Below are 1,153,433 nucleotides of genomic sequence, written 5' to 3'. Positions count from 1 at the left end.
AGGATACAATGGGGGTACAGGCATTGGGCAAATACACCCATTCCAAATGGCAGAAATTGGCCGAAACAAAGAGGCTACAGGCCCCATGCAAGTCTAAAATCCAATGAGGAAGTAATTAAATCTTAGAGCTCCTAAATAATCTCCTTTGACTCCATGTCTCACATCCAGGTCAGACTGATGCAAGAGGTGGGCTTCCACAGTCTTGAGCAGCTCCAACCCTGTGGCTTTGCAGGGTACATCTTCCCTCCAGTTTGCTCTCGTTGGCTGGCATTGAGCGTCTGTAGCTTTCCAGGTGCATGGTGCAAGCTGTAGGTGGATCTATCATTCTGGGGTCTGGCGGATGGTGGCTCACTTCTCACAACTCTATTAGGCAGTGCCCCAGTGGAGACTCTGTGTGGGGCCTCCAACCTCACATTTCCCTTCCACACTGCCCTAGCAGAGGTTCTCCATGAGGACTCCATGCCTGCAGCAAACTTTTGCCTTGACATCCAGACATTTTCATACTTCCTCTGAAATCTATGTGGAGGGTCTCAAACCTCAATTCTTGACTTCTGAGCACCTTCAGGCTCAACACCACATGGAAGCTGCCAAGGCTTGGGGCTTGCACACTCTGAAGTAAAGGCCTGAGTTCTACATTTAGCATGCTGGGATACAGGGCACCAAGTCCCTAGGTTGCACACAGCATGGGGGTCCCGGGCCTGGCCCATGAAATAATTTTTCCCTTGTAGGCCTCTGGGTCTGTGATGGGATGGGGCTGCTATGAATGCCTCTGACATGTCCTGGAGACATTTTCCTCATTGTCTTGGTGACTAACATTTGGCTCCTTGTTACTAATATGAATTTCTGCAGCTGGCTTGATTTTTTCCCCAGAAAATTGTTTTTTTCCTTTCTGTCACATCATTAGGCTGAGAACTTTCCAAACGTTTATGCTCTTTTTCTTGAATGATTTGTTACTTATAATTTTTTTCTGCCAGATACCCTAAATCATCTCTCTCAAGTTCAAAGTTACACAGATCTCTAGGGCAGGACAAAATGCTGCCAGTCTCTTTGCTATAGCAAAGCAAGGATTACCTTTATTCCAGTTCCCAATAAGTTCCTCATCCTCATCTGAAACCAGCTCAGCCTGGACTTCATTGTTCATATCATTATCAGCATTTTGGTAAAAACCATTTGACAAGTCTCTAGGAAGTTCCAAACTTTTCCATATTTTCTCGTCTCCTCCTGAGTCCTCCAAACTCTCCCAACCTCTGCCTGTTATCCAGTTCCAAAGTCACTTCCACATTTTTGTGTATCTTTATAGCAGCACCCTCCACTCTCCAGTGTCAATTTACTGTATTAGGTTTGTTCTCATGTTGCTATAAAGAACTGCCCATGAATGGGTAATTTATAAAGGAAAGAGGTTTAATTAATTTACAGTTCTACAGGGCCTGGGAGACCTCAAGAAGTTTATAATCATGGTGGAAGGAAAAGCAAACATGTTCTTCTTTACATGGCAGCAGGAAGAAGAAGCGCAGAGCAAAGTGGGTAGGGGGGAATCCCCTTATAAAACCATCAGATCTCTTGAGACCTCACTCACTATCATGAGAACAGCATAGGGGAACTGCCCCATAATCTAATCACCTCCCACAAGATCCCTCCCCCAACATATGGGGATTATAATTCAAGATCAGATTTTGGGCTGAGACACAGACAAACCATATCAGCCTATGTATTAGTCCATTTTCACACTGTTGATAAAGACATAACCAAGACTGGGCAATTTACGAAAGAAAGTTTAGTCAACTTGGAGTTCCACATGGCTGGGCAGGCCTCACAATCAGGGCAGAACGTGAAAGGCACATCTCACATGATGTCAGAAAAGAGAAGAGAGCTGTGCAGAGAAACTCCCCTTTTTAAAACCATCAAAACTCATGAGACTTATTCACTATTACGAGAACAACATGAGAAAGACCTGCCCCTCTGCCTTCATGATTCAATTACTTCCCACTGGGTCCCTCTCACAACGCATGGGAATTCAAGATGAAATTTAAATGGTGACACAGCCAAACGATATCATTTCACCCCTGTCACCTCTCAAATCTCATGTCCTCACATTTCAAAACAAATAATGCCTTCCCAACAGCCCCCCAAAGCCTTAATTCATTTCAGCATTAACTCAAAAGTCCACAGCCCAAAGCCTCATCTGAAACAACACAAGTCCCTTCTGCCAATGAGACTGTAAAATCACAAGCAAGTTAGATACTTCCTAGATACAATGGGGTTACAGGCATTGGGTAAATACAGACATTACAAATGGAAAAAAATTGGCCAAAACAGAGGGGCTACGGGCCTTATGCAAGTCCAAAATCCAGCAGGGTAGTCAAATCTTAAAGCTCCAAAATGATCTCCTTTGACTTCATATCTCACATCCAGGTCATGCCGATGCAAAACATGGGCTCCCACAGCTTTGGGCATCTCCACCCCTGTGGCTTTGCAGGGTATAGCCCCCCTCCTGGTTGCCTTTCAGGCTGCCATTTAGTGTCTGTGGCTTTTCCATGTGCATGGTGCAAGCTGCTCCTTGATCTACCATTCCGGGGTACAGAGGATGGTGGCCCTCTTCTCACAGGCCTCAGTGGGGACTCTGTGTGAGGGCTCCAACCCCACATTTCCCTTCCATACTTCCCTAGCAGAGATTCTCTCTGAGGGCTCTGCCCCACAGCAAACTTCTGCCTGAACATTCAGGCATATCCATGCATCCTCTGAAATCTAGGCGGAGGTTCTCAAACACCAATTCTTGACTTCTGTGCACTCACAGGCTCAATATCACATAGAAGGTGCCAAGGCTTGGGGCTTACACCATCTGAAGCCATGGCCTGAGCTCTACACTGGCCCCTTTTAGCCACAGCTGGAGCAGCTGAGACACAGGGTACCAACTCTCTAGGCTACATACATCATGGGGACCCAAGGCCTGGCCCACAAAATCACATTTTCCTCCTAGTACTCCAGGCCAGTAATGGGAGAGGCTGCTGTGAAGACATGTGACATGCCCTGGAGAAATTTTTCTCATTGTCTTGGGGATTAACATTCGGCTCCTTGTTACTTATGCAAATTTCTGCAACTGGCTTGAATTTCTCCTCAGAAAATGGGATTTTCTTTTCTATTGCATTGTCAGGCTGCAAATTTTCCAAACTTTTATGCTCTGTTTCCCTTATAAACCTGAATGCCTTTAACAGCACCCAAGTCTGTTATAAAACTGAATGTCTTTAACAGCACCTCTTGAATGCTTTGCTGCTTAGAGATTTCTTCTGCCAGATAACCTAAATCATCTCTGTCATGTTCTAAGTTTCAGAAATCTCTAGGGCAGTTTCTTTGCTAAAACATAAGAGGTGTCACTTTTGCTCCAGTTCCCAACAAGTTCCTCTTCTCCATCTGAGACCACCTCAGCCTGGATTTCATTGTCCATATCATTATCAGCATTTTGGTGAAAGCCACTCAGCAAGTCTCTAGGGAGTTTCAAACTTTCCCACATTTTCCTATCTTCTTCTGAGCCCTCCAAATTGTTCCAACCTCTGTCATTTTCTCAGTTCCAAAGTCATTTTCACATTTTTGGGTATCTTTTCAGCAATGCCCCACTCTACTGGTACCAATTTACTGTATTAGTCTGTTTTTATGCTGCTGATAAAGACATACCCAAGACTGGGCAATTTACAAAAGAAAGAGGTTTAATCGACTTACAGTTCCAAGTGACTGAGGAGGCCTCACCATCATGACAAAAAGTGAAAGGCACATCTCACATGGCAGCAGATAAGAGAGCTTGTGCAGAGAAACTCCCTTTCTTTAGATCTCATGAGACTTATTCACTATCGTGAGAACAGTACTAGAAAGACCTGCCCCCATGATTCAGTTACTTCTCACTGGGTCCCTCCCACAACATGTGGGAATTCAATGTGAGATTTTGGTGGGGACACAGCCATACCATGTCAGCCTGTATGAAGCATTTTAAGCTATAAATATTTTTTCAAGCCCTAAATTGCATGTGACATATTAATTTATAGTGTTTCATTTCCATTCACTATTTATTCAAAATATTTCTCTTGTGATTTCTTTTTTTGACCAAGGGGTTATTTAGAAGTGTCATTTAATATTCAAATACTTGGGTATTATCCAAATATCTTACATTATTAATTTCCATTTTAATTTCACTACGGACAGAGATTATACTCTATGATTTTAAACCTTTTAAACTCAGTGAAATTTGGTTTATGTCATATCACAGGTTCTTTCCTGGTGACTGTACATTTTGCACTTAAAAAAGGTTTATTCAGCTGTTGTTTGGTTTTATGTTTTATAAATATCAACTAGGTCAATATGGTTGATAGTGGGGAAATCTATATCTTTAATGACACTCTATTTGTATTGTCAATTATTGATGTGGCAGTGTTGAAAACTCCAAGTATGATTGTGTATGTTTATCATTCAGTCCCTTTTGCTTAATTTATCTTGAAGCTCTTACGTGCATAGACATTTAAGATTTCATACCTAACTTATTAGACTTTCTATCATTATACAATATAGTTTTTATTCCTGATAATATGCCTTGTCCCAAATCTATACTTACTTTAATATTAAGTTTCAATTCCAGCTCTCTTATGATTAGTGTTTGAATGCCATATTTCTTCTATCATTTTAATTTGAAACTATTTATGTCTTCATATTTAGATATGTTTCTTATAGGCAGTAGGTTTAATCTTTCCTTCCTTTCTTTTCTTTTGCTTTTCTTTCTTTTTCTTTCTTTTCACTGTGAAAACACTGCCTTTTAATCACATTTAATATAATCATCAATATATCTATGTTTGTTACCATTCTTTTTGTTTTCTATTCTTATCTTTTATTCAGTTTTTCCACTTTTTTTTTTTTTTTGCTTTCTTTTAGATCAATTGAGGATTTTATTTTACAAATTCATTTGTCCTGGTAAGTGTTAACCCAGCAGGTCTGAATTGCTTAAATCCTGCACATTAGCAGATGGGCCTATTTGTATAATTAGTTATTGGTCAGCGCCTAGAAACTGAGGTCTTGGAATGTCCCCTATGCTACTAATTGATAAGGGCATTTGGTACTCTTAAAATTTTAAACCATGCTGTTCCAGTTTCTCTATAAAGTTTGTGCAAACAATGCGACTTTTGATGAACGTGTGCTTTGTTTCTGTGAGGTTTGGAATGACTGTAACTGAGGTCAGTCACAAAGATACTACTACTTGACCAACCCCCAGTAAAGACTCTGCACTTTTAGACTCAAAACAACTTTTCTGGAAGAAAACACTTCAAACATGTGATTGTGATGCCTTTCTGGGAGATTAAATATGTCCTTTATGACTTTGTTGACTTTTGGAAACTCATGCCTGGTATTCTCCAGACACTGCCTGGTGGTCTTATTTTCCTTTATTAGACTTTACTTTCCTTCACTAATAAGTCTTATCCATGAATTTAAAAACTTCTGAGTCCTGAGAGTACCTCTAGTGCATCCCAAACCTGAGAGTGCTCTTGAAAAAAACCTGATTCATCATTTTATCCACAATATTGACATACTAGCTGTGCCTATGTATTGTTGTTTTTAAAGATTGCTCTAGGACTTTACATATTTATCTTCAGCTTATTCCAATTTACTACCAAATAACATTATGCTACCTCATGTCTGTATAAAAATCTACAACATAATACTACTTTTTACCTCTCATTTTTTAAAAAACATGACAGACCTTTTTTCTCTCATAAAACATCAAAACTTGCTTATAATGAAGCTGAGTTTTCCCCCTTAAATGATAAACAGAACATGATACAGATAGTAGGCTGAGTATTGTTCTAATTTTTTATTACTTATATGATTATAATATGCAGTGATTCTTTTAAACATTGGCTTGATTATGCTGTCTATATTTAACCATGAATTACTGCTTAGTAATAGATACTGTTCATTTAATGTATTGTGCATCTACATATTAAATGCATTATTCATCAGATACAGAATTAATTTTTGACAATGCAGACCTGTTAAGAGAGAGATTAATATGTTTTACAGGAATATTTTTAAAAATTCAATTGCCTTATGAAGGTAAAGTGGAAAATAATGTGTATAAGATACATATATTCTGATGAAATAATGGGATTATAGTCATCCTAAAGTGAAATGTTAGTGCATTCTAGTTGGAATGCTTCTATAAAAAAAATTTAGAATCGTGTGTATGTTCTAAATATTTATTAAAAAATAATTTTCTGATAATTGCACAGTTTCTGGTTTGTCAGTTCAACTATCTACACAATGCAAACATAGGATATTTGCAATTAAATAAATAGCCAGAATGGTGAAAACGAGATTTCTACAATAGATACATTGGCATTTTCATTAGCCAATAAGTAACTCACTTGAATTACACAGGTATATTTTCTTAAAACAATTTGGAAGTAAGTCCATGGTCTTCTTTTTTAAATTAAATGGTAGGTAGTTGAATATTTAGGCATAATTTTTTTTTTTGTTTTTAAAAATAAACTTTGTTTTTGGAGTAATTTTAGGTCCGCAACACAACTGAGCAGAAAGTATAGCGAGTTCCCACATATCCCCTGCCCACCCGTTCTCCATCTCATCCTCCTCCACCATCAATATTCTGTACTGCAATGATACATTTGTCACAATTGTTGAACCTATGTTGACACATCATCACCCAAAGCTGTAATTTTCACCAGGGTTTATTCCTGGTACTCTACATTCTATGGATTTTGACTTGTACATTCTATGTACATTGACACAAATTCACCATTATAGTATCATGTAGAATAATTTCACTGTTCTAAAAATCCTCTGTGGATGAGTTATTCTTGCTTCACATCCTTGTCCGCATTTGGTGTTGTCAGTGTTCTGGAATTGGCCATTCTAATGGATGTGTTATGGTATCTTATTGTAAAAAAAAATAAAAATGAAAAATAAAAAACTTTTATATTAGGTTCGGGGGTACATGTGCAGGTTTGTTACATAGGTAAACTCGTGTCACAGGAGTTTGTTGTACAGATTATTTCATTACTCAAGTATTAAGCCCAGTACCCAATAGTTATTTTTTCTGCTTCTCTTCCTCCTCTCACCCTCTACCCTCAAGTACACCCCAGTATCTGTTGTTTCCTTCTTCGTGTTCATAAATTATAATTGAGCTCCCACTTATAAGTGAGAACATGCTGATTTTTGTTTTCTGTTCCTGCATTAGTGTGCTAAGCATAATGGCCTCCAGCTCCATCCATGTTCTTGCAAAGTACATGCTCTTATTCTTTGTTATGGCTGCATAGTATTCCATGGTGTGTAAATGCCATATTTCCTTTATCCAATTCTGTCACTGATACACATTTAGGTTGATACCATGTCTTTTCTATTGTGAATAGTGCTGCAATGAACATTTGCATGCATGTGTCTTTCTGGTAGAATGATTTATATTCCTCTGGGTATATACCCAGTAATGGAATTATATCAAATAGTAGATCTGCTTTTAGCTCTTTAAAGAATCACCATACAGGTTTTTACAATGGTTAAACTAATTTATGCTCCCACCAACAGTGTATTAGTGTCCCTTTCTCTGCAACCTCGCTAGCCTCTGTTATTTTTTTTTTACTTTTTAATAATAGCCATTTTGACTGGTGTGAGGTGGTATCTCATTATGGTTTTGATTTGCATTTCTCTAATTATGAGTAATCTGGAGATTTTTTTTCATATACTCATGGCCACATGTATATATTCTTTTGACAAGTTATCTGTTCATGTCATTTGCCTACTTTTTAATGGGGTGGTTTGTTCTTCTCTTGTAAATTTGTTTAAGTTCCTTATAGATGCTGGATATTAGACCTGTGTCAGATGCATATTTTCTCCCTTTCTGTAGGTTATCTGTTTACTCTCTTGATAGTTCCTTTTGCTGTGCAGAAACTCTTAAGTTTAATTAGATCCCACTTATGAAATTTTGCATTTGTTGTGATTGCTTTTGGTGTTTTTTGTCATGAAACCTTTGCCTCTTTCTGTGTCCAGGATGGTATAACCTAGGTTGTCTTCCAGGGTTTTTATAGTTTTGTGTTTTACATTCAAGTCTTTAATCCATCTTGAGCTAATTTTTGTATATGGTGTAAGGAAAGGGTCCAGCTTCAATCTTTTGCATATGGCTAGCCAATTCTCCCAGCACCATTTATTGAATAGGGAATCTTTTCTCCATTGCTTGTTTTTGTCAGCTTTGTCAAACATCAGATGGATATAGGTGTGTGGCCTTATTTCTGGGCTATCTATTCTGTTCCATTGGTCTATGTTTCTGTTTTTGTACCAGTACCATGCTGTTTTGGTTACTGTAGCCCTGTAGTGTAGTTTGAAGTTGGGTAATGTGATATCTCCAGCTTTGTTCTTTTTGCTTATTATTGCCTTTGCTATTCGGGATATTTTTGTTTCATATAAATTTTAAAATAGTTTTTTTCTAGTTCTGTAAAGAATGTTGTTGGTAGTTTGATATGAAAACCATTGAATCTGTAAATTGCTTTAGGCAGTATAGCTATTTTAATGATATTGATTCTTCCTATGCATGAGCATGTAATGCTTTTCCATTTGTTTGTGTCTTCTTTGATTTCTTGGTGCAGTGTTTTATAATTCTCTTTGTAGAGATCTTTCACCTCCCTAATTGGCTATATTTCCAGGTATTTTACACTTTTTTTGGCAATTGTGAATGTGATTGTCTTTCCAGTTTGGCTCCTGGCTTGGCTGTTGTTGAAGTATAGAAATGCTAGTGACTTTTATACATTGATATTGTATCCTGAAACATTGCTGAATTTGTTCAGCAGCTAAAGGAGCTTTTGGGCCTAGACTATGAGATTTTCTAGATATAGAATCATGTTGTCTGCAAACAGAGATAATTTGGCTTCCTCTTCCTAGTTAAATGCCCTTTATTTCTTTATCTTGCCTGATTGCTCTGGCTAGGACTTCCAGTAACATATTGAATAGGAGTCGTGCCTTGTCTTAAGGCATAAATATTTTTATGGGAACTGAATAGTTTCTTTTTTAAATTCTTATTAGCAATTCTTTTTGATGAGAAAGGCACTGAAAAGTATGAAACATGTCTTAGTGAAGATGAATTGGTCTTAAACTTTCAATTAAGACTGATATATCATTGCCTTGAGTCAGGGAGGGATAAGAAACACTTGAAGTTTCTGAAAATTCTACTAAATATAAGTCTGGCTGTGGTTTGGGGTCTCTAAGCCAATAGTCATTCAAGTCTAAGTTAAAGCTCAGCTGAATTAAAGATGAGCAACTTGAAATAAAACTGGCAGTTTATTTTTTCCAGCCAACTGCTATAATTGTCAATTATAGAAAAGGAATATCATGTGATTCAATTTCAAAAGCGCGTGTAATACATAGACTAAATAAAAAAGGAAGGGATGACGAATTTCTGAAATTCTGAATTTCAGGGAGTCTGGCCAGAGAGCAAATGGTTTAGAGATTTGGCAAGGAATTTCTAGACTGGATCCTAAATGGGAAACTATTTAAGAGAAGCAGATGCTTTATGATTCTCTTGGTGATATGTATTTTTTATTCTCCTTATTTAGAGTTTTAAAAGCAATGTGGATCCAGTAAAATTTAGATCAAGCCTAATAGAGATACATAAATATATTTTTGAAGAGCTAAGAGGTAGAAGAAGGTCCCACTTGAGGTGTTTTGTGGTGAATGAAAGAAATAGGCTGAGTTGAAATGCTAATATGACCTAATTCTAAGTAAATAGGTAGTACTCAAGTTGACACAGAGTTTCTGGTGGGACATTCTGAGATCATTTGAGTATTTTTAATCTTCTTTATGTCAGGGATTGGGCTATTCACCTCTTTGATATTTGTCCATAATTATGCAGTAGCATTAAGCACTACTGGCAGGCTGACTGTGGGAATACTTATCATTTTCTCATGTCTTTACTATAGTACTAAGCTATTTGGAATATGTTAAATACCTCTACCATGTAAATACTTGAAAGCAGACAGGAAAAATAAAGGGACTTACCACTTAAACAAATTTACCTAAAATATGTTAAAATACAAGTTGTTATTCAAAACATAACTCTTATTCTCATTTATTATTAAAATTAATTGAATATATCTTAACAGTGAGAAAAAATGCAATTCAATTCAACCCCATAGTTTAATTCCTTTATAGTAGCAAACTTCACCATACACATTTATGATGTCACAGACATATTTTAGTAAATATTTAGTACAGATGAATCAATCAACTAGATATATTGAACATAAACTCTATGGAAGTGATTAAAAGAACATCTTAGAGAACCCAAAATCTAGTTGGAATACAAAAACTAAATTATGTGACATGATTGAAGAATAAGGAATTAGTAAACTTTGTAATATTGACAATTATTAACTCTTTAAAAGCCAAGGACAATGACTATTGTTTTTCACTGTCTCTTTAGTAGTAGCACAATGCCTGGTAAATAGTAGTAACACAAGAAATATATTTAAAATACACAGACACATATGTAAATATGCATATTTACTTAGCACATCTCATGCAGAGTTTCTACTTCTTCACCATGTAAATGAGATGTCTGTGCTGTTTTTTTTTTTTTTTTTTCTTTTTTCTAATTGCATCCTATTTAACTCATTGTTGAGGAAAGGATTTCTGCCCTAGGATTATGGAGATAACCAACCGCAGGACATATGACACTGGACAGATGTGATTGAGAGCAGTTTATTTACCACATGTACTCAAGAAGATATCACACACCAGTCATGTCTACACAGGGACTGCATTCTGGAGCAGAATGAATGCTTTGTAGTATCAAGAAATTGAGGTGCCTCTTGGTTCTCACTGGCAGAAGAGATCAGTTTGTTTGAATAATTTCACTAGCTGGCAGGGGACTAAAACCTGCTACTTAGGGAAGTAAGAACTCCTCCTGATCCTTTTGCTAAGGAGTATTGTTGCGCTAGGTGACCGTATCTGTGGGAATAAAATATATAAATAGGATATCAAGATGTAATAAAATAATAAAAGATGGAGAGGGGAATTTGCAGTTAGGCTATTCACGACTTTCCAGTGCATGCTGGATGTTGTGGTAGCCCTTAATATTAAACCTTAATTTCAGGCCTGGTATAGATTCATTCTCTCAGGTCAAAGGAAAAGCTGCTATTGACTGTTGTTTTAGGTATCTCCAACCTAACATGGTGATATTTTTCTACTGAAGGTTGTTATTGGAATAGGTTTATGGCTGTTCGCTGAGGTGGGAGAACAACACTTGCGTAGTTTGACTTTCCATGTGTGTTTCTGTAATAAAGTCAAACCAGAGAAAAGATGATGTTTATCTCACTCTATTTAGTTTTTTAATTATCTTATGGCTATCACCAGAAGTAGTACATTACCTAGAAACTTGCAGAAGTCTTGTTTTCACACTGTTTATCTTGCTACTGAATCAGATTCCATCACAAAGATTAGTTGCCTCATTCACAAAAATGAGGCTAACTGGCAGTTAACAAAATTAATTTTGAATTCAGGCTTAATTTTTATCAAGCTTTGACCTGCTGGACAAGGATTTTAGTTTGTCTGAACCTCAGACAAAATTTGTGTAGCACCTCATAAGATTATTTTGAAAACTAAATAATTTAAAATAGTTAAAATTATTTAGCCAGTACCTATCAAGCTTGCTAAAAGTTAATTCTCTTCAATCACCCTGTTCTGACCCTATTTGGAAGATTCTTGCACGAAGTCAAACAACTTCTGTCTTTTAAAAATATCTAATCTGAAGCCAGGCACAGTGGCTCATGCCTGTAATCCCAGCACTTTGGGAGGCTGAGGCGGGCGGATCATGAGGTCTGCAGTTCGAGACCATCCTCGCCAACATGTTGAAATCCCCTCTCTACTAAAAAAAATTACAAAAAAAAATGAGCCAGCCATGGTGGCACGAGCCTGTTGTCCCAGCTACTCGGGAGGCTGAGGCAGAAGAATAGCTTGAACATGGGAGGTAGGGGTTGCAGTGAGCCAAGATCGTGCCACTGCATTCCAGCCTGACAACAGAGTGAGACTCCATCTCAAAAAAATAAAATAAAATAAAATAAAATAAAATAAAATAAAATAAAATAAATCTAATCTGCTTCCTCATTAGCAAAATATATATGGCTCTGCACCAGTATTTAGTATGATCAGTACAGGGTTGTTTTTCCTTTAACTTACCATTCCAGTACTGAAAACTTTCAAGCTACTGACACACAATATGTTCTCAAACCCTCTGTCATCATAGAAGGGAACAGACATGTGTTTCAAAGGCAATAGAAGTTGAAAACTTTTCTCCTGGTTTGTAATGGTGGAATTAGATGTTTTTGTGACCCATTAGGAAGTATATCTTTTTTTTTTTTTTATATGGTTTCTCACCTTGTCACCCAGGCTGGAATGCAATGGCATGATCTCAGCTCACTGCAACCTCCATCTCCCTGGTCCAAGTGATTCTCCTGCCTCAGCCTCCTGAGTAGCTGGGATTACAGGTGCCCACTACCACACCTGACTAATTTTCGTATTTTTAGTAAAGACAGGGTTTCACTGTGTTGGCCGTCTGGTCTCAAACTCCTGACCTCAGGTGATCTGCCCGCCTCACCCTCTCAAAGTGTTGGGATTACAGGTGTGAGCCACCATGCCTGGCCATGAAGTATACCAATTTTCTTACCTTGTTCCTAACCTACCATACTTTTCTTCTGTTCTGCTACTCCAGGTTTTACTTCAGACATTTAATGTGGCTGTGTTTATGTCTTTTCTTTGACTTTAGGAAATACCAAAAGTAAAACTCCAAGATTTTATTTAAGATGAAGTTGTTCTGATCCAAGTAGATTTTGATTATCCTATACTAAGGATATACTTGACAAAAGAAGGTAATCACCAATAATTATTACTTTAATGAGAAATAGGAATGAGACAATTCTACCAGGCTATACATTCATTTCCAATGTGTGTCCTTTTAGGAAAGTTGTAGCTATACAAGAATATAGTTGAGAAAGCAAATTTCAGAATTTTCACTTGAACAAAACTCACAATTCCAAAGTAATTAAATAAAAAATATTAATGAAATAATGTGTCATTTTAAAATGTAAGCATAAATATGTTCAGGAGATCTATCGTGCAACATGGTGACTATACTTAATAACAAAATATTGTAGTCTAGAAAAGTGCTAAGATAGGAAATTTTCAAGTGTTTCCACTATTAAAATATTGTAAGTATGTGAAGGAATTGATATTTTATTTAGCTCAATTTAGCTATTTCACAATGTATACATATTTCAAAAATGTTGTACATAATAAATTTATATAATTTTTATTTTTCAATTAAAAATAAATGTTAAAGTATAAGTGTTAAAGTCTTGAATGCTCTCAGTAGTTTATATATAATGAGAAAAATTAATCCTGACTGTTGCTGTCTCATCTTCACCACAGTGTTACTTACGAAAAACCATTATTGCATTCTGTAGTAATGGTCCACAGCAATATTGTGACTTGGTGATAGTATAGTGATCCTCACTTTCGCAGACCATTGCTGCATAATTGAGTCATTTGTATTACTAGCAAAGCGTGACTAACCTAAATGAGAGTTAAACATTCATGTCATGATTCTACCAAGTGCTCATGTTTGTCGATTCTGAGGCAGCACTTTCAAAGTATGTGAGGAAATACTACATAAATATTATCAATGAGTCATTTTAAAATAATACAATAATGTCAATTTTCATTACTGCAACAAAACTTGTGCATTATCAAGATGAGTGTAAGTGATTCATACTTGAATCACTGTTTTAAAAATTAATAAAAGTAAAATAGATCAATAAATAGAAAGATTATTATATAACAATGATAATGGTAGAACGTATCATTCTCAGATTGCAAAAGAGCCATTAAGCCTAAATTAGTTTCAAATTTGCTAAAGAATTTTCAAATCAATGACAATTTGAAATAAACCATATCAGAGTATTTTTGATATATTAATATCTGTGCATTCCATAGTTAGCACTTGATAATCTATATTTTCTCACAGCTTCTCTATAATTTGTCATCACTCAGCTTGTTGCAGCCGTCACATGCCCATATTCATGCACTTTACCTTGTCAAGATTTATAGAAACAATAAAGATAGTTGTTAAAATTCTTGGCAACTATACTTTAGAAATTGTCATTAAGTAGAAACCATTTTAATAGGATGCATTCATTTTAACTAAAATGAAATATAATTTCCCGTAAATGGATATTAATAATGTTCAGTTTCTTTATTGTCTCAGAATAAACTACTATACCAAAACTCACAGAACAAATAAAGTATTTCTTAGTTACAAAGTAGATACTGGAGGATGACTATTAATGCTTTATGATTATAGGCCTCACTGGATAATATTTGCCAATTTTTATCTTTTCTTCAGATTTTATTTCACTAAAAGGTTTCCCAGAAGGATCAGACTTAGACTCTTCATTTATTTTGGTTACTGTATTTAATTTTATCTTAACAGAAATATCTTTAGTTTATTTGTGAAAGTATGACATTTATATAAATTATTTTGCCTGGCACACAGTAGCTGCTTAAGGCGTTTGATAGTATCCATTAAACAATAAATTAAATAACAGATGCATATAAATATGAAAATATCACCTCAAAATTTAAATGACAGTAAATAATCCTCTAAATCTCAGAGAAAACCAATTAAATATATATATTCAGATTTTTTTACATATATGTGATTTATTTACAAGTAGATACACAAACTTATATTTACATAAATGAATTTACACTGCATGTACTCTTCTATAACTTTTGAGTTTTACTTTTTAAAAAATATTGATACTGATACAGTTATTTTTACCTCATTTTTTTCAGTGGTTGCATATTTTCATTAAATGGATGTATCATAAATTATTTAATCATTTTAACTTTATTGAATATAACCCCCTTCTAAAGGTGATGGCTGCTACTTAATTCCACAGATTAATCTCATGCAGACATTCTGGCTCATTATTAATGGATCTTCTGATGTTTTGAGAGAAATCAGAAATCATTTTCATAACAGCATATTTCATTTTCATGGGACAGATATTCTTTCATCCTCTTAAGTATATTATGAATCTTTTAATAAGTTCTCTTTCTTAGGTGTATATTTAATCTTGGTTTAAAAATGCTTATGTGAGAGCAAAACTTTAATATTTTTAAGTATTCTTTTATTTGGAGGTTTCTGCTGTAGCTGAACTTAATCCTAACTGATTGAGGTTAGGATTGCCAAATGGAAAATCTGAAAAGTTGTATCAATTTATATGCCCAGCAATGTTGTATGAGATATCTTAATTAACTCTGCACACCGCTAACTTTTTTACCTTTGCAAAAGTGATGTGTTTTATATTATACTTCCTCAGTAGGAAATACAAAATATAATTCAAGGATATCCTTTTTTTGCATTTTCTTTTTATGACCATTTACCATTTTTCTACTTTGACGTCTGCCTTTGTCTATGGATTTGTAAGGTGTATTTTTTTTATTAAGGCTATTAAATATTAACTATGAATATGCATTACAAATGTATTTTTCTAATTTACTATTTGTTAGTGAATTCAATTTATGATGTATTTTTTTATAAAGGAATTGTGAAGTTTTATATAGTCAAAAGAAATTATTCATTAGTCAATTAAGCCACTGCAACCTCTTTTTCTTCCAAGTAAGGAGTTGCAGAGATATCTAACCCCCTTACTGTACCAAGTGGAAGCAATAATTGAGGATATATAGCCCAATGAAAAGGGCAGTGCCCTGGGTAGCTGTTGACACTCAGAAAGAATGGCAAAAAGCCATACACTGAATGCTGGCCACTGGTACTTTCCTACCCAGATGGATTTCTCATTCTTTCAAATGCATGTTTAATTAAATGAATAGCTTGTACATATTAGCAAAGAAGGAATCTCAAAAATAAAAAATAAAAAATGAACACACTGTTGAGATTCTCCCAATATTTTAGAAAAGCCACCACCACGAAAGTGAAACCCCAAAGAGTAGCAGCATCTTGTGATAGTTAAGAACAAGGACTCTGGGAGCCAGAGCATGTGGGCTCAAATCTTGTCACTGCTGATTGCTGTGTGAACTTCGATAAGTTTCTCTATATCTCTGTGTCTCAGTTTCCCAATTTATAAAATGAGATTAACAGTAGTAATTACCTCTCGGGGTAGTATTGAGGAATATACATGCGCATATGCATACATATATAATACATATATATGTACAATTATAAATATTATTCAACATTTATAAAATATTTGGGAAGCACTTAATGTTGTAAACCAATAATTAAATTTTAAGCCCTCCACCAAATGAAATGGACACCACTTTGGTCAAGGGGATTCCAAAGAAAACCTGAAAAACTAGTTCAGACTATGATGGGAAGGGAGGTTGAAATGCCTCATTATACTCCCTCCCTTTGGAGTTTAGACACAAATGACTAGCATTAATATTAAAATATAGAACATAAGATTGACAAAACAGACTCTACATAGCAATAAGATATCAAATTCCAAACAGACTCTGGTATAGCGTTACATGACAGATAGCAAACCCTGAGGAAAATTAAAGTATTTTACCCTAAATAATATTTCTTTGACATATCATGGAATGACCCTTCAAAGCCACCTCTTGTGGGGGAAATTTGCAATCTGTAGATATTAACCTTCCTTTTCCAAGTGTTTTCTTGATCCAGGAGACATTTAAGAAAGAGTCTGACACTTCATTAAATGTCTCCTGGATCAAGGATTTAAAAGCCTGATAAGAGATAATTACCATCTATTGTTTCTGAACCCTGTTACCTGGAGGCTTTGCCTACATAATAAGAACTTTCCATTCCACAAGCCCCATCTTATCTTAACTGAAGCATTTTTTTTTATCTGCTGAATTTTAACTCTGAAGGCAGATCTTAAATTTTTCAACCAATTGCCAATCAGGAAATCTTTAAATCCATCTGTGAGCTCCCACTTTGAGATGGCCCACCTTTCTGGGCCAAACCAATGTATACTTCACATGTATTAATTGATATCTTTGCCTGTAACTTATGTCTCCCTAAAAGGCATAAAACCAAGATATAACCCAACCACCTTGGGTAAATGTTCCTGGGACATCTTGCAGTTGTGTCTTAGGCCATGGTCACTCATATTTGACTCAGAATAAACCTCTTCAAATATTTTAAATAGTTTTGCTTTTTTGTCAAAAACATGCAGTGATTTGTAAATAAAAATATGATAAATAAACTTCAGTACAAGGACCTACAACAGAAAAAACACAAACAGAGTAAAGAGATGTTATAAGAAGATGATAGAGGAGAAGAGTGCGAGTATATCTGTCACTATATGCAGGGACGAGCTGTTATGAAAAAATATTGACTAGAGATCTTGAAAATTAATTATCATGAATATTTGTAGTGTTTCCTTAATCAGCTCTAAAGTAATCTGTAACTCTGGAGAACACATTTGCAACCTCTTAGTTTAGAATAAATTCCAGAGACATTCTAATTTTATATCGGTAAAGATACATGTTTTTTTTTCCTTTTCTGAACAGTCACCTTTGCTACTATTGTGTGCCTCTATGAAGATAGTTACATGTAAATTTCCCCAATCTCTCTCCTAATCTTCTCTATCTCTAAATCTAATTTGGGTATATTGGTAAATTTCCCCACCAAATCATAGATACTCTTGCCACTTTTAAGGCCCTGGGCTAAAGAAAAGATAAAGAAATTAGCACATTTATATATGTGACCTTTTCATGTGTCTCAGACCCCAGCTATGCTTCTATATATGTTTCACCCAAATTAAAGTCTATTATTAGGCTAATAGGTCCTACCAGAATTTTTTCCACCAAAGAACATCAAAATATTTTACCCCAAAATACATTTCTTTGACATATTTTGAGATGGCTCTGGAAAGAAAGAGCAAACAGAACTAACCTTGCAAAAGTTCTTTTTGGGGGCAGATTTATAACTGTAGAGAATCTATATTGATGCAGCCAGGTTTTTTCTGAAGCCTTCTCTAGTCCAGATCTAGAAAAGAATTAGCTGAGAGCCTGAAACCTTTAAAGGTCTGAAAAAAAAAATGTATCATCTATTCACTTTGAGGGTTGCTACCTGTGAGGTTTAATCTACATAACAAAACCACCTTTACTAGCCAGGTCTCCTCTTCTCTCCCTCCCATAAACTGTCTTGTCACGCTAACCTGATTTACCACCTTAATACATTTTGGGCCATGCTCAGAATCCTCATTCTTTCTGTAAACCTCAAAATGGTGCAAAAGTTTCTGAATCTCATTAGGGCCTTGGGATAATTACTTTGGTTCTCCCTCATATGCACATTAATATAATTGTATGCTTTTTCTCCAATTAATCTGCCTTTTGTGAGTTGATTTTTCAGCAAAACTTTAGAGGGTAAAAGGGAAGTTTTTCCTTGGCTCCTACACTGCTTACTTCTGAAAACATTGTACTAGTCTATAGGGAAATTTGAGCTTTCATTCTCATTGTCTTTCATCATTTTTTTCCAAATTATACTGCATGTGATAAAAATTACTCAAAGCATACGTTCTGCTATTGTCAGTATTCCCTAGTTGTATTGTTAATGGAGATTATTTTCCTGATGTTTCCCTCTTTGGTTGTTTTTACCAGTCCTTAAGAGTTGTAAGCCAGCTTTTACAAAGCTGTCTTTTCAAAATAACTCACTTGATTTACACGATGAACTATTGTATTTTCTATTATTGGACCACTTTTGTATTCTTTCAATACATCCAATTATTCATTATAAATTATTTTTTGTTACAAGGCTTATTTTGATTTTCTGATAATCAGTTCAAATTTTATAAATACATTTGATAATATAAAATCCCAATATTCCCTACACCTCAGACTGAAACACCCTCCCCACATTACAATATAATGATTCAGTGTTATAGTGAGAGTTGTAACTGTCAGAAATCTAAAAACAATAGAATTTGATTATACACTATGTAAACCAAAGGTATCCGAGAAAGGTCTCAATCAATTTAGAAAATTTATTTTCCCAAGGTTAAGGACGCACCCATGATACAACCTCAGGAGGTTCTGATGACATGTGCCAAAGGTGGCCAGAGCACAACTTGGTTTTATATATTTTAGGGAGACATGAGATATCAATCAATATATTTAAGATGTACATTGGTTCAGTTTAGGAAAGGCAGGACAACTTGAAGTGAGGAGGGTGCTTCCAGGTCATAGGTAGATAACAGACAAACGGTTGCATTGCATTTTTTGAGTTTCTGATTAGCCTTTCACTGAATGCACAATTTATAGGAATAGTCACTTACCCCTTAGTCTAGCTTAGTGAAACAATAGGGCAAAGGAAGCAATCAGATATGCATTTGTCTTATGTGAGAAGAGGGATGACTTTGAGTTCTGCCTGTCTTTTGTCCACAAGGAATTTCCTTGTGGGCAAACTGTGAAAGAGGTATGTAGCTTTTTTTTTTTTTTTAACCCTTGTAGCTATTTTATTTAAAAGTAGAATGGGAGGCAGGCTTGCCCATGCATTTCCCAGCTTGCCTTTTCCCTTTAGCTTGGTGATTTTGAAGAGATTTATTTTTCTTTCACACATATAAACCAAAAATAAAATTCTAGGCCCCGCAACTATCTGAATGAACCCCCTCCACTCAGCCAAGGACATTCCAAAGTTTACCTGAAAAACTGGTCCAGACCATGATGGGAAGGGAGAGTCAGATATGCCTCATTGCCATTAACTTAACACAGACCTTAAGACCGACAGAACAGACTCTAAGATGGATAAGAAGCACAATCAATTCTCTCTGAAGCCTGCTACCAGGAAGCTTCATTTGCATGATAAATCCTTGGTCTCCACAATCCGTTATCTTAACCCAGATATTTTTTTCTGTTGATTCTGGGTCTTTAGATAGTGACTCAACCAACTGTCAATCAGAACATTTTTTAATCTGCCTATGACTTGGAAGCCTCTACTTCCACTTGTCCTGCCTTTCCAAACCAAACCAATGTATATCTTACATGTATTAATTGATGTCTTATGTTTCTCTAAAATGCATAAAACCAAGTTGCGGCCCATCCACCTTGGGCATATTTCATCAGGATTATCTTGAGGCTACATCACGGGCACGTCCTTAACCTTGGCAAAATGAACTCATCCATTGATTGAGACTTTTCCCAAACACTTTTTGGTTTACAACACTAAACAAAGTATGCCAATTGTAACATATAAATTGTACTTATATTTGCTCTGAGTCAATGTAACAATAATAGTAATACCAGCAATTCAACTAAGAATGTACAGGTGCCAGGTACTGTTCTAAGGAATTGATATATATTAATGCATTTAATCTTTATAGCAACTATATATGGAATTAGGCATAATTACATTTCCATTTTACAGATGGGAAATCTTGGGCAATGGAAGATTCAAATAACTTGCCCAAGGTCATTTAGCTAGTAAAGGATAAGCTAGAAATGATATCTTAAAGAAAGAAACAAGGAGTAAAGTTAAAATAAGTGGATCATCTCACAGAACTACCGGTACCATTTTAGGTTATATTATTTCAACTATAATGTATCTGTTCATGATTTGGGGTAGGAATTTGTATCAGTGATGAGGGGGTGGGTAAGGGGAATGTGATAAGCAACCAAGATGCTTCACTAGGACGGTTACTGTCATTTAGCAACAGCCTTAAGTTCTCAGTGTTCTACAATGAAAACAGTTATTTTCATACCCATGGGCTTGGCTAGGCCAGGCTGGACTCCAGGTTTATGATCAGATTCAGGATAACTCCACATCTTTAGCCTTAGGCCAAACCTGCAGAGGCAACAGCTACTAGAAACATGCTTTTCACTTGGCATATTTCAGAACCAAAAGAGCAGAGGAAAAGCAAGCAAGTCAAACAAGCAGATTAAAAGTCTCTTCTTGTTCATGTCTTTGGCCCAGCAACTCATAAGGCCAAGCCTATCATTAATGAGGTCAGAAAATATAATCCAAATACTTTAATGTAATGTACTGAAAGGTCATATGACAAGCGGCATGGATGTATAATTCTATAACAGAAAGGGAGAAAAAAATTGGAAATAATATTCCAAACATTCACACTACTATGTACATTCATTGGTGATTTTCAGTTTTGTTTTGTATTGTATTACTTTGTTTTATTATCTATGTTGAATTTCAGGCTAAGAAATCTATTACCTTCACAACAAAGAGGAATTATTGCTTTTTATGTACTCTGAAAATATTTAAATAATATAAGATTGATGTATGTCTTTAACATATGCAAAAACTTAGGTGTAAAACTGTCTTGGCCTAATGCTTTTATTCAAATAATTATTAGATAAAAATTTAAATTTGTTTCTTAAACAAGTTCATTGAGACTTTTAATTTTTTAAACCTTATTAACTTATAAATTTATATATTATTATATGCTTAACAAACATGTTCAAATTTTGTCATATAACTGAATGTCATTATATATATATAATGTGTGGTATATATATATATATATACCACACACAAACATACAGACACATGTATGTTTCTTAATAAGATTGATTATACTTAGGTTGTCTATTATTCATTTATTGAATTTATTTAACAAATATATTGCTAAGCTATGAATATATGTCCTTTAACTTTTAAATTATTCTGATTTTATTTTATAGTTTATCTCCAGTATAATTTTTATTTATTTTATTTGCTATTATTCAATTATTTTAAAAGTAAGGGTGTGCTTTGATACATATTTATATTGTTATATTTTGAAAAGCATATTTTCATTAATTGGCTTATTTTTCCCATTCTTCACTGCTGTATCAGGACTATAAATTTATAACCTTTGTCATTTGAATTATTGACCTTTCAACTTTTCTTGTTACAAAATAATATATCAAATAAACATTCTTAAGGATTATGTCATGCATGACTTTAATCCTTCCCTGTAAGGTAAGGATTAGATGGGACCCAAGAATCAGGTAAGAACTAGATACATGATTAAGTAGCGAATGGCTTCCTTGTTACTAATATTACCTAAAAACAATTAAATGAAATTTTATATTTTTTTTCTCAACTTGCTATTTAAGAGTCTCCTACATTGTTCTTCATTGTGGATTAAAACATTGCTCAATAAAAATAATTTTCTCATCCTGGTTTTAGTACTATTTTAGCCTTGAATTCTATGTGTCTGACAATGACATCCTGTTCTGTTTTATTTTGTGTTTATTTGGCATGTATTGCCAAGTTCTTACTTTTAAACCACATTTTGCTTATATGGTCTCTTATAAACAGTATGTGGTTGATTTGTTTCTCTTTAATCCTAGAATGAATTATTTCCTATTCACTGGATTTTTTTTTATCATTTATGTTTATTTTCATAATTGATGTGTTTGGTTTTATTTTTCTAATATGGATTATATTCTCTATATGTATATGTTTTACTGTTTCAGTAATTCGTATTATTGTCATTTTTAAAATTTTTAATGATTAGATGGAATATTAGTCAGGATGAGCTAGATACACTTAATACAACATATAACCACACAATTTTAGTGGCATTATGAACTAAGGTTTTCTGTTTGTTTGTTTGTTTGTTTGTTTGTTTGTTTGTTTTTACTCAATATATAGTCTTTTGCTCATGGACTGCATCACATTTGCAAGTCTTCCTCATTCCTGGGCCAAGGCTGATGAGGAAGCCTTTACCTAAATTACTGCCAGTCTAGAGACATTGCAGATTACGTACAAAGAGAACGATTCACTGACTCTTAAAATTTTTAAAATAATTTGACTTGCAATTAGAAAATTAAATATCCAAGCCTAATATCCAAGAAGTGTGAAAAAGTAATCCTTACCCAGAGAAGGGCATTTAATGTTTGTGATAAATAACAGTATCTGCCACAGAAGATATTTGTCTCTGTTTGTAAAGCAAAAATAAAATTCTAAGTCCTACAACTGACTGACTGAACCCCCCTCTTGGCCAAGCGGATCCCAAAGAATCCTGAAAAACTACTTTAGGCCATGATGGTAAGTAGGGGTTGGACATGCCTCATTATGCCTTCTTCCCTTTGGAGATTAGACACAATTGACCAGCACTAACATTAAAACAGAGGTATTAAGACTAACAAAACAGACTCTTTGTAGCAATAAGATACCAAATTTTAACCTGACGCTAGTATAGCATCACATGACTAATAGCAGGCCCTAAGGGAAGTCAAAGTGTTTTACCACGAAATACATTTCTTTGACATATTCGGAAATGGCCTTACAAAGCTGTCTCTTGTGGGGTAAATTTGCAGTTCACAGAGAATCCCTTTCCCTTACTAGGTCTTTTAGGGAGTGGCTGACAGCCTTTAAGGTCTAATAAGAGACAGTCACCATTTAGTTTCTCTGAAACCTGCTATGTGGAGGCTTCATCTACATGACAAGAACCTTGGTTTCCGCAACTCCCTTATCAAACTCATCATTTCCTTATGCTGAATTCACTTTTCAGCCAGGACTTCACTCTTTCAACCAATTGCCAATCAGGAAATTTTTGAATCTACCTATGATCTGAAAGCCACCAGTTTCAGGCCCTGGCTATTTCTTCCCTTTCTGATTTGTTTAATTAGTCTTGTGTTATAGAGCAAAATAAACATTTTACAGTCACTTTTCTGATTATCTTATTTCTGCATTGTGACTTTATTTATTAAAAAAATTCAGTCTTTGTAGCTACCTTTGTCATATCATCAGTATCATTATGTCATTTATTTGTGTTTTATTAAAATTAATTCCTTAACTAGAGAAAATTTTCTTTTGTTCTTGTTTTTGTTCAAGATTATCATTAGTTGATTGGTCTTTTTAAGTGATTTTGCATCATATAGATGGTCTATTGCCTTCACTAAAAAATGAGTATATGCCTAGTTATCATATTACATTATTACTTTGTAAACTTTTTTCCTTTAGAAAATTAGATATTTCATGCTATGATCTCTTGGATGGTAGTGTTCTGGAGAATAAAACTGAGGTAAATTAAATTTCATTCTTTTATATAGCTAAGTAGTACTCCATTTTCTATATGTACCACATTTTCTTTATTCATTCATTTACACTTAGGTTGCTTCCAAATCTTGGCCATTGTGAACAGTGCTGCAACATGGGAGTGCAGATATCTCTTTGGTATGCTATTTCTATTGGATATATACCTAGCAGTGGGATTGCACAACTATATAATAACCCTATTTTTAGTTATTTTCTTCTTATTTATTTATTCTATTTCCACAGGTTTTGGGGAACAGGTGGTATTTGGTTACATAAGTAAGTTCTTTAGTGCTGATTTGTGAGATTTTGGTGAACCCACCACCTGAGCAGTATATGTTGTACCCAATTTGAAGTCTTTTATCCCTCACCCCCCTCCCACACTTTCCCCAAGTCCCCAAAGTCCATGATATCATTCTAATGTCTTTGCATCTTCATCACTTAGGAAAACCACAGTTCTATGGGATAGAGGGAGGAGGAATGGGGTGTTTAATAGTAGTTACGGAGGTTCAGTTGTGAAAGATAAAAACGTTCTGGAGATGGATGGTGGGTACAGTTGTAAAAAAATGTGAATGTACTTAATGTCATAAAACTGTACACAGAAAAATGGTTATGATGGTATATTTTACAATATGTATATTTTACCACAATAAAAAATTAAATAGGTAAATCAAATGCATAGCACCTAGTGATAATTAAGAAGATGAAATGTATTAAAATATACAACCCAAGTAGGATTCAACCATGTATTTTTATTAGGCTAAAAGTCAACTAGTTTCCTATGTTTAGGGAATATATATAGGTCTATAACACCTTTTGTGAGAGAACAAGTACAAATAAGCGATGAAGGACAGTAATTATATGAAGATTTGTTTGACAACTAAATACATGATGCACAATGCTCTCAAAAAATTTCATTCAAATATACTGCTAAAATTGTTCCTGAAAAAGAAATTTTGATTTGTTCATTATTCTATTAATATTGAGGGAAAGTTACAGAGCCTCTGCTTTCATGCAACTAAATTTTCCAATCACCTCATAATATGCTTTACTAGTCAGGCTTCTCCAGAGAAACAGAACCAATTGGTTGTATATTTAGAGAGAAAAATATATTTATTATAAGAAATTGGCTTATTAAATAATGGAAGCAGGGAAGTTCCAAGATCAACAGTCAGAAAGCTGAAGATGAGGAGAGCCAATGATGTAGTTCCAGTCTGAGCACAAAGGCCTAAAAACAATGAGAGACAGTGGAATAACTTCCAATCTGAGTCCAAAATTCTGATAGCTAGGAGAGCCAGTGGTGCAAGTTCTGGTTCAAAATCTGGTAGGCTTGAAACCCAAGAGCTGATTTTCAATTCTAATCAGAAAGCAGGAGAAGACTAATTCCTAGCTCAAGCAGTCATAGGTGAAGAGTTTCTCTTGCTCAGTCTTTTTGTATTTAGGTCTTCAACTGACTGAATGAGGCCCCTCAATACTAGGGAAGGCATTCTGTTTTACTCAGGCTACCTATTCAAATGTCAGTCTCATCCAGAACACCCTGACAGCCACACTCAGAATAACGTTTGACCAAATATCTGGACACTCTGTGATCCAGTCAAGTTGACACCTCAAATCAGCCATCCCAAGTTGACCCCTTGTCAATTTGACACCTGTATATATCTCCTTAAACCATATGCAATTTCTAAATAAAGATAATAACAAGGTTATAATTCTGCCTAATATAATACAACTATACTGCATACAAGTGAAAATGCAACTAACCTCTTCCCCAGAAGAGGTAGTTTTTGAGTGATGTTTACTTTGAGTAATGTTTTCTCCTGTTCTTGATACCCCATAACTTAAACAATATAATTTAAAATTAACAATACTTAAATAATTTAAAGTCAATACATCTTATGTTACATGGTAAGGAAGTATAAGATAAGAATACAAAGATAGTTGCTTGATACATACATGCACAAACATATAACAAAATAAAGAGGAAATACGCTTGACAATTATGGTCCTCATTTCTATAGCTGGTCATGTGGTCATAGCTGGTATTTATAAAAACCCTCATCCACTACCCATTCTGCATTCCCTTTGCCTTCAGCATGCATCTCAGTAAGCAGTGATTTTTAACCAGTGGAGTGACCCAAACTTTCATTTCTGAAGGGTCTGAGCCATTAGTAGTCCTGCCTACATCAGGTTGCTCTAGCTTTCCATTGAGTTTAACTGCAGGGCATGATAATACTAAGAAATAACCTAAAGGAATTATTGCCTGTATTCTAGACATGTTTACTTCCATTGTGGAGTAATACTCCATTTCCCCTTGGTAGATGGCATTAGTTACCACAGTCAGTATAGCAATTTCCTCCTTTTCCTGTTGATTCAGAGGCACAAGGAGCTCAAGGTGACCTAGAAGCAGTCTTACTTTTCAATGAAATCATTGTTGTGTGAAAATATTCATCATTTTGGAACAAAGACATCTAGCCAACAGAGCATACCATTTCAGCTATATGAAGCAAAAAAAAAATAAAATAAAATAAAAAATAAATTGCCAGTAGATCACTAGGGAGAGTAGTGAGTGGTGACACTCTCATTCCCACCTTTTGATTTCCGGATCCATCAATCTTGGGTATGAGAGAAACAGAATATATTGGACTCTGATGTATAACACATACAGCCTTCGGGAGAATTTTTCTTATGCCTTGTAAAGTATTCACACTGAACTGGTTCTGTGAGTCTTCAAAAGACCAAGTTGTCAAACCAGCTCCTTTAGAATTGTAGGAAGTATGGTAAGATTGATAAATTCCATGATCATGGGCCCATTTCTGCATTTTATTTACTGTGAAGTGAGTTCCTTGATGAGAAATTCTACGTGAAATACTATCATAGTGGATAAGGCATTCTGTAAGTCTGTGGATGACAGTTTTGGCAGAAGTATTGTGTGAACAGAAGGCAAATCTGTATCCAGAGTGTCTATTACAATAAAAACAAAACATTATCATTTCCATGATAAGAGGAATGCAATATAATCAACCTGCCACCAGGTAGTTGGCTGATCACTTTGTGGAAGGGAGCTATATAGATTATTCAGTATTGTTCTCTGCTACTGGCAGATTGTGCATTCAGCACTGCCAGAAGCCATAACAGTGGTGGCTAGGGAAAGGGGTTAATATCCACAGAATGGATTGTCCTATGTACTTGATTATTAAAATTATTTTCTGCTGTGGTAGCTGTTCGGTTAGCATTTACATAGGACACAAATATTTTCACTTTTTTTTTTTTTTTTTGCCCATTCAGAGATGTCTATCCACATGTTTCTTTCCCAAATTTTCCTGTCACTAATTTTTCAATCACGTTTTTTTCAAAGGTTTTAAACACTTGACCATGGGCAACTTCTTCATATAACTTACTCTTGCCCTCAGAACCTACTTTAGTTTGATCACATACATACCACTTCCATTTGATGATTAAGTGGCATTGTGCATACCCAACTTTATGGCTTGGTGAGTCAGACAACACACAGTTTATGATGGACATCTCAGAACATGGTAACTTGGTGCTCGTTTCTACTAAGGCCCAATAGCAGGCCAAATGCTGTCTCTGAAAAGGAGAGTAGTTACCTATGGATTACGGCAGGGCCTTACTCTGAAATCTTAAAGGCCTCTGTTGTGATTCACTTATGGTGGCCTGCCCAAGGCTTCAAACAGCATCCCTATCTCCCACTGACACCTCAAGCACCATTGGATCTGCTGGGTCATATGGAAGTGGCAGAGCAGCTCGCACAGCAGCCTGAACCTGTTTCAGAGCCTTCTCCTATTCTGGGCCCCACACAATTAAGAATTCTTCGTGCCACTTGGCAGAAAGGCCAGATTAACACACCCAAATGAATAGTATGAGAGGCCCACTAGGCATTGCGCCCCTTTTATTGGTATAGTAGGAACTAGATGAAACAACTTTTTCCTTCACCTTTGAAGGGATATCTGAACATGCCCCACACCACTGGACCCCTAGAAACTTCATGGACATAGATGGACCCTAAATTTTAGTTGGATATATTTTTTTACCTTCTGTCATGCAAATGTCTCACCAATAAGTCTAAAGTAGTTACTGCTTCTTGCTTACCACGTCCAATCGGCATAATGTCATCAATGTAACAAGTGAGTTGATGTAATATCTTATGGAAGAGAAAGGTGAAAAATATCCCTGCAAGGTAATAATGGCAAAGGATGGAGAGTTGATATATTTTTGAAGTAGGACAGTGAAGATGTACTGCTGGCTGTGCCAGGTGAAAGCAAAACACTTTGGTGGTCTTTACTAACAGGTATCAAGAAGAAAGCATTTTTCAGATCAGTAGCTACATACCAAATATCAGAGGATGTGTTAATTTGCTCAAGCAACAAAACCACATGGGCACAACAACTACAATTGGACTTACCATCTCGTTAAACTTACTGTAATCCACTGTCCTTCTCCAAGATCCATCTGTGTTCTGCACAAGCCAAATAGAAGAGTTGAATAGGGATGTAATGGGAATCATGGCACCTGCATTATTCAAGTCCCCCATGGTGGCACCAATCTCACAATCTCTCCAGGAATGTGATATTCCATGGGGTTTAATGTTTTACTAGATAGAGCTAATAATATTGGCTTCCACTTGCCTTTACCGCCATAAGTGCCTTCACAAATCAGATTAAAGAAGAAATGTGGGAACTCTGCCACATGCTAAGCATGTGTATTCCAATTATGGATTTTGGAAATGAGTAATATTCACAGAATATGTTGGGTTATTAGAAGAGCTGATTTTTTAGTTTGAGTCCAAATGTGAGGAAATATCAATGTGCCATCTCAGGCAGTCAGGCAAGGGGAGTTTCCTTTTACTTGACCTTCTTGTTCTATTTAGGTCCTTGAGTGATTGGATGAGGATGAGACTTGCATCCATTAGAGAGGGCTATCTGCTTCACTCAGTCTACCAATTAAAATTTTAGTGACATCCAGAAACCTTTTCACAAGCACACTCAGAATAATGTTTGACAAACATCTGGGCATTCCATGGCCCAGTCAAGTTGATATATAAAATTAAGTATTTCAAATCTTGATCTTAGGAATCAATTACTCACAGTTGCTCTTTCCTGTTGCTGTGCATTTAGGCTCTTTACTTATTATAACCTTAACTTTCTTCAGAAAATGAACAAGAAGAAGGAATGAAGTTAAATTCAAGTCATTTACCTTACTAAGTTATTAATGTCAGAAAAAGGCAATTATAGGCTATCTCTTGTGCATCCTATTTGAAATATAGCATACTTACAGAAGTGAAAGTACCCTTTGAAATCATGTGGTCCAACCTCCCATCCAATGCAGGCCAAAGTAAAACAAATCACACCTCAAAATTTGTCACATCTTATTTTGTTTTTATCTTAGGCTGGTGATATTTTATGTAGTATTGTTCTTATACTGAATCACTTAAACCTTCACATTGGAGTTGGACTGCTAGCTCTGAAATTACTAGCTTAATATGTTCCAATCAGAAATGGGACATAGACATGTTGACACTTCTTTTTGGACATTTACTTCCTCCCATCTCTCTATCAAGATCTATTTGTGTACTACTCATTTTTACTTACCCCATATGTAAAAATGTACAATGCTTACAGACCTACATTTTCAAATATGTGATTTGACTAGCTATTCAAATTTTAACCAGTTGTGTTGGTATTTTTTAGACATCTCCAAAGTTAAATTAAAAAATAAAATAGAAGTCTGTGAAGGAAACTACATGCTTAACCGGAACTTTCTCATGTGAGCAGTCTTTTGTTGGCATTCCAATCACCTAAATTTGTTGTTTGCAGAACTAGAAAGTTTACTTTATCAGTCTACTAAAAGCTGTTTTTGTTTCAAGGATGATGAAAATGGAAATGATGATTGACATTAACTGAACTTATACAAATCAATGTATATAACAGAATGTTGATTTACTAATTTACATTTGTGAAAATTTTTTTCAGTAATCAGATTACCATATTAAGGACACAAAAATCTCAGAACCAGGGTTAAGCAGGCAACTGAGTTAGTAATCAAAAGACAAATTAATGATTATAAGATCAGAGCAAAGCGTATTACCCTTGGGAGGCAATTTATCCACATTTTGAATATTGTTATTACTAATCTGAGCCACAATAGAATGAGTCTCCCTAAACTTTAGAATTGTAGAGATAAAGGGTCATTTCATTTAAAAAGTTATGATTAAAATCTAATATATGTTTTTCAGTTTCCCTTGCCTAAACCTTAACACCCTTCTGTTATCAAACATCTTTAAGAGATGTGATGATATGATTAATTAGAGTATAGCATTCTTTATTTATATTCTAGTTTACTCTCAGTACTACTAATAATATTTCTTCATCTATTGGAGTAAAGTCCTTTCCATAGCTTCTTAAATCACATGTTTAAAATGATCTCAGTTATATTGGTAAGGCAGAAACTTAAAGGTCTTATTTTTCTTTCTAATCAGTACCAAGACCAGTGTGCAGTTCCCAGTAAGTACTCAACAAATTTTTTCAATAAATATTTTTGAATTATATTCTGAATACTGTTCTCAGAGGTAGACATTAGCTCTATTTCTATACACTGATATTAACATTTGACTGAATATATTATTGGAATATGCTTTGAAAGGATAAAACATATTTCAATTCATGTTTATGTGCTAATTTTGCAGTTCTCTATCATCAGCTGACTGTGTGATGTATTCCCCTCTGATTGATATTGTATTATACTGGGAAGATTATTTTTGAAATTCTACAATGTTTACATTTAAAATTTTACAAATATTTATAAATATCAAGAAGTGAAGTATTTCAGAGTCAAAGTAATTTATGAAATGAAAAAAATTAGTAAGTATTACAAAAAGCCCAAATTGTTCAGTGTAATATTTTTTTCTATTCCATCTGAGTTCACAGTGGAATGGGAAAAATAAGAAGTGACAATAAGAATTTGAGTCATTTTGTCAAATATATATTCATTTTAAATGTAGTACTCTGAAGTGTCAGCTAACTTTCTTTGTTTTTTAATATAGCATATAATTTCCCTAGTGTTTTGCAAAAACAAAAACAAAAAAAACCACCTTCCAGTAAACATAAAAATCTTGTATCTATTTTTAAATGTTTAACAGTTTACTGATACATAATTCACATATTATACAATATATTCATTTTTAAGTGTATAATCTGATGTTTTTTAGTATATTCACAGGGTTGTGCAAACATCAACACAATCTAACATTAAAACATTTCCATTATCCCATTAACACAGGAGTTATGAAGAAATTACTTAGGCAGATAGTGTGGGTACAAAAGTCCTCAGTAAGGTTTTCCTTTTAATGAAAAGCAGCTTCAAATTATTTTCCTTTCCAACAAAGAGCAGCCTGTAAAATCGAGATGCAGACATAGATGCTGGCAGTTGTGCCAATCATGTTCAAGACGGCAGCTTCATCTTCCATTCTCTTTGTCAGCCAGGTATACAGTAAGGAGCAGACAAGATGGCACCAGCCAAGAGGAAAGTTTATTTGCATAATAAGATTAGGGTGGGGCAGCCAGCCTTCCCAGCCCATCATGTAAATGTCATACCTGATCAAATCAATCTGTGAGCCCTGTGTAAATCAGACACTGCCTCCTCAAGCCTGCCTAGAAAATCTGGTACATCTGCTGCTGGCCAGTCTTTCCTCTCAAAAGTCTCCCCTCTATCACTAGAGAGAGAGCTCTTTTTGTTTCTCTTTCCTTCTCTTTATTTTGCCTATTAAACTTCCATTCCTAAACTCCTTGGGTCTGTTTGTGTCCTAAATTTTCCTGGTGTGAAACAACAAACCCTGAGTATTTACCCCAGACAATGTGGCTGTTTCATATTGGAGGCTCCTCCAGGATACCAAGGTACAACATTCACCAAAACGGTCAGTAGAGGAGCAGACTCCAACTCTGTCCTTTCGTTTCAAGGCTCTTGGCCTCCATTTTAGAACCAGATCAAATCAACAACAGGCATCTGTCAGCCAGTTGAAAACACAGTGAGCCTGGCTGCCATTTTTAAAGGCTCAGATGAGAGAATTACTGGGGAGAACATGGAGAATCCTTCAGTGCCCATGGGTTGGGTTGCTGGGCATGTTGGCCATGTTTGAACCAGCTTCCTTTCATGGAGGATGTAGCCATCATGTGGGGCTGGAAGAGGTTCTGAAGAAACTGAGGATTTCTGGCTGGGGCTATTCCCTGGTGTTATTCAAAGACTTGTAGACTAACCCCAGCGTCTGACCACCTGATGGGGTGTTGGCAACAGGATCTCCAACTGCTCTATTGTAATTTCCTCATTTCCTATTTATGATCCTTAATAATTGAGTGAGTTACACTCCTGTGAACAAAATTTGGAGCATGTTTGTTTCTGCCTGGTTTCTCTGAAATTTGGAAACTATCTGTGAGTATTCTCAACTTATGGCAATATTCTTGTTTGCATCAATGCAAAAAGAATCCATTTTTCTTTTGCAACAGGACACTATTAGCAAAAAACTGGTTATTTTACCAAGGTTTTGACTGGAAAGGTGTGTTTCCCTTTAAGGAATCAAATTTGATGTGCAGAGCCAATAAAAGCCCCTTGGAAATCACTGGCCTCAAACTTGTCTACACAGTCCCCATACAGGGTTGCTGACCTGTGGTCAGTAAATAAAGAATTTCACTTTCTAACAGGTCCAGGAGCTCCCAGTTTATCTTGGGACCTGAAGAAAAAAAGATCAATAAACTCACAGGTATTTCAGGATACAAACCCATGGCTGGGCTCGACTTTAAAAGGTCTTATCTAATACTGTTTTTGGAACAGAGTTCCATCAAAGCCAATCCAAAAGTTCTATGTAGAAATAATTAATCTTTCTGCACTTATGCAAATAATCAGGCCAAGTATAAGACTAAACTTTATTCTACCAGCAACACAATCCTATCATAATTTGTTTTTACCAAAAATGAGGACTGGAGAGAGAAATTTTGCTCCAAAGCTTATCATACATTTGTCATTAAATTCTAGTCTCATTGGTTGTTTTTTAAGCTTTTGCCTACATTTTAGACTAACCCTGCTTATTCTTGTGAATCAAGTGGTGATCTCTTGCACCTTGGAAAAAACAAAAAGGGATGGGTAATGTAAAAATCTGGATCAATATGTTAGTTCTGGGCAATTATCCTGCAAATTCTGCCAGGTAATGAAAGTGATTATGGTGCCCATAACCCAGAACTTTCTTTGTTTGGAAAAATAAAACCAAGAAATTTTATAGACCCTCAAAAGAAAAATTCTATATGTTGGCAAGTAAAATTTTAGATGGAAATAATCTACTACATTACCCTTGAAGGAACTGCTGTACTCACTCTACTATTTGTAGTAGAGCTATACATGGTAGCACCTTCTAACTGAAATATTGGACAGAGGTTCTATTGGTGTAGTATTTTGCTTAATTATTATCCTTATGGCAGGGATAATAGTTACCAGCAAAAGGAGTCATAAAAATTTTACTATCACTGAGTCTGCTAAAACTTCTTATGGGGTTTGGTAATATATCACACCCTGGCTATGCAAAGAAGGTTATAAAGGGAAGAGATTTTATATAAGAAGGGATCTTGTATGGTAAATACTTGTCTTAGAATAGTTGTTTGTTAAAAAGAGGGATGTTTAGGACAAGTTAGAAAGTTTAAGGATGTCATAGATGGATGATGAAAGACATGATAGGGTTATAAGAATGGAAAATACTTGTCCTAAAAAGAATAGTTGGTTGTTTAAAAAGAAGGATCTTTAGGACAAGTCAGAAAGTTTAAGCATGTCTTACATGAGCTGTAGAAGTCATAGAGGGATTAATAATTGCAGGAAAGATTTAGCCAAGGTTAACACTAAAGTTACTCTAACCACCCAAATCTAATGCCACTTATTTTAAAAGGAATCTTACTTTTATATTAACATTTCAGCAACATCTGGTGAAGGCAAACCAGTATTACAACGCATTGAAGTTGCTGACGGCAATCAAACTTCAAATGATGCTGCAGACAGAACCACGTATGGACACACCTTTCTTCCAAGGACCCCTAGATAGACCCCAGGAAGAACCCTAGCTGCTGTTCCCCACACAATGCCTTTTTTCAGCAAGAAGTAGCCAGAACGAGTCTTCATCCAACATTCCTTAACAGCAGTTAGGGTTACCACTCCAGAAGGGGGAAAGATATTGGAGTTAACAAGAAATTACCTAGGCAGATAGCGAGAATACAGAAGTCATCAGTAAGGTTTTTCTTTTAATGAAAAGCAGCCCCAAATTATTTTTCTTTCTAACAAACAGCAGCCTGTAACATTGAGCTGCAGACATACATGCCGTCAGTTGTGCTAATCATGTTCAAGATGGTGGCTCCATCTTCCCTTCTCTTTGTCAGCCACGTGTAGAGTAAGCAGCACACAAGATGGTGCCAGACAGGGGGAAAGTTTGTTTGCATAATAAGATTTGCCTTTTCCGTGCGCTATGTAAACGTCATACCTGATCGAATCATCCTATAAGCCCTATGTAAATGAGACACCACCTCTGCAAGCCTGACTATTAAATAATCTGGCGCATCCGCTACCAGCCAGTCTTTCCTCTCAGAAGTCCCCGCTCTCTCACTAGAGAGAGAGCTGTTTTCCTTTCTCTTTCTTTTGCCTATTAAACCTCCACTCCTAAACTCCTCCTGTGTGTTGGTGTTCTGAATTTTCCTGGCATGAGACTGACAAACCCTGGGTATTTACCCCAAAAAACGTATCTGCTTCACCATTAGCAGTTGCAATCCACTCAGTCCTCTTCCAGCCTGATGGAACATTACTCTACATCCTGTCTTGATAAATTTTTCCATTCTGGACTTTTCATATAAAAGTAACCATATAATATGCTATTTTTTGTGACCAGCTTCGTTCTCTTAGCATAATGCTTTCAAGGTTTATCCACATTGTTACTCGAATGACTATTTCTTGTTTTTTTGAGAGAGAAGTCTTGCTCTCTCCCCCAGGCTGGAGTGCAATGGCGTTATCTTGGCTCACTGCAAGCTCTGCCTCCCGGGTTCACGCCATTCTGCCTCAGCCTCCTGAGTAGCTGGGACTACAGGCGCCTGCCACCACGCCCAGCTAATTTTTTTTTTTGTATTTTTAGTAGAGATGGGGTTTCACCCTGTTAGCCTGGATGGTCTCCATCTCCTGACCTCATGATCCGCCCACCTCGGCCTCCCAAAGTGCTGGGATTACAGGCGTGAGCCACTGCGCCCGGCCTCGAATGACTATTTCATTGCTTCTAATGGTGGAATAATATTTCATTATATGAATATACTACAGCTTGTTTATTCATTTATCAGTTGATAGATATTTGAATTGTTCTGACTTCCTTGATATTATAATACTGCTATGAACATTTGTATAAAAGTTTTGGTGTAGATGCATGTTTTAATTTTTCTTGGGAATATACATTAACAAGTTCATTTTAATATTATTTAAATTGTTAAATGAAATATCAAATGAAATACTTATTTCTGAAATTACACTTGCTCCCATGAACATTCCAAGTATTCTTATGTGTCTTCTTGAATGATGGTATGTTCTTCCTGGTTTTAAAGTAACTCTTCTAGAATCTAAAGTCAATCACTACAATCACTACATTAAGCAAAAAGAAGTCAAGAAGTTAGTTAAGAACATGCTTTGTCTGATACATCTTTTATCTATTCATTTGCTTATACGTGTAACCATTCTTTCAACGTATAGTTATTGAGTGCCCAATCTGTGTCAGGCATGTGCCTGACACTTCTTCTGCATTCACAGGTACATAGTGATCTCAACCATTAATTATGGACATTAATGATAAAGAATGATATTTTCATCTCAATATATTAGGTTGATTCTATGATACAATTAAATTTAATGCAAGGGAAAGATAGCAATACTTTTCTATTAAAAATATAAAAGATTACACTTTTAGTAACTTTTAATCTACTATCATGATTCAGTATTCACTTATTCAAAATATGAAAAAGGAAGTACTTAAGACATTTAGCAAAATGAGAATAAAGAGGTGAGGCTTTCCATTTTAACCTACAGATTTGTATGATATAATGTGACATTTTTATTGGAGTAGGACATTTTAGGTACTTAAAAATGATAACATGCCATATTGAATCCAATGAGGCAGCAAATCTATTTGTATACAAAACATTTTGTATATAATGTTTTCTAGTGGCATGAAAGGTTTTATTCTAGTCAAATGAGCCCTCTCCTTTAGGAAAGGAGAGGGCGAGTGTAATGGTCCATACTGGCTCCTGTTTATTTGTTTGGTTCACTTTTCTTTCCAAGAATAATTTTGAAACGTTTGACTTTTTTGTTTTTGAGACAGTGTCCCACTCTGTTGTCCTGGCTAGAGTACAGTGGCATGATCATATTTCATTGCAGCCCTGACCTCCCACCTCAAGTGATCCTTCTGCTTCAATCTTTGTCATAGATGAGACCACAGGTATGCACCACCATGCCCGGCTATTTTTTTTACTTTTGTAGAGACATGGTCTCTCTATGTTGCCTAGCTGGTCTCAAACTCTAGGACTCAAATGATTCTCCCACTTCAGCCTCCCAAAGTACTGGGATTACAGGTGTGAGATATGGTACCAGCCACATTTGATTATTTATTTGCTCATTTAACTAGAATAAAACCTTTCATGCCAGTTCAAATTGAGTAGTGGTAAAAGGAATCAGAAAGAAGATTAACTTGAAAGAGTCTTTTTATAAATTACAAAAATATGAGTGCAGTACTCATATAATATATGGTCCCAAATGGACCTTAATTGCCAGTACTTTACTTTTTATTTTTGTATCTCAGGCCAAGCCAAGTTGAATGTATAGAAACATCTGCACAGAAAGAGAGACCCAAACAGAAACCAAAATTAAACTGTAACACTTTTGACCCTATTAATGGCATAAAGTAAGGAAATCTAGCTCCTCAAACCAATATACGGGGTCAGCAATCATTGTGCCACAAAGTTTAACAATACTTGTAGAGACTATGAAGCCATTTGTTTCATGTCCTCTACTGAAATTGAGATTTATTGACTTTTTTGTAGTGAGTAATGCAGAGCATTAAAAATGTTTTATTTTAGTTATTTTAAATATTAAGAAAAATTTTACCTCCAGATAGAAGTGAGAGCCAACAAAGCATGTACATTTTTCTTACACTTTTGACAACTAAAAAGTATAGGTTACTTTTATCTGTATGTATAATGCCATTTGTTTTAGCTTTATGTAACTTTAGGAGTAACCACAAAGAAGTTGAACATAAGAGAGGAGCCAAACCAACTTCCTACATACTCAGAAACAAATGTTTCAGAAAAAAAATTGGATAATCAGAATGACATAACAATTTTGGTATAAGCTTTTTGTAGTCATAGCATACATTCCATTAATTTATTTACTTAGGAAATATTGAACATCTCTATGCTGGGCAAGATGCTAGGGCCAGGGGATGGTAAAGCATGACAAACAAGCTCTGCTACTATGGAGTTTACAATCTAGAGGAAAAGAGAACGGCTATATGAAATTAAGGTGATTATTATGAAGGAGAAATGTAAGATGCATTGGGAATATACGATATTAGCTTTATCTGTGGAAATAACTTACATAGGCATGTGAAAAACAAGATACACTGGACAATTGATAGGATGCTTTCATTCAGTCTTGCAATGTGGAGAACAATAAGGAACATCTCAGAGAAAACAAAGGGAGGGGGCTTGAGGATTTTACAGGCAACTAAACTAAGGAGTTATCAAGGAGGGATAGAGATGGGTCTTTATCGGAATATGAGTGCAGAGTGATCCTTTCCACTAGTCTTTTTTTTTTTTTTTTGAGATGGAATCTCACTCTGTTGTGCAGGCTTGAGTGCAGTGGTTGGAGGAGCTCACTGCAACCTCTGCCTCCCAGGTTCAAGCCATTCTCCTGCCTCAGCCTCCCAAGTAGCTGGAATTACAGGTGCCCACCACTGCACCCAGCAAAATTTTGTATTTTTAGTAGTGATGGAGTTTCACCATGTTGGTCAGACTGGTCTTGAACTCCTGACCTTAGGCAATCCGTCTGCCGCAGCCTCCCAAAGTGTTGAGATTACAGGCGTGAGCCACCGCGTCCGGCCCCATTAGTCATTTTTCAAAACACAGAATGGTGGGAGAATTTCTCAAACATTGAAGGTTTACATGAACACAGAGCAAAGACAAAGGGTAACATTTTCAGTTTCTCCTCTTGTTCAAAACAAATGGATACCATTGCTAACTGAAACACTCAGAAATAAGCATAAACCTCTTCAGTGGGTGAAAGCAGGCTCTAGGAAATTTTCTCAAGGACTTTTTTGGCATTATTTCTGCAAGATTTGCTGAGCCATTTGTTGAAAAGTAGTGACAAACTTCAACTGTCTTTTTTTTTTTTTTTTAATATGGAATGCTTCACGAATTTGCATGTCATCCTTGCAGGGGCCATACTAATCATCTCTGTATTGTTACAATTTTAGTATACGTGCTGCCGAAGTGAGCACTCAATTGTCTTATGTTTCTAGAGATAAGGCATCTTAAAACAGGAATGCCTAAAACTTTTAAAAGAGACTATTAGTATAACAGTTTGTATTAAATGAAGCCAGGAATAAACTCTGAGGTTCCTAGTCCAGTGGATTCCAAGAGCTTGGTGGGAGAAAATATTTCAGTTATGCCTCATTGCTCATTGAGCTTATTGAAGCTCTCCAGTTAGGATATTGATATTCTTGATGATGTTGCTCATAGTCTTGGTTACCTGTACTATGAGGGCATTCATAACCTGAGCATTTCACCAATCTTCCACAGTGGAAGTGGTCCACATAACATCTTCTCCAGGGAGAATTCTGGCACATGCATATTCTTCTTGCGTGGTGATTTCTTAGAAGCGTACAACAAGTCTTGGACTTAAGCTTGAAGAGCTTCTTTAGATCCTGAAGTGGAGGTAGAGGATAAAGCCAGCAAGCCAGCAGCAAAGCAACCTAAATTTGGTTGGCATTTGAATGGTCATATTTTAGTTTTTGGTGACCCTGAGTAGGGCAGAAGAGAGAATTAAAAATATTTATATTAGGAGGATTGTAACCAGATATTGAAGAAATTGGAAAAATTGAAAATTTGGGAAGAATTGACAATTTGGGCAAGTTAACATCATCCTGTCCAATTTTCACAAGTAATATTAAGATTGGCTTATTCTCAGGTGGAGGTGTGGATAGGGAGGAGGAAATTTAAATCTCCACCACAAAAGGCAGATGTTGCATATTCATCAGTTACTCTTTATTTACAAAATGTTGCAAAATAGCTCAAAGACAATTAACAAGGCTATAATCTGAAATGATGAGTGTTTGCTATAGTTAATGCATAGTTGTTTATCAAAACAAAAAACTAGAGTAGTCCACCATTATCTAGGAGGGATAAATTCCAAGACCTTCAGTGGATGTCTGAAACTCCAGATAGTACAAAAGCCTGTAACATACTGCTTTTTCTTTTATATATATAAAATTTAATTTATAAATTAGCCACAGTAAGATATTAACAGAAATAATTAATAATAAAATGGAACAATTAAAACAATGTACTTTAATAAAAGTTATATTAATGTGGTCTCTCTCTCCCAAAATATCTAATCCTACTGCACTCATCCTTCTTCTTGTGATAATGTGAGATGATAAAATGCCTATGTGATGAGATAAAGTGAGGTTAATGATATGGGCATTGTGATGTCACATTAGGCCACTATGTATCATCAGAAGGGGGATCATCTGCTTCGGTTGATCCTGGATCACTGAGCCACTACAACGTTGTTGGTTGGATATCAGGAGGAGATAATTTTGATGGGAGTTCTTGATAGTAATAGTTATCTTGCCAAAATCTTTTGGAAGAACATTGTAATCATAAGTTGTCCTTTTTTTCTTAACTTATCATAATATTGTTACAGAGGTTGTAATCCTTTGGTGAAAATACAGATGACTTCAATGCTGCATTCCATCTGATGATTGCATTTCACAATTTTGTCTTTTAAGGTTTGTGCAATTTGAAACACTTTGGCAAAATTTGGTAATGCCTACACTGTGGGTTCTACTTCAGTTTCTTTTTCAGCTTCTTCTTTCTCTTTAGATGACTCAACAAGTTCTTTCAATTTTTCATTTAACACATTGTGATGGCCTTAAATATGTTCTTCCACTTCTTCATCAAGCGTGTCAGCAAATGCTGCTCCACCAACTTTCCTCGCTGTGTGAATGATTTTCCTGACTTCTCCATCGATCCTCATAAAACCTTTAAAATAGTATATGACTTAATCCCATAAGTTCTTCAGCAGGCATTTACAGTTTCTGGATATATTTATTTATTTTTATATTTTTAAAAATATGTATTTATTTCAATAATTTTTGGTGCACAAGTGGTTTTTGGTTACATGGATGAATTGTATAGTGCTGAAGTTTGAAATTTTAGTGCACTGGTCACCCAAGTAGTGTACATTGTACCCAATATGTAGTTTTTAATCCCTCATCTCCCTCCAAACCTCCCTTATAAGAGTCTTCGAAGTCCATTATACAGCTCTGTCTGCCTTTGCATATCCATAGCTTAACTCCCACTTATAAGTGAGAACATACAGTATTTGGTTTTCCATTCCTTGGTTACTTCACTTAGAATAATGGCCTCAAGCTTCATTCGAGTTCCTGAAAATGGCATTATTTCATTCTTTCTTTATGGCTGAGTAGTATTCCATGGTGTATATACACCACATTTTCTTTATCCACTCATTGGTTGATGGACACTTAGGTTGGTTCCATATCTTTGCAATTGTAAAATGTGCTGTGATAAACATACAAGTGCAGATATCTTTTTGATATAATAACTTATTTTCATTTGGGTAGATACCCAGTAATGGGATTGCTGGATAGAATAGTAGATCTACATTTAGTTCTTTAAGAAATATCCATACTGTTTTCTATAGAAGTTATACTAATTTACATTACCACCAGCAGTGTATGTGGTGTATTTTCACCAGCGTATGATGAAAAAGCATTGCCTTTTCAGCAAATTTATTGATTTTTAACGTTTTAATAATGGCCATTTTGCCTGGGGTAAGGTGGTATATCATTGTGCCTTTAATTTGGATTTTCTGACAATTAGTGATGTTGAGCATTTTTTCATATGTTTGCGGGCCATTTGTATATCTTCTTTTGAGAAATGCCTATTCATTTGACTACTTTTTGATGATATTGCTTTTTCTTGCTCATTTGTTTGAGTTCTTAGTAGATTCTGGATAGTAGTCCCTTGTAGTATGCATAGTTTGCAAATATTTTTTCACATTCTGTGGAAAGTCTGTTTACTCTAATAAATAAAAACGTATATATATATATGAAATATAAACATATCATGAATAGTGACAACACTAACAAATCTTTATGGGCTTCCCATACACAGTGAATTTTTTGGAATAGTTTTATTTATACTATTTTATCCATACCAAGTTAACTTAGAAAAGTCTAAGCATTTCTTCTATATGACAACCCTTCCCATGCAACTCATTAACAGTGACATAAAATACACCTAATTATTATTAGTTACTCTCTTTTTATAATATGAAAGAATAAACCCTTTGTGATTTTCCAGGGATCCTGGGGGAACTCTCAAAAGCACTTTAAGGTGCAAAAGATATTTAAGATTCAATCTCAAAAAGTAGAAATGTCAAAAGTTATCAGTATGTATGAACACTTTATTAAGATAAAATCATGGGTTACTGGGAAACAATACTTGGCTCCCTATTTAACCAAAGTGATAATAATCATTCTTTAAAGTAAACATAGTATATGATATCAATTTAAATAGTAGTTAGAAATTCCAATATTTCACCTCACCATAAGTGCAATTTTAAAAAGTAGCAAAATCTGTTAGAATAAAGAAATGTGGAACTCTGTAAATTAAGCAGAGGAATGCAGCAACTGGAAGACTTACTCAAGAAAAATGGCTGAGTCTGGGTACTAACTGAGCTTTGTGACATTTTAATGTACCCTAAGTCTATCCCCTGCTCCCTAGCTCAGTTATAGTCTTGCAAATAATAGCTAATGTAAACATTAACTGAGAAACCAGAAAGAACTTTAGTCACAAAGAATTGTGTTATTTGTTTTGACCTGTCTGGTCTCAGAAGAAGAGAAAAAAGAGAAAGTAGCACAAAGAATATTTGAAAAAAAATGATATAAAAAGCCCCAAAGTTGGGGAAACTATTAATCCACACATCCAAGAAACTCAATGAACTTCAAATAGAATAAAAGAAATCTTTGGGAGACACTCATATAACACTGTTGAAAGAAAAAGACAAAAAGATAATCTTGAAAATAACAAGAGAAAGGCAACCTATCACAGACAAGGAATCCTTAGATTATTTTTCATCAGAAACCATGGAGGCCAGAAGGCAAGAGGATACAATTTGCAAGGTGCTGAAAGACAAAAACTGCCAAACAAGAATTGTACATCAGCAAAATTTTCTTTCAAACATATAGGAGAAATGTAGATTATTTTCACTAATAGATTTGAAGTACAAGAAATGCTAATGCAAGTCTATCAGAATAAAATTAAAGGACAATAGAAAGTAGTTTAAACAAACATCAAAAAATAAAAAACACCCATAATAGTTACCACATCGCTAAATTTAAAAGGCAGTATTTTAAAAACAACACAATTATATGCTGACTGTAAGGGACTCACTTTAGAGTCAAAGAAATGAATGCATGAAAGAAAATGGATAGAAAAAGATATAGAGTAAAAATCATAATAAGGGAGCTAGAGAGGTTATATTAATGCGAGACAAAATAGACTTTAAGAGAAAAGTTTTCACCAGAGACAAAGGTGGGCATTATATGATGATAAAAGGGTCAATCCACTATCAGGAGATCAGCTGAGCTAGGAGACAAAGAGAGAGCAAAGTTGCCAGTTGTCAGCATAGTTAATTAAAACAACATAAAGACAAAATAAAAGTAATCATCTTAGTAGTTTCTAGGTCTTCAGAAACTTAATCATATTTTCTACCTTGTGCAATTTTTTGGCATATAATTTTTCATAGTAGTCTGGAATGATCCTTTGCATTTCTGTTGTATCAGTTGTATCATGTCCTCCCTGATTTATAATTTTATTTGAGTCTTCTTAGTTTAGCAAGATGTTTGTCAATTTTCTTTTTTTCTTAAAAAAACTGTTTAATTGATCTTTTCTATTTTTTAAGCCTATTTCACTTATTTCTGCTATGGTCCTTATTTTCTTTCTTCTGCTGAATTTGAGCTTACCTTGTGCTTCTTTTTCTTAGTTCCTTTACATGTAATGTTAAGCTGTTTATTTAAAATTTTATCTTCTTTCTTAAAGTAGTCATCTACCAATATAAACTTCCCTCTTAGAACTGCTCTTGCTGTATCCTATATGTTTCTATATGTTATATTTTCATTTTCATTTATCTCAAGACATTTTTATTTAACTCTTGATTTATTCATTGACCCATTGCTTTTTCAGATCTGTGCTGTTTAATTTTCACATATTTGTACATTTTACAATTTTTCTCCTGTTATTGATTTCTAGTTTCAAACCATTGTACTTACAGAAAAAACTTGATATAATTTCAAACTTTTTAAGGTTTTTAAAGATTCATTTTGTGGCCTAAAATGTGATCTATCCTGAAGAATATTCTATGTGTGCTTGAAGAAATGCATATTCTGCTGCTGTTAAATGGATTGTGTTATATATGTCTGTTAGGTCCATTTGGCCTATAGTGTTATACAAGCCTGCTGCTTCCTTAATAATTTTCTATCTGGATGATCTATTCATTGGAAAGAGGGATATTGGAGTCCCTACTATTATTAATTAGCTGTCTATTTATACATCCAGTTTTGTTAATATTTCCTTTATATATTTAGTTGCTATGATATTGGGTGCATATATATTTAATAACTGCTATATTCTGATTGTGAATTGACCCTTTTATGAATATTTAGTGACCTACTTTGTTTTTTGTAACTTTTTTTACTTAAAGTCTGACTTCTTCGATATAAATATAGCCACTCCTGATATCTTTTGATTACTATTTGCATGGAATACCCTTCATAAACAAATAGAAAATATGAACAGACCAATAATAAGTAAGATTGGGTCAGTAATTCAAAAAACTCAACATTAGAGGATGCAAAGTAACAGATAGCTAGATAAACAATGCTAGAGATCTAATGTACACCAAGAAAACATAGATAATAAATTGTACTGTATAGGGGATTAATGCTAAATGAGTAGATTTTAAATTTTCTTGCCACACACAAAAATATGGGTAATCATGTAAGATGGTGGATATGTGAATTTAATTAATGACAGTTACCTTTTTACTATCTATACATATCTTGTGACATCATGTTTTATGCCTTAAGCACATACAATTTATGTTTTCAAAGCTTTCAACAAAGAAAAGGTCAGCATTTGATGGCTTTACTGAATAATTTTACCAAAGCTTTTTAAAAAGAGTTAATGAAAATCTTTCTCACCTGCTTCAAAAAATTGAAGAGGAGAGAATACTGCCAAATTCATTTTACAAGGCTAGCATTACCCTGATTCCAAAGCCAAAAAGGACATTACAAGAAAAGAAAATTATAGGCCAATATGTCAATATCTCTGACGAACACAGAAGTAAAAATCTTTAAACAAAATACTAGCTAACATAATTCAACAGCAAATTAAAAAGATCATACACCACAGTCAAGTGAAATTTATTCCTTGGGTGCAAAGTTGGTCCAAATATGCAAGTCAGTTAATGTGATACACACAATAAAGGAAAGCAGGAGAAAAATTGTAAAATCATCTCTATAGATGCAGAAAAAGCATTTGACAAAATTCAATATCATAAAAACTTAATAAATTAGGTGTAAAAGAAGTGTGCCTCAACACAATAAAGTCATATGTGGCAAACCCACAGATAAGATCATAATCAATGGGGAAAAATTTAAAGCCTTTCCTCTAAAATCTGAAAGCAAATAAAGATGCTCACTCTCACCACTTTTATTCAACATAGTATTGGAATTCCTAGCCAGAACAATTAAGCAAGATAAATAAATAAAAGGTATCTAATTTGGAAAGGAGAAAATCAAATAGTCCTTGTTTAGAGATGATATGATTTTATCAAAAAACAAAAACAACAGCAAAAAACAAACCTCAAAGACTTCACTAAAAAAAAAAAAAACTGTTAAAACTTACAAATTCAGCAAAGTTGTAGAATACAAAATCAACACACAAAAATCAGTGGTATTTTTCTACATTAACAGTAAACTGAAAAGAAAGTCAAGAAAACAATTTCATTTACAATAACTACAAAAATAACAGAATACAAATAAACTAATGAGTTGGAAGATTTCTATAATGCAAACTACAAAACACTTACAATATTGAAGACACAAATAAATGGAAAACTATCTTATGTTCATGCATTGGAAGAATTAATATTGGTGAAATATCCATACTATACAAAGTATTCTACAGATTTAATGCAATACCTATCAAAATACCAGTGACATTTTTTACAGAAATAGAAAAGGCAACTCTAAAATTTGTATGGGATCAAAAAAGAATCTGAATATCCAAAGCAATCCTAAGCAAAGGAACAAAGCTACAGGCATCACGCCATCTACTATTACAAAGTTATAGTAGCCAAAATAGCATGGTACTGGCATAACAACAGACGCATAGACAAAAGGAACAAAATAAAAAGCCCAGAAATAAATTTACAGATTTACGGCCAGGTGATATTCACCAAAGGTGTGAAGAACACAAGAGGCAAAGTAATCTCTTCAATAAATGACACTGAGAGAATTGAATATCCACATGCAGAATAGTGAAAATAGAATCTTATCTGAAATCATACCCAAAAATCAACTCAAAATAAATTAAAAACTTAAACGTGAGACTCAAACTATGCAACTACCAGAAGAACACACAGTGGGAAATCTCCATCACATTAGTCTGAGCAATGATGTTTTGGATGTGACTTCAAAAGCACAGATAACAATAGGAAAAATAGACAAATAGGATTACATCAAACAAAAAAGCTCTACACAGAAAAGAAACAATCAACAGAGTAAAGAGACAATCTGTTGAATGGAAGAAAATATTTGCAAAGTATTCATCTGACATGAGACTAATACCCAAAATATACTAGGAAGTCAAAAACTCAGTAGCAAGAAAACAAATAACCCAATTTAAAAATAGGCAAAATATCTGAATAGGCATTTCTCAAGTGAAGGTACACAAATGACTGACAAGTATATAAAAAAATGTTCAACATCACTAATCATCAGTGAAATTCAAATTAAAACCACAATGAAATATCATCTTCAGAATGACTATCATCAAAAAGACATAAAATAACAAATGCTGGTGAGGATGTGGAGAAAGGGGAACACTTATACACTGTTGATGGGAATGTAAATTAATATAGCTATTACGAAAAACAGTATGAAACTGACTCAGGAAACTAAATATAGAATTACTATACATGCCAGCAATTCTACTACTGGGTATAAATGCAAAGGAAATGAAATCAGTATGTCAAAAAGATATCTGCACTCCATGTTTATTGCAGCACTATTCACAATAGTCAAAATATAGAATCAACTGAAGTGTCCATCAATAAATAAATGTATAAAGACAATGTGGTATACATACACAATGAAATATTATTCAGCTATAAAAAGGAAATCCTGTCATTTGCAACAACATGAATAAACATGGAAGACATGTTAAGCGAAATAAGCTAAGCACAGAAAGACAAATACTGCTTGATCTCACCATCTCGAATCTAAAAACGTGGATCATATAGAAGTAGAGAGTAAAATGGTGGTTACTAGAGTCTGGGGCAGTTGAGGGGGTGGGGTTGAGGAGTCGTTTTTCAAAGGATACAAAATTACAGTTAAATAGGAGAAAGAAGTTCAAGAGAACTATTGTACAGCATGGTGACTAGCTAATGATGACCCATTGTATTCCCGAAAAATGTTAAGAGAGGATATGAAAGGCTCCCACAACAAAAATGATAAGTATATGAGGTAATGTATATGTTAATTAGCTACATTTAACCATTCTACAATGTATGTATACTGAAAAGCTTCGTATTTTACATGATAAATACATACAATTTTCTGTCAAGTTAAAAATAAATACATTTTAAAAAACTGAGCAAATAACTTCAGTAGATATTTCTCTAAAAAAGATGTACAAATAGCCAATAATAGACACATGAAAAGAGGCCCACATCACTAATCATTGGGTAAATGCAATCTAAGCCACAGTGAGAAGCAAACCCTTAATGCAATCTAAGCCACAGTGAGAAACAAACCCTTACCCATTAGGATGGCTATTATCAAAACAAACAGAAAATAACAAGTTATTTATCAAGATGTAGACAAGATTGTAACTCTTGTGTATTGTTGGTATGAATGTAAAATGGTACAGCCATTTAGGAAAATAGTCGGTGTTCTCTCAGAAAAATTAAATATAAAATTAACATTATCTAGCCATTCCATATATTGGTATATACCCAAAACAGTTAAAAGAATGATCTCCAACAGATATTTGTACATTCATGTTCACAGGAGCATTAATCCATAATAGCCAAAACATGGAAACAACTCGTGTTCATAAATGGATAAACAGATTAAGAAAATATGGTATATACACACAATGGCATAATAATTTTAGCCTTACAAAAAGAGATTCTGACACATGCTACAATATAGATTAAGCTTGAAGGTATTACACTAGCTAAAATAATCAGATACGAAAATACAAACTTCATATGATTTCACTTATATACGGTACTTAACATATTTGAATCTATAGAGTCAGAAAGTAGAATGGTATTGGTCAGGTCCTGAGGGGAAGGAGTTAATGGGGAGTTATGTTTTAAAGGTTATGGTGTTTTAGCTTTGGAAGATATAAAGATTCTGGAGATGGCTGATGGTAATGATTGCACAATAGTATGAATGTTCTTAATGCCACTACAACTATATACTTCACGGTTGTTAAAATTATGTATGCTATGCATATATGCATTTTTTTACAATTTTTAAAACTATAATCAACAAAAATGTTACTCATAGGCTTAAACTTCACCCCATGTAACCCATAATGGCAATTATTTATCTCATTGCTTTGTTATTATTCTGTCCTTCTTACACGAGGCAGCTATTTCTAGTTATGTAAAAATTTTCCATTACTGAACCAAGTGGTATCCTGCTGTTCACAGTTTCCTTATTCTTTATTTGATTAATTTTATTTTCCCCAAAAAGAGTCAAAAAGTTTATCAAATACCAAGCAAAATATTTTTCAAAATTTGCAAACCTGCTTATTATAAGTTATTTTTTCTAACAAACTTTGTTCCAGGACCATCTACTCTATCTACAGTGATTGCTCTCAAATACTGGCAATTAGCTATTATACCTAGACTTCTCTTTGCAATTTTTCATATCATAGTCTGTTTCTTGGGTCTGAGTTTTCTTTCTGTTGGTTTATCACTTTTATTTATCAACCAGTCCTTAAGTAAAAAGGATTCATGGCAGATAATTTTTTTCAGTCCTTGGATGTCTGAAAATATATGTTTTTCCTATGGAAGTTTTTAGTTTCTTCACTTTAACCACAATGTTCTGAAATTTAACACAGAAGTTTCCTCGTGTGTGTCATTAATCATTTTTTAAAGCTGGGACACCAGCATATTGTTTAAATGATCAGATTAGTATCTTTCAATTATACAAATATTCTTGTATATTTTCAAAATTTTCTTCCTGTTGTATTCACTCTTCATGACATCTGTTGTTAGCATATAAGATTGCCTGAGATGATTCTCTATTTTTTAAAATTTTCTCATATTTTCTATTTCTTTGTTCTTTTGTTCTACTGTCTGAGAGCTGTTCTTAACCTTAATCTTAAAAAGTTAAGTCCTTTAATTTTTTTGTTCTAGTTGTGTGCATTATGTTTTGGTTTTATCGATTCAAATTATTATTTTTCTAAAGCCATTTATGATTATTATTTTAAGTTTTTCTTCTACTACTTGCAGTGTTTCTCCTCTCACAGTTCTCTTTTCCTTATTTATTTCTTATTCTGGCTTTCTTGCTCCCCCCTTTCCTCAAGTGCATAATTAATTTTAGCATTCATATTTAAGAGTAAGACATTCAAAGTTGTCTGTATGTGTGATGGTGTTAGGAGGGAGTAATGCCAACTGGTAGATTTCATTACACAGTCATTAGGTAGCAAACAGAAATTCTAATTAGGAAGTAGGATTCATTCTGCCTTTTTATAGACCTTTTCTCTTGGAACCTTCATTTGCTCTGGAAAAACAAAAACAAAAAAACAAAAAAAATAAACTTTTTTACTCACTCGTTTGGGGTGTTGAATACATTTGGCTTCTGGCAGTCAGAAACACAAACAGAAGTGAAAAGACATGGCTGTAAGTGCTTTATGAAGGCCTTCATTCTTCCTGTTTTCAGTCCTGCACTTAATTCCAAGATTTTGCTCACTTGATGCCCCCAAGTCTAGGACATTTAATTTCATTTTTAACAAAAAATAAACTATTTGCCTCCTTATTGGAAAGGAGAATGTAAAGAGGGAGTTATTTACTGTAATTATTGTTACAATTATTCAGAGATTCTCCAACAATCTTTCTATTTTATCTCCATCCCTCAATCCAATCTGCTGCCTGGTACCTTCAACACTGTGTCTTTGAAGGATTCTGTAAAGTGCAAGGACTCACTTCTCAATATTATACCTCTGTCTTCCTTTCTGCTTCTGAGTCAAGTACAAATTCTATACCATAATCCATTCTCGTCTCCTCTCCTATTCCCATTACAACTAGAGGTTTATATATTGGTTGATTGATCAATCAACAGAAACATAGTGTACACCAAAAATAAAATTCTAACCTTGCCCAACTGACTGAATGGATCCCTCCTCTCAGCCAAGAGAATTCCAAAGAAACCTGAAAAACTAGTTTGGGCCATGGTGGAAAGAGGGGGTCAGACATGCCTCATTATTCTATCCTCCCTTTGGAATTCAGGCACAGCTGACCATCATTAAAATTGAAGCAGATATCTTAAAATTGATGAAACAGGCTCTTTGTAGCAATAAAATACCAAATTCCATTTTGACTCTAGTATAGCATCATATGACAGAAAGCAGGCCCTGAAAGTATAAAAGTATTTTACCTCAAAATAGATTTCTTTGACATATTTTGAAATGGCCCTGCAAAGCTCTTTCTTGTGGGAGAAATTTACATTCTTTAGAGGATCCTCTTCCCTTTCCAGGTCTTTACCTAATCCTGAGAAGATTATCTGAGGGTCTAGCACCCTTTAAAGGTCTGAATAGAAAACATATGCCATCTACTCCTTCACAGGGTGGCTGCCTATGAGACTTCATCTATGTAATAAGAACCTCGGTCTCCACAACATTTATGTTAACTCAGACACTCCTTTTTATTGATTCCAAGTCTTTATAGAATAACTTAACTCTTTCAACCAATTGCCAATGAGAAAATTTTTGAATCTAATTATGACTCATAAGCCTCTGCTTTGAAGTTGTCTTGCCTTTCCAGAAAAAAAAAAGTATGCCCTATATGTATTGATTAATGTCTTATGTTTCCCTAAAACATGTAAAACCAAGCTGTAACCCATCTACCTTGGGCACATGATCTCAGAACTTCCTGAGGCTGTGTCATGGGTCATGGTCCTGACATTTTGCTCAAAATGAATCTCTTCAAATATTTTGCAGAGTTTGACTTTTTTTGGTCAATACTACATAGATGAAAGATAGATCTTATATTTTCATGTTAATGAAATATTTAGAAGAGGATAAAACATTTTTGTTCTAACTTTGATTCTAAATGAAAGTTTAAATGACAGTTTCAATAAAAGGCCTTTCTATGTGTGATGATTACTTAAAATAATAGTTGGTGCTGCTTTGCTGCATTATTTGTAAATAATGGCTCCAAATTTACATGTATTAAATACTATGACAGAGGAATTACTAAGAGAGTCCTTATATCCCTACACAAAAATTTGAATAGAGTACTATGCTCTATTTTAATTGCCAGGGAACTTGAATAGTAATATATTTACATACTTAAAACTCATACAAATGGCATTTGTCATTTTTAACTGAAGAAAAGTAGTTTAAATATCACTTGCAGGTATTATTACTTAATGGTATCTAAAATAATTTTATATAAAACAATATGTTAACCATATTTATCTGTGTGTTGAAAAATTTTACATAGTTTTAAATTTTTCTGTATTTTCCTTTTTTCTACAATGAATTTATATTATCATTGAAACAAGAATAAATATTATTCTAAAAATGTAATCTAATCACATGTGCTTTTATGAAGCCAGCATTGTGATGATATAAATTATCTCTTGCTACAATGGCCTGTAGGTGAGTCCTTGAGAGAGTACTTAGGCTGTGCTTAAGATGCCAGTTTTTACAGAAGATGAGATGAAATGTAGAATGCCAGGGTAGGCGGTCAAGTGGGAAAATTAATGGATAAATTAACTCCAATGTAATGGCCACTCAGTGCCTTCTTGGACAGAGTAGAGGGACGAAGCTGGACGTTAAAATGTTAAAGCAGATTAAAGAAGAGATGAGATAAAGTACAGACGTATTTCATTCAAAATTAAGCCTTACTGCTACATTCATTTTATATACTAGGCTGGAGATGGTCCTTTAAAGCATCAGGGCTTATAACATCAGGTCTACATAGAGCACTTGATGTCAAATAGTGCTGCTACTTCTTTAAGACAGTCATGCCAAAGTCACAAAATGAAGCTGACAGCAATTAAACTTAAGAGCCATGGTCAATACATTAGCCAATAAATTCAGTGTTGGGATTCTACTCTCATTCCTTGATATTCTTTAATTAGTTTTGATCTGACTAACAAACTTTAATCTAGTTGAATAGATAGCCTGTCATTAAGCACCTCTTTTCATATTATGATGAATTCAAAATTATCTTTCCAAGCTCAGTTATACTATAGGTTTCTGGTATTTGTTCATGCTTAATTCATTTGCACATCTCATCTGTCTCCCCAAAACTAGCTCTCATGACTCTGCTATCTTTCTGTTGATATTCATTAGCTTAAAAAACGGTCCTTGAGGCCGGGCACGGTAGCTCACCCCTGTAATCCCAGCATTTTGGGAGGCCAAGGCAAGCGGATCACGAGGTCAGGAGATCAAGACCATCCTGGCTAACATGGTGAAACCCCATCTCTACTAAAAATACAAAAAAAAAAAAAAAAATTAGCCGGGCGTGGTGGCAGGGGCCTGTAGTCCCAGCTACTCAGGAGGCTGAAGACAGAGAACGGCTTGAACTTGGGAGGCGGAGCTTGAAGTGAGCCGAGATCGCACCACTGCACTCCAGCCTGGGCAACAGAGTGAGACTCCATCTCAAGCAAACAAACAAAAAGTACTTGAAAAAGATCATAAGACCAAATTTTCATCATGGAAAATTTAAATGTCAGTATGAGTACCATTTCAGCAATTCCACTCTTTTCCACCATACCAACCAGACTCCACTTCTATATATACAACTTTAATCAGGTGATAATTGACTAATGCATACATATTATTTATACATGAGTAAGTATTCCCAATAAATTGATTTTATACTTTTTATTAATATGTTTAATATAATTAAATAATATGAGCATGCCTATTTAAGAGATTTCTTTATTCAATAAATTACACTCTTAAAGTAAGGTCACATTATCCATTTACAGTTTAGTCAAACATTGATTTTAGTTGGAAATTATTCTTAATTTTAATTTAAATAAAATGTGGCATATTTAAAGATTATCTTGCTTTACTATAGTCACCCTACTGTGAAATAAAACACCAGAACCTTTTCATAACTAAGTTTTTACCAATTGATTAACCTCTTCCCATTCTCCCATGCCCCACTCCCTGCCCCATCCTCTAGTAATCAATATTCTACTCTCTACTTTTACAAGTAGTTAATAATAATATATTGAACATCTCAAAACAGCTAGAAGAATGTATTTTGAATGTTCTCACCACAAAATGACAAGTGTTTGAAGTGCTAGATATGCTAATTACTCTGATTTGATTATTACACAATGTATACATGTATCAAGATATCACACCATACTCCATAAATACGTACAATTATGTCAATTAAAAACAAAACTTGAAAAAAAATTTTAGTTGTACTAAAACTGTTTTGAGAGCAAAGTCTGCACTCATATCATTTTACATGATTTTCTTGAACTGCTTTGAGAGCAGATATGTGTATTTTTAGTGGTAAAAAGAAATGATATGCTTTAATAGATAAGCCCATCCGAAGTACTCATTCTCAAAATAATAGGTCCTTCTAGCATTCCAGAAATGTTATCTCACAGAAACTGCTCCACGATTGAAGTTTGTCTTTTAATTTTGGAGCATCTTCATTTCATGGTCACTGACTCAAGAAAGATGGCAAGAAATTGAGCCCGATGTTAACATTGTGATAGTTATATTGCTAGAAGGAGCCATTCACCTTTTGTTCTGATATGTTCATCACAGAACACTCTACTTTTATGTGTTTCGCTTTTAAGACTACTTTCTCATGGAAACTAGTTTCTCAGGAATAAAAGGTCTGGAAAAACAGTCTAAGTTTTGCCTCCAGGCTGTTAGGGTGAAAAGCCATTCTAGCAAACACCTCCATTGCTTGTGAAACCAGTTTAAAAATGATGAAAAGAGCTTGATGTAGAAAAGAGGCAATCCAAGGCTGAGTACAGATCTAAAAGATGCACACAAGTGAATGAAGACAAAATAAATTGTTGGCACCATCACATCGTTGGGACTGGTATAATGAAACAGACCAGTAACTGTCAAGGGGAAAAATAAAATGTGATCATGGTTAGAAAATGCTGAGTTCCACAAATTTCTTCTTCTATATATGTAGGTATCTGTCTCTATTTGGGTTTTTAGGATTTTTTATATGATTATAAGGTCATATAAACATATAAAATGTTTAACCTATCCTCATTTCTTACTCACTCAGAAAAAGGGCACAACCAAAGGAATGATTTACCTGATTATTTAGTTTTAGGTAATGAACTGAGCTCAGTTATTTTCTCTCTTTCTTGGATGTGCTTGACTGCAGATAAGGTACAGTCTGGTGTGTTCTTTGTAGTGTGGTAAGTTTATTAGGATAGGTAGCCTTTTTCCTGCAATTCAGCACTTCCCATGCCTACCTAAATCAATATATTGGGTTGAGATATAGAGAGAAAAGTATTAGAAAATCCATTTGACAGAGAATCCAAAGCCACATTCTCATATGTGCTTAAAATATAGTTGATGTTTTAATCCCCATTTGTATGATTCTTATATCTTTCAAATGGTATTGGAATTTGGTGTGCAAGTGAGGAGGTATTTATTGAGCTCTCTATATTGCCTAGTGTTAATTGTGCAGCTACTATTTTTCATACATTGTTCTCAATGGCTTACAGACATTCTTTCATTTAAGCTTCAAAATAAATGTCTTAGGCAAGTACTATAATTTTTCTGCTTTTTAGCTCAGAAATTTGAAACTCAAAGAGGTTAAATAGTATACTCAAAGTTGCATGGCTAGGAAGCGATAGAGCCATACTACACTCCAAACCCCATACTATTAATTATAATAGTGTTGGTGTCAAGTGATGTGTAAAATTATTATTTTCTGGAGGGAGAGCTACAGGAAAAGTTTATTATTCTTGTCAATATTTTGTATACATACACTTTCTTTTCTCTTTCTCTTTGTGGGTCAAATTATACCAACTCTATGGTTTCCTAATATGAAGAGGAGAGTCTTTTCCTTCAATTCATTGTATCCTCTTTTTGGAGAACACCCCACCTAGTCTTTTGTCCTCTTATGTCTGACAGAAATATACTTAGAGTCACCTCTAGAGACTGTTTCAAAGAATGAAAGCAATGGTTAAAGATGGCAATAGTCGGCCAGGCACAGTGGCTCACACCTGTATTCCCAGCACTTTTGGAGGCCAAGACGGGTGACTTAAAAAATACAAAATTAGCCAGGCATCATGGCTGGTGCCTGTAATCCCAGCTGTTTGGGGGCTGAAGTAGGAGAATAGCTTGAACTCGGGAGGCGGAGGTTGCAGTGAGCTGAGATCACACCATTGCACTCCAGTCTGGGTTACAAGAGCAAAACTCCGTCTCAAAAAAAAAAAAAATAAATAAATAAAAGATGGCAATAGTCATTGCAGGTGCAATTGAGGTGATAGGCACTATTGAATTAACAGGTTACTTTCTTTTTTTGTATGCATGGAAGGCTATCAAGAATGTAACGGGTAGCCTGTCCTTGTATTACCAAGGCAGGAAAATAGATGGCATTACATGAAATCATTTATTATATTACAAATAAGGTCATTAGACAAAAAAAGTAGTTTTTTCATGAAATCCTTAAATTGATGTGCAATTCTACATAAAATATTCACATAGAATCAGTATCTGTGATCCTTACTGACAAATTAAATGAACTACAATATAGTCTTCATACCTTTACAAGAAGCAAGACTCAATCATTAGCTTGCTGCTATTGTACTTGCCAGAAAATTTATTGTCAAGTACTTATCAGTAGAAAAAAGATTACTTTTTCTAGACACTCCCAATGGCACTGACATTTACTCAGAGTAAATCTAACACAAATTGGCTCAGTACAGCTAAGCATGACAGACATGACATTTACTGCTGCCATATTTTAACCAATATTGTGATGATAAGGTCTTGGATGTCCCATGGAATTGGTGAAAGAAAATATAAACCTAACGGATAGTCTATTTACCTCTTTGCTAAGTCCTAAAAAGAAGTAAATTAAGGGCCTGTCTTTTGGTGTTCTGTGGGAGAGAAAATCAAGTAAATTAAAATATATTTTCTACCAATGTCCCCAGATATTTTTATTCATTGGTAGGTTTATATTTCATTTCATATCTGTGAATATTTAGCTCAAACAAGCTATTTCTCACTTCCATGGGTACTTCAAACATTCTGTATTGTTCTATAATTAGTAACAAAAGAAAAAATTTATATATGCCTGCATTAGAGCAAAGTTCTCTCTCTCACACTATTGCTTTTTCACCCCCCTTTCTCCTCTCACAAACATTTTTGTAATATGACACTCATTTCAAATAAATATGTTGATATACAATTAAATGTATGCTTTTTAGTGTTTCCTTTATAGAGATTACATATATATTTATATTTTATAGCACTTATTAAAAATTAAGCTCCTGTTTCTAAAACTTTTGTGTTCTTATCGTGTGATGTGCGAAATGGGAGATGTTGATCACAGGGCACAAAGTTTCAGTGAAACTCAAGGAATAAGTTTTAGTGGTCTATGCATCATTAACCAGAGTTAATAATGATGTGTATTTCAAAATTTTTTAAACGAATAGATTTTCAATGTTCTTGCCACAAAAATAAGTTGATGAGATGATGGATATGTTAATTGGCATCATTTAATCTTTCTAAAATTATACATAGATCAAAACATCGCATGTACCTTATAAATATACACAATTATTTGTCAATTAGAATAAATAATAAAAAGCATGATGTGGGTTATACATTAAATAGTATTTTTAACTATAATCCTATTCAATGAGCAAGAGAGAAAATAAAATTCCGATATCTACTTGCTACCTAAATATGATTAAAACTGATACATTGATAAAATTCTCCTATATATTTGAAAAACGGAAAAGTTTTCAAAAGTCTGTTCTCACTGATTGTGCCGGTGCATGGTTTCCAGCCCTCATAACTAATTTTAGTACTTCCTTCTCACATTGTCATGAGTGATATATATCTACAGCTAACTCTCATCTTTCATGCAAAATAAAACTAACACATGGGCCTTTTTTCCAAAGTGCTTTTAAGCCGTGATACTGTTTGCATGTGAATATCAGCAAATTGATCTATTATTCCAGTGATCTTGGCCATGTTAACTAAATAAGATTGATTCTCTTTCCAGATACTTTAACTGTAAAGCCAGTAGTTTTTAAAATTCTCTCTCAGAATATTTAAGGCCAATGACATACCTACACAAGGCAGGAAACAATGAATTCCTCCCTTGGGTAGAGAACTATAGTAGGTGCAGAGAGGAAGAAAAAGATTATTCCCTATTATTAAAGAAGATACTTTGGCCAAGAGAAATTTATTTTTTAGTTTTGAATGTTTATTTCCATTTCATGGTATAGTTGTAGCTTTAAAATACAGAAATTAGCTAAAATGTTCATCTAGGAAAATTTTTGGTACACCTTTATTAACATATTTATCTTGGAATAACAATTAAGGACTTTCCATATATCATCATGATTATTCTTTTGCCTTTTACCCTATACACAGGATTATTTAGCTTTAGCTTTTTTCTGCTATAACCCTAGAACGAGCACAGTAACCCTATAAAAACAAGTGGACTTAAATCAGATAAGTCAGTTGATTTAACCCTGTCATCTTCTCACAACACCCAGCTTTATCCTCCTCAAAAACCAGGAAACCAAATTTGTGACTCAGCTTTATCTCTAAGGTTGCATTATAAAGTAATACTTTTCCCTATCATTACCTCCCTTTTCTAAGTTTTAAAATGGCTTCATTTTCTAATAGAAGAATCAAATCATTCATACACATGATTTGCTAATAATAGGACAAAACACATGAACAACCACAGATTAGTATGCTATGGCATCTAAACAGATGGTTCCTAGAAAGCAAACACCTGCAAACCATCTGTACAACAGTGACTACTGTGGCTGAATTAGAAGCTAGCAATAATCGGAGCCAAAATATCTGAACACCAAACTGCCTGGCTGAAGCTGATAGACCAAAGAGAGTAAATATATTTTGCCACATATGCTAACTCTGATCATCTGATAATGGCTGCCTGGAGTGCTGTGCAGACAGCAAATGTGCAATTACAGCAACTCTCATTAGGAAAGAAAGCTGTGATTGAGTAGATAGGAGCTATGGCTATAGATGTGAAGTGTCAGGAAACATGCAAAATAATTTCCATTACTGACTTAAGCAGACCTTACAGCTAAATAAGTTACATTGTATAAGTGAAGTCAGAGTCATCACTTCTGATTGTAAGTGTGTACGTGTGTGTTCTAGCATTTTTGAAGTTTGGGGAAAAGTTTTATTTTTAATTGTTTGTTGGTTCTCCTTGATCATTGGAAATTATATTGCCTTTGAATCTTTATAAGTAATGCATCTGTGCAAGCACACATACATCTTTTAATGGCAATAGAAATGAACCACAAAAGGAACCATTTGTATGTCCTTATAACCTATGCACAAACAAGCCAACTTTTATGTAAGTGTGGTTACTAACTATAAACATTTTATGCTTTGACCAAATAGCTACATCTAGATTATGATCTCTCTGCTACCCCTCATCTCCATTTCATAGCTTTAAAAAAAACAATAAATTTGGAAGAGCTAGCAGAAAGAGAATATATGGAAGCATGCAATTTTCTAGGTAGAAACATACAGGTTACTATATATATATGATATGTATATATATCATATTATATAAATCATGTATATAATATATATCATATATATATCATGTATATATTATATATCATGTATATATAATATATACATGATATATACATACATATATAGCATATATGTATGTATATACCATATATATGTATGTGTGTGTATATATATATATAAGATTGGGGAAGGAAAAGTTGAAGATGATGGTGGAACAGTAATTTGGGCAAGGAGAAAAAAGTGCTCATCAGATGATGTTGACATGTCAAAAAAAAAAAAAACACTAAAACCAGCTTGCAAAGACTTCCACCAACCAAATCTTGGTCAATTTTAGCAACATAATAAAATAACTAATGGATCATAACTCCTCATATAAAACAGGAAACCACAAATTTATACTGATATAGAAAACTGCATTAATATGTTGCAAGACTGGTGCAGAATATTTACATATTCTGAGAATAGCTCTCCATAAAATATTTATTAATTACAGATGAATAAAGAATACCTCCACAGTGGAAAAGGCTAGTAAACAGACATCCTCTTAATCAAGTGATAACAGTTAACATTATTGGTCAGAGAACAAATTTAAATAATATGACACTTGATAGGATGCAATAAGAAAAGAAAATCACTTATGTAATGTTGCTGCCGAAGATGCATAACATAACTCTAACCATTACAAAATATCAGATCTAGCCACATTAAGAAACATTCTATTAAAAAAACTAGCCTGCAATTTCCAAAAGTATGAAAATCATTAAAATCACGGAAAGGCTCAGGAACTATTGGAGATTGATGGAAACTTAAAGAGATCTGACAACAAAATACAAAGTACCATTCTGAACTGGAAACTTGTATTTTAAAATATGTTTTGGGGGCAACTGGAAAATCTCTAATGGTATTGAAACATTAGGTAGCAGTAATTTATCTATATCAAATTTTTTGATGTTGAGTGTTGTGGTTACTAGAGAATGTCCTTTTCATAGAAAATACTAAAATATTCAGAATGGGAAGGCATCATGTCAGCAATGTACTCTCAAAGGTTCAGGAGGAAAATATTAGTTTACTGGCATATCAACTCTTTTGTTAGTCTGGGATGGCTTTGAATTTCTAAAAATGAGAGGTTTAAGGTAGACAGTTACTATGTGGACTTGATCTCAAATGATAGTTTTTTAGAATATAAAATGAAGCTATTTATTTTCAATTTGTGCCTTAACATAATGAGCTTTAAGAAATTCTATAAAATCAAAAATATTATGTTAATTTTAAATTACCAATCACCTACTTAATATACATTACATTTGAAAATCAAATTAGTTTTTCAATGATAAGTATAGATAATTTTGCTGTTTTTACTGTTGTTTTTGTTGGTTGTATTTTTCCCCTCTGGTTCTATAAAATATATTTTCAAATAAATAAGCAAAATTAAGTTCTAATGGTAGCTGAAGATGTGTGAAAATAATAATTTCCAAAAATTATTTAGGGAGTGACACCAGTAAAATGGCAGAGTAGATGATTCAGTCCCACATTATTCTTGGAAACACAAAAAATCAGTAGCAAGAACAACAACTAGAGACTGACTTCGATAACTGTAGTTACAAGGCATCCAAATTGGAAATGATGTAAATTGCCTTTGTGCACAGATAACATGATCTTATATGTGGAAAATTCTAAAAAGACTACTAAAAACTGTTACATTTAAACAAATTCAGCAAATTTGCAGGATGCAACGTCAATACAAAAAAAATAGAATTGTTTTCTACAATCAAATTGAGCAATTCAAAAAGGAAATTATGAAAAAATTCAATTTACAGACCATCAAAAATAATAAAATACTTATGAATAAATATAAACAACGAGGCAAAGGGCTTGTAAATGAAAAAGTACAAAACATTGCTCAAAAAAATTCAGTGAAAGTCCTACAGCAGTCAAGCAAACATCCAGTTAAGAAAAAGCCACGGCTGGGCCTGGTGGCTCATGCCTGTAATCCCAGCCCTTTGGGAGGCAGAGGCGGGCGGATCACCTGAGGTCGGGAGTTCAAGATCAGCCTGACCAACATGGAGAAACCACGTCTCTACTAAAAATACAAAATTAGTCCGCCGTGGTGGCGCATGCCTGTAGTCCCAGCTGCTCAGGAGGTTGAGGCAGGAGAATTGCTTGAACCCAGGAGGCGGGGGTTGCAGTGAGCTGAGGTCACGCCATTGTACTCCAGCCTGGGCAACAAGAGTGAAACTCCATCTTAAAAAAAAAAGAAGAAGAAAAGAAAGAAAAAAAAAAGAAAAGAAAAAGCCACATGCCACATTCAAACTGGTAGAAAATTTTGTGGTATTTTTGTTCAACTTTATTTCACCTCCTCCACAGAGCAATGTGATTTTTCTCTGGAAAAAAGAAGCAGCCTTGTTCAAAATCCCTCTCTCAAATCAGGGAGCAGAACAGATCTTATTTGCAACATTCCAACCTGTCTGGGGGCTGCTTACAGAACTGGTCTCTGTTTCACCTAACTTGAAGCTCAGGTTGGAAAAAACAGCATAACACAAGAGACCTGGGCCTTAAGGGAATATTTGTGGTAGTCTGAGTACTCCTCATGCTGGGGCTGGTGGTGGCTATGGGATGAGGCTCCTCTGCCTTTGGAAAGGAGAGGGAAGAGTGGGAAGGACTGCATCTTGTGGTTTGACAGTCAGCTCAGCAGTAGTACAATAGAACACCAGGTAAACTTAGAAGGTTTTTGACTCTAGTCCCTAACACCTAGACGGCACCTCTAGATTCACTTAAGACCTGGGAAACCTCACTGCCCCAAAGGGAAGGACACAGGCCTGGCTGGCTTTGCCACTGGCTGATTGTAGAGCCCCAGGGCTTAAAGCAAACATAGGGAGTAGCCAGGGAGTGGTTACAGCAGCAGGCCTCAGATGAGATCCAGTGTTGTGCTGGCTTCAGGTCTGACACATTGCAGTTACAGTGGTGGTGGTGTCCACAGGATTGCTTGTGTTGCTCCACCTCCAGCATTAGGTGGCTCAGAACAAGCAGAGAGACTCTGTTGGGAGAAAATAAGGGAAGAGAACAAGAATCTGTGCCTGGTAATAAAGAGAATTCCTCTGGATCTTGTCAAAGACCATAAATGTGGTACCTCTCTACAAGTTTGCAAGAAGCATAGCATTACTGGGCTTGGGGTGCCCACTAAAGCAGCTACAGCATAGATAGCAACACCCAAGTCATTACAAACATCTAGAAAGACCTCCCAAAAAGGAAGTTTACAAATAAGCCCAGATAATATAGACTACAATAAATACCTATCTCTTCAATGCTCAGACACCAAAGAACATCTGCTAGCACCAACACCATCTTGGAAAACATGACCTCAACAAATTAAATAAGGCACCAGAGACCAATCCTGGAGAAACAGAGATATGTGACCCTTCAGAGAAAGAATTCAAGATAGTTGTGTTGAAGAAACTCAAATAAATTTATGATATCACAGAGAAGAAGTCCAGAATTCTATCAGATAAATTGAGGAAGAATATTAAAATAATAAAAAGAATTAAGCAGAAATTCTAGAGCTGGAAAATGCAACTGGCATACTGAAGAATGTGTGATTCCTTTAAAAGCAGAATTTATCAAGCAGAAGAACTAGTGAGCTTGAAGACAGTCTATTTGAAAATACACAGTCAGAGGAGACAAAAGAAATAAAACAATAAAGCATGCCCACACAATCTAGAAAATATTTTCAAGAGTAAATCTAAGAGTTATTGGAATTTTAGAAGATGTAAAGAAAGCGCTATGGGTAGAATGTTTATTTAGAGGGATAATAATAGAGAACTTCCAAAACCTAGAGAAAGATGTCAATATCCAAGTACAAGAAGGTTATAGAACAACAAGAGATTTAACCCAGAAAAGACTACCTGAAGGCATTTAATAAGCAAACTCCCAAAAGTCAAGTATACAGAAAGGATTCTAAAAGCAGAAAGAAAAAAGAAACAAATAGTATACAAGGAAGCTCCAATATGTCTGGCCATAGACTTTTCAGTGGGGACCTTATAGGCCAGAAGGGATTGGCATGACATATTTAAAGTGCTGAAGGTAAAAATCTTTTACCCTAGAACAGTATATCTGGCAAAAATATCCTTCAACATCAGACCTGTCCTACAAGAAATGCTAAAGGGAGTACTTCAATCAGAAAGAAAAGGATGTTAGTGAGCAATAAGTAATCATCTGAAGATACAAACCTCACTGTAATAGTAAGTACACAGAAAAACACAAATTGTTATAACACTGCAACTGTGCTGTGTAAACTACTCTTAAATTAAAAACTTAGAAATAGAAACAACAAAAAGCTAAAAAGTGAAATAATTAAGATGTAGAGGTTTTATTAGTGTTACTTTTGTTTGTTTGTTTGTCTACTTATGCAAACAGTGTGAAATTGTTATCAGCTTAAAATAAGGGGTTATATTATTTGCAAGCCCCATGGTAACCTCAAACCAGAAAACATACAATGGAGACACAGAAAATTAAAAATCAAAAAACTAAATCATATCACCAGAGAAAATTACCTTCACTAGAGGAAGACAGGAAAGAAAGAAAAGGCAGAGTGGACAGCAAAATAGCCAGAAAATAAATAACAAAGTGGCAGGAGTAAGTCCTTACTTATTAATAATAACATTGAATGTAAATGGACTAAACTCTATAATAAACAGACATATTTTTTAAATGGATGAAAACAGAAGACCCATTGATCTGTTGCTCACAAGAAAAACACCTCACTTTTAAAGACACATATAGACTGAAAATGAAGGGATGGAAAAATATATTCCATACCAATGGGAAACCAAAAAGAGCAGGACTAGCAATACTTATTTCAGACAAAACAGATTTCAAGACAAAATCATTAAGAAGACAAGAAGGTCACTATATAATGATAAAGGGGTCAATTCTGCAAGAGGATATATCAATTTTAAATATATATGCACCCAACACTGGAGGACCCAGATATATAAAGCAAATATTATTAGAGATAGTGAGATAGGCTCCAATACAATAATTGCTGGAGATTTCCATGGCAGGTCTTACACAGACAGAAAATCAATAAAGAAACATTGGACTTAATCTGCACCGTAGACTAAATGTATCTAATAGATATTTATAGGACATTTCATCCAATGGCTGCAGAATACACATTGTTGTCCTCAGCACATGGATTATTCTTAAGGATATAACACGTTAGGTCACAAAACAGGTCTTAAAACATTCAAAACTTGAAATAATTTCAAGCCTTCACTCTGATCACAATATAATAAAACTAAAAATTAATAATAGGAGAAATTTTGGAAACTATACAAAAACATGGAAATTCAATAATATGTTCCTGAATGACCAGTGGGTAAAGAAATTAAGAAGAAAATTGAAAAAAAAATTATTGAAACCAATGATAATGGAAACACAACATACCAAAACCTATAGGATACAGCAAAAGCAGTAACAAGAAAGGTTATAATTATAAGTGCCTACATCAAAAAAGAGAAATAATTTCAAATAAACAATCTAAGGATGCATCTTAGAGAACTAGAAAAGCAAGAACAAACCAAACCCAAAATTACTAAAAGAAAGTTAATATTAAAGATCAGAGAAGAAATAAATGAAATTGAAATGAAAAAAGTACAAGAGTTTAATAAAATAAAAAGGTGATTTTTTGAAAAGTTAAAAAAAGACACACCTTTAGCCAGACTAAGAAAAAATGAGAGAAGATAAATAAAATCTTAATTGAAAAATGAGACATTACAACTGATACTGAAGAAATTCAAAAGATCATTAATGGCTACTATGAGCAACTATATGGCAATAATTTGAAAAATTTTGAAAAAATTGACAAATTCCCAGACACATGAAACCTACCAAGATTGAAACAGTAAAAAATTCCAAAACATGAACAGACCAATAGCAAGTAATGAGATGAAAGCCTTATTAAAAATCTCCCACTAAAGTAATGCCTGTGTTCCAATGGCTTCACTGCTGAATTCTTCCAAACATTTAAAGACTAACTAATATAAATCCTACTCAAATTATTCCAAAAAATAAAGGAGGAGAGAATAATTTCAAGCTCATTTCATAAAACCAGTATTACCCTGATACCAAAACCAAAGACACAGCAACAACGGAAAACTACAGTCCAATATCTCTGAAGAGTGTTGATGCAAAAATTCTCAACAAAATACTAGGAAATGGAATTCAACAATGTTCTAGAAAGATCATTCATAATGACCAAATGGCATTTATCATTGGGATGCAAAGATGGTTCAACATACACAAATCAATCGATGTGATACAGCATATGAACAGAATGAAGAACAAAAACATATGACCATTTCAATTAATGCTGGAAAAGCATTTTATAAAGTTCAATATCCTCTCATGATAAAAACTCTCCAAAAACTGCAGATAGAAGGAACATATCTCAACATAATAAAAGCCATGTAAGACAGACTCACAGTATTATTCTAAATGGGAAAAAACTGAAAGTTTTTCCTCTAAGATCTGGAAAATAACAAACATGCCCAATGTCACCACTATTATTCAACCTAGTACTAGAAGTTTTAGCTAGAGCAATCAGAAAAGAGAAGGATATAAGTGGAATCCAAATTGGAAAGAAAGAAGTCAAATTATCCTTGTCTGCAGATGTTAAGATCTTATATTTGGAAAAACCTAAAGACATTACAAAAAAACTTTTAGAACTGATAAACAAATTCAGCAGGCCAGGCCTGGTGGCTCACGCCTGTAACCCCAGCACTTTGGGAGGCCGAGGCGGGCGGATCACGAGGTCAGGAGATCGAGACCATCCTGGCTAACATGGTGAAATCCCGTCTCTACTAAAAATACAAAACAAAATTAGCCAGGCTTGGTGGCAGGTGCCTGTAGTCTCAGTTACTTGGGAGGCTGAAGCAGGAGAATGACGTGAACCAAGGAGGCGGAGCTTGCAGTGAGCCGAGATTGCGCCACTGCACTCCAGCCTGGGTGACAGAGTGAAACTCTGTCTCAACAACAACATCAAAAAACAAATTCAGTAAAGTTGTAGGATACAAAATCAACATACAAAAATTAGTAGTTTTTCAATATACCAATAGTGAACAATCTGAAAAAAATATAAAAAGTACTCCCATTTACAATAGCTACAAATAAAATTAAACACCTAGGAATTAACTAAAAAAGTGACTTGCTATCAATTAACTAACTTGCTATCAACTCAAAATAGATTGTTGTAACTTTGGATGTTATACATAACTCTCATGGTAACCTCGAGCAATATCTATAGAATATGCACAAAAGGAAATAAAAAAGAATTAAAAGTGTGCTGTTACGAAAAATCAACTGAATAACAAAGAAGGTAGTAATGGAGGAAATAAGGTGGAAAAAAAGATATGACATACAGAAAACAAATAAATAATAAAAAAGTAAAGTAAGTCTTTATTAGTAATTACTTTCATGATAAATGGGTTAAATTCCCCAATCAAAAGTCATACATTTGCAGAATGAATTAAAAACTGGATTAAATTATATGCAGTTTACTAGAGAATAATTTTGATCTAAAAGATGAGTAGGTTGAAAAAAATAATGATCTAACATGCAAATAGTAAACAAAAGAGAGCAGGGGTGGCTATACTTACTTTAGACAAAATAAACTCTAAATCAAAAACTGGTATAAGAGCCGAAGAAAAGTATTATACTTTGATAAAAGAGTCAAATCACCAAAAAGGTATAAAAATTTTAAACATGTATACACCAAAACTCAGAGCTTGAAAATACATGAAGGAAACATTGACATAATGAAACATAGAAATTCACAGCTCACAGTAAGTTAGAGACTTCATTACCTCATTTGCAATAGTGGATAAAACAACCAGACTAACATTAATAAGGTAATAGAGGACTACAGCAGAGATAAATAGAGTATATAAAAACAATAGATTAAATCAACAGAACCAAAAAGTTGATTCTCAAAGAGTTCTACAATATTGACAAGCTTTAGCTACACTAACAGTAAAAGAGGAATGATGCCAATTACTGAAATCATAAATGAAAATGGGATATTACTACCAATATCACAGAAATAAAAAGGATTATAAGAGAGTACTATGAACAACGGTATACCAACACATTGGATAAACTAGATGACATGTATAAATTCTTGGAAACACATAATATAACAAGACCAAATCAGGAATAAATAGAAAATCTGAATAGAATGATAAGTAGTAAGGAGAACAAATCAATAATCAAAATCTTCCCAGAAAAGTGATGATGTGAATCAGAAGGATTCACTGATCAATTCTACTAAACATTTAAATAATTAATAACAATTCTTCTCAGACTCTTCCAAAACCTTGAAAAAGATGGAACACTTCATCACCCATTCTTGGAACTAGCATTACCTTGGAATCAAAGTCAGACAAAGATATTACAAGAAAAGAAAACTACAGATCAAAATCCCTTAAAAATATTTATACAAAAATTCTTTAAAAATACTAGCAAACTTAATTTAACAGCCTATTAAAATATTATACAACATGACAATTTGGAACTCATTCACATTAGCAGAGTGAAAGGTATGCACCATGTGATCATTTTACTTGATGCAGAAAAAGCATATGACAAAATTCCACATCTTTTTCAGATAAAAGCATTCAACATACTAGGACTAGAAAAAATTAATTAAATATAATAAAAGCCATAGGTGAAAAAACCCAAAGTGCACATTATGCTCAGTAGTGAAAAGCTTAAAGCATTTTCTTTGAGATCAGAAACAAAGATTTTTGGTTTCACTACTTCTGTTCAACATAGTATTAGAAGTTTTAGCCAGAGAAATTGGGCAAAAATTAAAAAAAAAAAAAGATACAACACATCCAGATTGGAAAGAAAGAAGTAAATTACCTCTGTTCACAGATAACATGATCTTATATGTAGAAAATCCTAAAGAACCCACAAAAAACTGTTGCACTTAAACAAATTTTACATCTTGCAAATTTACAGGATTTAAAATCAACATGAACAATCAGTTATGTTTCTCTACACTAAAATTAAGCAATTGAAAATGGAAATTATGAATAAAAATAATTTGCAAGATCATCAAAAGGAATATAATACTTAGGAATAAACATGAACAATGAAGCAAAAGACATATAAATTAACAGCTACAAAACGTTGGTCAAATAAATCAACCACAAATAAATAGAAAGACATCCATGTTCATGTATTGAAAGAAAATATTGTTAAAATGTTAATATAATCAAAACAAGATCTACAACTTCAATGCAATACTTGTCAAAATCCCAACACTTTTGCAGAAATAGTACAACTCATTCTAAAATTTATTTGAAATTTCAAGGGACCTTGAATAGCCAAAAGAAGCTTGAAAAAGAATAACAATTTGAAAGGTTCACACTTCCTAATATGAAAATTAACCACAAAGCTGTAGTATTCAAAACAGTGTGGTATGGACATAAAGTCCAAAACATAGACAAGTATAATAAAATACTGATTTCAGAAATAAGCTCTTATGTATATGACCAAATGATTTTTGACAAAAAAAAGTCTCAAAAAATTAAGCATAGAATTAACATTTGATCCAATAATTTTACTTCTGGTTACATACCCAAAAGAATTAAAGCAGGGACTCACACAGATATTTGTCCACCAATGTTCATAGAAGCATTCTTTACAAAAGCCCAAAGGTAGAAACAATCCAAATGTCCATCACCGGATGAATGGATAAACCACATTTGTTATATACATACATACATATCCATTGGAAGGAAACTCTGATACATGTTACAAACATACAACATATATAGCACAATGTTGAAGACATTATGCTATATGAAATAAGCCAAACACTAAAGCACAAATATTGCATGAATCCACCTATTGGAGATACCTAGAGTGGTCAAATTTATTGAGGAAGAAAGTAGGATGGTGGTTTCCAGTGGCTGGAGAAAGGCAGAATTGAGAATTATTGTTTAATTGGTAAAGAGTTTCAGTTTTTGAAGATAAAAAAGTTCTAAAGATGAACAATGGTGATGATTGCATAATCATGTGAATGTACTCTGTGCCAAAAACTGTACAACTGAAAACGGTTAAAACTGTGAATTTTATGTTATGTGTATTTTACTATAATAAAAAATCCAAAAGATACCAGAATACTTTTATACCTATATATGTATATATGTATGTATGTATTTCAGAATATTTATTAGATTTTTATGTGTACATTTACCTAATTCTCTTCCTGGATTTCTACCATTTTCCTACAAGTAAAGTAGAACTCTAAGTTCAAACCATGCCAAAACTCAATAACTAAAGTTAAATTTTGACTATTTATTTCTACCACATATTAATGTTATTGCTGGACTTCCAATATTGAGACAAGTAATGAGAGAAAAAAGAAAAATCTTCCTGTGCTGATTAGACAAAGAACACATGCAGACTTGAGGGTGCCACAAGCTCTGAAGATACTTTCCTGTTGCTTATACATACATGGGATCTTAGATGATAAACTATATGGAGTAGAAAACCACATGCCATAGAAAGTGAATATTTTTCTTCTTTATGGAAAGAAAAATAACTGGCAGAATCAGAAGGGAACGCTCCAAATTGAGCTTGCTAGGTTATGACTTCTGACACATTTTATTTTTACTTCCACAATCCATTTTTGTTGTGTGAATTATAATTATCTTAAAATTTAGCAAAGATTATAATTAAAGGCTATCAATATACTAACTTCTTCATAGTTCTGAATTTCCAGAAGCATAGACCTGAGATTTTTTACCAAAAATTGTCTAGATCTAATGAAACTTTTTACGTAATTTGAGGACTCAATCTATTAAATAAAACTGAGATTAAAAATAATTATTAAATTTAAAAACCATGAATTAAAAAGGAATCTATTTGAAACTAGTTGCCCTAAATTGTATATTCTAAACATATGTGCAAATATTAATAATTAATTTTTATAAGTACTTTTTGAAAAGGTATTCAAATTTTGAAAATCAGAGTAGTGATTATCTTTGAAATGCATAATGTGTCTTCCACATTTCTACAGTGAGTATGTCTTACTTTGAGAATCTGCTTCACAAAAACAGAACCAAAACCAAACAAAATAACCACTACAATGGTTTGTTAAAAGATTCTAGGCCTAGAGTAGGAAATGATATGGTAGTATTTTCCCTTGTAATGTAATTTTGATATTGGCTTATTCTCTATGTTAATAGTCCCAGAACACCTTGAATGAACGGGTGGCTGAGTCCTTACTACATTGACAAAAATACATACTATTAATCTTTCTCTCAGCCTTCCCTAAAGGGATCTACAGTCTTTCACCAGTGTGAGTGTGCATTTGGGGAAAAGGAAATAATACTATCTTTCAGGGACACTGGCTCTGAGCTGGCACTAATTCCAGGAGACGCAAAACATTACTATAGGCCACCAGCCAAAGTGGAGGCTTATAATGGTCAGAAAATCAGTGGAGTTTTAGCTCAGGTTCATCTTACACTGAGCCCTGTGTGTTCCTGAAATCATCCAGTGGTTATTTCCCCAATTCCAGAACGCATATTTAGAGTAGACACACTCAGCATCCGGCAGAATCCACACATTGCTATCCTGAACTGTGGAGTGGGTAATATTATGGTGGGAAAGGGCAAGTGGAAACTAATAGAACAGATTCATCACAGGAAAATAGTACACTAAAAACAATACTGCATCTCTGGAGATATTTTGAAGGAAACATATCAATCATGTTGATATGTTTCTCTAGCTCATCTACCAAATGACACGAGAAGCTGCTAGTTTTGAGTAGGACGCAAGAAGTCACTGCAACAGGTCTGGGCTGCTGTGCAAGCTACTCTGCCACTTGAGTCATATGATCTAGCAGATCCAATAATCCTTGAAGTTTCGTTGGCAGATAGGGATGCCATTTGAAATCTTTGGCAGATACCTATAGTTGCCTCATAGTACATACCCTTAGGATTTTCAGCAAAGCCATGCCATCCTCTGTGGATATCTACTCCTCTTTTGAAAAAAACAGCTATTTTTGGCAGGGTGCAGTGGCACACACCTGTAATCCCAGTAGTTTGGGAGGCTGAGGTTGGCAGATCACTTGAGCCCAGGAGTTCAAAACCAGCCTGGGCAATATGGCAAAACCGCATCTCTACAACAAGTTCAGAAATTAGCAGGGCATGGTGGCATGTGCTTGTGGCCCCAGCTACTCAGGGATCTGAGGAAGGAGGATGGTTTGAGTCCGGGAGACTGCAGTGAGCCAGGATTGTGCCACTGCACTCCATCCTGGGTGACAGAGCGAGAGCTTAAAAAAAGAAAAAGAAAAAGAAAGAGAAAGAAAAAGGGAAAAGAAAGAAGAAAGGAAAGGAAAGGAAAGGGGAAAGGAGAAAAAGGAGAAAGGAGAGGAGAAAAAGAGCAATTTTTCAGATACTAGGCTTTAGTAGAGGCTGAAGGCTTATACCATGGGCCATCAGGTTACCATGGGACTTGAGCTTCCCACAATATAGAGGGCATTACTGGGCCAGACGCGGTGGCTCACGCCTGTAATCCCAGCACTTTGGGAGGCCTAGGTGGGCAGATCACCTGAGATCAGGAGTTTGAGACCAGCCTGGCCAACATATTGAAACCCCATCTCTACTAAAAATACAAAAAAGTTAGCTGGGCATGGTGGTGGGCGCCTGTAGTCCCGGCTACTCTGGAGGCTGAGGAGAATCACTTGAACTCAGGAGGGGGAGGTTGCAGTAAGCCAAGATCACGCCACTGCACTCCAGCCTGGGTGACAGAAATAGACTTGGTCTCAAAAAAAAAAAATAAAAGAAGACATTATCTTACCTACCAAGCTATGAAGTTGGGCATGCACTGTAGTATTCTAACATCAGATGGAAGTGGTGTTTATATGACCAAGCTGAAACAGGTCCTGAGGGCACAAGTAAGCTACATGAAGATTTGGACCAAATGCACATGTTCCCTATTCCTGCTACGTAGCCTTCTCTCTCCCAACCTGTATCTATGGCCTCTCAGGGAATTTCCTACAATCAGTTGACAGAAGAGAAGAATTAGCTCTGGTTTCAAATGGTTCTGCAAAATATTCAGACACTATCCAAAAGCAGACAGCTACAGCAGTAGAGCTTATTTCTGGGCCATCCCTAAAAGACAGTAGTAAAAGAAAGAACCTACCAGTTTGCAGAACATTGAGCCATAAAGTTGGTTGTTTACTTATTTTGAGAAGAGAAATGACTGGATGGTCAGGGACTTTGAAGGGACGTGATTAAATAATTGATGACAAGGAAATTTGGGGAGGATGTATGTGGACAGACCTCGCTCACCGGACAAAAAAAGTGAAAATATTTGTATCTCTTGTGAGTGTTCACTAAAGGATGGCCACAACAGAGGAGAATTTCAATAATACTGATTTGGCTAAATTGCTGATTTAGCATCAGTTTGGCAGAAAGAAACTGGTATAATTTTTAGAATGAATTTTTCGTTACATACAATTGATTCACTCGCTCTATATGTAGATATGACTAGAGAACCTATTGCCACTGTTAAAGGAAGAAGTTAATTATACATAAATTAGTGGCAACCGTATTTTACTTTATAATTAACATAATTCATTATTAAAAGGGCTCTAACGAATTACGCTAGTTTGTTTAAATTGAAGTAAATCATTGAAAGCTAAAAAACTTAATTTCGAGTCTTTCAAAAATAGTTCTTAGATGTCTAATAGGCAGACATACTATCTCCTTTGTCTGAATGCAGATTACTATACTTGCAATTAAGATATTGTATGTAAAGATTCTTTGATAACGTCATGAAACTTAGTTATTTCTGGGTTTATTTTCTATATTTTGCTTAAGAGTGTTGAATAAAAGTTTACTGCCTATTAAGATTTACATTAGACTTTTGGGGGCAATAAGCAATTATCAATCATGCAAATTCAATTAAAATCAGTTTTAAAGCTTGTGGAAAGCTTGAATATTGTTATCGCAAATATTTGGTTAAATATGTTTGCTTAAAACAAATACCAATGAAATAAGTATTGAACATTTGCAAATTTTCATATCCATTCAGATAGAAAAAATATTCATTCTCTAGAAAAAATGGTGTGACATATGTTTCAAAGGGCCTCAACATATGCCAGATAAATGGAAGAAGAAGTGAGGAACTTCACACAAGAGAACAAAAAGCAAATTTTCTCTGAATATTTCCTGATAAGGAATGTCAAGTTTTGACAGATGTGAATGTGTGCTGATCTGATACAGAAAACTTTTTAAAGAAGCTTCAGTTAGTTTGATCTGTGTAAAGGGAAAGACTTGCTTCTGTCTTAATAACCAATCTACCACTTTAATATTTTCAAATAATTGGTACTGATGAATGCTTCTAAAGAACCAAGGAGAATTTTTGCTTTTTTACTGGAAAATTGATACCAGTTTTTTAGAGTCATATTATGTGTGTAGTCTGAATGGTGTTAAAAATATCAAAATACAAACTGGAGAATTTTGCACAAAATAGGAAAATGTTGAATATATTTCATTCAGTCATGTATTAGATTCTAGATTTTTTTTGAAGAAGAAGATCTGGCTTCTCTTGTTTCAATTGTACTGATACCGGAAATAAAATAAAAGTAGATGCGTAACAATCATTTGGGAAGTGTTCAGTTTGAAGAACAGCTGCGAAAGAAATAGGGATAAGGCCAGAAAGAAGTGAGTTTAATGAATGAACACAATGTAAAGAATGCTATCTCAGAGCTGGGCGCGGTGGCTCATGCCTGTAATCCCAGCACTTTGGGAGGCCTAGAGGAGTGGATAATGAGGTCAGGAGATCGAGACCATCCTGGCTAACACGGTGAAACCCCATCTCTACTAAAAATACAAAAAATTAGGCCGGGCGCGGTGGCTCACGCTTGTAATCCCAGCACTTTGGGAGGCCGAGGCGGGCGGATCACTAGGTCAGGAGATCGAGACCACGGTGAAACCCCGTCTCTACTAAAAATACAAAAAATTAGCCGGGCGTGGTGGCGGGCGCCTGTAGTCCCAGCTACTCGGAGAGGCTGAGGCAGGAGAATGGCCTGAACCCGGGAGGCGGAGCTTGCAGTGAGCCGAGATTGCGCCACTGCACTCCAGCCTGGGCGACAGAGCGAGACTCCGTCTCAAAAAAAAAAAAAAAAAATTAGCTGGGCGTGGTGGCAGGCACCTGTAGTCCCAGCTACTGGGGAGGCTGAGGCAGGAGAATCACTTGAACCCAGGAGGCAGAGGTTGCAGTGAGCTGAGATCACACCACTGCACTCCAGCCTGGGCGACAGAGAGAGACTCCGTCTGAAAAAAAAAAAAAAAAAAGAATGTTATTTCGGATATATACATAAAGATAATGCAATGACCAATTGTATCTAATATTAACATACAAGGAATAATATTAGTCACTTTCTTTTCTAGCACTAAAGTGTAAAAAAAGCAATGTAGTTTTCATAGAAAATACATATAATTAATACTTCTATTAGAATGGCTCAAAAAATATATATACAGTAATGCACTGTATAACAACATTTTGGTCAACAATGGGCAGCATATACCATGGTGGCCCCTAAGTTTATAATTGAGCTGAAAAATTCCTATCACCTGGAGACATCGTAGCCATTATAATGTCATAGCATAACAAATTACTCATGTTTGTGGTAATGCTGTTGGTCTACCAGGTATATAAAAGTATAGCAAATACAATAACACATAGTATATAATACTTGATAATGATAATAAACAACTATATTGCTAGTTTATGTATTAACTATACTATACTTCTTATCATTATTTTGGAGTGTATTCCTTCTATTTATAACAAAATAGCTGTAAAACAGTCTCAAGCAGGTCCTTCAGAAAGAATTCCAGAAGGCATTGTTACCATAGGAGATGACAGCTCCATGTGTGTTGTTGGCCCTAAAAACTATCCAGTGGGACAAGATGTGGAGGTCGACAAAAAGAGTCAAACTTGGTAAAATATATTAAGAGATTTATTCTGAGCCAAATATGAGTGACCAAGGCCCATGACACAGCCCTCAGGAGGTCCTGAGAACATGTGCCCAAGATGGTCGGGGTACAGCTTGGTTTTATATAGTTTAGGAAGGCATGAGGCATCAAATACATTTAAGAAATACATTGGTTAACTTAGAAAGACAGGACAACTCAAAGCGGGGGGCTTCCAGGCTATAGGTACATTTAAACATTTTCTGGTTGACAATTGGTTGAGTTTATCTGAAGACCTGGGATTAATGGAAAAGAATGTTCAGGTTAAGATAAAGGATTGTGGAGACCAAGATTTATTGTGCAGAGGAATTTCTCAGATAGCAGACTTCAGAGAGACAGCAGGTTGTAAAATCTTTCTTATTAGACCTAAAAGAGTGCCTGGCTCTTAGTTGATTATCTTCTGGATATGGAAAGGAAGGACAAAGGGGAAAGGGGATTCTCTATAGACTGTGGATTTTTCCCACAAGAGACTTTGCAGGGCAATTTCAAGGTATGGCAAGAAAATATATTTTAGGGTTAAATATTTTTTCCTTGTCTCGTAATGTTATGCCAGAGTCAAACTGAAAAGTAACTCACTATATATAGGGTCAACTAAAAGCCATTTGCTGAGAATTTATATTTTGTAGGGCATGACTCCCTAGACCCCTTAGGTCGGAATTTGGGCAAGATAAAAAGTTCGAGCTTAGTCCTCAAATGTCTCATCTTCCATTAGAAGACTCCAATATAATATTAATCTAATACACTGTTGTTTTTGTGTCTTGAAAGACATGAATCTTTTCCATAACTTTCGGGGTTTTACTTAACATTTTGAAAATTTCAAATTCCAATATTGTAACTGCTTTAATGTCTTTGTGTGTCAAATCTAATATCTATTTCAAATCTGGATTTGTTTAAATTGATTCATTTTCTTCTTCATCTAGATTTTTTTTTAATTTTTTGCATACTTGATAAATTTTTATTGGGTGCCACACATTATAAATTTTACATTTTTGGATGCTAGGTAATTTTGTATTCTTTTAACTGTCTTGAGCTTTGTTCTGATTCATAGTTAAGTCACTAGGAGATAGTTTGGTCCTTTGGTTCTTGAATTTAACGTATGTTAGGCAAGTGCAGCCTTTAGTCTGGGGCAAATTATTTACCACTATGGAGGCAAGACCCCTCTTCTGGGTGCTCTAATGAATTCCTTGTGAAATATCAAGTCTTTAGTTTCACTGGTTGAAAGTTATTGTTCCTAGAGCTGCATAAGCTCCGAAACCTTTTCCTCTAATCTTTTCTATACTTCTTTCATCAGCCTCTTATAGTTTCATCACATGTACACAGTGATCAGAATGTCTGTGTCTCTGCAATTTGATTTCTGTGTATTTCTTTCCTGTCTGGTATCCTCTTTCTCAAACTGTAGCTGTCTTGGTTTTCTCAGACTCTCAGTTATGTCTGTTCAGTTCAGGAAGGCTGCTGTGCTCTGTCTCGATTCTGTGCCTGAAAAGTGTAGGCCTAAAAACTCCCTTAATACAGTAAGAAGGAGCAATAACAGGGCTCATCTTGTTTGCTTCCCTTTTCTCAGAGATCACAGTCCTTCATTATCTGAAGTTTCATGTCTTGAGACCTGTTGTTTCCTATATATTGCTCTGCATTTTAGTTGTTTCAGGTTAAATCTAACCCCTGTTATTTCATCTTGGCTCAAACTGGTAGTATCAAATTATTTTTTATAACCTTGGGTAAAGATGAAAATTATCTACCAAATTGCAACTGTACATGTATTTACAACATCAGTTTGAACAAAAAATAAAATGCTCAACATTGCATTTAATAGTCTTCTATAAGAAAAAGGAATCATTGAGAAAATGACACTATTAGTTGTTGCAGTTAACAAATGCTTCTAGGTGAGACTTTAAAGACCAAAAAAAAAAAAAAAAAAAAAAAATGAAAAAAGTTGTTGCTGCAAACGTCTTTTTAGAAAAGAATGTAAAACAAGACTCAATAACGATCACCAATCACCAATTCCATGGCCTTTTGGTGCTTAAGGGGTTGGTGAGTGTTTATAAATGTCTCATAATGCTTCTGGTCTGGAAATATATTAAACTTTTTCTGGTGAAATGAGAATTGCTTCTGTTGTTTCTATTGGTACTAGAACCCTATTTTGAGTTGCAAACTCTAGAATAGTGACATATTTAATAAGAAGAGAAGATGCTCCTCATATAGATGATATACAAGTGGTAGTATTGTTGTCTTATGAAGTAACAGAGGAAAGATTGATTGACAAAAGCTTCCTCATCAATATCTCTTTAAAGTACTGCATCACATAATTTTTTTGCATACAGTTATTACTAAAAATGGATCTTCTGAATGGTAATTTCTATATCATTGAAAGCGGCACAGCCACCACATAAGTGATGCTTCATTTCATTAATACATGTAAAATATGTAAGGCATGGTGACAATTTTTGTTTTTTGTTATCAGGATTCGTGACCTATACATGAGCTTCTGAATCTGTCATGATGCTCTAAAACTTTATATTTTATTTAAGTCTGTAAAGCCATCTTGACTTGTTTCCCTTTAGATTAAGATTGTTTGATGTTGTTTCATTTCCTTTTGGTATTTTTGTGGTTTTAAATAATTTTTCCAATTGCTTTTATTGTTATTGATTTGTGACCAAATTTCCCAGAGAGGAAAATCCCATCACCCCATTGCAACATGGCTTTCATAGACAATAGTCAACTTCCTGTGTGTTGGTGATTATGCTGAGCACCATGCAAGTGCAGATCTTATCTATTTTCCTTTAAATTTCAAATATTGAAATATTTCTTATTAAAATTTAGATTTTATCTCCTAAATATTTTTCTATTACTAAAGACATTTTCAAACTTCTTATGTCTTTAAATACGTTAAATATGTTTATTTTAAGTATTATATTTCATGATTCTTATATATGATGCCTTTAAGGATCTATATATACCTTATATTGTTTGGCTGCTTCTTACTTATTTTTAACTTTGAATTGTACATTTTTGGGGAAAATTGCTTGTGGAGAATCACTGAGGCCTGGGCTGAAGCTGTGTTCTCCCACAGAATATTTTCATTTGTTCCTGAAGACGCCAGAGATCTAGGGCTATTTTAAATTAATTGTATTTATTTAAATGTTTTGGAGCACCCAGGTGATCTGTTGCATGTGATTGACAAACTTTTATTGCATTTATGCAGTAGTTTTTTTCTGCCTTATTCTTCTGAAAAGCAATGGTACTTTTATGCTATTCTCTATGACTGAAGTCGTGGGCATTTGCTTTTAATTCTGATTTATATTTACATTCATGAGATAGTCCTTTTGAATCCTAGATTGATGGGGAAAGATCTGCTATTAAATTTCCAAACTTGGCTGGAACATAGTCTTTGCCTTTCATTCTCATTGACCCATAGGAACATACAGTTAAAAACTCCAAGTCTCTAGTTCAGCCAAAAGTCCTCAGGGTAAAAGCGGCTTTAGCGTTTTTCTTAGCACTTTGTTTCCAGCCTATTTTTAAATGTGACCTGATAAGTTTCTATCGTATTAACAGATATTTGATGTGTTTGAGAATATTGGTAAAACTTTATTGTTCTGACATTTTTAGTTATTTTTAGTGGCAGAATAAGTCCACTTGTTTGGTTAAACCCTAGTACTAGAAATAGAAATTTATGACATTAGCTTTCTAACGTTTATTGGTCATAGTTTTTTTCTTTCATTTTCTTTCTATAAATATAATCGCAGATAAATCTATTTGATTGCTGTAAGTTGAGTTTCAAAAAGACACACATATTAGAATTTATCCAGTCACCACTTTTGCTCTTTTTTAAGTCAGTAAAGTAAGCAACCTTAATAAAATACTTCATCACATCAGCAAATATTTAAGAAGCAGCTTGGGGAAGTAATTTCAACAAATACACCTGGTGATTTTATTTTTTAAACTGAAGAAAAATTATTCATATTGAGGCAGGCAAATTGGTGAGAAAATGGAACATAAGTACTTTCAGGTGGCTCAAAGCAACACGAACAGAGCCAAACAGTTTAGAACATAAACCCATCCCTTAGTAGAAGGGAACCGTTACAATAGGTCACAACAATGAAGACAGACTGCAAACATCCTGCTTTAGGCACAGATAAGAATGTAACAAAGCAGAAACTGGCCACAACTGGTTAAATCCAAGATGGCCAAAAACTTGAACAACTGTTGACCCTCAGCTGCATTATGTTTCTGTTAACATAAAAATTCCATGGGGAAGCCTCCCACTCCCATCCTGCACCTGACACCATGACAGTTCTGGATTAACCATATTTAGTCAAACAACAACAACAACAACAAAGAGTGGCATCCTGATTCCAGGAATTACCTGCTCATTTTCCAGAAAACACCTTCCCTTATTATATAATATTGCATGGCTGCATTATGCTTATCAATATGTCATATGAGTCCTGACCATGTTGCACATGGCTCATTCTTTTGAGCACCTCTGAACTCCTGAGTGTGTACTTGCTTTCACTCTGCAATAAATCTTTTACACCTTTACTTTATTCTCACCTTCAAATTCTTTAGGGTGGCAAAGACAAGAACCTGAGCTAGCCTACCAAAAGCAGTGGTACTTTCAAAATTTAGGCTTAAATTGTGAAAACTAACAAAATATTAGTAATGCAAACAGTTTTGTTAGTTAGCCTGGTTAACTAAAACTATAGATATATAAGTATTTTTTATCATTGAACAGAAGTTTTATCTTCTAACTATAATATTCTAATAGTCAAGCCTTAATTCATCCTCAGTGGTTGCTCTTCTGACAGAAAATAAAATACCTTAATCTAAGTCATCTCAAAAATGAGAATAATCTTTATCTAAATGAATAAATGTTGGTCACATTTCTATAAACACTAGTAAAATATATTATCCATTTTCAGAAAATACTTAATTTTCAGATAATTATGACGAGTATATACACTACTATATTAGTCTATTCTCACACTGCTAATAAAGACATAACTGAGACTTGGTAATTTATAAAGGAAAGGGAGTTTAATGGACTCATAGTTCCACATGGCTGAGGAGGCCTCACAATCATGGTAGAAGGTGAAGGAGGAAAAAAGTCATGTCTTACATGGTGGCAAGCAAGAGGGCATGTGCAGGGGACGTCCCCTTTATAAAACCATCAGATCTCTTTGAGGCTTACTCACCATCATGAGAATGGCATGGGAAAATCCCACCCCCATGATTCAATTACCACCCACTGGTCCCTCCCATGACATGTGGGGATTATTACAATTCAAGGTGACATTTGGGTGGGGACACAGAACCAAACCATATCAACTACTAAACATAGTAATTTCTCAATTTTTTTAGAGTTATGTCTAAATACAGTATTAGAAAATGTGGTAACTAAATCCTTTGGGTTATTTTTAATATTTTTTGATTCTACCAACTTTATCCATGAGACCACTAAGAATGTTTCAACAAATCCCCATATCTATCATTGATTGCAGCAACAGCTTCCAACTGGTTGTCTTGCCTGCAGTACTGCTGTGCTCTAGTTCATTCTCTGAAATGCAGAAAGTGTTCTTTTTAAACTTCAAATTAGACTGCACTATATTTTGGTATTGCTGTATGAATGAAAACAATAATACCACATTTTCTAAGTGGTGATAAATGTTTTTTTATCCTGTCCTTTTTCATTCTTTTCCTCTTATTTACATGCTTAATGAAAATAAATTTAATTCTTGAAGGTAATGAAAATATATGTGACTGAATATCTTGATAAATTAATCATTTTTCTGCTTAAAAAGGATAGGATCATTATCTTCTGAAAGACCCATAACATTGAATAATATCAAAGTTAAAGCAATGCCTTTAGAAAAAGTCATTACAGTTACTAAAGTTAATTTAAATTAAGTAAAGAGTTATTCTGAAATTACCAGTTACTGCACTACATTGTATATGGATGTTTTGGGAATAGTTGATTTAGTGACTCTACACTCTCCTTTCTTCTCTTCATCCTACAATGTCTTATTAACTCAATTAAGTTACTAAAACACTAGGGGTTCAATCTAGGTTATGCTGCTCATTGCACATAATGCCAATCACAGAGACAATGAGTATTGTCAGGGTAGGAGGCTTTAACCAGGTGCTGCAGCTGAGGAGAAAGGGACATAGTCTTAAATCCATCATCCAACTGGGTAAAATTGGGGGGTTTATAATAGTGAGGAAGGCAGGAAATTAGGAAAGGATAAGGAAGCAATAATTATGGATAAGAAGTCTGATGTCTCAGGGCCTGGATATGGTCATATGATGAGTTTCCATTCTATGCCTGAGGATTAGTTTTCTCAAGAAGGAACTCAAATGAGACAAATGCACCTTTCAAGTTTTAAGACCTTGGAGGGTCAATTTCTATGATTATTTTTAAAAATAGCTTGTAATCGCCGGGCGCGGTGGCTCACGCTTGTAATCCCAGCACTTTGGGAGGCCGAGGCGGGCGGATCACGAGGTCAGGAGATCGAGACCACGGTGAAACCCCATCTCTACTAAAAATACAAAAAATTAGCCGGGCGTGGTGGCGGGCGCCTGTAGTCCCAGCTACTCGGAGAGGCTGAGGCGGGAGAATGGCGTGAACCCGGCAGGCGGAGCTTGCAGTGAGCCAACATTGCGCCACTGCACTCCAGCCTGGGTGACAGAGCGAGACTCCGTCTCAAAAAAAAAAAAAAAAAAAATAGCTTGTAATCCTAGAGCTTTGGGAGGCTGAGGCAGCAGGATTGCGGGAGAAGTTTGAGACCAGCCTGGGCAACACAGCAAGACCCTATCTCTACAAAATTAAATAAAATAATAATTAGCTCAGCACTGTGGCAGGCCTGTAGTCCCAGTTACTCAGGAGGCTGAGCAAGAGGATCATGTAAGCACAGGAGTTCAAGGATTCAGTGAGCTATGATTGTGCTGCTGCACTCCAGCCTGCATGACAGAGTGAGACCTTGTTAAGAAGAAATAAAGATCAGTTTTATGGAAAAACTGGGCAGGCTCAGTTAGGTTCAAACCTTCAAAAAAGGTTCAACTCTTTTAATTTTAAATTTAAGCCAAATATCGCATTTTTTGTGCCTTGAACTTAGGATGTTTTCTATTTAGTCTTGAGTAGGTAATTACTTACCTCTCTGGATATATTTATTCCAAATTTTTAAAAATGAAATGGATGATCTAGATGAATGTTTTTCAAACTGTATTTTTTAGGCTTCTAAATTCCGCCAAATATAATGCAAAACACAAACTTGGAGATTAAAGATTCTTAGTGAACCATGAAACAGAACAAATGAAGCAACACATATGTAAGCATATCATAGTTAAACTGCTGAAAACTAGGGAAAGAAAATATTCAAAGAAGACAGGGAGGGGGAAAATTGTGCATAGGGAAACAAGGATAAAAATTCCACTGAATTACGTTAAGAATCTACATAGACTATAATTGTGTAAGGCCCTGCCTGCCTTTGAACTGTTATATGAGATATAAATTAACTCTAGCTTTAGTCATAGTACAGTACCTTAGCCTTTATCTTAATTAATACAGTGATGTACCTGCAAGCCAAATTAAGAAATAGAACATGGTCAATACCTTAAAAACTTCATACGTGTTCTCCAGTTGCATCCCCCTTGTCTCCAACTAAGAAACACAAACTGAAATTTGCTATTGATTGTAGGTTTACCTAGTTGCTTCATATCACAAAATAATATATTGTTTAATATTGCGTGTTTTTGAACAAAAACTGACTCTGTTTTGTGTTGATTAATATGGAAATCATTGAAAGAGAATAATTTCTTAATTTTTTAATGTTTTTTCCAAAGATTGTGAAACAGCCTGATTGAAAGGTATTATTGTGCTAAACATATTAAAAATAAAATGCATTTTCTGCTTTGACATTCTATCAGCTTATTTAAGTAAGAATTTACCATTCTGTTGTACTTCTCTTTAGGATTTATCCTTCATACTTCCTTTATAATAGATTACAGATCTGACCAAAAACTTAAGTATGAATTATAAGTATGTTCTTGTATGTTTTTAAATTAAATATAAAAGGAGGTGTACGCATATCCATGATGTATTGTGGTAAATTGTACATGTAAGTATGTGTATATAGAATATATGTTGAGTCAAATACAGACATGTATACAGTTCAACATTATACATAAATACCTAATATATCCCATGTTTCATATTCTATATCCTTGCTCTAGTTTATGAATGACAGTAAAATCCTGTTTATTTACCTAGACTTTATCATAATAAAAAAATGCTAAGGTGTATTTCAGTAGGATTGAAAATATAAACTCAAATATTTTCTCTTTTTAATGAAATGTATGTAGTCTTCTTTCTATTTACATTTCGTAAAATGTCAATGTGAACACATTTTTGCAAAGTACTTACATTTTATATTCTATTTGAAATAATTTTGTTTCCCTTCATTTATGTCATCCCTAGAAACAAATCTAATAGAGAAACTCAGCAGGAGACTGTTTAATGACAAGCTTCATAGAAACTAGAGTATTTGTAGGGACTTTGAATTTCATTGAGTATTTCAGCTCCATATAATTGAACTATTATGGGACTAAATAATTTATTTTAGATGAAATTATTAGGGAACCATCAAAAATCAACAAATATTGCTAAGACTAATTACAATTTCATGAAGGATAAATATTGATTTATATATTGCTTCAGAAAAGAAACTCTAAAAATTATATAGATCATTTTAATTCACTATTTCTTTTGCTATATAAACAAATCTTCCAAATAAAGCATTACTTTATTCCCAAGATAAAGAATAAAAATACAGAAAACTAAGATTGTCATGCAATTTTACAGCTATATATAATTCCAACACACCATCCTAGATGTTTCAATTTCCATATTATTATGTTGCATGTGATCGTATATGTTGAGTGTGAACTGTTAAATATTTGGAGGTAAAGTGAGGTAATAACATCTTGTTTGTAAGACTGTATTATTTTCCTATTAGTAGATGTGTTAACACTACAGATAAAATCATTTGATTGCCTTTTCCTAAAGGAAGGTTCTATTTCCTAATTTAGACATTTTTTTGTGCCTTCTGGTATAATTAATTGCATATATCCATGTTAAATAAAAAATATGTACACTGTAGCAACTATTCACTTAAAAATTATTCTGTCACATTTTCCCTTTCGGAATTTTTCTAAACATGATTCATTGATTTTCCCGAGTAAATGATCTACCTGACTTGAAAAGCTATGGAACACAGATATTTGTTGCTATGCAAACTTTATTATTTTTCTGCAATTCTAGCTTGCATAAGTAACTTTTTTTAAATTTTATAAACAAAGTTGAAAGTTAAATAATTTTTTATGATTCCTAAAAGTGTACCTGGATAACTATCATTCTCTGTGAAAAGGAAGTTTGATTCATACATATACCTCCAAAGTGGATAGTTCAGAGATACAAAATCAACCCATGGTTAATCTAAGCAATGTAATACTTTACATTCTTTTAAAATTGTGTAGTAATTGTATGTATATGTAATTTGTACCAGGTACTCATAAACAAGTATAATTTAAGTTAAGATTAAAAATGTAAGCCAAAGAGGGCAGAGTACGACTGCAGAATAGAAGCCTACACTGTTCATCCCCACCCCCCCACCACACTGGAACACCAAATTTTAACAACCGTCTGCACACAGAAAAGCACCATCACAACAATCAAAAATCAGGTGAGCAATCACACTTTCTAGTTTTAACTTCATATAGCTAAAGGAGGCATGGGGAAGGACAAGAGAGACAGTCTTGAATCACCAATGCCACCCATCCCTCATGTCTAGGCAACAGCTGAGTAGTAACGAGAGAGAATCTGTGCACTTTGGGGAGAGTGCAGTGACACTCTCTGTGGGACAATACATTGAACTCAGTGCTGCCCTGTCACAGCAGAGAATGAAGTCTTGCTGGGCTCAGCCAGTAGCTGTGCATGGAGGGAGCATTTGGGCTTGCCTTAGTCAAAGGGGATTCACCCATCCCAGTGATCAGAATTTGAGTTTCTCAACAAGCCTTTCCACTGTGGGTTAAAATGCTCTGGCATACTAGGTAAACTTGAAAGACAGTCTACAACACGAGGACTCCAATTCCTAGGCAACTCCTAGTGTTAGGTTTGGCTTAGAGCCAGCAGACTAGGGTGGCATGTGACCTATGGAAATACCAGTTGGTGCCGCTAAGAGAGTACTTGTTCCATTTCTCTCCGAAACCCAGGTAGTGCAGGTCACAGCAACAAAAGTGGCTCCTTTTTATCTGTGTAAGTAGAGGAACGCAAAGTAACAGGACTTTGCCTTGCATCTTGGATACCAGCTCAGCCACAATAGGACAGGGCACTGACCAGGATTGTGAGGTCCCCATTTTAGGCCCTAGCTCTGAGATGACATTTATAAACACACCATGGGCCAAAAAGGAAGGGAAGGATACAGTTTTTGCAGGGTTGATCACCTACTGACTAAAGAGTCCTTGGGCCCTAGGTTACCATCAGCAATACCCAGGTAGTATGCCATGGGCCTAGGGCACTAAGACATGCTGATTTCTGGTGTGACCTAGCACATTCCCAGCTGTGGTGACTGTGTTGAAAGTCTCCTGTTTGAAAACAGCAGGAGACTTTCTGACAAACCACAGAATAAGTGATTACAGAGTGTCTTAAGGGATGTTTCTGGGCATTCCTTTCCACATAGGTATTGTCCCTCCTCTCTGCTTATATTTAGCACGCATGTTTCAGGTGGTCTCTAGGGCAAGAGATTTTCCAGAGCTTGTATGTTCTTGGCACCTTTTGTTGAAAATTAGTTTACTATAGGTGTGTGAATTTGATTCTGGTTTCTCTGTTTTGTTCTATTGGTCAATGTGTTTGTTTTTATGCCAGTACCATGATGAATTGACCCCTTTATCATTATATAGTGACCTCCTTTGTCTATTTTTATAGTTTCTGTCTTGAAATCTATTTCGTCTAAGATAACTACTATTACTACCCTTTTTTTGTTGTTTTTGTTGAGATGGGGTCTCGTTCTGTTACCCAGGCAGGCATGCAGTGGCATGATCTTGGTTCACTGCAACCTTCACCTCCTTGGTTCAAACAATTCTTATGCCTCAGCCTCCCAAGTAGCTGTGACTACAAGTTTGTTCCACCATGCCTGGCTAATTTTTGTATTTTTAGTCAATGCTGGGTTTCACCATGTTGGCTAGGCTGGTCTCAAATTTCTGGCCTCAAGTGATCTGCCCGTCTTGGCCTCCCAAAGTGTACTTGGATTACAGGCATGAGCCAGCATCCCCAACAACTATAACTACTCTTGCTGTTTTTTGGTTTCCATTGGCATGGAATACCTTTTCCCGTTCCTTCATTTTCAGTCTAATTGTGTCTTTATAGGCGAAGTGTGTTTCTTAATAGGTGACAGATCAATGAATCTTCTATTTTCATTCATTCAGCCAGTCCATATCTTTTGACAGGAGAGTTTAGGTCATTTACATTCAATGTTATTATTGGTAAGTGAGGACTTACTCCTGCCATTTTGTTATTTGTTTTCTGGTTGCTTTGTTCTTTTTTCGTTTTTCTTTCTTTCCTTTCCGTCTTTAGTGAAGGTGATTTTCTCTTGTGATATGATTTATTTTTTTCTTTGTATTTTTTGTGTACCCATTATATGTTATTTGGTTTGAGTTACCATGCAGCTTGCCAATACTATCTAAATAAATCCAATATTTTAACCTGGTAACAACTTAACACTGTTTGCATAAACAAACAAACAAGAAAAAAAGCTAATAAAAACTCTATGCCTGAAATTCACTCCCTTGCTTTTTAACTTTTGTTGTTTCTATTTATATCTTATTGTACTGTCTATGTCTGGAAAAGTTGTTATAGTTATTATTTTTCATTGATTCATCGTTTAGGCTTTTTACTTAGGGTAAGAGTAGTTTACACACCACAGTTACTATGCTATAATATTCTGTGTTTCTCTGCTTACTTACTATTGCCAGTTAACTTTGTACCTTCAGGTAATTACTTATTGCTTATTAATAGCTTCTTCTTTCTGAATAAAGTACTCCTGTTAGCAGTTCTTGTAGGACAGGTTTTATATTATTGAAATCCCTCAGCTTTTGTTTTTCAAGAAAAAATTCTTTATTTTTTCTCCATGTTTGAAGGATATTTCAAACATAAAGATTTGCTAGATATACTACACTAGGATAAGATAATTTTTCTTCAGCACTTTAAATATGTCATGCCACACTCTCCTGGCCTGTAAAGTTTCCACTGAATACTCTACTGCCAAACATATTGGTGCTCCATTGTATGTTATTTATTTTCTCATGCTGCTTTTAGGATTCTGTCTTAATCCTTGATCTTTGGGAGTTTGACTATTAAATCCATTGAGGTAGTCTTCTTTGGGTTAAATCTGCTTGGTGTTCTATAACCTTCTTGTACTTGAATATTGCTATTTTCTAGGTTTCGAAAGTTCTCTGTTATTATCCCTTTGAATAAACTTTCTACCCCATATCTCTTTCTGTGCCTTCTCTTTAAGACCAATAACTTGGATGTGCCCTTTTGAGGGTGTTTCCTAAATCCTGTAGGCCTGCTTCATTGTTTTTATTCTTTTTCTTTCATCTCCTCTGTCTATTTTCAAATAGCCTATATTCAAGCACACTACTTCTTTCTTTTGCTTGAGCAATTCTGCCATTAAAAGGCTCTGACACATTCTTCAGTATGCCAGTTGCATTTTTCAGCTCTAAAACTTCTGCTTAATTTTTTAAAAAAATATTTCAATCTTCTTGTTCAATTTACCTAATAGAATTCTGAACTTCTTTTCTGTGATATCTTAAATTTCTTTGAGTTTCCTCAACACAGCTATTTTGAATTCTCTCTCTGAAAGGTCACATATCTCCGTTTCTCCAGATTTGGTCCCTAGTGCCTTATTTGGTTCATTTGGTGAGGTCATGTTTTCCTGGATGATGTTGCTGTTAGTCGATGGTCTTCAGTGCCTTTGCATTGAAGAGTTAGGTATTTATTGTAGTCTGAACTCATTTGTATCCATCTTTCTTGGGAAGGATTTCCATGTATATGAATGGACTTGGGTGTTGAGATATAATCTGTATCTGCTTCGGGGGATCCCCAAATTCAGTAACGTTGTGCTTTGTGTAGACTCATAAAGTTACCACCGTGATGATCTTCAACAAAATCTGGGAGCATTCTCTGGATTACCAGGCAGAGACACTTGTTGTCTTTCTTTATGTTCTCCCAAACAAATGGGGTTTCTGTCTCTGTTCTGAGCCACCTAAAACTGGAGGTGGAGTGACACTAGCACCCATGTGGCCACCACCACTATGACTGCTATGTCAGACCTGAAGCCAGCACAAAAGTAAGTCTCAACCAAGTCCTGCTGTAACCACTCCCTGGCTACTGCCTATGTTTTCTCAAGACCATGGGGCTCCTCAATCAGCAGGTGGCAAAGTCAGCCAGGTCTGTGACTTTCCCTTTGGGGCACTGAGTTTCCTCAGGCCCTGGGTATGTTCAGAGGTGCTATCTGCGAGTCAGGGACAAGAGTCAAAAACCTTAGGAGTCTACCTGGTGTTCTATTGTACTGTGGCTTAGCTGACACTCAAACCACAAAACACATTCCTTCCCATTCTTCTCTCCTTCTTCCAAAGTCAGAGGAGCGTCACCCCATAGCCATAGCCACTGCCACCACAGGCAACAGGAAGTACTACCAGACTACTGCTGATGTTCCCTTAAGGTTCAAGGGCTAAGTCACCTTGTTGTGAATGGTGCCTGGCCTGGGACTCACCTTTCAGGGAAGTGGTCTCCCTTCTGGCCCAGGGCAGGTCCAGAGATGCCATCTAAGAGTCAAGTCATGGAATTGGGGACCCCAAGACCCCTCTTTCTGTTCTACTTCTCTGTGGCCATGTTGGTACCTATGGTGCAAGACAAAATCCCCTTTACTTTTCTCTCAGCTTTTCTCAAGCAGAAGGAGTTTTGCCCCATAGCCACCACAAGTGGTAATGTGCTGAGTCTCACCTGAACCCAGCACGTCTCAGAGGCTCACTCAAGGCCCTCAACATAATACCTGTGTATCACTGCTGGTTACTCAGGGCTCAAGGGCTCTTCACTTAGCAGGTAATGAATGATGCCAGGACTGGGTTTTTCTTTACAAGGCAGCAGGTTTCCTTCTTGTCCAAGCTATGTCTAGAAATGTGCAGGAGGTAGGTCCTGGAAAAAGAGCCTCATGATTCTGGCTGGTGGCCTATTCTGCTATGGCTGAGCTGGTATCCAAGATGCAAGACAAAGTCCTTCTCACTCTTCCCCAGAAGAAAGGGGTCTCTCTTGGAGCCACCAGCTTTACAGCCTGGAGGAAGGGTGATGCCAACACTCCCTTGGTTACCCAAGCTGGTGTCTTAGTAGGTCACGTGCCTTCCCAGTCAACTGTCCCTGCGCCCAATCCAACACTAGGACTCGCCTATGAGTTGCAGCCCTTATGGCCTAGACTGCATTTCAAGTTTATTAAGAGCACAGAACTTTTTAGCCCATGGTGGTGAAGTTTGTGGAAACTCAAACTTCACCACCGTGGGCAAAAGGTTTGGGACTGCTGGGATTTGCTATGCGACTCTGCCTAGAGTTGTGTTGAATTCTCCCTTTGTGGTCTGGCATCAGCTGAGTTTCGTCCGGTTTTCCTTTCTGATCTAACAGGTCAGCAGAGAGATAAATGCCTCCTAATTGCTGTGTTCTCCCTCCCCCAGAGCCCAGAGATGCCCTCTCCACCACACGACCACACTGCTGGGCGTCAGGGGGTGGGGAGTGTTGGCGATTCAGGAATATTTTTTGTATCTCTTCAGTGCCTCTTTCAGCAATATGGAGTTAAAACTAGATACTTTGGGGGCTCACTGGATTTTTGGTTCTTAGGAAGGTGTTATTTTCTGTGTAGATAGTTAATTCAGTGTTACTGTGTGGAGGGGATGATTGGTGGAGCCTTGTGTTCTGCCATTCTGCTCCACCTTGTTTCATAACTTTTCAACCAACAATTTGTGCATCATTGAGTTAAATATGAAACCATGAAAGGTACTGCTTAGAAAAAAGCATTTTACCTAATAATTGTTTTTTATGATATCTGAATGCATAATTGGATTGGACACAGTAGCAACTTTTTATAAACCAAGAAGTATAATGCTACTTAAAATTAGTATTATTATTACTGCAAACAAGTTAATGCTTTTAGTCATATAATTTGTCTTTAGGAGACTTCAAATGGAAACTAAATGGCAATATAGAACAAAAAATGGCCTTAAAAGATGTCTCATAAGTTGAAAGGTATTTCTATTTTATTTTCATATTATAATTTGAAATAATTTAATGTTAATACTGAAAGTGAACTTCATATAACAATAAAACTGTGAGAGATCTATCAATACATATCAAGAGGCTGCATATTCTAAACTTGTACTTTTGGAATGACATGCCAGTCAATGAAAAATCACAGTTTATGGGGGTTTTCTTCATTCAAATTTCTATGGTAGGAGTGAATAAACATATTTATGAAGTCAGATTTTTATGGTTCAATTTAGAGTGAAAGTCAGAGTAGATAACACATGCAAGTATAGTAAAAATGCATATAAATGGATGCAGAGGAAATAATAATGATTTTATTATATTTTCAAGGAGAACTTAAGAATAAATCCATGTAGGTCAACACTTTAGGGAAAATTATACTCTAATTAAACCATTTAGTTACAGGAGTTTAGCCTTTTCTTCCACTTTTAAAAATGTACATAAAAGAGAGTGGTTGGTTGTAATTTTATATTATTAGCACCTAGAACTAACAAAGATGAATATCAGTTTTGTTTTCTAACTTCTTTCTTATTTGACCATGGATTTGCAAATGTGCCTCACTGACTTTCACAAGCAATCTTATCAATATTATAGCTGAGCTCGCCTTAGTCTTAGCAAATAGGATTTGATCACCAGAGAGGAGGCTTAGAGTCAGAGGCTTAAAAAACAAACAAAAAATAAAAATAAAAATCTCAACCAATCCACCAAAATTGAGTCAATACTCCTAACAACATATACATTGCAAGATATTGAGTTATCCTCATACAGCTATTTGATGTCAGCATTAAGTAGGGAGGCTGAAAACATGAAGGACAAAAGAAATGTTTAAAAGCATAGGGGAGTATATACTTTCTGTGGCCAATTAGGTTACACCAGCAGTCTATGGAAGAAACTCAGCACTCAGGACTCAAGGCAGTCATAGTGATATGTCTCCTATGACTGGAGGAACACCGGGGTCCTTTGTCTCCTGCCAATTAGATAGACGACACGGACACACGTGGAGTGGTTTTAAGGAGCAGAGAGTTTAATAGGCAAAAAGAAGGAAAAAGCTCCCCTGTACAGAGACAGAGGAAGGGGGCCACTGAGCAGAGAGAGCAAAACTCTGGATGCGGTTTTATATTAGGAGCCTGGAGGAGGAGGTGTCTGAGTTGCATAGGGCTCAGGGGATTGGTTTGACCAGGTGTGTCATCCACATAGCCCACAAAAAACTGGCCCCCAAGTCCTAGCCTTTGAATATGCAAATGCAAGTCACCATGATATCCTGCATACGTGCAGTTATCTGGAGGCAGCCATGATGCTTGGCACATGTACAAGAAGAGAGTGGAAATCGCCATGTTGGATGGACCCAGTTTCTAATGGCTTGCATTTGCATATCAAAGCTTGCCAGCCTTGCCCTTCAAGTTTCCTTTTTGTTAGAAATAAAACAAATGTTTCCTCAGCTTCTTTATTAAAAACAAACAAACAAAAAGCCTTACCGAGGACTCCTTACCCTCTCTGTCTGCCTAAAATAATTTCTTAATAAGTCCTATAATAATAGTCATCCTGAATAGTGATTTGGAAAAAATTTAAAATCGGAGAGATTGGCAAGTCTACCTACTGATGACCTTTTCTGATTTCAACTGCTAACCTCGCTGGATTTCTCAGCATGATCTGCTCCTAAATTTCTTGTCACTATGTTCTCCCCATCTGTCAAAATAACCTAGTGCCCACTTGCACTATTCTAATTAGTGGGTGTGGTAGCAAAAAATGGACCTCAACACAAAGCCTAATACCTATTTATAAAGCCTGATGCAATATATGAATATGCGTTGTGAACCCAGAATATCTGAGACAGGTCTCAACCAATTTAGAAAGTTTATTTTGCCAAATTTAAGTATTTACCCATGAAACAGCCTCAGGAAGCCCAAGGTGGTCGAGGCACAGGTTGGTTTTATACATTTTAGGGAGACATGAGACATCAGTCAATATCTGTAAGATATACATTGGTTCGGTTGGAAAGGTGGAATAACTCAATGTGGTGGAGGGGCTTTCAGGTCATAAGAAGGTAAGAGACAAATGGTTGCATTCTTTTGAGTCTGATTAGCCTTTCACTGAATACACAATTTGCATGTGAAAGGAGAATAGAGAAAATAGCCACTTATGCGCTAGTCTGGCTTAGTAAAACAAAAGGGCAAAGGAAGTAATCAGATATGCATTTGTCTCACGTGAACCTCAGAGGGATGACTTTGAATTGTCTGTCCTTTGTCCACAAGGAATTTCCTGGTGGGCAAATTGTAAGGAAGGTATGTATTTTTTTTTTTTTAATCTTTGTAGGTCTCTTATTTAAAAATAAAATGGCAGGCAGGTTAGTATGATATAGTTCCAAGCTTGACTTTTTCTTTGGCTTAGTGATTCTGGGGCCCAGAGATTAATTTTTCTTTCACAGTATTATGCATCCTACAATAACACAGCTATTTAAAACATTACTGCAATTGTAACTAAATAGCAGGTTAATGCCCACTGCATGTAGAGTCCAATTAACAAGAGTGATCTGATACAAAAAAGAAAAGTGAATTTATTCTATAGCTAGCTTAGGGGAAGAAGCAGAATGTGTCCTACCATTAAAATGTGCTGCTTCCCCTTTGGCACAGAAAGCAGACACTTTAATAAGGTAAGGGGAGAAAACGAGCAAGGGCAGAGTTTCCCCCTGCTACCAGGAAGTTATCTACTGGACAGTTGAGTTGGCAGCCTCCTGGGCAAAAGTAAGTTGTAAAAGTGGCCAGGTAGGCATGCTTTCAACATATCCTCCTAGTAGGTGTGAGTTCCCAGGTGGCTCCTGAAGAATGGAAGTTCTGGGCCAACTCCCTGTAGGTGAAAGTTCCTCATCAGGTATGCTTTGGTCTGCAAGTCAGCTGTCAACTCTGGAGGAGAGATCTGTCTTGGAGCACATAATTAGAAGAACTTAACCTGTAGGGAATGTCTGTGAGGGGATAGGTGAAAGGTTATATTTGCATTTCTGAAGGGCTGTCGACAAAGGGTCAAGCTCTGTAAAATATGTGAAGAGATTTATTCTGAGCCAAATATGAGTGACCGTGGCCCGTGACACAGCCCTCAAGAGGTCCTGAGCATATGCGCCCAAGGTGGTCGGGGTGCAGCTTGGTTTTATACATTTTAAGGAGGCATGAGACATCAATCAAATACATTTAAGAAATACATTGATTTGGTCCAGAAAGGCAGCACAACTCAAAACAGGGGCTTCCAGGCTATAGGTAAATTTAAACATTTTCTGGTGGCAATTGGATGAGTTTGTCAAAAGACCTGGGATCCATAGAAACGAAATGTTCAGGTTAAGATAAAAGACTGTGGCGATCAAGGTTCTTTTCAACTCGTGTAGTGACTGCCCATAGAGAGAATACATGATACATGTTTTCTGTTCAGACCTTTAAAAGGCACTAGGCTCTTAGTTAATCTCTTTAGGATTGGAGAGCACAGAAGAAAAAGACATAGCTATTTTGATGGAGATTCTTTACAGATGCAAATTCCCTCCCTCCACCCCCACCCCACCAAGGATAGCTTTGCAGGGCCATTTCAAAATACGGCCAAGAAACATGTATTGGGGTAAAATATTTTGACTTTCTTCTTTGTCATATAATGTTACGCCAGAGTCGGATTGGAAAGTAAGTCACAATATATAGGGTTAAATAAAACTAATCTGATGAGAATTTATGGTTTGTAGGGCATGAATCCCCAGACCACTTAGATAAGAATTTGGGCAAGATAAAAAAAAAAAAAAAAATCAGAGCTTAGCCCTCAGGGATAACTAGGAACAGGGAGCCAGGGAAGCGAGAAAAAATAGAGGAAAAAAAATAAGCAACCTCTAGAAAAATGGGGGTACTCTGTTACATAATGACTCATTGAGTAAGAGATGTGTAAGAACTGATACTTGGTCCAGCCTGGGCAATGTAGTGACATCTCATCTCTACATAAAAATAAAAATTAAAAAAATAGCTGAGAATGGTGGTGGAGGCTCACACTTGTAGTCCTAACTACTTAAAAGGTTGAGACATGAGGATTGCTTGGAGACCAGGAGTTCCAGACTACAGTGAACCATGATTGTCCCACTGCACTCCAGCATGAGTGACAGAGCAAGACCTTGTCTTAAAAAAAAAAAAAATTGATAAGTGATGCTTGGAAAATTAGAGTAAGCATAACTTGTACAAGGTAAAATTGACAAGTACAGTCATATCTCATACAGTTTATAATTTCTTGTGCATGTATATTGCTCCTTGAAATTAGATTTGACAGCAGTTTAGCCTATTTTGGATTACAAACAAAAGATTTAGTTTTTAGTTGTAACTTATAGAAAATTTTATTACTATGCGTGAGGAAGAAATAAATGAACAAAAGATTGTTTTATGAAATGGGAAATGGTGTATATTAAATCCCTCTTGCGGGAACTCATGTATAACATTAACATTATTAACACACATTGCATATTAACACAGTGCATATTAATTGCATTCCTGCAATTGGAATCCTGTTTAAACTGTTTCAAAGCTAAGTAGTCATATTTGTACTGATGAAGACTTCTTACATCTTTAGAGGTTTTCTTTAAAGCCAAGTTAGAAGGGCCGCTAATCAATCAACTATTTATTATTCTATCTAGTCTATGATTAGGATTGCCTGAAATAATAATAAATTATATATGACAAATTGTCCTCAGATTTTTAAGAAAACTCTGCCAGTTATCTTCATGAACAATTTTGTTTGCTATTAGCATAACATTGAATTTTAAATGCATTAGCCAGATACTGTTGAAAAGTTTCGGTTTCATGGGCCTTAATTTAGTGCCCAAAGGTTCTGACTTTCAACTATTGAGTTTTCTGAAGTAAGAAAAGAAAAATAGCTCAGAGCAGTTTGAGCTCCGTTCGCTTTGCAAAATTTATCAGGGCAAGAGAGACATGAATATGGGGGACTTCAGTCATGGCCACCCTCACCCACCCATGCTCTGGGGCAACTGTTAAAAGGCATTTTTTTTCTGACTTGCTGTCTCTTTATGTTCCTGGAATTTGTGATACAAAGAACAATGTATAGTCAACTGATAGATTATGTTAATTTAATGTAAATTGTTGGCAAAATTAGAAACTGCCTCTTATTTCTTTTCTTGATAAACCCACTTGTAACTTCTGTTAATCAAGTGTATAATCAGGATGTCCTGAATCCCAGATAGCTATGTTTAAGCTTTGAGCTGGAATAAACTCACTACTTAATTTTATTTTCTGATTCTCGTTATTTAAGGTTAGCAGAACCAAGTCTCACCAAAGACCTCAATATTTGCTTTTGTGCAGAACTATCATCTTTAATCACTTATCATTCCCCTAATACCTATGGCTGACTCTATTTTCCATGTGAGTACATTAACCTTATGCTTAGGACAATTTAAGGTCTTGATGTTTCCCATTCTACTCACTTTTTCTCTATTAAACCTGTAATGCCTAACTTTATACTGAGATATAACAATAGACAATACAGAAACCTGTGTATGAAATACTTATACCTCAACCTCTGGTTGCTCCGTGATTTTGTTTGTATAATGAAGTCACAACCCATCAGAGTAATAAGGGCCTTCCATAAAAATCTCCCTGGTTTTCAACAATGCCCTTAGACAGGGAGTTCCCTGAGCTCCAAAGAAGACTTGTCCCCTTAGGCAGAGCTTTAGATGTTTTTATCCTTATGGTACACAACCCCCCGGGGCAGAAATCTTGTCCCACTGCATAGGAACTGAGATTGGGATTCCACTGTTCCAGGAATGACCCCACCTCCACTTTACATGTAGGCATGGTAGGGGGTAAATGGCAGCCCCTCGTCTTCTTGGCTTGCCCCTTCTGGCATGAAACCTCCTTTCTAAAAGTAATGTGTGACAGAGGTTCACGGTGCTCTCAGCCTACCACACCTGAAGTAAATCTTTTGCCATATGAGTAGTGGTTGGGAGGGGAAGGAAAATATAGTTCCATTCCATACTTGGCTGAAATAGAGTTTTTGCAATATGGACCTGGGAGAGAAAAACTGAGAAATACTAACAGCTTGCCCCTCCTTTAACAGTACTGACTCCATGTTCAAGAAAAGCTTCCTTGCTTAAATATAATTATTAATTTGTTTAAATTTGTAGATTACTCACTAAAAGCAGCCTTAGGAAGACAGGACCTTCAAAAGAGATAAGAGAAAATATGCAGACCAACAACTCTGGGGATGGGCTGACTGGCCTGATAGAAATAGACTAATGTGCCTGCAGAAGGCCACAAAACATTGACCAAAAAGCAATGATTAACTGTCCACCTGAGACTGTCATGAGTAACTGCCCAATGAGTTTACCTTACCTGCTAGCTATACAGAGCTGATTTATCAAGACAGGGGAATTTCAGCAGAGAGTTATTCTTGCAGAGCTAGCTATGCAAGAGACAGGAGTTTTACTATTACTCAATTCAGTCTCCTCGAGCCTTTGGGGATCAGAGATTTTAAGGATAATTTGGTGTGTGGGTGGGGCAGAGTCTGCACTGCTAATTGGTTGGCTCAGAGACGAAATCATAGAAAGTCAAAGCCGTGCTCTTGGACTCAGTCAGTTTCTCGGTGGCGGCCACAAGACCAGATGAGCCAGTTTATCCATCTGGGTGGTTTCAGCTGATCCATCAAGTGCAAGGTCTGCACAATATCTCAAGCACTCATCTTAGCTTTTACCATAGTGATGTTATCCCTGGCGCAATTTGGGAGGTTTAGAATCTTGAAGCCTCTAGATGCATGACTCCGAAACCATAATTTCTAATCTTACAACTAATTTGTTAGTCCTACTGAAAGGAGTTGGCCAGCATGCTTTACACAGACAGTAAGGGAAGGGTCCTGGAGAATCTCCAGCCTTCCCCACAAGTGTTTACACTAGATGTTTTGTGCAGATAAGGGAATCTGCACAGGAGGCTTGCCCAAACATGCCCCCAGCAGACTAAGGGCCCCTTAGTCTGAGGATGGGGTGGAGCCTTTTACAAATAAGAAACGCAGCCTCATCAGCCTTAAAAAAAAAAAAAAAAAAAAGCACTGTATTAAACGGAGAACGGAGCAACAGGCAACCTGCTTTCAGGACCCCTCTTTTTGCTGAGAGCTTTCCTTTTTGCTTAATAAATTCTACTCCATGCACTCTTCAAGTGTCCATGTGCCCAATTTTTCCTAGTCATGAGACAAGAATCTGGGTCTAGCCGAGCTAAGGAGCAGAAAAATCCTGCATCACTACAAAGGCAGTCTAGTCCCCAGGCAAGAAGGGTTTGTTTGGGGAAAGGACTGTTATTTATCTTTGTTTTAAACTATAAATTATAAACTAAGTTCCTCCCAAAGTTAGTTTACCCTATGCCCAGGAATGAACAAGGGCAGCTTGGAGGTTAGAAGAAAGATGGAGTTGGTTAAATCAGATCTTTTTCATTGTCTCCATTATAATTTTGCAATGACAGCTTCACGTGTTTTATAAGAATGTTTTGATGATTATTTTTCCTAGTTTTCCATGAAAACCCCTGATCTAAGACACAACAGGGTGAGGTGTTCTTTGAATGCTATTTTACTGCCACCCCCAAGTTGCTGGCTTCTTGAATAAAGCTAACTTCTATTTTACTAAAGCTTGTCTTTTGAGTTTTTGGCTTTCAAGGGACAAGTGGCCCAGATCTGAGTTTGGTAATACTCCCAGCTTTAAAATGTGGCTCCAGACTGGAAGTCTGGGGGAGAAAGAGCACCATCTTTTTGGTTGCCCATGTCCAGGGTAGGGTCATAGCTCAAATGCATGGAGGGAGCTTGGGGCCACGAAGTCTAGCTGCATGCCAAAATCCTGTGTGTAGTTTTTCAGACCCAACCACAGGCAATTACAAAGGCTTTGCCTGAAAAGTCTCATGGGTAAAAGCCTCACTCCCCACACCAGACTTGGGGCATAGCCAGTGCATTAAATGTCTGGATTGAACTGCAGTCAAATCATCTGGTCCCCTCTGAGCCAGCAATGCTCATAAACATGTTTGTATTCCCAAATGAGGTGTCTCCATTAAGAGGCCACCTTTTCTGTGGGCCTCAGCTATGGCACTTTTCAGCCACCTCCACTAAGATCTCCTGACCCTCGGTTCTCAAGGTTCATAAAATAGGACTGCTTTCTTCGGGGCTCCTTGGCACTGAGACAATTCCCATGCCTGCATCACCTGTCATAACTGATGCTTACCTTTTGCCATTCCCTGGGAAAAAAGCTGAACATTAGGGGAGTTAGCACTACTTTTTTTTTTTTTTTCATCTCTTGCCTGAATTATCATGGTAAGTGAATAAAGGCTTTATTATTTCTATTACTTCGGCTTGTTGTCCTAATTGACTACCTAAACACCCGGCAGCTGGACATGGTGTGGTGGGTAATGGAGCAGGTCATGGCTCAAGTGTCACAGATTCATGTTGTTCTTACTGAGATTTAGTAGATTTTCTTGAATAAATGTTTCTGTATGCCCTTAGGGCAAGTTCTAGAGATTGTAAATGATTATTTTCTATTGCTTTCACCAGTTAAATTGTAAATTTGCTAGGAAGAGGATCCATCTAGGTCTTCACTCCACCGTTTCAGAAGCTCTATTTTTCCTGAGTTATATTCTTGTCAAAGTTGATAGTGGCTTTACCTTAGTACATCCAAATGTTTTCTTAAACCTCAGCTTGTGTAAATTATCAAACAGATAATGTAAAGAATAAAGTAAAAATTTAATCGTTTTGGCTATAAAGTGGTTGTGTGTTAGATACAATGAAGTAATAAATGGGCAAAAGGGAAATGGCGTAGCACGAAATCATTGCAACAAATTAGAATAACACAGGTTTCAAAAGTGTGGGCATCATTAACATATACGCTGTAATTTAAAATCAGTTTACTTTACATAGGCCCCAAATAGTTTCAATAGGCTGAAGAATTGTTTCCAGGAGGATAAGTTAGAAGTTATATGCCAATAAAATAAAGTATAGCAACATCCCGCTCTTCAAAACAAGAACACAAAAGAGCCTCTCCTAGAGCCACAGAGAATAAGCATTATTTTACAATTTCACTAAATTATGATATCTTTAATGACATACTGGGACTCTGTTTTATCCATTTTTTGTATTCCCCTCCAGATTTTGCATTATGCTATTTAGGAAACAGAATATTTGATAAGATTTAAGCTTACGTATAATTGCATTTACTCTTTCTTGTTAATAGTTTTGGTGATTGAATAAACATTTGATATAATGTTACGTATTTGGAGAAGTCCAGTAATACATATTAAGGTTGTTGCATTGCAGTATGAAGGCTACCTTATTTTCCTTGCAGTCTCTTGTTTGAAAATAACTAAAATGTCTTACAAAGACCATTTAGAACATTGTATACATTCCACTGAATGATATAATTTATTTTCAAATAAAAATATTGCATTTGTTCTAATTTTTTTTTTCTTTGGCGTTATCTCATGGTATGTTAAAGTTTTCTAAGGAAGTCATCAAACCACTGTTGAAATGCTTACATTCAGGGCACTAGTTTTATAGCCTCTACATCTTTTTTTTTGAGACGGATTCTCGCTCTGTCGTCCAGGCTGGAGTGCAGTGGCGCAATCTCTGCTCACTGCAAGCTCCGCCTCCCGGGTTCATGCCATTCTCCTGCCTCTGCCTCCCGAGTAGCTGGAACTACAGGCACTCACCACAACACCCGGCTAATATTTTTTTTCTTTTTTTTTTTTTGTATTTTTAGTAGAGACGGGGTTTCACCGTGTTAGCCAGGATGGTCTCGATCTCCTGACCTTGTGATCCGCCCTCCTCGGCCTCCCAAAGTGCTGGGATTACACGCATGAGACACCGTGCCCGGCCTATAGCCTCTACATCTTTACCTCGTCATTAAGGTGGGATACAGGTAGACAGCCTATCCCTCCATCAGTCTAGTAATCAACTGATTAATAGGATTCATCCACATTCAGGTATTGCTGATTTTTGCTAAGACTTGATTGTGTTATTTAGTTACCACAAAATATATAGGTACTTTTCTGGGTGTAACATGATCACAGTGTGGATCAATTTGAAAACAAAGCAAGCAGTTAAATTAAGCTAGGATAGTAAATTACAGAAGTGCGGTACAGGAGTAAATTTAGTTTTGATTGCTAGTTTAGTTTTTACTCCTCACTAAGCAGTTAGTACTTGTGATAGCTTTGTAGCCAGGGATATCAATGTCCTATTCTGATTTGTTCTGTATTTTAATCTTCCAGGATCTTAAGAATATCTCATGTAAATTCACAAGCTGCCTCTACAATTTACTCAATTTTTAGTTATTATTAATGCCCTTACTACAAATTATTAAAAATGCGCTTCCTTCAGTGCTCTTGAAAATTTTGTCAAGTCATTGCTGAACCCGTTATCTACTCCATTGAATCCTGTAGCCTGTATATCTTCTCGCAGACTGTAAAAAGTGTTTTGCATTGGTTTGTTTTACATATAATGCCTTTGTTAGACTCCTAAGTCTAATAAAGGTATCAGGAATATAGATATTATATATACAAATGATATATATATAAAATATATATTCGATGATATTCAATACATTCAAGGATATTATGTATGCAACATATGGTAATATCTCTGTTCCATTTTCCTTTTAAATAGACTTTATTTCTTTTACAGTAGTTTTAGTTTCATTGCAAACTTGAGCAGAAAGTATAGAGTTATTCTGTCTTCCTGATTACTCTCTCTCTCCTCCAATATCTCTCCTCCAGCATCCCATACCAGAGTAGTGTATCTGTTACAATTGATTAATCTACATTGACACGTAATTATCACCCAAAGTCCATAGTTTATACTAGGTTTCATCTTTGTGTCATACATTCTATGGGGTTGGACAAATGTATAATGACATGTATCAACCACTATAGTACCATACAGAATAGTTTCATGAGCCTAAAATTATTTGCGTTTCACCTATTCATTCCTCCCTCTCAACCAGCCCCTGGCAACCATTGATATTTTTACTGTCTCCATAGTTTTGCCTTTTGCAGACTGTTATATAGTTTGAATCCTACAGATTCATATCTTTTCCGATTGGCTTATTTCACTTAGTAATATACACCTAAGTTTCCTCCATGTGTTTTCTTAGCTTGATAGCTCATTTTCTTTTTTACACTAAATAATACTCCATTGTTTGGATATGCCACAATCTATCCACTCTGAAAGACATTTTGGTTGATTCCAGATTCTAGCAATTATCAATAAAGCTGCTGTAAACATCCTTGTACAGGTTTTAGTGCAGATATAAGTTTTTATACCATTTGGGTAAATACCAAGGAGCACACTGCTGGAATATATTATAAGAATATGTTTAGTTATGTGAGAAACTGCCTGTCTTCCAAAGTGGGCACCATTTTGTATTCCCCCTAGCAATGAATATGAGTTACTGTTGCTCCATATCCTTAATAGAATTTGGTGTTGTCAGTTTTCTGTATTTTGACCATTGTAATAGGTGTGTAGTGTAGCTCACGGTTGCTTTAATTTTCGTTTCCCTAATGGCATATGAAGTAGAGCATCTTATCTTGATTATTTGCCATCTGTATATCATCGTTTGTCTTGCTTTCATTTTATTTCCTCCAAAGTTGATCACTGAGTTAGTTCATCCCTTTTGCACTAAAAACATCTCCATTTTAACCCTTTTCCTGCTTGCCCCAAGAATACACACCAGTGACACTTGCGCCTGCAGTGTTTACTCCAAGATAACTTTGCCACAAAGTATCTCGCTTTTATTATTATTTTTGCACCACTCTAGTATATTGACGTTAGAAACAAAATGCATCATTCTCTTTATGGCATTCTGTTTTTAGTAGTGCTATTTCCATTTATAAAATGTAGTAATTCTCAATCACTGAAAATGTCAAATCTTAGAAGATGTAGGGTTCTTGTGTGTGATGTTAACGTTGTTCTCAAACAATTTTTGGTTGAAGATTCATTTGATTAAATCCAATTTTTCTGAAATAGACGATTCTGATGACTCAGACAGTTCTGATGTTAGCTCTGTTTAGAAATAGCTCCAAAAAACAGGTTTTTATATTTTATTTTCACATTGAAAATTAGTCAGATTTGCTTCAGCTTCGAAGAGCATGTTCATGTAAAATTTAATGAGCGCTGTCAGTGAGCTGCACTTTTTTTTCTAAATGGGAAGTCTACATACATACTCTACTCTTCTGTTGGCTGCTAACTTTTGCCTGTTAATAGTGAAATCAGGTCTTTACTTTTGCAGAACTCATTTAATTGAGAATAATTGGATTCTTGGAAGTACTGCTCTTATTCCTCTAAAAAATAGAAAAGCTCCCTATGGTGCTTTCTAGCTTCCTCACATTAAAGAATTTGAAATGTTGTCAGGGACCAACGTAAATGACTCACATTTTTAACTATTTAGTTCTGCGGAACATGATGTGTGAGATATATAGGAGCTCAATTCCATTTCTGAGTGTGATCATAATTCAAATACATGGCTCACAGGATTAATTGCAATTGATATTTAATGCCCCAGCATAGAGGCATTAAACAACATGCTCCTAGGCTTTTATCTGATTTAAATATTTTCATACATATATAATTACCTTCTATTTCTAAGCAGTCCCATTTATCTTGAGAAGAATAATGGAGATGCCTGAGATATGATACTAAGATCATTCTGCGTAATCATGAAGAGTGTTTTAGCAAATGTTTGTTGACAAAATTATTTTTATATATCTAGAAATAAAAGGGAAACTATGCAGTTATCAGCAAGTTTGTGTGATGAGTGGAAAATTACTACAGATGAGATTTTTGCATTCATTAGCAATTTTCTGGCAATGCCTTCAATGAACAGCACTAAAATAAGAATCCCTGATATCAACTGCTAACTTGACAGCTCTTTCGGAAGTTTTATATTATTTCAGAGACTGGTGTCTACTCAGCATTTGATCCTATATCTGTCCTATGATGAAAGATTGTCTTGGAGAAGTAAGTGACTTTCAAACTTAGTTGACCAAAATCTTTGGTGAGAACTGCATTTTATGTTTCAAACCACACACATACACACATACACACACACACACACACACACACACACACACACGAGAAACAAAAATTTTACCAGACAATACTGATGCTTACTATAAACAATGTACTCTGATGTTTTCTATTTTACTCAATTTCATTTTTGTAAAAAAATGTTTAGGATAAACTCAGTTGATTTTATTACCAATCAATGGGTTTGTTTTGTTTGTTTGTTTGTTTGTTTTTCGACAGAGTCTCGTTTTGTCACCCAGGCTGGAGGGCAGTGGCTCAATCTCTGCTCACTGCAACCTCCACTTTCCAGGTTCAAGTGATTCTCCTGCCTCAGCCTCCTGAGTAGCTGGGATTACAGGCACGTGCCACCACTCCTGGCTAATTTTTGTATTTTTTTTTTTTTTTTTTAGTAGAGACGAGGTTCCACCATGTTGGTCAGGCTGGTCTTGAACCCCTGACTTCGTGATCCGCCCGCCTCGGCCTCCCAAAGTTCTGGGATTACAGGCATGAGCCACCGCACCCAGCTTCAATGGGTTTTTAACTGCAATTTGGTAAGTACTTCTCTGTGGTTCCTTTGCAGTCATATGCGTAAAAATCACCTGTGGGACTTAGAAAAATGCATTTTCTTGAAACCCAACCTAGAAATTCTGATTTAGTGGTCTGAAGCAGAGTCAAGTTAGATCCCTTTTTATTTTTATTTATTTTGTGTGTGTGTGTGTTAATTAAGTAGACTTTTTTTTTTTTATACTTTAGGTTTTAGGGTACATGTGCACAATGTGCAGGTTTGTTACATATGTATCCATGTGCCATGTTGAAAATGGGAATGCTTGTTTTGGGTTTTGGTTTTGAATTTTTTGATGGTGGTGTTTACTCCTTGGAAAACTCAGTGTAGAGAATTTGTGTTTTTGATTGTCCTGGCACTACTCTTGGAGAACCTGTTATATTGAAAAATTCTCGTGAATATTGTCCTGTGTATTTTAATTAAACATTTTATTTTAAAGTAATTATAAATACACACGAAGGTGTGAAAAATAATACAAAAGTCTCGCATACCGTTTACCCAGTTTCTGCCAATGGTAACATTTCGAAAAACCATATTATAATGTCACAACCTGGAAATTGACATTGACACAGTCAAGATAAAGGATGATTCCAAAAAATCAAGGACTTTACTATCCTATGTAGCCACACCAACATTCCTCAACACTCCCTATCCCTAACCTCTGACAACAAATAGTCTGTTTGTGACTTCCATTTCTTAAATGCAATAATGTTATATAAATGGAATCATAAGCCATGTAAGCTTTGAGAGTTGTTTTCTTTTTCAAATTTTACTCAGCATAGTTCCCTGGAGATGCATCCAAAGTGCTATACATATCAATAGCTTGTCCCTTTCTATTGCTCAGTAGTATTCCACGATATGGCTGTACAATAGTTTCTTTATCTAGTCACGCATTTATGAACAACTGGATTGTTCCCAGTTTTTGACTAATGCAAATAAAGTTGCTAAAAATATTTTTGTACATATTTCTCTGTGAGCATGCTTTTATTTCTCTGAAATGAGTGTCCAGAAGTGCAATTACTAGGCCATATATGGGATTTGCACGTTTATAGTATTCCAGATTATGAAAAAAAACTCTTTTAGAGGTGTCTTAATCATTTTAAAATTTCACCAGAAATTTACAAGTGATCCAGTTTCTCTGCACCCTTAATAGCATTTAGTGTTGTTTTTATTGTTTTTCTGGCTTAATATACTTTGTTTCTAGAACAGTTTTAGATTTACAGAAAAATGCAGATGGTAGTACAGACTTACAATATACCACACTTCCAATTTCTCCTTTTATTAGCGTTTTTTTGTTAGTATAGTGCTTTTGTCACAATTAACAAACTAATACTGATATATTGTTTTTAACTAAAGTTAATTTTAACTTTATTCAAAATTTCTTATTTTTTACCTACATTTTTTTTCTTCCATAATCTCATCCAAGATACAAAAGTATCTTTAGTTCCTATTTCTCCCTAGGCCATTTTTGGGTGTGATCGTTTCTCATGTTTTCTTTATTTTTCATTTCCTTGAGAGATTTGAGGAGTGCTGGTCAGGTACTTTGCAGAAAGTTCCTCAATTAGGTTGCTGTAATGATTAGACTGGAGTTAGGGATTTCAGGAAGGAAGATCATAGAGATAAAGTGCCATTTTCATCACATTATATCACAGGTATACACTGTCAATGTGACTTATCACTGTTGATGTGACCTTGATCACCTGGCTCAATTAATGTTTGTCAGGTTTCTCTTTTCTGAAATTACTCTTTGTTCCCTCTCTAAATACAATACACTTTAGAAAAAAATCATTATGTACATTCCACATTGTAAAATGGGAAGGAATGGAGAGTTATGTTATACCTTCTTCAGGACAGACTATCAACATAAAATATTTGAAATTCTGCACAGATTTTTCTCTTCTCTTCCACTTATTAAAACCTTTCTAAAACTTTGGCCATTCTGATAGGTGTCATGTGATATTTCGTTGTGGATTTAATTTACATTTTCCTGATGTCTAATGATGTTTAATCACAGTTAATGTGCTCATTTGTCATAAGTATATCCTCTAAGGTGAAATGTCAGTTTTTAATTTTGGTGTTGTGCAGCTATTGTGATTTTGGTGTCAATTATTTAAAAAAAACAAAAACAAACAAACAAAAAACCTTTTTGCCTATACCTATATCCTGAAGAATTTATCACGTATATTTTTCTAAAAATTTTATGGTTTTGCATTTCTTAAGTTCATGATCCACTTTATTTTTTGATTTATAAGATGTGAGGTTAAATCACTGTTCAACTTTTTTTTTTCTTAGGAATGTCCAATTTCTTCCGTCTTTCTTTTTTTAAATCACAGTTTTCATTAAACTGCTCTTACACCATTTTGCTCTTACACTGTTTTGTCCCTTTGATATTTGAATATATACCTCTGCTATGCCATACTGCCATGATTATTGTAGCTATATCATAAACCCTAAAATTAAGCACAGTATTTCTGTACACTTTTTCCTTTTTGCCAGGATAGTTTTAGCAATTCTAGAACCTGTGCTCTTTCATACAAATGTTATAATAAGCTTGTCTACAACTCCAAAAAAAAAACCAAACCATTCTGGAGTTTCAATAGAAATTATATAAATGCCTAGGTTAATATGCAGTTAATTGATATGTTACAATGTTAAGTCTTCTAACATATGAACATGGTATGTCTCTCCATTTATTTAGGTCTTCTTTGATTTTCACCAGCATTATATAATTTTCAGCATATATGTCCTATATATATTGTAAAGTAAGTATGTCATTGTCTTCAGACTGATTATAAAGGTTATTCTATTATTAATCTTGAGATATCAGTCTATAGTTTTCTTTTTTGTACTGTCTTTGTCTGGTTTTGGTATCAGGGTAATATTAGCTTCATAAACTTCTAGCCTCATAAAAAATTCCTTCCTCTTTTATTTTCTGGAAGATAGCATATATAATTAATGAATGATAATTGTTTTGTAAATATTTGGTAGAATTCTCCAGTGAAGCCATCTGTACCTGATGATATCTTTTTGGGAAGATTATAAATTATAAATTTAATTTTATTAATGGTTATAGGACTATTTTCATCGTCTATTTGATCTTAGTGGAGATAGGTTAGTTTGTGAATTTCATGGAATTCAGTCATTGAATTTATAAAAGTAATGTTGTTTGTAGTATTTCTTTGTTATTCTCGTTATGGCTGCAAAATTTATAGTGATATCCTCTATTTCATTCCTGATATTAGTACCTTGGGTTTTCTTCTCTATCTTCGTTAGTTTTGCCTGTTTTTTAAATAACAAAGTTTCATTGCATTGATATTCTCTATTGTTTTCCTGTTTTCAGTTTCATTGATTTCTGCATTTGTCTTTATTGCTTCTTTCATTCCGGTTGTTTTGAGTTAATTTTGCTCTTTGTTTCTCTAGGTTCTTGAGGTAAGAATTTAGTCTATTTATTTGAGGCCTCTCCTCTTTTCTAATGCATTCAGTACTACAGCTTATACTCTCAGCACTGCTTTAGCTGCTTCCCATATACATTTCTATTTTCTATTTTTATTTTCATTCAGTTCAATATATATATTTTAAAAAATATTCTTGACCCTTATTCTTTCACCTATGTATTGTATAATACTTTGTTGTTTAGTTTATAAGTATTTGGAAAGTTTTCTTTTGTCTTTCTGTTAATGATTTCTAGTTTTATTCCATTATAGAAAAAGAATATACTCCACATGACTTCAATTATTTTATATCTTGAGGGATTATTTAGTGACCCTGGATATGATCTATTTAGTGAATGGCTGCTAGGAAAAAGTATGTGTATTATCTTGTTGTTGAGGGGGCTATTCTATAAAAATCAATTAGATTCCGTTGTTTAATGGTGTTTCCTAGTTGTTTTATATCTGTGCTGACTTTATGTCTAGTAAAGTCACTAGCTATAATTGTGAATGTGTCTATTCCTCCTTTTAGGCTTATCAGTTTTTGCTTTATCTATTTTGAGGCTACATTATTTGATACATACATATCCCAGATTGTTATGTCTTCCTGGTATACTGATTCTTTTCTCATAATGTAAGATTTCTCTTTGTCTGCAATAATTTTCTTTGCTCTGGAGTCCACTGTCCACTTTATCAGGTATTAACATAGCTATTCCTGCTTTATTTTAATAAATTCTTACATTGTATACCTTTTTTCACCATTTTTCTTTCAAACTACCCAGGTTGTTAAACTTTAAGTGAATTTCTTGTAAACAAGAAGAGTGGCCTAAAAAAAGCAGATCCCCAGAAAGGATTGAAAGTAGTATTCTTAAGAGTTTTTAAGATAAATCATCATTATGAGGGAGTGTAATTTGGAAAAAAAAAAAAGCTTATGCTAGGGCATGGATTTCCACTGCTGGGAACTGGGTCTCGGTTCCATTGGGGAACTTCCGATAGATGGTATGAAACATGCCTTCAGAATTGTCCCATGCCACACTCAATGATTATTGCATCAAGGATGTAAACTCTCTAACACTTTTGGCCTGCCCACTTTCAGAGCAAAGCATACTCCCCAAAGCCAGAGAATGTCCTCAGGTAGCGAAACAAAGGAAGAAATCTGTTGTCTTCAAGCAGTATAAAGAATAGTTTGAATGGGAGGAGCAGAGGAAGTATCTACTACAGTCCAACCCTTGCACCACTTATATCCACTTATGCCCCATCTAAAGCCAACCCTGTCCTGTCACTCACTAATTGGTTATGGTAGTGTCCAATTAGAATCCCTTGAAGAAAATAAAAGACAACACCTTGTTAATGGACACACTTTAGTACTCGATGTTGCAATTTTCCTGATATGCATCTTCTGTTTTACCATAAATTATATACTTCCCTAACCCTCAGCATGCTCTTCTACTGGTCTGAGTTGTTTGCTAAGTTAAGTGACACAGACCTTCATTTTAGAAAGTTGTAAGCTTCTGCTTAATTTGCCCTTGTCAGTCCATCATTGATACAATTTCCCTTTTAATACACAATACAGAAGCACAAAGAGAGATATGAATGAATGGCCCCATTATGGATTAGCAACCCTAGCTCTTTGTGAAATTAGTTTCAATTACCACAACAAGTATTGTAACATTTTATGTGCCTGCTTTTCTACTAATAGAAGGAACTCGAAGACACCCATTTCAGCCATAGATTTAGATTTCATTGGTCTTTTATTGTGTTTGCTAATGGAAATTTTCTCCTGTGAGAAGCAGGACCCATAGAATCTAAAGTTGCTGGAGAAGGAATCACAAATTCCTCAAGTGGGTCACTGGGAGTGACAGAGAATGTGCCATTTCTACTTTTACTACTTTGTTCCTGGACCCATGTGTTCTACCTTCTGAAGAATAGAACCATAAAATAAACATTGGCTTAAGGTATGTTCAAGATCCTGAAGAAGAGCATCCCAACTTCTGAGGTTGCCATTGATATAGTTTGGATATTTGTCCCCACTCAAATCTCATGTTGAAATGCAATCCCTAATGTTGGATTGAGGCTTTCCTGGTGAGATGTGTTTGGATCATGGTGGAAGATTCCTCATGAATGATTTGGGCCATCCCGTTGGTGATAAGTAAGCTCTCATTTGAGTTCCCATGAGCTATGGTTGTATGGAAGTGTGTGACACCTCCCCCAGTCCATGCTTTTGCTCTTGCTCTTGCTATGTGACATGCCTACTTCCCATTTACCTTTTACCAGCATTGTAAGGTTCCCAAGGACCTCACCAGAAGCCAAGGAGATATTGGTGCCATGCTTGTACAGCCTGCAGAAGTGTCAGTTAAACCTCTTCTTTTCATAAATTACCCAGTCTCAGATATTTCTTTATAGCCACACAAAAACAGCCTAATGCAGCCATTTTCAAACTAGTGCTTTAGCTACATCATTAGGAGACTGTTTCAATGTTCCATCAGACTGGCAGCTTCTGGGTAATATATGATAAAAGCAATGAATTCTTTGGTCATATTCTAAGCATGGCAACTTCTTCACCAAAAAGTGGCTCCCTTGCTCCAAGGTAATATGTGGAATCCAGTGTGGATAACTATGATACTCTATGAGTCTTTGAGCAGTTGTGTTATCAGAAACAGTGTGAATGGAGAAGGCACGCCCACACCAATAATTGATATAATTTTCAGTAAAGACTAACCAATGCTTCCTGCTATGTGGAAAGAGTTTGATGTAAGCAACTTGAAACCAAGTAGCTGGCTGGTCTCTTTGAACAGTGGTACTATATCAAGGGCTCAGTCTTGGTCATTGTTGTTTGTTTATTTAGCTGCAGCAGTATGTACACTAGCATTGTTGATAGGTGCTTATGCTATTGAGCCTACGCATAATTGCCAATTTTGCTACCATGTAAAGTGGTTTGCATATGTCTTCTAAATTATATGTCCATATCAAATTCCTGGAACCTGTGAATGTTATCTCATTTGGAAAAGGGACGTTTACAGATGTAATTAAGTAAAGAACTCAAGATGAGGATATCATGGTTTATGTGGATGGGCTCTAAGTCCAATAATAAATGTGCTTATAAGAGACAAAGAGGAGACGCAGACAGAAGAACAGGAGGCAGTGTGATATGGAGGCAGAAATTTGAGTGATACAGTTACAAATGAAAAAAAAAATGCCAAAGATTGCCAACATCCACCAGAAGCAAGGAGAGGGGCATGTAATGAATTCTTTCCAAGAGGTTTTGTAGGGAGTACAATGCTACTGGCCTCTAGAACTGCAAAAAAATAAAATTCTGTTCTTTCCAGCCACCAAGTTTGTGGAAATTTGTTCAAGCAGGGCAGAAAAACTTATTCAACATGATTAATATATTTATGTATGATTAACGTGTAAGCAATGGGATAGCAGAAAATGTAGCCTAGATGCAAACCACTAAAACAGTCATTCCTAGCCACCCAATTGTTCAGTGCCCTGTCTATAGTGAATGCTGTCAGGAGGGCTTGACCTGAGACAAATATTCACATATTTGTCTTAGCCACAATCATCTTTCTCAAACTTCATTGTCTTCAATGTTAAAATGTTGCCCTTTCAAGACTTCTGGTGATCTGCCAAACTATTACTTCTCACTTTGGTGAACAATTTCCTCTGTGGGCCTCAGGAGAATCACCGTCAGATGATGATTTTATGGTCCCCCTAGTTAATTCACTCTAGAATGCCCCATCTTTCTTAGCCTTCTAACCCTTTCTTCAGTGCCCTGTCTAAATAGTTCAGACATCTCCACCTCATTTACAGTGGATAATCTTTTATTTCTTCACATATATCCTAATCTAAATAATCTACCCATCTGTGTGCTACTCCCTGGCTTGCCCCCTTGGCCAGAAAATACCCTTTTATTAGTCAGGGTTCTCTAGAGGGACAGAACTAATAGGATATATGTACGTATAAAAGAGAGTTTATTAGGGAGCATTGGCTCACATGATCACAAGGTGAAGTCCCACGATAGGCTGTCTGCAAGGTAAGGAAGTAATGGCTCAGTCCAAGTCCAAAAGCCTCAAAAGCAGGGAAGTCCACAGTGCAGCTTTCATTTTGTGGCTGAATGCCTGGGAGTCCCAGGCAAACAACTGGTGTTAAGTCCAAGACTCCCAAGGCCAAAGAACCTAGAGTCTGATGTCCAAGGGTAGGAGGAACATAAGGCAGCATCCAGCATGGGAGAAAGACAAAAGCCAGAAGATTCAACAAGCCAGCTTTTCCCACCTGCTTTGTTCTAGCCATGCTGACAGCTGATTGGATGGTGCCCACCCACATTGAGTGTGAGTCTTTCTCTCCCTCCCAGTCTACTAACTCAAATGCCAATCGCTTCTGGCAACACCCTCACAGACACAACCAGAAACAATATTTTACCAGCTATCTAGGCATATTACCAGCTATCTAGACATATTTCAATCCAATTGATATGGTTTGGCTGTGTCCCTACTCAAATTTCATCTTGAATTTTGGTCCCCATAATTACCAAGTGTTGTGGGAGAGACCCAGTGGGAGATAATTGAATCATGGGGGCAGCTTCCCCCATACTGTTCCTGTAGTTGTGAATAAGTCTCACGAGATCCGATGGTTTAATAAGGGGTTTCCTCTTTTACTTAGCTCTCACTCTCTCTTACCTGCCACCCTGTAAGACATGTCTTTCGCCTTCCAACATGATTGTGAAACTTCCCCAGCCAAGTGGAACTGTGAGTCCATTAAACCTCTTTTTATTTATAAAAATAAATACCCAGTCTTGGGTATGTCTTTATCAGCAGTGTGAAAACAGACTAATACACAAATCAAGTTGACACCTAATATTAACTATCACAGCCCTTAAGCCTCAAGACACAGAAAGTCCTTAATGTGTCCAGAAATTGTTTTCAGGAGATTTGGATAGGGTGCTGACAGCATCTGCTACAAGTGTTAAAGATTATAGAGTGATTAATGGACTTAAACACATCTTAATTAGAATTCTGGCTTTACTCGTTAACATCTGTGTGATGTTGAGTCATCCTTCAATCTGTCCAAACCTCAATTTCTGCATTGAAAATAATGAAATTAATATAATTGATTTTATAATTTTAATAGGCGAATTAAAATAATACCTATCCACCTGATCAGCATAAGATAATGTGTGAATTGCTCAACACAGTGTTTGGCATATGGCTACTAAATATTGGAAGTGCGAATAAAACCCTAATTTGTTTGACTCCACAGCCTAAGCTCTTGACCATTATGCCATATTAATTGGAAAACAGAGGGCTGGCAGAAGTCATTCTACGTGGCACTATTTCTCCACACCCTTTGACTCCAAGATACAAGGTTTCGGGTTAATGTAAGTTTAAATATAACATTGGAAGTTTGTGATAATTTCTGATGGTGAAATACACAACTAGGATTCAAGTTCAGAAAACTATGTAACTTGTCAAGACTTTATCTATATTTAGAGATGGGATGAATTTAACTTTCTTCGTGGTTTACTAGAAGGGACTTTAAAGTCAATGTCATAGTAAACATTTAATTGATTATACTTAGAAATAATCTGATTAACATTATGTGTTTTGCACTTATAAATGCACACAAAAAATTACTATTTATAATTTTCTTAATTCAGAATTCTTAAATATCTTTATAATTGACATATTTCATGTTCTCCATAAGCTTAAATAGTCCAAAGGACTATTTATGCTGCAAGAGGTTCAGAAATTATCTACATTTTGCTTGTTTTTACTATCACTTTATGTTAGAAAGCAATTAACAAATGATCTCTATGATGTTGTTTCCTTTCTGTTCCAGGGAGTTCACATTAGAGTTCACTACTGGATTGCAGATGACTTTTGTCACCTTGGGAAACTATTAAACCAACCAGTTTCTTCCCCAAGGTTGGCATTAATACAGAAATTTTAATTGCACAGCAGTATTAAAGATCCTTGTAATTCTTAAAATTTTTATCTAAAGCTCTTCGTGGCCTGCTTTTGTGTGTTTAGTATAGGATTAGAAGAAGTTTGTTCATCAGTGTTTTAACCTCTTCCACATCTTGGTGATGCTAGGTGCAGCTTAATAAACTGTTTCTTCTCCCCAGGTACCTCTTAGGTCTAAAAAAAAGGTGGGGTGGGGGGGAACAAAGTAACCCTGGCACTCCTCTTTGTAGCACATTCTCCTTAGTGAGGATTTTTTCTTTCAACCAGAACTGAAAGGGACTAATGTTTTAGAATTAATTTGAGCTTTTTTTTGTTACTTTTAGTTCTTTTGGGCCAATAAAGTAATAGTTTTGAACTCTGTACGCCCATGGCACTTTTACAAATTTGCTACAGGCAGAAAAACAGCTTTCTGATAGAGCTAAGCAGCAGGTAAATTCAACTATGGAAAACACTGGGACAATTCTCATCATGTAATGCCATAGTCTAACAACTTTTGACCACTGTGAAAACTGGAAGTAGATTATGTTTTAAAAGTGCAATAAAATTGTTTTATTAGCAGGTTTTTCCAAAGTATTTATCTCCCCTCTTTTCTTCCCTCTTGGTGACAACTTTATGTCTGCCTCTACCTGCAACACCCAATTTCAGCCTTCTTCCTCTAACATCTTTTTTTCTATGTGTGTGTTTTGGAAGGACTATTAAAATATTACAAGGAACAAAAAAATTACCGTGAAAAAAATCTAGGTTCTCACACAATTTCACCACCTGAGGAAAATTAACCAAGCTCTCTGAGCTTTAGTTTCCTTTTTATATGTAATAAAGACAGTAATGACTGTCACAGAGAGCTTATGTGAGGACTGAATTAGATCACAACTGTGAAAAGAGTTAAGAAATTTCATATTTATAGTAATATTCCAAGAGAAACTTTGACTGCACTGTTGTGGGGGGTCCATCAATTAAGAATAGCATTATATTTGGTGCTGAAAGACACTGACTCTGACTCTGAAAGTAGCACATAAAGAAATGTAGTCAGCCGGGCGCAGTGGCTCACACCTGTAATCCCAGCACTTTGGGAGGCCGAGGCGGGCAGATCATGAGGTCAGGAGATAGGGACCATCCTGGCTAACACAGTGAAAACCCGTCTCTACTAAAAATACAAAAAATTAGCCAAGCTGTAGTCCCAGCTACTCGGGAGGCTGAAGCAGGAGAATGGCGTGAACCCAGGAGGTGGAGCTTGCAGTGAGCCTAGATCGTGGCACTGCACTCCAACCTGGGAGACAGAGCGAGACTACGTCTCAAAAAAAAAAAGAAACGTAGTCTGACTCTTTACTGACTCTTTAATTTCTTTTTTTAGGCAGACATTTCAGTGTTTATTATATCGCCTTCTATGGAGTAACAAGAAGACTTAAAAATATAAATAAAAGGTAAAAACTGTGGGGAGCCTCTATTTGCTTTTCTCCTCACTTCTCTGACCTTCTCCTACAGAAACGCAGGTAAGGTTCCTGACATAGCAAAAACATATAAATTATAGCATAGACAGGAAAAAATATTTTCCCTATTAAGGCCAAGGATTGATATCCTAATAAGACCTATCTATGAGGGTTCCATATAAATATAACTCAGAAAAATTCTAATAGTAGATACAAATTGCAAAGTATGAGTTATTTATGAAATTTTCTTGTCTTAGGGCATTATTAAGGAAGTAGAGAGTGTTTAATACAACAAAATTGTATTAAAATGTTTATATTCATAACCACCACGTATAGTAATCAGGTACTTATTGTGCACTCTCTATATATTCAACATTAGGAGAGAAGATTTGGGGTATAAAGAAGAAATATGACAAGATAATTATCAACCCTCAAATAACTTGTAATCTAGTTACAAAGATCACAATATCATACAAAAAAAAATCAACAGAGAGAAATAAGATTAGCTCATAATTATGTGCTAAATTATGCACAGAGCACATATAAATTTATGAAAAGGGGCATATAATTGAAGGCATGACTAGTTAGGAAACGTAACATGGAAAAGACGTGTCTTAAGGCCAAAACTGTGGAAAAAATTTACTATAGACCTTAATTGTATCTTCAGGAATATAGATGGGAACATGCTAGATACTCCGTTCAGTGACTGTTTAGTGTTAATGTTTGCACAGAGGAGGCCTTTATGGCCCAACAAATCTACAGAGATTTAAATGTGATGCAACAGTTTATTTTTGAAACCTTAGCAGGTATCATAATAATTTTATGTATAAAAATAGTTTTTAAGATGACTGATTTGTTTTAATCTGTTGTTGAAGACAGCATACTCTGCAATTTTCAGCATAAATGAATAATATCCATATACCTAAAATATTTTTTGTACCATATCAGAATAAATTTTGAATTCAGGCTCATAAAACTCTTACAAAATGGGGTATATTTTGAAGTGGATATTTCTTAAACTTAGAGTAAATCGTGTTCCTGAAAAAGGCACTGAAATAAAAGTTATGTGGATCTAGAAAGGATATGTCACCAGTAGACGGTTGTGACTGCAAGTTCTCCAGGTTCTTGGAGTTTTGAACAAAGAATTGGACAAAATGCCCAGCAAAGTGAAGAAAGAATGAAGCAACAAAAGAACGAAAGCAGGCATTTATTGAAAACAAAAGTACATTCCATAGTGTGGGAGCCTGCCGGATATAGAATATTCTTGGGTCCAAATATCCCCTAGAAGTTTCCCATTGGCCACTTCATGCTCACCTAATGTAAATGAAGTGGTAGCCCACAATCAGTCTGATTGGTTGCAGAGAACAGCCAACCACAGGCTGAAGTGAAATTACAAGGGTCACACTCCTGTGCAAACATCTGATTGTTGCAAAAAGCAACCAATCAGAGGCTAGGGTGAAGTTACAAAGTTATACTTCTATGAAAACCAAGACTCGGCCCCCAGTCAGTCTGATTTTTTGCAGACAGCCAATTTCCCATCTGCTTCATAGAAAAGGTCAAAGGGAGTAGCCTCTGGTCCTTTTGTTACTTAGGCGTGGAAAGTTAGGGATTTCCTTTCAATTTAGTTATAGGAAGTTGGCGTGAAACAGCTTTAAGTTCCCTGCCTCCAGACCCTATTCTCCTGCCTCAATTGTGCAATTTGGGGAAATGTCATAAAGAAGGGCGGCATCCCCTATTATGGACTTTCATTCACTCAACAATTCATCTATTTATGTATTAAATAATTTATTCTGTGCTAGTGCTGTGCTACGTACTAATTATAAAATGCTGAATAAAACAGACCTTGCTTTTACCCACATGAAGTTGAGTCTAGTTAGAAAGGAAGAAAATAAACAAGCAAACAAACAAATAAATGTAGAATTATGTAAGTTGCTATGTGCTATTTAAATAAAAGGAGTCAAGAGAGATAATAACAATGGAGGCCAGGGAATCTACTAACCTAGGCTGCCTCAACAAAGATTTCTTATAAAGAGGCGATGATTTTAAAAAGAAAATTTTGTGAAAACTCTGTGAAACAACATTCGAGTCAGAAGGGCCAACAGGTGCATATTCAAGGAATGGAAAAGCCACCCTGGCTGGGGTATAAGAATAAAATATGAGAGTGGCGTGAACTAAGATTGAAGAGGCAGCAGTGACTAAATGTCATGGGCTCCCATAAATCACTAGGACTTTACTGTAAGTGTATCAAATGACATTCTTGGGTTTGAAGAGGACAAGAGACACAACCTGATTTACATGCTATAAAGATTATTCTAGATTATTTCTAGAGAAACAATTAGAGGGAGATGAGAGAGAACAGGCATAAATCTAGTGCTTGTCTTCATATCAAATAAACTAAAAATTGTATGCCTTTATTTCACATGTCATGATTCTTTTGGAAATATGTTTAATGAATGGGGCAATAGAGTGACCCCTGGAATGTAAAGTCTATGAAAGCAGGGACTTTGTTTGTCTTACCATATATAAGAGGTACTTAGCTTAATACAGTACCTAGAAATTCATCAAAAATATTTGTTAAATCAATTAACTCATAAGTGAATAATATAATTTTGATTTAATGTTAGTTATATAAGTGATTTCTAAAAACAATGACTATCACTTGAAGAACAACTGTGGTGTCTCAATGCAGCAGAATTTTTAAAATATTCTATGCATGGGAGTAGGATCAAATAATATCAAAGAGAAGGATGAGATCAACTTTACTTTAAAAGGAAGAAAATAGTATGCAAAACATCAATGAATCATACAACTTGTGTACTGCCTATTATAAATACAAAAATTAGTAACATGAGTATAATAGACAAAGCGGTGTAACTGTGCATTATTCTGAAGTTAATTGCTCTGAAATAAGAAATGCTTGTATTAGACTGGTGCAAAAGAGATTGCGGTTTTTCCCATTAAAAGTAATGGCAATTACTTTTGTCCCAACCTATAACAAGGTCAGCAGAAGATTACAACAAAGGAAAAACTAGGAAGCAAAAATGGTTCCTTGGCAACATGTATAATAAACACAATTACTGTATATGCTGTACATTTAAAAAAAAAAAGAGGAAAGGAACCCAAACAAAACATTGTTCTTGACAAAAGTCAAACATTAATCAGCTGACTTGTCTATCCTAACATTATTATCTAGTTAGTATTTATCTAGAAAAAAGACAATAGTTTTCTACATAAACAGCTTTTCTTTAAAATATGTTTTTACTATTTTTCCACATATATAGTGATTTTGAAATCTATTAAATGCTATAACTGAGATTGCAACCTTTGCAATACGTATTTGAATTGCTAAAAAGGTACAAGAATCTAATGTGCATATCTGTACAAGATCCACTTTCCAACACAGTAATAATTAAGGAATTAATGGTAAATATCACAGTTGGCTCACATTTAGCACTAATCATTTGTTAATGCTCCCTAAATCTATGGGAATATATTTATAACAAATAGAAAGGTGCAGTTCAAAAACAGTTCCAGCATCTCCACAAACATCAGTAACTAACACAACACAAAGAGGAAACTGAATGTAATACTCATCAAAAAAATTTCCATTTTAAAAGTAAGGAATACAAACACTTCAAGACTATTATGGCTCATATGGTTGCTAATGCAACCAGTACTATGTTTTTTGGCAAATCATTTACCAATGTCATTTGTTGCCACTTCTCAAAAATAGGATTCCACAGTTTAATGGATCTATGCTTCAAGTGGAAATCTGTAATTTGAAAGCACAGCAAGTGCAGTCTTGTTCACAGCATCACAAATCTGTGGACCTGTAGTTTTGTCTATGACGCAACAATGTGTAATGCTGTAATCTATTAGCTCTGTCTTGCCTCTGTCCTTTCAAATGATTTTCAGCAGTGAAGACTTATAACGTCTGTATTATTTCTGTGTTTATAGTGAAACACATACTCATTTTAGACTAGCTCTTATTCTAAATATGACTCTACTCATAACAATGCTTTGGTTATGAATAATTTTTCTATATATTCCTGGAAGAGCAACATCTTCAGGCTTAGATCAGATTTGTTTTTCATGTTCTGGGGAGGTTTCTGGGACCATAATAGATATATAATGACTCAAGACTTATGTCTACTCATAGATTGTCTCTTGATTTCCTTTCAGTGAAGTCCTATTCCCATGTTCCTTTACCTTGAACAACATTTCATACAATGCACAGGTACAAAGGTATTTGAAAAAACTCTCCTCAGCACTACATGTGTGTATACCAAATTGACCATTTTTCAGTTTTTATATTCAAGGACCTTTTAGTATAACTTATTGCTTCAAATATGATTAGAATGCATTTTGGGGGATATGAATACGTAATTTAGAAGCAGTGTCACTTTGAATAATTTTTATCAAACCAATAATTTATTGCTTGTGTAGTAGTATAAGTGTAATTTGAATGCTGAAGGCATAATTGCATAAAAATTATGTGAGGGTGAAAGTTTACATTGTTGAAATATAATAATTAGAAAATTGTTTAAATAAAACTATGGGTGCTGTTTACATTCTAAAACTAACAAAAGGATTGCGGTTAGAGCCAGCAAACCTGCTTCCCAAATGTCAACTTTCAAGAAATGAGGTAAAATTCAATAAAAAGCAAGATTTCTGTTTTATAATTATTTACAGGGAACAATAAAGCAAAAATAAAGATGCAAATAAGCAGTTTATTTGATTTTCAAGCCGGCCAAAGATCCTAACTGTCTAGCATTGCTTTTTATCTTAAATTGAGAATAAAATAAGTATTAGTGAAAACTATAGATACAGATGGTACAGCAGTGGATCAAAAATCAAGGTGATTAGGTTAGTAAGTGACTAAATTACAAAGCAAGCATTGTGAATGAGACTTTGAAAATGCAGATCAGAGCTGGGCTCACGCCTGTAATCCCAGCACTTTGGGAGGGGGGCAGATCACCTGAGGTCAGGAGTTCGAGACCAGCCTGACCAACATGGAGAAACCCCATCTCTATTAAAAATACAAAATTAGCCACACATGGTGGCACATGCCTGTAATCCCAGCTACTCAGGAAGCTGAAGCAGGAGAATCCCTTGAACTCGGGAGGCAGAGTTTGCGTTGAGCCAAGATAACGCCATTGTACTCCAGCCTGGGCAAAAAGAGCAAAACTCTGTCGCAAAAAAAAAAAAAAAAAAAAAAAGAAAAGCAAAAAAGAAAAGAAAAGCAGAGGCCTTATGGCCTTATTTTGCAGATCAGTACATTACAGAAAGCCATGCAGAAGAAAAGCCAATCAGCATTGACTGAATTCAATCTTGAGCATATGAAGTTGTAATGGAGTTAAGTGAAAAAAATCAACTGGCATGTAGTTGGTTTAGACGATTCACTTAATAAGGATGAGTTAAAAGGATATGCAGCAGAGCTAAATGGAGAAAGACTGAAGGTTAGGATTAAAGAATAGTAGCATACATAGGATAACATATCAAGACTCAAATTTAAAAATGGGCTATATTCCTTTGCATTGGACCTTAAAGATTGAGCTATGAAGAATTATTAGAATTATTAGAAGGCAGGTTATTATTTCTAAAGCTTAGTAATTGCTTTAGTGAAGAACTACCACATTCTTGTTAGCAAAATAATTTTAAGCCTCTATATCCCTCACTTGACATTACTAAAATGGTAGAATATAGAAAAAAGGCTAAGTCTCTGGATTTGAAATTTCTTAGTGTGGGCCAGGAATCTGCATTTCAGCAAATCCCCTTGTGATTGTGATATGTCCCAAAGTTTAAAGAACTGCTGTGTGCCTCCTTAATGTAATGTATTCAATCTTCAACATAAATGACCATTCATCAAAGAGGCTTGAGCAAACGCATGACACAATCAAACCTATGGCATCCATGTTAAAAATAGTCTCTTGGAGCAAGGGTGAAAACAAAGAGACCAATTTGGAAGCTACTGCAATAATCAATGTGGGAAATGATGGTAGATTGGACAAAAAAAAAAAGGCAGCAGCAGTGATACTGTCATTCTCTGCTTAAAGTCAAACTGGTCAACTAATTCACTTTACCCACAGTAATGCACCCAAAGGTACTAGTCAATGATCTTTGGGTTACATGTTATAAATTAGTAAAAGTAACAACAAAAAGGTAACTCATTGTCTCATGCAACTGAAATGTCAAGAGTAAATTTTTTTTTCAGAAATAAAGCCATGCTGTAGTTTCTCAGTTTATCTCTTGCTTATTTCATATTGATTAATATTTATCTCACATCTACTTCTGTTTTTCTTGGCCCATCTCTTTCCTATTTAATAAAGGCTTTCTCAGTTTGGTAGTGGGGGTTGCGAGTTGCTATATCTGCAGATAGCATCAGTTTTATATTTTTCCAGCCTGCAACCCCAAAGTAAAAAGAAAATCTTCTTTCTCTGTGTTCATATATGAAATTTAAGAACAGGATTTTGGTTGTCTTTGACACCCTTCTTTAGGACAATCATTGAGGCCAAGGAGTTAGGGCATTAAAAATCGTCAGGCCTGGGTGGGTGTATTAGTTTGTTTTCACACTGCTGATAAAGACGTACCTGAGACTGGGAAGAAAAAGAGATTTAGTTGGACTTACACTGCCACATGGCTGGGGAGACCTCAGAATCATGGCGGGAAGTGAAAGGCACTTCTTAAATGGTGGTGGCAAGAGAAAATGAGGAAGATGCAAAAGCAGAAACCCCTGATAAAACCATTAGATCTCGTGAGACTTATTCACTACCACGAGAACAGTATGGGGGAAACTGCCCCCATGATTCAAATTATGTCTCACTGCGTCCCTCCCACAACATGTGGAAATTATGGGAGTAAAATTCAAGATGAGATTTGGGTGAGGAAACAGAGCCAAACCATATCATTCTGTCCCTGACCCCACCAAATCTTGTATCCTCACATTTCAAAACCAATCATGCCTTCCCTACATTCCCTCAAAGTATTAACTCATTTCAGCATTAACCCAAAAGTCCACAGTCCAAAGTCTTATCTGAAACAAGGCAAGTCTCTTCCACCTATGAGCCTGTAAAATCAAAAGCAAGCTAGTTACTTCCTAAATACAATGGGGGTACAGGTATTGGGCAAATACAGCCATTCCAAATGGGAGAAATTGTCCAAAACAAAAGGGTTGCAGGGCCCAAGCAAGTCTGAAATCCAGCGGGGATGTCAAATTTCAAAGCTCCGAAATGATCTCCTTTGACTCCAAGTCTCATATACACGCCACGCTGATGCAAAAAGTGGGTTCCCATGATCTTGGGCAGCTCCACCCCTGTGGCTTTGCAGGGGTGCTCCCGCCTGGCTGCTTTCATGGGCTGGTGTTGAGTGTCTGTGGCTTTTCCAGGGGCACGGTGAAGGCTGTTGGTGGATCTACCTTTCTGAGGTCTGGAGGACAGTGGCCTTCTTCTCGCAGCTCCACTAGGTGGTGCCCCAGTAGGGACTCTGTGCAGGGGCTCTGACCCCACATTTCCCTTCCACATTGCCCTGGCAGAGGTTCTCCATGAGGGCCCCATCCCTGAAACAAACTTTTCCCTGGTGTTTCCTGGCGTTTCCATACATCTTCTGAAATCTAGGCAGAGGTTCCCAAACCTCAATTCTTGACTTCTGTGCAGGCACAAGCTCAACACCACATGGCAGCTGCCAAGGCTTGGGGCTTTCACCCTCTGAAGCGACAGCCCGAGCCGTATGTTGGCCCCTTTAAGCCGTGGCTGGAGGGGCTGGGACACAGGGCATTAAGTCCCTAGGTTGCACACAGCACAGGAATCATGCACCCAACCCAGGAAACCACTTTTTCCTCCTGGGCCTCTGGGTCTGTAAAGGGAGTGGCTGCCACGAAGTTCTCTGACATGGACTGGAGACATTTTCCACATGGTCTTGGGGATTAACATTAGGCTTCTTGCTACTTATGCAAACTTCTGCAGCTGGCTTGAATTACTCCCCAAAAAATGTTTGTTTGTTTGTTTTCTATAGCATAGTCAAGCTGCAAATTTTCAAACTTTTATGCTTTGCTTCCCATATAAAACTTAATGCATTTAGCAACACCCAATCACCTCTTGAATGTTTTGCTCCCTAGAAATTTCTTCCAACAGATAGGCTAAATCATGTTTTTCAAGTTCAAAGTTTCACAAGCCTCTAGGGCAGGGGCTAAATGCTGCCAGTCTCTTTGCTTAAACATAACAAGAGTCTCCTTTGCTCCAGTTCCCAACAGGTTCCTCGTCTCCATCTGAGACCATGTCAACCTGAATTTTATTGTTCATATTGCTATCAGCATTTTGGGCAAAGCCCTTCATCAAGTTTCTAGGAAGTTCCAAACTTTTTCACATTTTGCTGTCTTCTTCTGAGCCCTTCAAACTGTTTCAATATCTGCCTGTTACCCAGTTCCAAAGTCACTTCTATATTTTCGGGTATCTTTTCAGCAACACCCCACTCTACTGGTATGAATTTACTGTATTAGTTTGTTTTCATGCTGCTGATAGAGACATACCTGAGATTGGGAAGAAAAAGTGGTTTAATTGGACTTACAGTTCCACATGGCTAGGGAGGCCTCAGAATCATGGTGGGAGGTGAAAGACACTTCCTACATGGCGGCAGCAAAAGAAAATGTGGAAGATACAAAGGCAGAAATCCCTGATAAAACCATCAGATCTTGTGAGACTTATTCCCTACCACGAGAACAGTATGGGGAAAATCACCCCCATGATTCAAATTATCTCCCAGCAAGTCCCTCCTGCAACACATGGGAATTACGGGAGTAAAACTCAAGATGAGATTTGAGTGGGGACACAGAGCCAAATCCTATCAGTGGTACAGGTAGTCATGCTTATGACCAGGAGATTGGGTTATATTTTGTAAACACCATTAGAACCACAGAGTGGATAAGAGGTAGCTCCTCAAAAGAATGAGTGAAAAAATCATTCAGAATAAAAAAAAAGTGAAAGCAATTCTAGACCAAAAAAAGATGAGATGTTCACTATACTTTGCTTTGAGACTGAGAATTATGTTTGTATATTAGTAAAATTATCCTTCAGCTTCCTTGGTAGAAAATGTTTTTCACTTTAGAAAATTGTCATACCTCTAATAAAGCTTTATTATTATTTTTAATCTAAGAAATAATTCACAATGACTGCAAGACTATATGCAAAAATAATACTGTTAAGAGATTTATAACAATGTGGTCTGCAAAATAATCACTGAACATCATCTGGGTGTTTAATTAACACTTATAGTGTGTTACTTTTTATTCCATGATAATTAATCCATTAGCAATTCTATTGGTTCAAATAAAGAAACTAATTACTTTAAATTTTCATGCCTACAAAGGAATAAAATGCATTGCTGTTATTATTGGATTTGTCTTTTGTTACAGTAATGCAAGTAATATGCCATCTAATTTTCTTTTAATTAAAAAAGAAAAATGAAATGTGATTATTGAAAATGACAAATGGATAATCTGTTTAGAATTATGCAATTATATGATAATTGTAATATATAATATAATATATAATTGTAATATATAATAATTGTAATATATGTAATACATAATACTTGATCATAATATAATTGTATTATCATATAATTGTAATATAATTGTATATGCTATCCTTTTATGTGACAGCACAGTGGATTTTTTTACACTAGCATCACCACAACCATGTGAGTAATGCATTGTGCTACAAAGTTACACCACCACCAAACAGAATACTAAACCCAGCTCTGCCACTAATCCACTGTGTGACTTTCACTAAGCCAATTGACCTCTTTAGATCACTAGGGAATAGGAATTTTTCAGCTCCATTATAATCTTACGGGGCTACCATCTTATGTGTGGTCTGTCATTGACTAAATCATCAATTAAAATGAGAAAGAAATACAGTCAGGTATGAAGCACATGACAGTATTTCTTTCTCATTTTAATTTATCTGAAGCACTTTCAAGATGATAGCGTTCCCAGCAAAATCACTTCTGTCTTTGCTGCTTTCTTCTGATCTTTGTAGATCTGCATTCTTCTTGTCATTCAGATCTCAATGGAAATACTACTTTTCTTAAAGAAACTTATTTCTGACCATCCCTCCAAAGCAAAATATCCACAATCTTTAGCAACATATTTTAATTCTTTGAGTAATTTATCACTATCTTATATATTTTTGCTTGTTTGCTTATTGCCTATTTCTCTTCATTATGATGTAAGTTTCGTGAGAGATTACCTCTTGTCTGCCTTGATAACTGCTTCTCAGTAATCTAGTCATAAGATCATCTTGTTTTGCAAATTTAACATTTAAACATATAATTTTCTTGTGCTTTACAAGGTGTTTGCCATTCTAATTCAGAAACTATAAATGTCTAAATATTTAAATAAATATATATTTTTTAATTGTAGGGTTAGATGAAGATAACAAAATTTAAAAATGTGGATTCCTTTACAGGTTTCTCAGAAACTCAAGTTCTGTAGATTTTCTTCAACTAAATTTATTCTGACAGTTTAATCAGGCACTTGCCAGTACATATTACAAAACTCTACAATGATTTTTCAAAAACACTTCCTAAAAAGTTGCCATGACAACCCCCAGATAATATTTTGACACTGTCTCAGAATTTTAGTTTTCAGCTCCATAAACTCTAACATATGGGTTAAATGTTGATAATTCACTTATATTAAATATTATGTCATTTTTTTCTTTAAAATTAATTGTGAAATCTATTAAATTATTACATTAACACACTTACCCTACTCTTCTGAAACAGCTTGGTGGGCAGCACTAAACTTAGAATACTAAACTCAGCTCTTCCACTAACCCACTGTTTGACTTTCACCAAACCAGTTCACCTCTCTGGGTCTCAGTTCCTCATTCATAGAATGAGGAGATTGACTACAGGACCTTTAAGTTTCCTTCTATGTCTAAATTTCTAGAAATACAAATTAAATGACAACATGCTTGAATTTCTATAATGAAGATATTTGTCTCTCTCATCTGGCATTCCACAACTGGGAACTAGTGCTTTTCTTTCATATTTTATTCTTTTTAAAAATATTATGGATATATAATAGTTTTACATATTTGTCAGATACATGTGATATTTTGATACAAGCAAACATTGTGTAATGATCAAATCAGGGTAATTGGGGTATTCATCACTTCAAGCATTTACCATTTATTTGTGTTAGAAACATTTCAATTCTACTCTTGTGGTTATTTTGAAATACAAAATAAATTTTTCTTTATTATAGTTGTCCTGTTTGTGCTACTGAACACTAGATCTTATTCCATCTGGCTTTATTCTATAATTTTTTTTACCTACTGGGATGTATAAAGATTGCAGTGTATCTTAGATAATGTTTTATGACACATGCACAATAACTATAAATGAGACAATACTTTAAAAGAATGTTGTGTTTCCAGTTTAAAATATTTGGCCTTGACTGCTTTTATACCACATAGAGATAAGGTTATATTAGTCACTGCTGATTTCAAGATCAAAACTGACAACTTCAATCAAAACTAATTTCTCCTTCTACTGTATTCCTATGGCATATTATTCCTCTATTTTTATGTTCATTAGATTTATGTGTATACATGTCTGACTCCTATACTAGTTTAGAACCCTTGGAGGATAAGAATTGCCTCTTGTTCATCTTTGGAGAACTCTTAACTTCTACAGTGGTCCACTAGACCTAGTAAAGTCTCAATCTCAATAAACGTATTGAAATAAATTGAATCAAACTGTATTGAGGCCATACATTTTTAAAAACAGGAGCTCTTTTTTTTTTTTTTTTACCTGCATTGAGATCCTTATTGATCAAACCATCATCAAAAACAGAATTGAGTAAAAATGCTCACCTTTCAAATCATGTTCAAATGCAATGAAATTCCCGTCATTTTTATTTTCTTTAACCTTATATCTTGAAGCTATGCTTACTTTTTAAAGATTTATAACATCCATTCGATGTGTTTAACTACCATGATGTAGTATAAATTTTATTACATAAGTTTGACAAATGTATTATAGATGAACAAATGAACTAACTGCCACTAAGGATGATAACAAAGACATTAAGGTAAAACTGTAAAATAAGTTTATCTCATTTTGTTTGTTCTTATATAGCAGAGAATTAAATGCTAGAGAACTGGAGCCGTAGATTTTACACCTGAGTGATTAAAGAAGCCACCAAAAAAAGAGGTATACAAACACACACGTGCACACACACACACACACAAACACACACAACCTTCGGACCTATTTTGTCCTGAAAATAAATAAACATACTGAATGAAATATGCTTTTTAAAAACATTATACATTCATCCATTAGCTGGTAGGAAAGTGAGAATATTAAAATTCTAAAACTTAATTAAAAGCAGAAAAATATTGGTCTGCTCTTAAGATACTTTCCATACCAGATAACCTTGTGCTTCAGTTTTCACCAACTCACAGCTGAAGTGGTACAGGAAAAAAGTCCCAAAGACCACCCACAATTCAGAGTCTAATAGAATAAGCCCTCCCTCACCAAATAAAGTTGGAACTCACAAGTGTTTTACCCTTAGTATTAAGTGTGAACAAGAAGTAAACATACACATTCAAGGAACTAGAAAGCAAACTTGCTGGTTTTGAACAATCATGCTAAGTAGAAGAAAAAAAACTACATTTCCCTTGATAATTTATAGCAATAACATTGCCCTCATATGGCTTTGCAGCCTACATTTTGTACTACCCAAGTGGTCCAAAGAACATCATGTTTAGAGTTTAATTAAAATTGTTCCTAATTGGAAATGCTCCAAGATGCCTGGAAGAATCAATCCCAAAACAGTTTTTGGAAGGATAAGAGGTTAAGAGAGATGGATATTAGTATACAAATATCAGAATTTTAGAAGGAGAGGAAAGGGAGAATGAAGCAAAGGCAATATGTAAAGAGACAATTACTGATCTTTTCCCCAAACTGATAAAAGACAATCTTCTACAGATTCAGATATTCTAATGAGTCCCAAGCATGGTAATTAAAGAAAATATACAATGCATCTGCAGAATTCAGTCTATAGAAAAAAAATGTAAATTGTATGAAAAAGCAAAGTATATAGATGAAGAGACTTAAAAATATATTAACCAATTATAATGAATGTTATTTGATGCTGATTCAAACAAATAGTTTAATATGGTTTGAATATTTGTCCCCTCCAAATCTTATGTTGAAATGTGACCTCTAGTATTGGAGGTGGGGCCTAGTGAGAGGTGTTGCATCATGGAGGCTGATCCCTTACGAATGGCTTAGCACTATCCCCTTGGTGATGAGTGAGTTCTTCCTCAGTGAATTCATATGAGAACTGGTTATTTAAAAAAATGTTTCACCTTCTCCCATCTCTCTCACTCCTGCTTTTGCCATGTGATACCACCTGCTCTTCCTTTGCCTTCCACCATGATTGTAAGCTTCCTGAGGCCCTCACCAGAAGCAGATGCTGGAGCCATGCTTGTACAGCCTATAGAACAGTGAGCCAATTAAAACTCTTTTCTTTATATATTATCCAGACTCAGATATTTCTTTATAGCAATGGAAGAATGGGCTAACACATAGTTTAAAAGAGAAAAATGCACATTTCAAAGACTATCTGAATAACTCTTACTATGATTGTATATATAATCATATTAAGAAGTTATTATTAAAATTTGGGGGTATGAAAATGATAACATGGTTAGGCTTTCATAAAAGAGTTTTTATCTCTTAGAGATACTTCTTAATTTTTTCTTGGAAAAGACAATACCTGGAATTTGCTTCAAAATAATCTGAGGATTCAGAAGTAGAGATGGCTATAATTATAGATAAAACAAGATTAACTGTGAGTAGATACATACTGTAATGGGATGAGGTGTATGTATGGGGATTAATTAAACTGTAATTTCTCCTTTATCAAAATATAAATAAAATTGTTAAAAGAAATATAAAACTAGACAGCAGAGTGAAACTGCAGAACACCCACCTTCCTCATAAAAAAATAGAGCACCTTAAAAGCAGTCAAAAAAAGACAGATCATTAAAAAAAAGACATAGCTAACTTATCAACAGCAAATATGAAAGCCAGAAGATTTTAGAATAATGTTTTCCATGTGCTGTGAGGAAATAACTAAGCTAAATTTGCATGTTCAATGAAACTCTCTCAAAAACAACGGGAAATAAAGACAGTTGTAGACACAAAATAGATAATTTGCAAACAAAAGATTCTATAGGAAATTTTAAGGAATGCAGTTTTAGACAAAAGAGAAATAATCCCAAGTAAATATTGTAAGTATGAGGGTAAATCTACATGAAATTGAAAATAAAACTGACTGAAATTAAAATAATGATATTTTTCAAGACTTTTCTAAGGGGATCAGCAAATGAGATGTAATTAAAATACATAAAATCAAAATATATATGTTAGGCATTATCATAACTAAGGAGTTTTTAGGACTTGTTACTGATCAGGAGGGTAAAGAAATACAATTTTTATATTAATAATTTAAATATACATTTAAAAAATTCTAGGGTAACCACTAAAGAATAGAAGAAGAAAATAGGATGTAAGCTAGTAAGAAAAAAATAATGAAAATTACTAAATCTAAAAAGAGAGAAAATGAAGAGTAAAAGGAAGACAAAATATAAAATTTTATGGTAGATATATACTCACATGTAAATAACGTGCAGTTATGTACCACATAACAACATTTTAGTCAATGAAGAATTACATATCCCAGAATGTTCCTATAAAGTAATACTGTATTTTTACTGTATTTTTATGTTTAGATATGTATAGAAGCACAAACACTTACCATTATGTGACAACTGCCTGCAGTATCCAGTTTAGTAACATGCTGTACAAGTTTGTAGCCTAGAAGCAGTAGGCTATGCCATATAGCCTATGTGTTTAGCAAGCTGTAACATCTAGGTTTGTGTAAGTACACTCTTTCATATTCATACAATAAAATTGCCTAAAGATGTATTTCTCAGAATGTATTCTTATTATTAAGTGACATGCTATAAATGTAAAAGGTATAACTACTCTACTTAAAAGAAAAAATATTCAGTTTATATGGGGCTCTTTTAGAGAACCGCATACAAGGGCTTCTATATAAGAACATAAAGATACAGAAAGTTTAAAAGTAAATGGATGAGAAAAGAGTTACACAAGGAAAATATTAATCTAAAAACATAAATGCAGCTATGTTAATATTAGCCAAACTACACGTTAATGAAAATATATTAGTGGAAATAAAAGAGCATCAAATTATTAAAATGTAAGATGTAATTTACAGAAAAAATTATGATAATTCTAAACTTACATGCCTTACTGCATAGCATAAAACAGGAAGTAAAAACAGACAAAATTTCAGGATAAATAAAAAAATCCACTATCATAATGGGAGGTGATAATAATGTTTCTTTAAGCAAAGTATCAGCGAACTATGCCACACAGGCCAAATTTTGTTTGTTGCCTCCTTTTGTAAATAAAGATTTATTGGCAATCAGGCATATCCATTTATTTAAGTATTATCTATGACTTCTTTCATGTTATGATGACATAGATAAGTAGTCATAAAAGAGACGATAAGTCTAAAATATTTATAATCTGATCCTGTGGAGAGAAAAAAAATGCCAACCCTGATTTAAACAGTTAGATGTTATCCAGTAGGATGAAAAAAAATCAGTAAGAATATGGCAAAAGATTTTAAAAACAATAACAAGACATTTAATAAATATATAGAGACGTTTCTACCGAATAGATGCAAGATACATATTATTTTCACAAAAGCTGATTCCAACATAAAGTATATATGGGGCCATAAAGTAAGTATCAAACAATGGGTACTCATGGATTTAAAGATGGCAATCATAAACACTGGACACTTCTGATGTAATCACCCAACAGATACTTCCTGCCATTTCCTCAAAAAAATATTCAGTGATACTATGGCATTGCAATAGAGAAAAAGTTAAATTGACATGAGGCTGACCCAAGCTGGAGAACTGGATTTATCACTCAAATAAATCTTCCTGAAGGTTTGGAGGTTAAAGTTTTATGGACAGTTTGGTGAACAAGGGCTAGCAAATGGATGATACTGATTGGTTGGGAATGAAATGCTACGGGTGTGAAAGATGGTTCTTGTGTGCTGAGTCTGCCTCTGGGTGGGACCACTGGATCAGTTGAGAAATGAGTCATGAGTCTGGGTGGAATCAGCCTGAAATATGTCTTCAAATAAGCAATCTTAGATTCTACAATAGTGATGTTATCTATAGGAACAATTGTGGAAGTCACAAATCTTGTGACCTCTGGCCACATGACTCCTAAAGAGTAAGGAATTATAAAAACTACACCTGTACCTTAACAGAGTTCAGGTTTCTCCCATAATCCTAGTGTTATAGCCTTTCATTAATCTTACAAAAATGGTGTTCAGTCCCAGGGCAAGAAGGGTGTTAGTTTTAGAGAAGGACTAATATCATCTTTCCTTTCATGTTAAACTATAAACTAACTTCTTTCCACAGTTAGGTTAGCCTATGCCCAGGAATGATCAAGGACAGTTGGGAGGTCAGAAGCAAGATGGAACCAACTATGTCAGATTTCCCTTACTGTTATAATTTTAAAAACACAGTCTCAGTAGAGCAGTAAGGGAGGGACACAAGGATTGAAAAACTAACTGTTGTGTACTATGCTCAGTATCTGGGTGATGGAATAAACTCCAAATTTCAGCATCACACAATATGCCTAAATAAGAAATCTGCAGAGGTATCCCCTAAATCTAAAATAAAATTTGAAATTATAAAAAGCAGAAATTTCAAAGAACTCAGTGACTAAAATGTTATTTTCTGACAATGACACAATTATTGAGAAATAAACCACAAAGAATAATTCAGAAAAAAATTGTTAACACTTTTATGTAACTCATGAGTTGAAGAAGTAATCTAAAATAATTTTAAATACAATAAAAATATCAACTGTCAAAACTAATTGGGTGAAATTAAAGCAGTATTTGGAATAAAATGTATAGATTTTATGTATAATCAAAAATAAGATATAATAGACTTATGCTAAGAATCCAATGAAAACCATTAAAGGCAAGCCAAAAAAAGAAATCTAAAGAAATAGAGGAAATAAAAAAAAATTGATAGCAGAAATTAATAAATTAGAAGATTAAAAAATGGAGTAGATAGGACCAAATAGTCACAAGTGTATTTAAAAAACAAACTAATAAAATTAACAAATCACTGATCAACAAGAAAGGACAGACAGCGAAAATAAACAATATTATGAAAGGAAAAGGCTACAAGTTTGCAGATACAGAGAAAATTAAAAATATTAGAGTAAATTACAAACAGTTTTAAGTTTTAAAGTATTATATATAATGCATCAATTTGTAGAAAATTATATCATACCAAAACAGACTCAAAAAGAAATAGTAAGGTAATGACAACAACAACAAAACAAATGGTGAAGTGGGAAGTTACACAAATTTTCTCCTCCATATAATTAATGAGAACACTAGCAAAAGTTGACAAAATTAACTTTTTTAAAACTCTGAAAATTATTCAATGACTTGCAGCAATCTGGGGAACATTTATTCCAGAAAAAAATGGCTAAATCTCAGTAAGAAAAGCAAGCCTTGTGGCATTTAACTTACATTATAACCATTATATTCCATCAGTTCTTCAAGGGCCTCGAAAATCAACAACCTGCCATTACGATAAAAAACAGTAGCCTGACAGCTAACAGGAGAGACAGAGAGGGAGTGAAGCACTTTCAAAAACACATTCCAAGAGATATATTATTATTTGATCCATCTGATAGTTTCCTGGAAGACTCTACTCAAAAAGGCTCCTATATTTTACATGATTCAGAGCTCACCCATTACAAGCAATTTTTCCTTGACATTTTTCTCAGGAACAATCTAAGGCAATTGTTAAACATCATGGCTGCCTAAGGCAGTAGGTAAGAGTTGGGGAAAACAATAATCTAATCAAAAAGCTTTAAAAAAGCAGATAACACATGAATGCTTATAGTGAGTTTTTGTTTTTGTTTTTTTGGGTTTTTTTTTGTTTTTTTTGAGACAGGGTTTCACTCTCATCACCCGGGCTAGAGTGTAATGGCATGATCTTGGCTCACTAAAACCTCTGGGCTCAAGCCCTCCTGGGCTCAAGCAATCCTCCTGCCTCAGCCTCCTGAGTAGCTGGGACTACAAGTGTGTGGCACCACGGCAGGCTAATTTTGGTATATTTAGTAGAGATAGTGTTTTATTATGTTGTCCAGGTTGGTTTCAAACTCCTGACCTCAAGTGATTCACCCACCTAGGCCTCCCAAAGTTCTGGGATTACAGGTATCAGCCACCATGCCTGGCTATAGTGAGGTATTAAAAATCTCATATATTCCAGGGTTCTGAAAGTCAATACCCATGTTTACAGCTGTGCACATTACCAGGACTGTGTACAGACTAAAGATAAATGTGGAAAGGTCCTAAGCTGTTACCTTTGGCTAACACTGAGACTCTGCACAAGCAAGGAGTGAAGGCTAAGTCAGACATGTAAACATCCTTGCTGAGAACACATAAACACAGCCACTTTACAAAGACTGGAAGACTAATTGATTCTGGGAATTTAATGTATCTCTGCCCATTCATTAAATGACTATTAAGTTAATCTTCAGTGACCACACATGACAAAGAATACAGGCATTATAAAATTAGTTTTAAAGAGTAACTAAATAAAAACTAATAACAAAAATGAACAAAAAAGTGTAAAAACCTGGGGAAAGTGGCAATCTGATTTCCATAATTGCCATATTTTTGTTTTACTATGAAAATGCTTTGATAGAAGTGATCATGTAGCAAGAAGAACAGCAAGTGCATGCACAGTAAGACATGGCTATCAGAATGCGTTGTGAGTGAATAAAGAATTCATACTGCTTTTGTCCTTCACCCAGCAACAGAAGGCTCTAGGCCACCTCCTCCTTATTTCACTTCTCAAATTCTCCCTCCTCAGCCATGGCATCTGGTACTATTGGTACTCAGACACCAGGTTGTTCATGTTGCTCTCAGCCTCAGTGAACTCTATTTCATCCATGCCCTCACTCACATATGGGTTCAGGAAGGCCTTGCACCTAAACATGGCTGTGAACTGCTCTGAAATGCACCTGAACAACTCCTGTATAGTAATGTTATTGCCAGTGAAGGTGGTGGGCATTTTTAGCCTTGGGGGTAAGATGTCACAGACGGCTATTTTCACACTGTGGGGGATCCAATCAGCAAAGTAGCTGCTGTACTTGTTTTGGACACTAAGCATTTGCTCATCTACTTCCTTCATGGCCATGCAGCCCCTGAAAATGGCAGCCACCACTAGGTAGCAGCCATGGTGAGGGTTGCAGGCAGCCATCGTGTTCTTGGTGTCAAACACCTGCTGGGTGAGCTCAGCCGTTGTCAAGCCTCAATACTGCTGGCTGCCCCAGCTGGTCAGTGAGGCAAAGCCAGGTAAGAAGAAGTGCAGGTGGGAAAATGGGGCTATGTTCATGGACAGTTTCTGCAGTCAGCATTTAGCTGGCCAGGGAAGTGCAGGCAGATGGTGACTCTAGTCATAGTGGCAGACACCAGGTGGTTTAGATCACTGTAGGGGGATGTGAGCAGCTTTGGGGTTTTGAAGCAGATGTTGTAGAGAGCTTCATTATAAAGGCATAATGTGTCATCTGTGCTTTCTATTAGCTGGTGGACTGAAAGGGTGGCATTATAGGGTTCTACAATCATGTCTAACACCTTGGACAAGAGCAGCACACTGAATGGGTTTATGATCCTATATGGGCACTTCTCCTGGATATTGTTGATAAGAAGGGTACTCATCTCAGATGTAGTTCCTCCACTTAGGGAGTAGGTCAGCTGAAAACCCTGCAGGCAGTCACACTCTCAGCCTTCTTTGTCACAACATCCATCATCAACTCCACTAGCTATTTAAAATGTCCAGTTTTCAAACAAAAATTATGAGACATGCACAGAAATAATGTGGCATGACACATACACAGAGAAATTTAAGGTCAATAGGCAAGCCCATAGGTCAGACTAACTAGAAAAGACTTAATTGAACTATTTTTAAAATATTCAAAAAGAAAAAAGAAAAGTTTAAAAGCTAAAGGAATGTTTGCGAACAATATCTTACCAAATAGAGAAAGTCAATAATGAGAAATTACATACAAAAATATATCCAAATAGAAATTCTGGAGCTTATACCTATAATAACTTAAAAATTACTAGAAAGACTAAGCAACATATTTAAGAAACTAGAAGAAATAATAATAAGTGAGTTTGATGATAGATCAATTCATATTATACACTCTGAGGAATAAAAAGAAAAAACAATGAAGAAAAATTAACACATCACAGACCTATGGTGCATATTCAAAATGCTAGAGAAAAAATACAGTCAATAAACAATTATATATCCAGAAAGCTATCTTTGAAAAAAAAAAAGAACTGATGACATTTTCCAAATAAACAAAAACTAAGAGAAGCCTTCACTAGAAAACCTACCCTCCAAAAAATACTAAAGGGATTTCCTTAGATTTAAATTAAAGAACACTAGGCAGTAGTTAAAACTCACATAAAGAAATAAAAGGTTCCAGTAAGAGCAACTCTGCAGATAAATATAAAAGGCAGTTTAAATGCATTTTTATTTGTAACATTTTTCTACTCCTAATTTAAAAGACAAGTACATAAGTTACTAATTATGAATTTGTTCTAAGATACAGACAATGTATAAGAAGATAATTTTTATGTTAATAGCAGTACAAAGGAGGGGAAAGAGAATGATATTTTCTATGATCTCAGTGTTTGTGTACCCTCAAATTCATATGTTAAAATTGTGATCCCCAAAGTGATGGTATTAGGATGGGTTAGAAGGAAAAGCCTTTAGAAGGTGATTAATAAATTTCTGTTGTTTATAAGCCATCCAGTTTATGGTATTATGTTATAGCAGCCTGAATGGACTAAACAGAAAATTGGTATTGAAAGTAGGGTGCTAGTATAACAAACACCTAAAAATGTGGAAATGGCTGTGAAACTGGATAAGGGGTAGAAGCTAGAAGAGGGTGTGGTACATGCTAAAAAAAATCCTACATTGCTGTGAATAGATCATTAAGGGATGTTCTATTAAGAGCCTAGAAAGAAACTAGAAGAGCTAGAGCAAAAATCTCAAACTTCTTAGAGAATATTTAAATAATCACAAACAGTGTTAACAGATATATGAACACTAAAGGCTATGCTGATGAGTTTTTAGACAGAAATGATTAACATATTGCTGACAATTGGAGAAAAGTATATCTTTATTGTAAAGAAGCAAAGAACACGACTGAATTGTGTTTCCGTCCAGGTGTTTTGTGGAAGGTAGAAACTTTTGAGCAATGAAATTAGATATTTAGCTGCTGAGGACAGTCCTAAGTAAAGTGTTGAGAGTGTGGCTTTACTTTTCTCAATTACTACTAGAAAATTTAAGAAGAGAAAAAAATTTAAAGATGAATTTGTTAATCAAAAGGGAAGCAGAATATATAGAATTGGAAAATTCTCAACCTGTTTATATTGTAAAAAACAAAAATCAGAAAGCATGTTAAGGAAAAAACACCAAAGGTGTGGTCAAATGATTATTTGATAAGGAAATTAGTCACCCATCTAGACAGAATCTAAGCCCTATTTTCAAAGACAAAGGAAGGACGACCCAAAAGACAATTTAGAAATTATCAGGGCTGCCACTCCCATCACAGACTCACAGTGCATAAGCCCTAAAAATTATGGGATCAATATAAAGAGTTTCCTTTAGGGCAATACCCAGAGGAGCTGTGGGAGTGGGAATGTTCTCATAGCCCCAGACTAATAAAGCCATTATCATGTGATCTCAGCCTCAGAGAATAGCAAGCATGTGAATCAGGCACAGACCTGCCATGAAGATGGGGGCCACTGCAAAGAACTGCTAAGAGAATAGGACCTAGACACAAAGTTGCCTTGGAGGCAAGGTTGTCCAAAGCAGTAGAGGCAAGGCCACTGTCCCAGTATGTCTGGAAGGCAGGACTCTCACATTAGTTGATTTGGAAGATGAAACCAGAGTCCCAGTAGTCCAGGAGGACATAACATCAAGTCAAAGAAATTTGTTCTCAAGACTTAAGATATAATGTTGTCTGACTTTGGGTTTCAGGCGTACTTGGGGCCTGTTACCTCTTTCTTCTTTCTCATTTCTCCCTTATGGAATGGGAATGTATATCCTATGCCTGTCTCACCATTATATTTTACAAGCACATAACTTTTCTTTCATTTCAAAAAAGTTAAAAAGTTCCACAGCTGGAGAAAAAATTGTTGCAGAATCAATTGTACCTTTAGTCTCACACATATTTGATTTAGATGATATTTAGATGAGACTGTGAAGTCTATACTTTTCAGTTAATGCCAGAACTAGTTAAAACTTTTGGGGCTCCTTTGATGGAGTAAATGTATTTTTTATGTAAGAAGAACATGTATTTTGTGAGAGGAAGTGGTGGCATACTATGTTCTGAATATTTTTGTTCTCCCAAAATTTATATGTTGAATTTCTAACCCCCTAGGATATACTATTAGAAGTTGGAGTTTGGGGAAGGTGACTAGGTCACAAGGGTGGAGCCCTCATGGATAGGAATAGGGCCCTAATAATAGAGGCCTAAGAGAGACTCCACTGTGTCTTCTAGTATGTGAGGGCATAGCAAGAAGGCACTCTCTGTAAGACAGAAAGCAGGACTTCACCAGACACTGAAATCCGCTGATGTCTATCAAGACTTCCCAGCCTCCAGAACTGTGACAGATAAATTTTGACTGTTTATAAGCTACTCAATGTATGATATTTTGTTATCAAAGCCAAAATGTACTAACACAGAGCTCTATAGAGGGAAAGTTTTTGTATATAATTGAAATTAAGTTGTCATTAATCTAGACCAGATTGTCACTAATTAAAATGCTAATTATAAGTGCAGAATATCCATATACTAAAACTCAAAAATATTAATTTTTCACAATATTAATCCCTTCCCAAAAGGGATCTACAGATTCAATTCAATGCCTATCAAAATATCAATGAGATTATTCTCAAAGATAGAAAAAACAATTCTAAAATAGACAGTGGAACCACAAAATACCCTAAATAAACAAAACAATCCTGAGCAAGAAAATAAAGTTGGAAGTATTACATTGCCTAACTTCAAAACATACTATTAAGATATCATAACCACAAGAGTATGACACTGGCATAAGAACAGATACAGAGGCCAATGGAACAGCATAGAGAACCCAGAAATAAATCCACATATTTATAGTCTACTGACTTTCAACAAAATTCTGACAAGAACTAAGGGATAATTTCAACATCACCCTCTGAAAATTCACTAAAAATCAACTGACTAAAGGCATATTAATAGAAGAAGAGGCATACAAATGTATTTATGTGCATGAAAATCATAAAAGATTAAATAAATGGGAGCTCATAGCAAAGATAAACTTATTATGTAGATCAAACCTCACAGTTAGCAATCCTAACAGAGAATAGATAGTACATGTTTGTTTCAGACTTTTAGTAGTATCAGAATCTCAGTAGATCTTTCCTAGATCTAGACAACACAGAGCGTCAGAGAAAGCTCGGCTATATCAATGCAGATTTTTTTCTACATATGTAAATTTCCTACACAGAAGACAGCTTTTCAGGGCTACTTCTGTTGACAGGTCCTCTGAACAAGCATCTCAAAATATTTTAAAAACTATTTTTGGGCCAGGTGCCGTGGCTCACACCTATAATCCTGGCACTTTGGGAGGCCGAGGCAGGTGGATCAAGAGGTCAAGAGATCAAGACCATCCTGGCCAACATGGTGAAACCCCATCTCTACTAAAAATACAAAAATTAGCTGGGCGTGGTGGCAGGTGCCTGTAGTCCCAGCTACTCGGGAGGCTGAGGCAGGAGAATCTCTTGAACCAGGGAGGTGGAGGATGCAGCGAGCAGAGATCATGCCACTGCACTCCAGCCTGGAGACAAAACAAGAAGCAGTCTCAAAAAAAAAAAAAAGTATTTTTGGGGGTAAAACATTTTGTTTTCCTGCAGGTACCAAGAACATTCCTTTGGGAAAGGGTGCCCTCTTCAATAAATTGTGCTGAGAAAACTAGATGTCCATATGCAGAAGAATAAAACTACACCCATATCTCTAACCATCTACAAAAAATCAACTAAAAATTGCTAAAAACTTAAACATAAATGCAAAACTATATTACTAATTGGTGAAAACATGAAAGAAATGCTTCACAACATTGGTCTTGGCAAAGATCTTTTAAATAAAATTTCATAAGTACAAGCAATAAAAGACAATACAGACACATGTAATAATATCAAACTAAAACACACTTATGCACAGCAAAGAATACAATCAACAGAGTGAAGAGAAAACCAACAGAATGGGAAAAATATTTGCAAACTTTTAATCTAAAATTAATATTTAGAATATTCAAGGACTCAAATAACAGCAAAACAACAAATAACCTAATTTAAAAATGGGCAAATGAGCTGAATAGACATTTCTCAAAAGATGACATACAAATAGCCAACAGGTATATGAAAACATTTCAATATCACTAATTCTCAGGAAAATGCAAATCAGAGCCACAGTGAAATATTATCCCACCTCAGTAAGAATGACTATCATCAAAAAGACAAAAAATAACAAATGCTGGTGAGGATGTGGAGAAAGGGGAACTCTTATATACTCTTGCTGGGAATATAAATTATGGAATACAATATGAAGCTTTCTCAGTAAACTAAAAATAGAACTACCATACAATCCAGAAATCCCCCTCCAAAGAGATATCTACACTCCCATGTTCATGATGGCACTATTCACAATAGCCAAAATATGGAATCAACCTAACTCACAATAAAAAGATGAATAAATCAAGAAAATGTCTTATGTATACACAATGGAATACTATTCAGCCACAAAAAGAATAAAATTCTGCCATTTGTGAAAACATGAACGAACCCGAAAAAAATTATGTTAAATGAGGTAAGCCAGGCACACAAAGACTAATACTGCATGATCTCACTCACATGTGGAATCTAAAAAGTATTGATATCAGAAGTAGAGAGTAGAATAATGGTTACTAGAGGCTGGGAAGTGTGTTGGAAGGAGGATAACCAGAGGTTGTTAAACAAAGGCAAAATTACAGTTAGTTAGAAGTAATAAGTTCTAGTGTTCTATAGAACTACAGGGTGACTGTAATTAACACTTTATTGCATATTTTCAAACATCTAGACAGCAAATTTTGAATGTTCCCAACACAAATAAAAGATACATATTTTAGATGAGAGATACGCTAATTGCCCTGATTTAATTATTACCTGTTTTATACACATATTTAAATATTACACTGTACCCCATAAATATCTAACATTATTATGGTAAATTAAAAATATTAATCAGAGCAAAAAAAAGCTGAAAAATTACAGTAACAATAAAAGCTCTCAGGAGCCTAGTCCTGAAACTAAAAATCTGTTAAAGGCAATTGGCTTCATTAAGTGCATGTGAAAGATACAAAGTGACTCAGGAAGTGTGGTTATCACAGTATAAGAGGATTTTTATTTTCTTCAAATAATATACATGGAAATAGATGTTTTTATACATGATCATATTTTAATGCTATTGTTATCTTTTTGTATATATGTAGAAATGCAGTGCCAACTCAAAAGTAGGCTTATAAAAGAGAAACGAGGGCCAGGTGCGGTGGCTCATGCCTCTAATCCTAGCACTTCGGGAGGTCGAGGCAGGCTGATCACGAGGTCAGGAAATCGAGACCATCCTGGCCAGCATGGTGAAACCTTGTCTCTATTAAAAATACAAAAATTAGCTGGGCGTGGTGGCGCGTGCCTGTAATCCCAGCTACTCGGGAGCCTGAGGCAGGAGAATCGCTTGGACCAGGGAGTCAGAGGCTACAGTGAGCCGAGATCGTGCCACTGCACTCCAGCCTGGCGACAGAGGGAGACTCTGTCTCAAAAAAAAAGAGGGAGAGAGAGAAATGATTATGTGAACATGGAAATCTATTTCCTTAAGTTTATGTGTGTGGATGTGTATGAATGTGAGTACCAACATGTGTGTAAGAGAGGAAATGAACATAAAATAACTTTTCTTGGAAAAATAATGCAAGTAAGAGCTGCTTAAGACTTCTGAGAATATGGGATATTTAGCTGAAATAAAGAGATCAAATACATGATCCCCAGATTTTGTACCCCCTCATTCACGTATTTGCTTTGGTATTAGCAAATTAGCGTCAACTGTTTCCCAAGAGATACTAGAAGTTTGGAAAGGGATCATAGCTTGTGTAATCTCTAATATAATACTTGAGATTTTTGTCATTGTTATTTGTTTGTTTTTGCAGTTTAACTTACTTTGTGTCAGGCACTGTTAATTGAGCTAAACAACCAAAGTTTCTGTCCTCATGCAGCTTAGATTCCAGGCCTGAAAGAATAAATACAATAACAACAAGCAAAACTAATGAGTAAATTCGATAGTATATTTTAAGATGATAAATGCTGAAAACAAAAAAGTAAGAAAAAGTAATGCAGAAGGGTAAGGGAAATACTAAGTGCTGGGGGTGGAAATGTGAGTCAGGTTACAATTTTTAAAAGATTGAGTATTCTTCATTGAGAAGGAAATCGTTCAGCAAAATTCCCAAGGGAAATGAGGGTGTTAGCCATTCAGAGATCTAGAGAAAGAGAGTCCTTGACAAAGTGAACAATGGGTGCAAAAGCCTTAAAGCCAGAAATTACCTGGCATGTCGAAGGACCAAGAAGAAGGGCAATGTGCCTGGATCAGATTTGTTGCTTTGCAGAAAAAATGTATCTTCTTCTCATTGGTATAAAATACAAAGACATGTCTCTTTGTGAGAATGCAAGACTGTAGAGAGCATCTATCATAAGATAAAAATAATCTTATCATAGTCTTAACCCTATCAGAGGTAAATAAGATGAAATTCATAGACAATTGGAAATAAAATCAGGTATTATATTCTTTCTTACATATTATAAATTTTAAAAATACAATCACCTTAATAGATGCACAAAATTGCATTTAACAATATTGAACATATCTTCATGGTAAATATATCTTAGTAAAATCCAATTACAAAAGATTTTCTTAGTCCCTTAATGGGTATCTACAAAGAACCTATAACATATATTAATACCACATCTAGTAATAAAATGATGAAACCTTTTTCTGTTTAGATGAGCCATAAGAATATATATTATTGTCATTTTAATTCAGCCTTGCTCTGGAGGCTTTGGCCAATGCCATATGAAAAGATGCTCACTACCAAATTCATGATCTGCCCACACCAAATATTTCCTTTTTCCTTTGTTCAGTCAATTATCTCAGTCAATTGAAGTAGCATCCTATTGCATAAGCTCAAATTTAGGTGTCATCCTTCACGTCTTCCTTTTACTCACTCCCATATTCAGTCCATCACAAAGTCAGATTATTTATACCTAAATGAACATGTCTCATATCTATCCACTTTTCTACAACCCCATGACCACGATATTTCTCTTAGATGTTATTTCTTACCTGGACTAGCACAATAACATCTTAAAACGTCCAACAGTTAGCTGCATTGATTCTTGACACTTTTGTCAATATGACTATTTAAAACACAAATCAAATTGTTAATGGATTTTCCTTGCACTTAGGGTGGAAAAAAAAAAAGTCCTGCATGGTCTAGACCTTAGATATTTCTCCAGTCTCACCCTTTCCCCACCTTTTACAGTTGCATCAATACTGACTTTCTTTCATGCCATCTTACTTACCTCTCTCCTTCTTGACTTTACCTATGCTATTCCACCTGCCTGGAAGACACTTCCTTCCCCTTTCATTAGTAAACTTCTACTCAACTTTCAAAAACTCACTTGCTGTCATAAATCTTCCCTGACCTTCTCTACTAGGTTGAGTACCTAAAAAAGGATCTCATAGCACCATGTACCTCCCCTGCATAGCACCTATCACATATGCAATTTTATATGTTTATATGAATCCTTGATTAATGTCCACATTTTTTGTAGAATGCATATTCCATAAAGGCAAAAGCTCTGTTTTACTTAACATTGTTTTTTTTGCAGCTAGCATTTCCCGACACATAATCAGTATTTGAAAATATTTGTTGAACATATAAATGAATGAAGACATAAGAAGTTTTACCTACTCAAGACCATGCAGACTATATGTTTCTTAAGAGCAGGAACGATGTACTTATCTGTATATTCATGGTGGCTTGGATTTTTTTTTGGGGGGAGGGCATTTATTACTGTTTATAATTGCTGCCTTTAGAAAAACAATCCCATGGCCCATCTAACAAGAATTGCAAATAATGCCTTTCTGTTACGTCTTCAAGTAGAAAATTTTAAAAAAGAATAAGGAAGAAAGAAGAGCAAATTAGCAACAAAGAAAGTACCAGATAATTCACAGACTACCATAGTAATGTGGAAGACAGAAATATTACTTACAGACACAGATTTCTATATATTTCAGTGAATAGAATGTGCTCAATAAACATGCCAATTCTATTATTTCAACAAAACCTATTAAGTATATCCTCATATGCATCACAGAGGTTTTCTTAACGGGTGATTATTTTTGGTTCAAAAGAAGCAGCCTTAAAAATTCCTGTGCTGTGAACATTGTCAATACCTCATTCTTAGCACTTACCATCTCTGTGCACACCAGCCAGACTTCCAGGAATTGTGACTGTTTGCTAAGAAGTTTTTTGGGTCTCTGGAGTTCACTTTGCCAATATGTAGGGCAAGACAGACGTTCTGGAGAGTTTACAGGCCCCAGGAGTAGCCCTTAACCAATTACTGGTGAGAATTGGTGAATAAAAACCCCACCTGACCAAGTTACTTGAGTGGAGAAACTGAAATTTTAAGCTGGCTCTCAGGGTTCCCCTGTGCTATTAAGCTTAAATTACCATCATTGTAACTTGCTTCAAGGTGCACGCTTCATTGAATTTTTCCAATGTCTATCTCATTTCTTCAGTTTCTTACTAGAGCTTCTGGATATCCTAACCAAAATAAATTACTTGTGTTTGCATCCTGGTCTCAGGATCTTTCTTTGGAAGAACCCAAAGTAAGATATTTTACCTGAAGTTATGTTAAAAAAAGCTTATAAATGACTAAGTTTTTTTCCATCTCACTCCACCTCCAGAACAACCTAAAAAAGTGGATTTGAAAGACTAAAGATGTCAGAGAGCTACCAAGTCAGGCAGAACCTGAATAGCTATTAATAGCTATTATTATTTTGGGGTATTACTTTGTAATTCATTTATTCCTTTATCAAAATTTCACTGACTATATACTACACAATAGGTACTTTGCCAATTACAGAGACAACAATATTGAATAAAAAGTGAATCTTTCTTTTAAGAAGCTTAGTGTCAGTTGAAAAGATAAATACATAAGCAAATAATGAAAATAAATTAAATACTATTGGGCAGAGTATCTCTGTGGGTACCCTGGCTCAAGTATTTCTAAGAAAGTGCTCAGAGAAGGTTTGATAGCACTTACGTTTGAATAGAGTTTTGTGAACTGAATGGAAATTTCCCAGGTGAAACAACTTAACCTATACTTTTAGTTGAAAGATATTTCTGTGTTTTATTATTGAAATACATAACACATTACTGAAATTCTACTAAATTCATGTCTGCAAAATAATATAGAGTATTTAGCCCAGTAACTGATGCAAACCACATGTAAGATTTATTAAAACAGAATTTATTATTTTTAAAATGACAGAAATGAGGTGTGAGTGCCAAACAAAGTAAGCCTATTTCACTGGGTGGAAAACATTAGGTAATCAATGTTAAAATAACTGATTAAATTAAACAATGAAACCTGCTACAACTGTCTAAGGATGATATTCAGAGCACTGGATGGATCAGACACCAAGGTTAACAATATTTTAGCAGGCTTTTTTCTTAGAGACACTGAAGGAGATTGACATCCCTAGCTCACAGTCACATAAAGGAGCTTATTTCAAGTCAATGTCCCCCAAATCTCTCTAGTTGGTGATATTTCTATCCACCTTGGGGGTATTAATTCAGTAAGAAGACTGTTATTATTACAGATTTTTAAATGTTTTTACCTTTTAATTTTTTGGGTATATAGTAGGTGTATGTATTTATGGGTACGTGAGATATTTTAATACAGGTATGCAATGTAAAATAAGTGCATTATGAAGAATGAAGCATCCATACCTTCAAGCACTTATCCTTTGAGTTATAAACAATCCAGTTAAACTCTTTAAGTTATTTTAAAATATATAATGAAGTTGTTATTGACTATAGTCACCCTGTTGTGCTACCAAAGAGTAGGTCTTATTCATTTTTTCTATTTTTTTGTACTCATTAACTATCCGCACCTCCCCAACCCACCCACCCACACACTACCCTTCCCAGCCTCTGGTAACCATCCTTCTACTCTCTATGTCCATGAGTTCAATTGTTTGATTTTTAGATCCCACAAAAAAAGTGAGGACATGTGATATCTGTCTTTCTGTGCCTGGTGTATTTTACTTAATGAACTTCAGTTCTATACATATTGTTGCAAATGATAAAATCTCATTCTTTGTATGGCTAAATAGTACTCCATTGTGTATATGTATCACCTCTTCTTTATCCATTATCTTTTGATGGACACTTGGGTTGCTTCCAAATCTTAGCTATTGTAAACAGTGCTGCAACAAACATAGGAGTGCAGATTTCTCTTAAATATACTGATGTTTTTTCTGTTGGGTATACACCCAGCAGTGGGATTACTGGATCATATGGCAGCTCAATTTTTACTTTTCTGAGGAACCTCCAAACTGTTCTGTTGTTATAAAGATACCTGAAAATATGGAAGCAACTTTGGAACTTGGTAACAGGCAAAGGTTGGAAGAATTTGGAGGGCTCAGAAGACAGGAACATGAGGGAAAGTTTGGAATTCTTTAGAGATTAGATAAATGATCGTGAACAAAATTCTGATAGTAATATGGATAGTGAAGTACAGGCAGATGAGGTCTCAGATGAAAATGAAAATATACTGGGAACTGAAGCAAAGGTCACCCTTGCTATGCCTTAGCAAAAAACTTGACTGTATTGTGTTTATACTCTAGCAATCTGTGGAAGTTTGAGCTTAAGAGTGATGACTTGGGGGTATCTGGCAGAAAAAAATATCTAAGTAGCAAAGCATTCAAGATGTGGCCTGTCTGCTTCTAACAACCTATGCTCAGATATTGGAGCAAAGAAATCACCTAAAGCTGGAAATTATATTTAAAACAAAAGCAGAGCATACATGTTTGGAAAATTTGTAGCCTAGCCATGTGTTAGAAAAGAAAAGCCCGTTTTCAGAGGAAGAACTCAAGCAGGCTGTGGAGCAACCACTGGCTAGAAAAATTAGCACAATGAGAGTCCTAGTGCTAATATCCAAGATAATGGGAAAAAAGGCCTAAAAGGCATTTCTGAGATTTTCAAGGCAGCCTCTCCCATCACAGGCCCAGAGGCTAAGAGGAAAGAATGGTTTCAAGGGCCAGGCCTGGGTTCCCACTGCTTTATGCAGCCTCAAGGCACTACTTCCCATATCCTGGTTGCTCTGGCTCTAGCCTCAGCTCAAAGTGCTCCAGATACAGCTCAGGCTGCCATCCCAGAGGTTACAAGCCATAAGCTTTGGTGGCTTCTATGTGGTGTTAAGCCTACATGGACACAGAATGCAAGACTAAGGAGGCTTGGAAACCTCCACCTAGATTTCAGAGGACGTATGGAAGTTTGGGTGCCCAGGCAGAAGCCGGCTGCAGGAGTAAAAACCCTACAGGGAGCCTGTCCTAGGGCAGTGGCAAAGAAAATATGGGGTTGAATTCCCCACACAGAGTCCACAGTGGGCACTGCTTAGTGGAGCTGTGGAAATGGGGCCACCAACTTCCAGTCCTGGGAATGGTAGGTTCACTGGCAGCTTGCATCTTGAGCCCAGAAAAGCCACAGGCACTGAACACCAACCTATTAGAGCAGTTACATGTGCTGCATCCTGCAAAACCACAGAGGCAGAACTTCCCATGGCCTTGGGAGCCCACCATTTGCACCAGTGTGCCTTGGATGCAGGACATGGAGTCAAAGGAGATTATTTTGGAGCTTTAAGATTTAATGCCTCCCCTGCTGGGTTTCAGACTTTTGCGAGGCCAATTTCTCCCTTTCAGAATAGGAATGCTTACCTAATACCTGTACCACCATTGTATCTTGTAAATAATTATTTTTGATCTTACATGGTAATAGGTAGAAGGAACTTGGATCTCAGATGAGAGTTTTGACTTTGGGAGTTTTGAGTTTGGGCTGAAACAAGTTAGGAATTTGGAGGACTATTGAGAAGAAATGATTGTATTTTGCAAAATGTGAAGAACATGAGATTTGGGGGACCAGGGTCAGCATGATATGCTTTGGATATTTGTGCCCTCCAAATTTCATGCTGAAATGTAATCCCCAGTGTTGGAAGTGGGGCCTGGTGAGAGGTGTTTGGCTCATGGGGGCGGATCACACATGAATAGTGAGGTGCTGCCCTCACATTAGTGAGTTCTCACTAGATCTGGTTATTCAGAAGTGTGTGGCACCACCCCCTTTCTCTCTTTTTCCCTCTCTCACATGTGAGATGCTTGCTTCCCCTTCACTTTCTGCCATAATTAGAAGCTTCTTGAGGTCTTCACCAGTAGCTGATGCCAGCACCATGCTTCTTGTACTGTCTGCAGAACTTTGAGTCAGTTAAACTTCTTTTTAAAAAATAAATTACCCAGCCCCAGGTATTGTTATAATGATTCAAAAATGGCCTAACACACTTAACACACTGCTATAATCACTTTGAACATGTTTTTCTCATTTCCTTCTTTTTTTCCTTTTATTTTTTTTTCAGATTCATGTGGTTGGAAATTTCTCTCTTCTTAAGAAATAAAACAAAATTCAGAAGTTTCTTTATGCATGTAAAATTAATTTCAAATTCCTAAGAAGGATATTCAAGCCCCACTGCATCTTTCCAACTCCCTTTTGAATCTTGTTCCCCAGTACACGTCTTCCCACTCATGACCTCTTTATTCCAATGCACTTATATATATTACACTTGAGCTCTCTTGACTTTTTTGTCTTTCTCCAATATTAAATTAACTTTCCTTTAATTTAATTATTATGTAATTCATTTAGAAAATATTTACAAAGTGATTGTTATGTGCTACGTACTTTACTAAAATACTGAGGATATAGTGAGGGAAAAAGATGACAATGTTTCTCCCTTCAAAAAGCCTATATTTTAGTGTAATATGCAGATAAACAAGCAATTATAGTACCATATAAAAAACTCTAACATGGAACAGTAAAGTACATTATTGGGGAAAATGGCAGATAGGAGGCAGGACTACATTGCAGCTCCCACTCAGATGGACAGAGCAGCTTGTGGAGACTCACATCATGAACTTTTTCTCCAATAAATACCACAGGAACATACCAGGAAAGCCGAGAGAATCCACAGATCCTTTGACGGAAGCAGATTGCTCCTGCAGGGCCTTGGAGACAGTCCAAAAACTGTGAGTGCCCAAAGTATAAAAGTGTGAAAGGAGTATCATGTGCCCATGAACACACACCCTCACTGGGGAGCCTGAAGGTCCAGATGACAGGAGAAAGATTTGACCTTACTTGGAGCTGAGACAATTTAGGAGAACTCAGTGAAATACAGGGTTGAAGAGACGTGTGAGCTCTCTCAGTCCCCAGGGATGCCATTTCTGACTTTCTCTGGCAGAAGTCTTATAGCAGGGCTGCCAGAGAAACTGGAAAAAGACCACAGGGAGAGAAAACTTCCAGTTGAACTTTGTAACAATTTTGACCAAACATAGTATCCTGGACAAAACTCAGTCTGGTACGCAGACATAGCACAAAAACCGAGCCCTGCTTGCGTTCACAGCTCAGAGGCTGGTAGACTGGAGCAAGTTCTCAGTTCTGCTCACCCACTTCCTGGAAACAAACTTAGAGCTGTTGGAGCAGGCAAAATAGGAGTGAGACCAGTCTTTTTGCCTGCGTGACAGCTGGGTGAGGGCTGTAACTGCTAGCTTTCCCCTATTTTCCTGGTGATCTGCATGACACAATGAGGCAGCTATAGTCCCCCTGGGAACATAAATCCATTGACCTGAGAACCACACCCTCATCCCCCAAAGCAGCTGCAGCAAGCACTGCCCAAGGAGAGTCTGGGCTTAAACATGCCTAACCCTGCCCCTACCTGATGGTCTTTCCTTACATACCCTGGTAGCCAAAGGCAAAGAACATATTCTCCTGGGAGCTCTAGGGCCTCACCCATAGCCTGATTATCCCTGTGTTACCACAGCTGATGCTCTCTTGAAAGCACAATATCCTGGAAGGATGCCAACCAGCACAAAACTAGTGCAATAAACAAAACTACAACTAAGGACCCTCAGAGAGTCAATTTCACTCCCTTACCACCTCCACCAGAACAGGTGCTGCTATTCATGGCTGAGAAACCTGAAGACAGTTCACATCACAGGATACTGTGTAGACACCCCCTAGTACAAGCCTGAAACTTGGTAGCTCCACTGGGTGGCTAGATCCAGAAAAGAAATAATAATCACTACAGTTAAGATCTCAGAAAATCACATCCCAAGGAAAAGAGTGAAATCACTACATCAAGGAAGCACCCCAGGGAAAAAAAATTCTGAACAGCAGCCCTTGAGTCCCAGATCTTCCCTGTGACGTAGTCTGTACCCAAATGAAAAATAATCAGAAAAAGAATTCTTGTAATATGACCCAAAAAAGTTTTTTTAACAGCCCCAAAAGATCACACTAGCTCTCCAGCAATGGAATGAAATCAAGAAGAAATCTCTGAATTGCCAGAAAAAGATTTCAGAAGGTCAATTATTAAGCTAATCAAGGAGGCATAAGAGAAGGGTGAAGCCCAACTTGATGAAATAAAAAATAAAAATGGTACAAGATACAAAGGGAAAAATCTTCCGTAAAATAGATAGCATAAATAAAAAAACAATCACAACTACTAGAAATAAAGAACACACTTAGAGAAATACAAAATGCACTAGAAAGTCACAGCAATAGAATTGAACAAGCAGAATAAGGAACTTCAGAGCTCAAAGACAAGGTTTCCAATATCACCCAATCCAACAAAGACAAAGAAAAAAAGAGTTTAAAAAATAAACAAAGCCTCCAAGAAATTTGGGATTATGTTAAACAATCAAACCTAAGAATAACCAGTGTTCTGAGGAAGAAAAGAAATCTAAAAGTTTGGAAAACATATTTGAGGGAATAATTGAGGAAAACTTCCCTGGCCTTGCTAGAGATCTAGACATCCAAATAGAAGAAACTCAAAGAACACCTGGAAAATTTATCTCAAATACATCATCACCTAGGGACAGAGTAATCAGGTTATATAAATTCAAGATGAAGAAAAGAATCTTAAGAGCTGTGAGGCAAATGCACCAGGTAACTTATAAAAGAAACCTATCAGATTAGCAGCAGATTTATCAGCAGAAGCCCTACAAGCTAGAAGAGATTGGGGTCCTATCGTCAGCCTCCCTAAACAAAACAATTATCAGCCAAGAATTTTTCATCCTTTGAAACTAAGCTTCATAAATGAACGCAAGACACAGTCTTTTTTAGACAAACAAATGCTGAGAGAATTCACCGCTATGAAACCAGCACTATGAGAACTGCTAAAAGGAGCTCTAAATCTTGAAACAAATTCTCAAAATACACAAAAATAGAATCTCTTTAAAACATAAATATCACAGGACCAATAAAACAGAAAGACAATAAGGAAATAAAAAAGCAGCAAGGTATTCAGGCAACAAATAGCATGACAAATAGAATGGTACTTCACATTTCAATATTAATGTTGAATTTAAATGGCCTAAATGCTCCACTTAAAAGATACACAATAACAGAATGGATAAGAATTCACCAACCAAGTATCTTCTGTCTTCAAGAGACTCACCTAATACATAACAACTCACATAAACTTAAAGTAAAGAGGTGGAAAATGAAATTCCATGCAAATGGACTCCAAAAGCAAGCAGAAGTAGCGATTATTATATCAGACAAAACAAACTTTAAAACAGGGAGCAAATGATAAAAGGACTAGTCCAACAAGAAAATATCACAATTCTAAATATGTATGCACCTAACACTGGAAGTCCAAAATTTATAAAACAATTACTATTAGACCTAAGAAATGAGATAGACAGATACACAGTAATAGTAGGAGACTTCAATACTTCACTGACGGCACTAGACAGGTCATCAAGACAGAAAGTCAACAAAGGAACAGTGAACTGAAATTATACCATAGAACAAATAGATTTAACAGATATGTTTGAAACATTCTACCCAAAACTGCAGAATATACACTTTATACATCAGCATATGATACATTCAATAGACCATATGATAGTCCACAAAGCAAGTTTCAGTAAATTAAAAATAAATAAATAAAAATTATATCAAGTATTCTCTCAGACCACAGTGCAATAAAATTGGAAATCAATTCCAAAAAGAATCATCAAAACCAAGCAAATACCTGGAAATTAAATAACCTACACCAGAATGGTCTTTGGGTCAACAATGAAATCAAGATGTACATTTAAAAATTGTTTTAACTGAATGATAGTGGTGACACAACCTATCAAAACCTCTGGAATGCAGCAAAAGCAATGCTAAGAGAAAAGTTTAGAGCATCAAATGCCTACATCAAAAAGTCTGCAAAATCACAAATAGATCTGAGGTCATACCTTGTGAAACTGAAGAGACAAGAACAAACCAAACCCAAACCAGCAGAAGAAAAGAAAAAACAAAGATCAGAATAGAAATAAATAAATTGAAACAAAGAAAATATAAAAGATAAAGGGAACAAAAAATTGGTTCTTTGAAAAGATAAATAAAATTGATAGACCATTAGCAAGATTAATCAAAGAAAGAGAGAAGATCCAAATAACTTCAGTTAGAAATGAAACAGGAGATATTATTACTAATACCACAGAAATACATAAGATTATTGAAGGTTACTATGAACACCTTCATGTACATAAACTAGAAAACCTAGAGGAGATGGATAAATTCCTGGAAACATACAACCCTCATAGATTAAACAAGGAAGATGTAGAATCTCTGAATAAACCAATAACAAGCAGCGAGATTGAAATGGTAACTTAAAAATTTCCAACAAAAAAGTCCAGGACCAGATGGATTAACAGCTAAATTCTATCAGACATACAAAGAAGAATTTGTACCAATCCTATTGACAATATTCCACAAGGTACAGAAAGAGGGAATCCTCCATAAATCATTCTATGAAGCCAGTATCACCTGGATACCAAAACCAGGAAAGTATATAACCAAAAAAAAAAAAAAAAAAAAAACAAAAAAAAAACCAGAAGAGAAAAGAAAACTACACTCCAATAATCCTGATGAATACAGATATAAAAATTCTTAACAAAATACTAGCTAACTGAATCCATCAGCATATCAAAAAGATAATCCACCATGATCAAGTGGGTTTCATAACAGGGACGGTTTAACATACGCAAGTCAATTGATGTGATACACCACATAAACAAAATTAAAAACAAAAATCACATGATCATCTCAATAGATGTAGAAAAAGCATTTGACAAAATCAAGCATTCCTTTAGGATTAAAACCCTCACCAAAGTCGACATAGATGGAACATACCTAAATGTAATAAAAGCCATCTATGACAAACCCACAGCCAACATAATACTAAACAGGAAAAAGTTAAAAGCATTCCCCCTGAGAACTCGAATAAGACAAGAAAGCCCATTCTCACCACTTCTATTCAATGTAGTACTGGAAGTTCTAGCCAAAGCAATTAGAGAAGAGGAAGAAATAAAGGACACCCAAATCGGTAAAGAAGAATTCAAATAGTCACCATTTGCTGATGATATTATTGTATACCTAGAAAACCCTAAAGACTCATTTAAAAAGCTCTGAGAACTGGTGAATGAATTCGGCAAATTTTCAGGATACAAAATTAATGTACACAAATCAGTAGCTCTGCTATACACCAACAACGACCAAGCTGAGAATCAAATCAAGAACTCAACCCCTTTCACAATAGCTGCAAAAAGTAAAAATAAGAAAATTCCTAGGAATATAACCAACCAAGGAGGTGAAAGACCTTTGTAAAGGAAACTACAAAATCCTGCTGGAAGAAATCATGAATGACACAAGGAAATGGAAACAACTACTGTGCTCATGGATAGGTAGAATCAATATTGTAAAAATGAACATACTGCCAAAAGCAATCTACAAATTCAATGCAATTTCCATCAAAATACTACCATCATTTTTCACACAACTAGAAAAAAAATCCTAAAATTCATGTGGAACCAAAAAAGAGGCTGCATAGCCAAAGCAGGACTAAGCAAAAAGCACAGATCTGGAGGCATGACATTACCCAACCTCAAACTATACTATAAGTATAGTTTATACTTTACTTATACTTAAAATTTATACTGTAAGTATAGCTCACCAAAACAGCATGGTACTGGTGTAAAAATAAGCACATAGATCAATAGAATATAATAGAGAACCTACAAATAAAACCAAATACTTACAGCCAACTGATCTTTGACAAAGCAAACAAAAACAGAGTGGAGAAAGGACACCTTATTCAACAAATTGTGCTGGGATAAATGGTAGGCCACATGTAGAAGAATGAAATTGGATCCTCATTATCACCTTATACAAAACTCAACTCAAGATGGATCAAGGACTTCAATCTAAGGCCTGAAACTATAAAAACTCTAGAAGATAACATCAGAAAAACCCTTCTAAACATTGGTTTAGGCAAAGACTTTATGACCAAGAACCCAAAATAAAATTCAACAAAAACAAACATAAATAGATGAGACTTAATTAAACTAAAAAAAAATCTGCACAGCAAAATAAACAATCAGCAGAGTACATAAGACAACCCACAGAGTGGGAGAAAATCTTCCCAGTCTATACATCCAATAAAGGACTAATGTCTAGAATCTACAAGGAGCTCAACCAAATTAGCAAGAAAAAAACAATCCCATCAAAAAGAGGGCTAAGGACATGAATAGGCAATTTTCAAAAGAAGTATACAAATGGCCAACAAACATGAAAAAATGCTTAATATCACTAATGATCAGGAAAATGCAAATCAAAACCAGAATACGATGCCACCTTACTCCTGCAAGAATGGCCATAACCAAAAATTTAAAAAAAAAAGATATTGGAAGGGATTTGGTGTAAAGGGAACACTTCTACACTGCTGGTGGGAATGTAAACTATTACAACCGCTACAGAAAACATTGTGGAGATTCCTTAAAGAACTAAAAGTAGAACTACCATTTGATCTAGCAACCCTACTACTTCGTATCTACCCAGAGGAAAAAAAGTCATTATTCGAAAAAAATATTTGCACACTCGTGTTTATAGCAGTACAATTCACAATCGCAAAAATGTGGAACCAGCCCAAATGCCCATCAATCAATGAGTAGATAAATAAAGAAAGAAAGAAACTGTGGTATGTATATACCATGGAATCCCACTCCATCATAAAAAGGACCAAAATAATGGCATTTGCAGTGACCTGGCTAGAATTGGAGGTCATTATTCTAACTGAAGTAACTCAAGAATGGAAAACCAAACATTGTTCTCAATCATAAGTGGGAGCTAAGCTATGAGGATACAACGGCATAAGAATGATACAGTGGACTTTGGGAACCCAATGGAAAGGGTGGGAGTGGGGTGAGAGATAAAAAACTGTAAATTGGGTACAGAGTATACTGCCCAGGTGATGGGTGCACTAAAATCTCACAAATCACCACTAAAGAACTTATTCATGTAACAAAACACCACTTGTTCCTCAAAAACCTATGGAAATAGAAAATTGAAAAAAAGTTTTAAGTGTATTATTGGAACACAGAGGTGGAGGTATAAAAGGTTTGATCCTACCATATTTCAATTTGATAGGTTTTTAGACCTTATTGTTTTAAAATATAAATATTTTTACTTCAAATTTATAAATTTATTTTTTTCAAAGCCATATTAACATAAATATTTTTATTTTTGATAAAGAGTCTCATTTTGTCACTCATGCTGGAGTGCAGTGTTGCACACACGACTCACTGCAGCTTTGACCTCCTGGGCTCAAGTGATCCTCCTGCCTCAACCTTCCATGTAGCTGGTACCATAAGTGTGGACCACCATGTCCCCCATGTTTGATTTTTTGTAGAGATGGGATCCCATTTTGTTGCACAGGCTGTTCTCCAACTCGTGGGCTCAAGCAATTCTCTTGCCTTGGTCTCAGAGTGCTTGGATTATAGGTGTGAGCCACTATATCTGGTCATGAATTTTTAATAGGAAATTAATTTCAAGAATAGCCATTTAGCCATGTTAAGAGCTTGATACATTGTTTATCTAGTCCAGTTAAACCATGTGAAGTATCAGCCTTCATTGGTGGTTTCCAGTCTTTATTTATGCCAAGTTTAATTTTTCATGAACAATATTTGAAGGTTTAACTTTAGTTCATATTCATAATAAATTTAGTATAATAATAAACTTAACATGCAAAAATAACAATTTTATCCATTACAAATTTTATTTAATATGGATTAATAGTACCAGTAATATTCATTATGAATATGTATAGATTATACTTCTTAGGGCAAAGAGCATTAGCATGATAATGTCTTCATGAACAGTGGGATCCAAACCTCCACAAGACCAATGATAGGAACAATACTTCCCAATGAGTGACCTCCAAATTAAGACCTAAGGATGAGTAAAACTTTTCCAGTTTAATAAAAACTAGGGTGGCGCAGATAGAAAAAGTGCCCTAATCAAAGGCTCAGAGATGAATGAGTGCATGTTATGTCATAATTTTCTGCTATTGTACTTTTGTTTATATTTTTTCTTCTACTTGTAATTTCTTTCCTCCTTCTCTCCATTTCTTGAGACCCTTGGCCTGTTATAAGGAAAACTCAAATCATTCCCAGTGGGATGCTTTTTATATTTGTAAGAAGACATGACTATTTTTTATTTGTTCAATGTAAGACTACAAGATGAAGTCGATATTAGAAATATGACAAAACAGATAAGATTATTAGGGGAACATGGGTGGTTCTGCTATTATTCTGGTAGAATTTTTGTTAAATAAACACAAACAGAATAAAGACGGATCATATGCAGTATTTAATTTGTGTCTCCTGCTCAAAATAGATATAAGTACATTTGTCTTTAATTTCGTGCAGAGGGTTTTCAGTTAAATGAGCTTCGTTGTACTGTTTCACCTTTTTGTTGAACTGGGAGTGAATAAATATGGTACTTGTATCTTCATTGTCAGTGGTTAACTTGGTGATCCCAATTTAATGTTTTCCTTAAACAGAACTATAAGGACTATATCAGTCCAATCTGAAGCGAATTTTATGTTTCACTGAATTTGGCCAGGCAAATAGAATTCTAGTGCAAAAGATACACATGTTCAAATTCATGATCTGAAACTTATACATATACTACTTATTAGAAAGACAACCAAATATGATATACCTGCAAGTTTTATAACACAAAGATTAGGTATTTTTCATAAAAGAATAGGTAATAGTCCTTTATTATTTTATTATGTACTTGGATAGAATAAAACATTCAACTACTCTGCAACATTGTTTTAAGCCAAATAAGGTTATTAGCGCAGCTACAAGAAGAATATATTTGGTTAATAAAAACATGGTCACTTACATGCAATGTCTTTTTTAACTTTGTTAATTCCTCAAAATAAATAAAGTTGAAATAAGTTATTTTGCTTTGATATCTTCTAAACTTGATCACCATATCTGAAGTCACTATGTAGACGAGTAGAAAATTCAATGATTTAAATAGTGTAAAATTCTTGAGTGCTCCTCTCTCATAAATTGTAGCAGCTTCGATAAATAAGTCTATAGCTGTTTTTCTACATTCCATATGACTTCTGTGCACATCCAGAGGATGCCGCTTACTATGCAACAAATTATATGAACATTATAAGATTCTGATGTACACCTGAGTCTTAAAATATTATTCTCTTCAGTTTATATCACAGGTCCCAGATGGCTTGACTTAATTTAATTTTACAGCTACCTTCTTGAGAGAGTATATTAAAGCCAAATAATCCTTCAATAGAATGAGAGAGCAATGAAGTTCACAAACAGAACTACACCACTTTAATTGTGAATTATATTTCCACATGAATGAATTTCTGAGTTGCAGTCAAATTTGAATTTAAAAACATTGTGGACAACAAGTCCTTTATGAGAAAAGAGATCCTCGTTTCATTAAGAAAAAGGTGCACAATGTTGGTTATATATATATGTACTAAATCATGTATCTAGTTAAGATCCCAACCTGAAACAGATTTTTAGTGAACTTTGTTGTCTTGTATTTTTTTTAAATGGTATAGTGCTTTTTCTCTTGAAAAAGCCTTTGATTTCTGTAGCTGAACATCTTCTATGTATGATTGTTGCAGTATAATCTTTGTATGGTTATTGATATTCCTGCTTCTGATTAAAATTTAGTGTTTGGTTTTTTCAGTTAACATAAAATATATGTTTTCAGGCCTCTTTGGCCTCAGTCAGGAATAACAACTGAAAAAGGTTCAGACAAGAGACCAGTAATTAGGCACAGCTTGTAAAGCCAATCAAGCTCAGTCTACTATTGCTCCTAGGGATAGGCTGATGATTGACATTGCAGTGAAGGAATCTCAGAAGTGGTTCTGCACATTATAATCAAACTGCAAAAACAATTAGTAGGTAAAGCTCATGGATTAAATTTAAAAAATCTGTTGAGCAGGAAACATTCTCAACTAAAAGCTGAAGAGGGTATCTTACTGATAAAAGTTAACAACCTATAATTTTTATGTGATCAATACTACATGTCAGTTAGATTTCTAGAGTTTTCCATAGTAGTAAATGGTGGCTTTTATTCCTTTTTTTGCTGTCATTCTCTTTACCTTTTTTCTTCCAAAGCAACCCATTATAAAGTGAAGTGTGTTGCATACATCATTTCAAATTTTGGTACAGATATGCATATATTTTTTCATTGGGGGAAATGCCATAATTAAGACTTTGAAAACAGATATATTAGAATTTTACTAAGTTCTAAATAAGATGGCATTGTTTGGTTTATCTAGATGTGTAATAAATTATCTACATACATCTGTATATATACTTACAGCATTATCAGAGATATAATCTACCATAATTATAGAATATAAACTTCAAAGATATATTAATTCTTTAAATGAATGTCAATGTTTGTATAACCACATTAAAAGTAAACATCCAAGTGCTGCTAAACCTTCCCTGCATAGCGTGTACAAATGGCTGCTTGTGAGAAGTTAGTGATCTTTGCCTAATGTTTGAGACTGAGTTAATTTAACAAATATTCCCTGAACAATTTGTAAAAAGGACATAAAGATAAAAATAGAAATGACTATGTCACTAAGTATAATGAGTGCAATAAACTATTTACATAATGTATGCTACTAAGATTCAGAAAATAGAGAAATGATATTAAGTTATGGGAATAGAAAAATTTCATGGCTGTTGAATTTCAAATGAATTTTGAAGGATGTATTGGCAATTGGCATGTAGAAATACAGAGGGACATTTCACATAGAGGAAAAAGCATGGTGAATGATCAGCAATATAATGTAATACAATTTGGTAGAAATCGATTATTAAAGGTACACCAAGACCACTTTTCTGTGAGATTTTGAATGCCAAAGTTAGAAGTATGTAATGATTGAGAAGAATATGAGAAGTCATGGAAAGTTTTGTTTTGTATATAATGGTGAAGAAATGTTTTAAAAGTGCATTTTGGGATCATTAATCTACAAGTAATGGGTAAAGTCGATTGACAGAGAAACCAAACAAAAGGGCCAGCATGCAAGCTAAATCAATAGTGCAGTTAGTCAGGAGATAAAGAACACATGAAATACAGTAGTTGTAATGGGACTGGAAAGAAGAGGGTACATTTAAAAAAATTTTTTTTTCAGTATAGACACAATTTTATTTAGAAAATCTTCTATTCATGGTTGATTGAATCCATGAATGCTGAACCCACAGATATGGGGGGGGGCAACTGTGTAGAACAGTGTATCTCATTTCCACATAAGCTTATGATTAGAAGCATATGTATTAGGATAGGAATTTAATCTGGAGGGAGGAATAATTTATCCTAGGTATTAGTGTAATAAAAACTCATATCTAATAGAGATTAAATACAGAACCTATTTCTAGGCATTTATGTAAATAAGAAATTTCCACCAAAATGGAATGTTCATGCCTCTTGTCTAGTTGACAATACCATGGCAATAAAACACATTTATTAAATGCCTGGTTACTTTCGAAGATTCCAGAGATGGGTCAACAAGCATGGTTATTGGCTTCTATGACCTTGTTCTTTCGAAGACAAGTTCCAATCTTATTTTTTTTGTAACCCTAGTTTTTTTTGCACAGAATCTAGAAGATAAACACCAAGTAAATTATACGGAATGCATAAAGGAATGATTGAAGATTAAGATTACCAAAGAAAAATTAAATGCCTTAACAAATAACGTGATTAAAGAATTGATACTTTGTTTTTCATGTAGAAAAAAGAGGACAATGTGAATAATGTAGCATGTTTCCTAAAGAAAATCAAGTTCAACCCCAACTACTTAAGCACCTCTAGAGAGCCTGATTGGTCTTGTCCTCACAGCACAGTTTGAAAACCACTAATCTAAACAATAATACACAGTGAGAGTGTAACTGGAGACAGAGAATGAAAGCTTCTCGTGATTTTGTAGTGTGTAAGTATAGTCTTACCCATAAGACTATAAGATGTCCATCACCATAGGATAACCAGCCATTTTCCTGATGGGTGGAATATATTCTGCCTAGAATCATGGGGAAACTGTGAAAAATAATTTTTGAGGCGCTCTCTCACCAGTTGATTCTCAGCACTCTTAGGAGAAGACAGGAATAACTACTCTCAGAAACATTTACATTCTAAATATCAGATATTATTGTTGTCTGATACTAATATTGGAAATATGTGGAAAAACAGCTCAAGATTTGGCAGGTGAGTTCTTTTGTTTTATATGGGACTCCAAAAACCTATGCCTTTTTATAAGGGATTGAATACAAGGATATGTAAAATACTCGAAGAAAACACCTTAAGTCTACATATCACCAAGTCTTTCTTCTAACTACACTTTGAATTTCACACCCTTGAATTCCAAATGTTTGCAAACATTTTCTGACCCAACTGAATTCCATTTCAATGTATCTGCTTGGCTCCAGCTTTTGTAAATATACAATGAAAAAATTTAAGGTAGTAGAAACTATAGTACATGACAAAAGCGATACAGGAGATGATAAAAAGAGAGAAGTAATGTGACCCCGAGGTTTCAGGTTAGGGTTACTAAAAAAATGGTGGAGCCGTGAATGACAACAAAAAGAGGGGAGTCTTTGGGGAGAGTATTAGAAGTAATTTCTCTTTTCAACAAGTATTACGCTTACATAAATTCTGTAGATACATTGGCAAAACTATTTCAGAGAACAATTAGACACCTCTAAGGACAAGACAGTTAAGGGTGGGAACAAAAAGTTAAATATTTTTGTGGTTTAATAATTTGTTGAAAATTCAGTAGTTTCTGTCACGCACGTCCGTGTGAAGAGACCACCAAACAGGCTTTGTGTGAGCAACAAGGCTGTTTATTTCACCTGGGTTCAGGCGGGCTGAGTCTGAAAAGAGAGTCAGCAAAGGGTGGTGGGATTATCATTAGTTCTTACAGGTTTTTGGATAGGCGGTGGGGTTAGCAGCAATGTTTTGTGGGCAGGGGGTGGATCTCACAAAGTACATTCTCAAAGGTGGGGAGAATTACAGAGAACCTTCTTAAGGGTAGGGGAGATTACAAATAAACTTCTTAAGGGTGGGGGAGATTACGAAGTACGTTGATCAGCAGAAACAAATCACAATAGTGGAATATCATCAGTTAAGGCTATGTTCACTTCTTTTGTGGATCTTCAGTTGCTTCAGGCCATCTGGATGTATACAGGCAGATCACAGGGGATATGATGGCTTAGCTTGGGCTCAGAGGACTGTCAGTCATGGCCAATGAAATAAATTGGATTAGAGTAAAAGTTCTCAACTAAAGCTCACTGCCAACTTCCAAGAAGTACACTTTATGCTTTGGCATCATCTATTTTAATAAAATGCCTAGATAGATATATATTTTAACAGTATGTAATGAAATTCCTTAAGCCTTCATTATCGGAATAGAACTGTCATTCATATTGTCAAGTCACTAAGAGAAGACTGAGGAATAGCAACCAAGACAATGGCTATTTAATGTTTCAGCTTATAGTATGAGGACACATTGATAATATTAATGACAGCTATTATTAAAACCAAGTGGTTAAGAGGGTGACCTCTGGAGTTGAACTTCTGGGTTTAAATTCTGGTACTACCTCTTATTATGTGTGACCTTGGGCAATTTTTAATTAATCTCTGTGAACCTCAGTTTATTTATCTGTACAATGAGAATAATAGTAGTAACTACCTCATATGTGATATTGTCACAATTAAATAGAATAATATATATAAAGCAAGCATCAGTAATGCTCCAGAAATGTTTGGCTTAGGGTGTGAATATAAGTTCTAGTGCTACACGTGTGCTATCCTGTACAGATTTATGTCCCGTGAATGGATAAATTGAATGAATCAATTTTTTTTAGTTACACAGTATACAGGAAAACCAAATTAACATGATCTTCTTGCTATAATACATGTGACACTGCATGCTCTGACACGGGATGAAGTCATTCTTTGTTCTACTACATAAATAGATAATACCCAGTAACATTGATTGATCATTTACTATATGCCAGGAACTGTTTTAAGAACTATGAATTAATTCAATGTCACAGCAATATTCTGAGTTAAAGTTCCTATATCAAGTGAATAAACAGAAACACAGAGAAGAAATATACCTAATACTAGTGAGAACAGGACCCAGAATTTGAACCCTGGAAGTCTGACTTCAGAGCCAATATTCTTAATTACAACATTAAATTGCATCTCATTCAGAAAGGTTTTCTCAAACCTACTTACACAATATGCAGTATTACAGTTCATGACCAACCAATTAAAAATAACAGTTTAAGGCATTCATTCTATTACCAAAAAAAAGCCCAAAAGATGCATTTTTTAAATCATGTATAAGTTCTATTAATTACAACAAAGGCTCTATTTGTAAGCAATAAAAAGAACTTACTTAAATTGTTATATGAACTTGAAAGTATAATGCAAATTCATGTATATGATGATTGCTTATCTGAAACTCTGGTTTAGTAAACTACTTTCTTTGTATGCCTGATAATTCAAACCCTCATTAACATCTCATTTAAATGTAAGATGTATTTACTTTGAGGAAGACCTAATGAGATCTTGTTAAATCCCCTTACACAAAAAGATGCTTTTTATATAAATTCAAAGGATGACACTCCCTCTAAGTGTTCTACATTTTCTTGCATGCAGCTTTTGTCAATCTCAAGCCATTCCAATTTCTGAGGATGCATTATAATAACCACATTCTTTTAAAAATCCAAGGTCTCCAAACCCAACAATTAGAATTTGAGAGGTTTTATTGTAATTCTAAATCTTTGAATCTACTCCTTCTCTACATCAACAATACTCAAAATTATAATGAACACAGTGAAGAAAGTGCTAACTCTGGGGTTTCAATTGCCAAAAAATATATTTTCCTTATTTTCTATTGTAAGTCTTGTAATATCTTGGTTGTGAGTTTATTTGAGACTTTGGAGGTGTTATTAAACTTAATGTTCTCAAATACATACAAGCAAAAAAATGTAAGTAAGTACATATATCTCTATTTGCATTGCCTTTTCCTTAGTCCTCGTTTCAGCCTGGCCTGGATTATTAAATAGCACTATCAGATATTAGGGACAATCTTTTAGTCTTTGGTATTTCTCATTGTTATTTATATGATATATTCCGTCTCTTAATAAGGCAGGCTGTTTAAATGTACTGTACTCTTTTTTTTTTTTTTTCTTTTTTTTTTTTTTTATTATACTTTAGGGTTTTAGGGTACATGTGCACAATGTGCAGGTTTGTTACATATGTATCCATGTGCCATGTTGATTTCCTGCACCCATTAACTCGTCATTTAGCATTAGGTGTATCTCCTAATGCTGTCCCTCCCCCCTCCCCCCACCCCACAACAGTCCCCGGAGCGTGATGTTCCCCTTCCTGTGTCCATGAGTTCTCCTTGTTCAATTCCCACCTATGAGTGAGAACATGCGGTGTTTGGTTTTTTGTCCTTGCAATAGTTTACTGAGAATGATGTTTTCCAGTTTCATCCATGTCCCTACAAAGGACACGAACTCATCATTTTTTATGGCTGCATAGTATTCCATGGTGTATATGTGCCACATTTTCTTAATCCAGTCTATCGTTGTTGGACATTTGGGTTGGTTCCAACTCTTTGCTATTGTGAATAGTGCCGCAATAAACATACGTGTGCATGTGTCTTTATAGCAGCATGATTTATAGTCCTTTGGGTATATACCCAGTAATGGGATGGCTGCGTCAAATGGTATTTCTAGTTCTAGATCCCTGAGGAATCGCCACACTGACTTCCACAATGGTTGAACTAGTTTACAGTCCCACCAACAGTGTAAAAGTGTTTCTATTTCTCCACATCCTCTCCAGCACCTGTTGTTTCCTGATTTTTTAATGATGGCCATTCTAACTGGTGTGAGATGGTATCTCACTGTGGTTTTGATTTGCATTTCTCTGATGGCCAGTGATGAGGAGCATTTCTTCATGTGTTTTTTGGCTGCATAAGTGGACCTAATAGACATCTACAGAACTCTCCACCCCAAATCAACAGAATATACATTTTTTTCAGCACCACACCACACCTATTCCAAAATTGACCACATAGTTGGAAGTAAAGCTCTTCTCAGCAAATGTAAAAGAACAGAGATTATAACAAACTGTCTCTCAGACCACAGTGCAATCAAACTAGAACTCAGGATTAAGAAACTCACTCAAAACCGCTCAACTACATGGAAACTGAACAACCTGCTCCTGAATGACTATTGGGTACATAATGAAATGAAGGCAGAAATAAAGATGTTCTTTGAAACCAACGAGAACAAAGACACAACATACCAGAATCTCTGGGACACGTTCAAAGCAGTGTGTAGAGGGAAATTTATAGCACTAAATGCCCACAAGAGAAAGCAGGAAAGATCCAAAATTGACACCCTAACATCACAATTAAAAGAACTAGAAAAGCAAGAGCAAACACATTCAAAAGCTAGCAGAAGGCTAGAAATAACTAAAATCAGAGCAGAACTGAAGGAAATAGAGACACAAAAAACCCTTCAAAAAATTAATGAATCCAGGAGCTGGTTTTTTCTAAATGTACTGTACTCTTAAACTACATTTTTAAAAAGTGCAGTATTTGGAAGTTGTTGTAGTTGTTATTAATCAAACTGAACACTGGATGGCAGTCCTAACTAATAGTAGAAACAAAAGCTATTGCTAAAATAGGAAGAACTGATTCAAAGTAATATTCTAGGCAGTTTAAGTTTCTTGCCAATTTTAACAGCTAAAAAGTCAGCAAAGAACTTTGAACAAAGATGGTGACAGGATCAGAGTGTTAAAAATAGCGCGCTTGCTTGGTATCATCATGAATATGTGAAACTTCCTTTTCAGTTCACTTGACAATGTTGTGCACAGGAATCAATTTCAGAAGTTTTACTCCAATTAGGATGCTCAGTCTTAGACCACAAATTAGATTCACCTACTTTATTATCATCTAAAACTCAGTTTGGGCTGGCAATATAGCTAGCATGATTATAGTCTGATGTGAATTTCCCTCAATAACTTTTAAATATGCTTGATTTCCAAAATGTAATCCTGGTGGTTTCTTTTCTGCTTTCCTATTCATCTTCCAACTTTATAACCAAGATCTCTCAAATGGAAAAGAATATATTCGGATATCTGATTTTTATGTCTGTGAGGCATGCCTTCTTTTGTAATTGAGGTAAAAGACATTGGGATGCTTCAGATATTTCTATGCATGTTCATAGTATAGTGCTGGTGCATGGATATTGGAGTAAAATTGACCTGACCTTGAATCCCCAGTTAGCCACTAACAAGCTAGGTAAATGGAGATGTTATTTAATCTCTCTGGTCCTCAGATTCCTCAACTATAAACAGATGAATCTATAAAATGCCTTCTCACAGATTTGGTGTATATTTTAAATAAAATTATGCATGCAAAGTATTTCAGATGATCTTGGACACATAGTATAGGCTCAAGGAGTGTTAGCTATTATTGTTATCATTATTGCCATGATCAGCTTCACTCATATCATATATTCATTTTTTATGAATATTTTGTTAAATGATTTCTTAGTTAACTAAAGGTATTTGTTACTCATTTAAATTCTTAATGAACTAAGATTGAATGGCAGTAAATATTAAATTGAGAGGCAATAACTAGGAAATCAAGGAATTGTTAATAAAGAATAAATTATATATTTTTATTTTTTCCTCCATGTATTGTTAAGTGAACACACTGACTCTGCCTCTAAATTACGGGAGGATGAACCATTGTTATAGTGCTGAAGAGCACGTTCTTCCCCTTTAAAGCAAGTCTGTTTCAGATACTTTTGTTAAAATTTTTGTTTTTAGGAGGAGCAGTGAGATTAAGTACATTTTGTGTTGCTTACCATTAAAGCCTTCTGGATTGCAAAAGAGAAGCATGGTAAATTCTCACTTATGAATTTACTTAATATCTAATTCAACATACACAGAAACATGAAGAAATATCTTAAGGCTTTCATGAGCCATGCAACACAATGTTATTAATATCTTCTAAAATACTATTTCTGCTTAGAGTTGATATTAAGTTTACCAGATTAATGCATCAAAAATACACCTTCCTTTCCGAGTCAACATTATCATCGTCTTCTTAATGAAGAAAATATTTTCTTCATGCTATGAAAACTTTTGTGGCAATAAGTAATTTTAGGTGATTGTTTTATAGTTCTGGAGTAAGAAACCAAGCATTTAGTGATGTTTCAAAAAATTCAATCTATGTTAAGTAAGGACTTTAGAAATCACGTGGACTTTTTTTGTTCTAACATTCAAAACAAGAAAATAATACCATTGCTTCCAGGCTCATTAGGAATTCATACATATACACACACATAATGAATGTATTTCCTTAGAGCAAACATGTTAGCTCAAGTGTATAGATGCATGAGATAATCATATGAATAAAACAGACAAAATTTTAAAAGTCTTGGCTTGAATTTTATTAAAAATCTGGAAAGATTATTATCCAGCTTACAGAAGTAGTGAGGGGTTAACCTAGATTCTAGTGCCACCAACATAAGGAAAAAAAAAAACCAGACATTTGAAATCTATAATTACAAAAAGCCAGTTTTCAATCCCTGCCTTGAATGAGTTTTGGCTAACTTAATACTTATCTAGGAGTAATTTATTTTTGAACAAGAGTAGCTCTAAAAAATTAGCAAATGTTAAATTGAAATATAACAAACACCATGAAAAATTTCATGTAAGACTTGGTAAGGAAATTATTACCAAATGTTTTTATTTCTTTAGTGGGCCTCACTCACAAATGCAAGAAAGCAAATAAGGAACTAAAATATTTGCCTCTGTGATATATGTTAAGTATACAAGTAGTTGTTCCCATGACAAATGCTTATTTTTTACAATCTTGTCAGAGTGGGCAAAGGACATGAGAAGACATTTCTCAAAAGAAGATATACAAATGGCCAACAAACATGAGAAAAAAATGCTCAACATCATGAATTATCAGAGAAATGCAAATTAAAACCACAGTGAAATACCAATTTAACCCAGCCAGAAGGGCCATTGTTAAAAAGTAAAAAATATATGTATATATTGGCATCGATATGCTGAAAAAAGAATGTTTATAACACTGTTAGTAGGAATGTAAATTAGTATAGCCTCCATGAAAAACAGTATAGAGATTTCTCAAAAAACTAAATTTAGATCTGCCATTCAATTCAGCAATCCTACTACTGAGTATCTACTCAATGGAAAAGAAGTCACTTTATCTAAAAGACATCTGCACACATATATTCATTGCAACACAAGTCACAATGGCAAAGATATGGATTCAACCTAAATGCCTATCAATTGATGAGCAGGAAAGAAAATGTGGGGATTGAGATGGCAGATAGGAGGCAGGACCAACTTGCAGCTCCTGCTCGGATGGACAAAGCAGCATGTGGAGACCCACATCATGAACCCACATCCAAGAACTACCATAGGAACATACCAGGAAAACTGAGAGAATCCACAGACCCTTTGAATGAACTGAGTCCCTTCTACAGGTTTCCTGAGATGTCAAAAAACTGAGTCTGCTTGCTTTCTTAGTTGGGAGACTTGTAGTTTTGGGCAAGTTCTCAGCCCTGGTCACTGGCTGCCTGGAAACAGACTTGGTGCTGTTGGTGGGGCATGATGGGAGTAAGGCTGACCTTTAGGACTGCAGGCTATATGGAAGCAGGATGAGGCCTGTAACTGCTGGCTTTCCCCAACTTCCCTGGTAGCCTGTATAACACAGAAGAGGCAGCCATAATCCCCCTGGGAATTTAACTCCATTGGACTAGGAACCACACTCCCATCCCCCACAACAGCCACAGCAAACTCTGCTCAAAGAGAGGCCGAGCTTAGACACACCTATCCCTGCACCCACCTGGTGATCTTTCTCTATTTACCCTGATAGCCAAAGAAAAAGGTCATAATCTTTTGGGAGCTCTATGGCCCTGCCCACCAACTGAGAAACCTGAATACTTAATCACATGTCCCTATGGCAAGTTTGCAACCTCCTTTTAGGACTGCAGCTCATTCCATCTTGAAAGCGCCACCTCCTGGCTGGAGGTCAACCAACACAAAACCAGCAAACTAAACAAAACCACAACCAAGGATCCTGAGAGATTCCACTTCACTCCCCTCCTACCTCCACCAGAGCAGGTGCTGCAAGACATGAGGATAAACCATATCACAGGACTCTATGCAGACACTCCTCAGTACCAGCCTGGAGCCCAGTAGCTGTGCTGGGAGGCTAGACCCAGAAGAGCAAAAATAATCACTACAATTGAGCTCTCAGGAAGCCCCATTCCTAGGGGAAAGGAGTGAAAACCACATCAGCAGCCCTTGAGCCCCAGAACTTCCCTCTGACATAGTCTACCAAAATGAGAGGAACAGAAAAAACAGTTCTGGTAATATGACAAAACAAGGTCCTTTAACACCCACAAAAGATCATACCAGCTCACCAGCAATGGATCCAAACCAAGATGAAATCTCTGAATTGCAAGAAAAAGAATTCAGAAGGTGGATTATTAAGCTAATCAAGGAGGCACCAGAGAAAGGTGACGTCCAACTTTAAAAAATCAAAAACATGATACAGGATATGAAAGAAAAATTATTTAATGAAACAGACAGCATAAATAAAAAACAATCTCAACTTCTGGAAATCAAGAACACACAGAGAATTGCAAAATGTACTGGAAAGTCTTAGCAATGGAATCAAACAAGCAGAAGAAAGAACTTTAGAGCTCAAAGACAAGAGTTTTGAGTTAACCCAATCTGTCAAAGACAAAGAAAAAATATTTTTTAAAAATGAACAAATCCTAGAAGAAGTTTGGGACAATGTTAAATATGTTAGCCTAAGAATAATTGGAGTTCCTGAGGAAGAAGAAGAATCTAAAAGCTTGGAAAATGTATTTGAGGGAATAATCAAGGAAAAGTTCCCTGGCCTTGCTGGGGATCTAAATATCCAAATATAAGAAGCTCAAAGAACACATGGAAAATTAATCATAAAAAGATCATCACTGAGGCACATACTAATCAGGTTATCTAAAGTCAAGACGAAGTAAAGAATATTAAGAGCTGTGAGGCAAAAGCATCAGGTAACCTATAAAGGAAAACCAATCAGATTAACATCAGATTTCTCAGCAGAAACCCTACAATCTAGAAGGGATTGGAGTCCTATTTTTAGCCTCCTTAAACGAAACAATTATCAGCCAAGAATTTCGTATCCAGCAAAATTAAGTTTCGTAAATGAAGAAAAGATACAGTGTTTTTCAGACACACATATGCTGAATTTGCCACTACCAAGCCAGCACTACAAGAATTGCTAAAAGGAGCTCTAAATCTTGAAACAAATCCTGAAAATACACCAAAATAGAACCTCCTTAAAGCATGCATCTCAAGGGACCTATATAACAATAACACAATGACAAAAATACAAGGTATTCAGGAAACCAATAGCACAATGAATAGAATAGTACCTCACATCTCAATACTAATATTGAATGTAAATGGTCTAAATGCTTCACTGGAAAGATAGACAATGGCAGAATGGATAAGAATTCACCAACCAAGTATCTTCTGTCTTCAAGAGACTCATGTAACACATAAGGACTGACATAAACTTAAGGTAGAGGGGTCCATGCAAATGGACACCAAAAGCAAGCAAGAGTAGCTACTCTTATATCAGATCAAACAAACTTTAAAGCAACAGCAGTTAAAAAAGACAAATAGGGACATTATAAAATGATAAAATGACTAGTCCAATAGGAAAATATCACCATTCTAAATATGTATGCACCTAACACTGGAGCTCCCAAATTTATAAAACAATTACTACTAGACCTAAGAAATGAGATAGACAGCGACACAATAAGAGTGATAAACTTCAATACTCCACTGACAGCACTAGATGGGTCATCAAGACAGAAAGTCAAAAAAGAAAAAATGGACTTAAACTATACCTTACAACAAATGGACTTAATGGATATATATGGAACATTCTACCCAACAAGTGCAAAACAGTCTATTCATCAGCACATAGAACATTCTCTAAGATAGACAATATGATAGGCCACAAAACAAATCTCAGTAAATTCAAGAAAATCAAAATTATATCAGGTACTCTCTGAGACCACAGTGGACTAAAATTGGAAATCAACTCTAAAAGAAACCCACAAAACCATACAAATGCATGAAAATTAAATAACCTGCTCCTGAATGATCATCTGAAAAGCACAAATAGACAATCTAAGATCAATCCTCATGGAACTGGAGAAGCAAGAACAAACTAAAGCCAAACCCAGTGGAAGAAAATAAATAACAAAGACAAGAGCAGAACTAAATAAAATAGAAACAACAACAACAAAAAAACACAAAAGATAAATAAAAGTTAGTTCCTTGAAAAGATAAATAAAATTGACAGATTAACCAAGAAAAGAAGAGAGAAGATCAAAATAAGCTTAAATAGAAATGAAATGAGAGATATTACAACTGACACCACAGAAACACAAAAGATTATCCAAGGCTTCTATGAACACCTTTATGCATATGAACTAGAAAACCTAGAGGAGATGTGTAAGTTCCTGGAAATATACAATCCTCCTAGATTAAACCAGGAAGATATAGAATCTCTGCACAGACCATAATAAATATTGAGATTGAAAGGGTAATAAAAATTCTCAACAAAATACTAGAGAAACAAGTCCAACAGCATATCAAAAAGATAATTCACCATAATCAAGTGTTTTTTTTTTTTTTTAACAGGGATGCAGGAATGGTTTAACATATGTAAGTCAATAAAGGTGATACACCACACAAACAGAATTAAAATAAAAAAATCACATGATCATCTCAATAGATACAGAAAAAGCATTTGAAAAAAATCAAGCATCACTTTAGGATTAAAAACCTCAGCAAAATTGGCATAGAAGGGACATAACTTAAGGTAATAAGAGCCATCTATAACACACCCACAGCCAACATTATACTGAATTTGGAAAAGTTGAAAGCATTTCCCCTGAGAACTGGAACAAGGCAAGATTGCCCACTCTCACCACTTCTATTCAATATAGTACTGGAAGTCCTAGCCAGAGCAATCAGACAAGAGAAAGAAATAAAAGGCAATCAAACTGGTATAGAGGAAGTCAAATTGTCACTGTTTGCTGAGGATATGATTGTATACCTAGAAAACCCAAAAAACTCATCCAAAAAGCTCCTAGAACTGGTAAATGAATTCAGCAAAGTTTCAGGATACAAAATTTATTTACATAAGTTAGTAGCTCTGCTATACACAACACTGACCAATCTGAGAATCAAATCAAGACCTAAACTCCTTTCACAATAGCTGCAAAAAAGAAAAATGAAATAAAATACTTAGGAATATGCCTATGCAAGGACAGGAAAGACGTCTACAAAGTAAACTACAAAACACTGCTGAAAGAAATCATAGATGACACAAACAAATAGAAACACATCCCATGCTCATGGATGGGTAGAAACAATATTGTGAAAATGACCACACTGCCAAAAGCAATCTACAAATTCAATGCAATTCCCATCAAAACACCACCATCATTTTTAAAAGAACTATTAAAAAAATCCTAAAATTCCTATGGAACCAAAAAAGTAGCCTGCATAGCCAAAGCAAGACTAAGCGGAAAAAAAAAAAAAAAGAGAGAGAAGAAAGAAAGAAAGAAAAAATCTGGAGGCATTATATTACCTGACTTCAGACTTTACTATAAGGCTATTGTCACCAAAACAGCATGGTACTGGTATAAAAACAGGCACATCAACCAGTGGAACAGAATAGAGATCCCTGAAATAAACCCAAATACTCACAGTTAACATATATTTGACAAAGCCAACAAAAACATAAAGTGGGAAAAGGACACCCTATTCAACAAATGGTGCAGGGATAATTGGCATGCTACATGTAGAAGAATAAAATTGAATCCTCATCTATCATCCTATACAAAATTCAACTCAAGATGGATAAAATACCTAAATCTAAGACCTGAAATCATCAATATTCTACAAGATAACTTTGCGAAAACCCTTCTCGACATTGGTTTAGGCAAAGACTTCATGACCAAGATCCCAAAAGCAAATGCAACAAAAACAAAGATAAATAGATAAAACTTCATTAAACTAAAAAGTTTCTGCACAGCAAAAGAAATAATCCACAGTGTAAACAGACAACTCACAGAGTGGAAGAAAACCTTCACAATCTGTACATCCTACAAAAAACTAACATCCAGAATCTACAAAAAACTCAAATGAATTAGCAAGACAGAAACAAAGAATCCCATCAAAATGTGGGCTACAGACATGAATAGACAATTCTCAAAAAAAGATAATGCAAATGGCCAACAAGTATACGGAAAAATGCTCAAGATCAGTAATGATCAGAAAAACGCAAATAAAAACCTCCATGTAATACCACCTAACTCCTGCAAGAATGGCCATAATCAAAAAGTAAAAATAATAGATGTTGGCAGGGATGTGGTGAAAAGGGAACACTTTTAGGCTGTAGGTGGGAATGTAAGCTAGTACAACCACAATAAAAAACAGTGTGGAGATTCCTTAAAGAACTAAAAGTAGAACTACCATTTTATCCAGCAATCCCACCACTAGGTATCTACCCAGAAGAAAAGAAGTCAGTATACGAAAAAGATACTTGCACATGTATGTTTATAGCAGTACAATTCACAATTGCAAAAATATGGAACCAACCCAAATGTCAATCAGTCAACGAGTGAATAAATAAAGAAAATGTGGTGTGTATATATATATATATATATACACACACATAAATACACATACACACACATATATATATATACACACATATATATATATACACACAATATGGTATATATATATATATATATATATACCACATTTTGTTAGTATTCATATACTGTGTGTATTCATACACACCATATGTACACAATGTGGACATTTTTGAGAGTGAATAGAAATTAATCATAGTGGTGGAATAACATGCAAAGGCGAGACTTCCCCCAAGCAAACTAGGAAATATCTTTACTATAACTAAAAGCTGGTGATAATTAAATTAATGACTAATTTACTAGTTCACTCGTTTTTCTCTCTCAGTAAGCCAATTTTAATCCAGGGATGTCTGTCTTTTTCAAGTCCATGACAAGCTAGAACACAAGCTCGTTTTGAGTGGGAGTCAGGTTTTAAACTTTCTTTGTCCTCATAGTCTCTAAGTGAGTACAGCAGGATAAGAACTGAATAATACCAATAATGACAAGTACTTGCTGTGGGTCAAGCACTGTTCTAAGAACTTTATAAGTACAAACAAATTTTAGACCCTCCATAGTCCTGTGAGGTACTAATGTTATCATCTCCACCTTAAAATAAATAAACTGAAAAAGAACTGTTAACTTGCCCAAGCTTACACAGCACTAGAATTCACACTCTCTCGTCTCCTCTCCTGCTTTTATTCTCCTCTGCTTATGTCCCTGTCTCCTTCTTCCTCTCTTTCTGCTTTCTTCTTCCCTTTTTTCTTCCTTTCTTGTATCTCTTCTGTCTCTTTTATTTATTCCTCCTTCTCTTCTCTAATCTCTTATGTTTGTGTTTTATGGTATAGCCCATTTTGTGAAAAGGTTCTACTACTCAAGAATAAAAAGGTATATAAACCACTGGATCTAATGTTCTCTGTATTTCTAGTCCTTAAATATTTCAACGAATATTATTTACTGACTATTATGTAGAAGAATCTATTCTAAAATGTAGCACAACATAAAAAATGAGAATGAGTAGGAGATTCCCTGAGTTAGAGGAATGTGCAGTGTAATATAAGAATCAAACGGGAGGCCGAGGCGGGCGGATCATGAGGTCAGGAGATCGAGACCACGGTGAAACCCTGTCTCTACTAAAAATACAAAAAATTAGCCGGGCGTGGTGGCGGGCGCCTGTAGTCCCAGCTACTCGGAGAGGCTGAGGCAGGAGAATGGCGTGAACCCGGGAGGCGGAGCTTGCAGTGAGCTGAGATTGCGCCACTGCACTCCAGCCTGGGTGACAGAGCGAGACTCCGTCTCAAAAAAAAAAAAGAAAAAAAAAAAAAAGAATCAAACAATATCTAAATAAGAAAATAAGATACATTATTATTCCACAGAAGAGAGTTCAGTCTTATAGAGATATTCCCTGCAGTTGAACTCTTGGTATATGCTCATTTAAAATTGTAGATGGGGTATATTTGGATTAGTTCCTATCGAAGCAAATTACTACCTAAGTAACTCTTATTTCCTTACAGTATAGAAGTTACAAGTACACCCTGTTCTCTCTACCGTTCTCATTCTTGGCCAATCTTCCAAGATTCACCCAGTAAATATTTAGTACCCTCTCTCTGTCAGGAATAATACTGGGATTCATCACATTTACCAAGCTTTTTGAAATTATGTGTTTACTCGTTTTTCTCTCCCAGTAAGCCAGTTTTAATCCAGGGATGTCTGGGTGGGTGGGTCTATGTGATGACACTTTGTGAGATTATATGCAACACTTTATGTCTTTGAACATATAATATGTTCATTTTCTGGGCAGAGATTCAATATACTTCACCAGAATTTCAAAAGGAGCCATGTGACATAAGAAGTACCTCCATCATAATTTGGATATTGAGCATCTCAGCGGTTAAGATCATAAACCCTAGATTTAGCCCAATCACCTATAAAATATGTAATACATGGTAAATGACACAATTCTTTAGCTTGAGTTTCCTCTCTGGTTTATTGTGAAGACTAAATGAAGTGATTTGTGTAAATCAGTTAGTATAGTGTCAGGCACTTAGTATATGCCTGATAAACATTAAGGAAAAATACAGTGTTTTTCATGTAGTGAGCATTCAAATAAATACGTAATGTGAGCAACTCCTTAAGGCAGAGTTCTTCAACCTTGGCACTACTGACACTTTGATCCAGATAATTATTTTCTATGATGGGCTGTATCATAGGATGTTTAGTAGTATCCTTGACCTACTAGATGCCAGTAGCACGCCTCTCTCAGTTATGGCAACCAAAATGTCTCCAGACATCATCAGGTATCCTCTGGGGGGCAATCACCTCCTCCCCTCTAAGAACACGTTAATAGAGTTGAGCAACAGGTTATAATACAATTATTTTTATCAGTTTAATATATCACAGTCAGAGATAACATATTGACCTAGTAGGTAGCAGATCACTTTTTGTGGAGGGGACTGATTTGATTTCCATTAATGGACATTCCCTAGAAAACTTCAACTATATCCTCCAGGAGACCAGAAGCCATGGTTAAACAGGTAAGTTGAAGCATTCACCAATGTGAAGACCCTTGACATATCTTCTATTATTAGAGCATGTCTAGGCACTTGCTAGGCAAATAAATATATGGCTCCCTCACCAGTACAGAAAACCAGAATAAGCTAACAGACGTGAAAAACAACAACAAAAACAACAACAAAACTACTTCAATCTTAGAAACAATGTTTCTAAGGCAAAATTAGAACTTTTATGTCAAAATCATTTATTTCAACAAAGGAGGTATGCTTAAAATTTACTAATATTTCATTCTATCAGAGAAATTACCAAAAGGCTGTTGTGGAACATAAAGATGGTATGGAAATATCTGAAATTTTGAAACATGAAACAGACTCTGGAATTCCTTGGTCCTAAAATTTTACCCAAAGTCTTCTACGTAAGGTAGTATACGAGTAGATTAATATTTAACCTTAGGTATTGAAATGCATTTTTATGATTTGGTCATGATGAAGTGAGAAAGTATGATATTTTATATTTTTGGTCTTTAGAAAACATGCAGGAAAAAGTAGCTTCTTTTTTCAAGCCAGTCAGTGCACAATGCTAACATGATACAAATTCTATTTTATCATAAGATCTTATAAATATAATGAAGCACTTCTGTTTAAGACGCTTGTCTCAAAAGCCAATGGGTCTATTTTTAATTCTTATAGGATTTAAACTGTTCCTTAATTTGTATAAGAAAATGTTTCACTAATGAGATAAAAATGTTAAACCAACAGTTAAGTTGTTTGCCTACAAAATTTAGTGTCTCTGTGTGTAAGAGCCCTTGATGACTAGGATTTCAAGGTCATATTGCAAAAGAGCAATTTGTGAGAGAAAATTATTCTGATCTTTTTCAAAGCTTCACTTACTCCCTACCATAAAATGCATTTTCATGGTTTACCATTAATCTTTATTGGTTGCAGAAAACTGATAGAAGGTTTGGTGTCACATGCTGTGCTCTGTACCTGGGGATTTAAAATATAGGAATCTTGCTTCGATTTATGTGGATGATTAGACTTTTATGTAATTATGAACATAATGTATTTTCTTTTTATATATTTTTATGAAAAATTATGCAAAATTAAAAATTATTTTAAGTAAATTTTAGAGTGTTTCTCCTTCACATGAGAAATATATATACACACACACACATATGTGCTTATGCATTATACTCATGCATCTTTCTTTGAGTAATACACGTTTATCATGAAGATGTGCAAGTGTGAGTAAAATGCCTTTCGGAAATAAATGTATTCTGAGTGTAAAAATTATTGTGACTAGGGAATGTGTAAAATCAGTCTATATATTAAGTTATACTCTCATGACCTCTAGCATATTAGAATCACAGTTGGCATTTCAGGTTATTTATGCTTAGAAAATGTCCTACTTAAAAACACCATGGTGGAAAATAGTTCATTTTTCTTCTATGAAATATGGCAACTGCTCATATTTAATAGTATAAAGATTTTTGAATTTGCTATCTCAGAGATGTGCAAACAATTTCAAATTGAAAAGTAGTATTCTATTTTTCAGTTCTTCCCTCCTCTTTGTGGTGTTTACATTCATTGTACAATCAGGCATTTATACCTTAATGAAATCCAGCTAAACCTAAACAAGGCTAATTATCTGGATGAAAGCCTGTCAAAGTGAATCCAGAATTCATTTTACACATTTTATATGCATATATATATATTATACATATTAAGGTTAAAATCATGGGAGGACAGACTATCAGACTTGAAAGTTTCCCTAGAGAACATTCAGGCAAACCCTCTCATTTTCCAGATAGAGAGACTGAGGCCTAGATGAAGGAAACAACTTTGCCAGTATAAAAAATAATGACATACCCTAATCTCCAACTTGATACTGCACATAAGTAAGCCCCAGAAACTGACCATAAGACAATAAAAGGAGAGAGTAATGACATAGCAATACTACTGAGATATTTAAACTGTGGACATTTTCAAGTGAAGACACAGGAAGCACTGGAGAGAAAGTGTTTATTTTCTGTGATATTTTTACTTTTCTTCTCTTGTGAAAGCCAGGCTGATACATTTACTGTTTTTTTTCTTTTTATTGGAGGTAGAGAGATAAGCATGAAATGAGAATAAGTTTAAGCTTTATGAGAAAAAGTGCAGCAAAAGGAGCAGTAGATCGTAAGACAGCACTTACTCTTAGTGCACAAATGTATAAAAAACGTTTAAGGGAGGCAGGTGATAAAAAGCATTAGAAAAGTAGAAAGCAAGAGAAACACACCATGATGTTGTAAGTATTAATAGCAAGTGGTACAAACATAAATAATAATAATACTAGCTATACTGTAACACACTTGAGGAGGCATTTTACAAAATTTTGGGCAGAAACACTTCTAAGGACAATAACTAGCAAGCTTAATAGATCCAGATAACTATAAGATTTTAAAATAGGATTGTCAAAACAAAGAGAACAGAAAAATAGACCTGACTTGGGTGAGCTCTCAGAGTCATCTGGTAACTATGCTAGTGCTCATACAGGAACTAACAATCCACATTTGCCTCATGTGTATGTTGGTCCACTTGATAAAGTGTAGATGGATAATCAGGGTTCTCCAGAAAAACAAAACCAACAGGATGTGTGTACACATGATTTTAGTTTGTATTCTGTTGCTTATAACAGAATACCTGTAACTGCAGTAATTTATTAAAAAAACAGGAATTTTTTTTTTATAGTTATGGAAGCTAAGAAGTCTAAAGTCAAGCAACCACATTTGGTGGAGGTCTTCTTTCTGGTTGGGACTCTGAAGTCTCAAGTTGGTTCAGAGCATCACATGATAGGAGGGGTGAGCATGCTAGTTCAGGTATCTTATCTTCTTATAAGGCCTCCAGTGCTACTCCTGTGATAACCCATTAATCCATTAACCCATCAATCCTTTAATTCATAAATGGATTAATACATTCATGAGGGCAGAATGCTTATGACTCAATCACCTTTGAAAGGCCTTAGCTCTCAATACTGCCACATTGGGGGTTAAATTTCAACATAAGTTTTGGAGGAGACAAACATTAAAACAATAGTATTCTTCCTCTGGCCCCCAGAAAATGACGACCTTCTCACATCCAAATATGTTTATTCTATTCCCATAGTTCCAATATTGTCATATATATCAGCACTAACTCAAAAGTCCAAAGGCCCATATGTAAAGTTAAAAGAAGTTATCTACTTCCAAGGTACAATGGTAGGACAGGTATAGGGTAGACATTCTCATTGTGAAAGGGAAAAATAAGCAAAAAGAACGGGGTAACAAGCCCCAAGAAAGTCTGAAACCAAAGAGGGCTGACATTTAATCTTAAGGATGGAGAATAATTTTTCTTAATTCCGTGCCCAGCATCCTGTGCACAGGATTCTCAGCCCACGCTTCAGCTACCTCAAATTGGCATTGCACACACTGGTAGCTGTATGGTTCTGGGGTCTTGGGCAGTCCAACTCCCACTTTACTAGGCATTGCCCTGTGGGGACTGTCAAAGGCAAATTCCACCCCACATTTCTACTCAGCATTGCCCTGGTGGGAGCTCTTTGTGATGACTCTGTCCTTGCAATAAGTCTCTGCTGGGCTCAAAAGCTGTTTGGTACATTTTTTGAAATCTGAGTGAAAGCTGCCATGCCTACATAGGCTTTTGCATTCTGTGGGCCCACATAATTACCACACGGATGCCTCAAAGGTTTACAGCTCCTATCATTCAGAGAAGCTGGTCAAGCTGCACCTAGGGCTACGTGAGCCATGGCTTGGGTGGCCAAGGAGTCTTGTGCTGGAATGCAGGGCAGAGACATCAAGGGGACCTGGGCAGCAAGCCCATGGAGGGAACCCTGGGTCTTTTCACAAAAACAATTATGCCCTCCTAGGTCTCTGAGCCTGTGATGGGAAGGGAATACTCAAAGATCTCTAAAGAGACTTCAGGGTCTTTTATCCGTTTTCTTGATAATCCCTTCTCTCTGAACTAATCTCCTTAGCAAATTCACTTGACTTTACCCTTTGTTTCCTCTCACAAACATGTTTTTTCACTCTCCATGACCAGGCTTAGAGTTTTCCAAATCTTTCCACTTTGCTTCCCTTTTGATTATAAATTCTTTCTTTAAATCAATTTTTCCTTCTCACAGCTTAATATAAGCTGTAAATTAGCTATGTAGCAGCCCAAACACTCTGTTCCTTAAAAATTTCTTATGTCCTATCCTAATTCTTTGTTTTTAAGTTCTGCATTCATAAAGCCCTACATCAGATATGATGCAGCCAAGTTATTTGTCAGTGTATTAGTCTGTTCTCACTCTGCTAATAAAGACATACCTGAGACTGGATAATTTACAAAGAAAATGAGGTTTAATGGACTCACAGTTCCACATGGCTGGGGAGGCCTGACAATCATGGTGGAAGGCGAAAGAGAAGCAAAGGCGTGTCTTACATGGTGGCAGGGAAGAGAGCATGTGTAGGGAAACTGCCCTTTATAAAACCACCAGATCTCATGAGATTTATTCACTATCACAAGAACAGCATGGGAAAAATCCACCTCCATATTTCAATTACCTCCCACCAGGTCCCTCTCATGACACATGGGGATTATGGGAGCTATAATTCAAGATAAGATTTGGATGGGGATACAGCCAAAGCATATTATCTAGTTATAAATAAAAAGAATGGCCTTTATTCTAGTTTCTGATACTTTGCTGCTCAGTTCTATCTAAAACCTCACTAGAATGATCTTTGCTGTCCAGATTCCTATCCGCATTTTTGTCATAAACACTTAACCAATCTCTAAGGATTTCCAAACTTTTCTTAGTCTTCTTGTTGTCTAAGCCCTTACAAGAATCTTGGCTTTTTCTAGCCTGCTTCTCCAAATTCTTTCAGCTTCTGCCTAATACCCAGTCCCAAAGCAGCTTTCACATTTTCAGGTATTCATTGTTATCATTGACTATTCAGTACCAATTTTCTGTCTTATTTCATTTACTGCTACTTTTAACAGAATACTTGGAACTGCATGATTTGTAAAGAAAAGAAATTTATCTTTTTATTTTTACACATAAAGAGGCTAATAAAAGTCTAAGGTCAAGTGGCCACATCTGGTGAGGGCCTTCTTACTGGTGAGGACTCTCTGCAGAGTACTGGAGCAGTGCAGGGTATCACATGGTAAGGGAGGTGAGTATGCTAGCTCAGGTATTTCTTCTTATAGAGCCAGCAGTTCCACTCACATGAGAACCTATTAATGCATTAAGGCATAAATATGTTAATCCATTTATGAAAGCAGAGCTCTCGTGACCCAATCGCTTCTTAAAGACCTCACCTTTCCATACTGCAACATTGGGAATTAAGTTTCAACATGAGTTTTTGAGCGGATAAACATTCAAACAATAGTCAATGTAGAAGGACCTTTATTATAAGGGATTAGCTTAAACAAGTATGGAAGTGGGCAAGTTCAAAATACACAGGGTGGGCTGACAGGCTGAAAACCTGGGAGAGCCAATATTTCATTCCAGTAAAAAGGTAATCTGTTGTAGATACAAGAAAGGCTGTTATTGCAAGTAAAGTCCAAAGAAAGTCGGCTAGAGACTTTTCTCTTGTTCTGGGAAGATCCGTCTTTATTTTTTTTTATTTACGACTTCAACTGATTGTATTAGGCCCATTCACGTTATGGAAAACAATCTGCTTTACTCAAAAGTTTGCCTATTTAAACGATAATCTCATCCTGAACACCCTGAAAAAATACCCAGAACAATGTAGAATCAAATATATGGGCAACCTGAGCCCAAGCCAGTTTGACCATTATTGTAGGGATATGTAAGGACATAACTTATCTGCATATATTTGTGACCTTGGATTGTGATTAAGCTCTGTTTACTCCACTCTAAATGAGTAACCATACTAGACTTTCTCTTGGTGCTCATATGAGTAATACCCATATTCCTTCAATAGTTAAAGAATAAAGCTAAAGGAAGGAAAATTGATTTTTTAAAACTTGAAATATAACAAGCTTATTTATGGAAATTGAGAGGTAGAATAAGTCTGATGAGACACAAAGACTTAATGTAATAAATACAGAGCTCTAAATTTTTATTCCTTTGCAGGTTTCCACTCTGAGCAGTAATTGCTAATCTGATTTTGCTAGTATCATTATGACTTGTTTGAGATGCTTAATATAGCTGTAAAGCATTTGTCTTGTACTCTGTTATACTTCACCTATGGTTGTCTGTGTGTTTTCCTCCTCTGCAAAAGTAAACCATTTGAGCTTGGCTTATGCAAAATGTCACTCATAAATAAACTCCTTTTATTGCTTTGTCCATTCTTTCCATGAAATTGAGGAAATTGTGTGCATTCTCATAGGCCTGTTAATTAATGATTGCATAGATATATGTAATTTCTGAGAATACATTTATAAATTATTTTGTTTAAAGAGGGAGGAACTGAAAATATTATAAACATATGCAATTTTGTTCTTAGAAATAGAATTTTAACCATATTTTGAAAAACAAATATTTTATGAGGGTAAGTTCTCCATTCTTTGTTTAAACTATAGCCCTTCAGTTTCTCTTGCTTAATAACAATTTTATACCCTCATATTTTTTGTGAGTGATGAAAAAAAACTTTTTCTTGCAAACTTCTGTTTAGTCATGAAATAAAATTGAATGCAGTGAAATTTAAAATACCATTTAAATACAGTGACACTGTAAGTGATTTTATGCTATATTTTGGTATTTCAATTATAAAACCAACTTGGATAGTATCTGAATAGATTCTAAATTACATAGGCCCCAGTCTATGACAAATTCTTGGTTAACAAAGTTTTGGCATAATTATAACTACTTTATTAATCAGCCTTCTGCTAATTATATGTAAAAATTTCCCAATCCTCAGCTTACCTGTATCTTTATTCTATTGGGAGGGGAGTGGAAAAGTAGGATTGGAGGCATCCTATAGACTGCTTTGAATCTTCTCGGAACTGGAAACATAGAGACCCACTGAAAAGAAAATCAATATTCACTTCTTTTACTGCAAGAGCTTGGGAGAAATGCTATTTTAAAAGTCTGACTTCTAGTCAAAGTGTTGTTTTGACCAAGATCTTTTGAGTTGATGGTTGAAAAGGAGACATACCAAAGCTTTTGTGTGTAATAACTGTCCTAGTCCATTTTCTGCTGCTACAACATAATAATACAGAGTGGATAATTTATAATAAGGGAAAATGTATTTGACCCATGATGCTGAAAGATATGAAGTCCAACATCAAGGGTCTTCATTGGGTGAGGGTGTTCTTGCTATATCATAACATGATGGAAGACATCAAATGGCAAAGAAGCATGCTCAAGAGTTAGAGAGAGAAAATTGGGCTTCAGTAGGTCCTTAAATAAAAAAACTGAGACCAGGTAATTTATTTTAAAAAAGAAGTTTAATTGATTTATGGCTCTGCAGGCTATACAGGAAGTATGGTGTCCGCATCTGCTCAGCTTCTGGGGAGACTGTCAGACGTTTTCAGTCACAGCAGAAGGCAAAGGGAGAGCTGGCACAAAGCAAGAACAGTAACAAGAGGTGAGGAGAAGGAGATGCCAGACTTGTTTTTTGTTTGTTTGTTTGTTTTGTTTTGTTTTGAGATGGAGTTTCCCTCTGTCGCGAGGCTTGAGTGCAGTGGTGTGATCTCGGCTCACTGCAACCTCCACCTCCTGGGTTCAAGCGATTCTCCTGCCTCTGCCTCCCAAGTAGCTGGGATTACAGGCACGCACCACCACGCCCAGCTAATTTTTGTATTTTTAGTAGAGACGATGTTTCACCATGTTGGCCAGGATTGTCTCCATCTCTTGACCTCGTGATCTGCCTGCCTTGACTTCCCAAAGTGTTGGGATTACAGGCATGAGCCACCGCACCGGGCTGAGGTGCCAGACTTTTAAACAACCAGATCTTATGAGAACTCACTTGCTATTGAGAAGACAGCACCAAGCTATGAGGGACCTGCCCACATGATCCAAACACCTCCCTTGAAGCCCCACTTCCAACACTGGGGATTATATTTCAACAGGTGATATCAGTGGGGACAAATATTCAAACTATTAGTGATACTGTGAATTTCTTTTTTTGTTGTTGTTTGTGTGTTTTGAGATGGAGTCTAGCTCTGTTGCCCAGGCTGGAGTGTAGTGGCGTGATCTCAGCTCATTACAACCTCTGTCTCCTGAGTTCAAGGGATTATCCTGCCTCAGCCTCCTGAGTAGCTGGGATTACAGTCACCTACCACCACACCCAGCTAATTTTTGCATTTTTAGTAGAGACAGGGTTTCACCATGTTGGCCAGGCTGGTCTCAAACTCCTGACCTCAGGCAATACACCCGCATCGGCCTCCCAAAGTGCTGGGAATACAAGCATTAGCCACCACACCAGGCTGTGAATTTCTTTATATGCTTTTTGGCCACATATATTTGTATTTTGAAAAGTGTCTGTTTATGTGTTTATGTCCTTTGCCCACTTTTTAATGGAGTTGTTTGTTTTTTTGCTTGTTAATTTGTTTCTTACAGATTCTGGATGTTAGACCTCTGTCAGATGCATAATTTGCCAATATATTCTCTTATTCTTTGGGTTGTCTATTTACTCTGTTAATAGTTTTTTTTTTTTTTTTTTGTTCCTGTGCAGAAGCTCTTTAGTTTAATTAGATGCCATTTGTCAGTTTTTGTTTTTGTTGCAATTAATTTTGGTTTCTTCATTATAAAAGTTTTGCCAGGGTCTATGTCTAGAATACTATTTTCCAGGATTTTTTCAAAGATTTTTATAGCTTTAGGTTTTACATTTAAGTCTTTAATCTATTTTGAGTTTAGTATATGGTATAAGGAAGGGGTTCAGTTTCAATCTTCTGCATGTAACTAACCAGTTATCCTAGAACCATTTATTATATAGTTTTTTCTCATTGCTTGTTTTTGTTGACTTTATCAAAGATAAAATGGCTATATGTGTGTGATGTTATTTCTTGGCTCTCTATTTTGTTCCATTGGTTTATGTTTCTGTTTTTGTACCAGTACCATGCCATTTTGGTTACTGTAGTTTTGTAGTACAGTTTGAATTCTGGTAATGTGTTGCCTCCAGCTTTGTTCTGTTGGCTAAGAATTAGTTTGGCTATTAGGGCTTCTCTTATTGTTGTTCCATGTCCATTTTAGAATTTTTAAAATTCTATAAAAAATGTTATTGGTAGTTTGATAGGAATAGAATTGAATCTGTAAATTGCCTTGTGTAGCATGGCCTTTTAACAATATTTATTCTTCCTATCCACCAGCACGTGGAATACTTTTTCATTTGTTTTTGTAATCTCTGATTTTTTTTCAATGTTTTGTAATTCTCATTTTAGAGATCTTTCACCTCACTGGTTAGCTGTACTCTTAAGCATTCTATTTTTTGGTGGCTGTTGTGAACTCAGCTTGGACATTGTTGGTGTATAGAAATACTACTGATTCTTTTACATTTATTTTTTTATCCAGAAACTTTGTTGAAGTTGTTTATGAGATCTAGAAGCCTTTGTGCCAAGACTATGCAGTTTTTTAGACATTAAATCATATAATTTGAAAACAGAGATAGTTTGACTTTCTCTTTTCCTATTTGGATGCATTTCATTTTTTTCTCTTGCCTGATTGCTCTGGCTAAGACTTCCAGTAATATGTTGAATAGGAGTGGTAAGAGTGGGCAACCTTGCCTTGTTGTGATTCTCAAGGAGAATACCTCCAGCTTTGGCCCATTTAGTATGCTGCTGGCTATGGGTTTGTCACAGAGGGCTCATTATTTTGAAGTATATTCCTTCAATGCCTAGTTTATTGAAAATTTTTAACATGAAAGGATGGTGAATTTTATCAAAAACCCTTTCTGGATCTATTGAGATGATTATATGTTTTTTGTTTTTAGTTCTGTTTATGTGATGAATCACATTTATTGATTTATGTACATGAAACCATTCATGCATCCCAGGGGATAAAACCTGCTTGATCATGGTGGTTTTAATTTTTGCTGTGCATTTGGTTTTCTACTATTTTGTTAAAGGTATTTTCATCTATGTTTACCAAGGATATTGGCTTGAAGCTTTTTTTTTTTTTTTTTTTTTTTTTTGTCTTTTCCAGGTTATGGTGTCAGAATGATGCTGGCCTCAGAGAATGAGTTAGGGAGGAGTGCCTACTTTTCAATTTTTTGGAATAATTTCAGTAGGAATGGTACCAGATCTTCTTTATATATCTGGTAGAATTAGGCTGTAAATCCATCAAGTCCTGGGCTTTTTCTGGATGGTAGGTATTTTTATTATTGATTCAATTTTGAAACTCATTATTGTTCTGCTCAGGGTTTGAATTTCTTCCTAGCTCAGTCTTGGGGGGTTGTATGTTTTCAGGAATTTATCAATTTTTTTGTAATTTTTCCAATGTGTGTGCATAGAGGTGTTCATAATAGTCTCTAACGGTTTTTCTTATATCTTTGGATTTGATGGTAATGTCCCCTTTGAGATTTCTGATTGTGTTTACTTCAATCTTCTCTTTTTCTTTATTAGTATAGCTAGTGGTTTATCTTACTCATTCTTTCAAAGAACCAAATTTTGGTTTTGTTGGTCTTTTGTATGGTTTTTCACATCTCAATTTTATTCAGTTCATTTCTGATTTTGGTTATTTCTTGTCTTCTGATCGCTTTGGATTTGGTTTGCTCTTGGTTTTCTAGTTCCTCAAGGTGTGATATTAGGCTGTTAATTTGAGATCTTACCAACGTTTTTATGTGGACATTTACAGCTATAAACTTTCCTCTTAATATTTCTTTAGCTGTGTCCCAGAGATTTTGGTATGTTTTAGTATTATTCTCATTAGTTTCAAATAATTTCTTGATTTCTGCCTTAATTTCATTTTCATTCAGGGATAGGTTGCTTCATTTGTATGTAGTTGTATGGTTTTGAGAGACGTTCTTGGTATTGATTTCTATTTTTTATTGCACTGTGGTCAGAGAGTGTGGTTAGTGTGATTTCATTTTTTTTTTCAAATTTGCTCAGTATGTTCTTATGGCTGATTGGTTGATTTTAGAGTATGTTGCAAGTACACATGAGACAAATGTATATTCTGTTTTTTTAGGAAGGAGAGTTCTGTAGATGCTTGTGACGTTTATTTGGTCAAGTGTCAAGTCTTGTCCTGAATATCTTTGTTTTATGCCTCGAAGATCTGTCTAATACTGCCAGTGGAGTGCTAAAGTCTCCCACTATTTTGCTATGGTGTTCTAGGTCACTTTGTATGCCACTTGGAACTTTGTGAATCTGGGTGCTCTTGTGTTGGGTGCACGTATATTTAGGATAGTTAAGTCTTTTTGAATTGAACCCTTTATTAATATATAATGTTCTTCTTTTTCTCTTTTGATGGTTGCTGGTTTAGAGTTTCTTTTGTCTGAAATTAGAATAGCAACCCCTCTTTTTTTGTTTGTTTGTTTTGTTGTTGTTGTTGTTTTGGTTTTCCATTTTTGCAGCAGATTTTTCTCTATTTCTTTACTTTGAGCCTATGGGTGTCATTGCATTTGAGATGAGTTTCTTGAAGACAACATACTGTTGGTTCTTCCTTCTTTATCCAACTTACCCCTCTGTACCTCTTAATTGGTGCAGTTAGCCCATTTAAATTCAAGGCTAATATTGATCCTGTCTTTGTGTTATAGGCTAGTTATTATGCAGACTAGATTCTGCATAATAATAGTTGCTTTATTATATCAATGGTCTATGTATTTAATTGTGTTTTTGTGGTAGCCAGTAACTGTTTTTCATTTTCATATTTAGGACTCTCTTAATGACCTCTTATAAGGTTGGCCTGGTGGTAACAGATTCCTTTAGCATTTGCTTGTCTGAAAAGGATCTTATTTCTTCTTCATTTAACAAGCTTAGTTTGGCTAGATATGAAATTCTTGGTTGAAGATTTTTTCTTTAACAATGCTGCATATAGGTCCCCAGTTCCTTCTGTCTTATATAGTGTCTGCTGAAAGTTATACTCTTAGCCTGATGGGGTTCCTCTTGTAGTTTGCTTGCCCCTTCTCTCTAGCTACCTTTTATATCTTTCCTTTCATTTTGACCTTGGAAAATCTGATTACTATGTGTCTTGGAGATGTTCATCTTGTATAATATCTCACAGAAGTTCTCTGCATTTCTTAAACTTGAATGTTGCCTCTCTAGTGAGGTTAATAAAATTTTCATGAACAATATTCACAAATATGTATTCAAAGTTGTTTATCTCCCTCTCATTCAGAGATGCCAAAGAGTCATAGTTTTGGTCTCTTTACATAATCCCATATTTCTAAGACATTTTGTTCACTTTTTTATCTTTTTTCTTTAATTTGTATGACTGTTTGTTCTGGAACCAGTCTTTGATCTCAGTGATTTTTCTTGAGCTTGTTCTATTCTGCTGTTAATACTTGTGATTGTATTATAAAATTATTCCAGTATGTTTTTCAGCTCTATAAGATCAGTTTGGTTCTTTCTTAAACGTATATATATTTTTTGTTTTTCAGCTCCTGTATTATTTTTCAATAGGTTTTTTGCAGAACAGGTGTTGTTTGTTACATATGTAAATTCTTTAGTGGTGATTTTTGAGATTTCAGTGCACCCATCACCCGAGCAGTGTACATGCACCCAGTGTGTAGTCTTTTGTCTCTCACTGCCTCCCCCTGAGTCCCCAAAGTCCATTGTATAATTTTTATTCCTTTGCATTATAAGCCAGCTTAGCTCCCAATTATAAGTGAGAACAGTGTTTGCTTTTCCATTCCCGAGTTACTTCACTTAGATTAATTGTCTTCAACTACATCCAGGTTGCTGCAAATGCCATTATTTTTTTCCTTTTTATGGCTGAGTAGTATTCCATGGTGTGTGTGTATACATGTATATAAATGTCACATTTCCTTTATCCACTCATTGATTGATGGGCAGTTGGGCTTGTTCCATATTTTTGCAATTGTGACTTATGCTGTTATAAGCCTGTATGTGCAAGTGTCTTTTAACTTCTTTTGTCTGGCTGGACATCTAGGAATGGAATTGCTGAATCAAATGGTAGGTCTACTTTTAGTTCTTTAGGGAATCTCCATACAGCTTTTTAATAGTGGTTGCACTAGCTTACATTCCCAACAGCAGTGTAAAAGTATTCTCATTTCACCACATCCATGCGAACATCTATGATTTTTATTTCTTTTGCTGTGCAGAATTTTTTTGGTTTAATTAATTTAAGTCTCATCTACTTTTGGCTATATCAATGTCTGGAAAAGTTTGTTATATTCTAGAATGTTTATTGTTTCAGGTCTTAGATTTAAGTCTTTGATACATCTTGAGTTGTATTTTGTATATAGTGAGAGATGAGGATCCAGTTTCATTCTTCTACATGTGGCCTGCCAATTATTCCAGCACCATTTGCTGAATAGGGTGTCCTTTCCCCACTTTATGTTTTTGTTTGCTTTGTGAAAAATCAGTTGGCTGTAAGAATCTGCCTTTATTCTTGGGTTATTTGTTCTGTTCCATTGGTCTATGTGCCTATTTTTATACCAATACCATGCTGTTTTGGTGACTATGGCCTTACAGTATAGTTTGAAGTTGAGTAATGTGATGCCTCCAAAATAGTTCTTTTTGCTTAGTCTTGCTTTGGCTATACAGGCTATTTTTTGGTTCCGTATGTATTTTAGAAGTGTTTTTCTGGTTGTGTAAAAAATGATTATCATATTTTGATGGTAATAGCATTAAATTTGTAGATTGTTTTTGGCAGTATGGTTATTTTCACAATATTGATTCTAGCCATCCATGAGCATGAGATGTGTTTCCATTTGTTTGTGTCATCTATGATTTCTTTCAGCAGTGTTTAGTAATTTTCCTTGTAGAGATCTGTCACATCCTTAGTTAGGTATATTTCTAAGTATTTTATTTATTTATTTGTTTGTTTGTTTATTTATTTATTTTGCAACTATTAGGGTTGAGAACTCAAAGAAACATAGTTTTTGATTTGATTATCAACTTGGTCACTGTTTATATATAACAGTGCTACTGATATGTGTACATTGATTTCATATTCTGAAACCTTACTGAATTCATTTATCACGTTACTGAATTCATTTATTAAATCTAGAAGCTTTTTGGACACATCATTAGGGTTTTGTAGGTATACAATTATATCATCAGGGAACAGTGACAGTTTGATTTTTTTTTTACTGATTTGGATGCCCTTTATTTTTTTCTGTTGTCTAATTGCTCTGGCTAAAACTTCCAGTACTATGTTGAATAGAAGTGGTGAGAGAGGGCATCCTTTAATTGTTTCAGTTCTCAGGGGTAATGCTTTTAACTTTTCCCCTTTGATATAATGCTTGCTGTTGGTTTGTCATAGATGGCTCTTATTACCTTAATGTATGTCCCTTCAGTGATGATTTTGCTGAGAGTTTTAATCATAAATGGGTGTTGGATTTTGTCAAATGCTTTTTCTGCATCTATTGAAATAATCATGTGATTTTTGTTTATAATTATGTTTATGTGGTGTATCACATTTATTGACTTATGTATGTTAAACAATCCCTGAATCTCTGTCTGATATTAAACTCACTGGAGCATGGTTAATTATCTTTTCAATATAGTGTTGGAATTGGTTAGTTAGTACTTTGTTGAGGATTTTTGCATTTATGTTCATCAGGAATATTGGTGTGTAGTTTTCTTTTTTTGTTATGTCCTTTCTTGGTATTGGTATTAGGGTGATGCTGGCTTCATAGAATGATAAAGGGATGATTCTCTCTTTATCTATCTTTTGGAATAATGCTAATAGGATTGGCACCAATTCTGCTTTGAAAGTCTGATAAAATTCAGCTGTGAATCCATCTGGTCCTGGACTTATTTTTGTTGGAATTTTTTTTATTACCATTTCAATTTCACTGCTTGTTATTGGTCTGTTAAGAGTTTCTATTTTTTTCTGGTTTAATCTAGGAGGGTTGTATATTTTTAGGAATTTATCCATCGCTTCTAGGTTTTCTAGTTTGTGTGCATAAAGGTGTTCATAGTAGCCTTGAATGGTCTTTTGTATTTCTGTTGTATTGGTTGTAATATCTCTCATTTCATTTCTAATTGAACTTATTTGGATCTGTTCTCTTCTTTTCTTGGCTAATCTCACTAATGGTTTTTCAAATTTGCTTATCTTTTTGAAAAAAACATTTCTTTGTTTTATTTACCTTTTGTATTTTGTTTGTTTGTTTCAATTTTATTTAGTTCTGCTCTGATCTCTGTTATTTTCTTTCCTCTTCTGGGTTTGTGTTTGGTTTGTTCTTGTTCTTTTACTTCCTTAAAGTGTGATCTTAGATTGTTTATTTGTGTTATTTTAGACTTTTTGATGTAGGTATTTGAGGCTATGAACTTTCCTCTTAGCATCACTTTAGTTGTATCCCAGAAGTTTTGATAGGTTGCATCATTGTAATCATTCAGTTAAAAGAATTTTTAAATTTCCATCTTGATTTCTTTGATTCCTAACAATCATTCAGGAACAAGTTATTTAATTGTTTTTTATTTGCATGATTTTGAGGGTTCCTTTTGGAGTTGATTTCCAATTTTATTCCACTGTGGTCTGAGAGAGTATTTGATATAATTTCAATTTTTGTAAATTTACTGAGACTTCTTTTGTGGCCTATTATATGGTCTTTCTTGGAGTATGTTCCATGTGCTGATGAATAGAATATGTATTTTGCAGTTGTTGGGTAGAATATTCTCTAAATACCTGTTAGTCATTTGTTGTAGGGTATAGTTTAAGCCCATTGCTTCTTTGTTGACTTTCTGTCTTGATGACATGTCTAGTGCTGCCAGTGGAGTATGGAAATTCCACACTATTATTGTGTTTTCATCTCTCTAATTTTTTAGGTCTAGCAGTAATTGTTTTATAAATTAGGGAACTCCAGTGTTTGGTACATATATATTTAGGATTGTGATATTTTCCTGTTGGACTAGTCCTTTTATCATTATATAATGCCCCTCTTTGTCTTTTTTAACTGTTGTTCCTTTAAAGTCTGTTTGGTCTGATATAAGAATAGCTATTCCTGTTCACTTTTGGTGTCCGTTTGCATGGTGTATCTTTCCACCCCTTTACCTTAAGCTATGTGAGTGCTTATGTGTTAGGTGCATCTCTTGAAGACAGAAGAAACCTGATGGCTGAATTCTCATCCATTCTTCCATTCTGTATTTTTTTAGTGGAGTGTTTAGGTCATTTACATTCAACATTAGTATTGAGATGTAAGGTACTATTATATTCATTGTGTTAGTTGTTGCCTGAGTGCCTTGGTTTTTTGTTGTTGTTGTTTTTGTTTTGTTATTTTTCATTCTGTTATTGTTTTATAGGCCTTGTGAGATATGTTTTAATGAGATTCTATTCTGGTGTATTTTGAGGTATTATTTTAAGATTTAGAGCTTCTTTTATCAGTTCTTTTAGTGCTGGCTTGGTAGTGGCAAATTCTCTCAGAATTTGTCTGAAAAGACTATCTTTTCTTCATTTATGAAGCTTAGTTTTGCTGCATACAAAATTCTTGGCTGAAAATTGTTTTGTTTAAGGAGGCTAGACATAGGACCTCAATTCCTTCTAGCTTGTAGGGTTTCTGCTGAGAAATCTGCATTAATCTGATAGGATTTCCTTTATAGGTTACCTGATGCTTTTGCCTCATATCTTTTAAGATTTTTGCCTTTGTCTTGACTTTAGATAACCTGCTGACTGTGTACCTAAAGGAAGATATTTTTGTGATGAATTTTCCAGGTGTTCTTTGACCTTCTTGTATTTGGTTGCCTAGATGTCTAACAAGGCCAGGGAAGTTTTCCTTGGTTATTTCCTCAAAAACGTTTTCCAAACTTTTATTTTATTTTATTTTTGAGACGGAGTCTCACTCTGTCGCCCAGGCTGGAGTGCAGTGGTGCAATCTCGGCTCACTGCAAGCTCCGCCTCCCGGGTTCACGCCATTCTCCTGCCTCAGCCTCTCCAAGTAGCTGCGACTACAGGCGCCCGCCACCACGCCTGGCTAATTTTTTTGTATTTTTAGTAGAGACGGGGTTTCACCGTGGTCTCGATCTCCTGACCTCGTGATCCACCTGCCTCGGCCTCCCAAAGTGCTGGGATTACAAGCGTGAGCCACCGCGCCCGGCTCAAACTTTTAGATTTCTCTTCTTCCTCAGGAGCACCAATTATTCTTAGTTTTGGTCATTTAACATAATCCCACAATTCTAGAGGCTTTGTTCATTATTTTTAAATTCTTTTTTCTTTTTTTTTTTTGTTGAATTGGGCTAATTCAAAAGCCTTCTCTTCAACTGCTGAAGTTCTTTCTTCTACTTGTTTATAACTTTCTTCTACTTGTTTGATTCTATTGTAACTTTCCAGTGTATTTTGCATTTCTCTAAGTGTGTCTTTTATTTCTAAAAGTTGTGATTGTATTTTATTTATGCTATCTATTTCTCTGGAGATTTTTCTGTTTATATCCTGTATTTTTTTTTAATTTTATAAAGTTGATTTTCACTTTTTTCTGGTGCCTCCTTGAGTAGCTTAATAATCAACCATCTGAATTCTTTTTCTGGCAATTCAGAGATTTCTTCTTGCTTGGATCCATTGCTGGTGAGCTTGTGTGGTCTTTTGCGGTTGTTAAAAAACTTTGCTTTGTCATATTACCAGAATTGTTTTTCTGGTTTCTTCTCATTTGCATAGACTATGTCAGAGAAAAGATCTGGAGCTCAACGGCTGCTGTCATATTTATTTGTCCCACAGGGTGATCCCTTGATGTGGTGCTCTTCCCCTTCCCCTAAGGATGGGGCTTCCTGAGAACTTGACTGCAATGATTGTTATTGCCCTTCTGGGTCCAGCCACCCAGTCGAGCTACCAGACCCTGGGCTGGTACTGGGGAGTGTCTGCAGAGTCCTGTAATGTGATCTGTTTCCAGGTCTCTCAGACATGGATACTAGCACCTGCTCCCATGGAGGTAGCAAGGGAGTGAAGTGGACTCTGTGACAGTCTTTGGTTGTAGTTTTGTTTAGTGTGCTTGTTTTCTCTAATGATGCTTGTGTTAGCAGTGAAGTTTTCACAAGGACAGACTCAGGACCTCTGGTTAGTCAGAATGTCACAGGTGATGGAATCAGCTGTTGTTTTCTCCTTTCTTAGAGTAGGCTTGTTCTTTTATGAGTTGCTGTAATGGCTTGAGTTGGTTGTTCTCCAGCCAAAAGATGGTGCTTTTAAGAGCCATCAGCTGCAGTAGTATAGGGGGGATACAAGCTTGCCCTAAGGTTGCCTGAATAAGTGTTTGTGTTTCTCAGGTGATGGGTGGGGACATAGAGCTATCAGGAGATTATGTTGGTTGTCTTAGGCTACCTGGGTGGGTAGAGAAAGGCCATCAGGTTGGGGGAGGTTGGGTGTGTCTGAGCTGACTCCTTGTGCAGGGCTTGCTTTGGTCACTGTGGGGCAAAGAGGTGTGGTTATCAGGCTAATGGAGTTATGTTCCCAGGGGAATTATGGCTGCCTCTGATACATCATACAGGTTTCCAGAAAAGTAGGGAAAAGCTGGCACAGACAGGCCTCACCCAGCTCCCACACAGCCAGTAAGGCCAGTCTCATTCTAACCATACCTGGCCAAGAGCACTGAGTTTATATCCAGGCAAGCTGGTGAGCAGGCCTGAGATCTTGCCCCAGGCTACAAGCCTCCCCATTAAGAAAGCAAGCAGGGATTTCAGGCACTGCAGCTTCCCACCTTCTGTGCTCATATCTGCACTTCCCATTCGTCCCTACCACAGATTTTGCACAGAAAAATTTACACTTGGTCAAAATTATTATAATGTTCAGCTGGAAGTTTCTTTCTCCCTGTGGTCCTTTCCCAATTCCACTGGCAGCCCTCCCCAAGAAACCCTGTGAGATAAAGTCAGAAATGGCTTCCCTGGGGACTGGAGTGCCTACAGAGCTCTTCCCACTGCTTCTTTTACTTTTATATTTTGCTTGGCTTTCTAAATTTGTTTAAGCTCTGGGTGAGGTTAAATCCTTCTCCTGTGATCTAGATTTTTAGGTTCCCCAGTGAGGATGTGTGTTTGGAGGCAGACCTTGCCCCTCTCACATTTTGGCCACTCACAGATTTTTGGCTGTCTCACGGAGTTTCCAGCAGCAAGACACTTCTTTCAAAGGGTCTGTGAATTCTTTTGGTTTTCCTGGTATGTTTCCGTGGTACTTCTTGCAGCAAAAGTTCATAATGTGAGTCTCCACATGCTATTCTGCTCATCTGAGTGGAAGCTACAAGTCAGTCCTGCCTGCTGTCCACTATTATTTTCCCTTCCCAGCTCCTATATTGTATTATTGTAATCATTAGATTTTTTTTGTCGGGTTTTGACTTTCCCCTGAATGTCAATGATTTTCTATCCATATTCTGAATTCTATGTCTCTCATTTCAGTGATTTCAGCTGGGTTAAGAACCATTGCTTAGGAACTAGTGTTGTCACTGGAGGAAAAAAGGCACTGTCTTTTTGAGTTGCCAGAGTTCTTGCACTGGTTCTTTCTCATCCATGTGGGATGATATTCTTTTAACTGAGGTATAATTTGAGTACAGTCAGTTGACTTCTTCAGAGGGCTGATGTTTTGTGCAGGGTCTTTAGCTGAATTCTGTAGTTGAATTCTTGTCCTTTGTTTCAAGGGGGTTGTAATAGCAAAGGATTTCTGGTGTTGAAGTTTGGGCTGTGATCCAGTAGATGGTGCTTAAGTGTAATAGCAAATAGGTAGGCTCTTCCTCAGCCATGTGGCTCATTTCATTCCATTTATTTCCTTGTATTTGCAGCTGTTCTCCCTGGCAATGCTCTGTGATTGTGGGCTCCTCTCCCACTTGTGTGCTTGCTGCAAATCTTGGCTTGGCACTCCCAGGCTGCACTCTGCAGCCTTGGAGCAATTTAAGCCTTTATGTTTTCTCCCCAGATTGAGGCCAGCAGGGGCAGGGACCCTGGTAGTGGCAATAGCAGAGTTCCTTTCACTTGTCTCTTGGGGCTCTACCCTATAGAAAGGCAAAGCTGTTACCAATCAAAGCAATCAGATAAGGGTGTTGTGGATGCAGCACTCAGCATCTTTGTCTCTTTCCCAGTCCAAGGGGAGCAAGGCTGTACCACTGCATTGGTAATGACAGAAAAGATTTCATTTGCCTTTGGGATCCCCACCCCAGAAAAACAAAGAGCTGCTGCCAATGGAAATGTTCAGCCAGTGGGGAGGGCAGCATTGCTGCAGGCCCTGCTTGGTGAGGAGCAAAGGGTTTGGAGCTTACAAGGAAGAGAGACTGGGTTCCCCTCCATATGGTGACTGTGGTGTGCTGGAGGTGTGAGTAATGAATGCCCTCAGGCTCTTTGTTCCTATCCTAGTCCAAAGGCATCAAGGGCAGAACCACTGCAGTGGGAGTAGCAGAGAAACTTTCATTTGCCTTTGAGAGCTCCACGCCAGTGGCCCTGTCTGGCAAGGTGCAGTGGAGGTGAAACCTGCAGTCTGTCCACTGCTCAGCCCCATAGATTTGGCCTCTATTTTGTGGGTGTGTGAGGGAGCCCATCCTTCCCCATTTCCTGAATTGCTGCAGCTGGCACCAGGGTGCCCAGGGGTTCAAGGCCCCAAGTCTCTGCATGTGTCTGAGATGTGGCTGACTCCATATATCTCTCTGTGTCAGTCTGGAGGCCCCAGTGAAGGATGGTCATGGAGAATATCCTGAACCCAGAGATGCAAAGGTCCATGGCAAAAAATGTGGTTCCCCAAGGATTCTCACTCATTCATCATTTCCCAGCAGTGGGAAGCCTCCCCTAACTGTGCACCAATCCTGGGTTGGCAGCTGTTCTGTCTTCCTCTTCTCTGTTATCCATGGGTTTCATTACTCCCTTGATAAATACCAATGTACGCACATGGACAATCCAGTTGAAGAGCTAGTGTTCATTTGCCACTCTTTCTTCTCTCTGTGAGAGCAGAAAGAGTAGCTGCTTCTAGTCAGTCATCTTTGCACTCTTCAGCTATTCTTTGTCTTAAAATATTTTGACATATGTTATGTAGAAGAGGCATTAGGCTTGTTCACCATGTCCCCAGTTAACCAAACTTAGATCAATAATGGATATTTCAGTCAGCAAAAGCAGGGTTTGCATTCCAATGCTGCTGCTTACTATAAGTGCAACATTGGGCTAGTAACTTAATTCTTCTGTCCTCAGTTTCCTCAGCTATAAAATAGGAAAATTCATAATATCCACTACATAGGTTTGTTTTGAAGATTAAAAGAGATTGTGTATATAATTCTATTTGCATAGAGTCTTGAAAACAGTAAACATTCAATAAATATTAGCTAATATAAGGAGGAGTAAAGGGCTATTTGAGAAGGTTATTCTGATAGTTATATTTATTTATTCAGTAAATAATCATTAGACATTATGTTAGACAGAATATTTCCCCTGCCCCAAATATGTCCATGACATTCACAGAATCTGTGAATATGTCACGTTAGATGGCAAAAGGGTCCTTGAAGATGTGATTAAGTTAATGATTTTGAGATGAGATTATCTTGAATTATATGGGTGGTCCCAATGCAACCACAGCATCTTTATAAGAAGGAAGCAGGATCAGGGTCCGGTAAGGAGATATGGTAATGGAAGCAGAGGTTGGAGTGATGTGCTTTGAAGAGTCCTTGAGCCAAGGAATGCAGGTGCTGTCTTGAAGAGCCTCCAGAAGAAACTCAGTCCTTCCAATGCCTTGATTTAAGCTCAGTGAGACTCATTTTAGACTCCTGATTTCTAGAACTGTGTCATTTTAAGTCACTGAGTTTGTGGTGGTCTGTTACAGCAGCAATAAGTGACTAACATAGACACACAGTAGATCTGTCAGGGTACTGACAGGAAGGAATGGCAGTCACGACTGGGTAACTTGAGAAGAGTTTAATAAAAAAAAAATTGTCTATGAACAGAGTGTAGGAAAACCACAAGAGAGTGAAATACACAGGGGCTAGTAGTATTCAAGAGTTTATTGAACTCTACCTTCCATCAGATGTGACAGCCATGGGAGGGAGTCTTTAAAGCAAGACAGGCAGACAGATAGAGAGAGAGATGTAAAAGGTCACTTGGTCAGTGGTTGAAGGAAGCAACCATTTTGCAGTGACCCTGAAGGGAGGAGCCCAGGAGAATAAATAACCTGACTCACTCATCTTCTTCCTTCTAATCTTCTGATGATAATCTAAATTTCCTGAATTTACCTAAAACATAAAAGGCAAAATTGCTCTGTGTTGTACTCTATACACATTAGGAGGGTGGAGAAGACTGAAGACAAAAAGATAGAACCCAGAACATCTGTCGTTAGCCAGAAACTGCTTGGTTCTGAGTAAACAAACCAGATACGACCTCTGCTTCAATAGAGCTAATAGTCTACTAGGGAAAGACAGAAAACAGACAAACAAATAGAAATATATTGCTATAAACTGAAGCGACATGAAATTAAATAATAGCTTGATATAAGAAAAAATAAAATAAATAAGAGACATTTAATCTAGTTTATGCAATCAAGTAAACCTCTTTGAAGAGGGCATTTATGAGAAGACCAGAAAGATGAGACAAAAGATATGTACAAAAAAGTTTTGAGAGAGAAGGAAGAATAACCTACAGCCAAAAAGAAAGGTATCTGCAAAGGCCGTAAGGTTCCAAAGCTTTACATGTTGCTGAAACTGAAAGAAGGCTTCTGTGGCTATAACTTGAAGAGCAAAGAAAAGAGTAGCAAGAGATGATATGGTAGAAGTAAACAAAGATAAGATCATATGGTGCCTTATGGGCCGTGATACAGAGTTTGGAATTTATTCTAGCTATAAGAGAAGTTTTTGGCAGAATTATCAGAATGACAAAAAAAAAAATGAATTGTAAAGGCTACATGTGAAACTGTCAAAGAAATCTAATCATAAAGGTTAGAGGGCCTGCAGTTAGAGAAGTGGTAAGGATTCCTCTACCATTCATGAACTGGAACTGTGTGCGTGTGTGTATGTGTATGTGTGTGTGTGTGTGTGTGTTTCTCTTCTCTTCTTACACTGTTAGGTAATATCATTAATCCCATTTTGCTAATGAGGAAACAGACTCATGTTTATAACTAGCCAAAGTTCACAAATGGTAAATGGCATATCTGGAATTCATATCCAGGTATATTTGGTTCTAAGGTCAACATACTTCCTGGTGTGCCACACTGTTTCTTCAAGAAAAAAAAGAGAAAAAATGAGAGGTTACAAGAGTGCAGCAGATATTCTGGAGGGAAATTATTGATATGATGACTGACTGGGGTAGGGAAGTTTTGAGGAGGTTACTGAGTCTCCAATAAGAAAAAGTTACTTTGCTAAGATTTGGCTTTAAATACTATTTTACTTAACCCTTACAACAACTGTTTGAGGTAGATATGATCACTATGGACTGGTAAAATAAAGCCTATTGGGCTTAAGTAAATTGCCATGTAACACAGCTTGTAAGTGGCAGAACTTAGAATTCCAATCAAGGAACATTTGAGTACAAATTTATCTTCTTTCCTTAAACACACTGCTACACATGTGCTTATAGAATAGTCCCTTCTCTCGTATCCTTACTCTGTCACAGATGAGAGTGAGAAAATACATGAATTGATTGAAGAACTCTTAGAAAACTTAGTAAGATAAATAGAATATATGATAATTACATATGTCAGTCTACTTTTTGGAATATTTGCAGTACAACACATAATTGGTCCCAAAATACTCTGTTTTATTGCACCCAAATAGGAATAAAGGTGTTTTCACAGATTAGCCTGGTGGTAAGGATAGGTGATGTAGACTTGCAGAGACCCAAGAACATTATTCTGTAGCCATTTCAGGAAAGTGGAGGGTTGGGGGAAGTATAGGCAAAGATATACTTGAAGACTCCCTCCATTAAACTTGTTCAACAATACTTCTGCTTCACATTCTACTAATTAGGGTCTCATTTGGGTTAAAAAGCTTTTTTAAATAAAATACAAATTTGCATTGTTCCTCATTCATGCCTTAATCAACTGTAATACCTCTCTGAGGGTTTTGTAGCTCTGATAAAAATGTGCTGTCTGGTTTGAGTGGAAAACACAGTGATAGCATTTATTTTTTAGGTGGTGGCAAGGGGTAGGGGTGGGAAGGGTGTGCAGGGAAGTCCTGAAAGACAGCTAGAAAGCAGCATATAGGCACTGAAGTTTCATACTGAGGGAACAGGAGAACCACACAGAAGGTAGGGTGATAATGACAAATTTTGTGTACTTTGTAGTGCAACAATCTGTATGCCATTGAAACTCTGCTATAGTTCAGAGAAGATCAAATTAGGATTTCTAAAGAAATATTTGAACTTTTTACATTTCAACTCTCTCCAGGCCAGGAAAAGTCACTTCATTTAGGCTTTCCAATTTGGTTTCTCCATTTTGTCTATTACTACTAGACTAAACTAACAGACAGGTGACAGTGTCACCTATCTATCTGTGCCGTAACCTACTTTGGGAGGAGAAGCAGACAAGAGAGAAAAAGCAAACACCTCTTTTTATCCCTCATTGCCTCCTTTTTTAGCTTAGTATGTCTCAATACACCACGACAGGAATTTTTCTCTTCCTGGGATTTGTAACATAATCCTCAAAAATATGGAGAATGTAGTTTATTAAACTGAATACTTAATTGCTGGAGAAACATGAAGGACAGGAATGTTTAGAGTGTGTCAAAGTTGATGAAAGTTTCACTGAAAAATGGCCTCGTATATTGCAGAAAATTCATGATAAACATGAACTGGTTTCATTGAGAGAACATAGATTAGCAGACAGGGTATCCTGATCCAGGAGAACCATAAGAGCAAGTGCTAACTGAAGTGTTTTCATAAACTACCTGTGCAAATGTCAAATAATTCACATATTTACTTTAAAGAATTTGTTTGATTACAAATAAATTTCAAAAATGATGGAGAGGCAAATGAGGCAGGACAGGAAGACCTTTGATGTCAGTCTGTGGAATTTCTATTTGATAATGTAGGCAAGAGGGAGTCAGTATAAGTTTTTAAATCAGGATGAGGGAGAGTGATGTGATATTATCTGAGGAAGACAGAAGCTTCAGATAATCCAGTCATGAAAGATAGTATTACCACAGTAAATACAGAAAAGTAAAGTATAAAATTAATTAAAGAGATATTGCAAAGAAAGAAAAATCCTTGTTGAATAAAAAAGTAGATTTGTTGTGATCCAAGAGAAAGAAAGAAAAGCTTATAAAAAAAATTCTCACAAACTGTGATGCTGAGAAAGATAAAAGAATGCAATGCCAGTAAATGGAATGAAGAAATTGAGTAAGGTTCTCTCCTGTTTAAGGTTCTCTGCCTTGTTCTGGCATCAAAGGACAACAAAAGTCATGAGATTACTTGAGCAATGGGACATAAAGGAACAGAAAGAGGATGATAAACCAGGACTAGAAATGGAGATTTCGGGGTCCTACGGGAAAGAGGGCCTTGAGAGGATAAACTCAGTAATTACTCTGCATTCCCTTAGTACTCAAATTAAGTTTGCAGTGGCTTCTTTGCTCCTGTGGATATATCGATTTATCTCATTTAATTTCATGTTTGTTTCCAAAATAGTCTGTAAACTTTTTAGAACAAGAAAATGTATTCTGCTTTAGATTTTGTTTAGGTGATGATGCAGATAATGTATATATAAACCAATTGGGATGGAGAGCTGCCCAGTCAGGTGCTAACTTAAGGTTTTTAATTAGAAATTTATTACTGGAGTCTGAAAGATTAGAATGACTTCAATGTACAAATTGATTTGTTTTTCACATTTATTCTTAAAATAATAAAAACTCTTGACTGTGCTTCTTTCTAAGAAAAATTGTACATGACTTCACTAATTCAATTGTGTAGAAAACGTCGAAATGTGAAGTTATTCACAATCACAAAATAAATTTGTCATTTGACCTGTAGAATTCACTCTTGTTGCTCAGCAGGGTATCCATATTGCTAACATATGGACCCTTTAATCAGTATCTCCACTGTGCTGGAATACAACTTGTGAAAAAGATGTTGATGTCCTAGGGTAATGAATGGTGAAGCAATCACAGTGGGCGTTTTGTTTTGCTTTGTGTTTTTGTTCACAGCACTGGTCTTATTCTCTTCATTAATTAGCAACATTTAAAATTCTACAAACATCTGTGGCAATGCTAGTCACTCTCCTTGAAATCATTAGATTTAGAATATACAAGAACATCTTAGAAGTGGAGCATACTAGGTCTTTAGATAATACATAGAAAAAAAGAAAAGGAATTATCTGTTTAAATAAGTACTAGTGAATATAACCTACTTTATAAAGGTTAGGAGTGTTTATGCAACATTACTAGCATTATTCAAGCAGGGATTTGGATGGCATCTTTAAGGTTGGCATTCGAAAATCTGAAAATTTAATAAAGATAGAGATTTTTTAGGAAATTTGTGATTGCTATAGCACCATTTTCAGAGCTAACTGAAGATCTTCTATTTTTTATAATTAATTTACATGGTCCTCATTTGAAATAAAAAATAGAATGATGTTATTGATTTATATTCTCCACATAATGATGTATTCTCCTTTCTCAAGCTGTGAATTCATCAGTTGAAATCATTAAATTTATTCAAGACTGGAGTTTTTAGCATAATTTTTTCTCAAAAGTCATTACTTGATTTTGTTTTTGTACAAAATGTACAAAACATAAGAAAATAAAATAATTACTAGAATGGAATGTAACACCCCTTTGTGATACGACTGGTTGGTTGGCTGATCTGGTTTTGGAAACTAATATCATATTCAGGAGAGAGAAGTGATTCTGTGGAATCTGAATTATTGTATATAAAATCATTTGATGCTAGTAAAATGTACAATAAGCAAATGTATTATTGAAGACTTTGCCATTTTCCTACCTATTAACAAATAGGGGATCTTTTATCATATTCCATATAACCACCACAGAACTGGCTATAACTAAAACATTTTTGATGTTCGACTTTTTGTTCAGCACTACAAAAGTAAATGTTTATAAGCCAGGGTTCGTGTTTATTTTATATTTCTATTTCAATTTTATATGTTTATTTTTATTCCTATAAATGAATGAGATTAAGTGGGAATACATCTTTTGATCACATAATTTAAAAAAAAAAAAAGTTTTCTATCAAAGGGGTATATGTGCATGACTATTACATGAGTATATTGTGTAATGATGAAGATTGGGCTTCCAGTGTTCTCATCACCTGAATAGTGAACACTGAACCAAACAGGTAATTTTTTAACCCTCAACCTCCTGTCACATTCTCTCTTTTTGGAATCCCCAGTGTCTGTTATTTCCATCTTTACATCATATTAATTTTGAGTGTGATCTTCTCTTAACATATAATTTTTGACTCACTGGGCCCCCTTAGAAGAAACAAATAGAACTCACCATAATCAGATTATTTTTTATTCAGTGGAAAATGTTGTATTTCCAGAGAACAAATATGTTTTGACTTTTCTTATTTTCTGAAGTTTATGACAAACATAGCAAATAGACCAGGAATTTAGTAGTTCACAATTATTGTTTTTTTCTATCACATGCATGTACATAAGATTGTGTACATCATTGTGACATTACAAATTAATTTTCACTGTACTAAATAATTAATTGCTCAATTCATTGCATAAATTAAGACTTGATATTCTATTTCATTCTATTTCTGTTCACATCTTGAACAAAAAAAATGTTGGAAAAAGAACATTCACGTGGAACCAAAGAATGAACAAGAGTGGAATTGAAAGAAATCTACTTTTTAAAAAGTAGTTTATATAAGTGATGTCATTTTTTTCATTTCATCAAAATGACAAATTACAACCATCATTTCTAAATTCAAATGGTAAAGAAGTATAATTTTAACCACAGTCATCAAAGGTTAAACCTTATTTTTAAGAGCAAATTGGATTATATCTTTTCAGGGTGCTACATGAGTTTTGCTACATAGTATAGCTACTTAGAAAATAAACATTTGTAGCCCAATAATTAAAGTATTAAGTTTGTCAATGGTCTTTCTGCATTTATACATTATGTATCATTTCTGAATAATACTTCATATTATGAGGAATGAACTCTCCTCATTTAAAGAAGAAATAATATTCTCCTCTGAGTGGCATAAAGATCATGACATTGGGCCAATAAAAAAGGAAATAGAATCCTATCACATTACTTACCTGTATTAGTCTGCTTTCATGCAGCTTATAAAGACATACCAGAGACTGGAAAATTTACAAAGGACAGAGGTTTAATTGGACTTACAGTTGCACACAGCTGGAGAAGCCTCACAATCATGGCAGAAGGCAAAGAGGAGCAAGTCACATCTTACATGTATGGCAGCAGGCAGAGAGAGAGAGCTTGTGTAGGAGAACTCCTCTTTTTAAAATGATCAGATCTCATGAAACTTATTCACTATCGGGAAAAGCACAGAAAAAACCTGCCCCCATGATTCAATTACCTCCTACTGGGTACCTCCCACAACACATGAGAATTCAAGATGAGATTGGAGGACACCACCAAACCATATAATTCCTCTCATGGCACTCCCCAAATCTCATGTCCTCACATTTCAAAACCAATCATGCCCTCCCAACTGTTCCCCATAGTCTCAACTCATTTCAGGATTAACTCAAAGTCCACAGTCCAAAGTCTCATCTGAGACAAGGCAAGTCCCTTTCATTTAGGAGCCTGTAAAATCAAAAGCATGTTAGTTACTTCCTAGATATAATGGTGGGTACAAGCATTGGGTAAATACAGCTATTCGAAGTGAGAGAAATAGGCCAGAGCAAGGGACTACAGTCCCTGTGCTAGTCCAAAACCCAACAGGGCAGTCAAATCTTAAAATTCCAAGATGATCTCCTTTGACTCCATGTCACATGCAGGTCACGCTGATGCAAGAGGCAGGTTCTCATAGTCTTCAGCAGCTCCACCCCTGTGGCTTTGCAGGGTACAGCCTCCATCCCAGCTGCCTTAATGGGCTGGCGTTAAGTGTCTGTGGCTTTTCCAGGCATGTGGTGCAAGCTGTCAGTGGATTTACCATTCTGGGGTCTGGAGGATGGTAGCCCTCTTCTCACAGCTTCACTAGGCAGTGTCCCAGTAGAGACTCTGTGTGGGGGCTCCAACCCCAAATTTCCCTTCTGCACTCCCCTAGCAGAGGCTCTAGAGCAAACTTCTACCTGGGCATCCAGGTGTTCCTTACATCTTCGGAAGTCTAAGCAGAGGTTCCCAAATCCCAATTCTTGACTTCTGTATATTGGCAGGCTCAAGACCATGTGGAAGCTGCCAAGGCTTGAGGTTTTTACCCTCTGAAGCAATGGTTCAAGCTCTATCTACATTGGCCCCCTTCAGCCACAGCTGGAGCAGCAGGAATGCAGGACAGCAAGTTCCTAGGCTGCATACAGCACAGGGACCCTGGACCTGGCCCATAAAATCACTTTTTCCTCTTAGGCCTCAGGGCCTGTGATGGGAAAGGCTGCTGTGAAGAACTCTGACATGCCCTGGAGATATTTTCTGCATTGCCTTGGGGATTAACATTGGGCTCCTTGTTAGTTATGAAAATTTTTGCAGCCCACTTGAATTTCTCCTCAGACAATGGGGTTTTCTTTTCTATCTCATTGTCAGGCTGCAAATTTTCCAAACTTTTATGCTCTCTTCCCTTATAAAACAAAATGCCTTTAACAGCACCCAAGTCATATCTTGAATGCTTTGCTGCCTAGAAATGTCTTCAACCAGATACCCTAAATCATCTCTCTCAAGTTCAATGTTTCACAAATCTCTAGGGCAGAGGCAAAATTCTGCCAGTCTCTTTGCTAAAACCTAGCAAGAATCACCTTTGCTCCAGTTCCCAACAAGTTCCTCATCTCCATCTGAGACCACCTTAGCCTGGATTTCATTGTGCATATCATTATCAGCATTTTGATTAAAGCCATTCGACAAGTCTCTAGAGAGTTCAAAACTTTCTCACTTTTTCCTGTCTTCTTACCAGCCCTCCAAACTGTTCCAACCTCTGCCTGTTACCCAGTTCCAAAGTTGCTTTCACATTTTCAGGTATCTTTTCAGCAGTGCCCCACTCCCAATACCAATTTAATGTATTAGTCGGTTTTCACACTGTTGATAAAGACATACCAGAGACTGGGCAATTTACAAAGGAAAGAAGTTTAATTGGACTTCCAGTTCCACGTGGCTGGGGAAGCCTCAAAATCATGGTGGAAGGCAAGGAGAAGCAAATCTTGTCTTACGTGGATGGCAGCAGGCAAAGAGAGAGATCTTGTGCAGGTGAAGTCCTCTTTTTAGAACTGTCAGATCTCGTGAGACTTATTCACTATCATGAGACCAGCACAGGAAAGACCTATCCCCATGATTCAATTACCTCCCACCAGGTCCCTCCAACAACATGTGGGAATTCAAGATGAGATTTGGGTGGGGACACAGCCAAACCATATCATTACCTCTCTAGTGAACAGTGATTATAAATCTGTGGTATCATAAAGGTTGTTATAAATATCTAACTAAGACTACAGTTCAAAATGAAAATGATGTCAATATGAACATCAATATTGACAATGCAAAGTAAGTTACAGCTGACAGAATATAAGAGAAGCAATGGAGAGAAGATTAGGGCTCTAATATCCTCTCTTATATTGTGGGGCATTAAGAGAATTATCTAAAATTTAAAGAACAAGAAACAAATATTTACTAAGAATTATATAAGTAACCAATAGAAGAAATACAAATAATAAAAAACTATCAAGAATTGGAAAGGGAAAGGAAAAGAGATGGGAATAGTTCTATTGATTCTATTGATCTAAGTCTATTTTTCATAGCATGGATTCAACAGACTGTGTCAAGAAATAATTATGAAAATGCATTTGGAGCACAGAGGTAATTCTCAAAAGAACTCTAACCAGAATTGATTAAAACAGTTTCCTTTGACAAGTGAGGATAGAAGTGTAAACTGATTTCCTTTTCAATCTGATCTTTAGTATATATAATTTGCAACCTGCAAGTATTACTTTGATGAAAATAAAAATAAAATATATAGAAAATACAAGTGATAATAATTAACATATATGAGAATAAACTATATGACAGATGGTTAAATATATTTATGATTTAGTCCTCTCAGTAATAAATGCTATGGATTAGTTACCATTATTATCCTTGTTTTTTATGTAAGGAAAATAAAGCCTAGAGAGAAGAACAGTTAAGAAATGGCATAGTCAGGACTTAAAACTCCAAGGAGCAGGACTGTTAAACATTACATTATACTGCCTCCCTTCCATTACTATCATAATGTATTTGCCAGCCCTCTGATTGATCCAGTGTGGTAGATAGAATTTTGAGCCACTTGACCATAGTCCCTTGTGTTACTCCCATGGATATGCTAAGAGTATGTGGCGCAAGGGACTTTGAAGGTGTAATTTAAATTACCTTTCAGTTGATCTTAAAACAGAGAGATTATTTTTTATTATCCAAGTGGGCCCAATTCAATCACATGAGCCATTAAAAGCAGAATATGAAGTCAAAAGAGATGCAACAGAAGGGAAAGTCAGATAGATTTGAGGCATAAGAAAGACTCAACATGTCATTACTGGCTTGCAGATGAAGAAGCTATGTGGAGAGCATGAAAAGGAAATACATTATGTCGACAACTACTAAGCTTAGAAGATTCTGAGCCCCATATGTGAACTGCAGCTCTGGCCTACACCATGATTTCAGCCTTGTGAGACTAAGTAGAGAATCTAGCCAGACAGGATCATACTCCTGACTTACAGTGCAACGAGCTAATAAATGAGTGATGTTTTAAACCACTAAATTACTAGGTAATTTGTTATGGCACTGATAGAATGTTAATATAGCTAGATATCTTTTATTATAATTTCAAATTACAAGAAATATGTAATTAGATATTATACATTTGTTTCAGCCTTTTCACTCCAGCTATTTACTTTTATGCTCACCATACTTTTAAGCAGCAGGCCAAACTGATAAGTTTATATCACTTCTTTTTTTTACTTTATATTGTTCTTAGATTCTTGTCCACTGAACCACATACAAATTCTCAATCCCTTTAAGGGTTCTATAAAACAAAATGTTCCCTAGTCTTTAGTATTTATTTCATGCTTAACATGTTAAAAACTGTTGGAGGAAGCAGCAGCCATCTGAGGACCTCCTGCCCTCTCTGTAATTGCTCAGTAAATGTCCTAGGCCTGGAATAGTCCCCCATGTGGAAGCCGAGTGCAGATTTATTAATTGGCCTCAGATTATTCTTCTTTATTAGGAGAAATCCTTCCCCTTTTCTGGGTATGTAGTGAGCTTCCTTGTACTGCTTAATCATGGGCTGGCCATATGGCTCCTGGCCAGCCCCACCAGAGTATCTGCCTCCTTGAGGGAAGGGAATGGGGCTTTTGCCTGCAGCACGAAGACAGGAGTAAAGGGGTGCATGAAGTTCACTGCTGGGGAGGAACCCACAGGCCACAAGAGACAAGTGCATACTACAGATGCTGACCCCACTGCATCTCCATTCCATGAGTAAAGCGTTATTCCAATCAGTGCCTTCAGTGCTGAGTCCTCCTTGGCAACTCTGAACCCATAGAAGATGCAGTGAGTTGAGGTCTGCAGTTGGTACCGTTATGATCGTTGAAGTCCTCCAAATGGCGGGAGTCTTCACTTGGGATTGGTAGCTGGATATTCCTGATTGACAGAAATTGCTTAAAATTTTTTTTTTCATTTGATGAAAGATTAATGATCCTACCTGAAAACCACTTTCCTTGGATAATAGTAATGCCATAAAAGAAAATTTACAAAAGAAATGGAAATGACTTGAACTGAGTTGGCAATACAGTAAATTAAGTGCCATTTAAGACAACTATGTATTTTCAAAATAAAAGTTTTTTTAAAAAATCGAAATATCAAACTATGAAAAGATGGATTTTGCACAGGATTATTTTCTTGTTTATTAAATTGACAAATAGAAACTTAATATACTTATGAGATATAGAATGATTTTTTAATATATTGTGGAATGGTTAAATCAAGCTATTTAATATATGCATTACCTCACATGCTTATAATGTTTGTGGTGACAACACTTAAATCTATTCTCAGCAATTTTTGACTATACAACATATTGTTATCAACTATGTTCACCACGATGTACAATAGAACCCTCGAATTTATTCCTCTTGTCTAACTGAAATTTTGTTTTTTCGACTAATAGCTTTAAAATCTCCTCACTCCCTGGCCTATGGTAACCACCATTTTACTTTCTGTTCCTATGAATTATTTTCTAATTTAAACTCTGTCTAAGTATGGTTCAGAATGGCACAGTTTCTCTCCACCAAACCTTGGACTGCCAACCTCGGACTGCCAACCTCATTCCAGTGGCCCCACCCAGAAGTGATTCAGCCCACAGGAGAACAGCTTTGACCCCCTATGATTTTATCTCCACCCCAACCAATCAGCAGCAAGCACCTGATACCTGGCCACCCCACCCCTTCCTCCAAACTATTTTTGAAAAACTTCTAATCTATGAGCTTTGGATGACATGATTTAAGTAAGAGCTCCATCCCCCACATGGCATGTCTGGCCTTGTGTATATTAAACTCTTTCTCCACTACAATGCCGTGGTAATTTGTGTGTGTGTGTGTGTGTGTGTGTGTGTGTGAGCTTCTTAGATTTGAAAGCAAAGGTTGTTGTTTTCACCACATTTAGAAGCATTTTTAGCAATTATATTTTCAAATACTTTTTCTCCTCAGTTTTCTTTTTTTTTTTTTTTTTTATCTCTGGGGCTTGAATTACATCTATCATAGACCACTTGGTATTATATCATATGCCATAATATTGTGTTTTATTTGTGTCTATACTATGGCCTTTAGATTTAATAATTTCTACAGATATGTCTATAAGTTCATTAAACCTTTCCTGTGTAGTCTCTAATCTGCTGTTAATTCTATACAGATTTTTTTAAATAGTGGCATTATTAAAACATATTTCACATGTCATACAATTCACCCATTTAAAGTGTACTATTTCATGTTTTTTAGAATATTCAGAGTTGTGCAAAAAATACCACACCAATTTTAGAACAGTTTCATTACCATAAGAAGAATACTAAAGAAAATATTCACAACAGACATATCAGAGACCTAAACTGGAGGAGTTGGGGCAAGATGGCTGAATCCCTCCAGTAATTATCCCCTTGCAGGAACACTAAATTGAACAATTTCACATATAAGAAAGAAATCACCTTCATAACAACCAAAAATCAGGGGAGTAATTACAGTACCTGTTTTTACCATTATATATCAAGGAAACACGCATTGCAAAGAGTAGGAAAGAAGTCTTGCATTGCCTATACTACCCATTCTTTATCCTCCAGCATTGTGGAGTGAGAATCTGTGTGCTTGGGGGAGAGAGAGCAAAGTAATTATGGGACTTTGCATTGGAACTCAGTGCTGTCCTGTCACAGTGGAACACAACAAAGGACATAATTATGTCATTGCCCATGGAGAGAACATTTAAACTAGTTCCAGTCAGAGAGGAATCCTCCACCCTAGTCGTTAAAACCTGAATTCTGGCTAGCTCTACCACTGGCTAACTAAAGTGCCCTGGGGTCTTGAATAAATTTGAAGGGCATTCAGGCCACAAGGACTGCAGTTCTTGGCCAGATCTGGGGCTGGGCTTAAAGCCAGAGGAATTGGAATGCATGCAACTCAGTGATACATCAGTTGTGGTGGCCAAGGGAGTATTTTGTCACCCATCCCACAACTCTAGGCAGTGCAGCACAGTGAGAGACCCCTATCTTTTGCGGAAAAAAAAGAGAGAAGAGTAAAAAAGACTTCATTTTGCAACTTGAATACCAGCTGGACCAAAGTAAAATAAAGCACAAAGTAGATTCAGATTACAGGCTCTTCCTTCTGGATGGCATTTCTAGACCCACCCTGGGCCAGGAGGGATGCCAGCACACTGAAAGAAAGTATCTAATTTTGGAAGGATTTACTACCTAGCTGAAGAACCCTTGGACCTTGAATAAATGTCAGTGATAGATAGACAGTAGTCACTACAGGCCTTGGGTGGGACCCAGTATTATGCTGGCTTCAAGCATGACCCAGCACAGTCCCAGCTATGCTGACTGTGAAAGTGTTTGCATCATCCATCTCCCAACTCTAGGCAACCCAGCATGGAGAGAGAAACTCCAGATTGGAAGAAAGCGAGGAAAAAGAATGAGACTCTGCCTGATAATTCAGGCAGCCCGCCAAGGTGGTACCTCTATGGGAATGCAAGAGTTGCAACATTACTGGGCTTGGGCTGCCCCATAGTGCAGATATAGCTGCATTGACCAAAGATTTAGGTAAAAACACCCAAGTCCCTTTGAATATCTAATAAGCCTTCCCGAAAAAGACAGGTACAAATGAGCCCAGATTGTGAAGACTACAATAAATATCTAACTGTTAAATGCCCAGACACCAATGAATATCCACAAGCATCCAGACAGTTTAGGAAAATATGAATTCACAAAACAAACTAAATAAGTCATCAGTGACCACTCCCAGAATGACAGAGATATGTAACCTTTCAGACAGAGAATTCAAAATAAATGTTTTGAGGAAGCTAGAAAAACTTCAACTTAGACAACGAAAAGAATCAAGATCTTATCAGAGAAGTTTAACAAAGAGGTGTAAATAAGTTTTAAAAATCAAGCAGTCTTTTGTATTTTTTTGTTTTAATTTCATTTAGTTCTGCTCTGATCTTGGTTATTTCCTTTCTTCTGCTGGGTTTGGGTTTGGTTTGTTCTTGTTTCTTTAGTTCCTTGAGGTGTGACCTTAAAATGTCAGTTTGTGCTCTTTTAGTCTTTTTGATGTAGGCATTTAGAACTATGAACTTTTCTCCTAGCACTGCCTTTGCTGTATCCCAGAGGTTTTGATAGGTTGTGTCACTATTGTCATTCAATTCAAATAATTTTTTAATTTTCATCTTGATTTTGTTTTTGACCAATAATTATTCAGGAGCAGGTTATTTAATGTCCATGTATTTACATGGTTTTGAAGGTTCCTTTTGGAGTTGGTTTCCAGTTTTATTCCACTGTGGTCTGAGAGACTGCTTGATACAATTTCAATTTTCTTAAATTTATGGAGGTTCATTTTGTGGCCTATCCTATGATCTCTCTTGGAGAGAGTTCTATTCACTGTTGAATAGAATGTGTATTCTGCAGTTGCTGGATGGAATGTTCTGTATATATCTGCTAAGTCCATTCGTTCCAAGGTATAGTTTAAATCCATTGTTTGTTGACTTTCTGTCTTGGTGACCTGTCTAGTGCTGTCAGTGAAGTATTAAAGTCCCCCACTATTATTGGGTTGCTGTCTATCTCATTCCTTAGGACTATTAGTAGTTGTTTTATAAATTTTGGATCTCCAACGTTAGGTGCATATATGTTTAGGATTGTGATATTTTCCTGTTGGACAAGACCTTTTACCATTATATAATGTCCCTCGTTGTCTTTTTTAACTGCTGTTTCTTTGAATTTTGTTTTGTCTGATATAAGAATAGCTACCCCTGCTCGCTTTTGGCATCCATTTGCATGAAATACCTTTTTCCATTCCTTTACTTTAAGTTTATGTGAGTACTTATGTGTTAGGCGAGTTTCTTGAAGGCATTTGATGGGTGGTGAATTCTTATCCATTCTGCGGTTCTGTATCTTCTAAGAGGAGCACTTAGGCCATTTACAGCTATGACTCAAACAGACAGCTCAGTGTGTGGAGGCTTGCATTAGGAATTTTAGTTCCAGAACAACTTCAGGAATAAATCAGGAATCCAGAGAGGACTCACAGACCCTCTGAAGGAAATGGACTGCTCGTACAGGACCCAGGAGCACCTCAAATACTGTGAGTGCCCAAACTGTGGAAGTGGGAAAGGAAGATCCTCCGCCCCCGACTACACACCCCCATGGGGGAAACTGAGTGTCTAGTTTGTGGAGAAGATTCTGACCTTAGCTGGAGCTGAATCAATTTAGGAAGCTGAGTGAAATACAGAGGTAGAAGAAGCAGTGGGAAAGGCCCTGGGAGCTCTCTGGATCCCCAAGCAGGCCATTCTTGCCTGGCATCACAGGGATCCTTCAGGAGGGTGGCCAGCAGTGCAGGGAAAATGCCACAGGGAGAAGGAAGTCACTATCTGAACTTTGTAACAGTTTGAATGGATGAGAAGCCCCCTGGCAAGAACTCGAGGGAGGGCGCAAGTCCAGTGTGCAGACTCCACAGACAGGAGAAGAACTAAAGCCCTTTTCTTTTGCAGCTAAGAGGTGGGTAACCTGGGGCAAATTCTCAGCTCTGCTTGCCTACTGTCTGGAAACAGACTTGGTGCTGTTCAGAGGGGGCACGGTGGAAGTGAGACCAGCCTTTTGGATTGCGTGGGAGCTGGGTGAGGACCCGTGCCTGCCGGATTTCCCTCACTTCCCTGACGACCTGCCTGACTCAGCAGACGCAACCATAATCCTCCTAGGCAACAACTCCATTTAACTGGGAACCTCAGCCCCATCCCTCACAGCAGCCACACCAAGGCCCACCCAAGGACAGTCTGAGCTCAGACACACCTAGCCCTGCCCTCACCTGATGATCTTTCCCTATCCACTATGGTAGCTGAAGACAAAGCACATATACTCTTGGGAGTTCTGGGGTCACGTGCACCATGGGTTCCTCTCCATACTACCACAGCTGATGCTCTCTGGAAAGCACCGCCTCCTGGCAGGAGACCCACCAGCACAAAAATAGAGCATTAAACCACCAAAACTAAGAACCCTCACAGAGTCCATTTCACCTCCCTGCAACCTCCACTGGATAGGTGCTGGTATCCACGGCTGAGAGACCCATAGATGGTTCACATCAAAGGACTCTGCAGACAACACCCAGTATCAGCTCAGAGCCTGGTAGACTTGCAGAGTGGCTAGACCCAGAAGAGAGATAACAATCTCTATAGCTCGGCTCTCAGGAAGCCACATCTACAGGAAAAAGGGAGAGTACTCCATCAAGGAAACACCCGTGGGACAAAAGAATCTGAACAACAGCCTTCAGCCCTAGACCTTCCTTCTGACAGAGCCTACACAAATGAGAAGGAACCAGAAAACCAATTCTGGTAATATGACAAAACAAGGCTCTTTAACACCCCCCAAAATCACACTAGCTCACCAGCAAGGGATCCAAACCAAGAAGAAATTCTTGATTTACCTGAAAAAGAATTCACAAGGTAAGTTATTAAGCTAATCAGGGAGGCACCAGAGAAAGGCGAAGCCCAATGCAAGAAAACTCAAAAAACAATATAAGAAGTAAAGACAGAAATATTCAAGGAAATAGATATCATAAAGAAAAAATAATATAAACTTCAGGAAACATTGGATACGCTTACAGAAATGCAAAACTCTCTGTAAAGTCTCAGCAATAGAATTGAACAAGTAGAAGAAAGAAATTCAGGAGGGGTGTGGTGGCTCACATCTGTAATCCCAGCACTTTGGGAGGCTGAGGCAGGCGGATAACTTGAGGTCAGTAGTTTGAGACCAGCCTGGCCAACATGGTGAAACCCTGTCTCTGTCTCTACTAAAAATACAAAAATTAGCCGGGCATGGTGGTGCATGCCTGTAATCCCAGCCACTCAGGAGGCTGAGGCAGGAGAATTGCTTGAACCCGGGAGGGGGAGGTTGCAGTGAGCAGAGATCACACCACTGCACTCCAGCATGGGTGAAAAAGCAAGACTCCATGTCAGAAAGAAGGAAGGAAGGAAAGAAGGAAGGAAGGAAGAAGGGAAGGGAAGGGAAGGGAAGGGAGGGGAAGGGAATGGAAGGGAAAGGAGAGAGAGGAAGGAAGGAAGGAAGGAAGGAAGGAAGGAAGGAAGGATGGAAGGAAGAAAGGAAGAAAGAAAGGAAGGAAGGAATTCACAGCTTGAAGACAAGGTCTTCAAATTTAACCAATCCAACAAAGACAAAGTAAAAAGAATAAGAAAATATGAACTAAGCCTTCCAGCAGTCTGGGATTATGTTAAACAACCAAACCTAAGAATAATCAGTGTTCCTGAGGAAGAAGAAATCTAAAAGTTAGGAAAACATATTTGGGGGAATAATGGAGGAAAACTTTTTTAGTCTTGCTACAGACCTAGACATCCAAATACAAGAAGCACAAAGAACACCTGGGAAATTCATCACAAAATATTATTGCCTAGGCACTTTGTAATCAGGTTATCTAAAGTTAAGACAAAGGAAAGAATCTTAAGAGCTGTGAGACAAAAGTGCCAGGTAACCTATAAAGGAAAAACTATCAGATTAACAGCAGATTTCTCAGCAGAAACCCCACAAGGTAAAAGGAACTGGGGTCCTATCTTCAGCTTCCTCAAACAAAACAATTATCAGTGAAGAATTTTGTATCCAGCAAAGCTAAGCATCATAGATGAAGAAAAGTTACAGTCTCTTTTAGACAAAGAAATGCTGACAGAATTCGTCACTATAAAGCCACCACTACAAGAAGTCCTAAAAGAGCTTTAAATCTTGCAATAAACCTTGGAAACACATCAAAACAGAACCACTTTAAGGCATAAATCTCAAAGGATCTTTAAACAAAAATACAATTTGAAAAGTAAAAACAAAAAACCATAAAACAAGCTATGCAGGCAACAAATAGCACAGTGAATGGAATGGTACCTCACATCTCAATACGAACACTGAATGTAAAGACCTAAATGGTCCACTTTTTTCACTTTTTTTTTTCTTTTTCAAATACTGTATTTTTCAGTACTAGAATTTCCATTGGGTTCTTTTTTTATAGTTTTTATTTTTATGCTGAGGTTCCCTTATTATGACCATATTTTCCAAAATGTCCTTGAAAATATTTTAAAGGCTGCTTTGACGTCCTTCGATGCTAATTCTAACATCTGGGTCATCTCGAAGTCTGTTTCTACTGAATTTGCTTAATTTTTCTTAATTTTGAGTTACATTTTTTGACTTCTTCATGTTTAGCAGTTTTTTATATTGAGTACTTTGTGAATACCATGTGTGCTAAGGCACAGTCCGACAGTACAGAAACTATGGTGCAGGCCCCCAGGTCAACTGAGATTGTCCTGCAAGCAGGCATGGTTAGGCTGGGGTCCCAGGAAAGGCCAGGAGACCAAGAGGTGCCCAGGTTGGGCTAGCTCCATCTGATGTGCAAGACCACCCTGCAGAGATCAGTTCTCACATTTTCTCTAGGGCTAAAATCTCTTATGGGAGTGAGTTCAGCCTGGGAGGATGACTGTTCCTGGCTGTGCTCTGTTACAGATGCTCTGGCACCAAATCCTCTGGGCACCACATCAGCTGGCTTGCTCCCCTATAACTTCTCTAAGCAGCTCTCCCAGCCAACTCCAGTGTCCATGGTGGTTGATGGGTTTCAGAGGTCTGTGGTGAGAGTGGGTTGTTGCTTGCCAGTTCAACTTACCTATTCCCCTGGAGCCACTGTGGGCCAGAAATGAGTCCTAGTGCATGGTAACCCTGTGCAGGGTTCCCAGCTTTCTCCCCTTTCAACCTAGTTTCTGTGTCTTTCCTCCATCCACTCTCAATGCCTTCCCTCTGAAGATAGGTTAGGAGCATGCCAGTTGTCTTGCTCCCTCAGTGGGAGCTGTTCCACCTGGCTGCACCTAGTCAGCCATCTTTCCCTCTGACAGTATGTTTTATTTGGATAGTCTATTGCCTGACAGATGGAGATTGCTAGAACATGTGAAGCAGCACCAGATAATTGTATAGGATAAAGTTTTTTCAACATATTCTCTAGATTCTAGAGCTATGTTGCTGAAAATAATGCTAAAAGAATTTCATAATGTAGTCACAAGCATTAATACCAGAATAGAACAAATGAAGGAAACAGTCTCAGAGCTTGAAGACTGACTTTTGGAAATAAGACACTCAGACAAGAATAGAGAATAAAGAATGAAAAGAAATTAACAAAACCTCCAAGAAATATGGAAATATGTAAAGAGATCAAATCTATGACACATTGGTGTCCCTGAAAGAGATGGGGAGAACGGAACCAACTTGGAAAACGTATTTCAGGATATCATCTATGAGAACTTTGCAAACCTAGCTATAGAGACCAACATTCAAATTCAGAAAATGCAGAGAACCCTAGTAAGAATTTACAAGAAGATCATCCCAAAGGCACATAATCATCAGATTCTCTGAGGTCTAAATGAAAGAAAAATGTTAAATGCAGCTAGAGAGAAAGGTCAGATCACCTCCAAAGGAATGACCATGAGACTAACAACAGACCTCTCAGCAGAAACTTTACAAGTCACAAGAGATTGGGGGCCAATATTTAACATTCTTAAATAAAAGAAATTCCAAACCAGAATTTCATATTTGGCCAAACTAAGCTTCATAAGTGAAAGAGAAATAACATCATTTTCAGACAAGCAAATGCTGAGAGAATTCACCAGTGCTGCTTTACAAGAGCCCCTGAAGAAGCACTAAATATGTAAAGGAAAGACCATTACCAGCCACTACAAGAACATACTGTAGTACACAGATCAATGACACTATAAAGCAACCACAAAAACAAGTCTGCAAAATAACATCAAATTCACACACATCAATAATAACCTAGAATGTAAATTGGATAAATGCCCCAATTAAAAGGCAGAGAATGGTAAGCTGAATAAAGAACAAAGACACATTGGCATGCTGTCTTTAAGAGACCCATCTTACATGCAGTGACACACATAGGCTCATAATAAAGGGATAAAGAAAAATTTACCAAGCAAATGGAAAACAGAAAAACCAGGGGTTGCAATTCTAGTTTCTTACAAAACCAACAAAGATCAAAAAAGACAAATAAGTGCATTACATAGTGGTAAAGGGTTCAATTCAACAAGAAGATCTAACTGTTCTAAATATATATGCACTCAACACAGGAGCACTCTGATTCATAAGGCAAGTTCTTAGAGACCTCCCAATAGACTTAGACTCCCACACACTAATAGTGGGAGGCTTTAACACCCCACTGACAATATTAATCAGATAATTGGAAGAAAAGTTAACAAAGATATTCAGGACCTGAACTCTGCACTGGATCATATAAAATTGACAGATATCTGTAGAACTGACCATCCAAAAACAGCAGAATATACATTCTTCTCATCACCATATGACACATACTCTAAGATTGATCACATATTCAGAAGTAGAGCACTTCTCAGCAAATTCAGAGGAATTGATATAATAACAAACAATCTTTCAGACCACAGTGAATCATATTTGAAATCAAGACTAAGAATTCACTCAAAACCATACAATTACATGGAAATTAAACAAACTGTTACTGAAAGACTTTTGGGTAAATAATGCAATTAAGGGAGAACTCAAGAAGTTGTTTGAAACTAATGAGAACAAAGAAACAACATACCAGAATATCTGGGACACACCTAAAGTAGTGTTAAGAGAGAAATTTATAGCACTAAATGTCCACATCAAAAAGTTAGAAAGATCTCAAATTAACAACCAAACATCAAAACTAAAAGAACTAGAGAATCAAGAGCAAACAAAGTCCAAAGGTAGCAGAAGACAACCAAAATCAGGGCTGAACTCAAGGAAATAAAGACACAAAAAAAATTCAAAAGATTCAGGAGTGAATTTTTTGAATAAATGAATAAAATATATAGACTGCTAACTAGATAAATTAAGAATAAAAGAGAGAGAATTCAAATAAAATCAGAAACGGCATGAAAGATTTTACCACTGGCCTCACAACAATACAAAGAACCATCAGAGAATATCATGAAAACCTCTATGCACATAAACTAGAAAATCTAGAAGAAATAGATAAGTTCTGGACACATACACCCTCCAAAAGCTAAAGCAGAACAAAATAGAATCTGTGAACAGACCAACAATCAGCTCTGAAATTGAGGCAGTAATAAGTAGCCTAAAACAAAGCCCAGGATCCGATGGATTCAAAGCTGAATTCTAACAGATGTACAAAGAAGAACTGGCACCGTTCCTACTGAAGCTATTCCAAAAAAATGGAAAAAGAAAGGACTCCTCCCTAACTCATTCTATGAGGCCGGCTTCATACTGATACCAAAAGCTCGCTGAGATACAACAACAGAAAAATAAAACTTCAGTGCAATATCCTTTATGAACATCGATGCAAAAATTGTCAACAAAATACTGGAAAAGCGAATCCAGAAGCACATCAGAAAGCTTATCAACCACAAACAAAAATGCATTATCCTTGGGATGCAAGGGTGGTTCACCATAGGTAAATCAATGAATATGAGTCATCATATAAACGGAACTAAAGACAAAAACCACAATATTATTACAATAGATGCAGAAAAGGCTTTAGATAAAATTCAACATCTTTTCATGTTAAAAACTCTCAATAAACTAGGTATGGAAGGAAAAGACCTAAAAATAATAAGAGCCATATATGACAAACCCACAACAAATACCATACAAAATGGGCAAAAGCTATAAGCATTCCACTTGAAAATCAGCACAAAACAAAGATACCCTTTGTCACCACTCCTTTTCAACATAGTATTGGAAGTCCTGGCCTGGGAAATCAGGGAAGAGAAAAAAAAATAAATGGCATCCAGATAGGAAGAGAGGAAGTCAAACTATCCCTGTTTGCTAATGACATAATCCTGTATCTAGAAAACCCCCTTGTCTCTGCCCAAAAGCTTCTTAAGCTGGTAAACAACTCAGCAAAGTCTCAGGATACAAAATCCATGTGCAAAAATTACTAACATTCCTATACACCAAAAAGTCTTGCCAAGTACCAAATCAGAAACACAATCCCATTTACAATTGCGACAAAAAGAATAAAGTACCTAGGAATACAGCTAACGAGAGAGGTGAAATTTCTCTACAAGAACTACAAAACACCAATCAAGAACATCAGAGATGATACAAACAAATGGAGAAATACTCCGTGCTCATGAATAGAAAGAATCAATATTGTTAAAATGGCCATACTGCCCCAATTTATAGATTTAATACTATTTGTATTAAACTACCACTGACATTCTTAAAATTTATACAGAGTCTAAAAAGAACCTGACTAGCCAAGACAATCCTAAACTATAAAACAAAGCTGTAGGCATCACACTACCTGACTTCAAAGTATACTACCCAGCTACAGTAACCAAAACAGCATGGTACTGGTACAAAAACAGAAACATAGACCAATGGAACAGAACAGAGAGCCCAGAAATAAGGCCACACACCTACGATGATCCGATCTCCAACAATACTGACAAAAAATAAGTACTGGGGAAGGGACTATCTATTCAATAAATGGTGATGAGATAACTGGCTAGGCATATGCAGAAGATTGAAACTGGACCCCTTTATTTCACCATATACAAAATTTAACTTAATATGTATTAAACACTTAAATGTAAAACCCTAAAATATGAAAACCCTGGAAGACAACCTAGGTTATGCTATTCTGGAAATAGTTATGGGCAAAGATTTCATGAGGAAGACACCAAAAACAATTGTAACAACAGCAGAAAATGACAATGGGATCTAATTAAACTAACCTTTTGCTGAGCTTCTGCACAGCAAAAGGAACTATCAACAGAATAGACAGGCAACCCACAGAATGGGAGAAAATATTTTCGAACTTAACATCTAACAAAGGTCTAATATCCAGAATCTATAAGGAAATTAAGCCAATTAACAAGCAAAAACACACTAATCATTAGAGAAATGCAAATAAAAACCACAATGAGATACCATCTCGCATCAGTCAGGATGGCTATTATTAAAAAGTCAAAAAATATCAGATGCTAGTGAGGTTGTAAAGAATGGGGAACATATATACACTGTTGGTGGGAGTGTAAACTAGTTCAACCATTGTGGAAAGCAGTGTGATGGTTCCTCAAAAAGCTAAAAGCAGAATTACCATTTGACCCAGAAATTCTATTACTGGGCATATGCCCAAAAGAATTAAATCATTCTGGCCTGGCACGGTGGCTCATGCCTATAATCCCAGCACTTTGGGAGGCCTAGGTGGGTGGATCCCATGAGGTTAGGGGTTCAAAACCAGCCTGGCCAACATGGTGAAACCCCGTCTCTACTAAAAATTCAAAATTAGCCAGGCGTGGTGGCACATGCCTGTAATCTCAGCTACTCGGGAGGCTGAGGCAGGAGAATCACTTGAACCTAAGAGGCAGAGATTGGAGTGAGCTGAGATCGTGCCATTGCACTCCAGCCTGGGCTACAGAGTGAGACCCAGTCTCAAAAAAAGAAAAAAAAAAGAATATAAATTATTCTACCATAAAGACACACGTGTATGAATGTTCATTGAAACACTATTCACAATAGCAAAGACAGGAAATCAACCTATATGCCCATCAATGAAAGACTGGATAAAGACATTGTGGTACATATACACCATGGAATACTATGCAGCCTTAAAAAATAATGGGTTAATTTTTTTTACAGGAACATGAATGGAGCTGGAGGCCATTATCCTTAGAAAACTAATGCAGGAACAGAAAACCAAATACTGCATGTTCTCACTTGTAAGTGAGAACTAAATGATGAGAACATATGGACACATAGAGGGGAATAACACACACTTGGGGCCCAGAAGAAGGTGTAGGGTGGGAGGAAGGAGAGGATCAGTAAAAATAACTAATGTGTACTAGACTTAATACCTGGGTCATGAAATAATCTGTACAGCAAAACCTCATGACACAAGTTTACCTATATAGCAAACCTGCATATTTATTCCTGAACTTAAAAGTTAAAAAAAAGAATAAAATATACTATATACTTTTCATCAGGAGTTTAAATATGTTTGTCTATTCCTATTTTATTAAGATTTATGTTAATTAAAGGAAAACATATAATGTCTTAGATATGTGATATTTGAGAAAATAATTTAAAATATTATTTCAATATTAGCAATATATATTCATTGTTCAAAAATTTCAAACAGCATAGAAAGTTATAAAAAAATTTTTTAAAAAGTCTCTTCTACATTCCCAATTTAACTCTATCACTCTTTAAAGTTAAGATTGTTGATAGATTGTTGATAGATTGCCTTTAGGGAAAAAAATGTAAATTAGTCAAATATTTTCATACAATATACGCTGTCCCACACCTTGCTTTGTTTTTTTACCTAAAGTATATTTTATAAATCTGTGATGTGACCTAGAATTTCATAAAATGAACCAGAAAGCTTTCTCTGGGTTAATAGCACAATAAAAAAGCTAGGATTGCCTGTGAAGTGGAGGACCTTCTCACAAACAGAGGAGCTAAACTCAATCCACATACCATGAAACCAGTGTTGTTGTTGTTGTTGTTGTTGTTTTCTGTTGGAGGTAAGGGCCGTTTTTGAAGCCAGTCTCCTACAGGCTCCCAAGGTGATTGGCAGATGACTCCTCAGATTATTCTAGTAAAAACTTAGCATATTGCCAAGCAGCCTATTTGTTCCCTCACTAACGGAGATTGCTTTCATGGTTATGTTATAAGGAGAAAACAACAGAGCGGCAGTATGCCTGTCCTAGAACACTGACTTAAACTATGTCCAGCAGCAGCACCTGGCCCTGGCATGCATCTCTGTGGGATATGGGAAGATTTGAGACCTATGCTTTCTCTTTCTGCGTCCTTGGTATGTAAGTTTCCCATAGCTACAGTTTGAATGTTTGTACCCACAAGCCTCATATTGAAATTTGATCCTCAATGTTGGAGGTGGGGACTAATGAGAGGTGCTTGGGTCGTGTGGGTGAATCCTTTATGAATGCCTCGGTGTCATCTTTGCAGTAATGAGCAAGTTCTCACTTTGTTAGTTCATGTGAAAGCTGGTTGTTTAAAAGAGAAAGGCACCTCCCTCCACTGTTCTCTTGCTTGCTTTCTTGCCATGTGATCTCTGTGCATACTGTCTCCCCTTCACCTTCTGCCATGAGTGGAAGCAGCCTGTGACACTCACTAGATGCATATGACCAATCTTGATCTTTTTTCAGACATTAGAATTGTAAGACAAATAAACCTTTTTATTGTTATAAATTACCCTCCCTTTGATACTCCTTTATAGTAACACAAACAGACCAAGACACATATTAAACCCTTTCCAGTGAGCAGTAACACATGATGATCTAGAATTCATCCCAAGCCTTTTACCTGACAGATAACTACCATCATTCATGATAGGATCTTTTAATATCAGCAAAAATATACATCCTTTATTGTATTTAACAAGTATGTAGTATTTTTCTCTGTCTTAATTTACTAACATTCATAAAAATATATTTTATAATGTTAAGGATAAGTTAGTACCCCATATTGTAAGGGAAAAAGTACCAAACTAAAGTCAGTGGCTGTATGTTTTAATACAAATTTTGCATAAACAAATAATTTTTTGGAAACATGGTTACCCTTATCCTTTTCTTGGAAATTAACAATGGAAATTAATATCTTATGGGCTTTGAAAATTCCTATGATTCATCAAAATATGATCAACTTTGTTTAACCTACATTTACCATTTTACCCTAGAATCTTTTATTCAAGAAAATATGTAAATATACCAAGTATTTCGGGCAAAATATAACAGATGATTTTAAAAGTTCTGTGTAGTTGTGACATTTTATTATTGTCTTATTTTTTCCCCGTTTAAAAGAAAAACATCTTTAAGATAGAGATTATCTGAGTTTCCAAAGGTATTCAGTGATGAGGATGTATTTAGACATTCTATACTAAATAAAGGCAATAGATTTTTTGATAGTGAGAAGAAGAATGTGTTCTGGAAACACTTTATATTTGTTTTCAGATCAAATATCAAATAAAGATTTGTCTAGGTCTTGTTTAGGGTAACGCATGTAGGCCATAATGGGCTTATCTTTTAATGAGATAACTGTTCACCTAATTCATCTAACACTAATCCTTTTTCTAGTAGTTAGTATAATTTCTGTTACAAATAACAGAAACTAATTTTAAAAAAGGAATATATCATTTTACATAACTGGGATATCCAGGAATAAAGCTAGAGCTCTAGATCTCAGTCTTTCTTGCGCTTTCTCCCTCTCTCTCCTTCTCTTTCTCTCCTTCCCCCTTCTCTTCTATTTCTTATCTCTTTTTTCTTTTTTCCTTTATCACTCTCTCCAGAACCCCCTCACATTACCTCCACATATTTCTCTCATTGTCTCTTATTGCTAAGTGTGTAGCAATCAGTATTAATTTCATCATCTCTTATTGCGCACAACTTTGAAGAATTGCTACAAGAGTCTTGATTCTCTTAATCAATTAGATAGCCCAATGATTAGCAAGCAAGAAGACTCTACCTCCAGTTCAATTTAAGAATTCCTGGGAAGAACTCTGTTTAACTTGATTCTGATCATATTCTTAAGTTTGGTGCCATCCATCCATCATTATAAAGTAATATGACATTCCTGGCATGATCCATGTGCTCATCACATCAGCAAGAGGAGCAGAATACTGTTTTGGCAGCCAAGTATGATTGAAGTAGAATTAGTTTCCCATATGAAGTGAAGATGAATATTTTCTATTTTCAATTAATATTTAAAATATATATATATATAAAGTTTAACATTGAAAAGATATATTTTTATCTTCCACTTAAGTCAAAGACCTAAACATAAACACGGATTAGAAAATTAGGTAATTTACTTTCTAATCTTTGATATGCTGGTATCACATTTGCTCTTAACTTACTCTCCACCTACCACAATATGGTTTCTGCCATTCTTGTAATTTCATGACTCCTCTCAATACTGTTGATAACTAAACTGATGATATGGACAATTTAGATCATAACACATTTACTAATCCCTTACTGAGTATATAACAAGACTTAATTTGGGATTCCTTTGGAACTCTGGCTCTCTTAGCCAACCATTTAGAAATTTTTAAGTCTTAATTCCTAATGAATCCTTGATTTTTGCTGAAAATATTCTACCAAGAAAATGAAAATAGTAATAAATTATGAATTTAAGTAGTAGATCCGATAGTATTATTATATTAATGTTTAATTTTTCCCACATGTGTTTTGTAATTATTTTGCCAGCAGAATTTTTTAAAAACTCTATTTAGTTAGATAAAAGATTAGCTCATCAAGTATTTACTGAATCTAAATCATTACTGTATTATGGAAAATGTAACAGAAATATGAAATAAGCCCTTTCAGGGAAAGTATTTCCTTTGACAATGAACTGAACAAAAGTTGTAATGTCAGAATAACTTTTTTGCAATGGATTTTATTTGTAGACTTAAATGTGTAAAACGAATTTTATCAGTATCTTCTTTGTTCATTTTTGGTTGTTATAACAGAGTACCACAAACTGGGTAGTTTACAAGGAACAGAAATTCATTTGGCTCATGGTTCTGGAGGTTGGGAAATTCAAGGGCATGGCACCAGCATCTGGTGAGGGCCTTGATGTTGAATCATCCCATGGCTAAAGGTGGAAGGGGAAGAGAGGGTGACAGCAAGAGTGCAAGAGGTGGTAGAATTTGCTTTTATAATAAACTCACTCACATGATAATGACATTAATCCATTCATGAAGGCAGAGCCTTCATGAACTAATAATCACATATTATTAGGCCCTACCACCCAACACTGTTCCACTGGGGATAAAGTGTTCAACACATAAACTTTGGGGGACACATTCAAACCACAGCAAATATTAACACACTGATGATAATTTTCCATTCAAAATACCTTACTAATTATTTTATTTTATTTTTATTTTTTTTATTTCAATAGTTTCGAGGGTACCAGTGGTTTCTGGTTACATGGATGAATTTTATAGTGGTGAAAGCTGAGATTTCAGTGCACTTGTCACCAGAGTAGCATACGTTGTTCCTAATATGTACTTTTTAATTCCACACTCCCTTCCATCCTCACTGTTTCTGAGTCTCCAAAGTCCATTTATCACTCTGGATGGTTTTGGATACCCATAGCTTAGCTCCCACTTATAAGTGAAAGCATGCATTATTTGTTTTTCAATTCCTGAGTTACTTCACTCAGAATAACGGCCGCCAGTTCTGTCCAAGTTGCGGCAAGAGACATTATTTCATTCTTTTTTACACTCTTGATAATTTTAACCCACATATTAAAAACATCACTAAGGTCACAATAAGTACCCACACATCACAGTTTAGTAAGTTATTAATAATGCAAAAACAGCTTTATAAATAAACATTGATTTCAAAAGGCACCTGTAAAACACATACATATGTCTCTAAAAAAGTTTAAAAAATCTGTGTTCAGGAAATCAGAGCTATGTAGGATTTTGCTGCAAGTTAGTATAGCTACTCAGGAATGGGGAACTGCCAACAACTCTGATTAAAATGTCAAGTGTTAAATGGGTGTAATCAATCTTGATTTTTTTTTTCTTCTGCTTGATTTGTGTTTGGCTGAGGGCAATCACTGTGTATATGTTTCTCTGTGTCTTTGTATGTGCACGTGTGTGTGTGTGTGTGTCTTGACTGCTCTTTATTTTATGCCAGAAAGGAATGAACATTTAATCCTCAAATTCTACACAAATCTCACAAATGTTCACAAAATGAACAAAGAAACTTACAAATAGGAAAGTTAAGCATTTTTTCCTGTTGCTTGTATTTTTTGAATAAATTTTCTAATCAGTAATGATTTACAGCTCTCCTGCAGAGTTACATAAAAACCACCTAGAAGACTTTTTTAAAATGCAAAGTCTTTGATAACACCTCTCCCCAATCCTGATTCAGTAGATAGGAACTAAGACCTAGAATAATGCATTTTTTAGAAGATATTTAGGTGATTCTAATGCAAGTTGCATTGGACTATACTTTAACATAGAGCATCCTAGAGTGATTAGGTAATTATGACATGGTAAGTGAAAATGGAAAAAACTGAAGTCAGCCATTTATTTCTTCATTCAACAGACATGGATAGCACTTTGTTGGTCATTAAGGACAAATAAAACAAGGCCCTCAAGGAGTCTACACGCTAATGAATGAACTGCCTGAAACTCTGTCAATTATTATGGCTTATTAGTTAATCTTTCTCAACATGATATTCAATAATAATGCCTATTTCACTCATTAAAAACTTGAAGGTTATGGAAGATGAATGTTTCCAGCACACTGAAGCAATGTGGCCCCCATATTAACTTTGTAAGATCCTTTCATATAAACCTTATTTATTCAATTATGACAAACTCAGTTATTCCTAAATAACTCTCTGTGTACAGACTGAAAAGCATATGGTTGCTTTAAGAAAGAAAGAGGTTGCATATTAAAATGATACTGAGATAAATACACATACACCAGTGCACATATATCTGAATACAGATGACTAGGCTTTTCTCTTTGATTTTGTTTATTTTTCATGTTTTAGGCCTCTGTTAGAGTATTCTTATCAAACTAAAGTTGATATGTGGAGCATCTATGAAAAATTTAAGTTTATTAAGCAGTTCAGCTATATATGTATGTATATATATATATTATATACATAAATATGTAATATATACATATGTATATGATATATAATTATGTTATATACAATACATTATATATACTATAATATGTAATATTAGTATATATTGTTATATATGTCCTATAATATATATCTGTACATATATAATATATACTATATATTTATGAATATAACACATTATATATTAAATTACATAACACAATATAGTAGATATAATATATATTCACATATAGATAATTAAAGTACTACAAAAAGAAACAATTAACATCCTATGCAACTGGGGTACCAACTATTGGAGTAAGCAAAATAAAAAATTTAGTCAATAATCACACAAAGATTTGGAAGAGCTTCACACTAAAAATATAGTTGTTGCTATGTATGACTCAAAACACTTTTATTTATACTACTATATTCCTATTCAGACTATGTCTTTTCAGCCAAGTGATATAAAATCAACTCAGCAAGTATTTAATGAGTCCCAATATTTACTGTACTGTGAAAGTCATAAAAGACATATAAAACAAGGCTTTTCTCTCAGGAAAATTATAATAATTCTTTATGACACAGTTAAAATGTATATGCAAAGAGTTGATAAATGAAACCATGAAACTAGATGAATCAACCAGGAAGAAAATGTGGATCCCATATTTTAGGAATAGGCAAAAGAAGATGAATTAACGACAAAAAGCAGTAAGTGCCCACTACGTAGCTCGGTTGTAGCATGTGTATTATACTAATTTCCTTTTGTCTGACTTCTCAGTTACGTTCTGAGCAACACTGGCAGGGCATTTTGTTATTAGTAACATCATTTATAGAGTGCTTTCCATATGCCAGGTTCTGTTCTAAATGCTTCACATGCACTAATTAATTCATTTGTTTTTCATTAAAAATACATGAGTTAGGCACTATTATTATTCTTATTTTATCTGTGGGAAAACTGGTTCAAAGAGATATTAAATAGTTTACCCCATGTCAAAGTTAGTGAATTCTAGAGTTGGCCTGTTGACCCAGGCAGTCTGACACAGGTGTCCATGCCCTGAACTACTTCACTGTACAGCCTCCCATCATATTTGCATTTGTATTCTCCAGTACCCAACATTATGCCTTACATATAGTAGTTATCCAATATATAGTTATTTAATGATAAAGAACAAATGAATAAATTGAGTTTTGGGAAATTAAGGAAAGACTGCTGTCATAGAAGCCAATGAAGGAAAAGCCACATATTATAAAAAGTAGAAACATTCACAAAATGCATATATATTGATGTTACATTGAACTATTGTAAATCTGAAATAAGAATGGCTATTGTGTATTTGGAAAATGATGCTTACCTTAATTAAAACAGATTAAAGAAAATGTAAAACAACAATATAATTGCCATTATCCAACCCTAGTAAATTTATATTTAAAACATTTTCTACTTCAATCATTTTAGGCAGCTTGGAGTGGTTTGGGGCAGTCATAGTCACTGGTATTAGCTGAGTGTACTCATGAAATTAGAATTTAAGCAAAAATGTCTTTAAGAAAAACTTTTTGGGACATTTGAAATACATATTATGATGCAGTGCACTGGTTACTTTTCAACTTCTATCTACTTCTTGCATATTGTTATTATGAGCATTTCCTATTAATACTAATAATGACATTTCTTCATAAATTTATTATAAAGACATTTATTTAGCATCTAACATTTATAAAGTATCACATGCATCCATGTGAAGAGACCACCAAACAGGCTTTGTGTGAGCAATAAATCTTTTTAATCATCTGGATGCAGGCGGGCTGAGTCCAAAAAGAGAGTCAGTGAAGGGAGATAAGGGTGGGGCCATTTTATAGGATTTGGGTAGGTAGTGGAAAATTACAGTCAAAGGGGGTTGTTCTCTGGCGGGCAGGGGTGGGGGTCACAAGGTGCTCAGTGGGGGAGCTTCTAAGCCAGGAGAAGGAATTTCATAAGGTAATGTCATCAGTTAAGGCAGGAACCGGCCATTTTCACTTCTTTTGTGATTCTTCACTTGCTTCAGGCCATCTAGATGTATATGTGCAGGTTACAGGGGATATGATGGCTTAGCTTGGGCTCAGAGGCCTGACATTCCTGTCTTCTTATATTAATAAGAAAAATAAAACAAAATAATATGAAGTGTTGGGGCAGCGAAAATTTTTGGGGGTGGTATGGAGAGATAATGGGCAATGTTTCTCAGGGCTGCTTCCAGCAGGATTAGGGGCAGTGTGGGAATCTACAGTGGGAGAGATTAAGCTGAAGGAAGATTTTGTGGTAAGGGGTGATATTGTGTGGTTGTTAGGAGAAATATTTGTAATTTAGAATGATTGGTGATGGCCTGGATGTGGTTTTGTGTGAATTGAAAAACTAAACAGAACACACAAGGTCCGAATAAGAGAAGGAGAAAAACAGGTATTTTTTTTTTTTTTTTTTTTTTTTTAGTTGGAACCAACCCAAATGTCCAACAACGATAGACTGGATTAAGAAAATGTGGCACATATACACCATGGAATACTATGCAGCCATAAAAAATGATGAGTTCGTGTCCTTTGTAGGGACATGGATGAAACTGGAATACATCATTCTCAGTAAACTATCGCAAGGACAAAAAACCAAACACTGCATGTTCTCACTCATAGGTGGGAATTGAACAATGAGAACTCATGGACACAGGAAGGGGAACATCACACTCCGGGGACTGTTGTGGGGTGGGGGGAGGGGGGAGGGACAGCATTAGGAGATACACCTAATGCTAAATGATGAGTTAATGGGTGCAGGAAATCAACATGGCACATGGATACATATGTAACAAACCTGCACATTGTGCACATGTACCCTAAAACCCTAAAGTATAATAAAAAAAAAAAAAAAAAAAGAAAAACAGGTATTAAAGGACTAAGAATTGGGAGGACCCAGGACATCCAATTAGAGAGTGCCCAAGCGAGTTCAGCATAATTACTTGCTGAGAGGTAGTGGAGGGGGGCAGAGCAGTAGCCTCAATGATAGATGTGGAAGATACTATAGCATAGCCTACCTTTGCTGGTGAGTGGCGATTAGGCCTGGTGGAACTGCCATCAATAAACCAAGTGTGATCAGGGTGAGGAACAGGAAAGAAGGAAATATGGGGAAATGGAGTGAATGTCAGGTGGATCAGAGAGATATAGTCATGGGGGTCAGATGTGGTATCAGGAACAATGTGGGAGCCAGCCTAAAACACTAAGGTCAAGTTGTTTGTGCAGAAAGGCTACAGGGCGTGGTCCTGGCTCTTGTGTAAGAATTTTGACTGCAAAGCCCTGCACTTCAGCTCTGTGTAATGCAAAAGGGTTGGGATGAGTTAGGGAGCACTAGTGTGGGAACAGCTTTTAGGGATGTTTTTAAGGAACAGAAAGAGGAGTGGCGAAAGGATTTAGGATCTATGGGGTCAGCTAGGTTTGCTTTTGTGAGTTTATATAATGGTTTAGTCAGGATGGTAAAACTAGGTATCCAAAGGCAGAAGTACCTAACCATGCCTAGGAAGGAAAGGAGTTGTTGTTTTGTAGAAGGGTTTGGGGTTTGGGAAATTAGCCAGACATGATGAGCAGGGAGAGCACATGTGTTTTCATGAAGAATTATGCCGAGATAGGTAACGAATGAGGAAGGAATTTGGGCTTGACTGAAGTAACGGGGGCTGTCCATGAAGCCTTGCAGCAGTACAGCCCAGGTAATCTGCTGAGCCTGATGGGCATCAGGGTCAGTCCAAGTGAAAGCGAAGAGAGGCTGGCATGAAGGGTGCAGAGGAATAGTAAAGAGAGCATGTTTGATATCTAGAACAGAATAATGGGTTGTGGAGGGGTTGTGGAGGGAGGTGTTGAGGATAGGAGAGTATACGGGTTTGGCACCACGGGGTGGATAGGCAGAACAATTTGGTTGATAAGGCGCAGATCCTGAACTAACCTGTAAGGCTTGTCTGGTTTTTGGACAGGTAAAATGGGGGAATTGTAAGGAGAGTTTATAGGCTTTAAAAGGCCATGCTGTAACAGGTGAGTGATAACAGGCTTTAATCCTTTGAAAGCCTGCTGTGGGATGGGATATTGGCATTGAGTGGGGTAAGGATAATTCAGTTTTAATGGGATAGTAATGGGCATGTAAGTGGTTGCCAAGGAGAGAGTAGAGGTGTCCCATACCTGTGGATTAAGGTGGGGAGATATAAGAGAAGGATGTGAAGAAGGCTTTGAACTGGGGAAAAGGGCAGCAATGAGGTGTGGCTGTAGCCCAGGAATAGTCAGGGAAGCAGATAATTTAGCTAAAAATGTTTTGGCCTAATAAGGGAACTGGGCAGGTAGGGATAACTGAAAAGCAGTGCATAAAAGAATATTGTCCAAGTTGGCACCAGAGTTGGGGAATTTTAAGAGGTTTAGAAGTCTGGCCATCAATACCCACAACAGTTATGGAGGCAAAGGAAACAGGCCTTGAAAAAAAGGCAATGTGGAGTGGGTAGCCTCCATATTGATTAAGAAGGGGATGGACTTACCCTCCACTGTAAGAGTTACATAAAGCATCTGTGATAATCCTGGAGGCTTCCTAGGCAATCAGGCAGTGTCAGTCTTCAGCTGCTAAGCCAAGAAGATCTGGGAAGGAGTCAGTTAGAGAGCCTTGGGCCAGAGCTTTAGGGGCTCTAGGAGTGGCTGCTGGGCAAGCTAGGCAGTCTGATTTCCAGTGGGGTACTGCACAGATGGGACATGGCTTAGGAGGAATCCTGGCCTGTGGGCATTCCTTGGCCTAGTGGCCAGATTTCCAGCACTTGAAACAAGATCCTGGGGGAGGAGGTCCTAAAGGAATGCCTGACTGCTGCAGCTTAGGCATTTTGAAGTTTTTGTGTGCTGGAGATGTGGCTGGGGTTTCTCTCACAGTGGAGGCAAGGAATTGCAACTCAGAAATATGTTGCTACTTGGCTGCCTCTACTCTATTATTGTACACCTTGAAGGTGAGGTTAATTAAGTCCTGTTGTGGGGTTTGAGGGCTGAAATTTAATTTTTGGAGCTTTATTTAATGTCAGGAGCAGATTGGGTAATAAAATGCATAATGAGAATAAGACAGCCTTTGACACTTCAGGGTCTAGGGCTGTAAAGTGTCTCAGGGTTGCTGCTAAACAAGCCATGAACTGGGCTGGGTTTTTATATTTGATTAAAAAGAGCCTAAATGCCAACTGATTTGGGGGAGGTCAGATAAAGAAAAAGGAGCATTAACCTTGACTATGCCTTTAGCTCCAGCCACCTCTTTAAGAGGATATTGCTGGGCAGATGGGGGAGGGCTAGTCACGGAATGAAACTGTAAACTGGACTGGGTGTGAGGAGGGGAGGGGACAGAAGGATTATAGAGTGGAGGAGCGGAGACTGAGGAAGAATTGGGACCTGGCTCAGCCTGACGAGGAGCAGCTTGGGGAGGAGGGGAGAAGTCAGATGGGTCTGTAGAAAAAGAAGATTGGAAAGACTCAGCAACACTTGGGGTTGGGACTGAGGGGACAGGCGAGAGTGAAAGAAGGAAGATTTGGAACGAGTTGTGCTGGGAACAGAGACTCAGGAGAGACCGATGTGTAAAAGAATGCCTGGATGTCAGGCACCTGAGACCATTTGCCCATTTTGCGACAAGAATTATCTAGATCTTATAGGATGAAGAAATCGAAAGTGCCATTTTCTGGCTGTTTGGAACCATTGTCGAGTTTGTATTGGGGTTAAGGGGCATTGCAGAAGAAAATAAAGGGTTTAGGTTTTCGGTCAGGTGTGAGTTGAAGAGGTTTTAAGTTCTTGAGAGCACAGGCTAAGGGAGAAGAAGGAGGAATGGAGGGTGGAAGGTTGCCTATAGTGAAGGAGGCAAGCCCAGAGAAAAGAGAGGGTAGAGACATGGAGAGAAAGGGTGGGGGATGCTTGCTCCCCAGGAAAGTGGTGCTTGCCACTAAAGGTGAAGGATCAACTATGTAAATCTGGCCCCTTCCTATCCCTCCATCCTGTTCTCTATGCTCTTTTGCTCACTATATTCCAGATATAGTCATCTTTTTTGTTATTTATCTACCCATTTAGTCATTTATTATAGACATTTACTATCTACCATTTGCCAAGTATTAGTAAAACAGTAGTGAATGAAGCTTGTAAAATTGTGCCCTCATGGAGCTAACACCTTATTATAGGAAGGCAGACAATAAACAAATATATAATATGTCAGATGGTGCTAAATGCTAAAAGGAAAGCAATGGTATTTTATATTAGGAAGGCCAGGAAATACATCTCCGAGCAGGTGAGAGGTGTGTAGAGACATGAATGCAGTTAGAAGGAAAGTCATCTGGTGGGAAATGGCAGTAAAATGTAAAAGCTCTAAGGTATCAACATGCTTGATGTATTTCAGGAATAGAAATGAGGTGAGAGAAGTAGTGAAGATGAGGGCCAGGTCACAAAGGGATTTGAAAAAGAGAGGAATTATGCACAGCTGCAATGTATTAGTCTGGGCAATGGTAGCGGAGAGTTGCCATTTACTGAGAAGAATAAGTAACCAAGAGTACAATTTTAGAGGGGAGAACTCAAGAGTTCATTTGGGCACATGTCAAGTTTGAGATGCCTACTAGACATGTTAGGTAGAAATATTAAATCAAGAGTTGAATAAAAGTCTAGATTTCAGGGGATAGATAGGTCTAAAGATAAAAATGTGTCCTAATGTCTTATTTTATTTCATCCAGTGTATGACTTTAAATACCACCTTTATCAATATATTTATTTAAATAAATAAATGTGTTTAAAGTCACATACTAGATGAAATAAGAAGTGAATGTGGACAGAAAAGGAAGAAGTTCCAATAGTTCAGGACTAAAGCACTCCAATATTTAGGAATCAGAAAAAGAAGAAAGAATGACCAGTCAGGAAGGTAGAAAGATAACTGAGAATGTTCATGAGGCCAAAGGAAACAAATATTTCTGGAAGAGAGGGATCAACCTGGTTAAATGTGGCTGAACGGTTAAATAAGATAAAGACCAAAAGGTGTCTCTTATATTAGGCAACATGGAAGTCCTTTATGACTGTGACAAGCAGTATTTTCAGAAAAATGGAGGGCACAAAAGCCTGATTGGAATGCAGTCAATGAGAATATTCAAGAAAAACAAAGACAGCATATATGGAAAATTATTTCTAGGTATTTTGCTGTAAGGAAAGCAGAGAAATGTTGTGGCAGCTAGCTAGAAAGTGATGTGAAGTCAAGGGAGTGTTTTTAATGATGACAGAAATTATAGATTGTTGGTATTCTGATGCAAATGATTCAGTAGAAAAGAAAAACAACCATGATGAAATCTGCAGAGAAAAGAGACAACTATAGGAGCCATGTTATATGTGCAAGGAAAGTGAGTTGCAATCTGGAGAATAAGAGTAGTTAGTCTACAGTAGAAGCATCAATGATTGATCCTTCCAACAGGAAGAAAGGCAGGGCATATAGGTAGAGATGTTAGAAGGTATAACTGATGGTGGAGGAATGTGGAATTCTATTATTTTCTAATTGCTTCTATTTTCTTAGAAAAATAGAAAGGAAGATGTATAGTAGATGCACCTGACAGCAATAACTTTAGCATACCCTCGCTGGCAGACACAGCTGACAGCAATAATTTAACATAAGAAATGAGGGTTGCCACATGGAAGTTGCTAGAGGGAGGGTGTTAAGTGAAAATGCTATATAAATGACATAATATCTGCAGGTGATGGTGGTTCTACTGTCCAGCCCACAGCCACTGGACCATCCCCGTATACAAGTTCCCAATAAACCCCATGTCTTGTTCACTGGCTCTGGGTCTCTGGCCTTTCAAACCTGGTACCATCCCTATTGAAGTTAATAGGGGTCTGGCACAACAGAAGGTCATCAGTGAAAAATGAGAAGGGCGAAAGAGATGTGAAATTGTCACCACGTAGGGGAGTGGAAGAATGGATTAACTAGAAAATGGAGTAGAATTGCTGGGCATCTTTAATTTCCTACTTTATCTGAATGGACATCAACATAAAAGCAAGTTCAGACAAAATGTTTGTGTGTGTGTGTGTGTGTGTGTGTGTGTGTGTGTTTCCCCATCACTTTCAGGTGCTCTCTTGCAGGTTGGCATAGAGTTGGTGAAGCTAAATATAGCAAGGATTAAAGTTTTACTAGGTGAACACAATGGAAGGTGAGGGGGATAGGTACTGAGGGTGTTTGCAAATTAGTGACTGTCCTGTGTGATACTAGCTGCTATAATAGATAATCACTGAAAAATCATTGGTTTAATACAATAGAAATTTCTTTCTCATTCATGTGAAGTCCACAACAGGTGTCCTTTATCAGTGGAAACCGTCCTTTGCTGGACTATAGATCTATGAGAGCAGAGACCTTTTTAGGTTTTAACAGTGTTCTAATCCCAAATCCTCTAAAAGCACCCTGAAAATGGAAGGTTCTCAATAAGCATGTGAAACTGTAACTACAGATAATTTTCAATTTAAGTAAACCACAAGAGGACAGTGTTGATTTATGAAAATAGTAAATGACAGCATCAACTTTTGCTTTACAACAGAATTTGCCCACATTATTTTTTATTCTAAACTTTTCACTGGGTACCTAAGCATTTAGATGTGAAGGTATATGTATATATTAAAACAATATATTGTACTAAGCAATATATATGAAAACATCTCAAAACCACAGTTCCTATAGCTGGATCGCAAGGCTAATTTTCTGAATATTGAGAGGAGTCAGAAGAGTCAGAAGGGGAAAATCAAAAATTTTGTATATTATCTGGCACATAATTGAACATGAGAAATTCATTGTAATTTTAAGTTTGCAAAAATAAAATTACAAATTAAAGAAAAACTTATTTGTAAACAAGAAGTTGTATTTGCTCTTGAAGCAATATCAATTACTAAATATAAAACCATTGTGAATATTAAAGCCTGCCACATATGAGACAGTAAGGGTTAAACATCCTTTTTCTAAAAATTCTTGGCATCAGAAGTGTTTCAGAGTTCAGATTTTTTGGGATTTTGGAATATTTTCATATACATCGTTAGATATCTTGGTGATGTGGCCCAAGTCTAAATATAAAATTTATTTGTATTTCTTTTTTTTTTTTTTTTTTGAGACAGAATTTCACTCTTGTTGCCCAGGCTGGAGTGCAATGGCGCGATCTCGGCTCCCCGCAACCTCTGCCTCCCGGGTTCAAGCAATTCTCCTGCATCAGCCTCCTGAGTAGCTGGGATTACAGGCACGCACCACCATGCCCGGCTAATTTTGTATTTTTAGTAGAGATGGGGTTTCTCCATGTTGAGGCTGGTCTCAAACTCCTGACCTCAGGTGATCCGCCTGCCTCGGCCTCCCAAAGTGCTGGGATTACAGGCGTAAGCCACTGTGCCTGGCCATTTATGTTTCATATATGCCTTACACACATAGCCTGAAGGTAATTTTATATAATATTGTAAATAATTTTGTGCATGAAATAAAGTTTTGCCTGCATTTTGACTGTGACCTGACATATGAGGTAAGGTGTGAAATTTTCCACTTGTGGCATCACATTGTCACTCAAAAAGTTTTGGATTTTTGAACATTTTGGATTTCGAATTTTTGGATTAGGAATGTTCAGCCTTTACTTAGGGGAGAGTGAATATAGGGTTATTGGAAACAAAACACATGCTCCTTGTGCCAGACCCTTTTATCAGGATTTTATCACTTTGCTTACAAGAAGGAACATGCCTAGAGCTATTTGGTAATCCAATTACTTACGTTTTACAACAGGATGGCAAAGCTTTTGATTATCTTTTGTCAGAAGAAGGGCAAAGATATTCAAAGAATCTGATTAATTGATCATTTCAGTTTTCCTGTTTAACGTCCAGGTGATCTCACACAGATTAATATGGTATTTATTTCATAGAGGTTTGAAAAATTATATATATCAGATAGGTTTATTTAAGTGCAAGTAACAGAAGCAGAAACACCAAAAGTATGAGGGAGATAAATAATTATTTTAAAGCATATGCAGATAGTTCAGACTTGAAGGAAAGCCAGGCCTTCTAAGAAACAAAAATCATAGTAGCTTTTAGGACCTAGGTAGCAGTAACGCAGTAACTCCTTTTTAATTTTTTTATTTCTCTTTTTCCAAAATTCTGAGTTTAAACTATTAGTGCACATGTTACTCTGCTTTAACAACTACCCTTAATTACTGAAATATTTGATTGCATTACTTTAACTTATTCTAAAAAGCTTACTGCTCATTTCATATGCCTCTAACTTATTCTGAAGAGTTTATTGCTCATTTCACATGCATCTTTATCACTAGATTGTTGTCATGTAAAAATATGGATATTTGATCAGCAGGATGCCTACCATGAATACTATGTAATGAGGCAGAGTGACAGCAGGTGAGCTACCAGTAAAAGACCTAAAGCAGAAAGTTATAGAACAATGCTAATTTAAGGCAGTGAAAAAGACAACGTTTGGAATGCCTTGCGGGGAATGTGTCAGGGGATTTGAGTAGTTCCTTATTTCTGTAACATCAGAGTCTATATTGGAAAAAAGCCTATCTGTCCAAAATATGCATAAGTAGTTGCTTTTCTTTGAGTATCATCTAATCACTCTAGCAATTTTGAAATGGTACAAAAATCATTGCCAGGAATACTTTTCTCCCATGCAGAAGAACAAGTAGCCACATTACACTGCATTCTGTTTTCATAATCAAGCAACACACTTTCCATGCTACCCAATGCAATCACAAAGCAGATTGGCTTATACTCTAATTATAGTTTTGCACACTTTCAGCACATATGCTAGGCCTTGGGCAAAATATTGCATGTGGTGTTACAGGGAAGGTTTATTGAACTGGATCATTAACTGTATTCTCAGTTACAGCATTATCAGCCTCAAGCTTCATCTCTTACATTGAAAGTGTTTATATTCATTTGTATGCTGTTTTATTTGCTTGATTGTTTTAAAATAAAAGATTGATGTGAACGACTAATTTAATATTTTCCTTAAGACATTCTGTTGATTTCCAGCTGAAGATTGAATTTGATAAATGTACATTAAGAATCTTGCTAAAGAATGGCAGCATTTTGGAAAATTTATCTGATAGAATCTGGACCCTAAGCAACAGATACAGAAGACAGTTAGTTACCTCCTATTCACTGTGCGTTCTTAGAGATTTCATCTGCATGATATTTACCAGGCTCACTGTGTAATAGAAACTTGTAGCAAACCAGTAAGTATTCAAAAGGATACATCATTGTAATACAATAAATGATTTTTGAGTAGGACAAGTTGAATAGCTGGAATCACATATTTGTTATTAATAAGTTATTTAGTTTCTCCAGAAGTTTCATTTTCAAAATTATAACCATAGAATATATTTCACTTATGTGTTAAATTACATTTGGATATTTAAAGAAGTACATTGATATTTGTTGAAAAATAGATACTACTTTGAAAACAGTGGTAGGCATAATACACACTGAAAAGTGTCTTGTCTTATTTTGTCTATGAATTTATCCTGCTGAGGAACTATTTTGAAGCAACTCCTAAAATTAAATTTAGATTTTGTGCTCACATCCTAGATCTAAACAGTTCAGTCCCTATCCCTAGAGAGGTTCAGAAATTATAGACTCTTTCCTATATATTGCCTCTCAGCCTGAATCCCATTATAAAAATATATTAATAAACAGGTACTAGAAATAGAAACTAAAGTAACAACACTTCTGTACTTTTCCTATAGTACTATTTAATAACTTCCCCTCTCCCATCATGTAAATGCCCTAGGGAAACTATGGCTATAAAGCACATAAAGAAATTGATCTATGTGAACCTGAAGGACACTGCCATCTTGCTTTCCTCACAGCTGGGCTATTAAAAGCATTGATAACAAAATATAGTTTTTTTGTATAAATTAAGGTGGTTCAAGAGTAGGTTTGTTATGTGTATATAGTGTGTAGGGTAAAGCCTGGGCTTTTAGTGTAATCCATTTGATGTGATTTTATGCAGTTTTTGAAAAACAGCACCAATGACATGCTCCATTATATGATTTGATGCTCCTATAATGTACTCATGCAATAAATACATTTCTAAGGTCACTACTAAGGGGAAATCATTCTTTATCTTGCTCAAGTGCTTCATTTAACTGACTAATGACAGGCATTTATCCTGATACATTTCCAATTTTTGAGTGAGCAGACAATCAATAATAGTAACAAAAACTATACACATTGAAGATACTAGACATCACATATTAAACATTTGTGTAAAAGTCAAATTTATATGTGGCACAATCGATTGATTTGAATTTGGATTTGAAGTAACAGAGAGTAACAACTGGGGTGAAAGTTGAAATAAAAAATTATCAAATAATTGAATCAATAATCAAAATAGACAAATAAAACTAATAATCAGATTATTTTAACCTTCTTAGTGAGATGTAAATATACCAGCTGATCATCTATTTAATTCTACAATAATTGACCTCTGTGGATACAGTACCCATTCTTTTTCCACAACTCTGTAATCTCCCCTTTATTCCCTAAAATAATGTTCCACAAAACAGATTGTCTGCATAGATTTTGTGATCATAGACTCCAGACACACTCAGAGAATCATGAAACAAGGAGAGAATTCCAAAATTTGTTCAACTCAAAGTAGTGGTGTGCTGGTAAATGTTTAACAAAATAGCTTTCCATAAATATAAAGACTTGACTTGTAGTGTTTTTTAATTTCTGTGATATCAATACTCCCTTCATTGTTGATTGCATGCTACCAATATCTCAGTGATCACTGGGCACAGAGTTGGGAGAGGTGGGTGCAGTTGGATCTCATGAGTCAGTCAGTGTCCTGACTCTAACACACCATTGGACCAAAGTGATCACCATTTAGTCTAGGTGGTACTTAAATGATGGCAGCAAACAGCGATGGCTTGGCAGCTTGTTAAACTGTTGAGTCATCTTTGGAATTGTGTTCTTTCTATGTAACTTAGCTCATTTCACAATCTAAAATAATTTCATTTTACGTTATTTGAAGATGAAATTTAACTGATATTTTTTTAGATTCAGATTTCCTGCCTTTGAAAGACATTAGGTGACTTTTTAGTATTCCTTTTCGATATTATCAACTGAACCTGCTTTTGTTTTTCTTTAAAGCCTGTATAGTACTTTCTATCTCACATGATAAATCATATTCAAACTTATAGTTTGATTTGATTTAGTAAGTTTGTTCAAGTTTGCTAGTTCTCACATCATTCACTAGCAGTTTTACCAACTGCTAGAGCAGAAAACAGTAATTTCAGTTTATTTCAATATTTTGGTTAATCATTGGCTACATAGTGATACATTGGTACAAATATATTGGCTATATATTGGTTTCTGTTCTTTGAACTCTAGCTTTTTTTCCCTTTCCTTTTCTTCTTTTAATTTTTCTTTACCTCCTTTTGCTTTATGTATCTGTCTCTATAACTCAGTGTCTCTCAAAAAATGTTGATAACAATTTTTCTGATAACAAATGATAATCTCAGCTTCATATACTAAGACAACACTACTGGCTGGGTGCAGTGGCTCACACCTGTAATCCCAGAACTTTGGGAGGCTGAGGCAGGCGGATCACCTGAGGTCAGGAGTTTGAGAACAGCCTGACCAACATGGAGAAACCACGTCTCTACTAAAAATACAAAATTAGCTGGGTGTGGTGGTGCCTGCCTGTAATCCCAGCTACTCGGGAGGCTGAGGCAGGAGAATCGCTTGAACCCAGGAGGCAGAGGTTGCGGTGAGCCGAGATCACGCCACTGCACTCCAGCCTGGGCAATAAGAGTGAAACTTTGTCTTAAAAAAAAAAAAAAGACACGACTGACCCATAACAGTATCAGTGGTGATGAACACAGAATTCAAAATCAGAGAGGCCAACATTCAAATATCCTGGTAACTGAGGATATTTGGGCAAATTTCTTCAACTCTAGTCTCTTATCTGTAAAATATAAAAAATGTGTACTTTTTGAGGTTGTTGTAGGAATGAAAGAGTGTATGTATTATTCCAGGTATATTGTAAGAATTGACAAAATTATAACTACTAGAAGTAGTGATGGTATTATTAGTAATGCTAACAATGTATTATATTTAAGTATTAGAAATAAATGTATGTTATTAGGTTGGTGCAAAAGTAATTGTGGTTTTTGCCACTTTAATGGCAAAAACCACAATTACTTTTACACCAACCCAAATACAGTAGCTTTGAAAATATATCACATTTTTCTTTCTCACTTATATGATCTATAGAAACCTGTTTGCTAGAATACTTGCAAGGGTTAAGGGTATACATTCTCTATGCAGCCTCATCAGCACAAATATTTTAAATTGAGGAATTATTAAGGATCTTGAGAATACTATGCAAGGCACTCCTCAATCCTTAAATGTAGTACGGATTTGGCTTCAGCAGTTAAAATTTTTCAATTCATTACATCATAATTATAGCTCAAATTACACCAAAACATTACATTACTGACTTTCACTGTGTGCTCCCTTAAAATGAGAAAATATCCTTCTACCAGTATGTGTTTAGTGTGATTTTCCAACATATATATTTTTAGTGTGTTCTTGGTATCCATATGTACTATTTTGCATGTGCCACTATGGTGCTATACTAAATTAAGCAGGTCATTTTTGATACCATTTTTGCCTTGCAAATTGTTTTGGGGGACTACCCAAATTAGGCTTGCTTGTGAACTTTTATTGTAATTCCAGAGAATTAACAACACATAAAATTTTAAAAATTTAATGTTTTACCTGATAAAATTGTATAAATTTAGAGTATGAAACATGATGCTTTGATACATGTATGTGTTGTAAAATGGCTAAATCAAGCTAATTATATACCCATTACCTCACATACTTACTTTTTTTGTGGTGAGAACATTTAAACTCTACTCTTCTTGCAAATCAAAACCAGAGTGAGATACCAACCAGTAAGAATGGCTGTTACTAAAAAGTCAAAAAATAAAATATGCTGCTGAGGTTGGGGAAAAAAGAGAACACTTATACACTGCTGGTGGAAATATACATTAGTTCAGTCACTGTGGAGAGCAGTTTGGAGATTTCTCAAACAATTTAAAACAGAACTACCATTTGATCCAGCAATCCCATTACTGAGTATGTATCCAAAGGAAAATAAATCATTCTACCAAAAAGACACTTGCACTTGTATGTTTATTGCAGCACTATTCTCAATAGCAAAGATATGGAATCAACCAGGGTGCATGTCAATGGTGGATTGGTAAAGAATACGTGATACACATATGCCATAAAATACTATGCAGCCATAAAACAAAATCATGTCTTTTGCTGCAACATGGACGCAGCTGGAGGCCATTATTTTAAGCAAATTAACATAGAAACAGAAAACCAAATGGTGCCTGTTCTCACTTATAAGTGGGAGCTGGAGCTAAATATTGGGTAAACACGGACACAAAGATGGTAACAATAAACACTGGGGATTCTAAAAGTGGGGACGGGGAGCAGGGCAAGGGTTAAAAAACTACCTATTGGGTAGTTCACTACTTGGGCAATAGGATCATTAGAAGCCTGAACCTCAGCATCACACAATACATCAATGTAACAAACTTACACCTGCACCCTCTAAATCTAAAATTTAAAAATAAAAAAAAAATTTTTGAAGTCTACTCCCTTAAAAATTTTCATGTATATAATATATAATAACATCTAAAACTATATCATTTGTATTTTTGTAAAATAATGTTTCAAAAATCCATGCCATTAATAAAATAAGAAAGCCACCTGAATGGCCTGATTTCCATTCTCACAACACCTTTTTTTTCTATCCCAAACACATCTTAATGCTCCATTTTTCTGCCCATAAATATATAGATTTGTACCAAGGTTCTATTTTGTACAAATGTTTACTACATAGTAACATTAAATTTTACCACTCAGATTTTGAACCTCCTCTTTGTTCTTGGTTGAATTTGCTAGTTAAATTGGAGCACTTGGTGACTGAAATTTTGGAATGTTCCCTAGATCAGCTCCAAGTACCCATAGAATTATGCTCTTGGCATTTGTTCTGATCATTAATATACACAAATTTGAAATAGACATACAGAATTTTCACAAAAAGGATGCAACCCCAAATATTTAACAATGAAAACATACCTTGCTAATTTTACAAGTAAAATTTATGAAGAATGAAACAAGCATAATTTTATTAAAATCTTTAAGGAATCTGTATTTTAGACATAATGGTGAATACTTCAGATCTAAATATTTACCATATTATTGAAATTACTTGATGGTTGAAAACTCTTTAGCTCTAATTATGAAGTTTTCAGGACTTACATTAGATTAAAATGCCAAGTTATTTGGAAGAACAAATGTTACATACATAACATATATTAAAATAAACGCTGATTAAGTACAAACTTAAAACATACTTTAGATTTAGAAATGCTTATCAGGAGTAATTTTATCACATTTGACACAACACTTGTTAAGGAATATTCAAATGCAAAGTTATTTGTAACAGAATGAACTCACAAAATAGAAATATTTATAACCAAAAATATTTAACCATTTCCATAGATTTGTGATTTTTTTAGTTTTTATACTGCCATTAATTTATAATTTTATTCCATTGTGATCAGAAAACATATTTGGTGTGATTTTACTAATTTTGTTAAGATTTATTTTATGACTCATCCTGTGATCTATCCTAAAGAAAGATTGCTGCATACTTGAGAAGAATTTTATTCTGCTGCAGTTGGATGAGATGTTTTAAATGTCTATTAGGTCCATGTGGTTTATTGTGTTGCTCAAGTTTTCAATTTTCTTACTGATCTTCAGTCTGGATATTCTGCCCACTATTGAAAGTGGGATATATTTACCAGCAGAGAAAAGTCTAGAAACAGATGCCTTCACTGGTGAATTTTACCAAACTTGTAATAAGAATTAATGACAATCCTTCTCAAATTCTTTCAAAACATCGAAGAGAAAGGAACACTTCCAAACTCATTTTATAAGACCAGCATTACCCTCATACTGAAGCCAAAGACAATGGAACTACAAGAAAAGAAAACCATACAAATATCCCTGACAAATATAGATGAAAAAATCCTGAACAATATACTAACAAGCCAATTCTAACAGCATGTTAAAATATTCTCCACCATGACCAAGTGGGATTTATCCCTGTAATGCAGGGAAGATTCGACATATTAAAACTAATTAACATTGGCTGGGCACGGTGGCTCACGCCTGTAATCCCAGCACTTTGGGAGGCCAAGGCAGGTGGATCACCTGAGATCAGGAGTTTGAGACTAGCCTGGCCAACATAGTGAAACTCCATCTCTACTAAAAATACAAAAATTAGCCGGGCATGGTGGTGGGCACCTGTAATCCCAGCTACATGGGAGGCTGAGGCAGGAGAATTGCTTTAACCTGGGAGGTGGAGGTTGCAGTGAGCCGAGATAGTGCCACTGTACTCCAGCCTGGGCAACAGCGAGACTCCATTTCAAAAAATAATAACATAATATATCATGTTAGCATAACAAATAATAAAAATAATATGTTGATCTTAATAGATGTAGCAAAAGTATTTGCAAAATTCAACATCCTCTCATGTTAAAAACTCTCAACAAACAGGAAATGAGAGAAAATTGCCTCAACAAAGTAAAGGTCATACATGAAAATTCCAGAGCTAACGTCATACTCACTTGTGAAATACTGAAAATTTTACCTTGATCCAGTCAAGGTTGCTACTTCTCCCCACTTCTATTCAACAGAGTACTGGAAGTCTGAGCCAGAGCCATTAGGCAAGGAAAAGAAAGAGAAGGTATCCATATAAGAAAGAAAGAAGTAAAATTGTGCCTTTTCGCAAATGATCAAATTTTATATATAGAAAACCCTAAAGACTTAGTTTAAAAAGAACCTTTAGAAGTAATAAGTAAATAGAAAAATCAGTTGTGTTTCTATAGAGCAACAATGAACTATTGTAAAAGCAGTTTAGAAAAGCAATCACATTTACAATAGCACCAAAAAGAATAAAATTCTTAGGAATAAACTTAACTAAGGAAGTGAAAGACAAAACTACAAGAAAAACATGGAACAAATTTTTAAAAGTCACAAACAAATGGAAAAACATCCTGTGCTAATGGATTGGAAAATGTAATACGGTTAAAATGTCTATACTTCCCAAAGTGGTCTAAACATTCAATGTAATCCTTATCAAAATTCTAATGCATTTTTACAGAAATAGAAAAAAACAGTTTTAAAATTAATATGGAATCACAAAAGGCCAGGAATAACCAAACCAATTTTGAGAAAGGAGAACAAAGCTAGAAGCCTCACGCACTTTCTGATTTCAAAATCTATTACAAAGCTACAGTAATAAAAAAAAAAAAGGATATAATACTGGCATAAAAACAGACATATAGACCAATGGAGCAGAATGGAGAGCCTAGAAAAAAATACCCACTTAAATGATCGGGTAATCTTTGACGAGGTTTCTAACACTACATGATGGGGGAAGAAAAGTCTCTTCAACAAATGATGTTGGGAAAACTAGATATCAGCATGCAATAGAATAAAATTGGTTCCTTGTCTTACACCATACAAAAATTAACTTCAAATAGATGAAAGAACTAAACATAAGCTCTGAAGAAAATAGAAGAGGAAAGGTTCATGACTTTGGTCTTGGCAGTGATTTCATGGATATGACACCTTAACACAGGCAACAAAGCCAAAAATATACAAGTGGGATTTCTTCAAACCAAAAAGTTCCCAGTGTGTGGCCTGCTGGTGTGTGGCCTGCTGGTGTGCCAGTGCCTTTGGTGCATTCCTCTTGACATCCAGCAGCCTGTGTCTTCTTCTGCTGATCTGCTCCTCTCAACGTACAGCCGCTGTGTGTCTGCCTGTTAGGGTCTTGGGGCTTTTTATAGGCACAGGATGGGGGTGTGGTGGGCTAGGATGGTCTTGGGAAATGCGACATTTGGGCGTGAAGTCAGGAGTGCCTGTCCTCGCCTAGGTCCGTGGGGGTGGAGCCCTCCTCTACCTAGCACTTCCCTTCCCCACTTCCATATCATTTAAAGAGACTAAGCTCTTGCCTTCCCAGCACTCCCATATTAATAGTATATAGTCAGACCATTGTAGTAATAAAAAACAAAACAAAACAAAACGAAACTCTATTCTGCCAATCCTTCTACCTGGATAACTCCCTTTAGTCTATCTTATAGGGCAAGTTTCTTAGCAATGAATTCTCTCAGTGTTTATTTATCTAGGAATATAACAGATCATACCATATGAAAGACTGAAACAGACTGGCTGTTCACATAGATTGAGTGCACAAGCTTTAAGATCTCATACATGAGCTTTAAGACATTATATTGTCTTGTCAATCAGGGGATGGGTTTTAGGTTAGGTTTTAAAATTGAGAAAGCATACTATGGCATTTTAAAAATTCTAGTTTGTTGAAAACATGATGTTAACTCAGACTTTGAAATAATTGCACTCAGAATTATTTATAAAAACATTGGTATTCAAAATAAAAGGGACATAAGAAAATATAACCTTTATGGTACGCAGTTTTATATACATGGCTTATACACATTAGTGATCACAGAAAAACTAAACATTAGAAATGATGTCCTGAAACAGAAGATTGGTTAAGTACATAATGGTGGATCCTTACTGTGAAGTGCTATGCACCCATTAAGAATGTTTGTAAATAGTTTGATGTAAGCAGGTGCTAATGGTATGATGTTAAAAGATATGAACAAAATACAAGTATATATACATACATATATATATTCTACACAGAAGCACATAGAAAAATAATGGGAAAAGAACACATATGTATTAATAATATTTCTCTGTGATGCAATTTACAAATTCATTGTCCATAGTTTCAAACTGGTCTGTAATGAATATATATAATCAGAAAAAAGGTAAATAAATAAGTTTCAAAACAAGTATAAAAATATATAGTTGAATATTTCATGATAGGCTTATCCTACTTTTCTAATACCTGTATAGATAGCAAAACTTGATATTCTCTCCCACTTTTGTTCTCTCTCTCTCTCTCTTTCTCTGTATTAGTCTGTTCTCACAGTGCTAATAAAGACATACTTGAGACTGGGTAATTTATAAAAGAAAGAGGTTTAATGGACTCACAGTTCCACATAGCTTGGGAGGCCTCAAAATTATGGTGGAAGGCAAAGGAGAAGCAAAGGCATGTCTAACATGGCAGAAGGCAAAAGGGCATGTGCAGGGGAACTCCCCTTTATAAAACCATCATATGTCATGAGATTTATTTACTATCACGAGAACAGCATGGAAAAAGTCCACCTCCATGATTCATTTACCTCCCACTGCATCCCTCCCACGACAGTGGGGATTATTACAATTCAAGTTGAGGTTTGGGTGGGTACACAGAGCCAAACCATATCTATCACTCTCTCTCCACCATTGTTTTGGTGAATTTAAAAGTGACTTATTGCTCTATAGGATGAAAGCAATTTTACGAAGTCATGGATTTCCAATTTGGTACCTGGCAGTTTTCAGAGATATCACTTTCAATTTTCAGTTAACTAAATATTGTTCTATTTGTAGAAGGAAATTATCATAGTCAAGGGTACCTTAGTATAAAATATAGAAACCTAGGTGTGGAAGCTTTTTTCAAGTATGTACAAAGAATTTATATTTTTCACGACATAGCATAATGCTAACTATAAATCTCTTTTTTAATGACCTGATCACTAGGCACAGATGAGGTCATCAATACACAGTGAAAGAGGCCTCATTTAAATATATCATAAGGGAGGGTACTAGAGGTAAAAGAAAGAGCGGAGACTTTGGAGTCAGGATGGCTAGGTATCAACAGTTAACCTTGCCTCTTTGTAACTACATAAACCCAGGTAAGTTACTTGGCTTTTATAATCTAAATATTGATCATGAAATAGATATTTTAACACCTAAGTAGAATATACAATGTTTAAAAATACATAGTTATTGGGTTCACATTGTGATAATTGGATGTATTAACTGAGATTATCCTTCTTAAACACTTAGCACAATGCCTGAGACACAAAATGTGTGTCCAATAAATGTTAGTTACCTGCCCCACAAACTAATTCAGCAAACACTTTATGAGATCCTGTTATATAATCAAATATAGTACCAGGCTTAAAAAAATGTAAACATGAGAAGACATAAATCATTACTAACTAGTATGGCAAAGAAAATGGAAACAAAAAATTAAAATACATTGTGAGAATGCACACTGGCTTTCTGTTTCTCAAAAACTGAAAGCTCCTCCAGCCCTCAACCTTTGTTTTCTCTGCCTGAAAGGCTCTTTTGCTTGATCTTCCAAGGGCTATCTCACTTGTTTCACACAGCACTCTATTCATATTTCACCTCCTTAGAGATTTCTCCTGATCACCCTATCTAAAATCATCCTCTATCTCCCTCTACTCTGTCACATCATCTAATTGTATTATCTTTACATAAATTATTACTCTGAAATTATCTTATCCATATGTTTATTGACTTATATGTTTATTTTACATCCTCCCAGCTAAAATGTAAGTTCTATAATACCATGGTCCTTGTTTGTCTTGTCCATTAGTTTACCCCCAGCTCCTACTTCAGGACCTGACATTTAGTAAGCATTCAAAAATTGTTTGCTAAATGAAGGAATGAATAAAATATTCAACTGCTAAGTGGGCAGGAGCAAGGGAAATCAGTGAAGCTTCCAAGAAGAGGTGATATTTGAGCTGGGTTTTGAAAAATGGGTAATTTACCAAGCAGAGAAAACTGAGTTTGGACAGAGAAATATAATTTCAGGTATGGAAAACAGTTCATTTAAAGGAATGGACATCTAAAACCTTAAAAAAGTTCTGTTAGGGAATACAAATAATCTTCAGATAGAATTTTTCCTCGTTTTATTTTCTATTTCCATATGCTAAAATAGAATTTTCTACTCTTTTCCTTAGTTACACATTTTATGCTACTCAGGGCAAATAGATGTAAAAATGACCACATCATCAATCACTTAATTGATCCAGCACTACTTTCTTTAGTTTTAACCTTAGAAAGAGTTTATCATTTTAGTTTATCTTAATTCTAATATTAATGCTTTAGCTATACAATCTACTATATTCCTTTGAAAACGACTTCATTTTTTAAAAGTTAGTCTGTATGCTGTTAAATTCCTTATTCTTATTTATTTTCTTCACGTTTTAGCAGTGACCAATCTGCTTTGATATGCATAATAAAAGATCCTTGTGAAGCTACTAAACAGATACATAAAATTAACAGGATGCATTCCTTAACACTGTACGTATTTGAATATTATTTTATAATCTCATTTATCATGCTGTTAGTGTGGCCAGATAGTTAGGCATGAGCAGGAAAGGGAAACTCTGGGAGAGAAAGCTCTGGAGAATCTCACTGCCCAGGGACCACCCCAAACAGGCATGCTAAACATGAGCAGAGAGGAGAGGAAATACCTAGGCAGAAAAGAAGACTCAGAAATGCCCCTTAAGACACCCAGTAATGGCTCATTCTGCGGTTAACCTGTCAGGATGTAGCTAGCCACATGCTGATAAGAAGCGGAAAAGGACAAAAAGGAAATTCCTAAGAGATATGGAGGCACAAAAAGTTGCAGATGTAATCGCTCTGCGACCTTCCTGGGGTGGTGGTAACGAGCAACTCTGCTGTTAGGTAGGATTCCTATTGGTCACTGGGCCCTGCTCATGTGCATCAACTGACAGTAAGAGAGAATCTCGTAAATATGGGCAGGAACTAGGCAGGGACAAGGCGTAGACTTAAGACAGAAGCTGGAAACTAGACAAAGACAGAGACTTAGGACAGAGGCTGGAACTTAAAGAAAATGTCCAACATAATAAAAAACTGCAATGCAGCATGCTAAGGGCTGCTTCCAGATGTATCAGAACACTCTTCTCTTGGAATGTTCTTTTATTTCCTTAATATAATTTTTGGTTACTGTACTAATTAGTCTCTCGTCCAAATTATTTCTTCCAAGAAAATAAAGCCCTGAGGACCCCCACACTTCCCAGTAACAACGTGACTGCTGTGAATTTCACAAAACTACAACAAAATATAAAACGTTTATAAAGCCTTGATTCCTACTTAGGTAAAACCCACACATGATGAATGAGACCCCATGCTTGGTGAAGTTACCAAACACAGAACCAAACATTCTCTAGACAGAAAGAAATAAAGAAATTTTAAATTGTATGCTATTTAATAAGAAAGACATCCTTTTCATATAGGTGTCCTATAGTTTAATCACCAACTATTTCTAAACATAAATTTAAGTGACAAAAGCAAACGAAGCTGATTTAAAACAACGGTGACAAAAGCAATCAGAAAAGTTACAGCCCAGTCATAACTCTAACCTCAGTAAAGAAGAATACAAACACTGATTGCTGTCAAATCTAAATGATAGCCTTTAGAGGTTTCCAATGAATTTCAAATAGAACTGTAACATAGTAACTAGAACGATTTGTTTTGTGACTTTTAAAAACAAATGATAATGCTATTAGTTGTTCTACAGAGACATAACTTATTCATCCTGACCTAAAATATATTTGTTGACCAAAATAAAGATTCCTTAGATAAAATAACGTTGATTGTATCCTAGGTTTGATTAAACATTTTTGTTTGGCCTATTTAAAATGGTTTTTTGAGAGCATTATGCCCCTGATCAAAATATGACAGATATGATGTGAAAAGAAAGGAGATACACATTTCATATTAGTTATGGTCTGATAAAACATTAACTATATTCTGCTTGGTTTCCACTACACTAATGATGAGTACGGGTCAGCTGTCACTAGCATTGACTAAATCACTGTGTAAATGTAACTGTTTTGTGCAGAATTTTATAAATATATAATACAGAATATAAGAATCATAGACTTCAATTTTTGAAACTCATCTATATATCTATAGTTTTGTAAACAAGATAAATATAATTTACTGATAGGCCTTTTAACTATAAATGAATTAGCTAATGTCAAATATAAGTAAGTGCCATATAGCTGGGAAAAATTAGTAAAATAAGTAAAATCTCTCATTTAAAAGTTTACTTTCTGCTATAGTTTGAACATCTGCCCCCTCCAAGCTTACGTTAAAATTTAATTGCCATTGAAACAGTTTTAAAAGGTGATTAGGCCATGAGGGCCCTGCTTTTATGTGTAAGATTAATGCTACCATAAAAAGGCAATTTGGCTTTTTGCTCTCTTTCTCAGCCCTTCTGCCTTACGCTGTGTAATGACACAGCAAGAAAGCTCTCTCCAGATTCTAGTACCTTGATATTGGACTTCCCAGTCTCCAGAACTGTTAGCCAATAAATTTCTGTTTGCCATAAAGTACCCAGTCTGTGATATTCTGTAATAGCAGCACAAATGGACTAAGACATCTGAGAGGCAGACCATCACTAATCTAGTAATGTGTTTATATATCTACATGTATTCTATGTTGTATTTTTATTAGATTGGTTATTCGATTAGCAAACTAGAGGATAAGTTGTCTGTAAGATTTTGGAACTTATTTATAAATCCCTTCAATGATTGATATAGCCATCAAAAATATGTTGCCTTTGGTGAATTTTAATCAGTTTATGATTTGTGATGAAATATAGATATATCCTATAGTGGCAGAAGAACAATTATTAGACTGAAAATTGGGCAACACTGTTAAATATGTTGTGTTTGCAGTGAATTTTTTCTGTTGTATATTAGTTTATCTTTGTTAATTACCAAAATCTTAATAATTTTTTTGATGTATTATAATGAAGATCTTAAGAAAAAAATCAAATGTTGCCAGTGTAAAGTGACTATCAAGCCTATCACTTGACCATCAACCGATCCAGTATGTTTAAAAGCAAAAGCCACTGAAGCCCTAGCTTTGAATATTTAGAAGTCCTTATAACAAAAATTGAAAGTCAGTAGTTTACTGATGGGTTAAATCCAATTTACAAATATTTATTATGCAACTGTTATGCATCAGGCATTTTTCTAGGTACTGGTTATACAATGGTGAAAAAAATGGTATATTTCCCTTAAGGAACTCACAGTCTGCTGTGTGAAAGAGAATCTTACATCTTGCACCATTAGCTCTAGCTGATGGTCACTTTGAGCTTGGAGATGGAAGACTGGTAGAGCGATTTATTATCAACTGCTCTGGTAGTGGGATATAAACAATGGCTAGCTACTTAGAAACTGTGGCAACAGGTAGAGAACATTCATGTCATTGAATTACTTATAAATAAAAATGTACTACAAATATATCCGGTATAAAATAAAACTATATTTATTTCTATTACTTTTTCTGGAAGTCTGTACTTAAATTATACAAACTACTTTGTAAAAAAGTATCCATAATTCATTTGAATCATGTTTCTCTTCTCTATTCCTTATTAAAAAAAAGGAAGCTGAGGGTAAGCAGCTGAGCTGTAAGAATTAAGGGAAATAAATTGAACTAAAACTTTGTTAATTTTGAATATGAGTAAGTATACTGATACAAATCAAGAATCAATGTTTGAAACAGAGACAGAAACTGTAAATTATAACTGCAACCACAAACTATTTTAAACATTCATAGCCACACTATAATTACAGGTAATGACTTCCTTATATCAACATAAAGGACATAAATTACCTCAGGTTTCTCCACTTAGGCACTATTGACAATTTGGGCCAGATAATTACGTTTCAGTGTCCCCAGCCCTGACTCACTTGATGCCAGTAGTTCTCCCTGAGTTTTACCAACCAGCGCTGTACCAGATATTGCCAAATATCCCCCGGGAGGGGGAAAGAAATCACCTGAGTTTGACAGCCAGTGATTTAGATATAACGCACATGTGTCAGAACATGACCTATATTTATTTGGGACTTAATGCTTTCCTCCTAAGGTCAGTAACCAGACAAGGATATTTGCTCTCAACAATTCTATTCAACATTGCACTGAAAGATATAGCCAAGTGCAATTGGGTAAGAAAAATAAATAAAAGGCATCCAGACTGAAGATGAGAAATTAAAAATTGTCTTCATTTGCAGATAACATTATCATCTATGTAGAAAATCTGACGATATCTACAAAAATGCAAGTAGGACATTTTATATAAAGTAGGCCCTCCATATACACAGGTTCAGCATCCTCAGATTCAGTCAACTGCAGATAGAAAATATTGGAAAAAATTAACAGTGAAACAATAAAATAATACAAATTTTAATATATAGCATAACAGCTATTTACATAGCATTTACATTGTATTAAGTTTTTTAAGTAATCTGGAGATTAATGCATACGAGAAAATGTGTGTAGGTTATATGCAAATACTATACAATTTTATATAAGGAACATGATCATCTACAGATTTTGGTGTTTATGGGCTGTCCCGGAATGAATTTCTCAAGGTATCTAAGGGACAACTGTATATTTTTGTTTTCTTTCCTCTCTTATCATGTGATGTAAAATGTACTGGTTTTTTTATAATAGTACTTAAGTATTATTAATTTTATATCTCAGTATTTAAGTTTTAAAAAGGGGTTAGTGCATTTTTGGTTGTATGCAAGATAATTGTATCACATTAGGGAAATTATGACCTTGTTATTATCTTTATTTGGAGATTAAATATGGCTTAAGGATGTATGTGGGTGCCAAGTGGACAAGGGGTGGATTTATGATAGTTAATTTTATGTCAACTTGACTGGGCCACAGTGCACTCAGATAAAACATTATTTCTATGCATGTCTGTGAAGGTATTTCTGGATGAGATGGCATTTGCATTGATGGACTCAGTATAGCAGATTGCCTTCCCCAATGTGAGTGAACATCATCCAGTCTATTGAGGTCTTGAATAGAACAAAAGTTAAAGGAAGGGGAAATTCACTCCTTTTTTCCCTGCCTCATTGCATGAGTTGAGATAGCTCAACTCGTCTTCTCTTGCCCTTGAACTGAAATTTACACAATTGGCTCCTCTTGTTTTCTCAGGTGCTTTGACTCAGATTGAATTGCAGCACTGACTTTCGTGATTCTCCAGTTTGTAGATAACTGATCATGGGACTTCTCAGCCTCCATAATCACATGAGCCAATTCTTCACAATAAGTCAAATATCTGGATTGATATTCTACTCTATCAATCTAAACGACTACCTTTATGTCATTATTATGCTATCTTGACTGTTGCAGTTTTTTAATAAGCTTTAAAATTGGCAAGTGCTAGCTCTTTGTGATCTTCCTTTTTGAGATTATTTAGGCTACTTTTGGACCTGTGCATTTTCATATAAATTTTAAAATCAACTTGTCAGTTTCTATAATTTTGATGATGATTACATTAAATCTGTAGACCAATTTGAGGAGAATTGCCATCTATACTAGTCAGAGTTTTCCAGAGAAACAGAACCAATAACACACACACACACATACACACACACACACACACAATAATAAATGCCTCATTTTAGCACTCAATTCTTATCATAAAGATTTGGTCTTGAGTCTCTGGAAGAAAATATTCACTTTTCCAGTTACTTAGAATAGTTCAAATCTGACATATTTTTATTGTATAGTTCATAGAGCACAGAACATATAAACCTGGCCAGACCAAGATGATACTATGACGTTGAGCTGAAGGAAAGTATAGTAAACACTAAATAAGAATTGTCTTCTAATTAGCTGGGCGTGGTGGTACATGCCTGTAATCCCAGCTACTCTGGAGGCTGAGGCAGGAGAATTGCTTGAACCTGGCAGGCGGAGGTTGCAGTGAGCTGAGATCACGAGATCACGCCATTGCACTCCAGCCTGGGCAACAAGAGTGAAACTCCGTCTCAAAAAAAAAAAAAAAAGAATTGTCTTCTATGTACATGTACAAGACATGACAGTTGACCCTATGGAGTATGTAATCCAAATGTCCACTTGTGGTCTTCTTTTGATATATAATTCCTTTGGTTATGATTATTATAATCATAAAATGTGTCCCTATTTCTTATACTGTTGATTGCTATTGATAGCACAATGGTAATTGATAAGAAATTATAAAGTCGATCTCAGGAAAGAGAATGCAGCAGGTAGGCTCTTTTGCTTCTTATCAAATTGCAAAAACTTTATGTTCTTACAATAGTTTTTTATTGGAGAACTGATTTAAAAGGTTTAGAATTAACATATTTATATATGTTAGTCTCTCTTTTGTTCTTTCTTCTGACTGCCTAGATGAAGACTGACAAAAGTATTTTGCATGACTATTTTAATGTGGGATTAAACTATTACAGAGAACACATATGAATGAAAAGTTTTGAATTATTGTCAGTGCATGGAATAGGCTATAATCACAGAGAACTAGTTTTACCATGTGTAATTGTAAGATTAAACCAACTACAAAGAATAAAGAAAAAAGTCATATTCTTTGGAACACAGTGCAAGAGAACTCTATAAGGTACATTTACCATTAACCAGAAATTAGAATGGTTCATTCCTATATTGATGATTTAACCACCTTTTGTTCCTGTTGGTTTTAAGGTTTAAAAACATTTTTCTAATGCTTCATGATGTAAACTTATAAGTTAATTTTATACATAGTAATGAAAGAAAAAAGATACAATTCAAAGGCAGAGAGAAGGGACTGAAATGAGAATTAATAATTACATAAAATAGAGTAGCCATTGCTATGTGTAAGGTAGAGTGCTAAGAGCTTTATGTGAATTATCTCATTTAATCCTAACAAAATCCCTGTGAGATAGTTGCTATTGCTAATCCCCTCTAAAAGAGAAAACTAGGGCTTAGAGAGGTTAAATATCTTACCAAAAGCCACCCAGCCACCAAACAGAATAACTCAAACCTTGTGATAACTTTTTGTCCTGTGTTGGTTGTGTATGTGTATGTGCACATGTATGTAAGTGTATGTGTGGAAGTATGTGTGTTCTTTATAATATTACATATAGCTGTCAACTGTCATTTGTGGCTGCCCAACATCTTCTGAATATCATCTTTACATATTGATAGTGTTACACATATTTGTTCCCACCTTGCCAGAGTCAAATCCCGAAAACTTATTTTGCTGCTCTCCCTTTTAGCTAGGCTGAAGATAAGTGATTTTGTAGATACACCAATCTGAGACTTCAGTTCAGAACTCAGTAGCATAAGGAATCAGGCTCTAAGTGGGTCATGCATTGTTCTGGCCTAAGTCATGACAGAGGCATCCAGGTTTGAAAATCAACTCTAACAGCTACAATAGATTTGAGTTCTTGGCAACTTGTATATGGGCTGAACAATGGCAGCCTTGGCAGCAGCTTCCTTATCAGTTCAATTCTATGGTGTGTGTCTCAGTATCGTTAGTGGAAGCTTATCTTCAAGTCTATTTATCTTGCACTTCTGCATAAGTCTGTTCTCACACTGCTAATAATGATATATCCGAGACTGGGTAATTTATAAAGGAAAGAGGTTTAATGGTCTCACAGTTTGACATGGCTGGGGAGTCTGCACAATCATGGCAGAGGTGAATGAGAAGCAAAGTGACGTCTTACATGGTGGCAAGCAAGAGAGTGTGTGCAGATGAAGTACCATTTATGAAAGCATCACATCTAGTGAGATTTATTCACTATCATGAGAACAGCATGGGAAAGACCTGCCCCCATGATTCAATTACCTTCCACCAGGTCCCTCCCCCAGCACATGGGAATTATGGAAGCTACAATTTAAGATGAGGTTTGGGTGAGGACACAGACAAACCTCATGATTCTGCCCCCGGCCCCTCCCAAATCTCATGTCCTCCAATTTCAAAACCAATCATGCTGTCCCAACAGTCCCCCAAAATCTTAACTCATTTCAGCATTAACTCAAAAGTCCACAGTCCAATGTCTCATGTGAGACAGGGCAAGTCCCTTCTGCATATGAGCTTGTAAAATCAAAAGCAAGTTAGTTACCTCCTAGATACATGTTGGTACAGGCATTGGGTAAATGCACCCATTCCAAATGGGAGAAATTGGCCAAATTAAAGGAGCTATAGGCTCCATGCAAGTCTGAAATCCAGCAGGGCAGTCAAATCTTAAAGCTCCAAAATGATCTCCTTTGACTCCATGCCTCTCATCCAGGTCACGCTGATGCAAGAGGTGATTTCCCATGGTATTGGGCAGCTCTGCCCCTGTGGTTTTGCAGGGTCCAGCCACCCCTACTAGCTGCTTTCATGGTCTGGCATTGAGTGTCTGTGGCTTTTCCAGGTACATGGTGCAAGCTGTTGGTGGATCTATCATCCTGGGGTCTGAAGGATGGTGACCCAATTCTCACAGCTCCACTAGGCACTGGCCCAGTGGGGACTCTGTGTGGGGGATCAAACCCCATATTTTCCATCTGCACTGCCCTAGCAGATGTTCTCCATGAGGGCCCCACACCTGCAGCAAAATTCTGCCTGGACAGCCAGGTGTTTCCATACATCCTCTGAAATCTAGGCAGAGTTCCCCAAACTTCAGTTATTCACTTCTGTGCACCCACAGGCTCAGCACCACATGGAAGCTGCCAATGCTTGGAGATTGCACCCTCTGAAGCCACAGCCTGAGCTGTACCTTAGCCCTTTTTAGCCACAGCTGGAATGTCTGGAATGCAGGGCACCAAGTCCCTAAGCTACACACAGCAGGAAGGCCCTGGGTCTGGCCCATGAAATCATTCTTTCCTCCTAAGCTTCTAGTCCTGTGATGAGAGGGGCTGCTGGGTAGGTCTCTGACATGCCCTGGAGACATTTCCCTTATTGTCTTGGCAATTAACATTTGGCTCCTTGTTACTTATGCAATTTCTGCAGCCAGCTTGAATTTCCTCTCAGAAAATGTGTTTTACTTTTCTATTGCATTGTCAGACTGCAAATTTTCTGAACTTTTATGCTCTGCTTCCCTTTTAAACATATATTCCAATTCCAAACCATATCTTTGTGAATACATAAAACTGAATGCTTTTAACAGCACTCAAGTAACCTCTTGAATGCTTTGCTGCTTAGAAATTTCTTCCACCAGATGCCTTAAATCATCTCTCTCAAGTTCAAAGTTTCACAAATCTCTAGGGCAAGGGCAAAATGCCACCAGTCTCTTTGCTAAAACATAGCAAGAGTCATCTTTATTCCAGTTTCCAACAAGTTTCTCATCTCCATCTGAGATGAGTAGCATTTGATCAAAGTCATTCAACAGGTCTCTTGGAAGTTCCAAACCTTCCCACCTCTTCCTGTCCTTTTCTGAGCCCTCCAAACTGTTCCAACCTCTGCCTGTTACCCAGTTCCAAAGTCGCTTCCACATTTTCCAGTATCTTTACTGCAGCACTCCACTTCTTGGTACCAACTTACTTTATTAGTGTGTTCTCACACTGCTAATAAAGGCATACCTGAGACTGGGTAATCTATAAAGGAAAGAGCTTTAATTGACTCACAGTTTCGCATGGCTAGAGAGGCCCCATAATCATGGTGGAAGGCAAATGAGAAGCAAAGTTATGTCTTACATGGTGGCAGGCAAGATAGTGTGTCCAGGGGAGCTCCTCTTTATGAAACTGCCAGATCTCATGAGACTTATTCACTATCATGAGAACAGCATGGGAAAGACCCATCCCCATGATTCAATTACCTCCCACTATATCCCTCCCATGACACATGGGAATTATGGGAGCTAACATTCAAGATGAGATTTGAGTGAGGACACAGCCAAAGCATATCAACTTTTAATAATTCTATGAACTACCTAATATTACTCAATAGATTTGTTTTCTGCTTCAACTTGTCATGGTATTGGTTGCTTGCAACTAAAAACTGACTGATATAACCATATTGTATGGCATGCACAGGTGTTTTTCAATAGCTGTTTAATCCAATCTTTTTGAAACATAGGGGTAAAATATTATGATAAAATATTACTCATTGGTAAGGGATGTCTCTTTTTATCTTCAATTAACTAAAGTTGGCACTGATTAGTCTTTTCTAAGGGTAAACATTGAAGATAAAGTCTAGATTAGAGAATCAAGACATTTCATTTAATTTAAGCTGTTGTTTATAAATGAAGTGCCATAGTCAGTTAATATTTGTTATTTATCATTGCCATTAGAAATTTCTGAAAAATGATAAAATGCAGTCCAATGTCACAGAAAGATTGTAGGGTTTAATAATCAGCATAACAAATAATTCTATGTGCATTTTATAACAGCAAACATTTAAAGGTCAGGATCTAAATACATACGAAATACTTCATTATATTCTTTAAGAATACAATTGCTGCTGGGTGCGGTGGCTCACACCTGTAATCACAGCACTTTGGGAGGCTGAGGCGGGTGGATCAGGAGGTCAGGAGATCGAGACCATCCTGGCTAACACAGTGAAACCCCGTCTCTATAAAAATACAAAAAAAAAAATAGCCGGGCTTGGTGGTGGGCACCTGTAGTCCCAGCTACTTGGGAGGTTGAGGCAGGAGAATGGAGTGAACCTGGGAGGCAGAGCTTGCAGTGAGCCAAGATCGCACCACTGCACTCCAGTCTGGGCGACAGAGAGAGACTCTGTCTCAAAAAAAAAAAAAAAGAATACAATTGCTGTAAAACAAGGAAGCAATAGCCTCTGCCATACCTTCCAAAAAGCTCCAAAATGAAACCATTTAATCTCCATTTAATTAGCACACTGCTGCAAAATTTGTTGATTTTAGATCATTTAGGGATTACCTCTAACAATGGTATTATTCTGAAGTTTAATAATGAGGACATGTGGTGAAATACAACTTTATTTCAAGGCACTCAAAGTACTTCACAGATACTGTACTATGATTGACAAAAGTAAGGCAATGATAGTGATGGTGACAATAATTTAATGGTAAAACATGATAGAAAAGACACACAGAATGGGTTGAAATTCCAAGTTTATAATTCTGATTAAAACATCAACATACTAGATAACCTTGACTTGGGGTATACTGATTATCCCTTTTTTTCATAAGTCAGTCAAAGTAATTGCTACATTGACTAACACATGGCTGTCCAGTTAGCATTTGACATTTTTAAACTAAAATATATAGGAAACAAAACAAAATAATTATAACTTGAATATTGCTTATATGCAACTGGTAATGTGTGAATGACAAAAGTGGGGCCCATTACAATTTTTTTCCAATTGTCAATGGCAATAAAGACCTGTTATATATAAAGCCAACAAAATGTCAACAAAGAAGTGGAAAAGGACTGATAGAGTTAGAATATTATTTTTACAACCATCATAGTAGTAACTTATTCAGGAAAACTCTATCAATGGATTTGAATTTTTTTATTGAGTGAGAGTGTGCTGACGAGAAGGATATACATTCAAAATATTTACCAATAGCTTACCAATTAATTAGAAAGAAGAAAAGTTTTCTCTATAGTGCAGAAATCTGGCACACAAACCATTCTGTCGAAAGAGTTCATTTAAAGAACACAAGAAGAACCTTTTGTCCTTTCTGGTAATAAATAAATGTCAATGTCTACTCAACTGAACCTGAAGACTCTCTTTATCAAATGGCTGAAGTGAAATTGACATGTATGGAAGAGTTAGCTACTCTGCTGTGACCCTTGTATTTTTCAAAATGCTACAGTTGTATTTTTTTTTTAGCTGATTTAATATATTTCATTAAGAACACCACACAAAGCCTCAGCTGACGTTCATCAGCTAAAGAGTATGTAGTGTCAAAAATATTTCAGTTATAACATGTCTAAAAGCCTTAATTCTCTTTTTATAGTTATGTTGACATTTGAGGAAAGCACCATAAAATAAACGGCCCTATTGAGATAAACACATGCTGTCTTCTGGAGTGTTAAACTGTTGGCATGAATAATTTAAACTAAGTAACCACAGCAGTTGGGTCTATCATCAAGCATATGTTCATGCCCCTCTACCATACTCTCCATTGAAGATTGTTGTTCAATTACTATACTAGTTTTTTTTTTCTTTCATAGTCAAACTTGGTGGCAAGTTTATGGAGTTGCTATGAATATTGATGCTAAAAAGTTTTTTGGGGAATTTTCCTTATTTGGCTCCATTATTATTCCTTAGCATGTTCCTCCTTAAAAAGTCATGTAAAACTTTCTGTAATCTTTTTGCTATATAAAAAGTCTTCATTATTTTTCAAAACTTGATTGTTCTACATTTGTATTTAGCAGGATATTTTATTAGACTGACAGTCTGAGAGTCTTTTGCCCACTATGTGAAAACTGGTCTCTCTAACATTCAAACTAATTCTATGGACTGAAAGTGAAGACACAAAAGAATGTAAAAGAGAGAAATTTTTTTTGCAAGGTGAACCAATGTCATTATTGGAGTTAGTCATATAGAAATTGGGTGACACCAAATTATTTACCCCTTATTTCATTAATAATACTCATTAATTTTTTAAAAAGTGTTCAGAATATATACTTCTAACAAGTCTTAATACTGAGCAATTACTGCTATGCATCAGACAGATTTTATATATATATCACAGGGGAAGAAAAATTAAGTTTTCCTCTACCCTTAGTTATTAGCTATGATGGATCCCTGTAATAAAAGACAGATTAACAATACAAAAACAAATAGAAATTTATTAACATGTATATTCCACATATCCTTGGGAGATGCCCATGGCATGAGTAACTCTTAAAGAGAGGGCCTGGAAGTATGACTTAAATAGCATTTCAACAAACAACAGTAAATTTTTAGAGAAGTGACAAGACAAAGGCTAAGAATTTTGAGTTTCTACAGGCCGAAAATTGCGAGAAGGCAAATAAATGATAGATAAAGGCTAGTTAATAAACCTTTGTTAATGAAGACTCTTCTGGTGGTATCTCCATGCTAATTTTTGAGCCTAAGAGTGCCTTTGGTGATCAACCTTTGTCATTCCTGGTAGAGAGGGGAGTAGTACACCTTTGTTTTGGTAAATGTATGTCCTGCTTTTAGGCAAATAGGAGGGCAGAGAGATTTTCTTCTATCTGCTTCTTCTCAATCGCCTTCAGCTCAATATAGTCCTTATGCCAAAGTAAGTTGCAGATTCTGGTCTCCTACAATATTTTTATTTATCCTAGACACAACCCTATGACATGTGGTCTTATTATTCCTATTTCACAGATGAGGGTAAGAGAGTTTTTATAATTATTTAATATTTGATGAAGCCACGCCTAAAATCTAGTAGTCTAAATTCAGACCCTGTGCTCTTCACCAGTATATACTTTAGATTTTGCCAAGAATATTCATAGTCTAGTAGTTTACTTTCTACTTAATGTATATTCAAGTTTAGAAAGCAGATATTCATGACAGGTCTATGAAAGCCTAATATAGACATAAACCTTAAACAGCAATAATATCAGTAATAATAGCTAACAAAAATATAAGTTAAAAAATGCAAACTGAAACAGTCAGCATTTTATCAACTAACTACAGCCAACTTCCTTAAGAAAAGATATAGTCTTAGAACGACCATAAACTAAGTTCGCCACCCAAGAATGTATTTTTTGTGTGAACACAAAGTGAAAAGCACACTAAAATTTAATATGAGAAGACTTTAGCATATTTCTTTTGATATTTGATGGATAAAGAATATAGATACCAAAGAAGATAACAGAGGCTCTGAATAATGAAATAAGGATGACCTAATACAACATTTCTCTGAATAGTGTGGGATGAGTAGCTGCTATGAAAAAAAATTTCATGGTCAAATACATTTGAGAAACATTTCAAAGGTAAATATATTTTAATTGCAGGTATTCACAGGCCTTTAATATGCTAATACACATTTAGCAGCACCCAGAAGTTGACTGTATAGGCAGTTTCCCACAAATATTAGGAAATCTTATTTTTTTATTTATTTATTTTTCCCCCAGCTTTACTGGGGTATAATTGACAAACAAAAATTGTATATAGGCCGGGTGCATTTGCTCACATCTGTAATCTCGGCACTTTAGGAGACCAAAGCGGGAGAATCACTTGAGTCCAGGAGTCAGACCGGCCTGGGCAACATGGTGAGAACCTGTCTCTACCAAAAATAAAAAAAATTAGCTGGGCATGGTGGCACAAGCTTGTAGTCTCAGCTACTTGGGAGGCTGAGGCGGGAGGATCACCTAAGTCCAGGAGGTCAAGACTGAGTGAGCTGAGATTATGCCACTGCACTCTAGCCTGGGAAACAGAGTGAGATCCTATCTCAAAAAAAAAAAAAAGGATGTATTTAAAATATACAACATGACATTTTTTTATGTAGTTGTATATTGTGAAATGATTACCACAATCAAGCTCATTAACATATCCCTCACCTTATATAATTACATTTTTTTGTAGTGAGAACACTTAAGATCTTCTATCTTAGGAAATTTCAAGTATACATTAATATTAATTACAGATATTAATATTAATATACATTAATACATTAATGTATATTAATACATTAATATTAATTACAGATATCGTCCTGTAAATTAAACTTCCATAACTTATTCATCTTATAACTGAATGTTTGTACCCTTTTTTTTGGTGAAACAACTTTAGTGCTACAGAATATATCTCGAGCACTATAAAACACTGAAAAAAAATATATATATATGACTCTACAACTCAGACCCTACAATTCAGAAAGAGAGGATACAGTTTCTTTTCAAGTTTTCACAAAACATTTATAGAAGTAATCATGTAAATACACAACAAAGGAAATCTCAATAACAAATGGAAAAAGGAAGACTCATATCCCTGACTTGCAGTAGGGATGTTGAACACATACATCTATTTTTACTCTCTCCCAGTCCCCACTCTTCTCCTCCCACACACAAACTATAAAGTATAATTCCTTTAAAGTGTAAAGGGAGACAACTAGAAAGAAGATGGATGAGTGATAAATGATTTAACTAACAGGAGAAAACTAAATCCGAACCTACAGGTGAAGAAAACCTAGAGCCAATCCAATTAGTAATGCTCTAAAAGACTCAGGAATTGGCAGCAGCAAATGCCTCTGGAAATGAAGAAAAGGATTTTAAAATAAGGAGAATAATTTGAAAAATTGATTAAGAAATAGAATCCCAAATGAAATCTTCCATCTCAGCAAAGGAAAAAATGTTTTATTTTTTGGAGCAGCTAAAACAGAGGTCCTATGGATTAGAGAGCACCAGGAACACCAGTATGGGATTAACATACTGAAAAGAAAGGGGACTGAATGTGCAATTACTGCCTGAGTTGTGAGTCATTCCCTCCCAGCCTCTTTCAGCTCTTTGGCTCCCAGAAGGCTGGCATCTATATTTACCGGCAGTCAGAAAATACAAAGTATCTTATCTATAGAAACAGACTGACCCAAGGACAAAGTCAAGATACAGGTGGAGTGTCCCTTAACCAAAATGCTTGTGAAGTGTTTCAGATTTCAGAGGTTTTTTGAACTTTGGAATATTTCCATATATATAATGAGAAATCTTGGGGATGGAATCCATGTTTAAACATGAAATTCATTGATATTTCATATATACCTTATACACTTAGCCAGAAGGTGATTTTATACAACATTTTAAATAATTTTGTGCATGAAACAAAGTTTGTGTACATGAACCATCAGTAAGCAAAGGGGTTCCTTTCTCAGCTACCCAGGTGGACAATCTTGCTGTTGGCATCACCATAATTACTTATTCTGAATTCGTAGGCTACTGATAAGCAATCATTTTCTTCCACGCATTCACACATCAATACTTAAAAGTAAAAAAAAAAAAATGACATATCACTAATACAGTGAAAAAAGAATGTGTCCATGGTAACTAAGCAGCACAATAACATCACGAGAATACCTGTATCTGCTATTAAACAACAGCAACAACAAATAGCAGGCTTTTGGTCTCCACTTACAATGCTGTTTTTTGATTAAAAGGTTACTGTACACTGCATTTTATTTTTTAAGTGAGAATCTGGGCATGTGTGGAAAAGATATATTACACCTGAAGAAGGTTTGGAGGGTCTTTTTTTTTTTTCTTGACGATGCTAAATAAACTATGTGTTGAGCAATTTTGTTTTGACCATTACCTGTTACATGAGTTCAATGTGGAATTTTCTTCTTGTGGTGTCACGTTAGCATTCAAAAAGTTTCCGATTTTGTTAGCATTTCTGATTTTGGATTTTCAGATTAGGGGTGCTCAACCTATAATGACATCGGTTAATTCACAGATAGTCAGCCAAACCAACTCGCAGTCATGCTTAGAACTTCAAATTAGTTTTTTTTATTCTCCACTCTCAATTATGAGCAAGCAATTGAGGATTATCAGATATTTCAGGGAAGCCTAAAAGAAGAAGACAAAACAGGGACAAAATGCATCTTGGAGGAAATAATGACTTTTTGAAATAAGAAATCTGAAATAAAACTATGAGAAACAAGTATTCTGATAATTTTAAAGTACTCTTAGAATTTTTTAAAATGTTAGCAGGAATTTAAAGGTATCAGAAGATAAAGTTTAAGAAATAACCCGGAAAAAGCAAAAAGATAATGAGATGGAAATTTGGTGAAAAAATATTAGAAAAGTAGAGGACAAGTCCAGGCGGTCCTACATCTAAAAGATAGAACTTTCAGAATGAGAGAAGAGAGAAAATAGAAGGTAAATAATCATCAATAAGATAATTCAAAAATATTTTTCAAAAATAAAGAATATGATCAAAAGGAGCTGCTGAGTACAGCACACAAAATTTAAAATACACAGACAGCAAGGCACATTAATATTAAATTACAAAACACTAAGTAAAAAGGAAAGATTTATCAAGTTTTTAGAAAAAAAGAAGAAAGTAACATACAGAATATAAAAAATCAGAATGGCTTTCAGTTTTTTAAAAAGTAACATCAGAAACTAAAGAAAACAGGCTAGGTGCAGTGGCTCGTACTTGCAACCTAAGCAGTCCAGCATTTTGGGAGGCTGAGGCTGGAGGATCACTTGAAGCCAGGTGTTCGAGACCAACTTTGTCAACACAGACAGACCCTGTCTTTACAAAAATAAAAAGTAAAAAGAAATTAGCCAGGCATGATAGTGTGCACCTGTAATCCAAGCTACTAGAGGGGCTGAGGTGGGAGGATCTTAACCCCAGGAATTCCAGCTTTCGGTGAGCTATAATTGCACCACTGCAGTTGAGCCTGGGTGAGGGAATGTGATCCTGTCTCAAGGAAAAAAAAAAAAAAAACTAGAAAACTAGTTATCTACCACCCAAACAAACCATCAGTCGAGATGAGGTTAAGTAAAAGTCATTTTCAGACGTTCATGTCACAGTTAGGTCCCATAAGCATTTTCCTAATAATCTACTAGAAATAAACTTCATCAAAAAGAAGGAGTTTTTTTTTTTTTTAAAGCGAAAGATGTGGAATACAAGATATAAGAGATCCAAAACAGAAGAAAGAGAGAGATGAACAAAACCCCAAGGAAGATGGTGAAGGAAGATCCCAGGAAGACATCTGGGCAAAAGTGGAGAGTCTAGATTGGGATCTATGAGAAAGCTCTAGGTGAGAATTCTCAGAGGAAATGAAAGAAATAGAACACTAGATAGATGTTTCAACAGCTTTAAAAGAGATTCTTTTAAAGTTGGCACAAAATTTGGATTTTGCAGAAAAGAAAAATTAACAACAGTTTTCTACATGGATGAGCTCTAGTGCTGCCACTATCTTGGGAAAGCAAGAACTGAATATTAATTGAACCAAAATTATGATATAATTATAATTAGAATGGTTGGTAAGGGTGCGTGTGGATGTTGAATGTGTGAGGAGGGAAGATAATTTTCATCTTCCATACTGAAAAGTCCACAGAAAATAATTAAAACTGAAAAATTAAGAAGCAAAAATGAAAGTGTGCTATTTAGAGATACAGAGGTAAATACCAAAATAATCAGCTGAAAAGTTAAAGGTTAAAAAAAAAGTTTAAAAAGTTAGAAGTAGTTGTATCTGTGTAAAGGTAATTGGGAGGAGGGGTAGAAAACTGTCATTAATATGCTTGTTTTAAACAATGCTTATACAGATTCTCCTCAACTCACAATAGGTTACATTCTGATAAACCTGTCATATGATTAAAAGATAGAAAGTCAAAAATATATTTAATATATTCAACCTACCAAATATTTTAGCTTAGCCTAGCCTGCTTTAAATATGCTCAGAACATTTACATTAGCCTACACTTGGCCAAAATAATCTAATAAAAAGCCTCTTTTATAGTAAGGTATAAAATATCTCATGTGATTTATTGAATACTGTATTGAATGTGAAAACCAGAATGATTTTATGGGTACACAAAGTATAGTTTTTACTGAATACATATTGCTTTTGCACCATTGTAAAGTAGAAAAATCGTAAGTCACACCATTGTAAGGACTGTCTGTACAACCATTGGACTCTTTATGTACATGAATAACTGTTTGAAGTAAACATTATTTTAAATATCACATTCCTCTTTTACTATACAGCTAGAAAGAATAATAGTAGAAATAAAAACAACAATAATCAAAAACTCTCTAATTTGGAAATTTAAATATATTCTCCCAAACAATTCAAGTGGATGAGGGAATCAATACCATTATTACAGATATCTAGAAAAGGATCTCTTCAAGGAGAACTACAAACCACTGCTCAAGGAAATCAGAGAGGACACAAACAAATGGAAAAACATGTCATGCTCATAGATACAAAGAATCAATATTGTGAAAATGGCCATATTGCCCAAAATAATTTATAGATTCAATGCTATTCCCATTAAACTACCATGATATTCTTCACAGAATTTAAAAAAAAAAAAACTTTTAAAATGCATATGGAACTGCAAAAAGAGCTCGTATAGCCAAGACAATCCTAAGCAAAAAGAATAAGGCTGGAGGCATCATGCTACCACACTTCAAACTATACTACAAGGCTACAATAACCAAAACACCATGGTACTGGTACAAAAACAGACACATAGACCAATGGAACAGAAAAGAGAACTCAAAAATAAGACCACACATCTAAGCCATCTGATCTTTGAGAAACCTGACAAAAACATGCAATGAGGAAAGGATTCCCTATTTAATAAATGGTGCTGGAAAAACTGGCTAGCCATATGCAGAAAATTGAAACTGGGCCCGTTTTTTACACCTTATACAAAAATTAACCCAAGATGGATTAAAGACTTAAATGTAAAACCCAAAACTTTAAAAACCCTAGAAGAAAATCTAGGCAATACCATTTAGGACATAGGCACGGGCAAAGAAATCACCAAAAGCAATTGCAACAAAAGCAAAAATTGACGAAAGGGATCTACCTAAACCAAAGAGCTTCTGCACGGCAAAAGAAACTAGCATCAGAGTGAACAGGCAACCTACAGAATGTGGGAAAATTTTTGCAATCTATCCTTCTGACAAAGGTCTAATATTTAGAGTCTACAAGGAACTTAAACAAATTTACAAGAAGAAAACAAACAACCCCATTAAAAAGTAGGCAGAAGACATGAACAGACATTTCTCAAAAGAAGACATTCACGTGGCCAACAAACATATGAAAAAAAGCTCAACATCACTGATCATTAGAGACATGCAAATGAAAACCACAATGAGATTCCATCTCATGCCAGTCAGATTGGTGGTTATTTAAAAGTGAAGAAATAACAGATGCAGGCAAGGTTGTAGAGAAATAGGAACACTTTTACACTGTTGGTGAGAATGTAAATTAGTTCAACCATTGTGCAAGACAGTGTGGTGATTCCTCAAAGATCTAGAACCAGAAATGCCATTTGACCCAGCAATCCCACTACTGGGTATATACCCAAAGAAATGTACATCATTTTATTACAAAGATACATGCCCATTGCAGCACTATTCACAATAGCAAAGACATGAAATCAACCCAAATGCCCATCAACGATAGACTGATAAAGAAAATGTGGTACATATACACCATGGAATACTATGTAGTCATAAAAAGGAATGAGAATATGTCCTTTGCGGGGACATGGATGGAGTTGGAAACCATTATCCTCAGCAAACTAAAGCAGGAACAGAAAACAAAACACCCTATGTTCTCACTTATAAGTGTGAGCTGAACAATGAGAACTCATGGACACAGGGAGTGGAACAACACACACTGGGGCCCGTTGGGGTGTGGGATGAGGGGAGGGAGAGCATTGGAAAAAATAGTTAATGTATGCTGGGCTTAATACCTAGGTGATGAGTTGATAGGTGCAGCAAACCACCATGGCACACATTTACCTATGTAACAAATCTGCAAATCCTGCACATGTACCCTGGAACTTAAAAATAAAAAAATAGAAAATAATGAGAAAATTTTAATTTAAAACTTATTTTATGAGCCAAAGCTATATTCACAGGAAACTATATAGTTGTAAGCACTTACAGTTTTAAACAAAATAAATTAAACATACGTTTCCAGAAGTTATAGTCAGAAAAATAAAATAAACCTAAGGTAAGTGAAAACAAGAATTCCATAGAGATAAAAATCAGAAAATAATACATCAGAAAACAAATATGGTAGAACTAAAATATATATAAAGTCTACATGCTTGGGAAAAACAAATCAGTAAATAATCAAATTAGGAAGATAATACAAATTTAGAATATTAGACATGAGAAAAAGGAAACAACCATAAATACAAAAGAAATAAATATATGAAATACATTATAAAACTCTATCTAATGCATTTAAAATTGTGGATGAAATGAAATTTTGTCTAGGTAAGTATGAATCACAAAAGTAACTCATAGTAATTCAAGTACATAGACTAGTAACAATAAAAATAATTAGAAACTTGGTCAAAGTTTTACCCTACAAAAACATGTAAAGACCAGATGGCTAACAAAGAATTGTTAAAAACTTCAGGAAAAAGTTACTTCTGATGATTAGAACCTGTTCCTTGCTATTAAAGAGAAGAAAATCTTCCTATTTTTAAAAATAAAGCCAGTACACTTATGCCAGAATCTAACAAGGATGATACACAAATATAATTTATAGACAATTTTATATATTAATAAACAATTCCTTTGACTTTACAGTTTATACCTGTTTATATAAATAAGAGCTACATAATATGTTAGAGTAAAGTAACAAAAGCATTTGAATTAAAGTAAAGAGACACGAAAAGCTCCTTGATACATTGCCTATTATTTAAATTTGTCCATGTCTACTGATTAGAACCCCTGGGACTAGAAGCAAGCATGTTAATTTTAATAAGTCTCGAAGTAACTCTGATGCACCTGAAGTTTGAAATCCATTACACTCAAGAGTGCTTTAAATTTACAATACATTGCAATGATAACGTATTTCACAGAATGATGAAAAATAGAATATATATAAACACTCTGTGAAAGAAGGTTCTTCATTAAGTAGATGGAAAGCTGCTCTTGACTTGTATTTAGAAAATCATTCTAGTTTTCAAAAGTAAAATATTCCTTTTAAAATTTAGTTCTACAAGCATTAGCCAAGTTAATCAGATAAAAAATAAAATATGATATGAAAATATTGGGAAAAAGGGAAAAGTCCAATTATCATTTTATTCAGATGCTATGATTGTATGGCGAAATCCAAAAACCAACTTCAAATACTATTAGAAACAATAGGAAGGTTCAGATAACAATCCATTTATATAATACAACTGTCAGTTAAATTTATAATGAAAGAAATCAAAATAAAAACAATAAAATATTAGGAAGACACTTAGCAGAAAATGTGCAGGACCAGTTCAAAGGAAATTTTAAAGCCGTTTATGGATATATATTAAAAAGAATTAAATAGGAAAATATGCATCCCTCCTTAGACAAAAAAGACACATTATTTTAAATATGTCACTTATTTTTAATTAATCAACAATCCAGTAAAACCCCCAATTGAATCCCAATGAAATGTTTGTAAATATACTGAGGAAATAAATCTAAAGTACAACTGAAAGGAAAAACGTGTGAACAGCAAGTCAAATTCTGAAAAAAAAAAAAAAAAAAAAAAAAGACTAATGGAGAAAGCTGATCTATTATATATGAAAGTATAACAAAACATTAAATAATTCAGTAAGGTATTGCCAAAGGAACAGACCAATAAATAAATGGAACAGGGTAGGAAGCACCCTTTCTAATCAGTGGGGAAAACATGGTATAATGGACAATTGCCTTTTTCCCCCTTTGAGTTTTCTAATAGGACCCAGATTTTTTGCAGTGGCATTCACTCCTTCTCCACATAACCAATGTGTTTTTAGAGTATCGGACCCCACTATCAACTCCAAATGTGGACACTGATTTACGTAAGTCCAAAAATTCACCCAGTTTGTTCCTGCCCCTGGTCACTCATTTTCCTGAAAGAGGAGAGCAGGTAATCGAGGGTAATCTTACAGGTGTGACTCTCAGAAGCATTCTCTCTGTCCTTCTTAATGTCCTTATTGATGATGTGGCATATGGATATGAAGCTTGGAACTGCTGCAGCTAATTTGCCTCAAAGACAGAGTCTGACATTAGGACAAAGCTAAAACTGTATGTGGCATAGCAAAGTTTCCCTTAATAGAAACTGGGTCTACTAGAAGAACCAATGCTGAATTCCACCTGAACCCTGGACTTCCAATTACATGGGTCAATAATCTCCTTCAATATTTGACCCATTTAATCAGAATCTCTGTTACTTGAAAATTAAATCATTCTGATTGATGGCACATTTATTATTCAGTAGGTTGTGTCAGGACAACTATTTCCTACCTTGTTCCTTATATGAAAATAAATTCCAGCAGAATCTAGATAAACATTTAAAAATCATAATTTACTATTAGAAAATATGGACATCAGATCCCTTTGCAAAGTTAGTGCAAGCAAATATAAGAAACTGTGTGACTCCAAAAGTAGACTTTCAGAATTAAGTAGGCTTTATATGACTAAAATTATTGATACTCTGTATTTCGAAGAGGCACAAAATGTAGGTTTCTGTTCTTGAATACACAGTTTCATCAGTTTGATTAGAAGTTTTATCACTGTCCAATTTTCATGAGATGATATGCTACAAATGATGTGTGATATCCATAGTTTCCCCATACTCTGCAAAGGGGCACTCTTGGGAGTTTTGAATTACGACAATAAACAATTAGAAATAATAGTTTAATCATGTCTTCTAAATACTCTTCCAATTAAGAATGAATATTCCTTACCACAGGTGCTATCATGATCCTAGTTCTTATATTTCTTATTAAAAATAAACTATAGGTGATAAATAGAGATGATTAATCAGAAATAGGAAAATTAACTAATGTTAATGTGTGCTTAATGACCTAGAATACAGTCATGTTGGCCATGTAATGATGTTTCAGTCGATGATGGACTGCATGTATAATACAATGGTGGTTCCATAAGATTATAATGGAGTTGGAAAATTTACATCATGTGGTGAAGTCATAACCGTCTTAATGTCATAGTGCAATACATTATTCAGGTGTTTGTGGTAATACTTATGTAAATAAAACTACTTTGATGCTACTTGTACAAAAGTATAGCACATACAATTATGTACTATACGCAATACTTGATAATGATAACAAATGACTTTGTTACTGGTTTATGTATTTACTATATTACACTTTTAATCATTATTTTAAAGTGTATTCCTTCTACTTATTTGTTTTAGGTTGACCATAAAACAGCCTCAGGCGGGTACTTCAGAAGGTATTCCAGAAGAAGGCATTGAGCTATCATAGGAAATGATAGCTTCGTGTGTCATTGCCCCTGAAGACCTTCCAGTGGACAAGATGTGGAGGAGGAAGATAGTGACATTAATGATTCTGACCTTGTGCGGGACTAGGCTAATGTGTTTGTGTCTTGGTTTTTAACAAAAAAAGTTCTAAAAATAAGTATACAAGATTAAAACATTTAAAAATAGAAAAAAAGCTTATAGAATAAGGATATAAAGGAAAATATTTTTGTATAGCTGTGTAATTGTTTGTTTTAAGCTGTGTTATTACAAAAGAATCAAAAAGTTTAAAAAATTAAAGTTTACCAAGTAAAAATGTCACAGTATGCTGTTTATTGTTAAAAAATTTTAAAAATGAATTTACTGTAGCCCAAGTGTACAATGTTTATAAAGTTTACTGTAATGTACAGTAATGCCCTAGGCCTTCACATTCATTCATCACTCGCTCACTGACTCACAAAGAGCAAGTTCCAGTCCTGCAAGCTCCATTCATGGGATGTTCCCTATATAGGTGAAACTTCTCTTTATCTTTTATACTACATTTTTACTGTACCCTTTCCATGTTTAAATATCTGTATATACACAAATACTGATCATTGTGTTGCAGTTGCCTATAGTATTCAGTACAGTAACATGCAGTAAAGGTTTGTAGCCTAGAAGCAATAATCTATACCATCTTTCCTCGGTGTGTAGTGGCTATGCCATCTATGTTTGTGTAAGTATACTCTATGATGTTCACACAATGAAGAAATCACCTAACAAACAATGAATTTCTCAGGATGCATCTCCATTGTTTGGAGATGCATGACTGTCCTTTGTTAATGATTTCGGCAACTAACAGTATTTGACTCTGCTGTCTTGTGAGCTTAGCTTTATGTTTTAATTTTACGGCATTTAACATGTATTTCCTTTTATTCAGAATATTATATTTCTTGGAATTGCCTACTCATAAAGCTATTGAAGCTTGCAAGTATCGGGACTCAACTTGCATTGTAAATGAATAAGAACTGAAATAAATCTTCATGTGAAATTAGGATAATATGGTACATTAAGTATCCAGGTGGAAAAGGCAACTGTCTTAATCCAGTATCTGGCAACACTGGAGAAAGAAAAATGAAGACATAGTCAAACGACGTGCATTAATCTGTTCAGGCTGCTATAACAAAATCCCTTAGACTAGGTAATTAATAAACAACGTAAATTTATTGCTCACAGCCTTGGAGACTGAGAAGTCCAAGATCAAGGAGCCAGTATATTTGGCATCTGGTTAGGGGCTGTTCCTCATAGATGGCACATTCTGTGGGTCCTCACATGGTGAAAGAGCAAAAGGAGTTCACTGGAGCTCCTTTATAAGGGCACTAATTTTATTCATGAAGGTAGTGCTGTCGGCTTAATCGCTTCCCCAAGGTCCCACCTCTTAATATTATCACATTTGGTATTAGGTTTCAATATATGCATTTTGGGGGGACATCAACATTCAGACCACAGCAAAAAGCATACCTTATTTTGCAAATACAACATTTGAATTCCATTAATTCATTTTAGTATATATAGTATGTATGTACTATGTGTTTAGTATTTAAATGTATATTTGCTATGTGTTTATTTCACTATGTTACCAGTATTTGATACCATACTCATAACATAGCATCAAATTATACTGGTTAGACAATACCAATGCCCTTATAAAGCTGAAAAGCTAACAGGAAAGCCAGATATTGACCAAGTAATTACAGTTCAATAAAAATGATTACAAGAAGTAATATCCTATTTACAAAAAAAAATGCCAGAAGTAAGTGTAAGATACATACAGATGTGTTCCTCCATGGATGACTAAAAAATAATTAGAGGACATGAGTCAGAAGGGAATTACTAAATCAAGTAATCTGAATGCCTTCTTTTACTAATATGAAAACTGGCATAGAATATTAAATAACTTGCTCTAAGGCTGCTTACCACTGGCAGAAGTAGGACTAGATGTAGGTTGCCTGAATGCTAGTTCAGTGTTCTTTCTATCACATTATGCTGTTATTCTATGATACTGAACATTTGGATGCATCTTGGTAATTCCCTTTTTCATATGCAGGAAATATGTCTTCTTGGGAAGATGAAGTCTAATATTTCATAAATGTTTCCATATTGCTTTATGTGGCTTATATAAAGGGGGAAGAGAGTACTTAGTAAAGCAAGGAACCGAAAATGTTTAGGTACTTTAACTTTAAGGGCCCTTTATAAGAATCAATATGCATTAATTTATATGGGAAGATTTCTCTGTCAGCTAATTAATTTCTGCAGTGGAATTGCTTTTCCATAACAGGTCCCCAATGAAGAAAATAAGTTTATTGAAAGGGTAATGTTTTTGCATGCATCAATTTAGGATTCAGATTGACAGGTTAAAAATCATTTCCTAAGCCACTTCAGGGTGATCAATCGCTTCAAAAACCTTTTAAATGTCTGTGCTGATGAAGAAGAGCTTAATATAAATAATGCCTAAATCACTTGTATTCAGCTGTGGAAAGTGTTATGAGGAATCAGAAATTCAGTTAGTTTGTTTTGCTAGTAAAGAAGCACAGCCGTCTTATAAATTGCTTAGATTAGACAGTAGATTTTATGTGTTCTCACCACAAAAATGGTCTATGAGGTAACACAGAAGTTAATTAGTTTGATTTAGTCATTCCGCAATGTATATATGTTTCAAAACAGCATGTTGTACACAATAAATATATGTGATTTTTATCCGTCAACTAAAAATAATGTGATTATCAAATACAAATAAATATTGAGGATAAAAAAGAAAAGCATAGGCTTAATGACATTACTAACATAAATTCTGATACAGATACATAGAAGAACCAGAATAACTCTAACAAAAATATTGCATTATAAAATGTTAGATTTGACACATTCGTTATTAGTAAACAACTGAAACACTCTGAAAAACTTTAAGGTTCTTGAAAATAATTTGCTTTCCTAAGTGATTTACATTTTCAACAGGTAGTTGTTGTTATGTTAAGGATAACTGCAAAGTTAAAAAAAAAATCTGCACATTGAACACTCTCAAATATAGGGGTTTTGCAAAACTTTTTTGAACGGAGAACTAAGGACAGGAAGTAGCTCAGGACCATTAAACTCTGTGGCTTTCATATCACACGAGACGCTCCCATGACTAATGTCTGGTGAGTCATTAGCATAGTAAATGGGGAAATATCCTAATCCTTTCAGACTCAGCCACGGCATCTGTCTGTGCTAAGGAGGCTTTGCTTTATTCCTTCCTCCTGTTAACTAACATGACATTATTCAATTTAAAATTGTCCTAACAGTCCAGCTTTGTGTCTTGTACACTGCTGCCAATATATACCTGACTGGGACTGTGAGTAATGTGTAGTGGGATGTGTCGTACCTTGCACTGAAGGAACATTCCCTGTCCAGGACCTGGCCTTGGTGCTGGTGTATGCCATTGGTGCTTACATAACAACTTTCAGTAATCAAAATTCCTCATACTTCTAAAAGGCATCTATTTCATCCTGCTGCCTTCAGTAGGACAATATCTGTACTAAACAAAATAGTATGAATTATTGTCTTTAACCATTTTTAGAAAGAAGAGAATCTCAAAAATTTTAAAAGTTTTATATATTTCTAAAATATTTGTTTATTTAATTTTTTTTGGCTAGTCAATTTAAGCAATGGGAGTAGTGAAGGAAAAGAAAAATCCATAACTGGTTGTGACCAATAAGTTTTAAACACTACTGCACTTGGACCAGCCTAAAATACATTATTTAATATATTTAGCAATAGCTAACATTCGTTAACTCTTACTCTGTGCCAAATACTATGCTAAATGTTTTATGTATGTGATCTCATGTCACTGGGCCTAGAGGTATGTTAGTTGTTCACTTCTAGATAATCTACCCTTCTTCCCTCCCTGTCTCAACCAACACTGAATCTCATATCTTCAGATTATACCACTCTTTACTGCTACTTCTTGAAGTATTCTAGACTTCGGGATAATTTCCCCTTTATTCCATGAAGATTTTAGCTCCTGACTCACTACAGTTGACTCTTTAACAATACAGGTTTGAACTGTATAGGTACATTTACATGTGGACTGCATATTCACATATGGTCAGATTGTAGTATTTGTGGGATAAGGGGGCCTGCCCTGGAACCAATCCCCACGTATACTGAGGGATGCCTGTATTATGCACTACAATATTACTCATGTCATAATTCCTAGTGATTTCTTTAAATGCTTGGATTCTAAGTTTCTAAACCTCTTCTCTTCTAATGACCTGTCCTCTAATGACCTCAGCCATTCTCTCCCATGGTTCATTCCCTAGATCCTTGCATAATGGTAGTTTCATGCGTCTCAAATGACCACTGTCATTATTTGCGATTCTTTCTCTGCAAGATGTATTTTATTTCCAAATATCATTCAACAACATTAGCATCAACCATTCACTGATTTCATCACCTTTTCATTGTCTGTCACCTATTTCATGTCCTTACATACTTTATTATCCAACTTAGATTTTATGGCCCACAATGATGGTCACTCTCTTGTATGCACACTTTCCCTTCATCTTATTTACCTGACAAAACTGTAACCAAGCACAAGTTTGGCTGCTTGCTGCTTGTAGCCAATAACAAGGATGAAGTACAGCCAAAGGAAAATAGTTTCATTTCTAAAGCTAGCAGTGGGGAAGCAGATGGTTTACAACTCCAGAAATGACTTCGAACTTTAGGCTTGGAGGAGGGGCTTTGAAAAGGGAAGATACAATGGGAGGCATGCAGGAGGAGTGCTGTGCACAAGGTCTGTGTGTCTTGTTCCAGTTGCTATCTTGAGCCATGGTCCATTTGGAGCATGGACTGGCATCCTCTCAACAATGGCTGAGTTGTTGACCAACTGCCTTGAGGTAATCTCTGGAATTTGGAAGCTCAGTCTCCATCCTTGGTTTGTCTCAAGATTAACCCCTGGAAATTCTAAGTAAGAACATGATTAGATACAAGCATCCAATTAGACAAATGTGCATAGAATAAAGAAGTACATGGTGGGTAATGGGAGGGAGTGGAGTTTCAAAGTTTGTTTCAAGCCTATATTTTAAGACTAAGAAAAAAAGGTTTTTATATGTTGTTTCAAGGTTATGTCTTGAGTCTTGGAAGAAAGGAGACAAGAAAAAAGTTTTAAAATGCATTTTGGGGTGAAACTACTCAGTTTCAAAACCTTAACCCTAATTAAATTCAACACTCTAAGGCCAGACACATTGCTGAACACAGTTAAGTAAAACACATCTATGCTGACTGGCCTCACTTTAAACTTATGACCACTAACCTCAAGCAGGACTTCAGTGTTGTCCTTTCATCTTTCTCTAGTCTCTTTCACTATTTCATTCACTATCTTTCTCTCCTGGAAGGCAATAGCACACAGTTTTCTTTTCACAGCTCCAAAATCTTCTTTATATTCCTCCCTTCCCCCTAGTGAACTTTCTTCCTTGATCACTGAGAAAATAGAAGCAATAAGAAAATAAATTTCTCATGCTCCTGTTACCACATCTCCCCACCTACCTGTGTGCATCTATCCCCATGTAGTCTACCTAGAAAGATTATTACTGTGGATGAACTAATCATAATCCTATGTACAAGGCCTCTATTTAGAACTATCCTCCCTTTTTATTCAATCAAGGGCATTGTTTCCTTTCTCTCTCATGTGCTTTTCCTTCTCAGTCTCCTTTGTTGTTTCCCCCTCATTTACCTCTGTGATCCAAGACTCAGACTTCAGACTTCATTTCCATCTACAGTTGCTTTCTACATGATCACCTCCAGTCCCACGGGTTTATTAAAGATAAACTTTAAAGTCATATCTATATAATTCTTTCCTGGTTCTTACATATGAATTTCCAATGTGCATATTCAAATTTTCTCCTGGCAACTCTTTTTAAATATCTATTGGGCATCTAAAACCTCACTTATCTAAAATCAAACTTCTGAATTCCACCACCAAATCTGTTCATCTTATCATTTACTCCATCTCAGTAAATAACTCCTTCCTTTTTCCTGAAACAAAAAATCTTATAGTCATCTTTCATATCTCTTTTTCTCTCTTATTTCACATTAAATCCATAAACAAGTTCTCTTGAATTTACCTTCAATATATATCCAGAATCTGACCACTTCTTACCACCTTCACTGCTACCACCCTTCCAAGCTGCAACATATAAGGTCACTGTAACCACCTGGATGATTGCAGTAGCCTTCTTATAGGTATGCCCTGAACACTTTGGCTATTCTCAAGATACTATCCTGGGTAATCCAGTTAAAATACAAGTCAAATCCTGTTACTGTATTGTTCATTGCACTACACGGCCTGGTTCCCTTATACCTTCCATAAACTTATCTCCATACTGGTCTCCTCACAGTTCATCAAAAATGTCAAGTGGACCTCAGGGACATTATATTTGCTATTCTCTCTGCCTGAAATGTTCCTTTCTAGATATGCACATAGTTTGCTATCTCATTTATCTATTCAAGTGTAACCACACTAGTTGATTTCTCTAATAACCTTACATAAAATAGCATCCTCATTCACTCCCAACTTACATACCTCTCATCCCATACTCAGCTTCACTTTTCTGTCTAGTACTTATTACTATCTAGCATATTTATATTTACTTGTGTATTTGTTCACTCTCCCCCATCATCACTAGAATGTAAATGTCATGCGAATACTGCTTTGGTTTTAACTGCTCTATTTTCATTGTCTAGAACAGTATATGTCTCTTCATAGGAGCACAATAAACATGGTTGAATAAAAGAATGTATCTGATTTGAAGTGGAGCAAGATGGCAAAATAGAAAGTCCCATCAATGGTTCCCTCATCAAGGATATCAATTCATGAACTATCTACACAGGAAAAATATTGGGGGATCCAGCCCCCAATATTTCAATGTAGGTTCTTTTCTATTTTCCCTAAGTGTCAGCTGGTCTGGGAAATAAAGAGAAAGAGTACATAAGAAATAAATTTTACAGCAGGGTGTCCAGGGGAGACATCACATGTCGGCAGGTTTCGTGATGCCCCCTGAGCCACAAAACCAGCAAGTTTTTATTATGGATTTCAAAAGGGGAGGGGTGTACGAATAGGGAGTGGATCACAGAGATCACATGCTTCAAAGGCAATAAAATATCACAAGGGCAGAGAGGCAGAGTGAGATCACAAGGCCAGGGCGAAACTAGAATTACTGATGAAGGTCCATGTCCTGCTGGACACACATTGTCATTGATAAACATCTTAACAGAACAGGGTTCGAGAGCAGACAACCGGTCTGACTAGAATTTCACCAGGCTGGAATTTCCCAATCCTAACAAGCCTGGGGGCGCTGCAGGAGACCAGGGCATATTTCATCCCTTATCTACAACTGCATAAGATAGACACACCCAGAACGGCCATTTTAGAGACCTACCCCCTAGGAATGCATTCGTTTTCCCAGGGTTATTCCTTGCTGAGAAAAGAATTTAACGATATTTCTCCTATTTGCTTTCTGAAAGAAGAGAAATATGACTCTGTTCTGCCCTGCCCCACAGGCAGTCAGACTTTATGGTTATCTCCCTTGTTCCCTGAAAATCACTGTTATCCTGTTTTTTTCAAGGTGCTCAGATTTCATATTGTTCAAACACACATGCTTTACAAACAATTTGTGCAGATAATGCAATCATCACAGGGTCCTGAGGCTATATACATCCTCAGCTTATGAAGATGACGGGATTAAGAGATTGAAGTAAAGACAGGCATAGGAAATTATGAGTATTTATTGGGGAAGTGATAAAGGTCCATGAAATCTTCACAATTTATGTTCAGAGATTGCAATAAAGACAGGCATAAGAAATTATAAAAGTATTAATTTGGGAAACTAATAAATGTCCATGAAATCTTCACAATTTATGTTCTTCTGCCGTGGCTTCGGCCAGCCCTTCCATTCGGGTTCCCTGACTTCCCGCAACAGAAAAATGCCTTCATAAGAACAAAAAATTAGGTGGACCTCATAGTACCTGATTTTAATTTCATATTGCTGAAAGAGGCACTGAAGAGATAAAAAAAAAAAAACAGTCCTGAATCATTAACACAGCCCCTCCCCAACCTCCTGGCAGTGATAGTGTGATGCAGAGTGTCTCTGGTGCTGGGGAGGAAGAACACAGCAATTACAAGGCATTGAACTCAATGCTTTCCTGTTAATGCACACACACACACACAAAAAATAAAAAATCACACCAAACTCAGCTGACACAAGCACACAGAGGGAGCATTTAAATCAGTCCTAGCCAGAGGAGAATTGACAATCCTAGTAGTCCCGAAATTGAGTTCCCACAAACCTTGCCACTGAGGGCCAAAGTGCTCTGGGTCTCTAAGTAATCTTGAAAGGCAGCCTAGGCCATATTAGGATTGCAACCCTTAGGTGACTCCTAGGGCTGAACTGGGCACAGAGAGAGTGGACTGGGGAGGCATGTGACATACTGAGACACCAGTTGGGATGGCTAAGAGAGTGGTGTTGTCACCCTTCCCCTAACCCCAGGCTGCACAGCTCATGGATCCAAAGGAGATCCCTTCCTTCCACTTGAGGAGACAAGAGGGAAGAGTGGGGATGACTTTGTCTTGCATCTTGGATATCAGCAACTGCAGGATAGGGCACTGGTCAGAGTCATGAACCTCCCTGTTTCAGGTCCTGGCACCCAGACAATAGACACAACCTAGGTCAGAAGGGAACCCACTGCTTTGAAGGAAACGACCCAGTCCTGCCAACATTCATCACCTGCTAATTAAAATGCCTTAGGGATCTGAAAAGCCAGCAATGATATCTACATGTTACATCAAGAGCCTTGGGTGAGCCTCTGAGACTTACTGGCTGAGATTCAATGCATTACCAGCTGTGGTGGCTATGGGGCAAAACTCTTTCTGCTTGAGAAAAGCAGAGGGAAAAGTAAAGGAGGCTGTCTTGCAGCTGAGGTACCAACTCGACCACAGGGAGGACAGAACACCAAGCAAGCTCTTGAGAGTTCTGATTTTAGAAGCTGACTCTTGCATCACACATCTGGATCTGGTAAATGCTATCAAACCACATTGCATGCTACAAAGAAATCTTTCATGAAAGGAAGAGACAATCGATGCAGAATACTTTATTGTTGTCTTATTTCAAAAAATTGCCACAGCTATCCCAACCTTCCACAAAGACAATCTTGATAAGTCAGCAGGCCATGAACATCAAGGAAAGGCCCTCCACCAGCAAAAAGAGTATGACTCGCTGAAGACTCAGATGATTATTAGCATTTTTTAACAATAAGGTGTTTTGTAATTAAGGTATGAACGTATTAAGAAAAATACAGCCAGGCACGGTGGCTCACGCCTGTAATCCCAGCACTTCGGGAGGTCAAGGCAGGCAGATCATGAGGTCAGCAGATCGAGACCATCCTGGCTAACACAGTGAAGCCTTGTCTCTACTAAAAATACAAAAAATTAGCTGGGCGTGGTGGTGGGCACCTGTAGTCCCAGCTACTTGGGAGGCTGAGGCAGGAGAATCACTTGAACCCAGGAGGCAGAGGTTGCAGTGAGCTAAGATCGCGCCACTGCACTCTAGCCTGGGCGACAAAGCAAGACTCCATCTCAAAAAAAAAAAAAAAAGAAAGAAATAATGCTATTTCACACTTTAATAGACTATAGTATAGTGTAAATATAACTTTGATATACACTGGGAAACTGAAAACTTCGTATGTCTCACTTTATTGCTATATTAACTTTATTGCAGTGATCTGGATCCAAGCCCATAATAACTCTGAGGTATGGCTGGTACCAGAAAAATGTGTATCCACTTTTCCCAAAATGAAATTACATAGAGTACAGAGCATCCTTTCAGATGTTCGTTTTTCTATGGCCAAAAAGTATGGGGGAATGCTGCCTTCTATATCTCTCTCTAAGAAAGGCACAATGTGTATTAGTATGTTGAAGTCTTTTAGAAGTCCTGCCTTAAGGAATCTTGTGTAAAGGTGCTTAGCCTAGTGCTTTCTAAATTTAGGGAAACATGAAACAACTTGTTTCTCACAGTAGAGTCCTTGACAGAACACCAGTTTGGGAAAATGTTGACAGCAGAGTCTCTTTTCTGTCCCACCTACCTAATACAGGCTAATTGTGCAATTCTCTCTCTCTCTTCCTGCTTCTCTCTCTCTTTCTGTGTGTGTGTGTGTGTGTGTGTGTGTGTGCATGTGTGTGTGTACCCTAAAACCAGTGAGGTATAGTACATTCAACATCAGGAACTGCTTGATAATCACTAAAATAGCTTGACCCAAATTTAAGACATCTTAGTCTTCTGCCATTCTGTTTTAGAAAACTCTGAATGTAATTAATTTGCTGTTTGAAAGATTGTGATTCTTCCACAGCAAAGAAATCCTCCACATTCTGGACAAATGTTTAAACCAATTACTTATTTTATTTACATTTTTTAAATTTTTATATATTTAGAGGGTACAAGTGCAGGTTTCTTACATGCATATATTGCATAGTGGTGAAGCCTAGGTTTTTAGTGTACCCATCACCCAAATAGTGAACATCATACCCAATACTTTTTTGAACCCTCAGCCCCCTCCTACCCTTCCACCTTTTGTAGTCTCCAATGCCTATTATTCCACTCTGCATGTCCATGTGCACCTTTTGTAAACTCATTATTTAAACAAATTATTCCTCTTTATTCTTACAACTAACTGTCCATATGGTCTAAAATGTGCCAGTCAGTCTGCACTGGGCTAATGCCAAGAAACAATAAATGTTGAATTACATAATGGATCCATTCAAGTCTTTGTTGGTTCAGTGTCCCAGGTGCGTTCTTTTAGAAAACTTATGACTATCATTTTTTCCTACACTATAAAGCATGTCCATTATTTTTTGAAGAATATGGTTGTTGGTGGGTTAAATTTTATGTCAATTTATTGACTTTTGTCTAAGCATAAATATAATTTAACTACTCATATGCCTTTTTTAAAGAAAAAGAAAATCTTGTCAGTTTTCACATATGTCATATCCCTATTTCCAGCTTTGCTTCTCTCCAATCTAGTCTCCATCCCTCAGCTTAAGGGAACTTTCTAAAATATTAGTCTTGCTATGTAATTCTTCTGCTTATAACATTTGAATGATACTCTTATAATCCACAGAATGAAGTCCCAACTCCTTAAGATGATCTATAAGATCCCACATGGCCTGGATCTGTCTACTTCTTTTGCTTCATCCTTTACCTCTCCTCACGTTTGCCTTGCTTTGGCCACACAAAGTGCATGCAGTCCCTCCTATGTTCTATAAGTTCTCACTTTTGCTTAAACTATTCCTTCTACGTTGTACACACTTATGCCTACATTCTCTTCATCTTATTAGTCCCATAAATATTCAATGTCCTCTGTTAAGATGTAATTTCTTCAGAGTAACTCTTCACAATTTCCAAGACTAGGATAAGTGCCCCTAAAAAGTACTCCTGTAGCATTCTTCAAGCACCACCTCCCCATTATTGTATCTAAAACACAGTCTGTTGAAATGATCTGTGCATTATAACATTTTCATAATTAGAGAGGGAAATAAGAACCATATGTATGTTCCAACTAAAGTAATGATAACAATGATAACACTCTATATTTCTTAAAATAAATCACCTCTTTTAAGTGTCTATTTACATTTCACTTTGTTACTTAACTGAACTTAGCTTTCTGATAATGTGTTCAAATACCATTAAGACAAAATGCTTATTTATATAAGACTCCTTCCAAGGGAAAAAAGTATGCTAATTATTTTGTTTCCTTTTGGTAAAGAGGCTGAGTCTCAAAGGAGGAAACAAAGAGCAGAATTTTGAAGATTTAGCTAACAACACATAAGTCTACTTAGAACTCTTAATCCAGTTGCTAAGGATTTCAGCAATATTTGAGGTTAGCAGAGAATGAACTAGGATCGGATTGTATACAATCCTAATGTTTCTCCAGAGAAAATTTCTACTTATGTAACTAGAAATGACACAATTAAGTAAAAGCTCAATATATGTGTTTTACGAGAGCAACTTTGGAGTAAATTCAATTGTCATAGATAAATTTATCATTTTCATCTCCCCCTGCCTCTCTTGCTTCCTCTCTTGCTAAGTGTTCTGTGAACATGCTGGCTCCCCTTCACTTCCACCATGAGTGGAAGTAGCCTAAGGCCCTCAACAGAAGCCATGTAGATGCCAGTGTCATGCTTCCTGTACAGCCTTTACAACTGTGAGTCAAATAAACTTCTTTCATTATAAATTACTCAGCTTCAGGTATTACTTTAAAGTAACTCAAGGGACTAAGACAGAACATTTGTATCAGGAGTGGGGTGTTCTATAAAAATATTTAACAATTGAAAGTGGCTTTGGAAGTCAGTAATGTGCAGAGATTGGAGGAGTTCAAAGGGCTCAGAAGAAGACAAAAGATGAGAGAAAGTATAAAATTTGAGTTAGACAGAATAAATTAAATATATCTATTGTACAACTTGGTAACTATAGTTAATAACAGTGTTTTATATACTTGAAAATCACTAAGGGTAAATTTTAAATGCTCTAACCACAAAAAAATAAGTATCTGGGGCAATGCATTTGTTAAATAGCTTCATTTAGCCATTCTACACTATTTACATATTTCTAAACATCATGTTGTGCATCATAAATATCTATTTATAGTTTTTATTTCTTCACTAAAATACATAAATAAATAAAAATATAATAGAGAAGGAGGAAGTATTTTTACTAATAAAACCAACCACTTTTCCAATTGCAAGTCAAACAAGAAAGAGCAAAAGCTCCTACCATAGGTGACTCTAGGCAGGGTTTAACTCTAGAGAGAGAAAATGAACTCCACAGGTACTATAGAGTGTATAACAGATTGCAAAATGGCTGCCCTAGTCAGAAGACTGAACTGGTCTAAAAAGCAATTTCTTCTATGTATTGCCCTGGTAGCATCAGAAAAACACATTAGCACAGACACCTTGAACTTCCAAGTTATTCAAAATAGAAAAAAGTGTTGGTTGGCAAAATGTTTAACAAAGAGTACAAATATATCAACTTAGTGTGTTCAGGGTTTTTGTTTTTTTGTTTTTTAACAGTATTTGTGTCAGAAGAATAAGTTTTTGTTTACCAGTTAGGGAGTCTTGGTTATTTCCAAACAGATTAATTTTCTTCTAAAATTTTAAATTGTCTCTTCTTGTCAAAAAAAGATCACGTCATTAACCTCAAAGAAATGCTAATAAACCAAAATAATTTAAAAGCTTTAGTAAGTTCATTTAATTGTTTGTTAACAGTCTAATTTTCTCATGCTTTTGTAATGAGTATATTGTAAGTAATTTTGATAATCTCCAGTTCAACAAACAAGTTTTGCATTGTAAAGCAAAAATTGTGTTGTGTTGATAATTACCAAAATCATTGGCCTGTTTGGTGTTTGTGATAAATTGGATAATTACCTTTTTAAATTGCATTCCAAGTTTCAGTGCTGTAAGAGAAAGGTAATTTATTTTTCCATATAACATACACACACACACACACACACACACATATATACACACATATATATATACCTAACTTTAAATGTTTACAGCAAATCCAAATAACCTTTACATATAACAAAATTGCTATAGTGCACTTCATAATAGCTTCAGATATCTGTCTTACATTTTGGATATTATTGAAATGGGCATAATAACAAGTTTATGTTAAATGAAAGATTATTATTCAAAAGATTTAGGCTTATAATATAAAATCTTATTTATTTCTTGCTCATTCTAGCATGATATTAAACTCTGTGGGTCAAAACCCACAACATAAAAGTCAGGAAATTGCTATTTATGCAACATGCATTTGTGACAATGACTACATTTACAAGAATGCTCATCAGTCTTATAATACTATTTGAAATTCATGCTTTTTATTTGTCTTGAAAGACAAATCCTCATTTCAGTGTAAAACGTACCACCACATATTGATATATAAACACTACTTTATAGAACATAAGCTGCACTTTTGAAATGTAGACATACACAAAACTTCATGAGTTTTATGGAATTCGAATAAGTATATTTCAATAAATTTAGGTATCTTCTACAGCTGAAGTGTTTAGCTTTGTCCTCCTCACACATGAATTACAAATACAACTTTGCAAAGGTTAGTTACCTTATTTTGGCCACTACATGGAGAAATCCAGTTAATTGCTGTATAAAATACGTGACTGGATGACAACGTATTCTAGTCACTGTTGACAATTTCACAAGAAAGACAAGATTCCTGCTATCTAGGATGTGATTACTACCTATTATTGAATATTTATGATGTGGGAGACACAGCACTAGGATTTTCCACATCTTGTCTCTAAAATTCTAAGAAAGGTCTTATGAAGTGAACATTATTATTCCTATTTAAAACTGCCAATCAATAGACAAAGGATATGAATCCATGTCTGGCAACAAAGCCTTTGTTTTTTTGCCACTATGCCATGCTATAGTATCCTTAAACATGATCTAAATCAAATAAATCTCCAAACAGTAATAGCATGTAGTGTTTAATTTGAAAAATATGTTCATTCACAAAGTAGTTGCAGTCTAATGTGGCCAGTGTTTTATTCATTTCACAGGTATTTGTGGCACTTCTTTAAAAGTATAAGTCCAGTGGAGCAAGGTTTTTGGATGGATCCAGAGAATTCTTATTCTTTTTATTTTTATATCGATTAGAAGACACCTACATACCGGAACTAAGCAAAAAGAAAGGTCTTGTTTCATACATGCATTAGAAAACCATTGGTATAAGGTGAACCTATGGGGTCCTATATTCAATCTGGAGCCTATGTTGATGGATAGGTGTTTCGTTAAGTGGGCATTGGTGTCCGTCCTTGGTTGCTTTGCAGATGATTTTGCTCTTATAAAGCAGTAGTTCCAAATCTTTCCTGTCTTATAGACTCTTCTGAGAAGCTGACACCTATCAATTCTTTCTCCAGGGAGGGTGATTCATATATATGAAATAAAACAGAGTTTTGCATAACTTTTCATTTCAGGTAGTTCATAATCCTTCCAAATTCCATTTATGCCCTGACTATATAAAAATTAAGAACCCTTACTACAAAGCCTCTTTTGTAGAAAGTATTATGTGTTCTTGGCAACAAGGAGGCTTGGGTCTGTTGGAAATAACAATATTTAACAATACACAAAGTCTTTCCCTGTCAATTTTATTAACATAAAATAACTTTATTTTCTGAGATATTTTTATTTCAAGTTCTTATTATCATTACTATTTCTAAAAAGAATAGTTAATACAACATGAAGTTAAAACGGTTGCATAGACCCAAGAAATCGTTGGTTCAGGGACAGCTCCCAAGTCCTGACACAGAATTCTCTCTCATTTTACCTGACACTACACTTACAGTGTCAGCTCGTAATCTCAGCTAATTTGCTATGCATAGAAGAGAACAAAATAGTCTTCTTTCATAAACATTTTGTAATCAACAACACATTATCTTTAATCAACAAAACCAGTTTTACTGTGTATTCATTTTGAATATAGATAAATTTGACTAAAAAGTTAGAAAGAAATACAAAATATTCAAAAACAAGGCCAATTAACTATAATATGAATATTATGTTCAACCAACTGCCTTCTTAATGAGTTCTGGATGTGAGTCCTATCTAAAATTAAATGTTTAAGGAATTCACAGGATAGAATGAAGAAGTGTGTAAGAGCTTGATCACTGTGTGTGAGACAAAGGATGCCCACAGCTGCTTTTCTTTTGTTCAAAAGCAGAAACATGCCAATGAAATATCACCACAGGGAGACTACAGGTAGCTGCAATCTATCTAGATGTTAAATGCCAAAAGCTAAGAAGAACAGTTTTCCTCTAGAGATGACATAGGTTGATTGAGAAGTTGAAACTTTGGTGTAATAATGGTACAAGCTCTTTTTTTTTTATTACCCCACTTGGATATATGGAGTCAGAAAGAGAGAATCAAGTTGAAGAATGTAGCTATTTGGCAAACTTCAGTCTTGAGATGCTCATATCAGCATTATGATTCAGACTATTTTTTAAAAGTTATGATTCCCTAATGAACTAGCCATAGAAATGTAAACTCACAACTTGCAGACATGTTTTGTTTAGAGTGTGCATATATATATATGAGTTGAATGCCCTTAAGTGGGCATGCACTCTCCATTTTCTCACAGGTCCAACCCCTTCTTACCACTTTACATTTTCTGCTTTACTCCTTTACCTTAATTGCCTGGGGCCTTGAAGATATTTCAGTCTGACATTCTGTGGCTAGAGAGGAATGATTATTATGAATACTTGCAGCATATAAGGACTCGTGCTTATTTTGTACCTAAAATAGTTCACCTAAATGTAAAATTATTAAAGGCATATATAAAAATCAATTTGCTTGTAAAGCTACTAAGCAATAATCTCTTTAACCATTCCAAAGCCAAAACAAAGTAGTGTAAGGCACACTGGTTTGAGAGTCAAATACAGTATATCTCTGTAGTGTGGGCAAAATAAAAATAAATAAATAAATAAATAAATAAATAAATGGAGTCAAATATGTTTATTAATTTAGCAAAGTTTTTTTCTAATGACAATATCCAAGCCTGGTAAGGATATAGTAAAAATAGATATACACCATTGCTAGGAATATAAACTGAAACAACCTTCCTGTAAAGCAATCTGTAAATATGAATTAAGGACAGAAAAAGGCTTATATGTTTGACATTTTAAATCCTATCAGAAACCTATATTAAGAAAACATATTAGGTCATTCTTACATTGCTATAAAGAAATACCTGAAACTGGGTAATTTATTAAAAAATTTCTTCCACCAGATACTGTAAATCATCACTCTCAAGTTCAAAGTTCCACAGATATCTAAGGCAGGGGCACAATGCAGCCAGGTTCTTTGCTAAGGCATAACAAAATTCGCCATTGCTTCAGTTCCCAATAAGTTTCTCATTTCCATCTAAGACCTCATCAGCCTGTACTTCACTGTCCACATCACTATCAGCATTTTGGTCACAACCACGTATCCAGTATCTAAGAAGTTCTAAATTTTACCTTATCTCTTTTCTTCTGAGCCCCCTAAGCTCTTCCAGCCTCTTCCTGTTACCTAGTTCCAAAGCTGATTCCACATTTTCAAGTACCTTCATAGCAATGCTCCATCCCTCAGCACCAATTTTCTGTATTAGGCTGTTCTTTCATTGCTATAAAGGAATACCTCAGACTGGATAATTTATGAGAAAAAACATTTAATTGGCTCATGGTTCTTCAGACTGTTCAGGAAGAACAGCTCTGGCATCTGCTCAGCTTCTGGGGAAGCCTCAGGAAACTTACAATCATTGTGAAAAGCAAAGGTGGAGCAAGCACATTACATGGCAAAAGCAGGAGCCATAGGACAAAGTGGCAGGTGCTACACACTTTTGAACAACGAGATCTCATGAGAACTAACTCACTATCGTGAGGACAGTACCAAGTGGGATGGTGCTAAATTTTTCAAGAGAAAGCTGCCCCCATGATCCAATCACCTCCCACCAGGCCCCAATTCTAACATTGGGGATTACAGTACAATCTGGGATTTGGGCAGGGACACATACCCAAACTACATGAGGAAGTATATACACTTGATTTTGGCCAACATAATTAACAAATCTAAGATAATAATCAGAGATACCAAGATTGCTTTGGCAATACCATTAGAACACACTGTAAACAGCAAGCATATCCAATAAAAAGGAAGTCTTAAGGTAAATTATGGAAGATTTCAAAACTATCAAAATATTTGCAAAGAATTCACAGTGATTTGGAAGAAGAACTAGAAAATACAGTAAGTATTGCATGATTACAGTAAACTAGTCATGTTACTATTTGCTTTAAATGCATTATTTTATTGGAGAATTTTACAATGGGGGATTTGGGGAAGAGCACTATATACAGTCAATATGGTATAATCTCAACAATATTAAACATTCATAGAAAAAAATTACGAAAAATAATATATGTGCAAATAAATGTCCAAATATGACAGGGTGATTTTTTTCTAGATTTCACTGCAGTTTGATATTTTTCTAAAAAATGTGTATATGAATTTTTCATCAAAAAATAATAAAAGAAAAAGTATAATCATAAAAATTTAGTGTCACACCAGAGAGAAGAAACCTGGTTGGCTCTATTTCTGACCCTCTCACACTTTTCTCCTTCATCCTTAATTCACGTCCAACTACATCTATGTAGCAGAACTGAAAAGGTCAACTGATCTATCTTCACACAAAGACAATAAAATGTTTCTTTTACATAAATGATTTTTAAAATGCAATATAGAATGAATTAATTAACAAGTTATACATACAGGTAACTATAAAATACAAGTAAGTGAATGAATTCCATTCTGAATGTTCATCCACAAATTAATATATATAAGCTAATATTATAAATATGTAATTCAGTTATATTCATATTAGTAATGAACATATATATCTATGTATATTTAATATTAGGTATATGTGATTCAGTTATATTCATGTGAAAACGAGTTCCCAAACTAACTTCTGCTTGTTCCAAATTTACATGAATAGCTCCTCAGATGCTCACTTAAATTTCAGTTAACCCAATTTATATTGTAATTTCTTTAGGGATAGTAAATTATATGTACATTTTGCTGTTTTTCTTGGGATCTAAGTTAAATATATATATATTTTACTGTATATCTGATTATTGAATCTACTTATACAAATCTGTCATTAGGATCTAACAAGATTAAAAGCTGTGTTTTCTACAGGTCCATCTAAAGTGCCTCTTCTAATGTTCTAAAAGAGCATTAGACACAAAACAGTCTTCTCCAAAATTGTTATATCTAAGATTATTCATGTATTTTATTATGTAATAGATGTAAAATGTATTCTATTTGTGTTCCCGTTGAATAGGTGGTGGTTGGTTACTTGCTACAAGTATATGTGAATTATTTCTATATCTACCAAGAAGGTATCTTAGAGAAATTGTGGGTATTAAGGAAATCAAAGCAGATCCCCTACCTTTACTTGACAAAAAGGAATGTCTAGTGACTAACATTAGAAAGATGATGGAATAGGAAGTTGTGGACACTCCTTACCCCATATACACATTAATTCAAGATAAATACAAGGATTTGTTTCTTTTGTAAGAAATTCAGAAACTTGTTGAGAAGTTCCTATACCATGGGTGAATGCAAAACCAGCTACGTTGCAACCTATAGAAAATTTAGAAACACCTTCTCACCACAATCCCCACCCCTGGCACAGTGCCACATGATCAGGAGGAAACACTCAGCTTCCAGTTTCTTCTTGAGTTGGGAAGGAGTTGGACAGCACATCAAACATCCCATCTATTCCAGGGGCTACCCAAGGGGCTATCATCCATCTCACTTGTCTTGGACTAGGCAGACCATAGATTCCTAAGGCTACAGAGAACAAAGGCAATGGTTTGAAATAGTGTGACAGTGGCTGGGCGCGGTGGCTCACTCCTGTAATCCCAGCACTTTGGGAGGCAGAGGCGGGCAGATGACCTGAGGTCAGGAGTTTGAGACCAGCCTGGCCAGCATGGTGAAACCCTGTCTGTACTAAAAATACAAAAATTAGCCAGGCGTGGTGGCAGGTGCCTGTAATCCCAGCTATTCAGGACGCTGAAGCAGGAGAATCGCTTGAACCCGGGAGGCAGAGGTTGCAGTGAGCCAAGATCATGCCATTGCACTCCAGCCTGGGCGATAAGAGTGAGACTTCGTCTCTAAATAAATAAATACATAGTGTGAGGGCAACCACCACAGCTCCTCTCCTCAGTTCAGCACAGACTAAGCTCCCAGGTTCTACCTGGGCAAGTAAAGAGTTAGACTACACATCCAATGTTCCAACTTCTTCAGGTGCTACCCAAGAGACTAGTTTGTGTTGCCTGTCTTGGAACACTGATGGGGCATGACATATTCTAAATACCTGGGGATCACCAAGAACAAAGAAGGTGGTTTAAAGGAGCATGCAAGCAGTTGCCACAACCCCTCCCCATTGCTGAGAAAAAAATCAAGCAGTAAAAAACTCCAGGTCCCAGTTTATCCCTGAGAAGGAAATGAGTAGTTCTGCACATCCAACATTCTAACTTCTCTGAATGTTACACAAGGGATTGGTTTCTGTTTCACTTGTCTTAAAATACCAACAGGGTATGACATGCTGTATACACTAGCAGGCCCTTAAGAAAAACATTGATGATTTGGACTAGTATAAGGTTTGACAAGCCCACAGAAGCATTGGTTGCATTCACTGGTGAAGGTTTCTTCTTGTACGAAGCCAATTGTCAGACTGGGATAGGTAGTGTTTTTTTCTAATGCTTAGACACAGACACAAAGAGTTAAGAAAACTGAAGAAAAGGAAAGCAAGATTCGAACAAAGGAACAAGATAAAACTCCAGAACCTGACCGAGAGGAAACAGAGATATATGAATTACCTGACATCTATATACTAACAACAAACTGAGAAATAAATTAAGAAAATGATCCCATTTACAATGGCATAAATATGATAAAATACTTAGGGATAAATTTGACTAAGAAGTAAGAGATTTGTACTCTGGAAACTATAAGACATTGATGAAAAAAAATGAAAGAAGCCACAAATAGGTGAAAAGATATCCCATGAACATGGATTGGAAGAATTACTATTATTAAAATGTTTGCACTACTCAAAGTGATCTACAGATTAAATACAGTCTCTATCAAAAGTTTAATGACATTTTTCACAGATATTAAAAAAAGCCCTACAAGTCATATGGCACCACAAAAGATGCCAGAAAGCCAAAGCAATATTAACAAGAAAAAACAAAGCTGCAGGCACCACACTCCTTGATTTCAAACTATATTACAAAGGTATAGTAATCAAAATACTATGACAGTGCATTAAAACAGACATATAAACCAGTGGAACAGAATAGGGAGCCCAGAAATAAACCCATACCTATGTCTTTGACTAATCTTTGCCAAGGGTACCATGAATACACAATGGTGAAAAGGTAGTCTCTTAAATGAATGGTGATGGGATAAATACATATCCACATTCAGAAGAACAGATTACAACATACAAAAACCAACTCAAAATGCATTAAAGACTTAAATGTAAGATATGAAACCACAAAAAAATCCTAAAAGAGAAAATAGAGAAAAAACTTCTTGATATTGGTCTTGACAATTATTTTTTGCATCTATCAGGATGGCTATTAAAAAAAGACAAGAGATAAATGTTGATGAGGGTGCAGAGAAAAGGGAACCCATGGACACTGTTGATGAGGACCCAAAATAGCACAGCAACTGTGAAAAACAAAGTGGACATTACATGAAATATTTAAAACATGATTATTATATGATTCATCAATCCCACTTCAGGGTATATATCCAGAAGAATTGAAATCAGGATCTAAACTCCCATGTTTATTGCAGCATTATTTACAATAGCCAAGATATGGATACAACCTCAGTGCCCGTTGACAGATGAATAGAAAAAGAAAATGTAGCTTATATATATAATGGAACATTATTATTATTCAGCTTAAAAAATAAGGAAATCGTGCAATATATGGCAACATAGATGAAACTCGAGAACATTTTGTTAAGTTAAATTCACTAGTCACAGAAGGACAAACACTGATTCCTCTTACATAAGGTTTCTAAAATGGTCAAACTCCTGGAAGCTGAAAGGAGAATGTTGGTTGCTAGGGGCTGGGAGAAGGGGACAACGGGAAGTTGCTTATCAATGGATATAAAATTTCAGTTATGAAAGATGACTAAGTTCTAGAGATCTGTACCTAACTATAGGTACAACATTGTACCTATAGTTAACAATACTGTATTGTACACTTGAAAGTCCACCAAAGGGTTACATCTCATGTTGTATTCTTACCACAGTAAAGTCAAAAATTTTAATAAAGTGAAGTCTATCATTTTCAAATATTTCCCCAATGTCCTTGAAACTCTGAATATCTCCTTGTTTTCAATTTGCACAACATACCTGTTTGCCTCTTGAAAATCATTGGATACCTGTAGGATTCTAGAGATTTAGCACTTTGGTACACATTACTATCATACTGAGTATTACTAATACACAGTTAATTGTATCTTCTTACTTAAGAGCACATTGCTCTCTCTGATATGTTCTTTAAAAAGAAGATACTATTAACTTTGTGTTTTTTACCAGGCTTAGTCCTATAATACTGGACAAATATTAAGCAATATATCTTCAAATCCATGAGTCTATGTTTTCTATATCCTCTCAATTCATATTTCCCCTGTCTTCGTTTGTTTTGAAGTAAAACAAAAACGTAAACAAGTACACGTCAGTGCAGTTTTCCCCACTGTCATATCCTCCTAGCAATGTTGTCTAGGGGAAAGCTGGCTAGAGTTTTGCAATATCTGACTTTGAAATACTGTATTCTAGAATCTGGAGATCCCTTTACAATTCAAACATACATTCTTGTCCAGATATAATCAGGATCTGAAAGTCCGACTAAAACTAGTCACAGACACCCGAGACCTGGGGAACAAGATTCTAGATCATTAACTTCCTATCACACAAAATAAAATATTTGTGTTGGTATTATCAATGCATTCTCTCCTTGTAATTAAGCCAAACACAAAACAAATCTAAATTTTAAAAATATTATATTAATTCAACTCCAAAAACATCTGGTATTAAGTGTAATTATTTTTGGCACATTATTTCCAGTAAGTAACCAAACACTGGAAATTAAATCATACTTAGGTTGTTTTCTGTGCTTTGAATCAAAACAATGTGAGCTAGATGAACAAAATACTAAGTGATATCAGTTTACAATAACCTGATATGTTCTTACAAATGGAACTAGAAATGTTGAAATTCTGATAGCTAAGATTTTTATATTTCTTAGCTATGAATAGACTTGGCCAGTGTTGATATCTGAGGCTCGCCATTTTATATACAGTAGTTCTAATTTGTATGTTTATTTGTATGCATGTGGTGAGATTAAAGTAGAAAATCAGTGCTTAAATGGGGGTAGGAGGCATTCACTGTAACTAACTGTATTAGTCTGTTATTGCACTGCTATACAAAAATACCTGAAACTGGTTAATTTACAGAGAAAAGAGGCTTAACTGGTTCACAGTTCTGCAGGCTGTATGGAAAGCATGGCCAGGTAGGCCTAGGGAAACTTAACAATCATAGCAGAAAGGTAAGGGGAAGCAGACACGACTTATGTGGAAGGAGCAGGAGGAAGAGTTAGAGAAGGGGGAGGTAGTACACACTTTTAAACAACCAGATCTCATGAGAACTCGCTTGCTATTACAAGAACAACAAGGGGAAAATCCATTCCCATGATTCAATCACCTCCCACCAGGCCCGTCTTCCAACACTGGGCATTATAATTCGAAGTAAGATTTGTGTGGGGACACAGACCCAAACCATATCACTAACATTTCCTTGCTGCTACACCTACTTACTGTTGTCATCTGAATTATCAGTCAGTACCTGATCAGGAAAATAGAAACTACCTTAGATATTTCAAGACATGGAAATTCAATTCAGAGACTTGGTAACAGGTGTTGGAAAAACAGAATCACAAAGGGTTCTGGGTAATATTTTTCCTTTTGTTTCTCTGGTATATACATATGATTGACTCCCCTAATTTAGGAACATTAGTGTGAGGTGGGAGAACATGTTTTTATAGTTGAAATGACTCTGCTGATTTTTAATTTTAATATGTAGGTATTAAATATGACAGCCACCTATTATTAAGGAATAAACTGTAACACTTTTCTAATTAAAATAAACTTGAACAGTATTATTGATTTCCCAAGGCACTGGTCATTGCCTAGCAGCAAAACTGACAGATAAAGATTGCTGGATATAATATTAGACACCACTTTTCAAATAAAAGAAAAGCTCACGTAACCTTTGGTCTCTCTGTTCTCACTCAGTGAGGGTCATTTATTGGAAAGTGGTCATTTTACAATAGATAGTAAGATGGGCAATAGGCCTGAACATTTTGATATGCTATTTCTGAGCTTTAATTTTGGTGAAGTGCTTTTCTGACTGACCCTATAAAAGTTATTTTAAATCTAGACATGAAGGTAGGTGAGGATGAAGAGATTATTTTTAATCAAAGTCTAAAGTTATTTATTGGTGTATGCATACCACATTTTCTTTATCTGTCCACCATTAATGGACACCTATGTTGATTCCATGTCTTTGCTATAGTGAAAAGTGCTGCAATGAACAAATGCATGCATGTATCTACTATGCAGCCATAAAAAGAAATAAAATCACGTATTTTGTAGCAACATGGATGCAGCTGGAGGCCATTATCCTAAGCCAATTAAAGCAGGAACAGGAATCCAAATACTGCATGTTCTCCTATATAAGTGGGAGTTAAATATTGAGTATACACGGACATAAAGAGGGGAACAATAGACACTAGCTATTACTTGAGGGTAGAGACTGTGAGAAGGGTGAGGATCAAAAAACTACCTATTGGGTACTATGCTCAGTACCTGGGTGATAAAATCATTTGTACAAGAAAACCGCATGACACACATGTAACAAACCTGCACATGTAGCACCTGAACCTAAAATTATAGTTCGGAGAAAAAAAATTAAATGACATTCGTAGCTAGCTTTAAGATTTTTCAACTTGCCCAAGTTTAAGCGGTAATAAAGCAGCAGAAAAAATGACTCAAAGTGGGCCTGACTGGTTCCAAAGCCCATCTCCTAAAGACTCTATCATTCTAACTTTGTAGGGGTCACCAAGACCATAGTACACAGAAACTTTACAGACCAGAATAAAGGAATTCTTAGTTGGTCATAAGAAAGAGGAATGGTGAGAAAATTATTGCAAGAATCATGGGAGAAAACTAAATAGAAGCATGATTACAACATCTATACTCTTGATCCTTCGTTCCTCGATCCTTCTCTCTCATTTATCAGAGACCCAGAGGTCTTATCAATTTTTACCCCATCCCTGTATTTTCAGCTTCTTCTTCTGTACTGCCCAATTGTCTACTCTTTCTTTTTAAATAATGGTAATTCCCTGGATTCAATGTCCTCTCCCAGCTAGTGCTCCATCTCCTGCCCTTCATAGCCAAACTTGTAGAAAGAGTTTCTGCACTCTTTGTTGCCATTTTTACCTCTTGAACAATATTTAACCAACTCATTTGACTTCTGTTTCCAATATTCTACTAAAACATGCTAATTTCACCAATAATATTCATATCATTATACTCAGTTCAGTTGGTCTGGTCTTGGCCTCTAAACATTTGACAGTATTTACAACATTGTTCTTAAAGCATTATTTGCTCTTGGATTCTAGTAAATCACACTCTCCTGAATTGCCTCTTATCTTTTTATCTGTTTCTTTTAATGTCCTTTGCCACTTCATCCTCTTCTATTAGACCTGACACATTATTGTTAAAATTACTCAAGACTCTATGTTAAGCCCTATTTTCTTCTCGTGCTCACAACTATTCCTTAGTTACCTTATGTACTTCTATAGCTTTATATACCATCTATTTGCTGATGTATCTCAATTTTACACCTTAGACTTAGAAATACCCTAATTAGTACATTACAACTGCATATCTTACATTCCTACTTGGAAAACTCATGTGAATCTCAGATAGGAATAATTAAAATTCAACTGTTCATCTCCATCTTATTTTCCCCAATAAACTTCCCCATCTATGGAAATGACACCATTATACAGCTAGATTCTTGAATCAGAAAGCTAAAAGTCATTTCTGATATCTTGATAAGACCTTCTATTCTCATACTCTTCACATCAAATTAATCAACTAGGTCTTGTTGATTTTATTTCCAAATTACTTCTTAACATTTTCTAATGATCTTATTCTACACTAACAGAAGTCTAGGCTAAGCTAATATCATTCCTCACATACTGTAACAGGCCTGAACTGGTATCCCTGTATCCATACTCGTTTTTGGCATATGCTACTGCCGACATGTTTTGAAGGTTGATACATTCAGCCTCATAAAGATCATAGATGCCTTCATGTCTCCTATCATTCACCAGTGAGATATCAAAATATGGTTGACAAAGGTCACATTAGAAAAGCCAATTGAAATTACGCTTCTTTGCTAACCTGTCACCTTATTAATAAGAAGGCACAGAGCACCAACTCACCAAGCAGGGAAGGCCAAGCAGTGTACATTTGCAGATCTCTGCATTGGGGTCAAGAACATCAAGTATCACTCTGCTGGGGCTCTATTTTCTTGATCTTGGAAACCTGAAGGGGCCCAGGGGAGACACAAGCAATAAAGTTAAGATGTTAGGATATTCAAACTTTAATTCCTAGGGATTTGGGAGACCGCATGTCAGCAGGTAACGGACTACATATCTGAGAGTGATAGTTCAGCATGACATAACCTGCAGCGATAGAAAAGACAATGATGGCAGTGGTGAAAGTGCATCACACAGCATAGAAGTCTTCTTGCAATTTCATTAGTATAACTTCCTAAGTTAAATAAATTTCTGGGTCAATGGTATGGGTATTTTTAAGGCTTCTGTTAGTATTCTTAAACTTTCATTCAAAACATTCATACTATTAGGCTGGGCACGGTGGCTCACCCCTGTAATCCCAGCACTTTGGGAGGCCGAGGCCGGCGGATCACCCGAGGTCGGGAGTTCAAGACCAGCCAACCAACATGGAGAAACCCTGTCTCTACTAAAAATGCAAAATTAGCTGGGGTGGTGGCGCATGCCTGTAATCCCAGCTACTCAGGAGGCTGAGGCAGGAAAATCACTTGTATGCAGGAGGCGGAGGTTGTGGTGAGCCAAGATCGTGCCATTGCACTCCAGCCTGGGCAACAAGAGTGAAACTCTGCCTAAAAAAAAAAAAAATTTCGTACTATTAATTTACACTCTCACCAGTAGCGTAAAAAAACGTTCACTTCACTAAGGATATCTTAAATTGAGCAATTGAATAAGAATAAATTCCTATCTTTCATTTATACCTATGGATGCATTGACTACGCCTTTTAATGTCCTGATGCTTTAAAGGATATTGTTCTTATTTTTTGTTTAGCTACATTCCTACAGCCATTTTCATATAAATAAAGTAATTGATAAATAAATGTTATTTTCTGAATGCTCACAATATGCCATGTACTGTTCTAGAGTCCTTTATTAACTTTTTTAATCCTCAAAAAGAGCCTGGGAAAACAGAAATTAAGCTATTTGCCCACAATGCCCTAGATAATAAGAGGGAAATCAAAGATATCAACCTGGACTCTAAATTCAATGTTATGAAGCTAAAACAGTGTACCTCTTTGAATTATAAAACATTTCATTGTTGTATCAATTGGGAACTGGATCAATATTCTAATATGTATTATTATACTAATTTAAAAATGTGAACTTTTTATACAAATTAAATCAGCTTAATATTAAATGCTCACATTGACTAATATAAATAAAATGCTGAACATTCACAATATTTCCCAATAAATAAATTAATCTGCAATTTTATCATATAAGTTCCACATTTTTTAAGACATTTTTTAAGACTCAACTTCTTTCCTGTGGCAGCTATGTATACCATTTATAAATTCTAAATTGTTTCTAGTATAATATTCATATAGACAACTATTTGGGTATAATTATAATGGAAAAAAGCAAACAATCTCATCAATATTACTACACACTGCAAAGATTTCTTTTTGACAATAATTTAAAATTATATCCAATTAATAGGATAAGGGTGCCCATTTTTACCACTTCTATTCAAAATACACTGGAAGTTCTAACCAGAGCCATTAGGCAAGAGAAAGAAATAAAAACATCTAAATTGGAAAGAAAAAAGTCAAATCATTCTTGTTTGCTGATGACATGATCTTATACTAAGAAAAAACTAACAACTCCACCAAAATACTCTTATAACTAATGAACAAATTCAGTAAAGCTTCAGGATACAAAATCAACATAGAAAAATTGGTAGCATTCATATATGCTAAAAGTGATCAATCTGAAACAAAAAATAAAAAGCAATCCCATTTAAAATAGCCTCAAGCAAAATTAAATGCTGGTAATAGACTTAACTGAATAAGTGAAAGGTCTCTATAACAAAAACTAAAAAAACCCTGATGAACAAAATTGAAGAGGAAACAAAAAATGGTAAGATATCCTATGCTTGTGTGTTAGAAGAGTTAATACTGTAAAATTGGCTATACTACCCAAAATAATCTACAGATTCAATGCAATCTCTTTCAAAATATCAATGACATTCTTCACAGAAATAGAAAATGCAATTGTAAAATTAATATGGAACCAAAGAAGACCCCAAATAGTCAAAGAAGTATTGAGTAAAGAAAACAAAGCTGAAGACATCACTCTACCTGATTTCCAATTATACAACAAACCTACAGTAACCAAAAGAGTTGGCATTATGTCTGGCAAAAAACAGACCTATAGAGCAACAGAACAGAATAAATAACCCAGAAATAAATCCACACACTTACACCCAACTCATTTTCAACAAAGGTGCTAAGAACATACATTGGGGAAAGACAGTCTCTTTAATAAATGGTGATGGGAAAACTGGATATCCACACATAGAAGAATGAAACTAGGTCCCCATCCTTTACCATAGACAAAGATCAACTCAAAATGGATTAAAGACTTAAATGTAAGACCTGAAACTATGAAAGTATTAAAAGAAAACATTGGGGAAATGAAACAGAACATTACTCTCGTCAAAGATTTGTTGGGTAATACCTCAAAGGCCCAGGCAATAGAAGCAAACATGAACACGAGACAGATTACATCAAGCTAAAAAGCTTTTGCACAGCAAGGGAGACATCAACAAAGTGAAGCCACAGACAACAACATGGGAGAAAGTATTTGAAAACTATCCATCTGAAAAGGGACAAAAATCAGAATATATAAGGAACTCAAACAACTCAATAACAAAAACATGATAATCTAATTTTATAATGCACAAATGAATACAATAGACACTTATCCAAAGACAGCATACAAATAAACAACAGTTCCATAAGTGGCTGCCTGAAGATTGCATAGATATAAATAATTTTAGAACTGAACAAGACCTTAGAGGTCATCTATTGCTTTATATTTGCGGCATCATTCCTCATATCTAATATTGTATTTGAAACTAGTATTTGATTTTGTCTTTTTTATTTTATCTAAACTGCTATTTGAGGAAAATTCTGGGAATGTTCTATTTTATCAAACATATGTGAACTATATGACAAACTTCAGGATGATGGTTATAGAGAAACACATTTCTGTAAATTGAATTTTAGCTATATTTTAAAAATATAAATTAAATTTTGTTAACTGACATAAAAATACATAAACCCTTTTATGAAATGCATTATGTTTTAGGATATATACACAAAATAGGACAGTACTTACAGGAGACCTAGAAATTATCTATTCCAAGAATTCTCAAGCATTCTTTTTGCTTTAATATACTTGAAGAGTATGACTGTCAAAATAGTAACTCTCAAAAACATTTCTTTATTTTGGTAGAAGGAACTCAGAATTCATGATTCTGAGAAGGGATGCTACTTGGGTATGCATTTTGAAAAATTCTCCAAGGTATTTTGTATATTTTCCTCTGAGATATTATGCCAGTTACCACATAATATCACTGATTTAGTCAAACTGTCATTTACTGAAGAGAAAATTGAGGAAAATACTTAACATCAAACAGCTATTTGTTGAAAAGCAGAGACTTGAGTCTTTTTTTCCAAAATACCATATTTAAACTCCCTATTGCTGATATTTTTATCTCACAATAGCCCTTTTCTATCCTACCCAACTCTGTACACTCCATAGTAACAGAGCCCTGATTTTGGTCAGGCTCTGGACAGCCAGGTGCTTTAATGTGGAGGCTGTGCCTTCTTCACATCCCAGGAGACGAATATTGATAAGTTTAAGTAAATCATGGTAATTTCATCTTCTTTTGATATTCACTGGCAAAGTCATGGCCAATGAGCCACAAAGAAAATCCCACCCGTAGCTTTTGAGAAAGCCATTCTCATTCTAAATAATGATAATACGGAAATGTGAGGACAATGTGATATTTGCAACTGCAGTAGCTATTCTGTAGTGCTAAAGAGACAAGCCTAAAGGCAAAAATCAGTATGCTAAATAATTGAAGATCATGGAAAGAAATAAGGAAAGGAGAGAGGGAGAGAGAGAGAGAGAGAGAGAGAGAGAGAGAGAGAGAGATTCTGCATTGTAACAGGGTGGAGGGAGAAAATATTCAGGGTTTAAAATTAATTAATAGGCCAGGCCCAGTGGCTCACGTCTGTAATCCCAGCACTTTGGGAGGCCGAGGTGGGCAGATCACGAGGTCAGGAGATCGAGACCATCCTGGCTAACACGGTGAAACCCCGTCTCTACTAAAAAATACAAACAACAAAAAATTAGCCAGGCGTTGTGGCGGGCGCCTATAGTCCCAGCTACTCGGCAGGCTGAGGCAGGAGAATAGCATGAACCCAGTAGGCGGAGCTTGCAGTGAGCCGAGATGGCGCTCAAAAAATAACAATAATAAAATAAAATTAATTAATAAAGATATTGTAACATATTATAACTTAACATGAATTTTTTTTCTGAGGGATTATTAGCACTCTAAGTAATAGCCCCATTAAAATGATTTCAATGGTAACACCAAAGAATAACATTTGCAAAGAGAACTGAAAGGTTATATTTTAGGTTTAGGAGTGCTGGTTAACATTACTAAATGAAGTGAAATAGATCTCTACTGAATTGATAATTTTATGTTTATTGGCATTTTAATACTCTTAAATTTATCTGAATTACCTTGTATTGCTATACATCCATACCATAATATCTGGCTGAAATAGCCTTTGAAATAGGCTGTATGATGCCTCTGTCTTTTGTCTTGTTAGTCCTATGTTTGTGCAGGTATGCATTTCTGTAATTTGAGATATGTGAAACCCTTTTGCCTTTTCTGTTCTTCTCAATTGTACTTGAATTTTCTGAGCCCACAGGGAAAACATCTGAAAAAAATTATAGAATATTTTTAAATCATGGAGTTTCAGGGAAACTCATGAATCACTCAGTCCAGCATATTTAGAGCTCCCAAATCTTCTTTTTAAAAAAATGTCTGTGACCTCTTCTAATTTATAAGGCATATTGTGCAGAAGTGGCTGCAAAAAATGAGCAGGGCTACATTTGGGTATAGGCTGAATATATATCTAAAAAGCGTGAAGTCTAAATAGTACCAGAAAGAGCCCCTAACACCCTAATATTTCTCTCATTGCCTATCATAAAATCTATAATTTCTCATTTATAAAATTATTCTTTTTGGATGTAAAGCCTTATTGTCCATAAAATTTATCTCTTTTTAAATTGAAAAGTAGACCGAAAGCAGTGGTTCATATCTATAATCCCAATGTTTTGGGAGGCTGAGGTAGGAGTATCAATTGATCTCAGAAGTGCAGGACTAGTAGGGCAAGATAGCAAGCCCCTCTCTCTACATAAAATGTATTAAATTATCCAGGGACCGTGGAACACTTTCGTAGCCCCAGCTACTCTGGAAGCTGAGATGGCAGAATACCTAGAGCCCAGAAGTTCAAGGCAGAAACAATCTATGATCATGCCACTGCTCTCTAGCCTGGGTGACAAAGGAGTATTCTGTCTCTAAAAATAAATAAATAAAATTGAAAAGTGTCAATTAACAACACAGATACTAGTTGATCACTAGATCAGTTTGAGAAAAAATTGGGTTCTGGAAGCAAGGGGATTTGGGCAGAAATGCCAGGGACATAATAAGACGGGAAAGAATAAGGTTTCAAGGCAAACTTCACCTACTCTTTGCTCCAAGCTAAAAAAAATGACCACTGGCCACAGAAACTAAAGAAGTCACTGCAAAAAGTATTATTTTTCTTGATCGGCAAGCATTTCCCAGGCAGTTTCCCCAGGTAAAGTCTTCTCAAACGTTAGTGTGCCTAAAAATTAACTGTACATCCTGTTATTAAAGCTAATTTTCTGTTCTGTTCTTGTCCCCACATAATCATGTGTCAAGGTTATGTTAGCATAAAAAATTCTAACTATACATGGGTGATCTGGGATAGGCCCAGGAATCTATTAATAAGGAGTTCCTCATTTGGTTGGGATGCAACTCAGCTCCAGCAACTTTCAGCCTAGAGTCAATCACCTGATTGGTCCTAAAATAGCTCACAATCTAGAATGGGGAGAGAAGATATATAGATAGATAGATAGATAGATAGATAGATAGATAGATAGATAGATAGATATAGAGATAGAGATATATAATTAAACATAAGGCAGAGTGTAACCAGGGTTATGGAGAAGAAGGGGGAAATACACAGTTTTGAAGATCAAGGAAAGCTAGGTAGAAAAGATAACTTTTGAGTAATGCATTACTTAAAAAATAGATAAGATATAAAAAATGCAGCCAATATCAGAAAAGTATAAAGTCAGCAACTGTTTTTCTTTTCTTTTTTTTTTTTTAATTATACTTCAAATTCTAAGGGAACATGTGCACAACATGCAGTTTTGTTACATAGGTATACATGTGCCATGATGGTTTGCTGCATCCATTAACTCGTCATTTACATCAGGTATTCCTCCTAATGCTATCCCTCCCCCTGCCCGCCACCCCATGACAGGTCCTGGTGTGTGATGTTCCCCACCCTATGTCCAAGTGTTCTCATCGTTCAATTCTCATCTATGAATAAGAACATGCAGTGTTTGGTTTTCTGTCCTTGTGATAGTTTGCTCAGAATGATGATTTCCAGCTTCATCCATGTCCCTGCAAAGGACATGAACTCATCCTTTTTTATGGCTGCATAGTATTCCATGGTGTATATGTACCACATTTTCTTAATCCAGTTGATCTTTGATGGACATTTGGGTTGGTTACAAGTGTTTGCTATTGTGAATAGTGCTGCAATAATAACACAAGTACATGTGTCATTATAGTTCTCATTCATAGGCGAGAATTGAACAATAAGAACACTTGGACATAGGGTGGGGAACATCACACACTGGGACCTGCCATGGGGTGGAGGGCAGGGGGAGGGATAGCATTAGGAGGAATACCTAATGTAAAATACCTAATGTATATGTGACTTATAATCCTTTGGGTATATACCCAGTAATGGGATCACTGGCTCAAATGGTATTTCTAGCTCTAGATCCTTGAGGAATCGCCATACTATCTTCCACGATGGTTGAACTAGTTTACTGTCCCACCAACAGTGTAAAAGTGTTCCTATTTCTCCACATCCTCTCCAGCATCTGTTATTTCCTGACTTTTTAATGATAGCCATTCTAACTGGTGTGAGATGGTGTCTCATTGTGGTTTTGATTTGCATTTCTCTGATGACCAGTGATGAGCATTTTTTCATGTGTTTGTTGGCTGCGTAAATGTCTTCTTTTGAGAAGTGTCTGTTCATCTCCTTTGCCCACTTTTTGATGGGGTTGTTTGTTTTTTTCTTGTAAATTTGCTTAAGTTCTTTGTAGATTCTGGATATTAGCCCTTTGTCAGATAGGTAGATTGTAAAAATTTTCTCTCATTCTGTAGGTTGCCTGTTCACTCTGATGGTAGTTTCTTTAGCTGTGCAGAAGCTCTTTAGTTTAATTAGATCCCATTTGTCTATTTTGGCTTTTGTTGCCATTACTTTTCGTGTTTTAGTCATGAAGTCCTTGCCCATGCCTATGTCCTGAATGGTATTGCCTAGGTTTTCTTCTAGGGGTTTTATGGTTTTAGGTCTAACATTTTAAGTCTTTAATCCATCTTGAATTAATTTTTGTATAAGGTGTAAGGAAGAGATCCAGTTTGAGTTTTCTACATATGAGTAGCCAGTTTTCCCAGCACCATTTATTAAATAGAGAATCCTTTCCTCATTTCTTGTTTTTGTCAGGTTTGTCAAAGATCAGATGGTTGTAGATGTGTGGTGTTATTTCTGAGGCCTCTGTTCTGTTCCATTGGTCTATATCTCTGTTTTGGTACCAGTACCATGCTGTTTTGGTTACTGTAGCCTTGTAATATAGTTTGAAGTCAGGTAGGGTGATGCCTCCAACTTTATTCTTTTTGCTTAGGATTGACTTGGCAATGCTGGCTCTTGTTTGGTTCCATATGAACTTTAAAGTAGATTTTCCAATTCTTTGAAGAAAGTCATTGGTAGCTTCATGGGGATGGCATTGAATCTGTAAATTTCCTTGGGCAGTATGGCCATTTTCACAATATTGATTCTTCCTATTCATGAGCATGGAATGTTCTTCCATTTGTTTGTGTCTTCTTTTATTTTGTTGAGCAGTGGTTTGTAGTTCTCCTTGAAGTGGTTTGTAGTTTTCCAATATTGATTCTTCCTATCCATGAGCATGGAATGTTCTTCCATTTGTTTGTGTCCTCTTTTATTTCGTTGAGCAGTGGTTTGTAGTTCTCCTTGATACCTTGAGGAGGTCCTTCACATCCCTTGTAAGTTGGATTTCTAGGTATATTTTATTCTCTTCGTAGCAATTGTGAATGGGAGTTCACTCATGATTTGGCTCTCTGTTTGTCTGTTATTGCTGTATAGGAATGCTTGTGATTTTTGCATATTGATTTTGTATCCTGAGACTTTGCTGAAGTTGCTTCTCAGCTTAAGGAGATTTTGGACTAAGACAATGCGGTTTTCTAGATATACAATCATGTCATCTGCAAACAAGGACAATTTGACTTCCTCTTTTCCTAATTGAATACCCTTTATTTCTTTCTCTTGCCTGACTGCCCTGCCCAGAACTTCCAACATTATGTTGAATAGGAGTGGTGAGAGAGGGCATCCCTGTCTTGTGCCAGTTTTCAAAGGCAATGCTTCCAATTTTTGCCCATTTAGTATGATATTGGCTGTGGGTTTGTCCTAAATAGCTCTTATTATTTTGAGATACGTCCCATCAATACCTAGTTTATTGAGAGTTTTTAGCGTGAAGGGCTGTTGAATTTTGTTGAAGGACTTTTCTGCATCTATTGAGACAATCATGTGGTTTTTGCTGATGGTTCTGTTTATCTGATGGATTACATTTACTAATTTGCGTGTGTTGAACCATCCATGCATCTCAGGGATGAAGCCCACTTGATCGTGGTGGATAAGCTTTTTGATGTGCTGCTGGATTCGGTTTGCCAGTATTTTATTGAGGATTTTTGCATCGATGTTCATCAGGGATATTGGTCTAAAATTCTCTTGTTTTGTTGTGTCTCTGCCAGGCTTTGGTATCAGGACGATGCTGGCCTCACAAAATGAGTTAGGGAGGATTCCCTCTTTTTATATTGATTGGAATAGTTTCAGAAGGAATGGTACCAGCTCCTCTTTGTATCTCTGGTAGAATTCGGCTGTGAATCCATCTGGTCCTGGACATTTTTGGTTGGTAAGCTGTTAATTATTGACTCAATTTCAGAGCCTGTTATTGGTCTATTCAGAGATTCAGTTTCTTCCTGGTTTAGTCTTGGGAGGGTGTATGTGTTGAGGAATTTATCCATTTCTTCTAGATTTTCTAGTTTATTTGCATAGAGGTGTTTATAGTATTCTCTGATGGTAGTTTGTATTTCTGTAGGATCAGTGGTGATATCCCCTTTATCATTTTTATTGCATCTATTTGGTTCTTCTCTCTTTTCTTCTTTATTAGTCTTGCCAGTGGTCTATCAATTTTGTTGATCTTTCCAAAAATCCAGCTCCTAGATTCATTGATTTTTTGAAGGAGTTTTTGTGTTTCTATCTCCTTCAATTCTGCTCTGGTAGTAGTTATTTCTTGCCTTCTGCCAGCTTTTGAATGTATTTGCTCTTGCTTCTCTAGTTCTTTTAATTGTGATATTAGGGTGTTGATTTTAGATCTTTCCTGCTTTCTCTTGTGGGCATTTAGTGCTATAAGTTTCCCTCTACACACTGCTTTAAATGTGTCTGGCAACTGTTTTTCTAAATTTTAATATGTACCCTCGTGTCTGGCTATCCAGGATCCTCATGCTCTCTCCTGATGACAGAACCAGATAAACCTGTCCTTACTTTGAATTTTTTCATTTTCTGTCATTTCTCTCACTCGTAAAAACTTGCCTCATCTCATCTCCCTTCAGGAATGGGTTGGTTGAATATCTAATTTGATAAAGTAACTGATGATAATAGAATGTTTCCTTTAAAAATATTTTCAGTGCCTTTGCTTATAGAAATGACTAACTTGGACATCCTAGCAAGCTGGAGATAGGACGGAAAATGCTTTTTTGTCAAAGGAATCATCAATGTCTCTTAATTCATATTGAAGCTAATGGTCTTACAAAAATATTCACTGTGAACTGATTGATATTGTTCAGCAAGAAACAAACAAATTTACAAGAAAAAACAAAAGACCCCATTAAAAAGTGGGCAAAGGACATGAACAGACACTTCTCAAAAGAAGACACTCATGAGGCCAACAAACATGAAAAATGCTCAACATCACTGATCATTAGAGAAATGCAAATCAAAACCACAATGAGATACCATCCACACCAGTCAGAATGGCAATTATTAAAAAGTCAAGAAACAACAGATGCTGGTGAAGCTGTGGAGAAATAGATATGCTTTTACACTGTTGGTGGGAATGTAAATTAGGTCAACCATTGTGGAAGATAGTGTGGCGATTCCTCAAAGACCTAGAACCAGAAATACCATTTGACCCAGCAATCCCACTACTGGGTATATCCCCAAAGGATTATAAATCATTCTATTATAAAGATACATGCATGCATATGTTCATTGCAGCACTATTCACACTAGCAAAGATGTGGAATCAACCCAAACACCCATCAATGATTGACTGGATAAAGAAAATATCCTACATATACACCATGGAATACTATGCATCCATGAAAAGGAATCATATCATGATGCATGATACTATGCATCATGTCCTTTGCAGGTCATGGATACAGCTGGAAGCCATTATCCCCAGCAAGCTAATGCAAGAATAGAAAACCAAACACCTCATGTTCTCACTTATAAGTGGGAGCTGAACAATGAAAACACATGAATACAGGGAGGGGAACAACACATACTGGGGCCTGTTAGGATTGGCAGTGGGAGGGAGAGCATCAGGATAAATAGCTAATGCATGCTGGCCTCAACAACATGAAGAAAAACGTTGAATAAGCCGAAAGTCAGTAGCTCTTCTTGGATGCATTAGAGAATTTAGGTCACCGGGCAAATCAGTGCTCCAAAATTGGAAATACAGATGAATACAGAGAATAACAGATTACTACAGCAGAAACTCAGAAGTAGAAGCCTACCACTGGAACCAGAGTATAAACACTTAAAATGTAATTGACAAATTGCTGGAGGCTCAGTCTTGACACATTTGAGGTTTAAAAATTGCAGTGAGTCCCAGTTTTAGTGGTAGCGCCTACACGTTCCTGAATGCTAATTCTAGGATCCCCACCAGGTCGTTGGGGAGAGTGTACAATGAAGAAAAGTTCCCTTCTGCCAATAGAGAGAAAGAAAAATTGCCATTTAAAAATATGTCTAGAGCATTCTGCTCTCCTTAACAAAAAAAAAAAAAAAAAAATTGCCCTCAAGGAAAACTATTTATCCAGAATCTGACCACATTGAGTTTATCCAGAGCATGACCAAACTGGAGGCAAAAATTACCCGACTCCAGTCATCTTTTAAGCTCAGTCAGAACATGGCAATCAGTACGATGTCTCTGTCCATCCATCAACAACTCCAGTCACTTCTAGCTTTCTTGTTTCACCTTGCGGGGAGGGCAGAAAGTAAGAAACAATTGATAAGCACTTATGGAACAATTGATAAGCACTGCCCAGGCACAAAGGCTAAATAAAAGGCTGAGACATTATCATAGGACTATAAAATGTTTCCCCTACCCCAACTTTACCACCACGTCAAATGGGTTCCTCTATTATAACTAAGAGGATTAAAACTGAAAGAACCGCATGGCTCAAATCTTATTTAAGAAGTCTCGGCCTGGCGGGGTGGCTCACACCTGTAACCTCAGCACTTTGGGAGGCTGAGGCGGGCAAATCACGAGGTCAGGGGTTCAAGACCAGCCTGATCAACATGGTGAAACCCCGTCTCTACTGAAAATACAAAAATTAGCTGGGCGTGATGGCGTGTGCCTGTAATCCCAGCTACTCAGGAGGCTGAGGCACGGGAATCGCTTGAACCTGGGAGGCAGAGGTTGCAGTGAGCAGAGATCGTGCCACTGTGCTCCAGCCTGGGCAACAGAGTGAGACTCTGTCTCAAAAAAAAAAAAAAAAAAGAAGTCTCTAGGAAAACCCAAAGACAAAGGGGGAGGCAGACAGTAGGATGGCAGAGGAAATGTTAGCCTCTGACGCAAAGAACAATAGCAAATAGTAAATACAGACGAACTATTGGCCTGCTAAGCAAAATCCTCACACTAACTGCTTATTTACCTAGGCTTTTTTTACCCAGTACATCATGTCTTACATTCAATAAAAAATTACAAAGCATACTAAAAGACAGAAATAATAGTTTGAAGAGAGAAAGCAAGTACAAGAATCAGACACAGTTACAGCAGAAAACTGTCGTCCAAAATTTTGAAACAAGTATGATTAATATATTAAGTAGTGTATTTTTAAAATGTGGAAAGCACTCAAGGACAGGTAATATACGCAGAGAGATGGGAACTTCAAGAAACAATTAAAAGGAAATACTAGTGATCGCAAAACACTGTAAAAACAATAAAGAATGCATTTGATGAGCTAATCAACAGAATGGACATAGCCAAAGAAAGAATCAGTAAGTATGACAGTCTGTCAATAGAAACTTCCAAAACTGAAATGGAAAGAGAAAAAAAGAATTTTAAAAATGGAAGATAATATCCAAGAATTGTGGGACCATTACAAAAGGTATAAAATACACATAATGGGAATACCAAAAGATTAAAAAATAAAAGAATATGGGAAATGTATAAAGTAATAATGATTGAGAATTTTTCAAAATTATTGAGAGACACAAAACCACAGATTCAGGAAGCTCAGAGAACACCTAGCATAATAAATACCAAAATCCTACATCTAGGCATACAATGTTCAAATAGCAGAAAACAAAGGTAAGGAGACAATCTTGAAAGAAGGCAGAAGGGGACAAAAAAGTACAGCAACAGAGGAACAAAAATAAGATTTAAATCAGACTTTCTCCTCAGAATCCATGCAAGTTAAAAAAAAGACAAAATAGTGGAGTGAAATGTTAAATGTGTTGAAAGAAAATAATCAACCAAACTAGAACTTCATTTCCTTTGAAAAGAAGTTTAAAAAGCCTTCAAAAGCAAAGGAGAAATAAAGACTTTCTAAGAAAACCAAAAATTGAGAGAATCTGTCACAAGCAAACCTGCCATAGAAGAAATTTTAGAAGAAATCCTTCAGAAAATTAAAAAAAGGAAAGTAAAAACTATTTTTGTCTAAACTTTGAATGCTTGCAGATCTTATGGTCAGAACATTTTCCTTACTGTAATTATATCCTTCCCTTGTGCAAAAGTCTTTCAAATAAAGTCTTTCCTTAAAAAAATAGAATTTTTTTGAGAATAAAAGAAGATGATGTAAGTCATAAATTCAGATATATATGAGGAAAGGAAGAGACTTAGAGAAGAAATAAATGAAGGTAAATTAACATATTTTACTTTTCTTATTCTTAATTGATCTAAAAGATAACAGTTTGTTCAAAATAATAACAATAATAATGTTTTATAGTGAATATGGTTTGTGATAAATTGAAATAAATGGCAATGGTATAAGAAACATCAGAAAATAATTGTGAATCTCTGTTAACTACTTGCATTATCTCTGAAGAGTATAGTATTATTTAAAAGTGGACTTGGATTAATTGTAAGTGTACATTGAAAACTCTAGAGTAACCACTGAATAATATTTTACAAAGTATAATTGACAAACTAAGAGAGGAGAAAAAATGGAATATATAATGTGCTCAATTAAAATCAGAAAAAGAGTCATGGACAAAAATATGAATCAAAAAGAATAGAAAACAGTAACAAATATGGTAGATAGTAATTCAACTATATCAATAATTATTTTAAACTTCAGTGTTCTAGATACAATACACCAATGAAAAAACAGACGGACAGATTGGATAAAATACCAAGACCCAACTCTATTATTGAGGGTTCTCCAGAGAAATAGAACCAATACGATAAATCTATAGCTATATGGATATAAATTTTTTTATGGGAATTAGCTTACATAATTATGGAGGTTGAGAGGTTTCACCATCTGCTGTCTACAAACCAGAGAACTAGGAAAACTAGTGGTGTATCTCAGTCTGAATCTGAAGGTCCAAGGATCAGGAGCTCTGATATCCAAGGAGAGAAGAAGATGGATGTCTTAGCTTAAGAAAAAAGAAAATTTACCCTTTTTCTACTTTTTATTCTATTCAGCCCCTCAAGGGCTTGAATGATACCTGCCCACACTGGTGAAACCGGACCTTCCTTACTCAGTCTACTGATTCCAAAACTAATCTCTTCTAGAAATACACTTACAGAAACACACGAATAGTTTTACCCACTATTTAGGCCTTCTTTTGCCCAGTGAAGTTGACACATAAAATTAACCTTCATGCCCAACTATATGCTATCTAGAAAAATATCCACTTTATATAGAAAGACATAGAGATATTAAAAGTTAATTCGCTTTATTTATTTTACATTGTACTTAAGATCATAACATCACAATATACCCCCATAAACATATGCTAATTTTTAAATGTACAATTTTTTAAAAGTAAATAGAAAAAGATTTAATGTGCTAACACTACTCAAAAGAAAGCATCAAAATACATGGGGCAAAAACTAACAGAATTGCAGGGAGAAATAAATAAACTCACTCTTACAGTTGGAGAATTTAAAACCTGCCTAACAGAAAATGACAGATCCATCAGAAAACCAATAAAGACATAGGAGAACTGAACAGCACCATCAATCAAATAGATCTAATTTACATTTGTAGAATACTTTATTCAACAGCAGAATACACATTCTTCTCAAGCTCACATGGAATATTCACCAAGATAAACCACATTCTGGACCATAAAACACATGTTAATAAATTTTAAAACACAGAAATCATACAAAGTATGCTCTTAGACAACAGTGGAATTAAACGAAATTAAACATCAACAACTGAAAGATAAGTGGAAAAATGAGTCAAAGAAAAAGTCACAAAGAAATTAAGAGCTATTTTGAACTAAATGAAAATACAACATAAAAATTCAAAATGCAGAAAAAGCAACATTAGAAAAAAATTTATATATATATATATGTCATATATATATGTAAGAAAATAAGAAAGTCCTAAAATTAATAACCTATGCTTACATCTTAGGAACCACATCTGTGGAACTTTGAACTTGAGAGTGATTATTTAGGATATCTGGTGGAAGAAATTTCTAAGCAGCAAAGTTTTCAAGATGTGGCCTGGTTTCTTCTAACAACCTAAACTCATATCCATGAGCAAATAAATGACCTGGAAGTGGAACTTATATTTAAAAGGGAAGCACAGCGAAAGTTTGGAAAATTTGCAGCGTGGCCATGTGGTAGAAAAGAAAAGCCCCTTTTTCTTTTTCAGGGAAGAAATTCAAGCAGTCTGCAGAAATTTGCAAGACTAAAAAGGAGCATAAGTATATAAGAGGAGCATCTCCAGTTTCACAGCTTAGTGAGCAGTAATGGGATACACTTTTCTCCTACACTCCAGGCCTGCCAGGGCATCCTCCCATGGCCCAACTTTGGCAGCAAATTAGGAAGAGTTAAATCACATGCAGTTTGCTTTAAGCCCATGAAACTGCTCCAGGCTGTAATACTCAACATTTTGGCTAAAACAATGCCTCTAAGAAATATCTCCTCTCAGTCCAGTCCTATGAAGAGGAGCTGCCCAATTCCAGCACCCTTGGCTGGAACCTATGCCACAGTCATCTCCAAGGTCTGTCTGTGAGGGCCCATCTCCAACTCAAGACTAGATAACCAATTCCTGGCCAAGACTCTCCAACCCATTGATTGCCCCACTTGCTAGCTGGCAGGTTTCCACACCACCCACTATGAGGTAGAACCAGGAATGGCTTCCTTCTCTTCGCACCGAAAAGTTCATGTAGAACACTTTCCAGTCCTTTCCTTGTTACAGACTTCCCATTGCTCCGCAAGTCAGATACAAGGCTTAGGAGTGACAAAGAGCTCCCTCATGGCCAGGATCTCCCACTTATCCAGTAGGAATGTGTATCACAAAGGCACTCACTCCCTATCTCATGTTTTGGAAATTCACTGACGGTTTTCCACAAGACTCTGCCACAAACGCTGCAGCTTGCCTTCTTTTTTCCAGTAACCAAAGTTTTACTTTGTTTTTATGTTGAATTCACGTTTTGTGTTGGATAAAAGTTCACAGTGTGAATCTGCACACACTATTTTGCTATTTCTAAGTTGGTGAGGTCCACTGCAAAGTTGTTGTTCCTCCATCTTGAAAAAAGTTCAGTTTTTGGTTTTTGATTTGTAAGAGTTCTTTATACATTCTTGAGACACTTAGATCTATGTTTGCAAATGATATCTATATCTCTTGATAATATCATTTGATGTACACAAATGTTTAATTTTGATAAAGTCAAAATTATTTATTTTTATTATCTTCTTTTGTTGCTCACGCTTTTGGTGTCATGTCTAAGAATCGATGGACGAATCCATGATAACAAATATTTACTTCTATGTTTTTTTCTAATAATTTAAAAGTTTTAGCTCTCATATTTAGGTTAGTGACTCATTTTGTTAATTTTTATATATAGTGTTAGGTAAGGGGTCCAACATTAATCTTTTGAATTAGGGATAACCAGTCGTCTCAAAGCCACTTGTTAAAAATAATGTAAATTCTTCTATGAATGGTCTGGACACCTTTGTTAAAAATCAATTGACCATAGATACACAGGTTTATTTCAGGACTCTCAATTCTATTCTACTCTCCTATATGTCTATTCTTATACCAGTGACACTCTGTTTTGATAACTGTACCTTTATACAGTAAATTTTACAGTAAATCAGGAAGTGTAAGTTCTCCAACTTAATTCTTCTTTTGCAAGATTATTTCGGCTATTTGCATACCCAAACAATACCCTATTTATTTGAGAATCAGTTATTCCATTTTTAAATTAAAAAAAATGAATTTTGGTAAGGATTGCATTGAATCTGTAGATTTATTTGAGTAGTATTTGCCTCTCACCAATATAAAGTCCATGAGCATGGGCTGTCTTTCATTTAACTACGTCCTCTTTCATTTCTTTCAGCAATGTTTTATTTTTTCTGTGAACAAGTGTTTCACCTTCTTGTTTAAAGTTATTAGTAGGTACTTTATTTGTTTGTTTACTATTGTAAATATAATTATTTTCTTAATTTGCTCTATGGGTGGCTTATTTCTGGTGTATAGAAATACATCTCGTTTTTGTGTGTTAATCTTTTACCCTACAAGTTTGCTGAATTTGTATTTTAGTAGTAATAGCTTTCTTGTGGATTCCTTGTAGTTTTCTACATATTAGATCATGTCATGTGCAGAAAGAGTTTTACTTCTTCCTCTTCAATTAGAATGGCTTTTATTATTTTTTTCTTTCCTAATTCTTGGGCTAGTACTTCCAATACAATGTTGAATAGCAGCGGTTAAATAGGCATCCTTGTCTTATTCCTAATGTTGAGAAAATATTTCAGCTTTTCTCTATTGATATGGTGTCAGCCATAGGTTTTCCTCAATCTTTCAGGTAGCTCCCAAACTGGTTAGATGGGAGCTACACAAACATGATAAGTTGTAGTTAAGTTATTTCCTACTTTATTTGTTGCCAGGGACCAGGGGTATTCATTGGGAATACGGGCTTCTGTGTCAAGACTACCTATGAGCTCTGGACAGAGTACGGTAAGGGAAAGCAAAATTGGCGTAAAGCTTTCCTACTATTCTAAGTTGCCTTTTTCTTGATTTACCATTCACTTTGTTGTGGTAAACCTTTGACTGTTTTCAAGAGTTCTGGTAAACTTGGTTTGGACAATTTCTGTTTGTTTTTTCTGTGGAGGGACAGTAGTTTAGAGCTGCCTACTCTGCTATTTAACTGATGTTACTTTCCACAAGAGGATTATTTTTAAATAGAAAAATTGTGACAATATATTAAGGCTGAAGAAAAGAGTCAGTGGAGAGGTAAAAGTTTTAGATAGATAGACAATCCATAGATCAGGTTCTTTTTTTTTTTTTTTTTTTTTGAGACAGAGTTTTTGCTCTTGTTGCCCAGGCTGGAGTGCAATGGTGCGATCTCGGCTCACTGCAACCTCCGCCTCCCGGGTTCAAGCAATTCTGCTGCCTCAGCCTCCCGAGTAGCTGGGATTATAGGCATGCACCTCCATGCCAGGATAATTTTGTATTTTTAGTAGAGATGAGCTTTCTCCATGTTGGTCAGGCTGGTCTCGAACTCCTGACCTCAAGTGATCCACCTGCCTCGGCCTCCCAAAGTGCTAGGATTACAGGCGTGAGCCACCACGCCTGGCCCATAGATCAAGTTCTTATGGAAGATGAGAGCTAAATGACAAATCTTTAGATTCATGTGTGATTTTGAATATTTTTTTAACTTAAAGGGATTAGACTACAGCAGGAAGAACTATGGAACGTTGCTAACCAGGTATTATTATTAGTTTTTAAGTATACTCAGGGGAAAAGTTAAAGATTCAAGGGAATTTAGAATTAAATAAATGAAGACTTTTTAAAGATAGGAGTTTAGACTTAAAATTAAAGCAGCAATATATTTTATATAAAATATTTGAAAGTTTATTGAAATATTATTTTATTCTGTAAGAATGAAGAAGAAAAACAAAACTGGTATATTCCTTTTTGGGGAGAGTGTAGAATAAAGAATATACTCAAACACTCTTAGTGGGATATACATATATGGAAGTAAATTGAAAAGTTTTAATCCTAACTTAAAATACATATTCCCTTTGACTCAGCAATTATCTTCTACGTCTCTCTATTCTTTCAAGAGTGCAAAAGGATGTATGTATAAGGATGTCCATTTCAGCCTTGTTTGTGAAGCAACAATGACAAGTCTACTTAAATGTCCAGTAATACGTTAACAAGTGAAAATATTACCCACAAATCAGATGTTAATTGCATCATACATACTGTAGTGCATTTGCTCTGTTTATGTATTTATATAAGCACAACAAGTCTGAAAGGATCTATCCCAAACTTTCAATTTTCATTCACCTTCAAGGATGAGCTGGGAGACTAGAACTTTCATTTTTTTTTTTTTTTTTTTTTTTTTTACTTCAGACGTATCTATATACCATTAAAAGAAAAACCTTAGACAAATTAAATTTAACAGAGTTTGAGCAAAGAATGAATTGCAAATCAGGAAACCCTCAAACCAGAATAGGATCAGAGCAACTCTGGCACTGCTGCATGATTAGAGAGGATTTATGGACAGAGAAAAAGAAAATAACATACAGAAAATAGAAGTGAGGTACAGAAACAGCTGGATTGGTTATAGCTTAGTGTTTGCCTCATTTGAATACCATTTAAATAATTGGCTCTGTGTGATTTGCCGAAACTTAGTGATTGCTACAAGAGTATCTTATAGTCTGTTTACACTTCCAGTTAGGTTACGGTTCACTGTGTACGGAGGAATCTTTAGGCTAAATTTAAAATATGTAAGGAAGAAGCTTTAAGCTAAACCTAACAGTAATTTTAACTTTTTTGCAAAGATTGTGACTTACTGGTTAATTTAAAAAAATAACAGTTCATGATTTTAAATATGACTATTACAATAAAGAACACAATATCATTGTTATCTATCGCCAACTCTAAAAAGATATATTAATTGTCAACCTTTCTGATAAGAAATATAATATGGCAAGGTGTCAAACTCAAGCTTATATTCAGCAACCACGGCTAAAAACTGGACTTTTTAAAAAAGCTATATAATTTCTATTTGTTGAAAAACATGCGTCTTTTCCATTTCTCTACTTTTTTTCTTTTTTCCCCTACCCACAACTAGACTAAAATAATAAAGCTCATTTGGTATATAAGTAAGCTCCTTTTCTAGGCACTTCAGTTTTTTTATGCCATTTAAAAAGCATTTTCTACTTTCTTAAATAAATATCCTGTAAGCCTGGCGTGCGATTTTTCTTCAGCTGTGTTAACACATGATCTCTGACAACTGATCATACAAACTACGCCATCTTCTAACTATTTTTGGTAGTTTTCCCCCCTGAACTGTAGAACTGTGTGTACTCATTAAGAAGTAAAACTTTTACTTCAGGAATCAATTATATCTGTATGGTTTTGCTCCCTACGTTCTGGTTCATAACCTACCACTAATGCATTGTTCTGTTAGTAGATGATGATTCCCTGAGCATTTTCTGGAAACATCTTACCGATGATGTTGAGAGGTGACAGCATGCTGGCAGTCCTCACAGCTCTCGGCGCCTCCTCTGCCTGGGCTCCCACTTTGGTGGCACTTGAGGAACCCTTCAGCCCACCGCTGCACTGTGGGAGCCCCTTTCTGGGCCGGCTAAGGCGGGAGCCGGCTCCCTCAGCTTGCGAGGGAGGTGTGGAGGGAGAGGCGCGAGCCGGAACTGAGGCTGCGCGCGCGGCGCTTGCGGGCCAGCTGGAGTTCCGGGTGGGCGTGGACTTGGCGGGCCCCTCACTCAGAGCAGCTGGCGGGCCCTGCCGGCCCCGGGCAATGAGGAGCTTAGCACCGAGGCCGGCGGCTGCGGAGGGTGTACTGGGTCCCCCAGCAGTGCCAGCCCACTGGCGCTGCACTTGATTTCTCACTGGGCCTTAGCTGCCTTCCCGCAGGGCAGAGCTCGGGACCTGCAGCCCACCATGCCTGAGCCTCCCACCCCCTCCATAGGCTCCTGTGCCGCCCGAGCCTCCCGGACGAGCGCCACCCCCTGCTCCACGGCGCTCAGTCCCATCAACCACCCAAGGGCTGAGGAGTGCGAGCGCACGGGGCGGGACTGGCGGGCAGCTCCACCTACAGCCCGGGTGCGGGATCCACTGGATGAAGCCAGCTGGGCTCCTGAGTCTGGTGGAGATGTGGAGAACCTTCATGTCTAGCTCAGGGATTGTAAACACACCAATCAGCACCCTGTGTCTAGCTCGAGGTTTGTGGATGCACCAATGGACACTCTGTGTCTGGCTGCTCTGGTGGAGCCTTGGAGAACCTTTGTGTCCATACTCTGTATCTAACTGATCTGATGGGGACGTGGAGGACTTTTATGTCTAGCACAGGGATGGTAAAGGCACCAATCACCGCCCTGTCAAAACAGACCACTCGGTTCTACCAAGCAGCAGGATGTGGGTGGGGCCAGATAAGAGAATAAAAGCAGGCTGCCCGAGCTGGCAGTGGCAACCCTCTCGGGTCCCCTTCCACACTGTGGATGCTTTGTTCTTTCGCTCTTTGCAATAAATCTTGCTACTGCTCACTCTTTGGGTCCACACTGCTTTTATGAGTTGTAACACTCACCGCGAAGGTCTGCAGCTTCACTCCTGAAGCCAGAGAAACCAAGAGCCCACCAGGAGGAACGAACAACTCCAGACGTGCTGCCTTAAGAGCTGTAACACTCACTGCGAAGGTCTGCAGCTTCGCTCCTGAGCCAGCGAGACCACGAACCCACCAGAAGGAATAAACTCCGAACACATCCGAACATCAGAACGAACAAACTCCAGACGCGCCACCTTAAGAGCTGTAACACTCACCGCGAGGGTCCGCGGCTTCATTCTTTAAGTCAGTGAGACCAAGAACCCACCAATTCCGGACACAATGTTATCCTACACCCAACTAATCTGTTTTTTGTTTTTTTGTTTTGTTTTTGTTTTTTTTTTGTAGAAGTTTTGTTGAATAGAAGCAGTTAAAGTGGCTTGCATCATTTTCTGCAGTAATAAGAGAGGACTTTTTTTTAACTTCTCTGACTTGCCTTAAGTATGATTTTCAGATCACGCTATGTCTCTTCCTCAGCTTCTTTGTTGCCATCTTCAGTCAGTATTCATTACACACGGTACGAATCATTAAGAGTTTCCATTTTGTTTGTGCAGTTTCTGGCAATCAAGGGCCAAACTGATTTCAGAGCTGTTGAGAGAAGCAGCTTTAGACATTAAAATTAGTTGAAGATTTAAGCGTACTTTGTTCCCAAGTGCTTAAATTACTGTCAGTTTTGATTAAAACTTCTAGTAATTACAATAAAAATAAAGCAATTTAACTTAAATTTGTACCAATTTACCTCCCTGTCCAAGAAAATGCTCCAAACCCAGAAATCTCTTTTATTTAAACATCTCATTTTAATGTGTTTGTACATATAAATCTTGTATTTACAGATAATTTCAGAAACACATGGTATGTATAGACAAATGAGTAATTATTCCAGGAAGTATGTACAATTTATGTGCAGAAAGGAAATTATTGTACAATACTTATTTCAGGAATCTGTACTTTGAAAATAGAGCTCTAACCTCAGGCAACATCATAGATGAATGTCCTGCAAATTATTCTATAGTAAGATTGGAAAATGTCAAAATAAGAATGTAACATTAGACGTTATAAAAATAACCACAAGATTCCTACAAATGCTACAACACCCCTATATTTCTTTGATGTAGGCATTCTTGACTTATCCTTTTATATATAAGCCTAGACTTATCCTCGTCAGAGCTCAAATATTATTAGATTGCTTCCATGTGGCTTTTGCCATGCACACTGTTAAAGCAATATCACAGCTAGAAATGCATAAAGCCACCAGAGTACAGGGTATTACTATTAGATAACTATAAAAGTGCACATATACCTAGCTCCGAAGCCAGGTATAACTATGCTGTCTCAGCTATTGATATGCCTTGGATACAAAAATGGCTACAAATTTTCTTGTTTTGACTAAGTTGATTGAATAGGTAGGCATGACAACCACACATTTTAAAAGAAGGAGACTTTTAGTATTTATAAATTAGATTTCTGTTTAAAGACTATTAGTGATAATCAGGTTATCAGCCTGAATTGTCATATCCCAAGTTTCATTAAAGTACTCAATAAAAGCACAAAAAAATACAAAAGAAAAGCAGTAAAAACCACGGATGTGAAACAATTTAGTCACTTGCCAGGATACGGGGGAGAACACTCACTAATACACTGGTGGAGCTAGACAGACAGATATAATGGTGGTCTAAAATTAGTCCACTTATAAAGGAAAAATCCCAGGCAGCCTGAGTGTAACCATGAAAAAGCATAGCCCCTTCTGTATTACCTGCTCATAGGTTTATGGCAGCCATTTGCTCTGACAGGTCCTGAAGCAACCAGTACTGCCTCACTCTCATAAGCCCAAAGATGACTGCCTCTCTCCATCCTGTAAGAACAATTCCCATCATACAACATGGAGATGAGGGTCATAAAAGCAGAGCACCCTGGAAATTACAGTTTTTCTATATACTGGAGATAGTTAAAGAACAATGACATAGTGCCTATGATAGAAATTGTTCTCATAAGAAAGAAAAGCAAACAAGCAAAAAAAAATCTGCACAGTGATGATAAAATAGTCCTTTCTTATGTTCAGTGAAGCCATGCTTCCTGATAGCCTTCTACTCTGTCACTTACTAGCTATGTGACCTTGAGCAACTTATTTTGGCTTCTGAGCCTCAGTTTCATTTTTAAAATACATATAAGAAGATCCATAGGCATATATATATATATATATATATATATATATTTTTTTTGAGACGGAGTCTCGCTCTGTCACCCAGGCTGGAGTGCAGTGGCGTAATCTCGGCTCACTGCAAGCTCTGCCTCCCGGGTTCACACCATTCTCCTGCCTCAGCCTCCAGAGTAGCTGGGACTACAGGTGCCCGCCACCACGCCTAGCTAAGTTTTTTTGTATTTTTAGTAGAGACGGGGTTTCACCGTGTTAGCCAGGATGGTCTCAATCTCCTGACCTCGTGATCTATCGCCCCTCCACAAACAATTAACAGAACTCTAGTTAAACAGTAGGTGCTGAGCACATGTTTGAATAAATGAATACATGCTTCACCCTGCCTGTCCATGTCCTCACAATTTTTTGATACTCTGAGCTTCCCTCTCCAGGTTGTCCTAGAGTCAATTCATACCAGCTTACAAGAGCTGATTTGTATACATTTCTTTTCAATTCTATGTTCAATACTATCTCACTGGTAGAATGAAATCAGCCGTGATAGACATATTTACACAATAGAAATCATCAAATGGTACAAATCAAGCCTTCCTTCCCCCTCTCCAAAATCAGTTTATCAGCACACCGTTATCCCACTCCTGACTTATATACAGAAATATAATAATGAATGAGGAAGAGAGCAGAGGTGATTATAACAGTTGTTCATATAATCTGTGGAAGACAGGCAGACTTTTGATGTCCTTTAAATCATAAGAGCCCCTGGTGTGAAAAATCTTTCTATTATTAGAATATGTTTTCAAGAAAAATATATTTTTAATAAAGAAGATAAATAGTGATTTGTGCTGGTCATATTAACTATATGGAGTCAGGAAAAAAGTAAAGTTTGTTAAAGATAAATCAACATGTTGTGGTGAGTATAACCTCTCTCTAGGAGGCTACCTGTGTGATCTAGAGCTGGAGGTAAAGAAGTAATATGTTATTTGGGTCTCGAGTACACCACCTATTAAATAGGAATAGACGGTATTCCAGACATGCTTCTTTTTAAAGCCTCTCTGGCAGCATAGTGTAATGAAAAGTACCTTGGACCTATAGGTAAGAAGACATCACTCCTTATTCTTACTTGCTAGTAAGGTGTTATATAACTTGCTAGTCAGGTGTTGAGACAGATCACAAATAAAATGGGATATTTATGTTTTGTGTTCTTGAGGAGACTGCTGTGAGCATCAAATGCAATGATATATTGGAATGTTTTCGGTAAACCTTAGCCTGCTGTTGAAGGTTTTAGCATGCTATTTAAATTATTAATATGATTATGATGTATTGACTGCTTGCACGATCTTTGATTGATTATACTACAAGATTGTCTGCCAAATGGATTTCCCACCTCACTAAGGATAAGGATGGTAAAAATTGGTATTGACTACTGAAGATTTTCAACAATTATTGACATCATAAAAATTAACTATACTCAATTCCTGCCAATTTGCTTTAGTAATCATAGTGACCAACTGAAATCTCAAGATCTCTCCTTTTTGCTGCTGGTTGACAGTAACCATTCTTCTATCATGATATCTCCAATACCCCCTCAAAATGGTAGTTCTGAAAAAAGAAGGTTAAAGGCATTACTTTCTGCAAGAAAGCCACAGTCCTCCCTCATATTGTAATTTTTCTTTTTCTTTTCTTTTTTCTTTTTTTTTTTTTTGAGACAGAGTCTCACTCTGTCCCCAGACTGGAGTGCAGTGGTGTGATCTCGACTCACTGCAACCTCCATCTCTCAAGTTCAAGCGATTCTCCTGCCTTAGCCTCCCAAGTAGCTGAGACTACAGATGCACACCACCACCGCTAAGTTTTGTATTTTTAGTAGAGACGTGGTTTTACAATGTTGGCCAGGATGGTCTCGATCTTTTGACCTGGTGATCCGCCCACCTCGGCCTCCCAAAGTGCTGGGATTGCAGGCATGAGCCACCGTGCCCAATCTCATATTGTAATTTTTCTAGCAGCACTTATTGCAAGTTTCTTCAGATTTTGAAAAATTCATTGACTTTTTGGAGAACTGATCTTCAATCCCATTTGTCTTTGTTATATAAACGTAGTCCCTTCCTTCTCAGTTTGTCAACATCTAAAACAAGCACCAGTGATTTAGTACAGCCATACAAACACTGAATCAGAGTTAAGGGAAGGAGTATAGTTGATGTGTTAGTCTAAAGAGAAAAAGGATGAGCAACAGACCCAGCAACAACAAAAGGACATTCTCATCTAGGTTTTATATTAGCTGGAAGCGGACTTCTGATTCAATTTCCAGTTCTGTTAGTGGCACAACACACTGCCTTGGGCAAATCACTTAACCTCCTTGTGTGCCTGACACTCTGTGAAGAGAATGAAGTACAGACATAGCTTAATGTTTATGCATCATTTAGGGCTCATGGAAGCATAATGTCATTGTGTATTGCTAGTAGATATAAAACGTATACTTTTAAAATTTTAGCTGCAATTGTATAGATTTGCATTGTTCATGAGAGCATCATACTTGAAGATTTATACGCAGTTACATGTCTTACCCTTCTAATGGCAAACAGTCAAATTGATATCATGCTGCCCAGGCTAAATAAGTTGCCTGCTTTGCTTCAAGGATACTGACATTTGCCTTCTGTCAGTATTTCTTTCAATAGCATGAAAGAGTCTCATCCAATTATGCACAGAAAAGGTCTAAAAGTCCTTCCAGGGTCCTGATACAGCATAAATAAGCTTACCCATCATCAGGCTGAACTAATTTGTCTGATGCTGGCCACTACAGAACACAATAAATATTAGGTATTTAGGAACATACATCAACAGTCAATAAAAATATCTGTCATTTATTGAATGACTACAGTATGCCAGCTCTTTATATAGTTTATTTTATAATCCTCACAACGACTCTGCAAAGTTAGTATTAGCTTCATTTACAGGTGAAATCCCTAAACCTCGGAGAGGTAAAGAAACCTGATGGAGGCCAAATTACTACTAAATAACAGACTGGAATCCATATTCAAATGCAACCCTATTATACTCCAAAACCCATGTTCCTAGCCAGTATACCATACTACTTCCTTTACTGAGTTCTTCCCAGTTGAGGATAGACTCCATCTCTTGATATCTCAAAGCACTCAAATTACGTATGCAAAGTGGATGTGGTACTTGGGATATCCTGTCTAACCTTTTAATAGGCATGTTTCTGATATTCTTCTAGTAGGAGTAACACCAGAATTTTGGTATAAACTACTTTGATATGTTAGGACATTATAGTAAGACCCATAGCTAAGTCTTGATAGAATAGTGAATTTGGAGATAATTCTTTCCTCTTTACTTTGAACAAGTTCTATTCCACTAAAATATTGTAATGATATACAGAAAAATATATTCCCCAGAACTCCCTTCATGAAAAGGGCTAGTGTTTGTTCAGAAAAAAATTCACTGACACATCTAGTTAGGGTATAAGTTTCTTGCGGTCCGGCCGCAGGGGTTATTCAGGGATGCACCGAGAAGTAGTGAGAAGAATGGTGAAAGAAAGACACAGAGAAGCGGGATTAGGAGGGACGGTTCCCTGATAGGGAAGCGCCAACAAGCTCTGGTTTATTCAGTGCTTTTATACATGCCAGGGGTTAACAGTCCAGACAATAACTATTTTTGTCTTCCTTTGATGTGGCCTCCGCAGTCTTCCCTGTGCTAACCATTAACTATGAGAAGCCATTCACAGCGCTTCACTGATCTGGTAAGAACAGGAAGCTACCCATAACAGGATCTTCAGTGGTGGTCTTTGCCATCCCACCTACTTCCCTGTCTGCAGGCTTTGCCAATGCATGGGAATGTGAATTTGGCTCTCCACATAAGTTTAGACAAAGTGTAAGTTATATAAGTTCTTTACTGTAAGGACACCAGGGAGATGGAGCAAATAAAGGCTGGAATCTAATTTACACTTGGCTTATCATACTGTGCATTCTGATGCAGGGCTACTGTAGCCTGCAGAAAGAAATGAATTTGGCTTTACGCAAAGAAACAATCCTGCACTTTCAAGGTTATATCCACCAAGAGAAGACATGCTTTTCTAATGTATGCAGGGATGCTCTATAGGTTAGAAAAATGATATCTCCTTCAATCTGGTTACGTTTTTGTTTATCATTCTTTGTATGCTTAAAAATTCTTGTAGCTATTGCAGGCATTTGGCTACATAACTTATAACATTGTCACATTTGTTTTTACAACAACTTATGATTGTCTCCATTTTACAGTAATATGCTCTAAGCAAAACAATTCTTAGTGGCAGAATCTGTATTTGAACACAACTTTGATTCCAAAGACAATGCTCTTAACTTTAAGGCTTTACTGCCACCCTAACATTATAACATTGTTTGTTGTCCATACAGTAAATATCTCTAAGTATTCATAAAATAAAAGATGAAAATATCCAACCATATCACCTGGTTATTTTGTAAACTTTGGGGTATATAGCTAATTTTCTGATTTGCTTATTTGCTAATTGTTACTGAACCAATCTTATTTTGACCCTATCATGAACCAAGTCACCAAATAAAATTTTCCTGTTCCTTGGTATAAGATCATTTCTGTTCAAATTTTCCTAAAAAACTTTAATATTAAACACACCAAAATTTATAGTTCAAAGTGCTTCTGGGAGAAGGAGTGGAGCAAGATGGCAGAATAGAAGACTGTGCTGATCATTCCCTCCACAAGGACACAAATTTAACATCTACACACACACACAAAAGCTTCATAAGGACCAAAAATCAGGATCGCACTCACAGTACCTGGTTTTAACTTCACTGAAAGAGGCACTGAAGAGGTAGCAAAAACAGTGTTGAATTGCTGATGTCACCCCTCCCACATCCACCGGCACTGGCCCCATAGTGCTGAAAACTTTTTTGTGCCCTAGGGAGAGGGTGAGCCAGCAATTGTGAGGTATTGAGCATAGGGCTGCCCTTTTATAGAAGAAACCGAAACCAGACTATACTCAGCTGGCACCCGAGCATGGGAGGAGTAATTAAACCAGTTCTAGGCAAAAGGGAATCACCAATCCCAGTGGCTGGAACATGAGTTCCTGCAAGTCTCGCCGCCACAGACTGAAGTGTCCTAGGACCCAAAATAAACTTGAAAGGCATTAAGGCCACAAGGACTGTAACACCCAGGCAAGTCCCAGGGCTGAATTCAGCCCAGAAACATTGGACTGAGGGGAAGTGCAATCTTAGACATCAACCGGGGTGGCTAAGGGAGTGCTGGCATCACCCCTCCCTTAACCCCAGGCTACACAGCTCATCTCTCCAAAGGAAGCCTCTTCCCTTCACTTGAGGGGAGGAAATGGAAGAGTGGAGAGGACTTTGTCTTCCATCTTGAGTACCAGCTCAGCCACAGCAGGATAGAGAACAAGTGAGAGTCATGTGGCCCCTTTTTCAGGCCCTGGCTCTCGGACATTTCTAGATATGCCAGGGCCAGAAGGGAATCCTCTGTCTTGAAGGGAAGGAACTAGTCCTGGCATGATTTATCACCTGCTGACTGAAGAGCCCCTGGGTCCTTATAAACCAGCCGTGAAACCAGGTGTTATGTTGAGGCCCAGGAGTGAGACACTGAGACTTACTGGCTTCAGTTGAGACACAGCACATTCCCAACTATGGGTTTTATGGAATGAGACTCCTTCTGCTTGAGAAAAGTGGAGGGAAAAGTAAAGGGGACTTTCTCTTGCACCTTAAGTATCAGCTTGGCCACAAGAGAATAGAGCTAAAAGCAGGCTCTTAGGGCCCCTAATTTTAAGATATGGCTCTTGGATGGCATTTCTGGACCTGCTGTAGGGCAGAGGGGAGCCCACTGCCCTGAAGGGTGAGTACCAGGCCAGCAGCATTCAACACAAGCTGACTGAAGAGCCCTTGGACCTTAAGGAAACATTGGTGGTAGTCTGGCAGTATTCCTTGTGAGCCTGAGGTAGCAGTGGCCATGAGGTGAGGCTCCTCTGCATTTGGAAAGGGGAGAGAAGAATGGAAAGATCTGCTTCTTGTGATTTGAGTGTCAGCTCAGCCACAGTATAATAGAACACCAGGTAGATTGTTAAGTTTTTTCACTCTAGCCCCTGGCACCAAGATGCCACCTCTGGATCCATCCAAGGCCTGGGGGAACTTGCCACCCTGAAGGAAAAGATACAGTCCTGGATGGCATTGCAACCTGCTGATTGTAGAGCCCCAGGGCTTTGAGCAAACATAGGCAATAGCCAGGAAGTGGTTACAGCAGGCTTTTGGTCAGACCCAGTGCTATTTTTGTTTCAGGTCTGACTCAGTGCAGTTCTAGCTGTGGTGGCCACAGTGGTTCTTTTGTCACTCTACGCACAGCTACAGGAGGCACAGAACAAACAGACTCAATTTTCTTGGGAGAAGGTAAGTGAAGAGAACACGAGTCTCTGCCTGGTAGTTCAGAGAATTCTTCTGAATCTTGGCCAAGACCATCAAGGTGGTACCTGTACGTGTCTGCAAGGATGACTGTTAATGGGCTTGGGGTCCCCTCAAACCACAAACAGCCTAAATTACAATAACCAAGTTGTTTAGAATACCTAGAAAGCCTTCCCAAGAAGGACAGGTGAAAACAAGCCCAAACTGTAAAAACTACAATACCTAACTCTTCAATGCCCAGACAAAAATGAACATCTAAATGTAACAAGATGAGTGCTGTGCATGGTGGTTCAGGTCTGTAATCCAAGCACTTTGGGAGGCCAAGGTGAGCTAATCACCTGAGGTCAGGGGTTCAAGGCCAGCCTGGGCAACATGGTGAAACCCTGTCTTTACTAAAAATACAAAAAGCAGCCAGGCATGGTGGTGCATACCTGTGATTCCAGCTACTCAGGAGGCTAAGGTACGGAGGTTGCTTAAGCCCAGGAGCCAGAGGTTGTAATGAGCTGAGGTCGCACCATTGCACTCCAACCTGGGCAACAGAGTGAGACTCTGTCTTAAAAAAAAAAATGTATCAAGATGATCCAAGGAAACATGATCTCACCACATGAACTAAATAAGGCACCTGAGACCAATCCTGGAGAAATACATCTATGTGAACTTTCAGACAGATAATTCAAAATAGCTATTTTGAGAAAACTTGAAGAAATTCAAAATAACACAGAGAACGAATACATAATTCTATCAGATAAATATGACAAAGAGATTAAAACATCAAAAAGAATCAAGCAGAAATTGTGAAGCTGAAAAATGTAACTGGCATAGTGATGAATGCATCAGTCTTTTGATAGCAGAATTGATCAAGCAGAAGAAAAAATTAGTGAGCTTGAAGACAGGCTATATGAAAACACATAGTCAGAGGAGACAAAAGGAAGAACAATAAATACAATGAAGGACACCTACCGAATCTAGAAAACAACCTCAAAAGGGAAAATCTAAGAGATACTGGCTTTAAATAGAAGGTAGAGAAAGAGGCAGTGGTAGAAAGTTTATTCAAAGCAAAGATAACAGAGAACTTCTCAAACCTAGAGAAAGATCAATATCCAAGTTCATAAGGTTATAGAACACCAAGCAGATTTAACCCAAAAAAGATTACCTCAAGACATTTACTAATCTAACCCCCAAAGGTCAAGTATAGAGAAAAGATCTTACGAACAACAAGAGAAAAGAAATGAACAACAAGAGAAAAGAAACAAACAACATACAAAGGAGCTCCAATACATCTGGCAGCAGACTTTTCAGTGGAAACTTTGAAGGCCAGGACATAGTGACATGACATATTTAATGTGCTGATACAAAACAATAACTTTTACCCTAGAATAGTATATCGAGTGAAATTACTCTTCAAATATGAAAGAAAAATACTTTTCCAGGTGCACAAAAGCTGAGGGATGACATCAACATCATACTTGTCCTACAAGAAATATTAAAGAGAGTACTTCCATCAGAAAAAAAAAGATGTCAGTGAGCAATGAGAAATCATCTGAAGGTACAAAACTCACTGATAATCGTAAGTACACAGAAAAAACACAGATTAAAAAAGAATACTATAACACTGTAACTGTGGTGTGAAAACTAATCTTAAGTAGAAAGACTACAAAACACTCAAAAATTATAACTATGATGATATTTCAAGACATAGACAGTATAATAAAACATTATTATTAAAAACAAACTTTAAAAAGTGGGGAGATGAAGTTAAAGCATAGTGCTTTTATTAGTTTTTTTCTTGTTTGTTTGTTTATGCAAATAGTGTTATCATCAGGTTAAAATAATGAGTTGTAAGATAGTATTTGCAAGCATCATGGTAACCTTAAACCAAAAAAACACAACAAATACATAAAAATTGAAAAGCAACAGGCCAGGCACGATGGCTCATGCCTGTAATCCCAGCACTCTGGGAGGCCGAGGCCGGCAGATCACCTGAGATCAGGAGTTTGAGACCACCCTAGCCAACATGGTAAAACCCTGTTTCTACTAAAAATACATAAATTAGCCGGACCTGGTGGCACGCACCTGTAGTCTAAGCTATTCAAGAGGTTGAGGCAGGAGAATCGCTTGAACCTGGGAGGCGGAGGTTGCAGTGTTCTGACATCATGCCACTGCACTGTAGCCTGAGTGAGAGAGTGAGACTCCATGTTAAAAAAAAAAAAAAAAAAAAAAAAAAATCGAAAAGCAACCAGGGGAAATCACCTTCACTGAAAGGAAGACAGGAAGGAAAGAAAGAAAACAAGACCACAAAACAAACAGAAAGCAAAATGACAGGAGTGAGTCCTTACTAATCAATAATAGTATTGAATGTAAATCGACTAAACTCTCCAATCAAAATACATAGAGTGGCTGAAAGGATAAAAATATAAGACATTGTGGTGATGTCTACAAAAGACACACTTAACCTATAAAGACACACATGACTGAAAATAAAGGGATGGTAAAAGGTATTTTGTGCCAGTGAAAACAAAGAAACAAACAAACAAAAAAACCAAAAAAGTGAGCAGGAGTAGCTATACTGATATCAAACAAAATAGATTTCAAGGTAAAAATGATACGAAGAGACAAAGAAGTTCAGTATGAAATGATAAATGGGTCAATTCGGCAAAAGGATATAACAATTTGAAATATATATATGCCCAATACTGGAGCACACAGATATATAAAGCAAATTTTACTAGAGCAAAAGAGAGAGATAGGCTCCAATACAATAATAACTGGAGATTTCAACACCTCACTCTTACCATTGGACAGATCTCCCAGGCAGAATATCAACAAGGAAATATCAGTCTGCCCTATAGGCCAAATGGATCTAATATATATTTAGGGAACATTTCATCCAATGGCTGAAGAAAACACATTCTATTCCTCAACCCATGGATGATTCTCAAGCATAGGTCATATGTTAGATAAAAAATCAAGTCTTAAAATATTCAAAAATATTGAAATAATATCAAGCATCTTTTCTGATGACAATGGAATAAAACTAGGAATCAATAAAAAGAGAAATTCTGGAACTATTCAAAAGTGGAAATTAAAGAATATGCTTCTGGATGACCAGTGAAGAAATTAAGAAGAAAATTGAAAAATTTCTTAAAACAAATGATAATGAAAACACAACATACCACAACCTGTGGGACACAGCAAAAGCAGTACTAAGCAGCAAATGTATAGCTATAAGTGCCTACATCAATAAAGAAGAAAAACATAACATAAACAACCTAACAATGCATGTTAAAGAGCTTTAAAAGCAAGAGCCAACCAAACCCAAAATCAGTAGTAGAAAATAAATAACAAAAATCAGAGCAGAAATAAATGAATGGAAAGGAATAAAACAATACAAAATGAAAAACTGTTTTTGGAAAAGTTAAACAAAAATCAACATTTAGCCAGACTAAGAAAAAATGAAGAAGACCCAAATAAATAAAATCAGGATGAAAAACATATATTACAACCGACACTGCAAAAATTCAAAGGATTGTTTGCGACTACCATGGGCAACTATATACTAATGAATTGAAAAATCTAGAAAAAACGACAAATTCCTAGACACATACAACCTACCAAAATAGAACCATGAATAAATCCAAAACCTTAACACACCAATAACAGTGAATGAGATGAAAGCTGTGATAAAAAAAAACTCCCAGTTAAAAAATAAATAAAAAATAAAGCTTGTGACCAGGTCATATTTTTTTTTTCCTGGTGGAGTGACCCAAAGCTTCATTTCTGAAGGGTCTGGGCCATTTATAGTCCTGCCTGGATTGGGCTGTCATAGTTTCCCATTGACCTTAATCACAGTGCATGGTAATAATAAGAGGCATCCTAATGGATCTCCTGTATTCCATGAATACTCTTCCTTAAATCTGTTGTAGAGTAGTAGACTGATTTCATCTTGACAGTCTCAGTCAATCACTCCAGCCAACACTGTAACTCCTTCTTAGCCTGTTGACTTAAAGGTAGCAGGAGCCCAATGTGTCCAGGTGACAATCTTAACTTCCAGTTTAATGGAATTGTTGTGTCTCCTGGTGGCAGCGTTCCTCTCTCTGAAACTAAGACCTCTAGGTCAACAGAACCTAATGTCGTGGGAACAGGAAGCAAAAATTTTGCTAGTGGATCACCAGGGGGGATGGTGAGTAGTGCCACTTCCACTTCCATCCCCTGATTCCTGGACCTGTGAATCCTGGCTATGGGAGAAAAAGTACCATATATTGGATGCTAATTCAGAGCATATACGGCCTTCTGGTGGACTTTGCCCCAGCCTGCCAAGTATTGTCACCTAGTTGGCATTGCAGTTTTAACTACACAAGGTCATTCCACCATTCTATCAATCCAGCTGCTTCAGGATGATGGGGAACATGATGGTAAGACGAGCAAATTCCATGAGCATGAGCCCACTGCCACAATTCTTTAGCCATAAAGTGAGTGCCTTGGTCAGAGGCAATACCATGACAGCAGATAAGGCATTTCATGAGTCCACGGATGGTAGTCTTGGCAGAAGCATTGCGTGCAGGATAGGCAAACCCATATCCGGAGTAAGTGCCTGTTCCAGTGAGGACAAACCTCTGCCCTTTCCATAATGGAAGAGGTCCAATATAGTCAGTCTGCCAACAGGTAGCTGGCTGATCACCCCAAGGAATGGTGCCATATCGAAGGCTCAATGTTGATTTACTATAGCTCTATGGTGTGATTTGAAGTCAGATAATATGATCTTCTAGTTTTGTTCCTTTTGCTTAATGTAGTATTGGCTATTCCAGGCATTTGCTGTTTTCATATAAATTTTAGGATTGTTTTTTCTATTTCTGTGAGGAATGTCATTGGTATTTTGAGAGGGATTGCATTAAATCTGTAGATTGCATTGGGTATTGTGTACATTTTAAAAATTGATTCTTCCAATTCGTAAATATGAAATATCTTCATTTTTGGTGTTCTCTTAAATTTCCTTCATCAGTGTTTTGTCGTTTTTATTATAGCAATTTTTCATGAGTAGGTTAAACGATTTCTAGGCATTTAATTTTACGTGTTGCTATTGTAAATAAAATTAATTTTCTCTTTTTCAGATTGTTCATTGTTTGCATATAGAAATGCTACAGATTTTTGTGTGCTAATTTTGTTTCCTGCAACTTCACTGAATTTATTAGTTCTATTAGTTTTTTTGGTAGAGTCTTTAGGTTTTTTGAGCTACAGGATAATATCGTCTGCAACAAGGATTGTTAGACTTTTATATTCCAATTTGGATTTCTTTTGTATTGTTCTGTCATCAAATTGCTCTTGCTAGACCTTCAAGTACTATGTTGAATACAAGTGGTGAAAGTGGGCATCCTTGTCATGTTCCAGATATTTGAAGAAAACCTTTCAGATTTTCCCCATTCAGTATAATATTAGCTGTGGGTCTGTTATATATGGCTTTATATATATATACACACACACACACATACACACATACATACATATATATGGCTTTATATATATTTATATATGTATATAGACATATGCATATATATGTATGTATATAGATAGATAAATATATCTTTTTCTTTTTCTCTCTCTTCTTTTCTTACTCCTCACTTATATCTTTGTCCAAGAAGAAAGAATTCTCTTATAGGTTGTGTTGGTAACAATTACTTTCAAGAGCTACTAATAAAAATCTTGATAGATAATATCTTAAATGTATAAAAATTTATGTCTTTACGTAAAGATAAATCCATAAGTTAGCAGTACAAGGCTGATAATGTGTCTCGATTATGCTAAATTCTTTCTTTTTTTTTTTTTTTTTAACTCTGTTAACTGTAGGCAGGAAGAAAAGGGAAGGGCAAAGGGAAAAATACACAATATAGCTGAGTCTTTTTCTTTTTATTGTAAAATCAATAGCTGATCTGAAACCCTCACAGAGTAAAATTCCACATACATCTCACTGGCTAGAACAAAGTGATATGCACAGTGGCAAGAGGATCTGGTAAATGTAGTTTCTGCTCCTCCAGGTATCTTGCCATTCCTCGTCCTACCCAAAATTAGGGCTCTGTTAGGTAAGGAGTACAAGGAGTACAAATACTGGTAGGTAATTAGCAGCATTGCCCAAAAAGGTCAGACTAGAAAGAAAAGAAAAAAAGACGGCCAAACACACAAGAGGTTCATTAAGAAAAGAATATCACTTTTACTGGAAAAAGAACACGTATTATCAGCAGATTGGACAGGTGAAGTTTTCTGCTTTTGATTCCCTCCTCTCTTTTTAGCCATTTTCTTCCTCTTCACTCTTCCCTATATGGCTCGTATAGTCATATACTGTATGGGAGATGAGATGGCCTTGCCCTGATTAAATGAGCAGGCCATAGTCAAATCCAGATGTAATCCAAAAATAAAATTCTAAGTCCCCCAGTTGACAGAATGGACCCCCTTTTTGCCAAGGGGACCCAAAGAAATACTGAAATACGAGTTCAGGTCATGATAGGAAAGGAGGGTCAGATATGCCTCATTATATTTTCCTCCCTTTGGCGTTCAGGCACAACTGACCAGCATTAACATTTAAACAGAGATCTTAAGACTCACAAAACAGACTCTTTGTACCAATAAAATACCAAAACTCCAAACTGACTGTAGTATAGCATCACATGACAAATAGCAGGCCCTGAAGAAAATCAGAGTATTTTATCCCAAAATGTATTTCATTGACATCTTTTAGACTGGTCCTGCATGGCTATCTCTTGTGCATTCTATAGAGACTCCCCTTCCCTTAGTAGCTCTGTTCCAGAGAGTCTGATACCTTTTCAGGGCCTGAATAGGAAACACTTGCCACCTATTGCCTCTAACGGTAGCTACCTATGACACTTCAACTATATAATAAAATCCTTGGTCTCCACAGAGCCTTATCTTAACCCAGACACTCCTTTCTCTTGATCCCAGGTCTTCAGATAATAAGTTAACTTTTTCAACCAATTGCCAATCAAAAAATCTTTGAGTTCTCCTATGGCTTTTAAGCTCCTACTTCAAGTTGTCGTGCCTTTCTGGACCTATCCAATGTGTACCTCACATGTATTGATTGATGTCTTATGTCTTCCTAAAACGTATAAAACCAACCTGTAACCTAGCCACCTTGGGCACATGTTCTCAGGACCTCCTGAGGCTGTGTCATGGGCCACGGTCCTCAAATATGCCTCAGAAAAAATCTCTTCAAATATTTTACAGAGTTTGGCTTTTTTGTTTTGTCAATACAGTGAAAGGAAGAATAAAATTAGCAGCTTATCCTAGATGTTAGGGAAGAAAGACATGGCTTATTTACCTTTAAAATCCTACCTCTGGAAAGTCAAGTGAGACTCAATGAGGAGCCATGAGAAAAGAAAAGCAGGCCTCAAACAAGATTGTGTGATAAATGGATAGAATAGAGAGGTTGTCAGGTTTATATATGCTCTAGCTCATGAATCCAGAGAAGACAAGACTGATATTTGGAGTTCTGCTGTTGGCCTATGTTACTCTAATGTATAACGCTCTGAAAAAACTTAGTGGATTAAATGGCAGCTATGCATGTATTCATCTAGAATTTGAGGATTTGGATCTCTCATCTAAGCTAATTTTCATATAACTAACAGTGGGAGCTAAAGAGGGGACAGATGACCCACTTCTCAATCTAACTGTCTGTCGTGTTGCTTATTTCAAGTTATAGCCAATTTGTAGATAATATGAATATGTTCCTTAGCTGTCTCTAGTTTGATTATGACTGACCATTAGTGACAGAGAATTTCACTTCAAAGATGAATAGGACCATGGTATAAAAATAAGGCAGCTGGGTGTGGTGGCTCATGCCTGTAATCGCAGCACTTTGGGAGGCCGAGGTGGGCAGATCACGAGGTCAGGAAATCGAGACCATCCTGGCTAACACGGTGAAACCCCGTCTCTACTAAATATACAAAAAAATTAGCCTGGCCAGGTGGCGGGTGCCTGTAGTCCCAGCTACTTCGGAGGCTGAGGCAGGAGAATGGCGTGCAGCTGGGAGGCGGAGTTTACAGTGAGCCGAGATCACGCCACTGCACTCCAGCCTGGGCGACAGAGCGAGACTCCGTCTCAAAACAAAGAATAAGACATTCAAAGTATAAGAAAAAGCTTTAGAAAGGGTCCACGCTTACAGAAGGCCTTGGATTTTCTGGTTTTATGTTTGTGTATCTTACGTCATCTTTGAAAATTTGGGAAATGTTATAATATTTAATTAGGCAGACACTCTTCAGTGTCTTAGGCACTGAAATTAGGCAGTTTCATTTCAGTAAGAATGCTCAGAGTTCAGTAACAATGCATGAATCAACATGCATTGTTACTGAACTCTAAGCATTCTTACTGAAATGATCTTTCATTTGGCTTTAATCAAAAGTGATGGGACAGAGAAGAAAACAGAAATGTCACACACCAATCCTGAGTCCAAGGCATCATTACTCATCTGCAGTAGAATAACATCTATAATAACTACAATGCTACCCCAGGCAGTCCACGGATCTGTAGGCACTACATGAATCAAAAGAGTTTACATCCCTGCCATTTTTTGTTCTCATTAAAGTGACTGAGAACGAATTCTTTTTGGATAACTAGTGTTCTCTGCTTATGATGATTTATGTCCTGGCATTAATTGACTGTTTTTATAGTTGACCTTCAAATATTTTGTATGTAGAATGACTGGCCATTTCACTTGCTCCCTATAGGTTACTCAGAGTAGGCACTCGGGAGAAACCAGAATAGATGTGATATATTAGAACACTGAAAAGGTCAATGTTTTAAGTGTTGATATTTTCTACGGGATATAATTCTCACGTATTTTAATGGATGATAGAACATTTATAGTGACTAATGCTAAATACCTAATAATACTGATTATAACCACTGTGCTAAAATACTCACCATTCATTCCTCTGACAACAAAGAGCTAAGAGAATACTAAGAGCACAGTGAAAAACAATAGCAGGGTGCTCTTAATGGTGACTTAATGACTTATAATGGCCTCCAGCATTTCATACCTGTATGAGAAAAGTAAGGTTATATGGCAGATTTCTAAAATACAAAGTTTTGAGGAAGCATGTTTTATTTGTATCAGTTCACTCCAGATTCTCCAAAGTGAAACGACAATGTGGCATATTTCAGGGTTTTGGCAAACTTCATTGTAGAATAATCTGTCAATAAGAGTGATAAAATCATTCACTTATTAAACAAACGTTTGAATGCCTATTATGTGTAGGACACTGTGCTTGCTAACATGGCTTAGTGAGTGTGAGATGATGTTGATAGACCTGGGTGGTGCAGATGGGGATAGGCATGAAGTGGCAGATGGCTGTATGCAGAAGGTTGTTAACGGTATTATAAAGAATGTACTGTGGCACAGTTCAGACCCCAATCAGTCTAAGTCCCTTTGCTTTCAACCCAAAAGTGTTTAAAATACTCTTCTCATCACGACAGTACTGAAATACTGATAAAATACAGATTTCACACACTATAAAGTGTTTAAATAGAGCCATGCTGGAACCGTCATTTCCAAGTGAATGAATAAAGTGAAAAGTTGTGTTGGGCATACTGTGTTGGGCATATCATGTTGGATAGACGCAGAGCCTCAGGTCAAAGTAATTTGATAAGGATTTTATTTAAAAAAATGTTCATGCAAACTCATAAGCAGAAATAGATTAAAGACCTCTATGCAAATACATAACAATCCAAATATGGCCAGAATGGCATGGAAGTCAGTAAAAATAAGCAGTTCTTGAAAAAGAACACAGAAACAACCAGGCTAAAAACTATTGCATTAATCACATGACATGGCTAATATATCTCAAAAACAGTGCAGAGAACTATATAATATGCATGGAGACAGCCAAACTGAAATAAACAATTATTTTGCACACACACACACACACACACACAGAGAGAATTGATATAGATAAAGGAGAATTATGTAGTATTCATTGAGACAGCCAAATTCAATTAAACAATTATTTTCTCTTCAAAAAAGTCATACATGCTTTTGTTGTGCCCAGTAATGAGCTGGGTTGACCTCCTGACTATTGCAAACAAGATTCTGATTCCCAAGATGGACAAACAAGGGTAAGAAGTGCACCTTATAGATTCTGTAATCACAAGGTTAGTATTTGTCTGGGTACACTAGATATTAGGTGAGGTTCTTTGAAAATAATTTATGCTTACCATTTGACCTCGCAGAGTACTTTTAGGAATCTGTTCTACAGAAAAGCTTGCAAACATTCACAATTATATATACATATGTAAATGAGTGTTTTTTCTAATATTGTTTGTAATAGTGATAGATTGGAAACAACCTGACTATACATCAATAAGAAATGATTAAAAGGAAATAAAATAAGAATGTCAAAGAGATATCTGCATTCCCATATTCGTAGCAGCATTATTCACAATAGCCGACACAGAGAATCAACCTAAGTGTTCATTAAAGGATGAATGGCTTAAAAATGTGGTCATACAGACACTGAAATACTATTCAATAATAAAAAGAAAGAAGAAAAAATAATGATAAAATAATAAAAAGAGGGAAATCCTGTCATTTGTCACAACACAAATGAACCTGAAGGATATTATTTTTAAGTAAAATAAACCAGACACAGAAAGACAAATGCCACATCTCACTTATATGTAGAATCTAAAATAGTCAAAGTCATAGAAATAGAGTAAAATGTTGATTACCAGGGTCTGGTGGAGGGGTAGAGAGGTTGAAGAGATGTTGATTAAAGGGTTCAAAGTGTCAGTTAGATAGAAGGAATATGCTCTGGAGATCTATTGTACAGAATGATGAATGTAGTAAATAATAATTATTATATACTTGAAAATTGCAGAGCAAGTAAATTTTAGATGTTCTCCTCACAATAAGTATGTGAGATGATAGACTTATGGATTAGCTTTATTATTCATTCCACAATATGAAAGAAGAAAAGCAAATATAATAATAATAAAATAATAAAAAAGAAGAAAATCCTATCATTTGTCACAACACGGATGGACCTGAAGGACATTGTATAATATGTGTGTGTGTGTGTATATACACACATACATTGTGTTGTACACCTTAAAGTTTCCTTTAAAACTTTTTTAAGGAAATTATCTATCAATATTTTTTGCTATTATGCACTTTAAAAAATAATTTTGTAGATCTATATGTATTAAAATAATCAGATGCCCAAGGTAAATTACTAAAGTATCAAGTAGCAGAATAGATGTCCTCTCTCCCTCTTTCTCTCTCTCTCTTTCACAAATACATACATGCAAACATGCCCCTAATATATGATATGAGAGAGAGAGCGAGAGCAAAAGAGAATTCTGGAAGGATACACATTGGATCACCAACAGAAATTTCTTATTAGGATGAGGAGAAGGTGACAAATGACTTTGCACATTTTTTACCTCACAAATATGGTGCTTGAATTATTTTAAAGAAATCATGCATTACTTTTTTTAATTAATTTTTTAACGAACAAAAGTTATTTATAAATATCCCTGTAAATGATTTCCTTTTCTGTGCTTGGTTTTGGGTCTCTAAGAAAGTGTATGTCTATATGGGCGTATGTGGACATATGTGTTTATATATGTGCTTTCATATATTTATGATTTACACACAGCATAAATTCAACAAACCTATGAAAGTATGGATATACACATGAAACTCAGGGATCAAGCCAAGAAAAAAATAGTGTTCAGAACTGTTGCTCTCATTTAATGAGTTAAAACAGAGGATCCATTCTTTTATCTTCTCAAACAGTATAATAACCTGCAATACATGAATACTCTATCTGACAATAAAAAACAAAAGAAAGCACTCTTTTTCTTTTTAGGACATGTATCCTTGAATTTTCAAAGGAGCTCTTCTAGTTATTGATGAAGATATGTTTATATACTTATTTTCCTTCTAACTCTTAGAGTGCTTATTTGCTCCTTTAAGCAAAACAGCACATGAAAACTTTTGTATACTGGATGTTCTACTCTCTTCAGGGGAAAAATCTTCTTACTATTCTGACTGTCTCACATAGTTATAAATCTTTTGAAGAAATTACTTCGGGGTTCTCAGTTCTTTTTTCCTAGGTTGCATATATAGCAAATGGTGTCATATTAAAGTTCCTAACCAAAATTAAGATGAATCATTTGCCCAGCACCTTTTATCATTAGGCCAGTAGGATTCTTCGCTATTGTCCACCCTCTGTAGTTATATCATAAGGCACTAATTAAAACAAAATGTCTAGTGGTAGGTGGGATTTCATTTTTCTCCTCTAATTTCTGCCTCAGTAATTTATCTAGACATATGCCAAAAATTCATGGTTTTAAACAGCATTATTTCAACCCACTCTTATACATAGAATTCTAATCACCTGTTCTGATATTTATGAGTTTCCTTCTTCTACTATAAAATTGCTGCCACTCTGGGCTCTCCCAGCTATTCAGCTTTTCTTCTTTTATGTATCTCACTTCTGCTTTTCTGTAGAAACCACTATGCATAAAAATGAAGGTGTATTTAAACCCAATAGGTGAACAATATAAATGAAGTAAATATTTCTTTGAGGAAATAAATTATTTAATATGTCTTACAGTATAAAAACAGTATTTGCCATTTAAGTATACAAAGCATAATTATTTTTTCTATTTCTTCAAGGTTAAAATAAGAGTAGGAATAAAATATAATCGTCTAATTCTGAGCAGAACTCTGGCCTTCCAATTGGTTTATCTGCATGTGAATATTTTATCACAACCTTTTCTTAGTACAATCATGGTGAAAATATCAGCGAAGTGTGCTGCTCTGAATTGCTACAATACATTGTATCTTATTATGTGAATGATCCATATAGCATGTACTGTAGGAGGAACAGTGGGTCTGGTCTGAAAGCCATTTTCTGCACACTTTCATTTTGTTCAGAGGCTCTAAAACAGGGATAATGATGTAGAAGATCATGAATTTTTCTCGTTACATTTTACATGTTTATTGGAGACAGTTCAGATTTTTCAGTTTGCATATGATTTATATAGTACGTTTATTTCTGACAGAGGTATTTATAGGAAAAACTTTCACTTGGTGAATTCACTTGTTGAAACAAGTCTTTCTGAAAAGGCAAATGACTAGAAAGCCAAAAGCATGGTTTCATTATAAATCACAACATTGAAAAGGGCTAAGCTGCGAAGAAAGAGTGGCAAAAGTGGGGAATGGGGAGTTTGTTCTTCAAATTCTAAATACAACCAAGGAACTATTGAGGCCATCAGAAATGTCCTTTGCTGCTGCCTCTCTGACCTGTCGTTTTCTTTGGAGCATGTTCACCATGCCTATAATGCACAGACAAATTTTCTTATTTTATTCACTGTAAAAATCGAAGGGAGCAAGGTATAGACAGAGAAGGAAATTAATCCAAAGACCAATTTATGAAGGGAGCAATCACGCCCTTTGATATGCTTTGACTGTGTCCCCACCCAAACCTCACCTTGAGTGTAATAATCCTCATGTGTCGAGGGTGGGGCCCGGTGGAGGTAATTGAATCATGGGGGCAGTTTCCCCCATACTGTTCTTATGGTAGTGAATAAGTCTCATGAGATCTGATGGTTTCATACATGGGAGTTCCCCTGAATAAGCTCTCTTGCCAGCTGCCATGTAAGATGTGACTTTCTCCTCATTTGCCTTCTGCCATGATTGTGAGGCCTCCCCAGCCATGTGGAACTGTGAGTCCCTTAAGTCTCTTTCCTTTATAAATTACCCAGTCTTGGGTATGTCTTTATTAGCAGTGTGAGAATAAATTAATACACCCTTATTTTATTTTATTTTATTTTATTTTATTTTTTGAGACAGAGTCTCGCTCTGTTGCCCAGGCTGGAGTGCAGTGGCATGATCTCCCAGGTTCAAGTGACTCTCCTGGCTCAGCCTCCATAGTAGCTGGGATTACAGGCACCTGCCACCACACCTGGCTAATTTTTTGTATTTTTAGTAGAGACAAGGGGTTTCACCATGTTGGCCAGGCTGGTCTTGAACTCCTGGCCTCAAGTGATCCACCCACCTCGGCCTCCCAAAGTGCTGGGGTTACAAGCATGGGCCCTGCACCTGGCCCATGCCCTTCATTTAATGTCTGCCAAGTGGAAAAGGACCGTTATCTCTTTTGTTTTGCCCACATGGTGGATTATGTTAAAAGTATGGGCTGTTAGTTTGTATATACTCAGGGATGATTTAAATGTATTTTAGAGTGTTTAAATTTGGGGGAAAAATACATTCTGACTTGGTCTGTCATTTATTTGCCTGAAGATTTTCTTGCTTTAAAATGGATGACAGTACCATAAATAAAATTTTGAAAATACATTTGGGAGCCTGAAGCAGGTGGATAACTTGACGTCAGGAGTTCGAGATCAGCCTGACCAACATGGTGAAAACCTGTCTGTACTAAAAATATATAAATTAGCTGGGGGTGGTGGCACACACCTGTAGTCCCAGCTACTCGGGGGGCTGAGGCATTAGAATCACTTGAACCCGGGAGGCAGAGGGTGCGGTGAGCCAAGATCATGCTCACTGCACTCCAGCCTTGTTGATAGAGCAAGAACTTGCCTTAAAAAAAAAAAAAAAAAGAAATTTTGAAAATGCCATTAACTACCTACACACATACATCTGTGCTTCTGGTAGTTCTTCTGGTAGTTTCTTGCTTTTTAAAAAGTAATTTAAATGTGTAAGTGATTGCATGTGGAGGTCAGATGTTGAACTGAATGATCCCTAAAAATCCATTCGGTTCTACTCAAGTTTCATTTTTCCTTTATCATTAGAAGGCAGTTTATAGATTTCTCAGCAAGCCAACAGAGGGCAGCAAAAATTTACAGACTGGCACAGAAATTTTATTTGCACAAATAATTATTCCCAAGCAGCAATTAAATGTCTAAAAACAGAGCTGTCATTTTTAAGCCTAGCAAACCTAGGAAATATTTAAACTATTTTTTCAGGCAAAAAATTATAATTAAAAAAAGTCTCTTGGCTCTTTAAGCATCAAGACTAGCTTTGGTCCTTATAGTTTATAATTTCCTTCTTCTGCATTTATGTAAGATTTACCAAAAATTATGATTATCTACATAGACTTTTTTTTTCTATTTGCCAATTGAAACAACAACCAAAAATACGCAAGATTTTTGTAATCCTCACATTTCCATGTAAATTAAAACTTCAAAGAGTGCAGTGGTAATGGAAATTAGTTTTCACTTAGTTTTCCTGAAGCTAAGTAGTACTACATTTGCCAGGAGGTTCAAATTAGACTGCAATGCCAGAATATCTGACTTTGGGCAAAAAATTATTATTGATATTTTAATATGCTCAAAGATGAACTCCATGAAATAAAAATTAGTAAAATGTTAATTTTCATTATATATTTTAAATTTTCATCTCAGTTTATTGTACTCAATGAAACTCAGCTGAAACCCATTTGCAAGGGGAATAAAAAAACCTCCCAAGGACTCTAATATAGTTCAAGTCAACTCTGAAAAGGGAGCTTCATCATTGGTCTAAAGAACTGCTTCACGTCAGAAAATATATTACAGGAGGCTCTCAGTTACTCAGAAATATGCCATCCAGCCCTTTTGTCTGGCTTTCTTTACCATCCTACTGCCTATCAAACGGATATTTTACTTTTCTTACATCTAAAATATCAGAAGATACTTGAGTTCCACCTCCTCACTTCCTGATAGGTATTCACTACTCTCTCTGATTTACCTCTGTACCTTGTATTATGTCCCTTAGCAAATTGATTGATTTTGTTTACGTATCTGTCCCCGATTCCCAAACTGTGAGTTCCACGAAGAACTGTCTTATTAATCTCTATATTGACAGTGCTATGCACATGTTTGAAACTCAGAAATGATGGAGTAAAACTCAGATTAAGCAATCTGCCTGCTTTTTTTTTTTTTTTTTTAAGTTCTGGGATACATGTGCAGAATGTGCAGGTTTGTTACATAGGTATACACGTGCCATGGTGGTTTGCTGCACCTATCAATACATCATCTAGGTTTTAAGCCCCACATATATTAGGTATTTGTCCTAATGCTCTCCCTCCACTTGCCCCAAACCCCCTGACAGGCTCCGGTGTGTGTTGTTCCCCTCCCTGTGTCCGTGTGTTCTCATTGTTCAACTCCCACTTATGAGTGAGAAGATGAGGTGTTTGGTTTTCTGTTCCTGTGTTAGCTTGCTGAGAATGACGGCTTGCAGCTTCATCCATGTCCCTGCAAAGGACATGAATTCATTCGTTTTTTATGGCTGCATAGTATTCCATGGTGTATATGTGCCACATTTTCTTTATCCAGTCTCTCATTGATGGGCATTTGGGTTGGTCCCAAGTCTTTGCTATTGTAAATAGTGCTGCAATAAACGTACGTGTGCATGTGTCTTTATAGTAGAATGATTTATATTCCTTTGGGCATATACCAAGTAATGGGATCACTGGGTCAAATGGTATTTCTAGCTCTAGATCCTTGAGGAATCACCAGTCTTCCACAATGGTTGAACTAATTTACACTCCCACCAACAGTGTAAAAGCATTCCTATTTCTCCACATCCTCGCCAGCATCTGTTGTTTGCTTTTCAACACCATTATTAGATGTACATAATATTAATAGCACATTACTAGGAGCTTTGGAAAAGTGCAAAAGAAATGGAAAACTGCCTCTTCCCTTGAGATGAGAATGCTCTTTAAAATGTAGGCTTACTCAAGGAAAAGTTCAAAAACTAATCAAGGTACAAATCAATAGAATACACATAAATATGCCATGCTGAAGAGCTGTAAAATATTGAGAGTAAGCCAGCTATTTAGGACAAGAGTCAATAATCAAAGCCAAAGTTTAAGTTTTTGCTGACAGGTGGTAGTTTAAACATTTTTGAGAGATGAAATAGCTGAATTGTTAAAATATCCAAGATTAAACCATGAAGGATGTCCAGAATTAAAGGACATAAGAAAGAAAAGAGGCTGGCAGACATCAAGAATGTACCAGACTGATAAATAGAAGAACAAGACAACACTATCCTCGTAGCAAATGATGGCAAGCATTTTTTAATATAATAAATGTATCACTTTTATTTATTGATATGCTTTTTTAGTACCTGTATTATTATCAAGAAAGCTTGAGGTGATCACTTCCACAATTAACGGGTGGACAGTGTGGCCTAAAGATAGAAATACTACTCGACCCAGCAATCCCATCACTGGGTATATACCCAAAAAAGCATAAATCATTCTATTATAAAGACACATGCACACATATGTTCAATGAAACGGTATTCGCAATAGCAAAGATGGAATCAACCTAAATGCCCATCAATGATAGACTGGATAAAGAAAATGTGATACATATACACCATGGAATACTATGCAGGCATAAAAAGGAATGAGATCATGTCTTTTGGAGGGACATGGATGGAGTTGGAAGCTATTATCCTCAGCCAACTCATGCAGGAACAGAAAACCAAACACTGCATGTTCCCACTTATAAGTGGGAGCTGAATGATGAGAACACATGGACTCAGAAAGAGAAACAACACACTGGGGCCTACCTGAAGGTGGAAAGTAGGAGGAAGGAGAGGTTTAGAGAAAATAACTGTTGGGTACTAGGCTTAATACCTGGGTGATGAAATAATCTGTACAACAAACCCTCATGACATGAGATTACCATGTAACAAAAACCACATATACCCCCAAACCTAAAGTAAAAGTTATTGCTTTTTTTAAAAAAGAGGAAATTGAATGTTGGCTTACATATTCATTCAAAAATACAGTAGGCCATTGTAATAAAAAAGCATAATTCCACTTAGATTCTTGGATACTATAAATTTTCATTTACAGTCTGAAGGTGTTCTAGTACACATATTTATGTGTGTTTATGTATATTATTTGTATGTTTGCTTTTGTAGAAATTTAAGTTTGTGGTAGAAATGAGTCTTGGTGTTTTCTATTAGCGTTGTTTTTCCATAATTGAAATTTAGTCTATGAAAAACTAATTTAAATAACTACATGATTTTTAACATACCTTTTGCAAAATATAGAAAAAAAACAATCAAAAATAATTCTTTTCAGCTTTTTGCAAGACCCAATAAGAGTAACAATATCTATTATGTCCTGATCGCCATCTTTTATGAAAGTTCTAGGTTTTTCAAGTTCCTCTCAGCTAAATATTGAAATTCTTTCATTTGGAACTGTTGTGTTTACCCAATTCCTGTACCCCCATTGTATCTAGGAAGTAACTAACTTGCTTTTGATTTTAAAGGCTCATAGATGGAACGGATTTGCCTTGTCTCAGATGAGACTTTAGACTTGAACTTTTGAGTTAATGCTGGAATGGGTTAAGACTTTGGGGGACCGTTGGGAAGGCATAATTGTGTTTTGAGATGTAAGGAGATGAGATTTGGTAGGGGCTAGGAGTGGAATAATATAGTGTGGCTGTGTCCTCACTACACAATTATTAGTTCTCATAATCCCCACATTTCGTGTGAGGGACCTGGTGGGAGGTAATTGAATCACGGCAGCAGTTACCTCCATGCTGTTCTCGTGATAGTTCTCATGAGACTTGATGGTTTTATAAGGGGTTTCCCTGCCTTCACTTGGCACTTCTCCTTGCTGCCACCATGTGAAGAAAGATGTGCTTGTTTCCCCTTCTGCTATGATTGTAAGTTTCCTGAGGCCTCCCCAGCCATACTGAATTGTGAGTCAATTAAACTTCTTTCCTTTATAAATTACTCAGTCTCAGGTATGTCTTTGTTAGCAGCATGAGAATGGGCTAATACACTAATCAATTTTTATTTATGCAATAAATATTGCAATTGAAAAGCGCAGGCTATAATAAGTTGCTACAAGTGAAACACTCACAGATGTCATTTGGAGAAAGAAATAGTTAAATCCATCTATGAAAAGACACCTGCTTTGAAATGCAATGGTGTTTACTCTGCAAATGCATAGTATTTCTATCCAACCCTTCCATTTATTTTTTTCTTGTTATAAGCAAGAGGTTTTACCTGAGATTTCAGTTATGTGAAAGAGCAGAAATTTTAGAAGTTATTTATTGGTTGGACTCATGTTGAGAACAAATATTATGAAGGAAAACATTTTGAAAGTTTTGTGAGTAGTTTAAGAAACATGATGGATAAACATGCAATGAGTGACAACAAAGTCATAAAACCAGCTTTTCAAATAGAAGAGTTTTAAGAAGAAAGCATTAGATACGTGAGAATGAAGAAGCAAAATTACTGAAATTTTATAACTAGGGTTCTGAGGGAGGCAAACTATCAAAAATAAATTGATTTAGCTGAAAAATTATCATTTTAAATACTATATTGACTTTCTTTTGTCATTAAAATCCTTCTTTGAAACACAGTGTCTATGCAAATTTTAAAACAGTCCATTTCCTGAAGAGCATAATATACACTCTCAACAGTATGCTTTTTTGCTATGGTACATTTTATGTAATAAGCATCATTTACTGAACTACATATAAAAATGTAAAATATGGTGAACTTCAAATCCAGTTCTATTTAATTAAAATGAAGGAGCATCCTGTGAAAATATTGGGAAAATTCGTGCTTTCTAAAATTTCTCAGAGAAAAAGGCAAATTAAAAGTTACCAAAATGCGAAAGAACCAGTCATATAAGAATCAATAGTTTCTATGATTTCTTAATAGTTTAGTTATAAATTATCACAATGAATTTTAGAAAACAATTTAAAAATTAAAACATATTTACTACTTGGCTCATACTTGTCCTCTACTACAAAAAGAAAAGAGAGATAATAGTAGATGTGTTTGTGCCATACCTGTACCTCGTACGATTTCTTTACTTTCCCATACCTCCTTCTATAATTTCTCAATTCACTTAAAACCTAATCTCCTTCTTGTCCCAGTGGACAATGTCCCTGTGCCTTACCACGACAAATTCCTCCACCTTATGCCTCATCTCATCCTTTCCCACACACTACAAATTTTATTTTCTTTTTCTCTTTTCTTTCTTCCCTCTCTATCCAAACATGCCGAAGTATTTGTTATGTTAAAACAAAACAAAACCATCGACAATAATGACCAAGCCTTTCTCCAGTTCCACTTCTCTGTCGTATTTCTCCTTACCATAACATTAAACTTTTTGAAAGACAAGCTTACTTTTCACTCACTCTTCAACCCACAGTCATCTGACTGCCACCTTCACAACTCTACTGAGATCTTTGCTTGGATGTACAAATTAAATGGTCTCTTTTTAGTTATCTCTCCACTTTATTTTCCCTTTCACTGGCATTTGATCCTGTTGACTTTGTTCTCCTAGAAAAACTTCTTTCCTTGGCTTTTATGATACCGCTTGACCTTGGCTTTCCTCATAGCTTTGTAATAGATGCATTGGTTTCTTTCATTTATTCTTTTTTCTCTTACTTCCCCTTAAGTGTTTCTCCAAGGTTCCATTTTCAGACCTCTTATCTCCTAACTCTGTACAAGCTCTCTGGACATTCTCATTTATGTCTGTAACTGGAACTATCATTTATTATATATACCAATGTTTTCTAAATCTCTAGCATGTATATTTCTCTGCTAAATCCAATGACATATAGCCACCAATAACAACTAGACAGGCAATTCTGCCTGTCTTTTAGGAAACTCAGAGTAAAAAATTTCAAAATCAAACTAAGTATTTCCACTAACAAACCTCCTCTTTACTCCGTATCGTAATATCATTTCTATCCACTTGGTAAGTCAATTTAGAAACCTCAAAATCAGCCTTGTTTTCTTTCTTTGCACATTCATTGTGGCATGGTATCTTCTTTTTTTTTCTTTCCTTCAGGTTAATTCACCAATTATAATAGGCACTTATTAAATGTTTGTTGAACTGAATTGTTGACATTTTAAATATCACACAAAAGACCTTGTTGAAAATAATGAGAACACATTCTCTAAGGATTGGGCAAGATTTGAAAATGCACCCACATCTTAATGATGTACAGTGTAGAACAAAGCAGATATTTTGCCTTAAAATTGTGGGTCAAATTAACCAATAAGAAAATTAAGATAATGCTCCAATCACAGAGCTAAAGCAAAACTCAGACTGACTCAAGGGAAATAAAGTAGCAGCCTTCAATGAGACTTGCCTTTTAGTTTGGTTTTTCTTGGCACCTGCAAAACTGGGTGGGCATGTGCACATGCTCATGTGTGTGTGTGTGTGCTCTAGAAGAAAGAAGACAGGAGTGTGGAAAAGAAGAGATAAAATAAAAGGTGAAATGTGTGGAGAATGATAATTTCCACAAGGAATATTAAATCACAACTCACTTTAGTCTATGTTTTAGCCTTGTTCCCCATAACCAATTCTGTTTACCAGTAACAAAACCAACTCTGAGTTGTACCTTCTCCTTTAACTTGGTCACTTTGAATATCCTTAACCATTCTATTTATTCCACCATTCTCAGATATACACATAGATATACACATTCAAGGTTTAATAAATTAATGTTGCTGTACATATTTTGTTCTCTGCTCGTACTAGTGTTTTTGTTTGTTTTAAACCAGATGCCTTACTCCACTTGTCTCAGTCTCCTGCTCTTCTTCCTTGGAATCACTTTCAAAAATAAACTGTCTGCACAAAATCCCATGGGTCAGACTTTTTTGGGGTAGAGAAGGCTAAGGAAGGTCTCAAGTCCTAGCAACAAATTTTTGAAAAGAGTGAAATGGTAAGCTGAAGCTAAACTATCAAGTTAGGCGGTCTTGCTTTCCTAATATCAAATTTGCAGACCTGAAGCTTCTAAAGAAAGGAAATTGAAATACCTAGATTTACATGTAAATGTCTCTACCTCCACTCTGCCACTTAATAAGAACTTAATTTCCTTTTTTTGTTTACTATATGCTTTAAATGTTATCAGTTCATAAAATCTGTCCAATATTCAAGAAATAGGTGCTATTACCAATCCCATAGTCCAATTTTGAATCTGATCCAGAAGTCCTGCAGGAAAGGCACAAGAGAGCCTGACCTTGACTCAGCCTGTCTCCAAAGTCTCAACTCACATGACCTATGTTCTCATGTTTTCCTTTACATGGTAAATATTTCTTAAAACTTTTAAGTTCAGAGGTACATGTGCAGGTTTGTTACATAGGTAAACGTATGTCATGGGGGTTTGTTGTACAGATTATTTCATCATCCAGCTATTAAGCATAGTACCCATTACTTATTTTTCCTGATCCTCCACCTCCTCCCACCATTCACCATCAGATAGGCTTCAGTGTCTGTTGTTCCCCACTGTGTCTATGTATTCTCATCATTTAGCCCTCACTTCTAAGTGAGAACATGCAGTATTTGGTTTTCTGTTCCTGTGATAGTTTGCTAAGGATAATTGCCTCTAGCTCCATTCATGTCCCTTCAAAGGACATGATCTCATTCTTTTTTATGGCTGCATAGCATTCCATGGCGTATATATCCCGCATTTTCTTTATCCAGTCTATCATTGATGGGCATTTGGGTTGATTCCATGTCTTTGCTATTGTGAATAGTGCTGCAATGAACATATGCATGGATGTGTCTTTATAATTGAACAATTTATATTCCTTTGGGTTTATACTCAATAATGGGATTGCTGGGTCTAATGGTATTTCTGTCTTCAGGTCTCTGAGGAATTGCCACACTGTCATCCACAATGGTTGAACTAATATGCACTCCCACCAATGGTGTATAAGCATTCCTGTTTCTCCACAACCTCACCAGCATCTGTTATTTTTTGACTTTTTAGTAATAGCCATTCTGACTGGCATGAGACGGTATCACATTATGGTTTTAATTTGCATTTCTCTAGTGATCAGTGTATTGAGTTTTTTCCTATGATTGCTGGCCACATGTATATCTTCGTTTGAGACTTTTTTTGAGGCATATTTTTACTTTTTGAGACATATTTTTTGGGCATTATTTTTGAGACATTCTTTTGTACACTTTTTAGTGGGGAAAAAGCCCTCTTTGTAGAAACTTTTTCCCCAAAAACACACAGCCTCCAGAGCCTCACTATAATCTTGGGGCTTGAGACACAATTTTCAGAAACACGAGGAATTCTTTCAACACATTTATTATGTGTCTGTCATATGTCAGATACTATGCTAATGCTGGCAAAGCAGAAATGATCAAGAAAAAAAGGGTGCCTATTCTCATGGAGCTTATAACAAGGAAGCCAGATTACTGAATCTAAATCCCAGTTTTCTTTGTCCTTACTCTTCGGCAAGCAGTGATGATAATCTCCAAAGCAAGTGAAAGTTGCTGTGGGTGGCAGTGTACTAGGAAGAAGCTGCTCACATGGCAGGCTCAATTCTATTTAGGAGTGAAAACACATTATCTCAGGGGAAATACAGAATAGGTATTAATGTGCACTATAATTTCTAAAAAGGCAAACAATCGAATAAAAAAACGGAAAGTAACACTAAGTAGTTGTTAATGCCAGGTTAAAATGGCAAGAGAGTAATGCCTGATATGCCCCTCTGATTTTCCCATTAAAATACTTATGTATTACAGGTGGCTCACACCTGTAATATCAGCACTTCAGGAGGCCAACGCGGATGGATCACGAGGTCAGGAGTTCAAGGCCAGCCTGGCCAATATAGTGAAACCCCGTCTCTACTAAAAATACAAAAAAAAAATAGCTGGGTGTGGTGGCGGGCGTCTGCAATCCCAGCTACTCTGAAGGCTGAGGCAGGAGAATCGCTTGAACCCAGGAGGCGGAGGTTGCAGTGAGCCGAGATCATGCCATTGCATTCCAGCCCAGTCAGCCCAGGCAACAGTGCGAGACTCCGTCTCAAAACAAAACAAAACAAAACGAACAAAAAAACAGAACAAAAAACTAATCAAAATTACAATAATTCTATCAGACTCATAGAGAGATTTCTATTTACCATAGTGCCAGTGAACCTGGATTAAGAAAACACATTGATGGCCTACACATGTCCTACCTTCTGTTGCAGAACAACATAGCTATTCTGGAAATGGCAAGGGGAAGTTTTAGCCTGGCCCCACAGGAAGCAAATCTAAAGAAGCAAACTCCAGGGAAGCCAACATTAGAAAGCCACACCAATAAAAAAAAATTGGCTGTCATTTCGTTACTAAAGAAGAATTACTGCTAAAGGGGCCAGGACCTTTCTCTCTTCTAGATTCCTAAAAATACCTCTCTCTTCAAGTCCTGTCAGGAATTCCATCACCTGTATTCCATCTATGACCCACAGATGGCATATTGTTATAAAAATGATATTCCAACAGGTCATTCTTTCCCTTCTCTTCCCTCAGAGAAAGAAGCCAATCAGAAATAACATAGTTTTCATAAAAAATGGCCATGAAAAGAAAACGAGAAGTTACTGGAGAAAAATACCAGAGGGAAAATGCCCAGAAGGAACAAGAAATACCTTTATACAGAAAGAGCAGAACGACACCTGTCAAAAAGACACCTGCCAATGCACATCAATGGCAGAATAGAGATAGGTTTCATTTGCTCTTGGTTTTGAAGTGCCAACCCTCAGCCAAAATGACAGGCAGAATCCAGGAAATTGACAGCAGGAATCAAATGTTACTTGTTTTAAGAAATACATGTTTCTGTATTTGTCTGGCTAAACAACTGATCCTCCTATGGAACACAATTTAATTTCACACAGATCCTGGTTTCTGGGGGGAAATATTATGATTTCTATACATTTGGGCTATAGTAATTGTGTCACTTGGGAAATCACGTTTATGGTCAAGAGAAAGAAAAAAAACAGACAATGTGTTGCATAAAGAAACTGCCTAGAGGCACTTTGGGTGTGCCACAAGCTCATGGTAGACTGGTTTAAACTCAAAGGTGTCAAGGCAATGGAGAATAAAACTCACTTGGTGTGTAGCCACCCTGAAAATAGGGCAAACACCCAAGTGGCACCTAATCTTGATTCTTCCCTCAACTGTTCAAATTTGCCTTTGGCACACATCAGATGCAGACAGTGCTTTTCACACATGGTAGTTCTACAGGAAAAGCTGCATGTGTGTTTTTTTCCTTTTACTTTGGTATTTAGATGTGAGTCAAAAATGAGAAAGGCCAGAACAGCCATTTCACCATTGTAGCAGCCTCTTCCTCAGGGGAATTTGGAAGCCAGAGATGAGTTTTTTATATAGTGGCTAACGAAATTCTCAAATTTCAGTACTTTAGTACCTGAAAGATTTGGATTCTAAATGTATTTATAGTTTACTGCATTGACATGTAAAATATAGTTTCTTGTTGACTGTTTTCCTCAAGCTTGTGCACATTATTCATAATAATTCAAGTACTATCTTACATTTTCAAGGTGTTTTCACAAATACTTCATTCAATCTTAGCCAGGGCAAGGATAACTGTTTTCTTTTATTGAAGTGAGGAAATAAGCTCAGAGATATTATGTGACTTGCAAAAGATTGCATGACTAATAAGTAATAGAGCTAGGGTCAGAACCCAAGGTTTTTCTGACTCGTAGTTCAATATTTTAAACAGCTAACGTATGTTTCTTGTTTAACAGTTGTAGTATCTACATAGATAGAGAATAGTGTGTCCTGTTAAAGTAATATCATCACTAAGATTATATGAAAGCTGATAGCTGCAAAATAGATTTAGGAATTTATTTCCTAAAGAAAAGTTTCTGAATGTACCTACCACTGAAATTAATTGTATTATACCCTTAGATTGCTGAACTTTACAAGTTTATTTTTGTTTGACCATTTTAGAGTTTACTGGATGCAAGAAGTAGCCTAAAATGACCTTATAATGATGTTACAGAAACCAATAATAGCTACTTTTTAAAGACATGAAATAACTATAAATGTGTATTAAGCATGTACTGTATGTCAGGCATTACACTAAAGGTTTTGATGCATTATTTCAGTCAATCAAAAACAAATACTAAATCTAGGTATTATTTATTTATCAATTTTAAAGATGAGGAAACTGAGGCTCAGAGGTTAGAAAACTTATCAGAGTCACACAGCTAAGTGGCAGACACAGGATTTGAACCCAGTCTTCAAACAGTCAAACACTAAAATACATGTCCTATGTGCCAGGTGTTTTATAAGCATTTATTATCTCCTCTAATCCTCATAGTAACTATGCAAGTTAGGTATTTATGTTCCAATCTCATAGTTGTGAAAACTAAGGCTCACGGAGATTCAAGAGTGTCATTTGCTTCAAGGCCATATAATCAGTAGAAACACAGGAAATTTACCTAACCATATGTCTCTTCCACTTTATCAAATTTGGACCCAATATACAGAGAGATTACCAGAAACAGTTTATCCTTTTCTACAAGGAAATATCTTATTGAAAAATTATCATTTACAGTTATTGGCCAAAAATAGAAATCCCAAAAGTGTGGTAAACCTATGGCCCAAATTGTAAAGTTTATTATCATATTTTTCCCCATCCCTTTCCAGTCACTTTCCCTTCCTGATGTCTTCACTTCCAAGTACCCATTTTGCTTATTTATTTGAATGTCCTGATTGTCCAGAGGCAAGCAAATTATCAGGCTTCTCTCCATAATAGGTGGCCCAGATTCCATTATTATATTTTTCTACACCGTTCTCCACCTCCATTCATCCCAACCTAACCATCAGAATTTTCTTTTCTCAGTACCCAGTTCTGAAGATGGTAGGAAGAGAAACTAATTCACAATAAGTTGTGTATGACTAGTAAATACTTCATGTTATTATTCCCCAGAAGGCTTACACTTTTAAAGAAGCACTTAGCATGTTTCAACATACATAGGACTAGGATTGGGACTTAATCTCCAGAAGCCACGAGGCCACAATTACTATAATAACTAGCAACATTATATAGGCAACCAAAGCGGATTTACTCACAGGAAGTCATGAATTTAGTTAATAGAGGCAGTTAAATGAACATATATGTGAGGACATGGAGTATGAAGATTTTTTTGAATCACTCATTAATGCTCGCCAGAAAGCAACCACCATAGAAAGAAACTGAATGATGAAATACTCAAAAGGACTTCAGTTGATGTCATCAGCCAGCCCAGAACTGGCACAATGAGCACATGAACGTGGAGGCCACAGTGGCAGGAATTGCATATGGACCCAACAACATAAACTCCCACTTACCAAAGCTAATCTAACTACTGATGCCTCCTCTAAATGTCCAAGTCAGCAAAAGGAACCAACACTGAGCTTCCCATATGGCATTATTCCTGAAGGAAACCAAGTTGAACACATCAGGCCCCTTGGAAGGACCAGCAGGTTGTCTTCAAAGGAATAGAAGTCATTCTGGGTATGGGCACTCCTTTCTAGCTCACAGAGCCTCAGCCTATCCATAGGCTTAGGCTCATATATCATTGCATCTAACCAGAGGACCTACTTCACAGTGAAAAAGGTAAAGTAGTATGATCAACATACCATAATTTCCAGAACTAGGTAACTTCATAAAATTATGGACTGGGTTTCTAAAGATGTAAATGAAGCATGAAATCAGAGGCAGAACTTTGAAAGGATGGATGCTATCCTTCAAGATGCAGTGTATTCATTAAATCAGACACCCCTCTATGATACTGTGTCCCCAACAGAAAAATACATGGGTTCTAGAACCAAAGGATAGAAGCTGGAGTGACCTAACTTACCATCGCTCCCAATAGCCCAATTGGAGACCGTTTGATTCTTGTCCCCATTGAGCAAACTCTAAATTCTGCACGGTTGGAGATCCTGGTCCCCTCTAAGGGGACATTCTCTCAATGTGTCTTTGAGATACAAACGACAGCTGCCACCACAGCACATTTACTGTTCCCAGGGACCAGCATGCAAAAAGACGAGTTACTATATTGGCAGATGTAATTGAACCTAAGCTGTAAGGCTTTTGTACAATGGGAACAAGGAGGGATATAACATGAGAAACTGGGGTGACTCACTCAGTACCTCCTTTCAAATCCTTGACCCATTTTAACAGAACAGGCAAGTGCAAACACTGCAGGTTAAGAAGAACATTGTTATCAAGGGTTCAAAATCCTTGAGATCAAAGGTTTGGATCCCACCACTAAGACCTTCCAAAGTGATAGCTGAGGGTGAGGGGCATTTAGGACAGCGGAGGAGGGAGGGGATGAGTTCCAATTGTGTCCCTAAGATCAACTGCAGAGTTGGGCACTATTGTTTGTCCCAATAACCTCCTTGTTCTAAGTTTCTCCTCAGAAAGTGAGGTTAACAAGAACCACAGAAAAGCTGCTTCTCAAAATTTTGTGAAGAAGTAAAGCTGTGTGGAGTAAAAGGTTGACCGTGCCGACCACAAGAATACATCTTGTAGACCTCTTATTATAGGCTGCATTGTTAATAGCTCCATCTACTGTGCTCTGAAATCCATCACGATGTTTATGGGAAAGACCCACTTCTCACAGGCTTCTCCCAGCCAATGACTGAGTTCAACTGAGACACTAAAGCGGGCCTGTTCCTGGGAGACCTGCCTTGTCAAACTTCCCTAAGAACGGCACTGCAATCTAAAACACTTCCACCTGATCTCCCCCTACCTTTCCCTCTTTCCTTCACTCAGAGTCAGACTAGCATAGTCTGTCAGTGCTCTCATGGACTGTCAGTTCTCCCAGCCTCTGCTAGTTCTCTCTGTTTCTCAGAGGACTTGCAGTAACACACTGCAGCCAATCGAGTATTGCAGAAATGACGGCATGTGACATCTGATACTAGGTCAAAAAAAGTAGAGTGTCTTTCTCCTTGATCTCTCTTGGATCACTCATTTTGTAAAAGCCTGTTGCCATACCATGAGAATATACTAGCAGTCCTAAAGAAGATCCACGTTAGGAGGAACTAAAGCCTATTGCCAACAGTTAGCATAAGTTTTCCAGACATGTGAGTAACCTTCTTGCAAGGTAATTCTACAGTCTAAGTCAAGCCTTCTGATGATTATGACCCAAGTTAATACCTTGACTGAGTGAGGCTTGATGAGAGATCCTCAGCCAGAATCACCCAACTAAACAACTCCCAAATTCCTGACCTGTGTAAATTATGTGTGACATTAAATATTTTCAATATATTATGCTCCCAAATTTCTGTAATCTGTTATTCAACAAATAGATAATTAATACAGAGTTTGAGGTGAGATGCTCTTTTTAAAAGTGGTATAAATCAATGGCCACATCACAAAACGAATGGCCACTAATGCATTTTTCTTTTACTTTTCTTTTTTTTTTTTGAGATGGAGTCTCGCTCTGTCACCAGGCTGGAGTGCAGTGGCACAATCTCGGCTCACTGCAGCCTCTGCCTCCCGGGTTCAAGCGATTCTCCTGCCTCAGCCTCCTGAATAGCTGGGACTACAGGTGCACACCGCCATGCCCAGCTAATTTTTTCATTTTTAGTAGAGGCAGGGTTTCACCTAGTTGGCCAGGATGGTCTTGATCTCCTGACTTCGTGATCTGCCTGCCTCAGCCTCCCAAAGTGCTGGGATTACAGGAGTGAGCTACCACGCCCAGCCTTATTTTTCCTGACTAAGGAAAAGAGAAGATCAGCTCAAGTTTCCTCTGTGATGTGAGTTAAAGTACATAGGCAAATTCCAAATTCACTATTCAATTACTGAGTGAATTCTATAAGTGCTATTAAAATAGTCTCAGGAGACCGTGTGCGGTGGCTCATGCCTGTAATCCCAGCACTTTGGGAGGCCAAGGGGGGGATCATGAGGTCAGGAGTTCAAGACCAACCTGGCCAAGATGAAACCCCGCCTCTACTAAAAATACAAAAATTAGCTGGGCGTGGTGGCCAGTGCCTGTAATCCCAGCTACTCGAGAGGCTGAGGGAGATAATTGCTTGAACCCGGGAGGCAGAGGTTGCAGTGAGCTGAGGTTGCACCACTGCACTCCAGCCTGGGTGACAGAGTGAGACTCCATCTTAAAATAAATAAATAAATAAATAAATAAAACTAGACAGACAGGTAAAAAATTAAATATTAGAATCACAGATTTTCTTAAAAATCTTAATGATGGATAATGTTATAAGCATTCTTATATGTATTTTCTGATCAAGCCTTAGTCCCTGATACCCCACAGTTATTCAAAGAGTGTACTCCAGATTTCCAGTAACGTTCGTGCATTATTGATTTCTTAGGAATCAATGCCCTATCGGTAAAACATGTCAGTAAAAAATAATAGCTTTAAGAATAAGGTATATTATATAATTCTAGGATGGGAAAAGTGGGAGAGAGTGAAATTAATGACTTCTTTGTATTCCTCTGATAACCAGAGGTAAGCTGGGAAACAGATTTCAGCAGTTTTCACCACGAATCTTTGATTAGAATGCGTTAGTGCCATTCCCATCTGACAATCACACAAAACCATTTAGACGTCCATGAGAAAAATAAATAAATAAAGTCACACTTCACACTCAGAATTGATTGCTGCTATCCGGAGAGTATAAAGTATAAGCAGTACTGCAAAACTTCTAAATTTAAAAATCACAATTTTAGTATAATTGGAATATAAATTACTGACATGTTAATGACTGTTTTAAAAGAGTTCTGAATGTTTAACAGCCATTACCAATTTATGAAAGCTCTGCTCATCTTGTTCTTATATTAGCTATTTCACCTTAAGCAGTGGTTCTCAGTGAGGAGGGGAGATTTTGCTCCCCAGAGATATTTGTCAATGTCTGGAGATAGTTTTTGGTTGTCATAGGTTAAGGGAGAAAGGAGGCATGAGGAGGGAGGATGCTACTGACATCTAGTGGGTAGAGGCCAGAGATACTAATAAATATCATACAATGTACAGGATAGTTTCCCACAACAACCCAAAAAGTCAGTAGTGCCCAGGTAGAGAAATCCTTATTTAAAGAGTCTAAGTATCTTATTTAAGTTGTTTTTGCAAGAAAAATACAAGTACAAAAGCAAAGTTTCTTTTCAATTTAGCTTTAGTAATTTAGCTAGCAAATATTCCATAGATTAAAAAGGTAAACAAAAGTCACCACACTAAAACAATGTGAAAAATATTCAACTCTATGGCAGTAGTTGAAAGGCATATTAAACTAATGAAGAACTAAAACGAAAAGGAATGTAAGTTGGTTTGGGTTGTTTTCACAACATGGCTGTGTTAGTTTACCACAAACTTAGTGCCTTAAATTATCACAAATTATTTTCTGTAGGTCAGAAGTTTGACACGAACTCACTAGGCCAAAATCATGGTGGTGGCAGGGCTATGTTTTTTTGTGAGCTCTGTAGGGGAAAATCCATTCTTGATTTTTCCAGCTCCTAGAGAGCATCCACACTGCTTGACTCATGGCTTCCTTCCTCCATCTTCAAAGCTATGGATGGGAGATCTAGTCCTTCTCACATAGCATCACTCTGACCACTTCCACTTGTGATTACAATGGGCCCACGGACTGACCAAAGATAATCTCCCTATTTTAAGGTCAGCGGAAAAGCAATCTGAATTCCATCTGCAACTTTAATTCCCCTTTGCCATGTAAGGTAAGATATTTATAGATTCAAGTGTTTAGAGCATGGATACCATTGAACGGAATATTATTTTGCCTACCACAATATCAATAGAAAAGTGAAGTATTCAAAGGTTTGACATTCATCAATAAGTACAAGGAGAAATACAGTCTGTGTTCCACAAGCTCAGGCTTAATTAGTTTTTTGATATATTATAATAATCAAACACCAATGTATCATCCTAGATCTGAATAACCCCTTTGTTATAAATCAAATCAACTATTTTTAAAGGAAAATACACACTGTAACACACTCACTAAGTCCCAGTGAATGAATAGGTAGTACAGACCCAGTCTCTATATCATGTTGTAATTAGAAATTAATCTCAACTTCTGAATTCAGTCTTCTATTTTGCTCTAAAATTTGCTACTGCTGTTACGATTTTTTTCTATATCTGTAATATCCACTTGTCTAAGATTGTCACATTAGGGAGGTTGACACCACTTAAGAATTCCTCTGGGCAACCTTATATTTCCAGAAATAATCCCTGTAATATCTCTTTCTGTTATAGTGGCCTCTGTGGACATGAAAATATTACAAAGGTGTTTTTCACTGGATGGAAAAAAGTCATCTGTCACTGACTGACTTCTGTAATCATGTTAGAAATATCAGAGAGGCAAAGAAATATCTATGGCATAAAATGGCTATAACTTCTGCCAGGTTCAAGTCTATATGCAATTCCATTCTTCTTACTCATCAGATAATCCAACACCAGATGCCTCAGGATGGTCATTATTGGTAAGTTATTGAGTGATCTCAGTACAAAAATGATCAGACCAAAAACAAATTGTCCAGGTCTAGGAGAGAGAAAAGTTCTTAGATGCTAATGGTCCTGTTAATGAGAGTCACCGCAAAATGGCAGATCTTACTATTTAAATATTTGTCTGTCTGAAAGAATAATTCAGACTTTTAAGGGTGACATTTTGATTTTAAATGCCACAAGAAAGAATGATTAAAAATAATTTTCATGTGTTCTTCTGTAAATTATTTTCAGTCTCCCTGAGTAAAAATTGTTTGTTAAAGAAACAGGCACTATCATAAACGCCACCCAAAACACAATTACCTTATCATCAACAAAAACATAAACAAAATAATAGCTATAGTATTAGTGCCATAAGTTTATCTGACATGCAGCATCACAAATCTATTAATTCACATAAGTTTATCTGACATGCAGCATCACAAATCTATTAATTCACTTCTATTAACAAGGAGACACACTGTTCACAGAGGCTTATGACATTGTTTACATTCCTATATAGAGTACTTGGTGGCTAGACTTTTTTAAATAACAAGGAGTAATTGACAGTGTAAATGCTACTACTGATAGATACTTTTATATCATGTTCTTCTGTACACATACACTGAATCCAATGATTAGGAACATGTTGGAAGAAAACATATGTATTTCCTTATCTAATATAGTGGGTATTAAGAATATGACCTAAAAGCTAGCTTTTATCATACTGTCAGAGCCAATTGATATCTAAGGCAGTTTCAAAATGAAATAAAAGTGCCCCAGCAATAACTGCTTCAGGAGACTGTGACTTTATGTAATTCGATATTTCTATAATGGAATAATTATGTTAACAGCAAGTTGTTCTTACCTTGGCTAGACACCATGGCACTGGTGTCATCCATTCTGTCAGAGCGACTTTCTGGAGACATTAGTAGGTTTCTCAAGGCTATTTGAGTGATCAACTTTTGACCTCTCTGGGAGAAGTCTTCAATGAAACAAATAATTTCTATAATCATCAGTGTTAACTCAGAGAAAGGTTTTAAAGGACAAAAATTTATGAAATAGTCTCCACTTTAGGAAATAAATCTGTAACTCCCAAATGGTACTGCCTGCCAAATTATTCCAATAGCAGTTGTCCAATTACCAGTTACCCTCTCGTTAGGACCTTTCAGAAAAAAAGAACAAATGACTGATACCATTGCCTGAATAGGTCTAATTTTGACATAGCTTTTTGTGATTTATTCATTAGAAAAATAGGTTGAATCTCATTATTTTAACCTTATTAGATACTTTTTGCTTGATTGCAAAGATAAATTGTACTGGGAAAAATATCTTGACTTTTAAATAAGGTAATGGTTTCCATTTAGTCATCTGTGACTTCTCCACTAGGTATTTGAGTTTAGTTACTTTTCCCCTTTTGTAACAGCAGATATGTGGTAAAATTATATTAGAAAATTGAATTAGTATTAAATATTCATGTATTCTTCAAAGGATACTTTGAAATATTTATATCTGAATGAATGATTTAAATTTTTGTTTTACTAACTGTACTATTTTTTCACATAGTTCAGTATCAACTTTTGCCTCATGTTGACATTACCCAATATTTATTTCAACTCCCCTTATTATGTAGCCCATTTTGCTTATTAAAAGTAAAACATATATAAAGTTCTCACTTTAGTGCCTGGCACACAGTAAGTGCTCAACAAATTTTACCTGTTTTTATTTTTATACATCTATATGTAGCTATAAGTTATCCTCATGTCTTACTAGATTATTCATATACAGAATAAATGTCTTGTAACATTACCATATACTTTACCCTGAAATCCTCCATCTGCATCATTTTCCTACATATACCTAGAAAAAATGTTTTGAATTGGAATAGAAAAAAATGCACTACCATTTATTTATTACTTACTAAGATAATCATTATGAGGTTGTAATATTGTTGTGGGATGAATGTTTGTGACCCCAAAAGTTCATATGTTGAAATCTTAATCCCTAATGTGATGGTATTTGGAGATAGGACCTTTGGGAGGTAATTAGGCCATGAGGGTGAGATTTTCATGAAGGCATTGGTGCCCTTTACAAAAAGAGATGAGAAAAAGCATGTTTCTTCTCTCTATTCTCCATCATATGAATGAGAAAATGACCATCTGTAAATGAGGAAAAGTGTCCTTACCAGATGCCGGATTTGCTGACACTATGATTTTGGACTTACCAGCCTCCAAAACTGTGAGAAATAAATGTTTATTTTTAAGCCATTCCACCTATATATTCTGTTAGAGCAGACCAAACTGACTAAGAAATATATCATTTACTATTTACAGCAAAACTCAATGAGTTTGGTCTTGTTATTAATGAAATTGTACAGATAAAGCGAAGTACAGAGAACTTTAATAGCATTCCCAGGATCATACAATTTGATCAGGCTGAATATGTAACATGAATATGTATGACCTCTGAATCAAGCCAACCCTAAAAGAAAGTCTAACATCCATAGTATATTTTTCAACTCATGTCATCTGGCAAGTTCTGTTACAGTTAAAGTGACAGCCACTCCCATACAACCCAAGACCTGATTATTCACTGACTTGTCTTGTTCTCTGTTTTATTTATATATGTCCTTTATCAGGTTGCCATGAAGCATCCTAATAAACAGGGATACTACATCCTTCCCATTCTTCACAGAACTTCAATCCCTACTGGGCACACAACAGAAGCAATCACAGCCAGTTGCTAGTTCACTATGATAAACTCTTGAATTCAACTGGAAAGAGCAAAACTTTTTAACTCAACCCTTAACCTCCTAAGTGCACTTCTCCACTTACGATCTTCTCTAACACGCATCTGTGCCCGTCTGATTGTAAGCATCTCTAATGTGAGGAATCTAGAAACCTCATTTACAAGCTTATAAGTTTGTTCAGTGTTTCAGCTCCCTGACACTCGAGATGCTATTTCTGTACTGTTAAATTCTATACTTAAAGACAGAAATGTATCATTTAATCTTCTTTCTTCCCATTTAAATATCTTGTCTTTTCCTACACATTTTCCCTGCTATTTCTTTTTTAACCTTTATTATACTTTTAATTGACAAGATAACTTTACACACTTATGGGTGCAGTATGATATTTCAATACATGTATGCAATGTGTAATTATCAAACAGGGTAATTAAGATATCTATCACCTGACACATTTATCATTTCCTTGTGTTGGGAATATTAAAACCCCTCTCCTCTAGTTTTTGAACATATATATTCATTATAGTGAATTATTTTCACCCTATGGTGCTATAAAACCCTAAAAATATTATTCCTATCTATCTACAAGTTTGTGCCTGTTAGCCAACTTCTGGCTGTATCCTCCTACCCCTTACCTTTCCCAGCCTCTGGTAAATACTATTGTACTCTCTATTTCAATGAGAACAGCTTTATTAGCTTCCACATATGAGTGAGAACATTCAGTACTTGTCTTTCTGTGTCTGGCTTATTTCACTTGAGGAGCTTCTGACTAAATTCCTTATGCTTCGCTTTTTGATCTTCTGTTACCTCAATTGTTTTCTTCTTGAATTTCGTTTTCTTCTTTGTCTTTGAAAGAGCCAACATATTTTTCAGCATTATTTTATATTCATATTTTGGGCTAACTGACAAATCTGACAGCAGCTACATACACAGTATTTCTTCTTTTATCCGTTTCTTTCACTTTATAAATTTTAGACAAGATACTCATGTGCATGAATTAAAATTACTAAAGCAGCAGTCTCTTGTTTTAGCATACATGTAAACTACCTGAAAGTCCTGTCAAAATCAGTTATATAGTCCCAATCCCCAAGGATTTTGAGTCAAGTTTAGGCTGGGTCCCAGAAATTTGCATTGTAATAGGTACCCTCAAATCTACTTTGATGTAATTAATACAAGAAAAATGTTTCAAGAATCATACATTTTAAAAAGTTATTTATGTAATAATGATATTTAAAATATATTTTTTATTGAACTAGGAAAATGTATAATACTATTATAAAATTTAAAATAAATCAGAAATATTAATCTATGGGCTTTAAGCTCAGATAAGTAAATGACTAATTATATTAAGACATACAGTGAAAATTTTGTTTCCATCAGTTTCATGTGTTTTTGATGAAACAAATCAAAATATAACAAGTAATATTCATGTAACATAAAGACTTCATCATGATTTCCTTATATGTCATTTGCCTTGAAATTATAATCCATTATTTTAGTCAAGTGGAATAGTAATGCTTCAAAATGCTAAATTTATCTTATCAGGCCCAGCAGGTTTAACCTTTATTATCAGTTAACCCTCAATGACAGTTTTCCACAGAGAAATCAGTTAAGTCTTAGTATTTGTAGCATCCAAAAAATGATAATCTGTTTCATAATTGTCAAAGTAACATATGGTTTCTTTACTCACCATTTCCTTCTTTGATGCATTTTAATGTTACCTTATTGAGCGGTCAGAGTAAGTGATGTCATGTCTTTTATACATGATTTGTTAACCGAAAGTATTTCTCAATTTAATAGAAATGATTCTACAACATTGGCAACATTGGATGTTTCAAATAGCTGGAAGACCACAATGTCATTTATGATGTGTGTTCAGTGGTTATTGACTATAGAAAGCTAACAATTATAAAAATTATGATGAAATGAACAGAACAAAGCCCTCAGAAATAATACCACACGTCTACAACCATCTGATCTTTGACAAACCTGACAAAAACAAGAAACGGGGAAAGGATTCCCTATTTAATAAAGGGTGCTGGGAAAACTGGCTAGCCATATAGAAAGCTGAAACTGGATCCCTTCCTTACACCTTATACAAAAATTAATTCAAGATGGATTCAAGACTTAAATGTTAGACCTAAAACCATAACAACCCTAGAAGAAAACCTAGGCAACACCATTCAGGACAGAGGCATGGGCATGTGTTTAGACACATGTATAAAACACCAAAAGCAATGGTAGCAAAAGCCAAAATTGACAAATGGGATCTAATTAAACTAAAGAGCTTCTGCACAGCAAAAGAAACTATCATCGGAGTGAACAGGCAACCTACAGAATGGGAGAAAATTTTTGCAATCTACTCATGTGACATAGGGCTAAAATCCAGAATCTACAAAGAACTCAAACAAATTTACAAGAAAAAAAACAAACAGCCCCATCAAAAAGTGGGCGAAGGATATGAACAGACACTTCTCAAAAGAAGACATTTATGCAGCCAAAAAACACATGAAAAAATATTCATCATCACTGGTCATCAGAGAAATGCAAATCAAAACCACAATGAGATACCATCTCACACCAGTTAGAATGGCGATCATTAAAAAGTCAGGAAACAACAGGTGCTGGAGAGGATGTGGAGAAATAGGAACACTTTTACACTGTTGGTGGGACTGTAAACTAGTTCAACCATTGTGGAAGTCAGTGTGGTGATTCCTCAGGGATCTAGAACTAGAAATACCATTTGACCCAGCCATCCCATTACTGGGTATATACCCAAAGGACTATAAATCATGCTGCTATAAAGACACATGCACACATATGTTTATTGCGGCACTATTCACAATAGCAAAGACTTGGAACCAACCCAAATGTCCATCAATGATAGACTGGATTAAGAAAATGTGGCACATATACAGCATGGAATACTATGCAGCCATAAAAAATGATGAGTTCATGTCCTTTGTAGGGACATGGATGAAACTGGAAACCGTCGTTCTCAGCTAACTATCACAAGGACAAAAAACCAAACATCGCATGTTCTCACTCATAGGTGGGAATTGAACAATGAGAACACTTGGGCACAGGAAGGGGAATATCACACACCAGGGACTGTTGTGGGGTTGGGGGAGGGGGAGGGATAGCATTAGGAGATATACGTAATGTAAATGACGAGTTAATGGGTGCAGCACACCAACATGGCGCATGTTTACATATGTAACAAACCTGCACATTGTGCACATGTACCCTAGAACTTAAAGTATATTAAAAAAAAGTTATAATGAAATATAGATGCACTTCATCATCAGTTGTATTATAAGTCATTTATTGCCATGTTTGTTAAATAAGAAAAAATAATTATTTGTTTGTATCTTCATTAATTACTACCAATACGTAATATAGGCTGGGACAGCACTGCCAACTGTAATACATTATGACACTACCAAAAAATTTATTGGTACCTGGGCTTACAGGTTCAAGTACATCAAATCTCATCCACATAGTATACATGTTTTTTATATTTCTCCTAAAAACTAAGAAAGTTATTGTTCTCTTATCCCATAAAATTAGAAGAATGTGCTTTTGTAAACATGTTCCAATGCAGTAATTAAATAAAAAGCGTAATTTTTTTTTTCAGCTGAGACATCTGCCACGTTTCTTAAAGAGAAAGTTAACTGTAGTGGTAGATACTCTATAACATTTTCCAGATTAAAAAAGAAAAAAGATCAAAGGGCATACTAAACTAAAATGAAAGTATCAACATCATAACCTTTTCTGAGTGGTTACTGTAAGCATTTGGAAAAATCAAGTGTTAAAATCAAGGGCTCTTGCGCTAATATTATCTTCAGGAATTCAGGAATATTTAATACTCAGTAGAGCTCTGATGGGAAATAGTTGCTCTTTCAGAGAATCTGGTGGTTATTATAAGTTACTGTAATTAAGTTAATTTTAATTTGTGGAATCTAATTAAACCAATATTTTCTGTGGAGAAAAAAGTAGCCGAATACATTAATTAGAATAATTTCTCATTAAATTTTGACACATCAGGATTGTACTACTGTTACCAGAAAAGGGGTCTTGATCCAGACCCCAGGGAAGGGTTTTTGGATCTCATACGAGAAGGAATTCAAGGCGAATCAGAGTTCAGTGAGAAGAGACAGTTTATTAAAAGCTATTCCATTACAGAGTAGGGCATCCTCAGAAAGCAAGTGGAGGAATGCACGATCTTTGTGTTAACTTTTTCTTATATAGGGATCTTGTCTATGTGAAGACTAAACTAATCTGTGTCTACGTGCAAGTGGGCTGACAGCATGGCTAAATGTATTACTTTATTAATTTAAAGAAAATTATCCTTGACTTTTTAGTGTGTAAGTACATCAAACCATACCTATAATTATTTTTGAAAGCATATATTTTTATGGGTATTAAGACATCTTGACTATTTGCTGTTGTCAGTGTGTCCTTGTAGGTATCCTTAGGCTATTTCCTCAACTCAAAATATCTTATGACCATGGGTCATAACTGGCAAAGAATGTGCCTTGCTAATTTGAAGATGGAGATTTTAAAACGGTGTCATTCTGGCTCTGCTAGGCTCCTGCTTTGCTAACAGTATGAAAATACAAAAGAAACTAGTAAGCTTTTTTTTGGGGGGGGGTGCAAATTGGTCATAAGATTGATTAAAACATTTACAGAAAACATTTTAAACTCAATTATCTTCTGCAAAGAAGTAGGGAGATAATTTTCTGTTATTTACTGAGTTATTTATTGTAGTTCTTTATAGTAATGTTACTCTTTTTATATGTTCACCAAATCTGACATACAAAGTCAGAATTCTTTGTTACGTACATCCCTTCATGAATTGTTTCCCTTAAGGTATCATTTTACACATACACCTGTTTGGCTGTCTTTAAAATTACATGTACAGTCAAGGTATGGTGGCATTTGGGGAGGCCAAGGCAGGAAGATCCGTTGAGGCCAAGAGTTCAAGGTCAGCCTGAGCAATGTAGTGAGATCCCATCTCTCCCCAAAATTAGCCAGGTGTGGTGTCATGCACCTGTACTCCCGGCTACTAAAAAGACTAACCTAGGAGTTCAAGGTTACAGTGAACTGTGATCATACGACAGAACTCCAGCCTGGGCAACAGAGCAAGACCCTTTCTCAAAATAAAAGTTGCATGTACAAAGATAGTTAGGTCCATAAAAGGCCTTAAAGCAAACTTCGAGGTGAATAAAACAGAGAATGAGAGTAGATGTCCTAATATTCTCTTTCACTCTTTCACTTTCACTATACACCTCTAAAATTAACAAGCACCTGCTTCAGTTTATGAGAGTATGCATGCTCCATGAAAGGAAAAAACAATGAAAAGAAAAAAAATAGGGGAGCTTGGGGTTTTTGTTTGTTTGCTTTTTATTAACTTTGGCTTTGGTTTAGGCTTTAGAATTTTCTGGCCAACACTTAGTGATTGTTTCCTACTTAGAATGCACTATGCTAGGTCTTTGAATACATAATTATTATATTCAATCCTCACAACTATCCTATAAGGCAGGGGTCTCAAACCCCCAGGACATGGACCAGTAGCGGTTTATGGCCTGTTAACATCCAGGCTGCACGGCAAGAGGTGAGCAGTGGGCGAGTGAGTAAAGCTTTATCTTGCATTACTGCCTGAGTCTCGCCTCCTCTCAGATCAGCGGTGGCATTAGATTTTCACAATAGGAGCCTGAACCGCATTGTGAACTGTGCATAAGAGCGATCTAGGTTGCAGACTCCTTATGAGAATCTAATACCTGATCATCTGTCTCTGTCTCCCATCACCCCTAGATGGGATCGTCTAGTTTCTTTCTTTTTTTATTTTTTATTTCCATAAGTTTTTAGGGAACAGGTGGTGTTTGGTTACATGAGTAAGTTATTTAATGGTGATTTGTGAGATTTTGGTGAACCTATCACCCATGCAGTATACACTGAACCCAATTATTAGTCTTTTATCTCTCATCTCCCTCCCACCCTTTCCCCTGAGTGCCCAGAGTCCATTGTGTCATTCTTATGATTTTGCATCCTCATAGCTTAGCTCCCATTAATGAATGAGAACATACAGTGTTTGATTTACCATTCCTAACTTACTTTACTTTGACTAATAGTCTCCAGTTTTATCCAGTTGCTGTGAAAGCCATTAATTTTTTTTTATGGCTGAGTAGTACTCTATCATATATATATGCCACAATTTCTCTATCCACTCATTGATTAATGGGCATTTTGGCTAGTTGCATATTGTTGCAATTGCAAATTGTGCTTCTATAAACATGCATGTGTAAATATCTTTTTTTTTCTTTTTTTTATTATTATTATACTTTAAGTTTTAGGGTACATGTGCACAATGTGCAGGCTTGTTACATATGTATCCATGTGCCATGTTGGTGTGCTGCACCCATTAACTCGTCATTTAGTATTAGATATATCTCCTAATGCTGTCCCTCCCCCCTCCCCCCACCCCACAACAGTCCCTGGAGTGTGATGTTCCCCTTCCTGTGTCCATGTGTTCTCATTGTTCAATTCCCACCTATGAGTGAGAACATGCAGTGTTTGGCTTCTTGTCCTTGCAATAGTTTACTGAGAATGATGTTTTCCAGTTTCATCCACGTCCCTACAAAGGACATGAACTCATCATTTTTTATGGCTGCATAGTATTCCATGGTGTATATGTGCCACATTTTCTTAATCCAGTCTATCATTGTTGGACATTTGAGTTGGTTCCAAGTCTTTGCTATTGTGAATAGTGCTGCAATAAACATACGTGTGCATGTGTCTTTATAGCAGCATGGTTTATAATCCTTTGGGTATATACCCAGTAATGGGATGGCTGGGTCGAATGGTATTTCTAGTTCTAGATCCCTGAGGAATCGCCACACTGACTTCCACAATGGTTGAACTCCTGTTCAACATAGTGTTGGAAGTTCTGGCCAGGGCAATTAGGCAGAAGAAGGAAATAAAGGGTATTCAATTAGGAAAAGAGGAAGTCAAATTGTCCCTGTTTGCAGATGACACAATTGTATATCTCGAAAACCCCATTGTCTCAGCCCAAAATCCCCTTAAGCTGATAAGCAACTTCAGCAAAGTCTCAGGATACAAAATCAATGTGCAAAAATCACAAGCATTCTTATACACCAATAACAGACAAACAGAGAGCCAAATCATGAGTGAACTCCCATTCTCAATTGCTTCAAATAGAATAAAATACCTAGGAATCCAACTTACAAGGGATGTGAAGGACCTTTTCAAGGAGAACTACAAACCACTGCTCAATGAAATAAAAGAGGATACAAACAAATGGAACAATATTCCATGCTCACGGAAGGAAGAATCAATATCATGAAAATGGCCTTATTGCCCAAGGTAATTTACAGATTCAATGCCATCCCCATCAAGCTACCAATGACTTTCTTCACAGAATTGGAAAAAACTACTTTAAAGTTCATATGGAACCAAAAAAGAGCCCGCATCGCCAAGTCAATCCTAAGCCAAAAGAACAAAGCCAGAGGCATCACGCTACCTGACTTCAAACTATATTACAAGGCTACAGTAACCAAAACAGCACGGTACTGGTACCAAAACAGAGATATAGATCAATGGAACAGAACAGAGCCCTCAGAAATAATGCCGCTTATCTACAACCATCTGATCTTTGACAAACCTGACAAAAACAAGCAATGGGGAAAGGATTCCCTATTTAATAAATGGTGCTGGGAAAACTGGCTAGCCATATATAGAAAGCTGAAACTGGATCCCTTCCTTACACCTTATACAAAAATTAATTCAAGATGGATTAAAGACTTAAATGTTAGACCTAAAACCATAAAAACCCTAGAAGAAAACCTAGGCAATACCACTCAGGACAGAGGCATGGGCAAGGACTTCATGTCTAAAACACCAAAAGCAATGGCAACAAAAGCCAAAATTGACAAATGGGATCTAATTAGACTAAAGAGCTTCTGCACAGCAAAAGAAACTACCATCAGAGTGAACAGGCAACCTACAGAATGGGAGAAAATTTTCCCAACCTATTCATCTAACAAAGGGCTAATATCCAGAATCTACAATGAACTCAAACAAATTTACAAGAAAAAAACAAACAATGCCATCAAAAAGTGGGTAAAGGATATGTACAGACACTTCTCAAAAGAAGAAATTTATGCAACCAAAAAACACATGAAAAAATGCTCATCATCACTGGCCATCAGAGAAATGCAAATCAAAACCACAATGAGATACCATCTCAAACCAGTTGGAATGGCAATCATTAAAAAGTTAGGAAACAACAGGTGCTGGAGAGGATGTGGAGAAATAGGAACACTTTTACACTGTTGGTGGGACTGTAAACTAGTTCAACCACTGTGGAAGTCAGTGTGGCGATTCCTCAGGGATCTAGAACTAGAAATACCATTTGACCCAGCCATCCCATTACTGGGTATATACCCAAAGGATTATAAATCATGCTACTATAAAGACACATGCACACGTATGTTTATTGCGGCACTATTCACAATAGCAAAGACTTAGAACCAACTCAAATGTCCAACAGTGATAGACTGGATTAAAAAAATGTGGCACATATACACCATGGAATACTAAGCAGCCATAAAAATTGATGAGTTCATGTCCTTTGTAGGGACATGGATGAAACTGGAAACCATCATTCTCAGCAAACTATCGCAAGGACAAAAAACCAAACACTGCCTGTTCTCACTCATAGGTGGGAATTGAACAATGAGAACACATGGACACAGGAAGGGGAACATCACAATCCGGGGACTGTTGTGGGGTGTGTGGAGAGGGGAGGGATAGCATTAGGAGATATACCTAATGCTAAATGACGAGTTAATGGGTGCAGCACACCAACATGCACATGTATACATATGTAACAAACCTGCACATTGTGCACATGTACCCTAAAACTTAAAGTATAATAATAATAAAATTTTTAAAAAATAATAAAAATAAAGAGTAAGACAATGGGCTCATGCTCATGGAATTAAGTGGTCTCACCATGTTCCCCATCATCCTCATTTATAGCTAAGCTACTAAGCTGGAGGTACACAAAGGCATACAGAGTGGTATAATGGACATTGGAGACTCAGAAGCAGGGAGGAGGAGAGGGGGGTGAGGGATTAATGAATACCTATTGGGTGCAATGTATACCACTCAAGTGATGGGTATACTAAAATCTTAGACTTCATCAATACACACCTTATCCATGTAACAAAAAACCATTGGTACCCCTAAAGCTATTGAAACAAAAAATAAAATATAAAGAAGGAAAATTAAAGCACAGTTCAACTTAAAACAGTAAGTAAATAAAGTAAATAAAATCCTAGTTCAACTTTGAACAGGGGATGTCTATCACCCCAAACATTTTTCTTTACATAAGGAACATTATAATTCTCTTCTAGCTATTTTGAAATACACAATACATTATTATTAACTTTAATTTCCTAACTGTACTATTTAATATTAGAAATTATTCCTTCTATCTAAATATATTTTGTACCCATTAACCAATTTCTCTTTATCCACCACTCCCCCATTCACTTCCCCTCCTCTAGTAACCACTATTCTACTCTTAACCTCCACGACATCCACTTTTTTAGCTCCCACATATGAGTGAAAACATGCAATATTTGTCTTTCTATGTCTGGCTTATTGTACTTAACATAATGCCTACCAGTTTCATCCATGCTGTGGCAAATGAAAGCCTTTCATTCTTTTTTATGGCTAAATAATATTTCATTGTGAATATATACCATATTTGTATCTATTTATTTGTTATTGAACACTTAGGTGGATTCAGTATCTTGGTTACTGTGAGTAGTGCTTTAATAAATATGAGATTGCAGATATATCTTCAATATGCTGATTTCTTTTCGTTTTGAATATATACCTACTAGTGAGATCGCTGGATCATATGGTAATTCTATTTTTGGATTTCTGAGGAAACTTCATATTGTTTTTCACAATGGCTATGTTATTCTACCTTTCTACCGACAGTGCACAAATGCTTCCCCTTTTTTTGCATTCTCACTAGTATTTGTTATATTTTGTCTTTTTGACAATAGCCATTTTAGTTGGGGTGAAGTGACATCTCATTGTGGTTTTGATTTGAATTTCCCTGATGATTAGTAATGCTCAGCATTTTTTAAATAGATCTGTTGTTCATTTGTATGCCTTCTTTGGAGAAGTTTCTATTCTATTCATTTTCTCATTTTAAAATTGGATTGTTATGTTTTTGTTATTGAATTCCTTGAGTTCCTTACATATCCTGGTTTTTGTCCCTTCTCAGATGGGTAGTTTTCACATATTTTCTCCCATGTTGTTTGTCCCTTCATTTTGTGGATGCTTCCTTTGCTGTGCAAAAGCTTTTTAGCTTGATGTAATCTCTCTCATGTGTTCATTTTTGCTTTTATTGCCTGAGCTTTTGAGGTATTTCCCAGAGTAATGTTCTGTTACATTTCCCCAGTGTTTTCTTTTAATACTTTCATAGTTTCAGGTCTTACACTTAAGTCTTTAATCCATTTTGAGTTGATCTTTGTCTATGGTAAAGGATGGGGACCTAGTTTCATTCTTCTGTGTGTGGATATCCAGTTTACCCATCATCATTTATTAAAGAGACTGTCTTTCCCCAGTGTGTGCTCTTAGCACCTTTGTTGAAAATGAGTTGGGTGTAACTGTGTGGATTTATTTCTGGGTTATTTATTCTGTTCTGTTGCCTGTAATGGGAAGTGCTGCAGCAGAAGCTTCAAGACATTTTATTCATTGTCTTTTCTATTAACTTTTAGTTCCTTTTTACTTATGCAAATCTATGCAGCTGGCTTGAATTTTTCCTATAAAAATGGGATTTTCTTTTCTACCACATGGCCAGACTGTACATTTTTCAAACTTTTATGCTCTGCTTTCTTTTTAAATACAACTTCCAGTTTTACATCTTTTTTTCTCACAAATATGAGCAGAAGCTGCCAGAAGCAGCCAAGTCAGGTCTTGAATGCTTTGCTGCTTAATAATTTCTTTTGCCAGATAGCCTAAATCATCTCTCTTAAGTTCAAAGTTCCACAGATTTCTAGGGCAGAGGCATGATGCTTCCAACCTTTTTGCTGAAGTATAGCAAAAGTGACCTTTGCTCCAGTTCCAAGTAAGTCCCTCATTTCTACCTGAGGGCACCTCAGCCTGGACTTCATTGTTCATATCCCTATCAGCATTTTGGTCACAGCAATTTAACCTGTCTCTAGGAAGTCACAAACATTCCTTTATCTTTGTTTCTTCTCCTAAGTCCTCCAAACTTTTCCAACCTCTGCCTATTACCCAGTTCCAAAGTAACTTTCACATTTTCAGGTATATTTACAGCAATGCCCCACTCCTAGGTACAAATTTTCTATATTATTTCATTCTCACCCTGGTATAAAGAAACACCTGAAACTGAGTAATTTATAAAGAAATGAGCTTTAATTGGCTTATGGTACTGAAAGCTGTACAGGAGACATGGCTGGGAGGTCTCAGGAAACTTGAAATATTGGTAGAAGGGGAAGCAGGCACATCTTACATGGTTGGAGCAAGAGAAAGAAAGTGAAGGAGGAGATGCTACACACTTTTTTTTTTTTTTTTTTTTTGAGATGGAGTCTTGCTCTGTCACCAGGCTGGAGTACAGTGGCATGATCTTGGCTCACTGCAACCTCTGCCTCCCGGGTTTAAGTGATTCTCCTGCTTCAGCCTCCAGAGTAGCTGGGACTACAGACACGTGCCACCACACCCGGCTAATTTTTATATTTTTAGTAGAGATGGGGTTTCACCATGTTGGCCAGGATGGTCTTGATCTCTTGACCTCGTGATCCACCCGCCTCGGCCTCCCAAAGTGCTGGGATTACAAGTGTGGGCCACTGCACCTGGCCTACATACCTTTAAACAACCAAATCTTGTGAGAACTCACTCTCTATCAAAAGAACAGCAAAGGGGAAATCTGCTCCTATATTCCAATCACCTCCCACCAGGCCCCTCCTCAACACTGGGGATTACAATCTGATATGAGATTTGGGTATGGACCCAAATCCAAACCATATCATATCCTTAAAAACTCCAAAATTCTCAGTATTCCTCAATCTTAATTTGATAGAAAGTACATTTCCTGTACATTTTAGAACTGTATTACAAAATGTGCTCTCATTTTTGTTTAGCCATGGGTCCTTTCAAAATCTACTACACAAATAATGTTACCATTGTTACTTTGAAATAAACACACAAAACAATGGGAAGACTTTGCTATTTCTATGAATCATAGGAGTGGTATGAGTTAATGTGGACTTTCTTTGTTTGGTTTTCTTCTTCATGATAATTAAAGGCAAAGTAATCTTCTGAATTTAACTTCAGCCATCATTGTATCCAGACTGTAAAAGAACTTCGTAATATATATCAAATCCTAAGAGTAGTAATTACCAAGATCCTTTTTCTTCACACTCAGCTCAGGTTACCCTTCAGATAGTGATGCTAAATCCAATGAGGTAATTTGTGCTCATCAGAAGATAGTCATCGGTGTTGCTATCCCAGCTCTTACCTGGTGCCATCCCCATCACCTTTACTCACTTTGCTGGGAACCAGAAGCATGTTGTACATCTTTCTAGTGTTCATAACTATAGACTGTATAACCGTGGGAAATTAACTTAATTTTTCTGTGCCTCACTCTCCTCATCTGTAACATGAGCATATAATAGTTCTCACTTCATAGAGTAATAAAAAATTAGATAAATCTGAAAGCACCCATCATGCTATATGCTACCATCAAGGTACTCATCATGCTACCTGGAAAACAAGTATATTCAAAACTGAAAATATTAGGAAAAAAAATCTTATCTAAAAGTTGTGTAATATTTAACAACAAAAACTTTAAAAGAAAAATCTGCCAAGGTTAAGCCATAGCACAATATTATATTTGTAGCATTAGTCCTCCTCTCACCCTCTTCACCCTTAATCAACATGCTCATTTAACTACCAAAAGCATACCCATAAAATTCTCTCTTATGCTCAGGAGAGCAAGAACATTAGGTAACTCTTCTTCTATAACAGCTGCAGTCAGTGAAAAGCTAATGCTTAGCTCATATTCCTGAGAGAAGGTGTTGGCGAAAAATAAGCATCAGATAGCTCTAGAGCAGTATTTTATGGAGTATCATCATTGGACTATATTTTCATAATCACTTGAAAAAGTTATAAAAAATTTCAGTTTCCTGAGCCTCACTCCAGAGTCACTGAACCACCTCTGAGAGTGGGGTCCAGAAATATGTTTTACAAGCACTTGGATGATTCTTACGCATGATATTTTTTGAAACCATTGCCTTAAAGAATATTCTTTATCAGAGGATAAGACAAGTATCATTGATGTCAAGTTCTGTTACAGAATGGGAAAATTCAAACCTTGATAGCTCTCAATGAGAAGTTTCTAATGACCTTACTGGTATCAAATCACACTGAAAGAAATTACTTGCCATGGGTCCATTCACACACTAGTGTTTGTAAATCAGAGGCGCCTTTATTTTAATTATTTCATACATTATGGAAACTTAACACTCATGGTTTAAGAAATGAGGAAAAAGGCCAGGCACAGTGGCTCATGCCTGTAATCCCAGCCCTTTGGGAGACCAAGACAGGTGAATCACGAGGTCAGGAGTGTGAGACCAGCCTGACCAACATGGTGAAACCCCGTCTCTACTAAAAGATACAAAATTTAGCCAGGCGTGGTGGCATGCGCCTGTAATCCCAGTTACTCAGGGGGCTGAGACAGGAGAATAGCTTGAACTTGGGAGGCGGAGGTTGCAGTGAGCCAAGATCACACCATTGCACTCCAGCCTGGGTGACAAGGCGAGACTCCGTCTCAAAAAAACAAATGAAAAAAAGAAATTAGGAAAAAAGTAGATAAAGCAGTGTCTAGAATGCATGCGTTATTGATTGTATTGTTCATCTCAATTTGAGGTTAAATAAAAATGGGTTAGGCAAGTCTTCAGGCATTTCCACTTTAATAATTCTACAGGACTCATTCCCGTCATTTAAACCTGTAATGATGTACTCACCTCTGGGAAACCGAGAAAATGTTATTGACAACCTACTCTTACAACTTGACTCAGGTCATCCTTAAGAGAATGAACCATTTTTAGTCTAGTTGTTAAGGGCAATGCTGTTCAGTGATAAGAGCTTGAATAAGGTATCTAGACACAAATGTTTTCAAAGGCAGTGGAAATAATAGAGTATCATTATTAGAAACAAAGGCATCTGCAATCTATGCGCTGAGCTACTGTAAAATTGTACTTGTAGCAGAAGTCTGACATAGAACTATGAACACGTTCAACCATTTAAAGCAGGCTACCAACATCCATAAATTCGTCCCTGGAAATTGTTTTACAAAATCAGTATGAATTACTAATTTTAGCAAACATTCATTGTATTGGCTCTCCAGCACTCATTCACTCTCATTCCAAAAAATATAGCCAAATTTTACTCTGAGTAAATTTGACTCATTCCTTGACTTTTGGGTTTGCATATTATATAGTCCTGTCTAACAAAATCTTTCCATACTCCTGGCCAGAGTTAGTTCAGGTATAACCATGGAATTTCATAAAAGTCCATAAGACTTTTGTTAGTACTTTTCTAAGAAAAATGTAGGCTCTTTGCTCACTAGATTTGAATCTAGGAGAATATAGGTCCTGAACTGATAGTAGCATCTTGACACCACACAAAACCTGAGACTGATTTCAACATAGCCATAGAATTGAAAGTTAATTACAAGGTTCAAACCCTAAAGTCACTCTTACCTGTCTGAGCCAACAAACACCTGAAATTTCAGATACATTAGTAAATAATTTCTTTTTTACCTAAAGCACTCTGGATTCTATGAAGCGTCACCTTATTGTTAATCTTTCTAATAGTACAACTGAAGCTGTGAGTACAAGATGAAGGCTGAAATGATTGTGAAAAAGCAATTCTCTCAACAAACATCTATTGAATGCTTGCTCTGTACCAATGAACTTATTAAAGGTACATTATTTGAGTACATCAATGACTTTAAAACAGGATTACACATCACAGGTCTTGTAAACATTTTCTTTTAACACTCTTTTCAGAAATTAAATTGTATCCACTTGAAAGCTATAATAAAAAGCATGCTTGAATGAATCGATTGTTGTTTGTACATACGTAATTTAAATGTACTAGAGATTATCAAGGAATTTATATATGCTCTTGGTCAATTCATGTTTGTGTACTTCTATTATCCCTTGGAATAAATGTACTATTACCTAGGAAGATGAGAGTTCTGCACTAGTCATTTTTTCTGCATGTAGTCTTTTAATATGCATTCATTATAAAATTGTTCAGGTAGGCGCACTATCATGGCATATGTGCATCATATACAGTTAAATGACAGGTAAGTCTTAGTTCATCTTCTGGGTACAGGCTACATGCTCTTATCACAAATAATTGTTGTGTAGTTAAAAATAAATATTAACATGGTTTATAGCTAAAATATGTAAGGCAAAAAATGCAAGTGTGATTGTTACACATAAAATGATTATGATATTATTTATCTGGGGTTTATTATATATCAAGCACTATCCCCAGTATTTTAAATGAATTAGTCATTATATCTTTACAGCACCATAAGGCATATATTATTTTCATTTCTATGTTGCTGCTGAAAAAAAAATGAGACTTGGGAAAGTTAATTGAATTGTCTGATTGTAGAGATAGTAGAAAATAGAGTAGGGTTGGGTTTAAATCCACTTAACCTTTCTGCTAAAATCATCATGCTTTTAATGACTATCATGTACTCTCTTTAAATTGTTAGAGATTTAGCTTTGAAAACTTTGTTTAAAATCAATTCAACTGATATTTCCAGATAATTGTTAAAATGCTGTTAACATTTGTTACAACTTATTTGTGTGAATGAGGACTGTGTAAATAATTTTGAGAAAAGTAAAATATACACAAATAAAATAGAGGCTGACAGTGATAGAAGACTGCTCCCATCACCTGTTTGGTGATAGGTTTGGATTTAGAATTTTGGTATGTATCACAATAGCGTCACTGTTTTTACTGGTTGACTTTCTAATAATTATCAATTTGAACTTTGAGTGTGTACTTAATTAAAATGCCACTTACTACTTGTATTAGGTGGTTCTTATAGTGCTATAAAGAAATACCTGTTACCGAGTAATTTATTAAAGTAAATAGGTTTAATTTGCTCACAGTTCTGCAGACTGTAGGAAGCTTGCAATTATGGTGGAAGGCAAATGGGAAGTAGGCATGTCACATGGCGAAACCAGGAGCAAGAGGGAGAGAGAGGGGTGTGTGGGGAGGTGCCACACACTTTTAAACAGCCAGATCTTGTGAGAAGTCACTCACTGTCATAAGAAAAGCACCAAGGGGGTGGTGCTAAACAATTCATGAGAAATTCACTCCCATGATACAATCACCTCCCTACAAGGCCACACCTCCAACACTGGGGATTACAATTCAACATAAGATTTAATGGGGACACAGATCTAAACCATATCGTTACTTTTTGTATTGGCTTAGTATTTCACTTTTTGAAAGGGATTTTAGTCTTAAAGTGCCACATTTGGGGTAACTTCAGTAGATAAACATAGCACAAACAAAATAAATAGATGTTGAATACAAGTTGAATTATATAAATTCTGGACTACACTGTTGTGTTAAAAGCTAAAGTCATTTGATACTAAGTAATAACTGCTTACATGAGTTTCTGGATGTTCTTTTGAAGGACTTTGAATCTCCTCATTTAATGAAATGGTCCTTTCTCTTACAGAATCAGCATACAATATCTCTAAGTCTTCAGATCAGATGGGGGCACAAACTTTTACACCTGAAGCAGGGGGAATATTTTTCAACCTCACTGGAGTGTTTCCTGTATTATGTTGCCCTTAATAGCAAAGTGGCCTCTACCTACAGTGGACAGCATTTATATTAGAAACAGAAGCAGATACGTTTATCCCTTTGCTATGATGATACAGCATCACTGATTAGGTCATTTTCATAGGCCATTGTATATTTCAAAGAAATGCCTGTTGGTGTTGGAGAGAACTGAAACTTCTAGATCTTAGATGAAGTAGTTGTGCTGAAAGACATTATTTTGAAACATGCTCAGGTCCCATGAATTTCCAGGGGGACAGTATACCAATAGTCTGAGTTAACTAATAGTGTAGATTTTTATTGGAATTCAGTTAGATGGCTTTCACTCTGTTTCCCATCTTTCCTTCTAAACATTTCCTTTAAATTTGCAGACATAGTCTGCCATACAAATCCCACTGAGTCTAAAATTTATTTTTTATTTATTTATTTATTTATTTATTTATTTATTTATTTATTTTGAGACAGAGTCTCAGTCTGTTGCCCAGGCTGGAGTGCAGTGGCGCGATCTCGGCTCATTGCAAGCTCCGCCTCCCGGGTTCATGCCATTCTCCTGCCTCAGCCTCCCGAGTAGCTGAGACTACAGGCGCCCGGCACCATGCCTGGCTAATTTTTTTTTTTTTTTTTTTTTTTTTAGTAGAGACGGGGTTTCACCGTGTTAGCCAGGATGGTCTCGATCTCCTGACCTCGTGATCCGCCCGCCTCAGCCTCCCAAAGTGCTGGGATTACAGGCGTGAGCCACTGCGCCCGGCTCACTGAGTCTGAAATTTATTAAACATTTAGTTCACCAAAGAAAGACATTAATAACTATCTTAGTATGTCTATAAACAAAATACTCAGAAATTTTCAAACAACAGTCCAAATGATGAAATGTTTGCACAAATACAGTGTATTCACCATTTGCTATTTACTTCTGCAAATATCAGATGTTGAACTGATATTTTGGCTTTCTACTTTGTTTTTAAATCTTTTCTCTCAAGTGAGGAAATGCAGTATGCTTCAGATACAAAAGTCGATTCCATCTCTTCTGTTCAGAAATTTCAATTAATTAATGCACATGGTTTGAATGCTTCTGCATTCATTTTAATAAAATGCTCATTTTAAACAACTTAACAAAATGCAAAGGAGTAAAATGTTAGGTTGGTTCAAAAAAATTGCGGTTTTTGCAATTACTTTTAACGGCAGAACCCACAATTACTTTTGGACCAGTCTAATAAGAAAACCACCCCATCTTACCATCCAAAAAGTTAAGCATTATTCATATTTTGGCAAAAATTCTACTAATCTTTAGTCCTATAAATCTGGTATTATTTTTTAATTTAGTGTTTTGCATGAAGATTTAGGAACTTGAGATTTGTAAGCATTGTTATGTTGATAATATCCTTAAATTTCTCAATAAATAATGCTCAATAATCGCATATAATTCCATCATTTAGACTTCAGGTAAAAAGGGTAGAACTAACAATGTATAATGTTTCAAAGATAATGGAAGTTAATTTTTCATTCACAAAATAGCACAGAATGTGGTTCCTAGTCACTGCATACATGTTCTTTATGTATGGTTTCAAGGACCTGGCATCCTGAATGCATAGCTTATAAATTTATCCTGGATTTTGCCATACCAATCAGACATAAAGAGAAAAGATTATAAAAGAAAAGGTGTTCATGGGTTAAACTAAATTGAAACAAAGTAAAACATACGCAAGTAAACTGGATGTTGACACTGATAAAAGACTGCTACTGACTTAAAGGGAGAAACATCATTTTCTGCTCACATTCCATAGAAAATAACTTAGTTACATAGCCATACTTAACTTTGGAGGATACTGGGAATGTAAGCTACCTTTGCACTCAAGAAAAGGAGGGAAATGCGTGTTGGTAAACAGCTAGCAATATCTTGCATAACTAATGAAATAAATACTTTTCCTATATTTGTTACTTACTTAAATGTCTAATTTTGTCCCAGATCTTTGTCCCATGTTTTCCCATGATGTATTCATTTTTAGATCTTTAGATATGTAGATTGGAAAGATTTATTTTATTAATTAAGGATATTAACCATATATCTGTCTTACAAGTATAAAATATTTCCACTTTTAAGGCCGGGTGCAGTGGCTCACGCCTGTAATCTCAGCACTTTGGGAGACCGAGGTCGGCGGATCACAGGGTCAGGAATTCCAGACCAGCCTGACCAACATGGTGAAACCTTGTCTCTACTAACAATACCAAAATTAGCCGGGTGTGGTGGTGCACGCCTGTAATCTCAGCTACTCAGGAGGCTGAGGCAGAAGAATAGCTTGAACCCAGGAGGCAGAGGTTGCAGTGAGCCAAGATTGCACCACTGCACTCCAGCCTGGGTGACAGAGCGAGACTCCGTCTCAAAAGAAAACCAAAAAAAAAAAAAAAAAAAAAAAAACCAAAATATTTCCAGTTTTAATAACATTTAATTTTTCTTTAGTGATTATCACAAATAATAGTTTTAAAAGCTTAAATTAAAATTTTAGGGCCAGGCTGGCTCATGCCTGTAATCCCAGCACTTTGGGAGGCCAAGGTGGGTGGATCACCTGAGGTCAGGAGTTCGAGACCAGCATGACCAATATGGAGAAACCCCGTCACTACTGCAAATACAAAATTCACTGGGCATGGTGGTACATGCCTGTAATCCCAGCTACTCGGGAGGCTGAGGCAGGAGAATCGCTTGAACCCGGGAGGCAGAGGTTGCAGTGAGCTGAGATGGCCCCATTGCACTCCAGCCTGGGCAACAAGAGTGAAATTCCATCTCAAAAAAAAAAAAAATTTAGACATATTTTTCTTTGGTTTTATGCTGAGAAATTCCTTCTATATCTTAAGATCAAATAAATTTGTGCTTATGTATTCTTTTAGGTACTTAATGGTTAATTTCTTAGTTTTAAAACTTTAATTCATGTATAAAAATTTAATATGTATGGATACATATAGTATAAAATATAACTCTATTGCTTCCCTTCTATTTGACCATTTCTATTTTTCCATTTCTTTTCACATTTATATGATTTGCTATCTAAACTTTTATATATTCTATAGGTCTTAAAGAAAATAACACTGAAAATTAGGAGGGAAAGTCTCTACTTTCATATTGTGTGGCATTTCAAGTAGAAGACAATAAAACTAAGTCTGAGGTTTGTAGCTCATGAGACTAAATGGATAATGACACTGTTAATATAGCAGAAGATCATATTTGGTACAGAAGATAATCTTTTCTGTTTTAGACATATTAAGTCCAGATATCTTGAAGATGTAAAGTAGGCAGTTAGATTACTTAGTAGAATGTATGAGCTGGTGTTTGGAGAGCTATTACTTTGTTGGTGATAACAATGAGAGCGGTTAGGATAATCCAGGAAGAACATATATAGATGTTCAGAGAACCTGGTGATGAAACCTGGGAAACTCCAAACGTTAAGGAATTTGCAGTGAGAAATAACCAGCAAAGTTAATTAAAAAGTATACTCAGAGTGGTAAGAGGAAAACAAAAAATAGTACCACATATGAAAACTGAAGGGAAATTTTTTTGAAGGAAAAGGGAATCAACAGTGTCAAATGCCACAGAGAGGTCAAGTTAAATGAGGAATAAAAACAAGTCACTGGCATTGACAATTAGCAATTATGGATGGCCTTCTTAAGAACAATTTAAGTACAGTTAAGGAAGAAGCGATATTATACGTAGCATGTAGGTGCTAAAAATGGTAAATCTCACATATCAAGTGAATGAAACATGCCCCCTATCCCATTGAATATATGTTCATAATAGATTTGTAAGATATGTTGCTAACAGCACTTTACAGAAATTGACAGAAAAAGCCCAAAAAGGTTAAGGAATATGCACAATGTCATTTACTTAGGAAGTACTAGAGCCAAACCAATTTTCTTATTGAGAAAGTCTTGCTTACATTCACAAACATCAGTCTATTTCCTATCCTTCTAATAGAAGGATTTTTTCTCTCTCTGTCTCCCTTTCTGGATCTAAAATTTATGCTTTTTTTTTTTTTTCCATTTCATCACACTGTGTTTCCGGTAGTCTGTTTTTTCAAGATCTTTTGTACTGATGCTAAGGTAAAGGGAAAGGTAGTAGCTAGAAATAAATGCAGACGCATGAGAAAGTTTAAGATGAATGTCCAGCTTCTCACTGCTCAAAAAGCCCAATACGGGCTGGACGCGGTGGCTCACGCTTGTAATCCCAGCACTTTGGGAGGCCGAGGCGGGCGGATCAAGAGGTCAGGAGATCGAGACCACAGTGAAACCCCGTCTCTACTAAAAATAAAAAAAATTAGCCGGCCGTGGTGGCGGGCGCCTGTAGTCCCAGCTACTCGGAGAGGCTGAGGCAGGAGAATGGCGTGAACCCGGAAGGCGGAGCTTGCAGTGAGCCGAGATTGCGCCACTGCACTCCAGCCTGGGCGACAGAGCGAGACTCCGTCTCAAAAAAAAAAAAAAAAAAAGTCCAATACACAAGAGATGAGGTGTGGCTGAAGAAAAGCAGCTTTATTTAAATGCTAACAGATGAGGAGATGGCTAGGCTCAAGCCTCCAAAAATCATTTCAAATCTTTAGACTGATTGAAGGGGTTTAAAAAGGGAAGTTTGGTATGAGAAACCTATGAGAGTGGTGCAGAGTACTGGTCTGCATGTCTTGTTCTGATGGCTCTCTTGAGTTATCGTGCACCTGAAGTACCAGCTGGCACCATCTCGACTGCAGATGCATTGTTGATGAACCACCTTGAGGTAATCTCTAGATGGAGGAGAGTTCTGCAGCTGGGTCTCCATGCCTGGCTTGTTTCAAGATTAGCTCCTAGAATTACTAATCAAACATATAGTTAGATAAGCATGCACATGTTGGTCATAGGGTCACAGTGCAAGGGAGTGCCTAGAGGGAGGAAAAATATTTCTAAAGTACATTTCAAGGCCATATCTTAAGACTAAGGAGAAAAGTTTTAAAATATATTTCAAAACTAAGATATTCAATTACATGACTAGTCAAAAGTATTCAGTCAATATCAGATTCTTCCAGAAGGTGGTCAGTAGGACAAAAAGACTAGAGAATTAAAGGTGTTCCGGGAAATGTAAAGTGATCAAACATGGGGTCCAGACAGAAAAGATATAGAAATGAAGCTGGGAAGAGGCTAACAAAATAGGCTAACACTGGGGAGAGGAGAGGAGTTGAGGGACTAGAATCTTATACATTTGCCTTGACTTTTCAGGCTTTCCCTGAATATAATGCAGGAAAAAAAATCTTCATTCTAAGTCTAAATTCCCCATTATTTATTAACCTTCACTTTAATTTCAATCAAGTGGTTACTATATGTATGTGTCTGAACATTGTAATAAGTATTTGTAAAATAAATGAGCTTTTAAAAAAGAATAATTGCACCTGAAGAATTAGTTTGATTCAAGTATTGAATACCAAGTATTCAAGTTAGCACATTATGAAAAATGTCATTCATTCGAATGCAATATTCAGGGAATATATTAATTACTCTTAGTTTGTCTCGAAAAGAACACAGTATTTCTGCTTTAAGAAAATTGGGAAAAAATCACAGTGTGCCATTTTTTGAAATTCTTTAGTTTGCACATGAGAAAGAAGTCAGAGGATTTGTAATTTGCTGCCCATAAGCTTCTGAACACTTTACAACTTGTGAAATGAACTGAATTCAACAGTCTTTACCCAAGCAAAGTTGGCCATCAGTAAGCACATTTACATGTCTATTTGCTGCATAAGAAGCACACATTCTCCAGAATAAATGAAGATTATGTACAGATTCCTTGGCCCCACCCCCAGAGATAGCAATTCCATACTTTTTGAAGTTGATACCAGGAATATTATCTTTTAAGTTTTTCACCTGATTTTGATGGTCAATCAGTATTGCAATTTACTTCTTGTTATAAAGAGGTCATTCGTGTTCTCTGCTACACTTTCAGGTATTCGGTCCCTCAGATATTTCCCTCATTGGCTGGATATCTACTAAGAGAGGAAATTAAAAACCAGTAGATTTTTCTATTCTTTAGGAGAATCTGCCTTTAAAGAAAAAAAAGAAAAAAAAAAAAACCTTTCCGCAGACATACCCTTGACAAAAGGAACAGAATGTCTGCTTCACTATACATCTGATTACTCTTGCCTACTCCATCCTTTCAACACAAAATAGAAAAAGGAAAAGAAAAAAAAATGGTACAAACATTTACTGAGCACACTAAAATTTGCCCATAACAATCTAGAAGCCTTTACGTAATCTCATTTCATTTTTGCGGCAAGTCTACAAATTAGATATGACTGTATTAGTCCATTTTCACAGTGGAATAAAGAACTGCCTGAGACTGGGTAATTTATAAAGAAAAGAGGTTTAATTGACTTAGAGTTCCACATGGCTGGGGAGGCCTCAGGAAACTTACAATCATGGCCGAAGGGGAAGAGGAAGCAAGCATATTTTTCACAAGGCAGCAGGAGAAAGAAAGCGAGTGTGTGAAGGAGGAACTGTCAAACACTTATAAAACCATCAGATCTTATGAGAACTCACTCACTATCAACAAAACAGAATCGGAGAAACCACACCCATGATACAATCACCTCCTACGAGGCACCTCTCTCGACACGTAGGGATTACAATTTAAGATGAGATTTGGATGGGGACACAGAGCCACACTGTATTAATGACCAACCCCAACTTATGGATGAGAAAACCAATGCTCAGAGAGGGTAAGTATTCCACTCTCAATAGCACAGCTAACATTGTACAAAACAGTCATTCAAACATGTTGTCAGCACAACACCCTGGTAGTCATAGCCTCTGAACTGCATACATATGCATACACATACATGTTGGTAGCTAAACATGCATTTCATTTTTTTTTTCCAAAACATTGCACATTGTGCTAAGAACACTGAAATAAGAGTACTGAACTTGGGTTTTTAGCTCTAGCTCATTTCCTGATTAGCTTTTGTAACCTTCCTTAATGTTCATAAATTTTGTGGACTTCATAAATCTCAATGTTAAATAAGGATAGAGTATTATGTAATTTCTAAGGTCTTTTTGTCACACTAAAATATATTCACCTACTCTATTCCTCTGAATCACTGCAAGCCCAGTGTGGACTATATCACATGCACTACCTGGCATTTTTAGAACGTATCTTTTCAACACACAGAATAATGGTGAGGCAGTGAATATATTTGAAATTTCATATATTTGAATTTTTTATCTTATATCCTGTTGTCCTTCACACATGATTTAGTAGTAATCAATAACTGTCAAACTCACCACCCATAAAATATCTCGGCCCACTCACCGTTTCAGAATGCATTCTAATTCCAATATCTATGGGCTACTTTGTGTTTGTAATGCATTTGAAAGTCAAGTTATTGAGTTTCTGCTTACAGAACCACTCCTTGGAGAAGAATTTCTTGTTTTTGCAAGACTGCCCATACTTAAGAGCAGTGCATTGGGAGAAGTCCTCCTCCGCATCAAAAGATATATTTTAAGCAGAAGCTTGAGCATTTGGAGAGAAAATACCATTTTGAAAACACAAGTGAAGTACGCAGAAATGTTTGATCTGAAAGAGCTCTGGAATAAGAGTCAAGGGACCTGAATTTGAGGGGAAATTCAGCTATTGCCTAGGTGTTTGATCTTGGGTGAGGCATTTGACCTTCCAAATTTCAATTTCACCTCTGTAAAATGATCTTCAAAAGACAATGCAAAACAGGTACACTTGAACAGTTCTGCAATTTTCTAGATTTCCCTAGATGATTCCCAATTTCCTCTTTCCTAAAATCTCCAAAACCTCCTTTTTGCTTTCTACTTCACAAGAATCAGAGGAAAGCATACATGCATACACAAGTTTTCCACATCGTATCTTCCCATTTGCTGCATCTGTTTTCATATACTCTGACTTGTCTGGGTTTTTTTGTTTTTTCTTTTTTCTTTTTGAGACGGAGTCTTGCTCTGTCTCCAGGCTGTAATGCAGTGGAGCAATCTCGGCTCGCTGCAACCTCCACCTCCCTGGTTCAAGCGATTCTCCTGCCTCAGCCTCCCGAGTAGCTGGGACTACAGGCACACGCCACCATGTCCGGCTAATATTTTTTGAATTTTTAGTAGAAACAGGGTTTCACCGTGTTGGCCAGGATGGTCTCAATCTCCCGACCTCATGATCCACCCACGTCGGCCTCCCAAAGTGCTGGGATTACAGGCTTGAGCCACCGTGCCCAGCCTGACTTGTCTGTTATAGTAAAAGAGTTTCTTAGCCCAAATGAGAACTGTTCCACTTGTACACTGCTACTAACTCAAGGGTACGGTCTTGCCACTATTATTTTTTAAGAGATGGGGTCTCATTATGTCATCCAGGCTGGTCTTAAACTCCTGTACCCAAGTGATTCCTCTGCCTCAGCATCACAAAGTGCTGAGATCACAGGCAAGGGCCACCACACATGGCTCTTTTGCAACTATCTTTTTCTCTCCTGAGTATCACATATTTATCCCTCCTGCTGGACCATTCCCATCAGCATCCAAGCTTGTTCTCTTGTTCTAGGATACTTTTACTTAAAAAAGTAAATTTTATTGTGTGTATTTATGGCATAAGTTATGGCACACATATATTAATAGATAGTAAAATGGTTACTATAGTGAAGCAAATTAACATGTCCATCATCTTACATAGTTACCCATTTATTTTTGCTGTTGATTTTGTAGCAAGAGCAGCTAAAAACTACTCATTTAACAGGAATCCCAATACAATACAATTTTTTTAAAGCCATAGTTCTCATATAGTACATTAGATCTCTAAACTTGTTCATCCTACTTATCTGCTACTTTGCAAGCTCTGACCTACCTCTCCTCATTTAGTCCCACATCCATCTGCACCCCTACCCCTGGCAACCACTATTTTACCCTCTATCTTTTTATATTTTGCTCTTTTAGATTCCACATATAAGCAATATCATGCAATATTTTTTCTTTCTGCCTCTGGCTTATTTCACTGAGCATAATGTCCTACAGTTTCATTCATGTTGTGGCAAATGGCAGGATCTCCTTTTTAAAGGCTGAATAATATTCCATTATTTACATACCACAGTTTCTTTATCCATTCATCTGTCAATGGGCACTTAGGTTTTTTCCTTCATTTTTCCTTGTAAATGATGCTGGAATGAACATATGGGGTTGCAGATATTTTTATGAACTGGTAATTTCATTTCCTCATGATATATGCCCAAAAGAGGAATTGTCTGATCATACTGTAGCTCTATTTTAAATTTCTTTAGGAAATGCAATACGGTTTTCCACACTGGCTGCACTTATCTATATTCCTATCGAAAGTGTATAAGGGTCCTTTTCTCCACACCCTCGCCAACATATCTCTTGACCTGTTGATAATAACCATCATAACGAGTGTGAGGTATATCTCATATTGGTTTTGATTTGCAATTACCTGATTATTAAAGGTTGAGCACCTTCTCATATACATGTTGGCCATTTTTGTCTTCTTTTGATAAATGTCTATTCAGATCATTTGGCCATTTTTAAATCAAATTGTTTTTCTCCTATTGAGTTGTGTTCCTCATAATTTTTTATATGAATCCCTTGTGAAATATATGGTTTTCTAATTTTTTTTATTCTGTAGGCTGCTGTTTGATTTTGTGCTGTGTTCACTCTCCCAGAGATCCAGAGCCTCTCTTCTTAATTTAAAAAACAAAAATACATTGACCAGGCACAGTGGCTCTTGCCTATAATCCCAGCATATCGGGAGGCCAAGGTGGGAGGATCACTTGAGGCCGGGAGTTTGAGACAAGCCTGGCCAACATGGCTAAACCCGTCCCCATTAAAAATACAAAAATTAGCTGGGTTTGGTGGCATGGGCCTGTAATCCCAGCTACGCGTTAGCTGAGTCACCAGAATCACTGGAACCTGGAAGGCAGAGGTTGCGGTGAGCCAAGATCATGCCAGGCAAAAAACAAAACAAAACAAAACAAAACAAAATATCTTTGGCCTCATGTCCCTCTCCAGGTGTCTCCCAATTAATTATCTTTACAGCAAATTTTCTGCAATGAATTGTCTATATTCTCCTTCAATCCCTTCTCAGCTGACTCACTGATCATTTATTTTCCTTTTTGTAATGCCACCTTTTACCAGCATTCGACAGAGTGGACCACTCCATTTTTCCCTTGGCTTGCTGAAATCATGCTGTCCTGATTTCCCCCATATATGGTTGCTCCATCTAAGAGCTCAATACACATCCCTCTTCTATATCTAAGCCCAGTCCCATGATGCTAAACATCATCCATGTGCTGACAACTACCACATTTCTATCTTCACTTCATATTCCTCCCATGAACACCAGACGCATATATCCACTTGCGTACTCAACATCTGGAAACATACTATAATGTAATGCTGTAGGATGTGGAATTACTGAGAAGTCCCCAACCAATGATTGAACATGACAGCAGTACAAGAATTCATGATTTCTGACTAGTGCAGGACCCCTCTATGAGCACCCTTTGCACTAAAGCCGTCTGTGGGGCAGGCTAGGACTTTCTCAGAGCTGCATCTTAGTCTCATTCTACTTTCTACTGAAGATGTCTCAAGCAAGGGCCTGCCCGCTAACAGTGCTCCCATTAGTAAGTACTCTCTTGAAGGGAGACTTGATTGGTCCACTTTCACAGCTGCCACAAAGGCTACATTGAGTTCACGAATACCACCACTAGCAGAGATGCCCTCTTCTTCAGAGGGCTGAGTTTCAGTTAAGGCACTCTCCTCAAAACATTGAAGTTTTAATCATTCAGCCTCTTCCTTTTGTTTCATCAGCTCCACAGGGATAGCTACATCCTCTATTTTCTACTTGCATGATATGGTACAATTTGCTTTTGACTCTTTCAGTTAATTACATGGCTAACAACTTTATAAACTAGTAAAAAATTATGATAAATTCTCTTTGCTTAAGTACAGGGTTTTTCCATCTCCTGATTGGACTCTGCCTAATGCAAATGTTATCTAATGACTTCCTCTTATGGAAGAGAAGGATTCAACTTTCACTTACTCAGCACCACATCCTTATATATAAGCATAGTTCTGCTCATCTTCAACGTTAGTTATATTACATCATTGTTGTATCATAAATCAGCTCACTGTTTATGTTATCTTGACTGTGCTAAAAGCTAGTCTCAACACAAACTTATAGTCTACTTTTTGGTTATGTTTCCTTCCCTGCAGAAGGCTGGATTTTTTTTCTTTTTAGTTAATGGTTGTCTTGACTTTCAAGTATTATACATTTTTCAGCTCCACCAACACCCTTCCTTGATTATATAAATATCCTCTCAATACATTCCAACACATTTTGTATCTTCTTATTATCACTACTCTGAAGACCTCTCACCCAGAGCCTTTTCATCTCTTCCTGTAATTCTGGTTGTTCCCTAGGCCTGCTATATAGTGGCTCTCTAAGGAATTTCTATCACCAGTCTCTGTCACCTTGAAGATTTTTTAGATGCCTTCTTGTGTGTTGGATCTCTTGTTTACACGTCTTTTTGAATAGACCCATCTCTAATGCAGAATACAGCAGCTGATAAACAGTCTCCATCAATATCTCAAGTTTTAAGACTAAATGAAGTGGCAATGAATTTTGTAAAGATTTCAGCTGAAGTAATGAGAAAAATTAAGGCAGGCAAAACATAGTAACAAAATGACAGATTATGATGTCCTAAGTCCCTACGCAGATGTCATTTTCTTCAAGTCTGGCCCTCAAGAGCCTGAATAACAGGAGGAGGAAATTTCCAATTGCTCACACACATGAAACTCATTTCCAAGAAACTGAAATGTCCACTTGAATTATGTGCTCAGATTGTGTTCAGAGCCATAATACCATCATTTCATAAGCATCTTTCTAATTTTGCTTCATTATCTTGAATCGGCAACAAATGTAACTTACCAGAAACTTGCACTTGTGTGTATCTGTTTCTGTCTGGAAATTAAGATTTAGGCCATGACTATGCCACAAAAGTAACCAGAACAGAAAATTTCTTCTACTTTAATAATTGAACTACCTTGTCCCAATGGATTTTGAAATTCATTTCAAAAGAGGTTCACATAGATGTATATCCCAGAGTCAAAGTAAAAAGAAAACAAAACAAATAATAAGCATGAGGAGAAAAGATAAAAATGCCAAGAAGAAAGTTATAATGTTTAATTCACCCCCAAAATGGTGTCATGTCATGCAAAACAGAACGAAAAACAAACCAGTCACTTGAGATTCATTGTAACAAATGTTTGATTGGTTTGGCTTTTAATAAGAGCAAAGAAGGAGAGGACCCCAAATTGTTTCAATCAGGAGACAGGAATTATATACAGTTGCCCTCTATATTCATGGGTTCCACATCTGTAGATTCAACCAACAGCAGAGAGAAAATACTTGGAAAGAAATAGTAATTAAGAATACAACGATACGGCAATACAAAATAATACAAACAAAAATCAATACAATATAAACAACTATTTATATAGCACTTAAATTATATTAGATATAAGTAATCTGGATATGATATAAAATATACAAGGGTAGGTATGTAGACTATACGCAAATACTATTCCATTTTATATCAGGGACTTGAGCATCCAAGGGTTTTGGTATCCACTGGGGTCCTGGAACCAACCCCACACGGTTAACATGGGAGGACCGTACTTGAAAGCAGTGACCTGAGTTTATAATTTAATCATGATGAAGTAAAAAAACAACGCTTAAATAATAATGTCAATCAGAAAATCCTATTAGAATTTAAAAGTTTAGTCTTTTAAAAGTAAATATTCTCCAAAAAATGATTTAGATTAGCAGCACCACATTACGTTGTTATTAAAGAAGCCACCACGAGAGGGCAATACCTTCAGGCTGCACTAATGCTGCTCGCTTTCCCTTCAAAGCCTGGGACACTCAAGATTTTTTCAGCCAACAGCCCAGAGGTAACTAATTTTTCCGGAGAGCAAGTGAGTCCGCGTAAATTAGGCAGTATCCATTGATGTCCAAAAATTACATAACGCTTTATGTGAGTTACTGCTGTGGTATTCACCCCTGCGTTAACGTCATCTGGGGTGCTTTAAAAAAATTATCTATAGCTGCAGAATTTCTCAAGTTGGGGCCAGTATCAATATACTTTAAAAGCTTCCTTAGGGAGGCTGTCACAAATTAGAACACCGTGCAACCCAGTCTCGGGACATTAGAAAACAGTATTGAGTTTGAGGATTTCACATTTCCGTGTGTCATTTCTTTGTTTTATCGTCTGTAATGCAGTCATTTCAGGCAATATTATAATGAGGGAGACGTTTGAATCATCTCTATATGACTATTCATTTTATTAAGCCTAATATTTAAGATTAAAATGCTTATATCAGTCTACCTTTTATTGTATTTATTATTATCTGAAAACTTGAAATCCTTTAAAAGGGAACAATGAGGTTTTATTATTATCTCTAATAAATTATTGCCAGGCAACCTTTAGCACAGCACACATTGCAAACTGTCATTTCAGCTCAGTGCTGCAGACATCGCTCTACTACAAGAAGCAGAGATGCAGATTATCATAAGAACAATGATCTAGTTAACAAAGATTTCCTGCTCTGATTAATTCAGATTTCCTCACTCTAATTTTACCTTCACGTTTGCCACAAAAATAAAATGCTTTGGAACTCTGAGTGAGTCAGTCTTTGCAAAAAATTAAAGGTTTGTCTTTAAATCCATTAAAAACAAAATCCGAAAATTAGCTTTCTACATCTAGGAAAAAGAGAGGAAAATGAAGGTACAATTCCTACAGTTTGGGCAAAGATGACACTGATTTACATAGGTTGTCTATTTTACTACTAGTAACTACCACATGCTAGAAAAAGGCTTTGTAGTCACATGAAAGTGGTTTTAAATCCCAATTTTATAACTCACTTACTCTGCAGTGGAGGCAAAATATTTAGTCTCTCTGAACCTCTGTTCTCTCATGTTTAATAATGGGGATAATCACTACATCACAGAGTTGTGTGAATGTAATGGGGCAATAAATGTAGAGAAAAGGCCATGTCGATAGGTTGTTCAGCAAGAGCCAGCTAGTACTAGAGATTCTAGTACTAGAGATTCTAGTACTAGAGATTCCTAGTAGAGATTACTAATAATTGGCATTTCAAAGCCTGGGATGTTCTACAGCTACTGCAACTGCCACTGCGACTGGCCACTGCTCACTTCCTAGAGAAGTCAAGGGTGGTTAATGCCTGATCAGGATTCTCACTCTCACCATCTGGTATTTCTCACGTGGCTGCTATTCACAGTCCCACCACAAACCACCCTTCGTAGGGTTTAATCATGATGCATCATGGAAAGTACAACCTGAGAACTTAAAAAAAAAAAACAGTGAAGCAAAGTCATGTTGAAATGTTAATAGAGTCATGTTCAGCATTTGCATATCTCTTGGAATTCTTTAGCAAACAGATTTTCAATTAACATTTCGCTGTCAGATTGGGATGTGTCTGTTTAATAGTATCCTTGTGACCCTTTCTCCTCCAGAAGCAAGGAGAGCAGCAGTACAAAATAGAAAGTATAAATTACATGATATTGAAGTGATGTTTCTCTTAACATTTACTGACTTGCCTCCAAGTTGTCTGGGTAAGCTCCTCAAGTGCAGAGACCATGTCTAATTGTCTTCAAGCTCCGCTCAAGCTCAAGAAGTAGTACCAAAGAAATGCAAACTAAAATAAGATTATCCATCCATAAAGTTGTCAAAGTGAGAAAAGTATGAAAATACCCAAGGCTGGTTAGAATCCAAACCTTCTGGGCTCAACATAAGTTCAAGAAGCCTTAAACATGTCCGTGACCTTTGACACAGCAATTCCATTCCTTGGAATTGATCCTAAGGGGAGATTTAAGGAATGCTGAACTTTACGGTTCTGTTGGTTAAAATTGATTTGTATAAATTTTATATTTTTTATATATCTTAGTGGTTTAATAAATATGTAAAGCTAACTTAAAATGATGTTAATTTGCATTTATTTAATTGCTAATAAGCAATTGCAGCAAATAATTTCTCTTTTTGTTAATTTATTATTTTTCTTTGAATTTGTAAATTATCTGTTGATTTCTTTGATTACATACTCAATGGAATTTTACATATGATCTTAGTCATGTTTCAACTCCAGAATACTTATATTTCAGGTTCTATGGGTTAGTGATTTTCCTTTGGGGGAAAAAATTTCTGTTGATATTCAAGAGAGAAATATTCATACAGAAGAATGATTTTACACTGCAGTTAATTATATATATTAACATTATACATGCCCAGATCAAGCTTAAGTCAAGACATATCTCCTGGTTCTAACTTGGGGAGCTAAGTTTGATTCATAATTGTAGGAATCTATGTAACAACCTAATAAGAAAGATAAGAACTCCTGTTATTCCTCTACTTTAAATTCAGTACTAATTTCACCCCCATTCTTAGTAATGTTTCAAGTCCCAGTGGCACACTCGACACATGTCAAATTTCTTATCATTTTGTTTTTTTTAGATTAACTTTTCCACTGTTTCAATAAACTTTGTGTCTTTGTGTTTCTTTTCCTTTTGTTTATATTTATTTATTTATTTATTTTCATTTGATTTTCCTGTATGTCTGAATGTTCAGAAAAGGCTGGAAGTTGTTTCTTTCATCCATTTTTATTTGGGGAGTAAAAATTGCATAAATTTTCTCCTGCGAGAATAGTGTTATTTGTTGAATTTGTTAACAAGAATGCTCACTAATAAATTACCATTTGCATTACTGATTTTTTTTCTCCCAAGCTTTTGGATTGTTTCTACTGTTATACATGTTTTCCTAGACATGAATTTGCCTTTTTTCCAACACCCACTATTTTGTCCTGATATTTAATTCCTCTGTGATCCATTAATAGCTGTCAAAATTTAATCTCACTGTCAAAAATACAAAGACAATTTAATTTCATAGCAGAAGGTTCAAAAATACAAGATAATTCAGAAACAGCAGTGAATTTCTCAACAATGTCTAAGTTTGATGCTCTTCTACTTTGATTGTGAAGGCTCATTTAAGATGGATGGCAGAGCCAAAACAAGATGCCTGAAAATAGACATACAGAGTTAATTATTCATTTGCTTCTTTCTCACTATTTTCCTATTACATATTAAATCTGGGAATACTGAGAAAAAGTTGGAGAAATGAGAAAGGTCCCCTTTACTTGTCTCCTTTTGATCCCTGAATATCTCCTATTTTTGATACGGAACACAAATCATAATATTATTATTGGTTATTTTATTATGCACACAGAGCAAAGCAATCACTGTGCTAGATAGATGCCTAGCTTATTTTTAAAAATCCCATTTTACAGAGTACAAGACTGATACTCTAGAGGTTAAATAACTAGGCCAAACTCATACAACATAGTAAGGAGCAGTGCCGTAATTCAATCACTGGCCATGCTTTTTCAATTTCACTGAGTAACGCTGACATGTAGAAATTTGGAAAATATAACTTAGCGCTTAGAGCAGATTACATCCCATTGACATTTATGGTATTTCTTATATATACACAGAAACAAATGCCACTTGCCTCAAATGAGTTTACTATTTGAGGCCTTATTATTTTTCTACAAAAATAGCTCTTAGCTTAATCAAAATTTTAATTTTAAGCTTCAATAGATTATTTTGTTTTCTTAAAATATAGTGATGGCCCCAATAAGAGTATATACAGACTGTGTGTGTGTGTTTGTGTATTCCACACACCCCCTCCCACCCCCAAAAACACAAAACACTAAACAACCACTTAAACATTATCTTTTCTTGGAAAGCAAATGTGATTTTATTTCCCTGTTTTGACTTAAGAAAACCAAAACAAACCAAGTGTATATAATTTTTCAAAGGCCAAACAATTATCAAACTAAATCTAAAAATTACAATCCTGATGACAAGTCCAGAAGCAAAAATTTACATTATCTACTTTTTCTACCATGAACATATGATACACTTTTTCCTTTTGTTCTTTAATAAAGACTTATATCTACAGTATAGCTAGAATATAATAAAAATGGATATATTGTATCCAGGTGCAGGCTTGGCTGTTTGCTGCTTGCAAAGTCAATCAACAAGGACAAAATATTATGAAAGAACAGTGGCTTTATTTTCCAAAGCTAGCAGGGGGAAATCATCCAGGCTTCTGCTTTAAATAAACCATTTCAAATTTTAGACAGAATGCAAGGGCTTAAAAAGCGTAGTGTGGTATGTGCAGACATGCAGGAGAGGCAAGGAGGTGCCAGTCTACATGACTTATTCTGACAACTTACCTTGGATTATTGACCTATCTGGTGAATAGGCTGGTGCCATCTTGGGTATAAACAGGCTGCAAATTAACTGCAACCTTGAAGTAATCTCCAGGTCAGGGAGAATTCCGTAGTGGCCTGAATTGTTTCAATATTTAGTCTCTAGAACTTCTAAACAAACACATAATTAGATAAGGGAAACGTGCAAGGGAGTATGTGGCAGAAAGAAGGAAAGTAGAATATTATTCCATTATTAAAGGCAAGACAAGGAACAGGCAGGAAAGAGAAAGAACAAAAAACATTTAAAAATGGGACACTCAGATACAGTATCTTTGGATAAGTATATATAAATTTTGTTAACGTTGAATATGGAAATGGTTTTAAGTATAAATGGGAACATAAAATAATTTCTTTAACATATTATTAGCAGGTTAGTTTCATAGAGGCAAAAATATTATCAGTATGTGAATCATAGACAAAGGAAAAATATTAATTTTAACAGGAAAAAATGAAATATCTGAAACCAAAATGAGAGTTCTATAACAACTAGTCTAGTGTGACAATGAGATTATTACAACTAACAGTAGGGAAAGTTTATGTTCCTAATATTAATTTAAATTAACATATAATCCAGGTATAAAGAGAAAGAGAGAGAGATTGTGTTTGTTCTGTCTGTTGCAAGGGCACAGGAGCAGGAAAAAAGAGGTCAGGAAGCAGAGATTGTTCGAGAAACCTAAAGGTAGACAGTGAGTCATTTCAGAGTACCCATGTACATATCTGGTAAAATAAACAGATCCAATAACTATACCTAGCGGATCTCACTAGTGATTTTGAAAGGGATTAAACATTAATCATCACCTTATATGTGCATCTTGCAAAACACACTCAGCATGCTGCATGCAATCTGTATGATTCATGAGGGTATCTGAGTCTTAGGTAAAATATGAAGGAATATATATATATATTTATGGAAGTTAAACTCTTATCCATACCAAAAGGGCTTTCAGTTTATGGCTCTTATTATCATTAAACTATATGGAATTACTGCAAACACCTTCATCTATTGATTGTGGAATGACATAGCAATATATCATGTACTTTGACTTAAGAAAACTGGGCTATATAAAGCCATTACTATGAGATTTAATACTACACAATAAATCTTGTAAATGAATAGATTTTCCAATGACAAGCTACAAGTTGTTTTTAACTATGGTCCAGTCTGCAAATTTTGGAAAATACTCCTTTTACTGTAAGAAATCTAGGGCTGTAGTTAAAGTAATCCCCACTCCTCAGTGGACTACCAAGACTGCACAAACTTCTTACCATGCAGGGTTTATTTTCATCACAGTAAAGACAGAACCAAGGCTGTCAGAAAAATAGCTGGATGGAAACATGTTTAAAATCATAAACATCCCCAGGCACTATACATTTGACAATAAACTGTCCTTTATAGGGAGCAAGATTATCTGAAGTGTGATCTTTCAAGAAAAATAATGAGTAGAGATGATTCTCAGTTGTACTGGTAGTATTCTAAAATGTATTGCAACTGCCTACTTAGGGAATAGATTAAATTTAGCAGTTGAAATCAGGGTTGCCAAACATTATATAAAATATTAAATAGAAAAATGCAAGTCATGAGTTTTAAAATGGAAGAAAAGAAGGAAGAAAGGGAGGGAGGGAAGGGAAGAGTGAGGGAGAGAAAGGAAGGTAGGAAGGAAACCAGACAGGGACATAAGAGCTGCCTTCTGCTTTCTGTGGAATAGACAAACTATTCAAATATTGTAAAAAGAAGAGAAATTGACAAACAAAAACTTAAAAACGGTAAATACACAACCAATTGTTTCAAGCTATCAGCCAAATTAACTGTGTACTACTACAATTACGACCGCAATCTTTATTAGTAAAGATCCTGGCACACAAGAGGGAATTGTTGGATGAAAAAGCATTGTGGGGGAGTTTTCTTGAGAGCTGCTTTTGCATTAAGCACTCTCTTTTACTTATATTTTAAGCTTAATGCTGATCTCTGCCACCTTCTTGTGTATTACAGGTCAATAAAAATAGCAAAGGTTTCTGTCACGCGCGTCCATGTGAAGAGACCACCAACAGGCTTGTGTGATCAATAAAGCTTTTTAATCACCTGGGTGCAGGTGGGCTGAGTCCAAAAAGAGAGTCAGAGAAGGGAGATAGGGGTGGAGCAGTTTTATAGGATTTGTGTAGGTAGTGGAAAATTACAGTCAAAGGGGTTGTTCTCTGGCGGGCAGGGGAGAGGGTCACAAGGTGCTTGGCAGGGAGCTTCTGAGACTCATTGTCCAGGAGAAGGAATTTCACAAGATTAATGTCATCAGTTAAGGCAGGAACCAGCCATTTTCACTTCTTTTGTGATTCTTCAGTTCTTTGAGGCCATCTGGATGTATACATGCAGGCTTGGGCTCAGAGGCCTGACAGTTTCTAAATGTACTTTTGTTGACATTTAGCATACATTTGAATGGCTGTCTTCATTTTTAAAGACAACCCTAAGGGATAGCTTTGGGGAGGAGATGTTAACCAAAGTCTCTTCTACCTAGACCTAGCTTTGAGAAAAGAACTGAGATAAGATGAAAAGAGTCCATTGTCAGTTTTCTATTGCCATAATTTTGCTGTCCTTTTATTTCAGGTTTGTCTTGTTGATTTAACAACACAGGTATTCCATAAACTAATATAATTATTACATATAATTATTAAATATGTATAATGTACATATAGTCAATCATTTCTTCTATAATGCTATAACATGGTATGTGTTACTAAAAATCACTTCACTATCCAAATTGTGCAATGAAATACTGCAAGGCTCATGGAAATACAGGGGTTAGGGTTTGTCACGTGAGCTTGGTGGTTTTCACTGCATGATTTTCATGGCACTAAAATTTTTAGGAACACATATGTATTAGAAGAAATTTACTTTTTCAAAACAAGTGTTATAACAAAGAATCCTATCTATACAAGATATACAAACCCAGGAAAAAGGCTATTATTTTCCCACCCAGGGATTCCCAACCTAACATGCTCATTCATCTATTAATCTCTTTTATTGAAATAATAATTATTACAGATTTGAGTGAGCACTGAAGTCACCTTTTTCTTATAGCCAGAGTACCAAGATGGCTAGTGGATAGATAATATTTTTATTTTTATTTATTTATTTATTTTTTGAGACGGAGTCTCGCTCTGTCACCCAGGCTGGAGTGCAGTGGTGCGATCTTGGCTCACTGCAAGCTCTGCCTCCCGGATTCACCCCATTCTCCCGCTTCAGCCTCCCGAGTAGCTGGGACTACAGGTGCCCACCACCACGCCCAGCTAATTTTTTTTTTGTATTTTTAGTAGAGACAGGGTTTCACCATGTTAGCCAGGATGGTCTCGATCTCCTGACCTCGTGATCCACCCGACTCGGCCTCCCAAAGTGCTGGAATTACAGGCGTGAGCCAATGCGCCCACAATGACCTACATTTTTCTCTTCTGACTTATTACCAAGTAACTGCAATTCTATCGACATTGTTAAAGGAAAATATCTTGGGCCCCCAAAATCACTAAACTAATGGGAAAGGTCAAGATGGGAACTGCTTAGGGGAAACCTGCCTCCCATTCTAATCAAAGTCACCCTCTGCTCACGGAAATAAATGCATACCTGATTGCCTCCTTTGGAGAGGCTAATCAGAAACTCAAAAGAATGTTATCATTTGTCTTTTATCTACCTATGACCTGGAAGCACCCTCCCCACTTTGACTAGTCCTGCCTTTCCAGACTGAACCAATGTTCTTCTTACATGTGTTGACTGATGTCTCTTGTCTCCCTAAAATGTATAAAAGCAAACTGTGTCCTGTCCACCTTGGACACATGTCGTCAGGACCTTCTGAAGCTGTGACATGAGCACATGTCCTCAACCTTGGCAAAATAAACTTTCTAAATTATCTGAGACCTGTCTCAGATATTCAGGATTCACATTTTTGTAACCATGAAGGGATTCTGAGTGAAGATGCCTCTCACTTTTCACAAATTTCTTATCAGTGCTTGGTACCAGCTTGAACTATCCTTATGGCTCAAACCAATAGGACAATTTGCTGAGGCCTGGAAGCACCCCCCACCCAGAGAATCCCTGATCTCCCCAAATTTGGTCACTATCTAAAGTTTATTTTGCTATACAACTCTTTTTTTTTTTTTTTTTTCCTTTGGAATACTACTTGTTTCCAACACAAGGCAAGTTTTTCCTGCTTCCATGATGATTAAAGGCAGGTAACTCCTTTATGGAGTTTGAACTTGCTGCCAACAGGGACCATGAGGTTTTTGTTTTCTTTTGTTTTGTTTTTCCTGCTTCTAGGATGGTAGAGAGCAGTCTTCAGCCTGAGTCCCATCCCTAGATAAGTAACTGAATTGGGGTTTGTCTTGGCTAAAGTTAAGATTAACAACCAGCTGGTCTTAATTTCTCCTTATCGTTAGAGCATTCGGTAATCATATAAGTTGTGTGATCATTTGTTTTGCTTAACTGTTTTTTCGTTTTTGCTGTTGTTATTGTTGCTTCTGTTTTTGTTGTTGTTTTGGTCTTTTTCCCACTGGGTTTGATCAATGCTATTAAACTTGATCAAACCTGAAGTAAATTCCAAATTATGGGGAACAGGGCCTCTGAAGTAGCTAAATCTCACAAACACACACAAAAAGGAGGTGTGGTGAAGGAAGAAAAACGGCCAGCAAAAGGAAAAAAAAAAAGAGGAAAAAATTTTGATTTTGACTACTAAGGGGCTTTATTTACATAACAGTGCCACCTTTTTGCTAGCCAGGCCAAACTGAAAGAGCAATGGCTGTACTTAAATAGCAGCAATTCGTCCTAGCTGAAATATGATAATGAGATTTTAAAAGATTTTTTTAAAGGAGCTCAGTGGTCAAAACTCAGCTTAATTAAAAGCTAACATCCAAGATGTGTGTGTGCTTGTGAATATGTGTGTGTTTGCATTTAAAAGGCCTTCATGTTTTTGTTTTTGTTTTTGTTTTTCTCCTAGGACCTTGTCCTTTCTTTTTCTTTTTTTTTTTTTTTGAGCCAAAGTTTTTTTCTTCTCAGTTGACTAAATTCTGTTTCCTTCATTTACTTCTGCTGTCTCTCCTTTCTCTTGTGCCTTCCGCTGCATGGGAGACATATAACAGTTTATAATAGCCTGGGGTTCCTTAAAGAAAATGGAGAAGCCACCAGATTCCTTTTGAGGAAGAAACCTGTTTTTCCTTATGGAATCCCAAGAATATAAACAGACAAGTTCAAGTTCATCTCAGCTCTTTAACTGCTTTTGTATTGAGTTATCCGTTTGTTTTGTTGTTGTCGTTGTTGCTTTTGCTGAAATAGTTATTGCAACAGAGGCCACTCTTGGGATTTTAAGGAATAGTGTGCTTTAGGAACTTAGAAATATCTTTGTCTAAAAAAAAAAAAAAGAAAAAATTTAAGTGCACTGTAAAAGCATCACATGGTCTAACCTCATAATAAATTCTCCCTTTTTGGAGACCCAGGATTCAGTATGGGCTCTGCCCAGAGCTAGAGATCCAATTAAAAGATAGGTAGTTCCTATCTAAGTAAATTGGTCTCCTTATACAATCCTACGATAAATTTCTGTAATTTTATGTTTGATTTGGCATCCTTCTTTAATCTTCCTCTATGAAATTATATTCCTCGTATGAAATTATTTCTCTTTAAGCTTTTTTACTAAAAAAAAATCTTTCTTTTTATGACTTTCTTTACATCTATTTCCTGGTTACTTTTACTTTGTTTTATACATGACCTTTTTTTAATAGGGCCCTTTTTTTTCTTTTTAGAAAGAATATTTTCAGCTGGGTGCAGTGGTTCACGCCTGTAATCCCGGGACTTTGGGAGGCCAAGGTGGGAGGATCACAAGGTCAGGAGTTCAACACCAGTCTGGCCAAGATGGTGAAACCCTGTCTCTATGAAAAATACAAAAATCAGCCAGGCGCAGTGGTGGATGCCTATAATCCCAGCTACTTGGGAGGCTGAGGCAGGAGAATCACTTGAACCCGGGTGGCGGAGGTTGCCGTGAGATGAGATCACACCATTGCACTCCCGCCTGGGTGACAGAGTAAGACTCTGTCTCCAAAAAAAAAAAAAAAAAAAACAATTTTTCTACAAATATTTTTATATTGGAAAATACCCAAATAATGAAATATCTATTATTTAATTTAATATAGCTTTAGATTTAAAAATTATGACAAGTTTGTCTACAAGTATTAATCCTATTATGTTTACCTAATTATTTTATTTTTATTGCTTACCTATATTATTATTATTTTTATTATTTTATTTATTTATTTTTTTCGAGATGGAGTTTTGCTCTGTCACCCAAGCTGGAGTGCAGTGGCACGATTTCAGCTCACTGCAACTTCCACATCCTGGGTTCAAGTGATTCTCCTGCCTTAGCCTCCAGAGTAGCTGGGATTACAGGCACCTGCCACCATGCCCAGCTAAGTTTGGTATTTTCAGTAGAGATGGGGTTTCACCATGTTGGCCAGGCTGGTCTGGAACTCCTGACCTCAGGTGATCCTCCCACCTCGGCCTCCCAAAGTGCTGTGATTACAGGCATGGGCCACCTCACCCAGCCCTGTTTACCTACATTATTTATAAAAACTGTGACTGTCATTATGTTATGGAGCTGCCATTGCAAAATTATAACTGAGACAGTGAAAAAGATTTGACCTAACTGACTCCATCCTGCTTCTAACGTCCCAGCTGTCCTTGTTCATTCTTTTTTTTTTTTTTTTGAGTCAGAATCTCACTCTGTTGCCCAGGCTGGAGTACAATGGAGTGATCTTGGCTCCTGCAACCTCTACCTCCTGGGTTCAAGCAATTCTCCTGTCTCAGCCTCCCGAGTAGCTGTGATTACAGGCACACACCTCTGGGCCCAGCTAATTTTTGTATTTTTAGTAGAGACGGGGTTTCTCCATGTTGGTCAGGCTGGTCTCAAACTCCTGACCTTGTGATCCGCCTGCCTCAGCCTCCCAAAGTGCTGGGATTACAGGCGTGAGTCACCACGCCTGGCTCCCTTGTTCATTCCTGAATGCAGGCTGAACTAAATTTTGGGAGTGACTTAGTTTATAGTATATCTTTGAAACAAAGATAACAGTCTTTTCCCAAAACAAACCTTACTGCGTGTGGACTAGACCACCTAATGCCACAAGATTAGAAGTTATGGTAATCTTACTAAATTCATGATGTAAGTATTTTTATTAAACCAATATCTATGTCTTATTTATTAAAAATTACACAAGCAAAGATCATTCTGTCAGGCTGGGTTTATAGCTTTGTATCCCCTACACCAAATTTTGACACCTTATAGCATTTGGCAGAGATAAGTATGAAATTGCTTGATTAATAAGTGCAAACAAACGTATATTGGCAGTTCTTAAGATATTTCTAATATTACTTTACCAATAATTTTAAAGCTAGCTTATTTGTGAAAGATTTTACTTAATTTACTTTTACTTGAGAAAGCATTTGACTAGTCTTTTATTTTTTCTGATAAAGTATTTGATTCAAATGCTTTTATTTTCTTAAGCCATTTAATTAGCACTCTTTTATATATTTTTGGTAGTGAAAGATTGTTTACACAACACATAAATACATAGACATATTGTGTCCGGAATTGGTGGGTTCTTGGTCTCGCTGACTTCAAGAATGAAGCCGCGGACCCTCACGGTGAGTGTTACAGTTCTTAAAGATGGTGTGTCTGGAGTTTGTTCTTTCAGATGTTCAGATGTATCTGGAGTTTCTTCCTTCCATTGGGCTCATGGTCTCGCTGGCTTCAGGAATGAAGCTGCAGACCTTCGTGGTGTTACAGTTCATAAAAGTGGCACATCTGGAATTGTTCATTTCTCCCATCTGGAGTTGTTCGTTCATGCAGGTGGGTGGGTTCGTAGTCTCACTGGCTTCGGGAGTGAAGCTGCAGACCTTCGCAGTGAGTGTTACAGCTCTTAAAGGCGGCGCGGACCCAAAGAGTGAGCAGCAGCAAGATTTATTGTGAAGAGTGAAAGAACAAACCTTCCACAGCGTGGAGGCGGACCCAAGCGGGTTGCTGCTGCTGGCTGGAGTGGCCCTTAGCTGGCCTCACCCACATCCTGCTGATTGGTCCATTTTACAGAGAGCTGATTGGTCCATTTTACAGAGAGCTTATTGGTCCATTTTGACAGAGTGCTGATTGGTGCATTTACAAACCTTTAGCTAGACATGGTGCATTTACAAACCTTTAGCTAAGACACAGAATGCTGATTGGTGCATTTACAACCCTTTAGCTAGACAGAAAAGTTCTCCAAGTCCCCACCCGACCCAGAAGCCCAGCTGGCTTCAGCTCTCAATGGCACTCACTGTGGGACTTTGTGGCACCTAGCCCGGGCACTCCAGCAGCCCAGAGGGAGCTCATCCCCGATCAAGGCCAGCAGGCGCCGGCCGGCCAAATGGAGTGTGGGGCCCGCCAAGTCCGCACGCACCTGAAACCTGAACCGGCAGGCTGGCACCCAGCCCCGGCTCCCACTCATGCCTCTCCCTCCACACCTCACCGAGCAGAGGGAGCCAGCTCTGGCCTTAGCCAGCCCCAGAGAGGGGTCCCCACAGCACAGCGGCAGGCTGAAGGGCTCCTCGAGTGCAGCCAGAGCAGACGCCGGGGCTGAGGAGGCGCCAAGAGCGAGGGAGGGCTGCTAGCACATTGTCACCTCTCAATATTAGGCATTCAGATAGAAGTACAGCTTATAGATTCATAAAAACCTTTTTTTCTTCTATCTTAGACTTTCAGATTATTGATAACTGTTTCACAACTCTAGGCAGTTGTCAGCTAAATAGCCTTAAATTTGCATATTAAAGGAAACAACTCAGGTGAAAATCAAATAGCAAAATTTACATCATAAGTTACTGAGAGAAAATGCCTGGTGGTGCTAGAGGGAGGTTAAAGATGTATGCCAAATGAGACAAAGAATCTTGTATGGTAAATTGAGTCATAGAGTAAAATGACTGGTTGTTTAAGAACAAAGAGTCCATGCATATAACGAATGGTCTGTGTAAATCATAATAAGAAGATTTATTTAAAAAACAAACAAACAAAAAAAAAACTGGGATTACAGGTGCCTGCCACCATGCCCAGCTAATTTTTGTATTTTTAATAGAGATGGGGTTTTACCATGTTGGCCGGGCTGATCTCGAACTCTTGACCTCAGGTGATCTGCCTGCCTTGGCCTCTCAAAGTGCTGGCATTACAGGCGTGAGCCACCGCACCTTGCCAAAAAAATACCTTTTGTATGATCAAGTTGTCTATGATTAAAAGGAAATTATAATGGTCTTCCTAGAGATTGGGTTTGATGTAAAAAAAATATTTATACAATAAAGAATTGGTTAGAATAGTAAAATTTTCTTAAGGAATTAATTTACTCTTAATAAATTATAAGAAATTTTTTTTAAAATTTTAATCCAAAGTACAACTTTTATTGCATCTCACTGGTTTCAGTTTTCTCTTCCACTTTAAAAAGCACAAAATATTAATATTTCCTTTCAACTCATTTTCAGCTCATTTAAGTTTTTTTCATTCCTCGGCTTCTGTTTTTTTGTGCCTTGATGCTAACAATGTATTTTTAAAGGTCTAAAGGAAATGTCATCTTCCAACATAACATTCTGCGCACTGCAGAAAGTCTTTCTGCTGCCTTTTGGTAGCTGGTTTAACATATTTTATGTTTTATCAAAATAATTCCTATTTTATTATCATTGAATTTGGTTTGCTTAGGGAAAAATGAGATTTAATTTTTTTAAAAAAATTAAGGTTATTACATCCATGTATCTTCCTGTATGTGCTTTTAAAGTCCCTGTGACATTGAGTTACAGGGCTTTGATTCCTGGGTCTAAAAAGGACACCAAAGTCTGCTAAATCTTAAACACTGACAACAATTAAAGCCTCATCTTCAGGCCTGATAGAGGATGCCAATCAAAATAAAGGGCATTCCTGGGACACAGGGTCAGAAATTAAAGCTTTTCAACCCCTCAAGGTCCAGGGACTATCGCTGAAGAGGTTGGCATGCGAAATTGTAAGGGCCTAGGAATAAATGATCCTAGCCATGAGAATCAGATGAAACCTGAGATGAGAGACTCGTTTTCTTCTAAAATGTTTTCTCCAAAAGATTTTTAAAAAGAGAAAGGGGAAAATGTGAAAAGAAAATATCTTGGGCCCCCAAAATCACTAAGCTAAAGGGAAAAGTCATGCTGGGAACTGCTTAAGGCAAACCTGCCTCCCATTCTATTCAGTCACCCCTCCGCTCACTGAGATAAATGCATACCTGATTGCCTCCTTTGGAGAGGCTAATCAGAAACTCAAAAGACTACCATCATTTGTCCCTTATCAACCTATGATCTGGAAGCCCCCTCTTAGCATCAAGTTGTCTTGTCTTTTCAGACTGAACCAATGTTCATCTTACGATGTTGATTGATGTCTCATCACCCTAAATTGAATAAAACCAAACTGTGCCCTGACCACCTTCAGTACTTATCATCAGAGCCTCCTGAGGCTGTGTCATGAGTGTGCATCCTCCACTTTGCAAAATAAACTGTCTAAATTAACTGAGAACTGTCTGAGATTTTTCATGTGCACAGCACAAAATGTTATAACCTTAATCCAAATTGTTCAGTGGAAAATCTTAAAAGCAAGAAAATAGAAAAGTCTCAAAAAATGTGTATTGTGAGTGATCAGTTCTTACTTCATATACACCTTTTTTCTTAATATCTACTGTTACTTCGTGAGCTTTTTTAAAAATTTCACACGAATCTTGCATCATGATAAATATATTTAAAATGCAATTAAAACCACTGTGCCTTATTTTTTAGTATCACAGGGTGAAGGAGAAGAATCAAAGAACTGAGAGGAGTGTTAATGCAGAAGATATGAGCAATTGAATAGCTTTAAAAGCTTAAATTACATAGAATGAGAGAAAAATTATTCATAAAGTTTCCTAGTTTAAATGGCAAGAGTTAATAGAATTGGTTTAGTTTTACCTTTGTAGTTGTTTTCGTTTAAAGGAGGGTTAGTCTCTTAGAATAAGTTTTATAATGAAAATTAAGATTCTAACCAGTACTAAGATGTAAAGAACAGAAACCCCTATACATTGCTGATGAGACTAGAAAATGGTACATCGGAATGCTGCTGGACAGCTTGTAATAAAATAAACATGTATCTACCCTATGATGCAGCAATTCTACACCTAGGTTCATATGCATAAAAATAAAGTATATGCCTACAAAACAAGATGGGAGGGGCTTGTACAAGAATGTTCATCTACCCATAAATCTGCACATGTATGCTTATAACAGCTTTATACATAATTGCCAAAACTTGAAAGCAATCAAGATGTCTTTCAGTAGGTGAATGGATAAATAAACGGTGCTACTTCCAGACCATGAAATATTATTTAGCACTAAAAAATAAGCTACCAAGACAAATAAAGACATAGAGGACACTTAAATGCATATTGCTAAAATGAAAGAAGCCAATATGAAAAAGAAACATACTATGTATATTAGTATGTTCTCACACAGCTATAAAGAACTACCTGAGACTGGGTAATTTATGAAGAAAAGAAGTTTCATTGACTGACAGTTCTGCAGGCTTAACAGAAAACATGACCTGGAGGCCTTAGGAAACTTATAATCATGGCGAAGGTGAAGGGGAAGCAAGGACCTTCTTTGCATGGCAGCAGGAGAGAGAGAGAGAGAGAGAGAGAGAAGGGGAAAGTGCCACATACTTTTAAACCATCAAATCTCATGAGAACTCACTATCACAAGCATAGCAATGGGGAAATTTACCCCCATGATCCAGTCACTTCCCATCAGGCTCTTTCTCCAATTTGACATGAGATTTGGGTGGGTATACAAATTCAAACCATGTCATTCCATCCCTGGTGCCTCCAAAATCTCATGTCTTTCTCACTTTGCAAAATACAATTATCCCTTCTCAACAGTCCTCCAGTCTTAACTCATTTCACCATTAACTCAAAAGTCCAAGTCCAAAGTCTCATCTGAGACAAGGTAAGTCCCTTCTCCCTGTGAGACTGTAAAATCAAAAACAAGTCAGTTACATCCAAGATACAATGGGGGTACAGGCATTGGGTAAATTATTTTATTCCAAATGGGAAAAGTTAGCCAAAACAAAGGGGCTACTGGCCCCATACAAATCCAAGACCCACCAAGGCAGGCATTAAATCTTAAAGCTCCAAAATAATTTCCTTTGACTCCATGTCTCACATCCAGGGAATGCTGATGCAAGAGATTAGCTCCTAAGGCCTTGGGCAGCTCTGCTCCTGTGGCTCTGCGGAGAACAGTCCCCATGTCTCCCTTCATGGGCTGATGTTGAACTCCTGAGTCATTTCCAGGTGTGTGGTGCAAGCTGTCAGAGGGGCTACCATTGTGGGATCTGGAGGATGGTTGTTTTCCTCTCACAGCTTCACTAGGCAGTTCCCTAGTGGAGACTCTGTGTGGGGACACCAACTCCACATTTTCCCTCTTTACTGCCCTAGTAGAGGTTCTCCATGAGGGCTCTGCCTCTGCAGCAGACTTCTTCCTGGACATCCAGGCATTTCCCTACATCCTGTGAAATCTAGGCAGAGATTCTCTAACTTCAACTCACGCCTTCTGTGCATCTGCAGGCCCAGCACCAGGTGAAAGCCACCGAGGCTTGGGACCTGCACCACATGAAGCCATGCCCTAAGCTGTTACTTGGCCCCTTTTAGACATGGCAGGGTCTGGAGTGTCTGGGAAGCAGGGGGCCATGTCCCAAGGCTGCACAGAGCAGCTGGGCCCTGGGCCTGGCCCACAGAATCAGATTTTTTTCTCCTAGGCCTCTGCACCTGTGATGATAGAGGCTGCTGTGACGATCCCTGAAATGCCCTGGAGGCATTTTCCCTATTGCTTTGGCTATTAACATTCAGCTCTTCTTTATGCAAATTGCTGCAGAAAGCTTGCATTTCTCTCCAGAAAATAAGTTTTCCTTTTCTGCCACATGATCAGGCTGCAAATTTTCCAATCTTTTATGTTCTGCCTTTTTTTTTAAATGTAAGTTCAAGTTTGAGATAATCTATTTATTCACACATATGAACATACACTTTTAAAAACCACAAGGTCACACCTTGAATGCTTTGCTGCTTAGAAATTTCTTCCATCAGATACCCTAAATCATTCTGCTCAAGTTCAAAGTTCCACAGATCTCTAGAGCAGGGGCACAATGCTGCCAGTCTCTGCTAAAGCATATATCAAGAGTGACCTTTACTCCAGTTCCCAGTAAGTTCCTAATCTCTATCTGAGACCACCCCAGCTTGGACTTCGTTGTACATATCACTATCAGCATTTTGGTCCAAATCATTCAAGGAGTCTCTAGGAAGTCCCAAACTTTCCCACATCTTCCTGTCTTCTCCTGAGCTCTGCAAACTGTTCCAACCTCTGCCCATTTCCCAGTTCCAAAGTCACTTCCGCATTTTCAGGTATCTTTATAGTAGTGCCCCACCCTTCAAGTACCAATTTTCTGCATTAGTCTGTTCTCACACTGCTATAAAGAACTACTTGGTACTAGGTAATTTATGAAGAAAAGAGGTGCAAGAGCAAAGCTGGAGAGGTCTCAGGAAACTTATGATCAGGATGGAAGGCAAAGAGAATGCAGGCACATTTTCACATGATTGCAGGAGAGAGAGAAAATGAAGGGGGAAATGCAACACACTTTTAAGCCATCAGATCTCATGAGAACTTCCTCACTATCACAAGAACAGCAAGGGGGGTATCTGCCCCCATGATCTAATTACCTCCCTCCAGGCCCCTCCTCCAATTCAACATGAGATTTGGGCAGGGTCACAATCCAAACCATATCAATGTGTCAGTGTAGATTGATTGTAACAAATCTGCCTCTCTTGGGTGGGGGGGATGGTGGTAATGGAATAATGGGGGAGGCTATTCGTATGTAGGGGCAGAACATATATGGCAATTTCTGTACCTTCTCTGCAATTTTGTTGTGATCCTAAAACAAAAATTAAGTTTTAAATAAAAAGAATTTTTTTTTTTTTTGAGGTGGAGTCTCGCTCTGTCACCCAGGCTGGAGTGCAGTGGCGCTAACTCGGCTCACTACAAGCTCCGCCTCCCAGGTTCACATCCTTCTCCTGCCTCAGCCTCCCGAGTAGCTGGGACTACAGGTGCCCACCACCACACCTGGCTAATTTTTTTTTGTATTTTTAGTAGAGACGGGGTTTCGCCGTGTTAGCCAGGATGGTCTCGATCTCCTGACCTCGTGATCCGCCCACCTCGGCCTCCCAAAGTGCTGGGATTACAGGCGTGAGTCACTGTGCCCGGCCCTAAAAAGAATTTTAATAGTAACTTTATTTGTAATAGCAAGAAACAAAATTACTCAAATATAGATATATAGAATAATGGGCAAAAGCAGTGGTATATTTATATAGTGAATTACTAGTCAGCAATAAGTATAAACGAACAAGACAAAGTAACTTGGAAACACTTGTAGACATTATGTTTTGCAAAATGAGCCACACACCAGAAAGTACATATCATGTGCATTTATTTATACACATATTTATATGAAATTGAAAAAGAGGTAAAACTCATCTAAAAGTGGTTGAAATTAGAATAATGGTTGCCTTTGGGAGGGAGGGATTAGCTGAGAAGGGGTTTAGAGAAACTTTCTGTGATTAATAGAGATGTTCTTCATCTCAATCTGGGTAATGGTTTCATGGGTGTGTTAAAAGCAAAATTTTATACAAGTTACATTTTACAGAATTTAATTGAGCAAATAACAATTCACAAATTGGGTAGCCTCTCAAAGCAGAATTGATTCAGAGACTCCATCTCTATTTCATAGTGGAAGAAGATTTATGAACATAAAAAGGAAAGTGATGTGTATAAAATGAAAGTGAGGTATAGAAACATCTGTACTGGTGACAGCTCAGTGTTTGTCTTATTTGAATAGGATTTGAACATGTGGCTGCTTTTCATTGGCCAAAACTTGGTGATTGGCATAAGAGTAGGTTACAACCTGTTTACAAATCCAGTGAGTTAATTCACTATACATGGAAAATCCTTTAGGCTGATCTTAAAATATGTAAGGAGGCAGCTTTAGGCTAAACTTAATTTAACACGTATTTATATTTGTCAATATTCATTGACCTGTGCATTTAAGAACTATACATTTTACTCTCTGTAAATTATACCTCAATAGAGTACTATTACAGAAAAAGACTCCAATCAAGTGTCCATTAGTGTCTTCATACAGCTATGCTTTTTTTTAATTCCCTAATTCTTTAATTGGGTGCTGCATGTCAATAAATTACAATGACCCAGTGACATTACACAATGTAGGTAATGTAATGTGAGATAGAGAAAAGAGTCAACAGATTCTTGAAAAGTTGAAGGCTTCAAAAGTAGTTAGATGTGACTTTCCAACAAAAACTTTAGCCATGTAGTATGGCAGGTATTGCATCTTGAGGAGAGAAGAAAGATGGCAACCTTGAGATAAAGAAGTTAAGACATCCTTTTTATTTAGAAAAAAATGAAAAAACATATCTGAGTATTCTACACCTGATCTCTGGGTGGCAGAGTAAGTAAGGGAAGCTCTTGAATAACCTATCCATCTCAGAATGGTAAGAAGTAGATAATCCATGAAACAGAACAGACAGATGGTAATGTCAGGCGGAAACACTTCAGAGGTGATGCTATCCCAGTGGAAAGACACCTCTTGTTTTTATTTATTGTCAGTGAAATGGAGGGCGTTTTAAAGGACCAGGAATCAAGACTACTAGTGAAGAACTCTTGCCAACTTCATGTACTAGCTATAGATGTAATATGGTAATGTATTACTTTAATTAATTTTTTTTTTTTTTTTGAGATGGAGTCTTGCTCTGTCACCCAGGCTGGAGTGCAATGGCACATTCTCGGCTCACTGTAAGCTCCGACTCCCGGGTTCACGCCATTCTCCTGCCTCAGCCTCCTGAGTAGCTGGGCCTACAGGCACCCGCCACCACGCCTGGCTAACTTTTTTGCATTTTTAGTAGAGACAGGGTTTCACTGTGTTAGCCAGGATGGTCTCGATCTCCTGACCTCATGATCCACCTGCCTTGGCCTCCCAATATTTTAATTAAATTTTTAAATATAACTCAATGTCAGTGAAACAGGCTCAATTGTTTCATGGAACTAATATTTATGTTTTTTTGAATAAACATAGAAATTCACCCTCCTTGGTCTTAAAACTTGAAACTTACATTTGTCTCATGTGAGTTCCTTCCTTGGGAGTCTGATCCTCAGGCAAGGAGTTGAAACTCCTTAGATCACCAGATCTAGATAGTGAAATGCCAGACCCTTCATCCATCATGATTGCTTCCTTACCCTTCCCTAATTTCTGTTTTCCCTGTAATATGAACCCTCCAATTTTGTTTTTAAGGGAGTTGGATTTGAGCCTTTCCCCCTGTTCTCCTTGGCTGAAGCACCCGACTGAAGCCTTCACAAAGAAAAATATTAATACATTTCTTCCATAATAAGATTAAAAGTCATAGAACCAACTGCAAAAATATGTACAGCGTGTATTATAGACAGTGTATTAATATCCCCTACTCTACAAAGAATTCTTAAAATTCAATAAGAAAACTATGATTACTCAGATATAACACTGAGATAAGAACATTGACAAACAATTGACAGAAAAACATAGAAAGAGCCAATAAATACATGAAAAGGACTCAGCCCAGGTGATAGCAGCAAGACGGAAGAATAAGAAATCCCAGCCCTCATTCTCCCACAGAAACACAGATTTAACAATGATATAAGTAACAAAAACACCTTTATGAGAGTTTCAGATTTCAGTTAATAAGTTGCAGTATCCCAGACCAGCTTCAGGATTCCAATGCTGCTTTTTAAAGAAATAGAAAAAATATATAAAGCTTTATGTGGAACCACAAAAACTCCACATAGCCAAAGCAATCTTGAGAAAGAGGAACAAAGCTGGAGGCGTCACATGTCCTCATCTCAAAATCTTACAATGCTATTGTTATTAAAATAGTATGGTACTGGCCTAGAAACAGATGTATAGACCAATGGAACAGAATAGAGAATCCAGAATTAAACTCTCATATATATGGTCAACTGATATTCAATGAGCGTACCAAGAATCAAGAATACACAATGTAGAAAGGATATTCTCTTCAACAAATATTGTTGGGAAAGCTGAATATTCACATGGCAAAAAAAGAAAAAATTAAATCTGACCCCTATCTTATATCATACATAAAAAAAAAAACTCAAAATAGATTAAAGACTTAAACAAGACCTGGAGCTATGTAACTCCTAGAAGAAAACGTCAGTGAAAACTATTATGACATTGGGCTTAACAATGTTTTCTTGGATATGACACAAAAAGCACAATCAACAAAAGCAAAATTAGACAATTTGGATTATATCAAACTAAAAAGTTTCAGCACTGCAAAAGAAACAACAGATTGAAATGGCAACCTAAGAAATGTGAGAAAATATTTGTGAACCCTACATCTGATAAAGGGTTAATATCCACAATACACAATAAACCACTACAACTCAAGGGTAAAAAAACAAATAATTCAATTAAAAAAATGGGTAAAGGACTTCAACTAAGAAGACATACAAATGGCAAACAAGTATATGAAAACATGCTCAATTTCATTAATCATCCAGGAATTACAAATTCAAACTAGAATGAAATATCACCTCATGCTTATCATTATCAAAAAAGATAACAATTATTGTCAAGGATGTGGAGAACTTAGAACTCTTTTACACTATTGGTGGGAATGAAAAATGGTGCAACCACTATGGAAACACTATGTAGGTCTCTCAAAAAATTAAAAATAGAACTAGCATATGACCCAGCAATCACTTTTGCATATATATCCTAAAGAATTAAAATCAGGACCTTGAAGAGAGAAATAAACTCTCATGCTCATTGCAGCACTAGGCATAATAGCCAAGATATGGAAACAACCAAAGTGTCTATTGAAAAATGAATGGATTAAAAAAAAAAAAAACATGGTAAGTGGTATATACAAACAATGGAATATTACTCAGCCTTAAAAAAAAAAAAAACAGAAATTCTGCCATATGCTACAGCATAGATGAACCTGGAGGACATTATGCTAGGTGAAATAAGCCAGTCACAGAAGGACAAATACTGCACAATTTCACCTATATTAGGTATCTAGAGTAGACAAATTCATAGAGAAAGAGAGTAGAATGGTAGTTGCTAGAGGCTGGAAGAGGGGCAAACAGATAGTTGCTATTCAATTGGTTTAATATTTTAGTTATGCAAGATGGGTAATTTCTAGAGATCTATTGTACAACATTATACCTACAGTTAATAATACTATATTATGAACTTAAACATTTAAGAGGTAAATGTTATATTATGTATTCTTACCACAAAAATTAAGATAAGAAAAAGAAAAAAGTATTCATTCTAGTGATTAAATAAACAATAAATAAAGACTAAAAAATCAATGACATTGTACTTTTATTTCTTGAAATGAGATTTACACAATTATTAAACACCTATTCAATATAATCTTAAGCAAATAAAAATATTCTTTGTTTTTAAAAAATATTTAATGTCATAAAAACATTTGTAATATATTGTAAACTACAAAGGAGATCCTAATTTTACATTTTAAAAGTGGATGTACTCATAGAAAAGAATAGGAACCATGCAGGCAAAACAATGTAACACAATGTTTCTGCATAGGAGGTAATAGCAACCCTATACTGCACTTTGCAAGAACTTACAATGATCCCTTTTGTATTATTAAAAATAACTCTTTCTAAAACACGTATGATCAGTATCTGGACTCTTTGAGGTATCAATAGGCAGCATAGATTTTACATGTGAAATCATATAATCAGTCTTACTTACATCACTAGAACGTTGTGAGGAAAAATAAAATATTATACGTCTGCCTTATATCCTTTGGTAGTATTTTGGGCTGAATTGTGTTCCACCCAAAATCATATATTGAAGCCCTAACCCCCAGTATGTTAGAATGTGGCTATATTTGTAAATAAGGTCATTAAAGGAATGATTAGGTTAAAAATGAGACCAGTAGAAAGGGGCCCTAACCCAATATAACTGGTGTTCTTATAAGAAGAGAAAGAGACATCGGGGAACCCATGAACAGAGGTACAACATTTGGTAGAGACATTAAGAAGGCAGCCATCTGCAACCCTTTGCCAGTACCTTGAACTTGGAGTTGCTTCAGAAGTGTGAGAAAATAAACCTCTATTGTTTAATCCACCCAGTCACTGGTGTTTGGTTCTAGCAGTCCTAGCAAACTAATATTGACAGTAAATAAACATAAGATGTACATAACTATTGACTATAGTTCACTTTTTGATACTGGAGATTAAAAGCATGTGTCTTGCAGACTTTTGATTTAGGAGGAAGGAGCAGAGGCCTTCTGAGAATGAGAGCATTGTTTCTTCTGAAAACAATATAAAGAACATTAAAAAATTGTATAATTCCAAGTATAGAGATCTCATCTCTTTTATAGTACTTCTTACTCAGACACTATCCCTTACAAATTGATAAATAGCAAATTTATTAGCAAATCAAACATTCTTATCAATTATTAAATTTGAAATTAGTAAAAATTCTAACCAAAGCCTTAGGCCCCTTAACTAAGTAAACATATAAGAAAATCTGGTTTGAAACAAATATTTAACAAGCTTTTAAATTGAATGCAAAGTTGCTGTGCCTAACTCTGCAAGGATTTTTTGAAAATAGAAATTACTAAATTGGGGTAAAAGAGAAAGTGATGTTAGAGTGAGAAATCATTTATAACTTTCCTCAGAGTCCTATGTGTTTATAAAACCAGTAAACTGGATATTAGAATTCCCACATAGCGATCTAAATTGTGTCTTCACTACAAATTCAGATATATTCTGAGTCTCTAGCTGGAAGATCAACCTGTCATTGTTCTTTCTTTGCAGAAGGGAATACCAGAACATGTTGAAGCAGAAAGTCTGTCCCTCAGAACTGTGATCTTTAAGCCTTTGGGGGAATAAAAACTGTCACTTGTTCCCCATCTTGTCTCCATTACAGGACATCTGATGGTGAAAGGAATTTTCACTGAGGGGAGAGAGCATTAGAATACACAAGCTTCATTCAAAAACAATGGTTTTTATTCCTTATACTCAGGCGTTCAAGGTTACAGTGAACTGTGATTTGTGTCACTGCACTCCAGCCTTGGCAATAGAGTGAGACCCCAATTCTAAAAAACAAACACAACAAAAACAAAAACAATGTTTTCTGGACAGTGGGGAAATTTGACTTGAAGCATATCAGAGCTTGAGTTCTTCAGTTCATATAGGAGCTTGTTGTCAGACTAGAAGATGTGAAGAGGCAATTAAAAAAAAACAATAGACAAAAAAGTATTGACCATTTGTGGCCTAATAATATAAGAAATACTTTAACTTAATAGCACAACTGTTTACTGATTGTTTACCAGATATCTAGAAAGGTGCTCTATATACCAAGATCAACAATTTTCTGATCAACAACTTCTAAATTTATCACATGGAACAGATTTAACATTACTTTCCTTAAGATAAATTGAATAAAGATAGCCATAAAGTATCAAGTCCCTTAAATCTTTCTATCTATCGTACTAAGCCCTTGGCACTCAAGGAAAAATCCTACTTATTAACAAACAGCAAGGGAAGGAAGGAACCTATAAAGTTTCAGGGATCTTTGAAAAAATATATCCAAACTACAATGATGAGACATTCTTTACTATGTATCCTGTTAATTCAAGCTACCTTTAGTATTCATTTATTCACTCAGAAATCTATTGAGCTTCAGCTGCATGGTCAGGCATTGTGCTGGGCACTGAGAGAACCTAATGAAGAACCTAATGGAGCTTGTAATTCAAAAGAAGAGCAAAAAGCCGGCAACATGTCAAGCCCAAGGCATCATTTATATGCATACACCAAATGGTAACCATTGACCATAAAACTTTACATTTCAACTTTAAAACCTTATTATATTATCAACTGAATAGATTTTGTTTGAGGTGTCTTCTATGGAAATGGATGATTTATCTAAAGAGAAACACTTTGTAGCTGAAATCAGAAGTGTTAATTGCACTAACTATTAGATAATCAAATTGTTCAAAATTATTTCCTCTTGTGTAATAGAGTTGTACATGCCCACACTAGCCATGCAATTTGCAATGCCTCCTCGTAAGTGAAATACACTTCCTCATTCAGTACTGGCCATATGAATTGCTTTGGTCATTGGAATGTGTGCAGACATGATTTATGCCATGTTCTAGAAGAGGCTTTAAATGTGATGGTGCATTTGGCTCTGTCTCTTGCCACTTCCCTTGTCATGAGAACAACCTGTATCAGGTAGGGGCTCCTAATTTAAACAAGGTCTGAAAATTAGAAACATATGCAGCAGAGTGAAGCAGAGCTGCAGACTGGAGCAGAGCCAAACCTGATCTACAGCCACTATACGACACGAGCAAGAAATAAATGAGCACTGTGATTTGAAGGCTGTTTATTACCACGGTAAAGCTTATACTTGACTCTTACCAAATTTCACTTGACATAAATCAGTATTTCAGAAATCAACACACTGAAGTAAAGAGGGTTGAAAGCTCATTATTCTTCCAAAAGAAACAGCAGACAAGAAAATCGATATTTAAAATGGCTATGTGAACCATGCTAATCAAGGTCTGTGAATGAGATTATTAATGAAAATAAACCATTACTTAATGATTTGATAGTTTTCCAAATTATAGCAATCCATCTATTTTCTTCTTTTTTCTTTTTCTTTTTTTTTTTTTTTTTGAGACGGAGTCTCACTCTGTCACCCAGGCCGGAGTGCAGTGGCACGATCTTGGCTCACTGCAACCTCTGCCTCCCGGGTTCAAGCTATTCTCCTGCCTCAGCTTCCCGAGTAGCTGGGACTACAGTCACATGCCACCATGCACAACTACTTTTTTTTTTTGTATTTTTAGTAGAGATGGGGTTTCACCGTGTTAGCCAGGATGGTCTCGATCTCCTGACCTCATGATCCCACCCTCCTTGGTCTCCCAAAGTGCTGGGATTATGGGCGTGAGCCACCGTGCCTGGCCCCATCTGGTTTCTTTAAAGGTTTAATAAGTATATCAAAACCTCATGCTGTACATCTTAAATATATACAGTAAAAAAATAAAAGTTTGTTATGTAGATAGCTTGCTATAGATGATATAGATCCAGTTTTAAAAGTTTAATTTTGCTAATTTAAAATTTATATGTCTTTTTTTAAAAATAATTTTATTTTTGTTATCAGGGCTCATAAATACATGTATGTCTAGGACCACCTAGACAGGAATTATTTGAGATGCTTATTATTAGAAATGCAACTTTACACCTATCCCACCCCTTAGACTTGTTGAATCCGAATCTGGCAGTGAGTGGAAGAAAGCTACTTTTTTTTTTTTTTGAGACGGAGTCTCGCTCTGTCGCCCAGGCTGGAGTGCAGTGGCAGGATCTCCTCTCATTGCAAGCTCCGCCTCCCGGGTTCACACCATTCTCCTGCCTCAGCCTCCCGAGTAGCTGGAACTACAGGCGCCCGCCACCACACCAGGCTAATTTTTTGTATTTTTAGTAAAGACGGGGTTTCACCGTGTTAGCCAGGGTGGTCTCGATCTCCTGACCTCATGATCTGCCCACCTCGACCTCCCAAAGTGCTGGGATTACAGGCGTGAGAAAGCTACCTTTTTTAGAAAGCGTCCAACATTTTTTAGGTAAACTAGAGTTTGAAAATCACTGTTTTAATTTTCCTTTTATTGTTCAGATCAGTATTAATGAATCCAGCTCTTTCCTGACTTCAACCTAAGTGGCATGCAGTTGCAGTTGTTTTGACTAGAAAACATTTTCACAACTGAAGCAGCATACAAAATGTAAAGCAGAGAGTTCTGCTTATAGATAGAAAGTGTGAGGCTTGAAATAGTTAATACACACTTGAGAGATGGAAAAAGGAACAGTTTTGGGAAGCTCGTTACAGAGGGAGAGACTTACAGTTCTTTGAATGGTTTTTGGAAAAGTGGAACCATTAAATTACTGAGATGTGCACATAAGGTTTCATTCATTTTAACGGCCTAGAAAAAGTACACTATGAGCCCTGCCAGATAGAGTTCTGATTGCCTGAGAGTGCCTTCTTGTTGATTTGTGAGATACTTTGTTGTTTCTTTAATGATCAAATATAATTTATTCTTCAAATGCACTGCCCTTCTCCACTATACTCGGGGACAAAGGCTTGCACAATTTTGAAATTAGAAGGGGCCTTAAAGATTATCTGGCTCAATGATCTAATCTAATAGATGAACAAACTAAGATTTGGAGAGACAAAGTACTAGCCAAACTGCAGACAAGATATCAAATTATTCAGCACCATCTTATTAGTACTGATAATGTTTTTTGACAAGGAGCTTGAAGTAAGTGTTCAGGATTTCTAAACCACAGAATTGTAAAATGATTCATTTCTAGAAAAAAAAACGTCTGGGAATTCTGAATTCATTAAAGAAACAAATATTGAGCTTCTAGTCTGTGCCTGGCATTTTGTTAAACCCTTAGCTTACGAAGATAAATAAAAGATAATCCCTGCCCTCGGAACACTCGTGATTGGTTGAAGAATAATAGCTGATACTCAATGAATGCTTTCTATGTGCCAGACACTATTTAAAAACGCTTAAGTGTATTAACTCACAATAATAATAACAAACTTATGTGGCAGGAACAAATCATTCTCTTTTTTCAGATGAAGAAACTTAAGCACAGAGGGGCTATGCAAACTTCCTGAAGCTGTGCAGCTAGTATGGATTTATATTAGTTTGCAGAGCTGCTATAATACAGTACTAAAAATCAGATGGCTTACAACAGAAATCTAGTCTCTCACAGATCTGGAGGCTAGAAGTCCAAGATTAAGGAGTTTCCAGGCTTGGTTTCTTCTGAGGAATGTGAGGAAGAAAACTGATCCACTGCCTTGCTTTGAGCTTCTGGTGGTTTGCTGGGAGTCTTTGGCAGTACTTGGCTTACAAAAGATCACCTCGATCACTGCGTTCATCTTTAAGTAGTGTTCTTCCTGCATGCATGCCTGTGTCCAAATTTCTCTTTTCTATAAGGACATCGATCATATTGGATTAGAGGTCTACCCAACTTTTGTATGACCTCATTTTAAGTAATTATATCTGCAATGACCCTGTTTCCAAATAAGGTCACATTATCAGGTACTGAGAGTGGGAGTTTCAACATATGAATTTTGGGGAGACACAATTCAACCCACAGCAGGGCTAAAGACAAGATTTTATTTCAAACAATCTAGCTCCAGGGTTTGTACATTTAACCATTCTGCTAGGTATGTGCTGTAATACATTTCATGAAAAACACTATATGAACCCAGAAAAAGGAGGAATTAATTCTGTCTGGTACACAGTGGTTGGGAATTGAAGAAGGCTTTCCAAAGATGTAGTGGTTGTGTTGAGTTTTAAATTATGAATCAGAGTTCACCTGAAAGAAAGAACTGCATGAGCAAAGGCAAAGAAGCAAGAAGGTACCTGGTATACCACCACCTCTCATCCATACTATTGCAACAGTCTGCAGACTGGTCTCCTTGCTTTCTTCCTTACTCTCCTATGGCCAAATATCCGTCAGCAGCCAGAATAATCTTTTTCAAAAAGGTAAGTCAGATCATAAATTTTTGTTGTTCTCAATCTTCCAAAAGCTTCTCATCATATTTAGAAAATTCCAAAGCATTTACCAGGTCCACAAGTCCTACTTGATCTAACCCATCACTATGTTTTAACCATCATTTCCTGTCTTTCTCACTCTGGCTTTTTTCTTTTCTTTTCTTTCTTTTTTTTTTTTTCTTTTTGACACTTTCATTCTGTCATACTGATTCAGGCTGGAGTGCAGTGGCAAAATCACAGCTCACTTCAGCCTCAATCTCCTAGCTCAAGCGATCTTTCCACCTCAGCCTCCTGAGTAGATGGAACCACAGGCATGTGCCACTATGCCCAGCTAATTTTTTAAAAGATTTATTTATATTTTCTATAAATACAGGGTTGCCCTATTTGCCTACGCTGGTCTCAAACTCCCAGGCTCAAGCGATCCTTCTGCCTTGGCTTCCCAAAGTGCTGGGATTACATCCTGGCGTTTTATACCATGATCACACTGTCTTTTCCCCGTGCTGTTTCTCCTTTCAGAATACTTTTTTCCAAGATTTCAGATGGCTAGCTCCTTTTCGTCAATCAGGGTTCAACTCAAATTCCACCTTCTCAAAGAAACCTTCTCTGATCACTCTATCTAACTAGCCCTTTCTCAGTCATTCTCTGTCACATCATATATTATTTTCCTTATATGGTCATGCGTTTGTTTACTTCTTTATTTTTGGTCTCCTTCCTCCAGAATGTAAACTGAATGAGAATAAGGACTTTGTCTTATTCATAGTTCTACCCCCAGTATCTCTATAGTGCCTAAAAGTATAAACAATTGTTAAAGAAATGCCTTACTTCAAGAGCATTTTTGATGGAGTGACATAATCAGAAACTATAACATAATAAGATGAGGAGTGGAGGGGGGTAAGGAAGTAGAGTCCCGGGTGTAGAGCTCTTTTTCAATAAATATTTGGGCTGAAAAAGAATGACTGACAGCTAATCAGAGAAGTTAGGAAAAAGAAAGTTTTATTTATAAGTCATGATTGTTACTGTCATTGCAGATGAGTGCATACACAGGTTGATTTGGAAAAAATGAATAGAGAGAAAGAAAGAGGAAGAAAAAAGAGAGATCAAGATCAAATATAGGGGAGAAGAGGACAGTTGATGAAATAAAGTCTTGATGGGAATGGGAGGGCATGAGCTCAAGAGCACCATGGAGAGGTTATCTTTGGGAGGGAGCAGGGACACATTTTCCTCTGAGGCATAATTAAATAAGGCAAGAATAAGTAAAAATACAGATGTACCTGAAGGCTGAGGGAAGGGACATTTGAAGAATATCACTGAGGTAGGAGGTTAAACACTGCTGAAAGGAAAGCCTGGAAGGAGAGAGATTTTAATGAGATTTTTAAGTTTAGAACAGCTACTGTGGGGTACAAGAAAGGGATACAATTAGGGATCAGTAAAAAATTGCTGAGCTGTGCTGACAGCTGAGGTTGGAGATCACGATTTGTAATAGATCCAATCTAAAAGGATATGTGCTTTTTCTCCAATAGAACTCTACTTCCCTGAAGCGGAAGTGGAGAAAAAAAAAAGAATATTGCGGAGCTGGTGATTGGAAGGGCAAGTTCAGCAGAAGATCAAGACAGCTGGAAGCAATAGAGTTGAAGTGTTTGACCATTTTCACTAGTTAGTAAAAGAAATAGAGCAAGGAGGAAGCTCACAATCAGGAGAATTGTGAGATGGTGTGCTGCAAGTAAAGGATTGCAAAGACAGTATGTTGTGGTCCGAGAGTTGGAATTTAGAGTTTAAAAAAGGAAACAAATGTGAGATGAAGGAGGGATAGATTAAAGAGAGGTAGCAGGAATGTGGGGAGGGGATATTAGAAACGCTAACTTGATTTTGGTGGTGGTTTCATAACTTTATACAATTTTCAAAAGTTACTAAATTGTACATTTTAAATGGATGCAGTTTACTATACATAAGTTATTCCTTGATATCGTTGATACGAAAAAGCATTTTTTTTTGGAGATGGAATCTAGCTCTGTTACCCAGGCCGCAGTGCAGTGGTGCGATCTCGGCTCACTGCAACCTCTACCTCCCAGATTCAAGTGATTCTCCTGCCTCTGCCTCCCGAGTAGCTGGGATTACAGCTGCCCACCACCATGCCTGGCTAATTTTTGTATTTTAGTAGAGACAGGGTTTCATTGTATTGGCTAGGCTGCTCTGGAACCCTTGACCTCGTGATCTGCCCGCTTAGGCCTCCCAAAGTGCTGGGATTACAAGTGTGAGCCACTGAGCCCAGCCTTAAAAAAGGATTTTTTTAAGTTGAAAGAAATTTAGAAAATGGCAATGTTCAGATGTAACCCTACTGCTAAAGTGTAATGTCGGAAAATCTCACCAGAAAAGAAACAGGAATTGTAGGGCCAGATCTTGGCAGTTACCAAAGATAGGAGAGGTACTGACCGAGTCAGATTTGGAAGCCTCAGTGTGTATTTTCTAACCTAGATGCTAATCAACAGGAGGTAGGGTTGTTGAAGAAAGCATTTTTAAATATTCACTTGTTATACAGGTTGAGCAGAGCAAACTTGAAAATCTGAAACCCAAAATGCAGAACTTTCTGAGTGCCAAGATGACACTCAAAGGAAATGCTCTTTGGGATGTTTATCTGGTAATTAAAATGTAAATGTTCCAAAATCCAGAAGCATCCAAAATCCAAAACACTTCTGGTCCCAGGCATTTGAGATAAGTGATGCTCAGTCTGTATTTTATTTTGTTTTGTTTTGCTTGTTTTGTTTTGCTTTAGTTCCAAATAACAAGTAACATTTTATCAAGTACAGATTATATAGGTACAATACTGTCAAATTTATTTATGGGATTCCAAACATAGACTATAAAGGCTCAGGTTAAAAGTAAAATATCAAAATCAGAATTAGTAAAGTGCTTTGAAGAAAAACAAAATAATTTTAAGAATCAACACAAAATACATGTATTTTGGAGGCTATTGCTATTTTTAATAATGTTGCTATTTTAAGTCGTATCTTTTATGATCTACATTCATAACAAAATAAAAATGAAACACTCACTCTTATTATAGATTAAAAATAAATAGTTTAGGCTCACACCTGTAATCCCAGCACTTTGGAAGGCTGTGCCGAGCGGATCACAAGGTCAGGAAATCAAGACCATTCTGGCCAACATGGTGAAACCCCGTCTCTACTAAAAATACAAAAATTAGCTGGGTGTGGTGGCACGTGCCTGTAATCCCAGCTACTGGGGAGGCTGAGGCACGAGAATCGCTTGAACCCAGGAGGCAGAGGTTGCAGTGAGCCGAGATGGTGCCACTGCACTCCAGCCTGGTGACAGAGCGAGACTTCCTCAAAATAAATAAATAAATAAATAATAAAATAAATTAAATAGTTTAAACTTTAAAGTACAAAAAAGAAAAGGTAATTAGTTGCTGTAATAAAATTTGCTTGTTTTCATACCACATTTCTTGCCAGAAAACACCAGCTTTTTAACACATTTTATAAAGATATGTCTTATAATTAGCAATATATTTTAAAATAATAGTATCTCCCCTAGGAACAAAATCTTAAAGGATACCTTCAAGGTATAAAAATAAGATGTGGCCATTTTGATTTACACACATATTTCACAATGAACAAATATCAGACCCAGTATCAAAAAGATAAAGAAATTGTCATTTAATAATGATTAGTTAGCATTTGAATAAGAACCTCACTCCATTGTTGATTTAATTGTGTATCACATGGTTTAAATAATTACCTAGAGGATTTTCCCGTTTCTTCTCTTCCTACCTATCTACACACACACACACACGCACACACACATGCATGCACACATATTTTTTAGAGCAGTTTACCAAACTAACCTGAAAGAAACCCTTTTGAAGGAAATCATCTAGACGTAAAAACTCTACTAAACTGGAATGCATCTTTAATACAAAAAAGTACAAATTTGCTTTCTATCATATACATGAACATAAAGAGAAAAAACAATGGCCTGTAGAAAAATAAGATACTGAAACTTATTGGGATGATTTAACGACTCTTCCAGCAAATGTTAAGTCAGCCAGTTTTAACCTAAAGAAAATAAGATCTTAGAGAGAAAATATTTATTGGTAGCTTTAATGTTAGGTTAAAATGCTGTGAAACAATTATAGAAAATTAAACTCATCAGTAAAACCAGGCATAGTTTCCTATATCAGCCCTGCATTATATGTTAAAAGAGGAAAAAAATTTTATTTGGAGATTCATTGTAATCTTATATAAAAATAGAGCTCAGTATTAAAATTGACCTTAATATTCATACAACAATATTTGCATGCTCTACTAAGTGAAGTTTTAAAAAATCTAAAATCCAGTGGGGTAGGACGAGTCAAGAAAAGAAACAATTGCAATAAAATATGATGTGTAGTAAAATATGAAGGTTTGCACATAGTTTGAAAATTCTGATTCGTTCTAAGACAGAGAAAAAGAAACAACATAGGTTTTAATATATTTTGAATACTATTTTCTGACTATGCTATATTTTTTAATACAGAAAAGCACAATGAGGAAAAGTCACCTGTGTTACCACAACCCAGAGATAGTCGATGTTAATATTTTGTGTATATTTTTCCCATCATTTGATGAATTCAGAAGTCATCTCTTCTGAGATTTTGCTTTCTGCCATTTCAGTTACCTGCTGTCAATTGTGGCCAGAAAATTTTAAATGGAAAATTCCCGAAAAAAAGAAAAACAATTTATTAGGTTGGTGCAAAAGTAATTGCAATTTTTACCATTACCTTTAATGGCAAAATTTTAAATTGTATGCGTTTCTGACTAGTGTGATGAAATCTCACATGATCCCACTCCAACCCATCCAGGACATGAAGAAGAGTGAAGAATATAGTACAATAAGATATTTTGAGACAGAGAGAGGGACCTCATTCACCTTTCATTAGAGCATATTGTTATAATTGTTCAAGTTTATTGTTAGTTATTGTTGTTAATCTTTATTCTGTGTTCATTTCTATTTCCATATTTCCATGCTTCCTTATTATGAATAGGAGGTATCGAGCAGAGAAGGAAGAAAGGAGAGGAGAGGAGAGGAGAGGAGAGGAGAGGAGAGGAGAGGAGAGGAGGAGGGGAGGGGAGGGGAGGGGAGGGGAGGGGAGGGGAGGGGAGGAGAGGAGAGGAGAGGAGAGAGAGCTGCTGGTGTGCTGGGTTTTATATCCCTTGGGCCTACGTGAGGTGGGCCCAAGGGAAGGCGGGAGATGCTTCTTTCTGATTGGCCCTCCTTTGGCGGGTTCAGACAGTGCCCGGTCAAGGAGGGGAGAAGAACCCGGAACTGGCGCCATTAAGGTACCCCTGTTGCCTAACAATTTAAAAACTTGTCTGTCAATTCTTTTACCACTTTTTTCATTTCACTTTTAATTCTGTTCAAACTTAAAAAAAAATTATAGAAGTTTTAACTTTCATTTTGTTAAATGTGTTAGTATTTTCCTTTATGTTTCAGTTTAACCTGCCATCAGATAAATATTCTTTCTTATTTCCAGCTATCTTTATAGTTTAATTTATTGGAACTAATTAGTTAATGTATCTGGAATTTGTTTTTGTAAGTGGTGTGAAGTAGGGTTCCATTTATTTTTCCAAAATTATACAATCTCAATGCCTACTTATAAAATAATTCTTCTGCACATTGTGCACACGTACCCTAAAACTTAAAGTATAATAATAATAAAATAAAAAAAAATTCTTGCCCTCTCATTAGCTTAGAATGTCTTCTTTATCATGTGTAAATTCTTAAAGCTCTCAGTTATTTGCCTGGTTTCTCTTTTCTAGTAAATTGTTCCAGTGCTAGCACTATATCATTTAGTTACTGTAATGCTATAGTACATTTTATCATGTTGAAGAGCAACTTCTCCCATTACCTTTGATTTTTGAGATGTTTTTCCTCATTATTTATACATCTTTTTTCTTGCAGGTGAACTTAAATCATCTTTTTTTTATATCAACCAGTTTTTTGGGAAAGAGGCTTAAAAGACTCTTTGAAAGGTTGCCACTTTTTCTGTTATAATGTTTTAACATCAGAAATAAAATGTTGAGCAAAAGGAGCAAGCCACAGAATACATACAGTTCCAGCTCACTTACAAAAAGTTCAAAAAATGATACATTGTTCAGTGATATACATATATTTGCTAAATATATTAAAAAAAACTGATCCCAAGGAAAATAATTTCCTCAGGGATAGGAACTAGATGCAATCCAGAATGGACACAGTGGGAATTCCAAAGTTATTGATAATGTCCTACTCCCAGAGCTATAGGAGTAGAATATGGATGTCTTTATTATTAACATTATTAATATTTTATTATTACTTTCTGTTATAAATACTAATATCATTAATACCATGTACGAGTTTATTAGGTATCATTAATATTATTCTGTTTAGTTGTATATTTCTGAAACCTGAAATATTTTCATAAAAATTTTAATGTACAAAACTAAATAAAATTTTACAAATTGATACCTTATCTTCATAACACCATTCATGAGAAAAGTATGAATTAAAATCATTATATTAATAATGGTAACTAGTATATGACATTCCTGGAAATAAACTTAATGAGATATATACATATATAGAGAAACTATGTGAACTGTATGAAGAAATTTGTATGCTCTCCTAAGTGAAGTTTTTAAAAATATTGCATTAATGAAAAGATACAGCATGCTCTTCAAATTACTCTACAAATTTAATGCAATCTCAATTACAATCTCAACACAATTTTTGAACTAAACAAAAATTACTCTAAACTTTTTTTGAGGAATGATTATTAAATTTGCATACCATTGAAATCTTTGAAAAATTAGTAATGAAGAGACTCTTGTCTCACAATATAGATATTTTTATTGATTATTTAAAAATATTTTTATTGAGGTCTCTCTCTTTATATATATATATAGTTTACCATCTTTACCATTTTAAGTGTACAGTTCAGTGCTAATAAATACACGTATATTATTTATTTTCCCTGCCCTCCCCACTCTCCTTCTAGGACTCTGCTAACCACCAATTTACTTTCTATCTTCATGAGATACTTTTTAGGTCCCACATATGAGTGTGGCCATGCAGTATTTGTCTTTCTGTGCTTGTCTTATTTCCTTTCACATAATGCCTCCAGTTCCATTCACGTTGCTGCAAATGACAGTATTTCACACTTTCATGGCTGAATAATATTCCACTGTGTTATATATCACATTTTCTTTATTCATCCATCTATCAATGGGCACCTAGGTTCATTCCATATTTTGGTTATTGTGAACACTGTTGCAATAAAGATGGAAATGCAGATATCTCTTTTATATATTGATTTTCTGTCTTTTGGATATATACCCGGTAGTGGAATTTATGTATCCAATGATAATTCTATTTTTAGTTTTTGAGGAACCTCTATAACTGCTCTCTGTAATGGCAATATTAATTTACATTCCCACCAACAGTGCATGAGGGTTAAAGACTATTGAAAAGCCACAATTATTAATACAATGCAATGCAAGTATCAGAAGAGACTGAGAATCTATAATGCATTGATAACATTTCACTTTTTGTATGCACTTGCTATCAACCAGATTCTGTACTAACTCCTTTATATTCATTACTTTTTAATTATCACAACTACCTCAGATAGTTGTGATAATTAAAACTACTATTATTTCAGTTTTTACAAAGGAGAAACGTATCATGACCAACCATCCTAGTTTGTTCATGACTGCCCCAGTTTTGACACTTAATGTCCAAACTGTAAAGAATCCCTGGATACTCCTGGCAAACTATGAAGATTGGTCACCCTAGAACTGAAGCTTGGAGTGCTTATGTAATTGATCAATTTGTCAATTCAAATGATGGGGGGGAAACCTTCTGGAACAACTGGCTAACCTTGGGAAGAAAAGTGAGATCAATACTCACCCTTTACTCTAGAATAAATTATTGTTGAATAAATAACTTAAATGTAAACATTGCATAAAAACATAAGTGAATACACATGTAACTTTGGAGTAGAGATGAACATTCTAAAGAAAACACAAAACTAGAAACCATAAATGAAAATATAAATAAATATCACTGCATTAGAAACAACTTATCTACAACTGAAAAAATTAAAACTAAAATTTTAATGAAACAATTAATGACCTAAATATGTAAAAAATCTCAAACATTACTAGGAAATATCTAACTCCATAATAGAAAAATGAACACAGGATATTAATAACTACTTTATAATAGAAGTACTAAGTTAAATAAGCCAGGTGCAGAAAGAGAAATATTTCATATTCTCACTCATACGTGGGACCTTAAAAAGCTGATCTCATATAGGCAGTAAATAAGATGGTGGTTACCAGAGTCTGGGAAGTGTGGTGGTTGGGGATGAAGAGAGGTTGGTTAATAGGTTAAAAAAATACAGTTAGACAGAAGGAATAAGTTCTACTGTTTGATAACACACACGTATGAAAATATATGTACAGCATAAATATGTACAAGTATTATGCATGAATGAAAAATGGAAAATAAAAGTTTACTAAACTTTAAGTCATTTGTTTTTTATTGCATTGTCGTTTTACTCATATCTCTTGTATACTATGTAACAAAATTTATTTATTCAGTCACCTGTTGATGGACAGTTGAGTTATTTCCCGATTTGGGCTATTATAAATAAAGCTATAAAATTATGTGTACAAAAAAAGTACAAATGGCCAAATACATATGAATAAATTATTACACTTTTAATAGTGACTTTATGCAAAATAAAACAAAATGATATTTATTTGAAGCAGACTGACAAAGATTAAAACAAATAATAATGCCAAGCATTGATCATTACAGGGAAAATGTCTTACCTCATGTATACATGGTTGATGGAAGTGCAAAACAATACACTATAAGAAACTATTTTGACAATATGAGTCAAAGACCTTGAAATGCATGGCTTTTCATGCAAAAAAAATCCCCCATTCAATAATCTATCATAAGAAAATAATCAGATTAATATTTGAAAATACATATACAACAATGTTCATTCCAGCACTGTTTATAAGACCATATAACTTCAGATGACCTACTATCTGTCCATTGGGATTAGTTAAACAAATTATGGCACATTCTTGCAATGCAATACTATATAGCTATTGAAAGTAATTAGTTTATTTGATCATTCATTTATCACATACTTACTGAATGGCAGGCATTTTACTAGTTGCTGGGCATACAGTTGTGTACACAATGAACTATATATTCAATCTCATATGACCACATTCTATATAGAAAGGAAATTAAACAAAAAACAGACAAATAAATGTAACTCATAATAACAACTTGATGGAAATAAGTAGCTGGGAGAGGTTAACAGGATGACCTAGATCCGTATTTATTTATGTGTAGGGCTTAACTTCTCTGAAGTAAGACTATGTCAAGGATTCAACTACATGGAATATTCAAATTTGTTTCAAGAAGTGCATAATATGTTCTACAGTCAATCAATCCCAAGCTCCTATGGTCTCTCTTAGAGGCTAGAGAGCAGAGCACACATGACAGTCACAAAGTGTGTTTTCAAAAAGGCAGAGGATTCAAAGTCTCTATCCTGTAATCAACAGAGATATCACCATGATTTTTAAACCATGTAAATTCTGCTCTAGTACAGTTCTCTGGACAACAACCCTTGACCACCTATTCAGACTTCTCACCTTGTCTCTCCCTCTATATTGATCTCTGATCGCTTTCATCTCATTCCTTTCTATTATATTAAACCAAATGAAATTGCTGATATTCAACCATTTTTGTTGAATGAAAATAATAATTTCACATTGCTCAACCTGCTATTTTAGAAAATCCCCTGTTCTTCCATGTTTATATACTGAACTACTTTTTTGATTCACCGAGTCAAGTGCCTTGTCCTTCAGCTGCCCATATTGCAGGTGTTGCAAATGAGACATGAATTGACATCATGAATGAACTCCATGTACAACCCTAATATGTCACTTTTATATCTTCTTCCAAAGTGTGACATTTAAAATAACATGCTAGAATTCTACACTGTGCTATCACTAATCACTTACCTATGTAGGCATCAAGCAAGGTAAAAGAATGGGAGGAAAGGGTATTCAATTTTATATTATGCCAGAAAAATTATTTCTTTTAGTCATTTTGGGAGGAACATTACAAAACCTTAACTTTGTGAATTTAGGATATATTTCCCATGATCTCTGCTTTATTCTAGAAAATATAAATTGTTCCTCAGCTTTACTGTATAAATATTATACAGCTTAGCCACTATCACTACAAACTTTGAAGTCTGACAGATCCAAATTTTGAAGAAATTTCTGAGTCACAGTGTTCTCATCTGCAAAGCAGGGGTAAGAACTGAACTTACCTCATAGAATTATTAGGATGATTAAATGAGATAATGCATGTAAAATACATTTAGTACACACAGGCATGTAATAAATACTCAATTAACAGTAAATTTAAAGTAAAATTAAAGCTTCTTAAAGGAAGCGTTTTTATTCTTTTAGCATAATTGCCTAATCATGAGATAGAACCTGGACACCAGGACCTCAAAATAGGAAGCCCTCGAATTTGGAATGGGAAAAAGCAGAGAAAATGCTTTGCTTTAAATTCCCTATGAATAGGCTCAGTGAATCTGCATTTGCTAACACTTCTACATGCCAACTAATTGGGGAGCCTTTAGTCCCAGTGGTTATATAGTCAATTTAGGTAGGCAGTGATTGATAGGACAGAGGAGAGTCATTGCAGCCTCAAATTACATTCAGGGAACAATATTTTCTCTGTGCAGAGGAAAAAAATTTAGCATAAGTCTTAATGGATTATATATCACAGTTTTTAAATTGACTTTGTAAGATTTTAAAAAATGCACCCCTTCCAATTGGCCTTGAAAATATAAAATGGTTATAACTACAGCTGAAGCCTCTTCACTTGGACCTGCCATAGCTAAAACCAATGTTTCTTGTCCAGCTGCTACAGTAGCTGCAGAATGATAACGGTCAGCATTTCAGCAATGTGTCATCTTCAGCAAAGGTGGAGCAGATTCTAGGATCCTGTCTAAGCCAACTGCTCAGCAGCCAAATGAAAGCAAACCAATATGGGAAACCTAGGAAAAAACACGAAGTTTTCTGCATAGCAGTCCAGGTTGTCAATCTCTAAGCCAGCTCAGTTAAAAACCCTTTGAGCTCTGGGAAGTTTGCCTTAAAAAAATTCTAGAATTTTTAGGGCAGGCTTGGCCTGAGGCACATGAAGTTGACGATGGCTTCATTCAAGGAATGACAAAGGCCTACTAAACACATTGGGTGTCAGGATATTTACTGCAATTATTATTTTAGAAAAGCCTTTATTAATATCTGAACAACTTCTTCATAAAGATAGGTAAAATTATATTTGCCTGGGTTTGGATTTTGTTAAAATCCACTTTTCGCACTCAGTTCTGGAATTATCTCCCTACCCAGATAAGAAGTCAGTATAGACCAGTGGAAAAGCTTCCATGCTGCAAAGATCAGATTCCTAACTCTGTACTTACACAACAGTGGCCAAATGGGCTTGGTTTAGTAATCCTTAACGTGAATATAATAACACCAACTACTTTATAGGTTTCTTTTGACAATTTAAATGAGTGAATATATATACAGATAATGCTTGAATCACAAAGCTCAATTTATAATTTTTAACTTTACAACAGTATGAAACCATTCTGTTTTTCACTTTCAGTACAGTATTTAATGAATTACATGAGATATTCTATACTTTATTATGAAATATGGTTTGCATAATATAATTTTGCCCAACTATAGGCTAATGTAAATATTTTGAGCATGATTTAAGTAGGCAGACTCTACTAGTCCATTTTCATACTGCTCTAAAGAACTGCCCAAGATTGGGTAATTTATAAAGGGAAGAGGTTTAATTGACTCACTGTTCACCATGTCTGGGGATGCCTTGGGAAACTTACAATCATGGCAGAAGGTGAAGAGGTAGAAAGACACCTTCTTCAAAAGGCAGCAGGAAGGAGAAGTCCCGAGGGAAGGGGGGAAGAGTCCCTTATAAATACATCAGATCTCATGAAAATTCACTCACTATCATGAAAACTGCATGGGGGAAACTGCCCCCATGATTCAGTTACCTCCACCTGGCCTCTCCCTTGACTTGTGGAGATTATGGGGACAATGGGGATTACAATTTAAGATGAAACTTGGGTGGGGACACAAAGGCTAACTGTGGCAGGCTAGATATCACTAACAGCTGAACAGGCAGACATCCATGACAACTGTTTAGCACTGACTGAGTAGTTAGGTTAATTATTGAAAGCTGATAGAGCCAGTGCCCTTATACAAAGGCTAGAATATAACAAAGGCCCACCAAGAGTCCTGCTTAGGCCTTTCCTGGGCCTTAAAGCTTGACAAGATAATGAAGGAATTCTTAACAAGACCCATTCAGGATTGAACAACTTTATTGGATGGTCTGAAAAGACTCCCCAGACCTCTACAAACAGGTTTTATTAGGGGGGTTTAAGGAAACTCCCCAAACTTCCATGACTTAGTAGGAGACAAAATAAGGGTAATTATCCCCAGCACGTGGACCCATCTGGATTAAGTAAATTTATTGAAACTCCAGAGGAATGTCTTCAGGACTCAGACCTTTGTTAAAGATTAGAAAAAGCTAATCACTTATGTCTTTAGATGAATGCACATTTACACGTAGACATATAGCTTAGAAGGTATATAAGCTCTGTAAAACTTTGTAATTTTTAGTTGGTCTGGTAATATTTCCCTGGTTTTTTCCCTGTACCTGGTTACAGAAATAAACTCTCTTATTTCCCAGTTCATCTGCATCTCATTATTGGGCAGCAAGAGTAATCACCCTGACCCTCAGTTAAGTCTGGGAACAAATTTGGCGAGCCAGCTAAGAGCCGCTGGGATGGTGCTGCATTCAGTGGCCAGTGGCTTCTAATGAGACAGTCTTCAGGAAATTCCCAGCAGCTACAGGGTGAAATTTTCCAGGGGAATCTCCCAAGGGCTGTCCCTTGCATGAAACCACATGTCCCCCTCACTACTGGGGAAGAACAGAGATAAGGATCAGACATGCTCAAGGGGTAGATGAAATTGTATGATATGCAGGAAGCCCATTCTTTTTCTATCTGGATTTCTTAAGCCATTTGCCTGGTACCACCAGGGCAACAATAGGGCTCGCTTATACGCCTGCTTTGCCTTTGGTTAAAATCAGGTTTTGTGTTGGTTTGGGGTCTTTCCTGCCTGAGTGCATGCCCCTTTGTGTTTGTCCAAAATCTGTCTCCACTTGTTTGTGTATCTGTCTTAGTCCATCTTGATACCACATAAGCTTGAAAATCAGAGGTGTTGAGTCCATTCCTGCTGGGAGCCCTCTGGGAAGAGTCCTGTTGGATTGAAAATGGTTTGGGTATCCTTCCATGACTAAAAGGAAATTAGTTTACTATTGTAATAGGATTTGGCAAATGTACATTTTAGAATCTGAGGGTAGATAGCCGATTTTGGGGACTCTGAACTATTCCATTATTTATGAGTTAGAGACATTTTGTAAGTGTTTGGGAAGATGGGAATAAATACCCTATCTTGAGAAATGTATGTTATTACATAAGAAGGATATCAACGAGAAGGGAGATAAGCTAATGGTTCAGTGCTCAGTCAAAGTTTGACCTGACTCTAAGAGAGAAGATAGGGACTTAGGAAGCCAATAATTGATAAATATACTTAACTTGGTGGGAGCTAGCAGCACACATAATCCAGTGAGAGTTAACACCCAACCACCCAGCCAGGAAAGGGGAGAATCACCACCCTCAGAGAACAGGGAAGTGGTGCCCCCAGAGTACCGGGAAGCAGCAAAGCTGGTCTTTCCCTCTTGGACCAGACAAGGCACTAGTTTTGGCCGGAGAACTATGGAACCAGGAGCAGGGCAATTTCCACTTTGATAATACCCTGTAGGAGTTAAACAGCAGGAGGCTATGGCAGGATATTATTGAGCCTACAGCCCTTTTATTACATCTGACCTGTTAAAGTGGAAGAATTCTAACTTGCCCTGTAGGGAAGACACCCAGAAAATGAATGAACTGTTTAGCACAATGCTTGCTACTCATCACCCTACATGGGCAGATATACAAGCCCTCTTAAACATTATGCTCACTGCAGATGAGAGCTGCCTAGTATTGGATAAGGGAAAGGAAGAGGCAGAACACCTTCACTTGATCTTACCCAAAAGGCAGAGAAGCGATGCAGAACACCTTCATAATGAAAACCCAGACAATACTCCAGACCCTGATGGAGCAGTACTCTATACTGACCCTAACTGGGATCCAAATGAAGCTAATGTGGGTTCAATGACCCACCTGGAGCATTATAGGAGTTGCAGCTCAAAGGGCATTAAGTCAGGGGTACCCAAATGTGAAAACTTAAACTAAGTGTAGGAGCTCCGGCAAAGGCCTAATGAAGATCCATCCGAGTTTATGGAATGTATTTGACAGACCTCTGGGAAGTATACAGATATGGATCCACAGGACCCTGAAAATGTCAGGATGGTGAACCTTTTATAAGGCAAAGTTTCCCTGACATTGGGAAGAAGCTGCAGAAAGTAGAAGGGGCCATTAGGATAAATGCCTCTCAATTGAGACATTGCATTTAAAGTTTACCAGAGTAGGGAGGTGAAGAAAACTAAAGCCCTGTGGCAGGCAGCAATACTCATGGCCACAGCAAGACAATATCCAAGAGGGAAGGGACCTGAAAAGAGGAAAGGAAAAGTAGAAAAGAATCAGTGTGCATAATGCTGAGAAATGGGGCATCGGAAAAAGGATTGCCCAAAGTTAAACCAAAAAGAACCAAGACCAATTATGGCAATTAAGCCTGGGGATGAATCTGAGGAAGATTGAGGGTGCCCAAGACTTCCAGCAGCTCCAATTCTATGTAACATCAAAATTTCCCCACAGAAGCCTCAGGTAAAGTTAACAGTGGGGAAACAGAAATTGGACTTCTTAATCGACACTGGTGCTACTATTTGGTAGTTAATACACTGATCACTGAACTTTCTGACACAGCTGTGAATATAGTCAGAGTGAGCAGGAAACAGATCAGAGCAGTTTCTGTGCCCCTCTCTCATGTAAAGTGGGCAATAATGTAACAACTCACCTTAATATGCCAGGCTGCTCAATTTCTTTACTTGGCAGATATCTGCTATGCAAGTTACAGGCTCAAATCATCTTTATCTCTGAGAAACATCAAATGTATCTCCAAGTGCCTCCAGAACATGTACTGCAACTGCAAGCACTTCTGATGAATGCTAAGACCTCATGCCCTAAGGTAGAGGCAGTCCCTCAGGAAGTCTTTGGCAAGGTAAAACCAGAGGTCTGAGGAGGGCAATTAACATGGGAGGGAAAGGGAGGGCAATTAATATGAGTTTGGTAAAAGTCAAATTGAAGGAAGAGGTTCAATCTATCTGAAAAAAACAATACTCCTTAAAGAGGGAAGCCTTGGAAGGCATCCAGCTGAATTTAGTCTCGTTCTTACTGTATGGCCTCATAAAGCCTTTTCAGTCTTACAATACTCCCATCTTGCTGGTAAAGAAGCCTCGCTCACATGAGTATAGATTTGTGGAAGATCTAACAACAATTAATGATATTGTGGAAGACATTCACCCCACTGCGGCTAACCCATACACCAGGTTTTCCATTTTCCTCACTGCCTGGGAATCATGAATGGTTTATGGTGCTAGACTTGAAAAAATGCCTTCTTTTAGATACAAGTGAATGTAGAGAGCCAGCTATTGTTTGCTTTTGAATGGACAGACCCTGAGACCACTGCACAGTTTCAGTATTGCTGGGCTGTACTCTCTCAAGGGTTTAAGAACTCACCAACTATATTTGGAGAGGCTTTGGCTCAGAACTTAAAAAACCTACAATTAAAAAATGGGGTATTGTTGCAATATGCGGATAATTTGCTAATCTCTAGCCCCCCTGAGCAAGAGTACCAGGATAACACCATTAAAACCTTAAACCATCTGGCAGCTTGTGGGTGCAAGCTCTCAAGCAAAAATACTCAAGGATGCAAACAAACTATGAAATATTTAGGGGTTCTTCTACAGAAAGAAACCAGAGCCCTGACCATGGGAAGGTGAAATGCAATTGCTTCTATTGCCACGTCCACCACCAGAGATCACATAAGGGTCTTCCTAGGTATGGCCAGATTTTGTTAGATTTGGATCCCTATCTACAGACTAATAGGAAAGCCCTTATACGAACTGTTAAAAAGAGCCAACTATAATTTTTTTCAGTGAGAAGCAAGGCACCAACATTCATTGGAGCAACTGAAGTGTAAGTTAATCTCCTCCCCTGCCTTAGGGCTTCCAAATTCTCATAAGCCTTTCCAACGTAATGTGCACTAGAGACTGGGTTAGCATTGGAGTCCTAATGCAAAGGTTAGGTGAAGTATTACTACTCATACCATACGTTTCAAAGCAGCTTGACATGGTAGCCAAGGGCTGGCCCCCTTGTCTTAGAGCAGTCTGCTACTGCTTGACTGCTACTCGAAGAAGGTGAAAAGCTGACCTTGGGACAGCATTTCGCAATATACATGCCTGATCAAGTGTTGGTGTTACTGCAACAAAAAAGAGGCTACTGGCAAACAGCAGGCCAGTTGAGCAGATTATCAAGCCATGGTTTTAGACGACCCCACAGTAAAGCTGCAAACTACAGGAACTTGAAACTTTGCTACACTATTACCTACCACTGACGAGCTGGAAGAACCCATACATAATTGTCTAGAGGTCATAGACCAAGTGTTTTTCAGCCACCTGGACCTAAAGGAGGTAGCCCTCGCATGCTCAGACCGGACCTTGTTTGTAGACAGGAGCAGCCTGGTCCCTGACAGGAAGAGAAATGCTACATAAGCTGTGGTGACCTCCTCAGAAGTAATAGAGGCAATAATTTTGCTGGCAGGAACCTTGGCAGAGAAGGCAGAGTTAAACGCCCTCAGGAGAACCTTGCAACTGTCCCAAGGTAAGAGTGCCAACATATACACTGACTCCAAGTACCAAGCATTCATGATAGCTCATGCACATGGAGCTATCTGGAGGGAAAGAAGGCTGCTAAAGGTGGATAACATCAAAGTTTATATGCTAAACAAGTGTTAGAATTGTTAGAAGAGATAAAGGCCGCATGGGAAATAGCTGTAATGCATTTCCCTGGCCATCAGTGCAATAATTCTGAAATGGCAAGGAGCAATGCTTTTGCAGACCTCACCACAAGGCATTTAGCTAGTACCGGCATTGAAATCCAGGTGCCCTTAATTCCACAAATAAACTTAGCCTCCAAGCCCCAGTACACTTCTGAAGATAAGAAAGCCATAGAAGATAAGGGATTCAAACTAAACAAGGAAGGGTAGAAAGTAAGCAGAGCAGGCCAGTCTAGGAACCAGTGCATCTTGTCTACCCACTGTTAAAGTGCATTCACAATAGTACGCATTTTGGGTGAGACACTTCACTGTCCTTTGTACAAAATTATTTGAAAGGGAAACGACTAAAAGCCCACTTAAAGGATATAATTCAGCATTGTCATCTGTGTGCCAGGAATGAGCCTAATAATCACAGCCAAAGGCAGCCTGGGCAACAAAGAAGAGGAAGGCACCCCCTAGAAAACTGGCAAATAGACTTTACACAAAGGCCACCAGCCCCTGGGAGATACAAACACCTCCTAGTTCTAGTGGACACTTTCTCTGAAGCATGCTCAGGTTACATCCAATAAGCAACCAATATAGTTAAAGTTTTACAGAAAAAAAAATCATTCTGCAATATGGGCTCTCTGATGTAATCCAAAGTGGTAATTGGCCTTCATTCATCTCTGAAATAACTCAACAAGTAAACAAAGCATTGGGAATAAAATGGAGACTGCATTCAGCATGGAGACCTCAATCTCCTGGACAAAGTGAGAGAATGAACCACACCCTAAAAACAATAATTACCAAGCTGTATCAAGATACTCAATTGAAGTGGATGCAGGTACTTATTATCGCACTGCCCTGGGTCAGAATAGCCCCCAGAAATGGAATTAAAATAAGTCCCTATGAAATTGTCTTTGGAGGACCCTTTGTAGCTAATCTGTCTCTGGTACTGAAGTGCCCCTAGATAGGGAGTCAGATATTAAGAATTATTTTGCTCACTTAGGACAAACTCTTAACATTTTGTGGAAGTTTGCTTCCAACAGGAGCACTGTGAATTCTGTAGAAGCCCCCCAACCTTTCCAAACTGATAATCAAGTGCTGCTGAAGGAATGGAAGGAAGCCAGTCCTGCCCAACAACTACAGGAGAAATGAAAGGGGCCTTACGATGTGCTAATTACCACAAGCACAGCACTGAAATTGGCAGCCATCAAGCCTTAGGTCCATAACATGTGAGCAAAAATATTCCTGCCAACTGACAACCCTGTGGCAGAGGAGTTCCAGGCCAGCAGGTGGGAGATAGAACCCTTAGAAGACCTGGAGTTTCTATTCAGAAAACAATAAGACTTTCTCTTATAATGAATGCTCCTTCTTGCTGTGCCTCTCATTGTTTCTGCTCTTACCTCTAATCATTCTTTAAAATGAGCATAGAACTATGCAGATAACCTGCAACACGGCTTCTGCTGGGTCTGTGGCCTATAACCCCTTTGTAGAACCACAGGATTGCCTTGGTGGTTGTCACCCATCCCAGGGAAGGACTGGATTTACTAGCAAACTTTTCTGGGAAATCTCAAATTTTGGACTGGGTCACACATGACAGGAGTAACCAGGGCAAATGTCTCAGAGTGGCCCATAAACAAAACTTTAGAAGGCCCAGGGCACAAAAAGCCATTCTAAGTAAACAAAACAAGGGATGACATAAAAGCTTTAGCTACTCCCTTGCTGAATGTGAAGGTGTACACCTAGACTATACTACAAAATGTCCAGTATAAAAATGGCTTTCTTCAAATTTAGGATAAATTTGTTTGGTTAACTGCCTCCACATCAATAAAGGAGTCCCTTTATGCTGGAAGCAATGCAACCACTGCCTTGACCACTGGTCTAATGTAACTCAAGTCGTGGGATGAATTCCGCATGAACAATGTCGACGACGTATTACAGGGCTACAACAAACAGATTTGTTTGCCACCACTGGTCCCAACGACCTGGCCTAAATTGGTATGCCCCTAAGGGAATCCAATGGCTTTGTGGTACCAGTTTATGACCATGGCTGCCCTGGGGCTGGTTAGGACGCTGCACTCTAGGTCTCCCGTGAGCACAGGGATGCTGGATAAAAACCATCCAAAACCCAGCTAACCTCATGCATATGCTTAACAGGTGGACCAGGTCAGTCTTTCACTGGTATAATCATCTGGCCATAATCTTTATTCTCTCAATAGGCTTAGAAACTGCCATATGACACACAGAGACACTAGTTAATTTCATGCACTGAGCATTGAATAACAGTCTCCAAAGTATTTCCCTTACGCTAAAATGTATCATATGCAGAAAGGTATCTTGCAAAATCAAATGACCCTAGACATTCTAACAGAGGCCCAGGGGGGATTCTGCATCCTGGTCAAAACCCCATGTTGTGTGTATATACCTGAAAATTCTGGGATTAACTCTGGCATTAAAGGATATGCACCAACAGATTCAGGTAATCTCCAGCCTTAGGTTATCACTTAATGACTGGATCTCATCATGGTTTAGCGGAGGGCTTTCTTGGTGGCAGAAAATTCTCGCAGTCCTGGCCATCCTTGTTGGCATGGGCATAATGTAATGTTGTGGAATGTATTGCTGTTGCATATTGTTTCAAAACATCCCTCGAGTTCATACTATTATGTTTCAGTGGGCACTGCCTCTAAACCCCCAAAACAGAGAGTACTACCAGGAACAAATTGACCTCTTCCACTACAATGCTACATTTTGTGCCTCATAATGATGACCCCTCTCAGCAGGAAGTAACCAGAAAGATTATGACACCCCATCTCCCTACAATTCTCGTGATAAATAAATATACAAGCATAATGAAAACCATTCACAAATTGATAATGGGAGTTGTGGCAGGCCAGGTTCCACTAACAACTGAACAGGCAGGACTCCATGACAACTGTTTAAGCACTGAGTGGTTAGATTAAATATTAAAACCAGAGGCTGGGCGCAGTGGCTCACACCTGTAATTCCAGTAGTCTGAGAGGCCGAGGTGGGCGGATCACCTGAGGTGGGGAGTTCGAGACCAGCCTGACCAACACGGAGAAACCCCATATCTACTAAAAATACAAAATTAGCCTGGTGGGAGGGTGGTGCATGCCTGTAATCCCAGTTACTCAGGAGGCTGAGGCAGGAGAATCGCTTGAACCCAGGAGGCAGAGGTTGCGATGAGCCCGGATCGCACCATTACACTCCAGCCTGGGCAACAAGAGTGAAACTACGTCTTAAAAACAAAACGAAACAAAAAACCAAAAAACAAAAACCTGAAAGAGCCAGTGCCCTTATACAAAGGCTGGAATATAACAAAAGCCCACCAAGAGTCTTCCCTAGGCATTTCCTGGGCCATGAAGATAACAAAGGAATTCTTAACAGGACCCGTTTAGGACTGAACAAGTTTTTTTTTGTTTTGTTTTGTTTTGTTTTTGTTGTTTGAGGTGGAGTTTCACTCTTGTTGCCCAGGCTAGAGTGCAATGGCACGATCTTGGCTCACTGCAACCTCCTCCTCCCTGATTCAAGCAATTCTCCTGCCTCAGCCTCCCGAGTAGCTGGGTTTACTGGCATGCACCACCATGCCCGGCTAATTTTGTATTTTTAGTAGAGGCGGGGTTTCTCCATGTTGGTCAGGCTGGTCTTGAACTCCTGACCTCAGGTGATCCACCTGCCTCGGCCTCCCAAAGAGCTGGGATTACAAGCTTGAGCCACTGTGCTGGGCAGGGATTGAACAAATTTTTTTGGAGGTCTGAAGAAACTCCCAGGACTTCTACAACAAGTTTTATTGGGTGGTCTAAAGGAACTCCCCAAAATTCCATGACTTAGCAGGAAACAAGATAAGGGTAATCATCCCTATAACCTGTTAAGACAAAGATAAGGCCATGCTCAGGTGTGGTGGCTCACACCTGTAATCCCAGCACTTTGGGAGGCCGAGGCAGGCAGATCACTTAAGGTCAGGAGTTTGAGAGCAGCCTGGCCAACATGGTGAAACCTTGTCTGTACTAAAAACACAAAAATTAGCTGGGTTTTGTGGCGTGTGCCTGTAATCCCAGCTACTCAGGAAGCTGAGGCAGCAGAATTGCTTGAAAACAGGAGGTGGAGGTTGCAGTGAGCTGAGATTGTGCCACTACACTCCAGCCTGGGTGACAGAGTGACAATCCACCTTAAAAAGAAAAAAAAAAAAGAGAGAGACGATAACAGCCCTTTCCCAAAGCAACCCTCCTTCTTGCCTGGGAACTAGACTGCCTTTGTAGGACTAGCAAATTAGCCAAAAAATTGGGAATTATGGTTTAGAAGCCATGCAACTGTTGGTTACAAGATTCTGACCCTCCGTAAACTGCTCCTAAGATCACTGCTTGAAATATTTTGCAGACCCTGCACTTGATGGACCAGCTGGAACCACCCAGATTGACTAACTGGCTTATCTGATCTTGTGGCCCCTACCCGGGAATGAAGTCAGTGCAAGAGGACAGCTTCAATTCTGTATGATTTCATTTCCTACCTAATCAATAAGCATTCCTGGCTCACTAGCTTCCCCCGCCCCCCACCAAGTTATTCTTAAGAACTCTGATCCCTAAATGCTCGAGGAGACTTGATTTGAGTCATAGTAAAGCTCTGATCTCCCGCACAGCCATCTCTGTGTGAATTACTCTTTCTCTACTGCAATTCCCCTGTCTTGAGAAATCAGCTCTGTCTAGGCAGTGGGCAAAGTGAACCCATTGGCCAGTTACAAATTTGGGGTCTCATCCAGGATTGCCCTTGTGGCTACCTGTCCATAGTTCATTAGACCCCCTCCAGTGATAAATCCAGAGGCCAGGCCAGGTGGCTGCCTAGTTTTCTTGGACTAGGGGCTGACCCTGGTACTCTCTACTAATGGGGTGCTGCTGACCCAATGTGCCGGGATTTAATTGCAATAGAGAAATAGTCCTGGGGAGATGTCCCATAACGGTAACCCTATCACAGGGTGTCTGTATGTAGCCCCATTGTGGGGTGGGTGTCTGTCTGTAGCCCCATTGCAGGCTGTCTGGATTGATGGGTATCCTAGGCATTGCCAACACCTCCTTCCTTCTCCTGACTGGTTCTATAGCCCCATGGTAGGATATCTGTCTGTAGTCCCATGGTAGGGTGTGTCTGTGGCCCCATTGCCGGGTATTTGTTTGTAGTTCCACCATGGGGTGTCTGTCTTGGTTTAGCTCCTCTGGAAATCTCAGTTTGTCTGTAGCCCCATTGTGGGGTGTCTCTCTAGGTTCAGGTCCTGGGGGGTCTTGGATGGCTCTCCCTAACTAATAGGCAGAGTCTTGGTGCAGGAGATTTTTCAATCAGGAAGATTTGGGGGAGATTTCTCAGAGAATAGGAGGATAGCTTGGAAGGGGTATTCTTGGAGTTCTTGGTTAGGAATCTAATTTGGAAGACCTTCTGTCTGTCTTATCTTTGTGTATGTTTGCAAATGTGGAGGGGATCTCAGAAAGAGTTGCTGATAAAAGTCAAGCAGGCATAACTCAGAGAACCCTCTTTATTTGTCTGGTAACATTCAGTGAGTCCTAAAGAAAGCTCAACAGGCCTGTCTTGGGGTGATTATCTTCTCTTCGCCTCGCCTAGAGACCCCAGTGTGAATTACTACCTGAAGGTCTTTCCTCCCAACCCGGAGTGGATCAAATACAACATGAACTAACAGGAGAAAGTGTGAGCCTTGCTATGTTGATATTGGGTGCTGATCAAGGTGACTAGTGTCTGTTTTGTTATGTGTATTTTGCTGGGATGGAAAATGTTAATTCTGTTCCTTATGCAGCCCATTGGGCAACATCTTGTAAAATTGAGAATCTTTTGCCTATGGTTCCATAAAACAGAAAAGATTGATTTTCTTTTGTAAAGTGGCTTGAACCCCACAGCTTTGGCACAGCAAGCTGGGTCATCAAAATCTGCTTGATTCTTCTGGAAGCTGAAGAGAAAGAGAATCCAGAAAACTGGTATGCTAGCCAGAAGGGTCCAAATTTTTATAAGCCAAGTTTCTGGTTTCTCTCTCTCTCTCTCTCAAGCTGTGTGTGTGTATGTGTGTGTGTGTGCACGTGCATGCACGTGTGTAAATGGGAAACATCACAGTTTGTCTTCTCTGCAAGGGTTTAATTAGTAGAAAAAAAGGATATATGATACTAATCTTAGGCTGTAGCAAATCTGGTGTACTTTGTGCTAAGAATTTGAATTTCTGTGTTGTTCTGTAATGGACAGAGGGGTATCACAGTATAGAACTTGGGTTTAGGACCCGTATAAGCCTGCTTTACAAGCCAGCTCAGCAGGCTGGTCAGTTACAACCTTTGCTATTGGTCCCTGAAACCAATATGGGATTAAATTTATCTGTCTTGTTTTGTGTCCTTAAGAGCTTAATCTTGTGACCATGCGAGAATACTTTTTCTTGGTTCCTACCACGCAGAGGACAGAAAATTTGGGGTTCATGTCAGAGTTAGCCTTAAAAATTATTTTGAGCAGTAAAGAGCTTTTGCAAGCTTGAAATTCGTTGCTCTAGACTTTTTCTGGGAAAAGCAGTAGAAACTGCTAAATGGTATATAGGTCAGTTGCTAAGGCTTTGTCTTTTGACAATGGTGGCCTGCATTTAATTCTTGGCTTCTGGAATAATTCCTTTCTGGTTGGTTATTTGTGTAACTTTGTCATTTATTAAGGATTTGTTTTCCCCCATGGATAGCTTCTGATTTGCTGCCTTGGATTTTCCTTTCTCTAAACTACCCTTGGGGAGATTCTAAATCTTGTAAAAAAAGAAAGAAAAAAAAACAGAAACTGCTTACCATCACTTTGAGACACCTTATGCATCCATAGTTAAGTTATAACCTTAGTTAAAACTTATTAATTTATGTGGAAAGTTACCTGTCGTAGAAATCAAAAGCCAAAAATATCAGCTGTCTTGGCTAGTAATAAGAGATTTAAAAGAATTTTTTAAAAGAGTACTGTGGTTAAAATCAACTTAATTAAAAGTGGATAAACAAGCTATAGGTATATTTTAAAGGCCTTTATGTTTTTTCTCTTTTTGAATTCTGTTTTTCTGGAAAAAGGTTTGTTTTCTTCCCAGTCGACTAAATTATTTTTCTCCATTTTGTCTTGCCACTCTTAATGCAAATATGAGAGGCCCCGAGATAACTTCTGGTAGCCTGGGACTCCTTGGGAAAAACAGAGGAGGCACCACAGACCTCATTTTGGAAAAAAAAACAAGAAAGAAAAAAAAACCCTCTGTTTTCCTCTTGAAACCCCATGAATTAAAAATGGATAGATACCTCTGAAAATCTAAGGCTCTGTTCTGTTTTGCATTGTGTTATCTGAATGTTACATAGCATGGGCCAAATGGGCTTGGTTTAGTAATCCTTAAAGTGAGTATAATAACAGCAACTACTTCGTAGGTTTCTTGTGAGAATTTCAGTGAGGGAATATATATACAGATAGTGCTTGACTTACGGTAGCTCCATTTGTGATTTTCAACTTTACAACAGTATAAAACTATTCTGCTTTTTATTTTCAGTACAGCATTCAATAAATTACCTGATATATCCAATACTTCATTATAAAATACCCTTTGTGTTATATGATGTAGCTCAACTATAGGCTAATGTAAATATTCTGAACAAAATACAAGTAAGGAGACTGTATTAGTCCCTTTTCATACTGTTATAAAGAACTGCCCAAGATTCGGTAATTTATAAAGGAAAAAGGTTTAATTGACTCAGTTCAGCATGGCTAAGGAGGCCTCAGGAAATTTACAATCACGGCGGAAGGTGAAGAGGAAACAAGGCACCTTCTTCACAAGGCTGCAGGAAGCAACAGTGCTGAGTGAATGGGAAAAGAGTCCCTTATTAAACCATCGGCTTTCATGAGAACTCACTCACTATCATGAGAACAGCATGGGGGAAACTGCCCCCATGATTCAATTACTTTCACCTGGTCTCTCCCATGACACCTGGGGATCATGGGGATTACAATTCAAGATGAGATTTGAGTGGAGACACAAAGCCTAGCTATTTCACAGACTAAGCTAAGCTATGATTTTCGGTAAGTTAGGTCTATCAAATACATTTTTGACTTAAGATATTTTCAATTTACAATTGATTTAATTGGATGTAACCTCATCATAAGTTAAGGAGCATCTGTATACACTATACACACACACAAACACACACTTTGATAAAATGCTTAGCTCATGTAAATTTGCTAAATAAACGTTGTCTTTATTATTATTATTATTATTATTATTTTTGTTCCATCAAATTTTTCTCTTTTATCAATTAGCTCTGCATCGTTGCTTGTCCTTTGCTGAATTTTACCACAGTCCATGTTGGTTCATAGTGGACAAGCCACTTTCTTAGGTTAAGGCTGATATACAATCAGCAGAGAACTCCATCTTTGTGCACAATTGCTCAAATATTAGACCTTCATGAACTTTTTCCAACCCTCTGACCACATGTGTCCCTGTTAGATAGTGCACAGATACATATGTTGCTGGAACTTAAGGTGAAGTGGCTCCCTTCCAATTAACACTCTGAAAAAAAAAAAAAAAAGGCTGCAGCTCTACAGCAAAACCATTTCTCTGGGTCTGCTCCAGATTTAATGGAAAAAAGGAGTTTTATAGTATGTGCAGTCTTTGGCTGCATGCCACTCAAAAGCATTCATCCATTATTAAATTAAAAATTACTTCATGGTGCTCACTTCAGCAGCATACTCTAATTGGAATAATTTAGAGAAGATTACCATGGCCTCTGCACAAAGATGACACATTAATTCATGGTTATATTCTATAAATTAGAAACAGGTACTTTCATATATTGTACTGAAAGTGAAAATGGTAAAACTCCATAAAGTTTAATCTAGCAATAGCTTCCAAAATTGCAAATGTGTTTACCCCTTGATTCAGGAATCTCAAGTTCAGAATTCTGTCCATCAGATACACCTACACACATATGAATAATGTATTTCCAAGGTTTTCATCAGGTGTTGCTTTTCATTGTAAAGTATTAGAAAAATTTAAAAATCTATCAACACAAGATTGGTTAAATCAACTGTTTTATATTCATATAATGGAATAGAATACAGACTGAAAAAAAAGAGAATGCTCTCTATGTATTGTATGGAAAGATATCCAAAATATGCAATACAATATATACTATTTAAGGGTATAGAACAGTGGTATATCTTAACTTTTGAATAAAAAATGTGGCATGAGAATGTATAGTCACATGCTTGTATTTGCATATAAATAAACTGTTATGTACTGAATGTTTGTGTCTTCCAAAAAATCGTATGTTGAGATCTAATCCTAGATGGTAACTGCAAATGGGGCCTTTGGGAGGTAATTAGATCATGAGGGTAGAGTCCTTATAAATGGGATTAGTGCCTTTATAGGAGACCAGAGAAATATCTGGCTCTCTTTTCCTCATGGGAGGATATAGTAGAAAGAAAAGTCAGCTGCCCACCACCTGGAAGAGGGCCCTCATCAGAACCCAATTATGCTGGCACTCTGATCTTGAAATTTCAGCCTCCAGAGCTATGAGAAATAAATATTTGTTGTTTAAGCCACCCAGTCTATAGTAATTTACTATAACAGCCTGAAATAAGACATAAACTAATAAAATCTATTACCAACATCAAAAATAGAAAACTATGGCCAGCAGGCCTGTTGCTTGTTTTCTTTTTTATTTTTCCACATTCTTGACTGTAATGCCTGTTTTTATAAAGTTTGATTGGAACACAGCCATATCCATTTGATTTTGTATTGTCTATGGCTGCTTTTTCACTACAACAGCAAAACTGAATAACCACAATAGAGAACATATGACCTGAAAGCCTAATATATTTACTTCTTGTCCTTTGTAGAAATATTTTGCCAACACCTGAGCTATAACGTGGGGAGAATGGATAGGAACACAGTGAAAGCAAGACTTCTTTATGTGGCCACTCTTTTACATAATTTGGTTTTTAAACTTATAAATAGAAATACTGCCTGTTTGCAAAATTGAAATCAAAACAAAACCAATAAAATCAAGTTTTAATCTTCTGTGTAAGAAACACTAATAAACCTACAGCAGGGATTTGTGTGTGAGCTTATAGTAGTCCTATTTATTTGTTAAAAGTTATTTGTGAAATTAAAAATAATCAGCTAGACAGGCTGGAGCAAAATAGTGGAAGAGAAGCCTTCATCGTTCATCCCCCCGATGGAACACCAACTTTTAGCAACTATCTGCACACAAAAAAAGCACCATCATGAAAAACAAAAATCAGGTAACAGCTCAACCACAGTGGGGCAGAGCAGCAAGAATGCTCCTGGGGTGTCCAATTCTAGGACTTGACTCTAGGATGGCATTTCTTGACCTGCTTTAGGCCAAAGGGGAGCCCACTGCCCTGAAAGGTGAGTCCCAGGCCTGGCAGCATATACCATAAGGCATCAAAACAGCACTTGAGCTTTAAGTGAACATCTGTGGTGGCCTGGCAGAACCCCCCGAGGACCAGTGTTGGTGGTGGCCACAGGGAGAGGCACCTTTGCCTGTGGTAATTGGAATAAGGAGTAGGAAGGACTTTGTATTGTGATTTGTGTGCCAGCTTAGATGAAGTAGACTAGAACATGAAGTAAATTGTTAAGTATTTTGACTCCACGGCAGCATCTCTGGACATGCCCAGGGCCTCGGGAAACTTGACAGCCTGAAGGAAACATCCTTGGGCAAGGCCCAGTGTTGTGATGGCTTCAGATCTGACCCAGCAAAATCCCAGGGTGGTGGCCAAAAGCATGCTCGCATCACCACACCCCCATTTTCAGGTAGGTCAGCAAAGAGAAAGACTCCATATTTTTGGGAGAAAGTAATGATAAAGGATAAGAGTCTCCGCCTGGTAATGCAGAGAATTCTTCTGTATCTTATACAAAGTCATGAAGGCTGTTCCTCTACACGTCTGCAGAAACCACAGTATTGTTGAGCTTGGGGCCCAAGCCCCTTCAAATACTTGGAGAGCCTTCCCAAAAATGACTGGCATAAAGAAGCCCAGATTATAAAGACTACAATAAATACCTAACTCTTCAATTCCTGGACATTGATGAACACCTACAGGCTTCAACATCATCCAGGAAAATATGGCCTCACCAAATGAACTAAATAAGGCACAAAAGATCAGTCCTGGAGAGACAGAGATGTGTGACCTTTCAGACAGAAAACAAAATAAAACTATGTTGAGGAAATTCAAATAAATCGAATAGAACATAGAGAAAGAATTCCAAATTCTATCAGATAACTTTAACTAAGAGACTAAAATAACTTCTAAAAACCAAGCAGAATTTTTTTACTTAAAAATTGCAACTGTCATACTGAAAAATGCATCAGAACCTCTTAGTAGCAGAATTAATAAATTAGAAAAAACAATTAGTGAGCCTGAAGACAGGCTATTTGAAAATACGAGTCAGAAAAAAAAAAAAAAAAAAGGAAAAAAAAAAGCATGGAAGCATGTTCCCAAGGTCTAGAAAATAGCCTCAAAATGCAAATGTAAGAGTTATTGGCCTTAAAGAGGAGGTGGAGAAAGAGAGGTAGAAAGATTATTCAAAGTCATAATATGAAACCAACTTGGAAAGAAGGGAGAATGAAACCAACTTGGAAAACGTATTTCAGGATATCATCCATGAGAACTTCCCCAAGCTAGCTATAGAGGCCAACATTAAAATTCAGAAATTGCAGAGAACCCCAGTAAGATACTCCATGAGATCATATTCAAGATACATAATTATCAGGTACTCCAAGGCCGAAATGAAAGAAAAAAAAGGCTAAAAGCAGGAGAGAGAAAGGCCAGGTCACCTAAAAAGGAAAGCCACCAGTCTAACAGTGGACTTCTCAGCAGAAACTCTACAAACCAGAATAGATTGGGGGCCAATATTAAACATTCTTAAACAAAAAAAAAATTCCAACCCAGAATTTTATATCTGGCCAAACTAAGCTTCATAAATAAAAGAGAAAAATGATTCTTTTCAGACAAACAAATGCTGAGTAAATTTGTTACCACCAGACCTGCCGTATAAGGGCTTCTGAAGGAAGCAATAAATATGGGAAAAAATAACCCTTACCAGCCACTACAAAAACACACTGAAGTACACAGATTATTAACAATATAAAGTGACCACATAAAGTCTGCAAAATAACTATCTAACACCATGATGACAGAATAAAATCCACACATATCAATAACTTTGAATGTAAATGGGCTAAATACCTCAATTAAAAGACACAGAATGGCAAACTGGATAAAGAAGCAAGAACAATTGCTATGCTATCTTTAAGAGACCCATCTCACATGCAATGACACACTCAGGCTCAAAATAAAAGGATGAAGAAATACCTACAAAGCAAATAAAAAAAAAAAAACAGAAAAAAGCAGGAGTTGCGATTCTACTTTCTGACAAAATAGACTTTAAACCAACAAAGATCTAAAAAGACAAAAAGAATATTGCATAATGGTAAAGTGTTCAATTCAACAAGAAGATCTAACAATCCTAAATGTATATGAAGCCAACACAGGAGAAACCAGATTCATAAAGCAAGTTAGAGACCTTCAAAGAGACTTAGGCTCCCACACAATAATAGTGGGGGACTTTAACATACCACTGACTGTATTAGATGAATTATTGAGACAGAAAATTAACACAAATAATCAGGATCTGAACTCAGCACTAAATCAAATGAACCTGATAGATATCTATAGAACTCTCCATCCAAAAACAACAAAATATACATTCTTCTCGTTGCCACATGGCACTTACTCTATAATCAATGACATAATCAGAAGTAAAACACTCCTCAACAAATGCAGTGGAACTGAAATCATAACCAACAGTCTCACAGACCGGGGGTAATAAAATTAGAAATCAAGACTAAGAAATTCCCTCAAAACCACAGAAATACATGGAAATTAAATAACATGCTCCTGAGGGACTTTTGGAAAAATAATGAAATTTAAAAAGAAATCAAGAAATTCTTTGAAACTAATGAGGACAAAGATACAACACAGCAGAATCTTTGGGACACTGCTAAAGAAGTGTTAACAGCGAAATTTATAGCACTAAATCCTCACATCAAAAAAGTTTGTGAAATCAGCTAGACAGGCTGGAGCAAAATAGTGGAAGAGAAGCCTTCATTGTTCATCCCCCCGATGGAACACCAACTTTTAGCAACTATCTGCACACAAAAAAAGCACCATCATGAAAAACAAAAATCAGGTAACAGCTCATAGAAAGACTGTGAGCTGTTAATTTGAAAGACTTCAAATTAACAACCTAACATCACAGCAAAAATAACTAAAGAACTAAGAGCAAACAAATCCCAAAGCTAACAAAAGACAAGAAATAGCCAAAATAAAAGCTTAACTGAAGGAGACCGAGACACTAAAAACCCTTTAAAAGATCAATGAATCCAGGAGCTGTTTTTTGAGAAAAATGAATAAAATAGATAAATCACTAGCTAGACTAATGAAAAAAAAAGAGTAGATTAAAATAAATACAATCTGAAACAACAAGAGGAATATTACCACTGACATTATAGAAATACAAACAACCATCGGAGAATATTATGAACAACTCTATGCACCTAAACCAGAAAATCTAGGAGAAATGGGTAAATTCCTGGACACACAAACCCTCCCAAGACTGAACCAGAAAGAAATTGAATCCTTAAACAGACCAATAACAAACTCTAAAATTGAGGCAGTAATAAATGGCCTACCAAACAAAAAAAGCCCAGGAACAGACAGATTCACAGTTGAAGTCTATCAGAGGTACGAAGAACAGTTGGTACCATTTCTGCTGAAACTTCCAAAAAGTGACAAGGAGAGACTCTTTCCCAATTCATTCTATGAGGCCAGTGTCATCCTGTTACCAAAACCTGGAAGAGATAAAAAACAACAACAACAAAAAAACAAAAACAAAAACAAAAACAAAGCAATGAAAAACAAACAGGAAACTTTAGCTTCATACTTGTGATGAACATCGATGCCTTTGGCATTCTCAACAAAATACTGGCAAACCAAATCCAAAAGCACAACAAAAAACGTATCCACCAAGATAAAGTAGGCTTTATTCCTGGGATGCAAGGTAAATTCAACATATGCAAATCAATAAATGTGATGCAACACATAAAACGAACTCAGGACAAATAAAAGGATGATTATCTCAATAGAGGCAGAAAAGATTTTCAAGAAAATTCAACATGCATTTATGTGAAAAGCTAGGTATTGAAGAAACATACCTAAAAATAATAAGACCCATAAATGACAAACCTACAGTAAACATCATACTGAATGAGCAAATGCTAAAAGCATTCCCATTGAAAACCAGTGCAAGACAAGGATGCCTTCTCTCACCACTTTTATTCAACATAGTACTAGAAGTTCCAGCCAATGCAATCAGGCAAGGGAAAGAACTAAAGCAAATCCAAATAGGAAGAGAGAAATTCAAACTATCCCTGTGTGAAGATGATATAATTCTATACCTGGAAAACCCCATACTGTCAGCCCAAAAGCTTCTTAAGCTGATCAACAACACCAGCAAAGTCTCAGGATACAAAATCAATGTTGATACAAAAATCAACTGGAGAGGTGAAAGATTGTTACGAGAACTACAAACCACTGCTCAAAGAAATCAGAGATGACATAAATAAATAGAAAACGTTTCATGCTCACGAATAGGAAAAATCAATATCATTAAAATGGCCATACTGTCCAAAGCAATTTATAGATCCAATGCTATGCCTATTAAACCATAATTGACATTCTTCACAGTACTAGAAAAAGACAATTTTAAAATTCATATGGAATAAAAAAAGAGCCAGAATAGCCAAAGTAATCATAATTAAAAAGAACACATCTGGAAGAATCAAACTACCCAACTTCAAACTATACTACAGAACTACAGTAACCAAAACCGAATTGGTAGTGGTACAAAAAGAAACACATAGACCAATGGAACAGAATAGAGGACCCAGAAATAAGGCTGCACACCAATCACTATCTGATCTTTGACAAACCTAATGAAAGCAAGCAATGGGGAAAGGATTTCATTTTCGGTAGGGTGCTGAGAAAACTGGCTAGCTATATGCAGAAGATTAAAATTAGACCCCTTCCTTACACTATATACAAAAATTAACTCAAGATTGATTAAAGACTTAAGTGTAAAACCCCAAACTATAAAAACCCTGGAAGACAACCTAGGCAATACAATTCAGGACATAGACACAAGAATAGGTTTTACAATAAAGATGCCAAAAACAATTGCAACAAAAGCAAAAATTGACATATATAATTTAATTAAGCTAAAAAGCTTCTGCACAGCGAAATAAACTCCTAACAGAGTAAACAGACAAACTACAAAATGAGAGAAACTTTTGCAATCTATGCATTCGACAGAGGTCTAGTATCCAGCAACTATAATGAACTTAGCCAATTTACAAAAAATAAAAATAAAAAAATAAAGTGGGCAAAGGATATGAACAGACACTTCAAAAGAAGACATACATGCAGCCAACAAGCATATGAAAAAAGCTCAACAGCACTGATCATTAGGGAAATACAAATCAAAACCACAATGAGACACTATCTCATGCCAGTCAGAATGGCTATTATTAAAAAGTCAAAAAATAAGAGATACTGGAGAGGTTGTGGAGAAAAAAGAATGTTTATACACTGTTGGTGGTAGTGTAAAATTCAACCATTGTGGAAGACAGTGTGGCAATTCCTCAAAGACCTAAAAGTAGAAATACCATTCAACCAAATATTTATATGACTGGGTATGTAACCAAAGAAATATAAATTGTTTTATTATAGAGACACATGCACACACATGTTCATTGCAGCACTATTCACAATAGCAAAGACATGGAAACAACCTAAATGCCCATCAATGATAGACTAAATAAAGGAAATGTGGTGCATATACACCATGGAATACTGCACAGCCATAAGAAAAGAACAAGATCATGTTTTTTGCAGGGATATGGATGGAACTGGAGGCCATTATCCTTAGCAACTAACACAGGAACAAAAAAACAAATATAACATGGTCTCATTTATAAGTGGGAGCTAAAAGGTGAGAACACACGGACACATAAAGAGGAACAATACACACTAGGGCCTGTTGGATGGTGGAGAGTGGGAGGAGGGAGAGGATCAGAAAAATAATCAATGGGTACTAGGCTTAATACCTGGCTGATGAAATGTCAGAGGAAATGTTCATTAGTACAACTACTATGGAGAACAGTTTAGAGATTTCTCAAAAAGAAACAAAAATAGAGGTACCATATGATCCAGCAACCCCACTGCTGTGTCTATACCTTAAAGAAAAGGAAATCAGTATATCAAAGAGATATCTACACTCCTATGTTTGTTGAACACTGTTTACAATAGCTAAGGTTTGAAAGCAACACAAGTGTCCATCAATGGATGAATAGATAAAGAAAATGTGGTACATATACACAATGGAGTACTATTCTGCCCTAAAAAGGAATGATAAACAGTTATTTGCAACAGCATAGATGAAACTAAAGTTCACTATGTTAAGTGAAGTAAGCTAGGCACAGAAAGACAAACATCACATATTCTCACTGATTTATGGAATCTAAAATTAAAACAATTGAACTCATAAAGAATAGAAGTATAGTTACCAGAGGAAGGGAAGGGTAGTAAATGGAGGTGGAGTGGGGAAAAGGTGCAAATGGTTAATGGGTACAAAAGAATAGTTAAAATGAATAAAACCTAGTATTTCATAGCACAACAAGAGGATTATCATCAATAATAATTAAACTGTACATTTTAATATAACTAAAATATTATAATTGAGTTGTTTGTAGCACAAAGGATAAATGCTGGAGGAGATGGATACCCATTTTTCCATGATGTGATTATTATACATTGCATCTCTATGCCAAAATATCTCATGTATCCCATAAATATATACAGCTACTATGTAGCCACGAAGATGAAAAAATAATAAAAATTAAAAATAGAAATGACCAATTAATAAATTTGCATTTAAGTGAAAAAATACATTATGGTTGCTTCCTATGTTGCACTCCCCAAAATCACCCATATATACCATAGCTTGAAATATTACTCTTTGGTTACTTCATGTACATATACGACATCTACTAAGTACCAGTCACTGTGCTAGACAGGTAGTGGGAATTATAATTTTTGATATTATAATGACACACTTTTAATCTAATATATATTTTTTATTATGAATCACAAGTTGCTTTTAGTGCTTTACTTACACTGCCTCATTTAATCCTCATAACATTCCAAATTTATATCTTCAGCAAAATTTTCTTATCTGAACTCCAGATCCATTCAGCTGGCTGCCTACTGTACTTTCCCCTTTGGATGTTCAGTAGACATCTCAGACTCAATGCCTCCATGCTGAACTCTTGATCTTTCTTTCCACACATACAGCCATTCCACCCATAACCTTCCCTATCTCATTTGATAGAAATTTCATCCTTCCAGTTGCTCAGATGAAAACACTCAGTGTCTTCCTCTGCCTATAAAATTATCTATCATCTGACCACCTATAATATCTACTACTACCAACCTGTTCCAATGTTATGAGCCACTATCATCTCTTACGTGTGTTAGGTCCATAGCTTCTTCACTGATTTCCTTATTACTCTTCCCTCTTACAATCTATACTCAACATAAGAGCCAGAATTAATTTTTTAAGGTAAGGTTGGTCATGTCACTCCCCTGCTCAGTACCCAACACTGGCTCACTTTTTTCATTAAAAGTAAAGAACATAGTTTCTGTTTTTATTCACCAAAGGCCCACCATGACTTTCTTATTTTAAAGAAGAACTCTGTATTTCCAACTCCCACCCTAACACTACCCATCTCTTACACTGTTTTATAATTTATTTTTCCATAGCATTTTTCATCTCTTAATACACAATACAATTTATTTATCTTTCTGTTCTTCTGTGTATCTGGTGCTGGGCAGAGTCTCAAATTTTTGTTGAATGAATGAACAGTTTTCTGAGATGTAGGTATTACTTCTTCCCCCATTGTACACAAAAGGAACAAAGGTTCAGGCATGTTAAATAATTTTCCTTATGGTAATAAAGTAAATAAGGGATAGAGATGGGAATTAAACCTAGGTCTGGCAGACTCTAAAGCTTATGCTCTAGGCTTTAGACACTAAATGACTTCATGGCATTTGTAACATAGTACAGGCCATGCTAACCTGTGTATACATCTCTTAGGCATAAGGGTAATTGTCAAGCAAGATCAGTAACTGTCATGGAAGTTGAATATAGCTCTCTTTAGAATAAGGCAAGCAAGTGGGAAAAACACCTGGGTGACAAAATTGTGCCATTCAAATTGTCAATTTCTCACATGGCCTTCCCTGGATAATGGGAGAAAGACATCCTTGAGGGGTTTTACTGTCAACCTACATTTTCTTCTTCACTTACTCTGCACAATTGTGCTAATGATACTTAGGCCAAGTGAAATAAAACATTTCCAACTGCCTAAGTTACAGAGTCATTTCATTAATAAATATTTATTGAAGTTTCATGCCAAGCCATGATGAGAGTGTTTAGGCAGAGTCCTCCGGGCAAAAGAGCCCTGAGAAGTGGAAACTGTGATAATAATATCAACTGAGACTAAGCCTTCAGCATGCCCTTCAGCTGGGCTCCACCTTCTAACACAGCCTAAGGGGCAGAGAGTATACTGAAAATATTCACAAAATTTCCACGAAATTACTGTGACCTAGTAATTCTGCTTTCCTATAAATCTTTGCTAGATGTTTGTTTCATTTAGTAAAAGTATTGAGAGGATGGCAACACTCAGAATGTGCTTATAGTGCAGCTCTTCCTGGGATAGGGAGCTGGGGGCTCTAGAGAAATTTGCCTTTCAGAGTTTCACATAATTTGCCATTGTCTGCTCAGTACCTCTTGGGACTAAAATAGGCTTGGCTCTGGTAAACTGAGTCCAAGGGCCTCAAAGGAGTCTAATATATTATGTGTGATATTTTACAGATGAACTTAGGACTGTGGATGCTTTGATACAAGCGCTAATTTTAAAAAAATAATAACTTTTTTGATTGCCAATTCTGTACCCAGTCTTTCCCTCATCTCAATATTATTATATTCTTTTCTTTCCATGTGGTTTAGAAGACTGATTCAAGAGCTAGATTGCCCAGATTTCTATCTCTACTCAGACACTGACTAATTATCAGTTATTGGGCTTGTTAGTTAACCTCATTAATCTGTCCACTCCTTGGTAAAATGAGTTATTTTAAGGATTCAATGGGATTGTGTATGTAAAATGTTTAGTACAATACTGGCATATAGTATTCTTATTTTCATATGCTCCCAACTATGACACTCTGTGATGAAGGCAGTACAGTACAGTTAGAAGAAAATTAGACTCGGAGTCAGTAGGTCTAGAATCATAGCTTTGCCATAAATGACTACGCAATTTTAGTTAAGTAACTTATTCTACTACCCTCCACCAGTTCCTTTAATCATCAAATGAAAGGCTGGAACTAAATAATCTCTAGTGTTTCTTTCAGCTCTAACATTGAATAATGTCTACAATATTCCACAATAAGGGCAAATCCAGAAAAATATTATTAATACAATAGTTTTAAATTCTAGGCCAAAATTATATTTTACCTAATAAGGAGTACTGTGAAAAAAAAGTTATTCTGACGCCCATAAAATCTATTGCTTATATTGACCCTTAATATCTTTATTCTCATTGCAGATTATACCACCCTTTTGAAATTTCTCATTGGTTACAAACCATGATAAATTTTGTCTTATGACAATTTGTATCATAAAGAGACACATATCAAACTTCACCACTCAAAGTTCAATGTCTTTTTCTCTTTATTGTAAATTAGGTTATTTCACTTCAAAAGTGTAAATAAATTATTGAATATGAAAACAAATATCTTTTATAGACTCCTGGAGATGACAAGCATTTACTTCTCACTTGCCTTACATGTTGGCTGCAGGTTGACTGCGATTCTGCTTCTGTTCCACATGATTTCTTCCTTTCTGGAATCCTTTCTGGCTACGGAGCGACCCCCAACCAGGACCTACTACTCTCATGGCGGAAGGGAAAGGCAAGAGAACTGATGAAACCACATGCTGGCTTTTAGAGCTTTTCTTTAAAATTTGGCAAACTGTCAGTACTGCACATACTTCTTCAGCCACACACATAGCTGAAAGTGATGTCAATGGCAATGCCCTTGACAATGATGTTAAGGGCAAGGAAGTATACTTTCTCCACAGAAACGTATTGAAAGTCATATGGAAATGAGAGGGCATATACACTCCTCTAAATGTTTATTTTCCTTTCTTCCACATGCAAAATATACTAATAAATCTAGTTCATGTCTTGACTTTGCTAGCTTAGTGTGCTCTAAGAGGATAAGACAAGGTGTGTCTTACTATTTTGTCCTTGGCATCATGCTTTAAACTTAGTAGCTGCTCAGAAATATTGTTTAATTAATGAATGAAGAAATAAACAGAAATACGCTACATGCATAGCATATTTCCTTTTTGTTTGGAAGGGTACAATGAGGGGAACTTTGAATTGATAGAAGGTTCTATAAAGCTATAGCAGGGCTCAGAAGTAAATTGAAAGACCTGAGCTTCCTGGAAAGTGGTTGCTTTTGCTTTGAGTTGACATGGCTGTGTTCTATAGAACTGAAGAGAAATCAATTAGATTAAAATAAAACTTATCGTTTCTAGTGGTATTTAGAGTTGGTGGAGATGACAGAACCAGGAGGGAAAAGCTTTCTAGGCCAATGCCACATTATACTTTAGTACCAACCCACCAAAAGAGAAAATGTTGAAGGTAACACTTGAGAGTTTTATATTTCTTTTTTTAAACTTATAAACACTTGTAATTATATTTTAATGGAAATAAAATGTTGCTATATGATTCTATTGATAAACAGTCTCAGAACTGTAACTATATTCCTGATAGAACATCAATGAACTTAAATCTAAAAATTACTCTGCTTTTCCATTTATCCATTGATACTCTATCCTTATCTATGCTTTCTAGCCTCTTTCCTCATTTCTAGTTCCTCCTTCGTGTATTTCCTCCATACCTTACAATTATCTTTTTAAGGAAGCAACGTATTTTTGTTTAATTTATTTTATTTAAGTTCTGGGGTACAAGTTCAGAACATTTAGGTTTGTTACATAGGTATACATGTGCCATGGTTGTTTGCTGCACCTATCAACCCATCCTCTAGGTTTTAAGCCCCACATGCATTAGCTATTTGTCCTAATGCTCTCCCTTCTCTCTTCCTCCACCCCCCAACTGGCTCTGGTGTGTGTCTTTCCTCTCCCTGTGTCCATGTGTTCTCATTGTTCAACTCCCACTTATGAATGAGAACATGCAGTGTTTGGTTTTCTGTTTCTGTGTTAGTTTGCTGAGAATGATGGCTTCCAGCTTCATCCATGTCCCTGCAAAGGACATGATCTCATTCCTTTTTATGACTGCATAGTATTCCATGGTGTATATGTACCACATCTTTTTTATCCAGTTTATCACTGATGGGCATTTGCATTGGTTTCATGTCTTTGCTATTGTAAATAGTGCTGCAATAAATATACATGTGCATGTGTCTTTATAGTAGAATGGTTTACATTCCTTTCTGTATATATCCAGTAATAGCATTGCTAGGTCAAATGGTATTTCTGGTTCTAGATTTTTGAGGAATTGCCACACTGTCTTTCCCAATGGCTGAACAAATTTACATTCCCACCAACAGTGTAAAAGCATTCCTATTTCTCCACAGCCTTGACAACATCTATTGTTTCTTGAATTTTTAATAATCACCATTCTAACTGGTGTAAGATGATACTTCATTGTAGTTTTGATGTGCATTTCTCTAATGATAGTGATGCTGAGCTTTTTTCATATTTTTTTTGGCCACTTACATGTCTTTTTTTGAGAAGTGTCTGTTTATATTCTTTGCCCACTTTTTCATGTTTTTTTCTTATAAATTTGTTTAGGTTCCTTGTAGATTTTGGATAGTAGACCTTTGTCAGATGGGTATATTGCAAAACTTTTCCCCCATTCTACAGGTTGCCTGTTCACTTTGATGACAGTTTTTTTGTTGTTGTTGTGCCAAAGCTCTTTAGTTTAATTAGATCCTATTTGTCAATTTTTGCTTTTGTTGCAATTGCTTTTGGCATTTTCATCATGAAGTCTTTGCCCATGCTTATGTCCTGAATGGTTTTGCCTGGATTTTCTTTTAGGGTTTTTATGATTTGGGGTTTTACATTTAAGTCTTTAATCCATCTTGAGTTAACTTTTGTATAAGGTGTAAGGAAGGGGTCCAGCTTCAGTTTTCTGCATATGGCTAGCCACTTTGTCCAGCATCATTTATTAAATAGGGAATTATTTCCCCATTGCTTGTTTTTGTCCAGTTTGTTAAACGTTGGCTGGTTGTAGATGTGTGGTGTTATTTCTGAGGTCTCTGTTCTGTTCCATTGGTCTATATGTCTTTTTAGGTACCAGTACTGTGCTGTTTTGTTTACTGTAGCATTGTAGTATAGTTTGAAGTCAGGTAGCATGATGCCTCCAGCTTTGTTCTTTTTGCCTCAGATTGTCTTTGCTATACAGGTTCCTTTTGGGTCCCATATGAAATTTAAAGTAGTTTTTTATAACTCTGTACAGAATGTCAATGGTAGCTTGATGGGAATAGCATTGAATCTATAAATTACTTTGGCCAGTATGGCCATTTTTATGATACTGATTTTTGCTATCCATTAGGATGAAGTTTTTCCATTTATTTGTGTCCTCTCTTATTTCCTTGAGCAGTGATTTGTAGCTCTCCTTGAAGAGGTCTTTCACATCCCTTGTTAGCTATATTCCTAGTTATTTTCTTCTCTTGAAGCAATTGTGAATTTGAATTCATTCATGATTTGGCTCTCTGCTTGTCTATTGTTGGTGTATATAAATGCTTGTGATTTTTTGCACGTTTATTTTGTATCCTGAGACTCTTAACACGACTTTAGCTGCGTCCCAGAGATTCTGGTACATTTTCTCTTTGTTCTCATTGGTTTCAAAGAATTTCTTGATAGTTGCATTAATTTTATTATTTACCCGGGGTGATTCAGGAGAAGGCTATTCAATTTCCATGTAGTTGTATAGTTTTGAGTGAGTTTCTTAATCCTGAGTTCTAATTCGATTGCACTGTGGTCTGAGAGATTGTTATGATTTCAGTTCTTTTGCATTTGCTGAGAAGTGTTTTACTTTCAACTATTTGGTCAATTTTAGAATAAGTGTCATGTAGCACTGAGAATAATGTATAATCTGTTGATTTGGGTTACAGAGTTCTCTAGATGTCTATTAGGTCCACTTGATCCAGAGCTGTGTTCAAATCCTGAATATCCTTATTAATTTTCTGTCTCATTGATCTGTCTAATATTGACAGTGGGGTATTAAAGTATCTCACTATTATTGTGTGGGAGACTAAGTCTCTTTGTAGGTCTCTAAGTATCTGTTTTATGTGTCTGTGTGCTCCTGTATTGGGTGCATACATGTTTAAGATAGTTAGTTCTTCTTGTTGAATTGATCCCTTTACCATTATTTAATGCCTTTCTTTGTCTTTTTTGATCTTTGTTGGTTTAAAGTCTGTTTTGTCACAGACTAGGATTGCAACCCCAGCATTTTGTGATTTTGCTTTCTACTTGCTTGGTAAGTTTTCCTCCTTCCTTTCATTTTGAGCTTATGTGTGTCTTTGCACTTGAGATGGGTCTCCTGAATATAGTACACCGATGGTTCTTGACCCTTTATCCAATTTGCCAGGCTATGTCTTTTAATTGGGTCATTTAGCCCATTTACATTAAAGTTAGTATTGTTATGTGTGAATTTGATCCTGTCATCATGATGCTATCTGGTTATTTTACACACTAGTTAATGCAGTTTTTTCATGGTGTTATTGGTCTTTATATTTTGGTATATTTTTGCAGTTGCCAGTACCATTTTTTCCTTTCTATATTTAGTGCTTTCTTCAGGAGCTCTTGCAAGGCAGGCCTGGTGGTTACAAAATCCAACAGCATTTGATTGTCTGGAAAAGATTATATTTCGCTTTCACTTAGAAGCTTAGTTTGGCTGGATATGAAATTCTGCTTTGAAAATTATTTTCGTTAAGAATGTTGAATATTGGCCTCCACTCTCTTCTGGCTTGTAGGGTTTCTTCTGAGACGTCTGCTATTAGTCTGATGGGCTTCCTTTTGTAGATGAACTGGCCTTTCTCTCTGGCTGCCCTTAACATTTTTATCCTTTATTTCGACCTTGGAGAATCTGATGATTATGTGTCTTCGGGTTATTCTGTTCGTGGAGTATCTTAGTAGTTTTCTCTTTATTTCCTGAGTTTGAATGTTGGCCTGTCTTGGTAGGTTGGGGAAGTTCTCCTGGATAATATCCTGAAGTGTGTTTTCCAACTTGCTTCCATTTTCCCCATCCCTTTCAGGTAGTCCAATCAATTGTAGGGTTTGTCTGTTTACATAGTCCCATATTTCTCAGGGGTTCTGTTTGTTCCTTTTTATTGTTTTTTCTCTAATCTTTTCTGCATGACTTCTTTCAGCAAAATGATCTTCAAGCTCTGATATCCTGTCTTCCACTTGGTTGATTCATCTCTCGATACTTGTGTATGCTTCACAAAGTTCTCATGCTGTGATTTTCAGCTTCATCAGGTCATTTATGTTTCTTTCTAAACTGGTTATTCTAGTTAGCAGCTCCTGTAACCTTTTATCAAGGTTCTTAGCTTCTTTGCGTTGGGTTAGAACATGCTCCTTTGGCTCAGCGGAGTTTGTTATCACCTACCTTCTGAAGCCTACTTCCGTCATCTCATCCATCTCATCCTTTGTCTAGTTCTGCACCCTTGCTGGAGAGGCATTGCAATCATTTGCAGGAGAAGAGGGACTCTGGACTTTTGGGTTTTCAGCATTTTTTCATTGATACTTTCTCATCTTTATGAGTTTGTCTAGTATCAATCTTTGAGGCTGCTGACCCTTGGATTGGGTTTTTGTGGGGACCTTTTTTTTTGTTGATGCAATTTTGTTGCTTTCTGTTATTTATTTATTTATTTTTATATTATTTATTTATTTATTTTGAGACGGGTGTTGCCCAGGCTGGAGTGCAGTGGTGCAATCTTGGCTCACTGCAAGCTCCGCCTCCTGGGTTCAGGCCATTCTCCTGCTTCAGCCTCCCGAGTAGGTGGGAGTACAGGCGCCCGCAACCACGCCCGGTTAATTTTTTGTATTTTTAGTAGAGACGGAGTTTCACCATGTTAGCCACGATGGTCTCGATCTCCTGACCTTGTGATCCACTGGCCTTGGCCTCCCAAAGTGCTGGGATTACAGGCATGAGCCACCGCACCTGGCTTATTTATTTATTTATTTATTTTTGCAGTGGTCAGGTCCCTCTTCTGCAGGGCTGCTGCAGTTTGCTGGGAGTTTACTTCAGGCGTATTCATCTGGTTCACTCCTGTGCCAGGAGATGTCATTCAAGGGCGCTGGAGAACTGCCAAGATGAGCACCTGCTCCTTCCTCTGGGATCTCTGACATTGAGGGGCACTGACATGATGCCAGTAGGAATGCTTCTGTATAGGGTGTCTGGCAACCCCTGTTGGAGGGTCTCACCCAGTTGGGTGGCACGGGGAGCAGGACACATTTAACAAAGCACTTTGACTGTCCCTTGGTGGAGGGGGGTGTGCTTCACTGGGGGAAAACCACTTCTCTGGGCTGCCTGGATTCCTCAGAACTAGCAGGAGGAAAGGCTAAGTCTGCTGGTTTGTGGAGACTGTGGCCACCTCTCCTCCTATGGGCTCAGGCCCATGGAGATCAGAGTTCTGTCCCTGATCCCCTGGCTGGAGTTGTTGGAGTTCCTGCAAAGAGGCCCCACCCAGTGAGGAGGGATGGCTCAAGGTCAGGCCTGAAGAGGCACTTTGTCTGCAGTCTGCCACAGCTGGTATTTTGGACTGTGGGGGATACCTCTTGGGACCAAGCTATCCAGGATCCCCTGCTCCAGCAGAGGAAAAGTGCAGCCTGGAGCTATGGAGATGGCTGCTGCCCTGCCCCTGCCCTGGGAGATTAGTGTGTTAGGTGGCTATCAGTCCCAGGGTTGGCCTGTCATCTCTCCCCCAAGAAGCTCAAACAACTTAGACAGCAGACAGCCACAGCTGTGGCGCTGGCCACTCCTCCCCCTGGGAGCTCGGCAAACTTAAGCAGGTTCTAGCTTAGTGGCTGTTGAGAATCTGCATGGCTCCATAGTTGGGACCCTAGGCCTTGGTGGCATGGGCTCACGAGCAGAATCTTCCAATGCATGGGTTGCACAGTTCCATGAAAAAAGCACATTTTCCCAGGTTGGGTAGCATGTTCACTCCCCATCTCTCTTGGCTGGGGTATGGGGGCTCCTCTGCCCCATGTGGCTCTCAGGTGGGCCATCGCACCACACTGCTCTTCCTTCCTATCCACGGTTCATGCCAATCACCTAGTCAGTTCTGATGACAGAACCTGGATCCTTGGTTGCCAGTGCAGGATTTGCATGCTGTTATGGTTCTTTTCAATGGGAGCCTCTGATTGCTGCTGTTTCTAGTTGGCTATCTTGGCCCGGCCCCTGAGAGTTTTATATTTCAATGGTTTGATGTCATTCCAGAAAAAAGGGGGAATTTTATCCACTTGTCATCTGCCTAACATGAAAACAAACTGCTATAACAAAACAAACAAACAAACAAAAAACAAGCTAACTTTATTACCTTAAAGTATAAGGCATTTTTCTCTCACATTTTTAGAGCTTCTGAATATGTGTAAATTGTCAATATATCTAAGAAGGCAGAAGTCATCTTATTCTTTGTAATGATGATAATGCCAGGGGAGACAATGTGACTTGCTGAGGGCAGAGTGAGTCAGTGGATGAGTCAGAAACCAATTCCTGTCTTCCAAATTAGTAGGCTGACATCTTATTTCCCAAGCTTATGGATTCATCTTGTGTCCCTGGCACTGTTGAGGCAGCTTGGGTAAGGTGATATTATTACTATTATAGTATTACTCTGCAGCTCCAGTGAGCCCATTGTGTCTCAAAGTATTTGCTGATCATAATCACAATAAGACTGAAAGCTAGCTGAAGGGAGAGTAGGGATGAAGTCAGACAGCTGCATAGTGATATAATTATTTGCCATGTCATTAGAGCCCCTTTGAGCACACAGGCTCTGAATGCAGCATATGGACTGAGCACATATTTTGCAACTGCCAAGTAGTATGAAAAGCAAGTGTGTGAGGGATTTTCTTCTACTCTTTTCCACCTCTTTTTAAAAAACTTTATTCTCTCTTTCTACATGAGCACAGTTGAAATACAAACTAAATAGCTGTTGGCCATGTTGACCAGGCCAGAAGTGCACTTCTCCTAAGTGTGGAAAACAGGCTCCTCTTGCATTCTTACTACAGCGGGGATAAATTAGTGTCACGTTTTTTGTGTCACCAATTTTTTGTCTCTCTACTAGAGCTTCCTAACCAATATTTAAATATGCTGCTATTTCTCTCAAAGGAAGAAAACATTTTCCTGATCCCACTTCTTACTCTATGTTTATTTTTTCTCTTTAATTTTACAAAAATAATCCTCACCACCTAATATAATAATTGCATCTACAACCATCTAGGATATTAGATATTTTACTTTTTATGTTCTTTATTTTCTGCCTCTTGTTCACAAGTCTCAGAATGATGAAGGTACTGTTTCTCTTTTGTTTAGTGCTCAATCCCAGTACATAAAAATGTGGCTAGTACATAAGAGGTGTTTTTTCACATTGGTCAAATAAGTGACTGGCTGAATGAATAAATTCTGAGATAAAAACAAACTGATATTTCATACAGATGTAGCATATAGCTTATTCTGCATTTTAAACCACCCCCAAACTTAGTGGTTTAAAATAACAACTATTTATTTAGTTTATGATTTTACAGATTGGCAATTTTGGCTGAATTCAAACTAGACTGTACTTCTGTCCTTGGCAGTCAACTATGAATCAGGTAGGTAGTTTTACTTTTTGCGTTTGGCTGGCTCTCAGGGAAGAAAACAGGCAACTGGGTTATATGCCTGTCGTCATCCAGAAAGCTGTCAAACTATTCACCAGATAGCTGAGCAGAGTTCTAAAAGAGTGCAAGATTGTGCAAGGCCTCTCAAGATCGAGGCTGGGAAATGACATATTATAATTTCAACCACATTCTATTGATCAAAGTCCAAGAATTGTTCATATTCAAGGGACAGGGAAATAAACTCCCCATCTTGATGGAAAGAGTCACAAAGTCACATTGCAAATGGGCATGGTTGCAGGGAAGGAAATAATTTCAGCTATTTTTATACAAATTTCTACAACCGTAGGTTACCAAAAGACGACCAGAAATCTTCTGGGAATAGCTTTATTGAATGCAAAGAGATAACCATCTCTCCTGAATGGTTAAACCTCAGAAAATAATTAATAATATTTTAGTATCCACAAGTCTTTCAGTTAGACCATGATTTTCATTTAAGTAATCTAATCTTCCAGCTTTTATATCATTTGTGACTCAGGATCAATATTGTGAAACAACATAATGAATAAAATAAGAACAGTTATTTTTAACATACTGTATTCGATTTTTTGAGTCATCTTTTTCTACACAGTTTTATGTTAGGAGACAATTTTCAATATAAGCATAAAAATCATTAAAACTCATGTCATTTATACACAAAACTCTTAGCAAACAAGGAATAAAAGATAACATTCTTAACTCAATAACAATCCATAAAAATTCTTCAGCGGGTATTATATTTAATGTTGAATTAGTAAAAATTTCTCTCTCAGATTGAAAATGAGATAAAGATGCTCATTGTTAACACATCCATTCTACTGAATCTGTTATTGCATGTTTCATATGTTCTTCAGCAGTAAAGCAAGAGATAAAAATAAAGTTCTATGAAAAGAAATAAATAATAGTGCTACTATTCTCAGTGTGATGTTTTAGGGTGTTAAAGAACATTGTTTTGTTACATTACCAGAACTCTTTTTCTGTTTTTTTCTCATTTGGGTAGACTATGTCAGAGGGAAGATCTGAAACTCAAGGTTGCTGTTCAGATTCTTTTGTCCCACGGATTGCTTCCTTGATGTGGTGTTCTCCCCATTCCCCTAGGGATGGGACATTCTGAGAGCCAAACTGCACTGATTGTTATTTCTCTTCTGGATATAGCCACCCAGAAGAGCTATCGAACTCTGGGCTGGTACTGGGGAATGTCTGCAAAGGGTCCTGTGACGTGATCAGTCTGTAGGTCTTTCAGCCATGAATTTTTGTTGTATTTTTGTTTAGTTTACTGGTTTTGTGTTTGTTTTCCTCCAGTCAGGAGGTGGTACTTTCAAGAAAGCATCAGCTGCAGGGGTATAAGAAGGGCACAGGCTTGCCCTAGGGTCACCTGGGTATGTTTCTCAGGTGGTGGGCAGGACCATAGAGTTTCCAGGAGATTATGTTCTTTATCTTCTGCTACTAGGGCAGGTAGAGAGAGATTATGAGGTGGGGGCAGGGTAAGGCATGTCTGAGCTCAGACTCTCCTTGGGCGGGGTTTGCTGCTGCTTTGGGGGATGGGGGTGTGGATTTCAGACCAATGGAGCCAAATAAAAAAGAAATCTCTGAATTGCCATAAAAACAATTCAGAAGGTTGATTATTAAGCTACTTAAGGTGGCACCAGAGAAAGGTGAATACCAACCTGAAGAAATTTTAAAATGTTACAGGATATAAATAAAACACTTCCAGAGAAATAGATAAAATAAATAAAAAACAATCACAACTTCAGGAAATGATGGACACACTCAGAGATATGCAAAATACACTAGAAAGTGTCAGCAATAGAACTGAACAAGTAGAAGAAAAAAGTTCAGAGCTTGAAGACAAGGCTTTTGAATTAATCCAATCCATCAAAGACAAAGAAAAAATAATTAAATTATGAACTAAGCCTCTAAGAAGTTTGAGACTATGTTAAATGTCCAAACCCCCAAATAATTGGTGTTCCTGAGGAGGAAGAGGAATCTGAAGGTTTGGAAAACATATTTGAGGCAATCATTGAGGAAAACATTTTCCACCTGGCTAGAGATCTAGACATCCAAATACAAGAAGCTGGAAATCTATCACAAAAAGATTATCACCTAGACATATAGTCATCGGGTTATTTAATGTAAAGATAAAAGAAAGAATCTTAAGAGCTGTGAGGCAAAAGCACCAGGTAACCTATAAAGAAAAATCTATCAGATTAACAGCAGATTTATCAGCAGAAACCCTACAAACCAGAAGGGATTGGGATCCTATCTTCAGCTTCCTCAAGCAAAATAATTATCAGCCAAGAATTTTTTATCCAGTGAACCTAAGTTTCATAAATGAAGGAAATACAAAGTCTATATCAGACAAACAAACTATGAGAGAATTTGCTACTACCAAGCCAGCACTACAAGAACTACTAAAAGGAGCTCTAAATCTTGAAACAATCGAAATAAAATAGAAACTTCTTATAACATAAATTTCACAGGACCTAAAAAAAAACAACATAATTTAAAAACACAAGATATTCAGGAAACAAATATCACAATGAATAAAATAGTACCTCATGTCTCAATACTATCGTTGAATGTAAATGTCCTAAGTGGTCCACTTAAAAGATACACAATGGCAGAATGGAAAAGAATCCACCAAGTATTTTTTTGTCTTGAAGAGACTCACCTAACACATAAGAACTCATATAAACAAGGTAAAGAAGTGGAAAAATATTCCATGCAAATGGACACCAAAAACAAGGAGTAGTAGCTATTCTCATATTGAGAGACAGGACTAGCTGGATTTCCTAGGCTGACTAAGAATCCCTAAGCCTAGCTGGGAAGGTGACCACATCCACCTTTAAACATGGGGCTTGCAACTTAGCTCACACCCTATCAATCAGAGAGCTCACTAAAATGCTAATTAGGCAAAAACAGGGGGTAAAGAAATAGCCAATCATCTATTGCCTGAGAGCACGGCGGGAGGGACAAGGATCAGGATATAAACCCAGGCACTGGAGTTGGCAAGGCAACCACCTTTGGATCCCCTCCCCTTATATGGGAGCTCTGTTTTCACTCTATTTCACTCTATTAAATCTTGCAACTGCACTCTTCTGGTCCATGTTTGTTAGGGCTGAAGCTGAGCTTTCGCTCGCTGTCCACCACTGCTGTTTTGCCGCCATCGCAGACCCTCCGCTGGCTTCCATCCCTCCAGATCCGGCAGGGTGTCCGCTGTGCTTCTGATCCAGCAAAGCACCCATTGCCACTCCCGATCGGGCTAAAGGCTTGCCATTGTTCCTGCCCGGCTAAGTGCCTGGGTTCATCCTAATTGAGCTGAACACTAGTCACTGGGTTCCATGGTTCTCTTCCATGACCCACGACTTCTAATAGAGCTATAACACTCACTGCATGGCCCAATATTCCATTCCTTGGAATCCATAAGGCCAAGAACCCCAGGTCAGAGAACACTAGGCTTGCCACCATCTTGGAAGTGGTCCCCCATCATCTTGGGAGCTCTGGGAGCAAGGACCCCCGGTAACATTTTGGCAACCATGAAGGGACATCCAAAGTGGTGAGTAATATTGGACCACTTTCGCTCATGAATTGGATTAGTGCTGTTATAAACGAGACTCCAGGGAGCTTTCTCACCCATTCCACCATCTGAGGACACAGTAAAAAAGATGGCTATTAATTGGGAAGCAGACCCGCACCAGACACCTACCATGGTAGCATCTTTTTCTTGGACTTCCTAGCCTTCATAACAGTGAGAAATACATTACTACTGTTTATAAGTCACCCAGTCTGTGGTATTCTGTTATTGCAACCTGAAAGGACTAAGACAGTGCTGTTGTAAGAAACAAGATTAAGAGATTTCTTCAACCAAGTAGAAAATCATGGATGATGTCAGAGGTGAGAACAAAACAAATAGAAATATTTTCTGTTTTAGAGAAACTTTCTGCAAGTCTAGGAATGTAAGATGAGCTTTTGTTTTATACTTTCCTTAAGCATTGTTATACAGAGAGCAATGACAACAATAAGAAGTCTAACACCACATAATGAAATGTAGTGCTATGTATTCCCTTCATATATACTTGTCTATAATTCTACCAAACAACACAACATGAATTCAAAGAAACAGTTTTAACTTGCAATGCAGTGGTAAACAGTAAATAGCATATTTATGGCCACACTCTGTAGGACTTGACATGGAGAAAGAATAGGAAGAGAAAAAAGTTTTTCAGTGCCTACTATAGTGTCTGGAAGATAGCATGGTGTTGAAGAAATATGAGTTGAAAAAGGAAGATTGGAAGGATTGTCTTCCTATTCGAAAAGAAAGAGAAGAGACATTTGTTAGGAGTTCTTTCTTATGAGTGACTGCTGACTGTGGCTGATGGCTAGTCTCTTCAAGGTACATTCTTTTGCATAGATGAATCAACTATCTATAAATTTGGCACTCTGCTTATTCCCTCAAAAGGATGATTTTTTAAAACTTTCTCTTTTCGAGGTGTAATTATCTATAAACTGGCACCCTGCTTATTCCCTCAAAAGGATGATTTTTTAAAACTTTCTCTTTTCAAGATGTAATTATGTATAATTTTTCAAAACTATTTTGCAGCAGCTATAATTTATATCATATTTCTACTTTTATATTAAACTAATAAAAGTTGCTATATAAAAATAATTTTTAAAGTATGTTAAAGGCATGAATGAATTTCTCTCTTCCTATAAAATGTGTCATTAATAAAAGGACATATTTAATATTGACTAGTAAATAGTTAATTGTCTTATACTTTTAGGGACTATAACAGTAAATTTATCTGAAAATATGAGTTGAGAATATACTAATTGCATCTTGTTAAGATGCACAGAGTAATTTGGGGAGAAAATTACTCAATTATACATCTGGAAATTCAATATTCTCATTTAATTTCTGTGATTGACCACACTCTTTAGCAATATTCATGCCAAAAAAGATTTTCTTCTAGGAGGCATACTTACATTGGACTCAGTAATACACTATTTAGCTGGTGAGTTTATTTTATGTACTTATTATTCTTATACTGCAACTCAACTGTGCATTATATCCATTGTCAAAAGGTAGTAATTACTTGTCTGCCAAGTTTATTACAGAAGCATATAAAATGCAAAAGAGACTAAATCATAAATTCATCTGTTTCTGTAGAACACAATGAAGCATAAAAATCTTGCAAAGTTTGCTAAATGTTTGTCAGACACGATGATTTAGAATTAAGCTTGACATTTTTGTTCTTTATTTATTAAATTTCTGGCCATGCATTTCAGATGGTATACACAATGAGTCATTGTGAAGCATCAAGTTGAATTTAAAATCTGTAATAGTCTTCTGAATTAAAGAAAATGCAATCTCCCATGGAAAAAAATAAAACAGGATGCCCCCAAAATAGATAAAAGAGCCCACAACACAGATTATGATTAATTTGGTGCTCTGCCAAGTTCTGTGAGATAATTGATGGGAAAATATCGAAAGTGCAAAAACAAATATAAGTATACAATAGATTGTGCTTTATTCTAAAGAATATGTCGCATATGTTAATTTCAAAATAAAAAATGTAGAAATTAGGGTTTGAAAATGTTTTTCTGTCACTCCACGATTAACTAACTTTTGTGGAATAAATAATAATTTGAAATAAGATAAATTCTATTGAAATCAAAGAAAACAGCTCTGTATATTTAAGTTGTATTATTTGTTTAGTTCTTCCTTTATTAATTAGGATATTCTCCTCAAAATCCAGGTTCACTTGGTTGTGCTAAGGTCATTAATGATCAAAGATGTAAATGTGCTTAAGAAATTGAATATGTTAGAGAGGATCTTTTTTTTTTCTAGATCTCAGTTTATATCTGATATCATTAAGTGTCAAAGATTAAAAGAATGTAAAGCCACTTAACAATTCTGTGAGGAAAATAAGGCTAATTTTGAGTCAAACTTTCCTCAGGCAAAGAAAACGTTTGTTCACATGAGGTAAGAGTAAAAAAAAAAGGAGTTTTTTTTTTTTTTTCCATTCCCTTGTACTAAAATAGTAGCAACTAGTATAACCACCACTACCAGTACATAAAGTAGAAAAGTAAATTGAGGTTGATCCTTCTATTGCTGCTAAGGTGAGCTTTATGTGCTTACTTAGAATTGGCTTCCTATATTTTGAAATTTGTCTCCATGTAGAGATACACACAAAAGCTTTGGGAAGGTTCCCCACTGGGCCATTATGAAAGTGATGTTCTTATAGGGAGCCATATAATGTTCATATCCCCAGGTTAAGGTATATGCTTTAGTGATGATATCCAAAACGGAAATGTCTAGGGAAGAAAGTTTCTACTTTTGCAAAGTGTGTAAGCCAGTGAAAAGAGATGAGATAAGCTTGCCATAAAGGAATAAATTGGAGAGAAAAGAAAATCAGTTTAATGTCTAAGATTTACAACTTTTAGCTTTTTCTCATTAAATTAATATGATCTTCCCTATATTTTTAAAGCTCTATTTATGGCAAATAATGAAAGATAAAAAATACACAATTGGTGAGAGTAGTGATCTTGAGTTGTAGCATCAAAATGTGACTAAAAAATCAATACATAGTTTTTTCTGGTACATCATTTCAATTTGCATACTAAGTCAGAGCAGCTGAGCTTTGATTCAAATTAGACTGTAAGACAGCTCAAAATACCATATCAACAGATTTCTGAACCAGTGTTATCTATTACATAGATATAGTCATTTGATCAATGAGATATGAAACATATTTACAGAATAATAATCTTCCAGATGAAAACTGGAAAAATTTAGTCTGACTCACAGATGTTTTGCCTATTTGGTGATACATATCTAGATATTTGAAAATATCCAAATGATTAACTATATTCTTTAGTTTCCTTGCAATTGGTTTGTGCCGTATAAACAGTCTGTGAGCCTTCCTTTGATCATTTCCTATAAATCACTAGTATTATGCATATATCTCTATATCTATCACAGAAAAGCAGAGAGTGACCCCTCCCAGGGGACACTTAGCTATGTCTGGAGACATTTTTGATCATCATACCTAAGAGATGCTACTGGCATTGAGTGAGTAGAGACCAGGGATGTTGCCAAACATTCTACAATGTACACAGCAGACTCCTCCTCAGCTAACAAAGAATATTAGCTGAGGAGCTAGTTACTTAAAATTAATTGATCAGTTTTATCCAGATATTTACAGATTACAGATCAAAGTGCAGAAATGAAGAGGAAGCTGCAGTGTACAGTGTTGTTTGGTAGCTCCAGTGTTAAGCTAATTAATTAGAAAGACCCAGATGAATTTAAGATCTAGTAGTGCCTGAGTTTGTTAGGATCACTGATGTGCTGGAATCAACTTATACAAGCTTTATATAACTTAAATTTTCAGGAATTTTGTGAGCCAGTTCATGCCATGTTGGTATTCTAAAATGGTCCATGTTGAGAATACTTAAATGGAGGGAATCAACAAACACTACAACCAGTACTTTGTTTCCCCATCCCCCAAAGAGGTAGTTGTTAATCATTTGCCAGCACACTACTGGTTAGAATACAGAGTGCCAGAAATGTAGCAATATTATCTATCATCTAATTAATTATATTGAAAAATGGTTTTATGTGGATAATTTTAAACACTAGTTATCACAATCATGTATTTTTTGAATAATATATTCTAATCATGCTTTATATTTACATAAAAACATCAATGTATTCTCTTTGACAAATGCCAACCTCCAAATATAGCACAAATTCTACCAGAAGTATTAATTGACCACTCTTGCAAAATAGGGTTAATGAAAATATTCTGCACTTTATTAGCCAAAAGTTAATTGCATAAATGTGTGCCATTTACTGACATAATGGGAATAGTTGAAAAGTGAAGATACATTCTAGTTTAAGAAAAAGAAAGTAGGGAGGAGCCAAGATGACCAAATAGAAACAGCTCTGCTCTGTGGCTCGCACTGAGAAGTATGAAAATAGCAAGTGAGGGCCGGGCGCGGTGGCTCACGCCTGTAATCCCAGCACTTTGGGAGGCCGAGGTGGGCGGATCACGAGGTCAGGAGATCGAGACCATCCTGGCTAAAATGGTGAAACCCCATCTCTACTAAAAATACAAAAAATTAGCCGGGCGTGGTGGCAGGCAGCTGTAGTCCCAGCTACTTGGGAGGCTGAGGCGGGAGAATGGCGTGAACCCGGGAGGTGGAGCTTGCAGTGAGCCGAGATTGCGCCACTGCATTCCAGCCTGGGCAACAGAGTGAGACTCCATCTCAAAAAAAAAAAAAAAAAAAAGAAAAAGATCAGCTCTATGAATCTTAATACAAGAAGAAAAATAATAATTTATTGAATAGTGAGAACACCCCAGACCTTGGAGAGGAAAAGGTAATGAGGCAGCTCTCATAACAGAATTCAGCTGATGAAAGTGAGTGAAGCTCCAGTACATGAGAGAGCCACTCAGTCTCCCTCTGTAGCTCACCTTTCTAATAGGGATCTGTGCAACTCAGGCCAAGGAAGAGCACCCTGTTTCTCCCAAGCTCTGGAGCTAACTTGGGGAGAGACTGAGATAAGAAGAGAGGGAAAGACACTGGGAAAAGCTGCAGAAATTATCCCAGGCCTGGGACTGAGAGGAGAACACCATTTTTAATTGAGGCTCATACGAAGTTGGTCATTGCTTTGGCAACCTTACAGTGGCAGCCACTGAAGGCATTCTAGCCTTAATTCAGAAATTGGACCATTTGCTTTGAGGTGACAGAAGGGATTCCACACCAGAACTTAGTGGTGAGTGTGAAGAGCACCTATAATTAGCCACTAGAATTATGCTGTCTCCCATCATAGGACTGGAGTGGGAGAAGAGTTGCTGAAGCTGAGGTTTCTCCTGGGTGGCGAGACCTGCAGCCAGGGACAGTTTTGTAACCTGGAAGCAATCTGTGTGTGTCATCCTCTATTGGGGTTATCAGACCAAACACCAGGTCGTGGGGGCGACGAAGTCTGATGGAGTCAAAGGAATGAGAAAAAGACAGTTTGAGAGAGAAAGTGGGACCAGGGGGCCCCAAGAGTGTGGACGCTGTGAAGGCCCCGAGCTCTGGGAGCCTACGCTATTTATTGGTGCTCAAACAGGTGGTGAGGATGTGGGGGTTGAAAGGAAGCACTGTATCAAGTGAATGAAAAACATATCGCTGCTTGAGATAATGGGAGTGCTAGAAGCAAGGAGCCAGCAAGTCTAGCAGACATGCAAGCCCTGCTTCAGCTTCTCTCCCAACACTCAGCTTTTCTCCCAACAATCCTCAGTGACTCAGACTGCTCCCTTGGTCACTGGGGGATGTTCGGTCAGTTCCGAGGAGTAGGAGGGAAGTGGACTTCATTCCTCTGGAGAACTAGCTCTAAGCACAGACTGTACCTAGTGGAGGGAGTAACCCAGCCCACCAATGCCTCCCTTGGGTCAAGGGAGATGCTAACAGGGAAACAGCTTCTGACGGGAGCATCATTAAAGACAGTGAATGAACTTGGAGTGGGGGTCATTTCTCACCCTCTGCTCCCCTCCCCAGTGCACTGTTGAAGACACAGCAATTCCTTTTCCCACTGGGGTCCAAGGAACATGGGCTGAAGGAAGCCACTTCTCAGGCTTCTCCAGTGGCTCCATTCCTGCCAAAGGCAAGCCACAATAGAGGAAGGTATTTTTCACATATCTCTGTAGACTCTGCCTCCACTAAGGTCTAGCGCATGCAGAGTAAGAGCCTAAGGGCTGGCTCTCACCCTTAAAGATTATCTATAGAACTATAGCCTGAATTACATGACTGAACAATAATACATTGTTACAACAAGTAACATTTGAGAAAACCACCACAATAACCTTATCTGCAAGCAAGGAACCCATGCAGAGCCTTGTCCCTCTGAAAGCACCCGAAAATGAAGGCAATCAATTACACACAACATACACCACGTCATACTCTCAAGAATAAAAATAAAAAATCAAAAAGCCCTATCCAAATAATAGCAATTTATTTTAAAAAAGCATCAGCTCCCTTAGATAAGAAAGACCCAGTGCAAGAACTCCAGCAATACAAAAAGCCAGAGTATTTTGTCACCACCAACTAGCTCTCTAGCCTTAGATCTTAAACAGAATATGCATGACAAGGAAACTCAACAAGATCCAAAAAGAAGTTGAAATTTAACACAAAAAAGACAGAAAAATGATCTAAGATTTGAAAGACAACATAGCTATATTAAGAAAAAAACAAACAGATCTTTGGGCATTGAAAAGTTCACTACATGAATTTCAAAATGTAGTTGGATGTCTTAACAACAGACTAGACCAAACAGAAGAAAGAATTTCAGAGTTTGAAAACCAGTTCTTTCAATCAATACAGATAGACAAAAAAAAAAAGAATTAAAAAATGAACAAAGCTTCTGGGAAATATGGGATTATGTGAAGTTACCAAATTTACAACTTATTGGCATTCCTGAGATAGAAACAACTTTGAAAATATATTTGAGGATGTAATTCAGCAAAATTACTTCCAATCTTGCTAGAGGTTTATACACAAACACAAGAAATCCAGATAAATCCTGTGAGATACTATACAAGATGACCATCTCCAAGGCACATAGTCATAAGACTATCCAAGTTCAATGTGATAGAAAAAGTCTTAAAGACAGCTATAGAAAAGGGCCATATAGCCTATAAAGGGAAAGCTATCTGATTAATACTTCTCAGCAGAAACTTTACAAGGCCGATGAGATTGGGGGACTCATTTTTAGCATTCTTAAAAGAAATGCCATCCAAGAATTTTATCTCCTGCCAAACTAAGCTTAATAAAAAAGAAGAAATAAAGTCTTTACTAGATAGGCGTTCACTAAGGAAATTTATCACCAGCAGACTGGGCCTACAAGAGATGCTTAAGGGAGTTCTAAACATGGAAATGAAAGAAAAATACTTAATTCAAGAAAAGCACATGTAAGCACATACCCCACAGACCCTATAAAGCAACTAAAGAATTGACACTACAAAGCAACCACCTAACAACACTGGGACAGCAATGAACCCTCACATATCAATATTAACCTTGAACATAAACAGCCTAAGTACTCTACTTAGAGTGGCAAATTGGATAAAATGCAAGACCCATTCTGCTATCTTCAAGAGACCTGTCTCACATGTAATGATACCCACAGGCTCAAAATAAAGGGATGGAGAAATAGCTATTGCACACATGGAAAACAAAAAAGAGCAGAAGTTACTATTATTGTGTATTAGGGTTCTGTAGAGGGACAGAACTAACAGGATATATATGTATATAAGTTTATTAAGTAGTATTAACTCACATGATCACAAGGTTCCACAATAGGCCTCCTGCAAGCTGAGGAACAAGGAAAGCCAATCCAAATTTTAAAACTGAAGAACTTGGAGTCTGATGTTCCAGGGCAGGAAGCATCCAGCATGGGAAAAAGATGTAAACTGGGAAGATAAGCCAGTCTATCCTTTTCACATTTTTCTGGCTGCTTTATATCCTGGCTGTGCTGTCAGTTGATTAGTTTTTGCCCACCCAGATTAAGGGTGGGTCTGCGTTTCCCAGCCCACTGATTCAAATGCTAGTCTCCTTTGGCAACACCCACACAGACACACCTAGGCTCAATCCTTCGCATCCTTTAACTCAATTAAGTTGACATTCAGTATTAACCATCACAAGTCCACCTCTTGTCAACTTGAATCCATACGTATCTCCTGAGATCATAAGTAATCTTCTAATAAAGACAGTAGTAAGGTCACAGTTAAACCTAACATAAGACAACTATCCTTTGTACAACTGGAAACACACCAATCCCCAACCCAAATGCTATTACATAAAGTTAACAATACTTAAATGCTGATATGAAGTCAATAAATATGTCACATTATAAAGAAAAGAGGAAATAAAATGAAGATATTTGAAGATATTTTCTTAGTATAAGGGTATACATGCACAAACGTGTGTATCAAAAGAAAGAGGAAATACTAATCACAATTACAGTCCTCATTTCCGCAGCTGGTAACGTGGTTGTAGCTGGTATTGATGACTACATTCTTTTACCACACATTCTGTATTTTCTTTGCCTTCAGCAAACACCTCAGCAGGTCACAGTTTTTTTCCTGGTGGAGTGACCCAAACCTTCGTTCCTGAAGGGTCTGGGTCATTTGTAGTCCTGCCTGGGTTGGATTGTTGTAATTTCCCATTGATCTTAATCACAGGGCATGTAATACTAAGAGATGCCCTAATAGATCTCCTGTTTTCCATGCATACTCCTTCTTACCTTAGTTGTGGAGTAGTAGACTGATTTTCTCTTGATAGTCTGGGTCCATCACTGAAGCCAGAACTGTAACTGCCTTCTTAACCTGTTGACTTAAAGGTAGGAGGAGCGCAGTGTCTGGTTGGCAATCTTAACTTCCAGTTTAATGGAATTGTTGTTGTATCTCCTGGTGGCAGCAGTTCCCTCTGGAACTAAGACCTCTAGGCAAGCAGAACGTAATATCGTGAGAACAGAAAGCAAAAATTTTGCTAGTGGTTAACTGGGGTTGATGATGAGTGGTGCCACTTCCACTTCCACCTCTTGATCCCTGGACCCATGAATCCTGGCTATGGGAGAAACAGTATCATATATTGGACACTGATTCAGAGCATACATGGCCTTCTGGAGAACTTTGCCCCAGCCCTAGAAATTATTGTTGCCTAGTTGTCATTGTAATTGTTACTTCAAAAGGCCATTCCACTGTTCTCTCAATCCAGCTGCTTCAGGCTGATGGGGAACATGGTAAGACCAGTGAATTCCATGAGCATGAGCCCACTGCCACACTTCTTTAGCTGTAAAGTGAGTGCCTTGGTAAGAGGCAATGCTGTGTAATACCATGACAGTGGATAAGGCATTTCATGAGTCCATGGATGGTAGTCTTGGCAGAAGCATTGTGCGCAAGAGAGGCAAATTCATATCCAGAGTAAGTGCCTATTCCAAACTTCTGCCTTTTCCAAGATGAATGAGGTCAAATATAATCAACTCGCCACCAGGTAGCTGGCTGATCACCCAAGGAATGGTGTCATATCAAGGGCTCAGTGTTAGATCTCTGCTGCTGGAAAATTGGGCACTCAGCAGTGGCCGTAGCCAGGTTAGCCTTGGAGAGTGGTAGTCCATGTTGCTTAGCCCATGCGTAACCTCCATCCCTGCCATCGTGTCCACTTTGTTCACGGGCCCACTGGGCAATGACAGAGTTTGCTGAGGAGAAAGGCTAAGTGGTGTCTACAGAACGAGTCATCCTATCCAACTGATAATTAAAATCCTCCTCTGCTGAGGTCACCCATTGGTGAGTGCTCACATGGGATACAAACATCTTCATATTTTTTGACCACTCAGAGAGTTCCATCCCGATATTTCTTCCCCAAATGTCTTTGTCACCAATTTTTCAATCATGCTTCTTCTAAGTCCCTGACCATACAGTCAAACCATTGGCTACAGCCCATGAATCAGTATATAATGACACATCTGGCCATTTCTCCTTCCATGCAAAGTGCACAATCAGGTACACTGCTTGAAGTTCTGCCCACTTGAAAGATTTTCCTTCACTGCTGTCCTTCAGTGATGTCCTTGAAAGGGGCTGTAGTACTGCAGCTGTCCACTTTCAAGTGGGGCCTGCATACCTTGCAGAATTATTTGTGAACTAGGCCCTACTATTCTCTTCCTCTGTCAACTGATCATAGGGAACTCCCCATGAGGCCATTGGAGCAGGCTGGGGGAGAGAAGGCAGGGTGGCAGGAGTGGAGACTGTGAGCATTTGAGCCACTTCCTCATGTAACTTACTTGTGCCTTCAGGACCTGGTTGAGCCCTATCACATATATACCACTTCCATTTGATGATAGAATGCTGCTGTCCATGACCAATTTTATAGCTAGATGGGTCAGACAGCACCCAGTTCATGATGGGTAGCTCAGGTCACATGGTGACTTGATGACCCATAGTCAAACGTTCAGTTTTCACCCAAGCCCAGTAACAGGCCAAGAGCTGTCTCTCAAAAGGAGAGTAGTTACCTGCAGAAGATGGAAGGGCCTTGCTCTAAAATCCTAGAGGACTTTGCTGTGATTCACCTATGGGGGCCTGCCAAAGCCTCCAAATAGCATTCCTGTCTGCCACTAACACCACAAGCACCATTGGATCTGCTGGGCCATATGGCCCAAGTGGCAGGGCAGCTTCCGCAGCAACCTGGACCTGTTGCAGAGCTTCTCCTGTTCTGGAACCCACTGAAAACTGGCAGCCTTTCAGGTCACTTGTAAAATAAGCTGAAGTAACACACCCGAATGAGGAATGCGTTGCCTCCAAAATCCAAATAGGCCCACTAGGCGTTGAGCCTCTTTCTTGGTTGAAGGAGGGGCAAAATGCAGCAACTTATCTTTCACCTTAGAAGGAATATCTCAATAGGCCCCACACCACTGGACTCCTAGGAATTTTACTGAGGTAGAAGATCCTTGAATTTTAGTTAGATTTATTTTCTATCCTCTGGCATGCAAATGCCTCACCAATAAGTTCAGTGTGTTTGCTACTTCTTGCTCACTGGAACCAATCAGCAAAATGTCATCAGTGTAATGGACCAGTGTGATATTTTGTGGAAGCAAAAAGCAATCAAGTTCTCTCTGAATAAGATTATAACAGAAAGCCAGAGAGTTGATATACTCCTGAGGTAAGGCAGTAAAGGTATATTGCTGGCCTTGCCAACTGAAGGCAAATTGCTTCTGGTGGGCCTTAGAGACAGGAATGGTGAAAAAAGCATTTGCCAAGTCAATGGCTGTGTAACACGTACCAGGAGATGTGTTAATTTGCTCAAGCAATTAAACCACATCTTGGGCAGCAGCTGCAATGGAATCACCACTTGGTTAAATTTATGATAATCCATTGTCATTTTCCAAGATCCCTGTCTTCTGCACAGGACAAATGGGAGAGTTGAACAGGGATGTGGTGGGAATCACGACACCTGTGTCTTTCAAGTTTTTCATGGTGACACTAATCTCCACAATCCCTCCAGAGATGTGATATTGTTTTTGATTTACTATTTTTCTAGTAGAGGTAGCTCTAACGGCTTTTATTTGGCCTTTCCCACCATAATAACCCTCACCTTACTAGCCAGGGAGCCAATGTGGGGGTTCTGCCACTTGCTAAGTATGTCAATGCAAACTATGCATTCTGGCACTGGAAAAATGACCACAGGATGGCTTCAGGGACCCACTGGACCCACTGTAAGTCAGACATGAGCTAAAACTTCATTGATTACCAGACCTCCATAAGCCTTTACCTTAAATGGAGGATGACGATAATGTTTTGTGTCCCCTGGATTCTGTATCAGCTCAGTGCTAGTGTTCAGTAGTCCCTGAAATGTCTGATCATTTTCTTCTCCCCAGTGCACAGTTGCCCTGGTAAAAGGTTAGTGGTCACCTTGGGGAATGATGGGAGAAAGATTAACTGCATAAATTGTCAGTAGGGTAGTGGGGTCCTTACTCAACTGGAGCCAGCCTACCCTTTATTAAACTGGTTCTGGGTCTGCAAGCTGGCTCAAGTCTGGAAACTGATTGAAAGGCCATGAATCTCTGTTTTTATAAATCAAATTAGTCTTTTGTCCCTTCAACCTGGAAGTTTTCTTCTTATATATATAAAGTAGGAATGCAGTATGCTTCCCGTAAATTTCGCTTCTGAAAACACCATGATTAATTAGCCAATGCCAGATCTCTACATGAGTCAGACTATTCTAATTGCTGCTTTTCCTCTGCTGTCCATTATGGTAGCTATGCCCACCTTGCCTTTGATGATTGAGTGCCACCGCTTGGCCCCTGCAACCTTGAGATCCAATTATTCCCATTGTATTCAAATTTTGTAGTTGAGTGACTGTGCTTCCCACTATTAGATCTGATGCCCCGAGAAGAGCAACTACAGGGCTCTTCAAAGATGCAGGTGCTGCCATCACAAATCTATTTCACAAAGCATTCTTCAAGGGTGTATCTTCTGGACCTTCCCAGCTGAAATGAGTAGGTTTAAAGTGACTAATACCCACCACCATCCCAATCTCCATAAGCCTTTGGATCCCTTCCTCCACATTAAACCAAAGGAGATCAGGCATTTCCAGCTCACTCACAGTGGGCTTTCTTTTAATCCATATTTCAGCTAACCAAGCAAATAAACTATTGGAATCTTTTTTAACTCCCAGAGCTGAAATGTTAAATGCAGATTCCCTACTTACTGGGCCCAACTCAATAAATTCAGCCTGATCCAACTCTATGTTTTTTCCACCATTATTCCACACCCTTAATATCCATTCCCATGCCTGTTTTCCAGGTTTCTTCTCATATATATTAGAAAATTCAAGCAGTTCTTTTGAAGTGTAGTGCACCTCCTCATGGGTCACACTGTGAACCTCACCTCTAGGGACCTGCCGGGACTTTAGTCTAGTTACAGATCTAGAAACAAACAGAGGTGTTGGGAATAGCTGCTGAGAAGAATCAACATTATTTTGCCTGGCAACAACCTCAGGGGAGGCCATCACTCTTAGCTTAGGAAGCACAGAGTTTACCTCCTCAGAAAAAGGTGGAAAGGTTGACAGCAGCATGAGTCGGCAAGCAGATGTTTCTACTACTGGGGATGGGGAAGCTGTTTCTTCTGGCAAAAAAAATGTTTATCAGAGTTTACAAATTCAATGTCCCCAGCTTCATCAAGGTCCTAACACCTGTCCCCATTCAAAGCTGCAGGGTACCATTCTATTCCAATCAATGCCCTCACTTTAACAGTAGACACCTGGTGAGGCTGTGCATGCACCTTTCATTGCAGGTCAGCCACTCTCATGGTAAGAGTCTGTGTCTGTTTTTCTTCAATTTCAGCTCTTTCTGTGCAGGAGATAAAACTCTCGAGGCAATCTTAGCAGATTTGCGGCTCAATATCTGCTTCTGAAACTGAAAGTTAGAATCCCTGAGTTTATCATTTTATTTCATCACTTTATACACAGAACTTAGGAGAAACCAACCAGTTTCATTATGTTCCTTGGTTCTCCACATATGGTCAAAGATAATAGGTATAGAGTCACTAACTCCTTGCATCTAACAAATGGTGAATCAGGAGCATCAGCTGCATTTACTTTGCATAACTCTCTGAACAGTTCACACCAAGGACTATCAGTGTTCTCCATACTATTAGAAGTAGAGTCCTCAGCATTTTGGGGTCTAATCACATTAAGCAGCCCACTCCAGAAACCCCAAAACCAGCAAAAGAACTCCATCTTTAATATTCTCTTTCTCTAGAACCACTCCTGGTACCAAAATCTGTATTAGTCAGGGTTCTCTAGAGGGACACAACTAATAGAATGCACACACACACAGACACACACACACATATACTGTATATATATGTATGTATATGTGTGTATATATATATATGACTTTATTAAGTAGTATTAACTCAAACGAACACAAGGTCCCACAACAGGCCTTCTGCAAGATGAGGAGCAAGAAAAGCCAATCCAAATCTTAAAACTGAAGAACTTGGAGTCCGATGTTCAAGGGCAGGAAGCATCCAGTATGGGAGAAGGATTTAGCTTGGGTGGCTAAGCCAGTCTAACCTTTTCGCATTTTCCTGCCTGCTTTATATCCTGGATGTGCTGACAGGTGATTAGATGGTTCTCATCTAGATTAAGGGTGGGTGTGCCTTTCCCAGTCCACTGACTCAAATATTATTCTCCTTTGACAGCACCCTCACAGACACACCCAGAATCAATACTTTTCATCCTTCAATCCAATCAAGTTGACACTCAGTATTAACCATCACATCTTGTATCCGAAATTAAGAATTTAAAACAACAGTAAAAAAGGGTGGAGAAGGACATTACATAACAATAAAGGGTTCAATTCAACAAGAAGATATAACTATCCTAAATATATATGCACCCAATGTTGGAGCATTCAATTTTATAAATTACTTTATAATTAATAATTAATAAATAATTAATTTCTACTAGACCTAAGAAAAGACTTAGCCACACAATTATTATGGGGAAATTCAACACCTCACTGATAGCATTAGATCATTGAGACAGAAAACTAATGAAGAGATTTTGGGCTTAATTTCAACACTTGACAAAGTGGACCTAATATACATCTACAGAATACTTCACCCAACAAACACAATATATACACTCTTTTCATCTGTGTATGGAACATACTCTAAGATTGACCACATGCTTGGTCATAAAGCAAGTCTCAAAAATTTCACAGAAATTGAAATTATACCAAGTATTTTCTCTGACCACAGTGAAATAAAAATAAAACCAAGAGGAACTCTCAGGCCACACAAATGGTAAATACTTGAGGGGATAGATAACCTATTTTCTATGATGCAATTACTTCACATTGCACTCCTATAGCAAAATATCTCATGTAGTTCATTAATATATACATCTACTATGTACCCACAAAAATAAAAAATAAAATAAATAAACACAAATTTATGGAAGCTAAACTTGTTCCTGAATGACTTTTGGGTAAACAAGTCAATTAAGGCAGGAATAAAAAGTTTCAAAAGTCTTTTGAAACAAATGAAATACAGACACAATATACCAGACTTCTGGGATTAAGCAAAAGCAGTGTTAAGAGGAATGTTATTTGCAATAAATGTCTACATTAAGAAGGCAGAAAGATCTCACATTGACAACCCAACATTTCACCTAAAGGGACTAGAAAAGCTAGAACAAGCTAAAACCAAAGCTAGCAAAAATAAATGAAATAACTAAAATTAGAAGAGAACAACATGAAATTGGACCCACCAAAAACATACAAAGATTTAATAAAACTAAAAATTGGTTTTTTGAAAGTTAAACAAGATTTATAAAGTGCTAGCTAGATTAATAAAGAAAAAGAGAGAGAAGATTCAAATAAGCACAATTGGAAATGACAAAGATGACATTACGACTGATCCCACAGGAATACAAAAGATCCTCAGAGACTACTTTTAACAACTCTATGTACACTAAAAAAAACCAGATGAAATGGATAAATTTCTATTATATTAGTTTGTTCTCATGCTGCTAATAAAGACATACCTGAGACTGGATAATCTAAAAAGGAAAGAGGGTCAATTGACTCACAGTTTTACATGGCTGGGAGACCTCACAATCATGATGAAAGGCAAATGAGGAGCAAAGTCACGTCTAACATGGTGGCAGCAAAGAGAGTTTGTGTAGGGAAACTTCCATTTATAAAACCGTCAGATCTCATGAGACTTACTCACTATCATGAGAACAGCATGGAAAAGACCCACCCCCCATGATTCAATTACCTCCCATGGGTTCTCTTCCATGACACATGGGAATTATGGGAGCTGACATTCAAGATGAGATTTGGGTGGGGACAGAGTCAAACCATATCATACTGCACCTGGCCCCTCCCAAATCTCATGTCCTCACATTTCAAAACCAACAATGCCTTTCCAACAGTCCCACAAAGTCTTAACTTATTTCATCATTAACTCAAGAGTCCACAGTCCAAAGTCTTATCTTAGACAAGTCAATTTTCTTCCACCTATGAGCCCATAAAATCAAAAGCAAGTTAGTTACTTCCTAGATACAATGGGGGTACAGGCATTGGGTAAATATACCCATTCCAAATGGGATAAATTTGCCAAAATGAAGGGGCTGAAGGCCCCATGCAAGTCTGAAATCCAGTGGGGCAGTCAAATCTTAAAGCTCCAAAATGATCTCCTTTGACTCCGTGTCTCACATCCAGGTCATGCTGATGCAAGACGTGGGTTCCCATGGTCTTGGGCAGCTCTGCCCCTGTGGCTTTGCAGGGTACAACTCCCCTCCCTGCTGCTTTCATGGGTTGGCACTGTCTGTGGCTTTTCCAGGCACACAGTGAAAGCTGTTGGTGGATCTACCATTCTGGGGTCTAAACGATGCTGTCTCACTTCTCACAGCTCCACTAGACAGTGCCCCAGTGGGGACTCTGTGTGGGGGCTTGCACCCCGTATTTCTTTTCTGCACTGCCCTAGCAGAGGTTATCTATGAGTGCTCCACCCCTGCAGTAGACCTCTGCCTGGACATCCAGAAGTTTTTATACATCCTCTGAAATCTAAGCAGATGTTCCCAAACTTCAATTCTTGTCTTCTGTACACCCACAGGCCCAACACCACATGCAAGCCAACAATGCTTAAGGCTTGCACTCCATGAAGCAATGGCCTGAGCTCTACGTTAGCCTCTTTTAGCCATGGCTGGAACACGGGGCACCAAGTGTTGAGACTGCAGAAAGCAGCAAGGCCCTGGACCAGGCCCATGAAACCATTTTTTTTTTCTCACAGGCTTTCTGGCTCATGATGAAAGGGGCTGCTGTGAAGATCTCAGACAAGCCCTGGAGACATTTTTCCCATTGTCTTGGCGATTAACATTGGCTCTTCATTACTTATGGAAATTTCTGCAGCTGGCTTGAGTTTCTCCTCAGAAGATAGGTTTTTATTTTCTGTGAAATCACCAGCCTGAAAATATTTTAAACTTTTTTTTTTTTTTTGAGAAGGAGTCTCACTCTGTCACCCAGCCTGGAGTGCAGTGGTGCAATCTTGGCTCACTGCAAGCTCCACCTCCCAGGTTCACACCATTCTCCTGCCTCAGCCTCCCAAGTAGCTGGAACTACAGGCACCCGTCACCATGCCCAGCTAATTTTTTGTAATATTTTAAACCTTTATGCTCTGCTTCCCTTTTAAACATTAGTTCCAATTCCAAACCATGTATTTGTAAATATATAAAGCTAAATGCTTTCAACAGTACCCAAGTCACCTCTTGAATGCTTTGGTGCTTAGAGATTTCTTGTGCTAGATGCCCTAAATTATCTCTCTTAAGTTCAAAGCTCCACAAATCTTTAGGGCAGGGGCTAAATGCCTCCAGTCTCTTTGCTAAAACATAGCAAATGTCACCTTTGCTCCATTTCCAAACAAGTTCCTCATCTTCATCTGAGACCACATTAGCCTGGACTTCATTGTTCATACCACTTTCAGCATTTTGGTCAAAGCCATTCAAAAAGTATCTAGGAAGTTCCAAACTTTCCAACATCTTTCTTCTTCTGAGCCCTACAAACTGTTTCAACTTCTGCCTGTTACCCAGTTCCAAAGTTGTTTCCACATTTTTGGGTATTTTTACAGCAGTACTCCACTCTACCAGTACCAATTTATTGTATTAGTCTGTTCTAATGCTGCTGATAATGACATACCTGAGACTGTGTAATTTATAAAGAAAAGAGGTTAAGTGACTCACTATTCCACATGGCTGCACAGGCCTAACAATCACGGTGGAAGACAAATAAGAATCAAAGTCACGTCTTGTATGGCGGAAAAAAAACAAAAAACAAAAAACAAAAAAAAAACCTTGTATAGGAAAACTGCCCTTCATAAAATTATCAGATTTCATGAGACTTATTCACTATCATGAGAACAGCACAAGAAAGACCCACCCTCATGATTCAATTATCTTCCACTGGGTCCCTCCCATGACAAATGGGTATTATGGGAGCTACAATTCAAGATGAGATTTGGGTAGGGACACAACGAAACCACATCACTTAAAAACACACAGCCTTTCAAGATTGAACCAGAACAAAATTGAAACCCTGAATAGACCAATATTGAGTCACAACATTGGGTCAGTAATTTAAAAAAATCTACCAATCCTAAAAAAAACCCAAGAACCAGATAAATTTACAGCTAAATTCAACAAGATGTACAAAAAGCTGTTACTACTCCTTAAGAAAGTATTTCAACAAATCAAGGAGGAGAGATTCCTTCCTAACTCACTCTATCAAACCAGTATTATTCTGATATTGAAGTCTGCCAAAGATATAAACACAGAAAAAAAAAAAACTCCAGGCCAATATCCTGGATGCATAAACATGCAAAAATCCTCAAAAAATACTACCAAAAGAAATTCAGCAGAACATCAAGAAGGTAATTCACTATGATCAAGTGGGATTTATGCCTTGGATGCAAGGAAGTTTCACCATACACAAGTGTCACCACATAAACAGAATAAAAAGCAAAAACCATATGATCGCCTCAGTAGAAGCAAAGAAAGAATTCAGTAAAATTCAAAATCCCTTCATGATAAAAACCCTCAACAAACTTGGCATTGAAGCAACATACCTCAAAATAATAAGACCTATCTATGACAAACCCACAGCCAACGTCATGCTGAATGGGCAAAAGTTGGAAGCATTCTGCCTTAGAATTGGAACAATCAAAGATATCCACTCACATCACTCTTAGTCAACATAGTACTGGAAGTCCTAGCCAGATCAATCAGGCAAGAGAAAGAAGGAAAAGGCATCCAAATAAGAAACAATAAGTCAAATTATTTCTTTTCACTGACAATATGATCCTATACCTAGAAAACTAAAAAGATCATGTCAAAAGAGCCTTAGGCCTAATAAACAACTTCAGTAAAGTTTCAGAATACAAAAATAATAGACAAAAATGAGTAGCATTTCTCTATCCACGAATAAAATTCAAGCTGAGAAACAAATGGAGAATGCTCTGCCATTTAAAATAGCAAAAAAAAAAAAAATCTAGGAATACATTTAAATAGAGAGGTAAAAGATCTCTACAAGGAGAACTACAAAATACTGCTGCAAAAAATTGGAGATGACACAAACAAATAGTAAAACATTCCATCCTCATGGATTGGAAGAATCAAAATCGTCAAAATGTCAACACTGCCCAAAGCAATCACCAGATTAAACACTATCTTAATCGAATTACCAAGGTTGTTTTTTACAGAATTAGAAAAACTTCTCTAAAATTAATATGGAACAAGAAAAAAAATAGGCAAAGCAAGCGTAAGCAAACAGAACAAACCTGGATACATCGCAATACCTAACATAAAACTACACCATGTGGCCACAGCATGATAATAGTACAAAAATGGAACACAAACCAATGGAACATAATAGAGAGCCCAGGTATAAATCTCCACACCTACAACCAACTGATATTCAACAAGGCAACAAAAAATAATGAGGGAATGACTCCCTATTCAGTTAACTGTTTTGTGAAAACAGGCTTCCTATATGTAGAAGAATGAAACTGGACACTTCTCACCGTATACAAAAATTAACTAAAAATGGATTAAAGACTTAAATGGAAGACAGGCATGGTGGCTCATGCCTGTAATCTCAGCACTTTCGGAGGCCAAGGTGGGCAGATCACCTGAGGTCAGGAGTTCGAGACCAGCCTGGCCAACACAGAAAAACCCGGTCTCTATTAAAAACACAAAAATTAGCCAGCCATGATGGCATGTACCTGTAATCTCAGCTACTAGGGAGGTTGAAGCAGGAGAATCACTTGAACCTGGAGGTGGAGTTTGTAGTGAGCCGAGATAGCAGCCACTGTACTCCAACCTGGGTGATGGAGTAAGACTGCGTCTCAAAAAAATAAATAAATAATAACAAAATAACAACAACAAACACTTAAATGGAAAACCTCAAACTATAAAAATCCTAGAAGAAAACCAAATAAATACTCCTCTGAATATTGGGCTACACAAAAAATCAATGACTAAGTCTTCAAAAGCAATTACAACAAAAACAAAAATTGACAATTGCTACCTAATTAAACTAAAGAGTTTCTGCACTGCAAAAGAAACTATCAACAGCTTAAACAGACAACCTATAAAATGGAAGAATATATTTGCATACTATGCATTTGATAAAGGACTAATATCCAGATACTGAAACAAATCAACAAGAAAATACAAATAACCGCGCCGGGCATGGTGGCTCACGCTTGTAATCCCAGCACTTTGGGAGGCCGAGCTGGGCGGATCACGAGGTCAGGAGATCGAGACCACAGTGAAACCCCGTCTCTACTAAAAACACAAAAAATTAGCTGGGCATGGTGGCGGGCGCCTGTAGTCCCAGCTACTCGGAGAGGCTGAGGCAGGAAAATGGCGTGAACCTGGGAGGCGGAGCTTGCAGTGAGCTGAGACTGCGCCACTGCGCTCCAGCCTGGGCGATAGAGCAAGACTCCGTCTCAAAAAAAAAAGAAAATACAAATAACCTTATTAAAAAGTGGGCAAAGGGTATGAACAGAGACTTCTCAAAAGAAGACACACAAGCAGTGAATGAACATGAAAAAATTCTTCAACATTACTAATCATCAGAGAAACGCCAAGTAAAACCTCAATGAGATACCATTTTACACCAGTTAGAATGATATAGATGCAGCTGGAGGCCATTATTCTAAGTGAATTAATGCAGAAGCAGAAAACCAAACACCCCACATTCTCACTTATAGGTCAGAGCTAAACTTTGGGTACATGTGGACATAAAGATGGCAACAATAGACACTGGGGACCCCAAATCAGAAGTAAGGGAGTAGAGAAAGAGTGGAAAAATTACTAATTGGGTACTATGGTGGGAAAATTTGGGGGCCCCAAAATTACTAAGCTAAAAAGAAAAGTCAAGCTGGGAACTGCTCAGGGCAAAATCTGCCTCCCATTTTGTTCAGTCACCCCTCTGCTCACTGAGATAGATGTATATTCTGAATGCCTCCTTTGGAAAGGATTATCAGAAACTCAAAATAATACAACCATTTTTCTATTACCTACCAGTGACCTGAAAGCCCCCTCCCTGCTTTGAGTTGTCCCTGCCTTTCTGGATGGAACCAATGTACTTCTTACATATATTCATTGATGTCTCATGTCTCTCTAAAATGTATAAAACTAAGCTGTGCCTTTACCAGCTTGGACACATGTCATCAGGACTTTCTGGCTGTGTCACAAGCAAGTGTCCTAAACTTTGGCAAAATAAACTTTCTAAATTAACTGAGACCTGTCTCAATTTTGGAGGGGGTTCACATGTGGTAACCACTGAGGGATTCTGAGTGGAGATACTCCTGACCTTTGACAAATCCTATCAGTGCTTGGTACCTGCGTGGGCTAACTTTAAGATTCAAACCAATAGGACAATTTGCTGACATCTGAGAGCACCCTCTTCAGAGAATCCCTGATCTCCCAAAATTTGGTTCAGATCAAAAGTTTATTTTGCTGTCCAACTTCTCTCTTTTTGGAGTTTTACTTGCTTCCAGCACAAAGAAGACAATTTTTTTCTGCTTCTGTGATAATGGAAGACAAGTAACTCCTTTATGAAGTTTGAGCTCACTTCCAACAGTGATGGTAGAGAGCAGTCTTCAGCCTGAGACCCATTCCTAGGCAAGTAACTGAAGTGGGGTTTGTTTTGGCTAAAGTTACCATTAACAACCAGCTGGTCTTAATTTCTCCTTACCATTAGAGTCCTCAGTTATCACATTGTCAGGGTTTTTTGTTGTTGTTTGTTCCAGTCTTTCTCCCACTGGATTAGACAAACTACCTGACTTGGTCAAATCTGAGTTAGAACTCCAAATTATGGGTAACAAGGCCTCCCTAATTCAGCTAAAATTCCTCACAGCTGTAAAAGGAAACAGAAAAGGAGAAAACAAAAGACCGTGTGTTTGGTTTCTGTGTTTGCTTCCTGTCTTAAAAAAAATTGTTCTTTCATTTACTCTTCTTCCACCCTATACCTCCTTCCCCCCTTTTGCCATGTGCAGTACCAAAAAATCTAGAGAAGACTTCTAATGACTTGAACCTCTTTTAAAGAATTCAGAACAAAGACACCCCAACCCCCTTTTGGAGTGTTCTGTTTTTATTTGTGGAGTTTCAAGAGTAATGGGCAGATGCTTTTTAGGTCTAAAGCTCTATTTTTCTGTATTTTATGACCTGACCTTTTTGGCTTTGGGATACCAGAGGTGACTTTGCACTGTGAGAGGATTTGATCTTGGCATGCATAATGGCAGAAGAGATCTACAAAGTTATGATGGCTGAGCACAAAGATAAAAACTGCTGTTTAGATCCAACAAGTTCCTTTTGCAAGTGAGCGAATTTGTATTTCGCTCATGGCTAAAAATTCTGAAGTAAAAGCTATAGAATTTATATGTGTGTGTGCGTGTATTTAAAAGGGCTTTATAATTTTTATAATTTTATGTTTCATTGGCAATTAAATCCTTTAATTTCCCTTTAGAGCACCAAACTTTTTCTCTCCACACCTTATAATGTAAATTTTTCTATTTCACCTGAGTTGTTTCCTTTAATATGCAAATTTCAGGTTATGTAGCTCACAACTGCTGAAGGTTGTGAAACAGGGTATCAAGAATCTGAAAGTCTAAGATAGAACTAATGAATCTATAAGATGTATTTCCGTCAGCATGCCTAATACGTCTATGCATTTATGTGTTGCAAAAGAGAAAAGACTAGTCAAATGCTTTTTCAAGTTCATGTAACAAGTTAATTCTTCAATAAATAAGCTAGCTCTAAAATTATTGGTAAAATAATATTAGAAATGTCTTAAGAATTGCCAACATACATTTTTTGCATTTATTAATCAAGCAATATTATACTTATCCCTGCTAAATACTATAAGGTGTCAAAATTTGACATGGGGTTACAAAACTATAAACCCAGTCGAAAACAGAATAATCTTTGATTGTGTAATTTTTAATAAATAAGACATTGATATTGGCTTAATGAAAATAGCTGCATCTTGAAATTAGTGAGATTACCATAACTTTTAATCCTGTGGCTTTAGGCAGTCTAGTCTACAGGCAGTAAGGAGGCTTGTTTTGGGAAAGAATTGTTCTTATTTTTGTTTCAAAGCTAAACTATAAACTAAGTTCCTCCCAAAGTTAGTTGGAGAAACTGGTTATTTTACCAAGGCCATGACTGGAATGGTGTGCTTTTCTTTAAGAAATCAAACTTGACTTACGGAGTCAATAAAAGCCCCTTGGGAAACTGGCCTTATACGTTTGACCACACAGCCCAGGTAGAGGGTTCCTGACCTGTGGTAGGTAAAGAATGTCAGTTTTTGACAGGTCCAGGAACCCCAAGTTTATCTTGGAACCTCAGTTGGAGAGGATCACCCAACTGATGAATATTTGATGGCATAAATGGCTTCACCCAACTATACATATCTGATGGCTGGGCTTGGCTTTAAAAAAGTCTTATCTGAGATTCCTTCTATGGAACAAAGTTCTGTTGAAGCCAATTTAAAACCTATGTAAAAAATAATTATTCTTGCTGCACTGTATACAAATAATTAGGCCAAATATAATAAAGGAAACCAGTCGTACCATAATTTGTCTTTAGTATAAAAGGAAAACTGGAGGGAGAAAAATTATGTTTCAAAACTATGGTGCATCTTTTTTTAGATTCTAGTATTGTCTAATTTTTTTTTCAATTTTCATTATTCTCTATAGTTTGGACCAAATTCTATTTTCCTTGGCTACAAGTCTTCTTCAAAATAGTGTTTACAATTTTTTTCTTTTTTTTCCCATTTTTCCTAACTTTGATCACTAAAATCTAAGCTGTACTTTCTAAAATCCCTGCAAACTGAAGCCAGACAACTTACACATCAGAAGAAAATAACAGTAACCTATTTATTTACATAAACCACTTTCATACTGGCCTACTGATGTATGGAATTCAGGGTAATGTGGACTATATCGATTTTTCCAGGATTGTTTTATGTTTGTTCTTGTTTTTCTTCCATTTTTTCCCCTATTTTCTCTTCATAAGTCATGAGACTTCACAACCTGCTAAAAATGAGCTTTTGGGGCCTACTTGTCCTGGAATAAATCATCTTAGCTATGAGATATCAGATGAAACCTGAGACAAGTGTCATTTTCTTCTAAAATGCTTTCTCCAAAAGTTTTTAACAAAGAAAAGCAGAGAAATGTGAAAGGAAGATCTTGAGGCCCCCAAATTACTAAGCTAAAAGGAAAAGTCAAGCTGGGAACTGCTCAGGGCAAAACCTGCTTCCCATTCTATTCAGTCATCCCTCTACTCACTGAGACAGATGCATATACTGATTGCCTCATTTGGAAAGGCTTATCAGAAACTCAAAAGAATGCAGCCTTTTTTCTCTCACCTACCTGTGACCTGGAAGCCCCTGCCTGAATTGTCCCTGCCTTTCTGGACAGAACCAATGTACTTCTTACATATGTTGATTGATATCTCATGTCTCCCTAAAATGTATAAAAACAAGCTGTGCCCTGACCACCTCGGTCACATGTCATCAGGACTTCCTGAGGCTGTGTCATGGGCATGAGTCCTTAAGCTTGGAAGAATAAACTTTCTAAATTAACTGAGACCTGTCTCAATTTGGGGGAACGGGTTACAGTACTATGGCCACTATTTGGGTGATGGGATTAATAGAAGTCTAAACCTCAGCATGACACAATATACCTATTTAACAAATCTGATGGTGAGTGGCACTGAGAATGATTATGAAAGTTCTCTTACAGATGACATTTGAGTTACAATTTATAAGATAAATACAGCGTTGTGCTGGTGAACATTTAACAATTTACTTCTTGGGGATGAGGGAAGGAAGATGACAAACAAATGATACAACTTGTACTTTTTGCCAATTTGTGTTGTTTAGATACTCCCACCATGACTGATTTCAAGCTACCACTGTGAAGTCACTGAGAAGAGATACACATCATTAGCTCTTGACAACCAGTGCAAGATAACTGGATCGCTCCTGGATGAATAAGATTTTCCTAGTCAACTAGGGGATAAGGGCATTCCAGAACAAGGGGATGTAAAAAATATCAAGAGTTGGAATACACAGTATGGAGAAGCAATGGTAAGTAAAAAGTATGCAGAGTTAGTCTAGCAATTGATCTATGAGTTGCTAAAGAGTTTGGAATTTGTCTTCTGGAAGTAGTGGAGTGTTAATAAAGAATATCAAAAAGGTCAGAGAGAGGCTCAGATATTTCTTACAAAGATTAACAATAAAGAAAGAAGATTAAAAAGAAAAAATCTAATAGCTGGTAAATGAATTAAGATGCTATGTAATAGTGAGGTAGGAGACTGGCAGGTCTTATTTTCTGGTCACAACTCTGCTGACCAATGCAGGATGTGGTCCAGACAGAATAAAGTGAAGAAACCAGCAGGATCCAGCAGATAGCCATGAAAGGAATCCCTAGCTGCCCTCATTGCTCATTGGCATAAGACAATCCTACTAACACCATGACAGTTTACTAATGTCATGGTACTGACGTGGAAGTTACTACTCCCATATATGGCAACAATCTAGAAGTTACCACCCCTTTCCTAGAAAGTTTTAAATAGCTTGCATTTGCCCACTCATTAATTTCCATGGAATTGAAAGTGGTTTTAGTGAGTATAGTACAGTTGCCAACTCTCGTTGCACTACTCACATGTTAGTCCTGGTCCACAAGGAGCAGTACTGTTCAGTAAAAGATTGCTGATCAACACCATTGACTTGCTTTTGAATTCTTTCCTGGGCAAAGCCAAGGGCCATCCTTGGCTAAGACTCAATTTTGGGGATCACCTGTCCTGCAACAATAGTATTGGGAAAAAATGTGGAAGGCCATATCTAAGGGAGTAGTAGTGAGAATAAAGAAGAGGCAATCAATTTGAGAAATATTTAGAAGGTAGATTTAATAGGGTTTTATGACCCCCTGGATATGACAATAAGGGAGAGCAAGGATTTGAGGATGTCCCTCTCATTTATGAGTGGATGATTACTTGTAATACTTTAATAGTGTTGTATTTATTTGATTTAGCTTTATCTGATATGACCCAGGTTTTTTTGACTTTTAATGATTTTACTGTATAATGATACACTTACAAATCATTTAAAACCTAAATATGTAGGCAGTAATTGCTTCCTATATAATGAATTAATAGAAGATAATATGACCCAGCAGTTAGAGAAAATAAATAGGCTAAAACAATATTGTACAGGATTACATTCTACATACACACCATTTGAAATTATAAAATTAGAAGAGATCTTTTTTAACAATTCTTCTGATAAGAAGTCTCTCAAACTTGTTATAGATAAATATAATTTCTTTTTAAAGAGAGCAAAAAAGGAGTCAGTAAACAACATATAAAAAATCAATCAATAAACTCATAGTAAATAGCCTTAAACTGCTGATCTCTGACATACACTTCTGTAGCTTAAGAAAATAATAATATTAAAAACTTACTTGTCAGTAAAATTTCCAATTAGTGTGATAGTAATTTTTCAATCTCAAATTCTTAAGACACTAGATTTTGAATATTTTATTAGTGTTATTTAGAAAAGTTCTTAGTTATATAAATTCACAACTTATTGGCACATCTAAAACATACAGCAATACTAAACATTTAAGTTTAACCAACATAAAGCCTGAATATTTAAAATAAAACAAATAGAAAATCATTTCTGAATTTTTATTTAATTCTACAATAATTTGAAGATGCTAATGAAAATTTAAAAATTACTAAATTGTGGTTTATTTTTTAATTTTGTTGAGTATAAAAAGAAAAATATTTTATTACTAATAAATTATGAACTACAATCTGATAGACTCCAACTAGCAAACTTAAAAAGTTGGGATTTATCTGCATTTTGCACAGGGAAAACTATGACTCAAAAAAATTAACTGTCTTACCCAAGGATAGCAATTTACAGTAGAATGAAAATAGCCAACTTTTTAATTTTATTTATTTATTTATTTATTTATTTTATTTTATTTTTTTTTTGAGATGGAGTTTCGCTCCTGTTGCCCAGGCTGGAGTGCAATGGCGTGATCTTGGCTCATCAGAACCTCTGCCTCGCGGCTTCGAGGGATACTCCTGCCTCAGCCTTTCGACTAGCTGGGATTACTGGCATGTGCCACCACGCCCTGCTAATTTTTTTGTGTTTTTAGTAGAGACGGGATTTCTCCATGTTGGACAGGCTGGTCTCGAGATCTCAACCTCAGGTGATCCTCCTGCCTCGGCCTCTCAAAATGCTGGGAATACAGGCGTGAGCCACCGTGCCCGGCCATTTCCAACTTTTATTTTAAGTTCACAGGTAAATGTGCAGGATGTGCAGGTTTGTTACATAGGTAAACGTGTGCCATGGTGTTACCCTCACAGATTATCCCATCGCCTAGGTATTAGGCTCAGTATCCACTAGCTATTATTCCCAGTCCTATCTCTCCTCCCACTCCCCGACCGTCTGATAGGCCCCAATGTGTTTTATTCCCCCGGACGTGTCCATTTTTTTCCTCATCAATTAGCCACCACTTATAAGTGAGAACGTGTGGTATTTGATTTTCTGTTCCTGTGTTAGTTTGCTAAGAAGAATGACTTCCAGCCCCATCTATGTTCCTGCAAAGGAAATGATCTCCTTTCTTTTTGTAGCCGCACAGTATTTCATGGGGGTATATGGACCACATTTTGATATGACTCAGTTTAGTCTAATTTTATTCAGATTAATATATCTAAATTGATCTTCCCCCATGTAAATCAGTAATTAGAAAGTGGTTAGTTTGTTATTTTGTAGTTCATCTTTCAACCAGAAGAGATTTTTCTATATTAGTTGCTTGCCTGAGGAATGCTAATATTTATGGGCAGTGCAGAAGAGCCCAAAAAGGAGGATTCAGAGAGGTAGAAGGAGAACCATGAAAGAGCAAAGTTGTGAAAATTAACTGGTGAAGAGAAAGTTTCAAGGAGCTGTGAGTAGTTATGCAGGCAAAATGCTGTATTGATTCAAGAAAATCAAAGAGTAAAAAGTGCTTGGTTTTAATTCAGAATCCAGGAATCACAGGTAACTCAAGAAAGAACAGTTTCTGTTGAGTGAGAAAGGCAGAAGACACACTGTGCTAACTTTTGGAAAGAATAGATAAAGAAGTGGAGACAGATGAGATTTTTATTTTCAAATCATTTCAATTTTCATTTTAGATTCAAGAGGTACATGTCCATGTTTGTTACCTGAGTGCATGATGTTGAGGTTTGCGGTATGATTGACCCCATCATGCAGGTACTGAGCATAGTACCCAACAGTTTTTCAGCCCTCACCCCCCACCCCATCTAGTCGTCCCCGGTGTCTTTTTTGTCATCTTTTATGTCCATTAGTACTCATTGTTTAGTTCACAAATATAAGTGAGAACATGCAGTATTTGTTGTTCTGTTCCTGTGTTAATTCACTTAGGAAAATGGCTTCCAACTTTTTTATGATGCCCCCAAAATACACGATTCAGTGCTTTTATGGCTGCATAATACTCCATGTTGTATGTGTAACACATTTTCTTTATTCAATCCACCGTTGATGGGCATCTTTGGTTGATTCCATGTCTTTGCTATTGTGAATAGTGCTGTGATGAACATATGAGTACATATCTGCTTTTAACAGAACAATTTTTTTTGGATAGTTGCCCAGTTATGGGATTGCTGAGTCAAATGGTAGCTTTGTTTTAAGTTATTTGGGACATCTCTAAAGTGCTTTCCATAGTTGCTAAACTAATTTACATTTCCACCAACAGTGTATAAGCATCCCCTTTTCTCCACAGCTTCACAAGCATCTATCATTTTTTGATTTTTTTAAAAAATAGCCATTCTGACTGGAGTGAGATGGTATCTTATTGTGGGTTTGTTTTTTTTTTTTTTTTTTTTTTTTTTTTTTTTTTTTTGAGACGGAATTTCGCTTTTTTTGCCCAGGCTGGAATGCAATGGTGCGATCTTGGCTCATTGCAACCTCCGCCTCCTGGGTTCAAGCGATTCTCCTGCCTCAGCCTCCCATGTAGCTGGGATTACAGGTGCTTGCCACCATGCCTAGCTAATTTTTTGTATTTTTAGTAGAGACAGTGTTTAACCAAGTTGGCCAGGATGGTCTCGATCTCTTGACCTCGTGATCCACCTGCCTCAACCTCCCAAAGTGCTGGGATTACAGGCATGAGCCACTGCGCCTGGCCTTATTGTGGGATTTTTTAAGCTTTTATTTTAGGTTCAGGTGTACATTTACAGGTTTGTTATATAGATAAACTTGTGTCAAAGTGGTTTGTTGTACAGATAATTTTATCACCCTGGTTTTTAACTTCATACCCAATAGCTTTTTTTGTGTGTGTGTGCTCCTCTCCCTCCTCCCACCCTCTACCTTCTTGGAGGCCCCAGTGTCCATTGTTCCCCCCTATGTATCCATGTATTCCCCTTATTTTGCTCCCACTAATAAGTGAAAACATTCAGTGTTTGATTTTCTGTTCCTGCATTGGTTTGCTTAGGATGATAACCTCCAGCTCATGTTGCCACAAAGGATATGGTTTCATTTTTTCATGGCTGCATAGTATTCCTCAGTATATATGGACCACATTTTCTTTATGCAGTCTACCATGACAGGCATTTAGGCTGATTCCATGTCTTGGCTATTGTGAATAGTGCTGCAATGAACATACACCTGCATATGCCTTTATGATGGAACAATTCATATTCTGTTGGATATAGACCCAGTAATAGGACCGTTGGGTCAATTGGTAGTTCTGTTTTTAGCTCTTTGAGGAATCACCACAATGCTTTCCAAAATAGTTGAACTAATTTACACTCCCACCAACAGTGTATAAGCATTCCCTTTTCTCCACAACCTTGCTAGCATCTGTTATATATTTTTTCACCTTGTATAATAATCATTCTGGCTGGTATGAAATAGTGTCTTATTGTCGCTCTGATTTGCTTTCCTCTAATAATCAGTGATAATCGAGGTTTTTTTGTGTGTATGTGTGCTTATTGGCTGCATGTATGTCTTCTTTCAAACAGTGTCTTTTCATGTCCTTTGGCCACTTTTTTTTTTTTTTTGAGACAGAGTTTCACTCTTGTTGTCCAGGCTGGAGTGCAATGGTGTGATCTTGGCTCACCACAACCTCCACCTCCCGGGTTCAAGTGATTCTTCTGCCTCAGCCTCCCAAGTAGCTGGGATTACAGGAATTCACTACCACGCCTGGCTAATTTTGTATTTTTAGTAGAGATGGGGTTTCTCCATGTTGGTCAGGCTGATCTCGAACTCCTGACCTCAGGTGATCCACCCACCTCAGCCTCCCAAAGTGCTGGGATTACAGGCGTGAGTCACCACGCCTGACCTACTTTTTAATGGAATTGTTTGTTTCTGTCTTGTACATTTGTTTAAGCTCCTTATAGATGATGGATGTTAGACTTTAGTCAGATGTATATTTTGCAGCTATTTTCTCCCATTCTGTAGGTTGGCTGTTTACTCGCTTGATACTTTTTTTCTGCTGTGCAGAAGCTCTTTAGTTTACTGAAATCTCATTTGTCAATTTTTGCTTTTACTGCAGTTTCTTTTGGCTTCTTCATCAGAAAATCTTTTAAACTTCCTATGACCAGAATGGTATTGCCTAGGTTGTCTTTTCAGAGTTTTTATAGTTTGAAGTCTTATATTTAAATTTTTTATTTATCTTGAGTTAATTTTTGTATATGGTGTAAGGAAGGGGTTCAGTTTCAATCTTCTGCTTATAGCTAGCCAGTTATCCCAGCAAAATTTATTGTGTGGGGAATCCTTTCCTCATTGCTTCCTTATGTCAGCATTGTTGAAGATCAGATGACTGTAGGTGTGCAGCCTTATTTCTAGGCTCCCTGTTCTGTTCTGTATGTCTAAGTGTCTGTATTTGTACCAGTATCCTGCTGTTTTGGTTACTGTAGCCCTGTAGTATAGTTTGAAGTTGAGTAGCATGATGCCTCTTAACTGTTCTTTTTTCTTAGGACGGCCTTGTCTATTTAGGCTCTTTTTTGGTTCTATATAAATTTTAAAATAGTTGTTTTCTTTTTTTGTGGAGGAAGTCATTGGTAAATTAATAGGAATAGCATTAAATCTGTAAATTGCTTTGGGCAGTATAAAAATTTTAATGATATTGATATTTCCCATCCATGAGCATGGGTTGTTTTTCCATCTGTTTGTGTCATCTCTGATTTATTTGAGTTTTGTAATTCTTATTGTGGAGATTTTTCACCTCCCTGGTTACCTATATTCCTAGGTATTTTATTCTTTTTGTGGCAATTGCAAATGTGATTGTATCCTGATTTGGCTCTCGGCTTGGCTATTGTTGGTGTGTAGGAATCCTAGTGGTTTTTTATGTTAATTTTGTATCCTGAAACTGTGCTGAAGTTGTTCATCAGCTTAAGGGGCTTTTTGGCTGAGACTATGGGGTTTTTCTAGGTATAGAATCATGTTGTCTGCTAACAGGGATAGTTTAAGTTCCTCTCTTCCTATTTGGATGCCCTTTATTTCTTTCTCTTGTCTGAATGCTCTGGCCAGGAGTTCCAATAATATGTTGAATAGGAGTGGTGAGAATTGCCTTTTGCCAATTTTCGGGGGAATGGTTCCAAGCTTTTGCTCCTTCAGTGTGCTGTTAGCTGTGGGTTTGTCATGTAAAGTTATTATTTTTAGGTATGCTTCTTCAATACTTAGTTTATTGAGAGTTTTTAACGCGAAGGGATGTTTAATTTTGTTGAAACCCTTTTCTTCATCTGTTGAGATGATTGTGTGGATTCTTTTTTGAACTACATTAATTAATTTGTATTTGTTGAACCAACTTTGCATCCAGGGATAAACCCTGCTTGATCATGGTGGACTAGCTTTTTGATGTGCTGCTGGGTTTGGTTTGCCAGTATTTTGTTGGGAAGTTTTGCATCAATGGTAATCAAGGATATGGGTCTAAAGTTTTCGTTTATGGATGTGTCTCTGCCGTGTTTTGATATTACAATGATGCTGGCCTCACAGAATGAGTGAGTTGGGAAGGAACTGCTCCTCCTTAATTTTTTGGAATCGTTGTAATGGTACTATCTCTTCTTTGTACATCTGGTAGAATTCAGCTATGAATCTGAGTGGTCTGGAACTTATTTTGGTTGGTAGGCTATTTATTATTTATCCAATTTTGGAGGTCGTTTTGATCTGTTCAGTGATTAAATTTCTTCCTGGTTTAATCTTGGGAGGGTGTATCTGTCCAGGATTTTATGCATTTGATTTGCATTTATCTGATGATGAATGATGTTGAGCATTTTTTATATGCTTGTTGGCCACTTTTATGTCTTCCTTTGAGAAGTATCTGTTCTAATATTAATAATTCTACAGTGGCCTGATAGTAAATTTAAGGGGGTCTTGGAACTTTGGTAAACTCACTCTCAGTATTTCAATTGTGTGATAGTTTCGTAATTCCTTCATGGCTTTCTTTTGTTCCTATCAATTGATGTAAAATGTCTACAGTAGGCATTGGAAAAAATATTTACTTAGAGTAAGTTACAACACCTTCCACCCCACCAATACAACACACACATACACAAACACACACACACAGAGATATATAGATAGATAGATAGAGAGAGAGAGGACATCATTGGGGAAAGTGAAGAATAAGAATTTTTGCTTATATGATACATATAAATTGTTGTTTGCTTTGGCCTCAAGCACTAAGGAGTTTGGTTATAGTCAACTTGCATTAGGGAAGAATGAGGCAAGACAAAGATAAAATCAGAGACTCCTAGGGACTAAAGGCAGACGTTGTTTGTTACAAGGATCTAAATTTTCTGTCTAAAATGTTTCATGCTCTGCTCCTATCTTCTCATGGCTGGTCTAAGAGGTAGTATTGAAAGTGTGAGATATGGAAAGAAAATTATAAGAATTTATTGCAGCATGTATAACCTATAAGAATGCCTCTCTATGAGTCAGATCTGCCTTAGTACATTATGTAACTCCCATGGCATAGGTCTATGCTGTATGTCAAATAAGACAGAAAATTCTACTTGCCAAACAATCACTGTTTTATTATGCATTGCTTGAGGCCTCTAGGAGCCATGTGAAGAAGAGAGAATGGATCCTGACAGTGGTCAACATCTAGTGGAGGTCAGTGGGCAGATAGTAACGCACCAGTATTAGAGAATGGGCTGAGAAGCTTGGCTTTATAAATCTGTGGTGTCAGTGAGTGGCCTTAATGTGTCTTGAACACCCATAGATGGTACCTGCAGAATGCTTCCCTTCACTCTGGTCTGTTTTAGAATTTCCCCATTGAAGAGTAATTTTAATTGCTGAAGAAAGGGTCCTGTCAGGTTTCCCAGGATGGATAGGGAGAATCTGAAGGATTTTGACTCTAAACTCCAAATGCTCACAACCAAAAAGGTGTTGATGAGTCAGAGCAGCCTTGAAGTGTCTGTTCATGTGTGTGCCTGTGCTTGTGTAGGTGTGTTTTTGTTGGGGAAATGTTGTGTTCATTTTTTCCATATAAGAATAAGCAAAAATTCTTATTCTTCACTTGCCCCAATTATGGTGTATTGTCTTTTAAGATCAGTGTGGAGAGGGGTCCCATTACTAACAAAACAAGTGGACCGGAATAGGTTGTGAAACAATTACACCAACTGTATTATCACCTGTAATAAGTTAACAGGGCAATCTTTTACCCTGGGGAATAAAAGAAAACAGACTCTGTGTACAAGTGCATTAATTAAAGAGACAGGGGTTTGGGGGTTCTGGGAACCTCAGTTTGGCTGAAAGACTGGCAAGCTGATTGACACAGGCGTGGAGATACACCAAAGTGAGTACTGTTTTTGGATCTGGATTTTGAAGAACTGCTGGGATCACTAAAGAGTAGAAACAATGCCCTGGGCCTGGGCCTTGTGAATCTGGCTGGTCCCAGGCTTTAGACTGAGTCTATAAATATATATCAAACTTGTTTCCTTTACAAATTGTAGAGGAACCTTGAAAAATCTTCCAGGAGGTGGGAGAGGGAGAGATAGTATAAACTTCCATTTGAATTTGGCTAAAAGGTAAAGATGTATTCTATCTTTGGGCATTTAAAAGGGTTTATTTGCAGAATTAATCCCTCCCTTATACAAATATCTTTAAATTGGACAAAGCTGTTCTAATTTGTAAACCTCCAGAAATACATATGTTTATTTCAAAGGTGAAATTAATTCTAAAATTTTCTTTAATCGATACCCATCTTCTTAATATTTCAAGATTATGAAGTGTGCGATTTGAATATTGTGGAGTATGTCTCTATCAGGCTGAAAGGCTATTACTACATTTTTTTATGTTATACATATGAATGTGAAAGATATAGGCTTGAATGGGAAATATTCAGTCCCATGTAGATTTGCCTTAAATTATTTCTAAAGAAACATTGTTACTTTTAAAGTTTATTTTGTGTTTAAATGGGCTATTTTTCTTTCGCTCAAAAGCAAAAAATGTCTTCCCTCTCACCAGTTCTCAGAGAGAGGGTCACACCCACTGACTTATTACTAACTGATGAAAGGGATGTGGAATTGAAACTGCTGCCAGGGAATCTGCAGAAGGGCTAAGTGACTTTTAAGCTCAGAAAGGCTAAATGGCCTTTAAGCGCCTGCTGATCTGTACTTTCTAGAGAATAATTGCTTCAAAATCTATTTCATGAGACTGTCTACCCTTCAATAAGGGTGAGAACAATGTGATACCTGTGTCAGAAAATCTCTTTAAAAGATTTACTTGTACTTTGAGGAATTCTTCTTGAGAATTTTTTTTTCTCCAAATGTGTTTGTATGCATCAAAAACATAATTAGATGCATGACTGAGGCAAATTACAGAAATAGATATCAATAGTCTAACAGGGACTGTGAAGCAAGAGAGAGCCCATACCTAAAGTATGAATTTTCTTGTGTGTCTCTGCCCAACTTTTGAACTGTGGCTACTAATTCACCTGTGAAAGAAAGCACTTGAAGGCCAAACAAAATGTATTTTCTGGCCATATTTACTAATCTAGCTGCCAGCTTGTAACCTAATGTTTAAGGTTATGAAAAAGCTACTAAAAGCTGCCTAAAGACTAAGATGAGAAAAGCAATATTTAGTTTTTAAATGATAAATAATAGTTATACATATTTATGGGTTTGATATGATGTGTTGATACATGCACGCAATGTGTAATCATGAAGTCAGGGTATTTGGGATACCTATCACCTAAAAAATTTATCATTTGTATTGAGAACAATCTGAGGTTTCTTTTCCAGGTATTTTGAAATATATGATAAATTATTGCTAGCTATATTTCCCCTACTGTGGTCAAAACTTAGAACTTATTCCTTCTATTTAACTGTATCTTTGCACCCATTAACCACCTCTTTTTATCCCGCCCTCCCTACTGCAATTTCCAGCCTCTGGTGACCACAATTCTACTCTCTACCTCCATGAGATTATTTTTTAGCTCTCACATATGAATGAGAATATATGATATTTGTCATTCTTTCCCTGGATTATTTCACTTCAATTCCATTCTTCAATTTCATCCATGTTGCTGCAAATGACAGGATTTTATTTTTTATGGCTAAATAATATTCCCTTGTGTACCTGTACCACATTTTCTTTTCCATTCATTTGTTGATGACATAAAACCAGACACATAGACTAATGGAACAGAATAGAGAATACAGAAATAAATCCCCACATTTACAGTCAACTCATTTTTGACAAAGGTGCCAACAATGTACATTGGGGAAAGGACGGCCTCTTTAATAAATGGTGCTGGGAAAACTGGTTATCCATATGCAGAAGAAAAAAATTAGACCCCTATCTCTCACCATATACAAACATCAACTGAAAATGGGATTAAAGACTTAAATGTAGCAATGAAAACTGTAAAACTAGAAGAAAATATTGGAGAAATCCTTCAGGACATTGGTCTCAGCAAAGTTTTATGGTCATGACCTTAAAAGCACAGGCAACAGAAGCAAACATAGACAAATAAGATTACATTGAGCTAAAAGGCTTCCACACACACAAAGGAAACAATAAACAGAGTGAAAAGACAACCTGCAGAATGTCAGAAAATATTTGCAAACTATCTATCTGACAAGGGATTAATAGTCAGAATGCGTAAGGAACTCAAACAACTCAATAGTAATAAAAGGCAATTAATTTGATTTAAATATGGACAAAAAATCTAAACAGGCATTTTTCAGAAGAAGACATGCAAATGACCAACGGGTGTATGAAACAATGCTCAACATCACTAATCATCAGAGAGATGCAAATCAAAATCACAAGAAGATAACATCGTACTTCAGTTAAAATGGCTATCATCAAAAAGGCAGAAAATAACAGATGCTTACAAGAATGTGGAAAAAATGGAAATTTTAAAAACTGTTGATTCAAATGTAAACTATTACCACCACTATAGAAAATGCTATGGAGGTTCCCCAAAAAACTAAAAATAGACCTACCATACGATCCAGCAATCTTACTGCTGGGTGTTTATTCAAAAGAAAGAAAATCAGTATGTCAAAGAGAGATCTTCTCCCATGTTTATTGCAGCACGATTCACAATTATAATGTTTAGATTTTAAAGTCGAAATTAAAGCACCAATATTTGGCTGACACTTTGGAGACTGTGAGTTAAATTTTTCATTTGTGAACAAATGCAAAAAGTAGTGAAGATGAATATGTAGTATAATACTAAATTTAATATTTCTCAGTAGTGGGAGCTTTTTTAAACTTTGCAATCTTAATTAGAATGGGGAGAAACTTTTATTGGGTTATTTCAATTATTGGTATTTTAATTTGGCAAGCTTAAAATCTTTAAAGGTAGCTGGATGGCAATCCCTGATATATTCTTTAATTCACAAAAAATTTAGATATTTGCATTGAATCAGAAATGCCTAAAATTTTCTGAATTTCCAGTGTTATTTTTATTTGCAAAAACTGAGGTTGAACCAAAATGATTGGAAATAAATTACAAAGATATGGAGATAAGGATGACTATGGATTGAAACTTTGATTCCTTGTAATTAACAAGACACAGCACAAGAACTGATTTGAAATGAGCAGAGACTCAAAACCTAAAATATATAAAAGAAGGAAATAAGTTCTAAGATTAGGGTTCAGATACAGCTTAGGTCCGGAATCTAGTTAAGAGGAGAGAGTCTTGGAATTTTATACAAAACTTCAAGAACCAAATGGAGTCAAAGTTTATGAGGGGCTCAAATTATGTGGGCTTAAACTAGTTTTTAATAACTTTGAACTTCTGATATTGCCCTACAGCAATGTTGGCTTTTTGTTTCTTTCAGATATTCAGTACTGTGCTCAGATGATGCACATGATGCAACTAGACCCAGTTCTAGAAAATCTTGACCAACAGTCAAGAAAAAGTAGTGTGAAGTTACCACACTATCTGAGTTCTGCCTTACCTATGAACTACTCTTGATTATAAAGCATGCTAATACATTAGTCTTCATGGAAGCATGTAGTAGAGTAGGGGGAACAACTAACACAGGAAAATACTTGGATTTCAGTGAGGCTGTCTGTTAATAAAGATGAGGAAAAGGGATTATCTACTATGAGAAATATAAGCAATATAAGATAATAAGGGGTTGGAGTAAAAATATTACCAATACTTAGAGTATTAAATGTTTGTTGACATTTAAGATAGAAGGACTCTTAGACAGACATCTATATAATGGATGTCCTTTATTTCTTTTATTTCGATAAACAAAGTTACCTCTTGTGAAATTCTTAAGAAAAAAGAAACTTTATATTAAAACTTCCAGTTATATGCCCCAATGCAATACACACACCCACACACACACACACACACACACACACACACACACAGAGTATATGAATACAGAAAATTTGGGATTTGGCTCAAGGCGCCAAGGAGTCTTATAATGAACAAGTTGCAGAATCCGAGAATGAGGCAAGACTGAGAAGATAAGCGCTATGGAATCTCCCAGGACAGAAGGCATAGGTTTCAGCAACAAACTCATTTGTTATATTTTGTCTATTCTATATTTTCCTCTATTGCTTCCTCTGCAAGTGGTTATGCTATATTACTGTGAGTGGGAGGAACTGGGATAAAATTAAACAAGGTTATGTATATTTAGAGCTTTCTATAATGTTTGTCAATGTGCCTCTCTCTGCAGCTGTCATGAAACAGAACATTGCTGGATTCCCATGGCTTATGGTTTGCTTAGTGCAAATAAAATTTCCTCATGTTCTTTCAGGCAAACTGTGTTTATCTTAAATTACCCTGGTACACATTGAAACGGGGAAGAACTGGATGACTCAAATGACTGAGGCAATATAGTATAGAGATAAAATAATGACTACAATAATACTACCTATGTTGTGTTTAGAACAATCCCGGCACTTAATAAGCACTATGTATGTGTCTGATAAATTTAAAATATACTTAATGGATATCTTAAGTACAGATTATTACTTCTGGAAATTAAGCTAAGGGGAAAAGAAGAGAGTTAGTGTTTGCATGGGTAGGGGAAAGGGGGAATACAGGAATTATTTATTTACGTATTATTTGATTTTATTTCAAGATAGGAGACATAAACATGTTTATAAACCGAGGTGAGTAATTTAACGGAAGGGGTGCAGATTCTGAGGTCCCACACACAGTTACTGAATTTGAAATTGTGAACATGGGTGCAAAATTCATCTATCTATCTATATCTATCTACATATTTGTATTACATATTATATATGCATATATACACATACATATATTTATATATATATTTCTACAAGATTCTGATGACTTAATAAGGCCTACCTTGACTATATTGCTCATCCACCACAGTCTCAACTCCTCTTGTCCTCTTATTTTATTTTTTCCATAGCATTTATCACGTTCTAACATCCTATGTAGTTTATCCATTTATTGTTTTTAGTTTATTGTCTTTCTTTTCCCACTAGTACTTAAGTACTAAGAAGGCATTTTTTTTCACTGCTATATTCTCCACACCTAGAATAGTTCCTAGCTATAGTAGATTCTCAATAAATATTTGTTAAATACATAAATCAAGAAAGTGTGGGAACCACTTTCCCAGTGGAGGTAGAAATATTGCAGCCTCAACTGGGGCTAGGAAGGAGGAAATAGTGAGCAGGACCCTTACCATCTCATAAATGGTCCCTGTGCCTCAGGGAAGTGGTTTTCTAGTTTTCTGGCCAGTGGAACAACCCTGGATTTCTAATCTAGGCTGCCAATGACAGACAAAGCCTTTTCTTGTCTTTTTTCTACCTTAATGGGTCATAGTGTTTCCAAAAGGGGAGAGGCTTTTTTTTTTTTTTTTTTTTTTCAGTTCAACCCCATTTGCCATGTATCCACCATAATTTTTCCTCATTGTTATTTCATTCAGTGCTTTGATCTCTGAATCTCATGCTTTGGTTTCAGAGTCTCTTCCTCAATATTTTATTGGAGAGTAGGATGAGGGCATACAGACACTGATATTATGCTATAATGTTAAACTGGAAGTACAGGAGGCTAATTAAAAGAAAACCATATTTTATAAGTACAATTATTGGCAAGACCATTTTGGATTCTTAAAGATATTGTAATCACTTTAAGTAGTTTAATATACTTCACATATTACCAGTTTTCTAAATTGCATCTAATTCAAATGTGTGTGATTTCAGAAAATGGTAAAGAACTGTAAACTGGTAAAAAAAAAAAAAAAAAAATTACCTGGGTCAAACCAGAAAGAGCAAATGGAAGGGCAATAATCAAATCCCAATGGTGTAATCTGGGCAAAACAAGCAATATTATGAAGAATATCCACTTGCTATTCTGTTTTAAATAAGAAGAAAACCAGCTTGTAGCTTTCTCTATACTGCTGAAAATTTAGCCATAACACCTTAATAAGGTATTTTACTGAATGCAAAGAGACAGTGAAATTAGAAACATGAGTAAATTAGAACATGTACTTAGAGAATACATCTGTGAAGAGTGTAATTGATGTTTTGCAATAAACCTATTTCTAAATAGAGCTTTTACTAAATTGTCCATATTATCCAGGCATCCTAGAACATTATTGTAATGGGTAGGCATCTATGATGCTTAATTTTATGTGTCTACTTACCTAGGCTATAATGAACAGTTGTTTGGTCAAAGACTAGTTTAGTTGTTATAGAAGTATTTAGTAGATGTGATTAACATTTACAATCAGTTGACTTTAGGTAGAGAAGATTTACTCCCTATAATGTGAATGGGCCTCAGACAATCAGTTGAATGCCTTAAGAGCAACGGTTTCCTGAAAAAAGAATTCTGCCTCCAGGCTGCAACATAGAAATTCTGTCTGAGTTTTGAACTGTTGAGTTTTAGACCACCACATCAACTCTTACCTGAATCTCCAGCCTTCCAGTTGTCCTATGAATCTAAAACTTGCCTGCTCTCAGAATCGTGTGAACCACCCTTAAAATCTCTCTCTTAATAGATGATAGATAGGTAGATAGATAGATGATAGATAGGCAGTAGAGAGACTGGTGAAGATGAATCCACATTTATCTATCTATCTATCTATCTATCATCTATCTATCTATCTATCTACATACAAAGTGAGGGAAAGAGAGACAGAGAATAAACTCTAACTAATACGTAGTCAGCATCTTAATTTCATTCAAAAAACTTGACTGAATATGACTATGTACCAGATACTGTGCTATATTCCTGGGATGTAGTGATGAACAAAAATATGAGTTTCACAAAGGCAGAACTATTGGTTTGTTTTGTCCCCAATACCTATAATGGTACTTGGAACAGAGTAGGTATTTAATAGCAATTTGCTGAAAATATAAATAAGCATAGTTCTTGCCTTCAGAAGTCAGGGTGTAAATTAAAAAACAAAGAAGTAAACCAAAAATCATCCTGCATGTTATGTGCAACATATAGTCACAGTATAATTCTGCTTCTCTTTTAAAAATGATCATAAAAATATTTACAGATCTCTGAATGAAACCATGACTCCACCTGCTCTCCTAAGGGGAGGACCTAAATGACTATACCATACCTTTGCTGCACCCTCTCTAGGTTTAGATATATTTAGATACACAAATAATTACGTTGTGTTACAATTGCCTATAGTATTCAGTACAGTCACATGCTTTACAGGCTTATAGGGTAGGCATAAAGGTTATGCCATATAGCCTAGGTATGCAGTCGGCTATAGCTTTTAGGTTTATGTAAGAATTTAGGTTAGTGCAATAATGGCAAAAACCTTGATGACTTTTGTACCAACCTAATACACTCTGTGATGGTTGCACAATATCAAAATCGCCTAACAATGTGTTTCTCAGAATGCATCTCTGTTATTAAGTGATGCATGACTGTGTATCCACGTCTACTAAATTTCTCCAATGTAAAATAGAAATTCTGAGATTTGAAATTTACATGGTTATATCCAATTAGCAAATCCCTACTCAGCCAATCTGATTACTTAATTAGTGCCTCCAGAGCAAACTCATTTGTTAAAATACCCAAAAAACTGATTCCAAAGAAAAGTATTACAATATCTTTAGGAGAAAAAATTGTTACATAAGTTTGGCACATGCACATGATCACATAATAAATAGAGCTATGAGTAAAGCCGCTGTAAAGTACGAAAGTTCAAAGATATTTGACCTTGTCAAATTGCATGCCTCTGATGATCTTCAGTCACCAAAATTGTTCATATTTCATTTGGACATTTGAAATGATCTCACTTTCCACCTAGATGTATTTGTAGAACACTTTTAATTGCCTTGAAAATAAATAATGAATAAATTGGGCATTACTATCATCAAGATCCTACAAGTAGCTGAGATTACTTTAGGTGCTACAGTTTTTTTTTAATTATTGGAAAATTAACAGAAAATTTGTTGAAATTGATGAACAGATTTTAATGAAAATGGCTATAAATCATGAAAGCCTGCTTACAGTTTCTGGTAATGTATGTACAATAAAAATAAAACATTCTGATACTTAAGTTTTTGCTCAAATTTCAACATATAAAAATATAAAAATTTGCAATCTTTGGATATCTTTGGCAAATAATTAAATAATTCCCAGTTTAGATATTCCCATGCATATTGAATTTTCTAGACTCTTGTGCACTAAGATAGCATTCATCACTCATCCTTGTAAAGAACAAAGACAAATATTTCTGGCAGTGCTGTACAATAAAAATGTTTGCATTGATTGATATTATATATGTGCGGTTTAAGTAATCAACAGATACATGTGTTTATTGAGCATTTGAAATTTAGATAATGTTATTAAGAAAAAAATATTTAAATTGTATTTAATTTTTTTTCTTATTATTATTTTGAGACAGAGTCTCTCTGCTGTCCAGGCTAGAGTACTGTGGGATGATCTCAGCTCATTGCGATCTCCGCCTCTCAGGCTCAAGCGAACTTCTCATCTTAGCCTCCCAAGTATCTGGGCCTACAGGGGGACTACAAGATTCCTGGCTTTTTTTTTTTTTTTTTTCAGAGACAGGTTTTTGCCATGTTGCCCAGGTTGTTCTCAAACTCCTAGGTTCAAGCAATCCATCTTCAGAACCAAACAACTTAATTTTGTACTGTTACAAACTAGTAATATAATTTAGAAGCCAATTGAGGCAAAAACTAAGAGATTAGATATCCTTTAGGAAATTAATTCAGTGCTTGCTTTTTAAATACTCCACAGAAGCAACATGTTGATGCTAAATGCAAAGTGATTAGTCCCCAGTTTGGGCTGTTGTAACTTGTAGACCAGTGATGTCTTTTACAAGAAAGAGATAATCTATGTATTCATTTTTCATCCTACAATAGAGAAGAATAAGGAGTAAGATTTTTATTCCTGTAGCTGAGAAAAAAAGGCATAAGATGGTCACTCTTAATACTCTCAGGAACCAGAACACAGGCCACATTTTTATAGTGACATAGAGAAGCAGTGTGAAGAAGGAAAATCTCCTTTTTTATATATATATGTAAGATGCAATGTATATCTCTCATAGGCTTACACAACACAGTAGATACTTTGGAAATGGTATTTTTTTAGTTCAAGTGATCTTTTTTTTTTTTTTTTTGAGACGGAGTCTCGCTTTTTCACCCAGGCTGGAGTGCAGTTGCTCAATCTCGGCTCACTGCAAGCTCTGCCTCCTGGGTTCACGCCATTCTCCTGCCTCAGCCTCTCCGAGCAGCTGGGACTACAGGCGCCCGCCACCACACCCGGCTAATTTTTTTTTGTATTTTTAGTAGAGACGGGGTTTCACCGTGGTCTCGATCTCCTGACCTCGTGATCTGCCCGCCTCAGGCCTCCCAAAGTGCTGGGATTACAAGCGTGAGCCACCGCGCCCGGCCGTTCAAGTGATCTTTATTATTTTTGTACTTCTAAAGTTTTTCGCTGGGTCTGTCTCAGATTTTATTTTCCTTGACTTAATTATAGTATTTGTCAGTGTTTAACAACCTCTTTCTCCTTAAAGTCATTCACTTGGCCTCTATGGCACTGGGCTTTTCTCATTTTTATTTTTTTAAATTATAGTATTTTATTTATTTATTTTTGAGATGGAGTTTCACTTTTGTTGCCCAGGCTGGAGTGCAATGGCACGATCTCAGCTCGCTACAACCTCCACCTCCCGGGTCAAGCGATTCTCCTGTGTCAGCCTCCTGAGTAGCTGGGACTACAGGCCCACGCCACCACACCCGGCTAATTTTGTATTTTTAGTAGAGACGGTTTCACAATATTGGCCAGGCTAGTCTCAAACTCCTGACCTCAGGTGATCCACCTACCTTGGTCTTCCAAAGTGCTGGGATTACAGGTGTGAGCCACCATACCTGGCCAAAATATTTTATTTTTTAGAGCAGTTTTAGTTTCACAGAAAAATTGAGAGGAAGTTACGTAGATATCCCATATACCACATGCCCCCATGCATCAGTAAGTTCCCCAATTATCAAATCCCCCACCAAAGTGATACATTTGTTACAGTTAATGAACCTACATTGACAAACCATTATCACTCAAAGTTCATAGTTTACATTTGGGTTCAGTCTTGGTGTTGAACATTTGTCTTAGGAATAACGGAGAAACCATAGGTAATTGCTGCCTAGGCCTGGACCAGGATGACAAAGAGAGATAAGAAATCCCTCTGCAGAGCCCTGTTTTGTGCCAAACTGTTCAACTGCCCTTTCCACCAGTAAAATGTCACCCTGTGAAATAAGTACACCTCACCACAGATGACCCGTAAATAAGAGAAACTCCATCCTACATCTGTGAGGTTGCTTTGGCTACACAAGACCTGAAATGGAGAGCTACTGTTTGCCCCTGTGTGGTCATCCTGCTGGGCCTAGTTTGATGATTGGTAAGTAATTAAAACAAAGAAACCCACTCAAACTTTCACGTTATGGGTATGTAATTGAAGCTGCATCTGCAATTCAACCCCCGATGGTGAGGCCACCCCAAAGGGACCCATGCTGGTGGATCCCTTACCGTTCTCTTCTGTGTGAACCTCTGATGGCTGCTAGGAACAGTAGCTACAAGCTAAGTTAATAGAAATTAACTTGAAGAGCTTCATTCAAAATGGCATTCTATGGGTTTGGACAAATAATGACATGTATCCACCATTATAGTATCATAGAGAGTATTTTCACTGCCTTAAAAATCCCCTGTTCTGTCTCTTTATCTCTTCCATTCCTCAACCCTTGGCAGCCAATAATCTTTTTATTGCCTCCATAGTTTTGCTTTTTCCAGTATGTCGTATAGTTGGAATCATACAGTATGTAGCCTTTCTCTAATTGGCTTCTTTTATTTAACAATATGCATTTAAGTTTCCTATATGTCTTTTCATGACTTATTAACTCATTTCCTTTTAGCACTGAATAATATTCCATTATTCATTCACATATTTAGTATCCTACTGATCATAGGCCATATTTTCCCAAGGTCTATTAGTTGTGAATAAAGCTTCTATAAACATTCATGTGCAGGAGTTTTTATTTTTATATTTACACAAAATATTTTGCATATTTATGAAGTGCATGTGAGCTTTTGTTACATGCATGGAATGTGTAATAATAAAGTTAGGGCGTTGGGGTATCCATCAACTTGAGATTTGATCATTTCTATGTGTAACATTTCATGCCCTCTCTTCTAGCTACATTGAAACATACAACATTTCATCTTTTTTTGGGTAAATACCAAGGACCGTAATTGCTAGGTCATATGTTAAGAGTATGTTTAGCTTTGTGAGAAACTGCCATACTGTCTTACAAAGTGGCTATACCATTTTGCATTCTCTCCAGCAACAAATGAGAGTTTCTGTTACTCCACATCCTCACCAGCTTTGGGTGTTGTCAGTGTTCTGGTTTTTGGCCATTCTAATAGGTGTGTAGCAGTATCTCATTGCTGTTTTAATTTGCATTTCCCTAATGACATGTGATGTAAAACATCTATTTGTATGCTTATTTGTCATCTTCTTGGTGAAGTGTCTGTTAATAATTTGGCACATTTTTAAATCAGTTTGTTTGTTTTTTTAATTGTTGAGATTTAAGAGATCTTCTTATACTTTGGATAACAATCCTTTATTCAGTTATGTCTTTTGCAAATACTTTCTCCCATTCTTTGACTTGCCTTTTTAAACTGTTGACAGTGTCTTCACAAAACTGGATTTTTAATTTTAATAAAGTCTAGCTGATGATATTTTTTTCTTTCATGGGTTCTGTCTTTGGTGATATATCTAAAGTCATTGCCATATCCAAGGTCAGGTAGGTATTTCTCATATGTTATCTTCTAGGATTTTTGTAGTTTTCTGTTTTACATTAGGTCTGTGATCCATTTTGAGTTAATTTTGTAAAGGATGTTAGGACTACGTTTAGATCCACTCTTTTACATGTAAATTTCCAGTTGTTCCAGCATGATTTTTTGGAAAGACTATATTTTCTCCATTGTATTGCGTTTCTTCCTTTGTCAAAGAGGTCAGTTTCTGGGCTCTCTATTCTGGTCCATTGATCTAAGTCTGTTCTTTTACTAATACCACACTGTTTTAATTACTGTAGCTTTACAGTATGTCTTGACGTCAAATAATGTCAGTCCACCAACTTTGTTGTGCTGTCCTTCAATATTGTGTTGCCTATTATGGGTCTTCTGCCTCTCCATTTAAACTTTAGAATTTCCTGGGATTTTGATTGAGATTGCTAAACATTGAGCACACATTGTCTTAAACATGGAAACAATAGACACTGGTTTAGTAGAATGGGGAGGGAAGGAGGGAGACAAAGATTGAAAAACTACCTATCAGGTACTATGCTCCCTACTTGAGTGATGGGATCCATAACCCAAACCTCAATATCACACAATATTCCAATGTAACAAACATGCGCATGTACTCTCATATCTAAAATAAAAATTGAAAGCAAAAGAGGAGTTGCTAAACTTCAGAGGCAATCAAAGAAATGCAACCTAAAACAATGAGACATCACTCTCTAACCACTATATAAAAAATAAAAATTCAGGTAGTATTTAATGTTGGTGAATATGTGAGTGGTGGGAACCTTTTACAAACTCATGGTGGAAGTATATATTGATAAAGCCATTCTTGGGAGCAATTTGTATGCATTTAGAAAAACTAAGCATGAACATATCATTTTTGCATATATATCCAAGAAAAACCCTTACATGTAGAGAGAGGCAACAATGAGAATGTTTATCATAGCTATACTTACAATAACAAAGAGTTTGAAACAACTGAATTGCTTATCAACAGACAATAAAATGTGGAACATGTTTGATACAATTTCTGCTGATTTATGGCCTCCAATTATATTTTCTTTTTTCTTTCACTGCTCATTTCTCACAATCAATTCTAGATAATATCCTTTTGGCTCTCTGGGCCCTCTTTTTTCTGTACACTGTTTTCATGAGCAGTCTCCTTTACTTGTCCATGTCTTGGACAAAAATACACAATGGAATCAGGCAGCTTGAGGCACAGCCCCAGTATTTTCTGCAAGATCTATACACTTCAAAACTAAAAAATGTACCCAGACATAGGCATAAAATTATGCCTATGCAGTGTTCAAAGAGTGCTTTACAATAGTATAACTCTATACTAATACACAATTGCCACTCTCACTAAATCAACAGAAATGGCAGGTACTCTTGCTAAAAAGTAGGAACTTTGTTTTTTGCTTGTCTCTCTCTCTCTCTCTCTCTTTCATGTGTGTGTGTGTGTGTGGGTGTGTGTGTGTGTATTTTTTTGTTGTTGTTTTTGACAGATTGCTAAACTCAGATTATCACTGGAAAGAGACAAAATCGTCTGCACAGGCTGGCTATTTATCACAATAAGATTGCTTTAAAAACCATCTCCAAACAGTATTTTAGAAAAAAAAAATTTATTTCTATGGTTCTGCAAGTCATCATAGGTGGCTTTGCTTCAGGCTGCAATGACTGAGACAGTTATGCTGATCTCAGATAGACTTACATGTGGCTGGGGTTCAGCTGGGAGTTACTGGGCTTGGATTGGCTGTTGAAGCTATGTGGCTGTTCTTCAAGCTGCAGTTTACCAAATCCCTTGGGAAACTCTAATCCAAGTGTCCCTCATCTTCCTTGGATAAATAGATTAAGTGGGGAATGTTCTCTTCATGGTGTTAACAGATATAAGAGTGTATGCTGAATCATGCAAGCAATTCCAAGCCCTTGTTTTGCATTGTGCCTTATAGCACCCTATTGGTCAAAGCAAGTTACAAAGCCAAGCTCCAATCCGGGGTCGGGGAAATACAATAAAATGTTAGCCAAGTTGAAGATGCAGAAGCAAGTGAAGACTTGGACTAAATATTTCTTTTTTATTTGTATTCCTTTTTTTAAAATTTTCAACTATTATTTTAGATCTAGGGGGTACATGTGCACGTTATTTGCATGGTTATATTGCACCCAGGTGGTGAGCAATAGTACCCAATAGGAGTTTGTCAACCTGCACACCCATCCCTCCCTCCCCCAGGAGTCTGCAGTGTATATTGTTCCTATGTTTATGTTCATATGTGTTCAATGTTTAGGTCTCACTTATAAGTGAGAACATGTGGTTCTTGGTTTTCAGTTCTTGTGTAAATTCTGTAAGGATAATGGCCTCCATCTGCATCCATGTTGCTAGAAAGGACATTATTTTATTCTTTTTTATGGCTACATAGTGTTCCATTATGTATATGTACCACATCTGCTTTATCCAATCCACAATAGATTGATACCTAAGTTGATTCCATGTGTTTTTTATTATAAACAACATAGAAATGAGCATATAAGTGAATGTGTCTTTTCAGTAGAATGACCTCTTTTCTTTGAGGTATATATCCAGTAATGGGATTGCTGCGTTGAATGGTAGCCCTCTTTGAAGATCTTTGAGATTAGGGGCTGAACTAATTTACATTCCCATCAACAGTGTATAAACTTTCCCTTTTCTCCACAGCCTTGCCAGCATCTTTTTTTTTTAAATTTAACAATAATATCAATTATTGCTAAGTCCATTCTTTCTAAGTGGTGTGAGATAGTATCACATTGTGGTGTTGATTTGCATTTCTCTGATGATTAGTGATGCTGAGAACTGTTTCATATGTTTGTTGGCTGCTTGTATGCCTTCTTTTGAAAAGTGTCTGTTCATGTCCTTTGCTCATTTTTTAATTGGGTTATTTGTTTTTCTCTTGTTGATTTCTTTTAGTTTCTTACAGAATCTTCATATTAGACCTTTGTTAGATGCGTAGGTTGCAAATATTTTCTCCCATTCTGTAGGTTGTCTGTTTACTCTGTGGACTTTTTTTTTTCTGTGCAGAACCTTTTTATTTAGGTCTCACTTGTTAAACTGTGTTTTTGCTGCAATTGCTTTTGGGGACTTGGGCAAAAATTCTTTGTCAAAGCTGATGTTGAGAAGGTTCTTTCTTATGTTTCCTTCTAAGGTTTTTATAGTTTGATGTTTTATATTTAAATCCATATTTCATCTTGGGTTACTTTTTGTGTATGGTAAAGGGTCCAGTTTCATTCTTCTGTCTATGACTAGCCAGTTAGCTCAGCACCATTTATTGAATACGAAGTTCTTCCTTATTGCTTTTTTTTGTCGGCCTTGTTGAAGATCAGATGATTGTTAAGTGTATGGCTTTATTTCTGAGTTTTCTATTATGTTCTATGGGTCTACATGTCTGGTTTTGTACCAGTATCATGCTGTTTTGGTTATTACAGCCTTAGTATAGTCTGAGGTCAGGAAGTGTGATGCCTCCACTTTTGCTCTTTTTGCTTGGGATTGCTTTGGCTATTCGAGGTTTCTTGTTGGATTCATGTGAATTTTACAATAGCTTTTTTTTCTAATTCTGTGAAGAATGGCATTGATAGTTTGATAGATATAGGGTTGAAAGGGTTGAATCTGTAAATTTCTTTGAGCAGTAAGGCAATTTTAATAATATTGATTATTCCAATCCATGAACATGGAATATTTTTCCATTTATTTGTGTTGTCTCTGATATCTTTCAGCAGTGTTTTGTAGTTCTTCTTGGAGAGGTCTTTCACCTCCTTGGTTTTCTGTATTCCTAGGTTATTTCATTTTCTTTGTGGCTATTGTAAATGGATTTGTGTTTTTGATTTGACTCTCAGCCTGGAAGTTATTGGTGTACAGAAATCTACTGATATTTGTACATTGATTTTTTTTATCCTAAAACTTCCCTAAAATTGTTTATCAGTTCCAGTAGTTGTTTGGCTGAGGTTTTAAGATTTTCTAGGTATAGAATATTATCATCAGCAAAGAGAAGTAGTATGACTTCTTGTTTTATTTGGATGCCTTTTATTTCTCTTTCCTGATTGCTCTGGCTAAGACTTCCTGGACCCAATATTTCAATTCAACTGCAGCATCTCATATCTGACAAGCCAAAAAATCATTTAGAAACAAATAATAATACATAATATCTACCAGTTCTGGGGTAACTATTAATTTTTAACACTTTACACAAATACTAAATGTTCATCTCTTTTCACAAGAACCATGCAGGATAGATATTATTATATCTATTTTATATTGGGAGTTGAATCCAGGTCTGTCTGGCACCAAAACCCACACAAGTTCTTCTCTACCATGCTGCTTTTGTAATACCCAACACAGTAATTGTGCTAAACACATGAATTCAATTGCTTGGAAGTGTTATTAGGTGCATGGACACTCGTATTGCAGGGTATTTATTGGATGTGTTTTTCTAGGCTGAATAAATAGAATAAAAAATTGGTTCCCAAACCTTGCTATACATGAAAATCACCTGGAGTGGCATTATTATTTGTCTCTTTCTCTCTTTTTACTTGTCCAGGCTGTACTCAAACTCCTGAGCTCAAGCAATCCTTCTATCTTAGCCTCCCAAGTAGCTGGGACTACAGGCGCACACCATTACACTAAGTACATTTCTCTTTCTTTTAAAACAAGGTTCCCTGATTCAACTATAGATCCACCAAATTAAAATATGTGAGTGTGGAGCCATGAATGTACTTACAAGTTTTAGTTGATCTTGATGCAACCCTCTCAGCACCTCCATTTGAGAAGAGTTGCAACAGGTCATTTCAAAATGCTAACTACTTAGGAAGGGTTTATATCTGCATCCATACTGCTTTCACTCCAGCCCAAGAAGTCTTCCAAGATGGAAAGCTAAGAATAAGAGATACCTAAACAGTTTACTTCTCAAAAGTTTCCAGAGAAGTGGAAGGGAAAGACAGGTTGAAGATTTAGGACTTGATTCTCAGATGAGAAGGGAGCCAAGGCCTAAGTGGTGATGAAAAGGAAAACATCAATTACATAGAGACAGACTGGAGTGTGGGACAGAATGATGTTGTGAGTAAAGAAGGAAAAGGTGGAAAATTATAGGATAATAATCAAGTTCTTCAAAAATAACAGTAGCTACAATGTCTTGAGGGCCTACTACAAGTGCACATATTGTCTCATTTTATTCCTTATGACAATCCTATGTGGTGACTAATAGTATCCTTAATTTACAAGTGGAGAAGCAGAGGCTCACAAAGGTTCTCTAACTTGCCCAAGATCACAACACCAGAAAAAACTGGAATTTGAAATCAGGCCTTTCTGGCTAAAAACCTTGTGCACTTAATCAGTGGTCAAGGTCACTTAAATTAAGAAAACAATAGTAATATATTCAGAAGATGTAACGAGAGAATGAAACAGCACTGCTTCAAGTAGCTGTTTGACTCTAATATGATTAATTTTTTCTACTATTCATTTGACTCATACAACCATTTACTTTGTACTGGTGTACTTTATACTCATATTGGAATAAAAATATTGCTTTTGCCTCACTTCAATACTTCTCATATGCTTAAATTGTTTTCCCAAGAATCATTTCTGAAAATAGCATTTAAGTTTCTCTTATGACCTTACCTGCAGTGATTTATTCATGCATGCATTCACTTTAGAATACATTCCTTTATGCATTCCAAAATATCTGTATCACTTACTATGAGCCAGAAACTGCAATGCCAATCTTTTTCTAACAGAATATCACATCATAAAATCAAAGATAACATTGGTACTTTTTCAAATCTAACAGGGCACACATTACTGAAGAAAACAGAGTCTGAAATGTGCTTCCTCAAAATATTGACCATAAAAAGCAAGAATAAAAGCTTTTATAATACAGTAAAAACTGTAAAGTGAGATCCAGCACTGCAACTATATTACAAAATATGGAAATGTACAGAATAAGATCATTAAAGTTAGGAAAGAAAAGCTTAAAAAGAAAAATAATTTAACTTACTAAGTTCTTTTAAATGCATTCCATTTCCTGAAATGTATATTTATTTATATATACTTTGACAACTTTTGCCACATTTGCTAACTTTCTTATGTTTTTGTCTTCTTATTTTAAAGTAATATAAGCTATTTTAATGGTTTTACAGTTTTAGATTTAAGAACCACAGTGAAAAATATGTCCTGAACTATCTTTTCAATGCAATCTTTTTCAGAAACTATGTAGGATATTTCTACAATTTCCTCCGTAGGGTAAATTTAAACCAGGTGGTGAATAATGGTCCTATGACTCAAACCTTATATAAATTTAAGCCACTTGTGTTTGTGTGTGTGTTCTTGATATTTAATGTTAATAAAAGTAATATGACTTTCTCTGGCCAATCTGAAATATATAAACTGATCTTAGTTTAGCTCAATAAAATCTGATGTAAAGAGTCAAAAAAATTAACTTTGAGAAATAGCATTAAATATGTGTTTTAAAATACGTCATTTTTTATCCTCTTCTGGGGATGCTTATGCTTTCAGAGCCTTCCTCTGTGTCCATGCAGATAAGTTCCATTTGTATCATCTGGGGTAGTTCTGTGCTCCATTAGAGGGCACAGAAAAAAAGAGGATCCATCAAGGACAGTTTCATATAGTGCTGTTCTTGAGAAACTGTTCTTTTATTGTTTGGATTTGTTTTTTCCTGAATACAAATGTAATAGTCTACCACAGAAAAGAGATGCTTTTGCTTTTGGAGATAATCAATGTGTTGTACTTTATAAGTCCATTTTTTATGAATGGTAGAATGGCTATGGTGATAAACACATATTCTCAATTCAGCTTTATTCTATGGAGAATAAAGGGCATGAAATAGCAGCTTTCCAAATGTCAGTGCTTATGATTTTTGTCACTCAAAACCTTTTAAATATGCTTTTTCAGTTGCATTATTCCAAAGCCACACAAATGTACCTAGTTCTTAAATACTATGTAGTGATCAAAATCATTTGTTATAGTTTTTTTTTGTGGTGCCACCCTTGAGGCCTTTGTTAGTCTTTCAAAATATAGTACTTCATGATGCAATTTCAGTGACTTGCAACAGTAAAAACATCATAACCATCTGATAACATGACCTCTACTCCAAGCATTTCCAATTGACATTTTTTTTCAACCTTTATTTTAAGTTCCTGGGTACATGTGCAGGATGGTGCAGGTTTGTTACAAAAGGTAAATGTGTGCCATGGTGGTTCATGAACAGATCAACTGATCATCTAGGTATTAAACCTGAAATCTATTAGCTATTCTTTCTGATGTTCTTCTCCCCTCACCTTGAGAGGCTCCAGTGTGTGTTGTTCCCCTGGATGTGTTCATTTGACATTATTAATAAAGATATCTCACGTGTGAAAACTTTTAAATAGTTAAGGCTATATCAAACAACAGGGGGAAAAATAGGAGTCTTTAGTATAGCACTTGACTTATGACTCATAAAATGGTTGTTCTATGTTGATGTTTGTTCTTAAAGATGGTGATATTCAAGAATGCTTTCTTAAGCAGCTGATACCCATTTTTCATTTGTTAGAGTATATAAAGGGAGAATAAGGAGAATGAGGTAAAAGACTAAAATTCAAAACCTAATTAAGTCATTAGGGAAATTCATATGAAAACCATAATGAACTTATATGTAAAAGCTATACTTTTAAAAAAATGTAATAATAAGAAAACAACCCCATTAAGAAATGTTTAAAAGATCTGGACACTTTACTAAAGATATACAGATAACAAATAAGAACATATAAAAGTGATCAAAATCATGTGTTATTAGGGAATTAAACATTAAAACAACAACTTGATACAACTAAAGACTGATCAGAATAGCTAAAATGCAAATCACTGGCAACACCAAATGTTGTTTAAGATGTGGGACAACGGAAATGTGCGTTCATTGTTGGTGGGAATACAAAACAGTACAGCCACTTTGGAAGACAGTTCGGATTTAGCAATCACACTCCTTGGTATTTTTCCAAATGAGTTGCAATGTTATGTCCACACACACAAGAAAAAAATACATACACAAATGTTTACGGCAGCTTTATTTATAATTGGCAGAACTTGGAAGCAACCGAGATGTCCTTCCATAGATCACACCTTGTTGATAAATAAGGTGTGGCATATCCACACAGTGGCCTATTATTTAGTGATAAAATATGCACTAGTAAGACATGAAAACACTTAGAATAACCTTAAAAGCATATTGCCAAGTGAAAAAAAGTCAATCTGAAAAAGCTATATACTATATGATTCCAACCACATAATATTCACGCAATATTCTCAAAAAGGTAAAACCATGGAGATCAGTGGTTGGCAGGGATATGTGGGGAGAAAGGGAGGAATAAATAGATGGAACACAGAAGAATTTTAGGGCAGTGGTACTATTCTGTATGTCACAGTAATGCTGGACACATATTTATCTGTCAATACACACAGGATATACAAAACAAAGAGTGAACTCTGATGTAGATTATGGACTTTAATAATAATGAATAAATATTGATTCATGTATTGCAACAATTATTCCACACTAATGAAAATGTAAATAATGCCGATCTTTTTCTAACAGTGTATCATAGGGAAAACCACAGGAAAAATGGGGTAAGTGGCAACTCTCTGTAATTTTCTTTTTTTTTGAGACGGAGTCTCACTCTGTCACCCAGGCTGGAGTGCAGTGGCATGATCTCCGCTTACTGCAAGCTCTGCGTCCCTGGTTCATGCCATTCTCCTGCCTCAGCCTCCCGAGTAGCTGGAACTACAGGCACCCGCCACCATGCCTGGCTAAATTTTTGTATTTTGTATTTTTTTTTTTTTTTTAGTAGAGACGGGGTTTCACCATGTTAGCCAGAATGGTCTCGATCTCCTGACCTCGTGATCCGCCTGCCTCAGCCTCCCAAAGTGCTGGGATTACAGGTGTGAGCCACTGTGTCCAGCCAACTCTCTGTAGTTTTAAATTAATTTTTATGTAAACACAAAACATTTTAAAAAGTACTTAATCAGTATTTATAAAGAGTAGGGTAGAGAAAAATGAATATAAAAATTAAAATCTAGAGATTCTGTTCAAATCATAATAACAAGCTATATGATGTTAAGAAAGTACTGATCTCCATGAGCTTGGGTTTCCTCATCTCCAAAATAAGAGACTTTTCTACCAAGCAGATTTAACCCAAATAAGACATGTAATAATCAAACTACCAAAGATCAAAGATTTAAAATGGATCCTTAAAGAAACAAGAGAAAAGAAACAAATAACATACAAAGGAGCTTCAACATATCTGGCAGTAGACTTCTCAGTGAAAACCTTACAAGCCAAGAGAAAGTGGCATGACAGATTTAAAGTACTGAAGAAAAATCTTTTATCCCAGAATAGTATACTCAGTGAATATATCCTTCAAACATTAAGGAGAGAAAAAGAATTTTCCAGACAAATAAAAGCCAAAGGATTTCACCAACACCAAAATTATACTACAAGAAATGCTAAAGAGAGTTCTTCAGCATAAAAGAAAAGGATATTAGTGAGCAATAAGAAATTATCTAAAGGTAAAAAAATTCACTGGTAATGGTAAGTATAGAACATTATGACACTGTAATTGAGGTGTGTAAACTACTTATATCTTGAATAGGAAGAAAAAAGGAGAACCTATCAAAAATAACTACAACAACTTTTCAAGACATAGACAGTATAACAAGACATAAATAAAAACAACAAAAAGTTAAAAAGCAGAGAGGATGAAGTTAAAGTGTATAGTTTTTATTAGTTTTCTCTATGCTTCTTGGGTAGTTATTATAGTTTTTTCATTTTTGCAATCAGTATTAAATTGTGATCAGTTTAAAATAATGAGTTATAAGATGTTATTTGCAAGCCTCATGGTAACTTCATATCAAAAAACATTCAATGGATGCAGAAAAAATAAAAAGCAAGAAATTAAAACATACCACCATAAAAAATATCACCTTCATTAAAAAGAAGACAGGAAGGAAGTTAGGAAAGAAGGAAGAGAATACTACAAAACAACCAGAAGGCAAATAAAATAATGGCAGGCACAAGTACTTATTTATAAATAATAGCATTGAATGTAAATGGACTAAACTCTGCAATGAAATGGCATAGAATGGCTGAATGGATTAAAAAAAAAATAACAAGACTCATTGATCTGTTGCCTACAAGAAATACACATTACCTGTACAGACACACACAGGCTGAAAATTAAGGGATGGAAAAGACATTCCATGCTAATGGAAACCAAAAAAAAAGCAGGATTAGCTATACTTATGTCAGACAAAATAAATTTCAAGACAAAAACTATAAAAAGAGACAAAGAATGTGTGTATATAATGATAAAGGAGTCAATTCAGCACAAGAATATAACATATGTAAATATGTACACTCTCAATAAGAAAGCATCCTGATATGTAAAGCACTTACTATTAGAGCTAAAGAGAGAGATAGACCTCAACACAATAATAGCTAGAGACATCCCACTTTCAGCGTTAGACAGAACATCCGGACGGGAAATCAATAAAGAAACATGGGATTTAATCTGCACTATAGACCAAATGGACCTAATAGATATTTACAGAACATTTTATCCATTAGCTGCAAAATACACATTATTTTCCACAGCACATGAATAATTCTCAAAAAGAGACCACATGTTAGGTCACAAAACAAGTCTTAAAACCTTCAAAAAATTGAAATAATATCAAGCATCTTCTCTGACCACAATGAAATAAAACTGGAAATCAATAATAACAGAAACTTTGCAAAGTATACAAACACATGGAAATTGAACAATATGTTTTTGAATGATCAGTGGGCCAAGGGAGAAAAGAGAAAAATTTCTTGAAACAAATAAAAGTTAAAACAAAACATACTAAAACCAAAGGGATACAGTAAAAGCAGTACTAAGATAAAAGTTTATAGCAATAAGTGACTACATTTTAAAAGTAGAAATACTTCAAATAAACAACCTACTGACGCATCTTAAAGAACTAGAAAAGAACGAGCAAGCCAAATCAATATAAACAGAAGAACTAATAACTATCAGATAAAAAATTATTGACATTAAAACAAAGAATAGTACAAAAAATTAATGAGACAAAAAGTTCATTTTTTGAAAAGATAACCAAAATGACAAACCTTTACCTAGACTAAGAAAAAAAAATAAAAAACTCAAAGTCAGAGATTAAAAGGATACATTACAACTAATACCCCACAAATTCAAAAGATTATTTGAGACTAATATAAACAATTATATGCCAATAAATTAGAAAACCTAGTAGAAATAAATTCCTGGGAACATACAACCTATCAAGATTGAACCATGAAGAAATTCAAAACCTGAAGAGACTAATAACAAGCAATGAGAGAAAAACCAGAATAAAAAGTATCCCCGTACAGAAAAGCTGAAGACTCGATGGCTTCACTGCTGCATTTTACCAAACTTTTAAAGAAGAACCAATACAAATCTTACTCAAACTATTCTAAAAAATAGATGGAGAGGGAATACTTTAAAACTCATTCTGAGACCAGTATTACCCTGATACCAAAATCAGACAAAGACAAATGAAAAAAGGAAACTACAGGCCAATATCCCTAATGAACATTGATGCAAAAATCCTCACCAAAATACTAGTAATCTGAATTCAACAACATATTAAAAAGATTATTCATCTTGACCAAGTTGGAGTTATCCCAGGGATAAAAGTATGGTTCAGTCAATGTGATACATTATACAAACAGAAACAAGGACAAAACCATATGATTATTTCAACTGATGTTAAAAAAAAAAAAAGCATTTGAAATAATTCAACATCCATTCACGGACAAACTCTTCAAAAAATTGGGTATAGAATGAACATACCTCAACACAATAAAAGCCATAAATGACAGACTGGCAGCTACTTTCATACTAAGTATGGAAAAACTGAAAGACTTTAAGATCTGGAACAAGACAAGGATGCCCACTTTTACTGCTGCTATTCAACATAGTACTGGAGTCCAAGCTAGAGCAATCAGACAAGAGAAAGAAATAAATGGCATCAAAATTGGAAAGAAAAAATAAAATAATTTTAATCCCCCTTCTATTACAGCAGCTTGTGCTCTCTTGAAAGCACCACCTCCTGGCTGAAGGCCAACCCATTCAAGCGATTACAGCAACACATAACAGAACAACCTGCTCCAAAGGAAAAAAAAACAACAACAACTAATTCTGCCACCTGCAACACCCTGGCTAACTAGAGGTCCTGAGTCAGTCCACATGACAACTTCACTGCTAGCATAACCAGTATTCAAGAAAACCAGCACACTGAACAAAACTATAACCAAGGACTCCCACAGAGTCCACTTCACTCCCCTGCCACCTCCACCAGATCAGGTGCTGGTATCCACAGCTGGGAGACGTGAAGATGGATTACATCAAAGGACTCTTTGAAGATATTCTTTGGCACCAGCCCGGAGCCTTCTAGCCTCACTGGGTGGCTGGACCCAGAAGGGCACTAACAATCACTGGCATTCTGGCTGTCAAGAAGCCCCATCCCTAGGGTGAAGGAGGTAGCACCAAATCAAGGGACAAAATTCTGAACAGCAGCTCTTGAGTTTCAGATCTTTCCACTGAAATAGTCTGCCTAAATTAGAACTAAAGTAATTCTGGTAATATGACAAAACAAGTTGTTATGGCACCCCCAAAATATTACACTAGCTCTTCAGTGATGGATCCAAACCAAAAACATTTCTGAATTGCCAGATAAAAAATTATCAGAATGTTGATTATTAAGCTACTCAGGGAGGTACCTGAAAAAGGTGAAAACCAAATAAAATAATTTTTTTAAATTACAGGATATGGATAAAAAGTATCCAGAGAAGTATATATCATCAAGAAAAGACCATCACAACTTCTGGAAACAAAAGACACACTTAGAAAAATGCAAAATACACTGAAGAGTTTTAGCAAGAGAATCTAACCAGTTGAAGGTAAAACTTCAGAGCTTAAAGACAAGGCTTTCAAATCAACCCAATCAACAAAGACATAGAAAAAATAATTTAAAAATTAAGAAAGCCTCCAAGAAGTTTGGGATTATATTATATGACCAAACCTAAGAATAAGTGGTGTTCCTGAAAAATAAGAGAAATCTAAAAGTTTGAAAAACTTATTTTAGGGAATAATCAAGGAAAGCTACCCTGGCATTGCTAGAGATCTAGACATCCAAATACAGGGAGCTCAAATAATACCTGGGAAACTCATCATGAAATGATCATCACCTAGGCACGTACTCATCAGGTTATCTAAAGTCAAGATGAAAAAAAGAATTTTAAGAGCTGTGAGGAAAAAGCATCAGGTAACCTATAAAGGAAAACCTATCAGATCAAACAGCAGATGCTTCAGCAGAAAACTTACAAGCCAGAAGGAATTAGGATCCTATCTTTAGTCTCCTTAAACAAAATAATTATTAGCCAAGAATTTTGTATCCATTGGAACTAAGCTTCGTAAATAAAGATTAAGTATTTTTCAGACAAATAAATGTTGAGACAGTTTACCACTACCAAGCCAGCACTACAAGAAATGCTGAAACGAGTTTTAAATCTTGAAACAAAACCTCAGAATAGAACCTCCTTAAAGCATGAATAGCACAAGACCTAAAAACACAACAACAACAAAAAGAATTCAGGTAGAAACTAGCATGATGAATAGATCAGTACCTCACATCTCAATACTAACTTTGAATGTAAATGGCTTAAATCTCCATTTATAAAATACAGAAGAGCAGAATGGATAAAAACCCACAAACCAAGTATCTTCTGTCTTCAAGAGACTCAACTAATATATCAGAACTCACATAAACTTAAGGTTAAGGGGTAGAAAGAGATATTTCATGCAAATACAAACCAAAACCCGGTAGGAGTAGCTATTCTTGTATCAGAAGAAAACAGACTTTAAAGCAACAACAGTTAACAAAGGAGTAACATTATATAATGATAAAAGGATTAGTTCAATAGGAAAATGTCACAATCCTAAATACATATGCACTTAACACTGTAGCTCACAAATTTATAAAGCAATTACTACTAGACATAAGGAATCAGATAGACAACAACACAATAATAGTGAGGAACTTCAATACTCCACTGACAATACTAGATAGGTCATTAAGACCAAAAATCAATAAAGAAACAATAGACTTAAACTATACCCTAGAACAAATAGGCTTGACATACATTTACAGAACATTCTACCCAACAACTGCAGAATATACATTATTTTCATCAGTACATGGAACATTCTCCAAGATAGACCATATAATAGGCCACAAAACAAGTCTCAATAAATGTAAGAAAATATAAATTATATCAAGTACTCTCACAGATCATGTTAGAATAAAACTGGAAATTAACTCCAAAAGGAACCCTCAAAGCTATGCAAATACATGGAAATTAAATAACCTGCTCCAGAATGATCTTTGGGGCAACAATAAAATCAAGATGGGCATTAAAAAATTCTTTGAATTGAATGATAATAGTGACACAAGCTATCAAAACCTCTGAGATACAGCAAAAGTGGTGGTAAAAGGACAGTTCATAGCATTAAATGTTTACATCAAAAAGTCTGAGAGAGTACAAATAGACAACTTAAGATCACACATCAATGAACTAGAGAAAGAAGAACAAACCAAACCCAAACACAGCAGAAAAAAATGGGAAATAACAAAGATCAGAGTAGAACTAAATAAAACTAAAACAAAAATACACAAAATAAATAAAACAAAATATTGGTTCTTTGAAAGAATAAACAAAATCAATAGACCATTAGCAAGATAAACCATGAAGAGAAGAGAGAAGATCCAAATAAGCTCAATTAGAAATAAAAAAGGTGATATTACAGCCATTACCACAGAAATACAATAGATTATTCAAGACTATTATGAAGACATTTATGTGCACAAACTAGAAAACCTAAAAGAGATGAATAAATTCCTGGAAATGTGCAACCTTCCTAAATTAAACCAGGAAGAAATAGAAACTCTGAACAGACAAATAACAAGCTGTAATACTGAAACAGTAATAAAAAAGAACTTGCAAACAAAACAATGTCCAGGACTGGATGGACTCACAGCTGAATTATATCAGACATTTAAATAATTGGTACTAAGTAGCAATTCTACTGAAATTATTGCAAAAGACAGGGAAATACAGAATTATCCCTAAATTATTCTGTGAAGCCAGGATCACCCTAATACTGAAACCAGGAAAAAAATAACAAAAACAACAAAAAAATACAAACCAATATTCCTAATGAACATAGATGCAAAAATTCTCAACAAAATACAACTTAACCCAGTCCAACAGCATATCAAAAGGATAATTGACTATGATCAAGTGGGTTTTATCCCAGGGATGCAGGATTGATTTAACATACGTGAGTCAATAAATGTGATACAGAATTAAAAACAAATACCATGTGACCATCTCAATAGATGCAGAAAAAGCATTTGACAAAATCCACCATCCCTTTATTATTAAAGCCCTCAGCAAATCAGCATAGAAGTGACATACCTTAAGGTATGTCATCTTTGACGAATCCAAAGCCAACAGTATACTGAACAGGGAAAGGTTGAAAGCATTCCTCCTGAAAACTAGAACAAGACAAGAGGCCCACTCTCACCACTTCTATTCAACATAGTACTGGAAGTTCTAGCCAGAGGAATCAGACGAAAGAGATAAATAAAGGACATCCAAATAGTTAAAAAGGCAGTCAAACTGTTGCTGTTTGCCAAAGATATGATTGTACACCTAGAAAACCCTAACGACATGTTCAAAAAGCTCCTAGATCTGAAAAATAAATTTATTAATGTCTCAGGTTACAAAATCAATGTACACAAATCAGTAGCACTTCTATACATCAGCAATGACCAAGCTGAGAATCAAATCAAAAACTCAATTTCTTTTACAAAGGCTGCAAAAAAATACTTAAGAATATACCTAACTAAGGAGGTAAAACAAAACACTGCTGAAAGAAATAATAGATGACACAAACAAATAGAAACACATCCCACGCTCACTGATGGGTAGAATCAATAGTGTGAAAATGACCATACTGCCAAAAGCAGTCTATAAATTCTATGCAATTTCTATCAAAATACTATCATTATTCTTCACAGAACTAGAAAAGAAATTCTAAAATTTATATAGAAACAAAAAAGAGCCTAAATAGCCAAAGCAAGACTAAGCAAAAAGAACAAACCTGAAAGCATCACATTACCCAACTTAAAACTATACTACAAGGCTATAGTTACCAAAACAGCATGGTGCTGGTATAAAAATAGGCTTGTAGTCCAATGGAATAGAATAGATATTCCAAAAATAAAGCCAAATACTTACAGCTGGCTGATCTTTGACAAAGGAAATAGAAACATATAGTGGAGTGTATTAGTATGTTTCACCCTGCTATAAAGTACTACCCAATACTGGATAATTTACAAAGAAAAGAGGTTTAATTAACTCATAGTTCCATATGGCTTGGGAGGCCTCTGGAAACTTACAATCATGGCAGAAGGCAAAGAAGAAACAAGGCATGTTTTTACTTGGTGGCAGAAGAGAGAAAGAGTGAAGGGGGAAGTGCAACTTTTAAACAATCAAATATTTTGAGAAATCCCTCACTATCATAAGCATAGCATGGGGGAAACAGCCCCCAAGATGCAATCACCTCCCACCAGGTCCCTCCCTTGACACATGGGGATTACAACTTGAAATGAGATTTGTGTGGGAACACGGAACCTAACCATATCATTCCACCCTTGGCCCCTCCCAAATCTCAGGTCCTTCTGACATTACAAAAACAATCATGCCTTCCCAAAAGTCCTCCAAAGTCTTAACTCATTCCAGCACTAACTCAAAAGTTTAAGTTTGAAGTCTCATTTGATACAAGGTCAAAACCCTTCCACCTACGAGCCTGTTTAAAGAAAAAAAAAAGTTACTTTCCAGATACAAAGGGGGTACAGGCACTGGGTAAATGTTCCCATTCCAACCTGGAGAAATTGGACAAAACAAAGGGGCCACAGGCCCCATGCAAGTCTGAAACTTGACAGGGCACTCATTAAATCATAAATCTCCCAAAGAATCCTCTTTGACTCCATGTCTCATATCCAGGGCATGGTGATGCAAAGGGTGGGTTCCCAAGGTTTTGGGCAGCTCCACTTCTGTGATTCTGCAGGGTACAGACCCTGTGGCTGCTTTCACCAGCTGGCATTGAGTGCCAGCAACTCTCTAGCATATTACCAGTTTCCTTTCTTTTTAGTCCTTATGTCAAGCTTAATTTATCTTACACGTTTGCTTACATTATCTTCCCTACACTAGAATATAAGTTCCTTAAAGAAACAAAAAGGTCATATCTACTTGATTGTATCCACTGTACCCGGAGCAATGTATGCTGCAGAGTAAGCACTCAATAAATACTTGTTAAATTTATTAATAGACTAATAATCTACCTAACAAATTTTGGAGGGGGGTACCATTAAATTCCCATTTTGCAGTTGCAGAAACAAAGGTTCAGGCAGATCAAGTAACTTGCCTAAGCTTATCAAACTTTAAAGTGGTAGAGCCAAGATATTAATGCAGATTTATCTTGATATTAATGTCAAAACGGTTGGAGAAATAGAAGCCTTCAAGAAAAATGGATAATAACCAGCAAAACAGAAAATGTATCAGAAAAGAGTAGTTTAACGTAAACCAAGAAAAGAGAACTAGAGGAGTTTCAAAAAGAAAAGGGATTAATAGTTTGGAGCATCACAGCAATGTCAAGAAAGGGGAGGAACAATAATAGCTAACATAAATTATGCCAGAAACTGTGTGAAGTCCTAGACATACATTATCATATTTAATCTTACATTAAGACTGTGATCACACTTGTAATCCCAGCACTTTGGGAGATTGAGACAGGTGGTTCGCTTGAGCCCAGGAGTTTGAGACCAGCCTGGGCAAGATGGCAATGAGACCCTACCTCTACAAAAAATTTAAAAGTTAGTTGGGCAAGGTGGCATGTGCCTGTAGTCTTCGCTGCTTGGGAAACTGTTGTGGATGGATCTCTTGAGCCCAGGAATTTGAGGCAGCAGTGAGCTATGATTACACCACTAACACTGCCTCGAATAATTGCACCACTATTATTGCACATGCCAGCCTGGGCAACAAAGTGAGACCCTGTATCTAAAAACAAACAAACAACAACAACTATGAGTAGGTACCATTATTATTCTCATTTTACAGAAAGTAAAACTAAGGCACAAAAAGCTAAATTGCCAAAGATCATAAATCTAGTGCATGATGGAGCAGCGCTTAAATCCAGATGTCATTTCAGCTATCAATTAAGTGGTTACTGGTGACCTTTATAGTGAGAGCAGTTTCATAGGAGCAAGAGCTAGACTGCATTGGGTTAAATAATGGCTGGTAAAAAAAAAAGTATAGACAGCAGGTTGTATACTATTCTTTCTAGCTTACTGGTTTTCAGGGGAAGGCAGGATAACAGACACAAGGTAAAGGGTAATGGATGGAAGGTAAAAACTGGTTTTGTCTGTTTACAATATTGAAGAAACTAGAGCACATCATAGCCAAGTCATATGTGGGCTTAAATTTCCTAACACCATGCTTTTAATTATTGCTTCCATAGTTTATACATTTTGATTTTCATCTTCATAAGTTGTAAAGAGAATACTTAGTATATGGTGTTAATCATTACAAAACCAATCTTAAAGAAACCCAAGCCATCACAGATTCCCCACACTAAACATTCATATACTTTCATACTATGAACAGCAGGGAATCTCCAAGCAATGAAGGTGATCACTCCATCTTCTTTGACTGATGATCATTATGAGCTGGTATTACAAAAGGACATTGCACTCTCTTCTTTCTTAAGAGATACCAAGTCTTTTTATGTGTTTTACTTGCAGGCACTCTAACTTATGAAAATAAAGTCAAAATAAAGCAAATAAAACACTAAAATTAAGAAAATAATTATCTCTAAATATACCACCGAATATTACCAAAAATGCTCAACAAAATGCTACCTATTTTGGCTACCCCTGGTTTTTAAGGAAAAAAATAAACATGATTTTCTCAGTGTGAAAAAGATCTGAGGCTCACCTTATTCTTCACTGCCAGGGTCCATCAACTTTAACCTTGTCCCAAGTTCCCATATCACAAGTTGGGAGGGTAGTAAAGTGGGGCTGAAACTTTTGACAGAAAAAAGAAAGGATAATGAAAGCAGTGTCATAAAAAATCAGGAGCGGCTTGGTAGATTGCTGTGGGGAAATAAGAGATTAAAGACCTTTAACTCAAATAACCTAGATGCTAGGTCCCAGAGGAGATTGGTTGGGGTATAAAGAGAAAACATGAAGTTGCTTAGTCACCACTTTTTTTAGGCTATCAGCACAGTGCAGAGAAATAAGTTGTGACATTTAGGTTTTCCTCTAGGTACTTTCAACCAGATCACCAGGCAAATACAGTAGGAAATATTTTTATTCATGAATAGTAAGGAAAGAACAATGGATGCTTTGCTGCTGACTTTTTTCTGAAGAGATCATATATTTTAGGAGTTCAGTAATCAAGTAGAGAGAATTACAGGCATAGATAATCTATATAATCTTCTGGTTAAACAAACTCAATTTGAATATTGAAAAGATAAAATTTATAATGAAGAGCTAATATTTATTTTAAATATTTCATAGATAATGTCTTCACTTTATATTTAAATAGCAAAAAGTCATATCGCTATTTCTAGTAAGAAGATTATAAACAGATATAGGGAGTCTGTGGTACACTAATTTTGGCTTTTAAAAATGAGTTAATATTATTTGAAACAAAAATACATGGAGAATTTTGAAAATATAGTTCCTCAATAAAAGCTTAAATTGTCAATTCTTTAAAACTGTTATTTTGAAAAATCAAAATCTATAACTATTTGCATGATTCTGGAAACTAGATTACCACATTATTACAAGAAGAGTATATAATAAATAAAACACTATAAAATTCCAAGTATAATTTGAGCAAGTTTGAAGCAATAGCTGAACACATGACTCAAAAATGTCAATAATCTAGTTATTACTATCTGCTTCAATTATTAAAACTGATATAGGATCTGTCACATGTTACATGCTCATTTAGGATTAAAGTGCTATTTTCACAAAAGTAAAACAAGTATTGAGAAAAAATTAACAAGTATATGCAGTTACATGCATCCATGTTTTAACATGGAGTTTTCTTTAGTTAAACAGAATATCTCATCAAAAGTTTACATTTTCCATATTGATACAGTGTGTGCGTTCTTGATTCTAGTTGGCAGACATGGTCTCACCAAGTTCAGATTGATCTTTGTTCTTCTTCACCTCTTCATGGCTCAAGTGTATATATGCTATATAATGAAAGAAACAGCTTAATACTAAATATTTAGGAGCTCTGTCAATGACCAGGCTCTGGGGCTCAGTCTGCAACAAAGTTTATGACACAGTTTGCCTCTAGGGGCTGGAAACTCAGGCTTCTGCTAGGAGTACAATGAAGCTAACTAGCCCTCCCGGGGAATGAATCTTCCACTTGTATTTCATTGAAACAAAACTCAAACAAAGTGAACTAAACCCTACAAAACGTTCAGTCTCAATGAACAAATTCATTTTAAATTCAGAAAATGCCAGCAGTCTACATATGAAATCCACAGATGAGCTTAAATCAAAGCTGTTCTGAATCAGCCAAGAGAGAATCTCAAAGGAGTTTAAGAGGTTGGAAATCTGGTCAGAAAATGACTAAACTACATCCTGAACCAAGGGCAGTTAACTGCATATATCCACAGCCAAATGCTCCCAAACAGAGGCAATTGAGAAATGGAAGGCTTTGGGGAAACAGCAAAATCCAGGGAGACAAAGACTAAGAAGTTTTAAGCTAATATCGCAGGGTAGGTATGAACTTAGAGCATGCTCTATCATTTTTGGGATGAGTGTAGAAGGATAGTACATTGGTCTGAGGGATCACAGGATTTGAGTAAAAGCAAAGTTCATGTTAAAAAGGAATAAGGTAAATAATATTGCATTGTCAAAGAGGCACTAATAAACTATCCACCCAAATTATTATTGTTATAAAAGGCACAATAATGAGGACTTGCTGTGTGCCCGGCACTTCAATAAAGCTTTGTCTGAATCAGTCCTTGAAACAATCCTGTGAGGTAGGTACTCAAAGGATTGAGTAATCCCATTTTACTGACAAAATGGAAGCACACAGAGATAAAACAGAGAAAATGGAAATGATTATTTGTTTTTAGTATAAAAAGAAATTTACCTTTAGTGAAGCATTTATTTAAATTAAGTAAATTGATTAACCATAAGAAGTATCTTTCTTAAATGTTTGTGTGCTGCAAGGGCACTGAGGATATCTGTGAATCCAGACTTCTCTTTCTACTGCTCAATAATTGTTTTGAAAGCATCAAAGCCTCTAAAACAACTGAAAATGTCAACGTGATCTTAAAAGCAGAGAGGAAGATAAGTCAAATACAGGCTCAGAAGACAGATTAGGTTGACTTCATTTATGGGAGTGAAATTTCCCTCATCGACAGTGAATACTTGAAACTTTTAAAAGTTTCCTCAAAGCACGTCTACTCCTGATCACCCCCACCACACTGGACCTCTCATTATACCTCTGAAGGTGCCTATTCTCCCGTTTGTAAAATGTGGCTTTCAGAAGTATTCAGCAAACTGAATAAAGAAAATTATGCTCTCAAATTTTTCCATTCCAACTTCTAGCTTGTAACTTTTTTGATATTCATAAAAAAATCTACTATTGGCTTATTTCTCATGCTATTGAATGTGTAACATGTTGATATGGAAAATAACATATGACTTCTAAAGAATACTAATAAAATATCCCATTTTATTTAGCTGTAAATGTAGCTGCAATTTTTTATTAGAGTGATGAAATTACCAAGGATGATGCTTTTTCATTGAAGAATATTCAACACTGACAATACACTTATACTTATTTTCATAATTTTATTTGAATGCCATTGACTTAGTATCCAGTGTGTTTGACAAAATAAAGACAAAAGATGTAGTCATAAAATAATTAGTTATTTCTGTCACTACCTAAGGTCAAGCATTCTACTTAATTAGGCCTTACCTAAACTGCAATGCCTTGAAATGTATTTTACACTATATAGAGTCAATTAAATAATCTATGGAGAAATTATCAAATTTCAGAATATATCCCTATTGAAAAGAATGTTCATATATAAATAACAGAGGTAGTTTGCTTTATCAATTAACAAGAATGACATAAAGGCCAATTATAAAAGAAATATTAAAAATAAAATGCAAAGTACATACTGAAGAAACTTTAATTCAGAGGTATGTGGCTCTGATTCACTTGAATGGATTACACATGAGTATATAACAAAGAACACATCTTTTCAATGTAGTCACATTTCTACAAGAAATAAGTCAAATATTCAGTGCCCATCTAGACGAACACAAACAGCCTCACCAGGATCTAATTTACAATTCTACTTCTTGGTATTTCATTATTTTTAAACTGGTAATAATAATAGGGCCTACTTAACAGAAATTTGGTAGGAATAAGTAAAATAATCCATGTAAGGTTCTCAATCCACTCCTTGGCACACACTAATTGCTCAATAAATGGTACCTATTATTGTTGTTATTCTATGTAGTGAAGTAACAGAAACACATTACAAGGTAAAATGTGATAAGTGCTGTTAAAAATATACAAACGTCTAGGAGATTTGAGGAAAAATAGTTGTGCCCATTTGTAAGATTTGAGAAAAAATATTTTGTATGTTTCTTATATAAAATGTATAGTTCAATTTTATATAAGAATTTAGGGATGTAGAGAAGTCTGACAGGTGGCAATGAAAAGGTTTATGGCCATTTCCAGGTAGGAAGAACAAGAGTGATGAGAGTTTCAGAAGTGAAAATGTACACAGTATGAGTAGTAATGTATACTCTATTTTGGCTGGATTGTTAGCAAGTTATGAGGGTAGAAAAAGGCAAGGTAGAGGAATTAGAATGGACCAATATCATGCAAAGATGTGAATTTGAGTGACCGGTATTTATACTTAATTTAGGATGCAATGGGAGATCTACAGAAGAATGTTGAAAAAGGGAGTCCCATAATCAATACAGAAATAGGTAAGACAAATAAAAACTATAAAACCAATAAGAAAACTATTGCAATGGTCTGTTAAAAAAATAAAGATTACAGATTGGGAGGCAGAGCAAGATGCTAAGAATGCAGAATAGAAGCTCCATCAATCATCCTTTCTACAAGGACACTAAGTTGACAACTGTCTACACAGAAAAAAAAAAAATCATTAGAACCCAAAATCAGGTGAGCACTCACAGTATTTGGTTTTAACTTCATATCTTTGAAAGAGGCACTGAAGAGATAGCAAAAAAACAGTCCTGGATCACTAACACCATCTCCTTCATCCCCCTGCAGCAGTGGTGTGTTGCAGAAAGCATTTCTGGGTGCTGGGGGAGAAAAAAACACAATTGTGAGGCACTGAGCTCTGTGCTGTGCTGTTAGAGCAGAAAGAAAAACAAGATCAAACTCAGCTGATGCCTGCCCACAGGGGAAACATTTAAACCAGCCCTAGCCAGAGGAAAATCATTAATCTCAGTGGTCCAAAATTGAGCGTGTGCAAAACTTGCCACTAAGGGGCAAAGTGCTCTCAATCTCTAGGTAAACTTGAGAGGCAGTCTGGGCCATAAGGACTGCAACTCTTAGGTGAGTCCTAGGGCTGAACAATACTCAGAGACAGTGGACTGGGGGGTGGGGGGAATGAGATACACTGAGACACCAAATGGGGCAGCCAAGGGGGTGCTGGTATTGCCCATCTTTTAACCCCAGGCTTCAGAGCTTGCAGCTCCAAAAGAGACCCCTTCATTCCGCATGAGGATAGGAGGGAGAAGAGTTGGGAGAACTTTGTCTTGCATCTTGGATAGCAGCTCAGCCACAGTAAGATAGGGCACTAGTCAGAGTCACGATGCACCCATTGCAGGCCTTAGCTCCCAGCTGACATTTCTAGACATACCCTGGGCCAAAAGTAAACTGGCTGCCTTTAAGGGAAGGACACAGTCCTGCCAGCTTTTATCACCTGCTAACTCAAGAGCCCTTGGGTCCTGAAGAGCCAGCAGCCATACCCAGGTACTACATGGAGGGCTTTGGTGAGCCTCTGAGACTTGTTGGTTTCAGATGAGACCCAGCACACTACCAGCTATGGTGTCTATGGAGCAAAACTCTTTCTGCTTGAGAAAAGCAGAGGAAAAAGTAAAGGGGACTTTGCCTTTTACCTCAGGTACAAACATCACTATATGGGGGTACAGCATCAAGTGGGCTCCTGAGGTCCCTGACTCTTAAAACTTGACTCTTGAACAGCATTTCTGCATCTGCCCAAGACCAGAGGGGAGCCCACTGTCTGGAAGGATGAATCCCAGGCCAAAAAGCATTCACCACAAGCTGACTTAAGAGATCTTGACCCTTAAAGGAACATTTGTAATAGTCTGGCAGTACTCCTTATGGCCTGGGTTAGCAGTGGCTACAGGATGAGGCTCCTCTGAGTTGGGAAGGCCTGTGTCTTGTGGTTTGAGTGCCAGCTCAGCCACAATACAATAGAATATTAGATAGACTTCTAAGGTTTTTGCCTCTAGTCCCTGACTCCCCGGCAGCACCTCTGGACCAACCTGGGGCCTGGGGGAATTCACGGCCCTAAAGTGAAGGACACAGGCCTGGCTTGCTTTGCCACCTGCTTATTGTAGAGCCACAGGGTCTTGAGTAAACATAGGCAGTGATGAGGGAGTGATTAGAGCAGGCCTTGGGTGAGACTCAGTGCTGTGCTGGCTTCAAGTCTGACCCAGTGCAGTCAGAGTGGTGGTAGCTATAGGGTTCTTGTGTAGATCCATCCCCAACTTTGGGTGTCTCAGAACAGAGAGAGGGACACGATTTGTTTTGGAGAAAGTAAGGAAACAGAACAAGTGTGTCTACCTGGCATCCAGAAAATTCTCCCACATCTTGCCCAAGACCATCAAGATGGTACATCTATGAGTCTGCAAGAACCACAGCATTACTGAGCTTGGGTATCCCCTAAAGAAAAAGCAGCTTAGAAAACAATACCCAAGTCCTTTCAAATATCTGGAAAGCCTTCCAATGAAGGACAGCTACAAATAAGCCCAGATAGTGAAGACTACAGTAAATAGCTAACTCTTCAATGCCCATACACCAAAGAACATCTACTAGCATTAACATTTTCCAGGAAAACATGACCTCACCGAAAGAACTAAAAAAGGCACCAGAGGCCAATACTGGAGAAACAAAGGTATGTGGCCTTTCATACAGATAATTCAAAATAGCTATGCTGAGGAAACTCAAAGTAATTCAAGATAACACAGAGCAGGAATTCAGAATCCTATCAGATCAATCTAACAAAAAGATTAAAATAATGAAAAAGAATCAATCAGAAACTCTAGAGATGAAAGATGCATCAAGAAGAATAATTAGGGAGATTGAAGAAAGGCTATTTGAAAATACACAGTCAGAGAAGACAAAAGACAAAAGAATACAAAACAGTGAAGCACAACTACAGGATTTAGAAAATAACCTTAAAAGGGAAAATCGGCCTTAAAAAGGGTTAGAGAAAGGGATAGAGGCAGAAAGTTTATTCAAAGGGATAATAACAGATAACTTCATAAATCTAGAGAGAGATATCAATACCCAAGTATAATAATGTTATAGAATACCAAGCAGTTTTAACCCAAAGAAGACTACATCAAAGGCATTTAATAATCAAATTCCCAAAAGTCAAAGGTACAGAAAGGATCCTAAAAGCAGCAAGAGAAAAGAAAGGAATAACATACAGTGGAGCTTGAATATATCCAGCATCAAAGTTTTCACTAGAAACCTTACAGGCCAAAAGGGAGCAGCATGACATATTTAAATTGATGAAGGAAAAATATCTTTTACCATAGAATAGCATATCTGGCAAAAACATCCTCTGAACATGAAGGAGAAAAATGGACTATTCCAGACAAACAGAAACAGGGATTTCATCAATACCAAACCTGTCCTAAAAGAAATGTTAAAACAAGTACTTCAATCAGAAGAAAAAAGGCATTTATGAGCAATAACTATTTGCTTAAAGGTAAAAAAAACTTACTGGTAATCGTAAGTACACAGAAAAACATAGTGTATTATATCACTGCAACTGTGGTATGTAAATTACTCTAATCCAAAATAGAAACACTAAACAAGGAACCAATCAAAAATAACAACTACAATAACTTCTCTAGATATAGTCAGTAATAGATATAAATAGAAATGGAAACAACAAGAAGTTAAAAGGCAGAGGTATGAAGTTAAGGTGTAGAGTTTTTATTTTCCTTTTGCTCGTTTTTTATGTAAATAGGTTTAAGTTTGTTATCAGGTTAAAATAATGGTTTATAAGATAGTATTTGCAAACCTCATGGTAACTGAAACCCAAAAATCATACAATGAATACACAAAAAATAAAAAGCAAGAAACTAAATCATATCATCAGAGAAAATCATCTTCACCAGGGGAAGACAAGAATAAAAAAAAAGGTAAGAGAAGACCACAGAACAGCCAGAGAACAAAATAACAAAATGGCATGGGTAGGCCCTTACTTATTGATGATAATAATGAATGTAAATGAACTAAACTTATCAATTTAAAGTCATAGCCTAGCTGAAAGGATGAAGAAAACAAGATCCATTGATCTGTTGTCTACAAAGAACACATTTTACCTATAAAGACACACATCAACTGAAAATAAAAGGATAAAAAAGTAATCCATGCCAAAGGAAACCAATGAAGAGCAGGAGTCACTATCTTTATATCAGACAAAATAGATTTCAGGACAAAAACTATAAGAAGAGACAAAAAAGTCACTATATAATGATAAAGGGATCAATTTTCCAAGATAATATAACAATGTGAATACATATGTACCCAACAGTGGATCACTCTGATATATAAAGGAAATATTATTAGAGATAAAGAGAGAAATAGACCACAGTATAGTAATAGCTGGAGACTTCAACACCCCACTTTCAGCATTGGATATGTCTTCCAGACAGAAAATCAACAAAGAATCATCAGACTTAATATGAGGTATAGACCAAATGGATCTAATAGATATTTACAGAACATTTCATGCAATGGCTTCAGAATACACATCTTTATCTCAGCACATGGATTATTCTTAATGCTAGACCATATGTTTTGTCACATTAAAAAACTGAAATTACATCAAGCATCTTTTCTGACCACAAAGGAATAAAACTATAAATTAATAACAAGAGGAATTTTGGAAACTATACAAATACATAGTAATTAAACAATATGCTATTTAATTACCAGTGGGTCAATGAAGAAATTAAGAAGGAAATTGAATAGTTTCTAGTAAGAAATGCTAATGGAAACATAACATACCAAATCCTAAAAGATACAGCAAAAAGCAGTACTAAGAGGAAATTTTATGGCCATAAGTGCCTACATCAAAAAAGGAAAAACTTTAAATAATCTGATAATGCATCTTAAAGAATTAGAAAAAACAAGAGCAAACCAAATCCATAATTAGTAGAAGAAAGTAAATAATAAAGGTCAGAACATAAATAAATGACATTGAAATAAAAAAATACAAATGATCAATGAAACAAAAAGTTAGTTTTTTGAAAATTTAAACAAAGTAGACAAACATTTAGCCAGACTAAGGAAAAAAGAGAGACTATCCAATTACATGAAATCAGAAATGAAAAAGGAGACATTACAACTGATACTGCAGAAACTCAAAGGATCATTAGTGGCTACTATAAGTAACTTCATGTCAATAAATTGGAAAATCTAGAAGAAATGGACAAATTCCTAAATACATACAACCTACCAAGATTTAACCAGGAAGAAATGCAAAACCTGAACAGACAAATAACAAGTAACGAGATTAAAGAGATGTCTGCATTCCAGTGTTTGTTGCAGTGTTGTTTACAATAGCTACGATTTGGAAGCTACCTAAGTGTTCATCAGCAGATGAATGATTTTTAAAAATGTGGTAGACATATACAATGAAGTACTATTTAGCCAAAAAAAGAATGATATTTGGTCATTTGCAACAACAGGGACGGACCTGGAGATTATTATGCTAAGCGAACTAAGCCAGGCACAGAAAGACAATCATTGCATGTTTTCATTTATTTGTGTGATTTGAAAACCAAAACAATTGAACTCATAGATATCGAGAATAGAAAGATGATTACCAGAGGCTGGGAAGAGTAGCAGTGAACTGGAGAGGCAGTGGCAATGGTCAGTGGGTACAGAAAAATAGAAAGAATAAGACCTATTATTTGATAGCACAGCAGGGTGACAGTAGTCAATAATAACTGTACATTTTAAAATAACTTAAATAGTAAAATTGGATTGTTTGAAACTCAATGGATGAATTATTGGGAGGATAGATACCCTACTTTTCAATAATGTGCTTATTTCACATTGCATACCTGTGTCAAAACATCTCATGTGCTCCATAAATATATACACCTACTATGTACCCACAAAAAATTAAAATTTAAAATAAAGGTTATGGGAGTCTGACCACAAAGTTGGCAGTGGGAATGAAAAGTACAAAAAGTTAAGAGAAACTTTTTAAATGAAAATTCCATAAAAATGGATCTTATAAGTTTGACATGAAGCAAAATGTTAAGAGGGAGAAATTTAAACATTTCTCCATATGGGGCCAGTAGTTATGCTCAAGGTTGTTGTCAGTACCAAGAAGACTACTTGGGAAGAGTCTTAGTCAAGTTCTGCAGAGCATGACATGAAAATAGAAACCTAGCACAAAGATAAAAATTGAAGCCTATTAGATAGGAGCTAGTTTGTCTTAATGACCAAGAGCAGGCAAACAAACAAAACTATAAGAAATCAGCTTGAAAATTAACACAATACCTGTATTGCCACAGCTAGCATGCAAAGATGCTTTTTATTCTTCAGGAAACTATATTTTCCTTATATATATTTTTTGTTAAACCATCATTTTCATTGTTAATTAGTAGTCTTCTTTCACTTCTTTGTATAACTTTTTCTTGACTTATTAGAGACACTTTGGCAATACATAAATAATAAATAATAAGTCCAAATGGCAACAGACTCTAGAATTACTGGACCAAAGTTTGACATGTCACAAGAATCAGCATTCACATTCTGTTGACTTTAGCCACAAAAATATTTTGCTTTCTCTGTAACACCATGGGAAAAAAAATTGAATTGAAAAGAAAAAGAAAAATTATTTCTGATACTTCTATATAAATTATTACCCACAAACTAAAAAAAAGTAATTTTTATGAGAGGGCAATATCATTTGGAAGGCATTATCAGTGAAAAAATATAATCTTAAACATATACCTGTAACCTCTTCCATTCCTTAGGCAAATGGCACATGTATAACAAAAGCCCACAAGTGTGTGACCACAGTTATCTGTGAACCTTAGCTTTCTTTTCAAATAAGTAGTTCCTTAGCAGATTCCAATGACTGTTGTGAGCACTTTGAATTTAACAGAGAAGTGACTGAGGGCCATTTCAAAATTAAATTACAAATAATTATTCAATATATCACATTTCATGTATTTTTTTGTTAGACAGTTATATGGTTTCACTGTGTTCCCACCCAATCTCATCTTGAATTGTAACTCCCACAATTTCCATGTATTGTGGGAGGAACCTGGTAGGAAGGTGATGAGTTATGGGAGGAGGTCTTTCCTGAACTGTTCTCGTGATAGTGAAAGAGTCTCACAAGATCTGATGGTGTTAAAAAACAGAAGTTTCCCTGCACAAGTTCTCTCTTTGCCAGCTGCCATCCATGTACGACATGACTGGCTCCTCCTTGCCTTCTGCCATGATTGAGAGGCCTCCCCAGCCATTTGGAACTGTAAGTCTATTAAAACTATTTTCTTCCCAATCTCGGGTATGTCTTTATCAGCAGCATGAAAATGGACTAATACAGATAGCTACCCTTTTCAATAACTAGACTTTAAGTTATTAAAGGAGAATGACAGAATAAAAATTAGGTACCTTTATTAAATTGATGATTATAACAATCATTCAAATTAAAATAAAAAAGTGTTAATAAGATCAAATAGAACTTCAGTATAATTATATACATGTTATCTGGAGAGTCAAGCAATGAGTATTGAAAATGTATGGTGCATTAATGTTTAAGAGTTCAAAGGCATTTTGCTACCATATGGAGATAATATATTATTCACAACTTACACTTTTAAACGAGAGTATGTTCACACAATAACTTTGTATTTTTTTTTTTTTTTTTTTTTTTTGAGACGGAGTCTTGCTCTTTCACCCAGGCTGGAGTGCAGTGGCATGATCTCAGCTCACTGCAGGCTCCGACCCCCGGGGTTCACGCCATTCTCCTGCCTCAGCCTTCTGCGTAGCTGGGACTACAGGTGCCCGCCACCTGGCCCGGCTAATTTTTTGTATTTTTAGTAGAGACCGGGTTTCACCGTGTTAGCCAGGATGGTCTCGACCTCCTGACCTCCTGATCCACCCGCCTCGGCCTCCCAAAGTGCTGGGATTACAGGCGTGAGCCACTGCGCCCGGCCACTTTGTATTTTTAAAGTAAATAACACAAGAGTTTTTTATGGCTAATAGAAAAGCAAAGCATAAAGAGGTATGAATTTAAAGTTATCCAGTACATTCAAACCCTAGGGATAAGATCACTAATTAAGTAGTGATTAAAATTAAAGACCAGCATTTGTGTGGCTCTACATTTGATCCACCAATTTATTTTCTTCTCCCTGGAGTATCTGTTTCGGTTTTTATAATTTCCAATGTTTGATTCATTACCAAGAAAAATAGACAAGCTTAACTTTTGTCTGTCAAAACTGTTCATTTATTCTTTTCTTCTTCTTACTTTAAGTATTCTATCTTTCCATGCTGTACCAGAGTCTTCTGTTTCATTTCTTTTTCCACAATTCATAAAACAGATGTGCCCCTTTGATGATATTATGACATTTTTCATAAGGCTGTCTAATAAACAATAAGGTGCAGTAGATAACTGAGTTAGCTATCTAAGTATCATTCTAACATTATCTGGATAACTACTTCACTTTCCTCCCAAACTTTCAAAGTGTATTTCAAGTTCTTTTGCCTGGTTCTTCAGCTAGTCATAAGCTAGTTTGATTTATACCGTTTATTTACTCTATTTTATATATTATCAAAATGACACATTCCACCTTGCCATAATTCCATGTTTTCAGCAAGATAGCTCCAATGATAATCATGTGGCTCTAACCAAATAATTCTTTCAGAAAAGTTTATTCAGTGGAATACTGGTCATTTTGCATATAGGTGCCATTTGTACCTTTTGAAATTTTCTTGTGGCTATATGGGTAAAATACATAATACATTTTATGTTTTATATTTTTATTGAGTCATTGAAACCTAATTTGGCATTGCTATTAGCTCATTATAACAGAAAAACTCTGCAGATGTGTATTTTCAGAATCAGTGGCACATTGGTTTACACCTGATAATATTAAATCCATTTACTTATATATGGACTAAAGATACGTAAGGAGGAGATGAATATCATATAAAGCCAAATAAAAAAAAATAGGATGATGTAGCTCTCAAAATGTCAAAATAAGTTCACAAGTGTACATTACAACTGATGACTGTTACACTTGAAAGTTCTGTATTTTTGCTATGATGTTTAAGTAACAGATGTAATATAAACCTTTTATTAAAATAAATCTGACAATATTTTATTAATATATTTTGTTATGATAATAATAATGCTCATGACAGAAAATGGAAGCAATACACAGAGTATAAAATAAAATGTAAAAGTTTTATTCAGCTCCCTGTCACACTCCTCAGAGAAACATACTGCAAACAATGTATGTGTTGTGCTAGATAATATACGCATATTAAAATCACAAATATTATATATACACATATGCACAAGGAAATATACAAGATAGATGATAGATATACAGGCAGACAGACTTGGTGTGTATACATACATAAAATATGTTCATATATAGATATATAATATAAATGTAACTGTTCCATCCAGATTATTATATAAACTGATTTTTTCACATAATGTATTGTGAAAATATTTCTGCACCTGTGTATATAGATGGTTCTGATTTCTTTCAAAGTTTATTAGAATTTGATTTTATGAGTGTACTATAATTCATGTAATCAACCACCCATTTTCAGAAAAGTTATTTACAGCTTTTACCATTACAAATAATAGAACAACCCTTGCACATATATACTAATGTACTCTTGTGACTATACCTATAGACCTAATTTACAGCAGTGGAAACGGAAGGAAAAATGTTCATTTATGTTGTAATATGTGGACAAATTACCATCTAGGAAGGTTGAATCAATATATAATTAAATAAACAGTATGAATGCTCATTTACATATATCCTCACCAAAAAAAATTATTAAACTTTATTTAGAGTGATTGGTATCTCGTAATTAGTTTTGATTTTATTTATTAATAATTGATGATGAGTACATTTTAAAATATTTATTTTCTGTTGGTATTTTTCTGCAATTGCCTGAGCACCCCCTTACCTCATTGTTTCTCTGTTGGATTATTCAAATTGTGATTTTTGATTTACAAGAGCTCTTTAAGGAAAATTTGTTTTAACCAACAAATATTTTTCAGTGTGTCATTTGACACTCAAATGGTATTTTCTAATTAAATAAATTTTTAGTTTTTATTTATTAATTTTATAGTATTTTATTTTATGGCATCTAAACCTTACAGCATCTTTCCTTAAACCAAGTGAAAAAAGAAAAAAAAAAAAGGGAATGCCTCTTTCTAGTACTTTTTGTTTACTTGTTTTGCTGTAATAGGTTTATTAAGGCATAAATTACCTACAATAAACTGCACACTTTTATTTTTATTTTTTACTCTCCCTGCCAGGAGACAAAACTGCATGCTTTTAAATGTACAATTTGGATAAGTTTTGAAGTATGTATACACCTGTGGAATACTCTCCACAATCAAAATAGTGAACATAATCAACACTCACAAAATTTTCCAGGTGCCCCGTTGTATTCTCCCTCTTATCATTTCTGATTGTCTCTATTTGATTCTTCTCTCTTTCCTTTATTAGTCTAGCTAGGGGTCTATCTATTTTATTAATTTTTTCTGTAAAACCAGCTCTCAGATTTCTTGATTTTTTTTAAAGGGTTTTTAGTGTCTCCATTACCTTCAGTTATACTTTGATGTTGGTTATGTCTTTTCTTCTACTTGCATCGGCGTTTGTTTGCTTTTGTTTCTCTAGTTCTTTTAGTTGTGATGTTGGGTTGTCAACTTGAGATCTTTCTAGCTTTTTGATGTGGGCATTTAGTGCTATAAATTTTCCTTTTAACACTGCTTTAGCTGCATTCCAGAGATTCTCGTGCATTGTCTCTTTGTTCTCATTACCTTTAAACAACTTCTTTATTTCTGCCTTAATTTCATTATTTACCCAGTAGTCATTCAGGAGCAGGTTGTTCAATTGCCATGTAGTTGTGTGGTTTTGAGTGTGTTTCTTCATCATGAGTTCTAATTTGATTGTGCTGTGGTCTGAGACACTGTTATGATTTCTGTTCTTTTGCCTTTGCTGAGGAGTGTTTTACTCCCAATTATATGATCAATTTTAGAGTAGGTGTCATGTGGCAATGAGAAGAATGTATATTCTGTTTGTTTTGAGTGGAGAGTTCTGTAGATACCTATCAGGTCCAGCTGATCCAGAGCTGAGCTCAGATTCTGGATATGTTTGTTAATTTTCTATCTTGCTGCTCTGTCTAATATTGTCAGTGGGGTATTAAAATCTCCCAAAGGAGATTAGATAGCTTGTCTTAGGTACATAACAAGGGAAGGGTCCTGGAGAGCCCATGGCCCATTGGTCAGTGTCTCATTCCCACATAACATAAAAAGCAGCCTGGGAAAAAAATTCAAGCTGCAAGCACAGATAAGGAAACTAGCACAGGGTATTGTGCCTGGAGGCATGCCCATGGCTGCAGATAGAAAAAACCTTTAGCCCATGTGGATAAAAACTTGTACAAACCTCCAGAGCTCACTCAGATAAGGGAACAAGGCCTGGTATAGAAATGCCTTTGTCCTTTGTATAGTCAGTGGAATCCCAGGAAAAGTTTCTTCTCCTTTTGTGGGCATGGGCACAGTGGGCTCCAGTGGGTTCCGGTGGGCACTCTACTTTCCTTTGTTAGGACTATAAGTCCAGCTTCTGTGAATCATCACTTCAGCTCCTGATTGTTCCTGGGCCAAGGTCCCAGGCCCAGCTGAGTCATGTATTTGCCAAGGCAGCCCGCAGACTAAGCACATTTTTTTCTCTTCCCAGTCCATAAAATCCCTTGACCCCAGCCTCATAGTGGGTATTCCCATTTGAGACCCCGTCTCTGCTGACATAGAGCTTTTTTCTTTCACTTATTAGACTTTCACTCTAACTTCACCTTTGTGTCCACTCTCCTTAATCGTCTTAGAGGTAGGACAAAGAACTCCAGGCATTATCTCAGACAACGAAAGGCTTACATCTTGGTGTATTGACCGGGAAGAAGAGAATTCATCAGAAGGATGAATAAGAGCGGACCTTTAATGTTAACTCTTTACTTTCATTTCTGAGACTTCTTGTCTATTCCAATCTAGTTTCCCTCCATGGAGGGCCTAAGTTGTCATGTGGGATTGGAAGAAGGTCCTAGGGCAACTGAAGATTTCTGGCTGGGGCTACACCCCAGTATTATCTGAAGGTCTGTAGACTAACTCCAGTCCTTGACAGCCTGTCAGGGTGTCAGCACAAGGATTTCCAGTCTTTTCCTATCACATTTTCCTTGTTTCCTCTCGCGGCTATCATGTCTCCTATCCCATGGTATACAATGTTGCAGGTGTTTTTGCAACCTAGAAATATAGTCTTGCTGGGTAGAGTCAGTTGGTTTCTTAGTAATAAGGTATGTAATTCGAAGAGTTATTGTTTTTCTGATTTCCTAGAAACAGGGGGAATTCAAGATTTTAGTTTAAGCATTTACCTAGTAAGGTCCCTTTTATCCCTCAATGATGGACATTTTATAGCATCATATGGGAGATATTCACCCCGAGTGAATATCCCCCTCTCCATTCGGATTGTTTTTCTCTTCGTATAAGAGTTCATCATTTTCCAAAAATTTAAACAGTTCCTTTATGAGATAAGTTAATTTTCTTATGCTGGGGGGCATGCTATAGGGACAGCCTATCAAACCCCAAAACTATCTAATTTTTGCCTGAAAAGAATTCGAAGTATTTACCTAACATTTCTAACCCTACAGTGCCACCTAGGGGAATGGGATTTTTCTCCGTGGGGAGCCGTGTCCGCTCTCTGTCCCAGACTTCTAGTCTCCCAATTCTTTTCCATTTTGGGTCTTCTATCAGTGATCAGACCCCATGTCCTATTTGTAGACAGAAAAACTCCACTTTCAACAGTCAGGAGGAAGACATTTTGATAAGACAGATTTTAGCTTCAGTACTGTCCCCATCAAAGGAGAGGCAGCCATTCAATTTTAACACTCTTTGAGGCAGCAGTTTTGCATTCAATTACATTGGAATTTAAACAGAAAATGAATTTTACATTTAGAATTTATTCAGTCCCATTCTATGGGATTTTGATTTTTTGCTGGAGCCATAGCAAGGGAAGCCAGAAATGGTGTTAGGACACTCCCTCCATTTAACACTCTTGCCCAGGTCCAACTACTACATAATCTCTCCCAAGCCTCTGGGGTACCCTGGGAGCCTTCTGGGCTAGGTGGATCTAGGAATCCAGCAGGACAGAATGGTAAGGTTTTGAACAGGTAAGTGTGAATAAATCCTACTGACTAGCTTTTCTGGGACCATGGATAAAAGGTCACACTTGTATCCATAGGGAGGCACTTACGATGGTCACTGAGACCCAGAGGAGAGGGGGAAGGAGGAGAAGGGGGACACACTTTCTCTCTTTCCCTCCACCCTGGGTCACACAAATGGGAGGAAGAGGAATAAGGGACACCTTGTCTCCCCTTCTCCTTCTAGATGAGTAACAAACCATCTGCAGTTAGTACTCCCCTTGAGTGCATTTTGAATCACTGGAACCCCTTTGACCCTGAGACTCCTGGCTTATATTCTATTGCACAAGGGCATGTCCTTGTTCCCATCTTGGGGATGAACAAACCTGGCTTTCTGAGGGAAGTCTTGATTTCTATACTATTCAACAACTAGATATTTTCTGTAAGTGGGAGGGCAAGTGCTCCAAGGTTTCCTATGTACAGGCTTTTTTTGCTTTTTGGGAAAACTCGAATCTTTGTAAGTATTGTACAGTTGACCCTGCCCTTTTGGCAGCCATGTCAAGCAAGCCTACAAAGGACGATTACCCAAATTCAGAGAGACAAACCATTGGGGAACCCTAAAATGCAACTTCTGGGTTCCCTACCTGCCCCACTTCTTAGGGGCTCCCAATAGCCAAATCATTAGCTCCTCTGGTTGTGTCACTCAAGAAATTGCCAACTTTGCTGTTGCCCCTGTAGGAAATGCCTGATGGGCATGAGGTCACTAGGATTCAAGTTCCCTTCTCATTTCAGGACCTTAGGGGGACCTAGGCAAGTTCTCTGATGACCCTGATAAATATAAAGAGGCTTTTCAAAATTTAGCCCAAGTGTTTAATCTAACATGGAGAGATGCTATGCTACTTTTAAGCCAAACCCTAACTGTTGCAGAAAAGCAGGCAGCCTTACAGGCAGCAGAAACATTAGGTGATAAACAGCATATCTCCTATAGCCAGTCTAAAAGTCTTAAAGGAAGAAGTCTAAAATAAAAGAAGGTGAAAAAGAGACAGGATCCCCATTCCCAACAGAAAGAGAAACAGTGCTCCTTGAAAACCCTAATTGGAGCCCTAGTAATCACATAGATAAGTGGAAAAGAAACACTTTCTGATTTGCATTTTAAAAGGCTTGCAAAGAACCAGAACCAAACCTCTTAATTATGCTAAACTGTTCTTGTTGAACCAGAAACCACATGAAGATTCCCCTGCCTTTTTGGAAAGGCAGAGAAGAGCTTCAGTGAAACACACTACTGTCTCCCAATTCAATAGAAAAGAAAAAAAAAAAAGATTCATTACTCAGGAAGCCCCTGATATCAAAAAGAAGTTGCTGAAACAGGTTCTGTGTAAAGACATTTCAAGTTTTCTCACCCTCAAGTTGAAACTTTGCAATATCTAAATAATACTTTCCTCTGTACCCCAACTGAGGTGGTCTCAAGAAGGTACTAAGGCTCTCAATTTCTTAGCTGAAAGGGAATATAGGGTCTCAACATCTAAAGCTCAGTTTTGTCAAACTTCAGTAAAGCACCTAGGTCTAGTCTGGTCAGAAGGAATCAGAACACCAGATGAGGAAAGAATTAAGCCCATTTTAACAGTTAAGGGGATTATTGGACATTACTGAATTTTGCAGACTGGGTACAGTGAAATAGCTCATTCTTTACAACACCTCATAAAAGAAGCTTAAGCAGCTAGAACTCATTCCCTAACTTGGGAACCTAAAACATAAAAGCCTTAAACCAGACGAAGCAAGCCTTACTTAAAGCATCAGCCCTCAGTCTTCCCATAGGGAAGGTATTTAATCTGTATGTATCAGAAAGGAAGGAAATAGTCCTGGGAGTTTTGGCTGAGGCTTGAGGTCCAGCTCAACAGCCAGTGGGTTAACCATGGGTAATAACTTAACTGTTTGCACCCCACACAGTATAGCAGGGCTGCTGTCCTTTAAGGGCAGTCTCTGGCTAACAAACAATTGCCTCCTCTAATATCAAGCTTTGCTGCTAGAGGGATCTGCAGTCCAGTAAAAGAAAAATCCTGCCCTTGCCTGAACCCAGCCACTTTCCCAGAGTCAACTAGAGAACCTGAACATGATTGTGAACAGGTAGTGGTGTAAATCGGTAAAAGAAATGATAAGAATCACTGTTTGTCTTCTCTGTAAAGTTTTAATTAATGAAAAAGAATTTTCTCAAAGTGTGCTCAGCTTAATTAAGAGTGGATATCCAAGCTATGAATATATTCAAAAGTCCTGTATGTTTTTCTCTTCAAAATCTTGTTTCTCTGGAAGAGGATTTTTTCTAAGTCAACTAAATTACTTTTCTCCACTCTGTCTTGCCACTCTCAGTGCATGCATAAAAGGCCCCAGAATAACTTCTGGTGGCCTGGGACTCCTTGGGAAAACATAAAAGGGAGAAATATAGAAGTATCCATGCCCCTGACTATGCTGGAAAGAGTAAAACTTTATCTGCACCTAGCACATAATTAAAACAACTTACCAGGTTTTATAATCAAGTGAAGAATTGCTAAGAATTACCATTATAATATGTAATTAAAACCACTGGAAGTAAATTTACCCCCAAGGTAAGCAAAACAGTAAAAAGTGTTCATAGTAAAAGTTTATAAAAAGGCATAGAAATATACATTTTGCTTACAGATGAAGAATTGTCCTTTTTTTTTTTTTTTTGAGCCAGAGTTTTGCTCTTGCTGCCCAGGTGGGAGTGCAATGGCACGATCTCCATTCACCGCAACCTCCACCTCCCAGGTTCAAGCGATTCTCCTGCCTCAGCCTCCCAAGTAGCTGAGATTACAGGCATGCACCACCACACCCGGCTAATTTTTTATTTTTAGTAGAGATACGGTTTCTCCATGTTGGTCAGGTGGGTCTCGAATTCCCGACCTCAGGTGATCCGCCTGCCTCGGCCTCCCAAAGTACTGGGATTACAGTTGTGAGCCACTACGCTTGGCCAAGAATTGTCTTAAGTTAGATAAAATAAAGAAGGTTTAATCAAATTGTGAAAAAAAATTGTAAAAATTAATCTTGCAAAAGAAGTTCTGCGTGTGAACATATTGACTAAATTCAAGAGGGTTATAAAAGGTTTGTGAAAAATCTTACTTCATGATCAAACTGGTTAAGATTCAATAGAATTTTATATAAAGTTTCATTAAAATTGAGGTTAACATCAATAGTAAACTAATGCAAGGGTGAAATTTAGCTTTCTCTCTCTTGAGCAGGATTTTCATGTAATAATAAGGGCTAATGAAGGCTTTTGCTTTTTCAAATTCTTAAGTCATCATTTTGGCAAAACAAGTGACTTATGGTAATCTAAAATTCTATTTAATGATATCAAGCATTTTAAACCTCCAACATATTCTCCCAAAATCAGATTTCAGTTTCAAGGTTATCTTACCTTATGCCTAGCTTTTGTATGCTGCAGAGGGCCCCTGGAACATCCGGAAGAGAGGTAAACAAGATTATTTAACATGTTTAGGTACATGGGATTGCCAAGGTGATGTCTAATATTCTTCAGGTTATATTTTAGTGACTAATATTAACCTATGTTCCAAAACTATACGGGATGTCTAAGGCTCTAATGTCTAAATATGTGCTATCAATCACAATTAAGGTTGTTATGTTGGGTTACTGTAAACCACAAAAATAACCAAATTTCTTTGTCAATTGTGTTTCTGACTATATCCAAATTAGGCATTTTGTCATTTAGAGACAATCATTGTCTTGTTTTAATTCTCTTCAAAAGATGGTTTATAATCAAATGGTGGGATTTTAACAGGTTCTCTCAAATGCAGGTTTCTCATAACAGAAAAATGTACAGAACTCATGAAAAGCTAAAATGTTTATGAATATCAAGCAAAACAAGTGTTCATGAAATGGACTAAACTAATAAAAAACAGAAGCAAGTTTTTGACTTTTGCTTGGAACACTGCTGATCCTTATTTTATTTTTCAGAGTCAAGGAAACTCTTAAAAGCTTTTAACAACTAGGCAAGTTATACTCCTGTGATCAAGATTTGGAACATGTTTGTTTTTCTCTGCCTAGTTCTTCTATAATTTGGAAACTAGTTATGAGTATTCTTGAATTAAACAATATAGTTGTTTGCATCAGTGCAACAAGAATCCATTTTCTTTTGCAACAAAACACAATTGGAAAAACTGGTTGTTTTTCTAAGGCTTTGGCTAGAAAGGTGTATTTCCCTTGAAGCAATTAACCTGGACTTGCAGAGCCAGTAAAACTCCCTTGAGAAAACTGGCCTCATACCTGTCTATATAGTCCTATCATAAGTTTTTTTTTTTGTTTTTTTTTGTTTTTTTTTTTTTTTTGACACAGAGTCTCGCTGTTGCCCAGGCTAGAGTGCAGTGGCAAGATCTCAGCTCACTGCAAGCTCTGCCTCCCAGGTTCACACCATTCTCCTGCCTCAGCCTCCTGAGTAGCTGGGACTACAGGCTCCCGCCACCATGGCTGGCTAATTTTTTTGTATTTTCAGTAGAGACGGGGTTTCACCATGTCGGCCAGGATGGTCTCGATCTCCTGACCTCGTGACCCACCTGCCTCGGCCTCCCAAAGTGCTAGGACTACAGGCATGAGCCACTGCGTCCGGCCCATAAGTTGTTTTTAACAAAAATGAGGACTGGAGAGAGAGAAAATTGTGTTTTAAAACTTATACATCTATCATTAACTTCCAGTCTCATTAGTTATTTTTAACTTTTTGCTTGCTTTTTAAAATAACCATGCTTCTTCCTGTGAGCCAACCAGCAATCTCCAGTTATGGCTCAGAGGAGACAGAAAGAGATGGGTAATGTAAAAATCTGGATCAATATTCTAGTCTAAGCAATTATCCTGCAGATCCTGCTGGGTCATAGCAATAAATAGAGTGCCCATAACCCAAAAGTCTCTTTGGAAGGATAAAATTAAGAAATCTGACCAAAGCTAAGTCCCATGCACCCAAATCTTAGCAAGCATAACTGTAGCCACTAGTTATCGAAATGTATCAGCAGCTTCAAGATTTTTAAGCTGTCCTTACCCCCCTTGTCTTATTTTAATACATGTCCTCTAATAACCCAAATTGTTTCTTTTCACATACAGGCTGTCAAGCTCCAAATGGTGATGCAAATGGAACCATGCATGAATGCACCTTTCTTTGGAGGACCCTTAAACCAACCTCAAAAACAATCCTAGCTGCTATTCCCTACACAACTCCCCTTTCCAGCAGGAAGTAGCCAGAAAGATCAATGCCGAATCTCCCTAATAGAAGTTAAGGTCTCCACTCCTGAGGGGGGTAATGAAAGGAGTTAGGTAGCTTGCCTTAGGTAGACAACAAGGGAAGAGTCCCAAAGAGCCCCCAGCCCATGGGTCAGTGCCTCTTCCCCACATAACATAAAAAGCAGCACATGTACCCTAAAACCCTAAAGTATAATAAAAAAAAAAAAAAAAAGCAGCCAGGGAAAAAAAATTCAAGCTGCAGGCACAGATAAGGGAACAGGATGTTTTGCCTGGAGACATGCCCACAGCTGCACAGATACAAAAAACCTCAGGCCATTCTGGCCCATTTGGATAAAAACTTGCACAAACCTCCAGCTCACTCAGATAAGGGAACAAGGCCTGGCATAGAAAATGCCTTTATCCTTTTTTTTTTTTTTTTTTTTTTTTTGAGACGGAGTCTTGCTCTGTCGCCCAGGCTGGAGTGCAGTGGCGCGATCTCGGCTCACTGCAAGCTCCGCCTCCCGGGTTCACGCCATTCTCCTGCCTCAGCCTCTCCGAGTAGCTGGGACTACAGGCGCCCGCCACCACGCCCGGCTAATTTTTTTGTATTTTTAGTGGAGACGGGGTTTCACCATGGTCTCGATCTCCTGACCTCGTGATCCGCCCACCTCGGCCTCCCAAAGTGCTGGGATTACAAGCGTGAGCCACCGCGCCCGGCCGCCTTTATCCTTTGTATAGTCAGTAGCATCCCCAAAAAAGTTTTTTCTCCTTTTGTGGGCATGGGCACGGTGGGCTCCAGTGGGTTCTGATGGGCACTTTCCTTTCTTAGGACTGTAAGTCCAGCTTCTATGAATCATCACTTCAGCCCCTGATTGGTCTTGGGCCAAGCTTTCACTTCAGCTTCTAATAGGTCCTGGGCCAAGCTGAGCAGCCTCTATGATTTATCATTTCAGCTCCTGATTGGTACCTGGCCGTGGTCGTGGACCAAGCTGAGTTACACGTTCACCAAGACAGCCTGCAGACTGAGCACATTTTCCTTTTCCCAGTCCAGTCCGGACCACCTGGACTCTCCAGAGCCAGCATGATGGAAAGACTAAGTTGGCTGAACCACAGAAACGGCGGCCACCTCTCCCCTCCAGGGGCTCCATCCAAGGGAAAGATCAGAGTTCTGTTGTATAACTCTGGCTGGTGTTGCTGAAATTCCCACAGGGAAGTCTCGCCCAGTGAGAAGGAATGAATCAGGGTCCCACTTAAAGAAGCAGTCTGGCCATGATCTGGTTGCATTGTGGGGAACTCCTCCCAGTCTGGACCATCTGGACTCCCCAGAGCTGGCGGACTAGAACGGCCGACTCAAACCACAGAGATGGTGGCCACCCCTCCTTCTGGGAACTTGGCAGTCTCCAGCTGCTGTCACTGGCTGGCTGGAATTCCAAGCCAGTGGTCCTTAACTTTGCTAGGTGCTATGAGAATGGCACCCATAGAATGACACCACTAGGCTCCTGAGATTTAGCCCCCTTCCAAGGGGAATGCACAGATGGATCTGCCACCTTGACAGAATTCTTAGGGCCAAAGTATGCAAACCAATTCCCGGGTCTCTGTGCGTGCCCAAGTGGCTGCTCTGCTGAGACTGCACAGCTCTGTCTTCGGATCCAAGACCCTGATGGTGTGGGCTCACGAAGGGATCTCCTTACCTGCATGTTGCAAAGATCTGTGTGCTAAGTGTGGTTTCCCAGGTGGGGTCACACAATCACTCACTACCTCCTTTAGCTGGGGATGGGAACTTCCCCGGCTCTGTGCCACTCCCAGGTGGGCCATCGCCCTCCTCTGCTTTTCCTCATTCTCCATGGGTCAAGCTGTCCGATTAATCAGTCCCAATGCAAGAGCCTGGATACTTCAGTTGAAGGTTCAGAATTCACTTGCTGTTTTTTTTCCTCTTCGTGAGAGCCATGGACTGTAGCTGCTTCTAATCAAGCCATTTTGGCCAGTTGTTATTTTTGTTTAGAGTTTGTTGAGATTCTTTGATCTCTGAGAGTAGAATTTGCATAAAATTTGCAGCATTTTAACCATTAATTCACCAAGCAATTTTTCTGCCCTAATTCTTTTATGGACTCTATTTGCACATTTATTTGGCTGCTTAAAATTATGTCACAGCTCATTGATATTGTGTTAATTTTTCCATCTTTTAATCTCTTTTATTTTTAATGGTTTCTATTGCTATGTCTTCAGGTTAACTAATATTTTCTTCCAAATATTAATATACATTCAACCCCATGCAGCATATTTTAATCATTTCAGACGTTGTAGTTTTTATCATTAACAGGTCAAATAGGGCCCTTTTAAAACATGTTTCTTCTATTTCTCTACTTAACATATGCAGCCTTTCCTGTAACTTCTTGAAGATATAGAGTAGTCTTGTTAACTGAATATTCTTATCTGCTAGTTTTATCATCTGAGTCATTTCTGGTGTGGAATTGATTGTGTTTTATCCTAATTATGGGTTATATCTTTATATTTCTTTTCATATCTGGTTTTTATTACATGTCAGACATTGTTAATATTTCTTTTTAGTGATGTATACTTTTGTATTTTAAAAAATATTATTAAGTTTTGGTCTAGAATATAATTAAATAAATTAGACACATTTTGATCTTTTGGGGTCTTGTTTTCAAGCTTAATTAGGCAGAACTAGAACTGTGATTTAGTCTGGGATTATGTTTTTTCTTTTTTTCCAAGTACTAGGTAAGTCAACTCTTAGTATTGTAATCAATGTGCCATGACTGATGTGCCTTTTTACTCTAGCTGGTAGAAATAGGCAAAATAACTGACTCTGCAAGAACTGAGTACTGTTCCCTATCATCCTTTTATCTTTCTCCTCACCAGTACTCTGCATTGCAAACTCTAGCTGTCTTGGTTTTCCTGGACTCATTCTTTGTCTCCTCAACTCAGGGTATGTATTGGATTCTGATTGTGTTCCCCTCCCTGTACTTCCCTGTAAAGCACTAGACTGGGGCAATCACAGAGCTCACTACATTTGTAGAAACCACTGTCTTTCAGTACCTGATGATCAATGCCTTTCGTTGTCTCTGTTTTACTTATTTTGTTAGTTTTTCAGTTGTTTTAGACAGAAAAATGAATCTAATCCTTGATATTACATTTTGATTGATTAAAGTTTCCGGTTTGATGTTTAAATTCTTTATTTTTTTCTTTTTTGGCTTTGAATACATTTAATTCACATGACAACTTTGTGATGGAGGAACTGTTATCTGTACTCTCTTTTTATAGAAATGGAAACTAAGGCTCACAGGCGTTAGGTATCTTGTCCAAGATCGCACACACAACAAGAAAGGAGCAGAGCCAGGATTTGAATCTAGGCTCCATTAGCCCCAGAACATTCCACAACCTTAGTCCATCCATGCTGTCAAAGGACAAAATTGGAAAGCATGAATGTGAGTAAAGAAGGAGTTGAAGGAACAAAGACAGGAGAATTGCCCCATGAGCTCAGTGCTCAGTGGTAAGCTCAAAGAGGAGACTAGAAGTTATATTACCACACAGCCATGTCCAACTCCCAGGACATTTAATCCAAAAGCATTCAGATTTCTGGAGAAGCTGAATCCTAGGATCCTTGTAACCATGGCCATGACTGAGGGTATTTCCTTCATCCTCGTGCCAAGAGATGAGAGGTCTTCATCCTCTTCCTGTTTGCCATGTGTTTGTGTTGGTGATTCTTCCCATCTGGAAGCACATGAACAAAAGCAACAAGATGAACAAAGGCATTTATCTCTGCTATGAGAACCTCTCTGGAATCCCAGTTCCTCCTCCCAGACTTTTATAATGATGAGTCCATTAGCTGGGTACCAACTCTTATCTTTGCAGGGTTGTTTTTCTTTTGTTTCCCTATCAGTCCTAAGTTAATCCCTATAGCAGATACTGTAGTTGTTCTTCTATGTTTATTTGGCCCTTCTTTCTTTAGTAATAAAACCCCTAAATCTAAGCTGAGATCAGGAGAATCTCAAATGAAGACTACATTTTCCAGCCTCCTTTGTAGCTAGGTGTGACATTGAGACTGTGAGAAAAAGAGATTTAAGAGGAAGCAATGTGGGCAAATTCCAGGTTGTGTCTTCCAATCCCATTCTCTATTGTCCTGCTGGCTGGAATACAGATCCAGCTCATGAGGTCTTCATCTATGAGGGTCAGGGAAATGCCTTTAGAAATGATGGAAGTAAAGACAGAAGAAACCTGCGTTCTTAGCACTGAAGCTGCCCTATCAGCTTTTGGTTGCTTTAACTCAGACTGGCACACCAGAGTTAAACTATTATCTTGCTTAAGCCACTGTAATTTTGGGGTCGCTGATATTAATGAATACAACATCTTTTCCTCTTATGACTTTGCTTTTTTAATTTTTGGTTTTCTTATTTCAATAGGTTTTTGTGGAACAGGTGATGTTTTTTCATGTGTAAGTTCTTCAGTGGTGATTTCTGAGATTTTGGTGCATTCATCACCCGAGCAGTGTACTATGTACCCAAAGTGTAGATTTTTTATCCCTAGCCCTCCATCACCCATTCCTCTGAGTCCTCAGAATCCAATGTATTATTCTTATGCCTTTGTGTCCTCAGAGGTTAGCTTCCACATATGAGAGAATATACAATGTTTGGTTTCCCATTCCTGTGTTACCTCACTTAGAATAATAGTCTCCAGTTCCGTTCAGGTTTTTGTGAATGCCATTATTTTGTTCCTTCTTATGGCTGAGTAATATTCCATGGTGTATATATATCACATTTTCTTTATCCACTTTATCCATTTTCTAGATCCACTTCTAGAATCTGCTTTATCCACTTGTTGATTGATAGGCATTTGGGCTGGTTCCATATTTTTGCAATTGCAAATTATGCTGCTATAAACATGCGTGTGCAACTATCTTTTTTGTATAATGACTTCTTTTCTTCTGGATAGATACCTAGTACTGGGATTGCTGGATATAATGGTAGATCCACTTTTAGTTCTGTTTTTGATAGTGTTTTTACTAGTTTCCATTCCCACCAACAGTGCAAAAGTTTTCCCCTTTCACCACATCCCTGTCAATGTGTATTATTTTTTGATTTTTTGAATATGACCATTCTTGGAGAAGTGAGGTGCTATTGCTTTGTGGTTTTGATTTGCACTTCCCTGATAATTAGTGATGCTGAGCATTTCTCCACGTGTTTCTTGGCCATTTGTATATCTTCTTTTGAGAATTGGCTATTCGTGTCCTTAGCCCACTTTTGATGGGATTGCTTTTGGGGACTTTTTTGTTTGTTTTCTTGCTGATTTGTTTGAGTTCTTGTAGATTCTGAGTATTACTCGTTTGTCAGATGTATACATTGTGAAGATTTTCTCCCACCCTGTGGGTTTTCTGTTAACTCTGCTGATTATTTATTTTGCTGTGCAGAAGCTTTTTAGTTTAATTAAATTATTGATCTACCAGTCATTTAGGCATTGCAAGTGAGTTAGAGATTCAACTTTCCATTTTTTCTAAGCCCCAAGCCAGTTGTACCAATACTACATTAAGGTTTTTAACATTAAAATAAAAATCATTGTTCAAAAGATAGTTATATGAATGGAGGTAAGGCAATTTAAAAAGAATGTCCATTACAATAGTAATAAAAATGATTGCCAACCATTTATCAACAATCACCAAAGACAGTGAGAAGTCATAGGCCACTAACACTCAAGTCAAATCTCAAGCAGCATTCTGACTGGTGAAAGGAGAGGAGTGTGAAAGTGAAATGGAGAAAAGTGCAGGGCAATCTGGTAAAAATGGCTATGGTTACAATTCCCCCAAAAGAGGAGGTTAACATCAGAGCTACACAAAACTCTCACTATCCAGGCCATTTTTTTTTGTCTTGGGTGATATGGTCAGACACATTATGTGGGTCACACTGATAATGGTGAAACTGGACTCAAAGTCAGAAACTAGAAGTCCAGGGGGGCTGAACTCAGCTCATATGTGTTTTGCTTGGACCTGAGAAAATTCTTTTTTCTTTTTATTTCTGAATTCATTCACAATATTTTATTGATACATAATAATTGTACATATCTGTGAGGTACATGTGATAATTTGATACATGTATAAAACATGTAAAAATTAATTGAGGGTAATTTGTATATCTATCCCTTTAAAAATGTATTTCTTTGTGTTGGGGACATTTTGAATCTTTTAGAGTTTTCAAAATATAAAACACATTATTAACTATAGCTACCCTAATATACTAGTAAACAATAGAGTTCATTCCTTCTATATAACTGAATTTTTGTACCCATTAACCAACCTTTCTTCATTCCCCTCCCCATACATATTTCTTAGCCTCTGGTAACCATCATTCAACCTTCTACCTCCATGAGATCAACTTATTTATCTCCCACATATAAATAACAACATGTGATATTTGTCTTTCAGTGCCTGGCATATTACACTTAATATAAGGACCTCCAGTTCCATCTATGTTGGTGAAAATGACAGGATTTCATTCTTTTTACGGCTGAATAGTATTATATTGTGTATGTGTACCACATTTTCTTTAGCCATTGATCCATTGATAGACTATTTGCCATATTTCTTAATGGGATATTTTACCTTAAAAACATCTTAAAGTCTTGCTACTCTTGAAAAATAAAATTTATAATACTAAATTCACTTTCCCACATAAAAATATTTGGATAGGCCTCTGCATTTTAATTTACTCAATCCTGTTAGGTTCCTGGCCTTTATGGGCAGTTGAACTTGCACCACTGGGCTAGTGAGGGAAAGTGGGTTTGAAGTGGTTTAATCACAGAGGTAGAGCAGAATAGTTAGAAATAAGACTGGAAAGAAATGACTGACTCAAACTAAAAAGGTACATATAGGGGGTAAAGGTAGATTAGCATGTATGAGTGACTAACTTATGTAAAGTGCTGTGAAATTTAGTCATTTTAACAGCATTATGATGTAGATATCATTGTCACCATCATGAAACTGAGGCACACAGTGGTCACATAACTTACCCAAAGCCGTCCAGATAGCAAGTTTCTAATGAAGAATTTAAGTACTTGTATAACAACACCAACATTTTTCACCTTCCCATGGGGTCCCAAATCTGGTTATGGCAACAGATTAATCTGTGGCACTTTAAAAATACAGATTTACAAGTACTACTCCCACAATCTGATGCAGTTAACTCAGTAGATCTGTGCAAGGATTCTAGAATCTGCTTTTTGCAAAGCTTCATAAATAATATTGATGCAGCTAGTCTACAGACTAATATTTGGAAAGCATTTACTCAGTCTTTTTTTTACATTTTAATTTAAGGGCTTTATATTTTTAAAAATATATCCGTACTATTATTTCTATAATTTATTTTTGTGTATGTGTGTTTTTCCTTTTTTAACTTTTATTTTAGGTTCACAGGTACATGGGCAAGTTTGTTACATAGCTAAACTGTGTGTCATGAGAGTTTGGTGTTACAGATAATTTAATCACCTGGGTAATAAGCATAGTACCTAATAGGTATTTTTTCTGATCTTCCTCCTCTTACCACCATCCACCCTCAAGTAGGCCCCAGTGTCTGTTGTTCACCTCCTAGTAGCCATCTATTCTCATTGTTTAGATTCCACTTATAAGTAGAGCATGTGATATTTTGTTTTTTGTTCCTTTGTTGGTTTACATAGAATAATGACCTCCAGCTCCATCCATGGTGCTGCAAAGGACATAATCTTGTTCTTTTTATGGTTACATAGTATTCCATGGTGCATATTTATTACATTTACTTTATCCAATCTACTATTGATGTACATTTAGGTTGATTCTATGTCTTCACTATTGTGAATAGTGCCACAGTGAACATACACATGCATGTGTCTTTATGGTAAAATGATTTATATTCCTTTGGGTATATACCCAATCATGAAATTGCTAGGTCAAATGGCAATTCTGCTTTAAGTTTTGGAGTAATTGCTACACTGCTTTTCACAATGAGTAAATGAATTTACACTCCCACCAGCAGTGTAGAACTGTTCCCTTTTCTCCACAACCTCACCAGCATCTGTTATTTTTTGACTTTTTAATAATACCCATTGTATTATTCATGTATTCTGCTTGATATCCCCAGACATGCAGAACTGTGAGTCAATTAAACCTCCTTTGGGTATTATTAAATGGGTATCTCACTGTGATTTTGATTTTCATTTCTCTAATGATAAGAGATGGTAGGTGTATTAGTCTGTTTCCACAGTGCTATAAAGATACTACCTGAGACTGGGTAATTTATAAACAAAAAATGTTTAATTGATTCACAGTTCTGCATGGCTGGGGAGGCCTCAGGGAACTTACAATCATGGCAGAAGGTGAAGGGGAAGGAAGGCACATCTTACATCGCCACGAGAGAGAGAGAGAGAGAGAGAGCAGGGGAAACTGCCACTTTTAAACTATAGTATCTTGTAAGAACTCCCTCACTATCATAAAAACACCAAGGGGAAAACTGCCACCATGATCCAATCACCTCCCACCTGATTCCTCCCTTGACACAAGGATATTACAATTCTAGAGGAGATTTGGGTGGGAACAAAGAGTCAAACCATATCTTTCTGCCCTTGGCCCATTCCAAATCTCATATCCTTTTTACATTTCAAAACCAATCTTGCTTTCCCAACAGTTCCCCAAAGTATTAACTCATTCCAACCTTAACCCAAAAGTCCAAGTCCAAAGTTTCATTTGAGAAAAAGTCCTTTCCACATATGAGCCTGTAAAATCAGAAACAAGTTAAGTACTTCCAAGATGCAATGAAGGTACAGGCATTGGGTAAATGTTATCATTTCAAACGGAATAAATTAACCAAAACAAAGGGGCCACAGGCCCCATGAAAGTCTGAAACCCAGTGGGGCAGTCATTAAATCTTACTGCTCTGAAATGATTTCCTTTGACTTCACATCTCACATCCAGGGCATGCTGATGCAAGGGGTGGGCTCCCACAGCTTTGCACAGCTCTGCCCCTGTGGCACTGCAGGGTACATCCCCTGTGGCAGCTTTCATAGGCTGGCATTGAGTGCCTGTGGCTTTTCCAGGTGTGTGATGCAAGCTGTTGGTGGATTTGCCATTCTAGGGTCTGGAGGATGATGACTGTTTTCTCATAGCTCCACTAGATAGCGCCCCAGAGGGGACAGAGGGGACACTGTTTGGGGGCTCCAATCCCACATTTCCCCTCTGCACTGCCCTAGCTGAGGTTCTCCAGGAGGGCTTCACCCCTGCAACAAACTTCTGCCTGGACATCCAGGCCTTTCCAAACCTCCTCTGAAATCTAGGCGGAGGTTCCCAAGTATCAATTCTTGCCTTCTGTGCACCCACAGGCCCAACGTCATGTGAAAGCCACCCAGGCTTGGGGCTTGCATCCTCTGAAGCAACTGCCCAAACTGTACCTTGATCCCTTTTAGTCACAGCTGGAGCTGGAGTAGCTGGGATGCAGAGGCTGCACAGAGCAGCAGGGCCCTAGGTCTGGCCCAGAAAACTATTTTTACCTTCCCTCCAGACCTGTGATAAGAGGGGCTGCTGTGAAGGCCTCTGACATGTACTCCTTGTTACTTATGCAAATTTACGCAGCATGTTTGAATTCCCCCCTAGAAAATGGGTTTTTTGTTTTATAGTACATGGTCAGGCTGTAAATTTTTCAGGCCTTTATGCTCTTCTTCCCATTAAAACATAAGTTCCAGTTTCAAACCATCTTTTTGTGAATGCATATGACTGATCACTTTCAGAAAAAGGTCACATCTTGAACACTTTGCTGCTTAGAAATTTATTCTGCTAGATACCCTTAATCATCTCTCTCATGTTTCAAGTTTGACAGATCTATAGGGCAGGGGCAAAATGCCACAAGTCTCTTTGCTAAAGCATAGCAAGAGTCACTTTTGCTCCAGTTCCCTAGATATTTCTCATCTCCATCTGAGACCACCTCAGCCTGGACTTCATTGTCCATATTACTATCAGCCTTTCAGTCAAAACCGTTCAAGAAGTTTGTGGGAAGTTATTTTCCAGTGCTTTTATAGAACTGACCAAACAATGAGACACAAAACAATACTCAATAAATGAAAAAAAAATTATAACAACTACACTGTTAGACCATGGCACAATATAAATAGAAATCAGCACTAAGAAAATTACTCAAAACCATACAATTACATGGAAATTAAACAACCTTCTTTTGAATGACTTTTGGCTAAATAACAAAACTAAGGCAGAAATCAATAAATTATTTGAAACTAATGGGAACAAAGATACAACATACCAGAATCTCCAGGACACAGCTAATGCAATGTTAAGAAGTAAGCTTCTAGCACTAAACGACCACATCAAAAAGTTAGAAAGAGCTCAAATTAACAACCTTATGTCACAACTAGAAGAACTAGAGAACCAAGAGCAAACCAATTCCAAAGCGAGCAAAAGACAATATATAACCAAATTCAGAGCTAATCTGAAAGAAATTGAAACACAAAGAACCATAAAAAGATCAATGAATCCATGACTTCATTCTTTGAAAAAATTAATAAAATAGATGGCTAGCTGGACTAATAATGAAAAAAAGATTTAAATAAATACAATTAAAAATTACAAAGGGGATGTTTCCACTGACCTCACAGAAATACAATTAATTATCAGAGACTGCTATTTTTACCTTTATGCACACAAACTAGAAAATCTAGAAAAAATGCTATGCCTTTCATGAAGAGATCTGATTGCCACACATCCTTTGAACTTAATCCTCTGAGGAACTGAAGGAGTGAGTGATGTGAAAAAATCTGTATTTCAGAAATATCCCTCTGGCAGTGGCAGAGTTGAGGATAAATTAGAAGGGAGAGACTGCAGACAAGATCAATGAGAAGATTACGGTAATAGTTAAAGCAAGAAATCATGAAGCTTGAATTAAAGGATTAGCAGTAAGCCTCATTCCAGTACTGTTTTCAGAATCCATGCCTTCAGAGGCAAGACTATGTTTGGGCAAGTTTCTTTTGATACTTCTACTAAAAAACCTGAGCTAGTAGTGCACAGGAAGTATCTCATATTAGCTTGCATGAGCCCAAATGTACACATGTGTTCTCAAATTTGTTTTTTGTGACAGCTTATGGTTAGTCTGAAATCAACCAAGGTGGAATGCAAATCAGAAATCAGGGCTTCATTTTTTTTTTTTTTGAAAAAGTGTTGGTTGTTAGAGATTTCTCAATTCACCACTGAATTGAAATTCCCTTGGAAAGGGGCTCAGGTAAACTTTATATACTAAATTCTCAACTGTAATGAGTAATGTTCTAATGTGGCTCTTGTATTCTCTTCGATAACAATCTTGTTTGGGTTCAAATCTCATCATGCACAAAAGTATTAATTATTTATATATTTAAAACTCTTTATGCATCTAAGTTTATGTATGCTCATTCATGTTTCATGTTCATTCTCATCTTCTTGTAATGTAATTTTATTTATAAATTTATAAAGCATTGAAAGATTATAGTTTTTGGTATTATAGATAAACTTTTGTCCAAAGAAACTCAGAAAAAAATTTACTTATATTTCTTTTCACTCTTTTTAAAATATCTGTTCTAAAACAGCACATTTTATAGCAGAGGAAATGCTAGTATTCCATAACATAATGGCAAGGCACTCCTATGTTATAGAGAGGGCAGGCTGTTAAAAAGTTAGTGGTATACAAACATTTTCAGTGGAAACAACACTTATTGCAAATAACACCTTATGTAAATGAAATAAAGGATTAGTATAAGGTTGTCGTGAAATATCCTCAAAATTGGCAAATATTGCCAGTTTGCTCTCAGAGAGTTAACAGCAAACTCATTTTAACAGCATCTGCACTCTTTCTAAACTATAGTTTGTGAGAAATGATGTTTACAACTTTTTAGTTTTAATGTGTAGATATGTTGCAGTCTCAGAAGTAAATGAAGTTTAAGTTATTTTTTGTTCCTCTTGCTCAACAAAATCACTCTCAGTGGCATGAGTTAAGAAATAATACATCAAGGGATCTTGTACAGTGGACTATCCAACTTATTTCACACCAAGCTTGTTTTATTTTCTCCTTTAAACCAATGTGACTGAAAATTCTAACTATGTAAAAGGTGTTAGGTGATGGTGAAAGTTGTTGCTTTTAGCAAATTTTCTATTGGAAAGCCCTACATAACTGCTTTTTATTAGCATATCATATTCCTGGAAAACCATATATTTTTTCAACCTTTGAGATTCCTACTTTCCTACAGGAAGTAAGTGTCTCTGCTCAGTAAGTAGTAAAAAGAACTATATGTCTCTTATTTGGGCAAATTCTGTAGATAATAAATATTCATAGATAATGAAAAGATCATTAACCACATTTAGAAATGAAGGGTTTTTGGAGAATCTTTGGCCAGACTCTCCTTTTCAAAAAAAATTAAAAGAGAAAATAACATTGGTGATACGACAGTAGGCTCTTGCTTCTCTCAATAAACCTATTTCCAGAGGGGACAAGATGGCTGACAAGATGCAGCCAGGAAGCACCGTTCCCATTGAGAGAGACAAAATTATTGAGTAAACCACCATTATTTGGGCAAATATTCAGAAAAAAAGGCTCAGAGTGGATGAAAAAGAAATACTGAGGCCAACAGTGAAGAGAGAGGAAGCTGGGAAACTTCCATGGGGTGCCTAAATGCCAGGGTTATTTCCCAGCCTCGAATGGCTCAAGGGTAAGGAGTGAGTGAGTGAACTGAGAAACAGTTCAATCTCACCATATACCCATGAGATCCTAGCTACAGGAGACTCCACATCTCTCATGGATGTGTGAGCTGGCAGTGGGAGCTCTTCTGGAAGCAGGCAGAGACAGGCCTTCAGGTGGCATAAAGCCTGGGAGCTTTTGTGTGCTGAGAAGCTTGAGTGGAGAACAGCCACAGATGCTCATCCCCTAGGTCTCCCCATCTCCCCCTGGGAGGCGTGGGCCCCAGCTGACCTCTGAGCCAGGATAGAGTGGAGTCAGCTCCCACCAGGACTGGGGCACAACTGCTCTGCAAGCCCTCCTGCCCACCAGCCCCTCCCAGGGCCAATGCCTAGCCACCCTACAGGAACAGATGCATGGTGTAGGTGGTAGCCCAGCCTGAGTCATTGCTGCACCTGAGAACTGTCTCTGATTACCTGGGAGCACATCAGATACCACACCACAGCTGGAACCCAAATCCCAGCCATGGGAAGCCCCAGTACCCCAGAGCTACAGTATGCAGCTCAGGAGTATAGAGCCAAGATCTGTGGCTGGCACTCCAAAGGGGGTTGAGCCCCCACAATCAGAGCACTGAGGGGGATTAGATGTGTAGGCCTCTGGGCTAGCGCAGGAGTGGGGTGTGCCTTCCTCCACAGGACCAGTCCAGAGAAAGTGTGGCATATCTCCCTACCACAGCCTCTGACCTAGGAGGCACTGTAACCCAGAACAGCTAACAACAACAACAAAAAAAGCCACTGGCACTATGCCAGTAATTGGAGGGGCCCCTCCAAGGCCCAGGGGCATACCTGGTGAGGAGGCAAACTCTGTCCTACTCAATCACAGAGCATGACTGTGAATGTAAGGAAGTACAACAGTGCCACACATTTGGTTGTTAAAATAGCTACCAGTTATTACTCAAGCCCATCTACTGGATTGCAACGCAAACTATATTACCAAAAATTTATCCCACTAAAACATACACCTGTGAAAACAAGTGCAAAAACTCACCCACACATAAAGATTCTATTCAGGGCCCAGGCCCTCTGAAAGCATCCAGAAATGAAGCTAACTAACTAACTATACTCAATGTATACCACAGTTAAAGAATATCAACACTCCCAGATGAGAAAGAATCAGCATAAGGACTCTGACAATCCCAAAACCCAGAGTGCCTCCTTATGTCAAAACAAGTAGACTAGTTCCCCAGTAATAGTTCTTAACCAGACAGAAATGATCAAAATGACAGATAGAATTTAGAATCTGAACGGCAAGGCAACTTATTGAGATTTGGAAGAAAGTTTAAGCTCAATACATAGAATCCAATAAAATGATCCAAGAGATGAAAGAAAAAGTAGCCATTTTCAGAAAGAACCAAACTGAACTTCTAGAGCTAAAAAACTCACCACAGAAATTTTATAATACTATCACAAGTACTAATAGCCGAATAGACCAAGCTGAGGAAAGAATCTCAGAGCTTGAAGACCTATTCTCTAAATCAACTTCGTCAGACAAAAATAAAGAAAAAAAAATTAAGAAAAATGAACAAAACATCTGAATAATATGAAATTATGAAAGAGACCAAATCTATGATCATTGGAATTTCTGAGAGGGAAGGAGAGATAATAAGCAACTTGGAAAATGTATTGGAAAATATATTTGAAAATATAATCTACAAAAATTTCCCTAGTCTTGCTAGAGAGGCTGACATGCAGATCTGACAAATACAGAGAACCCCGGCAAGATACTACACAAAAATGACCATCTCCAAGGCAAATAGTCATCAGATTCACCAGGTCAACATTAAATTTTAAAAAATCTTAAAATAAACTAGAGAGAAGAGTCTAGTCATGTACAAAGGGAACCCAATCAGGCCAGCAGCAGACCACTCAGCAGAAAATTTACAAGCTGGAAGATTCAGGGCCTATTTTGAGTATCTTAAAGAAAAGAAGTTCCATCTAAGAATTTCATTCCTGCCAAACTAAGCTTCATAAGTGGACCAGAAATAAATTCCTTTTCAGATAAGCAAACATTGAAGGAATACATTTCAGCTAGACCAACATTACAAGAGGTCCTTACGAGAGTGCTAAACATGGATTCAAATGAATGGCATATGTTACCACAAAAACACACTCAAGCGCATAGCCTCCAGGCACTATAAAGCAAGTACACAATCTAGTCTACATAACAAATAGCCAATAACATGATGACAGAATCAAAATCACACATAATACCCCTAACATTTTATGGAAATAAGTGAAACACACCACTTAAAAGACACAGAATGTCAGGCTGGATAATAACACAGCACCCAACCATCTGTTGTCTACAAGAGACCTATCTGACATGTAACAACACCCGCAGGCTCTAAGTAAAAGAACAGAGAAATATCTACCTTACAAATGGAAAACAAAAAAGAGCAGGAATTGCTATTCTTACATTGAATAAAACAGACTTTAAACTAATAAAAATGAACAATCATGAAGAAGGGCATTACAAAATGATAAAGAGTACAGACTCTTTTATTCCAACGGGAAGTCTTAACTAGACTAAATATATATGCACCCAATATTGGAGTACCCAGATTTATAAAACAATTTCTTCTTGGCCTATGGAAAGACTTAAGACAACTACACAATAATACTGGGAGACTTCAACACCCCACTGACAGCATTAGACAGATCACCAAGGTGGAAAACTCACAAAAAAAATCTGGATTTAGGCCGGGCACGGTGGCTCACGCTTGTAATCCCAGCACTTTGGGAGGCCGAGGCGGGCGGATCATGAGATCAGGAGATCGAGACCACGGTGAAACCCCGTCTCTACTAAAAATACAAAAAATTAGCTGGGCGTGGTGGCGGGCGTCTGTAGTCCCAGCTACTCGGAGAGGCTGAGGCAGGAGAATGGTGTGAATCTGGGAGGCGGAGCTTGCAGTGAGCCGAGATTGCGCCACTGCACTCCAGCCTGGGCGACAGAGCAAGACTGTCTCAAAAAAAAAAAAAAAAAAAAAAAAAAAAAATCTGGATTTACAGTTGACACTTTATCAATTGAATCTGACAGACATCTATGGAACACTACACACATCAACCACAGATTGCACCTTCTTCTCATTTGCACATGGAACATTCTAAGGTTGACCACATGCTTGGTCATAAAGTAAGTCTCAATAGATTTAAAAACCCTGAAAGTGTACCAAGCACACTCTTAGACCACATTGCAATAGAAATAAAAATCGCATACCCAAAGGAATATAGATTATTCTACCAAATAGACACATGTATGTTCATCCCTGCACCATTTGGAAAGCACAGATGTGAAATCAACCTAGGTGCCCATCAATGGTGGATTGGATAATGAAAATGAGGTACATGTATGCCAGGGAATATTATGCAGCCATAATAAAGAATGAGATAATGTACTTTGCAGCAACAAGGATCGAGCTGGAGGCCATCCATGATCCTAAGAAAATTAATGTAGGAACAAAATAACAAATACTTCATATTCTCACTTACAAGTGGGAACTAAACATTTAGCACACATGGTCATAAACATGGGAACAATCAACACTGGGTACTCCAGAGGAGGGATGGAAAAAAGGGAGCATCAGTTGAAAAAACCACCTACTGGGTACTATGCTCACTACCTAAGTCCAATAAGCCTATGTACCAATTCTACACATGTACCCTTTGTGTTTAAAATAAAAGCTGGCATTAAAAAAATCTATTTCTAACCATGTCCCTTATAAAGTGCCAAGGAAAAGATGAGATTATTCAAAGAATTTTTAGAAAATTTACCATTTAAAAAAATCATATGCATTTTAAAATGTAGAATCAAAATAATGCAATAGTGGCAGTTATACTTTAAGTAGAATATTTTCACTGAATTATCTTTGATATCAAAAGCATGTCATCCTTATCAGCATACATATACACATTAGTCATATAAATATTTAAAACAACATAAGTCCAAATGTTGAATTTGCATTATTTATGTTACAGCATTATTTCCCAGTGTTAATAATACCTATTCATATATAAACACTACTCCCTTGAGGAAAGACTATAGCATAAAATTATGCTAATCAGCTTAATGATATACTATAGCTTCTCAGAATAAAGTATTTTTTATATTGCCAGTAGTCAACCATTCAAAATGAAAAGAAAAAATAATTAACCAACATGATGTATGCACAGGTCTGAATTTGAAGCCCAATTCCACTTCTATTTAGGGTTGTAATCTTGTGCTAGTCGTTTTTCCTCTTTGTATTTTCAACTGTAAAATAAAGTTAATAATACAGTTATCTTGTAGAGCTGTTGTGTTAATTAATTGAAGTACATATGTAATGCCATCTAATAGTGTTTAGCACATGGTAAGTGCTCTATAAATGGTAGATGATATTTTTACACTGTTATTGTTACTATAGTAAAATATGCATGTAGGATGTCAACTTACATGCTCAGAGACTATTCTGTAACTTAATGTCATAAATTTTTATTTCTTAGTAATACAGTTGGTAGAGAGATGGCATGGCCTAGTTCTAGAGCACATTAAGAAAATGTGCTCTAGAACTAGGCTACCTGGATTGTTATCTTGGGTGTACTATTTACTAGCTGTTTGATTCTTTTCTGTGATTTGGTTTCATTAACATAACTGTATTTATCACAAAGAATTATTGTAAAGCTCAAATGAGTCAAGTCACTTAAAATACTTAGCAATATTCCAGGCACATAGTAAATACTCAAAAGTGTCAAAATCATAAAAAATGTAACAATATATTATTTTTATTGAAAATAGCTAATGTATATTATAAAGCTGACTAACATACATTTATGCTACAGCAGTTTCTAAAGGAAATCTTGGTTTATTTAAGTAGCATTTTAGTAATTATTAATAGTGGATAACAGTGCTATTACTGTTATCTGAGTTGGCTTGGCAAAACGAAGTCTGTCTTCTTGTGTTCATAGATCATGTTTATTCTTCATCCCTGTACAGGCTACTTCTGTTCTTTGGGGACAAGATATCATACCAAAAGGGTAATCCTGTCTAAGCTTTGGGAGATATTTGTAATTCAGACAAAGGCCCATTGCCTGTAGACAGAATCTAATTTCAGGAGAGTTAGTAGAAGTTGGTAGTTTAATTGGGCCTCCTGACTGGCTGAAGAAAAAGCCCAAGGCATAAGAGGGGAGTAGAATTGTAAGTAACTGAGTAGAATTGATTGATTGTAGTATGAAGGTATGTAGCATTATAAAGTGGGTAAAAATAAGAGTGGAATAAAAGTTCTGAAGTTTAGGAACCACACAAATAACTAAGTATAATCCTCATGGTCTCTATATCCCAGGTACTAGGTGGCAGCTAAAACATTCAGGGGATTGGAAAGGCAATGGAAGTTTGGAAAGCACATAGGTGTCCTAACTTGTTACTGGACCACTAGATGCTGAGCTGTATTCAATGGTGGGGCTGAAACTGTACACATTCTGCCTAAGTACTGGCAACCTATGGGACCAACCAAGAGATATATTTAAAGAAGGAAACAAAGGAAAAGCAAATAAAGTAACAACTTAAAATGCATTTCCTGGATCTTTCCGGTATGAATTCATCTGAAGAGGGGACCCAGGTGATAACAATACATGTAAAAGCCCATCTCTTAATTCCAATAAAGATGCTATCTCATTGTTCTATCTTATTTGCCTGTTTAAAGGTAAGCTATCTCTAAACACCAATATATTACAACATACTTTTCTAGATGTTGAATAAAAATATTGTGCTGAATAGAATTTAAGTAGGTGGAATCACTCATTCTCATTTGTCTATGTGGCTGTCACTTGTGGATAGAAATTTAATTGCTTTGATATGATTGGCTTTTCACAAAACTCAGTTTTTCCATTGGCCAAAGAATGGCAGGAATGAAACAGTACTAGTTCGTTTACTCAGTGGGCCATCATAATCCAGTGCAGAAACAAAAATGGGTAAAGTTCCTCAGTCACATCCAATTCAGCCATAATCACATCACTACAGACATAGTGAAGATTCATAGGTAATACAATCTTTAAGAATTTAGATGGCTTTATTCTTAGTATTGTTGATATCACAACTATACTTAAAAATTAGATTGTACTTCTTAATTAACTATCTTTAAAGGAGCTTAAATAAGTTAGAAATATGAAAAGTACTTTAAATTTGTTAAAATATTGCTGTTTCAATAGATTTCATTTTGAAAAACATGCATATATAATGTATATAGACAATTATGTACAAAAGAAAATATTCTTCATATTAAAATTGATTTAAACCAATGTAATGGTTTATTACCTTTACATTACATTAGATTTAATATGCTGAAAGTGTTTTTTTTACAATTTTAAAACTTTCATAACATTTTTTCTAAACAGACCCAATTTATATTTCAATTCAATATTCTTTTCAATTTATATTTTAGGTTCAAAGAGTACATGTGCAGTTTTGTTACATGGGTAAATTGCGTGTTGTGGGGTTTTGGTGTACAGATAACTTTGTCACCCAGGTAGTCAGCATAATACCTGATATGTAGTTTTTCAATCTTCTTCATCCCCCCATCATCCACCCTCAAATAGGCCCCCAGTGTCCATTATTTTCTTCTTTGTGTCCATGTGTACTCAATGTTTAGCTCCCACTTATAAGTGAGAGCATGTTATATTTGTTTTTTTGTCCCTACGTTAATTATCTTAGGATAATGGTCTCCAGCTCCATCCATGTTGCTGCAAAGGACATAATCTCATTCTTTATTAGAGCTTCACAGTATTCCATGGTATAAATATACTACGTTTTCTTTATCCAATCTACTATTGATGGGCATCTAGGTTGATTCCATGTCTTTGCTACTGTGAATAGTGCTGTGATGAACATTCAAATGCATGTGTATTTATGTTAGGAAGATACAAAAAGAAACTATAGTGTGAGTGGGTGTGGTGGTACTTGCCTGTAGTCTCAGCTACTTGAAAGGCAGAGACAGAAGGATTGCCTGACCCCAGGAGCTTGAGATTAGTCTGGACAACATAGCGAGATCTCATCTCAAAAAATTTAAAAATATATAAAATAAAGAAGGGGCTTCGAGATGGGTGACTAGAGGCATCTCATACTCACCACCTTCACTAAGAAAAAAGAAAATAGGGGGTAAATAATTACACTTCAAATACATAACCCAAGAGAGAAAACTGGTATTCAACAGAAAAGTGACAGGAAATACCTAAAGCAAGGAAGGAGAGGAAAGTGATGTAGGCTGCTTAGTCAGAATTGACTGGTAGCCAGGAGAAACTCCCCAATGAAAAGAAAGCGTAAAGAAGAGATTTCTCAGTGGTTCACATTTCCACCATGGGCTCCTGCCTTTTTAACTACAGGAGAGCCCCTAGAACCACATGGGCCTTGAAACTAACATAGGGTGTTGCTGAGAAACTGCACGGTGTTACTGTTCTACCACACCCTCCCACAAGTCTTAAGAAACTACAGCACGGTGCCATTTTGAAAGCCCAGCTCACAACTGATTGCACTGTCCTGGGGCCCAGCAGTGATACGGCTAAGGCATGAGCGAGGTTCAGGTCACCACTGCAGGGGATGAGGCATGAGCAAGGTGCAAGCCGCTGCCACAAGGACTGAGGCAAAAGGAGAGCTTATAATCCTTACCTTCCAGCCTAGGTTGCTGCTACTGAATGTGGCCCCACCCTCCCATGTGCCAGGGCAATAACGTGACTGTTACCATATTCTGCCAGGAGTCTTGGGATTGCCCCAAACCTTGCCTACCATAGCAGGCACTTGAAAATACCACCAGTGGCCTGAAGACAGTCTGCCCAATCTAGCTTTACCTGCACGCCCAATCCCAGAGCACATAGTCCAGGGCCCTGGGGATTTCTCAGCCTAGTTCATCACCACTGGCACATGAGCACTTCTCCTAGAGGCCTTATTTTATAAGAGTTACTAGTCTAAATGAAAATATAGTATCTAGCACATCGTTTCCCCTTCACATATACATCTAAACAATGTAAAACATGGATCCAGATACATTTACATAAGATTTAATTAGAATTCCACACACTGTCATTTCCAGGTTTCATTCTTCAGTATTAATATTCTTAGCCATCTATAAGGCGTTGCTTTCCTGGGAGCAATTACAAAGCTTGGATTCTACTTGGTTTCAAGTATTGCTTTCTGGTTGAGTATTACATTTGAACTAACATAATGAATATTCAACATGAATGTCATTTTGTAACCTTTTAAGCTACTTTGTCTCAACAGAAGAGAAACACTCTACTGTTTGTAACAGAAAACAAACATAAAATCTGATTGGTTATTATACCAATCAGATTATTTTGCTTGGTAGTTTTCTAAAAATAACTTAATGGGGGCACAAAGACAATAGTTCATACTCATAATGAGCTCATGTGATAACCATGGCTATACGAGAACATAAATTAGAACTTCAAAAAACATCCAGCTGTTTATCAACATTTTCCAGCAAATATATTTATTTTGCAGTATTTTCTGCTTCCAATATAAACAATTGTAAGTCATCAAAATGTTTGAATGTGCACTTATGGCAAGTACATGTACACTAGAGTTGGGCATATTTGTGGTGGTTTGGGTAATGCTTCAAATTGGTAAGAGAGGGTTAATGATACTTAATAAGAGCAGCATAGGAACCTAGGAACCAGAAATCTTAAACTGGTATCAGGGGGTCTGTAACTACAAAGTGCAAGGCTTTATCACACTGATTAAGGCATGAAAAATACTGTAACATACATTTTCAACAGGGACACTATCTCCTCAAAGGGGGCAATAATTGATTCTTGAGGGGCAAAAATATTTGATAGTACAATGGTTTGTGACCCTCGAAATGGCCACAGTATACATTATAAAAAAGATATATAGTACATCTGTGGTATTAAAAATTCACAGTGCATGGTGAAACAATTACAAAAAGTATGTAAACAGCCTTTCAAGGGAGGAGATAATGAATAAAAGGGTTGAGAAACACTGCACTGTAAGATGGAAAATACTGTTTATAGTACAAGGAATAAGAATCTGACCATGTCTATGTGAGTATTTCCTTTTATATTAGACTGTGAAATTGGGTAGTTCTGTTTAGTATGCGTATCTTTATGATTGCACTGAGTTGGGCAAGGGGTGAGGAAAAAGAGTGGAATGAGGAGATTTCAGAAACATAAGGTCTTGAATGAATAAGCTCTCCTATTCTCATTCACATCTTTCTCTGCATCATTATATTGAATTAATTTGTGTGTTTGTAGTCACATAGAATTTCTCAATCTTTGGACAAGATTATAGAATTGACTGTCATAAATTCCCAAAGGTAGGAAAATAATAAGATACCAAGAAAAACTCCAGAAAGTGCTAAAAAATTTCTGTAGTGCAATGTCAATGTCAAAGTCATTTATTGAATTATTTATTTTACTGAGGGCCATTCTCCAAGTAGTGTTGTCATAGGTTTCTTCTATTTGCTCAAAGTCGAAGAAGAAAGTCATAGGCATCAGCCCTTTGGGTGGTTTATTAATGAGCCAGCCCCTCTTAAACAAGTCCTACACTAGTGCAGCTGTGGATTTGGCTCAAGATGATTAATCTATGTAAAAATTCCCCTCCCAGACCCCATAGTTTCTGATTCTGATAATACAATGTCTCATAAAACAAATGAGATTTGAAACATACGGAAAAAAATAGGGTAAGTCACGGTCATTATTTTTTATGATATAATATATTAATGATGAGCAGGTAGTGATTGCCAAATGCAAATTATACATAACACAACAGCAAAAAAGCCAGTCTTTTAAGAAATGTTTTCAAATTTACTGTGACAGCATTCATGGTTAGTTCAGGGAAATGATGTTTGGGTAGATTGAAAATGATTTTAAAAGCACTGAAGTGCAAACTCTAATATAAATTGTCACTGATAACGGTACTCTAAGTAGAAAAATGCAGTTCAGTTTAAGCTCAGTACATTCCTAAATTATTCAAGATAAGTTTATTCAGATTAATGATAATAAAGCCTTAATAATCTTCTACCTGGTTTCCCACTTCTGAGTATTTCTCTCATTGTTGCATCCACGATAGGTCAAGATGACTTATTAACATTTCTTTACAAAAGACTAATCTAAAACAACAGCTAGGGCAGTGTTTGTGGATTTTCATAGATTCCCTCTTACAGAAATTTAAAAACCTTACATGTACTGGGTTTAATTGGGATAACTATATTTTTACTGCCTGTTACTTATGATAAGTAAATGATAAAAACAAACCTATTTCCACACAAAATACAAATATATAGGTATTATGTTAGTAACATCACATTTGCTAAGGGTCAAAGCACATAGAAAGGTGCGTTTGACAGATATGTATAATATTAGATTAAGATAAAGTAGGAAAGCTTTTTTATTTCCATTGAGTGTGATATAGATATTTAATTTATTAGGAAAATAGTATAAACAGCCAAGCACAGTGGCTCGTGCCTGTAATCCCAGCAATTTGGGAGGCTGGAGTGGAAGTATCGCTTGCTGTCAGGAATTTGAGACTAACCAAGGCAACATAGCAACACCCCATCTCTACAATTTTTTTTTTAATCTGCTGGGTTTGGTGGTGCATGTCTGTACTCCAAGCTACTCGGGAGGCTGAGGCAAGAAGATGGCGTGAGTCCAGGAGTTTGAAGTTAGAGTGAGCTATGATCATTCCACTGCACTCTAGCCTGGGTGACAGAGATAGACCCTGTGTCAAAAATTTAAAAAAAGTAGAAGAAGAAAATATTATAAAGGTAGTCTTATAAGTGCGCAAGAACTGTGAAATTATCCAATATTAATGTATCAAAAATAATATGTCCTTTACAAATTTGAAGTGTAAAATTTTCACTAAACCCTTAGTGTTTAATCTCATATCAAAGAATTAAAATTGTACTACCCTTTGAGAAAAGATTAGTCATTCTTTTTACAATGACAGATCATGCTCAGGGAATAAATTATTTAAACACTGAACTATTCAAAAGAAACAAAGGTGGTATGGGAGTTTGTGGAATTTATATATAATACCATGCATAGTTCTGTGGCACTGCCAAACACTTTAAGTTGAATTCTTCCTTGTCATTAAAATCTAAAATGCTAAATTTATGTCTTGCTCTACATCATGATAGAACTGAGTTATTCATCCTTTCTGTCTTTGCATTTCCATGGAAATCATTTATATCTACAATTGATCCTCATTATTCACACATTCAGTATGTGCACACCTCACTAAAATATATTTGCAACTGCATAATCAATACTCACAGTGCTTTCACAGTCATTTTTCAACATATGCAGAGTGGAAGAAAATTTGACTCAACTGCCAACATGTCCTAAGCTACGGTCCAATGAGGCAACAGTCTGCCTTCTTGTATTAGCTGTCATCATGTAAACAGGTGTCCTTTTTGTAGTCTATTTACTGCCACATTTTCCATATTTTGTTTTCTGTTGGTCATTTCACTACTTTAAAATGTCCCCCAAGCTTAATGATGAAGTGATGTCTAGTGTCCCTAAGCAAAAGAAGGCTGTAATGTATCTTAGAGAGAAAATACCTCTGTTAAAAAGCTTCATTCAGGCCTGAGTTACAGTGCTATTGGCCATGAGTTCAATGTTAATGAATTAACAATATGTATGAAATAAAGCATATTTTAACAAAAACACAAATAAATAATGTTATGTATTGATCAGCTGATGAAAATGTTATGACCAGAGGTTTGCAGGAATCTGACCCTGTATTCTGCATTGGAACAATAGTTCTGTATTCACTAATTTCAGTGTTTGTATTAACTTTACAGAACACAACTACTCTGAATAATGAGAATCAACTGTACTTCTAAAGGTTTTCACTAGGATTAAAGAAAATAATATCTACAAAACATGTAGCACAGCAATGTATTATTGTATTAATACTGTGGGTGTTAATCGTGTGGGTAGTTTCACAGACTAAACTGTTTTCAAAAAGTGCAGGAATCGTTCAGGCCATTGGAATGACATATCCATACTTCAATGCACTAAATGACTCCTTTTGCCTCAGAAAATGTGAGAAGGTAGCTCAATAGCCCCTACATAAAAACAGCATTACACCAACCAGTGACCTACTCAAAAAGAAATATTTTAAGTTCAGTGAAAATCTGTTGTCCTTTGTTAAATCTTGTCCTAAATAACACATCCTTCAAATTCCATCAGATAGCTTTTTTTTAAAGATGCATTTATTTTCTGACTTTAAATTCACTTAGCCTTATGTATTTTCTAACTTCTCCATGGGCTTGTCTTTATGCCTTAGCAATGAAAGTAACACAGGGTAATTTAAGAGTTGCTAAAGTTTATTACTAACATCATAATTTAAAATAATATACTGTTTATCTATAAACTCTTCCAGATTGCAAAAATACATATGAAATGAAACAACAAACTCAAGATAACTGATTAAAAGAGATCCCTATGTATATGTGAGTGAGTGTACGTGTGCATACAATTAATTAGTGATTTCCTTAACTGCTACACAGAAATGGCATTTTTGAATTTTGAAAGAGTAGACTAATGTTTATATATACATGTGACAGATTGCTGCCAAGATAACTGTCAATATTTTTGCTTCAGACGTTATATATTCTTGACAGCTGAAAACTCAAAACTTAGTTTTACTGCTTTTCTAGATTTCAAGGTTTTATATTGTTGGCACTCATTAACTGCTTTGTTATATATTTTTAGTGCCAGAATAAGCCTTAAAAAATAGTACTCCTTTGAAGGGTCATAAAATAATGACTTCTACTATGGAAAGCTAAATGTTGCCCACCATTATGAAAAAAAATTTGAAGTCTTTAGATGAGCCTGGAAATCATGTACAGAAGCTTCTGGTTTTGTCCCTCATATCCAACCAGATTCTAACAACTAATAGTTTATCCCATTGTAGAGGCCCTGCAAGGATAGTGTTTCTCTAAATGTCTTAGAATTTTGCTTTGAATCTAGCCATTGCAACCAATGAAAAACAAAAAGATAGCTGGTTCAATCTTTTAATATTCAAACTCAGAAAAGTTTAAATAATTAATGCAATTTTTTAAGATAAAATGCACTTTGCACTTATTTTATTCTATTATTAAGCAACTCAAGTCTACGACTAGTTCAATGCTAACCAGTTTCTAAATCATATGATAGAATGGGCAAGAGTACATTGTAGTTAACTTTAAAATCAAATCAAATTTACCTTCTGCCCCATTCCCTTCGCTTTATTTTTGAATTCTCCCTCATTGATCAAGTGTCCAATGCTTCCCAACTACACCTACCCCTATTTAGGACTTCCAATTGCTTTTGAAATTTTTTCACATAGATAAAGAACTACCTCCTTTCACACACGGCAGTGGGAAGGATAAAGGATGGAGAGATTGCTGCAATGACAATGACCAGAGAGGAAAACATAATTTTACTTTTTCAGTTCTGCCAAGGACAGGTTCAAGGACAGACTGATCTTTCTGAAATATAGGACATTTGCTCCCAGGCATTCCTACCAAGCTGAATACATGCATTTATTAAAATGTAGAAGACTGAATTCAATTATATGATTTGTCCCCTAAATGGCATTTAAAAGGGCCATATGATTATATTAGGTTGGTGCAAAAGTAATTGTGATTTTTGCCACCGGTTATATTGGATCGGGGCCCACCATAATGACCTCATTTTAACACTATAAAGATCCTGCTTTCTTTTTTTCTTTTTTTGTTTTTACATATGAGGTCTTGCTCTGTCACCCAGGCTCAAGTGCAGTGGCATGATCATAGCTCACCATAACACTGAACTCCTGGGCTCAAGCCATACTCCTATCTCTGCCTTCCAAGTAACTAGGATTACAGGCATGCACCACTCGGCCCAACTATTTTTTTTAGAGATAGGGGTCTTGCTATGTTTTCCAGTCTGGTCTCAAGCTTCTGGCTTCAAGCAATCCTCATACCTTGGCTTCCCAAATTGCTGAGATTACAGACATAAGCCACCATGCCTGGCCCCTACTTTCAAATAAGGTCATACTCTGAGGTTTTGGGGGTTGGGAATTCAACCTACCTTTTTGTGGAGACACAGTTCAATCCATAAGTGATTTAAGAAAAAGTTATATTAACATTCATTTAAAAAGCTGAAGTGGCTATATTAATATCAGCCACAGATTTCAGAGCAAAGGATATTACCAAGGATAAGGAAGGTTACCTCATAATATTAAAGTTATCAATCCATCAAAGAGTAATAACAAAATAAACTTGTATGTGCCTAACAATAAGTACCAAAATGGATAAAGCAAAAACTGATAGAAAACCAAAGAGAAATAGACAAATCTATGACTACAGTCAGAAATTTCAATACTTATCTCTTTATAATTGGTAGAAAAAGTAGACAGAAAATCAGCAAGGATATAGTAGATGAACAACACAATAAATCAATTTGACGCTGTCAATATTTATAGAATATTTCAACCAAAAATAGCGAAATACACATTATTTTCAAATCCACATGGACGGTGACCAAGATACACCATGTTCTGGGTGATAAAACAAGTCTCAATGAATTTGAATGGATTTAAGTCATATAAATTATGCTATCTGACAACAGTGAAATTAAGTTAGAAAACAATAAAAAAAATTATCTGGAAAATCCTAAATTCAAGTACCACAATGTACCATGCTTCTAAATTACCCATGAGCGAAGGTTGAAATTACATTTACACTAAGGAGCATTGTGGAATAAATTAAAATGAATACAACATACCAATATTTGTGAAATGCCACTAAGTCAGTACTTAGTGGGGAGGATTATGACACCAAATGCTTATATTAGAAAAGAAGAAAGTTTTCCAATCAAGGACCTCAGTTCTACCTTAAGATACTGGAATAAGTAGAATGAATTAATTCTAAAGTAAATATAAGAAAAACAACTTAAGATCAGCTTGGAAATTAATGAAATAGAAAGCAATAAAACAATAGACATGAAAAACTGCTATGCTGAAAACGTCAACACATATCTGAAGCCATGTAATTTTCAGCAATATGGATGGAACTGGAGGCCATTATCTTAGGTGAAATAAGCCAGGCACAAAAAGACAAATATCATATGTTGTCACTTATATGTGGGAGCTAAAATATTTGATCACATGGATGTAGAAAGTGGAAAGATAGATAACAGAGACTGGAAAGGGTGAGTTTTGGGGAGAAGGGAGAATGAAAAGAAGTGGATTAAAGGATAGAAACATATGGTTAGACAGAAGGAATAAATTCAATGTTTGATAGTAGAATAGGATGACAATAATTAACAAAAATGGTTTCACTTGGTTGACGGACACCATAAATATTCTGACTGGATCACTGTACATTATATACAAGTAACAAAATTTTACATGTACTCCATAAATTTGTACAAAAAAAGGTTTAAATGAAAAATTATTTTTAGTCAGTATGGCTTTGGTCTCATTACTACTTTAGTAAACATGCTTTGACACATTTTTTAAAAAAAGAAAGAAATTCTTAATAAACGGAGAAGTGTACTGGGTGTGTGTGTTGAAAGACTCAGTATTATTAAGACTGTTAAATTACTTAATGATATACTGTTAACAATACTTAATGATAATATTGTTAATATTCTTCCTGAATGGTACCACAGATTCAACAAAATTCCAATTAAAATCCCAGATGGATTTTTGTAGAAAATGACAAACTGATTCTGAAATTCATATGGAAATACAAAGAACCCATAATAGCTAAAAGAACTTTGAAAAATAACAAAATTGGAGCAGAAACACTGTCTTATTTCAAGAGTTATAAAGCTACTATAATCAAGACATGGCTCTATTGATATATAACTAGATATGTGCAGCAGAATAGTACAGATATAGACCTCCACATGTGTGAACAACTTAATTTTGACACAATGCAGAGCCCTTTCAGTGGAGAAACGGTAGTCTTTTCAGTAATGATACAAGACCAAGTGGCTTTACATATCTTTAAAAAGTAGCCAGGAAAGGTTGCTCACTCCTGTAATCCCAGGATTTTGGGAGGCCTATGTGGGAAGATCGATTGAACCCAGGTGTTTGAGACTAGCCTGGGCAACATAGTGAGACCTCTCCATCTCTACAAAAAAACAAAAACACAATAGAAAAACTGGCATGGTGGTACATGTCTATAATCCCAGCTACTTAGGAGGCTGAGGTGGGAGCATCTTTTGAGCCTGGGAGGTCAAGGTTGCAATGAGCTATGATTGTGCCACTGCACCCCAGTCTGGGCAACAGAGCAAAACTCTGTCTCATAAAATAAAACTAAATAATATAATAAAAATAGAGCCATTCTGCTCTTAGGTTTTTATCCCAAATCAATAAAAGTGTATGTCCATACAAAGACTTGTACATGAATATTCACATAGCTTTTTTTTTTTTTTTGTAATCCTAAAACTAAAAACATCTCAAATTTCCAGAGAATATATAAAAAGGTATGAAGTACAGGTTGGAATACTGTACAATATAATGGAATAACTCAGCAATAAAAATGAAAGAAATGTAGATGCAGGTTACAACATGAATGAACTTCAAATAATTATGCTTACTGAAAGAAGAAAGATACAAGGAGTAAATACTTCATGATTCCATTCATTTTAAACTCTAGAAAATGCAAACTATTCTGTAATGACAGAAAGCAGGTCAGTGGTTACCTGTGAAAGTTAGGGTAGAAGGATGACAAAGGGTTACTAAATGTAAACCTTTTTTGGTGGTTAGATGTATTCATTATGTTGATTTTGCTGGTGGTTTCATCACTGACTATATGTCAAGAGTGTCAAATTATATATTTAATACATGTGATTTAACAATTCCAGAAGAAGTCCAAATGGATGTTTGAATACAAGGAAACCACAGGATTGGCAAATGAAATTTAGATTATTTACCATATGTAAAAGAAGACTTTGTTTAGCAAATAGTATGATGTTTATTAACATTTGAAAAAATATGGGGAATATCTTTTATAGTGAGGATAATACGAATATCCCTGAAGCAGTTAACTAAAAAGTGACTCTAGAAGAACCATTTTTATGTTATCATTTTTGTGTCATATTTATGAAACGTGACTCTAGGTAAAAAGAATTTGTACATACTCCTACTTATATATTTCCCAAAGTGGGTGAGGTTACTATGTATTCTTCCACATCATAATGAACATATGATATGTCTGGAGGCTGTGCTATGATCATGCAGTATAGCTTCTTCTCAAGAAAACCCCACCAAGGAATGGCTCAACAGCATCTTTGGAAAGAGTTGCATATCCCCACTCCCTAATTAGAAATAAGGACTCAACTCATTTACACTTTTAGATTAACTTGTCTACCTGAAACTACCAATAAATTGCCTTGCTGATCCAAGTTATCATTCAGCCTCAGATATTAACCTCTCAGGTACTGATGTCCTATATTTGGTGAGATGTTTTTAGTTTTTGGATTACAAAAAAAAAAAAGCTATGTGAATATTCGTCGTGTACAAGTCTTTGTATGGACATACACTTTTATTGATTTGGGATAAAAACCTAAGAGCGGAATGGCTCTATTTTTATTATTTAGTTTTATTTTATGAGACAGGGTTTTGCTCTGTTGCCCAGACAGGGGTGCAGTGGCACAATCATAACTCACTGCAACCTTGACCTCCCAGGCTCAAAGGATACTCCCAACTCAGCCTCCTAAGTAGCTGGGACTAAAACACTGTCTTATTTCAAGAGTTATAAGCTACTATAATCAAGACTTTGTTCTATTGATATATAACTAGATATGTGCAGCAGAATAGTACAGATAGAGACCTCCACATGTGTGAACAACTTAATTTTGTACTACTAAAAACATCTCAAATATATTAAAAATATAAAATATTTTAAAAATATATTAAAAATGGTACATTTGTATAGGGCACTTACCATGAATGGATCTGGCAAGACTGGAAGTTACTCTGGGTGAGTCAGTGAGTGAGTAGTGAGTGAAATCAAGCAAATGTATATTTCTTTTGGAATTAACAAATGTGTAAAGGCCTAGGACATTACTGTACACTGATGCAGACTTTATAAAACCTTAGACTTAGGCTGTACTAAATTTATTTTAAAAATTCTTTCTTCCATAACAAATTAATCTTTGCTTACTATAATTTGTTTTTTGTTTTTTACTCTTTGCAATAACACTTAAAACACACACATTGCACAACTGTACAAAATACTTTATATTTCTGTATCTTTATTCTATATGCTTTTTTTCTACTTTTAAATTTTTGTTTTTTTACTTTTTAAGCTTTTTTGTTTAAAACTGAGACACAAACACACACATGAGCCTAGGCCTACACAGGGACAGGATCATCAAGATTACTGTCTTCCCTCTCCAAATCTTGTTCCACTGAAAGTTCTTCAGGGGCAATACCACAAATGGAACTGTCACCTCCTATGATAACAATGTCTTCTGGAATACCTCCTGAAGGACCTGCCTGAAGCTGATTTACAGTTAACTTTTAATTTTTTAATAAGAAGTATACTTTAAAATAACATTACAAGTATGGCATAGTAAATATATAAACCAATAACATACTTATTTATTATCACTATCAAGTATTATATACTGTACATAATTGTTTGTGCTACACTTTTGTACAACTGACAGTGCTGGTTTATTTACACCAGCATCACCATAAACATGTTAGTAATGTGTTGTGCTATGATGTTATGATAAGGGCTATGTCACTAGGCAACAGGAATGTTTCATCTCCATGATAATATATGGGACCACTGTCATATATGTGGTCCGTCATTGACCAAAATGTGACTATATGACACATGATTATGTGTGGGTATATATATACACATACACAAACACACACATATATGTGTATATATATAACATATACTTTATTTGAAGCATACACACATACATATATACTATATAAAATATGCTTTGTTTGAACTGTTCGTACATTTCATGGAAACAAAGGCTATTAGATGTTTATGACTGTCTCCCTTCTTTAAAGATAATTGGAAATATCCTCTGTTTCTGCGAATGTCATTCAGCATACACATATCCAGCATCCAACCACCAGTGTGAGTTCTGACAGCTCCTGCCAAGGTAGTAATATTGCTTGTAATTGCGCTCAGCTGGGCTTTCAATACCCTGAGACAGGCAGGAGAATCAACAAGGTCAACTCATTTATCTATGATGGCAGTGGCACCAGTCTAATATGACAGTACACAAAAATATAGGCTTTAAAAATCATGGCTTTAGAAATAGAACTAAAATGGAATGAAAAAAGTTAAAGTCCCAAAAGATATTTTTTCAGTTATTTTAAAAACTGTTATTTAAGATTAGAAAATACCAAAACATGCACATAAAAATCATTCGAATAGATTTTTTATTTAAGCATACACACAGGTAATTATTCAAATAAGTGGTGCTACTATTAGGACTATAACACTGTCTTGCCCTTTGCATCGAAGCTCAAGAAATATTTATAGTTTATTTATGTATTCTGCCCATCAGAAAATGTGTGAACATAAGCTAATTCTATGTTATAAAAATGAATGGTACAACTCTGGGAGCCAGAGGGAGCTTATTCCTGCATTGTCTTCATCTGCCTTTTGATAAAAAGGACTATTTCCCTGGCAGTATAACAGGTGGGGAAATACTTCATCTCACGGTCAATTGCTGATCCATTTTTTTATGAAGTTCACTAATTTTCCTCGAAGAATACTGAATATAACTTCTTTTCATCACTTTATACTTAATACTTTGTTTTCACATAAAAGAATGCAGCATACATCATTGGATTGACCTGGTTATATAATATTTATTCAACATTGAACCTGTGGCTGCCATTTTAAACCATCTCAATAAATCTAAGATTACTTTTATCATGGTTTGTTTCTTAGAGGACTGGATACAACAATGTCAGTTCAATAATCACAGCATAAAGAGTCACTTTCTTCATGAACAATTGAAACAAAATATCATATACAAACATCCTGTATTGGACAACACCAAGCAAAATTGTTCTAAGATTGAAAATGTCTGAGATTCTTATTGGAACTGACTGAATGATGAAAATGTGTATATATTTGTTGCCCCAAAGCAATAATGCTGATAATGAACTGTAACAATTTTCATGCACAGTATTCTTAATAGTGATTCGGTAGATGTACACAATGCAAGATGTTCTAAAAGTATGCAGGATGAATTGCCTTTCTGGCATTTTATACATTATCTGTTACAAATTTTAACACAATCATTTTTTGTAGATCCAGCCATTCAACATTTAGGCTCTTCTCCACAGAAAGCAGCCTTTTTGTCTCACAATAAAGAGAACAGTTACTTAAACGGTGGTTTCAATTTTCCACTATAACCTACTCACTATACATTCTTGACAATATAAAGAGAAACACTGGCCACCAAACATCTATTCTCCCACTAAGATTAGTATTTTCACTGAGTAATATTTTAAGACACATCATTGTATATATTATACAGGAGTCTTGATTCTAGTCAATGGCAGCATTACAGTTATGGCCTTAAAAATGGCCTTACATATTTAGTGAGCATATATTGTGTACCCAGTGCTATGGGAAATACCAACAGAGAATAAGGCTTTTCTGGCCTTATAATGTAGTTAAAGAGAAAAGGCTAACACATTTCATCATTTAACAAGCATTTATTGAGCAACTACTATATAACAGAATCACTGCTGGGATACCACATGATCACAAAACCGTAATCTGTATATGCTCAAGATACTATGGGAAAATAAAGAGGAGACATATGACTGAGAATGAGCATTGGGAAGACAAGAAAAGACTCTCAAAAGAGGTGAAGTATGAACTGAGCCATGAATAAATGAATAGGGATTCAGCTGGCAAATTAGGATAGAAAACGATAAATGTTGAGGCATGGAGGATGGTTCAGGAGAATCAAAATGGATAATAAAGTCTAATGTTAAATGACGACTCGAAGATTTTCAACCTATAAAAAACAAGAAATCTGTACAATCAAGAGGACAGCACACTTTTGATAGTTGCTGGTTTTGGAGAACAATAATGGGCTCCTTCACTGTTCTTTATTTGAAGTGATGGTAGGCAATCTGCATGACAAAATACTGCTAGAAAATGCAAATACAGGAAAGAAGCACAGATGGACAATCAGGGCTGGATTTGGAAGCTGTGTAAATACAGTCATGCAGAAATAACTCATCATGTCTCTTTGTGTGTCTTATCAGACATTTCAATTCACGAAACAATTTCACTAATACTTGTTGAACTCATGGCTTCTAGGCACCATACCAATGGGGCCCTTAAGTTAATCCCCCAGTGTAATCCCTAGATGTAAAACGCTCAAAGCAAATTTTGTGATAGAATATTGCTTGTCAATTGCTAAGTGTTTGTGGAAAACCTGTTTCTCTGTGATTAATCTACTACAACTCTAAGAGAGGCAAATAACATGAAAATTAGAGTCTGTCCTTTTGCAGTTTCAAGATAACTAACCCATCAAGTTTTTCACATTAGTCTAATGCCGAACTGGTTTGCTGAATACAGTGTCAGCAAAAAATAGTGAAATTAACTGCATAGCAGAAGCAAAAATGATATTTTAAAAAGCTCTCAATTACCTGCCACAATAATCACTGGAGTGCAAAATGATGCTCCAGAGTCACTGTAAGATTGCATGACCTCTGCAGCTTCTAAAAGGAGATGAGATTATGATTAGCATAATTTTGCTTCTGTACATTCCTTTAAAATCCCATTTTTAAAAGTTAAATTTATAAATGCCAGATGTAATAACATCCTATCACTTGAAATTGCAACTAAATCTTCTTGGTGATAGAGGTTAAACCACTCATCTACTTCCTCATGATGTAAGTAAGACTGTTAATTTAACCAATTTATAAAGGAGGCAAAACCCACAATTGGTCTTCTCATATACGGGGAAAATATTTATAGTTTTATAAGCAATCAGCTATTTTTGGAAAGCATCCATTTGGTTTTGTTGAAAATCTGAAAGTGATTAGTTCTTACTAAATTTAATTATTGCCATCAAAACCCTGAATTCAAATAGCTCTTTCATTTATAGGTTTCTGTTAGAACATTCAGTGCTTTCTTTCTTTGAATTAACCTCCCCGTCTTTACAAATATCAAATTAACAAAAATATCTAGTACCTGAACGAATGACTATTCATTTTTTAGACAATATGGAAAGGACAGGTCTGGATGTCATGCAAGGAAAAATGCAGGCTACACTTACGCTTACGAAATGTGCCATCTCCAAGAAAGATATTGGTGTTGGGAACATCACAGTACATATTATATTCAGAGTAGGCAGTGTAAATGAGTTTAAGGCTAAGATGGATATACGCTTGGAATCAATACAGTTGGATATGCTTGCTGAATAGCAAGATGCACCTGCTGAAAGGCAGCAGGATAATTAGATTGATATTGTCTCTTTCCAGTAATAAATTCCACGTTTCAGAGTAATATCTCACGGCTGGCTATTGAAACAGTGGTGGCACAGCTAAATTCATTGGCACAGAACACAAGACTTTATTAGTCAACGAATGTGTTTCATGACTCATCATGGACTCACTAATTGATTAGATACTGGCTGCGTAGAAAAAAAATTACAAGTCTTTCAAAGAAGATTTTAGAATTGCATTAGCAACACTGATTAATCACCACACTCACCTACTGAAAGAATGTAAAAGTTTTCCCAGTAGTCATTGCTTTTGAGGACAGAGGAAAGAGTTTAGTAAATATATTCACATGTAATAAATGCAGAGTACAATCATCTCATCAATGCCGTATCAATTTTGATCCTGGTGTGAAACTATTTGCCACCTTTCTTTTGTCCCCCATGACACATCCAACCACAAATGAATACTAGAAGGCACTGGAAGGACAGCTAATTCATATTTAATACATCAAGGTGACCTTAGCCTGACTCTTCTTGTGATGCATAAGAACAACTACAGTGTTTTTCTTTTAATTATTTTTGGGAAACAGTAGGTGTATATATTTATGAAGCACATGAGACATTTTGGTAGAGGCATGCAAACAGTAATAATCACATCATGGAAAGTCTTACCTCCATCACCTCAACCATTTATCCTTTGTGTTACAAACAACCCAAATACACTTTTTAAATTATTTTAAATGTACAATTAAATTATTATTGACTATAGTGCTACAGTTGTGATATCAAATGCTAGGTCTTATTCATTCTTTCTAAGTATTTTTTGTACCCATTAACCATCACCATCTGCCCCCAACCGCACATTACCCTTTCCAGACTCTGGTAACTATTCTTTTGCTCTCTATCTTTTAGTTCAATTATTTTGATTTTTAGATCACACAAATAAGAACATGTGATATTTGTCTTTCTGGCTTATTTCACTTAACATAATAATTTCCAGTTCCATCCATGTTATTCCAAATCACTGTATCTCGTTCCTTTTTATTGTTGAATGGGACTCCATTGAGTATGCGTACTAAAAATGTTTGTATCCACTTATCTGTTGATGGACACTTAGGTTGCTTCCAAATCTTGGCTATTGTGAACAGTGCTAGAATAAACATGGGAGTACAGATATCTCTCTCATGCACTGATTTCTTTTCTTTTGGGAATATACCCAGCAGTGGGATTGTGGGATCATGTGGTAGCTTTATTTTTAGCGTTTTGAGATATCTCCAAACTCTTCTCCATAGTGATTGTACTAATTTAAATTTCCAAAAACAGTGTGCAAGGGTTCCATTTTCCCCACATCATCACCAGCATTTATTGCCTGACATTTGCACAAAGCTATTTTAACTGTGGTGAGATGACATCTCATTTTGGTTTCAATGTACATTTATCTGATGATCAATGATGTTAAGCACCTTTTCATATGACTGACATTTTTATGTCTTCTTTTGAGAAATATTTATTCAAATATTTAGCACATTTTTCCATCAGATTATTAGATTTTCTTCCTACAGAGTTATTTGTGCTCCTTATATATTATGGTTATTAATCCCTTGTCAGATGGAAAGTTTGCAAATATTTCCTCCCATTCTGTGGGTTGTCTCTTCACTTTGTTGATTGTTTCCTTTGCTGTGAAGAAGCATTTTTACTTGATGTGATCAGATTTGTCTACTTTTCTTTGGTTGCCTGTGCTTGTGTGATGTTACTCAATACATTTTTGGCCACACCAATATCCTGGAGAGTTTCCCCGACGTTTTATTGTAGTAGTTTATTTACTTATTTATTTATTTATTTATTTATTGTTATTTTATTATTATACTTTAGGTTTTAGGGTACATGTGCACAATGTGCAGGTTTGTTACATATGTATCCATGTGCCATGTTGGTTTGCTGCACCCATTAACTCGTCATTTAGCATTAGGTATATCTCCTAATGCTGTCCCTCCCCCCTCCCCCCACTCCACAACAGTCCCCAGAGTGTGATGTTCCCCTTCCTGTGTCCATGAGTTCTCATTGTTCACTTCCCACCTATGAGTGAGAACATGCGGTGTTTGGTTTTTTGTCCTTGTGATAGTTTGCTGAGAATGATGGTTTCCAGTTTCATCCCTGTCCCTACAAAGGACATGAACTCATCATTTTTTATGGCTGCATAGTATTCCATGGTGTATATGTGCCACATTTTCTTAATCCAGTCTATCGTTGTTGGACATTTGGGTTGGTTCCAAGTCTTTGCTATTGTGAATAGTGCCACAATAAACATACATGTGCATGTGTCTTTATAGCAGCATGATTTATAGTCCTTTGGGTATATATCCAGTAATGGGATGGCTGGGTCAAATGGTATTTCTAGTTCTAGATCCCTGAGGAATCGCCACACTGACTTCCACAATGGTTAACTAGTTTACAGTCCCACCAACAGTGTAAAAGTGCTCCTATGTCTCCATATCCTCTCCAGCACCTGTTGTTTCCTGACTTTTTAATGATCGCCATTCTAAATGGTGTGAGATGGTATCTCATTGTGGTTTTGATTTGCATTTCTCTGATGGCCAGTGATGATGAGCATTTCTTCATGTGTTTTTTGGCTGCATAAATTTATTTTGAGAAGTGTCTGTTCATGTCCTTCGCCCACTTTTTGATGGGGTTGTTTGTTTTTGTCTTGTAAATTTGTTTGAGTTCATTGTAGATTCTGGATATTAGCCCTTTGTCAGATGAATAGGTTGCAAAAGTTTTCTCCCATTCTGTAGGTTGCCTGTTCACTCTGATGGTAGTTTCTTTTGCTGTGCCAGAAGCTCTTTAGTTTAATTAGATCCCATTTGTCAATTTTGGCTTTTGTTGCCATTGCTTTTGGTGTTTTAGACATGAAGTCCTTGCCCACGCCTATGTCCTGAATGGTATTGCCTAGGTTTTCTTCTAGGGTTTTTATGGTTTTAGGTCTAACATGTAAGTCTTTAACTCATCTTGAATTAATTTTGGTATAAGGTGTAAGGAAGGGATCCAGTTTCAGCTTTCTATATATAGCTAGCCAGTTTTCTCAGCACCATTTATTAAATAGGGAATCCTTTCCCCATTGTTTGTTTTTGTCAGGTTTGTCAAAGATCAGATAGTTGTAGATATGCGGCATCATTTCTGAGGGCTCTGTTCTGTTCCATTGATCTATGTCTCTGTTGTGGTACCAGTACCATGCTGTCTTGGTTACTGTAGCCTTGTAGTATAGTTTGAAGTCAGGTAGGGTGATGCCTCCAGCTTTGTTCTTTTGGCTTAGGATTGACTTGGCGATGTGGGCTCTTTTTTGGTTCCATATGAACTTTAAAGTAGTTTTTTCTAATTCTGTGAAGAAAGTCATTGGTAGCTGGATGGGGATGGCATTGAATCTATAAATGACCTTGGGCAGTATGGCCATTTTCATGATATTGATTCTTCCAACCCATGAGCATGGAATGTTCTTCCATTTGTTTGTATCCTCTTTTATTTCATTGAGCAGTGGTTTGTAGTTCTCCTTGAAGAGGTCCTTCACATCCCTTGTAAGTTGGATTCCTAGGTATTTTATTCTCTTTGAAGCAATTGTGATTGGGAGCTCACTCATGATTTGGCTCTCTGTTTGTCTGTGACTGGTGTACAAGAATGCTTGTGATTTTTGTATATTGATTTTGTATCCTGAGACTTTGCTGAAGTTGCTAATCAGCTTAAGGAGATTTTAGGCTGAGACAATGGGGTTTTCTAGATATACAATCATGTCATCAGCAAACAGGGACAATTTGACTTCCTCTTTTCCTAATTGAATACCCTTTATTTCCTTCTCCCGCCTGATTGCCCTGGCCGGAACTTCCAACACTATGTTGAATAGGAGTGGTGAGAGAGGGCATCCCTGTCTTGTGCCAGTTTTCAAAGGGAATGCTTCCAGTTTTTGCCCATTCAGTATGATATTGGCTGTGGGGTTGTCATAGATAGCTCTTATTATTTTGAGATACGTCCCATCAATACCTAATTTATTGAGAGTTTTTAGCATGAAGGGTTGTTGAATTTTGTCAAAGGCCTTTTCTGCATCTATTGAGATAATGATGTGGTTTTTGTCTTTGGTTCTGTTTATATGCTGGATTACGTTTATTGATTTGTGTATGTTGAACCAGCCTTGCATCCCAGGGATGAAGCCCACTTGATCATGGTGTATAAGCTTTTGGATGTGCTGCTGGATTTGGTTTGCCAGTATTTTATTGAGGATTTTTGCATCAATGTTCATCAAGGATATTGGTCTGAAATTCTCTTTTTTGGTTATGTCTCTGCCAGGCTTTGGTATCAGGACGATGCTGGCCTCATAAAATGTGTTAGACAGGATTCCCTCTTTTTCTATCGATTAGAATAGTTTCAGAAGGAATGGTACCAGTTCCTCCTTGTACCTCTGGTAGAATTCGGCTGTGAATCCATCAGGTCCTGGACTCTTTTTGGTTGGTAAGCTATTGATTATTGCCACAATTTCAGAGCCTGTTATTGGTCTATTCAGAGATTCAACTTCTTCCTGGTTTAGTCTTGGGAGGGTGTATTTGTCGAGGAATTTATCCATTTCTTCTAGATTTTCTAGTTTATTTGTGTAGAGGTGTTTGTAGCATTCTCTGATGGTAGATTGTATTTACGTGGGATTGATGGTGATATCCCCTTTTTCATTTTTTATTGCATCTATTTGATTCTTCTCTCTTTTCTTCTTTATTAGTCTTGCTAGCAGTCTATCAATTTTGTTGATCTTTTCAAAAAACCAGCTCCTGGATTCATTAATTCTTTGAAGGGTTTTTTGTGTCTCTATTTCCTTCAGTTCTGCTCTGATTTTAGTTATTTCTAGCCTTCTGCTAGCTTTTGAATGTGTTTGCTCTTGCTTTTCTAGTTCTTTTAATTGTGATGTTAGGGTGTCAATTTTGGATCTTTCCTGCTTTCTCTTGTGGGCATTTAGTGCTATAAATTTCCCTCTACACACTGCTTTGAATGTGTCCCAGAGATTCTGGTATGTTGTGTCTTTGTTCTCATTGGTTTCAAAGAACATCTTTATTTCTGCCTTCATTTCATTATGTACCCAGTAGTCATTCAGGAGCAGGTTGTTCAGTTTCCATGTAGTTGAGCAGTTTTGAGTGAGTTTCTTAATCCTGAGTTCTAGTTTGATTTCACTGTGGTCTGAGAGACAGTTTGTTATAATTTCTATTCTTTTACATTTGCTGAGGAGAGCTTTACTTCCAACTATGTGGTCAATTTTGGAATAGGTGTGGTGTGGTGCTGAAAAAAATGTATATTCTGTTGATTTGGGGTGGAGAGTTCTGTAGATGTCTATTAGGTCCACTTTGTGCAGAGCTGAGTTCAATTCCTGGATATCCTTGTTAACTTTCTGTCTCGTTGATCTCTCTAATGTTGACAGTGGGGTGTTAAAATCTCCCATTATTATTGTGTGGGAGTTTAAGTCCCTTTGTAGGTCACTCAGGACTTGCTTTATGAATCTGGGTGATCCTGTGTTGGGTGCATATATATTTAGGATAGTTAGCTCTTCTTGTTTAATTGATCCCTTTACCATTATGTAATGGCCTTCTTGGTCTCTTTTGATCTTTGTTGGTTTAAAGTCTATTTTATCAGAGGCTAGGATTGCAACCCCTGCCTTTTTTTGTTTTCCATTTGCTTGATAGATCTTCCTCCATCCCTTTATTTTGAGTCTATGTGTGTCTCTGCATGTGAGATGGGTTTCTTGAATACAGCACACTGATGGGTCTTGACTCCTTATCTAGTTTGCCAGTCTGTGTCTTTTAATTGGAGCATTTAGCCCATTTACATTTAAAGTTAATATTGTTATGTGTGAATTTGATCCTGTCATTATGATGTTAGTTGGTTATTTTGCTCGTTAGTTGATGCAGTTTCTTCCTAGCCTCGATGGTCTTTACAATTTGGCATGTTTTTGCAGTGGCTGGTACCGGTTGTTCCTTTCCATGTTTAGTGCTTCCTTCAGGAGCTCTTTTAGGGCAGGCCTGGTGGTGACAAAATCACTCAGCATTTGCTTGTCTGTAAAGTATTTTATTTCTCCTTCACTTATGAAGCTTAGTTTGGCTGGATATGAAATTCTGGGTTGAAAATTCTTTTCTTTAAGAATGTTGAATATCGGCCCCCACTCTCTTCTGGCTTGTAGAGTTTCTGCCGAGAGATCAGCTGTTAGTCTGATGGGCTTCCCTTTGTGGGTAACCCGACCTTTCTCTCTGGCCACCCTTAACATTTTTTCCTTCATTTCAACTTTGGTGAATCTGATAATTATGTGTCTTAGAGTTGCTCTTCTCAAGGAGTATCTTTGTGGCATTGTCTGTATTTCCTGAATCTGAATGTTGGCCTGCCTTGCCAGATTGGGGAAGTTCTCCTGGATAATATCTTGCAGAGTGTTTTCCAACTTGGTTCCATTCTCCCCATCATTTTCAGGTACACCAATCAGACGTAGGTTTGGTCTTTTCACATAGTCCCAAATTTCTTGGAGGCTTTGTTCGTTTCTTTTTGTTTTTTTTTTTTCTCTAAACTTCCCTTCTTGCTTCATTTCATTCATTTCATCTTCCATCACTGATACCCTTTCTTCCAGTTGATCGCATCGGCTACCAAGTCTTCTGCAATCTTCGCGTAGTTCTTGAAACTTGGCTTTCAGCTCCATCAGCTCCTTTAAGCCCTTCTCTCCATTGGTTATTCTAGTTATCCATTTGTCTAATTTTTTTTCAAAGTTTTTAACTTCTTTGCTATTGTTTTGTATTTCCTGCTGTAGCTCAGAGTAGTTTGATCGTCTGAAGCCTTCTTCTCTCAACTCATCAAAGTCATTCTCCGTCCAGCTTTGTTCCATTGCTGGTGAGGAACTGCGTTCCTTTGGAGGAGGAGAGGTGCTCTGCTTTTTAGAGTTTCCAGTTTTTCTGCTCTGTTTTTTCCCCATCTTTGTGGTTTTATCTACTTTTGTTCTTTGATGATGGTGATGTACAGATGGGTTTTTGGTGTGGATGTCCTTTCTGTTTGTTAGTTTTCCTTCTACCAGACAGGACCCTCAGCTGCAGGTCTGTTGGAGTTTGCTAGAGGTCCACTCCAGACCCTGTTTGGCTGGGTGTCAGCAGCGGTGGCTGCAGAACTGCAGATTTTTGTGAGACCACAAATTCAGCTGTCTGATAGTTCCTCTGGAAGTTTTGTCTCAGAGAAGTACCTGGCTGAGTGAGGTGTCAGTCTGTCCCTACTGGGGGGTGTCTCCCAGTTAAGCTGCTCGGGGGTCAGGGACCCACTTTAGGAGGCAGTCTGTCCGTTCTCAGATCTCCAGCTGTGTGCTGGGAGAACCACTACTCTCTTCAAAGCTGTCAGACAGGGACATTTAAGTCTGCAGAGGTTCCTGCTGAATTTTTGTTTGTCTGTGCCCTGCCCCCAGAGGTGGAGCCTACAGAGGCAAGAAGCCTCCTTGAGCTGTGGTGGGCTCCCCCCAGTTCGAGCTTCCTGGCTGCTTTGTTTACCTAAGCAAGCCTGGGCAATGGCGGGTGCCCCTCCCCCAGCCTTGCTGCTGCCTTGCAGTTTGATCTCAGACTGCTGTGCTAGCAATCAGCGAGACTCCATGGGCATAGGATCCTCTGAGCCAGGTGCGGGACACAATCTCCTGGTGTGCCGTTTTCCAAGCCCGTTGGAAAAGCGCAGTATTAGGGTGGGACTGACCCAATTTTCCACGTGCCGTCTGTTACCCCTTTCTTTGACTAGGAAAGGGAACTCCCTGACCCCTTGTGCTTCCCGAGTGAGGCAATGCCTCGCCCTGCTTCGGCTCGTGCACAGTGCCCTGCACTGACTGTCCTGCACCCACTGTTTGACACTCCCTAGTGAGATGAACCCGGTGCCTCAAACGGAAATGCAGAAATCACCCATCTTCTGTGTCGCTCACACTGGGAGCTGTAGACTGGAGCTGTTCCTATTCGGCCATCTTGGCTCCACCTCCGATATCGACTATCTGTAGTAGTTTTATAGTTTGATGAATTCAGTTTAGTTTGGAGTCTTTATTCCAATTTGATTTGATTTTTGTGTAAGGCAAGACATAGTGGTCAAATTTCATTATTCTGAATATGAACATCCAGTTTTCCCAGAATCATTTATTGAAGAGATTATCTTTTCTCCAAAGTATGTTCTTGGCACCTTGGTTGAAAATGAGTTCATTCAGGTGTGTACATTTGTTTCTGGGTTCTCTATTCTGTTTTATTGGTCTACGTGTCTGGTTTTTATGCCAGTACCGTGCTGTTTTGATTACTATCATTCTGTAGTTTAATTTGAAGTCAGGTAATGTAATTCCTCCAATTTTGTTCTTTTGGCTCAGAATAGCATTCTCTATTCTGGGTCTTTTGTGATTTCATATAAGTTACAGGATTGCTTTTTATAGTTATGTCAAGAATGTTATTGGTATTTTGATAGGAATTGCTTTGAATTCATAGATTACTTTGGTTAGTATGGACATTTTAACATTATTGATTCTTCCAATACATGAAAATGAAATATCTTTCCATCTTTTTGTATCCTCTTCAATTTCTTTCATCAGCATTTCAGAGTCTTCATTGTTTGAGATCTTTAACATCTGTGGTTAGGTTAACTCTTAGGTATTGAAATTTATTTTTGGCTATCGTAAATGGGATTCATTTTTAAATTTTATCTTCAGATTTTTCATTGTTGGCACACAGAAATGCTACAGATTTTTTGTATGTTGATTACATATTGTGCAACTTTACTGAATATATCAGTTCTAAGAGTTTTTTGGTGGAATCTTTGGGATGTTAAAAATAAAAAATACCATATCATCTGCAAACAAGAATAATTTGACTTCCTTTACCATTGGATCTCTGTATCTTTCTCTGGTCTAATTTATCTAGCTAGAACATTTAGTACTATGTTGAATAACGGTAGAGGAAGTGGGCATCCTTGCCATGTTCCATATATAGGAAAAAAGGATTTCCATTTTTTCCCATTCAATGATACTAGCTGTCAGTCTGTCATATATGGCTTTTATTATGTTGAGGTCTGTTCCTTCCATCTGTAGTTATTTCGGGGTTTTTATCATAATGGGATATTTAAACTTTATTAAATGCTTTTTTAACATCAATTAAAATGATGATATAGTTATTGTTCTTTATTTTCTTGATAGGATGTATCACATTGATTGACTTGCATATATTGAACTATCCTTGCATCCAAGGGATAAATCCCACTTGGTCATGAGGAATGATCTTTCTAATGTATTGTTAAATTCGTCTTGCTGTATTTTGTTGAAGATTTTTGCATCAATATTCATCAGAGATATTTGTCTGCAGTTTTTCTTTTTTGATGTGTCTTTGTCTCGTTTTGGTAACATGGTAATATTGGTCTCATAGAATGAGTTTGGAAGTATTCCATACTCTATTTTTTGGAACAGTTTTTATAGTATTGATACTAATTCTCCCTTGAATGTTTGGTTGAGTTCAGCAGTGAAGTCATCGGTTCTCAGGCTTTTCTTTACTGAGGTATTTTTATTACAGCTTTTATCTTGTTCCTTGTTATTGACCTGTTCAGGTTTTGGATTTGTTTATGGTTCAATCTTGTGGGTTGTACATTTCTAGGAATGTATCTGTTTCATCTAGCTCAGGGGTCCCCAAACCCTGTGCCATGGATTGGTATCAGTCTGTGGCCTGATGGGAACCAGGCAACACAGCAGGAGGTGAGCAGTAGGCAAGTGAGCATTATTGCCTGAGCTCCACCTCCTGTCAGATCAGCAGCAGCATTAGATTCTCAAAGGAGCACAATCCCTATTGTGAACTGTGCTGTGTGAGGAATCTAGGTTGCATGCGCCTTATGAGAATCTAATGCCTGATGATCTGAGGTGTAATAATTTCATCCTGAAACCATCTCCCCACCACATATACTTGCTCATAGTAGCCACTAATGATCTTTTGCATTTCTTCAGTCCCATTTGTAATGCCTCCCTTTTCATCTCTGATTTTATATGGGTCTTATCTCATAGATTTAGTTTTTTTTAATCCAGTTAAAGTTTTGTCAATTTGGCTTATCTTTTTAAAAAAGCCAACTTTTTGTTTCATTGATCTTTTCTTATTGCTTTTTCATTTCAAATTTATTTCTGCTCTGATCATTATTATTTATTTTCTTGAAATAATTTTTGGTTTGGTTTGTTCTTGCTTTTCTAGTTTTTTAAGAGGCATTACTAGGTTATTTATTTGAAGTTTTTCTTCTTTTCTGATATAGACACTTATAGTTATAAATTTCCCTCTTAGTACTGCTTTCCCTGTATTCCATTGCTTTTGGTATGTTGTGTTTCCATTACCATTTGTTTCAAAACATTTTTCAATTTCCTTCTTATTTATTCATTAAACCCCTGGTCATCAGAAACATATTGTTCAACTTTAATGTGTTTGTATAGTTTCCAAAATTGCTCTTGCTAATAATTTCAAGTTTTATTTCATTACAGTCAGAGGAGATGCTTGATATAATTTCCATTTTTAAAAAATATTTTAAGACTTATTTTGTGACCTAACATATGGTCTATCTTTAGGAATGATTCATGCACTGAGGAGAAAAATGTGTATTCTGCAGCCATTGGATGAAATGATCTGTAAATATCTGTTAGGCCCATTTATTCTATAGTGCAGATTAATTCTGATGTTTCCTTGTTAATTTTCTGTCTAATGCTGAAAGTGGGATGTTAAAGTTTCTAGCTATTATTGTTATTGGGTTCTTTCCCTTTAGCTCTTATTATATTTGCTTTATATATCTGGTGCTCCAGTGTTGAATGCACATATATTGTCATATCCTCTAACTGAATTGACCACTTTATCATTTTATTTATATATATATATGTATTTATTTTGTCTCTTCTTACAGTTTTTGTCTTGAAATCTACTTTGTCTAAGTATAGCTACTGCTACTCTCTTTTCATTTGCATTGGCATGGAATATAATTTTCCATCCCTTTATTTTCAGCCAACGTGTATCTTTATAGGTGAAGTGCTTTTCCTGCAGGCAACAGGTTGATGGATCTTGTTTTTTCATCCATTCAGCCTCTGTATGTCTTTTCATTGGAGAGTTTAGCCCATTTACACTCAATGTTATTGTTGATAAGTCAGGACTTACTCTTGCCAGGTTGTTATTTGCTTTCTTATTGTTTTGTGGTCTTTTCTTCCTTCTTTCCTTCCTTGCTGCTTTCGTTTTAGTGAAGGTGGTTTTATCTGGTAGTATAATTTAATTTCTTGATTTTTATTTTTTCTGCATCCATTGTATGTTTCTTGATTGGAGGCAACCATGAGGCATGGAAATACTATATATAATCCATTATTTTAAACTGATGAAAACTTAATACTGGTTGCGTAAACACATACCCAAAAATCTAATTAAAACTCTACACATTAATTTTGCCCCCCACTCCACTCCACTTTTAAACTTTTTTTCCTATTTATGTTTTACTGTACTATCTTTGTCTTGAAAAGTTATTGTATTTATTATTTTTATTGGTTCATCCTTTATTCTTTCTACTTAAGAGTAACTTACACACCACAGTTACAGTGTTAACCTATTTTGTGTTTTTCTGTGTGCTTACTATTACCACTGAGTTTTGTAGCTTCAGATGATTTCATATTGCTCATTAACATCCTTTTCCTTTAGATTGAAAAACTCCCTTTAGCATTTCTTGTAGGACACATCTGGTGTTGATAAAATCCCTCAGCTTTTATTTGTCTGGGAAGGTCTTTATTTCTCTATCATACTTAAAGGATATTTTTGCTTGATATACTATTCTAGGGTAAAAGTATTTTTTCATCAGCACTTTAAATATACCACGCCACCCTCTGCTGACCTGTAAGGTATCCACTGAGAATTTTGCTGCCACATATATTGGAGCTCCATTGTATATTACTCATTTCTTTTCTTTTGCTGCTTCTAGGGTTCTTTCTTTATCCTTGACCTTTGGGAGTTTGATTACTAAATGCCTTGACATAGTCATCTTTTGAGTGAAACCTGTTTGGTGTTATAATAACCTTCTGGAACGTGAATGTTGATATCTTTCTTTGCATTTGAGAAGTTCTCTGATATTATGCCTTTAAAAAATCTTTCTTCCTCATCTCTTTCTCTACATCCTTTTTAAGGCCAATAACTCTTACATTTGCCCATTTGAGGCTATTTTCTAGATCTGGTAGGCATGCTTAATTGTTTTTTATTCTTTCTTCTTTTTTCTCCTCTTCCTGTGAATTTTAAAATAGCCTGTCTTCATGCTCACCAATTCTTTCTTCCGCTTGATCAACTACACTATTAAGAGACTCTGATGCATTCTTCAGTATGTCAATTGCATTTTTCAACTCTATAATTTCCACTTAATTCTAAATTGGTTATTCTAGTTAGCTATTCATTTAACCTTTTATCAAAGTTCTTAGCTTCCTTGCATTGCATTAGAACATGCTCCTTTAGCTCGGAGGAGTTTGCTATTACCCATCTTCTGAATCCTACCTCTGTCAAAGGTTAAAAGGAAGTCTATCAAAAAAAGGGGAGGGGGCTGTGCAGTCAATAACATTTTTTAATTTTTTGTGGAAGGCTGGCTCTGATTCTACTGTGTAAAATGCAAAGTGGTTGCTTCTTAGCAGAGATACCATAGGCACTGGGCCCACTTACCTTGATGAGACAGAGAAAGTGTGACTAATCCAACTTCAAATGTTTAACTCGGAGATAATAACTCTGTATTACATTAAAATTTATAAGTGAAAAAAAAAAGCCTATATCGCTTTTGTTTGAGTCCAAGCTTTGTTTCTTACTTGTGATTAGGCTGAGAATAATACATAGTTGTTCTGTCTTGGGTTAATACCCTCATTCAAAGATCCATACTGAAGGGTTTTTGTGCTAAATTGTAGTCTCTGAGAGTCAGATTTAAGGAAAAGATTTTAAAAAGGTTGCTGCGATATAAAAAGTAGCTAGTTGGTAGTGTTGAGTAGTGAAATGAGTAAAGAGGTGTTTCAGTGTCACAGAGACCCTTATTAGCTGCACCAGTAAAATTCAGGCAAACTGTATTGAAGAAAAGTTCTAGGAATACATGAATCATGCATATGAAAGTGCAAAGCATTAGAAATTTATTCAATTTGTTATAAAAAATAGTACAGTATCTTGTTTTCCTAGGTTCAATTATGATCTTGCTCTCTCTCTCTTGCTTCTCACCTAAGTCCAGCCCCAACCCTCACTTTGGGAATCCCATCTGTTCCTATGTAGTGGTCTCCAAAATCTCTACTGTTGACTTCATCTTTTCTTCTGGCTACCAGCTCCTACCTTTGCTACCCCAATAGCTTCAGAACTATTCTCTTTACTTTCTGCTTCTATAGCAGCTCTATTATATCCTACACACTACTTTACACTTAGAATTCCTAAAGTGAAGGGAGATCTGGTTATGTAGTACTCTGGCTCAAATACCATCCAGTTCTACTTCACGGAAGTTTTCTGGATCCTCCATCTTCATGTTAATTCAGCCCTCCTGTAAAAATTACACCTTTCTCAAGGCACTTCCTATTACTTTCTGGCTAGTTACTCTTATAATTAGAGTTACTCTTGTACTAGCAGCAGTTGCAACATCTGACTTCTTTATTTTCTACCTTTACAAACCAAATTTTGCATTCTGAAACAAGAGAAACATAGGAACAAGAGAAACAGAAGGAGGAAATACGAAATTCATAAGCAACAGAGAATGTGGGATACACTGAAAATCAGGAAACCCAGGTTCATTATAAATCTAGCTTTTCCACCAACTTACATGGTGCTCCTAAACAAGTTACTTGTTCTATCTAGAATATATCAGTTCTCTTCTACTTAAATGATATACAAAGTACTGTATGCTTCTAAAAGTAAAAATGCAACATTTGCTAGCTCCACCAATTACTGACTGCATGACCTGGGGTAAGTAACTTAGACTTTCAGGTCCACCATTTCCATGTATGAAAATGATACCTCCTACTTCCTGCCTGAAGATTAAATGAGTTAATAGATTTATTAGGACAATGCCTGGCACAGTAAGTCCTTAACAAATATTAACTATTAGTATTAATATTATTTAAAGCTTGTGACATTGTTTCTGTCTGGTGTGTTTCTGAAGTGGGTCTTGAATAGAAAGGACATTCTGTAAATTAAGCCCAATCATTCAACATTGTTTATCCTCAATAACCAGTAGAGAGTAAACCTCTTCTGCAGTAACAATCACACACACACACACACACACACACACACTTTCCCCATACTGGCTCTGATCAACTTATCACAAATTCAATGTTTTGGGTTAGGCATTGTTCTTTTTAGTAGATTTTCTATTAAAATGCAAATTCCTCAAGGATAATTAACACATTAAGTGCTTCACACTTTAAATGTGACTGATCTTGTCAGATTCTGTTCTCTCAGACTGAAAAAGGCTCCGCTGCATGAGGCTCCTGGATAACTAGTGGGAGGTCAATCTTTTAAGCTGAACTTTGCTGCTTCACAATTTTGCCATGGGCTGAAATTGGCCCTAACACATACTGTTGTTTTCATATGCAAAAATAACCCTTGAGTTTTCTAGGTTGTTATTTCCAGATGCACTGTAGAAAAAAATAGATTTACAAACCCATACTTGATACTGCTGGAAAGTTTGGGCAAAACTGGTTGAGAACTTTGTTAGGAATGGTTCATCCTTAAATAAAGGTTAACCTTCCTCTATTGCAATAGTTACCCAGACAATTTATTATCTGCCATGAAACTGCTCAAAATTGTTGTTAATTTGCATAGCTGTTTTCATTTTAATTCTGAATTATTTGCTCTTAATTGCAATCAATCTGTTCACAAACCCTCTTCCTTTGAATGTTTTTTGGACATATAACCTATCTTTCCTTAAGTTCTGTTACCTTGTTCTTTCCTGAGCACAAACACACTAAAAGTGCCTTAGTTTTCTGCCATAGCACGGGCATTATCACTGTCTGGATGGCATTGTCAGAGATGGCCAAAGGGAAGAAGAAATAGAAAGTATAAAGCCCCATGACAAGTAACACTGCCTCATCCTCCCTCCTGATCCTAGCCAACATTTGCAGACAAATAAAATCAAATCACCCTGAATATCAAGAACATCATAAAGGAGACAAGAATGCCAGCTTCAGGGGAAGAGAAGAAAGGGGAAATAGAAGGAGAAAGGGAGGGATGGGAGGAATTATGACTTTCATACCTGCCATTGCCTCTTTGTGGAAGAATAAAGTCTTTGCTGCCAGTTACTGAGGCAATACAGGTTCACCCTCATACCACCACATCCAATTCAGGCACTAGAGAGAGGGGACCCCATCTTTTGTACTTTGGGAATAGCTCTGGACATTGCCATACCAATCTTTTTCCTCTATGTCCATTTATTTCAAGATCCACCTAAGCGTAAACCTCTCCTTAGTCTCTTTGTAAGTCAGTCTCATAACTTTGGGCAAGTCATTAACCTTCTTCCCATGTATTCATCTGTAAAATGTGGCCTAATACAATGCAGTGTTGCCCAAACTTCAGTCGAGTGAATAGCATCTTCGCAATTTCTGCCTTATCTCTACACTATGTGAGCTATTATCTTAACACTTTTTCTTTTAAAAAACCTAACTTTGAAAACCTCATACTTGTCCTAGGAAATGATATCAACAAAATACCAAAAGTGATATGCTAGTTGTATCTTTGCAATATATTTTAAAACAAATACATAATTTTTAAAACAAAAAAATCTATCAAACCCCTAAACTCATTTTTTGTGCCCACTTCCTTTTCTGAGGCTCTAGCATAGTTAAAACACTACCCAGGTTTGAAAATGAACAAGTATGATTTAGAAAACTGGCTTTGTCCTTTATTTTATGCTTCTGGAAAGTCACCTATGCTTAACACATAAAGTTAGGATTAGTTGAGAAAGTGTATGCTTGGAGTTGGCACTCAGTAAATGTTCGTTTCTCTTTGTACTCCAGTTTTCACATCTGTTAAAAGCACTTTAGTATAAACGGAAGGAACATGGGCTTTGGTATTTGGAGAAGAGGATTAAAATCCCAGCTATAGTTGCTTAACCTTGAGCCTCAGTTGTCCCATTTATAACTGGAGATTGATAATAGCTAAATTGAGTTGGATGGCTGTGGTCAGAATCAAATACCATATTTGTAAAGTGATTAAAACATAAAGCACTATATAAATCATAACCATCAATATTATCTATCAGTATCTGCAGTACCATATATCTACATCACAGGAAAAATGAAATTAGGTATTAGTAACTGAAACAATATAAAACAACCCCATTATCTTCCATTTCAGATTATGTCTCTCATCCTCTTCTGTCTGATAATTTCCTTTGTAAAACAGTCAAGAATCCACTTTTTATCACAGAAGCTATTACTGAAACAAGGAAGTATAAATACCAGCATGAGAATGAAATACCAAGTCAAGCAGGGGCCTTCAAAATAAGGCAAAAGAGTTAATATTTGTAAAGTGATAGAAACAGAGCCTGAAAGAGTATGCACTCTATAATTGCACTAAGGGTTAAATAAAATAGAATAAAAGAACTGTGGAAGTATAACAAAAATAAAAATAGAAGAGTGATGTTATTATTGAATAATCAAAGACATACCCATACCCATGACCCTAGATGAAAAGACGTATGTGTCATTGTGAAAGAATTGAGGTTAATGGAGAGGAGGTAGCACGGATGGAAGGAAACATGTGTCCTCTGTTATTAGAGAGTAAAAGGTAAACTCACCAACTGGCCTGCAGGGATCTTTGGCTTCTTTATAGCAAAGAAAAACAAACAAAACAAAATAAAAATGAAACGAGGGTTCACAAAGGGCTGGCTGCCTCTTCCCACTTGGAGGTGAGAGTGCAGGAACTCAGCAGCCTTAGTAATGAATAATAATGTAATCCTTTAATTGCTCAACCTTAGTAACAGGCATTGATAGAAGACATCCCATTTTTCTTTCCTGAGCCAGATATTTTTCTATTATGAGTTGCTTTTTTGGTCTAGTGCAATGTTAGTTGACTAACTCTGTAGAAATGATGAACACAGGCCCACCTAATTAAAGGGAGGCTTCAAATTGTAGTTAAACGTAGCAAAGCATTTTCATTCATAATGGGCTGATGCACTAAATATAAAATATGAAACAGCTTGATTCAAGACAGCTTATATTTTGGGGAAAAATAATTTCTGAAATTTATAAAAAAACATTGTTTTGAAGTAAAAAAATACTTTTCAAAAGAAAAGCTTTTTGATTTCAGTGAGCAGATGTACACATTATAAAGTTTTAAGTGAAAAAATACTAATTAAAATGTAGCTTCATAAATTAAAAAAACGAGTAGGCAGAATATAGTTCACAGTAGTCTTTCAAAGCCTCAAATTACATTGTTCTGAGAAGCAACTTGTGTGATATTAGTTACCATGAACCATCACGAACCAAATAAAAATTTTTTGAAAATTCATTGTCCATGAAAAATTACTTTCAAAAATAACTTGGCAATAATGAGCTACCTAAATAACAATGTTATTCTTTGTTTTATGTCTTCCTTTTCCTATTTTATTGTATTTTATTATTTGTTCTTATTTGCTTCCTCTCTTTTTACTGTGAGTCTCATTTTAGCCTTCTTTTCATTTTCTGTATTTTTTAAACTTCCCATGCTATTTGGTTCCCTTATTCTTGTTTCCTGATTTATAGCTGCACCTGCACCTCCTCCACCTGTGTTTATAGTCCCTATTTCTTTATTTAATGCAAGAGCAGTACAATAGAAAAGATAAAAGCCCAGCTGAGAAATCCAACTGGTCCAATATTTTGTAGCTTGCCCAGCAGGGTAAACCTAGTAGGACAGAGCATTACGACAAACCTTAGCAAATTGGTTCAGCAATTTAAAAGTTTCAAAATAATCAATATAATTTACCTGTGGTCATATAGATAAAACTTAGCATCTAAGCTTCAAAAGCTAGATCTACACAATCAAAACAATACAAGGATTTTTTTGAATTATTGTAGTGATGTCAGACAAAAAGTCCATCATTAACTCCCTTTTTTGACTAAAAATTTTTCCAAAGTGACTCTACCTAACATCAGATATTAAGTCAATACTATTTGAAGGCTTCAACCATTCACATTAAAGAGATAATTAACAAATAAAATATTACATTTGCTATCTCATTAACTCTAATATGCAGAAAAATGAGTAATTAGTATAGAAAAGTCATAATTGTATTACAGTGGCAACATTATGCATTATTTCCATTTAAAATTTTATTTTTAATTTGTATATAGTCTATGAAGCAATTAGATTCCATTTTTAAATAGCAAAATAAAATACACCTCGAATGTTTGAATATTATCATTTTGGCTACTACAAAGTTATTTTATTCTTAAAGTTTCAGAAAGATTCTTAGATAACTAAAATACAGGACCAGAAAAAAATTAATGACCAGCAGTTCACTTTAAACATATTTCACCTTCTTAACTAATCCACAAGGCACACGGCTTTTGCTACAGTGAAAACTCATTTTCTGCCAAAAGCAAAACAAATATTTACTTTTAAAATAATTTTTTGAATCTAAAGAGTACAAGCCTGAGATTTGTATATATTGCAACAAGTGATTTATCTGGAAAATGTTCTTATTCTGTTATATAATCTATATTTATATGTTTGACTATTTAGTTTATCCTAAATGAATATATTTAATGTCTTTATATATTTTCATTATCTAAACTCAGTCTACCAGAGTTTACCAGCACAATAAGTCCCCACCTAACGTGGTTGATAGGTTCTTGGAAACTGCGACTTTAAGGAAAATGACATATAACTAAACCAATCTTACCATAGGCTAATGAATACAAACAAGAGTTAAGTTCTTACGGTATATCTCTGGTAACAAAAGCATCACTAAACTCCTAGATAAAGACTCAAATTTCTTCTAACTGTGTTTGTCACAATTATTGAAATATATTATTGAAATAAAGGTGCGGTATACCTACATTTAAAAACAATGAATAAAAAATCAGTCAGATCAATATTTACTTGCTTTTTCCACTTTAGGGTCACAGGAGGTCTATCTGTCAGCTCAGTAAGCCAGTAGGGAACCACCCCTGGGCAGGATATCATTCACGCACCCAAACTTACACACACTGGGACTATGTCAGACATGCCAGTTACCCTAACAAGCATATATTTGGGATGTGGGAGGAAACCAGAGTACCTGCAGAAAATCCAGCAGATGAGTAGACTGTGGGAACTCCATGCAGATGGTGGCCTCAGTCAGAAATTTTTTTTTTTTCTCATCAGCATTATCAATGAAACCATGTTGAACAAAACAATGTTATTCAAGGATCTGTGGTACTATACAAGAAAAATCCAGATATGTTCACTATTTTTACAAATTGTACAAAATGCTTAGAGATCAAAAGTTTCTCATAAGAGATGAAGAATAAAAAGATAAAAACTTATATTTCTATAGGACATCATACTTTAATCCAGTGAGGTAGGTATTTTTAAAATCTTTCCTCTTATTTTCCATAGATGAATATACAAAGGTCAGAAAGATTATATAGCTTGTCAAGATTACATAGTCAGAGGCAGCACAACTTAAATGCGGTTTCTGGACTCGATTTTCCTCTTGAATATATATAAGATGTCCTATATACAAGTTTCCAAAAGAAAGCATTCTATTTAGGGTAATTTGTGTAGTACAGGATATATTGTAGTTCAGACACACCTAAAATGTATCAGACATCTACTAAACAACACAATTTAGTGTTTCATGAAATTCACTATTTTGTTTAATCAGAGAAGTTGGAGAATGCTTCGTTAAGAGAATAGTATCTGAAATAGGCCCAGAAGTGTTTGCTATTGAGTCTGGAAGGGTTTGACAGTTGGTGTGTAGAGTTTAAGTTTTCATTTAGATTCAGATGAAGGAACAAGTAAAATTGAACAAAGAGAAAGAGACACAGTGCCCCTACATGAGAAGATTCAATTTTATAAAGATAAAAATTATTCCTAGATTTATGTATACATTCAATCAAAATCCTATGACATGTTTTTTAATTCAACAAATGACTTTAAAATGCATACGGAAAAATAAGCATGTCATATTAACCACGTTAATATTAGAAAGAATAGTGCTGAAGGTCCACTTGCTTTATGAGATATGCTAAATGAAAATGAACTGGATGTGGCAAGGAAAAGACAGAAATTGAACTGAGTAAAAAAATCAAGATAGGATCTATACATTTATTATAAATTCTTATATAATAAAATTGGTCGTTCACATCATTGAGATGAGGATCAATTATTCAATCAATAGTGTTAGAAAAGCTAGCTGTTCATTGATAAAGGAGGTAACAACCTCTCTAAATCATGAATTCCAGATGAATTAAATACTTATATGTTAAAAAATTAAACTAAGATATAAGAACATATACATAGGTGTGTAAAACCTAGACTGGGAAAGGTAATTCTTGGCAGAACATTAAAGGCAGAATCCATAAAGGAATACAATAGCTATGATTATATCATCTTTAAATATTTTGATGTCAAGGCATTATGAACAATAATAAATGGCAAACTACAAACTGAGAAAAAAAAGGGTGCAACATTTGTGACAAAGGTTTAATAACTTAAGTATTTTAAGAGCTATTTCAAGTCCATAAAACATGAGAAGTCAATAAACGACATGGAAAAGTGGTGGAATAAAACAATACACACAAACTAACAAGAATCAATGTCTATTTAAACCTTATGATATGCCAAACATTGTGCTCATAACTATAAGAATTTTCCCATTTGGTCCTCACAATAATCCTATGATGAGTATAGTGTAATATCCACATTTGACATATGAGTAAACCGAGCCTCAGAAGGGGGAACTCACTTGCCTTAGATCACAGAGTGTTGGTAGTTGAGTCCAGGTCTCTTATTCCTGAGCTGGCTTTTAATCACTATGGTATATTGCATTTCCAGTTAAAGAATAAAATTATGTTCAACTTCACTAGTGATCAAATAAGCACAAAAATCTGGTATCATCAGTCATCTACCAAATAGGCATTTTTTTAAAAAATTATAATATATAACTATTGGCAAGAATGCAGGGAAATAGGCACTCTTGTAAACTGCTGGTTGGAAGATAAACTGGTACAATCTTTCTCCAGGTAGGTTTGATAATATATATTATAAATAATAAAAATGTAAAAAACACTGTCAGCTTTGTAGAATAAGTAAATATACGTGGAAATAAATTAATAATGTCCACAGCCCTTTTCCATGCTTGTGACATTGTTGTGTGACAGACAGAAGAGTACATTTCCTTCTCCATGGTATCACCATGGAAGCAGAGAGTTTGTGCAAGCACAGTAAATTGTAACCTTTCACAGTGGATAGTCAACATCGACTGTTTAAAACTTATGTATTTAGAAAGAGAAATAAAGGCTTGTTTAAATTTATAATGGTTACCACTAGTAAGACTAAAATACAGAAACTCTTTAAAAGTGTTTACCTCTGGGGAGTGAAAAAAGTATAAGTTTACTTTAAATTTTAGATTACTTAGATGATTTGAGTTACTGTTTATTTTAATAATGTACTGATATTATTTTAATTTCAAAATCTAGTTTAAAACAAAAAAGTCATCCAAATCCATAGAAGATTTGTTATATAAATTAGCATATTTTTCTAATGGTATAATATGCTGTCACTGGAAAGAATCAGGTAAGATCCTATGTAATTACATGAAAAGATGACAATAATAAAAATAGCTAAAACATTCATGGAGAGTGTGCTTTACTTCTGGCACTGTTTTAAGTTCTCTATGTATGTTCTCATTTAATTATCTCCTAACGGCTTTATGATAAATTTCAGACACAGGGAAGTTAAGTAAATTGCCCAAGGTCACACAGGTAGCAAAAGACAGAACCTGGATTAAAACCCAGGTGGTCTGGCTCCATAGCCTACATTTTTAAGGAATGCAATCTACTGTTTTAGTAGCAAATGAAAAATTAATTGCAAAGCAATATGTTTTCAAAAACCCTGTGTGAATGTGAGCAATGTGCAAAGTTTGCAGGATGTGGAGGGTATATGTGGAGGGTGTACAGTGTGCGAAGTCATCTGTGTGCATGTGGGTTTAGATGTGTGTACACGTGACATGAGTATATAGAATTTGGAAGGATATACACCAAAGTATTGTGGATGAAAGAAGAGAAAATGGATCTTTTTCTCTTAAATTCCACATTTTGTGGTGTTCTATCTTTTCTTTGATCTTATATCATTTTTAATGAAATAATTAATAGTATCATTAAAGATGCCCAAATGTTAAACCAAGCAATTTTATTTCTAGAAACTAATTTTAAGAAAAAAATAGGCAAAAGTGTATATTAAAAAGACTCATATTCTCTGTCTCTTAAGTGTGGGATGTAAAGAGTGGCTTTTTTTTTCAAATAAATACAGTATAGAACAGGGAAAAGAAGAAGAATTTTACAATGGAGAAAGCTTACAGTTCAGCCAGTCTATCAAGGTCAACATTAGCAGTCATAAATCATGTTGATAATATGTACTCTTGGCATGATATAATAAGAATGGCACTTTACCTCCGTGATCTTCCTCCCAAGAAAGCACATCCCAATCTAATCATGAGAAAGACATCAGACATCCCAATAGATGGAAACTGTCAAGGCCATCAAAAACAAGAAAATTCTGAGAACCTACCACACCCTAGAGCAGCCTAACTAGAAACTGATGACTAAATGTAACATGATACTCTAGATGACATCCTGGAACAAAAAAAGAATTAGGAAAAAATAAATAGATAAATCTGAATAAGGTAGGAATTTTAGTTAATAAAAATCCATAGTTGGTTCATTAATTGCAACATGTTTCATTCTAATGCAGAATGATAATAATAGGGGAATCTGTGGGTACATGTAATATATTTGCAATTTTTCTGTTATAGAAGTAAAGTTTATTTAAAAAATTCCAAGTTAATCACACTATTATTTATAATGGCAAAAATAAATCAATAGATAAATGAAATAACCCAAATGCATAAAAATCAAGAAGTGGTAGAATAAATATTAGAATATCCATATGATGAAATACAATGCAGCCATTTAAAAGCATGCCAGAGAGGAACCATTATTAATATAGAAAAACAATATATTTCCTATTGCAAAATTTAGGCTACGGAATAACACAAAGAATCTGATGCTTCCCTTAATGATAAAAACTGTACACATATATAAGCAGAAGTAAAATGATTAAAGCAAAACAGATAATTACAAACAGTTGTTTTTTAGGGCTTTGAAATTATAGGCATTTATTTTCCCTTTATGATTTTCTTTGTTTTCCAAATTATCTTCACTAAACATATTTTACATTTGAAAAAAATTGCATGTTTTAAAAAATATATCAAAGTCAGTTTGGAAAAAAATTCTCAACCCTTACATCATACATAAAAAATGAATTCAAAAAGGATTCACAGACAATAAAAGCTAGCTAGAAGTAAATATAGAAGAAATATTCACAGCTTTGGAATAGGCAAATTTTATTAGACATATAAAGGATTTAAAAAGTACTATTTATAAAAAAAGATAAGCTGGACTTAATCAAAATTTTAAAACATCAGTTATTTGAAAGACATTAAAAAAATAAAAAAAGACAAGGTATATGAGGGCATGTAAATATGTGTGGTATATATCTGACAAAACACTTGCATAATTATATATAAATAAATCATGCAATTTAATGAAAAGTAGACAAGAAACCCAATTAAAATATAACAGACAGTTTATATAAGAAAACATATGGATGACCAATTAGTAAGTGAAAGTATACTGAGAAGCTATTCATTAGGGGAATGTCTAATTAACACTACAATAAGATACCATGAAACACCGGGGCAGACAAAATGGACTCTACAGGGCTAACTGAGGTGCTCAAAATTTAAACAGAAGTAGAGAGCCATGGCTGGGTGAGGTATTGGTCACATACTCTGTGTTCTCAGAAAGATGTTGTGAAAGTATCACAAGAACTCCCTTTCTACAATTAATCTGAACCAGTTTATGTTGTTTGCTAGTGCCAAGATAAAACTGCTGCCAGAACAACCCCCACAACCAGATTATTGAAACAAACATCTGACAGAGACATCTAATTTGGGACTTGGAAACCAATCAATCAGAGCTTACCTACCCCAGCCAGTCAGGATCCAACTGTATCAACCAATCAGTGCTTAGTTGTGCTGACCAATCATAACTAAGTAAGTTTCAATCCCTCATTTGCATAAATGGACCTTATTGGAAACCTGGGCAGGAACTTTTGTTATAAAACCCAAAGGGTCTCCTTGTTCTCTGGAAATCACCTTCATTTTACACTGAATGCTGTGTCTTCCTGGTTTGCAAAGTGTTCATTGCAATAAAATATCTTTCTTCTAAATTCCTTTTCAGAGAGCTTTTGTTTACACATTTGTTATTTGAAAGACATTGTTAAGAATATGAAAAAGACAAGGTATGTGAAAAGGGGGAGGGAAAAATACGTAGTATATATGAGATAAAAGAATTATATCAGTATATATAAATTATACAACCTAATAAAAAGTAGATAAGCAACCTAATTAAAAACTAACAGACACCTCATCTAAGAAAATACATGGATGACCAATTAATAAATGAAAATATGTTAAGAATCTATTCATCAGGGAAATGTCAACTTAAAACACAATGAGGTACCACTAAACGCCACTAGAAATTATAAAGCAAAACAACGGACAAAACCAGGTGTTGGTAAAGATGTGGAGCAACTGGAAATCTTATTCATTGCAGGTAGGAGTATGAAATGCTACAACCACTTTGAAAAATAATTTTGACATTTGTTATAAAGTTACGCATGCACTTACCCTGTAATACGGCAATTCCATTTTTATATATTTACCCAAGAGAAATGCAAACATATGTTCACAGAGAGACTTGTAAGTGAATGTTCATGGCAACTTACAGTAGCAAAATTCTGGAGACAATCAAATGCTCATGAACAAGAAAATAGAAAAAATAATATGTGATATAATTATGTAATGGTTTACTATTCAGCAATAGCAAATAATGCACTACCGGCACATGCTATATAGCATGGATAATGCCAACAATCATTATGCTGAACAAAAGAAGATGGATACCAGAGTATACATGGATAAGATTCTCTTTTATATTACAATTAAGAAGAGGTCAAACTAATCTAGAATGATAGAATGTTGCCTGGAGTAGGAAATGGGGGACTGCAAAGGGTCTTGAGGGAAGTTTTAGGGTTGATGAAAATGTCCTAAGTCATAATAGGGATGGTGGTTACATGGGTAAATACATTTGTCAAAACACATCAAACGGTACCCTTAAAATGGCTGTGTTTTATAGTATATAAATAACACTTCCAAAAGCTGACATTTAAAGTAATAGATGTAAATATTCTACATCTTCTCCTGGGATTATGAAATCTAATTATCAAATCCAGGGAGACAGGATTATTTAATCCATTGCTTCTAGGAGACAAAAATAGCTGTCAAGCAAAAACAGCTGCCCAGGAACCCCTAATTACTGTGTGGTAACAGTCATTAAAATTAGAAACAAGAGAAGAAAGAACCACTTGAACCACTTCAGAGGGAAAGATGGTGGATTTTGTTATGGACACCGTTCTTTGAAACTGTAGCAAATAAGTCAAAAATCCACAGCTGTGGTAGCTACCTCTGGGAAAGGAGAAGCAACAAAATAAAACAAAACAAAAAAACCCAAGCGTTCTATTAAATAGAAGAGGCCTCTCTTCTGCCCTTTGCCAAATTAGTTTCTTGCCTTGACTTGGCCACATGCCCGTTTAATAATCCCACAATTCAATAGGCAAACTGCAGCATTGGCCGTGTATGTACCAAGGGACGGCGGAGTTAATCTCTGGGGAGAAAGCACCAGGCTACGGATTTTTACATTTAGATTGTCATTCTGGTTAGGCACAGGATCCTGCAATACTTATTTTGGTAAAATCCCAGTATACAAAACTTTCTTGCATGATTTCCTCATTAAAACGTAATGAAAAAACATTTTCAACACTAGAATTTGCTCTTGGGCATCATGTGAAAAATCTGATTGACTATGTTAATATCTATTGTTATTTATATTGAAAATAAGATCCTGAAGATATGTTTAGATTATGAATTTTAAAATGAGACTTGAGTGGAAATAAGGGTAGAATAGAACTCAAAACAAGGGAGAGTTAGTTATTATTCTAATGTAAGTGTTGCGTGGTTATGATACCCTGGATCTGTTTCAAGGGGACTGCGTTTGCAGCTGACAATTCAAAAGAGCAACAAAAACAACAGAAAATCCAACAATAAAATAAACTCCCAAAACAGCTGCAAATAATCTTTGTTGCTCTTTGGACCCCCACTAGCTTTTATTTCTTAGATTTCATAAACATGTAGCTACATTATAATAAGTGTTACTCTTTTTCATTTCTGTACAATTTTTTACATGTTCACACTGTATGCCAAACATACCTAAGCATTGAAAAGTTTTAAATAAACTGAAGGAAACAGTACAGTTACCACGGAATAAAAAGAATGAAATAAATATGGAAGAATCCAGAAAGAGGGGTACAGAGAAAGGAGGGGAAGGCTGCAACATCATATTGATGTAAAAAACAGTCCACATCCTTAGGATGCTGAAAGGTACAGTGCAGGCTGTGTCAAAATGAAAACTCTCACAGTAATACTCACAGTTTGATCCATTTATCCCCACCCAAACCTGCAAATAAAAACAAAGGGAGTAAAGATTATTGTTGAAAGAGATACTAGCATGTTAATATAATGACTTGCATGAAATAAAATAAAAACGTCAATCAGGAAAAACTCTCTTTTTTATGTTATCTCCTTTCAGCAGAAGAATGAATGAATAAAAGTAAAAAACATGTTTTCAGCTTATCATAAAGCATAAAGAGAAATTAAATGAATCATTTTGGTTAGCTTGCCTGTTCCCCATCCTAGCCTCTTCTATTCCCAGCGAAAGGGTTTATTTTTTTTTTTTTCTCATAATGACTCAATCCTACCTCAGCACTTCAGCTCCTATTTCGAAAGATCTCTGACAGCTTCAGGTCACTCCTGCTGTGGTCTTATTCTAGCCCTAGTGGGCTTGACTCTGTCCTTTGTGATTCTGACTTTCTTGAGCTGTATCTGTATCTCATGGCTGGATTTTTATGTGCTACAGCCCAGTCTCTCAATGGTTGACTGCTAATCCTAATGGATTTTAGTCCTTGGCTGATATCCAGAGTTCTTGAGTTCCTTTCTAGCACTCCCTTTCGTCTCTCTGAGATTGTTAAAAAGTATTTAGGGTGAACTCTGGGAATCTATATATGTTTAAAGCTTCCCAAATGATTATAATTTCCACAGATGTTTTAGAAACTGTCCTTAGTTAGTTCAACCATCTTTAGGGAGGTCTCTGACATTTACTTCCAGACTAATCTCCGCCCATTTATGTTTTTCAATCTAACTGACTTTTACCTCTTTGCCATCTCATCATTAATTTGGATCTTGCCTTACCACTATTCCTTTTATTCCTTCTATAAAACTTCTAGATCCAAATCTGACTTATTGGCATAGCCAGCTTTTCTCAATATGTGGTCCCTGGAACACCTGCATCATATATCATGAGGTGAGATTGCGGTTCTTAGTAAAATGCAGACTCCTCAAACCCACTACAGATCTAATGAATCTGAATCTCTTGAGATGGGGCTTAGTAATTTGCAGTTTAAACAAATACCATAGGTAACTATTATGCACTCTAATGTTGAAGAACCACTAGCATTGTCCTTTATTCCTTAGTGGAACTAGGACATAATAGTGAAAAGGCCTAGGCACAAATCCCCTTGTTCTATTATTTTGGGTGAGTTGCTTCACTTTTCTGTTTTCTTATCTAAAAAAAATAGTGGTAATACTACCACATAGGTCACAGAATGGTAGATGTCCATTTTAGTCTAAGCGATTTAAATGGATCCAGTTCATCTGTAAAAATGTGGAATGAGAAAAAAAGCTACAACAATGACAAAAAGTCTAATAGAGATCAGTATTCACTCACTCTTTAGTTTCCATCATGCTAACCTTTACCTTTCTCATATCATCTACCCCTCACTCACTTCACTACAGCCACAGTGGCTTCCTGGATTTTGCTCAAATACCCTGATAACTCTGTAATTTCAAGACTTCTACATGTGCCTATCCATGTAGAATTGTCTTGGAAGGGTTTACTCACAGACGTCATTCATTTCATCTCTTCATTCAGCTCTTTATTTCATTATTACTTCTTAAAAGCATAATCCCTAACCACCCTATTTGAATAGTCCACCACTCCCTTTCATTCTATACCCCCTGAACCGGCTTTATTTCTCTTTGCATTTACTACTGTGACATAATTTTATGTAAATGTGCATTTGCTTTCTCTTTGCTCATTTCACCCACTAATATTAATCTCCATGAGTTCAAGAGTTCAAGGGCTTTCTTCTTTTTTTCTTTAGACCGAGTTTTGCTCTTGTTGCCCAGGCTGGAGTGCAATGGCATGATCTTGGCTCATTGCAACCTCCGCCTCCCAGGTTCAAGCAGTTCTCCTGTCTCAGCCTCCCGGAGTTCAAGGGCTTTGACGGTTTGGTTCTTTGTGTATACATAGAACTTGTAATAGTGCTTGACACATAGTAGATGCTCAACAAATACTTGATAAATGAGCAACTAAATTTGTGAACCATCATCTCTGCTTCAAGTACATTAAAACTAAATGCATCTATACATCAGAATATACCATAAGCTAAGATAAATGGGAAGAGATAGGCTGGGAGAATATATCTGCAACAAATAAAACTGACAAAAAATAGTGTCAATAATATGTTAAATATTACAAATCATAAGAGACAAACTACTCATAGACAAATGAACAGAACAATTAACAAGAAAGGAAACCAGATTGTCAAATACATGACTTAAAAGATGCACAGCCATATTAGAAATCAAGGAAAATAAATGGAGTCGTATATCAGTTTACAGTCATCAGATTGGCAAAATTATAAAAGATTAAGGATAAGTCTTCACGACTATCCTTAGGGAAAGTGGAACTCTAGTACATTATTGACGGGAGTAGGAACTGTTATAACCACTTTGGAGGATGATTTGGTGATATCTAATAAAGATAAATATGTAATAACTTATGAACTGGCAAGTCTGCTTCCAGCTCTGTACCCTAGAGAAATTTCATCTCTATTTATGAGGACATATGGATAAGGGTTTTCACTAAAACACTTTTTAAAGTTTTAATGGAAATAGCTGAAATGTCTATTGATAGGAAAATGGATAAATGACGGCACATTCATGCAATGGAATATTGCTTGGCAACTAAAATGAATCAGGTAGGTCTACATTTATCAACATGGACAATCTTTTAAAAACATAACATTGAATGGAAAAAGTGAGTTTCAAAAGTCACTTTTTTTGAAAAGTGTGAAATAATTTATGCAAAATTTAAAAACACATAAAACAATACTCTGTATCATTTATAAATATATACATATGTAGTAAATTATAAAAACACAAAAAAGATACAAATGACCTTCAAGATGGTAATTACAGTGGAGAGGAAGGGAAGGGAATGGTTCCGGGAGTGCTGTTAATTTCCCTAGTGAAATGTCATTTCTTTCTTTTTTTAAAAAAAAAAAAAACAAACACAAACAAACAAAAAACGTTGTGGTCTCACTCTGCTGTGCAGGTTGGAGTGCAGTAGAATGATCATAGCTCACTGCAGCCTCCAACTTCCAGTTCCAAGGGATCTTCCCGCCTCAGCCTCCCGAGTCGCTGGGACCACAGGTGCAGCACGCCCAGTTATTTATTTTTGTTTTTATTTTTGTATATTTTGTAGAGACAGTGTTTCGCTTTGTTGCCCAGACTGGTCTTGAACCCCTAACCTCAAGAGATCCTGCCGCCACCTCCCAAAGTGACTATTTCTTTTTTTAAAGAATCTGAAGTTGATGTGGCAGTCTTGACATTTGTTATAAGTCAGTGGTTGAGTATAAGGCAATCTATTACCCTCTTTGCTTTCCTGTGTTTGGAATATGTTTCTTCCAATATTAAGAAAAAATAGACCAGAAGAAAATATACCAAAAAGTGTTATATTTCTGAGGGGTGGGATTTGCTTTTCTTTTACTTTTCTATTTCTACATACATGTTAAAGCTTAAAAATTTTGCACAGTGACTGTGTAGATTACATTTATCATTAGGAAAAACTAAATTTAAAACGGTGAAATGCACAACAGATTTTAATACACACAGAGATTTCTACCAATGATTTTAAGTTTGTTTTGCATTTCTTCCCTGTAGTGTATAAATCTAAGTAAATGAAACATTAATTTTAATAGAGCAGCATTGAACACAAGCAAGACACACCTGTGTATATTACAGGTAGTAAGGATGTTCCCAGAAAGTATTCCAATTTTATATTCATTAACCAGGAGAAAAATATTTACCCAAACCTACGTGCTCCACACTTCCTTCAGGAGACGCTATGGTTTCTGATCAATACTGGTTGCCATAAACCTTGTTCTTCACTCTTTCCACACTATGGGTCTGCAGGACTCACTTTAAAACTATTTCCCTTTAGAAGTTTTAGACATATTTTAAAATCACTTCCTGTATTTTATATTCTATTCATCTATCAGGCTCCAGGATGCGCTACCATAAACGTCATTGACCTTACCATCTCATCAATCTTTTCTCCTTATCTTACCTATGCTGTCACAGATTTCAACAAGCAGAAAGATGATACCTTGCCTCTTCAACTTTCATGATCTTATCTATTTTAATCAGACAAACGATAGTATGGCTATAAAATCTTTTTGCTCAAAATTGAATAGTGCTTCACTTTCAAAATTGTAAATTTTGAAATGCCCCTCTCTTATTTCAAATTCCTGTCATGCCTCTTCCATTCTCAAGAGGAAATCAACTTAGTTTCCATCCTCAGAGTAACCTACAGTTAAGTAGCTTTTTCCACTTTTCTCAGAAAATCACTCCAATTCACAAGCAAATGGTTGTAATGACTTGGGACAAATGAAGCTATCTTTCTCTTCTAATTACGCTTCCCATTTGGTGCAAATTTCCTGAAAGTAACTTATTTGTTTTTAAAAAGGGGAGGGAATCTAAACACCCTGGGCCAATATGTTCATTAACTTTTTTTTTTTAATTCAGAAGAAAACTGCAGTATAAGATTTCCCCAGCTCCTTCTGATCTTACATCTTTGTTTAATATTCCAAATACCAAATTCTTGGCCACCTTTGTGTTATCCCACAGTTTTTATTCTACAATGGAGCAAGGTTCCAAAATCACTTTGTTATTTATAAAATGGACTTTTGGGCCAGGCACAGTGGCTCACGCCTGTAATCCCAGCACTTTGGGAGGCCAAGATGGGCGGATCACAAGGTCAGGAGTTTGAGACCAGCCTGGCCAATATGGTGGAACCCCGTCTCTACTAAAATACTAAAAATACAAAAATTAGCCAGGCGTGGTCATATGCTCCTGTAATCCCAGCTGCTCAGGAGGCTGAGGCAGAAGAATTGCTTGAACCCGGGAGGCCAAAGTTTCAGTGAGCTGATTGCACCATTGCACTCTATCCTGGGCCACAGAACAAGACTCCGACTCAGAAAAAAAAAAAAAAAAAAAAAAGACTTTTAAAGCCACATATAGCACTTTCAAAAAGTCAGCATGTTTTCATTTCTGGAAATGGGCATCAGTTCAGGAAAAAGTCTTAGAGAAAGCACTCCCATTTTGTTGCAAAGTACTGGATGATGAGTTTTTGCTCATCTTCAATAGTATGTCACTAGACATTTTACTTTAAGGATTGAGTTATAAAGACCTCTATGTGAAGATTTTTTTAAAGCATATACTTGGCCTATCAGCTTAACTCCTGCTTACAGCTCTTCCATTCAGTTGAGGCTTGGCTTGGCCTGTCTTAACACCTAAATATTCTTACAGTTAGCTTCTGAGTTTCACACTACTAAGAGATCTAGACCTATCAACAGATTCAGTCAGCCCTAAATCCGTCTAGTATAACTCTGACTACTGATAGCTGGGGAGCATTTACAGTTAAATGACAAGTTTTGTGATTCAGATATTTACATGTTTTATATCCCTATTTGAAAATTTTGTTTCCATGTTAGGTATCAGGGCTTAACATAAATCTGTTATATTTATACTTTTTAATGCACAATGCTGTCTCATTTATAGGGCATTATGGCTTAATTTCCTAAGTACTAAAGGTTACCCATTCAAGTGCAAAACATTGTACTAATTGTAGATTTTTTATTAAGTATTTTTATAAATTTCTGTCTGTAGAGCTTTATAAAATAATAAATTATACTTGCACTTGTCTTCTTATACAAAAGTTATTAAACACTAAACACAACTTTCTTTTGGATAAATCAGGGTTATCATCATAAACATGCAATATTGTACTCTAGCATACAACCATATTGCGTGTCTACCTTTTCATTGTTTGTACTATTTTACTATGAGCTGCTAAACTTATTGCTCTCATGTTGCTTGTCACCAACATCTCCCTATATTCTAAATTGCTTACTTTTAATCTAATAGGAAAACAGATAATACAGTTTAGTTAAACTGTGTGTGTTTTATAAAAATAAGCTGAAGTACGTAATGGTGAAAATATATGATCTCTGGAGATTGCTTTAAAATATTCCAGAAAAATAAACATGCCAACACAAAAATTCAGTGAAACCAAACTGGCAAAATGTCAATAACTCTTGAGGCTGGATGATGAATACATGGGGATTCATTATATTCTTCTATTTTATGTATCTTTGAAATTTTCTTTCATAAGAAAGCTTTTAAAAGGAAGCTTTTTTAAAGAAAAATTCAAGCTAATAAATATTGACAAAATAATAGAATTAATCACTATTTTGCAACCACAATGTAATGACTAATTCAGACAAAGATCATTAATGCATCCTAATTTTAGTTTAGTTTCACCATTGAGAAAAAGGATGTTGGGAAACAATATATTCACATGGCCTTAAATTATCACCCCCCAGTTCACTTATTTATTTCTCAGGAGAAGGTACCTTTACAAGAGAGAAAGGTACTTTTGGAGGTAGCCATTATCTAGGTGATCAATCAAATTAAGCATCACCAATAATGGGCCAAATTGTCATTATGTGTTTCCTGATGTTATGCAAATACACAATATCACCTATGTAGTCATCTTACTAAAAATGTTTAACCTGAATTTAATAATGAGGAAACAGACAAATCCAGTGTGTAGCATTTTTACAAAATAATTGGCTTGAACTCTTAAAATCATTGATGTTTCTATTATGTTTTAAATCAATTAAAATTAACTATAAAGATCATTATTAGACTAATATTGGGGACATTTAAACATGGTTGATACGGTAGCTAATATTTGCATGCACATTTAAATGTCTTGGATATGCTAATGATTTTGTGGTTATGTAAGTGAAAGTTCTTTTTCTTGGGGAATACATGATGTTGAAGTATTAAGGGGTAAAGTTGCATGATGTCAGCAACTTGTGTGTTTGTGTAGGGGGGGTGTGTTTGTGTATGTGTATGTGTGTGTGTGTGTGTGTGTATCTGTTAGCAACTGGTGAATCTAGGTGAGAGAGATAATGTGGATACTTGTTCTATTCTTTCAACTTTTCTGCAGGTTTGGAGTTTTTCAAATTAAAAAGTTAGGGGAATGTATAAAGAGAAGAAAGAATACTTTTGTTATATTGCTTAGACTTTCATGGCTAGAATTACCTTAGAAATTCATCATCTAATCCAGATCCTTGATTTTGCAGATTAGGAAACAGAAATCTAGGAATGTAAAATGCTTTGCCTAAAGTCAGTTAGATTTCCTTATTCTGGTTTTCTGCTACAACACACTACCCATTGGCATTTTAGTTTTATTTGTACCTTAAATTCATGTCAATTTTTGCTTTAAGGTGAGCATTTATTATCACAAATCAACTAATTTTAAAGTCATCAATAATAAAAGATGTTAAATTTAATCTAAGGGGTGATTTCTTGACTCTGCATCACTGTTACTTAAGTAAGAAATAAATAATTTGTCCTCAAGGAAAGGTACAGAATTATTCTATGCATTAACATCCAAAGGACCTATGAATTTATATGACATTTTAGAACATTAAAGTAAATTTCATTAGTTCAGGGAGTAAAGCAAAACAGTAATGGCAATGGCATTGAAAAATATTTTTCTTTTTGAGATTAAAAATGGTCATGTGAACTGACTTTTTCACTTTTCTTAAGAAGAAGTGAAAGCTAGTAAACTTTTATTAAAAGTAAGAAAACAAATGAGAAATAGAGGCCTAATGCATATCTGGAATTAAATTTAGTTTTCCACTGAGCAATCAAAGGACTAATAATAATAAAGGGAATTAACACTTGAGTCCTCAGGGAGGAAATTATACATGCATGCAGTTGACAGCCCTCAAATCAGTATTTAATCTGCAAATTTCTCCAGATAATTTATTTCCGGTACTATTGCCTGAGTCAGCGATTCAAATCACACATTTAATGAGAAAACAGGTTTGTTGTATAAAAGCTGTGGGTGAACACATAGGAAAAACAGATTGAAAGGAAAAGTGAAGCTGTGTAAGGTGGAGACCATGTTTATGAACGCTAAAGCTCAATTAGAATCAAATAATGTCATTAAAATAACCCTCATTCTGCCCTCTTTCATTGATTTAATTTCATTCTAAACATTATTTTTTTCTGCCATTTAATAGTAAAAATTTTTTTCTACTTAATACTCTTAAGAGAAATTAAGAATCAGCCTGAATTATTTCTCTATCTACTTCATTTACACATTAGATTCTAATGTCATAAATATTCTGAACACTTCTAACAATATATCACACAAATAGAAATCATGGAATTTTAATAGAGCTGAAGATATCTTAAAATAAATGGTATCAGTGATTGTTATTCTGAATAATTGAAACTAAACTAAAAGGGGCCAGATTGTAACAGGGTGAGGAGATTTTTCAGAGCTTCCTTTGTTGAGGATTAGGATATTGTATCATTTGTTCTCATGAGAACTGTGGAGTTTGATTCTTCCCACATTTGAGGAGTGTGTCTAATCAAGCCCACAGGGTTATGGAGAAGAAAATGTGATTTACCCTAAAATGTAGCGACTGGCTGGTGCCCTATCACCACTGCCTCAGGCAGTCCTATGATGATAACATTTTACACCTATCTGAATAAGAGGAGAAAAGCACACTTTCCCTGACACATTCTGGTTTCAAATTGATAAACCCAGCACAACCAAAGAATTGTCATAAAACATTTTGATAACCTTTGTTCATAAAATATTCCACCCATTTTGGAAATAGGGAGCTGATTTTTGAGTCTGTGTAATAATTTATTTCTGAGAGAAGTTAGAAGTGTTTAAATGCCTTCACTTTTCGTATTCAGATGTGAACAGCTAAGCCAAAGAGTAAAGATAGGCAAACTGACCTGATTTTAAAAATGTATGTTTAAATTTGGTCTGAAATTCTGAAAAGTTCATGATTCCAGTGTGAAACCTTTGCAGCAACACACAGAAATTCGAACGCGAATGAAACCAGAAAATACTCATTTCAAAATGTCAGTGCACTGTTTTAAATATCTAGAGAGTAGACTCCTTTATTCATAGGGGATATGTTCCAAAACCACTAGTGGATGCCTGAAACTGCAGAAAGTATTGAACCCTATATATACTATGCTTTTTTCTACACATGCATATACATGATAAAATTTAATTTATCAATTAGACATAGTAAGAGATTATTAATAGTAAAATAGAATAATTATAGCAATATACTGTAATAAAAGTTATTTGAATATAGTCACTCTCTCAAAAAATCTTATTGTACTGTACTTGCCTATTTTTGGACCACAGTTGACCACTAGAACCTGAAACTGAAGAAAGTGAAAATGTAGATGAGAGGAAACTGTATACAATACTGTATATAGAGAACTAAGAACACTCGCTGTCAAATGTAGGCCTCCAGTAAATGGACTTGCACTTATTCATACTATTTGTGTTTATTATAATAACTTTGTATTTTAATTATTCTCAAGTTTTATGTAAACATAAGTAACTTTGTGCGTAAATGGATATCCACACCTCCAAATGTATTGGAAATCATTCCAATAAACAAAATGCTTCTGGAAGGTATAGGTGAAGTCATATAATAAACACAGAAAAAAAAATTTGTTTGCTTTTCAACTTGCTCCAGAATCATTATGAATATATCTTTAATGTAGCAAGTGTTATAAAATGTGATAGAAGATAAAGCCACATAATCTGCTATCATTGATATAGTGCCTCAGTTTGTATCTGCATAGAGATCCTGTTATGATCACTTGGCTTAACATCGTTATTAACAACTAGCTTTGCTGCTATTGCATATGTTCAAAGAAAATGAGCTTTTAAAAAGGTGGTCCTTTCAAGATGCTGAAAGTGTTTGATTTAGTGGTTACTTCTGAGCTGTAAATTGGAGAGACCTAAGTATATAGGCAAGAGACTGTAAAGTACTTGGTACAGAACTAAGAGGGATGTAAGTTAGCAGACAAGTTATTACCAAATAGCTTGTATTTTTTATGGGAAAGAGCATTTCATCTTTACTGAAAACATTCTGCATTGCTAATTGCCAAATTAACCAATTTCAATATTTATTTCATTTCCAAAATGGTTTTAAGTGTATATTGATATGGTAGACAATCTCCAGGTTTGGAGGAAGAGATGGAATGAGAAGTGTGAATATGTAGATCTCTGTATCTCTTCCTGAGCATATATACAGAGTTTTACTAATCATTTTGTGCTTAGCACTGTGCTAGACAAATTACATACTTTACTTCATTAGACTTTCACAAGAACCTTGTGATATAGGTATGGTGACTATTTTAAACATAAATGACTGGGTTCTGAGCCTCAGAGAGTTTGAGTTTAGGCAAATTGCACAGAAAGTTATTTGTGAAGTTGAGACTAGAAAACAGGTGTCCCCAACGTGGCTAGTAAACAGTGGATCTAATATCTAAACCCAGATCTGTCACTTTTCAATACCTCATGCTACCCAGTCTTCAAGTTTTGGCAGAGATTTGGATACTGACAGAGCTGGGAAGGGCCTTGGAGGTAATTTGTTAATGGCAAAACTGACCCTTAGAATCTTAAACTCTGTATACATTACCTTAGATGGTAATGGATCTGACTTTCATTAAAGAAAATAAGGCATTCTAGGCATAATGAGAGCACTTATCTGAAAGTTTACACTGGATGGTCAGAAACCTTGGTTCACAGTCCCAGCTTGCCCACTTATTAGCTCTCCTAACTTGAGAAAGTAACACCATGGCTCCAGATTCTAGAAACCATGTGTATAAAAATGGGCATAATAACTAATTGGCACATAGTCTTAAACAAGTTGTTGTAATGATCTTATTAGAATTTTTTTTAAAATTGGAAAACTGTGAGCTCCAGTAAACTTTAAACAGGAATTATCATGGAAGCCAGCAATTCCCACTCCTACATATATCCCTAAGGGAAATAAAATACGTGCACACAAAAATGTGTGCATGAATGTTTATAGCAGCATTATTCATAATAACCAAAAGGTAAAAAGAACCCAGTGCTCATCAACCAATTTTATTATTTAGCAATAAAAAGCAATGAAGTATTGATACATGCTATAATATGGATGAACCTTGAAAACATTATGTTAAGTGAAAGAAGCCAGTCATAAAAGGCCACATGTTGTATAATTCCCTTTATATAATGTGTCCAAAATAGACAAATCTTTAGAGGCAAAAAGCATGTTAGTAGTTGCAAGGGGATAGTGGAAGGGAGAATTGAGAGGTACAGGTTTCTTTTGGGGGTGATAAAAATGTACTGGAAATAGTAAGGATGTTTGTATAATTCTGTGAATATACTAAAAATAACTGAACTATACACTTTAAAATGGTAAATTGTATGACATGTGAATTATATTTTAATAAAGCTACTTCTAAAGAGAAAAGTCAAAACATTTTGGGAACTAGGAATAGCAGTAATTCTATCATTATAGTGACTATAGCAGTGACGGGCAGAAAGAAGAGCAGATGCTTTATAAAATCAACCTATCTCTGCTGTTTAATGGCATCTGGATTTTAATCTGCCTAATGTATCCACTGCTAGTACTAGCAAGGAACCTTTCAATCTTTCCTGAACACTTTTTATGTACTGAAGTTCATCCTGTAAAATCAATGTTGGGAATGTATTTATTTATTAACACTCAGTAACAAAACTGATTGCAACAAAGCACATATATGATCCACTGGCTTGGTTCCACTGCCAAGGAGGCAACTGATTCATTATGAATCAAGTGATTATGTATCTAAGCAAATAGAAACACTCATTTCAAAGCACATCAATTTGGTAGGATTAAAAATTGAAAGATAGATTGTGTAATCAGCCTCTCCAAAACCAAGGAATATTGGTTATGAGTATTATTTATAACAGCATTTCTGATAATGTGAGGTTTTGACCATGTGTGGAGTAGCAACTTAAAACTCTAAAATTCACTCACCAACCCAAGCCAAGTAATTCAAGGTAAGGTGCTTTGTTTCTAGTGCCTCCAGCTCTCATGACAAGGAACAGCTGACTCACAGGTTGGCATACAACCCCCTCTCAGGATAAGTAAACCACACATGCCATGATAGGACATTAACTGCAGTGATAATCTGTTCCTCTAGGCTGAAAATAATAAAGTTCATTTTTGTGCAACAGTTGACCAAAAAGTATTAGAGACATAATCAATGGTTGGTATGCTTTCAATTGACAAGACTGTTTCTCAGCAGCATGTTCCCTCTTTACGAAATTATAACTTTCTGACTCTTCACGTGGTCATTCTTTGATGGTTTTATTGATATTATTCCCTCATGTCAAATTCGCTAGCCCTTCTCCTTTCAATATTAGAATGTTTCATATCTGATATATAAGCATCAAATGATCGCCATTTGTAGTAAATTGTAGCAAAGTCAAACTGTCCCTATTTAAGAAGAAAAATTTATTGAATATGAATGTTAATATTCATGAAGTCAATCAGCATTCAGGCAATTTGTCCAGCTAAGCGTAACCAAAATATATTATGCATTCAGGCCCTTTTATTTCCAAAGGCAGAGTAAAATATAAAAAAGAAAGTTAACACCACAGTCTTGTAAAACAATATCAAATAATTGAAAAATTCAATTTATTGTGACAAACAGGAAAGTTCCAAACTAGCAACATAAATGTATTTTCTAAGGTCATATGATAAAACTGACAACAAAATGAGACAAAATATCTTTTACTGCTTCTGAACATCTTCATATCATATGAAATACTAAGAATCACAACTTGCATTCACACAAAGCCTCTCAAAATGAAACAAAAGTCACACAGTTCAGTAGCTCAGTTATTTCATGTTTTAGATAATCTTAGACTATACCTTAAATTCAAATAATAATAGTTATATTTAGTGTTTACTATCTGTCAAGCATTATTCTAAATGTTTTATCTTTGTTAATTAATTTAATCCTCACAATAACACTATTAGGTAAATCTTATTTTACAAGGAAGGAAATTGATGCACAGAGAAGTAAAGTAACTTATGAAGGTCTCATGGCTAGAAAGCCACAACTCAAATCTGAACAGTTGTTGGTTCCAGAGTCTTCAAACTCAACTGTTACGCTACATAGCTCACTATATGCCTAGATAAACTAGCTGACAAATGCTATTTTCCGTCTCTACTGTTTCATTGTCTGAAATTTCTATTTACTCCAATGATTAGAGGGATAGTTTCTAGCACTGCTAAGGGTTATGGGAGGGTCAGGGGGTAGGTAGGAATGGTCAGTAGGTACAAAAAAATAGTTAGAAAGAATGTATAAGACCTACTATTGATAGCACAACAGCATGACTATAGTCAATAATAACTTAATTGTACATTTTAAAATAACTTAAAGAGTGTAATTGGATTGTTTTGAAATGTCTTTGTAAGAGTAGGGTCTCATGTACAGCTACTATGAACCCACAAAAATTTAAAAAAATCGGTAGCTAAAAATAAATTAAATTATATTAAATTATATTAAAAATACTCTAATGGCATATGGCAGTTTTTTGTTCTGTATGAATAGTAGTCAAGAATGGAAACTATACCATCAATGATTGTTGATTTAGCTATAATATGATGTTTAGATAACATATGAGACAGTTCACTGGGCTCACTTTGCTGTTACTTGGTTGAATTTATTCTTGCTTTATTTTTATTTTTATTTTTTGAAACAGAGTCTCGCTCCATCACCAAGGCTGGAGTGCAGTGGTGCAATCTTGGCTCACTGCAACCTCCACCTCCTGGGTTCAAGTGATTCTCCTGCCTCAGCCTCCTGAGTAGCTGGAATTACAGACATGTACCACCATGCCCAGCTAATTTTTGTATTTTTTTTTAGTAGACACGGGGTTTCACCATGTTGGCCAGCCTGGTCTCGAACTCCTGACCTCAAGTGATCTGCTTGTCTCAGCCTCCCAAAGTGCTGAGATTACAGGCGTGAGCCACCACACCCGGCCTGGTTGAGTTTATTCTTTTCTTCCTAATGGAATGTTGTACCACTTATATTTTACTTACATGTCACCTAGATTCAATGGGCTTTGCTGGAAAATACAATGAGACTATCAGTCACACATTTCCCCACTGTCAACCATGCTTTTACAGATTCAGTAAATCATGTACTGTCTCAAAAATGCTAAAAAAAAAATCCTGTTATTTTCAACATGCATGTAAGGATAGACTTGAAAAAGTATGCTCTCCTTAAGTAATCCTGGGTGATATCATGCCATTCTACCTGTGAGGTATCTGTATGTCCATCTGAAGTCCAAAAGTAATATATGTTTCATTGTTTGAGCAGCTCTTCTTTTATTACTTTCTACTTGCCTCATAGACTCCAGAGACTTCCCATTGTTCTCAGGATAAAGATCTAAATTTGTATTGTGGCCTACATAGCCCTCCATAGTGTGGCCTCTGTGCCCATCTACATGTCATCTCTCTTCATGCTCTATCTGAATCTCTACACATAAGCTATTTTCTCTGCCTAGAATATTGACCCCCAGATCCTGTTCACTTCTATATAGTAACACCTTTCTTTGCCTACCCTTTCCTCAGGTTCAACACTTCCTCAGGGAAACATTTCTGGACTTCCTTAAGAATTTCCCCCCTATTTTATGTTTCTATTATGCCATGCAACTCTTTTTCATAGCACTTATCACAATATATGGTTATTTTATTATTGTCTTATCCCTAGAAGACTTGAAGTAAATGAGATCAGGGGCCATTTCTGTTTGGCTAATGTCCACATTCCTGGTACATAGTGGAGTGCTGACTAGCTGAATGAATGAATGTCATAACCACTGTTGTTTCTGTGATCTAACCCCACCCTGATACCTAATACCTAATTCTAGGTGAAAAGAAGTCCATCACTTCAACTAGGTACCAATTTAGTGTGAAAGTGCAACATTTAACATTTTACCTAGTATGTTTAATGTTCCCTATTACCAAATGTAGACATTGGTAATTAGAAATGACATAATGTACAGGCCTGCTAGTTGTTGCATTTTTAACCATCCCTGAAAAAGAAAGTATTAATTCTGTGGAAAAGAGAACGAGCAGACTAGTGTTAAAACTCAAGGTCTGAAACTCACTAACAGTATAATGCTGATTAAATTACCGAAATTATTTAAGTCTCAGTTAATGGAAGATAGTACTACTTTATAAAATTGTTGTGAGAAGGATGCAGCATATGTAAAATGTCTAGAATAGTGTTCAGCACCTAGAAGCACTCAGCAACTGTTCAATCTCTTTTCATCATTTCACAAATAGCTATGATCTGACTACAGAGATCTCTCTCTCTCTCCAGGCTTCTGGAAGAAAGGATTATTGATTCTTTAAGAGGCATGCCTTCTCTTCTTCCCTCCTCACCAATATATCCTATCCATCTGAACTAAAATATCCTTGAAGTAGAAGATGGCAAATCTGTAATTTCTCTACCCACATAAAAAAAATGAGAGAAGCATTAACTCTAGCTCATCACTAAGGTTGAACAACAGCAACTACAGAGCAGTTTGTGAACTAAAGACATTTCTTAAACTCCTACGGCTATCAATCTCCACCCTTGGTAAGCCTAACACTTGGAGGCTAAGAAAAAAGAAGAATAAAAAGGAAACTTTAGCTTCCTTTTGAACAGCAAAGAAAAGAGCAGCAGCCTTGAAGAAACAAACTGTTCTTTCATTCTCAGAAAAAATAAAAAAAAAAAAAGGACTCTCATACTGTGATGGACAAAAATGTCAAATAAAATTAGACCAAACTAGAGAGTTAAACCCAAAGAGAATCCTTTCTTCTAAAATACTGCATTTCCCTCTAGCCATCCGAGACTTTTTCTGTGCCCCTCGCTAATGATCTGAATCAAAAGAAGAAAGCAATTTGAAAGCACTTAGAAAGAAGTATATGTGTGTGAGAGTGTGTGTGTGAGTGTGTGTGTGTGTGTGTGTGCATGCATATGTGCATGTGTGTGTCTCTTAAATTTCAATACCTCTTAGGCATTAGATTCTAGGACGAAAAAGGTTTCATGTTCTACAAAGCAAATCTTTAAAGAATGTGAAAGGAGAAATGTTGTCTCTATGGTAGAGAAGGGTACCTTTTTATCTCAAGATAGTCAAAGAAACATTTTGTCTTTTATAACTGATATTTAGACACTTTCATCCTTTTGGTAAAAGAGTTTTTGAACTAGTGAAATTTAAAGTTAAAGTTAAGGTACAGGTTTAATAGAAACTCTTTGAGTAATGTGGTTAGGAGTTAAAATTACATTATGCATACAATTGTGTCTGATAGGCTAAAAATTTGTTCACAGAATTCTTTCACAAAGAACATATATATATATATGTGTGTGTGTATATATATACATACATATATGATGTGTATATATATACATATATATGATGTGTATATATATACATATATACACATCATATATATATGGTGTGTGTGTATATATACACACACACACACACACACACACACACATTTCTGGTGTTGTCCAAAATGATGTGGCTTGCTGATATTTTAAAATAAAGTAGCTACTAACACACCCTTCCTACTCCTCACTGAGTGTACCCTCCTCTACTCCAAAGATAAGGATTCACTGTGCTTGCTTCCAGGAGATAATCATACTACTAAAAAAAAGTCCACCAGAGTGAATTTAGACATTTCAGAAACCTACATTGAGAAATGCCCCATATGCAGGGAAAATAAAGCTAGGATCACCAATATCGGTGTTGGTGGAGAAGTAGGTACCTAGGGTCAAGTAGGCCAAGTTTATGGTGGCACCACATTCTACATCCTAAACCCTAACTCTAACTCCACGAGAATTAGGAAGTTTCTTTTCATTTAAGACAAAAGGGTGATAAGGGCAAATAATTTCTAAATAATATTTTCCCTCCCAAAACACTCCTTTAAAATCATGCGATGACTTTCTATTGCACTTGAAATAAGACCTAAATATGCCCCTATGTAATCTGTCCACTACCTCCCTTCTCTGACTCTATTATCACACCATTCTTTCCTTGCCCTCTATGCTCCAGTCACACTGCCCTTCTGTTTCATGAACACACCAAACTGGCCTTTGCCTCAGAGCCTTTGTGCTTGCTATTTCATCTGCTTGTAATACTGTCCTCACTTTTCATCACTCAGAGCTTGGGTAAAATATCACTTTTTCCAAGAGACCATCCCAATCCATCCTACCTAAAATAACCTCCAATCCTGTACCCAGCCCCATCATTTTCTGCCCCATTACATTGTTTTATTTTCTCGCTACCAGAAGCTGTTCAACAAATGTTTATAGACTAAAGGAACACCTCATAGATTAATCCTTGAAACATCTCCACTTCAAAGTGACTGTGCAGAGGTCTTAGACAAATGCAGAATCTATATTAGGTTAAAATGGATGAAAGTAATCTATGATTTATACATTCCCAAATCTCTGAATATGTGGTATCAAAAGAATCAGGATAACTAGTTGGCTTTTTAAAAATTTACCCAATAGATATGTCTGCAAAAACTTGGTTTGCCATGATTCTTACCAAGAACTTTCTTCCTTTGGATGTAGAAAAGGGAGAGGAAATGAAATCAAGCATCCTCCCTTGAGAAACTCTTTATGTATCAGAATGTAATAATCTCACATCTGCTGGTCACTTAACATGTTGAATGACACTGAATGGACAGAGGACATAAGTTCTAACAGTAAATGGCTGGGAAGACTTGGACAAATCAATTCAGTGTTTCTATCTGTTATGTGGGAATGAGAGTTTGTGTTTTGTCTGACTCACCGACCTATTGTGAACTTCAAATTAAAGAATGCTTATGAAAATACAGTACATTGTCAAGTCCCATGGAAATGTAAAGTATGGTTTTCACAAAAGTGTTGTTAATTTCCCAAAAGCAGAACCAGAATACATTTGTACAATATTCAAATATTTCTAGAAAACGAGTGTCTTTGTTGGCTATCAATATTTAAACCCAGTCAAGATTCCACCTGATCATAACTTCAATACATTCTCCAGATCTATATAGACATATTAAATAATTATTTTGCAATTGTAAGAGCAAATTGGAACTGCTCAACTTATGCATAGCAAACCACAAATTTCCCTGCTAAGATTATGATAGATTCACTGGGCTAAGAGACAGGATCAGCAATGAAGGATCCCCCAATAACTGAACAGATCCAGTTTTATAACAGGCTCTGTTATAAACAATAACAGTAGTATGATGGGAGAAGCAATAGAGGTCCTAGAAATACCTTCTTTTTGTCTTAAATTTCACCCTTTGAAGAAGTACTTTTCACCTATATTAGTACATTTTAGTTTGGTTGAGGCAATCCTTATCTTCTTGGGTGGGACAACTCACTAACTCCTTAAGACTGTAGCAGAAATTAATTTATCTGATTAACTTAACCCCATCTACTGCTAATTAGTGAAAAATTCTAATGGAATCTCTGAGGAAGCCAGAAAAAGAAGATTAGATAAATTTTGCCTGTGTAAAAGATGTCATGGAACATGGTATTCTAATTTGAACAGATGAGGCTTTAAAATGGGCCTTGAGCAGCCAAGAGACAGCAAAGAGGATATCTGAAGGCACCACAGAAAGTCAATATGACCATGAAACTAGCAGGCAGATATTCAAAAATAGTTCCACTCTACTAAACCCACAATGTAGCTAGACTTCAGTGCAACCATAAGTTAATTAAAACTAAAAAGGCTTTTGAAAAGCCCTTGCCTTATTAAGCTTTGATGCTATTTATACACAAAGTAATTTTAAAAAATTAACTAGATATTCACCAAAACAAAATATTCTAACTTGTCCTTGATAATTACAAGTATATTTTTGTCTTTTGCTAATGAAAGTATTCTTAATATTGTCTACTTCTATGAATTCTGGTCAATTCTGATCTAATAAAGAAGAAACATTACAGCAGAAATTCAATTAATCCAATGCATTTTAACAATTAGATAAATGAATCTAATATAATTCTTTATAAATTTTCTGACTCCTATTTCATTCCTGTTGTTATTTTATTGGAAACAATCTTCCCAATCATTTTTGCTTATCTTTCAAAAGAATTCTGCATAAACTAATTTAAGATGGCCCACATTTTATTAAAAAGTAAATCTTGAGGGTCTAATGAGGGCATAATTCTACCAAACTTCATGATTTTCTAGAAAGAATATTATAAAGGCCAAAGGTCTTGCTCAGCATCTCCTATAATGAAGCTGGTACAACATTATGATGCTTCCCTCGGTGACAATATTTTGCTTATTATTTATCAATATTTCCAGTATTTTCTGCCATAAAACAATGTTATTGTTTCCTTTTTGATAGGTTTTTACAGAGGCTGTAGTAATGTAAATGAATGATTATAAGCCAAGGAAATCATTAAACAAATATAAAATATTTTAATATAAAATAAAGGGGTCCAGGCTTGGTGGCTCAAGCCTGTAATCCCAGCACTTTGGGAGACCGAGGCTGGCAGATCGCTTGAGCCCAGAAGTTTGAGACCAGCCAGGGCAACATGGCGAGACCCTGTCTCTACAAAAAATAATAATAAAAATAGCCAAGCATGGTGGCACGCACCTGTAGTCCCAGCTACTCAGGAGGTTGAAGTGGGAGGATCACTTGAGCCTGGGAGGTTGAGGTTGCAGTGAGATCAAGATTGTGCCACTGCACTCTAGCCTGGGTGAAAGAGTGAGACTCTGTCAAATGAATATGTACATATATGTATATAATAAAGAATATACATCAAAAGGCATTCATCCTAAAAAAATTAAACAAGTGGAAAAATATGTATGAACAAGAATGTTCATTCTGGTGCTGTTGGTAATAGTGAAAAAGTGGAAACAATCTAAATATCTATCTAAAGGTAACTGGTTAAATAAATTATCTCATATCCATACAATGAATGGCTAAGCGCCCATCAAAATTTAGTATCTAGATATATACATATTAAACTGAAAAGATGCTTATGATGTATTCTTTGCAAAAAAAAGGAAAGCATGATTGTTGGAAGGTTAGCACAACCCTTGTGAAAGAAAAACAAGCAAATAAATAAAGCATTTTTTAAGAGAAATTTGGTTGTGTATACCAAAATATAAAAACAATGAAAGGTAATTCAGTAATTTAAATCCTGCTAATAATAGTAAAAATACTCAAAACCATTTCAATGTCCATCAGTAGGAGACTGATATGGTTTGGCTGTGTCCCCTTACAAATCTCATTTTGAATTGTAACTCCCACAATTCCCATGTGTAGTGGGAGGAACCTGGTGGAGGTTATTCAATTATGGGGGTGGGTCTTTTCTGTGCTATTCTCATGATAGTGAATGAGCCTCATGAGATCTGATGGTTTTACAAATGGGAGTTTCCCTGCACAGGCTCTCTCTTTGCCTGCCGCCATGCATGTAAGACGTGCTTTGCTCCTCCTTGCCTTCTGCCATGATTGTGAGGCCTCCCCAGCCATGTGAAACTGTAAGTCCATTAAATCTCTTTCTTTTGTAAATTGTCCAGTCTCGGATATGTCTTTATCAGCAGCATGAAAACAGATTAATATACAGACTGATTCTATACAATGGGATACTAATGCAGTTATCAGCGTCAGAGATAAGAAGGCAGAAAACATAATTAAAAATAGGCAAAATATTTAAATGGACACTTCTAAAAAGAAAATATATAAATGAATAATAATCCCTTGGAAGGATGTGCAATATCAGTAGTCACCAGAAAATGCACATTAAAACCCCAATGAGATACATTAACACACCTACTAGAATGCTTCAAATTTAAAAAGACTGAAAATACCAAGTTTTGGCAAAGATGTAGAGTAACTGTAACTCTCATTCACTATTGTTGAAAATGGAAAATGGTGAAACCTTAATGAAAAACAGTATGGCAACACCTTATGAAGTTAAGCACACTACCTAGCAATTCCCCTTCTTGGTATTAACCATGAGGAATGAAAACACGGCCACAGAATTATTTATGTATGAATATTCATATTATCTATGATAGCCAATAAATGAAGCTCAACTGGCAAAGTGATAAAGAAATTGTAGTATATTCATACCATGGCATGCTACTCAGAATCAAAAATAAATGAAATATTGATGGTAGCAATACTATAGATAAATCTCAAAATCATTATGCAAAGTGAAAGAAATCAAACACAAAAGACTATGATTTCATGTATTTGAAATCGTATAACAGGCAAAACGATAGTTCCAGAAAACAGATCAATGGTTACCTGGGGTGGGGACAGGGGTTGTAGGGGAATTGGACATAGTGAAAAGGGGCACCAGAAACTTCTTAGCCTGAAGAAAAAGATTATATAGCCTGATTATTATGGTAATCATACAGTTGCATACAATCACAAAAATTCATTAAACTGTGCACTTAAAATTGATGAATTTTATTTTTAATTTATTTTATTTTAGTTTTGAGATAGAGTCTCCCTTTGTCCTTCCGGCTAGAGTGCAGTGGTGCATTCTTGGCTCACTGCAGCATCAAACTTCCAGGCTCTAATGATCCTTCCACCTCAGCTTCCCTCCTGAGTAGCTGAGAATACAGGTGTGCACCACCATGCCCATCTAATTTTTTTTTTAATTTTATTTTATTTTTGTAGAGAAAGTGTTTTACTATATTGCCCAGGCTGCTCTGGAACTCCTGGACTCAAGCAATCTGCCCGACTTGGCCTCCCAAAATGCTAGGATTACAGGCTCCAGCCATCATGCCTGGCGGATGAATTTTCTTGTAGGTAAATAATGAGCCACAAAATGGTAAACGAAACAAAACAAAAGTTAGAGGTAAATTTGCATTCTCCTGCCCATAGTGAGGGTGAAATGAGCAAAGATGAAAGTCCCTGGATCAATCCTGTGTCCCTCATAAATCAGGATGTGAAAAATGCCCACAGTCTTTTAGTCCTTTCTTCCCCCTAACTGGAAAACCTTTCAGTGAAGTTGTATTTTATATATTTGGCTAAAATCAATTTTCAAAATATTATTCCTCATGTCCTCTGAATTTATAGCATGTAGACTTGCTTTACAAAATGAGCAACAAAAAACAGATCTTTTAAATTTCTAGGAAAAAAAAAAAGTCAACCTGGTGGTTCACTAGAAAACTTGAGGAATTCCAAAAATATTTAGCTAAGTCAGAAGATTAAAAATTCTGTTATTTGACCAGATAGAGCAAATCAGTCACTTGGTGTTAACTCTACAAGATAACAGCTTCCTGACTATTAAAAAAGTATCATGCAAGGATGCAGATGAAAGGGGGTTATTTCTAGTGCAATCCATCAAAATAATCTTCGGACATCAACGGAATCTTATCAATAATGTTTTTTAGCAGTGGAACTGTTACAGGTAGTAAGACACCACAAAAAGAAACCAAAAAGTGCAAAAACAACTTCCTTGAAAAGCAGCAAGTTTGGAGACTAAAGATGAGCTTCTATTTTGAAAGGTTCTTGACAATCTAATTAGAGTATCCCCAAAGGCTGCAATACTAATGCCTGGGATAATCTATTCTTCGATATGGACTGCATCAACACCTCTGAGGATTATTATAAATTAAAATAGTTTCAGGGATGAATAAAGATTATTCCAAAAGAGTGATGTATTATCAAAGTATATAAAGAACAAAAGAGACAAACAGCAGAATCTGACACATACTGAAGAAAAGACTTCGCCTTAGTGGTTCTCATTCTTTTATGGTAATAGAATTATAACCAGGGAACTCTTCTGAAAACTCTAACTTAGGCACAACTAGTATTTCAAGCAAGATACCCTCTACCTACCTTTTCTCAAAAAAAAAAAAAAAAAGTTTAGATTTTTATTCTCAGCCAGCCCCTTCTTTTTTAAAACGAAAGTGTAATCAGGATCACACTATATGGAAAAAATACTTTCCACTGGCCTACAGCAAAAATCTCAAGGCCAGTTTTGGAAATACCAGCTATATAAATGCTATTTTACAGTTTCTTCTTACTTCAGTCATGTGCTAATGATTTACATAAGCAAGATATTTCATGGAAGAAAATCCCACTCAGGCTTTTGCAATCTTGCTAATTAAGCAGATTGTTTGTAACCTTGAGACTAAGAAAGTTTTGCCGGGCCTGGTGGCTCATGCCTGTAATCCCAGCACTTTGGGAGGCTGAGGCGGGCGGATCACGAGGTCAGGAGATCGAGACCAGCCTGGCTAACATGGTGAAACCCCGTCTCTACTAAAAATACAAAAAATTAGCCGGGCATAGTGGCACACGCCTGTAGTCCCAGCTACTCGGGAAGCTGAGGCAGGAGAATCACTTGAACCTGGGAGGCAGAGGTTGCGGTGAGCTGAGATCGCACCATTGCACTCCAGCCTGGGCAACAGAGCGAGACGCCTTCTCAAAAAAAAACAAAACAAAAAAGCAAAACAAAGGTTTACTCAAAAAAGTTAAACATACCACTTGAGCTACTATCAGAGATACTTTGGTTATATGCAGAATAATGCTCAAGCTTTTTATGCTTTTATTTTGGAAATTTTCAAATATACACAAAAGTAGAGAAAAGATTACAATGAACCACCACACACTTAACACCCACCTTGAATATTCATCCACACCCCCTTTTTTACTTGCTGGATTATTTAAAGCAAATCCTAGATATTTCATTTATCCGTACATACTTGGCTGCTCATAAGATCTGTATTCAGTTCTTAGAACAATTAAAAATATATAATGAAAATAAGTATACTTTGAAAGATTAAACCTAAATAACTAATCTGAAATTTGAAATTCAGTACTACATCAAATGTAAAGCAAGTGGAGAGACCATTTCCTAAATAGAAAAATTCAATGAGCTCTTCCCCGATTTTCCAAAAATAAAAAAAAAATAAAAATAAAAAAAACCCGCCGCATCCCTGGTGAATTTCAGGTTTTTTAAATCTTTCCTTTGGAGCAAAAGAACTGGAATAGTCCTATTAGAAATGCAGGGAGAAGTGCTTTTGTAATGCATACATTTAACTGACTACAGAATTTGGATTCTTCATCTGAAACCTTATAGCTTAAATGTGGTTCACTGTACAGTCTTGCCAGAAAGTCATTATTCCAAGATATCTGACCCTAATATTTTATTGCATTGAAAATACAATGCTGCCTTTTACCCCTGGGAATGCACATATTTCAGGTTCTGGTTAAGCCTATCACATGGTGAATATCCTTTATTCCATTCCATTCAATAATATCCATTATTATCCTTTCAAGTGGCCAAGGAAATCTGATTTCAAATTCCAGAGTTACATCGTTTTATGGATTGATCTAGAGGGAGATGAGTTTACTAAAACCCACATGGTCCTTAGTTAGTTGATGTAAAATGTCAAAGAGAGCAGCCGCAGAAAAACATGGTAAAAATATGGAGAATAGAGTCTGACAAATTCAAAATAGAAAACTCAGGGTTTAAGGAAATTAGAAAGGATGAACACGGGGCTTATTTTCAAGTAATGCCTGAAAATCCAAAACCTATGGAACTGTGGGCCCCAAGCAGTCACTGAGCCAGGTCCTGACAATTTGAATGAGATAAAGATATTGACAAGAATAAAGTTTTAAAAGAGCATCCGGGAGAGGTTGAGTGACACCAGAAGAAATTCTTAGAACAAGAGAAAACAGGATAAGTACTTCAAAGCCCTCAGGAATAAGAAAGTGCATGATGACATCCAAAATGCTACAGAACACGCCTAAAAATTTTCCACTCTTTTCTGAGTGCTTTGCATTTTGACGAGAGCTCTGGATATTTACTTTAGATATAGAATACACACAGATTAAAACTGAGGAACAGAAATAAAACTCTGAAACTAGATATTTTTCTTATTCTTATTGGCTTGTCAGTTCTGTCAACCATTTATTCTTCTGCTTCAGGTTATTACAGCGATGACGCACATTACATTTAGAAACAGACATGGTTCAATTATTGCTATTTAGAAGTATCTACAATTCAAGAGGTCTCAGTGAAAAGTGAAATTGAAGTGGTTACAACTTCTTTCACATACACAAAGAGATACTTAGTATAGTGCTAGAAACGAAATTATTCATCACTTATCAGGGAAGTGAATAGGTGTAATCAATAGGCTTTGTGAGGAACAAAATTCTGTTTTTTTTGTTGTGCACTGGTATGTTTCTCTTATGGCCTCTCTGCCACCATAAACACTTCCTCCACCTGAGGAGAACAGTGAATTCTACCTGCCATTAAAATAATCACCAGATCAGATCCAAACAGAAGAACAAAAGTACCATCAGGTTCAATCCTTATTTTGGGCTCACACTTACAGCTGAAGATCTCCTTTCTCCCTAATAAACCAGAGAGGCTTTTTTTTATTGTTCTGAGACTGGATGGGTTCCTATATGTGTAGATGTGGTTATAGATTAGATAAATAAGTAAATAAATAGATAAGGAGAAAACAGAAACTTAATAATTTGGATGTTCCACAGAATATGCATGCTCAAAGACTAATAGCACAGCAGTGTGGAGGATAAATGAAATAAATGAAAGTAACATAAATCCCATTCAGTAAGGAAATGCAAAGAGATTCACAATAATTTGGCAATCTGCTTTTATGTTTCTCAAACAGTTTAATACTCTTATTATAATTTTGTCTGCATATTTCTAATTAATGAATTCATTGGAAACACTACTCTCCATGTTATTCTGCTGGTAGTTTATCCCACTTACCAGAGAAACCTTTTTTTTTTTTTTTTTAATCACTGAAGGAGTTTAAATTACTTTTCCATGAGTTGTTAAGTCCTTCTTTGCATGCATATAATCCAAGAGAATGAATATCAGTGCTCGTAAAAGTGAAGAGAGAGTAAGGAAAATATTACATACTGATAAGGAAGTATCTCTAAGGTGATGATTAATATTATTATTAATTTTAAAAAGCAAAGATATCAAATAGTAGGTTTAGTATGATCCCATTTTCTCAAGGAATATATGTATGCATGTGGGCGTATATGCTGGTAATTTATAAAATACTTATTGACATGTTTAAAAAATGTTAATGGCTATATAGGCCTGGATTGACTTATAATTTTCATTTTATGTCTTAGTATCTTATTTGAATTTTAATTATGTATATATATGGCTTTTATTTTTTAATTAAAAGATCAAAAATCACTTCAGAACAAGATAAATGTTTCAAAAATAATGCCGATTTTGAATCAAATAAAAGATGACTATATTTTCATAAGAAAAAGTTTGGAAGGGTATTCTTCAATATGTTACTGATAGTTATCTTACAGTAAAGACTTCGTGTGTAATTTCAATTTAATATATTTTTATTGCTTATTTCTATTTCCTACATTTTTACATTGAATATATGTTACTCATATAAAATAATTTAGTAAAACATGGTTGTGATTCTATTTATATTATGATTACTGAGATATACTCAAAGGAATTTCCTTTTGATTCAAAATCCTAATTGTAATCCTGAATTAATATTTCTTGTATCAAAATTACCTGAATATAGATTAACATAAACAATGATCTGGTCATGACAGAGGTTTTTGGAGAGGGATACATTATCCCTGATTGGCCATACCTTTACCCCTAGTAGATAGAGAGATGAAAGGTGGAGGATATGGGATTAATTTTCTAAATAGCAAGGGTTTTAAATGAAAGAGATCATTGATGGCATGGATAATGTAGCAATCTAAAATTGGAATATGAAAAAGAGATTAAGGTTAACTAATGGTTTATGACTTATAATCTGGTATATCACAGCTGTGTACTAGATACGTCTCAATGTTCAATAGTCACAAGTATTAAACTGCTTTTTTCCTTCCCAAGAGATCTTTCTCGTTATGGCACAAATAGTCTTCTTCCAAATGTAAGATAAGGTATGAGAACCAGAGATTCACATGAAGAAGCTTGTTCAAACATTCTTTTGAGCCTGCATTATCCAATGAGCAACATGACTTTTTGATTACCAAGGATTACTTGATCTCCTCCTTTGCATACCAATCAGTGCTATTTTCTTGCCTCACTAGCTTTTGTTTTTCACTTATAAACTTTCCAAAATAATGATCCTGGGAGAAAGAAAGAAGGAAAAATGAGACAATCATATCTGTTTCCGTTTACTAACTGTAGTAACTTTTTGCTAAAGATACAAGTCAAAAATATTTCTTGAAAACAAAAGTTCGAATAGATTATTTATGGATTTCATTTTTCCATGTTGTTTTCTTCTGAAATATTAAAAGTAGAGCAATTTAGAGACACAGAATTTAAATTTGTTACACTTTTTCTATCTTTTATGAATTTTTCCCCACTTATATTTGAAGACCGATAATAAAAGTAGTGACTAGGAGTCCATTCTCTGAAATGAAAGTTGAATATTGAATGCTCTAAATTGCCAATATTTGATATTCTTTTCCATTGCCCCTGATATGGTTTGGCTGTGTCCCTATCCAAATCACATCTTGAATTGTAATCCCAGTAATTCCCACATACCGTGGGAGGGACCTGGTGGGAAGTAATTGAATCATGGGAGTAGTTTTCCCCATGCTGTTCTCGTGATAGTGAGTGAGTTCTCACAAGATCTGATGGTTTTATAAGTGTCTGGCATTTCCTCTGCTGGCACTCATTCTTTTTCATGCCACCCTGTGAAGAGGTGCCTTCCACCATGATTCTAAGTTTCCTGAGGCCTCCCCAACCATGAAGAACAGTGAGTCAATTAAACCTCTTTTCTTTATAAACTACCCAGTCTAGGGCATTTTTTCATAGCAGTGTGAAAATGGACTAATAAAGCTCCCGATATCCAGAGCAATTAATAATAGAGATTTATTTTCGGTTTGATATGAATGGTGTGTGAATGTGTGTGTAGGCATGTGTATGTGTGTGTGTGTGTGTAGGCATGTGTATGTGTGTGTGTGTGTGTAGGCATGTGTATGTGTGTGTGTGTGTGTGTGTGTGTTGGTGGGGCAGGAGTGGGCAGTGAGAAGCATGATGAAAAGTGTGACAGGCCTGAGGTTTGCTTGTTGAGCTTTTGGGTATTCTCCAGATGTGTTCCAATAAGTCTAGAACATTTTCTGACGTTATATGTAGTTTTTTTTTCAGTATCTCAGGTCTGGGTTATTCTTGTCTCTTTCTTCTTCAGAACAGGCCTCCTGAATTTTTGTAGAAATGACTGACTTAACGCAGGAAATGTACAAAATGAGCCTGAAACATCTTGTTGTAAAAAGTAAAGAGACTTTCCTCCCTAATTAGGAATAAATAATAACTTCTCTTAGAAGCAAAATTTATTCAAAGACCTGTGCTAACATTCTTAGATATCTGCTAGCCGTAATAAAGAAATCAATGTACTTTGTATTCTTACCCCCCACAATTTAGCCTAAATATTTGCCCTGGCATGCTTATTATACTGGTCCAAGCAAGCATTAGGTCATATCCTGTTCCTCTTCCTTATTTGGAGGTGTTTTTACCTTTCTCAGCATTCCACAAGTTACTTCCTCTTTCCTTTGTTCTCCTCTGCCTTTGCCTCTTTTGAAAAGTTCTAAGTTGCTAGCCAATTAGGACAAATACAGAATGTGAGGTCCCATTCCAGCCAATGGAAACTGGACACGTCAGGTTATAAATTACCCTGTCTCCTTTGTTTGGTGTACTCTCATGGCAAAACTGCTGGCAAGTGTACCCTTTGTGCAGAAAGTAAAAATGGCCTTGCTGAGAAAATTAAATATATGTTCAAGTGCTATTTCTTTACAGCACCGGGGGACAAGCATTTCTAACATTGTTGAAAAGAAAGCAAGGACTCCTGGAGTCTGTCAAATGCCATCTAGTAGGGTGTTTTCCCCAACCAAAATGGGACAATTTGAGTATTAAAACTAATATACATATTTGAAACATATCAAATATGTTAAAAGTCCATAATTATATATATTACATATATACATTTATATACATATTAAACTGAATTTAACTTTTAGCCAAGATTAAATAACAGAAACTGGATTTACTCTTCTGCTTTAAATAATGAAAACACAAAATAAATGCATTGATGGTTTTCAAGACACTGGACATCAAGCAATGATAGACAATGATCACACAGAGAGAAAACAAACAAGGCAATCCCTATAAACGCCAAAGATTATGGCCTTGTGTGAGCTTTTAGTTCATGATACAGTGACTTGGAACCCAGATGGAGCCTGTGAGGATTCCTAATTGAGTCAATAGAATTTAGAGACCAGGGAGACCAAGATGGCTAATTTCTACCAAAACAAGCTAAATTCCACAGAACAAAGTACTAGAGAGGAAAGAGTTGCACAGATAGAGAAATCCAGACATATGTAGAGAGACTCTCTGAGTATCCAGATATGTGCTGATCATGTGTATAAGAAAACTACCCAAGTCTAGGGAAACAACTACCTGATTAGAGGCAATAGTGCCCAATAGCACACAAGACTGGGGATGGTTTCTGTTCCCACCGACTAGATTGCAGAAATCTCAAGATTTAGGGGGCATTTGGTAGAATATCAGAAGGGTCTTGTCAAAATAGTGGAGAAAAATTGGCCTAAACTGAGCACTAATCTGGCTTGACCTAGCAAATCTTAAAAAGCAAAGAAACAAAAATATCAAAGTATTCCCAACTAAACTGTATATCAGAACAAAGCTCAAGAATACCTTATAGGAATACAAAAAAAAAAGGAAAAAATCAAAGATTACCAAGAATGCAAAGAAGCAAGAATATATGACCCATAATGAGAAAAAATAATCAATTGAAACTGACCCAGAAATGACGTTGATTTTAGAATTAGCAGACAAGAGCATGAAAATAGTTATTATAACTGCGTTCTATATACCTGAGTTAGTAAAGACATAAAAGATGTTAAAAAGTCCAAAATCAAACTTCTAAAGATGAAGCCTACAGTGTCTTTGATGAAAAAGCAACAGGATGGTATTAATGGTAGATTAGATGTTGCAGATAAAATATTAGTGAACTTGAAGGCATAGCAATAAAAAATATCAAAAACAAAACACAGAAAGAAAAAATATAAATGAATAAAATATAATCAGTGAACTATGGAACAACTTCAGGTAATTGGAGTTTCCAAAGGAGAGTGCTGGGGGACAGAAAATCATATTTCAATAAGTAATGGCTGAAGATTTTCCAAATTCAATGAAAACTAATCAAGGAATTCAGAATCTCAAATGAAATATAAACACAGGAAACAGGAAGAAAGCTACATCTTAATCAAATTGCTCAAAGCACGGATAAAGAGAAAAATCCTTAAAACAGCCAGAGGGAAAAGAGACATGTACGTACAGAGGAACAAAGATAAGGGCAAGAGCTGATTTTTGTTGGATATAATACAAGCATAAAAATAGTGGAGCAACGTCTTAAAGTACTTAAAGGAAAAAAAAAAGGTCAAGCTAGAATTCTGTACCAAGTGAAAATATCTTTCAAAAGTAAAGGCAAACTAAAGACATTTTCAGGCACACAAACGCTGAAAGAATTTATCACCAGCCAACCTACACTACAAGAAATGATGAAGGAAATTCTTCAGGTAGAAGGAAAATGATACCAGAAGAAAGCTTGCATTTACACAAATAAATGAGAAGAACTGGAAATGGTAACTAATTAAATAAATATATGATATTTTTATTATGAATCTCCTTAAGAAAACTTAATGATCATCTATGAATGATGCAAGAGAATTAATTAATCATTTTAAAGACTGATGAAAAAAGATGAATCAAGCATTTATCCTGACTTTCTTTGATGAACTATACATCAGGTAACCAAATAGTTGACAGAAAAAGTTCGCCTTAAAAAAACTTTCTTAAAAATGTTAGAATGCCAGTTAATAAACACAGTAATATCACAGTTAATATAATAATATCACCAATGTGAATCCTATAATAAAATAATAAAAAGCAGATGAAAAATTTTAGGGCTCTCTGACAACACCTGATCTCAATAAGCAGCCTAACACAATGAAAAAAGACGTTTAAATACCACCTATTATGTATTCTTAACAAATAAACAAAGCCAAATAAACCTGAATCCAATGAAGCCTCTAGATTAAATTGTCAGTTCACAGGCATTTCAGGGGATGGAGGGACACGCTTTTCTGAATACCACAGGGATACCATCAGTAAAATCCAGACCATCAGGAACTCTATGAACCAAAAATCACTGTTTTCTTTAATAAGCTGCAAGAAATAAAAAAGGGGGCAAGGAAAATTTATAGACTAAAAGAAGCTTAAGAGACATGTAAAACAATTACCATGTTTTGATGTGCTTGCTTGGATCTGGACTCAAACCAACAACTAACTATTTCAAAAAGTAAAAAAACATTTAATGAAACTTGAACATCAATTGGACATTGATATAATTAATTGATTTTCTGCTTTAGCTGAGATAATGATATTGGCCTTTTCTTTTCTTACAAAAAGTGGTCCTTTGCTGAGAAACACATACTGAAAATTTTATGGATAAATTGATATAATGATTGAGATTTGTTTCAAAATAATCCAAAGAGGAGAAGGATAGAATTACAAGTGAAACAAGATGGGCTTTTAATTAATAATGGTAAAAGCTGACTGGGTGAGGTATGCTTGGGGGTTTGTTATATTATACTCTCTTCTGTTACAAATGTTTGAAATTTTCCATTATTAAAAAAAATTACTCTGTTTAGTTTCAGCACTAGATCATAGGTTTCAGAGGGCAATGAGTGTAAATGAATGAGCAACAAGAAGCCTAGTGTTCCTAGGGAAAATTACTTCACTTATAAACAGTGGAGAGAATAATGAGAAATTCAAGTACAGGAGCCTTAGAAGCTGTATTTGCTTATTTTTAAAAATTGTGTGATGCATATTTTATAACGGATTAAATATTAACACAATAAGGGCTTTGATGATAAACACAGGTTTACCTATGTAGAAATCGTCACCTTAACAAATTCAGTTCTGAAAGTACATGAAGAATACTCCTAGGTGCAGGAATTGTAATAGTCAAATTGTGTTATTTGATCTAGTAAAATATATGATAATAAAAGGTAAGCTTCTGGTCTTCTGTCATACTATAAGAAATTGGAAATCAATAAAAATTGGATTGTATTGAGCAAAACATATGACTTCTTGTTATATTGCTTATTTCCCTTTTTTGTCTTAATGCCCTTTTCCTGATATTTCATTATAATTCAGGGATGTAATGCAGAATTGTATAGTCTATTGCCTCGGAACATAGCATGATAAATAATGTGTTAAAAATAAACTAAACTCAATGGGAAAATATTAATGAAATCTTAACATACTTACCAGAGTTAACCCTTTCCAAAGCTGTTTCCATTTGGCCTTCCTGATGTAAGTTTGTATTTGATAAAACAACGAAATAAAAAACAGGAAATAGTTGTCAATGCCTAAGTTATGTTAAATCAGACTTAGCAGACTGAATGTATTAATATCATTCTAGACAAGAATAGTGGGCAGTATTTGGCCTAGGGAGGGGAAGAAAGAAGAGCAGTAGAGCAGATCAGGGCAATACACATCAAGGCTGCCTTAAACCTAGCCACAGTGCCAAACAAGCACATGAAAAGTGAAAATTTCAGTTTGGTCTCACAATGAAAAACAGTCAGATATTTCAAAGTCTTTGAAGTCTTCACTTTTCAGAAGGATATTAGGTTTACTCAGCTATAACAATATGATTCTATAGCTAAGTCGATGAGTCTTTGATTTCATCATGAAATTTGTTTAGCTGTCATGCCATGTATCTAAAAGGGGCAGTTTTTATCACTAGAAATGGCTTATGCCCATGATTATCTTTTGAAAGCATTAGAGTTTAGCAGGGTTTTACAAAGAAGTAAATGGTTTCTTTTTGAAAATACACATCCAGGACATGGAGCAGGAGTAAGAACAGTGAAATTGCAGTCAACGCACTTGAAATTATGTTGTAATTTTAGTAATTATTAGCTGTGTGATCATGGCAAATCACCTCACCTCTTAACCCCAGTTAACACATTCTTCAAATGAGCAAATTTAATTATATTATTTGTATGGTACTGAATTTTCAATTATAATTCATTCATTAGACATATATTTATTACTGGCCTACTATTAAATATAACTGTACAACATAGTAACAAAGAGCATATTTCTGAAATCATACTACCTAGGTTAAGCAAATTTAATTATATTATTTGTGTGGTATTGAATTTTCAATTATAATTCATTCATTAAACACATATTTATTACTTGCCTACTATTAAATATAACTGTACAACATAGTAACAAATAGCATGTTTCTGAAATCACACTACTTAGGTTTGAATCCTGTATCTACCCATTACTAACTGTGTGTGCCAATGGACAATATATTTTAAATTATCTGTGCTTTAATGTCCTTATCTACAAAATGGGGATAATAATAGCACACACCTCAAAGAGTTGTAAGAATTAAAGGGAAATTATTTATTTAAATAATTTAGAACGCTGCTTGGCATTCAATGTATGTTAGCTATTATTATAAGCTAGGCATTGGAGTCACAATGAGGACAAAGAATGAAACAGTCCTTTTTTTCAGATAACAAGAAAAACAGAAATCATAAAGCTAGTAAAGCTATGTTAGAGAAAATAGTCACTTGGGGGAAGCAAAGAAGATAGAGCAGTGAGGTCTTAATCTGACTTGTGTTAAAGTCTTAAAATGAGAAAAGAAGGGTAAATAAGAAGTAGTTCAGTAAGGGGGAAGAGGAACAGCATGTGCAAAGGCTGTGGTTCAGTAATTCCTTTTGACTCAGATACAGTATTTCTATGTAAGTATAATCCATAAAGCAATTACCATACATTAAAAATTCACCACAGTCTTCTATTAATCAAAACTCATCATGAAGAAAGTGAAAGGGCAAATGACTGAGTGCAAAAAGATACCTGTAGCACATGTAGCTGTCATAGGGCTTAGCTAGGCTATATAGAGAAAAGAATAAACAACTCCGTAGAAAAAAAAAACGAATAAAATACTTAAACAGATACCTCACAAAGAAGCTATCCAAGGCTGGGCACGGTGGCTCACACCTGTAATCCCAGCATTTTGGGAGGCTGAGGCAAGCGGATCATCTGAGGTCGAGAGTTCGAGACCAGCCTGACCAACATGGAGAAACCCTGTCTCCACTAAAAATACAAAATTAGCCAAGTGTGGTGGCACATGCCTGTAATCCCAGCTACTCGGGAGGCTGAGGCAGGAGAATCACTTGAACCCGGGAGGGAGAGGTTGCAGTGAACTGAGACCACACCATTACACTCCAGCCTGGACAACAGAGCGAAATTCCGTCTAAAAAAAAAAAAAAAAGCTATCCAAATGGCCAATACATATACAAAAAACAGTGCCCAACTTCCTTAGTCACCAGGGCAATATAAATTAGAACCACAATGCAATAGCATTATATATCCATGAGAATGGCTAAAAAAAATCAATTGTTGACAAGGCTCAGAGAAACCAAAACTTTTATATTACTGCTGGTGGCAATTTATATTTGGACACACAGTTTAACAGTATCTATAAAAGCTGATACTGCCCTCCTATGTATATACTCAATATATATGTGGATATACGTTTGCCAAAGTCCATCTACTAGAATGATCCTAATAACACTATATGTCATAGCTAAAATACAGAAAATCTGAAAGTTCGTCAGCAGTAATACAGACAAATAAATCATGATATATTCATACGATGGATGTATAGAGAGATGATAATGAGTGATCTACAAGTAAACCCCAAAACATGTATTTTCACAATCATAATGCTGAGGGAAAATCAGTCACATGCAAAATATATGATTTAGTTCATATAAAATATTAAACTATCAAAATTATTCTATGCCATTAGAAGTCAGAATAGAGGTTACCCTGAAGGAGAGAGCAATGACTTAAAGGGAGTACATGGGAGACCACTAGATTACTGGTAATATTCTGTAATCTGATCAGAGTACCAGTAAAGCAACCTAGAAATCACCCCTGAGTCTTTCTATTTTAAAACGGAGTGGTTATGTCTGTTAATTAGAAATAGAGTTGACATTTTTCTTGCAGATCTTTTGTTTGTTTGTTTGTTTTGTTTTGTTTTGTTCTGAGATGGAGTCTTGCTCTGTCACCAGGCTGGGGTGCAGTGGCATGATCTCGGCTCACTGCAACCTCCAACTCCCCTATTCAAGTGATTTCCCTGCTTCAGCCTCCCAAGTAGCTGGGATTACAGGTGCCCACCACCATGCTCAGCTAATTTTTGTATTTTTGGTAGAGATAAGGTTTCACCATGTTGGCCAGGATGGTCTCGATCTCCTGACCTCGTGATCCACCCACCTTGGCCTCCCAAAGTGCTAGGAGTACAGGCATGAGCTACTGTGCCCAGCCTTAGATCTTTTACAATTAAGAAAACAGATGATCAAAGAAATTCCAAGAATTGCATGAATTTGCACTTCCCTCTCCCTTATGAATGTATGATGATGATGTTTTCAAATCTAGAGTCATAATTAAATAGTAATAAAACATTGGGGGATCATTATCCATGTGTGCAATTTACAATAATGAAGCTAATCAGGTGTTGTAAATGATAGGTTGAGTATTTTTGTTATGAGTAGAATTTTACATTTCATTCATATGTTCATTGTATTCACCCATAGTACCATTAATGTTAGGAATGTTAACCTCATTGTGACACTCAGCTCATATTCTTTGGAATATGAGTGCCATGGTTTGGATATAGTTTGTCTTTGCCAAAACTCATGTTGAAATTTTATCCCCAATTTGGCAGTGGTGGTAGGTAGGGTCTAGTGGGAGGTCAGGGGATTAAATCCTTCATGAATAGATTAATGTCTTCTCTATGGGATGAGTGAGTTCCTACTCACTTGTGGGAATCAATTAGTTCCCATAAGAGTGGTTGTTAAAAAAGAAAAGTCTGGCTTCCTTGGTTCTTCTCTCTTGCTTCCTCTCTCACCAAGTGATCTCTTTTCACAGGCTCACTCCCCTTGTACAGATGCTGGTGCCATGCCTTTTCAACTGCCCAGCCTGTGGAACTGTGAACTAAATAAACCTCTTCTTTATAAATTACCCAGTATTAGAGATTCTGTTATATCAATACAAAGTGTACTAACACAATGAGTATCTAATTGTTGTATTCACCACCCCTCATTTTGCTCTTATCCCTCAGGCCACACCACCTACTCCCTCTCAGCCTAACAATGAAGTCATGCCACATCTCTTTTACATAACTTTGAGGGGATGTGGTCTCTTAGAAAAGGTACTATGGCCATAATTTTTAACCAAATTAAGAGCTCAATGTAGTAGACTGAATAATAGTCATTCAAAGATATCAGGTCTTAATTTCTGGAACTTGTAAATGTTACCTTATAATGAAAAAAAGGCTTTGCATATGTGTTAAATTATGGATTTTTACATGGTGGCATTATTCTGGATTATCCAGATAGGCTTTAAAGCCGATCACAAGTATCTTCATAAGAGATAGGAAGAGGGAGATCTGATAGGCCTTCTCATCTGAACCACTCAGACACAGATGAGAAGGCCATGTGAAGTCAGAGGTAGAGATTAGAGAGAAGCAGCCACAAGGCAAGTAATACAAAGAATGCAAGAAGCCACCAGAAGCTGGAAAAGTCAAGGAAGTGATTCTGCCTAGTCTTCCTAGGTAGTGCTGCCCTGGCAACAGGACATCTTGACTTCAACCCAGTGAAATTGATTTCAGATTGCTGGCCTCTAAACTGTGAAAGAATAAATGTTTGTTACGTTAAGCCACCAAATTTATACTAACTTGTTATGACAGTGTCAATCCAGAAAAATAACGAGAGAAGTCTCAATCATTTTAGGAGATTTATTTGCCAAAGTTAAGGATGCTCCCAGGAGACAGGTCTATGCCTTTCTCTGAAGATGATTTTGAGGACTCCAAATTTAAAGAGGAAAGGGTGGGAAATTGAGAAGTACATAATTTTCATGTAGGGGGGTAGGAAAAATAGTTATTCATGCCTTTGTCTGGCTCAGCGAATTTACATTTTTTATGTATTGTAACATAAACAAATGGGGCAGAGAAAAAATGCAGGGAACCTGCATTTTACATAAGATAAACATAGACAAAATGGGGCAGGGGAACAATCAGATATGCATTTGTGTCGGTGGGCTGCGGGGGTGGGGGGACTGCACTTGTAAAGATAAGCTATCAATTTACATTTCCATGGTGAAATTTTAACAGCTCACTAGGAATTTCCTTGTGGGCAAAATATGGGGGAGGCATGTAGCTTTGCCATCTTATTTAGGAACCAAAAGGCGAGGCAAGGTCCCAGTTTGCCTTTTCCTTTTGTATAAATGAGCATGGGGTCCCAAAATTTAATTTCCTTTCACAACAGTCACAGAAAATTAATACACCATCCCTCTCATAAAAGGGAGAATATGCATATCTTATCACGAATATGTGTACATAAGAAAGAGATAGGCAAAAACTCAATATGGATATATACCTTTTGTTTCTACCCTTTAGGAAAGCTGTTAGCTGGCCAGAGATAAAAAGATTTTATATATGATCAATTTTTCTGATTCCCCAATGCCCAGCACAGTGCCAGGTATATACCGTAACATTTTTTTGAGTAAATACATGATCAAAAATAGTGTTATGTGTTACTCTGACATCTTAAGGCACATTAATCTCTAAATAAAAAATTTTAACATATCAAAAGTTGAGATACAAACAGCAAAAAACAAACAAAAAAACAAAAACAAACAAAAAAAACAAATGACCTTGCTAATCAAGTGTGACTGGAGGACCAGAACATTGGCATCACCTGGGAGCTTGTCAAAAATAGAGAATCTCAGGCTCCATCCTACATCTGTCGAATCAGAATCTGCCTTTTGAAAAGTTCCCTTGATGATTCCTATGCACATTAACATTTAGGAAGCACTGATCTATGACATAATCAGGGAAATTTGAACTCTCCTTGCTTTTTTAATGTATGATAATGACATTGGGTCAATACTATTTTTAGAGATACATCCATATTTATGGATAAAATTAAATGATGTCTCAGATTTGCTTTAAGTCATTCTAGGGGTGAAGATGGTAATTAGGTGTATACAAAGAACTCTTTTGTCCATGAAATGATAATTATTGAAGCTGAGTGATATATGCATAGAGGTTCATGATAGAATTCCTTCTGTTTTAGGATATAGTTAAAATATTCCATAATAGAAAGTTTAAAAAATGTTTAGGTATAGAGTAAATAATTTTCTCTCATACTCATATGTTTGTGCTGCTATTATTTCCTAATAGAAACTGCCTAATAAATAAACTATACTTTAGATAAAATTAATTCATTATCTGCAGGAAAAAAATGCACCACTGTGATATCATACTTTACTCCCACTGTAATATGCTATCTGTGATGGAGGATTAGGGAGCAGGGACAGAAAAATATAACCTTGGAAATTGTACTGATACAGGATTCTCAATAATTATATGGCCTTCCTGAGCTTGACTACAGAGCCTTTTCAATGCCCCAAATGTGTATTGTGAGCAGACATTCTTCCAGACACCACATACAACCAGAATGTTTGATTAGGGACTGAAGAACTCTAACTGGACAATTTTCATGGGATGCACAGAATGGATGAAGAACTAGGAAATGGATTTTTTCAGGTATCATTTTAAGGGACAAGCTAAGTAATAGCAAAAGGGATCTATTTTGTTCGTGTCACTTTTGCATTATTACAGAGAACTATTCGTCTTAGTTATAAATACTGTCCATCTACCACTTCAAAGACAGGAGTCCGAAAATGTGCATCCGAGACACTTATTTAGTCCTGTTTTCCTCTTTGAGGTTTTCAACAGTAATTGTTATTCATCTATCTTACCGCTCTGCCTCTGTTGCTCCTGGAAGAAGAAAACAGCAACAGCTCCTCCAGAGATGATTGATTGGTCGCTGATTATGCTGATATTCTATTCAGCTGCAGCAGCGCAGTAAGCCCTCTTTCTGCTAGGCAACAATGCCACCATCTTTACTGAGGCTTCAGTTCATCTTCCAGTCATGACTGGAAAATTCGCTAAATTAAAATCAGTTTGCCTACAGAAAACCAGGGGATTTTATCCCTTTTCCATATCCTGGTTTTCTAAATACCATAGACTTATTGAGAAAGTATAATTATTACCATTCTTTTTTTTTTTTTTTCCGAGACGGAGTCTCACTGTCGCCCAGGCTGGAGTACAGTGGCGCGATCTCGGCTCACTGCAGGCTCCGCCCCCTGGGGTTCACGCCATTCTCCTCCCTCAGACTCCCGAGTAGCTGGGATTACAAGCGCCCGCCCCCTCGCCCGGCTAATTTTTTGTATTTTTAGTAGAGACGGGGTTTCACCGTTTTAGCCAGGATGGTCTCGATCTCCTGCCCTCGTGATCCGCCCGCCTCGGCCTCCCAAAGTGCTGGGATTACAGGCGTGAGTTATTACCATTCTTTATAAAAGGGCACTCAATTCTTCTGTCTGCTCAGGGCTCTCTATTTTTAATAAATAATCAGGTCACATCTAAATTGGAAACCTAAAAGAACTGACTGATGAATTGAGTTGAGCAACATCATTGTGACAGAATTTACCTCCATTCAGCTGCTTTGTGACCTTAGAAGTAGGGGAGGATGAAGAGGTTGGGGGTTTGTATAACAATGTAAGCATATCATGTATGTTTTTTAATTGAATTGAATTCACTTTTGAAACCAAATTAATAGTGTTTGTATTGATGATATTTCTAATGGCTTTGTAGTCTTTTGAATGCAAAATGCCCTTCTGTCTCAAAGGCACTGTAGAGTCCAATTTGGGGACCCAATATATTAGAACTCCAAGTTCCAAGTACATCTTTATTACACCAGTATTTAGGTTAAGATAGAGACCAATCCCTGTGGAAGGAGATCTTTGGTCCTAAGACTGATGCCAGGCAAGATCTCAGGCAATGTAGATTCTCTAACAATGTAGAAGAGTCAGGCTGAGACTAAATGAAATACCTTGGCCAGGTCTGTATTACTAATTGCTGACTGGGATCTAACAGACAGATTCTGACAATATTTTCAGTCCTCTCCTTAAAATCCTTGGGCTCTCCAATTCCTACAAGAAAAGTGTAAGGTAGATATTATTATTGTGCTCATTTTACAGATCAGGAAATTGAATCACAGAGACTTACTGATCAATGCACCTTATGAAATTTATGTTCTAATCTACTCTGTACAGTACTCCTACATAATTTAGCCCAATTTTCTTTAAATTGGAATGTATATACCCCTGATAATAATAATAAAACATAAAGACTTTCCAAAATTGCACGAGTAGGTGTTGTTTTAAAAAAAAATCATTTCCAAAACCTCAACTTCCATATGTATTTTTTCTTTCCAAATATTGAACATTTGCCAAGTTTCCTTCTACCATCACTCTTTATCCATTTCACAAAAGAAAAACATACCTCTCACCCATATAGAACTTAATTTTTGATGATTTTCTCGGAGTGTACAACCTCCAAAGAATGCTACAATATGGATTAACTTCAAAAAACATTTTATTCAGTTACAGAAGCCTGGCACAAAGTACTACTTATTTTATTATTACATTTATATGATAGTTCCAGAAAATGTAAATATATGGGCAGAAAGCAAAACAATGGTTTTCTGCTCCTGGGTTTAAGAGCAGTGATTGATGAAAAATAGGCACAAGCAAAACATGTGGGGGGATGGAAATGTTCTGAAACTAGATTGTAGTGATGGTTGTGCAACTCTATAAATTTATTAAAAGTTATTGGATTATACACTAACAATGAGTACATTTTTGGTATGTGTATTATGACTCAGTAAAGCTGTTGGGAAAAAAAAACACCTCTAAGAAGCCAAACAAAAGGATAATTAGAAATAATGGTGTCTAGTTGGACTATAGTGTTTGGAACAAATCCATTTACAATCCAGGCAATTACCAATTTTTTGTTCTCATCAAATTGAGAAAGTACTGAACCCAACTATTAGCTGCGAGGTCACTAAAAATAATTTTTGGTGATGGATCATTATGTTATTTTTAGCATATAATGCTGGAGGAAGTCAAAGAATTGAGTGACATTGCTATAATAAAATTCCTTATGATCTAACTTACTGAGTAAATTTCCTCCATACTTATATTTATAAAAACAAGAGATATATTTAATGATGAACTGTTTATAAACAATACATAATATGAATATATAAACATTAATTACAAAAGCCATTACACTTAGAAATGCATTTCCAATTGCATATTTAGTTTTAATATTTATTAATCAAAAATTATACGATCTAGGTTGTTTTGATCAATGTTGTATGAAAAATAATGAAAATAACCCAATTTAGCCTAGAACCTTATAATGAGATGATATATAAAAAATTAAATATCAATTTATGTATATATTTTTTCCACAGAAGTATATAGGGTGATCAAAAAAAGCCTTTCCAGAGTAAAAGTATAAAGTATAATGTAATAATATTTGAATAAAATTTTGTGCAGTAAAGAGTATGAAAGAACAAGTTCAAGGAGAAAAAATACTATGAATTCCTGACTGTTAAAAAAAGAGCTTTTGAATTAATTTTAATGGGCAATAATAGGTTCCACTCCAGTGTTTAGCTTCCCTTTGATATATTTGTGATTATATTATAAATGTAATTATCTTATGCATACACTATTATAAGATATCTAATAATAGTGATTTAATATATATAATAGTGATATGTCTGTTTATACACTGGCATACATGGAGTTCAAGAACAGGAAAAATGAATTATTTGTGATAAAATTCAAAATAATGGTTACCTCTGGAGTGTTTTCACTAGGAGGGGTGTTAGAGAAACTTCTAGTGTATGGAAATACCCTGTATAGGTGGTATCTGCAGAATTGCATGACAGTATGCATATGCAAAACTTCAACCAGCTCTACATTTAAGATACCTGGACTTGGCTGGGCGCAGTGGCTCACGCCTGTAATCCCAGCACTTTAGGAGGGTGAGGTGGGCGGATCACGAGCCCACCTAGTTGAGCCGCCTGGTTGGTCTCCACCCTGTGCGTTAGGCGCCCAGTCACCATGCTCACGGGTATTTTTCCTCATAAAGTTTATAACCAGTTATTTATATGAATCTTTGTTATGTCAACTTGTTTGTATTGCCTATTTGGATTATAAAATAAAATATCTTAACAGACAAAAAATCAGGAGGTCGAGACCATCCTGGCTAACACGATGAAACCCCGTCTCTACTAAAAATACAGAAAAAAAAATTAGCCAGGAGGGGTGACGGGCGCCTGTAGTCCCAGCTACTCGGGAGGCTGAGGCAGGAGAATGGCGTGAACCCGGGAGGCAGAGTTTGCAGTGAGCCAAGATGGCGCCACCGCACTCCAGCCTGGGTGACAGAGCGAGACTCCGTCTCAAAAAAAAAAAAAAAAAAGATAGCTGGACTTTATTGTCTTTATATTTCAATTAAAAAAAAAAACCTAAAAGACAATAGAGCATTTAGAAAACTCTGGAAATCACATCTGCTGCAACTATTTAAATTAATGATTTAAAAAAAAATAAAGGGCCATCTTCAAAATATACAAAAGGGTATATAGTTTTTCACAGTTCTTTTAGGAAACACGTGAGTAAAAAGTGTGAGGGCCATTGAATTAGCTTTCCTGACTCCAAATGCTGTAGCCACCTCCTCTACTGTGCAGGTGCAGATCTCTGTAACAGTCACCCCCATCTCTGCCCCCACCTCCACCTGAACCTAGATCTTTCCAGTAATCTGTAGCTCACTGTCCGTATTTATTCCGGGACTACACTTCCCAGTAATGCAACCTGGCTTCTGGTGGAAGTTTACATTTCTCACATTGCATTCTGTGCTGTGAAGTCATAAATTCAATAACAAGAAGAATTGGAAAAAAAAAAAAAAACGATTTGGGAGCTCTGCACTTAGGGAGTTGTAGTTTTCCGTGTGTTCATTCGATAAGGAATGAACTACATACTGCTTCAAACCTACAGGAGGAAAAGAAAAGAGAAAAAATGTGCTGCCTACACTTGAAGAGAGAACTGAGGCAGGAACAGGGGCATATTGAGTAAATTGTGGTTGACTCTAGCAACATGGTTAAGGACTGTGAAGGGCAACCAGCACCACCAGATTAAAAACTGAACAGAGCATTTAAAATGTAACTATAGTGGTTTTTCTGCTTATAAAGGAAATGCTTACTCATGATGGAAAATATTGAACAGTATACCTCTAAAAATAAAAATCACAGGCAATAGTAGCACCCAGAGAGACATATTTATATTATTTTATACAGTAGGATCTATTTTGCTAATTTTGCTAATTTCTAGCAGATGCAATTAAACTCTGCAGAACTATTGAAATGAAGAGGTATCCTTATTGAAATAAACCAAAAAAAATTTACAGAGAGGATATAATTGTATACTTTGAAAATCTAAGAGCATCAAGTGAAAAACAATCAGATCTAATAAGAGAGTTTGGCAACATGGCTGTATATAAGATGCAAAATAAGTAAAAAAAAAAAATAGCTTTCCTGTATGCTGTTGTAGTAATTATAATAGGGGTAGGGGGAGGATTCCATTTTCAAAAATCTAGAAATTAAATAAGCAATGTACAGGTTTTATATGAAAAAAGCACCATAATAAATTGACAGTTATTAATGGGAGCAAATATCATGTTCCTGAAAGGGAATTTTGAAATTTAGAACATGTCAACTGTTCCCAGACTATGTTTGCTTAAATATCTTTACTGTGCTTTGTGGAGTCACACCATCAATTTCACTCTCAAACCTTTTGGTGTCTGGCCCTCAATAACACAATAATACATATTTTAAAAATACATTCTTCTGATTTCTTCAATTTCTTTAATCTTGGGGAACCAGCAGTGTTGTAGAAGAAGGAGAGGAAAAATGAAACTAACAGTTTTTGGGCGTCTACTATATAACAGGCATTAGTTTAGGAAATTTATATCATTTACCTACTTTAATCCTGACACCAACCCTATAAAATAGACAGTCATGCCATTTTATAGATTACAAACTTAGATCTCTGAAAAATTAAGTTAAAGTTACCCAAAGTTGCATCACTCATAAGTGGTAGAGGATACATTCAAACTCAGATCATAGAATAAACCCATGCTCTTTCTACCTACTCCTAGTCTTTTCACAGGCTAGATCTGTGAGGCTGCAACTGTTAATTTATGTTTCTCAGTTCCCTCACCTTTGGAATGTAGGTAAGAATATTATAGTACCTACCCCATAGGTTTGTTGTGAGGATGGGATGATATAACCCCTGTAATGAGTTTCTGGGAAATAATTAGTGTTCAATATACAATAGCTAGTATTATTATGACTATACTTATTGCTACTGAGCAACATGTTGGGAAAATGAAGCCCATTTGTTTTTTCGGATATCTGTCAGTGCTACACAGGTGAGATGGTTCATAACTGTTTTGTTTAATAATTATTAACTGAGCATTTACTATGCACCAATATTGTTCCAGGCACTTTTACATATGCCATAAACAAAATATAAGAATGAAAAGAGTGGGGCTAGAGGCAATTTATATAAACTGGCAGTTTCTGTGCCCCATTAACTTATTAAAACTACATTAAATTTCACTCCATTCAAATGACCATATGTCTAAATATCACATGGACCCAAATTTTCTATTTTTTACTTGCATTTGGTAACAATCATTTTATTCACTTACGTTTTCACATTTCAGCATTTCAGAATCTATCTTCTAATAAAGTGTTCATCTGAATATATAAATTTATCATATGAAAAACTGAGATTGTTTATGATTATTTTCCCTTAAAAGAAATAATCTGTAATCAGCTTCATTGTGTTTTCTCTGCTTGCTTCATGAACTGGCTTAGGAGAGTATATCTTATGGGTATGAGAAATTCTGCCATGTATTTGAATTTTAATTAAAAGTATTTAGTAATAAGGTTGTAAGGGAATAATTCACACAACCGGTTTGGTGGCAACAGTTCTTGAACAATGATAAAAATAAATCTACAATAAGATGCAAGAAGAGTGAGTTCAACACAAAAAATTAGAAATCCAGTCAGCCTGTGAGTAGTAAAAGTGGCACCTAAGAAAGTCTCGAATATCCATTTTCCAGAATCCAATTTCAGGGCTCCCTTTGAATAATTTTTTAAAACATATCTGTGCAGTTATGTTCTTTCATAATTTCATAACAATACTTGCTTTTAAAAAAATCCCATCAGTAGAGATTGCCCAATGTGAAATTGATTTGACTGCTGAGAAATCTTTTAGTTTACTTCATTTTAAATAGTTTTATCACCATCTGCAATTGTAAAGCTAATTATCTAGATTATCCAGTTTTTGTTTGTTTGTTTGTTTGATTAGTATCTGGTTGCAAACACCCTTCCCGTTCCCTGTGTAGCCTTTTTGAGGTCTTTGTTGTGTTCAGTAATGTATCCCCTGGGCCTAGCTAGAATAGTGCCTAGCACCAGTAGGAGCTCCATTCCTATTTGTTAAAAGAAATAATTATTCTATGCTGACATACTAGGAATGTTTCATCTTCTACATACAGCATTTCACCAATATGTACTAAATGCTAATATTTAATTATTCTATCATCAGCCTGCATACTATGGTGTTTCAAAATACCTAGGCATGTTGGATTCTCCTTTGTCATTGTCCTTTTATTATAAGAAGCTCTGGTAAAACACTCATCTTGAAGATATCGGAAAAAATTGTGCATTGAGAGTCCAGAGGTCAGTTTTCAGTTCTGATTCCACTCACTGTATGACCTTAGAGAAGTCACTTTGCCTTTGTGCCTTACTTTGCTCATCTATACAATCAGTAGAGCAAAAACTTTTCTATCAACTTTGCATGATGCCTGTAGAAATTATTGAAAATATAAGATAGCATCAGTATGTGGCTAGCTAGAATAGCATCTAACACATAATAGACACTTAAAATTCTCTTTCCCCATTCCTGTTTCTTTTTTTTTTTTTTTTTTTTTGAGATGTAGTCTCACTTTGTCACCCAGGCTAGAGTGCAGTGGCATGATCTCACCTCACTGCAACCTCCACCTCCAAGGTTCAAGGGATTCTCCTGCCTCAGCCTCCCCAGTAGCTGGGATTACAGGCGCCTGCCATCAGGCTTGGCTAACTTTTGTAATTTTTAGTAGAGACAAGGTTTTACCATGTTGGCCAGGCTGGTCTTGAACTCCTGACCTCAGGTGATCCACCTGCCTCGGCCTCCCAAAGTGCTGGGATTACAGGCGTGAGCCACCGCACCCAGCCTCCCCATCCCTCTTTCTACTTTTCCTTTCTGTGTAAAGTATTATTGGTACTCCCTGCAGAACTGTAAATACATTTGCATTTAATTGATGTTTGCAAGCACCTAGCAAGATTTGTGACCTGTTTTCCATAGAAACAAACCTTTGTATTCTTACGTAGATTTGGAGGCGTAGGAGGGTAAGCGAATACTTACTCACTATTTTAGAACCATAAAAATACTGGTCTCATGTTCTTGACAAATAAGGCCCTGCTAATGATACTATTCATAATCACTTAGCCTTTGGAAAGGCAGTACAGTATAGTGAAAGCATGCATTACATTGGGATTTAGATAATTCTAATTTGGCTTTAGTCTGCCATTCACTGGCCATATGACTGAACAAATTGACTGAACAAATAACCTCTCAGCCTCAGTTTCCTCCTCTGCAAAATTATCTTTCTAGCTAGTGCTATCCACAAGGTATTTGGAAAATCATATAAGGTTATGTATGTGAAATCCTTATCATGCTCTATATTTGGAAGGCATTAACAATCTGAATATATATTCTGCTCAGCAGTGAATTTATGCTATATTCCCCTTACAAATATTTCTTTTCATATAATGTTTCTTTGGCTCTTGTCACTGTTCACCCTTTAACTTTGTTAAAGACTGTACTTCTTGATGAAAGGGATTTTAATTTTGACTATATAACCCTGCCATATAACCAAGCCTGGTTGTCTAGAAGTACAACAATTATCAACTAATTGTTCTGTAACATTTAGCATTTACTTGTTCCAATATATAAAAATTGTAAAATATTGCAATTAATATATTAATTACAATATGAATATATATATCGATATGTTTAGTTTTTATTATTTTCTTTTTTTGAGATAAAGTCTTGCTCTGTCGCCCAGGCTGGAGTGTAGTAGCATGATCTCAGCTTACTGCAACCTCTGCCGCCTGGGTTCAAGTGATTCTCCTGCCTCAGCCTCCTGAGCAGCTGAGATTACAGGCGCCCACCACCATGTCGGCTAATTTTTGTATTTTTAGTGGAGACAGGGTTTCACCATATTGGCCAGGCTGATCTCGAACTCCTGATCTCATGATCCGTCCGCCTCAGACTCCCGAAGTGCTGGGATTACAGGCATGAACCACCGCTCCTGGCCGATACATTTATTACTATATTTATATATATGTGAAATTTGTTCAAAATCTACCAAATATTTTAAAAATTAAAAACATCATAAACAGATAAAAACAAAATTCCAAAAGATTACGAAATCAACCTCACTTTACTTTAGTGAGTCTATATTTTTGCTATTGTGGTAATTTCCTTCATTTAAACTGTGTTTTGGAGTCATTTTTAATGCCACTTTGTAAGTTGCTAAGCTTTGTTTGTAAATCAATGAGCTGTCAAGCTGTCTTTGACTTAAAAACTGGAATATGAAATACTGATTTGTAGTCTTCCATTTTCAGTGAAATAATTATGCAAATGTTGCAATATCTTTCTAATACAGTGAATAAAAATCTCATGAAAAATAATTTAATGAAGATCTGTTTTTACAATTTGAATTTCAGAGAGATTTTAAGAAATGTATGGAGAAACTATGCAATCATTTTACTGTAGAAAATAACTGTCATGTAGTACCACCAACCCCCAGCTAGAATCTCTACTTTTCTATTTCAGCATTTATTATGGATTTATTTGCTTGAATGCTAGAGAAAAGCAGGAAATGCTCAATTATTAGCAATAGTTTCCTCCACTGAAAAATCTAAAAAAAATAGTTGAAACATTCAGCAGAGCTCTTAAAGTAAGAATGTGCTATATTAGTGATTCACATTTTCCTAACACTTTAATGACATATATTCAAGTAATATTCAAAGCGTAGACAATTATAATTATACTCCACAAATGTTCAATAGAAATTAAGAATGGTGGTGATTTGAGATTGAGTTGCCATACAGAAATTCTGATCTTTGACTATTTACCTTTTTCTTAAAAATAAGTGTCTAGTTTAGTATTTAGATGCCCAAGTGCTTGGGCAACATGAAATATTGCCTAAATCCTCAAGCATACAAGTAGGATAGATAGAGTTGTTGAAATTTGACTGTAAATATACAGAAAATGTCATGTCAAAATCACATTTAATTTCCACTGAGTGACTATAGCAAGCAGTACTTTTCATACAGTAATATACATCTGAATCTATTGAATTTTTTAATTGCAAATTCTTTTTCAGTAGGTCTGGTGTGGGGCCTGAGATTCTGCATTTCTATCAAGTTCCCAGGTTTTGCAAATGCTGCTGATTCTGCCCACACTTGCAGTGGCAGGGGACCATAGGGTACAACTATATTAAGTACTATGAAGGTAAATTTAAGCTGTCACACAAGCATCTGGAAATAAATGAGACAATTATCCATATTTTCACTGGATTTCTCACCAGAGACAACACGAAAGTGGGCTTGCTTCCAAGTGGATTGGATGTTTTGATTTCATGTATTTTTTTCTAAGAGAGTAATGAAACACAATATCTAAACCAAGATATATGAACCAGGCCTTGCTAAGAAGATACATAGGTATGGCAAAATATGTCAGAGTTCTGATACCCGAAGGAGCTAGGTTAGAATCCTATGTCTGGCTACTAGCCAGGTGCCCTTCGGCAAGTAATATACATTTTCTGAACTTCTGATTTTTATCTCTAAAATGGATATAATAATAACTCACTTCTAGGCATTCACTGAATACTTCTAGGTTCTAGGCACATATCTATACATTTAAAAGTATTATCTCATTTCATCTTCACAACTCTATGAAATAGGTGCTATTATCATCTCCATTTCACAGCTTTGGAAATAAATGGACACCAAAGTGAAGTAAAATGCTACAAATCACATTGCTAGTATGTGATATAAGTGGTATTCAAAATCAGGCAGTTCAACTTCACAGTTTGCTCTTAACCACTATGCCATGATGCCTTTACAAGGCCGCTCTTAGCATCAAAACTAAGTAAGAAATAGAAGCAGAGAGGTGAGGCAGATTGACATCAAAAGACCCCTTTATAACTTCTAAAACTGATATTGGAGAGTATGACTAATATGAGAGGAAAAGCGTGGTTCTTAACACTGAATTCCTGAATTATGCAGACTTATCTGCCCAGACAATAGGTAGCCATGGAACACGGAGGCCTTGCTTTCAGGGGCATGTCCTTTATTGCAAAGCACATGCAGACAGAACCCAAAGAGGGTGAGTGAGGTAATGGCTGAGCTGCACACACTCAGTTCCCTCTCTCAAATTCACTGTTCAGATAAGTCACTAATGGAACTCCTTGTACATGGAAGAAAATAAAAAGGGTAGAGAATAAACATTTTCTTCAGCAGTAGGATTCTACCTTTAATCTCTGGCTAAGAATTACATCAATAACATTTATTATACATCTATCTTATTGAATATTTGAGACTCTTCAACTAGTACTTGCTACATTTCTTTATGCTACCAATTAGTCAGGCATTCATTAATCATGAATAAATCGAAAGAGATTACTAATACTTAGCAGGGTACAAAATGCTAGCAGGAAAAAAAAGCCCATCTAATATTATATATAAAAATAATATGCTTAATTTTAAAATTAAAAAAGGAAGAGATATTAGTAAAATATTTTTCTCATAGGGATTATTAAAAGTGGCACTTGATGTTATTAATAAGCATGCATATAGCATGTTTCTAAGTTTCAATAAATAGCTCTTAATTCAGGAAAAATACATTTTCCTATTAATAGCATTAATATAAATGTGTATCTAATTAGGAAATAGTAAAAATATACAAATTAGTAAATAAGAGTCTCAAAACAATGTGGAGAAAATAGAAAAATGTAAGATAAGAAGATACTAAATTATATGTTTTTTGTTTGTTTGTTTGTCTTTTTTTGAGACAGAGTCTTGCTCTGTCACCCAGGCTGGAGTGCAATGGCACAATCTCAGCTCACTGCAACCTCCGCCTCTCAGGTTCAAGCGATTCTCCTGCCTCAGCCTCCTGAGTAGCTGGGATTACAGGCATGCACCACCATGCCTGGCTAATTTTTTATTTTTAGTAGAGATGGGGTTTCACCATGTTGGTCAGGCTGGTCTCAAACTCCTGACCTCGTGATCTGCCCCCCCACTCCTCGGCCTCCCAAAGTGCTGGGATTACAGACATGAGCCACCGTGCCCAGCCTAAATTGTATATTTTGTAAATCAAATTCATTTACCTTTTGGTTGACATTGGACCATATCATTGTTCAGGGCGGCCTCACTGAACACCAACATGCCAACATCCGTGTTATTGTTCCTATTCCCATATATACTTTATATATTTATGTCCTTCTTCCCCTAACTGCCTACTTCCTTTAGCCTCTCCTTTTTCCATTACTCATCAGCCTTGTTTAAATATCAGTTTCCTCCCTCTTCATCGCTGACCCTATGATCTGTCTCTTCATCTACTCTTATGTTAGCATTCTTCACTTCCTTCTCTCTGTGTATTTTAACAATATTTACCAGGAAATTTCAAAACCTAAATCAATACAACCTAGTAACTCCCTCACTCCCACCTTAGCTCATTAAAATTGGCTATTTCCCCATAAATATGAGTATTGATTCAGCCACAAACTTATGGATTCCAACCACAGCTGAGCTCTCAGTAAAGCAGTGTAATTTGTTCAAGTGTTCCCGAAAAGATTTTTCTTCCATTTCCCACATTGTCTATTCTAAGTCTTCACAATTCTCTACTCATCTCAGAGGTGATTAGATGTTTTTAGGCAAAAACTACTGCATTTCTCTGCTCCCAACCTGAGGACTTACCTCTATCTATATAAACCTTTATTTCTATTGATTGAATTTCTTTTTTTCGAAGATTAATGTTTCTGCCTGTGCTCTGGGTTTCTGGGTTACATCCCTTCCTGTCTCCTCTGAAATCTTGCTGTAAGAGTAATTTTCCCCTTTTACTTTATCTTCAATCTATCCTTCTAAATTTTCTGGCTGATACACTTTGGCCTATACATATTTTAAAGTCTCTCCCACATTAAAACTATTAAACCCTAGACCTTCCATGTTCCATTTCCAGGTACTAGTCACTCTCTCCACTTTCCTTAACTGTTAACCTTAGAAGAATCTTCTGTACCCACTATTTCCATTTCTTTGCCTTACATTTACATTTCCATCCAGTCTAGCCTTTGCCCCCACTTCTACATCAAAACCTTTTCCTTGTATTAATTAGAAGAAAATAAACCCCACCCTAAATTTTGGTAATTTGATACTAACTTAATCAATTGATTATTTATAAAAATATGGGCAGCATGTAGAAAAACGACTGCAAAATACCAGCCTCAGTAACATTGGGGTTGCTTTACCACCCTTAAACCTGAAGGGGCAAGAGAAGGATGCAGTTACCAGAACCTGGAAATAGAGAAAGCTATCTAGAAATGGACACTTGACAGGAATTGTGACTTTGTGTCAGGAAAAATCCAGCATGTGCTAACCACAAGGAGGTAACGAGGAAATAAATATTCAAACGTCACCCTGCTCCTTCCCTCAGAACTCCTACAAGGACTCACCAATACTTGAACCTGCATCAAAGCCCATTCATACACATCTGCTGAAGATGTACAGATCAGAGCAGAGTGGAGAAGGGTGAAGAGTGGATCCAGAGACATCTACAGAAGATATCCTGCACATTCATGTGCCCGGATCCAATGATGAAATTTCAATTCTTAACTTATTTGATATCTACAATATGTGATGTTGCTCCCTCTGACCACTTTAAAATTCTTGCCTACAACAAATTATGCATTTTGCACTTGAACATTTTTTTCTCCTACCTCCCTGAGTGTTCTTTCTTGATTTCCTTCATCATCTTTTCTCCCTAATCCTGCTTACCTCTTACATATGGATGTGTCCCAAGCCTTTGCTCTCAGCCTGCTTATCTCAAAAAGTAGGCCTTAGTTTGATCCTGATCACATCTAATATTTCAACGTATATGCTAAGAAATTCCAAATATATCTCTTCAGGCCATATATTTGTTTCCAGAGCAACAGCTTATACTTTCAATTGTCCACTGCACATCTTTTTACCAGATGTCCCACAAATAACTCTATTTCAATCTGTCCAAAATAAAATTTGTCTTCTTTACCCAAGTACAGCTATTCCTTTACAAACCTCTTCCTCTTCCTGTGTTCTTTATTTCAGTTAATAAAAACAATGATCCCAAATCTCTCCAACCAGAAATCTGAGTGATATCTGTGTTAGTTCCACCTCCTCATTCCACATACCCAAACAATACTCAGGTCTTTTCAACACTATCCCATTAAAATACTTTATATGTATTCTCTCATCTCCGTCCCACTGCTACTACCTTACATCAAGTCCTATTTAACCCCTGGACTTTTGTTGCAGTATCCTGATTGGTTTTGAGGGTTGCGGGGGTGGGGGTGGGGGTCAAAGGTCAGTCTCCATGTACTATACTGCCAGAATTATCTTTTTAAAAGGCAAATATATTCATAATATTCCTCTTTGGGAGCAAGGTGGATGAGGCCTTTTATGACTTAGGCATTACTTACCAATATAACATCATCAACATTCCCTATGCAGATGTTCGTTAAAGATTTATGTAATAAATATATGATTGCATTCCACTGCATATAATAATTTTTACCATGTATTGAGGAATTACCGGATGTTAGACACTGTGCTAAATGATAATTGTGAGGTTTATTTCACTTAAACCTTGACAAGTCTGTGATCTAAGTATTTTTTTTTCCTGTTTAACAGATGAGGTAATACAGTAAATCAGGTTATCTGCCTAAAGTTACAACCCTGCAATTGGCAAAGGCCACAGTTTAATTCATGGCTACCTGAACCAAAAGCTTATGTATCTGGCAATATGCACAGGGCTTTATACCCAGTGCTCTGTGTCAGACTACCTAGGTTCGGTTGTCAGTTTAGAAACTTATTACAGTTATGATGATTTAAAAAGAAAAAAAACATCTATTTGAACACTTACAAACGGGCCTGACATTTGTTAAGCACCCAAAAAATGTTAGCTACTATTATTAGACAGTAGGCTTTAAGGCTTTCTGGGAATTGAAAGAGTTAATTGCTTGCTAAAGCCTCTACATTGATTGCCCCTCTCCCTTGACCCTCAATTGCTTTCCTGTAAAAAACTAGAAAAAGAAACGTTGCCAATACTCATTCTGCATACAGGACAGATTTTGCTTGAAAAGGGACTGCAGCGTGTTCTCATTAGGAATTCAAGACCACATTCACCTGCAGCTTCACAGTGAGAACTCGTATTTTTGAGCAATCACTTTGCAAGACAACTTGAAAGGCAAAAGTCCAGATATAGTTATTCATTTTGTCACAATGGGGGAGGGGATGTGTTGTAGGTTTCATTTGTCCATTTGTTTGTCTTTGGAGAGAAGGTAACGGAGGAACCAAACTGCCTTTGGGAGTGTTTGGAGAAAATAAAACACATCAAAATTAAATCAATGCATGGAGTTTCGTACTAGCTATATGACCAGCACAAATATACACATACACATACACACACACACACACACACAATTTCTTTTCGTTCTCCTACCTCTCTGTCCATATAGCATGAGTGAATCATCCAAAATCATGATTGCCTACACATTAAAGAAACATCAGGAATTGGTGTCCCTTCTGTCACTGCCAGCAGCTCTAGACCCCAGTGCCCTCCTCTGCCTGCCACAAGCTAAGGAGAAAGCACAGTTGAATGACTGAAGCGTTTGCCTTGTTCTACTCCGTACATTAACATAACTGCATATCTTGTTCCAGAACCTCCTGAAAAACAATGCACATTAGTTTGTAATAACAAAAAAGTTAACCATTTATACACTCCCTTCCTTTTTTTTGACTGAAGAATCAAAATATTCCACTTTTCTTGACAGTCTTCCCAGACTAGTTTCCATTTTGACCAAAACCCTTGTCTTTGACTATAACTCGTTTTTAAGATATTATCATTTCCCCTTATCTTTCTCCTTCAGTAGACTTATATAAAGCAGTCGAAACAATTAATTCAAAAACATTTGTTGCTCCTCTCCGTTGTGCCAGATACACCCGGGACACTGGGCATTCAGAGAAGGATCAGACCCTCTCCCTGCAATGGAGGAACTTACATTTCAGGAAAATAGGTTACCATCTATTAGGTAGCTTAGTCTCATGAGACCAGTAACACTAGTCATCTGAAGTGATATAGAGGTAGGTACACCCAGAATAACACATGATTAGAACACTTTACTATTTTTTTTTTTTTTGCAAAAGGACTTAATCTTTATTTTTATTTTTATTTTAAGTTCTGGTCTACATGTGCAGGATGTGCAGGTTTGTTACATAGGTAAACGTGTTAGAACATTTCACTTTTTAATTCAGGAGATAAGCATCAACTCAATCCAATCATAACATAGAGTTTTAATAAATTGAATCAGTATCATCATAATAAGATAATCTAGAAACAAAGTTTTTATTTGTTTTGACTAGAATTTCACACAATTATTATTCCATGCTACTGCAATGGTGATTTTCACTTAAGGAAGAGAATGAAAGAAAGAAATGTGTTAATACATATTGTGGTGTCCATCAGAAAATTTTGACCCAATTAAATGCTTAATCATCAGGAAGCTTGTTCTTCCCCTGTCCTTGGAATATGTTATCTTCGTATTTAAAGATGATACTAAGGGCCATGTTTGGAATAATTCACAGTTGGATGAGGAGGTGGAGGTGCATAGATACTCTACTTGCTAATCCAATATTCCTTGTAATCAATATATTACAAGGTTCATATATTTTTCTTTAAAGATAGCTAGCTGCCATAACTATAAGCAACAACAATGGTCATTAGTTCACCAGAAAAATTAATTGAACAGCTTCTAGAAGTAGCTCTGGATAAAAATACGAATTATGTGAAAGCGGCCTTTGATGCAGCCCATCTTTTCATCTTTTTTGCCAGACTTTCCATTTCTCTTATCTCTTAGACATAAAGTGCCTTTCTGCTACACTGGGTCTCTTCCATTCTAGAAAAAGCAAGTATAATATATACTAATACTTATCAGTCAAGAAGTTCTATATATCGAGTATCGTTAGTAGTCTCCTCATAGAAATATTGAATTCCAAAAGAAAACTATGGAGAGGGACAATGCAAAACTTCATGCTTTTCATACTATAGGAGCAACTGGCCATTTGTCATTAGGTTAGTCCTTGTAATCTTGTTAGCTCTGGGTTCTGACAAATAGCTGTTTAAGAAGCAAATTTCTGGGCTGCTGGATTGCAAGCCTCTTACCAATCCCTAGTGAGCCAAAATCAACTAGAATACAAATCAGTTGGTGGGTGCTAGTCCTTCTTGCTCTAGTAGCTCTTCACAGAAACATATCATATATTTGATGGTCATGCAGTATGAGGACCTGGCCAAGTCAGACATGTCTAAGATGCAGACTTTCTGCCTTTTATCCCATTAGGTTTGGGAGCAGCTACATCAACACTCAAGGATCTATTGCCACATGTAGCACTAGCATTCAAATTTTAACCTTTTGTGACTGAAATATATAGTAAGAAATATACTTTATATATTGACTCATTAACTATATACACATTCAATACACATATGTATGTACTTCCATTATATATGTGTATTTACCAATATACACACATGCACATGCATATTGAACCAAAATTTCCACAAAGCAATACTTTCTCTTACCACTTGTGATGTACTATTATACTTCTAATTGTCTTTCACTCTATTTTAAAATTAAAAAGATGTATCGTGACTTGCTAAATTGATTTCACAACCCACTGAAAACCTCAACCCACATTTGTAAAAACACTTAATATTACTGATATATGGTAATTCTATGCCATACTGTAGCTACATGTTTTCTTGCTCTCTTTCTTAATAAGTCATGAGGCCTACAGGAGTCCAGCCCATTGCTTACCAAACATCCTGACTAGAAACTGGAGGTGCCTCCTTAACTATCTGACTTATTACTAAGGAATGAAGAGAATAAAATACCTGGTTGTAAATTACAGGGCTAATTGTTACAGGTTTGCTTCACCCAGCTTTCTATGATGCTATTTTTTTACAGATTATTTTAGATAGCAAGAAAATATACACTTCAGGGCTGCTGTCTTCTTTAAAAAAATCTATTGAGGTATAAACTACACAAAATAAAAATTTCCCTTTTCAAATGCACAGTTTGGTGAGTTTTAATAAATGTATATAGCCATGCAGTCAACATTATAATTATGAGAAGACTATTTCCATTACCCCAGAACATTTCCTGTGCTTCTTTGTAGTAAACATATTCTACTAAACTCCAGGCTCTGGAAACTACTGGTTTGTTTTTTATCTCTATAGTTCTGCCTTTTCTAGAATATCATGTAAATTAGAATCATACAATATGCAGGCCTCAGTTTCTAGCTTCTTTCATTTAGTATAATACCTTTAAGATTTATTTATGCTGGACACTTTTTCTAACAGGTAGTATATTGTATGGATATAATTCAATTTTTTTTTTTTTTTTTTTTGAGACAGAGTCTCCCTCTGTTGCCCAGGCTGGAGTGCAGTGGCGTGATCTTGGCTCACCACAACCTCTGCCTCCCAAGTTCAAGCAATTCTCCTACCTCAGCCTTCCAAGTATGTGCACCACCATGCCCAGCTAATTTTTTTTTTTTTTTTTTTTTTTTTTTAGTAGAGACGCAGTTTCACCATATTGGCCAGGCTGGTCTTGAACTCCTGACCTTGTGATCCTCCCGCCTCAGCCTCCCAAAGTGCTGGGATTACAGGCAGGAGCCACTGTGCCCAGCCGATATAACTCAATTTTTTCATTCATATCGCTTTTCTACTGATGGAGAGCTGAATTGTTTCCAGTTTGTAGCTGTTATGAATAATGCCACTATGAAAATTCACATAAGGTATTAATATGGACATGTATTTCTTTTTGTGTGTGTGACCACCTGGGATCATATGGTACGTGTATGCTTAACAATTTAATAAACTACTGAACTGTTTATCACAGTGGATGTACCCATTTTCATTCTCACTGGCCATGAATAAGGAATCCAATTGCTCCTCATTCTTGCCAAGATTTGGCATTTCCAGTCTTTTAAATCTCAGCCATTCTAGCTATGCATAATAGTATCTCATTAGGATTTTTGTATTCTCTTTCTAATATCATGTGAGAAAAAATAATTAAGCAAATGCATCACAACTGTCATATCTAAATTGTTGAAAGCACACATTCCAGTACAAGTGTTAGCCAGATGGCAAAGCACACTGCCAAAACATCCTTCCAAGTTTCTCTCTCCTTATGATGCAATGGCTCTGAAGCCTTAACGATACATTGATGTTCAATACACCTCTTCTTTGGACAACACAATGTCATATCAAACATCATTCAGGTGTACAATTAATGCCTTAAATGTGCTGTTTATTTATGTATTTATGTATTTATGTATTTATTTATTTATTTATTGAGAAAGGCTTTCACTCTGTCTTCAGGCTGGAGTGCAGTGGTGCAATCTTGGCTCACTGCAACCACTGCCTCCCGAGTTCAAATGATTCTCCTACCACAGCCCCCTGAGTAGCTCGGAATTACAAACAACACCACCATGTCTGGCTAATTTTTGTATTTTTTGGTAGAGACAGGGTTTCACCATGTCGGGCAGGCTGGTCTCGAACCCCTAACTTCAAGTGATCCGCCAGCCTTGACTTCCCAAAAAGTGCTGGGGTTACAGGCATGAGCCACTGTGACTGGCCTAAATGTGCTATTTTTGAATGTGACTTTTTTTAAAAATAAAGAGTTCTGAACTCATAAGGGCTTAAATAGTTGAAAATCCTGAGGACCAAGAAATTTTTTAAAAACCATAAATCCCACCCCCCGACAAAAAAACAAAATTAGAACTACTTAAGAATTCTGTTTTCTGGTGAAAATACTATCTATGTTGAGAAAGTTTAGGACTGGGAGGGGGATTGTAGAAGATGAGATTGCGAAGAAATGTTAGGGCCAAAAATTGTGCGCTTGACCTTAAATGGTATGCCAACGAACCAAAATATGAAATGACTTTTACTTGTTTGCATGTGTGTATTCATATGACTCCATGTGTAGCTCTCGATTTGCTTGTATGTTAGTTTCTATACCTATATAATACTTCTTTATTTAGTAAAATGTGCTATTATTGAAAGTTCCCTTCTGTTTTTAATTATTTTATGTAGCTATCTCTTATCCAATATTTAAACCTTATCTGTGCTGTTCCTCTAAGCTCACACATTATTTCCTCTTGGAAGCCATTCTGACCCAAATACTCAGCCTTCATTTTGAGTTAGGTAGCCCTCTTCTGTAATTCTATAGCCACCTACACTTAGCTCGTAACCTTTACCTACACTGTTAAACTTAAATTGTAATGGCACATTTATTTGTTCATTTTCTCTACCAGGCTTGAAAATCTTTGAAGTCAGAGACCAAGTTCTGTTAATTGTTGCACCAACCAGACCAGGCAGGGGACCTAGTGTATAGTGAATATTAAATAAATATTTGATTAATGAGTTAATGACTTTTACTCCTATCTGACTCATGCATTTCAACAGGAGTTTTCAAAGTCTTGCAAAGGCATTGCTAATGCAGAAAGTTTAGTCAGGCTATGTGTTGAGATATTCTTTGGGTTAAGATTGTAGCTACCCTCTTATCAATCAGTATTACTGCCTCCACATCTTACCTCACTAACTTCAATGTATGCCTTAGTGTTTTACGTATCCATGTAGTACTGTGGTAATGTCCTTCAATCTGTCTCAGAAAGAAAGAAGCATGATCCAAGGATTCTATAAACCTGACATCAGGTACCATCAGAGGACTGAGCAAACCTTCCTTGAATAAGGTTATTCTTTCATCTATATTTGTATGTTCCAGGTGCTATTTTAGGATACATTTGTTATTAATTTTTTGTCTTTAAATAGATTTTATCTGTGTGTAAAATGTATTCCCAACTTAGACAGTCAGCAGCTTAACATAGAGAAACATGACGGAAGCATAAATTAAAATATTTAGTCTCTTCTCATATCTTCTTATAGCTACATATATGACACACAACAAAACTCACTATCTAATTATGTAACTCTGCTGGGTAATTACTTCTCTTGTTTAGGCAGAAACTTCTTTCCTGCACAGTGTCATCCTGACCTGAATGATTGTCAAACTGAAAACAATTTTGAAAATGGGAAAATTTAGATAAAGGGGCTATCACAAAGGCAAAACAAATAAAACAGACAAAACCCTAAAACTGAGATGAGTAAGAGGAAAATTGAGAAAACTATTTTGCTTTAAAAATTGTGAAACAGTGTCAGTTCCATGCATGAGAGAACTTATGTAATCAGTGGCCAGAAAGAATAATTATGAATGCTAAGCCTCAGACAATTGCAACTAGCAACTAGTTTTAACAAATACCTTTCATAACTTGTTTTTAACACACTTTTTTGATTAGGCCTTGCCACTCATGCTTGTAATCCCAGCACTTTGGGAAGTCAAGGCAGGAGAATTGCTTGAGATCAGGAATTTGAGACCAGCCTGGGCAACATGATGAGAACCCTGTCTCTAAAAACCAAAAACCAAAACAAAGAAACCAACAATTTTTTTTACTGTTAACATAGCTATGTAAGAAACAGAATTGACAACCTCCACAGACATCTGAGCTGGCAGTGAGAACTGCCTGGAGAGCTGGATGAAACAGGACTCCTACAGAGAGACCAGAGTGTTTGGTACCAGAAAGGCTGTAGTTGAGCACTGTCATGGGCTCCCATCCCCTGGGAAGATTGAGCCTTTGTTAGCTGCTGGAACTGGACAGAACAGGCCCATCTTGCCCATGGGATGAGGCCAGTCTGATCTGAACACTCCCTCATTTGCCAGCCTTTCCCAGGGTTTCTCCCTGGGCATACCTGCTTGCAGCATGGCCTCAGATCCCCAGCCAAAACATTCACCAGTGCCCACTATTACAGCTCTTTCACAGGCAGACTCTGCCTACCCACCTTTGCAGACAGATCCCCCACTATTGCATGCATAGGGGCCCACCACTGCCCCACCATAGCACTTTTGATGGCCACCCAAATAAGAGGATTATTGCCAATGAACTGAGAACACTTCAATCGCTCCAGTGCAGCAGGTGCTTAAACTCAAGAGGCCAGGGAACAAAGCTGCAGGCCTGGTCCTAGCCCCCAGGGTGAGAGTATGCAGCACAAGAGTGCTGAGTTGAGCCTTGGCCTGCTGAAAGCATACAGAAACAAAGCCAATCCACTAATCCCAACTTATACCACAGTTAAACCCTCAAGGGCAACAAAGGATATAAAAGAAAAAAGCACCATCCTAAAGAGAGCAACTCCAAAGATTAAAGAAACATGAGCCCACACAGATGAGATACAACCAGCACAAGAACTCTGGCAACTCTAAAAGCCAAACTGTCTTCTTACTTCTAAATGACCACACTAGCTCTTGAGCAATGATTTCTAGCCAAACTGAAATGGCTGAAATTACAAATGTAGAATTCAGAAACTGAATGACAAGGAAGCTCACAGAGATATAGGAGAAGGTTGAAACCCAATCCAGGGAAAAAAGTAAAACGGTCAAAGAGTTGAAGGATGACATAACCATTTTGAGAAAGAACAAAACTGAACTTCTGGAAATGAAAAATTCACTACAGGCATTTCAGAATGCAATTGGAAGCATTAATAACAAAATAGACCAAGCTGAGGGAAAAATTTCAGAGCCTGAAGACTGCTCCTTCAAATCAATGCAGACAGATAAAAACAAAAAGAATAATTAAAAAAATGAAAAAATCTCTAAGAAATATGGGATTATATAAAGGGTACAAACTTACAATTCATTGGCATTTCTGAAAAAGATGGAGAGACAGCAAGCAATTTGGAAAACATATCTGAAGATATTGTCCATGAAGATTTCCTGAACCTTGCTAGAGAGGTATATATGAAAATTCAGGAAATTCAGAGCACTTCTGTAACATACTATAATGGATGGCTATCCCCAAGGCACATAGTCATCAGATTCTCCGAAGTCAATGCAAAAGAAAACAGCAACAACAAAATTAAAGCCAGCTAGAGAAGAGGGGTAGATCAAGTACAAAGGGAACCTCATCAGGCTAACAGTGGACCTTTCAGCAGAAACCTTACAACCCTGAAGAGACTGAGGACCTAAATTAAACATCCTTAAAGAAATTCCAAGCAAGAATTTCATGTCCAGCCAAACTAAGCTTCATAAATAAAGGAGAAATATAATCCCTTTCAGACAAGCAAATGCTAAGGGAATTTGTTACCACTAGACCTGCCTTACAAGAGGTCCTTAAGGGAGTGCTAAACAGGGAAATGAAAGACTGTTACCTGCCACCACAAAAACACACTTAAGTACATAGCCCACTGGCACTATAAAGCAACTATGCAATCAAGTCTACAAAACAACCAGCTAACAATATAATGACAGGATCAAATTCCCACATATTAAACTTGAATGTAAATGGGCTAAATAACCACTTAAAAGACACAGAATGACAAGTTGGATAAAGAAGCAACACCCAACTGTATTCTGTCTTCAAGAGACCAATCTCACATGCAATGACACCCATAGACTTAAGGTAAAGAGATGGAGAAAGATCTATGAAGCAAAGAAAAAAACCAAAAATATCAGGGGTTGCTACTCTTATTTCAGACAAAACAGGCTTTACACCAACAATAATTACAAACAAAGAAGGGCATTACATAATCATAAAGAGTTAAACAAGAAGACTTAACTATGCTAAATATATATGCACCCAACAAAAGAGCACCCAGATTTACAAAGCAAGTTCTTAGAGATCTCCAAAGAGACTTAGATAACTACACAGTAATACTGGGAGACTTCGACACCCTACTGACAGTGTTAGATCATTGAGAGAGAAAACTAACAAAGATATTCATGACAGACCTAATAAGCATCTACAGAATACTGCACCCATCAACAGAATCTATATTCTAATCTGTGCACAGCACATACTCTAAGATTGACCATAGGCTCAGCCATAAAGCAATTCTTAACAAATTCCAAAAATAACAAAACCATGCCAACCACACTCTCAGACAACAGTGCAATAAAAATAAAAATAAAAATCAATACCACAATCTCTCAAAACCATATAATCACACGGAAATTAAACAACCTCCTTCTGAAGGGTTTTTGGATAAAGTATAAAATTAAGGCAGAAATGTTAAAAAAATCTTTGTAACTAATAAAAACAAAGATACTACACACCAGAATCTCTGGAACCCAGCTAAAGCAATTTTAAGAGGAAATTTAACAGTGCTAAATGCCTATATAAAGAAGTTAGAAAAAGTTCAAATTATAATAACAACATAACAGCTCATTTAGAAAAATAGAAATAAAAGAACAAAGCAACCCAAAAGCTAGTACAAGAAAAGAAATAACCAAAATCAGAGCTAAACTGAATAAAATTTAGATGTGAAAAACTATACAAAAGATCAGTGAAACCAAATCTTATTTTTTGAAAGAATAAATAAGATTGATAGACTACTAGCTGGACTAATAAAGATCAAAAGAGAAGATCCAATAAACAGAATCATAAATGACAAATGTGGCATTACCACTGATCTCACAGAAATACAAAAAAAAAAAACCCCAAAAACAAAACAAAACAAAACTCTCAGACTATTATGAAGAACTCTATGCACAGAAACTAAGAAACTTGCAAGAAATAGGTAAATTCCTGGAAACACACCACCTCCCAAAATTGAATCAGGAAGAAATTGAAATCCTGAACAGATCAATAACAAGTTCTAAAATTAGATCAGTTATAAAAACCTTACCAACCAGAAAAGGCTCTGGAACAGATGAATTCACAGCCAAATTATAGCAGACATATAATGAAGAGCTGTTACCAATCCTACAGAAATTATCTCAAAAACTTAGAAGGAAGGATTCCTCTGTAATTCCTTCTATGAGTCCATCATCATTCTGACACCAAAACCTAGCAGAGATACAATGAAAACAGCAAATGTCAGACCCATATCCCTAATGAACATAGGCACTTAACTTTTTAACAAAATACTAGCAAATCAAATCCAGCAGCACACCAAATAGTGCACCATGATCAAGTAGTCTTATTCCTGGGTTGCAAGGTTGATTCAATATATGCAAATCAATAAACATGAATCATCACTTAAGCAGAACCAAAAACAGAAACCATATCATTACCTCAATAGATTCAGAAAAGGCTTTCAATAAAATTTAACATCCCTTCATTTAAAAAGCCCACAACAAACTAGGCATTGAAGGAATATAACTCACAATACTCAGAGCCATCTATGACAAACCCACAGCCCAAATCATGCTGAATGAGCAAAAACTGAAAGCATTCCCACTGAGAACTGAAACAAGACAAGGATGACCTCTCTCAGCACTTCTATTCAACATAGTACTGGAAGTCTCAGTCAAAGCAATCAGTCAAGAGAAAGAAATAAAAGGCATCCAAATAGGAAGTGAGAAATTCAAACTATTTCTTTGCAGATGATATTATTCTATACCTAGAAAACCTGATAGTTTCTGCCCAAAGACCCCTAGAACTGATAAACAACTTCAGTAAAATTTCAAGATACAAAATCAATGCACAAAAACAGTAGCATTTCTAGACACCAATAATATCTAAGCTAAGAGCCAAGTCAAGAATGCAATCACATTCACAATAGCCACAAAAAGAATAAAATGCCTAGGAATACAGCTAACCAGGTAGGTGAAATATCTCTATAATGAGAATAACAAAACACTGCTGAACGAAATCAGAGATGACACAAACAAGTAGAAAAATATTTCATGCTCATTGGTAGGAAGAATCAATATTGTTTAAATGGCCATTCTGTCCAAGACATTTACACATTCAATGCTATTCCTATCAAACTACCAATGCCATTTTTCTCCAAATTACAAAAAAAAAACTATTTTAAAATTCATATGGAACCTAAAGATAGCCCAAATGACCAAAGTAATCCTAAGCAAAAAGAATAAAGCCAGAGGCATCATACTGACTTCAAACTGTACTACACGGCTGCAATAACCAAAACAGCATGGCACTGGTATGAAAACAGACATATAGATCAATTATACAGGTTAGAGAACCCATAAGTAAAGCCATACGCCTACAACCATGTAATCTTTGACAAAATTGACAATAACAAGCATTGGGAAAGGACTTACTATTCAATAAATAGTGCTGACATAACTGGATAACTGGCTAGCCATATGCAGAAAATTGAAACTTGATCCCTTCCTTTCACCACATACAAAAATCAACCAAAGGTAGATTAAAGACCTAAATGTAATACCTAAAACTATAAAATCCCTAGAGGAAAACTTAGGAAATACTATTCTGGACATAGGGCTTGTCAAAGATTTAATGATGAAGTCTCCAAAAGCAATTGCAATAAAACAAAAAATAGACAAGTGGTTCCTACTTAAACTAAAGAGCTTCTGCATAGCAAAAGAAACTATCAACAGAGTAAACAGACAACCCACACAGAATGGGAGAAAATATAAACTATGCATTAGGCAAAATCCTAATATCCAGAATCTGTAAGAAACTTAAATCAACAACCAAAAAACAAATGACTGCATTAAAAATGGATGAAGGACATTAACAGACACCTCTCAAAAGAAGGCATATACACCTGGCCAACAAGCATATGAAAAAAATGCTCAACATAGCTAATCATTAGAGAAATGCAAATCAAAACCACAATTAGTTGGTTGGGTGTTGTGGCTTGCACCTACAATCCCAGCACTCTGGGAGCCCGAGTCAGAAGTATCGCTTGAGACCAGGAGTTCAAGACCAGCCTGTGCAACATAGTGAGACGCCTATCTCTACAAATTAAAAAAAAAGCCAGGGTGGTACACGCTTGTAGTCCCAGCTACTCCAGAGGCTGAGGTGGGAGGATCGCTTGAGCCTGGGCAGTTGAGGCTGCAGTGAACTGAGATTGCACCACTGCACTGCAGCCTGGGCAACAGAACAAGACCCCATTTCAAAAAAAAAAACTGCAATGAGATACCATCTCACACCAGTCAGAAAGGCTATTATTCAAGTCAAAAAATGACAGATGTTGGTGAGATTACAGAAAAAAGGGAACACTTATACACTGCCGGTGGGAATGTAAATCATTTCAGCCACTGTGGAAAGCAATTTGGACATTTCTCAAAGAACTTGAAGCAGAACTACCGTTCAACTCAGCAATTCCATTGGTGTGTTGTGTATATACTAAAAAGAATATAAATTGCTCTACCAAAAAGACGCATGCCTTCGTATATTCATCACAGTATTATTCACAATAGCAAAGACATGAAATTAACCTAGATGCCCATCAACGGTGGACTGGTTAAAGAAAATATGGTTTTTGTACACCATTGACTACTATACAGCAATTAAACAGAAGAAAAATCATGTTCTTTCCAACAACATGGACGGAGCTACAGGCAAATATTTTAAATAAATTAACACAGGAAAGAAAATCAAATACTGCATGGTCTCACTTATAACCGGGTGCTAAACATTGATTACACAAAGAAGAGAACACTAGACATTGGGGCCTACTTGATGGTGGAGGGTAGGAGGGTCAAAAACCTACCTATTGGGTACTATGCTTACTACCTTGGTGACAAAAAAATCTGTATACCAAACCCCAATCACATGTAGTTTATCCATTTAACAAACCTGCACATGTACCCCCTGAACCTACAATAAAAGCTGAGAAAAGACCAAAAAAAAAAAATACTGATTACCTCTTTCACATGATTTCATTCTAAAGCAGAATTTACTTTGATATGAACATTGTTAAGAAACCTTGCTTATATGTATCTCAGCACTCCAGGTGGTTACCTTTTAAAGAATAAGACATAATATGGATTTCAACATTCCAAATGCTTGCATTTTAGATTATCAGTCATAAAAAATAAGGGAACAGTTGGTACGCTAAGCAGAACATTTATTTCTGCTTAGGGCAATGATTTTTTACATGTATATGGCATAATAAGCAAAAGAATAAATATCTCAGTGACAGGTTATATAAAACAAACATAACAAACAGATCAAAAGGCACAAGTGTGTGCATGTATGTGTGTGTGTTGGGGGTATATGAATATTGACAAGGGTAAGAAAATATGAAAACCTAAAGAAAGATCCAGAGGTTCATGATAAGAGGAATTGTTCTAAAGAGAAGCCTATCAGATGAGGAGACTCAAGAAACAGATATTGGATTGGATACTCTTCTGTAGTTCCCTATTACTATCCCTATTACTATCAAGTTAAAAGGTGACATTTCAACAACTGGCTGTGGGAGAAAAAAAAAAATGTTCAGAATGCCCCCTCTTACCTTGCCCAGGTGCAGATGTGGGTTATTCCTACATATGGAATGTTAAATCCAGAAGCTATTCACAATAAAGTGGGAAGGTAAGTAAACACATGGAATCAATTATCCAAAGAACATATGATTTTAGAGAACATCTTGTAGCTGTTTACTACTTTCACATATTGAGAAATTGAGGCTTAGGTAGAATAAATAATTTTGAAATGACAAGAGATGCATAACTGTGATGCCACCAATTATGACTCAAGGGTTGATACTCAGCCCACTTTACATTATGGCTTCTTGGAAAATGCAGAAATGTTTCTCAGTGATGTACTTAATAAATTGCACTTGTTTGTCTATGTTTATTTGTAATAAAAAAGCACTGAAGCAGTGGACTGCACACCATGCAATGGAGAAACTATAATTGAGAGGTGACTCAAAGAAAGGATGAAACTAAGGCACAAAACAGAAAAACTGAGACATAGAGATCCACACTGAGGCTAGAGAAAGACAGCATCTCAACATAGCATACTGGACTAGCACCCATTCTCCCCTTAGCAGAGCTCCAGGAGTCTATCTTTGTTGAGGATGCTGAGGAACCATTTTAGGAAGGCTCTTGTTTTTGTCTTTTCAACATATTAAAGATCTGCCCCAAATATCCTAGTTTTTACGGTGAAAATCATGTCATCATGTCATTAGAGCCTATTCCTTTGTACACAATGAAGACCATTATTACCACCTCATAGGGGAGCAGAAAAAAAACTAATTGATTTAACTTCCATCTTTTTTTTTTTTTTTTTTTTGAGATAGGGTCTCGCTCTGTTGCCAGGCTGTAGTGCAGTGGCACAATCACGGCTCACTGCAGCCTCGACCTCCTGGGCTCAAGTGATCCGCCTACCTCAGCCTTCTGAGGAGTTGGGACCACAGGCACATGCCACAACGCCCAGCTAACTTTTGTATATTTTTTTTTTAATAGAGACGAGATTTTGCTATGTTGCGCAGACTGGTCTCAGACTCCTGGGCTTAAGTGATCTGCCTGCCTCAGCTTCCCAAAGTGCTAGAATTACAGGCATGAGCCACTTCTCCCAGCCTAACTTCCATCTTAAAGGTAGAGAGGAAATGTGCTTTCCCTTCATTTTGAATATGTAAAATGTGAAGTATTTTATCCAGCTGCTAATTATCTCAGAATACTTTAAAAGGATGTCACAAACCTCTATTTTTTAAATGACAGTCAATTCATAGAATATTATATTAAAATTATTAAAAAACTGATCAATTCTCAAGTAGCTTAAGAAATTTTATTCCTTTCCCATTGGCTTATATTGGTTAATATCTCTATATAGATATCACTCAACACAGAGATCTTCCCTGACTACCCTGTCTATAAAAGCACCCCATGATTTTCTGTTTTATTATCCTACTTTTTTTCTTCATGGCACTTTTCATACCTGATATTATATTTTTGTTTGTCTATTTCCCTCAATATACTATAAACTCCATGAGGGCTCGTACCTTACTTTTGTTTATCATGTATCCCCAACACCCAGAAGAGTATCTGGTATATCTCTATATCAGCAGCAGCAGCAGCACCCTGGAAATTTTTAAAAATGCAAATTAGCAGGCCCCATCCCAGACCAACTGACTCAGAATGCAGTGAGTGAAGACCAACAATCTATATTTTAACACGTCTTCCAGGACATTCTGATCCATGCCTTTGAAAAACACTAATAGAAAAATGAAAGAATTAATGTATTTAGGTCTGATTGCTTTCAAAGGGCAGACATTTGCATAATGACTTTCCTTTTTTTCTTTAATTCATAGTTAATTAAATTGGAATATCATTCACATCCACCTACAAAAAAAGGCTACATATGAATATTTGGATGTGTGGTCATGGTCCATCTGGACTATCTGGATAAGATAAGATTTGACATATCTTAGAATAATGGGGGAAGTTACCAATTTATTATCTTCACTCATATAAATCCCCCCTATTGCCTCCCTGCCCCAATATAACGTGAATAATTTAGTATTATGTTGGAGGAGAAGTGGAGTTGGGGGTTACTCGCAGCTGCTGATAACATTGATTCTTTAAACAAATATTTAGTGGGTGTCTACTGTGTACTGTTCTAGGCACTGTTCTAGGAGCCTGTGATATATCGATGAGCAAAACAAAACAAAATTACTACTTTCCATAAAGTATACTTTCTAGCGAATCCTGATGAAAACTTACATCTTTCTCTCCCTGTCTCTTTCTTTCTCTCTCTTTCAGATTTGAACTAGACTTTGACTCATAACCTATAGCATTGAAAGTGCTATGAAATAAAAAAATATATATTTTAGCATTATGTTTCACAGAGTCTGTATCTTTTTAAAAATTACCTCCAAAGCCCCCCAAAATCATGACTAAAATGGAGAATAGGCCCTGCTACCTTTACATTGTCTCCTAATACTAGACTTACAGGCTTCTTCAAGAGCCTGTGCCCTAAAGACACACAATTACAATTCACATCCCACTTGTTATTGTTGATGGCTGCAGTAATAATAACTAGCATAGTGCTTCCTAAGTGGCAAATACTATTCTGAGTTTTTTACACATAAAAACTCATTTAATTCTTACAATAACCCAATGAGGCCGCTACTACTATTTTAATCTTCGTATTCTACAAATCAGGAAACTGAGGCACAGAGAGGTTACCTAACTTGCCCAAGTGTTTACAGATGGTTCAGAATCAGGCTTCAAATTGATACCATTCATCTCCAGAAACTGTGCTGTTAACCAATGCACTAGTGATTCTTTGTTATGTCAAGGAACATAATTACCTGAGAGCTCAATATGAGAGAAATCTTCCTAAAGCACTTGTAACAAACAGTGGCAATTTATGCTTGCAATATTGATTAGACTGACTAATTACTTCTGTGAACTGCTAACCAAATAACTAATAGTGTCTCCTTTAAACCATTGACTCTGTTATTAAAGACACTAACAGCCTTGGAAGAGTTCCTCACATGTTCATTCAGTTTATCATTGTTTTGTTTCCATCTTTTTCTTTATTTCATATTTCTTTTCTCATACACACACACACACGTGTGTAAATTTCTTTTGGTGTGTGTGCTCTCTTCCTTTTTAGATCTCATTCTCTCCCGAACATTCATTGTCAAACTCATACAAATAACCTTTTGGAAATGCTGAAACAAGGCTGTTTCTATAGCAGCAGTTTTCAAATATCTTGAATTTTTCTCTAATTGGTATAGGATTTTAAGGTCATTCAGAAAACTAAATATGCTATTCTTGAATATGCTGGTATTTCAAGAGCTGCATTGTTCTCTTTCTGATGAAATTCTATTAACAAACATCAGTTACAGGAGGACAGAGTCAATTAACTTTTAGAAAATCTATTCTTTAAGAAAAGAGTATAGCCCAGGTTTACACAATCTCAGAATTTAATGAGCTTTGATTTTTTACTGAAAAGGTTATAAGTTCTTGAATGATGTTGAAGTAACAACATTCTATATTTTTGCCTTGTATATCACATTGCCAAGCACATAAAAGCACTCAATAAACACTTTTAAAAATTAATATAAGGACTTCAAGTCCCAAGCAAGATACAGTAAGTCAACTATAGCCTATCTCTTCCACTGATTACAACTAAAACCTCTGGACAAAGTATAAAAATAAACTATCAGAAGGTATGTTAACAGGAGAAAAAATGCCTATTTTTCTCTGGTTAAACATATTTAAAATATTGTAAAAGATAGAATGGCCCCCCAAAATGTTTATGAACTAATCCTGGAAACCTGTGAATATTCTTTATTATATTACAAAAGAGACCGTAGAGATGTAATTAAGGTTATTGCTGGAGTCAGATAGAGTCAGAAGAATAAGAAGTCAGAGAGATTCAAAGAATGAGAGGAACCTGACATGCCGTTACTAGAGGAGGCCACATGGAAAGCATGAGTAGGAATGTGAGCAACCTCTAAAAGCAAAGACTAGCCCCAGCTGATGATATTCAGCAAGGAAAGAGGAACCTCAGTGCTCCAGATCAAAGAAAATATATATGGCCGATAACCTGAATAAGCTTGGAAGTCAATTTTTTCCACAGATCTTCCAGTAATAAACAAATACAGCTCTGCTGATACCTTAATTTAGGCTTTGTGAGGCTCCGAGCAGAAGACCCCACTGAGTCATGTTGTGATTGGCTTCTGATTCATAGAACCGAGATAATAAATGGCTGTTGTTTTATGCTGTTAAATTTCTAGCAACTTGTTATGGCAGCAATAGAAAAACAATGCATATTTTGGTACCAGAAGTGGGGCATTTATATGACAAATACCAAAAAATGTGGAAGTGAGTTTGGAATGGGTTAGTGAATAAAGGTCGGAAGACTTCGAGGAGCATGACATAAAAAGACTAAATTGACTTTAACACTCTATCAGTAGAAATACTGATGCTGCTTGTGAGGGTTCAGAAGGAAGAGAAGATAACTTGAGAGAAACTAAATCACTAGCGAAAGCCTAAATCACTTGAACAGACTATTAATAGAGATCTAGACTTGGATGATACTACTGGTGAAGGCTCAGAGAGAAGTGAGGAACATATTTCTGTAAACTGAAGGAAAGGAGACCTATGTTATGCACTGTCAGACAGTTTGGTGAAATTGCATCCTGCAGTTATGTGAAAAGCAGAACTTGTAAATGAAAGTCCTGATCATTTACCTCACATCTCCAAGCAAAATTTTAAAGTGCATTCTGGTTTCTTCTCACTGCTTATAGTAAAAATAAAGAGAAGAAAGAGAACTTAAGGAAAGAACTGTGAAATTAAAAAAAAAAAAAAAAACCAGGAATTAATGATTTGGAAATTTTCCAACCTATTCAGATGCCAAAAAGTCAGAGTATTCAGTCACACAAAATGCTGTTTGAAAAGATTAAAGGTGTGGCCCACAGATCCCCTTAAACAAATCAGGGACCCTCTAGGTATCTTAAGGGAATCATGCCTTAGACATCCCAGCAGAAGCCAAGCATAGAGAATCATCCAAAAAGATTTGTAGACCTAACTTCTGTCTAATGAATACTTGTGACATCAAGATGAGATCCACAAACTTCTTGAGAATCATATATAATCAGAACACTGTCAGCTTAGATTGAAAAGGACAGAGAAAGTAAGTAATTAAAGAAGGCTGGAGAACCTGTGAAATGCTGCTGACAGTAAGCAGGCTGATAAAGTTATTTTGCTGCAAATACATGCTTCCTCCCATGAAAAAGGTGGAATGACTTAGAGGACAGAGCCAAGAGCATACAGGACAGAGCTTTGAGCACCGAGGGCAAGGCTGAGAACCACAGAAAATTATTTCCAGGTATTGAACTATACGGGAGTTTGAATGATTAATTTCAAAACTGTTTTAGATTATTGATTATTGTTTACTATCCATCTTCCCTTTTTGGAAATAAAATGTCTACACTGTAACTGCTATCCTATATCTGTGCCACAAGTGCATTTTGGGAGCAGTTCACTTGTTTCTTTAGCTTCACAATCCCGCAGATGGAGAGGAATTATGCCCTAAAATTTGTATCTAATGAATTATAGCCACAGTCTCATCCACAAATGATTTAGATTAATAGACTTAGGTTTTTTGAGCTGATGAGATTTATATGCTATTTTCGGACTTTGTTTTGACATTGTAATGGAATGAGATCTTTGAGGAACTTAGGATGAAGTGAATATTTTCTTTTTTATTTGGAACGGACATGAATCTTTTGTGGCCAGAGGGTGGATTGTGGTAGATAGAATACACACCAAGATGTTCAAAATCCAAATCTTAGGAACCCGTTAATATGTCACATGGCATGGCAAAAAGGAATTGGCAGATGTAATTAAGGTGACCAACATTAAAATAATAAAGAGATTATTCTTGCTTCACCATGTGGACCTAATGTAATTCCATGAACCCTTAAAAGCAGAGAACTTGTTCCAGCTGAGGTCACAGAGATGTAGTATCAGGGACTGTGAGAAAGATTCAAAGCATAACCAGGACTCTATCCACTGTAGTGGGAGGGGAACACATGGAAAGCAGGAGAAGTAATGCATGTGCACTTGCACTCTAGGAGCAAAGACCTGCCTTAGCCAACAGGCAATGAGGAAACAAGGACCACGGGCCTACAGCTACAACTGGATGTCCATATGCAAATACATAAATAAATGAACAAACTATAATCTATATAGTTTGGCAGCAAAATACAATAAGTATCGCAAGAAATGTAGATGGCCTAGCTTCATCCATCAAATCATATAACACCTCAGACTGAATTAGAAATAAAATTCAATTATATGTTGCTTATAAGACACAAGTTTTTAGTAAAAAATTTAAAAAGAAAGGCTGAAATCCATAAATCAAAAGTTCTTAGAAACTACTAGAAACAAAGAAAAAATGAGGAAAACAATAGTGGCATGATATGTTTAACTAATGTCAATCTACCACAGATAACACTAAACAAAAATTAAATAGCAAAGGAATAAAAATTTAATTATTAACATAGAATTAGTTGTGCTTTAAATTCTGTAACTCACTAATTGAAATTATAACTCATTTTCAAATGTCTTTTTATAAAATAATAGACAATATATGAAGCTGCCAAAAAAGGTGAGAATATCCAATTAAATTAGTAATATAAAAAAGAGTAAATGTTTAGAAACAAAAATGGTGCACCCTAAGTAATAACTCAAAGACAAATTGAAAATATCTGATTACCTAAAAATAACATTTAGAAAATAATAATAGGTATATAGCATTTACTATACACAAAGCATTGTTTAAAAAAGATCTTTATATAAACACTTTTCTTCCTCCCAATGAGCCTATGGGATTTACGTGTGTATAACTATTATAATAATTATTATTTTACAGTGGAGATATACAGTCAAGGAACTATTCAGAGGTAAATTAATTAACTTTAAAGCCTTTTTTAAATAGCCAAGTTAAGGCAGCTAGTAACTATCCAGATAGAACCATCAAGTTGAGACCTACAAAAAATTTTATAGGATCATAATAGGCTCAGTTGGAGCATCTTGAGTTAAAAGCCCCAGAGAACATGAAAATGGAGTTATCCAGCAAGGGTTTGAATATATAGTCTGAAGCTCAGGAGAAATAGATCACGGCTTGAGTTGTAAAGCTGGGGAACATCACCGACAAGTTAATAGCTGGAACAATTTACCTTGCTTTGTGTTATCAATTTGTTTTTACAAATTTCTATTACAATGACAATCTGAGCTCACTCAGGTTAAAAATGGCATCATATTCATAAATAGATATGATTTCTCAGGTAGAGAACAAAGAATGAGAAGGGACAAAGGCAAGATTCTTTGAAGATACATTTGAAGGTGAATAAAAATGGAAATTGAAGGGCTTCATTCCTGAAGGTGTAGTTGACAAGATATCTAGAAGAGAATGGGAAGGTAATGAAGCCTGGAGGGGCCTCCCAGCCTGGGAGAACTGGGAGGGATCACAGGTTAAATATATAGAAAGTAGAAGAGTGGGAAAGTAGAGAGTGGAAGTGGAAAGATACAAGAAAGAGTCGTTTCTGAATTCAAGAATTCAATGCTTGCATTTTCCCAGATGTTTACTATGTCTAGGGTGGGCCCATGAGAGGGAATTACAGAAGTGTTGAGGGTAATTTTTGGTGGAGTATAAGATAGATATCAGAACTGAAAAACCACATTGTTAGATGAGTCATCACCATGATCTTGAATTTGCTAAGAACAAATTTTCTCAGGATTACAGGAGAATAAATGAATGGGAAAACTGTGAATGAAGTTCCAAATCCCTTTCTGGAGACGGGGAGAACCCACGATTTAGTTTAAAAACCTGAATCTAGGAAGAAGGTTGGGAAAATGTGGCATCTTCAAATGAGACATTAGAAAGCAGAAATGGTAGAAAAAATTTCAGCTTCTCTTATCCATAAGTCATGTGGCCCCACGTCTTTGCTTGGAATGCATATACCCCACACATCTCTCTCTTCACTAAGTCAGATGATATATATTATTTAAGAGTCAACGAAGGTATCACCACCTCCAGAAAGACACTGTTGACTTCCTCAATTTGGGTTATGTGTCCCTCCCCTGTGCCTATCACTATAAATTCACTAATAATAATTCATTATAATGATGTATTTGCATGTCTATTAGGATTATATCATAATAACCACTCTAACCCTAATTCCTAGCAGTGTCACACACATAGTAGGCCCCCTACATATATGTGTTGAATGAGTGTTCTCTCTAGTTAAGTTCAATTTTATCAAGATTTTACTTCTCTTACTCTCATGTAAAAACCACGACATGTAACATACAATACCATTAATTTCCATTTTGTTTCACAAACCACTTCTTATATAGAAGTCAGTCTTCAAGTTTTGTCCTAAAACTTTGTTAAAAATGAAGAATCACAGACCTATACTTAGAAAGTTTGATTCAGAAAGTCTAGCATGCAGCTCAGAGCTTGGAAATATATTTCTAACAATCACTCCATGTGATTGTGATACATGTAGCCTGAGCATCATATTTTGAAAAACATTTCCTTAAGTTAAATGCTTGAAATAAAGTTAGGTTAGTGATTTATAAAGAATGTAACGAAAGACATATTTGGTATGACTGTTTTAGCATCTTTCATCTCCGCCATGGATTTTTGTCACAATTAACCGTGATTAAGTCATGTCAAAGTTAGTTTTATAAGAATGATTTGTCAGTATCTCTAAATATAATTGAAGATGTTGATAGCAGTGTCTTGCGCAAAAGGAAAATATAGCTATATCCATAATTCAGAACAAAAGTCCAGTATGACAGGATTTTGATTTCTTCCACAGCTTTATCCAAGAATCAAGAGTGGAAGCAGTTAATTTTCTAATCAGCAAAATATCAGAAATTTTTTTCAATTGCTCATAAACACTTATAACTGTTTGATTAAATAAAGAAACTCATGATTGCAGTTCCATTTTGTTATTATGTGATATGCTAAATATATAAGAAGGTAGAGAGAATGATACCACATACCTACTCTTGTACCTACCACCTAGTTTAAGAAATAAAACATTACATATACAGTTATACTCTGGTATACCACTGCCCAATCAACTTTCCCTCCGCATACCCAAAAGTAACCAATATCCTGAATTTGGTAGTTATCATTCCCATGGATAACTTTCTACTTTTATCAGATATGCATTTATCAATGAGCAAAATATGAAATTGTTTGTATTATTTTTTGCATGCCTGTACTACAATTTATTTTTCCTTTATCATGTTTATGTTGCCATTCTTATTTCAATGCAGAATTTTTATGCTGTTCAGTTTTAACCTCTTAGCTCCAAGATATTAAAATGTTAATTTCCTAATTTGTGTGGTTTCCTTTGACAAACTTTAGTGGCTCAAGTTCGTCCCATTCTCTACTGCTACCCTCAAATTTTCTTAGTTCTTTCTAAATACTAATTTATATAAAATCATTTTTACAATTAAAATGAGCATTCAAAATAGGCATGCAAATAATTTTTCTATACTTAAAGGTTGAGATTATTCTAAATCTTTGTTTATGAATACTTTTAAATATACATGGGATAGAGAGAGCATCTGTTTTGGCATATAGACATGGTGACCTCAAACTAGAAGGAGATACACAAGTGTAATCTTACCATGTGCTCAGAAGGGGAACCATTAATATCTATTGAATAATATTAATGATTACCATGCCAAGGGAAACATATTAGGCAACTAGTAGGTTGAATACTTTATACAGTTGACAGTCAAATTGTGAACTGATAATGTGTCAAGTCAGATTCAGGACATAGGCAACAAGATGAATAAGATTTGAGAGCAGACTGAAGAGAAGACCTATTAGGGCTCAAGTTTCCACAGGAATAGACTGATCACCAATGGATGGGTTCCTCCTGTTCTGAATATCTACGTGCCCCACCAGCTCTACTCTACCCTTTGATTTCTGCCCTGGGATACTAACAGTTATGAGTTACATCAATAGGCTCCCATGCTCTCTAGCTTCCCCTTGGGTTTAGTGAAATGAGAATCCTAGAAACAGACAGGAGAGAGAGGGAGCACCGTGAGCCCAGCATATTTATTCTCTTGGCATTCTCCCATTGAGGTCAGTTCAGGTTTCTTGTGTCCATTCAACTCTCTTGCCTGTAAAGGCAGCCTCTCTGCATAAAACACTTTCAGTAGTAGCACCAGGACTGGTTGCCTCACAAACTGGAATTATTCCTCCTTGTAAGTTACCATCTTTCACTGTCTTTGGGCCCGTAAGAGAGTGTGGAGGGCATGTATGGGAGTGAATTATAAGGATGTTTCAGCAAGGCAGGTGAAATTTAAGACTCAATGAACTAAATGCATTGACATGCGTATATTTACCTAGGACACAGTAGTTGATATGGCAGCTCAAGAACCTTGGATTAGCTAATAACAATCTGCTAGATTGGATAATTAAATTCTGGATTCAATAGTGGACTACAGTTAATGAGGTTAAAATGCTAGTATTTTCCTTGCATACACTGGAGCAATTATTACCAAAATTTAGTCCCTAGACCATCATCATCAGCCTAACCTGGGAACTTGTTATCATTATAAATTATTAGTTCCGGGGTAGCTGGAACTGTTTAATCAGAAACACTGGCGGCAGCACCCAGTAATATGTGTTTTAACAAATCCTCCAGGTGATTCTGATTCACACTGATGTTTAGAACCACTGCACTAGAGGAAAAAGGCCAAAGACCCAGGGAAATGGAAACACTGGTGCATCAATTATGTAAAATCTTAACTCTGTAGTGGCCGAACTCTGTAAACCAGCAAAGAATATGAAATGTGATGGATTTAGGTTCCCTAATGTCAATGGAAATAATGGGATCCTGGTGTGGTAGAGATGAAGTAGCAGCATTTAACTATCAAGTTCTGTGAAATTTCTCAAAAACCCAGGGATTGTAATGATAATCAGAGTGTTTTGACCTAAACCAAACTGTGGCAATGGCCACCTGATCACAGGGTCCTTAGAAATTCAGTAGATTGGCATCCTACTAAGTTGCTAGTTGATAATAAAGGTGGAAAAATTCTAAAACAATTAGAATCCTGATTTTAGTTACCACAGTGTGAATCCATGGCCTCTTCTCCAATTCCTCAGGGTCAGTCAGGTCAAAGACCTTCAAATGAGGGCAAACTGTGAACTTTTGAGGAGGGATCCTGCAATATGGTTACAGACTTATACCATAAACCTTTCCTCAGTTCTTCTCCAGCGAACCCTGCAGCCATTAGTCTGAGTAACTGTACTGGGGGATGAAAGATAGCTTTAGCTTCTGGGGATTAATAGTTACTTACCTGGAATTTGGGTTGATGCCTAGATACTTGAAAATGCCACTGTATTCCACTGGTAGAAGTATGGGTTTAGTAAAATCAGATGATAGATGGAGTCTTGGCTTTATTTTACAATATATTCATTTGAAATGTAGGATCATTCCGTGGTTATTTCACTGGCTGCAAAGTATATAGTGGGAATAGGCATATAAAGTAACTTACAAGATCTCCGCAATGGTTCCTTTTCCCATGGGGTAAGGACTATTATGGTAGAAAATGTGAAGGGGGAGATCCTTCAAAGATAACAAACCAAAAACCCTGAAGGAATTTGCAGATTAGTGCTGCCATCAGAATTTAGAGATGCAGAGGAAATGATTCCTATAACATTTCCATTTATTATGCTTGTTTGGCTGGTGCAAAAGCCAGATGGATGATGGAAAATGACAGTAAATTATTGCAAATAATCAGGATGTGATGCCAATTACAGGCATGATTTCAGATGTGGAATCTTTACTGAAGCAAAGCAACACAGATCCTGGATTCAAGTACGCAACTACTGACCTGTAGAATGTTTTCCCTTAACCTTCCAATCCGTAATGACTATCAGAAAGAGTGTATATTTCCATAGCATGTACAATAATATATTATTTACTGTATCACCTCAGGACTGAAAGCTCTCTTGCTCTAGGTCAAAATATAGTCCAAAGAGACTTTGATAATTATATCCCACAGACTATCACTTTGGCCCATTAGAGTGATGTTAACTGGTTAAATTATGTCAATTGGACCTACTGAGTGAGAAATAGCAAGCACCATAGATCAGTTCTTACCAAATTTCACTAGCAAAGGATATCTTTTAAAATTTTCAATTAAAAATTTTTAATTATTTTTAATTTCATCAAAGATTGACACTTTTCTCTACTTTTATTTTGAGTTCAAGGGTTACATGACATGTGCAAGTTTGTTACATGGGTAAATCAAATAACACTAAGGCCTGGTGTACAAATGATCCCATCACCAAGGTAGTGGGCATAGTACCCGATAAGTAGCCTTCCAACCTACGACCCCCTCCCACCCTCACCCTTCAAGCAGTCCCCAGTGTCTATTCTTCTCAACTTTGTGTCCATGTGTATTCAGTGTTTAGCTCCCACTTATAAGTAAGAACATGTGGTATTTGGTTTGTAAAATACAATAAACATAAAGTACTAGAAAAATATTTATGTACTTGGATATTGCAAGTATGTCATTATTTCTGTATGATTGTTTAAAAATGTCAATTTTCTTATTTATCTTATCGTAGACTAATGACAAACAGTTCATGAACTGACATGAATCCATTACTTTCAATAATACTGCCATAGATGCCTTAGTAAGACACGTGAATGCCAGAGAGTGGAAGATACATTACACAGAAGTTCAAGACCTGCCACATTAGGGAAGAGTCCAGTGGTCTAGGGTATGTTGGGAAAATTTATTCAAAATGAGGGACGAGTTGTTTTACCTTTTACCACCCACCCACCACACACACACACACACACACACACAATAGACATAATGCTTGGCAGACCTCTTTGGATTTGGAAGGCAACATATAATATATTTGGCATGCTGCTATGACAGCCTATTTGATGATCTGTAGAGCTTCTAATTTTAAGTGAGTGCTCGAAAAGAATGGGGTCTCCCTGAGTTCCAGGCTGCAGTGCAACATGCTTGACTATTAAGCCTTTATGAGCCAAAGGTCCTGAAGGTATGCAAAGTTTTGTGGGAGAAAGAGATGTTGTATTCAGCGTCTGGAAACTCCAATTGGAGAAAAATAGCACAGAATTCCTGGGTTTAAGAGAAAAGTCTTACCCTACTTCCATTAGAAAAGCAGCTCCTGCTTGGTCGGGCGCAGTGGCTCACGCTTGTAATCCCAGCACTTTGGGAGGCCGAGGCGGGTGGATCACGAGGTCAGGAGATCGAGACCATCCTGGTTAAGACGGTGAAACCCCGTCTCTACTAAAAATACAAAAAATTAGCCGGGCGCAGTGGCGGGCGCCTGTAGTCCCAGCTACTCGGGGGGCTGAGGCAGGAGAATGGCGTGAACCCGGGAGGCGGAGCTTGCAGTGAGCCGAGATTGCGCCACTGCACTCCGGGCTGGGCGAAAGAGCGAGACCCCGTCTCAAAAAAAAGAAAAGCAGCTCCTGCTTTATGAATGGGCCCTAGAAGAGATTGTATTGCTCATCATTAATTGGTGATATCTGATTCAGATAACCATGAATTTGGATGTGCACAGAAACTTTTCATTATAAAATAGAAGTGGTATATACCTGGCCTAAATATATTTGAAAGGCAACCTAAAAATTATGAGCAGATGATCCAGCAATCACACTTCCTGGTATTTAACCAAATTAGTTGAAAACTGATAGCCACATAAAACTTTGCCTACAGATGTTTATAGTAGCTTTATTCATAATTACCAAAACTTGGAAGCAACAAAAATGCCCCTCGTTAGGTTAATAGACAAATAAACTGTGGTACATCTGGACAATGGAATATTATTCTGTGCTCTAAAGAAATGAACTATCAAGTTGTGAAAAGACATGAAGGAACCTTGTATCCATATTACTGGGTGAAAGAAGCTAACCTAAAAAGGCTACATTACCGTATGATTACATTATGATATCTGGAAAAGGTAAGATTGTGAAGACAATAAAAAATTCAGTTGTTGTCAGTGGTTACAGAGGGGCAAGGGATGATTAGATGGAACACAGAGAATTTTTAGGGCAACGAAACCATTCTGTATGATATTATAATGGTGGATACATGCCATTATACATTTGTCAAAATCAGTAGAATGTACAACACCAAGAGTGAACCCTAATGTAAACTATGGATTTTGGGTAATGATGATTTGTCAATGAAGAATCATCAATTGTAACAAATGTACGACTCTGGTATGGAATATTGGTAGTGAGGGAGATTGTGTATGTATGGGAAAAAAGGTATATGAGAACTCTATACTTTCTGGTTAACTTTTCTGTGAACCTAAAATTACTCTAAAAATAGTCTATTAAAATTATGGACAATTATCTCAGGCTTTTATGTTACTTGATTATATTGTTTTATCACTTGCCCTCAACCACACCTATTACCCCATGAGGAGTTCCTCATGAGTAGCTAACGAGGAGGAGAAAATGTGGGCTTGATTTACCTATGCATATGCATGCTATGCCAATATGACCAAGAAGAAATGGTTGTGAAAATCAGTGGTGAAAGGAAACCCTTCCAGTTAGCAGAATATTTGGCAGTATATATGGTTTTACACATCAGTGAAAGGAAAGATAGCTTGACATATAGATCTAGCTCAATTAATGAGCAAAGGCTAACAGGCTGGTTAGGAAATTGGAAAGATCATAACTGGGAAATCAGTAAAAAGAAGTCATGGGAACGGGGGAAGGTACTTGGATGGAACTCTTAGAATGGTTCCTCTTACAATAGTGTAAACACATTCATAGCCCATGCAAATGCCAACCAAGGGGTATCCATATCAGAGGAGGCTCTCAATAATCACCTGGGCAAGATGACCTGTTCTTTCAATGAGTCAACCTTTCCCCAGTTACCTTGATGCTTATTCAATGGGTTAACGTACAATGTGTACATGGTGGCAGAGATAGAGACTATGTGTGGACTCAGCAATATGGTCTTTCCATTGCCAGAGCTAACTTGGCTACCACCTCTTCTGACTGCCCAACCTGCTAATAGCAAAGGCCAACGTTGAACTCCTAATATGGTATAATTTGCCATGCGTTAGCATGTGGCAGATTTATTATATTGGACCCCTTCCCTTATTGAGGAGAAAACTTTGTCCTTGATGCGATAGGTCAGCACAATTGTTCTTGAACTTATAGAATGCCTTTATCCATTGCCGTGGCATCCCACACAATATTATCTCTAACCATAGGACACATTTATAGTAATGAGTTCACACCCACAGAATTAACTGGTCTTATATGGCCTAGTAAAGATTAATTTGTTATTTGAAATAGAAAAAAAAAACCTGCAAGGTTAGGATGCTGTGGTAAACAATACAATATGTGGCTTAAACCATGTGGCCAATAAGTGGTGCAATTTCTTTCATAACAAAGAATTAAAGGGTAGGTGGCAGTGGCTCTTCTTACTAGTAAAGTTCATAACTTCTCTGAACAATTTTTTTTCCCATTTTCACAGTCTTGGTATGTTTGGAAATCCTAGTGTACAAGGGAAGAATGCTTCCACCAGATAAAAAGAAAAAAAGATCATGGGTTTGATGAGTAGGAAGCTGAGACTACCCCAGTGGCCTTTTTTTGAGCTCCTGATGCCACTAAATCAACAGGCACAGAAGGAAGTCACTGTATCGGACTAGGTAATTGGTTGTAATTTTAGGGGAAAATTGGGTTGTTGCTACACAATGGCACCAAGAGGATTATGTTTAAAATCCAAGTACTTCACTGCGGTGCCTCTTGTTATTTACTCCCTTGTCCAGTTGTCCTTGTGAACTGAAAACTGCAACAACCCAATAAAGGCAGGATCACAAGGACTCAGATCCATCAGGAATAAAGGTTGTTACACCCGAGTAGGTAAAGAACCCCATCCATCCAGGTGCTGGCAGTGGGTAAGGGGAGCATGGAATGGAGAGGAAAGGTAGCTATGGAAACCAATTTAGCTTCATGGACAGTTATAGAAGAGAAAGATGTAGCACTATGTTTTATGTTCCTTTTGCTCTCACCTTCCCATACCCCATCACTATTTTAATGAATAATGTCAGTGGTGGCTAATATTTTACTTGCAGTGTGATCAAACTGACATCACCTTGAGATGATATGAAACTTGTGTGACTTCATGAAACTTCTCGGCTGGAGACATAAAATATTCACTCAGTCGAAGGACAAGAATGAATGCTGACGTGCAAAAAGGGTGTGCAGTTCTGGGTATATATTTCATTTGCCCCTCCAGCTCCAGTCTATCCTTCTTTCACCTTCCCTGTGCCTGAGGAGGCTGACCTGTATAGATAACATCAATGAGATCCCATGACTTCTGATTTCCAATTGGGTTCAGCTAATGGGGAAGCAGGACAAAAGTTCAGAAGAAAGGGAGTGAACTCAGAGTATTTATTTGTTTAATGACAGCTCAGGTTGATTTGACTATGCTTAGCTCAAAGTGACCTTCTATACACAACTCTCTTTCTTAGTTTTAGTCTCTTTGGGCCTAAAAGTAGTGATAGCTCATTGTTACTAGTCCCAAGGTTACGGCACTCACTAGCCCTGTGGTTCTCCTATACTCTGCAAACACCTTTGTAAATAGCCCTTTTGTAAATAAACCCTTTTCAAATTATCTGGAGTGTGCCATCTGTTAAATGATTGGATCTCTGATTGATGCAATCTCCCAGAGAATGCTCTTGGTACAGCCTACTATCAGTGGCTGGGCAGGTACATGACAGATATTTCCAAGCAATTTTTTAAAGGGTTAATCTATACATGTGCATATATGGTTGTATGTTGGGGATAATCACATCTTGCCCTGCTAATTGATTGTAATGACTTCTAGAATATGATAGATAAAGATCTATGTGGTATTGCAAAAGATCATTGGACTCATAGAAATTATGTATATAGGATTCTTGGTTAGGTCCAGAAATACATGTCCATCAAGCAGGAGTAGTAACTGCTTAATGACCATAGTATGTCTTTTGTAAAGTCTCCATTTTTTTTTTGTTGATATTTATCTCTATTTTATCTTATTTGTATGTACTGGAACATTATTAAGATCATTTTGAGTTATACTAGCTCATGGATTTCCTCCACTGGTTTCCCCCTGTTCATTTGTAACAGATATAATAGGGCCTTAGCTGTGGTTCTTTACTTCGTATTATGTTTGTTGTATTGGTGAAATATTTATGTCAGTAAAGAGACTACAATAGAGAAAATATATTCTTGTGTATTATATCTGAATAGTGTCTAGATAAATTAATCCTGTGAAGGTTTGGGTAGCCGGTAAATGGGACACATCTTAAAAACAAATTTAGGTAAAGTAACTGAATGAAGATGGGAAGGTGGGTGGATGGATTGAAAATGAGATACCATATAGATAAATAAGTAATAAAGCTATTTGGGGACACTAAAGAAAAGCAGATTACAACGTCTTCTTTGAAGGGAGATAATCTGTATCTTTGATCTTTGTAAACAGCTTCTTAGAAAAGACATTTCAAAACACTAGAGTTCTTGAGTAAATCATTCAGAGTAGTAGCTTATTGGAAGGAAAATAAGCATATCCATGCTCTCCTTAAAACAATTTAAACTTGCCAAGTTTCTGAACACAAATCATACTCATGCTAGGTTGATGTTATCTGCACCTATCATAAAAATTGACGAAATTTCTCTATTAATTAATATTCGAACATTTTTACATCCAAGAAGTATAAATGCTCAATAGCCTTCTGTATAATCAGTATTTTTAAATCAGTGCAAATCGGATTAATGATGTCTGGCATATTTAAATAGGGAAGATTTTTTTCTCCTGGTTCTAGCAGAAATTCTATGGACTGCACTAGATTTTCTTTCTTTTTATCTTGATGTAAATGCTCTTAATACATGCTAAAGAATGGATGAACATTGAAAATATTATACAAAGTGAAAAAAGTGTCACAAAAAACCATAATTATATAATTCAATTTATATGAAATGTCCACAACAGGGAAATATACAGAGTCAGAAAGTATGTCAGTTTTTGCTTAAGGCTTGAGAGGATGGGTGGAGTGAGTAGGGAAGATAAAAGGTACAAGATTTCTTTTTGAGATTATTTACATGTTCTAACATTGTGGTTATATGGAATTCTTGGTTAGGTCCAGAAATATATGTCCATAAAGCAGGAGCAGTGACTGTTTAATCGCCGTAGTATGTCTTTTATTAAGTCTGATTATGTTTCCATGTATTTGTAAATACACTTAAAACCATTGAATTGCATAATTTAAAGAGGTAAATTTTATGGTGTATGAATTATATCTCAATTCAGCTGTTCTAAAACGTAAGGCAAGGAGCTTACACACATCTAGTATACTATATTCATTCAGTTTCCTTTCTCCCAAGTCTTGTTCAACTAATTCAATTTAATGAAAATTAGGAGACACCCATCATATGCAAAACACCATGTATTATCATTGTTAGAGATAAAAGATGAAGCAGGCACTACTTTTAAAAAAGTTAAAATGCAGCATAGGAGGTGGCGATATCATAATAATGTAATCATCATTATTATGTCATATGTGATAATGATGATAATTGGAGGTGGAGGATGAAAAAACACATTTATTGAGCATTTACTATGTGTCAGGAATGTTTAAATACTTTAAATGTTATTTTATCTTATTTTCATAACAATCCTAGATATAGGTACTGATGTGGTTTAGATGTCTGTCCCCTCCAAATCTCGTATTGAAAAGTGTTTCCCAATATTGGAGGTAGGGCCTAGTGGGAGGTGATTGGATCATGGGGGTGGATCCTTCATGAATGGTTTAGTAACGTCTCCGTCTCCTAGGTGACAAGTGAGTTCTCACTCAGTTAGTTCACAAGAGATCTGGTTGTTTAAAAGTCTGGGACATCTCCCCCTGCCCTTGTTGCCTATCTCACCATGTAAGGTGCCTACTCCTGCTTCACCATCAACCACGAGTGTGAGCTTCCTGAGGCCTTCACCGGAAGCTGAGCAGATGCTGGTGCCATGCTGCACAGCCTGTAGAACCGTGAGCCAATTAAACCTCTTCTCTTTACAAATTACCCAGCCTCGGGTATTTCTTTATAGCAATGCAAAAATGGTTTAATACAGATACCATTTTCTCTGATTTTGTATATGAAGAAATTGTGTCATAGAGGTGGTGAAATAACTTATTTTGGGTCACATGTCAAGAAATGGCAGAATGAAAATTTCAACCTAGTGCTGAGCTGAGAGCTGAGGCTCATAATACAAAGAGTCCATGAGTCTACAAAATACATAATATAAAGCAAATTAAACTTAAGTGGCATGAAGAGTCAAGAAAAAGTGCTAGAGCCATATGATGAAAGAACACACCTTGTTTGCAGCTCAGGCAGGAATGAGAAAGTCAGTTCAACTTTAAATTACATAGGTGATTTTGAATGATTGTCTATATTTTCATGAGACATGATGTAGTTACAAACCTACATCTTAGATTAAATATGTCTTTTTTGTAAAATAAATAGGGCCAAACAGAAATGACTACAGAAACGTCACAATGTCAAATGAAACTTTTCTTCAAAATAAATTTATAATTATCAAGAGAGTTGTCACAAGATTAAAAACAAGAACTCTAAATTTTCTTGTTTCCTTATCTCCAATCTAAATCTTCACCTGAAGCCTGAGATGTTTCAAATTCCTTTTGTGATCAAAATTAAATTGTGAATCTAGAGTGAATCGATTTTTCACATCTCCCATCTTCTTTCTTATTTACTTTCTCACTGCTGCCCTTTCCATAGCCAAAGCGAGTTGCATGTTATATCTAAAGCTATACTCCTTACTAAGCACATAGGCAGATCACTAATAACAACTTTAGTGCTTTTCAAATAGGGACAAAATTACGTTGCTTTTAATTTAAAAGCAACATATTAATGTTCAACTAAATCTATTCAGTCTATTATCCTCCATATTTCTATGGCACTTTTCTCTGCTGTAAGTTCTATAATTAATATAAAAAATAGCATTCCTCTTCTTCATCAAGTCCTCATGAATACTTTTAAAATTTCCTTCTCAAAAACTTTACCGGAACTTTTTTACTACAATCAACAGAATAATGTAGTTTTATTTCCTAGGCAGCATTTCTGATAAGCATGAAACATGGTAGACCACTCTCTCCCTCAATCATTACATAAAAACCAATGCAAATATATGAGTATTTCCTTCTACTATGGCATAATAATCACTTCTGAGTCAATCTGTAGACTACAGAAGAATGTGATAGAATAAGGTGAGTTATTTTATGTAAATAATGAAATAGATGTTCTAGAGTTCTGTGTTATTGGTCAGATTAGGTTAGGTGATTCCGCAGTAATAAAAAGACCCCAAATCACAGTGGTTTAACACATAACAGTTTATTTCTTACACTTAAAAAGTTTACTGCAAGTCCATCAGCACTCCAGTCAGGTCCCTTCTAAACAGCGACCTAAGGACCCAGGTTGCATCCGTCTTGTAAGTATGCCATTTGGAACATCTTGCTTTCAGGTCACCATGACAGGCAAAAGAAAACTGGAGGGTCATGCAGAACTTTTTACAGTCCAACATGGAAATAGAAAATCACTTCTGTTTACAGTCCCTCTGCTTGAAGTAGTCAAATGTCATTGCTTAACTACAAGAGGTTTGGAAGTGAACGGGAGCAGATAGATATATGATGAGCTGTAAATGCTTTTGCCATATTCTACAAATAATATAAGCTTATAAAAAGCATTTTAATGAACAATTCTGAAAAACTCTATATGGATACAAAATATCCCATAAATGTAATAGTTTTATCAGCATAAACATATATTTTTAGGAAAAAGCTAAAGTTTTGAAGCTCCAAGGTAATCTAACATGGCATCACTATAATGTTCCAAGAACTTTAATGAGAGATTCCAGTATTTCCAATGCAAAAAATTTGGCAGCCAACACGTTATTGTAGATGTTTTTTAGCTTTATAATTTTACTTGTGATTGAAGGTAGCTGAGATAAAATCTGCTATTTAAAAACAATAGCTATTGAGCTTTTCATCATGCCAAAATACTTTGTACCTATTACATTACAATTAGCACATCCTCCATCACAGGTGGTTTTTGAGACACAAATTTATAATTTATGTTACTCTGATATATAAAAATGTAAAGTAAAAATATTTTTTCACTTATTTTTACACTAGTGGTAAAAGTGAGTCAGCAACAGATACAAGGCACCAAATTGTAGGAAAATATGGGCACAGGAAGATCAATGATGTCATTATCACCTACATTTAACTTCTATATAAATTCAATATTAATGCTTAAGACAACAATCTTTTCAACAACAATCTTACTAAGATTTTGGCAGTAGTTTCATGTAACACACGGCGTACTAGAGGTCTGGCACTCAACTTGCTTACAGTAACCAGCTTCAATATGAAGGCATTACATATTTTTTTAAAAAAACCTTTTCACATGCTAAATATTTTGGCAAGGGTGCAATTAAACACAGTAATGAAATTAATATAGCAAGGTTAAGAAACTAAAAACTTGAAACTTATATCCTAAGCATAAATCATATCTTAAAAAAGGATCATCAGTTATATAGAATATGGTCAGATAATTAAAACTTAACAGTATAAAACATGCAAAAAAATTTCAGAATATTTCTTAATCAAACAACATCAGGGTCTGTTTAGAATGGTTCCCATACAAAATGGGTATAAAGTTATTTCAAATCATGTAATATTGTAATACTAAATATTATTCAGTACTGTACAGTAAACAGTGCTGAAGAAGAGGTAAATTTCATAGATACGGGGGCTTACTTATGCTGTAAACTTCTGTCCTTCTTGTTCACTTGAAGCAGCATACAACACCCCAGAATTTCATAAAGTAAGAAAAGGACGGCTGCTGCTCTGGCAAAAATAGGATGTGTAAGAGTCAAAGGCACACTATTCAGCTAGCCACAGTGATTAGCAAACACTTGCCCTTCCCACCCCACATGCTCTTTCCCCATGTAAACAAAGATTCATTAAAGAAAAAAGGAAAATGAACTAAACTTATTTACAAAAGCAAGGAATTTGAGACATCAATATTAAGTCCTTGCATCAAAAATACCAACTACAATTGTCTGGAAATTACATTTATGTTTCATCTATGGTGATATTTCAAAGATGTATTCGAATTAGATACATTTAATCTTAGATACACTTTTTTTGTCAAAGTTATTCATTATCTAACACATTTTACTTTAATTTCAAACATTTTATTCACTGGTATGACAACAGAATTTTAGCTCTCAGAGGAATTAACCATTGGAAGGAAGGACAAGCAAACAAAAATGTATATTGAAGTTGCCAGCAGCCACTATGCCCCTTTCTGGCACAGTGGGATTTGATAGGCAACTCAAAGTACAGAAATAATTCTACTAACACAGGGGAACTTGACAAACTCATTCTTGCTTTTTTTCTTGATGTTACCTTGACTTGTGACTTGATCCAGACTTCTTTTTCTTCTTCTTACTATGCTTCTTGTGCTGTTTCTTCTTCTTCTTCTTTACTTTTTCCTTTGCTTGTTCTCGCTCTTCACACCTTCTCTTCTTTTTTGCTTGCACATCCTCTTCATAATCTGATTCAGATGAGGACTCAGATGATAAAGGTTTATCATCAGGATGACTTTTCTTTCTTTTTTTGCTGAGGCTTCTTATATCCTTTTCTTTCTCTGTTTCATCCTTTGACTTCTTTTTCTTTTTTACAGACTCCTTGCTCTCAGATTCTGATTCATACGTAGAGCTTTGGGATGATTTGTATGAACGGTTCTTCTTTTTCTTTCTCCTTTTTCCTTGTTTCTTTTCCTCATCCTCAGAATCTGAAGAACTGCTTGAAGAATCAGAGCTTGATGAAGAAGATGAAGACCGACAAGATTTCTTCTTTTTCTTTCTCTTTCTTTCTCTTTTTTTAGATGAGCTCTCATTTCCACTTAATAATTTCTCTCTGCTTTTTTCAAGTTCTTTCTTCCAATTTTCATTCATTTTTTCTTCAAATTCAGCTAATGCTTTTGAGCCTGTTTTTTTATTTTCTAATTGTTTCTTTACTTCTTCCCAGGTGGGTCTTGGTCGATTTAGATAATCTTGGATTGTTGGGCCCACAGATTGAGTTGGGCCTCTCCATCTGGCCATTGCTATAGGATTCATATAGGCTACCCGATTATCCCGCTTCCCCATGGTGCCTGACGTTTCTAAGGGCAGACTCTCAGCTGTCAAGGAGAACAAAGATAGATGCTCTCCTTAAATTCTTTATCTAGTGAAATATCAAGCAAGCTCCATTCTGTAAGAGAAGCAGATGGAATGATTACAAATCACCTTTAATATAAAGACAAATAAACATATAAGCTTAATTGTTCACTGCCTATCACACGGTACAGTAGAAATTTCCAAAATCTTATACCATGAGAACAAACAATATACACATTTTAAAATTTTACATATTACAGACACTGTGGTATAAACTAAAAGTGTTTTATATACCTCATGTAAGATTCTGACAGATACCTAAAATATTTAATAGCCATTTTCTCTTACATTGTATGATACTTACCTTTTTCCTTTCTTTCATTCCTGCTTTATATAGTATATAGAGATAAATTTATATAACTAAAATCTGTACCAGACAGACCTTCACCAACTCAAGAAAGTGCAACACAACCCTCTCCACTCCTTTTGACAGAAGCCCAGGAGTCATAACTGAAAAATCCTTCTCCCTCAACTGTCAAATCCAATACATTACTAAATCCTGATATTTAAACCTCCACAATAGGCCTCATATCCATTCACTTGTCTCCAAATATACTGTCATCAACTTAGCCCAGGCCCCTATCATCTCTCGCTTGGGCTATTAATCTCTAGTACCTAGTAGGTGTTTATTCTCTGTCAAGGACTGCTTAGTGTTTGCAATGGATTATCTCATTCAATCTCAAGGCCAAACCCATGAAGTTGATCCTATCGTTGTCTCTATTTCAGATACACTGAGGCTTAGAGAATTCGAGTAAAACTCAAAATTTGAACATGAAGTAACATGGCTAATAAATGGCATATCCAGGATTTAAACAAAGGCAGCCTGATTCCAAACTGCACAAATAAGGCAACACCAAATTGTCTCCTTACATCAACCTCTTAATAGGTAGCATTTTTCCAACCTTACTCCCTTTTATTCTAGTCCCACACTGTAAACACAAGGATCTTAAAAAACTCCAGTGGCTTTACATTTTAATGAAAAACAAATCCAATCTCCTATAAGGTCCTATATGATCTGCCCTACTTCTGTCTCTTACTTTTGTCTTGTTTCACTCACCCTTTTTCTCAATTCTTTTCATTTGGTTCCTGGAACATGCTGAATTATAGGCTTAGCCAGCATGGCCAATTCCACCTCATCCTTCAGGTTTCAGCTTAAATGTCAATTCCTCAGAAAGTCAACCATTAGGTTAAACTATGTAAAACTATTTTATGGGACACAAACAGCTTAAAGATCAACAACTTTTTATGGCTCAACCTTATACTAAAGTGGTTTGCCTCTCTGTCTACCCTTCATCCTCATTTTTCTGTATGATAGTTCATTGTTTATTTTATTCATAGCATTTATGAAATTGGTAATTATTTTATTTGTGATTATTGCATTATACATGTGTATCCACTGCTAAATGTAAGACCAAGGAGGGTAAAGGTCATGTGTGGCCTATCTTATTAACCATGGTGTTCCCATTACATGACATAGAATCTGATCCATATTAAGCACTCAATAAATATTTTCTTAATAATAAACAAATAAATAAATGCATGGATGGATGGATGGGTAATTCTGAGAGCAAGGAGGATTCAGAGGGAGTGTCCTGGAGATGGTGATGTCTGTATAAGGTCTTAAGGAATGAACAGGCATTTACCCAGAAAATGAAGAAATTAAGGACAATCTTGGCAGAGGAAACATGAGAAAAGAGCAGCAGGTATTTAGAGTTGATGGAACCTAAAGATCAAGAGGGCAGGGGGAAGGAGGTAAGTTTGCAGAGATAAAAAGAAGCCTAAATATGGAAGCCCTCTTAGGTCATTTGAAAATCTTGAATTTTGTCCTCCAGCTGATAGAGAGCCAATAAAGTCTTTTATACAGAAGAGAAAGACGATCAGACATATTATAGATTTTTCTATCAATCTCCATCTTAAATCTGATCCTTTAAGTCAACCTAACATACCTACCCATCATAAGCTCAATGCTATAGACATTTCAGTGACTCTTGGTGATAGTTTCCAACATCTTATTTTCTGTGTTCTTGATCTTATTCTCCTTCCTCTTTAGTTATAGGCAGCCCTTTTAGGTCTTTCTGTAATTTTCATTCTTAGTCTTACCCTAACCACGTCTCAAATATCATCGTGTCTCTGATTTGACCATTCGAAACTCTTAAATACTTCAGTTCGTATTCAACTTGCAGCTTCTTTCTGTTACTTGACACAATAGAATAATCCATTCTAATTTCAGTCCCCTGAGACCCAGTCCTGACATCAGCTAGAAAGATAGGCAAAGGCCAGTTTACAAAGGCTTTGGGTGGTATGCTAAGGAGGTTGGACTCTCTCCTGTGGGATTTACAGTGAAGCTAATGGGGAGACACTATTTTAAGCAGAAAAATGATATGGTCATATTTGAGTGTTTAAGGACAATTATTTGCACAGTGAAAGATGGATTGAAGTCAAGTTAAGATAGAAGGCAATGGGACCACTTAAAAATTCATGTAGACAAGAAATGAAAGAGTCTGAACTCAAACAGCGACATTGTGAATGAAAAGAGTGAGAAATATATGAGACATGTTGAGAAGATTCTATTGAAATTAGTGAAAAATTGGATACAAAGGATGAAAAAGAGAAAGAAATCCGGGGTAAGGCTCTGGCTCGACACATTAGACCAAAGGCAATGACAATGACTAGGTAATAGAGAAAATGGCACAGAAAAGGTTCTAGTTTCCATTTTGGACTCCTGAAGTTTGAAGTGCCTATGAGATTTATGAACAATTATGCATGTAAGAAAGAGGATGTATGGGAATTGGCACTTTGGAAAGTGATCTGAGTTAGAGATACTGAACTGGCAGTCGCTGAGTGATAGCTAGGGTCATGAGAGAAAACTAAATTACTTTGCAGGGAAATTTCAAGTGAAAAAAAAGTTTGAGCATTGGATCCAACTGAACACCAACATGCAAGGGGTTGGCAGTGAATGAAAAACCTACAAAGTATGCATTAAGAATTTAGCCAGAGTAGTAAGAGCTGGACCAGTATCAGAAAAGAAAGAGTCAAGAAACACAGGGTGAATAAAGTTTCAAGGTGAGCATAAGAATCCTTATGACTCTGTAATGTTTAACTTTTCTACAAAAAACAAGTATTATCCTTACCTTTGAAAAATTCATAAAAACAGAAAAGATTTGTTACAGACAACAGTATTAAATGCAGAAGATCAGTCAAATTCAGATCTGAAAATGTCCATTATACTTAGCTATCAAGAAGTCATTAGTAACCTTTGCTAATGTAATCTCGGCTAAGTGGTGAAGGCAGAAGCCAGGTGACAGTGGGTTAAAAGACTGAATTGAAAGTGAGAATGTAGAGACCTAGAGTACATAGACACAGTCGATACGGAAAGTAAAGAGATAAGAAGGCAACCATGAAAGATGCGGAGTTAAAATTCTTTTATGGTTTTTTGTTTTTACATGAAAGAAACTTGAGCATATTCATAGAGCATCTAGAAGGATAAAGTACAAAGAAAACATGTTTTAAAAACATACGTAAGAGAAGAAATAACTAATGTGGCAATATCACAGAGAAAACAGAAAGGAATGAAATTAAACTCAGAGATAGAAAGAATTTCTTCTCCCAAGAGCAGAGGCAAAGAATAAAGAAAGGGAATGGATGCAGGATTTTTTGGAGGGTGGTAGGAGGTAAAAGGGAGAAAGATGAAGTATTTCTCACATAATAGCCTTCATTTTCATTCAGTGGTAGGTGCCAAGGTCATCTGCTAAGATTAAGGCAGGATAGGAGTTTTGAGACCAGTAATTAAAATTTGGAGTAACAACAGAGAATGGGAGAGGGTGTTGTCACCATATAAGTGTTGCTGGAGTTCTTCTGAACTGAAGAATCTGCATGATCCTTTCTTAGAAGATAAATCAAATTGAGAAAAGAGAAGAAGTAACACCAACAAAGTCTTTTGCTCAAATACTCTGTTTTAAAAGCATTGTGGCTTACCTTCTCTTTCTATTATAGAACAAAGAGTAACTTGATTTTCTGTACATCTACTTATTTTCATGAAATATGCTAAAATCCTGTAAAGGTTAGATACAAATTGTGACAATCATGCTAGTAATCTGGATATTATAATAATATTTGTTCATTGATTCCTACAATTCCCTTTTGATAATCTATTATGTGCCAAGATACTATGCAATGGGTATTACAGTTTAGTAAAGGTAACAGTTATTACACAAATATGAAACAAATGAGTATATAATCATAATCACGACTGGGGAGATGAAGGAAAAGTACAGGATGCTATGAAAGAAACAGAGACCTAATTCAGAAGGGAAAGTCAAGTCTGAGTTACTGACGTATCATCTGAGACCTGTGGTATAAACCAGAGCTAGCCAGAAAAAGCAGTTAAACAGGATGGGAGTAATAAAAGAGCCAAAATTGATTGAATGCCCCAAGCAGAAGGAATATCAGATGCTAAGGCCTTGAGGTACAAAAGAAAAGCTGAATACAGTGCAAAACATTCATATTATTTTATAAACTAGTAATCATCTCAATTTCTCCTTTTTGAAAGTGATTATACTATCGCTTATGAAACATACTTAGGTAAATGTCAATATAAATGTAAGATTACTGAAAAGATATTTAAATGTTTCACAATGTAGTTTGTACCACAAATATCACTAAAACTAGTTATTTTAAAGGCCACCTCTAAATCATTTAAAGATTACAAATGATTCCAATGAATTTTCACTGAGATGTATAATTGTAGATAAATTCTCACAGATACATAAATTTGAGTTGAAACATCTTTTTCAAAGTAGCTGGCAATTCCTCTAAACCTTAATCTGAAGCATTCAATTCTTCTGCAAATATCTGGACATTCGGATGAGGCTCCTATTTAAAAAAAACACCTTAATGTTCTTTGTTCACACTAGCTCATGTAAATTACCATGCTGCTGAAACAAATGTATCTTAGAAAGTTTATTAAAGGACTCAAGATAGGAATGGGTCTGTCAAATTATAAAATGATAATAATCTTCACATATAACAATATCTTTAATTACCACAATATGTTTGGCCATTTCACATTGGCTGATAATATAGAAAATAACAATAGTGCAATCTAAGTCACAGGACAAATGAAAAATAAAGAGGGTTTTTTGGAAAATTTAATCATATATATTAATTTCCAGGAAATACATAGCTCTAGCAAGGGTGTGTAATATAATATCCTTTTTTTTTCCTAAATAAAAGCCAAGCATGAACACATCCTATTCTAGTTGTCAACATGACTGTTCTGAAGCAGAAATTATCACTCTTATGCTGACTGGAATCAACATGGGAGAAAACTGTGCAGTGTGGAAACAATTCTTCTCATGTATACTCCCTCCAGCATAGTTCTGTCATGGAGCATTTGTCATTCTAAGGAAAATGTGAGAATTTAAAATATCTCTTCCTCTTTCTTCCCTCTACAGAATTGTCAAGTGACAAACAGTCAATCTCTGCCATCTTAAGGATGATATCTGAAAACTTATAGAAGCAACAAAATATTGTAGATGCAAGTAATAAGATAGAAAAGAATGACGTGAGAGGGTAGAAGCTCCAAGTATAAATCTTTGTCAAATGTTTGTTTTAAAGAAATGAGCACTTCACCCTCTCATTTACCTTAATATAGTAAGACATTTTGAATTTTGTATTCAGAAAAACAAATCATCACTATTGTTTAGCTTTTATGCCAATCAAGTGATATGTATTTTTAAACACGCTTTTTATTTAAAATAGTTTTAGATTTACAGAAAATTTGCAAATACTGTACAAAGAATTCCTGTATCCCCTGTATCTAGTCTCTCTTACCGTTAATATCTTACATTGATATGGAACATCTACCACAACTAATGAACCAGTACTGACACACTATTGTTAACTAATGTCCATTCTTTATTCAAAGTTCCTTAGTTTTCAGCTAAGTCCTTTTACTGTCCCAGGAATCCATCTAAGATACCACATTACAAGTAGGCATCATGTCTCCTAGGCTCCTCTGAACTGTGGCACAGGAATTTGTTTTTGATGACCGTGACTGTCTTGAGGAGTAATCATCAGTTATTTATTTTATAGAAGGTTTATTTTATATTTATTTTATTTTATTGTATTTTTGAGACAGGATCTCACTCTGTTGCCCAGGCTGGAGTGCAGTGGCATCATTTTGGCTCACTGCAACCTCTGCCTCCTGGGCTCAAGCGATTCTGTTGCCTCAGCCTCCTGAGTAGCTGAGACTACAGGCATGTGCAACCACATCTGGCTAATTTTTGTATTTTTTCGTAGAGACAGGGTTTCGCCATGTCACCACGGCTGATCACGAACTCCTGGACTCAAGTGATCCACCTGCCTTGGCCTTCCAAAATGCTGGGATTACAAGCGTGAGCCACAGTGCCTAGCCTAGAATGCTTTTCAATTTGAGTTTGTCTAGTGTTGTTTGTTGTTGTTGTTTTTTTTTTAATCATAGCTATAATTAGATTGTAAGTTTTTGGGAGAAATAACACAAAGGCAAAGTACCATTCTCATCACATCATATCAAGGGTATGTACTACTAACTTATCGCTAAGGTTACTAACCTTGATCACCTGACCAAAGTAGTATTTATCAGTTTTCTCCACTCTAAGATTATTCTCCTCCCATTTCCGTACCGTACTTTTTGGAAAAAAAGTCACTATGTGCAGCCCACACTTAAAGAATGGGAAGTTACGTTCCAACTTCTTGTTGGTGGTATGCCTACATAAATTTTCTGGAACTCATCTGTACAGATTTTTCCATTTATCCCCATGCATTAAGTCATTTATTTATACCAGTATGGATTCATGAGTATTAATTTTATGCTTTGGGTAATATTCCAATACAATTTTATTTTGTTCATTAAACTATTCCAGCTTTGGCCACTGAAAGCTCTTTTAGTTAGCTCCTGTGTCCCTCTGCCATTAACTCCCTCATTTTGTTTCTTAAGTACTCTCTTACTTGCTGGCTCTTACAAGATGCTCCAGTATCATTTTGTATAACCCCTGCATTAGCCCTAGAATCAGCTATTTCTAAGAGCCCGGGTTCCTTTTACTGCAGAACAATAATAGGAAACAAGACCTTGGCACTGGGTGTGCTTATTGCTATTGGGATATTGTTTCTTCCAGGCCTTCTCAATGGACAGAGCTACAAAATACGTAAAGTGTTTTTAATTCATTCAATCACATATTAAGTTTAAATTAAGCACTTTGCACGAATCAGGAATTATTTAAAGATGATATATAGAATACTGTGTTGACTATAATGGACATCTAGGTGATATGACTGAGTCATCATTGACAAAGTCCATTTATTTCTCAAGTAGTAGGAATGGATCTGTCCTGCATATACTTCTGAAATTCTTTGAAAGTCTAAGAGTATAGTCTAATAAAAAGAGTAAAGGCCCTCAGAGAAACTAAATTCGCAAGCTTTGTCCCTTTAGCACTTTACCCTGGCCAAGAAGCCATGAACTAAATAACAATATAGTTCCAGTGTCAATACTTTAGGAAATCCTCTGTAGAAAACCATTATATACATAAATACCAACTTCAAATATGCATTTTCCAAGAAGGTACTTGTTTTGAAAATGCATTTGATATGTTTTGGATTTTCACTAGCAACTTTCTTGATTCTTTCTTGACAACAGATTTTGCTCTAGAGCCCTATGTTCAGATGTAGTGGGACATGACTACACATGAAGTAACGAAAATGTCCTAGAGCCCTGAAAATTCCAGCCCCTGTATTTCACGGGTCACCTTACATGAAACAAATCTAATTAAATACTAGTCTATTTCCATCTGTGTGATATCACTACTTATATAAAAATACACCCCAAACAAATAAGGTTTGCCCTAGTTCTCTGCCCATTGTCCTAGTTCCTATTTAACAAACGTCTTGTAAGTTTTGTAGAAATCCTTGACAAGGTTCCTCAAATTACAAATCTTATTAAGCCAGTGTTGTTCAGCACTGAACACCTAAAATCAATTTTATTTAGATTTGACCAGTATGCAAATGAAAAATTATTTCAGACTTTCAGATTGAGATCAAACTGGACTTTCCATTTATTTCTTATAATTTCATCTACATTTTAGTTTTAAACTAAAGCAATATATTTTATAGTAAAGGACCATAATATGCACTTTGAGGCAATGCACCATGCATACAAACCGATTTTCAATCTAAAATATGTCAACATTTCCCTAGCATCTAGCTGTGCCAAGATACACGTCATCTCGCCTAACAACTTATCAAAGATAAGGCCTTAAGCATAGGAAGCAAAATACCAGGGGAGTTCTTTACTATTTTTCCCAGTGAACATAATTCAAAACATATCTATTTGTGCATTGCTTTAAATAGCATTACTTGGTTTTACATGTATCAGTGCCTTCTGCAAACTGCCACCGCCACGTAAATTTTTTAATGTATTTCTGAAAACAGAACATAGAATTCGATGTAAATATACTGGCTGAGAAACAGTCAAAAGTACTACAGTTATTTATTGAAGCTGGATACACTTATATGAGTTTTAGATTTTCTCACATTAGAAATGTCTATGTATATGTACATGTCCTTAAAATCCAAAGGCCAGAGTATATTTGTTAACATAACTAAATTATAGATGGCTACTGAAAATAATAGCATGGAATGGTCAGAAGCATCAAAACTGTGCAAATTTATATTATAATTATCATACTGGAATCAAAAAGGACTATATTTCCATAACTGGCATGATTTGAAAAAACATGTGGAGGGATCACTCAGTATTCATCGTCAGAGGGAGAAAATTTAAAATGGAAAAATGTCTTAGGCTGAGATTGAAACTGGATGGCAAAAATATATAACCTGAATGTAGGTGATTCATTCATTCACTCAACAAATTTTTATTGAGATCCTACTGTGAACCACACACTGATATTAGAGAAGGCTTTATGGGGCTTACATTGCAGAGGAGGAAAATAATTAGCAAATTTGGGTTTTATTCCAAATATATCAGAATGAGTCTAACCAGGACTTTAACAGAAAATATTGGGAGTGGCGGTTGGGGGATAGAGGAAAAAGTTAAATGACATAATGAGAAAACAGGCAGATAAATCTAGAATGTGGAAGATTCCATAAAACAGCTGATTTCTTCTAAAAATAAATTTCTTGGACTAAAAGAAAAATTATTTTAGGAAAAAAACTTTAAAGAGACATAACCTTGATTTAATCTTAGTTCAATTAAAAGAAAACATGTGAGACTCTGTCTCAAAAAACAACAACAACAACAACAAAAAAAAAACACGTATCAGAGGCTTCTTTCTAGAATGATGAAATGTTCTCAGATTAAGATGATGGCTGTACAACTTTTGTAAATTTGCAGTAAATCATCAAACTGTACACCTAAAATAAATAATTCTCATGGTATAAAAACTCCAATAAAACTGCTAAAAACTGGGGGGAGGCATCTAAGATATCTAATACTGATTAGGCATTAGATGACAGGAAAATACTTTAAGTAGCTTAAATATGGTAATACTGAGATTACAGAGAATGCCCTTATTTTTAGGCAATATATGCTGCAATATGTGCATATGAAGCATCATGAGGTCTGTAACTTACTTTCAAATTATGCAGCAAAACAGAGAAAGCAAATAGAACAAAATGATAAAAGTTCTTGACTCTAGATTGCGGATATATAGGTATTAGTCTTCAGGTTTTCCAAGTGTTTAAAAATTTCATAAGAAAAAGTTGGAAAATATATTATTTTTAAGAGATTAAAAGAAAGTCGCTGGAGGATATTAGATAGGGAATGACAATCTGTTGTTACTGGTCATATTAACAAACAAATTGAACCTGCTTACTATATGATTTGATCAGTTAGACAGAAATATCTCAATGCTGTGAATACTGAATAAATTTAGTATTTATTAGAAAAAATAATTGATGATGAAGCTACAGATAGACCTGGCCTAATGTCATGTGTGCGGCAGTATGAATAGTGGTAATGCAATTCACCTTTCCTTTCTGCTTTCTATCTGTCCCATCTTTTACCTTTCAGTTTTGGCTAGTTTACTTTTGTTACGCCAAACACACGAAGTCAAGAATCCCTAAGGTACATGGCATAATAGCCAAAGACCTTAACTAAATGTATGAACTCCAACCTGAATAATTTAGCCACTGATTAACTCTTCCTCTTTATCTTCTGCTAAATTCATTCTCCCCTCTGTCTGTACTTCAAGCTCAGTAGCTTCTTTCTTTCAGTATCCCTGATATGCCATATTCCCTCTGCCCAAGACCTTTTCAAGTACTATTCCCTCCCTAAGTGCAGCCTTAGTATCATTTACATAGGGAAGCCTTTCTTGATGTCCTTGAAAAAGTTAGGTGTGGTAATTATACTCTAATTATTTGTGTAATCATTTGTTTAATACCATTTCCCCCCACTAGATCATGGATTCTATAAGGAAAGGATTCACGTCTTGAGAGTTCACCACTGAAGCTCTCAAAAAAATAAGCAAATATACATGCTATTATTTATCTCATTTACAAACCAAAAGAAACCACCTGTATTAACCTCATTTCCTCTAAAATCTATTGCTCCATTTCTCTGCTTACTGTTTTAGCAAAACTGGAAATAGCTACTTATACAAAGTTTTCAACTCCTTTCCTCTCAGTCTCTCTTGAACTCATAACAATGGCATTTTCACCTCAAACACTCCATGGGAATTTTTCCTCTCTAGGTTATGAACGACCTCCATGTCACTAAATCTCATGATCAATGATTATTCTTCGCTTTAACCTCATGGATCAGCATAATTTGATAGAGTGGATCACTCCCTCTTCCTTGAAACACTTACCTCAATTGGCTTGCAGGATAACACACACTCTAGGTTTTCCTCTCACCTTTTCCAGCTGCTTCTTTCCAGGTTCCTTTTCAGGTTCTCCACTTTTACCACAGATAAATGAGAAATAAGATAATGTTTGTCAAAGTTATTGCACTAACATGGCAGTAAGTTTTAGGTTACAGAACTAAAACTTAGAATAACAAAAAATGTAAGAAAATTTGAGGAGGTATGTGACCACAAGAAAATATTGTTTTATCAGGCAAATTAATCGCCCTTTTTAGAAAGTTACGATTAGCACTTCCTTACCATTATTGTTATTTATTCAATTGTAAACAACTATCTACTATAAATAACTATAGATTGCTCCCTGCTCTCCCACTTTTTCTACCTATAATTGTTTACCTAACGTATTCCTTCCTCACTGCCTATTGAAACCATTCTACCCTCAATCTAATCATTGTTCTAAAACCCAATTTCTTTAAACAAAATTCTTCCCCATCACCTACACTTCTATTTTATATTTCAACAGTGCTTTAAACCTAACAAAGTAAATTAATGAAAGAGCGACTGGGGTAATATTTATAAAATAATTTTCCCCACCCTAAGTAATCTAAGAAATAAATTCATTTTTAATATTCCTCAGTGTCCCTAAACTTTGATTGCCAACAAAAACTGATGAATATAGAACTCTCTGACAGTAAAAACAGCTATTTCTACAAAACAGGAACTCAAAGTATGGTCCCACGACCATGGGGATCTTCAAGATCCTTTCAGGGAGTCTCCAAGGTTCTCCTTTTTCTAACTATGTATTTGTGTAAGGTCTGATTTTCTTCATATACTTCAACTAAAATATCATATCACAACAGACTGAATGTAGAAACAGATAAGAAAATTATTAAGCTAGGCATTAAGGAGATTTTAAAAAATATGCAATAATATATCTTATTTTCACTAAATGTTTTTAATTTGGAAAATACAGTTATATTTTATAAAGTGTTACCTGGTTAACAGGTAATGGGTTTATTCTTGGTATTTTCAAACGGGTTAAATATTGTAAACATTTCTCAGTTTTACTTTTAATACCACAAATATCAATAGCTACTATATATCAGATATTATTTACCACATAAATAAATGCTTTTTAAGGTTCTTGGTAATTTCTAACAGTGTAAAGTAATCCTGAGACTAAAAAGTTTGAGAAACTTCACTCTGAAAAAATGTTTCTCAAATAATACCCACCGACCACCTGTCTTTTTATTAAAAACATATTTTTATTATTTATTTATTTATTTATTTTTTTGAGAGGGAGTCTCGCTGTGTCGCCCAGGCTGGAGTGCAATGGGGCAATCTCGGCTCACTGCAAGCTCCGCCTCCCAGGTTCACGCCGTTCTCCTGCCTCAGCCTCCAGAGTAGCTGGGACTACAGGCGCCCGCCACCACGCCTGGCTAATTTTTTGTATTTTTAGTAGAGACGGGGTTTCACTGTGTTAGCCAGGATGGTCTCCATCTCCTGACCTCGTGATCCGCCCGCCTCGGCCTCCCAAAGTGCTGGGATTACAGGCATGAGCCACCGCGCCTGGCCCATATTTTTATTTTTAATATATTAACCTGCCTATTATATATATATATATATATATAAAACTTGCCTATATTTATTAAAAATACAGATTTTTGATTTTGCAGAATGCCTACTAAATCATAATTTTGGGGGAACTTGTCATGAATTTACATTTTCAACATGGTCTGCGGTTGATTCTTATACACATTAAAATTAGAAAAATCAAGGGAAAGGGTATATAGACTTTGAAGTCTGATTAATTCAAACTCTAGTTCGGACACTTCCTGGTTGTAACCCCAGCCTATACTACCTTTTCTTTATTTTTATTTTTTTGAGACGGAGTCTTGCTCTGTCGCCCAGGCTGGAGTGCAGTGGCGTGATCTCGGCTCACTGCCAGCTCCGCTTCCCGGGTTCACGCCATTCTCCTGACTCAACCTCCCGAGTAGCTGGGACTACAGGCACCCGCCACCACGCCCGGCTAATTTTTTGTATTTTTAGCAGAGACGGGGTTTCACTGTGTTAGCCAGGATGGTCTCCATCTCCTGACCTCATGATCGCCCTGCCTCGGCCTCCCAAATTGCTGGGATTACAGGCGTGAGCCACTGCACTCGGCCGCCTATACTACTTTTAAGCAATTTCCAGCTCTTAGTTTCCCCTCCCCCTATGTCCCGAATCCTATTCTAACTGCATATACTCAATTAAATAATTGCTCATTTCTTGAAGAAGCTCCAAGATTTTGTATTAGAGAAGTTTTAGAGGCAGTAATCTGGGTCTGAGGGAAAGAACACTGGAAAGGAAACTTGCACTTCCATAAGAAGCGCGTTGTTTTTACTTAAATTGTTTTGAGGTGGCTATGAGAAGATGGTGACGATTTTAATGGGATTCTGTCTCCCAGGCTACTCCTTGGCATCAACACTTACCTATTTGCTTCTGCTATTGGACAGGGAGGGCCCCCTCAAAGGATTTTATTTTCTATTCTTCACCTCCAAGCATACGGCGGGCGAGGATGGCAGCCATTTTGTCTTGCCCTAGCCCCAACCCAAATCAGTTATTCTTACCGAGCTACCTGCTAACTCCTCAACGCTCGTTGTGGTTTGAATACACAGTTTTGACCAATCACAGGCTTAGAACCGGTTAGAATGTTACCAATTCAGTCAGTTAACAGAAACCTAACAGAAACCCATGAAATTTTGCCCAGCAGTGAACCATCCTTTTAAGAAAGTTTTCCTCTGTATAAAAGTGCTGCTCATAGTTCATTAACCCTCAGGATGAGAATTATACAGAGTGATGTTTAAAAATGCAGATTCCTGGCTGGGCGCGGTGGCTCACGCCTGTAATCCCAGCACTTTGGGAGGCTGAGGCGGGTGGAACACGAGGTCAGGCGATCGAGACCATCCTGGCTAACATGGTGAAACACTGTCTCTACTAAAAATACAAAAAAAAAGAATTAGCCAGGCGTGGTGGCAGGCGCCTGTAGTACCAGCTACTCAGGAGGCTGAGGCAGGAGAATGGCATGAACCCGGGAGGTGGAGCTTGCAGTGAGCGGAGATCGTGCCACTGCACTCCAGCCTGGGCGAAAGAGCGAGACACTGTCTCAAAAAAAAAAAAAAAAAAAAAAAAAAAAGCAGATTCCTGTGTTTCATCCCAGACCAAGTGTATCAGAATCTCTGGGAATAAGACCTACGAATTTAAAAAATGTCTTCAGGGGCCTGGCATGGTGGCTCATGCCTGTAATCCCAGCACTTTGGGAGGCCTAGGCGGGTAGATCACCTGAGGCCAGGAGTTCGCGACCAGCCTGGCCAACGTGGTGAAACCCCATCTCTATTAAAACTACAAAAATTAGCCAGGCGTGGTGGCACGTGCCTGTAATCCCAGCTACTTGGGAAGCTGAGGCAGGAGAATCGTTTGAATCCAGGAGGCAGAGGTTGCAGTGAGCCAAGATTGCGCCATTGAACTCCTGCCTGGGCGACAACAGTGAGACTCCATCTCAAAAAAAAAAAAAAAGTCTTCAGGTTATTATGATAGAAACTAAAGTCTGAAAACCATTGCCATAGGAAAAATTTCACATAAAAACAATACAGAGAATAGGAAAAATATGCATATTCTCTATCATCACCTAGTTCTTTTACCAATTGCAAACAGATGGATGTTGTCATCAACATGCCCTTCTATATAGACATATTTATTTCCTTCCAATTAGACGCTATTATTCTGCAGTGTCCCAGTAGCACCAGGAGTGCGGCTAATTTTCCCTGTCTAAAGTCATAAGATATTTAAGTGTAAATTAGAATGCCCATGCAATAGCTTATACTGGGAAATATTATAAACACAGGAATGTTTAGTTTGATAACCAGCATATTATGTCTCTATTAAAGGATATACATACTTTTGTATGTACATCATACATTAAAATCATAAGCAGAGTTTTCCTTGGTGAGCCTGGAATCATTAAAAAGAGAGTCAGTAGATTTTTTTAATGATCACTGCCTCAAGGTTTAATTTGATGTACTTACCCATCTCCATCATTGAGATAGGGACTGGAATATTCCAATCTACTAATCAGGACACCCTCTTTCCCAGACAGTGCTGGAAACCTCCAACTAGCTCTCTGACTTTCCCTAATGGAGCAGTTTTCTTTCTGATAATTCATTCTCCTGTTAAATGATTAGATTTTACTTTTTCAATTTATAATCACGGTCTATTTGTGTCTCCTTCAGACTCAACCAAAACTCTGGGTGTTTCCAAATTGAATTATCTACTCACCAGTCATCTCTTGGGTTAATTTTGCAGGTGTTTTATCTTACTGGGGATTTAAATTTTTCCTAATTTCACCTTGAATTTCTGACCCCTTTGTATTGATTTCACACGACACATTGAATTTTAAAAGTACAAGCAATCAACTTTTAAAGAGATCTCAAGAATGTTTAGTATAATGTCTATTAATTGGAAAAATCCCATGGCAGAAGTTTTTCATTGTGTTATATTAACTGGAGACTATTTTCAAAGTGGTTTACTGCATCAAAAGATATTCCATATGAAAATATTATAAACAAGAATGTAATACCATCTTTCTCAAAAGATGCTCAGTAATACTGACATTTTTCATCTGCATTTTGCATTTCTACCTCTGCTTCTCTTGATCTTACTCTCACCTTCTAAACATACAAGATGATCCCTGTGCTGCCAACCCAATGTTATTTTTTCTCTGTGCTCACTTGTTCTTTCCCTTTAAAAAAAAAAATATATATATATATATACCTTGGGTTTTGTAAAAGGTCTAAAATACAGGTGCTTTATTGTACTGGATAATAATCAACATTTTAATTTTAACAAATATTATATTCACAATCTATTATCTAGGTAATTCTTTATTCAACCTTTTACACTGTGGAAATACTTCAAAAGAGCAATTTGAAAGAAGCAAATGCTAACCTTGTTGTTACTTCAAAGTTAAAACTTTCTTATAAAACTTTTATAAGAAACATTAGTTACAAAAAGCAAAAGCAGTAAAATTAGTACTAAAATGCATGGATGAATGCTACCTTTAAAAGGGGTTTGGACTTCAAAAAGGGTTCTAATGTTGCATCTTAACTTGTACTGGTTATGAAACCATAGGCTGATCTTTTAGTCTTTATTAGGATAGTCTTCACATTGGTAAAATGAAAAATGCTGTCTCTACCTTGTGGGTTTTTGTGAAAATCAAATATAGTACTAATAGGGGCACACTTCAAAAAGGCAAATGTGTCATACTGATGTAATTTCACATTGTTAGAATTGTTAATATTAAGAATTATCATGCTGTCACAAGGATATAAAGGGAGGACCATGTGGCTCTATTTAACAAAAATTCCAAAGCAAATTTTGAAATTAAAGAATATATATCTCAGTGACATTACACTCCCTCTCTCTCTCTCTCTCTCGTAAGCTTTTAGGAGGCTCCTATACATAATACAGATGGCTATACAAATATTGTACACTGGGTTTGCCCAGCTTGCATACATATTATTTATTCTTTTCTCTGTCCAGTCCATCTTCCATACTGCCAACTCTAGTTACCTACTTTAAAATAAAACCCTGACTTTTTAAAATGTCATTAGTTTGTCAGAAAGACCCTGGCTTCCACTTGCTTCTCCAAACTCATCTCCCCTTAACTTTCTTCCTCTTATTCTCTTTTCTTCTTTGACTCATCGCTATGACTCCTATGCTACAACCCTAGAAAATACCTTACAGTTCCTCAAATATTGCTGGGTCTTTTCTAACTCTTTGACTTTAAACAATCATATTGTTTCCTTTGGCTGGAAACCTTTCCTTTAATCCCTGACTTTTCTGATCCTCTTAGTAGGAAATAATTTCCTTCTACCCTATATTTCCATGACATGTTGTTCACTCATTCATTCAAACAATATTTATGGAGTGTCTATTATGTTCCAAACACTGTGCTAGGAAATGCTGACAACATGGAAGTAAACAATACAATCATGGTTCCTAACCTCATAGATTTTATGGATGTTCATATTAAATAAATCACAAGTAACTACATAATTAAAAATATGACAGTGCCATAATGGTTCAATGGCAGCACATAACTACTACCTAGTCTACAGGATCCTTAGGGCAGCAATGATGATTTATTCATCCATTATTTCCTGTGGTATTGAACATATAAGAAGTGCTGGAATATATCTGTTTGTTTATTTAAATTACATAGCCAATCTCAGTAACTGTTTCATCACCATGCTAAACATAGTCTATTCAATGCAAAAAAAGGAAACTATTCAGTAACCTAAATGTTTTGTCTTTATAACACAAGTGGTAGTTTAACATGTTTTTTGACTGAATTGGCATCTCAATACATATTATGTTACTGAGCATTTGGAGCTAGAAGCACTTGGAACATAAATTCTCATAAAAATACACAGATGACAGAACTTCCAGTTATGACTAGATGAGGAGATCAGGAAATCCTTTCCCATAGAAGTATTACAGGTTGAGTATACCTAATGTGAACATCAGAAATCCAAAGTGCTTCAAAACCCAAAAGGTTCTGAGTGGCAACACAATATTCACAGGAAATATTCATTGGAGCATTTTGGATTTTGGATTTTTGATTAGGGCTATAGAATCGGTAAGTATAATGTAAATACTTCAAAATCCAAAAAGTCCAAAATCTGAAACATTTCTGGTCCCAAGTCTTTTGAATAAGGAATATTCAACCTGTATAAGCCTGGACAAAATTAACAAAAGCAACCATTTTGGTACTCTGGAAATTAACCAAAAACATACCTCCATCTGAGAAGCATTTATGCTTGAAAAATCTCTGACTTTTGGATAAGAATAGTAGGTAACAGTGGCCTACAGCAGCTCCCATAACTCCCCACCCTTAGCTCATTTAGCTCAGAGGTTCTATCAGGACTCATACACCGAAAAACACAAAACATTACTGAAAGAAATTAAAGAATATCTAACTAAATGAAGAGACATTTCATACTCTTGGGATGGAAGGATCAACACTGTCAACATGGCAATTCTCCCTAGTTTGACTGATAGATTAAATCCAACCCCTATGAAAATACCAGCTGACTTCTTCACAGAAATTGACAAGTTGATCCTAAAACTGACACATTGATTGGAAAATTCGTATGAGTACAAGGGATCTAGAATAGCTGAAACAATCTTGAAAAAGTAGAGTAAAATTGGATGACTCATACTTTCTGACTTCAGAACTTACTATAAAGCCACAGTTAAGGCAATGTGGTGTTGACATATAATATAAATAAGTGGAGCAGAATTGATAGTTTAAAAACAAATCCATATATTTATGGTCAATTGATTTTCTACAAAAGGACAAAGACATTTCAGTGGTGAAAAGGATAGTCTTTTCAACAAATGGACATTTGTGTATCCATCTTTTTTGAAAAGAAAGAAATTAGACACTTCACACCATATATAAAAAGTTAACTCAAAATAGATCACAGACCTAAATGTAAGATCTAAAGGTAAGAGCTAAAATTATAAAATTCTAGAAGAGAATATAGGAGAACATTTTCATGAGTTGGGGTTGGGCAAAGAGTTCTTAGGTAAAATATTGAAAGCATGTTTCAAAGAAGAAAAAAATTATAAATTGGACTTCATCAACTTGTGTTACTCAAAAGTCATCATTAAAAGAACATAAGAGAAAATATTGCAAATCATACATCTGATCATATCCAGAATATTTGAAAAACTCTTACAAGTCAATAATTATTAAGACCAAAAAATTAAAAATTGGCAAATAACTTGAATAAATATTTCTTCAAAGAAAATACATTAGGGAAATGCAAATCAGAAGTCCAACAAGAAACTACTACACATACACTAGAATGGCCATAATAAAAAAGGCAAATTATACCAAGTGTTGATGAGGATGCACAGAAAGTGGCCCATGGTGCATTTGCTGGTGGTAATGTCATGTAGTACAGCCACATTGGAAAATATTTTGGTAGTTTCTTAACAAATTAATCACAAATATACCATACAACACAGCAATTCTACTCCTAGAAATATATCCATGAGAAACAAAAACATCTGTCTACACAAATACATGTATGTAAACATGTACAATAGCATTACACATAATAACAAAAATAACTGGAAACAGTCCAAATATCCACCACCTAGTAAATGGATGAATAAAATGTGATACAGTCATACAATGGAATAGTATTCATCAATTAAAAAGAAAAACTACTGATCCATGCTATAACATGGACGGACCTCAAAAACATAAGTGAAAGAAGCCGGGCACAATGAGGAATACACTGTATGATTCTATTTAGATAAAATGTACAGAAAAGGCAAATTCATATAGACAGAAAACAGAAGAGTGTTCGCTTAAGCCTGGATGTAAAAACAAGGATTGACTGCTAACAGGCCCTAGATAACTTTTTGGGGAGACAGGAAAATTCTAACAATTATGGTGATGGTCGCACAACTCTCTATAAACTTACTAAAATTATTGAATTATATCTATATAATGAGTGAAATTTATGGTATGTAATTATATTTCAATAAAGGTTTTTAAAAAACACACAGGGATATAGTAAATAAAAACAATTTAGTGGATTTTCTTAAGTCCTTACTTAGCTTTTTTAGGCTCACCGTATGCACCCATTTTCATAATTTCTACTTCTATACTAACACTCTTACACCCAAGTCTATATCTCCAGCCCTGACTTCTAAGCCTTTTTTTTTTCTTTCCAGTTTTCATCTCATATAGTTGGTTACCTCTTATACTACTCCTGGCAAAAGTTAACTCCTCCACCTCTTGCTTTCTTTCTCAATTTTCCCATACCTATTAGTGGCACCTATATTTTCCTATGTTTCTCACAACTTCAGTGTTGTTTTCAGTCTCCTTATCTTAATCCCACATTAAATTAGAAACCTAGTAAAACTGATTTTCTCCAAAGCATCTCTTAAATGTGCCCTTTCCATTATCTCATCAAATAAGTCTTGCTGGTTTGATATCCTTATGCATAGGTGCTAAAGCAATCTACCTCATGTTCTATCTTCATATCACTACAGTCCTTGAAAACTTGTAGTGTCTTTAAATTTACATATGCATTTTTTCAACCAAAAATATCTGCTGAAAAAAATACAGATAAACAAAAAATAACCATGGAGTACACTACTTATATGTAAACATACCTTGTTGATTATACTTCCAGATATTTTAATGCATATTTATACCCTTTATTTAAAAAAACAAGTTTATATACATAATATTTTATAACCCGTTTGCATGACAAAATACTATATCATGATCATCTTTCTAAGTCAATAACTACTTATCACTATTGATAGCAGATTAGTATTCCTTTGGATAGATGGACTTTATTTTATTTTGATCAACTATTACTTTTACCAAAATTTTTAAAAATTAATTAAAAAATGATTGCTGTGGCCAGGTGCAGTGGCTCATGCCTGTAATCCCAGCACTTTGGGAGGCCGAGGTGGGAGGATCACCTGAGGTCAGGAGTTCGAGACCAGACTGGCCAACATGGTGAAGCCTCGTCTCTACTAAAAATACAAAAATTAGCCAGGCATGGTGGCAGGTGCCTGTAATCCCAGCTACTTGGGAGGCTGAGGCAGGCAGGAGAATCGCTTGAACCTGGGAGGCGGAGGTTGCAGTGAGCTGAGATCGTGCTATCGCACTTCAGCCTTGGAGACAAGAGTGAGACTTTGTCTCATAAAAAAAAAAAAAAAGATTGCTGTTACCTATTATATTAAATCTAAATTTATAACCCTTGTATTCTCCAATACCATCTCTATATGTTCCAACATAATCCCTTTATGTCAGACAAAGCAATCTGCTTGTACCACACACATATATATATATATATAGTTAAGTCATGCATTTACATTTTCTTATATCCTTAGCACTGATATTTAAAATTTTTAGATTATTTATTTTACTTATTTATATAATTGTTCTGGGGCTGTCTCATACTTGTATTTTTTTCTCTCCTAAATTAGATCGTGAGCTACTCCTAAAACAATTTTCAAGTGTGTTTTTTCTATCCCCACAAAGCAATCAATATAGTGCTACATATACAGTAGGTAATTAAATTAGTATTGATTTAAATTAATGACTCACATTCTTGCATTCATTCATCATAAGTTCATTTGGCAAAAATGATTTGGAGAAAGTGAAATGAAATGAAAAACATTTATTATAAGTTAATGAACATCTACTACATACATAACACTGGGTTATCAAGAAAACAAATAAATAAATGATACATGATCTCTCCTCTCAAGGGGTTTATAATCTATATGGGGAAAGTAAGGCACATAAATAGACAAATATACAAGACTACCATTCAAAAAAGATACTAACAAGCAATACATGATTAAAAGAAAATGAGGAAACAGAAAATCAGTGATTCGCAGACCAGTAAAAGGAAAGCGAAGTCTTAGAAAAGATAAGTTGAATATTAAAACATGAGAGATCTGGAGAAAAGGCAACCCTTATACACTACTGATGGGAATGTAAATTAGTATAGTCATTTTGAAAAGAGACAGTTTGGTGGTGCCTTAAAAAACTAAAAATTGAACTACCATATGATCCAGCAATCCCACTACTGGGTGTATATCCCTTCGCCAAAAAAAAAAAAAAAAAAAAAAAAGAAAAAAAAGAAAAATCAGTATATCAAAGATGTATCTATAGTCCCATGTTTATTGAAGCAATTTTCATAATAGCCATGATATAGAATCAACCTAAATGTCCATCAACAGATGAATGGACAAAGAAAATGTGATATACAAACATAATGGAATACTATTCAGCCATAAAAAGAGTGAAATCCTGTCATTTGAAGCAACATGGATGAATCTGAAGATTATGTTAAGTGAAATAATCAAGAGATAGAAAGATTCCACATGGTCTCACTAATATGTAGAATTTAAAAAGTTGTTCTTATGGAAGTAGAATGTAGATTAGTGGTTACCAGAGAATGAGGAAGGTAGTGAGTTAGTCGGCAGATGGGAAGAGATTGGTCATTGCTACAAAGTTTCAGTTAGGAAGAATAAATTCTGGTGTTCTGTTGCATAGTAAGATGACTAGAGTTATCGACAATGCATGGTATATTTCAAAATCGCTAGAAGAAAGGTTACTGAATGTTCATCACAAAGAAATGATGTTTAAGGTGATGCATATGTTAATTGCTCTAGTTGATCATTATACAATATACATACATGTACCAAAACACCATGTTGTAACCCGTAAATATGTATAACCATTATGTGTCAATCACACTTCTTTTTAAATTTTTAAAACATTTTAAATTTTATTTCAATAGTTTTGGGGGCACAGGTGGTCTTTGGTTACATGGATAAATTCTTTAGTGGTGATTTCTGAGATTTTGGTGCACTAATCACCTGAGCAGTGTACACTGTACCCAATATGTAGTTGTTTATCCCTCACCTCTTCCCACCCCTCCATCCGAGTCCTCAAAGTCCATTATATCACTCTTATGCCTTTGCATCTTCATACTTAGCTCCCACTTATAAGTGAGAACACATGGTATTTCTTTTTCCGTTTTTGAGTTACTTCACTTAGAAAAATAGCCTCCAGCTCTATCCAAGTTGAAGCAAAGGCCATTTTAATCCATTTTATGGTTGTTGTATATATACCACATTTTCTTTATCCACTCATTGGTTGATGGGCATTTAGGTTGGTTCCATATTTTTGCAATTGTGAATTACACTGCTATTAAACATGCATGTGCAGTCATACATCTTTTTACAAAGTAACAGGTCAAAAGCATTGCAGGCAGTGGGAATGGGCTGAGTGAGAAAAGCAGATAGGAAAATTCAGGGCTTATGCAGAGGAAAATTAAGTTTGGAAAAGTAGGCTGAAGCCAGACAGTGAATGGCCATGAAAGTCTGATAAATGAGTCTAGACTTGTTAAAATGGCCCTTTACTAAGCACTATCATGTAACTGGTGGGTAACATGCCTAGTGGGCATCTTTTGTACATCAGATACTGGAAATCCATTTCCTCTGTCTCATGGCACTCTTGTTTTCTTTTGAGAGTAGTCAAGTGAGACTATGACTAGCAGCCTCATCCTCCTATAGCCAAGTAGCAAGTAATTGAATTTAAAATGACTGACATTCCAGTTTATCTCAGCCTCAGCATCATGATTAGACTATTCTGGCTATGGGGCCATGTTGTATTCCCTGTTTCTTTGGTCTGCAGGGCTACTTCAGTTTCTGCCTGTTTCCACACCTGACTGACTAGCCTCCCGTTGATTCTGTGAGACCCTGATATTTTTCCAATGAATTAAATATTACATAAGTTAGCCAGAGTCTATTTCTGTTGCTTGTAACTAAAAAGTCCTAATTGACATAGCTATGTATTATTTTCCACATTTCACTGAAAAGAAGACTTTGTATTTGTGAAATTTAGTAAATTCCCAAGGCCACACAGCTAGCAAGTGGTAAATGTGGGTATGTTTGACTCTGGAATCTAAGTTGTATAAAATTACCTACTAGAGGCTATCTGTCAGGCCAAGGTTTAAACTGTAATTTAAATCTTCAAAACTGATGTTCTTATCCCTATGTCATTCTGGCTTTAAATGAGAAGTGATTGCAGATTTTAGAGAAGGGTATGATATAAAGAAAATTACATTTTAAAAGATTTTTTTTTTTTTTTTTTTGAGATGGAGTCTCACTCTGTCACCCTGGCTGGAGTGCAGTGGCGCCATCTAGGCTCACTGCAGCCTCCGCCTCCCAGGTTCAAGTGATTCTCTGCCTCAGTCTCCCGAGTAACTGGGATTACAGGTGCCTGCCACTACGCCCAGCTAATTTTTGTATTTTCAGTAGAGACCAGGTTTCACCATGTTGGCCAGGCTGGTCTTGAACCCCTAACCTCAAGTGATCTGCCTGCCTTGGCCTCCCAAAGTGCTGGGATTACAGGCATGAGCCAGCATGCCTGGCAAAAGGGTTAATTTCAGAGTATGTAGGCTGGAAGGGAAGCAAGAGAGTTTGAGGTTGGAAGATAAATGAAGAAGGTGAGGTGAATAATCCATGTGGGAAATGACAGAACTCTAAACAGTGAAATGATGGTTGGAACATAAGACAGTGTAGAAGGGAACAATTATTAGAATATTCTATCAGTTTTCATGGCTATCTCTCTGAAATTTGCATCCTATTAATTTTTCTTTTTACTATTTTATAATAACTTTGGTCCAATGACTTCAAATTTCAGTCCAGTAAGCATAAGTCTTACTGAATTAAACAGAATCTCTTGGTAAGCATATTATAAACTTAAAAGCATGAATAGATCATTTGCAGCTAAATTAGGTACACATCATTTGCAGAAAAAGTGCAATCTGCCTAGTGATTTTATGATCAAGCAATATTTTATAGGTTGAAATTTCTTCAAATCGTCACAAAACTACACGAAAAAAGGGTATCATAAAATTAAGATAGACATTTGTAGAAATTGGCTCAAGTTTTTCCTACAAGAGTAAAAATAAACTTTTCAGAAGAATGGTTAGCCAACTCACGATCTTCATTTTTAAGGTAAGAAAAGTCTCTAGAAGCAAGAGTCATTTTTCTCCATTAAAAACAGCTGTACAAGTCAATAAGAAAAAGAATAGAAGTTTTGAAATAAGAAGAAACAATTAAAATAAAAGTAATTTCACAGAACTTAGACTGTGAACATAATGGAGAGGAGGATAGTACTGCCTCTGATAACTTTATTGTCATCCCAAGAAAATATCATGCTTTTTGGAAAGAACAATGATGCATAAAAGCTTCAAATACCAATCAGAATAAAGCATAAACTGTTTAAAAATGGTACAATTTACATGGCACCCATGTATGATGATACCTCAGAGCAGCCTGTATGAGTGCTGTTCAAGTGAAAGATAGTTCCTCCTTTGCAAAAGTAGTAATTGAAACAGTACTTCAGCTCTCTATATAAACTTTGACCAAATAATGACCCAATTTAAACAATGTTATTCATTATTGTCTTAAATGTTTTTTTATTATAAAAATAATATATGCTTGTTTTAAAAATTCAAAAACTGATTCAGAATAGAAAATAAAAAGTTAAAGTTTTTCCTTCAATCTAATTTCACTGGTTCGGTGTATATATTGTCAGACATTTTTCTATGTAAATGAAAACAAACACACATGCACATAACATATATACATCTATACTTTTTATATAGATGGAGCAAATAATAGATATTGTCTGACAACTTGCTTTTCTCATTTGAAACTCTATTATGGACATCTTTTTTACATATTGAGAACCAGGTCTTTTGTTTTAAGTTACCAAGGCAGATATGTCCTCAAGCTCTGGTTTCTGGCATTTTCCCAACCACCTAAATGTTTCAATAACTGATTTTTGTATTAAAAAAATTTGACTTCTGGCATAAAAAGAGGCACATAGTTCAATAGAACAGAACAGAAAATCAAAAAATTAATCCACATATCTACAGCCAACTGATTTTTGACAAAGGCTCCAAAAACACTCACTGGGAAAGGGCGGACTCTTCAATAAATAGTGCTGGGAAAATTGGATAACCATAGGCAGAAAACTGAAACTAGACTCCCCCACCTCTCTCCCTACACAACAATAAACTCAAAATGGATCAGACTTAAATGTAAGACACAAGACTATAAATCTATTAGAAGAAAACATAGAATAAATGCTTCAGGACACTGGTTTGGGAAAAGACTTTATGAATAAGACCTCAAAAACACAGGCAACAAAAGCAAAAATAAACAAATGGGACTATATCAAACTAAACAGCTTATGCACAGCAAAGGAAACAATCAACAATGTGAAAAGTCTACCTAGAGAATGGGAGAAAATATTTGCAAAGTATTCATCCAACAGGGAATTAATATCCAGAATATACAAAGAACTCAAAACAGCCAAAAAAAAAACTCATTTCAAAAATTGGCAAATTATCCGAATAGACATTTCAAAAGAAGACATACAAATGGCCAACAAATATATGAAAACATGTTCAACATCACTAATCATCAGGGATATGCAAATCAAAACCATAAAGAGATATCATCTCACCCCAGTTAGGATGGCTGTCATAAAAAAGATAAAAATTAACAAATGCAGGTGATGATGCATAGAAAAGGGAACTCTTACACACTTTAAGTAGTGAACTAGTACAGCCACTATGGAGAACATTATGGAGGTTCCTCAAAAAACAAGCATGTATAATTTTTATAATTATAATAGAAATATGATTTGACTTTCCAAAGAAAAGTATCTTTCAAACAATAAAGAAATTGGAGGGAAGTTGTTTTCAGTAATTTATGAGACAGGAAAATGCAATGTGGCAAGTTTGATTATGCTTAATTCAAGCAACAGATTCTGATAAGAATAAAAGTAACTGGGTTATTAGGGTAGCCATTTTATGAGATAGAGTACTGTTTATTAAAATAAGAAGCTCTGGTAATTTGATATATATTTTCCTTTAAATGCTCATTATATGTAAAGCAATTTTGCAATAATTATCTAAAATATCGTCCTTTAGAAAGAAAATACTAATGAAATAAAAGGGTTAAATAAAGAAATTTTAATTTAATATTAAATGTGGATCATCATTAGATTCCAAAATTTTTCTTCTGAAGACCCTGTGTGTCCTCCTATTAATAGTTTGTGAGGTGTTACTATTTAGAAGTTGGTTGGTAAAACACCAATTCTTTAAAACCTAAAGTATAATAATAAAAAAATAAAAAAATAAAAAAAAAGAAAGGAAAAAAAAAAAAAAACAATAAGGCCTGAACCTTACTCTTTTCAATCCCTAGAACACCTTGCAGTGAGCTTTGTAGTTTGGAAGTAGTCAATGAAGATGTACTGCATTCAATTTGTATGAATGTGACTCATAATGTCGTGTTTGTTATGCTTTGTTTATAGTAAATCACCTTATTAAATTTATAAAAAAAAAAACTTGAAAATTTAGTAAACTAATGTAATTTGTTGCATGACAATTATGCATTAGTAAATCAGGCACAATTAAGAGACAACTGTTAAATAAAATTAGAGTGCAATTAAAGGCTAAAAATGAATTTTATTTGAACAGCAAGTAAAAATGGTACTGCTGGCTGAATGTGGTGGCTCACTCCTGTAATCCCAGCACTTTGGGAGGCCGAGGCAGGTGGATCACTTGAAGTCAGGAGTTCGAGACCAACTGACCAACATGGTTACACCCCGTCTCTATCAAAAATACAAAAATTAGTGGGCATGGTGGTGAATGCCTGTAATCCCAGCTATTTGGGAGGCTGAGGCAGGAGAATGGCTTGAACCCAGGAGATGGAGGTTGCAGTGAGCTGAGATCACACCATTGCACTCCAGCATGAGCAACAAGAGCAAAACTTTGTCTCAAAAAAAGAAAAAATGGTACTGTTGTAAGGAAGCCAGTTCATTTGTTTAAGAAGTTAATTAGTACAGTACTAAATGTATTCTTGTGCAGAGCAATACTCTGAGCAAGGACAGAGGATTATAAATAAGAAAATATCTTGGTCCCTCTCCTAGGTAAATTTAAAATATACACAGGAAAAGAACATGTGTGTGTACACACAATAAATGACCTATGTGGTTCTGTTATAATGTTTATCATAAAGCACACAAAAATGTAATACACTCCAAGCAAATAAGCTCTGAAGGGAAGAAAGAGTTAAAGAACTATGTTCCACTGGGTAACTATTCCTGGAGAAGATAAGTTTAGTAAAAACTGTTTGGACATGCACTATGTTATCAGAATTTTACATGTATTATGTCATTTCAAGCTCACCATTGCTCTGTGAGATGGGTACTATTATTATCCCCATTCTACAGATGAGGAAATCGAGGCATAGAGAGTTAAGAAATGTGCCCAAGGTCACTGGAGGGTAAAGGACACAGCTTGTACTTATACACTGGTTTGATTCAAGACAGTGAAGTATCACTAAAAGTTTGGGATTAGAGCAAGGATATAAGTGTTTTCAGAAAGACCTTTCAAAGAACTATGTATAGCATATCTGAGAGGCTAAGGAGCAGTTTGGGGGCTGCTACAAGCAGATTGGTCAGCTAGTCTAATCATTTATGTAATTCTCTTGTCATGTCATATTTAATCTTTCTTACAAAGAAGGCTAAACACATTCTCATGATGTAGATAATGAAACAGTTTAATTAAGGTATCCAGTTACCTCTAAACAAACAAAAAATGCTTATTCTTTTAGATAGACAAATGCTGATTATAAGAGCAGACAGACAAATGTGGTCAATATTATAATTTTAAAATTTTGTTTACACCTGAGAGTTGCTAAATCAAAGTAATGAATTAGAGAGTTGATAAATCAAAGTAATGACTCTAGAGAATGTATGCCTTTATGTCTTCTTTCTCTGAGAAGCAGATTTTTTAACCAAAAGCAACAATTAGTTCATTGACATCTTGTTTGTTTACTCACTTCTTAGAGAATTGTGAAGTGTTAGCTATCATCACCTTGAAAGTATCAATACTAGATTTGCCGAAGCATTAGTCTATACTACTTACTAAACATACACTTTCATAGAAACATCTGCCAGAATGGAGAACAACTAATTTTTTTCTGAGAGGAGGTACCTAATGAAATTAATTAAATATATTTGGATAGTCTGGAAAAAAATCAGCAGAAAATGTCACTTTGGGCTTCCTCCACTTTGTCCAAATAAACTGCAAAATGGGGAAATAGCCATTGCAAAGATAGATAGATGATAGATAGATAGATAGATAGATAGATAGATAGATAGATAGATAGAATGAATATATCTAAGATATATAAGATATATACATATATATCATATGCACATAAGATATATCTATCTATATATATTGTAAACATTGTTCATTGTTCATTTTTCAAAGTCTTTGGATTTTTCCTTCCTTTTTAGTAAAATCAAATAAAATACTTTCAAACTTGCAATAAAAAGGCTTGCTTTATTTGAATTTTAGGATGGAAATTCTTCAGATGAGTACTACAGGCAAAAAATTCTTAATTACCCTTGTAAAAGTATTCTTCCATGATGTGGTTTTACATTTTTGAAAAATGTATGCTGTTTGTACATTCAAAACTAGCATTAGAAACAAAAGCAAAAATAGACAAAAGGCATCACATCAAACTAAAAAGTTTTTGCACAATAAAGGAAGTAAACGAGTAAAGAGGCAACATATGGAATGGCAGAATATATTTGCAAACCAAACATATGATAAGGAGTTAAATATTCAAAATATATAAGGAACTCAAACAACTCAGTAATTTAAAAAAGTATAATTTTTTAAAATGAGTAAAAGATCTAAAGAGATGTTTTTCAAAAGGCATACAAATGGCCAATAGGTATATGAAAAAATACTTGACATCACTAATCATCAGGTAAATGCAAATTAAAACCATAATGAGATATCATCTCACGCCTGTTAGGACAGCTATTATCAAAAAGACGAATAAGTGTTGGTGAGGATGTGGAGAAAAGTTAACCCTTGTAAACTGTTGCTGGTAATGTGGATTAGTATAGCCATTATGGAAAACAGTATGGACATTCCTCAAAACTACCGTAAGAATGAAACTACCATATGATCCAGTAATCCCAGTACTGAGTATATATCCAAAGGATATGAAATCAATACATTGAAGAGATATCTGTACTCCCATTTTCATTGCAGCATTAGGTACAATAGCCAAGATATGGAATAAACCTAAGTGTCCATCGATTGATGAATGGATAAAGAAAATATGGTATGTATACACTGTAAAGTATTGATCAGACTTTAAAAAGGGAAATCTTGTCATTTGTGGCAACATAGACAAATCTGGAGAACAATATACTAAGTGAAATAAGCCAGGCACAGACAAATACCATATGATCTCACTTACAGGTGGAGCATAAAAATGTCACATTCATAGAAACAAAGAGTAAAATGGGTGGTTACTAGACGACTGGGAGTTGGGGGTTTGAGGAGATATTGTTCAAAAGAAACAACATGGCCTGGTGCAGTGGCTCATGCCTGTAATCCCAGCAATTTGGGAGACCAAGGTGGGCGGATCACGAGATCAGGAGATGGAGACCATCGTGGCTAGTACGGTGAAACTCTGTCTCTACTAAAAAAAAAAAAAAAAAAAAAAAAAAAATTGCCAGGAGTGGTGGTATGCACCTGTAGTCCCAGCTACACGGGAGGCTGAGGCAGGAGAATCACTTGAACCTGGGAGGTGGAGGTTGCAGTGAGCCGAGATCACGAACTGCACTCCAGCCTGGGCGACAAAGCAAGACTCCGTCTCAAAAAAAAAAAAAAAAAAAAAAAAGACACAACATTTCAGTTAGACAGGAGTGAGGTAAGAGAGATTTTGAGTGTTCTCACCAGAAAAAAATAAGTATTTAAGGTAATATATATGTTAAAATGCTTGACTTAGTCATTCAACAATGTATACATATACCAAAACATCATGTTAGATGGCAAAAATATATGTAATTTTTACATGACAATTCAAATTTCTTTGAAAAAATAGCGCTATGTTAAATATCCAAATTGGGAAACAATTTTCCTTATCTTATGTTGCATTAAACTTCCGTTTTAAACTCCATGCAGTTAAGGGTATATTGCTAGAAACGCAATTCAGAAATATTTCCTTAAAAAATAAAAATCTATAACAACATACCATATTCTGTTAATTATTATAGGAATAAGTATAAAATGAAATATTTTTGTTTGAAAACCACTGCTATGGTTTTGAAATGTTATAAAACAACCAGTGTTTTATTTATTACTATTAATAATAGTAACATCATAACAACCAATGTTTTATTACTATTCTTTTTTTAACTATAATTTATTAACAGCTTGAAGATACTTTCTATTCAATATTTCCATTTTTACAAGCAGGTCTTTCTTTATCAGATGTGAGAAAAACAAGGGCATTATTTGTGCTCCTGAATAATGCTAACTACCATTCTTGTGGCTGGGCTATGGACATCGACACACTGGCAACTCCACAAAATTGAAGAACATTTATGTTTCTTTTTGTTATTTCTTTTCTAGGATTTTACTGCTGTTATCTGACCCTTTATCTCACATAGTTGGGAGCAGAAGTGAAATGTCAAGGATGAAATGAAGATCCAGCTCCTGTGACTGTCTCCATTGCAATGAAATTCTGTTATCACACAATTTTGTTCTCATTCTTTCCCAAATGTATCTAACAAATGGATAACTACCGACTGTGTCATTAAAACCAGTACACAAAGGAACAGATTAGAGCGTCCAACATAGACCCACACATACAAGGACAGCTAATTTTTGACAAATGTGCAAAGGCAAATCAGTGGTGAAAAGACAGTCTATTCAACAAATAGTGCTGTAACAACTGCATATCTACATCAAAAGAAAGAAATCTTCAATCCATACCTTGTATTTTTTGCAAAAATGTACCAGACCTAAATGCAACACCTAAAAGTATAAAACTTAAAAAAAAGGAAGAAAATAATTGTGACTTTGGGTTAAGCAAAGATTTCTAAGAGATGACACACAAAGTATGCTCCATAGAAGAAAAACAAGATAAACTGGACTTCATCAAAATTTCAAACTTCTTATCCCAATTACCCTGATTTGACCATTACACATTGTATTCATGTATCAAAATCACATGTGCCCCCAAAATATGATGTATCAATATAAAAATTACTAACATTTCCTCTTTAAAAACAGTAAAACGCACCCTTAAGAGAATGCAAAGAAAATATGCAGTCTGAGAGAAAATATTTGCAGAAGCTATAACTGATAAAGAACTTGCATCCAGAGTATATAAAGAACTATCAAAACTTAATGATAAAACAACAATCCTATTTTTTAAATGGACAAAATACAAATGGTCACTTCACCAAAAAAGATATGCGGATGGCAAATCAGCATATGAAAAGGTATTCAATATCATTAGTCATCAAAGAAATATAAATTAAGATCACAATGAAATACTACTGAATACTTATTAGAATGACTAACTTTTAAAACATTGCCCATATCAAATGTTAGCACTGTTGGTGGAAATGCAAAACAACCACTTTGGAAAATAGGTAATTTCTTAAAGTGAAACATGCACCTACCATGTGATCCAGTCATTCCACTCCTATGTATTTTTCTAAAAGAAATTAAAACATATGTCCATACAAAACTTATATACAAATGATCATAGCAGCCTTATTTGTAGTAGCCCAGAACTCAAAACAACAAAAATACCCATCAACAAACTGTAGTATTGCCAAGTAATGAATAATTACTCAGCAGTAAACAGGAAAAATAAACTCCTGATACACACAACAACATGGGTAAATTTCAAAATAAGTCTGCAAAGAGAGGCAAAAAGAGGAACATACTACATTATTCCACTTATATGAAATTTTAGAAAATGCAAATTCATCTATAGGAACAGAAAACAGATCAGTGATTGTCTAGGGACAAGAGGAGGGATTCAAAGGCATATGAGGAAACTTTCAGGGATGATACAATTTTCATTATTTTGTCTGTGGTGATACTTTTACAGATACACACATTTATTGTGTGCCTATTATACATCAATTAAATGGTTTTTACAAAAGAATTAACTTGTGTATTCAGATAGAACTTGTCCAAGAAGAACAGGAGGAAGAGTCATTCAAAAATAAATGAACTTGCAATGCTTTGCTTCTTAGATACCTACAAAAAAAGATAATGCTGCTACACTTGTCTTTATATACTTTGTGTGTTTGTGTGGTAGGAGTGGGTGGTGGAAGGGATTGTGTGTATGTTCATATTAAGGGAGGTATCAACAGATATTAATGTACTATGTTCAGTCTGAGTATACTATCAGATTCTGTGTTATGTATCATCTCATGTAGAAGCATGAACATTTAGCCCCCCCAAAAAAATCATCTATTAATTGAACAAAAAACATATCACCATGCAAATAATTTATATATAAACTTATTAAGAAAAACAAGCATATGATATGATAAAACTAATACTTATATTTCACAGTAGAACAAATAGGATATAATGCATCAATTAAATTGATTATGAAGAAAAAGCTTATTTTCTTTTAGATACCTACGACATAAAATTAAATAAACTAATCGACCAAAAAAAAGACTACAAAAATAAGTGTGTTACAAGATACTTATGTATACACAATTAGAGAATTGTGATTAGAAAAAGTCATCTACTTTCAACCATTTTCATTGCCTATATCTAGGAAAAAATAATTCCAAATTGAAAATAACAATTGCTGATTAGTACATTATTTTTGTATGATGTTTTTGTAGGCTTTTTTCTATTTTTCATCTCCATGTTCCATTCCAAATTTTTCCAGGATCAGTGTGAGTGGTTAAGTAGTAATCTGTAATCCTTGAAAAGCATCCGAAAAACCCCCCAAGCATCCAAAAAAAAGCCAACCAATTTTAATATGAAAGTAACTGAAAGTAATTTAGTCACATTTGCCCAATATCATGCGTTATTTCCTGAAGAAATCATAGTTGTCTTAAGTAAGTCAAGGCCAAAATCATTTTACCTTTAGGATTTCACCATTGATTAATTTCTTGCTTAATTCAATGGAAAACAAAAAATATGAATAGACAATTCTCAAAAAAACATAAACATATGAAAAGACAATCTTACCACTAAGAAATACAAATACATAATATTGATAAATTAATTTGGAGATGTTGATTACAAATGTAAGTAGTGATTACTTCTCAGTGGTATTTTGAGTTACTTTTAATGTCTTCTTTGTATTTCAATGTATTGTCTGACTTTATCAATGAACACATATCATTTTCACAAAATGTAAAGTTATCTTAAAACCGACTCATTAGTTGTTTGCAGAAAACATCTGACCAATGGATCAGAAAAGAATTTAGAAACAGACCCAAGCAATTTATTTAATGTGATCAAAATAGCATTTCAAGTAAGCAGGAGATAGAAAGATTACCAAATAAATGGTACTAGAAGAATTAGCTAGCTAATAAAAATAAATATTTTAAAAATCTGGATCCCTAACTCATGACTGACTCTAAAATACTAATTCCTGATGCTACGAAGTTTAAAACATAAGAGTATACTTTTTTTTTAAATCTCCATAATTTAAAATGAAAATAGTAAGTTTCAGAACAATATTTATGGTATAACACCAGTGATGTAAATCATTGTTTCTATAACATATGTTTTGATTAAAATTATTCAACGAAAGGATATGCACTTAGTAAATTTCATTCACCATTATACTACAATCCTCTACCACATTTGCCCGGCATATGACAGGCACAAAAATATATTAGTTGAATGACAAAAAAATGAACCTTTATGCACTGTTGGAACTGTAAATTGTGATAATCATTCTGCAGAGAGTTTGGCAATATGTATACAATAATAATTTCATAATATGAAATGATCATCCCCAAGCTATCCATTTCTAGGAATTTATCTTATGACCAATTTTCACAAGTGCATAGAAATACATGCTTTAGGTATCCAGGGACACTTTTATTATAGCAGGAAAATAGTATTTAAGGGAAGAGATGGTATAGAAATAGCCACCCTATAACAGGAATCTGGTCAAATAAATTAAGGCAATTATTTCCATGGAATATGCACTTATTTAAAAATAACATGTCGATCATTTGCCATGAAAATATAGCCATTAGTAATTGAGAAATTAAATGAAAAGATTACAAAACATAATATGGTGTCACATAGAGAAAGCAGCATACATAAATAGACATGTATGTATATGCACAAGGAAATTTCTGGAAGGAAGTGCATCAAAATGCTAGTAATTCTTATCATTTGCTGGTTAAGATTGTGTGTTTTTACTACTGTTGGAATTTTGTATATTGAGGTTTTATCTTTGCAATGTTCACAGACTTTGACAATTAGAGATAAACAATAAACATAAATGCATTTATGAAACAGAAAAGCGTTTCCTAACTTTTAAAAAACGTGATTACATGACAAAGCACAAATTCTATAAAGATTAATCTAACTTTAATACATTTCCTCATTTGAAATGAATAATTTATCATATTTCATATTTTAATTTACCACTTGTATTCTATGACCAGGTTTAGATAGTTAATGCGGTTAAGTATGTAATTGTCTACATTAGTATGCCAAATTACCTCTGTGGATTTTCCTGTTTCCATAGAATTATCAAGATAATTCTCTAAAATAAATCTTTAAATGACTGTATCCTGTAAACTTTTATTCAGATGGAGATGAGTAATTTTTGTCATTCTTTAAAATGTGCTAAATATGATCCTTACCTTTCAATGAAAAGTAAATACTCGTCTTTTTTATTGTACCAAGGGAGTTGTTCTGTAGCAGAAAAAAAAATCCTGTAAATAAAAATAACAAATACCCGTTTTTAAACTTCATTTTGCAAAAGTTTATTCACATATTACTGGACTCGTAAATCATACTATAGTATGGCTAGAATTTCACAACATTAGAAGGAAATTGGTGGCAGATGACATCGCATACACTGACAGAAGATGCACATTCATTAGCACAAATTCCCCCTCCCATCCCACTGTTCTTGGAATTGAAACCTGCTGCACAAAAGTATAACGCAAATCATTTGCTTTTTAACAATACTACCTAACATTTAATATCTCTTTGTTTTATCTACAAGGTTGTTACAAGCATTGAGAAGGGCTACGTGGCAAGTTAGCAGCAAGGTTGGGGTATATAATATGCCAGCCTAAAAAGAGAAATATAATAAAAATGGTGTAACTGACTCACGGCAACATGGGTTCGCAAACCTTGTAGATGGATATAAACCAGGCTTGCCAAACATCACAGACAGCACTTATTAAATCAGCTTCGTGGAATGCAATACGCCTGCTGTCTAGTCCCTCCCTCCTCTGCCAATAACCGACTCTCCCCTTTTTTATCCAGTGTAAAAATGCACGCTCATAGAATATTTAGAGAAAATCGTTTTGTGTTTAAATCGTCCATAGTCACACTACCCAATGACGCCATTTGGACCATTTTCATTCAATTTTTTTTTTTTTTTTTTTTTTTTTTTTACAGTTTTTTGTCAAGAGACCCGTGACAAACTAAACGGGAATTCAGGGTGGGCGGATGGGAGAAGGAAGACACGCCTCTTCTGCCCTTGTTAGGAACTATGGCTGGTGTTTTTACCTCATGTCCACACTTTTTTTTTCCATTTTTAATTATAAAACTATAAATATAGACTTTTTGGGGGGTAGGGGGACACCTTCCAGGGGGTCGCACCTCAGCCAGCGAGCAGCGTCTGGGAAGGTGGGCGGAGCCAGGAGTAGTGGCGTTTGGCCGTTCGTTGGGCGTACGGTTTGTCAATTAAGGTGGACCAGCAAATGAGGCGCGAACTAAAGGCACACTGGGAACGAAATTAACGGGAGGTCTGACTGCAAGGGGAGGGGGCTCGCGATCTAAAACGAGAAGAGATCTCGGGGTCTCATACTGCGCCATTCGGCTGCGGTACGTCTCGGCACTCTGTAGCTGCAGCCAGGAGAGGCCTTGCCGCCACCGCTGTCGCCCAGGCCTCCACTGCCGCTGCCACCTCAGCGCCGGCCTCTGCATCCCCAGCTCCAGCTCCGCTCTGCGCCGCTGCTGCCATCGCCGCTGCCACCTCCGCAGCCCGGGCCTCCGCCGCCGCCGCCACTCAAGCATCCGTGAGTCATTTTCTGCCCATCTCTGGTCGCGCGGTCTCCGCGGTAGAGTTTGTAGGCTTGCAAGATGTCAGAAGCAGATTTTAAAATGGTCTCGGAACCTGTCGCCCATGGGGTTGCCGAAGAGGAGATGGCTAGCTCGACTAGTGATTCTGGGGAAGAATCTGACAGCAGTAGCTCTAGCAGCAGCACTAGTGGCAGCAGCAGCGGCAGCAGCACTAGTGGCAGCAGCAGCGGCAGCAGCAGCAGCGGCAGCACTAGCAGCCGCAGCCGCTTGTATAGAAAGAAGAGGGTACCTGAGCCTTCCAGAAGGGCGCGGCGGGCCCCGCTGGGAACAAATTTCGTGGATAGGCTGCCTCACGCAGTTAGAAATCGTGTGCAAGCGCTTAGAAACATTCAAGATGAATGTGACAAGGTAGATACCCTGTTCTTAAAAGCAATTCATGATCTTGAAAGAAAATATGCTGAACTCAACAAGCCTCTGTATGATAGGCGGTTTCAAATCATCAATGCAGAATACGAGCCTACAGAAGAAGAATGTGAGTGGAATTCAGAGGATGAGGAGTTCAGCAGTGATGAGGAGGTGCAGGATAACACCCCTAGTGAAATGCCTCCCTTAGAGGGTGAGGAAGAAGAAAACCCTAAAGAAAACCCAGAGGTGAAAGCTGAAGAGAAGGAAGTTCCTAAAGAAATTCCTGAGGTGAAGGATGAAGAAAAGGAAGTTCCTAAAGAAATTCCTGAGGTAAAGGCTGAAGAAAAAGCAGATTCTAAAGACTGTATGGAGGCAACCCCTGAAGTAAAAGAAGATCCTGAAGAAGCCCCCCAGGTAAAGGCAGATGGTAAAGAACAGCCTAAAGCAACAGAGGCTAAGGTAAGGGCTGCAGTAAGAGAGGCTCATAAAAGAGTTCCTGAGGAAAGGCTTCAGGACAGTGTAGATCTTAAAAGAGCTAGGAAGGGAAAGCCTAAAAGAGAAGACCCTAAAGGCATTCCTGACTATTGGCTGATTGTTTTAAAGAATGTTGACAAGCTCGGGCCTATGATTCAGAAGTATGATGAGCCCATTCTGAAGTTCTTGTCGGATGTTAGCCTGAAGTTCTCAAAACCTGGCCAGCCTGTAAGTTACACCTTTGAATTTCATTTTCTACCTAATCCATACTTCAGAAATGAGGTGCTGGTGAAGACATATATAATAAAGTCAAAACCAGATCACAATGATCCCTTCTTTTCTTGGGGATGGGAAATTGAAGATTGCAAAGGCTGCAAGATAGACTGGAGAAGAGGAAAAGATGTTACTGTGACTACTACCCAGAGTCGCACAACTGCTACTGGAGAAATTGAAATCCAGCCAAGAGTGGTTCCTAATGCATCATTCTTCAATTTCTTTAGTCCTCCTGAGATTCCTGTGATTGGGAAGCTGGAACCACGGGAAGATGCTATTCTGGATGAGGACTTTGAAATTGGGCAGATTTTACATGATAATGTCATCCTGAAATCAGTCTATTACTATACTGCAGAAGTCAATGGTACCTACTATCAATTTGGCAAACATTATGGAAACAAGAAATACAGAAAATAAGTCAATCTGAAAGATTTTTCAAGAATCTTAAAATCTCAAGAAGTGAAGCAGATTCATACAGCCTTGAAAAAAGTAAAACCCTGACCTGTAACCTGAACACTATTATTCCTTATAGTCATGTTTTTGTGGTTTCTTGGTAGTCTGTATTTTAAAAATTGTCCTAAAAAGTGTCTAAGTGCCAGTTTATTCTATCTAGGCTGTTGTAGTATAATATTCTTCAAAATATGTAAGCTGTTGTCAATTATCTAAAGCATGTTAGTTTGGTGCTACACAGTGTTGATTTTTGTGATGTCCGTTGGTCATGTTTCTGTTAGACTGTAGCTGTGAAACTGTCAGAATTGTTAACTGAAACAAATATTTGCTTGAAAAAAAAAGTTCATGAAGTACCAATGCAAGTGTTTTATTTTTTTCTTTTTTCCAGCCCAGAAGACTAAGAGTTTAAATCTGCTTGCACTAGCTGTGCCTTCATTAGTTTGCTATAGAAATCCAGTACTTATAGTAACTAAAACAGTGTATTTTGAAGTTTGACTGCTTGAAAAAGATTAGCATACATCTAATGTGAAAAGACCACATTTGATTTAACTGAGACCTTGTGTATGTGACATAGTGGCCTATAAATTTAATCATAATTATGCTATTGTTTACCACTGAGGTGTTAATATAACATAGTATTTTTGAAAAAGTTTCTTCATCTTATATTGTGTAATTGTAAACTAAAGATACCGTGTTTTCTTTGTATTATGTTCTACCTTCCCTTTCACTGAAAATGATCACTTCATTTGATACTGTTTTTCATGTTCTTGTATTGCAACCTAAAATAAATAAATATTAAAGTGTGCTACACTATAAAAATCTAGCCTTTTCTCCTGACTATAAAAGAGGGATGCTTATCATAGAAAAAAGTAGAGGATCACAAGGAAAAGGACAATTTAATAAAAAGATAACTATTATTAACATTCTGATGTATTTCCCACATCTTAGCTTTTCTGTTGGAGGACACTCATTCAAGATTTTGGAGAGCAATGGAACAAGGAGAAGGAACAGGGCATGGAGGGACAGGAAGGGAAAGGTAGAAGAGGGTGGGGATGGGTAAGGGAGGAGGGGAAAAGGAGGGGTGGAGAAGAAAGAAGAAAGAGGTGAAAAAGGGAAAGGGAGGAAGGTGGGTAGCAGAAGGAATGGGGGGGCGGCAAAGGGAACTGGAGAGAAGAGGGGAAGGAGAGCAGGAGTGCCTCACTCACAATGCCACTTATATATAAGACAAGCTATGGACCCACCCTTCACCCTGACTTGGGAGGAGGTCACACTACCTTGACTCATTTTTTCTTACAGTGACACCAGGCTGTCATCTCTTCACCATGCAGCTGGTCACAAAGAGATCCTAAGATTTTGATTTGAGATAAGTGTGAGGAGGTTCCCTCACACTTAAACTCAGTTTACCAGGGAGTTTTGCACTTGGCATAAAGGGAGAAGCACAGCATATAATAAAGTGGTACCTTATTTCACATTTGCCATTTCCCAGTCCACATATGTTTTCCTTGAAAACCTCATAGGAAACTGTAGCCGAAGTAAGACAGGATTTTAGAATTTCTGACTCTCTAGGCCTAAAATGATCTATAATAGTCTTCCATACCCCACCATATGTAGTTTAGCATCTCACTTTTATTCTGCTTAACAATAGTCACTCCCCAATTTCTGTAATGTAAAAATATTAAAACCAATGTCATATTTAACCAACCACATGTGTTCAGATAGTTAGGTTTGCTTTATGATTTTCCACAACATCAGGAAGCAAATTATTGTTTTTAGCAATACCACAGCGTTTTTGTGTTTTTGTTTTTTTGTTTGTTTGTTTTTTTAGACAGTTTCACTCTTATTGCCCAGGGTGGAGTGCAACCTCCACCTCCTGGGTTCAAGTGATTCTCCTGCCTCAGCCTCCCAAGTAGCTGGGATTACAGGCATGTGCCACCATACCCAGCTAATTTTGTATTTTTAGTAGAGACGGAGTTCCTCCACATTGGTCAGGCTGGTCTCGAACTCCCAACTTCAGGTGATCCGCCCACCTCGGCCTCCCAAAGTTCTGGGATTACAGGCGTGAGCCACTGCGTCCAGCCCACAACATTTTTTTTACAGTGCCTATTTTATTTCTGAGATTTTTGCATCCATGAAGAATGGATATGGCAGATTTACTTATATGCCAAAACCAAAATGAAGAGTGTAACAAATATAGTGTACCTGGCTCCTGCTGCATAGGTGTCCAAATTGGATATATACTGTACTTGCCAGACATCACAAAGAGCAGAGCCCTTAAAACTTCTACATAGGATGCAATATCCTTTTTGCATCTTAGAACTCTTAGCAAAGTATTTAGCACCTTCCCTTTCTGTGTTCTCCGTATTAAAGGAACACATGTTATTATAGAATATTTGCAAAACAGAAGCAGAAATGCAGAAGATAAAAATCACTCGGAAGCACACTATACTAAGATATGCTCTTTTGTGGATTGGTGTATTTTTTCCCAGTTTATCTCTTGATAAGGTTTTATTACTGTTCTTTTTAACTTTAAAGTTAGATCTAGGGATGGGGCAGGGTTGCAGAGAGCCAAAGATTTATGCATCAGTAAAGTTGGGATACTGGAAATGCAATCAGCCGGCAGTGGATGTTTCAACCACCTCTGCATGTTAAGAAAGGTGGGCAGAGCCAGAAAACTCATTGGACTGGCACATGTATTGGGCTGCATGTTTGCCCATCACACTTGCTCAGACAATGAATGATGTTAAAAGGAGAAGCCTGCTGGGAACTAAGCTAAGGGGAAGGGGAGATAGTGAGAAGTGTTCAATGGGTCATCTTCTGCACCTTCCTTATGGTTTGCTGTTTCTTGTTGCTGTGACCCAAAGCCGAGGCCAGCTGCCCCCAGGCCAAGGAAAAGGTCACCTCCTCCTCCAGACTGCTCCTTCACCCCCTCTTTATCTTCCTTTACAGTCCAGACCACCTCCTTGTTAATGAGCTCATTTCCCTCCTGAGTTGGGCTCTGAGCATCCACCTAGTCATTCTAAATGTTAGGTAGGTCTTTTTTGTTTAATGTTGCAGACTCAGATAACAAGAGACATCTCTAAGCAGCAGCAGCAGAGACTACTGAAATGGTAATGGAAGGTACCTGAGCTGAGCGAAGAAAGTGACAACACAGTCAAAGGATGCAAATGTCCCATTCTGCAGCCTGGAGTGCTCCAAGCCTGGAGGTGCCACACTATCTGGCAATGCCAGTTCATTTGCCCTTAAAAAGCTTCAGGGTGATGTGATAAGATAGAAGCTGATTTTTAATCAGGAATTGCAGGCTCTGGGAAAAGGTATATATCTTCACTTTCTGCGGTGTTTGAGCCCACCAGCACATGTATGAAGATGTGGGATTATGCCTACAGATTACAAAGTGAATGTCCTGAAAGTGATGAGGTTTTGAATAAGGAGAATCTGGATTCTGAGGTAACTAGTAAAGCTGAGAAACAAAAGGAGGGGCAAAGATGGGAAAGGAGAAAAATGATTTAGGAAAAAACTCCTTAAAGTACTGAGCATGTGCTGACTTTCTGAAGTTATAATTTATATTTTATTTGAACAAAATATTTCAAAATTAAGGTGTTGAAGAAGATAGGAGCTGATGTTAAAATGAGATTTCCTGATCCCTTCCTTTTTGAATATTCAGAAAATAAGGTCTGTAAAGAATGTCACGTAGACCAGAGGAAAATAAAAAACATCCCTCTAAAAGTAAGATAATCACATTTTAAATCTGACACTCCAACCCAAACTGAAGAAGTTCCCAAAGACTATTTATTTCCTTCAGTGCTTTATTTCCTTTAGTTCTCTTGAAATACAGTGCTTGAAAGTGGAACCCATGAAGAAAAAAAGTTAGGTTCATTTATAACTGTGTGATTCCTGGATTTAAGTTACATGCTTTTCTAATTCAGAAATGAGATTTACACTAAACAGAAGAGTCTGAAAGGCTGACAGATCTTGACCCAACTATTTATAAGATGGAAAAGCTGAGTTTTCAAGATCTGGAAAACTTTGAACATCTGAACTCAGAAAACAACATGATTTGAAGACGCAGAGTGTATAACCTGCAGTATAATATTTCAACACAATTATGCGTGAGTTAAAATTTTACCTTTTGTGTTTTTTGTAGATATTTTCAAAATGTCAAAAGTGAAATGTTTTAGTATTAAAAGGCGTAGTATTTAGAAGTATACCTTTCTTTGAGATGAAGAACACAAAAAATTCTCTAAAAAATCTTTATTTATTGCTATGCAGTTTAGTCCTTATGATGTATTTTTATCATATAACTATTAGAGAGCAACGGTAAAAATTATCAGAAATTTTCAGTGAAGCTAATATTCACTTGAGGAAAAATACACTTGAAGAATGAATCCAGGTGTATGTTTGCCTCCAGCTCAGAAGTAGGAAGGGTTTAAGTCATCTTGTACCAGGTGTACCTGCATTATTTTGCTATAAAAATAGACTTATTTATTATGCAATGGTACATTCCAAAATTTTACCTCTTGAATAAAGCAACATAGAGCTAAGAATTTTCAGAAATCCATTATTATAAATTCTCCTAGATTATTTATAGTTTTGAATTTTGCATGACACAAATTTATAAAGAAAAATATAATAATAATTAGGCTGTTACTTCCCATAGTAGTGTTATTAAAAGTTACTGTTTGCAAGTGGTTTTCTCATTCATCTTTTACTCTTCAATTATATTTGTAATCTTTAAATTATTATGCTTAATCACCTTAGTTTGAAGATGATTAAGCATATTTTCTTTGCATTGTGCTTTACTAAAAGTTATATTGTTTTATTAGATCTTCTGATTATAAAATGTGTTCACTATAGAAAATTTGGAAGATATATTGAAAAGTAAAAAATAATTTAAAACTTTATTTGAAATTTGACACTTTATGTGAAAACATATCTATGTATATGTCTTTAAACATGATAATTACTATTTTATACCTTTCATATTTCATTTATTATATTTTGAAGTACTATCTGTATCAGTGCATGTAAACCTTCACTCTTTTTAGTTGTATTGGATTTATAATGGACGTGTAATAATTGTACATTTTTTATATTTGTATTCTTTTTTAAATTATACTTTAAGTTCTGGGATACATGTGCAGAATGTGCAGGTTTGTTACATAGGTATATACGTGTCATGGTGGTTTGTTGCACCCATCAACCCATCAGCTACATTAGGTATTTCTCCTAATGCTATCTCTCCCCTAGCCCCCCACCTCCTGACATGTCCTGGTGTGTGATGTTCCCCTCCCTGTGTCCATGTGCTCTCATTGTTCAACTCCCACTTATGAGTGAGAACATGTGGTGTTTGGTTTTCTGTTCCTGTGTTAGTTTGCTGAGAATGGTGGTTTCCAGCTTCATCCATGTCCCTGCAAAGGACATGAACTCATCCTTTTTTATGGCTGCATAGTATTCTGTGGTGTTTATGTGCCACATTTTCTTTATCCAGTCTATCATTGATGGGCATTTGGGTTGGTTCCAAGTCTTTGCTATTGTGAACAGTGCTGCAATAAACATACATGTGCATGTGTCTTTATAGTAGAATGATTTATAATCCTTTGGGTATATACCCAGTAATGGGATTGCTGGGTCAAATGGTATTTCTGGTTCCAGATCCTTGAGGAATCACCACACTGTCTTCCACAGTGGTTGAACTAATTTACACTCCCACCAACAGCATAAAGTTGTTCCTATTTCTCCACATCCTCTCCAGCATCTGTTTGTTCCTGACATTTTAATGATCGCCATTGTAACTGGCATCAGATGGTATCTCATTGTGGTTTTGATTTGCATTTCTCTAATGACCAGTGATGATGCCCTTTTTTTATATGGTTTTTGGCTGCATAAATGTCTTATTTTGACAAGTGTCTGTTCATATACTTTGCCCACTTTTTGATGGTTTTTTTTTCTTGTAAATTTGTTTAAGTTCTCTGTAGATTCTGGATATTAGCCCTTTGTCAGATGGATAGATTGCAAAAATTTTCTCCCATTCTGTAGGTTGCTTGTTCCCGCTGATGACAGTTTCTTTTGCTGTACAGAAACTCTTTAGCTTGATTAGATCCCATTTGTCTATTTTGGCTTTTGTTGCCATTGCTTTTGGTGTTTTAGTCATAAAGTCTCTGTGCATGCCTAGGTCCTGAATGATATTGCCTAGGTTTCCTTATAGGGTTTTTAAGGTTTTAGGTCTTACGTTTAAGTCTTTAATCTATCTTGAATTAATTTTTGTATAAATTGTAAGGAAGGTGTCCAGTTACAGTTTTCTGCATATGGCTACCCAGTTTTCCCAACACCATTTATTAAATAGGGAATCCTAGGCCGGGCGCGGTGGCTCACGCTTGTAATCCCAGCACTTTGGGAGACCGAGGTGGACAGATCACGAGGTCAGGAGATCAAGACCATGGTGAAACCTCGTCTCTACTAAAAATACAAAAAAATATTAGCCGGGCATGGTGGCGAGCGCCTGTAGTCCCAGCTACTCGGAGAGGCTGAGGCAGGAGAATGGGGTGAACCTGGGAGGCGGAGCTTGCAGTGAGCCGAGATTGCGCCACTGCACTCCAGCCTGGGCGGCAGAGCAAGACTCCATCTCAAAAAAAAAAAAGAAAAAAAGGGAATCCTTTCCCCATTGCTTGTTTTTTGTCAAGCTTCTCAAAGATCACGTGGTTGTAGATGTGTGGCGTTATTTCTGAAGCCTCTATTCTGTTCCATTGGTCTATATATCTGTGTAGGTACCAGTACCATGCTCTTTTGGTTACTGTAGCCTTGTACAATAGTTTGAAGCCAGGTAGCGTTTTGCCTCCAGCTTTGTTCTTTTTCTTGGGATCGTCTTGGCTATACAGGCTCTTTTTTGGTTCCACATGAAATTTAAAGTAGATTTTTCTAATTCTATGAAGAAAGTCAATGGTATCTTGATGGGAATAGCATTGAATCTATAAATTAGTTTGGGCAGCATGACCATTTTCACGATACTGATTCTTCCTATGCATTAGCATCGAATGTTTTTCCATTTGTTTGTGTCCTCTCTTATTTCCTTGAGCAGTGGTTTGTAGTTCTCCTTGAAGAGGTCCTTCACCATCCCTTGTAAGTTGGATTCCAAGATATTTTATTCTTTTTGTAGCAATTGTAAATGGGAGTTCACTCATGATTTAGCCCTCTGTCTATTATTGGTGTCTTGGAATGCTTGTGATGTTTGCACATTGATTTTGTATCCTGAGACTTTGCTGAAGTTGCTTATCAGCTTAAGGAGACTTAGGCTCAGACAATGTGGTTTTCTAAATATATGATCATGTCATCTGCAAACAGAGACAATACGACTTCCTCTTTTTCTATTTGAATACCTTTATTTCTTTCTCTTGCCTTATTGCCCTGGCCAGAACTTCCAATACTGTGTTGAATAGGAGTGGTGAGAGAGGGCATCCTTGTCTTGTGCCGGTTTTCAAAGGGAATGCTTCCAGCTTTTGCCCATTCAGTATGATGTTGGCTGTGGGTTTCTCATAAATAACTCTTATTATTTTGAGACACGTTCCATCAACACCTAGCTTATTGAGTTTTTAGCATGAACTGGTGTTGAATTTTATCGAAGCCTTTTTCTGCATCTATTAAGATAATCATGTGGTTTTTGTCATTGGTTCTGTTTATGTGATGGATTACGTTTTTTGATTTGTGTATGTTGAACTAGCCTTGCATGCCAAGGATGAAGCTGACTTGATGGTGGTGGATAAGCTTTTTGATGTACTGCTGGATTCGGTTTGCCAGTATTTTATTGAGGATTTTCGCATTGGTATTCATCAGGGATATTGGGCTGAAATTTTCTTTTTTTATTGTGTCTCTGCAAGGTTTTGGTATCAGGATGATTTTGGCCTCATAAATTGAGTTAGGGAGGAGTCCTTGTTTTTCTATTGTTTGGGATAGTTTCAGAAGGAATGATACCAGCTCCTTTTTTGTACATCTGGCAGAATTTGACTATGAATCTGTCTGGTCCTCGGCTTTTTTTGGTTGGTAGGCTATTAATTACTGCCTCAATTTCAGAACTTGTTTTTGATCTATTCAGGAATTCAACTTCTTCTTGGTTTAGTCTGGGAGGGTGTATGTGTCCAGGAATTTATCCATTTCTTCTAGATTTTCTAGTTTATTTGCATAGAGCTGTTTATAGTATTCTCTGATGGTAGTTTCTATTTCTGTGGTATCAGTGGTGATATCCCCCTTTTACATTTTTTTTGTGTCTGCATGATTCTTCTCTCTTTTCTTCTTTATTAGTCTGGCTAGTGGTCTATCTATTTTATTAATCTTTTCAAAAAACAAGCTCCTGGATTCACTGATATTTTGAAGGGTTTTTCATGTCTCTATCTCCTTCAGTTCTGCTCTGATCTTAGTTATTTCTTGCCTTCTGCTAGCTTTTGAATTTGTTTGCTCTTGCTTCTCTAGTTCTTTTAATAGTGATGTTAGCGTGTCAATTTTAGATCTTTCCTGCTTTCTCCTGTGGGCATTTAGTGCTATAAATTTCCCTCTAAACACTGCTGTTAGCTGTGCCCCTGAGATTCTGGTACGTTCTGTCTTTGTTCTCATTGGTTTCAAAGAGCATATTTATTTCTGCCTTAATTTCATTATTTACCCAGTAGTCATTCAGGAGCAGGTTGTTCAGTTTCCATGTAGTTGTGCGGTTTTGAGTGAGTTTCTTAATCCTGAGTTCTAATTTGATTGCACTGTGGTCTGAGAGACTGTTATGATTTCTGTTCTTTTGCATTTGCTGAGGAGTGTTTTACTTCCAATTATGTAGTCAATTTTAGAATAAGTGTGATGTGGTGCTGCAAAGAATGTATATTCTATTGATTTGGGGTGGAGAGTTCTGTAGATGTCTATTAGGTCCATTTGGTCCAGAGGTGATTTCAAGTCCTGAATATCCTTGTTAATTTTCTGTCTCATTGACCTGTCTAATATTGACAGTTGGTTGTTAAAGTCTCCCACTATTATTGTGTGGTAGTCTAAGCATCTTTGTAGGTCTCTAAGAACTTGTTTTATGAATCTGGGTGCTCCTGTATTGGGTGCATATATCTTTAGGATAGTTAGCTTTTCTTGTTGCATTGATCACTTTACCATTATGTAATGCCCTACTTTGTCTTATTTTATCTTTGTTGGTTTAAAGCCTGTCTCATCAGAGACTAGGATTGCAATCCCTGCTTTTTTTTTTTTTTTTTTTTGCTTTCCATTTGCTTGGTAGATATTCCTCCATCCCTTTATTTTCAGCCTATGTTTGTCTTTGCACGTGAGATGGGTCTCCAGAATACAACACACCGATGGGTCTTGGCTCTTTATCCAATTTGACAAAATCTCCAGCATTTGCTTGTCTGTAAAGGATGTTATTTCTCCCTTGCTTATGAAGCTTATTTTGGCTGGATATGAAATTCTGGGCTGAAAATTATTTTCTTTAAGAATGTTGAATATCGGCCCCCATTCTCTTCTGGCTTGTAGGGTTTCTGCAGAGAGATCCGCTGTTAGTCTGATGGGTTTCCCTTTGTGGGTAACCTGACCTTATTCTCCAGCTGCCCTTAATATTTTTTCCTTCATTTCAACCTTGGTGAATCTGATGATTATGTGTCTTGGGGTTGTTCTTCTCGAGGAGTATCTTTGTGGCGTTCTCTGTATTTCCTGAATTTGAATGTTGGCCTGTCTTGCTAGGTTGGGGAAGTTCTGCTGGATAATATCTTGAAGAGTATTTTCCAACTTGGTTCCATTCTCCCTGTCACTTTCAGGTACATCAATCAAATGTAGGTTTGGTCTTTCACATAGTCCCATATTTCTTGGAGGCTTTGTTCATTCCTTTTCATTCCTTTTTCTCTGATCTTGTTTTCATGCTTTATTTCATTAAGTTGATCTTCAATCTCTGATATCCTTTCTTCTACTTGATCGATTAGGCTATTGATATTAGTGTATGCTTCACGAAGTTCTCATGCTGTGTTTTTCAGCTCCATCAGGTCATTTATATTCTTCTCTAAACTGATTATTCTAGTTAGCAATTCCTCTAACATTTTTTCAAGGTTCTTAGCTTCCTTGCATTGGGTTAGAACGTGCTTCTTTAGCTCGGAGGAGTTTGTTATTACCCACTTTCTGAAGCCTACTTCTGTCAATTCGTCATACTCATTCTACATCCAGTTTTGTTCCCTTGCCAGCAAGGAGTTGCGATTCTTTGGAGGATAAGAGGCATTCTGGTTTTTGGAGTTTTCAGCCTTTTTGCACTGGTTTTTCTTCATCTTCGTGGATTTGTCTATTTTTAGTCTTTGATGTTGGTGACCTTTGGATGGGGTTTCTGTTTGAATGTCCTTTTTGTTGATGGTGATGCTCTTTCTTTCTGTTTGCTAGTTTTCCTCCTAATAGATAGGCCCCTCTGCTGCAGGTCTGCTGGATTTTGCTGGAGGTCCACTCCAGACTCTGTTTGCCTGGGTATCACCAGCAGAGGCTGTAGAACAGCAAAGATTGCTGCCTGTTCCTTCCTCTGGAATCTTTGTCCCAGAGGGGCACCTGTCAGATGCCAGCCAGAGCTCTCCTGTATGAGGTGTCTCTCGACCCCTGCTGGGAGGTGTCTCCCCATAGGAGGCACTGGGGTCAGGGACCCACTTGAGAAGGCAGTTTGTCCCTTAGCAGAGCTCGATCACTCAGCTGGGAGATCCACTGCTGCCTTCAGAGCTGGTAGGCAGGAAAGTTTAAGTCTGCTGAAGCTGCACCCACAGCCGCCCCTTCCCCCAGGTGCTCTGTCCCAGGAAGATGGGAGTTTTATCTATAAGCCCCTGAGTGGGGCTGCTGCCTTTCTTTCAGAGATGCCCTGGCCAGAGAGGAGGAATCTAAAGAGGCAGTCTGGCTACAGCGGCTTTGCTGAGCTCTGGTGGGCTCCACCAAGTTCGAACTTCCCAGTGGCTTTGTTTACACTGTGGGGGGAAAACCGCCTACTCAAGCCTTAGTAATGGTGGATCCCCCTCCCCTAATCAAGCTCGAGCTTCCCAGGTAGACTTTAGACTGCTGTGCTGGCAGCAAGAATTTCAAGCCGGTGGATCTTAGTTTGCTGGGCTCCATGGGGATGGGATCCACTGAGCTAGACCACTTGGCTCCCTGACTTCAGGCCCCTTTCTAGGGGAGTGAACAGTTCTGTCTTGCTGGCATTCCAGGCACCACTGGGGCATGAAAAAAAAAAACTTCTGCAGCTAGCTTGGTGTCTGCCCAAACAGCCGCCCACTTTTGTTCTTGAAACCCAGGGCCCTGGTAGCATGGGCACTGGAGGAAATCTCCTGGTCTGTGGACTGTGAAGACTGTGAGAAAAGTGTAGTGTCTGGGCTGGAATGCACCATTCCTCATGGCACAGTTCCTCACGGCTTCCCTTGTCTAGGGGAGGGAGTTCCCTGACCCCTTGTGCTTTCTAGGTGAGGCGATGCCTCACTGTGCTTCTGCTCACCCTCCATGGGCTGCACCCACTGTCTAACCAGTCCCAATGAGATGAGCTGAGTACCTCAATTGGAAATGCAGAAATCACCCGCCTTTTGCGTTGATCTCGCTAGGAGCTGCAGAAGGGAGCTGCTCCTATTCGACCATCTTTGATCTGGGCAGTAATTGTACATATTTAGGGGGTGCAGTGTGATGTTTCAAAGCACGTATACATTATATAATGTACATCAAATGGATATCTTATAATTTATTTCATCAGTTCCTTATAATGTCATTTTGGCTATAGGCATCTTTTTATATGTGATTAGTAATTTTAAGCACCAAATTAAGAAAAAATGTTGCATGTGTTACAAACATTACTTTTTTCACTTGTTTTTATATTTTTCCCTACAGAAGTTTTAATAGCTGTATTTATATTTTTTCCCATTATGGAATTGGGGTATTTTGGTTAGAAAAATCTTTCTGCACCAAGATCATTGTTTAAAATTACTTATGTTTCTTCTAATACTCTCATAGTTCTATTTGAAGCCTTAACCTTTTTGGAATAATTTTGACGTAAAGATCAAGATAGCTACACCACTTTTTTTTTCTCTCAACACAACTAACCAGTTTTTTCAACACCATTTATCAAATATTGAATATCCAATATAATTAGTTGCTGCCATTATTATCTAATTTATTATTGTATGTGTTTGGGCCTATTTTTGTATTCCTATTCAAAGATGTTATTCTTGTGGCAGTATAAATCTTATACTATATATGTTAATCTTATAACATAAATTTGTTCATATACATTTTAATATCTAGTAAGAATAATTTCTTATAAAACTAGTTTTTAAGATTTTCTTGGATATTTTCACCTATTTTTTCCCCACATGATTTGCAGTATCACTTTTTTTCAACTCCCTCTCCCATCAAAACCTACTGATATTTAGATTGGCATGTTTTGAATTTATAGACCAACTTACAGAGAATCAGAAACTTCATATTATTCAGTCTTCTTATCCAAGGTCAAGGTGTGTTTTTCCATTTAATTGTCTTTTTTATATCATTCAATAGAATTTTGAAGTTTATTTGTTAAATAACGTCTGAATCATTTTCAAAAACTTCTTTTTACTTTTTCCGCCACTTGATTGTCTTTTGTCTATGCTGTTTTGCTGGTTACTTTTAAATCATCTATGATTAGGCATTGTGTCCTTTTTTTCAGCTTTGAATGGAAGTAACTGTTTGCTGAAGTACAATATGTGAAGAGATGGGAGGAAATGAACTTGGGCATCTCAGAAGCTTTACTTCAGGTTTGTCTCACTATCATCTCACTCTAAATTGTCACGTCTTCCGCTGAGGTTATTTTTCCTCTTAATTTAGGAGAGGAAGCTCATTCCACAGCTCATTGCAATCTGTGGAATGAGCTCCAGGTCAGTGTGACTCAGTGAAATGCCTTGACTTAGAGGTGTTCAATGTGATCTTGTTTAGTTAATTTGTTTTCGACTCACTGGCCAACATCTGTGTAACTGTGTGTTGCCTACTTCCTCTGGCGGAGCTCAGAAAATGAAGATGATATTTCGGTATAATTTCCCCTTTCCTCTAGCTCCCCTTCTGTGTTATAGGACTGTTTTCCTAAGGGGTCATTCCTGTTGCTTTCACTGTGTGACACAGCCCCGAATCAAATCATCAGGGCTTGAACATTTAAGAGAATCTACACCCTGCCTGAAATCTATGGAAGCAGACATTAACTCAGATTCCTGCATTGCTTTGGTCCAAATTTCACTGTAACAGGAAGATATTATTTTCAATGTGTAGTGTAGGGTTGTGGCTATTTCTTTGATTCACTGAAGATCCTTTTTTCTTTTATTTTTTATTCAGATGATTCTGATGCACAGCCAAGATTGACAATCATAGAGCAACACTGAGGAGAATCTCAAGTTGGAAGTATGTAGTGTCCTCTAACTGTATTGATCTCAGAAAACTTTCTCTGCAGCACAACTATCAACCACTCTCCTAACTAAATAGTGTTCCAGAAATACTAGCTTGGTGAATACTGACTTTGGCCAAATAAGTAAATTAGCCCAGGTTTACCCACAAGTAAAAGCATTTTTAATCACTAGTTTTTCTTAACTTTTTATTTTGAGACAATTAAATACTTATAAACAATCGCAAATGTAGAACAGAAAGGTCCTGTGTACCCTTCACCCAGCTGCCCCTAATGGTAACATTTTACACAACTATAGTGCAATACTCAAACTAGGAAATATTTTAACATTGGTACAATCTACAGACCTTATTCGGATTGCACTAGATTTTACATGCACTCATGTGTGCGTGTGTGTGTGAGTGTATTTCTAAGCAATTTCATCACATACATGGATTTGTGTAACTACCACTACAACCAAGATTCAGAACTTTTTCATTACCACAAAGATACTCCCTTATACTAACCTCATACTTTCTTTCTCTAATTCCTGGCTACCACTGATTTGTTCTCATTATTTAAATGATAAAATAATATAGATGGTTATATAAATGGAATTATACAATAAGTAACCTTTCGAAATTGTCCTGTTTTCATTCAGTATAATAATCTTGAGATTCATCCAAGTTGTACCTGTATCAATAGGTTGATTTTTTTTTAATTGCTGAGTGGTATATCCTATTGTGTTAACCACTAATCTGTGACCATTCAATAGGAAATAAAACCAGGTGGAAAGGGAGTAGTGGCACTGCCAGTGGCCAGAACTGCCCACAGGGACAAAAAAAAAAAAAAAAAGGAATTACAAGATCTTTCTTTGTAATGTATGAAAGCTTAATAGTATCAAGAGCAAATGGTTATATAGTGTTTACAGTACACCAGGTTTGTACAGATTAAGTAATTTTCCCAAGCTTACACAACCGGTAAGTAGCAAAGCCAGGCTTTAAACTTGGCAGTCTAGCTGGGCGCGGTGGCTCACGCTTGTAATCCCAGCACTTTGGGAGGCCGAGGCGGGTGGATCATGAGGTCAGGAGATCGAGACCACAGTGAAACCCCGTCTCTACTAAAAAAAATACAAAAAAATTAGCCGGGCGTGGTGGCGGGCGCCTGTAGTCCCAGCTACTCGGAGAGGCTGAGGCAGGAGAATGGCGTGAACCTGGGAGGCGGAGCTTGCAGTGAGCCGAGATCGCGCCACTGCACTCCAGCCTGGTTGACAGAGCGAGACTCCGTCTCAAAAAAAAAAAAAAAAAAAAAAAAACTTGGCAGTCTGGCTAGAGTTCCTGTTCTTAACTGCTATGGAATACCACCTCTTCACCATGCTATACCACTTAGAAAAGTGCCTTCCTTGTCCATACTCAGGACTAGATAGGGCCAAGGGAAGCAGCAGAGAAGAAATAAGTACAAACTGAAGGCAAGGGGTTGAGGTGCTCATCTAAAGAGGAAAATTAAGAATTCCATCTTATCTAGTAGTGGTACTCCACTGAATCCACTTTTAGCTCATGTCTGGGTAATTTTGTCAAGATTTATAGCTTAGGGAGACCATTGGGTAGGGGTTAGCCCGCAGTACACATCCATCATACCCAGGGATATGATGAGGATGGGCTTAGTAAATTTATGTTTCAATTAAATGCAGGGTAATCCATTACCCTTGAAGATTTCTTTTAGCTTTCCAACTTGTTATATTTTATTATTACCCATCTGTTTTCTTATAGTTAGCAGCAATAGACAGCCTTTAAATCAATAGATGTAAGAAGGGAAAAGAAGCTGGTAAAGCAATTGGCTCCTTAGCATCCTTGAGGAGAGCCCAAAGAGAAATGTAAGAGAACTGGCATTGTAGACACTTTGTACTGCTTTTCAATTTTGTCACTTATTGGCTGTGTGACCGTAAGCAAGTCACTTAACTCTCGAATCCTCATTGATCATAATTATAAAATGGAACTGTTAAATGACGATTTCATGGAGTTATTGTAAGACTTAAATGACATACTATTTTTCAGACACTTAGCATAGTGTTTGGCACACAGTAATCATTCAAATAATAATTACTATTATTAGTGCCACAATTACAATAAGTGAGTTTTACTTGGGACTCCAGACAAAATATCATGAAACTAAAGATGTTAAAATTGGTATTAATTCACCCAGGCCGGCTTCAAGAGAAAAAGATCCTTTCATGTATACATCTTTCATGAAATATGTGAAACATACCTTTCATGTATGTCATGTAATTATTCCTGCCCTTTCTTGTTTTTTTCTCCCTGAATCAATAGCTTTTAATTGATTTCTGGTAAACACTTACCTTTTCATATCATCACTACATCTTTACTCTTTCAATGTCACTTTGAATTTTTATCTGTTCCTCCAAAGGGCCAGTACTCTACATAATCTGTTGCCTGTGAAAGTCTAGGATGTACACTTTTTTTTAGTAATGTTGAATATAATGGGACCCTTTCTAGAACCCTAGACCCCCATTTCTATGTTTATATTTCATTGATAACACCAGTGAAACTATAAGATAGGAATTTAAAAACTATTTCCAGTTTGGAATGCTTTCCTCAAAACCTCTTTTAGTTTTGGCCAGGGTATGAATAGGGGTTGCAGAGACCAGTCAGTAATTTATTGAATTGGTTTTGAAAAAATATATTTTTATCAGGAAATCCATTTTTCTGGGGCAAAATTACTGCCTTTTTTTAAATTTTTAATTTTCGTTGGAACATAGTAGGTGTATGTATTTATGGGATACATGAGATGCTTTGATACAGGCATGCAGTGCATAATAATCACATCAGTGTAAAGGGAGTATTGAACACCTCAAGTATTTATCCTTTGTGCTACAAAGAGTTTAATTATAATCCTTTATATTTTAAATTTATAATAAATTATTGTTGACGGTAGTCACCCTGTTGCGCTATCAAATACTAGATTTTATTCATTTTATCTATTTTTGTACCCATTAATTATCCTTTCTCTCCTGCACCCCTCCCTGACCCTTCCCAGCCACTGGTAATCATCCTTCTATTCTCTATTTCCATGGGTTCAATTGTTTTAATTTTTAGCTTTCACAAATAATTGAGAACATATGAAGTTAATCTTTTACTTCACCTTATTAACATAATGACCTACAGTTCCATCCATGTTGTTGCAAATAACAGGGTCTCATTCTTTTTAATGACTGAATAGTACTTCATTGTATATATGTACCACATTTTATTTTTCCATTTATCTGTTGATGGACACTTAGGTTGTGTCCAAATCTGGGCTATTGTAAATAGTGCTGCAGTAAGTATGGGTGTGCAGATATTTTTTTGATATACTGATTTCCTTTCTTTTGGATATATATGTAGCAGTGGGATTGCTGGATTGTATAGTAGCTTCATTTTTAGTTTTTTGACAAATATCCAACCTGTTCTCCATAGTGGCTGTACTAAGTTACATTCCCACCAACAGTGTCCTAGGGTTCTCTTTTCATTGCTTGCAGAAGTTTAAGAGAACACAAAAGGTCAAAGGCAATGGATGACATACCAAATGGCACCTATTTAAAACATTTGCACTGTACCCAGTGAGGAATGACATTTGAGGAAAGTAGAGGTCTTTCTCAAAATATTTTCCTTAAACTATTACCACTATTTACAACTTCAGGCCAAATATTATAATGCTGACCTGCTGGAATTGGTATTAACTCACACCAGCCTGGCTTGCATTAAACAAAACAGTTTCTTTAATCTAATAGAAAACAAGGACTCTGGGAACAGGATGCACTACTTCAAATAAGTTAGTTGTAATTCAAGTTTTAATATAATTCTCCAGTCTTTACATTGAAAGGCAAATGAAAAAAATGCACGAGGAAAAATAAATCACATCTATTTATTATTTTGTTAATTTTTTTTTCCTGGGTTCAGGGTACAAAGAAAGCATTTCAACAAATGTAATATAACTGTAAATATTGGAAGAAATGTGTTTTCACAGTGTAATAATTGTGTCAGCAGGTTGCCAATTAATTGAAATCCTTCTGTGTATTTAAGTAGTATTTAAGTAGTCTGTATTTAAGTAGTCTGAAGTCCTAGAGAAAGAACATGGCTATTTAAAAAAATCTGCCTAGATGATGAAGCTTTAGAAAAACAAACCCTGACTTATTTCAATGTATACTAAAGGAACAATCTCTAAGCAGTATATGGGAAAGCCTTCAGAAAATTTCTCTAGCATAGAGAAATCCCTGGTTGATTTTCTAAACAACAGTTTTAGAAATGAGTCTTTTCAAAGGTTGCAATTAGGTTTGTTAAGATAGTGTAATTATTTCCTCATGTATAATTATTACTGATGAAGTAACTTTACAAGAACCAACAAAACAAATGCAGTGTATTAAGGTACAGGTTTGAAGAAGTATTAACCCGCAGTTTGATTTTTATTTCAAGATATTTTTATGAGGAAACAAGAGATCATGAATGGTATTGACAAACTTTAATTATAGTAATATTTATATGCAAAAAGAGAATAGTTATTTTTTGGAGCAGAATCACGTATTTGATATTAAATATAGCTCACACAAAGTATTTGTGTATTTCTATCCAGCAAAAATATATTAGGCACTTTTTAAAAAATATAACAAAATTTCTTGATGTTTAAGTTTCTTTATTTGGCCTGTCTTCTGTATCTTGCAACTTGCTTTGTGATAGTTTTCCTAATGGTAACTTATACCTAAAGAAAGTTAAAAGAGACTGAGTTACATTCCTCATTCAATTTCAGGATGTGTTTTGATATTTGCAAGTAAAGACCATAGTAACACCATTTGTAAAACAATGTATAAATACAAAACTACTTGTAAAATAAAGGAATAGGCAATTCAGAAAAAATTTTTAAAAATTACCTCTGCTAGTAATAAAAAAATAAAAATTAAAATGATGATGCACTGTCAAATCCTGCAAGTGGAAGGGTAAAACAGTACACGTAGCTGGAGTACTGTTTGATGATACTTAACAAAAACCTGAAAAATGTGCATACTCTTTGAACCAACAAATGTTCAAGGAATTTGTCCTAAGGAAATAATAGTGAAGAAAAAACAATTTTAACACTGTTCATTTCAGTATTGCTTATAATACTGAAATATTGAAAACAATGTAAATGTCCAGCAATAGAAAACTCAGTTTATAAGTTATGGTTTATTCATAAGGTTGAATAATTTGAAGACCATTTAAAGTAATAATGTAGATCTATACTGACACTGAAAGATACCCAGGATAAATTGTTTAATGAAAAATGTCACAGAATATGGAAATATATGTATGTATGCTTTAAAACAGGGATACTTTCTAGTGTTAGGTGATTTTGTTGTTCTATGAACATTATAGAGTATACTTACACAAATCTAGATGGTATAGTCTTCTACACACCTAGGAATATGGTATAGTCCATTACTTCTAGGCTACAAACCTATACAGCATGTTACTGTACTGAATACTGTAGGCAATTGTAATAAAATAACAGGTAGTTATGTATTTACATATATCAAAACACAAAAAAGGTAGAAGAAAATACAGCATAACAGATTGCAACATGGTACACTTGTGGGGAACACTTAATGTGAATGGAGCTTACAGGATGGGAAGTCACTCTGGGTGAGTCAGTGAGTGCTTAGTGAGTTAATGTGAGGGCCCAGGACGTTACTGTACGTTCCTGTAGACTTTATAAATACTGTACAATTAGGCTACACTAAATTTATAAAGAATACTTTTCTTTATTCAATAGTAAATTAACCTTAGCTTACTGTAACTGTTGACTTTATAAATTTTTAATTTTTAAAAATATTTTCACTCATAATAACACTTAGCTAAAAACACAAACACATTGCATGGTAGACAAAATTATTGTATTTATATCCTTAATTCTTTAAGCATTTTCTATTTTTAAATGTTTTATTTTCATTTTTTACTTTTAAAGTTGTTTTTGTTAAAAACTGTGACACAAACACACACATTAGCCTCGGCTACACAGGGTCAGGGTCATCAATATCACTGTCGTCCACCCCCACATCTTGTCCCACTGGAAGGTCTTCAGAGACAATACTATACATGGAGCTGTTATCTCCTATGACAATACTTCCTGAATAACATGTCTGAGGCTGTTTTATAGTTATTTTTAATAAGTAGAAGCAATAAATTCTAAAATAATGATAGGAAGTATAGTAAGTATACAAACCAGTAACAGTCATTAATTATTATTGTCAAGTATTATGTACTGTATGTAATTGTATGTGTTGTACTTTTCTACAACTGGAAGTGCAGTAGGTTTGTTTACACCAGCAAACAGGTTACCAACAGATGAGTAATGTGTCGTGCTACAATGTTGGGATGGCTATGACTTCACTAGGTGATAGGAATTTTTCAACTCCATTATAATTTTATGGGTCCACCATTTATATGTGTGCCATCATTGACTGAAACATCTTTATGTGTTGCATGACTGTATATATGTTATGAATAATACACAAATATGTAGATACTGTTTATCTATATGTCCCAGGGTTTGGAGTAATTTATATTCATAATTTTTGGCATTTGAAATTTGATATCATGATCAGAACTTACAGTTGTGATCAAAAGAAAACAAAGTGGGAGAAAAAGAAACATGTTGGAATTATGGTGGATATATATGGGTCAAGGAGAAAATTATGTGCAGCTAAAGTAAAAGAAACATACAAAATTGTGCAAGTGCTATATAGGCACATATATGAGCTATGCAATATTAGAATTGCATTTTTTAAAAATGTATTAAAGCATACACACAGGAGTTGTTCCTTTCAGAATGGTCATCTTAAGAACAAATATTTATTTTAGCAATGCTGACACTAACAGAATGTTAAAGATTACCTATTTCCTCATTACACAGGTGAGAAATCTTGGGCTCTTTGCATCTAAATCCTATCCAAAGTCACAGAAGAGCTAGTTAGCAGGAGGTTCACAAAACCATGCTTCTTTCTCATTCCATTTTTTGAATAATTAATTGTTACTAAAAAACAAAGATTTTCCAACATCTCCGAACTTCAATTGTTATTTTTCCCTTTAATACCATAATAACCTAGTCTTAGCATTCCTTTCCCCAAGTAACCTAACTAATCTGACCAGGTAGCCTAATCACAACCTAGTTTTCTTTTCCAATTATTTCTGAGAAACAGCAGAGAAGATTTGGTTTTATTGTCCAAAAGTGTGTCTGCTTCTCACTTTTCAGTTCTTTTTTAAAATTTTTGTGCATACATAATAGGTATATTAATATATGAGGTACATAAAATGTTTTGATACAGGCATACAATGCGTAATAATCACATCAGAGTAAATGGGATGTTGATCACCTAAAGCATTTATTCTTTCTTTGTGTTACAAACAATCCAATTATACTCTTTAGATCATTGTTGACGCGGTCACCCCGTTGTGCTACCAAATGCTGGATTTTATCCATATTATCTAAACTGTATCTTTGTACCCATTAACCATTCCCACTACCCGCCCCACCTCAAAACCCTTTCCTTTTGTTTTACTCTCTGTCTCCATGAGTTCTATTGTTCTAATGTTTACCCCCCACAAGTAAATGAGAACATGCAAAGTTTGTCTTTCTTTGCCTGGCTTATTTCACTTAACATAATGACCTCTAGTTCTCTCTAAGTTGTTGCAAATGACAGGATCTCATCCTTTTTATGGCTGAATAGTACTCCATTGTGCATTTTCTTTATCCATTCTTTTTCTTTATCTATTTTCTTTATCCATTCTTTATCCCATTTTCTTTATCCATTTTCTTTATCCATTCTTCTGCTGATAGACATTTAGGTTGCTTCCAAATCTGGGCTATTGTAAATAGTGCTGCAATAAACGTGAGAGTGCAGATATCTTTTGGATATAGTGATTTCCTTCTTTTGCATACATACCTAGCAGTGGGATTGCTGGATAATATGTTAGCCCTATTTTTAGTTTTTTGAGCAAACTAAAACTCTTCTCCATAGTTATTGTACTAAAGTACACTCCCACCAACAGTGTATTAGGATTTCCTTTTCTCCACATCCTTGCCAGCATTTGTTATATCCTGCCTTTTGGATAATAGCCACATTAGCTGAGATGAGATAATATCTCATTGTAGTTTTGATTTGCATTTCTCTGATATTGAATACCTTTTCATATATCTGTTTGCCACTTGTATATTCTATTAGTCCATTCTTGAACTGCTATAAATAATCATCTGAAACTGGGCAATTTATGAAGAAAAGAGGTTTAATTGGCTCATGGTTTCACAAGATGTACAGGAAGCATGATGCTGACATCTGCTTGGCTTCTGGGGAGGCCTCAGGAATCTTACAAATGTGGCAGAAGGTGAAGATAGAGCACACACATCACATGGCCACAGTAGGAGCAAGTTGTGGGGAGGTGCTACACACTTTCAAACAACCAGATCTCACGAGAACTCTATCATGAGAACAGCGCCAAAGAAATGGTGCTAAGCCATTCATGAAGGATCCACCCCATGATTCAATCACCTGACCCAAGGCCCCACCTTCAATATTGGGGATTACATTTGAACATGAGATTTGGGTGGGGACACAGATCTAAACCTTATAATTTCTCCCCTGGGCCCCAAAATCTCATGTCCTTTTTAAATTGCAAAATATAATTATCCCTTCTTAATAAACCCCCAAAGTCTTAACTCATTTCAACATTAAATCAAAAGTACAAAGTTCAAAGTCTCATTTGAGACAAGACTAGTCCCTGGTGCCTATGAGCCTGGAAAATCAAAACTGTTTTGCAATGGGGGTACAAGCATTGGGTAATTATTCCCATTCCAAAAAGGAGAAATAAACCAAAAAAAAAAAAAAAGGAGCAACAGGTCCCATTCAAATCCAAAATACAGCAAGGCAGTAATTAAATCTTAAAGCTTCAAAATAATCTTATTTGACTCCATGTCTAACATCCTAGCCACAGTGATCCTAAGGGTGGTCTCCCAAGGCCTCGAACAGATCTGTCCCTGTGATTTCACAGGGTTCAGCCCCTGAAGTGGCTCTCATGGGCTGGTGTTCAGTGGCTTCAGCTTTTCCAGGCACATGTTGCAAGCCAGTGGATGTAACATTCTGGAGGCTGGAGGAGGGTGGCCCTCTTCCCACAGCTACACTAGGGAGTGCCCCAGTAGGGACTTAAGTAGGTGCTCAAACCCCACGTTTTTCCTTCACATTTCCCTAGTAGAGTTTCCCCATGAGGGCCCCTTTCCTGAAGCAGGCTCCTGCCTAGACGTCCAGGATTTTCCTTACATTCTCTGAAATCTAGGCAAAGACATCCAAGCCTCAATTATTTCACTCCGCACCCACTGGCTTAACACCACATGGAAGCCACCAAGGCCTATGGCTTTCACTCTCTGAAGCAGCAGCCTGAGATGTACCTGGGCCCCTCTGAGCTGTGGCTAGAGCTAGAGCAACTGGGATATGGGGAACAATGTCCCAAGGCTGCACAGGACAATGGATCCCTGAGCCTGGCTCCTGAAACCGTTCTTTCCTTTCAGGCCTCCTGGTCTTTGATGGGAGGGGCTGCTGCAAAGTTCTCTGAAATACCTTCCAGGACTTTTCCCCATTGTCTTGGCTATTAGCACTTGCTTTCTTTTTACTTATGCAAATCTCTGCAGCCTTCTTGAATTCCTCCCCTGAAAATTGGTTTTTCCTTTCTATTACATGGCCAGGCTTCAAATATTCTGAATTTTTATGCTCTGCTTCCTTTTTAAATATAAGTTTCAATTTCAGATCATTTATTTGCTCAAAAATATGGCATAGGCCACTAGAAGCAGCCAGGTTACTTCTTGCTCAGTTTGTGACTTAGAAATTTCTTCTACCAGATACCCTATATTATCACTTAAAAGTTCAAAATTCTGTGGATCCTTAGAGCAGGGACACAATGCAGTCTTTGCTAAGCATTACAAAATTGACCATTGCTTCAATTCCCAATAGATTCCTCTTTTCCATCTGAGACCTCCTCAGCCTGGCCTTCACAGCCCATATCACCATCACCATTTGGGTTGTAATCATTCAACCAGTCTCTAGGAAGTTTCAAACCTTCCCTCATCTTCCTGTCTTTTTCTGAGGCCTCCAAACTGTTCTACCCTCTGCCTGTTACCCACATGTACTGCTTCCACATTTTCCGGTATCTTTATATCAATGCCCTGTTAATTATCTATATTAGTCTGTTCTTCCACTGCTATACAGAAATACCTGAGACTGAGTAATTTATAAAGAAAATGTGTTTAATTGTCTCATGGTTCCACAGAAAGTATAATGCCAGAATCTGCTCAACTTCTGGGGAGGCCTCAGGAAACTTACCATTATGGCAGAAGGGGGAACACAGACATCATATGGCCAGGGTAGGATTAAGGGGGTGGGGGATGTGCTACACACTTTCAAACAGCCAGATCTCATGAGAACTCTATCATAAGAACAGCACCAAGGAAATGGTGATAAGCCATTCACGAAAGATCCAACCCCAAGATTCAGTCACCTCCCCCTAGGCCCCATCTCAAATATTGAGGATTACCAATTCACATGAGATTTTTTGGGGACACAGAAGCAAACCATATCATATGTCTTCTTTTGAGAAATGTCTTTTCAGATCTTTTGCCATTTAAAAAATTAGATTATTAGTTTTTTTTCTATAGCGTTGAGTTCCTCATATATTCTTGATATTAATCCCTTGTCAGGTGGATCATTTGCAGATATTTTCACCCATTCCCTTGGTTGTCTCTTCACTTTGTTGATTGTTTTCTTTGCTGTGCAGGAGTCTTTTAACTGTATATGACACCATTTGTCCATTTTTGCTTCAGTTGCTTGTTTGTGCTGTATTACTCAAAAAATATTTGCCCATTCCAATGACCTGGAGAGTTTCCCAATGTTTTCTTTCAGTAGTTTCATATTTTGAGGCCTTGTATTTAAGTCTTTAGTTCATATTGGTTTGATTTTTGTGTGTAGTGATAGGTAGGGGTCTAGTTTCATTTTTCTGCATATGAATATCCATTTTTTCCAGCACCATTTATTGAAGAGACTGTTTTTTTTTTCCTCAATATATCTTCTTGGCATCTTTGTCAAAAATGAGTTCACTGCAGATGTGTGGATTTGTTTTTGGGTTCTCTATTCTTTTGCATTGGTCTATGTGTCTGTTTTCATGCTGGCACCATACTGTTTTGGTTACTATAGCTCTGTTGTACAATTTGAAATAATGTGATGCAATTCCTGCAGTTTTTTTCTTTTATCAGGATAGCTATGACTATAACTATCCTGGGTCTTTTGTGGTTCTGTGTTAATTTTAGGTTTGTTTTTCTACTTTTGTGAAAAATGTCTTTGGTGTTTTGACAGAGATTGCATTAAATTTGTAGATTCCTTTAGGTAGTATGGACATTTTAACAATATTGATTCTTCCAGTCCATGAACTTGGAATATCTTTTCATTGTTTTGTGTCCTTCTCAATTTCCTGCATCAATGTTTTACAGTTTTCTTTGTAGAGATATTTCACTTAATTGAATAAGTTAATTCTTAGGTATGTTATTTTCCTTGTAGCTCTTGTATAAGGGATTACTTTCTTGATTTTTTTTAGATTGTTTGCTGTTGACATATAGAAATGCAACTGATTTTTTATGTTGATCTTGTGTCCTGCAACTATCCTGAATTTATCAATTTTAAGAGTTTTTTTGATGGATTTTAAGACTTATCCAAATATAAGATCACATTATCTGCAAATAAAAATAATTTCATTTTTTCTTTCCCATTTGGATGCTATTTATTTCTTTCTCTTGTCTCTAGTGAGAACTTCCAATACAATATTGAATAACAGTGGTGAAAGTGGGCATCCATGTTGTGTTGTGGATTTTAGTATGAAGGCTTTCAGTATTTTTTTCCCATTCAGTATGATACTAGCTTTGAGTCTGTTGTATATGGCTTATATGATATTGAGATATGTTCCTTCTACCTCCAGTTTTTTGAAGGATTTTATTACAAAGCGATATTGAATTTTATCAAATGCTTATGCAACATCAAGCTGAATTCTACCAGAAATACAAAGAGGAGCTGATACATTTCTTCTGAAACTATTCCAAACAATTGAAAAGTAGGGATTTCTCCCTAATTCATTCTATGAGGCCAGCATCATCCTGATACCCAAACCTTGCAGAGATACAACAACAACAAAAAAAGAAAACTTAAGACCAATATCCCTGGTGAACATCAATGCAAAAATTCTCAATAAAATACTGAAAAACCAAATAGAGCAGCGCATGAAAAAGCTTATCCACCATGATCAACTTGACATCATTCCCAGGATACAAGGCTGGTTCAACATACACAAATCAATAAACGTAATTCATCACATAAACAGATCTAAAGACAAAAACCACATAATTTTCTCAATATACACACAAAAGGCCTTTGATAAAATTCAGCATCTCTTTTTATTAAAATCTCTTAATAAACTAGGTATGAAAGGGACATACATCAAAATAACAGGAGCCATTTATGACAAACCCACAGCCAAAGTCATACTGAATGGGCAAATGCTGTAAGCATTCACCTTGAAACCCAGCACAAGACAAGGATACCCTCTCTCACCACTCCTAGTCAGCATAGTATTGGAAGTTCTGGCCAGGGCAATCAGGCAAGAGAAATTTAAAAAGGTATTCAAATAGGAAGAAAGGAAGTCAAATTGTCTTTGTTTGCAAATGACATGATCCTATATCTAGAAAACTCCATTATCTCAGCCCAAAAGATTCTTAAGCTGATAAGCAACTTCAGTAAAGTCTCAGGATACAAAATCAATAAGCAGAAGTAACAAGCATTCCTATATACCAACAACAGGCAAGCAGAGAGCCAAACCATGAATGAACTTCCATTCACAATTGCTACAAAGAGAAAATACCTAGGAATACAGTTAACAAGGGAAGTAAAGGACCTTTTCAAGGAGTACTACAAACCACTGCTCAAGGGAAACAGAGAGGACATAAACAAATGGAAAAATGTTCAGTGCTCATGGATAGGAAGAATCAATATTGTGAAAATTGCCACACTGCCTAAAGTAATTTATATATTCGATGCTATTCCCATTAAACTACCATGGCCATTCTTCAGAAAATTAGAAAAAAGTATTTTAAAATTCATATGGAACCAAAAAAGAGCTCATATAGCCAAGATAATCCTAAGCAAAAAAAAAAAAAAAAACAAACCTGGAGGCATCATGCTACCAGACTTCGAACTATACTATAAGGCTGCAATAACCAAAACAACATGGTACTGGCACCAGAACAGACACAAAGAGCAATAGAACAGAACAGAGAACTCAGATATAAGACTGCGTATCTGCAAACATCTGATCTTTGACAAACCTGACAAAAACAAGCAATGGGGAAAGCATTACCTATTTAACGAATGGTGCTGGGAAAACTGGCTAGCCATATGTAGACAAATGAAACTGAACCCCTTCTTCACACCTTATGCAAAAATTAACTCAAGATGGATTAAAGATTTAAATGTAAAACCCCAAAGTATAAAAATTCTAGAAGAAAATCTAGGCAACACTGTTCAGGACATAGGCATGGGCAAAGATTTCATGATGATACCACCAAAAGCAATTGCAACAAAAGCAAAAATTGACAAATGGGATCTAATTAAACTGATGAACTTCTGCACAGCAAAATAAACTATCAGAGCAAACAGACAACCCACAGAGTGGGGGAAAATTTTTGCAATCTATCCATCTGACAAAGGCTAATATCCAGAATCCCCAAGGAACTGTAACAAATTTACAAGAACAAACAACCCTATTAAAAAGTGGGCAAAGGACATGAACAGACACTTCTCAAAAGAAGACATTCATCCTGCCAACAAACATATGAAAAAAGCTCAACATCACTGATCATTAAAGAAATGCATGTCAAAACCACAGTGAGATACCATCTCACACCAGTCAGATACCATCTCACACCAGTCAGATACCATCTCACACCAGTCAGAATGGCAGTTATTAAAAAATCAAGAAACAACAGATGTTGGCAAGTTTGCAGAGAAATAGGAATGCTTTTACACTGTTGGTGAGAATGCAAATTAGTTCAACCATTGTGAAAGACAATGTGGTGATTCCTCAAAGATCTAGACCCAGAAATACTATTTGACCCAGCAATCCCATTACTGGGTATATACCCAAAGTAATGTAAATTATTCTATTACAAAGATACATGCATGTGTATGTTCATTGCAGCACTATTCACAATAGCAAAGACATGGAATCAACCCAAATGCCGATCAATGATAGACTGGATAAAAAAAAATGTGGTACATATACACTATGAAATACTGTGGAGCCATAAAAGGAGTGAGATCATGTCCTTTTTAGGGACATGAATGAATCTGGAAGCCATTATCCTCAGCAAGCTAATGAAGGAACAGAAAACCAAACACTGCATATTCTCACTTATAAGTGAAAGCTGATCAATGAGAACACATGGACTCAGGGAGGGGAACAACACACACTGAGCCCTGTTGGGGGTTGTGGTGAGAGGAGGGAGAACAATAAGAAAAATAGCTAATTCATGTTGGGCTTAATACCCAGGTCATGGGTTGATAGGTACAGCAAATCACCATTGTACACATTTATCTATGTAACAAACTTCCACATCCTGCACATGTTCCCCAGAACTAAAAATTAAAATTAAAATAAAAAAGGAAAATTGAAAAACAAAAGCCAGCATTTCTTTCAGCAGAAACTTCACCCTTGCCACAGGGTATCTAGCCATGATGTTCCAGATGAAACAATTATACTACGTATTTCTAAGTCTGTATTATTCAGATATACGTAAAGTAAGTGAATTTCCTTCTGTAAACCAAAAAAAGGATTTTGAAATACAGGGCCTAGACTATCTTTACAGCTGCCTCTTTTTATGTCTCTTCCTGTCTCCTTGTTTCAGTGTGTATCTCTCACTTTCTCTAGTGTTCTACTTTCTCCTTGTCTACCATCACTCTTCTCTATCTTAATTTTTTTTCACGTTCTTTCTTGCTTTTGACTTTATGGACAAATTGTGAAGTCAACTTTTGCTTGCTATTGCTTTTCTACAGCATGTTTTACATGGTTAAGTATACTGTAATCTGTAAAATTTAATTGGAAGTCTCAGGCAAGGGGATTGTTTTTACTTCTAAATTGGATAAGTTTATTAATAAAATTAATCTGGTTTTTAAAATCCAAGCTGAGGAAATGACCATCCAAAAGAGACTGCTATGACTTTTTAAAGATTCAAAATAAATTAGCAGCAGCACACTCACTACAAAGCCCGAAACAATGCAAACATCCCAAGCATAGAAATCAAAGTAGAATAGATTTTGATATTGAACATAGTTCATAACTTTTTATACATTCTTCACTCTAAGACATCAAGTTCTTTTGTCAGTAATTGGATATATTTTTATACTTGGTAAATCCCTGAGAAAAGGCTATGACTTTATATTTTAAATAATACTAAAGTAAAAGGAATCACCCTTCTCCTCTCTATTTCTCCCTTATTCCTTTCCACAATATCACATATAAAAAAAATCAAGAACTTCTCACCCTTCTCCAACCTCCAAAAGTAATTATTTAATTATTTTGCAATTTGATCCTTCTGAAAATGGTGACTTCTTTGAGAGATAATTAATAAACATTACAGTTTACCTTTAAGTATACAATTCAATGATTTTTAGTATATTTGCAGAGTGGTTCAATGATCACAATCAAAATTTTCATTACCTTGTTTAGAAATCCTTTATCCATTAGCAGTCACACCCCATTTTCTCCAAATTCCTTCTGCTTGGCCCCAAACCCTAGACAAACACTTATCTACCTTCTGTTTCTATAGATTTGCCTATTCTGGACATTTCATAGAAATTGAATCATATAACATATGACCTTTTGTGACTGGCTTCTTTCATTTAGTATGTTTCCAAGGTTTATCTGTATCATAGCATGTATCAATACTTTACTTCTTTAAATAGCTAAATTATATTCCATTTCATTTATATACCATGATTTGTTTATCCATTCACCAACTAATGATATTTGGGTTTTTTCAGTTTTGGGGGTTGTATGAATAATGCTATTATGAACATTCATTCAGACCTATGTTTTTCTTTCTCTCGAGTATAAGTACACCCAGGAATGGGATTCCTGGGTCACATGATAACTCTATGTTTACCCTTTTGAGGAAATGTCAGACTGTTTTCCAAAGCAGCTGCACCATTTTACATTTCCACTAGCAACATATGAAGATTCTAATTTCATGACATTCTTAGTAACACTTGTTATTTTTTGTCTTTTTACAAAGTGTTATTTTATTTTTAATTGACACATAAGTAATTGTACATATTTTTGAGGTACAGGGTGATGTTTTGATACATGTATACAATATGTAATGAGTTAGAGAGGATTTTGAATGTTCAAAGAACATTCATCTATCACTAGGAAATCATAAATGTTTGAGGTAATGGATATGCTAATTACAGTAATTTGACTATTTTCTGTCCTTTTTATTATAGTCATCCTAGTGAATGTAAAGTGGTATCTCATTGTGGTTTTGATTTGTATGTCCCTGATGACTAATAATATTAAGCATCTTTTCACATGCTTATAGATAATTTTAATATCTTTGATGAAATGTCTATTCAGATTTTTTGCCAACTATTTATTTATTTGTCTTTTTACTGGTGAGTTGTAAGACTTTGTATATTCTACATACAAGTCCCTTTATTAGGTATATTATTTGCAAAAATTTTCTATTTTGTTGGCTGTCTTTTTACTTTCTTTTTTCTAAATTTTATTTATTATTTATATACTTATCTTTCTTTTTAAATTTTTATTTATTTATTTTTTAATTTTTGTGGGTACAGAGTAGGGGTATGTATTTATGGGATAAATGGGGTGTTTTGATACGGGCATGTCATGTGAAATAAGCACATTATACATAATGAGGTATCCATCCTCTCAAGCATTTATCCTTTGAGTTACAATCCAATTATACTTTTAAAGTTATTTTAAATTAAGTACAATTAAGTCACAATTGACTGTAATCATCTTACTATGCTATCAAGTAGTAGGTTTTATTTATTCTTTCTATATTTTTGTACCCACTAACCATCCCCACCTCCCCTTGTAGCCCTCCCACCACTAACCTTCAAAGCCTCTGATAACCATCCTTCTACTATCTATGTCCATGAGTTTAATTGTTTTGATTTTAAGATCTCACAAACAAGTGAGAACATCTGATGTTTGTTTTTCTGTGTCTGGGTTATTTCACTTAATATAATGATCTCCAATTTTCTGCATGTTGTTGAGAGTTACTGGGTCTCACTTTTTTTATATATAGCTGAATAGTACTACATTGAGTATATGTATCACATTTTCTTTATCCGTTTATCAGTTGATGGACATTTAGTTTGCTTCCAAATTTTGGCTATTGTAAATAGTACTGCAACAAACATAGGAGTGCAGATATCCCTTTAATATACTGATTTCCTTTCCTTTGGGTATATACCCAGCAGTAGGATTGTGGAATCATGTGGTAGCTCAATTTTTAGTTTTTTTTTTTTTTTTTTTTTTTTTGAACCTCTGTTGTACTAACTTACATTCTCACCAACAGTATATATGGGTTTCTTTTTCTCCACATCCTCACCAGCATTTGTTATTCTCTGTCTTTTGGATACAAGTCATTTTAATTGGGGTGAGGTGATATCACATTGTAGTTTTGATTTGAATTTTCTAATAATCAGTAATGTTGAGCACCTTTTTGTATGCCTGTTGCCATTTATATGTCTTTTTTTGAGAAATGTCCATTAAAACCTTTTGCCCATTTTTGATTGGATTGTTAGACTGTTTTCTATAGAGTTGCTTGAGCTTCTTATTAATATATATTTTGGTTATTAATCTCTTGCCAGATAGGTAGTTTTCCATTTTTTTTTACTCTTGTTATCTGTTCATTTTGTTATTTACTCTTGTTATCTCTTCATTTTGTTGATTGTATTCTTTGCTGTGAAGAAGCTTTTTAACTTGATGTGATCCCATTTGTCTATTTTTATTATAGTTGTCTGTGCTTGTGGGGTAAAGCTCAAGAAATTTCTGCCTAGACCAATGTCCTGGAAATTTTCCCTAATGTTTTTGTCTAGTAATTTTATAGTTTGATGTCTTAGACTTAAGTTTTTAATCTATCTTTATTTTACTTTTGTATATGGTGATAGGTAGGGATATAGTTTCTTTCTTCTGCATAGGGATAGTCACTTTTCCCAGCATCATTTATTTAAGAGACCGTATTTTCCCCAGTGTATGTTCTTGGCATCTTTGTCAAAAATGAGTTTACTGTAGGTGTGTGGATTTATTTCTGGGTTTTCTATTCTGTTTCATTTATCTATGTATCTGCTTTCATGTCAGCACCATGCTATTTTGAGTACTACAGCTCTGTAGTATAATTTGAAGTCAGGTAATGTAATTCTTCCATTTTCGTTCTTTGTGTATAGCATAGCTTTGGCTATTTATTTTGTAGTTCCATATAAGTTTTAGGATTTTTTTTTCTATTTCTGTGAAAACTGTTGGTATTTTGATAGGGATTGCATTGAAACTGTAAATTGCTTTGGGTATTATTGACATTTTAACCATGTTGATACTTTCAGTTCAGGAGCATTATATATGTTTCCATTTTTTGTGTTATCTGCAATTTATTTTATAACTATTTTATGATGTTTGTTATGGAGATTTTTCACTTTTTTGCTTAAGGTAACCCCTTAGAATTTAATTTTATGTGTGACTAGTGTAAATGGGATTTATTTCCTTTTCCAGATTGTTCACTGTCAGCATATAGAAATGATGCTGAGAGGTTCACTGTAGCCCAAACAGCAAAGATGGCATCTTGCTCCTCTCCCTGAGAGCTTTGCTCCAGGGAGTACTGAAACCTCTGTCAGCTGGAGAACACGGGCTACAAAGAGCTACCCTTTGTAGATAACCTGGCCTTTCTCTCTAGTTGCCTTTAAAATTTTTTCTTTTATTTAGACTAGACTCTGAATTTCCTTCCATTGATTCATATGTCCTTCTTCATGCTAGTACCACACAGTTTTGATTACTGTAGCTTTGTAGTAAGTTTTGAAGTAAGAACTTGTGAGTGCTCCAACTTTTGTTCTTATGTTGGCTATTCTGGTTTTCTTTAATTTCATTGTGAATTTTAGGATCTGCATGTCAATTTCTGTAAAAAAAAAAAAAAAAAAAAAAAAAAGGAAAAAGCAACCTGGAAATTTGACAGGAATTTCATTGACTTTCCATATCAATATGGGGAGTATTGCCATATTAACAATACTAATTCATCTATTCCGTAAATGTGGAATGCTTTTACATTTATCTAGGATTTCTATAATTTTTTAGGAATGTTTTGCAGTTCACCATACATGTATCTTACCTCCTTGGTTAAATTTATTTGTGAGTATTTTATTCTTCTTGATAGTATTATAAATTGAATTATTTTCAAATTTTCATTTTCAGCTTGCAATTCTGTTTTAAAAATGAATTGTTTCTTTACTTTATTGATGTTTTTGGTCTTTATAGACTTTTTCTCTTTGTATAAAGCTAATTGACTTTTAAAACTAATTGTTCCACTAAAAAACTTACACTAAATTACTATTTATATAATGCTGGTTTTCCTTTGTGCATTGGTGTAGCACAGATAAAAATTTACTTGTTCAGCCTTTTCCAACACACACACACACACACACATATGTATAACATGAAAATGTATAATTCTGTGAATAAAATATTCCTTAAATAAAGAAATGGCAAGTTTGCTGTTTCATTGTTACTCTCTTTTAACAGTTGAATTGCAAAATAATGATAAATGAATGGCTCTTGGCCATATGTTTAACTTATAATTTGATTGCCTTTCACTTTTCTTGAACTCGGTTTTTCTTCTTTTTGTAAAATCTATATTAGTCTGTTTTTGTGCTGCTATAAAGAAATACCTGAGACTGGGTAGTTTATTAAAAAAAAAGGTTTCACTACCTCACATTTCCATAGGTTGTACAGGAAGCATGATGGCTTCTGGAGAGGCCTCAGGAAACTTTCAATCATGGTGGAATCCAAATGGGATGCAGGCAAATCTTATGTGGCCACAGCAAAAGGAAGAGAGAGAGGAGGGAGGTGCTATACACTTTTAAACAATCAGATCTTATGAGAAACGACTCACCATCACAAGAACAACACTCAAAAGAATGATGTTAAACCATTCATGAGAAACCACCACCATTATTCAATCAACTCCCACCAGGTCCCACCTCCAACAGTGGGGTTTACAATTCAATATGAGATTTGAGTGGGGACACAGAGCCAATCATTCTGTCCCTGGTCCCTTCCAAATCTCACATCCTTCTCATATTTCAAAATACAATTTTGCCTTCCCAACAGTTCCCCAAAGTCTAAAATCATTGCAGTATTAACTTAAAAGTGCAAAATCCAAAGTCTCATCTGAGAAAAGTCTAGTCCCTTCTGTAAAATAAAAAATGAGTTAGTTACTTCCAAGGTACAATAGAGGTATAGGGCATTGGGTAAATACTCCCATTCCAAAAGGGAGAAATCAGGCAAAAGAAAGGGGCTACAGGCCCTACACAAATCTAAAACCCAGCAGAGTAATCATTAAACCATAAAGCTGCCAAATAATCTCCTTTGACTCCATGTCCCAAATCTGGAACACACTAGTGCAAGAGGTGAGCTCCCAAAGTCTTGAGCAGCTCCTCCCCTGTGAATTTGCAGAGTTCAGCCCCCACAACTGCTTTCATGGGCTAGTGTGGGGTGCCTGCAGCTTTTCCAGGTGCACGGTGCAACTGCTGGTGGATCTGCTATTCTGAGGTCTGGAGAATAGTGGCCCTGTTCTCACTACTCTACTAAACAGTGCCCCAGTGGGGACTCTGTGTAGGGGCCCCAACCCACATATTTCTTCTGCACTACCCTAGTAGAGGTTCTCCCTGAGGGCTCTGCTCCTGCAACAGGCTTCTGATTGGAAATCCAGGCTTTTCCATGCATCCTCTGAAATCTAGGTAGAGGCTCCTAAGCCTCAACTCTTGCACTCTGCACTCTGTTCACCTTCAGGCTTACCACCACATGGAAGCCACCAAGGCTTGCAGCTTGCACCCCTTGGGGCAGTGGCCCAAGCTATACCTGAGCCTGTTTGAGCCACAGCTCAAACTGGAGCAGCTGGGATGTGAGGAGCAGTGTCCCACATCTGTGAAACCATTTTTCTTTCCTAGGCCTCTAGGCTTATAATGGGAAGGGCTACCATGATTGTCTGTGAAATGCCTTTGATGCATCCCCATTGTCCTGGCTAATGACATTTGGCTCCCCTTTACTTATGCAAATTTCTGCAGTTGGCTTGAATTCCTCACCAGGAAATGGGTTTTTCTTTTCTGACTTCCAGCTGCAAATTTTCCAAACATTTATGCTCTGCTTCCCTTTTAAATATATTTTCCAGTTTCAGGTCATTTCTTTGCCCATGCATATGAGCATACATTGTTAGAAGCAGCCATGGCACATCTTGAGTGCTTTGCTGCTTAGAAATTTCTCCTGTCAGATACCCTAAATCATCACTCTTAAGTTCAAAGTTTCACAGATTCCTACGGCAGGGGCATAATACAGCCAACCTCTTTGCCAATGCATAACAAAAGTGACCTCTGCTCCAATTGCCAATATGTTTCTCATTTCCATCTGAGACCTCTTCAGCCTGGTCTTCATTGTCCATATCACTATCAGCATTTTGATTACAACATTTTTTTTTTGAGATAGAGTCTCGCTTTGTCACCCAGGTTGGAGTGTAATGGCGCAGTGGTGCAATCTCGGCTCACTGCAACCTCTGCCTCCTGGCTCAAGCGATTCTTATGCCTCAGCCTCCCGAGTAGGTGGGATTACAGGCATGCACCACTGTGCCTGGCTAATTTTTGTATTTTTAGGAGAGACCAGGTTTCACCATGTTGGCCAGGCTGGTCTTGAACTCCTGACCTAAAGTGATCCTCCTGCCTCAGCCTCCAAAAGTGCTGGGATTACAGGTGTGAGCCACCATGCCTGGCCTGGTCACAACAATTTAACAGGTCTCTAGGAAGTTCCAAACCTTCCCTCATCTTCCTGTCTTCTTGTAAGCTCTCCACACTCTTCCAACCTCTGCTTGTTATCCAGTTCCAAAGCTGCTTCCACATTTTCAGGTATCTTTATAGCAAAGACCCTTTCCTTGGTACCAACTTTCTGCATTAGTTCGTTCTCACATTGCTATAAAGAACTACCTAAGACTGGGTAATTTATAAAGAAAAGGGATTTAATTAGCTCATGGTTCTGCCAGCCTTACAGAAGCATGATGCTGGCCATCAGTTCAGCTTCTGAGGAAGCCTCAAGAAACTTACAATCATGATGGAAGGCAAAGGGTGAGCCAGAACTTCACATGGCCATAGCAGGAAGAAGAGGTTAGGGGAGGTGCTACACATTTTTAAACAGCCAGGTCTTGTGAGAACTCACTCACCTTCAGGAGAACAGTACCCAGTGTGATGGTGTTAAATCATTCATTAGAAACTGCATACATGATTCAATCACCTCCCACCAGGCTCTACCTCCAAAATTGGGGATTACAATTCAATGTGAGATTTGGTCAGGGACACAGATCCAAAACATATCAAAGTCCTTATTTTATTCTATCTTTTGTTTTTTCCATCAATCTCCTATTATTCTTAGCCTCTGTTCATTTTGTCAGTCTTGTGTAAGGATCTGTGTTTGTAAACTAAAAAAAGTTATTATTTGCATTTTTACTTTATCTTAGAGACCACTAAACAGGAAATTGGGCTAAACATGTAACACTGTAGCTGGTATTACTTCTTTTAATGAGACTTCTCATTTCCTTATAGGCCTTTCCTTCAGAATCATCACAGAAATTTCTAACTTCTGTGATATTTTAGGTAATTTTTTTTCCTGTCAATTGCTTAAGTAGTACTGGGGTGAAGGAGATGGAGGTGGGAGAAAGGCTGTTATTATCAGTTGTTATTATACATAGCTCTGTTGCAGTAATTCTTTGGGGGAGATATTTAATGTCACGGCCTTAATGTTGTGCCATGCTTGAGCCCATTATGTTAAAGTCTATCAGCCAACTGTTTCAAATTTCCCACATAACTATGTCCTTCCTGAAACAGAGTGTTGTTTTAAGAGGATTATTTCTAAAAACCATTATTTTAATGAACTGTAATCAGTATAACCAGTGTGTTCGTTAATTTTATGTGTCATCTTGACCGATCTATGGGGCGCCTAGACATTCATTCAAATATTACTTTGGGTTTGTCCGTGAGTGTGTTTGGACGTGCAATTAACATTTGAATCAGTAGACTAAGTAAAGCTGATTGCCCTTCTTAATGTGGGTAGGACTCATCCAATCACCCTAACACCTGAATAGAACAAGAAGATTGACCCTCCTTCTAATAAGAGGAAACTCTTCCTACCTGACTGCCTTCCAGCTGGAACATTGGGTTTTTTCTGTCTTCAGACTCAAACTCAGTTATTAGCTATTCTGGGATCTTGAACCTGCCAGACTCAAATTACACTATGTGCTCTTCTAGGTCTCCAGCTTGCTGACTGCAGATCTTGGGACTTTTCAGCCTCCATAATCATGTGAGCCAATTCCTTATAATAAATCTCTCCCTCTTCCTTTCCCTCTCTAATAGATCTCCAATGGGTTCTGTTTCTCTGGAGAACCCTGAAAAACCAGTATCCTACCTTTTCTTCACAGTAACTCTTCCCACCACCCCATCCCCATCTTTAGAAAACATTTTCTCTCTCATAACTTTTATGCAGTCTGCCACCTACAACTACCCTTCTGAGAGGCTACCCTCAATGACTCTTGAAGGTCTAATATCCCCTACCCCTATAAAGATCTCTCTCTCTCTCTCTCTCTCTATATATATATATATATATACACACACACATATATACATACAGACATATGTGTATGTATATATGTGTGTGTGTGTTTGTGTTTGTGTATGTGTGTGTGTGTTGAGGCTCTATTCTGTCTACCACTAGATAAGGAATAGCCCTCTATTCACTGGTTATTTTGTATTTTCCAGGAATTTCCATTTCTTTATCAATATTTGTCCCATCCCCTGGCATCCTACTTGCAAATTAACTCTGACTTACCTGGCAATCTTGCTCACAAAAAAAAGATAAACAAATTGCATCATTGCTGTGTTTTCTTCTCTGATAATGCCTCTGCTACACATATATGTGAGAAAATGGGTTTAGGAGTCAGACAAACCTAAATTTAATGTCAAGGTATGCGGAGCAACTTAATTTATTTTCTGTAAAGTCAGATTCTCATCAGTAAATGGGAATAGGGAATAATAATGCCATCTGCTTCATAGAGCTGCATGGAATAACTGAGATAATGTACAAAATACTTAGCACTGGTTTTCTGCTATATAGTAAATGATTAATAAGCTGGTATTATTACTAATATTAGTATTATTATTCAGTAGACTAAGGGGATTAATGAAATACTAGCTCTATTCTTTCCAGCTTGCTGCCTAGCCTCTAAAATATATTTTCTTAGTCCTAGATATAAAGTGATTCTCTGGAAAATCTAGCTCATTTTGTTTACCTCTATCTACAGAGAATGTACACACAGATCAGTAATATTTATGGTGGGTTTTCAGTAAAGAAGTTAACCTCTTACAGCCTGTGATGAACCTAGGTTGACATCAGGAAGGGTCATTTATGGTGATAGATGAAGCAATGAAATTAATTATTGTAAAGTGCATACCTAAGATACTTTACATGAATATTCAAATATGAGATAATTACAAATGTAACTTTCCAAAGTAAACAACTTTATCAGTACCTACCATAAACAGTCCCTGTCCTTAAGTTTCTAAGCAAAGAGAAAGTTATTAATAATTTTATATTCCAGCTGCTCAAGTAGATAATAGCTTGTATTTTTTAGGAAAATCAAAATTCATGCATGCATAAGATTAATACTTTTTGCTATACATAGGCACAAGTATATTCTTAGCAAAACGTTAATAGAATTGAAGTATAGACGTTTAAGAATATTTATCCTATTTGAAAAATTTATTTTTGTTACCTTGTTTTATTTGATTTTGATTATTTTCAATTTTTCATCTTCAAAAGTGACAGGCTTAGGTATTCAAATACAGAGAGCACATTTCTTCCAAGAAAAGGAAGAATTCAAATGATCATTAGATTCTCAAGTTGTTCAGGGAGAAAAGTGAAACTATCAAGTTATATTTTGGCAAAAGTGTGTGATAACTAGCCCATGCTCTGAATAAAGTAAACAAGGAAAAATACTTTATTTTTAATTATCAAAAAGGTTTAGAGCATTGATGTTGTGTTTTTCCCCCAAATTAATTTTGACTAAGGAAAGAAGTTCTATGTTCAATCCTTGGCCCATTAAAAATGTCCTTTCTCTCTCTCTCTCTCTTTTTTTTTTTTTTTTTTTTGGCCTTTTCTTCTTAATCTCTGGAAGACAACTTGGTGTTCCAGGATGCCCATTGGCCTTAGAGTGACGACACCTAGATTCAAATACTGCTTCTCCAGTTATTAGTTATGGCATCTTGAGCAAGAGAACCACTTTTAAAACTAGGGTATACATAGAGTTAGGAGTCATGACTCTGTGTCCATAATCTTTATACTATTAATTTTACTTTCTGAGTTAAATTCTGAATATATACATTGAGGAAAATAATTCATGTCATTAAACTGAGTTTAATGACAGTAGGACGCTTTTTAGAAGGCTGGGAATTTGCATGTTAACAAAAAGAGCAGAGTATTAAGAATTAGTAGTTCACATATTTCTAGACACATTTTGGTTCAAGTATATTTCCATTTTTTTAATTGTTTGACAAGCCTAAAACATGATTTTGATCACTTACATGAAAACACAGACATGCTGTGATAAGGGATCTTCCCTAGGCAAGTAACATACCTGTTGAACAAAACATTTTCATGAAATATGTCATGACAAATATGTTCTTTTCAAAATATATTTTTCTTCTACCTACTACTAACACTGAATAAAGAATGTGGCCAGTGGGTCTTATTTGCTGTGATCCATTAAGACAACTGGGTGTGGGGTAGGTGGCACTGTGTTTTTTATCTGTGGATCCTTGCCATCCTCCGCGTCAGTTTAGGCCATGAGAATTCAAGACAACTGAATATTTTACTTCTATCCTATTATGTGCTGTGTATCACTGTGTAGATAGAAGTTAATAATTAGTAACAATAACATATCTCCTCTAAATTCTTGAATGCTTCCATGACGCATATATTCTATTTCACAGAAGTATTCCTTTTTATGAGATATACTGGAAGGAAATGAATCTTCTTCTAGAAGCTGATACTGAAGATCTTTTTCAAAATCTCCAAGTACAAATATGCATAGAGACTGGCATGCAAGTTGAAGATTTTCAGATTAGAAGCATGCCAGTAAAACAAGTCTCATCAAATATCACTTTGGCTGTTTTCTGCATTTTTGCCCCTCTGCAGGTGACAGGCTTTCAGGAAGAAGACCAACACTTCAAGTGACAGGCTTTCAGAAAAAAGACAACTATCTGATATTTAGAGAGAAACACTCATGGAGATACCTACTATTCAGAGGAAGAATGTTCTAGGAAGTAATTATTATCCAACTGAGTGAGACAGTCCTGGCTTCTTTCATAGGACGGAGGTAACTAAATACTTTTATAAGACTAAACATAGGCATTCTGGTATGGTGCTGCATATGTCAGCCTCTATGAAAGTCACAATATTCTTCTAATTTCTCTATAGTAACATTTCTTCAATCTTATTGGACCTTGGATCTGTATATGTAATTTTTGGAAGAATCACTAGATAATCTTTAATAAGAAAACATAAAGGCATCCTAAAAGTCAAGAAGAAATAAAGAATGTCTACCCTGATCAAGAAAGTATATTTGTACAAAAAGATTATTCTCCCTACTCCTGCTATGGTTTTCTACTGTTTTTATCTATTTCAGCAGCTATCATGAACTTGAATACCTGGTATCCACAGGATAGAATACTTGATAGGCAGACACTTGATCTTGCTGTGATTGAGCTTGACATCATTTTAACCTCCAAGTGCAAGAAATCATCATTTATTTATCTGCTTCTTGTGAGTCTGTTGGGGAGATGAACTTTAGCCAAGAATATTACAGTCATCTAGTACTGTTGATACAAAAAGTCCCAGTATATTTGCGTGAGTAGTAGCATCACATAGGGAAAATAAAGTAATATTATTTAGAGTCTGACTGTCCGAATTTGAATTCTAGCTATACTACCTTCTAATTGTATAACCTTGGGCAAACACTAAACCTCTCTAAATCTTAGTTTCTTCATCTATGAAACGGAGATAATAATAATGCTTACTTCAAAAGTGGCTGTGCATCTGTATACCCCACAGAATACAGTCACATACTTATTCTGCACAAATATATTAATGTTGACTGTGTACCCAAAATTTAATAAATGCGTAACTTTAGTGCTGTGACCCTGAGATTACTCAACCGATGTCATTAAAGATTTCACATTTTTATTCAGTCTTAAATGTTGCCCTCATTTAGTATAATATTCTGCATAGATTGCAATGGCTTGCAATTTGTCTTTTCTTAATTAACAGAGTCAACAGAATAATCACAAGTAGTTATTTTTATTGTGTACTTACTAAGTGACCAGCACAGAGTTAGATGGTATATGGAATATGAAAGAAATAGACGCTGCAGTCCCTGAACTTAATGAGTTCAGCATCTAACTAGGGAGGTAGAAAACAAATGATATATGCATAAAAAGTTAAATAGAAATACAAAAATGTCTGAAAGGATCCAGAAGAAACTGTTAACAGTAATTTCTTGAGTGAGAAGGTAGGGTTTGCTGTTAGTAGTCACTTTTCATTTTACACTTTTCTTTGGTAATATTACATTTCTGTACTATTTGTTGTAATTATTTTAATAAAAACTGATGTAAGCATCGAATTCAATATTAAAATAGGAAACATAAAACATTCTTTGTGGTTTAAATTCTGTTTTTATTACAGAATATAAGTGTGTTTCCAAAGAGGGAATTACCTTCTTTCACTCAGTATGTATACAGAAAACATTTCTGGAGCACTTCCTCAATGCCATGAATGTGTCTGAGCCTAGCAGATAAAAAGTAGAAAAAGATTCTGTCTTTAGAAAATCCTTTAGTGGAATAAGAAGATAAGCAAACAAATAGTAAAATCTGACAGGCTATAATTAGGGTGTGCACATGTTGTGCAAGAAAACACACATGAGCAGAGATAGAATTTGAGAGTCCTGTTTATTAAATCACTTAGGATTCTGTGCTGGGCTCTGTACTGATAAAAGGGGCGTCTCCGGGAGTCCGTTTAAGAAGAGCAGTGCAGGATGCTTTGATGTAACTTGGAAAGCCTGCATAAGCAAACGTGATGTATTTCATCCTGCCTTAGGTAGTCTACAGTATTATTTCTCTTAAAAAATAATGCTTCAATTTCTCGTATGCCCAGAATGTTTTGTGTTGATCCAGTTGCTTCTCTCTCTCATTGGCCAGCTCCTCTGATCACCAGAGCACCTTTCATCTAAGTCCTGCAGCTGAATCTCCCCAAAGTCCCCACTGTCAGCTCATTTGCCTGTGGGGAAAATGAAATACATAGATTGATATTACAAATTTTACAGAGAGAAATCAGGCTTGTCTCATGTCCTAGATAATTCTGTTGACAGTTGTCGCTGTTAAAGGTTAACTCTTATTCCAGGACATCTCTTTCAACAACAACAAAAAATGTCTATATGATTTTAAAAAATTAAGTCTTAGCCAAGGACTCATTTATTTTAATCAATATTCAGTACAACAAAATTCTGTTGCAGTCTGTTGACACAAAATTTAAGTTAGATGAATTTCAAGAATTTTTCCATATATTTTCTCTAAATATCTAGACACAGATACTGAAAAAAGTCTGCTTTATCTTGGCTTTCTTATTGTATTCATAAACTAGCTTGGGTTAGCCTACTTATTCTAAAAATAAAGAATAACTGAATATTATGGAATAAATATCAGTGAATAAATAATATTCTGAGATTTTCATAACCTAAGCATAATTTCCCTCTGAAAGTATACATTGCACATAATTGCCAGAATATTAAAATTTGAAACAGTAGCACATATACAAGATAATTCAATTACATGTTTCAATACTGAATATGAAGGTTCTAGTGCTTATATGGTTAAAAGAACTATCACAGAGGATGAAAGTTAAAACTTGAAAGAAATTGATTCAGTTTAATCATCAGCTACAGTAACACTGTTGGTGGTGGTTGTTTTCAGCCCTCATTTCTATTTGAGTAAAACCAGCCTGTGAAGGTTTAGTTTGGTAAATAAAATAGATAAGAATTTATCCAAACTGGTTCATGTGTACAATAAATTGCAAATAGAGCATAACGCAAATCTGGCAATTTTCTCTGTACACATAAATTACAGGAACAAGATTTGTTATTCTGTACATTTTGTGCCCACATTTATAGTTTGTTAAACCTTCATGAGTGTTGTTACCTATGAAAGAGACTAAAAGTTCCAGAGATAAATTCCAAGCTGGGAAGCAAAAACCTTGCTGTAATATAGTAGATCCATGGTACCTACTCTTAAGGATGGGAGAATGCCGCATATAAACAGATAGAGAAGAGCAAGTTTTATACAAAGTCCATTATAGCACTTTTGCATTTAATCAAATTAATCCTTTCAAACATTTTATTTAAAAAATATATGTATTTTCTTTTATATCACAATATATTGGGCATTTCCTCTGTTGTTGCATATTGCTAACATTCATTGTTTTAAAACTCTCTAACCAGCTTCTTTTTGACTTAAAAAGGACGTAATAATGGACCAGAAAGTTCAGAAATCTTCCTGGCAAGTAAGAAAAAAAGTACTGTAACCCAACTATTATCTCCAATTTATCTTAAAATTCTGAAACACAAATATATAGGAAAGAAGAATATGCATACAATAACATCTGTCATCATAGTTTCTAAGAGATGAATACCTCTACAGCTCATATAACACACTAGTCTAAAATAATGTAGACACAGCATAAGAGCACAAACATACGTAGTTGCCCCATAATTCTTTTTATGTTGCCGGAATGTAAGTCTGCCGCACACTATATGACATTAAGCTGTTAGCTTTCTTTTACATTTTCTATTAATAGGAAACTCTTAGCAATGAAATTTGGATTCATTTACATGTCTATTTTTTAAACATGCTAAATTCGACTTGGTCAACTTAAAATGCATATATATATATATATATATATATATACATATATATGCATACATACATATATACATACATATATATATATACATATATATGCATTTTAGGTTGACCAAGTCGAATTTAGCATGTTTAAAAAATAGATGTGTAAATGAATCCAAATTTCATTGCTAAGAGTTTCCTACTAATAAAAATCTTTATAATAAGAAATTATGTATTCATACTAGATGTGACATCAAATTTGTGAATTTGGGAAAGAAAAACCAGTTTTGAAATTATAATGAAAAGTTGTCCATTGCTTTAAAATTCTGCCTTTAAAATATATAGAATTGTAATATTACACTGAAATAATTAATTTAATTTAAATAATGTAATTTGAATTATATAATGGATATACTAAACAGCTTGTATGAACCATATATTTAGTTCAAAATGAAAGATATTTTCTATACATCTAATATGCACTCACCTAACATTTATGGAGCACTTCTTATGTGCCAAGCTCTGTGCTAAGTGCTGCTAAGTTCTTCACATACTGCGTTGTTAACTGGGGATAGACTGTGACATCAAGTGCAGGAAGAAGTGTAGAAGGCATGGATGGACTCAAGTATGCTGGAAATATCACTTCATTTTCTATAATAATATAATTTCTGCTTCTTAGTCTCCTTTTTAGAGGAATGATCGAAATTTAAACTCTCATTTTCAGTGTTCTCTACCCTATAGAATTCATGCTACACTTTTAGGACCTCACACCACACTAATATTTTAGGGGAGAGATTTTGGTCTTCAGTTATCTGACCATGCAGTTACCAGAGAGATGACTGTTATCTCAGCCTGAATGAGTCTGTCAGGTATAGGGATACACAGTTGATTTTTGTGCCAAACCTAGATATAGGAATCTTTGCTGAGGCTTAACTTCTTGTGTCAAGTGTCTAACTCACACTCCACAGCCGTTCCCCTCCAGGCCTTGTTACCTCTTTGACAGTGCTTACAGGAAGTGGAGCTCAGAGAACATCAGGCATTTTCCTCTCTCTTCCACCACAACTTGGAAGTTTTTGTTTGTATGTTCTTGTTTCTGCATTTGAATGTGTATGGTCAGACTTCAGAGGAACCCAGGAGTCTCATTTATTCAGTACAATATAGTGGCCAGGTGCTCAGACCCTATTATCAGAGAGATCTCAGTTCAACTTCCCAGTTCCACCATTTACTGACCGTATGACTTGGGGAACATTATCTCACCTATCTGAGTCTGGATCCCCATCTTTAAATTGTAAATTTTAAAGATGCCTATCATAGTAATATTGTGAGGATAAAATGAAATAATGCACACATACAAAAAAGCCTGTTAAAGTTAATGTTAAATAAATGGTAGCTGTTTTAGGAAATATGAAGTAACTCACCTCAAAAGATTGGGAGCCTCAAAAACACACTATGTATGATTTTACTAATGACTTTGAAGGACTCTAACAAGTGGAGGTACTATTGAAAATAAGTTGAAGGCCTGAGTCCTTTTTGCATTACTTTAAAATTAGTCTTATTAAAATGGTACAAATGAGTTGATGCTCTTCCTTAGGTGATATATTCTGCCTTGTGATTGGTCTAGATCTGCCTGGCTGATGAAAAACATCTTTAATGAGATTGAAACCCTTCTAGTCTTTTAGAAGAGTTCCAATAGATAAATCAGGTTCCTACAATTTTTTCCTCATAAACATGCTTGACACGAAAGACCTGCTTATTAACGGGATTATTTTGAATAGACTATGGAGACCTGTCACAAAAAAATAGAACAAAAGAAAATTTAAACAAAGTGGAATGAATATGAAAAACCTCTTTCTGTTATATTTTTTAAAAGGGGAGAAATAGACTCTACGCATTATGGAAAGATGCACTTGTGTGATTGCGTGCAAGGGCTAAGGATAGCAGATGGAGTAGCGGCAGGACAAGAAGTTGCTTTTCTTACTACTGAACAAAACCAGACCAGGGACTATTTTCTTTTCTGAGAGTTACACATACAATTATGTTTCATCCCTCTTTGAACACACATGTTTCTTAATGCATATTCAAAGAAGCCATATGCCTGGAGACGTGTCAATAAGGCTATTAGCCCACCTGTATGTTCTAAATCTAAAACAATTGAATCTCACTAATACAATATTTACATATGAATAGAACACCAGAGTAGAATATCATCCTATTCTACTAGAATTAGAATACCGTATCTAAAGGAGAACAAAATATACAAATATTTTAATATAAATACATGCAATATATTTACTCATTTTGTCCTATTTTCACTCCATCCCTCTTCTCTTTGCCATTCCCTTTCTCAAAATCATGTGTTAGAGAAGTGTTGGGATTCTGAAGGGTTAATGAAAGCCTCTGAAAACACATGAATGACAAAGAAACGATAAGACTCCTCATGCTCTAAAGATCCCTTAATTAATAACAGTTTACCCTATTTTCTCCTCCTTCCCTCACTTTCAGCAGCCAAAACTCAAGACTCTATTAGAATGGGAAGTAATAAATAAATATGGCTATATTTATGACCATATATTTAAAAATGAGTAAATATATTTTATGTATTTATATTTACATGTTTGTATATTTTGTTCTCCTTTAGGTATGGTATTCTAATTCTGGTAGAATAGGATGGTATTCTACTCTGGCGTTCTATTCATATGTAAATATTGTATTAGCGAGATTTAATTGTTTTAGGTTTAGAATGTACAGGTTTAGAATGTTTTAGGTTTAGAATGTACCTTATTGACATGGCTCCAGGCATATGACTTCTTTGAATATGCATTAAGAAACGTGCATTCACAGAAGGATGAAACAATTTTATGTGTAATTCTCAGACAACAAAATAATCCTTGGCCTGGTTTTTGTTCAGTACTAAGAAAGGCAACTACCTCTTTTAGAATTATGAGAGACTTGAACATTAGGTCATACCGATAATGTGCTTTCCAAAGCCTCCTCTATGCTATGATTTTCTTGAACTTAGGTTTCTTTACTTATAGTACAATGATAATGAGATCAAGGGTCCAATTCTGTTAAATAGTGTAAATAAATCATTTAACAGTGTGCTTGGTATAATCTTACTCTTTAAAGCATGTATTTGACTATATGAAGTGAAAATATGTACTAATCATTTCTATTGGTAAATGTATAAATATTAAAGGGAGTATACAGGGAACTGTGAGTAAACCTGCAATAAATATATCCCTACCAATAATAGACACAGGTGGTAACATAAATGAGAGTTCAGCTGTCTTTTTTTTTTTTTTTGAGCCAGAGTCCCACTCTGTCATCCAGGCTGGAGTGCAGTGGTGTGATCTTGGCTCACTGCAACCTCTGCCTCCCGGGTTCCAGTGTTTCTCCTGCCTCAGCCTCCCAAGTAGCTGAGATTACAGGTGTGTGCCACCATGCCTGGCTAATTTTTGTATTTTTAGTAGAGACGGGGTCTTGCCATGTTGGCCAGGCTGGTTTCGAACTCCTGACCTCAGGTGATCCATCTGGCTCAGCCTCCCAAAATGCTGGGATTGCAGGTGTGAGCCACTGTACCTGGCCCAGCTGTATGTCTTAATAAGATTTACTTCTCAAAATTTAAAAAAGAAGAGCTGCCTGAACAGACCTGATTCACTAGGTCTTGGAGATCCTATTATTTCAAGAGACGATTATAAGGAAAAATGAAGTTAATATGAAACTGATGTGGGACCTTAGTGATCAGGACTTAATGATCACAAGAGATAAACTAGAAGATAAGAAGGTTAAAAAAAATAACTCTCTGATGTAGTTAAGCCAGACTCCCTGTTATTCCTCTGAGTGTTGGCAATTTGGCAGCTGGTTTGAATGGGTTCTCTGAAAGGCAAAAAAGTGAAACATCAAAATATAAAAGTAACATATTTTTTAAAAAATAGGTCAAAACAGAAAAGAAAAGCATTTATCGTTTCTTTGACATAACCACTGCTGTTGTTTCGATCCCTTTCTTTATGAAAACTAACATTGGTTGGGTTTCTCCTGTGTATCAGGCCTTGTGTTAGGCATTTTCATATTTTATTTAATTCATCCTTGTAATTCTTGCTGAGCAAATCTCCGTCATGAGCAAACTAGTTCCATTCTAGAAATTAATTGTAAATTTTCAAGGAGAGAGAAGGAAACTTATATTTGTTTTCTATGAAGGTAGGCTAAATAGCTGCTAAGTAACAAGTTCTTTCTAGAGAAGGCACAGCCACATTTTCAAAAACAAAACAAACAAACAAAAAACTCTCTTCTACTATCCTCATCTTACTTCCCATTAACTCTTCAATTCACAACAGCCTGGCCTCTTCTACAGTCAGTCTATTAAAGCTGCTCTTGAAAATGTCACTGGTGACCCCAGAAGCACCAAATCTCATAAGCAATTTCCTGTATTTATTATAGTTGACTGCTGCTCTGTAGAGATTGATACCCTCAATCCTTCCCTTCTTGAAAGTCTTGTTTTCCCTTAGTTTAGATGAAACGAATCACTCCTGTTTCTTTTACCACTCTGACAGCTTATTATCAGAATTTTTTTTGTGTGTGTGTGTGGTGGGCTTTCTCTTCATCTGGGTTCCTAAACATTAATATTCCTCAAGATTGTTATTAGTTCACTTTTCATCTAATTTACTCTCATATACTATCTCATCCATATACCCAGCTTAATCTGCAGCTTAAATGCTAATGACTCCTATGTCTAGATCCTTCTTCAAAAAGAATATATTTTCATGGATGTTATAAAAATATTTGTTCATTGGAAAAAATTGGAAAGCACACAAAAGGAGAAAGGAGAAAATGCTAATACTCCTATCAGCCAGAGAAATAGCTACCATTACTATTTCTCACAAATGTTAACATAAGAAATCTCTATAATGTGTGAAATGTCAGCTTACTGGTGTAAAATCAAAGCCTATGAAATTAAAGTACACATTAACTCATTAAATAATAGAAACTGATAACCTACATAGTCAAGTCACAAACACTCAACACAACAAATTTCTGCATTGAAATATATACAAAATAAATCTAGTATGTGCTTCCGTGTCTGACACATTAAAAAGTGATTAATAAATAAATGAATAAGTGAATAAATCAGAGTGAATAAGTGAGATAGTGGGAAGTTAAATGAATGAAATAACTCATGCATTTGCATAAAAGCTTGACACAGGAGTCTGTTGGTCTAGTTCCAATCCTGTCACACAGTAAATTATTCTATGTCTCTGAACCCCTAATACCTTATTTGTGAAATGGAAATAATATGAATATCTTACATACCTTTCAGAATGGTTGTGAGGATAACTAATCATTTAAGTAGAAGTTCCTCCAAACCATGGTACACTTGCATCTGCATCTACCACCAGAGAAGCATGCTCAACCAACAGAAGAGTACACAACCAAATCAAGACTCACTGGAGAGATTTGCAAGTGAAACCCTTATTCCCCAGGCCTCATAGTATCATAGAAGGGAATAACTTTCCACTCCTTTTCTTCTAAATGGAAACATAGAAAGTACACTCTACCTTTTCATTCACTCTTCCCCAGAGAAGGTGGAGTGACTTCCCTGATTGGTGAATTGACAAGAAGAAACAAATACTTGGCTTAATGCTTTCTGGGACCTGGTTTTCCATGGAGGTACTCTCTGGTGTGTGTATGTGTGGAGGCCTTTAGTTATATAGCTGTGACTGTGGCTGGATTAGTTGGTTTATCTTCCTCAGGAATAAAATATTAGAAAGTCCATTATGACTGCTTATATAAATCAAGTCCTGTCCTCCAGCATTTATCATAAATAGACATGATTGTGATCTCTTTCTCTCACTTGTTCCTGAACTCAGGTGTCAAAGACAGGGCTGTAAGTTATTTATTCCTTTCCTTCTAAAATCCCCAAAAGGTTCATTCTCAGCCATCCCTCACAAAGCCAATTATTTGGGAAAATGTAGCAGTGTTTCCCTATTCAATAAATGATGCTAAGATAACTGGCTAGCCATATGCAGAAGATTGACACTGGGCCTCTTCCTTACACTATATACAAAAACAAACAAACAAAAAACTCAAGATAGATTAAAGACATAAAACCTAAAACTATGAAAACCTTGGAAGACAACCTGGGCAATACCATTCTGGACATAGGAATGAGCAAAGATTTATTGATGAAGATACCAAAAATAATTGCAACAATAGCAAAAATTGACAAATAGGATCTTGTTAAACTAAGGAGCATCTGTACACCAAAAGAAACTATCAACAGGGTGAGTAGATAACCTACAGAATGGGAGAAAAATTTTACAAACTATGAGTATGACAAATGTCTGATATCCAGCATTCATAAGAAACTTCAACAAATTTACAAGAAAAAAACCAGACAACCCCATAAAACAACTGGGCAAAGGACATGAACAGGCACTTTTCAAAAGAAGATATACATGTGGCCAACAAGCATATGAAAAGAAAAACCTCAACGTCACTGATTATTAGAGAACTGCAAATCAAAACCACAATGAGATACCATTTCACACCGCTTAGAATGGCTATTATTAAAAAGTCAAAAAATAATAGATGCTGGCAAGGTTGTGGAGACAAAGTAATACTTATATACTGTTGTTCAGAGTATAAATTAGTTCAGCCACTGTGGAAGACAGCGTGGCAATTCCTCAAAAACCTAAAGACAGAACTACCATTTGACGCAGCAATCCCATTATTGGGCATATACCAAAGGAATATAAATTGTTCTATTATAAAGGGACATGCACATATATGTTCATTGCAGCACTATGCACTATAGCAAAGACATGGAATCAACCTAAAAGCCCATCAATGGTAGACTAATAAATGTGGTGCATATACACTATGGAATAGTATGCAGCCATAAAAAATAACACAATTATGTTCTTTGCAGGAACATGGATGGAGCTGGAAATCATTACCCTTAGCAAACTAATTCAGGAATAGAAAACCAAATACCACATATTCTCATGTATGAGTGGGAGTTAAATGATGAGACCACATGGATACATAAAGGGGAACAACACACACTGCGGCCTGCTTGAGGGTGGAGGGTGGGATGAAGGACAGGATCAGGAAAAATAACTAATGGTTACTAAGCTTAATACCTGGGTGATGAAATAATCTGTACAACAAACCCACATTAAACAAATTTACCTATATAACAAACCTGCACATATTCCCCTGAACATAAATAAAAGTTAAGTAAAAACAATGAATGCTGCAGTGAACAACCTTGTAAATGTATCTTTGGACACAGTGCAAACATTTCTTCATAAGATAAAATCTCAAGAGCAGAATTGCTGGGCTTAAGTGTATGCCTACTTTTAACTTAAAAGGATACTACCAAATTGCCCTTCAAAATCATACCCCAACAAGTCCTATGTCGAAATTCCCATTTCTGTACAACCTAGCCAACTGAAATATTGTTACAGTTTTTACAATTAGAAGGAAAAAACAAACATATGCTATCTAATTGTAGTTTGCATTTCCTTTCATTGCTAGTAAGATTGAACATATTTTCCTATCTTTAATGGCCAAGTGTATTTTTCTTTAGAATGCTTATTTATGTTGTTTGTTCATTTGTTTTTCCTGATGGTTTGTTTTTTTCTCATCAATTTGTAGGCACTTACTTATTTTTGAGGATATTAAGCTTTGATGCTTAGCTGTAACATATATGTTGAAAATAGTTTTATCTTATTATTTTTCTTTTCTTCCAACATTTTCAATACTTCATTTCACTCTCTTTTTGCCCGCAGGGTTTCAGATTAGAAGCCTACTGTAATTCTTATCTTTGTTCCTCTGTAGTAAAGGTATCCCCCTCTTCTCTTTCTCCGGTTTCTTCTTCTTTTTTTTTAGGTTAAATGCATGCTATTTTTATTTGTTTTTAAAACTATTATTAATTTTAGTGTATTAGCAAATAAAAGAAACCATTCTTTTTCTACTGTGAGCTATATTTCAAATACTTCCACGTTGCACATTTTATGGATTAGTCTTGTCAAAAAAAGAAAATTAGATAGATGTCTTAAATCCCAGAGATTTTTTTTAATTGTTATTTTAGGTTCACAGGTACATGCACATCATTGCTATATAGGTAAACTCGTGTCATTGAGATTTGGTGTAGAGATTATTTCATTACTTAGGTGCTAAACTTAGTACCCAATAGTTAATTTTTCTGATCGTCTTCCTTCCCCCACCCTCCACCCTCAAGTAGGCCCCAGTGTCTGTTGTCCCCCTTTTTGTGTCTATATTTTCTCATCATTTGGCTCCCATATATAAGTGAGAACATGTGGTATTTGATTTTCTGTTCCTGCATTACTTTGCTAAGGTTAATGGCCTCCAGCTCCATCCATGTTGCTACAAAGAACATGATCTTGTTCTTTTTATGGTCATGTAATATTCCATGGTACACATGTACATATTTTCTTCATCCAGTCAACCATTGATGGAAATTTAGATTGTTTCCATGTCTTTGCTATAGTGAATAGTGCTGCAGTGAACATGTGCATACATGTATCTTTATGGTAGAATGATTTATATGCCTTTGGGTATATGCCCAGTAATTGGATTGCTGGGTGGAATGGTAGTTCTGTTTTTAGGTTTTGGAGAAATCACCATACTGCTTTCCAGAATGGTTGGACTAAGTTACACTCCCACCAACAGTGTATAATATCATAAATAATCTACCAGTTTTATATATTCAAGTCCTTTATCCCTTTACTTTACAGTTTCTGGGATCTATTGTCTAGTTTAATAAAATCTTCCCCATCTCAGGATTATCCCAGGATTATAAAAAATGTTATCCTATATTTTCTTTTAATGCTTCCTTATATTTGCTTTTTAAAAGCACGGGTGTGTGTGCATGCACGTGTGAGCGTGTGCACATTGGGGTATCTCTGTGTGAAATACATCTGTATAAGCTAAAGAATATAATGAAAAAAATGGCTATGTACTTGACACTCAGGTTCAGAAATGGAATGTTACCAGTACTCTGGAAGGCCCTTGTGGGCCTATGTCTGATTATATCCTCCTGCTTTCCCCCAAGAGGTAACCACTGCCGTGAATTTGGTTTTAATTATTCCCTTGTTTTTGTTTACAGTATTGCCACTTGTGTATATATCCCAAAATAATATACTGTTTATTTTTCTTATTTTGGGACTTTGTATAAATGGAATCATACTACATTTTATTTGTCCAGGTTTTGCATAAAAGCAGGACCAATAGGATATGAATTTATATAGAAAGTAATTTATTATAAGAAATTGGCTCACATAATTATGGAGGCTGGTAATCCCAAACTCTGCAGGGTGGGCCAGCAACTGGAAATCCCAGCGAGCCAATGCTTCAGTTTCAGTCCAAATATCAGCAGACTGGAGACTCAGGAGTGCTGATGCTCCAGTTTGAGTCTGAATGCCATCTGCTACAGAACCAGAAAGAACTGATGATGCTGCAGATGAAGTCTGAAGGCAGTCTGCTCTGCTGGAGAATTTTCTCTTACTTGGAAGAGGGCAGCCTTTTTGTTCTATTTATACATTCAACTGATTGGATCAGGCCAATTCACACTATGGAAAGCACTCTGCTTTACTCAAAATCTACCTATTTAAATGTTAATCATGTTCAAAAGCACCCTCAGAGAAACACCTGAATAATGTTTGACCACATATTTGATCACCCTGTGGTCCAGCCAATTTGACACATAATATTAAATATCACATCTTTTTATTCCTTTGTGGTTTACTTTTTTGACTAATATTATATTATTGCAATTCATCCATCTTAATACATACAGAGGTAATTCATTTTCGCTATCATATTCAGCTTTTTTAATATACCACAATTTATGTGTTTCACTGTTGAAGGATATTTGGATTGTCTCCTGTATTTATTATCTGAGCAAAGCTATACACATTTTTCTATATCACTCTTGATGTACAGGTGAAGTACATTTCTTGTAGGCAACAGATCATTGGGTCTTGTTTTTTCATCCATCATTCAGTCACTCTATGTCCTCTGATTGTAGAGTTTAATCCATTTACATTCAATGTTATTATTGATAAGTAGGGACTTACTCTTGTGATTTTGTTAATTTGTTTACTGTGTTTTATTATTTGCAGTCTTCTCTTCTTTCCTTTCTTCCTGTTTTAGTGAAGTGATTTTTTATGTTTTAATTTCTTTCTTTTTATTTTTTGTGTATCCTGTTTATGTTTTTTGATGTGGGGTAACCCTGAGGCTTGAAAATATTTCATAACCCATTATTTTAAACTGATGACAACTTAACACTGATTGCACAAATAAACAAGTAAACATACAAAAAGAAGACTAATAAAAACTACACTTTTACTTTGTCCCTTGCTTTTCATTTTTTTTGTTATTTGTTTCTTATTGTACTGTCTATGTCTTGAAAAGTTGATGTAGTTATTATTTTTATTGGTTCATCATTTAGTGTTTGTACTTAAGAGTAGTTTACACACCACAATTTCAGCATTATTATATTCCATGTTTTTCTGTGTGCTTACTATTACCAGTGAGTTTTTTATTTTCAGATGATTTCTTCTTTCTCATTAATGTACTTTTCTTTTAGATTACAAAACTCTCTTTAACATTTCTTGTAAGACAGTTCTGGTGCTGACAAAATCTCTGTGACTTATTTGTCTGTGAATGTCTTAATTGCTCCTTCTTGCTTAAAGGATATTTTTGTATGGATATACAATTCCAGAGTAAAAATGTTTTTTCAGAACTTTAAATATGTCATGCCACTCTCTCCTGGCCTGTAAGGTTTCTACTGAAAAGTCTGCTGCCATACATATTGGAGCTCCATTGTATGCTATTTATTTCTTTTCCCTTGCTGCTTTTAGGGTATTTTTATTATCGTCAGCTTTTGGAAGTTTGATTATTAAATGCCTTCAGGTAGTCTTCTTTGAGTTAAATCTGCTTGGTGTTGTACAACCTTCTTGCACTTGAATGTTGGTATATTTCTCTAGGTTTGGAATGTTCTTTGAGATTTTCCCATTGAATAAACATTCTGCCTATACCTGTTTCTCTACTTCCTTTTTAAGACCAGTAACTTAGATTTGCTCTTTTGAAGCTATTTTCTAGATCTTGTAGGCTTGCTTCATTGTTCTTTATTCTTTTTTCTTATGTCTCCTCTGACTGTATTTTCAAATAGCTTGTCTTCAAGCTCATTAATTCTTTCTTATGCTTGATCATTTCTGCTATTAAGAGACTCTGATGCATTCTTCAGTATGGCAGTTCAATTGTTCAGCTCCAGAATTTCTGCTTGATTCTTCTTAATTATTTTCATCTCTTTGTTAAATATATCTGATAATATTTTGAATTCCTTCTCTGTGTTATCTTAGAGTTGAGTTTCCGCAATACAGCTATTTTGAATTTTCTGTCTGAAAGGTCACATATCTCTGTTTCTTCAAGATTGGCTGCTCCTTCTTTGTTTAGTTCATTTGTTGGAGTTATGTTTTCCTATATGGTGTTGATGCCTATAGATGTTCCTTGGTGTCTGGGCATTAAAGGGTTAGGTATTTATTGTAGTCTTTACAGTCTGGGCTTGTTTGTGCCTGTTATTTTTGGGAAGACTTTTCAGGTATTCACAGGGACTTGGGCCCCAAGCCCAATTTTTGCAGACTCATAGAGGTACCTCCATCTTGATGGCCTTGGATAAGATCTCAAAGAATTCTCTGACTTACCAGGCAGAGGATCTTATTCTTTTCCCTTCCTTTCTCCACCCAGAAAATAGAGCCTGTTTTTCTGCTGAGCCACTGGACCTGGTGGCATGGTGATGCAAGCATTTCTGTGGCCACCACAACTGGGACTGTGCTGGGTCAGACCTGAAGCCAGCACAGCACTGGACCTTAGCCAAGACCCTTCTCTTCAGGTTGGTGAGCTCCCCCGGGCCCTGGGCCTGTCCAAAAATATTTCTGAGAACCAGGGATTGGAGTCTAAAACCTTAGCCATTTACTGCATATTCATTGTGGCTAAACTGGCACTCAAACCACAATACAAAATTTTTCCCATTCTTCCTTCTAGTTTCTGCAGGCTTCTCCCTATGGCCACCACCACCACCTGTCCACAGGGTGTTCTACCAGGCCACCACTGACGCTTGATTATAGACCAAGAGTTCTTCCATCAGCTTATGTTGAATGGTTGCAGGACTGGGACTCACCCTTTAGGGCAGTGGACTCCCCTCTGGCCCAAGGCAGGTCCAGAAATGCTGTCCAAGAGCCAAGGCCTGGACTCGGGGACTTCAAGAGCCTACTTGTCCTACCTCACTGTGCCCCACGTGGTACCAAAGGTGCAAGACAGAGTCCTTTACTTTTCTCTTTGCTTTTCTTAAACAGAAGAAGCTTGCACCATAGCCACCACAGCCTGGAACATGCCAGGTACCCCCCGAAGCCAACATGTCTCAGAGTCCAAGGCCCATTGCATACTCCCTGGGGCTGCTGGTTATTCAGGACTCAAGGGCTCTTTACTCAGCAGGTAACCATTCCTGCCAGGAATGGGTTCTTCCCTTCAAGGCAGTGGGTTCCCTTTCTGCTCAGGGTGTGTCTAAAAATGTTTTTCAGGAGTTAGGGCCTAAAATGAGGTCCTCACAACTTTTCCCAGTGCCCAATCCTATTGTGGCTGAGCTGGTATCCAAGATGCAAGTCAAAGTCCTCTTAACTCTTTTCACTCCTCTCCTTAAGCAGAAGAAAGGATTCACTTTTCTTGTTGCAAGCTGTACTTCCTGGGATTGGCAGAGGGATGGCAAAGCCTTCCCTTAGCCATGCCAGCTGGCATCTCCCTAGCTCACATGCCATCCGAGTTCACTGGTTCTAAGCCCAACCTAGTACTAGCAGTTGCATAAGAATTGCAATCCTTGTGTTCTAGACTGCCTTTCAAGTTTACCTAGAACCCCCAGAGCACTTCAGCTTGTGGTGGCAAGACTTTCCTAGAAACTCTAGTTCCTACCACTGGAATCGTGACTCCTTTCTGACTAAGCCTTTTCCAAATGCTCCCTCCATGCATGGGTGCTAGCTGAGCCCAGCATTGCTTAGCTTATTCTTCACTGTGACAGAGCAGCACTGAGTTCAATGTAAATTTCCCCATTCACTGTGCTCTGCGTCCCAAAAGTGCACAGATTCTCTTTATGTGCTGCATAGCTCCTGACAGGGGTTAGAAAGGGGTGGCATCAGCGATAATCCAAGACTGTCTCTCCAGCTCTCCTCAATGCATATTTCCATGATATGAAATGAAAACCAAGTACTGTGATTTCTCACCTGATTTTCAGATCTTGTGATGGTACTTTTCTTTGTGCATATAATTGCTAAAATTTGGTGTACCAGTAGGAGTGACAAATGGTGTAGGCATATATTCCACCATCTTGCTCCACCCCTCTGATTTTTCAAATAATGTATAGAACTCTTACATGTTGGTCTTACAAATTTGACTGTTTTATTTTTTATAATTTTCTTTTTATATGTCAAAATAATGAGATAATACTAACAGGAGCTAATGCTAATATACATTATTCCCAGGCACTCTTCCAAGTACTTTGCATGTAATAACTCATCTAATCCTCACAACCTCATGAAATAGGTACTATTGTTATTCTCATCTTCAAAATAAGAAAGCTAAGGCAGAGATATGTTAAGTCTGCCGAAATTCTTTAAGTTCCAACTCAGAATTGAGGCTGATGTTTTTTGCAGGAGGTTCTTTACAGAATTACTAATTAGAAAGGTGAAATTTGTATTGTTCTCAATACATTTAAAAAAGTAGGTTTGAAAAAGAGGTATCTTAACCTGCTGAATAAGAATTTTGATTCGATTATTTCAATGTATGGGTTTATGGAGATGATCCCAAAGCAAATTTGCATACCTATTGTCAGTATTATGCTCCTTCTTCCCTTTGCCTTTGAACACTACTGATTCTTATGCTACATGTATGTAAGTATTGGCCAATGTAAGTTCAAATTTTTGAAAACAATGTGGCTAAGAATAAAAAAAAACATTTAAAATAAAACAATATCCAAAACCATTGCCAAAGCAAGAATTGTTCAAATGTGTGTTAAACTATTTGATAATCTGGGTTTTGGACATGATGAATATGCTTATCTGTTCTCCTCTAACTGCCACATATGCTTACTCCGTATTGACGTGGAGTCTTCAGCTGTTCAATTTTTAAGGGCAATATTTTAATGAAATTTTATTTTTAAAATTAACAATAATTAAATGAACCTCCTCAAATACCACTAGTTATGAAATGTTGCTGTTGTATAATATGTGTGAACCTATAAATGTGTATATATGGAATTGCTGCATTGTTTGGTATGTGATTTTTAAACTTACAAGGCAATATTGATCTTTTTCTACATGTATACTTATTTATACTCTCTTGAGCAATGTATAAGAAATGCTTGAGGTTAAAAGACCAAGTTCTTTACTCATATTTTCTGCTAAAAGTTTTAAAATTTTGCTTTTGATAATGACATATGAAATACATTTGGAATTTATTTTTATTTATAGAATGAGGACAGGATGCAATTTCATTTTTTCCACATGGATAAGTCTTTTTCAGGTCCATTTGTTGAATGGTTTCTTTTTCCCCATTGACCTTCTATGCAATTGTTTAAAAAAATTAATTGGGAGATGACTAGGCTGAGGTGGCTCCAGTACTCTTGGTTTATATGTAAGGAAATGAGTGCTCATCTCAGCATAGGTGGTCATAGCCTAAGCCAAGAAAATTTAAGCTTAACCAATCATAAACTAACTTCTCACTTGGGATTTTAAGGCTACTGTCTCACTTTAAGTAATCAAATATATATATTTTAAAATCTTATTTTGTAGACTACCTTATGAAAGTTTTTCCCTTGTACCTCTTTGGTGGAGCCCCAACTGCTTGTGGTCTGGTGCTGCCCAATTCATGAATCTCTGGCTGTCCAAATAAACTCTTTAGCATTTAAACATGCCCAGATTTATCTTTTTGTTTGTTTGCTTTGTTTTTTTGTTTTGAGATGGAGTCTCACTTTGTCACCAGGCTGGAGTACAGTGGTGTGATCTTGGCTCACTGCAACCTCTGCCTCCTGGGTTCAAGTGATTCTCCTGCCTCAGCATCCTGAGTAGGTGGGGCTACAGGCACACACCAACATGCCCAGATAATTTTTGTAGTTTTAGTAGAGAGGAGGTTTCACCATGTTGGCCAGCATGGTCTTGATCTCTTGACCTCATGATCCACCCATCTCGGCCTCCCAAAGTGCTGGGATTACAGGCCTGAGCCACCATGCCTGGCCACCTAAATTTATCTTTAAACACTACCTGTGTCATAAATCACCATCCCATGTATGCATGGGTCTGTTTTTGGATCTCTATTATATTCCTTTGGAAAATTTTCTGTTCCAGTGGTAATACCACAGTGTCCTGATTATTATAGCATCATAATTATACCTAACATCTGGTATGGTATTAGCTCTATTCTTACTCTTTCTATTTGTATTTAAATTTTAGTAAGCTTATTTAGTTCCACAGGAAAACCCTGCTGGGGTTTTGAATGGAGTTGCATTAAAATTCAATTATAGGTAAATTTGGAAAGAACAGACGTACCTACAAGGACGTCTTCTAATTAATGAACATGTGATATTTCTCCATTTATTTGTCTTATGTAATATATTTCAATGCTTTTTAATACTTTTTTTATTTAGGCCATGCACATATTTTGTGAGATTTATGGCAAGTACTTTATAGTTTATGCTGCTATTGTAAGTATTGCCTTTTAAGAAAATTGTACTTTCTAGTTGTTTGTCCATGTATGCAAATGTAGAATTAACATTTGTAAATTCACCCTTTTTTCAGTCAGGGTTATGGAGGCATAAATGACACCGATTAAAATCCACCCTTATGAAAAATATATGAATTTATGAGTTTTTGAAAACACTACCAAAATTAAGATATAAGAGAGTTCAATCACCCTCCAAAATTCCCTTATATGCCCCTTTACAACCAACTCTTGCTTCTGGCAACCAGAAGCCTTATCATTTTGCATTTTTAAAAATATGATTTAAATGAAATCATATAGTAGCCTTTTAATTCAGGTTTCTTTCACTTAGCAACATGCATCTGAGGTCTGTTTACATTGTTGTGTGCATTGGTAGTGCGTTCATTTTTCTTGCTGAGTAGTATTCCATTGTTTGGATGTACCATGCATCATACTCATTCATTTACCAATTGTTTCTAGTGTTGGGCTAGAATAAAGCCATTAACATATTCACATGCAGGTTTTTTTTAAAAAAATATGTTTTATATCTCTTTGGTAAATACTTAGGAGTAGGATTGCAGGGTTGTATGGTAAGTGTGTACTTCACTTTTTTAAAGACAGGGTCTTCTTCTGTTGCCCAGGTTGGAGTGCAGCGGCACAGTCACAGCTCGCTGCAGCCTAGATCTCTGAGGCTCAAGCTATCCTTCCACCTCAGCCTCTTGAGTAGCTGGGATTACAAGCATGCACCACCATGCCCAACTAATAGTGCATGTTTCAACTTTATAAAAGAAAGTGTTAAACTGTTTTCCAAAGATACTGTATTTTGCATTAACTCAGGGCACGTGACTTCATCCAAACTTCTGCACTAAGTGATGACCAGCTTTCTAGCATGTCTTCTAGCAGTGCAAAGTTGTGTCCTTAAGATGACCCCAGCCCCACATTAAAATTCCTGCCTGAGAAAGCTCAGAATTTTATGTTTTTTTTAGCCAACAGTTGATGATATGCCCTTGACCTCCCTTTGTTAGAGCATTTACTAAAAAGGACTTAAAATTGTGAATCCTTTCTCTGTCCCTTTGAGATGTACATGTATCTCCTAAGACTCTAGAAGGTCTTTATCAAGGATCTGAAAGCCATTCGTTTGAAATGTAATCATCAGGAAAGATGGAGCTTCTCTCTCTCAGTTTCTATGGGAGAATAGAATCCTGACTTCCATAAACGCCAGTTAGCAGACACAGCTGGCCAAATCACATTTACACAGAACAACCCCTGGTTATTTTTCACATCAACCCTGATCTCCCTCCCATCCCTACTGCCTCATTGTTCCTTTAAAAGGCCAGTCACCTCTGGAAAAATTTAGAGAGGTCAACTCTTTCCCCCAGTCTCCAGCAGTTGCTGAATAAAACCTAGTTTCAATGCTTTATCTTTGACAGAATTCCAGATGCTCTAAATACTTACTAGCACTTGCTTTTTTTTTTTTTTTTTTTGAGACGGAGTCTTGCTCTGTCACCCAGGCTGGAGTGCAGTAGCGCTATCTCGGCTCACTGCAAGCTCCGCTTCCCGAGTTCATGCCATTCTCCTGCCTCAGCCTCCCGAGTAGCTGGGACTACAGGCGCCCGCCACCACGCCCAGCTCAGTTTTTATATTTTTGGTAGAGACGGGGGTTTCACCGTGTTAGCCAGGATGGTCCCGATCTCCTGATCTCGTGATCCGCGCACCTCAGCCTCTCAAAGTGCTGGGATTCCAGGCATGAGCCACCGCGCCCGGCCTCATTTGCTTTTTTCTAACCACTAACAGTTTTGAACTTTTTTTTTTTCCATGTCTGTCTTAGTCCTATTTGTGTTATTATAAAGGAATACCTAAGGTTGGGTAATTTAAAAAGAAAAAAAATTTATTTGGCTCATAGTTCTTTAGACTGTATAAAATCATGGCACCAGCATATGCATCTGCTCAGAGCCTCAGGCTGCTTCCACTCATGGCAGAAGAGGAAGAGGAGCCCACATGTGCAGAGATCACATCCAAGAGAAAGCAAGAGAGAGAGGGAAGGGAGATATCAGGCTCTTTTTATCAACTAGCTCTTGAGGGAACTAGTAGAGTGGAAACTCACTCATTACCTAAAGGACTGAACAAAGCCAGTAATGAGAGATCTGCCCCCATAAACAAAACAGCTTCCATTAGTCTCCACCTCCAACATCAGAGATCAAATTATAGCATGCGATTTGGAGAGGTAAAACCAAAGTAAAGCAATGTGCTCATTTGATGATAATTTATCTTCTTTGCTAAAGTATCTGTTCAAATATTTTGCCCACTTTTCATTCATCTTTATATTTTATAATTTTTTTAATTTTTAATATCCTTTATATATTTTAGGTATCAGTCATTTATCAGTTATGTGTTCTTCAAATTTGCTCTCCTAGTCTGTATTATCTTTTCATTCTGTTTCAAAGAATGGAAGTTTTAAAAACTTTTACTTATTTGTTTTTCTGTTTGTTTATTTATTTATTTATTATTTTTACCTCAATACAGGAAAAAAAGTTGAAATATTGATGAAATCCAGTGTATCCATTACTTTCATAGATTTTGCTTTTGGTGTCATATCTAAGAAATCTTTGCCTAACTCGAGATCATGAAGAATTTCCCTTATATTTTCAGCTAAATGTTTTATAATTTAGGTTTTATATTTAGGTCTGTTATCTATTTAGACTTAAATTTTGTATGTAGTGGGATGTATGAATCAAGGGTCATTGTTCGGGATATGGCTTTCCAATAATTCAAACACTATTTGTTGCACCTTGGTCAAAAATTATTTGGATATTTACCTGTGAATCTATTTCTGGAATCTTTATTATGCTCTATTAATCTATATATTTTTTCTTTCATCAACACCATGCTGTCTTGATTACTTTAGTTTATGGTAGTCTTGAAATAAGACAGTTAAAGTTTTCCAACTTAATGAATTTCAACTTTTTTTGGGCTATTCTAATTCCTTTGCTATTCAATGTTAATTTTAGAATAAGCTTGTTGATTTCTATAAATATTTTTTCTGATAATTTTATCAGAATCGCATTGCAATTACAGATCATTTTTAGGGAACATACATCTTGAAAATATTGAATGTTCCAACATATGAACAATTTTAAGGCATTTTTTATTGTTTCATCAGTGTTTTGTGTTTTTTAACATGTAGCTATTGCATGTATTTTGTTAGACTTTTACCCAACTATTGCATATTTTTGTGCTATTGGAAACTACTGTTTATCATCTAATTACTACATATAATATTATATATTATCTTGTTTGGTCATGGTGTGTTTTCTTTTTCATACACTGTAAGATTTAGTTATCTTTTTGTTTAGGATTAAAGCATCTGTGGTCATAATTGAAATCACCTATAATTGTGTTTTCTCTTCCTATCCTTCTTTGAATTTATTATCATGATTATAACAGCCTCACATAATAAGTTGTGTAATATTGCTTCTTATTTTATTTTTTTGGAAGAGTTTGCATAATATTGAAAAGTTCCTTGAAAGTTTTGCCTGTAAATTTTATCTGGGCCTGGTGCTTACTTAATTTGTGTGAAGTTTTTAAGTAACTGCTTTAATTTCTATCATACTTATTTAAATCTTCACATACTTTTATTTCTTCTTGAGTCAGTTTTCGTAATTTATGTATTTCCAGGAAGTTTTTCATTTCATCTAACTTTTCAAGTTTACTGACATAAGGTTTTTGAAAAACCTTTCTGATATCTTCTTTAACTGTACCCGTATTTCATTTTTTATTTATGATTATACCATCTATCTTTTTTTAAGAAAAATCATGCTATAGGCTTTTTTTATTAATGTTTCTATATCTGAATCCTGTTTTTGTTATTCACATATCTCAGTGACATGCTTGATACATCCAATATCCGCTAAGCTTTAGTAACAGCTAGAGGCTATCAGATTTCATCCAGAAAAAAAATGTGTTCCTTTGTACTGGGGTTAGATCATTTAATATAAGTATTGGAGGTCATAATTTTTAGGCATTTTCTTGAAATCTTACTGAAATTTCTCCTCTCTTGTCTCTTTATCTTTTAGCTATCAAGTGTGAAAAATAATAGGGCATTTCACTTCAGCTACTGTAAAATAAAGAGAACTATTAGTGAAATTAAAAGTGGATGATGAAAACTATTTGTGTACTCTAATCTTGTTGAGGTGCTTAGATTTCAATGTACAGTGTATATAGCAGCATTTTCACTTATGATATTAGCACAAAATATATAAACCCCTTTTCTTCCTCTTTTTTAAGCTTGCTCTATGCCAACCAAGATACCTAAAATATACAATTTTGACAAGTCGAGAAGTTGGCAGCTATTAGTTGTTCTTGCAGAACAAACCAAAAAGCAACCTGTAACTTGGAAACTCACACATGAGCAGAAACGGTGCATTACTATGAGGGCAAAGTAGGAATGAGATAGGTACTGTTTTTTCTTCAGAAAACTTGCGTCTAATATGTTATTATTCTTTATAACACATTGCAGAATCTTCTTTGAAATTCCACTATAGTGGACTTCACAATACCACTTACTGACTCTTAAAAACTGTTTCCTTAGTGACAGGGTCTTGCCATTTTGCCCAGGCTAGCCTGGAACCCTTGGGCTCAAGGGATCCTCCTACCACAGGCTCCTGAGTAGCTGGGACTACAGGTATGCACCACCATGTTCAGTTACCGCTTATTGTTTTATATTGCAGATCATATATCATTCATTTGCATACTGTTGTGCAGCTATCTCTTGCACTAAGGCAGAGTTGTTATGCATGTGGGCTCTGAATTCAGGCTATTTTGGTTTAAATTCTGGCTCCACAACTTCCTAGCCATCTGGCTGCTGGCAAATTGTTTAAACTCTGATTCCTCATCTGTTAAATGAGGATACTACTTACCTTGCATGACTGTTGAAAAGATTAAATGAATTAATCTGTGAAAAACTTTGGCATGGTACTTGCTACATAGTAAAATCTAATTAGCTGTTTTAATACATGACAGAGAAGTTTTTAATTTTTTTTACTGATATTTAAATCAGTTTCAGGTTCTGCCTATATTTGGGTATTGATTTATAAAACCTTAGCCATAGCCAAAGTGTTAGATTATAAAAGTAAAGGAGATGTGAACCATCTAAAATACAGAAAGTAGAAATTACATCAGAAATTTAGGAGGAGAATATTTTGAAACAATAGTCTTGAAAATAAGAAGCCGTTTTTACATTTTCTCTAATTTATTTATTTAAAATTAATTTTTAATTGACAAATAATACTTTTATATATTTATGGTACATGAATACATTGTGGAAAGATCAAATCAGGCTAATTAACATATTCATCACATCACATACTGATTATTTCTTTGTGGTGAGAATATTTAAAATTCATTAAATTTTGAAATACAGGATATACAATTTTTTTTTTTTTTTTGAGACAGAGTCTTGCTTTGTTGCCCACACTGGAGTGCAGTGGCACAATCTCGGTTCACTGCAACCTCTGCCTCCTGTATTCCAGCAGTTCTCCAGCCTCAGCCTCCCGAGTATCTGTGATTACAGGCATAATCCTGGCTACTTTTTGTACTTTTAGTAGAGACGGGGTTTCACCATGTTGGCCAGGCTTGTCTCGATCTCCTGACCTCAGGTGATCCGCCCGTCTTGGCCTCCCAAAGTGTTAGGATTACAGGCGCGAGCCACTGCTCCTGGCCGATACATTATTTTTAACTGTAGTCACCATGCTGTGCAATAGATCACCAGAACTTATTCCCCTGTTTAAAATGGAAACTTTGTTCCCTATGATCAACGTCTTTCGTTGCCCCAACCACCCCTACATCCCTCAGTCTCTGGTAACCACCACATTCTATTCCCTACTTCTATGAGTTCAGCTTTTTAGTATTCCACGTATCTTTTTAAGTAAAGGCCTATAGCCGGGCTTGGAGGTCCATGCCTGTAATCACAGCTACTCGGGAGGCTGAGGCAGGAGAATCACTTGAACCCAGGAGGTGGAGGTTGCGGCGAGCCGTGATCACGCCATTGCACTCCAGCCTGGGCACCAAAAGCGAAACTCCCTCTCAAAAAAAATAAAAAGTAAAGGGCTAAAGTGATGATGTAGTTTTATGAATACAGTCATGAAAAGATGTCTCAAGTCTATTGTTAATTTGAAAAAAAGTTAAAATATGTATATTTATGGAATAAACGCATTCTTTTAAACTCTCTGTGAATGTATTTTTACATGTAAATGTATCTTTAAAAAATATGGAAGGTAAATGACTAAGATGTTAACAGCGTTTATCTTTGAGTGTTCTGAGTGGCATATTCTAAGTTATTTACTCTTATTTCTTAAAATTTATGCAATATTTTAAAATTCAGAGTATACAAATAAACCTCTGTATTCTTCTTAAATAAGAAAACCATTGATACTTTGGGAAAAAAGAGAAGCCTAATTCAAGAATCAGAGAAGAGAGTAAATATTCACCACTTGTCTAAAGTAAACTGGAGTAATCCTTTATGAAAAATTATATCTGCCACTTTTGTTAGTCAAAGCATCACATTCTTATGATATACTTCTTCATCCAGAATGTCTTTACCAGGGATCAACTTTATAAATAACATAACAGTGTATGTTGACCTAACAAATACAGGGTTTTATATTTGGATATATTAAATAATAGGCAAATGGTTTGTAAAATATCCAGTGTGCATTTGGGAGTTTAGGGAAGAGGACTGGGAAATGTTGGCTTTATTTTACTTACAGTTGGTGTTGTTTACCCTGAATTGGAAATGGACAAACATAATCTATACAATAGTGTTTCGGCTATGCTTGGTTTCCAGAGCACAGAAATGTATTTTGTGTTTGATAATTTTTATTGTTTCTTAAATACAGAGCTTATTTTAAAGACATTTTGTTCCTTGAGAATCAGAGTATAAATATAATCAAAATGTCTAGCATAGACATATCTTATTTTCACCTATAAGTCACTCTTCTGTAATAGACTTTATGAAGTCAGATTGCTATGCCTCTAAAATGGTCAAATTTTAGGAGCTATTTTAGGTTGAAAAAAGCCACTGGCCTTGTGATGCTTAAAGATTATCAAACCAACTGTTTTTAGGTCAGTTACACCAAAGGTGGAGTGTTTAAGGCAGAGGTGAAAGGTAGATTTAATTAAGAAAGAGGAAGAGCCATCTAGACTGTCCTGTTTCAAAGTGCTGTTTCTTAAATTCCAACCTATACTAGTAGTTACAGCTTTTAGAGAACATACTAAGTGCCAGACATTGTGCTAAAAGTTTCACGTGTATTTTCTCTTTTAGTTTTCACAATAATTCTGAAGTAAGGAAACTTATTACCATTAGCCTGTTTAAAATGGGGAAACTGAGGCATAGACATGCCCATGATTAAATATTATTAAGGTTTCAAAAGAAGTTTGCTTGACTCTAGAGCATCACTACATTACAAAATCATGTCTTAGTATCTGTAGGGGATTAATTCTAGGCCCCCCCATTGGTTACCAAAATCCACAAATGCTCAAGTCCCTTATATACAATAGTGGAGTATTTGCATATAACCTATGTGCATCCTCCCGTATACTTTAAATCATCTCTAGATTACGTGTAATACCTAATAGAATTCCTACACGTCACTTCAGTTGCATGAATTCAACATAGTACTTGGTGTGCAGCAAATTCAAGTTTTGCTTTTTGGAACTTTGTGGATTTTTTTTTTTAACAGTATTTTCAATCCATGGTTTGTTGAAAACAAAGATGCTGAACCCATGGATAAGAAGGGTTATCCCTCCCTATAAACACTGCCAAAGAACAACCTTTATTTTATTTTCTGGCTTACCCAACCAGTTTATTTCTTGCTCTCATTACATATCTAGCACGGGTCAGAATAACTTTTAATACTTTAAAAACAGTACATGAATCTAAAGAGGTAGAGAAGTTCAGTGACCTAAGGATAAAATATGCTTAATTGAACAAGAATATTTGCACTTGGAACTGTGCAGCATTCCGTGAGGATGGCCTGTGCCTAACCTAAATACAGGAATGTTAAATGATCTCCAAGAGAAAACTGCAGCTTAGGAACTGAGGCCAGTAAACAGCTGTGACCTCAGTCAGGCAGGCAGTGTTTTCATTTTGCAAGCTGTGCCTCATGCTTCTTTGGCTAGAGCTATGTATATTTAATTAGTGTCCTCTCACCTTCACAGTACATGTTTTTCCGCTTGACAGTTTTTGATACCAAAAGAATGTCCTTGAGAAAAACGTAGAGCCTATTGGCTACTTAGCATATTATTTTACTTGGTATTCAAGCATTCTAATGAAAGAATTGGGAATAATGAAAGACAGTGGGGCATAGAGCCACTTTAACTGACACTGTCAGGTCGGTCAAAGCTATTGAACAGTTTCTATTGAATTAGCTTAGCTTCATCTAGGCTAGTTAAAGCTGACATGCTGACAAATTAGTTTCTGTCTGTTCAGAAAAAGAGTAAAGAAGAGCATATTTGCATTTGGAGGATTAGTGACAGTCACATTACAAGGTCAACAAGAATATATCCATCACAGAACTGTTTGTCTCCTGTCGATACATTGGATGATCAGCTTCGAAGTATTTAGCCCTTCTCTAGGTGAGTGCATTTCTCCTAATGAATGCTATTTCGTTATTTATTTTAAATAATTTAACAGATGATTATAGTTTTGTTGTTTGTTGGAAATCCAAATGTAAATTTTAATACAGCAGTTCTACTTATAAAGATGTGGCATAAGATAGTGCCACCACCCCAGTAAAAAGTAGTAAATTAAGATGCTCATTTTCTTACCAATATGAGTTTATTCTTTGGCTTAGAATAAAGTTGAATATATGATTTAAAATGGAGACAAAATTCGTCCTATCTGATTTTTTTCATCCTATGAATCAGATTGCAAGCCATATGGAGTTTAGAATCTTTACGAACATAAGGGAAAAATAACTGTCATAGAGAGATTCTTAGCCCCTTCTAGGAATTCTTTTGTATGTGGATCAAGAGCTCTTAACTCAAACTAGTTTTAAAAACTGACTCTTACACAAACCAATGTCATGAATGCATAAAATAGCTCACTTCTTTATGTTGCTCATAATCAAAGGAAAACTTATTCTAGAGACATTAGAAAATGGGGTATATCAAAACAACCTTCTGTAGTGCATACGTACAGTGAAAAAAGTGTCTCTACCATCACTTGCTGCTCTCTCCCTTCATCCCCCGTTTAGCTGATTCCCCTTTTGTTGCCCAAACTTTTCAATGATATCATTCATCCAGGCCAAATCTCTTCATGCTTCCAAATTCTCTGTTCCTCTCTCCACTCTATCTTCATACTGAGTCACATTTTAGAGCCCATTTTACTATTTAATCAGATCACTCCTTCCAAGAGGTTAAATAGATGATAGCTCCCCCAGAGGAACTTTATATTTTAAAAGAGAGCAAATGAATTAATATCTACTTGTTAGAATTTAAAAACTGTCTCAAAATAAATTATTTTTCAAGAAGATTTCAAAGGCAAAGGCTTCTACCTGGCACTTCTAAATTGCCCTACCTACTTTTTTTTCCTGACTACTCCACTCCATTTTTTCTTATTTCCTCAATCTCCTTCCCACAGATAAAATCAATAGGTCTTAGTATCCAGTTGAAGTTCCTCTATTTACCATTTCCCACAGATTGTGAGAGATGGTCCTCGGGTTTCATACCTGCTCTATTAGTTATAACATTGCATAACAAGTTGCCTCAAAATTTAGTGGCTGAAAACAATAATACACATTTTTACTTAACAACTTTGGTAAGTGAAGAATTTGGGAGAAGCTTAGCTGAGTGGTTCTGGCACAGGGTCTTTTGCAAGTCTTCAATCAAGGTGTGAACTGGGGCTGCAGTCACCTAAAGGCTTGACTGGGAGATGATCCACTTTCAGGCTCACTCATGTGGCAGCTGGCTGAAGATACCAGCTCCATTGGGCTGCTCACAAATGGCTCTTTAATTCAGAGAGAGAGAAAATAAAAGGAAGAGAGAAGAGAGATTGGAAGAACCCAAGCTAGAATTTTTATTTTATTTTTATATAACCTAACCTTGGAAGTGAAATCCCATTATTTCTTTTCCTTAGAAGCATCTCAGTGTAGGCCCACCCCACAGTCAAGGGGACATAATGACACAGGGCCAGAATACTAGGAGGTGGAGAATATTGGGGTTCATTATAGAGGCTTTCTACCAAATTTGCGTACACACAAATGAAGGGATGAGAAGGTTAAAATATCGTTCTCAGAATGTTTGTTATTTGAAGTTGTATATAGATTTTAAACTTGGTTATATCTATAGATGTCCATGTAACCTAAACCAGTTACTCTTAGATGACATACTTTTTGAGAGTGCATGCTTATATGCTGACCATGTGTCAGGCATCATACAACATACTGTTGACATAAATGTCAGTAGAACAATCTCTGCCCTGCAAGTCCTTCTAGTCTAGTGGAGGCGACTAAAAGGTAAACGAAGCCTACTACAAAAAGCACATCCTAGCATAGGAGATTGACTAAATATTGTGGATAATGAAGTGCATAACTTTGCCTGGGTATCTGGGAAAGGAATTGTAACTTGACTTAAGTCTTGAAGTAAGAGTGGTATGCGTGGAGGGGGCAGAATAGGAGAGTGAATTACATGCAACAGCAAGGACAACATGAACAAAGGTGTGGAGTCAAGAAGGCATAGGCACATTAAGGAACCCAATGTGTTCAGCAAGAGGAGCTCTGATTGTGTGATATAGGGAGATAAATCAGAGGAGTCTTGACATGTAGGCAGGGAATGGGTAATATCAGGCCTTGAGTGCTATGTTAAGGGCTTTGGATTTTACACTGAGGTTAATGATGCACTTCTGGAAACATTAAGCAAAGAGTTAAGAAGGCTGGTAGTTTAGAAACATCACTCCAGCTACAGTGTGGATTGCAAGGCAAGGCGGAGGGGGAGTTGGGATTATGGGGTTGTAACATAGGGTTAAAGAGCATGTATTTTGGGTTTGGATAATTGCTGCTCCACAGTTTACATAGAGTAACTAAATCTTTCAAACCTTCAGATTCCTCATTGGTCAAATGCTGATGGGTATAGCATCAATCCCATAGGGTTGTGATGGAGATTATAGAAGATGATAAATACAAAGCACTTAGTAGAGTTTCTGACTCATAGCAATTGCTCCATAAGTGATAGCTCTTCTTATTCAGCCTATTTCAAAAGAGACCAATTAAGAAGTTTTCACAATAATTCTGGTAAGAGAGGAGGGTGACCTGGATTATAGTGTTGGCATTACTGAAGGACAGATGTGGATGCCATAGAGAGATTTCCAGGAGGTAAAATCAATAGGTCTTAATATCCTATTGGAGTTCCTCTATTTACCATTTCCAAGGAATCTATTAGTAACCACATAAGACTGCAGCTTTTGTTTGACTGGACAAAAGAACTAGTAATAGGATGAACTATATGACATCAATACAGACCCCTAGTTGCCTGATGCTGATATAGGACTTGCACTTTAATCCTGCTTTGAGAATTAAGGTTGACTAAAACTGTTCGTTTCTCTCACTCTCTTCCTTTATATTAATAATAGAAATTATATAAAGAATACTTGCTTAGTTAAGGAAGAAAAGGATTTAAAAACCTAGGAAATAAAAATCACTTATATTATTCTTGATAGATCTTGATAGACAACTGGGCCTTTTGTTTAATTGTTGTCAAAAACGAATGGCTGAATAAGGAGTTCTCCAAAACAAACAAAAGCATTTTCTTTCCTTTTAAAGTGGCCTCTAATAATTAAACGGCTTATATATAAGGTGATAAATTAAATTACTAAGGGTGTATTTAGAAGATGCGGTAGGCAGAATAGTGTCCACATTTTTTGGTGGGGTGGGTAGAGGACACTGTTCTGTGAATCCCAGAAATCTGTAACTTTGTTATCCTACATGGTAAAAGGAACTTTGGATAAGGGATTAGGTTAATGATGTTGAGATGGGAGATGATCTAGGATTATCTGGAGGTCGGGGGGGGGGGGCTAATGTTAATTCATTCACAAGATGCCTTTAAAATGTAAGAGGGAGGCAAGAGTCACAGAAGGAGATGTGATTATAGAAGTAGAGGTCAAGGTGATGAGATTGCTGGCTTTAAAGGTGGAGGAAGACACCATGAGCCAAGGAATACAGACAGTTTCTGGAAGCTGGAAAAGACAAGGATTTTGATTTTCTCCTGAAGAATCCAAAAGGAACAGAGCCCTGTCATTAACTTGATTTTAGCCCAGGGATACACATATCTGACTTCTAACATCCAGAAATGCAGGATAATAAATTTGTGATGTATTATGACACTAAATTTGTGGTACAATTTTGTGGCAGCAGCAAAAGGAAACTAATAGAGATGTCTTCAAATCAGGAATTACTGTTTTTTTTTAATTTAAATTTAATTTTTAACAAATTTATTGAGATACAATTTACATACCATACCATTTACTCATTTAAAGTGCACATTTCAAGTTGGGTTTGGTATATCCACAGACATGTACAGCTATTGCCAAAGTGAATTTTAGAACACTTTTATCACCTCACAAAGAAACCACATATCCTTTTTCTAGCACCCTCCATCTTACTTTTCCTTCGCCACCCCTAAGCAATTACTAATCTTTCCTGTCTCTATTCATTTCCCTATCATAGGTTTTTATGTGTAAGGAATTACTATAGTTTGCATATTTGGCTCTCCAAACCTTATGTTAAAATTTGATCCCCAGTGTTGGAGAGGGAGCTTAGTGAGAGATGTTTAGGTCATGGGGGTGGATCCCTCATGAATGGCTTGATGCTATCGTCCTTGTACTTGTGATAATAAGCAAGTTCTCATTCTATTAGCTCCCATGAGATCGTATTCCTACCCTCCCCTAACCCCCACCCATTCTCCCTAGCCCAGAGCAGCTTGAGAAAAAGAGCCCTGCACCTTTCCCCTCTCTTGCTTCTTCTATCACCATGCGATCTCTGTATGTTAGAAGTCAGATATGTATCTCGCTACCAGGAGTAGAAGCCACCTGAGGTACTCACCAGAAGCCAAGGAAATCAGGCTGATGTGGATGATCCTTGCACATCAGTCTGAAGGATTATCTCTAGTATTTCCTGTAAGTCTGATATGCTAACAACGTCTTAATTTCACCTTGATTTTTGAACGAGATTTTATAAAGGAGATTTTCTAGGAGGAGATTCTCTATAATTCTGGAGAGATAGTCATTTTCTTTCAATTCTTTGAAGATAACACCCCACAATAGTCTTATGTTGTTCAAGATTTCTAATGAGAAGTCAGCTGCCAATCTTATTGAAAAAACTTGTTTCTATTAAATTATTGTCCTTTGCTGCATTCAAGATTTTTCTCCCTGTTTTAGACTTTTTCAGTTTGACTGTGGTGTGTCTTGATGTGGTTCTCTTTCAGTTTATACTATTTTGAATTTCCTGGGCTATTTGGACCAATAGATTAGTGTTTTTAATCAGACTTAGCAAGATTTCAGCCATTATTTCTTCAAATACTTAATCGGCCCCTTTTCTTTATTTTCTCCTTCTGTGTGTCCATTATGCATATGTTGGTATTCTTGATGGTGTCCCACTGGTTTCCGATGTGCTCTTTTTTATCTTTACTCTTTTTGTTTCTTTTTGTTCATCAGGTAGATTTGCTGATTCTTTCTTTTGTCGCTCAAATATGTTGTTGAGCTCCTCTAGTCCATTTTTAATTTCAGTTATTGTATTTCCCAGCTCCGGAATCTTTATTTGATTGTATTAAAATAATTTCTCTCTATTGATATTCTCTGAGGAGACATTTTGTCATACTTTCATTTAATTCTGTAAACATGATTTCCTGAAGTCTTTGAAGGTAGTTACATTAGCTGATTAAAAGCCTTTGTCTACTAAGTCCAAAATCTAGTTATCCCTTAGTGCTATTTTCTAGTGTCTTTTATACCCATTAGTATGTGATATATTTTTGTTTCTTTCCCTGTCTTATAATTTTTTATTCAGAAATGAAAATTTTAAGTATATATTTTGTCAACTCTGGTATCTTATTCTTATGTCCCCAAGATTTGTGATTGTTGGCTTTGCTCTTGTGGTTATGCTATTGTTTTTTGTTCATGCTTATTTGTTTAGCACTCTCCTAGACTATTTCTCTAAATTATATATTCTCTCTAGTGTATGGCCTCTGGTATTTCTGCCAGATTTTTTATAAGTATTAATTTTTATTTCAAGCCTGGATTCCTAGTGATCACACCTGGGTCATTGTAAATTTAGTGGTCAGCCAGTGATTGGCCAGATTTCCTTAAATGCCTTTCCCAAATGACTTCTACCCTTTGTCAAGAGAATCTGTGTGAGAAAATATGTCTTCACACTTTAAGGAGCTTTCAAAAAGGCTTTAGCTTTCACTTCCTGTTTTACAGGGTGGCAAGGTCAGTCAGAGTTGAGTGACTTGTGTTTTTCCCTCTTCTGGGCATGTCCATATTGTCATACATACATGCATCATTTTAAATCCCTTGGAATGTTTTGGAGCTTTTCCTGTGGTCATTTAATTCTCCAGGATTTGCTTTTCAATTCTCATTCAGGTACTTATTTGCCTCAATCGATATCACAGCCTTAGATAGCTGAGATGTTGCCAGCAGTTTATGAATTTGTTTTTTTGCAATGTCCTAGGTTAGGCATAGCATTTTTTTTCTCTCTAAGCTGAGCTGTGAGTCAAATACCCACCCTACTCTAAGAACAGAGATTTCTAAGGGAGCTGTAAGTTCAGATAAACTATTGACTGTTCTCTGGGGATTGTGCACTAACAGAACTCCAAAAGTAGTTAGGGCTCTCCATTGTCGGAAATACCATTCAGTTTTGACTCCTGCACCACTGAACTGGAGGGGAAGGGTGGAAATAACCTCAAGTAAAAATGTTACGGCCTCTGTTGTCTTATTGCAGTTCAATAGTTTCTCTTTTATAGACAATTTTTTGGGTTGTTCTGTGGATTTGATTAATTTTTAGAGTACTGAAATGGTTTATTTTCATTGGTTTTGCAATAAAAATAGTTGTTTATTAGGTTGCTTTCGTTGTACAGTCTTGTACTGCATAATGATGTTTTGGTCAACAACAGATCACATATACAACAGTGGTCACATAACATTTTAATGAAGCTCAAAAATCCCTATTGCTCAGTGACACTGTAGCCATCCTAATATCATAGTGCAATGCATTACTCAGGTGTTTGTGGTGATGCTAGTATAAATAAACCTACTGTGCAGCCAGTCATATTAAAATGATAGCACATACTATTATGTGCAGTACATAATACTTGATAATAATAAAAACAGTTACTGGCTTATGTATTTAACATACTTTTACTGTTATTTTAGAGTGTACTTCTTTCACTTATTAAAAAAGTATACTGTAAAGCAGTATGCTGTGCTATGCAGGCATCAACCTCTTACATCTTGCGTTTACTGTCTCTTAATTGCATCATTTTCTATTGTGCTTGATTTAAATCTCTTGTTATTTTGTTCATCATGGCCCTTAAGTGTCGAAAATCCACTGCTAATGTTGCCAGTAAGAGCCATGGTTGAGAGCTTGACCAGGAAGCAAAATTAAAAGTGATTAAGGGCCGGGCGCAGTGGCTCACGCCTGTAATCCCAGCACTTCAGGAGGCTGAGGTGGGCGGATCAACTGAGGTCAGGAGTTCGAGACCAGCCTGGTCAACATGGTGAAATCCTGTCTCTGCTAAAAATACAAAATTAGCCAGTCATGGTGGTGCACACCGGTAATCCTAGCTACTCAGGAGGCTGAGGCAGGAGAATTGCTTGAACCCAGGAGGCGGAAGTTGCAGTGAGCCAAGTTTGCTCCATCGAACTCCAGCCTGGGTGACAAGAGTGAAACTCCATCTCAAAAATAAATAAATAAATAAAAGTGATTAAGAGCTCCAAAGATGAAAACTCAGTGATAGTTATTGCCAGTCACACATATCCCATTCCACCATGATCTATGATCTTGAAGAACAAGAAGAAACTGATGGAAGCTATTAAAGGACCTGCTTCATTGAAAGCAATAATACAAAAATGATGAAGAACCCCCAAGAAAATTGGCAGTGAAGGGTTTAGCAGAAGGCTTTGAAGACCTCAGCAAGACTTTTTAAAAGGTTATATGGACCCCCAACAACAAAAGGTTTTCATTAATAGACAGGAATGCTTATGGTGCATTAAGCAAGTCTGTGATGGAACAATGAAATAAACCAAACAACTAACCATGGGCATATTTCTGACAATAGTGATATATCCTGAAGAAGAACGCTTAGGCATGTCCTTCACGAGGTATATCAGAAGAAGGCATTGTTATCATAGGAGATGAGAGCTCTATGCATGTTATTGCCCCCTGAAGACCTTCCAGGGGGACAAGATGTAGAGTTGGAAGACAATGACACTGATGATCCTGACCTTGTGTAGGCGTAGCCTCATGTGTGTGTTTGTGGCTTAGTTTTTACACGAAAAGTTTTAAAAGTAAGTAAATAAATAAATTTAAAATAGAAAGCTAAATGTGGTGGCATGCACCTGTAGTCCCAGCTATTTGGGAGGCTGAGGCTGGAAGCTATCTTAAGCCCAGGAGTTTGAGGCCAGCCTAGGCAATATAGTGAAACCCTGTCTCTTAAAATAAACAAGCAAAAAAATAAATAAAAATAGATAAAACTTACAGAATAAGGATACAAAAAAGAAAACATTTTTGTGCAGCTGTGCAATGTGTTTATGTTTTAAGTGTTATTTAAAAACAAAGGTTAAAAAATTTAAAAGTTTATAAAGTAAAAACATTACAGAAAGTTAAATTTAATTGATCATTAAAGAAAGAAACATATTTTAAAAATAAATTTAATGTAGCCTAAGTGTACAGTGTTTTTAAAGTCCACAGCAGTATACAGTAATATCCTGGGCCTTCACATTAACTCATGAGTAATTCACTAACTCACCCTGTGATGGTTAATAATGAGTGGCAACTTGATTGGATTGAGAGATACAAAGTATTAATCCTGGGTGTGTCTGTGTTGGTGTTGCCAATAGAGATTAACATTTGAGTCAGTGGGCTGGGGAAGACAGATCCACCCTTAATCTGGTGGGCAGAATCTGATCAGCTGCCATAGAATATAAAGCAGGCAGAAAAATGAGAAAAGGGGAGACTGGCCTAGCCTCCCAGCCTACATCTTTCTCCCATGCTGAATGCTTTCTGTCCTCAAACATCGGAATCCAAGTTCTTCAGTTTTGGGACTCGGACTGGCTCTCCTTGCTCCTCAGCTTGCATACAACCTATTGTGGGATCTTGTGACCCTGCAAGTTAATACTTAATAAATTCCAATATATATGATATATATTACAGATATAGCTATATATCATATCATATATATCTGTATATCTATATCATATCATATATAGATATATATGACATATATATCATATCATATCTATCTATCCTATCCTATTAGTTCTGTCCCTCTAAGAGAGCCGGGACTAATACACACCCCAAGCAACTTTCAGTCCTGCAAACTCCATTGATGGTAGGTGCACCATACAGGTGTTACATTTTTTAATTTTTCATGCCACATTTTTACTGCACCTTTTCTGAGTATAGATATATTTAGATACACAAATACTTACTCTTGTTTTACAGTTGCCTGCAGTATTCAGGACAGTAACATGTATACAGGTTTTGTAGCCTAGGAGCAATTGGCTATACAATATACCCTAGGTGTGTAGTAGGCTATACCACCTAGGTTCCTGTAAATACACTCTGTGATGTATCCCTGTCATTGAGTGATGCTTGACCGTGTTTGCAGTGTTTTAGAGGGAGAGCAAGTTAACCAAGTTTCTCATTCTACCGGGCCTGAGATTCTACCCCTTACCGTTTTATTGTGTTTTATAATATTTCTTGTAATTTAATTTAAGGCCCACCTAGATAATCTAGAATAATCTCTCCACGTCAAGATCCTTAACTAATCACATATGCAAAGACTCTTGCCAACTAAGGTAACAAGTCACAAATTCTCAATATATTTCTTCTGTTCCTCCTTCTGATATTTCTCTTTTCTTAACTGAATACTTTTAAAATTCTATCTTGATTTACTTACAGTACCTTTCTATATATCACTTTGTTTATCTTAGTAGTTGTTCCAAGTATGACAATATACCTCTATAATTTAGTATGGTCTACTGGTATTGTCTCCACCTCTTATTCTGGAACTTTGATGTTAGATCTTTTGCTATTGCACCACAGGACTCTAAGGCTAATTTCATTTTTTTCCAGTCTATTTTTTTTAACTCTTGTTCATAATGGATAAATTCTATTATTCTTTCTTCAAGTTTCTTGATTCTTTTCTCTTTTCTTTTTAATCTACTGTTGAGCTAATGTAGTGAATTTTTATCTCAGTTAATGTACTTGTTAATTCTGTAAATTATATTTGGCTCTATTTTATTTCTTTCGCTCCTTTGCCAAGATTATATATTTTTTCTATTAGTTCCAACAATATTTATAATTGATCATTGGAGTATTTTTATAAATTCTGCTTCATAATATTTGCCAGATCATTGCAATATGTAAATAATTTGCATTTTGACCTCTGTTGTTTTTTCAGGTTGTAGTTTTCCGTTTTTTGGGGTATGATGAGTAATTTTCTATTGTAGCCTAGGCATATGAGACTTCAGATTCTATTTAAATCTTCTATTTTACTGGGGATTCATCTTATTTTAGTGTGCAAGTCTGGCCTCCTCTTTTGAGCTGTGTTTCCAATAACAATTTACTATCCACAGCCCTTGCAGTGCTATTTTGGTTTACTTTGTGTAGCACTTGTGAGGCATTCTGAAATAGTGTGATTTTCTACACTGTAGTCTAGTTCTCAAACCTTTCTGTGTGTTGATACTAGTCACATTAAGGTGTGAGTCATTCTAGGGTCTTTTCAGTACTTCCTCTGCAGATATAAAGAATCCCTGTCTCCAAATTCCTTCTCTTTGATATCCTTCCTTTACCCTCTATTTGGGAGGGAGATGGGCACCTTTTGATAGAACTTGGAAATGGGTGCAAGTCTAGACTCACTACTTGGTCTTTTGTTATAATGTACCAACATGGAAGTGGAATTTTAGGTCATCTGACATGGCTTGTTGGGGAGTATTAGTAAATACTTTCACTCGGCCCTCACTGATGCTGCCAGTGGGGGAGACAATTACCTCCTAAGGGTACTCAATGCCATCTTATTTGGCTGTTTTATTTATTCTACTGGCTTTTGCTCATAAATTATTTTATTCTATGTAATTTTGCAATTTTTTTCATATGGTGTTCATATTTATTGGTGCTTTAAATATAAGAATTATTTGATAATTATAATTAAGAGTTTTAGAATTTGACTTAAATATTTCTTAATCCCTTCTTGCTCCTTTAATAAATAAAATGTATTTTTTAAAGAAATTATCTATCACTTTCTTTTGTTCTCACTGGGAAGGTTGGTTAATGTACTGAGAATGCCATATAGCTGATAATTGAGTCTTGTTTTTATTAAAAATCAGACTACGTTAGAGTCTGCTCAGGAAATTTACTGGAATTTAACTTGCCTTTTGTTCAGAGAACAAAATCTAGAGTTGATAAATATCTTGTTTTGCTTCTTAAAATCATTAGTCTCTCAAGATTAATTGAATCCAATAACTTCCCTCTTGATTTACATTGTTTTGTGTAGCTGTTAATTGTCAGATTATGTAGAAGGCAGAATAGCAGTCCTCCAAAGATATCAACATCCTAATCCTTAGAATTTGTGACTAGTTACCTTACTTGTCAAAAGAGATGCTGCATATGTGATTAGGTTAAGGATCTTGATGTGGGGAGATTATTCTATATTATCTAGGTGGGCCTTAAAGCCAATTACAAGGAATCTTGAAAGATAAAAGAGGGAGGCAGAAGAGTCAAAGAAGGAGATACTATGATGGAAATATAGATCAGAATGCAGTTGCTAGCTTTGGAGATGGTGGAAGAGAGCATGAGCCAAGGACTACAGGTGGACCCTAGAAGCAGGAAAAGGCAAGAAAGTAGATTATTTCTTTGAGACTGCAGAAAGTGACGCAGCCCTGTTAACACCTTGACTTTAACCCAGGCCTGGTTTCTGACCTCTGGAACTGTGTGATAAGAAGTTTGTGCTATTTTAAGGTACTAAGTTTATGTTCATTTTTTACTGCAGTCACAGGAAACTAGCATTGAGGAGTAATTATTGCTTGAAATTGTGTTTAAAGCGTGATGACTTAGAGTGTTTTCTATAACTCTCTTAAATGACTAAAAATACCTGTTTTGATAAAAATGTACAAGTCAAAGTATTGCATTCTCACTACAATATAAACCTCTTGGGTCTTAATTGTCCTTTTATCTTGGTAATATTTATAACTTAAAAAACAAAACTAAAAGTAAAACAAACAAAAAACTCAAAATTCTACTCCAGTTCACAAGTACCTTTTTCTCAACCCAGTTGCAGGGGTAGGTCAAATCATTCACTCAAACATAGATTTTGGTTAGGGGCCTTAACATTAAGAGAATATCAATTCTAACTTCTAATTATTAAGCAGTAGTTAAGAGCATGGGTTCTGTAGTCAGAGTGTCTGATGTTTTCTCAAATACACCTTTGGAATTAAGTGGAAATGTTACAGTAGGTAGGTAGTCAGGCATGAGCAGGGCAGGAGAGGATCCTCCCTACACTCCCACCAGGAAAGTCAGGTGACCATCTGGTGATGGTCGGGCAGTTTTTAACTGACTCTCTAAAATAATAATTGGTCGCAACAAGCACCAGGGGAAGGCAGCCTCCCTATAGACAGGAAACATCTGTAACTGGTAATTGGCACCTTTCAGGAGTTGGGCGAGTAAGCTCAAGCATGCACACTAAAAGACAAAATGGCAGAGTATGACCTTCCAGGGCCCTTCTACCGGAAAAGAAAAGAAAGCCTCAGGTGGGCATGCATACAACTTCTTAAACACACGCCCCACGTGAGCAACTTGAAGGGTAAGTGTAGTGTTTGACCTTTTGACTTGAGGTCTTATATGTTGGCATACTTTCGGGGTCTTTTGTCCAGGCTTCCACATGTGCAGGTTTCCCACCCTAAGGGAAGAATCATGGAAAAAGAGACATGAGACCCTGGAAGTATGCCAACATATAAAATCCCAAGTTGAAAGGTCAAACACCACGGTTGTCCTCCAAGTCAACCACTTGGGTCTCTTCCAAATGTACTTTCCTTTCTTGCTTGCTCTAAAGTTTTTAATAAGCTTCTGCTACTGTTCTGAAACTTGCCTCCATCTCTTTTTCTGCCTTATGCCCCCTCAGTTGAATTCTTTTTTCTGAGGAGGCAAGAATTGAGATTGCTACAGACCCGTACAAATTTGCCACTGGTCATGTGGATATTCTCCATCACTAACATATTGGTACCATGTGACTTGGATACCTTCTACCCTTAACATATTTGATGCTGTTTGGCTTGGATTGTTCCCTAGTGGTAAGAGATCTCTATGCCTCACCTTCGTCAGCTGGAGGCATTTGACCCCCGTGTGTTGTTTACTTCTCCCCTTTCTCTCTCTCCTGCTTACTAACCATCCCCCAGAACAATTCCTCTTGGACATAAATAACTCTGTTCCCCACAGCTAATTTCTCAGCTCACCATGATGGGTTGCTCATGGAGGTGGGAAGGACTTAGGGTCCATACCAAGTAGATCTGAGGCACTGATGACCCTTCTGGAAAGGAGGCTCAAAAGAGTGGTGAGGCTAAGGTCTAAAACCATGCAATGTCTTGGTGTTTCCTCTGTTTTTTGACTAAAATTAGCTCTTTTCCAAAACCCTGCATGGCCCAGTGGCCCATTCTCCCGTTTTCTCTATGTGTGTTCTGAAATAGCCTTGTGCACCTGCCAGACCATCTGCCTCAGGGGCAAGTCCACCTCTTTGCTTTCACTTTGCATGCCACAGGACTTCTTAAACACACACTCCCTATGACTCTCTGCGTTTCTGTGGCAGCAAAGATATGGGCTCCTTACAGATATCCCCTGAGATTTTTACTTGTTTTTACCAGCTCAGATAGCCTCCAACTCTTCTTCTGTCTGCTGGCGTATGGCCGGGACAGACACTAATTGGAACTCTAGCTCTGCCAGCTCCTTATAATTTACCATATGCTTTTCATTTCTGTTATGCCCTGGAGCCAAGTTTTTGGTGGCTTTTAAAAGTAGTTTGTTCACCTGCATAGGGCTTCACTCTGAACCTTTAAGGATCCCATCTACTTTCTTTTGGTTTTTCTGAGTAAGCACCACTTTGGGAGGAGGGGGAATTTTTCCTTTATTTGCAAGTTCTTATGCCAGCCCCAAGCCTTCCAGAGGTTACTATTTTCTGCCCAGAGGGTGAATAAACATTGCCCTTTTGCATCCAAGGGCCCGCTATTTTCATGTGCATATGAAGGCTTTCTATGAGTATTCCTCTTGTTTCCTTCCACCTCCTCCTATAGCCTCCATTTCTCTAATTACCTCCACACCCTTCTCAAGATGCATCAAGACCTTCAAAGTAATATTCTAAGGGAGGGGGAGAGAAGTCCACCCCCTTGCAGTAATTAACTGAAAAGCAGAGTTATAAGAAAAGAGATAATCATTTTATTACTAAAATGCTTTGAGTGAGAGTCACTATAAGGTCATGGAAATAAGGATATAGGCTAGCCCAAGGCAGAAGACACAAGTGATCCATAGGACAGAGACGAAGGGTTGTCCCAGGCTAACAGATTACCATTGAAACAGAAATGAAAGGTTATGGGGTACAAGGTAATGTTACGGGGTCTTTGGGGTGTTACTTTTCTGGCCAGAAACCTCCGTGGCTGGTGGCGCCTTTGCCCAAGTTTTGCTCGCGCCCACTGGGCTCATTCTGCCTACCTGATATGGCAGGCTGCACTCATCTCATGCTACCAGCCTGGATCCCACACTTTCAAGGGAGATTGCGAATCAGGTGTGGAGCAGCGAGGAGTGTGTGAGCAAGTATGGGGTCCAGCCACTGCCCAGTTAGACACTCCGGCTACTGCTGTGGGGTGGGCAGCTCCAGGTGCCGACACGAGTGTTGGCTGTCTGCGAGGCTGTGGCTGGACCAGGTGCACCACAGGCAGCTTCCTAGGCTGGCACCAGGGAATGCTGTGGTGCCCAGAAACTTGCAGACACCAGGAACTGCAGGGATCCAAAGAGGGAGTCACAGCCCTGGCTTGGGGAGCTCCCAGGTCTGGGCTCCCCAAAGGGCCACAACTTTTCTCTTCTCTTCTCTCGCAATGTGGTGAGCAAGGACATGTGTCAGCCCTGTTTGTGTTACTGCTCTTTTAGCCTCATCATTCAGCGGGTCCTGAGTTCTTGTCCTGTGACCAGGAAGAATGAAGTTTGCAGACAAGTAGAAGGTGAGCAAGACGAAAAGGGGCTTTATTGAGCGGTAGAACAGCTCAGAGGAGACCTGCAGTAGATAGCTCCTTTCTACAGCCAGGGTGTCCCGATGAGTGTTCAGCTCCTAGCAGAGAGGAGAGCCTAGAGTAGGAAGCTCCTCTCTGCCGACCAGTCATCTCATTGAGTGTTCAACTCCCTGGAGTGGAAAGCTCCTTTCTGCAGGCAGGTCATCCCGCTATCTCCCCATTGTCTCTCCATCTTCTCTTCAAGTGTGGCTGAGTCTGAGGCCTCCCATGGGCAGCCATGGGAGGACCCAGGGAAAAGCACCACAAATTCCCCCTCTGGTCCGTGGGACTGGTGGCCTGGCACCCAGGCTTTAGGTCCTCTTTGGCTTGAAGGTGGGGCTTCAGAAGGGACCCACCCCCTTCTGCCCAAAAGCCTGTCTGCCTCATGCCGCTGTTCAATGTGCCCAGGCTGTTCTTGCCAAGGGGTACCTGCAGGCCAGCACTGGGCAGTCCTCAGCACCCCGTCGGCCTCCCTCCCATGCCTGTTGACACTCAATGTCTGGAGGGGACCGAGGTGGCAGGGGGTTGGCCTGTCAGCGCTTCCTCAAGCGTGTGCACACCCAGCGAGGCTGCAACAGCACTCTGGCTCAGCCCCGACCTTGTTCCAAGATTGGAGCAGATGTTGACAGCAGGGAAAAGCCAGGCAGTGGAAGCAGGCATCCTCAATCCTGTGGGGGCAGAGGGGCCTTCCCAGGTTTCCGAGAGTGCAGAGATGCTTGGGTCCACAGCCATGGCAGGGTGGCTGCAGCTGCACTCATGGAGCTCTTGCCCCACCAATTTGGAATGGCGGGGCTCTCACTTGTCCCTAGCTCCTGCTGGTTCTTTGGAGCATGCAGCCCTGGTCATGCCCCTTCACAGCCTGGGACAGGAGCTCCAGGTTATTAGTGGGCCCAGGCTGGCATCTGGGGCAGGGGTAATGTCACCATGAGCTCCTACCACGTCCGCAGCATTCAGGAGTGGCTTGGGGCTATCCCTCACCTGGCTCATGGTTCTGCCCAGGGAGTGCCTCTAGAAGCGAATCGCAGGCCCTGGTCCCAGCGGTCAGGAGTGTCAGGATCGGTGGTCACCCTGATGCAGGGCAGTCCCTGGGGATGCGGCCCTAGGCAGCCCCATGCAGAGCCTCCTCACAAGGCACAGGAACCTAGCGCCCTCAGTGGGGTAAATGTTGTGGCTGTGCCACTGACCAGGTCCCCGAAGTGGGCACTGCTCCCAGTTCCCACCCTGGGCCCCTGAAACGGCCCCAGCTCCACACCCCAGGCCTGGCCCCCATGCTCCATGTGCAAACGTGTCACTGCCCCTGGACCAGCTCCTTTTTGGGGTCCCTCTCTTCCCAACTGCACTGCTCCCCGGCTAGCAGGTGATTCGGCCTGGCCCCATTATGGCGGCCCCCAGGGTGGGAGACTCCAGGAGGTTCCTAAGGGTGGGCTCCAGAGACTGTCTACCTCCTCGTCATGCCCTATCCGCAGCAGCAGCAGGCGAGAGTGGCAACACGGGGACAGGGTCTGGAGTGGCGGAGGCTCTGGGCCTGGGAGTGGGTCCCACCCAGCAACACAAGAATGGGGGTCATGCAGTTGGGTTCCTCAGGGCACAGGAGACACGTGGCACAGGAGTTTCCCCACTGCCTTTGCTGCTCCCCAAGCCACTCCTGCTACCACTGCTCAAGCCTCCCCACTGCACCCAGCATGATGTTAGTGCCCACTCTAGATGGTCCACCACTGCCATCAGTAAGATGGGTTATTTCAAAACCTCAAGGATGGACAGGGGCCCAGGGTTCACTTCAATATCTCCTTTGTTCTCAAGTGGGTAATTGTGATTATATGGGACCAAGGGTACACAGTAAGACTGGTTCATTCTGGAATCCAGGAAAATATGGGACTCCCCATTCAGGATAATAGGAAAAAAAGGGGGACAACTTCTTTTTTCTTTTGCCTTTTTTTCTCTTCTGTTTTCTCTTTGCAGATGGGTAATTGCATCTCCATACCACGGGACATGCCCCTCGGGTGGATCCCCCTAAACTGGGAAAAGTTTGATTTCCCTGAAACTTAAAAGAAAAACTCGTTTTCTCTCCTGTAATATTGTTTGGCTTAAAATGAACTGGGAGAAAATTACAAATGTCAGCCTTGGGACCCTGTGCTGCTGTGCAGGAGGTCCTCAGGTTAGCCTCTTCAGTCTTTTATAACAGAAGGTAGAATAAGGAGGACAGGGCTAAGAAAAGGGAGAAATGCAAGGACAAGAGGCAGGCCCAACTATTGGTTGCTTTAAAAGCTGGCTAGCCCCTTCCAGGTTGCCCTGAAGACACTCCTACAGTACAAAGCTGAGGGTAACTCTGGTGGAGGAAAGTAAAATGATAAATTTCCCTTTTAGGTTGAAGAGCAGCCTACTCTGTGCTAATCTCCTTCTCTGAGCAACTCTCCTCCAAATTCTGTTGGGTGGGGCAAATGGCATCCCCTCCCTCCAAAAGAAAAGATTCATACCCTTTTATACTACTTGAGGGACCAATTACCATTCTCCCACTGGTCCCTGGTAATTATTCCCCCCCCACCTATTTGGGGCAAAATTATGATTTCCTAGATCGGTGCTCACTTACTATTTACCCAGCCTCAGAATTCATCTTTCTCTCTAATAGCCCTAATTCCCCGGGGAAAGCTACCAAAATTGTTAACCAGTAACTTCAACCTAGGAAGTCCTCCCCCAGGGGTCTAGAAATAGCCCACACTTAATTGGAAAAGCCCTAGCAAAAATCTAACTGAGCAATCTCTTGAGGAGGGATAACTTCTAAAGTATTCAGATAAGCACTTTATCTGCTCCCCCTTTACAGGAATTACGCAGCCTTCTATGAAATGGAAAATGAGTTTTCCATTGTGTTACTGCTTGGCCACAAAGGCTATGGAGTGGCAAGCAGGATCACTAGAACTGCTCAGGGAAAGTGAACCCAGAAGCCTGGCATGCTGGCAAAAGGATAAAAATTTCTTGCCATACTTCTGGCTTCTGTCTCTGTACAAAACAGTTATAAGAATGTTATAAACCACTGTATCCTCTTACCCTCCAGGAACAACTTCTGACTTCCCTTCTTGAATTTTTCTCTTAGCCACCTTTGTAGACTCAAAATCTTATAAATAGTGTTTACCACCTCTTTGAAAATACCTTGTACATTCATGGTTAAGTCATAACCTTAGTCAAGGCTTATTGGTTTCACCTGTGAGGTTACTTTTGGTAAAGTTCAAAGGCCCGAAATATTAGCCATTTGGCCTGGCTAAAGTTGGGTAATAAGAGATTTAAAATGACTTCTTTTTTAAGAGCTCTGTGGTTAAAAGTCAGCTTGATTAAAAGCAGATATACAAGCTATACATATAGTTAAAAGGCCTTTGTTTTTTTCTCTTCTTGAATCTTACTTTTCTGAATAAAAGGTTTTTTTTTTTCTTCTCAGTTGACTTATTTTTTTTTCCATTTTGTCTTATTGCCACTCTTCATGCACACAGGAGAGGACCGAAAATAATTTCTAACAGCTAGGGACTCCTTGGGAAAGACAGAGGAGGTACCACAGATCCAGTTCGGGAAAAACCTCTGTTTCCCTCATGGAACCCCAGAAATTAAAAGTGGATAGATTCTTCTCAAAATCTATGGCTCTGTTCTGTTTTGCATTGTGTTGACTGATGTTTTTGACTTTTGGGAGTATCAAAAATTGCTTAGCATTATGACAGAAATTTGCTAATAACTAAATAGGAAATATGCTTTTATGGATGACTAATGACAGTTAATGGGGGTTACTCGGTTCTTTGGCATTTGGATTAGAAAAGCATGCTCTTGGCCACCTGGAAGACATAGAAACATCCCCACCTCCCAATGACAGAAAAGAATCCCGTACAAAATATGCTGATTCCCTTTTTGGGGATCTAGGATCTGGTATAAAAATGGGACCCTTGATTTTTGGAGATCTGTTTTGTCTTCCACCTGTGCTTATCAGGCCCTGGAAAGTGCATGCTTTCCCAGCCCTGTTTCTCAAAGGGCTCCAGCCTAAAACCAGTAGTACAATTAAGAAACTTAAAAACTGGCAAATGAAAAATCCTACAACTATTGAATCTTCTGTCTGTCTATGTATTTATATGTGTTGTGTGTGTGTTGTTTATATAAAGGAGGTCTAATTAATCGGTTTACAAAATAATAAGCACTTAAATCAAATATTGTTAGAAAAAGAAGAACTGTAATGCCTTTAGTTCACACAACTTTAGTTCATGTAAAATTTATAGCTTTTCACAATTGAGGTTTAGGGAATAAAGACAGTTTTAAAAATTATTGGTAAAAAGAAATGTCTTCAACGTTTAGACATTTTGGTCTAAATCAGGTCAAATATTAGGTTTGCTAAATGCTATAATGTTATAAACTGCTTCTTTAACTTGACAATTGTTCAACTTACCTGCTTTAGAGCCATTAGATTCTAGGTAAAGCCTAGGACATGTGGAGTTAGCCACAGCTGCTGGCTATGCTGGAAAGAGTCAGACCTTATCTATACTTCTGTCTGGTGTCCTAGGCTCCATGGGTGGTACATAATTAAATTGTTTACTTACCATGTTTTTCACTGAAAATAAAAGTTTCTGAGTTGACACTGTAACATGTAATTGAGACTACTGAAGAAACAGTTTTACATGCAAGGTGTGTAAGAAAAGTAAAATGTGTTTTTGGTAAAGATTATGAGAAGTCATGGGAATGTGGATTGTTTTGCCTGGATTAAAAGGGTTAAGGATTGTTTCAACTTAGATAGGATAAACCTGAAGGGTTGAACATGTTATGGAAAGTTTATAAGAAAAAAATTAGTCACATAAAAGAAATTCTGTTTGTGAACATATTGGCTAAAGGTAAAGGGGTAATATTCAGTTTATATGTATAGTAAATATCAGAATAAACACACAACACAGTTTTCTTAAAACTGTCCTACTCTTTAACAAAACATTGTAAAGCAGTATAAAAAGTTTATAAGAATCTTACCTTATGGTTAAACTGCTTAAAATTGAATAGATTTGCCTACAAGGTTTTATTAAAAATTGGGTTTTACATCAAGAGTATACTAATGCAAATGTAAAATTTGACTTTCTCTCTTGATCAAGATTTTCATGTAATATTAAGAAATAAAGGAAGATTTTTGTTTGCCTTTTGAATAAACTATAGGAAGAAGAAGGGGAAAAAAGAGACAGGTTGTTTGGAAAGCTGGCTTCCCTTTTAATGAGTATAGGATTTTGCCTTTTAAAAAATTTTAAGTTACTGTTTTGGCTAAGTAAATGACTTATGGTAACCTGGGATTTGATTTTATAATATCAAGGTTTTTAAACCTTTGATATTTGATAAACTTTCCAAAACAGAATTATAAATTATATATTTTTTCTAACTTAATTAATTTTTTAGGTATTGTGTCCTCTGAAGTCCAAAAATTACATATTTGGTTTATTTTGTATAAAAATCATACAGGAAGCATTGTCAAATATGAAATGGCATTTGGCTTTCTTTGGGCTGTATTTGTGTAAATGTTATTGGTATGTGTTCCAGAAGTATGAAATCCTGATATCACTTAATTTTATGTTATTCATAATTATAATTGTTATGTAAAATTGTTGTGTGCCACAGAGGTAACACATTTTCTTGTCAATTGTGTCTTTAATTGTGGCTGCCCTAAGATTTTTTATCATCCACTGACAATTGTTGCCTTGTTTTAATCCTCTTCAAAAGATGGTTTATAATCAGCTACAGGACTTTGACAGGTGCTTTTGAATGCAAGTTGCTGATAACTTTGGATATTATGACATTAAAATAAATGAAACTTTCAGGATTCATTTATTTTATCATGGAGAGCTAAAATGTTAGTGAATACCAAGAAGAACTGGGGTTAACTGAATGGACTAAACTAATAGGTGACCAAAGTAATCTTTTTTTGACTTTTTGCTTAAAATGTTGCTGATTCTTTTTTTTTTTTCAGAGCCAAGAAAACTTTTCCTTTGAGCTATTTACAGCTTTTAACAATTGAGCATAGTATACTCCTGGGGACAAAATTTGGAGCACATATGTTTCTCTCTACCTGATTTCTCCAGAATGTGGAAAATATTTGTGAGTATTCTTAACTTATGGGAATCCAGTTGTTTTCATAAGTGCAATAAGAATGTTTTCTTTTGAAACAGGACACAATTGGAGAAGCTGGTTATCTTTCAAAGGCTTTGACTGGAATGGCATGCTTTCCTTCAAGGAATTAAACTTGACTTACAAAGCCAATAAAAGACCCTTGGGAAAACCGGTCTCATAATGTCTCCACAGTCTCTGCACAGGGTAACCTGACCTATGGTAAGTAAAGAATGTCACATTCTAATAGGCCCAGGAGCCCCAAGTCATCTTGAAACCTCAAGAGGAGAAGAATTTACCCAACTCATACATACTTGAGGGTACACATTCATGGCTGGGCTTGACTTTAAAGAAGTCTTATTTGGGATTTCTTATGGAACAAGTTTCCATCAAAGCAAATTTAAAAAGCCTATATGAAAAATAATTATTCTTGTTGCATTTTATACAAATAATCAGGGCAAGTATAATGAAAAGTTTATTTTGCAAACAAATCAGTCCTATAATTTGTTTTCAATAATAAATGAGGACTAGAGAGAGACAAATTATATTTCAAAAATTATGGCACACCTGCTATTAGACTCTAGTCTCAGCAGATTTTAAGTTTTTGCCTGCATTTTAGACTAACCCTGATTATTCCTGTGAACCAGCCAGTGATCTCTGGCTGCAACTCAGAATGAACAAAAGTGATGTGTAATATAAAAATCTGGATCAACATTCTAATTCTGGGCACATTGGAATTGGCTAGCAACCCCATGCACCTAGTGTCTTAGAAAGCATGACTGTAGCCACCAGTTACCTTGATGTGTTGGCAGCCTTGGGATTTTTTAGAACTGCCCTCACCCCCCTTTTTCATTTTAACATTCTTCTAAATCTAATAACCTGATTTATCTCCTCTCATCTTCAGGGCATCAAGCTCCAGATGATACTCAGTGAGGAGTACTGTCCTCTCAATATTCAGGAGACATCCTTCTACAGGGAATCCCTAGACTGCCTACTGGTGAGATAGGGCAGAGGTGAAATCCTACCCCTTTCTTCGGTGGACCTGGCTGGATACCGTTTTCACCAATCCAAACAGCCACCCTCCTGCCCTGACAGCTAGCAAGAGGCCAAGACCCACAGAACCACCACCATTGCTTCTCTGTCAGCAGGGAGTAGTTACAGAACACTGGCCTTCATTCATTTTCACCAAAGATTTGGGGTCTTGGACTCTTGGAGAAAAAATATTACAGTAGGTAGTTAGGCATGAGTGGGGCGGGAGATGGGCGCCCTACTCCCCCACCAAGAAAGTCAGGTGAATATCAGGTGATGGTCAAGTTGTTGTTAACTGTCTCTCTAAAATAATAACTGGTTGCAGCCAGCACCAGGGAAAGGCAATCTCCCTATATAGACAGGAAACAACTGTAACTGGTAATTGGCAGCTTTCAGGAGTTACACAAGTGAGCTCGAGCATGAACATTAAGAGACAAAATGGCAGAGTATGACCTTCTGGGGGCATTCCACCAGAAAAGAGAAGAATGTCTCAGGTGGGCACGTGTATAACTTTTTAAACACACTGCACATGCTCACCTTCCAAGTGTTAGGCCACCACATGTGGGTGGCCCACCCTAAGGGAATAAAAATGGGAAAAGGGATGCAAGACCCCAGAAGTATGCCAACATATAAAACCCCAATTCAAAAAGTCAAACCCAGCACTTGTCCTTCTAGTCACCTGCTCGGGTCTCTTCCAAGTGCACTTTCCTTTCTTTCCTGCTCTAAAGCAAGTAAAGAAGTTTTTAATAAACTTCTGCTCCTGCTCTGAAACTTGCCTTGGTCTATTTTCCTGCCTTATGCCCCTCAATTGAATTCTTTCTTCTGAGGAGGCAAGAATTGAGGTTGTTGCAGACCCATATGGATTTGCTGCCAGTAACCCAGATATGTACCACTGCTAACAGAAATATGTGCATTTATATATTTATATATGGATTTCATTAAAGTGCACAAGTGCACATAGACAAACATTTGAGTTCACTTAATAATCTTGTGAAACATTCTCAAAACCCAATTTCAACCTGTTATGCCTCTTTGCATTGAGAGGGAAGGACTTGCAGATACCATAACTCATGATTGACTAGCAGTAATGTATGTAGTGATGAGCTGTAGGGGAAATAATAGAAATAACTGAATGGTATGAGTTTAAAAAAAAGGATAAACCCACTTTTTAAGTATAGGGAGGCAGTATGCATAGAAATTAAGAGGGGAGTTTCAAAAGCTAGACTGCTCAGAATCAAAGTTTATTAGCTGTCACTATTTACAAACTGTGTAATTGGGCAAGTTCCTCAACTCCTAAAAGGCTGAGTTTCATTAAATATGAACTGTGGGTAGTAATAGTGTTTAATGTATAGGGTTATGAAGACTAAGCAAAATGATCTATGCAAGGTGTTTGTTTCAAAGCCTGGCAAATAGTAAGTCTTTGATCAAGAGATAAAAGTTAACAGCATCAGTGATGAGACATAGTGACACCATGTACCCACCTACTGGTAAGGTGCATGAAAAGGGGCACAGACTCTTTTCTTTTGCATTCTTGTACAAAATATATAATCTGAATTGAATCATATTGAAAAATCAGGAAAATATAAAATAAGAAGCATTCTTTAAAATAATTGGTTAGTACTTTTCAAAAGATTCCAGCTCATAAAGAGAAAGAAAGACTGAGGAGCTGTGCCAGACTAGAAGAGACCAAGGAGACTTAATAACTAATTGCAATGTGGGATCCTGGATTACATTCTGGAACAGGAAAATAACTTTAATGGAAGAACTGGTGAAATCTGAATAAAGTCTGTACAAGCATACCTCAAATATATTGCAGGTTCAGTTCCAGATCCCCCACTGCAATAAAGTGGATATTACAATAAAGTTTGTTAAACAATTTTTTTGGTTTCCAAGTGCATATGATGGTTATTCTTACACTATAATATTGTATTAATTTGTTCTCATACTGCTGATAAAGGCATACCCAAGACTGGGTATTTTATAAAGAAAAAGAGGTTTAATTGACACACAGTTTCACATGGCTAGGGAGGCCTCACAATAATGGCAGAAGGCAAAAGGCATGACTTACATGGAAGCAGGCAAGAGAGAATGAGAGCCAGCCGGCCAGTGGCTCACGTCTGTAATCCCAGCACTTTGGGAGGCTGAGGGGGGTGGATCATGAGGTCAGGAGATCGAGACCATCCTGGCTCACACAGTGAAACCTCGTCTCTACTAAAAATATAAAAACTTAGCTGGGCATGGTGGCAGGCACCTATAGTCCCAGCTACTCAGGAGGCTGAGGCAGGAGAATGGCGTGAACCCGGGAGGCAGAGTTTGCAGTGAGCCAAGATTGCACCACTGCACTCCAGCCTGGGCAACAGAACGAGACTCCATCTCAAAAAAAAAAAAAAAAAGAGAATGAGAGCCAAGTGAAAGGGGAAACCCCTTATTTAACCATCAGATCTTGTGAGACTTATTCACTACCACAAGAACAGTATGAGGGAAACTGTGCCCAATATTCAATTATGTCCCACCGGGTCCCTCCCACAACATGTGGGAATTATGGGTGCTATAATTCAAGATGAGATTTAGATGGGCATAAGGACAAATCATACCATTCCAGGCCTGGCCCCTTCCAAATCTCATGTCCTCACATTTCAAAACCAATCATGCCTTCCCAAAAGTTCCCCAAAGTCTTAACTCATTTCAGCATTGACTCAAAAGTCCATAGTTCAAAGTCTTACCTAAGACAAAGCAAGTCCCTTCAGCCTATGAGACTGTAAATTCAAAAACAAGTTAGTTACTTCATAGATACAATAGAGATACAGGCATCAGATAAATACACAAATTCCAAATAAAAGAAATTGGCCCAAATGAAGGGGTTAAAGGCCCCATGCCAGTCCAAAATCAAGTGAGGCAGTCAAATCTTAAAGCTCCAAAACGATCTCCTTTGACTCCATGTCTCATATCCAGGTCATGCTGATGCAAGAGGTGGGTTCCCATGGCTGTGGGCAGCTTTTCCCCTGTGGCTTTGTAGGGTACAGCCTCTCTCCCAGCTGCTTTCACAGGCTGGCATTAAGTGTCTGCAGCTTTTCCAGGTTCACAGTGCAAGCTGTCAATGGATCTACCATTCTGGGGTCTGGAAGATGGTGGCCCTCTTCTCACAGCTCCATTAGGCAGCATCCCAGTAGGGACTCTGTGTGGGGGCTTCAACCCCACATTTTCCTTCTGCACTGCCTTAACAGAGGTTCTCCATGAGGGCCCTGCCCCTGCATCAAACTTCTGCTTGGACATCTAGGCATTTCCATACATCCTCTGAAACTTAGGCAGAGGTTCATTCCCAAACCTCAATTCTTGACTTCTGTGTACCTGCCGGCTCAACACCTCATGGAAGCCGCCAAGGCTTTGGGGTTGCACCCCCTGACACTATGGCCCAAGCTGTACCTTGGCCCCTTTTAACCATGGCTAGAGCATCTGGGACACAGGGCACCAAGTCCCTAGGCTGCACACAGCAGGGGAGCACTGGACCTCACCCATGAAACCATTTTTTTCTCCTAGACCTCTGGGCATGTAATGGGAGGTGCTGCCACAAAGGTCTCTGACATGCCCTGGAGACATTTTCCCCATTGTCTTAGCGCTTAACATTTGGCTCCTCATTACCTATGCAAATTTTTGCAGCCAGCTTGAATTTCTCTACTGAAAATGGATTTTTCTTTTGCTACCACATCATCAGGCTGCAAATTTTCCACACTTTTGTATTCTGTCTTACTTTTAAAGCTGAATGCTTTTCGCAACACCGAAGTCACTTCTTGAACACTTTGCTGCTTAGTAATTTCTTCTGCCAGATACCCTAAATCATCTCCCTCAAGTTCAAAGTTCCACAAATTTCTAGGGCAGGGACAAAATGCCACCAGTCCCTTTGCTAAAACATAGCAAGAGTAACTTTTACTCCAATTCTCAACAAGTTCTCCATCTGCATTTGAGACAACCTCAGCATGGATTTCATTGTTCATATCATTATCAGCATTTGGTCAAAGTCATTCAAGTCTCTAGGAAGTTCCAACCTTTCCTACATGTTTCTGTCTTCTTCTAAGCCCTCCAAACTGTTCCAACCTCTGCCTGTTACCCAGTTCCAAAGTCACTTTCACATTTTTTCATATTTTTACAGCAGTACCCCAACCTACTTGTACCAATTTACTGTATTAGTCTGTTCTCACTGTGCTGATAAATGCATACCTGAGACTGGGTAATTTATAAAGAAAAAAAGGTTTAATGGACTAACAGTTCCATGTGGCTGGGAAGGCCTCACAATCATGGCAGAAGGCAAAAGGCACATCTTACATGGCATCAGGCAAGAAACTATGCATGCCAAGCAAAAGGGGAAACCCCTTATAAAACCATCAGACCTTCTGAGACTTATTCACTACCGTGAGAACAGTATGGGAGAATTCACCCTCATGATTCCATTATTTTCCACCAGTTGCCTTCCACAACATGTGGGAATTATAAGAGTTAGAATTCAAGATGAGATTTGGGTGGGGACACAGCCAAACCATATTAACTAGAGTCTATTCAGTGTGCAATAGCACTATGTAAAACAGCAATGTACATACCATAATTTAAAAATACTTGATTGCTAAAAATGCTAATAATCATCTGAGACTTTAATGAGTTGTAATATTTTTCCTAGCAGAGAGTCTTGCTTCAGTGTTGATGGCTGCTGGCTGATCAGAGTGGTAGTTACTCTAGGTTGGGGTGGCTGAGGCAATTTCTTAAAATAAGACAACAATAACGTTTTTAACATTAATGGACTCTTCTTTTAATGAAAAAATTCTCTGTATCATGAGATGCTATTTGACAGCATTTTACCCACAGTGGAACTTCTGCCAAAATTGGAGTCAATCATCTCAAACCCTGTGGTTGCTGTAGCAACCAAGTTTATGTAATATTTTGAATATTTTCTTGTCACTTTAACAGTGTTTACGGCATCTTCACCAGGAGTAGATCACATCTCACTTTCTGTGGTCATCCATAGGAAGCAACTCCTCATCCATTCAAGTTTTATTGTGAGATTGCAGCAATTCAGTCACATCATCAGGCTCCATTCTAGTCCTCTTACTATTTTTGCCACATCAGCAATGACTTCCTCCACTCAAGTTTTCAACCCTTCAAAGTCACCTAGAAGGGGTGGAAACAACTTCTTCCAAACTCCTCATAATGTTGATATTTTGACTTACTCCCATAAGTCACAAATGTTTTTAATGACATCTGGAATAATGAATCCTTACCAGGTTTGCAATTTACTTTTCACGGATCCATCAGAAAATTTACTATCTATGGCAGCTATAGCCTTATGAAATGTATTTCTTAAATAAAAAGCCTCGAAAGTCAAAATTACTCCTTGATCCATGGGCTGCAGAATGAATGTTGTGTTATCAGGCATGTAAACAAATAAATTTTCTTTACTCTCCTTGTATATCTTCATCAGAGCTGTTAGATAAATGGATTCATTGTCAATGAGCAGTAATACTTTGAAAGGACTCTTTTTTCTGAACAGTAGGTCTCAAAAGTGGGCTTAAAATGTTCAGTAAATCATGCTGTAAACAAATGTGCTGTTATTCAGTCCATGTTGTCCCACTTATGGAACACAGGAAGAGTATATTTAGCATTACTGTTAAGGACCCTACAAGTTTCATAATGATAATTTAGCATTGGCTTCAACTTAAAGTCACAAGCTGCATTAGCACCTAACAATAGAGTCAGACTGTTTTTCAATGCCTTGAAGCTAGACATTGACTTCTCTCTAGCTAAAAAAGTACTAGATGACATCTTACAATATAAGGCTGTTTTATCTACATTAAAAATGTGTTGTTTAGTGTAGCCACTTTCATCAATTATCTTAGCTAGGTTCCCTGAGTAACTTGTAGCTTTTCATTTAGCACTTGTGCTTTCACCTTGCATTTTTATGTTACGAGGAGGGCTACTTACCTTAAACCTCATGAACCAACCTCTGTTACCTTCAAATTTTTCTTCTGAGTCATTCTAACCATTCTCACCCTTTATAGAATTGAAGAGTGTTAGGACTGTTCTCTGGATTAGGCTTTGGCTTAAGATAATTTTGTGGCTGGTTTGATCTATTCAGACTACTAAAACTTTCTCCATACGGCAATAAGGATGTTTTGCTTTCTTATCATTTGTGTGTTCATTAGAGTAGCACTTTTAATTTCCTTCAAGAACTTTTCCTTTGCATTCACAACTTGGTTAACTGTTTGGTGCCAGAGACCTTGCTTTCGGCATATGTGGCCTTTGACATGCCCACATGTCAAGTGAGGAAGGCATGTCAAAGCCCACACAGGCCGAAATCATGCCTTAGTCATTTCTGGTTTTTTATTTAAAGTGAGAGATATGCAACTCTTCCTTTCACTTGAATATTTTCAGACCATTGTGTGGTTATTAACTGGCCTATTAGTGCTGTTGTGTCTCAGGAAACAGGAGGCCCAAAGACAGGGAAATTTATGGGGGAACAGCCAGTCAGTGGAGCACTTGGAATACACACAGCATTTACCAATTAAATTCACCATCTTATATGAGCACGGTTTATAGCAGCCCGAGACAATTACAATAGTAACATCAAAAATAACTGATCACAGATCATGATAATAGATAGAATAATAATGAAGAAGTCTGATACATGTGAGAATTATCAAAATGTGACACAGAGACATGAAGTGAACACATGTTGTTGGCAAAATGGTCCAGATAGACTTGCTAGATGCAGGGTTGCCAAACACCTTCAAATTGTAATAGCCACAATATCTGTAAATCACAATAAAATGAGGTATGTCTATAATTTAGTTGTGTTAAGTAGATGTTAATTTTTTGGTTTCTATTATTATACTATTATTATGTAAGATGTGAACAATGGAGGAAGCTAAATGAAGGGTACCTAGGAACGTGGTAGACTATTGGAAAATTTTTATAAATCTGAATTTATTTCAAATTAAGAGGTTAAATAGGGATAACATAAATGGAGGTGCAGTATTATTTGAAACAGAAATTTTAAAAAATTATAATTAGCACTGCTAATTTACAACTATAAAGCAAATACCTTAGACCTCAGTTCATAATGAGCCAAGTCTATTCAAATTCATTTGAAGCTTATTACTTAATTTTGTTTAAAAGTTTGGAAGCTGTTATGGGTTGTGTCTCTCTACAAAATCATATGTTGAAATCCTAGTCCCCAGTACTTTTGAATGTGACTGTATTTGGACATAGCATCTTTAAAGAAATTAGTAGTCATTCTCAATTGTCTGCCATTAAGATTTTGATAAATTTGGGATACTATGTGAAAAGTATTATAGTAAAATTTCAATGTAACAAATGCTAGAAAATGAGCATTCTGGTTTACATAGTTTTTGCCTGAGTATTTAAAATGAAAAAATTATGTTTCTTTCCTCTGCTGAAAACATTTTAAACATGTTTTAGTTGCGTTAGTCCACTTTGCTGCCTCAGTAATGGTAGTCTGGTGAAGGTAATTCATTCTTTGGTGATTGAGAATCTTTTAGGACCTTCAGCCATTATTCTTAAAATAAATCATTTATAAAAATGACTTTCTTTTACTCATAAATAAAGATGTTTTAACAGACTTGGTCTGAAGATGTAACTTTTAGATCTCAGCATCTACTAGAGAATATTTTATTGTGTTTTATATCTTTAATTTCTAGTTATCAGTATTCCTCTTCCTCCTATAGTGCTGTAGAACAAAATTAAAATGTGATTACTAAGAATTACAATTCCTCTAGTCTGGCTAATCAGTGTTTTATTATCTTAAGGCAGTTGTTTTCATAGTAATGAAAACAGAACTGTTTTAGGATTCAGAAGACCTGAGTTATAGTCCCAATTTTGTATCATAATAACCATATGACCTGGACACATAACTTAAATTTTATTAGTCTTATATTACCCATAAAATGTAGATAGGTATATGTGAAAAATAGGCCAAAATAAAGGTATTTGTCTTCACTGCTTACCTAAAAGGTTGTTGTGAGGATCAAATAAGATATGTGTCTCAGTCGATTTTTGCTACTAGAACAGAATAGCTGAGAGTGGATAATTTATAAAGAACACAATTTTATTTTCTCACAGTTCTGGAAGCAAGGAAGTCCAAGATCAGGGTACCAGCATCTTCCGAGGGCCTTCTTGCTGTGTCCTTCAGAGAAGAGGAACACTGTGTCCTCACATAGAGTAAGGTAGACAAGCATAGAGAAAAAAATGGGGCCAAGTTCACACTTTTCTAAAAGCATTAATCCTACACATATGAGGATGGGATTTGACCTCATGGTCTAATCATCTCTTAAAGATCCCAACTCTTAATACTGTTGTAATGGCAATTACATTTCAGCATAAATTTTGGACAGGACAAATATTGAAACCATATGAGCATGTAAAATGTCTGTAAAATTTAGAAAATACTATGTAATTATGAAGTGGTAATGATTAAAGTAACAAGATTTAAGTATTTTTAGTGTATGTAATATAGTATGTATGTTAATATATTAACAATATAGTATTTACAATATATAATTATATTATTTATAATGCAGAATATAATTTAATGTAATATATATTTTATAAGAGACAGGATCTCACTCTATCACCCAGTGGAGTTGAGTGGTGAAATCACTGCTCACTGCAAACTCAAACTCCTGGGTTCCAGCAATCCTCCTGCCTCAGACTGCTGAGTTGGTGGGATTACAGGTGCCTGCCACCATGTCTGGCTAGTTTTTATTTTTTGTAGAGACAGGGTCTCACAATGTTGCTCAGGTTTGTCTTGAACTCCTGGCCTCAAACAACCCTCTTAACTCACTTTCCCAAAGCACCAGGATTACAGGTGTAAGCCACCACTCCCAGCCAGATTTAAGTATTTTAAACATAACGGTTTCAAATAAATTTTGGAGGAATTTGCTAATTTCTTATATAAACTCACGAGAGTCAGCCAACAATATTTATATTCAATGAAATGTTTTGTATTTAATTAAAAGATGACCTATTGAACGATTTTTAAATGAAAAAACTTAATCTTTACCTGCATTATTTTCTGGGAGCAAATATGATGTTTATACATATAAAATTCCAAGTACTGGTTTCTAGTAGGACAAAAGTTGACATTTTGACTTAATGTGCTTCACATACCTACGGGCACAAGAAAAAAAAAACTGCTCTCTTGTTACTAATTATTAGACATACAGTAATACAATATGAAAATCAGAAAGCACTGGGAGTGGGTAAAAATTGAAATCTCTTTCTGGCAATTTCTTAAAAAGCTTTTCCTCTTGGCAATGTATTTTCTTTGCACTTTAAAGTAGTACCTACTTGTTAAACAACGTGAGTATCACAGGGATCCTGAGATTAAGTAAAATATCTCATGGACCCTAGCTTTCCTATGGAGCCAAGTTGTTTACCACTTAATATATTATGCCTTTAGATATCATAAGAAGGAGTATAGCATAGTAATTAGGCATGTAGGCTCTGGAGACAGAAAGCCTGGTTGAGAAACCAGCTTCATCATTTGCTAACTGTGTACATTTGGGAAGAGGCCCTTGTATTCATTTCCTATGGCTACTGTAGTGAATTTCATGGCTTAAAGCAAAAAAAAAAAAAAAAAAAAAAAAAAAAAAAAAAAAAAAAAAAAAAAAAAAAAAAAAAAAAATTATTATCTCACAATTCTGGAGTTTGGAGGTTTGAAATTAATATCACTGGGCTAAAATTCATATGTTGGCAGAGCTGCTTTGCTTTATGGACGCTCTAGGGGAGAACCTGCTTTTTTGACTTCCAACTTCTGGTGACTACCAGTATTCGTCAGCTTGTGGCTGAACCACTTAAATCTGTGCCTCTGTGGTCACATTGTCTTCTCTTCTATTTGTGATTGAATTTAGAGCCCACCTGGATAATACAAGATAATCTCTCCTTCTCAAGATCTTCAAAATATTTTTTTCAGTTTGAAAGCAATAACTGTTTATTAACTGACCAAGTTACAAAAATAATCATGGTAGACACTTCAGTTTATCTTTCTAACAAATCTGTTGTTCTGGTGTGCCCTATTGCCAGCATCTCCACTATCTACAAAATGTGTCTTTTTTTTTTTTCATATCTGGAGAGGATAATTTGAAGGGCCACAGGAAGTTATTTGCTTCTTTGAAGCATTTTCCAAAATTATAGATGCCATGAGTCAAATCCTTCCTGCAGATGATGCCCTATTTACTGAGACATTGAGCAGTCAAAGTGTTATCTGTCACAGCAATTTGCTTCTTATTGATTTTGCCATAACTATGCCTGTAGATTAGTTTATTTACTGAATTCAGCTTTGGGTAACCCTATGGTTCTACAATCCTCAGCATGTTAACTGAAGGCTTGTTGAGCTTAACAAAAGTTCCATTGAATATGTGACACAGGCAGAGACGCTGCAACACCTTTTGGACCTTTGGGCTCACACCATTAATAACTCTAATCCTGACGACAAATGCCAGTTTGGATTCAGCAGGTACATGGAAGTTTCCAGCTTTTCTTGCCATCCTAGCCATTCATATTTCAGTTCTGTACATCTGCCTATAGTCATCGTGATAGTAATTCACTTTTTCATAGACAAAGCATGCTTGCCTTTGTTCTCCTTGCCTTTCAAAGCATATTTTGGGCAAACGTTTTTCTCTGGTGCTTGATCTTCAACTATGTAAAATTCCTTTTACTTATTGTTAAGGGTTTCTGGCACAGAAAGAAGCTTTTCTTCCTCTTTTCAACACCATCCATGGTTCAACACCCTCCACGGTTCCAGCTGGAAAAGAGCAAGATTTTTAAAATCCTAATCCCATCTACAAGTACTCTGTAAAGTAACACAAATTCCAGGGATTAGGACCAGATATATGTGGTGGGGCTGGGGTGGGGGAAGTATGGGACTATTTAACAGACTACCACAGCACTGAAACCTTTCTGAGGCTTCATTCTCTTTATCTCCACAGCGATGATGATAACAGCACCCACCTCCATGGAGGTCCATGGAGAACTTTAAAATAATGCAACAATTTATGAAAGCTTTCTGACCACATGGGCCAGTTATATATTAAATGCTCTTATGATAGCACAAAACTTCCCTTCCAGATAATTTTTAAAATAGAACATACCCATCATCACGTGCATATTTTTATTATGACTAAACACAAACATAGAAACTAGAAAATCAGAGACAAACCAGTAAAATTGTATTTCTTCAGTATTCCTTAAAACCCTGAACAAAGTTGCCTGTTTTCTTCTAAATCATACGGAATTCACTTGCTAATATTGAAGAATGATCAGGATTAAACATGAAGAAGTGTTCTTCTCCTGGCTACAATTACGACCGACAAATGTGTAACTCATGACATGGGGAGCATTGAATCTGCAATGCCTCCTTTTTAAATGAATACATATTTTTAATTTTAGATTCACAGAAAAATTGCAATGGTAATACAAAGGGATTCCATACATGTTTTACTCAGTTTTCTCTACTGTTAACTTCTTACGTTACTATTGTGAAAGAAAAATAAATATCGGGGCCCCAAAATCATTCAGCTAAAGGGAAAAGTCAAGCTGGGATCTGCTTAGGGCAAACCCGCTTCTCTTTATATGAAAAGTCACCCCTCTGCTCACTGAGATAAATGCATATCTAATTGCCTCTTTTGGAGAGGTTAATCAGGAACTCAAAAGAATATAACCATTTGTCTCTTATCTACCTATGACCTGGAAGCCTCCTATCGACTTTGAGTCATCCTGCCTTTGCTTTGAGTTGTCCCGCCTTTCCAGACCAAACCAATGTTCATCTTATATATGTTGATTGATGTCTCATGTCTCCCTAAAATGTATAAAACCAAACGGTGCTCTAACCACCTTGGGTCTATGTCATCAGGACCTCCTGAGGCTGTGTCACAGACATGCATCTTCAACTTTGGCAAAATAAACTTTCTAAATTAACTGAGACCTGTCTCAGATATTCAGGGTTCACATTTTGGTAACCATGAAAGGATTCTGAGTAAAGGCGTCCCTGACCTTTGACAAATCTCCTATTGGTGCTTGGTACCAGCATAAACTAACTTTTAGGCTAAAACCAATAGGACAATTTGCTGAGGTCTGGGGGCACCCCCCGCCATATTTCCCAAAACCGGGTTGAGATATAAAGTTTATTTTGCTGTACAACTCCCTTTTTGGAGTTTTACTTAGTTCCAGCAAGGAAGACAAGATTTTCTCCTTCCATGATGATGAATGGCAGGTAACTCCTTCATGGAGTTTGAGCTCACTCTCAACAGAGAAGGCAAGTTTGACATTTTTTGTTTGTTTGTTTGCTTCTAGGATGATAGAGAGCGACTTCATCCTGAGACCCATTTTCAGGTAAGTAGCTGAATTGGGGTTTTGTCTTGGCTAAAGTTAACAACCAGCTGGTCTTAATTTCTCCTTACCAATAGAGTGCTCAGTGATCATATTGTTGGGGATTCCTGTTGTTATTTGTTCTGGTCTTTCTCACATCAGATTTGACCAACTCTATCTGACTTGATCAAATCTGAGTGAGAATTCCAAATTATGGGTAACAAATCATCTCTAATTTGGCAAAATTCCTCACAGCTGCAAAAGAGGGAACAAAACAAAACAAAACACATGCACTTGGTTTCTGTGTTTTATTCCTCTCTTAAAAAAGAAGTTCTTTTGGCCGGGCGCGGTGGCTCACGCTTGTAATCCCAGCACTTTGGGAGGCCGAGGCGGGCAGATCACGAGGTCAGGAGATCGAGACCACGGTGAAACCCCGTCTCTACTAAAAATACAAAAAATTAGCCGGGCCTGGTGGCGGGCGCCTGTAGTCCCAGCTACTCGGAGAGGCTGAGGCAGGAGAATGGAGTGAACCCGGGAGGCGGAGCTTGCAGTGAGCCGAGATTGCCCCACTGCACTCCAGCCTGGGCGACAGAGCGAGACTCTGTCTCAAAAAAAAAAAAAAGTTCTTTTGTTTACTTTTCTTCCAACCTATAACTCCTTCTCCCTTTGCCATCTGCAGTACCAAACAATCTAGAGAAGACTTTCAATGACTTGAACTCCTTTAAAGAATTTAAAACAAAAGTGCCACTCACCCCTTTTGGGGTGTTCTGTTTTCTTTGTGGCGTTTCAAGAGCCATGGGCAGGTTCTTCTTAGGTCTAAAGCTATATTTTATTTTATTGCATGACCTGACCTTTTTGACTTTGGGGGTACCAGAGATGACCTTGTATTCTGAGAGGATTTGACCTTGGCCTGTGTAATGGCACACAAGAGCTACAAGGTTAGGGGTGGCTGTGAGCATTTTACAGGAAGTGGTCTTGGCTGTTTTTTTTTTTTTTTTTTCTCCTAGGAAGTTGTTTAAGGATCCTAATTCCAGTGTGGAGATGCATTCTAATGGGTCTCCTCTATTGCTTGTTTTCTCAAAATTAATCTTGATTGGGCTTGTCTGTGCACACTTGCATGAGGAACTGAACTATTGTTTTCGTAGGTAAATGAGAGACTGAGTTTTCTCAGCTCTGAAGAGAAAGGATATTTTGCTTCTCCCAGCTGAAAGGTGCTGCTGGGTGACCAGGGGCCATGTGGGAGCATCTGGGGACTTGAACCCCTGTGACATGCAGCAGTCCTACAGGGACATCCCCACAAATTTGATTTTATAAAGGCTCCTCCAAGAAACACATGTAAGTGCTGATCACCCAGTGTTTTGAGCCATCTCAGAGGTCATAGACTTCTGGAGAGAGAAACCGAGACATGTAAGAGGGTGGAAACGACTCATTGGTGACACACTGTGGAGTGCTGTCCACAAGCAGGACACATCAATCCACCACACAAAAACCCTAGGCCACAACTCAGTTCTTCCTTTTAAGAAAAAAAAAAAGGAAAACAAATAGAATGAAGAGAAGATAAGGATGATACCCCCTTTCAAGCACTCTGTACATTTTATTGCACCTCTACTTGCCAGAGTTTATGTAAAATTGAAATAACATGATATTTATGCACATTTACATTAAGGAAAAAGAGCCCTAAGTTTGACTTGCAAACTATAGAGCTCCTAAGTTCTCTTTTTCTCTATGTTCTTTTCTGCCTGATTTACATGTGCTGTTATTTTTCTACTAAGATAAAAACCACTGTTTGGAACCAACAGGTTTTTTTGCAAGCTAGGAAATTTGTATTTATCTCACCGCTAAAGTTCTGAAGTAAAAGCTATAGGATCTTTGTGTGTGTGTGTGTGTGTGTGTGTGTATGTTTGTGTGTGTATTTAAAATGCCTTTATAATTTCTATAATTTTATGTTTGATAGGCAATTAAATCAGTTTTAATATTCCTCTAGCACCCCAGACTTTTTCTCTCCATACTTTATGTTGCAAATTTTGCAATTTGATTTTTACCTGAGTTTTTTTCTTTAATATGCAAATTTAAGGCTATTTAGCTGACAACTGCCTAGGGTAGTGAAACAGGTTATTAAGAACTTGAAAGTTCAGGGCCGGGTGCAGTGGCTCACACCTGTAATCCCAGCACTTTGGGAGGCCGAGGCGGGTGGATCACGAGGTCTGGAGATCAAGACCATCTGGGCTAACACGGTGAAACCCCATCTCTAGTAAAAATACAAAAAATATTGTTTCTCCTCTCTCAAATAATACAGGTTTTTGCCTTTTTTTGAAATCCTTGAATTATCACTTTGGTCAAATGAATAACTTATTTTACAATGACCTGTGATATCAAATGTTTTAAACCTTTGATATTTAACAAACTTTCCAAAATCAGATTATTCATTATGTCTTTTTCTGACCTAATTAATCCTTTAAGATATTAGGTTTCCTGAAGTCCAAAAATTGATGTAATTTGGCTTATGTGGTATATAAATTATACAGGAAGCAATGTCAAATATGAAATGGTGTTTGGGTTTTTGGGGGTTGTATTTGTATAAATATGTTATTGGTGATACCACCATCATTCTTCACAAAATTAGAAAATTCTAAAATTTATATGGAACCAAAAAACAGCCCGCATAGCCAAAGCAATACTAAGCAAAAAGAACAATTCTGGAGGCATCACACTACTTGATTTCAAACTATACTGTAAGGCCATAGTCACCAAAACAGCATGGTACTGGTACAAAAATAGGCACATAGACCAACAGAATAGAATAAAGAACCCAGAAATAAACCCAATACTTACAGCTAACTGATCTTTGACAAAGCAAACAAAACCATAAAGTGGGGTAAGGACACCCTTTCCAACAAATGGTGCTGGGATACTTGGCTAGCCACATGCAGGAGAATGAAACTGGATTTTCATCTCTCACCTTATCTAAAAATCAACTCAAGATAAATTAAGGACTTAAGATGTGAAACTATAAAAATTCAAAAAGATAACATTAGAAAAACTGTTCCAGACATTGGCCTAGGCAAGGATTTTATGACCAAGAACCCGAAAGCATATGCAATAAAAACAAACATAAATAGCTGGGACATAATTAAACTAAAGAGCCTTTGCATGGCAAAAGGAACAGTCAGCAGAGTAAACAGACAACCCACAGAGTGGGAGAAAATCTTCACAATCTATACATCTGACAAAGGACTAATATCCAGCATCTACAACAAACTCAAACAAATCAGTAAGGAAAAACAATCATTCCCATCAAAAAGTGCTCTAAGGACATGGATAGACAATTCTCAAAAGAAGATATACAAATGGCTGACAAACATATGAAAAAATGCTCAACATCACTAATGATTAGGAAAATGCAAATGAAAACCACAATGTGATACCACCTCACTCCTGCAAGAATGGCCAAAGTAAAAAAATCAAAAAACAGTAGATGCTAATGTGGATGTGGTAAACAGGGAACACATCTACAATGCTGGTGGGAATGTAAACGAGTACAGCCACTGTGAAATACAGTATGGAGTTTCCTTAACTAAAAGTAGAACTACCATTTGACCCAGCTATCCCACTACTGGGTATCATTACTTGAAAAAGATACTTGCACACACATGTTTATAGCAGCACAATTCACAGTTGCAAAATCATGGAACCAACCCAAATGCCCATCAATCAACAAGTGGATAAAGAAACTCTGGTGTTTATAAATATATATATATAATATAGATATATATATTTACATATATCTATATAATATAGATATATATATTTACATATATCTATATATAATATAGATATTACATATATTACATTTATATATCGATACATATGTAAATATATATCATTATATATGATATATAGAAAATATATAAATATATATAAATACATACATCTATGTGATATATATTTTTATATATCATATATAATGATATATATATCATATAGATATATATATGATGGAATACTACACAGCCATAAAAATGAATGAATTAACTGACAGTATTTGCAGTGACCTGGATGAGATTGGAGAGTATTATTCTTTTTTTATTTTTTTTTTAGACAGAGTTTCACTCTTGTTGCCCAGGCTGGAGTGCAATGGCAGCATCTCATCTCATCGCAACCTCCACCTCCCAGGTTCAAGCGATTCTCCTGCCTCAGCCTCCCTAGTAGCTGGGATTACAGGCATGTGCCACCACGCCCAGCTAATTTTATATTTTTAGGAGAGATGGGATTTCTCCATGTTGGTCAGGCTGGTCTCGAACTCCCAACTTCAGGTGATCCGCCCACTTCGGCCTCCCAAAGTGCTGGGATTACAGGCATGAGCCACTGTGCCCAGCCTATTGGAGAGTATTATTCTAAGTGAAGTAACTCAGAAATGAAAAACCAAACATCGTATATTTTCAGTGATATGTGGGAGCTAAGCTATAAGGACACAAAGTCATAAGAATAATGCAATGGGCTGGTGCAGTGGCTTATGCCTGTAATCCCAGCAATTTGGGAGGCCAAGGCAGGTGGATCACCTGAGGTCAGGAGTTCAAGGCCAGCCTGGCCAACATGGTGCTATCCCGTCTCTACTAAAAATACAAAAAAATTAGCTGGGCATTGTGGCAGACACCTGTAATCCCAGCTACTTGGGAGGCTGAGGCAGGAGAATCATTTGAACCTGGGAGGCAGAGGTTGCAGTGAGCCGAGATTGTGCCATTGAACTCCAGTCTGGGCAACAAGAGCGAAACTCTGTTTCAAAAAAATAAAAAAAAAATAAAAATAAAATTAAAGATAACAATGAAATGGAATTTGGGGGTTTGGGAGGAAGAAGTGGGAGGGGGGCAAGGGATAGAAGACTACAAATATGGTGCAGTGTATACTGTTTGGGTGATGCGTGAACCAAAATCTTGCAAATCACCGCCAAAGAACTTACTCATGTAACCAAATACCACCTGTACCCCAATAACTTATGGAAAAATAAAAATAAATAAATAAATAAAAATATGTTATTGGTATGTGCTCTAAAATTATAGGAAACTCCTCTAATTCTCTTATAACTTAGTGTACATTATCAGTTAATAATTAAAATTTTAATGGTAAATTATTTTCTGCCAAAGTGGTAACAAAATTCCTTGTCAATTTTGTCTTTGACTGTGACTTCCCTGAAACTTTTTGTTATCTACAGATAATTGTTGTCTTGTTTTGGTCTCCTTTAGATGGTAGTTGTATAATCAGCTATAAAATTGTGACATGTGCTCTTGAATGCAGGTTTCTGATAACTTTGGAGATTGTGACATCAAAATAGAGGAAAAACTTTGAGGACTCATGGAGAGCTGAAATGTTCATGACTATCAAGCAGAACAGGAATTAACTGTATGAACTGAAATAATAGAATGGTGAAGTAATTTTTTTGACTTTTTGCTTAAAATGGTGATTATTTGTTTTCTTTTTTTTTCAGTCAAGCAAATTTTTCTTTTGAGCTATTGACAGCTTTAAACTATTTAGTATACTCCCATGAACAAAATTTGGAGAATATTTCTACCTAATTTCTCTAGAATTTGGAAACTATTTGTGAGTATTCTTAACTTATGGCAATACAGTTATTTGCATAAGTGCAATAAGAATATGTTTTTATTTGTAATAGGACAAAATTGGAGAAACTGGTAATTTTACCAAGGCTTTGACTGGAATGGTGTGCTTTTCTTTAAGGAATCCAACTTGACTTATGGAGACAATAAAAGCCCCTTGGGAAAAATGGCTTAATACCTTTGTCTACACAGTTCCCATACAGGGTTCCTGACCTGTGGTAAGTAAAAAATGTCACTTTCTGACAGGCTCATGAGTCCCAAGTTTATCTTGCGACCTTAAGAAGAGAGAAATTCATCCAACACATAGGTATTTTATGGTACAAATCCATGGCTGGGCTTGACTTTAAAAACGTCTTATCTGAGATTTCTTCTATGGAATAAAGTTCCACCAAAGCCAATTTAAAAGCCTGTGTAAAAAATAATTATTCTTGTTGCACTGTATATAAATAATCAGGTGTAGTATAATAAAGCAAATCAATCCTACCATGATTTGCCTTTAGTAAAAATGGGAAACTGGAGAGAGAAAAATTATGTTTCAAAAACTATAGTACACCTGTTGTTAAATTCTAGGCTTGCCTAATGTTTTTCAATTTTTATTATTTTCTACAGTTTGGACCAAACTCTTTTTTTGGGGGGGCTACAAGTCTTCAAAATAATGTTTTGAATTTCTTTTCCTTCTTCCCCACCCCCATTTTTTCTAATTTGGAGTCACTGAAAACTAGGCTGTGCTTTCATAAAGCCCTGCAAACTGAAGCTAGACAACTTAAACTTTAGAAGAAAACAACGGCAACCTATTTACATATATAAGTCATTTTCATACCTGCCTACCTGATACAGAACAGCTGGGCTCCCAGCTAAACTGCCCCCCACACCCCCACCCTCACCCCCACCCTCAAGCCTGGAACATTGGCCCTAAGTGAAAACAGCTGACCCTGAAGGGCTGGGCTTCCAGCTAAACCCCACCATCACGCCTGGAAACTTGGCCTTAAGTGAAAACATTTGACCCTCTTTTTCCACCCAAATGATTGCCTGTTTGGCCCACCCCACTCCTAGCCTGTGCCCATAAAATATTTCAGCTGGCAGGGCAACAGAAGCAGCTGAGGCAAGTGGACTAGGTTGCAAGCTGCTGAGCCTCAGGTATATAAGCTGCTGAGTATTGCGGGTACAAGCTACTGAGCAACAGGGATACAGGCTGCTGGACGTCTGGGACACACGTGGCTGGGCATTGGAGACTATGCATAGACTCAGGTAACTTCAGATGGTGCAGCTTCAGGGAAAGATCACTTTCTTCCCCTACCATCCCCTTTCCAGTCCCCATCCCACTGAGAGCCACATTTATCACCCAATAAAATCCTCTGCATACACTAGCCCTCAAATAGTTCATGCGACTTGATTCTTCCTGGACAGCAAACAAGAACACGGGTGTCAAAAAGAACTGCAGGTTGAGTAAAATGAGTCACTTCAGTTTCTGCCCACGAAGGGGGTCAAAATCATGGGAACAATCCCATCTCATACTGATGTATGGACTTCAGAGTAATGCTGCCTACGTTGATTTTCTAGGATTATTCTATTGATTGTTGTTTTTCTCCCTTGCTCCCCCTATGTTCTCTTCATAGGTCGTGAGACTTTACAACCTGCTAAAAATGAGCTTTCCTAATAACTTTGGACCTACCCATCAAGGAATAAATCATTCTAGCCATGAAAGAGCAGACAAAAATCTGAGACCAGAGACTAATTTTCTTCCAAAACGCTTTCTTTTTTGGAAGGAAGACTACAGAGGTAAAGTACTGTCCTTATCACATCATCACAATGATACATGCATCAAAATGATTTATGACTAATGATATTGTAATCACCCAATAGGTTCTTTCTGCCCACTGAGCAGACAAAACCAATTTACTGAGACCATGGCATTGTGATAAACACACAGTTTAATCTGCATCAGGCTAACCATGCCATGTGGGAGATGAAATTATTACTCAAATCAATCTCCCCCAAATTTGGAGGCTAGGGTTTTTCAAATACAGTTTGGTGGGCCAGGGATTCTCCTTCTGAGTGAGGCCACAGGACTTGTTGGCTAGGGTTCAGTGGGTCCAGGTGGAGCCACATAGATCATCACAAATGCAAAAACTCAAAAAGACATCTCAGAAGGCCAATTTTAGGTTCTACAATACTGATGTTATCTGCAGGAGAAATTGGAGAAGTTGCAAAACTTGTGACCTCTGGAATAATTGCTGTTAATCTGTTATGTCTACACCTTAATAGAATTCACTCTTCACATATACTCCTAACCTGGTGGTCTTTTATTAGCTTTACATTAGTGGTTTAGTTTGGGGGAAGGAATATTATTATTTAAACTATAAACTAAATGTCTTCCGAAATTAGCTATCCACAGGCCCAGGAATGATTAAAGGCAGTTCAGAGGTTAAAAGCAAGATGGAGGTTGGTTACATCAGATGTCTTTCACTGTCATCATTTTCTCATTGTTAGAATTTTTGCAAAGGTGGTTTCAATTTGACCTGGATTATGTAACCACCCAACAGGTTCCCCTTTCCCGCTGCCTAGACAGAGCCAATTTATCAAGAAAAAAGGAATTGCAATAAAGAGTTATTCACACAGAGCTGGCTGTGTGGGAGACTGGAGCTTTATTAATACTAAAATCAATCTCTTATTTGGGGATCAGAGTTTTAAATGATAATTTGTGGGTTGGGGGCCAGTGAGTCTGGATTGCTGATTGATTGGGTCAGAGATGAAATCATAGGGAGTCAAAGTGGTTCTCTTGTGCTGAATTAATTCCTGGGTGGAGGGCACAAGATCAGATGAGTCAATTTATAAATCTGAATGGTGCTAGATGATCCATCAAGTGGAGGATCTGCAAAATATCTCAATCACTGATCTTAGGTTTTACAATAGTGATGTTATCCCCAGGAGCAATTTGGGCAGGGTCAGAATCTTGTAGCCTCCAGATTCATGATTTCTAAACCATAATTTCTACTCTTTTGTCTAATTTGTTAGTCCTACAAAAGCAGTCTAGTCCCCAGGCAAGAAGAGGGTTTGTTTTGGAAAAGGCTGTTATTGTCTTTCTTTTTAAACTATAAACTAAGTTCCTCACAGTTAGTTTGGCCTAAGTTCAGGAATGAACAAGGAGAGCTTGGAGGTTAGAAGCAAGATAGAGCTGGTTAGGCCAGATCTCTTTCACAGTCTCAGTTATAATTTTGCAATGGTGGTTTCAACCATCTGGCTCAGGTAATGGTTTTCATATTTATTAGCTGGTAAGTTATTTTTCTTTCCTGCCCCCTTTTTATATTTTACTCTTGGGAAGGAAGTCAATGTGTGCCCCCACATTAAAAAAAAATAGGATAAAATACAATATTTGTCCTTTTATGACTGACTTACTACACTTACCACAGTGTCCTCAAGGTTCATCCATGTTATATCATGTGTCAGAATCTCCCTCTTTATTTAAGACTGAATAATATTCATTGTATGTATATATCACATTTTATTTATCCATACATCTGTTTATGGACATATGGGTTGCTTCCACCATGTGGGTTTTGTAAATAGAGTTGCTTCTATGAATGTGGGTTGTGCCACAGCATTTAAGATGTGGAGAATTAGGTTATACTATTTTTATGGCAGAGTATTTAAATAAGTGATTTGTAATTCTTACCTATGTGAGATTTGTCAAATCCCTCCATGCCCACTATGTATTTAATTACTTATTTATATCAATATGGATTCATTAATATTTATTTTATACTTTGAGTTACAGTTCAGTACTTCCTTATTTTGTTGCTAAAATTGTCTGTTTTGGCCATTGAGGCCCTTTAACTTAGCTCCTGTGTTGATTTACACACTCTAATTGTTTTAAATTTTGAACACTTCCTTTGTTTCTGGCACTATCAGATGTTTGAAGCTCATATTTTTTTTTTCTTTTTTCTTGAGACAGAGTCTCACTCTGTTGCCGAGGCTGGAGTGCAGTGGGGTGATCTTGGCTCACTGTAACCTCCACCTCCTGGGTTCAAATGATTCACCCGGCTAATTTTTTTTTTTTTTTTTTTTTTAAGTAAAGATGGGGTTTCACCATATTGGCCAGGCTGGTCTTGAACTCCTGACCTCACGATTTGCCTGCCTCGGCCTCCCAGAGTCCTGGGATTACAGACATGAGCCACTGCTCCTGGCCGAAGCTCATACTTTTTATGGTCATGTTTTTCCTGGTTTCTTTCAATTTTTTTCAATTTTTAATTTTTTTGGGTACACAGTAGGTGTATATATTTATGGGGTAGATGAGATGTTTTGATTTAAACATGCAATATGAAATAAGCATATCATGGAGAATGGGGCATCTGTTCCCTCAAGCATTTATTATTTTAGTTGCAAACAATCAAATTTTACTCCTTTAGTTATTTTTAAATGTACAATTTAATAATTCTTGACCATAGTCACCCCGTTGTGCTTTCAAGTAGTAGGTTTTATTCTGTCTTTCTGTATTTTGTGCCCATTGATTATTCCCACTTCCATACCCCCCATCGTACTTCCCAGCCTCTGATAACCATCCTTCCACCCTCTATGTCCATGGGCTCCATTGTTTTATTGAGGAACCTCCAAACTGTTCTCCATAGTAATGGTATTAATTTACATTCCCACCAACAGTGTACATGGGATCATTTTCCTCCACTTCCTGGCCAGCATTTGCTATTGCTTCTCTTTTGGATATAAGCCATTTTAACTGGAGGGAAATGATATCTCATTTTAGTTTTGATTTGCATTTTTCTGATGATCAGCGATGTTGTGCACTTTTTATATGCCTGTTTGCCATTATATATCTTCTTTTGAAAAATATTTATTCAAATCATTTGCCTATTATTCAGATTATTAGATTTTTTTCCTATAGAGTTCTTTCAGCTTCTTATATATTCTGCTTACTCATCTTTTGTCAGATTTGTAGTTTGCAAATATTTTCTTCCATTCTGTGGGTTGTCTCTTTGTTAATTATTTCCTTTACTGTATAGAAGCTTTTTAATTTATTTGATGCCATTTGTTCCTGTTTGCTTTGGTTGCCTGTGTTTGAGAGGTATTTCTCAAAACTTTCTTCCCCAGACCAATGTCCTGGAGATTTTCCCAATGTTTTCTTATAGTATTTCCATAGGTTGAAGTCATAGATTTAAGTCTTGAATTCACTTTGACTTGAGTTTTGTATATGGCAAGAGACAGGTCTAGTTTAATTCTTCTGCACATGCATATCCAGTTTTCCTGGCCTCATTTATTGAAGAGACTGTCACTTCCTCAATGTATGTTCTTGGCACTTTTGTCAAAAATGAGTTAACTGTAGATGTGTGGATTTGTTTTGGGGTTCTCTATTCTGTTCCTTTAGCCTATGTGTCTGTTTTCATATTAGTACCATGCGGTTTTGGCTACTATAGCTCTGTAGTATAAAGTCAGGTAATGTAATTCCTCCAGTTTTGTTCTTTTTGCTTAGGATACATTTGATTTTTTTTTTTTGTAGTTTCATATGTTTCAGAATTGTTTTTTCTATTTATGTAAAGAATGTAATTGGTATTTTGATAGAGATTGCATTAAATCTATAGATTGCTTTGGGTAGTATAGACATTTTATGTTGATTTTTCCACTTTATGAGCATGAAATGTCTTTTCATTTTTTGATGTTATCTTCAATGACTTTTATCAGTGTTCTATAGTTTTTGTTATAGATATCTTTCACTTCTTTGGTTAAGTTTCTAGGTATTTACTTTTATTTGTGGTCATTGTTAATGTGATTACTTTATAAATTTGTTTTTCAGATTGTTCACTGTAGACATATAAAAATGTTACTTACTGATTTTTATACCTCGATTTTGTATCCTGCAGCTTTACTGAATTTGTTTATAAGTGTTAATAATTCCTTTGTGCAGTGTTTAGGTTTTCCCAAATATAAGATTATATCACCTGAAAACAAGGATAATTTGACTTCTTCCTTTCCAATATGGATGTCCATTGTTTCTTTTCCTTGTCCGATGGCTCTAGCTAGGACTTCTAGCACTATGTCGAATAACAATGGTGAAAGTGCACATCCCTGACATGTCACAGATCTTTGAGGGAAGGCTTTCTGTATTGCCTTATTCAGTATGAAAGTAGGTGCTAATCTGTCATGTATGGCTTTTATTGTATTGAGATATGTGTCTTCCTGATTTGGGTGGGGATACAGCCAAACCATATTATTCCACCCCTGGCCTCTCCCAAATCTTAAGTTTTTCTCACATTGCAAAATCCAATAATGCCTTCCCAACAGTCCTCCAAAGTCTTAACTTGTTACAGCATTCAGTAAAAAGTCCACAGTCCAAAGTTACCTCTGAGACAAGGCAAGTCCCTTCCACCTATGAGCCTGTAAAATAAAAAACAAGTTGGTTACTTCCTAGATAAAATGGGGGTACAGATATTGGGTAAGTACAACCATTCCAAATGGGAGAAATTGGCCAAAACAAAGGGGCTAAAGGCCTCATGCAAGTCCAAAAACAAGTTGGCCTGTCAAATCTTAAAGCTCCAAAATAATCTTCTTTGACTCCATGTCTTACATCCAGGTCATGCTGATACAAGAGGTGAGTTCCCATCATGGGCAGCTCTGCTCCTGTGGCTTTGCAGTCTCTGACTTCCCTCCTGGCTGCTTTCACAGGCTGGCATTGAGTGTCTGCGCCTTTTTCAGGTGCACAGTGCAAGCTGTCGGTGGATCTACCATTCTGGGGTTTGGAGGATGGTGGCCCTCTTCTTATAGCTCCAATAGGCAGAGCCCCAGTGGGGACTCTGTGTGAGGGCTTCAACCCACATTTCCCTTCTGCACTGCCCTAGCACAGGTTCTCCATCAGGGTCCTGCTGCTGCAGCAAACTTCTGCCTGGACATCCAGGAGTTTCCATACATCCTCTGAAATTTAAGCAGATATTCCCAAACTTCAATTCTTGACTTATGTTGAGCTGTAGACTCAACATCACATGAAAGCTGCCAAGGCTTGGGGCTTGCACCCTCTGAAGCTGTGTCCCGAGCTGTACCTTGGCCCCTTTTAGCTATGGCTTGAACAGCTGAAATGCAGGACACCAAGTCCATAGACTGCACACAGCAGGGGTGCCCTGGGCCTCATCCATGAAACCATTTTTATTTCCTTGGTTCTGGGCTTCTGAAGAGAGAAGCTGCTGCAAAAGTCTCTGAGGTTCCCTGTAAACATTTTCCCTATTGTCTTGTCAATTAACATTTGGCTCCTCGTTACTTATGCAAATTTCTGCAGTAGGCTTGAATTTCTCCTCAGAAAATAGGTTTTTCTTTTTCTGCCACATCATCAGACTGTAAATTGTCCACTTTTATGCTCTATTTCCCTTGTAAAACTAGATGCTTTTAACAGCAGCAAAGTCACCTCTTAAATGCTTGCTGCTTAGAATTTTCTTCTGCCAGATACCCTAAATCATCTCACTGAAGTTCAAAGTTTCACTAATCTTTAGGGCAGGGGCAAAATGCCACCAGTCTCTTTGCTAAAACATAACAAGAGTCACTTTTACTCTAGTTCACAAGTTCCTAATCATCTTAGACCACCTCAGACTGGATTTCATTGTTCCAATCATTACCAGCATTTTGGTCAAAATCATTCAACAATTCTCTAGGAAGTTCTAAAATTTTCACACTTTACTGACTTCTTCTAAGCCATCTAAACTGTTACAACCTCTTCTTGTTACCCAGTTTCAAAGTTGCTTCCACATTTTTGGGTATATTTACAGCAGTGCCCCCAATCTAGTGGTACCAGTTTACTGTTTTAGTCTGTTTTTACACTGCTGATAAAGATATACTCGAGACTGGGTAATTTATAAAGAACAAAGGTTTAATGGACTCACAGCTCCATGTGGCTTTGGAGGCCTAACAATCATGGTGGAAGGCAAAAGACATGTCTTACATGGCCGCAGACAAGAGAGTGAGAGAACCAACAAAAAGGGAAACCCCTTATGAAGTCATCAGATCTCATGAGACTTATTCACTACCAAGAGAACAGTATGGGAGAAACCACCCACACGATGTAATTATCTCCCACTGGGTCCCTCCTACAACACGTAGGAGTAATAGGAGCTACCACTCAAGATGAGATTTGGGTGAGGACAGAGGCAAACTATATCCCTTTAATACCCAGTTTTTTGGGGGTTTTTATTATGAATGGATGTTGAATGTCAAAATTTATCAAATGCTTATGCAACACCAATCAAAATAATCATATGGTTTTGTCTTTTATTCTGTTGATATGATGTATCACACTCGTTGTTTTGCATATGTTGAACCATTCTTTCTACCCAGGAATAAATCCCACTTGGTCATGATTAATGAGCTTTCTAATGCATTGTTGAACTTGGTTTGCTATTATTTTCTTGAGGAGTTTTCATCAATAGTCATCAAAGATGTTAAGCTCTAGTTTTGTTTTTAATGTGTTTTTGTCTGGTTTTGGTATAGGAGTAATACTGGCCTTGTAGAATGAGTTTACAAGTATATTCTCTTCCTCTATTCTTTTAACAGTTTGAGTAGGATAGATATTAGTTCTTCTTAAATGTTTTGTAGAATTTGGAAGTGAAACAACTGGGTGCTGGATTTTTCTTTGCAGAGATACTTTATTATGGCTTTGATCTTGTTCCTTGTTATTTTTAGTTTAGGTTTTGGATCTCTTCATGGTTCAATCTTGACAGGTTGTATGCATCTAAAATTTGTCTTTTTCTTCTAGATCTTCCAGTTTATTGGAATATACATGCTCATAGTAGCCACTAATTGTGCTCTGAATTTCTGTGGTGTCTTTTGTAATGTCTCATTTTTCATCTCTGATTTTACTTATTTGTATCTTCTTTTTTTCTTGGTCTAAAGAAAGGTTTGTCAATTTTATTAACTTCTAAAAACAAGTGTTTGTTTTATTAATATTTGTATTTTTTAATTCAATTTTTTAAATTACTGCTCTGATCTTTATTATTTACTGTCTTGTATTAATTTGGGGTTTGGTTTGTTCTTATTTTCTTGGTTCCTTAATATTCCCCATTAGGTTGTTCATTTGAAGTTTTTAATTCTTTTTTGATGTAATCACAAGTAGCTGCAAAGCTCCCTCTGATTACTGCTTTGCTGAATATTATAGATTTTTGTAAGTTCTGCTTTTATTATCATTTGTTTCAAGAAATATTTTAATTTTCTTAAGTTATTCGTTGACTCACTGGTCATTCAGGAGCATATTGTATAATTTTCATGTATTTGTATCATTTCCAAAATCCCTCTTCTTATTGATTTCTAGTTTTATTTCACTATAGTCAGAGTAGATGCTTGATATTATTTCAGTTTATTTAAATATTTTAAGACCTTTTTGTGACCTAACATATAGACTTTTTTGTGACCTAACATATAGTCCATGTGATGAGTGAAAGAATGTGTATTCTGCAGACGTTGGATGAAACGTTCTGTAAATATATATTAGATCCATTTGGCCTATAGTGCAGATTGCATCTGATGTTTGTTGATTTTCTGTCTTGAAGATGTTTCCAATGCTGAAAGTGAGGTGTTAACATCTCTAGTTATTACTGTATTCAGGCTTATCTCTTTGTTTAATAATGTTTCTTTTATATATCTGGGTGCTTCAGTGTTAGGTGCGTACATTTAACTTTTTTTTCTTTTTATACTTTAAGTTCTAGGGTACATGTGCAGAACGTGCAAGTTTGTTACTAAGTTCTAGGGTACATGTGCAGAACGTGCAGGTTTGTTACATAGGTATAAATGTGCCATGGTTGTTTGCTGCACCCATCAACCCGTTATCTATATTAGCTATTTCTCCTAATGCTATCCCACCCCTAGCCCTCTACTCCCCAACAGGCCCCAGTGTGTGATGCTCCCCCGCTGTGTCCATGTGTTCTCATTGTTCCACTCCTACTTATGAGTGAGAACATGTGGTGTTTGGTTTTCTGATCTTGTGTTAGTTTGTTGAGAATGATGATTTCCAGCTTCATCCATGTTCCTGCAAAGGACATGAACTCGTCCTTTTTTATGGCTGCATAGTATTCCATGGTGTATATGTGCCACATTTTCTTTATCTACTCTATCATTGATGGGCATTTAGGTTGGTTCCAAGTCTTTGCTATTGTGAACAATGCTGCAATAAACATACGTGTGCATGTGTCTTTATTGTAGAATGATTTATAATCCTTTGGGTATATACCCAGTAATAAGATTGTTGGGTCAAATGGTATTTGTAGTCCTAGATCCTTGAGGAATCGGCACACTGTCTTCCACAATGGTTGAACTAATTTACACTCCCACCAACAGTGTAAAAGCGTTCCTATTTCTCCACATCCTCTCTAGCATCTGTTGTTTCCTGACTTTTTAATGATCGCCATTCTAACTGATATGAGATGGCATCTCATTGTGGTTTTGATTTGCATTTCTCTAATGACCAGTGATGATCTTTTTTTCATATGTTTGTTGGCTGCATAAATGTCTTCTTTTGAGAAGTGTCTGTTCCTATCCTTTGCCCACTTTTTGATGGGCCTGTTTTTTTCTTGTAATTTTGTTTAAGTTCTTTGTAGATTCTAGCTATTAGCCCTTTGTCAGGTGGATAGATTGCAAAAATTTTCTCCCATTCTGTATGTTGCCTGTTGACTCTGATGATAGTTTCGTTTGCTGTGCAGAAGCTCTTTAGTTTAATTAGATCCCATTTGTCTATATTGGCTTTTGTTACTATTGCTTTTGGTGTTTTAGTCTCTACCCATGCCTATGCCCTGAATTACCTAGGTTTTCTTCTAGGGTTTTTATGGTTTTAGGTCTTATGTTTAAGTCTTTAATCCATCTTGAGTTAATTGTTGTATAAGGTGTATATTTTCTTGCTGATTTGATACATTTACCATAATATAGTGACCTTCTTCATTTTTTTAATAGTTCTTGTCTTGAAATCTATTTTGTCTGATATAAGCATGGAAACTTCTATTCTGTTTTGGTTTCCATTGGCATAAAATATCTTTTTCATCCCTTTATTTTTAGTATGTTTGTCTTAAGTGAAGTTTGTTTCTTGTAGGCAACAGATGATTAATAAGTCTTGCTTTGTATTCATTAAGCCATTCTATGTCTTTTCATTGGAGTAGTCTATTTACATTCAATGTTATTTTATATAAGTAAGAACTTACAATTTTTTTATGTTTTTCTGGTTGTTTTGTGGTCCTCTCTTCTTTGTTTCCTGCCTGTCTTCTATTCAGTAAAGGCCATTTTCTCTGGTGTTATGATTTAGTTTCTTGCCTTCATTTTTTGTGTATCCATTGTATGTTTTTTGGTTTGAGGTTACCATAAGATTTGCAAATACTATGTCATAATCCATTATTTTAAGCTGATAACAACACTGCTTGCATAAGCAAGCATAATAAAAGCTAATGAAAACACTATGCCTCATCTGCCTCCCCCTGCTTTTAAATTTTTTATTGTTTCTATTTATTGTATTGTCTGTCTTGAAACCCTGCTGTAGTTATTTTTTATTGGTTCATTTTGTAGTCTTTCTACTAATGGTAAGAGTAATTTACACACCAGTATTATACAGGAGTATAATATTCTGTGTTTTTCTCTGTACTTACTTTTGAGTTTTGTACATTCAGGTAATTATTTATTGCTCATTATTGTAGTTTTATTTTTGATTGAAGTACTCCCTTCAGCATTTGTTGTAGGCCAGGTCTGGTGTTGATGAAATCCCTCGGTTTTTGTTTTTCTGGCAAAGTCTTTATTTTTCCTTCTTGTTTGAAGAATATTTAGGCAGATATGCTATTCTAGGGTAGAAGAGTTTTTTTTTTTTTTTTTTTTTTTTTTTTCAACACTTTAAATATGTCATGCAACTCTCTTCTGGCCCATAAGGTTTCCACTAAAAAGTCTGTTTCCAGACTTCTTGCAACCTTATTGGATGTTATTTGCTTCTTTTCTCTGGCTGCTTTTGGAATTTTCCCATTATCTTTGACCTTTAGGTGTTTGATTATTAAATGATTCAAGGTAGCCTTTTTTTGGGTTAAATCTGCTTGGTGTTGTATAACCTTCTTGTACTTGGATACTGATAGCTTTCTCTAAGTTTGTTGGCAAGTTTTCTGTTATTATCCCTTTGAATAAACTTTCTACCCTAGCTATCCCTATCTCTACCCTACCCTATCTCTATCTCTACCACCTCTTTAAGACCAATATTTTTTGGTTTTCTTTTTTGAGGTAATTTTCTTCAACCTGTAGGCATCATTGCGTGTTTTTTTTCTTTTGTCTCCTTTGATAGTGTATTTTCAAATAGCCTGTTTTCAAGTTCAATAATTTATTTATTCTGCTTTATCAATTCTACCATTAAAAGACTCTGAGGTCTTCATTAGTATGCCAGTTGCATTTTTTTGTCTCTAGGATTTCTGCTTGATTTTAAAAAATTATTTAAATCTCTTTGTTAAATTCATTTGGTAGAATTCTGAATTTCTTTTCTGTGTTATTTTGAATTTTGTTAAGTGTTGTCAAAGTTCCTATTCTGAATTACCTTTCTAAAAGGTCACATATCTCTGTTTCTCCAGGATTGGTCCCTGGTGGCTTACATAGTTTATTTGGTGAGATTGTTTTCCTGGGTCACCTTGATACTTGTAAATGTTTATCAGTGTCTGGGCATTGAAGACTTCTGTATTTATTGTAGTCTTTGCAGTCTGGACTTCTTTGTACCCATCTTTCTTGTGAAGGCTTTCCAGATATTCAATAGTACTTGCGTCTTGTTATATATGCTGTATCTGGTTTAGGTTACACTACAAGCCCAGTAATGTTGTGATTCTTCCAGACTTTTAGAGGTATTGTCTTGATGGTTTGGGCCAAGATTTGGGAGAATTCTCTGGATTACCAGGCAGACTCTTGTTCTTCTTTCTTACTCTCCCAAACAAATGGAATCTCTCTCTCTCTCTCTCTTTCTCTCTCTCTCTCTCTCTCTCTCTGTTCTGAGCCACCTGAATCTGGGGGTGGACTGATATAAGCACCCCTGTGGCCACCACTACTATGACTATGCTGGGTCAGACCTGAAGCCCGCACAGCACTGGGTCTTGCCCAAGGCCTACTGTTACCACTCCCTGGCTACTGTCTGTGTTTGCTCAATGCTCTGGGGCTCTACAATTATCAGGTGGGAAACCCAGCCAGGCCTGTGTCTTTACTTTCTGGGCACTGAGTTCTTCCCAGGCCCTGGGCAGGTTCAGATGTGCTATGCAGGAGGCGGGGACTAGAGTAAAAAACCTTAGTATTCCACCTGGTGTTTTATTTTACTGTCACTGAGCTGGCATTCAGACCACAAGATGCAGTCCTTCCTACTCTTTCCTTCCCTTTCTAAAGGCAGAGGAGCCTCACCCTGTCTCCACCATCACCACCACAGGCCCATGGGGAGTATTATTGGACTACTGCCTATGTCCCTTTAGGTTGCAAGGTCTCTTAAATCAACTTCTGGTAAATGGTGGCTGTCCAGTAACTCACCCTTCAGGGAAGTAAGCTCCCCTCTGGCCCAGTGCAGGTTAGAAATGCCACACTAGATCCAAGTCTTAGGATTGGGAATCCTAAGAGCATGCTTGGGGGCTCTATGACGCTGTGGCTGAGGTGTGGTACCTAAGATGCAAGACAAAGTCGCCTTATCATTTCTCTCTGTTTTTATAAAGCATAGGGAATATCACTACATAGCCACCACAGGTGAAAATTTGTTGAGTATCACCTGAAGCCAGCAAGTCTGAGTTCCACCCAAGGCCCTAGAGATAGTACCTGCATGTTGCTGCTGGTTATTAAGGGCCCAAGGACTCTTCAGTTAGCACATGAAAAATGCTGCACAGACATGGTCCTTTCCTTCAAGGCAGCATGTCCCTTTTGGTCTAGGGTCTATCTAGAAATGTCATCCAGGAGCCTAGGACCTGGAAACAGAGCCTCATGACTCTGAAGTGTGTCCTATTGTTCTGTGGCTGAGCTGGCATCCAAGATGCAAGACAAAGTCCTCCCCATTTTCCCTCTCAACAAATAGAAGCAATTTTTCTTGGAGCTGTGAGCTGTGCAGACTTGGGTTAGGGGAGGGGCAATGCCAGCATTCCCTTTCCTGCCCCAGCTGGTATCTCAGTAAGTTGTATGCCACCCCCTAGTCCACTAGCTCTGGGTCCAGTTTATCTCTACACTCACATCTGATTTGCAGTCCTTGTGGCCTAACTACCTTTCAAGTTTATTTAGAGCCCCAGAGCACTTTAGTCCACAGTTGTGAGACTTGTGGGAACTGAAGTCACAGTTGCTGGGATTGGTGATTCACTTTTGTTGAGAGCTGGTTGGAATGCTCCCTCTGTGGGCAGACGTCAGCTGCATTTGGTCTAGTTTTCCTTTCTTCTACACCAGGACAGCACTGTGATCAATGCCTTATAATTGCTACATTCTCCTTCCCTCAGCTCACAGAAAGGCTCTCTGTACCACTCTGCCACTACCTGGGGGTTGTGAGAGGGGTGGCTTCAGTGATTTCAAGACTGCTTTTTCTGTCTTTTAAATGCCTTTTCCATCAATATGAATTTAAAATCAGGTACTGTGAGTGCTTGCCTGATTTTTGGTTCTTATAAAGGTGATTTTTTCATGTAGATATTGTTAAACTGTACCCCACACACAAAAACATCAATCAGTGGATACTTCCATTGTGCCACCTTGTTCTGCCTTGTCCCTAAGCTCATCTTGCATATTCCTTTCCCCAGTGCTTGAATTAGCCATTTGTCTCAGGAGCTCTTTTTTTGTTTTGTTTTAATTGGAAAATGGCATTAGAAATCGAAATCTGGGTAGTAGGTGTGCTCATTGCTACTGGGGTGTCATTGCTTCTAGGTCTTAGTGGACAAAGGTGGGAAATATATGTTTAGATCAACTCATGTATCTGTAATTATTTCTATATTTATTAATCAGTATCTATATTAAGCTACCATGAGATCACACTGATATCTCCATCACTATTCCAGCACCATTTGATTCATTCTGGCTTATCTATAATCTCTTCTTTCAGCAGTGAGAAAAATAACTTGCACTACTCACCATTTGCTTATTTGTTCCTGCAACCCTGATATGCATATTTCAAAATTGTTAGCAGGTAACAATGAGGGAAACAACTTTACCAACTAGTGAATAGTGCTGTGTGTTTTGCTTCTGAACTTAGTTTTCAATCATTTTTAAAGTTACTGAGGTTAGTGCCTTTCCCCTCACCTCCTTCAGTAAGGTTGTTTCATACATTTTCTAATACAGTTAGTTTGTTTCCATTATATTCTGCATTTAATCCTCTAGTCTGCTGACTTTCTAAAAGATATTTTAATTTTTGTATACATTAAATTCCTTTTTTTTGCTATAAATTTTTCTAGGTTTTGACAAATGAATAGTATCATGTATCCACTGTAATTTTATACAAAATAGTGTTATACTTTTTTATTTCAAATGTTATCAAAAATATAATTCTTTTTTAAAAAGAACCTTGAGTTGAGTTATGGAATCTAATACCTAGTCACCTAAGTATTTTCTGAGGGATGCTACTTATGTAACTCATAATGAGAAATATAACATTGATAATTTACCTTCTCAAATAATTGTTGAAACAGAACAGTCTTAGGAGGAAGGTAGATCAAGTATTAACATCCTCATTTCACAGAAGAGAAAACTAAAGCTTTAGGAGATTAGATAAAGTTTCAAAATCATATAGCTAAAGGCCAAGCCTAAAACTCATGTCTTGTAGACATTCCTTTATTGTATTATTATATTTGTAAAATACTTTGGATAAAATGTATTTTTTTTCTCTTTTCATTAGTTGATGGAGTACCAACTAGTTAGAAGAAGATAGAGACATTTTATTTCCTCAGATTTGGTTTTTATGATCTTATCTACTGACCCTTCCCTACACTGGTTAATAGTTCTGTATAAGAAGCCTGTTTAAGTAGGCCAGCCTCTGTATTAGTCTGTTCTCACATTGCTATAAAGAAATACCTGAGACTAGGTAATTTATAAAGAAAAGAGTTTTAATTGTCTCATGATTCTGCAGGCTGCACAAAAAGCATGGTATTATCAGCTTTTGGGAAGGCCTCAGGGAACTTACAATCATGGTGGAAGGCAAAGGGGGAAGCAGGAACATCTTACATGGCTGGAGCAGGAGAAAGAGAAAGAGGAGAGATGTCATACACTTTTAAACAAGCAGATCTCCTCAGAAGTCACTCACTATACAGTACAAAATGGGGATAATGCTAAACTTACACTTATGAAAACTCCACTCCCCGATTTAATCACCTCCCACCAGGCCATACTTCCAACATTGGAGATTACAATTCAACATCATATTTGGGCAGGGGCACAGATTCAAACCATATCATCCTACCCCAGATCCCTCCCAAATCTTACCTTCTTCTCAAATTGCAAAACCCAATCATGCCTTCCCAACAGTCCCCCAAAGTCTTAACTCATTCCAGCTTTAACTCAACAGTCCAAAGTCTAAAGTCTCATCTGAGACAAAGCAAGTCCCTTCCACCTATAGGCATGTAAAATAAAAAACAAGTTAGTTACTTCCAAGATACGATGGGGTTATAGGCATTGGGTATATATTTTCTTCCTAAAAGGGAGAAATTTGCCAAAAGAATGGGACTACAGGCACTGTGCAAATCCTAAACCCAGCAGGGCCATCATTAAACCTTAAAGCTCCAAAATAATCTTTTTTCACTCCATTCCTCACATCCAGGGCACACTGCTGCAAGCTGTGGGCTCCCAGAGGCTTAGGAAGTTCTGCCCCTGTGACTTTTCAGGGCTTGACCCCCACAGCTGTTCTCATGTGCTCCCATTGAGTGACCGTGGCTTTTTTAGGTACATGGTACAAGCTGTCAGTGGTTGTACCATTCTGGGGTCTGGAGGATGGTGGCCCTCTTTTCACAGCTCCACTAGGCAGTGCCCCAGTGGGGACTCTGTGGGGGTTTCAACCCCACATTTCCCCTTCACACTGTACTAGTAGAGGTTCTCCATGTGGGCTCTGTCTCTGCAGCAGTCTTGTTTCTGGATATTTAGGTTTTTTTCATATAGGCAGAGGTCCTCAAGACTCACATTTTACATTCTGTGCACTTGTGAGCTTAACACTATATAGAAGATGCCAAGGCTTATTTATTGCACTCTCTGAAGCAGCAGTCTGAGCTGTACCTCAGTCCTTTTTAGCCATGGCTGGAGCTGAAGGGACTAGGATGTGGGTAGCAGTGTCCTGAAGCTCTGCAGGGCTGTCGGGCCCTGGGCCTGGCCCAGGAAACCATTCTTCCCTCCTAGACCTCTGGGCCTGTGATGGGAGGGGCTACTCTGAAGGTCTATGAAATGCGTTTGAGGCCTTTTTTCCTATTGTCTTGGCTATCAGCATTTGCCTTCTTTTGGGACACAGATTAAAACCATATCATACTCCAACACTGTTTTGTGAAAATTAAGCCCTAAACAGTTAATTTAGAGCGACTGAAATGAGTGTCTAATGAAAAGGGGGTTAGATTAACTACTTGTTAGAGCAGTCTCAAAATATAATATTAGTGTTACCTTGCTTTGTGATACTACCACAACAATATTTTTGGAATGTTTATTGATTTTAGTTGAAAACATCAGTGAAGTTTGTGGCTCCTAAAATTGGCATGAACTAGAGTAAAATTAATGAGATTTTAAAAATGATAATAATGAAAACCAGAGAATATTAATCTATTAGTTTACAGTGCTATAGTTAAGATATTGCTTTTCATTTGAATTTAAACACACAGTATTCCATGATTTATTCCCCCCGACTTTCTCTTATGACTTTCAAACATATGTTTTCCATTGACACGGAAGATGCTTCCTGAATCCAAGAAATATATTTATTGCTGATTGTCAACTGCAGCAGTCATTAGTGCTGCTTACAATAAGTCTGGATGTTTTCTTCTAGGCACATGGTAAGACTGCATTTGTTTTAATATACTTTAAGTTCTGAGATATATGTGCAGAACATGCAGGTTTGTTAGATAGGTAAACGTGTGCCATGGTGGTCTGCTGCACCTATCAGCCTGTCACCTATGCATTAAGCCCCACATATAATAGCTATTTGTCCTGATGCTCTCCCTCCCCTCACCCCCACTGACAGGCCCCAGTGTGTGTTGTTCCCCTCCCTGTGCCTGTGGGCTCTCATTGTTCAGCTCCCACTTATGAGTGAGAATATGTGGAGTTTGGTTTTCTGTTCATGTATTAGTTTGCTGAGGATGATGGCTTCCAGCTTCATACATGTCCCTGCAAAGGACATGATCTCATTTCTTTTTAGGGCTGCATAGTGTTCTATGGTGTATATGTACCACATTTTCTTTATCCAGTCTATCACTGATGGACATTTGGGTTGGTTCCATGTCTTTACAATTGCCAATAGTGCTGCAATAAACATACATGTGCATTTGTCTCTATAAAATAATTTATATTTTTGGGAGTATATACCCAGTAATGGGATTGCTGGGTCAAATGGTATGTCTGGTTCTAGATCCTTGAGGAATCATCACACTGTCTTCCATAATGGTTGAACTAATTTACACTCACACCAACCACGTAAAAGCATTCCTATTTCTCCACAGCTTCACCAGCATCTATTGTTTCTTGACTTTTTAATAATCACCATTCTGACTGGCATGAGATGGTATCTCATTGTGGTTTTTATTTGCATTTCTCTAATGATCAGTGATGTTGAGCTTTTTTACATGTGTTTGTTGGCTGCATAAATGTCTTTTTTTTTTTTTTGAGAAGTGTCTGTTTATGTCCATTGCCCACTTTTTGATGGGGTTGTTTTTTTTTTCTTGTAAGTTTTGTAAGTTCATTGTAAATTCCGGATATGAGACATTTGTTGGGGTAGGTTGCAATAATTGTCTCCCATTCTGTAAGTTGCCTGTTCACTCTGATGATAGTTTATTTTGCTGTGCAGAAGCCTTTAGTTTAATTAGATCCCATTTGTCAATTTTAGCTTTTGTTGTAATTGCTTTTGGTAATTTCATTATAAAATCATTGCCCATGCCTATGTCCTGAAAGATATTGCCTAGATATTCTTCTTAGGGCTTGTGTGGTTTGGAGTTTTAAATTTAAGTCTTTAATTTATCTTGAGTTAATTTTTGTATAAGGTATAAGGAAGGAGTCTAGTTTCAGTTATCTGCATACTGTTAGCCAGTTTTTCCAGTACCATTTATTAAATAGGGCATCCTTTCCCCATTGCTTGTTTTTTGTCTGGTTTGTTGAAGATCAGATGGTTGTAAATGTGTGGTCTTATTTCTGAGGTCTCTATTCTGTTCCATTGGTGTATATGTCTGTTTTGGTACCAGTACCATGCTGCTTAGGTCACTGTAGCCTTGTAATATAGTTTGAAGTCTGGTACCGTGATGCCTCCAGCTTTGTTCTTTTTCCTTAAGATCAATTTGGCTATACAGGCTCTTTTGTGGTTCTATATAAATCTTAAAGTAGTTTTTTCTAATTCTTTGAAAAATGTTAGTAATAGTTTGATGGGAATAGCATTGAATCTGTAAGTTACTTTGGGCAGTATGGCCATTTTCATGATATGATTCCCCCTATCCATGAGGATGGAATGTTTTTCCATTTGTTTGTGTCCTCTCTGAATTCTTTGAGTAGTAGCTTGTAGTTCTTCTTGAAGAGGACCTTCTCATCCCTTGTTAGATGTATTCATAGGTATTTTCTTCTCTTTGTAGCAATTGTGAATGGGAGTTCAGTCATGATTTGGCTTCCTGCTTGTCTACTGTTGGTGTAATGTAATGCTTGTGACTTTTGCACATTGATTTTGTATCCTGAGACTTTGCTGAAGTTGCTTATCAGCTTAAGGACCTTTTGGGAAGAGATGATGGCGTTTTTTAAATATAGGATCATGTCGTCTGCAAACAGAGACAATTTGTTATTGTCTCCTTTATGACTGAGTATGCCTGATGACCAGCTTTATCAATGGACTGTGAGTGGAAGTAACGAGTCTCCCCTCTGAACATGCATTGTTTTTTCAAACCCTTTAAACATTGATTTTCCTTCTGACATGATGACTAGCAAAATTCAAGGCAGTGTCTTCTCTGTAAACTTTGGTCTTGAGTGACTATGATGAGAAATTTTGTCTACAGATCCACGTTGAGCATGTAGTGTGAGGGATAAATAAGCTTTTTGTGTTTTAAGCCTATGTTTCTGCCACATAACCTAGGTGATTCTGAGTGATAAACATGGCAAACATCCAGACAACATACAGTTGAATTTCAGGACATGCTGATTCATTTATTTATTCATTCAACACACTTATTGTGTATCAGCAGATGCCATGCTAGGCTTTAATTTGCAAAGCTCAAAAAGACATGGTTGTTGTTCTCAAGCAGATCATAGTTCGATGGGAGAGAAATAGAAGTAAACAAATAAATAAAACTTAACATGAAAGGAAATAAAATGCTGTGTATGCAAAGTGCTATAAAAACACAGATTAGGGAATAATTAACTACCTAAATAGGAATAAAGAAAGAGAATGTGACATTTGAATTGTGTCTTGAAAGAGGTGTAGAATTTTTTTCCAAGTAGACATAGCTTGGAAAGAAAGTATTTTAGGCTAAAGGAATATTCTATGTAAATGCTATAAAAGATCATGTAATTTAAAGAAAAAAGTTTTTTTCCTTTACTTCCAGCCATATGAACAGTTCTGCAATTCAAAGCTAGAGATTATATTGATACCTCAACTGACTTGCAAGATAAAACACGTGGTAGCATATATTTTATATGCATGTTGTATTTATACTTTTATAGGCATGCTTACACACATATACATTTAAGTAAGCAATTTAATCTGTTTTTAACTCTTATTTTAAGTTCAGGGATACATGTGGAGGGTGTGCAGGTTTTTTACATAGGCAAATGTTTGTCATGGTTTTTCTTTTTTTTTTTTTTTTTTGTACTGATCATTTCATCCCCTAGGTATTAAGCCTAGTACACATGAGTTATTTTTCCCAAACCTCTTTCTCCTCCCGCCCTCCACCCACTGATAGGTTCCAGAGTCTGCTGTTCCCCTCTATGTGTCCATGTGTTCTCATCATTTAGCTCCCACTTTATGCAAGAACATGTGGTATCTGGTTTTCTGTTTCTGCATTAGTTTGCTAAAGTTAATATTCACCAGCTCCATCCATGTTGCTGCAAAGAACATTATCTCATTCTTCTCTATGGCCATGTAGTATTCCATGGTGTACCTATACCAAATTTTTCTATTTAGTCTACCATTTATGAACATTTAGGCTGTTTCCATGTCTTTGCTATTGTGAATAGTGCTGCAATGAACATACGTGTGTATGTGTCTTTATAATAGAACAATTTATATTTTTGGAGGTATATACCCAGTAATGGGATTGCTGGGTCAAATGGTATTTCTGACTTTAGGTCTTTAAGGTATTGCCACACTGCCTTCCAGAATGGTTGAATTAATTTACACTCCCACCAACAGTATATAAGTGTTCCTAGTTCTCCACCACCTTGCCAACATCTGTTTTTGTTTGTTTGTTTTTGACTTTTTAATAGCCATTCTAACTGGTGTTAGCTGGTATCTCACTGTGGTTCTGATTTGCATTACTCTAATGATCAATGATGTTGAGCATTTTTTTTTTCATATGCTTGTTGGCCACATGTATGTCTTCTTTTGAAAATTGTTTGTTCCTGTCTTTTGCCCACGTTTTAATGGGGTTGTTTGTTTTTTTCTTGTAAATGTGTTTAAGTTCCTTATAGATGCTGAATATTAGACCTTTGTCAGATGCATAGTTAGTAAAAATTTTCCCTAATTTTGTAGATTGTCTGCTTACTCTGTTGATAGTTTATTTTGCTATGCAGAAGCTCTTTCATTAGATTCCATTTGTCAATTTTTGCTTTTGTTGCAATTGCTTTTGTAATCTTTGTCATAAAATCTTTGCCTGTGCCTATGTCCTGAATGCTATTGCCTAGGTTGTCTTCCAGGGTTTTTATAGTTTTAGGTTTTACATTTAAGTATTTAATCCATCTTGAGTTATTTTTTTGTATATGGTGTAAGGAAGGGGTCCAGTTTCAATTTTCTGCATACAGCTAGACAGTTATCTGAGCACCTTTTATTGAATAGGATGTCCTTTCTCCATTGCATGTTTTTGTCAGGTTTGTCAAAGATCAGATAGTTGTAGGTTTGCAGTCTTATTTATTGGATCTGTATTCTGTTCTATTGGTCTATGTGTCTGTTTTCATAATAGTACCATGTTGTTTTTGTTACTGTAGCCCTCTAGTATAGTTTGAAGTCAGGTAATATGATGCCCCCAGCTTTGTTCTTTTTGCTTAGGATTGCTTCAGCTGTTTGGGCTCTTTTTTGTTTTCAAATGAATTTTAAAATAGTTTTCTCTAGTTCTCTAAAGAACATCAATGGTAGTTTAATGGGAATAGCATTGAGTCTATACATTGCTTTGGCCGGTATGGCCATTTTAATGATATTGAGTCTTCCTATCTATAAGCACGGAATGTTTATCCACTTGTTTGTGTCATCTCTCAGCAGTGGTTTCTAGTTATCCCTGTAGAGATATGTTACTTAGCTTGTTAGCTGTATTTCTAGGTATTTTATTCTTTTCATTGCAAATTTAAATGGGACTTTGTTCATGATTTGGCTCTTGACTTGACTGTTATTGGTGTATAGAAATGCTAGTGGCTTTTGCACATTGATTTTATATCCTTACTGAACTGGCAAAATCTGGAAGCGTTCCCCTTGAAAACTGGCACAAGACAAGGATGCCCTCTCTCACCATTTCTATTCAACATAGTATTAGAAGATCTGGCCAGAGCAATAAGGCAAAAGAAGAAAATAAAGAACATTCAAATGGGAAGAGAGGAAGTCAAACTATCACTGTTTGCAGAAGACATAATTCTATATCTAGAAAACCCCATCATCTCAGCTCAAAAGCTTCTTAAGCTGAGAAGCAACTTCAGCAATGTAATATTTTATAGCACTCATAGGATACGGAGATATGTGATTATGTGACTCAAGTCTCCCTCCCTACTGTAGTGTAACCTCCACAATGTCAGGAAAGAGCCCCATTTTGTTTAATCTTATATGAAATGCCATTGCTTTGCACAGTGCCATCCCACAGTAAACACACAATAACTGTTGAATAACCACTTATGATTCTTAATGAATTATATCATCTAATGTCGTTGGTAATTTATGAGATATTTGACCCTCTTAATTGAATTTTCAAAACATCTGCTTTCTGTTTTAATGACATTACCTAACCTACTGAAATATCTTTTCTTCAAAATAGTTCCTCAGGGAACTCTTCTGATGCTCTTATCTCAAGTAGTATGTCAGGAAACAAAGCTAGAAGTTTTGAATCTCTCTATCTCTCTATCCCAAGCTATATGTTCTGTTAGGGAATATAGTCTTTGAAGTACTTACTCAGTTTGTATTGAATTTGACAAACATATCCAGGAAACTGAAGTTTGAAGAAAAACAATGACCAAGTGCTCACAATTTATATTTCTTACTCTCTGATTTGTCTTGATCAAATTTTAATCAGGCTTTTCTCTGACACACAGGCTTTTGAACTTTGGCTTGCCTCAAGTCTGAACAAGCACTGAAATGCAGAATGTCCGCCTTAAACAGTGTGTTAATTTTACATGTCAACTTGGCTAGTCATCCAGAACTTTGGTCAAACATTATTCTGGATGTTTCCATGAACATGTTTTTTATTTTTTGATGAAATTAACATTTAAACTGTGGACGTTGAGTAAAGCAGATTACTCTCTCCATATATAAGTGGGTCTTATTCAATCAGTTGTAGGTCTTAATAGAATGAAGATTGACTTCCCTAGAGCAAGAAGAAATTTTGCCAGCAGTCTCAAACAGCATCTCTTTCCTGAGTCTCCAGCCTGCTAGCCTACCATGCAAATTTTGGTCTTACCAAGCCTCCACAATTGTGTAAGCCAGTTCGTTAAAATTAAAATATCTCTCTCTTTCTCTTTCTCTCTCCACACACACACACACACACACACACACACACACACACACACACACACACACGCACACTCTGTTGGTTCTCTTTGTCTGGAGAATCATGACGAAGAAGCAATAAAAATTGAAATGGAGTGAGCATAGTGAGAAACATTTCCTATCAGATCATCATGGCCATGCTGTTTCCTTTCAATCTTTTGACTAATTTCCCCTCATTATTTCCGGCTAGCCCTGTAAGAACTCCCTTTTTTAAAAGAACAGAGAAGAAAAAAGAAAAGAACATTTTATTTCTGTTTGATTTTGAGACAGTTTCAGATCATGAGATCAGAGTATTTTTCTTATTGCAATTGTCTTTTGGGAAAAAAGTTTCTTCTTACATAAGCCTGGGTTTGTTTTTATCTGATACAAGAAATGATGAAAGCAGAACAAGAAGATTAAAATTTAAATATGGAGATGAGTTGAGGGGAAATTAGGGATAAATGCAAATGAACACCACCACCAACAAAATGTTAGAAATAACCATTAAAGATGGGAATACAAATAAATTTAAGATATACCTGAAGGAAAAAATAGACAAAAGGATACAAACAACTAAGGCAAAGAGATTAGTTGTTTTTTGATTAAGTATACTTTTTTGGTCCCCTAAATAAGCATGATATATGTTCAATGAAGGCTAGCCCAAAGAAAATAAGTGTTTAGATCATATACAAGTTCCCCCTTATCTGTGGGGGATACATTACAAGATGTGTTTTGCATGCCTGAAAACGCAGATAGTACCTAACTCTATATACTGTTTTTTTTCCTATACATACATACCTATGCCAAGTTTAATTTATAAGTTAGGCAGAATAAAAAATTAACAACAACCAATAATAAAATACAACCATTATAACACTATGGTAGAATAAAAGTTTTGTGAATGTGGTCTCTCTCTCTCTCAGAATATCTTCCTGTAATATATTTGGTGCATCAACCTAATACTCACCTATTTTTAGTATGGGTAACTGAGTATCTGAAATCATAGAAAGCAAAACCATGTATAATGGGGACTACTGTATTTAGAGAATTGTTCTCAAGATTACTTACTGAATATATCCATTACCCTGTTTGTAATAGAAACACATGGTAATGGCCTCATTAAGCCACTGATGAATACTTTAATTTTAGTATGCTTAGTGGAATTAAAGTGGAACTCCCATAATACTCATGAGAGAAATTATACAAGTGTCCATATTCTATACCTGAAACAGAAAAAAATGAGAGAAAACATTTTATGCTTCACCCAGGAAAATATTTTGAATTTCTTTAGGCAAAAATTAAAAACCATTTTTACATGATATGTCAAATGTACTATCTCGCAGTTTAGAATGGAGGGTAAAATGCAATAATTGTACAAAAGATAGGAAGGGACTTCTCTCTGGTATTAAGGCAGAGTGACTTTTTAGGCCATAGCTATCCTACCACACATATGCTGTCATCCCTCAACAGACATTACTCAGGTAGGAATGGATGCATCCCAGGCAGGAATTCCACCCTGAAAACTGCTCTCAAGAGAATGTTTGATTGGGACTTGTTACAATTTTTGCCAAATCTGTTTTAAGAATGTCGTAAAAAAAAAAAAAAGTGCAGCATTAAACCCATTAATTAGTTTTCATGTATATTTCAGTGAGGGTAAAATGTCAGACACACATAATAATTAGAAGAGAGTTTTTTTCATTAACTAATTAATGTTGACTTTTCATGTTTCATTAACATTACTTCTGCTGACTAGGGAATTCATCAAAATTACAGGAAGGATCATCAGTCTACACAAGATAATGAATTCTGGGTGTGGGAGGAGGGGTGATACTTTGAAATATATTTTACTGGACTGTCACGATAGCTCATGGCTGTAATCCCAGCACTTTGGGAGGTCAAGGTGGGTGGATTACCTGAGGTGGGGGGTTCGAGGCCAGCCTGACCAACATGGAGAAACCCCGCCTCTACTAAAAATACAAAATTAGCTGGGCATGGTGGCACATGCCTGTAATCCCAGCTACTCAGGAGGCTGAGGCAGGAGAATCTCTTGAATCCGGAAGGCAGAGGTTGCGGTGAGCAGAGATTGTGCCATTGCACCCCAGCCTGGGCAAAAAGATCAAAACTCCGTCTCAAAAAAAAAAAAAAAAGAAAAGAAAAAAATATATATATACATATTTTACTCTAGAATCAAGTAAATTTCAATTGCCTCAATGGCAGGAATATAAGGGTCAGGAGAAAACTTGAGAAGTGATTGTCTCCTGGTCTCAATGTTGGGAGTAGTTCCTATCATTTTCTTAATTATCTATTTAATGCCCTGTGCTTACTGAAGAGTCCACCATTACGTTTCTCAAAAGCAACAGCTGTAAGACATCATGTTTGCTTAAAGGAAATCTCTGTGGTCAGTATTTTCTTCAAGTATGGGTGAATGTTCCCAGTATACCTCCCTCAACACAGAGGGGGATAATCTGATCCTTTGTTTTTCTTTAGTTTCTGCTTCATTTACATTGGGCTGCATGGTTCCTGGGAAGGCTGAAGGATGGGAGCCCAAGGAATTGGAAAGATCCAGAATATAGGATACTCATCTTCCTAACCACTATACTATTTAATAAATCCAAAGTCTGAGTAGATACTTGATTTTAGAGGAGTGCTGGCACAATAGAGTGATCTGTTTAACTAACAAATTCATTTTGAAAAAGTTTCTTTGAGATACAAATTGGAAAAAGTAAAAGATGTGCTTTGCTGGACCAAGATGGAAAAATTTTCCATGTATGTCAAAAAATTAGCCAAAATTGTCTGGGTACAGTAGCTCATGCCTGTAATCCCAGCACTTTGGGAGGCCAAGGCAAGGTAAATTACTTGAGGTCAGGAGTTTGAGACCAGCCTGGCCAACATGGTGAAACCCCATCTCTACTAAAAATATAAAAATTATCCAGGCATAGTGGCACATGCCTGTAATCCCAGGTACTCAGGAGGCTGAGGCAGGAGAATCACTTGAACCCAGGATGGGGAGGCTGCAGTGAGCCGAGATTGTGCCACTGCACTCCAGCCTGGGCTACAGAGCAAGACTCCATCTCAAAAACAAACAATTAGCCAAAATTAGTAAAAGGGAGGCAAAAGGGCTAAATACAAGATTTGGCAAGGTTTTTATGACCTGTGTAAGTCAATGAACTTAAATAGATTTTTATCCGATTATTTTCCTTCAGATGAACTACTTAAGTGTAGATCTTTGTCATGCCCATAGAGCTATTAACTTTGCCAAAAGGCATTACTTCTCAATACAGAAAAGGCAAGTGCTAAAAAGATTTATTTTGAAGTCACTTCGCTTATGATTGATTCTTGATTTCATCTCTTATTAGCTGTGTGAACTTGGACAATGAGGTGAATCACACCTCATCTGTAAAAGGATGATAGTAATAGTATCTACCTCATGGGGCTGTTGCAGAATGAGATGATGAGATACTAGTTTTAAAGTGCTCAGCATAGCAAGCACTCTATATATGGCAATGATTGTAAAGAAAAAGGGAAGAAGAGAAGGAAGTGAAGGAAGAAGAGGACTTCAGCTTCTACTATTAAGCTACCTTAATTTAGTCTGTGGTACATCATGGATATAGATAATGAACTCTTCCAAAAGGAAAAGTTTTAAGGATTTTAAAGGCTGTAATTTCCAAATGATATACATATGTTCTTTATAATATAACTTCCAAATATTTTTTCAATTTTAGTAAACTATATTCAAATATAAATTGAAATATACTTCCTTCAGTTGAAGATGTGTCCCATTTGATTTCCTGCAGTATATAAAGCATTATGACTCTTGTAAACACAGTTTTTCTTTTGCTAAAATTTGGCATGTCACTTAGTATTCACTTATACTACGCTTTATTATTATAATTATTGTTATATTTATACTATGCTTATACTATTATAAAGTAAAAGACAACACAATTAGATGTGTCAGAAAAATATCACATTTAAAAACAATTGAGCTCAGGTTTAATTTTATTTAAAGATTAAGAGAACAATGAAAATAACAACTAAATAAAACTTTTGGTTATATTCACTTGTTTTCTATTTTTTCCACAGCTTTAACATGTATTTCACATACCGTAAAATTCACACATTTAAAGTATAAGTTCAGTGTTTTTTATTATGTTTACAGAATTATGCAACTATCACTCCAACCTAATTTTAACATATTGACAATACTATAGCTATTATCCACCAACCCCCATCCTCTATAGATTGACCTATTCTGGGCATTTCATTTAAATTTTATCATATAACGTGTTTCTTTGTCACTGATCTCTTTCAGTTAGCATAATATTTTCAAAGTTAATCCATGTTCTAGCAATCCATGTTCTAGCATGTATCAGTACTTCATTTCTTTTTACTGTTGAACTTCTTCGTATGGATATGCCACATTTTATTTATCTATTATCAATTAATCAATATTTGGATAATTTCCACTTTTGGCCATTTATGGTAATGATGGTATTAATATTCTTGTGCAATTTTTTGAGTGTACGTATGTTTTTATTTCTCTTGGATACATACCTAGGAGTAAAATTTCTGGGTCATACGGTAACTTTATGTTTAACATTTTAAGAAATTACCAAATATTTTTCAAAGTGACTTCACCATTTTACATTCCCACCAACAATATATGAGAGATCTATTTCTCCATATCCTTGTCAGCACTTGTGATTATCTGTCTTTTTAATTCTAGCCATCCTACAGGGTGTAAAGTGATATCTCATTGTGGTTTTGATTTGAATTTCCCTGATGACAAATGATGTTGAGCATCTTTTCACATGCTTATTGGTCATATTTGTCTTTTTTGGAGACATGCTTATTCAGGTACTTTGGTAATTCTAAACTTAGGCTATTTGTCTTTTTATTGTTAAAACATAAGAATTCTGTATATATTCTGGATAACAATATCTTACCCAAAATATGATTTACAAATATTTTCCCCCATTTTGCTTGTTGTTGCTGAATGTTCTGTTAGGTTGCTTCTGCTTTCTTCCCTTCTGTAGGATGGGAGTGAATCAATATCTTTGTGTAGTAGAACAATTGAACATGTGGGCTCTAAAGTCAGTTAGTCCTGAGTGGAGTGTGGGCTTAACCACTTCTTCTGTGACAGTGAACAAGTCCTTCCTTTCTGACACCAAATATCTTCATTTGTAAGATGAAATTAATAATATTAGTGTCTTCCTCATAAATTCGTTTTGAAAAGTTACATTACTGAATGAAGTAACACCTGTAGTATAGGGCCTGGCCCATAGTAAATGCTCAGTAAATTCTAGCTGTTGTAAGTATTATAACTTAGTATAACACACATATTAATATAATCAGAGAAAAATATTCCTTTGGATACCCCAAAATGTAACAGCCTGAATTCTGATTTTGAAATCCCTTTTTATGAAGGATAAGCTGAATAAGAAGGTTGTCACATATTCATACACAATTTTTCATCCAAAATACTCAATACTGTTTAAAAAAAAAGAGACACACAGGGTTTTGCTTTTTTCTATTCTCCTTTCTTGACAGATTTTTCTCTAAGAAGGTAGCTGACCATGGAAACCAATTAATCTGTCTCTTGAGGCAAAGCCATCATTTGCAAAAGAATGTACTCAAGTGCCCACCCCAAATGCTCTAGAACAGCAAGAAGGAAGAAGTGTTTTCTGTGAATTTCGTTTGATGAAAACAGTTATGTGGGAAGCACATATGTACCTCTGAGTATGTGTATGTGCATGCACACGTAGCAGGAGGGGACACATAATTCGGTCATTCTTACACACCTCCCTGAAGCTTTCAAAAAAGATCTTATGTGCATTATGTGTTGTATGAGAACTCATTTAGACACACACATTTACTTGCTGCACATTTTGCATTTTCCTCTGTTCGTGGATGTTTAATTTCCTCTTGGCTTCTCTGGTGCCTAGCACAGAACACTAATAAAGTAGAAAATGTGAATTCATGCCTAGAAATAGTATAAAGTTTAAAGTGGCTCATAGCATGGATTTTGGAGTTAATGATAAGCTGGATTCCGATTCTACCACTTACTAGCTCTATGATTTGGTTTAATTATTTAACTTACGAGAGTCTCGGTTGTTTTAACCATAAAATTTAATTAATAACGTATAAGCCGTAAGTTGTTTTGAAACTTAAATGAGGTAATGTGGGTAAAGCACATACCAAGGTGCTTTGCTTGGCATATGGTAGGCACTCAACGAATGATAGTGATAAGAACCAAGGTTATGTTTATTAATTTAATAAATGCATAGTAATTTACTGATCACAATACTGAGGATTTATTTAATACAGTTTTCAAATATGATGCTAGACATCAAGAATACAAAGATAAGACACAGTATCAGTCCTCAATAGATTTCCAGTAGGGTGGAGGAAGTAGCAAAATAAAACAACTAAAAAGCTATACAATTAGGTAAGTGCTATGGTAGGAATCTGTGGATGGTTCAGTAGGGGTCTATAGGTGGGCCCTCAGGGTACAGTTGAACTTGGCTGAAATTACCATATTTTTCTGGCATTTCATTAAGAAAATGCTCAAACATAGAAAAAAATCAAAGAATTATAAAATAAGCATCTATATGCTGACCACTATACTCTCCAGTTAATATTTTCTATGCTTACTTTATTACCTATCTAAGCATTTATCCTTTTCTCTATCCAGCCACTAAATCTGTCTTATTTTAAATGCATTTTAAAATAAGTTGCAACTATCAGTATACTTTACTCTGACAAATACATATTATTAAATAAAGTTTAACATTTTTTTATGTTTTCTTTTATGAAGTAAAATTTGAATAGTTACATGCACACACAGACCTTAAGTATAATGCTTGAGGACTTTTGACAAAATGTAATACCTATGGAATCCAAGTGCTATCAAGATCTAGAACACTACCCCATAAATTTCCTGAAGGCACTTCCCAGCCAATCCCTTTCCATAACCCTAAACTTCTATCCGCTAACATCAAATATCATCTAATATTTGTAGGGGAGAAGAAGTAATAATTTTCCTCACCCATCACAAGGTCCGCGGCTGAGATCCCTACAGCAAAACACAGTAAGAGAAAAAGATACAAATTTATTTGACATTAGTTTTATGTGACACAGGAGCCTTCAGAAGTTAAGACCCAAAGAAACAGGGAAATCTGAGTATTTTTAGGGACAGTCATGTAGAAACATGATTGGAGGACAAAAAGATATGATCTAATGGTAATAAGCTGGGCTGAGGAAGGACTTAGCAAGGCCTGTTTTATCAGGTTATTATCTGTCTCTGTCTTCATTCCTGTCCTGTGGGTGTAGGGAGGACCCATCTAGAATGAGAGTCTTATAACCTATTTCAGGGGAAGGTTAGCTGGGTTGTATGGCCCACTTCAGAAACAAGGGGTTGAGGGGAGTTGTAGTTTCAATGGCCCACTTTAGGAGAGGGGGGGGTAGGAGAAGGTCAGAGAGACCTTTCTGCTTCTATTTTTTTTTTTAATTTCCTTCAGCTTAAAATACTCAATGTGGACCTATGTGCCATATTTTGGGTAACATGTCCTGAACTCCATCATTTTTTTAAATAGAGTATTTTAGCCTTTTTTAGAACTTTATATAAATGAAGTCACATAGAATTGTATTTTATGTAAGGCTTCTTTCACTCAAAGTAATGTTTTTGATATAGATCCATGTTTTTTTCAGATTAATCAAAGTTGTTGCATGTATTACCAGTATGTTCATTTTTTTAATTGTAAAGAACACACAACATAAAATTTACCATCTTAACAATGTTTGAGTTTAGTGCTGAATAGTATTAAGTGCATTCGCATTGTCATGCAATGGATCTCCAGAACTTTTTCATCTTACAAAACTAAAATTCCATAACCATTAAGCAACATTTTATTTCCCCCTCCCTCTGGCCCCTGGAAACCACTATTTTCTTTCAGTTTCTATAAATTGGATTACTTTAGATACCTTATGTAAGTGGAATCATACATTTGTGACTGACTTATTTCACTTAGCATAATGTCTTCAAGGTTTATTCATGTTGTAGTATGTGATATGTAGCCTTTTCTAAGGCTGAATAATATTCTATTTTATGTATAGACCACATTTTGTTTATCCATTAATCCATAGACATTGGATTGCTTCTACCTCTTGGCTACTGTAAATAATGCTGCTACGAATATGGGCATGCAAATATCTCTTTGACATCCTGAGTTGTATAGTAACTATATTTTTAACTTTTTAAGGAAACGTATAGTTTTTCACAGTGGCTGTAACATTTTACATTTTCACCAACAGTGCATGTATTAGGGATCTCCAGGGAGAAAGAACAAATAGGATATATGTATATATGACAGGGAGTTTATTAAGGAGAATTGGCTCGCACAATCACAAGGTGAAGTTCCATGACAGACCATCTGCAGACTGGGGAAGAAAGAAGCCAGTAGAGGCTCAGTCTGAGTCTAAAAGCCTCAAAAGCAGGGAAGCTGACAATGCAGCCTTCTTCAGTCTGTGGCCAAAAGCCCAAGAACCCCCAGCAAAACACTGGTGTAAGTCCAAGAGTCCAAAAGCCAAAGAATCTGGAGTCTAATGTCCACGGGCAGGGGGAACAGAAGGAGCATCCAGCATGGGAGAAAGATGTGGGCTGGGAGGCTAGGCCAGTGTCTCTTTTTCACATTTTTCTGCCTGCTTTATATTTGCTGGCGGCTGATTAGATTATGCCCACTAGATTAAGGGTGGATCTGCCTTCCCCAGGCCACTGACTCAAATGTTAATCTCTTTTGGCAACACCCTCACAGACACACCCAGGATCCATACTTTGCATCCTTCAATCCAATAAAGTTAACACTCAGTATTAACCATCATAAGTCTACCCATTGTCAGCTTGAACCCATACACACCTGAGATAATATATAATCTTCCAGTAAACCCAATGAGACCATAATTATGCCTAACATGATACAGTTATCTTTCATACAACTGGAAACATACCAATCCCCAACTCAAATACTATTACATGATGTTAACAATACTTAAATGCTGATGTGAAGTCAGTCAATCTCATGTCACATGATGAAGGAAAAGGAAATACAATGAAGATATTTTCTTAGTACAAGTGTATACATGCATAAACATGTTTTTAGCAAAAGAAAGAGGAAATACTCATGACAATTACAGTCCACGGTTCTGCAGCTGGTCACGTGGTCATAGCTGGTATTGATGACTACCTCATTCTACTACCCATTCTGTATTCCCTTTGCCTTCAGGTAGCACCTCAGCAGGTTGTGTTTTACTTTTTCCTGGTGGAGTGACCCAAACCTTCATTCCTGAGGGGTCTGGGCCATTTGCAGTCCTGCCTGAATTGGGCTGTTGTAGTTTCCCATTGACCTTAATCACAGGGCATGGTAATACTAAGAGACACACCAATGGATCTTCTGTATTCCATGCATTTCTTACCTCCATTGTGGAGTGGTAGACTGATTTCATCTTGATAGCCCAGGTCATCACCTTAGCCAACAGAGCAACTCTCTTTGTAGTCTGTTGCCTTAATGATAGGAGGAGCCCAAAGTGTCCAGGTGGCAATCCTATCTTCCAGTTTAATGGAAGCATTCCTTCCTCTGGGACTAAGACTTCTAGACCAGCAGAATGTAATGTCACAGAAACAGGAAGCAAAAGTTTTGCTAGTGGATCACTAGGGGTGATGGTGAGTGTTGCCACATCCACTTCCACACCTTGATTCCTGGACCTGTGAATTCTGGCTATGAGAGAATACCAAATATTGGCTGCTGATTCAGAGCATACATGGCCTTCTGGAGAACTTTTCCCCAGCCCTCCAAAGTATTGTCACCTAGTTGGCATTGTAATTGTGACTTCAAAAGGCCATTCTGTCAATTCAGCTGCTTCAAGATGATGGGGAGCATGGTAAGACCGGTGAATTCCATGAGCACGAGTCCACTGCCGCACTTCTTTAGCTGTAAAGTGAGTATTTCGGTCAGAGGCAATGCTGTGTGGAATAGCATGATGGTGGATAACGCATTCCGTGAGTCCACAGATGGTAGTCTTGGCAGAAGCATTGCGTGCAGAATAAGCAAACCCATATCTGCAGTAAGTGTCTATTCTGGTGAGGATAAACATCTGCCCTTTCCATGGTGGAAGAGGTCCAATATAATCAACTGCCATGAGGTAGCTGGCTGATCACCCAGAGGAATCATGCCATATCGAGGGCTCAGTGCTGCTCTCTGCTGATGGCAACTTGGGCACTCAGCAGTGGTCATAGCCAGGTCAGCCTTGGTGAGTGGAAGTCCATGTTGCTGAGTCCATGCCTAACCTCCATCCCTGCCACCATAGCTACTTTGTTCCTGGGACCATTGGACAATGACGGGTGGCTGGACAAAGAGGCTGATTCTCCTTCCATGCAGAGTGTACAACCAGGTGCACTGCTCACAGCTCTGCCCACTGGGAAGATTTCCCTTTACCACTGTCCTTCAGGGATGTCCTAGAAAGGGGTTGTAGTGCTGCAGCTGTCCACTTTTGGGTGGTGCCTGCATATTGTGCAGAACCATCTGTGAACCAAGCCCTAGTCTTCTCTTCCTCTGTCAAGTGATCATAGGGAACTCCCCGTGAGGCCATCGGTGCAGGCTGCGGGAGAGAATGCAGGGTGGTAGAATTGGAGAGCATAGGCATTCGAGTCACTTTGTCATTTAACTTACTTGTGCCTTCAGGACCTTCTTGAGCCTGATAACCTATATACCACTTCAATTTGATGACGGGATGCTGCTGTGTATGACCCACAGATGGGTCAGAAAGTGCCCAGTTTATGGTAGGAAGTTCAGGTTGCATGGTGACTCAATAACCCATAGTCAAATGTTCAGTTTCTACCAAAGCCAAGTAACAGGCCAAGATCTGTCTCTCAAAAGAAGAGTAGTTACCTGCAGAAGATGGCAGCGTCTTGCTCCAAAATCCTAGAGGCCTCCTCTGTGATTCACCTATGGGGGCATGCCAAAGGCTCAAAACTGCATCCCTATCTGCCACTGACACCTCAAGCACCATTGGATCTGCTGGGTTATATGGCCCAAGTGGCAGAGCAGCTTGCATAGCAACCTGAACCTGTTGTAGCGCCTTCTCCTGTTCTGGACCCCACTCAAAACTGGCAGCCTTTCAGGTTATTTGATAAATAGGCCAAAGTAATACAGCCAAATGAGGAATGTGTTGCCTCCAAAATCCAGATAGGCCCACTAGGCATTGTGCCTCTTTCTTGGTTGTAGGAGAGGCCAAATGCAGCAACTTATTCTTCACCTTAGAATAAATATCTCGACAGGCCAAACACCACTGGGCCCCTAGAAATTTTTCTGAGGTAGAAGCTCCTTGAATTTTGTCAGATTTATTTCCCATCTTCTGGCATGCAACGGTCTCATCAATAAGTCCAGCGTGTTTTCTACTTCTTGCTCGCTGTATCCAATCAGCATAATGTGATCAATATAATGGGCCGATGTGATATATTGCAGAAGTGAAAAGTGATGAAGGTCTCTCCGAATAAGATTATAGCACAAAGCTGGAAAGTTGATATGCTCCTGAGGTAGGACAGCAAAGGTATATTGCTGGCTTTGACAGGTGAAGGCAAAACAATTCTGGTGGGCATTATGGACAGGAATGGAGAAAAAAGGCATTTGCCAAGTCAATGGCTGCATACCAGGTACCAGGAGATGGGTTAATTTGCTCAAGCAATTAAGCCACATCTGGTACAGCAACTGCAATTGGAGTCACCACTCTCTTAAGCTTACGATAATCCACTGTCATTCTCCAAGGTCCATCTGTCTTCTACATAGACCAAATGGGAGAGTTGAATGAGGATGTGGCAGAAATCACCACCCCTGCATTTTTCAAGTCCTTAATGGTGACACTAATCTCTGCAGTCCTTCCAGGGATGTGATATTGTTTTTGTTTTTGACTTACAATTTTTCTAGATAGAGACATCTCTAATGGCTTTCATTTGGCCTTTCCCACCATAATAGCACTCACCCTACCAGTCAGGGAGCCAATGTGGGGGTTCTTCCAGCTGCTAAGTATGTCTATGCCAATTATGCATTCTGGCACTGGTGAAATGACCACAGGATGAGTCGTCTGGGGACCCACTGGACACACTGTAAGTCTAACCTGAGCTAAAACACCATTAATTACCTGACCTCCATAAGCCTCTACTTTAACTGGAGGACCACAATGATGTTTTGGGTCCCCTGGAATCAACAACTCAGAGGCAGTGTCCAGTAGTCCCTAAAATGTCTGATCATTTCCCTTTCCCCAATGCACAGTTATCCTGGTAAAAGGCCAGAGGTCTCCTTGGGGAAGGATGGGAGAAAGATTCATTGCATAAATTGTTGGTAATGTAGTGGGGTCCTTCCTCAAGGGGGCCCAGCCTCCCCTTCATTCAAGGGATTCTGGGTCTGGAAACTGGCTCAGTTCTGGAAATTGATTGAGGGGCTATGATCCTCTGTTTTTATAATTCAAATTAGTCTTTTGTCCATTCGACCTAGAAGTTTTCTGCTTGTATAAATTAAGTAAGAATGCAGTAGGCTTCCTATCAATTTCACTTATAGGAACACCATGATTAATTAGCCAATGCCAGAGATCTACAAGAGTCAGACTATTCTGATTGTGGTTTTGCCTCTGCTGTCCATTACGGTAGCTATGCTCACATTGCCTTTGATGATTGAGTTCCACCACTTGGCCCCTGCCACCTCGGGATCTAATTATTCCCATTGTATTTAAATTTTGTTAGTGACTACGGTTCCACCTTTAGATCTGATGTACAGAGGAGAGCAATTATAGGGCTCTTCAGAGACGTAGGTACTGCCCTCAAAAATCTCTTTTGCAAGACATTGGTTAAGCATATATCTTCTGGACCCTCCCAGCTGGGATGTGTAGGTCTAAAGTGACTAATCCATTCCACTGTCCCAATCTCACTAAGCCTTTGGATCCCTTTCTCTACATTAAACCAAGGGAGATCAGGCATTTCTAGTTCACTCACAGTGGGCCATCTTTTAATCTATTTTTCACCTAACCAAGCAAATAAACCATTAAACATTTTTTAACTTCCCTAGCTACAACATTAAAAGCAAAGTCCCTACTGAGTTGGCTCAAATCAACAAATTCAGCCTGATCCAACTCTATGTTCCTTCCACCATTATCCCATACACTTAATATCCATTTCCATGCCTGTTCTCCAGGTTTCTGTTTATATAAATTAGAGAACTCAAACAGTTCTCTTCGAGTGTAGCACACCTCCTCATGGGTCACACTCTCAACCTCAATTCCAGGGGCCCAGTAGGACTTTAGTCTAGTTATAGGTCTAGAAGCAAACATGGGTGTTGAAGGTGGCTCCTGAGGAGAATCAACGTTACTTAGCCTGGCAACTGCCTCAGGGGAGTGCATGACCATTGCTTCAGGCAACACAGGGTTTATCTCCTCAGACAAAGGTGGAAAGGCTGATGGCAGCATGGGTTAGGGAGGGGATGTGGCCACTACTGGGGATGGGGAAGCTACTCCTTCTGGCAAAAAAGGTTCATCAGCGTTTACAAACTCAATGCCCCCAGCTTCATTAGTGTCCTCCCACATGTCCCCATTCCAAGTTGCAGGGTCCCATTCTTTTCCAATCAATGCCCTCGCTTTAACTGTAGACACCTGGTGAGGCTGTGCATGCATCTTTCATTGCAGGTCAGCCACTTCCATGATAAGAACTTGTGCCTGTTTTTTTTCCACAATTTTAGCTTTTTCTCTACAGGAGGTAAGACTCACTCAGGGCAATCTTAGCAGATTTGAGGCTCAGTATCTGCTTCTGATGCCAGGGGACAGAATCCCTGAGTTTATCATTTTCTTTCATCACTTTGTCCACTGAACTTAGGAGTAACCAACCAACATCATCATATTCCTTGGTTCTCCACATATGGTCAAAGGTAATATATATAATGTCACTAAACTCCTTGTCTCTCACAAGTGGTGACTCAGGAGTGTCAAATGCATTTATTTTGTATAACTCTCCAAATAGTTCACATGAAGGACTATCAGTGTTCTCTATACTATTAAAATAGAGTCCTTAGCATTTTGGGGTCTAATTTTATTAAGCAGCCAACTCCAGAAACCCCAAAACCAACAAAAGAACCCTATCCTTAATATTCTGTTCCTCTAAAACCACTCTCGTACTGAAATCTATATTTGTCAGGGTTCTCTAGAGGGACAGAACTAATAGGACATATATATAGGGAAATTTATTAAGTACTAACTTACATGATCACAGGGTCCCACGACAAGCTGTCTGCAAGCTGAGAAGCAAGGAGAGCCAGTCTGGGTCCCAAAACTGAAGAACTTGGTGTTCAAAGTTCAAGGGCAGGAACCATCCATCATGGGAAAAAGATGCAGGCCGGGAGGCTAGGCCAGTCTCTCCTTTTCACGTTTTTCTGCCTGCTTTATATTCGCTAGCAGCTGATTATATAGTGCCCACCAGATTAAGGGTGGATCTGCCTTCCCCAGCTTGCTGACTCAAATCATAATCTCTTTTGGCAACTCCCTCACAGATACAACTAGGATCAATACTTTGTATATTTCAATCCAATCAAGTTGACACTCAGTATTAACTACCACATACATTTTTTTTTAATATATTCTGGATGTTATCCCCAATCAGGTATGTGGGTTCCAAATATTTTCTCTCCTTCCTTCAGTTGCCTTTTCATTCTGTTGATTATGTCCTTTGATGCACAGCAGATTTTTTAATTTGTTGTAGTCCCATTTGTCTAGTTTTGCTTTGTTGCCTGGGCCTTGGTGTCAGATTCAAGAAGTCATTGTCAAATCTAATGTTATAAAGCATTTCCTCCATGTTTTCTTCCAGAAGTTTTATAGTTTCAGGTCTTACATTTAGGTTTTTGATCAATTTTGTGTTATTTTGTGTATACAATGTAAGGTAAGAATCCAACTTTATTCTTTGGCCCATGGATATTTCATTTTCCAGAACCATTTTTTGAAGAGACTGTTCTGGCTCTATTAAATGATCTTGATATCCTCATAAAACATCAAATTATCATATATGTGAGGGTTTATTTGTGGGCTCATCTTCTATTCAATTGGTTTATATGTCTGTTTAAATCATTACCACACTGTTTTAATAACTGTCACTTTGTAATAAGTTTCAAAATCAGGAAGTGTGAGACCTCCAAATTTATATTTCTTTTTGAGATTGTTTTCACTATTTGGGATCCCTTAAGATTCCATTAATTTTCAAATAGATTTTTGTATTTCTGCCAAAAATCCCATTGAAATTTTGATAAGGATTGCACTGAATCTGTAGATTGCTTTAACTGGTGTTGACATCTTAACAATATTAAGTCTTCCAATCCTTGAACACAGGATACCTTTCCATTTATTTGTGTCTCCTTTAATTTTTTCAGCAATGTTTAGTAGCTTTTAAAGTACAAGTGTTTTGCCTCCTTGGTTATGTCTGTTTTTAAGTAGTTCATTTTTTGGATGCTATTATAAATGAAATTGCTTTTTATTTTTTTCCAATTGTTCATTATTAATGTATAGAAAAGCAACTGTTTCTTGCATGTTGATTTTGTATCTTGCAACTTTGCTAAGTTCTTTTATTAGTTTAGAAATTTTAAGTGGAATTTGTTAGCTGTGGGCTTTTCATATGTGGCCTTTACTATACTGAAATAATGCTCTTTTATTTGAAGTTGGTTAAATTTTTTCATCATGGAAAGGTGTTAAATTGTCTAAAATCTTCCTTTTTGCAACAATAGTATACTTATTTTTATTGCCAACTCATATTTTATTATATGCATATAATATGCTTCATTTAGCTGTTCTCCTCTGGAGGGATACCTGGTTTGTTTCCAGTATTTGGTCTTCATGAATAAGCGAGCATATTTTAAACAAGCCAAATTCAAACCAACTAGCCCCATTTGCTCTTGATTTCCAGTGCAATTCATAATTGTATTTGTTGGGTTTCTTACCTGCTCATACATGGCGTTTGGCTGTCAGTGGCCTATGTTCTCTCTAAATAGCATTTAAAGCTTTCTAAAATGTGAACTTACCTAACTTTGTGTTTTGTTCGTCTATATTAACAACATTCTACCTACTCCCTTGTTATCCCTTAAATATGATGAATCCGTTTTCTCCTTCCATCTATACTAACAAAAACAACAATGCTTTCTTTCTGTATTTGTTTCAAAAGACCCACGCTTCCTGGTGAACTTAATGGAAGTTTGTATATGACTCCCATCTATCTAAAGGATTATTCATTTATAACTCAATAGATAACAGGACACAGCACCTATGGGCTCCCTTTGAGTGTCAGTATCTGTTTTTCGTTCATTTATTCTTCTCGTTCATCCCTTTACATATACCCAGTAAGCACTTACTATCTGTGTTTGGGCATAAGATGGTGACTAAAACATAACTCATGTGCTGAGCTTATATTCTAGTGATACATATAGATATCAATCAAAATAATTGCACAAACATAATTAAAAACTGAACTAATAGCAAGAAAAAAAACAGAGAGCTATTATAATATACATCAAGGGGACATAATGTTTTCTTGGGGCAAATTCAAGAAAAACTTCTCAAAAGAATTGACATTTCAGAAGAAATTTAAATGCTTGGTAGAAATTAAGCAGGTGAAGCAGGGAAAGTGTGTGGAAGTGCAATCTAGGCAGAAGAAATAGCTCATGCAAAAGTCCTGATACACAGGGGAGTATAGGGAGTTTGAAAGCTGACAGAAGCCCTGTGTGGCTGGAGCACAGAGAACTATGGGGAGATTAAGGAGGTTAGGCTGGAGAGAGCTAGGCAGAGTCATTCAGGGCCTTCATAAGGCAGATTAAGAATTTTGGGCTTCATCCTAAGAACAACTGGAAATCATCAAAACTATTTGTGTTTCTAAAAATCACTCTACTTAACTAATATGGGGTATAGGATGTAATAGACAAATGTGGATGCAGGGAGAAGTTTTAGGAGGCTGAGGCTGTGTTGTAGTCTGATGATGGATGGTTATTTGGACTATAGTATCAGAAGTGGACAGAATCAAAATTTAATTGGAAGGTAAAATTGATAGGAATTGGTAGTGAGAGATAGCTGTGGATCTTAGGGGATTTTAAGGATGATTTCTAGGGTTTTGGCTTGCATGAGTATGTGGTGATAATACCATTTACTTCCACACACAGTAATCCCCACTCACATGGTCTTGTACATACGCCCAATCTCTGATGCCAACACACTTTTTCCGAGATATGCTTTTTGTCCCTTAAAGTTATGGGTTACATTGTGCAAAGGTATGGTAAAGTTGTTATACTGCTGATTATGTGAGTTGGGACACTACCGTAAGTGAACACCCATTCTGTACTAACTTAACCAAAGACATTTTAGAAAGAATCAGAAAAAGAACACTGATACCTACCTTACGGAGTTCAGGGGAATGTCATAGGCATAAAGTTCTACTGTGGCTCTAGAGAATCTTGAGTAATTCTGTAAAAGAGTACTTACTTGCGATATCTGAGCAATTTGGTAGCTGTTCTACAGATCAGCAGGGACTTAGTTATGCATGAGCTGCCTTCTGGTGGCCTCTCATGGAAATTAACCAACTGTTCATGCAGAAGGGAATTTTACAAAATGGAAGAGTTCAGTCATTCAAAAATAGCTGGACCAGAGACTGCATTTGGAAGTTGTGAAAGAAGGTGGTGAATCTCAAATTAAAAGGATTGTAGGGAACGACTAGATATGTTATTAAGCGAAGAAAGCCCTTTACTCCCTGTAGGCCTAAGTCTTGCTCTATCACAGCAGTGATTACCTTCAAGGAAAGATGTATCAACCAAGGAAAGCAAGTTAGATTGAATTATCAGAGTCCAAATCAAGATCTACATTACACAATACATTGTCAATCCATGTACTTGCAGAGACGTTATTGGCAATTCATCAGTTTCACAAAGATACATTATTTCTAACTGAAAATAGGATGTTTTATTTTACTGTGACTCTTGCTTTCTTCTGCATTACTTTTTATCCTTTGTCTCAAGGGGAAACTTCATGAGATGAAAGAACGTGAGGTTTCTGAAAAGCCCGTCTGCTTTCTTTTTTTTTTTTTCACTAGACAACCTGTTTGCATTCAAACTCATATTGAAACAGGACAGGCATCCAGTTTTACCTAATGCCAGCCAACTTCACCGTTGTTAACACAAGTCATAAAGTTATGAGTTACAACGGAAATTTATTCATCTGTTTAAAAATAAACATAGCAGGCCGGGCATGGTGGCTCATGCCTGTAATCCCAGCACTTTGGGAGGCTGAGGTGGGCAGATCACCTGAGGTCAGAAGTTCGAGACCAGCCTGACCAATATGATGAAACCCCGTCTGTACTAAAGATACAATTAATTTGCTGGGCGTGGTGGCATGCGCCTGTAATCCCAGCTTGTCAGGAGGCTGAGAAAGGAGAATCACTTGAACTGGCGAGGCGGAGGTTGCAGTGAACCGAGATCGTGCCATTGCACTCCAGCCTGGGCCACAAGAGCAATACTCCATCTCAAAAAAACAAAAACAAAAAAAAAATAGAATGTACGTAAAATTCATATCAAGGCTAGAAATTCAAGTTTAAGAGCAATATTTGAAATTATTATTATTCAAAATCAAAAGAGGTAATAATAATCAGCTAAGTACATTTTGATAGCACCCGCAAGGTGTTCAGCTAGTTAAGGTAAAGGCCAATTTAGGGACCTTGTTTTACTGACTGAATCCAGGTAATGACACAGGAATAAAAAATATCTTACAATCATACACTCATTAGTTTACTGAAAGAGTTGCTTCCCTAAGCATGTAATTTGCTACCAGGAAGGGTATAGGGCATGGGATAGCTCATGGAAATAAAAACTCTTAATGAGAGACATAATCCCATTGCCCAATTAATAGTTCCTTCCAGAACTCTTTTCCTTATAAATTATCAGCAGGAAATGTCCCCATCACCTTGAACAACTATCAGGAGAATTTGTTTGAGAATTATAATTTTGGACTTGATTGGTGCTTGTCTTTTTTCATTTTAACTTCTTTCTGTATGGGAAAGAGTCACCTTTAAAATCTAATCTTTAATGTTCTTCAAACACAAAAATATATCAATTCAAAAGGATATTTAAAAGTTTTCTATGTAAAAATATGGTTAAAAGGCATTTTCAAAATATTGCAATTTTTCTACCTAGGCAGAAAATTTATATAAGTAGTGGGTGAAAAACATTCTTTGGGGCCCATTCTAAATGAAGCAGATTCAGCATTCCTGCAAGGGATATTGAGGTTATTTCAGCCAGCAGTGTGCCTATTCTCACATTTTCCTCAGAACTAGTCTTCCAAATGCCTCTTGCAAAGACACCTGCATTTTCCCCGCACATAGAGCTATAATGGGTTTTAAAGCTCAGGGCATAAATGTCTATCTCTGTTTTATGATTCACATTTTGCGCAACTTAATTAGCTAAGTTTTATTTTCACAAGTAAAGAATTCTTAGGATTGAAGTCTCCCTAGCCATACGGATACTCCCTCCACAGGAACCACAGAACAAAGGTGACAAGTGAAATGCACTTACTTTTATATAGGATTTCTATTTGTTACTGTTGAATTTTTGCCTGCAGCTTGCCCTGTAAAGTGTTGGGAGTAGGCTGGTAGGTATCTGTTTACCTTTAAATCAAATTCTTTTCTTCAAATGGCCAGAACCCTTTAAAATAGAAAAAAAAAAAAAAAAAAAAAAACCTTAGGTAATAAATTTGATTTTATGCATCACACTGTTTTCAATGGAAATAGTGTACGTGTAATGTACAGTGATTGCTGAACTGAAGAAGTGCTTTTGTGTAATACAGATGTAACTTTATTCTCTGCAATCCAGCTACTTCTCTTCACTTTTTATAATAATTAAATCTTTGGTACCTGATACTAATGAGATACTATTTACTATGGTCGAAAGCAACAACAGAATTGTATCACCCACTATCTGTCTTATTTCTCAGTTTAAATTTCTTTGCATCCTATGGGAAAGTTACTGGGTAATGCACAAGTATCACCTCAGTACATTTCATCATTTTCTCTTCTAGAATATAGTAACACATAGTAAACCTTGAGTTACAATGCAGGCAGGTTGAGAGTTGCTAGGTTATAGGAGAGATTGAAGTCTTCTTGGAGGAGGAATTTCAAGGCATAAAGCATTGGCATATGTTGCTTGAGAAATAGCATCATTCAATAATAATAATTTTTTTTCTTTTTTAAAAGCCTCATAGAAATCTACCAAAATCATGCAACTAAACAAAGTGAGACTGAACCCACATCATGAAAAGATTACCTACTTAGAACACATTGAAAAAAAAGTTTGAGATGGTGACAAATCCATTGGACATCTGAGACAGTTTACATATTTGTCTGTGGTTCTCTGATGTGCCTTGTTTGATAAACTCAGGGTGCAGTGTCTTCCCATGGGAGACATCGAGGATAGGACAAGTGGTGTTTCTATTGAACAATGGTTTGCCCTTGCCCAGTAGACATTGTGAATCATGTAACTGTGTATCCCTCTTCATGGTGCATGCCAGAAGGTTGACAGTCAACATTGTAGACTAGCTTTTCCTATTCTATAAGGCCTTCATGGAATGTTCTTCCTGGCTAATCCCACTTATTTGGTTCTCCTCTACATTATTGCTTTCCTTTCTCCTTTGCCTCATATTCTCACTTATTTTCAATTTATGTTCTCTTATTGTATTGCATGCATCTTTATAGACTGCTAAGCTGTCTTGTGACATTTTTGGAACAAAGCAAGATAGAGGGAGTGGGAAAAAGAGGAAGAAGGACAGGGAATGGAGAGAGGCGGGCGAGGGGGGTGAGAGAGAGAAAGAAAAAGATTGAGTGAAAGCAGCATGGTTGATGAAATTTACATTATCTCCGTGGTGAATTCAAATTGCTGACAAGAACACATGATGATAATTACAGTTAAAAAAAAAAAAAAAAAAAAAAAAAAAGACCCATATACACACACCACACCTGAATCAGGCCCACTACTGTCCAACCTGGCACCACAGTCAGTTGCACGTTCTTCAAATAAAAACAAAATCTTGGACCATATTTCATGTAGTATAGTTATATTTACCTCTTCATCTCCCCTGCTATTTCGCTGTTGTTGCTTAAACCTTTAATTATTCAGAGCTCTCAATTAACTGGCATTATTCTTCATCTGATTTTTAGTGAAAATGGCAGATAAGAAAACAAATTAATTTTTATGATTTCTTTCTTAAACCTTGTTTCTACCACACTATGATCTTGTGTCTGTCACCTTCAAACAATTGTTCATGCCATCCCTGAGCTCTGCAGTTGCTATTTCCTTTGCTTCTAATGCACTACTGCCTCACCCAGCAGATTAGCAAACTACTAAGCTTTCAAGTCTTAGCTCAAATTATCGTCTTTTAAGAAATCTTTATGAACCACTTCCAAACTGGATTGGATGTCTCCCTATGTAGGAACTGCCATAAGATCTTGTACCTCCATCTATTGGCACACACTATATTGAATCTATCTATATGTTTTTCATCCTACTAGATTCTAAGGGACTTGGGGAAAGAAGTGTGTATTACTTATTCATTGTTGTGTCCCCAGTTCCTTTCATAGTATCTCTTTGTAAGAGGTAATTGATTGAATTAATGAAAGAATTGTCTGTATACATTGTTTAGCAGTCTAAATGGTTAGAGCTTCAGATGATCTAAACAAGTTGAGAAAACGATTATCTCTTTGACCATTTTATGATTTGGCTAATTTTAAAATGGAAAGCATCCGAATTTCACCTCAGTAAATATATCTGTCTATATGTCCCATTTAGTGGTTATGCAGCTGGAAAAATTCTGTGATAGCCCTTTGTTGTTAAGTAAGCTTAAAAGGGCATTCTTCTGTGGGTGATAGCTGTCCCACAGAGCACTTGCCTTTGGCCTATCTTCACTAAGCCCCAAATAACTGGGCAATTTTCCCTCCAGTGTCTGCCTACGTCGAAAAACACTCAGTAATTGTTTTCAACCCTGTGGAGGCAGTTAAACTCTTCAGTTGGTGAAGACACAACCCGATGACAGAACTACTGAATCCTTCAGACAAAATCAGTAACACAGAGACAATCACTGCATGCTTGGATTTTGCACCATACTCCAGATGAATTTCTCATTATTCTCAATATAGTGTTGTCAGATCCATTTCTAAAATGCAAATGTCATGAGATGCCCTGATGTGCCAAGTCCTGAAGTATCACTACATTTTTAATGGAAATCTAAAATTCTAAATTTCTCACCCAAATGAACAAGAAGAACCCCCCATTATTTTCAAGCTAGCTCAAATAGGCCAGGTGTCAGAGTTTATCTCCTTGGCGCATTTCATAAAACATTTGTCACTTACCATGGTCACAAAATTGTGCAGCTAGAAAATATGTTTTCCCTGAACAGGTGACAGAGAAAATTATTACACAGGCAGAGGTTAATGAAATTGTCTGTCAGTGGAGTAAATAATGAGGAAAGGAGAGCTGGGTATTAGGTTGATTAGAGGCTTGGTTCCCTAAATTATGTCTTGTTAGAGGTAGGCAATATATTCGATGTGTTTAAGTGAAATCAGATGAATTGGATTTAAGCAACGCTGCACACCCAATACTTTGATGACTATGAGATAGTTTGTGTGTTTTTCTCTTAAATTTTGTGATTAAAGGTGTAGACTGTAGTAACATTAAAACACGTTTTTCTGTTTGTGTCATGATCTACCCACTGTGAAATAAGTAAAAAATTTTACAGCCATTTATAAAAGCATGGCATATATTCTGCTGAAGTTCACATCTTCCAGTTATATATTCCATAATTTTCAAAATCAGAGTGAAAAAATTGTGTAATTATTTGAATTAGGAAATAGACAGTTATGTATTCAGAGCTTAAGCGAACTTTAGAATTCCTCTAGAATACTTTCCCTCCCCCGACTTTATAAGTTAGAAAATGGAAAGTAAAATAAATTATGTTTTGCCATGTCATATAGCTCACTGGTCCCACACAGACACAGAAAAACTTCTTTTTTGGAATTTTTCATTTTTCTTAAATGATAGATTCAGGGTGTACATGTGCAGGTTAGTTACATGAATATGTTGTATAATGGTGAGGTTTGGGTTTCCAGCATATCTGCTCCCTGAATAGCGAATATTGTAGATGAAATTCACTAGATAATTTTTCAAACCTCATCTCCTTCCCACCCTCCCCCATTTTGGAATCCAAACTGTTTATTATTGTTCTATGTCCATGTATACCCATTGTTTAGATCACACTTATGAGTGAGAATATGCAGTATATGATTTCTATTTTTTAGTTATTTCACTTAGGTATATGACCTTGAACTCCATCCATGTTGCTGCAAAATACATTATTTTATTATTTTTTATGGCGGTGTGATATTCCAAGTTGTATACATACCACTTTTACTTTATCCAGTCATCCATTGATGAAACACTCAGGTTGATTCCATGACTTTGCTATCGTGAATAGTGTTGTGATAAACATACAAGTGTAAGTGTCTTTTGGATATAATTATTTCTTTTTCTTTGGGTAAATATCCAGTAGTGGGATTGCTGGGTCAAATAATAGCTCTATTTTTAGTTCATTGAGAAATTGCTATACTGTTTTCCATAGAGATTGTACTAATTTACATTCCCACCAACAGTGTATAAGGGTTCACTTTTCTCAGTATCCTCAACAACACCTGACGTTTTTGACTTTTTTAGTAAGAGCCATTCTGACTAGTGTGAGATGGTATCACATTGTGGTTTTGATTTGCATTTCTCTTATGATTAGTGATGTTGAACATTTTTTATGCTTGTTGGCTACTTGTCTGTCTTCTTTTGAAAAATGTCTGCTCATGTCCTCTGCCCAATTTTTAATGGGGCTATTTGATTTTTTCTTGTTGATTTGTTTGAGTTCCTTATAAATTTGTTTGACGTAGGCATTTAACACTATACACTTTCCTCTTAGCACTGCTTTGGGTGTATCCCAGAGATTTTGTATATTATGATTCTATTTTAATTTGTCTCAAAATTGTTTTTGATTTCTGCCTTAATTTAGTTGTTTTCCTCAAAGTCATTTGGTAGCAAGTTGTTTAGTTTTCATATACTTGTGTGGTTTTGAGAGTTCCTCTTGGTATTAATTTCTAACTGCATCCCACTGTAATGTGAGAAGGTGCTTGATATGATTCCATTTTTTTGCATTTATTAATACTTGATTTAAGGCCAAGCATATGGTCAGTTGTGGAGAATATCCCATGTGCAGATGAGAAAAAATATATATTCTGCAATTGGTCGATAAGATGTTCTGTAAATGTCCATTAGGTCCATTTTGTCAACATTCCAGTTTAAGTCCAGAGTTTCCTTGTTAATTTTCTGCATTGATGATCTATCTAGTGCTGTCAGTGGGGTTTTGAAATCCCCCACTATTATTGTACTAAAGTCATTCTCATTTTTTTAGGTATAGCAGTGCTTGCTTTATAAATCTGGGTGCTCCAGTGTTGGGTGCATACATATTTAGGATAATGAGATCTTCTTGATGAATTGAACTCTTTATAATTACATAATGTTATTTTTATCTTTTTTTTTTTTTTTACTGTTATTGGTTTCAAGTCTGTTATATCTGATATAAGAATAGCAACTCCTGTTGTATTTTGTTTTCCATTTGCATAATAAATCTTTTTCTACCCTTTTACTTTGAGTCTGTATGTATCCTTTCACATGAGGTGGCTCTCTTTTAGTCAGCAAATGGTTGGGCCTTGTTTTTAAATCTAATTTGACAATCTATATCTTTTAATTGGAGCATTTCAGCCATTTACATTAAAGTTAATATTGATATGTGAGGTTATGTTCTTGTCATAGTGTTGTTAGCTAGTTGCTTTGTAGTTTCAATTATGTAGTTGCCTTATTGGATTTGTGACCTTTGTACTTACATATGTTTTTATGGTGGTAAATATTGTCCTTTCTTTTCCATGTTTAAAACTTCTTTGAGCATTTTTTGTAGGGTTGGTCTGGTGGTGATGAATTCCCTTAGGATTTGTCTGATTAAAAATATTTTATTTCTCTTTCCTTTATGAAGCTTAGTTTGGAAGGATATGAAATTCTTGGTTGGCATTTTTTTTCTTTAAGAAGGCTAAAAATAGGCACTCAATTTCTTCTGGCTTATCAAGTTTCTTCTGAGATGTTCACTGTTAATATGATGGGATTTCCTTAATAGGTGATATGACATTTCTCTCTAGCTGCTTTTAAGATTTTTTTTTTTTTTTAATTTCATGTTGACCTTAGATAGTCTGAGTAGTATATGCTCTGGTGATCGTTATCTAGTGTAGTATCTTATAGTTGCTCTCTGAATTTATTGTATCTGGATGTCTACCTCTCTTGCAAGATCAAGAAAATGTTCTTGAATTACTCTCTCAAATATGTTTTACAAATTGCTTACTTTTTCTTCTCTCTCAGAATGCCTATAAGTTGTAGCCTTGGTCACTTTACATAATCTTATGTTTCTCAAAGTCTTTGTCCATTTGTTTAAACTCTTTTTTCTTCTTTTTTTTCTGATTGGGTTTATTAAAAAGACTGGTCTTCCAGTGCTGAAATTATTTCTTTTGCTTGGTCTAGTCTATTGCTTAAGCTTTCAATTGTATTTTGAAATTCCTTCAGTGAATTTTTCATTTCCAGTAGTTTTTTGTTTGTTTGCTTGCTTCCTTGCTTGCTTTTAATATATCTGTCTTGTCTTTCATATCCTAAATTGTTTTTCTGGTTTCTTTGTATTGATTTTCAACTAACTCTTGGATCTCCTTAAGCTCCCTTACAATCCATATTTTGAAATCTTGATCTGTCATTTCTGACTTTTCATTTTGGTTAGGATCCATTTCTAGAGAGCTAGTACAATCTTTTGTCAGTGTCAAAGCACTCTGTCTTTTTGTACTGTCAGAGTTCTTGTGCTGTTTACTTCCCACCTGAAGAAGCCCTCTCTTTTTATTTTTTAATTTGCTATTGTTTGAATGGGAGTTTTTAATTTTCTATTATTTTTCCCCTTGAGGGTGTGACTGTAGTGTATATTGTGTATAATCATTTGACTTCCTTACTGGGTACTTTCAGCCTGTTAAGGATCTGGGGTTCCTTGGTTATGGATAGCTTTTGTGCAGTGGCTTTCTTAAATGCTGCTTGTTGTAGTGGTGTGTTGGGCATAAGGTCCAACAAACTATCTTCTGTGGGGCTAGCAGTGCAGAGGTCTCAGGAAGCTTACCTCATTCACTAGCAATATGCCCTCTGACAGCAGAATGTTTTAGTTGGTGATGCAGTTCAGTCTCTAGTCCATTGGGTGGCAATGAAAAGTAAGAGTTGGTTTGTTGTCCAGTAACCTGATGATGAGTGGAAGAACCTGCATGGACTAGGGTGATGGAGGGAATTCACTGGGGGCACACTGAGGTCTCAGGGAGAGGGGCATGAGGTGCTACACTAGCTTCTTGTCCTGGTCACTAGGAACGAGGTCTGCTTCTCTATCATGCACCTCTCACAGGACTTGCTACCTTCAGCTCATATAGGCACTGTCCTTTGTCTCCCAGAAGCAATGTGACTGAGGTCTGCAAAAATGCCCCTCTGGTGGCTATCACTGAAATGGTCTCAGAGGAGAGCCTCTTCCCACGGTCCAGAGCAGACAGCTCTGTGGCTTGTCTGTACTATGTTGCTGGGACACTGCTGTTCTGTGTAGAGATGGGGAGATAAACTCTGCCCTTCATGCAACATATGTGTGAACAATGTCTGTGTTCACCTTATGCCCTGTGTGGCATGGGCACACTTCCAGCACAGGTCTAGCCACCATAAGTAGTCCTGAAAAGGTTGTTTCCAGGTGCACTCACAAAGGTCCCCAGTGGACAAAGCCTCTGCTGCATCCACAACAGTTGACAGGGGTAGCGGAAGCTTACCCCTTCTCTGCATCCATTTCTGGCCACTGGTGCTGGTCCTTTTGGAGAATGGTACCTCTCTGCATTTCCCTTTTTCCAAAGGGCACTTTGGTGGGCTGCACTCTCCCTTCTCATAGAGGCAGCCCATGCTGTGTGCTAGATCTCCAGGGGATCCCACAACTTCCCAGGGTCCTTCCAGCATCCCGTGGTTGCCAATGTCAGAGCAGTTTCTACTCTATAGGTAGCTACTCTATGTTCACCTTATCTTATGTAAAGTGCCAATTTACTGAGCAGGAGACGAATACATAATTGACTATTCCCCCACCTCCTCCTTTTCTCTTGCAACATGTGAATTACCATAGCCTCCCTTTTTGCCCTCCAGCCTATTTTTCCCCTTAAATATTGAAGCCCTCAAATTCATCACAGACCACAGACTATTTCTGTGATTCTGTGTTTGTTTCCTTCTGGGCATGTCCCAAGCCTTGGCAAAATAAACTTTGAATTGATTGAGACCTGTCTCAGATACCTTTTGGTTTACAAGAGTATCATGTTGAAATCATGATTCCCACACACTGAAAGCACTTCATACTGCCTTTCTCTTCATACAGTGCTGTTGTGGGAAATGAATCTTTGAAAAATTGAAAACTTTATTTTATTTGCATTTTATAACTTCTAGTCTGGCTATGCCCCTTAGATTTTTCAAAAGAATATGCATGAGAAAACTAGATGTTTTATCCATGTAGCAATCTCTCATCACCACGTACACACAGGTAATATTGATTTCAATATGAGAGAGTAGGAGACGGGTAAAATAAATCAGACCTGTTGAGGGCTTACTCTCAATGTGGCCTTTAAAAGAGTAGCTTGGATTTGTGATGTTGTTAGAAAAAGATGGACTGTACAAATAGAACTGTAATTTTGAAACTAAAATCACTTTGATGAAGGGATTAGGTATGGGGGGCAAAAAGTGTCAGGGTAGTGGGTAATATGACTTTTTTATATCAACTGAAGGCTTGATTATTAAAGTTGGGGTGTAAGGGTTGAAATGGAGGTCTCATCAATTTTTCCACCCAGTTTACTGACCTATTTTTATTTTTCGGTAAAGCTGTTTAAACACTACATAAGAAGATGGGAGAAATCTATTTTCTCAACAAAACCTGAGGAAAAAAAATGTAACATAGTCAACAAATAAGGCACTTAGATAATAAGATAGTAGGAGAGGTGCAATACCTTCAGGAGACTTTTCAGCTTTGACTGATGGGGCAAATTAAGGAAATTGTACTCTAACATATATTTACTGTATTCTGTGTATAAAGCTTTTATGCCTATTATTCTGCAGTCTATTGTCATTATAATTTTATTTGGCTATCTACTATGAAACACCTGGCCTTTTTATTGAGCTTCACTACAGACTAGAAAAGGACAGGATAAATCTAATATGCCAAAAAGGAAAGCTTACAGATGATACACATCTAGGGTAAACCAGGAAGATTATGAGATTCAGCAGTTATAAAACAGCAAGTAAAACCCTTTAAAGCATTATCACCACTCCTTGAAACCCCCACCCCTTTCTATCAGCTTAATCCACCACTGGAATATATAATGGTTAATATTTATTTCTGCTCTTGGTCACTTCTTAAGACCTTTTAGAATTACCAAATTATTAAACAATAAAGACCTTATATCAAAACATCTCCAAGGGTAGGTCAAATAAACATTTCCCAGAGCATTTAAATCTATCTGAAGGAGTTAAGTTAACCACCAGTATGTCAGACCTCAAGGAAAATGATAAGTAAATCAAGTAATTCCATGAAATAGGAACTTTTACTTTGCCTTCTTGACCTTCTTCTTTGCTGTTTAAACCTGCTCTTTAACAAAACTCAAGGAATGTGTGTGCAGCAAACATTCTTGTAAAGTTCTATTCAGTTGCATCAAGCAGGGATAATGAATTATGATTCTCCCAATAATAACGATGGTAAGTAAAAAAATGGGATGCAATTGGGTACAATATTGCTGATCTTTAATACTTGGTTATTTCATAGATGCTATTATTAAATCATGGATATTCAGAATGCTTAAGAAAAATGACAAAAGATGTTATAAAAATAAAATTAAAAAGAGAAACCATAATAGGGAATGTTTTATAAATCATATTTATATTTATTGGAATATAAAAAAATGTGTTGTTTTGTGTTGCAGTCTGGCAGTATTTAGTTACCTTTTGCTATTTAATGTTATTGAGGACTAAGCTCTGATTGTTTTATCTTGCCCAAACTCCTATCTAAAAGGTCTGGAGAGTCACGCCCTACAAACCGTAAATTCTCATCAGATGAATTTTCTTTAACCCTATATATTGTGACCTACTTTCCAATCTGACTCTGGCATAACATTACGTGACAAAGAAGAAAATAAAAATATTTTACCCCAAAACATGTTTCTTTTGGAAATGGCCCTGCAAAGCTGTCCTTTGTTGGGGAAAATTTGCACCTGTAAAGAATCTCTATTAACATAGCTAGATCTTTTTCTTCCGGGGCCTCTGAATCCTGAAGAGATTTACTGAGAATCTAGCACTTTTTTAAAGGTCTGAATAGGAAATATTTGTCATCTATTGTCTCTAAGGGCAGCCACTGTGAGACTTCAAAAGAACCTTGGTCTCCACAATCTTGTATCTTAATCTGAACATTTCCTTTCTATTAATCCCAGGTCTGTAGACAATCTCAAACAATCGTCAACCAGAAAATGTTTAAATTTACCTATACATTAAAATGTATAAATATACCTTCCAGGCTATATACCTATATACCTATAGCCTGGAAGCCCCCCAACCCAACCCACTTTAAATTGTCCCACCTTTCTGGACCACCTTAGGGCTGTGTCATGGGCCAGGTTCACCCATATTTGGCTCAGAATAAATCTCTTCAAATATTTTACAGAGTTTAATGTTTTTTGTTGACATTATGAACAAAAATGCCTTGCTTTATTACAATGATATACAAGTGTATTTGTGTTATATTCACAATTCTGCAAAAAATACAGTGTATTTTGTGTGTTTCTGTTGCTCTTAAAGTTTTAAATATGTAAGGAAAGAAATGGGGAGGGTGGGGCCAGGCACGGTGGCTCACGCCTGTAATCCCAGCACTTTGGGAGGCCGAGGCGGGCGGATCACAAGGTCAGGAGATTGAGACCATCCTGGCTAACACAGTGAAACCCCATCTCTACTAAAAAAAAAAAATACAAAAAATTAGCCGAGCGAGGTGGCGGGCGCCTGTAGTCCCAGCTACTCGGGAGGCTGAGGCAGGAGAATGGCGTGAACCCCGGGGGGCGGAGCCTGCAGTGAGCCTAGATCGCGCCACTGCACTCCAGCCTGGGTGACGGCAAGACTGTCTCAAAAAAAAAAAAAAAAAAAAAAAAGGGGAGGTGGAATGATTCAGTTGCTACCTTCTGAAACCTGCACTAAACTTGAACAAAGGACAAACCACAGTTCTTGATTTCAGGCACAATACACTGACTCCCAGCCCACAACCAAAGCGGTGCTTTGGCATTCTGGCTCTACCCAGCCTCCAAAATTGAGAAAGTAAACTTCTGTTGTTGAAACCACGGAGTCTGTAGCACTTTCTTATGGTAGCCCAGCAAACTAATATAGATTTGACCCTTGTGAGTTTTAATTTTTATACTAAATAAGGACAGCAAAGCACCTGGCCCACACTAGGCACTCAATGAATGCCTAGTGTTCTGTTCTTTTGTCACTATGTATCATAGACGGGCAGACACTATGCTTTTTCTTTTCTTCTTTTCTATTCGAAATGGATGGTGTGCTTATTGCTAATAAACTTGTCAGATTGTTCTTTGAAAATCAAAAAGGAAACTACAACTCAAAATACTTCCACTGAATTTGGGTTGTCAGAACCAAATAACCTTTACCTCTTCTGGTGCACCAGAACTCAATGGAGCAAACTCTCAATTGGTATAGAAAACTGTTTCATAAGTTAGCAAATTGTGGTAGAGAAAACAACAAGCTCTTGAGACTTGAAATGTAGACGATTAGAACACAAACAGACCAAGAACCAAGAACCATTCCATATCCTTCATTATAATTTGGCACAGTCTGAGGAAATAAGGAAAAAAAAAGCTCTCCTTTTTTCCACTCTCCATTTAGCCAGAAGTAATCACTACTTTTGCCATCATATTAAGAGAAATGAGCTTTTGGTACTCAGTTAGCTAAGTAGGAGACCAAATATTGAATCCAGTAAACTTCACTAATTTTCTACAGTATAAGAGAAAGTACAGAAACCTGAGCAGGCTAGAACAGATGCTCTGGAAAGAGTCTCATATTAATCGTACCACAATCCTGAGATATGATATTGCCAGGATATTTAATCAGATATAATGCTTTGAAGCTCTCTTAGTCCTAATTGAACTTTATAAAATTGGCCATAAATAATTTCTTGTGGAAGTTGGTTCATATATCTAATTTATCTACACTTTAGTTAAATGAAGGTCCCTAACAGTACCCAGTACAGTGTTCTGTACTAAATGGACTCTCAACAAACATTTATGTAAAGAAAAAGGAGGAAAAGGGTGAAGGGAGGGAAGGTAGTTGGTTGTAGATCCTGTGCTCTTAAGTGGAGGGACTCAATTGTTATTACACTTAAAAAATACACCATTGTCAATGCTGGTGTTCCCCTGACAGTGCCTAGATCTGCATTACAGTTAGTTGTCAGGAAATGTTTGTTGATAGTGCAAAGATTGATTTAGAGAATATTATTACCTTAAAGATCAACATAAACCACAAATGTGCTCCATAATCAATGTTTAGTTGGTTTTGCAAAATGAAGAAACACGGCTTTCACATCTACACAAACTCTGAATACGTGGAGAAGTATAAAATAGCACATAATTTTTTTGAAAAAAAAAAAACAAAAACATTGTGATTATCTGCTCAGTGTATTTGTGTAGCATTGCATTTATTTATTTTTTAAAAATATGGCTAGAGACCTCCCTGATACTAAATATCATGGGCTTCCTACAGCACAGGGTAACTGTCCTCCTCTCCTAGATGGTGTGATTGCTCTTTTCACATTATTTGGATAAAAGTAGATTGTATTCAACGGAATTGAAATACGTGTTGCTGACAGATTCTGATATTTTGGCCCAAACTTTTCTATTCGATTATGCTTCAGTTTGTTTTAGTTTTTTTTTTTTTTTTTTTTTTTTTTTTTTTTTTTTTTTTTTGAGACGGAGTCTCACTCTGTCGCCCAGGCTGGAGTGCAGTGGCACTATCTGGGCTCACTGCAAGCTCCGCCTCCCGGGTTCACGCCATTCTCCTGCCTCAGCCTCCCGAGTAGCTGGGACTACAGGCGCCCGCCAACACGCCCAGCTAATTTTTTTGTATTTTTAGTAGAGAGGGGGTTTCACTGTGTTAGCCAGGATGGTCTCGATCTCCTGACCTCGTGATCCGCCTGCCTCGGCCTCCCAAAGTGCTGGGATTACAGGCTTGAGCCACCGCGCCCGGCCAGTTTTAGTTTTTTTAAATTTGCTTTTATGTGGCTACTCTTTTTCCTTTCACACTACTTCAAGACTCAGCTACTGCTTTGTTATGTTTAATTCATATTCTTCTTCTACTTTTTTTTTTTTTTTTTTTTTTTTTTTTTTTTTAAATTAAGTTGGAGTCTTGCTCTGGGGCCCAGGCTGGAGTGCAGTGGTATGACCTCAGCTCACTGCAACCTCCACCTCCTGGGTTCAAGTGATTCTCTTGCCTCAGCCTCTTGGGTAGCTGGGATTACAGGTGCCTGCCACCATGCCCAGCTAATTTTTGTATTTTTAGTAGAGACAGGGTTTCACCATGTTGGCCAGGCTGGTCTTGAAACCCTGACCTCAGGTGATCTGCTCACCCAAAGTTCTGGGATTACAGGCGTGAGCCACTCTGCCTGCCCTTAATTCATATTCTTTATCAATATGATCCCTCCTATAAAAAAGAATCAGATATGTGTAATGGTCTATAGAATATAAATTATAATTTTCAATCAAGAAAATGCATAAATTCAAATAACTGGGGGTTATATTTTTGGTAGGTGTTTTATTGAGGAAAATATAAATATTTTCAATTTATCTAAAAAATAGAAATGTAATCTCTCTCCTCCTGTAATGCATAATGCTGTTTTGGAATGGAGGGGATATCTTCTTTCAGCTTTAAATATCTTTATTGTAAAAATAAATTTAAAAGATAATGTTAGTTGGTTTGAAGCATATCTTTGAAACATAGCTTTATTCTTCTCCAAGGTGCTTTTTAAATTTTTCAATTTCAGTTTTTAATTTCTACAACCTATAGAAAAAGTGTCCTCATGACAATTATTTAACATTGATTTCATAACTTGACATTGTAGTTGGTGTTTTTGAAGACATGGATTATAGTGGCGACACACGAGAAGACAAATGACTCAGGTTGTAACTGTACACACAAAACACAAAACTATACCAGTTGAAAGCTAAAGGCAGCCGAGCAGACCCATTCAACTAAATTATCACTCTGACTCACTTTTCTTTCTTTTTTTTTTTTTTTACAAAATTGCCTGATTTCTTTAACCTTATTGAAATCACCGAATTGATCATGCCTTGGCACTATGTAGACACAGTCATAAAATATTTTCCTGGAGAAATAAGACCATTTTAATAGCCTCATCTTTCTTCTTCAGGAAAAAACATTTATTTGGACCATGAAAGAGACATTTTCTTTTCTTTTTTTTCTTTTTTGAGACAGAGTCTTGCTCTGTCGCCCAGGCTGGAGTGCAGTAGCACGATCTCAGCTCACTGCAAGCTCCACCTCGTGGGTTCACGCCATTCTCCTGCCTCAGCCTCCCGAGTAGTTGGGACCATAGGCGCCCACCACCACACCCGGCTAATTTTTTGTATTTTTAGTAGAGACGGGGTTTCACCATGTTAGCCAGATGGTCTTGATCTCCTGACCTCATGATCCACCCGCCTTGGCCTCCGAAAGTGTTGGGATTACAGGCGTGAGCCACTGCGCCTGGTGGAAAGAGACATTTTCATCTTACAGATCCTTAAAAATTCAAAATACTGGAATGCTCAACTGTGACAATGTCATTTCCATTCACATCTTTTACTATTGTGATCATTCTCATTGAGATTAGCACTAGCTACTATGCAGAATTATTGTCTTTCCTGATATTTTGTGAATGTAAAGAGACATTTTTAAGTGTATTTTTCCAGAAATACATTTAAATAAGACCTAAGAGAAATTTTGTAATTGTCTTCAAGAATTTGGTTTATATTATCATGAAGGGCCAGTCAAAAAGATACTCTATTATCATTTTGAGATGGTTGAAACCAAAGACCATCACCTTAACTCTGAAAATAAACAATTCTGCTATTAAGTAGAATTGTTAAATGTTAATTATAAATATATAAAGCTATTGAAACATCTTTTAAAATCATTTCATCAGAGCAAGAAATTACTTTTAAAATCATAAATAAAAGATTATCAAGACAACTGCTATAAAAGTAGAAGTCTCTAGTGCAGTGAAAGCTTGAAAGAGTGACTCTTTTTTGAAATTTTAGAATAATAAAAAAATCAGTAAAATTACTATTCTTAGTAGGTACAAAAGCGAATGCTATTTACCTGTAACAAACCCAAAGTGCTTGTAAATTATAAATACATAACAGAGCATAGCAGTAAAGAGCACAAGCCTTAGATTCCACAGGCCTGAGGTGAATGCAAAAGTTGTTTAGTCTCTTTCAGTGTCAATTTCCTTATTTTAGTTTCCATTTTAAAGGACTGTATGGAATTATGTCTATTATGAGGCAGTATATATAAAATAGGCTCCAGATTAAGAGCTCAATGAGCTTTAGGTGTTGGTACAAGTACCGTAGTTTCTTGTTTGCTCGTCTTCCTCAAGTTTATATTAAATAGAGGTATATAGTTTATTAAGTAGAATGGAAAATATATAGAAGTTTTAAATATAAGTGGTGTCTTGTGTGTGTGTGCATATGTTTGTGTGTGTGTGCATGTGTGTGTATGTGTGTGCATGTCCATTTTTTTTGAATGGCTTTTTTTTATTTTTGTGTTTATTTTTTTCTCCCAACTTTTAGCTCCAGGGGGAACATGTGCAGGTTTGTTACATGAGTAAATTGCATGTTGCAGGAGTTTGGTGTACAGATTATCTAATTACTCAGGTAATGCTTACAGTACCTGATAGGTAGTTCTTCAACCCTCACTCTCCTCCTACCCTCTACCCTCAAGTAGGCCCCGGTGCCTGTTGTTCCTTTGTTTATGTCCATGTGTACTCAATAGCTCCCACTTAGAAGTGAGAATATGTGGTATTTGGTTTTCTGTTACTGCATTAATTCGCTTAGGATAATGGCCTCCAGCCACATTCATATTGCTGCAAAGGACGTGATCTTACTCTTCTTTATAGCTGTGTAGTATTCCATAGTATCTATGTACCACATTTTCTTTATCCAGTCCACCACTCATGGGCATCTAGGTTGATTACTTGTCTTTGCTATTGTGAGTAGTGCTGCAATGAATATATGTGTTCATGAGTCTTTATGGTAAAACAATTTATATTCCTTTGGGTGTGTACCCAGTAATGGGATTGCTGAGTCACATGGCAACCCTGTTTTAAGTTCTTTGAGAAATCTCCAAACTGCTTTCCACAGTGGCTGAACTAATTTACATCCCCACCATCAGTGTATAAGCATTCCCTTTTCAATGTTACCAGCATCTGTTATTTTTTTACTTTTTAATAGTAGCCATTCTGACTAGTGTGAGATGTTGTCTTATTGTGGTTTTGATCTGTATTTCTTTATTAGTGATGTTGAGTATTCTTTCTCATGTTTGTTGTTCATGTGTATGTCTTCTTTTCAGAAGTGTCTGTTCATGTCATTTGCGATTTTTAGTGGGATTACTTGTAGTTTGCTGGTTAATTTTTTTACCTTTCTAATAGATCCTGAACATTATAGCTTTGTCAGATGCATAGCTTGCAAATATTTTCTCCCATTCTGTAATTTGATTACTCTGTTGATAGTTTCTTTTGCTGTGCAGAAGCTCTTTAGTTAAATTAGGTCCCACTTGTCAATTTTTGTTTTCCTTGCAATTGCTTTTGGAGTCTTCATCATGAAATCTTTGCCAAGGCCTATGTCCAGAACCATATTTCCTAGGTTTTCTTCTAGGATTTTTTATATTTTTGGGTTTTACATTTAAATATTTAATCAGTCTTGAGTTGATTTTTTATATGGTGAAAGGAAGGGGTACAGTTTCAACTTGTGATAGTTAATAATAGATGCCAACTTGACTGGATTGAGGGTTGCCTAGATGGCTGGTAAAGTATTGTTTCTGGGTGTGTCTGTGAGGGCATTCCAAGAAGGAGACTGACATTAGAGTCAGTGCACTGGGAAAGGCAGACTCACCTTCAATGTGGGTGGGCACCATCCAATCAGCTGCCAGCACAGCTAGAACAAAGTAGGTGGAAGAAGGTGGAATAGCTTTGCTTGCTGAGTCTTCTAGTTTCTTTAATCTTCCCATACTGGACGCTTGCTTTCACTCTTTCTGCCATTGGACATCAGACTCCAGGTTCTTTGGCCTTTAGACTCTGGTACTTACACCAGTGACTGGCCAGAGGCTCTCGGGCTTTTGGCCACAGATTGAAGGTTGTACTGTTGGCTTCCCTGGTTTTGATGCTTTCAGGCTCAGACTGAGCCACTGGAGGCTTCTCTCTTCCCCAGCTTGCAGATGGCCTATCTCGGGACTTCTCCTTGTGATTGTGTGAGCCAATTCTCCCTAATAAGCTCCATTTCATATATACACATATTCTATTCTGTCCCTCTCCAGAACCCTAAATAATACAACATTTAAATCTTTAATTAATCTTGGGTTGATTTTTACATATGATAAAAAGAAAGGGTCCAGTTTCAATCATCTGCATATGGCTAGCCGGTTATCCAAGCATAATTTATTGAATGGGGATTCCTTTCCCCATTGCTTGTTTTTGTCAACTTTGCCGAAGAGCAGATGGTTGTAGGTGTGTGGCCTTATTTCTGGGCTCTCTATTCCATTCCATTGTTCTGTGTGTCTGTTTTTTTCTTTTTTTCTTTTTTTTTTAACCAGTACCATGCTGTTTTGGTTACTCTAGCCCTGTGACATAGGTTGAAGCTGGGTAGTGTGATATGGCTTACTATTTTAGGCTACACTAGTTAGATTCCTAGAGATAGATGTTTAGTTTTCTTTACTATTAAGAGTGTATGATAGAAAAAAATGTGTCAAAGATCTGAAATTTAACAAGTTTTATAGTTGATTTTTGAGTACCCAGGATCCATTCTCTTTGTAAAAGCACCCCAATTTCATTTTGAGAAATAATCTCCTCTTTACTGAATACCATCTGATGGTACTCTAATTGGGCCTCACTTTTTCTAACTAAAGGGTGGCCATATAAACCAAGCTAGACAAGTTAAAAGTTTCTTCCTGGAACCTGAATTTTGAGTAGAGGATAACAGAAAAGTAAGTCAGTTGACATTTCTTCACTCCTAACAGTGGTGAGGCGCTGATTAAGTTGTTTCTGCAGTTTGCTTCCAAGATCTCAAGAGCTACCTTTGTTCCCAATTCTTTCCATAACTACATTTTCAGTTTCCTGTTGATTTTGTGAGCTCCTCTTCTCTCTCTCTCTTTTTTTTTTTTAAAAAAACTTATGTTTAGCTTAAATTACCCAAAGTAATATTTTGTTATTAAATAACTGCAACTGATATGAGAGTATAATGGCTAAATTATAAATTGAAGGGACTGGTTCCTTATTTGGGGTTTGCTGTGGTGTCACTAGCACAGTGTCTCTAACTTGGTCACTAGAACAGTGACTGCCACATAGAGGGCTCAGTAAATATTAATTGATCAATTGCCCTGAGCACAAAGATACTTCTAATGATGTCTTTGTGGCTTCAGTATGTTAAAGCATTAGGTATGTGAACATGTACCCATATTTGGTTTGGGCAGGCTGCAGTATACAGCTCTTGCAGCACTGCCTGTGAAAGACCAGCAAGATCTATAGGTTCTCCGTGTCCACTCTAGCACTGTTCTGAATTATTTTCAGATGAATATGATATTAGATAACTCTAGTTTCTGTTATTTTCTGAATGTAGTTTGGCTCTGTGTTCCCACTCAAATCTCATGTCAAATTGCAATCCTCATTGTTGGAGGAGAGACCTGGTAGAAGATCACATCATAGGGGTGGATCTCCTCCTTGCCCTTCTGCTGTTAGTGACTGAGTTCTCATGAGATCTGGTTGTTTAAAAGTGTGTAGCACTTCCCCCTTCTCTCTCTCCCCTGCTCTGCCATGTGAAGATGAGCCTGCTTCCCCTTCGCTTTCTGCCATGATTGTAAGTTTCCTGAGGCCTCCCAAGCCATGCTTCCTGTACAGCCTGCAGAACTGTGAGTCAATTAAAACTGTTTTCTACGTAAATTACCCAGGTAATTCTTTATAGCAATGCAAGAAAGGACTAATACAGAAAATTGGTACCAGAGAAGTAGGGCATTGCTATAAAGATACCTGAAAATGTGAAAGCAACTTTGGAACTGGGTAATGGGCAGAAGCTGGAACAATATGGAGGGTTCAGAAAAAGATATGAAGGTGAGGGAAAGTTTGGAACTTCTTAGAGGCTTGTTAAATTGTTGTGACCAAAATGCAATAGTGATATGGACAATGAAGTGCAGGCTGAGGTGGTCTCACATGGAGATAAGAAACTTATTGGGAACTGGAGTATAGGTCATTCTTGCTATGATTTAGCAAAAAAAACCTGGGGATGTTGTATCTCAATCTAGAGGCCTGTGGAACTTTGTACTTGAGAGTGATGATTTAGGTTATCTGGCAGAAGAAATTTCAGCATATGGTCATATGTGTGAGCAAAGAGATGATCTGAAACTATAACTTATATTTAAAAGGGAAGCAGAGCATAAAAGTTTAGAAAATTTGCAGCCTGACGATTGGTAGAAAAGAAAATTTCATTTTCTGGGGAGGGATTCAAGCTGGCTGCAGAAATTTGCATAAGTAAATAGAAGCTGAATGTTAATAGCTAAGACAATGGGGAAAATGCCTTGAAGGCATCTCAGAGACTTGTGGTAGCCCCTCCAATCACAGGCTCAGAGGCTTTGAAAGGAAGAATGGTTTTGTGGGCCAAGAGCCCTGCTGCCCTGTGTAACCTCGGGACACCGCTCCCTGCATCCCAGCTGCTCCAGCTCCAGCTGTGGCTAAAAGGGCCTCAAATACATCTCAGACTGCTGTTTCAGAGGAAGCAAACCACAAACCTTGGTGGTTTCCACATAGTGTTAAGCCTGTGGGTCCACAGAGGGCAAAAGTTGAAGCTTAGGAGACTTCATCAAGATTTTAGAGGATGTATGGAAACACCTGGATGTTCAAGCAGAAGTCTGGTGCAGGGGCAGAACCCTCATGGAGAACCTCTACTAGTGCAATGCAAAGGGTAAATATGGAGTTGGAGCTCCCACACAGAGTCTCCACTGGAGCACTGCCCAATGAAGCTGCAAGAAGAGAGCCACCATCCTTCAGACCCCAAAATGGTAGATCCACCAACAGCTTGCACTATGTGCCTGGACAATCCACAGGCACTCTACTCCAGCCAGTGAAAGCAACCAAGGGGGCTGTACCCTGCAGAGCCACAGGGACAGAGATGCCCAAGGCCTTGGGAGTCCACCCCTTGCATTGATGTGCCCTGGATGTGAGACATGGAGCCAAAGGAGATTATTTTGGAGCTTTAAGATATAATGACTGCCCTGCTGTTTTGAACTGCATGGGGCCTGTAATCCCTTTGTTTCAGCCAATTTCTCTTTTTTGGAACAGGAGCATTTACCCAATACCTATACACCCATTGTGTCTTAGAAGTAAATAGCTTGTTTGTGATTTTACAAGCTCATAGGTAAAAGGGACTTGCCTTGTCTCAGATGAGACTTTGGACTTGGGCTTTTGAGTGAATGCTAAAATGAATTAAGACATTGAGGGACTGTTGAGAAGGCACCATTGTATTTTGCAATGTGAGAAAGACATGAGATCTGGGAGGAGCCAAAGGTGGAATGATACGGTTTGGCTCTGTGGTCCCATCCAAATCTCATGTCTAATTGAAATCCTCAATGTTAGAGGAGGGGCCTGGTGAGAGGTGATTGGATCACAGGGGCGGACTTCCGCCTTGCTGTTCTCAAGATAGTGAATTCTCAGGAGATTTGGTTGTTTAAGAGTGTGTAGCACTTCCCACTTCTCTCTCTGTCTCCTCCTCTTCCATATGAAGATGTGTCTGCCTCCCCTTCACCATCCACCATGATTGCAAGTTTCCTGAGGCCTCCCAATTCATGCTTCCTGTACAGCCTGCAGAACTGTGAGTCAATTAAACCTCTTTTCTTCATAAGTTACCCAGTCTCAGGTAGTCTGTAGCAATGTGAGACAGACAAATACATTTCCCAAGACAATACCTTGTTTCAGAGATGCCATTCTCCTTTTCTGTTCCCCAAGCACACCATGCTCACTCAAAGTATAAGACAAGACAAAATAGTTTCTTATATTTATTTCTTCTACCTGGTGAATAAGCGTCAGAGTTGTCATGTGTATTGGCATAGCAGAACACTTATGATATAGAATTCTTGAGCCAGAATCCCTGGGGTTTATATTCTAATTATACCATTTACTAGGCATTTGACATTGGACAAGTTATTTAACCTTACCATGTGTGTTTCTGTGCCTATAAAACAGGGCTAATAATAGTGTCTGACTCATTTTTTTGTGAGGGTTAAATAAATATGTACAAAAGACTTAGCTTGGTACTTGGCATGTAGCATTGTATATATTACAGCTGTTCACCAATGTTTTATTCTTTTCTATTTTGGGGCATACAGAAGCATCACTGTTCTCTGCTGTTGTCCACACCACCAAAACTTTAACCTCCTGACTTTCTCTTCCTGGGAAAGAGAAAGAATGGGGAAGAGAAACTACCTGGAAAGAGAAAGTACCCTAAGAAAGCCATTGTCAAATTCTAGCCATCTTATTGAGGACACGTGTTCTGAAGAGATTACTACACATACAATAGGCCTTTGTTAATTTACATCACAGCATCAACTATCCTATCTAGACTAATACAGGCTGAGTAGCCCTTATCTGTAATGCTTGGGATGAGAAGTGTTTCAGATTTTGGATTTCTCAGATTTGGGGAAATTTGCATATACCTAATAAAATATATTGGGGATAGTACCCAAGTCTAAACACATAATTCATTTATGTTTTATATACATCTTAAACACATGGCCTGAGGGTTATTTTATACATTATTTAAAAAAAATTTTGTGCATGAAACAGAGTTTTGACTGTGATTAATCACATGAGGGCAGGTGTGGAATATTTCACTTAGGACATCATATTGCCACTCAAAGAGTTTTAAATTTTGGAGCATTTTGGATTTTGGGTTTTTGGATTAGGGATGCTCGACCTGTATATGTACTAATGTATTACTATACCATCAAATTGTTAGCTGATTTTGCTATATCTTCAGCTATTCTGGCAGTCACTTCTGTACTGTCATGTATTTTTAGGTTTGTATGTTTTGTCTTCACTGTTAGAGGGGAGATGCCATAACTTATACTTCTTTTTGTCATCCTTCCCCAGTGCCTAACACCATACTGGCACAATGCACCCTGTGAATATGAATCAAATGAAGAAGATATTTCAATATCCTAGCTCTGTAGGAGACTTTTGAGTTTTCCCTTGGAATCTTTTAAGAAGGCTAACAATTCATCGGAGGGGATTACAGCAGGCATGTATAAATCCGTAAGCTCTAAAATCTTTCTCTCAGTCTCAATTTTTGTATCCACCAGGGTACAAGAGACCTAAAAGTCAAACTTGAGTTTGACTTTTTTAGCCAGAGACCTAAAAGTCAAACTTGAGTCCTCTCTGTTCTTCACTGACAACATTCAGTCTTTATGTCTTCTCATTTCTATGTCTGAAATATCTCTCAACTTTGTTCCTCTCTCTCCATCTCCTCAGCAACTCTTTTAGTTCAGGCCATTATAATTTCTTTCATGGATCATTGAAACAGCCTCCTAACTATTCTTATTTCTAGTCTTGCTTCTGTCCAATGTATTTTGTATTCTTGATCCAGAGTTGACTTATTTTTTCAAAAACATAAATCTGATCATGGCACTCCCCTTCTTAAAATGGGTCTTTCAATGCCTCTTGATGAATTTCAAATTCTCTCATTTGTCATGTAAGGTTTTCCATGATCCTCTAATCTTTTCAGGGTGATTTCTCCTTACTACTCCTCTCACACAGTATGCTTAGGTCACATTTAATTATTTGCAGTTCTTGAAACAAACCTTATTTTTTCTTTTTATGCCTTCTTATACTTTTTCTTTAGCCTAAAACATTCTTATTTCTGCTTTGCTTGACTAATTTCTGTTTCTCCTTTAGGTTTCATCTTGGATAATCATCTCTTCTGGGAAGTCTTGCAGATCTCTCCAAAACTGTTCATCCATAGGGCCTTCTGCTTGCCTTTATATGATGAGGTACTATGGCATATTGACTTGCTAGAATGGCCTAGGTTTTAGTATCTGCTCTGCTACTTATTAGAGGAGTAACCTTGGGCAAGTTACATAAGAATAATAGTACTTTTCCTGTGTTATTAGGATCAAAGTCTTTTAGCATAGCCCTTAGAATATAGTATGTGCTTAAGAAATGCTAGCTACCATTGTTATTGCTTCACTTAATAGAGACCACCTCCCAGAGTCTAAAGTAAACCATTCGACTCTAAGGTCTGAGAAACAATTTTCTTCTCCTTTGTAGCATACACCATTTAAAAATGAATGAAAGGAATCGTATCTTTTGAGTGACAAATAGAGTTAATATCTCTTTTTCTTAATACCACTGGAATTTCCATTTACGTTATTTTGGAAAATGTTCAGTGAAACTGAGCGAGAATAACTTTGAATAAGGTTTTATAAAGATATAATTATTATATTTAACTCATATTAGAAGGGGCTCTCACCATCGTATCTCCCATTATAGAGATATTTAAATAAGAAAGGAATTCTTTTTCTTATGCAGGGGTACTAGAATACTTCACTGAGTTGATTGCCTTGATGCATTTATTTCCTGGCTTGTCTGTTCCTTAAAACATGATTTTCCTGTCCTTAAGTAAATCCACAGAGGCTCTGTCGACTGAGTCTTTAGGGTCCATTTGGTTAATCAACACTCAGAGAATGCCTGTACCTGAAAGAGTCGAGGATGTTTGTCTTACTTTAAGACATCTAAAACGGAAGGGATTTTTTTTTTTTAAAAGATGCACTCTGATTGCTAAAAGTTAAGGACATATTCCCAGTATGCTAGTTATTTCCAATATCCAGGTAAAAAGTAACTTTAATGGTGACACTGAATTACTAAAATTATCTTATGCTTTCAGCCTTCTGAAGACCACATCATTATAAGTCTTTTGATTGTTTATTATCCAACATTTCTTTTCTAAGTATAATTATGTGGTTCAATGCTAGAGAATAGGAGGCCTATTGGCACACACATGTAGCATTGTTAACTTTCTAAAGTAATTAATAGATTCTTATTATTTTACAATAGTTCATTATTAATCCATCATCAATAATGGGATTAGTAACATTGGAATAGGACAAGCTTGTCAATAAGTGGAATATTCCTAGAGTTCTTATACTTAGGAATTTCTCCTATATTCATCCTCTTTCCCAGTTTATTTTCCATTTGGACATAATGTTTGGCACAGATATGAAGAGTCCTGATATAGATTTTTTTTCTCTCTCTATTGCTCTTTCTTACTCGTTTAGAACAGGCAATTTAGGCTTTATTCACTATTTTGAAATCAGCAAAGGGCAAGCAATGAGCCCCTTATCACCATGGTGAGGGTATAGTTCTTTGAAGTTATTCCTATTCCAGCCCATGTCTTACAATCCTAGTGAAGGGGAGCAAACTTCCAGAGATCCACATTCAAATTATCTGGATGCCAGGGTTGGGGCCCAGACCTTCACTCAGGTGCAAGGTAAAAGAGTTACCCCTACAGAGATGAGGGATATAGAGTATTCTTGAATAAAATCTCTGTAATAACCGCCTGATAGCCCCTTCATCCACTTCTTCAGCTTCACCACAGGCTATATGTAAAACTTATCAAATGTAGCTCTTTAAAAATATGTGCTAATTTGCTGTCCTTGAGAAGGACATGGTTGCCTTGTAGAAGCTTTCTTTTCATGCACAAAGAAGAAAGAAGTCTTAACCTCATTTCCTAAAACATCACGCTCTAATATAGAAGCCCAAATCATCCAGTTTTATTTTTACTGTGGTTCGCCAGATTTGGGGAAATGGATTTACCAAATAACTGCTAACAAGAGCACCTAGATCAAATACTCTGGAGGAAAGAATAGTGAAAATGGGTGGATATTGCTTTTTCCCTAGGAACAAATAATTATAAGGGCAAAAGCATAGATCCCGCTCCTCTATCAGAACTTGACTACTGAAGCTGAAGCGAAGTGAGCTTTATTTAGGCACATTTCTATACTTTTATGCATTTTAAAATCCGCACTATTTCTAATATACCAATAGGTGGCACTATAAGATAAGAAAGATGAGTTAGCAGCCAACGAACGACAAAATTATGGAAGATAACCCAAGCAAAGAAAATACAGAAATAAAAAAAAAAGAATGGTGCATTTTAATCTTATTTTTTTAGCAATATAAGGGAAAAATATTTTTTTCCAGAGAAAAATTCCAATATATGAGGACATGTACATTTTCCTTCAAAAATTAACAGTAGTACTAGTCAGTACTGAAATCCTCTGTACTGTGTTGTTTAACTTTGCAACCAGGATTATTTTATTTACAGCCCTGTTTGGAATTTTAGCAACTTGAAATACGTTGAGCTTTCAAAATGTGTAACTATCAAATGAACATACGTGCACACGTGCACGCACACGCATGCACACATACACACACACACACACACACACACACACACACGAGTCAAAGATGACCTTGGCAGCTTTGATATCAAAAGAAATGACTTAGAAGCTAAAAGATACAGGTAGGAAAATGTTTAACTTATTCATCCATTTCAGTAGGACATCTTTATTTTTCTTTATAATTTTGGATATAAGTTTTTCTAGAGTCAGATGTGCCCCCATTTATTAGGTTCATGAAAAAGTAAATGAGGTTTTTGCCATTATTTTCAATATATTTTCCATCATCTTTCCTTCTCCATGAATTTCTTATTCACTTGTAATCCTCCTTTAATCAGTCAGCTTTGTGGATGAGATTCAGGCTAATTCACAGAAATATGTAATCAATAAGATGGAATGGGATACATAGTCTTGAAATTTGTTTCTTGCCCATATTCTTAGTAGTGATGCCATTTAATTGAAAAGAATCCGAACAAAGCATACTTCATGCTGCAGATGCATACAACTAGCTATTAACACTAAAAGAAGAAAAAACAAATCACAAAAAACAATAAAACCTCATTCATAAGGAATACTGATGGAAATTTAGCCTTAGCTGAAAAACCACTTTGTAATTATTTTGGTTCTATAATCTTGTGGCTATAACAGAGTCCCCCTTTTTTGCTATGACTTTTGAAATAGCTCCTGTTCTTTTTTTTCTGCTGTGTCTGGAAAAATTAGCATGAGAGGGAAAAAAAGTTAAAACAAATAAATGTTGAACTTTCTTAAATGTCTAAAGATACACTCATTCTATGTCTTTATATGAAGGCATTGTTTAAAGGGAACATTCCATTCAGTTTTGAAAAGACACATCAGAATGTTAAGACTCCCTATGTTTTTATATTCCCCATCTTTTTCTTTTTCTTTTATTTTTATTTATTATTTTTTTTGACGGAGTCTCGCTCTGTTGCCCAGGCTGGAGTGCAGTGGTGCGATCTTGGTTCACCACAAACTCCGCCTCCTGGGTTCAAGCGATTCTCCTGCCTTGGCCTCCCCAGTAGCTGGGACTACAGGCGCGTGCTGCCACCATGGCTGGCTAATTTTTGTATTTTTAGTAGAGACGGGGTTTCACTATGTTGGCCAGGCTGGTCTCGAACTCCCGACCTCGTGATCTGCCCACCTCTGCCTCCCAAAGTGCTGGGTATATTCCCCATCTTACAGGCCATAAATATTGGGAGATTAACTTTGAAAGCAGAATTGAGATAGATTGGAGTAACTATTTTTGCTGGTTTCCTTCATCTTCTGGTACCAATTCCTAGGGGTAAGATTCTATTTTGGGAGCCAGAAAGAAAAAAAGAAGTATCTTGTGTATAAATGGCTTCCCTTTAACAACCTCTTCCACATGTGTGCTAATGCAAGTAGCTCTTTGAGGGCAGGGGCTATTTATGATTTTGTTTTGTTTTGTGTTTATTGTTTGGGTTCTTTTTTCATTTTTTTTTCTTTCTTTTCTAAAGTTCTGTATTCTCAGCATCTAACATAATGCCTGGAATATAAAAGTAGCTCAGTAAATGCCTGATGAATTAATGGGTAAATACATGAAAAATAGTCCACTCCCCTATCAAATCTATTTTTCTCTTGAGAAGAGAAAATGTATGAGTGGTCCATTGCTAGTTGAGGCAGAACAAAATAAACTTACTTTGTGCACAATAGGTATTTATGGAACACATGTCGCCCCCAAACATACTCAAAAATAGAAATGGGGAATTTGGTTAAATTGGTCTTTGCCACTCCATCTTTCCTATCAATACTCATTTCTCTTCACCTAAAAAACAAATTAGCATAGTGGGAAGGTACATAGGCTTTGTGACCAAATGGGCCTCGGTTGGATTCTAATCCTGGATTGGCCATTTACTACCTTATATGCTTGAGTAAATCACTTATCTCTGAATTGTAGTTTCTTCATTGGTAAAATAGAATATTGATACTTATAGCTTTTCCAAGAGGACTCAATGAACCTAAATACCTACTGTAGTACCTGGCATACAGACATTCAATAAATAATGTTTCTTTGCTGCACTTGCTGTTACTTTCCTTTCAAATAGCTTAATGAGGGAAGTATTATTATTATTACATTATATCCGGGGAAGTGGAGGCTCAACAGGTTAAGTGACTTGGTTAGCTATACAAAGGTAAAAGATGGAAGCAACTGGATTCCAACCTTGTCAATCCAGACTCTATGCTTTTAACTACTACACTATATTAACTAGGCATTTTATTTTGCCTTAGCATTAGGGGAAAAAAAACATGACTTATTTGTTGCCATGGTATCTTTTAAATTTTGTGCACATGTGCACGCATGCATGCAATAAAGGAAACAGTGGTTAAAGGTGCAAGTGGTAGAGTCGAGTCTCATATCACACTATGTTTAAATAGTGGATGTTACTTATTAGCTATGAACTTAGCTAAATTACTGCACCTCTATACCCTTAGCTATAAAATAGAGGACATTAACTCTTCTCATATGAAGGGCAGATGTGAGGATTCTATAAAACTTATACAAGGTGATGTCCCTTGTACACAGTATTTAATAGATGTTTTAAGTATCATGATTATTATTGGAAACAAAAATGTGAATAATAGCAGGTAGATAGCTAGAAAAAAATCTGTTATTTTCCAAAGAAAGCATATATTTTTAAATAGATAATATCACATAATTTAATACATTTAACTTTGCAAATTATTCTTAAAAAGCCCTCCAATATTCTCCATACTCTGTTAAGCAACTACCAACCTAGTCTGGGTTATTGGAAACTCAGACTAAGTTAGAATATCATTAATGTTTTCTAGCTTGACTCCATTGCAAACATCTTTTAACCCAGTAACTTAATGCACATTTCTTGCATAAATTTAATGGAGACAGACTTATGTAAACTAAAATTACATCACATTTGTTTACTGGAGTGTAAGGTAGCCATTAGGCAAGCCAATCTAATTTAGAGAAGGTTGAAAAATCCGAAGTTTACAACTAGGAATACATGTGAGTCAGCAAATGTCGAGGCTCTCTACTAAAGGGAAGATGCTTTAGGAATAACTTTCAATAGTGATCTTAAACATCATTAAAGATCTGTTTAAGAATACCTAAGCTTCTGGCTGATTATTAGAAAAAAATGTAACAGAACATTAAGAAATAAACACAATCATTTAGTGAATATCATTTTGTGCTACGCATATTTATATTAATGGTTCTCTGAAAGACAACACTAGTAAGCTCCAAAAGAAATATATAGGGCAAGCTTTTGGGCTGTCCAAATGATTTTATAGTATAATTTCATTATAATATTATATGCTTCCAGAAATTACAGTTCTAGTCAGAAAGCCTAGAGGTAAGCATCTAGAAGCATCTTTATCAGTAATAAATTAGTGAGTTAAAAGAACAATTTTTACACACTTTATAGGGCAGTTGTGAGGATTTTATAATATCTAAGGTAAAACAGCATATGTGAGAACTAAGTGGGTTAGAGTCAAATGTTCAAGACAGAGAAGGAGTGTTTGATGGGAGACTCACTTCTCTTGGCCAAGTTCTATATTAAATAACTGACTCTTTTATTTATAAGGCAGAAGGTGAAAGATTTAAAACTCCAAGAAACAGATATAAGTCAAATGATTTTTTTCAAAGAAGGCACTTGAGCTTTCTACTCAAGATAATAATAAATATTAATCAGGTAATGTCTGTTCGAGTTTCTCAGTTTTCTCCTAGTAATCTATCTTTATTTGAATTACTTCGCAAGTTCAAACGCTGAAGATATCTCCACTATACTCCACCCTCTCATTTTAGGTTGGAATATCATCTGTGGACACAACGTAGCACTGCTTTGAAGAGAGTAAGGTCATCTGCTCTCCTTTTTATTTTATTATTATTATTTTTTGCTTGAGTGAATTGACAGTGATATTAGGTACTAATAGCACCCTCTTTCTCACTTGGTGTACAGAACTGTGGGCTTCCTATTGTCTCTAGAGAATATTACAAAGTAGAAAGTAGGCAAAGGTTCTCAGAACCTAGAACAAGTTATTAAGATTTTGAATACCATGTTACATTTATTACTTTCATGGTTATAACATTAAATTATCAATTGTGGGTGAAATAGCCTATGTACCAAGCTCCCTTTACTGACATTTTATCAAGTCCATCTACTTTCTCAGATAAAGAAAGGATTACCACATGGCAAATTACCATAAAACCACGGTATATAAGGTAATATTTCTCAAATGTCCTTTGGCACAGAAGGGCTATTGACAGATGTTTGCTGCCTTATGACAGAAGAATAGAGCTGTGAAAAGTTGAACTACTGTTTTGTTTTTTATCTCCCCGTATCTTTATCTTAAATTAGACATTTTACTCACATCAATAAAGCACCAATACTATGAACCAGCTTCTGAACGTGCAAAGCTTTTGGAACATAGAAGCTTTCTTAGTAATGACAGTTGTCAAAAATAAGATTTTTAGCTTGGCATGGAGCCTTGTGTATGTAATCCTAGATTTTTGGGAGGCTGAGGTGGGAGGATTGCTTGAAGCCAGTAGTTCAAGACCAGGCTAGGCAACACGGAAAGACTCTCTCTTTAAAAATAAAATAAAACAAAATACAAATTTTACCTCTGAAGTAGCATGTTTATGAACCCAATGGAGATACTCACAGTCAATTTATTATATTCCTTTAATCTATATATACAAAATGAGAATTATTTTTACCCATGTAAATAATATGTCTTTTAGCCAAAGTTGGTTTGTTGATGGTGTAGCTGTTCTTATCTAGGAGAATCTCTGATTTTTATTGGCCACATGGTGTAACTAATTTCATGGGAGACAAACAGTGACTAGGACAAAGTCAAGATATGATTTTACATGTGTAGAAAACTCTAGAATTGTGTCTGGAGTTGGTTCCTTCCAGTGGGTTCATGGTCTCACTAACTTCAAGAATGGAGCCACGGATCTTTACAGTGAGTGTTACAGCTCTTAGAGATGGCACAGACCCAAAGAGTGAGCAGCAGCAAGATTTACTGTGAAGAGTGAAAGAACAAAGCTTCCACAGCATGGAAGGGAACCCGAGCGGGTTGCCATTGCTGGCTGGGGTGGCCAGCTTTTATTCCCTTATTTGTCCCCACCCACATCCTGCCAATTGGTCCATTTTACAGAGTGCTGATTGGTCCATTTTACAGAGTGCTGATTGGTCCATTTTACAAACCTCTAGCTAGCCACAGAGCGCTGATTGGTATATTTTACAATCCTACCTACAGAGTGCTGATTAGTGCATTTTATAATCCTGTTGTAAGACAGAAAAGTTCTCCAAGTCCCCACCTGACCCAGAAGTCCAGCTGGCTTCACCTTTCAGAATTATAGAATATTAGTGCTACTATCAGGACTTACTCATGTGTTCTGGCTCCCACTGGATGTAACTCTTTCTGTCCCTCACTAAAATAGATTTCTTACCATGAATATGTATTGGTACCATGAACTTCTCCATTCAATTCTATGACTGTTTTTGTTAAAGAATGGGGAGCCAGCCTCCATCAATTCAGCTATTCAAGAACTCCATTAAGTACCATCCATCATGTTATACACTTGAACCAGAAAAAGGCTGATCCCTATTTGCCTTAGGGTAAATGGCTAGGGAACATGGGTGTATTAGTCCATATTCACACTGCTAATAAAGACATACCCAAGACTGGGAAGATAAAGAGATTTAATTGGACTTACAGTTGCACATGCCTGGGGAGGCCTCAGAATAATGGCAGAGGGTGAAAGGCACTTCTTACATGATGGTGGCAAGAGAATGAGGAGAGGGCAAAAACAGAAACCCCTGATAAACCCATCAGATCTCGTGAGACTTATCCACTATCATGAGAATAGCACAGAAAGACCGGCCCCCATGATTCAATAACCTGCCCCTGGGTCCCTCCCACAACACGTGGGAATTCCGGGAGGTATAATTCAAGTTGAGATGTGAATGGGGACACAGCCAAACCACATCAATACGGGAAGTGGTAAAAGAGCAGAAGAAAGTGATGACACTGTGACGTGTAGAGGGAAGCAAAGAACCGTTAATAAGACTTGGGTCAAGTTTTACATAGTTTATGTTAAAAGGGAATGATACATTTTCTAAACTTCTATAGATTCCATGAGGAGAGAATGTTTCCAGCACATCCCTGGAAGCTCTACACTCTTTTAATCACTCTGTCCCAGGAGAGTTGGAATTATTTATGTGATTGATAAACAACAGGCAGGCTTGGCTCAGCTCGATTTTTGTCCATTTTGAGAATAGGGCTGCCTGTAGGGAGACATATTGTTCTCTGCCCCCAACAGGGAAGGAGGCCTGTCTTGGTTCAGTGCTTCTATGAATCAGTGAGTTATAGTGTCTGATTCCAGAATTTGGTTTTAACAAGTTCACCTGATTAACAGAAATAAAGCTACACCCTTCAGCTTATACTTCATCAATAATAAAGATGATATTTTTGGTTCTCTACCTCCCTCTCCTTTGTTTTATTTTTTAATCATTCAGAGCCTGGGTAGGGAACCTACCCAAAGACCTTAAGACTATGCCAGAGAATAGGATGAAAAATTTGAGTGAGGAATAAATTTTATAGTTGCCTTTACAATCACTACTCAAAAATGATCTATTGATATATTTCAAAACAGCTTGAAGAGAAGATTTTAAATATTCTTGCCATAAAGAAACAATGAATGTTTTAGATGATGGAAATGCTAAATATACTGATTTGACCATTACGCATTGTATATATGTATCAAAACATGGAGAAAGTAAAACTATTATACACTGCTGAGGGAAATGTAAAATGCTACAATCACTTTGAGAAACAGTTTGGTAGCTTCTTAAAAAGTTAAACATGCACTTAAAATATGACATGACCCTTCCACTCTGAAATAGTTACCCAAAAGGAATTGAAGCACATACCCAAACCAATAATTGTACACAAATGTTAATGAGAGCTTTATTCTGAAACATCCCACTGGGACAAAAAGGCATGAAGAAACCCTGAAGGGTGTTGAGAATGTCCAATATCTTGTCTATGGGGTGGTGAAAACAAGGGTAGACATCTATCAAAACTCATCAAATCGCACACATTTACATATATGCAGTTTCTGGTAGATAAAATATGTTCCAATGAAATTGTTAAAGTAGATATTTCAGCATAAAATTTTCTATGATAAAAATTACCTATTGGGCTGGACACAGTGGTTCACGCCTGTAATCCCAGCACTTTGGGAGGCCAAGGCGGGCAGATCACAAGGTCAGGAGATAGAGACTATCCTGGCTAACATGGTGAAACCCCGTCTCTACTAAAAATACAAAAAAAATTAGCTGGGCGTGGTGGCAGGCGCCTGTAATCCCAGCTACTCGGGAGGCTGAGGCAGGAGAATGGCGTGAACTCGGGAGGCGGAGCTTTCAGTGAGCCGAGATGGTGCCACTGCACTCCAGCCTGGGTGACAGAGAGAGACTCCATCTCAAAAAAAAAAAAAAAAAAAATTACTTATTGAGTGCAATGTACACCATTAGGGTGATAGGTACCCAAAAAGCCCAGAATTCACCACTATACAATTCATCCTTATAACAAAACACCAGTTGTACCTCTAAATTTATTGAAATAAAAAAATCCGAAAGAACAAATTCCAAATTTAGCCTTACTATTTAGAAAAGTATCTGAAAAATACAGTCTCCTGTAGATAAAATACTCAGAAGATTCAAATAAGTGTTGATACTGGAATTCTGGTCACTATGAAATTATAATTTGAACTTTGACTTGTATAGAAATTTTACATATTTTCACAGGTAAATAAGATACAATAAGGATACATTTGGTTGAAAAACATTATGCCATTGATCACTGATATTCTCAGTCTTCCTTATGTAAAAGGTGAAATCATTCTAATGTTGAAGGGATATTTAATGTTTAATGGAGATAAGTTTAAAGAATAATTTTAAAATACTGCAGTTTATAAACACAGTCTTCCAAATTCTGTAAAAATAAACATATAGAATATATTTGAGGGAGTGATATAAGAAATCAAATAATTTCATAGACGTACTTAAATTTCTGAAGGATAACTCATTTTTTTAAATGATAATAAAACATTTTTCTTCTATGTGACAAGATGTGAGCAACACAATTTGATATTCTTAGAAATTGTCAGCAAAATGATGTTAACTCATTCAGTGGTGACCATTGTAGAAATGGACTGATAAGCAGAGAAATCAGAAAAAGAGAAATTTTACCACATTAATCATCAACTAAAATGGGGAAATTTTTTCATTAAAACTTAAGTCAATATCCATTTCTACTCATTCATCAGTTACCCCTCTTAAGGCTCTTCAAGTTTATAGATGATTCAAGAAGATAGTCTCATGCCTAAAAAGTTACCTACAGTGGCTCACATAGGGATTTAAAAATCCCTGTGAAATACTTTACAAATATCCGTATTTGTAGTATAAAAATACACTACAAATAATGTAGTATAAAAATACACTACAAATAATGTAGTACTAGGCTTAGCTGCCTTTTGGGTGTTGGCAACGTTCTAATGGTACTGTCCAAGGAATAGCTTTGACACACAGCATGTCTATTTTACCATCTCATCAATCTCTATAATTATCTTCTCAAACTTAGCTGACATATATTAATTCATGATATAGAGAGCAGTGAACAAGAAATCAAGAGAATTTGATTTTAGTCTTGGTTATGTTATTATTGATTTCTATAATCTCAGGCCAACTACTTAAGATCTTTGAACTTGTTTCCATATATATAATAATATGGGAGCTGAGTTCTTTAAGATTCTTTTCCATTTTGAGCATAATAATTCTATGATTTTACTCACTGTGAGATACAGTGAATATAAACAAGGAGACAAAATTGTACGATTTAATTATTGATAAAAGTGGCCCATGGGAATTTGGAGACACATATCTTCTGCTTGTGTCAGATTAATTTCATGACATTAAAACTGGGTCTGCACAAAAGATACAATATCTCTATATGACTATATTTCTATCCAAGCCATTTTACAAGCATAGCATTTGGAGAATGCCCGGTAACTCCTAGAATGAGTCACTATTTATTTTAAAATGTGTCCGTAGCATTTTACCTGTATCTTGTTCAAATGAAAATTAAAATACCCTGTTGGTGGCAGCAATAATTTAATTTTCTCTTTCAGAAAAATAAAGTAAGCAAAATATTTATAGGCAATTAGTTGGAAAAACTTATTAATGATATAGTAAAACATTTTTCCTTCTCCAACATGTTGAACCACATTTTAAACTGTGAGAGTTAACAAGTAATAAAATAAATTCCACTGTGTACATGCTGCAAACAATAGTATAACCATTTACATCTCTCTTCTAGCTCCAGAGTATACACATATTGGTGAACCTTTCAAAGATGCAGAGTTGCTAAAGTTTTTTCTTTCCTGGTTAGCTCTTTTGTGCTGGTCTCTAAATAGCTGGGTATTTTTAAATAAGGTAGATTTATAAATGGAGATCACAAACTGGTTTCAACAGTACTGGGAAGCCAGCTTAAGGGGCAATTGTTTGAATTCAGCAACTTTTTCAAATTTCCTTTGATCTTTTCCTCTTGTGTTTGTTTACACTGACTATGATTCTTTAGCTCTTGAGTAGCCTAAATATCCTTACTTATGGACAGAGCTACCTGATGATAACCTGCATCCCTTTTGGCAATGCACACATAATATATATATTCTTCTATGTATGTAATTCTGGTATTTGTCTTATCTATGAGTATTGGATATCAGTAATGAAATTGTGGGTCTGAGGCAAAGATATGCAGCTAATGTGCCACTGATGTTCGGGAAAATGGGTCACAGATGAGCCAGGACATCACTTCCCTTGATCCTGGTCGTGGGGTAAGTGGATAGTGCTTGAGGCAGCCAGAGCCATTGAAGTCCACAGAACAACCAGAGCCCCTGTTCCTTGTTAAGAGCAGTCTTATATACAGACTTCACTGTGCTTTACTAATATTATCACTTTCTATAAATGGAAAAACGATGATCTTGGCTCTTGCTACCCAAAGTGTAGCACTCAACAACCAGCGTCATCATCATCTGGGGGCATGTGAAAAATGCAGAACCTAATTTCCCATATAATGAATCAAAATCTATATTTTCACAGTTTTCCTCAGGTGATTCATATGCACATTACAGTTTGAGAATCTCTGGATTAAGCAATATCTCTGGTGCCCAGATGGTTTCCAACCTTACCTGCACTTCAGAAACATCTAAAGTGATTTAAAAAAATCCTAATGTCCAGAATACACCATAAAACTAGAATCTCTAAGGCTCGGTCTGAGACCTAGTGCATGTAAGACTTCCCCCAGTGATTCCCATATACAACCTATGTTGAACACCACTGATCTAGCAGCTTGTCCATTTCTAATAGGTGGGTACTGCATCACAAGATACCAAGAATCCGAAAAAAGGTATAAAATTATAATCAGCTGCTCAAGGTTGATTGTACAATTCTAATATGTGTGGGTCAGCGTTTGATGAGGCTGATGAGTTTGGAAGGAATTGTGTACTGTGGAGATAGACATAACTCATATAAGCCTTTGTAAATGTTTACAACTTTTACTTGGGTTTTGGGTGTCATTGTCAATAAAATAATTCAAGGTTCTAACCCCAGACAAACAAACTGTGTCTCTTATTTCTAATTACATCACCCTTGGGGCCATGGCTATTGGTGCTCTGGTGTGGGTTCCAGAGTAACATCTTTAACCAATGTTAGGTCTAAATACTTTGTTTCTCTCAATCAACTTAGGTTACCCCTTGATTTTCTGCTTTACTTTGTGTCTACCATTAAATTTTTAAAAGCTATAACCCATTTCTTTCTTGCAAAACTGTCACGAAAAATGTTATTTTAATAGCCACAACTGAGAGATTTTATTAAAGTATATATGTAAAAGACTGTCAGGAAGAAAAAGCATAACAAAGTAAAATAAAAAACACTGAAAGCCATGGAAATGGGAAGAATGAATAGATATTTTTTTCATTCTGGCTTTAGGATGCTTTTATGAAAATTTTATAATAACTCTTGGGAGCTATACCAAAAATTCATGGCATCCTGGTTTCTTCTGTCACCACCGCCAGAGATTTAAGGAGGTGCTGTTTTAGAGTTATGACTTTAGGGACTCACCTTTGGCTCCTTTTTGTTTGTATCTCTCATTAGTGACTTAGCACTCAAACCAGCTGCTGATCATGTAAAGTATTTGTATAGTTTCCCGTGCTGTTGTAACAAATTATCACAAACTTCATGGCTTAAAATAAAGGGAATTTATTCTTCATAGTTCTGGAGACAAAAAGTCCAAACTCAGTAGCACTGGGCCAAAAGTAAGGTGTGAGCAGGTGAGGGCCACACTCTTTCTACAGGATCTAGAGGGGTTATCTGTTCTTGCCCCTTCTAGCTTCTGGTGGCTGCTGGCACTCCTTGGTTTGTGGCTATATCACTCCAATCTCTGCCTCTGTCTTCATGTTACTCTCTCCTGTGTGTGTGTTTGTTATCTCCTCTGTCTCTTTCTTATGAATACACATGTGATTGTATTTAGAACCCATTCAGATAATCTGGGATACTCTCTTCTTCTCAAGATCTTTAACTTAATCACATTTGCAAAAACCCTTTTTCCATGTAAGGCAGCATTTATAGGTTCTAGGGATTTATTTAAGTAGTGCAAAGGACCTCTGAACAAGTGATAAATCACAGGTATATATTATATTACGGTGTAAACATAAGAGGGTTTCTTACAGAAATCGTGTTTCTGGACATCTTTGTTTATCATCCATGCTTATTTCCAGCCCAAATTTTTCTGTCTGGATCCTCATCATATCAGTTTCATTTGCTAATTTCACCCTGGCTCCATCAGTATTCCAAGTCAGTATCTTTTCCTTCTCAATGTTCCTTGTCCCAGCTTTAATAAAGTGGTCTTATGTAATGCTGGTGTCACTGAAGTAGAGTTGACCTAGCCGAAGTTTGCAGCTAGTGAATGATTAGCTTCCACATTCAAGTAGATACCTCTAGACAGAACCTATGGATCTAATGTATACAAATGAAGAGTTTAATGCCTCATATATGAAATAATTGTTAATATACAATTTCATTAAGTGGTAAACAAAACATAATGCAAAATGTACATAAATCACATTATAGGGCACAGTATTCTAGGTACAGCTAGTGACTTAAAAAAAAATCAACATCACATGAAACTACCTTTTAACTCTAAAAACTATCTGGTATTTTCCTTGTTTCAGCTGATTTCTTTACTCTCTTAACGCTCTTAGGAATCAAATGAATATGGTAGCCATGTTTCTTTAACTGGAATGAGCCTTTGAACATCCAGGTTATGTTTCTCAAATGCCTCTTAACTTCTCTTCTGCTTTGTTCATGACTGTGATGCCAGTGCTTACCAAATGTCAGTCAAATAGTAGATGTTTAAACATTACTTGACAAATTAATGAAAATGAAGGCTATCTTCTGATTTTAGGGCAGTACCCCAAACTGGATGATTTCTGATTAAAGCAAACTGGTAGCATCTAGCAATAATCACAAACAGTGTCTGTGCCTAAATTATTAATGGAAATACCACTTAAAGGTTCTGGACTTTCTTTGAAAACATTCCAAATATTTTTGTCACAAGTCTTAAGAATGTTTTTAGTATATTTTCTATATTCATTATCTAGCCTTGGTTCTATGGAGTGACCAATACTTAATTAAATAGTGTTATAGAAGCTGTGGAGCAAACCATTCTTCTCATTCTGACTCACTGCTTATTTTTTTCAATTTTCTCACTAGACTTCAAACTATGAATACTGTGAAAACATTGGGGAATCTCTACAAGACATTTGCCTGGGCAAACATTTCTTGAGTGATACCCCACAAGTACCAGAAACCAAAGCAAAAATGAACCAATGGGTTCACATCAAGTTAAAAACTTCTGCAGGGCAAAGGATACCAAGGGAAGAGACAACCCACAAAATGGGGAAAAAAATATTTGCAAACTATCCATCTCACAAGGGATTAATGACCAGAATACATAAAGAGTTCAAACAATTCTTAGGAACAAATGTAATAATCCAATAAAAAATGGGTAAAATAGTTGAAAAAAAATTACTCAAAAACATACACGTGGCAAACAGGCATATGAAAAGGTGCACAACATCACTGATCATCAGAGAAATGCAAATCAAAACAACAATGAAATATCATTTCACCCCAGTTAAAATGGCTTTTATCCCAAAATCAGGCAGTATCATCTGCTGGCAAGGATGTGCGGAAAAGGGAACGCTTGTACACTGTTAGTGAGAATGTAAATTAGTACAACCCCTATGGAGAACAGTTTGGAGGTTCCTCAAAAACCTAAATACTGAGCTACCATAAGATCCAGTAATATCACTGCTGGTTATATCCCAAAAGAAAGGACATACTGAGGATGTATGCTGGTTCTATTTCCAGTATATCAAAAAGACAGATGCACTCCCGCGTTGGTTGCAGCACTGTTTACAATAGCTAAGATTTGGAAGCAATCTAAGTGTTCATCAACAGATGAATGGATAAAGAAAATGTGGTACATACACACAATGGAATACTATTCAGCCATACAAAGAATGAGACTGTCATTTGCAACAACATGGATAGAACTGAAGGTCATTATATTGAGTGAAATATTCAGGCACAGAAAGACAAACATCACAAGTTCTCACTTATTTGTGGGATCCAAAAATTAATATAACTGAACACACGGAGCCAGAGTAGAAGGATGGTTACCAGAGGCTGGGAAGGGTAGTTGAGGGGGTGGCGGGTGGGGAGGTGGGGATAGTTAATGGGTATAAAAAAATAGTTAGAAAGAATGAATAAGATCTAGTATTTGATAGCACAACAGGGTGACTATAGCCAAAATAATTTAATTGCACATTGGAAAATGTCTAAAAAAGTATAACTGGAATATTTATAACACAAAGGATAAATGCTTGAGGGGATGCATACCCCATTTTCTCTGATGTGATTGTTATGCATTGCATACCTGTGTCAAAATATCTCACGTACCCCATAAATATATATACCTACCATGTACTCACAAGGTTTAAAAATTAAAAAAGTTGCAGTCATAGAAATCTAATTATTGCAAACTTGTTCTTTTTTCTTTGTGACAATTCCCAGATGCAGTTATACAGATCTCAAATACATGGAGAGAATGTTAATATCTTTATATGCTGCTTAACGCTAGTATATTAATGAGTTAAAAGAATTGGTTTCTTAGGACACATTAATGTAGCCAAATTCAACAAAGGGAATGATTGCTTGGTAACAGGAAGGACAGTTAATCTCAGTATGTTCTCATCAAACAGTTTGTGGCATTTTTACTCACAGAACTAAGGAGGACAGGACATTTTGCATGGCATAGATATTCCTGTAGCAGTAGTTCTCTGGCTAAGTGCCAGAACTTATTTAACTGATTTCATTTTGTAGAAGTTCCCTAAAATGTGGATATGTTCTTTTCCCACCTTATAAAGTATGTTATCCTGTCATCTAATCTTTCATTGATGGCTCAGAATCACTGTTTCAGACTTGAAAATGTAGTTTTTGTTAAAATTTAGGTGGTGTAATGACTTCAGCAATTCTGTAGGACTCTTTTTTTTTTTTTTTTTTTTTTAAGGACTCTGATGTGAGCTTTTAGGTATAACAAATGAATGTCTTGTTTCTATCATTTATTTTTGACTTGCAGGATTCAGAACACTATATCTTCTTTATCTTTTACAGCACAGATTATGGACCTCATCAGCTCATATGCAATTCTCTTACTTGCATTATTTACTACCAGCATGTTAGGAAATTAGCCATTATCATTTCGTGAAATTGTTCTTTGATAGAGGGTATAAGGTGTATCTCAAGGGTTACAAATTCTTTGTCATTATTATCAGGTGACAGCAGCCCTGCTGGTGAAATACTGTGTTTCAATGTTTTCCAAGCCTTCCATAATATTTGACTTCTAATAGAATTCTAAGCAAAGAAATATTAAAGTGTCTCACTTCTCTGTGAAGATCAGAATGAAAGCCTTGCATCATCCTTACATAATGGATCAACTTTCCTAAGACATTTAATCTGTCATAATATATCACATTATGAAGAGGGCCCGGTTTCATAGGATCAGTGAGGTAATATCCTGGAAACAGAGATGTGATTAATATGTATATATAAATATATATGCCCTGGAGAAATAACCTTGCCTTTGTGTAATGAACTGTGCAAATATCCAAAAAAGTGGTTTTCAGTGAGCAAATCTATTCCTTGAAAACTTGCTAAAAATGTCCCACCCTCAAAATCCTGATTTAGTAAGTGTGGGTTTGGATCCAGGATTTTGCATTTTTCGTAAATATTCCAGATGATTCTGATAGAGGTGGTCCAGAGATAACATATTGAGAAGCGAAGTCTAGACTGGCAGTTTTCAGCCTTGAATGCACAATAGATCATCTGAGGAGATTACGAAAATCATGTTTGGTCCCTATCCCAGACCAATGATCTGTAGGAGTGAGGCACAGGCATTATTATCTTATAAAGCCTTCCAGGTGATTTCCTAGTTTAGCTCTGATTAAGAACCATGAGTATAAATATAGACAGTTTCTTTACCTTCTGATTCTGAAGGACATGAAAGATAATGAAGCAAAAGAAAAATACAATGTTTCTGTCTACCCATACATTGACTTATGCTTTGTTAGCAAGAGGCAAAGTGTGATGATTTTTAAAACTCTGCGATGATTACATCTTCCACATTTTCTTTCTTGGAGGGTTACAGAAATAAACTTAAAGGTGTATGTCCCAACTGGTCCTAGCTTATTCAGACTGTTATGTTGTGCGGCTGCATAGTACTTTCCCCAATCTACTGTAATAACGTGCTTGTTTCCTGGCCCATGCAGCCTTCTTAGCTTTACAGGGCGACTTCTGAACATATATGTTCAGCGTCTTAGATGATAAACCTGTCAGTAAGCAGGAGGACTATACAAAACCTTATACTAATAACATCACCTGCTCAGCACTGAATTAACTATGCTGCTGGTTCTTTTTTGACTTTACACTATAGGTTTGTCAACTGAGTTCTTGCCTTGTGCCTTGCTGAGTAGTCTTTATTTTATACCCTGTTGCCAAAAACTTGGTTTCTTTATTATCCACTGCATGTCTCAGCCCCTACCTACATTCTAGATTCAATGCCTTCATACACCGATGCTGAAAACTATTCAAACCCCCTAGACGGAATCCCAAGGATCTTTCATGAGGTATTTTTTGTTTGTTTTAAACATTTGTTTTGTTGGAAAATAATCTTTACAGAAAACTTGCAAGCATAGTTTAAGAAACTCTCATATATCCTTTACCCAGATTCACCAATTATTTATATTATGCTTCTCTCTCTCTCTACACACACACACACACACACACACACACACACACACACACACACACACACACACAGAGTTGGCCCTTCATATCCATGGTTTCCCCATCTGTGGATTCAACCAGCTGCAGTTAAAAAAAAAAAAATTCTAAAAAAGAAAGGATGGTTGCATCTGTACTGAACATGTAGACTTTTCCTTCTCATTCTTCCCTAAACAATACAGTATAACAACTCTTTACATAGCATTTACATTATATTAGGTATTATACGTAATCTGGAGATTATTTAAAGTATATGGGGTGATGTGCATAAGTTCTATGCAAATACTATGCCCTTTTATATCAGACTAGGGCATATGTGGATTTTGATATCTGAAACCCATCTTCTGTGGATACTGAGGGATGAATATGTCAGAAGTGTTCGAATCAGAGGGACTCCATTTTGAGTGAGGGCTAGAAAAATGAGGCTGAGACTTGCTGGGCTGCATTCCCAGAACATTAGGCATTCCTCACCTCTAGATGTTTACCGTTAAGGGAACAAATTGATGATGTTTACTGAAACAGACTCAGGCTTGGGAGTGTTCAGATATCCCAATATCTGGAAAACAAGGGCATTCCTGATTTTGCTTTAAAGATAATAACATTGATTCTTGCAAAATATGGTAATTAAGAAAATTAATCCTTTATCACCAACCCTTGTAGCAGAGCACATCTCCCCAAGATCTATTTCTATTCTATATATATATATACAAGCATTGTACCTAGGGTGGAGACCTTTCTCCTCTTACTTTTGGGAATGTCCTATTCTGTCTATGGAGTAGCTGTTCTTTCATCACTTTACTTTCTTAATAAATTTGCATTTTCTTTGCACTGCGGTCTCGCCCTGAATTCTTTCTTGCATGAGATTCAAGAACCCTCTCTTGGGGCCTGAATCGGAACCCCTTTACTGTAGCAAATACACACACACACACACACACACACACACACACACACACACACACAGAGAGAGATTATATATAATTTCTAAACCTACCCCATATTAGTTGATACTTATACTCCCAATTCTTTAATTCAGCTCCATGGGGTATATTTTGTATCTTCTGTTTCTATATTTGTAAGTCCCCCAATAGTGAGAAATTTAGCTCCTATCATCCTTAATATATTTATTTTCTCAAGCCTGGAATATACAGAAGATAGTTTCAAAATTGCTCACCCAAGCCACTGTAAAAACCTTGCCTGGGTTTTAAATTGATGTTTCAAGCCTCTAAAAGTGGGATCCTGGGGAACAGCACCCCAGCTTGCTCTCTTAGAATCCCTTCTGAGGTTAGAGTCTTTGTCTTAAGTGCAGTATTCAAATCCTAACCCCTATCAGTTGTTTTATAGACTTGTCTGACTGAAGTTAAAGATTTGTTTGTTGAATCTTTGACTATTGCCTATTTTCAATAGCACTTTATTTCCCCTAGGATTATATTGCAGAATATTGTTGCTAGGGCCTCTCCGTATTTTCAATAAGACTATGTCATCCCTGGCCTGGTTCACTTCCAGCCAAGCTTTGGTTTAGACAAGTACAGGAAGAATTGCCTGTCCATCCTTAGGTGACTAAAAGTTAAATTGTGTGTGTGTGTCTCCCTCTCTCTCTCTCTGTCTCTGTGTGGGTGTGGGTGTGGGTGTTTCCGCGTGTAGCTGCGATTGTGTAGATTATTTATTGAGAGGTACTTATAAAATTTAGAGTTAGCAACTATTGTCATATCTGTTCATTTTTCTCAGCATTTCAAATATATAATCTATTCAGGTGATTTTCAGAGAAGGAGGCTTTTTTTTTCCCTAGGAAAAAATTCTGTTCTTTTGCAGCGTCATAAATTGCTTTCTTTTTTTATACCAAATATATGACGACTTCTAATGCTCCATCTCACTTTGAAATGTCAAAGTCATCCTTCTGAAAAGTCACACAGTTAGGTCAAATATATTGCCTAATAAAAATCTTTCACCTTCTCAATAAGCACTGAGACAAAAATAAGAGGCCTTATAAGAACCACTCTCACAGGATATGGCCTGGGTCTTCTGATTTAAATATTCTGAGTTTTAATGATTCAAAATCTATTTTAAAAATCAAACATTACTCCTGGGGAAGACACTGAGAAGAGACTACATAATATTTAAGGTTGTAAACTCTAGAGTCAGGCAGAGCTAGGTGTAAGTTACTTTACTAAAATTCAGTTTCTTCTTCTGTAAAATGTGTATAATAATATTAATATGATTTCACTTTCAGGGTTGCTGCATCAAAAAATATTTTGTAATAAAACATTTAATGGTGTGTTTAACACCTAGGAAATAATACATGTTGGCTCTTCTTATGAATATTATTCAGGTCCATAACTATTTTATGTGCTTTTTTAGTTGCTTTTCCTTTCTCCTCAGAACCTTTTCATAGTTCTGCCCCTTGACTTTCATTAAAGAGATATTTGTTTGGCGATTTCTATGATGTACCTGTTTTTGTTGTGTTGCTTGTGCAGAAGATATTGGTTAAAGTTTATTCCTTATTCTAATTTAGCTCAGCTGTGCCCATAGAGATGCCAAGTTTTCTGAGGCATTGTATTTAGTCCCTACTATTCATTTACCTGCTTCTCACAGCTATGGTGATATTGATGAGGTGCAGAATGTACAACTATTGTTGCATCCCTAACCACAAAGCCAAGCAGATTTGTCCTTATCTCTATTGTTGGCTATCTTCTTTTTGATATTTGCTGCTTCTGCTATTCCCAGTTTACAACAGTGATACACTGTTTTCCCACCTCATAATGCACGCTATCCTGTCATCTAATATTTTATTAATGGCTCATGGTCATTGTTTTAGACCTGAAAATATAGTTTTGGTTACAGTCTAGATGGTGTAATGACCCCAGTAATGCTGTATGACTTCTTTATTTGTTTTAAAAAAGACTGTGATATGAGCTCTTAGTTTATCTATCCATAGGGAGGTACAACAAATGAATGTCACTATAATTTGCATTTGCCTCTTTACTTGATTCTCTAATATTTCCTTCTTTCTTTGTTTTTTTGCATATAAAAGTCTTAGGCAGATATTTTATATAAACCAGCAGCCAATAGAATACTCTTCATACAGTGTAGTACATTGATTAATCATGTATTAGTTGGTATCTTTGTGTCTCTAGCACTTCTTGCTTTTGTCCATTTGATGATGATTATTCAGAGGCTATTCCTTTGATCTGAAATATGATTTTGTTCTATTTGCATAACTTTAAATACGTGTGCTTATTACAGTAGAGCAAGGCTTATATAACTAGTCTTTGGAGAAATGAGATCTTACCACCCTTTGAAAACAGAAAAAGATTTCCTATAACATATTTTAAAAATCAGGAACTATTCTTTCTGGAAATACACCAGGAAAAGGCAATATGGCATTTAAGAGTGTGGCCTCTGGAGTCAGACAGAGCCATCCTTTGTAAGACACAGATACCAACTTTTAAAATGTTTCTCCTTGTCCTAAATTTTATCTCTAAAGACATTACTCATGTGGAGCCAAGGGTCTCTGAAATCATGTAGGGCCATACTACCTTTACTTTCCTTTTCCTGAAAGAGCATTAAAAAATTCTGGAGAAGGGACATCGTAATGGCTATAGGCACTGGATTCTGCACCACTTCAGAGCTGAACTACTTACCTGGGTTCGCATAAGGTATCATGCATGTGCTTGAGTCATGGCTGGGGGCATGAGAACCTACAGAGGGCATATTCGAAAATAATGTTTTGATGATGATGTGGTGACAAAAATTAATAAATATTCCTATGAAAGCAGCATTTATTGAGAGTTGACCAGGTACCAGACATTCATAAGCACTTTTAGGTTTGCAAAAATGTTAAGTTAATATTATTATTTTTATTTTAACAAATAAGGGAACTGAAGCCAAGAGGAGTTTGTCCTAATTCAAAAAGGTGGAAAGTTTCAGAGCAGGATTAAAATTTGGCTCTGTCTTCCTCTAAAGGAAGACATGCTCTTCATCACACTAGCTACTTCCCTCAGCATCTTATATGAATGTTGCATACTCTGTCCTACACACAGAGAAGAAATCAGACTGAGTCTCACTTCAAGAAGGAAGGTTCTAGATGTCTAGCCGAAACAAAAAAAAAAACACATATTATTCACTAATTAAATAATAAACATCGTGGCCAGAATATCAAATCATTACATTTATCACTAAGTTATACTTGAGGCAGTGGCTTACTTTTCTCCACTCCCCCACAATCTTGGAACTGTGCACCTGAGGGTAAATTTGGGTCTGCACAGCATACAACTTACCCAGAGTTGCTGCCTCACACTGGTTTGATGTGAAGAAAGAAGGAGAATGCTTACTGATTTAGATTATTTGCACACTAATACAATTTTAGTCCAATGGCTAAAACCCATCCACCAGGTAACTCACTGTACCCAAGTGGAGAGGAGGAAGTGATGGGGCAAGAGGCCTAGAGATATAATCCCTCCTCAGGGAAACTGAAAGATTGTAGAATAATATTCTTCCTAATATCTCTGCTATTTTGTGACTTTACCCAATAACTGATGCATTTAAAATGACAAATTGAAGCTATAGTCAGTCTGTAGCTTTGTTTGAAAAGAAAAATGATGGCTACGTGAAAAGAGGCCAAATAATTTCTTCTTATTAGAAATATAATACTTTCTGTGGACTATGCAGACATGGCTTTGAGATCAATTTTCTTTTCAAATCAATGAAATTCACATACATGAGTCTCAGCTGAATCTTTCACATGTTTATATTTCATGATTAATCCATTTCCTCAGAGAGTTACAGGAACACATTCTGCTGTTTTCCCCAAAGCATATACGTTCAGGGTCAAGATGGCAAACAGGGCAAATAATCACAAAATAATTGTGAATATGTATAAAGCTTTTATATTCATCATCACAGAAGCAAAAGGATATATCTGTACAAATGAATGGCAATTGGACTTAATGAGTTTCCATGAATGGCAGTTTATATAAAGTAGAAAAAGAATGGCTATTTTAATCTTGTCTGTACCAGTTTTTGAAAGGAATTTCATAACTTTGGCACCTGTATCCTAAATCATATGTTGGCACTACAAATCAATAGTAATAATGATAATATTGAATAATAATGCCAACAGCTTCTGTATCGGGCACTATGCCAAGAAGTTTACATATAGTATCTTACTTAATCCTGTCAGTAACCTTGTAATGCATATGCTCCTGTTATTCCCACTGTATGTAGAAAACAAAGGGTCAGAGAGTTTAAGTGGCTTCCCTAAGATTACTAGTTTAAGTGACTTGCTGTAACACCATTCAAGTCTTTTCTACTTCAAATCCTGCACTCTAAACCACTATGCTCTAAGTCTTCATATGTTAAGATACACAATTCTAATGTTTCTGTGCTTTAAACACCTGGAGGGTTTAGGTATAATTTCTTCATGTGTTTATTTTTCTGAAGCTTTATTCCAATTATCTAGAACTTGCAATGCTAGGCTCTAGCAAAATCGGCAAAATTAGCACAGTTTCTGCCTTCATGTACCTCATAGTCTACAGTACTACAATACTCATCTTATTTTGCTTGGACAGTTTTGTTATCCTGGTCTACTTTTAGGCTGTGGGGAAGAAGAGGCTTTGTAAAATACTATAATCAAACTAATTTTTAGGCAACATATTTTCCCTATTGTTTGCCCAAATTTATATAAATTAGCCAGATTTTGTGACTTGAAAGCAAGTGATTCTTCACAGGAAAATCATACCCAGGTGATGTCACAGGTGGGAGTTGGATGGATAACGCAAAGAGAAAAATGTCTGCCGACTCTGGTTTAGCAATGGACTTAGGAGCACAGTGTGTGATGACTTGGTGGTGAGTTTTGCCAGGGGCACAGCAAAATGACTGGCATCATCCCCAAGAATTTCCTTAGGAGCAGTCTGGCAGCAGTCACACAGTCATGGCACTCCTCAGTACTGGCTTGGCAAAACATCTGGGCCAGTCTCAATCATTGGAGAGAGTGGGAGACCAAGGGAGATTTTGGCCATTGGGTGCAGGATTTTAGTCTCAAAAGTGCAGAGGGCAAAGACAACATAATAGATAAGGAGGTCATGTATTAATATAGCCCAACTTTCATTTAGGTGGACTGTAGCTTCCATTTTACCTTTGTACTTTACTGCGGCAAAATTACACTGATATTTCTGCTTTCTACCCTCTGCTTTTACTTATTATAAACATTATCTTATGGCTGGTACTACTGATCTTCTTTTCAATATTGTAATTTCAAAATGAGAACTAAAATTTTAATTTTGGATGATATTTGGAGAGTAACGTAGGCTCAAGTGATTTTCTGTTACTACATAGATTTCAAGATTAAAAATTTAATCTTTTGGTAGATATTAATAGATCTGTTACCATGGAACATTTATTCCTTTAATTTCCTGTAAACTTAATTTTTATGATGTTTGCTTCTCCAAGATTATATAATCCTTTTTTTGTAATTGAAAAGAATCATAGTTATGCAAATGATTATATCCAAAGAGACAAGTAGCAATTAACTGTGAGAGACAGGATGTTACTGTAAGACTTGTATTCATACTGAATGGAATTTGACTTTTTCTTAAAATAAAATTTAATAGGAAAATTCAGTTGGTACAGATTTTAAAGGCAAGTGGCTCATAGAGAAAAGTTTGTACTGTTGCCATAATAGTTTTGCATTTTAATATTTATAGTTTTCATTTACTTTAGTATGCTTTTAGCTACTGCCTTATAAAATTCGACTGCTTCAGCAAGTAAGAAATGTGTGCAGAAAAAAAATCTTATTTAGGTTTAAATAACTTTAATCTCACTACTCAGTCTCATTATTAAGAAAACTGGGCAATAATAACCATTTTAAAGATTTTTTAAAACCTAACTGTGGTTCATTTTTATTTATAGATATTCTAAAATTAAAACAAGTTTTTATTATGATTTTTCAATGTGTATTAAGCTGGAATTTCCCTTAGGCCTACTTTGTGGTAGTAAATTGGGCATAGAGGAAAGAGCTTTTACGGCTTTAAGTGGTAAGGCTCCATTAACTGTATTTCTTTGATGCTGTTGCCATTCACAAAAGTCCACCAAGACTTTAAAGTGGTGTAGCATACTGCTTAAAAGTACAGATTACTATTTTAGAAGCTGACAAACCTGGGTTCAAATCTTGATACTTCCACTTATTAATTATGTGGCCTTAGACAAAGTTCTTAATTTTTGGGGGTCTCAATGTCCCCATTTCCATAGAGGTTTTAATAGTAGAGCCCTCTTTATGGAAATTAACTGAGTTAATCCAGGTTTAACACAGCGTCAGGCACATGGTAAGTACTCTTTGTGGTAACTGCTATTATTATTATGACCTACCGTACTGAGTAGTGTGTATTCTGGAGAACTGATCCTAAAAAGGCACATTCTAATAGCTTTCTTTGGTGAAAAGAAGAGATTGGATGAAGAACCAAAGTTTGCATTCAGATTGAACTTCTTAATTGATCTATTTGCTTACAATCAGACAGTTATTTCTCAGATTTGCAATGGAGGGAAAGAGAAAGGAAAAGGCATGATAAATATATCTGTCATCCCAAGTATCAACTCACTTGTATCAAGTCACCCCAAGAAAAGCAAGATGATGGTGTATGTTCATGTTGATTAGGACAAGCACATCATACAGCATGGATCAGCATACTTGAATTGGCATTTAAGTTCTCATTGGGTCTTGGTAGTTTAACAGAAAGGAATTGCAGAGGTAGACACATACATTGCTAACTTGTCCTAGAGGCCTTGTTTAAACTTGAGAGCTCTCAGATTTTCACAAACACACAGGCTGGAAGGAACCAGTTAAGGAAATTCAACCTTACTTATGAGCCCGGGCTCCGTGTGTTTGGATTCTGTTTTGAAACACCAGAAAGAAATAGATTTGAGGACCAAGTGATTTAAAAGGCAGCATCAACAATTTCAAACTGCTGGTACCACTGCCACCACCAACACAGTCAATTCCTAGTTATGCATACTGAATTCTAGTAAACCACCACAGATCTTGGGGACAGAGCAAATAATGGGGCAGAGGCAGAAGCATGATCACTGTAGGGGCCAGCAAAAGACTTTTGAATGAAGTACATCCGGAGAAAAGCCACTGTGTGTTCTTTTCTTTCTTACTCCTCATATTTATACCTTGCTACCTGGATTCTAGGCCTGGCTCTGCCACTAACTAACTCTGTGCCCATGGGCAAGTCCCTCATGACCCTGCTCTCTTGATTTCCTCTTCTATAAACTGAGGGAGTCAGATCTCTAAGGTACTTTCTAATCCTGACAGTTTGTGATTTCTGGATTAAGAAGAAAAAAGGGAACATGAGTCCAGAAAGCAAGAGCGAGTAGGTGAGTGTGAGAGCATGAATAGCTCTCTGAGTTAGTTTCTAGGGGAGTGGTGGTGGGTGACTCTTCTTCTCCCAAGGGGGTTATTCCCACTTGCCAACTCTGAGCAGTAGTGGTAATGGTAGTAGCGGTAGCCATGGTTGTGTGTGTGTGTCTGTGTGTGTCAAGAGAAAAAGATACAGAGTTAGTCAGAGAGACAGAAATAAATGGGTAAACAGAGTGAGAAGGCAAGAGAAGAGAGAGGGAGCATGTAAGTGCACATATTAGAGGGAAAGTGGGGCTGGGGAAATTCAGGCTCAGAATATTTCGAAGTGTTTCCACTTGTACTTATATTCCATCTGGGTCCCTGTAACTACTCTAACTTTAGATTTATACACAAATTTAATTAGATTTTTTCCAAATTATTAATAAATTATTCAAATCAAATCAGATTGTCAAGCCTAGTGAGCTTCCCCAGACAACGGCAAGTGCAGAAAACATCCTCCAGCCTGATCAAAGAGAAATAGCAGAAGTACTCCCTGACTTCTGACCCTCATCCACAAACAGACCTAGCTACGTGCCTTTTAACAAGACCAATTTATTAATAGAGAAACTGTTAATAACACTGGATCATACCTGAGAGACCATGTGTACCTCTTATACTGAGGCAACTGAGAATGACTGGATTTGGAGGGCTATATCCTTTTTATATAGGTCAGAATCAGGACCTGAGGGAGTTCAATATTTGAGACTGCTCTTCCTCTTAGTATTTAAGATTACCTTTTATGTCTCTCAAGTCAGCAGTCTTAAAGTCACATGTTCTTTCAAAGTACTTGTTTTCATAGCTGTGGACTGGATTCTTATAAATTGTGACATGGCAATAAGAGATGGTATGTTTCTTTGCAGGAATGTCTTAGAATAGGCATTGCAATAGGAGATAATTACTAGAGATATCCCAGTGAATTGCTGCTTACTGTATTTATTTATTCCCAACGGTAATTACAGTAAGATTATATTATGCTTTAGGTGACTCCAACTTTCTTTGATATCCGGTCTCAGAAGCCCATAATATCAAACTCACCCTCATTCTATGTTGGGATGTACTTTAGTATACTGGCTATATACAGTACTTGAAGTATTTAAGCCTTGGAATCATATAGACTTGGGTTCAAATATATCTCAGCCACTAAATCTGTAGGCTGTTATCTTATCTGTAAAATATGATAGTAATAATATCAATCTCACTGACATTAAGTAAGATGTAAGAATTCAATTCAATAACATGATATCCATAAAGTGCTTAACAATGTTTTGGTCATAGTAACAATAAATCTTAGCTTTTATTATTGATGTCTCAAATTACCTGTAGTAAAACTACGATTTCAAAAATGTGTTGGAAGATTTTAAACCGAAAAAATAAGGTTGTTGAATATAAAATGGCAGCTCCTTCAAATGAGCTTTTAAAATATTTTATTTTCTAAATGCATAACTTCACTAATTATTAGAGAAATGCAAATCAAAATCACAATGATATACCAACTCACACCAGTCAGAAAGACTGTTATTAAAAATTCACAAAATAACAGATGCTGGCGAGATTGTGGAGAAACGGGGATACTTGTGCACTGCTTGTGGGAATGTGAATGAGTTAAGCCATTGTGGAAAGCAGTTTGGCAATTTCTCAAAGAACTTAAAAAAGAATTACCATTCGACCCAACAATCCCATTATTGGGTATACACCCAAAGGAATATAAATCATTCTACCATAAAGACACATGCATACAAATGTTCATTACAGCACTATTTATAATAGCAAAGATGTGGAATCAACCTAAATGCCCATCAGTGGTGGACTGAATTAAAAAAAAAAATGTGGTACACATACACCATGGCATACTATATAGCCAGAAAAAAGAATGAGATCATGTTCTTTGCTGCAACACAGATAGGGCTGGAGGCCATTATCCTAAGCAAACTAATGCAGGAATAGAAAACCAAATACCGCATGTTCTCACTTGTAAGTGGAAGCTAATCATTGAGTTTATATGGACACAAGGAAGGGAAAAACAGAAACCAAGGCCTACTTAAGGGTGGAGGGTGGGAGAAAGGTTAGGATCAAAATACTACCTATTTAGTACTATGCCTATAACCTAGGTGATAAAATTATCTGTACACCACAACCCTGTGACTCACAATTTACCTACATAACAAACTTGCACATGTACCCTTGAACCTAAAAGTTAAAAAGATTAATATTTTATTGTTTATAAAATTTTGTTTTTTTAATTAAGCTTTTAATTTTCAGGTAATTGGAGATTCACATCCACTGGTAAGAAACAAACCAGGGAGATCCTGTGTTAGCCTATACCCAGTACCCTTCAATGGTGAAATCCTATAAAACTATATTACAATATCCTAACCAATATACTGACATGATGCCATTCACAAGATACGATTGCTCAGATTTTCCAGTTTTATTTCTACTTATTTGTGTATGTATGTATACTTGATCCAACGCAACTTATCGTATCTTTAGGTTTATGCATCTATAACCACAGTCAAGATATGGAACACTTTCTTTACCATAAGGATCCCTCATGTTGGCCTTTTATAGCCATGCCAATATCCCTACATATTCTATGTCCTTAACCTCTGACAACCAATATTCTGTTCACCATTTCTATAATTTCATCAATTTGAAAATACTATGTAAATTAAATCATATGGTAGGGTAACCTTTCAGCATTGGACTTTACACTCAACACAGTTCCCTAAAGATCATCCAATTGTTGAGGGTATCAAATTTGTTCTTTTGTATTGCTGAGTAGTATTTCATGATATAGATACATAATAATTGTTTAACCATTCACCATTTGAAGGACACCTGAGCTGTTCTAGTTTTTTGCCTATTATAAATAATAAATTTGCCTATTATAAGTAACAGTTAATTTGCCTATTAATTATTTAATCGATTAAATAAATAAATAATTTGCCTACTATAAATAAGTTGCTTTAACTTTTTTTTTTGAGACAGAGTTTCAGTCTTGTTGCCCAGGCTGGAGTGCAATGGCATGATCTCAGCTCACCGCAACCTCCACCTCCCGGGTTCAAGCTATTCTCCTGCCTCAGCCTCCTGAGTAGCTGGGATTACAGGTGCGCACCACCATGCCTAGCTAATTTTGTATTTTTAGTAGAGATGGGGTTTTGACACGTTGGTCAGGCTGGTCTCGAACTACAGACCTCAGGTGATCCGTCCAACTTGGCCTCCCAAAGTGCTGGGATTACAGGCATGAGCCATATGTAATGCATATGTAGTTTTACAAGAAATTGCCAAATTATTTTCCAGAGTGGCTGTACCATTTTACTTTACCACCAACGATGTATCACTGATCTAGCTTATCTGCATCCTAGTTAGCATTTGTTGTTTTCATTATTTTTAATTTTAGCTATTCTGATAGATGTGTAATGATTTCCCATTGTGGTTTTAATTTGCATTTCCCTAATGGCTATTGACGTTGAACATCTTGTTCTGTGTTTATTTGCCATCTGTATATCCTCTTTGGTGAACTGTCTATGCATGTCTTTAGCCCATTTTCAAATTACACTGTTTTCTTATTGTTGAATTTTTGAAGTTATTTATATATTCTAGATATAAATCCTGTTGTTGGATATGTACATGTTTCTCCCACTCTGTACAGTGTCTTTGCATTCTGTAAAGAGGCTCTTTCACAGAGCAAGAGTTTTAAGTTAAAGTCCAATTTATAAATTTTTTATGAATATTGTTTTCCTTTTTGCTGTCAACATAAGAACTCTTTGCCTAATTGTGAATAATGACAGTTTCTCCTATTTATTTCCTAAATGTTTTATAGTTTTATGCTTTACATTTAAGCTCGTGATCTATTTTAATTTGTTCATTTGTATATAAGATATGAGGTTTAGGGGAATCTTCTTCTGCTCCTTCTTCTCCCTTCTCCTTCCTTCTCCTTGTTCCTCCTATTACTCCCCTCTGATTCTCCTCTCTCTTCCTATTCCATTCACCTTGCCCTCTCTATTTACTCCTTCACCTGCCTCTTCCTTCCTCCTCCTCTTTTTTCATTCTTCTTTTTCTTGTCCAATTACTCTAGAAACATTTGTTGAAAAGGCTATATCTTTCCTCCGTTAAATTTCTTTTGTCTCTTTTTCAAAAATCAGTGGGGCATATTTGTGTGGGTCTATTTCTGGGTCCTCTATTCTATTCAGTCGATCTACATGTCAATTTCTCTGCCAATATCACTCTGTTTTTAATACTATTGATATATAATAGGCCTTAATATCCCATTTGATTCTTCTTTTTTAATACTGTTTTAGCTATTCTAGGGCCTGTGAATTTTTATATAAATTTAAGAAAAACCTTGTTTATATCTACAAAATCCTTGCGGGGATTTGGAAAGGGATTACATGAAAATCCTATTGGTCAATTTTGGGAGAATTGACAACGGTGTTGAGTCTTCCAATGGATGAATATAGTATGCCTCTTTATTTCTTTAGATATTTAATTTATTTCATCAGCATTTTGCAATTTGTAGCATACAGATCATATGTAGTTTCTTAAGTTTATATCTAAGTATGCTATTTTATTTGGATTGATTATACATGGTGTTATGTTTTAATTTTAGTTTTAACATGTTTATTGTTACTACACAGTTCTTCAAATGAGCTTTTTGCTGGGTTGATGTTTTATACTGTGATATAGCTGAACTCACTCTTTGGTTTTCAGAAGGAGTGTGTGTGTGTGTGTGTGTGTGTATGTGTGTGTTTAGATTCCTTAAGATTTTCTTGCCATCGTCAAATAGGGAAAGGTTTCTTTATTCCTTTCCAATTTCTATATTTTTTGATGACATAGGGTCTCTCACTATGTTGCCCTGGGTGGGCATGAGCTCCTGGGCTTCAGGGATCCTCCTGCCCTAGTCTTACAAGTAGTTGGGATTACATGCATGTGCCACCATGTTCAGCTCTGATCTGTATACCTTTTATTTCATTTTCTTGCTTTATTGCAAGGGCTAAAGCGTTCAATAGTCTGATGAATAAGAAGGACATCCTTGTCTTGATTCTGATCTCAGAGGAAAAGCAGCTGGTATTTGACTATTAAGTATGATGTTGTTGCCTATAGGGTTTTGGTAAATACTCTTTATCAGGTTGAGGAAGTTCCCCTCTATTCCTAGTTTGATGAGGACTTTTTATCATGAAAGGGTATTGGATTTTGATAAAAGTTTTTTTCTGAATCTATTGAAATGATCATGTAGTTTTTGCTTTATATTCTATTGATATGATGCATTACATTAATTGATTTTCTGAAGTTGACCTATCCTTGCAAAACTGGAATAAATTCCACTTGGTTATGGTGTATCATCCTTTTTATATGATGCAGCATTTGGTTTACTAGTATTTTGTTGAAGGAATTTTGCATCTAAGTTCATGAGAAATATTGCTCTGTAGTTTTCTTCTCCTGTGCCATCTTTGTGCGGTTTTGGTATCAGGGTAACACTGGTCTTGTAGAAAGAGTTGAGAAGTGTTCCTGTCTCATCTGTTTTCTTGAAGAGACTTTGTACAATTGGTGTCAATGTTTATTTAAATGTTTAGTAGAATTCTTCAGTGAAACTATCTGGGCCTTGAGATTTCTTTTTGGAGGATCTTCTAATTATGAGTTGAAATTTTTTAAAGGTATAGAACTATTCATATTGTCTATTTCATCTTAATCACCTTTGGGTAGTTTGTGGTTTTCAAAGAATTTGTCCTTCCATTTTATTTATTAATTTTTAAATTTATTTTTTAATTATAAAACTAATATATATAGCTCTGTCCTTCCATTTTATTTATCAATTTTTAAATTTATTTTTTAATTATAAAACTAATATATATAGCTCATATAATAGTCATAGATTGGATTTGGATGTGTTAAATATCAGTGTATCAGCCTTTAATAGTATCATGCATCTGTTCACTTGCTAGCTCTAGGTTTTCAGTTGTGGACCTGGTACAAGGAAGAGAAACCATCTGGTGGACTATAGGACTAGGTTAAACCTTTTATTTCATATTGAATTTTACAGTTTGTAACCATACTTCATTGGATATGGGAAGGGGAAAATATCCAACATTTACAAAGGAGCTTTAAAGACAGTTTCACGTGAGAAGCGCTAAAGAGTCTTTATTATGCTGGTTTAGAATCCCAATTCTATTACTTACTCTGTATGACTCTGGGTAAGTTACTTAACCTCTCTCAGGCTCTTTTTCCTCCTCTGTAAAACAGGAATGATAATAGTGCCTATTTTATAATGTTGTGAGGAGTAAATTAATCAGACATATAGATTCACTCGATATATAGTATATGCATATGTTAATAGTCACTTTAAGTGAGTATGCCTGAATAATAACACTAAAATGGCTTCCTTTATTACTTAAAATTCTCCCCTACCACATTATAACAGGAAGAACCATGGCACCTGGCTTACAGTCCCAATGTCTTGTGAGTAATCAAATCAACATAGTCTTCAAGGAATGAAGGTATGCCTGAAGGCTACCCATATTCTCTTGGCCATAATAATTTTTCTTTGTTTAGTAATTCTTATTTCGAAGTCTACCCTTTCCAGGATTTTTTTGCAGAATGAATTCTCATCATTCTCAGGCCATCTGCAGAATCCATAATCATCTCTCTTTTTATGTATCTGGTAGTCATTTATGGAGCATGTATTACGTATGAGACATATTTTCCCTCAAAGATTCTTTACCTCCTCAAATTCAGTAACCTTCCCCTCTATTCTACTTTGGCTGATGACTATCTGTAAAGTCTTTACATTTCAATATCTGGCAGGTATCTAGGGACCCAGGCACCCCACTGTGATGATGAGCAGAACGGCAGAAGTGGCTGTGGGGGTAAGGGGAGTGGAAGCAAGGGGAAGTGAACTTCCCATTTTAAGTGTATAGTTCATTGAGTTTGACAAATATGCATACTCCTGTAGTCACCATTACAATCAAGATATAGAACATTTTCTTCATCTCAAAAAGGTCCCTCTTGTACCTTTTCAATCAGTCCTCCCTCCCCTGCCTCCCTCCCACCATCCAGCTCCAGGAAATTGCTGATCTGCTTTCTGTCACTATAGATCAGAAGATTTGTCCTTTAAAATATTTACTATAAAAGAAACCATACAGTTTTACTCCTTTGTGTCTGGCTTTTTTCAATTACTATAATGTTTTTGCAACTCATTCTTATTGTTTTATGTATAAGCAGTTCATTCCTTTTGATTGATCATCAGTGTTTTATTGTATGGATGTACCAGAGTTTGTTTAGCCATTCACCTGCTGTTGTACGTTTGAGTTGTTTCCAGTCTTTGGCTACTACAAATAAAGCTGCTATGAACAGTCAAGTAGCACTGTGCTCTTTTAGTTCTACTGTCTCTGACTGCTTCTCCTCTGTTTCCTTATAGTCTCTTTTTTGATGTGTTTATTTCTCAAATGTTAACATTTTCTAGAGTTACATTCTAAGCCCAAGATCATTCTTATCCTATTAATTTTCATTAGAGTTCTCATCTAGTTCCACAATTTTGACCCCTAATTGCATAGTGATCACTTACAAATCTATGCCTTTCTTGGCATAGATCCATCTAAATTTATTTTAGGTGTCAGCTCCTCCAGGAAGTCTTCCCTCATACTCCAGGTTGGTCAGATGTCCTTTCTCTAGTTTTCTAAAATAATCTGCTTATAAATCTACCATTACTCTTTGTTACATTTCTTGAAAAATAATAATGCTTATGGGCATAACTTACCAACTAGGTTGTGAGTTCTCCGAATGTAGCATTCTAGGTTCATTCATTATTGTATTTTCAGTGACTAGCATATGACTACTGCTAATAGATGCCTAATAAATGCCTGCTTGGGAGACCGAAGAATGGTGGTTTCCTTCCCTGAGAAGTTAGGCATGAGAGAAACAGTACTTGTGCAATTCTCTAAGCTTTATAATCTGGGAATTGATTTTATTGTCATTATAAGTTTGTGTATTGGGAATGTGAGAGTGAGCATCCATGCATATTTGGGTCTATTCATAGTTTATATATCCGGAAGTGCAACGATTCCTCTCTCAGCAAAATATAGACCAAATTCTCTAAGGTTTCAAGGGTTCCTGCTACTAAGTGTAGTTCTTAGATCAAAAATGTTTTTCTTTCTCACTCAAATATTGTTGAACCTTTATTGTGAGTTGGGACATATGCTTGGTATTGGGGATACTAAGAGGTAAATGATAATAGTCCTAACCTCAAATATTCTTTCAGTATTGCTTTCCTCAATACCTTGATGCTACCTCTGTTTCTACATTTGTACAGTGATTAAAATGGAAATAAAATATTGACATAATTCCAAATTGATTAATTCTATGAGATGAGAAGAACAGATGTGTTTTAGACAAAAATAGCTGGGTGGCATAATTGATATTGTTTTAATTTTTATAGGTATAATTCTTCATCGTTCATATATCTAAGAAGTAGTGTAGTACGATGAAAAGTCCCTGAGGTTTACAGTCAGATAGACTTGGGTTTGAATGATTCTTTGCTACTTGCTGGATGTGTAATATTGGGTCAGAAACCTCTATGAACTTTATTTTTTAAACTCCAAAATGTGAATGATATCTGTCTCTAGGGCACTTTTGGAGCGTAAATGAGATGATATATATAAAGTGCTTGGGACATAATAAAGACTCAATATTTGTTAGTCCCTAAATCCAAAGTCCACCAAGCTTATTACCACTCTCTCCAAGCAGTCCAGTTCTATAACAAGATTATTTTCTTAAAGCCTAAAATGCTTCAATAAAATATCACAGGCCTGGGTTGATCTTTGCAGCAAACCACCATGGCAAACATTTACCTATGTAGCAATCCTGCATATCACTCACACGTACCCCAGAACTTAAAATAAAAGTTGAAGAAAAAAATAACAGGTCTAGGAAAAAAAATAAAATAGCAAGCCTTAAAAATTGAAAACATCAACCCTTCTGTGAGAAAGCAAAAACTTCTTGCAAGCACAAATCTAGGCAGAGGTGGTACATGCCCCACCCTCACATGTCATCGTTAAGTGACTGAATGTGTGATAACTGTGCCAGAAAATTCCACTGTGTGCTTGTGGCTCAGGGAGAGAAGGCTGTCAATAAGAACTAATTGATGGCTATTTACTTTGGCTTAAAAAAAGATGTCACCTGTGTAAATATATTCAGTATACTTTCCCCCAACTATATATGTCCATTTCAAAGATGGAAGGCAGCATGCTTGTCAGTCTTGTCAGTTTGTAAGCCTCAGAAGAGAAAAGTGAAGCTATTTAGCTGACAGTTTTGTGAAAACAAATTTTGAAACCTTCAACTCTCAGACTTTAACATCTGTATTGTGTGCTCATGTGAAATAGATTCACAAATGAAAAGATGACACCTTGTGAGATGGTAGCCCATCTAGCGGCTCAGTCAATCAGGGCAGGCTGGTGGCCGTGGCCTGGTGGGACAGAGGCTTAGCTTGTATTATATCTGGCTTCTACTACCCCATTTTTCACCTTTTCCTCCTCCTCTCAGTCACCTATGTTTCTGGTGCACTCTCCTCACCCATTCAAACGTACTTTCAGGAGAGAATAAATGCTAGTTATTTAGATCTTAGTGTCAACTTAAATGAAGTTGTTTACGCCTTCTAGGAGTATTTTTAAATTAAGTCTTACATCTACATTCATACATTTATTCAATATTGAATAATAGATTTGCATCAGGCACTCTGCTAGGAGCTGGGAATATGGAAACAGTTTCTGCCATTATGGAGTTTACGGTTCACAGGGGGAAACAGACAGACATGAACCTTACAAAATATACATCCTGTAGTTTCAATGTATCTCCCAAATTTCATGCGTTGGAAATTTAATCCCCAATGCAATGACATTGAGCAGTGGGACATTTAACAGGTGATTAGGTAATGAGGACTTGGCCTTGTAAGTGGATTAATTGTCCTATTGCAAAAGGGGGTTGGTTATCATTGAAGTAGGCTTCTAATGAAAGGATGAGATTGCCCTCCCCAACCCTATTCTCATACATGCACCTTTAAACTTGTGGCTTCCAACAAGGGATGATGGATCAAGAAGGCCCTTGCTAGATTCAGGTCCCTCAACCTTAAACTTCCCAGCATCCAAAACTGCATGAAATAAATTTCTGTTCTTTATGATTACTCAATTTCAGGTTTTCTGATATAGAAGCACAAAATGGAATAAAACAATACATAATAATATACTTTGATAAACTCAATGAAGAAAAACTTGCAAGCTACTATGAGAGAATTCAATAGAATGAACGTTATGTTAGTGAAAGAAGCAAGATGCGGAAAGACAGATACTGTATGATCTCACTTATATGTGGAATCTAAACAAGTCAAATTCATAGCAGCACAGAGTAGAATGATGTTCACCAGGGGATGAGGAGAGGAGGAAATGAGATGTTGGCCAAAGGGGTAGAAGCTTAAAAAAAAAAAGACAAAAAAAAGATTATTTTAGGTTCTGGGGTACATGTGCAGGTTTGTTATATAGGTAAACTCATGTCATGGGGTTTTGTTGTACAGATTACGTTATCACCCAAGTGCTAAGCCAAGTACAAATAGTTATTTCTTATGATCCTCTTCCTCTTCCCACCCTCCAGTCTCAAGTAGGCCCCAATGTCTGTTTTCCCCCTCTTTGCGTCCTTGAGTTCTCATCATTTCACTTATAAGCTTCCACTTATAAGTGAGAACACGTGGTATTTGGTTTTCTGTTCCTGTGTTAGTTTGCTAAGGACAATGGCCTCCAGCTCCATCCATGTTCCCACAGAATTCATGTTCTTGTTCTTTTTTCATGCCTGCACAGTATTCCATGGTGTATATGTACCACAATTTCTTTATCCAATCTGTCATTAATGGGCATTTAGGTGGATTTCATATCTTTGCTATTGTGAAGAGTGCTGCAATGAACATTTGTGTGCATGGGGTTTTATGGTAGAATGGTTTCTATTCCTATGCTTGATTTATATTAATATGCTTGTTGGCTATGTGTATGCCTTATTTTGAGATGTGCCTGTTCATGCCCTTTTCCTTTTTTTAATAAATTTGTTTAAGTTCATTATACATGCTAGATCTTAGACTTTTGTCGGATGTATAGTTTGCAAATACTTTCTCCCATTACAAAGGTTGTCTGTTTACTCTGTTGATACTTTCTTTTGCTGTGCAGAAGCTCTTTAGTATAATTAGATGCCATTTGTCATTTTTGCTTATGCTGCAATTGCTTTTGACATCTTTGTCATGAAATCTTTGCCCATTCTTATGTCCAGAACGGTATTGCCTAGATTGTCTTCCAGGATTTTTACAGTTTGGAGTTTTACATTTAAGTCTTTAATCTATCTGTAGTTGATGTTCATATATGATGTAAGAAAGGGGTCCAGTTTCAATATTCTGCATTTGGCTAACCAGTTATCCGAGCACCATTTATTGAATAGGGAGTCCTTCTCCGTTGCTCATTTTTGTCAGCTTTGTTGATGATCAGATGGTTGTAGGTGTGCAGCCTTATTTCTGGGCTATTTTGTCTCACTGGTCTATGTGTCTGTTTTTGTACAAGTACCATGCTGTTTTGGTTACTGAAGCTGTGTAGTATAGTTTGAAATTGGGTAACGTGAAGTCTCCAGCTTTGTTCTTTTTGCTTAAGATTGTCTTAGCTATTCAGGCTCTTTTTTGGTTCCATATGAATTTTAAAATAATTTCGTTTTCTAGTCCTGTGAAGAATGTCATTTGTAGTTTGATAGAAATACCATTGAATCTGTAAATTATTTGGGAGAGTATGACCATTTTAATAATATTGATTCTTCTTATCCATGAGCATGGAATTTTTTTTTTCATTTCTTTGTGTCATGTCTAATTTATTTCAGCAGTGTTTTGTAATTCTCATTTTAGAGATCTTTCACCTCCCTGGATAGCTGTATTTCTAAGTATTTTATTCCTTTTGTGGCAATTGTGAGTGGGATTGCATTCCTGATTTGGCTCTCAGCTCGGCTGTTGTTATTGTATAGAAATGTTAGTGATTTCTGTATGTGGACTTTGTATCCTAAAATTTTGCTGAAGTTGTTTATCAGCTGAAGGAGCTTTTTTACTAAGACTATGGCATTTTCTAGATATGGAATTAAGTTATCCGCAGACAGGATAGTTTGACCTCCTCTCTTCACATTTGGATGCACTTTATTTCTTTCTCTTGCCTGACTGCTCTTGTTAAGACTTCCAATACTATGTCGAATAGAAGTGGTAAGAGAGGGCATCCTTGTCTTGTGACTGTTTTCAAGGGTAATAATTCCAGCTTTTGTACATTCAATATGATGTTGGCTGTGGGTTTGTGACAGATGGCTCTTACGGTTTTGAGGAATGTTCCTTCAGTACCCAGTTTTTTGAGAGTTTTTAACATGAAAGGATGTTGAATTGTATTGAAATCATGTTATTCATCTATTGAGGTAATCATGTGGTTTCTGTCTTTAGTTCTGTTTATGTGATGAATCACATTTATTTATTTGTGCATGTTGAACCAACCTTGTGTCTTAGGAATGAAGCCTATTTGATTATAGTGGATTAGCTTTTTGAAGTGCTGTTCGGTTCAGTTTGCAATAATTTTGTTGAGGATTTTTGCACCAATCTTCATCAAGCATATAGGCCTGGGGGTTTTTGTTGTTATTGTTGTATCTTGGCTAAGTTTTGGTATCAGGATGATGCCTGCCTCAGAGAATGAGTTGGGGAGAAGTTCCTACTCCTAATTTTTTTGGGGAGTAGTTTTAGTAGGAATGGTATCCGCTCTTCTTTGTACATCTGGTGGAATTCTGCTGTGAATCCATTTGGTCCTGGGCTTTATTTATTTATTTATTTTGGTTGGTAGGCTATTTATTACTGATTCAATTTTGGAGCTCATTTTGGTCTGTTCAAGGATTCAATTTCTTCCTGTTTCAGTCTTTGAGGATATACATGTCCAGGAATTTATCTATCTATTCTAAGTTTTCGAGTTTGCTTGCATAGAGGTGTTCATGGTAGTTTCTGATGTTTGTTTTAATTTTTTAAATTAACTTTTATTTTTATTTTCAGTTCTGAGGAACACGTGCAGGATGTACAGGTTTGTTATATAGGTAAACATGTGTCACTGTGGTTTGTTGCACCTATCAATCCGCCACCTAGCTATTAAGCCCAGCATGCATTAGCTATTTTTCCTAATGCTCTCACTCCTCCCACCCCACCCCCAAGTGGCCCCAGTATGAGCTTTTCCCTCCCTGTGTCCATGTGATCTCATTCTTCAGCTCCCACTTATAAGCAAGAACATGCAGTGTTTGGTTTTCTGTTTCTGCGTTAGTTTACTAAGGATAATGTTTTCCAGCTCCATCTATGTCCCTGCAAAGGACATGATCTCATTCCTTTTTATGGCTGCATAGTATTCCATTGTGTATATGTACCACATTTTTTTTATCTAGTCTGTCACTGATGGGCATTTGGGTTGATTCCAAGTCTTAGCTATTGTAAATAGTGCTATAATGAATGTGTGTGTGCATGTATCTTTGTAATAGAATGATTTATATTCCTTTGGGTGTATACCCAGTAATAGGATTGTTGGGTCAAATGGTATTTCTGGCTCTAGATCTTTGAGGAATCACTGCACTGTCTTCCACAATGGTTGAACTAGTTATATTTCTGCCAACAGTGTAAAGTGTTCATATTTATCTGCAACCTCACGAGCGTCTGTTGATTCTTGACTTTTTAATAATCACCATTCCGACTGGTATAAGTTGGTATCTTATTGTGGTTTTGATTTGCATTTCTCTAATGATCAGTGATGTTGAGCTTTTTTTTCATATGTTCGTTGGCTGAGTGAATGTCTTCTTTTGAAAATTGTCTGTTCATGTATTTTACTGACTTTTTAACGGGGTTGTCTTTTTTTCTTGTAAATTTGTTTAATTTCCTTGTAGATTCTGGATATTAGACCTTTGTCAGATGGGTAGATTGCAAACATTTTCTCCCATTCTGTAGGTTGCCTGTTCACTCTGATGATAGTTTCTTTTGCTGTGCAGAAGGTCTTTAGTTTAACTAGATCCCATTTGTCAATTTTTGATTTTGTTGAAATTGCTTTTGATGATTTCATCATGAAATCTTTGTCCATACCTATGTCCTGAATGGTATTGCTTAGATTTTCTTCTAGAGTTTTTATAGTTTGGAATTTTATATTTAGGTTTTTAACCCATCTTGAGTTAATTTTTGTATAAGGTGTAAGGAAGGGGTCCATTTTTAATTTTCTGCCTATTTCTAGCCAGTTCTCCCAGCACCATGTTTATTAAATAGAGAATGCTTTCCCAATTGCTTGTTTTTGTCAGGTTTGTTGAAGATCAGATGGTTGTAGATGTGCAGTCTTATTTCTGAGGTCTCTATTCTGTTCCATCAGTCTAGGTATCAGTATTTGTACCAGTACCATGCTGTTTTAGTTATGTAGCCTTGTAGTATAGTTTGAAGTTGGATAGCATGATGCCACCAGCTTTTTTCTTTTTGCTTAGAATTTTGTTGGGTATACAAGCTTTTTTTTGGATCCATATGAGATTTAAAATAGTTTTTTTTAATTCTGCAAAGAATGCTAGTTTAATGGGAATAGCATTGACTCTATAAATTATTTTGGGCCGTGTGGCCATTTTCATAATATTGATTTTTCCTATCAATGAGCATGGAATGTTCTTCCATTTGTTTGTGTCTTCTCTGACTTCTTTGAGCAGTGGTTTGTAGTCCTCTTTGAAGAGGTCCTCCATATCCCTTGTTAGCTGTAGTCATAGGTATTTGATTCTCTTTGTAGCAATTATGAATCAAAGTTCATTCATGATTTGGCTCTCTCCTTGTCTGTTTTTTGTGTATAGGAATGCTTGTGACTGTTGCACATTGATTTTGTACCTTGATACATTGCTGAAGTTGCTTATCAGCTTAAGAAGCTTTTGGGCTGAGATGATGGGGTTTTCTAGATATAGGATCATATTATCTGCAAAGAAAGACAATTTGACTTCCTCTCTTCCCATCTGAATACCCTTTATTTCTTTCTTTTGCTTGATTGCACTGGCCAGAACTTCCAATATTATGTTGAATAGGAGTGGTGAATAGGAGTCCTTGTCTTCTGCCAGTTTTTCAGCATGATACTGGCTGTGGGTTTGCTATAAATGGCTCTTATTATTTTGAGGTATGTTCCTTCAATACCTAGTTTATTGAGAATTTTTAACATGAAGGGGTGTTGAATTGTATTGAAGGCCTTTTCTGTATCTATTGATATAATCATGTTTTTTGTCTTTAGTTCTGTTTTTGTGATGAATTACGTTTATTGATTTGTGTATGTTGAACCAGCATTGTGTCCTGGAGATAAAGCCAACATGATCCTGGTGGATAAACTTTTTGATGTGTTGCTGGATTTGGTTTGCCAGTATTTTATTGAGAATTTTTGCATTGATGTTCATTGGGGATATTGGCCTGCAGTTATTTTTTTGTTTGTTTGTTTTTAGTTTTTCATTTCATTGCATCTCTGCCAGGTTTTCATATCGGGATAATTCTGGCCTCATAAAATGAGTTAGGGAGGAGTCCTTCATTTTCAATTGTTTGAAATAGTTTCAGAAGAAAGGGTATCAGCTCATCTTTCTACCACTGGTATAATTCAGCTGTGAATCCATCTGATCCTGGACTTTTTTTTGGCTGGTAGGCTATTCATTGCTGCCTCAATTTCAGAACTTGTTATTGGTCTATTCAGAGATTCAACTTTTTCCTGATTCAGTCTTGAGAGGGTGTATGGGTCTAGGAATTTATCCTTTGCTTGTAGATTTTCTAGCTTATTTGCATAGAGGTGTTTATAGTATTCTCTGATGGTTGTTTGTATTTCTGTGGGTTCAGTGGTGATGTCCCCTTTATCATTTTTTATTTTGCCTATTTGAGTCTTCTCTTTTTTCCTTTTTATTAGTTTAGCTAGTGGTCTATTTGTTTCATTAATTTTTTCAAAAACCAGCTTCTGGATTCATTGATTTTTTTTGGAGGAAATTTTCGTGTGTCTATCTCCTTCAGTTCCACTCTGAGCTTGATTATTTCTTGTCTTCTAATAGTTTTGGGCTTTTTATTTTTTTTTTTCTCCTGGTTCTCTAGTTCCTTTAATTGTGATGTTATGATGTAGACTTGAGATGTTTCTAGGTTTTTGATGTGGGTATTTAGTGTTACCAATTTCCCTCTTAACACTGCTTTAGCTGTGTCCCAGAGATTCTGGTAGGTCATTTCTTTGTTCTCATTAGTTTCAAAGAACTTATTGATTTCTGCCTTAATGTCGTTATTTACCCAGAAATCATTCAAGAGCAGTTTGTTCAATTTTCATGTAGCTGTGTCATTTTGAGCTGGGTAGAGTGGCTCACAACTGTCATCCCAGAACTTTGGGAGGCTGAGGTGGATGGATCACCTGAGGTCAGGAGTTTGAGACCAGCCTGGCCAATATGGTGAAACTCCAGTCTCTACTAAAAATACAAAAAAATTAGCTGGGTGTGGTGGTGAGCACCTGTTGTCCCAGCTACTCAGGAGTCTGAGGCAGGAGAATTGCTTGAACCCAGGAGGCGGAGGTTGCAGTGAGTCGAGATCGCACCATTGTACTCCAGCCTGGGTGACAAGAGCAAAACTCTGTCTCGAATAATAATAATAATAATAATAATAATAATAATAATAATAATGATCTTGAGTTCTAATTTGACTGTGCTGTGGTCTGAGAGACTGTTTGTTCTGATTTCAGTTCTTTTGCATTTTCTGAGTGATTTACTTCTAAATATGTGATCAATTTTAGAGTAAGTTTCATGCGACACCAAGAAGAATGTATATTCTGTTGTTTGGGGGTAGAGAGTTCTGTAGATATCTGTCAGGCCCACTTGATCCAGGGCTGAGTTCAAGTCCTGAATGTCTCTGTTAATTTTCTGTCTCAGTGATCTGTCTAATATTGACAGTGGAGTGTTAAATTCTCCCACTATTATTGTGTGGGAGTCTAAGTCTCTTTGTAGGTCTGTAAGAACTTGTTCTATGAATCTGGGTGCTCCTGCATTGGGTGCATATATATTTAGGATAGTTAGCTCTTCTTGTTGAATTGACCCCATTACCGTTATGTAATGCCTTTTTTTTTTTTTTTTACTTTGTTGTTTTAAAGTCTGTTTTGTCAGAAACTATGATTGCAACCCCTGCTTTTTCTATTTTCCATTTGCTTGGTAAATTATTTTCCATCACTTTATTTTGAGTCTATGAGTGTCTTTGCATGTGAGATGGGTCTCTTGCATATAGCACACCAACAGAGTTTTACTCTTTATCCAGCTTGCCATTCTGTGTCTTTTAATTGGGGCATTTAGCTCATTTACATTTAAGGTTAATATTGTTATGTGTGAATTTGGTCCTGTCATCATGATGCCAGCTGGTTATTTTGCAGACTTGTTTATGTGGTTGCTTCATAGTGTCACTGGTCTGTGTACTTTAGTGTGTTTTTGTAGTGGCTGGTGATCATTTTTACTTTCCATATTCAGTGCTTCCTTCAGGAGCTCCTGCAAGGCAGGCCTGGTGGTGACAAATTATCTCAGCATTTGCTTTTCTGAAAAATATTTTATTTCTCCTTCACTTGTGAAGCTTAGTTTGGCCAGAAATAAAATTCTAGGTTGGAATATTTTTTCTTTATGAATGTTGAATATTGGCCCCAAATCTCTTCTGGATTGTAGGGTTTCCACTGAGATGTCTGCTGTAATTCTGATGGGCTTCCCTTTATAGCTGACCTGGCCTTTCTCTCTTGCTGCCCTTAATATTTTTTACTTCATTTCTACCTTGGAGAGTTTGATAATTATGTGTGTTGAGGTTGATCTTCTCATGGAGTATCTTACTGGAGTTCTCTAGATTTCCTGAATTTGAATGTTGGCCTGTCTTGCTAGGTTGGGGAAATTCTCCTGGATGATATCCTGAAATGTGTTTTCCAACTTGCTTCTGTTCTCCCCATTTCTTTCAGGTACCCCTATCAGTCATAGATTCAGTCTTTTTACATAACCCCATAGTTCTCTTAGATTTTTTTTGTTCATTTTCATTCCTTTTTCTCTAACCTTGTCTGCCTGCCTTATTTCAGCAAGACAGTCTTCAAGCTCTGATATCCTTTCTTCTGCTTATTGTATTTGGCTATTGATAATTGTGTTTGCATTGTGAAGTTCTTGTGTTGCATTTTTCAGCTCCATAAGGTCATTTATGTTCCTCCCTAAACTGGTTATTCTGGTTAACAAATCCTATAATGTTTTATCATAGTTCTTAGCTTCTTTGCAATGCATTAGAACATTGTGAACTCCTTTAGCTCGGTGAAGTTTGTTATTACCCATCTTCTGAAGCCTACTTCTGTCAATTCATCCATCTCAGCCTCAGCCCAGTTTTGTGCCCTTGCTGGAGACGTGTTGCGATAAGTTGGAGTAGAAGAGGCACTCTGGCTTTTTGAGATTTTAGTGTTTTTGCATTGATTCTTTCTCATCTTTATGGGTTTATCTACCTTTGATCTTTGAGGCTGCTGACCTTGGGATGGGGTTTTGGTTGGGTCTTTTTCATTGATGATGTTGTTGTTACTTTCTGTTTGTTCTTCTTTTAGCAGTCAGGCCCCTCTTCCATAGGGCTGCTGTGGTTTGCTGGAGGTTCACTCCAGACCCTATTCATCTGGGTTTCTCCCACACCTAGAGGTATCATCAGTGGAGTCTGCAGAACAGCAAAGATGGCAGCCTGTCCCCTTCTCTGGAAGCTCTGCCCCAGAGGGACACCAACCCGATGCTGGCTGGAACGCTCCTCCACAAGGCGTCTGGAGACCCTTGTTGGGATGTCTCATCCAGTTAGGAACGGGATCAGGGACCTGCTTAAATAAGCAGTCTGGATGCCCCTTGGTGGAGTGGGTGTGCTGTGCTGGGGTGAATCCCCCTCATCCGGGCTGCCCTGAATCTCCAGGACCAGCAGGCAGAAATGACAAAGATCGTTTATCTATGATACCATGGCCACCCCTCCTCATAGGGGCTCCTCTCAGAGAGATTAGAGTTGTGTCCATAAACCCTTGGTTGGAGATGCCGAAAATCCCACAGGGAGGCCCCAGCCAGTGAGGAGGAATTGGTTGGGGTACCGATTAAAGAAGCAGTCTGACCTCGAACTGTCCCAGCTGCTGTGCTGCACTGTAGGGAATTGCTCCAAGGCTCTTTTCCTTGCTCCAGACAGGTGATCAGGTCTTGCTTAGAGACAGCAATACCATTTCTAGGCTTCTAGGGGATCCTTGCATCCTCACTGTGGATCTCCCAATACTTGCAGGTCACAAGGTCACAAAGGCTGTGCTTCTAGAAGCAGAGGATGAAGAGCAATGAAGACAAGACCTGGAGTTCTTGCTGTGGTGAGACACCAGTTTAAGCATTCATGTATGCTACCTAGATGCTACTGAAGTTTCTTTGCCTATGAGTGGCCATTAACTGTGCTGTCACGTGGGGAACTCCCATCTGAACTGGGGCTTTATGATTTTTGTTATTTTTATTCTAACATGGCCTGTGTCCCTGCCTGCAATCTGGTTTTGCGTTGGCTGGGCCTGCCCTGAGGATGCTTACTTAGCACCCCTCTGAGCTGCTGGGACCCCACAACCCTGCAGGCAGACAGCTAGTTTTATTTTTGTGGGCTCAGTAATAACATTCCTTTTGTCATTTTTTATTGTTTTTATTTGGATCTTCTCTCTCTCTTCTTTATTAGTCTCAATAGCAGCCTATCTCTCTCATTAATTTTTCAAGAAACCGACGCTTGGATTTGTTGATGTTTTGAATTTTTTTGTGTGTCTTGATTTCCTTCAGTTCGGCACTAATTTTGGTTATTTCTTGTCTTTTTCTGGCTTTGGGGTTGGTTTGCTCTTGCTTCTTCCTTTCTTTTGGTGTTGATATTAGGTTGTTAATTTGAAATCTGTGTCATGTTTTTAGGTGGAAATTTCACGCTATAAATTTCACTCTTAACACGGACTTACTTTTGTTCCAGAGATTCTAGTATGTTGTATCTTTGTTCTCATTAGTTTCAAAAAATTTTTTGATTTCTGGCTTAATTTCATTATTTACTCAAAAGTCAGTCAGGAGTAGATTTTATGATTTCTGCGTAATTGAATGGATTTGAGTGATTAAAAGGGTACAAACTTTAATTTGTAAGATAAATAATTTCTGGGTAACTAAGGTATAGCATAGGTGGTGATATGATTTGAATGTGTCCTCCAGATTTTATGCATTGGAAACATAATCCTCACTGTGTCATTTTTGAAAAGTAGGGCATTGAAGACATGATTGGATCATAAGGGCTCTGCTCTCATTAATTGGTTAGCCCATTAATGAATTAATGGATTAATGGGTTATCATGGGAGAGGAACCTGTGGCTTTGTAAGAAGAGGAGTAGAGAGCTGAGCAAGCATGTTAATATGCTTGGCCATCTCATTATGTGATACAGTGTATCAACTTGAGATTCTGTACAAAGTCCTCAACAGCAAGAAGTTTCTCACGAGATGCAGCCCCTCAGCCTTGGACTTCTCAGCCTACATAACAGTAACAAATAAATTTAAAAAAGAGATTGCCTAGTTTCAGGTATTCTATCAAAAGGCAACAATAAACTCACTCAGGCAGGTGGTGATAGGTGTGTTCATTTGATTTTGGTAATTACTACATAATGTTTATGTACATCAATTTATTGTGCTCTGTACTTTGAATATATAAAATCTTTGTCAATTTAATATTTTAAAATTTTAGAATGTTAATTATCCCCCAATAATTATGCTTTACTTTTATGCAGATTCTTTATAAACAACTTTCAGGCCCAGATTTTGTTTGCTTACCCATTCATTCACAGAATATATATTCAAATGAAACATAAGTTAAAGTTGTTATCTGATACCAGTGATAGACGCCTACCATTCAATCTCACTTGTCAGAAAATATTCCCGGTAAGAATTAGTTGCTCCCTCCATTTAAAGTCACATTATACTCTACTAAGTGAATATGGTTCACAGTCAAATAGGCACACATTGACTAATACAAGGTGTTTTAAAACCTGGCCAGCACGGGTAGTGTGTGTTGGGGAGGCATGGTTCAGTTACAGAAGTGACAGGGCCATGGCTGGAGGGTCATGAATGGGAGGCATGTTTGGGCCTTCATGTGTAAGAGGATGAGGGCTTGCTAAAGATGTAGAGAGTATGTTGGTCACAAGAAGTCAGGTGAGTGGAAAAGGCTATGGTATAGGTAAGGAGCAGAGATGGGATAAGGAAGTGCCATCAGCCAAAGCTAAGGCCTGAATTCTAAAACAACTCTAATTGGATCTTATTAATGTCACAGTCGAATTTTATAGATTATCTAAGCCAGAGGTTAGAAACTGGCTGTTTGCAGGACAGATCTATCCAAGGTATGTTTTTTCTAGCCTGCATAATGTTGCAAAATAAACTGGTTGCTAACATTAAAAAGGTGGGGAGATGTTGCATACAAATCCGTATATCCAGTTTGTCTTGAAGAATCAGAAGGTTTGGCAGAGTGGGACCTCTATATTCTCAAAAAGCATTGATTGTTGGAGCTCAGTAGTGGCTGCCATCATTAAATCCAGCTGCGTCTCTTCAGTTTACCTCAATTCCTACCACTCCCTACAGTTTCCCTGATTCTAATGCAGGAAGTCAGCTGCCATAACCTCCTGCTTGGACAATTGCTTTTCTCTCAATTGACACATTTAAATAATCTGATTTACATAGCCTGCCTGGCTTTTTCATGCATTTGAGTTTGTGACCACATGGTTTAGGCCAAAGCCTCTATTTTAGAGATACTTAAGTCCAGGGAGGTCAAGCGATTTGTCCACGGTCTTACCACTTATAAACATTACAATCTAGACTAAAATCTGAATCCTAGCTCATTGTACTTGTTTGTACCGTATTCCGTTGTGCAGCTGCCATTTGCAGCACATTGTGATTTTTTGACTAGGAGATATTACGTACTCCCTCGTCAGTGATTTCTCCCTTTTTCCTCTTCCTCCTCTAGACAGAGAAGAAAACCTCTTCTCAGTTGTTGATTATTATAGTCTGGAAGAGTCTTGTTTCCTTATGCGTGTTCTATTATCCATGAATATACCATAGATTCTGTCAAAAAAATGCTAGTTCTTTATGGTAAAATGAGCTATATAACAAGACTTTTGGGAGACACTGAGTTGTTGGAGTCTCTATTATCTTCTATACTGGATTTGTGCTTCTGAGCCCTTCCATAATCTGAGACCCAGATCCCACCAGCTATGATTATGACTGGCATCCTCATCCTTGCTCCTCATGAAAAAAGGCAAATATCCCCGCCCATTTCTTCTAATAATACTTCTAAATATAAAGGTTCCCTATTTAAAATTTTGTAAGATCTATTCTCATGCACTAAGATTGGTCCTGCATATCTTTTCAATATAAATAGAAATAACTTATACTGTAGCAGGACGAGCCACAGACAAAACTCCTCAGACACCTAGTTAAAGAAGGAAGGGGTTTATTCGGCCGGGGGCATTGGCAAGACTCCTGTCTCAAGAGCCGAGCTCCCTGAGCGAGCAATTCCTGTCCCTTTTAAGGGCTCACAACTCTAAGGGGTTGTGCGTGAGAGGGTCATGATTGATTGAGTAAGCAGGGGGTACGTGACTAGGGGCTGCATGCACCGGTAATTAGATCAGAACAAAACAGGATAGGGAATTATTTTCAAGTGCTTTTCTATACAATGTCTGTAATCTATAGATAACAACCGATTAGGTCAGGGGTCGATCTTTAACTACCAGGCCCAGGGTGTGGCGCCGGGCTGTCTTCCTGTGGATTTCTTTTCTGCCTTTTAGTTTTTACTTTTTCTTTCTTTGGAGGCAGAAATTGGGCACAAGACAATGTGAGGGGTGGTTTCCTCCCTTAATACAATTTACATTTCATATGCATTTTGCTTGTTTACCCATTAGTTGTTAATATTTTCTAATTTCCCAAGTTGGTTCAACAAAGCAGAGTTGAAGAGGCATTTTTATTTGTTCCAAATTATCATATTCAGGTGACTACTCAGAATACATTTAACAGTAAGGGTCAATATTTCAATTTACATAGATTTGGATTTTGAGGTCCAATTAGGTGTCCATTAGTTTTGGATCAAGAATGAAACAAATGTGTAACTTAAATTGTCAGAATTCCTTCGCAACTTGGGGATCTATAACGGCTTGGGATCTGTACTTTCATTTCCAAGTGTTGTAGTGTTATTCTGAGAAATTTGGTTACTAGAAGCAGAGATTGAGTGAAACATCCTTAGTAGTCATTGGGGAAACAAGAATCTGCTAACATTTAGTCTACATAATTATCTTGTTTCATTTCTGTAAATACCAAGGATTGTACTGCCAAAAGTGTGGATGTATTTTAGACAGCTCTTAACCACAGAAAAGAGAATATCAAATTGGCATATGTCTGGAATGCTACTGGTTCTTCCAGAAATTTGCTAAATGGGAAACAGAAACTCTCATCTTATTTAACTTAAATACAATAACCTACATAAACATAACGGTGCCTGGGCTTTCAAAGTACATGCTAATCAATGAGCCAGTCAATTCAAAATCTATTAGCCAATTCATATAAGATTCAATGTACTGAATATTGACGTTAAATATTGCTATTTTAAGTTGTTGACTACTAAACCAAATTACAAATTAGCCATAGACTCAGAATAGTAGGATTTGGGTTGCTAGAAATATAATTTCTTAACTCCCGAGGGAAGAATTTATATTGTCAGAAAGAGAGCTTGAAATATAACAAAAGGGTAAGGGAAATAACAAATATTATTTTGCCAACAGAGAGTTGATTAAGGTTGAACTCTGTATACCTGAAATACAAGGATTAAGAAAATTGGGCTTAAAAATGGTTATGACAATTTTTCTCATTGTTTTGCTTCAAAGGATTAATGTATAGGTTTTATTGCTAAAATTATTCAAGAAGAGAAATACCAGTGTCCACAACTACATTTAATCACTTACCTGAGGGCAAGACACAAGATCAGATGACTTGAAAAACTGAGGCAAAATAATTGTCTCTTCATGGTCCTCACACATCTTCTTTCTTTGGAAAAGAAAGTTATTTGTTAAATTGGAAGACCATGATGAGGTATGATATCCTGACATCACAAATACTAAAAGCAGCAACTTTCAAATAATAATTTCCTCTACATTTCAATTGTTAATCTGTGACAACATACCCTCAATCATGATTGTCCATGTATTTTTTATAAGAGTTGCTAACTGCAAGTTGATACCATTCTAAAAATAATTTTTAAAATTGTAAGCAGGAATATTTTAAAAACATAAAGAATGAGTTCATGTCCTTTGTAGGGACATGGATGAAGCTGGAAACCATCATCCTCAGCAAACTAACACAGGCACAGAAAACCAAACACTGCATGTTCTCACTCATAAGTGGGAGTTGAACAAAACACACATGGACACAGGCAGGGGGACATCATACACTGGGGCCTGTTGGGGGGTGGGGGGAAAGGGGAGGGAGAGCATTAGGACAAATACCTAATGCACGCGGGGCTTAAAACCTAGATGATGGGTTGATGGGTGCAGCAAACCACCATGGCACATGTATACCTATGTAGCAAACCTGTATGTTCAGCACATGTATCCCAGAACTTAAGATAAAAATAAATAAAATTAAAACTAAAAAAAAATAAAAACATAATCTCACTATTCATCATGTGATAACTGTAAAAGCCTTGGCTTACTTCTTTGCATATTTTTTTCTATTCATATATTGTATGTGCACATGAATATATTTTAGAGTTTAACAAAAAATGGAATCATAGTCTAGGTATGTTTGTATCCTGGTATTTTCATTTAAGAATATAAAGATTTTTCCATGGCACAGGCAAACATGTTTTTCACAGCTGCATAATATTTATTCACCACACTTGATCTACTCTTTTATTGTTGGAGATTTAGGCATTTTATTTTTTATTTTTTATGTTTTTAGACGGAGTCTCACTCTGTCGCCAGGCTGGAGTGCAGTGGTGTGATCTCGGCTCACTGCAACCTCTGCCTCCCGGGTTCAAGCGATTCTCCTGCCTCAGCCTCGGGAGCAGCAGGAACTACAGGCACACACCACCACGCCCAGCTAATTTTTGTATTTTTAGTAGAGATGGGGTTTCACCATGTTGGCCAGGATGGTCTTGATCTCCTGACCTCGTGATCCACCTGCCTCGGCCTCCCAAAGTGCTGGGATTACAGGCGTGAGCCACTGTGCCGGGCCAATTTAGGTTGTGTTTAACTTATCAGCATTATAAATAGTACTACAGTGAAGTTCCATGTTATATATATTTTTATCTACAAATGCTTAGTTCCTGAGGATACATTTTTAGAAGAAAAATTACTAGGTTACAGTTGTAGGCAATTTTAAGGTTTTGATATATAAAGCCACATTGCCCTTCAGTAACATTATTTGATTTAACTCTAGTGCCAGCAATGTATTTTCTCTGCACCTTATTCAGAGCTGGAATACGTGCGTGTGTGTGTGTGTGTGTGTGTGTGTGTGTATATATATGCACCCATATATAATATTTTTCGCTGTTGGAATATGTGATAGACAAAAGTGACGTTTTATATTTTTAGTATCTTGTTCATCATTGTTATAACCCACTAGGACATTAAACTTTGGGTAAATTCTCTAACCTTAGAGATGGTTCCTGTAGAAATAGCCAAGGGATGCATCTTCTTGAATGTACAAAAATTCTTACTGCCTTATCCCCTGATATGTGCCTAAAAGGGTAGGGTTATGAATAAATTATAATAATTGTAGCTATAATTTATAGAGCCATTAATATATGTTAGATGCTTTAAGATATTTCTGATTTTACCACAACATTTGAATAGACTTTCCTCATTATACTGATGAAAAAACTGAAGTTCAGAAAACAGGGTAGTATATTAAAGAGGTTAGAAGTATAGATGATATAGTCAACTAAGGCTGAAAGCCCAGCTTCACAATTTACTGACTGTATAACTTTGTGTAAACTCATGTAAAATGTGGGCCATTATACCTACCTCATACGGTTTTTATGCAAATTAATAAAATAATGATTAGCAAGTACCTAAAACCTAATAAATGCTATTTAATAGCGTCAATTGTTGTTTTCATCACAATGATGGAAATTGTGGTGGTGATTAAGTTTGCCTAAAATCACATCGCTAATAACTACTAAATCTGAGGTTTGAACCTAGGTATAGCTCCAAGTTCCTTGCTCTTTCTACCGAGTTCTGTTGGTCAAGGCCATCATAGCACCGCTTAATGTTTTGCAGCCAATGAAACGGTATCGATGTGAACTCAAAATAATGGTTAGATGTCTTAACTATGTGATTTACAGCTCTCCTCAGTCTTCTCAACCTAGACATATATCCTAGTTGTACTGCACAGATCCTGAAACACAATGCTAGAAATGTCAGGGTGATGTACTTAGATGGTGGTCTTAGGCTCTGGATTCAAAAATTACAGAATCTTAGAATGAGAAGAGACTTTAGAAGTTACATAGTCCAACTTATAACCCACTGTGGGGAAGTTCTCTACAATATTCCTGACAGGTAGTTAATCCAGCTTGAATTCAAAATCTCACTACTTCATGCAGTAGCACATTTATAGAAGTGTAGTATGTAGACTAGAAAGAACCTTGGAGATTGTATAGTCTCCCACCCTCTGTTGCCTAAAGCTACACAATGATTATATTTAGGGGAAAAATCAGAACTAGAAGTCACCTCTCTGGATTTCTAGCAGGGCTGCCATGTAAAGTTGCTCAGGTTGCAATGCAAATGGTGCCACCCTGGCGTTATGCAACATAGTAGACCTGATTCCCAGTCTCCACTACATTATGCTTTATTTTTAAGCCCCTCTTGTAACACTGGCTGTCCTTTTTTGGGTATTGCTTTGTCACACATTCCCCCTTAAAATGCATTAGCCTGAATTTAGTGTAACATTCAAGAAGTGGATCACCAGAGTAAAGGGACATTATCACGTTGTTGTTGTGATTGTACTGGTAGTGGAATCTACACTTTCGTTACTGCAGCATAACTCAGCATTCACTTCTTGACAGCAGCTTTACATTATAATAAAGTCCCTCAGTCTTTTAGTAAACTAAAACACCTAGATCATTTTGGTTTCAACAACAGAAATTTATTTTCTCACAGTTTTGAAGGATAGAAGTCCAAGGTCAAGGTACCAGCATAGTTGGTTTCTGGTGAGGGCTCTCTTTCTGACATATAAATGGCTGCCTTCTCACTGTGCTCTCACATGGCAGAGAGAGAGAGAGCTCAAGCTTTCTGGCATCTCTTCATACAAGAGGGAGATGCCATAATCCCATAATGAGGGCTCCATCCTCATGACCTCATCAAAGCCTAATTACCTCCCAAAGGCCATCACAATGAGAGTTAGGGTTTCAACATATGAGTTCTTTTTAGGGGGACACAATTCAGTCCATAGCAATATCCTATACTATTAAGTAGTTTTGTTTGCCTCGGTACTGATTTTATATATATTTCTGTTAGTTAAACCTTGGTAATTTCATCTCCTTCTTTCTTGAACAGGATGCAAATTACTTGAGCTTAGGGATTTAAACTTAGGTAAGATGAACTCAGCGCTCTATTGCAATAACCACCTTGATAATTTGATTTCAATTTCCTCTCCTCAATTTTTGTTCTGCCTTTTCCGGTTGGAAAAGCAGTTTACTTATTCTTTAGTCCACCTGGCTGATTCTGATTTACTTCTAGAAATGCTATTCAATTAATTCTTTCTACCTAATGACTATAATTCTCACAGACCAGAGGATAAGTTATGTACCACAGTTAACAGTTCAAAAAATGATAAAAAGTATTTTTGTTACAAGAAATATAGTTGAACACTTTTTTTTTTTTTTTTTGCCACTGAAGGTCAAGATAGACCCAAGTTTTTTAGACTATTAAAGGTCCCAGTCCAAAATTGGAGCTGTTGACATTTGGCAGAGCCAGGAACAGTCATACAGGTATTAAGGCACACTTTAATTTTTTTTTTTCTGTAGATTGTCCTAGCATTTTCTTCAAGGCTGTAATAGATAAAATTATATTGTTCACTTACAAGCCTCCTTTGTTTTTAGCTTGGTTCCGAAGATTGTCTTATTTTAAAATCTTGGTGCCAATTATTAGTATTTATATGCTGCATTATTTTCAGTGCAGAACATTTTTAAATACATGGAAAATCATACATTCATACACATATTCACACATGCAGGCATATGTGCACACACAAACACATAAACACACACACCGTTTCCGTTTTTTTTTTTTTTTTCACTTTCGTGTTGTTGTTTCCTATTGTGTAGGCCAAAGCTGAATCCAAGCTAAGTTTTGAGGGCTATCTTTGGCTCCTTTCTCCCTCCTATTTACATAAATATCACTGTTTACTTTTACTTGTCTTATCTAGGCAACTGTGTCCTCATATTACACAGAGACTCACAGATTTCAATATGAATCTACTTTCCTTGCTCAGTAAAAACTTTGTTTCTTCTCTCTCATCAAAATGTATCTTTTCTCCTCTTTCCAAGCTTTCATTTTTCGTTGCCATTCCTAGATAACCTGTATAGACATTTAACTGCTCATAGTTTTATTCTTTGTATGCAATATATTTTTACTTAAATTGGGACTTCCTTAAGATACCACCTTAACTAAAAAGAATTTCTCTGATGGCAAGGAGATCAGGCTGTATAGTGGAGAAGGCAGGCATTTCTTCGGTGCCTAAATTTGACTCACTAACTGAAGTCTTTTTCCAAATCTAGCACATTCACCTTTACTACAGGAAAAAAAAAAAAAAAAAAAAAAAACACTCAATGGTAAGAAGTTAGAAATGGAAAGATAGAATTAGTATGATTGATAAGAGAAGATGATAGCATACTTGTAGAAGGAAAATGCTCTTACATATAAGTTTTATAGATGTGTAACCCATGTCAGCTATTAGTTATCTGTCTGATTCTAAAAGGCATTTGCAAGAGAGCAGGGATTAGGAAAACATCACTTTTTAGATTCTCTTGCTGGTTTGACTCTCTCTATGAGTCCTAGAAGAAACAATGATTCTTGGTTTGGACTTTTTTTTTCCCAGTAAAGCAGAAGAGATGTGGTAGCATCTAAGGAAATAGAAAGGAGAACCTTAGGCTATATTCACTACTTACTGATGAATTGCAGGTAAGAGATCTTTATGCCCTTCACTCAGATTTTACCTCTAGATTTAAAAGCTGAAATGTGAAGTTAAAAGTGACATAAATTGGCCAAGGAAATATTTAATGGCTAATTAAAATAATACCAAGGAACCTTACTTTTACTTGATGTTTTTACTGTTAAAATAATGTGAAGTATCACTAATTGAAGAAAAACAAATCCAAATCATATGTTACTGCTTTGGTTGCCCACAAATTATGTCACGTCTATGAAAAGCCTGATTCTTAAATAAGGCTTTAGCTGTTGATAGATTTATGAAAATAAACACAGGGACAGATGTGTATATCAAATGGGAATTAGGCAGTGAGATTGGGCCTTGCACAATCTGTTGCTCTTTCCTAGCCTACCCTGCCTCTCTATTTACAGCAATGTATGCCGGCCAATTTAGAGAAAGTAAGATGAAAGTATTTCCTTGCTTCAGAGTAGACATATGCTTGATACAAGTTTATGAAAGGAGAAAATGAAGGAAGAATGGATGGAAATATGGAGCAAAGGAAGGAAGGAAGGAATGACAGCAAGTAGGTAGCAATGCAATGGAGTCTAAATGAGAACTAAAATTTGATTATTTCGCCTTTAACATTTGTTTCAACAATGTGGCTATAAAACTTCTCAATGTTTTCTCAATGACATGTTTGTGCTCTTTTAACCTAATGAAATAGAAATACTTTTGTCAGTCTTATTTATTAAATGTTACATAATAATTATTTTAGTTATTATAATTATTTAGATTCAGTATACCAATTCAGACTATTCACCCATCAAAACTTTCAATAACCTCACCCAGCAGAGGTCCATGTTATGCCTTATTAAGGAAGAGAATGGACCAAGCACAGTCATAACTAGGAGTTCATACTGAAAAAATTAGAATTCAGTTAACCAAATATAACACATTTATCAATAGGATGGGGAAATTCCTTTTTGACCTTAAGGCTAATTAACAGGTTTCTTAAAATAGAAGCATTTCTTACAGTTATTTACACGATATTACATGAAGTATAACTGAACTTAAAAAAAAGATTGGCTGTACAAAGATGCCATTACATAATATTTGGTGAAATCTCTTAAAAATAAATTTCATAGGCTATCTGCTTGCTTAGAAAATAAAAGCTATTGTTTTTTAAGTAAACTATACTTCTCTTTACTTTTCTAGTAATTCTTCTTGCCCTTATGGAATGCATAATGTTGTTTCACTATAAACAACCCTTGAGGTTAAATAGCCAGATCTATTTTAATTGATACAACACATTAGTTTCAGAACATCTTTGTTTTCATTTGATTTTATATAATTGAGAATCAGTCATTAAAAATGAATAAACATGTCCTCAAATAAACTTATCAGAGTCAAAAGAAATTCAGAAATAATCCCTACCCACAAGGAGTTTGTAGGACACATTTGTGCTTTGTGTCAGTCTTGTAAACCAGCTTGCAGATTTAAGAGGGCTATTTTTTGTAGTGGTTAAAGAGTTAATTATAGGTGTCAATTATTTTATTGTTGTATATGTTGCCATTTTGAATTATCTTTGACCATAAATGTCTCCTCCTTTTAGGTATGTCCTTTGGAATTCTGAGTTTACCAAATAAGTTTTTCTCTGTGTGCCTCTTTCATTTTATGTATTAAGAACTACCATTATTTCTTTTTGAATACAAATTATTGAGATATAATTTATAAACAATAAAATGTAACTTTTAAAATAAACAGTTCAGTGTTTTTTAGTATATTTAAAGAGTTGTGCAATCCAGTACATTTTCATAGCCCCCAAAACAAATGTCATACTCATTAGCTGTCACTCTCCATTCTCCTCTTCGGCCAGACCCTGGAAACCACTATCTACTTTCTGTCTATATGGGATATGTACCTATCCTGGACATTTTATATAAATACAGTCATACAACATGGGGCCTTTTATGACTGACATCTTTCACTAAGTATAATATTTTCAAGGTTCATCCATATTGTGGCACATATCAGTATATCTTTCCTTCTTTCTGCTGATATTCTGTTGTTTGGATTTTTAAAATTTGTACATCAGTTGATGGACATTTGGGTTGTTCGCACCTCTGGCTATTATGAATAATGGTGGTATGAACATTCATGTACAAGTTTTTGTTTGGAGATGTGTTTTCAAAACTCTTGGGAATTGCTGGATCCTATGGTAATTCTATGTTTAACTTTCCACAGTGGCTGAAGCATTTTACATCCCCACCAGAAATGTATAAATGTATGAGGGCTCGACTTTCTACACATTCTCATTAATTTGTGTTAATATCTGTCTTTTTTTTGTGATAGCCAACTAATGGATGTGAAGTGGTATCTCATTGTGGTTTTGGTTTGCGTTTCCCTGACGGCTAGTGATGTTGAACATATTTTTGAGCAATACACAAATTGCTTATTTGTGTATCTTAAATGTCTGTGCAAGTCCACTGCCTATTTTAAAAACTGAGTTATTTGTGTTTTGTTGTTGTTGTTGTTGTTGTTGTTGTTGTTGTATGCTATAAGAGTTCTGCATATTCTGGATACTAACCTTTATCAAATATATGATTTCCAATTTTATTTTTCATTCTATACATTGTCTTTTCACTTTCTTGATGGTATCCTTTGGCACACAGAAATTTTGCATTTGGATCAAGTCCAAGTTATCTATTATTTCTTCTATTGCTTGTGCTTTTGTCATCCTATCTCAGAAACTGTTCCCTAATCCCAAGGTTATGAAGATTTACACTTACGGTTTTTTTTCTAATAGTTTTTGCTGTTATGGTTAGATCTATGACCCATTTTGTGTTGATTTTTGTATATGGTGTGACATAGGAATCCAATTTCATTTTGAAATTGACAAGTGCAAGTCCTCCAACTTGATTATTCTTTTTCAAGTTTAAAGGATCTTGACAATTCTGTGTTACTTGCATTTCCATACGAATTTTAGGATCAGGTTGTCAATTTTTATAAAATATATTATGTTGGGAGTCTCTCTGGGATGGCACTGAATTTGTGGATTGTTTTGGGTAATATTGCCATTTTAACAATACCGACTTCTGTTATATACACATATGGGATGTCTTATTAATTTGTGTATTCTTTCATTTCTTTCAACATATTTTATAGTTCTCAAAATATGTGTTTTGCATTTGCATTGTTAAATTTGTTCCCAAATATTTTATTTTTTATGCTACTGTAAATGGAATTTTTAAAGTTTCATTTTGGGGCCCTTCATCGTTAGTGTATAGAAACAATTCATTTTTGTACGTTGATCTTTTTTCCTAAAATCTCACTGAACTCACTTACCACCTCTAATTTTTTTTAACAGATTACTTATGACTTTCTATATACAAAATTGTGTCATTCAAATAAAAGAGATAGTTTTCCATCTTCCTTTACAGTCAGGATGCCTTTTATTTGTTTTTCTTGCTGAATTTCTCTGGATAATACCACCAGTAAAATACTGACTAGAAATGGTGAAAGCAGACATCCTTGCCTTCTTTCTGATCTTAGGGGAAAGCCATCAGTCTTTCACATTAGATATAATGTTGTCTGTTCATTTTTCATAAGTGCCCTTTATCAAGTTGAAGAACTTTTTGTTCTAACTTGTTGAGTGTTTTACACATAAAAGCCTGTTGAATTTTGTCAATTTCTTCTGAGTCTATTGAGATAATAATACATTTTTAATATACGATTTTAAGAGTATTTTTAGGTTACGGGACATTTGTAAGAAAATACAACGCATTCCCATATATTCCCCATTCCTCCATAGATAGTTTCACCTATTATTAACATCTTGCATTAAGTTGGTACATTTGTTACAATTGATAAACTACTACTGATATACTATTATTAAATAAAGTTCATAGTTTACATTGGGGCTCATTTTTGTGTTGTACATTTCTATGGGTTATGACAGATGCATAATGTCATGTATTTATCATTATAGCATCATACAGAGTACTTTCGCTACCATAAACAATTCATGTGCTCCACCTATTTATTCATCCTACCCTCCTCTCCTTCTGTTCTCAACCATGATTTTTTTTATACTGTCTCTATAGTTTTGCATTTTCTAAAATGACATATTGTTGGAATCATACAGTATGTATCTTTTTTAGACTGGCTTCTCTCAGTTAGCAATGTGCTTTTACCTTTCCTTCATGTATTTTCATGACTTGTTAGCACATTTCTTTTAATTAATGAATAATAGCTTATTTTATTGATGAACCACAGTTTATCTGATCACTTGTTGGAGGACATCTTGGTAGTTCCAAGTTTTAGCAATAATAAAGCTGACATGAACACAGTATGCGGAAATTTGTGGACATAATTTTTCAACTCATTTGGTTATATACCAAGGAATATTATTGTTGGATTCTATGATAAGCCTATGTTTAGCTTTACAAGAAACTGTCAAACTGTCTTCCGAAGTGGTTATATTATTTGTGTTGCCCCAGAAATGAATGAAAGTTTCTATTTGCTTCACATCTTCTCCAGCATTCGATGTTGCCTGTGTTTTGAATTTTAGCCATTGTAATAGTTAAGTGTGCAACGCAAACGTTTTTAGATATGTGTTTTGTAAATATTTTCTCCCAAACTGTGGCATTTCTTTTCATTCTATTAGTGTCTTTTCTAGAGGGGAAATTTTTTATTTTAATGAAGTCTAACTTATTATCTTTTCTCTTTCATTTTTAGTGTTTTTAGTGCCATATCTAAAAGTAATTGCCAGACCCAAAAGTCGTTGCCAAACCCAAGTCATTGATTTTTTTCTTATGTTTTCCTTCAGTGTTTTACATCTTCCATTTAGGCCTATGAACAACTGCATATCAATTTTTGTAAAAGATATAAGCTCTGTCTAAATTCATTTATTTGTATGTAGATGTCCAATTGTTTCAGGACCACTTGCCGGAAAGACTGTCTTTTCTCCATTAAAATAAACTACGTGTTTTTATTCTTTTAAAATATTCTTTATGATATTAATATCGATCAGTTTTTGGATATTAACCCAACCTGTCATTCCTGGAATAATTTCCACTTTGCCATTGTATATAATCATTTTTCTATGTTGCTACATTTGTTTTGCTAATATTTTGTTCAGATTTTTGCATCTATACTTATAAAAGATGTTTTTGTCTCATTTCCTTTTGATTTTTTTTCTGCTTTTGATATGAGGGTATTGGCTTCATTCAATGGGTTAGAAAGTGTTCCCTTCTCTTAATGTTTGGAAGAATTTGTGCAGGATTGATGGCGATTAATTAAATGTTTGCTAGAATTCATCAGTGAAGCCATGTGGGGCTGTTCTTTTTATTAAAAAAAATTTTGATTACTAATTGCATCTCTTTACTTATTACAGTTCTATGAAGATTGTCTATTTGTTTTTGAACTGAGTTTGTTAATTTCTTGAAATACTGCTTTTTATAGTATTCTGTTATAGTTCTATTCTTTCTATAAGTCAATAGTAATGTCCCACCTTTCTGTCCTGATTCTAGTAGTTTGAGTCCCCTTACTCTGTCTTTTTTTGAGGAACACTCTAGGTAAAGGTTTGTCAATTTTTTAAATCTTGTTACAAAACCGATTTTTGATTTCATTGATTTTCTTTATTGTTTTTCTTTCTCTATTTTATTAATTTCCACCATAATCTGTATTATTTTCTTCCTTCTGTTTGCTTTGGATTTAGTTTGCTTTTCTATTTCTAGTTTCCTAAGGTGGAAGATTACATTATTGATTTGAGATCCTTCTTTTTTTTTTCTTTTTTCTTGAGATGAAGTCTCGCTCTTGTCCCCCAGGCTGGAGTGCGATGGCGCGATCTCAGCTCACTGCAACCTCTGTCTCCTGGGTTCAAGCGATTCTCCTGCCTTGGACCGCCGAGTAGCTGGGATAACGCCTGCCACCATGGCCAGCGAATTTTTGTATTTTTAGTTGAGACGGGATTTCGCCATATTGGCCAGGCTGGTCTCGAACTCCTGACCTCAGGTGATCCACCCGCCTTGGCCTCTCAAACTGCTGGCATTACAGGCGTGAGCCACCATGCCCGGGCCCTTCTTATTTTTTAATGTAGGCATTTACAGCTATAAATTTCTGTGTATGCATTGCTTTAGCTGGATTCTATACATTTTGTTTTATTTATTTGTTTATTTATTTATTTTACTTTAAGTTCTGGAATGCATGTGCAGGATGTGTAGGTTTGTTACATAGGTATATGTGTGCCATGGTGGTTTGCTGCACCTATTGACCCATACTCTAAGTTCCCTCCACTCGCCCCCCAACTCCCAACAGGCCCTGGTGTGTGTTGTTCCCCTCCCTGTGTCCATGTGTTCTCATTGTTCAACTCCCACTTATGAGTGAGAACATGCGGAGTTTGGTTTTCTATCCCCGTGTTAGTTTGTTGAGGATGATGGTTTCTTGATTCATCCATGTCCCTGCATAGAACATGATCTCATTCCTTTACATGGCTGTGTAGTATTCCACGGTGTATATGTACCACATTTTCTTTATCCAGTCTATCATTGATGGGCATTTGATTTGGTTCCATGACTTTGCTATTGTAAATAGTACGGCAATAAACATACGTGTACATGTGTCTTTGTAGTAGAATAATTTATACTCTTTTGGGTATACACCCAGTAATGGGATTGCTGGGTCAAATGGTATTTCTGGTTTTAGATCCTTGAGGAATCACCATACTGTCTTCCACAATGGTTGAACTAATTTACATTCCCACAAACAACGTAAAAGCATTCCTGTTTCTCCACAGCCTCACCAATTTCTATTATTTCTTGACTTTTTAATAATTCCTATTCTGACTGGCATGAGATTGTATCTCATTGTGGGTTTGATTTGCATTTCTCTGATGGCCAGTGATGTTGAGCTTTTTTCACATTTGTTGGCCATGTAAATGTCTTCCTTTGAGAAGTGTCTGTTCATAATCCTTTGCCCACTTTTTGATGGGGTCGTTTGTTTTCCTGTAAATTTGTTTAAGTTCCTTGTAGATTCTGGATATTAGACCTTTGTAAGATGGGTAGATTGCAAAAATTTTCTTCCATTCTGTAGGTTGCCTGTTCACTCTGATCATAGTTTATTTTGCTGTGCAGAATCTCTTTATTTTAATTAGATCCCATTTGTCAATTTTGGCTTTTGTTGCAATTGCTTTTGGTGTTTTAGTCATGAAGTCTTTGCCCATGCCTATGTCCTTAATGGTATTGCCTAGGTTTTCTTCTGGTATTTTTATGTGTTGGGTTTTACATTTAAGTCGTTAATCCATCTTGAGTTAATTTTTTGTATCAGGTATAAGGAAGGGGTCCAGTTTCAGTTTTCTGCATATGGCTAGCCAGTTTCCCCAGCACCATTTATTGAATAGGAGATCACTTCTCCATTGCTTGTTTTTGTCAGGCTTATGGAAGATCAGATGGTTGTAGATGTGCGGTGTTACTTCTGAGGCATCTGTTCTTTTCCATGGGTCTATTTGTCTGTTTTGGTACCAGTACCATGCTGTTTTGGTTACTGTAGCCTTGTAGTGTAGTTTGAAGTCAGGTGGCATGATGCCTCCAGCTTTGTTCTTTTTGCTTAGGATTGTCTTGGCTGTACAGGGTCTTCTTTGATTTCACATGAAACTTAAAGTAGCTTTTTCTAATTCTGTGAAGAATGTCAATGGTAGTTGGATGGGAATAGCAATGAATCTATAAATATCTTTGTGCAGTATGGCCATTTTCACAATATTGATGGTTCCTATCCATGAGGATGAAATGTTTTTTTCATTTGTTCATGTCCTCTCTTATTTCCTTGATATGTGGTTTGTAGTTTTCCTTGAAGAGGTCCTTGACATCCCTTGTTAGCTGGATTCCTAGGTATTTGTTGCTCCTAGGTATTTGTAGTGATTGTGAATGGGGGTTCATTCATGATTTGGCTGTTTACTTGTCTAATGTTGGTGTATAGGAATGCTTGTGTTTTTTGCATATTGATCATTGATTTTGTATCCTGAGATTTTGCTGAAGTGGCTTATCAGCTTAAGGACTTTTAGGGCTCAGAGGATGGGGTTTTCTAAATATGAAATCATGTCGTCTGCAAATAGAGACAATTTGACTTTTTCTCTTCTTATTTGAATACCCTTTATTTCTTTCTCTTGCCTGAAACTCTCAATAAACTAGGTATTGATGGAACATATTTCAAAATAATAAGAGCTATTCATGGCAAACCCACAGCCAGTATCATATTGAATGGGCAAAAGCTAGAAGCATTCCCTTTGAAAATCGGCACAAGACAAGGATGCCGTCTCTCACCACTCCTATTCAACATAGTATTGGAAAGTCTGGCCAAGGCAATTAGGCAAGAGAAAGAAATAAACGCTATTCATATTTGCTTTTATTTTTATATATCTCAAAATATTTTCCAATATCCTTTATGATTTATGTAGCTATTAGATATTTAGGAGTACCTTGGCTAACTTACACATATTTATGAATATATTAAATTTCTTTCAATAACTGACTTCAAATTTAATTGCATATGAATATACTTTTTAATGTATGTTCTTAAAAAATTAAACATTAAGGAATATATTTTTTATGATTTAATTTTTTTTAATTTATAGAAGACTATTTTACACCAAAAATACTTACAGAATATTCCATTTGTACTTAAGAATTTGTGTCCTATTGTTGAGTGGAACTACAGGTTTCTGCTAAGTCTATATGGTTTATAGTTTTCTTCAAGCCTTATATTTCATTTTTGATCTCCTATGTAGTTCTATCCATTTCTGAAAGTGGGATATTGAAGTCTGCAACGACTATTGTTGAATATATTTCCCACTTCAATTCTGTCAAGTTGTGCAAGTCTAATTATTTTTCAAGAAAAAAGCATGTAAAGTATCTATGTAATGCATTTAAAAGGTAAATAAGTGAATGAATGAATGAGTGAATGAATAAGTAAAAAGCATAATGGTGGCTGAAATTTATTTTTCAGTTACACTTGATTTGTTACTTACCCTCCTATTTCAAAAATCATATTGACTTCTTATGCCCAAAGATTTAATCAGAATCAATGAAGAGTGGATTTTTAAAAAATTAAACTCATGTTTTAGATACAGGGGTACATAAGCAGATTTATTACATGGGAATTTTTCACCCAGGTAGGTGATATAGTACCCAACAGGTAGGTTTTCAACCTATGTCTCCCTCCCTATCTTCACCTGCTAGTCATCTACAGTGTCTGTTGTTCCTATGTTTATGTCCATGTGCGCTCAATGGTGAGCTCCTAATTAAAGGTGAGAATGTGAGTTATTTGGTTTTCAGTTCCTGTGTTATTTCACTTTGAATAATAGTTTCTAGTTAAATCTATGCTGCTGCAAGATGTAAGATTTCATTCTTTTTATGGCTTGTAGTATTGCATGTTGTATATGTACCGTCTTTTTTTTTTTTAATCCAATCAGCTGTTGATAGGCACCTGGGTTGATTCCTTGTTTTTGCTATTGTGAATAGCTGTGATGAACATATGAGTGCAAGTGTCATTTTGGTAGATTGATTTATCTTCATTTGGGTATATACCCACTAGTTGGAATGCTGGGTAAAACCCTAGTTCAACTTTTAGTTCTTTGAAAAATCTCCAAACTGTTTTCCACAGTGACTGAACTAATTTAAATTCCCACAACAGTGTATAAGCATCTTCTTTGCTCTACAGCCTCACCAACATGTATATTTTGACTTTTAAATAATAGTTATTCTTACTGCTGTGAGGTGGTATCACACTGTGGTTTTGATTTGCATCTCTCTGATCATTAGTGATGTTAGGCATTTTGTTTTCCATATATTCGTTGGCTGCTTGTATGTCTTATCTGGAGAAGTGTCTGCTCATCTTCTTTGCCAACTTTTTTATGGGTTTGGTTTTGTTCTTGTTTATTTAAGTTCCTTATAGATTTGGAATATTAGTCCTTTGTTGGATACATACTTTGTGAATATTTCCTACCACTCTGTAGGTTGTTTTTTTATGCTTTTGATAGTTTCTTTTGCTGTGCAGAAGCTCTTTAAGTAAGTCCCACTTGTCAATTTTTGTTTTCATTGCAATTGCTTTTGAGGACATAGTCATAATAATTTCTTTGCTAAGGTCAATGTCCAAAAGGGTATTTGCTAGGTTTTCTTTTCTAGGATTTTTATTGTTTGAGGTCTTAAATTTAAGTTATTAGTCTATGTTGAGTTAATTTTTGTATATGGTGGTAGGGGTCCAGTTTTATCCTTCATATGGTTAGCCAGTTTTCCCAGCACCATTTATTGAACAGAAATTTCTTTACCATTGCTTATGTTTGTCAACTTTGTCAAATATCTGTTGGTTATAGATGTGGCTTTATTTCTGAGTTTTCTATTCTGCTTTCTTGGTGTATTGTCTGTTTTTGTACCAGTACCATGCTATTTTGGTTACTGTAGCCTTACAGTATAGTTTGAAGTTGGGTAATGAGATGCTGCTGGTGGTGTTCTTTTTGCTTAGAAATGCTTTGGCTATTTAGAATCTTTTTCGGTTCCCTGTGACTTTTAAAATACTTTTTTTTGCTAATTCTGTGAAAAATGATGTTGGTAATTTGATAGGGATTGCATTGAATTTGTAGAATGCTTTTGGTAGTATGGTCATTTTAATGATAATTTTTTCAATCCATGAACATGGAAATTATTTTTGTTTATGTCATCTATGATTTATTTCATCAGTGTTTTTAGTTCTATTTGTAGAGATAGTTCACCTTATTGGTTATATGTATTCACAAATATTTTGTTTTATTTTTTGTGTGGCTTTTGTAGATGGGATGGTATTGCTTATTTTGCTCTCTGTTACAATGTTATTGGTGTATAGAATGCTACTGATTTTTGCATATTGATTTTATACTCTGAAATATTATTGAAGTCATTTATCAGGTCTAAGGGTCTTTCAGTAGAATCTTTAGGATTTTGTAGGTATAGAATCATATCCTCAGTGAAGAGAAATAATATGACTTTCTCTTTTTTTTTATTTGTTTCTCTGTTTGTTTCTTTTTTTCTCTTGCCTGCTTTCTCTGACTAGGACTCCCAGTACTAAATTGAATAGGAGTGGTTAGAGGGGGCGTCCTTGTCTTGCTCCGGTTTTCAAGGAGAATGCCTCCGACTTTTGCCCATGCAGTATGATATGTTGGCTGTGGGATTTTCATAGATGGCTCTTACAACTTTCGGGTATGTTTCTTCGATGCCAAGTCTGTTAAGATTTTTATTATTAAAAGATGTTGGAATTTGGCCGGGTGCAGTGGCTCACGCCTGTAGTCCCAGCACTTTGGGAGGCCGAGGTAGGCGGATCACAAGGTCAGGAGATCGAGACCATCCTGGCTAACAACGGTGAAACTCCGTCTCTACTAAAAATACAAAAAATTAGCTGGGCGAGGTGGCGGGTGCCTGTAATCCCAGCTACGCGGGAGGCTGAGGCAGGAGAATGGCGTGAACCCCAGGGGGCAGAGCCTGAAGTGAGCCGAGATCGTGCCACTGCACTCCAGCCTGGGCAAAAACGAGACTCCATCTCAAAAAAAAAAAAAAAAAGTTGGAATTTAACCAAAGCTTTTTCTGTGCCTATTGAGATAACCATATTGTAACCATATTGTTTTTAGTTTTAATTCTGTTTATGTCTTGAATCACATTTATTGATTTGCATATGTTGAATAAGGCTTGCATCCCAGGAATAAAATCTATGTGATTGTATTGCATTAACTTTTTGATGTCCTGCTGGATTCTGTTTGCTAGTATTTTGTTGAGGATTTTTGCCTCTGTGTTCATCAGGGATATTTCGCCTGAAATTTTCTCTTTTCACTCTGTCACTGCCAGATTTTGGTGTTAGGCTTATGCTGGTTTCATGGAATGAATTAGAGAGAATCCCTTCCTTCTAAAATTATTGGAATAGTTTTGGTATGACTGGTACCAGCTCTTCTTTGTATGTCTGGTAGAATTCAGCTTTGAATCCATGTGGTCCAGGGCTTTTTTGATTAGTAATATTTTTTTAAAAATCATGCTGCTATAAAGACACATGCACACGTATGTTTATTGCGGCACTATTCACAATAGCAAAGAGTTGGAACCAACCCAAATGTCCAACAACGATAGACTGGATTAAGAAAATGTGGCACATATACACCATGGAATACTATGCAGCCATAAAAAATGATGAGTTCGTGTCCTTTGTAGGGACATGGATGAAACTGGAAAACATCATTCTCAGTAAACTATCGCAAGGACAAAAAACCAAACACCGCATGTTCTCACTCATAGGTGGGAATTGAACAATGAGAACTCATGGACACAGGAAGGGGAACATCACACTCTGGGGACTGTTGTGGGGTGGGGGGGAGGGGGGAGGGACAGCATTAGGAGATACACCTAATGCTAAATGACGAGTTAATGGGTGCAGGAAATCAACATGGCACATGGATACATATGTAACAAACCTGCACATTGTGCACATGTACCCTAAAACCCTAAAGTATAATAAAAAAAAATAAATTAAAAAAAAATTATCTTTTCAATTTTAGAACTTTATATTTGTCTATTCAGGGTTTCATGCTCTTCCTGATTCAATCTTGGGAGATTGTCAGCAGGAATGTATCAATTTCCTCTATATTTTATAATTTTTGTGCATAGAGTTCTTTGTAGTGTTCTCTGAGGATCTTGTGTATTACTATGGGATTAGTTTTTATTTCACCTTTGTCATTTCTTATTTTACTTATTTGGATCTTCCATATTTTTTTCTTTGTTAATCTATCTAGCAGTCTATCGATCTAGGTTTTTATTTTGAAGAACTGACTCCTGGTTTCATTGATCTTTGTATGTATTTTTGCATCTCAATTTCATTAAGTTCTTCTCTAATTTTATTTACTGCTTTTCTTCTGCAGTAATCTTCTGAATCATTATTGATTCATTCTTTTTTAGTTCCTTTAGGTGCATAGTTAGATTGTTAATATGAGATATATCTAACTTTTTGATGAAGGTGTTTGGCACTATAAACTTTGCTGTAAACACTTCTTTAGCTGCATCCCAGAGATGTTGGTACATTTTGTCCCTATTTTCACTATTTTCAAAGAATTTTTATTTCTCCCTTGATTCCAATGTTCACATAGGAGTTATTCAGAAGGAAGTTATTTAATTTCCATACATCCGTGTAGTTTTAGAATATCTTCATGATATTGATTTTTATTTTTATTGTACTGTGGTCCAAGAGTATATTTGGTATGATTTGAATTTGTTTTAATTTATAGAGACTGACCTTATGGCTGAACATGTGGTCGATCTTAGAATATATTCTATATGCAGATGAGAAGAATGTATATTCTGAGGTTGTTAGGTAGAGTCTTTGGTAGGTGTCTATTAGGTGCAGTTGATCAAGCGTTAAGGTTAAGTCCAGAGTTTCTTTGTTAGTTTTCTGCCTCACTGATCTAACACTCTCAGTGGGGTGTTGATATCTCCTAATGTTATTTCGTCACTGTGCAAATCTTTTTCTAGAATCTAGAATACTTCTTTTATAATTTTCATGCTCCAGTGTTTGGTGCATATATATTTAGGATAGTAAAGTCTTCCTGTTGTGATGCACCATGTATTATTATGTAATGTCCTTCTTTGTCCTTCTGAATTTTTATTGGCTTAAAATCTGTTTTATCTGATATAAGGAGAGCAACTTTTTCTATTTTTATTTTTCATTTGCATGGTAGGTCTTACTGTATCTCTTTACTTTGTGCCTGTCAGTGTCATTACATGTGAGATGGGTCTCTTGAAGACAGCAGATGGTTGAGTCTTATCCTCCTATTCAGATTTCCATGCTGTGCCTTTTAAACGTTGGCTTTAGTCTATTTTCATTTAGGGTTACTATTGATATGTGAGATTTTGATCTTGTCATCATGTCGTTAGCTGGTTGTTATGTAGACTTGATTGTGTGATTGTTTTATAGCATCTGTGGGCTATGTGCTTAAGTGTGTTTTTGTGGTAGCAGGTGTCATTATTTCAGTTCCATGACTAGCACTCCCTAAGAACCTGTTGTAAGGCTGGTCTTGTTAAAATAAATTTCCTGTGTGTTTGCTTGTCTGAAAAATATTTTACTTTTCTCTCACTTATGAAGCTTAGTTTAGTGCAGTGCAGTTCTTTGTTAGAATTTATTTTCTTAACAATGCTGAAAATACACTCACAATCTCCTCTGGCTTGTACGTTTTCTGCTGAGAAGTCTGCTGCTGGCCTGAATGGGGTTCCCTCTAGGTGATTTCACACTGTTCTCTAGCTGCCTTTAATAATTTTTCTTTTGTGTTGATCATGGTGAATCTGATGACTGTTTTGGGGATAGTCGTCTTGTATCTAGTATCTAGCTGGGGCTTTCTCTATTTCTTAGATTTGCGTGTGAACCTCTCTCTAGCAAGATTAGGAAAATTTTCCTGGACCATATCCTGAAACATAGTTCCCAAGGTATTTATTCTGTCTCAGGAATGCCGATGTATTGTAGATTTGGTCTCTTTGCATAATTCCAAATTACTCAGATGTTTTGTTCATATTTTAAAATTCATTTATCTTTATTTTTGTCTAAGTTGATTTGAAGAACTGATCTTCAAGGTCAGAGTTTCTTTCTTCAGCTTGGTCTACTCCGTTGTTAATACTTCAGATTGTATTATGAAATTCTTGTAGTAAATTTTTCAGCTCTGGGCATTATGTTTGGTTCTTTCTTAAAATGGCTATTTTGTGTTTCAGCTCTCGGATTGTTTTACTGGATTCCTTGGATTGGGTTTCAACTTTCTCATGAATCACATGGAGATTTATTGCCATCAAGACTCTAAATTCTATGTCAGTCATTTTAGTATTTTCTGACTGGTTAAAAACTATTGCTGCAGAGCTATTGGACTCATTTGGAGGTACAGAGACATCTGGCTTTTTGAATTGCCAGAGTTCTTGGGCTGATTCTCTTCTGGGAGGACTGGTGTTCCTTTAATTGTGGTATAAGTTGAGTATAATCAGTTGGGCTCATTTCTGGATGTTTTAAAAGGTCCAGGGCTCTGTGTAAGGCCTTTATTTGTGGCTGAATTTTTTTCTCTTGGTCTCACAGAGGTGTATGTCAGCAAAGCATTTTTGAGGTCCTAGTTTGTGCTGTGATCTGGTAGATGATGCTTAAGAGTAATGGCTGGGAGACAGGCTATTTCTCAGCTATATGGCTCCTTTCATATTCTTCAGTTTTGTAGCTATGCTCTGTGGTGTAGTGAGGAGAGAGGTCACCCCTTCACCAGGTCCACACCTGGGCCTTAGGGTAGCCCCCTCCAATCACTGGCACTGCACCTACATTTATTTGGTTAACTGTTCCAGTCTGTGGAGCTCCCTTGGGCAGAGGTTGTGGCTGAGAGATAAGCCACACCTTTTCCCTGATGCCCTGTTGAGGGAGGCATGCCATATTCCTGTGGCAGCCCGTGAGCCCATAAACTCATCCCTCTTAGTGTCCTGAGAGTGTGGGTTGCATTTCTGCTCAAATTCTTGCCACAGATCTGGCTCGGTACACCCAAACTGTTCATCATAGTCCTGGGGTGAGCTCAGGCTTTTTTTTTTTTCCTCCCCAGCTTGTAGGCAGCAGAGGCAGGGACCTTGGCAGCAATGGCAGAGTACCTGTTAGTTGACTGTGGGATTTTATCCTACAGAAAAACAGAGCCATGGCCAATTGGAGTGGTCAGCTAGCGTTGGGGCAGTTGCACTGTTTGCTGAAGCCAGAGGCCTTGCCTGATGAAGAGCGGAGTGGTGGGGGATCATGGGGAACACAGTCTGGCCTCTTCTCCATAGGGTAGCTTCAGGATGCTAGAGGTGTGAGCAAAGTAAATAGGCTCTTTGTTTCTTTCCAAGCCCCAGGACAGCAAAAATGGCAGCAGTGGCAGAGGGCCTGTCAGTTGTTTTTGTGATTTCCACCCCAGAGAAACAGAGCCACAGCTGATCAGAGTGATTAGCCAAAGGTAGGGTGACTATGCTGCAGGTCAAAGCCAGGAGGCCCTGCCTAGCAAAGAACAAGGGCATCAGGGTCTTGCTGGGAATACAGTTTGGTCTCCTATCTGTTGGACAGCTATTGGGTGCTATAGGCATGCAAAAACAATCAGGGTCTTTGTTTCCTTCATAGCCTGGGGGGAGCAAGGGCAGGTACTACTGCAGTCCCAATGGCAGAGACCCTGTGGGTTGTCTCTGGGAGCCTTACCTCAGCAAAACACGGGGCTGTCACTGACTGAAGTGATCCTGTCGGGGTGAGGTGGCTGTGCTGGTGACCACAGCATGACCACACCATGAGGCCCTGCTCTGTGAAGAGTAGCACAGGCCGGGACCTGCCTGGAAAACAATCTGGCTGATTTTCCATATGGAAGCTGCAGCATGCTGCATGCCCATAATAGTTCTTGTGCTTGAGGCCTACGAGGACAGTTCTTGTGCTCTTCCCTCCCTCCCCAGGCTGAAGACAGCAGGGGTGGGGACTGCAGCAATGGTAAGAGCAGCAGGCCTGTCAACCATCTCTGGGAGCTCTGTACCAGAGAAATGGAGGGCTAGGACCAGCAGGAGTGCTTAGGTGGGGGTGGGGGTGGCCAGGCCATTGGACCTTGCCTGGCAACGTGCAGTGGAGTCAAGGACTACAGACAATTTTTTCCCTGAGCACTGTGGATGTGGCTTCTATCCTAGAGATGCACAAAAGAGCTTGACCTCCCTTGTTGGCAGGGCTGTGGCAGCTGGCCCAGGGGTTCTCAGGGAATCCAAGGCCCATGCGGCCCTTCATGGGCTTAAGCAGTGTTTTTATCTAGACTGGAGATAGCTCTCTGTGTCAGTATGGTGACTGTGGAGTCAGAAGGGATTCCCTGTGCCCAGGATTGCAAAGGTCCACGGCAAAACTGTGGGTCTCTGGGGACTCTCACTCACCCTTTCCCCGCCCTATGCCAATCCTGGTTGGGTGACTGTCCTGCCTCGCTCCTCTTTGTTCTCCATGGGTTACCATGGCTTCCTTTATGAATCCCAATGTGGCCTCCTAGAAGAGTCACTTAAAGAGCTAGTGTTTACATCCTACTCTGTTTCCTCTCTGTGAGAGCAGCACACACTAGATGCTTTGGTCAGCCATCTTGGTGCTTCTGAAAGGTAGATTTTGGATGGTTGTGTGTACTGTGACTGACGTCTTTCATCAAATAATAGCATTATAAATCATTCTCATGTCTTGTGGTGGTCTAGGGAAAAGCTTCTCTATATGAGTAGGAAATAATTTAAAAAGTATATGCTTCATTTCCATTACATAGGGCTGTAGAGAGGGTGTGGGTTGGAGACTTATAGATTTATAGACTATTCAAGTATGGTTGCTGTTTTTGAGTTTATGATATGATATTTTATTTTATTTATATATTTATTTATTTTGGAAACAGGGTCTCTTTCTGTTTCCCAGGCTGGACGAAGTGTTGTGGCATGATCATAATTCAACGTAAACTCAAACCCCAGAGCTCAAGAGATCTTTCTGCCCCAACCTCCCAAGTAGCTAAGGACTACAGGCACATGCCATCATATGCTGCTAATTATTTTATTATTTTTGTGTGGAGATGAGGTCTTGCTGTGTCTCCCAGACTAGACCGGAGCTTGTGGCCTGAAGTGAACTTTCTGCCTTGGTCTCCCAAAGTACTGAGAATATAGGTATGAGCCACTGCACTTGGCCAAGTCTAAAGGATTTTAGAATTAAAGATAATTAAGTCTAACAACCAGCTCAGAAAATATTACTAGATAAGACTAATTAAAATAAAGTTAATTAAACATAGGTGCATTGAGCAAAGTAAAAAATATATTTAAAGCAACACTTTAAATATATTTATAATGTTTGGTATCTAATTTCAAAATTTCAATGTTATATATCCTATCTTTTTATGTAATCTCTATCCCTGGTCTTACAATAATAAAATGTAATGACTTGATATTTTTTAATGCCTCTAAATCCTATAAAGTTTTCATCTATGTCATCTTAGAAGTGGAGTGTTGTTCTTACTTATAGAGTATTGGTTCTAGGAACTCCCTCGGATGTGAAAACCCATGGATGCTCGAGTCTTTAATATAAAATGGTATAATATTTGCATATAACCTATGTGTAGCCATCCATATACTTTAATCTCTAGATTAGTTATAATACCTAATATAATGTAAACACTATGTAAATAGTTATTCTATAGTATTTACAAAATAATGATAAGAAAAATAAGTCTGTAAATGTTTAGTAGATGCAATTATTTTTTCAAATACTTTCAATCCAAGGTTGATTGAATCCATGAGTGCAGAACCCATGGATGTGAAGGGTTGACTGTAGTTCTATTAGAATACAAACAATAAAATACAGAACGTATCATTTCAGATACATCCAAATGAACAACTAAGGCAGTTAACATCCATCAATTCATGTATGTTTCAAATCAGCAATCATTTATTCGCATGTGTTTACTGGTATCATCATCATGTTATAATCTTTGTGAACTTATGAAAATACAACATGATTTGCCCTCAAGGAGAAACCCCTTAAGAAGAAATCACTCTAGTTTGGCACTAACCGACTAATCAAATCTCTGGGATATAATTGCTAACAGTAGAATTTGTATTTTTATATGAAAGACAAGTGAAGCAATCAGAAAAGACTTATTAGAGGAGGAGAGTTTTGGCTGGGTCTTAAATGTGGGAGACAGGTTAGAGCAGGGAAATATTTGGGGCTTCCTAAAACCTTTAGCTATGAGGCTGCAAATGTATCAGGAAAAAGGATACATTAGGGATTTCGAATTCAAAGCCAAGAAATATTTCTGCCTCAAATTACAAGGGTAAATTATTTCAGCCTTAAATTACATAGAATTATACAAAAGACTCTGAAGTGTGATGAATGAAACTTAAAGAGCCACTTTCAAATTTCTTAAATATATAAAGCAAATGGAATCATCTTATTAAAGCTGGACAATACATGAATTCTGGAAAGTAAGATGAAGTTGTGAGATAATCTTCAACAAATTGTGGAACTCAATTAGCCTCATTTGATATAGGGCACAGTACCATTGAGGGGCCACTTGCAAGATTAACTTCATTCTCTCATGTCTATATCAATTTGTCAGTGGTTTCCCTTTAGAGCGTTTTTTAAACAGTCTTGTTCAAAGGTTAGAAACTATTTTTTATCTAAGGTGAAGTAAAAGTCTTATTTATTGTGTACCCTTCTTGGTCAGAGCAATTACTAGCTTCAAGGATACAAAAGAAGACAGACCTTTGGCCTTGAGCAAAATATTTTTAAAAATATAGTTGGAATAGTAGTTGTTTGCAAACTATAAAACATTTTGTGTACTGTAATAAGTAGACTACAATATTCAATGATTTTCAGCTGGAAAGGAGGCCAGTCCAAAAGCTCAGGCAAGAGGTATTTGAATCTAGGGCAAATTCAGTAGTAGAAAAGAGAAAAAAAAAGAGAACTTCTGAGACACTTTACTGCTAAAAGTTTTAAGTTAAGTCTCCTGTGAAAGAATCAAGCAGCTGTTTCCTATAGCTGAAAGTTCCCCAGTCTTCACGGAGGGATCTTGGTGTAGCTTTCCTTACCATAGTAAATTAGGATTGAATGGAGTAGGGCGTGAGGGCCTTTTTTCCCACGAGAGTGGTTGACAAACCAAAAAAAAAAAAAAAAAATGAGCATTTCTGTTGTAGATATGACATCTAAATATATCTACTTTTCTATTTTCATAGAAGTTTTTCACACTATATGAATTTGTCCTAAGATAATTTCTTGCCCATTACTTTTAATAGTGTATTGAGATATATTATACAAATAATAAAATCTGCCTAATTTAAGTGTACGTTTTAATAATTTTAGAATATTTACAGTGTTGTGCACCCATAAGCAATATCTAATTTTAGAAGATTTCCATCATCCCCAAAAGAAATATTGTGCACGTTTTTAATCACACTCCATTTTCTTTGTGAATTCTTCTTAATTCTCTGATCAGAAACTTGGATTATATACTAGGCACACAAGCCAGGCATGAACCACGTTTTTCTCATTCCTTTTTATTACAAAGCAGCTCTCCAAATCTCTTTCTTGAGATATTGGAAGGCAGAAGCTGTATGGACAGTAATTATGTACCTGAATACACAACATAAAAGCAGAGGAAGCTGTGGACGAGAGGCAGGAAAGAATTGGAGAGACAGTACCACTGCAGTGAATCAGGGAATTGTATTGTTACTTTTTTCCATCTAGTTATTCTGTGTATCCCATAATAAGTCAGGCTTTTCTTCTCATGAGTTTTACCACGATACAGTATAGAAAAGACAAAGATAACATACACATTTATTGATACAGAACAGGAAGAACAGAAGAGAGAACTATGTTAGTCCCTTGACATATAAATACGAGTTTTTAGGTTCTTCTGTAGATTAATGATTAACAAAATGCTCAAAGTCTCCATCTCTGCCCTGTATCCAACCCACTGACCCAACTGAGATATTCCCTCTTTTATCTGGGCTACTGAGAAGCAGTCAAATTATTTTGCAGTTTAGTTTTCTGGGTCTGATTTTCCTAAGAGAATGTTTGCATCAGCTGAAATATTTTCTTTTTCTTTTCTATAGCATCTGTAGAATATTAATTAGCCTTTTCTTGATGTGGTTTCAGGAAACCATGAGCTTATCCAAAAGTCAGTCTTTGAGATGGATACATATACTGACCTTCATTTAGGCTCCAGGTTAAGACAACATGAGAAAATCAATAACTCATTTTTCCTCCCTCTTTCTCATTTTTGGCTCACATTTTGATGTTTGCTGAAATAGAGACAACACTAAAGGCACACATTTCCACTGGATATCCAATTAGGTTATCATGAGCTTAAGGGGTCGTGTTTTGGCTTAATCACTATAAATCTACCAAACCAGATCTGTCAATATACATCTGTTCTTACTTTATACAGCAATGTCTACTCCCTTGGTGGGATCAAAGATCATTTCCCATTGCATATCTTGTTTCATTCCTACACTCTTTGCAATGAGCATTACAAGGAAGGGGTTAGATAATTGGAACTCTGATCATAGGGGAATAAACCTATGACATTGAAGCATGTTGTTCAGTTTCATCACTCTTTGAAGGTGTCCAAACATACACGCCTTTCACAGAGGAAGGAAAAAATGTTGATCCGCTGTCAAAAATGTTCAAGGAGAAGCTTATTGGAATCAATCTGTAGACCAGAAATAATTATGAAATGCCTATCAGCTTTCAATAAAGAAAGAAATCAAGCCTTTTAGTTTTCCCGCCTCTATTATGATTTTTTCCTAGATGCTTTAAATGCAGTTTGTTAACTCATTTCCTATATACAAGCTAATCAGCAACAGCATTTATAACAGACATATACAATGAATGTTCAGAATTCGAGAAATGCCAGTGAATTCTGCATGGAAATTTCTAATCAGCCATTTTCCCATCACTAATGATGAAGCCAAGATTTTATTTACTCTGACAACACATAGGGTATTTAACACTGCTCCTAGTTCTGACACAAAGCAAATTGAATTTTTTTATTAAAGGTAAGCAGTCATTATGGGTAAAGTTTTTATGTTGGCTCTTCTTATTAACACAAAGACAACCCACTGACTTAATAGGAAAATAATATGATAATCATAGTTCTTGATGTAAAATCTCTATACAATCTTAGAGTTAAAGCTGCCATTTATTGAATTCTGCATGCTCCAGGCAATATTCTAAGAGCTTTGGATTTGCATATATTAACTCACTGAGTGATATGGTTTGGATTTGCATCCCTGCCCAAATCTTATGTCTAATTGTATTCCCCAAATTTGGAGGAGGGCCGTGGTGGGAGGTGATTGGATCGTGGGGGAGGATTTTTCCCTTGCTGTCCTCGTGATAATGAGTTCTCATGAGATCTGGTTGTTTAAAAGCGTGTGGCACCTCCCTCTTCACCTTCTTTCTCCATCTCTGGTCATGTAAGCCATGCCTGCTTCCCTTCCGCCTTCCGCCATGCTTGTAAGTTTCCTGAGACCACTCCAGTCATGCTTCCTGTACAGCCTGTGAAATTTTGAGACAGCCAGTTAGGACGGGGTCCCTGGAGAAACAACAAGCAGCCTGGACTCTGGGGTTGAACCTCAGGGAAGTTTGCGCCATTTGCAGCAGGGAGGAGCAGGGTCCCTCCTCTTCTTATGTGGAACGTGGGATTCAAGCTGCGGGCAGGAAGTGCTCTACCATGAACTCTGGCCTTGCAGAGTCCCTGTTTCCCCCCGACCCTTTTTTTTTTCCCTTTTCACCCAAAAAAACCCTGCTTCACTCACCACTCAATTTTTTTTTCTTTTTTTTTTCTTTTTTTTTTTTTTTGAGATGGAGTCTCGCTCTGTGTTCTGGGCTGGAGTGCAGTGGCACGATCTCGGCTCACTGCAACCTCCGCCTCCCAGGTTCATGCCATTCTCCTGCCTCAGCCTCCAGAGTAGCTGGGAATACAGGCGCCCGCCACCATGTCCAGCTAATTTTTTGTATTTTTAGTAGAGACGGGGTTTCACCGTGTTAGCCTGGATGGTCTCGATCTCCGACCTCGTGATCCGCCCGCCTCTGCCTCCCAAAGTGCTGGGATTACAGATGTGAGCCACCGCGCCGGGCTCAAATTGTTTGTGAGCCTAAATTTTCATGGCTGTATAACAAGGACCCTGCCTTTAGCTGAACTAAGGAAAAGTCCTGCAACATTTTTGGCGTGCAAAGTGGGGTCTCCAGAGGTGGTGAATGAAATGGGGACTCAAAACCTCTCACTGTCGTTTTTCATCCTCAGACTTCTGAGCTTATGGGAAACCACACCCAGTCTACCCCCTGTTGCTCCCGGGGGTCGGGAACCGACCCAGCCTTTCAGTGGCCTTTCCTTTTTCGGAGAGACTGATGAGCATTGGTTCCCCTTCACCCTGCCCTCTTCGCCAGGGCTGGGACTGGGATACGTGGCCCAGAGAGCCATAGGTGGCTGGCTGGCATTTTCTGCCAGGCACCCAGAGTCTCCTTCTCTCCAGGCCAGGGAGGCCAGCTTTTACTCACAGCAATTAAACTTGTCTCCCTGGTGGAGGAACCACTTGCCTAAGAAGAAGAGGTTTTTCCCTAGGCATTTTAAAACTGTTTCTTTTCTTCTCCTTCTCTACCCCATCAGCAGTTAACCTTTAATTTTTTTTTTTCCTTTTAGAAGATGTTTTTACTAGGCCAGGCCCAACAACTATCACTATTTATTTATATTCTCTGCAAAGTTTTGGTTGTGAAATCAAGCCTCCATCTTGTTTTACATTCTGCAGGCATGGCTTGTAACTCTGGTGGCAAGGCTGTGTTTAGCAATCCTGCCTTAGGGAATAAGTTTCTTTCTGGTTTCATATCTGTGTGTTTTCCTAGCCCTGTTTGTTAAATGGCCCACCCAGTGACTGGGTTTTCTTCTGCCTGTCTGTGTGTGTACTGTGCGTGATGTCTGTAAAAACAGCTCTAATTAATTTGACCTAATTAATTTGCCGGCTTCACAATTAGTAAGGCCTTGGGACATATGGAACTAACCACACCCTTAATTATGCTGGGAATCAAACATTGGCTGTACCTAGCACACACAAAAAAATGACTTACTAGGTTTTACATTAAAGTTAAAAATTGCCAGGAGTTGCCATTATAACATGTAATCGAAACTACTGGAAATAGATTTACATACAAGGTGTGTAAGAACAGTAAAATGTGTGTTTTTTGTTTGTCTGTTTGCTTCGTAAAAGGTTATAAGAAGGCAAGGGAATGTAAATTTTTGCCTGGGGCTAAAGGATTGTTTTAAATTAGGAAAAAGCTGAAGGTTCAAACAAATGCTTTAAACATATTAAAAAGGCTTCCAAAAAGCAAACTTCAAAGTTGTCTTTCCTAACACCTGGCTTTTCTGATACTCCAGAGGGCCCCTGGAATATCCAGAAAAGAGAGATAAACAGGATTATTTGACATGTTTAGGTACACGGGATTGCCAAAATAACATTCAATCTTCTTTACGTTATATGTTAGTAAATAATACTAATATATAATTCCAAAATTGTATGGGATTTCTAAAATGTCTAAGTATATGCTGTCAATCATAATTAAGGTTGTTATGTTATTGTAAACCACGGAGATAACCAAACTTCTCTGTCAATTGTGTTTCTAATTGTAACTACTCTGGACAGTTTGTTATTCATAGACAATTGCTTTATTGTTTTAATCCTTTTCAAAAGATGGTTTATAATAATCTATAGAACTGTAACAGGTGCTCCCAAATACAAGATTCTGATAACTTTAGAGATTGTACCATGAAGAGCTGTAATGTTCACAAATATCAAGAAAAACCAGAGTTAACTAAATGGACTGAATTCAGAAAGCTGCAGCAACCTCCTTGACTTTTGCTTGGAATACTGCTGATCCATGTTTTGTTTTTCAGAGTCAAAGAAACTTATTTTGAACTATTTATGGCCTTTAATAATTGAGTAAGGTATACTCCTGTGAACAAAATTTGGAGCATGTTTGTTTCACTCTGCCTGGTTCCTCTAGAATTTAGAACCTATCTGTGAGTATTTTTAACTTATGGCAATATAGTTGTTTGCATCAGTACAATAAGAATCCAATTTTTTTCTCTTTTCTTTTTGGCAACAGAATGCAATCGGAAAAACTGGTCATTTTACCAAGGCTTTGACTGGAAAATTATGCTTCATTTTAAAGAATCAGTCTCAACTTGCAGAGCTGATAAAAGCTCAGTGGGGAGATTGGCCTCATATTCTCGTCTTTGCAGTCTCTGTGCAGGGTTTCTGTCCTATGGTCAGTAAAGAATGTCACTTTTTAATAGGTCCAGGAGCTCCAAGGTTATCTTGGAAACTTAAGAGGAGAGGATCACCCAACCCACAGGTATTTGAGGATAAACTCATGGCTGGGCTCTGCTTTGAAAGGTCTTTTCTGAGATTCCTTGGAGAACAGAGTTCCACCAAAGCCAATCCAAAAGGGCTATGTAGAAATAATTATTCTTGCTGCACTTTATGCAAATAGTCAGACCAAGTATAAGACTAAAGTCTACTTTGCAAACCACTCAGTCCTATGATGATTTGTTTCTTAACAAACATGAGCACTGGAGAGAGAGAAATCATGTTTCAAAACTTATCATGTCATGTATTTGTAATTAAATTCTAAACTCACTAGTTATTTTTGAGTTTTCACCTATACTTTCGGACTAATCCTGCTTGTTCCTGTGAACCAACCAGCAATCTCTAGCTGCAGCTCAGAAATAATAAGAGGAATGGGTAATGTAAAAATCTGGATCAATATTCTAGTTCTGAGAAATTATCCTGCAAATCTTGCCAGGTGATGAGCATAAATAGGATGCCCATCACTCGGAGGTTTCATTTTGGGAAAGTAAGACCAAGGGAGATAAGCAAAGCCAGGCATGGTGCACTCAAATTCTAGCAAGCATAATTATAGCTACCAGTTATCTGGGTGTGTCACAATACATCCTTTTCTCTCCCTTGTTGGAGGAGGATTCAATTCCACAGCTTCACTTTAGCACTGGGCTTATGATAAGGAGTCCATGCAACCCCCTCCACCTCAATACATATTTTTGTCCCAAACTCAATTCCAAGCTTTGGATCAAAGCCCTAAAAAGAATAACTGGATCTGAGGGATGCAGAGGCAACTGATAATGAAAATTAAAAGGCACAGTGCAGGTGAGCGTGGCTGATTCCTGCTGATTAAGCAACCCCAATCTTCCTGTTTCGTGGATAAAGGCTGCATTAGTATCCATGGCATAAATGAGGTCTAGGGAATTCAAGGCTACTGACAGAGAGGAGATAGGGCATACGTGGATAAGAGCACATGAGTCCCATTCTCTAGACCCCCCTGCCTCATGGGTGCAAGCTGCTTTTGGACTCATGGCTGCACCTGCCAAAGTCGCTGGGACTCAAGGATGCAAGACAGAAGAGAGAAAAAAGGATGCTATTCATTCTCTCCCTCATGTACCCCGGGCATCTGGTAGGAAGAGAAGGGAACCAGGGCTGCCTGCTCCCCTCTTTCTAGATGAGTAGCCATTCATCTTCAGTCTATACCCCTTTTGAATGCATCCTGAACCCCTGGGACTGCTTTAAAAGGCATCTTCTTTTTTCCTTTCTCCTCCTCAGTCCTCTCTTCACAGTTAGGTAATTGTGTCTCTGTACTATGGGACACTCCCCTCAGATGCATCCTCCAAACTGGGAAAGGTTAATTTCCCAAACCTTAAACTTGTTGGCTTAGGATTGGTCTCAGGGGAAGGAAACCAAGAAGCCCAATATGCCAGCAAAAGGGTAAAGTTTTACCAGTAGGCCTTCTGGCCTCCCTCTCCCTGTGCAAACTAGTAAAAGGACTCAGAATTTTTTAGCAGTCCTTACCTCTTCCCTTGTTGCATTTTGATACGTGTTTTCTAATAGCTCGGTTTGTCTGTTCTTGCCTTCAGGCCATCAAACTCCAAACAGTCATGCAACTGGAGCTTTGGACGATGGCTTTTTCTGCTGGGAACCTTTAGATAGGCCTCTGAGGGAGTTCTGACTGCCATTTCCCCAAAACAGCCCCCTCTGTCAGCAGAAAGCAGTTCAGATTGGTCTTCGTCCTTATCTTTATTCTTAGGACAGTTAGATGTACTTCTTTAGAGAGAGGAATGAGACAGCCAGGTAGGAGGGGGTCCCTGGAGAAACTACAAGCAGCCTGCCACTGGGGTGGAACCTAAGGAAGTTCACGCCATTTGCAGCAGGGAGGAGCCTGGCCCCTCCTCTTCCTGTGTGGAACCTAGGATTCAAGCTGTGTGCAAGAAGCACTCTAGCATGAACCCTGGCCTTTCCGAGTCCTTATTTCCACCTTTTGTTCCTTTTCACACAATAAAACCCTGCTTTACACACCATTCGAATTATTTGCGAGCCTAAATTTTTGTGGTTGTGTAACAAGGGCCCTGCCTTTAGCTGAGCTAAGAAAAAGTCCTGCAACACTTTGAGTCAATTAAACCTCCTTTCTTCATAAATTACTGAGTCTCAGTTCTTTATAGCAAAGGGAGAATAAACTCATACACCTAGTTTTCACTAACTGAAATAGGTGATATTATTTTTATTTTACAAATGGTAACACTGAGGCACAAGGTTGTCAAGTAACTTGACCAAAGTCAACCCAATTAGTGATGGAACTGAAATTTGAATTCAAGTAGTGTTGTCCAAGAACTGCACATTTAACCACTACATTATACTCCCTCTTGGAATCTAAGAACAAAATGAATTCCTTCTTTCAAGTACACAATATTTTCCATGGCAGTAACTTGCACTTCGAATTTGACATTCAGTCCTCTTAAGAAATTAGCAACTAATTGAGCCAGATGTTTTCCATATTTAAGTCATTCTTTTATAGGAAGTTAGACTTTCAGAGATAAATGAATAGCTTTGACCATTCAGATATATTTAATTTATGCCAAAGTAATATGTTAATGTATGTCTTTTTGTTGGGAAAATTCAGAAACAGTTACACTATAAATGATATTATGGTTAGGGAGTTTAATTGGGCTGTGGGCTTTGAAGTGTTTCATTCCTATTAGTGAAGTCCATTCTAACACCAAAATTCGAGTGTGTCATTCATTGTCTATCTCTCCACTTATCTAAGGCAGCACCTCTAATAGAAGAGACATCAAGTATTTTCATTGCCTTCCCTTCTTGTCTCTCTTGCCTGGATGCCTTTATCTCCAAATGTATTCTTCATAGTGTTGTTACCCTTTTATTCCCAATGTAGGTTGCATTATGTCACTCACCTCCACAAAAGTCATTATTTCTCCTTTATCTGATTCCAATCATGAATTTGTAATGAACTAAACATTTCTTAGAATGAGTTTTAAAGTTTTTGATTATTAACTATTCTCTTAGTTGCTTATTCCATTATTTACAATTAATTGTATCACATACTGTGCCCCATCAGCTCTAGAATACTTAACATGCTGCAAACACATTGTTATATTTTTCTCTTTCTGCCAAAAAATATAATTTACTTGTATAATAAGAGAGAGCAGTTAAGGTTATGGGCTTTGTGGTTAGATTGTTTTAGTTTGAATCTTTAATACTTGCAAGTTGTGTGGCCTTGGGCAGGTTATTTCATCTTTCTGATTTTTCCGTAAATCATTTTCCACAAATATAAGGTAGGTAATGGTAATACCTGTTACACAGGTTGCTATAAAAATGAAATGAGCTAAACATATGAAATGTTTTTAAAAGTTCCTGACAAATAATGAGCTCTCAGCAAGCAATACATTTTATTCTTTTCACAGCCCAGAATATTTTTCTTGCTAATTTCAATTATTGATATTTCATGTTCCTGTTAAAGAACAGCTAAAATACCACCTCCTTCATTAAGCCTTTGGAAATTTCTCCATATATTATTAAACACTGCCTCAGGATTTTTTTTTTTTTTTTTTGAAACAGGGTCTTGCTGTTGCCCATGCTGGAGTGCAGTGGTATGTTCATGGCTCACTGAATCCTCAACTCCTGGGCCCAAGCATTCCTCCTGCCTGAGCCTCCCAAATAGCTTGGATGTCAGGCATGTGCCACCACACCCAACTAATTTTTGTATTTTTTTGTAGAGATGGGATCTTGCTATGTTGCTCAGGCTGGTCTTGAACTCCTGGCCTGTGGCAGACTGCCACAATTACTACTTTTTTTTTTTTTTTTGAGACGGAGTCTCACTCTGTCGCCCAGGCTGGAGTGCAGTGGCACAATCTCGGCCCACTGCAAGCTCTGCCTCCTGGGTTCACGCCATTCTCCTGCCTCAGCCTCTCCGAGTAGCTGGGACTACAGGCGCCCGCCACCACGCTCGGCTAATTTTTTGTATTTTTAGTAGAGACGGGGTTTCACCGTGGTCTCAGTCTCCTGACCTCATGATCCGCCCACCTCGGCCTCCCAAAGTGCTGGGATTACAAGCGTGAGCCACCGCGCCCGGCACACAATTACTACTTGAGACAGTCACCACGACAGTTACTACTGTTACTTGAGACCGTCATAACAACAGTTACTACTGTTACTACTTGAGACTGTCATTACGAGACTGAACGAAGGAGGATGAATGCAGAAATGAAAACTTAAACTGTTTTAAAGAAGGGGCCAGGGGAAGAACAAGAGGGCTCCAGCTTCTAGTGAGCAAAGGCAGCAGCTACCCTGAGCTTCCACAGCCCTTGGTATTTATTGGGTAGAAAGAGCAGGGAGGAGGAGGTAACGATTGGTCAGCTGCTTGATTGATCACAGGTTCACATTATTGTTAATGGGCTTCAGATTTGCCTAATCACAAGAAACACTTGTGCCTGAGTCGTGACTGCCCTCAGCATTCTTTCTGGGCAGCAGACGCAGTTTGTCAGTTTGCCAACATCCTGCTTTCATGAGAACAGTTTGCTGTTTACTCATATAGCCTCCAGTGGTATACTGAGTTGATCACAACCCTCATTATTTCGGCTGCAACACTGGCCTCATGTAATCCTCCCATCTGGGCCTCCCAAGATGCTGGGATTACAGTCATGAGCCACCATGTGTGGCTGCCTCAGTATTTTAAGTTAATTATGTACTAGTTTCTTCCCCTTTACTATATTGCAATCTGTTTTTAGGTCCTTTGCTAGAAAGAACAGAGTATCTAGCATGTAATAGTTGATCAGTACGTATACGTTAAATTGGGCAGAAAAATCTTGCAGGATTCCATTCTCAAGAATTGGTTTGCATGGTTATGTAGTAGAAAGCCATAATACTAAAAGTAATTTTTGCCTAGAGTTTGCCTACACTACTATAGAAAAGCACAGTGGAAGGGATGTGATGTTGTTTAATGTAGATGCTTTGTCCACATTTTTGCAATCATCTGCCTAGCAGGCTACAAACTGTCTGCCAATTCAAACATATGCCATGTGGGCATACTTTTCTCATTATCCAAATTGGATCAGATATTCACATATGTAGTATGACAATTTGTTCTGAGTCTGACTTTCTAATAGTAGTGCCTACACAACCTTAATGCATTTTGTTTGCTGTGTACTAACTCAGAGATTGTTATGGCTGGTTTATTAGAAATGCTTTGGGTATAGGGTTTCAAATTGTTTCTACATATCCTACCAAACAGCTAAGGTACCAACATTTTATTCAAGATACTAAATAATTTTCAGTCTCTACTTTCCTTGAATCCAAGGGACAGTTGAAAGTAGACAGGCTTTAGATGTTAAATATTTTTCTCACCACTGAAGAAATGTAGGAATGAAACGTACTCCAAAAGCATAAATCAGTTATCTTTAGGACACTTTTCAGTGGGTCACTGAGGCTAGCAACCCACTCCTTGGCATGGAACAGGTGAGTTTAAACAATACGCTCAGCTAAACAGGTTTTTCATAGTACTTTTACAGAACTACTTGTAATTCTGCAAATGTTCTGTACTCTCTCCACTCTCCAGGTTGCTATGCATCATGCTCCCTCTGCCTACAAGGCCAGTTTTTCTACTATACCCACCTCCTTTTTTAAATCTAACTCTTTCCATCTGAAGTCTCACTTTGACTTTGGAGATACCTTCTCTGAACCCACCAAACTGTTTGATGCTCCTCCTCTCTGCCCCTGTAGCACCCTGTGCTTATACTCCATAGCTCATACCACTCTTTATCCGCTTTCCCCCAGCTAAACTGCAAATAACTGAGACTCACACCATATCATAGGTATCTTTCTGTGTCTCATGCTTTGGCATATAATGCCTAATGCTTGATTGTAATAAATAGAAGCTCAATAAATGTGGGATAAATCAGTTTTGCTGTATAGAAACCAACAGTCACATCTGATCGTATTTGTTTCCTGCCTAACCCAATAGTATATGCATGAAGATACAGCATTCAATCTATAACTGGTCTCAAACTGATGAAAGTGGTTAGTGGTTAGTTCACAGTCTTTGGGGTCACACAAATATATATATTCAAATTCCAGCTGTGCCACTTACTAGACTTTTGACCTCAGGCAGATTATGTATCCTTTCTGAGCCTCTGCTTTTACATCGGTGAAGTGTGCATCATTCACTGTACTCATATCGTAGAGTGGTTATAAGGATTTAATGAGATGCTACATGCAAAAGGTTTCACATAATTCCTGGTGTACAATAAGCACTCCATCAATATTAATTATTATCATTAAGTTTAATTAGAGAAAACAGATAAAATCCTTTTAACATGAGAAATTCGAAGAGAATGTCTTCATAGGAATTTTTCTAGCTATTAAGGACATTTGTGGTGCAAAACCTATTGAAACGTATGGAACTAGTTGGTATCTGACAACAGCATCTTTAATGAGCCTAACTTTGTCAGTCCTTTAATAGCATTTAGTATAATTGCTTATTTTATTTCTAATAGATTTCCCCTAAGTTTCTGTATTTCCTTCGCTGTAACCCCTAAATTTTGGCATAGGGAAAAATGTTAGTGCCAGTGGTTAATTATCCTGTCTGTTCCTTTAGTAGTAACCAGAAGTTACCATTTAAAAAAAATATTTTAAGGCCAAGTTACTATATCCACTTTTCCAGGAAAAGTGTGGGCAGCTTTTATACCAATTTTTCTTATGACCACAAATATACATGTGTTTATCTCAAGACTGTAATATCCATTTGAGAGACCCTGTAGTTACAGTGAATTCTTACTCTAAACATGTCACCTCTTAATTTTTCACTGGTCTGTTTTTCTTACTCATCTGCCCTAAAAAAAAAAAAAAGGCCAAGGTTTATGAAAACAATGAGGCAATACCATTTCACACATAGCCCTTGGAGATGAGGTACTTTGTGCATGAGGCATTTGGCAGAAACTTATAATAATCTAAAACTAAAGGTACTAAATACATCTATGTCAGATCCATAAGTATGTAATAAACCAGCCTGCTGGTAAACATGCCCAAATATACTTAGCCTCTTCACAAATTATCAAGATTAGTTATTGTGATATCACATGAGCAGAATTGACCTATCTTTCCCTTATTTAAATTTGCTTCATCAGTGTTCAACTAAAAAGTTATTTTCTTAAACTCTGAGCATCTCTCATACTTATTGTTTCATTTATATCTGTATTAGTTTGTCCTTGTATTGCTTTAAAGAAACGCCTGAGAATTGGTAATTTATAAGAAAAGAAGTTGAACTTGCTCAGAGTTTCTGCAGATTGTACAGGAAGCATAGTGGCATCTGCTTCTGGGGAGGCCTCAAGAAGGCTCCTGTTCATAGCAGAAGGCAAATGGGGAGCAGTCATGTTACATGGTGAAAGCAGGAGCAAGAGAGGAGGGAGATGCCACAAACTTTTAAAAGATACAATTTTGTGAGAACTCATTCACTATTGCAAGGGCAGGACCAAGGGGAAGGTACTAGATCATTCATGAGAAATCCACCACCATGATTCAATCATCTCCCACCAGGCTCCACCTCTAACATTAGGGATTACAATCAAACATGAGATTTGAGTGGGGGGACACAGATCCAAACCATATCAATATATAATGCAGATAACTTAAAATTACAACTTCTTATAGGCTCAATTCAAAGAGTATTGACATTTTAGTTTGGGTCAATAACTGTAATTGTTTTATACTTCTTTAAGAAGAGGTGTAAGCATGACAATCGGTTAATACCTAGTTTCCACAGAAGCCGCATTACATATACACAGTCCATTGTCTTTGTATGTCTTCAGTAGATTCCCAGCATAGAAAGCAGTGGTAGAGAAAAGTAAACAAGAACTTTTTTTTTCTAGATTTTAAGACAGCAACAGTAAATAAAAGACAAAGAATGTAATTGCATAATGACAAAAGGTTCAATTAAACAAGAAGATTTAAATATCCTATATATATATATATATATATATATATATATATATATATACACACACCCAATACTGGAGCACCCAAAATTTATAAAACAAATACTTATTGATACAGGAAAAGACATGCACACCCACACAATAATATGGGGGCCTTCAACACCCCACTGAAGGTGTTAGATCAGTGAGGCAGTAAACTAGTAAAGATATTCTGGACTTAAATTTGACATGACCAATTGGACCTAATAGACATCTATAGAATATGCCATGTAACAGCCATAGAATATATATTCTTCTCATCTGCACAAGGAACATACTTAAGATCAACCACATGCTCACCAATAAGTCAAGTCTTAATACATTTTTAAAAAATGAAATTATACCAAACATACCTTTGGATCACAATGGAATAAAAATATAAATAAATACCACGAGGAACTCCACAAACTACACTAAACAACTTGCTTCTTCATGGCTTTAGAATAAACAACAAAATTAAGGCATAAACCAAAACATTATTTGAAACAAGTGAAAACAAACACAACATACCAAAATTTCTGGAATGTGGCAAAAGCAGTGTTAAGAGGAAAGCTTATAGCACTAAACACCTATATCAAGAAGACTGAAAAATCTCAAATGAACAATCTAATACCGTACTTAAAGAAACTAGAGAAACAAGAATAAACTAGCCCCAAGGTAGCAGAAAAAAAGAAATAACTAAAATCAGATCAAATCTAAATGAAATTGAGACTTGAAAACCCATACAAAGGATCCACAAAACAAAAAGTTGGTTCTTTTAGAGGATAAATAAGACCAATTGACTGCTAACTAGAAAAACAATGAAAAAACAAGGGAGAAGATCCAAACAAGCACAATCAGAAATGACAAAGATGATGTTACAACTGATCCCGTAGAAATACAAAAGATCTTCAAGGACTATAATGAACACCTCTATGCTCACAAACTGGAAAAATTAGAGGAAATCAATAAATTTTTAGAAACGCACAATTTCCCATGATTGATTCAGGAAGAAATTGTGACATTGCAGAGACCAATAATGGGTTCTGAAATTGAGTAAGTAATAAAATCTTACACACACACAAAAAAGCCCCAGATCAAAATGACTCACAGTCAAATTCTACCAGATGTACAAAGTAGAGCTAGTAGCAATCTTACTGAAACTATTGAAAAAAATTGAAGAGAAGGAATTTTGCCTTAATTCGTTCTATTAAACCAGTATCAACCTGGTACAAATATCTGGCAAAGACACAGGGAAAAAGAAAGCTACAGGCCAATATCCCTGATGCATGTAGAGGCAAAAATCCTCAACTGAATACTAGCAAACTGAATCCAGCAGCACAACAAAAAATTAATTCACCACAATCAAGTAGACTTTATTCCTAGGATCCAAGGTTGGTTCAACATATGCAAATAAATAAATGTGATTCATCACATGAATAGAATTAAAATTTTTAAAAACATATGATCATCTTGATTGGTGCAGAAAAACTTTTGATAAGTAGCAACATTCTTTCATGATAAAAACCCTCAACAAATTAGGCATTGAAGGAACATATTTCAAAATAGGAAGTGCCATCTATGACAAATCCATAGCCAATATCATACTGAATAGTCAAGAGCTGGAAGCATTCCCCTTGAGAACCAGAATAAGACAAGTATGCCCACTCTCACCACTCCTATTCAACATATTACTGGAAGTCCTACCCAAAGGAATCAAGCAAGAGAAATAAATAAAAGGCATCCAAATAGGAAAAGAGAAAGTCATGTTATTTCTCTTCACTGAGGATATGATTCTACACATATAAAACCTTAAGTACTCTGATGAAAGGATCCTAGACCTGATAAATAACTTCATTAAAGTTTCAGGATACAAAAGTCAACATGCAAAAATCAGTAGCATTTCTACACACCAATAATGTTCAACCTGAAAGCCAACTCAAGAATGCAATTTCATTTACAATAGACACAAAAATCTTAGGAATTCATCTAACCAAGAAGGTGAACTAGCTCTACAAGGAGAACTACAAAACACTGCCAAATGAAATAATACATGGCACAAACAAGTGGAAAAACATTCCATGCTCATGGACTGGAAGAATCACTATAATTTAAATGACCATATGGCCTGAAGCATTCTACAGATTAAATACTATTCCTATCAAATTACCAATGCCATTTTTCACAGGATTAGAAAAAAACTATTTTAAAATTTATATGAAATGAAACAAGACCCCTGATATCTAAAGCAATCCTAAGTAAAAATAGAGCTGGAGACATCACATTACCTAACTTGAAACTATAGTACAAAGTTACAGTAACCAAAACAGCATGATATTGGTACAAAAATAGACATATAGACCAAGGAAATGGAATAGAAAACTCATAAATACAGCAACGCACCTACAACCAAATGATCTTTTATAAAGTTGACAAACATAAGCAATGGGTAAAGGAACCCATGTTCAATAAATGATGCTGGGAAAACTGGCTAACCATGTGCAAAATAATGAAACTGGAACCCTTCCTATCTCCATATAAAAAAGCTAACTCAAGACGGATTAACAACTTAAATGTAAGTTCTCAAACTATAAAATTCCTAAAAGAAAACTTAGGAAATACCCTTCAGGACATAGACTTTGGCAAATCATTTATGACTAAGTCCTCAAAAGCAATTGCAACAAAAAATTGATAAATGGGACCAAATAGAAATAAAGAGCTTCTGCACAGCAAAAGGCACTATCAATAGAGTAACAAAGAGTGTACAGAATGGTAAAAAATATTTACAAGGTATGCATCTAGCAAAGAACTTATATCCAGAATCTATAAGGGACTTAAATAAATCAACAAGAAAAAAAACCCCATATAAAAATCTGGCAAACAACATAAACAGGCACTTCTCAAAAGAAGATATACAAACATCCAATAAACATATGAAGAAATGCTTAATATCACTAATCATCAGAGAGATGCAAAACAAAACCACAATGAGATATGATCTCAGTCCTGTCAGAACAGTTATCATTTAAAAGTCAAAGTATAACTAATGTTGGTGAGGCTGCAGAGAAAAGAGGATGCTTATATACTGTAAGAATGTAAGTTAGTGCAGCCACTGTGGAAAGCAGTTTGGTGATTTCCCAAAGAACTAAAAATAGAACTACCATTCAACTGGGCAATCCCACAAGTGGTTGTATACCCAAAGGAAAATAAATCATTCTACCAGAAAGACACATGCAATCTTATGTTCATTGCAGCACTATTCACAATAGCAAAGACATGGAATCAACCCAAGTGCCCAAGTGCCCATCAACAGTGGATTGGATAAATAAAATGTGGTACACATCACAGAATACTACACAGCCATAAACAAGAATGAAATCTTATCCCTGCAGCAGCATGGATGTAGCTGGAGTCCATTATCCTAAGCAAATTAACATGGAAACCAAAAACCAAATATTGCATGTTCTCACTTATAAATGGGAGCTAAACATTAGTTGCACACGGACATAAAGATAAGAACAGGAGACACTAGGGGCCCCAAAAGGAGTTGGGGGCAAGGAAGGGCTAAAAAACCTCCTACTGGGTATTACCTTCACCCTCTGAGTGATGGAATCAATAGAAGCACAAACCTCAGGATCACAAAATATACCCTTGTAACAAACCTGCACATGTACCCCCTAAATCTAAACTAAAACCTGAAATTAAACAAATAACATGTTTTCTAAGAAGGTTTTATTATTTGGAGAAGACTTCATTTCAAAGTGCCCTCAGGTATGAGAAAAAATATAAAATGCCCTTTAATGCATTATGAACAAATGGAGATGCATTATACAATGTGGTATTCTGGCAGACCTGGATCAAAAAAGATAGATCAATACTTCATGTGTATATAACTTTTTCAAGAAGCTCAAAGCCTTGTTTTCTTCTTCATCTGAACAAAGTTAAAACAACTCAACAATTCTTACTGAAAACTTCATTTTCTTTTCATAAGTTTGTATAAACATCAGATAATCTTTTCTTCAAAGTCCTAGTAATCAGCTCTGTACATTTAACTGTAGTTCTTTGTACAGAATGTCCAGGATGTTAATTAGTCTTAAGATTTTGAATGTGTAACAGTATTTCAGCATGCAGACTGGAGAAAAGGTACTTTGTTTGAATGCTCGCTTCCTTCCTCTCTGCTGTGTATGTGTGCTGTATATTAGACTTTTGAAAAATGTAAGGAACAGTAACACTCTACTTATCTTCCTATCAGACTTCTAGCAGAAACAGCAACCCAGAGCGTAAGTGAAAGCCAGAATTAAATAAATCACTTGAAAATAGAGAGTGGTGAGGAAACTAGCTGTTTTAGTGTCTGGGTTTATATTCTTAGATGAGCAGAACTAAATAGAAAATTAAAGTTATCCTGGTTACTTAGTTTGGCTACTTGCTTTCCTCTGAAAACATTATACCTACCTCACCTTCGAGTATATAGCTATTTTAGTGGTATCAGTGGATGCTGTCCAAAACAGACACATCTATAGCTATGAAAATTGACAGTTAACTGCATAGAAGAGAGAGGAAGGAAACTAAATTTTAGAAAGAACATCAAAGTGCAGTCATTAGTTGACCGTGATGATTCATTCAATCAATAAATGCATATATATAGAAAGAATATTTTATGCCCAATGGAATGCGTGCATAAATACATGGATAATTGAGAGCACTGCTTGTATGGGGAATAGCGAGGCACTAGGCGTGGCTAAGCGAAGGGCACATGAGGACAGGAAACTAGAAGAGAGTGCGGATAGTCATTGATTGAAGCCAGAGCATGGAGGACCTTCAAATCTGGGAATTTGAATTTTATTTGGGGATAAGAAGAAGCCACGTTAACCTTTTGAGATTGACATAATCAGATTAATATTTTACAAACTTCACTCTGCAAAAATGCAAGGTGTGATGGGCATATTCTCTTTTTACTTGTGTAACATGGTATATTCATATATATGTATATAGATACCATTATATAGTATTTATGTATATGATTATATGCTATCTGTAGAGGGGCACACACAAACTGGTAATAGTGGATAACTCTGGGGAAGGAAGATAAGGATCCAGGGAACAACTTTTGGTTTTTGGGTGAAAAGTTACTTTTTACTGTTTAATCTTTGTACTGCTTCAGTTTATTTTTACCATATATGTTAGCCATGGTTCTGTGTAAGCAGAGCTTGGGGCCAGATTAATGTGTTGACACTTTATTTTGGAGGGCAAGTCCAGGGGTTTGAGGGTGAAGAATAAAAGGGGACAAAGGCAAAGCAGTGTAAGAAGCAATGTGAGGCAATGAATTTCTGAGCTGGCTTCTGCTTCACCACTTGTTGTGAGGAGGCACAGCAGGTTGCTCTCAGCAGGTGTGTTTTTTTTGGCACTGCTGTTGCTGGATTCCTCTGGAAAGCTTAAAAAGGCAGCTTGCTTCTCTGAGTAGTCCTCAGAAGGGAAGGGGAGGGGGAGGAAGGTTATTCTTTCTTACTCTTTTATTTGTCAAGTCCACCTTATGCAGATATAACACCCCATATTTGCAGATTGCATCATCCAGCCACTCAGAGGCCACCCAGGAAGCCAGATCATGCAGTATGGTGTCATATTTCCTTCATGTTCATTAATGGAAGAATGGATTACTGCAATTACACTTGGAGTGAGGGATGTGATAGGTACACAAGACTGGAGCTTTAACTTGGATTATGGCTAACTCAGTGCACTCTATGAAAGGGGTGGCCGTGCAGGCCTAGGAGTTGGGTGAACACGTTTGGAAAGAAAGGTGTTGATGCAATTTGAGAAGGCACACACGTTTATGTCCTAAATGCTTTGTAAAAGTATCATTAAAAAATACTATCAGAAGAAAAAAGTCAGAATGCTTCTAGTGGCAGCAGAAAAGATGATTTGAAAAGGGAAAGAATAATGGCAGTCTGGTTAGGAGGCAGTATTATGGCTATTACAGGGAGAGTAGATTAACTAAACCAGTAGAAGGAGGGAAGTAAACCACATTTAGAAAGTAGCATCAATAGGATGAGATTACTGATTGAGTGTATGGAATAGGACAGAAGATGTTAGGAATGTAAGTCTTCTAGATTGGAACGTAGGTAGAGAAAACTGGAGGAAGAACAACTGCACTTGGTTTGGGAGGGAAGATAATGAATTCAGCCTTGTCCATGTTGAATTGGAGGAAACAGAAGATAGAGACAGTCTGATAAAGATGCCCTGTTTATATATATCTGGGGCTCAAAAAAAAAACAAAGGCTGAATAGTTGTCTTGGATCATAAGAATATGGTAGGTAAATTTGAGTTGTTTAAATTTGAGGAAATGCAAAAGATCATCAAAGGGTATTTTCATTATCCTGTTTAAAAGGCGGAGATATATGCACATTTTAGAAATGTATCCATCCAAAATGATTTGAGTCTTAATGCTTAATAAGTGTGTCAGTTTTATTAATCAGAACTACAGAAGCCACGCCACCAGTAGTTAGTCAACGTACATTCATTCGATCCCTGTCATATACAGATCACCATCTTACATGGTCTGAGGCAATAATAAAGGAAGTGGTAGGCAAGATACCATGCACAGATTCTGACAAATACAAGGTAAACCTAAAACATGGAATATTAACCACCCCATAAAAGCTACTAAAGATATAATTAATCAAACCTATATATCCCCAAAGCAGCAAAAACATATATGCATAGTAACTACAAATATGCCATATGTTAAAAATAGGCTTTTTTTTACTAATCTGAACAGAGTTGTTCTACAACAAGTTTTTTGCTATGTTTAACATATAACAATAGGTATGCCAATAGTAGTAGTATTTTGATTGATCATAAATTCTCTTTTCTGAGGTCTAGAAGGTCTAGAGAGAAACCATTATAAAAACCAATATTTTCAGGCCAAATATACAGTGATGGGAATATTTGGCTTAAAGATATTGATTCTTGTCTGTATAGATAATAAACCTGGGTAATTCAAGACTAAATGGTAAGAGCTGACTTTTTCCCTCTGAACTAAATTGACCATCATTAATTCAATAATTACTATGTGTGGGAATCTCTGTCCAATTCTTTAAAGATTTATCTCATTTCAAACTTATATATTACTACAAGATAAAATTATTATACCCATTTTACAATGAGGAATCTGAGACTCAAAAGGGTTTAGTAATTTTCCCAAGGATGTACAGCCAGAAGTGGTAGTCATGATGAAAACTGTGGGAGCCAATATTAGCACCCACCAATATATTCAGTGCTCTTTTTCTTCCAGGTACATGAAGAATTACACTTTCACACCTCCTTGAGGTTAGAAGAGACCATATGGCTAGTTTTGTCTAATGTAAAAAGATCAAAAGTGACATACCTCTTTCAGGACAAAGCATGGAAATGCTCATGCTCAACTTCCCAGCCCTGTCTTCTGATGTTGCAATGGATTCTGGAATCTTGTATTGAGCTGAAAGCATTTTGATTTGATAGAGCTTTCATAAGCCTGAGTGATGATTATGTGGAGCAGGCTGAGTTCCTCAACTTTTGGTTTCCCAACATATCTGAGGTTAATCTATAGTGGATAAGTAACAGTAGTAAGAAATAAGCCTTTGCTATTTGATTTAAGCCACTGAGATTTTGGAGTTTGTTCTTATAACAACTTAGCCTGTTTGAATTGACAGAGAGCCTACACATTTTTTGCTCTACATTCTGTATTATTTCCTCCACCTTTCTGAATTTGCTTTTATATAGGCAAAATGCACCACATAATTGTTCCTTCTTTTCCATTTTTTTTTTGCCACAAACACTGGCTTCTTATTAATTTCATTTCTTAAGTAGAATGATGAGAGGCAGGGATGTCTCTGCCTGGATTTCTCCAATTAAACTGAGGGAAATCACAGTGCCACGAAGGAAATCAACTTCCATGTACAGAATCTATTGCAAATGCAAACACACAAAATCATTTTATTTTTTTTTAATTTGCACAAATTTATGGGAGTACATGAAAAATTTTGCTACATGTATATAACACATAGTGATTAGGGCAGGGTATTTGGTATGACCACCACCTGAGTACAGGACATTTTTGTTCAATATAATCACCCTACTCTGCTATCAAACACTAAATTTATTCAATGTTTTATTCAATTGTACCTATTAACCAACTTCTTTTCATCCACCCTATTCCCCAACTCACCCTTCCCAGTGTTTATCTGTCTGTCTTTCCACTCTCTACCTCCATGTGATAAAATACATTAGCTCCCACATATATGTGAGAACATGTGATTTTTGTCTTTTTGTGCTTGTGTTATTTCACTTAAGATAATTACCTCCAGTTCCATCCATACTGCTGAAAATGACATAATTTCATTCATTTTAATGACTAAACCATATTCCACTATGTATATATACCACATTCTTTTTTTTATCCACCCTTTGATAGATACTTAGGTCAATTCCATATCTTTGCTATTGTGAATAGTGCTGCAATAAACATGTAACTGCAGGTATGCCTTTAATATATTAATTTCTATATTTTTGGGTAGATAGCGAGTAGTGAGATTGCTAGATCAAATGGTAATTCTATTTTTAGTATTTGGGGAAATCTCCATACTTCTCTCTATAATGGTTTTACTAGTTTACATTTCCATGAACAGTGTAAAAGAGTGCCCTTTTTTCCTGCATCCTTGACAATATCATTTCCTTTTTGTCTTTTTAACAATAGCCATTCTGACTTGAGTAAGATTCTCTCTCATTGTAGTTTTAATTTTAATTTATCTGATGATTAGTGATGTTTACCATTTTTTTTAAATATGTTTGTGGGCCACTTGTATGTCTTCTTTGGGGAAGTATTTCTTCATGTTCTTTGCCCACTTTTTAACAGAGTTACTTTTTTCTTGTTGGGTTGTTTGAGTTTCTTGTCGATTCTGGATATTAGTCATTTGTCAGAGCCATAGTTTGCAAGTGTTTCTTTCCATTCAACACCTATCTCTTCACCCTGTTGATTTATTTATTTCGTTATGCAGAAGCTTTATAGTTAAGTCTCATTTGGATATATATATATATATATATATTTTTTTTTTTGCCTGTGCTTTTGAGGTCTTAGTCATAAACTGTTTCCCTAGACCGATGTCCGGAAGAGTTTTCCCTGGGATTTCTTCTAGTATTTTTATAGTTTCAGGTCTTACAGTTAAGTCTTTAATTCATTTTGAGTTAATTTTTGTATATTGTGAAAGGTAGAGGTCCAGTTTCATTCTTTCACATGCGTCTATCCAATTTTCACCGCACTATTTATTGAAGAGGGTTTCTTTATCTGATGTGAATTATTGTCCCCTTTGTTGAAGATCAGTTGACTCTAAACATGTGGTTTCATTTCTGGGTTCTCTATTCTGTTACATTAGCCTATATGTCTATTTTTCACATCAATGCTATGCTGTTTTGGTTACTATAGCTTTGTAATATATTTTGAAGTCAGATAAAATGGTGCCTCCACTTTCGTCTTTTTGCTCAGGATTGCCTTGTCTATTTGTGCCCTTTTTTGGTTCTATATAAATTTTAGAATTGTTTGTTTTTAATTATGTGAAAGAATGCCTTGGTATTTTGATGGGGAGTACATTGAATCTGTAGAGAGATTTGGGCAACATGGCCACTGTAATGATATTAATTCTTCCAATCCACGAACATGGGCTGTTTGTCCATTTGTGTGTGTCATCTTCAATTACTTTCATCAGTTTTTTGTATTTTTCTTTGTAGAGATCTTTCACTTCCTTTGCTAAATTTTTCCTAGGTATTTTATTTTTCTAGCTACTGTAAATGGTATTGAATTCTTGATTTCTTTCTCTGCTAGATCATTTGGTGTATAGAAATGCTACTGATTTTGTATTTTGATTTTGCTTCCTGCAACTTTACTGAATTCTTTATTAAATCTGAGTTCCTTAGTATTAAGTCTTTAGTTTTTTTCTAGATATAAGATCATATCATCACCAAAGAGGGACAATTTGACTTACTCCTTTTCAATTTGGATGACTTTTATTTATTTCTCTTGTCTAATTGCTGTGTCTAGGACTTCTAGAACTATGTTGAATAAGAGTGGTAAAAGTTGGCATCCTTATCTTGATCTAGTTTTTAAAGGAAAAGATTTCAACTTTCTCCCATTCAGTGTGATGTTAGTGGGGGGTTTGTCACATAGGACTGTCTTAGTCCATTTTGCATAGCTATAGATAATACCCAAGGATGGAAAATTTATAAAGAAAAAAGGTTTATTTGGCTTATTGTTCTGCAGGTTGTATATGAAGCATGACAACAGCATCTGCTTCTGGTGATGACCTTAAGTAGCTTCCAATCATGGTGGAAGAGAAAGAGGAGCAGACATCACATGGCAAGAGGGTAAGAAACAGATAAAGAGGGAAGGGGTGCCACACTCATTTAACGAACCAGTTGTGGTGGTGTAAACTAATAGATCAAGAACCCACTCATTACCTTGGGGATGGCACCGAGTCATTCATGAGGGATAAAACCTCATGACCTAAACACTTGCCATCAAATTCCTCCTCCAACATTAGGGAACAAATTTCAACATGAGATTTTAAGGACACAGATATCCAAACTACACCAATGGACTTTGTTATTTTGAGGTATGTTCCTTCTATGCCTTATTTGTTGGGGGTTTTTATGAAGAAATATTGAATTTTATCTAATGTTTTTTCTGCGTCTATTGAGATGATCTTATGGTTTTTGTCCTTCATTCTCTTAATGTGATATATTATATGTATTTATTTGCATATGTTGAATCACTTTTGCATCCCTGATGTAAGTTTCACTTGATGATGGCATATTATCTTCCTAATGTGCTGTTGGATTCAGTTTGCTGGTATTTTGTTGAGGATTTTTGTGTCTGTGTTCATTTGGGGTATTGGCCTGTAGTTTTCATTTTTTTCGTTGTGCCCTTGTCTGGTTTTGGTGTCAGGGAAATGCTGGCCGGATAGAATGAGTTACAGATAATTTCTTCCTCCTCGATTTTTTTTTTTTTTTGGAATAGTTCTCGGGAAGATTAGTATTAGTTCTTCTTTGTAGGTTTGGTAGAATTTGGCTGTGAATCTATTTGGTCCCTGGCTTTCCTTTATTGGGAGACTCTTTGTTGCTGATTCAATCTTGCTACCCATTATTGGTCTGTTTAGATTTTCTACTTCTTCCTGATTCAACCTTGGCAGGTTGTTCATTTCTGGGAATTTATCAATTTCCTTTAGGTTTTCCAGTTTGTTAGTGTATAGTTGTTCACAATAGTCTTTGATAATCTTTTTAAATTTCTGTGGTATTAGTTGTAATATCTACTTTTACATTCCGATTTTGCTCATTTGGGTCTTCCCCCTTCTTTATTTGGTTAGTCTAGCTAGAGTTTACTAACTTGGTTTATCTTTTCAAAGAACCAACTTTTTATTTTATTAATCCTTTGTATTTTTTTAGTCACTATTCATTTACTTCTACTCTAATAATTATTATTTCTTTTCTGCTGTTAATTTGGGGTTTGGTTTGTTCTTGCTTTTCTAGTTCCTTGAGGTGTATTGTGAGATTAATTCATAATTTTTAACTTATTTTATATTTGCATATATTGCAATAAACTTTCCTCTTACCATTGCTTTGCTGTATCCCATGGTGGCCAATTCTTGGGACACTGGGTGGTTTGCTTGGATGCTGGTAATGACAGCAGTGGGCCAGGTATGTGTGAAGGTTCCCAGGCCCCTGGGAAGCTGGTGTGATGTGGGTGATGGCAGTAACAGTGGTGGAGCAATCCACTGGAACCCAAGCGGTCTGTGCTGGTGTTGGCAGTGGCTGTGACAGGTTGATTAGGCCAGTCCCCTGGCCTGCTTGTGGCACATGTGGGTGTGTGATAGCTGTGGTGGTATCAGCAGGTTTCGTTGGCCCAACATCAGATTCCAGGAGGAGTGTTTAGATACCAGTGGTATAAACTAGACTGGGCAGTTTCCAGGCCCCTGAATGGCATGTTTGAGTACTGGAGGACCTGACCTCAGTTTTCCTGGTAGTATGTTTCAGCTCTGGCTGTAATAGGCTTGGGCAGAATGGCCCCAGCCTGCTGGTGAAATGCTCACGTGTGGGCAGTATCAGTCGCCTTTTGGGCCTGCTACCAGGGAATGTGGAGCCCCTTTCAGTTAGAACAGAGGCAGGTAGCTAGGAGGAGTGCACTTTGCTCACATCTTCGTCCCACAGCAGCACCTGCAAGAGCAGTGGGATTTGTCAGTGGGAAGCACATGAAAGTACCCAGGCTCCCCTCTCCCTCCTTGACCTGGCTGAGACAGCATCAGCCCCAGCCCCAGGCAGGACACAGACATTTGGAGGCTAGGCTTTCAGAATAGTGCGGACCATGGGCTTGGCACTAGGGAGACAGGGTAACTTTCAGCTGGAGCAGCATAGGCAAGTAGCTGTGGAGACTGCAGTTTGTGCCTTTTCCCCACAGCAACCAACTGCAACAGTGGTGGGATTTGTCCTCAAAGCAGGTGAAAGTGTCCACTTCCACTCTCCCTCCTTGGCCTGGTGGTGGCAGTGGCAGCATGGCAAGGCAGCACACAGTCCTTTAGAGGCTTGGCTTTCAGAATGGTGCCAACCTGCAATTGCTCAGGGCTTAGATGACTGTGAGACTCTGTGTGAGTTCCCTGTTTGAAGCAATGCCTCAGGGCAGTTTCTAGACAGCTCCCTATGTTAGTCTCAAGGTCCATGAAGGTTAAGGAGTTCTCCCAAGACGAAGATTGTAAAAGATCATGGCAGGAATTGGAAGTCCTGGAGGTTTCTCTCTTACCCTTTTGCCACATCTGGGAGCTTCTCCTGGTTCCCAGCCTATCCTGGCCCAGCAGGCTGCCTCACTTTCCTCTCCTTACTTGCTTTCAGGGCTTCTCTTTACGTTACTGTTGAATCCCAGTGTTCTGTCTTAGACGATCTATTCAAAGCGTTAACATCTACTTGTAATTTTGGTTCCTCTCCATGGAGGAGGTGTGTACTAGCTGCATCTAGTCAGCCATCTTTCTGCTGTTTTCTAGAAAATCATTTTATGTCATGAACTTGATCTGAGAGCTGCCAGGAAGGAGAAATACATATTTGTCTGGGAATCCAACTTTTCCTACTCAACCTGCAAGCTCAATGGCACTCACAGGGTACATGTATTTTGCCACATTCCTGGGGCCTCGATGTGTCAGTATGTAGCTTATGATGTAAGTTGGTCTTCAGCTAATTGACAACTCACTAGTAAGTTCTGATGTAAAAGTAGTCACTGTCTACATGAACACTTGTGTTTTCCTTGAAGTATAAATATGACATTTTGATATTCAGCCGAATTATATGCTTTTCTCTTATAGCTTGGATGTACCTTAAAGGACATGCTGAGAAGTAAAATGAAAATTAATGTATTTTGTGCTCCTGGAATTGGTTTAGGATCAACATTTAAAAATAAAGTTTATGTCAACAGACAGGGGTTACACGAGAAAAGTGATGAGATTATAACTCATCTAGATCTGACCCTAATGGATAAATGTATTAGAGAGCACAGCCATTCTGATCATGACCTCCGGTAGCAATGCTCGGGCTAAGTTTCTCTATTAGTCATTATGATGTGATTATATTCATTATTTCTATCAAAGTTTGGCATGACAGGCATAAGGTTTCTATGGGCAACCTTATCTAGAGATAGAAGAATGAAGTCATCTTCCTTGTGGATTTGCCTTTAAATGTTAGTAAGACTAACCTTATTTTGCAAGTACACTGGAGTATCTAAATGTTGTTTGAGATACAATTTAATTATTATGCTAAATATAAATATTTCCAGATAAAATCTAATTTCAATTAAATACCTACAAATAGGCCAATCCTCAAAAAGTTGTGTCACTTTTGTTAGGAGAGCAGTGTGTCCTCATCTTTTTTTCTTTTTCTTTCTTTTTTTTTTTTTTTTTTTTTTTTTTTTTTTTTTTCAGATGGAGTCTAGCTCTTGTCACCAAGGCTGGAGTGCAATGGCACAAACTTGGCTCACTGCAACCTCTGCCTCCCAGTTCAAATGATTCTCTTGTCTCAGCCTCCCGAGTAGCTGGGATTACAGGTGCCCACCACTACACCTGGCTAATTTTTGTACTTTTAGTAGAGACGGGGTTTCACCATATTGGCAAGGCTGGTCTCGAACTCCTGACCTCAGGTGATCCGCCGACCTCGGCCTCCCAAAATGCTGGAATTCCAGGTGTAAGACACCACGCCTGGCCCCTAATCTTCTTTAAATTCTGTTTTGCTTTACATCCAGTTTGTTTTCACAATTTTTCTCCCTTAAAATACAATTTAATTGACTATCATCTTGCAAATCAATCTTGAGACTTTGCTAATGTCAAAACACCAGAGTAAATTGTGTGTGATTTAGAGACAGCTATGGAATTCAGAGATCGAATTGTAGCCAAAGTATTATTTTAGAGTTCAATGATGGTATCTAAAACATATTATTCAAGACATATTTAGAAGTGATTAGTCATTTTACTATTTTCATGGAAAATCTCTGATGTACTACTTCAAACCTCTCAGCTTTACCTCTTATTTCAGCCATCTTTGTGGTAACCAGTTCCCCATGGACTTTGACAAACTTAGTGTAGGTGATACCTGACAGCATCTGACCATAAGCCTGTGCTGAATGCCTCTTGCTTCCTGCCTTGTGCTTCTCTGAAACCACAGCACAGGCCATGATGCGAACTTGCTCACTACTCAGACAAATGCAAACTGAAAGTGCAGGGGAATTTAATGCTTCACAGATTACGCCTTGACCGATGAGAAATGAAATTCTATGGATAAATGCTTTCTTATATCTTCCCATGAATAGACCATTCTGAGAAGCATTTCCTAAGCGTCCTCACAAAGTTAAGCAACAGCGAGCCACCAATCACCTCTAGGAGTGGCCACTTTTCGTAAGGATTGTAATTGGCTTTCCCTCCTTCCCTGTTTCACAAACTCCATCCCTCATTCCTTCTCCCTGGATCATTGTTTAAAATAAGCTATTGCCTCTGGCTTTTATTTTAGGGAAACTGAGGCCAAGACATTATAAACATTTATCAATTATGTTTAGACAAACTCCAAATGTTTATCACAGCTTAGTGATTACAATATAATAAGAAACATTTAAGCGATGCCCACTAAAAGAAATTTCTAATTTATCTACCTTTTTTATTTTTTTAAAGAAAAGATACTGTATCAGGGAGAGAACAAATTTATTCAAGATAGATAACAATAGGGATTGTATACAAATGACACATAAGGCTGATAAGCACATAGCAAAGGAAGTCTTTGTTTTTTTTATTCACTCATTCATTCATTCAGAGAATATTGAGTGTATACCAGATGCCAGGCACTGTGCTGAGTATTAAATGTAAATATAGTAGATATGGTCCCTGTCCTTATGGAGATTATAACTTCTAGATTTTATAGTGGTCAATCTGAGACAGATCTAAGAAATTTAATCAGCAGAGAAAAAATGAAATCTTTTCTCAGCACAACTTCCACCATCGCTCCCAAATAATTTCAGAAGTAAATACATAGATAAAAGTAGAGGCTACAGAAGAAAAAAAAAAAAAAAAAAGAAAAAGAGTAGTTAGTAGAGTCAAGAGCCCATGCCAGCAATAAAGAAATGTCCCTGATTATAGCCATTGGAGCAGTCCCCTATGCATTGTTGCTTTAATTCTTCTCTGGCATTTAATCTGTAGATGGTCCTGCTCATGGACTCCCTTGCTACAACAACACTGAGCATTCCCTCCCAATGAAGTTCTTGGCAGGCTATTGTCAACTGTGACTCCCAGAACTTAAGCTCAATAGGATGTTTGTCACCTACACCAGATTTGCAGTTGTACAACCAAGAAGGCAATTACTCAAGAAACTGTTTGAAGGAAGGAAAAAAAGACTGAGGACTTTACACGGTACTCTAGCTATCCAGATTAATTTGGATCTGGGTTTAAAATACCATCTAAATTATGCATTATGCTCTGGGGTTCACTAACACTTTTCTCAAGCTTCAAGGGCTGCCATCTCACTCGAACCTTATGTGACTAGTTGTGACTAACAATGCTTAGTGTCTCAATATGTTAGGGCATTTACATCTCCTTCTAAGTGTATAATCTCAGGGCCCCTAAAGAGTTCACAAAGCAAGGGGAAGTAAAACAGGGTGAGGAAATTATGTTAAGAAACGCAATACATTAAAATAAAGTTTATTTAAATAAAGACTAACCAAACTGCTTAGAAAATGAGACTTTCTTGTTGATGGCTCTTTCTATTTATTGGAAGGTTAAAGAAAATATTTTGTGTTGAGATATTTTTCACAATGAGAGGTCTCTAACCTCCCCTAATAATCAATCTAATAGAGTAACTATCCAATTATCTCAATTTTGTGTTTGAAGTCTTGGATAATAATTGCTAATATAAATACCAGCTATAGACCATGGTGCTAAGTGGTTTACACAATTATGTCATTCAAGCCTCACAACGAAACAATAAGGCAGATACTATTATTAGCTACATTTTACAAGTGGCTCAGAGGGGGTATGAAACTGGTCTAAGGCCACATAGCTAGTCAGTGGCAGAACTGGAACTTGAATCTAGATACAAAAGAAGATGATTTATATGGAAGACAGATGATGGAGATCTAACATGTAATAACTGGTATTTTTGAAATATGGAGCAGAAATTACCCCCAAATTGAAAGACATAATAAAAGCAAACTTTTCTGAAATAAAGGAAACTTAGACATTGTAGATCAAAAGGGTACTTGGAAAAATTGTTAGGAAATGCTTAAGAACAAGATATATATATATTTTTAAATTATACTTCTGGGATATGTGTGCAGAACGTGCAGGTTTGTTACATAGGTATATACGTGCCATGATGGTTTGCTGCACCCATTAACCCATCATCTACATTAGGTATTTATCCTAATGCTATCCCTTCCCTAGCCCTGGACCCCCTGACAGGCCCCCGGTGTGTGATGTTCCCCGCCCTGTGTCCATGTGTTTCATTAAGAACAAGATATATTCTTATAAAATCTTTGAACTTCAAGGACAAAGAAAGAAACAATTAGTTCAACAAAGGAAATAGATGACTTACAAAACGAAACCCCATGGCTGGTCTCAAAAATCTCATTGGGAATGGATTCAAGAAAACAGTAGAACAAATCAATATAAAATGCTGTAGCCCAGTAATTCTGTATCCATCTAGAATGATGTTTATTTCAAAGGTAAAGAAAACATTCTCAAATATGTAACAACTCAAGGGTTTTAGCATCTATACCCGTTTCTTGAAAAATCTTGAAAAAAGTGGTCTCTGTTAATATCCAGTTTTGCTTTACAAGAGAAACAACCTTTGAGCTACTTTCCTGGAGACTTAATTTGTAGTACACCAGAAAAATTGTCCTTGACAAATAGATTTTTGTAGCAATTCTAGTATTACAGATTGCTTTAAGTTAAAATGAAATTCTTTTAAAATGCGAATACTTATGGGAAAGCTAACATATTAAAGCATTTCAGTCATTGACCACACCTTAATGAATACATTTAATTGACCAGTTTTTTCCTCCTAACAGCTAAGCTGAGGTCAGGTGAACCTGCTGCTTAAGAAATTTGATGTGATGGGAAGAAGAACATTTTGGAAGGAAGGTAGATGAAGCCTGAGTGGGATGCAAAGCATAGCCAGAAAGCATTTGTGTGCCCTTGAGACAAAATGACTACTTTAAAGTTTTGTTTAAGATTTGTTTAGCACAAGTTAATGTAGAAAATTGAACCATGTCTGGAATGAGTCCAAAAGATACACTGAAAATATTTTAAACATCAATCCTTGATATTGTTATCATCTGATTTTCTTTTGTATATTTCTTCAAAACATACTATTCAGAAACAAAGTCATGTTGACTAAGTGTTCCAGTTTTAAAGTTTTATTTAAAATGATCCTTCTTAATTCAGCAAATGAGATCTATACTCAGGTTGAACTATAATAATGAGTATTAAGAATCATCAACAAGGAAAACATTATCTAGTGTGCATTTCATACCAACACTAACAGATTATTCCTTGTTATCTTAGCTAAGGCAAAAAAAAAATTGTATTATGGCTTTTTAGTTCTTTTAGAAATTAACTACAACAGTATGTGGGCATTCATGTCTGCCACACACTTAATATTGCAACAAATATATAAAAGGGTGACTCTGACTCATAATATTTAAACTTTAGTACTTAAACAATTGAGTGCATTCTAATGAATGTGTAAAATAGAATTTTCACTTTGAGTGCTATGGAGTTGTATGACTCCCAACAGCTTAGAAAGGGCAAGAGAAGAATATAGGTTAAGGAACCTAGAATTTAAATGATACCATCCTACATACTCAGCACTAGGTCACATAATAATGTTCAGAAGGCTCAGAATTATGTATAGATAATATCAGAGTCAGCTCTAACAGGAAATGTAGTTATACCACATTGCAAGAAAACACATTCTCTGTAGGAAAAAAAGCCACTGTAATATTTGTGAAGGGACAAAAACAAAATCCTAATTAGTATTCCACCACTATTCCAACAGCTTTCTTTTCCAGGTACTTTTACATAAGACATGATACAATATAGTGGTTAATAGCACGGATTCTAGAATCTGATTGTCTGGGTTCAAATTCCACCTCTGCCAATTAGTAGCTGCTTGACATAGGGCAAATTGCTTAACTTCCCTTTGCCTCAGTGTTCTTATCTGTGAAAGGGAGAATAATATGAATACCAATGTCTTGTTGTTATTACAATGATTAAATAAGTAAAAATGTATAAAGCTGTTAGAACAATGTTTGCCATATAGTAAATACTATACGATACTATATGATAGCCATTTATCTATAGAATTAACCTTGAGGATTCTTAGCAATCATTATTCCCTTGAAGCTTAAGTACCAATGATTTTATCTTGCATCCCACATTTTTTAAAACTGCCATTAATCCCAGAGACATAACCAAAAAAGAGAATTTCAGACCAATATCCTTGATGAACATTGATGCAAAAATCCTCAATAAAATACTGGCAAACCGAATCCAGCAGCACATCAAAAAGCTTATCCACCATGATCAAGTGGGCTTCATCCCTGGGATGCAAGGCTGGTTCAACATACGCAAATCAATAAATGTAATCCAGCATATAAACAGAACCAAAGACAAAAACCACATGATTATCTCAATAGATGCAGAAAAGGCCTTTGACAAAATTCAACAACCCTTCATGCTAAAAACTCTCAATAAATTAGGTATTGATGGGACGTATCTCAAAATAATAAGAGCTATCTACGACAAACCCACAGCCAATATCATACTGAATGGGCAAAAACTGGAAGCATTCCCTCTGAAAACTGGCACAAGACAGGGATGCCCTCTCTCACCGCTCCTATTCAACATAGTGCTGGAAGTTCTGGCCAGAGCAATCAGGCAGGAGAAGGAAATAAAGGGTATTCAATTAGGAAAAGAGGAAGTCAAATTGTCCCTGTTTGCAGATGACATGATTGTATATCTAGAAAACCCCATTGTCTCAGCCCAAAATCTCCTTAAGCTGATTAGCAACTTCAGCAAAGTCTCAGGATACAAAATTAATGTACAAAAATCACAAGCATTCTTGTACACCAATAACAGACAAACAGAGAGCCAAATCATGAGTGAACTCCCATTCACAATTGCTTCAAAGAGAATAAAATACCTAGGAATCCAACTTACAAGGGATGTGAAGGACCTCTTCAAGGAGAACTACAAACCACTGTTCAATGAAATAAAAGAGGATACAAACAAATGGAAGAACCTTCCATGCTCATGGGTTGGAAGAATCAATATCGTGAAAATGGCCATACTGCCCAAGGTAATTTATAGATTCAATGCCATCCCCATCAAGCTACCAATGACTTTCTTCACAGAATTGGAAAAAACTACTTTAAAGTTCATATGGAACCAAAAAAGAGCCCGCATCGCCAAGTCAATCCTAAGCCAAAAGAACAAAGCTGGAGGCATCACGCTACCTGACTTTAAACTATACTACAAGGCTACAGTAACCAAAACAGCATGGTACTGGTACTACAACAGAGACATAGATCAATGGAACAGAACAGAGCCCTCAGAAATGATGCCGCATAGCTACAACTATCTGATCTTTGACAAACCTGACAAAAACAAGAAATGGGGAAAGGATTCCCTATTTAATAAATGGTGCTGGGAAAACTGGCTAGCCATATGTAGAAAGCTGAAACTGGATCCCTTCCTTACACCTTATACAAAAATTAATTCAAGATGGATTAAAGACATATGTTAGACCTAAAACCATTAAAATCCTACAAGAAAACCTAGGCAATACCATTCAGGACATAGGCGTGGGCAAGGACTTCATGTCTAAAACACCAAAAGCAATGGCAACAAAAGCCAAAATCGACAAATGGGATCTCATTAAACTAAAGAGCTTCTGCACAGCAAAAGAAACTATCATCAGAGTGAACAGGCAACCTACAGAATGGGAGAAAATTTTTGCAACCTACTCATCTGACAAAGGGCTAATATCCAGAATCTACAATGAACTCAAACAAATTTACAAGAAAAAAACAAACAACCCCATCAAAAAGTGGGCAGAGGATATGAACAGACACTTCTCAAAAGAAGACATTTATGCAGCCAAAAAACACATGAAGAAATGCTCATCATCACTGGCCATCAGAGAAATGCAAATCAAAACCACAGTGAGATACCATCTCACAGCAGTTAGAATGGCCATCATTAAAAAATCAGGAAACAACAGGTGCTGGAGAGGATGTGGAGAAATAGGAACACTTTTACACTGTTGGTGGGATTGTAAACTAGTTCAACCATTGTGGAAGTCAGTGTGGCGATTCCTCAGGGATCTCGAACTAGAAATACCATTTGACGCAGCCATCCCATTACTGGGTATATACCCAAAGGACTATAAATCATGCTGCTCTAAAGACACATGCACACGTATGTTTATTGCGGCACTATTCACAATAGCAAAGAGTTGGAACCAACCCAAATGTCCAACAAGGATAGACTGGATTAAGAAAATGTGGTACATATACACCATGGAATACTATGCAGCCATAAAAAATGATGAGTTCGTGTCCTTTGTAGGGACATGGATGAAACTGGAAAACATCATTCTCAGTAAACTATCGCAAGGACAAAAAACCAAACACCGCATGTTCTCACTCATAGGTGGGAATTGAACAATGAGAACTCATGGACACAGGAAGGGGAACATCACACTCCGGGGACTGTTGTGGGGTGGGGGGAGGGGGGTGGGACAGCATTGGGAGATACACCTAATGCTAAATGACGAGTTAATGGGTGCAGGAAATCAACATGGCACATGGATACATATGTAACAAACCTGCACATTGTGCACATGTACCCTAAAACCCTAAAGTATAAAAAAAAAAAAAAAAAACTGCCATTAATCCACCAATGACATCTATGCTTTCTAGGTAATATGAGATTTATCATGACTTCTGCTATCAAAAAATTAATCATTATACAATTAACTCAATTATCCATGAAAAGTGGATAATGACGCTAAACCTTCATTAACGGCACCATTTGACTTTAGTGCCAAAGGATACCAAAGCTTCATTAATGACGTTATTTGATTTGAGTATCAAATGACGTCAAAGCTTCATTAATGATAGTTGAAAAGGCAGAATTGAGGATGTCTCATTTTCAACATCCTGAAAAAGACACCTAAAATTATGTTTGCTGATAGACATTTTACTTCTAAGGACAAATTTTCTTGGGAGTAAAATAAAGAGAAATGCAGATGGTCGTGTCCCACACTTTGGACAAGTATCTGCAATAGATTTTTTCAGTCACGAGGGGAAAAATCCAAATGTAGAATGTTAAATGTGGTTTGTATTGGACATTAAGGCTATGAAATCTTTTGGGGAGGAGAGAATTCTATTCAACTATTTAGAGATGTACAATAAATTTCCTTAATTAAATTTTGCTTTAACAAAGGATTATTTCTGATTCATCTACTGATCTAAAAAATATTCATTTTTATCCCACCTACAACCTGTGATAAAAATTGTCCTTGTGGTATCATCTTTGGTGTGTCAGATAAGAAGAAATGGCATTTTAGCAACCTTAAAGCTGTAGGATGTTTTCCATATCTTACCATTAGATAATCTAATTAATTCATTATTTACTAAAGCACTGTGTTTCTCTCTACCAGCTTCAGGGCAATCCTGTAAGACACAAATGGTTTAGTATCACAGGATAAGCATTTGTTGTATTATTCCTTAGTTTCATAATACATGGGAAAGACATAAAAACATGGTTCATTACCAGAAAGAATTCTTACTAATAGCCAGCTATGTACAAATATGGAATCGATGGGTGTTGCAACATATTTCTTTTTCACCTATCCACCTATACAGTCTTCTTTGGTCATCTTTCATCTTCCTAAGATCCCTCCACCATCTTTCCCTCTCTTCTTTTACTCTTCCCCACAACTGCTCCTCTTTATTTATCTGTCTGCCCTCCACCTCCCCACGTTATTCTGTCTCTATCCTGGAGGGTCCTATCTCTATCTTGTTTTTCTCTCATCCAATCCACCCTATGTGCCTCTTTCATGTTCATCTCCTCAAAATCCCGCTTCCAGCAAGTTAACTCTCCAGCCAAACATCTCCACTCCTAAAAAACATTATGTGTGGCCTACCATTCAAAATCCCCCATCCTCTACCACAGGAATGTAATTCAAGGAGGCTGTGGAATCAGACTCCCTGGATATAGCAAAGAAAATATTTATTTTTAAAAGAATACAGAAAGACAAAAGAGAGATGTTCCAAGAATCTCTCTAATGTTACTGATCTTGCTTGCTGGGCATAAGACTCCAGGATAATGTGCTTTCCAAGGCCATTCACAGTGAATTGAATGGGAAAGTAAAGGACAGTTCCTAACTCTATCCACAAGGGGGCAGAAAAAACTGACGTCGGGGTTACGTAGCAGCTAGCAAGCCTGCAGGAGGGAGAAAAAGAGTGCAAGGTAAGGTAAACTCCAAACATATTTTCCCATTGAGGAGGGTATCCAACTGTCTCTTAGGTAAAGGTCAAACTCCAGAATGATCTCCGGACTTTGGTAGAAATGCAGGTGTCTGTTTTCTACCCGCAGGGGTAGTCCTTCAGATTTACTCTGAGAAATGATAAAATACAAAAACATGTAGCATTGCGCTCTTCACTACAATAGCTTCATACCTTTTCTCTGGCTGTTGCCAATTTTTATAAGGCTCTTTTCTTCTATATCTGCACCTGTGAAAATCTTTTTCATCCTTCCAGGCTACTCCAAATGTCATCTTCTCTTTGATGTCTTTTCAGAGACACTTTCTCCACTAACGAATTATTGCTCTTGATGCAAGGAATGGAATATGGAGAGTTCTCAGTACTAGGGCAGGGGCATGTCAGGGACACTGTGATGGGACTGCTGAGATTCTGTTGAAAGGTGGGCTGTAACTTTTTTTTTTTTTTTTTTTGCACTGAAGTTGTTAAGTTTTCCAGCTGCTTGTTGACTTGAATTAAAATTAGCTCAAGGACTAGTAGCTGACTGAAACACTTGGAAAATAACCCACGTCAGGCCCCTAATCAGGGCAGTTGTTTCCAATTGTTGTGTAAATTGGAGTTACCTAGGGGTATTTTAAAACTCCTGCTACCTGGACGTCCACCACCAGACGTTCTAATTTAATTGGTATAGAGTGTAACCTGGGAGTCAATACTTCTAAAACATCCTCAGGAGATTCTAATGTGCATCAAAGTTTGGGAACTACTAAATTAGAGGAATATCAATATGTCTAAAGCAATTAGCAGAAAGATTGTCAGCCATATCAGAGCAGCAGACTTGGGATAGGGAGAAGGGAAAATGAACTGGTTCCCAATAGTCATCTCCGCAAAGACAGCTGTAGGGAAGTGGGATTAGTAACACTAAGGGGGTATGGATATCTGATTTACCATGTGCAATTGAACGTAAATTGTATAAAAGCAGGTCATTGGCAATGATACACATGATGGGCTGAAAGGTACTCTACAGCTTTTAAGTGGGTAGATTTGAACTTAGGGATCCCAGATGCATCTGATTCCAAGTCCATGTTCCTAAGTTTTCTAACAATTATCCAATTTACTATTCATCAGAATCCCTGGAAAAATTATTAAAAACATAATTCCTTGGATTCTCATCCCATAACAAATGTTTGTGCAGGTTGATGTTTAGTAGCAAAAACTATTAGTACTTTTGTCTTCCAGAAAAATGTACTTTGAACTCCAATATATAAAACGGTTACAGGTAGTTAGGCATGAGTCAGGCAGGAGCGGGCTCTTCCCCTCAACCACTAAATGTTATTTAGTGGTTATCACTAATGCAATTATTGCATTGCCTGTCTAAAAGTGATAAATTGGCAGCTGGCACTGGGGAGAGACCATTTCCTGATGGTCCATACCTGTTAACATTAAAATGTCAAATAAGGCAGACCCCAGGGAGAAGAAACTTCCTGAGCATGCACATTAAGAGACGAGAATGGCAAAGTATAATCTTCTGAGTACACTCCACCGGAAAAGGGAAGAAAACCTCAGATAGGCACACATGCAACTTCATAAACACACTGCACGTGCTCACTTCCCAAAGGTAAGGTGGGCTCTGTGCATGAGGGCAGCTCACCCCAAGGGAAGAATCATGGGAAAGAGGCGAACCAATAAAAGTCCTAGGATCATGATTAAATGGAGCACTTGACCCTCTTCAACGTTCATGCACTCTCTTGGATCTCTTCCAAGTGAACTTTCCTTTCTTTTCTGTTCTAAGGCCTTTTAAATAAACTTTCACTCCTGCTCTAAACCTTGCGTCAGTCTCTTTTTCTGCTTTATTCTCCTCAGTCGAATTCTTTCTTCTAAGGAGGCAAGAATTGAAATTGCTGCAGACGGGTACGGATTTCCCGTGGTAACGGTGGGTAACTTGGATCTCTGCCATTGCTAACATATTTGGTGCAGGTGACTTGGATACCTTCCTAGTGGTAAGACATTTCTATCCCTCATCTTATTTGGCTGGAGGCATCTGACCCCCATGAATGTTTTCTCTCTCTGTGTGTCTTGCTTTCTCTATGTGTGTTCTGAAATGGCTTTGCACACTGGTTGCCGGACCCACCACCTTGAGGGCAAGTCTGCCTCTTTGTTTTCACTTTGCATGCCACTAGACTTCTTAAACACACATTCCCTGTTATTTGCTCACCACAGTTCTATGAGTTTGTGCGACAGTAAAGGTGTGGGCTCCCTTGTAGATATTCCCTGAGGTTTATATTTGTTTCTACCAGCTCAAGGGAACTTTAATTCTTTCTTGCTTTTTCTTTCAACTAAAATCACCTCTTTTCCAGGACAGAACCAAATTGGAACTCTGGCCCTGCCAGTTTTTACAACTCACCATGTGCTTTTCATTCCTATTATGCCGCAGTGCTAAGTTTTCTGATAGCTTTTGAAAAGCAGTTGTCCACCTGCATAGGCCTTCGCTCTGGCCCTTTAAGGGCTCTACCCCCTTGCTTTTTAAGCTAGTAGGGCTTTGGGAAGAGGAGAAATTCGAAACCCAAGCCCTAAGACTTTGAGGGTTACTGCTTTGTTTGACTTTTTGTCCCGGAGGACAAACAAATGTTTCTCTCTTGAATCCAAGGGCTGCTGTTTTTGCGAGCATATGAAGGCTTTTCATGAGCATTCTTCTTGCTTCCTTCCACTTTCTCCTATAGCCTCCATTTCTCTAATTCGTTCCACACCCATTTCAACAATTCGTTCCACACCCATTTCAACATGCAACAAGGCCTTCAAAGTCATATTCTAAGGGAGGGAAGTCCAGCCCCTGTGGCAGTTAACAGAGAAACAAGCTTCTAGGAAAAGTGATGATCATTTTATTACTAAAATAATTCAAGTGAGGGTTACTATAAGGTCTTGGAGACAAGGCTTGCCCAAGGTCACATATGCAAGGGATCCATAGAACAGAGACAAAAGGCTAGGAGGGTGCATGGTAAAGGCTGGTTAAGTCTGGAACCCAGGAAGTGCTGTCCCAGGCTAGCAGATTACCATGGGAACAAGGATAACAGGATCTCCTCTGTTCTCAAGTAGGTAATTGTGGTGAAATGAGACCAAGGGTACACAGTAAGACTGGTTGAGCTTGGAATTCAGGATGATGAGGAATACCCCATCAACAATAATAGGAAGAAAGAGATGATACCTTCTTTTTCCTTTTCCCTCTTTTATCTCCTATGTTCTCTCTTCACAGTGGGAGATGGGTAATTGCATCTTCACACTGCAGGACATGGCCCTCAGATGCATTTCCGAAAACTGGGAAAAGTTTAATTTCCCTAAATCTTAAACTGCTTGGCTTAAAAATAAACTCGGAGGAAATTGCAAGATTCTGTCTTAGAATCCAGTACCCCTGTGCAGGAGGTCCTCAGATTAGCCTCTTACGTCTTTTGTAACCAAGAGTAGAATAAGGACTATGGGGACAAGCAAATGACATCCCCTCCCTCCGAAATAAAAGATTAAGATTTCTACCAGTCTGACTTCTGGCTTTCCACTCTGTGCAAACCAGTTGTAGAAATCATAAAAATCACTGTATTCCCTGCCCTTCAATGAACAACTTCTGATTTCCCTTCTTGAATTTTCCTTTCTCAGAGGTACATTTGTAGACCCTGAATCTTGTAAAAATTGCTCGCCACCTCTTTGAAAATACCTCATACACTTGTGGTTATGTCATAACCTTAGTTAAGACTTATAGAGACAGTAAAAGCCCCTTTGAAAACCTGGCCTCATAACTTGTCTACACAGTCTCTGTACAGAGTTGCTAACCTGTGGTAAGTAAAGAATGTCACTTTCTAACAGGCCCAGGTGCCCCAGGTTATCTTGGCACCTCAAAAGGAGAGGCATTTAAACTCATAGGCATTTGAGGGTACAAACCCATGGATGAGCTCAGCTTTTAAAAAGTCTTACCTGAGATTCCTTATGGAACAAAGTTCCATCAAAACAAATTTGAAAAGCCTATGTGAAAAATAATTATTCCTGTTGCGCTTCATGGAAATAACCAGGCCAAGTATAATAAGACTAAAGTTTATTTTATAAGCAAATCAGTCCTATCATTATTTTTCTTTTTTTTTTTTTTTTAACAAAAATAAAGACTGGAGGAGACCAATTATGTTTCAAAAGTTAGTACACCTGTCATTAAATTCTAGTCTCATCAGTTGTTTTTAAAATTTTATCTGCATTTTAGACTAACCCCGCTTATTCCTATGAACCAACCAGTGATCTCTGGCTGCAGCTCAGAAGAAACAAGAAGGATGAGTAATATAAAAATCTGGATCAATATTCTAATTCTGGGCAATTATCATCCAAATCTTTCCCGGTGATGGAGATAAATGGGGTCCCCATAACCCGGAGGTTGCTTTTTTGGGGAAATAAGACCAAAGGACCTAACCAAAGCCAAATCCTATGCACCAAAGTCTTAGCAGGCATAACTATAGCCACCAGTTACCTGGGTGTTTCAGCAGCCTTGAGATTTTTAGAGCTGTCCTCACTCCCTTATTTCATTTTGGTCCACGTCTTCTAATCTAATAACCTGGTTGTCTCGTCTCACCTTCAGGCTATCAAGTTCCAGATAATCCTCAGTGAGGGATACTATTCCCTCAATAATCAAGAGGCATCCTTTTACAGGAAGGAGGCAAAATCCTGCCCGTCTCCCTTGCAACTGGCTAGATACTGCTTTCACCAATGCATGGAGTCACCCTCTTTCCCTGACAGCTAGAGAGACCAAGACCCACAGGACCACTACTGCCCCTTTGTCTGTGGGAAGCAGTTATGGAAAATGGACCTTCATTCATTCTCCCCTAAAGATTCAGGGGTCTTGGCTCTTGAGGGGTAAAAGGTTAAAGGTAGTTAGGCATGAGTCGGGCAGGAGAGGGCTCTTCTTCCCCCTACCCACTAGAAATGTCAGGTATTGGTTCAGCAATTATTGCATTGCCTCTCTAAAAGTAATAAATTGGCAGCCAGCACCAGGGAGAGACCATTTCCTGATGGTCCACAGATATTAACATTAAAGTGTTAACTAAAGGCAGACCCCAGGGAGAAGGAACTTTCTGGGTATGCACATTAAGAGACGAAAATGGCAAAGTATGATATTCTGGATACACTCCACTGGAAAAGGGAAGAAATCCTCAGATGGGCATGCATGCAACTTCATAAACACAGTGCACATGCTCATTTCACAAAGGTAAGGTGGGCTCTGTGCATGCAGGCAGCCCACCCTAAGGGAAGAATCATGGGAAAGAGGCGAGCTAATTAAAAGTCCTAGGATCATCGTTAAATGGGGCACTTGACCCTCTCTCTCTTTAACTTTCATGCACCCTCTTGGATTTCTTCCAAGTGAACTTTCCTTTCTTTCCTGTTCTAAAGCCTTTTAAATAAACTTCCACTTCTGCTAGGAAACTTGCCTTGGTCTCTTTTTATGATATATGCCCTTCAGTCAAATTCTTTCTTCTGAGGAATCAAGAATTGAAGTTGCTGCAGATGTGTATGGATTCACTGCCAGTAACTTGGGGTAACTCAGATCTCTGCCACTGCTAACAAAACAAAAGTAGAGCTGACCTTGTTCAAGCAGAAGTTTGGGAATTAAGTTTGAACTCCTTTATAACTTCTTCACTCAATCCACTCTCTAAGACCAGTTGTTGAGGCTTCTTCTCATTGAAGCGACCTTCTTCAGGAAGTTTGAAATCCACTTCCTGAATCTATACTAAATTTTGAAGTACAAATATACTACATTCTAGAAAAAAACCTACATAAATACATGTGCAATTGTGAATGAGTACTAATTCAGTACTGTAAAATGAAAACATTTTTACAGATAATAAAAATGTCAGCCAATATGTGAGTAGTTAAATCAGTTATAGTATTTAACTGGTATTTACAGAGCACTTAATGTTGACCAAGCACTGTATTGAATGCCTTATGTGTATTATCTCATTTATTCTTTTCAACTATTAATCAGTGTCAAAGCAGAAATTGCACTGGATAAAATTAAACAGGTAAGGAAGACTTTATTCAAGAATATTGCAATAATGAAGAGAGGTCAGAACTCAGTCTGAACTTGACCGTGCTATAAAAAAAGAGTGGGAAAGGTTTTTAGGCATTGAGGATAGCTAGTAGAAAAGCACTGGAGGACTTTGAGGGTGGGTCTTAGGACATCTGTGTTTGTCAGTTGGCTTTGTTCTAAGGAAAACTAAGATTCTAATTATTTTTTTTTTGAGCCAGGGTCTCGCTTTGTCACCCAGGCTGGAGTGCAGTCACATAATCATAGCTCACTTCAGCCTCCAACTCCTGGGCTCAAGGAATCATCCCACCTCAGCCTCCCAAGTAGCTTGGACTACAGATGTGTGATATAACATTTAGCTATATATATATATATATATATATATATATATATATAATATGGCTAAATATATATATACTTTTTTTTGTAAAGGGGGGTTTCTCCCTGTTCCCCTAGCTCTCAGACTCCTAGGCTCAAGCAATCCACCCACCTTGTCCTCAAATGTTTGGTTCATATATATTTAAAATTGTTACATCCTCTAGCTGAATTCACTTTTTTATCATTACATAGTGACTTCCTTCATCTGTTCTTGTAGTTTTTGTGTCTAAATGTATTTTGTGTGATACAAGTAAAGCTGCTCCTGCTTTTTTTTGGTTTCCATTGGCATGGAATATCATTTTTCATTTCTTTATTTTCAGACTATGTGTGTCTTTATAAATGAAATATATTTCTTACAGCTAACAGATCAAAGGGTCTTGCTTTTTCATCCATTCAGCCACTCTATCTCTTTTGATTGAAAACTTTAGTTCATTTGCATTCAATGTTTTTATTTATACTAACCACTTACTCCTGCTATTTTTATTTGTTTTTTGGTTGTTTTATGGTTTTATCTTCCCTCTTTACTTATTTTCTGCCTTCCTTCTAGTGAAAGTGATTTTCTCTGGTGGGATGCTTTTATTTCTTGCTTTTTACTTTTTGTGCACCCATTTTGTGTTTATTGATTAGAGTTTACTATAATGTTTGCTGTTAATACTTTATAACTCATTATTTTAAGCTGATTACAACTTATCACTGTTTTCATAAAAAGCAAGCAAAAACAAAACAAATAAAAACTTTGTCTCCCTGTTGTTAAACTTTTTGTTGTAACTATTTATATCTTATTGTATTGTCTATGTCTTGAAAAGTTGTTGTTATTTTTATTGGTTCATCATTTAGTCTTTCTATTTAAGATAAAAGTAGTTTACATACCACGAATGCACTTGTGTAATATTCTGTGTCTTTCTGTTTTCTTAACATTACCAGTGAATTTTGGACCTTCAGATAATTTCGTACTGCTCACAACATCCTTTGCTTTCTGGTTGAGCTACTGTCTTTAGCATTTCTTGTGGGACAGATCTGATGTTGATGAAATCCTTCAGCTTTACTTTGTGTGGGACGTTCCTTATTTCTCCTTCATGTTTTAAATATATTTTCACTGGATAGACTGTTCTAGGGTAAAAGTTTTCTCTCTCAGCATTGTGAATATGCCATGCCACTCTCTCATGTCCTGTAAAGTTTCCACTAAATAATCTGCTGCCAGGAATAGTGGAGTGCCATTGTGTGTTATTTGTCTCTCTTCTCTTGTTGCTTTTAGTATCCTTTCTTTATTCTTGATCTTTGGGAGTTTGATTATTATATGCCTTTAGGTAGTCGTCTTTGTGTTTGATCTGCTTTGTGTTCTATAACCTTCTTGTACTAGGATATTGATATCTTTAGGTTTGGGAAGTTCTCTGTTAGTATCCCTTTGAATAAATTTTGTACTCCTATCTCTTTCTCTACATCCTCTTTAAGGCCAATAACTCAGATTTTTTCTTTGGAAGCCGTTTTCTAGATCCTGTGTGTGTTTCATTGTTTTTTATTCTTTTTTTATTTTGTGTCCTCTGACCGTATTTTCAAATAGCCTGTCTCACTCATTCTTTCTTCTGCTTACTCATTCTTTATTCTGCTTGATTGTTTCTGCTATTAAGATCCTCTGATACATGCTTTATTATTTCAAATTCATTTCTCAACTTCAGATTTTCTGCTTGATTTTTTAAAAAAATTATTTTAGTATCTTTGTTAAATATATCTAATAGAATTTTGAGTTCCTTTCCTGTGTTATCTTAAATTTCTTTGATTTTTCTCAACACAGCTATTTTGAATTTTCTGTCCAAAAGATCACATATCTCTGTTTCTCCAATATTATCTCTTTGTTTTGGTCAGTTGATCAGGTCATATTTTCCTGGTCATGTTTTCTTGATGCCTATGATGTTCATCTGTGTCTGGGTATTGAAGAGTTAAGTATTTATTGTAGTCTTTGCAGTCTGTGCCTGTTTGTATTAATACGTGTTCTTCTTGGGAAGGCTTTTCAGGTATTCAAAAGGACTTGGGTTTTGTGATCTAAGCCATATCTGCACTAGGGGACACCCCAAGCTGAGTAAAAAAGTATTTTTTGTAAAGTCTTAGAGGCACTACCTTGATAATCTTTGATAAGATGCAAATAACTATTTGGATTATCAGGCAGAATCTTTTGTTCTCTTTCTCCCAAACAAGCGGAGTCTCACCTTCTCTTCTTAGCTACCTAGACCTGGGGACAGAGTAACACTCCTGTGGCCACCACCCCCAGGACTTCACTGTGCCAGACCCGAAGCAAGCACAGTACTGGGTCTCTCCCAAGGCCCACTGTAACCGCTAACTGATTACTCCCTATGTTTACCCAAGGCCCTTGGGCTCTACAATCAGCACAGGTTGATGCAAGCCAGGTATGTGTCTTTTAATTCAGAATGATGAGTTCCTCCAGGCCCTGGGGGAATCCAGTGGTGTGATCAGGGTCCGGGGACTGGAGTTAAAAACCTTAGAAATCTACTTGGTGTTTTATTGTACTGAATCTGAGCAGGTACTTAAACCACAAAACTCAAAACCACAAAACTTCCCACTCTTTCCTTGACTTTCCACAGGAAGAGAAGCCTCACCCCATGGCCACCACCACCAGTGGCCCACAGGGAGTACTACTCGTCTACTGCCAATATTGCCTTAAAGCCCATGGTCTCTTCAGTCAGCTTGTGGTGAATGCTGCCTGGCCTGGGACTGGCTTTTCAGGACAGTGGGCTCCACTCTGGCCTAGGGCAAGTCTGTAAATGCCTTCTAAGAAGAAAGGCACTTGGTGTTCTATACCTTTTTGACTGAGCTGGTACCTAAGGTGAAAGACAAAATTCCTTTTACATTTGCCTCTGCTTTGCTGAAGCAGAAGTAGTCTCTTTCCACAGTTGTCCCAGGTGGGAATGTGCTGCTGAGTCTCATATGAAGCCAGCAAGTCTCAGAGTCTCACCCAGGACCATGACATAATACCAGGATGTTGCTACTGGGTTTTCAGGGCTCAAGGTCACTTTAGTGAGGAGGTGATGGATCCTTCTAGGACTAGGTTCTTTCTTTCAAGGCAGTGGGTTTCCTTCTGGACCAGGGTGTGTCTAGAAATGTCATCTGGGAGCTAGTGCCTAAAAAGGGGGCCTCATGACTTTACTATACTGCTATGGCTTAGGTCGTATCCAAGATTCAAAGCAAAGCCTGTTTACTCTTCTTTCTCTTCTCAAGTGGGAGGAAAGGGTGTCTTGAATTCACAAGTTGGGCTGCTTGGAATTGGGTGAGGGGTGGCAAAAGCACTCTTTCAGCCACACCCACTTGTGTTGAAGTAGGTCATGTGCTCCCCCAAGTCTACTGGCTCTGAGCCCAGTTTAGCACTAGGACTCTCCTGAGAAGTCTGCTGCCAAAAGCATTGGAGCTCATTTGTATGTTATTTGTTACTTTTCTCTTGTTGTTGTTAGAATCTTTCCTTTATCCTCAACCCTTGGAAGTTTGATTATTAAATGTCTTGGGGATCATCTTACTTGAATTAAATCTGCTGGGTGTTCTAAACCTTCTGGTACTTGAATACTAATATGTTTCTTGAGGTTTATGAAGTTCTCTGTTATCCTTTTAATAAACTTTCTACCCTGATCTCTCTCTCTACCTCCTTTTTAAGGCCAATAACTCTTATATTTGCCCTTTGGGGCTACTTTCTAAATGTTTTAGGCATGCCTCATTCTTCGTTTTAACTTTTTTCGTTTTGTCTCCTCTGACTCTTTATTTTCAAATAGGCTGACTTCAAGCTCACTAATTCTTTTTTCTGCTAGATCAATTCTGCTGTTAAAAGACTGATGCATTCTTCAGTTTATCAATTGAATTTTTCAGCTCAGAATTTCCACTTGATTCTTTTTAATTATTTCAATTTCTATACTAAATTTATGTAATAGAATTCTGAATTCCTTCTCCATGTTGTCTTAAATATCTTTGAGTTTGCGCAATATGGCTATTTTTAATTATCTGTTTGAAAGGTCACATATCTTTGTTTCTCCAGTATTGGCTCTCGGTTTCCCATTTAGGCCATTTGGTGAGGTTGTGTCTTCCTGAATTGTCTTGATACTTGTAGATGTTTGTCTGTGTCTGGGCATTGAAGAGTTAGGTATTTATTTTAGTCTTTATAGTCTGGGCTCCTTTGTAACTGTCCTTCTTGGGAAGGCTTTCCAAGTATTCAAAGGGACTTGGATGTTGTGAACTAAGCCTTTGTTTGCTGCAGCTATATCTACTTTATGGGGCACCTCAAGCCCAGCAACACTGTGGCTGTTACAGATTCATAGAGATACTGCCTTGGTGGTCTTGGGTAAGATCTGGTAGAATTGCTTGGATTACCAGGCAGAATCTCTTCTCTTCCCTTAATTTTACTCAAACAAATGAACTCTCTCTCTCTCTATGCTAAGCCTCCAATAGCTGGGAGAAGAGTAATACAACCAACTCTGTGGGCATCACCACTGAAACTGAACTGGGTCAGACCCAAAGCCAGCACAACCCTTGGTCTCACCCAAGTACTGCAGTGACCACTGCCTGGCTACCCCCTATCTTCTCTTAAGGCCCTAGGGTTCTACCACCTACAGGTGTTAAAGCCAACCATGCTTGTGCCACTCTTTTAAGCACAGTGGGTTTCCCCCAGCTCTGGGCATGTCTGGAGGTGTCATCCAGGAGTCAGGGCCTGGAGTCTGGAACCTTAGAAATCTACCTGTTGGTCTATTCTACTGCAGCTGAACTGGCATTGAAGCCACTAGACAGTCTTTCCCATTTTTCCCTCTCCTTTTCTCAAGCAGAGGATTCTTTCCCCATAGCCACCACCATCCCAGCCTATGGCAAGTTCTGCCTGGTTACTGCTGATGTTTACTCACCCCCAAGTGCTCTTCAGTCAGTTTGCAGTGAATTCTGTCTGGCATGTGTCTCTCCCTTCAGGGTAGTGGGTAACTCTCTGGCCTGGGACAGGTCTATAAATGCTGTCCAAGAGCCAGGGTCTGGATTTGGTGACCCAATGGGCCTGCTCTATTCTCTACTCCACTTGGGTACTGAGCTGGTACCCAAGCTGCAAGACAAAGTCCCCTTTACTCGTTTCTCTCCTTTCCTCAAGCATAAGAAGTCTCTCCCTTTAGCCACCACAGTTAGGGATGTTCTGGGTAACACCTGAAGCTGGAACAACTCTATCACCCATGACCTACAGTGAGTATTGCCTGGCTACCACTGCTGATTATTCAGGGCCTAAGGATACTTGAGTCAGCAGGTAATGAATCCCGCCAGGGTGAGTCTTCCCTTCAAGGTAGCATGTTCCCTTCTGGCCCACAGTGTTTCTAGAAACACCCTCTGTGAGCTAGGGCCTGGGATGGGGACCTCAGGACTCTGCTTGTCACCTTATCCTACGGCGTCTGAGCTGTTATCCAAGTGAAAAGACAAAGTCCACTTTACTGTTCTCTCTCTTCTCCTCAAGCAGAGGGGAGGAGTCTCTCCTGTAGCTGTAAGCTGCACTGCCTGGGGTTGGGATTGCAGGGGGGCACACAAGCATTCCCTTAGCCATCCTGGCTCCTATCTCACTAGGTCTCGTGCACTCCAAATCCACCAACTCTGAGCCCAGCGCAGCACTAGGACTTGCCCAGCATTTGCATTTCTTGTGGCCTAGACTACTTTTCAAACTTATTTAGGACCCTGAAGTACTTTAGCCCTTGACGGCAGGGATTGCCAGAACTCAGGTTCCAACCACTGGGATGGGTGATTCCCCTCTGTCTAGGGCTGGTCTATATGCCCCCTCCATGGGTATCAACTGAATTCTGCCCAATGTTGCTTTCCACTGTAACAGGGCAGCACTGAGTTCCAATGCAAAGTTCCACAATAATTGCGTTATTTCTTCCCCAAGCACACAGATTCTCTCTCTGGACCACATGGCCACTGCCATAGGAGGGGTGGAAGGGTGGTGTAGGCTATTTAAGACTGTCTTTCCTACCCTTTGTTTTCCTACATATGTCTTTAATATGAAGTTAAAGCAGGTATTGTGATTGTTCACCAGATTTTTGGTTCTTATGAGAGAACATTTTTTGTGCATGGATAGTTGTTCAATTTGGTGTTCCTGTGGTAGGGGAACAATCACTGGAGGCTTCTATTTGGCCATCTTGCTCTGCTGTCTCTCCAAGTTTATTTTTTATTTCTGTTAATTGTTATTTCTGTCTACTGTGTCCATTCTCATTGTGTTTAAGGCAAAGTTTGTTATAGAGTGAGGATATCTCTCTAGGGAAATATTTTGTTGCTCTAAACTACATCTGTGATGGTAAAGCAATATGTATTACTATGTATATATAGGTTGGTACACTTCAATATAGGGCATTTACCTCAATTTTCTCTGCTTATAGCCCACTTGATGGACAAGGTGATTTTAAAGCCATAGTTATGGGAGGCTGAGGCAGGAGAATTGCTTGAACACGGGAGGCGGAGGTTACATTGAGCCGAGATCACACCATTGTATTGTGCCCCAGCCTGGGCATCAAGAGCGAAACTTCGTCTCAAAAAAAAAAAAAAAAAAAGCCATAGTTGTAAAGGAGCATTGCTTAACCAGTTTTGTTTTCAACGCTAAGTCAGGGAGAGCCTGCTGGGGTACAAGCTTCTTTTATAACAATCCCTCAGTGGTGTTCTTTTGTTTGAAAACCTATGAAGAAAATGAAAATGTGTGTTGAGGATGACTATAAGACAACTGTTCTTAAAACTGATTCTGTCCTATCAACCTGGGGAACTTATAAAAAGATTCCTCAGCCTCACATTGTTCTTGCTAGGATTTTTTCTTGCTTCAGTATTCTTATTACTGTGACTTAGAAGTTGCATATACAGACTTCAGGCTTCAAGTTGTAAGCAGTCAATATCTATTGAAATGCTTGGGCAATTTCAATATGCCACAGAAAAGCACTGTCCAATAAAAATATAATGTAAACAACATATGTAATTTTGTATTTTCTAATAGCATTATTAAACAAAAAAAAAGTGAAATCAATTTTTAATAATTTTACTTAACCCAACATAACTGAAATATTATCATTTTATCTTGAAATTAATAAAATGTACTAATGAGCTATTTTACATTCTTTATTATTCATATTAAGTCTGTAAAATACAGTGTGTATTTTATACTTTCAGCTAATCTCAATTTGGACTAGCCATATTTCAAATGCTCAATAGCTACATATGGATACAGGCTACTGTATTAGACAGTGCAGATCTAGGAGACCTTGGTTATGGCTATATAATGTTCCAGTGCTGACTCTGATCCAATTGCTTTAAGTATTTACCTGTATTTTCTTAATGTGCATGATTCCTGCTAACTGTAGTAAAGTGACATTTTAACGGTGTCTGAAGTAAAAAGAGATAATTTGCAGTGTGTGAAAATGGTTACCAGATCATTTAATGCAAAGTGCCACAAAACTTCCTCTAGGATACAATACTTCTTGTATTTACTGTTATTCATTCTTGTCCAGTATCATGTGGGTTATATAAATAATGCTTCACAATGTATATCGAATATACTATAAAAAACTGAGTTCTATGTTTGAATCCATATATGGCTAATAGCAAACAGAGACTGATGGCAACAGAAGAGTCATTTATGAGTAGCAGCAGCATTAGGTGAGTTTGCATGGGCTAAAAAAGCATAGCTCAGGGAGGCATAGAACTGGAGCTATAGATAGAACATGTAAGACTGCATGCAAGAGAAAGGATATGAGTATATAGAGAGAAAGACCTCTATATTAGCATGGATCTACCTGCTTAAAATTGGATTCAAAGAAAGACTCAGTAAGTCTAATGTTTTGAACATTTTATTAGACATAAAAATGAATTTCACAGTAATCCCAATGACATATAGAAATCAAATGTAAGAATAAACAAACAACAATATTGAACTATGTATTTTGCCATCTCAAAAAGCCAATTCAACTATCATAATGTTACTCTTCAGTTACGAAGATTCACTCAAGCAAAATGTTGCCTAATTACAAACAGACCACCATGACTGACCAAAATTTTGAGAGAGAGAGGAATCTAAAGATTAAATATAGTCATGTCAAATGGTAATTGACTGAGGGTCTTCTAACTAAATCTCAAACAAATATTATTGTATGAATATTCTTCCAAATTACAAAGAACAGGGTGATTAAAATGAAGACAGGGCAGAGAGAAAATACAGAAAGTTCTGATATTGGGAAAGACTAATAAGAAATTAGATCAAACAGTCAGATAAATATCTACAATAAAATATAAAAATAAGGAAAAACTACAGATATTTCAGTTTAAATGCTTTTTACAAGTTTTTAAAATTTCTTTTTAAATTGATACGTAATATTTTACATATTTGGGGGTACACGTGAGTATTTGTTACATGTATAGATGTGTAATGATCAAATTAAGGTATGTGGGGTATTTATCACAGAGGTTTGAAAGAGTGAATGGGTGGGAAGGAGGGATAAAGACAGGGTGGTTAGTGGGTACAAACATACAGTTGGAAGTTCTAAAGTTCCATGGTGACAATAGTTAGCAATAATGTATATTTCATAGTAACTAGAAGAGAGGATTTGAAATGTTTCCAACACATAGTAATGACAAATACTAATGTTTAAATGCTTTTGATTGCAAGTAACAGAAAACTCAAACTCAAATTGTTTTAAACAATGAATGAAATGTATTGACAAAATGTAGTTGAAAAAGCCTAGAGGTAGGATTTCAGGTGTAATTTTATTAGGCCTCTAGCTTAGTTTTTCTGTGATTTTTCTCAATGCTGCCACCCTCCATGTGTTGCAATTGTTTTCAGGCTGTTCTTTATCATTGTAGCAAAATGGCTACAGCAGTTACAGAATTTACATCACCATGCTACATCTTTATAGGAAAGTCCTGTATTTTATTCTGAATCAATCTGAACCAATCATGAGGCCCAGAAAAATACTACACATTTATTGTTTTGGGTCAGGGTTATTGACTATACATAATTTAATTGGTATTGCAGAGGAAGTGAGATTATGCTAACTGGATTATAGCTCTCAGTGCTCATCCCTATAATGAATATCAGTCCCATCCAAATTGCATGGCTGCCCCAAAATGAGGGAGGGATGGAATAGATGCTGTGAAGACAAATATCCACTTTATGAAGACTAGGATATATGGTCCTGTATGATATATCTGAAAATCCAACAAGAGAAGTTTCAGTTAGTCATAATGTGATCTACCTTAAGAAGAAACCTGGCTTTCATTAATATGCTTAACAGATGCCTGAGCCCTTAACAAATAAGTAGATTGTATTGCCATCGGGACAGCCTGGTCTTCGACAGTTTCTCTTTAGTATTTTTATGGCATCCGTAGGCACAGATGCTAAAGAAAACCAGATGACCTGAATGTCACGCGTGGCCCCATGACCCTCTGTCAGATATCGGAGGGAGTCCAGACCCAGCCAAAACTGGTGCATATGACAGCAGCTGACTTCCAGTTACCTTTAAGTCATTAACATATCATGATAATACTGAAAACTCTCCCCTGAGGGAAGACCCCTGACATTTTGTGTACATGTAAGGTATGAAGTAGTATGTATATGAACTATGCCTGTGTTCCTGGAACTCCTCTCTATACATGTCTACATCTCCCACCCTGCATTTAACTCTTTATAACTCCCATTACCTTTATAACTCCCTGCCATTGCCTAGAGAAAAGGTGCCTTTTGAGCGTGAGCTCTACTTCTCCATTCTTTGGCCACTGAATGAAACCTGATTGTTTCTCCAGTTGCATGTTCTTTTTTTGTGGCCAATATAAAGTAGGGAAAGAACAGAGCTGATGACAATGTTACATTTGGGCTCAATTATTATGAAGACTTTGACAAATTATTTCAAATTAAATATTTAATCATTATATATCATACTTTAAAATATCATTAATTAAATCAAATGCAATAATTCTAAAGCAAAATTTTAATATTTTTCTTGATGAATATAGTTTGTTTATTGAATCACACCAGTGAAAACCATCTGTTCCATTTTATTTTTTCCCAAATAGTTTTTTATTATATAGACATATATAATGAAGTAGATTGTTAATAATTTTCAATTTGAGAAAGATAATTTGTGTAATTTGAGAGCCTTACTAAACTCTAAAATGTTAATCTTTAGTAGATATCATTGAAAATAAAGCCTAGATACTGGATCAGAGTTAATCCATAATATTTTTGTGGGGCTTTCTTTTGAGTGTGTGTGTGTGTGTGTGTGTGTGTGTGTTGGCCTACGACAGTGTTGTTCAACAGATATGTAATACAAGTAACATAAGTAATTTTCTATTTGCCATATTAAAAAGTGAAAAAGATTATTTTTAAACAATATATTATAACAGTACATTGTAACCCAATATATTTAAAACATTATTTCAGCATTAATCAAATAAAAATATTAAGGAGATATTTCATCCTGTTTTTTTCCACTGCGATTTCAAAATGTTGTGTGTATGTTACACTTTCAACATGCATCAATTAATGCCAGCTATTAATACATTTTAAGTGTTTAATAGCCCCATGTAGCTAGTGTCTCTCATATTTTATAACATAGGTTCATAATTATTTATGATTGTTCTTTATACAGCCCAAAGGCTCTGGATGTTAGCCAAAGGTACAATGTACCTTGTACTGTGTAGTATTTTTAATACATTGTTAAGCTTTGTCTTTACTTATTTTATAGATATACTTCTCCCGGTTCTGTCCTTGACACATACTTTGATACAGTTTATTAATTCTGTGTGCTGAGTCTTGATAATCCTTCTTATTTAAATTCTAATTTTACCACCTTGTACTTGCCACCCTTTTATTTACTTAGAACTTACTGGGATGAATGCCAATAGCTGCCTAATTCTACTTTCTTCAATACTTTCCCTTTCTACAGTATGTTTTTTTCATAGCATTTTCATCTAGATTCTTTAAGCCTTACCTAAAAATTAGCTTTCCTAAGGCATTTATGATATTCTGTTCCTTGGTGCACACACATTCACTTATCAAGCACTCAAGATTGAATAATATTTCACAATTCCCATATCCTCAGCTTCATCTAAATTGACTTTATTCAGATTGTTCTAAGAAGCATTTTTGTCCATTTATAATATAATCAGAGAAAAGTAAGATGAAGTAACAGACAGAAATTTTTCTTCCTTCAAGTTGAAAGTATTTCCAAAGGCCTATATATTTTGATAAAATTAGATTAATGTCAATAGGATATCAGGAACTATTTCAAAGACTATACTGATATTAATGTGAGGTCAATCAAGCATGTCATATTGTTGCATTTAAAAGACAACAAATGGAAAATGCATAGCACATATTGTTTCCTAATAACTTCTCAATATATATTTGTCCCTCTCTCCTTCTCCCATCTTGATATAATTATGTCATTTGAATAGACTTGGCAGCAAAGAGTACTAGTTAAAATTGTGAGCTTTGGAGTCACAAAGTCTTGGGTTCTTAGCTCTGCTACTCACTAGTTGCATGACTTTGAGCAAGTACCTTTATTTCTCTGAGTATTTCATTATTTATATATAAATGAGGAATGATAAATTTAAATCATCTCACTGGTTGTTGAAAAGATTAAGTAAAATAAGTAATGCTTGAACATAATTGGCACTCAATAAAATTATTTATTAATGTTTTTATTATTAATAATAACCATAGTGCTTCAAGGTAAATTCAATAAAGTCGGTCTACACATATTTGTCATTATTAATGCAATTTAAGGAATAAAATATTTTTACTTAAGTATCTAAAACTGTGTTGAGTATAAAACCAATAATTTTAATCACTCTGTAATTTTTTAAACATTAATGAACCAAATATCTTTTTCAAGAATTTAGGAAAATAACAACAAAATGAGCCAACAAAAGTAGGAACAAGTTATTTCAGATAAAAAAATAGTTACAATCTTATAAAATTGATACTTAAACCAAAAGCAATTGTTGCTTCTGTAAAAATAAATTCACCCATGACTGATTGATATGGTTTTGCTATGTCCCCACCCAAATGTCATCTTGAATTGCAGCTCCCAAAATCCCCATGTGTCATGGGAGGGGCCTAGAGGGAGGTAATTGAATCAGGGGTTGGGTTTTTCCCATTCTGTTCTCATGACAGTGAACAAGGCTCACAAGGTCAGATAGTTTTATAAAGGGCAGTTCCCCTGCACATGCTTTCTTGCCAGCTGCCATCTAAGATGTGCCTTTGCTTCTCCTTCACCATGTGCCACAATTGTGAGGCCTCCCTAGCCATGTGGAACTGTGAGTTCATTAAAACGTTTTCCTTTATAAATTATCCAGTCTCAGGTATGTCTTTATTAGCATTGTGAGAATGAACTCATACAGTAAATTGGTACCAGGTACTTTACAGGGCACTGCTGTAAAGATACCCAAAAATGAGGAAGAGACTTTGGAACTGGGTAACAGGCAGAGATTGGAACAGTTTGGAGGGATCAAAGGAAGATGGGAAAATGTGGAAAAGTATGGAACTTCCTAGAGACTGTTGAATGGCTTTTAACAAAATTCTGATAGTGATATGGACAATAAAGTCCAGGCTGAGGTGGTCTCAGATGGAGATGAGGAACTTGTTGGGAACTGGAGTGAAGGTGACTCTTGTTGTGAAACAGCAAAAAGCCTGGTGGCATTTTGCACCTGCACTAGGGATCTGTGAAACTTTGAACTTGAGAGAGATTATTTAGGGTATCTGGCAGAAGACATTTTTAAGCAGTAAAGCATTCAAGAGGAAGCAGAGAATAAAAGTTTGGAAAATTGGCAGCCTGATGATGCAATAGAAAAGAAAAACCCATTTTCTGAGGAGAAATTCAAGCCTGCTGCAGAAACTTGCGTAAGTAACTGGGAACTGAATGTTAATCCCTAAGACAATGGGGAGAATGTCTCCAGGGCGTTTCAGAGACCTTTGGAGCAGCCTCTCCCATCACAGGCCCAGAGGCCTAGGAGGAAAAAATGGTTTCCTGGGGAGGGCTCAGGATCTCCCTGCTGTGGGCAGGCTAGGTACTTGGTGCCCTGAATCCCAACCACTCCAGCCATGGCTAAAAGAGGCCAACGTACAACTTAGGCCATGGCTTCAGAGCATGAAGCCCGAAGCCTTGGCAGCTTCCACATGGTGTTGAGGCTGTGGGTGCCCAGAAGACAAGAACTGAGGTTTGGGAACCTCTGCCTAGATTTCAGAGAGTGAATGGAAATGTCTGGATGTCCAGGCAAAAGTTTGCTGCAGGGGTGGAGGTCTCATGGAGAACCTCTGGTAGGGCAATGTAGAAGGGAAATGTGGGGTGGGAGCCCCCACAAAGAGTTGCCACTGGGGCAGTGCCTAGTGGAGCTGTGAGAACAGGGCCACCAACTTCCAGACCCAAGAATGGTAGATCCACTGACCACTTGCACTGTGTGCCTGAAAAGTCTGCTGACACTCAGTGCCAGCCCATGAAATTATCTAGGAGGGGGCCTGTGCCCTGCAACAACACATGGGTGGAGCTGCCCAAGGCTGCAGGAGCCCACCTCTTGCAGCAGCATGACCTGGATGTGAGATATGGAGTAAAATGAGATCATTTTGGAGCTTTGAGATTTGACTTCCCTGCTGGATTTTGGAATTGCATGGAGCCTTTAGCTCCTTTTGTTTTGGCCAATTTCTCCCATTTTGAATGAGTGTATTTACCATGCCTGTACCCAATTGTACCTAGGAAGTAACTCTCTTGCTTTTGAATTTACAGGCTCATAGGCAGAAGGAACTTTACTTGTCTCAGGTGAGACTTTGGACTGTGGGCTTTTGAGTTAATACTGAAATGAGTTAAGAATTTGGGGGACATTTGGGAAGGCATGATTGGTTTTGAAATATGAAGATATGAGATACGAGATTTGGGATGGGCCAGGGATGGAATGATATGATTTGGCTGCATCCCCACCCAAATCTCATCTTAAATTGTAGCTTCCATAATCCTCATATGTCATGGGAAGGACCTGGTAGGAGGTAATTGAATCATGGGGGTGGGTTTTTCCCAGGATGTTCTCATGATGGTAAGTCTCAGGATATCTGATGGTTTTATAAAGGGTAGTTTCCCTGAACACACTCTCTTGCCTGCTGCCATTTAAGATGTGCCTTTGCTCCTCTCTTTCACCTTCTGCCATGATTGTGAGGCCTCCCCAGCCATGTGGAGCTGTGAGTTTATTAAAGCTCTTTCCTTTATAAATTACCCAGTTTCAGGTATGCCTTTATTAACAACATGAGAATGGACTAATACACTGATCTAACTCAGAAAAATAATAAAATAATACTTAAGCAAATTTAGAAATGAGAAACTGCATATGAAGAATTTAAAAACCAAGAGACTACAATATAAAATTCTATATCAAGAAATTTACAAATCTTAATTAACTAAAATTTAAAAAAATAAATTGTATCAAAAAATCCATGCAATGAGAGGTAAAAATAATAAAACGCAAATTGGCCAAAAATGTAGAAGAATGTAAGATTATAAAATTTTACCTGGCAAAAGAAAATAGAAGCAATGATTTTCCAATTGACTTCAAGGAACAGAAACTTTCAAGGAATAGAAAATTACTGCTATTTTACCTGTTCCAGAGCACAGAAAAAAAAAATGAAAGCTCCTAATTTATGTCACCAGGTGTATTAGGCCATAGTTTGTTTTGCTATAAAGAAATGCCTGAGACTGTGTTATTTATAATAAAAAAGAGGTTTAATTGGCTCATGGTTCTGCAGGTTATATAGCAAGTGTGATGCCAGCATCTGCTTCTGGTGAGGGCCTCCATAAGCTTACAATCATGGCTGAATGTGAATGGGGAGTAGAGTGTCACATGGCAAGAGCAGGAACAAAAGAGAGAGTGTAAAAATGCCACGTACTTTGAAACAACCAGATCTCATGAAGCGTCAAAGTAAGAATTCAGTCATCACCAAGGGAATGATGCTAAGCCACTCTTAAGGGATCTTCCCCCATGATCAAAACATCTCCCACCAGGCCCCCTCTTCAACACTGGGGATTACATTTCACTGTGAGATTTGGAAGGGACAAATATTCATACTATATTGTTCCACCTCTGGCCTCCTATATCTCATGTTCTTCTCACATTGCAGGATAAAATTATCTCCTGCCAATTTCCACCCCCTCCTCCCATCTTAAATCATTCCAGCATCATGTTTAAAGTCCTAATCTCATATGGGACTCATCTCCTTCCACCTATGGACTTGTATAATCAAAACAAGTTGTTTACTCCCAAGGTACAATCGTGGTACAGGCATTGGGTAAACTTTAGCATTCCAGAAGAAATTGACCAAAAAAGGGACTATGGGCCCCACACAATTCTGAAACACAGCACAGCAGACACTAAACATTAATGCTTAAAAATAGTTATTGACTCCATGTCCTATATCCTGGGCACACTGATGCAAGAGGTAGGCTCCAATGGCCTTGGGCAGCTCCACCCCTGTGGCTCTTCCACACTGACTTTGCAAGTTGCTGGTATATCTGCCATTCTGAGGTCTGGAGGGTGACAGCGCAATTCCCACAGCTCCACCAGGCAGTGCCCTGGTGTTGACCCTGCATAGGGGCTCCAACCCGACATTTCCCCTCTGCTCTTCCCTAGTTGAGGCTCTCTGTGAAGGCTCCATCCCTGTGGCAGGATTCTTCCTGGATAACCAGGCTTTCTTATACATTCTCTAAAATATAGGGGGAAGCTCCCAGGCCCCTTTCATGCTTGTATTCTCTTTGCCTGCAGATTTAACACCACATAGAAACCACGAAGGCTAACAGTGTCTTGCACTTTCTACAGTGACAGCCCAAGCTGTTCCTAGGGCTCTTTGAGCCACAGATAGAACTAGAGTAGCTGAAGTGCAGGGAGTGGTGTCTTGAGGCTGAGCAGAGAACTAGCACCCTGGGATTGGCCCCTGAAATCATTTGTTCCTCTTTGGCCTCTGAGCCTATGATGAGAATGGTGGCCTAGTAGATCTCTGAAATGCCTCAAGGCCTTTTTCTCCTTAGCTTGGGTATCAGCACTTGGCTCCCTTTTAGTCATGTTAATATTTTGAAAAGTTCATAGCCCTTTTAAATTCTTCCACTTAAAATTGAATTTCCTTCTCTACGACATATCCAGATTGTGAATTTTCCAATTTTTATGCTCTGCTTCCCTTTTAAATATAAGTTCCAATGTTAAGTCATTTATTTGCTCTCATATCTGATGAAAGGTTATTAGAAGCAGCCATACCACTCTTGCATGTGTTGCTGTTTAGAAATTTCTTTTACCAGATACCCTAAGTTATCACCCTTATGTTAAACCTTACACAAAGCTGTAGGATGTGAACAAAATGCAGCCAAGCTCTTTGCTAGGATGTAACCTAGGTAAACTTTACTTGAATTCCCCAAAAGTTCCTTATCTTCATCTAAGACCTCATCATCCTGACCTTCAGTGTTCATATTTCTATCAACATCTTTGTCACAACCACTTAACAAGACCCTAAGCAGTTTCAAAGTTGCCCTTCTCTTCCTGTCTTCTGGGCTTTTTGAACTCTTCCAACCTCTGCTCTTTACCCATTTCCAAACTGCTTCCACATTTTCAGGTATCTTTATAGAAACACCTCACTCCTTGTTACCAATTATCTGCATTAGGCCATTTTTGTATTGCCATTAAGAAATACCTGAGACTGAGTAATTTACAAAGAGTAGAGGTTTAAATGGTTCAAGGTTCTGCAGGCTTTACAGGAAGCATGGTGCCAGCATCTGCTCAGTTTCTGGAGAGGCCTCAGGAAGCTCTTAATCATGGCGGAAGATGAAGGGGGAGCAAATTAATCACATGGTGAGGGCAGGAACAAGAGAGAGAAGGGAGATGTACCACACATTTTTACAGAACCAGATCTTGTGTGAACTCGTAATGAGAACTCACTCATTACAAAAAAAAAAAAAAAAAAAAAAAAAAAAAAAGGTGCTAAGCCATTCATGAGGGATCCACTCCCACGATCTAAACACCTCTCACCAGGGCCCACCTCCCACACTGGGGATTACATTTTAACATAAAATTTAGAGGGGACAAACATCCAAGCCAAGCTAGTAACACTATGGCACTAGACCATTTTAAGGAGAGCAGACAAAAATGAACTCAGGACCACTCGCAGTAGCTGACCTTAGATGTCAAAACTACTTTTTGAATGTAATAACTCAATATTGCAAAATATAAGTTTCTTCAATTTGATTCATAAATTGAACTTCAGTACAAATCAGACAACTAGTGGAATTTTTTTTCAGAACTTGATAAATTAATTCTAGATTTTACTTGAAAGAAAAATTGTGTAAGATTTGTCATTTAAAAATAATTAGAATAATGAGGACATAGGTCTTGCCCTAGCAGTTATATAACATAATGTAAATGTACAACAGTTCCAGTATTTGGGTACTAAAAGAGGAATAACCATATACATCAATGGAATAAAAGAGAAACACAAAACAAGGTTAATTCCCATAGCAAATAATAAAATTGACATTTCAGATTAGTAATGAAAGGATGTATTTTTCAATATATATTTTAAACATAATTAGCTCTTTGAAAATAAATTAGTTAAAACTCTTTGAAATAAGAATACATTTCAGGATATTTAGGCTTTCAATGTATAAGCAAAACTTGTAAACAAAAATGTATGGGAATGTTTTAGTTTTACCCACAAGAAGGCATTTCTAAGTGTGATGTGAAATTCAGAAGCTTTAAAGTAAAAAACATTTGAGAATATAAAATTATATTTTCTTTCACAAAAATATAAGTATACCTCTATACACATATATACACACATATTTATACACATACCATGTATATAGTATGTGTATAAATATATGTGTGTATGTATGTGTATATGGTATGTGTATAAATATATATATTTATATATATATTTATGTATTTATATATATTTATATATATGTGGTATGTGTATAAATATATATATATATTTACATATATATATATATAATAGTGTTAAAAGAAATGACAAGCCAGGAAAATAATTCCAACATATAGGCCACATAAAGGGTTAATATCCTTGCTATATAAAAATAGATCACATGGAAATTTCCTCTTAAGCTAAAATTCTCTGGTGGTTGGTGAATTTTCTGATTGTACCATTATACCGCATCCTAAACTGTTGGAGAATATGTGAAGTCTGAGAAAAATCCCTAGGGTAATTATGTCCTGGCCATTATTTCTCTTCCTCCACCAAAAAATAAAAAAGATACTCTACCTTGGACTTTATGCTGTATTCATTTACTTTGCATGCCATTTACTTATACTTTATCTCCTTAGTTTCACAGAGTCAACCTTAAAGAGTGTTTTTGCCTATTAAAACAAAACAATTAACACAGGGCTGCAAATTTAGCTTTACCCCTAACAGGGAGTAATAGGTTATAATCACTCCATCATGCTGGCAGTAAGATTTTAAGTCACAGGTGTATGTAAGACTAGTTATTAACTCATTTTACAGAAATATTTTAATCAGAAAACTCCTTTTTTTTCAGAACAAGTTTATAAAAGCATAATTCAGCATTCAAAACTATTCTGAGATTCTGCATCCCAGCCTCTCAGAACCTGGTACTTTCTGTATTTACCAATAGGAAAATATTGCTAATCCCATTAAGTACACCATGCTAATGTAAGGAACTTCAGAATTTTTCCTCTCCTCTTATATATGAACAGTTTTCAACATTAATCTTTTAAAGATAACTCCGTTTATTTTCCATTTTTAGTATGTGAAACTCAGAAGTGATTTTTAATGGTTAGAATTTAAGCTCCTAGGAGGAAATAATATCAATAAAATTGACATTATTGGGAATGCTGTCTTTGGACAGATGACAATACCTATTTGTACAATATGTACTGCTTAGTGCATCTACCATTAATAGGGCCTTGCTTTGAATTAACAGCAGTTTATAACTTTGAATTCACTTTGTATAAAATAGATGATCATTATCAGTATTCAGGAGAGGGAAAATCCAGTCATGAAAGGAGTCATTACAGATGAGAATTCTAAGAACTTGAGACTGAAATAAGATAATATTGTCTATGAATACAACCTCTTACTGTAAGCTTAGGGTAATTTACTAATTTGGCATTTTGAAGTAAAAGTACAACGTCCATTTCTTATGTTAACAGACATATTTTTGCCTTATTGCTAGCCTCATCATATACAGGCATTAAAATACATTAATATTATTCAAAAAATGGAATATTACCTAAAGTAAGTTTAAATGCATTAAAAATATAATTCATTAAACCATCTACTAGTATTAATGAGCTTACAAAGTAGGCTATTTCTTTTAAATATAATTCTTATGTGTGTAATATAAAAATTTGTGACACAGCAGAATACATAATGAGCTATGTTTCTTTGTATGACATATATGGTACAATTTGCCATTTAAGGTACGATTGCTGAGTTAATTATTTTACTTAATAGCTAACTGGATCCAAATAAACAGTAAACCTATAAAAGAAAATTTCCAGTGAATTTATGCAAGAAGTAGAAGAACATGAACATTTCTGTATAAGAATATTTATTTATTCTTATTTATCTACATCTGCATCTATTATTATACCAACAGTGGACCAGGCACTGTAGTAACAGTTCTATTTGCATTATTCCATTTAATTTTTTTATTTTTATTTTTATTTTTTATTTTTAGACAAAGTCTCACGCTGTCACCCAGGCTGGAGTGCAGTGGCGTGATCTTGGCTCACTGCAACCTCCACCTCCTGTGTTCAAGTGATTCTCCTGCTTCAGCCTCCTGAATAGCTGAGATTATAGGCTTGCACCACCACTCCTGGCTAATTTTTGTATTTTTTCGTAGAGACGGGGTTTCAGCATGTTGGTCAGGCTGGTCTCGAATTCTTGACCTCGTGATCCACCCGCCTTGGCCTCCCAAAGTGCTGGGATTACAGGTGTGAGCCACCGCGTCCAGCCTCTATTTAATTTTTCCTACAATGAGTTGAGTGGAAATTAGAACCCAGAGATGACTTCAAAGCACAGGCATTTTGTCATTATACATGCAACCACTTCTTAAATTCAGCAAGCGTATAAGGGCCTTAATATACTTGGTACAGCTTGAAATCTGAGAGAAAATATGAGCAATGTTGCAAAAAGAACTTTCCTCCAGTTTGACTTTGGGAAACAAACGCAGAAAAGTGCATACTTTATGTTTAAAATGAGTGAAATATGAATGCACAGTTTTATACTATCAATGTCATTCCACTTTTAATTGAATTTGATTTTTAGCCTAAATGGAATACAAGATTAAATCACAGATATCAATTTTCCACTTTTACCTCAAGAGGCAAGTTTTGGCAAGTCTAAGGTTTAGGTTTGTGCATTTTACCACTTCGTAGAACATCTGTCAAAGTGGACAGACCTTGTTTCTTTAAATCTCTTCATATTGAGAAACATTTGAACTGCTAAATATTTAAATCTCTATTAAATTGTCCCGAAATGAAAAATATACGATTTATAAGTAGCCCAAACAAGTGATAAGAAACTAATTTGCTTTGATTTCTTAACATCATAATTTCTTGATGTCATTGCAGGTACTAAGTTAGCCCTTTTCTATCAGGTGAAGCTACATATAAAATTATTGTGCTTGGTCAATATTTACTTAATTAGTGAGCATTTTCAGTCCCATAAAACAGAGAAATATGGCATACCATTTTTTAAAATAGAGAAAATAATTGTGCACAATAAAAATAACTTTATACAACCACTGTTTTTGTTTCATATCAAACTTTTTCTATCTACACATATTTATGTTTCCATAATTTTCATCATACATACCATTATTACCAGCATTATTCTATCTTTAAATAAATTATAGCTTGGATAAAATAAAACTGGCTATTCTTTTAAAACTTAAAAAAACTTATTATTTATCTACTCTTTATATATATATATATATATATATTTATAAAAGCTACATATTATTGAATGCTACTATATCCAAGGAACTGTGTTCAGGATTGGCTACATAATTTTTATGGCTCAATGCCAAAGGAAAATGTGGGGTTGCTTACTCAAAACAACAGAAAAAGGAGGGGGTTGAGCAAAATGGAGGAATACAAGGCTCCACTAATCATCCCCCCGACAAGCATACCCATTTAACAACTATCTACATACAAATCAAAGCACTTTTGTAAGAACAAAAATGCAGTGAACACTCACAGTACCTGGTTGTAATATCATATTACTGAAAAAGGCACTAAAGGGGTTTAAAAAAAGGCTTGAACACCTGGCGCCATTCATCCCCCATCCCCCATTACCAGCAGCATGCTGTGAAGAGCATCTCTGGGTGCTGGGGGAGTGAGATCACAGCAATTATTAGACAAGGAACTCAGTGCTGTCCTATTAGAGCAGAAGGGAAAGCCAAACCAAATTCAGCTGATGCCTACCCACAGAGAAGGCACTTAAACCCATCCCAGCCAGAGGGCAATCACCGATCCCAGTGGTCAGAATTTGACTTCCTGTAAGAATCACCCCCACATGTTACAGGGCTCTGGGGACCCAAATAAACTTAAAAGGCAGTTAAAGTCGCAAGAACTGCAACACTTAGGCGAAACCTAGGGCTGAACTGGGCCCAGAGACAGTGGATTGGGAGGGCATGTGACATACTGAGACACCAGCTGGGGCATCCGGGGGAGTATTGGCAGAATTCTTCCCCTAACCCCAGGCTGCATAGCTCCTGGCTCCAAAAGAGGCCCTTTCTTTCTGTTTGAGTAGACAAGAGGGAAGACGGAGGAGGACTTTGTCTTGCATCTTGGATGCCAGCTCAGCCACAGCAGAATAGGGCACTGCTCAGAGTTGTGAGGACCCCTTTTCAGGCCCTAGTTCCTATACATTTCTATTCACACCCTGGGCCAGAAAGAAACATGATGCCTTGAAGCAAAGGACCCAGTCCTGGCAAGATTCATCACCTGTTAACAAGAACACTTGGGCCCTAAATAACCAGCAGCAAAACCCACGTACTATGTTGAGGGCTATAGGTGAGACTCAGAATTGCTAGCTTCAGATGAGACTCGTCCTAGCTGTGGTGGCTATTGGATAAGAATCTGTAAGTTTCAGAAAAGTAGAAGGAAAACTAATGAGGACTTTGTCTTGCACCTTAGATACCAGCTCAGCCACAGGCGGGTAGAGAATCAAGTGGGCTCTTGGGTTCTTCAATTCCAGGATTTGGCTCTTTAGACAGTATTTCTGGACATTTCCTGGGCCATAGGGTCCCAATCCTCTGAAGGGTTACTCGTAGGCCAGACAGCATTCACTTCACCACAAGCTGACTGAAGAGCCCTTGAGCTTTAAGGAATCATTGGTGGTAGTAGTCTGACAGTGCTAACCATGGGCCTGAGGTGCCAGTGACCATAAAATGAGGCTCCTCTGCCTTTAAAAAAAAAAAGAGGAAAGAGTGAGAAAGACTGTGTCTTATGATTTGAGTGTCAGCTCAGCTCCAGTACAATAGAATGCCATGTAAATATCTGAGGTTTTTGACTGTAGTCTCTCGCTCTCAGATGGCTCCTCTGGAGCCACCCACGGCCTAGGAAAACTCACTACCCTGAAGGAAAGGACATAGGTCTGGGTGGCTTTCTCACCTGTTGATTCCAAAGCCTCAGTGCTTTGAGTAAACTTAGGTGATACCAAGGAAGTGGTTAGGCGAGACTCGTTGCTTTGCTGACTGCAGGTCTGACCTAGCACAGTCCTGTGGGTGGTGACAGTAGGGATGCCTGTGTCACTTCATCTCCAGTTCCAGGTGGCTCAGAAAAGAGAGAGAAAGAAAGACTCCCTTTGTATTGGAGAAAGTAAGGGAAAAGAACAAGAGTCTCTGACTGGTTATCCAGAGAATTCTTCCAGACCTTCTACCTCTATGGGTCTGTAAAAACAACAGCATTACTAGGTTTGGGCTCCCCCTAAAAAACAGATATAGCCTAGATACAACATTCAAGGTTCTTTGAATATCTGGAAAGCCTTCACAAGAAGGACAGGTACAAACAAGCCCAGAATATTAAGATTACAATAAATACATAAATCTTCAATGCCCAGATGCACACAAAAAACATATACAGGTATCAAAATAATCCAGAGAAACATAACCTCAATAAATAAACTAAATAAGGCACCAGGGATAAATTCTGGGGAAACGTAGATATGTGAAATTTCAGACAGAGAATTCAAAGTAGCTGTCTTGAGGAAACTCAGAAATTCATGGTAACACATAAAATGAATTGAGAATTTTTTCAGATAAATTTAACAAAGAGATTGAAATTATTAAAAAGAGTCAAGCAGAAATTCTGGAGTTAAAAAATGCAGTTGGCATACTGCAGGTTGCATCAGAGGCTTTTTAAAAAATGTTTGCTTTAATTTCTGGGATACATGTGCAGAACGTGCAGGGTTGTTACATAGGTATACATGTGCCATTGCGATTTGCTTCACCTATCTACCTGTCATCTAAGTTTTAAGCCCCGCATGCATTAGGTATTTGTCCTAATCCTCTCCCTCCCCTTGCCTCTCATCCCCCAACAGGCCCTGATGTGTGATGTTCCCCTCCCTGTGTCCATGTGTTCTCACTGTTCAACTCCTACTTATGAGTGAGAACATGCGGTGTTTGGTTTTCTGTTCCTGTGTTAGTTTGCTGAGAATGATGATTTCCAGCTTCACCCACGTCCCTGCAAAAGGCTTGAACTCATTCCTTTTTCTGACTGCATAGTATTCCATGTGTATATGTGCCACATTTTCTTTATCCAGTCTATCATTGATGGGCATTTGGGTTGATTGTAAGTCTTTGCTATTGTAAATAGTAGGGCAATAAACATACGTGTGCATGTGTCTTTATAGTAGAATGATTTATAATCCTTTGGATATATATCCAGTAATAGGATTGCTGGGTCAAATGGTATTTCTGGTTCTAGATCTTCGAGGAATCACCACACTGTCTTCCACAATGGTTGAACTAATTTACTTTCCCACCAACAGTGTAAAAGCATTCCTATTTCTCCACATCCTCTCCAGCATCTGTTGTTTCCTGACTTTTTTTTTTTTTTTTTTTTTTGAGGGGGGTGATGGAGTCTCACTCTGTTGCCTGGCTGGAGTGCAGTGGCGTGATCTCGGCTCACTGCAACCTCTGCCTCCCGGGTTCAAGTGATTCTCCTGCCTCAGCCTCCCAAGTAGCTGGGACTACAGGCACGTGCCACCACGCCCAGCTAATTTTTGTATTTTTAGTAGAGACGGGGTTTCACCATGTTGGCCAGGATGTTCTCGATCTCTTCACCTTGTGATCCACCCTCCTCGGCCTCCCAAAGTGCTGGGATTGTAGTTGTGAGCCACTGCACCCGGCCTTCCTGACTTTTTAATGATCATCATTCTAACTGGCATGACATGGTATCACACTGTGGTTTTGATTTGCTTTTCTCTAATGACCAGTGATGATGAGCTTTTTTTCATATGTTTGTTGGCCGCATAAATGTCTTCTTTTGAGAAGTGTCTGTTCATATCCTTCACCCACCTTTTTAATGGGGTTGTTTGTTTTCTTTTCTTGTAAATTTGTTCAGGTTTCTTGTAGATTCTGGATATTAGACCTTTGTCAGATAGGTAGCTTGCAAAATTTTTCTCTCATTCTGTAGGTTTCCTATTTATCCTGATGATAGTTTCTTTTGCTATGCAGAAACTCTTTAGTTTGATTAGATCATATTTGTTAATTTTGGCTTCTGTTGCCATTGCTTTTGGTGTTTTAGTAATGAAGTCTTTGACCCCATCAATGTCCTGAATGGTATTGCCCAGGTTTTCTTCTAGGGTTTTTGTGGTTTTGAGTTTTACATTTAAGTCTTTAATCCATCTTGGGCTAATTTTTGTATAATGTGTAAGGAAAGGGTCCGGATTCAGTTTTCCGCATATGGCTAGCCAGTTTTCCCAGCACCATTTATTAAATAAAGAATTTTTTCCCCATTGCTTGTTCTTGTCAGGTTTCTCGAAGACCAGATGGTTGTATATGTGTAGTGTTATTTCTGAGGTCCAGCAGAGACTTTAGTAGCAAAATTGTCAAGAGAAGAATTAGTGAGCATGAACACAGGCAATTTGGTAATAGAGGAGACAAAAAAAAAAAAAAGAACAAAAAACAGTGAGGCACACCAGGGGGATCTGGAAAAGATCCTCCAAAGGGCAAATCTATGAATTATTGGCCTTAAAGGTGAGGCACAGAAAGAGATAGAAGTAGAAAGTCTATTCAAAATGATAAAAGCAGAGACCTTTCCAAACCTAGAGAAAGTTACTAATATTCAAATACAAGAAGGTAATGGAACACCATGCAGATTTAACCCAAAGAAGACTTCCTCAAGGCATGCAATAACAAAACTCCCAAAGGTCAAGTATAGAGAAAGGATTCTAAAAGAAGCATGAGAAAAAAAAAAATAAACACACAATGGTGCATCAATATGTCTGGCAGCAGATCTTTTTAGTAGAAACCTTACAGGCTATGAGAGAGTAGCATGACATATTGAAAATGCTGAATGAAAAACTTTCACCCTAGAGTAGTATATCTGGTGAAATTATTCTTCAAACATTAAAGAGAAATAAAGACTTTCCCAGACAAACAAAACTGAGGCATTTTTATCAATACGAGATATGTTCTACAAGTAATACTAAATGGAGTACATCATTCAGGAAGAAAATAATGTTAATGAGCAATAAGAAATCTTTGAAGGTAAAAAGATCACTGGTAATAGAATGTACACAGAAAAACACAAAAGATAACACCATCAGTGTGGTGGGTAAACTACTGTTAAGTAGAAAGATTAAATAATGAACCAATAAAAAATAATAACTTCAACAACTTTTCAAGACACAGTAGCACCATAAGGTATAAATTGTAACAACAAAAAGTTATAAAGTGACAGGATGAAGTTAAGACATAGAGTGTTTATTAATTTTATTTTTGTTTGTTTTTTGTTTATTCATGCAAAAAGTGTTAGGTTATTTTCACCTTAAAATAATGGCTTATAAGATATTAATAGCAAGGCTCCTGGTAACATCAAACCAAGAAAGTACAATAAATACATCAAAAATAAAAAGGAAGAAATTAAATCATATCACCAGAGAAAATCACCTTCACTAAAAGGAAGGCAGGAAAGAAGCAAAAAAGAAAGAGAAGACCACCAAACAAGCAGAAAGCAAATAATAAAATGGCAGGGTAAGTTCTTACTTATCAATAATATCATTGAATGCACATGAATACAGAATGGCTGAATAGATAAAAAAAAAAAAAAAGCAAGACTCATTGATTTATTGCCTACAAGCAACATATGTCACCTATAAAAAAAACAGAGATTGAAAATTTAAAATATGGAAATAGATATTCCATGTCATTGGAAACCAAAAAAGGGCTGCAGTAGCTGAACTTGTATCAGACAGAACAGATTTCAAGATAAAAACTATAAAAATAAATAAAGAAGGACACTATATAATGATAAAGGTGTGAATGCAGCAAGAATATATAACAATTTTAAATATATGTGTACCTAATATTGGAGCACACAGATGTACACAGCACATATTATTAGAGCTAAAGAGAGAGATAGACTCCAATCTCTGGGGTCTTCAATAGCTGGACACTTCAACACCCCACTTTCACCAATAGACAGATCATCCTGACAGAAAATCAACAGGAAAACATGGGATTTAATCATCATTATAGATCAAATAAATCAATAGATGTTTACAGAACATTTCATCCGATGAATGCAGAATACACATTCTTTTTCTCAGCACATGGATTATTCTTAAGGATAGACCATATGTTAGGTCATAAAACAAGTGTGAAAACATTCAAAATATTGAAATAATATCAAGCATCTTCTCTGACCACATTGGAAGAGAACCAAAAATCAATTAGAAGAGAAATTTTGGAAACTATACAAATAATGGAAATTGAACAATATGCTCCTGTAATGACCAGGGGGTCAAGAAAAAAAAATAAGAAAAAACTTTTAAAAATTATTGATACAGATGATAATGGAAAGAAAACATACCAAAACCTAAGATATACAGCAAAAGCAGTACTAAGAGGGAAGTTTATAGCTATAAGTGCCTACATCAAACATGAAGGAAAACACCAAATAAAAAATGTAATGATGCATATTAAAGAACTAGAAAAGCAAGGGCAAACCAAACCCAAAATTAGTAGTGCAAAAGAAATAATAAGTGGAGAAATAAAATTGAAATTAAAAATAACAATACAAGAGATCAATAAAACAAGAAGTTGCTTGTTTGAAATTTAAACAAAATTGACAAACCTTTACCCAGACTCAGAGAGAGGATACAAATAAGTAAAATCAGAAATGAAGAAGAAGACATTACAACTGGTACTGAAGAAATTCAAAGGATCATGGCAATGGCTACTATAAGCAACTATGTGCTAATAAATTGGAAAATCTAGAAAAATGGACAACTTTTTAGACCGATACACGCTACCAAGGCTAAATCAGGAAGAAATCCAAAACCTGAACAGACCAATAACAAGTAATGAGATTGAAGCCATGCTAAAAAGTCTTCCAGTAAAAAATAAATAAAAAAGTTAAAAAAAAAAAAAATCTGGGACCCAATGGCTTCAATGCTAAATTCTATCAAACATTTAAAGAATAAACAGCAATTTTACTTGAACTATTCTTAAAAATAGAGGAGGAGAGAATATTTCCAAACTCATCTATGAGGCTAGTATTGCCCTTATAACAAAACCAGACAAAGACACGTGAATAAAAGAAAACTACAGGCTAATATCTCTGACAAATAATGAAGCAAAAATCCTAAAGAAAATATTAGGAAACCAAATTCAAAAATACATTACAAAGATCATTCATCATGACCAAGCGGGATTTATCCATGTGATGCAATGTGATACGTCCTTTTAACAGAATGAAGGACAAAAATCACAGGATTGATTGGCGGTGTCCCACCTGTCTTCTCCTCACACCCTGCCAGGTTGAGACACTCCCCATTTCTCCCCGCGCAGCCATGGTTCAGCTGTTTTTCCCAGCCATCAGTGACTCTGTCAGCTTATAGCTTTGCCCAGTTTCTAGTTTAGGAGAGAGGGTATAATAAGGAAGTGCTCAATGTGACCCCAGAGGATTGGTCTTTCTGTTTCAAGGGTTTGGCATTGGAGTTAGAAGATGAGAATTTCATTAAATTTGCAGATAATGGCACTCTTCTCAGTGTAAGCCATGGCACCAATATGCTGACTCCAGAGGTGCTGGCAGAGGCATATGGCAAGAAGGAGTGGAAGCAGTTCTTGTTGGACACTGGGATGGCTTGCCACTCAGGAAGGTACTGTTTCATGATAACTACTTTGACTTTCCAGTAACTCTTTAATGTGCCAGAGTGGTGGACTATTTAACAAAACCGAACAATGGTCAAAAACCCTTTTATTTTTGGAAGGATGTATTTGCTGGTATTCAACACAATTACAAAATGTCAGCTTTTAAGGAAAACTGTGGTATATATTTTCCAGAAATAGAAAGAGATCCAGGCAGACATTTGCACAGTTGTCCTGAATCTGTTTAAAAAAAAGAAAAAAAAATGGCTTCAACAGCTAAAGAATACTGGGAAAACGATTATGTTAATTACCAGTTCTCGCAGTGATTATGGTAGATTTCTCTGAGAATATGTCATTGAGAATGATTTTGAAGACCTTTTTGACATTATGATTACAAATGTGTCGAAGCTTGTTTTCTTCTTTCATTTATTAAGTCAGAGGCCTTTCCAGAGACTCGAGAATAATGAAGAGCAGCAGGCACTGCCATCTCTGTAAGCCTGGCTGGTACTCCCAAGAGAATGCTGTCCACTCCTATAAAGTTCTGAAGAAAATGACTGGCAAACCTGAGGCCAAGGTTGTTTATTTTGGTGACAGCATGCATTCAGATGTTTTCCTGGCTCATCACTATAATGGGAGACAGTCCTTATCCTGGAGAAACTGAGAAGGGATGAAGTGGCTCATCACTGTAATGGGAGACAGTCCTCATCCTGGAGGAACTGAGAGGGGATGAAGGCATGAGGTGTCAGAGGCCTGAGGATTGAGGGCCTCTAGGAAAGGAAGGAAAACACAAGGGACCAAAGGAAAAGTCTTTAAATAGTTCATCTAAAAAATAGGGCTCTTTAATGATACTGAAAAATACAGAATACTCCTTGGTTTATACATGATCATGTAAACGAATCAGTATTTAGAGCACTATTGCAATCCCACGTATTGAAACAATTGCAGAATTGCCTCTGAACTACTAATTTATAAGATTCTCTTCAAGCAATTTGAAAGCACCTGGCTACTATTCAAATCTTCCATTGGTCTTATCAAATGATGAGACACTGATAATCAACTAAGTTATCTATGGAAAAATGAAGAACAATATATGCAGTAAAAAAAATGTTAGTTTTCAAAAAACGCTGTAAAAGGCTTTATAAGAACAAGTTTTTAATGAAAATTCACCAATAAGTTGATATTTGTCCACAGATCTCCTTTCTATATAAATCATCTTTATGTTTAACAACTCTTATTATGTTAAAATCTCTGTATCTTAGAACTTAAGCAACCTTATTGGTATTTTCTATACCAAGAGTTTTGAGATTAGAATTCACTTGAGGAGATACACACACGAGAGAGAGAGAGAGAGAGAGAGAGAAAGATACACACACACACACACACACACACACATATTTACACATATGCCTAGTCCAATCATTCTCAAAGTGTGGTCCACAGACCAATAGCATAGCATTACCTGAGAACTTGATAATGCAAATTTGTGGGCCTCACCCTCCCAAACCTACTGAATCAGAAGCTCTGAGTGAGGCCTACCAATCTGTGTTTTAACAAGCTCTTCAGGTGATTCTAATTCAAACTACAGTTTTAGAACCACTGATTAGACCACATCCTCCAGAGACTGGTTTAATTGATTTGGGTAAATATAGCTGAGCATTGATATCTCTTATATGTCCCAGGAAAGTGCATCCAGAATTGACAGCAACTCACCTACACCAATTCCTTCAAGTAATAGCCAAGAACACTGAATCCAGTGAGATTAAGTACTTTTTCCAAGAAATTAAGTTTTATGTTATTCCTGTGTTTTCCAAAACAAGAAAATAGACCTGATTTCTTCTGAGATCATTCAGCCAGCACAGAACTGTGATAGTCTAGAAGTCAACTATCTCAACCTCCATTGTTACCCATTAGGTTTTTTCCCTTCTAATAATGTTAAAGGCTATTTGAAGTTTACAATATAGGTTTCTGGTTACTCTTTATGCTGTAATTTCACTCTACCTATCATGGGCAGTATCAGAAAACACACTGGTAACCATCATTATTTTACTTGAATTGTAGTATGTAATTTAACATATCGATGCCTGCAATGGAAAGAAAAGAATTTTGTTAAAATTTGTAAATGTTCAGATAAATCACAGCTATACTGTGAGATGAATATCTCAGGGTCAGTGAAAAATTAGTAAAATATTTACCTCAAAGTCAGTAGATCTATGTGATAGCTACTAATAAGCATGTGGTGATATACTTGGAACTGATTTCCAGAATGTCATTGCAATATTATAGTGATCACACACAATTAACTTGGGATTAAATGAAAGATGCTATCTCAAGTATACTTTAAATAATTGATTTATTTAAAAAATAAAGCTTTTTTTTCTTAAAAAATCCTGTAAGATTATTGTAGTTGATGCTGAAAAAGCATTTGGTAAAATTCAACATTCCTTAATGATTAAAAAAATGACAAAACATCAATTTAGAAGAAACATACCACAACATAATAAAAGCCATATATGAAAGACCCACAGATAGTATCATACTGAATGGAGAGAAACTGAAAATGTTTCCTCTAATATCTGGAAAATGAAAAGAATGCCTGATTTCCTGACTGTTATTCCACATAATACTTGATATGGTTTGGCTGTGTCCCCACCCAAATCTCATCTTGAATGGTAGTTTCTATAATCCCCACATGTCCTGGTAGGGACCCGGTGGGAGGTAAGTGAATCATGGGAGTGAATCTTTCCTGTGCTGTTTTCATGATAGTGAATAAGTGTCAGGAGATCTGACGGTTTTATAAAGGGCAATTCCCCTGCACATGCTCTCTTGCCTGCCACCATGCAAGACATGCCTTTGCTCCTCCTTCACCTTCCACTATGATTGTAAGGCCACCCCAGCCATGTGGAACTGTGAGTCCATTAAACATCTTTTTCTTTATAAATTACTCAGTCTCAGGTATGTCTTTATTAGCAGCATTTAGAACAGACTAATACAGCAAATTGGTACCAGTAGAGTGGGGTGTAAAGCTGTTGTAAAGATACCCAAAAATGTGGAAGTGACTTTAGAACTGGGTAACAGGCAGAGATTGGAACAGTTTGGAGGGCTCAGAAGAAGACAGGAAAATATGAAAAATTTTGGAACTTCCTAGAAACTTGTTGAATCGCATTGACCAAAATGATGATAATGATATGGGCAATAAGTCCAGGTTGAGGTGGTCTCAGATGAAGATGAGAAAGTTGCTAGGAAATGGAGCAGAGGTGACTCTTGTTAAGCTTCAGGGAAAAAAAAAAAAAAAAAAAAAAACTGGTGGCATTTTGCCCCTGTCCTAGAGATGTGGAACTTTATACTTGAGAAAGATGGTTTGGAATTGGAACTTATGTTTAAAAGGGAAGCGGAGTGTAGAAGTTTGGAAAATTTGCAGCCTGACAATGTGATAGAAAAGAAAACCCATTTTCTGAGGAGAAATTCAAGCAAGCTGCAGAAGTTTGCACAAGTAACCAGGAGCCAAATGTTAATTAACAAGACAGTGAAGAAAATGTCTCCAGGGCATGTTAGAGATCTTCACAGCATACAAAAGGTGCTCAACATCATTAATTATCAGAGAAATGCAAATAAAAACTACAATGAGATATGATCTCACCCCAGTTAAAATAGCTTATATCAAAAAGTCAAGTAATAACAAATGCTGCTGAGAATGTGGAGAAAAGGGAACTCTTGTACACTGTTGGTAAGAATGCAAATTATTTAAATATCATTAATTCCCACCTTGTTTAAATCAGCCTTCACTAAAATTAAAAATTAAAACCAAAGTCATAGAGATTTAATAAAAGAAACCATCATTATATGTGAAGATTATGAGAATAGAATAAACTGAACTAATCATTAGACTAGAAAACATTTATCAGATACTTTAAAGAAAGGAATAATATAAGCATAAGCCAGTGAAGGAATATAAGTCTTCTCCTGTATGTATACCTTTTCTTTATTTAATAAACTTGGTTACTTTGCTTAACAAAGGGTGTGTCTGCATTCTACTCTAACTTAATACCAGTGCAATAAGCGAGAACTGATATTTCATTGTAATAGTGAATCTGAGTATATAATTACTTGTTTGTTGTCCATTTGTATTCCCCCCCACCACCTTTTTTATTGATATAAGAGGCTTCATAATCACTTACCACCAATTTGGAAGATTGCAAAAAAAAATGTTACCAGAATCTGGCATAGCCTTACTTTTCATTACTTCTTGAAGGCATTGCCAAGGATTCTTTCTTTTCTGCTAGGTTCATGGGTGTTATTTGTAAGGAATAAAGACTTTTATAGATATGACATTACACATCATAAATAAAAAATCACGGGAAATTACAAAGAAGTAACTCAAAATTGCTCTAAAATACTACCACCTTGAAATATCCATTATTAATATTTGGATACAAGAAGTTTTTATGAAGTTTTTTTAATTTTTCTTTTTATATATTTACAGGGCACAAGTACAATTTTGTTACATGAATATATTGTCTAGTGGTGAAGTCTAGGCTTTTAGTATAACCATCACTGTATAGTGTACATTGTACCCATTAGGTAATTTCTCATTCCTTACTACTTTCCCACCCTCCCATCTTTCCAAGTTTCCAGTGTCTATTATTTCATTCTCTATTGTCTTTGTGTACACATTATTTAGATCCTGCTTATAAGTAAGAACATGCAATATTTGACGTTCTGTTTCTGAGTTATTTCACTTAAAATAATGGCTTCCAATTCCATTCATGGTACTCAAAAAAACATAATTTTATTATTTTTTACAGCTGAGTAGTACTCCATGGTACTACTCAGGTATACAGACACACACACACACACACACACACACACACACACACACACACACACACAGCCCACATTTTCTTTATCCAGTTATCCATTAATAAACACTTAGTTCGATTCCATATCTTTGCTACTGTAAATAGTGTTGTGACAAATACCCAAGTGCAGGTACTTTTTGATAGGATTATTTATTTTCCTTTTTCTTTCAGGTAGATACCCAGCAGTAGAATTGCTGGACTGAATGGTATTTCTATTTTTAGTTTTTGAAAAATCTTCATATTGTTTTTGAAAGTTTCTGCAAATTTAAATTCCCACCAACCAGGCATAAGCATTTCCTTTTCTCTGCATCTTCATCAACAACACCAATTGGTTTTTGACTTTTTAATAATAGCCATTCTGACTGGTATAAGATGGTATCTCAGTGTGGTTTGAATTTGTATTTTATAGGATAAATAGTAATGTTGAGGATTTTTTGATATTTTTTGGTCACTTGTATGCCTTCTTTTGAAAAATGTCTGTTTATATCCTTTGCCCACTTTTTAGTGGGTTTTTTCTTGAGTTGTTTGAGTTCCTTAAAGATACTAGATATTACTCTTTCGTCAGATGCGTAGTTTGCGAATATTTTCTCCTATTCTGTAGGTTGTCTTTTCACTCTGTTAATTATTTCTTTTGCTATGCAGAGAATATTTATTTTCAATAAGTTTCATTTGTCTATTTTTGGTATTATTGCATTTGCTCTTGAGGACTTAGTCATAAATTTTTTGCCTAGGCCAATGTCCTAAATAGTTTTTTTCTTAGGTTTACTTCTAGAATTTTTCTAGTTTCAGGTCTTAATTTAAGTCTTTAGTCCATTTTGATTTAATTTTTGTATATATTGAAAAATAGGTGTTTAGTTTTATTCTTCTACATGTGGCTACCCAATTATGCCAGCACCATTTATTGAAGAGGGCGTCCTTTCCCCAGTGTTTGTTTTTGTCAACTTTGTCAAAGAACGGTATGCTGTAGGTATGTGGCTTTATTTTTGGGTTCTCTATTCTTTTCCATTAAGCTATGTGTCTATTTTTATATCAGTACCATACGGTTCTGGTTATTCTAGCCTTGTAGTATAAATTGAAGTCAGGTAATGCGATGTGCTCAGCTTTGTTCTTTTTGCTTAGGATTGCTTTGGATTTTTGGTTCAATATGAATTTTAGGATTGTGTTTTCTAATTCTGTGAAAACCGACAGTGGTTTAATAAAAATTGCATTGAATCTATAGATTGTTTTTGGCAGTATGGTCATTTTAATGACATTGATTCTTCTGATCCATGAGCATGGAATGTTTCTTTCATTTGTTTGTGTCATCTATTATTTCTTTCTTCAGTGTTTTGTAGTTTCCTTTGTAGAAATATTTTACCTCCTTAGTTAAATGAATTCCTAAGTTTTTAAGCTGTAGCTATTATAAATGGGACTGTTTCTAAACTTGGCCTTTATTGGTGTATAGAAATGCCACTGATTTGCATACATTACTTTTGTATCCTGATACTTTATTGAATTCATTTCTCAAATATAGGAGTCTTTTGGAAGAGTCTTTAGGGTTATCTGTGTATAAGATCATGTCACTGGTGAATAGATATAATTTGACTTCCTGTTTTCTAATTTGGATGCCTTTTCTTTCTTTCTCTTTCCTAATTGATCTGGCTAGGATTTCCATTACTATGTTGAATAGGAGTGGTAAGAGTGGACATCTTTGTTTCGTCTTAATCCAGTTCTTCAGGGGAATGCTTTTAGCTTTTCCAGGTTCAGTACGATGTTGGCCATGGGTTTGTCATATATGCCTTTTATTATTTTGAGGTGTGTTACTTCTATGCCTAGTTTGTTTAGCGTTTTTATCATGAAGTTATGCTAAGTTTTATCAAATGCTTTTCTGTATCTATTGAGATATTCATATGGTTTTGTTTTTAATTCTGTTTATGTGGTGAATCGCATTTATTGATTTGCATATGCTGAGCCATCCTTGCATCCCTGATATAAATTCCACTTGATTATGGTGTATTATCTTTTTGATGTGCTATTCAATTCAGTTTGCTAGTATTTTGTTGAGAATTTTTGTATCTATATTCATCAGGGTTATTGGTCTGTAGTTTTGTTGTTGTCATGTTCTTGCCTGGCTTTGGTATTAGGTTGTTACTGGCTTCATAGAATGAGTTAGAGAGGATTCCTTCCTCCTTGATTTTTTGGAACAGCTTCAGTAGGATTGGTACCAGTACTTCTTTGTATGCCTGGTAGAATTCAGCTGTGAGTCTGTCGGGTACTGGACTTTTCTTCCCCCTTGGGAGATTTCTAAATTACAGATTCAATTTCATTACTCATTATTGGTCTGTTCAGGATTTCTATTTCTTTCGGGTGTCTTTCATAAACATTTAAAAATAAGCCATGGACAGAAGGTTTCTTGTGATTCAACTCTGCTGTCTTCAGTGAAATTGTCAAAGAGTTGACAATTAGATGGTACTGAATGGACACAGACAAATTTAGTTTCTTTCCACATTTTAAAAGAACATTTGAAATTTGTCTAAGTAACAGCAAACATCTAGATAAGAAATAAGTAGATGCTTACAGCAATTTGATGTCATGTAGGCAATATACCTGAATGTGTATTTACAGTCTGCTTTGCATCTGATTCTATAGAAACACCCAGATAAATGTATCTGTGGAAAGATAGCATTCTTGAAGATAGCACATGCTTTCTTGATATTTCTATAATATTAAACTAAAAACTTACCCTGGTGAAATTCAATTTTGATACATATTCAGAGAAAGGGACTTTTGACTTTCAACAAGATAATAACAAATAATAACATTACACATTATTTTATAGTTTATTCTTCATTAATTTATAAAATTGTACATACAATGTCCCATGGAGGGACTACTTAGTCTAAAAATAACTCCATGAATCTAATAAATTTTTGAAAACATCTTGGTTATATTGTTCTTCCAAGAAACAATGGACAATATAGTGTATTCTTAATAAAGCTGTGATTCAGCTCTTAAATATGTATATAGCTGATTTCTTATAGATTAAATGCTTAGAAACAAAAAAAGGAAACATAATAATGGAAAAGTTCTCAACTATCCTTCCACAGTATTTAGGCACTTTATGCATAATGTGTCTGTCATCAATGTAAAGTTCAAGCTATCTCCAAGGAATACTGAGCATTCATTTGGTAAGGAACATGCTTACTTACAAAACATGTCTTCTAAAAGTGAAGAAGGAAGAACGTAATGATCTTTTGCGTTCTACCTATGGGCTTCATGTAAATTTGCCAAGTCTAATGCTGGTAGAAATTATATTAAAGCAAGTTCAAATTATAACAAGGAAACATTTTCTGTCACTGAAGGAAAAGCAATCTCAATCTGTTTCTACTGTTGTACAATATACTTAATAATACTATCTATTTGTAAGATTGTGTGCATTAAATGAGATAATCTACACATCATACTTAGAAGAGCAGAACTCAGCACATAGTATACAATCTTTAAATAATAGCTGTCATTACCCATCCCTATACAAATAGACTGGTATATTTTTGTTTGTATAAATTTAAGGGGTGCAAGTGCAATTTTATTACATGTATATATAGTATAATGGTGAAGTCTTGGCTTTTAGTATATCCATCATCTGAATAATGTACACCATACCCATTAAGTAATTTTTTAAAAATTATATTAGAACTCTAACTAGTGAAGTGCTTTCTTATTAATGGAGTGGAGGAATAAAATTACATTTTGTATTCATACTCTTATTTTCAAGTTGCCAACTAAATGACCCGCACAGTGCCTTTGTTGATTCTAAAGGTTATTTCTTTTCTCTTTTTGGAATCCAAGTTTCACTTTCTGGGAGATTTTATGATACCAACATCCAAAGTGTGCATAAGGCTTTAATAAAGAATAGCAAGAAAAGGCCTTCTTTAACTCAATGTCTTGGCATAGAATGCTTGTCTAGAAAGGGAAAAGCCAGAGTCACTTTTTCCTTAAAATAATTCGCTTATTCCTATTTTCATTGTATTTTCTAATGTCATTTGCTTCAGCAAGATTGGTCATACATCTTCTTCTCAAACTACAAATTCTGCCCATTTTTAAAAGCACTAGCTAACAACTGCCTTAGTCCATTCTGCTATAATAAAATACCACAAACTTGGTAATTTATAAACAACAGAAATTTATTGCTCATAGTTCTTGAGGCTGGAAAGTCAAATATCAAGGCACTGACAAATTTGGTGTCCAGTTAGGACTTGGTCTCTCTTTCATGGAGGGTGCCTTCTAGCTGTGTCTCCACGTGACAGAAGTGACAAGAGGGCATGCTTGAGCCTCTTTTATAAAGGCACTAATCCCATTCATGAGGACAGAGCCCTTATGACTCAATCATTTATCAAAGTCTCCATCTATTAATTCTTTCACATTGGGTATTAGATTCCAACCTATGGATTTGAGGGAGACACCAGCATTCAGACCATAGCAACACCCTTTTCCTCTGTGGAGTTTCCTTTGAGTAATTCAGTGCTCCTTTTCCAAACTTCTGTAACACCTAGCCTTTATTACAAGTCCTTGATTATTATCTTGTATTACTTATTTTATTTTTAGTGTTTTAGACCTGCTCCATGAATCAAATTATCAGTTTTTTAAAAGCAAAGACAATACCTTCTAATTACTTTGTGCTTTCTAGAAGGCCTAACCCATTGTATATCTTCAATAGTTATTGATTAAACTGTGTAACCTTGAACATTATCTTTTCTTAATGATAATTTTCTCTTTACAGTATTGCATAGAGACTTCATTATGTAGAGAAAAATACATATATGTTTGTATAAAAGTAAAACTATAATGAGGTAAGCTAATTTGTAAGTAGAAAATTATATATTGTCATGTTTGTTTTAATGATGTTATTCTACTTTTGTTTCATCTTGAAGATGATTCTCCTGAATTATAAAGACACCATGAATTGCTTTGAGCTCTCATACAATCTTAAAATTAGACTCAACAATTTAAGGTTTTATAAACACTTCTTACAAGTTTAGTTTTATATTTCCTTCAGTGATAGATTGCCACAGTAAATCTATTGCTAAAGAAAGTATATCATGAAATTTTAATATTTCGTTTGATAGTTTGGTAGCTTTGGGCAACTGATATTCTAGGAACTACATACACTTATGTTTATTAAGAAAGTGATGAAATTTAAAGCTACATTTTTCCTTTTTACAACTTATTGATTGATTGATTGATTGATTGATTGAGTCAGGGTCTCTGTCTCCCAGGCGGGAGTGCAGTGTCATGATCTCGGCTCACTGCAACCTCTGCCTCCTGGGTTCAAACAATTCTTGTGCCTCAGCCTCCTAAGTAGCTGGGACTACAGGCATGCAACAGCCTGCCTGGCTAATTTTTTTATTTTTAGTAGAGAACAGGTTTTGCCATGTTGGCCAGGCTGGTCTTGAATTCCTGGCCTCAAGTGATCCTCCCACCTCGACTTCCCAAAGTGCTGGGATTACAGGTGTGAGCCACCACACCTGGACACAACAAGCAGCAATTTAAATTTGATATATCAGACTTGTAATAAACCACACTCATTTTAATCATTTTTTTCTTTATAGAACTAAAATTCTCAGAAGCAGTTTTCTATTTTTGTCATCTTTATTTCTCGTCAGGAAAATAAACACTATCCATTTGTTCTAAAAGTTGTTTAGAGACCTCTACTCTATTAAAGAATACAACTTTTACAGGATAGAGTTACATATACATTCAATATTTTCCAGGCATTTTCCTTAGCTATTGTTTAATACATTATTCAAGAATCACACCACTGGATATTTTACTTACTATGAACCATTAAGCTATGCATTAAATATTTATTAGAGAAACAATAAATCAGAAACAGTAATTTTTCTAGTTATAATTTAGTACAAATTCAATTGAGTCCACAATCATCATAAATCTTGAAAATCTAATTGCCTCACATGGATTTCTTAGAAAACATAAATCTCTCAAGTTTGACTTTTACAGGAAGGCACATTTTTTCTCTCGTGTAAATTAAGACCCTAGAATGTTCAAATTTGAGAACTTTTAGTTAAGCAAAATAAACTTATTTTGAGTATTTGAAACTGAAGCTCAGAAAGATAAAATGAATTGTCCAAGATCACACAGCTGCATGCTTGGAAAGTCGAGACTAAAATTTGTGTGCTTAATTTCCTTTTTTCATGCTGCTTCTACTACATAATATAGGAAAATCAAATTGGAGTGATTTGAAGCCCTTATTGTTACAAATCTCCCAATAGTCCTATTTTTGCTCTTCAGGGTAAGAGTCAAATGTTTCTGCTTCCACAAGCAATTACTTATACGTTTAAAAATTAATGTTATGTTCTTGTTTCTGTGTTTTCTCTAAATATCTCACCTCCTTAGTCACTCCATTTTGGACGTTCTTTGGTTTGTCAAAATCTCTGTCAAACTGCATACTCATAAGCGTAGATCTGGTATGAATCTGAGCTTTCATAAATCCTGCCCCTGTTAAGTTTTATCCTTCATCCTACAATAACCTTTCTAAGTACATATTGTTATTATCTTCATCTTATGTACGAGGAGATGGAGATTCAGGGATGTTAAGGAATTTGTTCACAGTCATGTTACATTTAAGCATATGTGACTGTTGTATGTTGTACTAGCATATCCCTATATATCTCTACAAATCTATGGACAAAATTTAACTTTTTAAGCACCTACTATGTAATAGATACTATTATATTTACAAAGAAATATAAGCTGACTTTTCTCCCCTACCTTGTTTTTAAGAAGATTACAGTGTTGGTGAAGCTATGTAAAATATATGCATTAAAAAATCCCTTGAAATACAATATAATATAAATGGCAAACATTATTATGGAGGTTTTTAGGAAGGATAAAACAAGGAAAAAGAGAAAGTAACTAACACTTAAACATTGTTTTTATATTTACCATGTCCCAGATGTCGGTTGTTTTTCCATATAAAATACAAATACAAATCTTCAGAGATTTAAGCATTATTCATCTGATTTTAAAGTAACAAAACTAATACTCAGAGAGAGGCAGGAAAAAGAAAAGCAAGAAATGTACAGGGCGTGTTTCTTAGGCACATAATTAAACAGCCTAACTGCAGGAAGTCATATTGGAGAATAGCAGGAGAGAAAGCAGCAATCCATAGTAAGTAAATGAGTTGAATTTCAGAGGTATCATTCCAAAGGTGTTGGAAGAAATTATTTTCAACATCAGATACTCGAATACTTCGGTATATCTGATTCTAATAGGACAAGAATCTTGCACACCTGTTCTCAATAATCATTAGTTTTAGAAAGTAAGCAGTACTGCTAAAGAGGTGGTGAAGCTAACCGAGAAAGAGAGAAAGTTGAGATGTCAATAAAGAGAATTGTTTTAAATTCCCAATTGGAGTACTGGGGCTCTTCCTCCCTAAGTTAACCTTTCTCTGACGATTATTATTTATGCATACTCCCAACTGGAGATATCAGAGCACATACGCATTTTAAAAATGTAAGTGTAATGGCCAGGAGCAGAGTTCTAGCTTGTGAAGCAAATGTAAATATGTTGTTTTTATACCTTAGGGAGGTAAGACCTCTGACTTCTCAATGAACTGAGGCTCTAAAAAGCAACCTATTCTACCAAGTTTATTTTGCATGCAAGCATAAATAAGGAGCTGTTACATATGTAGTGGAATTTTTTGATTTCCATGAATGATCTTTATCCCCAAAAGTTTCTGCTATGCCAATTTGTTGAAATTCCTACCATTGTTATAGAATCATTCTCTTTTGTTAAAGCCCTGTACCTATGATGTTACCCAGTTAAAAGACAGTCATCTTGAAAGGACATCATAGATGGGGTCAATAACTTGTTAGGATGAATTATGTTTTTTATGTCATCCAACAAGATTTAAGGCTGTGTTCTCCAATATTATAGCCGCTAGCAACATACGGTTATTTAAATTCAAATTTAAGTTTATCAGTAACGACCACATTAAACAGGGAAAACATAGAAAGTTGCCATAATTGGAAAAGGTTTTCTTGGACAGTGCTGGTTTAATGGTAATATTTTGTGGGCAACAGAAAAGTAGAAAGTATCAGAGCCTGAGGATGCATCCTGTGAACAAGGCGTGTGGGGAGAGTTGCTGCTGTAAAGAATCCTAAGTCCTGAGTTTAGAGTAAGGTACGTAATTACACTGTGTTCTCTGATCGTGGTCACCTCCTTACCATAGGCCGACTATCTAGAGAAATCACTTTGTTGCTTAGTATGAGCAAGCACATTATATGTCCAACTCATGTTGAAACCATAGCACAGCTTGAAGTGGGTGTCAAGGTATGTGTCATTTTAATACACCTACCAAATATCATAGCTTAGCCTATCCTACCTTAAAAGTGATCAGAGCACTTACATCAACATGGCTGATTGTGAGATGTAGCTTGCTGCCACTGTCCAGCATCCCAAAAGTGATATATTCTATCATATTGTATATGACAAGCCTGGAAAAAGATCAAAATTCAAAATTTGAAGTATGGTTTTTACTAAATGCATATGACTTTAGGACCATTGTAAAGTCAAAAAATCTTATATATAACCAATGTAAGTGGGGAACCATCTATATTTCTTTTCATGTTGTTAACTTTACCAGGCATTAAATTTTTTATTTCATGGAATTGCATATATATTTAACACTGATATCTATATATACATATACATATATATGACATAATATGCCTTTATTGCAATAAAAACATAAGAGATAATATAATTGTTTCTCTACCTGTGGTTGAAATTTCCCTCTTCTTTGAGGCCTGTAGCATCCAGCTATATTACCTACTATCATCTTTTGCCCTTCCTTGCAATCCATATTCACTAATCTTTTAGCCACTTATGAAAATGTTGGCACCTAGATCAGTCTTTCTTTTAATCCTACATACCAAAGCTATCATTGGTAACTTCAAAGCCCAGGTGAATAACTCATCTACCATCTTAACTTCATAATGTCTTCATTTCAATCACAACATTCATATCTCAGGCACTCATCTATGCCCAAAACTGCTCCAACTTTGAAATCTTAAGATATAATCCAAACCTCATATTCTGAGCAGTTCACTTACTTTCTCACCTCATGAAGAACTTTAGCTCCTTGACTTCTCCATTTTCTTTCAACATATCAGCTACTTTCAGTTTTTACTTCCTTTGCTATCCAGACTATATCACATTTCTCATTAACATTACTTTTTCCATGTTCCATTTTCTTTACATTGCCTTTCCAAACCATGCCCCCAAACCCTCAATCAGTTTATCACCATGTTTATGAGCAATGTTGGAGAAGAACACAACTATGCCCATAGGCATCACTAAAAATCCGCAGCTGCTCATGCTAACCGTACTCACAATACTACCCAATAATAACTTTTATATATCACTAGTCAGCTTTCTATTTTGTTCTTTAGAACAGCTAGTTCAAATCATCACCATTTTTGTCTAGCCCTCTACACCTTCTTTTTAATAGACTATTTTGCATCTTATTCCACAAAAAATAGCATAGTAGCTATGACCTCTTTCGTCTTCCTCCCTGCCATGGAAAATTGTATTGTATCTTCTCTCATTTTGCTCTCTATCACTCCAGTTTCAGTGAAGAAGCTGTCTCCATTACTTTTCTAGAGCTGTCTTAAACAAAGAACCTGTAAACTGGGTGGCTTAAACAGTAAAAATTTATTGTCTCAAAGTTCTTTAGGCTAGATGTCAAATATCAAGGTGTTAGACTCTAAGGGAAGGAACTGTTTTAGGCTTCTCTCCTTGGCTTGTAGATAGTCACCTTCTCCCTGTGTCTCTTCACATCATTTTTCTTCTTCTCTGCATGTTTATGTGTCTGAAGTTCCTCTTTTAATAAGACACCAGTCATATCAAATTAGAGCCCACTGTAATTACACCATTTTAACTTGAACACTTCTGTAAAAACCCTATATACAGATAAAGTCACATTATGAGGTACTAGGAATAAGGACATCAACATATAAATTTGTTGGTTGGGGATACAGTTGAACACATAATAGCATCCTTCCTCTTATCAAAATATACTACTCCCTTCCATGTGTACTCTTGATCCATGATATTTTGCCTCCTCAAGAACTTCATTATGTAATGCATTTCTTTATGTTATTGGATCTGTAGACCTCTTCTCTTACCAGCTTTATTATAAAAATCCTCCTTTGATCATGTTTTCCTATCTAGCTATCCCCTTCTTTCTCTCAGCAGAAATATGCAGGCTTCAGAAGTGGTATATCATATTCAAGTCCTAAAGAAAACCACTGTGAATCAAGAATTCTATACTCAGAAAAACTTTCCTTCAAAAATAAAATATAGAGACTTTCCTACACAAACTAAGTTTGTAGGGAGTTTTGTCACCCGTAGATATGCCTTGCAAGAAAAACTAAAAGGAGTTCTTCATCTTGAAACAAAATGATCCCAAGCAGAAACATAATAGCATAAGAAAGTATAAAGTTCATTGGCAAAGTTAATATACAGCTAAATATTGAATACTGTATTGTCCTAACTGTGGTGGGTAAATCACTTTTAATTCTAGTATAAGTTACAAGACCAAATTATTAAAAAAGAACTATAACTAAAAACATGTTAATAGATACCAAATATAAACACATAAATTATGAATTCAATGACAAAGTGTGTATAGGGGGATAAGTAAAACTACATAGTTTTGTATATAATTACAATTAAATTGTTATCAGCTTAAAATAGACTTTTATAAGATATTTTCGTAAGCCCCATGATAACCACAAAGAAAACACTATTAAACGGACCAACACACACATTGTGAGAGTTAATAACATGTTTCTAATAGATATATGCAGTAATAATGTGTAATGGATACATATTATTATTACTTGTATGTCCTATAGAAGATACACAAACAATAGCAAAAAAATCATATCAGTACAAACCTAAAACAGTGAAACACAAAGAAAAACAGGAAGAGAGGAAAAATGGACAAAATAAATACAAGACAAACAAAAAAAAATGTGGCAATGATAAATTCCTCCCTATCAATAATTTCTTAAAATGACAATGAATTAAAGCACCCAATTGATAGACATAAAGTGGAAGAATGATTTAATAAAAGATTCAGTTGCATGCTGCTTATAAGAGACTCAGTTTATATTTAAGGACACACTTAGGCTGAAAGTAAATGAATGGAAAAAGATATTTCCTTAAAAAGGTAACAGAAAGAAAGCAGGGTTGGCTATACTTATATTAGAAACAACAGACTTTAAGTCAAAAATTGTTACAAAAGACAGAAATAACATTATATAATGAAAAAAAAAAGGCCAATCCACCAGGAATATATAGTAATTATAAATATATATGCTCCCAACATCAGAGCACCTCAATACATATAACCAATAATGACAGAACTGAAATAAAAAATACACAGCAATACAATAATAGCAAGAGACTTTCATAGCCTTCTTTTAATAATAGGTAGAACCAGAAAACAGATGATTGACAAAGAAACAGTGGGCTTGAAAGAACACTACAGACCAAATGGACCTATGGACCTATAAAACACATGCATCCCAAAAGGAACAGAAAATACATTCTGATCAAGTGCATATGTAACATTCTCCAGGCTGCGTCAAATGTTAGGTCACAAAACAGGTCTCTTTCACATACCTCATCTCTTTGCATCCTTCCCTTCTATGCTGCTATGATGAAACATGATAGTTCGACTAATTCATGACATTGTGACCCAAATATTGTCTGGACTTCCCAAATCTAAAAACATTTTTTTATTCCACTATAAAGATAAAATGTGTATTTCAAACACAGCAGGTTACACCCCCCCCCAAAAAAAAACAAACCATGCTTTTTATTGCAATCTTTCTAATGTTAATACTACTTTCTCTGTTGTGAAATTCTTTCTTCTTATCTTCCTAAAGAACTCCTACTTATCCTTCTTTTTTAACTTTTAAGTTCAGGGGTACATATTCAAGTTTGTTATATAGGTAAACTCATGTCACAAGGTTTTTTGATACAGATAATTTCATCACCCAAAATATTAAGCCTAGTACCCATTAGTTATTTTTTTCTGATCCTCTCCCTACTCCAACCCTGCACCTTCCCGTAGGCCCCAGGATCTGTTGTTCCTCTCTTTGTGTCTGGTGTTCTCATCATTTAGCTCCCACTTATAAGTGAGTACATGTAGTATTTGGTTTTCTGTTCCTGAGTTGGTTTATTAAGGATAATGGCCTCCAGCTCCATGAATAGACACTTTTCAAAAGAAGACATACATGTAGCTAATAAAACTATGAAAAAAACAGCTCAACATCACTTATCATTAGAGAAACGCAAATCAAAACCACAGTGAGATATCATCTCACATCAGTCAGAATGGCTATTATTAAAAAGTCAAAAAATAACAGATAGTGGTGAGGTTGCAGAGGCAAAGGAATCCTTATACACTGTTAGTGGGAGTGTAAATTAATTCAGCCATAGTGGAAAGCAGTGAGACGATTCCTACTCATTTGTCAATGACCACTTCCATTGTTACCTTTTCTATGAATCTTTTCTTGGTTTTCCCAAGCAGGATGAGTTGTTCTTTATCTGTGTGCCTACTGCCCTACTGACCCATTTCACATTCATCTGAATACCACAGAGTCCAGAAGACTGTCTGGTACCCATTCAATTAATCCAGTTTATATGTCACTTTCTTTCTCTCTCATTCTGTCTCTCTCTCTCTCTCTCTCTCATACAAACACATAAGCAAAGTGGGGGTGAGAGAGAGAGAGAAGGAGAGGGAGAATAAATTACATGCCTGATTCAAGAGTGTACAACATGGATTACTCAGGTAATTGATTCAGTTGGGTCAGGGATTTATTCTTGTTTTATTTTCATTAATTCATCTGGGATACATGAATTTTGAGGCACTTGGAATATATTTTTTATTGATAGTTTCAATGTCAGACTTTCCCCACTCTCTCTCGCTGTCTCTCCAGCTTCTGAACCTTACCTATATTATCATGTTACACTTCATTTCATGCACATGTATTTATAGTGCCATCGATCAATAGTCATTCATCTTCATATGTCAATTCCAAAAATCTATTTATTTATATGTTCTTGCAAAATTTACATGACAACCTTTTAACATATAGCTTAATTCTTTTTACCACATCATGTTTTACAATTTGCCTATATCAGAAAGCCTGTCACTAAATAGCTTACTCAATGTGAAAACAGAATACATTTTTTTCTTTAACTGTTCATTTGCCTCCATTCTTACCTCAGAAAAAATTCAGCATCTGATCTCTTTCTCAGTAAATCAATAGGCATACTGACAAAATAAGACAAAACTTGAATAGTGATGAAAGTAATATTCTGTTTTCATATAGAAAGAGATGTTGCTATGGAAACTATTTTTCTTTGTTTCTATTCATAACAAAAATTATTTCCACAATATAAGATATTGTACATCTTGGCCTTGTGAGGGAAAACGAAGATATGTTTTTTGAAAGTCAGATATTAAAGGGAGAAAAATGCGTTAGCTCACTCCTCTAACTAATTAGCTATACCATTTGGTATGGGTGTGTTTATGCTACACAGTTACATAAAGTTGTTATTTGGTAAGATAATGTGAGAGAAATGGTTAGCTTGGTAAGTATTAGGGCTTATATGACTTAATAGAAGGTTTCTTACTTGAAAGTATTAAAAAGACACTTAGGGAAAAATAACTTAAGAATAAAGGGAACCTTAAAAATGATTGTATAATATAGCATGTGTCTGCTTTTGTTCTGCATAGCCACACTATGGGTCAATTCATTCAACACCAAATACCTGAAAAACCGAAAACAAAATCATTCATGTAGATTTTGATTTCAGGTAAGAAAAAATTGTGTTCCTTAGGCTGCAAATTACTTTCAACGTTTCTGGCCAGCTTACAGGCCCTCTTTCCTCTGAGAGAAAAAAATTAATATTGTGACTAAGAGTTTCCCTTTCCTTGGAGCCACTGCCCCTTGATGTAAGATTTAACAGGTTCTCCAACTCTAGCTGTCATTTTCCTAGACAAGTTAGATTCCTAGATATAAATTATATGATAAAGAGTGTCCCTATAGTATATTCCTGTAGATGAGAAAACAAAGTTCCCATATTGTAGAACTTAAGTCACTTTCAGTGATGTGTTCCTGTAGAGACCAAACATTTTTGCAGTTAATGACAATAATTGTGTAATAATTTTTAAAATGAATGGAGTTATATGTAATGTACCAGAAAGTCAGAGAAAAAGTGGAGTCTAATGAATGATCCTGGTACTCTAAGTATAAAAATGTATCATATCAGCATTAGTCATTCAAAGACCCTTCTCCATGTCAGCATACCCAGGATACTAGACCATCTTTTCCTGATACTCTCTGAACCAGGGAACCAGAGGTCTGTTTGTTTGCCTGATATTTTTATTTTTATTTGACAAGTAAACATTTTATATATTACATTGTACAACATGATGTTTTGAGGCTGATCCAAGTGTAGTGGTGTTCATAACATGATGTTTTGATATATGTACACATTGTGGAACGACTGTCAACATAATTCACGTATGCATTACCTCATTATTTTCTGTGGTGAGAACATATGAAATCTTTCTCAGCAACTTTCAATTGTACAATATATTAACTGTAGTCATCATGATGTACAATAGGATCTTTTGACTTATTCCTTCTAACTAACATTTTGTGTATTTTGACAAACATCTCCTCAATCTCCCCACCATCCTTGGCCTCTAGTAACCACCATTTTACTCAGTGTTTCTATGAACTAAATATTTATCTACTTTAAAGGGTGTTCTTTATAGTGGATCACAGAATAATAATCATTTGGATTCATTATGTGAATGATCAAATTTGATTATTATGACAACCACAAATTTTGAAAAATTATGCAAGGGACAAACTTTAAAATATTTATCTCATTTATTTTTATTTTTTATTATTTCAACTTTTATTTCCAATTCAGAGAGTACTTGTGCAAGTATGTTTGCTGGGTATATTGTGTGTTGCTGAGGTTTGGGGTACAATTGATCCAGTCACCCAGGTAGTGATCTTAGTTCTCAATAGTTAGTTTTTTAATCCTTGCCCCCATACTTTTCTCCTCCTTCTAGTAGTCCTCATTGACTATTGTTGCCATCTGTATGTTCATGAGTACACAATGTTTGGCTTCCACTTATAAGTGAGAATATGTTTTGTTTGATTTTCTGTTTCTGTGATAATTTGCTTAGGATAATGGCTTCCAGTGACATCCATGTTGCTGCAAAGGACATGATTCTGTTATTTTTATGGCTGCATAGTATTTCATGGTATATATCTGCCACATTTTCTTTATCCAATCTAGTATTCATGAGCACCTGGGTGGATTCCATGCCTTGGATATTATTAACACTGCTGTGAGAAACATATAAGTGCATGTACATGTGACTTTTTGGTAGAATGATTTATTTTCTTTTGCATGTATAACCAGTAACAGAATAGCTGGGTCAAATGGTAGTTCTAAGTTATCTGATGTATCTCTAAACTGTTTTCCACAGTGGCTAAACTAATTTACATTTCCATCAACAGTGTATAAGCATTCCCTTTTCTCTGCAGTTTTGCCATCACCTTTTAATTTTTGACTTTTTAGTAATAGCCATTCTGACTGATGTGAGATGGCGTCTCATTGTGATTTTGATCAACATTTCTCTGATAGTGATGTTGAGCATTTTTCATGTTTGCTGACTGCTTGAATGCCTTCTTTTGAGAAGTGTCTGTTCATGTCTTTTGCCCACTTTTGAATGGAATTATTATTTGCTTTTTGCTTGTTGCATCTTCAACTTCCTTATAGATTCTGGATATTAGACCTTTGACAGATGCATAGATTGCAAATATTTTTCCCCCTTGTGTAGGCTGTTTACTCTTTTGATAGTTTCTTTTGCTGTGCAAAAGCTCTTTAGTTTAATTAAGTATCACTTGTCAATTTTCGTTTTGGTTGCAGTTGCTTTTGAGAACTTAGTCATAAATTTTTTCCTAAGGCCAATGTCTAGAATGTTATTTCCTAGATTTTCTTCTAGAATTCTTATATTCTGAGGTCTTACATTTAAATGTTTAATCTATCTTGAGTTAGTTTTTGTATATGGTAAAAAGGGTCCAGTTTCATTCTTCTGCGTCTGGCTAGCCAGCTACCCCAACACCTTTTATTGAATAGGGAGTGCTTTCTGTATTGCTTATTTTTCTCGACTTTGTCAAAGATCAGATGGCTATAGGTGTGCAGCTTTATTTCTGGGTTGTCTATTCTGTTCCTGTGGCCTATATGTCTGTTTTTGTACCAGTATCATGCTGTTTGGGGTAGACTTATGGTATAGTTTGAAGGGGGGTAATGTGAAGACTCTGGCTTTGTTCTTTTTGGTTAAGATTGTTTTGGCTATTCAGTCTCCTTTTTAGTTGCGTATGAATTTTAGGACAATATTTTTCTAATTCTGTAAAAAATACATGTGTAGTTTGATAGGAATAGCATTGAATCTGTAGATTATTTTGAGCAATATGTCCATTTTGACAATATTTATTCTTCCAATCCATGAGCATAGGTTTTTCTCATTCATTTGTGTCATCTATGATTTCTTTCAGCAGTGTTTTGTAGTTCTCCTTGTAGAGATCTTTCACCTACTTGGTTAAATATATTCCTAGGTATGAGTTTTTGTGTTTTCTGTAAATGAGATTGTATTCTTCGTTTAGCTTTCATCATGAACATTATTGGTGTATAGAAATGCTACTGATTTTTGTACATCGACTTTGTATCCTGACACATTACTAGAAGTTTTTCTTTTTTTTTTCAGTTTCAGGAGTCTTTTGGCAAAAGCTTCAGAGTTTTCTAGGTACAGAATTATATCATCAGCAAAGAGAAATAGTTTAACTTTTTATTTTCCAATTTAAATGCCTTTTATTTCTATCTCCTTACTGATTGCAATTGCTAGGATTTGCTCTAGTTTAGTTTTCAAGGATTATCATTCTGACTAATCTAAAATATATTCTTAGAAACAAAGATGATTTAAAAATTTACCTTTTATGAAGGAAACACAGATTTTGCTATGTATTAAGATTTTCTACACGGTTCAGTTCATTCAAAACTTATTTATTTTATGTACAATGATAACATAAGCAAAAATTGAGGCAAGAATATTAGTCATAGATCTGAAGTTCAATGGGATATCAGAATTTACAGAACTTTCCAGTGACTTGGGGTCATCATCTATAAAGATGTTTTAAATTTCATTAAGAGATAATTATTATAGTATATTTCTCATAAGGTAGAAAACAAATATTCTACGTTGGATTGCTTGCTGTATTCTATCACTTGACCTGGTTTAATTGTTATACATGTATTAGTGTTTTACTCCATTCCACTGGCTTCATTAGCATATCTTTGAAAAAACTATGTGATGTTATCATGATAGAATAATCAAAGTTGAATAGTACTTTTGCCTGCAGCTTGAGAGACTCATTTAACAAAAAGAATTATGTGGATTTCAAGTAATAATAAATAATATAATAGAGTCAACCCCATTAGTTTTGAATTCATTCTAAAGAGTAAAATAATAAATGTTTTTGTTTTAATTTTATTTATTTATTTTTTCAGATGGAATCTCCCTTTGTCACCCAGGCTGGAGTGCAGTGGCACAATCTAGGTTCACTGTAACTACTGCCTCCTGGGTTCAAGTGATTCTCCTGCCTTAGCCTCTGAGTAGCTAGGATTACAGGCATGTGCCACCATGCCCAGCTAATTTTTGTATTTTTAGTAGAGATGTGGTTTCACCACGTTGGCCAGGCTGGTCTCGAACTCCTGACATCAGGTGATCTGCCCACCTCTGCCTCCCAAAGTGCTGAGATGACAGGCATGAGCCACCACGCTTGGCCAATTTTAATTTTTAAATTATAAATTTATACGTATTATATTGTATACATTTATGGGGTACAAAGAGATGTTATGATATATGAATAAAATGTGAAATAACTACGTCAAGCTAATTAACATATTTATCACTTCAGCTACTTATCTTTTTTTGTGGTGAGAACATTTGAAATGTATACTCTTGTTGATTTTCAAATATATAATACAGTCAGCAGAGTAAACAGACAACCTACAGAGTGGGAGAAAATCTTCACAATCTATACTCTGACAAAGGACTAATATCCAGAATATACAATAAACTCAAACAAATAGGTAAGAAAAACCAAACAATCCCTTCAAAAACTGGGCCAAGGAAATGAATAGAGAATTCTCAAAAGAAGATATACAAATGGCCAACAAACATATGAAAAAATGCTCAACATCACTAATGATCAGGAAAATGCAAGTCAAAACCACAATGGGATACCACCTTACTCCTGCAAGCATGGCCATAATAAAAAAAATCAAAAAACAATAGATGTTGGAATGGATATGGTGATCAGGGAACACTTTTGTACTGCCGGTGGGAATTAAGCTAGTATAGCCGCTATGGAAAATAGTGTGGATATTCCTTAAAGAACTAAAAGTAGAACTACCATTTAATCCAGCAGCCCTACTACTGGGTATCTACCCTGACTGTATTAGGTCAGAGGAAAAGAAGTCATTATATGAAAAAGATACCTGCGCATGCATGTTTCCAGCTGCACAATTCACAATTGCAAAGTCATGGAACCAAGCCAAATGCCCAAAGAAACTGTGAGATATATATATATATATATATATATATATATATATATATATATGATGGAATACTACTCAGCCATAAAAAAGGAATGAATTAACAACATTTGCAGTGAACTGGATGAGATTGGAGACTATTATTCTAAGGGAAGTAACTCAGGAATGGAAAACCGTATGTTCTAACTGATATGTGGGAGCTAAGCTATGAGGATGCAAAGGCATAGGAATGATACAATGGACTCTGGAGATTTGTGGGGGAAGAGTAGGGGGAGGCGAGGGATAGAAGACTACAAATATGGTGCAGCGTATACTGCTCTGGTAATGGGTGCACCAAAATCTCACAAATCACCACTAAAGAACTTACTTATGTAACCAAAAACCACCTGTACTCCAATAACTTATGGAAAAAAATAAAATAAAATAAACAAATATACGATATATTATTTACTGTATTCACCATGCTGTGCAGTATATTTGAAAGTAAAAAAAAAAAAATAGTTATTCCTTCTAATTGAGGCTTTGTACACCTTGACCATCTCTTCATTCCTTCCACACCCCCAGGTTATGCTAACCACCATTCTATTCTCTGCATCTCTGAGTTTGATTGTTTTAGATTTTGCATATAAGTAGGAATATGCAGTATTTGTTTTTCTGTGCCTCGTTTCTTTCGCTTAGCGTAATGGTCTTTAATTTCATCCATGTTGTCAAAAATGACAAATTTATGTTCTTTTTAAAACTGAATTCTATTGTTTATATAGACCATATTTTCTTTACCCATGTATCTATTGATGAACACTTAGGTTGATTCCATAAGTTGGCTACTGTAAACAGTGCTGTAAATATGGGACAGCAGACATTTCTTTGACATACTGATCTCAAATATTTAAGGATACTCAGAAGTGGTAATACTGGATAATATGGTAATTCTATTTTTAGTTTTTTGAGGAATCTCTATACAGTTCTCCATAATGACTATATTAATTTACATTCTCATCAACATTTCTAAAAATAGCATGTAGCACTTAAAATGAACAAAAATTAATAATGCTATCCTTTAGCTTACTATACAAATCAGTCTTACAAATATTCTTTTATAAATAACATACATAGCTAAAATAATGATATTACTCAAAATTATAATTATTCTATAAATAGTCTTCTAAGCCATACTTGGGATATTATGCCATTTAATCACACTCAGGTAGAAGCTTATACAGTCATTTGAGGTGCCAAAAGAAAAAAAAATCGTATCTAGCAAGTTGTTTTTTTAAAAAAAAAAAAGCCAGTACTATATAGCAAATTGTTTATTTGAATAGTAATAATGACCTTAGAACATTGGTTATGCAATTATCAGTTAATAATGTTTGAAAATAAGAGTAAGCTTTTTCTTTTATGCTCAAGGAAAATAAAACTCCAGAGAAACAGTTTTCTTTTAATGTGGGTATGTTACTTTAACTGTTTATAAATAGTAAAGCTATTGTAATCGCCAATGGGTTCACCTTGCCCTCTGCCTAGACAAAGCCAATTTATCACTATAGGGGAGTCATTCATGCAGAGCCAGCCGTGCGGGAAACCAGAGTTTTATTATTACTCAAATTAGTCTCCCCAATTCGGAGAACAGAATTTTTAAAGATAATTTGGCTGATAGGGGCTAGGGAAATGGAAAGTGCTGATTGGTCAGGTTGGAGATAGACTCTTAGGGGGTTGAAGTGAGGTTTCTTTTGTTGTCTTCTGTTCCTGGGTGGGATGGCAGAACTGGTTGAGCCAGATTACAGGTCTGGGTGGTGTCAGCTGAGATCCATCCAGTGCAGGGTCTGCAAAATATCTCAAGCACTGATCTTAGGTTTGACAATAGTGATGTTATCCCCATGAACAATTTGGGGAGGTTCAGACTCTTGGAGCCAGAGTGTGCACGACCCCTAAACTGTAATTTCTAATCTTGTAGCTAATTTGTTAGTCCTGCAAAGGCAGACTGGTCCCCAGGTAAGAAGGGGGTCTTTTCGGGAAAGGACTTTTATCAATTTGGTTTCAGATTTAAACTATGAACTGAGTTCCTTCCCAAAGTTAGTTCGGCTTAAGCCCAGGAATGAACAAAGATAGCTTAAAAGTTAGAAGGAAGATGGAGTTGGTTAGGTCTAATTACTTTCACTGTCATAATTTTCTGTTATAATTTTGCAAAAGTGTTCTGTGTGTTTCCAGTAATTAAAATAAAAAATATACTGTATGTAATTTATTGGAGTACCACATACTGTTAAAGTTGGATGAGATTTACCACTTTTAAAATATGTAACAATAAAGAAAACGAAAACTTAATTACACCCAATACTATTTGCCAATGGATACCAAATGGCACTTCTTAACCCTAAAATTGTTTGGTGATTCATAAGTCAGTGTCTAAAAATGGACTGAATCTCTTAACCCCTGGCATTTTGGAGGTTTATTTTAATCTTTGATCTTCTGTGATTAGGATAGTGAGAAATATCTGATTCCATCCTAATGATGTTGAATCAGGGTGCCATATAGACAAGCCAATGCATTACAGAGGATATGAAATCTTATAGAAAAAAAAAGTATGTGTTCTATATTTTATACATTTAAATGTGGGTTTGAAATGAGAATTCAGAATTATACAGAAGTTTCACCTCTTAATACCTCTTAATAAATATTTATTTTGAGTAAGAATAAGCTACTATGGGAAAATTGATTTTAGAGAATACCAGGATATTATTTAATATGCTAGGAATTTTTACCATGTCTAGTTCCTTTTTGTCGCCTCTATCAGGTTTACATAAATCTTGAAACACATTTACAATAAAATATAATACTTATAAAATAAATCTTGTTTTATGGTGGTAAGTTTCGATCAATATTTTTGTTTGTTTTCTAATTTTGGAAGTTGTATTGATTCTTCTGCTATGCTGGTGGAATTGGCAATATCTCCCTGCATTTATAATCTGAGGCTGTGCTATTAGGCATGTACAAGTTTACAATTATAATTTCCTCATGCTTTATATCTTTTATTTCTTGTAGTAACCATCCTTATCCCTGATAATGTGTTAATCTTACCTTATTGTTTGATATTGATACAATTAATTTGGCTTATTTTGGTTAATATTTGACCAAAGAAGTTAGTATATCTTCTTTCATCCTTTCACTTTCATATTTATTATACTCTTACATTTTAAATACAGCTGAGAATTTGTAAAACATTCTAACCATTACTGTCTTTTAACTAGTGAGTTTAGTTCATTTAACTTTGCTGTAATTACTTTTATATGAGAACTTGTTTCTACCAAATTACCTTTGCTTTGTATTTGTCCGCTTTTTCTATGCCCTACCTTTTTGTTTTTCTTGTTTCTTGCTTTTTAAGCATTGGGATTTGTTTGTGAATTCTATTACTTAACCTCTGCCAATTTTCAAGTTGTACACTCATTGTTACTCTTCCCATACTTTTCCTTAAAATGTGACAATGCATAGGTAACAAAATTTTCAGTAAGTATCTTATCCCCACCAAAAAGTGCATAAACATTAGAATGCTTTAAAAAGTAATTACTTTTTCCAGTTTACAGGGTTTGTTTTTTTTTAGTATTTCAGCTTTCCTTTGCTTCCAATGACTTATTGGAGGTCACCCTTACTTTTGGCAACAAAACCTACATTTTACTCAAAATCTAGAAATTTTGTAGCAGAGTTCTGGGCCATATTGTCCAAAAAAGAAGTTGTAGGAAATTATAAGAATTAATAATTCAAGTTATCCTACTGAGAAGTACATTTTTCAAATACACTCATTCAAAACAATTGTCTAAGAAATGAATAATCTTTATATTCAAAGTAAATATAAAGCAAAAACAAAAGAAAATAATTTAGATTTCTTTGAAATCATTTTGGTCTGCTTTAGAACAAGAATATTGAATCTGGTATATTATGAAATGATGTTCAGGGTAAAGGATAAACATGATTTAGCAGAGGCTTGCTTCGTATTTAGATGACAGAAGAGATTTTTATTTTATTAAGTGTGGACTTATACATTTTGGCATTTGATATATATCACTTAAAAGAAATCTATCATTAGGAATGAATAAACTAAATGACATTATATAGGGATTCCCTTCCATTTTCTGTACCTTTTCCTAAATTCCTTTACTCGGCAATTCTTGACTCAAGTAAACTGATATGTAAGGGAAATAACTAAGGACTTTTCTTTTTACTTAAATTTTAAAAATGATTATTTTCATCTTTTTCATCATTCTGTCCTAGGCCCTTAAGAATTAGTTGCCTAATATTACAATTAATTGCATTTTAACACAATTAACATCCATGCTTCTTATGGCTAACTTGTTGACATTGAAATAAACTAGTTTAGTACCATCATTTTTCAGAGTAGTAACTGACCTCAAAACACTGGTTTTCACCATATGCTCATTTTTGCTTTTAAAAAGCAAGTCCTTCTTTGGTAAGATTTAATTGCTGTCAATTTAAATTGTAGGTTGGAAAGCAAGCTTGTTGAAAAGCTTTGCCGAACACTGTTTACTTGAATAGTCATTCACATTTATGAATGTGTAGAGAATGATAAAACTCCATGGAAACAGATAATCGTGTATTTCTCAGATAATAAATTATTCACTAACCTGTCCTCTCTTCAAGCCCAGGAACAAGAAAAAAACAAAACACTTCAGAAATAAGAAAGTTCTAACATTATATTCTAAAAGCATAGGACATTTCTTTTGGTTTTGACTAATATGGCAAGATTCAAATGTTGAAAATGTTACTGAAATTTATTTTCTGGTGTGGCATGTAAGGAGCTTAGATATTAATTCTCCCATTCATACAACAAGAAAAAATACTGCACAAACTGAAAATCAACAACTCTTCCTGATGTATGAGAGAACTGGAGTCATGGGGCAAACACAGCCCCCAAATTTGAAGAGATAAACAGGTGGAAAAAGAGAATCACAACTTACCAGAGCAGAATCTCAGTGGCAGAAAACTTTGTGAGAATTAGTACTAGAGGAGGAAAATATAATCTCTAACTAATGAATTGCTAGAGGCTCTTTGTGGACAAGACTGAAAGGTAAAAACCCCAGGGAGTCCAGCCTTAATGGGGACCCCCACAGTTTCATAAGCTTTACCTCCAGGTTCTCATACTGAAGATGAGAGAAATATCCTTTCATGTTTCCAGCAGGTGGAGGGAAAATGTAGTCACTGTAAAATGTGCTCAGAGTATTCAATTTGTTTCAACAAGGCCTTCCCTCAAAGAAACTATCTTACCAGGACCTAACCTGCTTTGGTTTTATCAGAAAAAAAAAAAAAAAAAAAAAAAAACAAGAGAGAAATTCTTGTGAAGGTCACAGGCCAAGGGCAAAACTCACCAAAAGACTGAGACCTAACCATAGGAATATAGAACACTTCTCCTCCTCCAGACCTCACCACCACAGCAAGAGGACTCCTGTATAACAGCAGAATCCGACAGAAAGAATGGGCATCTCAGATGACATTTAAGAAGTCTCTAGGGAAACTCCAAGATAAGAGGCAAGACAAAAATAAGGACATTAGAGGAAATTTTAGCCTGTGACATCTACAGCTACAGCAGATGCAAACACAGACTAACAATTAGCCAGATAAACATAAAACCTCACACTAAAGGCTTATTTTCCTCAGTTCTTTTCAAACAGTACATCACATCTGACTTGCAACAAAAATATTATGTGTATATGTAACAAACCAACAAATGTACCCCCGATTCTAAAATACAAGTTGAAATTATTTTTTAAAAACACAAAAAAGAATATCTGCAAAGTAAAAAAAATGTAAAATATATCTTATGGTCCACAGAAAAATAAATATGAACATCTTTAAATTTATGAAAATTAAAAAATAATAAGAAGATGTACTTAAAGACAAAAAACACACTTTGAAGAGACAAAGTAAGCATCAGGCCCAAAGACAACTATAACTAATATGCTCCAGGCTCTAAAAATAGACAACATCTAAACAGAGAAATGGAAGCTCTAAGGAGGAATCCACAACATCATAACGGAAGTGAAAAACGTCTTTGATAAAATTCTTTGAAGAAAGAATCAGTCGGTTTGAAGAAATGTCATGGGACCTCGAAAATGAAACCTAAGTGAAAAAAATGATAAAAAAAATACAGAATAAAGTATAAAAAATCTGTGGAACAGTTATAAAATATATATACATAATGAGAATAAAAGAAGGAGAAGAAAGGAAAAGTAAGGCAGAAGAAAAATTGGAAGCAATCATGTATAAGAATTTACCTAAGTTAGTGATAAACACATAATCACAGTTCCAAGAAGCTCAGAGAACACCAAGCAGAATAAATACCAAAAATTATACAAGTAAGCACATCATACTCAAACTATATAAAATAAAAATCAGAAACAAAAAATCTTCAAAGAAGCTGGAGGAAGAAAAAACTTTAATTACAGAGTAACAAGGAAAGATGTACATTGAATTTCTCCTCAGAAACCATGCAATTAAGAGAGTGGAGTGAAATATTTAAAGTGGTAAAAGAAAGCAATCACCAACCTAGAATTTTGTGCTAATGTAAATAATATCGGGCTTTTACTTTCAAATTCAAATTGCTCATTGCTGGTACATAAGAAAGCAGTTGAGTTTTGTACATTAACCTTATGTTCTGCAACCGTACTATAGTCATTATGGGTTTTTTAGTTAGTTCTTTGGGATTTTCTACCTACACAGTCCTGTCTGTCTAATACCAAAGAAAGATTCTGTAAAAAACAATTATGGTAAAATACAGGTAACATAATATTAACCATCTTAATAATTTATATTCACATTGTTTTACAACCAATCTCTAGAACCCTTTGCATCTGGCAAGACTAAAACTGTATACTAATTAAACAACTCGCCATTTCCTTCTTTCCCTAGGCCCCTGAAACCATGTTTCTACTTTTTGTTTCAATGAATCTGACTAATCTGCAAACCTCATATAAGGTGAATCATACAATATTTGTCCTTTGTGGTTGGCTTAATTCAATTAGCATAGTGTCCTCAAAATTCATCCAGGTTGTAGTGTAGGTCAGTATTTCCTTCATTTTTAAAGCTAAATAACATCCCATTGTGTGGATTAAATTTTGTTAATCCATTTATTCACAGGAGAACATTTGGTTTGGCCCCAGATTTTGTCTACTGTGAATAATACTACTATAAACATAGGTGTACAAATATATCTTCAAGACTCTTCTTTTGGTTTATTTGGATATATACCAAGGAATGGAATAGCTGGGTTAAATGGTAATTTTATTTTTATTATTTTACGAAATGCCATACTGTTTTTCATAGTGGCTGCACCATTTAAATTTGCACCAACAGGGGGCAAGTGTTCCAATTTCTCCACATCCAAGTCAGTTCTTTTCATTTTGTATATTTTTATGGTGGCCATCCTAATGAGTATGTAGTGGTATCTCATTATATGCATTTCCACAGTGATTAGTGATGTTGAGCATGTTTTAATGTGCTTGTTGGATATTCATACATTTTCTTTAGAAAAATGTCTATTCAAGCCATTGCGCGTGTTTTAAATTTTTTTGTTGTTAAGTTCATGAAAACATAATTCACAGACTGAGAGAAATCTTTCAAAACATTTATCAGATAAATGAATGGTATCTGAAAAATTCAAGGAACTCTTTGTGTCAGTGGTTCCAAAATTTGTACAAAAATGACTTTGGTCATTTTTTTTCATAGAACACGTATACACAAATATTTTATCTAATAAATGGCACTGTGACAATTCATTTATTAATATGTGTCAACTTAAGTGGGCTAAAAGATGTTCAGATGGCTGGCAAAACATTTCTGCTTGTGTCTGTGAAGAGTATTTCTGGAAGAGATAGCATTTGAGTTAGACTGAGTATTGAAGATTGTCCTCACAAATGCAGGTGCAATCTTTTGAGAGCCTAAAGAAAACAAAAAATGGTGAATTTACTGTCTTTGCCTGAGCCAAGACATCCATCTACTACCCTTGGACATCAGCGCTGTTGGTTGATGTCCTTCAGAATCTGACTGGCACTTACACCATAACTGCCTCTTCCTCACACTCCCATTCTCAGGCCTTCAGACTCAGAGTGAATTACACCACCAGCTTTCTTTGATTCTTCAGCTTGCAGACAGCGAACATGGAACTTATTAGCCTCCATAACTGTGGGAACAAATTCCTATAATAAAACTCCTTTTATTTATATATTTCTCTCTCCTTTGTTTCTGTTTCTCTGGAGAGTCCTGACTAATACAAACACTTTAGAGTAATAACTTTTTTCTCTATTTGTATTAATTACATAAATGTTGATATCAGAGCTGCTTATTGACAAAAGTTAACATAAAGATGCTACTGAGAGAAGTTGCTTTCATTCTAAAGCAACTTGACCTTCAGACAGCTATGGTCTCTCTCACTTTTTCTGATAGGCCTGTGCTGTTATACTACTTAGAAGCAAGTAATTTCTATTGGGTCTTTTGAAATAATGAAAATAGCTTAAATGCCCAGTTTGTTACATTTGAGAATCTATAGAGATGCAAAGTCATTCACATTAGTCCACATCAAATCTGAGAGTGATTTAATTTCAGCATATGTGGAGGAGTAAGCAGTATCGTCTTTAAAAGTACCAGGCTGAGTATGGTGGTTCACGTCTGTAATCCCAGCACCTTTGGGAGGCCAAGGCAGGAGGGTCACTTGAGATCAGGAGTTCAAGATCAGCCTGAGCAACGTACTGAGACCTCATCTCTGCAAAAATTTAGCCAGGTGTAGTGGCATGCAACTGTAGTCTTAGCTACTTGAGAGGCTGAGGCAGGAGGACTGCTAAATCCCACGAGTTTGAGGATAGAGTGAACTATGACTGATCCACTATACTCCAGCATGGGCAACAGAGAGAGTCCCCACCTCTTAAAAAAAAGGGGAGCAGGTGGCAGAATAGAAGGCTCCACTGAATGTCACTTATGCAAGGACACCAATTTAAAAACTCTCTGCACCAAAATGCACCTTCATAAGAAGCAAAATCAGGTGAGCACTCACAGTACCTGGATTTAACTTCATATCTCTGAAAGAGGCACTTGAAGAGGTAGGAAAAGCAGTCCTGAATCCCTGATGGTGCTCCTCCTCCCTGATCCCTCCGTGAATCCCTGATGCCACCCCCCAGTGGTGGCATGGTGCAGAGAGCATTTATGTAAATGGGGAGAAGGAGAGTGTGCAGCAATTGTGGAGCACTGAGCTCAGTGGTACAATATTATAACAGAAAACAAAACAGGACCAAACTTAGCTGATACCCACACACAGAGGGAGCATTTAAACTGCCCTAGTTTAAATTATTATTTAAACTCATCCCAGCAGTCTGAACATGAGTGCCCACAAGCTTCACCACACTGAGCTAAAGTGCTCTATAGCCTTAAATAAACTTGAAAGCCAATATAAGCCACAAGGACGGCAACTCCTATATGAGTCCTCGTACTTAACTGGGCCCAGAGACAGCAGAGTGCAGAGGAACACGACCTATTGAGACACCGGCTAAGGGCAGCTAAGGGAGTGCTGGCATTACCTGACCCCTAATCATAGGCTGCACAGTTTGTGGCTCCAAGAGACCGTTTGTCTCCACAGAGGAGAGGGAAGAATGGGGAGGACGTTGTCTTGCATCCTGGATACCAGCACAGCCCCAGTCATCAGAGTCATGAGGCCCCTTTCCGGGGCCTAGCTCTTGGAAGACATTTCTAGACATGCTCTGGGTCAGAAGGAAACACATTGGCTTCAAGAAAAGGAACCAGTCTTGGCAGGATTAATCACCTGCTAACTGAACAGCCCTTGGGCCCTGAATAACCAGCAGTGATACTCAGGTACTACATCAAGGGTCTTGGGTGAGAGTCTAATACTTGCTTGTTTCAGATGAGACTCAGCACATTCCCAGCTGTGGTGGCTGTAGGGTAAGACTCCTTATGCTTGAAAAAGAAAAGGGGAAAGGAAAGGTACCAGCTCTGCCACAGGCGGGTGGAGTACCAAGTGAGCTCTTGGGGCCCCTGACTCCAGTACTTGCCTTTTGGATGGCATTTCTGGACCTGACCTAGGACAGAGAGAAGTCCATTGCCCTGAAATGTAGCTCTTAGGCCAGACAGCATTCACCACTAGCTGACTTAAGAGCCCTTGGGCCTGAAGGGAACATTGAAAGTAGTCTGGCAGTACTTCAAATTGGCCTGAGGTGGCGGCGACCATGGGATGAGGCTTTTCTGCCTTTGGAAAAGGGAAGAAAAGGTGCAAAAGATTGTATTTTGTCAATCGAGTAACAGCTCAGATGCAGTATGATATAACACCAGGAAGACTTCTAAGCTTTTTCACTCTAGACCTTGACGCCCATACAGCAACTCTGAATCTGTCTGGGGGCTTGGGAGAACTCACTGTCCTGAGGGGAAGAGTATAGGCCTGGCTGGCTTTGCCACCTGCTGATTGTAGAGGCACAGGACCTTGAGTGACCATAGGCCACAGCCGAATAGTTACAGCAGGGCTTAGGTGAAACCAACTGCACTGCTGGCTTCAGGTCTGACCCATCAGTTATAGATTTGGTGGCCACAGTTGTGCTTGTGTCACTCCACCCACAGCTCCAAGTGGTTCAGAACAGAAAGAGAGAGAGACTTCATTTGTTTGGGAGAAAGTAAGAGAAGAGGACAAGAATCTCTGCCTGGTAATTCAGAGAATTAACTTGGATCTTGTCCAAGATCATAAAGATAGTACTTCAGTGAGTATGCAAGAACCAGTGTTACGGGGTTTGGGGTGCCCCCTAAAGCAGATACAGCTTAGAGTGCAATACTCAAGTCATTTCCAATATGTACAAACAAGCCAAGACTGTAGATACTACAATAAATACCTAACTCTTCAGTGCCCAGACTTAGCCAAACATCCACAAGCATCAAGAACATCCAGGAAAACAAGACCTCACCAAAAGAACTAAATGTGGCACCAGGGACCAATCCCAGAGAAATAGAGACTTGTGACCTTACAGACAGAGAATTCAAAATATCTTTGTTGAGGAAACTCAAAGAAATTTAAGATAACACCAAGAAGGAACTCAGAATTCTATCAAAAAAATAACAAAAAGATTGAAATAATTAAAAAGTCAAAGAGAAGTTATGAAGCTGAAGAAATGCAGTTGCCATAATAAAGAATGCATCACAGTCTTTTAATAGCAAAAATGATCAGGCAGAAGATATAATTAGTGAGCTTGAAGACAGGCTACTTGAAAATACACAACCAGAGGACACACACCAAAAAAAAAAAAAAAAGAAAAAGAAAAAAATAAATAAAGCACTTCTACCAGATATAGAAAATAGCCTCAAATGGGTAAATCTAAAAAGTATTGGCCTTAAACAGGAGGTAGAGAAAGCGATAAGTGTAGAAAGTTTATTCAAATGGATAATCACAGAGAACTTCCAAAGCCTAGAGAACATTTTCAATATCCGAGGACAAGAATGCTATAGAACAGCAAGCAGATTTAACCCAAAGAAGACTTTCTCAAAGCATGTAATAATCCAACTCCTAAAGGCCAAAGATAAAGATCCTAAGAGCTATAAGATAAAATAAACAAATAATATACAATGGAGAACCAAGACATACGGCAGCAGACTTTTCAGTGGAATCCTTACAGACCAGGAGATAGCGGCATGATATATTTAAAGTGTTAATGGGAAAACACTTTGAATAATACCAAGAGAAAATGATACCAAGCATCTTCTCTGACCACAATGAAATACAACTAGAAATCATTGGGAAGGTGGGGATTGCTGGATCACCCAAGGTCAGGAGTTCAAGACCAGCCTGGCCAACAGCCAACGTGGTGAAACCCCACCTCTACTAAAAATATAAAAATTAGCCAGGCATGGTGATGGGCATCTGTAATCCCAGCTACTCGGGAGGCTGAGACAGGAGAATTGCTTGAACCTGGGAGGCAGAGGTTGCACTGAGCTGAGATTGTGCCATTGCACTCCAGTCTGGGCAACAAGAGCAAAACTCCATCTCAAAAAAAAAAAAAAAAAGCAAAAATAAATAAATGAATAAATAAATAAATAAAAACCTGAAAAAGAAATTAAACAGTATTCCCTTTTAGAATAGCCACAAATAAGATTAAATACCTAGCAATTAACTTAATCAAAGAAGTGAAAGATCTCTGTCAGGAAAAAAGTTGAAGAGGACACCAAAAAATGTAAGATATTTCATGTACATGGAATGGAAGACTCAATATTGTTAAAATGTCCATACCTCCCATAGCATTCTACAGATTCAATGCAATCTCCATCAAAATACCAATGACAGTCTTCACAGACATGGAAAAAATAATCCTAAAATTTATATGGAACCACAAAGGACTCATCATAGCCAAAGTTATCCTAAGCAAAAGTAATAAAACTGGAGGAATCACATTAATTCACTGCAAATTATACTACACACCTATAGTAAAGAAAACAGCATGGTACTGACATAAAAACAGACACATAGACAAATGGAACAGAATATGGAGTTCAGAAGCAAATCCACACACCTACAGTGAGCTCATTTTCAACAAAGATACCAGAAACATACATTGGGGAAAAGACAGTCTAATAAATGTTGCTGGGTAAACTTGATATCCATATGCAAAAAAAGGAAACTAGACCCTTATCTCTTACTGCACACAAAAATCAAGTCAAAATGGATTAAAGACTTAAATCTAACACTTCAAGCTATAAAATTATTACTAGAAAACTTTGGAAAAACACTCTAGGACATTGGTCTGGACAAAATCTTTTGAGTAATACACCAGAAACACAAGCAACTAAAGCAAAAATGGACAAATGGTGTCACATCAAGTTAAAATGCTTGTGCACAGTAAATAATACAATCAACAAAGTGAAGAAATAACCCACAGAATGTGAGAAAATACTTGCAAATTATCCATGTGACAAGAGATTAGTAACCAGAATATATAAGGAGCTCAAGCAACTCTATAGGAAAAAAAATCAAATAATCTGATCAAAAAATGGGCAAAAGATTTGAACAGACATTTCTGAAAAGCAGACATATAAATGGCAAACAGGTGTATGAAAAGGTGCTCAACATCATTGATCATACAAGAAATGTGAATCAAAATTACAATGAGATATAACCTCACTCCAGTTAAAATGGCTTATATCCAAAAGGCAGTCAATAACAAAAGCTGGCGAGGATGTGGAGAAAAGTGAACCCTACTACACTGTTGGTGGCAATGTAAATTAATACGACCACTATGGATAACAATTTGGATGTTCCTCATAAAGTAAAAATAGAGCTACCACATGGTCCAGCAATCCCACTTTTTGGTATATCCCCCCCAAAAATGAAATTAGTATATAAAAGTGATATCTGCACTATGTTTGTTGCTGCACTGTTCACAATAGCCAAAATTTCTAATCAACTTAAGTGTTCATCAACAGATTAATGAATAAAGAAAATGTGTTACTTATACACAATGGAGTACTATTCAGCCATTGAAAAGTAATGAGATCTTGTCATCTGCAACAACATAGATGAAACTAGAAGTCATTATGTTAAGTGAATTAAGCTAGGCGCAGAAAGAAAAACATCACATATACTCACTTACTTGTGGGGTCTAAAAATCAAAGCAATTGAACTCCTGGAAATATAAAGTAGAAGGATGTTTACCAAGGGCTGGGAAGTGTAGCTGGGGGATTGGGAGAGGTCAGGATGGTTAATGGGTACAAAAAATAGGAAGAATGAATAAGACTTAATATTTGATAGCACAACAGGGTGAGTATGGTCAATAATAATAATTTACCTGTATATTTAAAAATAACTTTAAAAGTGTAATTGGATTGTTTGTAACACAGAGGATAAATTCTTGAAGGGATGAATACCCTTTTTTCCTTGAAGTAATTTTATGCGTTGCATGGCTGTATCAAAACCTCTCATGTACCTGATAAATATAAACACCTACTATGTACCCACCAAAATTAAAAGTAAAGAAAAAAGAAAATTAGCAGACTTGGAGTTAGGTGAACCTTGGTCTGTGTTCTTACTTCAGTACTTTAAAGCTATAGGGTCCTGAGGATTTTACTTATTTTTATGAGTTTTGGTTTTCTTACCTATAAAATTGGGTTTATATTTTACCCAATTCTTAGAATTGTGCCAAATATTCAATTATTATTATTGATAAAATGTTTAACACAGTTTCTGTCCCATTAAAGAAGCATTAAAATGCTATTCATTGAGGAGTTCCACTTCTAGAATGGTAGTGCAGGGAGCTCCATTACCCATTCTTTAAGGAAATAATCAATACTAGTGAAAAGTATGTAATAAACATTCAAAGTTTCTGGAGATTGTTTTAATAGCATATAGCAAATTAATTTGGTCAAAAAATTTACTGAAGCTCAGTAAGAATAGTGAGAATGTGTGGTATTTGAGCCATGACCAGTTTCATCTACATCTGCCCGTAGGTCAGCTTGAGGGAAGCTACATTCTGGCTGGATGTAGACAAGCAATTCTCCTTCTCCCTTCACCTTCTCACCAAGGGCTACTGTATATGATGGGTTGAATTGTGTGCCTCAAAAAGTTGTGTCAATTCCTAGTCCTAGTAACTGTGAAACTGACCTTGTTTGGAAATAGCCTTTGCAGATATAATCAAGTTAAACTGATGTCTTTCTAGATTAGGGTAGACCGTATATCCAATTTCTCCTGTCATTATTCAGAGAAATATTTCTTATATAGACACGCAGAAGACACACACAGAGGGATGTAAATAACAAAGTCAGAGATTGGAGTGAAGTAGCTACAACCCAAGGGATGACAAAGATTTCTAGCAACCATCAGAATCAAGAAGGAGGCAAAGAAGTATTCTTTCCTAGAGCTTTTCAGAAGAAGTATGACCCTACTCAACCTTGATTTTATACTCTGTGCTTCCAGAACTGTGAAAGAAATTTCTGTTGTTTTAAGCCACTGAGTCTGGGGTTCTTTGTCATGAAAGCCCCTGGATATTAATACAACATATCTCACCAGGAGGAGCAATCTGCCAGCCTTTCTCAGCCCCTCTAACTCCAAGTTTAAGAGGCAAAATTTTTGGTCAATGCAGCCTAGAGGTTGGATATTCACTTCTTCCATCCAGCCCGGACTCTAAAGATGAGGTTCAACACCAAGCACAGTAGAATGAGAATACTGGGGCCCTAATCACACCATCCTAGCTCAAGTTAAATTCAAGAGTAAAAAGATAAATCACACATTAAAATGGCTAAAGGATATGAATGACAATTCTTTAAAGAAGTTATACAACTAGCCATTAAGCAGATGAAAAGATGCTCAACATCATTAGCCATCAGGGAAATGCAAATCTAAGCCAAAAAAGAAATACCACTTCACACACACTAGGATGGTTGTAATAAAAAAAGATAATAACAAGTGTTACCAGGGATGTGGAGAAATCGGAACTCTCATACACTGCTGGTAGAAATGTAAAATGTTGCAGCCACTTTGAAAAACGGTTTACCAGTTCCTCAAAAAGTTAAACATAGAGTCACCATATGATCAAGCAATTCCATTCCTAGGTATATATCCAAGAGTATTGAAAATAGATATTCAAACAAATACTTCTACATGAATGTTCATAACAGTAGTATTCACAAGAGCAAAAAGTAGAAACAACTTGGATGTCCATCAACTAATAAATGGGTGAACAAATTGTGCTGTATCAATAAAGAAAATATTATTCTGCCATAAAATGGAATTAAGTAATCATGTATGCTACAATACGGAAAACATATACTAAGTGGAAGAAGCCAGACACAATAAGTCACATGTTATATAATTCTGTATATATAAAATGATCAGAATAGTCAAATCTACTCAGACAGAAAGTAGATTAGTGGTTGTCTAGGGCTGAGGGAAATGAGAGGATTGTTAGGGGATGGCACTCCTTTTGGGAAATTGAAAATATTCTAAATATGATTGTGGTGATGATGTTCAACTATCTGAATATACTAAAGGTCATTCAATTGTACAGTTTATATGGGTGAATTGTACGGTATGTGAGTTATATCTCAATAAATGTGTTAAATGCTATTACCAATAATGACTTTTAGACTTAAGAATTAAAGTAAAATTTTCTAATGAATTCTAACATTTGGGTGATCAGGATTTATATCCCTTGAACAATGTGAGGGACTAGGTGTGCCAGAAAACTCACACAGTCAAAATTCCACATAAAAGTTTTAACTCCATCAAAACTTAACTACTAATAGCCTACTCTTGACTGGAAGCCTTACCCTTAACATAAACAGTCTATTAACACATATATTGTACGTTCCACGTATTGTATATGGTATTCTTACAAGAAAGTAAGATAGAGAAAAGAAAATCTTTAAAAAGAGAAAATGTATTTACAGTAATGTATTTATCAATGCCATAAGTTTACATCATCTGTTTACAAGATGAATCATCTGTCTGATATGGGAGGCAACTACAGCTGCAGACCTCAATCTACATTATATATCAAGCAATTCAAATTTTCTTGTAATGTGATGGCTTTTCTCTGCTTCTTGGGACCACTTCAAGCATCACTAGTGCACTTCACATGCGACCCATGGTGTTATTAAAGGTTTACGATATTGCACTACATACGATGAAAAATATGCAAGAATCTCAAGAGATCACTTTTTACTGTGATATGCAATTTACTGGGGAGACAACTAGTCCTGTGGGGATGACTAGTGTCACACGGTGTTTTAAGTGTACATTTGCAACACTTGAGTTCACTGTGATAGCAACAGGAGGTAGCTATGAAATTATTAAAGTAGTACAGTTTGTACTATAGTTAATTTTATACAATTATGATTTAATACTTCATCTTTAGGTTTGTTTACACTTCTCTTGACTGAATGGTGCTATGTCTAGTCTGTAGGTGTGTGCTTAATAGTTGATGAAGTGTAAGTTTTTATAATAGATTTGTATATATTTTATGGTAGTACATAATAAAATAACCTAGTATCTACAAATATTTTATGCCTTCACTATATACCTGACTTTTTTTTTTCAAAATTTCTAGGCTATGTGGTTCATCTGTGAGATTTTCAAATGGTCTCAAATCTCCAAAAATGTTTGTGATATGTATTTATTTTTAAAAATCTATGTGTAAGTGGACCTGCACAGTTAAAACCCATGTTGTTTGAGAGTAAACTGTGTATATTTTGGTGCCAGAAGAATTATTTTATATTTAATTATTCTCATTTATTTTTAATGAGGAATATGCGACATACAGTGAAGTTCACACATCTTAATTGTTCAAGTTTAAGGAATTTTGTTGATTGTGTATACTCATATATCTACCACCAAAAGCAAAATGTAGTTTCCACCACTGCAAAATTTCCCTCATGCTCTTGTCCAGTCCATCTCTACCATGTACCTATGATACCCACTTTCTGGTTTTTATCATCATAAATTATATTCTGCCTGTTTTTGGCCTTTAAATAAATGGAACTATATAATATGCATGTTTTTGTGTCTGGCTTCTTTTGTATAATATAATATTTTCTAAATTCATTCATGTTGTTGCGTTTTTGACAGTAGTTTATTTTTGATACCAAAATTTGTTTATCCATTCTTGATGGATTGTGGTTGTTTCTAGGTTTTTGCTGTTACAAACATGGCTGCTGTAACTATAAAAATCAGTTTGTGCTTTGATATTTTTATTGCTCTCGGATAACGTTCCAAAAAACAGAATAGTCAAGTTTTAGGGTATGTATATATTTAAACTGATAAGAAATGGCCTAGAAGTTTTCTTGAGTTTTTGTATAATTTTATGTTTCAACCAGCAATGAATAATAGTTTCTGTTTTCTCTCTTTGCCATATCCTCACCAATTGAGCGCTGTCTTTTTTACTCTCTAATTTTAGCCAATCTGCTGCAATGTTTGATGGTATCTCATTATGATTTTAAGGTGGATTGTATGGGTTTTTATTATTGATTTGTAAAAAAGTTGTTGTATATTCTAGATAAGATTGGTTTTTGAATATGGGATGTTAGATATAATCTTATATTAGACTCTTTTTGTGATACAGTAAACTAACTCAAGCTGAGGACATGAAGATACAACAGTAATTAACTATATCCAAAAACCATGGTGAGCCACTGTCTCATAAACACACCAGCTGAAATTGTCATTCTTTCAAGTGTAAATCCAGCTAAAGGTTGTTGTTGTTTTTCCCCCCATCCAGATTAGTCTTCTCCTTATAGCAATCAATTATAAATTATACTTCCCCCCCCCCCAACTCCGAGACGGAGTCTCGCCCTGTCGCTCTGGCTAGAGTGCAGTACCATGATCTCGGCTCACTGCAACCTCTGCCTCCTGGGTTCAAGCAATTCTCCTGCCTCAGCCTCCTGAGTAGCTAGGACTACAGGCGTGTGCCATCACGCCTGGCTGATTTTTTGTATGTTTAGTAGAGATGAGGGTTCACCATGTTGGTCAGGTTGGTCTTGAACTCCTGACCTCAAGTGATCCTCCTGCCTCAGCCTCCCAAAATGTTGGGATTATAGGCATGAGCCACCGCGCCCGGCCAGCATTTATACTTCTATCCAGGAGAGCAGTAAAGCAGTTTTCTCCAAAACTGATTAGTAATCTGTATCCTCTCAGTACTTCTCTTTACTGCCTCTGCCTCTGGCCTTAAAACAGTCTTACCTGTTAAACAAGAGATAATCTCATTCTGAATTTAGGATAATTTCTCTTTATTGATAATGTTATAACTTATTTATTTCTAAAATGTTTCATAAGCAGCTTTATAATGACCATATGCAATAGGAAATAACACAACCATTTTATGAACTCAGCATAAAATTTAAAGAAAATCAGTTTTAAGAGGATAATTGTTATGTTAGAGATAATCCTCACCAATAAGTGGTTAGGGAAAATTAATTCCCACTGGATACAGACAATTTAGGTTAACAATATACCTATTAGGAGGCCCCATCTTCCCAGGGTGAAATATGAACCTAAATTGCCTGAGGTACTTCTTAAATATCTGGTAAATAGGTTTGAAAACTGTGGTATTTATTCTAGGTAATAGCAATTTAAATTACTGCAGCTTTCTTCTTTTATTTTAAATACATTACCATTTTATAGGTGGAAAATAATATTCTTTTTTAAGGGAAAAAGCTGTTGGCAAAAGGATTGAACTAGTTTAGATGAAGATCAAAAAAATAGAAAAGTACATTATTACAAAATCCATTATAAATCTCCAGAACAGTTTGTTCTGGTAGAAAATAAGTATCTGCAAAGATCAAGGATTTCTAATTAAATACAGGAAGTTCTAAACACTTGCATTTGTCTCTTTGATATACAGCAATTGAACAGACAAATAATCAAGAAACTTTATTTCCGTTTCTACCTTCTGCATTAAGGAAAGTAAGGTGAAGACTCTTCGTTCCCCAGAACCCTCCCTTGCATTCCACCATCTTCCCAATTCTCCTCACCTTTACTTTTTGACAGCTTTCTGCCCACCTATAGTGGAGATGAGAGGAACTGAGGAGCAGCCAGGTAGCTAATGAGGTTTGAAGCACCGGTTTCAGTAAAATCATGTGAAGTGCCAAGTATTGAATAACTTACTGAGGAAATAATTAGGAAAGGTGATGAAGACTACATAGAAAATGACTAGAAGTCCAGTGCTTTTCCGTCAACTCTCAGGGTAGGTAGACATCATGAGTTACTGAATCCAGTCTTCTTGGCATAACATGTAGCTCAAGACTGAAAAGGAGAAAATGTTCCCCCGTGTTCTGTAGCAAACTGTAAACTGTAGATCCCGTCACATATGTTGGAAGAAGACCATTTAACAGAACCTAAGTTTAATGAATAATTGTTGCTAATATCTTATAAATAAACATCTATTCTCTTGACTATATAATCTCATCATAATGCATATACCATTTATTTAATATTAGATCTTCATGTTATAATGTATCAATGCAAAGTAGTGTGGAATATAGGTTCTCTGAGAGGAGTGAAATTTCTTAGTTGCAAACATTTAATTTCTATTTTGGAAATATTATGACTTTGGGAATATTTAACATTTTTTCATTCAATAAAATTGGTACCCAAGATGGTGGAAAGGTGAATACTTTTGTCATTTACTCCCTTATTCTTCTGTCTATATATTTAAGACTTCAAAGTAATTCTAAGAACCATATATATCCAGATATCAAAGATGCTACTGTGTTTTCAAGCCTTCCTTATACATTCTTTATTTCAATTTATATTAATAATTATATGTAATATTGAATGTATTTTACTGGTCTCATAAATATTTATTTTAAAAGCTCTTGATCGTCAAATGTTTCCATTCTAAGCGTATACACTGATTGGTAGTTTAACATTTTATATTTGAATGAATAGAGACTAGGCAACATGTGGATATATAAAATCTAGAGAGACGATGGACAATTTACCTACCATGGGAGAGCTATTGGCTTCCATCTAGTGGAGGAAAGAGAAAAGATTTTTACCCTGGTGAAGGAGCTAGAGGCATGTGCAAGTGTAATGTCATTGATACCACATAACAATCCACAAAACTAGCAATGTGGCTGGTCAGAGTGAGTAGGGGCTTACAGCTAAACACAATTATAGTCTGATGTATTAAAGAAATATGAATCATTTCTTATAAAGCATTCAGGGTCATAAATGGCTCTAGTAGTTATGCTTACTCCTTGATCCAATAATTTATGAAATTAAAACTGATAAACCATGCACACTGTCATTTTTCATTTGAGAGCCTTGTGGAAATAGCTAAATTTTTCGAGAGATAGGAATTAGGAAATTGGAGAAAAGTAATAATAAAAATGTAAGCATCTGGGAATGACCAGAGAAGGTCAATGTAATTTAAAAGGTAAACAAGTATCGGAGAATTTCAAAACTCAACAAAAACTGGTTTTAGGTAATTTTATATTACTTCTATTCTCCATTTTTGTCACTAGAATAAAACTAGTTCTAACTGCTGTGCTTCATCCTGCTCAAAGAAAAGTTCTAGGTAAGAAGTTAGGCTGAAAGTTTTCATGCAACCTGAATAAATTCATTTACTAGAATGTCAGAGTCAGATAGCAGTCCAGCCTTTACTAAGGAAAGACACTGTTTTTGATATTATGAAGACACTAATAGCAAAGTACTCATGAGCTCTAAGAAAAATAGAAATGCTTTTTAGGAAGGATCATGAGTGATTCATCAATCAATGGTCTGGATGTTAAGTCATAAACATGACCACTTCAAACACTAACTCAGGAATTTTCATGCCAGAATATGTATTAGACTATTAGGGCATATTTGACCAGATAACAGATAGAATAATAAAGCTGAAGGGGAAGAAAGTATAAAGGATGAGGGATTTAGCAATTAATAAATAGGTATATTTCTCACATATAAAATATTAAACCTTTGGCATCTGCAGTTAGTTGCATCAAAATGAAGTAATGCCGTCACCCCATGATTTTTCAGACTGATGAAGTATTCAGGGTCTTGGTTCAACACAGACAGTTGGACCAGAGCATGCATTTTCTCTCTCTCTCTCTTTCAATTTCTCAAAAAACCTGAAAAACTAAATATGCGTGAGTCAATTTAAGGTTTTCTAGATATCATAAGAACTAAGTACTAATTTACCAAAGATTATTCACCAAATACTTAATCTCTTTTGACTGTGTTTACATTGATTATTTTATTATCTTCACTGCACAATCTGTGCAGATCACTAATTATGTTATAGTACATCCTCTTCGGTCTTGTTCAGCTTCTTCTCTCACTATTCATTTGAACTCTGAAGTGCCCTTGATATTCACAGTTTGGTTACCTTACTTTAATTTAGTTTTGAGGCTGTAGAATTTTTTAAACTTTAATTTTTCTCATGATTTTTTGGGAATCACAAAAATATGACTCTTCTTATGCTCCTACGGTCAGGGAGATGATACAACTGATGAAAACAAATATTAGAAATCCAAGAATACCAAAGGAAATGAGATGCATATTTGTTTTTCCAAATAATTTCTTTAGATGATGACCCTGTGGGTCAGTGTTAATTAAGTGGCAAATTTAACAGCACTAATTGTGTTCAGTAATGTTATAGATTTCTTTCTGTATCACTATGATAAGTAGAAAGTGTATGGAGGTAAATCATTGTTATCCATATACACAATTGACCAGGGCTTGAAATATTCTACAAAAGCAGGCAATTTATGTCTCAAAGAAATATACATGCAGTATTTCTTTCAGTCTAATTACTCTCCAGTAAAAATAAATGCTAACTAGTAGATTTTAACTCAAACTGCAACTGATCTGACTCACTGATATCCAATATAAAGAAGATATCTGGAAAACATCTCATAAAAGAAGAAAAATTAGGTATTACTACTTGATCATAGGAAGAGTTTAAATGTTGTGTTCTATTAGGAGGTGTAAAACCTTTAGACCAATTATATTAACTATTATATTTGCCGTTTTCAACCACGTGTATATTATTTGTATGTCATTCCATAGACATTATAAACTGCTAGTTTACTGTTTCTGGATATGTCAGTCACTTTGATTTTTTAACCTTCATGCCTTCATGTGTACTCATGTGCATCTCATTACCTTAAATACCTATCATATTATGTTACCTGTCAAAATTCTCCCCATCCTCTAAAAACAATTTCAGATGCTACCTCTTCTCTTAGGGCTTTTCTGATCCCCTTTAGCTAGTAAGGATTGCCATAAATATGTTGATACTTCTCTCACTGAGAGATGGGGTCTATGTGTCCTCCCCTTTAATTTCTCTGGGCTCTGTGACTACTTTGACTAATATAAAATGATAGAAGTGATACTATGACAGGTCCCAGATCTGAGCCTTAAGAAATCAGCAGCTTCCACCCCGAGACTTGGATTGCTGGCCCTGGGGTAAGTCTACTGCCGTGAAAGAAGTTTGACTATCTAGAACTATCATGGTATAAAGAAACTCAAGCTTCCAACATTGAGGGGCTGTGCGGAGAGAGAGAGATGCTTGGCCAGCCCTTGTTATTCTGGCCATCCCATTATACGTAAAAGATACATGAGCGAAAAAGACATGTAGGACATTACGGTCTTGGCAGACAAAATAGAGAGGGAAAGAAATTTCAGCCAGTAGCCAGAGTCAATACCCCAGACATACGTAACCTTTTGAGTTATCCCAGCCACAGCTAGCTGTTTGAGAAACCTAAAGCTATTTAATCCACCCTAGCTGAGACCACAGTCATTGCTCTGTAATAATAGACATAATTGAATGTTAATTGTTTTATGCCACAAAACTTTGGGATGAGTTGTTATGCAGCAATTTTTAATGGAAACATCCCATTATTGGATATTGGGTATCCCAAATTGGATATAATCTACCTTGTTTTGAGAATTAATAGTAAGCTCTATATATGTTAATTCACCAAATTTGTCACATTCTGCCTGTTTGACATTTAAGAATTTGTCTTCAGATACCTAATTTGGTTTAAATTCCTTACTAGTAAACAGTTGTATTTGTCCAAGTACCCAGCTTGATATATCCTACACAAAGAAAATGTTCAGTAAATATCTATTGAAATAAATTTCCTAGTGGATAATTCTCAAAATACTTTGTCACACATTTTATAGTTTCAATAGATATAAAAATACAATATTATAGAACCTAGATTTCCAACCAAATAATTTATATTATTAGCTAGAAGCTGCGGCTAAAAGTAAGGATTAATCACACTGTGTCCCTCTAAGATACACTACAATGAAAAGAAAGGATTTAAATCCTAGCAGAAGAATTCACCTTTAACTCGAATTACTATTTCCAGTAAATATTACAGGATGAGCAAAACTAAAATGGGAAGCTCAGACCTGAGTTTCAAGGCACGTGAAAGAAAAATATAAAAAGGGAGTCCAGGCTATCAGCCTGAATGAACAACATGCAAAGACTGTTTCTTCAGGTCGGCATGTGATCTGTCAACATGCAATTAATCAAAGTGCTGAAATAACAGGCAAAATTGCTTGCTTCACAGAGCACTGATTATAGTCTGTTGAAACTCATGACATTCAAAGTAGCACATTCAAAAGCAACTAAAATATGCCTCTAAGAAATTATAAAAGTACATTTTATGAAAATTTAGCCTAGGCAGAAAGTCCATTTATTGGATTATCAAGATCCCAGCAGCCAATTTGCTCACCCTTCAAATATAACATCTTATCAATATCAGAAAAAAATTCAAAACACTTATTATTTTCTTGTCAAAACAAGTTATCTGCTACTTCTAAGCTACTTCTTTTTTTTTTATCATAAGACATTGTAGGAAAACAGCAATTCATTGTAAATGTATGCCCAGTACTAATCTACTTTTTAAAAAATTACATATACTTTAAAGGCATGTTCTGAAAGTATCTTCTTGGTTGACAGTTGTTACTTTCATTGCAATTGTTTATATTTTTCATACCTCTTACAGTTGGTTATACATTTAACATTAAGTTTATTCTTTCAGAAATCATTAAGGATTGACTGTGTATCAGGCCCATGAACTAAACCCTGGAAATAAAACGATTAATAATATTACAAGAGAAACATATTTCCTGACCCTGAAGTTTTCATAAGGAAGCAGTTTTAAGCACATTCTAGTCCTCTCTCCATGCTGGACCTTTCATCACTGTTTCTGGGAACCATGCATGACTTGTTTGTGAAATTTGGAAGCAATAACTAGGAATGCATAGGCTATATTCTTCTTTTGCTTCTTCTAGGTGAGTCTTTCCCCAGAGTTGCCAGTTCTCTTCTGCCCTTCCTTAATTTTTACCTGAGCAATGTTTACATTTTCAGTAGAAAACTCTGGACCTGGAGTGACAGTGACTGGATGAGTAAGTCTGACTAATTGTGGAGTTAATTCAGCATGTTCTTTTGTTTCTCAAAGAAACAACTTAGCCCCTTACAGTAATAAAAACAATAGATAGGCTACCAATTTTAGCATTTGTTTTTGTTCTCAATATTTTCAGAATCGGGTGGAGAATGTGGGTGATTTTTATCGGAAGCTCTCTCAAGGATCACAACGAAGAACTCGTTATTACTTTCACAATCTAATTCGGTAGACAAACACAAACGAAGTTATAAAACTAGTGATAAGTACACTGATAGAAATATGTATAAGGCATTAAAGTATGTTATACACATGGAGGAGTGGGGTACAGCATGCACAATGTCCTAAAAGTGAATTGTCAAGGTTTATGTGTTGACTACAAGGAAAACAGGTTTGTCACTGCTGGAAATTAAAAGTGTGAAGGTAAAAAGTGGTGTAAAATAAAGCTAGAAATCTAGGTAGGATCTTGTATGCTAAGAATTTTGTACTTTAATTTGAAAGTCTCTATAAAATCTTGAAAGTTTTAAGCATGGAAGTAACTTGATCAGATTTTTTATGATAGCTCTTGGTGATGCATAGAATGGGTTAGAGATGGAGAAAAGTTGAGTCAAGGAGATCATTTAGGAGGCTACTTCCAGTAGTATAGGCAAAAATTAATGAGTATTTGAATTAATAAATAACAAAAGTGAGAAAAGTAGAAAGCTATTTGCAAAATGCTTATAAAATAGAGTCAACATGATTTGATAATAACTTAGTAATTTGAGAACAACTGTGATAATAATAGAGAATGAGGAATCTAACATGATTTTCCTTTTTCTAAGTTCTGTAAATACATGGATTATAGTGCCATCAACCAAGACATATTAAAGAGAAGGAAATATTTGGGACAATGATTAGAAGCTTTAGTTTTGGAAATGTTAGAATGTTTTGTGCCTATGAGAAATCTAGCTTTGAAATGTCTCCAAAACCTCAGAAAAATGAATACAAAAGCTTGAGAAGTTAGAGTTGAAAATCTCTATTTGGGGATTAAGATCCTAATGATAGTGAATAGATGATATCAAACATAAGTGTGTAGTATGAGTCCGGGTGCAGTGGCTGATGCCTGTAATCCCAGCACTTTGGGAGGCCGAGGCGGGTGGATCACCTGAAGTTGGGAGTTCAAGATCAGACTGATCAACATGAAGAAAACCCATCTCTACTAAAAATACAGAATTAGCTGGGTGTGGTGGCCCATGCCTGTGAATCCCAGCTACTAAGGAGGCTGAAGCAGGAGAATCGCTTGAACCCGGGAGGTGGAGGTTGTGGTGAGCAGAGATTGCACCATTGTACTCCAGCCTGGGCAACAAGAGTGAAACTCCATCTCAAAAAAAAAAAACAACAACAACAAAAACACGTGTGTAGTACGGAGATGAGGAGTGAACCGTGACCCAAGGATGGGACTGTCATCAACACCATCATTTATTTCTTGGATGAAGGAAGATGAGCCCATGACTGAGACAGACAAAGTAGTCAAGACAACATAGCATCCCAGAAGCCAAGTTAATTGAAAGTTTTAAAAAGGTAGGACCAATCAACAGTAATTAATGTCAAAAAGAAGTTTAGTGAAGGAAATACTAAAAAAAAAAAAAAAATCTATTGGGTGTTATAATATGGAGGTCACTGAAAATCTTAATGAAACTAGTTTAGCTGTAATATTTTGGACAAAAAAAAAACAGATTAAAGAGAAACGAGGAGAGAATGGGAGGTGAATAAGTAAAGACTGAATATAAACTATAATTCTGAGATGTTTAGATGAGACTGGGAGAAGTGATTAGTAGGTAGCTAGAGGGAACAAGCATTGAAAATAGTATTTATTATTTTTATAAGATTCCCTTGTACTTTTATAGAATAATAGAGAATACATCAGTAAGAGAGATTAAAACTACAGGAAAGAGTTTAAGGTCTTGGAGGAGATGAGTTCGGGGATTAGGTAAAAGACACAAATGGTAGTGGCCTTGAACAGAAGAAAAGATATCTTTGGGATGGTGATGGAATATTGAAGGTGATTGTGGCAGATAATTATAAATTTCTCCATATTCATGGATGGATGATGGCTTATCTGATGAAAGTGAGGGTTGAGGATGCATTAGGGGGCCTGAGGATGGGGGTGAAAGTTTACAGAAGCATTTATAAGAAATAAGTAATTTCCTAACTGTGGTGTACATCTTTCCTGCCCATAATTTACCTCTGATTATTAAGTCCACTCCACCCTCAATTCACACCTTGTGCTTTGGCTGAATTTGTAACCCAGTTGATCTAAGCCAATCAACTCATTGATTAGTTTAGAGATTCTAATAGATCCCAATGAGAATCAATGAGAATAAATCTTCAGACTTTGACTGGGGGAAGGGAAGAGAGAGAGAGATTGAGGTCATTGTTTTCAGGAACACGGCACAAAGTTGCACATGCATTGCCCATCTATTGGGGCACCATTTATATTGACCATAATTTGCCTGGTGCTACCCAGACTTCTGCAGCATGGCCATGTTTGATTATTATTATTATTATTATTATTATTTGCATGTGTTTTTGTAAAGATTAAAGCTTGTATCTTCCAGCAGCCATTTTGCTATTTTTACCTGGAGAGTCTGCCTGAGAATGGAATAACATAGAGGATGCTGAGTTTAGAGAAAAAGACAAACCAGACTCCAATGACATCATCTAAGCTTCTGTTTAAACCACCCTAAAACTCAGATATATTTTAGAATTTTTCCTCCATTAAACATTAGCATAAAAATCTATCAGTTTTTTGTAAGTTAGTTGGGTTCAAGATTCTGTCACTTGCACAACCATACCTTTTATTTAAGAAACCAATGAGTCTGTTTTCAGTTGTCTATAAATTAATAGAGAGGGTCGTCTTTGTTTGATAATTTGCTCTTAATACAGCTAGCAGAGTTCAATTTTCACAAAGATAGGGGTAATAAATGCCTTAGGACATGAATATTATAACTGTATTTGCACATATCCATAAATGTTAATAGGTACAGAAAAATTAGTATAGTCAATGTTAAATTATCATAGAAAGTTTTGAAATTTTTTGGTTTGAATTTTCTTTCTTTATTCACTTGATACTTCAAGTCAGGTAACTGATAAAACTAATTTGTTGTTCCTTCTGTATAAGGATGTTGTTACCAATCTACTGGCAGGGTAAGTGCTTGTAATGTTTACATAAAGTTTTTCTCTGGGATACCAGTATAAGAATCAGTGTTAGGAGACAGAGTTGGCCTTACTCTTGTTCCTCAAACAGGTCAAGCTTACTCTTGCATCAGAGCCACTGTGCACTTCATTTCTTATGCTTTTAGTGCCCATGTGCCTATCTCTTTTTCCTTGTTCAGGTCACAGATCAAATGTTGCCTTTTCAGAGCTTTCACTAACGATTCTAGCTAAAATAGCACCCCTCTGTCTACTCCCTTTCTATCCTTTTATTGCTTTATTTTCCCTAATTTCTAACACATACATTTATTTGTTAATTAAACTTGTGTATGTCTTTCACACTAGAAGACAGGAAAAGAAAAACTTTGTCTTGATTACTGCTGGATTCACCCACCTCTCTGAAAGTGTGTTGATGTATTGAAATTACTCCATGAATACTAGTTAAATGTGTAACTGAACAATATACATGGTGAGATAACACACACACACACACACACACACACACACACACACACCACCAAAGCAAAAGACCATTATATTTCAAATATTATATGGTCACAATACACCTATGTATCTGGACTGCAATTTCATAAATGTTCTAACATTGCGAGAGAGAAAGAAAAAATCTTACTTCTTATTGATTAAAACTGTCAGCTCCTCTGGGAAAAAATATTTCAAAAAGTCACACAAGTAGTTAAATGAGTATATATGTTAAAAAGTGTTTTGTAAAGTATATTATTTAAATATTAGTTGCTGTATTCATGTTAGGTTACTGGTAAAAATAATTGCCAAAAGTGCACATAGTAAAAAAATAAATGCTAGCGATTTTATCTCTTGGATGTCTTTTATTTTGCATGCCTTTGTTATAGCACGTATCACCTCATATAGTAAATATTCGCTGGATACCACTCAAAATATGGATGTATACATAGTATTTGATATTCATGACTAGCAGATTTAGTAGTTATACATTACTTTATGTAATGCTTCTTTGAATCATCAGAGATCCAATAATTCTGAAATAAAGTGTCATTTAACAAAGCATTGTTTAACTTTCCCCACCACTCTCAATGTACATTTGTGTTCCACTTAGAGCTGCGTCATTTGCTAAAGGGAAGAAAGTCACTGAGTTGCCCAACCTACTCTTGACTTAATAAGAGGCTGTAAAGTTATAAGAATTGCTCTTTTTATTTTATTTTATTTTATTATTATACTTTAGGTTTCAGGGTACATGTGCACAATGTGCAGGTTTGTTACATATGTATCCATGTGCCATGTTGGTTTGCTGCACCCATTAACTTGTCATTTAGCACTAGGTATACCTCCTAATGCTGTCCCTCCACCCTCCCCCCACCCCACAACAGTCCCCGGAGTGTGATGTTCCCCTTCCTGTGTCCATGAGTTCTCATTGTTCAATTCCCACCTATGCGTGAGAACATGCGGTGTTTGGTTTTTTGTCCTTGCGATAGTTTACTGAGAATGATGTTTTCCAGTTTCATCCATGTCCCTACAAAGGACATGAACTCATCATTTTTTCTGGCTGCATAGTATTCCATGGCATATATGTGCCACATTTTCTTTATCCAGTCTATCGTTGTTGGACATTTGGGTTGGTTCCAAGTCTTTGCTATTGTGAATAGTGCCGCAATAAACATACGTGTGTAATGTGTCTTTATAGCAGCATGATTTATAGTCCTTTGGGTATATACCCAGTAATGGGATGGCTGGGTCAAATGGTATTTCTAGTTCTAGATCCCTGAGGAATTGCCACACTGACTTCCACAATGGTTGAACTAGTTTACAGTCCCACCAACAGTGTAAAAGTGTTCTTATTTCTCCACATCCTCTCCAGCACCTGTTGTTTCCTGACTTTTTAGTGATGGCCATTCTAACTGGTGTGAGATGCTATCTCATTGTGGTTTTAATTTGCATTTCTCTGATGGCCAGTGATGATGAGCATTTATTCATGTGTTTTTTGGCTGCATAAATGTCTTCTTTAGAGAAGTGTCTGTTCATGTCCTTTGCCCACTTTTTGATGGGGTTGTTTGTTTTTTTCTTGTAAATTTGTTTGAGTTCATTGTAGATTCTGGATATTAGCCCTTTGTCAGATGAGTAGGTTGCAAAAATTTTCTCCCATTCTGTAGGTTGCCTGTTCACTCTGATGGTAGTTTCTTTTGCTGTGCAGAAGCTCTTTAGTTTAACTAGGTCCCATTTGTCAATTTTGGCTTTCGTTGCCATTGCTTTTGGTGTTTTAGACATGAAGTCCTTGCCCATGCCTATGTCCTGAATGGTATTGCCTAGGTTTTCCTCTAGGGTTTTTATGGTTTTAGGTCTGACATGTAAGTCTTTAATCCATCTTGAATTAATTTTTGTATAAGGTATAAGGAAGGGATCCAGTTTCAGCTTTCTACATATGGCTAGCCAGTTTTCCCAGCACCATTTATTAAATAGGGAATGCTTTCCCCATTGCTTGTTTTTGTCAGGTTTGTCAAAGATCAGATAGTTGTAGATATGCGGCATTATTTCTGAGGGCTCTGTTCTGTTCCATTGATCTATGTCTCTGTTGTGGTACCAGTACCATGCTGTTTTGGTTACTGTAGCCTTGTAGTATAGTTTGAAGTCAGGTAGGGTGATGCCTCCAGCTTTGTTCTTTTGGCTTAGGATTGACTTGGCAATGCAGGCTCTTTTTTGGTTCCATATGAACTTTAAAGTAGTTTTTTCCAATTCTGTGAAGAAAGTCACTGGTAGCTTGATGGGGATGGCATTGAATCTATAAATTACCTTGGGCAGACTGGCCATTTTCACGATATTGATTCTTCCAACCCATGAGCATGGAATGTTCTTCCATTTGTTTGTATCCTCTTTTATTTCATTGAGCAGTGGTTTGTAGTTCTCCTTGAAAAGCTTATACACCATGATCAAGTGGGCTTCATCCCTGGGATGCAAGGCTGGTTCAACATACGCAAATCAATAAATGTAATCCAGCATATAAACAGAACCAAAGACAAAAACCACATGATTATCTCAATAGATGCAGAAAAGGCCTTTGACAAAATTCAACAACGCTTCATGCTAAAAACTCTCAATAAATTAGGTATTGATGGGACATATCTCAAAATAATAAGAGCTATCTATGACAAACCCACAGCCAATATCATACTGAATGGGCAAAAACTGGAAGCATTCCCTTCAAAAACTGGCACAAGACAGGGATGCCCTCTCTCACCACTCCTATTCAACATAGTGCTGGAAGTTCTGGCCAGGGCAATCAGGCAGGAGAAAGAAATAAAGGGTATTCAATTAGGAAAAGAGGAAGTCAAATTGTCCCTGTTTGCAGATGACATGATTGTATATCTAGAAAACCTGATTGTCTCAGCCCCAAAATCTCCTTAAGCTGATTAGCAACTTCAGCAAAGTCTCAGGATACAAAATCAATGTACAAAAATCACAAGCATTCTTGTACACCAATCACAGACAAACAGAGAGCCAAATCATGAGTGAACTCCCATTCACAATTGCTTCAAAGAGAATAAAATACCTAGAAATCCAACTTACAAGGGATGTGAAGAATTGTTCTTTTGGAAATACAAAAAGTATAGAATGTCTTTTACTCTTCATAAATTGAAACAGAGACACAGACACCAATATATTTTTCTTAAAATCTTTATCGATTTTGAATCTTATATGATATGTTTTCTACATTTACCTTTGAATGATAAACATTTTCATTTGTAGATCTTATCAGAAAATGAGTGCACAGTTAAATCACTAAGATTTATCTATTTTTGTTTTAAAATGGAATTTGATTAGCAAAGCTCTACATTGCTTCTCCCAACCTCTTACTAAAATATGTATACCAGTGCAGATAAAGGTGCAAACTCATAACATTACTTAAAGCTCATACTTAAAGTCTCCATAAAGCCATGTCTGGGGAAGATTTTCCAGTACCATTTTAATTTCTGGACCAAGAATAGCCATCAGTGAATGAGACATATTTTGTGCTTGAAATGCTGCAGAATTATACACTTGAAAAACTAAAAGGAATAATTTTTCCTTTCCTTGTAGCCTGTCTATTGATTAAGAATGCAGAATTTCTCCCAACTAGAAATTTGCATTAGCCATCTTTTAAGGGAAATGTGACCATTTTCGAGTTGACTAGAAAATGGCACTCCTCCTTTCACACCGACACCCAAATTTCTCCCTTATCAGAGTAAATAACAGCAGGAACTGAGTTAGCAGGTTGCTTTCTGAAAGGTTTATTCTCAACAAGTTAAGTGATGAACACAGTATAAGAAACCGGTAAACTCTGGTAGTAGTACATGTGTGAGATCATAGTTTTTCATACATTATGTTCATTCAGTGTCAGAGAAAATGACATGTATGCAGACAAATGTTAAATTTTAATTCAACATGAATGCACTAGATTGCTGGAAAACACTGGGAAGTGGCTTAGGGCTTTTTAGAATACCTGAGAGACTGTATGTGGAATGTATAAAAATTTAGTAAAGTGATTGAATGTACACATAATATTTTTGGTATATATCATCAATCACCACATAGAAAGCAAAATTCATTCATTTAACAAACATTTAGTGAGTATTTTATATTAGGCACTGTGAAAACTCAAAAAACCTTTTCTTTAAAAAAGAGAAAAGTACAGGCATTCTAAAACATAAAGTCCCCATTGAGAGGAAAACTACAAAATTATAAAGCAAAACAAAACACCAAAAAACAAAACAAAATACTAATAAAAAAAATACATAGACAAGTATATGGTGAAATATTTTGTCTTCTTTTATAGGAAGAGCAATATTATAAAGATGTGCTAGGCAGAATAATGCCCCCCTCCATTATGTCCATATTTTAATCCCTGGAACCTGTGAATATATTACCTTACATGGTAAAAAAGTTTGAAGATTGCATATGGAATTAAGGTGTGCAATCAGCTAACCTTAAAAGAGGGGGCTTACATGAGACTATCTTGGTAGGCACAGTGTAATCTCATGCACTCTTAAAATTGGAGGAGAAAGAAGTGTAAGTCATGTAAATGCTACATGAGACGGACTCAAGCAGCTATTGATGGCTTTGAAGGTGGAGAAAAGGGGCCACAAGCCAAGGAATGTGTCAGGCTCTAGAAGCTGGAAAGTTTTCCCTAGCAAACATCCCATAAGAAAATGGAAACCTCAATCCAAAAACCACAAGGGATGGAATTCTCCCAACGATCCAAATGAGCAAGAATGTTAATCTTCTCCTACAGTACCCAGAAAGGAATATAGCCCTCTCAGAATCTTGCTTTTAGCCCAGTGAAATCTGCTTCAGACTTCTGACATATAGAACTGTAAAATAAAAAATTCTTGCTTTTGTAAACTGTCAAATTGTGGTAATTAACAGCAGCAAAAGAAAACTAATAAAAAAGATATGATTTATTTCCAAAATAATTTACAGCATTGAAGCTGTAAATCAAAAAAGTCAAAAAATAAATCAAAGAAGTCAAAATTCCCAGGGGATGTTTGAAATTTTACATCACCCTGAAATTGATCTAAAAGGATATGTAAGAGAAAGAATAGTCAAAACATTTTTGAAAAAAATAATAAAGACAAGCTCTATTAAAATTTATTAACACTCTACAATAAGTAAGACATTTCAGAAGTTGTGTTGGGACTAGACAGATACACAGAAAATAATTGAGCATGAACAATTTTATCTTTACACACTAATGACTTTAATGTTTAAAAAGCCTATACAAATCAGTAAAAGAAGGGTGAACACATCAACAGAATATTTGCCATTGGCACAGACATGAACATATGAAAAATACTTACTTGTAATAAGAATAATGGAAATTAATTTATCTCACCTAGCAAATTTTCAAAATGTTTTATACTTAATTTTTTATTGTGGTAAAACATATAAAACATAAAACTTACTATATTAACTGTTTATAAGAGCACAAATTCAGTGGCATCAGTATGTTCACAGTGTTGTGCAATCATCAACACTATGCATTTCCAAACCATTTCCAACATCTCAAACTAAAACTCTGAACCCACTAATCAATGACTACCCACTGCCCCATCTGCCAAGCCTCTGGTAACATCTGTTTTATTTTCTGATTCTCTGAATAGCCAATTCTGGGTACCTCTTATAAGAATAATTATACAGTATTTGTCAATTTGCTTCTGACTTATTTAATGTAGAATGTTGTCAAGCTGCATCCATATTGTACCGTGTGTCAGAGTTTCATTACCTTCTAGGGCTCAACAGTATTCTGTTGTATGTATATACTACATTTGTTAATCCATTTATCTGTGAACAGACATTTAGGTTGTTTCCATCTTTTGGCTATTGTAAATAATGCTGCTATAAAAATTGGTATGTAAGTATTTGTTTGAGTCCCTGCCTTAAGTCTTTTTTGTAGTATGTATCTAGAAGTAGAATTCCTGATTATGTGATAATTCTACATTTATATTTTTGGAGAGCCACCATACTGCTTTCTGCAGCAGCTACATACCATTTTACATTCACACCAAGAATGAACAAGCATTTCAGTTTCTCCATATCTTTACCAATAATTTTTATATTCCATGTTTCTTGATGATAGTCATTGTGATGTGTGTAACATGCTAACTTATTGCAAATTTGATTTGCATTTCTCTAATGATATAATGTTGAGCACCATTTCATGTGCTAACTGGTCATTTGCATATCTTCTTTGGATAAATGCCTATTCAAGTACTTTTCATATTTTTGAATTTTTGATTTTTACTGTGGAGTTGTAGGAATTAATTATATATTCTTAATATAAAGCTTTTATCAGATATTTGATTTGCCCATATTAATGCCATTATGTGGGTTGTCTTTTCACTATTTCAATAGCATCCTTTGTTGCACAAAAGCCTTTAGTTTTAATGAAGTCCAATTCATCTATTTTTTAATTTATTGTTTCTATTTTTGATGTTAACAACAAAACTCATCACCAAATCCAGTGTCATGAAGATTTTCTTCTGTGATTTCTTCTAAGAGTTTTATAGTTTTAGCTGTTATGTTTGGGTCTTTGATGCATGTTGAAGTAAATTTTATATTAATATATGATGTAAGGTATGGGTCCACCTTCATTGTTTTGAACGTGGATATCCAGTTTTCCTACTTCTGTTTGTTGTAATGATAGTTCTTTCTCTGTTGAATGTTTTTGGCACCTTTGTCAAAAATCAATTGCCTCATATGTAAGGATTTATTTGGGGAGTAAAAACTGTTTTATATTCTATTGGTTTATATGTCTGCTCTTATGCCAGTACTGCACTATTTTAACCACTGCAGCTTTTTAGTATGTTTCACAATCAGGACATGGACAAGTCCTCCAAATTTGGATGCCTCATTCAAGATTGTTTTGGCTACTTGGGGTCTCTTGGTATTTCAAATGCATTTTCAATATTTTTCTATTTCTGCAAAAATGACACTGGGATTTTGATAGAGATTGCGTTAAATCTGCAGGTTGCTTTGGGAAGTATTATCATTTTGTTTTGTTAATTTACTTTTTAAGCCGTTCATTTTTGTGTATAGAAATGCAACTGATTTTGCATGTTAATTTTTTATCCTGCAACTTTGCTGAATTTATTACCTTTGTACACTTTTACTGTGCAATATTTATAGTTCTTTATATATAGAATTATGTTATTAGGAAACAGAGATCATTTTACTTTTTCTTTTCCCATTTGTGTAACTTTATTTCTTTTTTCCTGTCCAATTGTTCTTGCTAGAACTTCCAATACTATGTTGAATAGAAGTGGCAAGGTATCCTTCTTTTTCCTGAATATATGGGAGAAGATTTCAGTGTTTCACCATTAAGTATGATACTAGCTGTGGGGTTTTCATATATGAGTTTATCGTGATGCAGTTTCTTTCTATTCCTAGTTTAATTAGTGTTTTCCGTAAGAACAGGTGGTAAATTTTGTTAAATATTTTGTCAGAGAGGGTGGAGCAAGACAGCACAATAGAAATCTCCATTGATCATTCCCCATACAAGGACACCAAGTTAACAACTGTATACACAGAAAAAAAAAAAAAAAACCTTCATAAAACCCCCAAATCAGGAGAGTACTAATAGTATCTTATTTTAACTTTATATCACCGAAAGAGGGACTGAGGAGATTAAAAAAACAGCACTGAGTTGCTGACACCATCTGTCCCCCACCTCCTGCAGCTGCAGTTTGGTGTGGAGCATATTTCTGGGCACTGGGGTAGGAAGAACACAGCAACTGTGAGACATTGAACTCAGCGCTGTCCTGTTAAAACAGAAAGATATAATGGATCAAACTCAGCTAACGCCTCCCCACAGAGGGAGCATTTAAAACAGCCCTAGCCAGAGAGAAATTGCAGATCCAAGTGGTTCGAACTTGAGTGCCCACATACCTTGCCACCAAGGTCTAAACACTCTGTGTCTCCAAGTAAACTTGATAGACAGTCTAGGCTATAAGTATTGCAGCTCTTAGGCAAGGCCTAGTGCTGAACTTGGCCCAGAGCCAGTGGACTGGGGATGCAGGCGACATACTGAGATACCAGCTGGGGCAGCCAAAGGAGTGCTGGCGCCATGTCTCCCCTAACCTCAGTCTGCAAAACTCACTAATCTAAAAGAGATTCCATTTTTCTACTTGAGAGAAGAGGAAAGAGAGGAGAGGACTTTATCCTGCATATTAGATACCAGCTCAGCCACAGCAAGATAGGGCACCACTGAGAGTCATGAGGCTCTCCATTCCAGGCTCTAGCTCCCGGACAGATCCAGACATATCCTGTGTCAGAAGAGAACACACTGCCTTAAAGGAGAGGACACAGTGCTGTCAGTATTTGTCACCTGTTAACTGAAGAGCCCTTGGGCCCTGAATAACCAGCAGCGATACACAGGTACTACATCGAAGGCCTTGGGTGAGCCTCTGAGACTTACTGGCTTTAGGTGAGACTAAGCACATTACCAGATGTGGTGGCTATGGGGCAAAACTCCTTCTGCTTGAGAAAAGCAGAGGGAAAAGAAAAAGGGACTTTGTCTTTTACCTTAGGTACAAGCAAAGCCACAGGGACATAGAACACCAAGCTGGGTCTTGGGGTCCCCATCTCAAGAACTTGACACTTTGATGGTATTTTTGGACCTGTCCTGGACCAGCAGGGAGCCCACTACCCTAAAGAGTGAGTATCAGGTCAAGCAGTATTCATGACAAGCTGATATATGACACTTTGGTTCTTAAGGGAACATCCCTGGCAGTCTGGCAGTACTCCTCATGGCCAGGAATGGTGGTGGCTATGGAGTGGGGCTCCTCTGCCATTAAAAAAAGAAGGAAAGTATATTAGTCTGTTCTCTTACTGCTATAAAAAACTACCTGAGACTGGGTAATTTATGAAGAAGTTTAATTGACCTCCCATTTCCATAGGATTTACAGGAAACATGTCTGGGAGGCCTCAGGAAACTTACAATCTTGGTGAAACATCAAAGGGGAAGCAAGACACATCTTACATGGAGGCAGGAGAGATAGAATGCATTTTACAACCACTACTGAGAACAGTTTGAAGGTTTCTCAAGAAACTAAAAATTGAGGTATTATATGATCACACAATCCTGCTGCTGCATATATATGCAAAAGAAAGACAATTAGCATGTTAAAGAGATATCTGCACTCTCATGTTTGCTGTAGCACTGTTCACCATAGCCAAGATTTGGAAGCAACCTAAGTGTCCATCAACAGGGCAATGAATAAAGAAAATGTACATATACACAATGGAGTACTACTCAGCCATAAAAAAGAATGTGATCCAGTCATTTGCAGCAACATGGATGGAACTGGTAATTATTATGTGAAATAAGCCAGGCATAGAAAGACTAGGATTGCATATTCTCACTTATTTGTGGGATCTAAAACTCAAAACAATTGAATTCATAAGCACAAAGAGTAGAAGGATGGTTACTAGAGGCTGGGAATGATAGAGTGGGGATGAGGTTGAGGTAGGGGTGGTTAATGGGTACAAAAAAAATAGAAAGAATTAATGAGGCATAGTATTCAATAGCACAATAGGGTGATTATAATAAATAATTACTTAATTGTACATTTTAAAATAACCTCAAGTGTAATTGGATTGTTTGTAAATCAATGGATAAATGCTTGAGGGAATGGACACCCCATCCTCCATTATGTGTTTATTTTACATGACATAATTAAAACATCTCATGTTTTCCATAAATATATACACCTACCATGTACTTACAATGATTTTAAAGAAGAGAATAAATAAATGTTTCAAACTTCAAAAACATACTTTTTCAGCCTCATTTGAGATAATCATTTAGTTTTTTTTTTTACTTTTATTCCGTTAACGTACTGATTGGTTTTCCTTTGTGAAACCATGCCTGTATTCTAGGAACACATTGGATAACCTAGAGGAAATATAGAAATCTCTTGAAACACAATCTATCAAAACTCAATCATGAAAATACAAAATTTGAATATACAAGCAAGAAGATTATATCAGTAATCAAAAACCTCCCAAGAAAGAAAATTTCAAGATCAGATGGCTTCACTGATGAGTTCAACAAAACTTAATTTAAAGGACAATTAGCACCAACCCTCTTTAAAATCTTTCAAAAAATTGAAGAGGAAGAAAAAATTCTTTACTAATTATATGAGCACATAATTAGCCTGATACCAAAGCCAAATAAAAAGACTGCAAGAAAAAAAAAACTACAGAAGAATATATTGTTATTAATATCAATGCAAAAATTTTCAGCAGTACACTCACAAATGGAATTCAGTGGCATAATAAAAAAAATTACATATTATGACTGAGTTTACCAGTGGGATATGTTTAAGTCTGTTGAAGCTGTGTCCACAGCCACCCCCTCCTCCAGGTGCTCTGTCCCAGGGAGATGGGGGTTTTATCTAAAAGTCCCTGACTGGGGCTGCTGCCTTTTTTTCAGAGATGCCCTGCCCAGAGAGGAGGAGTCTGGAGAAGCAGTCTGTTCACAGCAGCCTTGCTGAGCTGTGGTGGGCTCCTCCCAGTTCTAAATTCCCAGTGGCTTTATTAACACTGTGAGGGGAAAACCGCTTACTCAAGCCTCAGCAATGGCAGATGCCTCTGCCCCTACCAAGCTTGAGCATTCCAGGTGGAGCTCGGAATGCTGTGCTGGCAGGGAGAATTTCAAGCCAATGGATCTTAGCTTGCTGGGCTCCATGGGGGTGGGACCTGATGAGCCAGACCACTTGGCTCCCTGGCTTCAGCCCCCTTTCCAGGAGAGTGAATGATTCTGACTTGCTGGCATTCCAGGAGCCACTGGGGTATGAAAAAAAAAAAAAAAAAAAAAAAAAAAACAAAACTCCTGCAACTAGTTCAGTGTCTGCCCAAATGGCCACCCAGTTTTGTGCTTGAAACCCAGGGCTCTGGTGGCATAGGCACCAGAGGGACTCTCCTGGTCTGCCTGTTGTGAAGACCATGGGAAAAGCGCAGTATCTGGGCTGGAGTGCACCATTCCTCCCGGTACAGTCTCTCACAGCTTCCCTTGCCTAGGGGAGGGAGATCTCCTGACACCGTGCACTTCCCTGGTGAGGCAACGCCCCACTCTGCTTCAGCTCACCCTCTGTGGTCTGCACTCACTGTCCAACCAGTCCCAGTGAGATGAACCAGGTACCACAGTTGGAAATGCAGAAATCACCTGCCTTCTGTGTTGATCTCGCTGGGAGCTGCAGACTGGAGCTGTTCCTATTCGGCCACCTTGCCAGCAAAAAAAACTGAACAACCTTCTCCTTAATGACTACTGGGTGAATAATGAAATTAAGGCAGGAATAAAGATGTTCTTTGAAACCAATGAGAACAAACACACAACGTACCAGAATCTCTGGGACACATTTAAAGCAGTGTGTAGAGCAAAATTTATAGCACTAAATGCCCACAAGAGAAAGCAGGAAAGATCTAAAATCGACACCCTAATATCACAATTAAAAGAACTAGAGAAGCAAGAGCAAACGAACTCAAAAGTGAGCAGAAGACAAGAAATAACTAAGATCAGAGCAGAACTGAAGGAGATGGAGACACAAAAAACCCTTCAAAAAATCAATGAATCAATGAATTCAGGAGCTAGTTTTTTGAAAACAGTCAACAAAATATATAGACCACTAGCAAGACTAATAAAAGAGAAAAGAGAGGAGAATCAAATAGACGCAATAAAGAATGTTAAAGGGGATATCAACAGTGATTCCACAGAAATACAAACTACCATCAGAGAATGCTATAAATGCTTCTATGCAAATAAACTAGAAAATCTAGAAGAAGAAGCAAATTCATATCCTTAAATCCTTACTTTGGAAGAGAGGAAAAACTCAAAACTAATAAGCTAAAGGTCAGATTTTAAAAATTAGCCAAAGAGCAAGAGCATAAATACAACAATAAAGTAGACAGAACAAGGTAATAAAGAAAACTATTAAAAATAATGTGAAATATACATTAAATAGAGAGGGTGAAAGGTGTCAGAAGTTGGTTCTTTGACAAGACTTGTAAGACTAATAAAATAGACATAGTTTGGAAAGATCATTTGAAAAATGTTTCAAAAGCATAAGGAAAATGTTAGAAATAAAGACATATAACTATAAATAGTTTAGAAATTAAATAGATATAAGAAAATATTATAAACAACCACACACTACTAAATTTGACATGGAACACATAAATTTCTTTTTAAAAACGCAATTGTTTGATGTTGAAATAGAAAATCTGAATACTCTTAAATCCAGGAAAGTAATAGAATAATTTTTAAATACATATGCCTTCCACTTTCTTCTTTCCTTGAGCAGCTAGCTGTGGTACAGAATGGACGGAGGTAGATGGGGAAGCCATCTTGAACTACAAGTTTCCAGTGCTGGAAATGGCAGAGAAGAGATAGAAAGAGTCTGGGGCATGGTGATGAAGGAGCCACTATACCAGCCTATTTCTATCTTGTTGAAATTGTTGCTATTTTTGGTCTTTGCTGTGGTGACCAATCCATACCTTAACTAGTGAAAGTGATAAAACAAAAGAAAACAAGAGAATGATTAACACAAAATTTGGACTACAGCTAACTTGGCAAGGGGGTGGGGGTGATTGTGTAAGGAAAGGAGATAGGCTCATGTAGATTTTAGAAATCATTATGTTCTAGTTATTAAGCTGGGATGTGGTATACATCATCTTATTTTGTTATTCTTTAAAATGTTTAGTCACATTTTATAAATGCATATATGCAAGAAATATTTCATAATCAAAATATAGAAAAATCAATTTGGAGACAAAATAAACATATTTCTCTTTTTTTAGAAAATACCACTAGAAGATGCATAGGAGAACGTTGCTGAGTATTTCAAGAAACAAAATATACTATTCAAATAAGTTATGTAGTGTGGGGGACTTATTGTACAGTTAAAGTACAGATATTGCCAATATGGCTGAGCTTATGCTATTTGCTAGATAATATTTCAATAACATAAAATGTGAAGAACTAGATTTTTGTATTTCATAAAATAAAGATATATGGGAGAAATGAAAAAAAAAAAAGAAAATCTAGAAGAAATGGATAAATTCCTGGAAACATACACCCTCCCAAGACTAAACCAGGAAGAAGGTGAATCCCTGACTAGCAGAATAACAAGTTCTGAAATTGAGGCAGTAATTAATAGCCTACCAACCAAAAAAAGTCCAGGACCAGATGGATTCACAGCCAAATTCTACTAGAGGTACAAAGAGAAGCTGGTACCATTCCTTCTGAAACTATTCCAAACAATAGTAAAAGAGAGACTCCTCCCTAACTCATTTTATGAGGCCAGCATCATCCCAATAACAAAACCTGGCAGAGACACAACAAACAAAGAAAATTTCAGGCCAATATCCCTGATGAACATTGATGTGAAAATCCTTAATAAAATACTGGCAAACTGAATCCAGCAGCACATCAAAAAGCTTATCCACCACGTACAAGTTGGCTTCATCTATGAGATGCAAGTCTGGTTCAACATAGTCAAATCAATAAATGTAATGCATCACATCAACAGAAACAATGAAAAAAACCACATGATTATCTCAATAGATGCAGAAAAGGCCTTTGACAAAATTCAACAGTGCTTCATGCTAAAAATTCTCAATAAACTAGGTATTGATGGAACGTATTTCAAAATGATAAGAGCTATTTATGACAAACCCACAGCCAATATTATACTGAATGGGAAACAACTGGAAGCATTCCTTTTGAAAAGCGGCACAAGACAAGGATGCCCTCTCTCACCACTCCTATTCAACATAGTATTGGAAGTTCTGGCCAAGGCAATCAGGCAAGAGAAAGAACTAAAAGGTGTTCAATTAGGAAAAAAGGAAGTCAAATTGTCTCTGTTTGCAGATGACATGATTTTATATTTAGAAAACCCCATCATCTCAGCCCCAAATCTCCTTATGCTGATAAGTAACTTTAGCAAAGTCTCAGGATACAAAATCAGTGTGGAAAAATCACAAGCATTCCTATACACCAATAACAGGCAAACAGCCAAATCATGAGTGAACTCCCATTCCCAATTGCTACAAAGAGAATAAAATACCTAGGGATACAACTTACAAGGGATGCGAAGGACCTCTTCAAGAAGAACTACAAACCGCTGCTCAAGGAAATAAGAGAGGACACAAACCAATGAAAAAATATTCCATGCTCATGGATAGGAAGAATCAGTATAGTGAAAATGGCCATACTGCCCAAAGTAATTTATAGATTCAATGCTATCACCATCAAGCTACCATTGACTTTCTTCACAGAATTGGAAAAACCTACTTTAAATTTCATGCGGAACCAAAAATGAGCTTGCATAGCCAAGACAATCCTAAGCAAAAAGAACAAAGCTGTAGGCATCACGCTACCTGACTTCAAACTATACTACAAGCCTATAGTAACCAAAACAGCATGGTACTTGTACCAAAACAGATATATAGACGAATGGAACAGAACAGAGGCCTCAGAAATAACACCACACATCTACAACCATCTGATCTTGACAAACCTGACAAAAACAAGCAATGGGGGCCGGGCGCGGTGGCTCACGCTTGTAATCCCAGCACTTTGGGAGGCCGAGGCGGGCGGATCACGAGGTCAGGAGATCGAGACCACGGTGAAACCCCGTCTCTACTAAAAATACAAAAAATTAGCCGGGCGCGGTGGCGGGCGCCTGTAGTCCCAGCTACTCGGAGGCTGAGGCAGGAGAATGGCGTGAACCTGGGAGGCGGAGCTTGCAGTGAGCCGAGATTGCGCCACTGCACTCCAGCCCGGGCGACAGAGCGAGACTCTGTCTCAAAAAAAAAAAAAAAAAAAAAAAAAAAAAAAAAAAAAAAAAAGCAATGGGGAAAGGAATCCCTATTTCATAAATGTTGGGAAAACTGGCTAGCCATATGCAGAGAGCTGAAACTGGATCTCTTCCTTACACCTTATACAAAAATTAAGATGGATTAAGGACTTAAATGTAAGACCTAAAACCATAAAAACCCTAGAAGAAAACCTAGGCAATACCTTTCAGGACATAGGCATGTGCAAAGACTTCATGACTAAAATACCAAAAGCAATGGCAACAAAAGCCAAAATTGACAAATGGGATCTAATTAAACTAAAGAGGTTCTGCACAGCAAAAGAAGCTATCATCAGAGTGAACAGACAACCTTCAGAATGGGAGAAAATTTTTGCATTCTATCCATCTGACAAAGGGCTAATAACCCGAATCTACAAAGAACTTAAACAAATTTACAGGAAATAAAACAGCCCCATCAAAAAATGGGCAAAGGATATGAACAGGCACTTCTCAAAAGAAGACATTTATGCAGCCAACAAACATATGAGAAAAAGCTCATTATCACTGGTCATTAGAGAAATGCAAATCAAAACCATATTGAGATACCATCTCATGCCAGTTAGAATGGCAATCATTAAAATGTCAGGAAACAACAGATGCTGGAGAGGATGTGGAGAAATAGGAACACTCTTACACTGTTGGTGGGAGTGTAAATTAGTGCAACCATTGTGGAAGACAGTGTGGCAATTCCTCAAGGATCTAGAACTAGAAATACCATTTGACCCAGCCATCCCATTACTGGGTATATACCCAAAGGATTATAAATCATTCTAATATAAAGACTCATGCATGCATATGTTTATTGTGTCACTGTTCACAATAGCAAAGACTTGGAACCAACCCAAATGCCCATGAATGATAGACTGAATAAAGAAAATGTGGCACATATACACCAAGGAATACTATGCAGCCATAAAAAAGGATGAGTTCATGTCCTTTGCAGGGACATGAATGAAGCTGGAAACCATCATTCTCAGCAAACTAACAAAGAACAGAAATCCAAACACCCCATTTTCTCACTCATAAGTGAGAGTTGAACAATGAGAACACATGGGCACAGGGAGGGGATCATCACACACCAGGGCCTGTTGGTAGGTGGGGGGGAGGCAGGGGATAGCATTAGGAGAAATACTTAATGTAGATCATAGGTCGATAGGTGCTACAAACCACCATGGCACATGTATACCTATATAACAAACCTGCACGTTCTGCACATGTACCCCAGAACTTAAAGTATAATAAAAAAAGGAAAGAAATATAGAGTAGAATACTGGTTACCAGAGTCTGAGGAAGAGTGATGTACAGGAAAGGGGAGATGTTAATCAAAGTGTATACAGTTTTAGTTAAAAGGAGTGTGTTTTGGAGACCTATTGTACAGCGTTTTGAGTTTAGTTAATTTATTATATATTTGAAAATTGCTGAGTAGATTTCATTTTGTCATAAAAAAATGATGAGTATGTGAGTTGATGGACATGTTTGTTAGTTTGACTTAATCATTTAATGCTGTGCACATCTAGAAAACATATTTTATGTCACAAATATATAATAAAAATTATGTTAGGCTATGCATGTGGACAGATAAATAAATAGATTGATATTTTAGAGAAGAATTTGAACCAGATTAATTAATATAAATAAAATCATAAAGAAGAAAATATGGTGTGTGTAGGAAGAGAAAGGTTTTTCATTTATCTTAGTGTAAGTGGGTGAAGAGATGTAGAAGAAGATAGGGCTGAACAGCTCGTCTGAGTTTTCATCTAGGAGGACTTTGGATGCTGAATTTAATTTGTTGGTAAAGTCAGAGCAGATGAAGGGTATTTTAAGGTTAATAGAGAAAAATATAAGGCAACTCTCACAGGTTGCTTGATGGCAGAGAAGTTACGCCAATAGGCTTCTTAGTAATCTAATGTATTTATTGGCATGACCCCATTGTTTTTTTTATTTTGAATATTAGCATGCATATTTGTATGTCCTAGCATATTTTTTTCCCTAAAGTCTTTGCTTTTCAAAACCAATATGATTTTCTAATATATTAGTAAAAGGAGTCCAGAACCTCTTGTGGCAATTTTAGTGCTGACCAGAATTTAGATGTTCTATATAGCCCGTACCAACATATTTTCCTTTAAATTGCATTGATTGTCTTTTGAAATGAAATCTTTCCCTTGAGTGACATTTTTATGATAAAATTATATTATATTTGATTTGAAAAGCAGCATTTTTAAGGTAGACATCCTGTAAATGATTTAAGTCTCACCTCCCAATGGAATCATAAAACAGTTAGAAAAATAATGACCTACATCTTATATAATCTTTATCGCCACTTTAAAAATGAGTAATATATTCAGATTTAGTAGAAACATCCCTGAGGAACAATTTGTTTTCACAAATTAGATTGGTTCCCCACATGCAAGATTATTCAGCATTAAGGAGGAGGATATTGGACATTGTATACCCTGTAGGAATAGTTTTTTATTTTCAGAAATAAGCTCAGCTCACTGATTGATGGCAAAGATAGTTGATGATAAAATAGAAAAGAACAATGTTACTCTTCTTAATTTTGTACTCTTCTTACCTCGTTTCATTTTTAATTGGTCATAAGTAGGTGAAAGTGAAAACTTGGCAACGTTTGCTTTAGGAATTATTAAAATTACTCGGGTTAGCAGTATAGTTATATGGTCATCTTTAGTAAAATATCATTCGGAGTCATAGTCACACCTATGAATATCACAGAATCGATATGTGACTTTGGGGTTTTTTTGTGGGATATTTTTTGAGATATTTAAGGCAGAAGTGCCACCTTTACTTCATTTATTTTTATCCCCCTCTCCCCTCTCCGTTTCTCAGAAAGGATAAGGTTTTCACAGTACCAGAGACGTTTATCTACTAAAACTTTGAAGTAATTAAAATAAATAGGGCCGAGTGCAGTGGCTCATGCCTGCAATCCCAGCACTTTGGGAGGCCGAGGCGGGTGGATCACGAGGTCTGGAGGTGGTGACCATCCTGGCTAACACGGTGAAACCCCGTCTCTACTAAAAATACAAAAAATTAGCCGGGCATGGTGGCGGGCGCCTGTGGTCCCAGCTGCTTGGGAGGCTGAGGCAGAAGAATGGCATGAACCCGGGAGGCGGATCTTGCAGTGAGCCAAGATCGCACCACTGCACTCCAGCCTGGGCGACAGAGCAAGACTCCATCTCAATAAATAAATAAATAAATAAATAAATAAATAAATAAATAAATATTATTTAATTTAAGAGAGTTGAAATCATTGAATTGATTCATTTAAACAAGGTAATTTGCAATGGGTCTATTTTTAGCCTATTTTCTTTATAGTTGTTAAGACAAATTAACAAAAATCACATAATGTTGGAGCAGAAAGTGTCAAAGGACATGGGTAATTTCTACAAGCCTCTGCAGAACAAAGAAAATTTTAAAATTTAAATATTTATTTGACAAAAAAGTATATATTCAAGATATAAAACATAATGATTTAATACACATATGCATTGTGTAATGATTATTATAATCAAATTAATTACCACATCCACCACCACCTATCCCGTACATTAGATTCCCAGAACTTACTGATTTTATAACTGAAATTACATATTATTTGACATAAAGCTCTCCAGTTGCTCTATCCCTAGGCGCTGGCAACCACTATTATATCCTCTGTTTTTATGAGTTCAACTTTTAGGGATTTCATATATAAGTAAAATTGTGTAGATTTGTCTTTCTGGGCCTGGCTTATTTTACTTAGCATAATGTCCTCCTAGTTAATCTGTATCATTGCAAATTGCAACAAGACAAAATTTCTAATAAAATGTCTTTCATTGTTAAGGCTAGATATGGTTTCAGGCAAACAGAAATGTCTACTAAAACCTTTTGCCCATTTTTTATTGGATTATTAGATTTTTTATGGGTTTGTTTGAGCTCCTTATATATTCTGGTTATAAATCCCCTGTCAGATGAGTAATTTGCAAATATTTTACCCATTCTGTGGATTGTCTCTTCACTCTGCTGATTGTATCCTTGGCTGTGCAGAAGCTTTCTAACTTGATGTGAAGCAATCTGTTCATTTATGCTTTGGTTGTGTATACTTAGGGTATATGGCTTAAGAAATATTTGCCCAGACCAATATTCAGAAGATTTTCACAGTGTTTTCTTGTATTAGTTTTATATTGTGAGGTGTTAGATTTAAGTGTTTAATCCATATTTTTATATTTTTGTATATGGTGAGAGATAGGGGTCTAGTTTAATTCTTCTGTATATGGATATCCAGTTTTCTGAGCACCAATTATTGAAGAGACTGTCTTTTCACCAGTATGTCTTCTTGGCACCATTATTGTAAATGTGTTCACATTAGGTGTGCATATGCATTTCTGGGTTCTCTGTTCCATTGTCTATGTGTCTGTTTTTATTCCAGTACCATGCTGTTTTGGTCACTATAGCTCTGTGGTATAATTTGAAGTCAGTTAATGTGATTCCTCCAGTTTTATTCTTCTTGCTTGGTATAATGTTGGCTATCCTGGGTCTTTTGTGGTGCCATATACATTTTAGAATTTGTTTTTCTATTTCTGTAAAGAATGTTATTGGTATTCTGATAGGAAGTGCACTAAATCTGCAGATAGTTGTGGGTAGTATGGACATTTTAACAATATTGATTCTTTCAATGCAGGAACATGAAATATTTATTTTTTAGTGTCCTCTTCAATTTCTCTTATCAGTGATTTATATTTTTTATTGTAGAGATATTTTATATATTTGATTAAGGTAATTTCTAGATATTAAATTTTATTTGTAGCTATTACTAATTTGATTACTTTTAATTTTTTTTTTCTGATTGTTTACTGTTGGCATAGAGAAATGCTACAATTTTTTTTTTTTGAGACAGAGTCTAGCTCTGTTGCCCAGGCTGGAGTGCAATGGCACAATCTCAGCTCACTGCAACCTCCACCTCCTGGGTTCGAGTAATTCTCCACCTCAGCCTCCCGAGTAGCTGGGATTACAGGCACATGCCATCACGCCTGGCTAATTTTTTTGTATTTTTAGTAGATCCAGGGTTTCACCATGTTAGCCAGGATTGTTTCAATCTCCTGACCTCGTGATCCAACTGCCTTGGCCTCCCAAGGTGCTAGGATTACAGGCTTGAACCATCAGGCCTGGCCATGAATTTTTGTATGTTGATTTTGTACCTGCAACTTTACTGAATTTGTGTATCAGTTTTAATAGTTTTTTGGTAGAGTCTCTAGGTTTTTCCAAATGTAAAATTCTATAATCTGCAACAAGGATAATTTTACTTCTTCCATTTCAATTTTGATGCTTGCCCTTCCTTCCTTCCTTCCTCCTTCCTTCCTTCCTTCCTTCCTTCCTTCCTTCCTTCCTTCCCTCCTTTCTCTTTCTTTCTTTCTTTCTTTCTTTCTTTCTTTCTTTCTTTCTTTCTTTCTTCTTTCTTTCTTTTTCTTTCTTTCTTTCTTTTCCTCCACTCAGGTCTTTAAATACTATGAAAGGTAATTGTGATTAAATGGGAATCCTTGTCTTGTTCAGTATTTTAGAGGAAAAGCAGTTTCTCCCCATTTAGCATGATACCAGCTATGGATCTGTTTTACATAGCTTTTCTTATACTTTGGTATATCTCCTCTATCCCAAGTTTTTCAGAGTTTTTATCATAAAGGATTCTTGAATTTCGTGAAATTCTTTTCCAGCATCAGTTGAAATAATCATATATTTCAATCTTTCATTCTGTTCATATGATGTATCACATTGTTTGATTTGTGTTTGTTGAACCATCCTTGCATCCTAGGAATAAATCCCATTTGGTCATGTTGAATGATCTTTCTAATGTATTTTTGAATTTGATTTGCTAGTATTTTGCTGAGGACTTTTGTGTCAATATTCATTAGAAATATTGGCCTGTAGTTTTCTTTTCTTTTTTTAAATGTGTCTTTGTGTGCTTTTGATATCAGGATAACGCTAGTCTCACAGAATGAGTTTGAGAGTATTCTGTCCTCCTCTATTTTTCAGAATAGTTTAAGGAGGATTAACATTATCTCTTCTTTAAAAATGTGCTTGAATTCAGCAGTGAAGCCATTAGGTTCTTGGTTTTTGTATACTGAGAGACTTTTTATTATGGCTTCAAAATAGTTACTTGCTATTGGTTTGTTCAGGTTTTAGATTTCTTCCTTTGTCAATCTTGGTAGGTTGTATGTGTCTAGGAATTTGCCCATTTCTTCTAGATTTTCCAATTTGTTGGCATATAGTTGCTCATAGTAGCCACTAATAATCCCTTCCATTTCTGCAGGGTCATTGCAATATCTTCTTTTTCATTTCTGATTTTATTTATTGGTATCTTTTCTATTTTTTCTTAGTTTGGCTCAAGTTTTGTCAATTTTGCTGTGAGACAGAGCAAAAGCAGTATTAAAAGTGAAGATTATAGCTATAAGTTCCTACATCAAAAAGGAAAAACTTCAAATAAACAATTTAATGATGTATATTAAAGAACTAGAAAATCAGGTATAAGCCAAACCCAAACTTAGTAGAAGAAAATAAATAATAAAGATTAGAGAAGAAGTAAATAAAATTGACATTGAATAATCAACATCTTTTAAATAAAATTATTCAGCCAGCTACAAATCTACCTAATAGTACTCACAAATAGAACATGTATTTCCATTCTATACTTAAAACTATCTGAGAGACCTTTCCTAATATACTACTAACATATAGACTGTCTACATAATTTCCTTAATCTATCAATCTATAATAGCAATCCGGTAAAACAGAGAATAAGGTTAGAAATGATTAAAAAAATGAAGTTATTTGAATCTCCTTGGATTAGTATGCAAGCCTCAAGAAAAGCAGCTATAAACAAAAGAAAACAAGTTTAGTCACAATTGGATTGGCAAGACCATAGACTATCAGCAGTCAAGGCCTTCTTAAGTAACAGAGTAATAAAGGTATTACTGGAATTAACAAAATATACCCCATTACTGGACTTCTCAGATTATGATTTATTTCCTAATTCCACTAAGAATGCCTTTGGTGATTAACCTTTTTTCCTGGTTGCCCTCCATAAACGGAAAGAGTTAAGTAAAACAACACAATTGGGACAGTTCCTTAATATCTAATGAATAAAATTCTCCATTATAAGCCTGTTTATTTTCACTATCTAGTTTCTCTGATATCATAGAAAAGCAGAAAAAAACATGCATTTGGAAGTTTAATAAAAATCCATGTTGTGAAAAAGGATCGATGTGCTTTTCATGTGTTTATTTTCTGTTTGTCATCACTTGTTAATAATCTCTGGTGACAGAACAATGATTTGGCAATAACCTAGGGTATTCTGTAAAGATGTCATGGTTAATTCAGGTAAATATTAGATTATCCACATATCTGGCAGCAGAGGTTATTGTTCAATACTAATGCTTCTAGCAGTAATAAATATTGTCTGTGGGTGCATGTTGGCCAGCAGATAACTTGGGTAAAATATAGCCCATATAGTTAAGGCTAGTGAGAAAGCGATTGCTTTCCCAGCCACTTTTTCAAAGTCTCCTTTTTTTCTGCCTTTAACCCACTTTATTAAGAGATGTTTCTCTTTTCATTTCAAATGCCATTGGCTGTGAAAGTAGAATTGAGTGTCACTTCTTTGACTCTAGATTCAACATATGTGTGATTTTTTAAAAATATTGTCTTCTCTCTAAATATCTGTATTTATCATTAGATTTCACTTTTCTTGATAAAACTTGTGTCTAAGATGTAATTTGCAGCTCCTTATATGCATTGCTATTTTGCTAAATATTGATCACTTTTCTTTATGTTACACCATACCTTCCTACGTCTTTTCTAATTTCTCATCTATGCATTGTTTGCTATTTAAAAATAATGATTAGCTTTTGTTTTAATTTCCTGTCTTGACAGATATTTGACTCATTAGCTTCATTTATTTGTTCATCATTTCATAAAATTACAATAGAATAAGTGAATTGTTAAATAGAGGTTTATGACTTTGCTAAAAAAAGGATATTGGTGACATAGAGGAGACAGCACCTAGTTTCCTGGGCATCTGAAAAGGTTTCTAAGAGGAAATAACATCTGTTTCCAGGCTACAGAGATGAATAGGACTTTACAATTATTTTTTTAAAAAGCAAGAAGGACATGGTAGCAGAAGAAATGCTACATGTAGAGGCATGTAGGCATAGTAGGCATAAAGCAGGATGGTATATATGGAGAAATCTTAGTAATTCAGGATGGCTAGTGTAAAGTGGGAAAGGGAAGGTGGCTGGAAATAAGTATAAGTGAATGTACAGAATCTGGATCATGGAAAGCCTTATATCTCAGTGGATGATGCCAAGCACTGAATGAATTTTGAGAAGAGAGGGACCTGATTAAGTCTGTGTGTTAAACGTATCATTCTGTGGATATTTTAAAGCTATATTGGCAAAATGAATACTGGAGGCAAAAAAAATTATTAAAATAATTCGAGTGAGAGGAAATGAGGGCTTGACCTAAGGCAGTGACAGTGGAGATGGAGAGAAGGGGATAGGTACAAAAGAAATTCGCAACTTGATGATTAATTGTGCGCAAGGGAATATTTGAGAAGAAAGAATAAAAGATTACTTCCTGGTTTCTGGCTTAGGTGACAGGGTGTATAATGATGACATCCAGCAGGATGGGGAGTATGTGGAGTGGGGACAGAGTGGGAAGAGATAAAAAAATTTCAATTTTAGAGATATTTGTTATGAGAGGGATTTGGGAAAACAGTAGGGAGATGTTTAATATGACATTAAGGCCAGGAGAAAAAAACTGGGAGCTTTTGGCAGATGTGGGAATCAGCATAAACATGGCAGTTGGAGCTGAAGGTGTATTTGAGATTGCTCACACTGAGTACATGGGAAAATATATACAGAAAGAAAGAAAAAATAGTGTCCTGGAGAATTTTTCATCCTATTTAGTAATTATTCATCCTGTGTAAATTTTTGATCATTTTAGTGGATCTAATTCTGTGCCTCTCCATTGTGATAGCAAAATCTTGTTTGAAAGTTGAAAAGAAATAACTAAGATTAAGTTTTAAATAACTAAGATTTAAATAACTAAGTTTTAAATCTCACATTTAGAAACTACTCATCTTCAGGAAACAATGCTGAAATTATTTCAGTGTTGGTGACTGGGTGTACATTTTTCTTCATCTTTATAGGATAACTCTTACTTTATATTTAAATTAAAATGGCTCAGATACTCATTTCAAAAATGATTAAAAAATCTCAGCATCCCCCAACATCTAATGATTCACATGAAATTTGTTTCTTTTAATCCCTTCTTGTCCTCTCTTTTTGCTTCTGAATTTTCATTATATTCCTGTTTTACTTCTTATTTTTTTTTCTTTTCTGTCAGGTGTGTGCACTTAAACATAAAATATTTATCTCCCTTGTTCCTCCAAAGTCCTTCACATACATTGGTGATATTTGTTACAAATTCACTCAAGTCTCTGGGGGTTGATGGATGGGCGCTTTCATCACAAAACTGCCCACCAGAAAAGTAAAATTAAATAGTGGAGATCTTTGTTCTTAAAAATTATGTGGTTATATTATCCACAGGAAATACTTTTGTCTGTTTTTTTTTTTTTTTTCTCAATACATCTGTCTTCTTTCCATATTTTCTGGCTGATTTCCTAACTATGCATATTGGTTAAGACAACAAGTTCTAGAACTCAATTGCTTTAGTGTGAAGTCTGGTCTTCACTATATACTTGTGATATGATTTGGGGAAAATTATCTAGTCTCTCTGTGGCTTGCTTATCTAATCAGGAAAATAAAGATATTACTTTCCTCATAGGATTGTATTGAGGAATAAATGAGCAATGTATATAAAAGTGTTAAGACAATGCCTAGCAAATTCTCAATATAATGTTAGGTCTTATTATTTTTGTTTTTATCACTACCTTGCCCTTTCCTCTGATATCTAGCATTGTCTTCCTATAAAACCCTCTTCCCCTCTAAAATTCAAAATTGCTACAAGTTTTTATGAAAAACAACTCAGCTCTGTTTAAAAAGTTCCTTAGAGAAACAATAGCTGTGTCAAAATATGTATTAGACATAAAAATAATTCAAAAAGATATTTAGAAAGTTGTTAGCATTCCTTCCAGTAGGGAACCTTATAAGTCTTTTAGAATTTATATGCAGTTATATTTTTACAGATAATATATCTAAAGTGTATTTGGTCCAACAGAAGTCAGTTTTTATCTAGTAACAAAGAATTATTTCTTAAATAAAAGAATGGGAAAACTAGGGGAAAATATTCTCTTTACATTAAATAAGTTCAGTATTGAAAAATACAGTTCTTACCATTTTTTTTTTTACCTGAGGCAACTCACATATTTTCCGCCGCAAGGGAGACTATCTCAGTTCTGTCACTTACTGAGGTTTTCTGAAGTGTTCGCATTATATGAAAAATACATTTTACTCCAACTGATATATAAACTACACCCCCAAAAGTTTTCTGTTATTAAATTAAAGGAAATTTTCAGAGAGAAGAGGTACAGCAAGATAAGAGTAACGCTCCATTCCATAGCATATCTTCTTATCATAACCCATTAGAGTTTAGATCTATTTCTTTCCTTTTAGCAAATTGAAGATCGCATTATTCAACAGTAAACTAGTCTTTTTTACCTGATTTTTTTGGTGAATTAATAATTAAAAATTCTATTAAACAGCTATTAAGAGAGAAAATTATATAGAGAAAAGTGTGTCATTTTGTAGTCAAACAGACCTGAATTAGCAGTCAAACTCTTCCACTTATTAGTTGTGTTTTCCTGGGCAAGTTATTTAAATATTCTGGGCTTTAGATTTCTCATCCGAGAAATGAGGATAAAAATGCTGCATACTATAAAAGTTGTTGTAAAGATTACCATAGTGAATATGAAGTACCTAGCATAATTTCTGGCTCATACCATAGGCTCAAAAAAGTGCCAGCTTTGAGTATTACAAAGAATAACTAGTTATTTGAAAACACTTATCTAGTAGCTTTCATAAGGAAGCTACTAATTTTGGTACTCGATATATTGTGATGAACGAATTACACATGGTCCCTACCTTCATAGAAAGTAATTATCATTGTTATTGTTACTATTATTTACTCCCATATTTGGATTATCAATTTCCACAGACTAGGAGTACCAAAATAAGCACAACAATAATATTTATGATGAATTTAGATTATTCTTTTATTTTAGCATCATTTCAGTATTTGGAATATCTTAGGACCATTGTTTCAACTATCAATTCTTCTATTTGGTGATTATAGAGATTCAAACGATGTAGGAGTTTATAACGATTCTGTATCAATTTTAGGGCATATCCTGTTCTGTGGACTGAATGCATTCCTCCCAAGTTCATATGTTGAAATTCCTCCTCCCAAGGTGATGGGAGAAAGGAAATGAGGACTTTGAGAGGGGATTAGGTAATGAGAGTAGAGCACTCATAAATGAAGCTAGTGCCTCTAAAATCGAGACCCGAGATAAACTTTTGCTCCTTTCATTATGTGGTGACACGGAAAGAGGTGTCTAAGAATGAGAGTGAGTACTCACCAGACAATCTGCAAGAATTTATCTGAGACTTCTTAGCCTCAAGAATCGTGAAAAATAAATTTCTATTATTTATAAGTTATCCAGTACGTAGTGTTTTTCATAGCAGCTCAAATGGACTAAGACATTGTGGAAGCATATTTTTAAATGGCCTATTGCTCATGTGTTTTGAAATATAGAATAAAACATTTTCAGGATATTTTAGCTTTCTGACATTTTGAATTCTGGATAAATCGAGGTAGAGTAATGTTTTGAAGAATATTGTGTAAACATGTAGGAATTAACTATTATTACCTTCCAAAGTAATAGCAATAACATTAACTTAAGAAATAATTTTGTTTTTAAAAAATGATTTATATTTCTCAAAACTTATACCTGAGGGAAAATTAAGTAGCTAAGCAATTAATATATGTTTAAGGACCTCTGAGATATAGAAAATTTTTAAGTTTAAGATATCAAGTGATATTATACTTACTAACTAAAAATACTAATGATAACTAATGATAGCTAAGACTTTTTGAGGTACTACGATTTTCAACTATTGTAGTAAGTGCTTATATTAATTTAGGTGCTTCATTTAAAGTTCACAGCAACCTGTAAAATAGTGTATTAATTGTCCCATTTTATACTTGTTTTCTGAACATGTTCTATGCCTACAATGCACTGTTCTGTGTACTCGTGCAAAGAGATGTCTGTCAATCACATGAAAAAATGTAATGTACATAAGAAGTTCCAGAAAGTGGTAAAGAGATAGCAATCACATTCCTGATGGTAGGATTACTAGATATCACATAGTGGGATAAGAATGTGATCTGAGCCTAAAAGGATATATTTGACTTTACAAGGTAAAGAAAATGAGGACAGGCTTTTAAGAGAGAAAAATGTCATGAACAAACATATTAAGGTAAGAATTACAAAGTTTTAGTTCAACTGACATAGAGTGCTTGCTTTTTGGAATATGGGAGCTTATGATGGAAATAAAGGCCTGGACCAGAACTTAGAAGAACCTGGATACAAGGCAAAGAAGTTTGAGTCTGGCCTATAGGTTATATTTACTTTTTATTTAAGAAAGGGGACAGCATAATAAAAACAAAGTTTTAAATAAAAAAAATTTCTAGAGATAAGCAGATTTCTGTATTCAAAAATCCAAGTTAATTGGCTACTGTAATAGTTAATATTGAAGACATTTAGGCTCATACTAAGGAGTTGAACATGAGAATGGATAAGAAAATAAAGATAAACCTTATCATAAAATCTAGGGAGAGATTCTTAGCCAAGTAAAAGTAAAGAGAAAATCTGAAATGGTTCAAACATTTGGTGTCTTGTTGAGTGAATAAAAACATGAACTGTGATAAGAAATTAAGGTAATGTAATGTAATGTGGCAGAAAAAAGAAGAAAGTTTCCCTTGTTATTGCTTGTCTTTTTAATATATGCAATTTTAAATGTGGCAAGATATTTCATTGTAGTTTTAATTTGCATTTCTCTGATGATCAGTGATGTTGAGCACATTTTCATATGACTATTTGCCATTTGTATGTTTTCTTTTGAGAAATGTCTATTCAAATATTTTGCCCATTTCTTGATCAGATTGTTACAGATTTTTTCCTATAGGGTTGTTGAGCTCCTTGTATATTTTGGTTATTAATCCCTTCTCAGATGAGTAATTTGAAAATATTTTCTCACACTGTCTAGGTTATCGCTTCACATTATTTTATTTTGTGCTGTGCAGAGGCTTTTTATCTTGATGTGGTCCCATTTGTTCACTTATTCTTTGATCACTTAGGTTTATGGTGTGTAGTAGTCTGTTCTTATGCTGCTGATAAAGACAACCTAACACTGAGAAATTTATAAAGAAAAAAAGGTTTAATGGGCTCACAGTTGCATGTGGCTGGAGAGGCCTCACTATCATGGCAGAAGGTGAAAGGCATGTCTTACATGGCGGCAGGCAAGAGACAATGAGAGCCAAGTGAAAGGGTAAACCCTTTATGAAACAATCAGATCTTGTGAGACTTATTCACTACCAGGAGAACAGTATGAGGGAAACCACCTCTGTGATTCAATTATCTCCTACTGGTCCCTCCCACAACATGTGCGAATTATGGGAGCTACAATTCTAGATGAGATTTTGGTGGGGACACAGCCAAAACATCATTCTGCCCTTGGCTCCTCCCAAATCTCATGTCCTCACATTTCAAAAACCAATCATGTCTTCCCAACAGTTCCCGAAAGTCTTAACTCATTTCAGCCTTAACTCAAAAGTCCACAGTACAAAGTCTCATCTGAGACAAGGCAAGTCCCTCCTGCCTATGAGCCTGTAAAATCAAAAGCAAGTTAGTTACTTCCTAGACACGATGAAGTACAGGCATGATGAAAATACATCCATTCCAAATGAGAGACATTGGCCAAAATGAAGGGGATCTAGACCCCATACGAGTCCAAAGTTCAGCAGAGCAGTCAAATCTTAAAGCTCCAAAATGATCTTCTTTGACTCCATGTCTCACATCCAGATCATGCTAATGCAAGAAGTGGGTTCCCATGGTCTTGGGCAGCTCCACCTCTGTGGCTTTGCTGGGTACAGCTCTTCTCCTGTCTGCTTTCATGGGCTGGCATTGAGTGTCTGTGGCTATTCCAGGTCCATGGTGCAAGCTGTCAGTGGATCTACCATTCTGGGGTTTGGAGGAAAGTGGCCCTCTTCTCACAGCTCCACTAGGCACTGCCCCAGTGGAGACTGTGTGGGAGCTCTGACTTTATATTTTTCTTTCACACTGCACTAGCAGAGGTTTTCCATGAGGGCTCTACCCTGGCGGCAAATGTTTGCCTGGACATCCAGGCATTTCTATACATCCTCTGAAATCTAGGCAGAAGTTTCCAAACCTCAGTTCTTGACTTCTGTACACTCACAGGCTCAATACCATGTGAAAGCTGCCAAGGCTTGGGGCTTGCACCCTATAAAGCCATGGCCCAAGCTGTACCTTGTCCCCTTTTAGCCACAGCTGGCATGGCTGGGATGCAGGGCACCAAGTCCCGAGGCTGCACAAAGCAGGGGGTCCCTGGGCCTGGCTCATGAAACCATTTTTTTTCTCCTAGGCCTCCAGGCCTGTAATGGGGAGGGCTGCTGTGAAGACCTCTTACATGCCCTAGAAACATTTTCCCCATTGTCTTGGTGATTAACATTAGGCTCCTTGTTACTTATGCAAATTTCTGCAGCAGGCTTGAATTTCTCCCAAGAATATAGGTTTTTCTTTTTTATTGCATCATCAGGCTGTAATTTTCCAAACTTTTATGCTCTGCTTCCCTTTTAAAACTGAATGCTTTTAACAGCACCCAAATCAAATCTTGCCAATTAGAAATTTATTCTGCTAGATACCCTAAATCATCTCCCTCAAGTTCAAAGTTCCATAAATATCTAGGGCAGGGGCAAAATACTGCCAGTCTCTTTACTGAAACATAGCAAGAGTCACCTTTACTCCAGTTCCCAACAAGTTCCTCATCTCCATCTAAGACCACCTCGGCCTGTATTTCATTGTCCATATCATCAGCAGCATTTTTGTCAAAGCCATTCAATAGGTCTCTAGGAAGTTCCAAACTTTCTCACATTTTTCTGTCTGCTTCTGAGCCCTTCAAACTCTTCTAACCTCTGCCTGTTACCCAGTTCCAAAGTCACTTCCACATTTTTGAGTATCTACAGCAGAGCCCCACTCCTGGTACCAATTTACTGTATTATTCTGTTTTCATGCTGCTGATAAAGACATAAACAAAACTGGGTAATTTCAAAAGAAAAAGGTTTAATGGACTCAGTTCCACATGGCTGGGGAAGCCTCACAATCATGGTGGAAGGCAAAAGTCATGTCTTATATGGTGGCAGGCAAGAGAGAATGAGAGCTGAGTGAAAGAGGAAACCCCTTATAAAACCATCAGATCCTGTGAGACTTATTCACTACCAGGAGACAGTATGATGAAAACCACCCCTGTGATTCAATTCTCTCCCACCAGGTCCCTCCCACAACACGTGGGAATTATGGGAGCTACAATTCAAGATGAGATTTGGGTGGGGCACAGTAAAACCATATCATGGTGTATGGCTCAAGAAATTTTTGCCCAGACCAATATTCTGAAGATTATCCACAATGTTTTCTTGTATTAGTTTCAAAGTTTGAGGAGTTAGATTCAAGTCTTTAATCTGTATTTTTAAATTTCCATATATGGTGAGAGATGGGAGTCTAGTTTAATTCTTCTGTATATGGATATCCAGTTTTCCCAGCACCATTTATTGAAGAGACTGTCTTTTCACCAGTCTATGTTCTTGGCACTATTATTGTAAGTGAGTTCACAGTAGGTGTGTGGATGTGTTTCTGGGTTTTCTATTCTGTTTATTGGTCTACATGTCTGTTTTTATTCTTGTACCATGCTGCTTTGGTTAGTATAGCTCTGCAGTATAATTTGAAGTCAGTTAATGTGTTTCTCCAGTTTTGTTCTTTTTGCTTGGTATATTGTTGGCTATTCTGGGTCTTTTGTGGTTCCGTATAAATTTTAGGATTTGTTTTTCTATTTCTGTGAATAATGTTATTGGTATTCTGATAGGGATTACATTAAATCTGTAGATAGCTCTGGTTGGTATGGATATTTTAACAATATTGATTCTTTCAATCCATGAACATGGAATATTTCTCTATTTTTTGGTATCCTTTTCAATTTCTGTTATCAGTGTTTT

At 36.4% G+C, this 1,153,433-nt stretch overlaps 2 protein-coding genes, 1 long non-coding RNA gene, 2 other non-coding genes and 2 pseudogenes across 10 annotated transcripts; 4 read left to right on the top strand and 3 right to left on the bottom strand.

Annotated features, from left to right (window-relative positions):
* Positions 1–38,519: 38,519 nt before the first annotated feature.
* Positions 38,520–38,624, bottom strand: LOC129476518 (U6 spliceosomal RNA). Its single transcript, XR_008654959.1, has one exon. It is a non-coding gene; the product is annotated as a U6 spliceosomal RNA (small nuclear RNA).
* Positions 38,625–133,501: 94,877 nt separating this feature from the next.
* Positions 133,502–134,473, bottom strand: LOC129475505 (tubulin beta-4A chain-like; annotated as a pseudogene).
* Positions 134,474–241,950: 107,477 nt separating this feature from the next.
* On the top strand, positions 241,951–848,010 carry LOC134735993 (uncharacterized). Of its 2 annotated transcripts, none has more exons than XR_010119602.1 (2): positions 241,951–241,974; positions 847,944–848,010. It is a non-coding gene; the product is annotated as an uncharacterized lncRNA (long non-coding RNA). The 2 variants fall into 2 exon arrangements; XR_010119603.1 differs by lacking the exon at positions 241,951–241,974 and adding an exon at positions 560,603–560,617.
* LOC129476546 (U6 spliceosomal RNA) lies at positions 448,079–448,181 on the top strand. Its single transcript, XR_008654983.1, has one exon. It is a non-coding gene; the product is annotated as a U6 spliceosomal RNA (small nuclear RNA).
* FAM133A (family with sequence similarity 133 member A) lies at positions 707,030–745,895 on the bottom strand. Of its 5 annotated transcripts, XM_063634664.1 has the most exons (5): positions 745,637–745,895; positions 745,159–745,230; positions 741,970–742,004; positions 720,798–720,886; positions 707,030–709,972 (listed from the first exon to the last, which is right to left on the bottom strand). In XM_063634664.1, the coding sequence occupies exon 5, from the start codon at positions 709,867–709,869 to the stop codon at positions 709,123–709,125; it is 747 nt and encodes a 248-aa protein (XP_063490734.1). In that variant the 5' UTR covers positions 709,870–709,972; positions 720,798–720,886; positions 741,970–742,004; positions 745,159–745,230; positions 745,637–745,895; the 3' UTR covers positions 707,030–709,122. The 5 variants fall into 5 exon arrangements, with proteins under 5 accessions (XP_063490734.1, XP_055124907.1, XP_063490735.1 ...); XM_055268932.2 differs by lacking the exon at positions 741,970–742,004; XM_063634665.1 differs by lacking the exon at positions 741,970–742,004 and having other exon boundaries at positions 707,037–709,972; positions 745,657–745,895.
* On the top strand, positions 746,314–748,975 carry NAP1L3 (nucleosome assembly protein 1 like 3). The gene has a single exon (XM_055268676.2). It carries the CDS (start codon positions 746,615–746,617, stop codon positions 748,121–748,123), a length of 1,509 nt encoding a protein of 502 aa, XP_055124651.1. The 5' UTR covers positions 746,314–746,614; the 3' UTR covers positions 748,124–748,975.
* A 219,024-nt stretch (positions 848,011–1,067,034) lies between the features above and the next one.
* On the top strand, positions 1,067,035–1,071,159 carry LOC129475353 (5'-nucleotidase domain-containing protein 1-like; annotated as a pseudogene).
* Positions 1,071,160–1,153,433: the final 82,274 nt, after the last annotated feature.

The sequence above is a fragment of the Symphalangus syndactylus genome, chromosome X, assembly GCF_028878055.3.
Source record: "Symphalangus syndactylus isolate Jambi chromosome X, NHGRI_mSymSyn1-v2.1_pri, whole genome shotgun sequence".
NCBI lineage: Eukaryota > Metazoa > Chordata > Mammalia > Primates > Hylobatidae > Symphalangus > Symphalangus syndactylus.
This window is presented reverse-complemented; position numbering and strand designations above follow the sequence as displayed.

Excerpts from the sequence above, each read along its gene's own strand:
- FAM133A (XM_063634664.1), bottom strand. The coding sequence starts at position 709,869 with ATGGGGAAGCGGGATAATCGGGTAGCCTATATGAATCCTATAGCAATG.
- NAP1L3 (XM_055268676.2), top strand. The coding sequence starts at position 746,615 with ATGTCAGAAGCAGATTTTAAAATGGTCTCGGAACCTGTCGCCCATGGG.